Source organism: Pongo pygmaeus, chromosome 3, assembly GCF_028885625.2.
Source record: "Pongo pygmaeus isolate AG05252 chromosome 3, NHGRI_mPonPyg2-v2.0_pri, whole genome shotgun sequence".
NCBI classification, from domain to species: Eukaryota; Metazoa; Chordata; class Mammalia; order Primates; family Hominidae; genus Pongo; species Pongo pygmaeus.
This window is the reverse complement of record NC_072376.2, coordinates 181538493-182606438: the sequence shown is the minus strand read 5'-3', so window position 1 is coordinate 182606438 and position 1067946 is coordinate 181538493. Positions and strand designations below refer to the sequence as shown.

Sequence of the window (1067946 nt, the reverse complement as noted above, 5' to 3'; positions counted from 1 at the left end):
TGCCATCTCCAGTCGATTAGCAGTGTTTGACTCTGGAGAGTTGTTATGGAAAGATTATGCCAGTGAGGAAAAGGGCTATTTTTCAGTAAGGTCTGTTATAAGTGTTGGAACTGACATGTGGAAGCATCTGTAGATTCATAAATGTTAGCATTAAATGGGCTATCGGGATAATTCTGTCTTTTCTCCATTTAACATGCAAGGATATTGAGTTGAACATGAAATTAAGTCACTTGTGTAAAGGGTCAGGGTCAGAGCAGTTTCTAGGTCTTACACTGTTATTAGTTGCACATTCTTATCTCCCCCAGAGAATCAAAAAGAATAAATTTGATAGGAATTTGGGAGGCTGAGGCAGGTGAATCATGAGGTCAGGAGTTCAAGACCAGCTTGGCCAAGATGGTGAAACCCCATCTCTACTAAAAATACAAAAATTAGCTGGGTGTGGTGCTGGGCATCTACAATCCCAGCTACTCGGGAGGCCGAGGCAGAGAATTGCTTGAATCCAGGAGGTGGAGGTTGCAGTGAGCCAACATTGCGCCACTGCACTCCAGCCTGGGCAACAGAGTGAAACTCTCGTCTCAAAAAAAAAAAAAAAAAAAATTGGTAGAAAATAGTACACCTGGCATTAATGCATTAAGAATTCTACAGGCCAGGCACACTGGCTCACACCTGTAATCCCAGCACGTTGTGAGGCAGAGGTAGGAGGATCACTTGAAGCCAGGAGTGTAAGACCAGCCTGGGCAACTGAGTGAGACCTCATCTCTACAAAAAAACCAAATTAGCTGAACGCAGTGGTGTGCACCTGTAGTCCCAGCTACTTGGCAGGCTGAAGCAGGAGGATTGCTTGAGCCCAGGAGTTCAAGGCTACAGTGAGCCATGGTCATGCCACTGCTCTCCTGCCTGGGCAACAGAGCAAGATTCCATCACTTAAAGAATATATATATATATATATATACCAATATTTCCTATTTCTGGGAATAACACACCATTCTACTTACCATTTTAAAACTTCTCAGCAGAGAGGTTAAAGTTGGGATTTTTCCCCATAAATTAACACATATTCTAATGCTTATCACTTGATTGATGATGGATCTTTGATGAGTGTGTGTGTGTTTGTTATACACCTAAAAACATGCACAAGAGGTAAAAAGATGATGAATTGCAAGACCAAAGCTTTGAAGAAAGCCCCAACTCAGAGAAATAAGTAGAATGTTGGAGGGGAAAAAGCCAGTTTTGACCTGAAAGCATGTCCAATAGCTCACACTTTGATATAGTGGGCTCATGGGGCAAAAAGGATGAAAGGTAAAGTCAAGGACCATCCAAATTGGCGAATCCCATAGGAAACCCCAAAGAGTTACATCTTCACACTAAGGGAGAGCTAAAACTAAACCCAACCCCAAATTAGGGACTGTAAGAAGGGAAAGGGACAGAAAAGTCAGATAAGTTGTGGCCACATATCAGCCTTCAGATGGTTTTTTTTCTGCGTGTGTATGCCTTGAGCACAAAAGCCTGGGTGAACGAAGGACCTTTAGATTTCACATAATTTGAGGTAGTTCCCAACTACTAGTGTCCCCTGAACCTGGCAGAAGCCATTCCAGTACCTCTCTGAAGGAAGACACATTAATTAGGTGTTTTGCAAAGCACTGTAAATAAATTTTCAGGAGGAATGATGGACATGGAGTGAAAGATAAAATAGTGCACAAGAAATCAAGCTCTGCACACACTTTAGATACAGAATTATGAGATACATTATTAAACAACTACGCTTATTGTGCTTAAAAAATGATCAATGAACTTGAAAATATTTGTAGGGAAAGAAAAACTAAAAAGGGATACAAATTCAAAGATAAAATATAATTTATATACATGAAAAATACAATAACCAAAATTTTAAAACTCAGTGGACATTCTTAACAGCAAACTTCATGGCAGAAGAGAGAACTAGAAAAAACTACCCATAACATAGCACCGAGAGAGAAAAACATAGTACAGAAGAGAAGAGACAAAGATTCAGTGAGAAGGTCTAATGAATATTTGACTAGAGTTCCAGAGAGAGAGAATGAGGTAAAGTTATTTGAGGAAATAAAGGCTGAGAGCTTTTGAGAACAATTGAAGACATCAATCCACAGACTGAAGAAGCCCAGTGAATTTCAAGCAGAATAAAGTAAAAGAAATATGCAACTAGTCTCTCAAGTGCAACTGGGAAATCAAAGAAAAAAATCTTAAAATAAGCCAAGGATTAAAAGTTATACTGTCTTCAAGAAAATGTCCAAGACTGACAGCTGGCTTCTCAGCAGTAGTAATGAAGCAGTGGAATGATACCTCCAATGGATAGAAAATAATTGTTCCAGGCTTAATATTGACCCTTGAATGACATGGATTTGAGCTGCATGGTTCCACTTTTTTTTTTTCTTTTTGGAGTCAATCTCGCTGTGTTGCCCAGGCTGGTCTTGAACTCCTGTCCTCAAGTGATCCTCCCACCTCAGCCTCCTGAGTAGTTGGGATTACAGGCATGAGCCCAGCTTGTGGGTCCACTTTGTGGATTTTCTTTGGTCTCTGTCACCCCCGAGAAGTAAGACCAATCTCTCCCCTTCCTCCTCCTCCTAAGCCTACTCAACCTGATGACAGGGACAAAGACTTTTATAATGATCCACTTCCACCTCATGAATAGCAAATATATTTACTCTTCCTTCTGATTTTCTTTTTCTTTTTTTTAGAGACAGGGTCTCACTCCCTTGCTCAGGCTGGAGTGTAGTGCCACATAATATAGCTCACTTCAGCCCCAAATTCCTGAGCTCAAGCAAGCCTCCTCACCCTCCTGAGTATCCAGAACTATAAGCATGTGCCACCACACCAGCTGATTTTTTTATTAGGGATGGGGTCTTGCTGTGTTGTCCAGGCTAGTCTTGAACTCCTGGCCTCAAGCAGTGAGGGCCAAAAGTGTTGGGATTATAGGCATGAGCCACAGTGCCTGGCCTGATTTTATTAATAATATTTTCTTTTCTCGAGCTTACTTTAAGAATACAGTATATAGTAAGCATACAAAATATGTGTTAATTGACAAAGGCTTCCAGTCAACAGCAGGCTATTAGTAAAATTTGGGAGCAAGTCAAAAGTTATACAAGAATTTTCAAATGTGCAAGGAGTTGATGCCCAAATCCCCAAGTTGTTCAAGGGTCATCTGTATAGACTTAGCAAAACTATGTTTTAAGAATGAAGAAACGGGCTGGGCATGGTGGCTCACACCTGTAATCCCAGCACTTTGGGAGGCAGAGGCGGGTGGATCACCTGAGGTCGGGAGTTCAAGACCAGCCTGACCAGCATGCAGAAACCCCGTCTCTACTAAAAATACAAAACTAGCCGGGCATGGTGGCGCATGCCTGTAATCCCAGCTACTTGGGAGGCTGAGGCAGGAGAATCGTTTGAACCTGGGGGGCGGAGGTTGCAGTGAGCCCTGATCGTGCCATTGCACTCCAGCCTGGGCAACAAGAGCGAAACTCCATCTCAAAAAAAGAAATGAAGTCTGACTCACACTTCTGCCCATGATGAAGAAAAGAAAGTGGATTTACTTCTAACCTCGAACACCAGACAAAATGCATGAACCAATGGATTTCAAATAGCAACAGACAGCAAAGGACAGGCCATAAAAGAAGGGAAACCAACAAGGTAAGCTCTGTGATTCCCCAAGTTTACAGCACAGAAACAGCATGAGGTAGATCGAGGTGAGGGGACAGACCCAAATAAAGTCCAGGAGTTTCCCTAAATCAAGGAGGCAGAATTTACAGAGGTGAAAACAGCTAGAATTTGCAAGGCAGAGCGGAGAAAGGAGAGCACTGCACAGGCGAGAAAGAGCTCCAGAGATCTGCACAGGGTTTCTTCTTATGTCTTCAGCTGAATACTGATGAGTGCAGCACATGAGGAAATGACCTAAGACTGGTGGAAACCACTAGAACAGAGCAGTGGAATAATCCTTCAGTATGAAACGGGGTCAAGAATAGTTTGTATTTCCACCAGCCTGACTAGAAATACCTAACACCTGAGGCATAGGAGACAGGAAGGTATTGCATCTATCATTAGTGGAGCCAAATTATCCCTAGATAAAGGCTATTCTGGTCTTGCCTGACAGCTTAAAAGCTAGGCATGCAAACGTGCAGGAAAATTGACTCAGGGAGAAAAATCTGTCAGTGAAAACTGCAGAAAGCATACAGATAATATAGTTAGTAGTCAAGGACACAGCTAAAATATACACAGTGGCTCTTTCTATCTGGAGGTTCCAAATCCATAGATTCAACCAACTGCAGATCAAAAAATATTTGAAACAAAAATAGGACCTAGAACCAGAAATACCATATGACCCAGCAATCCCATTACTGAGTATATACTCAAAGGAATATAAATCATTCTACTATAAAGATACATGCATACGTATGTTTATTGCAGCACTATTTACAATAGCAAAGACATGGAATAACTCAAATGCCCATCAATGACAGACTGGATAAAGAAAATGTGGTACATATACACTGTAGAATACTATGCAGCCATAAAAAAAGAATGAGATCATGTCCTTTGCAGGGACGTGGATGGAGCTGGAAGCCATCATCCTCAGCAAACTAACACAGGAACCGAAAACCAAACACCACATGTTCTCACTCATTAGTGGAAGTTGAACAATGAGGACACATGAACACAGGGAGGGGAACATCACACACTGGGGCCTGTTGGGGGTTGGAGGGCAAGGGGAGGGAGAGCTTTAGGACAAATACGTAATGCATGTAGGGCTTAAAACCTACATGATGGGTTGATAGGAGCAGTAAACCACCATGGCACATGTATACCTATGTAACAAATATGCACGTTTTGCAAATGTATCCCGGAACTTAAAAAAAGAATGCAACAATTAAAAATACAAATTTTAAAGGCAATACAGTGTAACAACTATTTACATAGCATTTACATTGTATTAAGTATTATAAGTAGTCTAGAGATGATTTAAGATAAACAGGAGGATATGCATAGGTTATGTGCAAATACTATGACGTTTTCGTAAGGGACTTGAGCACCATGGAGTTTGGTATCCACAGGGTCCTGGAACCAATAACCTGCAGATATTGATGGGCGATTGTACATTTTCTAAAGGTAGAGGAAAGCATGAACATGAAGAAGAAAGGCATGTCAGATTTTATAACATATGTATATATACCAGGTAGAAGTTCTATAGATGAAAAATGCATGTATAACAAACAGCAAATTAGCTACTCGGAAGAAAATAGTGAACTAAGCCCAACTGACATTTATAAAACATTTCATGTAAAACAATATTTTCATGTGTACATGGTACATTTACTAAGATAAACCATAGTTTGGACATTAATAACCTATCAACATATTTTAAATGATTCAAATCACACAAAGTATGTTTTCTGATCTCAATGGAATTAAATCCATTTTTAAAAAAGATTTCTGGAAAAGCTTTACATATTTGGAAACTGAACACATTTCTAAATAACTCATGGATTAAATGAGAAATCACAGCCAAAGTTAGAAAATATTTTGAACTGATTGAAAATTTAAATGTGACATATCTAAATTTGTGGAATGTGTCTAAGAGCTTAGGAGTGAAATTTATAGCAGTAGACACATTGTAAAAGAAGCAATTCAATAACTTATTCCACCTTAAAAAACCAGAAGAAAACAAGTTAAATCTAAAATAGGCAGAAAAGAGGAAATGGTTTTTTAAAAAAAGCAGAGAAACCAATGAAATGTAAACAGAAAATGGGAGAAGCCAAAAGCTAATTCTTAAGAACATTAATGAAATTGATAAATATCTAGCTAAACTAAAAAGTGCTTAATACATAAATTTTAAATGTCAGAAATGAGAGAGGCCAAGTGACAGCTCTAAAAGACGTTAAATGGATAATAAGAATGTTGTGAACTATCTATGCCAATATATTTGACAATTTAGTAAAAATGGTCAAATTTCTTGAAAAGAAAGCTGCCTTTATTAGTCGGCTTGGGCTGCCATAACAAAATACCATAGACTGGGTGGCATAAACAACAGAAATCTATTTCCTTATAGTCCTGGAGGCCGAAAGTCCAAGATCATGGTTCTGGCTGATTTGGTTTCTGGGGAGGGCTCTCTCCCGCCTTGTAGACAGTCACCCTCTCGCTACATTCTCACGTAGCCTTTCCTCAGTGGTGCACTGGGAGGATGGGGGAATGCTCTGTGGTGTCTCTTCTTATAAGCACACAAAGGCACTAATCCTAGAGGATCGGGGTCCCACACTTAGGATCTTATTTAACTTTCATAGAGGCCCCATCTCCAAATACAGCTACACTGGGGGTTAGGGCTTCAACATGAATTTTGAAGAGTCACAAACATTCAGTCCATAACACTACCAGAGTTCATCCAAGAAGACACAGAAAATCTGTAGAGCCCCATATCTAATTATAAAATTCAATTTTAGTTTAAAACCTTCCCATAAAGAAAACTTTGGGCCCAGATGGCTTCAATGATTAATTCTACCAAACATTTCTTGAAGAAACAGTACCAATTCTACACACGCTGTTCCAAAATAGAGGCCTGCAGGGAACATTTTCCCACTTGTTCTAAGAGTGCAACATTGCCTGTTCCCAAAGCTAAAAAAAAAAAAAAAAGAAAAAAAAAAAGAGGGGTGGGGGAATTACGAGAAAAGAGTACTACAGCCTCATACACCTCGTGAACATTTAGGAAAAAAATTTTTTTTCAGCCAAGCACAGTCATATCTGTAATCCCAGCACTTTGGGAGGCCGAGGTGGGAGGATCACTTGAGCCCAGGAGTTTGAGACCAGCCTGGGCAACACAGGGAGACCATTATCTCCACAAAAAAATCGTATAACTAGCTGGGCATGGTGGCATGCACCTATAGTCCCAACTACTTGGGAGGCTGAGGCAGGAGGATTGCTTGAGCCCAGGAGATTGAGGCTGGTGTGATTGTGCCACTGCACTCCAGACTGGGTGATAGAGCAAGACCCTGACTGAAAAATATTTTATTTTTAGTATAGTAAATAAATAATCAGTAACAGAGTCATTTATTATCAAGTAGTGTGTGCTGTACATAATTGTATGTGATATGCTTGATGAAAGAATGTTTATCAAAATTTTAGCAAGTCAAACCCAAAAATACATAAAAAGAACAATGCATCATAACCAAGTGGCAGATAGGCAAGGGATGCAGGATGAATTTACATTTGAAAATCAATCAATGCAATTCATCATATTAACAGACTAAAAAAGAAAAACCATATTATTATCTTAATAAATGCAGTAAAAACATTTGAGAAGATTCAACCTCTATTTCTCATAAAATATCTGCCAACTGGGAATAGAAAGGAAATGCCTCAATCTGGTAAAGGTCATCTAAAACAGTAATAAACAAATAAACCTACAGCTGACATACTTGAAATGACTCAAGTTAAAGACTTGAGAATGTGGTGCAGGGGAAGCTCACATACACTGCTAGTGAAAATGTAAAATGAGGCCAGGCGCAGTGGCTCATGCGTGTAATCCCAGCACTTTGAGAGGCCAAGAAGGGCAGATTATCTGAGATCAGAAGTTTGAGACCAGCCTGGCCAATGTGGTGAAACTTTGCTGGGCGTGGTGGCATGCACCTGTAATCCCAGCTCCTAGGGAAGCTGAGGCAGGAGAATCTCTTGAACCCTGGAGGAGGTTGCAGTGAGCCGAGATCGCGCCATTGCACTCTAGCCTGGGCAACAAGAGCGAAACTCCATTTCAAAAAAAAAAAAAAGAAAGAAGAAAATGTAAAATGATATAGCCACTTTGGAAAAAACAGTTTGGCAGTTTCATAAAAAGTTAAATACACACCTTGCATACCTCCCAGCCATTACATTCCTAGGTATTTACTTGACAGGAATGAAAACATATGTCCACATGAAGACTTGCAGGGGCATGTTAATATCAAATTTATTCGTAGTAGCCGATAACTGGAAACAACCCAAGTGTTTCCAACTGGTGAACGGATAAGGAACTGTGGTATATCCATAAAACAGGATATTACTCAGCAATAAATAAGAATGAGCTATTGATACAATATGTTTAAGTCACAAGAATGCGCTGCATGAAAGAAGTGAGAAACAAGAGCTCATGCAGTAGAATTCCATTCATTTGAAACTAGAAGACTAATCTAGTGATGGATAGCCTGGAATTAAAAGGGGAGGGTGTTGAATAAGAAGCAGCAAAATGAAATTTGCTTAGTGATACAAGTGACTGTATTTGCAAAAAAAAAAAATTATTTTCGAGACATGGTCTCATTCTGTCACCCAGGCTGGAATGCAGTGGTGCAATCACTGCTTACTGCAGCCTCGATCTCCAGAACTCAAGCAATCCTCTCATCTCAGCCTCTAGAGTAGCTGAGACTACAGACCCGTGCCACTACACCAGGCTAAATTTTTTTTTTTTTTTTTTTAGAGACGGGGGCTTGCTGTGTTGCCCAGGCTGGTCTCAAACTCCTGGCCTCAAGTGATCCTCCCATCTCATTCTCCCAAAGTGCTGGGATTACAGCTGTGAGCCACCACACTCAGCCCACATATAATTTTTAAGTCAACAATAGAGTATTCATAAGCTCCAGTGACATCTTCCAGATTCCAAAGTAGGTATTTAATTTCTGTCATTTGAACCCACTGTAACCTCAGGAAAGTAAGAAGTGCCTTCTTGCCCCTGCATTAAGTTAGGGTGGAGGCATTGGGTTGGAGCTGGACTCAAAACAGTTCTTGAAGTTGGATGAAGTAGATGTATTGATCCAGGTCAATTATCTTCCCTTCATTCTCACCAGTGATGTGCAAAGTTTTATACATGGAGACAGTTGCATTGATTCACGTATATTGGAACACTTCTTTTTTTAAACTATCTGCATAGACGTCATAGAAGTATCCACTAGTCCTTTTAGGCTTGGCATAGTAGCGAATTATAGAGCCTCTGAAGAATAAGACGTTGGTCTTAAGGCAAGAAAGGATGACTCATCTGAATAACTCATGGTTTAAAAATTTCACTTGCAACATGCACTGAAATTTTTAATTCATACACAATAATTATACATATTTGTGGGGTCCATGTGACACAGATACATGCATACAACATGTAATGATCAAATCAGGATAACTGGGATATCCATCACCCCAAACATTAATCATTTCTTTGTGTTGGGTACATTCCTAATCTCTGCTAGCTATTTTAAAATATACAAAAGATAATTTTTAAGTATGGTCACCCAACTGTGCTATTGAACACTAAAACCTGTTCCTTCTATTTAAATGTATTTTTAATTTTTTTTAAGAGATGGGGTCTCATTATCTTGCCCAGGCTTGTCACAAACTCCTGGACTCAAACGATCTTCTCACCTTATCCTGCCAAGTAGCTGAGATTACAGGCTCGAGCTACTGCTCCTTACTCTAACTGTATTTTAATACTGATGCGGGAGGAGGGCAGGAAAGTGCTGGGTAGAGAAGAGCGGAGTCCCTGGTGAGGGCTTCACCCTCGGGCCTGTGCCCACGGACCTAATTGAGAACAGGCACTGCTGTTTTCACGCCCAGAGGTTCCATTTTCCAAGACCACTCTGGCCAGCCACTCTCCCATCCTGTGCCCATAAAAACCCGAGGCTTTGGCGAGCACAGACACAGAGGCTGGACGTCAAGAGGAGCAAAGGAACCAACCAGCAGACACCAGCAGATACTGGCAGACCAGCGATGGTGGAACGACGCAGCCATCGAGGGGAATTCGGCCAGGGGTGGTGGGAGAAGAGTCCGGCTGCTGGGCAGCGCGACTCCAGGGGAAGACTGCCTTCCACTCCATCCCGCTCTAGTTCCCCACTCATCTCGCTGAGAGCCACCTCCACCACTCAATAAAACCTTGCGGCCGGCGCGGTGGCTCACGCCTGTAATCCTAGCACTTTGGGAGGCCGAGGCGGGTGGACTGCCTGAGCTCAGGAGTTCGAGACCAGCCTGGGGAAAACAGTGAAACCCCGTCTCTACTAAAAACACAAAAAATTAGCCGGACGTGGCGGCGAGCGCCTGTAATCCCAGCTACTTGGGAGGCTGAGGCAGGAGAATGGCGTGAACCCGGGAGGCGGAGCTTGCAGTGAGCCGAGATCGCCCCACTGCACTCCAGCCTGGGCGACAGAGTGAGACTCCGTCTCAATCAATCAATCAATCAATCAATCAAACCTTGCACTCATCCTCCAAGTTCCAGTGTTCCTCGTACACTGGGCAAGAACTCAGGATAGAGAAAACCCTCTGCCCTTGCGATAAGGCAGAGGGTCGAATTGAGCCGGTTAACATAAGCCATCTGCAGACAGCGAAGCTGAAGGAGCACACTGTAACACATGCCCACTTGGGCTTCCGGAATCGTAAACACTCACCCCAGACGCTGCCATGGGGTCAGAGCCCAAAGGAGCTCCCTGCGACCTCTGCACCCGCCCCGTCTGTATTGCCCTTCCTAGGGGTTTGAGCAGCGGGGCACCAAAGAAGTGAGCCACAACCCTATCACACGCCCTGCAAGGGGAATAAGGGTGATCTCCCATTTCAATATCCGTTAACCAGCCTCTCTTCATTCCTCCTTCTGAGCTTCCGCTAATCATCATTATACCTCCTACCTCCATGAAATCAGCTTCTTTAGCTCCCACATGAGTGTGAGCATGTAATTCATTATCCTTCTGTGCCTGGCTTATTTTACTTAACTTATTGACCTCCAGTTCTGTATTGCTGCAAATGACACGATTTCATTCTTTTTTATGACTGAATAATATTTCATTGTATCTATCTACCACATTTTCTTTATTCACCCATTAGGTTGATTCCATATCTTGGCTATTGTAAATAGTGCTGCAACGTATATGGGTGTGCAAATATCTTTCCAATATACTGATATCCTTTCTTTTAAATATACAGCCAGCTGTGCAATTGCTGGAACATATAGTAGTTTTATTTTTAGTTTTTTGAGAAATCTCCATACTGTTTTCCATAATGGCTGTACTAATTTACATTTCCACCAACAGTGTAGGAGTTCTCCTTTCTCTACATCCTCACCAGCATCTGTTATACTTGCCTTTTTTATAATAGCCATTCTAACTGGGATAGCATATCTCATTGTGGTTTTGATTTGAATTTCCCTGATTATTAGTGATGTTGAGCACTTTCTCATGTATCTGTTGCCCATTTGTATGTCTTCTTTTGAAAGGCATCTATTCAGCTCATTTGCCCATTTGTAAATCAGATTATTTGTTTTTCTGCTATTGAGTTATTTCAGTTCCTTGGATATTCTGGACATTAATCCGTTGTCAAATGAATAGTTTGCAAATATTTCCTCCCATTCTATAGGTTGTTTCTTCACTCTGTTGATTGTTTTTATTTTGCTGTGCAGAAGATTTTTAGTTTCATATAGTGCCATTTGTCTATTTTTGCTTTTGTTGCTTGTGCTTTTGAAGTCTTCTCCATAAAATCTTTGCCCAGAACAACATCCTGGAGTGTTTCCTCTGTTTTTGTCCGGGAGTTTTACAGTTTTAAGTATTACATTTAGGTCTTTGATACATTTTGAGTTTATTTTTATATAGGGTTAGAGTTGGGAGTCTAGTTTTATTCTTCTGTATATGGATATCCAATTTTCCTAGCACGACTTATTAAAGACACTGATCTTTCCCCAATGAGTGTTCTTGGTGTTGTTGTCAAAAATCAATTGGCTGTAGATATGTGGATTAATTTCTGGGTTCTCTATTCTGTTCCATTGGTCTATGTGTCTGTTTTTATGCCAGTACCATGCTGTTTTGGTTGTTACAGCTTTGTAGTATATTTTGGAATACAGTAATGTGATGCCTCCAGCTTTGGTTTTTTGCTCAGAATTTCTTTGGCTTTTTGGAGCTTTTGTGGTTCCATACAAATTTTTAAAATTTTTCTCTATTTTTGTGAAGAATTCCTGTGGTATTTTGATAGGGATTGCATTGACTTTTGGTAGTATGATCATTTTCACAGTATTAATTGTTCCAATCCATGAACATGGAATGTCTTTTCACTTTTGTAATATCTTCAATTTCTTTCACCAGTGTTTTATAGATTGGCTTGTAGAGATCTTTCATTTCCTTGATTAAATTTCTTCCTAGGTAATTTTTGGTGGCTATTGAAAATGGGATTGCTTTCAAGATTTCTGTTTCTGCTAGTTTGTTGTTGTATAGAAAGGCTATAAATTTTCATATATTAATTTCATATCCTGCAACTTAATTTATTTATCAGTTAGTTCTAAGAGTTTTTTGGTTGAGCTTTTTTGGTTGAGCTTTTAGTGTTTTCCTATATGTAAGATCATGTCTGCAAACAAGAACTATTTGACTTCCTCCTGTCCAGTTTGGATGCCTGCCTTTTTTTTTTTTTTTTTTTTTTTGAGACAGGGTCTCACTTTTTCACCCAGGCTGGAGTGCAGTGGCATGATCACAGCTCACTGTAGCTCAACCTCCCAGGCTCAAGCAGTCCTCCCACCTCAGCTTCCCAAGTAGTTGGAACTACAGGCATGTGCCATCAAGCCAAGTTAATTTTTTTTTTTTATTATACTTTAAGTTTTAGGGTACATGTGCACAATGTGCAGGTTAGTTACATACATATACATGTGCCATGCTGGTGTGCTGCACCCATAAACTTGTCATTTAGCATTAGGTACATCTCCTAATGCTATCCCTCCCCTCTCCCCCACCCCACAACAGTCCCCAGAGTGTGATGTTCCCCTTCCTGTGTCCATGTATTCTCATTGTTCAATTCCCATCTATGAGTGAGAACGTGCAGTGTTTGGTTTTTTGTCCTTGCAATAGTTTACTGAGAATGCTGATTTCCAATTTCATCCATGTCCCTACAAAGGACATGAACTCATCATTTTTTATGGCTGCATAGTATTCCATGTTGTATATGTGCCACATTTTCTTAATCCAGTCTATCATTTTTGGACATTTCGGTTGGTTCCAAGTCTTTGCTATTGTGAAAAGTGCCAAAATTGACAAATGGGATCTAATTAAACTAAAGAGCTTCTGCACAGCAAAAGAAACTACCATCAGAGTGAACAGGCAATTTTTTTATTTTTAGTAGAGATGGGTTTCATCATGTTGCCCAGGCTGGTCTTGAACTCCTGAGCTCAAGCAATCCACCCTCCTCAGCCTCCAAAGTGCTGAGATTACAGGCATGAGCCACCATGACCAGCCTGGATGCCCCTTATTTCTTTTCTTGCCTGATTGCCCTGCTTGGACTTCCAGTATTATGCTCAATAAGAGTGAGGAGAGTGGGCATCCTTGTCTTATTTTATTTCTTAAAGGAACCCATTCAGTATAATTTAGCTGTGAGTTCATCAGATATGGCCTTTATTGTGTTGAGGTATACTCTTCTATGCCTAGTTTCTTGAGAGGTTTTATTATGAAGGGATTTTGAATTTTATCAAATATTTTTTTCTGTATCTATTGAAATGATCATATAGTTTTTGGTACTTCATTCTATTGATGTGATGTATCATGTTTATTTTGCATATGTTGAATTATCTTTGCATTCATTCCACTTGACCATGTGAATGATCTTTTTAATGTGCTGATGGATGTGGTTTGCTAGGATTTTTGCATTTCTGTTCAATGGGGATATTGGCCTACGGTTTTCCTTTTTGTTGTATCTTTGTCAGTTTCGATATCAGGGTATTGCTGGCCCCATCAGATGAATGAAGAATTCCCTCCTCTTTAATTTTCTGGAAGATCTTGAGAATCAGTTCTTCTTTAAATGTTTGATAGAACTCAGCAGTGAAGCCATTTTAGGACCTGGGATTTTGTTAGATGAGAGTTTTTTTATTACTGATTCAATCTCATTACTCATTATTGGTTTGTTTTGGTTTTCTATTTCTTCCTGGTTCCATCTTGATAGGATGTATGCATCCAGAAATTTATCCATATCTGCTAGGTTTTCCAATTTTTTGGCATATAGTGTTCATAGTACTGTTTAATGGTGCTTTTTATTTCTGAGGTATCAGTTGTAATTTCTCCCTTTTCATGTTTTATTTTATTTACTTGGTCTTTTTACTTTTTTCTTAATCTAGCTAATGGCTTGTCAGTTTTGCTTATCTTTTTAAAAAAAACCAACCTTTTGTTTTGTTAATCTTTTGTAATTTTTTTAGTCTCAAATTCTTTTATTTATGTTTTATCTTTATTCTTTCTCTTCCTCTACTAATTTTGGTTTGGTTTGTTCCTGCTTTTCTAGTTCCTTGAGACACATTGTTTTTTTTTTAATCTGAAATCTTTCTAATCTTTTCATGTAGGTGTTTATTGCTATAAACTTCCCTCTTAGCACTTCTTTTGCTGTATCCCATGTTTTGGTATGTTGTGCTTCTATTTTCATTTGTTTCAATAAATTTTTTTTAATTTCTTCATTGACTCATTGATCATTCAAAAATGTGGTGTTGGCCAGGTGCAGTGGTTCATGCTTGTAATCCCAGCGCTTTGGGAGACTCAGGTGGGTGGATTGCTTGAGCCTAGGAGTTTGAGACCAGCCAGGGCAACATGGCAAAAATCCATCTCTACAAAAACTGCAAGAAACTAGCTGGGTGTGGTGGTGTGCACCTGTAGTCCTAGCTACTTGGGAGGTTGAGGTGGGAGAATCACCTGAGCCCAGGAGATCAAGGCTGCAGTGAGTTGTGATCATGCCACTACACTCCAGCCTAGGTGACAGAGTGAAACCCTGTCTCAAATAAAAGCAGGGGGGGAAGGGGGGTAATTTCCAAGTATCTGTACAATTTGGAAAGTTCCTCTTTTTATTAATTTTTAGTCTTATTTCATTGTGGTCAGAAAAGATACTTCATATCATTTCAATTCTTTCAAATTTCTTGAAACTTGTTTTGTGGCTTAATATGTGGTTTATCCTGGAGAACATTCCATGTGCTGACAAGAACGATGTGTATTCTACAGCTATTGGATAAAAATGTTCTGTAAATATCTGTTAGGTTCATTTGATCTAAAGCGTAGTTTAAATGTAATGCTTCTTTGTTGATATTCTGTCTAGATTATTTGTCCAATGTTGACAATAGGTGTTGAATCCCCCACTATTATTGTATTGAAGGCCATTTCTCCCTTTAGATTTATTAATATTTGTTTTATATACCTGGGTGCTCCAGTGTTGGGTGCAGATACGTGTACAATTGTTATATACCCTTGCTAAATTTAACCCTTTATCGTTATATAATAACCTTCTTTGTCTCTTTTTGCACCTTCTGACTTAAAGTCTGTTTAATCTGATATAAGTATATAGCAATTCCTGCTCACTTTTGTTTTCTCTTTGCATGGAATAATTTTCTTTCATTCTTTCACTTCAGTCTATATGTGTCTTTATAGGTGAAATGAGTTTCCTGTAGGTGGCATATAGCTGGGTCATTTTTCTTTTTTAAATCCAGTTAGCCAATCTATATATTTTAAGTGAGGAATTTAATTTATTTACATTTAAGGTTATTACCAATATGTGAGGTCTTACTCATGTCATATTGTTAATTATTTTCTGGTCGTTTTGTATATCCTTTGTTCCTTTCTTACTGTTCATCATTGCAGTTTGATGGTTTTCTATAGTGATAAAGTTTGATTCTTTTCTCTTTCCCCTTTCTGTATTTGCTCTACCAGTGAATTTTGTACTTTGCATGTTTTCAAGAGGGCAGTTATTGTCTTTTCTCTTCTAGATGCTATACTCCCTTGAGCATTTTATGTAAGGCTGATCTAGTATTGATGAATTTTCTCAGTTTTTGCTTCTTTGGGAAAAACTTTATGTTGCCCTCATTTCTGAAGAATAGCTTTGCTGGGTATAGTATTCTTGGCTGACAATTTTTTTTCATTACTTTGAATATATCATCTCATTCTCTCTTGGCCTATAAAGTTTCTGCTGGGAAATCTGCTGTTAGTCTAATGGGGATTCCTTTGTATGTGACTTGATGCTTTTCTCTTGCTGTTCTTAGAATTCTCTTTCTGTCTCTGACTTTTGATAATTTGACTATAATGTGTCTTGGTGAGGACCTTTTTGAATTGAATCTATTTAGGAACTTTTGAGCTTCCTGAATTGGATGTTCATATCTCTCCCCAGATGGGAAGTTCTCATCTATTATTTTATTAAATAGGTTTTCTTTTTTTTTCATTTGCTCCTTCTTCTGAGGCATAAATAGGCTTTTCTATGCCTTTTCTATCTCTTCTTCTTCTGGACCTCTCATGTTATGAACATTTGTTCACTTAATGCTATCCCATAAGTCTTATAAGCTTTCTTCACTCTTTTTTATTCTCATTTCTTTTGTTTTCTTTAGCTGGGTATTTCAAATGACCTATTTGCAAGATCAGAGGCTCTTTCTTCTGCTTGATCAAATCTGCTGTTGAAGCTCTCTAAACATATTTTTTTATTTCATTCATTGAATTCTTCAGCTGCAGAATTTATGCTTAGGACTTTTTAATGATAGATATGTATCTCTTTGTTGGATTTCTCATTCATATCATGAATTCTTTTCCTGATTTCATTGAATTGCCTACCTGTATTTTCGTGTATCTCATTGAGTTTCCTTAATATCAGCATTTTGAATTCTTTTTCTGAGAATTCATGGATTTCCTTTTCAGTGGGGTCTGTTGCTACAGAATTATGCTCCTTTGGTGGTGTCATATTTCCTTTCTTTTTCATGTTTCTTGTGTCCCTGCATTTATTTTCATGCACATGATGGAATAATCACCTCTTCCAAACTTTCTAAAGAGGCTTTCTTACAGAAGGACTTGCAACCGTAATTGTGTCTTAGCATGCTGGTTGAAGGAAGGGTGTTGTAACTTTATTTCTAGAGTGCATTCCAGGTATGGTGATATGATCTCCATGCAACTTCTTTGGCTGTGTTCAGTATCAGCAATAGCTGTGGATGCCTTAGTGGCTTAGACTGTAGAAGTCTGAAGTAACACCAGTGGTGGCATCAGTTGTTAATGTCCTTTGCAGCAAGGGCCTTTGGGCTCCCCTTATATTCATTTTCCCCACAATAGGAAGACTTAGGTGAGGAGAGCCCTCCTGGCGTCAAGTCTGACACATCCTAAAAGCAGCTACAATGGTGCTGGGTTCCAGGTTTCAGGTGCAAATGTTTGGAGTGGCTCTGGGGCAGGGGCCTAGGCTCAGGGTCTTGCAAAGCTATTGTAGCAGCTGAGTTTGGGGGTATAGGTTTTTTCTGTGTGGTAAGGTTGAATATAGGTTGCACACTGAGCAAGTGTCTCTGACCCTAAGGCACTCCCTAGGAGCTTGGGTCCAGGGGGTCAGGTTGTAGCTGTGCTTCTGTTCTAGAGGGGCAGGGCACAGCCCTGACCTGACACCAGGGAAGAAGGGATACTCTAAAGGTTTGAGACCACGGTACAGGGTATGGCTGCAATTCAGAAGTCTAAACCAATAGGGCTCTTGAGCAACCTAGGTCCTTAAGGATGAGGCACCATGTAGCAGTGATCCTAGATCCTGGGATTGTGGGGCTCAGCAGTATCTCAGACACTTTGAGGCTGGGTGCAGCAGTAGCAAGTACCCTAGAATGGATGAGGACAGCTGTTGTTTAGGCCCTGGAGGGCAGGGAGCAGCAGTGATGACTCCACTCCCGAGGGAGAGGAATACCTTAGCAGCTCAGGCTCTAAAGCCCTAGTTCCTCTCCAAGGAAGCAGGCTGTTAGAGATTTTTGGCCTGTAGGACAAAGTGTCTCAGCTGAGACACTGCTCTGTTTCCCTGGGAGACAGGGTACTATATCAACTCAGCCCTGGACTACACAGCTACTCAACTTGGCCAAGGCACCAATTCCCAAGGGGGTGATGTGCCATTTAGCTTAGACCTGGGGGACATGACTGTTCTGGGTGGTCCCTACACCATTTTCCCAGGATGTAGACCTCCACCAAAGCACTGTTTCCTCAGAAAGCGGTGCAGAGTTTCAGCTCAGGCCTCTAGTGGTAGGACATAGCCAGAGCTGAGAGTGGTAGATGGAATCATTCTTCCAAAGCATCATTTCCCCAAGAGAGAGTGCACAGCTTCTGCTCTGGCCTGAAGGAGTAAAGGGAGGAGGAGTAAGTGAAGCAGTTCCACTGCTGCCCAACCCCAGAGGGAAGGGGGAAACAGTTGCTCACGGCTTGTCTTAGTGCAAAGCTATTGTGGCACCTGAGTTTTGGGGTGCAGGTTTTCTCTCTGTGTTAAAGTTGACTGTAGGTTGCACACTGAGGCACCCTCTAGAGCTTGGGTCAAGGAGGGTAAGGTTGGCTGTGATTCTACTCTAGGGCAGGCAGGGCACAGTCTTGGCCTGACTCCAGGGAAGAAGGGATGTTCCAAAGGTTTGAGACCTGCGCTCAAGGTATCGCCATGCAAGCCACAGGAGGTGGCACACAGTGTGAGGACTGCAGGGGACCACAGTGGTGAGAACAGTAGGTGTCAAAGGTGTTGATGGTGGCTTCCTTAACCTCCTTGCCATAGGGAGAAGTTCTTCCTGGTTCCCAGCTGATACCAGCTAGGGATGGGGTGCTGGAAGCCTGCTGTTTCCTTCTGTTCTCTGTGTGGCTATCCTGAGTTTCTGTGTTCATCAGGGTTTCTGTTAAATCCTTTGATGTACTCCGTCACACTCCCTTAGTTATTTTTGTTAAAATGTAGTTGCTCATTCATTATTTGGGCTGTCTGTGTAAGGAGATGAGAAAAGGGGACTTCTAGTTGGTAATATTGCTAATGTCATTATTATTTCAAAAGGTTAATTTTCTACTTTTCTCATTTTTACCTTCCTTCTGAAGTAAAATCAGAACCAAATTAATGGAGATATTTAAGTAAATAGGGATCAACAATTTAATTTTTGAAATAGAACAGGTACTAAAGGACCAATGTTGACAGATAAGGTTCATTATCAATACTTGGATATAGGGTCCATATATAATGCTCAATAAATCCCTTCTTTTAAAACTTAAATAAATGGCTTGAACCCTCATTCTAAGCGCTACTGGAAACCCAGCATGTACTTTCTGGAATTGCTAGGGGACATACCTTCTCCTGTTTACCTCTTGACTTAATTTCCTACTTGGATTTATCTTAATTCTCTCATCTCTTTCACTACAATCGCCTTCTTCCTTGTCTCTGTTATTTCTTCAATTTCTTTTTCCACCTTCCTTCTTGGTAAATATATTATTCTGTGTAAAACCATTGTGGATATTACAGATTATTAAAGTATCAACTAAGAGAATTAACATCTTGGAGAGGGTCCACAAATAAGCTCACAAACATGTTATCCATCTCAGTACTCTCCTGCTTGACATGAGTTAAGAATGATGGATGCTTTGATATTCACAGGTCACATCTCTAGAATGTGTAGTTCTGTAAGTCTAATTCATTTGAAGTTGGTTAGAACTATATTCTGGTTTACAGCCACAGATACCAGATACATTTATATTAGCAAGAAGGTCTAGTGATTTACCTTAATCAAATTTTAAAAATTTATGAAATACCTGGTAACTATGGAATGTGTACAACTTTTATAATTTATAAAGCATAATAATAAACACCCATATACCAGCTTAAGAAACAAAATGTTGTCATTATCACTAAACCCTTTTTTCACTTCCCTAATCACATTCTCTACATTCTCCTCAAAGATAACCACCCTCCTGAGTTTTATTATCCTTTGGACATGTTACTCATGTATTTATACACAAACACATATTGTATAGTTTGCTTGTCTTTGAATGTTGTCTAAACAATGTCACTGTATTATTCTCCTATAATTTGCTTTTTAAATTTTACCATTATATTCATGATTCATTCATGTTGATGAAAGTAGTTATAGTTTCCTTATTTTATCTGTTGAAAAGTACAGCCATGTGCCACATAAGGATGCTTCAGTCAACAATGGGCCACATACTGCCCAAGGTAATTTATAGATTCAATGCCATCCCCATCAAGCTACCAATGACTTTCTTCACAGAATTGGAAAAAACTACTTTAAAGTTCATATGGAACCAAAAAAGAGCCCGCATCGCCAAGTCAATCCGAAGCCAAAAGAATAAAGCTGGAGGCATCACGCTACCTGACTTCAAACTATACTACAAGGCTACAGTAACCAAAACAGCATGGTACTGGTACCAAAACAGAGATATAGATCAATGGAACAGAACAGAGCCCTCAGAAATAACGCCGCATATCTACAACTATCTGATCTTTGACAAACGTGAGAAAAACAAGTAATAGGGAAAGGATTCCCTATTTGATAAATGGTGCTGGGAAAACTGGCTAGCCATATGTAGAAAGCTGAAACTGGATCCCTTCCTTACACCTTATACAAAAATTAATTCAAGATGGATTAAAGACTTAAATGTTAGACCAAAAACCATAAAAACCCTAGAAGAAAACCTAGGCATTACCATTCAGGACATAGGCATGGGCAAGGACTTCATGTCTAAAACACCAAAAGCAATGGCAACAAAAGCCAAAATTGACAAATGGGATCTAGTTAAACTAAAGAGCTTCTCACAGCAAAAGAAACTACCATCAGAGTGAACAGGCAACCTACAAAATGGGAGAAAATTTTTGCAACCTACCCATCTGACAAAGGGCTAATATCCAGAATCTACAATGAACTCAAACAAATTTACAAGAAAAAAACAAACAACCCCATCAAAAAGTGGGCAAAGGATATGAACAGACACTTCTCAAAAGAAGACATTTATGCAGCCAAAAGACACATGAAAAAATGCTCATCATCACTGGCCATCAGAGAAATGCAAATCAAAACCACAATGAGATACCATTTCACACCAGTTAGAATGGCAATCATTAAAAAGTCAGGAAACAACAGGTGCTGGAGAGGATATGGAGAAATAGGAACACTTTTACACTGTTGGTGGGACTGTAAACTAGTTCAACCATTGTGGAAGTCAGTGTGGCGATTCCTCAGGGATCTAGAACTAGAAATACCATTTGACCCAGCCACCCCATTACTGGGTATATACCCAAAGGACTATAAATCATGCTGCTATAAAGACACATGCACACGTATGTTTATTGCAGCACTATTCACAATAGCAAAGACTTGGAACCAACCGAAATGTCCAACAATGATAGACTGGATTAAGAAAATGTGGCACATATACACCATGGAATACTATGCAGCCATAAAAAAGGATGAGTTCATGTCCTTTGTGGGAACATGGATGAAACTGGAAATCATCATTCTCAGTAAACTATTGCAAGGACAAAAAACCAAACACCGCATGTTCTCACTCATAGATGGGAATGGAACAATGAGAACACATGGACACAGGAAGGGGAACATCACATTCTGGGGACTGTTGTGGGGTGGGGGGAGGGGGGAGGGATAGCTTTAGGAGATATACCTAATGCTAAATGACGAGTTAATGAGTGCAGCACACCAGCATGGCACATGTATACGTATGTAACTAACCTGCACGTTGTGCACATGTACCCTAAAACTTAAAGTATAATAAAAAAAAAAAAATGGGCCACATGCACAACTGTGTATAATGCAGCTGAAAAAATGCCTATTGTCTAGTGATGTTGTAGCCATGATAACATTCTAGTGCAATTACTGTATTTTTAAATAAATTAAATATAGCCTAAGTGTACAGTAATGTCCTAGGCCTTCCCATTCACTCACCACTCACCCAGAGCAACTTCCAGTCCTGCAAGCTCCATTCATGGCAAGTGCTTTACACCCATACCATTTTTTATCTTTTGTACCATATTTTTACTGTACTTTTTCTATGTTTAGATACACAAATGCTTACCATTGTGTTACAGTTACCTACAGTATTGAATATAGTTACATGCTGTAGAGGTTTGTAGCCTAGGAGTAATGGCTACAAACTAGGTTTGTAGCCTAGGAATATTACACCTACTAATATTCCATAACCTAGGTGTGTAGTAGGCTATACCATCTAGGTTTGTGTAAGTACACTTTATGATATGTTCACACAATGACGAAATTGTCTAACTCATTTCTCAGAACATATCCCTGTTGTTAAGCTACACATGACTGTATTCAGATACACAAATACATCACAGTTTAGTTTCCCACTATCCTATCAATAGACTTCTGGAATATTTTTCAGTTGTTGTTTTTTTCCTTTTACAAACAATGATGCTCTTTTACATGGCTGCTGATGCATACATGTGTCAAGAATTCCTCCTCCTATGAATAGAACTATTATGTTATAAGAATGATTCAATTTTACAAAGAAATGCCAACTTGTATTTCAAAGTTATTGTCCCAATTCATGCATTTATGAGTAGTAGTATTTCCTTTTGTACCACATATCAATCCTTATTGTCAGTCTTTTAAAATTATTGTCAGTCTCATGGGTATAAAATTATATTCCATAGTGTTTCCATTTGAATTTTCCTAATTGCTAGTGAGGCTGAACATATTTTGATGTTTTCACTGGCCAGTTGGGTTTTCTCTTCCGGCAAGTGTCTGTTAAAGTATTTTACTTATTTTTTTTAATTTAGGGACTGGGCATGGTGGCTCATGTCTGTAATTCTAGCACTTTGGGAGGCCAAGGCAGGAGGATTGCTTGAGCCCAGGAGTTCAAGACAAGCCTGGGCAAGATGTTGAGACCTTGTCTCTCTCTTTTTTTTTTTTTTTTGAGATGGAGTCTTCCTCTATTACCCAGTCTGGAGTGCAGTGGCGTAGTCTCAGCTCACTGCAACCTCTTCCTCCGGGGTTCAAGCGATTCTCCTGCCTCAGACTCCTGAGTTGCTAGGATTACAGGTGTGCACCACCATGCCCGGCTAATTTTTGTATTTTTAGTAGACATAGGATTTCACTATATTGGTCAGGCTGGTCTCGAACTCCTGACCTCATGATCCGCCAACCTTATCCTCCCATAGTGTTGGGATTACATGCATGAGCCACTGTGCCCAGCCAAGACCTTGTCTCTTAAAAAAAAAAATGTTCTTTATCTTGTTGATTTTAATGAGTAAATATTTTTAGAATATTAATCTTTGACTGCTATGTGTACTGCGTATATATCCTATGAATTTTGGGGTTGATTTTTACTTCTTAAAAATATAGTAATTTTATGATTTGTACTTTTGGGGCCTGGTTTGAGATGAATTTTTAGGCAGAGGTTATGAAAGTCTTCTACATTATTAATTTCTAAAAGATTTAATTAAAGTCCTTAATTCTTATAAAATGGATTTTTGGTTATCATGTAACACTTTTTTTATGTATACAAATAAAATATTCCTTCAGCAATAACTGAGTGACCATCCTTTCCCCAGTAATCTATAATGGCACCCTAAATATGTGTAAAGCATCCTTAGACTTATGGATCTGTTTTAGGGCTATGTTAGTCCATTATCTCTCTCTTTTTTTTTTTTTTTTTGCAATGTATAAGTGCTAAATCATCTTTTTTTTTGAGGAGTCTTGCTCTGTTGCCCAGGCTGGAGTGCAGTGGCATGACCTCTGCTCATGGCAACCTCCGCCTCCCGGGTTCAAGTGATTCTCCTGCCTCTGCCTCCCAAGTAGCTGGGACTACAGTTGTGTGCCACTAGACCCGGCTAAATTTTTTTGTATTTTGTGGTAGAGATGAGGTTTCACCATGTTGGCCAGGCTGGTCTCAAACTCCTGACCTCAGTGATCCACTAGCCTCGGCCTCCCAAAGTGCTGGGATTACAGGTGTGAGCCAATGTGCCTAGCCTGCCAAACCATCTTAATTGCTATAGCTTTCAAATGCATCATGAACTTGTTTCCAGTCATGGAGGAATACCATGGAACAGATTTGTCTTCTTCTTTAGTCAAGGTCTCCAAAGAAATAGAACCAGGCCGGGCATGGAGGCTCAGGCCTGTAATCCAGCACTCTGGGAGGCCAAGACAGGTAGATCACTTGAGGTCAGGAGTTTGGGACCAGCCTGGCCAACATGGTGAAACCCCATCTCTACTCAAAATACAAAAATTAGCCAGGTGTGGTGGTGGGCACCTGTAGTCCCAGCGACTCAGGAGGCTGAGGCAGGAGAATCGCTTGAACCCTGGAGGCAGAGGTTGCAGTGAGCTGAGATCACACCACTGCACTCCAGCCTGGGTAACAGCGAAACTCCGTCAAAAAAAAAAAAAAAAGAAAGAAAAGAAACAGAACCAATAGGATCTGTATATCTATATACCTATCGTATTAATATCTATATAGGACATATATATATATTTATTTATTTTTTGAGACAGAATCTCACTCTGTCATTCAGGCTGGAGTGCAGTGGTGCAATCTTGGCTCACTGCAACCTCCACCTCCTGGGTTCAAGTGATTCTCCAGCCTCAGCCTCCCAAGTAGCTGGGATTACAGGTGCACGCAATCACGCCTGGCTAATTTTTGCATTTTCAGTAGAGATGGGTTTCACCATGTTGGCCAGGCTGGTCTCAAACCCCTGACCTCAGGTGATCCGCCTGCCTCGGCCTCCCAAAGTGCTAGGATTACAGGCGGGAGCCACCGCGCCCGGCCCAGGACCTATGTATCTATAGAGATTTATTATAAGGAATTGGCTCATGCAATTATGAAGGCAGAGAAATCCAAAATCCATAATACAGGCTGGCAGGCTTAAGACTCAGGAGAACTGGTGGTGTGATTCTAGTCTGAAGGCTGGCAACCTAGAGACCCAGGGAAGCCAATGATGCAGATAATGTCCAAAGCAGCTGGCTGGAAATTTTATCTTTTGCTCAGGGAGGCTAGTCTTTTCGTTATATTCAAGCATTTAACTGATTGGATGAGGCCCATCCAAGTTCACTGATTTAAATGTTAATCTCCTCCAAAAATATCCTTCAGGTAGATACATACAATTAACCGTTACACTTGCCTACCTTAAACAACCAAAAAAAAAAGAAAAAGAAAAAGAAAAAACCCACAAAATATAGTTTTGGACACAAGGCATCATAGAACAAGGATCTCTTAGTGAAGGGATCAAATTAGGTGAACCTTAGCATTGCTTAGTGATATGGTTTGGATTTGTGTTTGCACCCTAATTTCATGTCAAATTGTAATCCCCAATGTTAGAATTAAGATGGCTTGGTGGGAGGCGATTAGATCACGGAGGTGGATTTTCCCCTTTGATGCAGTTCTTGTGATAGAGTTCTCATGCCATCTGGCTATTTAAGTGTGTAACACTTCCCCCTCTCTCTCTTCCTCCATTCCCGCCATGTAAGAGGTGCCTGCTTCTCCTTCACCATCCACCATGACTGAAAGTTTCCTGAGGCCTCCCCACCCATACTTCCTGTACAGCCTGTGGAACAGTGAGCCCATTAAACCTTGTTTCTTTATAAATTACCCAGTCTCGGGTATTTTGTTGTAGCAGTACGCTAATGGACTAATATACTTAGTGTACTGCCTGGAAAAAAATTAGAAGGATGCACTGTAGGGAGGAGCAACTCAGACCATGCTCTTCTCACTAGGATAAGGAGGCAGAGTTGAGAATTTGAGGACACCAAGATGACAAAACCACATAGAATAAAATAGTAGGTAGGAGAAAGTACTGCAGATAAAAGAGCGAGCTGCACAGAGAGCACCTGATATCTGCAGGTTTTCCTCAACTGTTCATGTTAGTCTTGGTTAGCATATGTGTGTAAGGAAACTATGTGGGCAGAACTACCCCTGGGACAAAGAGAGCCAGGAAGAGTTATGTTCCCACCAGCTAGAGAGGAAAAACCTAATAATACACAAGGCATTGGGTAGAGCGCTCAGAAGTGTATTGCCTCAATAGCAGTGAAAAATTCTCCCTAGACTAAAGGCTGTTTTGATCCTTCATAACAGGACCAACTTGAAAGTAAGCCTCAAAAGGATCAAAATATTTACAAACAATTTTACTACATCCCATACAAAGCTCACGGATAGTTAAGGAATACAACAAACATTAGCAACCAACAAGGTAAACAAATTACAATATCTAATTGAAAAGCACCAAGCATGCAAAGAAGCAGAAAAATACAAACCATAATAGGGAGAAAAATCAATCGATGGAAAATGGCTCAGAAGTGATGCAAATAATATCACTAGGAGACACAGACATTACAGCAATTATTATAAATATACTCCATAAATTCAAGGAAAGAAGAAAATGTAAGTATGTTAAGAAATATTATGTAAAATATTAAAAAGATCTTAAACTGCTAGGAATAAAAAATATAGTATCTGATATGGAAAATATAGTGGATAGAATTAGTAGAAAATTAGCTATTGCAAAAGTTCAGTGAACTTGAGGGCACAGTAGTAAAAATGATCTAAATAAAACACAGAAGTTTTTTTTCTTTTTCTTTTCTTTTTTTGGGGAATCGGGGGACAGGGTCTCACTCTGTTACTCAGGCTGGAGTGCAGTGGCACAATCACTGCTCACTGTAGCCTCGACCCGCCAGACTCAAGCAATCCTCCTGCCTTAGCCTCCCAAGTAGCTGAGACTACAGGTGTGTGCCACCATGCCCAGTTAATTTTTTATTTTCTGTAAAGATAAGGTCTCACTATATTGCCAAAGCTGGTCTTGAACTCCTGGACTCAAGCGATCTTTCTGCTTTGTCCTCCTAAAGTGCTGGGATTACAGGCATGAGCCACCACTCCCAGCTAAAACACAGAGATTTTTTTAAAATGAGAAAAGTGAACAGAGCATCAGTGAGCTGTGGGACAACTTTAAGTGGTCTAATATATGTATGAATGGAGTTCTCAAAGAATGGGGGTAAAGGTAAAGTATGTGATAATAGCTCAATAGCTCATTTCTTTTTAGCACTGAATAATATTCTGTTGTATGAATGTACCATGATTTGTTTATCCATTCACTTGCTGAAAGACCTTCTAGTTTTTTCTAAGTTTAAGCAATTATGAATAAAACTTCTACAAATGTTCATATGTAGGTTTCTGCATGAATAAAATTTCTAATGCTATTTGTTTTGACATGTCATATGTCTTTTTGTTCCCCTATTTGTCCATTACTTCCTTCTTTTATGTTAAATGGAGATTTTGGGTTTTTTTGTTTTGTTTTGTTTTGGACAGTCTTGCTCTATTGCCAGGGTGGAGTGCAGTGGCACAGTCTTGGCTCACTGCAACCTCCACCTCCCAGGTTCAAGCGATTCTCCTGCCTCAGCCTCCCCAGTAGCTGGGACTACAGGTGCTCACCACCACGCTCAGGTAATTTTGGTATTTTTAGTAGAGATGGGATTTCACCATGTTGGCCAGGGTGGTTTCAATCTCTTGACTTTGTGATCCACCCACCTCCCAAAGTGCTGGCATTACAGGTGTGAGCCACTGCGCCTGGCCTAAAGAGAGATTTTCTAATATACTGCTTTAATTCCCTTGTCATTTCTTTTTATTATGTATTTTTGACTTATATTCGTAGTTGTAGTCCTAGGGATTGCAATTAACATTTTAATTTATAAAAATCTAGTTTGGATGATGAGTAGCAACATAATTGCAAAAGTATACAAAGTCTGTTCCAAAATAGCTCCATTTCTCCCCCTTCCTTTGTGTGTTATCAGACAATTACGTATTTATATGTGGTATGCCCATCAACACATATTTAGAATTGTTATTTTATACAGTTATCATTTTAGTAAGGTAGTTATATAAAAGTTACAACCAACAAATACATTTATACTGTCTTTTATATTTACCTATGTAATTTCCTCTGGAGTGATTCTTATGCCTCAGCCACCTGAGAAGCTGGGATTACAGGCATATGCCACCAAGTCTAGCTAATTTTTGTATTTTTAGTAGAGATGTGGTTTCACCATGTTGGCCAGGCTGGTCTCGAACTCTTGGTCTCAAGTGATCTGCCCACCTCAGCCTCTCAAAGTGCTGAAATTACAGGCGTGAGCCACCACACCTGGCCTGAAGGATGGTTTTGCCAGATATGGAATTCTTGGTTGGCAGTATTTTTCTTTCAGTATTTTAATGTCATACCACTGCATTCTGGCCTCCATAATTTCTTTTGTAAGAATCAACTGTTAATCTTATTGAGATTATTTATATGTGATGAATCACTTCTCTCCTGCTGCTTTAAAGATTCTTTCTTTGTCTTTAGTTCTCAAAAATTTACTTATGATGTGTCTCAATGTGGACCGATTTGATTTGATCCTACTTGGAGTTAGTTAGGATTCTTGGATGGATAGATTAATAATTTTCATCAAATGAGAAGTTTTTGGCCATTATGTTTTTAAAACTCTTTTGCCTCCTTTTCTTTCTCTTTTCCTTCTGAGACTCTTGTTATGTGTATGTTGTCCCATGGGTCTCTGAAGCTCTGTTCACTTTTTCCTTCCTTTTTTTTTCCAGTTAAATATACTGAATAAACAATTTACCAATTTCCAAATGTTCTGTTTCTTTATTCTTCCTGCTCAAATCTTCTGTTGAGACTCTCTAGTGAGTTTATCACTTTAGTTATTTTACTTTTCAATGGAAGAGTTTCTATTTAGCTCTTTTTAAAACAATTTGTCAGTTTATTTATAGTCTCTATTTAAAGAACCAGAACTTTCCTATTTTCCTTTAGCTTTTTATACATGGCTGCCTTCAGTTCACTGATTTAAAGTCTTTGTCTAGTAAGTCCAATGTCTTGGCTTCCTTGGGTTTTCATTGGTTGATTTTTTTTTCCCCATTGTAGGGACCATACTTTCTTTTATTGTTGTCTCATAATTTTTTGTCAAAAACAGGACTTTTAAAATAATATAATGTGGTGACTCTGGAACTCAGATTCTTCTCTCTCCCCGTGGTTCGGTGTTGTTACTGTTTGTTTAGTGACTTTTCTGAACTAACTCTGTAAAGTGTATATTCATTTTCATGTATGGCCACTGGTTTTGTTGCTTGATTAGCCTAGTGGTCAGCTAATAACTAACAGATTTTCTTAAACACCTAGAGCTAATCAGTCTCCCAGTCTTTGCCTAGGGATCTAGATGCATACTGAAGTATGCCTTCACCACTCGGCCAGGCTGTGTAAAACTCTGCCTTCACCTTTATTTCCTACTTGACGGAGCCTCAAGGTCACTGAGAGATAAGAGGTTAGGATCTTCTTCAATCTCTGCAGAACATGTTAAAGAAGAGGACTCACTTACCAACTACTTTTATGAGACCAGTAGTACCCTGATACCAAAGAAAAAAAATTAAAAAGAAAGAAAACTGACTGGGCACTGTGGCTTAAACCTGTAATCCCAGCACTTTGGGAGGCTGAGGTGGATGGATCATGAGGTCAGGAGTTCAAGACCAGCCTGGCCAACATGGTGAAACCCCATCTCTACTAAAAATACAAAAATTAGCTTAGTGTGGTGGCACACGCCTGTAGTCTTAACTACTTGGGAGACTGAGGCAGGAGAATCACTTGAACCCAGGAGGCAGAGGTTGCAGTAAGCCGAGATTGCGCCACTGCACTCCAGCCTGGGAGACAGAGCAAGACTCCGTCTCAAAAAATAAAATAAAATAAAATAAAATAAAATTGAAGAACAAAAGAAAACTACAGACATCATTGCAATAATTCTTAACCATATTTTAGCAAATCAAATCCAGCCACATATAAAAAGGATAATAAACCATCTTGGTAGAAAACAACAAGAAAGTCATATGATATTTTAATAGATTCAGGGCCAAGAGCTAATAAATACCGGCAGCCTCTAGAAGCTGGAAAAGGAAACAAATGGCCTCTAGAGCCTCCAGAAGAAACACAGACCTATTGGTCATTTTGGACCTTTGACCTACATAACTGTGAAATAATAAATGAGTGTTGTTTTGAGCCACTAATTTTCTGGTTATTTTGTTACATAGCAGTTAAAAAGATGAGTATAGATTTTGGTACCTGGAAGTAAATGCTGACACAACAAATGTCTAAAAATGTGGAAGTGGTTTGAAATTAGACAGTGGGTGGAGGCTGTAAAAATTCTAAAGAGCATGGTAGTAAAAGCCTAGACTGCCTTGAATAGAAGAAGACTGTTAATAGAAATATTCATGTTAAAAATGTTGCTGTTGGAAACTCAGAACATTATGAGGAAGATTATAGAGAAATCCTAAACTGCTTTAGAGAAAGCCTCCATCACCATCAACAAACTATTAATAGAAATCTGGACATTAAGAATGCTTCTGGTGAGGGTTTAGAAAAAAAGTGAGGAACACATTATTGAAACAGGAGGAAGGAAGATTCTTCTTATGTGTTAGCAGAATTTTTAGCAAAAGTATGTCCTACAGTTACGTTGGAGTACAGAACTCATAAGTAATAAACTTAAATATTTACCTGAGGCAATTTCCAAGCAAAATGTTGAAGGTGTTTTCTGATTTCTTCTTGCTGCTTATAGTAAAATGTGAGAGAGAAAAAATAGGATTAGAGAAGAAACTTTTTGTTTTTGTTTTCTTTTTTGAGAGAGTCTTGCTCTGTCACCCAGAGTGTGATCTCTGCTCACTGCAACCTCCACCTCCAGGATTCAAGCAATTCTCCTGCCTCAGCCTCCCAAAGTAGCTGGGACTACAGGCATGTGCTACGATGCCCAGAGCAAACTGGATGACAGTCTTGCTCTGTCACCCAGGCTGGAGTACAGTGGCACGATCTCGGCTCACGGCAAGCTCCGCCTCCCGGATTCACGTCATTCTCCTGCCTCAGCCTCCCGAGTTGCTGGGACTACAGGCACCCGCCACCACGCCCAGCTAATTTTTTGTATTTTTAGTAGAGGCGGGGTTTCACCGTGTTAGCCAGGATGGTCTCAACCTCCCGACCTCGTGATCCACCCGCCTTGGCCTCCCAAATTGCTGGGATTACAGGCGTGAGCCACTGCGCCCGGCCAGATGCCCAGCTATTTTTTAAAAAATGTATTTTTAGTAGAAACAGGGTTTTGCCATGGTGGCCAAGCTGGTCTCGCACTCCTGGCACCAGGTGATCCACCCATCTCAATGGATCAAAGTGCTGGGATTACGGGCGTGAGCCACTGCACCTGGCTAGAGAAGAATTGTGACACAAAAAGAGAACAGGACTTGGTTTAGAAAATTCTGGGGCCTATCCGGACTGCAAAAGATGCTAAAATTTTAAAATGTCTCCTAAAAGCATGGCATAAAAAAATAAATGCCAAAAATGTGAATTTACAACCCTTTGCTGGAACCTTGGAGTGGTCAAAATGGCAAAGTATTTATTCACAAGAGACTAACAGTGTGCCTCACAGTTCTTCTCAGTCAAACTGGAAGTCTTCTAGAAAGCCTAAGAGCATTGTCCCTCAGCCATCATAGTAGAAACAAAATATAGAAAAAGGATTAGCTGAGTGCAGTGGCTCACACCTGTAATCCCACCAATTTGGGATGCCGAGATGGAAGGATCACTCGAGCCCAGTAATTCAAGACCAGTCTGGCCAATATAGGGAGACTTCATCTCTACCAAAAAATAAAAATTAAAAATTAAAATAAAATAAAAAGCTGGGCATGGTGGTGCATGTCTGTGGTCTCAGCTGCCTGGGAAACTGAGGCAGGAGGATTGCTTGAGCCTGCAGATGAAAGCTGCGGTGAGCTATGGCCATGCCATTGCACACTAGCCTTGGTGACAGAGCAAGACACTGTTTCAAAAAAAAAAAAAAAGATTGTATCAAAAAGATCTGTGGGTTTAGTTCTTTGAATGGAGTAAATCAACTCAAGACCCATAGGTTCTTGAGAATGTCATACCATCAGAAACACTTACAGCTTGGACCAAAGGGGACAGAGTGTGTACAAAATGAAAGAAGAATATCAGATATCACAAATTCTACAGACAGAAAGCAGTCTGATAAAACTGCTCAGCTGGAAAATAATGACTCAGAGGGTGAAACCCAGAGTGCATCAGCAGGAGCTGAGAGCCTGCATGGCAGGGATGTGGATCCCAGTCCGTGAAGCCCAATCAAGGAAGTTCAGGTAAAATTTGCCCAGCTAGATTTCAAAATTACATTGCTATAGTTTGGATATTTGACACCTCTGAATCTGATGTTGAATTTTTTTTTTTTTTTTTTTTTTTTGAGATGGAGTCTCGCTCTGTCACCAGGCTGGAGTGCAGTGGCGTAATCTTGGCTCACTGCAAACTCCGCCTCCTGGGTTCAAGCGATTCTCCCACCTCAGCCTCCCAAGTAGCTGGGACTACAGGCGCACGCCACCACGCCCAGCTAATTTTTGTATTTTTAGTAGAGACGGGGTTTCACCATGTTGGCTAGGATGGTTTCGATCTCTTGACCTCGTGATCCGCCTGCCTCGGCCTCCCAAAGTGCTGGGATTACAGGTGTGAGCGACCACGCCCGGCCCTGATGTTGAAATTTTATCCCTAATGCTGAAGGTGGGATGTGGTGGAAGTGTTGGGGTTGTGGGGGCAGGTCCCTCATGAATGACTTGGTGCCACTCTTGTAGTGAGTGAGTGAGTTCCCATGAGAGCTGGTTGTTTAAAAGAGCCTGCATCTCCCTTCCCTGCTTGCTTCCTCTCTGGCCATGTGATTTCTGCACATGCAGCTTCCCCCTTTGCCTTTTGCCGTTAAGTGGGAGCTTCCTGAAGCCCTCATCAGATACAGATGCTGGTGCCATGATTCTTGTACCACCTGCAACACTATGAGCCAAACAAACCTGTTTTCTTTATTAATTTCCAACCTCAGGTATCCCTTTACAGTAATACAAACAGACTGATATATATTTAACTAGTGACTCAACTGGCATATCTTTAACTTTTTATCTTTCCATTTTTTTGTTTTGATTTTTTAAATTTTTAACTTTTGTGGGTACATAGTATGTGTATATTTTTCAGGGTACAAGAGATATTTTGATACAAGCAAGCAGTGTGTAATAATCACATCAGAATAAATAGGTATCCATCACCTCAAGCATTTATTCTTTCTTTGTGTTATAAAGAATCACTGTAGTCACCCTGCTGTGCTATCAAATGCTATATTTTATTCATTCTAACTATATTTTTCTACCTGTTAACCATCCACATTTCCCCCTCAACCACCCCCACCCCCACTCCCCTTCCCAGCCTCTGTTAGCCACCCTTCTACTCTCTATCTCCATGAATTCAGTTGTTTGAGTTGAATAAATTAATTAATTGAAATTGTTTAATTTTAGCTCCCACAAATAAGTGAGAACACATGAAGTTTGTCTGTCTGTGCCTGGCTTATGATGATCCCCAGTTTTATCCATGTTGTTGCAACTGACAGGATCTCGTTCTTTTTTATGTTGGAATAGTACTCCATCGTGTCTATGTGCCACATTTTCTTGATTCATTCATCTGTTGATGGACACTTAGATTGCTGACAAATCTTGGCTATTCTGAACAGTGTTCCAACAAACATGGGCATGCAGATATCCTTTTGACAGACTGATTTCCTTTCCTTTGGGTATACGCCAAGCAGAGAGATTGCTGGATCATATGGTAGCTCTATTTTTAGTTTTCTGAGGAAACTCCAAACTGTTTTCCATAGTGATTGTATTAATTTACTTTCCCACCAACAGCGTATAAGGGTTCCCTTTTTTCCATATCCTTGCCAGCATTTGGTATTGCCTGTCTATTGGATAAAAACCATTTTAACTGGGGTAAAATGATATCTCATTAGAATTTTGATTTTTGTTTTTCTGGTAATCAATGATGTTGAGCACCTTTTCATATACCTGTTTGCCATTCGTATGCCTTCTTTTTAGAAATGTCTATTTAGAGCTTTTGCCCATTTTAATTGGATTATTTCCCTATAGAGTTGTTTGGGTTCCTTATATATTCTGGTTATTAATCACTTGTTAGATGGAAAGTTTGCAGATATTTTCTCCCATTCTGTGGGTTTTCTCTTCACTTTGTTAATTGTTTCCTTTGCTGTGCAGAAGCTTTTTAACTTGATGTGATTCCATTTGTCCATTCTTTATTTGGTTACCTGTGCATATGAGGTATTACTCAAGACACTCCATTTGTTTGGAAGAAAGTAAGGAAGGAGAACATTAAGGAATCCAGAGAGTTCTTCTGGATCTTATTCAAGACCACCAAGCGGTACCACTATGAATCTGCAAGAACCACAGCATTACTGGGCTTGGAGCCCAAGTCCTTTGGAATATATGGAAAACCTTCCCAAGAAGAACGGGCACAAACAAGCCCAGATTGTGAAAACTACAATAAATACCTAACTCTTCAATGCCCAGACACCAACAAACATCCACAAGCATTGGGACCATCCAGGAAAACATGATCTCACCAAATAAACTAAATAAAGCACCAGGGGCCAATCCTGGAGAGACAGAGATATGTGACCTTTCAGACAGAGAATTGAAAATAGCTGTGTTGAGAAAACTCAAAAAAAAATCAAGATAACACAGAGAAGATATTCAGAATTCTATCAAAGAAATTTAACAAAGAGATTGATATAATTAAAAAGAATCAAGCAGAAATTCTGGAGTTGAGAAATGCAATTGACATACTGAAGAATGCACCAGTCTCTCAAAAGCAGAACTGATCAAGCAGAAGAAACAAGTAGTGAGCTTGAAGACAGGCTGTTTAAAAATACAATCAGAAGAGACAAAAGAAATAAGAATGAAAAAGAATGAAGCATGCCGACAAGATCTAGAAAATAGCCGCAAAAGGGCCAAATCTAAGAGTTATTGGCCTTAAAGAAGAGGTAGAAAAAAAGATAAGGGTAGAAAGTTTATTCAAAAAGGTAACACCAGAGAACTTCCCAAACCTAGACAAAGTATCAATATTCAAGTACAAGAAGGTTATAGAACACAAGCAGGTTTAACCCAAAGGTTAACTTGACTACCTCAAGGCATGTAATTTTCAAACTCCCAAAGAACAAGTATAAAGAAAAGATCCTAAAAGCAGCAAGAGAAAAGAAATAAATAACATATAATGGGGCTTCAATACATCTGGCAGCAGACTCTTCAGTGGAAACCTTACAGGCCAGGAGAGAGTGGCATGATATATTTAAAGTGCTGAAGGGAAAAGGCTTTTACCCTAGAAGAGTATGTCTGGCAAAAACATCCTTCAAGTATGAAGGAGAAATAAGCATTTTCCCAGACAAACAAAAGCTGAGAGATTTCATCAACATCAGACCTGTCCTACAAGAAATACTAATGGGAATTCTTCAACCTGAAAGAAAAGGACATTAATGAACAGTAAGAAATCATCGGAAGATACAAAACTCACTAGGAATAGTAAGTACGTAGAAAAGCACAGAATGTCATAACCCTGTAATTGTGGTGTGTAAACTACTCGAGTAGAAAGACTAAACAATGAGCAAATCAAAAATAATAACTACAACAACTTTTCAAGACATGGACAGTCAATAATACATACAGAGAAATGACAAAAAGTTAAAAATCAGGGGGACAAAGTTAAAGTGTAGGGTTTTGATTGGTTCTCTTTTTGCTTTCAGCCTCGAGAGCCTAGGCCGAGAACCCAGTCACGCAATGCCAGACTTCTAACCTACAGAACTATGAGATAATAAATGGATTTTGTTTTACAGTGTTAAATTTGTAGTAATTTGTTATGCAGCAAAAGAGAACTAATACACTGTAATCGTGTATTAATCTACTTCTCCTTGCAGTCATATCTGGTTATGTTTCATATATTTTGAAGTTTTATCATTAGATACAAAAACATTTAAGGATTGTCATGTCTTCTTGATAAATTGGCCCCTTTTTCATTACAAAATGGCCCTCTTTATCCTAATATTGTTTGTTCTGATATCTACTTTGTCTAATATTAATATAGCCACTCCAGCTTTCATTTGGCAAATGTTAGCTGGCATTAATTTTTACTCCTTTTACTTTAGTTTTTATATTAATATGTAAAATGGGTTTCTTTTGGGAAGGTCTTCTAGTGATGAATTCTTATGGCTTTCATATATCTAAAATATGTTTATTTTGCTTTTTTTAAAAAGATGTTTGTTATGTTTATAGAATTCTTGTTACTAGGGTTTTTTTCTAGGACTTAAAAAATGCTGCTTAGCTGTCTTCTGGTTGCCATTGTTTCAGACAAGAAGTTTGCCATCAGACTGCCTATAAATCAGGCATCTTTTTTCTCTGGCTGCCTTTAAGAATTTGTCTTTATCACTGATTTTTAAAATTTTTATTATTATTTGTCTTAGTGTCATTTTGTGCATGTTTCTCGTACTTGGGGTTTGGATCTGTGGGCTCATAGTTTTCATCAAATTTGGAAACTTTGTGGCCATTATTTGTTTATTGTGACAAAAAATACTAACATAAAATTTACCATTTTAATCATTTTTGAGTGTTCAGTTCAGTGGCATTAGATGTGCTCATATTGTTGTGTACCATCACCACCATCCATCTCCAGAACTTTTCTCATCTTCTCAACTGAAACTCCAAATCCCTTAAACAATAACTTCCCACCCACTCCCAACCCCTAGCAGGAACCATTCTACTTTTTGTTTCTATTAATTGGCTACTATGTCTTTTTTTATTTTTATTCCTATGTTTTCTTTTTTAATTTTTATTCCTATGTTTTGAGACGGAGTCTCACTCTGTCACCCAGGCTGGAGTGCAGTGGTGCAATGCCAGCTCACTGCAGCCTCCGTCTCCCTGGTTCAAGCTATTCTCCTGCCTCAGCCTCCCAAGTAGCTGGGATTACAGACGTGCCACCATACCTGGCTAGTTTTTGTATTTTTAGTAGAGAGGGGGTTTCACCATGTTGGCCAGGCTGTTCTCAAACTCCTGACCTCAAGTGATCCACCTGTCTCGGCCTCCCAAAGTGCTGAGATTACAGGCATGAGCCACGGCGCCCAGCCATGAAGTGGCTATTATTTCTTAAAATATTTTTCTTTCCCAATCCCTCTCCCCTCTTTCTGGAACTTCGATTATACATGCATTAGTCCAGTTGAAGCTGGAGCTGTCTCTCTGTGAGGCTCTTTCCTCTCTGATACTTTGTCCTGTGAGATCTGGCTTCTTTGATCTCTTTACACTCTCAGATTCATTTCAAGTCAACAAGGCTTCAGGGTGCCATCAGGGTTGCCTTTGCCTGTGATTCAGCCTGAAATGTTTTTCTGGCCATTAAGCTGAGGCAAATTGTAGGTCTCACTTTGTTCCTATCTTTTGGAGATTATCATCCTCTATTACCTCATGTCCGGTGTCTGAAAATCATTGTTTCATATGTTTTCTCCAATTATTAGTTGTTTTATGCAAGGGGGTATATCCAATCCCTGTTACCACTGCTTTAGAACCTGTACTTTCCTGACTTTTGAATTTGTATGCTTAGTTCATTAATCTTAAGTCTCCCTGTTTTCTATTAAATCCTACAAGGATATGCATTTCCAAGTACTCCTGTAGTTGCTTTCTTCAAGTTTTGTGTTATTTTTGTTATTGTTCAACTTTTATTGTTTTCCAACTTCCCTTTTGATTTCTTATTTGACCTATGTATTATATACAATTGTGTTTTTAAGTTTCCAAACTTTTTTTGGACTATTGTATTTTGTTATGCTATGGTCAAATAATATAGTCTATATCGAGGGGTTGGCAAAATTTTTCGATAAAGATCCCAATAGCATATAATTTTCTCTGTTGCTATTATTCAGCTCTGCCACTGCGGTGCAAAACCAGTCACAGATAATGCATAAACACACGAGCATGACTTGTTCCAATAAAACTTTATCTATAAAAACAGATGGCAAGCTGGGTTTCGCCTACACAGCATAGTTTGCTGATTTTTTTTTTATATGATACCAATTAGTTGAAATTTGTTGAGATATACTTTTTCCTAAAAGAATGTGCATTCTGCAGAAGTAGAATCAATGTTCTATATACTCATTAGTAATTTTTTTTTTTTAAGACAGGATTTTACTCTGTCACACAGGCTGGAGTCCAGTGGCAAAATCATGACTCACTGCAGTCTCAAACTCCTAGACTCAAGCAGTCCTCCCACCTCAGCCTCTCAGGTAGCTGGGTCTACAGGTGTGCATGACCATGTCCAGCTAACTTTTAAATTTTGGTAGAGACAGAATCTTGCTTTGCTGCCCAGCCTAGTCTCGAACTCCAGACCTCAAGCAATTCTCCCACCTCAGCCTCACAAAGTGCTGGGATTACAGGCGTGAGCCACTGTACCTGGCCTCCGTTAGTAAACTTTCAATTTAGTATTATTCAACTGTTATTTATGGAATTTTATTGACTTTCCATCAACTGCAGAGAAATATATGTCCAAAGAGCCCATTATGATAATAAATTTATGCATTTTTCCTTGTAGCTTTGTCCATTTTTGCTTTATATATTTTGAAGCAATCTTTCTTTCTTTTTTTTTTTTGAGATGGAGTCTCGCTGTTGTTGTCCAGGCTGGAGTGCAATGGCGCAATTTCGGCTCACTGCAACCTCTGCCTCCCGGGTTCGAGTGATTCTCCTACCTCAGGCTCCTGAGTAGCTGGGATTACAGGCGTCCCCCACCACGCCCAGCTAATTTTTGTATTTTTAGTAGAGATGGGGTTTCACCATGTTGGCCAGGCTGGTCTCGAACTCCTGACCTCAGGTGATCCACCTGCCTTGGCCTCCCAAAGTGCTGGGATTACAGGAGTGAGCCACCGTGCCTGGCCTTGAAGCAATTTTATTAGGCTATATATCATTTTTATAAATTGAAACTTTTATAATATAGTAATTTTATTTGTATAACTATAAGGCAAAAGGCATACCTAGACTTAAAGAACATGAGTTAACTGTAATGTAAAAAGCATTTCTAGAGTTAATTCTTCCATCGGTGTTGACTCATTGGTGTGTTGGAACTGCCTCATTCCAACCTGTGTGATCTGATTATTAAATATTCAGGACTTTCATGAATTTGTTGTAAAACCATTGATAACCTAACCTCAAACATGATGAGAATAATTACATTATAGTGTTTGGAAAATACTACAAATCAGGGCTTTAATTTTTTTTTTTTCTCAAAGCCAGTTTACCAGCATACCACTGAATCTAAGCTGTTCTTTAAACCTCCTATTGAATTTTTTTCTCCTTTAAGTAAAATTGTTATTTAAATATAAACATGAGTACAGAAAAGTGTCCAATTATAATTGTTCAACTCAATTACTTTTTTTTTTCAACTTTTATTTTAAGTTCCAGGGTATATGTGCAGGATGTGCAGGCTTATTACATAGGTAAATGTGTGTCATGGTGGTTTGCTGCACAGAACAACCCATCACCTAGGTATTAAGCCCAGCATCCATTAGCTATTCTTCCTGATGCTTTCCCTCCCCCACCCAACCCCCTCCCACAGGCCCCAGTGTGTGTTGTTCCCCCCATGTGACCACATGTTCTACTTTTCAAAGAGAGAATACACTCATGTAGCCAGCATATGGATAAAGAAAGAGAACATTATTAGCACTCCAGAAGTTCTATTCTAGCATTACTCCTCAAGGATAACCTCTGTCTTTTCTTCTAAAATGATAGTTTTGTTTTGAGCTATATATAAATGGAATTATATTATATGAATGCTTTTGTGTTTGGCTCTTTTGCCTGACGTGGTGTTTGTGATATTTGGCCATGTTGTTGCACTTAGTGCTGTTTGTTTACTTTGTTCATTCTCATTAATTTATTTCATTATTAAAATGTTCCACAATTTACTTATCTATTCTGCTGTTGACTGACAGTTGGGCTACTTACAATTTTTTGATATCTTGAACAGAACTGTAGCAAATGCTTTTTCTACATGTCTTTTGGTGGACAGATGTATGAATTTCTGTTGAGTATATATCTAGAAATGGAATTTTTGAGTCTTAGGATATTCATATGTTCAATTTTAGTAGACAGTGTTAAGCAGTTTTCCAAAGTGGTTGTACCAATCTCACACTCCTTGCAGTACTGTAGGAATGTTCCAGTTGCTCCACATCTCTGCCAACACTTGGCTGCAATTAGCTTTTTATTTCAATTATTATATTATTTACTTACAAAATTTCTACTTTTCTTTCTAAAATTTCCACTTCCATTTCAAATATATTTGGAAGTTGAAAGATGTCCATGAACTGAAGACAGAGAATTTGTGTGTGAGACTCAAGAAAAAATCATAATTATTAATAGTTTTGTAGGCAGTCTTGATTCTACTATTATTATTGATGATAAAATGTAATTATATACACATACATATTTTGGGTATAAAAATTGATTTGCTGAAGACTTTCTATCCTCAGAGATGACTACAATAGATTAGTGGTCCATTTCATCATCATATTTTTTATTTAATAAAAAAGTTACAGGCATACCTACACAAACATGATAGACATATATAGGTATATTGAATAATAAAAGAAAGAATTCTAATAGAGAATTGAACTTGAAATTATGTTTTTGAAAATATCACACAATTTGTTCAACAAATACTTGAGTGTTATTACCTAACACTGGGACCTGTTTTAGGCACAGGTGCAGTGGTAACATGATAAGCCAAGTGCTCCTCTTTGGAGCTTAACTTCTAGTGGGGACATCAGAGGATAAGCAAATAAACAAAAATATATAATATAATGATTTCAGGCTGGGCATGGTGGCTCACACCTGTAATCCCAGCACTTTGGGAGGCCGAGGCAGGTGGATCATGAGGTCAGGAGATCGAGACCATCCTGGCCGACATGGTGAAACCCTGTCTCTACTAAAATACAAAAAATTAGCTGGGCATGGTGGTGCACGCCTGTAGTCCCAGCTACTCAGGAGGCTGAGGCAGTGGAATTGCTTGAACACAGGAGGAAGAGGTTGCAGTGAGCCAAGACTGCACCACTGCACTCCAGCCTGGTGACAGAGCAAGATTCTGTCTCAAAAAAAAAAAAAAGAAAAAGAAAAAAATATATCTATATTAAATAATTTCAGATATCTATAATCTTATTAAGAAAAATGACCAAAAACAAATAACCCATAAGAATTAATAAAGCTTGCCAAAATAGAATGACCAGGTTAAAAAGATTATTCTAAACAGGGCAGAGAATTTGTTTTCCAATGTAAAGAACTGTAGGCACGTGAAAATGGAGGTTCGTTCAGAAAGGGGGGAATCAAACAGAGTTGGCCTGAGGCAGGCAGAATGGGCAGAGGACTAGCGGAAGACAAAAATAGGTGGGTAAAAGATTAAAGACAACAGGCCGGGCGCCGTGGCTCAAGCCTGTAATCCCAGCACTGTGGGAGGCTGAGGCGAGTGGATCACGAGGTCAGGAGTTCGAGACCTGGCCAACATGGTGAAACCCCGTCTCTACTAAAAATACAAAAATTAGCTGGGTGTGGTGGCGTGCTCCTGTAGTCACAGCTACTCGGAAGGCTAAGGTAGGAGAATTGCTTGAACCCAGGAGGCGGAGGTTGCAGTGAGCTGAGATTGTGCCACTGCACTCCAGCCTGGGCAACAGAGAGAGACTCTGTCTCAAAAAAAAAAAAAAAGATTGACAATAACAAAAAATTAATAGAGATGATACAGCTAAAAAGTAAGACTGCTTTCTAACAAGAGAATCAGTCCCGTTAAATAGCCCCTCCTTGGAGAGGAATATAAAGTATCTGCCATAGAACTAGGTTTTTTGTTCAGTGGAGTTGCACATAACTGTGTCAGATGAGAGCTTCCTGAGCTGTGTGTACTGCTGAGATACATGGCCAAGATATTTTGTAAGTACAAGGAGGAGCATTTTTTCTTTTTTAGCAAGGCAGGGAGATGGGGGTGGGAGGGGTTTTTATTTTCTTAAATCAAGGTCCTCAGAAGCAGATACTGAGACCAGGATTTGTAGGCCAGGGATTTATTAAGGTAGTGTCCCCAGGTGAGACTGGTGTGGAGAAAGGTGGGGGTAGGACAGGGAAGGGTGAAATCTAAGGCAAAGTTTTGCAAAGGGTAGGAGCCTCATCCTGCTCTCCCGGGGGAACTCCCCAAACCCAAGGTAAGGGAGCTAGGCTTTCATATTCCCATACCTGTCAGGCATTGGTTAAATGCCACCTCCAGAGCTTAAATTCTCAGGTACTAGGGCTCTGCGGGTGTAGGCAAAGTGGCCCCATTAGCTGAAGTACAGTTGATCAAAGAAAAGTCACGAGTGTTGACTATGGGAAGCAAAAGCATGCTGAAGCTGAGAGAGGACACAAACATGTTAAAAAGTAATCTGCAGGCAACATTGCTCACTGCAAATATTGTTAGAGAAATGTAATTAGTACATCACAGACAATTTAATGTTTTTGTTTTGTTTTCTTTTGTTTTGTTTTGAGACAGTCTTGCTCTGTAGCCCAGGCTGGAGTACAGTGGCATGGTCTCAGCTCACTGCAACCTCCGCTTCCTGGGTTCAAGCGATTCTCCTGCCTCAGCCTTCCGAGTAGCTAGGATTACAGGTGGCTGCCACCATGCCCGGCTAATTTTTGTATTTTTAGTAGAGACAGGGTTTCACCATGTTGGTCAGGCTGGTCTCGAACTCCTGACACCTCAGGTGATCCACCCACCTCAGCTTCCCAAAGTGCTAGGATTACAGGCGTGAGCCACCACGGCCGGTCCAATTAATTTTTTTAAAAGAGTCATCTTAAAAAATCATATCAAGTAAACAGTGCTATAAATAATATGTAGATATGTAAAAATTATTAAATTCATATAAAGATGGCTGAAGGTTGGTACCTGCTGGTTGGGGTGTTTGTTTTCATTTATATGCCATATTCAGGAGTTGAGTTTCCATTTGGTGGTGGCCACTTTAATCTTTGCCATTCTCCATTCTCTCCTCCCATCCCAAGACAGTGTTCATTCCTCCTTTCTCTGGGAACACCTCAGTGCTTTATATGTACCGCAAACTTTTGCACTTCCTATATTGCATCAAAATGATTGAGGTGATATTTCTTCCCTAAAGGCTTTCTGAGGTTCTTAGAGCCAGGACTGTGTCTCACTCATCTCTGCATCTCTAAGTGAGTGTCTGGTGCAGGGCCTCGTTTAGAGTAGGTATTCAATAAATGTTTATTGAATTGGATGAATAAAGAAATCCATTACAGCCTGTGGAAACTCTAGAAAATAAAATTTATCTTGAGTATAAAGTTTGTATCTTTTATTAATGAGACAGAAGCAATTAAAATGATAAACCCCCTCTAGCATTCCAATAAAAGTTATTGAGCCTCATCTGATAACTTCTACATTTGGCACAGAAATGTTCTCACCTGAAAATGGAAATGTAAAACTTTAGTTGAGAAAAGCTTTCTTGATTAAGAGCACTTGATTAAAAAGAGCTCATTAATGAAGAACAATACTATTTTTATAAGGACTAAGCTCTTTTTATCTTGCTTTGCTTTCGTTTCACGCTTCAACAAACAGCACCTTTTGGCAGTCACGGCTCCTTGTACTGCCAAATGCAGTTTCGTGACTCTGGTTATGCCCTTCCTTGACGTCACTCTGAAAGAGGTCATCAGCTAATTAGCTGCATAAACTGGCGGCCATTATTGTTTCCAAGCCCCAAGTTGTGCAGTCTGATGGAATCACAATGACGTATTTGAATTGATTCTTTTTTCTCGATGGCACAAAAATGCTTCTTTAGAACGTTGAAACTTAGGACACTTATAATGGAAGGTACCTGATTAAAGGTGACCTATCCATATTCAGGAGAGCAGAAAAAACTCGCTTAGACAGGATGAATACTTTTGGCTTTTTCTCCAGATTAGATCTGGAAAAAGTTTCTGTTTTTCAGATTTTGGCTTCTCACTCTCCAACTTCCATCTCCCAATAATATCATCTGCCATTCTTCAAAATGCTGTCTACTGTTTCTTCTCACAGAAGTAGCATCTGTCTTCTAGGCTTCTTTACTCACATCTCTTTAACTTTTTTCTCTGAATAGTCAGCACCTTTATTCTTACTTACCCTGGCCTGCTCCAACCCCAACCCAAGACCTCAACTCAAAAGGTCTTGCATGTCCTGTTTTCTGTTGGTAAGGACCGTGTTTCTGTTTTCCAAAGCAATATTTACTCAGTTTGAAATCTGTCATTATATCTATGTATATCTGTTGATGGTCAATCGTTCTCAAATTGTCTTAAAGTTACTGAAAGAAGCAACTGTGTGTAGATTTCAATCCTTGTCGCACACTATCAGGGAAAGGCCCACAGAAGAGGGAGGGTTGGTTTTGAAGGGCTCTGGAATGATAGCATAAGTATTTTAGGTCTTATTCCCTTCTCCATTCCTCTGCCTCAGAATGAATTTTCAATGCAGAGCTTTTTTAACATTGAAGATGTAAAATTTAGAAAGAGTCGACTATTTCATTATGTTAGCCAAAGGCTGTTGCAAAATACAACACAGTCTTTAAAATAAGTAATACAACACAGAATAAAGACTTGAATTGTGACCATAGAACTTTGTAATGGAATTCTCATGTTTATTTGAAAAATATGCTCACCTAATCAAAACATCACAAGGAATAACACACTAAATTGTGAGTTCCATAGTTGGGAAAGGGACTATACTTAGTTCCCTTTTGTTTTCCCAGGGCATCCAGCATGGAGCTTCAGAAACTTGTTAAAGCTTTATCAATATTCTTGAGTCAATTAATACAAATAAGAGGCTTAGGGCTGGGCACGGTGGCTCACACCTGTAATCCCAGCACTCTGAGAGGCTGAGGCAGGCGGATCATCTGAGGTCAGGAGTTCGAGACAAGCCTGGCCAACATGGTGAAACCCCGTCTTTACTAAAAATACAAAAATCAGCCAGGCACGGTGGCGCGCGCCTGTAATCCCAGAAAACAGGAGGCTGAGGCAGGAGAATCACTTGAACCCGGGAGGCGGAGGTTGCGGTGAGCCGAGATCACACCACTGCACTCCAGCCTGGGCAACAAGAGCGAAACTCCGTCTCACAAAACAAACAAACAACGAAATAAGAGGCTTATTTGGATCACAGACTTTTACGTAAAACAGTAATATCCCCTGAAAAAATCCCTTGACTGGTGAAATTTGCTCCAGAGAGAAGTGAATTCTAACTTGGAAACCTAGCTCAAGTTACTTCACAGGCTATACGTCTGTAAAATGGGACTGCCTCAAACTATTGTTGAAGTTAAGCAAGCTACATAAAATGTCTTGTGTAGTCTCTGGTCCACAACAAGCGCCCAATGTTTGTAAGTTTCCCTTTCTCTTCTTTCACATTTTATCTTGAACAGCCCCAGTGCACATGTGACATGGCTGCATATACATGAGCAAAATGTAAGAGAGGGAAAGATATACCCTAACTCAGGCACTCCAAACATAGCTACCTACTGCACTAAAAATCCTACAACCCCTCTTTGTTGAGATTTGTGCCAATTTTCTTACACTGTACCCTATTAAAGACCCTTGGGAAAATTATGATCTGGTCTTAACAATAGAAATAGATATATTTCTTACAAGCAACGAGTTTGTGTTTTAACTGTGTGTTGTGTAATTGATCACATTTCTACCTGTTGGCTAGTAGGAAGCTTATAATTAAATGTATTGCTTCATGTTTAGCAACTATATAGGACATCATTGTAAATGTCCTGGCATTAATTTTACTCCTGGCTCTATTTTATATGTCTGTGAATGTTTTCTCCTTTCAATACATTTTTATCTACATTTAATGTGATTTTGGTATATTGTATATTTCTGTATAAGCTGTCTGAAGTCTTATGAAACAGACTAGGAAATACATATACATGCATATATGTATGTGTGCATGTGTATTGTATTAGTTCATTTTTACACTGCTATAAAGATATTACCCAAGACTGGGTAATTTATAAACAAAGGAGTTTTAATTGACTCACAGTTTTGCATGGCTGGGGAGGCCTCAGGAAACTTACAATCATGGCAGAAGGGGAAGGAGCCATGTCTTACATGGCAGCAGGTGAGAGAGAGCATGTGCAGGGGGAACCATCAAACACTTATAAAGCCATCAGATCTCGTGAGAACTCACTCACTATCCTGATAACAGCATAGGGGAAACCACTCCCGTGATTTAATCACCTCCCAACCGGTCTCTCCCTTGACATGTGGGGATTATGGGGATTACAATTTGAGATGAGATTTAGTTGGGGAGGCAGAGCCAAACCATATTTTATATATTTTTATCTATATATATATGTTTGTGTATATATATACATATGCATATGTGTATATATATGTACATATATATACACATATATATATGTATAGAGAGAGAGAGAGAGAGAAACAGAGAGAGAGAGTCTTTCATGGCCTCAAACATTGGTTGGAAAAGCAGGTGGTGGGACCATGGGGAAGAGTTCTCATGAATGGTTTAGCACTATCCCCTTGATGCTCTTCTCATGATAGTGAATTCTCATGAGATCTGGTTGTTTAAAAGTGCATAGCACCTCCCCCTTCTCTCTCTTGGTCCTGCTCCTGCTACATAAGACGCCTGCTCTGGCTTTGCCTTCTGCCATGAGTAAAACCTCCCCAAGGCCTCTTCAGAAGCAGATGCTGCCATGCTTCCTATACAGCTTATGGAACCATTACCCAGTCTCAGGTATTTCTTTATAGCAGTACAAGAATGAACTAATACACCCCTCTAGTTTGGGTAAAACCTTGACCGATAGTCTACAATCTATTTAAGTTTCACTATGTATAACACACCCTATGTAAAATAAAGCAGAAAAAGAAGAAAGAAATTTCAACTTAATTAAAATATATAAACATATATTCATGCAATTAAAAAGAAAAGAAGTGTTATTCATTTTATATATTCTACAGAAAAACTATCAATCCAGCTGGAGAAATTTTGATCCATATAGAATCTTTGTGTTCTATTAAAATGTACATACATAAAAACAAACTTTAAAACTTTTCATTTCCTGGTTAAAATTTTAGTGATAACTCAAATATAGTTATAATTTATCAACAGAAACATAATTCTGAACTGCAGTTTGCTCTTGATAGAATGTTATGTTTTATTGGGATTTATGAACTCATTATTCTGTAGATGATTGTCCTGCCAGACCTCTATTGAGTTGGATAGGGATGGCACCATGTTCAAGAGGCTGAAGGAGACCTGGAGCCAGCAAACAAGACACAAGGTTTACTGAGGTTTATTCTTTTCTCTACAGGTTAAAGCTGGTATGCACCATTGAGATAACACAATGTGGTCCGACGCCTCCTATACTGATGAGATTAATAAGATTAATACAATGAAATTAGTTTCCCAAAGCCACATTGCTTGCATCAGCAACCATCATTACTCACAGATCTTGCCCTATTGTAATCTTGGTCAGAGATGATAACAGTTGAAGCAGGTTTGAGGACTATGAGGCACAATCCCTCTATAAAGAATCTTATCCTCTCACAGACCCGCTATCTCCATGTCTGACAACTTCACTCTATGGAGAATACTGTGTTTTGTTTTTGTTTTTGTTTTTTTGAGACAGGCTCACTCTCATTCAGGCTCAAGTGCAGCGGCTTGCTGCATCCTCCGCCTCCCAGGCCCAAGCAATCCGCTCGCCTCAGCCTCCCAAGTAGCTGGGACCACAGGTACTTGCCACTATGCCTGGCTACCTTTTTTGTATTTTTGATAGAGATGGTTTCCCCCATGTTGCCCGGACTGGTCTCACACTCCTGAGCTCAAGTGATACACCCGTCTCGGCCTCCCAAAGTGCTAGGATTACAGGTATGAGCCACTGCATTCAGCCTTTTTTTAAACTTTATTTCAACTTTCTCTTTTAAAGTCAAATACTGTGGTGTCTACATTGGAAATGTATGGCCCAGTGACCACAATAACATTAATAATGTCTTATTTTTTAGAATACTTCAAATATTTTATTTAGAATCATTGAATTTTGGAGTGGAATGGTGACTTAGATATCCAGTCTTATGGTTCTCAATATTGGCTGTTTAGTGTAATCACCTGGGGAGTTTAAAAACCACTGATGCTGATTAAACCCCACAGATTTCAATTTAATTGGTGTCAGGTGTGGTCAGGACACTAGCGGTTTAAATATCCCTAGATGATTCTAATATGCTGTCAGGTGTCTCTGATATCATCTAGCTACTACTTCACTCTCCTCCACATTCATTTTATAGATTAAGGGAGGCTTGGAGAGTGTTTGCCTTGCTCATAATCACCAGCTGGTTAATCATATTTAGTTTGAAACATCAGTTTAGCCCCCTTTTCCTGATAAGGACCAGGACCAGTGGGTGAACTTGAGATTTTCACTAGCAGGACTGCCACAGGCTAAATTGGGACAGTTGGCAGCACCTGTCCTTGGAGCTTCTAGAACTGCCACAAGACAAGCCTCATTACTGAATCAAAACATCTCTGTGAGGTTGGCATGAATTACCTCCAGTTTATAGGTGATGAAACTAGCGTTGAGATAGGTTTTCATAAGTCACATAGTTATATTGGGAAACTTTTGAACAAAATCCTGCTATAATTACCTCTAAAGTACACTTTAATTATCTTCTTTTATTTTTAGGAATCATATCCCTTGTCTTGGCACTTAAAACTTAATTGATTCCCAGCCTTACTCATAAACTAAATGAAAAGAAACATTCTTAAAATAAAAAGAGAAATGTATTATTGTACGAAGGTATAAACACTTTCACCCTTGCGGCCATTTCTGGTTAACAAGGTTTTTTTAAATGCCAATAATTTATTTATCATGGCATTCATATAAGAGGATTTTTCTTATAGTAAAATCTCATAAGAAACATCAAATCTAATGGGAAATATTAACTGGCATGAGTAAAATGCATGAGGTCGTGTGTAAAAGGATCATACACAAATAACTGCATTTGTTAGTCCTATGCTGAGAGCGGGAAGTAATTATGGTTTCACTGGGAAGGCTTGCTTGAGTAAGCATTGACCAGTCAGCCTGCTGACATTTGGAATCCTGTTGGCAAAACTCTCCCGTCACCACCAGATGTGAACTCCCTGGCATTGAAGGGGGATGGGTATTCAGAGGAACAATGACTCTGGTTGATGACAGGGAGGTGAGTGCACGAAAAAGGCCATCCCTTGACTGCCTAATTCACAGTGACTCATGCTGTGACCTCTGAGGAAACAGTCACATCTTTCACACTGTTGCTTCTAACTTCTTTTTATTGGAAGCCTAATGGTTATTGAAAATGTTCCACTGGGGACACATTCTTCAGCTGTCCCTCACCAGTTGCTGACCAAACCCAGAAGCTGGTGGGCGTGCTTCTCTTTCAGCCCCTGCAGATATCCTTGGCCATCCACCTGCGGCTGGACAGTCCCTGTGCCTGCTGTGTGGGGTCATTGTAATTCCTTAGAGTCTTGGAGATCTGACAAACTGCCCATAAAACCTGCTGCCCCACCCATTGCCCTTCTGCGGTAAAGGTTAAAGGAACAGGGGGTAAGAATTTTCTGTCGTTTTCACTGATGTTATTGATTTCCAGAATGTAACAAAAATATATCTGATAGATATATAAATATGTAGGTAGATAAATACTAGTTCTCACCTCTCCAATTTCTCTTTCTCCCTCTCAGCAAATAAAAAAAATTGAAAGAAAATACACCAAACTGGTAAATAGTGGTGGAGGTGATTTTTTTAATCTACTTTGTTACTGTACATTCTAATATATAAAATACATATTATTTATATTTTAAAACATAATATGTGAAATATATTTTACTTATATTTACAAAAATATGTGAAATATATTTTACTTATATTTACAAAAATAATTTGTAAAATGTTTTTCTGGTATTGGTGTAAACCATCCTATCTCTTTGGTCTGTGGCAGTCTAATTAGCTAAGGCACTGATTTACCTTAAAACCAGGAAGATGGGTTAAGATATTGCTTTTATGAAAAGGCAACATCCAGGATCCTGGTGGCGATGGAATGTTCTATATCTTGGCTGTATCCATGTCAATATCTTGGTTGTGACATTGTACTATAGTTTTGCAAAATGTTACCATTGGGAAAAACTGGGTAAAGGGTATATGGGATCTCCTGTTTTATTTCAGACAATTACATGTGAATAAACAGTTACATCAAAAGGTTTCCTTTTAAGCCCATGAAAGATATTGCTCAGCTATTTCTTAGGTGCATCATCATTACCCATCTTAGAGTCATTCTGCAGGTGAAGATTTAATATTCTCTCCTAATGATTTTGATAGGACAAATTTTGTTGCATTGTCTTTAATATTTTAGGCCACAGAAATATGTTTCAAAATAACTGAACACCTGAAAGAATAAAATGAAAATAAGCATTTTTGGGAGGCAATTCTCTGTGGGTCTCCAGTGTGTCTGCACATCTTGTGAGGCAGACATTGACCGATCTGGACTCTCTCTTCACGGAGGTTTGCTTAGTGAACAGCCTTAGGAGATAGAGTGTCTCTGTTTAGAGCAAAGGGCGGGTATGCTTGTTGTCCACTTAAAAATATGTAGGTTCCCTAAGCTCAGGGTTCCTCTCCTAGAACACAACCCAAGGTGTCATCTGGACCTCTTTGTGTCACCCCATGGGAATTGGGGATCAGGGAACCTGTGAAAAAATGCTGATACTAAGGCTACTTCTATTGCTGTAATAAATGGTCCCTTAGCATCCATGAAACTGTACCAGTCTAACTTGTTAACTTGCGAGTACGCTAAAATCTCAGACCCTTCACAGTTCTTGACAATTCTGGTGATGAGGATGGGAGGCTGACAGAGATGTGACTTCTGGAACAGGAAGACAAGGACCTTGTAAGTGAGATAATGAGACCCAAGGGAAGCCCATGGGAGTTGGCAGAGGCATGTTGACTACATTTTGTGGTCAACAGGGCAATCAGTGGTCTTCCACTTTATTGCCTGTTTATGAGGAGAAATTGGGAAGGTGGCTGCAGGCTGAACACCAGGAAGTAAATTCAAAGACAACTCCCCAACTACCTTGGTTGTTGCTAACTCCCCACCAGATGGAGGGCTTCCTTGCCAATCTGACAGCAGCCTCAGGTCCACCCCATTGTAACTGCTAGTACCAAGATTTGTTGTGGGTGGGCAGAAGGTTCTTCTGCCTTTTGAAATAAATGATATCAGCCACAAGGACATTGCCATTCAATGTGGAACCCTGTGAATGCCAAAAGCAATGCAAGTTCATTGGGTTGGAGCAATGAGCCATGCTCTGCGAAAGTAAATGCAAAGCTTTGTTTAATGGGCAGAGCCACTCTCTCCTTCATGACTCATTGCTTTCCTCCTCCTCTACTTCAGCTCAACAACTTTAATGAGAAAAACAATTAGAGATGAAGCTAAGGTCTCCCTGGTCCACATCAGGCATCAAAGGTCATACTCATCTGTCCAAGTGTGCTGGAGATTTGAGGGGAAAGGAGAGACTTCCAATTTTATGGCTCTATTAGATACCTATTAGATACAGGTCCCAAGTCACTGTCCTCTCTGGTCCTGTGGAAAGAGAGAATTCCCAACTTAACCAATGGAATTTGGGCAAGATTTGCAGTGGAGAAGGGAAGCTACAGTGGCCTTGTGCCAGAGCCCTTTGAGCCAATTTAATGTGTGCTGTTGTGGACTCCACTGCTGAATGCATAATTATTATTAATGTTTTACATCCTTGTATTGTAACTGTCCAGAGGGGGTTCTCCTGATTCAGAAGAGCCACATTTAGAGACAAGTTAGTGAAACACATACATTGCTCTGCAGACCCCTCCCTGCACCCTCCGGGGTGTTCCAACAGAAACAATATAGACTCCCAAGGGGGAGAATAATCTTGACTAAGAATTTAAAGGCAGTAAGGATTGTATACAACAGGCCTGTATGGCCAGGAAAAAAGGCTAACAAAAGGCAGAGGCTTGTAGTAGATTATTGCCCACTGCATTCAGTTGCTGATTCCATATCCCAGCTGTTCCAGACATTGTAACTGTAATTGAATCCATTACACAGACCAATGGCACTTGGCATGCTTGCCAATGGCTTCTTTGCCATACCACTGGCACCTAAGCATCCAAAACAGTTCCCATTCACATTGCAAAGCCTCCAGTATACATTTGCAGTACTCTTCCATGAGCACCTAAATTTCTCTGCCACTTGCTACTAGTTGGGGGAGGGGTCAGAATTTAGTGCAAGGTCGTCTACCCTCTAATGTCCATAGCTTTGGTTACGTAGATGAGGTCCTATTGGTTGGTAAGCCATAAGTGCCAGTCTCAGTGACCTTGAGAATGGTATTAGCATGCCCCTGCCAGCAGGTGAAGCTGATAAACCCTGACAAAATCCAGGAACTAGCTCACTGGGCAAATTTTCCTGGGACTATTTACAGCCACACTGGTAGTCAGGGAAAAACTGCTATCTCTTCAGTACCCCCACCCCCATCACCCAAAAGGATGCCCAGAACCTTAATGTACTCTTTGGGTATGGGAGACGGTGTGCACCTCACTGGGTATCCCATTGTTTCTTTTCTATCAGCATGATATGAGCAGGGTCCAAACAGACTGCATTAGAAGCTGTCCAGCAAGCTGAGACACACTCTCCAGCTTTGGGGCTCAGCAATCCTAATGAAACCTCAGCTCTATGTCTCTGCAACTGATGACTTTGCCAACTGGAGACTCTGGCAAAAGGAGTCAGCCTTCATATAGAGCCACCTCTTGGAATTTTGGACTTGTTGCTTCCATGACATTGTGACCAGGTCCACCCTCTTTGAAAAGCAGCTCTGAGCTCGCTAGTGGGCTCTTGTCAAAAAGGAGGGCCTGACTCTCAGAAACCTGTGAGTCTTCATCCTGTATTCTCATTTTGTGGTGGGTCAACTTTGACTCCATGACTAACACAGTGGAAAGGGCCCAACCACCTCATTTGTCAAATGGAAATAGTAGGTTCAAGAACACAGCTGGCCTGGCTCCCACAGTATCTTGGTTTTATGTGAAAAAGTGGCAGCTGTTCCTTTGGGGGAAATTCCATCCCCATGCTACCGCCTGCAGCAAAGCTGCTGGCTCAGTGTGGTCCTGCGCTCACAGTGTTCCCCTCAGTGCCTGGACTAGCTTCACTGGTGATTTGGCTAAGCTGGTACCTGACGGTGTCACTGGGCTATTGTGTCTGTTCAGCTTCAGCACCAGCTATGCAGAACCAAAAATAGAGGTGGTCATCCTACTGTGTGGGCAGAAAACAGGGGCATTCTCATCACTCTGGCCAGTACTCCTTTTGATGAAGCTAGTTATGATTTTACTGACTCTCTGGCGATTGTTGGTGGCTTAGATGCCACTTTGAAAACTATAGATTAAAGACACCTATCTTTGGACCTGTGAACTGTGAACTGAATTGTGAGAACAAATTGTGGCTGCTGCTGGAACCCCCTGGATCACTCACATAGACACCCACATTAAAGGCCCATTCTCTTGTGGGACCAACAGGGACCAAACTTGAGCCTGTACCACCCACCCTGCCACCGTTGCCACCTCGATCCATCATCGTTGTATAAGATGTGGCAACATCCACCGTTATAGACTTGGCACACAGTAAAGGACTCTTTGTTTCCAATGGAGAGGCTACTGCTGCATGCCAGACTGTGGAGCCTGTCATAAATGGACCCATTTGTCCTGTGGCAATGGAGGCCACATTTCACAGGGTGTAGCCTCTGTAAACTCCTGGCAGATTGAATAAATTGAACCTTTGGCCCCTTCTGGTACCTATTGGGGGTGCCTCACCATTATTGACACTTTTTTTATATATATAATTTTGTTGTTGTTGTTTTTTAGAGACAGGGTCTTGCTCTGTCGCCCAGCATGGAGTGCAGTGGTGTGATCATGGCTCACTGCAGCCTCAAATTCCTGGTCTTAAGCGATCTTCCTGCCTCAGTCTCACAAATAACTGGAACTACAGGCTCGCACCACCATGCCCAGCTAATTTTTTAATTTTTTTAGTAACAATGGGGTCTGGTTATGTTGCCCGGGCTGGTTTCCCACCTCAGCCTTCCAAAAAGCTGGGATTATAGGTGTGAGCCACAGTGCCCAGCCTGTTGACAACTCCTTTAGGTTACAATGTTGTTGTTGCAGTGTGTACAGCCAACTACTCACACCACAGTGGCCCTTCAAACTTCTCTGTGATAAGCTTTTGGCTTTCTGGATGATTTGCAGTCTGACAACAGTGCACCTTTGATTGCGAAAAACTATTCAACCAAGTGCTAATAGTAAAGGTATTTAGTAGACCTTCCATGCTCCCATCATCCACAGGCCTCTGGTCATTGCAACAGCTTCCTCAAAACTGAATTCAAAAAGATTTCTGACTCAACCTCCCTGACTTCCTTCAGATTCCCACATATGTCTAAAATAGTTTGGTCACTGAGTGAGGCTGTCCCCAGAAAGTGGTCATCTTCTCTCAGCTGCTTCCTAGGTAATATCTTGACAAAATGGAAGGAGACCTTTTTTGGAAATTTGGGATTCTTCTCTAGCACTTCCTGTGTATGGTGTGTCTTTCTTACTCCTAGGAGTAACCCCCAGCTGGCCAGGCTTGTACTATCTGAGTGGCCGTCTGTCTCAAATGGGACCCTGAGAAGTCTGGATTCTCCTGTTGGATTGACATGTCCTGGGTCACCAGGACAATGACCACTGGTTGAATACATTGTTCAGAGTCTCCCTATGCTGGCATACATGGGCCAAAATGGAAGATATAATGCATCTCTGTAAGTTTTATAAAAATGCCCTAAGTAAAACTTGACACATGGGATCTAATTAAACTAAAGAGCTTCTGCACTACAAAGGAAACTATCAACAGAGTGAGCAGACACCCTATAGAATGTGAGAAAATTTTTGCAAACTATCCATCCAACAGAGGTCTAATATCCAGCATCTATAAGAAACTTAAACAAATTTACAAGAAGAAAAAACCTCATTAAAAAGTGGACAAAGGCCATGAACAGACACTTTTCAAAAGAAGGCATATATGTGGCCCACAAACATATGAAAAAAAGCTCATCATCACTGATCATTAGAGAAATGCAAATCAAAACCACAGTGAGATGCCATCTCACACCAGTCAGAATGGCGATTATTAAAAAGTCAAAAAATAACAGATGCTGGAGAGGTTGTAGACGAAAAGGAATGCTTATACACTGTTGGTAGGAATATAAATTAGTTCAGCTATTGTGGAATACAGTGTGGTGATTCCTCAAAGACCTAAAGACAGAAATACCATTTGACCCAGCAATCCCTTTACTGGGTATATACCCAAAAGAATATAAATCATTCTACTGTAAAGATACATGCACACATATATTTATTACAATGCTATTCACAATAGCAAAGACATAGAATCAACCTAAATATCCATTGATGGCAGATTGGATAAAGAAAATATGGTACATATGTGCCATGGAATACTATGCAGCCATAAAAAGGAACAAGGTCATGTCCTTGCAGGGGCATGGATGGAGCTGGAGGCCATTGTCCTTAGCGAACTAATGCAGGAACAGAAAACCAAGTACCACATATTCTCATTTGTAAGTGGGAGCTAAATGATGAGAACAAATGGACACATAGAGGGGAATGACACACGCTGGGGCCTATTGGAGGGAGGAGGGTGGGAGGAGGGAGAGGATCAGGAAAAATAACTAATGAGCACTAGGCTTAATACTTGGCTGATAAGGCCAGGCACGGTGGCTCACACCTGTAATCCCAGCACTTTGGGAGGCCGAGGCGGACGGATCACTTGAGGCCAGGAGTTCAAGACCAACCTGGCCAACATGGTGAAACCCCGTCTCTACTAATATAGACTGGATTAAGAAAATGTGGCACATATACACCATGGAATACTATGCAGCCATAAAAAATGATGAGTTCATGTCCTTTGTAGGGACATGGGTGAAATTGGAAATCATCATTCTCAGTAAACTATTGCAAGAACAAAAAACCAAACACCGCATATTCTCACTCATAGGTGGGAATTGAACAATGAGAACACATGGACACAGGAAGGGGAGCATCACACTTTGGGGACTGTTGTGGGGTGGGGGGAGCGGGGAGGGATAGCATTGGGAGATATACCTAATGCTAGATGACGAGTTAGTGAGTGTGGCGCACCAGCATGGCACGTGTATACATATGTAACTAACCTGCACATTGCGTACATGTACCATAAAACCTAAAGTATAATAATAATAAATAAATAAATAAATAAATCTGAAAATTAAAAAAGACTTAAAAAAATAGGGAAAAATTAACTGAGTGCAGTGACATGCACCTGTAATCCCAGCTACTAGGGAGGCTGAGGCATTAGAATTGCTTCAGCCTGAGAGGCGGGGGTTGCAATGAGCCAAGTTTGGGCCATTGTACTCCAGCCTGGGCAACAGAGTGAGGCTCAGTTTCAAAAAAAAAAAAAAAGACAAACAACCCTAGGTGACAAAATAATCTGTACAACAAACCCCCATGACACAAGTTTACCCATATAACAATCCTACACATGTACCCCTGAACTTAAAATAAAAGTTAAAAAAGATGCCTTTATCCCTCTTGCACCTAATTTATCTAGACAAAGATGTGGGTGAAGTAGGAGATGAGTAACCACTGGAATGAACACACTGATTCTCTGGTGGTGAGAGCTAGGGAGAGAGTTCCTCTGACCCCAGAAAGTATGAGGGTGGGAAGATACCCTGAGATCTTCCCCAGGAAAGAAAACACTCCAATGCACTAAGTGCCTTGCCTTTAACTAACTGCTGGGCCTGCCATCCTCTGCCAGATAATTATCACCAGGACTTGATTTCCATTCGTGTTAATCTTACTAAGAAGTTTAACAGAAGCAGCAGGAGATAGTCCCAGTTCTTGCCACCCCATTCAACACACTTGCCAAGACCTCTAGATGTCTTTGCCCCTCCCTTTCTTGTAGGTATCACTTAATCATTGCCCAGAACAAACAAATGCCACCAGCTGGTGGCATGGACAAAAACGTCAGGTTAGACTCACTGCTATCAGGTAGTTCCTCCACAAACAAGGATTAGATTCAACTGTTCTTCGTGGAAAACTCTAATGCCAACCAGCCAGCCAGGAGAATATCTTTGCAGCGTCATGAACCATGGTCCCCAACGAATGTAGGTCCTCCTTGAGTGGCATCGGCAACTGCAAACATCTCTTCCCTAGGGCACCATGTGCATCTCAGAAACTGTAATTCTTATGTGGAAGCCAGATATTAACTTGCCTGTCTTCTGGAAACATAGTCACATACCCCTTAAGTATAGTCATAAAAGAGATTTGAGTATTTTGGGAAAACAAACCTCAGCCCTGTAAGGCATTCAGATAACTTCAATTCACTGACCAGGATTGTTAGGCATGATTGAATTGCCCAAGACTTCCTCCTTGTGCTAATACATCCTGCTGTATCTGGAATAATACCTCAAGCCAAATGGAAAAGTCAAAACACAAAGAGCAAGCTAGTTGGATTTCCAAGTTAGACCATGATGGTTTATAGGATTGGTTTCAACTTGAGGCTGGGACTCTGGGGGATATGATTGAGTTCCACAATGTAAATAGGCCACATTGTGTTGCTTCAAGTCTTGTTAATTAAATTCTGCATAAGACTATTTGAATGGGGCCGGGCATGGTGGCTCACGTCTGTAATCCCAGCACTTTAGGAGGCCAAGGTGAGTGGATCACCTGAGGTCAGAAGCTTGAGACCAGCCTCGCCAACATGGTGAAACCCTGTCTCTGCTAAAAATACAAAAATTAGCTGGGTGTGGTGGTGGGTGCTTGTAGTCCCAGCTACTGGGGAGGCTGAGGCAGGAGAATTGCTTGAACTGAGAGGCAGAGGTTGCAGTAAGCCGAGATCACACCTCTGCACTCCAGCCTGGGTGACAGAGCAAGACTCCATCTCAAAAAAAAAAAAAAAAAAGGAAGAAGAAAAAAGACTATTTGAATAGATTTGGTTTCAGCCTCTGTCAGTCAGTTTAATCAGCATGGCTGATGGAGTGGGGTATTCACGGGAAAATTTATCAGAAGGTGAGATGGTTGGGTTGAATGACACCCACCCATACAAAAGATATATCCACTTCTTAACCCCCAGAACCTGTGATGTGACTTTATTTAGGAAAAGGATCTTTGCAGATTAATTAAATTAAAGATGTCAAGATGAGATCATGTTGGATTATCTGGGTATCTGGGTAGGGTTATCTGGGTAGAATCATGTTGGATTATATGGCCCCTTATGAAAGACTCAGATTTCCTAAACTCAATCCAATGAAACGAGTCCATATAAGAGAACACAGAGGGGACACAGGAACTAAGAGGGGAAGGCTATGCAAAGACAAAGGCAGAGACCAGAGTGATGCAGCCACAAGCCAAGGAACACCAGGAGCCACCAGAAACCAGAAAGGGCAAGGAAGGCTACTCCTCTAGCATCTTGAGGGGAAACAGGGCCATGGCAACAGCCGCTTCGCCTCTAGAACTGCACAAGAAAAAGTGTGTGTTGTTTTAACCCGCCCAGTTTGGGATGATTTGTTATGGCAAATCTCTGGAAGCTAATGCAACAGTATTGAAGTGAGGGCTGGACATTGTTAGGAGAAATTTTCCCACAGGTTTGTCACACTCCTGTACTCTTGTAAGCAAGGGCTAACTGCTCTTTGTTCTGCATTATCTTTTCAAGGATGTTTGTTTATCAAACAGTCTTGGAAGGTAGACGTAATATTTTCCTTTGGAGCAAAAGGCAGGTGAGATTATGGCCCCTTATGAAAGATTCAGGTTGCCTAAACTCAAGATTTTGCCCTTGTAATGTAATTGACTGCATGTATAGGATTGTTCTGGTGTCATTGGCCCTCTTCCTATCACCCTGTGGGAAGTGGGTCTTACCAGTGCAAATATGCTGATACTTTGACTATTGCTATTACTGGGAGTAATAAATTGTCTTCTGTCTCTAAACCCCAGGGGCCTCATACCTTCTACCAGCATCCATGGAACTATGGCAGGTTAACTTGTGAAATTGAATGTAGGTTAAATCTCAGACTCTTCACAGTCATTGACAGATATTGTTCTTAAATCTCCTGCAGTGAAGCTATAAGTACCACTTTACCTCTCTCTCCATCTCCTGTAAATGCCTAATTTAAGGCTATCTCCTCTCTTACAATTCCCTAAAATTGTGTCAGCATTATCGGTCGAAAAGCAGATAGATAGTAAAAAGATTGATCTATTACAACACTTTACCTTTTCATCAATTAGGACAGGGAATAAAAGAGGGAAGTTTTTGCCTCTGAAAAGCTGCCGAGGCCAGAACTGGAGACATTGACGAACATGTGAACATGAACACATTTTATTATCTTTACAAAGTCATCTGGAGCCAAGAATGCTTTAGCTGGAATATATCACCCCACTCGTCACCTCAGATTAGATGAAGAACTGATTTGTTGACAACTTTTCTTCAGGCTAGAGACACATATTCCACTCTGATCTCCCACTCCCAGCCCCAGAGAGCTGAGATAAGGGATCGTCCTGGCGCTGTTGAACTTTATGAGATGACTAATTGGTGCCATTTGTGGTTAAATGTCATAAAGGCATCATATCTACAGCACTGTCATTATTCAAAACTAGGCAGGAGAAAGGAATAGGAAGAATGTTTTTGTTAACAAGCCTAAACCAGTCAGGGCAGGCTGTAGGCAAAGTCAGGAAACTGTTGAAGTTTGTCTCTGGCACCACCCACTCCTTTTCTTGTTTTAGTGCCTTTCCCCAGGATCTGCAAGACCCCTTCCAGCTGCCTTGGGCCGCACAGGCAGTGCCAAAGTGCTGTTCTTCCCAGAATCCTTACCATGCAATGGAAACGTATCTGCCCAGGAATTTCCAAATCGTCACTGTTGCAAACCAACAGTACTCTATTCATCTTTCCTTTCTTTTTAATTAAATCACTCATGGAGAGCCCCAGAAGACCAATTGGCAACATTATAGACTGAAAGCCATATGCTAAACTCTGGGAAACTGCATCTTTGTGGGTTGAATTGAGAAATAAATTTCTATGTATGTACACTTTGCCTTTTGAATTGAAGAAACAAAGATGGCTATAAAGAAGTGGGAAAATATTTCAATCTTGCTACAATCTTCTTCTAGCTTTAGGGTGGGGAGGGAGTACTAACCAGAAGGCCAGACAGCCACTCCGCACTGTAGTAGAATTCTCTTCTCAGCCACAAACCCTGCCACCCACCTGCAGGAGTCTCCTCTCAACACATTCATTCTGTGACTTCCATTCCCTGCAGGCAGCACGGCTGAGGGCGACGGAGGATGCATCGGGACCTCTGGAGAGGCTCAGAGGCAATGGGAGCAACACAGGCCTCTGTTCATGAATCATGAATCTCCTCTGTAAACCAAAAGGTGTTGGAGACAGGTCTCAATCAATTTCGAAAGTTTATTTTGCCAAGGTTAAGGACGCACATGTGACACAGCCCCAGGAGGGCCTGACAACGTGTACCCACGGCGGTCAGGGTACAGCTTGCTTTTACACATTCTAGGGAGACATAGGGTTGGTCTGGTAAGGCAGGACAACTTGAGGCGGTCATAAGGAGATAAGAGACAAAAGGTTGCATTCTTTTGAGTCCTTGATCAGCTTTCCACCGAATACACAATTTAGTCTGGCTCAGTGAATCCGCATTTTCACCTAAACAATAGGGCAGAGGAAGCACTCAGCTAAGCATTTGTCTCAGGTGAGACTCAGAGGGATGACTTTGAGTTCTGTCTGTCCTTTGTCCACAAGGAATTTCCTTGTGGCCAAATTGTGAAGGAGATATGTAGCTTTTTATCTTTGTAGCGGTCTTATTTAAAAATAACATGGGAGGCAGGTTTGCCTGACATAGTTCCCAGCTTGACTTTCCCCTTGGCTTAGTGATTTTGGGGTCCCAAGATTTATTTTCCTTTGACACCTCTAAAATGGAGAGGCAAACCAACCAGTCTCAACCAACATTGACAGTTAACAAAAGCAGTTGCCATTGTATTTGTTAAGACTCCTTCAGTCTTAAGAGACACAATCCCAAATCAAAATAGTTCCATTTAAAATGAATGTACTGACTCATATAATCAAGTCCAGGAAAGGAGTACGTATCAAAAGTTCAAGAAACTCCAGAGATGTCAGCAGGTGTCCCCTCTCTCTTTCTTAGCCTCTGCCTCTCTCTTTCTCTCTCTCTCGCCTCTGCTTTTCTCTGTCAGCTTCCTTCTCTCCCAATACACATGGGCGTCTTCACTATGATGGAGGCATCAGAGAGTTCCAGGCTTTCATCATCCCAGTCACAATTCTGGATTCTAGAGAAAGTGGTTCCTTCAAGTGCTTGTATATAAAATTCCAACTGAGGTCACATACCATTTGGGGACCACTTTCTGAACTAATAATGGACAGGCCTGTGTCACTTCCCCCCAACCCTGTGCAGAATGACGAACAAGGAATGAGGAGGGCTGAGCCTCTTTTGGGTAAGGGGAGAGTGGGAGTGTGGGGGCGAAGATCCCAGCCAGATCTAACAAAGAGCGCCAAAGGCTTATGCAGGCCCAACTCTGATAAGGCAGTGAAGCTAGGTGTGTTCACACCTAGAAAGATCATCGCTCGGGCAGTTTGCCACTTGATTACACAATTCGCCTGTGTTTGGTCTGCCATTCTCTGGAGTTTTGGACGATTTCAGATCACTGGTGTCTGGGGCAAGCACTTCATAAGCTAAGTCCACTGTCATATATCACTGGGTATTGTGGAATTGAGTCCCTTAAAAGCTTCAAGGAGGCCAGGCCCTTTAAGCACAGCTTACTATTAATTTTTATATCTTATGTCACACCTGTGGACAGCCATTAGAACAGGGGCAGCAGATAGGTGGCATTCATCCTGCCACTCCCTGCTCCCATGCCCCTAGCAGATATAACTCATTAATCAAAGCACTCTTTCCCCCTGAGCCAGAGAGGGCCTCAGAATCATTCTCAACAAAGTTCCCCAGGCAGCCACCACACCCACTGGGAGTTGGTATGTGAGGTGAGACCTATTTGTTATCTCACAGCTATGGTGTCACAAGCCGATTAATTGATGATCTTTTTTTTTCATTACGCTATGGCCAATCAGCAGAGGAAGGACCTATATGAAATTTCCCATTGGTAAAGTTGCCCAAAGACTTCAAAGATTGAAAAAGCAGCATGGCCCTTTAGGGGCTGTGGCAGGGGCCGAGCATTGTGGGAAAAGCCTCTCTGATTAAGACATTGTGTGAAACATGCACTAAGATGCAGGTAAAACAGTGTTATTCAAGGTCATCAGATCCAGTAGATAGCCAGATATTTTCCAACAGATTGTATACACATGCTTCCTCCGGATTTCCTTACTTAAAGATGAATAAACTGAAACAACAATACAGGGACCATGATAGTTCAGAAAAGAATAAAGAGCGTGGCCCTGAAGATGCAGAGCAAGTGCATATTTTGGAAGATGATTTACAGTAGAAAAACATGGAAGTCAACCTTTGAAAGCAACCTTTTTGTGATCTCAAACAATTACAAGAAAATACTAACATTGCAAAATTATACAGAAGATATGAAAAATAAAGATGCAGGTTGACGTATAAATGGAGTTGGATAAAAAGGATGAAACAAAAGTAAAACATAACCAAAATACTTTGAAGGCACTGTACAGCAGAACAGATAGTGTCGAAAAATACATTTGCATGTAAAAGACAAATTAAGAATCTTTGTAAATACACAAAGTCATGCAGACACAGGTGATTTGAACCAAACAATTAACAAGCTTCAGCTAATAGATCTATATGTATGAACCTGCAGTGAGTTTAGATAGCTTTATAAATGAGTTCTATCAAATATTTAAGGACTAGGTCATCTTTATTACATATACACTGTTTTAGAGAATAGAAAAAAAGAGAAAATTTTCCAATTCATTTTATGAGACTATAAATATTCTTGATCTCAAAACCAGACAAAAATAGCAAAATAAAAGAAAATTATAGGCCAATTTTACTAATAAACATAGACTTCATAATGCTAAATAAAATGTTAGTACATCAAATTCTGCAAAACAATATTGTAAAAGAGTAATATATCAAGACCAATTGATGTAAGGATGTTTTAACACTAGGCAATGTAATGTAATTCAATGCATTAACAGATTAAAGAAGATAAACCTTGGTGAAACAGAAAACTCACAGATAAAATTTGTCATTCATTCATTCATAATTTATGAAGAGAAACTTCTTAAACTAAGACTAGAATAGAATTTCCTTAAAATGATGAAGAGTATCAATCAAAAATCTCTCATGCATGATAGTTAATGTCAAAATCGTGACTTTTCCCTTTAAAAAATCAGATGCAGCCAGGAGTGGTGGCTCACACCTGTAATCCCAGCACTTTGGAAAGCCAAGGCGAGCAGATTGCTTCAGCCCAGGAGTTCAAGACCAGCCTGGGCAACCATCTCTACAAAAAATACAATACAGGCACTTGGTGGTGTGTGCCTGTAGTCCCAGCTACCCCTGAGGCTGAGGTGGGGAGATCACCTAAGCCCAGGAGGTTGAGGTTGCCATCAGCCATGACTGTACCACTGCACTCCAGTATGGGTGACAGAGCAAAACGCTGTCTCAAAAAAAAAAAAAAATCAGATTCAAAAATGCTAACTATCAGCACATCCATTTGACATTGCATTGGAGATCTTAGCTGCACCGTAAGACAAGGAAAAACAGAAGGGATAAGGACTAGAAAGGAAGAAGCAAAACTGTCATTATTCACATGTTACGTATAAAGTTTTGGTGCCGCAAAAGGAATAGCACTCGAATCTAAAATTTTCTTTTTAATTCTCAGCAAGGCAAGTTACTTCTATAGAAGGGTGCACCCTTACAGATGGAGCAATGGTGAGCGCACACTTGGACAAGGGAGGGGAAGAGGTTCTTATCCATGATGCACGTGGCCCCTGCTACTGTGTGGTTCCCCTATTGGCTAGGGTTAGACCGCACAGGCTAAACTAATTCTGACTGGCTAATTTAAAGAGAATGATGGGGTGAGTGCTTCGGCAGGAGTCAGGGCAGAGCAGGTAGCAGATAATCTGAATAAGTTAGGGTGGAGCAGGTGATTGGAATGAGTTAGGCTGTAGCAGGTGATTGGAATGAGTCAGGATGGAGTAGGTAATTGAAAAAGGATGCTTTATGAAGAAGTTTAAAAGTAGAAGGCAAAGAATTGAACATACTGACATATTCTTTGAAAAGAAATTTAGAACTCATATCTAACACACAGATAATATTAATTTCGACATAGAAAATGCAAAATAATCTGTGGGAAAATTATACAGATTTATTAAACACTTCATATGTTATATATTGGTGTATGCATGTTTGCCCCATACACACACATTTAGTGAAGAATATTCAATGCCGGCCCTGTGCCAGGTCCTGTGACACATGCTGGGTATAGAGTGGGGAATAGAAGAGATAAGACCCTGCCTTCACGGTTTACAATCTAGGAAAGGAGACAGGCAGTGAAACAAGAAGATAATAATACAGTGAGATAAGCGTTATCACAGGAACAGAGGGAGAACTTGAGATTGTGGCAGAAGCCTCTAATCCTGGGCAGAGAGAGGCAGGGGGTCAAATAAATCTTCCCCCAAAAATTAAAATATGAGCTGAGGTTTGAAAACTGAAAAGCAGCTAGGCAGAGAGCCTGAGGAGGAGTGTTCCAGCCGCGAGAGTGCCACTGGGAGGTTCGAGACAGAGGGCATGGCTCAGAAGGTCTGTAGAGGCCCGTGGGGAGGTGGGGAGGCAGGGAGACTGTGAGGCCCCAGTGGAGAGAGCAGAGGTGGGAGCAGTGGGGTGAAGGGCCTTCAAAGCCACAGCTAAGCGGGTTGAGGTGGCTCGTGCTTGTAATCCCAGCACTTTGGGAGGCCGGGGTGGGCGGATAACCTTAGGTCAGGAGTTCGAGACCAGGCTGGCCAACATGATAAAACCCCGTCTCTGCTAAAAATACAAAAATTAGCCAGGTGTGGTGGTGGGCTTCTGTAATCCCAGCTACTCGGGAGGCTAAGGCAGGAGAATCACTTGAACTCGGGAGGCGGAGGTTGCAGTGAGCTGAGATCGCTCCATTGCACTCCAGCCTGGGTGATAGAGTGATACTCTGTCTCAAAAAAAAAAAAAAGACATGGCAAATAGTCAAATAGTCTGAATTTTATCCTATGGATAAGGGGAAGCCATTCAAGGCATTTAAACAGTTTGCATTTTAGGAAAATTACTCTGGGCTGGGTGGGTGGCTCATGCCTGTAATCCTAGCACTTTGGGAGGTCAAAGCAGGAGGATCCCTTGAGTTCAGGAGTTTGAGACCAGTCTGGGCAACAGAGTGAGAACTTATCCCTACAAAAAAACTGAAAAAAAAAAAAAATTAGCTTGTCGTGGTGGCATGCACCTGTAGTCCCAGCTACTTGGGAGGCTGAGGTGGGAGGATCAGTTAAACCCAGCAGGTCAATGCTGCAATAAGCCATGATCACACCACTGCACTCCAGCCTGGGCGAGAGAGCAACACTCTGTCTCAAAAAACAAACAAGCCAAAAACTCCTCTGTCTGCGGTACGCCAAATGAATGTGGACAGCATATGCCGGACTGGAGCTCAGGAGACTGGCTGCTGGGAAAGTACACTAATCTAGGCACAAGGTGAGGTGACATATATGAGGGTAGAGCTCGTAGGAATTGATGGGTTTGAGAAGTATTCCCAAGATAGGCTCACAGCAGGTGGAGATGGGTATTCCAAAGATAGGGTCACAGCAGGTGGAGATGGCATGGGTGCAATGACATTCAAGCCTTAGGGTATGCCAAAGACTGGAAGAAAATGCACCAGAGTGTTAAAATTATCTCTCAGTTGTAAAATTATGAAGGATTTTTGTTTTCTTCTTTATATATTTTTTCTTCTTAACTTTTCCTATAAGGTATTTAGGACATTCATGATCAAGAAAAGGTTACAAATAACCATTTTCTTGTTCCTTTTATTTTTATTATTATTATTATTTTTGAGACAGAGTCTCGCTCTGTCGCCCAGGCTGGAGTGCAGTGGCGTGATCTCAGCTCACTGCAAACTCCGCCTCCCAGGTTCAAGCGATTCTCCTGCCTCAGCCTCCTGACTAGCTGGGACTACAGGCGCCCGCCACCATGCCCGGCTAGTTTTTTGTATTTTTAGTAGAGATGAGGTTTCACTCTGTTAGCCAGGACGGTCTTGATCTCCTGACCTCATGATCCGCCTTCCGCAGCCTCTTGTTCCTAATGTCTATTGCATAGGACTTAATGCTCTTCTAGGAAAATGATTGTAACCCATGCTAATAGAATAATGGGTCAGCCATGTGCTATTCTCCCATGTGAAATATTGTGCTTTTTGTTGTGGTTTCTGATGATAACTTGTAATCAAGGGACTGGATGTTTTAGAAACTAGCAAGTAATATGGAAAAGTAGGAAAAGCCCAGACTTTGTAGAAACAGGGAACTCTACTGCTTACCAGTTTAGCAGTCTTGGGAAAGTCACATAACCTCTCTGGAAGTACCACCTATCACACTTTCATTGTCAAGTGTAATAGTGTATGTGAAAGCACTTGTCAAACACCATACCAATGTTTGTAACTATGTAGCATTGACTACAGGATAAAGAGTGAACTCCTCTCCTGGCTCTTAGAGCTTTCAAACACTTACCTGAAATTAACCCTCCAATTCTATCTTGTTACACTTCATTCTTCTGTTGAATATTCCTTATAACTGTACTTTATTTTCTCAACCCCTTGTACATTTGATTGTTTGCAAAGACTGCGGCAGCAGTGCACATATTCTCAAGATGATGCTGTATAGTGTAGGTGATCATATGTCCTGGTTTGCCTGTTGCACTGGCATCTCATGCATTTTATATTTATCCTAGATAACTGTGCCCTTTTGTGTTCAGCATTAGGAACTTCAGATCTACTTGGTCGGATAAACGCTGGTGGATTTGATTTCAATTCCACAGCACTCAGACCTTGGACAAATGATCGATCTCTCTATGAACTTCAGTTTGCTCATCAGTAAAGTGGAGATAATAATATCTGCCCTGTGATTATTAGAAATCATATTCAATAAGTGACTGGCACATAGTAGGTATTCAAGAAATCGGTAGCATTATTCCAGAAGTGCTGTTGCAATTAGTCTGGTGATTTTGCATTTTCCCAAACCAACAAAATTGCATTATTGTCATCAGTATAATCAGCTTTTTGGTAAAGTAGGAATACAGGTTTATATTTAAAATAATGTTTGTACATATTTTTATGTAACATACAATTTTCTAGGCCCAGTCTGTTTAATTCTTTCAAGAATTCACTGAAATTTTTTTTCATTTTCTTTTTTTAAGTCAACGGAAGAACACATCCAAAGGAATTCACTGGATTTAACCCAACTAAAGGTAACCATTTATATTAGTCAGCGTTCTCCAGAGGGACAGAACTAATGGTATATATATATAGAAAGGGAAGTTTATTAAGTATTAACTCACATGATCACAAGGTCCCACAATAGGCCGTCTGCAGGCTGAGGAGAAAGGAGAGCCAGTCTGAGTCCCAAAACGGAAGAACTTGGTGTCCGATGTTCGAGGGCAGGAAGCATGCAGCACGGGAGAAAGATGTAGGCTGGGAGGCTAGGCCAGTCTAGCCTTTTCACATTTTTCTGCCTGTTCATATTCTAGCCGTGCCCACAGATGATTAGATTGTGCCCACCCAGATCAACGGTGAGTCTGCATTTCCCAGCCCACTGACTCAAATGTTAATCTCCTTTGGCAACACCCTCACAGACACACACCTAGGATCTATACTTTGCAGCCTTCAGTCCAATCAAGTTGACACTCAGTGTTAACCATCACAAATCCGCCCCTTGTCAACTTGAACCCATACACATCTCCTGAGATCATACATAATCTTCAAATAAAGACAATAATAAGATCATAATTACACCTAATGTAATACAACTATCCTTTGTACAATCGGAAATGCACCAATCTCCAACCCAAATACCATTACATAAAGTTAACAATACTTAAATGCTGACATGAAATCAATAAATTCATGTCACATGATAAAGGAGAGAGGAAATAAAATGAAGATATTTTCTTAGTACAAGTGTACACATGCACAAATATGTTTTTAACAAAAGAAGGAAGAAATACTCATGACAATTACAGTCCTCATATCTGCAGCTGGTCGTGTGGTCATAGCTGGTATTGATGACTACCTTCTTCTACTACCCATTCTGTATTCCCTTTGCCTTCAGCAAGCACCTCAGCAGGTCATGGTTTTTTTCCTGGTGGAGTGACCCAAACCTTCATTCCTGAAGGGTCTGGGTCATTTGTAGTCCTACCTGTGTTGGGCTGTTGTAGTTTCCCATTAATCTTAATCACAGGTCATGGTAATACTAAGAGATACCCTAATGGATCTCCTGAATTCCATGGATACTCTTCCTTACCTCCGTTGTGGAGTAGTAGGCTGATTTCATCTTGATAGTCAGGGTCAATCACCCCAGCTAACAGTGTAACTCCCTTCTTGGCCTGTTGACTTAAAGGTAGGAGGAGCCCAAAGTGTCCAGGTGGCAATCTTAACTTCCAGTTTAATGGAATCCTTCTTGTGTCTCCTGGTGGCAGCATTCCTCCCTCTGGAACTAAGACCTCTAGGCCAACAGAACATAATGTCGCAGGAACAGGCAGCAAAAATTTTGCTAGTGGATCACTAGGGGTGATGGTGAGTGGTGTGACTTCCACTTCTACCCCTTAATTCCTAGACCCATGAATCCTGGCTATGGGAGAAACAGTATCACATATTGGATACTAATTCAGAACATACACAGCCTTCTGGAGAACTTTGCCTCTGCCCTGCAAAGTATTGTCACCTAGTTGGTGTTGTAATTGTGACTTCAAAAGGCCCTTCCACCATTCTATCAACCCAGCTGCTTCAGGATGAAGGGGAACATGGTAAGACCAGTGAATTCCATGAGCGTGAGCCCACTGCTGCACTTCTTTAGTGATAAAGTTAGTGCCTTGGTCAGAGGCAATGCTGTGTGGAATACGCTGACGGTGGATAAGGCATTCTGTGAGTTTATGGATGGTAGTCTTGACAGAAGCATTGCAGGTAGGATAGGCACACCCATATCTGGAGTAAGTGTCTACTCCATTGAGGACAAACCTCTGCCCTTCCATAATGGAAGAGGTCCAATATAGTCAACCTGTCATCAGGTAGCTGGGTGATCACCCCGAGGAATGGTGCCATATCAAGGGCTCAGTGTTGGTCTCTGCTGCTGGCAAATTGGGCACTCAGCAGTGGCCATAGCCAGATCAGCCTTGGTGAGTGGAAGTCCATGTTGCTGAGCCCATGTGTCACCTCCATCCCTGTCACCATGGGCACTTTGTTCTTGGGCCCATTGGGCGATGACAGGGGTGGCTGGGGAAAGAGGCTGAGTGGTGTCTACAGGACGGGTCATCCTATCCACTTGATTATTCAACTCCTCCTCTGCTGAGGTCACCTGTTGGTGAGCACTCACATGGGATTCAAATATCTTCACAGTTTTCGACCACTCCGAGAGATCCATCCACATACTTCTTCCCCAAATTTCTTTGTCACTAATTTTCCAATCATGCTTCTTTCAAGTCCCTGACCATCCAGCCAAACCATTGGCTACAGCCGATGAATCTGTATACAACCACACATCTGGCCATTTCTCCTTCTATGCAAAGTGCACAACCAGGTGGACTGCTTGATGTTCTGCCCACTGGGAAGATTTCCCTTCACCTCTGTCCTTCAGGGGTGTCCTAGAAAGGGTCTGTAGTGCTGCAAGCTGTCCACTTTCAGGTAGTGCCAGCATATCGTGCAGAACCATCTGTGAAACAGACCCTAGTCTTCTCTTCCTCTCTCAACTGATCATAGGGAACTCCCCACGAAGCCATTAGTGCAGGCTCGGGGAGAGAAGGCAGGGTGGCAGGAATGGATACCATGGGCATTGGAGCCATCGCCTCATGTAACTTACTTGTCCCTTCAGGACCTGCTCGAGCCCGATCACATATACACCACTTCCATCTGATGATGGAATGCTGCTGTGCATGACCCACTTTATGGCTAGATGGGTCAGAAAGCACCCAGGTCATGATAGGCAGGTCAGGATGCATGGTGACTTGATGACCCATAGTTGAGTGTTCAGTTTCCACCAAAACCCAGTAATAAGCCAAGAGCTGTCTCTTAAAAGAAGAGTAGTTATCTGCAGAAGATGGCAGGGCCTTGCTCCAAAATCCTAGAGGCCTCTGCTGTGATTCAACCTATGGGGGCTGCCAAAGGCTCCAAACAGCATCCCTATCTACCACTGACACCTCAAGCACCATTGGATCTGCTGGGTCATATGACTCAAATGGCAGAGCAGCATGCATAGCAGCCTGGACCTGTTGCAGAGTCTTCTTCTGTCCTGGACCCCATTCAAAACTGGCAGCCTTTCGGGTCACTTGATAAATGGGCCAGAGTAACATGCCCAAATGAGGAATATGTTGCCTCCAAAATCCAAATAGGACCACTAGGCATTGTGCCTCTTTCTTGGTTGTAGTTGGAGCCAAAACACAGCAGCTTATCCTTCACCTTATAAGGACTATCTCAACAGGCCCCATACCACTGGACCTCTAGACATTTAACAGAGGTAGAAGGTCCCTGAAACTTAGTTGGATTTATTTCCCATCCTCTGGCACGCAAATGTCTCACTAATAAGTCCAGTGTGTTTGCTACTTCTTGCTCACTGGATCCAATCAGCATAATGTCATCAATATAATGGACCAGTGTGATATCTTGTGAAAGAGAAAAGTGATCAAGGTCTCTCTGAATAAGATTATGACACAAAGCCAGAGAGTTGCTATACCCCTGAGGTAGGACAGTAAAGGTATATTGCTGGTCTTGCCAGCTGAAGGCAAGTTGCTTCTGTTGGGGCTTTGGACAAGAATGGAGAAAAAGGCATTTGCCAAGTCAATGGCTGCATACCAGGTACCAAAAGATGTGTTAATTTGCTCAAGCAATGAAACCACATCTGGTGCAGCAATTGCAATTGGAGTTACAACTTGGTTAAACTTATAGTCATTCTCCAAGATCCATCTGTCTTCTGCACAGGCCAAATGGGAGACCCAAATGGGGATGTGGTGGGAATCACCACCTCTGTGTCTTTCTTTCTTTTTTTTTTTATTATTATACTTTAAGTTCTAGAGTACATGTGCACAATGTGCAGGTTTGTTACATATGTATACATGTGCCATGTTGGTGTGCTGCACCCACTAACTCGTCATTTACATTAGGTAAATCTCCTAATGCTATCCCTCCTCCCTCCCCCCACCCCACAACAGGCCCCGGTGTGTGATGTTCCCCTTCCCGTGTCCAAGTGTTCTCATTGTTCAATTCTCACCTGTGAGTGAGAACATGCGGTGTTTGGTTTTTTGTCCCTGCGATAGTTTGCTGAGAATGATGGTTTCCAGCTTCATCCATGTCCCTACAAAGGACATGAACTCTTCCTTTTTTATGGCTGTATAGTATTCCATGGTGTATATGTGCCACATTTTCTTAATCCAGTCTATCATTGATGGACATTTGGGTTGGTTCCAAGTCTTTGCTGTTGTGAATAGTGCCGCAATAAACATACGTGTGCATGTGTCTTTATAGCAGCATGATTTATAATCCTTTGGGTATATACCCAGTAATGGATGGCTGGGTCAAATGGTATTTCTAGTTCTAGATCCTTGAGGAATCACCACACTGTCTTCCACAATGGTTGAACTAGTTTACAGTCCCACCAACAGTGTAAAAGTGTTCCTATTTCTCCACATCCTCTCCAGCACCTGTTGTTTCCTGACTTTAATTTAATGATTGCCATTCTAACTGGTGTGAGATGGTATCTCATTGTGGTTTTGATTTGCATTTCTCTGATGGCCAGTGATGATGAGCATTTTTTCATGTGTCTGTTGGCTGCATAAATGTCTTCTTTTGAGAAGTGTCTGTTCATATCCTTCATCCACTTATTGATGTGGTTGTTTGTTTTTTTCTTGTAAATTTGTTTGAGTTCATTGTAGATTCTGGATATTAGCCCTTTGTCAGAGGAGTAGATTGCAAAAATTTTCTCCCATTTTGTAGGTTGCCTGTTCACTCTGATGGTAGTTTCTTTTGCTGTGCAGAAGCTCTTGAGTTTAATTAGATCCCATTTGTCAATTTTGGCTTTTGTTGCCATTGCTTTTGGTGTTTTCGACATGAAGTCCTTGCCCATGCCTATGTCCTGAATGGTAATGCCTAGGTTTTCTTCTAGGGTTTTGATGGTTTTAGATCCAACATTTAAGTCTTTAATCCATCTTGAATTAATTTTTGTATAAGGTGTAAGGAAGGGGTCCAGTTTCAGCTTTCTACATATGGCTAGCCAGTTTTCCCATCACCATTTATTAAATAGGGAATCCTTTCCCCATTTCTTGTTTTTGTCAGGTTTGTCAAAGATCAGATGGTTGTAGATGTGTGGTATTATTTATGAGGGCTCTGTTCTGTTCCATTGGTCTATATCTCTGTTTTGGTACCAGTACCATGCTGTTTTGGTTACTGTAGCCTTGTAGTACAGTTTGAAGTCAGGTAGCATGATGCCTCCAGCTTTGTTCTTTTGGCTTAGGATTGTCTGGGCAATGCGGGTTCTTATTTGGCTCCATATGAACTTTAAAGTAGTTTTTTCCAATTCTGTGAAGAAAGTCATTGGTAGCTTGATGGGGATGGCATTAAATCTATAAATTACCTTGGGCAGTATGGCCATTTTCACAATATTGATTCTTCCTATCCATGAGCATGGAATGTTCTTCCATTTGTTTGTATCCTCTTTTATTTCACTGAGCAGTGGTTTGTAGTTCTCCTTGAAGAGGTCCTTCACATCCCTTGTAAGTTGGATTCCTAGGTATTTTATTCTCTTTGAAGCAACTGTGAATGGGAGTTCACTCATGATTTGGCTGTTTGTCTGTTATTGGTGTATAAGAATGCTTGTGATTTTTGCACATTGATTTTGTATCCTGAGACTTTGCTGAAGTTGCTTATCAGCTTAAGGAGATTTTGGGCTGAGACGATGGGGTTTTGGCAATATAAAATCATGTCATCTGCAAACAGGGACAACTTGACTTCCTGTTTTCCTAATTGAATACACTTTATTTCTTTCTCCTGCCTGACTGCCCTGGCCAGAACTTCCAACACTATGTTGAATAGGAGTGGTGAGAGAGGGCATCCCTGTCTTGTGCCAGTTTTCAAAGGGAATGCTTCCAGTTTTTGCCCATTCAGTGTGATATTGGCTGTGGGTTTGTCATAAATAGCTCTAATTATTTTGAGATACGTCCCATCAATACCTAATTTATTGAGAGTTTTTAGCATGAAGTGCTGTTGAATTTTGTCAAAGGCCTTTTCTGCATCTATTGAGATAATCATGTGGTTTTTGTCTTTGGTTCTGTTTATATGCTGGATTACATTTATTGATTTGCATATGTTGAAGCAGCCTTGCATCCCAGGGATGAAGCCCACTTGATCATGGTGGATAAGCTTTTTGATGTGCTGCTGGATTCGGTCTGCCAGTATTTTATTGAGGATTTTTGTATCAATGTTCATCAGGGATATTGGCCTGAAATTTTCTTTTTTTTGTTTTGTCTCTGCCAGGTTTTGGTATCAGGATGATGTTGGCCTCATAAAATGAGTTAGGGAGGATTCCCTTTTTTTCTATTGTTTAGAATAGTTTCAGAAGGAATGGTACCAGCTCTTCTTTGTACCTCTGGTAGAATTCAGCTGTGAATCCATCTGGTCCTGGACTTCTTTTGGTTGGTAGGCTATTAATTATTGCCTCAATTTCAGAGCCTGTTATTGGTCTATTCAGGGATTCAACTTCTTCCTGGTTTAGTCTTGGGAGGGTGTATGTGTCCAGGAATTTAACCATTTCTTCCAGATTTTCTAGTTTGTTTGCATAGAGGTGTTTATAGTGTTCTCTGATGGTAGTTTGTATTTCTGTGGGATTGGTGGTGATATCCCCTTTATCATTTTTTGTTGCGTTTATTTGATTCTTCTCTATTTTCTTCCTTATTAGTCTTGCTAGCAGTCTATCAATTTTCTTGATCTTTTCAAAAAACAAGCTCCTGGATTCATTGATTTTTTGAAGGGTTTTTGTGTCTCTATCTCCTTCAGTTCTGCTCTGATCTTAGTTATTTCTTGCCTTCTGCTAGTTTTGAATGTGTTTGCTCTTGCTCCTCTAGTTCTTTCAATTGTGATGTTAGGGTGTCAATTTTGATCTTTCCTGCTTTCTCTTGTGGGCATTTAGTGCTATAAATTTCCCTCTACACACTGCTTTAAATGTGTCCCAGAGATTCTGGTATGTTGTGTCTTTGTTCTCATTAGTTTCGAAGAACATCTTTATTTCTGCCTTCATTTTATTATGTACCCAGTAGTCATTCAGGAGCAGGTTGTTCAGTTTCCATGTAGTTGAGTGGTTTTGAGTGGGTTTCTTAATCCTGAGTTCTAGTTTGATTGCACTGAGGTCTGAGAGACAGTTTGTTATAATTTCTGTTCTTTTACATTTGCTGAGGAGTGCCTTACTTCCAACTATGCGGTCAATTTTGGAATAAGTGCAATGTGGTGCTGAGAAGAATGTATATTCTGTTGGTTTGGGGTGGAGAGTTCTGTAGATGTCTATTAGGTCTGCCTGGTGCAGAGCTGAGTTCAATTCCTGGATATCCTTGTTAACTTTCTGTCTCATTGATCTGTCTAATGTTGACAGTGGGGTGTTAAATTCTCCCATTATTATTGTGTGGGAGTCTACATCTCTTTGTAGGTCTCTAAGGACTTGCTTTATGAATCTGGGTACTCCTGTATTGGGTGCATATATATTTAGGATAGTTAGCTCTTCTTGTTGCATTGATCCCTTTACCATTATGTAATGGCCTTCTTTGTCTCTGTTGATCTTTGTTGGTTTAAAGTCTGTTTTATCAGAGACTAGGATTGCAACCCCTGCCTTTTTTTGTTTTCCATTTGCTTCGTAGATCTTCCTCCATCCCCTTATTTTGGGCTTATGTGTGTCTTTGCATGTGAGATGTGTCTCCTGAATACAGCACACTGATGGGTCTTGACTCTTTATCCAGTTTGCCAGTCTGTGTCTTTTAATTGGAGAATTTAGCCCATTTATATTTAAGGTTAATATTGTTATGTGTGAATTTGATCCTGTCATTATGATGTTAGCTGGTTATTTTGTTCATTAGTTGATGCAGTTTCTTCCTAGCCTTGATGGTCTTTACAATTTGGCATGTTTTTGCGGTGGCTAGTACTGGTTGTTCCTTTCCATGTTCAGTGCTTCCTTCAGGAGCTGTTGTAGGGCAGGCCTGGCAGTGACAAAATCTCTCAGCATTTGCTTGTCTGTAAAGGATTTTATTTCTCCTTCACTGATGAAGCTTAGTTTGGCTGGATATGAAATTCTGGGTTGAAAATTCTTTTCTTTAAGAATGTTGAATATTGGCCCCCACTCTCTTCTGGCTTGTAGAGTTTCTGCTGAGAGATCAGCTGTTAGTCTGATGGGCTTCCCTTTGTGGGTAACCCAACTTTTCTCTCTGGGTGCCCTTAACATTTTTTCCTTCATTTCAATTTTGGTGAATCTGACAATTATGTGTCTTGGAGTTGCTCTTCTCGAGGAGTATCTTTGTGGCATTCTCTGTATTTCCTGAATTTAATGTTGGCCTGCCTTGCTAGGTTGCGGAAGTTCTCCTGGATAATATCCTGCAAAGTGTTTTCCAGCTTGGTTCCATTCTCCCCATCACTTTCAGGTACACCAATCAGATGTAGATCTGGTCTTTTCACATAGTCCCATATATCTTGGAGGCTTTGTTCGTTTCTTTTTACTCTTTTTTCTCTAAACTTCTCTTCTCACTTCATTTCATTTCATTCATTTGATCTTCAATCACTGATACCCTTTCTTCCAGTTGATTGAATTGGCTACTGAAGCTTGTGCATTCGTCACGTAGTTCTCATGCCATGGTTTTCAGCTCCATCAGGTCATTTAAGGACTTCTCTACACTGGTTATTCTAGTTAGTCATTCATCTAATCTTTTTTCAAGCTTTTTAGCTTCTTTGCGATGGGTTCAAACCTCCTCCTTTAGCTTGGAGAAGTTTGACCATCTGAAGCCTTCTTCTCTCAACTCTTCAAAGTCATTCTCCATCCAGCTTTGTTCCATTGCTGGCGAGGAGCTGTGTTCCTTTGGAGAGGGAGAGGTGCTCTGCTTTTTAGAATTTTTAGCTTTTCTGCTCTGTTTTTTCTCCTTCTTTGTGGTTTTATCTACCTTGGTCTTTGATGATGGTGATGTACAGATGGGGTTTTGGTGTGGATGTCCTTTCTGTTTGTTAGTTTTCCTTTTAACAGTCAGGACCCTCAGCTGCAGGTCTGTTGGAATTTGCTGGAAGTCTACTCCAAACACTGTTTGCCTGGGTATCAGTAGCAGAGGCTGCAGAACAGCGAATATTGCTGAACAGCAAATGCTGCTGCCTGATCGTTCCTCTGGAAGCTTCGTCTCAGAGGGGTACCTGGCCATGTGAGGTGTCAGTCTGCCCCTACTGGGGGGTGCTTCCCAGTTAGGCTACTCAGGGGTCAGGGACCCATTTGAGGAGGCAGTCTGTCCGTTCTCAGATCTCAAACTGTGCTGGGAGAACCACTACTCTCTTCAAAGCTGTCAGACAGGGACATTTAAGCCTGCAGAGGTTTCTGCTGCCTTTTGTTGGTCGCTATGCCCTGCCCCCAGAGGTGGAGTCTATGGAGGCAGGCAGGCCTCCTTGAACTGCGGTGGGCTCCACCCAGTTCGAGCTTCCAGGCCGCTTTGTTTACCTACTCAAGCCTCAGCAATGACCCCTGCATCTTTCAAGTCCTTAATGGTGGCACTAATCTCTGCAGTCCCTCCAGGGATGCGATATTGTTTTTGATTTACTATTTTTCTAGGTAGAGGAAGCTCTAATGGCTTCCATTTGGCCTTTCCCACCATAATAACCCTCATCCTTAGTATTAATTCCCATGCCTGTTCTTCAGATTTCTGTTTATATAAATTAGAAAACGCAAACAGTTCCTTTTGAGTGTAGCACACCTCCTCATGGGTTATACTCTCAACTTCACCTCTAGGGACCTGCCGGGACTTTAGTCTAGTTATAGGTCTGGAAGCAAACAGGGGTGTTGGGGATGGCTCCTGGGGAGAATCAAGTTTATCTTGCCTGGAAACTGCCTCAGGGGAGGCCATCACTGCTGCCTCAGGCAGTGCAGGGTTTATCTCCTCAGACAGAGGTGGAAAGGCTGATTGCAGCATGGGTCGGGGAGGGATGTTGCCCCTTCTGGGGTTGGGAAAGATGTTCCCTCTGGCAAAAAAGATTCATCAGAGTTTACAAACTCAGTGCCCCCAGCTTCATCAGGGTCCTCCCACATGTCCCTATTCCATGTTGCAGGGTCCCATTCTTTTCCAATCAATGCCCTCATTTTAACAGTAGACACCTGGCGAGGCTGTACATGCACCTTTTGTTGCAGGTCAGCCACTCACATGATAAGAGCTTGTGTCTGTTTTTCCATAATGTCAGCTGTTTTTCTACAGGCGATAAGACTCTCATTAGGACAGTCTTAGCAGATTTGAGGCTCAGTGTCTGCTTCTGAAGCCGGGAGACAGAATCCCTGAGTTCATCATTTTCTTTCATCACTTTGTACATTGAACTTAGAAGTAACCAATCAGCTTCATTATGCTCCCTGGTTCTCCACATATGGTCAAAGGTATTATGTATAGAGCCACTAAACTCTGCCTCTCACGAGTGATGAATCAGGAGTGTCAAATGCATTTATTTTGCATAACTCTCTAAACAGTTCACGACAAGGACTATCAGCGTTCTCCATACCATTAGAAGTAGAGTCCTTAGCATTTTTGGGTCTAATCATATTAAGAAGCAAACTCCAGAAACCCCAAAACCAATGAAATAACTCCATCCTTAATATTCTGTCCCTCTAGAGCCACTCCTGGTACCAAAATCTGTATTAGTCAGGGTTCTCTAGAGGGACGGAACTAATGGAATATATATGAAGGGGAGTTTATTAAGTATTACCTCACATGATCACAAGGTCCCACAATAGGCCATTTGCAGGCTGAGGAGCAAGGAGAGCCAGTGCGAGTCCCAAAACTGAAGAACTTGGTGTCTGATGTTCGAGGGCAGGAAGCATCCTGCATGGGAGAAATATGTAGGCTGGGAGGCTAGGCCAGTCTCTCTTTTCACATTTTTCTGCCTGTTCATATTCCAGTCGTGCTGGTAGCTGATTAGATTGTGCCCAGGCAGATTAGGGGTGGGTCTGCATTTCCCAGCCCACTGATTCAAATGTTAATCTCCTTTGGCAACACCTCACAGACACACCCAGGATCAATACTTTGTATCTTTCAATCCAGTCAAGTTGACACTCAGTATTAATCATTACACCATTCAATCAAGACAAGAAGATCCCCAAATCTTTAGCACCCACTGAATAAATTATCAAAGAGAAAACTCCATCCTTTTGCCCACTGCTCCTCTCAACCTATTTTGTAGTTCAAACTAGGTTTTCAGACAGACATGACAGACAAACAGACATAACACACAGCGAAGCTGAGGGGGAAGGAGAGGTGGAGGGTTAACAATCAGAGGAAAATCAATCCATCAACCCTCATCCCTTCCTGCTATGGGATGAAAAACACTTTCAATTACTGTGTCCCCTGGGAAGCACAGAATTCAAAAAAATGTAAGCATCACATAAATTAGAAGTCATATTAAAATTACCTTTCACCCTTTCAAACATCCAGACTGAACTGGACCTCAAAGCCTTCAGAAGCTACTTCCTCCCTCGGGATAAGCAAGTGGCAGCAGCAGCGGCTGTCAAGTGCTTCAAAGGGCTGGGCTGAGATAAGGGCCAGGGATGTCTCATACTACACCAGTCTGTCATCAAGGAAAAGCAAGGACCTGGAGGCACCAATTGACTCTTTGCAGCAAGGAAGGGCCAGGGCTGGTCTTCTGGAGCAACATGACATTTTTCAACTGGCCTTTGGGAGAAACAAAAATTTCTTTGCCCTTTTCTGAGACCAGGGAAGCAAAGTTTCACTGTCTATTTTCCCTGGGATTTCTTCAAGAAATAATGTGCTGCTGGCGTTGTGCAGCCTGCTTTATGGGGCCTCAATCTAGAAGCAGGGCCACAAATAGGATAGAACTACACAGCCACAGGGGATGGGAGAGAAAAACTGCAAAGAACCATGCAGTATAAACAGGATCTTTCTTGCATAAGCAAAAATGTTCCTGTAGATTCCCTTTCCCAGGGATGATTAAGTCTTATCTCATGGCGGAATAATTCCTTTCTCCGTATCTGTTTGGGCAGCCCTATGAAAATAAGTCAAATTAAACTATTGGCATGATGATATTAGTCTTACTCTCAGAGAATATTTATTCTGAGAGCTATCAGTTGTCTTGCTCATTACCTATTTGGGTAAATTTCAAGAAATTATTCCATTTATTATTTCTTTTTGTACTTTCTGATGTCTTCCTTTGATATTTAGGAAAATAATTTATTTACAAACAGTAATGGTTTGCAAATAGCTTTTTTTCTAAAAGAAAAACTTCCAGTACAGGCTGTAAATCAAGATGATCAGACGCACTGTTTTCCAGAGATGAATCTCCAGATTTTAAATGTTTGGGGGACTTTATATAGAGCTTTCAAACCCTGCAGAATATATCTTCACCTCACATCTATCTTTAGAGTTGGAAGGGTGAAGACAGTTGTCTATAAAAAATGAAATGAGATCCTTGAGAATTTGATGTCAGGGGGTCTCCAGGAGAACGTGAACGTGGGAACGTGAGCATTTGAGTCACATGTTCAGGCAATGAGTCCGAGGGCGTTTGGCTGCAATTCAAGTGAGCATGGCGCTGGCCTGGAGCCAGAATCATGAGCTGCAGAAACCATTTGCACTTTGGACTGCCGGGAAAGTGCCGGTGGATTTTGGAGCATGCACATACAGGTTACCTCTGCAGAGCTCACGGACTCTCTCCCTGAACTCCAGAATCACACGCTCTTTCTTTTACTATTCAGTGAATTTAGTCATAGTCCCATTTCTGTGCTTCAATTTTTAACAGAAGACTTGGAACAATACTTATATTCCTATACTTCACTTAAGGGAAACATTTGAAGGGATTTTATTAATCTATGAGCTGAAAAACCATATAAACTGTTTAATAGTTCCTTGACTAAGACTTGAAGTACTGAGGCGACAGTTTCCAGGCATTAGAAACTTGACAAGCAAGTCCTCTGGTTTTGATATGTCTTTTTGTTTTACCACATCATGAAGGGACAAAGGGGCAGGGTGTTTAAAAAACTGTTGTTATTTAATTTCTTTGTGCTTACCTGTTTATTGGAGATGATAACACAGAACCTTCCTAGGTTGGGGTGAGGATCACACATATGCCAACAACATCTGGCAGGTGGTGGGCAGTCAGTAAATATTAGGTTCCTTTCTTTACCCCAAAGTTGACCTGAAAGCTCTGAGATATGCTATTCCAGACCATTCATTAAACATCAAATAAAAACCAATGATTTCTTAGAACACCAGAAATGTCTAAGAGCACAAGGATAACCCTCCTCATGGGTTCAGGATCAAGAGGCAAACTGAGGAATATTTTAAAACTATAAAGTATATAAATAATACAAGAATAAAAAGACAATCCAATTATTCAGAATAAACAGAGACCTTCTATAACTACACCACAAAAAGACAAATAACTCAATTTAAAAATGGGCAAAGGATCTGAATAGACATTTCTCCACAAATGGTGGCTGACAAGCACATGAAAATATGTTCATCATCACTGCCCATCCGGGACATTGACATCAAAATCACAAAGAGATACCATTTCACATCCACTACGATGGCTGCAATTTAAACATAGATAGTAAGTGTTGGCAAGGGTGTGGATAAATTGGTACCCTCATATACTGCAGATGGGAATATGAAATGGTGCAGGCACTTAGGTAGACAGTGTAACATTTCCTCAAAAGGTTAAATACAGAGTTACCACACGACTCAGCAATCTCACTCCAGGTATACACCTAAGAGAAATGAAAACATGTCTGAATCTGCATAACAGCAATACTCATAATAGCTAAAAAAATAGAAACAAGCCAAGTGTCTATCAACTGATAAATGGATAAACAAAATATGATATAGCCATACAATGGAATATTATTCAGCAACAAAAATAATGAGGTACTGATACAACATAGGTGAACCTTAAAAATAGTATATTAAGTCAAAGAAACCGGTAACAAAAGGCCACATATTATGTAATTCCTTTTATATAGAATGTCTACAACGGATTAATCTCCAGAGGCAGAAAGTGGTTTAGTGGTTTACTAGGGGGTGGAGGTGGGGACCATCGTTGGGGTGTGCATTAGATTCCTAGGGCTGCTGAATAAAACTGGGTGGCTTAGGACAACCGGAACGTATTCTCACAGTTCTGGAGGCTGGAGGTCTGAAGTCAGCGTCAGCAGGACCATGCTCCCTCTGGAGGACTCAGGGAAGAACATTTTCTTGCCTTGTCTTGCTTCTGGGGTTTGCCCCCAAATCCTTGGCATTCCTTAGTTTGTGGCTGCTTCACTGCAATCTCTGTCTCCGTCTTCACATGGTCTTCTCCCCTGTGTGTCTCTGTCCCTGCATCCAAATTGCAGTCTTATAAGGATGCCAGTCATGTTGGATTCAGGACCCACCCTAATCCAGTATGACCTCATCTTAACTTGATTACTTCGGCAAAGACCTCACTTCCAAACTGGGTCACATTCACAGGTTCTGGAGGTGAGGGCTTGAACATAATCTTTTTGAGGGGACACAATCCAACCCACAGCCTGGGTGTGGAAAATGAGGAGTGACTGTTACTGCAGGAGAGTTTCTTTGGGGGATGATGAAAACGTCCTAAAATTAATTGTGAGGGTGGTTGCCCCACTCTATTAGCATGCTAAAGAAAACCCACTGACTTGTACATTTTAAATGGGTGAATTGTGTGGTATATGAGTTATAGCTCAATAAAACTGTCATCATAAAGCAAAACTCTAAACTATGATCCTGCCCTCCTGTAGTTTATGTTTTAGTTAAGGAAACCAGTTTGCTCACATCAAGCAAGTGAACAACAGAAGTCCCTACAGAATGAAACATAAGGTTGTGCCACATGATGATAGATATCGTAGATGCTTAGAAAGGAAGGAGATAAATGAGAGTAGCCTAATCCCAGAGCACTTCATAGATAAGGTGTGATTTAAATGAAACCTTGAAATATGAGTAGAATTTAAAATTAATTCTCCGGGCATTTAGAATGGCTTGAAATTCCCTCAATACCAGTGTTCTCTCTCTCTCTCTCTCTTTTTTTTTTTTTGAAATGGAGTCTCACTCTGCCACCCAGGCAGGAGTGCAGTGGCACGGTCTCAGCTCACTGCAACCTCCACCTCCCAAGTTCAAGCGATTCTCCTGTCTCAGCCTCCCGAGTAGCTGGGACTACAGGTGCCCACCACCACGCCCAGCTAATTTTTCTATTTTTAGTAGAGATGGGTTTTGCCATGTTGGCTAGGCTGGTCTTGAACTCCTGACCTCAGGTGATCCGCTGGCCTCGAACTCCTGATCTCAGGTGATCCACTGGCCTCGGCCTCCCAAAGTGCTGGGATTACAGGCGTGAGCCACCATGCCCGGCCTAGCATTCTCTTCTGTCTCCAGCCTTTGTTCGTCTGGTCCCTGTGCCCTGAACACTCCTCCTGGCCACTGGCTCCCTGGGGCCATGTCTGGCTTCTGTGCTGGGTCCCAAGCTGGGGATGCCAGCAGTGCAGCAATTGCCTGCATGGCGGGGTAGGAGGGACTGTCTTGTGTTTCTGTGCCTCCCAGGGGAGGTGTGGAGCCTGGGCTTTGCTAAAACAGAGATTCAACGCGAGTCCGCTGATCTTGGGGAGAGAATAGTTTGCTGATATTTTAGATACGCCCCTGAGAAGAATCAGAGAGACTGGAATTCTGTCTCTGCAACAGTCTTTAAGGAGAAATCGGAACCCATCCCTTGCAAGAAGCTAGGACTAAGCCCAAGGTGGGGAGAGGAAGAAACTGAAGAAGCCAGGAGCATGGTGATTCTTGGAGGGCCCTCTGGTTGTTGCCATATGGACTGAAGAGGATTTTTTCCACTGGGGACAGTAAAGAGTTGCTTTTGCATCATATTCTGGACTCTGTGTAGATAATAGTAAGATGATTTTCTTTCTGGCAATGGCCTGTTCCTGCAGACCCTGCCAGTTGCTGTGGACACAAACAAGAGGTTTCACCCGTTTACCTGTCTACTGTCTATGTTTCCCATTAGACCATAAGCAATCTGAGGGCCGGAGCTGAGTCTTGCTTGTTACAGTGTTTCTCTGACAAAGTGCAGCTCCTGGGGCTTGGTGGTCCTCAATACATCTTATTGTGCCTATATGTTAGTTTATTTCTAGCTCTTAGGCACCAATTTCTTGTTTTACTTAACACACCCACTTAATATTGTCATAATTTCTGAAGAAAAATAGTCACTTGTAGAACACTGTGAACAGAATAAATCTTGATAGAGAACTATTTTCATACCATTGTACAAAGGTCAAGTAAAAATTAAGATAATGGCCAGGTGTGGTGGCTCATGCCTGTAATCCCAGCACTTTGGGAGGCCGAGGCGGGTACATCACCTGAGGTCAGGAGTTGAAGACCAGCCTGGTCTTGTGAAACCCCATCTCTACTAAAAATACAAAAAACTAGCTGGGCATGGTGGTGGGTGCCTGTAATTCCAGCTACTCAGGAGGCTGAGGCAGGAGAATCCCTTGAACCCGGAAGGTGGAGGTTGCAGTGAGCCGAGATCGGGCCATTGCACTCCAGCCTGGGCAACAACAGTGAAACTCTGTCTCAAAAAAAAAAAAAAAAAAATTAAGATAATACATTAATAATTATTTTAAGTAATGCTGTTAACATTACCTGAAGGCCATTATCATTATGTTATGCAGCATATTTTCTTATATTATACCACTTATATAAATTTCTTTTTCTTCCAAGAAGAATGTTGAGTGTTTTACAACAAATAACATATAAAAATGAGGTCGGGCACGGTGGCTCATGCCTGTAATCCCAGCACTTTTGGGAGGCAGAGGCCGGTGGATCACCTGAGGTCAGGAGTTCAAGACCAGCCTGGCCAACATGGTGAAACCCTGTCTCTACTAAAAATACAAAAATTGGCCAGGCACGGTGGCAGGCGCCTGTAGTCCCAGCTACTCAGGAGGCTGAGACAGGAGAATTGCTTGAACCTGGGAGGCAGAGGTTGCAGTGGGCCAAGATCGTGCCATTGCACTCCAGCCTGGGTAACAAGAGGAAAATTCCATCTCAAAAAAAAAAATAAATAAATAAATAAAATAAAAATAGGCCATAGATTCTCAAACTTAACTGAGCATTAGGATACCCGGGATGTTTGTGTAGAATGCAAATTTCTGAATCTCACTTCTGGAGTTTCTGATTAACAAGTCTGTGAGGGGTCTGAAAATCAGCATTTTTAACAGACACCTACAATGATTCTGATACAGGTGGTTCCCAGGCCACACTTTGAGAAAAACTGCAATAGAATCCCCAAGCTGAAAAATCAGGATCTAAGAGAAGAAGTCATATAAACATGGTGGAATGAAAGGCTCAATACAGTGGCTCTCACTGAGTTTACAGTTATTTTGAGGTTCTTGGCCACTCTTACAAAGAGAGAGAGAGAGAGACAGAGAAAGGGAGAGCTGATAGTTTACATGGCTCTTATTATTGAAAAAGTAGAATATACTAGTTCCTTAGGGGAAAAGAAAGTATTTTCCTAATATCAGATACTAAAAAGTAATTTTTTTTTTTTTTTTGAGACGGAGTCTCACTTTGTCACCCAGGCTGGAGTGCAATGGTGCCATCTTGGGTCACTGCAACCTCCACCACCCAGGTTCAGGTGATTCTCCTGCTTCAGCCTCCCAAGTAGCGGGATTACAGGCACCCACCACCACACCTGGCTAATTTTTGTGTTTTTAGTAGAGACAGGGTTTTGCCGCATTGGCCAGGCTGCTCTTGAACTCCCGACCTCAGGTGATCCACACACGTTGGCCTCCCAAAATGCTGGGATTACAGGCGTGAACCACTGTGCCCGGCATTAAAAAGTATTTCTTGCAAGGGGACTTTATAGAGAGATTTACTCCAAGGGATACTTCCAAGGCTGGACACAGAAAAGGATGTTTGCTGAATGGGAGGTTACCAGTGGTTCCATTCTCAGGAATGCAGCAGTGGGAACAAGGATAAAGCCACATGCAGATTAAGTTTTGTTCAACAAATATTGATTTGCCATTTACTATGTGCCAGATGGTCTACTAAACATTTGTGAAACAGAGAGTAAGACAGGTCCTGCTCCCGAGAAGCTGATAAGCAAGTGACACAGGGGCTGGCAGGAGAAGCCAAAGGTTGTGCCCTGAGCACGCAGCTGCCCTAACAAGTGGGCAGAGTTCAGGTCTAGAAAGTGGGCTGTGCAGGAGAGTTGCCCAACATGTGATTGGAAAATGCTGAGATGTTTGGACGGAGGCAAGAAACTACACCTTTTACTAGGGTGAACTTTTCACATGGGTCTTAACTCTGCTCACGGAATCCAGGGCCTCACCTGACAGGAGCCACACCAGGCCAGAGACAGCATCTTAAGTGGTGATGTCAATCATCATGTCCAGCGGATGATGACCGGCTTTCCACATGAATTAGGTTCCAGATTAGAGTGTGAGGAAAAAAGCATGTTTAATCCAAATTCCTCTAACAAAACTCCTTGTATTGTCCATTAAGTGAAATATACATACACACAATACATGTAGACCTATACAGTATAATAATCAATAGAACATATGCAAAATATAACTTTTATAGTATTTTATGTTACATCATTTCAATTATTTCCCTCTCTGTACCCACTGTCCAAGCACAAATATCTGCTTCACATAAGCTAAATGCATGTATAATGAGATGCCACTGCAAGAGATGGTGCCCTCCATGGAATTCTTCTTTTGCAACAACTACAGATTTCATAGGAACTACAGTAACAGATTTCATAGGAACTGGTACTTATAGCCCTCTTCAATAAAAACTGAATGCTAAATACTGAACTGTAAGCCAGTTAAGATGATTTTAGCACTAAGCACTCAGTAAATAGGGTCTACACTAGTGTGTTCAGCAGGCTGACTTGAATAAGTAGAATTTACAGAGCCTAGAATTGCTGAATTCTAGATACTTCACCTCTATGACACTCCCAAAATATTGCCATTCAGTAGGGCTCTTTGTAAGACTAGGCTGGTGTATTAGTCTGTTCTCATGCTGCTAATAAAGACATACCCCAGACTGAGGAATTTATAAAGGAAAGAGGATTAATGGACTCACAGTTTCACATGGCTGGGGAGGCCTCACAATCATGGTGGAAGGCAAAGGAGGAGCAAAGTCACATCCTACATGGCAGCAGGCAAGAGAGCTTGTGTAGGGGAACTCACCTTTATAAAACCATCAGATCTCATGAGATTCATTCACTATCAAAAGAACAGCACAAGAAAGACCCACCCCTATGATTCAATTACCTTCCACTAGGTCCCTCCCATGACATGTAGGAATTATGGGAGCTACAATTCAAGATGAGATTTGGGTGGGGACACAGCCAAACCGTATCAGCTGGCAAAAAGCTTAACCATTTGCTCCCTGGTAAGGGCTGCGGTGCTGGTGTTCTCTATTGCTAATTCAAATCAGCTCTTTTTAGGAAGCCAAAAGAGGTGATTATAGATTCCGCAACGGAAGTTGTGGAGCCTAGCCTATGATTTTGACAGAGTAGAAAGGTATCCCACATTCACAAAGAGTGGCCACATAAATATACATTTTTCTCAGGAACAGCTTTGGACTCACCTTAGTATTTAAACAAATGTTACCCTGAGACCCTGGATTCCTCACCCTATAAAGCAAGGCAGAAATAGTTTTGGTCTGGAAAAAGTTTCAAAATAGATGCTACTGGCTGTCCACCATGGACATATAAAGGCTTCATGAGTGGCCTGTTCGGTGGTGAGCAACGTGGCTTCTCTGTTGTGGCCATTAGAATAAATTAGTCTTAAAATATATTAGGTTTCTGATCCTGGCCTGTCTCCAACTTGCTTTCATTGCACGGCTGGGTTCTTGCCTCATGTACACACACTCCCTGACACCTGAACCTCAGCAGCCCTTGTATTTAGGTCCTTCCTTTTCTGTGTTGACAGCTTATAGTGACCTCACTTTGTCAACAGTGGGGATAGGCTAGCTACTTTACACCTAATCACCTATGGATGGAATTCTAAAGCAGCATTGTCCCAGAGAGCCTAGAATTACAGGATGTAAAGCTTGAAAATACTTTAAACCATCACAGAATGATTCTATTACTTTCATGAATTCTTAATACAAATGATCTTACCCTGATAGTAAAGTGTAGCTGTTAATCATGATTTGGCTTATATAAGAAGTTTACTTTATTATTTAATTTGTGGAGATTATGGCTCAATTTGCTTTCATACTTGCATGTTTTTATCAAGCTTGAGATACACACACAGATTGGCTGCCTCTGAAGTCAACCTGCTGGGCCAGCCTAAGGGTTTGGATTTCTATGGTACCTGCTTGGAGGCTGACTTGGAGTCTTGACCGACAAGGTTTTTGGGCCAGTCTTAAGACAAGTCTTTCTTGGCATATAATCTAATACACATGAAACCAGTCCATCCCAGCAGGAGTAGGTCTTGTCAGAGGCATCGTGCGGTAATTCTAAAACTATCAGCATTTTTCCAACAGGTCATCACTTATCTCAAAGACTCTGTAAATAGAGTGTGACTCCAATCTTCCTACAAAATAATGAGCCCACAGTGTAAGGATTGATTTTTGATAAGCCTGGGGATACCAAATTGAGGTGGATTCACAATAGAGCAGACAGAGCTCCTGGAGCTCCTTGGAAGTGGAACAGGATTCTCAGGAGTGGGCATTGCCTGTAGACCCACTTGCATTTCACCTGAAAGGGGAAACACAGACATGAATGAAACACTTGAGTGTCCTTTCTTTGCCAGATCTGCCACTAGGTCCTTTATGTATCAGTTCATTGAAACTGATGCCATATGTAAGATTCCATACCTCTAAAAGATCAGGAAACTGAGGCTCAAGAGATTGATAACTTGCCCAAGATAATATACTGAATAGGTGGCAGAGCCAGAATTCAGATCTGGAACCATCTGACTCCACAGTATTATACTTGCCTCTCATCCTGGGACTATTATGAGAAAATTTATTATCACCTTGATCATTCTAACAAGAAATTGACATGAATAAATATATTCATTCCTCTGTGTGTGTAGATACACAGATGCTTATTGCTTACTTTAAATATTGGGGTTATTTTTTAGTTGCATCTTTTCCAAATTGTGGTAAAATATACACAAACATAAAATTTACCATTGTAATCCTTCTAAAGTGTACAGTTCAGTGGCATTAAGTACACCCACATTGTTGGCAACCATCAGTACCATCCATTCTCTAGAACTTTCTTCATCTTCTCAAATGAAACCTCTGTACCCATTAAATACTAAGCCTCCTCCCTCCTTCCCCTCTTCCAAATGTTTTGTGTAGGGTTTGATGCACATGAAGCATTAGGCATGTGAAGGAGTTTAGGCCCTGACTTCTCCCATTCATTCCTCTTTCCCTCCAGAGCTTTCAAAAATAGGAAGGTTAGATCGAAGTTTTGCTGGTCAAATGTGGAGCAGGGCATAAATGATTAATGGTGAGTTGAGTTTCCAGGAAACTGTGTTGGAGGATGAAGCTTAGAAATGAAGCCTTTTGGGGTTTTCTGCTCCCTTCTGAAAAATAGACTTTGAGGGCCCACTTAGTCCACTTACACAGCAGCCACAGAGAACTTCAAGCTGCCCTCATCCTCCCAATTGCTAGAAGGGAGAAAATAGAGGGAGGAGGAATACTTTACACAGAGGGGACAGGATGTGAAGGGAGGTCCAGGCTGACTAATGGTCACAGACCCACTAGAGCCACAGGCTGGGCCACCTGTGACCTGAGACATACAATCTATCTCCTAGTAAGACATGGCCCAGGGAACACCAGGCGCCCCCCTCCCCATCCCACCCTACAGCAGGTGTCCTCACTCTGTATTCCCCTCTCATGGCAGGGAACAGCAAATCCTGTCTGCTTTGGAAACATGAACAGGGGTGATAAATATTCTTGAGCATTTGAGCTATGCCAAGAGCATGACTGAAAACCAGAAATAAACAAGAGACCTTGAGCCAAGAGGAGGTCACAGTGACAATCTCATTATCCAAGCAAACTTCATGCTCACAGGATTTCAGGGCCTTGTCATTGTCTACCCAGAAGGAGATGGCATCACGTTCTCTCAGCACAAAAATATTTAAATTTTCTCTTTGGTCTAAATCTATATTCAGTTTGCTTTTAACTTTTCTTAATTTTTTTACAGTAAAATATAGTGCTTTATCGGAAAGTATTGCCTTATTTTGAACAAAATGACTCTAAATCCATTGTGCTACTTTTCTGTTTGCACTAATTGGCACAATCTTCAAGTAGATGCCAACAAAGCAAGCACTGAGGTTGCAGCTACTACTGAGTTACAGGAGCTAAGGGAATTTTTTTTTTTCACATTTTATTTGCATAGTGATATAATTATCTATGGTAGTTACAAATTTACATTGTTCCTATTACCAGTTTTATGCTGGAGCTTTTCCAGTAGTATAAAGCATTGCTGTCCTTCATTAATTACAATACCAAACTCTTATATGGTGCTTACCATATCCCACACACTATTCCCTATATATAACCCATTTAATTCCACAATCCTTTAAGGTACTCTTATTTGCTTCACTTAACAGATGAGGGAACTGAGCCAATAAAAATTTTTTATTTTAGTTTTTTAAGAGACAAGGTCTTGCTCTGTCACCCAAGCTGGGGTTCAGTGGTATGATCATAGCTCACTGCAGCCTTAAATTCCTGGGCTCAAGCAGCCTCCTACCTCAGCCTCCCAAGTAGCTGGGACTTACAGGTGCATGCCACCAAGCCCAGCTAATGAATTAATTTTTTGTAGAGATGAGGTCTTGCTACAGTGCCCGGGCTGGTCTTGAACTCCTGGGCTCAAGCAATCCTCCCACCTTAGCCTTTCGAGTACCTAGGACTACAGGTGCGCACCACCAAGTCTGGCTAATTCTTTTCATTTTTTGTAAAGACAGGGTCTTCACTATGTTGCCCAAGCTGGTCTCAAACTCCTGGCCTTAAGCAATCCTCCTGCCTCAGCCTCCCAAAGCTCTAGAGTTATAGGTATGCACCACCACACCAGGCCCCAAGCAAAAATTTTGAAAGCTATTTTTTTATATCAAGAGATAGGGATATGTTGTATAACACACACACACATGAGTTTTTCCTCACTAGCCAAAAGTGTGTGTGTGCATGTGTGTGAGTGTATTTTTTTTTTTAGTAGATTTTATTTTTTAGATCAGTGTTAGATTCACACCAAAACTGAGTGGAAGGTACAGAGATTTCCCATATACTCCATGCTCCCCCTCATGCAACTCACCCATTATTAATCTCTTTCAACAGAGTGGTACTTCTGTTACAAATTATCAACCTACACGGACACATCTTCTCATCCAAAGTCCATAGTTTACATTAGGTTTCACTCTTAGTGTTGCATATTTTATGAGTTTGGACAAATTTATAGTGACATGTCTCTGCCACTGTAATGATATACAGAGTAGTCTCACTGCCCTAAAAGTCCTCTGTGCTCTGCCTATTCACCTTTCCCTCCCCGCAACCCTTGGAAACCACTGATCTTTTTACTGTCCCCATGGATTTGCATTTTCCAGGTTGTCATAAAGTTGGAATCATACAGTATGTTGTCTTTTCAGATTGGCTCCCTTCACTTACTAATAGATATTTAAGACTTTTCTATGTCTTTTCCTGGCTTGATAGCTTATTTCTTTCTACTGCTGAATCATATTCCACTGGCTGGATATACCGTAGTTCATTTATCCATTCAATTACTAAAGGACATCTTGGTTTCTTCCAAGTTTTGGCAATTATGAATAAAGCTGTCATAAACATCTGTATGCAGGTTTTGTGTGGAAATAATACTTCAACTTCCTTGGGTAAATACTAAAGGGCACAATTGCTGGATCGTATGGGAAGAGTATGTTTAGTTTTGTAAGAAACCACCAAACTGTCTTCCAAAGTGGCCATACCATTTTGCATTCCCATAAACAATGAATGAGAGTTCCTACTGTGGCTGGTCTTACCTTCCAGTTCAGTGGAATCATTGTTGTGTCTCCTCGTGAAAGGGAGTCACGGTGTTGGCTGGGGCGATTGATCCTGACTCCCAAGGGAAAGTTGGTCTACTATTCCACAACCAAAGAAAGAGCATATGTGGAATACAGGAGGTCATGTGGGGGCATCTCTTAGTATTACTACATCCTGTGATTAAATTACAAAAACCCAGTCCAGCCAGGATTATTAATATCCCAAATCCTTCAGGAATAAAATTTTGGGTCACCACGACAAAGAAGAATCACAACCAGCTGAGGAGCTTGCTGAAGGCAAAGGGAATACAGAACATGTAGTAGAAGGTTCCTCCTTCCTCTACCCATAGTTAAAAATACTAGCTACCACCACGACTACAAGATCAGTTAGGACTGTAATTGTCATGATTATTTTCTCCTATGTTGCTATGAATATGTGTGTATATAATCTTTGTTTTCCTTCCTTTCTTATTGCCTTATCATGTAACCTTAGATGTACTGATTTTATATCACAGTATTTCAGTATTGTTAACTTTACATCATAGTATCTGAGTTACGAGATACGAAGGAGAAGAGTTAAGTATCACTAAAGGACCTTACCTCCTTTCCTAGGGAAGAGGTTTGTGCGCTTTTGATGGTTTGCAGGATAGTTGTGGTATGTTAGGCAGAATTAAGACCTTTTTGTTGTCTTTATTAATATGGATTGGGGAGGTATGCATGGGTACCAAGTTGACAGGGGTGGATTTGTGAAGATTAATTTTATGTGTCAATTTGAGTGGTTTAGAGGCACCTGGATGAAACATTGTTTCTGAGTGTGTTTGTCAGGGTGTTTCCAGATGAGATTACCATTTGACTATCCATGGATTTAGTTGATTGCCCTCCCCATTGTGGCTGTCATCCACAACAGCAATCAATCAATCCATTAAGGGCCTAAATAGAACAAAGGTGGAGGAGGGAGGAATTTACTCCCTGCCTCCTCTTTTTTACCTTCCTCAGTGCTGGATCTAGGACATCTCATATCATTTTCAGACTGGGATTTACATCAATAGTTCCCCTTGTTCTCAGGCCTTCAAACTCAAGAGTAAATTACACCACCAGCTTTCCTGAGTCTCCAGCCTGCAGACGACAGATGTGGGACTTCTCAGCCTCCATAATCATGTGAGCCAAGTCCATATAGTAAATCTTCTTTTATATCTATTGGTTCTGTTTCTCTGCAAAACCCTGACTAATGCAGATTCAGCATTTGGTGTTGTCAGAGTTGTGGATTTTGGCCATTCTAATAGGTATGTAGTGGTATCTTACTGTTGTTTTAAGTTGCACTTGCTGCATTGCCTAATGACATATAATGAGCATATCTCCATAAGCTTATTCGTCATCTGTAGATCTTCTCTGGAAGTGTCTATTATGTTCTGTGGTCTATTTTTTTAATTGGGTTGTTGTTTTCTTATTGTTGAGTTTTAAGAGTACTTTGTATATTTGTATAACAGTCCTTTATCAGATATAACTTTTGAAAATATTTATTTCAGTCTGTAGTTTGTCTTTTACTCTCTTGAAAGTGTCTTTCAGCCAGGCGCAATGGCTCACGCCTGTAATCCCAGCACTTTGGGAGGCTGAGGCAGGTGGATCACTTGAGGCCAAGAGTTCAACACCAGCCTGGCCAACATGGTGAAACCATCTCTATTAAAAATACAAAAATTAGCCAGGTGTGGTGATCCATGCCTGTAATCCCAGCTATTCGGGAGGCTGAGGCAGGAGGATCGCTTGAACCCAGGAGGTGGAAGCTGTAGTGAGCTGAGACTGTGCTACTGCACTCCAGAGTGGGTGACAGAGTAAGATTCTGTCTCAAAAAAAAAATAAAGTGTCTTTCGCAGGGCAGAAATTTTTTATTTTAGGAAAGTATAGCTAATCAATTCTTTTTTTCCTGGATTATGTCTTTGGTTTTATATCTAAAAGTCATCATCAAACCCAAGGTCATCTAAATTTTCTCCTATGTTATCTTGTAGGAGTTTTATAGTTTTGTGGGGTTTTTCTAATTTTTTTAATTAAACAAAATTTTGTAAGTATGCAGTAGGTGTATATATTGATGAGGTTCATAAGATATTTCGATATAGGCATACAATGCATAATAATCACATCAGGGAAAATGGGATATCTATCACCTCAAGAATTAATCCTTTCTTTGTGTTATAAACAATCCTATTAAACTCTTTTCCTTATTTTAAAATGTACAATAAATTATTGTTCACTGTAGTCACCCTATAGTGCTATCAAATACTAGATCTTATTCATTCTATCTAACTACATTTGTCTACCCATTAACTATCCCCACTTCCCCTCCATCCCCCGACTACCCCTCCCAACCTCTGGTAATCATTTTTCTACTCTTTATCTCCATGAGTTCTATTGCTTTAATATTTTTAGCTCCCACAAATAAGTGATAACATGCAAATTTTGTTTTTCTGTGCCTGGCTTAGTTCACTTAACATAATGACCTCCAGTTCCATCCATGTTGTTGCAAATGACAAGATCTCATTCTTATTTTTTTTTTTTTAAGATGGAATCTTGTTCTGTCACCCAGGTTGGAGTGCAGTGGCATGATTTCAGCTCACTGCAACCTCTGCCACCCGGGTTCAAGTGATTCTCCTGCCTCAGTCTCCCTAGTAGCTGGGATTACAGGTGTGTGCCACTATGCCCAGCTAATTTTTGTATTTTTAGTAGAGACAGGGTTTCAGCATCTTGGCCAGGCTGATCTTGAACTCCTGACCTCGTGATCCACCCATCTCAGCCTCCCAAAGTGCTGGGATTACAGGCATGAGCCACTGCGCCTGGCCGGATCTCATTCTTTTTTATGGCTGAATAGTACTCCATTGTGTGTATGTCCCACATTTTCTTTATCCATTTGTCTGTTGATGGACACTTGGTTGCTTCCAAATCTTGGCTATTGTAAATAGTGCTGCAATAAACGTGGAAGTGCAGATATCTCTTCAATATACTGATTTCCTTTCTTTGGGTATGTATCTAGCAGTGGGATTGCTGGATCATATGGTCGTTCTATTTCTAGTTTTTGAGGAATGTTCAAACTGTCTCCATAGTGGTTGTACTAATTTACATTCCCACCAACAGTGTATGAGGGTTCCCTTTTCTCCACATCCTCACCAGCATTTTTATTGCCTGTCCTTTCAATAAAAGCCATTTTAACTGTGGTGAGATGATATCTCATTGCCATTTTGATTTGCATTTCTCTGATTATCAATAATGTTGAGCACCTTTTCATATACCTGTTTGCCATTTGTATGTCTTCTTTTGAGAATGTCTGTTCAGATCCTTTGCCCATTTAAAAAATTGGGTTATTAGATTTTTTCCTATTGAGTGGTTTGAGCTCCTTATATGTGCTGGTTATTAATCACTTGTCAGATGGAAAGTTTGCAAATATTTTCTCCCATTTTGTGGGTTGTTTTTTCACCTTGTTGATTGTTTCCTTTGCTGTGCAGAAGCTTTCTAACTTGATGTGATCCCATTGGTCCATGTTTGCTTTGGTTACCTGTGCTTGTGGGGTATTACTGAAGAAATACGTGCCCTGATCAATGTCCTAGGGATTTTCTCTAATGTTTTCTTTAAGTAGTTTCATAGTTGGAGGTTTTAGATTTAAGTCTTCAGTCCATTCTGATTTGATTTTTGTATATGGCAAGAGACAGGGGTCTAATTTCATTCTTCTGCATATGGATATCCAGTTTTCCCACACCATTTATAGAAGAGACTGTCCTTTCTGCCAGTGTATGTTCTTGGCGCCTTTGTTGAAAATGAGTTCACTGTAGATGTATGAATTTGCTTCTGGGTTCCCTCTTCTGTTCCATTGGTCTGAATGTCTGCTTTTATGACAGTACCATGCTATTTTGGTTAGTACAACTCTGCAGTATAATTTGAAGTCAAGTAATGTGATTCCTCCAGTTTTGTTCTTTTTGCTGAGGATAGTTTTGGCTGTTCTGAGTCTGTTGTGGCTCCTTGTAAATTTTAGGATTCTTTTTTCGTATTTCTGTGAAGAATGTCATTGGTATTTTGATAAGGATTGCATTGAATCTCTAGATTGCTTAGGTAGTATGGACATTTTAACAATATTGATTCTTCCAATCCATGAACATCAAATACCTTTTCTTCTTTTGCATGTCCTCTTCAATTTATTTTATCAGTGTTTTATAGTTTTTATTGTAGATATCTTTCATTTCTTTGGTTAATTCCTAGGTATTTTATTTTATTTGTAACTATTTTAAATGGAATTACTTTCTTGATTACTTTTTCAGATTGTTTGCTGTTGCCATGCAGAAATACTACTGGTTTTTGTATGTTGATTTTGTATCCCGCAACTTTACTAAATTTATCAGTTCTAATCATTTTTTGGTGGAGTCTTTGGTTTTTTTCCAATATGGAATCATATCATCTGCAAATAAGGATCATTGACTTCTTCCTTTCCAGTTTGGATGCCTTTATTTCTTTTTCTTATCTGATTGCTCTAGTTAGAACTTCCAGTATTATGTTGAACAACAGTAGTGAAGGTGGGCATCCTTTTCACATTCCAGATCTTAGAGGAAAACCTTTCAGTTTTTCCCCATTCAGTATGATACTAGCTGTGGGTCTGTCATATATGGCTTTTATTGTGTGGAGGTATGTTCCTTCCATATGCAATTTTTTTGAAAATTTTCATTATGAAGAGATGTTAAATTTTATCAAATTCTTTTTCAGCATCAATTGAAACATCATGGTTTCTGTCCTTCATTCTTTTGATATCATGTATTACTTTAGTTGCTTCCTTGCATCTGTGGAATAAATCCCACTTGATCATGATGAATGATCTTTTTAATGTATTGTCAAATTTGGTTTCCTAGTATTTTGTTAAGGCTGTTTGCATCAATGTTCGTCAGGAATTTTGGCCTACAGTTTTTTTTTTTTTTTTTTGATGTGTCTGTGTCTGGTTTTGGTATCAGGGTAAAACTGGCCTCATAGAATGAGTTTGGAAGTATTCCCTCATCCTCTATTTTCTGGAATAGTTTAGTAGGATTGGTATTAGTTCTTTTTTAAATGTTTGGTAAAATTCAGCAGTGAAGCCATCTGGTCCAGGGCTTTTCTTTGCTGGGAGATTTTTTATTACAGCTTCAATCATGTTACTTGTTATTAATCTGTTCAGGTTTTGGATTTTTTATGGTTTAATTATGTGGTTTGTAAGTGTCTAGGAATTTATCCATTTTTTCTAGGTTTTCCAATTTATTGGCAAATAGTTGCTCACAGTAGCCTCTAATGATCTTCTGAATTTCTGTGGTATCAGTTGTAGTGTCTCCTTTTTCATCTCTGACTTAATTTTAGATTTCTTCTCTTTTTTCTTAGTCTGAAAAAAGGTTTGTTGGTGTTAATTTTGTTCATCTTTTTAAAAAGCCAACTTTTCATTTCATTGATTTTTTGTATTGTTTTCTTCATTTCAATTTCATGAATTTCTGTTCTTATCTTTATGATTTCTTCTACTAAGTTTGAGTTTGGTTTGCTTGTGCTTTTCTAGTTCTTCAAGATACACCATTAGGTTGTTTATTTAATTTTTTTCTACTTTTCTGATATAGGTGCTTATCGTTGTAAACTTTTCTATTAGTACTGCTTTTGCTGTATCCCATAGGTTTTGGCATGTTGTGTTTCCATTATCATTTATTTCAAAAAATTTTTAAATTTCTTTCTTAATTTCTTCATTGACTCACTGTCATTCAGGAGCATATTGTTTAATTTCCATGTATTTGTATAGTTTCCAGAATTCCTCTTGTTATTTATTTCTAGTCTTATTGCATTGTAGTCAGAAAAGATACTTGATATAATTTCAATTTTTAAATTTTTTTTTTTTTTTTTGAGACAGAGTCTCGCTCTGTCGCCCAGGCTGGAGTGTAGTGACACGATCTCAGCTCACTGCAACCTCCACCTCCCGGGTTCAAGCGATTCTCCTGCCACATCAGCCTCCTGAGTAGCTGGGATTATAGGTGCATGCCACCATGCCTGGCTAATTTTTGTATTTTGCATTAGTAGACATGGGGTTTCACCGTGTTGATCAGGCTGATCTCAAACTCCTAACCTTGTGATCCACCTGCCTTGGCCTCCCAAAGTGCTGGGATTACAGGCGTGAGCCACCGTACCTGGCCAATTTTTTTTTTAATTTTTAAAGACTTGTTTTGTGGTCTAACATCTGATATATCCTTGAGAATGATCCATGTGCTGAGGAGAAGAATGTGTATTCTGCAGCCATTGGATAAAGTGTTCTGTAGATATTGATTAGGTTCATTTGGTCTATATTGAAGATTAAGTCAGATGTTTCCTTGTTGATTTTCTGTCTGGATGATCTATTCAGTGCTGAAAGTGGGGTGTTGAAGTCTCTAGATATTATTGTATTGAGGTCTATTTGTCTTTTTAGCTCTAATAATATTTGTTTTTATATATCTGGATGCTCCAGTGTTGGGTATATACATATTTAAAATTGTTATATCCTTTTGCTGAATTGACCCCTTTATCAGTATGTAATGACTTTTGTCTCTTTTTATAGTTTTTGTCTTGAAAATCTATTTTGTCTCACATAAGCATAGCTGCTTCTGCTCTTTTTTGGTTTACATTTGCATGGAATATCTTTTTCCATCCCTTTATTTTCAGTCTTTGAGTGTGTTTCTTGTAGGCAACAGATTGTTGGGTCTTTTTTTTTTTAATCCATTCAGCCACTCATTTCTGTGTTTTATATTTAGATCTGTGATGTAATTTGAACTAATTTTTGTAAAGGGTATAAGGTCTGTGTCTAGGTTTTTTGTTTGTTTTTGTTTTCGTTGTTTGTTTTTTTTTTTAAGACGGAGTCTCGCTCTATCACCTAGGCTGGAGTGCAGTGGCATGATCTTGGCTCACTGCAACCTCCACCTCCCGGGTTCAAGTGATTCTCTTGCCTCTGCCTCCTGAGTAGCTGGGATTACAGGTGCATGACACCAGGCCCAGCTAATTTTTGTATTTTTAGTAGAGACAGGGTTTCACCATGTTGGTCAGGGTGGTCTTGAACTCCTGACCTTGTGATCCACCTGCCTCAGCCTCCCAAAGTGCTGGGTTACAAGTATGAGCCACCGCACCTGGCCAGGTTTTTTTTTTTTTTTTTTTTTTTGGCATGTGTATGTCTACTCATTCCAGCAGCATTTGTTGAAAAACCTGTCTTTTCTCCATTGTATTATCTTTGCTCCTTTGTGAAAGATCACTTGACTATATGTGTGTATATTTTAGGGCTTTTCTGTTCCATTCATCCATTTGTTTATTCTTTCACAAATACCACACTGTCTTGGTTACTGTAGCTTATAGTAGGTCTTAAACTTACATAATGTCAGTTCTCCAACTTTGCTCTCCTTCAATATTATGTTGGTTATTCTGGGACTTTTGCCTCTCCATATAAACTTTAGAATAAGTTTGTTGGATATTCACAAAACAACCTATTTGGATTTTGATTGGGATTATGTTGAATTTATAGATCAAGTTGTAAAGAACTGACATCTTGACAATATTGAGTTCTCCTATCCATGAACATGAAATGTCTCTCCATTTATTCAGTTGGTCTTGTTTTTTTCATCAGAGGTTTCTAGTTTTCCTCATATAGGTCTTGAACATATTTTGTTAGATTTATAACTAAGTATTTCATTTTTAGGGGTCCTAAAGTAAATGATATTGCATTGTTTTAGTTGAAATTCCACTTGTTTATTGCCAGTAAATAGGAAAATGATTGAATTTTTCATTAACTTTGCATTCTGCAACCTTGCTATAAACACTTAGTAGTTCCAGGGTTTTGTGGAGAGCTTTTTTTGGTCATTTTTTTTTTTCTACATAGACAATCATGTCATCTGTGAACAAAGACAATTCTATTTCTTTTTTTCCAATTTGTATACTTGTAGTTCCTTTTCTTGACTTATTGCATTAGGTGGGACTTCCATTATGATGCTGAAAAGCAGTAGTGAGAGAGGAGATGTCCTTGCCTTGTTGCTGATCTTAGTGGGAAAGCTTCTTGTTTCTCACCACTTAGTATGATGTTAGCTGTAGGTCTTTTGTAGATATTCTTTATCAAGTTGAGGAAGTTTCACTCTTTCCTACTTTATTGAGAGTTTTTATCATGAAATGGTCTTGGATTTTATCCAGTGTTTCTTCTGCATCTGTTGATATAATCATATGATTTTTCTTCTTTGCTTGTTGATGTGATGGATTGCATTAACTGATTTTCAAATGTTGAATCAGTCTTACATACCTGGGATAGCTCCGATTTGGGTGTGGTATATAATTCTTTTAATATAACATTGGATTTGATTTACTAATATTTTAGGATTTTTGCAACCACATTCTTGAGAAATATTGGTCTGTAGTTTTCTTCTAATACTTTTGTCTGGTTTTGGTACTAGAGTAATGCAGGCCTCATAAAATGAGTTAAGAAGTAATCCCTCTGCTTCTATCTTTTGAAAGAGATTGTAGAGAAGTGATATAATTTCCTCCTTAAATGTTTGGTAGAATTCACTCATAAACCCATCTGGCCCTGGTGCTTTCTATTTTGAAAAGTTATTAATTAATTAATTCAATTTCTTCAAGAGGTATAGGCCTATTAAGATTGTTTCTTCTTGTATGACTTTTGGCAGACTGGATCTTTGAAGGAATTATCCCCATTTCATCTAGGTTATCAAATCTGTGGACACAGAGTTATTCAAAGTATTGCTTGATTATTCTTTTAATTTCTCTAGAATCTGTATGTATATATAATTGAATACATTGTTGCTATTATTATGTTGAACAAACTGTTGTTAGATAATTAAGAACAAGAAAAATAAAAGTTTTCTTTCCCTTACTTACTCCTTCCTTCATAATCTTCCTTTACTTATGCAAATGGTAGTTTCAGACCTGTATCATTTTTCTTCTCTCTGAAGATCTTCTTTTAACATTTCTGGCCAAGGATGTATACTGGCAACAGTTTCCCTCAATTTCTGTCTGTCTGAGAAGGTTTTAATTTCTCCTCACCTTTTGAAGGATAATTTCACAGGGTACAGAATTCTAGGTTTCTGGTGTTTTTTTCTGTCCACACTAAGTATTTCATTCCACTTTCTACTTGTCTGCATGGTTTCTGAGAAGTCACATGTAATTCTTATCTTTGCTCCTTTATAGGCAAAGTTTTTTCTCCTGGCTTCTTTCAGGATATTTTTTCTTTACCTCTGATTTTCTAGTCTAAAAATGATATGCCTAGGTAGAGTTTTCTTTTGTTTTGTTTCGGAATTTATCTTGTTTTGTGTTCTCTGAGCTTTTTCAATCTATGGTTTGGTGACTGAAGACAATTTGGGGGAAATTCTCAGCCATTACTATTCAAATATTTCTTCTGTTCCTTTCTCTCAGTCTTTTCCTTCTGGTGTTTCCATTATGTGTATGTACCACTCTTTTTGGATATTCTGTTCTGTTTTTTTTTTTTTTTGTCTTTTTTTTTCTGTTTGCTCTTTAGTCTGGGAGGTTTCTACTGAGGTATCTTCAAGTTTACAGATTCTTTTTCAGCTGTGTGCAGTCTGCTAATAAGCCATCAAAGGCATTCTTCATTCTGATTACACTACTTTTGAGCTCTGGCATTTATTTTTGATTCTTTCTTGGGATTTCCATCCCTCTGCTTACATTGCCCATCTGTTCTTGCATGCTGTCTACTTTATCCATTACAGCCCTAAGCATGTTAATAATAGTTGTTTTAAATTCCCAGCCTAATAATTCCACCATCCCTGACATATTTTAGGCTGGTTCTCAGGCTTTCTCTGTCTCTTCAAACTACATTTTTGCCTTTCAATATGTCTTGTAATTTTTTCTTGATAGCTGGACATGAGGCACTGGGTAAAAGAACTGCTGTCAATTAGCCTTTAGTAATGTGGTCGTATGGTGTCGGGGTGGGGAAGTGTTCTATAATTTCACGATTAGGTATCTGTCCTTTAGGCAGCCTGTGCCTCTGGACTGTGAACTTCACAGATGTGTCTCAGTTCCCACCCTGCACAGGTGGACTGAATGGCTAGAGTGGGTTGGAATTGGGCATTTATTTTCCTTGGGTCAGTTAGGGTCTGATGAAACCCCAGCAGGTTAGGCTCTGGTTAAATAGTTTCTCCTGAGGGCAGGCATTGTTAAGAACGCAGTTTTCTGGTGTATTTCAAAATGGTTCCTTTTCTCCTCCCCATGCCAGAAGGAGGGGATTCTTCTCCAATATTCACTGCGAGGAACTGTTTGAGCTCCTGGAGAGGGACTCAGTCCCCTGGAATATTTATTAATATCCCTCAAACTTGTCCACACTGAGCCTCCAGCAATTCATCAGTTGCAATTCAGGTTTCCCTTCCCCAACACAGGTTCCTGAGAGGTTTCAGCTTGTGGGTTTCCGCTCAGTTGCTCCAATATGGGGGCAGAAGTTTGCCCTGTGACTTCACTTCTCTTATGTATCTAAGAATTGTTGATTTTTCAGTTTGTTCTGCATTTTATTTGTTGGTGGGAAAGAGTAGCAACTTCTTATAAGCTAGACTGGAACCATAAACCTATTTTTTAGTTTGGTTTTCTTTAGGTAGAATGAATGGAGGCAGGACAAAAGTGGGAATCCAAGTTTTGAAATGAGTTATTTTGAGACCTCAGAAGTCTGAATTTGAGCAGAGTGTATCGCATTCATTGGCCTTTTACATATATCCTATATCGTTATTCAGAGATTGGTTCGATTTCAACTTGGCCCTGGGGATATGAACCTAAATACGGTACATTTTGAGTGGGATCCCTGATGTGATCGGCCCTGAGTGATCCTATCACATCTCAAATAAAAGTTGACTGGAAGGACTCAGATTGTCTCTCTTTGATCCCATCCTTAGGTTCTTCCATTCTCTCCCGTGCGCTGTTTCGTCTGCGCCCCCTCCCTCCTGGAGTCCTGTGCGCGTGCTCGGGTTGGCCTGGCTCCTCTCCAGGCCAGCTGCACCGTTCATGCTTGGGAACGGCCCCGCACTGTGCTCCCCGCCGGGATCGACTTTTTCTTAGTGCTCACATTTTCTTCTTTCTTGTTTTACTCTCTTGTTTGCTTGAGGACATCTTCACATTACCTATTCATAAAAATATTTGAGAAAGAGGATTTCTGAGGGTTTTCAGGTCTGGAAATATGTTTGCCCGTCTTCCTACTTAAATGATATGTTAGCTGGCTCTAAGAATAATTTTCCTCACATATTCTACCACAGCTACCTAACGTGCACCTGTGTGTCTCCTTTTCCTCTCCCACCTCCATGTAACTGTAACTGCTTCTCAAATGGAGCCTAGGAGGCGGAAGGAAGGGAATGCAAGGTTTTAGGTGCTGTGGGGATTCAATACAGAGAGGTCCTGTACTGGACCTGGGCCGGAGCATCCTTCAGGCCAGAGAGAGCTTGGGGCCTGAGAGGTACCTTGAGGCAAGGGTCAGAGCTCTGAGGTTACTGAAGAGAGCTTGGTCCATGGGATCCATAGACAAGAGAAAAGACAAGAAGGAGAACAACCCAGCTGATCAGTGCAGCCCAATTTTTTTTTTCTTTTTTTTGAGACAGTCTCTCTCTGTTGCCCAGGCTGGAGTGCAGTGGTGTGCTCTCGCGCTCACTGATCCTCCGCCTCCAGGGTTCAAGTGATTCTCACATGCCAGCCTCCCAAGTAGCTGGGGTTACAGGCACCTGCCGTCACGCTCGGCTAATTTTTGTATTTTTAGTAGACACGGGGGTCTTACAATGTTGGCCAAGATGGTCTTGAATTCCTGACCTCAAGTGATCCGCCCACCTCAGTCTCTCAAATTGCTGGGATTACAGGTGTGAGCCAACGTGCCTGGCCTTAGGGCAGCCAAATTTACCCAAAAGAGAGAAAGAAAGGACACACCGCTAAATTCCAACTTCACCAGCCTGGGCAACATGGGGAAACCCCGTCTCCACAAAAAATACAAAAATTAGCCAGGCATGGTGGTGCGTACCTATAATCCCAGCTACTCCAGGGAGCTGAGGATAAGGGATTGCTTGAGCCCAAGAGGTCGAGGCTGCTGTGAGCTCTGATTGCACTCCAGCACTCCAGCCTGGGTGACAGAGTGAGACCCTGTCTCAAAAACAAAACAAAACAAAAATTGAATTTTAGATCAATAATGAATAATTCTTTTTATGTAAGTTTGTCCCGTGTAACATATTCTACCCAGCAACCCAGCCTACAGCTGACACAGCTGTACCTAGAGGACTTGCTGGTCTCTCTGGCCCTCAAGGAGTGGCGAATGAAATAAGACTTTGTATCTTTGGCCAAGCTTGGTGGCTCACACCTGTAATCCCAGCACTTTAGGAGGCTGAGACGAGTAGATTGCTTGAGCTCAGGAGTTTGAGACCAGCCTGGGCAACATGGCGAGACTCCGTCTCAATTATTTTTAAAATTTAAATTAAAAAAAAAAAGACTCTGTATCCTTACAACTAAGAGAAAATTAACCTTTGTAGCTAAGGAAACTGGGGAGCAGAGAAGACAAGATAAGCATTTTCCAGCTGAAGCCTTGTCTGTCTACAGGATCAGAGACCATGGAGCCTCCTGTACTCAAGAGATAGCTGCTGCTGAAGACCTGGCCCCAGGTGAATAACGTAGGCAAAGGAACAACAAAGCCAGAATGGGGAAGAGTGAGCAGAGCATCCAGAAATGGCGGTTGCCAACAAAATAGAACTGCTGAAAAAGGGCATGGCAACTTGAACAGAAAAAGTAGTTAGTGCAATTGAGGAGCTTCAATTAGAGCGTTAAACTGGAACTCAAGAACATGATTTTTTAAGTTTAAAAATATAGCAGATGTACTGAAAAAGTGTATGGTAACTACTGAGAAGTGAACAGAGGTCTGGAAGTACAAGGGAAAGAAATCTCCCAAAAAAGCACACATTTAAAGTCAGACATCAAAAAAGCAAATATGAAAGAACCAGAAGATGGATCTAGAAGTTGTAACTTGTAAATAAATAGGAATTTCAGAAGAGTTAAGCAATCAAAGGAGGAGAGACAATATTTAAACAAACAGGTGAAGAAAATTTTACAGAGCTAAAGAAAGAGTTTTATCCTCAGAATTCTTTGAGTTTCAAGGAACAGGGGATGAAAACTGGAACACACTAGAGATTCCATTACTGTGTTGTAATTCCAAGGGTAATGACAAAGTTCTACAGTCTTCTAGATAGAAAGAACAAATTGTTTACATAGAAAAAGATTAAGACTGGCTTTAGATTTCTAACTACAACTTCAATATCAGAAGGTAGTAGGATAATAACTGTGGCAACTGACAGTGTGGTTTAAAAATAAAAACCCAAACACATATTACTTAAGAAACCCACGTTAAGCCAGGCACTGTGGCTCACACCTGTAATCGTAGCATTTTGGGAGGCTGAGGCAGATGGATCACTGGAGATCAGGAGTTAGAGACCAGCTTGGCCAACATGGCAAAACCCTTTCTCTACTAAAAATGCAAAAATTAGCTGGGCGTGGTGGCACATGCCTGTAATCCCAGCTACTCAGGAGGTTGAGGCAGGAGAATCACTTGAACCCAGGAGGCAGAGGTTGCAGTGAGCCCAGATCATGTCATTGCACTCCAGCCTGGGTGATAGAGGGAGACTCTGCCTCAAACAAACAAACAAAAGAAACTCACTTTAAACAAAGTGAGAAAGAAAAGTTAAACTTCAGAGGATATGTAAAAAGATAGTGCCGGGCGCGGTGGCTCACGCCTGTAATCCTAGCATTTTGGGAGGCCAAGGCGGGTGGATCACTTGAGGTTAGGAGTTTGAAACCAGCTTGGCCAGCATGGTGAAACCCCTTCTCTACTAAAAATACAAAAAAATTATCTGGGCGTGGTGGCAGGCACCTGTAATCCCAGCTCCTTGGGAGGCTGAAGCAGGAGAATCGCTTGAAGGCAGACGTTGCAGTGAGCTGAGATCACACCACTGCACTCCAGCCTGGGCAACAGAGCGAGACTCCATCTCAAAAAAAAAAAGATCTACCAGATAAATATAAATCAAAAGAAGCCAAGTCTAGCGGTCCTATTATTGGACCAAACAGCATACATATTAATATGTAATGACAAAAGGCAAATTGATAACAGAGGTATAACAATCATAAATCATGTTCACCAATCATTGTAGTAGCTAAACATATAAAGCATAATCTTTATGTTAGGAGATTTTAACACAACTTTTTCAGACTCACATATATCTAACAGACAAAATAAATAGAAACAGAAGAATAGAATAAAACAAACAACAAATTTGACCTAAAACATGTATGGAACGTTACATTTCATAACTATATTTCTTTTGCGTTTTAATGGAACATTTACAAAAGTTGATCTTGTTTTTGTTTCCAAAGGGTATCTAAGTCAATATACAGGAGTAGAGATTTTATAGGCCACATTCCCTGATTATAATCCAAAAAAGAAAATAAAAGGAGTAAATAATGAAAAGGGGTAGCCCTCCAAAAACCCTCTAATTACTTGGAAACTAAGAAACAATATTCTAGGCCAGGTGCGGTGGCTCACACCTATTATCCCAGCACTTTGGGAGGCCGAGGTGGATGGATCACTTGAGGCCAGGAGTTTGAGACCAGCCTGGGCAACATAGTGAAACCGCATCTTTACTAATACAGAAAGAAAAAAAGAAAAAAAAAAAAAATAGCTGTGTGTGGTCGTATGTGCTTGCAGTCCCAGCTACTTGGGAGGCTGAGGCATAAGAATAGCTGGAACCCAGGAGGCAGAGGTTGCAGTGAGCTGAGATTGTGCCACTATACTCCAACCTGGGTGACAGAGCGAGACTCTGTCTCAAAAAAAAAAAAAAAAAAGAAAGAAACAATATTCTAAATAACTCTTATCAAAATGTAAACAAAACTGCAATTACAAACCATATACAAAGCAATGAGGAAAAGGTTCATACCAAAATATACACAACATAGTTCAAATTATTCCTATGGGAATTCATAGCCTTAAATATTTTATTATTAGGGAAAAAATTTAGGCCAGGCACAGTGGCTCACCCCTGTAATCCCAGCAGTTTGGGAGGCCAAGGCAGGCAGATCACTTGAGGTCAGGAGTTTGAGACCAGCTTGGCCAGTATGGTGAAATCCTGTCTCTTCAAAAAATACAAAAATTAGCCAGGCATGATGGTTGAACCAGGAGTCAGAGGTTGTAGTGAGTTGAGATTGTGCCACTGCACTCCAGTCTGGGCAACAGAGTGAGACTCTGTCTCAAAAAAAAAGGAAAAAAATTAAAAAAATATTTAAGGTCCATTTAAAAAATTTAGAACAAGAACACCAAAATAAACAAAACATAAAGTTGGAAGAGAGAATAAAGATGAAAATTAATGAACAGAAAACAAAGTATAAAGGGGAAATAAATCTAAAAGCTGATTCTTATGTAAGACTCCCCCAAAGAGAGAAAATTTCAGGGAAATCTCCAAAGGCTCAACTGCCGCACGCCAAGAAAGAGCTAGAATTTGAAAATGTGACATGAGAGAGGTCATATGGAAAAGTGGCAAGGGAAAAGTGCAAAGAGCGCTGCTGGCATGCCTTCTTCCCCCCTACACACTGCCCACCCCAACTCTGGAGGAGCCTTGTGGGGGTGATACGGTTTGGTTCTGTGTCCCAACCCAAATCTCATCTCTAATTTGTAATCCCCGTGTGTAGAGGGAGGGAGGTGACTGGATCAGGAGGGCAGTTTCCCCATGCTATTCTCATGATACTGAGTGAGTTCTCATGTGATCTGGTGGTTTTACAAGGGGCTCTTCCCCCTTCGCTTTCTCTCTTCTGCCACCTTGTGAAGAAGGTGTCTGCTTCCCCTTCCACCATGATTGTAAGTTTCCTGAGGCCTCCCCAGCCATGCAGAACTGTGAGTCAATTAAACTTCTTTCCTTTATAAATTACCCAGTCTCGGGCAGTATCTTTATAGCAGTGTGAAAACAGACTAATACGGGGGGCAGGTAGGTAACAGGAGCGATCAGACCCCTCCTAGCCAGCGGCATGGAAGGTAGTGAATCAGGCCTGAGCTAGGGAGAGAGGATGAACTTTGAATTGGATGAGATACTGAGGTTTTAGTTTAGGTTGGATGGAACTACATAATCTAAAAATGGTAGTGTTGTTAGAATCTGAAGTGACTGAAAAACTCACGGGATCTATCGGAAAAGTCACCAAGAGCAAGGAAAATGTTTCTGACAAAAAATGCTTGAGGCAAGAGTGGAAGAAAACAAAGCTGTTCCCTGACTACACCCTATTAAGCCCGGCTAAGTCAATAAGCCTGTTGTTACACTTGTGTTTCTGGCTATCATTTTCCTTCACTTGACTGGGAGAAATTAAGCATCAAAATTATGAATTAATGCTAGTAACACATACAGTCCTTTGAAGGAAATTAAGAACCATGAGTACATATTGATACATATAAATATACGAATAAATTAAAAGGTTGATAAGAGAGTATTTACTTAGTTTCAAAGTACTTCCTGAAAGAATACTAGAGAAAGAAAACATAAATTCATGGTGGAGAAGAAGAAAAGACAACATCTTAAATAAGCTATCAAATTGGACAACAAATCCAAGGCATGTGCCATCTGACACGAGGAATACAACGTTGCTTCTTGCTTCATTGAATTTTTTTCCAAAGGTGCATAATTTGAATCTAATAATGAGGAATATTTTCAAACCCAAATTCTACAATATATCTGGCCTATAAACTTAAAAAGAATTCAAGAATGAGAAATAATTTCCAAGTTGAAGAAAATTAAAGACACATGAGAAAGAAATGCAACGTGTGCTTCTGAATGGGATGGCTTTTTTCTCTTAAAGCAGGGGTCCCCAACCCCTGGGGGCCATCACTGGTACTGTGTCACACAGCAGGACTTGAGTGGCGGGCAAGCAAGCTAAACTTCTTCTGTATTTACAGATGCTCCCCATCACTCGCATTACCTCCTGAGCTCCACCTCCTGCCAGATCAGCAGTGACATGAGATTCTCATAGGAGCATGAACCCTATTGTGAACTGTGCATGCGAAGGATCTAGGTTGTGCACTAGGTTACGAGAATCTAATGCCTGATGATCTGTCACTATCTCCCATCACCCACAGATGGAACTGTCCAGTTGCAGGAAAACAGGTTCAGGGCTCCCACTGATTCTTATGGTGAGTTGCATAATTATTTCTCCTACTGATTCTTATGGTGAGTTGCATAATTATTTCATCATATATTACAATGTAATAATAATAGAAATAGAGTGCATGATAAATATAATGCACTTGAATCATCCTGAAACCACCCCCTCACCCCTGGTCTGTGGAAAAATTGTCTTCCATGAAACCAGTCCCTGGTGCCAAAAAGTTTGGGGACTACTGATCTAGAGGATATTATTGGGGATTATTATTATTATTAGCAAAATTTACTGATGGCAATATATGAATGTTAATGTCCCAATTTTGATGGTTGTATTGTGGTTATGTAGGAGAATGTCTGTGAGATGCCAGGGCATCACATTGGCAAATTATTCTGAGATGGCTTAGGAAAATAAAAGTTCTTTATATTGTACTAGCAACTTTTCTGTAAGTTTGAAAGTGTTTCAAAGTTGTTTAAAATTAAAAAGTTATAGAGAAAGTTTTGAAAAGACTATTTACCAACTGGGAAAAGTATTAGCAATGCAAATATCAGATAAGTGGTTAAAATTTTAACATACAAAAAGCCCTTATTAAACTGAGGAGATAAACACTAATCAATTCATGGGTGGGCACAGTGGCTCATGCCTGTAATTACAGCACTTTGGGAGGCCAAAGTGGGCAGAACACTTAAGCCCAGGAGTTCCAGACCAACCTGGGCAACATGGCAACCCCCATCTCTACCAAAAATACACACACACAAAATTGGCCAGGCAGCATGGTAGCACGGCCTGTGGTCCCAGCTACTTGGGAGGCTGAGGTTAGAGGATCGCTTGAGCCCAGGAGGCAGAGGGTGCAGTGAGCTGAGATCATGCCACTGAACTCCAGCCTGGGTGACAGAGCGAGACCCTGTCTCAAAAAAAAAAAAAAAAAAAAAAAAAGGCTAATCAATTCAACTAAGAAAAAACCCAACTGACAAATAAACTAATTAAAAGAGATTACTAATAGTCAGGAAAAAATGCAATTTAAAATACTGGCCAAGCATGGTGGCTCATGCCTGTAATCCCAGCACTTTGGGAGGCTGAGATGGGCGGATCGCTGGAGGCCAGGAGTTGAGACCAGCCTGGGCAACACGGTGAAACTCCGTCTCTACTAAGATTACAAAAATTAGCCAGGCAGTAGTGCACGCCTGTAATCCCAGCTACTTGGGAGGCCGAGGCAGGAGAATTGCTTGAACCCAGGAGGTTGCACTGAGCAGAGATCATGCCACTGGACTCCAGCCTGGGTGACAGAGCAAGACTCTGCCCCAATATAAATATTGGCCAGGCGCGGTGGCTCACATCTGTAATCCCAACACTTTGGGAGGCTGAGGCAGGCAGATCACCTGAGGTCAGGAGTTCGAGACCAGCCTGGCCAACATGGTGAAACCCCGTATCTACTAAAAATACAAAATTAGCTGGGCATGGTGGCGCATGCCTATAATCCCAGCTACTCAGGAGGCTGAGGCAGGAGAATCACTTGAACCTGGGAGGCAGAGGTTACAGCGAGCCAAGATCGCGCCATTGCACCCCAACCTGGGGAAAAAGAGCAAAACTCTGTCTCAAAAAAAAAAAAAAATTAATTAATTAATTAATTAATAAACACACACACACACACACACGCACATATATAACCACACATACATACATACATACATATATACACATATATATAATCCGTATATATATGCATATCAGATATCATGAGGCACCTACCAAAGTAATACAAATGTAAAAGCACAACAGCCAGCAAGGGTCATTTGGGAATGTGGAATGGATATTTTCATGCTTTCATGATAGATATCTGAATGTTCCATTTTTGTGGTATGAAATGTGGCAATATCTATTAGAAATACGCATTCCCCTTGACCAGCAAATTCCATCCTGAAGAATCTATTCTCTACATAAGGATATAGAAACAAGAATGTTTATTGCAGCTTTGTTTTTCATAGCAAAAACCAAAATAATGAATGACTACTAATAGCAAAATGATTGTGGGCTGGGGGTGTGGCTCATGCCTGTAATCCCAGCACTTTGGGAGGCTGTGGCAGGAGGATGCTTGATCCCAGGAGTTTAAGACCAGCCTGGGCAACGTAGCGAGACTCCATCTCTACCAAAAAAAAAAAAAAAAAAAAAAAGCTGGGCACGGTGGTGTGTACCTCCCATGGTGGAAAGACTGAGGTGGGAAGATTGCTTGAGCCTGAGAGATCAGGGCTGCAGTGAGCCATGAGTTGTGATAGTGCCACTGCACTCCAGCCTGGGAGACAGAATGAGAAAGAAAAAAAAGAAAAGAAAATTAAGAAAGAAAAAGAAAAGAAAAATGATTGGGATACAATCATCTCATGGAAAACTATGCAGCCATTAGAATAAGTTAGCTCTACGCCAGTTGACTGAATAGGATTCTTACAATATATAGTTTTAGAGAGGAAAAGCAAGATGCAGAGAAATGTATATGTATAAAACAGAATCCTTTTTTTTTTTCTTTTTTTTAGAGACTGTCTCAACCAGGCTGGAGTGCAGTGGTGTGATCATAGCTCAATGCAGCCTCAAACTCCTGGGCTCAAGCAATCCTCCCATCTCCGCCTCCTTAGTAGCTAGGACTACTGGTGCACACCACCATGTCTGACTAATTAAAAAAAATTTTTTTTTGTAGAGATAGAGTCTTGCTATGTTGCCCAGGCTGGTCTCAAACTCCTGGTCTCAAGCAATTCTCCTGCCTCAGCCTCCCAAAGCACTGGGAATTATAGAAGTGAGTCACTGTGCCTAGCTGAATCCTTTTTTTTTTCTTTATATGTACATATGCTTTATAAATGGTTACATGAGCATGTAGAAAGATAGGAAAGCAAGCCACATAGCCGTTACATTGGTTAGGAGGGAATGATGGATACAGGTAAGAAAAAGGAGATGAAGTCCAGGTGCAGTGGCTCACACCTGTAATCCCAGCACTTTGGGAGGCCGAGGCGGGCAGATCACAAGGTCAGGAGATCGAGACCATCCTGGCTAACATGGTGAAACCCCATCTCTACTAAAAATACAAACAAATTAGCTGGGCGTGGTGGCGGGCGCCTGTAGTCCCAGCTACTTGGGAGGCTGAGGCAGGAGAATGGTGTGAACCCAGGAGACAGAGCTTGCAGTGAGCCGAGATTGCGCCACTGCACTCCAGCCTGGGCAACAGAGCGAGACTCCATCTCAAAAAAAAGAAAAGAAAAAGGAGATGAAGAACTTTGATGGTATTGTTGCATTTTGACTAATTTCTATCACTCTACTCACAAGTCTTACGATATAGGTTAATTGATTACTGAGATGCTAGCAGTGTGGATAAACTAAGTGAGAAAGACTGCTACTGTGGAAACAGTGAGAAGAAATCATCTGCTGCCAAGCCTCAAGTAAGAAGGCTGGATCTGAGAAAACCAACAGTTGGAAGCAAGACAAGTGACTAACATGCTCAGAAAAAAAAATGTGAGAACGGAGGTCCAAGAAGAATTAAAGATAAAATCTACAGGGAAAGATTATTTACCAAAAGTGGGTGAAGAGGTGGTGAGTAGGAGAGGAGGATTCCAAACGTAAGAGTCAAGCATCAGGGGATGGCACAGGCCAAGAATGTGTAAAGACTTAGGATCAGGTTCTTACAATGAGAATCACGTCAATGAAAGCTGGGTCTGGAGCTCAGCGATATCAGAGAAGTAAAGGTGCTGGCAAAGCAGTATGGTTGGGATGGGCCCTCCAAAACTCTTCCTCCTATATGGCACTTCCAAACCCTCACCATTAAAGGTTTGGGCAGCTTCTGATGGCTGTAAAAAGAGAAGAAAGAGAAAACAAGAGAAAAGTTTCTAAGTACAGTCATGCATAGCTTAACAATAGTGATATGTTCTGAGAAATGTGTCACTGGCGATTTCATCTTTGTGCAAACATCATAGAGTACCCTTACACAAATGTAGAAGGTATAGCCTACTACACATCTAGGCTATATGGTTTAGCCTATTGCTCCTAGGCTACAAATCTGTACAGCATGTTACTGTGCTCAATACTGCAGGCAACTGTAACACAATGGTAAATATCTGTGTATCTAAACAGAAAAGACACAATAAAAATATGGTATAAAAGATTTTTTAAGTGGTACACCTGTCTAGGGACAATTACCGTGATTGGAGCTTGCAGGATTGGGAGCTGCTCTGAGTGAGTCAGTGAGTGAGTGGTGAGTGAGTGTGAAGGCCTAGGACATTACTGTACACCACTGTCGACTTTATAAACACTGTACACTTAGACTACACTAAGTTTATAAAAAAAGATTTTATTTCTCCAATAGTATAGTAATCTTAGCTTACTGTAACTTTTCTACTTTATAAACTCTTTAAAAATCTCTTTACTCCTTTGCAATAATACAGCTTAAAACACAAACACATCGTACAGCTATACAAAAATATTTTCTTTATTTATATCCTTACTCTACAAGCTTTTCTCTATTAAATTTTTTTATTTTATTTTAGATCAGGGAGTACCTGTGCATGTTTGTCACATGGGTATATGTGTACTGGTGCAGTTTAAACTTCTAGAGTACCTATTACCCAAATGGTGAGCATTGTACTCAATAGGTACTTTTTCAATCCCTGCTCCTCATCCACCTTCCCTCTTTTTAGAGTCCCCAGTGTCTATAATTTCCACCTTTATTTCCATATGTACTTACTGTTTAGCTCCCACTTATGAATGAGAGCATGTGGTATTAGGTTTTCTGTTTCTAAGTTCACTTGGGTTAATGGCCTCAAGCTCCATCCATGTTGCTGCAAAAGACATGATTTCATTCTTTAATTTTTTTTCATTTTAAACTTTTTTGTTAAAAATGAAGACATAGGCTGTGTGCAGTGGCTTACGCCTGTAATCCCAGAATTTTGGGAGGCCAAGGCGGGTGGATCATGAGGTCAAGAGATTGAGACTATCCTGGCCAACATGGTGAAACCCCGTCTCTACTAAAAATACAAAAATTAGCTGGGTGTGGTGGCCATGCCTGTAGTCCCAGCTACTCAGGAGGCTGAGGCAGGAGAATCACTTGAACCAGGGAGGTGGAGGTTGCAGTGAGTCGAGATTGCGCCATTGCGCTCCAGCCTGACGAGAGAGTGAGACTCCATCTCAAAACAAACAAACAAACAAACAAAAAACCAAGCATGGTGGCTCACGCCTGTAATCCCAGCACTTTGGGAGGCCGAGGCAGGTAGATCACGAGGTCAAGAGATCGAAACCATCCTGGCCAACATGGTGAAACCCCGTCTCTACTAAAAATACAAAAATTAGCTGAGTGTGGTGGCCCACGCCTGTAGTCCCAGCTACTCAGGAGGCTGAGGCAGGAGAATCGCTTGAACCAGGGAGGCGGAGGTTGCAGTGAGCCGAGATTGTGCCACTGCGCTCCAGCCTGGGCGACAGAGCAAGACTCCATCTCAAAAAAAAAAAAAAAAAAAAAAAAAAGACATAAGCACACACATTAGCCTAGGCCTACATGCTATCAGGATCATCAGTATCACTGTCTTTCACCTCCATATCTTGTCTTACTGGAAGGTTTTCAGGGATAATAGCACACATGTAGCTGTCATTTCCTAGGATAACAATGTCTTCTTCAGGAATGCCTCCTGAAGGACCTGCCTGAAGCTGTTTCACAGTTAGTTTTGTTTTTAATAAGTAGGAGTATACTCTAAAATAATGATTAAAAAGTATAGTAGAGGAAATACATAATCCAGGAACATAATCGTTTATTACCATTAGCAAATATTGTGTACCATATATAACTGTATATGCTATGCTGTTATACCACTGGCAGCACAATACGCTTGTTTCCACCAGCATCACCAGAATCACCATCACCAATCACCAGCATCACATAGTGCAATGTGTTAATCACATTGCATTATGACTTTATGATGGCTACAACTTCACTAGGCAACAGGAATTTTACAGCTCCATTATAATTCTGTGAGACCACCATCATATATGCAGTGTGTTGATGGAAAAGTCACTCTGTGGCATGACCGCACAAGATTTAAAAATATAGACTTCTAGTGTTATCAAGAGAAAACTGCTACTAAATGCCTCAATGCAAAATAATCATGGCAATACCAACACTAATACTAATAATACTAGGACTGGTTAAGCTTTACTGAGTTCTAAGTCCCATGTAAATACACTGAGCACTTCGAATGTATTACCTCTTTTGGCTGGGTGCAGTGCCTCACGCCTGTAATCCCAGCACTTTGGGAGGCAGAGGCGGGCAGATCACTTGAGGTCAGGAGTTTGAGACCAGCCTGGCCAACATGGTCAAACCCCATCTCTACTAAAGATACAAAAATTAGCCAGGGGTGGTGGTGCACACCTGTAATCCCCTCACGCCTGTAATCCCAGCACTTTGGGAGGCAGAGGCGGGCAGATCACTTGAGGTCAGGAGTTTGAGACCAGCCTGGCCAACATGGTCAAACCCCATCTCTACTAAAGATACAAAAATTAGCCAGGGGTGGTGGTGCACACCTGTAATCCCAGCTACTTAGGAGGTTGAGGCAGGAGAATTGTTTGAACCCAGGAGGCGGAGGTTGCAGTGAACTGAGATCACACCACTGCACTCCAGCCTGGGTGACAGAGCAAGACTCTGTCTCAAAATAAATAAATAAAAATTAAAAAAAATAAACAAATGTATTATCTGTTTTAAGCTTCACGACAACCTATGAGGTAGGTACCATTATCTCCATTTTACAGACAATGAAACTAAGGCTCATATCTTAGTTTCTTAAGATAGTTTCTAAGGCTTAAATATCTTTCTTTCTTTTTTGTTTTGAGATGGAGTTTCACACTTGTCGCCCAGGCTGGAGTGCAGTGGCGCGATCTCGGCTCACCGCAACATCCGCCTCCCAGGTTCAAGTAATTCTCCTGCCTCAGCCTCCCTAGTGGCTGGGTTTACCGGCATGTGCAACCACACCTGGCTAATTTTGTATTTTTAATAGAGACGGGGTTTCTCCATGTTGGTCAGGCTGGTCTCAAATTCCCGACCTTAGGTGATCCACGTGCCTCGGCCTCCCAAAGTGCTGGGATTACAGGCATGAGCCACCGCGCCCGGTGGTTAAATATCTTTCTTAAAGTCACATAAGTAGAAATTTTGAGCCAGGACTCAAACCCAAGTCTGTCTGACTCTACAGTCTTAACTACTATGTTTGTACAGTAACTGATGTTTATAATGATGGCTCAGTCATCTGTAAATGTTAATTTTTTCAATGTCCTCTATTTCAAAAGTCAGTGATACATACTATATATATATATATAATATATATATAATTTTATTTATTTACTTATTTATTTATGTTTTTTGAGACAGAGTCTTGCTCTGTTGCCCAGGCTGGAGTGTAGTGGTGCAATCTCAGTTCACTGCAACCTCTTCCTCCCGGATTCCAACGATTCTCTTGCCTCAGCCTCCTGAGTAGCTGGGATTACAGGCATGTATGACCAAGCCTGGCTAATTTTTTTTGTATTTTCAGTAGAGAGGGAATTTCATTATGTTGACAAGTCTGGTCTCAAACTCTTGACCTCAACTGATCTGCCTGCCTCAGCCTTCCAAAGTGCTGGGACTACAGGTATGAGCCACTGTGCCCGGCCAATACCTACTATATTTTAAACGTTTTCCTCCAAATAAAAGTTGGTTTTTTAGAGCAAACCATTCTTTAATAATTCTGGATAGCTGAAATTTTAACTATACTTTTTAGTAATTGGAGCTTTACAAATTGATTGAAATTGAGTTGCAAATAAAAGTTTTATGAAATGCTATAAAATATATTAGTTGTAAATTCTGAGTACTACATAAATTCTATCTATTGCATTTCCTTGTGAACTTCAATTTTTAAAAAGCCTCTTTAATGTTTTTGGCAGGATTATTTTTCTAAATAATGCTTCAATAAGGACTTTTTCTTGGCAATCCATGTGATTTCCTGGAAGTTACTGCTGAGTATATACTTACTATGTAAACATAAAACTTGATTCTCCTAGTAAAAGTATCAACCATTTCCAAATGCCAATAGGCTTTATAAGCAATTTGCAGCTTGTGAGTAAAGCCATCCCTCTTTTTTCCCCATATTTTCTTTAATGCTTTGTAGTATGGACCACAGACTATTTTCAAATTCTTCTTTGCTTTAAGATCCTCCCTCCCCCTGACCTTTTGACTAAACATTTATTCATTTTCCTATAGTGAAGGATCTGATTTTAAAACTCTGGCCAACTTACCTGATCACATTTCCTCTAATATGTCAACTTAGCCATAACAGCTTTGAACATCTAACCTTTCCTTAACCCCCGTCACATTCATACAACTACACATAACAATATATACAGTTCCTTTTCATTTATCAAAAGAAAGAATCCTTGGGGAATAAAGATTTGACAGCTCCTGTTACAAGATAATTGTAATACTTTAAAAAAGGAGAGAAAGAGAGATGAGACAGATGGTGTACACTGGAGACATGTGGAAGTTTGCTTGAAAAATAGCTTCAGAAATTCAATTGAGACTGAAAAGAAATTATGCAAATCATCATTTTTGCATAAAAGCATTATGGAAAACAAGGAAATTATCTTAATCTTTAGTCTTCCACAATCTTGTCAAAGAGAAAGAATGTCAACTGGACTGATATCATCTTGGGTTCCTATTTTTTTAAACACTCTACAGCCTTTTATTTGAATTACAGGGGAAAGAGATTATTCGAGGAAGATTATTTAAGACATTATTTTCTATATTGCTACACTTAGGTTTAATTCAGTAACATCAGTCATTACTAAATTTTTTGATGAGTTACTCAGTACTTTTATTATATGTATAATTTACATGGGGAAAGCTTTGTAATAAATGTATCAGATACTCTATCAGATTAACTTATATGGCATAAAAAGATGATGGAATTTAATTTTTAAAGTTATGTTGGCCGGGTGCAGTGGCTTATGCTTGTAATCCCAACACTCTGGGAGGCTGAGGCAGGTGGATCACTTGAGGTCAGGAGTTTGAGACCAGACTGGCCAACATGGTGAAACCTCGTCTCTACTAAAAATACAAAAATTAGACAGGCATGGTGGCATGAGCCTGTAATCCCAGTTACTAGGGAGGCTGAGGCAGGAGAATCACTTGAGCCTGGAAGGCAGAGACTGCTGTGAGCTGAGATCGTGCCATTGCACTCCAGCGTGGGCGACAGAGTGAGGCTCTGTCTCAAAAAAAAAAAAATAATAATAATAATAAATAAATAAATAAAAGAGTTAGCTATAAACAGAAGAAAATGTTATGATGGGATCATTTCTACTCATTATGGAATCACAGAATATAGGCTTGTATTTGATTACACATATGAATTAGGGTGGATAAACTAATAAAGGCGGCCAACATCCTTTGCCTAACACTATAATTTAAAAAGAAACCTGGGTCATAATTTTTGAGTTTCTAGTGAAACCATGCACGTTTTCTTTTTGTGTGTATTTTTAAGCTGGCCTATTTAGATGCATTAGAAAAGTTTACCATTATCTTTAAATTTGATCAGAAAGAAAGAAGTCTGAAAATTGATAAATAATCTTTAATATATAAAGATGGTTACCAAGGAAGATTATGGAATTTCATTTCCTGAAGATGGTTAGATAAAGTGATGGATATTTATCTAGTCTCTCCCTAATACTTTGGTTTAGGTAAAGTTTGCTTGTGAGCAAAAAGACCACTTCAAGGTTTGAACTTTTAAAATGATAATGGCATTTGATAAGAAAAATTAGTTTTAATAGAAAGGAACAACTCATTTTTTTTTCCTCATATAGGTTAAATTTATCTTTGAACTTTGGTCAGAAATATATTAGAGGCATCTAATTTTCAGGCATGTTTTTGTTGAAATTTAACAGTACTAAACAATAGGACCTTCTGAGGCTTAATACGGGTGACCTCTGTTCACATTTGGGGTCCTGGAGCGGGCTGGGGCCAGCGTGTGTGTTTCTCTGGGCAGGCTAATATTTTAGCTCCCTTTAAAAACTGATACCCTTTAAAAATCTGTCCAGTATTTATTAAGAGGAGAGGCTGAGCACTGTATGGAGGGTGGGTAGGGAAGAGGGGCACAGACTGGAATGAATGGAGGTGGCCACACTCAATCCCTCTCCTATTGTCCCTAGCAAACTAGCTCTGGCTCATAGATCCCATATCCTTCTCAACAAAAACAAAGCCCTAGAGTGCCCTTTTAAAATTAGCTTCCCTGGTCAGTGCCTGGGTTATTTCCTTTTAAATATGCCTCTGGACAAGCCTACGTTTGTGTTTCTCAGTTTGTGGTCCCAGAATCATGTACATAAGAATCACCTGATTCTTGAACCCACGCTGGACCTACTAACTCTCCAGGGATGAGGCGAGTGTGTCTGAATTTTAAACCAGTGTTGCAGGTGGTTCTGATTGCGTTAAACCTTGAGAATCTCTCCCTGAAGGCTGGGTTAGATTAGTCCGTATAGAGAACTCTAACTTTCCCCAGGTATTTCATTGTCAAACACAGCTTCTCTAGCTGGTGTGGTGGCTCACGCCTGTAATCTCAGCACTCTGGGAGGCCAAGGTGGATGGATCGCTTGAGCTCAGGAGTTCAAGACCAGCCTAGCAAACATGGCAAAACCCCATCTCTACCAAAAATACAAAAAATTAGCTGGGCATGGTGGTGTGTGCCTGTAGTCCCAGCTACTCGGGAGGCTGAGGTGGGAGGATCGCTTGAGCCGGGAGGTGGAGGTTGCAGTGATATTGTGCCACTGCACTGTAGCCTGGGTGACAGAGCAAGACCCTCTCTTAAACAAAACAAAACAAACCAACCCAAAAAACAGCTTTTCAAATGTTCAGACCTGTTTCAAGAAGGCTGGAGGAAGATGCAGTTCAGTTACCTCCTACTCATCAGTCTAACTTTCTTCCTAGCATCCTTCCTGATCGAACTGAAATCCTTGGGGAGTGCCTATAAATATTCCATCTGCTCAGATTTTTTTGCCAGACAGTGGAGTTTGCACCACCTTCCCACTACTGCAGACCAAAATAGCCTCTCTGGGCTTGCCTGACTCTAAGAGCCCGGTTTCCTGACAACTATGGTGCTTCATGACCACTTGGCTTTACACAAGGGGATTCCATTGCCCTTAGATGTCCTTTGTGCAGTTGGGATGGAAATAATTAACGCTGGAAGGAACCTTAGATAGAATCCAATCCACTTACTAATTATATGGAAACAGATGCAGACAGATACATAGTAAAAAAGGCAAGAAACAAACATTTTATTGGGTCCCTACTAAGTGCCAGGAAGGTGCTATACTAGGTTTTTCATTTTGTCCCTAGTTTTTTACATCAGGCTTTCAAAGTATATATTATATCCATTTGTATAGATAAGGAAGTTGAAATTCAAAAAAATTAAAGAAATTTGCAAAGTCATTCAGTTAGGTAGTGGATCTATAAAAACAATACTGTCATTTATTAAGCACTTACCATGTGTCAGGCATAGTTTTAAGCATTTCATTTTTATTAACGTATATAAAATCACCACAAAAACTCTGTGGTAGGTAGTATTGTTATGCCTATTTTACAGGGGGAACTCAGGCACTGAAGACTGGAAAGTTGCCCAAGGTCACCCAGTTAGTAGGTTGTAGAAACGTTGACTCCAAAGCTCTCTCCATAATCAGGTACACTAGAGAGAAATGGAAGCAGGTACTTATTGTCCAAGTAGGAGACAGGCAGGACTGAAATAAGGATTGGGAGGAAAAGAGAGATGTAAGAAGCACTTCTGATGCTCTCTGGATCATCCATCTGGATGGTAGGAGGGGGAGGGATCAGCGGGAGAAGGGGAAGCTGAAGATAATCTGCATTTTCTTGCTTGCCTGGGGAACTGAGGGGATGGTGACGTCATTAACTAAGACCTTGAATAAAGATAAAATGGCATTGCGTTTATGTTCTGTGTTACAGAGCTGGTGTTTAGCTGTTTCTGCAGCTTAACTGTGAAACATAAGAGGAAGAATCAAGAATCATGTGTCCTCACCTTCTACATCAAACTTACTGATTGACAGTTTATAAGAAAGACTCTCAATGGAACTTGGAACATTGCCTGCCTGATTTCCCATTTGTAGGGCAGTGAGGTACTAAATATCTATGTAGATTTAGGATAGCAAGAAATATAACTGTATACTTGATTATCTCCTTATTTGAGAATTAGTTACTAGACCCCACTATGTGTTGGCTGTGAAGGACGTAATGGTAAAGAAGACAGACCCAGTCACTGCCTTCAGGGAACTTATATTCAGGTAAAGAAGATAGGCAATAAATAAGGAATCAAAAAAATTAGACAGCAAAAAGTGCTGCAAAGAAGACAGAAAGAGTACTATGCTGGGATGCAATGGTGCAGGGTCCAAGTGACAGTGAGTCTTGTAAGACAAAGACTATGTTTGACTCTAAATTTCAGGCATGATGGGAAGAAATTGATGAGTTTGGAGCAATGTAGTAACTGATATGTTATGCATTTTTTGTTGCTCACTCTGAATGTTACTACATTCTGGGCGAGGTTATGGGGAAAAGAGTGGAAACAGAGAAGCTGGTTTAGGAGGGCCAGAGACAAAGGGTGATGGTGGCTTAAATAAACTTGCACTGGAGGCAAAGGAAAGTGGGTATAAATTGAAACATATTTTGGGAGAAGCTAGCAGAATTGATGGAGAGGAAAAGGGAAATCAAAGATGACCCCAGGTTTCTAGTTTGAACAACTGAATGAAGAGTGCTATCATTTACCAATATCATGGCAACTGGAGAAGAAACAAGGTTTGAAGGAAAATGATAATCAGACACATGTATATATATCCGTGTGAAAGCATAGTACCAAAGTTTACCAAAGAGTGCTCTGGACTGGATATTTAAGTACCTGATTTTTGTCACTACTTAGAGCAGTAACTTATCTACATCTTGTTTTTTCCCATCTACATGGAAATAATCATATCTGTCTTTACCGCTTCTGAGGGATGCTGAGAAGATAGATGAGATAATATATAAGAAAGTCCTTTGAAGTCTTGGGAGGATAAGAACTGTGTAAACGCAAGCTATCATTATTATGTCACAGGGTGTGTTTTCTGTTTTTCATGGTTCTACTCAGTCACAGGGATCTTAAGCACAACATGCTTACATTCCTTCCTTCATGTTCAGTTCCCAGACATGAAAAGATGAACATGCTTCTCTTCCCCAACTGCCCCTTTCCCTATAGTATTGACAGGACTTTGCAATTACTAGAATTATACCAAACTTATTTATTTATTCGAGACAGAGTCTTGCTTTGTCACCCAGGCTGGAGTGCAGTGGCGCAATCTCGGCTCATTGCAACCTCCACCTCCCAGGTTCAAGCAATTCTCCTGCCTCAGCCTCCCAAGTAGCTGCGATTACAGGTGCCTGCCACCATGCTTGGCTAATTTTTTTTTGTATTCTTCCTAGAGATAGGTTTTCACCATGTTGGCCAGGCTGGTCTTGAACTCCTGACCTCAGGTGATCCACCTGCCTTGGCCTCCCGAAGTGCTGGGATTACAGGTGTGAGCGACCATGCCTGGCCTGTCCCAAACTTTTTTAAGACCCTGAGAAGAAATGACTTTGCCCAGAATAACTGCCTGGATGATTCTTGGCAGATTATGATAATGATGCTATCTGACTTTAATAGAGATATACAGATTACAAAGAACCAGCATGTTGTCTCATCTAGTCATCCCACAACACTCTGAGAAAGAGATTTTTTTTTCACCATTTGACAGAAAATGGCTCAGGAGGTTAAAGTAACTTGCCTAAAACTTCACTTTACAGCTGGAGTAGCTGAAGCTAATAAAAGTGTTGCGTTCTAAAAACTATAGCATGCACCAGGGGCATTCAAAGAACTGCAGCCACATCCCAGATAATATTCATGAGAGGTATGCCAGATTCTTTGACCACTGCAGTCTTGGGACACATTGTCTTCAGTTCTTTGAAAATGGGTGTGGCCAAGCACCGTGGCTCACGCCTGTAATCGCAGCACTTTGGGAGGCTGAGGCGGGCAGATCACCTGAGGTCAGGAGTTCGAGACCAGCCTGACCAATATAGAGAAACCCCGTCTCTACTAAAAATACAAAATTAGCCGGGTGTGGTGGGTGCCAGCCTGGGCAATAAGAGTGAAACTCCGTCTCAAAAAAAAAAAAAAAAGAAAAGAAAATGGGTGTGACTATTGATTTTCTTTTGCCGGGAGTTTCAAGAGCTGCACCATTCTACCTATGACCTTGTGTACTGCTCTCTAAAAACACACACGAAACCAAAATAAGAACACAATAAAAATTGTCCCTTGCTTTCGAGTAATTACATGATTAACAGTTTCTTCTTTCCCTTGGGAACAGACACACTGCTTTGCTTTGCCTAGGATGGGGATATGACGGTCCTGTGCAAAAGACAGGGCCTTGGAATGGTGGAAAGAGAACTGGACTTGGAATCCAGAGAGCTGGGACTGAGTCTTGGTTCAACATTACCTACTGTGTGATCAGGGGAAAGTTAACCTATTTGAGCTTCAGTTTTAATAACCGCAAATAATCCCTATCTGTTTATTGACTGTAATCTTCTGGTCAGCCTCATCATCTATCTGCACAGTTCCACATGCAGAACTAAGTAGTAACTTTCAGTTTGTAAACTGGACTAGAAATTCTCCATTCCATTCATTCCTTCTGTCGTCTTTCTCAGCTCAAATGCCCATGTATTTGCTCACTTCTAATGGAAGGGGAAGTGGGCTATTATTTTTGGTGTTCATATATTATGACTCTCAGCATATGAATCTATTTAGAATAAGGCTGAGACAAGATGACATAGAGGGTTGCTGTAAGAATTGAACTTATGCATGAAAAATGTTCAGCACAGTGCCTGATTTACAGTGAGTGATCATTGTTAGCTGTTATAATTTTTTCAGGCTTATGTGATCCTTATGTCTTGAATGGTTTAGCTATGGTCCTAGCTGGAGACTAGAGGATAAACTGAGACTCCTCGTCAAATCATAAACCTAGTTGGTGGCTGGGCAGAGATTTCTTGCATCATCTGTTGCAACCCTTTCTTCTTATAACCACCTAGTTTCTGCCCACCTTTGAGGAAAGGTATTTGGGATAACTTTTTGTAAATTGATGGTAAATGCAAATATAGTAACGTCAACTTTAGATCAATGACAAAATTTTAACTTGCTTCTCCACTAAATCGAGACTGAAAAACCTCAAAACCTATGGACAAGATGTTTTTCAAAACTCCACTTCGGTTTACAGGTGTGTGCTTGGAGCAATCAAAACAAAAATTACTGCGATGAGGGCAGCCGCCCAGGCTCAGATAAAAGAGGCCCCTCTCAGCGTGCTTTGCGGTGCCAGCCCGCCCACCTGAGGTCAGACTCAATTCTCCCCACTTAGGGCAGGGATAACAGAGCCCCCGAGAATGGGTTGGAAGTCCGTACTACCGTTTTCCTAGCCTTGGGCTTTGGGGCCAGCGGTCCTCCAGGCTTGCTCCGGTTTGGGTCCCGGGGTGACTGATGGCTGGGTGCGGACAGGTGGCCGCGGCACTGTCCCCATCGATTCACCACGCCGCTCTCGGCCCTAAGGGGCAACACTTCGCTCCGACTCTACCAAGTAAGTGTCGGGGGTGGGCAACCAGACGCAAAGCGCAGCGGGATCGGTTCCCGCCAGGACTGCTTCCGCCGCCTCCGCGGACCCAGCCCCTCCCGTGCCGCGACTCGCCCAGCCTGGGGAGGAAGGGTCCGTCCAGGGCGCCCAGCCCCGCCGAGGGGAGGAGGAGGCGGCGGGACCCTGCCCCGGGGCTTCTTCCTGCTTTCCCCAGCCTCCACTCCCGCAGCCTCCCCGTCCGGTGGCTCCATTTTTCAGGCGCGTTCTCCTCAGGGAGAAGGCGTCCGTCCCCGAGCCTTCCCCTCGTAGTCCCCTGGGGGCCCCGCTCCCCATCCTCTAGGCTCTTGCAGCGCCCCCTCAGGCCGCCGCCCCAATCCCGTCCCCGGGCTCCGGCGGGGTACTGGGCGCAGGTCACCTCAGCGCGGGAGGCCGGCGCGGTGGCGGGTGGCTCCGAGAGGTGCTGCGCCCGCTCCCGGGGAAGGCGCTGTGGCGCGGGGCCGCCCCCTTGCGCCCCGGGCGCCGGCTGCGGCCCGGCCTCCTCCTCCTCTTCCTCCGCCCTCCTTGGCTGGGAAAGTGGGAGGCGGCGGCGGCGGCGGTGTGGTGTGTGTGCGCGCGTGAGGGGGGCAGCAGAGAGGAGTCTCCTGGTGCCGCCGCGGCGTCAGAGACATAGCGAGCGGCAAGCGCGGTGGGGCCGCATCTGCATCAGCCGCCGCCGCCGCTGCGGGGCCGCGAACAAAGAGGAGGAGCCGAGGCGCGAGGTAGGGCGCGCGGCCGGCGCGGGGTCGGCGGGGACCCAGCGTCGGCGGACCCCTAGCCGCGGAGAAGGCGGTGGTCTGGGCATTCCCCCATCCCCGCCCTGGGTCGGTCTCTCTCTCTCCTCGCCCTCGGGTCCCCGTGGGCCGGGAATCAGGACCTGCGGAAGCGGAGCAGCCCGCGGCCTCTGCCTTCTCCGGGCAGGAAGCTGCCAGGGCTGCGTGCCGCGGTCTCCCCGGGCGCAGCCCAGCACCCCCTGCTTCCCGGATGGCGCGGTCTCTCTGGGGACTGTCGCCTTATCTCGGCTGGGCTAGAAAGCTGCTTCCCCGTGGCACTCTGTGGGGCTGAGTTTCGCAACTTAAGCCTGCGCATTTATTTTTAAGTCCTTGAAAACTTCCCGCAGTCGTGTAGGGGGATTTGTGTCCCCGGCCTGACCTAAAGGGAGGCGGAGATGAGGGAGGCTGTAGGGTGAGATCCCCACGCCGGGACCCGCCGGGCCGCAGCCCCAGGCCGGGACCGGCTCCTGCCGGGGGCCGCCGACACCTGGCCCCGGGGTGTGTCTGCGGCGAGCGGCCGCCGCGCCTCCCTGCGGGCTTGGGAGTACCTGTGCTCGGCGCCGTGGGAGCGGCGGTGCAGCCCTGGGGCTCCCCCGCTCCGGCTTTGTCAAGAACAGCTGTTAATGCTCCCAGCCAAATCTTTTTACCCCCTTTCTCCTGGGCATTCACATTTACATTTATTTTGGCGGTGGGGGGAGAGCGGCGCAGTAAGTGGCTTGCTTTTTCCTGAATGGCCTCATTTTCATATGCCCACAGTTTCCAGTCCAACATTCCATTGTCGAATTCTTTTGGTGATAATTTTGCCAGCTTTTCTGAATGGGATTAGGACAGGCCGTTCAGAAATGTGTTTCTGAGTTTATCAACTACTGCCCTGAAGGGCGCTTTTCTGTTTTAGCTGCTTTCAAGCAAATCTGTGTCTTTTAGAATTGTCAACTTTCAGCTCTTTTTGGTTGGGCAAGATTAAACAGTTCTATTTTTAAGAACAGCGAAGAAACATATGTATTTAATATTGGGATCATTTACCACGAGCGATCACATGAGGCATGGTTTCTTAAACGCTAAAGTGGCTTAAAAAAGGGAATTTAGTTGGATATAAAAGTAAATTTCAGGTAGAGGAAACTTTCAATGGCCTCTGTCAGCTTCTCCTGTGAGTTGAAGCCTTTATTAAGGCAGCTGATATCACTTTCAGAGCTTAAGAAATTATGTTCCTTATTGCACTTCATAAATCCTTCTGCGGGAATTATGTAATACCCTGTGCCTTGTTTTTGCCCAGGAATCCCTAGATATCTTCAGGGGTTAATTTTGCGTTGTTTAGAAAGCCTGTTTTGTTTTCAGTTGTTGACTTTGGAGTTTAGGAACCCACATTCCAAAGCAAAGCTACACTATTCAGACAGGGAATAGTGTACTTTTGGGTACTTTTTGATTCTTGGCTCCTTGTGAACTTTTTCCCTAGATAACAACACTCATGTTCTCTTTTCCCCTTTTTCCCCATGACTCTAGAGCAAAGTCTGAAATGGATGTTACATGAGTCATTTTAAGGGATGCACACAACTATGAACATTTCTGAAGCTTTTTTCTCAGTAAAGTAGATAAAGATGGATGAATCAGCCTTGTTGGATCTTTTGGAGTGTCCGGTGTGTCTAGAGCGCCTTGATGCTTCTGCGAAGGTCTTGCCTTGCCAGCATACGTTTTGCAAGCGATGTTTGCTGGGGATCGTAGGTTCTCGAAATGAACTCAGATGTCCCGAGTGCAGGACTCTCGTTGGCTCGGGTGTCGAGGAGCTTCCCAGTAACATCTTGCTGGTCAGACTTCTGGATGGCATCAAACAGAGGCCTTGGAAACCTGGTCCTGGTGGGGGAAGTGGGACCAACTGCACAAATGCATTAAGGTCTCAGAGCAGCACTGTGGCTAATTGTAGCTCAAAAGATCTGCAGAGCTCCCAGGGTGGACAGCAGCCTCGGGTGCAAGCCTGGAGCCCCCCAGTGAGGGTAAGTAGCCTACAGAGGTAGTTTGGTGAATAAAGGTGGTGATGTCCACATTTTTTCTTTATTCTTTAGCTTGGTGTTTTCGAAGTCAACTTATTGCTTAGGAAACCACACATATTGGAACAGATAGATTATACCTCTGAATATTTTTTTCCCCCATCTTGGAATGAGATTGGATATAAATAATAAATTTTATTGTTTTGAAAATTATCTCTAGATAGTCTCTGTTATCTTTTAAGATAAATTTTGGGAAACAAGCAGCAATTAGTGAATGAAATCTAAACCAGCTTTTGTTCTGTGCCCATTTTAAAATGGATATTTGGTATTTTATCATTTTGATGGGGCTGAGAGTCATAATTACATGTATGTAGTACATATGTAGTATATATGTTGTAAATATGTATGTGGGTAAATCATAAATAGGAAATCAAGCCTTAATTTTTATGTTGCTTAGAATCATTCTATTGGTTTTATGAATACACAGCACAGAATTTACTCGTTGGTGGAATTCTTAACAAATCATGGCTACAGGTAGCAGAGTTTCGTTGCTGTAGCAACAAAATGTCACTTAGGACTACACTAAAACATCTAGCTTTATGTTGGGCTTTGTAGTGAATGAAATGAAGTATTTCCATCAAAATGATTTTTCTTGGGATTTGAGTTTGGGCTGAAATAATTTTAGATGAAGCTAATTATTTGGACAGCTACCACAACTGCCACACAAAATTTCTGTATTTATTAGAAATATATATAAATAATCTATATTTATTAGAAATATAGGTATTTCTAATAAATATAAGTTATGTTGCAGGTGATGGATTCCTGATAAAATGTGCTTTCTCATTTTTGCAAAAATAAAAAGTAGTCAATAGCATCAGTAATTAAAACAACTTCATTTTTGTAAGAAGAAGGAATTCTAAATTATTGGCCAAACTGGTAAAATCTGCTTTTAAAGAACAATTAATCTAGATGAGAATTTTTTTTCAAATGTCCTCAGTAAGCACTCAAAAGTGACATCTTTCATTTAATACAGGAACTGCCCATTGGGATGGCATTAGATCCCATAATTCACAGATGTGGATACCAGGCAGTTTTAACAGAATAGTTTTCCTACTTCTTTCTCAGGCTCATCTTTTGTAAATGATAGGAAGTATTTAAGTATATAGACCATTTTAATCACTAGAAAACCTGATCAGAAAACAGTTTCATCATTAAGGCTGTCAGGTTTCTTTTGACATATTTATTTATTTAAAGATATTGAGAATTTTGGGATAAGGAGGTTTTCTTTTCCTTATTTGGAGCCCACATGTTGTGAAACTGATCTGCTTACAGTGCTTTTCTTAGATTTCCTTTTTTTTTTATAGAGTTTACTTATTTGGACTCGAATATTTTAATCCCAGAACCAGTGGTCAAGTTGATAATTTCTGAGACACCTGATGTAGGTCTGTTTAGCTTAATAAAGGTGTAGATTTGCATCTTTGGAAAGGTTTTGTTTCCCTGTTAATTAGACTAGGGAAGGCATGGCTTCCTGGAATACTGTATCTTAGTTGTTGACACTGCCTTACCTGTTGCGAGGAATGCATTGAATGTTTGTTCACCGATAAAGAGGAATTTAAGGAGAGGCTCAAACACTCAATGTCTTTTGAATTTTAAGTTTTCTTGCTAACATGGAAATTGACTATGTAATTCTCATTTATCTGAACTGCTAAGCTCCCAAAATTGAACTTCTTAGGTAAATTATTTGGAGATTTTGATCATGTTAGTATTATTTTTCTGGTTTATATGCTTTTCCTAAGTTACTTCCTGTTTCTTCTTTAGCATGAGAAAAATTACTTGCCAAGAAACTCAACTAAACTTGAGCCTTATAACTGGGATAAAATAGTTGAGGTGGATGGAAGAGGAAATATGTCTGTTATTTTGCTGGGGGAGGATGGAGGACAAAAACAAACCTATTCAGTTGTCTGAGTTGATGCAATTGATGCAATACTTAGAAAAAGAACAGCCTTTTTTCTAGTTTAAAATAGTTTTTCGAGCCAGCTGCTGTGGCACTCGCCTCTAGCCCCTAGCTACTTGCATCTGTAGTCCTAGCTGCTCCAGAGGCTGGGGCGGGAGGATCACTTGAGCCCAGGAGTTCAAGTCTAGCCTAGACAACGTAGCAAGACCCCTCCCCCTGCTACCCCTCCCCCATCTCCTGCCCCCCCCCCCTTTTTTTTTAAAAAAGGGTTTCTCAATAAGTTACTAGTACCTTTTGCTTTCAAATATTCACAACAGTCAGGGCCATACATATAGTTCAAACACCTGAAAGATCAATACATTTCTAGAAAAGACTCCTTTTAAGAGTGAGAATTCTGTAACATGAAGCCACATGGATATTGTAAGGCACTTCTTTGGACACTTCCCTTAGGTGAGTGACTGTAATAAATCCCAAATGTGCATCCTCCTCCCTTAAGTGTTCTGACACAACCAAGTGGTGCAGTGAGCCTGTTTCCATATGTTGTGCAAAGCTGAAAGTGATAACGTGGAATGTTGCTTCAGTTTATTAGTTATGTTCTGTGTTTGGTTAGGCTGTGACCATGTGGCCTCCTCATGCATTTAGCCAAAGCATATTGAATGTTATCAACAGATTTGAACATTTCCAATGTGTGACACACATCTTGTTCCCAAAATCTTAGTGTTTCCTGCCTAATTTGAAGGAGAAAAGGAGAGTGTGGGATTGGAATCACCATGGGAATCCATCAGTTTTTTACCTCTAAGTAAAGAATTCCTGTTGGTTTTAGGCCAAAATCAAGCAGTGGCATGAGCCATAGGGAAAGGGACACTGCTCATACCTGTTAATGGCCTAAGAAATGTAGCTGCAGAAGTTAAAATGCATATATATAAATTAGATAAGGAAAGCATGGTTTTTAAGTAGTTCCTATAGAATTTAGACCTAATAGTTTCTGCTTTCTATGCGCAGTTCCAGTGATTTAAGGAATCATTAAGTAATAATATCTAAACAGACACATGCATAGATATTAACTTCTCTTTAATATTCTCTTAAGCTGGCCAGGTGTGGTAGCTCACGCCTATAATCCCAGCAGTTTGGGAGGCTGAGGAGGTGGGTGGATCACTTGAGGTCAGGAGTTCCAGACCATCGTGGCCAGCATGGTGAAACCCTGTATCTACTAAAAATACAAAATTAGCCAGGTGTGGTGGCACTTGCCTATAACCCCAGCTACTTGGGAGGCCGAGGCTGGAGAATCGCTTGAACCCGGGAGACAGAGGTTACAGTGAGCTGAGATCGCACCCTTGCACTCCAGTCTGGCCAAAAAGAGCGAAACTCCATCTCAAAAAAAGCAAATTCTTTTAAGTTTTCTTAATATCTCTTAACATTAAGTTCTCTTAATATCTGTGCATGTTTCTGTTTAGATATCATTACTTAATGATTTCATGATGCCTCTACTTCACAGCAAATTTATTCATCCAAAAAATAGATCACATGAGACCCCCTGATTTATACTAATTTATACTTAGTTTATTCGTTGCTTTATTTAATAAATACTTCTTAAGCACTCATTAGGCGCCAGGCACTACACTGGCTGCTGGATAGGTAATGGTAGACAAACCATTCTTAGCTTTTGAATGTGTAGTCCATCTTGTGGGAGAGACACATTAATAAAATAATAACAATGCAGGCATGTAATTAAATAAGTTCTAAGACACAAAGCTAGGGGAGAGGATAGAAGAAAGACCTGCATTTAGCGTGAGGGTGAATTGTGTGTGTGATCTTCAAAAGCTTCCTGAGGAAGAGGCATCTGAGCTGAGATCTTAAGGGTGAAATGATATTAATTAGGGAATGGGGGCTGGGCAGGGAAGGGGCAGAGGGGAAGAATATTTCAAAGGGGCTGACCTACACAGGAAGGGGTGTGCCTCCTAGGAAGAACTGACAGAAGGTAAGTGTGAACTAGGCAAGCCACAGGGACGGTGTAAGATGAGGCCTCAAATTCGATAATGTAGGAGGCATCAAGAACTGCCCCAAGGGCCACGTAGGGTGAAGGGTCAGATGGGTAGGATAGATGGGAAGTGCTCTGCATTTGGGATAAGAAAGAGGGACCATTGGGACTGAGACGATTAGCAGGGCTTCAGAACAGATACGGGATTGGAGCTTGTGTCAAAGAATGGAGAGATGGGGAAAGAAAGGTAGGGAATTCTAGATATGAGGGAACACAGATGAAATTTATTTTCCCCTGTAAATGCTGTGTCTGCTTTCATTTCTCCATAGCACAGTCATACCTCCTTTCTCCCTCTTTCCCTATTGCTGACTATTAGGGGCTGAATTATGTCCCCCAACATTGCTACGTTGAAGTTCTAACTCCTAGTACCTCACAATGTGGCCATATTTGGGGATAGGACCTTTAAAGAGGGGGTTAAGGTAAAATGAGGTCACATGCATGGGCCGTAATCCAGTAAGAACAGTGTTCTTATAAGAAGAGGAGATGAGGATGCAGACACACAGGGAAGACCATGTGAAGACACATGGAGAAGATGCCACTTACCAACCAAGGAGAGTTGCCTTCAAAGGAAGCCAACCCCACTGACACCTTGATCTTGGACTTCCAGCCTCCAGAACTGTGAGGAAATACATTTTTGTTGTTTAAGCCACCCAGTCTGTGCACTTGGATGTGGTAGCCCTAGCCGACTTGAACTCTGACTGTAGACATACTCCTAAAGGTCAGCCCCTTGAGTGGCCTCTCGGTCCACTGCCAATCCCTTCAGTCCTGGTTTCCCCAGAAACTGGCAGTGGTCCAGCCTTCTGTGTTCTGTCATGGAATATCTTTGAGAAGTTGTTCAGCCCCTCCCTACTCCCTCAACTACCCACATTGCCTGGCATAATTTCTTAAAATAGACAGGCATGTTATAAGGAAGTTGACGTTTATGTGACAATATACCAGATGCACAGAAAGTTCTGGAGGAAATAAAGGAAATATTGAGAGGGGAAAACTACTACTTTCTTATCTCTGACAAATTGGATTGATCTGTAGCTGGAGTCTGGAGAGAGTGCTTTCCAGGACTCAGTAGTACCTAAGGCATTACTCAAGGGATAGGTAATGATGGACAAACCAAATACAGATCCTTACTTGGTGCTTTCCAGGACTAAGTAGCACCCTAGTAAGGCATTCTAGGCTTTATTCCAAGGAATGGCATTGGCAGAAAGAATTGAAGGAAGTAGTGGGAGAAAGTTAGGACAACTGAGTTGCTCCAGGTTTGGTGTGGAAAGCAACTGCCTGCTGTGAACTGTGCCGTGGGACATCTTTGACATCCATCTATGAACAAGCACCTGTAGAGAGCTTCTTTCAGGTCCAGTTATGTTCAATAATCTATACTAGGTCAAAGATGATATTAATGCATGTTTCTGTTGAAAAAGTTTACATTTGGGGGAGGTAACACACAAGAAACAACAAATAAGGCAGCAGATAGTGAAGCATCAGGGGGTGGGATAAGATATAGAATAAGTCTCTATCTATGATGGGGTTCTTTTTTGTAGTTCGTGGTCCTTGGATTAAGTGCATGGTCAAAGAATACCAAGTGTGGACCAGAGTGGTTGGGACATGCTCCCCTGGCGTGTAAGGTTCACTACAAACACTGACTGACAAAGGAATTGTTGTCTTCGCACAGATGGGGATGAGGATGTGTATTAACTCATACCAGACCCAAGCAAGACATTTAATGTGGTGGTTTGGATGAGGGAAATGTTTCTGTGTGTTTCAGAATGATTGAATTAGAACGGAAAAGGTGGGTTTTGTTTGTTTGTTTGTTTGTTTGTTTTGGCTAAACCATGTTTGTTGCATGCTTGACCTCTTATTTTAGCCATCCTTGATCCTTACTCCAGGCTTCATGTCTGCCCTGTCCCTGACCTTTACTTCATTCCTGAGCTAGGCTTGATGGTGAGGCTTGGAGATGAGATCTTGAACGGGGTAGAAGGCAGGTATGGGAAAGGGGGTCTGTGGTGCATACTAATTGATAATTTTTTTAAAAAAGTAATGATTCTTTTTTATATCACATAAAGTATTATGCAACCATAATCATGTAAACCTCACAACAGCTTTCTGGGGTCAAGTGTTATCATTTTATTTATTTATTTTTTTGAGACAGAGTCTCACTCTGTCACCCAGGCTGGAGGGCGATGGTGAGATCTCGGCTCACTGCAACCTCAGCCTCCTGGGTTCAAACAATTCTCCCACCTCAGCCTCCCAAGTAGCTGGGATTACAGGCGCCTACCACCATGCCTGGCATTTTTGTACTTTTAGTAGAGGTGGGGTTTCACCATGTTGGCCAGGCTGGTCTCCAACTCCTGACCTCAAGTGATCCACCCACCTTAGCCTCCCAAAGTGCTGGGATTACAGGCATGAGCCGCGGCACCCAGCCAAAGTGTTATCATTTTTAAAATGAAAAAGAATGTAGATTTCAAAATGTATGTAAAAGCATTCTGGTTGTAAAAAAAATTCAACAGTATAGAAGAATATGTTATTGTGTGTATATACTTGCAGATTTTTTCATATACATTTGTATGTGTATGTGTATACTTTCTTGATTTTTTGCAGAACTAGAATTTCATACTCTGGAGATGCAATGATTTGCTAATTCATTTACTATATCTATGAAATCTTTTCATGTTTAAGCACATAGACCTACTCCAGTTTTTGAAAAAATTCTTTATTGATGTATAATATACATATAGAAAAGTGTACTAATTATGTGTACCATTCATTGAATTTTTCATAGTATTTTTCTCATAGTATTTTTACTCATAGAATTTTTCTTCATGGTATTTTTCTCATAGCATTTTTCTTTCTGTTTAAAAAATACTCAGTGTAAGAAAAATACTCATAGTATTTTTCTTTCTGTTTTAAAAATTAAAAATAATACATGCTCATGGTAAGAAATGTAATAGTAGAAGACCATGTAAAGGAGAAAATCAAGGCTTCCAGTATCTCTACTCCTCTGTTCCTAATCTCTAGGGGTAACCACTGTCATGAGGTTTTTTTGTGTTTTCTTTCAGACAAAAAATTGAATAGAAATGGAATCACATTGTATATGCAGTTCTGCAATTTGAGGTTTTTAATTTAATGATAAAACTTGGATAGCTTCCGTATCTACTCACATTGATCTATAAGAAGCTATTATGCATTCTTTTTTTTTTTTTTTTTTTGAGATGGTCTTACTCCTGCCCAGGTTGGAGTGCAGTTGGCGTGTTTACGGCTCACTATACATTATTATTCTTATTATTCTTATTTCATGGATGTAGGAGGGATGGCTGAAAGACTTTAACTTGTCCAATTTCCGATCCCAAATGCTTCCTTCCCTTACCTGCAGTTGACTTAAGTAACAAACATTTTCCCTGGGACCTCATGTTGCTTTTAGCAGGGGAATCTTTTCTCAGTTGCAGCTGGCAGAGGTTATTCTTTCCTCACTGTCCTTGCTTCCTATTTTGTTTTGACAAAAAGAGGACAAATAAAGCTCCTTTACAATGACAATGGACCAGGAAAGCAGACTCTCCTTAGCTTGATGTATGGGGAAGAGTGTGGTTTGGAGGTCAGAAGTTGTGGCCTCTGGTTCCAGCACTGCCATGGGCTGGTTGTGGGGTTTCTCTGGGCTTCATTTCTTCAGCTCAAAGATGTGGAGCCATAGGGACCTAAGCTCCATGCAGAGTGGTTGTGGGAATGGGGGTGGTGAGGGGGCTGAGTTTGGTCCATCTTTGACTTTTCAGAGCCCTTTGTAGTGTCTGGCACAGAGTATACACTCACAAGAGGTTTGTTGAATAAATAAGTGAATAAGTGAGTGAAGTGAGTACCAACCTCTCTAGGGATCCTTAGCTGTATATTTAATTTCATTTCTATTTGGGATGATGAGAACCAAAGTTACTGAAAAGATACAGAAAAGATTATAAAGTGAATGTAGTGTTTGGCTGTAGAGCTACATAAAATACAGACATGAACTCAGTTATGTTGGTTTCCTGTGTGTGAAAAATAGCCTGATGCAGATCTCTTTGGCAACCCCGATCCCCGACCTGTCCCAGTTTCCTTCATTTATTATCACTATTGCTCCAGTCCTTATTTATTTATTTACATTTCTCTTTTGGGTGACTGAAGGAGAGAAATTATTCTGTTATTGCTGGCTGGGCAGGGAAAAGGAAAATCCGAGGGAAAGGGAGGAAAGAGGTAAAATCTAGTTTTGCTTTAGCTGGAGGTCCATCTTGTTCTTGAGGTTCTTTGAAAAGTTCCACCTCTGCCCTGGCTCTCTGGCTTTAGCACTTCATCCCTGGCTTTTGCATCAGCTGCTATAGAACCTGTGTTGAGTGTTAACTTCTCTGCCTTGCAGCACCTTGCACTGCCCTGGCCTGCAGCTGTGGTCTGTTCTTTCCAAGTGGCTAAAAGAGGCGCAGTGGGGAGACGGCAGAACAGACCGGGGGACAGGAAAGCAGTCCTTCTCCATTGCCTTCCTAAAACTGCTTCTCTGGGTTGTCTTCTCAAAATGCTTTGTTTTGCCCCATAATTAGTCTCTGGTCTCAGAAAAGCAAAAGAATAAAATCAGAGGCTCAAAAAAGGCATGTGAGTAGGGGCAGTATGTCAGTTCAAGCCCCTGACTATTTTTCTGTTGCCTGTGGTCTTTTCTCAGCATTCCACGAGCCCCCAGCTCTCCTTTGCACACCTCCATTCCTTAACTCACTCTATTGGGAAGAATGCCTGCTTTTTTCCACTCTGGTCAGACGCTCACTCCATTCATTAATCTATCCTCTCTCTAGTATATTGCTTAATGTAGTTTAAGCAAACCCAAGACAATATGTAAAAAGACTTTAAAATTTTAAGGTCAAAAGGCAAATGACTTTGTAATTCATGTTGTGGCAGGATTCTTCTTAAGGGTCCACAATACTTTAGCAACCTAGCACAAATATTATAGTGAGATGTACTTGTGATAGAAATACTACACATAGCGACATAGTATGGATAGTGAGGAACTCAGATAGCAGGCAAGCCTCATTTACATAGCAACATAGTATAGTGAGGTGTACATATGATAGAAATATTATGCCTAGAGGCTGCCTTGCTGGTAAGGCTCCCTCATTTAGAAACTTCAACTCCCTCACTCTCCCAAAGCTTTTATTATAAAGAGTGCATGTATCTTCTGCTCTTTTACAAATTTTGATTTTTAGTTTCTTCTGAAGGTAGTAACCTTAAAAAGAAAAATTCAGAGCCCCAGGCACCCTTTTTCGTGGCTCTGCAATCCTTTTGTCGTGTATATGTCTGCCAATGCCTAGTCAAGAGGATGGTAGCAGTTGCTTCATGAATGGTGACATATGGGTGGCTGTAAACACAGCCATTTTAAAGATAGATGTGTGAGTGGGCTCTTTCGGGGTAGCTGGGAAGGGAATGGAGGTGCCATTTCAGATGGCTGACAGAGCAGTTAAATAGTAGATTATTTGCGTTGTGAAACATGAAAAAAGTGAGCAGTAGGAGGATATGCAAATGAATTTTTAAGTTACATAGTGCAGAAAGGCAAGGGCTGTCAATGTTGAGCATTTTTCTGTTAGCCTAAGGAAATAAATTCCTTAAGGATTAAGGAAATTATTATTATTATTTTTTTTTGCCAGAAAAAATCCTTTTGAAACACTGTAGTTTCACCACTTATCAATTCAGGAATGAATGAACAGGAGTGAATTTTCATTATTTTAATATGTAATGAGCGGTCCTAGGCAATGAACATTTATACAGAAAGAAAGCTAAAGTTAGCTATAGGATGCTTCATATCTAGTTTTAATTTATGTGAAGTACCCCAAAATAATACAGTAGCAATGTAAGTAAGAGCGTCAGTGTGGGATACAAATATCCCTAGCATTTGTATAAAGTTCCTGGAAACGTGAGCAGTAATGTTGAAAAGCTGAACATTAGATATGTTATAAGGAGATTCAATTCTTGTAGAGCTAAAAAATATTCTTACATTCCTAATTACATAACTGCTTAGTTTTTAAATATCCTTAAAAAACTTAAAAAGTTTTTAAAAACATTAAACACATAGAATAAACATTATATAATAAAACTAGATTTCAAACCTTAAGTTTTCATTTGCCCACCTTATCCAGAGTGACATTTAGTTTACTAATCTCTGTTATTTCAGTTTTTTTCAAAATCTTTGAACAGTTTTTTTCCCCATTATTGAACTTGTGTTTTATGCGCGGTGATGATTATTTTTCAGCATTTCATATGCTTTTTTTCTGCCACAGTTGAAGTCTATGAGGCTAAATATTTTTGCCATTTTTGGTAGATCTTATTATTTTCATTCCTGTCTTAACTGTACTATAGTAGCACTTTTATTTTTCTTTTTCTACTCATTTTTGTAAAACAAGTCTGAAATATTAAGAAGACACTGGAAGTGTTAACACTGTTGTGCAAAGCCTGTGATGTTGCTGAAGCTGAAGTGTTGGTTAAAGGCCCCAAAGTGTGACAGCTTGAAATGTTTACATAGCAGCTGTTCCAAGAAAGTTCAAATCTGGCAGCAGAAAAGTATTGGGTCTCCATATATGAAGCATGAAAATATATGATGTGTGGAAGCTGAGAATCACCTATATGGTGGAAAGAATGAGGAGACCTGCTTTCTAGTCCTGGCTATGTGATTTGAGGCCAGTGTTTTCTCTTCTGTAGGACATAGTTTTCTCGTTTATAAAATGAGGCTTTTCTGATATCTGAATTCTTTTGTAGCCCTGAAATTTAAAAAATAATTACCCTAGCAAAAGCCAACTTTGATATTGAACATTTAGGACAAACTCAGATTGGCACCTGGATATGATCTTGGTGCATTGAGGTGACATGTGGTTCTCACATTTGCCCATTGACACCAGTAATCTGCCTTTAATATTCCCTTAGAAGCCCACACTGTGCCTGCCACAGGAGCCTTCAGATGAACTGTTAGATTTAGAATTGAGGTAGAGCAGGAAAGCAAAGACAGTTTAGGGAGCCTGACTTTGGATTAAGCTCTAAATGGGGCTGGTTTGCTTGCTAGATCTCATCTGCTAGAATTATCCACCTCTGTTCTGCCAGATTATTATCTTCATCTAAAGTTGTTAACACTGCTTGAAATTCCAATAATTAGAGATTGTCTGCATATTAAAATGTCCTGCACTTTAGAACCATATTTAGAATTACCTAACCATATTTCTTTTCTCAGTTTTTACTGATGTGAGAACCCCTACTTTGATGGACAGGGCGTTTATTATGCCGAAAGAGCGGGGAGGCAGGTAACTGAGCTTCTTTGAGGTCAGGCAAGCCTGGATGGGGGAAGCTGTAGTGAGGAGTTTAGGCAGAGCGACCATGTAGTTTATCCTCTACCCTGGGAGATTTTTGAGAGTGAAAAGGATGTTGTTGATAATTTTGCAGAGTCAACAGGAGTATGTCAGGACTGTCTGGGGCGAACAGGGCCATAAGGTTACCCTAGCTGAGAGCAGTGTGAGTGAGCACAGGATATAGAAAACAGGATTCATTAAGCATAGGGGAGATGCCAGAGAATACAAAACTTTTCAAAAGTGTTCAGGGGAAATGCAGAGGAATTAATTTCTTCCTCCGAATGTTCCTTTTTGTGTGCTCTCTGATTCCTGCTGGACAGAAAGTGTCTGGTAATAGGAAAAGCAGGAGATTTATTATCAGGCAGAACTTCCTCTGTTCCTTGTTATCTGTGTGGCTCTTGGGCAAGTTACTTCCTTACCTAATTTCATTTGTAGAATGATGAAGAGCTGCTTTCCAAGTTTGTGAGGATTACATGAAATAAGGAATCTCAAATGCCCAAGACCTAGTACATGCTCAATAAACATTAGTATCTTCAGTTTTCCCTCTTTCTAGAAATTAGAACTTTTAATACCATGTCACAGTTATATTGTAAAATAAACTCTGGGGCAAGTGGATTGGCTCACATCTGTAATCCCAGTGCTTTGGGAGGCCAAGGTGGGAGGATCAGTTGTGGCCAGGAGTTTGAGACCAGCCTGAGCAACATAGTGGGATCCCCATCCCCCTTCTAAATTTTTTTTTTAATTAGCTGGGCATGGTGGCATGCACCTGTAGTCCCAGCTCCTCAGGAGGCTGAGGCTGGAGGATTGCTCGAGCCCAGGAGTTTGAGGCTGCAGTGAGCTGTGATCTTGTCACTGCACTCCAGCCTGGGTGACAGAATGAGACCTTGTCTCTAAAACAAAGAAAGAAGGAAAGAAACAAACAAAACAGACTATTGGTGTGTATGTAGTCTGGTAATTTAATTGATTAACACTTATATGTTAATACCGTAGAACATTTTGTTCTGTTTTAAACAGCTGGCTTAAACTTCAGATACCCAAGCTGTTCATAAATTAGTGACTACAGAAGATAGTTCTGGTTTTACAACTATAGTGTCACACTGTTTGAGTCAGTCAGCTTCTCTGGGCCTCATTTGTAAAAGGAAATGGCGAGCAACACTATCTATAGTATCTCTTCCTGTTCTCTTATCCTATGATAAGACATCCAGCCAGTGGAATTCATTATAGTATGTTAGATGTCTGTCACTGTTTTCATTGTCCCTCCCTCCCTCCCTCCTTCCATTTCTCCCTCCCTTCCTTCCTCCCTCCCTTCCACCCTTTCTTCCTCCCTTCCTCCCTTTCTCTCTCCCTCCCTGCCTCCCTCCCTTCCTTCCTTCTCTGCCTCCTTCCCTGTGATTGGGGAAAATAATAGCTCAAGTAATTAAAAAAAATTCAATTTAGTTACTTCTTTAGCATAATACTAAAGACTTAGACTCCTAAGACGTTCTGTAAGGGAAACTAGATGTGCTTTGTAGTGCAGTCCTAATTTTTAAAATTTAAGGAGACCAGGCATGGTGGCTCACGCCTATAGTCTCAGAACTTTGGATGGCTGAGGCGGGAGGGTTGCTTGAGCCCAGGAATTTGAGACCAGCCTGGGCAACATAGTGAAACCCCATCTCTACCAAAAACAAAAAATTAGCTGGGCATGGTGGCTTGTGCCTGCTCTCTCAGCAACTTCAGAAACTGAGGGGGGAGGAACGCTTGAATCCAGGAGGTCGAGGCTGCAGTGAGCCGTGATCACGCCACTGCACTCTAGCCTGGGCAACAGAACGAGACTCTTGACTCAAAAAGAAAAAAAAAATAATGTTAGGAAAGATTATTATGCCCATTATTAAAACATGGATGTTTTAATGCACTGTTGGATGGATGGATGGACGGGTGGGTCAGTGGATCTATCTGGACTCTGTGTGTGTGTGTGTGTGTGTGTGTGTGTGTGTGTGTGTGTGTACGTATCCATGCATATGCATATGTGTGTACTGTTTTATTCCTTTGTGGCTGATTTTTGCTTACCCTTCCCCAAGCTTGCCCACCCTTCCCCTCACTTCCATACCATTAAGATTATGTGGCTTAAGTAGTTATTACTGGTCAGTTTGTCCATGTTTTGGTTATTTTTTAATAGCTCATATCTAGAGCAGCTGATTTCCCTTTTAAAAAATTGTGACATATATAAACAGATATAAACAAATGCATTTATATACTTTTCTGATGCATTTTGCAAATGCTGCAACAGTGAAGAGCCTTGCTATGCTTCAAATTTCAATAAGTATATATTTTTTAATGGAGTTTCTATTTATAGTTAAAATATTCACATACTGATTTTGTAGGTAAAATATTCATGTGCTGTTTTGGGTAAGAAACGACACTGGGTGAACATTTTTTGAAAATGGTCATCTACTGTGTTTTTAGAAAGTCTCTTCAAAAGGACGTTTCAAAAGCTTGTTGATACAAACTTATTCCAGTGCCTTACCATCTTCCTAGCCAGAGGAGGTTCTTTTTTTCTGTTAAATATAAATTCCTGTCCTTGCAATGTGCTCTCATTCCTCTCATCCCATCCTTAATGGAAAAGAAGTGCTCCCCTGTACCTCTTCTTCCTGACCTTGCAGGCTGTGGGGCAGCCCTGACCTCCTCTCTTTTTATCTGGACTGAATAACCGAGTTTCATTTACATGTCCTCGTAGGACCCATTTCCTAACATTTTAATCATTTTAGTCACTCTCCTTTGGACGCTGTCCAACCCCTGCTTGCTGTGCTTGGGTTCAAGTCCAGAAGAGCTCTTAGTGTGGTGATAAAGTTCTGAATGGGGCTTCAAGTTGTGGAAGGGCTGTCATGGGACCCTCCTGCTCCTTGTTTTTACATCCTCATGTTGTGTACCTTTAAAAATAACTCACTACGTTGCTGGTTCATGCTTTGCCTAGATCTCAGATTTTCTCTTTTCCTTAGATAAATTCAGTTTCCGCCATCTCTCAAGTGGTTAGTTTTTACTACCCTCTGGATTAAACTTGTTTCTGTAATCTTTACGATAGTGTCAGCAATTGGCCACTATCAACAGGAATTGAAAAATGCCAATCCAAAATGCAATTGCTTTAATACATATTTGTGATCATATGGATACCTGATCTTAAACACGTATATACCTTGCTTATTACATTTATTTTGAATATTCTCTGCCCCCATTTGGTATTGTTCTCTAATTAATTGTGCTTTAGTGTTGTCTCCTGTACCAAGTTATAAGGAACTTGAGATCAGGAGCTCTTTTGAATTTTATACCTCTTTTCTGTTCACGACTGTGGAAAAAGTAGTAGGTGGTCAGTTCAGTAAGTACTTCTTGATGGAACTGATAGATGACTACTCACATTCCAGAATTCCAAGGTCCATTGGAACACATTCACGTCCTTGTAAGTTTGAGTGTCTAACCACACGTATATTTTGGTAAGCTTAATCACATTCATTTTCCCACTATTTAAGTCAGCAATGACAGTAGTACTCAAATGCTAGGTAAATCCTTATGAAACTTGACTGTAATTGGATATTGAATAACAATTCTCTTGAGAGCGGCCCTTGAAACATTTTGGTTGCACCCACCATGGTGGTCTAGAAATCATGTTTTCCTAGTTTATTAGAAAGAATGTTCTGCTGAGTTGAGTCAAAAGCCTTATAAAAGTTAAAATATGTGATATGTTATCTCCTATCCCCCAGGCACATCATTCTGACATAGAGGAAAATGAAATTGATCTAATAGGAATTGGCTGTCCAACTGTCATGTTGATCTTTACCAAACACCTTATAATTTCTCTGCTTGCAAATCTTTTAGAATGCAAAATGTTACATGTATAATGGCTTCTTTTGATGCAGATCATCTCTATACTAAGTAATTCCAGAGGTGGGTAATCCTGTGGATGGTAGGAAGCACAGGTAATGTGGTTAGCAATAGCACCTCTACATTTTGAATCCTATGAGAGGCAACATGCACATTCAAAATTAAATTAAAATTCTTGAGAATGGAGCGGAAAGAGGGAAGAAAAGGGCAGTTAGAAGAATAAATTAGTCCCAAGGGATCCTTTCCAAGTCTCAAATCATAAGCCAGCCAGCTGTGATATGAAACATGACAAAAGCCCATGGGCTCTCTAGCTCAGAAAGCTGCAAGGCTGGATTCTCTGTGATTGTTAATGTATCAACAATTTAACTATATACATGGAAATACCTTGAGTTATTACTTCTCTCAGGAGACTAAGCTATCTGATACCTACAAATAAGTAACACTAGGTCTACCTAACATTTCCTTATGGATTAAAAAGAATGGGAGATTTTGAGGAGCAACACGCTAGGAAGGCTTGGTAACTTTAGAAATGTGCCACGCTGTGGTTTCTAGGTATGCTATGAATGAAGAGCTTTGTGTGTAAGAAGTGGGAATTCTATGTGAATATTTATTATGTAAATTCTCATGTGTTACTATGTTTATTTAAGTTTCTTCTTTGCGATCCAAACTTTTCCTTGAGAGGCAAGTTTATTTTTCACATTAACCTGATATGTAAATTTCTCAGTCGTCCCCACCTCCCACCCCTAGGGCTTTTTTCTCCATCCGGTTTCATGGTATCAGGTCAGTATTTGGGCAGAGGGTGTTTATCATTAACAACTAGCTAGAGTCATATTTTTGTTTAATTTCCCCTTTGCTATAATCCACCCATCCTGCCTGTTACTGTGGGTTGTTGCCAGTTTAGGATTTATTTAACATGCCTTATGTTCAGTGATATATGTTGAAATTTAGAATGTATGAAAAAAGAGCCTGTGTTTTGCTTATGAATACATCAGTCCATCAGCACGTATTTATTCTCTGTCCCTGAACTGAAGGTCATCGTTTCTTGGCAGCATTACTAGACATACTGGGATATTAAGCCAAAAAATAGAATAGGTTGGTTAAAGATAGATTGAGGCAAAAATTGATTCACAGTTTGATACTTAAAACCAACTTTCCTGGTTAGTTGACTGTTATCTGGCAATCAGGCAGAGTTGCTAATTATTGGCACCCAGGTGCCAGATGGTAGGGAGTAATTAGATTACAACTATCTTATTTATCAGTAGCTTTAGAATGAGAATAGTAGCAATTTTCATAGCGCTTTTCAATGGTCATGAAAACATTTTAAGAGCTGATCCTATGGAATATTGTATATCTGACTCCAGAAAGTAAATTTTTGACACATTACCTTGGGGAAAAATATGTAACAAGATATTTTATAAACTTGAAAGAGAGAAGTAATATTTTAGCAACTCTGTGTCCTATTTGTTGCATCTGGGTTAGCCATGAATGAATTCATTCTGTTCTCAAAGAACTTGTTTTGCATTGATATCACTGTTTGAAAAAGTAAGCTGTGATACAGTTCATAAGCTGGAAGACTCAACATGCTATAAAATGTGAAAACGCAGGGCCTCTTAAGTGCAGCCTGAAACAAGAGTGAATTGCCTTTACCTAACACATCTCACGTGGTTCTTGAGTCTCTGCGGAACATAACAGAGTCCTCACTCTTGTAGGCACACCACCTATCCTTTATAGGCTTCAACTGAAAAATACACTTAGTTGGCACAAACACATGTATGATCAAAGGTGATCTGAATAAAATATAGTTTTGATTGATGAATATGCAAGGCTTTTCTTTAATGTTTGAAGGAAGAATGATATCACAGTTTTGTTAATAAAATAGAGGTTAAAGAATGGAATTGTTTCTAGCATACTGCGCAGCCCTAAATCATTCAAAAGTAATGAAGCAGTTTTCTGAAACAGATTGGGTTTCCTTAAGTAGGAAGCCACCTTTGTTCCATGTCACTGATGCATTCCTTATAGGTGAGGTCACTCTGCATTGCTGATATCTTCCTCCTTTCATAAAAGGGAGACGGGGACCGCTCCCAGTGCATTCCATTTCTCACAGTCCGTAAAATAAGGCTTAAATGTACCTGTCCATTAAAAGCTTTTGAAGGACGAAAGCCAGCCTCAGAGGCTTTGTGAACCATGAATTGACAATAAAAGACAGTATGCTTCTGTTTTTCAGATAGCCTGTTTAAAGGACAAAAGAACTATTCACTCTTACATGACTTTCATTTAGTTATAATAAAAGGGATGAGGATGGTCATCTTGTTTTGTGCACGATTTTAAGGCTGCTTGACTGAGATTATTTGAAACAATACTCTTCAGTTTTTCTAACAAAGTCACTGAGAGGAATGTGTGTTACAGCGTGTATACGTGACTTTACATGTATTTGTTTCGATATAACGAAATTTAAAAAGTAGTTTCCTACCTTCCACCCTCCCTGTAAAACCTAAAGGGTGAAAGCATTTTGAGGATATCAGGTTAAGCTCTATGTATTGACATAGTCTCCTAACTAACCTTCTGTGCACTTGTGTCTCCCAGAGTAGCTCCCTTGAACCTCAGTTAGTGTGACATGTCACTCTTGCTCAAAACTATGTTATATAATGGTCCATTAGACTTCAGTCGCATAACTGAGTCCTGCCCTTTTCCTCCACCTTATCTCCTCAGCTTAAGTATTCTGCTCCAGCCATACAGACTTTCTTGCTGTTTATCAAACCACCAAGGCCTAGGGCCTTTGCATTTGGTCTTTGCCCTGCCTGGAAGGAAGGTCAGCTTTTACCCAGATCTCAACATGGCTTGCTCCTTTCCCTCAGTTTGGTCTCTTTTCAAATGTCACTTCCTTATAAGGGTGTTCTGTGACCACCATATCCAAAAAAAGCCCCACCCCTCATTCTACTACCAGTCTTCTAGCCTTGCACTGCTTTGTTTTTCTTCATGGCACTTATGTCTATCTAAAATCACATTATACATTTATTTGTTTAATCCCTCCTACCCCCATCCCCGCTACCCCACAATGGGCAGTAGGCTCCATGAGAACCAGGACTTTGATTAAATTTATTCCTGTCTGTATCCCCAGCAGCTAGAACACTGCCTAGTACATAGTAGGTTCTCAATAAGAATTTGTTAACTTAAATAAATCAGTGAATGGTTATACTTGATGTATGTTGATGTTACTGAGCACACCTCATGTTGAAAAATATTGCAAATAGGAGAATGATTGTTAATCATTCAGATGTTTAAATTGAAGCAGTTTTAATAGATGAGTAAATTAAAGTGTCATATATGCTTATTTGGCAATTCACTTTGTATTGTTTTATGAAGATAAATGTGGAATGATTTTTAAAAAATCTTGTCACAAGCTTTTTTTTTTATAAACCCAAGAGATGAGCAGTATGATTCCAAACCATAGCAGCATCTCTGTTTTTAGCTCCCAGAAATGAATACAAATCCTTTATAACTGACAGCATTGGTGTACTTCAGTGTTCATACTTTTAAAGCTACCCAGAACACCAGAAAATGAGAGCATGGAAAGGAATGCTTTTTTATGCATTTCTGCAAATTTCTATGCTTAACATATTCTTAGGAAGAGAAGTGACATTGTTTTTTGTACCTAAAACTGTTTGAGGAGTGGGTGGAAACACCTATTAATCTTGGCTGTGTCGTGACTTGAGCATATTTCCTCATTTGATATAGTGTGGATTCAAATTAGCCTTCAGATAATCATTTTTTTTCCTTTGCAAAATAATACAACCATATTGTGGGCCGATTCTGTTGAGTGTCTGGAGCCTGATGATTAATGTCAGAGATGAATTTCCTTTTTCTAATATAATCATTGCTGTATGGGTTATATGTACAACTCATTGAAATCTCTCTGTATAGTCACTCATAAACATGACTGCAGTCATATGCCTCACAATTACTGTACTTTAAGCTGCACTTGCTTCCTCCTACGTATTTACTTAAAGAGTCACAGCTTGCCGGAAATGTGTCCTTCCTACTGTTGCTCTGTGTGTGTCCAACGGGGAGATTGGATCCTTGTATGTTTTTTTAACCAGCAGATAATTGTGTGCTTTAACATGCATTGGTACATAATCTGCTTTCCACATAGAATTAGAGAATACCCTTATATCTCCAGTGGAGTGTCTTAGTCCATTTCTGCTGCTGTAACTAGAGACTGGGAAATTTGTAAAAACAAATACACCCCAAATTTATTTCTCACAGTTCTAGAGACTGGGAAGTCCAAGATCAAGGTGCTGGTAGGTTCAGTTATCTGGTGAGGGCAACTCTCTGCCTCCAAGATGGTTCCTCTGGAGGGGAGGAACACTGTGTCCTCACATGGCCCTCTATGGGCAAGCTAGCCTAATGGTGAGTGAAGCCTCTTTTATAAGGGGCTTTATCACATTCACAAGGGAGGAGCCCTTATGGCCTAATTGCCTCTTTTTTTGAGACGGAGTCTCGCTCTGTTGCCCAGGCTGGAGTGCAGTGGCGCGATCTCGGCTCACTGCAAGCTCCACCTCCTGGGTTCACGCCATTCTCCTGCCTCAGCCTCCCGAGTAGCTGGGACTACAGGCGCCCACCACCACGTCTGGCTAACTTTTTTTGTATTTTTAGTAGAGACGGGGTTTCACCAAGTTAGCCAGAATGGTCTCGATATCCTGACCTTGTGATCCGCCCACCTCGGCCTCCCAAAGTGCTGGGATTACAGGCGTGAGCCACTGCGCCCGGCCCTAATTGCCTCTTAAAGGCCCTACTTCTTAATATCATCACATTGGCAACACCTGAGTTTTGGAGCAGACCCATTCAAACCATAGCACAGGAATCACCAAAAACAATGTTGAGTAGTCCTATGAGGTCACTGAAAGTAAGCAGTGCACTTCAATCTGGAGTAGCCTTTGTTGTCTGTGTCTGAACAGTCACAGACACCCACCAGGTGAACAGCTCCAAGTTCCAGATTGGGAAACTGGACTGCCCACGTGGATGTTTCTCCTTTTCCTATTACTTTTTTAAAATTTTTAAAAATTTTACTTTAAGTTCTGGGATACATGTACAGAATGTGCAGGTTTGTTACATAAGTATGCATGTGCCATGGTGGTTTACTGCACCTATCAACCCATCATCTAGATTTTAAGCCTGGCATGCATTAGGTATTTGTCCTAATGTTCTCCCTTTCCTTGCCTCCCACCCCACAACAGGCCCTGGTGTGTGATGTTCCCCTCCCTGTATCCATGTGTTTTCATTTTTCAGCTCCCACTTATGAGTGAGAACATGTGGTATTTGGTTTTCTGTTCTTGTGTTAGTTTGCTGAGAGTGATGGTTTCAGCTTCATCCATGTCCGTGCAAAGGACATGAACTCATTCTTTTTTATGGCTGCATAGTATTCCATGATGCATATGTGCCACATTTTCTTTATCCAGTCTATCATTGATGGGCATTTGGGGTGGTTCCAGGTCTTTGCTATTGTAGATAGTGCTGCAGTAAACATACGTGTGCATGTGTTTTTATAGTAGAATGATTTATAATCCTTTGGTTATATATCCACTAATAGGATTGCTGGGTCAAATAGTATTTCTGGCTCTAGATCCTTGAGGAAGTGCCACACTGTCTTCCATAATGGTTAAACTAATTTACACTCGCGCCAACAGTGTAAAAGCATTTCTATTTCTCTGCATCCTCGCCAGCATCTGTCTTTTCCAGACTTTTTAATGATCGCCATTCTAACTGGCGTGGCGTATCTCATTGTGGCTTTGATTTGCATTTCTCTAATGATCAGTGATGATGTGCTTTTTTTCATATTTTTGTTGGCTGCATAAATGTCTTCTTTTGAGCAGTATCTGTTCATATCCTTCATCCACTTTTTGATGGGGTTGTTTTTTTCTTGTAAATTTGTTTAAGTTCCTTGTAGATTCTGGATATTAGCCCTTTTCCTGTTTCTATTCCCATTGTTAGCTCCACAGTTTCTATCGTGTGCAGGGATGTCATGGTGCCGCCTCAGACTCAGATCGCAAAGCCTACAACCCCTTTATTGTCTTCAGAACAGTAATCCTATTCTCTCTGGCCCATATAGTTGTACTCCTATCCCCCACCCTATATGTGTTATTACCATTTATCAAGTGATGCTACTTCGTTCACCTCTCTAGATTCCAGACTCTCAGACACAGATCATGGTAGTCTGGAGTCTGCGTCTTCTCCAGGCTCTAGCTCACACCTTCGTACGTGCCTCGTGTTACCAGGCCTGTCTGCAGCTCTGTGGCTTCCTTCACTTATCACATGTTCATCACTCTCCCCTGGATCAGGTGCATAGCCCTAATGTTGCTGTGGATGCCGTCCACCATTCACTCTCTCAGTAAATATTTATTTGGGGGAAGATCCCTCAGCGAGTGTGTCTACCTCTCCTGTTTACCACTACAATCTCTGTCTAAACCTATCAAGCTCACTTTTGCTCTTTTCCCCACCTCTTCCCTTTTGGTTTGCCTCTTCTTGACCCTCTCCACTGTCCTTTTCTGGCCCCATCTCCAGTTTCGGTGTCTGAACCTTTGTCCTCAGTCATTATCCTTTTCCCAGTGAGCACATCATGTCTTACTCTGCTAAATAGCCCCTTGAAGTCCTCTTTTAATGTGTTAACTACTTTTGATTTATGGTAGAACAATCAGTGGAGAGTAAAGCACATGGTAAAAGGTAGCTTTAATAGTGTACATTTCTAATTTTCCTGCAAAATGGAACTTTGTTGCTTCCCCCTTCCTCTTTTAGATGAAGAGCCATGAGATTATTCAAGTTTTTCTTTCTACAGCAGTCTTGCAAGATTGTCATATTTACCAGGGAATTATTTTATAGATGAAAAAATTTGAATGGGATTTTAGTTTCAGAATGAAATAATTGCTGGTTAAATGACTTACATTAGTGGATCAGACCCAGTTAATGTAAGTTGTGTCTTTCTTAAAATAAAAGCTGAAAAATTAAATTTGCTCCTTGGTAATTTGATTTGTAGGAAGTGGGGAACAAAGGATTCCAAACAGATCTTTTAAAACCAGTTCTAATTAATTGCATGTGCAGATGCATCAGCTAAGATTGGGAGGCAATTAGTCTAATTATGTTTAAAATACAGTTGCATGCTTAAATAGACAGTCACACCCTCAGGCCTGCCTATCTTTTTCTACTTTCTCCTTTAGGCACGTAGTGAATTTTTTTGGCCATTAAGCATGACCTCTTCAGTGTCTGTGGAGCAGAACAAAGTGACAGAATACAGATGAGCAGGGTTGCATATACTCCTAGCTCAGTTTGATACTTCAGTGATAATATCTGTATAGCACACCAAGGTGGAAATATTAAAATATGCTGGGGAAAATTTGTGGGGAAAATTTGTGTTGTCTAGTTAACTCCTCCTTTTTTAGGTAATCTTATTTTTGGAAATCTGAGCTCTCTTTATGAAATACGTGTCTCATGCTTCAATTTGGAATAAACTATAGCTGAATCTTATTTCAAATATTCTGAAATAATTTGATTTCAAAGTAAAACTTGACGAAGTAACACCTTGCCTAATAATACACCATTTGCATGAATGACTTTGCCAACTTCAGACACATGGTTCAGAGGGGCCGGTGAAAGTATCATCTGGGCTTCTGTAGTAGTTTTATACCCATCACATCTTCAATTGCTCTGACTTAAAGTGGATATGACACCCCTGGCAGACTGTTTTCCTGTTTGACTTAAGCAATTGATATTTGAACAGGTGAATGAGCGTAGATGTTTATGACTGTCTTGCCTGCCTTTGATTAAAAACTAATGTGACCACTTTTCAGTACATTTGGTTTTGTTGGAAGAATCTATTGAAGGTGGTCTTGTACAGATACTCCCCTATTGCCCTTCCTTTGGTTTCCGGTAACATTAAAAATTACTTACAAATTACATTTCATTTTATAGAATATCCTGCAGTTACAAGGTTACAGTCTTTATTACTGACCTACCGCCGCGATACGGATTTTTCTTGCTGAACTTGCTGTATTTCTGGCCATATTATTTGTAGCAGAAACTGAGGTTTACTATCATTGCTATATTTATAGGTGGATTATCCAGTTTTCTCCAAGTAGGCAAGAATGGGATCTTGAGGACAGTTAGTTGATGATGTTAGACCAATTGGAGCTTTGTTTTCTGAACTGTTTTTGCTACCCCTGCTATAAGGACATAAGTTTATGTCATCTATGTGCTATCAAAATATAGTAGATTTTAGTGGACTATATAGATAAATTTAGATGGATAATTGAAACATGGACATTTAAATATGTAGACTATTGGTCAACATGGCTTTTGTTGTGACTTGAGTATACACAGTCATTAGGGCCTTCTGATGTTCACGTTTTATCCATAGATATAGGCTTAAATCTAAGTAGGTTTGCTCAGAAGAGGAAGTTCCATTTTATTTTCTTCTTTGAGGTTACTCAACATCCATCCAGTTCTGACTTCACAGTTAGTAGATGGTAGAGTTAAAGTTGTATTTAATAAGTTGATTGTTACTTTGTTCTTTGAAACAAGTTACTCTTCTTATTGTGGTAAATATAAACAACTTCTTTCAAAATCTAGACCAATTTAGGATTTTGGTTTATAATGTAGCATGATAGATACATTATTTTAGCAGATGTTTGATGCCAGTCCTACTATCATTAGGATGGAATATCTGCTTACAGAATACGAGTATATGTACTGTAGTATATTTACTTCTGTATGTCAGGTGATCTGTATAAATAAGCAACTTTTATTTTGCAAAACCTTTTCTAAAAACTGGATGACTTGTATTTTTGGTTTGTTAACTTTTACCTTTTTTCACAGTCTTATATACCACTTTTAAATTAATAAAATGTTAAATAATAGTATAATCTAAAGATTAATCAACAGGTTATAACAACAGCAAAAAACACTGATAAAGTTTAGAAAAGTGCAGCACTGTGGGGTTCTCATTGTGTTTTGGTAACACGTGCAATTTTAAAAAATTCTGTCATGTGTTACTTTGTAAAATGTCCTTTACATATCAGTTTAGGTTAACTCTTTCTACCTACATTTTGGTTAGTCAGGATGCTGGATTTTGTGTGTCTTTCTCTGCCAAGCAGTGCTGGTTATAGTTAGATGAATGTAAATTATTAACTTACGTTGTAGGAGAATTTAGATTGATTGACATTCTGCCATTGACGGTGTAGTGTGTTCTTGAGTCCACAAAAAAGAAGTATTGTGAAACTCTAGAATTGGGTAGAAAGAGATCATCTGTGCAGTGGCTTAAAAAAAAAAAAAAAAACTGGGAAGAGCTTTTACAAAAGCAGCAGGAAGTACTTACTGAATCAGCACTGGTCCATTGTGTGGAGGGGTTTGCAGATTTTTAATTAAGCTGCTGAATACTTACAGTCCTCAATTCACATGGAAAAATTTAAAAATGGTGGTGGGTGCATGCACATTTGTGTGTTTGTGCAGGGCAGCCAAATATGATTTGCTGGGTAGTGAAAATTAGAAATAACATGTATGAGAACAGCAAGACAGATTGAAATAGAATGTCTTAAAACATATTAGAACAGCAACCCAAAACTCACTCCATGTAATTTTGAGATCAGACAAAGGGATGGCCAGAGCATAATAGGAGCATGTAGAAGCCTGTTGCTAAATCAGAAATGAACAGGAATGCAGTTCAAAACCTCATTTACTACTCTTTAGTCTGTTGCCCTAGAGACAGACTTCACATATTGACTTTGGCAACTTCAGGGTAGCTTGCCATGTCTGCAGTTATTTAAGTAAAAGTATCTGAATTTGTAACTTAAAAATACAAGTTTACTGTAGTCAGTGCAACAAATTACATTTGTAGTCAGGAGGGAATTTCTAGACATTCTAAGTCATCTTTTGGAAAATCATGAAATAAATAGAAGAAATAAATAATTCTGATTCTAAAAAGTTCAAATAGGAAAACAGTAAATGAAAGCAAGACTTCTTGAACGCCCAGTGCAAGAATCTGTTGAGGACAGATTTAAATTTCAGGCATTACCTCACCTTGTGGCATGAATGAAATAACTGGAGAATATAGATAACAAAACTAATAGGGGAGTGCTTAAAATACTGTTTAAAGATTAAACTGAGGGAATTAGCCTAGCATAATCAAGATTCTATCCAGTTCTAATTTTATTATTTATTATTTATTTATCTATGTATTTATTGAGAAGGAATCTTGTTCTGTCGCCCAGGCTGGAGTGTAGTGGTGCAATCTTGGCTCACTGCAACCTCTGCCTGCTGGGTTCAAGCAATTCTTCTGCCTTAGCATCCTGAGTAGCTGGGATTACAGGCATGCGCTGTAATGCCTAGCTAATTTTTGTATTTTTAGTAGAAACAAGGTTTCTCCATGTTGGCCAGGCTGGTTTTGAACTCCTGACCTCAGGTGGTCCACCTGCTTCGACCTCCCAAAGTTCAGTTCTAACTTTAAATGATACCTTAGAGCAAGTGAGCTTTTCAGTTTTCTCTTATTCTTATATGCCTTGCCTTTTGGTATTTTTATTGTGTAGTTGTAATGAGAATAACATTTGAAAGGTTTTCTTTATTCTAGGCTAATGAGAGATTGTTTAAAAACTGTCTAATGAAATAAAAGTAGTATGGAATTGAGAGAAGGGGTTTGAAGACTGGACAGCTATCTTGGAAATGAGTTCTTTTTCATGCAGTGCTGTTTCTCAAAGTCTGGTCCAAGGACCACCTGCATTAGAAACACCTAGATGCCTGTTAAAAATGCACATACCTGGTGTCTTGGTCCATTTGTGCTGCTATAACAGGCTGGGTAATTTATAATGATAGAAATGTATTTGGCTCATGGTTCTGGAGGCTGGGAAGTCCAAGATTGAGGGGCCAGATCTGGCGAGGGCTTCCTTGCTGCATAATCACGTGGCAGAAGGCATCATATAGCAAGAGAGCAGGCAGGAGATGGATGGCAGTGGGGGCCAAATGCGCTTTTATAACAAACCCACTCCCTTCATAAAGGACAGTCCATTTTTGAGGGCAGAGCCCCCATGACCTAAACATCTCCCATTGGGCCCATCTCCCATCACTGTTGCATTGGAGATTAAGTTTCCAATACATGAATTTTGGGTGACACATTCAAATGATAGTATCTGGGCCCTACCTCAGATCCACAGAATTTGATTTCCTGGAGCTGGGACCCAGAAATTTTCATTTCAAACAAGTTTCCCAGGAGATTTTTATGCACACTAATGTTTGAAGAAAAATACATCCAAAAAGTAAGTGCAAATCTTAGCTATTAGGACATATGAATTTAATATTTCAAATCTCTTTTTCCACTGGGGATGATTTTAGAAGTGATATTTCATTTTAAAAACATTGCTTGATAGGAAAAATTACAAAGATGTTAGAACATGGGTCGCTGCACAAGTAGTATTTTTGTGGGGAGAAAAGTTTTCATGTGAAAGCAGTTTTATATTTGTGATTAAATTATACGTCAGATCAATGATTGGGATGGGTTTAGGCAGAGTATTTCTCCTTTGGGGAAGAATGAAAGAATCATTTAGCATTACAATTTTCACTCCTCTACAAAAAAAAATATTTTAAATTGAAATAGAAAAATATTTGATTAAGAATTTATAGATCCCTCCTTTCCCACCAAAGGATCCTATTTATAATATTCTTTGACATATAATCTTCATTGTTTATAATCTTCAGATTTTATTTAAAATCTGAATAAAACTCTCAAGTGACTTGAAATTTTATTTCACATTTTAAATCTAGTGTTTAATGCTGGGCTTTCTGCTGTTTAACTACAAGCAAGTCTGGTGACAGACTTAGGGCCTCCAGCCATAAGGGCCAGAGAAGAGGGAAATCTCAAGGTTGACTTTACCAAGCATCTGAGGGCCTCACAGGAGGAAACCAGTCCCCGTTTCCCAAGAAGTGCAGTGTCTCAGTAACTATGCTACGAGGTCAAGTTCTGCCCACAGGATGTTTCAGCAGGATTTCATTTCAACCTGTGCTTTTTATTTTTCATTTTAGAAAGATAGCTACATTGTCCTTTTGGTGTAGAGGCATTTCTGGAGCAGCTGAACTTGGGCCCTACTCCGGGGCACACTGGCTTTCTCACTGTCTCCTCGGGGGGAGTTGTGGAGTTCAGGAGTGCTGATGTTAGCCATGGCCTGCGCCAAAGCACATCCAGAAGCTTTCAAACCCTAAGGCCTTTACTTCCTAAGGCCTTTACTTCCATGGATGATGGATTAAAATGCAGACAGAGCTCCTACAAAATTAGACCAGATAATCCTATGCAGAATTGGGGGTGAAGTTCACTGCCTTTCTGCTGAAGAGTGAATTTGCTGAAGAAAATCTATTCAAGTCGCTTCTGAATAGTATGTAGCATGTATTTCCAGTATTGATTTCAATGTGTAAACTTGGATACTTTTCACATGGACTTGGGCAGTTTTATTTTATTTGTTTGTTTATTTATTTATTTATTTTGAGACGGAGTCTCGCTCTGTCAGCCCAGGCTGGAGTGCAGTGGCGCGATCTCGGCTCACTGCAATCTCTGCCTCCCGGGTTCACGCCAGTCTTCTGTCTCAGCCTCCCGAGTAGCTGGGACTACAGGCGCCTGCCACCACGCTTGGCTAATTTTTTGTATTTTTAGTAGAGACGGGGTTTCACTGTGTTAGCCAAGATGGTCTTGATCTCCTGACCTCGTGATCCGCCCACCTCGGCCTCCCAAAGTGCTGGGATTACAGATGTGAGCCACCACGCCTGGCCTGGGCAGTTGTAAAAAAGGAAAGCTTCACTTCACTTAAAAGGCTTCCTTGCAATGAGGGGGATGCTTGGGTGATGATTAGTTTGGTCTGGTGAATACATGGATCATCTTACTGAGGGGCTCATGTACAAGCGGTATAAGTATGGTAATGAATAAAACAGGCAAGTGCAGCGTGGTGACTGTGGTTAGTAATAATGTATTATGGACTTGCAAACTGCTAGGCGAGTAGATTTCAAATATTCTCACAAGAAATGACAGGTGTGTGAGGTGATGAATATGTTAATGAACTTGATATAATTTCACAATGTATACATATTAAAATGCTGTACACTACAAATAGATACAATTTATTTATTTGTTAAAGAAGAAAACTCAAAAAACTCCTTAATACACGTTAGTATCTTTAAATTGAAGTTTCTCAAACTGCTTTCTTAAATAATTAAGTGAAGGGGGCCAGATGCAGTGGCTCACGCTCTGTAATCCCAGAGCTTTGGGAGGCTGAGGTAGGTGGATTGCTTGAGCCCAGGAGTTTGAGACCAGCCTGGGCAACGTGGTGAAATCCCCTCTCTGCAAAAAATTAAAAAAATTAGGTGGGCATGGTGGCGCATGCCTGTGGTCCCAGCTAATTCAGGAGGCTGAGGTGGGAGAACTGTTTGAGCCCAGGAGGTTGAGGCTGCAGTGAGCCGAGATTGCACCACTGCACTCCAGCCTGCATGCCAGAGTGAGACCCTGTCTCAAAAAAAAAAAATTAAGTAAAACTGGATTTATTATAACACCCCTTGAGAAGTTTTAATTGACTTTTGAAAAGTTGGTTATTTTAAGAAATACCTTGGTAACTTTACTCTTAGATGTTCCAGTGTCCGGTTGGAGTGTTTGTGCTTTGTAATTCTCACTGTAGATGTGAATTGCTTTTGTTTTTTTTGAGGCAGTCTCACTCTGTTGCCCAGGCTGGAGTAAAGTGGCGTGATCTTGGCTCACTGCAGCCTCTGACTTCTGAGTTCAAGAGATTCTCCTGCCTCAGCCTCCCCAGTAGCTGGGATTATAAGTGCACACCACTATGCCCGGCTTATTTTTGTATTTTTTTCATTAGAGGTGGCGTTTCACCATGTTGTCCAAGCTGGTCTTGAACTCCTGACCTCAGGTGATCCACGCGCCTCGGCCTCCCAAAATGCTGGGATTGCTGGAGTCAGCCACTGCACCCGGGCGATCTTAATTACTTTTAAAGAAAATTTCTAATCTGTACATCTTGTGGTATGCCTTGCAACTGTTCTGAGTATCCATTAATGTACTTGTTTTCATTAAGATGGAAATGTGTGAAAATAAGGTGGACTAACCATTGCTAAAGGTAGAATGGTTAAATTTTTGAAACCTTACATGATGCCTTTTTTATTTCTTCAGAAGTTAACTTGGATGACAGTTAACTTTGAACAGTTATTTTAATAAAAACATACATACATATGGACTGAATAACAGTGACTAGTTCCAAGGTCAGCCCTCACAGATGTCGTTTTTTGTTTTCTGAACAGCACTTGTGATTCAGAACTCACTTCATTAACCTCTCATTATTTCTCTGTATGCTTGGCTTTCTGAATATCAGCTTTTTTTTCTCATGCATGTCACTTGAGCACTTGGCCTTCAGTGTATCTTTCATGTTTTAATAGAGATATGCAATGGTTACAAAAATATTCCCCTTGTACAAAATAGGTAGATTTATAACCAGTCTTGTTGGCACAATCTTGGCAGAAATGGCTATCCACATATTGTGAAAAGGCAAAATTTCCAAGTTGAAGAAGGAGGTAAATAAGAAGAAAGATTGGTGAAGAATGACTTAAATGAGCCAGATGTATCTAGTATATTCTAGTATATTAAAGAATTGACCCAGGACGGCGCTGTGCAGTTAAGCCATCGTTTTTGAGAGTGAATAGAGGACTGACATGGTATCTTGAGACTGAAAAAGGGCAAGGGGTGGGGGGGGCGGAAATTAGCTTTGAATTCATTTACCTGTCAGTTTTATGCCAGAAATACTTATATAGATTGTCTTCAAAGTCAACTAGAAAGAAGGAGGATGGGGAAGCTACAAATGCTTCTTTTGAAGTGATGGAAGGCAGAGCTAAATATGAGGAAGAAGACAGTAATAATAAGAGAATTCTTTATAGCAATATATTAGGGCAGCTGAAATGTTTTCAGAGTGGAAGCAAACATGCCCTAAGCTGACAAACCTAGAATACTTTGTATTTAGCAGTTAGACCATGTGGAAGAACAAACCTTGACAGTGTTGTTGGCTGGTATGTGCCAGATTCAAGGAGGCAATGACTCACTCTGTCAAAACAGCACAGAGCTGATTCTTGACCTTATTGCTGTCAACTTCAATTTTCGGAAAGTCACTTCAGCCTGATAGACAACAATTCATAATTCTCAGCCCTGCCTACCTCACAGGCATCTATCGGGACAAGATGTATAAGAATGTACTGGGTGTTTGGAACAGAGCATCCTGTAGATTCATGGTATTGGTAAATTAAGAGGGCAGCAGAGTGTCTGTGGCAGTTCAATATTCATTTTCCTGAAGGTGAAGATGACTTGTGAGGCCACTGTATTTGGCCAGTGCTAGCGTTCCCCACATCCTTCCATACCCACGACACCTGATAGGTAGTTCCTTTCTCCTCTGCTGTGTGGGGTATTAATAGTGCAGGTAGGTGTAGGTACACCCTAATTCTGACCAAGCTTGGAGATGTTAAAGGAAAAATTATTCTGATGCTGGTTGAGATGGTAAGTAAAGCTTTATTGAAGACTATTGCATTAGAGTATTATAGTAGGAGACAGAGATAGGGCTCTATTCTGAATACAGCAAAGACAGCTGGAAATTTATAGCCAATGGGCAGAGTGTGAGGGGAGAGGAAAATTCACTAAGAAGGGAAAATTATTAAGAGGAGACATCAAGTGTAGGGGGATTCTTGCTAACCTGACCTAATAGGACTCTTGCTAAAGGCAGGCCAAGGACTTATAGATCAAAGGTGGCAGATGAGGAGCTATATATCAAGGGTGATCAGATTTCAAGGGTGTGGGGGAGGGGGGACTCATAAATTGATTTAGCAGGATTCTTGCTAAAATTGATCCTACAGGTCTTGAATAAGCTTATTTCTTATTTCTTGTAAGACTATAGGGTATACTCTCTTCAGTCTTATTACTAATTCTTTATCAGTAATATGTATTCATCTTTACTGTCTTGTGTCTTTTTGCTGATTCTTCTGGTCTTAAGGCACTCTCCTTAATAAGTTTTGAAATCTGTCCAGAACTCACTGCAGCCAAATTTCCTGGATTTCTTTACTGTACCTGTGATTCAGCTGGAGATATAATTCCCAAATTCATATTTTTAGCATGCTGGTGGTCAATGCAGGCAGCTACCTTATGGGTATGTATAACCATTTCCCCTCTTGAAATCAGCCTCTCTTTTTTAAAAAATTAAAAATAGAGATGGGGTTGGGCTGTATTGCCCAAGCTGGTCTTGAACTCCTGGCCTCAAGCCATCCTTCCACTTCCACCTCCCGAAGTGTTGTGATTACAGGCATGAGCCACCATGCCCAGCCTGAAATCAGCTTTAATGTCCCCCAGGTAAATAAACACCTGGTGAAAATCACCTTTGGAAAATTAATGCTTTTGAGAATAATCTATGAGTCTAAGTATGACTTTCAAATCACCTTCACCGTGTGTCTGGGAACATTTCAGGTTGATTTCCCACATCACATCGCTCCTCTTCTGCTTATTGTATTCCCACTTACTAGACGTCAGGTGTTGGTTTATTAGGAGACATTACTGTGCATGTCACACAGCCAGTTGGCACCACATTTTTGGCTCCTTCTGTTGAATCTCTTTCTAGTTGGCTGGCAAATTAAATCTGTTCATTGAGAAGGGAGCGTGTGCATACTTGTGCTTGTTTATGTATGTATTACTGGCAGGGGATGAGACTGAAGCAAAAGTTGGGTCAGTTAAATACAATCGTCTCTCTTCTACTTTCTAGTTTTTGGAGATATTTTTCCATGCCGTTTTGTAACAGATGATATCCTGGGTTTTATTATTCAGTCTTTTGTGTCTATCAGTGAATTATTTGTTAGCCTTTGAGCCTACATATTTAGCATTTTATTATGGGAGTAATAATATAGAAGCAATGTATGTATTTACATATCCATATCTCAGAGTGTTAGAGACTGGTGACCAGAGCGATGATATCCATGAGTTACCTTACATGAGAATTTCTGGGGACAGTAGTGGGTTCTTACTGTGTGCCAGGCAATGTTTTAGGTACTTTATATATATTAACTTATTTAATTCTCATAGCAACACTATGAAGTAGTTGCTACTATTATCTCCATTTTCCAGGTGAGGAAGCAGACACAGAGAGGTTACATAACTTGTTTAAGGTCACACAACTAATAAGTAACAATATCACTTAGTCTAAATTATGGAATAGTAAGAAACAACCCTGAAATTTGAGATGCTTAATACAGCAAAGGCTTATTTCTCACTCAAGGTACGCGTTGTGTGGATTGGCAGAGGGACACCCCTCATTATAGTCATCAGAGTCACTCAGAGACCCAGCTGACAAAGGCTTCATCTCAGCACATGCTTCCAGGAAGGGAAATGGCAAGTCGAACTCTGGCTTAAAGCTTCCACCTGGAAGTGACATGTTTTACTTCCCACATTTCGTTGTCCAAAGCGAGTTACTAGGCCATGATTCCATTTCAAGGAGGTCGGAAAGGGCAGTCCTGCCATGTGTCTAGAGGGAGAGAAGAATCATAATGTTTATGGTAGAGCCAGGACTGGGATCTAGGTGGTTGGGCTACAGATGCTGTGCCAGTGGCTAGAACTGTCAGAAAACACATTGCAAGGATCCTAAGGCAAATGTTGTCCAGAACAGTTTTGTCACTTAGGGTGCAGAAGAAATGTCATTGAAAGAAATTAAGTAGGTCAGGCATGATGGCTCACACCTGTAATCCCAGCACTTTGGGAGGCTGAGGCGGGCGGATCACCTGAGGTTAGGAGTTTGAGACCAGCCTGGCCAACATGGTGAAACCCTGTCTCTTCTAAAAACAAAAAAATTAGCCGGTCGTGGTGGCACACACCTGTAATCCCAGCTACTCAGGAGGCTGAGGCTTGAACTGGGGAAGTGGAGGTTGCCGTGAGCCAAGATTGCACCGTTGCACTCCAGCTTGGGCAACAAGAGCAAAACTATGTCTCAAAAAAAAAAAAAAAAAAAAAAGAAAGAAAGAAAAGAAGGAAATTAAGTAAAATCCCTTTATAATATATGCTTATTGTTGATATAATGATTAATATGGCATATTATTATATGAGAAGCAATGTAGCATAACATGTAAGAATGTGTATTGAGTTATTAGGCTGCTTGGGTTGAAATGCCAGCTCTGTCATAGATTGTCTGTGTGACCCTGGGCAAGTTACTTAACCTTTCTGTGCTTCACTTGGCTCATATTTAAATGGAAATAATAATAGTAGCTATCTTACAGAGTTATCATATCATTGAAAGGGACTTAAAAAATTGTGTGCATGTCACTATAAAACACTAATATAGTAAATGTTGAATGAGTATTAACTACTTTTTATTATGAATTTTTTCATGCCAGAGAGTAAATAACATCACTAAAAACTTAACCATAAACAAAATACTTTGATGACCAGTTTAGTCTGTAAGGATATCACTGTGTTGTTTTGTAAGCTAGATGATCATAATACTTGAATACTGTTTAGTGTTTAAAATTTCCATTTGTATTCATTCTCGTTTTGCACAGTAGGATTATAGGAGGAATTCTGTTTTAAGAATATCAACATACAGGAATTTGTTGGTTTAGTTATTCAATATATTTGTACCTAGCAAACCCAATATATCAAAATCTAGATGTGGTAAACTTAAATTAGAAGTTGATTTAAAAAAAAGCCCTCTAAAACAGTGATTCTCAATGGGGGTAGAGAGTGATCTTGCCTCTTAAGGGACATTTGGTAATGTCTGGAGACATTTTGTCATGGGGTGCAGGGCAGGGGGTTGCTACTGGCATCTTGTGGGTAGAGGCCAGAAATGCTGTGTGTCCTACCATGCACAGGACAGCCACGCTCCCCAACAAACAACTCTCAGGGCCAAATGGCAGTAGTGCGAAGACTGAGAAACTCCAACTTAGAAGTCAATTTACCGTGAATTGTTTTTAATAGAAAAGATCCCTTAGAGTACAAAAAAATACAGGTAGATTCTTGTAGTAAATATCATTGTAATGATCTATTGGAAATGGGATGAGGGTGTTTCCAAACAATGCCAGGCAGTACTTTCTACCAAAGCTGTGCTGTGAGGTGTAGCAAAGTCTATTAAATGGCAAGTCCAGTGTTAGAAGTGTGTTAATTAATTCTCACCCATGAAAGCAGCTATTAGGATATCATTGTTTAGATGTAAATGTTCTTCACCCAAATGAACTTCACCAAAATGTTCTTAAGTTGCTATGGCAGTATATTTGAGGAGTTATGTTTTAATTTGCTTCAGGGGAGAACTGGAAGACCATAGTATTTGGTCTGAGATCATATTCTAAACCAGGGTTTCCCAACCTCACACTCTTGACATTTTAGACTGAATGATTCTCTTTGGGGGGTGGGGAGGGTGTTTCTTTTGTGCATTCTAGGATACTTAACAGCATCCCTGGTATCTACCCACTAGATGCCAGTGGTACATTCCTTCTGTATCCCCAATTAATTATTACCAGTTGGGACAATTTAAAAAAAAATTGACATTGTCACATGTTCCTGGCAGGTGGGGATGAGCAAAATTGCCCCCGGTGGAGATCCACTGTTCTAGAATAATTTGTATGAGGACACTGCTTTCTCAGGGGTGTTCCGGTGGACTAAACAGAGACTGAGAGTTAACAGAGTGACGTCGGAAAGGAAAAACAAGAACAAAAAATCAGAAGTGCTTTTCAGCTGTGAATCAGAATGGCAGTTGGAGGGTATCTCAGAATACAGGATGGGGAAGCAGATGGTAACTAACAGGGACAGAAAGTGGTTTATAGCTGCTTTGAGGCAGGGGCAGAAATAGAGAAATCGTGGGGGAAGGAAGACCCTCAGATATACCTGAAAGCTAGATTTTCAATTACATCTCTTAATGAAATGTCAGCTTGTAAGGGCAGAGCTGACAAGTATGAAAGAGTAATGGTTCTGTGAAATAATAGGGTAGAGGGAGGTGGTTTGCTGATTAAGTTGCTCATTATCTGGAGGCAATGAAGAAAATCAGTCAATGAATTATTGCAGTCAAATATAACTTCCATTTTTCCAGAAGCCAAACAACCAAAGCCATCTAAGACAACCAGATTTGTTTTTTATGACTTACAATGACAATTTGTGTTTATCAATGAGTTAAATGAAGTAAAGTGTAATGCAATGAGTTAATAGATATAAAACACTTTGAAAAGTACCTGTCCTGTGATAAGCCTTCAATAAACATTAGTTATCAGTAGCTGTTGAAATGATGACTATGAATAATCATACTCAATATAGTTTTAGGTTTAAATTATTTTATTCTAATTCTTTGACATTTGGTAATTATTTTATGATATATATGCTACTGTACATGTTGACTTCCAGATAACCAGAATGTTAAATTAAACAGAATATCCCATTTACCAACTGTTCTGAGTAAACCATGGTTTACTTTTTTTTTTTTTTTTTTTTTTTTGAGATGGAGTCTTGCTCTGTTGCCCAGGCTGGAGTGCAGTGGCATGACCTTGGCTCACTGCAACCTCTGCCTCCTGGGTTCAAGTGATTCCCCTCCCTCAGCCCCCTGAGTAGCTGGAATTAGAGGCGCCTGCCACCACGCCTGGCTAATTTTTGCATTTTTAGTAGAGATGGGGTTTTGCCACGTTGGCCAGGCTGGTCTTGAACTCCTAACCTTAGGTGATCTGCCTGCCTCGGCCTCCCAAAGTTCTGGGATTACAGGTGTGAGCCACCACGCTTGGCCCAGTTTACTATTAATATAATCTGCTGCATACGAAGGCTTGATATTTACAACCAGGCAGTTCACACTACTGATCAGTAGACCAGTAGATTATATGTTCAGAGTTTAGGGATTAAACTGAAGTCTGGCTTATTTATTTAATGGGCATGAACCTTATTTGTGGCTTTGAAGTGTATCACTGAAGAGGGGTAAGAACATATCTAGTAGCAGCCATTTTTCAGGATTAACGCACATTTTATCAAAATTTACCCAATCAACTCCCATTTTATTTAGCTATGATATATGTTCCATGCTGTTACAGACAAAAAGTATCTGATTATTAACTCAAGTAAACTTGAATTCATTTGCTGCAGCCAAACTACTGCTCGGGCATAGGATGTGACCAAAGTTTGTACTTTACTTTAACCTCTAGGGATTGGAGAGAAAGGACCAGTGGGATGAGAAGTCTTGGATTCTGGAGGCCATTTCAGCCTTTTATTCATTATTATGTGACTTTGGGCAAGTCTTGTGATCTTTTTGAAGTTCCGTTTCATATCCATTACAAATGGATAACAGTTCTCACTCCACACAGAGTTATGGTAACTGAACTAATTTCGAAGACACTGTGAAAAACACGAAGCTCACTGACTTGGTCTACCTGTTTCTAGTTTCTGCTTCCTCCATTTCATTCTTCACATTGCTATGGTGGTCTTTCCCAAATGTGGATTTGAACATCATTCTCTTTTAAAATTCCTTAACAATAGTCCAAAAATTTTGGCACTGTCTCCAAGAGCCTGTTGGGTCTGATATCCTTTCTTGCCTCACAGGTGGTTACTAGCACTCGTACTGGCCACCCTGGCCATCCAGTGTTTAAAATGCTCTAAGCCAGTTCCTGTATGCCTGGCTTTGCAAACTGTCCTGTCCTGCAGTACCTGTCTACCTAACCAGAAACCTGGCCTGGTGCTCTCTCCCTTCAGTGGAGGCAGTAAGGTCTTCTTTTTGCTAATACTATATCTGGGATATGTCTCCATTAGAGGAAAAAATTTTAAACTGTTGAAATATTTTTCCCCTTCTTCTCCTGCTAGAATAACAGGTTTTTAAAGACAGGACCTGATATTTATATATCCTTGAATGTCTAATGTCAAACAGTACCTGACATTAGTAGGTATTTGGTGACTATTAGGTGAATGAGTCAGTAATTGAAAACAGATGGTTCACGCAGAAGTAGAAAGAGGCGTTAGTTGTCCAGGTGATTTGGAAGGGAGCAGTAATGCATAGTGGGTGGTTATGTTGGATGGAGGAGTGAGTATTCTATAGCAGCTTTGAGCAAAAACTAATCTTAGTTATTTAGAATCTTGAGTGTAGGAGAAATTTATTTTCCTTTTTATTTATTTAAAAAAAATTTTTTTTTTTTGAGACGGAGTCTCGCTGTGTCACCCAGACAGGAATGCAGTGGCGCTATCTCGGCTCACTGCAACCTCTGCCTCCTGGGTTCAAGCGATTCTCCTGCCTCAGCCTCCTGAGTAGCTGGGATTACAGGCGTGTGCCATGATGTCTGGCTAATTTTTGTATTTTTAGTAGAGACAGGGTTTCACCATATTGGTCAGGCTGGTCTCAAACTCCTGACCTCGTGATCTGCCTGCCTCGGCCCCCAAAAGTGCTGGGATTACAGGCATGAGCCACCACACCCAACCTTATTTTCCTTTTTATTTATGAATAACAAATTTGGGATAACAAACATGACCAGAAAAAGTATAGTAAGAACAACAATAATGTAATAATGGGCCACATTTGTGGAATGCTTATGTGCCAGTACTATTCTAAGTGCTTTGTATGCTTTAACCCAGTTAATTCTCACAATAACCCCATGAGGTAAGTATTACGACCACCTTCTGTTTACAGATGAAGGAACTTGGGCTCTGGGAAGGTAAGTAGCCTTCGTATGCCCTAGCACTGGTGGCCTTTTCATTACATTTTAGCACCTCACAGGAGTGGACCAAGACACTGTTTTTCAACCTTTTGAGCCTATTGTTTATACTTGAGGGCTATAAACTTAAAAAATAATTGTCATTTTAATAGAATTTTTTAGAGGGGGACTCAGTAATTTTTTTTTTTTTTTGAGGCGGTGTCTCACTGTGTCATCTACGCTGGAGTGCAGTGGCACGATCTTGGCTCACTGCAACCTCTGCCTCCTGGGTTCAAATGATTCTCCTTCAGCTTCCTGAGTAGCTGGGACTACAGGTGTGTGCCACCACGCCCAGCTAATTTGTATATTTTTAGTAGAGGTGGGGTTTCACCATGTTGGCCAGGCTGGTCTTGAACTCCTGACCTCAGGTGATCTGCCCATCTTGGCCTCCCAAAGTGATGGGAATACAGGTGTGAGTCACTGCGCCCAGCGTGGAATCAGTAATATTTGAATAATTGATACTTAATATTTTTAGCTTTGAGATTTTTATTTTAGATCATTTCTAGATTTTATAGAAAAACAAATAAAAACTAAAGGAAATTTCCCATCTCTTTAGAATTAACCTTAATTCCTTTTAATTGAGTATTTATTATTCTGTATGAAGGAAAAAACATTTTGAAATGCTTTTCATAAATCTGTCTCTTGCTTATGTGTAGTGGATGGGGCATCCACGGCTCTATTTGAGGGTCAGTATTTTGAATCAGATACATTTGGGTTCTTTATAAACATGGGTAGGTTCATTTAGCTGTGCACCATTTAAAGTCATATTGAATTAAACATTGTTTTTTATTTTATTTTTATTTGTTTTTGTTTTTGAGACAGAGTCTCACTCCGTGGCCCAGGCTGGAGCAGCGTGATCTTGGCTCACTGCAGCCTCCACCCCCGGGTTCAAGCAGTCTCCTGCCTCGGCCTCCCGAGTAGCTGGGATTACAGGCGTGCACCACCACACCCAGCTAATTTTTGTATTTATAGTAGAGACGGGGTTTCACCATGTTGACCAGGCTAGTCTCGAACTCCTGACCTCAAGTGATCCACCTGTCTCCACCTCCTAAAGTGTTGGGATTACAGGCATGAGCCACCTCACCTGGCCAAGCATTGTTTTTTAAATGACCCACTCATGTAAATACAATTAGAGACAGCAGATCCTTTTCATATTTGTGTTGTTTCAAGTAGATTTTAATCGTAGTTGCAATTTGGCATTGATTTGACATTTGATATTTGAAATGCCTTTCATCCGTCGTATACTCTCAGGAGCATAAAGTGGGGTTGGTTTTGTTCCCAGTTGTGATGAGTAAGCTGTGGGGCTTACTCATGAGTAATACTCTGTGGAGATATGCTCTACATTAGTATTCACTTCTCACTTTCTTGCCTCAGCCCAGGTTATTTATAGGGATGTTAGGAAAACGTTCTGAAAACAGTGATGTTAAGCAAAGTTAGAGAACTTTTAACACTTAGTATGCATTGTGACCCTCTAAAAGGGAGGCATGGTATACGTCCTTTTTCAAATGTATATGGCCACCGAATAGGTTTTTTTTTGGGTGGTATACCAATTTATGTTTCCAGGTGTTCTAAGGAATACAATTTGGGAAACAAAAAAAAAGACATCGTGTGTTGTACAATAAAGTGTTATATTTAGATTGCTGTTTTGAAGAGTCAGAAAATTGTTCCTCTGATTGTTATTAAAGAAGGTGATCTACAAAAGTATTGGAGAATTGGGTTAAGTTTGACAAAAGAACTGTTTTTAATTAAATTCAAGTGTTAATTATTCTAGGTAAGTCTCAATAAAACAGGAATTATAAAGATGAGTTCAGTTTTCCACAAGCCACTGCACTCCAGCCTGGGCCGCAGAACAAGATCCTGTCTCAAAACAGAAAACGAAAAACAAAACAAAACTCTTAAGTATGATTATAGTACATATCAAACCCTGTAGACTAAAAGAGCTCTTTCCTGGTGAGACTGTCATGCCTTTTTTAAAAAAAAAAATCAGGTTAAGCTGTTTTCAGGTTTGCACTCTTGGAACCATCTGGAATTTTTTGTTTGTTTTTTGAAGAACAGAATTTTTTTTGTTTTTTTAAAGTAAAATTCTAACATTACAAAATTATAGGAGACACTTGTGGAAGTATTCATTAGAATTAGTCTAGAATTATCAAATTAGGGCAGGGAAATCTAAAAAACTTTTGGGTATGGGTATGGTATATGTCTGTGAGTCTGTATGAAAAATAAAATAGAAAGTGTATTGATGGATGATTACATGCTGCAGTAGGCAAACTAATGTGTCATTCCCTTTCCCTCCCCTCAAGATGTTTACATCCTAATCCCCAGAGCCATGTGTTATTACATGGCAAAGAGTTAAGGTTGCTAATCAGCTGACCTGGAGAGGAGATGATGATCCTGGGTTATTTGGATGAGTCCAGTGTAATCACAGGGGCTTTTAGAAGTGGAAGAGGGAGGCAGAAGACAAGGTCCGAGTGATGTGTGATGAGGAACTCAACCTCCTGTTGAAGACGGAGGAAGGAGCCCCAAGCCAAGTGATGCAGGCAGCCTCTGGAAGCTGGAAAAGGCAAGAAAACAGATTTTTACCCTAGAGCCTCCAGAAAAAAAACACAGCACTGCCAACACCTTGATTTTAGCTCAGAGAGACCCATTTTGGACTCTGACCTCCAGAACTGCAAGATAACAAATTTGTGTTATCTTAAGCCATGAAGTTTGTGCTAATTTGTTACAGCAGCCATGGGAAACACATGTCTACTGAAATGTGTTTAGATGGTCTACTTGTGTTTGAAGACTATCTGCCTGTGTAGGCAATATTTTCTAGTGCAGATTTTTAATTCTTGCAGAAGGTATACATTTAGAATATGTACTTAATACATATTCTATTCAATGATGGTCTGCTCGCTGTTCCTGGAAACAGCTGAAAAAGTAGAATAGGGAGATAACTACGTGAACAAAAATAGTAGTTAAAAATGTATTATGTTACTTTTATAGGAAATGAAATCCTTAATAAAATTCAGATCAGGCATTTGGGATTCTGAATCACTTCATGACTGTGATTTGTAGAGTTCCCTTCATTCGCTCTTGTGACATTATTTTGAAAAGTTTCTCTTCCTGAATTGAAAAATGCAATAAACTCTGTTCTTGTGTCCAGGGATGGTACATCTTCCTATGGGAAATTCCACTGTCTATCCCATAGCCCTTTGACATTCCTCTTAAAAGTAACTGGGTCTGGCTTCAATAGGCACTGTTCTATGGCTGGAGATATGTGGTCTTTCTACCTGTAAGTTGTTTCCAGGCCACTGGTAGAGAAGGGCACACAGAGAGAGTAATTGTAGATCAGTATGGTAGTATAGTAAAATAAATAATGCATAGATGTGATGGAACACCCAGGGATCCCAGCTACCCCTGCCAAATGTTGTTTCAGAATATCAAATGCTAATTCAGATTTTAAACGTTCTATTGCTGTGGGCTCCATTACAAGTTCTAAAGCATAAATTCCAACTCTATGCCTGATACCTGTTAAGACAACTACATATTTTTGTAGTCCATGGATAGTACATGAATCACTTTGTCATGTACCTATCAGTGAAAGATGAAATATTTGGTGATAAATACAGCTTATTCAAGAGGAACATTTTTCAAATGCATATAAGAGAGAATAGTTGTTTTTTATTTGCCATGTCAAATTTTTTAGTGTTTAATTCAGAGTTTTTTGGAAATAGGTTGTTATTTCCCATTCTTATCATTTTCTAATTGGAATTAATTAAACTCTTGGTTCTTTCTTGTGTGTGTGTGTTTTTTTTTTTCAAGGCAGGGTGTTGCTCTGTCGCCCGGGCTGGAGTGCAGTGGCATGATCACAGCTTACTGAAGCCTCAACCTCCTGGGCTCAAGCAATCCTCCTGCCTCAGCCTCCTGAGTATTTAGGACTAGAGATTTGTGCCCCCACGCCTGGCTAGTTTTTCACTTTTTATAGAGACAGGGTCTTGTTATGTTGACCAGCCTGGTCTCAAACTCTTGGCCCCAAGTGATCCTCCCACCTCAGCCTACCAAAGTGCTGGGATTACAGGCATAAGCCACTATGCCTGGCCTCTTATGTATTTTTAAAAGCAGTTAGGTGACTGAGGTAGTATAATTTAGATTTAGAATTAGGTGACTAATGCTAGGCTAACACATTCAATTCATCATCCCAATCACAGTTATTATAAGACTTTAGCTTCACTGACAGTTTTGGCATACTGTATAAAATAGATTTACAAAGATAGGTTTTATTATCTACAATAGTTTCCTATAAAATTGATGGTGCATTGTGGCCAATTTTTTAAAAAGCTACTGACCTAAAATCATTTGCTGCTGTTGTGTGCCTTTCTGTATCTCCCTTTCTAGCAGGATAAGGAATGGTTAAATGAGATTAGCATGGGCTTTGATGATCTCACTAATTACTTAGTTTATGTATTCTGATCTTTCTTGCTCTTTTTTTTTTTTTTTTTTAAATTAGGCTCCCTCAAATTTTTCTTCATTATAATATTCCATGTATTTTGCTTTTCACTGCTATGGAATGGTAGTGTTATGGTGACCAGGAAAACCTTGATCTGTAGACACGACAACTGTGATGAAAAGCAGAATGCTTTTGATTTATGAATTTGCAACTGAATTATAAATGTCAAGTGACTGTGAAAGACAAACCAAGTGGGAGTTTAAATTAATTTCAGAAACAAAATATACTCTTTTATCTATAGCGTGATTTGCATTGTCTGGGGGGTTCTTCATTCACTTACCAAAGGTACTTATCCACCTACCTCTTTCATTCATATTAAGTGCACTAAACAAAAGAGACAAACTATGAGTCACAACATTTGGTTGTTCTGATGTCACGACATTAAGTAGAATAATGGCATTAGTCAGAATATTGTTTCTCCTAGAAGTGGTTATCAGAAGTGTGTTGCTGTATATATAACAGCTTTATTCATTGTCTCTTCTGTTGTGTTTGAGGGGGCTGTCAGCAACATGGCAGCCACTGCTTGATCATCTTCCCTTATCTGCCAGAGGAACAGGTGTCCCTTCCTCTTTCTAAGGGTAACATGTCTCTGCTCATCTCTTCTGTTTTCTTGTCGTTGGTGGGTCATATCATCCTGCAACTTCAATCTCTCCACTGGATTCTGCTCTTTAAGCTCTGCAAGTTAATTATTTTTACTTTTAAGACACACACACTCCCCCAGCCTTCCCTCAACTCTGCTACTCCTTCAAGCTACCATCACTTTTATCACTTTCCTTTTATAACCAATCCTTGAAAAATAGTGTAGGCTCATCCATATTTCCTTAGACTGACTCACTTCCTTTAACACTGCAGTCACCTTTCTGTCTTGATGAGACTGCAGTCTTGACAGTCTCCAGACTCTCTTAGTCACAAAATCCATTGGCCTTTTACCCAGTTTACCCTCCTTTACATCTGCGCTTTTAACCCTCTTGCACACAGCATGATTCTTGAAATGACTTCCCTTCCTCATGTCCCTAGTGTTCTATCTAAGGTGTTTTGTGAGGTCTGCCTTTTCTCTGGTGGTGATCCTCTTTCCATCTCATGACTTTAGGGGTCACCATCTTGCTGATAACTCCCAAACAATTGCCTCCAGCCCTCACTTGTGATGGAGCTCTGGTTGCACAAATCCAGCTGACTTTCCTACCTGTGAGGTTGGCCAGCATTCAAACCTAATATGTCTGAAGCTGAAGCAGATCGTACTACCTTCCTTTTCAAATCCTTTCTCCTTTCATGATGCTTAGCTTTGGTCATGTCCCTGTCATCTCTCTGTTGCCCAGGGTTAAATCTCAGGGTAAGCTGGTCATTAACTGGCACTAACCTTGTCTTGGTAATACCTTTTGAATTCATCAATGCAGAGCTTTGCTCTCTTTACTCCCAGGCATGTGGTAATTGGTCTCTCTCTGTCTGAGCTGGTCTCCCTCTTTTTAGTCTCTCCTCTTTCCCAACTGCTGTTGGATTACTCTGCTTAAAGTATAAAACCCTTGGGCACCCTGTTAAAGAACGAGACTCCTGTTACAGAATGAGACTCCATGTCCCTTGGGCTGACTTTCTAGGCCCTCAGGGAATCTGGCCCCAATTTTCCATTCCAACCTCATGTTTGACTTCCCCTCTTCAATATTCTGCTCCAGCTAAGTGAAGCCACATTAGGCAAATCCTGATGGCTCAGTCTTCAAGATCCCCCTCATCTTATTACATCTGAGCACCTCCCCAAGCCAAGCTGTCATAATCTCCTGCATTACTGCAGTAGTCTTGTACCTGGTTACCCCTGCAGCTACTGTTACCCCCTGGAGCCAGTTTTCCATATAGTAGACAGAGACATTTTTTAAAGATAGAAATTAGAGGTCGGGGGCGGTGGCTCATGCCTGTAATCCCAGCACTTTGGGAGGCCGAGGCAGGCAGATCACCTGAGGTCAGGAGTTCGAGACCAGCCTGGCCAACATGGCAAAACCCCGTCTCTACTAAAAATACAAAAATTAGCCAGGCATGGTGGTGCGAGCCTGTAATCCCAGCTACTTGGGAGGCTAAGGCAGGAGAATCACTTGAACCCGGGAGGTGGAGGTTGCAGTGAGCCAAGATCGCACCACTGCACTCCAGCATGGACCACAGAGCAAGACTCCATCTCAAAAAAAAAAGGAAATTAGATTATGGCCTTATAGAAATAGGCAATATGCCATTTCCTCTGTTTATAGCTCTCTACTGGCTTCTTCATTACACTTGGAACAAAATCCTATTTATGACCACAAGGCCATACAGGATCTGTCTCAGTGGTTCTCAGTGGGATGTACTGCCTGTTTCCTGTCCCTCATAGGAGTGTTTAGAAATTAGTGGAGCTTCTAAATTGTTACAAGGATAGTACTGTTGGCATTTAGTGCCACAAGGACCATGATGCTAAATGCAACAAGACCACAGTATTCTGCCCCAAATGTCAATGGTGCCTTTAAGGAGAAACATTCATTCTTACCTGTACTTATCTTTCCAGCAACATCTCTTACCTCTTTGATTCACGTATTTTCTTCCAGCTACACTGGCCTTCTAGCTGTTCTTAAATATGCCCAATTGTTCTGCCCCAGGGTTTTTGCCTGTGCTTTTTTGGCTCCCTTCCTTAGGATCACCTCTTCCCCACTTGAATCCAGTCTCTGCTCACATATCACCTTCTTATTGATTACCTATCTCCACCCACTGTGCTCTTACCCTGGTTTATTTTTGTTTGTGCTTATCACAACCTGAAATTACCGTCTATAATTATTTGTTGATATGTTTGCCCATCACCTCATTAGAAAGTAAGCTCCTTTAGATCTTTGAACATGGAAAGAAGGAAATAATTTTTAAAAAAGAAAGTAAGCTCCAAGCTATCAGTGACTGCCTGTCTTATTCATGGTGTGTCGTGGTGTATCCCCTACATCTGGGACCATATGTTCAGTAAACATTCGTTGACTGAAGGAGTGAGCGGATGTCTCTTCCCTGCCTGCCTCATGCTCTGGTTTCCCTCTCTTTTCTTAACTATCCATAGTGTACTTTATTTGCATCTCTAATTCCTGCCCATCCTTTTAGGGCCATTTTAGCCACCACCCCTTTCACATTGCCTTCTCTGATCTTGCCAGTGCCTCAGAACTCTCATAGAACGTGATGTGTATTTCTTATTATGTGTGCTGCATTTTGTTGAGGGGTGTGGTGGCTTATATTTCTATCTTCCCTTCTGATCCATGCTTAGTGGCCATTGCATGTTATTATCCCTACATGTTGAGCGCAGCACCTTGCACTTGATGAGGGTCTGTTACCTGTCAATGGAATGAATAGATGTTCTTTTATGTCTTCCTGGCAGAAAGGCCCCAGGAAGGTCCAGGGTCAATGCCTTAAAGTGGGTCTGCGTGTTGGAGGACTGATGCCACTTGGGAAGGCAGAGGAAGTTGGAGGCAATGTCACATGTGTTTCCCACCTTGTGAAGAGCTGCAGCTGGGCAAACCACAAGGGGTGCCACATGGTGCATCATAAAAATCCATGCGAGGACAGGGGTGCTGTCCACACAGGCATTTATAGCCGCCCATTTGGCTTCATAGACAGCTGAGAACTTGCCATTTTAGAACTGAGTTTTCTTAGCTGAACTCATGTATTGGAAGTGTCGTTGGGAGCAGGAAGGAATAAACATGTTCCATTAAAGTTAAAGTGTCACAAAATAGAGAGTTGTTAACATAAGTTCTTTCTCAGTTTTAGTTGTAAAATGCATTTTAGAAGGTGAAAGATTAACAAGGGAAGCAATAAACTGACTGAAATTTGTCCTCAGATTACTATTCCACTTTTATTGAAGGAGACTGTTATTATTTTGTTACAGTATTTATCTAACGATGTTATTAATTTGGAATAAAATTCTATTATCTTAAATTCCTCTTAGGTAGTTGTCAAAAGATACAGAACAGTTAATGATTTATATATATATATAAATATATATATAATATATACATATAAAATACATATATAATATATACATATAAAATACATATATATGTATTTTTTAGACCGAGTCTCGGCTGTGTCACCCAGGCTGGAGTGTAGTGGTGCAATCTCAGTTCACTGCAACCTCCACCTCCCAGGTTCAAGCAGTTCTCCTGCATCAGCCTCCCAAGTAGCTGTAACTACAGGTGTCTGCCACCACGCCTGGCTAATTTTTTGTATTTTTAGTAGAGATGGGGTTTCACCATGTTGGCCAGGCTGATCTCCAACTCCTGATCTCAAGTGATCTACCTGCCTCGGCCTCCCAAAGTGCTGGGATTACAGGCATGAGCCACCATGACCAGCCTAATGATTTATAATTTAAGAGCATATTATAATTGTCACATTGCTGATTTTCTATTGCAGTATCTTTGCCTTGGGCAGAAGATAAGCCTACATTTAAGAAAGCCCAAAAAGATGGTTTGAATGTATATTATTATTACATAGCAGACACCTACACTTGATAATGTATAGATGTTCAAGGAAAAACTATTAGTAGTGTTTTTTTTGGGTGGATGAGGGGAGGAAGACTTACTTTGAGAAGTTTGTATTACATAGTCTATTATTACTTTAGTCTATCCAGTTAAGCAAAAAGGTTATACTTTAGCTTAGCAGTTCACTGTTTGTACTGTGTAACGATTTTGGATCTTTACATAGCCTGCTAATAAAAGGCTATCAGAGTTGTAGAATTCAGATATTACATAAGTGATGAATTTTAAAATTCAGGGCAAATTTTAGGGGGTAAAAGATGAAGTGTTTTGTCATCTAGGATTTAACAGTTAACTTTTTTTTATTATCAGACATAAAATATGTTGCCTTTATTTTATAGATTACAAGGTATGTTATAAGGAGCATAGTGTTTATATGTTAAAATGAAGTGCTATCATAAAGAACATTTTAGTCTAATGCATCTCTTTGATTGAACTTTCTTTTCCAATGTTAATGTTTTCAAACTTTTCTCAGAACTGAGTTGTTGGTATAACTGATTATGGTATATCTTATGTTATACACTATTTTTCTTTCATAGGGATCAGACTCAGCAAGTTGAGTAATTTTAAGAGTCTTATTTTTGTGGAAACTAGGTCTTAAAAGTACTTCCAACACCATGTCATCTGGAAGAGGACTCAGCTGGTTGATCGTCTATCACAGTTTGTTGGAGAGACCTATTTTTTTTACATTCAGATGCTTCTCAGAGTTCTGTTTATAAACATTGTCAGGAGCAGAGAGTGTTAGGGATCTTCCACTTGAAAGAAAAATGACAAAAAGAATAAAATCACTACTTGACTTGCCTGTGGTTTTGTGTTCAGCCTTTCTTCTTAATGCTATTGAGGATTACTCTTGCTCACTAGAGAGCACAGAATGATGTTGTGTCAGCAAATTGAAAACAGTATAAAATGCTATGTGTGCCTCTCATTTCTGATTAACTACTTGAGACCTTTTCACATTAAAGTTTAGTTGTGTTCAACTCTTTCGACACGAGAGTTCAAAGACCATGTACTTTTAGCTAAACCAGAATTGTTTGTCTGCTAAACTTCTGCCTTGAAGGCAAATTTAACCTGTGCCTGACCTTTAATCTCATTAATTTTAACAAAAATCATGACCTCTTCAATGACTTTGTTTTTGGAAATTATAAATACTAACCTCATAAAATGTATGAATTTTTAGATTTTTACTCCGGATTGCATTTCCATGTAATTTCACATTCCTGTGTACATTACACACCAGTGAATAGTAATGAATTGTTAGTATGTTCAAGCTTTGTGTTGCATGATGGTAACTATAGAGTTTGCGGGTCAGTTGTTTGACAGAGGAATCCAGTACAGTGAAAGCTAATCCCATTGGAGCTGGGTGCCCAGGTGCCCAGACTGCTGGAAGTGGGGCAGGATTGGGAATTGCTAAAATCTCTCCGAAGGCCAGGCAGGGGTTGCTCTCATGGAAGAAAGCAAGTGTTCCCCACCCCCAACACCTTCCCCACTCCCTAGTCCACACTTGCCAAAATATGCACTCTAAAAGTACTAGAAAAAGGAAAATTTATCCTGTAGAGGAGAGGATCAAACAGAAGTTATTGGGTTCTTTCATTTTTGACTGAGGAAAGCTAGCGTAAATATTTAATCATAGAACTTGCGAAGGAACATGTATTTAAAATGAAATTTATTCTTCTTCAGTCTTCATGTGAAGTGTCAGCTAGCTGTGGACACCACTTGACATTTTTTTTCCAGTTATGGTTAAAAGAAGTTCATAGAAAAGAAAGAAATACATGTGAATTTAAATTTCATTATTAAAGCAGTCAAAATTATGCACATTTTATAACAAAACTATTCCTTGCATTAGTTACTTTTTTCTAAGTTACCTATAGACAATGAAAAATGAGGCATGTTGGTAGACAGATGATTCACTTTGACTGATTTGAAATAATTTTGGTATTTCTTTGCAGCAAAACCCACGTTTCTCCTTTCTTTTTTCTTTTTTTCTCTTCTGTCTTTCCTGTAATTTAGAGTACCACACGCTAGTTTGTACTGATTGCCTGGAAGTTGATTGCTAATAACAAACTGTCTATCCAAGTACCGTTTTAGTCATTTGAGACAAAATAAAAATCTAGGAATAAAAAGCATGACATTTAAGTGAATAATGATTGCATACAGGGTGACATGTAAATAATTGATTTTCTAATAATTGAGAGAAAGTAGTAGAGGGATAAAAATGAAGAAGTATTCTCACCTACAAAATTTATAAACCCCTGGTTTGAACAGCAAGAACGCATGAACACACAGTTCTTGAGTTTGAGTTCTTTGAGTAATTAGAGCAGCTGTCTACTGGCCCTCTGCCTGCAAATAGGCCTGAAGGAAATACAAAACAGTAGACAAGGAAGAACAAACACAAGCTGCCCCTTATACACCATCCCTCAAATACTTGGTTAGAGATCTCAGAGGAGAGTACATTAGTTTTGGGAGTTTTTGGGTTTTTTTGTAAGCGAATAATCTCTGATAGCTTTGAAATAGTTTTTTAGGAGGAAAAACCTGAAAATAAAGTAATGACTCCTTTATTGGAAGTAAGATGTTGTCATGGGTGAATATATACCTAACTGGAGTTTGTTATGCCAAATATCAGAGCTCTTTTTAAATTTCTGTAATTTTTATTAAATATTTTCTTAAATACATCAAGTACTCCTAACATTGATTGAACAGAAATGATATGGCGTAAATTAACCCTCTCCTGATGATTTAGGATTGCCAGTATGTATACTCATTATTGCACCTTGTCTTAATACAGACTCTGGGGTTTTCTCTGTCTTCTGTAGAGGTCAGTTGTTCCTTCTTCCACTGTTCTTATGCTTGCGTCTATCAGCTCCTCGTTGTAATTTTTTTGTGAGTTGGGAAATCAGATAATTAAGCTTACTGTGAATTCTCTGTTATGTAAGAAAGGGTTATTAAGGAGTTTGAGTCTGGTAACTTTTTGGGAAGTTGTATTTGGAGGAAGGAATCATGATTCTTTGCGTATTTTAGAGAGCAAAGTCTGTTAAGAAGTCTGACTGCTAAATACTGTAAATTATTATATATTGAAGGTACCTTGAATGAATCATTGACTCCTAATTACTTAAAGCAAAATTTTACTTCTGGATTACTTTTACTTAACATTTTTTATTCTTAAATGCTTCTTTCCGTTAATGAATCAGTTAATTCATGTATTTATTGAGTATGACGCTACCTAGTTTGCATACCTGTATGTGTATTTCAGTACTAGCTTTCACCGTCTATAAAAAGGCAGTAATGCTGCTCTAATTCTTAAATTAGTCTTTGGCTTTATCTGCATTTTGGATTGAGATGGTGGTGTTCACTTTTGGTCCCTGCTCTGCAGCTACCCTTCCCTGTGAGTAACTGAATCTTATCCCCAGGCTCTCCTGGCTGCAGGAAAAGAGTAAAAGGAGTTTTTGCAACAGGCCAGTGTTTTGCTTTTGTTTTGGGGGCAAATATATATATACTATATATATACATATATATAAAAATATGTAATATATTTATATTCTATATTATATATAAACATATATTCTATATTATAGATAGAATATAAATATGTTTATATTATATTTACATATATTACACATATCATTAACATTGATATATGTATAATCAATATATAATATATTAATATATATCACACACATGCATACATACACATTTAAGATAAAAATGACTATATCAAACTCAATTCTGATGCAAACCCTGGCTACTGCTTATTCCCCATAGGGATAATAGCATTCACATTTAAATTAATTTCTTGCTGGAAGTTCAATCTAGAAGAGTATTATTTGTGTTGTGATGATTTGGAAAACCATAGGAATGTTCTCAGGGAAATTGAAGAGACCCAGTGGCTTCGATCAATGAAGCTGGAAAACGTTTTTTCCCTCATTAAACTTTTTTTTGTTTTTTTGGTAAAATGTGCATAAGACTTAACATTTTAAAGTATATGGTTCTGTGGCATTAAGTACATTCACATTGTTGGCGACCATCACTAACCAGAATCCATTTCTAGAGTTTTTTAGCTTCCCCAGCTAAAACTCTGTACCCATTAAACAGTAACTCCCTATTCCCTTCTCCCAGGCCAATGTTTTATTCCTCATATCTGATGCTCAGCTAGCCAGGACCTTGTAGTCCTTTGCCTTATTCCTTTGTCCAGAACCCCTGGTTTAGTAACTTGTCTTGTACGCTTTTCAGGTTTAGGCTTTTCTTTCTGTCTCTAGTACTTCCTATCCTTTCAGTTACCCGAGTTCCAGACTTGTGTCCTGGGCCCTTTTGCCAACTGACTTTCCTTGATTTTGTCTCCCATTACCTGCCTTGATTTCCTGTTTCTCTGACCTGGTGACACACATTTCTGATGGTGACAGCTTTGTTGGACCAGTTCTCTGTTGCCCAGTGGCAAGCTTTGGTGTTCTGCTTGCTGGCTTCTAGATTTCTTCCCAGGTACGTCTGCTCTTCCCACAATTGCCTTTACTTCTGGGTCAGGTCTAGTGCTAGTCCTGTCCAGCCAACCCAGCTCAGAGTGTTGAACCAAGCCTTGTCTGACTATATAAGAAACAGCATGATTTTAAATTTCAAACTCGCTTTTTAATTTTTTTTGAGACAGGGTCTCACTCTGTCACCCAGCTGGAGTGCAATAGCATGGTCTTGGCTCACTGCAGCCTCAACCTCCTGGGTTCAAGCGATCTTCTCACCTCAGCTCCCCAAGTAGCTGGGACTACAGGCATGTACTACCACACCTCGCTGTTTTTTTGTTGTTGTTGTAATTTTTGTAGAGATGGGGTTTCGCCATGTTGCTCAGGCTGGTCTCAAACTCCTGAGCTCAAGTGATCCGCCTGCCTCAGCCTCCCAAAGTGCTAGGATTAAAGGCATGAGCCACTGCGCCTAGCTCAAACTCACTTTTTAAAAATGGAAGACCATGGGAAGTGTACTGCACAAGGTACTAGATAGTATTTTGCTTTGTTAAAATTATAATGTTGAAAAATGAAATATCGAATTGTCAAAAATATAAATAGAAGGAAAAATACTAAAGACAATTAACTAGCTTTCTAAAAATTAGTTTTGAATTAGTGATTTTTGAGTGAGATGGGGTCTCACTTCAACCCCATCATCACCCAGGCTGGTCTCAAACCACTGGGCTCAATTGATTTTTCCACCTCAGCTTCCCATAGTTCTCAGATTATGGAAGTGAGCAACCATCCCTGGAGTAGAAAGCATTTCTTATTTCTAAACAGACATTTGTGTGCTCCGTGGTAGTAATTGCATAGATTTTATTTATCCTCACAACAACAATAAAAGGAGCAAGAACAGTTATGGAAAACTTTAGCCAGAAAATGTATCTCAAAATCTTCTAGAAAAAAATTAAAAATAGCTGAATATCTTTAATTTAGGTCTCATGAAGACAAATGATGAACATTTTTAAATGCTTAAACTTCATAATTTACAATTATAATTTCCAAAACATTATAATTTCCAATTTTTTCGGAGCTTTTTCAGAATATAGACTTTTATTTTTATTTCTTTATTTCCAAATGTGTTATAACAAACTAAGAATATGGACTTCTAAAGATTCGATAGTAATATTTTGCCTGCCTTAAACTACTGATACAAATATAGCTAACATATATCACAGATACTACATTACCTGACTGTTAGGCTGGGCATGGTGTCTCATGCCTATAATCCCACCACTTTGGGAGGCCAAGGTGGGCAGATCTCTTGAGCACAGGAGTTCAAGACCAGCCTGGGCAACATGGCAAAACTTTATCTCTACAAAAAATACAAAAATTAACCAGGCGTGGTGGTGTGTGCCTGTGGTCCCAGCCACTGGGGGGGTTGAGGCAGCAGGATTGTTTGAGCTCAGGAGGTTGAGGCCGCAGTAAGCCATGATTGCACCACTGCACCCCAGCCTGTGCGATGAAGTGAGATCCTTCACACTTCACACACACAGGGAGTTACAAACAAGCAAACAAACAAACAAAAAAAACAAAAAATACATTACTTGACTATTAGAAAACAAATTAGTATCCCACATGTTTACACATAATCTGTGAATTTGATGTTTCTGAGAGAAATATAATGAAACTTCAATAATAAACAAAACTGAGAGAAGTGAAGAGATAATCTGTATAGGTCTATATTTATTAAAGAGATTTAATCAGTAATTAATAGCCTTCCAAAACAGAAATCCCCAGGCCCAGATGTGGTGAATTCTACCAAACACTGAAGGAAGAAATTATACCAACTCTCTACAGTCTCTTTCAGAAGATAGATGCAGAGGGAATACTTTGTAACTTACGGTATGAGGCCAGCATTAACCTAATACCAAAACCAGATAAAGACATTACAAGAAAAGGAACTGCAATATCTGTCATGAGCATATATATATAAATCTTACCAAAATATTGTCAAATGAAATGCAACAATTTATAAAAGAATTATACACAATGACCAAATGGAGTTTATCCTAAGTATGCAAGGCTGGTTCAGTATTGAAAAATCAATTAATATAATCCATCACAGCAACAAGCTAAAGAAGAAAAACTGTATGGTCATACCAGTATATGCAGAATTTGACCAAATTCAACACCCATTCAGGATAAAAACTGGCAGTAAACTAGCAATAGAGGGGACTACCTCAACTTGATAAAAAAAAATCTACCCCAAATCCTACAGATAACAACATACTTAATGGAGAAAAGAGAAGCTTTCTCATTAAGGTCAGGAACAAGACAAGAATGTCCCCTCTCACCATTTTTTTTCAACATTATACAGGAAGTCCTAGCTAATGTTATAAGACAAAGAAAAGAAAAGGTATAAAGATTGGGAAGGAAGAAATAAAAATGTCTTTGTTTACAGATGACATGATAATATACGTGGAAAATCCAAAAGAATTGACAACAAAACTCCTGAAAGTTTTTTTAGTCCTTGTTAGTCAATTAGCAAGGTTGAAGGATACGAGGTTAATACAGAAAAGCCAATCACTTTTCTGTATGGCATCAACAAGTGAAACTAGAAATTAAAAACACACCGCCATTTACATTAGCACCTAAAAGAATGAATACTTATATATATATACACACATATATATGGACCTATATACTTATAGCTATAAATCTAATAAAACATGCAATATCTGTGCGAGGAAAACTACAAAACTCCAATGAAAGAAATAAAAAACAAATGAGAGATAATCCATGTTCATGGATAGGAAGGCTCAATATTGTCAAGATGTCAGTTTTTTTCCCAACTTGATCTATACATTCAACACAGTCCCAATCAAAATCCAAACAAGTTATTTTGTGGATGTTTTAGTCCATTTTTGCATCACTATAAAGGAATATCTGAGGCTGGGTAATTTATAAATAAAAAAGGTTTAATTGGCTCACAGTCCTGCAGGCTGTACTGGAAGCATGGTGCCAGCATCTGCCTGGTTTCTGGTGAGGCCTCAGGGAGCTTTCACTCATGGCAGACAACGAAGTGGGAGCAGGTACCTCACATGGCAAGAGCAGAAGCAAGAGAGTGAGGGAGGAGGTGCCACACACTTTTAAACAGCCAGATCTCGTGAGAGCTCACTCATTATTGCAAGGACAGTACCGAGCTACTCATGAGAGATGCGCCCCCATGACCCAAACACTTCCCTCCAGGCCCCACCTCCAACATTGAGGATTACATTTCAACATGAGATTTGGAGGGGACAGACATCCAAACTATATCAGTGTATATTGACAAACTGATTCTGAAGGTTTATATGAAGAGGCAAAAGCCCCATAATAGCCTACACGATATTGAAGGAGTAAAACAAACTAAGAGGACTCACACTATCCAACTTCAGGACTTACTGTAAAGCTACAGCAATCAAGCCCGTGTGGTGTTGGTGAAAGAAAGACAAACCAGATTAATGAACTAGATTAGAGAGCCCAGAAATAGACCCACATAAATATAGTCAAGTGACCTTTTGTCAAAGGAGCAAAAATAATAGAATGGAGAAAAGACAGTATTTTCAACAAATGCTGCTGGAGTAACTGGACATTCACATGCAAAAAATGAATCTAGAAACAGACTTTATACTCGTCACAAAAATTAATTCAAAATGGATCACAGACCTAAATGTAAAACACAAAACTATGAAACTCCAAGAAGAGAAAATCTGGATAAACTTAGATATGGTGGTGACTTTTTAGATGCATTCTAAAGGCACAGTATATGAAAGAAACATTCGATAAGCTGAAATTCATTAAAGTTAAAAACTCTGCTCTGCAAAAGACACTGTCAAGAGAATACGAGGCAAGTTACAGACTAGGAGAAAATATTTGTGAAAGATATATCTGATAAAAGACTGTAAGCTAAAATGTACAATGTACAAAGAACTCTTAAAACTCAATAGTAAGAAAATGAACCATTGGATTGAAAAATGGGCAAAAGACCAGAACAGACACTTCACCAAAGTAGATATACATATGGCATATGAAAAGATGCTTCACACACATGTCATTAGGGAATGCAAATTAAAGTGAGATACCACCATGTACCTATTAGAATGACATAAATCCAGAACACTGGCAACACTAAATGCTGGTGAGAATGTGGATCAACAGGAATTCTCATTCATTGCAGGTGGAAATGCAGAATGGTACAGTCACTTTGGAAGACAGTTTGGCAGTCTCTTACAAAACGAAATATACTCTTACTATATGATCTAGTGCATTGCTTGGTGTTTGCCTAAGTTAGTTGAAAACTTACGTCTTTACAAAAACCTGCACATGGATATTTATAACAGCTTTACTCATAACTGCCAAAACTTGGAAGCAACCAAGATGTCCTTTGAACTATATGACATTCTGGAAAAAGCAAAACTATGAGATAGTAAAAAGATCAGTGGTTGCCAGAAGTTAAGGTGCAGGGAGAATGAATAAGTTGAGCACGGAGGATTTTTTTGAACACTGAAATTATGCTGTATGATTCTGTAATGGTGGATACATGTGATTAAACATTTTTCCAAAACCATGGCATAGAACACCAAGAGGGAACCCTGATGTCAACTGTGGACTTAGGTTGATAATGCTTGTCAATGTAGGTTCACTGATTGTAAGAAATGTACCCCTTTGGTTAGGGATATTGAGTGTAGGAGAGGCTGTGTTTGTCTGTGTTTAGGAGTATATGGGAACTCTCTGTACTTTCTGCTCAGTTTTGCTGTGAACCTAAAACCGCTGCAGAAGAGTCTTTTTAAAAGGGAAAAAAATGGAAGGAAATTATGAAAAGGGAAAAAACATATAGATACTTGCTTAAATATTAAAAAGTCCTGAGATTATTGTGTCATTCTCTTGTATCAAGCCAGAAAGTTTTACTTTTTCTTTGTAGTTGATTAAATATTTCAGAGAATCTTTTAGAAATTAGAAAATAGTCCAGGTGCGGTGGCTCACGCCTATAATCCCAGCACTTAGGGAGGCTGAGGCAGGCAGATCACCTGAGGTCGGGAGATTAAGACCAGCCTGACCAACATGGAGAAACCCGGTCTCTACTAAAAATACAAAATTAGCTGGGCATGGTGGCACATGCTTGTAATCCCAGCTATTCGGGAGGCTGAGGCAGGAGAATCGCTTGAATCCGGGAGGCGGGGGTTGCGGTGAGCTGATATCGTGCCATTGCATTCCAGCCTGGGCAACAAGAGTGAAACTCTGTCTCAAAAAAAAAAAAAAAATTAGAAAACAAGATCTTATAGAAACCTTTATTTATTACTTCCAACATTATTAACAAAAAACTAAGTAGTGGAATGACAGGTGAAATTATTAGTTACATTTGGGAAAAAACATGTAACAGTGACTTTTGCAAGTTTTCTTATATTTTCATTACATTGAAAAGCCCCCCTCCAAGAGATGGTGTCAGGAGTGCAGTTATCCAGATGGTGACTTGGGATGGAGTCAGTGTGATGTGCCAGTTTGATTGGCATCTGACAAATTCTCTGACATATACTGAAATAAAACTTGAGAATATTTTCATCCATAAACCACACACATACATTCACACATCTGTATCTAGGCTTTAATTATTCATAGCACTTCCCCCCTTTTAATTATGAAAAATGCTCCAGAAGCACACAGGCCTTCATTTGAATTGTACTAAGTACAGTTTAGACTAGTCCCTTATTCATAGTAGACAAGTGCTATTGTGATAACCTGCTTATTCTGAGTTCTCCAGGGAGAGGTGGTAGCTTGGTGTTCTTTGATTTAGTTTCTTCTTTTTTTTTTTGACACGGAGTCTTGCTCTGTCGCCCAGGCTGGAGTACAGTGGCCCAATCTCAGCTCACTGCACGCTCCACCTCCTGGGTTTGCGCTATTCTCCTGCCTCAGCCTCCCAAGTAGCTGGGACTACAGGCGTCTGCCACCACACCCACCTAATTTTTTGTATTTTTAGTAGAGATGGGGTTTCACCGTGTTAGCCAGGATGGTCTCGATCTCCTGACCTCGTGATCTGCCCGCCTTGGCCTCCCAAAGTGCTGGGATTACAGGCATAAGCCACCGTGCTCAACACCGCGCTTGGCTAGTTTCTTCTTTGGAGAATGGGTCTTAATACTAAATCCTGCTCACCAAAGGACAGTAGAGATATTTTGTGGGATTTTGGGTTTAAGGATATAAGTGTTTTGTCTTTTGTCCTTATTTGCATTGTTCCATAAAAATAAATCCGTTTTGAGGAAGTGGGGTTTTTTGAGAGCATTAAAGCTGCATCACAAAAATTAAGTAATAATTATGCTAAATTATGCATGTATTAAAAGTAAAACCTTAGACAAACTAAATTGTGTAAAGAACAATTTGCAAATCGGGCAGTCCCTGAGCCAGAATAGGTTGAGAAAGACTCCGGCACTGTGCATGGTTGAAGTTTTGTGGACAGAGAAAGGGAAGTGATGTACAGAAAATGGAACTGAGGTACAGAAACAACTGTCTTCCTTACAGCTTGACGTTTTGAACATTATTTGAATATGATATGAATAGCCTGTAATTGGCTGAAACTCAGTGATTGACACAAGGGTAGGTTACAGTCTTTTTACACATCCAGTCAGGTCACAGTTCACTATGCACGGAGAAACTTTTAGGCAGAACCTAAAATATGTAAGGAGGCCACTTTAGGCTAAACTTAATTTAACATGTTATTATGAAAAGAAAATAATTTTGCATACATAATTTACGTAAATGTAATTCTATTTTAGTATTTATTTAATTTTAAAAGAGGGTTTTATTTAATTTTAAAAGAGGCTTACACCACTTTTGGAAGTGATAGATTAAAATCTGCATAATGTTTCACTGTAATTTATAGAATTAGCATTTACTCAAATTTTTGCATCATTCTACAAATAATCATAGGTTAAAGCATATCTGGAGTATGAGCCAAGTAGTCATATAAGATGTTTTGTCTTCATGTGAATTAGAAGGTAAAGTTCAGTTTTCAAATGCAAATAATTCTTCATGATAAGATGATGCAAATATGTAAGGAAAATAAATATTGAAAGGAGAGTAGGAGGGAAAGGCAAGAGGAGAGAAGGGTAAAATAGCAGAAAGACTCCAGATGGAGGTGAGGAGGAGATGCATTAGTGAGAGAGGAAGGCAGGAAAGGACCTATCAGAACAGAGGTTTGAGAACTAATAAAATGGCGTGTAGAGTCCAGGCATGGTGCCTCATGCCTGTGGTTCCACCATTTTGGGAGGCCAAGACAGGCATATTGCTTGAGCTCAGGAGTTTGAGACCAGCCTGGGCAACATGGCGAACCCCATCTCTACAAAAAAAACAAAAATACAAAAATTAACTGGGTGTGGTGAGGCGTGCCTGTAGTCCCAGCTACTTGGGTGACTAGGGAGAGAGGATCGCTTGAGCCTGAGAGGTCAAGGCTGCAGTGAGCCGTGATTGTGTCATTGCACTTCAGCCTGAGCAACAGAGTGAGACCCTGTCTCCAAAAATAAAACAAAGGGCATGAAGAAAAAGCAGTTAACATTTATTGCATGGCATGAATTGCACCAACACTTTCCAGTACATTACAGTGTTGTCTATCTTATTATCTTCATTTTACAGATAAGCAAACTTGAGTATATTTATGTCACAGTGTGAGTTAATGGTGGGACCAGGGTTTGAACTTACATTGTTTACTTTTCTAATAGTGCTTACTGACTGTCACCATGAGCTAATGTTGATACTGAAAATACTACAATTACAAGCAAGATATGGTCCCTGTCCTCACTCTGTTATTCCAATAGGGAAGGTGGACTGTTAAATATTTAATTACAGTGCACGAGGATAGGTGCTGTAGGATGAGGAATGTAGTAGGAGAGTTCCCGGGGGACGATACCTTAAACTGATTTGGCATCAGGGAAAGCATCCCGGATGAAGTGGATCCTTATCTGAGAACTGAAGAACAAGTTGGCTGAAAGGACACTGTCTTTTTCTATAACTTGCTGCCTCATTTTTTTTTCTTTTATTATTATTATTATTATTATTATTATTATTATTATTATTATACTTTAGGCTCTATGGTACATGTGCGCAACGTGCATTTAGACAGGTTCTTGTTCTGTCACCCAGGCTGGAGTGCAGTGGCATGATCTCAGCTCACTGCAACCTCCGCCTCCTGGGTTCAAGCAATTCTCCTGCCTCACCCTCCTGAGTAGCTGGGATCACAGGTGCGCGCCACCACGTCTGGCTGATTTTTGTATTTTTAGTAGAGATGGGGTTTTACCATGTTGGCCAGGCTGGTCTCGAACTTTTGACCTCAAGTGATCACCTGCCTCGGCCTCCCAAAGTGCTGGGATTACAGGCATGAGCCACCACGCCATGCCCTACTGCCTCATTTTTTATTTTGTTTGGTGTGTTTTTCATCTTTTGTCTCATTTTTTCTTTCTTTTTTTTTCTTTTTTTCAGTCCCTTGTTTTTTTAGTCACAGTAACTATCTTGAGAAAAGTTCTCAAATCTTTATTCATGCCCAGGGGTTTCTGCGTAGGCCCACGCCTACTTCTTGGCTTTCCCTTGAATTACAAAGGACTTGAAATGAGTGTTGGGTAGCTTTCCAGGAGCTGGACCTGAATGAAGGAGGCAGAGAGATAAGGCAAGCCTGATGCAGCTTCAGACTAGATGTTTGATGCCTGATTCAAAACTCAGTGTATGTCATCTCCTCTTCTCCTTGGGGCAGTAAGACAGAGTGAAATTGGTATAACTAAGATGACTAATTGCCTTTTAGATTATATGTTCTTAATTTAGTAATTAGGAATGAAAATAATTATTTATTATTATATCATACACACACACTCACTCACATTTTTAAGAAACATTTGTCTGTCCTACTAAAAAGAAGTATAATTTTATCACAGTAAGACTTAATTTTCATCTTTTCTCCCCTACCCATTGCTGCTTCCTTTGCCTATTACAAGACTTTCTTTAGGCATATGATTAAAAGTGAGAGGGAAAATGAGGGCACAATGTGTTCCAGTGGGCAACAAAAGGATGAATGAAATTCCTATAGAAGATAAAGTGGGTGGAAGGGCAGAGGTCATTTAAACTCTGGACAGAAACGGCTATTACTTGGGGTCAGGCAGTGGGGGTGGGGATGAAGGAGGGTTAGTGAAGGAATGTGGTTTCCTTTTAGGAAAAAAAAAATAAAACTTGAGGACTTAAATAAGCAATTCTGGGCTCAATCTTTACATTTCCAAGTGTGCTTTTATTTTAGTATGTTTCATGTTACCTAGTACATAGCATCCTACCCCCAGATGTGGAAGCCTGGCAAAGTAGAGTCTATGCTCATTCAATTTTGTTTTGGTTCCCATCCCCCTTCTCCCAGGACCCTGCTTCTCTCTTTGGTGCAGGATTCTCCCACCCCTACTGACACCCCCCATGGTGTCATTAAGCCTGTGATCTGAGTCCAGCTCTGCGGGGAAAAGTTTGCTTCTGTGAGGACCCTTCAGAAAGTGGCACCTGTATAAACAACTGTCTCTTGTCCTCTGCTGAGTCTTGGCTTTTGACATAGCAGACAAGGAGTTAAGAAAAAGGGAGCTTTCTAAACAAGTGTCTTACAAGGGGTAGATTGACTGGGACTGGCCCAGCCATCACATTCTAGAGTTGGGTTTATCTTCACAGCAAAGCTGGAAGCATCCAGAACCTGGACTGCCTCAAGAATGAGAAAGACCACTGCAGAGCTGACCACATGCTATGGACAGAATTCTAGTCTTTGCAATTCTTCTTAGGTATTGTTGATTCAGAGGCCAGAGTCTAATCCTAAAAGGTTTTGGTATATGACTTGTTTTAAAATGTAGGAATTTTGGTTTAGCAGATGGTATAATATCCAGAAATTAGATCTCATTTCTCTTTATTATTTTAAAATTACTTATTTATTTGAGACGGGGTCTCACTCAGTCACCTAGACTGGAGCACAGTGGCACGATCATGGCTCACTGTAACCTTAAACTCTTGGGCTCAAGTGACCTTCTTGCCTTAGCTTCCCGAGTAACTAGGAGTACAGGAGCATGCCACCATGCCTGACTAATTCTTTTATTTTCTGTAGAGGTGGAGTCTTTTGGCCAGGCTCAGTGGCTGATGCCTATAATCCTAGCCTGTTGGGAGGCTGAGGCAGCAGGATTGCTTGAGCTTAGGAGTTTGAGACCAGCCTGGGCAACCTAGCAAGACCTTATCTCTACTTTAGAGAAAAAAGTTAGCCAGGCATGGTAGCACCCACCTGTAGTCCAGCTATTTGGGAGGCTGAGGTGGGAGGATGGCTTGAGCCTGGGAGATCAAGGCTGCAGTGAGCTACGATCATGCTATTGCACTCCAGCCTGGGTGACAAGTGAAACCCTGTCTCAAAAAAAAAGAGAGATGGGGTCTTACTATGTTGTCCATGCCAGGCTTGAACTCTTGGCTTCAAGTGATCCCAGTTCTGCCTCCCAAAGTGCTAGAATTACAAGCATGAGCCACTGAACCTGGCTTCTTTCTTTTTGTAATAGATAATTCTCCATTCATTTTGTCATTGACCTTATTGGTTCTTTATTTCCCACTGGTAAAATGAATGCAACACTACATGTCATTTTCTTATGTCTCCGATGGCTTGGGTGTTTTCCTCTGTCACCCTATAAAGGTTAGACCTTTGATGCACCCAAGGTATCCTGTTAGCTTGGGGCAGGGATTCTCTGTATAATTTATCTTTGTAGCAGCAGTGATGAACACTGCACATAATAAGCACTTGTCCCAAATGTTTCTTGACTTCATTTATTTAAAGTGAATCCCTTGATGGACTTTTTTTGTTTTTATATAATTTTAAAACATTTTTTGTGGAGACGGTATCTCACCATGTTGCTTAGGCTGGTTTCAAACTCCTGGCTTCAAGCCATCCTCCCACCTTGGCTTCCCAAAGTGCTGGAATTATGGGTGTGAACCACCTCCTTCCCCCAGCCCCTTGAATGGATATTAGACTCTAGGGCAGTGTTGGCAAACTCCTAGGTGGGCGTGGGTCACTAAATGATTGCAAAGGGGGATGAATCCAGTGGGACTTCAAACATCCATTTTAGACTGAATCATGTGTGGCATGCTAAGGTATCATTTTCAAATATTGAGAAGTGCTGTCATTTATAGCAGTGAAGATTTCATAGGTTTTATCATATTTTCCTAATGTTCTCTTGAGAGTTGTGATATGCAAGAGATGCTCTTTAGCACCACTGTTCTAAAATCCTTGAAATTACTGATCTTGAAATTGACTTTTCTTTGTCACTAATGTTTGCATTTGCAGTGTTCCCCAGTTTTATCACTATGTATTCCATTTAAAACTATCAGTTAAAAATATGAATATATTGTTTTTGTAATGTTGGCAGTGAAGGAGAGAACCAGTTGTAAAAGGCCCAAAATGTAAATGTCCCTAATGAGCCAAAAATTGCTTTTTTCAGAGGCTATTTTTGCCAAGGATTTGAAATCTCCTTTGGATGCATGTTTGTTTTCTCAAGTCAGGATATGGGTTTTGTACATGTCTATATCCGTGGTTGAGAAATTCTTTAAATATTCCTGGGGTTCTCTTTTGCTTTCCTTGAGTCAGAAAAATTTCATTGTGTTGGTATGGTACGTTGGTAAATTTCAAGAAAGGGAAAGAGAAATTTATTAGTCCTGCTAACGTCATTGGGCTCCTTTCTGAGTGAAAAAATATGCTGAAGATTTTCTGACAGGTGTGTATTTGTCAACACTTTAATGAGAGCAAATGGGAAAAAAGAACCCAAGAAGGATATGCTCAGTGCTGCTCTGTGCTCCGGAGTTCAGGGCAGGCAATATATTGACATGCCTGGAAATTGGCCTGCATTTTTTGGTGATTTGATCTTATTTTTACAAAACCAGTTATTAATATAAAAGAGATAGCACTTGGGAGAGTTGCTGTGCTTATTACTGCCTTATCAGTGGGATTACAAAAATATAAATTAGTTTTTATGATAGAAATCTGACAAGTCATTTGTTTCTCCAAAGACATACACATGTGGTGTTAATTTTGACCTGATTCATAGGTCCTCTGATACCCTAACACACAAAAAGCATATGCAAAAAAGCTAGACTTATTGGCATTAACTTTCTTCCAGCTCTTGCCAACAAAGAAATACTATGTACAAAATCTGAATCTGGTTTCAAAACAAATGTCAGAATTTTAAAACACTGGATTTACTGGAACATAAATAGTTCATTTAATGAAGCTATTTCCCTTCACTCCCTTGTTACTCTGTCAGCACATCAGGTAACTCCACTCCATGTTGCTAGTAAATTTCCATTTTAATGTATGATTCCTCCTTTTCCTTAGTTTACTAATGACTGATTGACCCAGAAAAAGAAACTTCAGTCCTCTTATAAAACCTTTTTAAAAGTCAGCAAGCAACTTCTTAATATTAGAATTTTTTTTTCAAGTGTCAGAAACAAGATAAAATATGAGTTCAGACTCTTCAAAAGGAGAAGGTGGCTGGGCGCAGTGGCTCATGCCTATAATCCCAACACTTTGGGAGGCCGAGGCGGGTGGATCACGAGGTCAGGAGATCGGGACCATCCTGACCTACGTGGTGAAACCCTGTCTCTACTAAAATACAAAAAATTAGCCGGGCGTGGTGGTGCATGCCTGTAGTCCCAGCTACTCAGGGGGCGGAGGTAGGTGAATCACTTGAACCCAGGAGGCAGAGATTGCAGTGAGCCAAGATCACGCCACTGCACTCCAGCCTGGCGACAAAACGAGACTCCGTCTCAAAAAAAAAAAAAAAGAGAAGGTAATATATGTGATAACCAGGTAAGAGTGTAATTCCTGTAAACTAATTGTGTATTGAATACTTCATGCTGTTTCGAATATATGTGGAGTGTTAAACTTGGTTTAAGTTTTTTGTTTGAGTGTTGGGAGAAAGAGACATTCTTATAAAAATATGTTGTTTTGATTTCGAGGGAGATAAAACCTTTGACAGAGAATAGGATGATTGAATGAAATGATGTGCTGGAAATTTCATTGAATTAGTTTGATTAAAAGAAGATGCACACCTGAAACTTAAACTACAGTACTGGGAACCTTTGGGAAGCACCTGAGGAACAGTGCTGCAGTCTTTAGAAAGTAACTCTGTTTTCATCATATTCTCTGTGGGATTTGTTTGTTTTGGTTTACCTCATCTCATTTGATAATCCACCATGAAGTTTTACTTACCCTTGAGTTCTTTTTCCTCAAAGTTTAAATGAGGTTAAAGTAAGTTAGAGTTAGAGGGAGTGAAGAGAGATGACTGGTATTTTTTGAATGCCTTCGATGTGCCAAGATTATGCCAGGTGCTTTCTTCATAGTAGTCCTGTGGGATAAAAAGTTTTAATTCCCGTTTTGTAAAAAGTAACTGCTGAAGGTCACATAGCTAATTAGCACTGCAGCCAGACTTTAAAACCCTATCTGTTTAGTACCAGCGTCTGTGTTATTTTCTGTAATGTGCTTCTAAATACATAATTTTGTAGAATCACAGATCTCTAGTATCTTGTAGGCAGTATGGAAGAGAAGAAAAGAAAACTATGGAGATTATTCAGTCATTCATTTCACAGTTATTTTTGTGTACCAGATACTGTTCTAGGTATAAGTGTATCTTCAACCAAACAAGCAAAACAGCTTACATTCTTTTCTATCATGTAAATATTCCATACACTTATAGAAGGAAATTCTTGTTTCTGGTAGGGATTGCGGAGCAATAAGAACAGAATTCCAGGATTTTTTTTTTTTTTTTCTTGAGACAGGGTCTGGCTCTGTTGCCCAGGCTGGAGTGCAATGGTGCCATCTCAGCTCACTGCAACCTCCGCCTCCCAGGCTCAAACCATCCTCCCACTTCAGCCTTCCGAGTAGCTGGGATTACAGGTGCACACCACCGTGCCTGGCTAACTTGTATTTTTGGTAGAGGTGGGGTTTCGCCATGTTGCCCAGGCTGGTCTGGAACTCCTGGATTCAAGCGATCCACCAATCTCAGCCTCCCAAAGTGCTGGGATTACAGGCATGAGCCACCGTGCTTGGCCAGTTCTGGATATTTTTATTTGCTCTTTCAGCTACAAAGAGCAAGATGCTTTGAGTTACGAGTTGATACTCTGTGATACACTTTAGCAGCTATGTGAATGTGTGGCTTACTAAATAACAGCATGTTCTTAAGTGTTTTCTGTGAGACATTTGGTCAAATAATTTTGGAAAATGCTTGTTTAGCATTTTCTTAACAATAAACAGGTTTCTTTGCTGCAGAACTTCTCAGAGCCCTTCCACGCTTACCATAGCCCTTTTTTTCTCCAAGAGCCATCTCTCCCTATCCTAGATAGGATATACATCCCTATCCTAGATAGGATATACATTACTATCTAGATACAGAATGCTTTGTCTTCTTCCTTTAGATATATACACTTTAAATTGTTTTCCTGCTCAGAAAGCACACAACTGCCAGTTTTTCAAAGTTTCTTTTATTGAAGACCACCTCAGCATTTATAATGGTAAATTTATTAAGCTTTACTTTAGGTACAAAGTTTAAGTATCTCATGACAACAACATATCTAAGGGATTCAAAGGAGTTAGGTTTTCTTTTTGTCATAAGCTATTTCTCCACTTTTCTTGAAGTTGCTAGGTAAAATTATTGTGTTATTTCTGTAGAAATAGGGAGTTAGGCAGGCTTGGAATTAACTGATGCTTTGGTTTCCGAAGGTAGGTATTTACTACCCTTGTGTTTTTAGAGGTTCAGACAATTGTCACTGTGCTATTAACCCAAATACTAATTATCAGCTAGCTGTAAGCTGAAGGTTTTTATTCATTATACATTGTCCTTTAAAAGGAACCACATCCCCTCCTTCAGATGAGGTGGTAAATTGAAACAGTGCTGCCCAGCCTGGACTTCATTTCTCATCCACACAGAGGCTCACTGTTTGAGGCTTTAAAATGTGTGCTCTATTTGCCTTGATATGTGGGCACAAGAGAAAAATAGAGAGGGCTGAGAGTCAAGGTTGACCTCATACCAAGAACTAGCCTCCTACGGAGGGAGGTAAACATTAAACTGAAGCATCAGGATAAAGAAACAGTTTTTGTTAGGGCCAAAGCACTAACACTATTCTTTGTCTTCCCAGCACCAAGAACACAAAGTAGGCCCTTAATAAATATTTGCTGAATAAGTACTTCCATTGCAACTCTATATCTATATCCTGAGGTCAGAGATAGCTTTAAATTTTGGGGGAGTGAGTTTTTTTTTTTTTTTTTAAGCTGACGGCATTGTCTCTCATTTAATTCTCACAACATTATGAGATACTTTTTCATTTTACAGATGGATAAAGGGAAACTTGAGAACATTAGATACTGTGTCCAAAGACTCCTCTCTCATAGCTATCAGAGCTGGAGTGTGAACCCAAGTTCACTGACTCCAGTACAGGTCCTTGCAGTTTGAACCAAGTATCCTGTGCTACTAGGTTTTTCTACTTGCCTCTGTAGCGATGACAGATGGGTTTTCTGTGTTAAGACCTCATCCCCAGGATTTTTAATAGTAAATCTTTGACTTACATTGGAAAAAATAAAATCAACATATGATTTCAACTGGGAAATCAGAGCCTCAGGAGAAGTCAATAGTGTTTTCTCTGTGACTTCACAGGAAGTTACCATGGAAATGATTATGGTATTATGAATACAAAATTATAACTTTGACTGGGAAATAAGCTGCCTAAAGAGGCAAAATGCTAAGGAATAGCAAAGTTGTTGTTATGAAAGTGGCTTTTAGATTTTAGATGAACACACTTAGCAACATGAAGTCTAAATGCCTAGTCTGCTTTAGCATTCCTGAAACATCAGTGTTAAATTATTCTTTTAACTCTCCCTGGTTTTGTTACTACTTTCAGAACTTGTTGAAAGTAAAATAATTCCCATGTGTGCCTATGTGTTTTTAGTTTGGCAAATATTGTTTTTTACAGATCCTCCCTGCCCTAGCCCCGTTCTAATCCCTTCTTCCAAGTATTCCCAGTGGAGATAAATTGTTTCCTGGTTTTTGCATCAACAAATTCCCTGCAGAATAAGTATTCGTTAATTATTAAAGCCAGCTCTGGCAGTAGATGGAGAGGCCGTGGTGTTTTTCTAATAGAAACTTTAATTCCAAATTTCATTGTTCCTGCTGCTTTTCACTAAATTTAATCCTTTTATAAATGTTAATTTAAAAAATATTGATTGTATATTTTAAATTTTATCATAGAAAAGGTTTTTTTCAGATTGCCAGTAATCAGAAATGGTGACAATACTGTATTATTGTTTGCCATCTTAATTTCTTTATATTTGGAATCCTGTTGTGTTTTTAAAATTTATTTAACTGACATTGTGTCTGACTGGCTCGAGAGCACACTGAAGACTTCTGTTCTCTTACTGCTGTTATTTTACTTTGAAAGGGCCAAGTATTCTAGACAGGGACCTCATAGCTGTTCTGACCCATTAAGCTCTAGAAACTTACCAGTTTACTCATCTCAGTTGGGATGGACTAATTATTCTGGAATCTGATGTACCTGTCTCACCAGACTACTCTGGTATCTAAAGTATCTTCCTAATCTGTGATTGGGAAGAGAAGAGTGAATAGCCATGGAACTTTCTGTTAAATAAAAAGATTTTTAAATGGTAAAGGGAGCACGTAGTTGAACTGGTCACGTATGTGCCAGTGTATCACATAGTAATACATACGATACATATGAAAGATTATGTAAGGTATATGTAAGTTATGAAACTTGTTTTTTTCCTCACATTATGTTTTCTGTAACATAATGTTTTTTTCCTCACATTATGTTTCTGATTCATCCCTGTTGTGAGCTGTGGTTCATTCTTACTGAAGTAAATACTTCTTTTTTCTGAAGTAAATATTTATTTTCTAGTGTTTACTTTGACTCATGGGTTATTTAGAAATGCTTTAAAATTTTCTAACTGTGGAGATTTTATTTTTATATAATTGATTTTTAACTTAATTGCTTTGTGATTAAGGGGCATGGTCTATATAATACTTATTGTTGGAACTCCATTGAGACTGGTTTTGTGGCTTAACATATACACAGGTTTTGGAAATATGTATGTGAAAATAGTGTGTACTTTTATTTGGCATTACTACACATGTCCTCTGCATCAAACATATTTTAGAATCTCTGACTATATGATGGGTTCGTTAATTTCTTCTGTGTTTTTATTAAATCTTGCTCTATACATATTTGAGGCTATTTTAATAGATGTTTAAATATATGGAATTAGTATACTTTCCTGTTAAATTTACCATTATGTAGGTACTCTCTTTATTCCTTTTTTTGGATGGAGTCAATTTTAAAATGATACTGATGTAGTACCTAACTTTATTTAGGTTCATATTTGCCTGGAATATTTTCTCATGCTTTCGATCTTTTATGTCTTTATGTTTTAGGTGTGCCTCTTATAAAGAGCATACTGCTTCATTTTGTTATTGTTTTAAAATACATTATAATATCTAATTTTTAACTGGTAGATTAATTTACATGTGTCATGCTTGCTGAATGTTTGATGTTGTTACTGTCACCTTACCTTAATACTTTATTTATATTTGTCACACCTTTTTATCCATTTTGCTTTCTCTTTTGTTGTCTTTCTTTTTAAATTGTTTGAATTTTGTTTGTTTTCTTATTCCCAGTGGATTGGAAGCTGTGACAGAACCTCCTAGCTGCTCTCAAAAACATATTAGTCTCCTGTTTTTTTTTTTGCGCATACACTAAGCCACATTTTCCAGGACCATTTACTGTTATACATTACTGTGTGACTGAGATCTAACCAGTGGGATGTGAACAGAAGTGACTTTTACCATGTTGGGGCCAAGGCTTTTGGGAGTGCTTGGACCTCATCCATGCCCCTTTTTACTTCTGCTCTCTGGATGCACAAGATTATAAGACCCTAATGGTTGGTGAAGCCACAAGATGGTAAGGACCTGAGTCTTTGAATGTCTGTGTAGAGGAAAACCACCTGCCAACCAAACATTAGACTGTTATGAGAATGATGTGTTAAGCCACTGAAATCTGGGGGTTTGTAACAGCAGTTAATGTTTTTCTAAATGTAGAAATTGTACACTGTTTTTATTATTTTATGGGTACCTTTGAAATTGTCCGTGCATACCTAGCAGTCTAAACCTGATATTAAATGCCTCCCAAATACCATGAGGATCTTCAAATACAACTCCAGTTGCTTCTCTCCTACTTTACATGCTGCCCTTTTAAAACCCTAGACTTTATTGTTGTATTATTGATTGTTTAGGTTTGCCACTATTTTACCAATTTATTTGCTTCCTTTTCCTTCTTACAACTCAGACCTGCTTTCTAGAAGTATTGTCCTTCTTAAAGTATTCCTTTAGAAGCTACAGTGGGCAAAATCCTGTGCTAGTAATAAATCCTCTCAGTTTTTATCTGTCGACACAGGTCATTATTTTTCTCTTGTTCTTGTTTTAAGTCTAGACTGATGTATTTTCTCTTAGCACTGTAAAGATATTTCCACAAACCATTGGCCTCTATTTCTGTTGAAGTCTGTTTTCAGCTTAATTGTCCATTCTTTGTTAGATTCTCTTTTTTCTCTTGTAAAGTCTTCTCTTTGTCTTTGATGTTCTGCAATTTTATGATAATATGTCTAGGTGTAATTTCTTTTTATTTATTCTCTTTAGTAATCGTTTTACTTAATATACTTATGTATACATGTGTAAAGATTTATACAAATTAGATGCTCTAAAAAAGATCATTTGATTTATTTCCATAGAGAATGCATTATTTCTAATAATGTAAATATGTTTCAAAATATACAAATCAGGATGCAAGTATTAATACATATATACTATATTTAGCATAATATAAAAAGGAGCAAAAACAAGTATATGTATTTTGTGGACATTCACAAATGTGTATATTTTAAAGTATACATTTATATTGACTAGTCCTATGGAAAATTACAGCATATTAAGCATGAAGAATCTGCTGATTTAACACTCACTCTACTATTTGTAGACTGTTTGCAGTACAGAAGGAGAACACTAATATTAACATAACTGGGGATGTTAAAAGTATTCATTGTGCCAGTATCCTAAGAATTAGGCCTTCATTTGTGGTTTAAAGTGTTGAAAGCCACAGTAACCTGAAAACCAATTTGTGATTATGGAAAGCAAATGAAGATGGAGACAGAGGACCTTGTTTCAGATGTTTCGAAAAGCAATTTGCCTTTTTCTCCAACTCACAAATATTGCCAGAAAGCCTGGAAAATCTCATTAGATGCAATAATTTGGACCAATTGATTTTTCTTAAAGCACAATAGTATTATGAAGCCTTTACATTTCTACATTTAAAGGAGAACATTCTGATTTTGAGGGGTCACTTTGTATTTGGCAGTCTGAGCAAATGTATGAACCACAGTTTTCTTATACAGCAAAGAAAAGTTGAAACTTTGTGTATTTTATCTTGATCAGAGTCTTATTATAATCTGGAGTCCACTTTTAGTAATATTTTAAAGGGATATAATATAATATTATTCTAACCAAAAAGTGCTGAAGAAATTTCATCATTTATTAGTTGTAGTAGTATCAGGTCTTTGAATTTATGATTTTATAAAAAAAGTGTCAGTAAGTTTATACTTATAAAAGGGGTATTACATCATTCTGGACACAATTTGTTTTATAAGACATAATACAACAAATACAAACACAGTTATTCTAAGGTGGGCTTTTTGTTTTTTTTTTTTTTTTTGAGACAGAGTCTTGTTTTTGTCGCCCAGGCTGGAGTACAGTGGCACAATCTTGGCTCACTGTAACATCTGCCTCCTGGGTTCAAGCGATTCTCCTGCCCAGCCTCCTGAGTAGCTGGGATTACAGGGGCACCACCACGACTGGCTAATTTTTGTGTTTTTAGTAGAGACGGGGTTTTACAATGTTGGCCAGGCTGGTTTTTGAACTCCTGACCTCAGGTGATCCACCTGCCCCGGCCTCCCAAGGTGCTGGGATTACAGTCGTGAGCCTCCGCGCCCTGCTGGGTGGGCTTTTTTATAAGTAAAAATACAAGTTATAGAATTGGCCAGGCGTGGTGCCTCATGTCTATAATCCTAGCACTTTGGGGGGCCGAGGCATGTGGATCACCTGAGGTCAGGAGCTCAAGACCAGACTAGCCAACACAGTAAAACCCCATCTTTACTAAAAATACAAAAATTAGTCCGACGTGGTGGCAGTCATGTGTAATCCCAGCTACTCGGGAGGCTGAGGCAGGATAATTGCTTGAACCCAGGAGGTGGAAGTTGTAGTGAGCTGAGATAGTGCCACTGCACTCCAGCCTGGATGAAAGAGTGAGACAATGTCTCAAAAAATAATAATAATAAATAAAAGTAATAGAATTAAGGATGACCTTTTCTTTTACCTTTTTGAGTGCTTTTTTATTCATTATTTTTTAAATAGGCAAAACTAATTAACAGACTTAAAAACAGAGAGTAACATGTCTTATTGGATAAAACTAAAGCAATAATAGACCTACTTCATAGATTAAGTTATAGGGTTTAAGGTGATATAGTAAAGGAACAGCTTATTAAAATGAAACATAGGGCCAGGAGCTTTCTGTAATGGTAGAGCAAGTAATTTGGATTAACATTCCTGATGAAGGAGACTAGAAAAGCAAGGTAAAGTATAAAAAAGTCTGCTTGGAGGCATTGGAGAGGTTATAACATAGTAAAGAATTATGGGTCCAAAATCGTGAAGAAAGGAAGTCCAGCTTCTAATTTTCTCATGCCCTGAAATTAGATTAAGGTGATTCTAGAGTACTAGTCCCACAAGATCTGGCGGGAACAAGTTTAAATTCCCTGGAAGAATATATTAATAATATCCTAGTTCTCAAATTGCTTCTACTAACAGTTTTGCAAAAGCAGTATCACACCATAAAAAATATAGTACATCTTTACTTAACATTGTCTATAGGTTCTCAGAAACTGATTTTAAGTGAAATGGCACATATAACAGGTCCTTCAATCACATTGTTTTGTTCAATGTGTTTCATTGTAATGTTGATAAGAAAAAGTTGGCTTAATTTTATGGTGTTTTACTTAAAGCCACAGTTTCCAAGAACCTATTGATGATATTAAGTGAGGACTTACTGTAAACACACACTTGAAGTAGGAAGAAAATATCAGCAAAAACTAGGGAAACAATAGCAATAGAAAAAAATACATTAACGCTTCATAGACTGGCATTATAGAAATAGACTTTATAATTATTGTGTTGGCTGGGCGTGGTGGCTCACTCCTGTAATCTCAACACTTTGGGAGGCCAAAGGTGAGTGGGTCACCTGAGGTCAGGAGTTCTAGACCAGCCTGGCCAACATGGCAAAAACCTGTCTCTACTAAAAATATAAAAATTACCTGGTCATAATGGTGCACACCTGTAAACTGAACTGGGGAGGTGGAGGTTGCAGTGAGCTGAGATTGCACCGCTGCACTTCAGCCTGGGTGACAAAGTGAGACTCTGTCTAAAAAAAATTAAAAGAATAAAAATAAAATAAAATAATTGTGCTTACTGTTTTCAAGCAAAGACAAAAATTCAAGAGAACTTGTGAGTATAAAAGACAACAATGCAAGTTCTAGAACTGCACATTATTATAACCAAAATAAACAACTCACTGCATAGGTTTATAACAAATCAGATACAACTAAAGAAAAGATTGACAAACTGAAAAAGAGCTGAGAGAAAATATGGAGAAGAAATGGACTGGAAAATATAGAAGAAAGGTTAAGAGACCTAAAGGATATGGTACGAGATTTCTAAATACTTGTAAATGGAATCTCAGAAGTAGATGAGCACTAAAGTGGAGCACCGCAGTATTTGAATAGAAAATGGCTGTGAACTTTGTAACATTGATAAATAACTTCTATGTACAAACTCAAGAAATCCTATGAACTCCAAGAATGATAAATAAAAAAGAAACTCATACCTAGACATATCACTGTAATGCTAATAAAAGCAGAAACAAAGATAAAATCTTGAAAGCAACCAGGCCGGTGGGGGGGAGACAAATTTTCCTACGAGGTATAATTATAACCAGTAGTAGTAGCTGACTTCTTAGAAGAAACAGTAGCCAGCAGAAGGCAATGGAACAACATCTTTAATGTATAGAAAGTAAATAGTTGTTAACCTGGAGTTCTATACCCAACAACCATATTCTTCAAGTATGAGAGTGAAATAAAGACATTTTCAGCCAAACTGGAAAATTTTGATACCAACAAACAGACTTTAGCTAAAGGAAATGTTAAAGTATGTTATTTAGGTAGGATAAAGATTATCTCAGATGAAAGATCAAAAATGCAACTATAAATGTGACTGTGTGGAAAAATCTAAATACCTAATGACCATACAAAACAACATCAATGTCTTGTTGGGTTTTAAAATATACGTATGAGAGTTAAAACATATGATAAATAGTCTTTTGAAAAGGTGCTCAATGTCATTTGTTACAGATGAAGACAAAACCACTACACCCACAAAGTGTGGCAGAGATGTGAGGCAGCGGGAACATTCATATGCAGCTGGTAGGGAACATGCATTGATACAATCACTTTGGGAGACTGGTATAATTTACAACAGTTTATGAAATGCATACCCTATGATCTAGCATTTTCACTCCTTAGAATACACTTAACAGAAATGCAAACAACAGACACATTTAAGAACATTCATAATAGCATCATTCATAATAACTAACACCTGGAAAGAGCTCAAGTGTTCACCAAGATTAGGTGGTTAAAATGTTTTATATTTGTATAGTGGAATAGTATGCATCAATGAAAAGTAATAAACGGACACTTACATGTAATCATATGGATAAATTTCACAAATATAATATAGATCAAAAGAAGCCAGACACAGAAGAATACAGCCTGCATGGTCCATTTAAATAACATTTTTAAAAGGCAAAACAAAACCAGAGTGTCTAAGGATGCATACTTAGGCAAAAGTCATGATTGTGGTTGCATTTTGGGAAAGGGAGAGGGTAGTTACTAGTAAGGTCATAAGGCCCACTTCTAGGTTCTGGCAAGCTCTGCGTCTTGTCCTCATGGTTGTTCCATGAGTGTTTCCCTTTGTGACAAATATTTGAACTGCACATCTTGGTTTTGTGCAGTTTTATATGCTTTATTTTGCGGTACAAAAAGCCTAAAACAGACACTCATGCAATTTTAGTACGGTCTAGAAAAATTTTTAGATGACGACTACCTGAACTTCATACACTCTGAGTATGTGTCTCTGTCTCTATTTTCTAAAAAATTGTTGGGATGTTCTCTTGGTAGTTTTCCAGCATATTTCATGCTGACTATGAAGGTAGTAGGCTAGTCCCTTTTTACAAGTCTGGCACAAACATGGAAAAAAGACTCTATTCTTGAGATTGCCTTAGCACAGCTGAGAAAAGACTTTACCAAATATCTAAGGAGGGAAAAAGCAGGAAAAGAATACCAATAACAGTAACAAAGAAACATAAACCTGAAACAGTCCCTTTTGTTCAGATTTTGAAGTTAACAGCTAATTTATTCCCAAGGCTCGTAGACCCTATCTGTTTTCATCACTGAGTGTTAACTTCTAAATAGAAAACTCATATTCAGTTTCAGTTCCCAGGCTGAGGGACCTTTCCTTCAGGTGACTGGCAGGGCTGTGTGGTGAGACCTTACCTCCTTATTATACGTAGGGAGTGATGTGTTCCCTGACAGGACCTGCACTGTAATAATTACTCAGCCATTACAATAAACCGTAGCATCCTTAGTAACAGGGTAAATGTCTATTTATTTGTCCTAGAGGGAACAATTTTGGAATGATAGTTTTAACTTGCAGACTTAATATCTGTATATACTGAAGTAAAACATAACAGCCCTGGAATAGCTGCAGGCACTTATTTATGTTTAAAAGAATAAATATCCCCCAAATAACTCTCTGGGGTGGAGTCCTTGTGCATTGTCTGTTGGAGGCTAACACATCTGCAGCTTTTCTGCTGAAAGTTAAAATTTAAACCTAAACTTACCTGGGGGAAGGAGGAGAAAAGGAAAAGGAGCTAACATTCATTCATTCATTCACTATTTCCATAGGTTATTGGGGAACGGGTGGTGTTTGGTTACATAAGTGAGCTCTTTAGTGGTGATTTGTGAGATTTTGGGCACCCATCACTTGGGCAGTATTCACTGAGCTCTATTTGTAGCCTTTTATCCCTCACTCCCTTCCCACTCTTTCCCCCTGAGTCCCCAAAGTCCATTGTGTCATTCTTATGCCTTTGAATCCTCATAGCTTAGCTCCCACTTATAAGTGAGAACATACAATGTTTGGTTTTTCATTCCTGAGTTACTTCTCTTAGAATAATAGTCTCCAGTCTCATCCAGGTTGCTGCAAATGCCATTAATTTATTCCTTTTTATGGCTGAGTAGTATTCCATCACATATATATATCATATATATATATGATATATATAAAAGAAACATATATATACATGAAACAGTTTCTTTATCCATTTGTTGATGGCCATTTGGGTTGGTTCCACGTTTTTGCAATTGCAAATTGTGCTGCTGTAAACGTGTGTTCAAGTATCTTTTTCATATAATGACTTCTTTTCCTCTGGGTAGATACCCAGTAGTGGGATTGCTGGATCAAATGGTAATTCTACTTTTAGTTCTTTAAGGAATCTCCACACTGTTTTCCATAGTGATTGTACTAGTTTACATTCCCACCAGCAGTGTAGAAGTGTTCCCTGTTCACTGCAGCCACACCAACATCTACTATTTTTTGATTTTTTGATTGTGGCCATTCTTGCAGGAGTAAGGTGGTATCGCATTATGGTTTTCATTTGCATTTCCCTGATCATTAGTGATGTTCAGCATTTTTTTCATGTTTGTTGGCCATTTGCATATCTTCTTTTGAGAATTGTCTATTCATGTCCTGAGCCCACTTTTTGATGAGATTGTTTTCTTCTTGTTGATTTATTTGAGTTCATTGTAGATTCTGGATATTAGTCCTTTGTCAGATGTATAGATTGTGAAGATTTTCTCCCACTCTGTGGGTTGTCTGTTTACTCTGCTGACTGTTTCTTTTGCCGTGCAAAAGCTCTTTAGTTTAATTAAGTCCCAGCTATTTAACCTTGTTTTTATGGCATTTGCTTTTGGGTTCTTGGTCATGAAATCCTTGCCTAAGCCAATGTCTAGAAGGGTTTTTCCCATGTTATCTTCAAGAATTTTTATAGTTTCACATCTTAGATTTAAGTCCTTAATCCATCTTGAGTTGATTTGTGTATAAGGTGAGAGATGAGGATCCATTTTCATTCTCCTACCTGTGGCCAGCCAATTATCACAGCACCATTTGTTGAAAAAGGCTTTTTTTCCCCACTTTGTTTTTGTTTGCCTTGTCGAAGATCAGTTGGCTATAAGGATTTGGGTTTATTTCTGGGTCCTCTATTCTGTTCCATTGGTCTATGTGGCTATTTTTATACCAGTACCATGCTATTATGGTGACTATGGCTTTAGTGTAGTTTGAAGTCAGGTAATGTGATGCCTCCAGACTTGTTCTTTTTGCTTAGTCTTGCTTTGGCTTTATTGGCTCTTTTTTGGTTCCACATGAATTATAGAATTGTTTTTTCTAATCTGTGAAGAATAATGGTGGTATTTTGATGGGGATTGCATTGAATTTGTAGATTGCTTTTGGCTGTGTGGTCATTTTCACATTATTGATTCTACTCAGTCATGAGCATGGGATGTGTTTCCATTTGTTTGTGTCATCTATGATTTCTTTCAGCAGCGTTTTGTAGTTTCCCTGGTAGAGGTCTTTCACTTCCTTGGTTAGGTATATTCCTAAGGTTTTTTTTGTTTTTTTTGTTTTTTTTTTTTTGCAGCTGTTGTAAAAGGGGTTGTGTTCTTGGTTTGATTATCAGCTGGGTCACTGTTGGTGTATAGAAGAGCTACTGGTTTGTGTACATTAATTGTGTGTGTTGAAGAGGAGTGGTGACAGTGGGCATCCTTGTCTTGTTCCAGTTCTCAGAGGGAATTATTTCAACTTTTCCCCATTTAGTATTATGTTGGCTGTGGGTTTGTCATAGATGGCTTTTATTATATTGAGGTATGTCCCTTGTAAGGCAATTTTGCCCAGAGTTTTAATCATAAAGGGATGCTGGATTTTGTCGAATGCTTTTTCTGCATCTATTGAGGTGATGATGTGATTTTTGTTTTTAATTCTGTTTATGTGGTGTATCACATTTATTGACTTGTGTATGTTAAACCATACCTGCATCCCTTTTATGAAACCCACTTGATCATGGTGGATTATCTTCTTGATATGTTGTTGGATTTGGTTAGCTAGTCCTTTGTTAAGGATTTTAGCATCTATGTTCATCAGGGATATTGGTCTGTAGTTTTCTTTTTTGGTTATGTCCTTCCCTGGTTTTGGTATTAGGGTGATGCTGGCTTCATAGAATGATTTAGGGAGGGTTCCCTCTTTCTCTATCTTGTGGAATAGTGTCAATAGGATTGGGATCAATTCTTCTTTGAATGTCTGGTAGAATTCTGCTGTGAATCCATCTGGTCCTGGACTTTTTTTTTTTTTTTTTTTTTTGGTAATTTTAAAATGACCGTTTCAGTCTCTCTGCTTGTTATTTGTCTGTTCAGGGTATCTAATTCTTCCTGATTAAGCTAGGAGGGTTGTATCTCTCTAGGAATTTATCCATCTCCTCTAGGTTTTCTAGTTTATGCATGTAAAGGTGTTCATAGTAGCCTTGAATGATCTTTTGTATTTCTGTGTTGTCAGTTGTAATGTCTCTCATTTTGTTTCTTATTGAGCTTATTTGGATTTTCTCTCTTCTTTTCTTTGTTAGTCTTGCTAATGGTCTATCAATTTGATTTATCTTTTCAAAGAACCAGCTTTTTGTTTCATTTATCTTTTGTATTTTTTGTTTGTTTCAGTTTCATTTAGTTCTGCTCTGATCTTGGTTATTTCCTTTCTTCTGCTGGGTTCAAGTTTGGTTTGTTCTTGTTTCTCTGGTTCCTTGAGGTGTGACCTTAGAATGTCTGTGCTGTTTCAGACTTTTCGATGTGGGCGTTTAGGGCTATGAACTTTCCTCTTGGCACTGCCTTTTGCTGTGTCCCAGAGGTTTTGATAGTTTGTGTCACTATTGTCACTCAGTTAGAATAATTTTTAAATTTTCATCTTGATTTCATTTTTGACCCAATGATTCAGGAGCAGGTTATTTAATTTCCATATATTTGCATGGTTTTGAAAGTTCCTTTTGGAGTTTATTTCCAGTTTTATTCCACTGTGGTCTGAGAGAGTGCTTGATATAATTTCAATTGAAAAGGAGCTAACATTTATTGAGTGTAGTAGACTTGAGTAGCATTAAGTGCTTTACATACTTGATCTCCCTTCAGCCTTACAACACTTGAATGAAGAAATTAAACTTCGGGGATTCGAGCAACTTGCCCAAGAGCGCACAGCTAACCAGCAGTGGGTCAGAAATAGGAGCCCACGCCTGCCTGGTCCCAAAGCTTGTCTTTTCCTATGCACCCAACTTTCTCTAACAGCATAGGCCACCACTGGTTTTATTTTTAACCTGTGGTATTGCACTGATAGCTGTGGCAACAGAAACTTTATGATTTGAAAGATCTGTAGAGGAGTCCTGGGGAGAGGAAAGCAACAGTGTACCTGCTTTCTTTTCACATGTAGTTCTTTCCTGCCCTGACATGGATCTTGTTCTGGCTTTTCACCTCCAGAGCTGTGATGAGGAGTAAGAAAACTCATGCTAACTTAGCATGACTTCTGCCAGTCTTGGCCCTGTGTGGGACTGGTCAAAATAGAATACCAGATATTTTTTAAAAATTGTTTTAATGGGACTAAAATAACAGCAAAATGTCAGCACGAGGTGCTGCCTGCTTTATGACATAGTTGACTAATTGCAGATAGTTTTTTCTGAATTTAAGTGTTTTGGGAAATGGTATTGTGTTTGCTTATTGTGGTAAATATTCACTTTTGCATCAATGGAAATAGAATTGTGAGAACCACAATGTGCTTCATTTTAGACATTTAGAAAAGCTTCTACTTGAACTGACAAGAATCTCTTCAGAATAACTATTTAAGCCCAAACTATCTTTTTTCTACTAGAATGAGACAGTTAAATTGTATCCCTGGAAGTTTTCATTTTCTTTTTTTCTTCTTGTTGTTTTTTGCTTTTGCACTATATTTATCTTTTTGAAGAGGTTGAGGTAACTACATAATTCCATTGAAAAAGTCAGTTACAAGTGGTACATTGACAAACTATTTTCCTAGTGACGCAACCACCAAAATATTATAGAAGAAAAGAGCATGTGTTTAACACTCCTTGCTGAAAGCTTGAAGCACACGCACAAAATTGATAGAGGGAGTATGGAAGAAATTATTTTGCCAATTTTGGCCACTTCTGCCTAAAACTTTTCATTTAGAATTTATTGAACTGCCGTATACAGGTTGAAATTGTTACATAAGCCAGAAAGCTTTAAAGATTTTGAATGTGTCAGTGTTTTTACATGTGGGCCTTTTTCCTGTCAGATTTTCAGTGAATTACAACGATCACAAGTACATTTTCATTAGTTTTTATACTGTAAATAAGGGGAGGGTTTTCAGAAATAATTAGAGAAAAGCAGTGTATCATTTCTTAATGGTTATACTATTAGACTAACAAGCTGTATACAGGGCCTTTCAGTTTTGCAGTTAGGTTTTGCTTCAACCTTCCAGCAGTCCAGGGTGCACAGAGCTGCCTGGATTTGTGGACACTATTGTTTACAGTGAGAGTGATGAAAGAAATGTAAAGATTGTGTGGTTGTTAATATGAAGTAGGAATTTGCACTAGTACTATGTATCTTTGCTGCATTAGTATTTCACTTTAAGAATGAATGGGCCATGGGAAAGTTGTTTTTCACCAATCATGCCTTTTGGTCAAAGATTCTGTATGAGTTTCCTAGGGGTGCTGTAACAAATTACCAAAAACTTTGTAGATTAAAACAACGGAAATTTATTCTCTCTCAGTTCTGGAGGCTAGAAGTCTGAAATCAAGGTGTTGGCAGGGCCATGCACTCTCTGAAGGCTCTAGGAAGAATCCCTTCTTCTTTCTTCCTAGTTTTCGGTGGTTGCCAGCAATCCTTGGCATTCCTAGGCTTGTGCCTGCATCATTTTGTCTGCCTCTCACCACCCAGCCTTCTTCACTCTGATGTCTCTGTGTTTTCACATGGCCTTCATCAGGCATTGGATTTAGGATCCACACAAATCCAGCATGACCTCATTTTAACTTTGCAGATTCCATCTGCAAAGACCCTAGACCCTATTTCTAATAAGGCTGCATTCTGAGGTACCAGGTAGATACGAATTTGCAGGGGGACGGAAACGTGTTGTTCAACCCAACACAAACAATATCCTCCCTGTTTGTTCCAAAGCACACTTACTTCCTTTTACTGGTAACTTTTTACATCTGACATTAGCTTGCTGAACTAATTTATAGATTGCAGTTGCCTGGTCAGATAATTTGTCTTTAATCAGACTTTCATTACTTTGTTGTTATTGGAGATTATTCTAGTGAAAAAGGGAATAAGCTTAAAAAGTTGCTTGTCAATTACACACACACACACACACACACACACACACACAGAGAAATTCGTCGTAAAGAAAATATGCTATAGTCTGGGCATGATGGCTCACGCCTGTAATCCCAGCACTTTGGGAGACTGAGTCAGGATTGCTTTAGCCCAAGAGTTTGAGACTAGCTTGGGTAATATAGAGACCCCATCTCCACAAAAAGTTAAAAAATTAGCCAAGCATGGTGACGTGCATCTTAGTCTCAGCTACTCAGAAGGCTTGAGATGGGAGGATCACTTGAGCCTGGGAGGCTGCAATGAGCCAAGATTACACCACTGCACTCTAGCCTGGGTGACACGGTGAGACCCTGTTTCAATCAATCAGCACATACATACATATATACGTGTGTACACTATATAAGCAAGCTAATTTAAGTCTTTTAACCAGAAACTAGGAAAAGAGTTGCAGGTTGCTCTAATAATTTAAGAGTTAGCAAAAAGAATATTTTTGTGTAAAATAGAAGCCTTGAGGTTTTAAAGAGAATCTTTTCTTTTTTTCTTTTTTTCTTTTTTTTTTTTTGAGATGGAGTCTTGCTCTGTCCCCAGGCTGGAGTGCAGTGGTGCCATCTTTGCTCACTGCAAGCTCCACCTCCTGGCTTCACGCCATTCTCCTGCCTCAGCCTCCCAAGTAGCTGGGACCACAGTTGCCCGCCACCACGCCCGGCTAATTTTTTTTTTTTTTGTATTTTTAGTAGAGACGGGATTTCACCGTGTTAGCCAGGATGGTCTGGATCTCCTGACCTCGTGATCCGCCCGCCTCAGCCTCCCAAAGTCGTGGGATTACAGGCATGAACCACCACGCCCAGATCTTAATATGACTTGTAGTGGAGATGGTGCTATAAACTGAACTTAGAGGAGAGATTCCTTATTGATATGATGGGAATCTCTCCTTTAAGTTCAGTTTATTTTCTTGACTTTTAATAGTCAAAATGTTGGTATCTGTAGAAATTTTATTACTAACACAGGTATTTTCTAAAACAACATAAGTCAACTTAAAGGGTCCTTTTATAATAGTGTAATTCTCACTATTTTTTGAACTTGAAGGAAGAGGATGTTTTATAATGGAATCAGAAAGACAATAGGGGATTTGGTATAAATAAGTGTTTTATAGTTAGTCTCTGAGAAATAATACCAGTTTTATAAAGTGGGATACCTATACTGCCCAAATAAATTCAATTTTTTTTAACTTTTAAGTTCATGGGTACATGTGCAGTATGTGGGGGTTTGTTACATAGGTAAACATGTGTCATGGGGTTTGTTATACAGATTATTTCATTGCCCCAAAAATTTGTTAACAGTAAGTCCAGGCATTTTCCAGCTGCCACTCTCCTTAAAGCTACCATACTCTCTATTTAGAAAACAGGGCAATCATCACTCTTACTGGAGAAGTTATCATTCCTTTACTTGCACTAATTTTTCTATATAACCTGCAGATCTTTAAATCTTTCAGCTAGGTGATATTACTCTTTCCTTACTAGTCAAATAAAATGACTTAAGTCTCCATCACATGTATTTTGGGAGGTCTACTGTCCTGAGTGTTTCTGAGGATTCCTGGGGAGGAAGCAGGCACTGGAGAGTGTATGGGTGAAGGTATGTGTGAATAAGCTTATGACAGGCACTTTTCTGGTCTCTAGTCTTGGAATCCTGCCTCCCCATTTGATTCTTGATTACCCTGTGTAGTTCTCTCCACCCATGATTGCTGCCCCCTCTCGGATCTCATTGCCTCAAGCAGGGAAAATTTCCCTTTCCTTCATTCCTCAAAGCTTTATTTACCCAAAGCTGTTATTAGCACAGACTCTTCTGAAGGCTGGGGGGTAAAGGAGGTGGAATTAGAACATAGTTCAAGCTCGTATGGGTCTGAGAACCTCCTCAGGCTTGTGGCTGTGGCTGTAGTCAGCTCATCTCCCTCCACTCCCAACCCGAAACTACACCCACCTTCTCGGCACCCTAGGCCTTCACCTTTCTTTATCTCACTTTCCTATCCATGCCAGCTTTGTGGGTGTAGCAGTTAGTTATCCCTTTTCAACAACTAAAATACTTCCGTAAAAGAAAAGAATAATGCTCCCTGTGAGTAATGTTTTGTGGGTTTTTTTGTTTGTTTGTTTTGTTTTTTCTGGGCAGCTAAAGAGATCAGCTCAGACTGCAGCTCACTTGCAAAATTTTAGAATTCTTCCCTTTTCCCTGCTATGTCTAGTATTCATCAATTGTGTGAGGCTTGTAGTGGCAGGCTATCACTGCCTCCCACCGCTGTTTCTCTCTTGGCTGTTCTCCCTGCATTCAGGTGTGGGATCCCAGACTGCAGAGGCCGTATCTGCCTTGTTCATTCATTTTATCCTCAATGTTTAGCACAGTGCTTTGCATGTGGTAGGGACCTAATAAATATTTGTGGGATGATTGAACAAAATGAAAGAACAACCGTTTTTAGGTAACTATCTTAATATATAGGGAAGGAAATCTTGACACTCCTATTAAACCTTGTCCTTTTCCACTGGAAACTCCATTCTAGGAAGCAGATAACCCCTGATCACACTTGCAGGACGTCTGGAATGAGGACCACACTTGCAGGAAGTCTGGAATGAGGAGGACCACGAGGGTGGTCCTGTAACCTCACTATTTGAAAACTAAGGTGAGGGACCTAGAGTTGGAGTCAGGAAATAAAACCGTTTATCTCTCATACAATCCCTTGCAAGTGTAATCTTGCCCACTGCTGTCCGTTTTCTACTGCTTAGTTCAGTTTAGGTTTAGGTGATGCTAATCAAGATATGACTTAGATTGTACACCCTAGGGTGCAGACTTTGTCTTGGCATATTCTATTCTTAGCCGGTGTGCAAAAAATAAATAAATAAATAAATAAATACCCTAAAACAAAACTTTCTTACCTCAGATAATTAGGAAGTCAGGAATCTTTTCTCTACCAGCCTTCCTCATCCAGTGATAGGTATCTCCTTTTTAGTGGCTCATAGTTAATTAGTGGTCGCTGCGGATTGAATTTAAAGGTCTTTAGGTTTAGCTCTCTTCAGAATACTATTACATTGTTAAATTTGGCTCAAAAGGAAAGGAATAGCTATCCTCCTGTGAGACTCGGGGAAGTGAAGGAGCTTGCAATGAAGTGAAGCCACCTGGATGCAAGCCCACGTCTGACTGACTTCACAGCCCATGTTGGTTACATGTGCTTCATGGCCCTGCCATCTGGCTTTCTAGAATCTTCAAGTGTGGAAGCTGAGATCTATTTGGATGTGTGCATGTGTGATGTGCTCTGGTATTGCTGATAAAGCTAAAAACACCTTAAAATTTAGAGGTGAAAAAATACATTGGCCAAAGCAGTCAGTAGATAATTTGTTCTGAAAATGTAGACATCCTGCAAGAGATCTCCTGCCATACCAAATGGATTTCAGAAGTAGGGGATGTCGGTTCACAGTAAGCCTGCCGGTAGGAGTGCCCTGAGGTCTGGTACCTTCGGAGCAGTCCATGCATTCATGTGAGTGAATTTGCATTAGTCCTCAAAGATTGTTTGTGAACACCCTCCAGCCTCCTTACTGCTATATCCCAGGTAACAGATATAGGCAAAAGAATGACATAAGCTATTACTGCTTTAAAAAACAAACAAAACTTCCTGTTAGCCCTGCTAATGGAGACAGTCTGTCAGCTTTATCTTTGTAGTCTCATAAACTTCATGATTTTATAGAAATAAAAAGTCCCTTTCCTACATTTCTAGTATTTTAGCAAAGGCTTCCAACAAGCAGTCGTGTCCTAACACATTTGCTTCTTGTTGACTTTTTTTTCCAGTTTTTTTTTTTTAAAAGAGACAGCGTCTCACTCTGTTGCTCAGGCTGCAGTGCAGTGGCACAGTCATAGCTCACTGTAGCATGGAACTCCTAGGCTCAAGCAGTCCTCCCACCACAGTCCCTCAAGTAGCTGAGACTACAGTTGTGCACCACCACACCCAGCTAATTAAAAAAAAATTTTTTGGCTGGGCATGGTGGCTCACATCTGTAATCCCAGCACTTTGGGAGGCTGAGTCAGTTGGATCACCTGAGGTCAGGAGTTCGAGACCAGCCTGGCCAACATGGTGAAACCCTGTCTCTACTAAAAATACAAAGATTAGTCGGGCATGGTGGCAGGAGCCTGTAATCCCAGCTACTCGGGAGGCTGAGCCAGGAGAATCGCTTGAACCCGGGAGGCGGAGGTTGCAGTGAGCCAGGATCACGCCATTGCACTCCAGCCTGGGGACAAGAGCGAGACTTTGTCCGAGACGAAGTCTTGCTCTGTTGCCCAGGCTAGAGGGCAGTGATGCAATCTCGGGTCATTGCAACCTCTGCCTCCCGGGTTCAAGCGATCTTCCTGCCTCAGCCTCCCTAGTAATTGAGATTACAGGTGCCTTCCACCATGCCTGGCTAATTTTTATAGTAGAGATGGAGTTTCACCATGTTGGTGAGGCTGGTCTCGAACTCCTGACCTCAGGTGATCCTCCCACCTTGGACTCCCAAACTGCTGGGATTACAGGCATGAACCACCATGCCCGCACCACCCCTCCACTCCCTGCCCTGCTATGTTGCTCAGCCGGGTCTCAAACCCCTAGCCTCAAGCAGTCCTTCCACTTCAGTCTTCCTTTAGTAGTTTTGGGAAGTCTTCAACTTTAGTAGTTTTGACAAAACTAAAACTACTAAAAACCACCTTTCTCCTTTTTTTTTGGTTAGAAGAAAGCAGTTCTTTACCTACTAACATATCTATTTTGTGGTGTAATCTCTTCAAGGAAACAGAGTAAATTATTCTAATATCTGGATAGTCAATGTATCGTTCTTTACATTTGAACACTTTGCCTCCTGTAAGTTTTCTTGCAATAAAGCCTGCTGTGAAGAGAGGGAAGAAAGGAGAGGGGAATCATTAACAGTGAAACCAGCCATATTTCCTGTAAGCCTTTTATAAGTCATATTAGAGCAAGGTTGGATCTGAAATCCCCAAATTAATCTGTGAGAGAGACTAATAAAATGTCTCTTTTACTTTAGTCTGTAGAGGTTGGTTTATGTTACCTTAGTTTCTATACCCTCAAAACGGTCATCATAATATTTATAAGAAGTTTTAAATTTTCTAGGCAATTAAGAAATTAAGAATGCTTTGAAAAGAAAGAATATATTGGCATTCTTAATTAATTATATATGTGCTGAAACACATGGATTGTATTACACTCTGTCATCATACACAAGCAACTGCTCAGTGATTTTTGGGTCACCCTCCTTTGTGAGTGTATTTTACCTGATTTGCATGTAAAAGTCAGCTATTTTTAGCAAATCAGTTGCAGTAATGTGTTATCTTTTCATTTATAGAGTAAGACACAAATAACTTTAAAATTATTAATTTGATTGCATTGAATCAAGGATATGTGGTCTAAGTATGGCAACTGCATATTTGGATTTTCTGGAATAGTCCCCATTTCAAATATTCTATTTCATTCTTCCACTTAAGTCACAAAATCTCCATTTATTTCTGCAACAAAAATTGAGTGCCTACTATGTGCTGGGCATAGCTCCAGGCCCTGAAGATATAGCAGTAAATAAAACAAATATGGTTTCTCTCTTCATTTTGGTGGGAGAGACAAATAACAACTCCAAGAGGGGTCTAATAGAATATCATATGATAGATGGATATGTGATGGACTGTAAGGACTATGAAGAAAAATAAAGCAGGATAAGGGGATTTGCATAGTGGTGGGCACATAAATAACAGAACATTTTTGTCAGGCCAGTGTCCACTCTTCTCTGGCATCATAATCTTAGAAGAGTTCCAAAGGAGTAAAGGAGATAATGGATTTTAAAAATTGGGCAAGATAAGGAGTTAAATTGACATGAATGTATTAATTATCCACATAAAGTAGATGAAGGAGTGTTGGGAGGATTTTTACACACTCAGATATCATCATCATGATGCCTCAGATTTTGGGGACCTGAAAGATTTTATTAACCTTCAGCAGTGAGGACTTAAAAGGCTTTCCCAGGGCTGGCGCGGTGGCTCACGCCTGTAATCCTAGCACTTTGGGAGGCCAAGGCGGGTGGATCATAAGGTCAGGAGATCGAGACCATCCTGGCCAACATGGTGAAACCCCGTCTCTACAAAAAATACAAAAATTAGCCGGGTATGGTGGCATGAGCCTGTAGTCCCAGCTAGTCAGGAGGCTGAGGCAGGAGAATCGCTTGAACCTGGAAGGCGGAGCTTGCAGTGAGCTGAGATGGAACCATTGCACACTAGCCTGGGCAACAGAGCGAGACTCTGTCTCAAAAAAAAAAAAGGGCTTTCCCAAAGTGAGTGTTGGCTAAAAGAATTTTGGATATGAGACATCAGATCGGGAGGAATGAGAAGCTGAGGTACCAAATAAGGGAGGAAAAAAATAGGATAAATTACACAGAAAGGCTATTATTTTCAGCACGGCTTCCTGTATAGTATGTCTAAGAACATTCGAATTTTGTATGTGATTTTTCTGTGTCTGGGTTAGGCTGCATTTCAGATTTCACTTATTTTACTAAGAAGAGAATACAGCATCCTCTGGTCCCTAGAGCGAATTTGTGAATAAAGAGAAAAGAAAGGGTTGCTGGCAGGTGAAACCCTTCAAACCCTTCGTCCGGCTAGTGCTGAGAATGCTAATAGGTGCTCAAGATTTCTAAGGATATTTAACAATATTTTCTTATTTGTTTATGTTAGAGTTAAAAAGGCTAAAGAATAAGTGTCTAAAAGTGGTGGGTTTACATTTTTTTGTTGTTTATATTGAAGTTTATGAAGTTGAAGAATAAGAGTTTGTTTTAAGTACACAGTAATCTGATATAAATATAATTTTTTTAACGATTTCACAGTGTCTATGAAGTGCTTTTACTGAATATTATTTACTTAAGTAGGCAACAACCAAAGGCCAAACCAATTAAATAAAAACAAAAAACAAGCGGGTAGGGGAACCCCAAGAACCCAAATGCTGGATAGGCCAGACTCCCCTTGTTTACTCTGCGTTAGTCTGCATACTAAATGGCCATCTCTTTTCTTTCCCCACTTTTGCTTTGAAGACCAGCACAGATGTAGCTGGTGAGGGGCAATTCACTAGAGTAGTTAAAATTCCTCCGGTTGTGGCAGTGTGTTAAGCTGTAGTGTTATTATTGTAACTGGCTAATTATGTAATGTCAACAATTCAATGAGGTGGAGGCTCAGTATTTATACAAGCAGGACTTGGAACATGAGCCCTCAGACTCTCTGGTTTGGGTGCATTTTTCTGTACAGGTTTTCAGTTTAACTCTTCTTTTTCTTTTCTATACCTCTTTATTCTTCGTGGGTAATCCCTTTTCAAATTGGGACATACCGTATTAGAAATTGGAAAGGAAAGAATCAGTTAAAGCCTGGGTTGTATTTTGCTGCATTTGTTTCTTTAGCCTTTGCTGTCATGCAGATGGTCTGGCTTTGGCTGTTCAGCACTGGAACTACAAGTTTTTTCTTTTGTTTCTGCTTACGTCCCCATGCAGTGGATGTGGCCAAAGTTTATGCAGGTTTCTTTAGCATTACATGTAAGATGTTTGATATATTCACACCTTCCTCCAAGAAAGCTTGTTGCAGAATGGAAATCTAAGGGATTTACGTTCACACCAGCCACCATGATTACCAAGGCTTCTGGTATGACTTAGTGGGTGGAATATGTCTTAGGAAAAAAAATACATAATTCTGACAAGATGCTTTTTGAAAAGTCCAACCAGCTGTTTCAAGTAGAGCACTGCAAAATTTATTCAAAGTAAATTTTGTTTCACTTGGAAGCAAATGTAGTTCAAAGAATGAGCTAAAATAAACAGTGAAATTGAACTTACTCAAAGTTTGCACAGTGTTGTCTTTGTATGGGGCTCTCAGGAGCCTTCTTTTCTGTTTTCAAGCTGTGCACCATTCTACTGAAGTTATCTGTGTATAACCTGAAGAGAGTGGGAAGTTCTTCAGAGAGGTATGTTACAAGGCTATGTCTGTTGCTGGTATTGGTTAATGTGTCTGATATTGAACCTCAGACTGGCCGAAGGATGAGAATTTTGGATATTGGTTCATATGGTTGTATTAGTTTTCTCTTGCTGCTGTAACAGATTACAACAAATTCAATGCCTTAAAACTACACAGTAATTTTATTAACTTATACTTTTGTAGGTCAGAAGTCTGACACAGGTCTCCCTGGGCCAAAATCAAGGTGTAGGCAAGGCTATGTTACTTTTTGGTGTCTCTAAGGACAAAATGTTTCCTTATTTACACTTTTATCTAGAAGAAATATTCTTTGGCTTGTGGTCCTCTCCTTTTGTCTTCAAAGCCAGCAAAGTTGCATCTCTGACCATTCTTCCTTAGTCACATTACCCTCTGACTGTCAACCCATCTGGGAAAGTTCCCTGATTTAATGGCCCTTGTGATTACAGTAAGCCCACCTGGATAAGCCAGGATTATCTTTCCATCTGTAAAATCCCTTTTGCCATGTAAGGTAACAAATTCATGGGGTCCAGGGATTGGGCTGTGGTCTACTTTGGGGGCCATTATTATGCCTAGCACACATGGGTAGGGTCTACTATGCAATGTATTTTTCACTGGACTGCCAGCATTTGGCAGGAGTTTTACATTTGTATTAAACTATCAGTGAAAAATAAGTAACTTGATATTACCTAAAACTCTTCCATACTACAAAGTAATTTTCAAGAGTACAACCCATTTTGGGGGAGAGCAGTTTGTGTTGATCTAGATCTAATGGATTGTGCATCTAAGAATGGGAAAAGACTGAGACATTAGGGAATAGCAAAGAAACACAAATTTATTGCACACATAGTATAGGCCTGATTGGACTGGTTTTACATTCAGGAGAGAAAGGCCTAAATCCCATAAATTTTGGTGCCTCAGATCCCAGTTTATACCTCATCTAACCTGTTTTGGGACAGTGCATTTGCATTCTTATCACCTTCAGACTCCTCTTGCCCCCACAGTATGTCAGAACCAAAGTACCTGTGTTCCAGAGCCCTGTCACCCAGGTTTGGGCCCAAGTCTTGGCTTTGCTGCTAACCAGCTGTGTGACTTTTGGGCATTGAATGTACTTCCTCATCCTGATGTGAGGAAGTTGGGCTAAATAATTCTTAAGGTTTTTTAGCCCCAAATCCCTGTGATTCTGTGCCTCAAAACATAACAATGCTTGTTTTTTTAAATAAGCATAGTTGCTTATTAAAAAAAATTTTTTGTTGTTTATTTGTTTACTTTTTTGAGACAGAGTCTCACTCTGTCGCCCAGGCTGGAATGCGCTGGCGCAATCTCGGCTCACTGCAAACTCTGCCTCCTGGGTTCAAGCGATTCTTCTGCCTCAGCCTCCTGAGTAGTTGGGGTTACAGGTGCCCACCACCATGCCTGGCTAATTTTTGTATTTTTAGTAGAGACAGGGTTTCACCATGTTGGCCAGGCTGGTCTCAAACTCCTCACCCCAAACGATCCACTCACCTCAGCCTTCCAAAGTCATGAGCCACCGTGCCTGGCCAAAAAAAGTTCTTTTTTACTCTCAAGGATCTTGCCTGAGAGAACCAAGGCCTTTAACTATCATATATATGAGGTGCATATATATGTGTATGTATAACGTGAGCATATATATATATATATATAATAATACATACACATATGGAAGGTTTTCATTCAAATATACAGGGAACCGTATCTGTGACCTACATATAAGATCTTTCCTCTATCTTTTAACCTCTAAACTTTATGGAAACTTGTTTACATATATGTAAGCAACTTGAAAGCATTATAGATATTTAAAAACATTTGAATGGTTTATTTTAAAATAGTAGATCAGACAGTTAACACATAGTTGAAATGTGCCTAATTGTAAAACTGACATCTAACATAGTTCTTTTAGACTAATTCTTTCAGTGATATGGACATACAGAATTGATTACAAATGTCCTTTCATGTGTATTTAATATATTTTTATTGCATTTACAAATTTATTGTGTGCTCATTAAAATCAGCTTGGGAATAATTTTAGTGCTTACTTTTATAATAGCTCTTTGTTTCTGTTCTTGCAAGTATTGGCCTTTGCTTATTTGTCTTCTTATTTAATTAGAGAATGAAAAATGTCCCCTTTGGTACAAGTGGGTGATTATAAAGATTCTCTAGTGTACAAGCTGAGGAAGTCTTTAGAAAAATGATCTATGTTTTCTGAAAAATTTGAAATTGAAGGGCAGAAAGATAAGCAAAACCATAATGACAGGTATTCTTCTGTTTACCAGGCAGCTGTGTGTGCAGGATTGACATAGGATGCCATACCATCCCTTGTTTGCTTTGTAATAATTGAATTACATATAAGTGCTGTACTTAAAGATGGCTTATTATCCATCAAATATAAGTAACCAACAGTGCTTTGAAGAGTTATAGGCTGGGGGAGGTGGCTCACATCTGTAATCCCAGCACCAAAATCCCAGCCTCCTAAAGAATGCCAAGGTAGAAGGATCACTGGAGGCCAGGAGTTCAAGACCAGCCCAGGCAACATAGCAAAATCCTGTCTCTACAACAACAACAACAACAACAGAAATTAACCAGGCACGGTGACATGCACCTTTAATCCTAGCTACCATGCCCAGCACAAGTGGTTTTAATCAAGGAACTGTATAAATTGGCCAGGTACAGTGGCTCATGCCTGTATCCCAGCACTTTGGGAGGCTGAGGCAGGTGAATTGCCTGAGGCAGGGAGTTCGAGACCAGCCTAGCCAACATGTAAAACCCTGTCTCTACTAAAAATATGAAAAGTTAGCCAGGCATGGTGGTGCATTTCTGTAATCTCAGCTACTTGGGAGGCTGAGGCAGGAGAATCACTTGAACGTGGGAAACTGAGATTGCAGTGAGCCGAGATTAGGCCAGTGCACTCCAACCTGGGTGACAGAGTGAGACTCTGTCTCAAAAAAAACCAAACAAAACCCTCAACATTTATGTTCATCTTAGTAAATATTAATATTTGTTTTGTTCAGTTAAAATTAATATTTGTTCGGTTAAAATCGATCACTCATGATAATATTCTAAAATCATATTTCTGTTGTTGAACGCGTAAGGTAGCTAGCATGACTTACAGGTTTGTGTCACTGGCAAATTAAATATGCCCTAATGTACCGTCATTCAAATTATTGATGAAAATGCTAGATATTCCAAAGGATGGATAGTCCCAGAGCTTGGGGGGCACATGACAGATCCATCCAGGCTACTCCTCATTGACTTTTTTGTTCTTTTCGCCAATGTCTTAGGGATCTTGGCCTGCTAAGACACAATACCTGACTGGGGAGTATAAACAACAGAGATTTATTTCTCACAGTTCTGGAGGCTGGAAACTCCAAGCTCAAGGAGCTGGCAGAATCTGTTATTGGTGAAGGTTCTCATCCTGGCTTGCCACCTTCTTACTGTGTGCTCCATGGCCTTTCCTTGGTGTGTGCATGTGGACAGAGAGGAAGAGAAAGGAATCTCTCTTGTGTCTTTTCTTACAAAGGCAGCAATCCCATCATGGGGCCTCTACCCCATGACCTCATCCCCTGTGGTTCCACTCTCATACTAACCAAACCTGATCACCTCCCAAAGGTCCCACCTCCAAATACTCTCGCACTGGTTAGGGTTTCAGTTTATGAATTGGGGGATGGGGGGAGAGGGATGATACAAATAGTGCAAAATGCATTAAGTGCGTAGAACTTGCCCCAAGTATGGATGTAGGCCTGTGATTCTCTGTTGAACAAGACAGTTTTTTAAGAGCTTATGGTCTAGTGGTTTTGGGTGGGTCGGTGCCTAGTATAACTTCAGGCAGTGATAAATGTCATGAAGAAAATGAGCAGGGTAGAAAGTTCAGGGTGAGGAAGTTGTGGTGGGTGCTAGTTGGGTTGAGGCTATTGTGGGATAATCAGGGAAGCTTTCTGAGATGACATTAGAGCAGAGACCTGAATGATGATTAGGAATAAGCCTGTAAAGAATATTCTAAGCAGAAGGAAAAGTAAGAGAAGGATCCTGAGGCAGGGAAGAGCCTGGAGTGGTCAAGAAGCAACAAGGCCAGTGTAGCAGTAGGAGGTAGGGATGGGAGAAGAATTGGAGAGGGAGCCAGAGAGGTTAGCCGGGGCCAGATGATAGAAAGCCTTGGGAGCCACAGGAAGGAGTTTGTATTTCAACTGGGAGGGAAAGCCGTTGGGAGGTTAACAGGCAAGACTGTGGATAATAGGTGCTAGGGTGTTAATAGTGGCAATACAGATGGTGTTGACCTGGCTTGGGCTGGTAGCAGTAGAAATTGTCAGAAGTGGACTGATTGGGGGTTGTTCTGAAGTCAAAGCTGGCAGACTTGCTGATGCATTAACTGGATGTGCAATGTGAAAGAATGGGAACGGAGGCATCACGGTGAAGCCCAGTCTTTTGGCCCAAGCAACGAGGTGAACAGTGGGCTATTTACCGACATTGGGGAAAACTGGTAGAGGATCAGGTTTTGGTGGGGGTAGGTGGAAACCAAGAGGTCTGTTTTGGACACGTTGATTTGTAGACGCCTATTAGACATTAAACAGGAGATGTGAAGTAGGCCCTTGGTGTGCAGGGGAGAGGTTACAGCTGAGGTTAGATCTGGGAGACATTGTTGTGTAGATCCACAGTTCTTAGCGCTTTATATGAGAGTCACTAAGGAGCTTTTAAAAATCCATATGCTTCTGACCTAGCCCCAGAGATTTTTATTTAATTGGTTTGGGGTGGGGCTTTAGAAAACTTTAAAAGAAGAAGAAAAAATGACTCCCTAGTTGATCCTAATATGCAGCCAGGGTTGAGAATGGCTTGTGTAAATGGTTTTAAAAGAAGGAAATAGATGAGATCATCTTGGGAGTAAATTTAGTTAGAAAAGAGCAAAGGTAAGAAGATGGAGCAATTGAGAAAGAAAAACACCCAAAGGAGATTGGGAAGGAGATTGATACTGGATTCCCCTTTTGCTCAAAGTGTGGCTCCCTGGGCAGCATCAGTATCACCTGAGGCTGTTAGAAATGCAGTCTCTTTTGCCCCACCCAGAGGTACTGAATCAGACTATGTATGCATTTAACAGGAACTCCAGGTGATTCGTGCCCTTATTAAAGCTTGACAAGCACCAGTTTTGGCCTGGCACGATGGCTTATGCCAATAATCCCTGCACTTTGGGAGGCTGAGGTGGAAGGATTGCTTGAGTCTTAAGAATTTGAGAGCAGCCTAGGCAACATAGAGAGACCCTACCCCTACAAAACATACAAAAATTAGCTGGGTGTGCTGGTACGTGCCTGTAGTCACAGCTTTCGAGGGGCTGAAGAGAGAGGATCGCTTCAGCCCGGAGGTCGGGGTGCAGTGAGCCGTGATTGTGCCACTGCACTCTAGCCTGGGTGACAGAGTGAGACCCTGTCTCAAGAAAAACACTGGTTTTTATTGTGTTATCAGGATGGGGCTGCTTCAGGTATGAATTCAGTCACCATGTATATATATATGACTCAGGAAATTACAATTGAAGAACTAGCATTAGCCATATCCTCAAAGTCAGGTATTTAGCAGTGGTGGTGTGTGGGTAGGGTGATCTTATTTTTCTAAAAGACTTGGTGAGAAAGAAGGTAATAGCCATATTCTTTTAAACATTTAAAAATCTTGTCTCTGATTAATGAAGTTTTCATAACCAAGGTTCTAAGAATTCATACATAGCCAACTTGCTACCCCTCCTCTTTAAAAGTAGCTTATTAAAAAAAAAGGTAGCTTGTAAATGGTTAGATAGTGGTTTCCACATATTTCACAAGCTCAGTAAGCTAACCCCTCTTGAATTAAGGGAAGGTATTTAGGCTCTTATTGTTTTCTCCAGAGCTAACATGTGTAACCCTCCAGACCTCAGGATCTACAGCGCCTCAGGATCACCAGCTCCTCAGACACAAACATTTAAGGTGAAATCATACTAATTGAATCACAAGGTCTTGCAGAAGCAGGGAGCATGATTGTAGTGACAATTTATGTCTTGTTTTTCATTTCCTCAATCACTGGACTTACTGTGTTCTTTTGCGACTTTTTTTTTTTTTTAATCCCAGAAGAAACTTATCACAGCAAGCTTGTATTTATTATAAGACATACAGTCTGAATAACAAGGGGGCATGGTGGGAGTTATACTAATGTCTTATTAATATTTTGTTAAGGTGCCTGAGTCAATTATTTGGTGCAAGTGAATATCTTAATCAGGAATGGTCAGGAGCAAGTGGGAGTGGGACTAGGTGGATGAGCAGGGACAATAGTAAGGGTCCACCTATATTTGCTTCTTTTCTTTTAAAAGCTGATCTACTATGTGGTTGGTGAAGAAAAATACAGAAGGCTTCAATTGCATTTATAATGCTTTATTTCTCAAGTCAGTTTGTGGATACAATGGGTTATCTTTTTTATTATTACTCCTCTTTGTATATCTTAATTATTTAGTAAACAAGATACTCTATAGCAAGTGTATTAGAATTTTACACACTATTTTTCTTACACATTTTAGTTTTAGAGTAATACCTTTTCATGATAGAAAATACATAACCTCACAGAAGATTCTAAAATAGAGAGCAAGAGTGTCCCTCTCTCTTCTCTCCTACCCTAGTCCTGCTTTCCAGGGGTAAGTGCTATTACTGTTTTCTATTCTTTAGTTCTGCTGGTTACCATTACATCCCACCTTCTTCGCTTGCTTTGTTCTAGCTGCGCTGGCAGCCAATTGGTGGGTCTTTCTCTCCCAGCCCACCAACTCAAATGTCAGTCTCCTCTGGCAACACCCTCACCCCCGCCAGCCAACAATACCTTAGCAACCATCTAGGCATCCCTCAATCCAATCAAGTTGACACCTAATATGAACCATAATAGTTCACCCGTTGTCAACTTAGCCCCATACACGTCTCCTTAAATCATACTTAATCTCCAAATAAAAACAATAAGGTCATAATTACACCTAACATAATACAACTATATTTTGTACAACTGAAAATGCCCTAATCCTTAACCTAAATGCTATTACATAAAGTTAATGGCATTTAAATGCTGATATGAAGTCAATAAATCTTATGTTACATGATAAAGGAAAAAGAAAGGAAATAAAACGAAGATATTTTCTGAGTACAGGTGTATACTTGTACAGGCATATTCTTAAAATGAGGAGGAATTACTCATGACAGTACAGTCCTCCTTTCTGTAACTGGACACATGGTTTTAGGCGGTATTGATAACTGCCTTCTTCTACTACTCATTCTGTATTCCCTTTGCCTTCAGCAAGCAACTGAGCTGGTCGTGGTTTTTTACCTAGTGGGGTGACCCAAGCCTTCGATAATATGTTTTCAGCTCTTGCTTTCTTAGGCTCATACAGTATCAATTTCAGAGTGGTAAAATTTAGAGTACTTCTACCTCCCACCTTCCTTTAAGCCTAACTCTTGGTTTTAGTTCAGTGTATTGTTATTTTGATATTGTCAGAGTTTATAACATTCTATTCTGTAGCTGTAATTAATTCCCCAAGTCCCATAAAAATAGCATTTGCAGTATTATGATTATATAAACATGATTCACTGCAGTGTGGATGGAGAAGAAGCAGATGTAACCTTTTCACCAGACCCTGCCCCACCTCTAGATCCAGTGGATCTTTTTAAAATTTCATTTTCTTCATCTCTTCTAGATCATATTGAGCCATCCATGTTTCTTGTATCACATTTCATCTCTCTAGGAGTCTTCTGTGGTTTTTTGTGAGGGGAATATTGTAGGCTGGGAGATACTTCCTTGCATAATTGTTATAGTTTTCACTTGAAAGGCACAGGTAATAAAGTTTCTGAGATTTGGGGTGTTCAAAAATAATCAGTATTTTGTTCAGACACATTTTTAACAGTTTAGCTGGCTAAGTTCCTCTAAATCATGCTCCCTTAGAAATGTAAAGCCTTTTTTCTGCTGTCTACTTTTCTCCTATATTACTATCAATAAGTCAGATTCTACTTACATTCCAGTACCAGGTAAACTCCTCTGACCCAAATCTTTTAGAATTTTTCACTTATCTTTGGAGTTTTGAATTGTAATGAGATGTGCCTGAATACGGTCTCTTTCCCCCTCATTAATCTGCTTAGCACTTAATGAGACTGCTCTGAGATCTTGGGTGTGTTAAAAGAGAAACAAATTAAACTCAACATAATTTAATTGAGCAAAGAACAATTCAGTTCCCCCAACCATAGTAGGTTCAGAGCAACTCTGGTGCTGCTGTGTGGTCAGAGAGGATTCATGGACAGAAATCGTCTCTGATGCACGGAAAACAGAAGTGAGGTACAGAAACAACCTGATTGTTTACACCTTGGTGTTTGCCTCATTTGAACCCAGTTTGAACAGTTGGCCACCTGCGATTGGCCAGAACTCTGATTCCTACAAGAGTAGGTTACAGTTTGTTTACAAATCTGGTTAGGTTATACTTCACTATGTGTGGAGAAACCTTTAGGTCAAACTTAAATATAAGGAAGCAGCTTTAGCCTAAAATTAAGTTTAAAGACAAGTGTTTTTAGTTCAGGAAAATTTCCTTCAATTACTGTATTTCTTTTACAGTTCTCCTCCTTATTGTCACTTTCTTCTTTGTAACACTCACTTTAGATAAATGTTAGAGACCTTTTTAGAGCTGTTTTCCGTATCTCTGAACCCTTGTGTCATTTTTCAGCTCTTCTTTTCCAGATCAGACACATGCTCTGATGGTAAAAGTTGTATTTCAGACAGATCAGACAGATTAGATCATACAGGTGATCTGATGATAAAAGTTGTATTTCAGGAAGATGAATCTGGCAGATCTATATAGGATGGAATGAAGGAAGAAGTAGCAGAAAAGTAGTCATCTAATGAGCTGATTTTTTGCTGTGTGTTTCGCCCTCAGGATATGAAGATGAATGAGCTCCAGCCCTGCCCTCACGTAGCTCACAGCCTGGTGAACATGTAAAATTAGTTGCTTTACCTAAAAAAAATTTAGTTAAACAATTTTCAAAAAGCATATGTTTTAATATATTGGCAAGATGTTTAAAAATAGTAATTTAATCTGTTGCCATGACCAAAAGTATTCTGATTATTAATTTTCTCATCTTAAATTTTTCATTAGTAGGAATACAGCTAGCATGATCTGTTACCTTCTTATGCAGTATACACGAAATGCTTAACAAAAGTAGTCTCAGGTGCACGCATGGGCTCTTGCTTGATTTTCTTTGCTATATATTTAATCACCTAGAAACAGAAAAAAAGGTGTCATTTTAATATAAATGGTTCATTTTGGTTGAAAACACCTGTAATTCATATTCTACTATTTAATTATTTAGAACAAAATAACATTTGGATCTGGGCTTGCTGCGACTGGCTTAGTAAACCATTTCCCTTTAAGATGCTCTCATTTCTTATTTTTGGTGATCAGTATATTTGAATTGGAAGACTTTTTTTTTTTTTAAAGGAAGCCTCAATAAAACTGCCCATTAATCTATCTATTGATAAAATTGTTCATTGCAAATGGATATTACTTTTTCCAGTAGCATTTCTTGCACAGTCGAATAATGGAGAAATTAGAGCGTAAAGGCAATTAGGATCTTCTAGTAACACTCATTTTAGTACCACAGAATATTTACAAAGTATTTTTAAAGCCTCATCTCCAATGGACCTAGCTATTCAGGAGGCTTAAGACAGGAGGATTGCTTGAGCCCAGGAGGTTGAGGCTTCAGTGAGCCCTGATCGCACCACTGCATTCCAGCCTGGTTGACAGAGTAAGAACCTGTCTCAAAAGAAAAAGTGAAAAATAACAGTAAATTTTGATTAAATAAAAAATTTTTAAGTGGTCCAAAGATCTTCCTTCCTTCTCTCACCTTTAAACAAAACCAGTTTTCCGTGGATGTCTGAGTTTTTATTTTTTATTTTTTATTTATTTTTTGAAACAGAGTCTTGCTGTGTTGCCCAGGCTGGAGTGCAGTGGTGCAGTCTCAGCTCACTGCAACCTCCACCTCCCAGGTTCAAGTGATTGTCCTGCCTCAGCCTCCCAAGTAGCTGGGACTACAGGTATGCACCACCACACCTGGCTAACTTTTTTATTTTTAGTAGAGACAGGGTTTTGCCATGTTAGCCAGGCTGGTCTTGAACTCCTGACCTCATATGATCCGCCCACCTCAGCCTCCCAAAGTGCTGGGATTACAGGTGTGAGCTGCTGCACCCAGTCTCTTGTTATTTTTTTAATGAAAAGACTTAATTATGTTTTAAAGACTTTGAGCCTACCCTATAGGGTTCACAGGATTGGTTTTATATCCTTGTAATAAGTTTATTTCAAAGTAAGAAGATATTTTCCTGAAGTAATTATTTAATCCTTACTATGTAAACTTCAGATTTAATTGACTAGAAGAACGCTCCTTTGAAGAACAGTAACCGTAATACACACATATTATGTATTACTCTCGACAGCAAAAATAAGGAGATAAAAGGCAGCTTGGTTTGACCACAGCTGAGCTTGTTTCTGCTTTTCCTAATGACATTGTAGAAGGTCGTGACAGACTTTGGAGTATTGAAGCTCGCTTGATTTGATTTCTGTAGGCGAATTCATATTCTCGTTTAATTTTCTTTCCAAATGTCTCCTCCCTGCTCACTCTCTCATACCTCATCACTATCATTATTATTGAGATTCCACCCCTAAGAAACAAAGGACAAAATCATAAGAATAAACTTTTTCTCTCAAATGATTTAATTGCCAAAGAAATCATAGATTACTAGAGATCATCAGTCATAGTCTGTCCCTTTGCCTTTGGGCAGAACCATACATGAGACTGTTCATTTTTTCAAAGTCTCCAGTGAAAGATATCATAATCCATTGCAATATTTAACAACCCTCTCTGTCAGGAAATTCCTTTATCCACCTTAAATAATGCATGCATGAGTTTAAGCCTGTATTTTTTTCTTCAGCGAGTTCCAATCAGACTTACTCTTTTTGTGTAAGACCTTTTCATGGTATTTGAAGACTTATTCTAGAATAACACTGCTGTACTAATACATCTCAGTTTCTACAGCTTTTCTGTCAATATTTTCCAACACTTTTATCATCTTTATCTCCCTCTACTGAATATGCCAGACTTCTCTGTTCCTTTTGTTTATGGGATTCAGAATGTGTCCTGGACATCTAGGGAGAGACTGACTGGTGCTAATATAGGGTCAGATTCTAGCAGTGACAGTACATTATGTACAATCATTTCTGTTCTGTGACTTCCTTTTGGAAAAGTAGACATCTTTATGTGCATTAATCTCCATACCTCTGAATTTCAGATTTCTTGTTTTTCTCATTTTGCCATTCTCTTGAAAGCCAGTGTGGCTTGTTATTCATTGTGATACTTTTGCTTTTGTTTTTGTTTTTAGAGGTGAGGTCTCACTCTGTTGCCCAGGCTGGACTGCAGTGACACAATCGTAGCTCATTGCAACCTGGAGTTCCTGGGCTCAAGTGATCCTTCCACCTTAGCCTCCTGAGTAGCTGGGACTATAGGCCTGTCTCACCATGCCCAGCTAATTTATTTTTAATTTTATTTAGAGACAGGGACTCACTATTTTGTCTAGGCTGATCTTGAACTCCTAGCCTCAAGATATCCTACCACCTCGGCCTCCCAGTGTTACCTTAATATCCTTTGGTATTGAGGTAAAATTTGTATGTGTGAATTACAGTTCTTAAGTGTACAATCTAATAGGTTTTGATACCTTTCTACACCAGGATAACTAACACCTCAGTCAAGATACAGAATATATTAATAGTCTCAGAAATTTCCCTCACACCCTCTTTCACTCATTTGCCCATCTCCTATGGGCAACTACTGTGATTTTTACCACAATAGATTCGTTTCACCTATTTTTGAATATTTTATAAATGTAATCATACAGTATTTTTTTACTCATATGTGTCAGTAATTCATTTTTTGAAATAGTTAAATAGGATTCCATTTATTCCCATGTTGATGGACATCTGCATTGTTTTCAGTGTTTGGTATTATAAATAGTGCTGTGATGAGCATTTTTATACAAATCTGGGTGTGGAGTTATGTTTTCGTTTATCTTGGGTTAATACCTAAGAAGGGTAGATTGAAGAGTAAATGTACATATAACTTTATAAGAATTTTTCAAACAGTGTTAGACCCTCACTAGCAATCTATGTAAATTCTAGTTGCTTCACATTTTTTAGAAAATTTTCTGTTGTCAGTCTTTAAATTTTAATCATTCTAATGAACACATTATAATATATCATTGTGGTTTTATTTTGCAGTTGCCTGATGGTGTTGAGTGCCCTTCCATGGCTATACAAACGTCTTCTTTTCAAGATGTGTATTTACATCTTTTGCTTGTTTTTATTTTTTAATGTTATCAGTTACTTAATTAGGTTCTTAAGAAATTTAGAGCACCACTTTGTGAGGATAAATTTTATTTGTCAGGGCAAACACAGATTATAGGTAGCCCTGGAGCTGAGGAATGGCTTTGATTTTTGTTAAAATTTATGAGTCCACAGCTTTCTGATCAGCCTTGCACTGGTCATTTTTCTTTTTCCATATCGAAGATATCACCTTCTTGGTATCTGGGCTTCTGCAGCTGCCTCTTCTTGAAGTAAGCAACAGTAAGATGTTTTGAGATTTTTACATTGCTGATATCAATTTTGGTTGAGGTGGCAATAACAAATTTCTGGTGTGTTCTTCTAGAGGAACTCAATTGAGGACCAGAGGTCCAGTCACAAGTAACAAGCCAGTAGCCAGCTGCTTCAGGAAAACCATTCTCTTGCCTCTGTGACACTTAGGGAGAATGATCAGAATGGTCCCTGGGGTGATGCTGGCTCGCAGTTTCTCATGTGCTGACTGAAGGTTTTTGCTGTGGCTCAGCAGCTTTTGAGACACATCTTCAGTAGGATAATATCTAGGCATTTTGTGAAGTTTAACCACCTAGGTTACCACTATTCTTCTCACCACCAACTGGTTTTGTAACAGTTGCAAGAACTTTCTCCTTCTTTTTCTTTTCAACCTTGGATTTATTGGCTGAGTACTTCCTCTTGTACATGGCACTTCTGGAATATATAGCAGATGAGGAATATCTGCCAATTCCTCTAATAAGGATAGGATTTTGGCCACAGTGGGGCTTCCCCTTCTTGGGGCTTTTAGCCTTGAAGTTATCCCTTTTCACCTTACCACCAGCATCAGCCTTCTTGGCTTCGGGTTCCTTCTCTTTAGTATCCAGCTTCTCAATTTTTTCACCGCCATCTGGCAAGATGGGAAAGAACTTTTGCCTGTTTTTAAATCAAATTGTTGGTTAGTAGGAATCATTTTAATTCTGGATTTGAGTCCTTTGTCATATATATATAATATATATTTTATATATATATAATATATAATATATATTATATTATATATATTATATATATTTTATATATATTATATATTATATATATTTTATATATATTATATATTATATATTATATATATTTTATATATATTATATATTATATATTATATATATTTTATATATATTATATATATTTTATATATATTATATATTATATATTATATATATTTTATATATATTATATATTATATATTATATATATTTTATATATATTATATATTATATATTATATATATTTTATATATATTATATATTATATTATATATATTTTATATATATTATATATTATATATTATATATATTTTATATATTATATATATTTTATATATATAATATATTTTATATATATTTTATATATATAATATATTTTATATATAAAATATATATATTATATATATATGAATTTCCCAATCTGTGGTTTACATTTTTATTTTCTTCATGTGTCTTTTGTTTTTGAACCTAATTTTTCAATTTCGATATAGTCAAATTTGTCAGCTTATGGTTAATTTAGGCTTTTTTTCCCTCCCTACACATCACTAAGGTAATTTCTTGTTTCCCCTATAAAACTTATAGTTTTAGCTTTTACATTTGAGTCTGGGATTCATCTTAAATTAATTTTCGTATATGGTGTGAGGTAGGGGCTCAAGATTCATCCCCCTCTATTCCCCATGGGCTTCTAAGTGTTCCGAAATCATCTTTTGAAAAGACTTTATTTTCTTCAGTTGAATTGCCTTGACAGTTTTGTCTAGTTGTTCATATGTGTGTAGGTCTATTTCAATATTGCTTTAATTCTGAAACTATGGACTATCTTTTACATTTAACCTTATGTTTAAATTATATGGCATCCTCGCTCCAAGATATTAATCTAAACACTGGACAAAACTAAAAATAGGCAATGGAATTTCACTGAGGCCTTACCTGACTTCCCCGCTTTTTTTTCTCTGAGACAGAGTCTCGCTCTGTCACCTAGGCTGGAGTGCAGTGGCACAATATTGGACTACTGGCACGTGCCACCATACTTGGCTAGCTTTTTGTTTGTTTGTTTTTTAAGAGATGGGGTTTCACCAGATCACCCAGACTAGTTGTGAACCCCTGGCTTCAAGTGATCTGCCTGCCTTAGCCTCCCAAAGTGTTGGGTTTGCAGGCATGAGCCACTGCATGTGGCTGTTACCCAACCTCTTTAATACTAAAACATGTTCTCAACACACCCCTCTCCCTTTGTGTTTCTGAATCTCCCTACTTTCCTGGATTTCTGTAGGATTAGGTAAGATGCAAGCAGAATTCCTGGTACATGATCATTCCTCCCTATTTAGCCCTACACCCCAGGGTCAGGTTGGAGGCCTAGGGCAGGGCAGTGGCAAGAGAAGGGCAGATTCTTTGCCAGGAATCTGTTTTTCAAATAGGTAGAGACTTGACCTTTTCCCAGGAAATAGTCCCCATCCTGTGTTGAGTCTTCAAGATGGTAACTCAAGTTACTGCAGAGAATTTTCCCAATAAATATTCCTGTTCTCTGCAAAATACTATTGTAATTATTAAACGTGATGAGACAGAAAACTAATATTCAGGGCAATGAGTGACACAAACTTCTTGCATTTTACTTGAGTGACTGCATTCTCAATAGCTATCTTCACTTGGAGAAATTCATAAAATTTGTTTTCTTTAATGATTTATCTGTCTGTTGGGTACTAAGGCCATCCAAGAGAAATGCTATATCAACTGCATGACTATTTCCTCATAACCACCAAATGAGTTTATAAGGAAAATATTTATTTGCTATAGTTTGCTACATAATTTGTTTCATATTTTTCAAATGCCAGCCATTTGCTTAGTATAAGACACTCAACTGCCCATTTCCAGAATGGACTATGCTTTAGTTATAGTGTCTAAAACACAGTGAAGTTGATACCAATTTGCAGTGCCTGCTCATGTTTCCCCAGGTTTTTCTGTAGCACCTTAGCATGCCCCAGGTTTCCCAGCAGCCTAGGAAATGGTAATAAAAATGTCTCCTTCAGTATTTCTGTACCTCCCATGTCTCAGAATCAAGTGCCCACCACCTAGTGTGTACTTGGGAGGACAGTTTCAAAAAGATGGATTAGCAGTCTACCATTCATGAGGAGTTCCCAGAGATACATAAATACGTGTTTGTATATATTTTGCAATTTGTGTAAAGCTGTTGAGCCTGTCAGTAGAATCATCTTTTTAGTTGCTTTTCCTTTAGATGTGTTCTTTTTCCACTTAACCTGTCCACACCTTACCACTCAGTCCACTGGAGATAACTTTTTTTCTTTTATTTATTTATTCAGCAAGAAGTTTTTCCCAGACACTGAGGTAGGTACTCATGATACAAAGATGCACAACACATAGTCCCAGATCTCCAGGAGGTTACAGTCTAGCAGGAAGAAATAGGTTATAAACTGAGTAAGATAAGGGCCATGATAACAGTATTCATAAGGCACTCTAGGTGTACATAAAAAGAGCAGCACCTTCTCTAGACTTGGGTAGAGGAAGGTTGGGAGAAGCTTCCCCAAGGAGGCAATGCCTGGGCTGGGTCCTGATGGACAAGTAGTGGCTGTCACATCTGGGAAATAGAGACTGTCCTATTGACCCATACAAGAATCAGATCATTGATCTTGGCCTTATTTACACCTGATTCCAAACAACAAAAGCAGTCATCCTAGACAGACATAAAAATCCAAGTGGAAGAAATGCAGCATAATTATCAGGCACATGATACACATACAAGGTGGGGAGGTGGAGGGAGAAATGGACCGTTCTCGATGAATTTTGGTGGAGGAGAGATGGCATGTATGAAGTTGGAGGTGATGACAGCAGACTGGTTTGCTTGCTGAGGGTGGAAAATATGAGGTGGAATGGACAATCCAAATGGAGGGCCATAAAACTCATGATTTAGACCATTAATGTGATTTAAGAGGTAATTGGGAACTGTCTCCAGATTGTAAAGACATAGGTGATGTGGACAAAACCGTGTTTCAGGAATTATCCTTGTTACTGTGGTTATAGTTTGCTGGTTTTCATCCTACCTCTCTAGTTTCTTATGTCTCTCTTTTTTCTGCCTCCTAAATATAGGTATTTACTAAGCAATGCCCCTTAGCCCACTTTTCCTGCAACATTGCCTTTTAAACATGCTCCTGAGTGCCCCCTCAGGTTCTCCTGTACTTGTAGGAGAGGAAAATCCAGGAGGTGGGACAAATGTATTTCAGTTTGTTTTCTGTATTTTAGTTTCTAGAAAAAAACGTTTAATGAAGAGTCTAATAGCGTTTTTTCATTTTGAAGTTTGGAAAACTCTTGTTCATTTTTTTTTTTCCTGAGTGTTTGAATATACTCTTGACTTCAGCTAAATTCACTATGCAAATGATTAATGATGAGAGTACAGCCCAGGGAAATTGGTAAGAAAGCTGCTTTATCTACTTTCCTTTATCTCTAGTTTTTTTTTTTCTCTCCCTCTACCTTGCCCCCGAAACCATTAATGCCCCCCACAAAACAGCAAGGCTGCTGGAAACTATAATTGGCTGATTGCTGTTTGGTCAAGAGCTGAGTTAGACACTCCATTAGTGATGGTGGATTGGATTGCAGGAGCTGGGTAAGGAGAAGATGGAGGGTGCGGAGCCCACAGATGAGCGTGAGCAGGGCAGCAGACAGCACAGAGTGTGTGCTGAGGAGCCACCAAGTGCTAAAAAAGCCCAAAGACTGGCCTTGGTCAGCCCACATTCTTGAGCTGGTATGGAACTGGAACCAGGTCTGGAATAAGGAGGGAGGCTGGCTGGCTGCAGAGTCTACTTCTGGAGAAAGCTGAAGAAAATGAGCATGCAAGAAAAGGGGACACTGGGATAGTAGAATAAGGGCAAAAAGAAGACATGTGAATGAAGAAACACGTTTTGTCTTAATTTCTGTTTATTTGCAGCTGCCATCCTCAAAGTGCTGGTAGATTTGATTAAAGTTAGTATGATTAGAAAATTTTATGTAGTGAATTTGGGGTAGGTGGGAGGTAGAAGATTAAGAAAATGATTGTCAGATAAAAATTCCCCAGCACAGTGCTTTCCAGATATAAATGTTAAAGGAAAGAACAAATGAAAGATGGACTATTGTGAAATTATGGGATTCTCAGTCCCTTCTGATGTTACTTTGGAAAAATAAAACTTTTTATATTCATATTGGCCGTCATTGAAGTTGAAACATTTCAAGTGATGGCCAAATCATATTTGAGTGATTATCTGATGTAGATATCTTGAGAACAATACTTAGGAGTTATTAACTGTTAAAGAATCAATATTTTCATGAAATACTGTTATTATATCTTGACAGATATTTTACTTTGTAGGGAAAAGCCAACATGTTTTTTGTTGTACAAAAGACATTCTATTTTTTTTTTTACTTTTTTTTCTAAGACGGAGTCACTCTGTTGCCCAGGCTGGAGTGCAGTGGTGCCATCTTGGCTCACTGCAACCTCTGCCTTCTGCCTCAGCCTCCCAAGTAGTTGGGACTGTAGGCGCACCACCACCGTGCTAATTTTCGTACTTTTTATAGAGATGAGTTTTGCCATGTCATCCAGGCTGGTCTTGAACTCCCTAGACTCAAGTGATCCGCCTGCCTCAGCCTCCCAAAGTGCTGGGATTACAGGTGTGAGCTACCATGCCTGGCCCAAAAGACATTTTTTAAAAATTGTTTCTTCTACACATTTTTCTACTTCTTAACTCTGTGTGGTACTTCCTATTACTATGATTTCTTTGTGCCTCAGTTCTTTCTGGAAAGTTTCTGAAAGTCAAGTTAAAATCAGCCAGTGTTGATGCCAATTTAGATATAACTGAGTTATTAAATTTATACACATTTTATAGCTGTTCCCACTACAAGAGTGTCTTCTAGATTTTCTTTTTAGGAGGTCACTGAATCTGTTTTACTTTATGGAGCAGTAAGAAATGCATGAAGGAATTTGAATTTAGAGAGGCTGTCTTGCATGTACATCTGGGCATTGGCATTTAGAGTCTATAAAATAAATTGGCAGTGAATGTTTTATTTACCTGTTAGAATCTCAGCTAGATCATCAAGTAGCATTTTGCCAGATATATTGGAATACAGCTGATGGTATGGAAATGGAAGTCTAAAGCATTTAATCAAAAATATTTATATGCAGATCACATGAGGATTTTAATATCTTAAAAAACAACCTGCATGTATGATTTGGAAACAAAAATTATTTGAAATGTAAAGCTGGCCCACTATCATACTTATTTTTTTAAATGAACAATATAGTAGATGTTTATCAAAATGTATTTTAGATGCAGAATTACTGTAACAGTTTGCCTGTCTAAATTGCCAAGCTTTTTGATAAAGCTGGCAGTGTGAATGACAGCCGCAAACCCAAGGTTAGACTGCAGAGTCGGTTTCTCTTTGGCTTTCTCTCCTTTTAAGCCTCCCTTTCATGTGTAGCCAAGTGAAAGTCTCCAAGTGAAATGTAAGCTCTGTGGATCCTTGGGGGCCTTGGCCTGATGAGAGGATACAGAAGAAAAGCAGCAGTTTGGAAAGCCTGCAGAAGGCTTGGAGGGCAGAGGGCCCAGTGATGACATGACTCTCAGACCTTTCAAAGGAGATGAATGAGAGGGCAGTGCCTCCATGGGCTCTGGACATATTTTATCCACAGAGTAGTCCTAGGCTATCAAACCAGTTGTTTTGGCTTTATCTTTCAGATGTTGCAAAAGGAAAATGTGTTCTTTTATTGCTTTTCCAAGTCGTTTAACCGTTTATCCTTAATCATCTGCAGTCTGTGTGGGAATAAGTCTTTCAAAGATCACTGGACTTTGCTTGATTTAAAATCAGAGTAGAATTCATTTTATTTAATGTGGGAAGCCTTCTTTTTAGAAACTTGACCCAAACTGGCTTTCTAGCCTCATAGAATTTAATTGAAAAAGAATACCATAGAAAAACACAGCCAGATGCACAAATGTTTGTTCATGGGTTAAATTGTCATAAGCTTTACGATTCTTTGTGGTTACTGATCATTGAAACAATTTTAGCAGTCAAGATTTAGCAAGTTGGGATGAATTAATGAATTTTCAGTTGCATCACGGAAATGTAACCCTAGGCTAACCATAATGCATATCACTGTTATCATAGTAAGCTTTCTCCTTGCCACTGGTCTGTTAGAATCCTTGATGATTTTATGAACACGTAATAGATTTGTTTTGTGGAAAAGTTAATACGTCCATTAGGCCACTGGTGTGTGGAGGTGATCTGTAAAGAAATCAATTCCTTCAGTTCCCACATCAGCATATCACAAAAGAACCATATTGTGGGTCATTTGGAATTTTACAGATCTCTTCAAGGAGCAGTTCAGAATGGTTTCTAAGAGTGCTAAATCTGTATCTTGGTGCATGGGTTTGGCTGGCATAGATTTGGACAGAGTGGGCCAAACAGAGCTAATTGAGGTAGGGAAAAAAACAGGCCATAATGGTGAATAGAGTTATTTGTCACCGAGTTTGTAATGGGATTTTCAATTAATTCATGCAGGCTTCCAATGCCTTACATTAGCCCTGTCAAGATGAACTACAGCCACATCTAAAATGCCATCCCCTATTAAACGGTGCGTGTCAGTGAATTTGTAATTTCTTCTGTTCAGCCAGAAGATGAATGGATTCTACTCAGAAAACAAATGTGTGCTTCAGAAATGCACATTTCAAAATCCTGAACACTTCCTAGGAGGAACATTCTTTGCATTGTTATACAGTGAATATGTATTAAAAATGTAATTGCTATGTGAATTCATCTAAAAGGGAAAGCATCCAGCTGTGGAGAGACAAATACATTGTCAGGTGCCCCATTTCACTGGTAAAGAGGCTTTTTACACTGGGTAATGACGATGATGATGACAATGATGATGGTTCACACATGTAGCATGTACTGCCTGCTGGGTCATTTAAGGTGTGGCTTATATACATGAATTCGCTAAATCCTCACAACAGCCCAAATGAAGAAAGAGGCACAGAGAGTTAACCTGCCCCAAATCACAGAGCTAGTAAATGGGATTCACACCCTGCAATCTAGCTCTGGAGTTTGTGCTTCCAGCCAGTACCCTATACTGCCTGATCAGAGTCTCTTTAGCTATTGTACAAGAGTTTTAGTACAGTACTTGCCAGTTCTCTCTCTCTCTCTCTCTCTCTCTCTGTTGATTGCTGTGTTTTACTATTATTTCCTCAAACCTATTTTTGGAAATATTGTTAAGCTGTGATAACTAGCCTTGAAGAAATACATAATATAGTGGAGAATATAATGAGGCATCTGTGAGGGTAGAGAAAAATTAGAATTCTTCTTTCCCCAGAGTTGGACACTAATGTAATGTGATCAAAGTACACAGCATTGTGAATGACCAGAGTTCTTGGTGGGCATTTCCTTTCTGGGCACAGCAGAATTGCTTACAAGATTAGGTCAAGGCAGAGTAACAGGAGTGATGCCATTGGAGGCCAGATCTTAAGACAGAGTCTGAAAGTCAGAGGTTACAGGAGGGTTTCATTACTCTGGAAGGCTCAACCTCTGTCTTCCCAGGACATTGGACTCTCAGGGAAGTTCTAATTAAACAACTACAACATCACATGGACTAAGCCAAGGCAAGACGATTGCCAATAGTATTTTGAGAGCAATAATTAATATTCCTAAACAAATGTTTAGCAAAACAAATTTGGCTTATAGGTAGTCCAGACTGTAAGTCTCTAAGTAGAAACCAAACTAATTTTTGAAAATTGTGTTACGAAGTTCTGTTGCCATCAAGGGTATAAAACTTTGATCCACTTTTTACAGGTCGGGGGGCAGACAATGATATAAGTAATGCTAACTATATTGCTCTAGTTCATTGGAAATATTAAACTTAAAAAATATTCAACTAGTTGAGGCCTATGCTTTGCACATAGCTCTCTGCCTGCCTGCCCACTTCATGTCCATTTTTCACACTACTGCCAAACTGATCTGTCCAGCACATAGGACCTAAGTCTGTTTGTGCATTAAACATGTAAATGACTTACCATTGCTAGAAGAACACAGCAATAAAAACTCTTTCATATGTTATACAAGACCCTCAATAAACTGGCCTCCGCCTACCTCTCCTTTATGTTCCATAATTCTTATCCAGGAATACTGCATTCTTTATGCTCCCCAGTCCCGCTGCACATGTGACTTCCTACCTCCAGGTCTTTGCTGGTGCTGACTTCTCTGCCTGGAATGCCCTTACTTTTCTCTTTCATTCATTCACTGCAACCTTGACAACTAATTCCTGTGCATCCTTTAAGTCTTGGCTCATGTGTCACTTCTCCCAGGAAGTGTTTCATTTTCCTACTCACCAAACACCAGAGACCTATGTTCTTTGTCCCCATAAATGGTGTGCATATCTTTATCATTACATTTATTACACTGTATTGTAGTTATTATTAATATCCTTTAAGAAAAGAACTGTCTTATTCTTCTTTAAGTCATCAACACTTGCACATTGCCTGGTAAAAAGTAAAAGCTTGGGCCGGGTGCGATGGCTCATGCCTGTAATCCCAGCACTTTGGGAGGCCGAGGTGGGTGGATCATTTGAGGTCAGGAGTTTGAGACCAGCCTGGCCAACATGGTGAGACCCCATCTCTACTTAAAAATACAAAAATGAGCCAGGCGTGGTGGTGCTTGCCTGCAATCCCAGCTACTTGGGAGGCTGAGGCGTTAAAATCACTCAACCCCGGAGGCAGAGGTTGCAGTGAGCCGAGATTGCACCACGGCACTCCAGCCTGGGCAATAGAGCGAGACTCCATCTTAAAAAAAAAAGAAAAAAAAAGTAAAAGCTTGATAAATGTTTTCTGGAAGAGTGAATAAATAAATAAAGACTCCAAAAGCAGGAGCCCTGTAATCTTGTTCAGGGAATTATTATAGACATGTTGGATTTGCCACTTACCTCCTGAATCAATGATACGCAGCAGCGCTCAGAGAGGCCAAAGATCTTAAAGTGACAACTGATGCTCAAGATTGGGCACCCCCAATGCCGTTGAAAAGTATCTCATTAATCAGTTGATGATTAAATTGCATTGGGGGTTATGTACACAATTTTAAACTTCTCATTTAAAACAGTAATGCAATGCAGGAACATTAAATTCCTCATCTCTTAGCTTATCAGCCTAACAATGTGCTCTCTTCCAGGAAAGAGCAAAGTTGAATGATCTTAGACTGTAAAAGACCACGTGTCTATACACTTACAGATTATAAACTTGGGGAGGGCAGGGACTGTGACTGTCTCACTCACTGCTGTATCCAGACTCGTGCACAGAGTAGAACCTCATTAAATACTCGTTGAGCTCATGAAAGAGTAAGACCTACTGCCCACATTAAAAGCAATATCAGGAAGAGATTTGCCCAAAAGCCAAACTCTGATTTTTATCAACCAAGCTTAAAAGCAGTTAGTAAATTAATAAATTTGGTTTAAATTTTTCCCCTCAGTATTTATCATTTCTCCTCAGTGTTTATCATTTATCCTGATGAATAAAGTAGTTAATGTAGGAAGTTAAGCTTGTTTTTTATGAGTTCTTGAGAGGCAGACCTGGCAGTCATGCCTTCATATACTGATAACCTCGAAGAAACAAGGCAAAACACCCACTAAGTTAAGAAACAAGGCAAAACACCCACTAGGTTAAGAATAGAAACCTAAAGTATGTCTGGTGCATGGGTGTCATACTGTTCTTACGTCACTATGGACAATTGTTTTGTGTTTTCTATTTATTGGTAACACATATATATTGTTTTTGTGTGAGATTTTCTTCAAGGGGTACAGTGTGGATTTGACCTTGACTTTAAAATAATGACAACGCAGCTGTATTTTCAGAGACATTTTAGGACCATTATTTTATTAAAATTCATCCCTCTTTTTTTTTTTAAAGGGTATACCTCAGTTACCATGTGCCAAAGCATTATACAACTACGAAGGAAAAGAGCCTGGAGACCTTAAATTCAGCAAAGGTGACATCATCATTTTGCGAAGACAAGTGGATGAAAATTGGTACCATGGGGAAGTCAATGGAATCCATGGCTTTTTCCCCACCAACTTTGTGCAGATTATTAAACCATTACCTCAGCCCCCACCTCAGTGCAAAGCACTTTATGACTTTGAAGTGAAAGACAAGGAAGCAGACAAAGATTGCCTTCCATTTGCAAAGGTAAAGGTAGAATGCGCTTGTTTTCTGTTTGCCAGCTCTACCTCTGTACCCAGATACATAGAAATATAGCTTGTGTTGCCTTTTGCAAAAAAAATACAAGTTTTGTGTGAACTACTCACTATGCTTCTGAAAATGCCTAGAAGCAGTCTTTAAGTCACAAGGAAGGTAATTTTATGCACAGACTTCTTATATGAAAGATTATTTTGGTTGATGCTCTATGTGGCATCATTTTCATATTTAGAGTCTGAATTTATTTCTAAGCCACTTTAAAGGGTGTATGCACCACTCAGGGATTTTAAAGTACTGAATTATGAATAACAAAATGAAATGTCATTACTTTCATATTTTATATGTAAATTTCTTTGCCTAAAAGCATACAGGAATATATCTGCCGAATTGATAAAATGGTTTGGAGTTTTAAGCAGAATATTGTGATTTTTGTGGAGAAAAGCGGGAGGATGTACATTTGAGTAGGCATTTGGTTTATTTTCAGAAAATGAGGAGCATCTGAGAATCAATCTAAAACAGAAACTCAGGAGGCTAGGGTAGCTATCATTTGAGGTTGCAATTTGTAGATCTTAACAGAGTTAGCAGCTAGCTCCCTTGCATAGGAGTTCATAGCTTTGTAACAGTTGGAAAGGACACCAGGTGGGCTGGTAGCTACCGTTTAATTCATGAAAACATTTAATCCATGTACTAAAGATATGTCATAGCATTTTTATTCATGTACTCTTCAAAACATGAGTCTCTTTATTGAAAAGGAAAGTTAAATGACAAGCTTAATGGTACAGCTTAATGATCAGGTAGATTAATGATTTGCTGTTTCTTCAGGATGATGTTCTGACTGTGATCCGAAGAGTGGATGAAAACTGGGCTGAAGGAATGCTGGCAGACAAAATAGGAATATTTCCAATTTCATATGTTGAGGTAAATTAATCTGTAGAAACTTGAACTGTGTTAATATTCAGCTCACTAAATAAATCTTAATTATGCAATTTGAGTATTAAGAAGTCCTCACAACAAAAAGCACCAGGAATGCCCTGTTACAGATCACTGGACAGATCAGGAAGAATTCCTCCATCCTATCCAACAATTATTGAAGACAGTGAGATACTTGAAACTCTTTACTTTTTCTCCCTGCTAAAAGCATTCCTATGTCTTGTTAAATGTCACTGTATGCTTATTGTCAGTCACCTACACTATTTCCTGTTTATTCCATTTGCTGGCTTTGGTGGGAGTAGAAAGTTGATAAAGTTCTTAAGTAAGATGGAGAAAAGTGTATTTGTTTATTTTTTACTTACTTCTTTGGTTACTTGCTGCATCAGCAGAACCAGAATAGTGATTTGCAAAGTAGGGCTTCAATAAACATTTGTTAAATAAGTCAATGAATCTTCCTCCATCCCATCCCAGCAACTACTTAGCCCCCTTTCCCTTTTTAAATCAGCTTTGCTTGGAAAGCTTGTGGCCAAGCTTGACATAGTAAAGTCTTTTTAGAATGTGTGTAGTCATATAGTTGTATTACTTTAAAGAATAGTACAAGCTGAACATAAACAAAGGAGTTACAATTCATAGTAGACTTTCATTACATCATATATCATAAACTAAATGTCCTTTGGGAATAAGAATTTCTTGCTGAAAATAAAACGGAAGGCGTTTTCAAAGAGTGAAGCATGGCCCAGACAACCATTCAAGGTTAGTTGAGGCCATAGAAGGCTTCTGGTAAGAAGTGAGGTCTTAGTAGATGCCTGTGTGATGGATAAATAAGGGTTAACCAAGAGACATGGAAAAGGTGTGTTTTATGGCAGGACATCCAGACAGGGAGACCAGCATGTGCAAAAGCCAAAAAGTAAGAGAGAGCACAAGATTGTTTGGGGAATTGAAAGTAATCCGGTTGTTTAAAATATCAAAGCACGTATCTTAAGCATGAAAAACTGAAAAACCACTTTCACTTATTTTGCAGTCTTTTTATCTGAGGCATTTGTTTTGGCATGATTTTGAAAACTGAAATGACAAACTGTATCATTGTAGCCAGCACTCAATTTCCTCCATAGAGAGTGAGATTGCCAACGTTTTCATAAAAAATCAATTTGACTACCGTATATCCATGGGAAAGTAATTCAAACCATGTATGAGTCTTGAGTTTTATGCATACTCTTCAGATGTTCCTGTTTATTGAAATATTTTTTTCCTCCTTTGAAAGCAAACAACAGAAAAAAAACAAACAACCCTTAACTCACAGGCAGTCCTTCCTATATATTATGTATATATTCTAACTGTGGGTCATGGAAAACTACAAGCACTTCCAAGCATTTGAATAGTTACACTGAAGAGCATGGGTAAGCACATGATTAGTAATGAAAGCCTGTCTTTACTTGTTAGGTATTATCAATATTACATGCTGATACTTGGTTTGTGATGCATGAAAAGGGATTACTATATTTTTGTTATTGGACGAGTATAGAATTGTGCAGATAGGCATAAAAGATGGCAAATCCAGAGTCACTTCAAGTCACTTGACTCATCAGGATTATTTACTCTGACTTAAGTTGGAAAGATAAACTTCTGCCCAAGTAGAAAGTATTTTCATTCTGCTTCTTTTCTTTCAAATGAGCATTTTCCTCACTTGAACCAGAAGCTTGCCATTTGAGATGTGGTAAACAAGTTGTCTATCTTTAGGAGCCTATAAATGTTTCTTTGATGTCAAGCCATCAGATTGAACTTCCTGGTAGGGAGCAGAGCATCTAGGGATTAGTGACACCTGGTTTAGCCCTTAGGGGAATAAAGTGGAGGCAGACTTCAATCGCAACCTACTGAAATTCAACTATTTCAGTAATGTCGATTGTCTTACAGGGCATTCTTAGCTGTGGTAAAGCAAACTATGGGAATAAAAAACTGGGGCTTTTTCTTAAGTAATGGTCTTCCTCTAGCTCTGTAAACCTATTCATATTTGCCCCACTTCAGGGGCCAGACAATCCCAGTATAAAAACAGGCTGCATCACAAAAATTGGTAAGTAATTCTCTTATATCTTATAAATAGACATTTAAGTCTCCATCAGTGTTAGGTATTTTGCTTTTTTTGTACAGTCCTGCCAAAAACTGTTATCTCCTGGAAGTTTTGAGAAGATTGAATGAGATGATATATCTCCAAGGGTCTGATACCACTATGTCTTATGCATAGTGGTTTGGAGCTCAGATTAGACCATCACCCAGAGGGTACCAGAACATGGTAATAATCAAATAAAAGAACCTAACTACCATGTGTAATGAGAGAAGCTGAAACTCCCCCTCGACTCCTGCTGGCCGGCTTAGGTAATGGATATGCCCAAGGAACTCGCCTATGGCAGAAAGTCTGCACAGGATGGGCTTTGGGGTTAGATTGTGGACCTGGAGTAGAATCTCTGGGTCAGAGGTTCAGATGTGGAGCTGTGGAATTAGGGAAGGTAAACTGTAAGGAGCTGAGCACTGGAGGTGGGTAAAGAGAGGATTGAGGTGGTGAGAAATGCTACTGGAATAGTGTGCTGTCCCTTCCTGTCCTCAACTATCCTTTTCTTCCTCAACATCCTGTGACTATGGACTGTGATCTCCACATGCACTGGAGTAAGGTGATAAAATAGCGATGGTGGTATAGTGCCTCGCAAACAAATCTCCTTTTTTATTTTTTGAGACAGAGTTTCGCTCTTGTTGCGCAGGCTGGAGTGCAGTGGCACGATCTTGGCTCACTACAACCTCTGCCTTCCGGGTTCAAGCAATTCTCTTGCCTCAGCCTCCCAAGTAGCTGGGATTACAGGCATGCACCACCACGCCCAGCTAATTTTGTACTTTTAGTAGAGATGGGGTTTCACCATGTTGGTCAGGCTGGTCTCGAACTTCTGACCTTAGATGATCCGCCTGCCTCTGCCTCCCAAAGTGCTGGGATTACAGGTGTGAGCCACCGCACCCAGCCAGATCTCCTTTTAATAATGCAAAACACTTTGCTTATTAAAGTAGGACACAAAATTCTTCAAGGCTTGAATGGAGGAGAGTCTAGTTGGGAGAAGTGAGTAGGGGAAAGAATGGCTATATAAATGGCCCTGGATTCTTTGCCTTGGAGTCCTTGTTGAGCTCTTAAGATAAGGGTAAGTGTTCTCTTGCTTTGATCACATTCACCCTTCCCCTCTGGAGATTCTTTCAGACCTCTCTTTGGTTGAGCCTTAGAGGTTATGGGTTCTATTCAATTTAGACAGGCCCTTTCTTCACTTGTGTAAGCTGGAAAATAGTAAAGGTTAAAAGCAGTTCTTGAAGACACCATGCCAGGATATGTATAAAAGGGTGTATTTTTTAAGGACTGAATACAGTTTTAAAAAAACAGATTTTTAATCTGCTTCTTTCTTTGTTCAAAAACACTAGTTTTCTGTAAAATAGAGGGAAAGATTTTTAACCCTATTAATTTGGAGCTGACTCATTCATTCAAGTTTGGATGACATGATTCTTAAGCAAGCAAAAAATTTGAATGAAATAAGTGCTGAATATGGAATTTTGGATGCTTCCCAGACATAATTGTGTATTGTAGGCTTACGGTGAACTATAAATTTTTATGAAGTTTCTCATTTTATTTTGATTTCTAGTCGTTTGTTTGAAATATCACCCACTCAGTTTTTCGACACCAAAAAAGTTATTTAGCAACTTGCTCCTCTGCTATAGATGATAAAAGGTAATGTGCAGAAGGCCTGAAGTTGGAGTGGCCTCATAGACAACTATTCTTACTCGGTAGTTACTGCTAGAAACAAGGGCTGCATTTCTCATTTGTTTAGACCTCGTGTCAGCTGTCACTTCCTCTGACAGACTTTCTCTCACCTCATCTAAGGGGGTGCCTCCTCTTCACTTGCTGTACCCCAGATACATACTGGTGCCATAGTGGGAGAAAGCTTGGACTCTGGAGCCAGATGGCCAAGATTCAAGTCTTGACTCTACTACTAATCTAAGTGACTTTGGGCCTGGCTCTTCATTTGTAAAATAATAAGTTCCAGTGATACTTAAGAACAGTGCCTGGTACCAGCAAGAGCAGTGTCAGTGATGGCTGTGATTATTATCATCATTGTTATTATTATCCCTAGAAATTATTAACACTTTTTTCTCTCTGTGAGTATTTCCAGTTATTTGTTGATGTGGTTACTAGCTGACCCCTCACCCTTCATTTCCCCATTAGAATTCAAACTCCCAAGGGCCGGTTCCGCAGGGTCTTTGCACAGCGCCTGTAGTAGGCTTTCAATAAATATTGGTTGAATGAATGAGCAACCTATGAACTTTTATAATGAAAGGTTCTAAACCCAAAACAAACATGTTTGTAGATTTTGCCGACTTTCTACATTTTTCAGCTAATTCTCCCAAATCTTATCATTGGTTTATCTTGGTGTTACTTCAGGATGTTACATTCTTCAGACCAGCTGGTCTGTGTGACCTTAATGCGAGCTTTTTTCCTGTTTTTTTAAAAACTAGGCTATTTGGTTGTACCTAGTTTAGAATTTTCCCAAATTAATGGTAGCAATACTCCATGGATTAGATCTTGTAATCTCTACTGGTTACTTATTTCTTAAATACAGTTGTTCCTCAGTATCCACAGGGGGTTGGTTTCAGGATTCCTCATGGTTTCCAAATCTGCAGATGCTCAAGTCCCTCACATAAAATGGCATACTGCAGTCAGTCCTCCATTCCTCGGATGTGGGGCCCTAAGATGCATGTAGAGGGCCAGCTTTGTAGAGAAGACCCCCCTGGGGGTAGTGTAGGTCAAAGGATATAAAATTTTAGTTGTGTAGGAGGAGTAAGTTCAAGAGGTCTATAGGGTGACTATAGTTAATAACAGTATATTATTGTATTCTTGAAAAATGCTAAGAGTGGATTTTTAAGTGTTCTCACCACAAAAAATGATACCTATGTGAGGTAATACATGTGTTAATTAGCTCAATTTAGCCATTCCACAATGTATACATATTTTAAAACATCATCTTATACATGATAAAGATATACAATTTTATTTGTCAATTTAAAAAATAAAATGTTAAGAAAAAAAGACTCACTGATTCTTTCTGAGATGAATTTTCACCTATTTGCAATTTCTCCCTTGACTTACTTTGAGCTGAGGTAGGATAGACTTATTGTCAAAGATCCTCATTTTTAAAATAAGTTTGTTGACGTAAGTGACATACAATAAACTACACATATTTAAAGTGTACAATTTGGAGTAATTAGTTGTATTCAACTTCTAGAATCAACCATAGACAAATCATGGGAGACATTTCTCTGGCTATGGATAGAGTGTGTTATCAGCCTTAACAATGGGAAATCAAAGGGCTCAGGGAGCACAAGTGGCCTTAAAGGTAGGGGTGCTAGCTTCCTCTTCTAGGGAATGAGAGAATTGGAAGGTAATGTCTGTGTTCCAAAGAATAAGAAGTAGAAGTGTAGGTACATAGTTTGAAGTTGCCAAGGTGACCCCTGGAGGAGCTAAGAATAACAATGCTAACTTTATTTTTTAACTAAAAGCCTTTCCTCTTGAGAATAATGATAGCAGAAGGGCACAATAATAACCTTTGATCTAATAATCAAAGAGTTGATTGAACTGTATAAAAAGATAGTGTCATTTATACTTTTGGATATTTTTTCCTTTAGATGTATTATTTTCCTTTAAAATTAAAAAGTTAAATCAATGTTTATAAAAGAAATTTAGGGAGATTGTGGGGAAGTTGGGAAGAGGGAATTACTGTGTTGCTTAGCATCCAAATTTCCTTTTCAAACCTGAAGTAAATAAATTTTTGTAAGTGAAATTTAAAGACATTGTTGAGAAGTCAGTAAGGGAGAATTACTCTGTTGCTTAGCACCATACTTTCATCTGTAATTCTGACTGACTGAATACATTGGATCTGCCTTTGAGTAGCTTTTTTTTTTTTTTAAGCACTGTAGACTATGTCCCATGATGTAGGTTTTCATATCTTCTGAATGCTATCCACTTGATACAAGTAATTATTGCTTTTCCTTCTGCCAGAACAATAGAAGGAAAAGGAAAAATGAGCACTGGCTCCTGAAGTTCTAAAGGCAAAGGCAGGTCTCCTCTGAGCTCCAGAACAGCTGTTTAATATGGCTAAAGACTCAATCTAAAAAGGAGTTGTTTAGGTAAGGATTTAGGGTAGTTTATGCTCCATCTATTATTCAGAGGCTTCTTTCTAATTTAAGAGTTTCTTTTTGTTTTCCATCAGGAAAACATTGAGAGAGCTGAGATTGTAAAGATCGGTTAATGTTTATGGAGTTCTCACTTCACGAATGGACAGTTTCCAGTACTCTAGGTAGTTTCATAGAACATAAAAACGCAGATTTCCTGCATAGCCTTAATCAGAGGCCTAGGCTAATCACCAAATGGTATCTAAGGTCCACAATGACTCCCTAAAGAATCGCCAAGTTCTTTAACCTGGCCATATTTTGCTACATGTACCCAGGGCCTTAGCTAAGTTTACTGATCATTCCTGGAAAACATACCCTGGAATTGCTCTCTTTACAGCTCATCAGGGATATTTCTTTGTCTGTATAGAAAGCTCACCTTCAAGGTCCGAATAAATACTCTCATTCCTCATGAAGCCTTTCTTCCCTAATTTTCATATACAACAAAACAAATTCTATGAAATAGAACCAAAAAAAAAACCCCTCTCCTTGCTTTGAACTTCTACAGTACCCTGTTTGTACCATTCTTACTTGCCTGGAACATGCTAAGTGTATAATTAGGTTTGTTGATGATTTATTATTTTCCTGTGTTTCTTAGAGCCATATCTTATGTAAAGGATATTTTTAATGATTTTATTTCTACAATATAATCATGTTCCAGAACGTTTGGAAAGGAAATGAATAATTCTAAGTCTCATTGTGTGTAATTTTGGTGAATATCCTTCCATTCTTTTTCCTTATGCTTTAATGATATTACACACATGATTTTGCCTCTCTCCATATAATTGTAGTACTACTAAACATCAGTTTTTATGACTGTCTAATAAACACTCTAGTAGCTAACCTATAATTTAATTATTTTTACCATTTTGTAGACAAATGTCTTGCTCAGGGGGACACAGAGCCAGGAATTGAGGAAGGAATCGTGGCCTCCACTCTGCAGTTCATCGCTTCCCTAGACTTCTGCCCTGCCCTAGTCTCAGAGCACATTCAATAACTAGCATTTCTAATGGTTGGGCAGAATCACTATTATTATCCAACTTTGCTTAAAAAGTGTATAGGGCATTTTAATGTTTCATAACAAATTATGAAACATTTCATTTTCTCTCACCTAAAAGGTTAATTTTCAGAAATGAGTCACTACTGAACAATTTTAAATATCTGAGGTTGCCTTTTTTATGAGAAAAATCACAAACTAATTAAAACCATGACATTTTAATGTCTTTTCAACGTTTTATTATTTTATTATTGCTATATACACACTAAATTTTTCTAGTAACTAAAGCTTTAATAAGCAGAATAGATTCATTTTAATTAATCAAATGTTAAGTCATGTCTTATATCGTGTAAAAAAGACTGAATGAGTATTCTATACTGGTCCAGCATGTGTGTGCATGTGTGGCATATAAATAGCTTGAACAGGAACATCTTTATTACATCAATGGGGAACAGGCTTCTCTAGAATGAAATGGAATGTTTTAGGAAAGTATTTTTTCCTAAGTGTTATAAAACAACATTGCTTTTTAAAATAAAGTTTAGTGATAATGTACCTATTAGGCTTCACATATTTGTGGGGCGAAAATTCCTCTATATGTTGAGAAGAAGGAAGATCTCAAACAAACGTGCAAAGTCCTGATGGTCAATATCCTTGGTACGGTATTCTCTTTCTGTGCCAGATTCCTTCTTGGCGATCACCATTCCCCCAGCCTGCCCCCATGCACATCCACATGTGCTTTAAGTATCCAGGGTAGGGGAAATACTTGTTCACTGATTTATTAGCTGATTACACATCACTGTGGAATTTCTGTCTGTGTCATTTCACATTGACAAATTTTCACTTAGAATTAATGACAATTCCATGTTCATATCCTCCTGAGATACATGTATATTTCTTTTATAGTATCCCTACATCTGGTAATCAGGTTGTAGAAAATAAAGTTTGTCGTTGGAATGATACTTTTGGCTAACAGACATTTATTTATGGTGTGCATTCAGTGAACAAATATGTAATAGAAAGAAACATATATATAAAACTTCATGTATTGTCAGATTCAGTAAACACAGTGAAGTGAACTGAGACCAATTTAAAAATTATCCATTGGTCTCTGTACCCAGCACCATGAATAGACTGTACATCTGTTGCTCCAAAAGTAATAGGTATTTGTACCTCTTTATACTTAATTTTCAGGGTTGAACTTTTAAATTTGTATGCACATTCACTGTTCACAGTTGGGAAGGGTTTTTCTTCCTTTGTGGTTGCTGTCTTCTCTGCCCAGGCCTTTCATCCTCCAGGAACTTGGTCACATCTATTATGTCTTTACTGTTTTGCATGTCAGTTATTCCCTTTCTCCTGGCTATCCTTTAATATAGGAAAATGATCAGCTTTTTACCCTCCCAAAAAACCTATTCCTTGACTACACTCCCCTCAAATTATGACTCTACCTCTTTTCTTACTTCTGCTAAACTTCTCAAGAGAATCGCTTATCCCTGCTCTCTGCCTCTGCTTTCTTACTCCCTGCAGTTAGTGTTAGCCTTTGGTTTCTTACTCCCTGCAGTTAGTGTTAGCCTCTGGTCACTCCAGTCTCTGAAATTTTCCTCCTGTTTGCTACGAACTGACTTTTCTTAGCTCGTTTTTGTCATTTTGTCCTCTCAATAACATCTACCACTATTCTTTTTTAAAAATATATTTTTTAGCACTTTGGGAGGCTGAGGCAGGTGGATCACGAGGTCAGGAGTTCGAGACCAGCCTGACCAACATGGTGAAACCCTGTCTCTACTAAAAATACAAAAATTAGCTGGGCGTGGTGGTATGCGCCTGTAATCCCAGCTACTCAGGAGGCTGAAGCAGGGTAATCGCTTGAACCCAGGAGGTGGAGTTTGCAGCAAGCTGAGATAGCACCACTGCACTTTAGCCTGGGCTACAGAGCAAGACTTGGTCTCAAAAAAAAAAAAACCCATATATATATATATAAAATATATATATAATATTATATATAATATATATAATATACATATAATATTATATATGTAATATATAGAATATATAAAATATATAGAATATATATAGAATATATAGAATATATAATATTTTATATAGAATATATAATATTTTATATATTTTGTATCGTTTTTAGGCCGGGCGGTGGCTCACACCTGTAATCCCAGCACTTTGGGAGGCTGAGGCAGGTGGATCACGAGGTCAGGAGTTCGAGACCAGCCTGACCAACATTATTATATATATATGTATATATAATTATTATATATAATATGACCATTATTATATATATAATATATAATATGTAAATATATATATATTTTTTACAGATTCGGGGGTACATGTGCTGGTTTATTACGTTGGTATTACATGCACATTGGTGAGGTTTGGGCTTTTAATGTACCTATCACTCACATGGTGAACATTGTACCCAATAGGTAAATTTTCAACCATCACCTGCCTCTCATCTTCCCACTTTTGGCATCCTCAGTGTCTATTATTTCCATCTTTATGTTCACTTATAAGTGGGAAAATGCAGTATTTGATTTTCTGTTTCTGAGTGATTTCACTTAGGATAATGACCTCCAGCTCCATCCATGTTGCTACAAAAGACATTATTTCTTTCTTTTTTATGGCTGCATAATATCCTATGGTGCATATATATCACATTTTCTTTATCCAGTAGACCGTTGATGGACACTGAGGTTGATTTCATGACTTTGCTATTGTGAATAGTGCTGCAATAAACGTACAAGTACAGGTTTCTTTTTAATAAAATGATTTCTTTTCCTTTGGGTATATACCCAGTAATGGAATTGCTGGGTTGAGTACACTATTCTTAATCTCTCTGAAACTCTTTGCCTTTTTCATTTCTGGGGCATTGGTTGGGTGGTTGGCCTGGGAAACTTTGCAAGGTCTTCTTGTAGATTCTGAGATTCTGAGGGCCTTTTGCTTTTCCTCTTACCCCTACTATTTTCTTCTCTATTATTTCTTCCCTAAATCAGAGATCACCAACTAGTACGATCCCCATGACTTTTATGCTTGACTTAGAGTGGTTTTTAAAAATTAGTTGTTAAGATGTAAACTCAGGAGGTTTTACATAAGCTTTCCTTAAAAAAAAAAAATCAGTTGACCCTGCCAAGCAGTTGCCCATTGAAAGAAAGCAGACACTCTCCAGTTGACCATAGTTCACTATAGTGTGCCTGCCGTTGTCTGTTTATCTCTGTCTGGCCTTCTTCATTCATTGACCTCAACTGCCCAAGCTGTGCAGACACGTGAATTTGTGCCTCCTATCCTTAATCCATCGTGCTGTTTCTTAGGTCTTCTTTTATCATGAGTCAGAAAAGATGTGTCTCTGTTTCCCTATTTCCCTCATTTAGTACTGTGCCTGGCTTTTAATAGTCACTCAAAAAACATCTGGGTGAGTAAAAGGCTCCATTAGGTTTGATTCTGGTCACTGAATACCTGAGGACCCTATTCCCAGCACAGAAGTCTTTGCCTATTGAATATTTTGAATGGGATATTTTTGTTTGGGTTGAGAATAGGTATTTGTACTTTACCTAGGCATAAAATTTTACAGATCATTAAGTCTTGCTTCATGTTACAAATGAGAAATGGGAGGCATACCCAAGGTCAAATGACTTGCCCAAGGCAACAAAGCAAGTTAATGGCAAGCTGGGACTCTAAGTAGTAAGAACAACCCATGTTCATATAGTACTTTACATGTTACAGAGCACTTTAACCCATGCCCATTTCTACCTGGGGTGTGTAAAATTGATGTTACCTTCCCATTTTATACAGCTAGGGAAACCAAAACCATGGAATTTATATGGTCCACCTAAGGTTACTGAACCAGTGAGGACAAAGACCTAACTCCAACCTAAACCTTTCGGCGTGAAGTTCACGGCTTTTCCTGTGGTTTTCTCTGACAGTCCCTTTTTCAGCTACCTCAGCTAAAATTCTTTTTAGGCTTTTAATGACATGTACCCCCTTTTTATACCTTACATTTCAAAATCAGAAACCTGAACAAGAAAATTCTAGTTTGTTTTTAACAGCTAGGGCCAACAGAAGTGAAGATAATGAAAATAAGTGAAGAGCTATGTAACTGATGTTTCACCTTCCTAACCTAGTGCAGCCAGGTAGTTAACTTTGAAAATCCTTTTCCCTTGGCAGGATGTAGTGAGGCTTGTATTAGGAGTCCGTGTTCTTCCATGTCCTACTGCTTAAATGAGTAACCCTTGTAGTTGCTGGCAGTGCACTGCTTCAGGACCCAGGAGGCTTCAGAAATGTGGGCCATAGGGGGTCAGGGGAGTCATTTCAGTCTTCTTTTCTCTGTTCAGCAAATTCTTTGTGCTTAATGAGCCTCGGGAGCACAGCCACCCTGTGTTGCAGCTTCTTTCCCTACAGGAGCTATGGAGAGTCTAGAGCTGTGCCATCCAATGCACATGTCGCTGTTGAGCAACTTGCAGCGAGACTCATCCATACTGAGTGGGATGGAAGCACTCCGTTCGCACCGGGTTTCAAAGACATAGTACAAAAAAAGAATGTACCTATCTCAGTACTTTTTTACATGGATTACACGTTGAAGTGATCATAGTGTAGATACATTGGGCTAAATAAAATATATTATTAAAATGAGTTTTACCTATTTCTTTCTGTCTTTTAAAATGTGGCTACCAAAAAATCTAAATTCCAAGTGTGGCTCATATTATATTTCAGTTGCGTAGTGTTGGGCTAGAGGCAGCACTTCCTTCCCTTGATAGTTCTAAGAGACAAACATTTTTATTCATTCAACAAATATTTACAGAGACCTTAATGGAGCTGTTACCTGAGGGAGGCTCTCATATCAATTTTAAAAGACTCTTGAGTAATCCCTTCAGTCTCTTAGTTATTCCTCTTCTGTGGGTAAGTCTTGTATTACAAATGAAGACTGAGCTTGCTTTTATATTTAGGTCATCCAAAAACAAAAACCTTATTACCTAAATTGTAAGGAAGAATAGGAGACAAATGGGAATACCAGTTTCTCATTGCCATTATGGACCATTTTGCAAAGGACTATAATGTGAGGCAAAATATTTTCATGTCTGCTGAGAGGATGTAAATGGGCATGAATTTCCATTCCATAGCATTTCATTCATTCCCTGATTTTCTTCAAAGTGACTGACTTATCTGGGGAAGGAACATTGGACTTAGTGATGCAGTAGAATGTTGAAGTGCTACATTTAAAACATGGCATTTCAAACCAGTGAGGAAAAGATGGACTGTTATTTAAATGATGATAGGCCAACTGCTGAGTCATGTGGAAAAACAAACTGCTAAATGCTTTCCCAACCTTATTCTTTATGCAAAACCAGATGGGCATATGGTTCACAGACGGAGATGTAAAAAGAAAGAATGAAAAGAAGGAAACATTTTAAAAAGTAGGAAAAAATGTAGGTTTCTTCTTTAAAACAATTGTGGAATGAAAAGGTTTTTAAAGCATGATGTTAAATCAAGATGCAATCGTGGAAAAAAACTGATAAATAACAAATTAGAACATTATTTTTAATTTAATAGACATAAATATATACACACATATATACATATAAGTTAAAGAGCACTTTACATAATATAGAAAGAGTATTTATGGCCAGGCGCAATCGCTCACGCCTGTAATCCCAGCACTGTGGGAGGCCGAGGCAGGTGGATCATCTGAGGTCAGGAGTTCGAGACCAGCCTGACCAATATGGTGAAACCCCATCTCTACTAAAAAAATTGCAAATTTAGGCTAGGCGCAGTGGCTCACACCTGTAATCCCAGCACTTTGGGAGGCCGAGGCAGGTGGATCACGAGGTCAGGAGATTGAGATCATCCTGGCTAACATGGTGAAACCCTGTCTATACTAAAAAAAATACAAAAACAAAATTAGCCAGGTGTAGTGGCAGGCACCTGTAGTCCCAGCTATTCGGGAGGCTGAGGCCAGAGAATGGCGTGAACCTGGGAGGCGGAACTTTCAGTGAGCCGACATCACGCCACTGCACTCCAGCCTGGGCAACAGAGCGAGACTCCATCTCAAAAAAAAAAAAAATGCAAAAATCAGCTGGGCCGTGGTGGCACTTGCCTATAATCTCCGCTACTCAGGAGACTGAGGCAGGAGAATCACTTGAATCCGGGAGGCAGAGATTGCACTGAGCTGAGATTGTGCCACTGCACTCCAGCCTCGATGACAGAGGGAGACCCTGTCTCCAAAAAAAAAAAAAAAAGTATTTGTATCAGTCTAAAAGAAAAATACTAACAATCCAATAGAAATATGGATAGAGTATGGAAATAAGCAAATCCTAAAAAAAGAAAATAGATGCTTAATCTCATTAATAAATAGAAATACAAGTTAAAACAATATAATACACCTTGTTACTTCAGAAAACGATTTTTAAACTTACACTTTGATCTAGCAAATTCCACTTTTAGGAGTTTACCCTATGGATATGCTTGTACAAGCCTGCCAAGACTTAGTAAATGGCAACATCTCTATAAAACGGAATACCATGCTATCAGCCTGTCCCTATTGATATGCAAAGATGTTCATGAAATATTGTCTTAGTAAATGGCGACATCTCTATAAAACGGAATACCATGCTATCAGCCTGTCCCTACTGATATGCAAAGATGTTCATGAAATATTGTCTTAGTAAATGGCGACATCTCTATAAAACGGAATACCATGCTATCAGCCTGTCCCTACTGATATGCAAAGATGTTCATGAAATATTGTCTTAGTAAATGGCGACATCTCTATAAAACGGAATACCATGCTATCAGCCTGTCCCTATTGATATGCAAAGATGTTCATGAAATATTGTTTTACGAGAGAATAGAATGGATTGCTTGGTTTTATTTGTGTTAAAAATCAATAAAGTAGATACATATATAACAACATCTACATAGAAAATGAAGGATATGTTTTAAATTGTTAAATGGAAATCCATCTGGGAAGTGGGTTGGGAAGAGACAGATGTGGGGAACTGGCTGAGGCCTTTTACTTTTTACTTCATAATGTTCTATACCAGGGGTGTCCAATCTTTTGGCTTCCCTGGATCACATTGGAAGAAGAAGAATTGTCCTGGGCCACACATAAAATACACTGACACTATCGATAGCTGATGAGCTTAAAAAAAAAAAAAGAAAAGAAAAAACGAAACCTCAAAAAAATCTCATAATGTTTTAAGAAAGTTTACAATTTGTGTTGGGCTACATGTAGAGGACTGTGGGTTGGACAAGCTTGCTCTAGTGGGTTGTGAATTAAAATAATTGCTTCTCAGATCTACTGTTTGTATCCTGTAGTGCTCAGAAGCTACAGACTGATTCATCTGTAAAGCTTCCTATAAAATAGTAACTATTCAACTTAGTTCTCATTAAAAATTTTTTTCTCTTTAAAATATTGTAAGTCACGCCTTTTAAAAAAAGGCTATATTCTCTCTAGCAAAGAGGGCAACCATACACAAAAAAGTTTATTTTAATATTTCTTAAGCTGCCTTGTTGTTATTATTGATATTATTTTTGTCAGTATTTCATCTCATATTTGTTTATACTTCTGATAACTCTCAAAAACACATTCTTTCTACATTTTAGACTTTTCTCCAAAAAGGGGCATAAGAATTTTAAGAGTAATAAATAGAGTCCCTGCTTTTATCTCCAGTATACTGAATTTTACCTTATATCCAACCTAGATCTTATCAAAGCTCCTTACCAAATGCTTGGAAGAAGGTATTTTAGGATACAAATTTATTTTGCAGGTGATGAGTGTACTCGTAACATTAAAGGTCATGGTTAGATAAATGTCACAGAAAGCTCACACTACTGAGCTCAAACATTCATACATGAATTTTATCAAAATTCTACTAAAAGCTATCAGATTCTTGGTTTCCTATTGTTACCAAAGGTTGCTATACTTACAGCAAAAGCTGTTTTATGTTTCTGCCTGATTTACTTAATGCCTCTACCAAATAATCTTAACTTTATGATTTTCTCTGGAACTGATACAGGAAGCAAGGAGCAGTGTTTTTTGATACTAATATATGCTGCTTCAGAAGAAATCTCAAGTAATTTTAAAGTATGACAACATCTTGCTAACAAATATTACTGTCCATGCATAAAAATCAAATGCAGAAAAAATATGCTAGGCTATTTAGAGGAATAGAAATGAAATAGAAAAATGAAACTTGTCCATTTAAAGTGAGATTATGCATTATACATGTGGAGAGCTAAAAGAGACCTAAAAATCATTGGCTCCAACTTACTTTATAGATGAGGAAGCTGTGAACAATAGAGGTAAAATGGCTCCCTTAAGGCCCCAAAGTTAGGTAATGGCTGTGCTAGGACTAGAACTGTGGTCTTCTACTTGCCAGTTGGGTTGTTATACCACTCCAGGATGTGTCTACCTGCATACACATGATTCTGCATAAATTTTTCTAAGCATCCAACCCTATGGTCCAGCAGTTCTACTCCTGGACATGTACCCAATATCCAGATGGGAGCTTATGTCCACCAAAAGACACATACTAGATTATTCACAGCAGCATTGTTCTTAATAGCCATGGTCTATTGGAAGGAAGGAAAACAGGAAAGGAGGAAAGAAAACCCACATGTTAATCAGCAGTAGAATGGATAGATAAATTATTGTATATTTACACAATAGAATATTACACAGCAATTTAAAAGAAAGAGCTACTGACTCATGGAGCAATATGGATAAATCTCAAAAAGCATATTGTTGAGCAAAAGTAGCTAGACATAAGAAATTATGGAAAGCACTGTGTTATTTTTATGCCTGTTTGTAAGCTCCCTAAGGGCAGAGATCATTTCTCTGCATTTGTAGATCTTTAGCACCAAGCACATTATTCAGCACATAATTGGTGCTCAGAGTCCAGGCACAGTGGCTCACGCCTGTAATCCCAGCACTTTGAGAGGTTGAGACAGGAGGATCTCTTGAGCTCAGAAGTTCGACACCAGCTAGACATCATAATGAGACCTCATCGCTACTAAAATTAGCTGGGTGTGGTGTTGCATACTTATAGTCCCAACTACTCAGGAGGTTGAGGCAAGAGAATCGCTTGAGCCCAGGAGTTCGAGGCTGCACTGAGCAATGAACGTGCCACTGCACTTCAGCCAGGGCAACAGAGTGAGACCTTTTCCCCCAGCCCCCCCAAAAATAGATGCTCAATGTGGATTTATTTTAATGGAGAATATATTATATGAAGAAAGACACAAAGGAAGCACCCAGTATTGCCCTGTTGAGAAAACAGCAGGAAATATCGGGAACAATATTTTAATCCTCAGATGTTTATACCAGAGCACAGCATATGGAAACCTGAAATACTAACACAGTGTTGGATATATAACTGACACTTGGCCAGCCAGGTATGACCATGATGAGACTATAGTAATTTTTCAGAACCTTTCAAAACAGGCACCACTAATGGAGCCTATTGTTTGACCCCAGAATTAATCTAAACATGATATCAAATAGATGTGATAGTTTCCTCTATTCATATTTTTGGCCTCAATGAGAAGAAAGTCTTCTCAACTCCCTCCTCTCCTTCTTACTGGGACAGGAGTGCTGAGTTGATCAGTCAGTTTCCAGCACACTGATTAGGTTTGCGCTTTCGAAGATTTGTTTCTAGGTATCTAAATAAGCTTATGGTGGAAGAAGACATTCTCTGGCTCCTTTTTCTCCAGCATTGCCGGGTGCGCTGGCCCTTCATTTCATGAGGGTGTTGTGTTTGGGATGGAGGAGATGAAGCAGCTTTTCAATCTGCTTTGTTTCCAGGCTCCTTACACCCAGTCTGTGCAGGAAAGAGGACCCTACCCCTCCATGGTTCACTGCAGTTTATTAGAGCTCTACAGTGAGGTTCGGGCCACACCCACCATAATATAAAGCACTACTTTGCTTCATTTGGGCTTTTTATTCTCAAGGTGGGATAGCTAGACCAATAAAGGATTTGTACATTCTGGATCTCCTGGCCAATTGCCATGAAAATGCTTTTAATAGGGCCACCCTTTACTAGCACCTCATTTTCATCCCTAAACACATACCACAAGAAGTCTTTATGATCCTTCTCCCGCCATTGGTACTTCAGTCATTGGCAGGTGTTATTCTGGCATTACTGCCTATTATTTCTGAACAATTATCACGTGGAGAAACTTCTTAAAGTCTGAAGAAGAGATATGGTCATGTTTGATAAAGATTTATCTTACTAATTATAGATTAGACAAGCCACCTGAATTTGAGTCCCCAAGGAGCCTTAGGAACAAATTGTCGTCAATTTGCAATCATCTGTAGAAGCAATGACTGCTGAGCTCCAGTTAACACGGCTTTGTGAGGAAGCAGTTGTTCCAAAGCAAGTTCATTTCATAAAATATTGACCGAGAGGGTTTCCGTTCTTCTAGTAGAGTGATCTTATCAATAGGATGAGAAGACATAGCTTGAACAATTTAAGTGGGAAAAATAGTACATGATGTTATTTTATATAAAGACATTTGTGAAGTGCCCAATGTGTAATGCCTAGATGGAAAAATCACTGTTTTCCTTAATATTATATTTAAGTTACCTTTTAAAAGTTTATTATTTTGCATCTCAATTTTTTTTTTGAGAGGTTAAGCTATGTTTCCCATTACTGTAATATCTAGGTAAGTTATATGCAGCTTATTGTCATTGAAGCTTTCCGGAAATGTTTTATTTTACCCTAGGGAAAACAAAAGTCTTGTGTTCTTTCCTTTCTTGGTGATAATATCAGTGAAGTGCACAGATTTTGACCCCTGGTACTCTTACACTGGGGCTTTTCAGATAGATGAAGTTAACTTGCCAATAGGACTTGAATTTCATGTCTTACCCTGTTATGATTTAAAGTATGTGCACATAGGATGATAGCTGATACAATGACATGTCAAAAAACATATTAAGAATTTCTGCCAGCTTTTTGTGAGGTTCTCCCAGAATACAGAAAGAAAGGCAGGAGGTAAATATACATGGAAGTACATGAGTTCATTTTGAATGGTTTTATTTTTTGTCTTCTTGCTCATTTTTACCAAACCCAAAAGTTGCCCATTCATTTTTCAGTTGTGCTTTGAGCAAATACCCAACCATTATTGTGCAACAGGGTGTCACAAAAAGGGTGACAAATACACCATTTTGATTGCTCTTCTCGAAATTTCACAGTGAGCTGAAATAAATTTTCATTCGTTATTGGCAAGTTTTAAAATCAGACATTACGGAAATTCTTAATAAAATTGTCTTTTACTCTTTCAGTCTTGCAATGGAATTGTTTATTCTTGATTTAATATCTACCTGTGATATAGATACAATGAAGTCCCAATATTGAGAGAAAAGATATCTCACATGGGAAAAACAGACACTGCAAGGCAAACTTTAAAGTAATGACTTAAAATTTTGGATGAAATCATGTTGGAAATAAACCTCAGGGAATTGTTAGGAATTGTTTAACCTTCTTGTGTTGGTTTGTTGGTTGCTTTTGCAGTTTAACTCGGCTGCTAAGCAGCTGATAGAATGGGATAAGCCTCCTGTGCCAGGAGTTGATGCTGGAGAATGTTCCTCGGCAGCAGCCCAGAGCAGCACTGCCCCAAAGCACTCCGACACCAAGAAGAACACCAAAAAGCGGCACTCCTTCACTTCCCTCACTATGGCCAACAAGTCCTCCCAGGCATCCCAGAACCGCCATTCCATGGAGATCAGCCCCCCTGTCCTCATCAGCTCCAGCAACCCCACTGCTGCTGCACGGATCAGCGAGCTGTCTGGGCTCTCCTGCAGTGCCCCTTCTCAGGTAAATCCTCAAACAAGTGTTATATAAAAAGAGCTCACCCACAAAAGGATCAACTTACAAACATGTTTGCTCACTGGCTGACAAACATTACTTATTTTGAACTTCTGAAGATAGTAGCTTTTCTGGGAAGCAAAACCTGTCTTCATTTTGTAGGTGGAAAAATGGAGAAGGGAAAGCTAACTTGAGTCTATCAACCCAGAACTAACTACTCTGTCATTTTCAAAGGAAAGATCAGAACTTACAAGATGAGTTACATAATACTTACCAGTTTCACCAAGCAATCACTCAGCCTTACAGAACTTTCTCACAGTACTGCTTTGGGAGATCTTGCCAACTAAAACTTTATCTCCACCCAGATTTAAGATGCCATGGTCCAAACTCGTAACGTTTGTAGTTGCTTTTATCTATGTAACTTACCTTAATATGTAGGCTTCCCAGAATTATAGAGAAAAAAGAGAGAAAGAGCAAGGACAGAAAGAAGCATTTAATTTAAATTAGAAATTGACCTCATACTTTCTAAGCTCATTAGTTCATTACAACTTTGGACTGGTATGTAAAAAATAGCCATGCATTATTCTTAGGTTTATAAAAATACATGGGATGACTGGGGCATTCATTCATTCATTAATTCATTTGGCAAACATTTATTGAGTACTTTACTATTAGACCCTTCTAGGTACTGTGTATACCATGATATATAAAATATAGCAATTTGCTGTGTTAGGCTTTAATTCTGCACTACAAAAAGAACCTAATTATAACCCTGCCCAAGCCACGGGGCTGCTATCATTATCCACTTAGGTGATGGCTGTATTTTGCTCAACTTGAAGGTCAGAGAATCTAGTTCAAAGCAGCCTGTCACAAGCAGAAGGAATTTCTTTCAAGTCTCATGTTTCATCTTGAAAATTCATGCAGATTTTACATTCTGCTCCACCATATAGCTATGGTGGTTTTTTTTTTCTTTAAACATTAAAATGAAATTATGTCCCCTTAAAGAAAAAGAAAGAAATACCAGTCCTGGTCCTCAAAAAGTTTACATTCTATTAAGTGCCTATTTTGGACCACAGAATGAAAATGTAAAATACAGTTTTTGATATCCCTTGCCATTTTTTTCTCAGCCTCATGTTTGTTTGTTTGTTTTTAATAGAGATGGGGTCTCACTTTGTTGCCCAGGGTGGTAACAAACTCTTGGCCTCGAGTGAACGTCCTACCTGGGCCTCCCAAAGTGCTGGGATTACAAGTATGAGCCACAGCCTCAGCCTCATTTATTTGACCCTGCTCCTTTAGATTTATACTGCGTGTTTCAAGTTAAATGCATTCACTTTCTGAATGGGATTGTGGGATTGTTGTTTTGTGGCATTTTTAGGTGGTAGGGCCATGAAACTCTTACTGAGAAATAAAGACACGCACAATGCACAACTAGAACGTGAGTACAGTGAAGGCAAGGGTCTTTGTTTTGTACACTGATTATATTCTAAATGGCAGACATAAGACATACAGAAAGCACTCAACATGTATTTGTTGGATGAATGAGTCACTTGAAAAATGGGTAGAGAGGGGAACCATGTCATTTTACATGTAACTAATCATATCCGTGTGAGAAATAGACGTGGATCATAGATCAGAGTAGGAAGGGCAAAGTGAGGTTAATCCGGAAAGGTTCAGAACTAAAGATTTTTGAGTAAGGTTCTGAAGGAGGGAGCTAGTAAAGATGGCCACTCACTAAGAGAAAATTGAATCATTTTGATTCTGTGCTTTTTATCTTGGGACCTAGCAACATTTGCACAATGATGTTGTCTTGAAATAAAAGACAAGCTTCTGCCAAGAATAGTGACAGCTCAGAATGGGAATAGCTTTAAAAGAGTGGACAATAATCTTTTGGCATTAGAGAAAATGAAAAGAGAAAAGAAGATATACTGGGCATTTTCATCTTTTGCAGAGAGCTCAGCATTCAGGTGTGAGCATGCCTGACGTTACCACACCAGAGCTGGGAATGAAGACTATAAAAGTAGAGCTTTTTTGTTTTGGTTCAAGTAGCTTAGGAAACAAGGCTCTTTCTGTGTTCCATTAAAAGTTTCCCCTTCAACCATTCCACCCCTCCTTCCATATTCCAGTTCGTTCTGTTTTCAGTGGCAGAGTGTTGCCTCAGGGAGAAGTTATTTCTAGAAGAGGCTGGGAGGTGTTTGAAGTGCAGCCTGGTTTCTCCAGCCGAGGTTTACAGAAAACACTACTTATCTAGGGCACTGTGTACATTGGAGGGCACCCCAGGCCACAGTAGAGCATTGAGCATGTGTAGCATTTGTGACGTGCAAAAACTCTTCCAACCATGGAGATCAGTGTGTATGGGGAAATGGCTCATGTAAGACCATTTAAAACAGGACTCTCCTTTTCCCCTGCCCAGCAAAGGGCCTGGCTGTAGATTTAACTGAGGCCCATTGCTGAATCTGTCCCCTGCTATTGACCTGATTGCTGTCTTCCTTTTCCTTACACATGTTAACCTTTGCCTGCAATTTCCTTTCCTTTTCTTTTCTTTTTTTTTGAGATGGAGTCTCACTCTGTCACCAAGGCTAGAGTGCAGTGGCACTGTGTCTGCTCACTGCAACCTCCGTCTCCTGGGTTCAAGCAGTTCTCCTGCCTCAGCCTCCCGAGTAGCTGGGATTACAGGTGCCACCACCATGCCCGGCTAGTTTTTATATTTTTAGTAGAGATGGGGTTTCACCATATTGGCCAGGCTGGTCTCGAACTCCTGACCTCAGGTGATCCACCTACTTCGGCCTCCCCAAGTGCTGGGATTACAGGTGTGAGCCACCGTGCACGGCCTCTTTTTTTTTTCTTTTTTTGAGATGGAGTTTTGCTTTTGTCTCCCAGGCTGGAGTGCAATGGCACAATCTTGGCTCACTGCCACCTTCGCTTCCCAGGTTCAAGCAATTCTCCTGCCTCAGCCTCCCGAGTAGCTGGGATTACAGGCATGCGCCACCACACCCGTCTAATTTTTGTAATTTTTTAGTATAGTTAGGATTAAGTTTGGCTGGATTGATTAGAAAATTGAAAGTAAGGGGCTTAAAAATGTTAGTATTCATTTTTATCTCATCCCAATGAAATCTAGATATAGGCAGTTGGGTGCTGGTCCACAGAGTTATTGGGGACCTCAGCACCTTCCAGCTCATGTCTACACCATATGAGTGGGTCCTTATGCCCTTGTTTCTATATGGCAATTAGAGATGTCACTGTCACGTCCAAAATGCTGGCAGCTGGAAGGTGAAAGGGACAAGAAGGAAGCCAAAGGGCTTGCTTGCTATTGTATTTAGTGACTATTGAGTGATGGCTGAAATTTCAAATACATCAATTGGAAGATTACTTATAGTCAGTGCTTTCCAGGTGGGTCGCCAGATCAGATAGATGTTCATGAGTGTCTGTGACTGTGACATGAGTGTCTGTAAAAGCACATGGTGGTACAAGCAGCCAAGATGTTTTGTCTCCTCCTCTGACCACACTTAGGATATTTTTTGGCCTCCAGAGGAGTGATTCATAATATTCAGTGTTTCTATGGCATCTTTGTATTCAGTGGCCTCAGGGAAAGCAAGAAACCCCCACCTCCTTTTTGCTTACCCCAACTCTTCCCCTCTTTACTTAGCCTTTCTTGTAGAGGAGACAACTAATTTTTGCAGTTCCATGAGAAAAGGGTAAGCCCAGCAGAAACTCATGTTGTCCCTATTCAGGGCATTTATTCTAGACATGCTCACCCTTCACTGGTTTACTTCTACTTCTTGTCCTTCTGCGTTTAGTCATTCTTTGGTGACTTTGTCTCTTCCTTTCCTGCAGTGCTAGGAAAGCCCTGTATTGAAGGGGTACTTGCAGGATTCTCCATGTCAGTGCTTCCCTGAAGTGCCTGATGGCAGAGACCTTAGGTAGCCTCTGGTCCACTTGCTCACAGGGGTCTAGAGACATGAAGGGACTTATCCCAAAACCATGAGGTCATTAACAGCTAATTATTCTGTCTCCCACTCTGGGCTTTTAGAGAAACGTCAATCAATAATGATATCTTTCTCAGGTATGTATAGGGTCAGGCCCAGGAAGTTGTATTTTGGTAAGTTTTTTTCTGCCCCAAGGATTCCTTGATAATAATGTCTGTTACCAGTGGAGGGTGTCCATGTACTTGGCGTTTTGAACAAAGAATTGGACAAAACACACAAAGCAAGGAAAGAATGAAGCAACAAAAACAGATTTGTTAAAAATGAAAGTACACACCAGCATGGGAGTAGGCCGAGCAGCGGCTCAAGGGCCCTGGATACAGAGTCTTCTCAGGCCCAAATACTCCCTAGAGGTTTCCCATTGGCCACTTGATATTCACCGCATGTAAATGAAGTGCTGGCCCACAATCAGTAGTTGGGGAAAGCAACCAATCAGAGGCTAAAGTGAAATTAACAGAGTTGCACTTCTATACAAACGAAGACTTGGCCCACAATCAGTGGTTGAGGACAGCAACCAATCAGAGGCTGAAGTGAAGTTACAAAGTTACACTCCTATGCAAATGGCTGATTGGTTACAAAAAGCAACCAGTCAGAGGTACTTTCAATTTCCCATCTGCGGTTCAGAAAAGGTGGGGGTTTGCAAAGTAGCCTTTGGTCCATTTGTTACTTAAGCATGGAAAGTTAAGGTTTTCTTTTCAGTTTAGTTCTGGGAAGTCAGCGTGAAACAGCCTTAGGTTCCCTGCCTTCAGACCCTATTCTCCTGCCTCATGTCCACTTTGAAGTGAGCTTCACTGTATCTTAGAAGAAAGGTGACCTCTTATGTGTGGTGCCAATTTGCAAATGTCCTTGGACTGTGTATATAGAGTTATTGGATACAATAGCTAAAGGTCATTCGGCTTTATCCTAGAAGGGAAAACCAGTGTGCTTTCCTGTTAGAAATAGGTTGGAAATAGACTTTGGTTCACAGGAAAAATAGACAATGAGGGTTTGGAGTTCAAGAACAGCCTGCTTAACATAGTGAGACTCTGTCTAATAATAAGAAGTGCGACATAGTGAGACCCTGTCTAATAAAAAATAATGAGAAGGAGAAGAAGAAAAGAAAGAAACTGGGTTTGGGGAGAAACTCTTGTTAGTACCATCCCCTGGATCTACTTAGTTTCAAACTTTAGTTCAATCAATATATAGACTAATAGATACAGATGAATTTTAAAAGATTGCAGATTCCGTGTATAGCATAGATTTATTTGTGAAAATAAATTACATGCCGTGATGCTGATTATCCCTGGCTTTGGTCGGGCCTACCCCAGTGGGAAACTGAAAGTTTCCATTAGGTCCTCTGGGAACTAACCTCTGAGCTTTTCTTTGTCCTAACGATCTTTTTTTCAATGTATGGGAACTGAGAAAACTATGTTTGGGATTGTATTTTTATTATAAAACCTAGTATTTTGGGTGGGTTATTGTTTTCTTAGGGAGGCAGGTACCAGCCAACCACATTGCTTCTGTTCACACTGGAGGGGAAAAAACACTCCCATTTGTGCAGGAACCAATCCCCCTACTTCTGTAGCTTCTAATAATACCACTGCATTCTGCAGTTGGACCTGCTATGCAACCTGAGTGAAATTGATCAAGTAACTTAACACAGGCAATGAAATGACCTGAATAACTCAATTTCTTTCTAGTAAATTAATCTTGGGTTGTATCATGGATAAGACACCTTTGAAAACAACTAATTTGGCTTGACATTGTTCCTTTAAAGATTTTATAAGTAATTGCCCGCTCTAAGCATGTCTAGGCAGCTGCATTTTAATTATGCATCCCCACCGAAAGGTAGAAGTCATGAAAAATGATCCTGAAAATAGCAAAATACCTGAAGAATTTCACATAGATTTAACGTATTGATAGGTGAGTGTTCAGCCACTACCCACCTTAACAGGATCTTCAGGGAAATTGTTAGGAGGCTAGTTGAGCACCAGGCTGACCATTGGAAGGCCAGTTTGATTCATGGTGGCATACAAAATGAGGCAATGTGTTATTGTGAAAGCCAATGGCAGTTGAATTCTGTAGGTAAGACACTGTCGTGACCAGTATTTATCACATCACTCCCCAGCATGTAGTAAAATGCCTGGTTCAAATTAGGTCACTGGTAAATTTGGGTTGAACAACTAAAAGGGGTTCTACCTTCCCCAAATAACAGAAAGTACAGATTTTTTTTTTTAATATGACTTGCCTTTCTAAGGTTTAGCCAGTATATTCTGTTGTATTAAACATAGTCTTCTTTTTAATAACTTTTCTTTTCTTGGCAGGTTCATATAAGTACCACCGGGTTAATTGTGACCCCACCCCCAAGCAGCCCAGTGACAACTGGCCCCTCGTTTACTTTCCCATCAGATGTTCCCTACCAAGCTACCCTTGGAGTGAGTATAGTTTCTCCCATTTTTATTTCTCTTTTAGGTATTTAGTCATGTTGATCTGGCACACTCCACCTCCTAACACCTGCAGCGTATGTTCATACTTGTTAGGTGAGGTGGGTCTCTCTTTCATCTATTATCTCTGTTAATCTTAACAAAACATTAGAAAGTCCCTTGTCTGCATCCTGCAAAATTTTTAACAGTGAGGATCAGTGGCCTGAAGCTATTAGAAGAACTCAAAAATACATTTAATTTTCATTAAAGTTCAACCTGATTTTCTAAAGCTTAACCTTTATTTCTTTTGAGTTTCTAGATCCTGCTTATTTCTTATAGACACATTTATGGAAATACTAAGGAAACAGGTCCTGAAGGTGAATGGTTTACTTTGAGTCACATGACAGTTCGATACCAAATCTCTACATTAAAGATTCATTCTTTAATTTCTTGTCTTATATCCATGTGGTCTGTAGCTGTGGCTATCTAAAGGCACCTTCAGTCTTGGAAGGCTCCCTTAGATTATGTTGATTTCCCTTTTGAAAACGTAACATCCTACAGATAGAGTCTAAACGGCTAATTGCTTAAAAACATCCAAATGGGAAAATAATAGGGAGAATTAGGCTCAGGAGATACAGATACAAAGAAGAGGGCCATTCTGGAAAGAAAATTAAAAGGGAAGCAGCAAGCAAATGCAACCTTCGATAGTAGAGAAAGACTGTTGTTTAAGACCTTGTTTCCTAAAATTGTAAGCAAGGAACTAGCAGTTGTGAGACATCTCTCATCCAGGCCAAAGCTTTGGCTTATATTTTCTATTTGCTCCAGTGCTGAGTTGAATTACGATAGAAAAGATGATTAAATTATTAAATTTAATAAATCATTAAATTAAAAGATTGCCCTAGTACCTACACCATTGCATCACCCTGCCTGCCCACAGTCGTAAGTTGTGCTGTTTGCAGAGAATACCGTCGGTGTGTCCCGATGATGGGGGTGCAGGCCTGTGGTGAAACAGCCAGGGTTTGAAGCCCAGCTCCACCATTTATTTGTTATATGACCATGGAAAAGGTACTCTGCCTCTTTAAGCCTCAGTATCCCTAGCCATAAAATAAGTATCTACTTCACAGAGTTAGATCATAGAAAGGGATGACCATTATTGAGCTCCTTTTTGGGCTTGGTTGAGGGCTGTTGCAAGTTGGGCCTCGTTCACTTTGTTACAGTTTTCTTTGCTGTCTGTACCAGGAATAGGGAGGCTTCTAAGCAGCTGGTTTGTTTTTAGGTTGTGGGTTTTATACATGTTGTAAAGATTTTATTTCCCTCTGCTAGAGTGCTTAGGGCCAGATTTGTAGCCCCTCCAGCAAAGACTCCACAACATAATTAGTCAAAATGTTGGCTCCGGCTAGTTTTATCTTTCTCATTTTCCATTTGCCTTGTTTTTCCTATTTGTTATTTATTTTGTCTTGATACATCTATAAATAATTGAAAACTGATTTAGAAACAAGGTGGGATATAAATAAATGAGTTATTACCTAGCTTGACTTAGGCTTTTGAAAACTTCTTAGAGTTAAGCATGTTCTTATATTTAAATGGAAGTTAATAATGCTGTAGCTAGAGGTTAAAGGTGTTTTTTCTTTGTTTGTTTTTTTATTTTCATTTTTAATGTTTCCTGAACAATTACAACTTTCTTGATAGTACAGCTGCTTGGGGAAGGAGAAGATGCCTGGATTCATCTGGGGAGAAGATGAATTTCAGTTAACTTTTAGTGAAATTTGGTTTCCCTGAGATTCTGTTAGCCCCGGATATTTGACCAGGGCCAAGTTCCTTAACCATCATGACCTCTCATCTCCAGGGGGGACTCTCTCCTTTCCTTCCCACTCACGGTACACGTACACAATGAGTTGATATTTTCATTTCCAGATGACTGCCTTGCATGATAAAATTCTAACTTGATTTCTTAAGGGAAAGAAAAGGACTTAACTTTTCAGATAATAGAAAATTTAATTACAGGTTAAACATCTCAAATCTGAAATCCAAAATGCTCCAAAATCTGAAACATTTTGAGTGCAAACATGAAGCTCAAAGGAAGTGCTCATTGGAGCATTTCGGATTTCAGATTTTTGGATTTGGGATGCTTAACTGGTGAAGTAAATATTTTAAAATCTAAAAAAGTTCAAAATCTGAAACACTTCTGGTCACAAGCATTTGGATAAGGGATATTCAACCTGTAGTGAGAAAAGACGTAAGGCTGGCTTAATTTCAGCTCTTGTGGGCTGAAAATTATACAATGTAGTAAATGGCCAGTTGCTCTTACCTGGAGGCTCACTCTGAGGCAAATCAGTGGGACAGATCACAAGAGAACATGGATATACAAAAATTAATTTACATTCAGCCATTTTATTTTAGGATTATATAAGAAAACCTGCATGTTAAGCAAGAGGAAGGTTGATTAAACCGTATGTCTACTGTGCCAATTTCATTTAATGAAAAACTAATTATAAACAAACCTGTCTGTCATCCCAGGAGATGTCTAGATCTCAGAGTGCCTGGTAGGTTGGCAGAAATGTTTTAGATTTAATATTGCAGGTTTAAGTGGAAAATCTCAGTAGCATGCGCCCTCTGCATCTTATATTAATTGTGTCAAGCATTCTATTTAAAATTTGAAATGATTCCGAAGACGGTGAGTACTATTACAGCAATGGCACACAGCTTGGTAGAAAAGAAGGCAGGCTTTTCATGGTATAGATTTATAGGTAATAAATGCCACCAGTAGAATAAAAAATGAAAATTATTTCCAGTGCTTTTTTTCATGAATTGAGGTTTTTAAATCTTTTATGCAGAATGAAGTTATAAACATTGTCCCATACATTTCACATGTAACAGTTAAAATTTTAAATATCCAACATTATGAGCAATACTGGTATTACATGTATCTAATTCAGACATCAAACTATTAGTAGTAGTGATTTTTTAAAAATCTCTTTGTAGGGGAGGAGGTTGAAGATCTTAGTCTCGTGTCTTCTGCATAATGGCAGAAGGCCTTTAAAAACAAGTGATGAATAATCCCGGATCCTCTGGACCAGCCAAGAGGTGGTTAACTGCAAGGTATTATAAGGTAGTCAGGTCAATAAAGGTAAATACCACTCATGGCCAATTTATAAACAGATTGCATTCCAAATTTTAAAATTTTAGTCTGGGTGTGATGGCCCATGCCTATAATCCCAGCACTTTGGGAGCCTGAGGTAGGAGGATCACTTGAGGCCAGGAGTTCGAGACCAGCATGAGCAACATAGAAAGACCCTGTCTCTACAAAAAAAAAAAAAATTTTTTTTAATTAGCTGGGCATGATGGTGCATGCCTGTAGTCCCAGAGACTCGGGAGGCTGAGGCAGGAGGATCACTTGAGCCCAGGAGGTTGAGACTGCAGTAAACCATGATTGTGCCACTGCACTCCAGCCAGGACTAGATGCTATTCCTAAAAAAAAACAAAAATAAAAATAATAAAAATTTTATACACATACATGTTTGTATGTGTGTATTTAAACAAAGTTGAATGATGTCAGATTCTCAGAATAGCCAATATGTAGCCATGGTGGAGGCTAAGCAGAATTTACTGTTGTCGGTGGATTCAGGGAATTGGAAGTAGAGGATGAGGCTGCCAACCTTGGTAGTTTGAAAGTTAGAAGTAGAGCCTTTGGAATTGGCAGGAGATCTAAAAATCAGGGTGAAGAGTAGGATATGGTCAGAACTTTCATAGCAGCAACAGGAAAGGATTCTAGCATCTCGGGAACTGAGACCTCTTATTCCATATCATATTGTTCTAAGAAGGGGATAGAAGCACATAGTGTATTTTCATTCATGAAATGCTCATTGAGGATCTGTTATCTTCTAGCTGCAAAGCTAGGTGCCACCAATACAAAGACGGGTGAGACAATCCCTTACTTCACAATCTCATTAATCATAACAATAGCTTCTATTTATTGAGCTTCTGCTGTGTTCCAGGGCACTGGGAAAGACAATTTACATAAACTATTTCTAATTATTAAGTCCATCTCTCAGGTTGGTATAGTGAAACATAGAGACCTTACAGAATTTACACAGAGTCACTTAACTGGTATACATATCTCTCTTGTTTCTTGTAGATCAAATGTGGAACAATAAATTTATAATTTATGCATGTAGATGGTAATGCTGCTGAACTTGGTAACACTGTTGACCAATTTCAACAGGCATCTCCACGTAGTAGCTTGAACCATTCCCTCATCAACCAGTATTCATGCATCTCTGAGTTCAGTACACACAAGGACTGTTCAGACATGTTGATATGTAGGGTTGAAAGTGGGCTAAATGGAAATCAGACATTTAGAAAGAAATAGTGATAGATTAGATAATATTAATTATATTTGCCCAAGAGACCCAGAAAGGCTCAGTCTATCTTGCCAGTCACTTTTCTACCCTGGGAGGTGTATGAGGGAGATGCACACATAAGGGACAATTAGAAAGGAAATGAACCCTTTATTTTCAGTTGAACTTGTGTCCAAAGCTCCAATGCAAAGCACTTTACTGGTAAGCTGGCCTGTAGCCCTTGGCCCAAGCTTGAGACGTACTGGACCATTTCCCCTCTCTTTAGCCAGATCCTAAGATCTAATCACTACCTGGGCGGGTTGCATGAAAGGGCAAGCAGAGGGGAGAGTGCCAGAAGGGAGAGGTTTCACACCCATATACTTGAACTTTTCATTTCACAGTGTCACTAGCAATGTGGCCTGCCAGTGTTCTGAAATGCTGCCCACTCAGAGAGAAGACACTTCTTCCCTGGGTGCTCACTCTAGCAAAGGAAGGAAGTTGAGGACTGCACCAAGAGGTTGAGCCAGGGTTGGAATCTATGTTTTTTTGACCCCAAAGGCCATGCTCCTTCGGTGATGTAACACTTTCTCTTCTTTCAAGATCACTGGGTCAGGAGAAGAGATCCTGGACATGGCAAAATATGACCATTTCCCATTAGCACACCATTCTTAAGTCCTAGTTTTGGTGAGCAGAATATTGTTAACAAAATGTGAATTTTGTGTCATTTTCTAGAAGGTCCATAGCTGTTTTTTTTGCCTGTAGTGGAGAGTGTATACTTGGCATCTGGTGCCTGGGCTGGCCTGGAGTATGAAATAATAAGCAGGACTCCAGGTCACCTCCGGGTGAATGAAAGGCTATGTGTAGTTTTACTCTGGAAATTTCAGGTCTTGCAGGACAGCAAACTGCCTGAAGCACAATACACAGTGGATTACCTTTTGAACTTCCACATCACCAGATTATTTTGGTTTAGGTTGTTTATAAAGCAACCCACAAAATTTCCTGGTCTGTCACAGCTCTGGAGTCACCAGAACCCTATCATTTTACCAACCCCACAGGGGCAAGCAACATCTAGGAATCTGATTTTAATCAGTTTCTTGATCTTCATCTGTTTGCTCACATACACACAAATTTACACATGCAAATATGCATGCCCTGGGAAAAGATCTGCCCAATTTTATTAAACCATTTATGTTTCAACCACAGAAAGTGAGAGAGAACTCTTTTCTCTCAGGCAGAACCTTTGGAATCTTTCAGGATATCCCCTTTGATGCCATATCTTAATGTCTAACTCTCACTGTTTGCAAAAGTAATGTACATGAAACATTTAGCTTAGTGTATTTTGTGACAAGAAATGATTTTATATTTTATTACTAAATTTTATTTGTATTACAAAAGATGACATGTTTTTGTCAGGTGCATAGATGATTTTTGTCTTTTTCTTTTTAGGTCAAATTAGTACAGCCTCTGTTTTAATAAAGTTAAGCTATAATAGACTATTTTAATTTCTGTTTCGGCACATGCCATTAGTTTTCTGCCTTTCCACAGCCACACTGTTTTGAGATTGAGCTTAGAAAGATTTAAATGGAAATCAGTGAAGTGGTAATTTTACAGTTTCTCCGTATATTACTCTCTATACAGTGTAGACTGATTATCTCACCTGTCAAACTGCTGATGCATTATTATCCATGAACTGTCCAGGTCACATCTGCTGTGACCAGAATTATCTTTATCTCTGCTTTGTCACTGGGAAGAAGCCTAACAGGATAAATGCTTGCCCTTCTCCTGGTTAAAGGTTTTGGAGGCTCTAAGCCTCAGTACATGCAAATTCCAGAGCTATAACAAATCTTAATGCCGCTGTATTTTGAATTGAGAATGTGAGGCACATTTTCATGATGTTCCAACTTTTTGAACTAACCTCTGCCTTCTCCTGGTTTGCACTTTGTAAGTGGCTCTGCACCTCATTTGTTTCTGCACTAAATGTTCTGCAACCACTTTAGCTGCAGTGTGGGAAAAATCTTTATTGAAAGTCGCTTTAGCAAAAAATTAAACATAATGCGTTGAATAGTTACAGCATATGTCTAGAAATTTGAAATTTTTTCCACTCAGTTCGTTATGTTTCTGAAACTATGTATGTCTATATTAACAGCCAGATGTATTATAGTGAATGGTGATGAAATTCAAATTTTTATTCCAAAAAACAGAAATAAGATGACTGGTATAAATTCTGTTTAGAAATCATTGGATCTTTATTTTGTTAATATGCTGACATATAGAAGCCATTTACACTTTACTAGGTAAATTCTTTAGTCTTCTTATTTCTCCTTTGACTTAGTTTTTACATCTAGTGGTTCAAAGATTTGGAGAAGATGAGGTAGGGGTTCAGGCAGTCTTTGTGTGCCTATTTTCCCAAGAGTTTCGTATACAGACCCTAAAGAATTATCTGGGTTTATAGATCAGAAGGTAACAATTGCTCCATTGATTTTCAAAAGGCATGGAATCCTGTAGGCAGAACCCCATTAGGCTGTGCCCATAAAGGAACCAGCAGCTTTTCACTGGTGTACTTGTTAAAGATTACCAGCCTTGATAGTACCAAATTTCAAAAGCTGGCAAAGTTAAGAAAAGAATAAGCAAAAGTAGCAACAATGGTCCAGTGACTGTGGCTTACTATTGTTTGGGCTTTTTGTAGACCAGGCATCAAAGGAAATTTTCTTCTGAAGGAATGATTTGAGATATAGTACAGCTAAATTGTGTGTTGTGTTTAAGATTCAGATTACAGAAACAATCACAAATTAATTCCTAGCAAGCAGCACGACATAGCCACCCGCCTTGAAAGGCATTTGGATCCTTGTCCAAGTCCATACTTTAAAATGCTATTAATCTTAAGATTACATGCAATTGTTTCATTTTTTTTTTCTTTCCCTCCTCCCAAGGGTGATTACTTACCTGTTTGCTGAAAAGGTTGCTTTGGCTTTAAGATTTTAAAGGAGAACAAGAGATGAATTTGTAGAAGCAGGCTTTCATATCAGTTAGCCTGCTGATTCTGCCTTGTGTGGATTCCATTAAAGTCTTTTTCTATGGATTTATGATTCTTTTTCTCTCCTACCTTCCATAGGAAGATGTAAATCAGTATTTTGTTCCCTTTTTTCCCTTTCTCTTTATGTTTTTCCTATACCAGACTTTGAATCCTCCTCTTCCGCCACCCCCTCTCCTGGCTGCCACTGTCCTTGCCTCCACACCACCAGGCGCCGCTGCTGCTGCTGCTGCTGCTGGAATGGGACCGAGGCCCATGGCAGGATCCACTGACCAGATTGCACATTTACGGCCTCAGACTCGCCCCAGTGTGTAAGTGAGGGTGTCATCTATTACTGCTTATGTGTTCATTTAAAACTAAGTCCAAACCTCAGAGGTCAAGAAACACCTTTGTGACATGAGCTGATGACAGCGTTATGGCTCACCAAGCGGTCTGTGTCCTGCAAACTTCTACCTGGTCATGCATATAACTAGGGAACTGCTGAAAGAAAATGAGTCTGATACATGAGCTTGCCAGGTAGCTGTCCCACTAGTGAAGAAGGCCTTTCATAGTTTAGGGAAACACAGTTTGCTTCTTTAGAATATTATATGTGTATGAAACTGCCTCTTTTGTACAACTCCTGTTTGAACTTTTTATCTTTATTTTCATTTCTTGCATAAGAATACTAATAACAGAAAGGTATTCTTCACAAATCATATCTAGGTCTAGTTGGAGTGTGAAAGTAAAAAGCTTAAGTCCTCAGCAATGAGTATCCAGAAAAGTTTATCCTGTTGAGAGTTTATTTATGGCAGAATACAGCCAGGTGTTTGTGGATCCTGCATTGTGTAATTTTATATACCAACAGTTTAGAGCACTGGTAAGAACTATAGGTTAATGTTGCCTGCGTAGTTACCATGTGTTCGCGGGCACAGTCACCTTGCATCTTGGCGTTGTCTTGTACGTTTTGTGATCTGGACTTTGTTTTCCCTTGATTTTTTCAAATTCAGTCTTTTTCCCTAGAACTGAGCATACAAAAGCAGGTGTAGCTCAAGCCTCTAGGTTCAGCTTGTGTGTAGAAGCCAGCGTGTTGTGCTTCCCAATGGGATTTCATACCATATGTTCTCATTTGGGGCTATTTCTCAAGCCTAACAAGTGCCATTTGAAGAGCTCAGTTTTCCCAGTGGGTACATAATCTCTGGTAGCAAGTTAGGCACTCTTGGAAACTGCATTAATTCTTTCACACTATGCAAATACTGTTTGGCGGGATAGTCACTTCCACACTTGGAGGAACAGGTTCTTAATCAGGAAGGCCTCTGCCTACTTTTAAAATGTAGAGAGCAAAACCTCTTTCAATGGAGAATTGTCAATGCTAGTTATAGATCAAAGGATTATATTTTCAGTTTACATTTGTACGAAATGTTCAACACTTTGTACCAGGGAAGAATTTTGAGCATCTTGGGATTCGTCTGTTACTCAGCCTGAAATCAAATATTATTTTCTATTCTAGGTATGTTGCTATATATCCATACACTCCTCGGAAAGAGGATGAACTAGAGCTGAGAAAAGGGGAGATGTTTTTAGTGTTTGAGCGCTGCCAGGATGGCTGGTTCAAAGGGACATCCATGCATACCAGCAAGATAGGGGTTTTCCCTGGCAATTATGTGGCACCAGTCACAAGGTATGGTTTTGAATACATTGTTTACTACGTTCTAAACAGAGAAGCTTTGTTCTTTTCCATGGTTTTCAGCCTATCCAGATTCCTTTCACATTATAATTGCCTGTTACATAGCCAAGGTTTTAAAAATCCATGTCTACATCTGCTAAAATCCCTTCTAACTCTAAAATTTTTAGCTTACTTTTCACATGGATATATGTGAAATTATAGGTTTCTACCAGTAAATGTACTGGGTTTTAAGTTATTTGCTTTAATGGGAGAAGTTTCAACAACACCATTTTGAGCATTTTTCTACTAGAAAAGGCATAGTGTTGATACAAAGAAAAGCTATATTATTAATACTTATGTGTTATATAATGCATACTATATGCCAGGCAGGCAGATTTATAAATGCATTACACTGATTAACCTTACTTCTTAGTTGCTGTTACATTGAGGCACAGAGATATCATACAGCTTGTCTGAGATCACATAGTGAAGAAGTGCTCAAACTCAAACCCTGGTGGTCTAGATTTATATTTATTTCATTAACTTGGTAATTACCTCTGAATTCTGACAATGAATTATATAATATAGTCAGAAATAAAAATTTTAAGTATAGCATAAATCTTTCTCAACTGAGGGCAGTTTTGCTCCCCAGGGAACATTTGACAATATCCAGAAATATTTTTGATTGTCGCAGCTGGAGGTTAGGGGTGCTACTGGCTTTAGTGGATAGAGGCTAAGAGTGAAACATCCTATACATAGGACAGCCTCCCACAAAAAATAATCATAATCTGGCCTAAAATGTCACTGAGGTTAAGAAACCCTGTTATAGAGTGACAGGAGCTTTAGATATGCAAAAATTTATATATTTTATGTAAAGATAGTTTAGCTTTTGGTCACTGAGGAAAGAAGCCTTGGAAACAGTTAAATGACCTGTAATGAAATCAACACTGAGGGAGCCCTAGTTTTTGACCACTGGCTGTTTAATATACAGTCCAGGTTTAACTGCATTAAATCATTCCTCAAACCCCCTGATTTTAAACAAACAGCTTAATGAACTGACATGTTTGTCAGCTGTTGGCCTTGATTTATAGGTTGGCCAGCAGCCTAATCAAATGAAAATCACTATTGTTGCAGATGGTGACAGAATGTTAACTTTAATTTGACTTGCAAATTTTTAATCAATATAAACATTCTTTTCTGTGTATGTTAAAATCTACATTCAGAATCCATCCCATCCAGAAAATGGCAGATAGAACCTCCCTGGTGCAAAATAATGATAGTAATAGATAAGAGAAATGCAACAAAGAACAAAAAAATAAAGTTAATGAAGGAAAACATTTTTATAAAAAATTTTTTATCAAACATTTTTATCAAAAAACAATTATTAGAAGTCTTTCTGCTTGTATAGCTGGGTGCAGTGGCTCACGCCTGTAATCCCAGCACTTCAGGAGGCCAAGGTGGGCAGATCACTTGAGGTCAGGAGTTGATCACTTGAGGCCAGACCAACATGGTGAAACCCCATCTCTACCAAAAAAAAAAAAAATACAAAAATTAGCCAGGCGTGGTGGCATGTGCCTGTAGACCCAGCTACTTTGGAGGTTGAGGCAGGATAATCACTTGAACCTGGGAGGCGGAGGCTGCAGTGAGTCGAGATCATGCCACTGCACTCCAGCCTGGGCGGCAGAGCAAGACTCCATCTCAAGGAAAAAAAAAATCTGTTTGTTTAACTCTAGAGGAATATGTGCTTACAGTAAATTCTGTCATTCATGGTAAATAATAAGGATGTTCAAGTTAATGAAGTGTTTTCTTAGTAGAAAGTTACTATATACAGAATTGTTATCATTTAAATGAATTTGGAATATGGAAAAAAATACATTACACAAAACTATACTGAACTTAATTACATTCAGTGAGTAAATAGATGTTTAGAGTTTGCTGTAACACTGAACATGTGCAAATACAGGATGAATACAGAAGAGTTATTTCACACTGGCCCTGCCTTCAAGGAACTTACCAAGTCAGCAATATTTGATAAAGAATTTATTTAAAAAATAATACACCAGCTAGGCATGTTGGCTCAAACCCATAATCCCAGTACTTTGGGAGGCTGAGGCGGGCGGATCACCTGAGGTCAGGAGTTCGAGACCAGCCTGGCCAACATCTACTAAAAATACAAAAAAGTAGCCAGGCATGGTGGCGCGTGCTTGTACTCCCAGCTACTTGGGAGGCTTAGACAGGAGAATCACTTGAACCTGAGAGGCAGAGGGGTGAGCTGAGATCACACCACTCCACTCCAGCCTGGGGAACAGTGAGACTCTGTCTCAAAAAAATACTACTACTACTAATAATAATATACCACATTTTGTAATCAAGGGCCAAAGCATAAACAATTGTGGAGTTTAGAAACAGAATGAAAGAAGAAATCCACATGAAACAATAGAATCATAAGATCTTAAACCTGAATCTGAGGCAAGGCTTCTTGAACTGACAGTGTTCATGCTGGATCTTGAAACATAAATGAGATTACGATATGTCAAGAGAAGACGGAGAGGACTTCCCACTAGTGCATGTATGTGTGTGCATGCATGTACACGGGCACATGCGTGATGTGGAGCTGGAGGCAAGTAGGAAGCCAGGAAACAGGAGCAAAGATATGGAAATGGGGATATTGTCAGGGAACAATCCTAGCTTGTTCTATAGATGAAGAGGGAGAATCCAGGGCCTTGAAAGTCAGTGGAGATATTTGGTCTTGTTATGGAAAGCTGAACGCAATAACTGTATATTCTTGAGCAGAGTATGACGTGTGGTTTCTGGTGACTCAGAATATATTTCAAGACCTTTCTCTGTCTCAGAGCCATCATTACTTTGAATTTTCTATTCTTAAACTTTATAAAAATAATTCCATTCATTTTTTAAAATGTTCTATGTTTAAAGCTCTTGAGTCATTTTTCTTGCATTTAATTGTTCTTTCTGTCATTTTGCTGATGGACTGGGCTTTCCATCTATGTTGTGTCTTGGCAGGGCGGTGACAAATGCTTCCCAAGCTAAAGTCCCTATGTCTACGGCTGGCCAGACAAGTCGGGGGGTGACCATGGTCAGTCCTTCCACGGCAGGAGGGCCTGCCCAGAAGCTCCAGGGAAATGGTGTGGCTGGGAGTCCCAGTGTTGTCCCCACGGCTGTGGTATCAGCAGCTCACATCCAGACAAGTCCTCAGGCCAAGGTCTTGTTGCACATGACGGGGCAAATGACAGTCAACCAGGCCCGCAATGCTGTGAGGACAGGTAAGGAGGAACCCAGGCCAGAACATATCAGGATAAAAGGCTTACCTGCCTAATAGTAGATCTTTTATGACAGATGTTGAGAAATGTAGATGTAATCAAAATAATGAACAACATTAGGCACAGTCTACTCAGTGGCACCTTGTATCTATTTTTTTGGGCTAAGCCTGCCCTGCATATTACTTCAAGCCTGATGGATAGATCTGAAGTCTGAAAGAAACTAGGCTGATCCTAAGAATGTCAATAGTACTTGAAATTTTGACTTCTATAGTTGAAATCATATGATCTCAAATCTCACTACTACCATCCACGTGACATTGCGTGATACTCTACTAACGGGTATGCTGATCATTTCTGATTAACTGAAGCACAAGTCTACTTTGGACCCTATGGGATCTTAAACAGCTTTCTAAGTTCTGTAGCACTGAAAACCTTCTCAAGAGTCTTGGGTAACTAATGGGATGAGGGGTAAACTAAAGGCTTGTGAACTCTATCAGAAAAACATAAAGAAGGAAAATGACTAATAAGAAAAGGGAATGAATAATAGGAAAAGGACTAGAGGGAGACATGGCTTGACACCGTAGAATACCATCAAAAACTGGCTCAGTGTCTCTAACACTGTGGAGGGGCTATCTCCTAAGTAAAGGAACTTGGGTCAGAACTGAGCTTCCAGGCACTCAGTAGACTCAAGGGCTGACCTGGAAGGACAATAGATAGTGTCTAGGAATCCAGCTAAGATTAAGTGCTTTTAGGCCACCGTCCATCCCATCTTTATTATAATAAATACAATAGCAGCCTTTCATCATGGTCTGATGCAGTGAAATGACTCATGTTTTGGTGAGCAGCATCTATTAGATTGTTGAATTTTGCTGTGTTCCCTCTTTCCATCTACTAGTTGCAGCGCACAACCAGGAACGCCCCACGGCAGCAGTGACACCCATCCAGGTACAGAATGCCGCCGGCCTCAGCCCTGCATCTGTGGGCCTGCCCCATCACTCGCTGGCCTCCCCACAACCTGCGCCTCTGATGCCAGGCTCAGCCACGCACACTGCTGCCATCAGTATCAGTCGAGCCAGTGCCCCTCTGGCCTGTGCAGCAGCTGCTCCACTGACCTCCCCAAGCATCACCAGTGCTTCTCTGGAGGCTGAGCCCAGTGGCCGGATAGTGACCGTTCTCCCTGGACTCCCCACATCTCCTGACAGTGCTTCATTAGCTTGTGGGAACAGTTCAGCAACCAAACCAGACAAGGATAGCAAAGTAAGACCTTACTTACTGTTTCTCTGCTTTACTTACTTCCCTGTTTTTCTTCTTATGTTGTGTCTGTCATTTTTAGCTAATGAGAGGACTCATTGTTCAACAAACCCTCAGGTGCTCCCTACGTGTGAGTCACTATGCCAGGTGCTAGGAGTAGAGTGGGAAAGAAACGCAGACACCACCCCATCCTCTTATCTAGAGCTCATGTTTCTCTGTGTTTAAACGCCCACTACTTGCCAGACTTAGTGCTACATGTTAGAGGGACCACAGTGAATGAGACTTAGTCACTCCTCCTTGTGCAGCTTACAGTCTTGTGGAGGAATTTCCTTTTCCCTTTAGTTACTCATTCTTTCATCATTTTGCTGTCCTCAAGTCTTCCTGCTCCGTGAGTCTTGCTTGATAAGAGTTCTGTTAAAAATATATATATGTGAGGGGGGTGAAACTGTTGATCAAAAGTGTTATTTATGGATTTATTTTATCTACAACAGTGGTCCCCAACCTTCTGGGTACCATGGACCAGTTTCATTGAAGACAATTTTTCCATGGACCCAGGGGTGGTGGCGGGGAAGTGGTTTCAGAATGATTCAAGCTCATTACATTAACTGTGCGCTTTATTTCTATTATTATTACAGTGTACTATATAATGAAATCATTATACAACTCACCATAATGTAGAATTAGTGGGAGCCCTGAGTTTGTTTTCTTGCAACTAGGTGGTCCCACCTGGGCGTGATGGGAGACAGTGACAGATCATCCGGCATTAGATTCTCATAAGGAGTGTGCAACCTACATCCCTCGCATGTGTAGTTCACAGTAGGGTTCATGCTTCTGTGAGAATCTAATGCCCCTGCTGATCTGACAGGAGACGGAGCTCAGGCAGTAATGCAAGTGATGGGGAGCGGCTGTAAATACAGATGAAGCCTCACTCGCTTACCTGCAGCTCACCTCCTGCTGTGCAGCCTGGTTCCTAACAGGCCACAGGCTAGTACTGGTCCATGGCCCAGTACATCTGACCTTAAGTAGCATGGTTCCTTGAGAGGTAAGACTTGAAGTGTAAGGAAACATTATTTTCTAAATCCATAGTTTTGTTTTTTTTTTTTAATGTCTCATTTGGGGCTGAATTTTAAAGAAAATATAAATGGAAAGTTATATTGGAAAGAACAACCGATGGTTGGGTTTAGAGACAGGTGATTGGAGGCAAGAGAAATTGAGAGTGGTTAAATGTAAAAAGAAAAAGAAGAGATGGTAACAGATCTGGATAATTTTATTGTCATCATTACTTTTTCCTCAATATTTTACACATTTCCCCTGAAGCTCTATACCAGTTCTGGGAAGTTTGAGGGTGATCATAGACTTTTAGCCACCTGGTTAAGTGGTAATGTATGTCATTCTATTTAAATGGTTAAGGGAGCCTGTAAACAGCAGTTTATAAGGAAATAAACTTTATGGCCTACTAAAAAGTTAATATTTAATTGTTAGGTTAACATGAGAGTTTTTGAAAAAGATTGGTATCTGTTCAGTGTTTATAATTAACTACATTAAACTTGCACTCAAGCCAACATGTTCAACTTTGTTAATATATTTATAAATAATTATTTTTATGGTTTAGATTTTAAGGCTTGGGGACAATGTGTCTCAGAGCCCTTGCCACCGATAAGAACAGGGACTCTTCAGCAGGGCCCTTCCAGTGTTGAATTCACTTAATCTCTGAGGCTTGAAAGGTACTTGTGATAGACAGAATAGTGACTCCCCAAGGATGTCCACCTCCTGATCCCTGGAATCTTTAAAGATGTTTAATTACATGGCCAAAAGGACCTTGCAGGGTTTATTAAAGTAAGAGCCCTTTGACAAGGTGGTTGCCTGAATTGTCCAGGTGGGCCCAATGTAAACACAAGGATGTTCTTAAAAGGGAGGCAGGAAGCTCAGGGCCAGAGAAGGAGACGTGATGGTGAAGCAGAGGTAGGAATGATAGGGAAATGAGGCCACGGGCCAAGAAATACAGGAAGCCTCTAGAATCTGAAAAAGACAAGGGAACAGATTCTTCCCCAGTGGCCTCTAGAAGGAACCAGCCCTGCCAACACCTTGATTTGAGGACCCGATTTTTACCACAAAGTTTGAGTTAACCTGTTACGGCACCATCTAGTACAGGTCCTTACTGGTCATCCTGTGGAGCACCCATCCCAGACAAATGGCCATGGCTTCTGCCTGGGTGCGTGCCCCATTGATCAAGCAGTGCCCTAGCCCAAGACTGCCCTGTGCCATCTTCAGACAGCTGTAACTCAACTCAACCTTCCAACCGTTGTTCTTCATTTTGAGGGCCCACATAGAAAATGCAGATCTCCTTTCTACATGGTGCCCTGAGGTATTTGCAGGTTTGTCCCCTTGTGTCTTTTCTCTAATGCTATACCCTTGAAGTTTTCTTTTCCTATTCCTCATATCACAGATTTCAAATTTTCCCTTATTAAATCTCCTACTTCATTTAGTGTTCCAAGTCCACTAAAGAGACTTCTGGTTGATATAAATTTAGTAATTCCATGATTGTTGTCACTTAATCATGAATCTTCATGACTAGAGTGTCTTTAGTATACATTTCTCCATCACATCTACAAGGATGTCCTGGGAGAACTCGCCAGATGCCACATTGAGATTCACCTGCCTCTTACATCATCCTCCCATCCACAGAGTTCTCCCCATTGCCCCATCATTTCTGCTGTGACTTATTGTTAGTGTCTTCTGGAAGAGTTTTATTTCCCTTTCTAAATGTTCATAAATCTTTCGTTTAATACTGTTTAGAATTTCCCAGATGGTCTGCAAAGTGCTTTGGTGTCATGTGTTTGAAAATTGGGGCCGGGCGCGGTGGCTTACCCCTGTAATCCCAGCACTTTGGGAGGCCAAAGCTGGTGGATCACCTGAGGTCAGGAGTTTGAGACCAGCCTGGCCAACATAGTGAAACCCTGTCTCTACTAAAAATACAAAAATTAGCTGGGTGTGGTGGCACATGCCTGTAATCCCAGCTGCTGAGGAGGCTGAGGCTGGAGAATCACTTGAATCAGGGAGTCAGAGGTTGCAGTGAGCCAAGATCACACCACTGCACTCCAGCCTGGGCAACAGAGTGAGACTCTGTCTCAGGGAAAAAAAAAAAAAAGAAAAGAAAATTGGGACTTGCACATGCCCTTCCTTGCCTGTTCAGTTGACCCTCATCCCAGATTCACCAGATTATCAAAGGTTATTGGTTGCATTTCTTCTGCTATTTTTCTCTGTACACTGGAGTTAATTCAGCCTGTTAAGAGTAATCATTTGATCTCTAAATCCCAACTCTTCACTCATTTCCCTCTCGTCAAAGTTTTTTCTTCCCTTCCAGTCTGAAGATTATCCTTTCCTTTCTTCTTGCCATCCAAGAACCACCATCCTCCACAGCAGGTCCGTGTCTTTCTTGTTCTTCTTGTTTCAAACATAACTTTAAAAGAGCTCTTACAAAAATTTTTTTTGTCTTTAGCATTTTTGCAAGTTTAAGCTCATTCTGATCTTTAAGCCTTCTTGAATTGCTATGGGCCACGTTATGTTCTTTGTTATGGGCTCTTCTCTTGATCTTTTTGTACGTGCCCTTTAAAAATTTGAGCCATTAGGCTGCTCCCTGGGAGATCACATCAGTACCTTTAGATGCCTCTGTGTTTTCATCTGCAGGGATGATTTGCAATTGCATGGTTAGAATTTCATTTTTGAGAGCCTTCCTATTCCTCTTGAAGCATCTTCCCTTTTGAGTTTCAGATCATGCATATATTTTCTTTGAACATTTAAAAATCAGTTCTTTTAAACTATAAAGTTCAAACCTGACTATCACCAGCCTCTTTTTCCATGCTTTATTCCAAGTTCTCGATATTTCTGCTTCATCAGCAGAGCATCTCCACCTGTCTGGTTTCTGCCCTCCCTCTAGTTGATCAGAATTAGATCCAAAGTTGCAGTTTGCTCAACTTTCTGTGAGATTAAACTATCAGCAAGGAAAAAGTGTATTAGAGATCCTAGTTTTAGTTGAGACTTACAGCAGATATCTAGGTATTGATAACACCCTCATTATTTCTATCTTTCCTCGTCATTTTGTGAGCATTATCATCCATTTACTTAAACCTACCAGCAATCCATGGTACATCTCCCACACGATAGCATGTCTATTGCCCCCTCCTTTTCTCTGTACCCAGCTGCTCTGCAGTGGATTACTGCTGCTGTTCCACAGAGAAATATAATTTTGTAATGTACAGATGGGACTGTTGCAGCTTCTCTTCTAACCAGCTACTCCTTTGAACAGTATTTTATTTGGAAGTCCTGTTGCTCAAAGTCTCAGGGATCTCTAGACACTGCATTTTTGTCTTTGTGTTAAAATTTCTAGCTAACTTTGGTGTCTGCACTCCGTGGTTTGATAAACAGGCATCTGAAACTCTTGTTTCATCTCAGTTCTTTCCTGTTTGAAATCCTAGACCTTTTCTACCATTGTTATTCTTCCTTCTATGAGATCCCTAATATTTTCCACCGTCATCAGTATAACAACTTTATCTGGACATATTGCTAACTTCATATTCAGTTCAAAGCCTTCATTATTTGATCAACTAATCTCCAGGAAAATGTGTCTCCAAATCTTTGGGAGATACTTATGTATATGTATATATGTTTTATTGTGTTTTGTTGTTATAAAAAGATGAAGGCTGGGCACAGTGGCTCACACCTATAATCCCAAAAGTTTGGGAGACCAGGGTGGGCAAATCACTTGAGGCCAGAAGTACAAGATCACCCTCAGCAACTTAGCAAAACCCTATCTCTACAAAAAATATATATATATATATATTTTTTTTTTAATTAGCTGGGCATGGTGGTATGTGCCTGTAGTCCTAGCTACTTGGGAGGCTGAGGTGGGAGGATGGCTTGAGCCCAGGAGGTCAAGGCTACAGTGAGCTATGTTAATGCCACTGCACTCCAGCCTGGGTGACAGAACTAGATCACCCAGGCTGGAGTGCAGTGGTGTGATCTCGACTCACTGCAACCTCTACCTCCTGGGTTCAAGTAATCCTCCCACCTCAGCCTCCCAAGTAGTGGGACTACAGGCATGCACCACCATACCCAGCTAACTTTTGTATTTTTAGTAGAGACAGGGTTTCACCATATTGGTGGTCTTGAACTCCTGGCCTCAAGTGATCCCCCTGCCTCGGCCTCCCAAAGTGCTGGGATTATAGGCATGAGCCACTGCGCCTGGCCTGAAAAAATATATTTTTGATTAATACAATTGTGTAATTGTTCTTAAGTTCTCTAAGTTCTAACCCTTACTTTAGAAAAAGAGGAGGAACCACCTCTGATGCCGGTATCTACCCAAGTGCTTCCATTTTCTACGCATAACTTCAGAATCTCTAGAGGTGCTTTGTAAGTCTCACCTGACATTGACATTAATTCCATATGAGTCAGCAGAAGTGGGTGTTGGTCAACATGCACTCTGCCATATCCTAGATCCATTCCTAAAAGCCAGCATTCCTACAGGTGGGCCACATAAGGCCAACATTTAGTGTCTCAAATCCCCCGCCCCCAAATTCCCAATGACTCTCCCTTAAGGAGCCAACCACAGATTTTCTTTGGTGTTTTAGGACCTTTCCTATTGTTCTTTTATTCATTTAATTATTTGTTTATTTTAAGAGCTGGGGTCTTATCATGTTGTCCAAGCTAGCCTTGAACTCCTGGACTCAAGCAATCCTTCCACCTCAGCCTCCCAAGTAGCTGGGACTACAGGTTCACACCACTGCACCTGGCTTATTATTCTTGATTTTCTTAAGCAGAGGTCCTATCTGGTTTTTAAATATTCATTTTATTTTCTGAACATTTTTCTTGAAGTCTCTACTGATCATTTTCTTTCTTCCTTCCTTTATTTTATTATTATTTTTTTAAACGAGGTCTCACTGTGTCACCCAGGCTGGAGTGCAGTGCAGTGGCGCAATCATACCTCACTGCAGCCCGAACTCCCAGTCTGAAGTGATCCTCCCAGCTGGGACTAAAGGCACGAGCCATCATACCTAGGTTCTTTTTTTTTTGGTAGAGATGGGGTCTTGCTATGTTGCCCAGGCTGCTCTCAAACTCCTGGGCTCAAGCAATCCTCCTGCCTTGGCCTCCCAAAGTGCTGGGATTACAGGTGTAAGCCACTGTGCCCGGCCTCTAGTGATCATTTTCTTTGTTCAAATGATTTTTCTTCCTCCTCCCAGGTGTTTTTTTTTTTTTTGATATTGTTTTGTTTTGTTTTGCTACAGGGTATCCCTCTATCACCCAGGCTGGAGTGCAGTGGCATGGTCATAGCTCACTGCAACTTCAACCTCTAGGCTCAAGCAACCCTCCCTCCCACCTCAGGCTCTGGAGTAGATGGGACCACAGGCATGCACCACCACACCTGGCTAATTTTTTTATTTTTATTTTTGTAAAGACAGGGTTTCCCTATGTTGCCCAGGCTGGTCTTGAACTCCTGGGCTCAAGTGATCCTCCTGCCTCAGCCTCCCAAAGTGCTAGAATTACAGGTGTTAGCCACTGTGCCCAGCCTGAATGTAGTCTTTATTAATTCATTTAGTTTTCATTTCTGCTGTTGGTTTTTGAAAAAATAATGGTGCTCATAGATGCTAGTGTCTCAGTTTGCAAAATGATCTCTCTCAAGTGGAACATTGTTCTGCTAACATAGAAAAAATCATGGTTCCTTGGAACTAGGACAGCATCTTTTCTGTATTATCACCCCCCCAACCCTTACACCTTATACCCTGCCATGATTCCCGTTCCTCTGCCTTCTGTTCTGTGGGTAGTCAGCATCAGTTAATGATGATAAGACATCCCTTAGAAGTCATTAAAGCAAGCTGTATTTAATGTGTTTAATCATTTTAGATGAATTAAGTCATCTTACTTCTTAATCACTTTAGAGGCTGTTCCCTGAGTGCTGTTGAGTTATCTGATATTTTACTGAGTGCTCAGAACTGAGCTTTTAAGAAACGGCTTTAGCTGTGGCTTGCTGGGATTGTAATTTATCAATGGACTTGATGTTCTCTCTGGACCTTTGGGAGTCCGTGGACTAGTGTGTGCTTTCTTACATCATGGCAAGAATAGCTGGAAGTTGCAGCTGACTGCTACCTTAGAAGTGGAAGCTACTGGCTGTTATTCTTTTGCATGTCATCTCTTGGCCTTCCAGACCTCAGGCTGTCTACAATAAGTACAGAGCAGCACTGGCAGGTGTTTAGTCAGACCACTTCATTGACTATAGGCTTTATTGAAAGGCTCGTTGAAAGGCTTTATTGCCTCTGCATCTGGGGAATCCAACATATCCTTTATTTCCTTAGGCCTGGCACTAGCTATATTTTTCCTTCCTTCCACTGGTCTCATCCTCTTCCAGTATTTTCTCAGCCTCTAAACTTTAGTAGGTGTAGGGCCCTGCACTAGGCACTGGGTGAGATAGAGAGGTATATACAGCACTGCCACTGCACTTATGCAGGCAGTCCAAGTTTGTGAGGACATTCATTAGAATGCACATAGTAGCCCCACGGAAAATGTGGCATTGAATGAGTGAAGCGAAAGCGCGTAAGATCAGCTGAGGACAGGCTATAAAGAGAAATGCAAAAGGATCTTCCTCTACCAGGGAGAGTTGCAGGGTGGCGGGGATCAGCTGGCTCTGCTCATCTATAGCCCAGGTCAAGCAAGTACAGAAATGACCTTAGCACCCACTCCCACTCTCTCTTCCCATTTCTAGCCCATGGGTTCACATGTCCTTGAGCAGCATTAGGTAACTGGGGACTACGGTGCACTGTCCCTGGGGTGCTTCCTCATAGTCTGATAAATGATTGCTTTTGTCTCCTTTTTTCTGCCATACTGTCTCTAATGGAACAATGTTGTTAGGGATTTAGATTCATTTTCCCAAGGAGTTTTTACTGAGCCTAAGCTATTTTTCCCAAGAAAAATTCCTCAGCATGTCCCTTATAATTTCTGTTTCCCTGTTAATGGGCCTTAATAATTCCAATATGCCTACAGGATTTTCTAAAGAAATAGTTCTCTATGAAGTGTTTCATTTTCAAGCAGTGCTTCCATTCAGAGAACTTAATGATATAGTTGACGTCTTGGTAAAACAATTTAAAAGGATCATGTTAAGCTTGGTCATCAGAAAGAACATTCATGCTTAAGGTTTCAGAATGAAGGAGCACTCTCTTGACATCTGATTTTCCTAGCAGACCAAAGAGAGAAAGTATCAAGAGACAAAAATTCAAGAGATGGCTTCTGTGGAATTGAGATAGTTGAAAAAACAAACAAACAAACAAAAACACGCTTATTTGTATATTTGCTTGCAAAAAGAGAAATCAACTTGTTTATAAATATACTGAAGCTTTCCTTAAAATGGATGTCTAATCAAGGAGGTACTTGCAAGGGAGATGTGGTTGACTTCTGTTTTATTGGCTTGTTACATTTAATCAAGGTGGCGACATGTGAGAAGTGGTTTAGCTCTTAACTCTGATCACTGCCTGGAAATGATAAGGCTCACGTCCATGCCTGTGGAATAAAGTGCTGTCAGGTTTACATTTAATTCTGCATACAGTCAGCTCTCTTACAGTGATTAGAGATAGGATAGGCAGAAGTTCAGGAAATTAAATCCATAATCTGAAATTTCCATTTTATCCTAAAATATGTACTAATGCTTTTACCAAACCTGGGATGTGAGTTGGGTGAGTTTTATTGTCTTACATCTTTTTTATAGGTTTATCCTACTTCAACGGAATGTCCAAAACCCAACAAAAAAATATATAGCAGAAAGGGAGAAGGAGGAGAAGCAAAAGGTCAGGTTAGCACCACACAAAACTTGGTGGCCAGGTTATGAATAACCAGTTATCAACAGAAATAATGTAAAAAGATCAAACCGAACATTGAAACCATAAGGCCCCATATACCTACTATGTACCCACAAAAGTTAAAATTAAAAATTAAAAAGTAGTAATGAACTATAGGGCCCTTTAGATTACACCAGCAATAGTACTGTCATTCTCCAACTAAGGCTCATTATTTTTTTTTTCCAGAAAGAAAAAAAGGGTTTATTGAAGTTGCTTTCTGGCGCCTCCACTAAACGGAAGCCCCGCGTGTCTCCTCCAGCATCGCCCACCCTAGAAGTGGAGCTGGGCAGTGCAGAGCTTCCTCTCCACGGAGCGGTGGGGCCCGAACTGCCACCAGGAGGTGGCCACGGCAGGGCAGGCTCCTGCCCTGTGGACGGGGACGGACCGGTCACGACTGCAGTGGCAGGAGCAGCCCTGGCCCAGGATGCTTTTCATAGGAAGGCAAGTTCCCTGGACTCCGCTGTCCCCATCGCTCCACCTCCTCGCCAGGCCTGTTCCTCCCTGGGTCCTGTCTTGAATGAGTCTAGACCTGTTGTTTGTGAAAGGTGAGTTCAACTTCGTTCCAGGAAAAAACTAAAAAATGAACAACAGGCTTTAGGCTGGAACATTATTGTGATATTTAAGATGTTTTGCCACATCTTCCTAAATGTTTTGAAACTGAGCTTATGAAAATAAGCACTGAATTTCTTTTCCCACTTGACACGACATACTCTGTTTTCCTTTTTCCTTCCGTGTTTCTTAATGGGTTGGTCCGCAGCCTTCCTTTTCCTTTATTTTCTCTACTCGGCCACGCCTGAATTGTGTCCAGGTAAAAACTGTCAATCACTGGGAACTTGTCCGTGGATTTACTTCTGTCTTATTTCTATTCCGTTGCCACTAATTGCTGTCTTTTTTTTTTTAATTTTTTGCCTCTTTTATTAAAAGTTTACATCGTTTCCTGCTAGTTATGAAGCAACTAGAGCAGGTGTGTCCAATCTTTTGGCTTCCCTGGGCCACACTGAAGGAAGAATTGTCTTGGGCCACACATAAAATATATTCATATGGCCAGGCACGGTGGCTCACGCCTGTAATCCCAGCAACATGGTAAAACCCTGTCTCTACTAAAATACAAAGAAGTAGGCATGGTGGCGAGTCCCTGTATTCCCAGCTACTTGGGAGGCTGAGGCAGGAGAATCGCTTGAACCCAGGAGGCAGAGGTTACAGTGAGTGGAGATCATGCCACTGCACTCCAGCCTGGGTGACAGAGCAGGACTCCATCTCAAAAAAATAATAATAATAATAAATATATACACACACACACACACACATACTGTTAAAAAATATTTTACATTACATGTATATACACACTAACATTAATGATAGCTGATGAGCTAAAAAAAAAAATCGCAAAAAAAAAATTCACAATATTTTAAGAAAGTTTATGAATTTGTGTTGCACTGCGTGCCCACGGGTTGGACAAGCTTGAATTAGAGAATTCTGTCAGCTAAGAGAACTCTCTTCTTTTTTTGAGACAGGGTCTTGCTCTGTTGCACAGGCTTCAGTGCAGTGGTGCAATCACAGCTCACTGAAGCCTTAACATCCTGGGCTCAAGTGATCCTCCCACCTCAGCTTCCTGAGTGGCTGGGACCACAAGCCTATACCACCATTCCCAGCTAATTTTTTTGTAAAGACGGTGTCTCCCATGTTGCCCAGGCTAGTCTTGAACTCCTGGACTCAAGCCATTCTCCTGCCCCGGCCTCCCAAAGTGCTGGGATTACAGGCATGAGCCATGATGTCTAGCGAAGAACTCTCTTCTTCTTCCTGAGCCAGAAGGGTATGGCTAAGTTCTCAGTCTCAGTTCTGACTCTCCTCCTGACCAAGTGACTTGATTCAGTTACACTCAGAGTAATAAGCCCTGTTTTAGTGATGCCAGCCTTGAATAATTATTACAAAAGGGAGCAGTTCTGTTTGATACCCCACTGGGGTTCTAGGAATGTGTTAGGAAAGAAAATGTATTATTTACTGAGACAAATAGCTACTAGGATTATTTAAACTCAACAGTGAAGCACTATTCATTACATAGGAAAGCATCATGAAGTATACTCAAAATAGTGGACTCTTTTTATATCTCATATAAATATATAGTATTTGTCTTAAGTATCATGTGTTTTATTGTTTCCGTAAGCTTCATTTCGTCTGTGCCTGCATTTCATAAATAAAGCAGATTTCTGCTTTGTGGAGGTATTGCTTTTTTGGTAGCATTTTCTGTGTTGCCGACTTGAAATCTTACTGTAAAGTGTTATGTTTTTAAATGCCTTAAATTCACCTTACCTCTGTATTTCAGATGAAGCCATAGGTATATTTGTACCCACCAAAACCTGAGGCCTGCATTCATATTTTTGGCACACTTTTTTACTTAAAAATAAACTAGGAAAAATGGAAAAGAATAAATTTCAAACCTACTTACATTAAGTACAAAGCTCACAATTTATGATTTTTTTTTTTTTTTTGAGATGGGAGTCTCACTCTGTTGCCCAGGCTGGAGTGCACTGGTACAATATCGGCTCACTGCAACCTCCACTTCCCGGGTTCAAGTGATTCTTCTGCCTCTGCTTTCCGAGTAGCTGGGACTGCAGGTGCACACCACGCCTGGCTATTTTTTTTTTGTATTTTTAGTAGAGACGGGGTTTTGCCATGTTGGCCAGGCTGGTCTCGAACTCCTGAGCTCAGGCAATCCACCTGCCTCGGCCTCTCAAAGTGCTGGGATTAGAGGCGTGAGCCACGGAGCCCAGCCACAATTTATGATATTTATTTTTATAGTGCTGTACAATAATTTTCTATAGTTCTAATCCCCATAAAACCAGTTTTAAAATGAGCCATTACCCTAAAAAAGTGTTCTCTCCCTACAAATGAAATCATTTTATCTTTCCTCTCATCTGTTGTGCTCTTAGTAAAGCTTTGAAATTTTGTCCAGAATTCACTGAATCTCTTATTCTGAGAGTCAACCTTTTTCCTGCTGTATTGGTCTGCTTTCCAGGGATAGCACCTTCTGTCCCTGGAGTTGGTCCAGTTACTTGTTTGCTTTCTCTTGGTCACAAAGCCTCCCTCCTTCCCTCCAGGCATTGATCTGCAGTTTTTCCTTCAAGCCCTGAGGGCATCTCTCCTGTGTTCCCCCTCATTTGTGGTATTTGTGTGACTCTTTTGAGTGATGGTTCACTTTGCCCAGACTCTCCCTAGGCACTGGCATGGGCACTGCAGCCTCCCTCCCCCAGTGCATTCCTTTTCAGTTGCCAGATGTCCTTAGTCTCTGCGGCTTCTGCATTCCAGTCCCTTCCTCTTAGAGGAGCTCCTTTCTAACAGCAGGCTCCTGCTGTTCAGTTCATCTGAAAAGAAGGAATTGCTAGCGCAGACAGGTGATGGCATTTCAGGGAGCGGGGGATGCACATCAGATAGGGAACATGGAGAATGTAATGACAGGACAGATGGGCCCGGGCATGCTGGAATTCTTTGACAGGTTTTTTTGTATAACCATTTAAATTTTTACAAGTGGGAAAGGGGTCTTTGGAGAAGATTTCTACCCAAGTTTATATTTTTATAATCCATATGTTCAATGGAATATTAAATATAATAGCCAACCTGACCAACTTTCCACAGCCCTTGCTTTCATACAGTGATGGTGATAGTATTTATTTAGCTTGGATTCTTAGATCTGTCTCACAGTAAAAATAACAGGAAATATGTGCGGTAATATATAGGAAAATGTTATATTATTCACTGGGAATGAAATTTTTTGGTTAATTAAAAGCCACCAAGTATAGAATTTAGGGATTACTTGTGTTCATATTTTAAACATTTCAACACAATAAAAAGTGCTCAATGCTGAAAATGAAGGAGAGATTAACTTTTATATCAGTATGATTGAGAAAACATTTCAGGATCTAGGAATAATCCTTGATTTACAATACAAGCATCAACAACTCTTGCCCTGGCAAAATGCAGAAGGAGCCCAGGGTTCTTTTGGTAAAAATTCTACTGACTGGTAGAATTTCATAGAAGTATTCAATTTATATTATTGGGACACTATGAGATAGGATTCATCTACAGATTATAATGAGAACAAGCATAAAATTTCCTCTCAAACCATGACCCTATCTCATACATCTAAAGTAAAAGAATGTGCCAGGCATGGTGGCTCACACCTGTAATCCCAGCACTTTGGGAGACCAAGGTGGGTGGATCACGGGGTCAGGAGTTCAAGACCAGCCTGACCAAGATGGTGAAACCCCATCTCTACTAAAAATACAAAAAAAAAATAGCCAGGCGTGGTGGTGGGCACCTGTAATCCCAGCTACTCAGGAGGCTGAGGCAGAGAAATGCTTGAACCCAGGAGGCAAAGGTTGCAGTGAGCCGCAGTCGCACCACTGCACTCCATCCAGCCTGGGTGACAGAGTGAGACTCCATCTCAAAAAAAAAAAAAAAAAAAAAAAGAATGTGACTAGGGCAGCCAGTGCTGTCAATGGAAAGAAGCAACCACGTGGTATAAAGACTTAAGCAATCTCATAATAAGAAAGGATGAACCTTGAAGTGTGTTGACAGGTCTTGGTGTCAGCAGAGAGAAGTCTCTTAGGAACAAAAGGATTCTTCTGCGTTTGTTAGAGAGACTGAAGAAAACAAGCAAGAAATAGTGCTATATCCTAGAGGCAGAAAATGTATAATTGATGACAGCAGAAACAATAGAACAAATATTTTAGGCTGTATTTTAGAGGGATTGAGAAAAAATAATTAGGAAATTGCAAAGAGAAAGTGGAAAGAAAATATTTCAGAAGGGATGGCAAATAAAAGAAAGTATATGACAGGTTTATTTTTTCTTCCAAAGAAAAAAAATAAATATATATATAAAGAGTTCAGGGAGACACAGCAAGTCATCTTTATCTGTGTGTATTTTTAAATGTAGGAATTAAACTGAGAACCACATACCTACATGCTCATCTCCTAAATTGGGGGAAAAAAAAAAAAAAAACGTATGTATGATCTTTGATCAGGGATTAAGCTAGAACACTTGGAAACATACAAATTGGATAGAGATAGATTTACAGAAAGGCAGCTGGGCTTAACCAGCATGATTAATTTCTTTGAATCAGTGACAATGAACCCACTGGGTGAAGCAATGGACGTAATTTACTTGGACTTGGAGCAAGCTACAAAGGGAACTAGTATGGTTATGCCAGTGAAATATTTAATTGAATATTAGATTGCTGTGGCAACTGGCAGAAAGCAGTAAGTGGTTACTCACCCAGGTCAGAGTGATGAACTGAGTGCCTCCCAGAGCAACATGGGAGCCAATTTGGGCTATACCAGGGGCGATTAGAAATGAAAATGTATGAACTACAGAGAACACCAGAGAGGCTTGAAAAATAAAGGAAACAGGAAATGTATACTAATAAAAGATTGTAAATGCCCATTCAGATGGAAGTTAAAATACCATGGCACTGGAAGTCTGTGGAGCTTCTTTGTATTGCAAGACTCTGTTTCTTGAATTCTACCTTGCAGTTATCACCAAAAGTTGAATTAAGGTCACACGGCCACCAAGAGGCAGAGGCCATTCAGGGACCGGTCTGTGAGCCACTCTGGTCACCCCGTAATGCCTCCACAGCGCTTTGTTCAAAGGGAACAAGGGGTGCTTTCCAACCGAGGTGCCAGTCAGCTTTATACATTTTTCCTTTTTTGCCTTTTTTTAAAATAAAAAATTTTATTCGTTCATATATCTTATTTTTTAAATTGTGGTAAAGTATACATGAAAATGTACTATTTTTTCAAGTGTACAATTCGATGGCATTAAGTACATTCATGTTGTCATACAACCATTCACTGCTATCCGTTTCTAGAACTTTTTCTCATCCTAAACTGAATCTGTACTCATTAAGCACGAACTCTTCATTCCCCCTCCTCCAGGCCGTGCAACCGCCCTTCTACTTTCTCTCCCCATAAGTGACTTCTGGGCATCTCATAAGTGGAATCATGCAATAGTCATCCTTCTGTGTGCATGCAGCTTATTTCACTTAGCATAACGATTGCAAGGTTCATCCCTCTTGTAGCACGTGTCAGAATTTCATTCCTTTTTAAGGAGTTTTGTACATTTTAAAAAATAGTTTTTCTATACAACTAGGCTTTTTCTTTTTGCCGCTTGACTTGCTTATTAAGAATTAAACGTACTATGCTAAGTACTATGAGGCATATAAAGTGAATTTAGCATCATCTCACCCTTCAAGCAGCTTATGGTTTGGTAGAATAAACGAGACAGGGACACAGATGGTAATAATACAATGTAGACTGTGCTAAGTGCTGTAAGACATATACATGGAGGCCTCTGGGATTTAGTCAAGCATGAAATTGCCTCCAGCCGTGGCGCTGGAGATTTCACAGGGGAGCTGGAGCCAGGCTTTGAGAGAGTGATGGGGTATGGGTGGGAGAGATAGTGTCAAAGGAGACTCCCACTGGAAGGAACTGCATGAGCCAAGGTGTGGCGTGGGGGAAGTAAAGGCCCTGAATAGGGGACATGTTCAGGCTTAGGGGAGTGTTTGGGACTTTTGTGGTGATAATAGTAGCTACAGCTGTGTAAAAAGAGATTAGGGCCTGCTCACCAAGGGCTTCGCATACCAGGCTGAGGATTAACCTTGCTCACAGGCTTTGTAAAGCTGTTAATGATTTTTTGGCAGTGGGTAGCTGCAAATAGAGTTGCCACTTAAGAATATTAGTATGTGAGCTCTGCATAGACTGGGGACAGGAAGAGACTTGAAGCAAGAAAGGTAGATATTTGACCAGGTGGATGCAGGGCCCACCCCATGTCTTACGCCTGTAATCCCAGCATTTTGGGAGGCCAAGGCAGATGGATCACCAAGTAAGGAGTTAGAGACCAGCCTGGCCAATATATTGAAACCCTGTGTCTATTAAAAATACAAAAATTAGTCGGGCATGGTGGCACACGCCTACAATCCCAGCTACACAGGAGGCTGAGGCAGGAAAATAGCTTGAACCCAGGAGGCGAAGGTTGCGGTGAGCCGAGATTATGCCATTGCACTCCAGCCTGGGTGACAAGAGCGAAACTCTGTCTTAAAAAAAAAAAAAAAAAAAATAGATATTTGACCAGATGGAAGGTAATGAAGTCATCAACCAGGATAGTGACAGTGACAATGAAGAGGAGTGGATGGGGTGCAGATTTTGAAGGTAGATCACCAGGTCCCATGTAGGTCATAGGAGAGGTTCATAGGAGAGGTTCATAGGAGAGGTTCAGAACTTCCCCAAACCCCTGTTCATATAAAGAAAAGCATAATCTGAGTGAGGCAGAGGGTGGAGCAGCAGATGTAAAGGGCCTCTGCAGCTGTGCCTTACATCTGTTTGTTGGTCTGTAAATGTTCTACTTGGCAAAGCCTTTCAATGCCTGAAATAGTTGGCCAGTTATGCCCAGTATTTGGCCTTACAAATCTGTATTAGAAAACTGTGCAAACCACCTCACAAGGCTCAAGATCAGGACCTGAGCTGGAAGATTTCTAAGTAGAGTCTATTACTCCTGCATCTGATAGTCTTCATACGATCAAGACTGTGTCACAGTTTCCATTATGCACATAGTTTCTCATTCCACCCGCCCCCCCAGAGGTTTATAAAACTTAGCAATGAAAATTTGCTCCCACTGGGAACTTGGCAAGAAGAGTATGTTCTTAGCCCAGCAGTTCTAGTTCAAAATTTTTTTTTGACAAAATTGGTTTAGTGCATTTTATAAAATGCATATATTAATCTAATTCCCTTTGAGTTTTTCAATAACCATTTTTATTCCATTTTACCTTTAAGGCAGCTCACAGAGAACAAGTAGGGAATATATCTCATGAGAAATCTACTCTGAATATGTTTTGAGTCACTTGTACATTTTTTCCCAGAATTATAAAGCTTTGCCTTAAATGTTTAACTTGCCCCACGTGGCAACTACATCATTGCTTTTTCCATGGATTTTTAGCATGTTGACATTAGACTTGAGAAATGTCATCTGGATCTTTCTTTCAGATAAATTCGTGATGAAATTATTTGTCTTGCTTTTAAAGGTGTCAGAGGGCTGGGCGTAGTGGCTTATGTCTATAATCCCAGCACTTTCTGGGGCTGAGGCTGGAGGATTGCTTGAGCCGAGGAGTTCAAGACCAGCCTGGGCAATATAGTGAGATGCCATCTCTACAAAAAGTAAAAAGATTAACCAGGTTTGGTGGCACACACCTGTAGTCCCAGCTGGAAGGCTGAGGTAGGAAGATCAGTTAAGCCTGGGAGGTCAAGGCTACAGTGAGCTGTGATTGCATCACTGCACACCAGCCTGGGCAACAAAGCAAGACCGTCTCAAAATAAAATAAAGATATCAAAGAAGGGATTCCAAAACCCTAACTGTGTTGATCTAAAGTTTGTCAAATCTCATTTTCAGGAAATGCTTTAGGTTGTGGCCTGAGTTCATTACCTAGTTAGAGATGTCCAGCCCCTGACTGGCCCATTCTTCACCTCCTTAAAGTGCCAGGCCTCTGCCTACTCTTGTCTAAGCCATATGATCATAATAGGAGCTAATATTTTCAGGTTGAACTCTTTGTCAGACACCATACGAAGAGCATCATACTTGTTTAACTCATTACATTCCTATTCTACAGATGAGGAAACAGACTGAGAGCTGAGATAACTGGCCCAAAGTTAAGCTGCTCTAACTGACCTTAAAGACTGTGTCAATCCTTAGGCCAGTGTTTCTCCCACAGTGTCATGCTTCCTCCCGCATTCCATGCTTGATCGAACCCCAGCCTTGTGGTCTATGAATATTCGTGTTTGAATTAGCTGAACCTTTCTCAGATATGATAAGCCAGCTTCTGTGCTGTGTTTTTGCTTCAGATCTTGGATAGTAATTTGGTCCCTGTGCCAAAGGAGCTCAGGTTGTTCAAGCAGCCACTTACCTTTTGCAGAGATTTTTTAGTGTAATTGTCTGGGACTCTTGCTGTGGTCTTTCTTAAATGGATTTTGGTTTATATGGAATGGGAATTGGTGAAAGGAGCAGGCTGTAATGGGTTTCAGAAGTTTGGGGACAGTTGTATAGAATTTGTTCTGCCTATCATTTTGAAGCCATAACATTCTTCACTTTCAGTCAGGAGTGGGTCCCATGAGGCTATAAACTCATTTTCTGACTTTGAGAACCAAGTGAAAGTAGAAACCCAAAATCAACTTTATGACTGACTACTCATTACTTAGCATCAAACAGTGAAAGATATATTTATTAGTTATCTGTTGCCATGTAACCAGTTACCCCCAAAACTCAGTGGCTTAAAACAATAATAAGCATGTGTTATTTCACAGTTTCTGTGGGTCACGTAATTATGGAACAGCTTATCTGGGTGATTCTGGCTTAGAGTATTTCTTGAGATTGTAGTCAAGACATCAGCCTGAGCTGATGCTCAGGTGGGGCTGGAGGATCCACTTCTAAGGTGGCTTATTCACATCACTTTTTCTGGTTAGTTTAGACTTTTGGAAAGAGGCCTCAGTGCCTTACCATGTGTTTCCTCTCCATAGAGATGTTGAGTGTCCTCACAACATGGCAGCCAGTTTTCCTGAGTGACTGATCCAAGAGAAAGTAAAGTGGAAACCACAATGCCTTTTAAGATCTAGCCTCAGAAATCACCAACTGTCATTTCCGCAACATTTTATTGGCCACACAGGTCATCCCTATGCATCCTTGGAGGAGACTACACAAGAGTGTGAATACCAGGAAGCAAAGATCACTAGGGCCATCTTGGAGGTTGGCTACCATACACCACCATTCTTTTCCCCCTTTTGTTGAGAAGAGGAGTAATGCAAATAATGCTGGAAAAATAGAGAAAGATAAAAGGATATAGAATGTAAAACAAGTCACCTCTCTCTAGCTTCCTACAAGCTGTAATTCTGCATAGGAAAGCTAAGGAGCATGGAGGCAGGGGCATAGATAATATTAAACCAACTAGGCTTCTGCCATTTTTAAGCAATAATGACACCTTTCCCACTAACTCCAAATTCTGAACCAAGGAGAAACAGACCCAAATGTCAGAATAATGGAGATGAGAATGTCAACCTCATTACTGGTAATGTTGGATTGAATTTGTGGCCACAGCCCTCCCCTCCATGTCTGGACCTTGGAACTACCTTCCCAATGGATAATCTGGGTGTGTGGGGCAGATTACCTTCCTCAGAATTGCTGCCTCGCCCATGTCAAACCCCAGTGTAAGGGACACAGGGACACAGAGACAGACTTCCAGACTCACCTTCCTGACCTCTGTGTGCTTACAACATAGAGGTGGAGTAGAGCCTCCTCAGCCTGTGGGCAGGCAGTTCAGAGAGGACTGAACCCCACCCCGCTCAGCTACTTCTCCCAGCCTCACCAATCAAATAAATTCACTCCTGTTTCCTTGGGGAAGAGGGAGGGATAGAAATGATACCCCTCCCGGGAAATGCAATGAAACTCTCCTTTGTTGCCAAGATACAAACACTGGTAGGGAACAAGGATGGCTGTCCTTGTTAAGGTCACTCGGATGAACCAGTCTGGGCCATCAGTAGTGGGTTGACACACATATCCAAATCCGGTCTTTGTTAGTACCAAGTCTCTATAAACAGAAAATAGCAGCATTTTGAGTTGTTTTACGATCATGAACGAATTAATGTTATTTCCTATTTATGTTGAAGGTTCATGCAGACTAACAGTACACCATTTTTTAAAATCACTGCTTTGAATCGCCTTAACCAAAATCTCTTTCTTTTCTAGGCACAGGGTGGTGGTTTCCTATCCTCCTCAGAGTGAGGCAGAACTTGAACTTAAAGAAGGAGATATTGTGTTTGTTCATAAAAAACGAGAGGATGGCTGGTTCAAAGGCACGTTACAACGTAATGGGAAAACTGGCCTTTTCCCAGGAAGCTTTGTGGAAAACATATGAGGAGACTGACACTGAAGAGGCTTAAAATCATTTCACACAACAAAATAGCACAAAGCAGTTTAACAGAAAGAGCACATTTGTGGACTTCCGGATGGTCAGGAGATGGGCAAAGGATTGGTGTGTGACTCCGATGCCCCAGCACAGTTACCCCAGCAAGCAGAGTGAAGAAGATGTTTGTGTGGGTTTTGTTAGTCTGGATTCGGATGTATAAGGTGTGCCTTGTACTGTCTGATTTACTACACAGAGAAACCTTTTTTTTTTTTAAGATATATAACTAAAATGGACAATTGTTTACAAGGCTTAACTAATTTATTTGCTTTTTTAAACTTGAACTTTTCGTATAATAGATACGTTCTTTGGATTATGATTTTAAGAAATTATTAATTTATGAAATGATAGGTAAGGAGAAGCTGGATTATCTCCTGTTGAGAGCAAGAGATTCGTTTTGACATAGAGTGAATGCATTTTCCCCTCTCCTTCTCCCTGCTACCATTATATTTTGGGGTTATGTTTTGCTTCTTTAAGATAGAAATCCCAGTTCTCTAATTTGGTTTTCTTCTTTGGGAAACCAAACATACAAATGAATCCGTATCAATTAGGGCCTGGGGTAGAGAGACAGAAACTTGAGAGAAGAGAAGTTAGTGATTCCCTCTCTTTCTAGTTTGGTAGGAATCACCCTGAAGACCTAGTCCTCAATTTAATTGTGTGGGTTTTTAATTTTCCTAGAATGAAGTGACTGAAACAATGAGAAAGAATACACCACAACCCTTGAACAAAATGTATTTAGAAATATATTTAGTTTTGTAGCAGAAGCAGCTCAGTTGTTTGGTTGGAAAGTAGGGGAAATTGAAGTTGTACTCACTGTCTGAGAATGGCTATGAAGCGTCATTTCACGTTTTACCCCAACTGACCTGCATGCCCAGGACACAAGTAAAACATTTGTGAGATAGTGGTGGTAAGTGATGCACTCGTGTTAAGTCAAAGGCTATAAGAAACACTGTGAAAAGTTCATATTCATCCATTGTGATTCTTTCCCCACGTCTTGCATGTATTACTGGATTCCCACAGTAATATAGACCGTGCATGGTGTGTATATTTCATTGCGATTTCCTGTTAAGGTGAGTTTGTACTCAGAATTGACCAATTCAGGAGGTGTAAAAAGAAACAGTGTTCTCTTCTCTACCCCAAAGCCGCTACTGACCGAGGTCTCTTCAGTGCACTCGCTCCCTCTCTGGCTAAGGCACGCATTAGCCACTACACAAGTCATTAGTGAAAATGGTCTTTCATGTCCTCCCAGCAGACAGACATCAAGGATGAGTTAACCAGGAGACTACTCCTGTGACTGTGGAGCTCTGGAAGGCTTGGTGGGGGTGAATTTGCCCACACGTTACAATTGTGGCGGGATCCAGACGAGCCTGTCTTTTTATATCCATTCTTTGATGTCATTGGCCTCTCCCACCGATTTCATTACGGTGCCACGCAGTCGTGGATCTGGGTAGTCCGGAAAACAAAAGGAGGGAAGACAGCCTGGTAATGAATAAGATCCTTACCACAGTTTTCTCATGGGAAATACATAATTAAACCCTTTCATCTTTTTTTTTTCTTTTAAGAATTAAAACTGGGAAATAGAAACATGAACTGGAAAGTCTTGCAATGACAAGAGGTTTCATGGTCTTCAAAAGATACGTTATGTGGTTGAAGATGAACTCATTCCTAAATTAACCTTTTTTTTAAAAAAAAAAAACACTGTATATTATGTTCCTGTGTGTTGAATTTTTAAAAAAATACTTTACTTGGATATTCATGTAATATATAAAGGTTTGGTGAAATGAACTTTAGTTAGGAAAAAGCTGGCATCAGCTTTCATCTGTGTAAGTTGACACCAATGTGTCATAATATTCTTTATTTTGGGAAATTAGTGTATTTTATAAAAATTTTAAAAAGAAAAAAGACTACTACAGGTTAAGATAATTTTTTTACCTGTCTTTTCTCCATATTTTAAGCTATGTGATTGAAGTACCTCTGTTCATAGTTTCCTGGTATAAAGTTGGTTAAAATTTCATCTGTTAATAGATCATTAGGTAATATAATGTATGAGTTTTCTATTGGTTTTGTGAGACAGTAGAGGGAGATTTTGTAACAAGGGCTTGTTACACAGCGATATGGTAATGATAAAATTGCAATTTATCACTCCTTTTCATGTTAATAATTTGAGGACTGGATAAAATGTTTCAAGATTAAAATTTGATGTTCAACCTTTGTATGTCCCTTGTGTCAGTCCTTAAAATTTTGCTTTTTAAAAAAACAAAACAAAACAAAAAACCCAGGACACATATGACCTAATTTGTACCTCACAAAAATTCTTTGCATACATCTCAAGCGGAAGATGTCGACAGGAATCAATTTGGTGATAATGACACATTTTACCTCTGCAACTAACAAACCTTGTTTATTTCTCCAAGAAGCTTAAAAAGAGTTGGTGGAGTCACACAAGGCCGTGTATGGCACTTGTGTTCCCCTCTTCCTCTTCCGGTTACCAAAATAATCTGGTGAGTGCTAGAAGTTGTCTTAGCCATAGAAGGAATAGCAGACCTATAACCAACGATATGATAACCTGTAAGTCTCAGCATGGCTTGGGGACAAAATCTTCAGATTCACCATGGTTTTAATCTCCCATGAAATGAAAGGGCCATGTAAGTCATGTTAAAAACTATTTTCTTATTAACTTTTGGCTACCGTCAAATGACTTATCAGAATTGAAAATCAGGAATTCTAGGTTGTATTGTAGCTTTTCCAAAAACTACCTCTGTAGCCACCTAGGCAAGTTGATTATTACTTAGTTTCCTCCTTTTGGTGTCCCATCTACCCCACTGGGTGAGGATGAGGAGCAAAGGAGATAATCTCACTGTTTTTGGAAAGTGCTATTTTAATGTGTGGCATTAAGTTTATCTCTGGTTTCAAATATTTCATCTCACTCTCTTGGAGTATATGATATAATGCTTTTCAGGGTCTAATTGGTTTTAGAAGGAACAAATTAAGGTGATGTTTCCAACTTCTATGCATTTAACTTTCTGTTCCTATAATAGAACATATTTGCATACCTCCAGAAGAACATTCAATTCTCTGAATATTTCAATCCAGAGCTATAAACAACATTAGAATTCAGCTTTGGAAATTGTGTTTAATAGATGTTTGACTAAGTTTAATAGATGTTTGACTAACAACTCTTTGTATGTATTCATCAAATTTTTAAAAATGTGTTTTGAATCAATTAAACTATGTCATTATCAATGTCGCATCCTATTTAAATTACTTTTTTTCCAGGAAAAATAATTAGCAGCCTACCAAAATCAATAAGATATTTATAAGAGATTAGTCATGTCCAGGCAAAGGGGTGTAGCCCTCACTAACTCCCTGTGGTTGCAGGCTGTAATGGGGTATGCTGGGAGACTTTGCTCTGTCCATTAGTATCACCAGAAGCAGGAAGGAGCTACTAGAGTGAGTAGTCACCTGCCACTGTGAACAGTGACAGTTTTAAAATACCTTCTCTCAGGTTTACAGATGAACATCCCTTGGATTCTTTTTGTGTTTCCTACTAATAAATTTCTGATTTGGCTACTTTTCCATTTCAGAAAACACCACCTGCATCTCACTCAGTGCAAATTCTTACTGTACTATGGCGATCCAGGCTCTGTAACCATGCTGCAGGCACCTGCGAGTGGCATTCATCTTTGAGTCCCATTCAATACTATTGTAGAGTCAGACTACTCTAATAAGTCTCCAAAGATAATGGAATTATCCCAGCCAGTAACCAGTGAGCCAGCTGCCACTTCTATTGCCTACACCTTAGATAACGAAATTTGGTTCCAAGAGGTCTCTGACCTTGGGGTTGAATCTTTCAAGCTCTGAATCCTTGTGAAAGTACTAGAAGAAACCATGATAGACTTTGGCATGAGAGGGCATTCCTAAATATGATTCAAAATTTAGAAACTATAAAAAAAAGAAAACCTTGATAAATTGTACAAAAAATCAAAATAGTTACGTGACAAAATACCATAATCAAAGTCAAAAGAATAAACAATGAAATATATCATTTGTAAGTCCTGTAGCAGGCAAAGAGATAATTTCCTTTACATGTAAAAAAACTTCTACAAATAAGAAAAAAACCCCAAAGTAATACTAACCAAGGATTTGTGACAGAAATTGCCAATTGTCAGGGCCGGGTGCGGTGGCTCAAGCCTTGTAATCCCAGCACTTTGGGAGGCCGAGGCGGGTGGATCACAAGGTCAGGAGATCGAGACCATCCTGGCTAACACGGTGAAACCCTGTCTCTACTAAAAATACAAAAAATTAGCCAGGCGTGGTGGCAGGCGCCTGTAGTCCCAGCTGCTCGGGAGGCTGAGGCAGGAGAATGGCATGAACCTGGGAGGTGGAGCTTGCAGTGAGCCGAGATCGCGCCACTGCACTCCTGCCTGGGAGACAGAGCAAGACTCCGTCTCAAAAAAAAAAAAAAGAAAAAGAAAAAAAAATTGCCAATTGTCTCTGAATATTTTCATTTTCTTTTTTCTTATTAACTGATATCCGGGCTTTGTGCTTAGTTAAAAAGCTCATTTTTGTCAGGGTGTGGTGGCTCATGCCTGTAATCCCAGCACTTTGGGAGGCCAAGGCAAGCAGATCACCTGAGGTCGGGAGTTTTGAGACCAGCCTGGCCAACCAACATTGTGAAACCCCGTCTCTACCAAAATACAAAAATTAGCCACCTGTGGTGGTGCATGCCTGTAGTCCCAGCCTCTTGGGAGACTGAGGCTCAAGAATCATTTGAACCCGGAGGCAGAGGTAACAGTGAGTAGAGATCGCCCCACTGCACTCCAGCCTGGGCCACAGAGGCAGACTCAGTCTCGGAAAAACAAAACAAAAAAACTCATTTTCCAGTCTCCCTTAAGGTTAGGTGCAGCCATGTTACTAAGTTCTTGCTGAGACACAAGCGAAAATAGCACAGGGAACTTCTGGTAAGTCTTCTTAAAGGGGGAGGAGGCCGGGCACAGTGGCTGACGCCTGTAATCCCAGCATTTTGGGAGGCCGAGGCGGGTGGCTTGCCTGAGGTCAGGAGTTCAAGACCAGCCTGGCCAACATGATGAAACCTGTCTCTACTAAAAATACAAAAATTAGCCAAGCGTGGTGGCACATGCCTGTAATCCCAGCTACTCGGGAAGCTGAGGCAGGAGAATCACTTGAATCCGGGAGGCAGAGGTTGCAGTGAGCCAAGATCGTACCACTACACGCCAGCCTAGGCAAGAAGAGGAAGACTCTGTCTCAAAAAAAAAAAAAAAAAATTTTTTGTTTAGATTTGTTTTTATAGTTATTGTGAGAACATAGGTGACTGTTGGAAACAGAATGCTTGTTCCCAGGTACTACAAGGAAAAATCAGCATTCAGACAAAAAGTTCTCTCAGCAAGGCAATTTTACTTTCTGCAGAAAGAGTGCTCTTAGCAGATGGAACAATGGCAAGAGCACCCTTTCTAAATAAAAGCGATTTATTGTAGAACTGTAGAAAGTAAATATAGTTTCCTCTTCAAAGTTTCCCTTCTTGTTAAAGGATAATAATAAATCATAAATGTTAGAAATAATTTAAAGACTAACTTCCTTCAAGCCTCCTTGCTTTGTGCTAATAACTCTTTGTTAAGCCCTAGCCTATGTTGCTGTTAGACATGCTTACAAGGTACATAAGACGTTCTATGTCCTTGTACCTTAACCAAGATATTTGTGCTAGACATGCTCACAGGCACGTTCCAGCTTGCAGCTTATGCCCCTTCTCTATTTGGCATAAGCAACTTCCTCTTTTCCTTCGTTCTCCCTTGCCTTTACCTATTTGGACAGTTTTAAATTATTAGCCAGTCAGGTTTTAGTTTAGATTGTGCGGTCTGGCTCCAGCCAGTGGAGACAGGACACAGTAGCAGGGACAAGCTGCGTAAGGGATAAAAATTGCTTCCCTCCTTTGTTCAGGTGTGGTCTCGCCATTGTTCCATCTGCAAAGAGCACCCTTTCTGCAGAAAGTAAAATTGTCTCACTGAGAGAACTTTTTGTCTGAATGCTGATTTTTCCTCGCAGTACCAAGGAACAAGCATTCTGTTTCTAAATAAACGTTTTACATATAACAGTGACTTTTAAGATGCAAGAGATGTACTGTGTTGGAGAAAGAAGGAAGGAACATGATACCCTAGTAAACTTGAGCCTTCATGCCAGCCTGAACTACTCATCTCTAAATATGATTTATTTGAGAATAAACCTCTTGAGTCCAAGCTACTGTAGTCTTAGCCACCACCAACCTGACTGGTATCAATATAAACTGACAGTTCATTAAAAATATATATTTTTATGGAAATATTATTTCTATATTATTATTTATATATATACACTAAAAGATGTTCCACCTAATTCGTAATGTAAATGCAATTAACAACAATGAAATATTTTTTACCTATAAAATGGGAAATTTCTAAAAATTTGAAATAACTGTTGGCTAAATGAGGGGCATTCAGTATTTTGCTGATGACAATGTAATTTCAAAAAATGTATAGGGAAGGCAATATAGATAGAAAATACCAAAATTACAAATGTTGTTTACCCATTCTACTTTTAAGAATTTGTTCCAATATACTTATTCGTCAAGTGTAAAATGACAGTACCATATTCTTTGCAGTGTTGTTTATAATAGCAAAATATTAGAAACAACCTAAATGTTTACCAGTATGGAAATGGTTAAATGGATTATGGTAAATCTATACAGCAGTATACTGCATAACCATAAAAAAAGAATGAGGAAATTCTTTATGCATGGGTATGGAAACATCTCTGAGAGAGCTAAACAAAAAAGATAAGGTAGAGTGTGCTACCATTTAGTAAAAGTTAGGAGGGGAGAGAATATATGTACCTATTAGCTTCTATATGAATACAATATCTGGAAAGATACACTCAAAAGAAACTGGAATGATGGTTGCATTACCATTGAAGATGGGACCTTGTGCTAACTTAAAGTACATTAAAGTCTCATCAGAAAACAGACACATCAAAGTGAAGTGGCTACGTTGTCTGGGGTAAATACCTGGAGTTCGTCTTCTCGCCCCAGGAAAATTAGGACACAGGCACTCACGAGGAGTTTAGGAGTGGAGGTTTAATAGGCAAGAGAAAGAGAAAGGAAAGCAGCTCTCTCTCTAGTGAGAGAGAGGGGACTTCCAAGAGGAAAAAGACTGGCCAGCAGGGAACGTGCTGGATTTTATAGTCAGGTTTGAAGTGGCGGTGTCTGATTTACATAGGGCTCACAGATTGGTTTGCATAGTGTCCATGAAAGGCTGGCTGCCCCACCCTAATCTTATTATGCAAATGAACTTTCCCCTTGGCCAGGGCCACCTTGTCTCCTCTTTACTATACATGTGGCAGACAGAGAAGGGAAGATGGAGCTGCCATCTTGAACATGATTGGCACAACAACTGGCATCTATGCCTGCAACTAGATTTTACAGGCTACTCTTTGTTAAAAAATGATTTGGGGCTGCTTTTCATTAAAAATAAAAGCCTTACCCAAGGACTTACCTACCCTCACTATCTATCTAAGTAATTTCTTCTTAACTCCTGTATCAAAAATAAAGCCCTTGACCTATGGAAGCCATATATTTGAAGGGAGAGAGTGAAGAAGGGAGGAGACAAATATTAAGATTGCTTTAGGAAAATGAGATATTTGAAATTAACTTAGAAAACAAGGGATACCCATTTTGGTGAGAATTATTAATTATTTAATGACTGAGTTCAAAAGCAGACAGAAAAATGACATCATTTAGACAGTCATACCGAATTTCTTCTCCTTTAATAAGTATTCAGAACACACTACCTTTAAGAATTCAAGATAGCCCTGAGGTTGCCTTTCCACAAAGGATTAACTTGTACTTCTCTGCCATTTGGGAAATTGAGAACCAACTGATGTATTTTATGGTGCAATGGAACCCATGAAAAAGGCCTTACAATATAAATTGGGCATGTATCTAAATCAATAATAAGATGCTACTGGGGCCTCTGCATGTATTCCCAAGATGCAGAACCCCTGAGAGACTCCTTCCATGGTGTGAAGCTAAGGAAAAGTATCAACCAAAGATGAATCTGTGGTACACGTATCCAAGCTGGGATCTCATCTGAGGACAAGCCTGAAACAAGGCAGGACTTCCACAGGTGGCTGTCACTCCTGTGTCTCCTGGTACAGAAGCTGCCAGAGGGGTTGTCAGCAGTTCTAGTCAAGCACATTACTTACACGTCCATGGAAACAGACTCAGATCTTCAACACGTAGCTCGGCATCCAGGTATTGGAAGATGAGAGAGCAAGAGCAAGGGTTGTCTGCTTGGCAAATATCAGCTCATAGACCTTGCTCACTCCTGTTGGTTCATGTGGAACAAAGCAGCCTTCCAGCCTTAATGCCACACCCCCTCAATAGAGCTTTAGGCAGGAGGGTGAATAGAAACAACGAAAAACAAGACTTCTCTCAACAAAGCAGAAAGCAAGTAAGATGTGAAATTCAGAGGGTCCTTGCTGGCACTAAGACTATAAGCTTTCTATAGCTCTTTCTGCAGATTCTCAAGTTTAAGAGAATTCAATTATATTTGAAGGTAGATTCAATGATCAATGAAAATGCACCATTGAAGGAGACCAATCTGTTGCATTCAGGTGGCCGTGAAATCGCAAGGGCTAATTGATAGCTAGAATGGTCTGATGGCCAGGTGCCGTGGCTCACACCTGTAATCCCAGCACTTTGGGTGTCCGAGGTGGGCGGATCACGAGGTCAGGAGATCCAGACCATCCTGGCCAACATGATGAAACCTGTCTCTACTAAAAATACAAAAATTAGCCAGGCATGGTGGTGCAGGCCTGTAGTCCCAGCTACTCAGGAGGCTGAGGCAGGAGAATCGCTTGAACCCAGGAGGTGGAGGTTGCAGTGAGCCGAGATCGTGTCACTGCACTCCAGCCTGGGCAACACAGCAAGACTCTGTCTCAAAAAAAAAAAAAAAAATCTGATGACATTTTAAAAATTGAATTTGAATTGCTACATAAATAGGCATTCTGAATACATAAATGTGAGCATAAGAGAACAACTTTATCAATCCATCTTTTCTAGAGCAGCACTATCCAACAGAACTCCTTGGAACAGTGATGGGGATGTTTTAGATCTGTGCTGCCCGATATGGTAGCAACTAGCCACATGTGGCTACTGAACCCTGGAAATGTGACTGCAGTGACTGAGGAATTTTTTTTTTTACAATGAAACCGAAGAAGCCAGGAAGTGAATTTTTATTGGATTGAATTGTAATCAGTTTATTCTTTATTTGTATTTTTATTTTTTTGGGTTGGGGGATGGTAATGAGGACCCAGGCTGGAGTGCAGTGGCACAATCACAGCTCACCGCAGCCTTGACCTCCCAGGCTCAAGCGATCCTCCCACCTCAGCTTCCCAAGTGGCTGGGACCCCCAGGCATGCCCCAGTGCACCTGGCCCAGTTTAAATTTAAATAGCCGTGTAGCTAATGGCTACCATATTGGACAGTTCCATTTTAGAGAATAAAATACTGTGTGTGTGTGTGTGTGTGTGTGTGTGTGTGTGTGTGTGTGTATAGAGACAAGGTCTCGCTATGTTACCAAGGCTGGTCTTGAACTCCCGGCCTCAAGTAATCCTCCAGCCTTGGCCTCCTAAAGTGCTGGAATTACAGGCATGAGCCACCATGCCTTCCCAAAACTCTATTTTTAAGTGATCACCCACAAAAAGGGAAAAACAAAAACACAGCATTGCAGTCCTGTATCCAGCTTCTCATTTGGAGGCACCAGTTTAGAACTTGATTGTGTTAGAAACTCTACCAGATACATGAAAACATCTTAAGTTTGAGCAACAGAGATTATTTCCTTAATTTTATTGACTTTTTTTTTCTCTTTAAGACAGAGTCTCGCTCTGTCGCCAGGCTGGAGTGCAGTGGCACAATCTTGGCTCACTGCAACCTCTGCCTCCCAGGTTCAAGCAATTCTCCTGCCTCAGCTTCCCGAGTACCTGGGACTACAGGCGCACACCACCATACCCAGCTAATTTTTGTATTTTTTGTAGAGACGGGGTTTCACCATGTTGGCCAGGATGGTCTTGATCTGACCTCGTGATCTGCCCGCCTCAGCCTCCCAAAGTGCTGGGATTACGGGCGTGAGCCACCATGCCCATCCTACTTATTTTTGATATAGGGTTTCTCTGTGTTGCCTAGGCTAGTGTGCAGTGGCACCATCACGGCTCACTGCAGCCTCAAACTCCTGGGCTCAAGTGATCTTCCTGCTTCAGCCATCTGAGTAGCTAGAACTACAGGCATATGTCACTACGCCCTAGCTAATTTTTTGTAGAGACTGGGTCTCGCCATATTGCCAAGGCTAGTCTCAAACTCCTGGGCTCAAGCAATCCTCCTGCCTTGGCCTCCCAAAGTGCCGGGATTACAGGTGTGAGCATTGCGCTCAGCCAATTTATTTAATTTTGAAGTTTCTTTTGCCTCATATCCTTCAAAAAATAGATGAAGAGAGTGGATTCAATAAGAGAATTGGGGAATTCTACTGAAACCTTTTGGTTTGGCTGAATGGACTGCTGACTTCCATGAAAGGGTGATCTGCACTTTCCCAAACACCAGGCCTGTCTCTTCCATGCATATCTCGATTTTAACATTGACCGTGCTCTTTTTTCTTTTCTTTTTTTTGAGATGGAATCTTGCTCTGTCGCCCAGGCCGGAGTGCCACTGCATGATCTCGGCTCACTGCAACCTCCACCTCCCAGGTTCAAGCGATTCTCCTGCCTCAGCCTCCCAAGTAGCTGGGACTATTGACATCTGCCACCACGCCCGGCTAATTTTTGTATTTTTAGTAGAAACGGGGTTTCGCCATGTTGCCCAAGCTGGGGGGTCTTGAACTCCAGACCTCAGATGATCCGCCCACCTCGGCTTCCCAAGAGCTGAGATTACTGGCGTGAGCCACCGCGCCCGGTCTGCCCATGCCGGGTCATGAAGGGTCACCAGCGTGAGCACATGACTCCCAAAGTTGTTAGGACGATGATCCGATGATCCGCCTACTGTGAACTTAATGGACATTTTCTCAGCAGAGTGAGATTGGGGCTTATAAAGAAGAAAAATGGCACTCTGGCCCTCTAATTAAACATGAAATGACATCTCTGGAACAAAGGCCATGCTTCTTATTCCCCAACCCCTGTAACAAGGTCATTCAAGTGAAGGCCAGTGCCTTATCTTTCCAATCACATCTAGTTCATTTCTTTTGCCAGCGAAAATTGAAAGCTTAATGGAATTACCTTCTCCTTTTTTCTAAGCACTCAGCGGTGCTACAAGACATAAAGCAAAAACGTCCTTTTGGGTAAAACCAATTTCCTTATAAATTATATCGCAAAAGTACATTCAACAAACTCCCTAGAGGCAGAAACACAGTAAAGACTGATACTTTACCGCCAGCTCATTCTCTAATATAAGCTAATTCAGCCAGCCCCTGGAGTCATAATTTGTAACTCCTCTTTCTTTTTTTCCTTTCTTACCAAGGTTTAGTAAGAGTTCCTGTTAAAAACAGATTCTAACTGAGAACTGGGGGGTGTGGGTGAGGATCCCATGAGTAAAATCCCTTTTATGTTTTAGATAAACATTAAAAGATAACAGCACCACCAAATCTGTGGATCTTCTGTGCAAAGCAACTGCTGGCTTTAACTCCATATCAAATGAGACCACCTTGTTTGTTGAAACCATCTCTGTACAGTAAATAAAGATGGACACAGAGAATAATTTAAGAGACATGGTGCTGAAAAGTGGTTCATGTGTTATGTGGGCCCCCATGGTGCTCAAGCAGCCAAGCCCGTGAAAAATAGCAACCTGCAAGGACACAATTCCCAGGTGAGGAGTGAAGGATCCTTCCTTCATTCCTGCCTGGAAAGGAATTGCTGAGCTCCTGCGGGGCTGAGGAGGTGTGAGCTGCCTGCCTCCCTCTGTCACACAGGCCACCATGGCAATAAGGCAGCCTCCATATATAGCTGGCACTACCCATTCTACTGGGGTAGCAATTGTGGGATTCCTATGATGTGCTGATGATTGCAGAAATCAAAGTCGGGCTGGAATTTCTACCCTTTAAACCAAAATGCTTCTTTCCTGTGATTTATTTACCCACTGAGACAGATGTGTGGGATTGGCATATTATCAGTCATTCCCTATAATAAAACCGAAGTGAGTGAAGCTTTCAAGAAGAGGGTATCGCAAAGGAAAGGCTTCCTGTGAGAAAGCTGTAATAATCTCTCCCACCATCTCAATCTACCCAGTTAGGCCTAAAGAAAATGGCCTCAAAACATTTAAAATCAAAATCTTACCCTTAAACTCTTCCTTATGCCAGAGAATGCATTTTTGCATTTCTTCCAAAAAAAAAAAAAAAAAAAAAAGCCCTATGTTTCGGATTATTTCTTCTATTTCTCCCTTATCTCACCTTCTCCCTGTCTGTCTCCCTATGTCTACATCTCTGCCGGCCCTACCCTCCTCTCTTCTGCTCCCCAGCCCCCAACACTCTTCAGTGGTGGTGTTGGTAATGGAGCTGGGTGTCTGGAGGAATATTTCAAGTGTCCTCATCCAGAAATGGTATTCTCAACTACTCCCCATAAATTCCCATCTGAAAAGCCTTTTTTTAAAAAAAAAAAAAAAAAAAAGAAAGAGTCTCATTCTGTTGCCCAGGCAGCTCACTGCAGCCTTGACCTCTGGGGCTCAACAATCCTCCCACCTCAGCCTCCTGAGTAGCTGGGGTGACAGGCACATGCCATCATGCCCTGCTCATTTTTTTTAAAATTTTTTGTAGAGACTGGGTTTTGCCATGCTGCCCTGGGATGAAGCAGTCCTTCCACCTTGGCATCCCAAAGTGCTGGGATTACAGACTTGAGCCACTGCTCCCGGCCATTGTTTTTTTGTTTTTGTTTTTGTAGTTTGTTTTGGCCTTTTCTATCTCTTTAGTTTTAGTCGTAACCGAGTCATGATCAGGATTCTGGAATGATAAAAGAGGACATCACAGCTGAATCAGTGTGGGGAAAAGACAAATTATTCCATTTAGATTCAGACTTTTTTTTTTTTTTTTTTTTTTTTTTTTTTTGAGACAGAGTCTCACTCTGTCGCCTAGGCTGGAGTGCAATGGCGCGATCTCAGCTCACCGCAACCTCTGCCTCCCAGGTTCAAGCAATTCTTCTGCCTCAGACCTCCCAAGTAGCTGGGATTACAGGTGTGTACCACCACGCCCGGCTAATTTTTGTATTTTTAGTAGAGACAGGGTTTCACCATGTTGGCCAGGCTGGTTTCGAACTCCTGACCGCAAATGATCCACCTGCATCGACCTCCCAAAGTGCTGGGATTACAGGCGTGAGCCACTGCGCCTGGCTAGATTCAGATTCTTAAAGGGCTGAAATATACTTTTTATTTGCCTAAAATTAATACACCTGAGTTCTATCCTATTATATTTAAAAACCAATTACAGATTTATTGAGTGAGTTCTCACAATCCATTTTGTGTTTGGCTAATACAATAAAAGGTATTGTGAGCTGGGTGTGGTGGCTCATGCCTGTAATCCTAGCACTTTGGGAGCCAAGGCAGGTGGGCCACTTGAGGTCAGGAGTTCAAGACCAGCCTGGCCAACATGTCAAAACCCCATCTCTACTAGAAATACAAAAATTAGCCAAGCGTGGTGGCACACACCTGTAATCCCAGCTACTCAGGAGGCCGAGGCAGGAGAATTGCTTGAACCTGGGAGGCAGAGGTTGCAGTGAGCTGAGATCACGCCACTGCACTCCAGCCTGGGGGACAGAGTGAGACTCCATCTCAGAAAAAAAAAAAAAAAAAAAAAGAAATACTTTTTGTTTTGCGTATGTTTGAGGATGGCTTACAAGAACATACACAGCACAAATGGGAAAAATAAAAACAGGTAAAATGTGGGATAAGGAAAATGAGTAGGATATCAAAAAGATGGGATAAGAAGAAGAAAGAAATGAAAAACATTGTCTCTGCCCTCAAGGAGATTACAGTCTGATTCAGAAGAAAATACATACTCAAAATCATAAGAAATATTGGAAGACAATGTATCAACCCAATAAGGGTGGAGACTACAAATATAATACGAGCTCAGAAGAGAGGGAGGTCAAGGAGGGCATGAGTAGCCTTTTGATGGAAAAGTGATGAGACCTGGGCAATGAAGCAAGGAGAAATTTTTGATAGGTATCAGAAAGCAAAGGACATGCTGGGGACAGGACCACAAGCACAGTGGCTCAGCAGCAGACATCAGGCAGGCACCCATGTGAGGAGATGGAAAACCCATGACTAAGGCAGAAAATGTGTATATTTCGTAGTTGGCTGAGGGCCAGAGGCTGGCAAGTCATAAAAGCCAAGCAGAGGCCGGGTGTGGTGGCTCACGCCTGTAATCCCAGCACTTTGGGAGGCGGAGGCAGAGGCAGGTGGATCAAGAGGTCAGGAGTTCAAGACCAGCCTGGCCAACATGGTGAAACCCCGTCTCTACTAAAAATACAAAAATTAGCTGGGCATGGTGGCCGGCGCCTGTAGTCCCAGCCACTCGGGAGGCTGAGGGAGGAGAATTGCTTGAATGCGGGAGGCGCAGGTTGCAGTGAGCTGAGATCGCACCACTGCACTCCAGCCTGGGCGAACGGGCGAGACTCTGTCTCAAAAAAAAAAAAGAAAAGGATGCAGGCTGGACATGGTGGCTCACACCTGTAATCCCAGCACTTTGAGAGACAGAGACAGGAAGATGATTTGAGCCCAGGAATTCTAGAACAGCCTGGGCAACATAGGGAGACTCTCATCTCTACAAAAGAAAAAAAAAAAAAAAGAAAAAGCTGGGCATGCTGGCTTGTGCCTGCAGTCCCAGCTACTTGGGTAGATGAGGTGGGAGGACAATGAGCCCAACAGGTCTAGGTTGCAGTGAGCTAAGGTCATGCCACTGCACTCCAGCCTGGGCAACAGAGCAAAACTCTGTTAAAAAAAAAAAGTGGTGGCATGCTGGGGTTCTTGGGGAGGGATCCAGAAGTTGTATGGGAAGTGTATTTCCAGGTCAAGATAGTATGTTTTATTTTGGAAATGTTGAGTTTGAAATGATGACAGGAGTTTAAAATGTAAATGTCTTATAGGCAGCTGAAAATATGAATCTTAAGTTAAAGTAGGGTGACAGAAAAATACCAGTTGGGTGATCTTGAACTCCTTACCTTAAGGAAAAGGGGTATATGTAGGTGGACAAGCCAATGACCAATGGCTGTGGTTTGGAAACACTCCCAGAGAGTTAACTGCGTCATGAAGAGGACTGTCATAGAAGCTTTTTTTTTTTTTTCCTTTGGTAACAGGGTAGGAAGAGAGGATCAGAATAAGTCCTGAAGCTAACAGAGGAGTTTCCAAAATCAGAAGTCAACAGTCTCTACTATAGCAGAGAGAAGAACCGAGAAAGAACTTTCTATTTCCCAATCTCTTCTCACATCACCAACAATCCCACTGAATCCCTGAACGGGATGTTACATTTGACATTTTGAGAGATTCTGCTCAAAATGCTTTGGAACCAAACCAAGAAGTTCTTGGCAGCCATCCTGGCCCTTTCCCCTCTTCTGTTAAAAAAAAAAAAAAAAAAAAAAAAAAAAAAAAAAAAAAAGCTATTTTTCTTCAGGAAAAGAATGCAAAGATCTTGTAGACCCAACCAGAGTTAAAATAAAATTTCTGTGTTCTCACTATAATGTGTGCAATGATGTGTAAATCCTGCTGGCAGGATTTACATATAAAAAGGACTGACATATAAAAAGGATGTCTTTAAAATCATATAAAAATCTCATTGAACACTGCATGACATTTGATGGATAAATATGACAATGTTTTCCTTACATTGATTTTTCTTGTGCAAAATAAGAGCAGATCATTTCTGAGAATCGTCCCATATCACCTCACCTACTGTGCTGTTCATATAATTGTGTGTGGAGAACTTACACCCCTGGTATGAGTAGCAATTTCGGCAAGTGCTTGCTGCTGTGAATGCTTACAAGCATCTCCATTTGCTATTTGGATTCACATCTTGGCCGGTCATTCCCTCTCTGTGATTTTTTCCATCTCTAATTTTCTCTGCTTCTTATATTACATTTCTCACTCTGGGCACATGGCCACAGAGAGGAAAGAAACACACATTGTTGTTGATTCTGCAGTTCTTGTGATGTCTATTAACTCTGCTGGGGATTTCTCAAAATCATGAACATGGGGTGACTTTTAAAAATGTTTCCTTCCTGACAGGACAAAATGGAGAAGTACCCAGAACTGTTTGTGTTTCTGCTTTGCAGCACAAAAACATCCCGGGAGCCAGACAATTCTTTGCTGATCCTCAAAGATAGCAAGTCCAGACCACAGATTTGTGTGTCTCAAATTGCAAAGCATGTTCCTGTGTGTAAACGCTGGGAGGCTAAAGCTGCCCTCACAGTGCTGGCTTCACCGTGGGCTGGGAGACCTGGGACGGGCGCGTTATCTGATGTGACTCAAGGTCTGGCCCCTCAACCCCGTGACCCATGCTTGTACATTTCCCACCTGTTCCTTCCGTTCCGGGTTGATCAGTTATCACACACAACCATGAAAAAGAAAGGGACGGTCAGAGATGCCACAGGGTCGCCACCTATGCAGTGTCAGGCAGCGTGGAGGGTGGGGCTCTCCCATGCGGTCTTGCCGCCAGCTCGGATACCCGCGCCCAGCCCTGCTCCTCTGCTTGTGGGTGACTCAGGCATCTATGAGGAAGCCACAGAGGGAGGCCCACCTGCAGTGTCTCCCTCTCTCTCTTCTGTAATTATTCACAGATAATACAAAGTGAACGTTTTCTAAGCATTTCTCCAATTTCTTGCAGTAGTCTGTGAAACGGGCCAATTAGTCTGGTGTTTCAGATTGGTCGGCTTTGCACTGTTCAATCTTTTCCTGTGTCTGTTGACTTTTCCCCCGCTTTTGTGGATAATGGGGTTTTGCTATGTTGCCCAGGCTGGTCTTGAATTCCTGGGCTCAAGTGATCCTCCTGCCTCTGCCTACCTAAGTGCTGGGATTATAGGCGTGAGCCACCATCCTGGCTGATTTTTTGTCTGTTGTGATCTTGCTTATTCTTAAAGAAGGGAGTCTGTGCGTATCTGATCATAGGGAATTAAGATGTGTCCTTGGCCAGGTGTGGTGACTCATGCCTGTAATCCCAGCACTTTGGGAGGCCGAGGTGGGCGGATCACGAGGTCAAGAGATCAAGACCAGCCTGATCAACATGGAGAAAACCCCTCTCCACTAAAAATACAAAATTAGCTGGGCGTGGTGGCGCATGCCTATAATCCGAGCTACTTGGGAGGCTGAGGCAGGTGAGAATCGTTTGAACCCGGGCGGCCGAGGTTGTGGTGAGCTGAGATCATGCCATTGCACTCCAGCCTGGGCAACAAGAGCAAAACTCCAACTCAAAAAAAAAAAGGCGGGGCGCAGTGGCTCATGCCTGTAATCCCAGCACTTTGGGAGACCGAGGCAGGTGGATCATGAGGTCAGGAGTTCGAGATCAGCCTGGCCAACATGGTGAAACCCCATCTTTACTAAAAATACAAAATTTAGCTAGACGTGGTGGTGCATCCCTGTAGCTCCTCGGGAGGTGAGGCAGGAGAATTGCTTGAACCTGGGCGGCAGAGGTTGCGGTGAACCAAGATTGTGCCACTGCACTCCAGCCTGGGGGACAGAGAGAGACTTCGTCTCAAAAAAAAAAAAAAAAAAAAGTGTTCCTCTAGAATGGTGTGGATGCTGCTGCCAACCTTAGGGGGAAGGGAAGTATTTAGATTTTTTTTTTTTTTTTGAGACGGGTCTCACTCTGGCACCCAGGCTGGAGTGCAGTGGTGCAATCTTGGCTCACTGCAGTGTCTCCCTCCCTGGTTCAAGCAATTCTCCTGCCTCAGCCTCCTGAGTAGCTGGGACTACAGGCACCTGCCACCACACACGGCTCATTTTTGTATTTTTAGTAGAGACGGGGTTTCACCATATTGGTCAGGCTGGTCGGAACTCCTGGCCTCAGGTGATTCACCTGCTTCGGCCTCCCAAAGTGCTGGGATTACAGGGGTAAGCCACCGCGCCCAGCCATATTTAGATTTATTGTCGTTTTCTTTTTGTTTTTTGTTTTTGTTTTTGTTTTGAGATGGAGTCTCACTCTGTCGCCCAGACTGGAGTGCAGTGGCACGATCTCGGCTCACTGCAAGCTCCGCCTCCTGGGTTCACATCATTCTCCTGCCTCAGCCTCCCGAGTAGCTGGGACTACAGGTGCCCGCCCCCACGCCAGGCTAATTTTTTGTATTTTTAGTAGAGACGGTGTTTCACCATGTTAGCCAGGATGGTCTCGATCTCTTCTGACCTCATGATCCGCCCGCCTTGGCCTTCCGAAGTGCTGGGATTACAGGTGTGAGCGACACCTTACAGATAAAGATAAGTGCAGGTGGAAAGTTGTTAATACCAAAGGCAACCATATTCTTTGGACCTAACGTTTTCTTGTAGGAATAATTGGATTCATTTTACCCCCAAGGAGCAAGTGTTCAAGAACCTCCTCCCTATAAGGGCAGAAAATTTAGATGTCAGTCTTGCTGAAATGCCCCAGTGCTCTCCTTCTCATGCGTCCAAGAGTTTCCTCATAGCTTGGTTGGGTCCAGATGGGCTTGGTCCCATGTCTATGTATAATTAGGGTGGAGAGGAGTTGAGGCATAGAGCCTGGGGTCATCAAGTCATGTCCTGAGCCTGGAGCTGGACAAAGCCCAGAACTCACCTCGTGGCCAAGGGCATTCAGGAGAGGCAGTGTCTCCTACAGAAGCTGATCTCAGCATTTGTGCTGCCATCTCTTCCAGTCTAACTGCCCAGAGACATTTAGGTGAAGACCTTTCACGTTGCCTTTCTCTCAGTCAAGGAAGAGGTCAGCTAAATTGGTCCAGGAATTTTGAGTCAAACTCCTTCAATTCCTTGTCAGCTCATGGGTGTAGGGTGGCAGAGAGTCATGGTGGTACCAGTGGATAAGGAGTTGGGAGTGTTTGGGTCTTCTCAGTAAAAGGGGCTAGGATAGGGGTTGCATCTGCCTCTGGATTTTGTTGTTGTGTTGGTGGTGGTTTTTTATTTGTTTGTTTTATAGAGACAGGGTCCCACTATGTTGCCCAGGCTGGTCTCAAACTCCTGGGCTCAAGATATCCTCCTGCCTCGGCCTCCCAAAGTGCTGGGATTACAGGCATGAGCCACCATGCTGGCCTGCCTCTGAATTTTGTGTCTTCTTTCCCTGCTGTAGCATTTAGGCTAGAACCAAGCCCTTTTGCAGCAGTTCTGTCTGGAAACAGCGACTGCCTACAACCGGGCTTGGCTGCTGGGACCTCACTCCCTACTAGGCCCAAGCTCAGAGTGTTCTATCTCTTAGGAACCAACTCTTTCATCATAAGTACATTCACCCCAGGGGCATAACTCACCCCAGGAAATGGGACCCAACTCTGTACCACCGCAGAGAACACCATTCCTTCTGGCTTCTGAGGGAATGATACCGCCTGAACCTGCAGGATGCAGCAGTGCCACCAGGAGCCCGGCTTGGGATGATCTCCCACTCTGATTCTCACCACCCTGTGGACCAAGACCATCCCCCACACCCGCTCTCCAGGAATCTACTCTCCTGGGAACTGAGCAGATGTCTTCTTAAACCCTGAAAGCCCAAAGTGTCTTGTGAGTTTGCCCCTTTTCTCCAGACAATGTGGATCCTTGACCTACTCCTGCAAGGGAGGGTCACCTCTTCCATTCTTACCAAGAAGGAGATGACACAAAGTTCATTTCTGGTAGGGTGCTACTTTAAAAGGCACCCATCACACACATGCCTCAAGCCCATCTGAAATTATCCAGGGTGCTGGCCTTTCTCTACCTATGCAGCTGCCCTCCTGAAAGCCTGGGTTGAGAGGGACGTGACTCGTTCAGCAGCCCGTCTATGCTCAGGGTAAGCCCAAGCACGTCAGCAAGGTCTCCCTGGCATGGGATCTGGCATCCAGGAAGCTAAGAGGCATCAGTGGGATGGTTCTGGGATGGTTCCAACGGCCCATGGCCTCCTCTCAGCCTTACCCCACCTCACCCCAACCAGAGAGATCAGTAGGCTCCTTCTGAGGGTGCCTCCCTTCTCAAAGGCAGGATTCTTCCCTCCAGTGCAATGGATCATGACCTGGCTGGTCCTTCCCTCTGATCTTGGCCTCAATCTAAGTTTCAGTCATGTGAATGACATTATCCCTCACCTACCAGGAATTAAATAGGTTTTAAAATACACACAGACACACACACACTTTGGAACATTTATATCAAAATGTATATGTTTTTTAGGCCAGGTGTGGTGGCTCACGCCTGTAATCTCAGCACTTTGGGATGCCAAGGTGGGCAGATTGCTTGAGCCCAGGCGTTCAAGACCAGGTTGGGCAACATGGTGAAACCCTGTCTCTGCAAAAAATACAAAATTTAGCCTGGCGTGGTGGCACACACTTATAGTCCTAGCTACTTGGGAGGCTGAGGCAGGAGGATCACTTGAGCCCTGGAGGTTGAGGCTGCAGTGAACTGTGATTGCAGTACTGTACTCCAGCCTGGGCAACAGAGTGAGACCCCATCTCAAAACATATATGTAGATATGGTTTTTTAAACCAGGTTTCTTGAGGTCATTTCATTGGGAATTTAGAAGAAAAAGAGGCATTCTGGGTGTGCTGTATGGAGAATTCTTCTGGAGCGCTTCATGGAACCCAGCCGCTGAAGCAGAAGAAAAAACTGAGTTCCACCAAGGAGCCCTGGTCACTTCACGGTGTCTTAAATTCTCCACATCTCGGAGTCACTTAACACTTCCAGGACACCAAACAGTCTAACAACTTAGTTCTCATGAAAGAATGCTGCTGGGCTGAATTGAAAAGCAGGCAGAGTTAGAGAACGTGCCTTCTACAAAGTAGCCATCTCAGAGAGACTTGTTTGAGTGAATAGAAAAATGAAACCTTTAGTTAAAGCAACTGAGTATTGAACATACGCATGCTTTAGAACTAAAAAATAGGCCGGGCACAGTGGCTCATGCCTATAATCCCAGCACTTTGGGAGGCCAAGGCTGGCAGATCACTTGAGCTCAGGAGTTCGAGACCAGCCTGGTCACATGGTGAAGCCCCGTTTCCACTAAAAGTACAAAAATTAGCTGGGCGTGGTGGTGCATGCCTGTAATCCCAGCTACTCAGGAGGCTGAGGCAGAAGAATCGCTTGAACCCCGGAGCTAGAGGTTGCAGTGAGCTGAGATTGCGCCATTACACTCCAGCCTGTTATCCCAGAACTTTGGGAGTTATCCCAGAACTTTGGGGGACAGAGCGAGATTCCGTCTCAAAAAAAAAATTATGATTTTAAGACTTGTGATTTTTAAAAAACAATTTGGAATAATATTGCAATGCTTTTTTGTTTGTTTGTTTGTTTGTTTTTGAGACGGAGTTTCGCTCTTGTTGCATAGGCTGGAGTGCAATGACGCGATCTTGGCTCACTGCAAACTCTGCCTCCAGGTTCAAGCGATTCTCCTGCTTCAGCCTCCGAGTAACTGGGATTACAGGCATGTGCCACAACGCCTGTCTAATTTTGTATTTTTGGTAGAGACAGGGTTTCTCCATGTTGGTCAGGCTGGTCTCGAACTCCTGACCTCAGGTGATTTGCCCACCTCAGCCTCCCAGAGGGCTGGGATTACAGGCGTGAGCCACTGTGCCTGGCCTGCAACGCTTTTTTGATTTTAATTTTTTGTGGAGACAGGGTCTCACTACGTGGCTCAGGCTGGTCTTGAACTCCTGGGGCTCAAGTAGTCCTCCTGTTTTGACCTCCCAAAGTTCTAGGATACATGTGTGAGCCACCACATCTGGCCTGCAATGCTTTTTTGGCCAAGTATAAGTTAACTATATTAAATGAGACTAACAGTGATGTCTAATGATACTAAATAAGACCTGGATCATATAAACCACCTTTTATGTGATCATTAATATTTTTTATGATAGGCTGTAAGTGTACAGTGACAGAAATGAGGTTCAAAAGTCAAGCAGGTATGCCTGGGATAAGTTATAGCCTTTTGTTAGCTTTATGCCACTAACATTCATAAGGCACATACTATATTCAATGACAGCACTATGGTCTGAATGTTTGCATCCCTCCAAAATTCACATGTTGAAATCTTTTTTTTTTTCTTTTCTTGTTTTTTTTTTTTTTTTACAGGTAGCCTTCCGAGCTAGAGTAGGCTCAGAGACTCCCTCATCTGTTGAAATCGAATCTCCAATGTTTTGCCTTTAAGAGGTGGGGCTGTTGAGTCATGAGGGCAGAACCCTCGTGAATGGGAATAATCCCGTCATAAAAGAGGCCTGAGGGAGTTTGCTTGCCCCTTTTCTCCTTCCGCCATGTGAGAATGCAGCAAGAAGGTGCCCTGTATGAAGCAGAGGGCCCTCACCAGGCACCGAATCCGGTGACACCTTGATGTTGAACTTCCCGGCCTTCAGAACTGTGAGCAATAAAATTCCGCACTTTTTTTTTTTTTTTTTTTTTTTTTTTTGAGATGGAGTCTCGCTCTGTCATCCAGGCTGGAGCGCAGTGGTGCAGTCTCGGCTCACTGCAACCTCCACCTCCCAGGTTCAAACTATTCTGCTTCAGCCTCCAGATTAGCTGGGATTGCAAACTCCACCTCCCAGGTTCAAACTATTCTCCAGCTTCAGCCTCCAGAGTAGCTGGGATTACAGGCACCCACCACCACGCCCCGCTAATTTTTGTATTTTTAGTACAGATGGGGTTTCGCCATGTTGGCCAGGCTGGTCTTGAACTCCTGACCTCAACTGATCTGCCTGCCTCAGGCTCCCAAAGTGCTGGGATTATAGGGGTGAGCCACCGCACCCGGCCACATTCTGCTTTTATAAATTACCCAGTCTAAGGTATTTTGTTATAGCAGCCCAAATGGACTAAGGCAGTGTATTTAGACTGGAGGGCATGGGGTTTGGGTTTAGATATTGAAATTGCAGAGAGATGGGCTATGCCTCGCCTTTGTCTGCAGGGCTAAGACAGGTTCTGAGGAATGTCTGTAGTGTCAACTGGACGACGCAATATTCAAACATAACACGGAACATGGAATTCCTTAACTCTTGCTTTGCTTCTGTCTTCTCAAAAAAGAACATTTTTCAAATCAAAAAGAACAAATCAAACCTATGAGGAGATTGTATGAGAATATTGGAAGGAATTTGTGGAGGTGGTTGGGAAATCTTTTGGATGATCTCTAGGAATCATGAAAAATAACCGCGCCACAGACATGGGAAATACATAATTCTAATTTTCAAAAAGAAAAAGAAGGTGGATTCTATGACCTGTAGATCAGTAAGCTTCAGATTGATTCTTGGTGAGAGTCTTGAAGAGAATGCTAGAAGGTGGTTTCTGAGCTCTTAGAAACCAGGAGGCAGTGATTATAGTCAGCCCCATGTCACTAAAGGCAAATTGTGTTAGCCTGATTCCATCTCCTTTTCTGATAGGATTACTCCACTGGCAAACTTAGAGATACAAGATGGATATGGTCCCTCTACACTTCAGAAAGGAAACTGACATAGTTGCTTGGGTCCCCTGGGGATAAGGTACAGAGGCAGAGTATCACTCGCAGCTTTTAGGTCACAAAGAACAGAAACAAATTCTAGTGAGTTTAAACAGAAGAGGGATTTTATTCAAGGATATAGGGAAGTTTACCAGCTCTCCAGAAGGGCCAGACAATCAGGCTCAGATATCCTAAATCTGATATGTGACTTATGGATTTTGGATGCAGAGCCGCATCCACAATCACAGCCCTGGTCTTTGGAGGACACGACAGCTTGTCAACATCGGCATGAACACCAAGGTTTGCCCTGCTGACACGGCTAACACTAACCCTGGTGTCCTGAAAAGGGTATAAAGCTGTCCCCATCCTCTGCCAGAATGGAGTCCTTAAAGTCCCAACTTTTTTGCCTCTCCAGCTCCTGAGTCAAAGTTCAGCCCGATGCCTCTATTTGGTGGAGCCCAGATCATATGCCCACACCTTAGCTATGGAGGGAGCTGGGAAAGCCAGGTGCTGACATGTTTCACTTCTCATGGGAGGAGGTGGTCTCTGCCTTCTGACAGACTCGCGAAGTAGGGAATTCTCCCACGCAGAAAGGGGGGTCAGATGATGAGCTGCAGTAAAGAATGGCTAATGTTGTCCTCACAGGGGTTGAGGGATAGGGTAATTGTGTTGGTTTTTAACGGGTTGAAGGATCATAGCCAAAGTTTGCTAATTAATTGATTCTTTTTAATCCAGAGGACTGGTTTTATTGGAATACCACAGGACTCTGCATTTTCGTGCCACATGAGGGTTTTTTTGTTGTTGTTGTGTTTTTTTGTTTTTGTTTTTGTTTTATCAGTGGCTTGGCCAAAGACCAAAAATAAACTTGTTGTATTTGCAGGTGACACAGAGCATGAGTGGAATACTAATACATTCAAGGGCAAAATCAAAACCCCAGAAGATCTCTAAAAGTCTGAATGAATCAGCCCATATTACAAGATAAAGTCCATAATGGTAAACGGAAGGCTCTGGTCTTGGTTTATAAAATCCAACCACTCAAATATGTAGTTGCTGGTAAGAAAAAAAGCCGTAATTTAATGTGGTTGCCAAGAAAGCTCATTAAATCCTCGGCTGCATTAATAGATGTATGGTATTTCCAACAAAGCCTTCTGCCTCATTCTGCCCTGGAGAGACCACAGCTGAGCCCTGTGCCAAGCTATGTGCACCACACTTTTCAAAGGGCTCGACAAGTTGGAGGCTGTTCAGAGGGGAGCAGCGGGGTGGTAAACACTCTCAGCCCCTTGGTAGAGGAAGAATGATACCACTGCAGGAGCTCGGCCGTGAAGAAGGGCCATGGGGGGATCGATCAGACAGTGGTCACCAATTATCTACAGAGCTTTCACATGGAAGATGGGTGCAATTTATCCCACGGGGTGTCAAAGCATGAAATTAGGTACAATCGATGTAAATTATAGGGAATCTTCAATCTAAGAAAGGGTTTCCATTGGAGCAACCCAAAAATGGATGAGTCTATGTTGGGAGGGAGCAAGTTACCTCCCTGTCACTGAAGACGTTCAGATTCGAGACTGGATGGCCAGCATCCAGGGGTGCTGTCAAGGGGCCTCAAGCTATGTTTAGTCTAAACGAACTTTCAGCCTTAAGGGTCTATTTTTTTAAATGAAAACATAAGGCATTACAAAGGAGAGATAAGCCAGGTGTGGTGGTGTACGCCTATGGTCTCAGCTACTCGGGAGGTGAGGTGGGAGGATCTTTTGAGCCTAGAAGATAGAGGCTGCAGTGAGCCATGATTGCACCACTGCCTGGGTGGCAGAGTGAGACCCTGTCTCTAATGTTAAAAGAAAAACCACAGAGGCATTTAACTTTGAACAGAGTTTAATTGAGCAAAAAACGATTTGTGAGTAGGACAGCCCCTGGACCAGAATGGGTTCAGAGAAGCTCCAGCTTAGGCACATGGTGGAGGAAGATTTATCGACGGAAAAAGGAAAGGGATGTACAGGAAACAGAAGTGAGGCACAGAAAGAGCCAGGTTGGTTACCGCTCGACGATTGCCTGGTTTGTTCATGGTTTGAAGAACTGCCTGCCTTTGGCCAGAACTCGGTGACTGACACAAGAGTAGGCAGCCGTGTGTTTACACGCCCAGTCAGATGACAGTGCACATGTCATCTGCTTGTGCACAGCTTTAGGCAGCGTAAGGCTAAGCATGAGCACAGCTTTAGGCAGAACTATGCATGAGCACAGCTTTAGGCAGAACGTAAACTATAAGGAGGCAGCGTAAGGCTAAGCTTAATTTTACACTAAATAAAGTCTAAAAAATTTAAAAGCATTTTTAAAGGTAATATAAGTTAGCTCTGATGTGCATGTGAACATTTAAACTACATTTTTATTTTTATTTTTTAAAAAAGGAAGTTTTGTGGCCATGGGGATGCTGACAAAGATTGCTTGGGATGCGCACAAGGCAGCTGCGAAGCCTGGGAGGAGGGGTGCCGCCAGGCCGGGCTCTCCACTGGCCACGGTAAGAATCTTCCTGAGCCTGTTTGGTTTGGTCTCTGTGAGCGTCGGCCACAATCACGGGGAAATCAATTGCTAGGAAGTCAATTCCTCTCTGAAGGAAGAACTCCAAACAGAGCTGAGGCTGCCGTGTTTTCTGGCTGCCCACACAAGCCAACAAGCTATTCCCTGGGGGCAACCACTAATCTCTAACCAGACAACCGGTAATCTCTTATTTATTCTCCGTTGAATTCTTGGGCTACACTCAATTTATAATAGAACTTAAAGAACGTCCTCATTTTACCTAGAGGGTTTGTAATGCTTTTATTTCAATTCCTCATGAATCATTATAGTCATGGATACCTGTGAACCGCAGCTTCCTTGTAGAGAGGGGAGAGGGGAATAAGTGAAATTACTCAAGAGAAAACAAACAAGGACGTTTAGCTCCAGGGCATGTGTAGAGCCACAGTCTGAGTCTCTCACTCGCATACCAGGAGATAAATAATTCAGAGGCCTAACAAAGGGAGGCGGAGTAGTCAAACTGGTTGAACACCTGGTCGGCTGCACCCAGCTAAACAGGGCTGGTGTCTGTGAGGACACTGTGGATGACATTTAAAGAGAACACTCATAGCAAATGTTGCGTTAGAATTTTCTGCTTCCAAGATACCAGTCAGAGTAAGAGTGGGAGAGAAATGAGGGAAAGAACACATACCCTACTACTTATCATATTGCCTTAGAGTACACATTATGAAAGTAATTATGATTTTCTTTTTGAGATGGAGTCTCACTGTCTCCCAGGCTGGAGTGCAATGGCATGATCTCAGCTCACTGCAACCTCCATCTCCCGGGTTCAAGTGATTCTCCTGCCTCAGCCTCCTGAGTAGCTGGGACTACAGGCACCTGCCACCAAGCTTGCCTAATTTTTGTATTTTTAGTAGAGACGGGGTTTCATCATGTTGGCCAGGCTAGTCTCAAACTCCTGACCTCAGGTGATCTGCCTGCCTCAGCCTCCCAAAGTGTTGGGATTACAGGTGTGAGCCACCACACCTGGCCTAATTATGATTTCTAAGATGACAACAGGGCTATCAATGTTCATGTCTTTGTGTCCTCTATAAGAGATCAGTGTATCTCTTGCCTGAATACTTCCCCAGATTAGATTTCTGGAAGCTCAAAGTAGTGCTGATTGCTGTCTGGTCCTGGTCTTGCAATCACACCCCACCAAATGTAGGCAAATTGTCAGTGTACAAGGCTGCCTCTGTGGTGGGAACATTTTGGGAACATAAAAGGAAGGCAGGGATTTCTCTTTTTTTTTTTTGAGACAGAGTCTCACCTTGACATCCAGGCTGGAGTGCAGTGGCATGATCTCGGCTCACTGCAACCTCCACCTCCCGGGTTCAAGTGATTCTCCTGCCTCAGCCTCCTGAGTAGCTGGGACTACAGGCCTGCACCACCATGCCCGGCTAATTTTTGTATTTTTAATAGAGACGGGGGTTTCACCATGTTGGCCAGGATGGTCTTGATCTCTTGACGTTGTGATCTGCCCACCTCGGCCTCCCAAAGTGTTGGGATTACAGGCGTGAGCCACCGTGCCTGGCCTGAGGGCTGGGATTTCTAATGTGTAGTGGGTTTCAAGTTTACAGTGACATCTCAGAGGTGCAAAAATGAAACATTATTTCTCTATAACTGTACTCAATTTACTTATGAAGTAGTGGAAAACTCTTCATCTTGGCACTTTAGGATAACTGACACCCTTCTGGTTTCAAAGCTTCTTTAGGGTAATTCCTCAGTCAATCTAGGATTTTAATTCCATCAGGGCCGTGCTCCCTCATCTCCTCTGGATGAGCCCCAGGTCTGTCCCATGCTTCCTGTTCTCCGTCCCCCTTGGCCTTGGAGACATCTTGTTGCCTTGGTGGTGGGTGTCAGTCTTGGTCGCTGTTGCCTTCACCATTGACCCAGTTTGTCAACTGCTCTTAGGCAGCAAGAGGAGAGGTGGCTGCTCCCTGCCGGCCAGGCCCCGTCACTGCAGTGGTGTTGCTGCTCTGGCCAAGGCTTCATTCTCTGCCACCTTCCTCGCCCTCACCAGGCGCTACGGGCTCTTCCCCTGATTTCCCCACACAGGAAGGAAGTGGGGGAGACTCAGGTGGGGCGGTTCTTGGAGGCCCATTTTCAGTCCAGGTCTACCCTGCCCGGCTTTCCACTCTGCTTCTCTCCCCTCTCATGTTCTTGTGGTGCTGGAGGCAAGGGTTTTAGAGCAAACAAGGGCCAAGTCCCTTCTGCCCTTACCCCTGTACTCTCTGTCCCCTGCCAGTGAAATGTCGGCTAAGGAGGCTGAGCCACCTTACCCTTGGGAACAAGCACACCTCTATCTGTGTCTCTTACAACTCTTCTCTCCTCCCCCATATCTGCTCCCCAGCTCCCCGGGTGCTGAGTCAGGAAAGCTTTTATTTCCCCCCGCCCCCGCCAGTAAGATTTTGCAGTGCCAGGAAAGCTATTTTTTTAATGCTTATTAAAAAAAATTTTTTTTTCGAGACATTCTGTTGCACAGGCTAAAGTGCAGTGAGGTGATCTCAGCTCACTGCAACCTCCACCTCCCAGGTTCACGCCATTCTCCTGCCTCAGCCTCCTGAGTAGCTGGGACTACAGGTGCCCACCACCACCCCCGGCTAATTTTTTTTTTTTTTTTTTTTTGAGATGGAGTCTTGCTCTGTTGCCCAGGCTGGAGTGCAGTGGCCCGATCTCGGCTCACTGCAAGCTCTGCCTCCCAGGTACACGCCATTCTCCTGCCTCAGCCTCCTGAGTAGCTGGGACTACAGGTGCCCGCCACCATGCCCGGCTAATTTTTTTCGTATTTTTAGTAGAGACGGGGTTTCACCATGTTACCCCGGATGGTTTCGATCTCCTGACCTCATGATCCGCCCACCTCAGCCTCCCAAAGTGCTGGGATTACAGGCGTGAGCCACGGTGCCTGGCCCCGGCTAATTTTTTTGTGTTTTTAGTAGAGACGGGGTTTCACTGTGTTAGACAGGATGGTCTCGATCTCCTGACCTCGTGATCCGCCTACCTCGGCCTCCCAAAGTGCTGGGATTACAGGCATGAGCCACTGCGCCTGGCCAAACATTTTTTTGTTTAAGGAATACGGTCTTGCTATGCTCAGGCTGTCCTCGGTCTCCTGGGCTCAAGCAATCCTCCTGCCTCAGCCTCCTAAGTAGCTGGGAATACAGATGTGTGCCACCATGCCTGGGCAGGAAAGCAGTTTGTATTACTTTCTTTTGTGGTGGAGAAATGACCTTGGGCCATGAGCTGCATCCTTTAGAGCAGGGTGTCCAATCTTTTGGCTTTCCTGGGCCACATTGGAAGAAGAATCGTCTTGGGCCACATATAAAATATGCTAACACTAATGATAGCTGATGAGCCAAAAAAAAAAAAAAACCTCAAAAAGGTCTCATAATGTTTTAAGAAATTTTATGAATTTGTGTTGGGCTGCATTCAAAGCCATTCTGGCCGCAGATTGGACAAGCTTGCTTTACCATAACACCTATAAATGCTATGCTCTGTCCCCCAAGCTTTTACTATCATCTTGCTCATTTATGCCTAGTGTTCCATTATTGGAACGCTAAGCATGTGAGGTTTATTTATATACTGCTGCTCAAGGCATTGCCAAGGTCTGATTTTTCAAATTAAAAAAATTGCCACCTCAGCCATAAATGGGTTAAAACTAAGCCATTTTGAAATTCGGAACAAAACTGCCTCTCTCTCACATGACTAGCTCTTTCAAGCGACTGTGTCTTCAGATGTTGTGAATTATCCATCCGCTCAGCACCTCCTGGCAGCTTTGTTCTGGCTGTTTTCACTTTCTCCTTAAGTAATGAATGCCATTGAGCCAATGGGGGCAGAGTCAATAACTCTGAAGAAAAAGAACCTCAGTTTAAAATTTCAAAATATTATTTTTAATTTTTGGTAACTTATATGCCTTCACTCCAAATAAATGAAGATCAAAATATGTGAATAAAATTCAAGATGACAGGCTGGGTGTGATGGCTCATGTCTGTAATCCCAGCACTTTGGGAGGCTGAGGCAGGTGGATCATGAGGTCAGGAGTTCGAGACTAGCCTGGCCAACATAGTAAAACCCCATTTCTACTAAAAATACAAACATTAGCCAGGGTGGTGGCACACGCTTGTAGTCCCAGCTACTCGGGAGGCTGAGGTGAGAGAATCGCTTGAACTCGGGAGTCAGATGTTGCAGTGAGCCGAGACCATGCCATTGCACTCCAGCCTGGGTGACAAAAAAAAAAAAAATTCAAGATGACATCACTCTAGTTTGTCCCAATCCTGGTGTAGCTTGAGTAAGGAAAAGCAGATGCCCTCGTTACAGGTCAAAGTCTCTCACCAAGGTTGCTCATGTTTCTGTTTTTAAACCTTCCACAAAGAAAATCACATGTAGGTCACACTGTCCTCACTAATATCTGGTGGAGCCTCATACCATCTGGATTCCTGTTTTCACCTATAAGAACTGATAGTTTTGTTTGTTTGTTTTTGTTTTTGTTTTTGTTTTTGGGCCGGGGTCTTGCTCTGTTGCCTAGGCAGGAGAAGTGCAGTGGTGTGATCATAGCTTACTGTAGCCTTGACCTCTTGGGCTCAGGTGATCCTCCCACCTCAGCCTCTTGAGTAGCTGGGACTACAGGCATGCGCCACCATGCCCAGCTAATTTTTTGTATTTTCAGTAGAGACAGGGTTTTGCCACGTTGCCCAGCCTGGTCTTGAACCCCAGGGCTCAAGGGATCCACTCACCTCAGCCTCCTAAAGTGCTGGGATTACAGGCATGAGCCACCTCATCTGGCAGAACCAATTTTTTTTTTTTTTTTTTTGAGATGAAGTTTCGCTCTTGTCACCCAGGCTGGAGTGCAGTGGCACGATCTCAGTTCATTGCAACCTCCGCCTCCCAGGTTCAAGTGATTCTCCTGTCTCAGCCTCTCAAGTAACTAGGATTACAGGTGTGCACCACCAAGCCTGGCTAATTTTTGTATTTTTAGTAGAGACAGGGTTTTGCCATTTTGGCCAGGCTGGTCTCGAACTCCTGACCTCAGATGATCTACCCACCTTGGCCTCCCAAAGTGCTGGGATTACCGTGAGCCACTGTGCCTGGCCCAGTGGAAATGATTTTTAATGAGGCAGAGGGAGCAGCATTTGAGTCACAAACATTTAGTGTATACGGTTTTCACCAGTTTACCACATGCTGCAGGGGGCAGAGGTGGATCCAGGTTTTGGGAGGCCTGAAGCTTACAGAATCTGGGCGCCCTTTTTAAGTAGGAGAATACAAAGTTATGTAGATAAATACTTATCACATAATGAGCAAAGAATGTACAGCAAATCACATTATCAAAAGCTAACAAATCACACAAAATCATAAAACTCCAAAAAATACATAATATTTTATTAACCACTTGCTATACTTTTTTTTTTTTTTTTTTTTTTTGAGACAGAATCTCACTCTGTTGCCCAGGCTGGAGTGCAATGGCTCAATCTCGGCTCACTGCAACCTCTGCCTCCCAGGTTCAAGAGATACTCTAGCCTCAGCCTCCTGTAGCTGGGATTACAGGCACGTGCCACCATGCCCAGATAATTTTTGGATTTTTTTTTAGTAGAGACGGGGTTTTGCCATGTTGGCCAGTCTGGTCTCAAACTCTTGACCTCAGGTGATCTGCCCACCTTGGCCTCCCAGAGTGCTGAGATTACAGGCGTGAGCCACTGTGCCTGTCCCACTTGCTATACTTCTATCGTACTCCCCCACCTGTTGTATTTTTTGGCGGTGTATTCTTAGGTGACCTTTTGAGAGAAAATAATTTTATAATTTCATTTTCTCTAAAGAGAATAGAATCATTCAGTTTTTCCTCTAGCATGGTGGATTGGAATGTACTTATATATAGTTTGAAAGTTTTGTTTGGTAACGTCATTTAAAATTTTCTTTTTTTTTTGGCGGGGGGGAGACTAAGTCTCACTCTATCGCCCAGGCTGGAGTGCAGTGGTACGATCTCGGCTCACTGCAACCTCCGCCTCCTGTGTTCCAGTGATTCTCCTGCGTTAGCCTCCCAAGTAGCTGGGACAATATGTGTGCTACAACACCCGGCTACTTTTTGTATTTTTAGTAGAGATGGGCATTTCACCATGTTGGCCAAGCTGGTCTCGAACTCCTGACCTCAGGTGATCGCCCACCTCAGCCTCCGAAAGTGCTGGGATTTCAGGTGTGAACCACTGCGCCCAGCCTGTCATTTAAAATTCTATCTAAGGTTATTGTTAAATTTGGTATAACCTCTATCAAGTTCTCTTGATATACATACAAGCTATAAAATTGGAAAGAATATTCCCCCAGACTGGCTTCTGGCTCCAAACTGTGTTTTATGTTCATGAGACACATACTTGTGGTGCCAGAAGCCACAGCACACATTTATATCATGATGCAAATTTTGGCCTGCACCTTCATGTCCTGATGCCCAGCGAGTTGGCACGGGGGGAGGGCGTTTTCCTGGAAGCCATTCCTACATCAAGATGAGTAGCAATAACTTCAACTATGCACAGACACATCTGCAAATCAGATGACTGTGTTTTACCAAGTCCAACTAAATGTATCCCTAACTCAACTTGCCGTTAGCCAATTCCCCAAAATGCTCAAGCCACTTCTAGGACCCCTAACACAAGCGGCATTGGAGCAGAATGCAAATGGTCTTAATCCCCTAAAGTTACAATTTGTTACTTTTAGAAATTTTATATATAAACACACACACACACACACACACACGGCTAAGGGTCCTTGTAGGGCCTTGAAAGGAGCCTGTGCAAATGAGGGATTCTGAAGCTTCAACCCCATTAGCTTCACTGCGCAGCCATAGCTGATGGGATGGGAGGACGGATGCTGAGCAAAGTCAGAAATCAGCTTCTTGCTGAGAAGACCAGCACAAAAGACCACAATGCCACAGTTCGCAGTCCAGTGACTTGCTGACTGTGTCACTTTGAAGGAGAGATATGGGTGGGATAAATAAAGCCCTGAGTGGCAGCTCAGAGAGAGCCAGGGGGGATTTTCTGCAGGCCCCGGTACCCACAGTTTCATCGCCCTCTTGGTACAGCCTCATCATGATGAGTTTCAAGAGAGAATTAAACAACGCCTCTCCTCCCTTAACTGTTTGGATGCTAAAGTGTTGTGATTTTTGTTAGCACCCTGTTTTTGTTATTACTGTTTCTAATTCAGATGGCTGATCAAACTCAGTGTTTTCTGATGCATCTGTGAACAAAGATTACACTTAGATAATGTCTAAAATGCAATGCCAGCTGAGTGCAGTGACTCACGCCTGTAATCTCAGCACTTAGGGAGGCCAAGGCAGGAGGATTGCTTGAGCCAAGGAGTTCGAGACTAGCCTGAGCCGTATTGTGAGGCCCCATCTCCACAAAAAAATTTAAAAATTAGCCTGCAATCCCAGCTATTTGGGAGGCAGAGGTGGGAGGATCCTTTGAGCCCTGGGGTTCAAGACCAGGCCAGGCAACATGGCAAAACCCTGTCTCTACTAAAAATACAAGTTTATGGCATGATCATGCCACTGCACTCCAGCCTGGGTGACAGAGTGAGATCCTGTCTCAAAAAAATAATAAAATAATAAAATAAAATAAAATGCAGTGACACTTCTACCCTCATATGCTGGAGTTTGGTGGGGGAACACATTGATTTAGATGCCACAAAAGCAGCATTTAGCTGTGGAATTACAGTCGTTATGCATTTGGGCATATTTTACTCTGCCTGGAAAAGTTCATGTGTTTCACGGTTGCTACTAGGGAAGGACGCAGGCCCTGGCAGATCCTGGTTCAACAATGACTATCTTATGTAACGGAGTCATTCTCTTTATGACCACCTTAGGAACCGCTAAGGAACATAATAAGAAATACACAGAACTGACTGTGGAACTGCTCTTTCTCCCTGCAGTTCAGAGGGGAAAAGATAAAGCCACACAGCCCTGGGGCCTCTTGCTTAAGAACACATCTCAGTTTAACCACCAAGGCCGTTATGATAACAAAAGTCAGTATGGAGGCGTGAACATCAGGGGCTATTCAAGGACGCTTCTCTGATCACTGCCATGTCTATCTGCTGTGATCAGGACTATTTTATAAACACCCTTCCTACCCAATGCAATCAGAATTTTAGGGACGATGCTTCAGTAATTATCTTTTTTTCCCTCCTTCCTCCCTATTTTCTTTTTCCTCTGAATAGCTGCCAAAGTAACTAGAGTCATATAATTTTAGAGCTGGAAGCTCAGGGAGAGGCTTGGATCCTGATGACCCAAGCACGGGAGGGGCCTGAAAAAATGTCAACAGCTCTCCATTGTTGATCCCACACATTTACTTAATATGAGCTGGTGCTGGCAGAGGTTTATGTTGGAAAGGCTGCAACTTTCTGTGCCCCACATAAATGAGATAAAACCTGGGGAAAGGAGTGTTGGTTTAAATTAGAAAGGCTCTGGTTTTTATTTGATACTGAACAAATCATGTAGTTTACAAGTCCTGTGATACTCTAAGAGTTAACTAGCAGTTTTTTGTTTTTTGTTTTTTTTTTTTTTGAGATGGAGTTTCACTCTTGTTGCCCAGGCTAGAGTGCAATGGCGCGATCTCGGCTCACTGCAACCTCCGCCTCCCAGATTCAAGCAATTCTCCTGCCTCAGCCTCCCGACTAGCTGGGATTACAGGCCTGCACCACCATGCGCAGCTAATTTTTGTATTTTTAATAGAGACAGGGTTTCTCCATATTGGTCAGGCTGGTCTTGAACTCCCCACCTCAGGTGATCTGTCTGCCTCAGTCTCCCAAAGTGCTGGGATTACAGGCGTGAGCCACTGTCCCCGGCCTAATCAGCAGTTTCTAACATGCTACACAGAATTTGGGAAAGACAGCTGCCAAGATGGGGGCTTTGAAAATATGAGACATCTGTAAATAATAACCTTTGGGTATTTCACCTGTGGTTGCTTCTTTATATTACTTGTGTGTGTGTGTGTGTGTGTGTTTTGAGACAGAGTGTCTTGTCACCCAGGCTGGAGTGCAGTGGCACAATCTCGGCTCACTGCAACCTCCACCTCCTGGGTTCAAGCAATTCTCCTGCCTCAGCCTCCCTCAGGCACTTGCCACAATGCATGGCTAATTTTTGTATTTTTAGTAGAGACGGAGTTTCACCATGTTGGCCAGGCTGGTCTTGAACTCCTGACCTCAGGTGATCCACCCGCCTCGGCTTCCCAAAGTGCTGGGATTATAGGCGTGAGCCACCACGTCCGGCATATATTACTTTGTTCTAAAATTAATTTAGATCTGGCATCCTCTTTTTATCCCTCAAATGTTATTTTACCAAAACATATATTATTGGGACAAGAGGCAAATTGCATGGCCAAGTTGAATGATGTTATTCCCCACTCTGACAGCTTTTGTTTTTAACTCTAGATTTCATACATATGGCTTTGGAAACCTCATCCAATTCTAAGTAATGAACATATATGAGGATACTATGTATTTTTCAACCTGCAAGCCCAAGATTTCAAATGCTTTGGTTTATCGCAGAGAACACATCTCTCAAATCGTCTTCAATGAGCACTGCAGGAGGTACAATTCATTCCCCGCTAACCCAGGAAGACTGTCTGAATTTTTTCAGAAGGAAGATGGGTGGGGGAGAAGTGGGGATGGTTAACGGGTACAAAAAAAAAAATAGAATGAATAAGACCTAATATTTGATAGCACAACAGGGTGACTATAGTCAACAATAATTTAATTGTACTTTTAAAAATAATGAAAAGAGTATAACAGGATTGTTTATAACATAAAAAATAAATACTTAAGGGGACAGATACCTCGCTTTCCATGAGGTGATTATTACGCATTGCATGCCTGTATCGAAGTATCTCATGCACCCCATAAATATATACACCTACTATGTACCCACAAAAATTAAACAGTAAAAAGTTAATCTTTTTAATGTTTAATTTTTATTTATTTATTTATTTTTTGAGACAGGCGTGGTCTCAGCTCACTGCAACCTCTGCCTCCCGGGTTCAAGTAATCCTAGTGCCTCAGCCTCCGGAATAGCTGGGATTACAGGCCTGTGGCACCACGCCCAGCTAATTTTTGTATTTTTAGTAGAGACAGGGTTTTGCTATGTTGGCCAGGCTGAACTCTTGACCTCAGGTGATCTGCCCGCCTTGGCCTCCCAAAGTGCTGAGATTACAGGCATGAGGCACTGTGCCTGGACAGAAAGTTTTTAAAAAAAATTTGTTCAGAGGGAACCCATTTCCTCTTCTGCTACACAGATAGCCAGGCCTGACTTGCGCTGTTTGTATCCCCCCAAAAAAGAAGCAACAACATCACCGAGAAGATATTTCTGTTTGTCTTGATGATCAACGTAGATCTGTATAGTTGATTTTGTGCCAGCAACAGGCTCCAGTCACAACAACATGAGATTCCAGGCCTTTTTGCCTGCTATGCTGGACACAGACTGGGCCATAGAGAATAGGAGAACCCGTGTGTTCTTCTGAGTTGTCTGTGAAGAAAAATACACAGGGAGAGGGGTAGATGTGAGTTACTGGAAGAGTGGAGATGTGTTGGGAATTCTCCAGGGTTCCTTAATTAGAAAGACAATTCAGTGATGTTCTTTGGAGCCCAAGACCCCAGGAGGCACTGAGTCCAGTGGTCCCAGGAAGCTAAAAATGAGGGCAAGAGTCAGCATGGCTTTAAAAATCTCTGATCACTCATCCCCCAGAATGAAATCTGGGACTCAAAAGCTCTGATGGAAATGAAGCAGACTTTAGGAGGTCTGGTTTCGGGGGTGCTCCAGGAGCTGAATGTGAAATGTTATTTGTTCCAGAAAGTCCTGGCAACTTGGTGCAGCAAATTTGATCAGCACCATACGTACGACCTGTCTCAGGAACGGTGCCATGTGTGTGACTAGGACTGCAAAGCAGCTTGTGTTCGTGGGGAAAATGACAGGCACAGGAAGGAAAAGCTGAGAACACTGAAACGGTTCCTAATCGTGCAGTGGGGAAAGGAGGGCAACTGCCGTGCAGAGTGGCACGTTGGCTAGAAGAGGAGATTGATCAGCAGTGCTGGCAGGAACAGCATAGGCTTATCGTGTGATCTAACAGAAGAGGCAGCAATCTGGAGGCGCCCCAGATCAGAGAAGAGACATCAAGCCCCAGGAGAAATGGATTTCATTTCTCCCCACCCATCAGCTGTGTGGGAAGCCCGAAGGAGCCTTTCATGGAACTATGGGAAGGGCTCCTCTGATGCAGAGGGGATGAACTGGAAGCAAGATGCTGACTGTTTCCAAAGGCTTGACAGTCAGAGGCAGGCATGCTTCAGCCTATTGAGATACTTTACTCAAGAGGATTTCCACTTAGGTTCTGTCTTGAAAGAAATATTCACTCCCAAATTTCCTCCCATCAGAGTGCTTCTCCCTACAGAAGGCTAAGGCTCACAGGTTGTCCCCAGGGACACATTTCTTTCAAGTAGGATGACTGGTATGTTTAGGCTGAAAAGCTGGTTTACTGGAAGATTGCTATCACCCCCCGGCCTACCATGTCGTTGGTGTGGCCAGTGTTTATCAGACAGTGGTGTTTCCAGTGTAGGCCTGAATGAAAGAAGAAACTGAAAGAAGAAATAAAAGGAGAGATGCGCCGGGCACGGTGGCTCATCCCTGTAATCCCAGTGCTTTGGGAGGCCGAAGCGGCAGACCACTTGAGGTCAGGAGTTCAAGGCCAGCCTGGCCAACATGGTGAAACCCTGTCCCTACTAAAAATACAAAAATTAGCCAGGTGTGGTGGCGTGTGCCTGTGGTCCCAGCTACTTGGGAGGGTGAGACAGGAGAATTGCTTGAACCCGGGAGGCGGAGGTTGCAGTGAGCCAAGATTGTACCACTGCACTGCAGCCTGGGCAGAGTGAGACTCTGTCTCAAACAAGACAAAACAAACAAAAAAGAGGAGGCTGGGCGCGGTGGCTCATGCCTGTAATCCCAGCACTTTGGTAGGCTGAGGCTGGCAGATCACTTGAGGTTGAGAGTTCGAGACCAGCCTGACCAAAATGGAGAAACCCCATCTCTACTAAAAATACAAAATCAGCCAGGTGTGGTGGCGCATGCCTGTAATCCCTGCTACTCAGAAGGCTGAGGCAGGAGAATCGCTTGAACCCGGGAGGCGGAGGTTGCGGTGAGCCAAGATCACGCCATTTTACTCCAGCCTAGGCAACAAGAGCAAAACTCCATCTCAAAAAAAAAAAAAAAAAAAATGGAGAGAGAGATGTTTCTCAGCTTTGGGAAATGCTGACTTTTCCAGCACGCCTTTGCTCAGAAAAGCCCTATGATATAAAGTGTCATAGGAACCTTGTCCTTGGAACCAAGCCTAGCCTAGGCTCAGGGACATCATGTGGGAGTGACATAAAGGAGGCTCCTCTGTCACTGTGCTTGGGTTACAAGTAATTCTCGACATGGGAGCATGTTGATTTCTAACCATCGGTGGCGGAGCTGTGACTTCCCAAGCTGGTGGCTGACCTCGAGAGGACTATTATAGACATTGTGGGACCACGGCCTGAGAAAAGAATGGCTACCTCCCTCTGTATCCCATGACCTCTGACGGCCCGGTCACCACCATGGCCTTTTGTTCCTGGAGAGGGACAGGAACTTGGGAAAGGGGGGTCGCTCTATTGCTTCCGCAGGTCATCTTCCCAGACTTGCCTAAGCCTCAGAATCTCAGTCTTCTGCTCTGTTTTGCACATGTTTTTTTGAAAGGTTTTTAAAAATTACAATCTACTGTACAGAAGAAAATAATACACAGAAAATAATTTTTGAAAATAATACAACAGATATCTAAGTATCCACCACCCAGATTGGACACATATTAACATTTTGCCCCATCTATATCAGATATTATTTATTTATTTATTTTTGAGACAGAATCTCGCTCTGTCGCCAGGCTGGAGCGCCGTAGTGCGATCTCAGCTCACTGCAACCTCCGCCTCCCAGGTTCAAGCGATTCTCCTGCCTCAGCTTCCCGAGTAGCTGGGACTAGTGGTGTGCACCACCATGCCCAGCTAACTTTTGTATTTTTAGTAGAGACAGGGTTTCACCATGTTGGCCAGGATGGTCTCGATCTCTTGACCTCGTGATCCGCCCGCCTCAGCCTTCTACAGTGCTGGGATTACAGGCATGAGCCACCTCGCCCAGCCTATTTTTATTTTTTTTAAGACATGGTCTTTCTCTGTCACCCAGGCTGGAGTGCAGTGGCACGATCTTGGCTCACGGTGGCCTCAACCTTCCAGGTACAAGCAATCCTCCCATGTCAGCCTCCCGTGTAGCTGGGACTACAGGAGCACACTACCACACTTGGCTGATTAAAAAATTTTTTCTTTCTGCAGAGACAGGGTCTCACCATGTTGCCTAGGCTGGTCTCGAACTCCTGGGCTCAAGTGATCCCCCTGCCTCTGGCTCCCAAAGTAATGGGATTACAGGCATGAGCCAGCGTGCCCAGCCTATATCAGATTTTTTTAAAATTGCAGATAGAATTAAAAACTTGCATATCTATTTTTAGTAGAGGGAAAAACCTAAATAAGTTTAATTCTAGTAAGTTGCTGACTCTACACAACAACTTCCTTTCAGTCTTCAGATAATGGAAACTTTGTGGATTTATGCACAGCACTCAAGCCCCAGAGATCTGCCCCAAACAGAAAGATTGCCAACAAAATGTTTGTCTTAATATTTGAACAAATTTTTCTCAAACTTACATTGTATATTTTTCTCCACCACTTTGCTAAATGTCCACAAGGTTAACACCCGCCCAGCCAAATGAAAAGACCACTGGGATCAGGTGCGGTGGCTCACGCCTGTTATCTGTTCCAGCTACTTGGGGAGGCTGAGGTGGGAGGATCGCTGTAGCCTGGGAAATCGAGGCCACAGTGAGCTATGATCAAGCCACTGCACTGCAGCCTGGCCAACAGAGCAAGAGCCTGCTCTAAAAAATCAAAATAAAAAAAATAAAAGAGCATTGGGCCTCCAAAGGTAACAGGTGTGAAATACACCTTAGCCTACTTAGAATTTTGCCCCATGAAATAAGTAAGGATTATTAAATATTTCTGGAAACTCAAACAACTCTTTAAACAATGTTTACAATTTTTCAATGTTCACATCAGCCAAACCCACGGAAAGCTAAGCATTAATTCACCTACTGTTGGAGAGGCTAGACTATTTAAGGCATCTCTCCTGAATTCTAATCCTGAATTTCCAATGCAACTCATGTCCACTAGAATGTTCTGTGAATGTTTCAAGCTTGAAACGCCCGCAGCCAAACTTGTTTTCTTTCCATCCAATTATATCCTCTTTCCAATGTTCCTCTTTTTTCATTAAAGGCACCACTGTTCTTCCAGCCACCCTGATTCACAGCCTCAGAGCTGGCCTCAATTTCCTTTTCTCCTTCGTCTTCCACATCCAATTATTCACTAAATCCTGTTGAATCTTTTCTCAAAATATTTCTTGCAACTGTTTACTCCATTCTGCTCCCACTGCCACCTTTCTAGTGAGGTATTTTCCGCCTGTGTGGTTCGGCTCCTGCAGCAGATTCTGCATCTCCCCTTTCTCCTTTCAATGCATTATCAGTATCAGATTAATCTGCTGAAAGAAGCACTGTGTGCCATCCTGCTCAACATAATTCAGTGATTCCCAGATGGCTTACCAAATAACAGCTTTTAAAAAAATCCAGAACCTTCAGTGATCTTCACGTTCTTTATAGGCCCACCTTCCTAGACACATCCCACATTAGGAACCCATTGAAACCTCTGCCCCAGGTGCATGGCACTACTGGCTTGCTAATTCTCTGATTCCTGTTCAGGTATTTCTTTGGCCTAAGTATTCCTTCCCCTCCTTCACTACATGAACCCATCTTCATGGTGCTTAATATGAACCAGATCATCTGGTGGGCCTCTAATGCAACAGTGAACAAGACAGAAACAACCCCTGCCTCCATAGACTCCTTACAGCCTAGTGGAGAAAACAAAAGATGAATTGGCAGCTGGCATGCCAGGCTGGACAGGAAGAACTGTGACAAGGAAATACAAGGCTGAGGTGGGCGGATCACTTGAGGTCAGGAGTTCAAGACCAGCCTGGCCAACATGGTGAAACCCTGTCTCTACAAACAAACAAAAAAATTAGCTGGGTGTGGTGGTGGGCGCCTGTAGTCACAGCTACTCGGTAGGCTGAGGTGGGAGAATCTCTTGAACCCAGGAGGTGGAGATTGCAGTGAGCTGCGATTGTGCCACTGCACTGCAGCCTAGGTGACAGAATGAGACCCTGTCTCAAAAAAAAAAAAAAAAAAAAAAAAGGCCAGGACCCCAGAGCCAGGCATGGGGATTCAGAGCAGGCTTTTCAGAGGAAGGGACACCCAACCAAGTTATGATATGTTCTTCATGATGGCTAGTGAGGTGAAGGAGAGGGAGAAGGGTCAGAAAACAACTCTACAGCAGAGAGAATCATCCTGCTCAGCCCCTATCCATCCTCTAATGCCCACCTCGAATGCCTTCCTTTTTTTTTTTTTTTTTTTGAGATGGAGTCTCACTCTGTCACCCAGGCTGGAGTGCAGTGGCACCATCTTGGCTCACTGCAACTTCTGCCTCCTGGGTTCAAGTGATTCTCCTGCCTCAGCCTCCCGAGTAGCTGGGATTACAGGTGCCTACCACCACGCCCGGCTAATTTTTGTATTTTTTAGCACAGACAGGGTTTCACCATATTGGCCAGGCTTGTCTTGAACTCCTGACCTCAGGTGATCCGGCTGCCTCAGCCTCCCAAAGTGTTGGGATTACAGGCATGAGCCACTGCGCCCAGCCTCAAATGCCTTCTTGACCAGACCGGTGGTGTATTGTGAGAACACAGACTTAAAGTCATCCAGAAACAAATCCTAACCCTCCACTGCTACATGCTAGTTGTGTACATGGCCATGCAAAATTTGCTCATTCTTACTACGAGTCAATCTCTTAATCTGTAAAAATACTCTTTCTTTTGACAGGGTCTCCCTCGGTTGCTCGGGCTGGAGTGCAGTGGCATCACAGCTCACTGCAGCCTCGACTTCCTGGGCCCAAGCTATCCTTCCACCTCAGCCTCCTGAGTAGCTAGGACTACAGGCGTGCACCACTATAACCACCTAACTAAAAGACAATTTTTTTTGTAAGGGTGGGGTCTCACTATGTTGCCCAGGCTGGTCTCGAACCTCTGGACTCAAGCGATCTTCCTACCTCAGCCTCCCGAAGTGCTGGGATTACAGGCATCAACCACTGTGCCCAGCCGAAATACTCTTATATTACAGAGTTTATTCATTCAATAAATATTAAGCACAAGAACCACATACTCTTCTCAGTGATAAGGATACACTTGAGAATAGGATAGAAATCTTGGCTCTTACGATGCTTACCTTCTAGTAAGGAAAAGGTGACAGTAAATAAGATAAATAACGTACATTATGGAGTACATTGGAGGGCGATGGATTCTATGGGGAAAATACATCAGAGAAGGGAGATAGAGAGTAGGGGGGAATTGAAACTTTATTCATTTGTTTATTATTTAACTCATTCATTTATTCAAACAAATAGTATTGAAGGTTGGCTACATGCCACACCCTGTTCTAGGCCCTGGGCGTATAGCAGCGAACAATGGACAATAATCTTTGCCTTTATGGAGCTTACATTCTGATCAGAAAGAGAGATAAGAAGCAAAATAAAAATAGAAAAATATGGAGATGTAGCCGGGCACAGTGGCTTACACCTGTAACCCCAGCACTTTGGGAGGCCGAGGCAGGCGGATCACCTGAGGTCAGGAGTTCGAGACCAGCCTGGCCAACATGGTGAAACCCCATCTCTACTAACCATAAAAAAATTAGTCGGGCGTGGTGGCACATGCCTGTAATCCCAGCTACTTGGGAGGCTGAGGCAGGAGAATCACTTGAACCCAGCAGGCGGAGATTGCAGTGGGCTGAGATTGTGCCATAGTATTCCAGCCTGGGCAACAGAGCGAGACTCCATCTCAAAAAAAAAAAAAAAAAAAAAAGCCGGGTGCAGTAGCTCACATCTGTAATCCTGGCACTTTGGGAGGCCAAGGTGGGTGGATCACGAGGTCAGGAGTTCGAGACCAGCCTGGCCAACATGGTGAAACCCCGTCTCTATTAAAAATACAAAAATTAGCTGGGCGTGGTGGCATGCACCTGTAGTTCCAGCTGGTCAGGATGCTGAGGCAGGAGAATCGTTTGAACCTGGGAGGCGGAGGTTGCAGTAAGCCAAGAATGCATCATTGCATTCCATCCTGGGTGACAAGGGTGAAACTCCATCTCAAAAAAAAAAAAAAAGAAAAAAAAATATGGAGATGTTAGTGTAGAATAGAAAGATGGATAGGAAAAATAGTAGATGAGTTCCAATATCCGACAGGGAGGCCAGCTAACCCAACTGAGAAAGCAGTAGTTATGAAAAGGTGTGGCGGGATCTAGGCCAGCCGTGTGAACACATGGAGGAAGAGAATTCCAGGAACAGCAAGTGCAAAGATGCCACAGTGAGACTGCATGGTGTGGGCAGGAGGAGCGAGTGAGGGGAGAGCAGAAAGAGGCAGATAGGGGAGAGCAAGGCAGGTCAGGGCCCTGTGGGTTATTGTAAGGACTTTGGCTTTTACTCGGAGTGACAAGGAAACCTAGTTTGGAGCAGAGGAGTTACCCGATCAGATTTGTATTTTAACAAGAGCATGCTGGCGCTGGGTCAAGAATAGTCAAGAAGGGGGACCAGGGCAGACACTGGCAGGGCAGCTGGGAGACCACCGCAATCACCCAGACAAGGGGTAAGGGGAGTGTGGACAAGTGTGATGGCAACAGAAGACGGGCAGATGGCAGGGTTCTGGATGTATTTTAAAAGCAGGGCTAACAGGACTTGTGGTGATCAGATACGGGATGCAGAAGAACTAAATTGATTCCATTTTTGGCTTGAGCAACTGGGAGAATGAAATAGCTCTTTACTGAGGCAGGGAAGACTCTGGAAGGAAAAGGTTCGGGGGAACTATCAGGAGTCCAGCTTTTTATGCGTTGAGTTTGCTTTAGGGTGATCCCGCAAAGTTTCACTGCAAAGGAGATAGTTCAGTAAAGACTTGAAGGAAATGAGGAGCAGAACTTGGGAAGATTAAACGAGAGGGTGTTTGAGAGGGCACTTTGCACAGTGCAGTGCCGGCCAGCTTAGGCTCCGTTAATTCCATTCCCTCATCCATAACAAACTTCTTCCGCTCCAGGGGGCAGGGGCTGGGAAGCATCAGTTCATTATTGGAACATCCTCGCTCTAGTGGGTAGGCTGCACCTTGCGCATTGTAGTTGCCAAACTCTATTTGCTGAATGCACGAGAGAAAGGAATAAGCTATAATCAGTAAAGGAAACTGTTCCAACCGGCTTCCCTTTCTCCTTCCCTTCCAAAGAAGAGGTTTGAGCCAAGATGCTCTTGCGTCTGGGTGAGGGGAATTGGAGGTCTGAATCCTCTGTCTTATGGTGAACACAGTGTGGGGGTTCTCCGAGTGTACAGCCACCTGCAGCCCAATGAGCAGGGATAGTGGTAAAATATGAATTCCTGGACCCTTTCCCAGACCTTCTCATTCTGAGTTGTTAGGGGAGAAACGGAGATCTTTCTGTTACAGACACATGCAGTGCTTCCTTGGAAACTAAAGTTTAAGAACTACCGACACTAGGGAAGATGCCCCTTCATTGACATTGCTCCTCAGAGGCAGATCATTTCCAGCCATGATGTGGTGAATTACAGCCGCTCTGCAATTTTATGAATAATGTGTGCTCATCACCTAATCAAACCTCTCCAGTGGAGGTAGAACCTGGCTGGCTCAGATCCCCACTCACATTGTCAGGTGATTGCTTTAGCAAAAGGCCTTCTGCCAAATACTTCTCGGTTGAACTTTGCAGCTTGAGGAGAGAAGTATGCACGAACACATAAATGCCAAATCTCTTATTATTCTGAGTTTTCAAACGATGAATATGATTCCACCCCACATTCTTGAGAAAGGGCAGCACACCTATCTCACCCTCAGCTGTGATGAAGCAAGAAACTCAGTTTCTTCACATTGCTCGGTGAGTCTATACCACAAACAGGACTAAAAGTCACATGTTGACTTTGGGCACCATTTTATCATGAGCCTTTCATAGCCCATCTTCCAAGGCTATTAAAATGTCAGCTCCATGAGGGCAACATTAGTGCTGTTTATTGCTGTCTTCCCAGTGCCTAGAAGAGTGCGTGGCACACAGTAGTCATTCAGTAAACGGCGGAATGAATCCATTCCACTTCCTAAAGTGAAGAGCCAAATCGACACACATTCCCATCTGTGGAGTATCACAGTTTCCTGCAGTTTACTTCCACATACCTCACTCCACCAGCTAACTACCCCCTATATAAATCTGTGCAGTTTTCACTTAAGATATAACTTTCTGGTGACCGCATAAAAAATTGGCAGAAATTCTCGGAAAGGATGATAATGTAATTGGTCTTGTGGGGGATCCGTGGAGGGATACATTTCACATTATTCATGTTTCCAGATGGGCTTCAGTCCCCAGGGCAGTCATTCCAGAACCCTTTCTCAGCGTAAAGTTTACTCCGAAAAATATAAATAGTGATTTAGGGCTTGATTGCTCCCACAAAAGGCACCCCTGTTTTGCTGCAGGGTGGGAAGGGAGCAGAAGAAGAGGCAGCTGGGAAGCTGAGTGAGGGGCCAGGCGCCCGCAGGGGGGCCACTGGGTGTGAGCCAGCAGCTGGTCAGAGTATCTCTGGAGGATGAGGGTTTTGAGGGTGGGGGCTGGGCACTAGCTAGAGATGGGATTGTCCATGGTCAGGCAGTTCAGGAAGCTTTCAGCAGCAATAAAGCTTGGATGTGGGCATGCCAAGCTTGGAGGAGATATGGGCCCATTCCCCTCCTTCTGAAAAAACAGTCTTCAAACACCACGGCTAGTGTCCAAGGCTACTTAGCTCAGCTAGTTGGGGGTGCTGGGCTACTAAAATTTCACTGTAACATTTCTTGAACTCTTACTAGGCTCATATATTAACACCTTCAACAAATATTTGTGTGTCAGCCTCTATGCTGAGGGCTGGGGATACAGCTATGAACAAAGATGTGAACTAAGTACTGTTTCTTTACCAGTGAATTCTTCCGTTTCATGGGCCTCCGATTCTGGCCCTAGTCAGATATTTCTCAAATGCCTGATGTTGTTTCCAAAGGGGTGCATTCGGAGTAGCTAGATCAGAGCAAATGCTTCAGGAGTTCTCAATAATAGGTCAGTGGAACCTTGATATTCTAAGGACATAACGATCTAATTTAGACTGAAAATCATCTAGCCAAACATACACTAGGCATTTAATTCATGTAAGGCTCAATCAGAATGTCAGTATGAACCTGACAGGACAGAGTGTTCATTTGCAGAGAACAATATCCCGGCTTGCCTGGGTGGCTGCAAAGCCTTTAAACTGAAATTCTTGCTTCCGCTCTTGCTCTGCACAGCAGCCAAAGCATTTTATCAACCCTCCACCGGCTTCCTGTTGCAATTTGAATAAAATTCCATCTCCTTACCAGGATCTACGCAGCCCTGGAGTCTGGCCCCTGCTTGTATCTCTGACTTCTGTGGAAGCTGGTCCTGGCCTTGGAGTTGACCTGAAACTCTTTCCCGCCTTATCTTTTCTTGCCTGGCTCCTCACTATGCAGAGCTTTATTCAAATACCTTCCCAGGGAGGTCCTTCCTGGCCGGTCTTTCTGCAGCAGTTCTGGACCTTCCCCATGGCATCTCTTTATGTCCTTAGCATATTTCTTATTCTTCATAGCAGGAATATTATAGCAATTTACAGCAATAAATATTTGTTAAGTGAATTAATATGTATCACACTTACTAAACACCCAAAGGTTTTCTGGGGATGTCTATGACTATTACCAGATTGCCAATGGTTTGACAGCACTTTATTTTTATTTTTTTTTACAGCCCATCCATAGGAGATGACAGTACTTTATTTCATTTTATTTTTATTTTAAGAGACAGGGTCTCGCTATGTTACCCAGGCTAGTCTCGAACTCCTGGGCTCAAGCAATCTTCCCACCTCAGCTGCCCAAAGTGTCACCAGGCTGGAGTGCAGTGGCACGATCTCGGCTCACTGCAACCTCAGTGAGGTGTGAGCCACCACTTTTAAAACGGGCCCGACAGCACTTTTTAAAATCATATTTGAAAACCTGGTACTTGACACAGAGCCCTAGAACCTAGTATTAACAAAGTGCTTAATATTTTTGTTGTTGTTGTTAAATTGACTCTAACTAAATTAACACCAGACCAGTGACTGGAAAAATCACATGTGACCAAAGAATCCCATTGATGGTGCCAGACAATGACCCAGGAAGAGGAGTTCATAGCGGCTGCTTGTTTCCTTACTGGAAATGCAGGGTGATAGCCGAGCTCAGGGAACATGGTGCTAACCCAGTAAAAGAAACACTGCATAGGCTGGGGGCGGTGGCTCATACCTGTAATCCCAGCACTTTGGGAGCCCAAGGCGGGCGGATCACCTGAGGTCAGGAGTTCAAGACCAGCCTGGCCAATGTGGTGAAACCCCGTCTCTACTAAAATACAAAAATTAGCCAGGCATGATGGCGAGTGCCTGTAATCCCAGCTATTCAGGAGGCTGAGACGGGAGAATCGCTTGAACCTGGGAGGCAGAGGTTGCAGTGAGCCGAGATCGTGCCACTGCATTCCAGCCTGGTGACAGAGTGAGACTCTGTGTCAAAAAAAGAAAGAAAGAAACAGTGCATAACAGGGGCAGGGCTGTTTGCAATGTGATGAAAGGGTAATGGTGCTGCAGTCTTGGGCCCGATGTCATATTGAGACTGGATGTTGGTAGGATGGTGCCCTTCTGTAATATGTTTAGTAGCTGCACTTGCTGAATTGACAGCCTCTCTGTTTAAAACTGACAAGGAGAAAATTAAAGTTTCCCCTGCTTTTCATGTCATGCATGAATAACCAATTGCTTGGCAGCTAGTTAAAATTCATATTTCCCTTGTCAGGTTTTTAGCGACTGTGACGATCAGGTTAATGTAAGCTTTCCCTCCTTTTGCCCTCTTGGCTAACTAGCTAGTTATATTTGCATTTCTTTTTATATAAATCTTTTTTTTTCCTGTCCCTTTGACAGCACAGTATCAGAGATGGCATATTATCTTTAGATGTGCCATGCTGGAAAGCGTTTGCTCTTATATAAATATAGAGACAGAAAGAGACTGTCTTTCTTCGCATGTATCCAATCCTTTTATGTATCCAATCCTTTTAATGACTCCAAGTCAAAGGTTGTTTTTTCTCACCAACAAAAAGGATTTGTCAACTATCAGGAATCTGAGAGTTTTCTAATCCTGCTGGGGTGGGAAGTTCTAAACATTGTGACATAGACTTTTCTATTCGTATAGAGTCACTCACAGATCCTACACCATGCAATTGTATCATTGCCTCATGGAAAAGAAGATGCTCTTCAACTTTAACATGTTTTTGACACCTGTGAAACACCTGGTAATGCTAGCTTTCTACTCAGTTCTCTTCTCAGCTCTCTTCTCAGCTCTGCAGATTATAAATCTTTAATGCTGACAAAGGAGTTATCCTGCTACTGCCAGAAAGAAGCTACACCAATTTTGCGATGCTGTGAGGCAAGGCACAAATCTCAGAACTGTGGAAAACAGAGAATCTTTCCCTCTCTTCACTTGTGTCTTCTTGATCCACAACTTCCATAGAATTGCAGCTGAGAGTCACTGGCAGCTGTAGCCACATCTTCTCTCCAAATCACAGAGAAATAACTGAGCAGGGAATTAAGAGTTGTCTCTGGGTTGCACAAACAATGTCTCAGGAACATGCTGGCCACCACTCTGTATGAGGAATGAGAACTGGAGAGCAGGATATGAATTTTTCTCACCCTCAAAAAACCCAGGAGAGATACCCTCCTAAGGTTTATAGGAAATTTGTTTCTGACCCAAGGGTCAGAGAATAGCTTACTATGAATTTTAATTGGCTCCCAAGTAATTGCTAATTCATCTCTCACTTTGGCAGGAAAAAAAATTAAATGTTAAGGAAATGAATTTAGCAGGAAGACTTTTTTCCCTTCTTTTCTTTTCTTTTTTATATGAGCACGGTCCTACAGCTGCTGAAGCCTAACAGAGAAGATGGTAAATAAACATGCAGGGCTAGGGGCGTTCATTTGCAGAACTTTCTGCTTGAAGAGGAGCCTGGAAAACTGCAGGACTCATTTGGGATTATAAATCTTTTTTTTTTTTTTTTTTTTTTGAGACAGGGCCTTACTCTGTCACCCAGGCTGGAATGCAATGATGCTATCTCAGCTCACTGCAACCTCTGCCTCCCAGGTTCAAGTGATTCTCTCACCTCAGCCTCCCGAGTAGCTGGGATTACAGGCACATGCCACCATGCCCAGCTAGTTTTAGTATTTTTAGTAGAGATGGGGTTCTGCCATGTTGGCCAGGCTGGTCTCGAACTCCTGACCTCAGGTGATCCATCCGCCTTGGTCTCCCAAAGTGCTGAGATTACAGGCGTGAGCCACTGCGCCGGGCCTGGATTATAAATCTTTAATGCTGACAAAGCATTATCCTGCTACTGCCAGAAAGAAGCTACACAAATTTTGTGATGCTGTGAGGCAAGGCACAGTGGGTGGGAGATGCAGAAGAGACAGGACACAGGAGGGCCTGTCCCCACCATGCAAGTCACATGAAACCAAAACCAACCTAACTTGGGTTTGAGAAACTAAAGTCCCAGGTGTTGGACTCACCTCCTGTCCTTGTGGACTTCAGAGGATCCATCTTTGTCCCTACCCTTTCCTCTCATTTCCTCCCTCCCCAATTTTTTTCCCTGACATTTCTCTGCTCAAACTCACATTTTCTCTTATTTGATGTCTGCTACATACATAACATACAATATGTTTTAAAATGTATAGTTGAATCATCAAACATTGAAATTGAGCATTCTTTCTGGGAATTTATACTGCCTGGCAGATAACGTCCATCTGTTCACTCAGCATGCATTGCCGGTCACCTCTGCCCTTGTCTTTCTCTGTTGTCGAGGCTAAAGAGAAATTTTCAACTTCCCCAATTGCTGGTGGCTAGGTGGAACCCGAGGAGTCCGGTTCCTGCTTAAAAACCCAAGTGTGGCCGGGAGCGGTGGCTCACGACTGTAATCCCAGCACTTTGGGAGGCCGAGGCGGGAGGATCACCTGAGGTCAGGAGTTTGAGACCAGCCTGGCCAATATGGTGAAACCTTATCTCTACTAAAAACACAAAAATCAGCTGGGCGTGGTACGGGCGCCCGTAATCCCAGCTACTCGGGAGGCTGAGGCAGAAGAATCGCTTGAACCCGGGAGGCGGAGCTTGCAGTGAGCTAAGATGGCGCCACTGCACTCCAGCCTGGGTGACAGAACGAGACTCTGTCTCAAACAAACAAAAACAACAACAACAACAAAAAAAAACCCAAACCCATGTGTGATTTTTTTCAGGCCTGACCGACTGCTATTCCAGAGGCATTACCCATCAGGCCTCACGGGAAGGCTGCACAGCCAGTGCCACCTCAGAGAGTCTCTGGCAAGAGGTCAGGCTCCTCTGGCTGCTCCTGCCCTTTTGTGGATCTGCATTCCTAGTCCAGGTGCTCTGTTCGGAGGGCTCAGGGACCCTTAAGGGAAGACTTTTCTTCACTCTGACTCAGTACTTTTACACTCTCAGCTTTTTCCCCTGTCACTACCCAACTCCCCAGCCCCTGGTCCACAACCCTTCAGGGAGCCTTTGGTTTGGGGCCCCCTCAAGAATGAGACGATCCCCACATCTGTGCTGATCCTCCTGACCCTCAACTGTATGCGCTCATTGTTCTAAGGGGAAAATGAAGCAGGAGAGCTCAGCGCTCCCTCCAGTGTTAGCCTCTTGCTTGTACTACTGCAGTGCAGGACTAAAGTCTTCGCTATTACTTCCATTTGTGCTTGTTGTAGCTTCAAGTGGCTACTCTTAACACCTGACAGCTCAGCTCTCTTCCAGCTCTACTGAGCTCCTGACAGAGCCATGCGATGCAATTTGGGGCAATTTAATCTAAGAGGAATTCAGCCGCATGGTTATACAGGGGCACGGGTGGAGAATAAACGACATTCTGCCTTTGTTCTGCCTAAAATACAGGTGTGATGACTGGAGACGCAGAAGCCATTCCATTATATGAACATAACATGATAAGCCAAGACCCTAAAGATGCTGAGAAAAATGGTCAAAAGGCTTGGGGTTTTTTGTTTGTTTGTTTCTTGAGGCAATGGTCTCACTGTGTTGCCAAAGCTGGTCTCAAACTCCTGGCCTCAGACTTCAGCCTCTCAAAACTGCTAGGATTACAAGTGTGAGCCACTGCATGAGACTGGGCTGTTTTTTGTTTGGTTTGGTTTTTTTAGAGACAGGGTCTTGCTCTGTCACCCAGGCTAAAATGTAGGGATGTGAGCATAGCTCACTGTAGCCTCCACATCCTTGGCTCAAGTGATCCTCCCATCTCAGCCTCCCAAGTAGCTGGGAATATAGACATGCACTACCACACCCAGCTAATTAAAAAAATGAAGTTTAGTAGAGATGAAGGTCTCCCTATGTTGCCCAGGCTGGTCTCGAACTCCTGACCTCAAGTAATCCTCCTACCTTGGCCTCCCAAAGTGTTGGAATTACAGGCGTGAGCCACCATGCCCAGTACTGTCTGGGTTCTTCATAACATTGTTGAGCCATTGCAATAGCCTTGGGATATTGCTCTTTGTACTTTTTCTTATGCAAGAAAAACAGATTCACAAGTTATTTGACCTCTTGCCATCAAAAGGAAAAGTCTAATTCTTTTTCCCTTAATTATGGATCAGCTTGAGCTTGTTGCTTCTAACAAATGGAAGAGAGCAACATGCTAGAGCGATCACATGGAGGAAGCGCAAAGGGATAAATGCCCAAGGGGCCCCAGCTGTTCCAGCCCCTAGACATTTGAATCTACTCAGGCACCAAGTAAGCAGGTGAATAGCCTTCAGATGATTGCGGCCTACTCCCAGCTGAAGCCAAGTGGAGCACAGATGAGCTGCCCCTGCTGAGCCCTGCCCAAATTGCAGATTTGGAAGAAAAATGAATATTATTTTAAGCCACAAATTTGTGAGTGTCTTGTTACATAGTATAAGGAGCCAGAACAGCTCTATGGATGTAAATTATAGTCAGATATGTTGCTATTTATAACCAAAGCATTCCTAACTTATAAATGTTGCAACATTAATAAGCAGAAGAAAGTGTAATAATCTTATCAAGGTAATACAAGGTACTTGTTTAGTATAACCACCTTCATGGCAAGCCTCAATTTCATAACCTAACCAAGTCAAGTACAACTTGGACCTAATGGGTAGCCTTTTTTTTTTTTTTTTTGAGACAGGGTCTTGCTCTGTCACCCAGGGTACAGTGACACAATCGTGGCTCAGCACAGCCTCAAACTCCTGGGCTGAAATGATCCTCCTACCTCAGCATCCTGAGTAGCTGAGACTAAAGGCAGGCCCCACCATGCCCAGCTAACTTATAATTTTTTTTTTGTAGAGATGGGGCCTTGCTATGTTGCCCAGGCTGATCTTGAGCTCCTGGGCTCAAGCAGTCCTCCAGCTCAGCCTCCCCAAGTATTGGGATTATAGGCATGAACCACCACTCTTGGCCTCTGCATAGCATTTTATAGAAAACACAAAGTTGATATTATAAATTTTACATTAACAGATTTCTATAATTAAATATCTTGGCTAGATTGTTTTTCCTTTACTCTTTTTTTTTGAGACGGAGTTTCACTCTTGTTGCCCAGGCTGGAGTGCAATGGCACGATCTCGGCTCACTGCAACCTCTGCCTCCCAGGTTCAAGTGATTTTCCTGCCTCAGCCTCCTGAGTAGCTGGGATTACAGGCATGCACCACCACGCCTGGCTAATTTTGTATTGTTAGTAGAGATGGGGTTTCTCCATGTTGGTCAGGCTGGTCTCGAACTCCCAACCTCAGGTGATCCGCCCGCCTCGGCCTCCCAAAGTGCTAGGATTACAGGCATGAGCCACTGTGCCCGGCCTCCTCTACTCTTTTATTAGTAGAGTTAATATCCATTCATTGAGCACTTGCTATGTGCTAGGTGCTAAGGATACAATAGTGAACAAGATTAATCACCTAAGATCCTTGTCCTAATGAAGCTTAACTTCTGGGGTGGGGGAAACATGATAAAAATGCAGACAAGTATGTTAATATAACAATTTCAGATCATAATGTTGTGAAGAAATTAGTGTGGGATATGTGGGGGAGATGGGGAATAGATAGTTTTGCTTTAGTTAAAATGTCAGGGAAGGCATCTCTAAAGAAGAAACATCAGAGATGAGACCTGGGTGGTAAAGGGAGCCACCCATGGGAAGTTCTAGGGTAGAAGTGCTTCAGACTAAGGGAATAGCCAGTGCAAAGAGCCTGTAGCCATAATAAGCTTGGTAGAGTCCAGAACAGAAATTTTAAAAAAATGGGGACAGAGGGTGGGGTGGGGGAGATGGTACTAAGTGAGAGAAGGGGAGCAGGCAAGACCCATATCCCTTAGGTCCTTGTAGGCCATAGTAAAGAATCTGGATGTTATTTCTGTAAGTGCAATGTTAAAGGTAGTGACAGGATATATTTTGCACTTTTAAAAGATCACACTGTGGAGAATGGAGTGCAGAGGGGCAAGAGTTGAAGCAAGGAGACCCGTTAGAAGGCTGTAGCAGTAATCAAGAAGAGATGATTACGGCTTGATTACACATTGGCAATGGAGGTGGTGAGGAGCTCTGAGATCTGGGATAAATTGAGACAGAGCTTGAAAGAGAGCTGATAGAAATTGCCAATAGAATGCTGACAGATTTCCACATCGACTAGAAAGGGAAATTATTAATTTATGTGAATCTCAATGGTTTTGTCATCATTTGAGTGTAACATCCGGTTGTCCCCTGAGCCTATGTGTATGGTATTTGGAGGATAAATAGAAGGAGCACAAGGATGCAGACACTAAGAGTTTAAAGCTGAAGCCAGGCATGTCCTGTGCATTATTTCAAGCAGGTGTTGTTAATTAATGCCCCTCTCTGGCTGTATGGCAACAAGCTGTAGACCCCCCTTCTGGGGCCATCTCTCTAGCTCTCAGTTCCTTTTGTTCCAAATCAGAGCACTAGGATTCGGGTTACTTAGGATCTCACATGAATCATTCTTGGGGAACTAGGGGCAGGGTAATGAATGCTACTAATTAGCCTGCTAAGTATTCTCTGTAACTAGAGGATATTTGGTTGCAACTAGAAAGCTGAGGTAATTATCTCTTTATGATGTACGAATCTTATTTACATGAGCCACATGGGCATTTATGACTGATTAGCTCAGATAAATGGACATCCAGGCTAATGACAACATCACAAATTCATTCCCTGTAGAATCCTTCTGTTTTAGGGCTGTAAACTCTATTCCTCATAGTATGAGGTGGCCAGCAAGTCTGGAAACATAGATAATACTATTTTTATTATGTACGATTTATAAACCATTCATTATGTTTTTACCTGTGTTTCAAGAATTTAGTGGCCACCCTGGAGACACTTCTTGGTGTATCTTTACCACAACTCAACATACCAGCTCTCAAACCATTCTGCCTTTCTGAGATGCACGCCATCCACAGAAGTGGGCTTCCAGGGACTCTGCCCATGTGAGTGACTCAACTAGTTGGCCTCAGGTGATTGGACAAGAGCTGAACACTTGTTTCAAGCAGGGCCAATCAGATTCCTTCTCCCAGAAGTAGAAATGGAGAGACAGGCACACAGTCTCTGTGAATGAGAGAACAATCACCTCTAAACTTGTTGCTGTGGTTCAGCCATATTCAGCCTTGTGGATAAAGAAGCAGAGAAAGCAGGACTCTAGTGTCAGAGAATGAGCTAGATATGCAAAAAAAGTGGAGGAAAGATGAACCAAGAGTGCATCTTGGGAATGCGGATGCTTTTTCGTTCTCAACTTTGTCCTTCCTAAGGTCTGGCTGTACTCCTGCATGTGGTTCCTCAACACACTTTTGTATACGTATGCCAAATTCCCCGCTTTGTGCCTAAGTGGTGTCCTTTTGGTTTCTGTCACTTGCTGCCCAAGAGTCTTAACTAATATGACTTTAGAGCTTGTCCACAGTCTCCCCAGGGAATTCCATTGGTCATAAGGTCAGGAAGGAATACATAGATAAGTATGAATCCATTGTCACTGAAGTGGAAACAATTTAAAAGCATCCTCTTCTAGAATGATACCAACACTATCATCTGTAAACACAAAGGGCAGTTGCATCCCGTCCTGCAGATCAAGGAAAGCTCCTCTTTCTATTCCAGAATCGACTTTCTTCTATTAGAAAAGAGTTTCCCTGAGGTACTGACAGAAGAATCTGCTCTTTGAAAAACAATTTCAAATCCTTATATGCCAGCAGATCTGCGCTAAATGAAAAGTTGCCCTCAGATATCCGTGGCTGAAATGTCCTCAGAAATTGTTTGCACTGTCCTTTACCAAAACTAACTCTATCAAATATAACCAAATAGACTTGCTTTCCCGGTCTTGGTTCTATGTACAATGCCACCAAACTGCATTTTATTTGATGAAAAAGGTGATGTTTCCAGTTTCAAATGGTTAGCAAAAGGTGGTGGAATTAAGGCTTCTTATTTTGGTGTAATGTCCCTTCTTGTGTTTAGATGGTAACTTGATAAGGGTGAGCGAAGAGTATCCCCCCGCAAAATGGTAAAAGACTTTAAATATAACAGGAAACACAAGAAATAAGGAAAGTAGAAGTCTAGGCTGGGCACAGTGAGTCACACCTATAATCCCAGCACTTTGGGAGGCTGAGGCAGGAGGATCACTTGAAGCCAGAAGTTGGAGACCAGCCAGGGCAACATAATGAGACCCTATCTCTACAAAAATAAAAAATTAGCTGGGTGTGGTCACATGCAACTTTTGTCCTAGCTGGTTGGGACCCTGAGGCAGGAGGATCTCTTGAGCCCAGGAGTTCAAGGTTGCAGTGAGCTATGATCGCAACACTGCACTCCAGCCTGGGCAACAGAGCTAAACTCTGTCTCCAAAAATAAATAAATAAGCTGTATTTTTTAAACAAGAAAAAAAAATTAAAAAGGCTAACAACCCAAATAGCACAACCAGAGGTAGTGGGTGTGGGGCAGATCAGTAGGCAAATTCCTTGAGGGCAAGGGCCCTTTGCCCCAGAGCCAAGCACTTTGCCTGGAATAGAACAGGAAATAAATGTTTATAGAGTAAACCAATTGTATGAACACATGATTGAAAGCATTGATAAAATGAAAGCCAGAAAACTATATTACCCATAGCTAATAGGACACAAATTGGTTGCTGTCAAATTTAAAGTATTAAATCCTCCTGAATTTGTCCACCCAATTGAATCTGATATAGCCTCTGGATATAAAAAGTAAGATTCTAAAAGCTCATCAGGCTCCCACAGTTACTGCTTTTTTATTTATTTATTTATTTTTTTGAGATGGCGTTTCGCTCTGTTGCCCAGGCTGGAGTGCAATGGCGAGATCTCGGCTCACTGCAACCTCCACCTCCCGGGTTCAACCGATTCTCCTGCCTCAGCCTCCCAAGTAGCTGGGATTACAGGTGTGCTCAAGTAATCTGCCTGCCTCGGCCTCCCAAAGTTCTGGGATTACAGGTGTGAGCCACTGTGCCTGGCCGCTGCTGTTATACTATTTTGAATATAGGCCGGCCGTAGTGGCTCACACCTGTAATCCCAGCACTTTGGGAGGCCGAGGCAAGTGGATCACCTGAGGTCAGAAGTTTGAGACCAGCCTGGCCAACACGGCGAAACCCCGTCTCTACTAAAAATACAAAAATTAGCTGGGCGTGGTGGTGGGCACCTGTAATCTCAGCTACTCAGGAGGCCCAGGCAGGAGAATCTCTTGAACCCGGGAGGCGGAGGTTGCAGTGAGCTTTGATCGTGCCATTGCACTCCAGCCTGGGTGACAGAGCGAAACTCCATCTCAAGAAAATTTTTTTTTAAAGAATATAGATATAAGCCACAACCCGAGGACCCCATCCTCCCCACTGCATATGTGAATAGGGAGTTCACTGTGAACTCTTTCTACGTGACCACTCTTGAGATCTTAATGGCTGCTGTACTCGGGCTGCCGAACTCCATAAAGGACAAAACTAAAAGATTCACCTCCGACCTGGTGTTTGCAGCCTGAGGCCAGTCCTGTCACAGGTCACAGGGAACCACTGCCACCCCTTTTAATTACAGTCTCTGGAAGAAGAGGCCGAACCCCTTCTGATTTGCAGAAAGCCTGGTTTCTCTATCTTATTAACAATAACATATCCCAGCGCTCCAGTAATTACAGACCCATTCCCGAAGCAATCAAATTGCTTATTTGAAAGAAAGACTATTTCCTTTCCCTAATGAATGTGAACAGTCCCCCAGAGCCTGAAGGTATGGCTATGAATGCCCCACTGTAACAATGAAAAACGATTATAAATAAATGACACAGAGCTGCTCTGTTCTTAAAAATCACCGCATGATCAATTTGAGAGACATGCATGAAGATGGGACTCACGAGATTTTGTTTTAATTATTCTGCCCGAAGGAAAACGATACTTTGCTCTTTGCTGGCACCACTGTACAGAGAAGCTTAAAGAGACTTTGAAAACATGATCCTGTTCATCCTTCTCAAATCACAGGCAGACACAGTTGCCCTCATTTTTTGAAAGGGGAAACTGAGGTGTAGACAAATGAGTGTTTTCTGTGTTTAGCAGGCTATTTAAAGACTCATATATCATCATCATATCCAACATATTTTTATGTCTCTCCCCTACTCAGCTGTTCTGATCATTGTATTTGAAAACTCACCAAAAAGGGGAGAAATTAACAAAAGGCTACAGAGAAGGTGAGCTTTTACTTTTATAAGCTGCCAACTTCTTAAAATAATTTTAAAATGAGGCGTGTGTGTGTGTGTGTGCGTGCCTGTGTGTGCATGTGTGTGCATGTGTGCGTGTGTGCACACACGCACACATGCACATGTTTGAGTATGCCTTGGTATTGGGGTCAGGAAATAGTAAGGATAGAAAGATAGGAAGAGGTGAGGGCACTTCATTGCAGCCACTGAACCCAGGAGTACCTGTCCCTCCCTGAAGGCTGCAGCCTATTAGCCGGAGGGGCTGGGATATAGCCAGCGACTGGGGCTGGAGTAGCGAGGTTGATGAAAAATCATGCACTTTATAGTTCTGTCAGACCAGGGTACCCTTGGAATAAAATCTTTTAGAATTTGAAAAAATATCCACTTACTAGTGAATACAGGACCCCCATCTGAGACCTACTGCTGCCCAGGATGGCAGTTTATAATTAATATTTCATCAGGGGTCAAGCTGCAGACCACCAAGAAGGCCCTGTGAGACCATATTGAAAAATCAAGTTGTTACCCTTTGCCATTTTTTAAAAAATAAAAAAGTGAATCCATTTGAAATTCATAGACAGGACTCTGCAACTGCAAAATTTCCAATAAGATTAACTAAAAATTCCTCAGGATCCTGAATATTTATATTTCCAGAGATTCTTTACTGCAGTATCAGTACTTCTTAGATGGGTTTGTTGTTTGTGGATGGCAAGTGCCTTTGCACTGCTCCTTTGTACAATTCTTAGCCACATGACTTTCCTCAGGAGTTGACAGAATCCCCCACCCCCCCAAAAAAATTCAGGGGAGCCTTATTTCTGCTTACTTTTAAAGGAAGAGAACACACATTATTTGAAAGGGTTCCTGGAATTTGGCTATCTAGATGGTTTGACAGTGTTAAGTGAATCAACTCATCACATTGACCAAATCACTAGCTAATTCAGTAAAGCAATCAGCTTAACTAATTGTCCAACTGATGATCAAATCAATGAACTGGTCTTGTTTTGCATCTTTTATTTTTCGTTTGCTTTGTTTTTGACATTGGGTAGGCACAGCTCAAGTTGTGCAAGCCAGACATTCTCACCAATACTTATAGAAAAGAAGTGGACAATATACTTAAAAATGTGAGAATCCATATGGAAAACAGAACTTCATTAAAGAATTAGATGGAATTAAATGGGTTAAGCTCATCAGAAAAAAAAAAATAATAAAGGAAAAGGCTATTCTTACCAGGGAATGAAGTTTCTGCAGAAATTTATTATGTAGAGGGTCCCTTTGGGCCTTGGAACAATTAGCTGTCAGAAAATTAGAGGATAGCCTTTGGCTTCTGGGGATTCGAATGTAACAGGTGTCTGCTGTCCCTTAGGAAACTGTTCACTCCTTCTAGCTGCTCATTTTTTGGCTGCCTGCCCCTGCAGGGTAAACCCAAACCCCTGAGAGTTAAAGATTTTGAGTCATAGAGAACCTGAATAATTGGATTCTACCCAAACCCCTGAGAGTTAAAGATTTTGAGTCACAGAGAACCTGAATAATTGGATTCTCGGACGGCATTACTTTTGCAAGATTCCGCCACAGATGTACTTCCTGGGATGTTTTCTGTGATAGAAAAAAAAAAAAAATCCCTTCTCCTACTGAGAAAAGACAAGAACTAAGAGGCCGTATTTCCTAAGTGGGTAATGGAGAGGAGACAATATTTGTTTCTGTCCGTGTACTAACCTCATTCTTAGGACAGCATGAACACTGGGGGAGGTGACGAGGCCTCCATCTTTCAGATACCAGAGAAAAGTGAAACGTGGTCTCTGTGGTGATCTGGATGGAGTTATTAGGCATGGACAGAAAGCAGGCAGGGCACAGATGCCTTCGTGCAAAGGAAAGTGATTTTCTCATTTTACCTGCTGAGAAAGAGTAGAGGTATTTATGCCAGGATGGGTGTTATTAAACAGATGAAGGACAATCTGACAGAGTTAATTAAGGATCTTGAGTGTCAGGAGCCAGAGAAAGAGAGATCTCGCGTAGGAGGCAGGTATGGGAAAGGTAAGTCTGCCAGGGAGAGTGAGTGCTTTTCCCACAAAGGGGAGGCAGCACATTCTTGCTTCAGGGTGAAGGATACAACACATTCTGAAATGAGGTTTGGAATATTGTGTATTTTTAGCTGCTGCTGTGAAAATTCCTCCTAAGGAGAGAGCCATCTTTGGGGAAATTGCCTCTCCAAGTCTCCCTGGGTAGGGGCTGAGCCTCCAGGGTTTGGCTAGGCCAAGACTCAGCTCTCAGAGGCCAGGGTGAGGTGAGGCTGCCTGTAGAGGATGGGACCTGGGAAGAAGGGGAAGAAATAGACAGAAAAAGGCTTCCAGAGGGACCTGGGTGTGAAATGACTGGGTCTACGCAGGATGTGACTCCTCTCTGTGGCTCTTCAAATCGTCATAATAATCAAACTGACAACATGTTTGGTGGAAATAGATTTTTTTTTTAAACCAGTGAAGTTGGACCCCCGGAGTGGAACAGAGATACAATGTGTGGATGTAGGGTCTGGAGCAGAGGACCTCTAGAACTATGTCTGTGCTAGGGGCACAGGAACCATAGTGGGCCCCACCCAATGTCTGAGTTTCAGAGTAAAACAAAATGGGGCTTTGAGTGTGTGCTGTATTTTAATATGTGATTGGCAGAGATCAACACGCAGCAGAAGAGAGAACCACTTTGCAATATAAAAATCTATCTCCAGGCCGGGCATGGCGGCTCACGCCTGTAATCCCAGCACTTTGGGAGGCCAAGGCGGGAGGATCACCTGAGGTCAGGAGTTCGAGACCAGCCTAGCCAACATGGTGAAACCCCGTTTCTACTACTAAAAATACCAAAATTAGCTGGGCTTGGTGGCGGGCGCCTGTAATCCCAGCTACTTGGGAGGCTGAGGCAGGAGAATCACTTGAACCTGGGAGACAGAGGTTGCAGTGAGCCACTGCATTCCAGCCTGGGCAACAAGAGCAAAACTCCGTCTCAAAAAAAAAAAAAAAAAATCTATCTTGAGTGGTGATTCTTATTTAAGTGCACACATTGGCACTTTTTTATTTTGAGGGAACTATGGTAGTATCTATCAAAACTTAAACTAGGAACAACCTCCAACTCAAGAACTGCCTTATAGAAACACTCAAATATGTGTACACTTCAAGGAAACTGCCTTACAGAAATGCTCAAATATGTGTACAAATACGTAAGTGCAAGGAAGTTGTTTTGAAGCATAAATTGTAAGAGCAAAACCTTGGAAATAACCTGATTGTCCATAAATAGGGAAATAGTCAAACTGATTATTATACAATTATATAATCTTCAGTATACTAATTTTTTTAAAATTGGGGCAAAATTCACATAACATAAAATTAACCACAAACCATTTTTAAGTGTACAATTTAGTGGCATTTAATACATTCATAGTGTGCAACTGAGAGAGCCAAATGCCTAGGCAGATAAGAAGGGGTCCCCAGAGAATCTCCATCCCGCCCCACAAGTGTTTACATCAGATGCTTTTGAGCAGATGATGGACCCTGCCCAGGGCTTTGGGCATGCCCACAGTGGACTGGAGCTCAACATGCGCACTGGGGGAAGTGGGTGGAGCCATGGGGAATTGGCGCCCTACACAGGGGAGGAGGCTGCTCTCTCCAGTTCCTGTGTGGTGGCCGGGGATTCAGTCTGTGAGGTGGAAGCCCTGTTGCAGGACTCCATTTCACTTTGCTGAGTTGTATTTTTTTCTTTTTTTCCTTTTTGCCCAGTGAAGTCCTGCTCTACTCACCCTTCAATGTGTCTGCGTGCCTAAATTTTCCTGGTCATGTGACAAGAACCTGAGAGTTAGCTGAACGAAGGAGTAAGGTTCTACAATACAACCATCACCTCTGTTTAATTGCAGGACGTTGTTATCACTCCAAAAGGGAGCCTCATACACATTAAGCAGTCACTCCTCATCACCCTTGAGAAATGATTTCTTGAATTTTTGAGACAGGGTCTTGCTTTGTTGCCCAGGCTGGAGTGTAGTGGTGCAATGATGGCTTACTGCAGCCTCAACCGTTCAGGCTGAAACGATCCTCCTACCTCAGCCTCACAGAGTAGCTGGTATTACAGGTGTGCGTCACCATGCCCAGCTAATTTATAATTTTTTTGTACAGATAGGGTCTCACTATGTTATCCATGCTGGTCTTGAACCCCTGGCCTCAAGCCAGGAATTTCCCAAAGTGCTAGGACTACAGGTGTGAGCCACCACACCTGGCTGAGAAATGATTTTAAATGTCAGAATAGCATGAACAGTGTCATCCTATATATGTATGAAAACCCTCCAAATCATGTCATATCTTTCTGTCTACTGACAGAGGTGTTGTAGAATAGTGGTTCTAGGCAGAGCTCCAGAACCAGATCACCTGGCTTTCAAATCCTGGCCCTGACACAGACCAGCTGTGCATCACTGGGGGTGTGTTTAGCCTATATGTGCCTCTGTTTCCACAGGTGTAAATTGGGCATAATAATAGTGCCTATAGAGTAGTTGTGAAGAGGAAACCAGTAAGGACAAGCCTAATACAGTTACTGTTTAGTCTACTTACTTCTGTGTTTTAAGTTTTCTTTTTTAAGTCAACATCATGGGCAAATAAAACTATTGCCAGTGTAGGTAGCAGATATGTAGAACACACATTCCTAGACTACTCCCTTTCAGGACACCAGCTGAGGGCTACCCCCCATCAGTGCTTGCCTCTTGCTTAAAGCAAAGGCTGCAGGGAGGATGCACAGAGCACATGCCAGCACAGAGCACACTTTAAATCTCCCCAACAGTGTGGCAGAAATGTAGGCTTTAAAGAGCAACAAAATCCTGACAAGATTCAAGGGAAGTACCTGATCAGGGAAGTACAAGTACAAGATTCAGGGAAGTACCTGAAAATGTAAGTTGGGGAACTTACATTTGACTCAAGGGCAAGCAGGCATTTCAGACAGCAAGAGGGAGGGTCTCTGTGAAGCTGAGATACCCAAAGAAGAAGGAACAGAGGGAAGAAGGAAGGAAGGGAAAAGGAAGAAGGAAGAGGGGAAGGAAGGGAGAAAAGAAGGAAGAAGGGAGAGAAGGAGGAAGGAGAAAGGGAGGAAGGGAGGAAGGAAGAAAGAGAAGGAAGAAGGGAGAAAGGGAAGAAGGAAAGAAGGGAAGGAGGAAAGGGAGAAGAAAGGGAGGAACAAAGGAAGAGGGTAAGAAAAGAAAGGAGGAAGAAAGGAAAGAGGAGAGAGAGAGAATAAGGAAGGAAGAGGAAAAGAAAAAAGGGTTAAAAAATAAGTTAGGATGAAGGAAAGGAAGAAAAGAGAAGGTGAGGAAGTACAAGGAAACAAGTGAGCCCCAGCCCTGCTGTGATTTCAGTTCTCAGATCTAAAGGGTTCAAGTAAAAACAAAGCACAGGCATATCTTTTCTTTCTTTTTTTTTTTTTTCTGGATGGAGTCTCGCTCTGTCGCCCAGGCTGGAGTGCAGTGGTGCGATCTCAGCTCACTGCAACCTCTGCCTCCCGGGTTCAAGCGATTCTTCTGCCTCAGTCTCCGGAGTAGCTGGGACTACAGGTGTGCGCCACCACGCCTGGTTAATTTTTGTATTTTTAGTATTTTTAGTAGAGATGGGGTTTCACCATATTGGCCAGGCTGGTCTCGAACTCCTGACCTCGTGATCTGCCTGCCTCAGCTTCCTAAAGTGCTGGGATTACAGGCATGAGCCACCGCGCCTGGCCAGCACAGGCAAAGCCTTTCAACCAAAAAATCAAGGGAGGACTAAGAGAAGTATTTGTGATTTCAATTTTTTTCTACTCAGTCCTAATCTACATGGAGGTCAGAAACTGGACAATACAAAGCTGCCATGCATCAAGGAAGGAACAAGCACTGCCGCCGCCAAGCTCTCAGATTCCCAGGTGCTTTCCAGGATGCCCCTCCAGGGTGCGTGTGGTGGCCTCCAGGATGCCCCTCCAGGGCGCGTGCGGTGGCCCAGCCCCCAGAGGTGCCTGTGGAAACTGTTGCAAGGGTGATCCCCTGATAAACCTTTCACTTTGTTTCTGAATCGGAACACAGCCCCAAGCGGACTTGGGGCTGCTGGGCTGCCAGGGATTTTTAAATATTTAACAAGGTTTGGAGGCAGTGAACACAAAGCTCAGGTCCACCCAATTTCTTAGCAGAAGCTGGAAATGCAAGTATGGAATTGTCTTGCAGAAAAACGCAGTTTTGAACTTCTGTCTTTTCAAAGACAATATTTTAAAACTCAAATGCTACGAAACTACCAGATAATGAGGTAGTTAGATGGAATTTTGCTAGCATATATTTGCAAATATTTTAAGAATGCTTTGTATGCTTCTGTTGACTCAGTGAAGTGATTGAAAACGGTTAAGCCGCGTTTGGCGTCTTCAAAATGGCGATTTTGCTTCTGATAACTTTCCGGAAAAATTAAAGGTGTTGTGAAGGATAAATTATAGTTTGATTTGAGTCGTCTTGTTAAAACGTCATTCCTCTTTCTCAGCAACCTACTTCCCGTCTCATTAAGCCAGTTGACTGGATAGGTCGAGACAATTATGACGATGATTTACCATCTTCATGCTCAATTGTCACTGGGAGCCAAGGGATGGGGGAAGGGAAGTCACATTCCCACCTTACGTGTCTCTTGGAGGGACAATCAAGTCCTCAGCTGTAGCGTTAAACACAGCAATAGAAAGCAGAGACACAGTAAAGCATTTTCACTGCTCTTATGAGCTGAGATATAAAATGAGATTTATTTGCAACAATCTGATAGAGAAAATTGAGTCCTGAGAATTGATGTCCTAGAAAGGCTTTCAAGTCAGCCAGGAGGTACTACAGGACGTGAGTCACACAGCAAATTATCAAAGAGTTGGAGAAGAAAAAAAATTGAGCTTTGACATTTTCTGCAGCCACTGTTAAAGAAATTGACCAATGTGTGCAATATGAATTATGGTCACAATTACAATCTTCTCTGATCCAGTCTTTCCTAACAGTTGGATACCTTGGATCCTTAGATTGATGTCATCATTCAGCTTTGTGCTTTTTAAAAATATTCAGTTCTACTGCAGATGGGATGCTAAATAAACAAACCCCCTAAATGGCTTTCTCCTTTCACCCCAGAGGTTTAATCCTTATAAATAACTCCGAATAATTGTGATGTATCTTCTGGCATTTCACATATTCTGAAAATTACCATTGAAATTTGAATTTAATGATACAATAACCCCCAAATATATTTTAAACTGAGAGTATAAACTAGAAGTTTTGGTGTAATCTCATTTACTCAGGAATTCATTTAGTGGCCACTATTTGTCATGATTTTAATGTGGGTCTGACATTGGTAGGTCATGTTCAGAGTGAAGATATCTGCAATTTTTCAATTTGCGTAATCCAGTTAGTGCTTCCAGAATGTCTTCCATGTCTCTGCATGTTTGCAAATTACCAGAGGTCACAAGTAAAATTTTAAAACGTGAGAGTTGTTCATGAACATATTCGGGCTTTGTCAAAATCAGGATATCTCCCTTCCCTGTGTAGTTTACTTTTTTTTTTTTAATAAGTAATGGGTCTGAAGCTTCAGGACACAAGATGACCAAAACCAGTTTTTCTGCTGGGCCCTCTGAATTCTACCCAAGATAATGCTACACATTTATATAACGCCCACACCTGCTTACGCTGCAGTAATTCTTTCAAAAGTTCTAGCAATTTGGACTCCTCTTTTTATTCGATTTTGGGATTTAGTTGCTAATCTACAGTTACTTCTAGAAATAAGCAGATGACTGCTTCAAAAAGCAAAAACTCTGTGACACCTTTTATTACCCTCTAGACGAAAATGAGGACGGTAATAACTTTCAAAGGTAACTGATACACTCAATGGTAGCTCACCACCTCATTTCAGACAACCGGGGGGCTCAGTGCACAGCTGCTCTTTTATTCTCTTCCAAGAGAGTTTGTGTAAGAACTTTGCAAGCATTTCCTGTACAATTTGTCTTTCTGGGAAAATTGCATACGGCGTTGGTATAACTTGCTTAATAGTCACGATTTAATAATTTCATCATTTTTTCTCAAGAGAGGTAGAAAAAAATGACTAATTGTGTGGTGGGTGACAGAGAGACTTTCTTTGGACCATAAAAGGTAACTGCATCAAATCCTCAAACAATGTTACTGACTTAAAAATTCATGTCCCCTCCCCCTCCCCCTCGCCTCCCCCTCTCCCTCCCCCTCCCCCTCCCCCTTCTTCGGTCTCCCTCTCCTTCCTTTTTCGGTCTCCCTCTGTTGCCGAAGCTGGACTGTACTGCCGTGATCTCGGTTCACTGCAACCTCCCTGCCTCGGGCTCCTGTGATTCTCCTGCCTCGGCCGGCCGAGTGCCTGGGATTGCAGGCGCGCGCCGCCACTCCTGAATGGTTTTTGTATTTTTGGTGGAGACAGGGTTTCGCTGTGTTGACCGGGCTGGTCTCCAGCTCCTGGCCTGGAGTCATCTGCCTGCCTCTTCCTCCCGAGGTGCTGGGATTGCAGACGGAGTCTCGCTCACTCAGTGCTCAATGGTGCTCAGGCTGGAGTGCAGTGGCGTGATCTGGGCTCGCTACAACCTCCACCTACCAGCCTCCTGCCTTGGCCTCTTAAAGTGCTAAGATTACAGCCTCTGCCCCGCCGCCACCCCGTCTAGGAAGTGAGGAGCTTCTCTGCCTGGCCGCCCATCGTCTGGGATGTGAGGAGCGCCTCTGCCCAGCTGCCCCGTCTGGGAAATGAGGAGCGCCTCTGCCCGGCCGCCCCGTCTGGGAGGTGAGGAGTGCCTCTGTCCCGCCACCACCCCGTCTGGGAGGAAGTGAGGAGCGCCTCTGCCTGGCTGCCCCGTCTGGGAGATGAGGAGCACCTCTGCCCGGCCGCCCCGTCTGGGAGGTGAGGAGCGCCTCTGCCTGGCCGCCACCCCGTCTGGGAGGAAGTGAGGAGCGCCTCTGCCCGGCTGCCCCATCTGGGAAGTGAGGAGCGCCTCTGCCCGGCCGCCTCCTCTGGGAAGTGAGGAGCACCTCTGCCCGGCCGCCCCGTGTGGGAGGTGAGGAGCGCCTCTGCCCGGCCGCCCCCTCTGGGAGGTGAGGAGCGCCTCTGCCCGGCCGCCCCGTCTGGGAGGTGAGGAGCGCCTCTGCCCGGCCGCCCCCTCTGGGAGGTGAGGAGCGCCTCTGCCCGGCCGCCCCGTCTGGGAGGTGAGGAGCGCCTCTACCTGGCCGCCCTGTCTGGGAGGTGTACCCAACAGCTCCGAAGAGACAGCGACCATCAGGAGCGGGCCATGAGGACGATGGCGGTTTTGTTGAAAAGAAGGGGGGGAAGTGTGGGGAAAGGAAGGAGAGATCAGATTGTTGCTGTGTCTGTGTAGAAAGAGGTGGGCATAGGAGACTCCATTTTGTTCTGACTAGGAGAAATTCTTCTACCTTGGGTGGCTGTTGATCTATGGCCTTTCCCCTAGCCCCGTGCTCTCTGAAACATGTGCTGCGTCAACTCAGGGTTAAATGGATTAAGGGCGGTGCAAGATGTGCTTTGTTAAACAGATGCTTGAAGGCAGCATGCTCTTTAAGAGTCATCACCACTCCCTAATCTCAAGTACCCAGGGGCACAAACACTGCAGAAGGCCTCAGGGACCTCTGCCTAGGAAAACCAGAGACCTTTGTTCATGTGTTTATCTCCTGACCTTCTCTCCACTATTATCCTATGACCCTGCCATATCCCCCTCTCCGAGAAACACCCAAGAATCATCAATAAATACTTCATAAATTAAAAAAAAAAAAAAGAAAGAAAATCCTTTTAAATCCCTTGTAACCTGACATTAGCCACCTCAAGCAGTTAAGATTTTTGGCTTTTGAAATTTACAAAAAGTAACCTCACAGGTGAAATCGACAAGCCTTAATTAGGTTATGACTTAACCATGAGTGCATGTGTACAAGGTATTTTTATAGGGGTGATAGGCGGTTTTTGAAACTGTCATTTCAAAATTGTGACTAAGATAGTGAAAGAGATCCAACCCAACCAACTCCATTTTGTTTCCAGCCCCCAAGCTTTGCTTGCTTATCCCTGGGCGTAGACCAAACCAACTTTGGGAGGAGCCTGGTTTAGAGGTTATAGTCTAATATAAAGATGATGACAGCCCCTTCTTAAAAAAAAAAAAAAAAAAAATTCATGTCTGCACTGTATTTATAGTTACCTTATTTTTTGACCCATTGCTTATGCTTGAACAAGACTCTTTTTTTTTTTCTTTGAGACAGAGTCTTGCTCTGTCACCCAGGCTGTAATGCAGTGGCACAATCACGGCTCACTGCAGCCTCCATCTCCTGGTCTCAAGCAATCCTCCCACCTCAGCCTCCCTAGTTGCTGGGACCACAGGCTCATGCCACCATGCCCAGCTAAAAAACAACACTCCCCATGCCGCCTCACCAAAAAAAAAAAAAAAAAAAACACAAAGAAGGCTCTTAAGAAGTTCAATTTTCTAAGTAAAAATTTGTGAAACTATTTTTGTTGTTTCATTACCATTCATTTCTAAGACCAAAGGATACATACCGTTCTCTGCTTTCTTCTCCCTAAAGCCAAACTTTTTTTCTTTCTTTCTATGGTTATGTCATGTTAATTTTTTTTTTTTTTTTTTTTTTGAGACGGAGTCTCGCTCTGTCACCCAGGCTGGAGTGCAGTCACGCAGTCTCAGCTCACTGCAAGCTCCGCCTCCCGGGTTCAAGCAACTTTCCTGCCTCAGCCTCCCGAGTAACTGGGGCTTCAGGTGTGTGCCACTACACCCAGCTAATTTTTGTATTTTTAGTAGAGACAGGGTTTTACTATGTTAGCCAGGCTGGTCTTGAACTCCTGACCTCATGATCCGCCCCCCTCCACCTCCCAAAGTGCTGGGATTACAGGCGTAAGCCACCACGCCTGGCCATGTCACGTTAATTTTAATGAGGTGAAATATCTATCAAGCTTAAAATCATATGAGAAATTTGAAGGAAAATGATTATAGATTTTATTCAGAAAAGATACTCTGGGTCATCAGTTATTCCTTTTTTTCTGATTATTAAGGCTGATTTAAAAAAAAAAACTCTTTATTTTGAAATATGTATGGGCTCACAGAAAGCTGCAACACTTACACATAGAGTTCCATGTACTCATCGCCCATCTTCCCCCAGTGGTGACATCTTATATAACCATAGTAGCATATTAAAACCAGTAAACTGGCATGGAATAACACTAGTAACTAGAGTATAGACCTTACTCTGCATTCACCAGTTTTTACATGCACTCATGTGTGTGTGTATTTATAGTTCTATGCAATTTGACCCCAGTTATAGATGAGTACATAATTACTGTTGTAGCTAACACAACAATTAGGATACAGAATTGTTCCGTCAGCACAAAGGAACTCCCTCATTCTACCCCTTTGCATCCTCCCTCCCTCCCCTGTTCATAATCCCTGGCCACCACTAATCTGTTCTCCATCTCTACACTTTTGTCATTTCCAGGATGTTCTATAAATGGAGTCATACAGTATGTAACCTTTTGACATTGACTTTTTCACCCAGCATAATGTCCTTAAGACCCACCCAGTTTGTCTCATGTATCCATAGTTCATTCCTTTGCATGGCTGAATAGTATTCCACTGTATGGATATGCCACAGTTTGCTTAACCATTCGCCCTTTGAAAGACATTTGGATTGTTCACAGTTTTTTTGCTATTACAAATAAAGCTACTATCAGCATTCATATACAGACTTATTCTCTGTGTATATGAACATAAGTTTTCATTTCTCTGGGATAAATGCCCAAGAGGATATGATTGCTAGGTTATGTGGCAAATGCAGATTTAGTTTTATGAAAAACTGTCAAGAAATTTTCCAGAGTAGATGTACATTTTAAACTTCCACCGGCAGTATAGGAGGGGTCCAGTTTTCCCGCATCCTTGCCAGTAACAAACTTTTTTAGATGAGTAAGTGAACATGAAAACATTGCGAGACAACAAAGGCCACATATAGACTGGGCAAAGTATGTGAAAGGACATATTTGGCTTGTATATGAGCCTCAGCCTGCTTTTTCAGGAGAGATGACAGCAGCATTTGTTGTAATATAAATTTCCCCTGCTCTTATCAGCCTGTAGCCACGAATCAGTTAGCAATGGCTTCAAGTGATAGAAAACTCAATACAGCCATTTAAGCACATGGGGCTATTTTCCTCACAGAACAAGAAGTGCAGAAATCGGCGGCTGCAGAGGCTTAAAGATGATGGCTGCTGCTGCTGTTGCTTCAGGAATCATGTCTACATTCCTCTAGGAAGAAGACAGAAGGAGAAAAGGCAGTGTTTGTATCACAGAAAAAAAAAATGGTTTTTTTTTTGTTTGTTTGTTTGTTTGTTTTTCAGGAACACCACTAGTGTTCTGTTTTGGTCACGTTGCCTAGAACACTGCCTCAGATCTCCTCATGGCTGGAACAACATGGTAGGGAGAAGGGCCTTGGAATGCTGACTGAGTCAGGAATTCACTATTATCTGCCACAGGGGACCGTCCACATTAATGGTCAACCTTCGCCAGCTTAAGGCTTCCCCCGATGATGCATGGCCTCATCCAGTTGTAATGTCTTCCATCCTAAAGTATTTCTGGGTGTTTCTATGGGGTATCTCACTTGTGCTTATAAGCAAAGTCCAGTCCCACTGCTCAACACCATTGTTCTCTGCAGGTCCTTGTGAGGTACAATGTTGTCTGCAGGGCTCTCCCCTCCCCTAAGCTTCCGCCCTGGTCCTCTGGTTGTCACCATGGAGGAACTAGAAAGTTCACGCAGTTGGGGCTGCATTCCTGCCAAAGTGGGGAGAGAGCTCTCCCCACTGCTTTGGGCACTCTTTGTCATGCTCTGTGCCATGCGTTTCATGACTACCTTTCTGAACCCATTTCCTCACTTGAGCTTATGAACGTTCACTCTTCATTGGTTCATACGTTGTCCGTGGGGCTGGACAGGTGACCAGACACAAGGCCATCCTTTCCACTGATAATGTCTTTCTCATTCTTACATTCCCACAAAAGTACAACCTAACATGCCCTTTCTTCTTTTCTTTTCTTTTTTTTCCTTTCTTTCTTTTTCTTTCTCCTTCCTTCTCTCTTTCTTTCTTTGTTTCTCTTTCTTTGTTTCTTTCTTTCTTCTTCCTTTCTTTCTTTCTCTCTCTTTCCTTCCTTCCTTCCTTCTTTCTTTCTTTCTTCTTTCTTTCTTTCTTTCTTTCTTCTTTCTCTCTCTCTCTCTCTCTCCTTCCTTCCCTCCTTCCTTCCCTCCTTCCTTCCCTCTTTTCTTTTTCTTTTTCTTTCTTTTTTGAAATAGTCTTGCTCTGTCACCTAGGCTGGAGTGCAGTGATGCAATCTTGGCTCACCACAGCCTTGACCTCCTGGGCTCAAGCGATCCTCCCACCTCAGACTCTTGGGTAGTTAGGACTACAGGCGCCACCACACCCAGCTAATTTTTGTAGAGACAGGATCTCCCTATGTTGGCCTGGCTAGTCTTGAACTCCTGGGCTCAAGCAATCTGCCCGCCTCGGCCTCCCAAAGTGCTGGGATTATAGGCATGAGCCACCGTGCCTGGCCTAGTATGCTCTTTCTATGGCAAACCAGCTCATGCAAATAAACAGCTGTGTAGGGGACTTCGCCAGCCTCGCCTGTCCAGATGTGAATCTCAGAGTAAGCTGAGAAAAGACCAAGTGTACACACTGTCTTCCTATTGGATCACCTGTGTGAATTCAGTTGGTCTGACTGAATCACTAACTCCCTCCTCCCTCACTGCTCACTGTTTCTTTCCCTGGTGTTTGTTTATGTTACAATTAAAAATGACTGTTTTCCACTCAAGGATGTAGACCCAGTTAGAGCTTCTTTAGATTCCAGTGGGACAAAGGAAGCTCCCCCTGTTTTATACTTGGTCTTACCCAAAAGGACAAGAAGTGATCCCTCCTCTTTTCATTGCTGCCTTTTTGGCTTAGTGCATGCAACAGTAGTTGGGATGTGTGTTAGTTACCACAAAAATGCCAGTTGCTATAACAAAGAGCCTGATAGAGCAGAGATTTAAGCAAGAGAGAAGTTTATTCTCTCTCAGGTCTCAAAGCTGATATGGGACCTCTACCATGTCAAACATCCAGCCACCCATGTTGTTGTTACTCTGCCATACTCAACACACAGCTCCAATCCCTGTGTCCAGTATGGCTGCTCTGGCTCTCACCATCATGTCTATAACTAGCCAGCAAGAAGGTGGAAAGTAGAATAGAAGGAAATATTTCTTTCCTTTTATGGGCATGACCAGGAAGTTCCTCACACAATTTTTGCTTAAATCCTGTTAACCTGACTTTAGAAGCATGGCCCTACTTAGCTGTAAGGGAGGTGAGGCTGGGAAGTATGGTCTTTATTCTGGATATTCTGTTATCCCAACAGAATTATACACTTTCAGCATCTAGCAGAATCAGGTACAATGTCCTCTAGATTTGGGGCCAGACAGGAATGCTACAATTTTGGGTGGTGGTTCTCAACCAGGGCAATTTTTCTCCCCTCTACCCCACTCCACCCCCATCCCCTTCTAGGAGACGTTTGGCAATGTCTGGAGATATCATTGTCTGTCACAACTGGCAGGATGTGTGTTACTGGCATCTAGTGTGTAGATGCTGCAAATATTCTGTGGTGTACAAGACAACCCCCAACAACAACAAAAATTGTTCACCCTAAAATGTCAATATTGTTGAGCTTGAGAAATCCTGCCTTAGGAATCTAGCTTTACAAAGTCTTAGCCCACCACACGTTAATCTCTCTCAGCTTTCATTTTGTGCTTTTCCAGTACAATTTCTGAGATTCGGGCATATCAATGTGCTTCCAATAAATCAGAACTGTAAGACACTGTTAGCTTTGTTTGCCATAGGTCATTTTAACAAGAAAATGAAACTTCATTGACCCCATCCACAGTTCCACGACCACCATTACTAACCCAGCTTCAGTTCCGAAGAGAAAGGTTTCCTTCTTTGGGTTTTCTGAAGCTATTTAATAATATACAATAACCCACTAATCCAGAGTAAAGAAGAAAATCTGTTCAATTAAAGGCAAGTGTAATTGTGTATAATTAATCATAGTCTTCTTAAGGGAAATAAACATAATTTGTTTTTAGTAAGAAGGAATCTATAATTATTCAGTGACAGAGGAAAACCATTCATTAATATATCGTGTTTACTTTGAATGTAGTGAAATGCATTGTAGTTTTTGCTGTTAGTTTTAGGCATGAAAAACTGTGTGTTAAATCTTGTCATTTCTGGTTCTGATAATCTGCTTTGATGAGAGATTAAAAATGCAGTTTGTCATATCAGGACATTAATCTTAAATAATCAACCTGAGAGAACAGTACCAAACCCTCCGGAGAGGTTTCCAACATGAGATGGTGACACTTCTTAATAAGCTCAGGATTAGTGATGTAACTTGTCACTGGTTCAGCCGGAAAAAGTAGAAAAATGACACAGTTGCTACAGTGACCACTCAGGAGTTGTGTTCTATAAATCTGGAAAATCAACTTCTGGAAATTGTCCCCTGAGATGAAGATGTACTGTGTGTCAGCCATTCATCACAGAAATCTTCCATTATTTTAGGTTGTTACTTAGACATCATACATTTTTCTTGTGGACAGAAACAAGCACATTGTTCTTCATTTCCTATTCTTCTGGATCTGAGCACTTTCCTTTTGGGTTCATAGGACTTTGTAATTATCTCTCTTAAAACATCATTTCACAGGGAGTCACGTGCTACCTTTGCATTTGTATTCCATTTCTACCTATTATTTTATTTTTCATATCTTTGTTATTTGCCTTTCCCATGAGTGTCTTGAAGAAAATGTTTATTTCTTTTATTTTGTTTATCCCACGACATTTAGTACAATTCCTTATATGTACGATACATCTTTACTGATTGTTGTGTTTTCCCTTTGTTTAATATCATGGCTATAACTGTGCTCTTGGAGTCACAAGTAGACTTAAAAACCATTGTAAGACTGCATGCAATTACACTGTTATTATTATGATGGAATACAAAAGAATTTGGAACACAAAAAAGTAGAAAGGCCAGGCGCGGTGGCTCACGCCTATAATCCCAGCACTTTCGGAGGCCGAGGTGAGCGGATCATGAGGTCAAGAGCTCGAGACCATCCTGGCCAACATGGTGAAACCCCGTCTCTTCTAAAAATACAAAAATTAGCTGGGTGTGGTGGTACATGCCTGTAGTCCCAGCTACTCGGGAGGCTGAGACAGGAGAATTGTTTGAACCCGGGAGGCGGAGGTTGCAGTGAGCGGAGATTGTGCCACTGCACTCCAGCCTGGCGACAGAGCAAGACTGCATCTCAAAAAAAAAAAAAAAAAAAAGAGTAGAGAATAAAAGATCGGAATGTTGTGTGACTGTGATGTATTTTAGGTAGGGAACTAAATGCACATATGTATATTAAAACAATGTACAGAACTTCAACTTGTTAATAATCTCTCTCTGCTTTCATTTTGTGCTTTTCTAAGAAAATTTCTGTTGTATCAGCAGATACAACAAATGATCTACCTGGTAAGATCATTTAATGCAAAATGTGTCTGCAATATTAAGCTTATGTGGCAATGAGGGAAAACTTTTTAATATCCTTGCTCATTTGTGACATAGAAGAACACGCAGAGCCTTTGGCATCCAGGCAAAGACTCAAGCCCCTTGTCACACTTTACCACTTACTGTGTGTCTGTGAGCAAGTTACTGTAACCTCAACTAGCTTGATTTTCATTGTGTGTAAAATGGGGATTATGATACCTTCCTTTGAAAAATTAAATTAAATAAATTATCATATACATCACCTAGCACACTGGCTGGCAGTGTCAGAGTTCTTGGGATACAAGCAATAGAAACCTACCCTGCCAAACTTAAATGAGAAAAGCCCATTTATTAGAGTAATACTTGGGACCTCATAGAATCAAGGAAGAGGTAAACAACTCAGTTTCAGAAGTGTGGGACTCTGGGCATCTTCGCAGCAGGAAGTCCTGACAGCCTTCTGGATACAACATCTCCATGGATGACTGGGCTCATCTTCAACCACTCCTGGTTCTTCTTAAGATGTATATTTTAGGAGAAAGATGCTTATTTCTCTGGACTAGGTTACCTGATTTTACAAAGGCTGGAGGGTTGGGTTAAGTCACTGGCAGCCTCACTAGATCATCAGGAAAGTGGGAATGGAATTCTCTAGCCACTGGACTCCAACCTGGGTGACAGAGTGAGACTCTGTCTAAAAAAAAAAAAAAAAAACAACAAACGACAAGAACAACAAAAACACCCTTCTATGGCTTTCTATTTTCTTTAAGTTAAACACCAAAATCTGCATGTGTCCTATGAGGTTTAGCATAATCTGACCTATGTTTAATCTCTTTTCCTCATCGTGTAGTTTTCTATTCCCTTCTTTCTCAAGCTTCAGGCACATTACCTGAGGTTCAGTTTCTGGAATAGTTTCCATCTCGGTCATTATGTAGCCAGGTGCCTAGACCTCTCTTCTCCACATTTAACAGCCTCCTGCCCCACAGCTTTCTTCACTTGATTAACCCTTTCTCATTCACCAAGACTCAACTCAAGTGGAACTTCCTAGGGAGTTTCTCCTGATTGGCCAGGCTAGGCTAATTGCCCATTATTCATTTCTATGGCCCCTCCACCTGCACTTTCTTTTCTTAACATTTTTCATAACTATAATTACTTGTTCAGCACACATCTTGCCCACTATCGGCAGCATGAGGGGAGTAACTGCGGTTCACTGCCGTCTTCCTCAGCTCTACCACGGTGAAGGGAGTGCAACACCTCACCATGCATCCATGGGCTCAGGTCTTCAGAAATATGAATCCCCCAGATTAACAAAGATGTGCTAATTAAATATTAATTTAAAAACTTGAACAAAGCTGATCACATAGTTTTATTATTTATTTGTTTATTTATTTATTTATTTAAGATGGAGTCTCGCTCTGTCGCCCAGGCTGGAGTGCAGTGTCACCATCTTGGCTCACTGCAACCTCCGCCTCCTGGGTTCCAGTGATTCTCCTGCCTCAGCCTCCTAAGTAGTTGGGATTACAGGCGTGTGCCACCGTGCCCAGCTAATTTTTTTGTATTTTTAGTAGAGATGAGATTTTAGCATGTTGGCCAGGCTGGTCTCAAACGCCTAACCTCAGGTGATCTGCCAGTCTTGGCTTCTCAAAGTGCTGGGATTACAGGCGTGAGCCACTGTGCCCAGCCATCCCATAGTTTTAGAGTTAGTCTTCTCCTCATTGATGTGGACCTGTGTTGTGATTTTTTTAAGCATGAAATATCTATAATATGAAGTATACATTTTCTGCTTCTAAGGTTATTCTTAGATCATGTGATGAAATTAAATATATTGATATTTTGTGGTGCACCACAAAAAATTCCATGTCCTTAAAGATGGAAACAATAGACACTGGGGACTACTTTTAGGGGTTGGGAGGGAGAAGCGGGATGAAGGTTGAAAAACTATTGGCTACTATTCTCACTATCTGGTGGATGGGATTATTTGTATCACAAATCTCAGCATCATGCAATTTACCCGTGTAACAAATGTACACATGTGCCCCCCAAATCTAAAATAAAAGTTGGACTTAATAAAAAAAAAGAAGAAAGAAAATTACATTTCACAACTGTGTTGGTATAAAGGTGAATACATTAATATTATACATTAGACATTTTGTCCAACCTAAAAGAAAAAATAAAGGTATTGGTTAAACACAAAAATAGGGCTGATGCGGTGACTCACACCCGTAATCCCAGCCCTTTGGGAGGCCAAGGCATGTAGATCGCTTGAGTCCAGGAGTTCAAGATGTGTTTGGGCAATATAGTGAGATCCTATCTCTACAAAAAAATACAAAAAATTAGCCAGGCATGCTGGCATGTGCCTGTGGTCCCAGCTACTTGGGAGGCTGAGATAGGAGAATTGTGTGAGCCCAGGAGGTCAAGGCTACAGTGAACCAAGATTGAGCCACTGCACTCCAGCCTGGGTGACAGAGCGAGATCCTATCTCAAATAAATAATTAAATAAATAAGACAAAAATAAAAAATAAAACAAAGCGAGAGGAAAGAAAAACATTCCATGTCTTTCCTGTGTCATCTATGCTATTGCTGTGAGGCTGGTGTGTGTTAACATCTCTTCTTCATAGATACGATGAGGATGAGAAACCCCTATGGTGATTCATGACCAAAACACACTGCTTTGCATGTGTATCTATTTCTGTTGGATTCACCACTTCATCAATAGCTTCAAAACGTCTCCCAGAATTCCACATAGGTCCAGACTTGTGCTAAAAAGGAAAATGAGGATGTAATAGATGCTAACAGGGAAATACACTTTATTATGTTATTCTGAGGACTGGAACTTTAGAAATATATTTGAGGATAATCTTTTACAAATAAAGAAACTTGTCCAGGTTGAACCCTCAGACCTCAGATATATATTTTTAATACGCTGATTTGAAAGAAATGGAAACTAGAAGCCAGTATTTATTTATTTACTTTTATGATTATTATTTTTTTGAGATGGAGTCTTGCTCTGTCACCCAGGCTGGAGTGCGGTGGTGCGATCTCAGCTTACTGCAACCTCTGCCTCCTGGGTTCAAGTGATTCTCCTGCCTCAGCCTCCTGAGTAGCTGGGATTACAGGCACGCGCCCCATGCCCAGCTAATTTTTGTATTTTTTTGTAGAGACGAGGTTTCACCATGTTGGATAGCATGGTCTCAAACTCCTGACCTGAAGTGACCCACCCACCTCGGCCTCCCAAAGTGCTGGGATTATAGTCGTAAGCCACCATGCCAGACCCAGAATTGTGACTGACATATTTTGTGTGAGATACAAGAAGTAAGGAATATCAGAAGAAAAACAAAAACAGAAGAAGATGTTTTCTGACCTGAGAAACCAGAATAATAATATAAGGCAAGTCTCTCAATAGTGATGGCTAAACTATGGCTGTCTGATGCATAAGTCCAGAATTCCTATTTCCCATTGAAAGGAGGTGCTACTAATTATTAATAATTGTAAGGGGATGGCATCGTGCTAAGTATTTTATATAGGATCAACCTATCTTATGGCTGTCAATAACCTCATGCCAATATTATTTTCCCTATTTTTTGCATAAAGAAATCTTAACCCAGAGAGTTTAATAACTTGCCCAAGATTACACAGCTTGTGGTAGAGCCAGAATTCAAATTCAGTAGACTAAATCCAGAGTTATATATGATGCTCTATTGCCAGTTTTATATATGTTTATGAAATTTTGCCTGAAACAGTTAGAGTCTATGTTGTGAAAGAAAAGTATTCATGTTGTCATCTGTCACTTTTTTCTTTTTTTGGAGACAGGGAGTCTCTGTCTGTCACCCAGGCTAGAGTGCTGTAGCATGGTCACAGCTGACTGCAGCCTAGACCTCTTGGGCTCAAGCAATCCTCCCATCTTAGCCTCCCAAGGAGCTAGGACCACAGGCACGCACCACTACACACAGATAATTTTTCAATTTTAATTTTGTAGACACAGGGTCTTTCTGTGTTGCCCAGGCTGGTCTTGAACTCCTGGGCTCAAGTGATCTTCCCTTGGCCTCCCAAAGTGTTGGGATTACAGGCGTGAGCCATGGTGCCTGGCCTCTGTCACCTTCTATACCAATTCTTTTTAACTGATTGATTCCATCTCTATTTAGTAGAAGGGAAAAAGGATACATTCCATAGTTTTGGTTAAGGATCATCTGCTTTATACTCATTTATTTAAAATTATTGTGGTTTAATGGTTAGCCTAGTAAATTAGCCAAATAAATTAATATGTCATTTTTAAAAATAAGATGAATTTTGGCCCATTTTTTACCACTCATAGGTTATATAGGGACCCATAAATATGTACTCCTCAACTCAGTAACTTAAGCAAATTATGAGTATTACTTGCCAGAGGGGACCGATTCATATTCCTTATAGGATTGGTGTCTATTTCACTTCTTAAAAATTCATATCTCTCTCCTCATACATTATCACCTCCTTTTCCATTTCTCTTCATATTATTATATGTTGTGTGCTGGTTCTGGGACTCACTACTGGTTACTTGGAACAAAACATTTACAGATTTCATGGGGCATTGAGCTCAGCTATTAACATTTGAAAAAGAGAAAAAGGCAGTAGTCTGTTAAGGAGACTAAATGGTGTACATGTTGCATTTAAAACAGAGCTTATTTTGAGCAAAGATCCCCTAGGGGGATGCTGCTTGTGTGGTGTATCTGATCTGCTGTGGAGCACATGCCCAGCCAAGCCTCCTTTAATAAGGCCGCCCACTCTGAGCCCCTGTGGCAATGGTGCTTCGCTGCAGGTGCACCTTCCGCCTTTGAGCACCCCACTCACTCACACGGCAACCTGCCTCCCCTGCCAACTGCTCTCCACAGGCGCTAATCCATCCCCTCATTAATGACCAATCCAATTCTCCGACTTGAACAAAGGGAGTCAGAGTTTAGTCCCTTGAACTGAAAAGTCCTATGGGGCTCAGCCATTTTCAACTGTGTGATTAGTAAATAAAGTGGGTCTGCAGGAAGAAGGAGAAATTTAAAACAGAGGACAGCAGAGAAGTCGGGCTCTTATGGCCTCAGAGAACATTAAGGGGGCAGAGGGATGTGCTGCTGTGGTCCCTGGGGCTCCCAATGAGGCCCGTCTCTAGTTCCACGGGGTCCCAGCTTGCTTTTTGTTGATGTCATATTCCGCATCATAAACACATATTTGAATTGCTTTCAAGGGCTTCTCTTTCTTACAGCCAAAAAAAAATCTCAACTACAATTACAACTATCTAAAGTCAGTTTCCAGATTTGGATTTATGTGTATATGGTACATTTTCAGGGTTCCTGGGAAGATGAGGGAGAGTCAATATCATGTAGTGGTTGGGGAGAAGGCTCTGTAGTGAGACTGCTTGAGTAGAAATTCTAGAAGTTCTGCCACTTACTTGTTGTGCGATCTTGGACAATCTAACATCTCTGTGCTTTGGCTTCTTTGTTTGCAAACACAAGGGTAGCAATATTTTTCTACATCATAGTTTGTTGTGGGAATTAAACACAAGTAGACAGTGCGCTTGGCACATAGCATTTAAGTTACCCAGTGAGCATTTGCTGTTATCTTGGTAAGGGCTTACTTTTTTTTTTTTTTTTTTTGAGACAGAGTTTCACTGTTGCTGCCCGGGCTGGAGTGCAATGGTGCAATCTTGGCTCACCACAACCTCAGCATCTTGGGTTCAAACGATTCTCCTGCCTCAGTCTCCCGAGTAGTTGGGATTACAGGCATGTGCCACCATGCCCGGCTAATTTTGTATTTTTAGTAGAGATGGGGTTTCTCCATGTTGGTGAGGCTGGTCTCGAACTCCGGACCTCAAGTGATCCACCTGCTTTGGCCTCCCAAAGTGCTGGGATTACAGGCATGAGCCACCGTGCCTGGCCAGTAAGGTAACTTTTACACACCCACCCACCTACACACTCTCACAAACACATATATGTATACACATACATATAATAATGCATACATACCTATAATGTATACCTATAAGAAAATATACACATGTGTATATATGTATACATATATAGATGTCTACACACACACGTCCCCCTGCCTATTTGGCCTGAGCCTGAAGCTGTATGTTCCTATAGCACTTCATTCACATTTACAGCCTTTATCACACTGTATTGTAATCTGCTTATTTGTCTGTTTCTCTCAACACATGTGAGCTCCACAATTCAGGTAATTGCCTTCTTTGCCCTCTTATCCCCAGAGCTTTACATCTGATACTGGGGATGTTCCTGAGCTCACAGTAGATTCATATTGTTGGACAGGTAGATGCTAGATGATATTTCACTGTTAGATTGTCATCCCTTTAGCTTAACACTTGGCTCTCGGCTCAATTTACATGTCCCTAGGTGACATAACACTTTACGCTGTTACATTATTTACCACCTGGAGGGAATGCATTTCCAAGTCCTCCCTGAAAGTAAGCTTTGGCAAGAAGATAGGAGAGGACCTCGAGGGGTCTGGATGCTGCAGCCATGGGCAAGTGAAGAGGATGAGATTCACAGTCTTCCTATTTCTGCTCTGGAATAGGTCTCATAGTAACATCCTCTCCCCAACTTAACTCACACAATCAGCAGTGGCTGTGTGATATTAGCTAGCAGCACTTTGCAGTTTGCCTGTAGTAGAGAAGAAAGTGAACAGTCACATTGTATTAGTCTGCTGGGACTGCCATAACAAAATACCACAGACGGGGTGGTTTCGACACCAGAAATTAATTTTCTCACAGTTCTGGAGCCTGAAAGTCTGAGATCAAGGTGCAATCGTGTTGGTTTATGGTGAGGCTTCTCTTCTGGGCTTGCAGATAGCTGCCTTCTCACTGTGTCCTCACATGGCCTTGTATAGGGAGGCAACAGAGAGAGAGAGAGAGAGAGAGAGAGAGAGAGAGATTCCCAGCGCAAGCTCTCTGGTGTCCTATTGGATTAGGGCCCTACTCTTAGAACCTCATTTAATCTTAATTATCTCCCTAAGGGCACTATCTCCAAATACAGCCACATTGGAGGTTAGGACTTGAACATATGAATATGGCAGGAGAGTGGGGAGGGGGGAGGGGCACGATTCAGTCAATAACACACATTAATCCCAAATGGAGGCCTATTTTAATTAAGTTTTGTGTATGGTTCAAGTTTTCTACTCTGCATAACTATTTAATCAAAATCCAAACTGAGAGATGGGTCTCTGTAGCCTGTAGATGAGAAACAAAAAGCAGTGATCCTTAAAATGAGATCCCTACAGGCACACGGGTGCCATCTGGAAATGCAGAAGCCATTACCTGCAAGTCAGTTTCAAATGTTAAACCGTACAGTATCGATTCTGGCTTTCCCAGATGACTTGGAAGAATGAGAACGTCTTTCAGAGCCCAACTGCAGTGGAGGCTGCCAGGCCCGTGCCTCTGATATAGATCTAGGAGTCTCAGTAGCTTCAGGGCCTGGATGGGAAGGGCTCACTTATGTCTGGGAAATGCAGGAGGTGAGTTGAGAGCCACGTGAGACTGTGCAGCCAGAAGGGTAGAGCTGGGAAGGCCTTGAAACAAAGAGATGGAAATGGAATAGTAAGAGGCTGGGGTCAGAGGATTGAGGCCAGTCTTAGAACTAATTTCAGGAACGCTGAGTTCTCCTCTTCCATGTGGTTTGGCAGGCGTGCTGCATTTGGGGCCTGATTTTAAGTATCCAGAGCTGGCTTTATACCATTATAAAATTTTTGGCTGGAAAAAAAAAAGAGTTTCATAAAATTTCAGGCATTATGCTCTCCCATGGTACTTCCTGGTGAAATGTCCAACCTAAGTGATCTCATCTAGGCGTAATACTAACTCTACTTTGACTAACAATCTCTTTCATTATTAAGAGTGAATTTTTAATTCGGATTTTTATTCTTCATGTATAAATTATGTCATCACCTAGTTGGCTTTGTAACATAATGAATGGATAGTAGCTGTAGTTATCATTCTTTGCAATCTTTCTTTGTTATTATTCATTTACTTTATAGAACATTATGTCCTGAAAGAAGAAGCCTTCTCTGACCCCAGGCCTCCCTATTGGATCAATGTCCCTAGTTATGATCCCTCCTAGCAGCCTGTACTTCTCCTTTATAGTTCTTCCCACCATTGGAATTAAATAGTAATTGCATGATTAATTGTTTAATGTCTGTCTTCCTTGCCAGATTATTTTCCCAATGAAAACTGGCACCAGGTCTATCTTAATCATAGCTGTATCGACACTGGTTCTTGCTTATAGCAATAAATTCCTTTTAAGTGAGTTACTTCATTCACTCATTGATTCATTTGTTAACTCATTTATTTAGCATTCACAAGCCCTAGGAACTGTGCTACAAACAGGGAAACAAAAACCAATGTGATCATTTCTGGATTCAAATAGTTGGCAATTAAAAACAGAAAGTTTTTAACCATTTTATTTTATTTTTTATGTTTTTTTTTTTTTTAAAAAAGATGAGCTCTCACCATGTTGCCCAGGCTGGTCTCAAATGCCTGGGCTCAAGTGATCCTGCCGACTCCATCTCCCAAAATGCTGGGATTACAGGCGTGAGCCACTACACCTGGCACTTAACCATTTTAGGTGAAAGTTCCCCTTGAGAACCCAGTGAAGGAAGTGGACCCTCTTGCAATAAGCTACTCATCTAAAAAGCACATGATATTTTGTATTCAGCTTGGTAGGTTCACAGATCCTTGAGAATCTATTCACTGTCTTCCTAAAATTATGTGGATTCTGACGTCACAGTAACTCCATGAAATACAGATTTGAAGACATACAAGGTAAGAGGACTGGTAAAGAAGGACATCAGCATGTCCTCCTTTGGGTCAGGAGAAGCTTCCGTTGCAAGAGATGTTTGAGCCACATTTTGAATGATAAATCTAATGTTACCGGGGGAAGTAGTGGGTGCATTCGAGGTTGAGAAGACAGTGTTTGGAAAAGCATGGATGTGTAGAAGTGGGAATGGTATTTAGGGAGGAGAATCAGCAGGACTTTGTGACTGATTGGATGTGGGATGTTGTGAGAGGGAAGGAATGAACTCCATGCTTCTGCCTTAGGCAACTGAGTGCTAGGTTTAGGTCTTGGTGAGCAGCCCCAGAGGCATAAATGCCAACTCAACAAAATAACAAGCTCATGGGCCACATTTTTTGTTCCCTCTCAAAATGAAATAAGCTTTTGTAAGTGATAAAAGTACATTCCTTACAATTTAGATTACCCAGCAGATTGGATACAAGAATGCCAATGAGGAAATCAACATGCTTTTTAACCATAAAAGTTATATCTGTGCAGCCATACTAAGGCAGCTTTCTAATCTTTCTTCTTGAAAGAAGAGCATGGTCTGTATGGAGAAGCTACCCTGGCCACATGCAATTTGGGTCATGCAGATTATCATCACTGCCTGAAGAATCCTGGGAGACTGCTTGCTGGCAGGAAGGGTTACACTTCAATTATGGATCTGATAAGCTGGATGTGCTTAGTATGGTGCATTTGTAAAGAGGATTCTCAATGAATATTCAGTCATAATTCATAAATTTCTTATAAAAAAATTTTCCTGCGTATTTGGAATATTGGGCATTATAAATCTTGACGTATGAAAAAAATATTCATGAAAGGTGCAACCCCCTTATAATTAGTTGCAGATTCAAATTTCATATAACAGGGCAGTAGGCTTTAAGTTACATCTTTTTCAGTAACAGTTCCATTGGGATATAATTTACATACCATACAATTCACTTGCTTAAAGTGTACAATGCTTTCTATGAGTTTTTATTTACTTTAAAAAGTTTATGTTTTCTGACTTTTAGCAATTAAATGGTATTCCTTTTGTAATCAGAAAAATAATACAAAGTATGCATATTTAAAAATTTGTGTAACAGTCCTCATACATAAGGTATTTTCTCCTTTTGATTGTTGGAGCCAAGAGAAAATATATCCTATGTGGGTTTAAGTTAAAGTATAAAATATGGTTAAAATATTACCACAAAAGTGGCATGTTAGTGAGAAGGAAAGACTAAAGGTGGGTCGTTCTAATGGCTTCCTTCAATGTCCCGCTGGGTAGAGGAGACCCAGTTTAATTTACAGATCCTCACTTCACTATCAGGGGCTTACAGAGAAACTTCCCCTGCTGTAACCTTCTCAGCTAATGGGTGATGTGCTGTGATAGATGTATTCTCACCCAGGATAGTGGTGATATTGTATTAAAAGGGAAAAAAATAAATAATAACCTTGGGGTTTAAACTGAGGTATGTGTTGAAGAAAAAGCCCAGCTTATCCATTTACTGTATATATACAGTGAGAAAAGTTGGAAGGTTTCCAGAATTCTGAATGTCACCTCATATCATGTGTTAGTGATCTTCATGATACATAGCATAGATCTCAAAACCATTTCTTTTTTTTTTTTTTGCTAAAATGACAATGTGTAGAAAAGAATAATCCTTTTCCTAGAAAATGGAGAGAACCGTTCAAAAGATAAACCTCTCTGGTTTGACCTAAGGTGCAGAAATACAATTGGCATTTAGGCTGACCCTTGTATTGGTAATTTATGTAAAACAGTTTTTTCTTTCCAAGATTGCATAGTGTATATAGGAAAGTGAACAGACAAATTTGATCTGACCCATTTTTACATCACTGGGAAACTAATGTTTGTTTTTTTTTTAGAACAATTTTATTTTGAGACAGGGTCCTGCTGTGTCACGCAGGCTGGACTGCAGTGGTGCAATCATGGCTCACTGCAGCCTTGACCTCCTGGACTTACATGATCCTCCCAACTCAGCCTCCCGAATAGCTGGGACCACAGGTAGGCCACCATGTCCAGCTAATTTTCTTTGTATTTTCTGTAGAGATGGGGGTCAGTGGGGGGGTCTTGCTGTGTTTCCCAGGTTGGTTTTGAATTTCTGGGCTCAAGCAATCCTCCTGTCTCTGCCTCCCAAAGTGCTGGTATTACGGGCATGATCCACCACGCCTGGCCTGCTAATAGTTCTTAAATGCAGCTCTTATCTTGTTACTTCTGCAGTTAAAGGCCTGTTTAATGCTTGGCACCTGACTTTAAAGCTGACTATAATATAGCACAATCCCAAATTTCCTCAGGCTTATTTCCTCATTTTTTCAAACATATATTGTTTCAAAGACACAACTGTTTGCTTATATTGTTTAACTTCCTATTGTGTTTGCTTTTAATAAAGTCTAATAGATGCTATGAAAACAGCCTTACAATCTCTTTTTCTTTTCATGAAGCTCACTGTCTACTACAATGCTTAGTGTGCCATTTAGGAGGACCTATGAGGAGGGAGTTTTGCTCAGTCTTCTCTGCTGCATAACCAGGAGGCTGATTTCTTACAGAAATTACCATCTGTAATTATATTTCCTTTGTTGCTTTCGCTGGCAGGACACTCTAAGTTTATGAATCTCTTCTTTAATACTAAATAGATTCTTGTAGCATGACTTTATTCGTATTTTTTCCACCGACCTAATTTATTGTTCTGGCCTTGTGGGAGAAGGGGCAGTGGTCCTCTTTGCCTTTTAAATTCAAGTACTCATGTATTTTTGCAAACCATTTCAAATCTTTTTTTGGATCTAAATGGAATAGGAATAACAAATTTAAAATAATGCTCAACTTGCTTATTTATAGACTTTTTGCTCTTATTTTCCTTTTTTCAAACCTCATCCAGCCCTCAAATCCAGCTTTTCCATGCACCCCTTCATTCTTCACTGATCTCCATTTTCTCGGAGCTCCTGTGTTAATATAATTTTGCATTTTACTAAGTATGATTTTGGATACCTCCTAGTGTTTCATGTGTATTAGTCCTGTAGTTCTGGGTTGTAGTTTTTTTAGTGGTAGGGACCATGGCTCATACTTTTCTGAATCTAGTAAAATAATATTATATCAAGAAATGCTTTCTGTTTACACTATGATTGTAACAAACATTGAATTTTTTAGCTTATTAACTCTCAGAGCACCCAGTACATCTTATTTAGAATTGCAGGAACCCATTTTTGTTTCTCTACAGCAGCCGAAGCTTGTTTCATAGATCTTGCAAGACTATTCAATCATTCAGTTAAAATTCCTTGACCTCCTGCTGGATGATGTTCGACAGGGCGTTCATCTTCACCACACCCTTCGCGATGAATAGTAACATCTGGGCGGGTAGAGGTCCATTTCTACAGCAATCTGGGGGAGGAACAGGTAGGGTAGGTTTTGGTGTGGGTGCGATTCTTGGGGACTTCTTCAACAGGTAGGACATCAAGTCTGTAGCCAAAACAACACCTGGGCGAAGGGCAAATACCAGAGACCCGACCGGCTCACGCCCAGTAATGCTTTCTCTGGGTTCTAACTATATGATCAGGTCGTCTCGGTTTGCCAGGGGAAGCCCAGCGTCTTGACAACCCTGTCAGTGCCGAACAAACCGGGTCGATTGGTCACCGGGGCTCGAATCCCGACTGATATGACCCAGCGGGGACAGAGGATCCCCCTCAGTGCCGCAAGTACATTTCCCACCGAGCAGCGCGCCTGCGCCAGTTGCTCTCCTGCGTCAAGACTACAGGTCCCAGCATGCATCGAGGCCCCCTCCAGGCCATTCTTCCGCTGGCGGGGAGCTCTCGCCCGCGGGGAGCTCTCGCCGCGTACTTGTTAGGCGTGGCGCGGAAGAGTCCGTGCGTGATGACGTCGACGGGGCGACGCCGAGCTCTTCCCTCCTTTTTTCACGGCATTTTGCATTACTAGAGTCCAGCCGCAGGAGGTATCGAGCGGCGTATTTTTTTCTGCGGTTTGCCTTTTTTTTGGAACCGCGGTTGTTTAAAAGCCTGAGGGAACCTGGAGAGGGGCTCCCACTCCCTTCCCTCTTTCCTCCGAGTTTGTGACTCCGAGATGGACAAAGTGTGTGCTGTTTTTGGAGGCTCCCGAGGCATTGGCAGGGCTGTGGCCCAGTTAATGGCCCGGAAAGGCTACCGACTGGCGATCATTGCCAGAAACCTGGAAGGGGCCAAAGCCGCCGCCGGTGACCTCGGCGGTAGGTACCAAACTGGAGTTGTCCAGTTGTATGGCCGCGGTCCAGGCGCCTAAAGAAAATCTCCTTTGTAAAAAGAATGGGTCTGGCCTTTAGGGCTCTGGGGATACTCGATGCAGCCGCGTGCAGGCGCTCTCCCGTTCCAAGGGTGGAATGCGTCTCGTGCAGAAACCCGCGATCTCCCTATGCCTCGCAGAATGCCGGCCACGCAGCCTGCCGCCGAGGGCTGAACACTTGGGGTTTTCTTTGAGACCTCGTAGTCTTGTGAGGCCCCGCTATAAGCACCCTCCGCCCTGCGGCTAGTGCTAACCCTGAGGAGCTTCCCTGTTGTGGGAGAGAGCCACGTAACAGTTTACTTTTAATGTAGGGAAAAGGGCGAGTTCTCGGCCCCCGGAGACAGGGCTGGGCCGAAAGGAGTTCAGGCAGGAAAGGTGGGAGTGCAGGTATAAACGGCTCCCTTCAGTTTTGCCCAAGGGCCGTGCCTTGGCCCTGCGCGAATGCACAAAGCAGTGTTTCATAGAGAAACCCTTTTGAGTACCAGCCAGTTTTGACGTATACCTGGTTTGCTTTAATGTTATTAAATTGTTTTGGTGAGTTTTGCAAATGGGCAATTGAACTTCGTTCTGCCAAATTCTTTTATTGCATTTAAACTTCAGGGTTTTTTATTTCCGGCTTATTATTAATGGATTAGTCATTTTGTGAATTTAACTCTTCATTGAGTTTAGGGAGAAATAGGACGTTAGATCCGAAGATGCTATTTGTTTAACTACCAGAATGGACAAAATTATACTTCATTTACTATCAGGGAGGCATGGGGAGAATGGAGGCCTAGGGGTGAGTCTTGTGGCTCTTACTGTTTTTGTGTGTGTGGTTTTTTTTTTTGTTTTTTTTTTTTTGAGAGGGCTTCCCATTATGTTGCCCGGGCTGGACCCCAACTCCTGATTTACTGGGCTCTAGAGATGTTCTCGCCTCAGCCTCCCAAGGACCTGGGACTATAGACGCCAGGTGTGGCTGTTCGTTTTTAAGTTAACATTATTGATCGGTTTGGTATCACCTGTTCAGTGCTGGTTGGGAGACTATTGGGCTCTCTAAAAGAAAAAAGATCCTGTAAGTTATAGCTCGGGGAGAGTGTCAGTGAATGCTTCTTGAAGCTCATATTCCTTGCCATTCTAACAAAGGAGGGGAAGAATGGTGACCCTTACTGTGTCACCCCAAGCCATCAGTGTTTGCTGGACTGGATTGAAGCCATTAGTTGGGGCTTTCAAAGGTGGTTGTGGACACAACAAGTCTTCGGGTGAAAACCGAGAGTAAGAGAGACACAGGATGCTTTTGGGCCCTGCATTCCTTTGACTCGTGTTCAATGAGTGATTGGTTTTCATCTAGAAAGTATAATTCCCCAGGTCGCTTACTGTTTCCAAAGGCTTGATGGGGTAATGTTGCTGTAAGCATATTTATCAAGGTCTGACAGAAAATAAGGAATTGTTTTAGCTTTTAAAAACAATCCTACTTTTTAGAGTATTAAAATGGTAGATTACATAGGGAATGCTTTGTTTTCCTTTGAAGTGTAGTTTTTTTTGGCATTTTACCATTTTTTAAAAGTGGTAAGTAACAGTTGCTTTTAGTAAAAAGTGTTTTTTTCCCCCCCGTGGTTTGTAGTTTTAGCATTTTTACAGCTTCCTGTGTTGTCTCATCTCTCCTGATGGTCAGGTTTGAATAATAGTCGTTATAATATTATGTGCCATAGTGCATCCGTAGCACTTAAGAAGAAACCCAAGAGTTCCTGTTCAGGGCCAAAGAAACTAATTCAACAAAAACCTGACAGAATTAGACATAAATTTCAAAAAAGGAATATAAAACCCAGAAGACTGTCGAATTGGGTAGCGTGAATTCAGTGTTAAAGCTATAAATATTAGATGAATCTTACAGAGCCTTTATAACTTGAAAAAGCCCTCCCCTTTTTGTTGATTAAACAGAAAATTTTAAAATTAACTTTCTGTAGTAGTACTTTATTTCCTCTTTGTTCCCGCATCCCAGTTTCATTAGACCAACTCTATGAAAGCCAGGCCTCATGACATTACATTTTTAATCTTTAGGTTCTAGATTAGCACAGGCCTGCCATCTTAGGTAGATGCTTAACAAATGTGTATTGAGTAAATTTAAAATTTGAGTTATAAGTAATTCTTATTTAACTTTGTTGTGTAGGAGATCATTTGGCATTTAGCTGTGATGTTGCTAAAGAACATGATGTTCAAAATACATTTGAAGAGATGGAGAAACATTTAGGTCGAGTAAATTTCTTGGTAAATGCAGCTGGTATTAACAGGTTGGTCACAGATTTAAGTAAGTTTCTTATATATATATTTAAAACTTTTATTCCTGATATGTCTTTGATTGGTATAAGTTAATATGTTTATTTTACTTCTAACTGGGAGAAAAAACTATTTTAAAACTTGTCAATCCATAAATTATTTTCTTTCATATTGAGATACAACATATAATAAATGTCCAGTTTAGTCGATTTTAACATTGTAATCATCACCCATATTGAGCTGTAGAATGTTTCCAGTGCTCCAGAAGGCAGTGTCTTCTCAATACTTCCTTGTTGGTAACTATTTTCTGAGTTTTGTCACCATAGATAAGTTTTGCCAGTTTGTGAACTTAATACTAATAGAATCATGGAGTGGATATTGTTTTTTAAAAGATGAATTCAGGAGAGAATATTTAGAATAACATTAATTTTCTTGCTAAACAAGGCTTAGTATGGCAGTTGCTCAGGCCGTTCAGACTATTTTGGCTATATGGTACTACTTTTAGGGGTTAAGAATATTTGGCACTCAAGCTGAGAAGGGGTAGCAACCTGTCTTCCAAGTGGATCCTTTCTGGTTTATCGATTGTTATTTTAATGTTTCTCAAGCCAAGTTCAAAATGGGACTCTAGGTATTCTAGCTATTCTAGCTCAGATAGGAAGCACTTCGTGCACTCTTAGTAAAAATGTTATATTAGTCTTGACCTTTTTGGTTTTTATCTTGTTATTATATGCTATTATATGCTGTTTCTTTTTGTAGGGATAGTCTTTTAGTAAGAACAAAAACTGAAGATATGGTATCTCAGCTTCATACTAACCTCTTGGGTTCCATGCTGACCTGTAAAGCTGCCATGAGGACTATGATTCAACAACAGGGAGGGTCTATTGTTAATGTAGGTGAGTCTTCACCTTTGTGAATTTATGATTATCCCATAATACCATACCATAAAAATATTTAATCCATGAATTTGTAATTTATTGTGAAGCGTGAATGAAATTTATATTATCTATGGAAAAAAGGATTTAATTAATTGATTAATGAGTAAAATAAGAATCCCACATTCACATCCCTGTAGGAGTCAGGCAGGTGTTATATGAGTGACACCACTGAGTACTAGAAAAATGACAGTACCAGCCATGTGGTAAGTGATATCCGGCTGCATTTTCTGGAGCCCATGTGGCATGGTGGAGGCCACCACTTAGATTCAGTAGATTGTTGCTGTGCAAGAATGTGGTCCCAGTTTTGCCAGCAATTTTGATTTTTCAAGAGAAATTGGATCATCCTGATTTTTATGTGAAGTTTATTTTATTTTATTTTTATTTTAATTTTTTAAAATAGAGACGAGGTCACACTATGTGGCCTAGGCTGGTCTTTAACTCCTGGGCTCAAGTGATCCTCCCGAAGTGCTGGGATTATAGGCGTGAGCCACGTGCGCAGCCAGGAACCTGATTTTTAAACATGGACAAGGAATTAAAGTAGACAGTGGGGGCTAAGTAATATTGTCTACAGCAGTTGCATGGGTTACTGTTAAATCTTGTGTAGAGGTTTAAAGGAAGATAAAATTTCTCTGTTTTTAAGAATGGATGTAAGTAACCCCTAGTTTTCAGTTCATCTAACCCACAGGGCAGATAAACTGTGGAGTATATGCCTGTAGAACTTAAAATGCAAAATGACTTGAAATTTTATTTCAGTTTGGTAATTTGGAAATAATAGTATACCATCTGCTTTTTGTTTTCAAATGGTAATACCTTAAAAGGCCACAGAAGGGGGATGCTGCTCCGTAAAAGTAAGTGACCCTGTTCTTTTAAATGTAGGAAATGGTTTTTCAAGCCAGAATTTAGAGTTTTTCTGTTTTGAAAGTGAGAAAAGGAAAGAATACTATGCTAATAAACTAAGGGGACATGAGAGCATTTTGGACATTTACCCTTAAAAATTTAAGGGATCCGTTTTCTTATAAAAGAGATTAGTCAATGAGTCAACCTTTGCATTTTAACACAGCCAGATAAGGACTTTGGATACTTATAAGCAGGCAAACAGGCCTGTATCTGTCACCTGATAACCTGAGGTATATTTGTTTAACTCTAAAATCTTTTTTTTAGGTGTATTTAAAAAACCCATTAGTCCTCCTTATGCATGCAAAACTTTTAGAATTGAGCTAAAAGTAAGTAATAGATAGTAAATTGAGAATCTTACTACAGAAAGGACTACTTTAAACTGCCAGACACTTCATTGATATTTCAGAAATTATCACTTTTTGACCTGATGAACAGTAGTGCGTGGCACGAATCAAAGCTGCTAAAGCTTCTGTTTGGTATTTCTTTTTTTTCTTTTAAAAGCCACTCATATTTAGCAGTTGGGGGTTGTATACTAACTTTAGTGACACTATTGTTAATAAATTTTGATAACCCACTACCATCGGACGAGCCGTGTTTGGTATTTTTTTCGTGCGTGTATTTTTCTTTTTTTGTGTTTCTCTGTATTTTTCTTTCTGATAAACACCCCTCTGTCCATATACATTTCTTCAGTCTGATGTCTTTTCTCTCTGTGTACTTCACAGTTCTCTTCCTTTGTTATTAATTGGCCTACAATATATAATGTAGATAAATATTCTAATACTGAACTTGTTGATTCTAGTAGAGAAATGTTTGGAATGTTTTCTTTTTTTAAAATTACTTTAAAAAAATTTCGTGAGGTCCTTGATTAATTTTTATATCATAAGTACAGGTCAATGGTGCAGAAAATTACTTCCCCACTTCTGTTTTGCAAGAGTTGATTTGCATATAGTTGATATTTGAATTAAAAATTATTATTACATATTCATTAGATGTGGTCACTCAAGAATCTTCAGTAGGCAGTACAGTTGACAATACATCACTGAATGTAATGAAATTGCACTTCTACAAAAAGTGTATAATTGAAGCTTTGCCAATTTAGATTGACAGTACAAGCATGTCTCGCAGATGTTGTAGCTTTGGTTCTGCTCCACCAGAATAAAGCGAATATCTCAAGAATGTAATTCACACAAATTGAATTGCTGCAATCTCATGATAAAACAGATGGGTGAGGAGTTGCTTTTTATGTATGGATAAACAAAGTTGTTTCTTAAGATGGAATCTACTCCTTGTGAAGATGTGAATACTGTTGAAATGACAAAGGATTTAGAATATCCTATAAACTTAGTTGATAAAGCAATAGCAGGGATTGAGAGGAGTGGCTCCAATTTTTAAAGTTCTACTTGGATAAAATGCTATCAAACAGCATCACATGCTGCAGAGAAATCTTTCATGAAGAGTCAATCAATGTGGCAAATTTTGTCTTATCCAATTGTTTAGTTTCTCAGTGCATGTAAAAGTTATGGTCTATTAAGTATGCAGTAGCATTATATCTAAAAAACAATGTAAATACTTTATTGCTAAAAAGTACTTTATTGCTAAAAAATGCTAATGATCATCTGAGCTTCTGGCAAGTCATAATCTTTTTGCTGGCGGAAGGTCTTGCGTTGATGTTGATGGCTACTGACTGATAATAGTGGCTGTGGTAGTTTCTTAAGATAAGACAAAATTTGCACATTGACTCTTCATTTCATGAGCGATTTCTCTGCAGCATATGATGCTGTTTGATAGCATTTTATCCAAGTAGATCTTTAAAAATTGGAGCCACTCCTCTCAATCCCTGCTATTGCTTTATCAACTAAGTTTATAGGATATTCTAAATCCTTTGTCATTTCAACAGTATTCACATCTTCACAAGGAAGAGATTCCATCTTGAGAAACAACTTTGTTTATCCATACATAAGAAGCAACTCCTCACCCATTTGTTTTATCATGAGATTGCAGCAATTCAGTCACATCTTCAGGCTCCACTTGTAATTCTGCTCCACTGAAGTCTTGAACCCCGCAAAGTCATCCATGAGGGTTAAAATAACTTCTTTCAAACTCCTGTTAATGTTGATGTTTTGACCTCCTGCCATGAAACACAAATGTTCTGAATGGCATATAGAACGGTGAATGCTTTCCAGAAGGCTTTTAATTTACTTTGCCCAGATTCCTAAGAGGAATTACTATTTATGACTGCTATAGACTTATAAAATGTTTCTTAAATAAGACTGGAAAGTCAAAATTATCCCTTGATCCATGAGCTGAAGAAAGGATATTGTGTTAACAGGCATGAAAACAACATTAATCTTGTACATCTCCATCAGAGCTCTTTGGTGACCAGATGCATTGTCAGTGAGCAGTAATATTTTGTTTGTGGCACTCCAACAGCAGTAAACATCAAGAATCACTGACCACAGATCATTATAACAGATATAATAATAATGAAAAAGTTTAAGATGGTATGAAAATTACCAAAATGTGACAGAGAGACACAGAGTGAGCACTGCTCACAGTGAGCCATGGTGTTGGAAAAGTGCTAATAGAATTGCTTGATGCAGGGTTGCTACAAGCCTTCAATTTGTATAAAAAAAAAAATGCAATATGTGCAAAGCATAATAAAGCAGAACAATAAAATGAGTTATGCACGTAATTCAATTTTAGTGAGATTTATCTTCAAATGAACTAGTTTTTAGGGTGAAAATGAGAGCTTTCTGCCTTATGTCTGTGTTGTGGAATCATAAATTAGTCAGCTTTTGTCTTTTTCTGGCTTTAACCTCTACCTGCTGGAAGCCTTTATAAATACCACAGAATTTTCATCATATCTGACCTACTCAGAGATAAGAGTGCGTCCCCTTCATGTAATGGATCAATTTGCAAGCACCTGCATTGGCAATTTTATATCAGCTGCTTTCAGATACTATTTTCTGTATGTATCTGGAGCAGACTTGGACTCTTAAATCTTCCGTAAATGACTGATGACAATGGTTAGAATTTCTAATTTTAACAAAGGACAAGGTGAAGTGGGTTTTACCTTTTTGTTTACTATAAATTATCTGAATTTTCAAGTAACCCCATTAATTGAATTTAATATGCTTTTTTTTTTTCTTTTTTTTGTCCTAGGAAGCATTGTTGGCTTAAAAGGCAATTCTGGCCAGTCTGTTTACAGTGCCAGTAAAGGAGGATTAGTTGGATTTTCACGTGCTCTTGCTAAAGAGGTAGCAAGAAAGAAAATTAGAGTGAATGTAGTTGCACCAGGTTAGTGAAAACTTTATTAAAATAACGTGATTATGATTATTGTTTTATAGGGAAGCCATTATTTGGAACATTAGTAATTGACATCTCGGTAGAATAGTTTGTAAAATGATTGTGAAAAGAATCAAATAATGAACTGGGGGACTCAAAAATTTTTTGTACCTCATATTCTATATAAAGTCTATGTGTTAGCCTGTTTGCATTGCTCTAAAGGACTGAGGTAATTTATAAAGAAAAGAGGCTTATTTGGGTCTCAGCCCTGCAGGCTGTACAAGCATGACACCAGCATCTGCTCAGCTTCTGGTGAGGCCCAGGAAGCTTTCTTTCAGTCATGGCAGAAGGTAAAGAAGTAGCAGGCAAGTCATATGGGGATAGCAGGAGCAAGAGAGAGAGCAGGTGGCAGGCTCTAAACAACCAGCTCTGGCGTGAACTAACAGTGAGAACTCATTATTTACCATGTGGAGGGCACCAAGCTATTCATGAGGAATCCACCTCCATGACCCAAACACCTCCTGCCAGGCCCACCTCCAACATTGGGAATCACATTTCAACATGAGATTTGGAGGGGACAAACAACCAAACCGTAAGAGTCTTTATTTTTAAATTTTGCACTAATGGAATAACTTAAGGTGGAGAGGGTCTTAGAAATAATTTTTTCCAGTCATTTTTGTAGATTAGAAAACTGTACCTGGGATTCAGAGTGACTTGCCTAAGGTTACACAGCTAGTTTATGGAAGAACTGTTACTAAAAGCTTTGTCTTTTGATTTCCACCTAATGGAAGCTTAAAAATAATGTCCTACCAGGTATGGTAGCTCATGTGGGAGGCTGAGGCAGGAGTATTGTGAGGCCAGGAGTTCCAGATCAGCCTGAGCAACATAGCAAGATGCTGTCTGTACCGAAAAAAAAAAAAATTAGCTGGGCGTGGTGGTGCACACCTATAGTCCCAGCTACTTGGGAGGCTGAAGCAGGAGGATTGCTGGAGCCCAGGAGTTGGAGGCTGCAGTGAGCTATGATCATGCCATTGTACTCCAGCCTAGGTGACAGAGCGAGACCCTGCCGAGACCCTGTCTCTATAAAATTAAAAAAAAAAATTTCTTTTTAGATTTCCTTTATATCATTACACAAACTTTAGATAGTTTTGTCCTTTTACTACTATGGTCTGTCTAAACTATCTGGAACCTCCCATTTTCCTAATTTTTACTTTTCCATTATTTGCCTTTTGCCGGGGTACTAGTTGATAAAATTGCCTGGATTAATGAAGAGGGTAATAAAAAGGTGCTAAAACTCAAAAATACATGTTCACTAATTAGCTGGTGTGCTAGAAATTTTGATTAGGTATTTACTTGGTTTTTGAGTAACACAAGTGTTTTTATCTACCTCTGCCAGTTAGGCATGGAATCTTTGTCCTAGCCTACTGTAGGTACTTAAGAATTAATCACCTATATAAGAAAAGGCGGTTTATTTTGGTTTGCTGGTCGTTTGTAAGAAAGAGAGGGCTGAAGTAGACCTTTGCCACCTTTCCCTTTCTAGTCACTAATGGCTCCAGCTTGGACCTTACAGTTGGTGTTTTCTTTGGCACTGAAGTTGAGCCAGCAGGTATCAGGGATTTATCAAAATATCTGGTCTATAGTGTGTCTTTATTTCAATTCTTTTTTTTTTTTCTCACAGCGACTAGCTACAGTCAGACATTCTAAATCTATGAATATTTGATGAGTGACTGTGGTTCAGATACATCTATTTTCTGGGAGTAGGGAGAGAAAGAAAAAAAAAAAACAATCCAAAAGCAGCATTGTTGTTATCTTAGCACTGTTTTCTCTTTGTGTATGTCTTATGCAAGCTGATTGATTTTTAGCGTTAGCGTAGATGAACCATCTATGGAATAAATTATTTGTGGTTTGGAACTACATGTATTTGCTTCCTTCTCTTTTCAGGATTGGAATACTGTGGGTAATGAAGGGTTAATTTTAGTTCATGATAATTTAAAAGCTGAATGGTTTAGGGGAATGGAAGTGTTCTTAGCTAACAATAACTCATGCAGCAAACTTTCTGGCATGTCTCCTACGTGCAGGGGCTGAGCTAGCTCCCCAAATTACAGGAATGAATAAGATAAGTACACGAGGAGCTAAGTACAGTGAAAAAGACTGACATGTAAACAAATAATTGCAATGTCATATGATGAATATAAAATAGAGGTACATATATGGTGCTATAGAAATGTTGAAGAAGGAAAGAATGCTTAATTTTGTCTAGTTTAGAGTAAATGGTTGTCAAGGCAGTAGACTAAATAGTGGGAATCCAGTTTACATACTAAGGGGAAGTTTTAAGATTGTTATGGAAGTGTGGTTGTAGTCTTTCTTTCTTAAAGATTTTACTTTCCAGTGCAGTCTTTTTTTTTTTTTTTTTTTGAAAGTGGTGGTTTTATTTATCACTCCCCTTTCTTGTTGAGCATACAACCCTTATAGAGCATAATATGTATTTATATATTATGGATTTCCAGTGCAATTTATACTACAGATAAAAACCTGTAGCTGAAAATGTGGCCATTTAATAGAGTGGCCTTTATGTCTATTTAGCAGATTTGATGGTATGAATATGCATCATTGGTCAGAAGCAAAGTGCAACTTGAAATAGTAGAACTAAATCAGTTCTGCGGATTATTGACCAACTTTATTTTAGATAGTAATTTCAACCAGATTCTTCAACAGATCTTGTAACAGAGCTAACAAACATCAGAGTTAACAAATATGTGTCCTTTTATGTCATTTTTCTTGGTCACCTTCAAATGGAGTTTCCAATTAGCAGGAAAACAGTTTAAAAGCAAATTATAACAGGAAAAGCAAGGAACAAGGAAAATAATAAATTAGGCTGCCATTCTTTGCCTAATATTGTTGACTTTTTAAAGACCAATAGCTGCTAATCTTTGGTATTACTTTAAATATAAACTGTTCATGGGAAATCTTACTGATTGGAAAATATTGAATAATAGAAACAATATTTGATAAATGGAACCTATAATGGCTGTATTACTTTAAAAAATGTATGTGTTTTGAATAGATAATACATATTGTACAAAATTCAAAAGTACAAAAAGGCATAAAGAGTCTTTTCTCCTCTGGACATTCAGTTACTTAAAAGTAATTGCTGTTAACTACATAGTTTCTTTTGTATTTCATATATAAGCCAATAAAGCGTGCTGGGCATGAGTGTAAGAAAACACAAATTGTATTATGCAATTCACAGCTTTCTGTATCTTCCTTTATTCATAGAACAATATACCTTGGTGATGTTTCTATGTTATTCCATATAGAGCTGCTTCACTTTTTTAAATAACAGCTTTGTGGAAATACAATTCATCCACCATACAATTCACCCATTTAAAGTGTACAATTCAGTGGTTTTAGTATAGTCACAGAATTGTTCAATCTTCACCACAGTAAATTTTAGAACGTTTTCATCATCCTTAAAGAAATCCTAAACCCGTTAGCATTCATTCCCTATTTCTTTCCAATCTCCCCAGGTTTTGGTAACCACTAAACTACTTTCTGTATCTACAGATTTGTGTATTCTGGACATTTCATATAAATGGAATCATGTAATATTTGGTGTTTTGTGATTGTTGTGTCACTTTTAATGACTGAATGAAAACAGAAAATAATGTTTAAGGGTATACCTAATTTATTTAACCTGTTGCCTTTTGATGGACATTTAGTTTTGTTCTGGACTTCTTCTGTTACAACTAATGATGCAGTGACAATACTTGTATGTAGTTTATTTTGCACATTTGCAAGTATATGAGTGTAATCTTGGGACTGGAACTGCAAAGGCTTCAGAGGTATATACATTTTTAATTTTGACAAATAGTATTGTGTTTATTTCTATAGGATACCTTAAGTGTTTCAGTACTTTTATTTATTTATTTTTTAAGTTGAAGAGCTTTTATGTTTACTACTTGGAGAAAATCTTGTTGACAAAGGTTCGCATGAGTTTGTTAGGTATTCAGAGCAGATATTCTAAGTGTTCTTATGTGCTGTTTGGAATGAAGTTATTTCCCACTCTGCTTCCCTCTACAAATATAATATTAAGACATAGAAATTTGTTCTGGTTAAAATCTTGGTTTAGCTTTCTGGTAAGAGCCTTATTTCTTCTCCCTTAGAAAAGTGTCCGGGGTTGTTTTTGTTCTTTTTGAGTCCTAGCAACTTACATCAAAAAGTGGACATCTGAGCTGGTAGATACATCAAATAGTGCCCCATCTCACAATTGTTAGTACTAGTGATAGGCTAAAATCCTGATGCGTTTTTAAATATAAAGGCTCTGCTGTATGTAAAAATGTTGAAAACTAAAATAATGACCTAGGGATATGGAAATGAGGTGTTTCTATTTATACTATATAGCTAGTCAGAAATAGATAAAGGATATAATCTTTTTTTAAAAATTGTTTAAAAATTTTTTTGAGATGGGGTTTCACTCTGTTGCCTAGGTTGGAGTATATTGGTATAGTCTTGACTCACTGCAGCCTTGACCTTCTGGGCTCAAGCGATCCTCCTGCCTCAGTAGTAGCTGGGATTACAGGCATAAGCCATCACACCTGGCCTATATCTTTAGAGTTTATCAAATATAAATCCTCATTGGGGAGGAGCCATGCATTTACTTTTTTGAGCAAGAGTGTCCCTGTTCCTAGAGTTCCTATAAAAATTGTACTGGGTTTTTAATCACATATATGGAACTGAACTAGAAGTATCTTTGCTCTAAATTGGTTTAGTGCTTGTCATTTCAGTTATCTTTTCGTTGATTTAAGAAGTGATAACTTTGTAGCCAGTTGGAAACCTCTGACTGTCCAGGTGATGCAGTAGCATCATTTGTTGGACAGTGGCACCTACTGGTAGTCTGTAAATTTTATAGCCTAGTTTGAAAGGCATTGTAAATATATACCTAGCAAAAAGGGGAGTAGAGCACAATTTCCAGAATTTTATAAATGAAGTGAAAGAAGGATATGGGGGAGAGTCCTTTGGGGCCAAGGAGAGAGAGCGCAGACCGGAAAGTAATACAAGCAGAAAGAAGGGTGTGTGAGTTGTTTAGGGACTATTAATCTCTCTCTTCAGGTCTGTGATACATGATATGGAACCCAAGAGACCATTTGTATGTCATGCCCTGGGTTGTGAATATATTTATAAATGAAGATCACGTGGTTCATAACCTTTAATATAAAATGACATGGAAGTTCCATACAGCCCAGAGTAATTTATCATTAGAGACTAGCTTTACATTTTTAATTTAATTTCTGATAAATTTTGATTAATTTCTGATAAAGTGGGGACAGATACATGAGTTTTAAAAAGCTGCAGACAGATTATTAGGGCAGTAAAACTCTTCTGTATGCTACTATAATGGTGGACACGTGATATTATGCATTTGTCCAAACCTGTAGAACTGTACAGTCTAAAGAGTGAACCCTGAGCTTGTGAAGACAAAATGGTATTAAATAAATGAATAAATCAATATATAAAATAAAGAGTGAACCCTAATGTAAACTATGGACTTTACTTAATAATGTATCAATATTGGTTTATCAGTTGTAATAAATGTGCCACACTAAGGTAAGATGTTAGTAATAGGGGGAAATGGAAAGGGGGGGTGATGTGAAAAGGGGGTGCATGGGATCTATCTGAATGTTGTGTTCAATTTTTCTGTAAACCTAAAATTCCTCAAAAATGTAAAGTTTATAAATTTTTTAAAAAGCTACAGAAAGTGAAGAGAGGCTCTTTGGACATGTTCATGTCCTCCATAGAAAATAACATAATCAAAGAGGAAAAACCAGCGTTGGTGAATTCATCCCTTCCTTTCAACTTGGCCTCTCTCACCCACTTTACTTTTAGTGCAGAGTTCAGTGATGGCTGGCAGCTGTCCCCTGATATTTGTTACTCCACGTGTCCATTCATAGGTCTGGGGAGAGGTTGTGGCAAGCTTTCCCTAAAGAAATCACACCCTTATCTTCTAAGCTTGAGCAGTGGGGGGAGACTTTTCATTCGAGGTGGGTGGCTGAACATCATCATTCCTGTTCTGGACTTCTTGTAATCATGTTGGATTCAGAGGGCACCACTCTCTCTTATACAGATCTGACCTAACACAGACATAGACCGTAGCATAGATGAATCCAGGCTATAACATTTAACAAGACCTTATTAAAAGCTTCAGGGTGTTAGCCTTTATCTGTTCCATATCTAGCTTACTTGGTTGTTTTTGGGGGATCACATGTCTGTCCTCCAAATTGGAAACCTCTAACGCTCCAGGAGATGCGGTAGCATTATTTGTTGGACAGTGGCACCTACTGGTAGTTTGTAATGTTTATAGCCTAGTGTGAAAGGCATTGTAAATGTATACCTAGCAAAAAGGGGAGTAGAGCAAAATTTCCAGAGTTTTACAAATGAAATGAAAGGATGATATGGGGGAGAGTCCTTTGGGGCCAAGGAGAGAGGGCACAGACTAGAAAGTAATACAAGCAGAAAGAAGGATGTCAGCCCATGTCTGTGTGGTAAAGGTCATCTTTCCATCTCACTGGGATTGTCCCTGAAAGTGTCTCACGGCTTAGGTCTCCTTGCCTGTCTAAGGCTTGGAGACCTTCCAGTATCTCATGCCTTATTCTAGATCTGCTTTTTTCCCGAGGTGAAAAAACATGTTCAAATGGTCACTCACAACTTTTGTGGCCTTACTTTTTGTCTCCAAAAGGACAAACATATCAGAACTAACATCCACCCAGAAGAAGGGCCAATAAGTTCCTTTCAACACAGCATGGATGAAAACCCAGGTTAGCGTTAGTGCTTCTTGAATTGGAAGTATTCTAACCTGTATGTACCTATCAATGTAAGAACTGAGGGCCCTTTTAGGGGAACTTGCATTCCTAAATTTCAAGTCAAGTTGTCATGAAGAGTACTTAATGAGGCATACTTTTAATCTTTGAATCGTAGTGTTGTAGGGCTAAAAGAAACCTCAGGCCAGGCTGCATGGTGGCTCACGCCTGTAATCCCAGTACTTTGGGAGACCAAGGCAGGCTGATCACTTAAGGCCAGTAGTTTGAGACCAGCCCAACCAACCTGGTGAAACCCTGTCTCCACTAAAAATACAAAATTAGCCTGGCGTGACGCATGCGTGTAATCCTAACTACTCGGGAGGCTAAGGCAGAAGAATTGTTTGAACCTGGGAGGCGGAGGTTTCAGTGAGCCAAGATCACGCCATTGCACTCCAGCCTGGGTGACAGGAGCCAAACTGCGTCTCAAAAAAAAAAATTAGCCAGGCGTGGTGGTAGGCGTCTGTAGTCCGAGCTGCTGGGGAGGCTGAGGCAGGATAATTGCTTGAACCTGGGAGGCAGAGGTTGCAGTGAGCTGCGATTGTGCCATTGCACTCCAGCTTGGGTGACAGAGCCAGACTGTCTCAAAAGAAAAAAAGCAAAAAAGAAAAAACAGAAAAGAAACCTCAGAGATCTGTCGTTTTCCATCTATTTCATTCATTTTTTGATATAGAAACGGTCATTCAGTTGCAGATAGTACATGACTGTTGGGAACAGGCCCCCAAATCTGGCCATAAACTGGCCCCAAAACTGGCCATAAACAAAATCCCTGTAGCACTGTGACATGTTTGTGATGGCCATAACGCCCACGCTGAAGGTTGTGGGTTTACCGGAATGAGGGTGAGGAACACCTGGCCCACCCAGAGTGGAAAACCACTTAAAGGCGTTCCTGAACCACAAACAATAGCATGAGCGATCTGTGCCTTAAGGACATGCTCCTGCTGCTGATAACTAGCCAGACCCATCCCTTTATTTCGGCCCATCCCTTTGTTTCCCGTAAGGAATACTTTTAGTTAATCTATCATCTATAGAAACAATGCTTATCACCGGCTTGCTGTCAATAAATATGTGGGTAAATGTACGTTCGAGGCTCTCAGCTCGAACAGCTGAAGGCTGTGAGACCCCTGATTTCCCACTCCACACTATATTTCTGTGTGTGTGTCTTTAATTCCTCTAGTGTTGCTGTGTTAAGGTCTCCATGACCGAGCTGGTCTTGGCACATGACTTTTCTCGGGTGATAGCTTTAATAGTATTAGCAGAGCAGGGAACAGAATCTAGTTTAATGTGTCCTAATCCAGTGGTTTTTTTTAACCACAAAATACTGCCTTTGAGAAAAGGCCAGGCCAGCAGAGTCAGAAGTTGAACCTGGGATTTGCATAGTCACAAGGTCTTTCTCGAAAACCATTTCTTTCTACTGTAGTTTATTGTGTTTTTCTGTTTTTGTTTTTTAGGTTAAAATGCATTGATTTTTATGCTGAGAGTTTATGAGAGTTACTGGGAAGTATTCTATGCTACTTTTGCTAGAGTTCGAAAAGAACTTAAAGGATAATTGTGTCTATCTTTGAGAAGATAACATGAACTTTTACATGTTTTTGACAATTTTTATTCATTCTGCTTTTATTACAAGTGTGAGATGAGGTTTTCTTCCTAGGATACTCTCTGAGGCACTTTTGAAAATACTTTTGTTGGCTGGGCACAGTGGCTCACGCCTGTAATCCTAGCACTTTGGGAGGCTGAGGTGGGTGGATCACCTGCGGTCAGGAGTTCAGGACCATCCTGGCCAACCTGGTGAAACCCCGTCTCTACTAAAAATACAAAAATTAACTGGGCATGGTGGCGTGTGCCTGTAGTCCCAGCTACTGGGGAGCCTGAGGCAGGAGAATCACTTGAACCCAGGAGGCGGAGGTTGCGGTGAGCCGAGATCGCACCACTGCATTCCAGCCTGGTGACAGAGTGAGACTCTTGTCTCAAAAAAAAAAAAAGGATAATACGTGTGTCTAAAGACAGAAAACTTTGGACAGCAAGAACCCCCACGATATTGTTCTTAAGCTGGTTGGATTGCCTGTTGATTATTGTGGCTCTTCACTGTAAATTAAGTTTCATTTGTAGTTTGTTGGAAATTCTACAGAGGCTAGTATCAATATCTGTGTTAGCTGCTTCTCCTTTTATTCCTGCATTCCTTCTGGCCTTCTCATTCTTTTTAAAGATGAGAGGATATGAAGGAAATATTGCTGACTTTTAAAATAAATGTGGTAAGATTTTATGGCAGAGAAGCCTGTATTTCACAGTGTAATTTCACAGTGAAACATACATAATACAAAATTAGTTTTGTTATTCCAGGCCTTCATTACAGACTATCTGAAGATAGTACTGTGTGTATTTTTTCAACAACTTTTTATCTGGATACAAAAATAATATATGTATCTGTTGTAGACAGTTTGGAAAGAGCAGAAAAATATAAAGAAAATAAAAATCATTACCTGTAATTCTAGTATCTAATGATAATCACTGTTAATATTTTGGTATATAGTACTTTTTTCAGTCATTAGTATAAGTTCTTTGTTGTGTTTTTAATAATGGTATAACTTAATTCATTTGTAACCTACATTTTATACACAAATGTTATTTTTAGATTTAAATATCCTTCTATAGCATAATTTTTATTTTTTATTTTTATCTTATTCATTTATTTTCATAAATACAAATGAATGCAGGTGCAGATGCAGTTTTGTTATGTGCATAGATTTCATAGTGGGAAGTCAGGGCTTTTAGGGTATCTGTCACCTGAATAACACACATTGTACCCATTAGGTAATTTCTTTTTTTTTTTTTTCCTTTTATTATTCACCTCCATCCCACCCTCTCACCCTTCTGAACCTCCATTGTCATCACATCCATGTGTACACGTTCTTTAGCTCCCAGTTACAAGTGAGAACATATAGCATTATTTTTAATACCTGCATTATTCTGTTGTATGGCTGTATCATAACTTATTTAACCAGTTTCTTATTGAGAGACATTCAGCTTGTTTCAGTTTTTTCCTAATGAAACTGTCATTCATAAGCTTCATGATAGACAAATCTGTGAATATTTTTCACAAGACTTTTAAGAAAATGCATAGATATTTTTAACTGCAAACCTAAAGAAAGGAAAGTTAAGTAATTACATAGTATTGCATAATAAACCAATGGCCTAATGTTAATTCTTAATTCATTGTTTACTTCACATTTATTATGGTACTTTAAAAGGTAATATATTTAGGTTTATCTATAGTTTGAGCTATAAATGATTTAGTTTTAACAGGCAATTTGGAAGCTATATTTTTGAGATTGCACATTAAATGTTTACTTCACATGTCATTTTGAACTTTTAGTCCATCTATTTTTCATGACCTTAAAAATTTTTTTCTAACTATTCTTTTCATGAGGATTAATATTGCTTTCTTTTTAAAAACCCAAATGATTGAGTAATATACAGGATACTGATTATATGGGTTAAGCATTTTATTAATACGTATTTGTATGTCCTGTATTAATCTTATAAGATTTTCTTCATAAGTCTACAGTTCTCCCTGGTATGTATTTGTAGTTATTTAGGATTGGTTGGTTATATATTATGTAGTTAGTTCTTTATAGTGTAGAACTTAATACATTCTTTAGAACATTTTCTTGGCAGGCTTTACTGAATACTCCAGTACCATATTAAATTTTGAATTTTCTGTGTTTACTGGTACCAGAATTGGATATGACCGTAAGATTTTAAAATCCAGATGTGGGAAATACTGGCCTTTCTAATCATCAGCTACCAAATCAGTTCATGTGACCACTTTTGTGATGCCTTCCTTCCCTTGACACTACTTTCCACTTTTCTATCCCTACCTAAGTGAAAATTAATCTATTCTGTGATATCTTATATATACTTCTATCAGGATATTCACCAGACTTCCTTACATGATAATTGGGTGTGCAAGTGACCATTTCCTCCACAAATCATAGGTTCCCCAAAGAGTGGAATTTTGTTTTATTCATGTTTGTGTCTACCTACTTATATTTTGCTAGGTGGGCCAGATACTTGGGGGTCAGATATTTTAGTGTCCAATAAATATTCATTGAGTTAAATTGTATAAAAATGTAGGCTTGGTGTCTTGATTACTAACAAAACTATTTTGTTTTGTTTTGTTTTGCTTTTTTTGAGATGGAGTTTCACTCTTGTCGCCCAAGCTGGAGTGCAGTGACACAATTTCGGCTCACTCCAACCTCCACCTCCCAGGTTCAAGAGATTCTCTTGCCTCAGCCTCCTGAGTAGCTGGGATTACAGGTGCCCGCCACCACCCCCAGCTAATTTTTTGTATTTTTAGTAGAGACAGGGTTTCGCCATGTTGGGCAGGCTGGTCTCGAACTCCTGCCCTCAGGTGATCTGCCCACCTCGGCCTCCCAAAGTGCTGGGATTACAGTCATGAGCCACTGCACCTGGCCAACAAAACTATTTTATAAACAAGGTTTATTAATAATTTCAAATTATAGGGTGGGTATGGTGGCTCATGCCTGTAATCCCAGCACTTTGGGAGGCTGAGGTGGGCCGATCCCTTGAGTCCAGAAATTTGAGATCAGGCTGGCCCATCTCTACAAAAAGTACAAAAACTAGCCAGGTGTGGTGGTGCATGCCTATAGTCCCAGCTACTTGGGAGGCTGAGGCAGGAGGATCATCTGTGCCCAAGAGGTCCAGGCTCCAATGAGTCGTGTTTGCACCACTGCATTCTAGCTTGGGTGACAGAGCGAGACCCTGTCTCAAATTTTTTTTTTTTTTAATAGTTTCAAATTAAAATTTTCAGAAACAAATTTATTATTTTTTTTGAAATTCAGCAGATGTCTTAGTGTGTACCCTTTTCAACTAAACAGACATTTCTCTTTTAGGATTTGTACACACAGATATGACGAAAGACTTGAAAGAAGAACATTTAAAGAAAAATATTCCTCTTGGGAGGTTTGGAGAAACTATTGAGGTGGCACATGCGGTTGTGTTTCTTTTAGAATCACCATATATTACAGGGCATGTTCTGGTAGTGGATGGGGGATTACAACTCATTTTGTAATTTATAGATTATTCAGTTATAGGGATGATTAGCATCAAGGGCACACTTTGGCTACTGATTAGACAATTATACCTACATGGGTAACATTTGCTAATCAAACCTGCTGATGCTACAAATGTTAATTTCTGTCTTTATAAAAATATGAAAAGAACAATGTGTGACAAATTGTGGGGTTTTTTTTGCTCTAAGTTACAGCAGTGTTGTTTTGTTTAAAAAGCCTTCATGAGATACAATTCACATACCATATAATCACACATTTAAAATATACAATTCAGTGATTTGAACGTATTTAAATACATGTGCAACCATCCCCCCGGACAAATTGTGTTTTCTAAAGGATATGTATCACTTACCTTTGGTTACCTCATAGACTGTAGCAATCTTAGTGTATAGACATTTTGCAAGTCATATAAACAAGTATTGATTTATATATTTTGTCTCAAAAGTGGAAAAATTATATTGTCTAATTATGATGAATTATTTTCTTGTATCAAGCTGGATTTTCTAAAAGTTAACCTTGTGGGCTGTTGCCAAAATAAGAGTATTTAGAGGACACTGATTAGTTGTCAATACTTTAGCAAGCCCACTAAAGATAACTGTATTCCTTTTGCATGTGCTTGGGTGATCAGTTTTTATACAGGCTGCAAAACATGGTATTCATTAAAGACATGAATTTAGAATTGATTTCTTTGAGTGGTATTTCTCTTCATTGAGCAGCTGGACAAAATAATCTGCAAATTTAAATGTGGCGCATTTGACTCATTCTTGAGAAATTCTCATAAGTGATGAGGATTAGCCCTTAAGGTCTTAATACCTGGTACAGTAGTGAGCCGCACAGATTTCATGAACTTTGGACATGTTTTTTATTCATGAAAAACTTAGAATAGTGAACTATTAATATTTAAAAACAAGAAATACAACATTTAAAAAATTAAGAGTATTTTGCATTAGTGATTATGATTCTTATCCCAAAATTCTAGAAAGTAATAAATTCTGTATGAGTAACCATAAAAAATAAATAAATATGCAATAACATTAAATGTCTTTACAAGAAGCAGTTAAAGCACTGATCTTAAGTGAGAATATTTGCCTGGGAGTAGAGATAAAGACACAAACTGAATGTAAAATACCAGGTAATAAATATTTTGCACTAAACTCTTTTTATGGGGAATAGTATGGTATTTTCAGTGTCACTCCATTCATGTTGATTTGGAGCTGACTGTTATTTTGTGTAAGCAGAGATTTAATTTTATATTGAAAGTCAGTGCAAAATTATGAATAGGATATACTAATAAATACAAAGTAATAACAAAAGTCAAAGCAGTATTCTAAATAAAAATTCTGGGTTCCTTAAAAATTATTTTAAATTTATCTTTGAAATAGTTTTCTTAGATTAATCTCAGGATATGAGAAAGTCAATTAAGTGTGAGTAAAGTTAGTATCATTAAACAAATTGTCTATTAAATGCAAGACGTGGTAATATACAGAATTTATCAGGCATTACCAAGTCTAGGCACATATAGGAAATGCAGCAGCACTCAGAATGGTTTCAATTAGTAGTTGATGCTTGTAAGGTAGGAGAGCTTATTCAGACATAGTAGATAGTTTCTCTAATGCTGTCTCACCTGCTGGCCTTTGGCTGCCTGTACTTCCCCATTATGGCAGCCCATTCAGTCTTGAGTTTTCTTTTCTGGACACCTTATGCTCTGAAATCATGAGCGAGGCTGATTCAATTGGTGATTTGGGTAGAAAGCAGTATGTTTTGCTGACATTAAGATGTAGGTTATAGATAGGTTTAGCCTTTAAGTGTATGTTTTTATACTTTAAAATAAGAAATATAACCTTTTAAGCTATTCCACCTCCTCCCCCAGCCTATCTCAAACTGGTGGAATATATGGAGAGATCTTGAAAGAAGTAAAATAAACCTTCACTGCTCCACTCCAGGTGAATCCACCCACTCCCACTGACCTAGTAGAATTTGTAATTTAATGCTTACATTCTAGTTCTGAAATCAGTTGTGAACTGTTGCCTTATGTTCAGAGGTTTAAGAAGCTCAGTGAATTCATTTTTTAAAATCTGCTATTCTGAGAAGCATTGAATGAATTCTTAACAAGAAGACTCATCTGTAGCTGTTTGCTGACTCCTATGAGCCCAGAAGGGTTCTGTGCTTAGCATTAACAAAATAAGGTTTATAGGTAAAGCCAATGTATTAATTTTTTTTTTGCGTGGAGGGCTTTAAAATTTGTGCTCTTTTTCATATTTTATTAATATTCAATTTATGGTTTGTAACTGCTTTTTAGGGAGATAATTATATGTTATAAATTAGTTTTGGGGGTAATAATTGTGCAAAGAGGATAATTTATGTGCTTCTGTTATTCAGAATAAAGAGAGAAGACTACGCTGCATATTCAAGAGTTGTGCCTTAACATTGGTGAAACATTTTTCTAAGATTTTCAAAAGGAATATGTATAAATTGAGAAATCATAACCACTGTCCTAACTTGGTAAACATACTGTTCTTAAATAAAATATTTAATGATTTTAAACTTTCTGATGCTAATTTTATCTTTCTCTGCAACTATAAGAGTAGAGTTTAAAAATTTGTCTTTCAATTACATTGTAGAACTTTTGAGGGAAGAGACCATACTGTGTTCATTCATTTAGCTAATTAAGTAACTCAACAGATACTGAGTGGGTACTAAATATTTTGTATTTGTTTTGATACCCACACCTTGCCTACTCATCTCTGAGTATATTGGATATATGCAGTAAAATATTCTTGAGTCATTACATTGTGCCATAGTTGGGCAGATCATTGAGATAAATCTGTTCTGACTCTCAGTTCATATCTTGGAATATTTCTTGATCAGATTCCTTTGGCTTTTTATGCGACTTTGATGCTTGCTTTCACTTTATAACTGAATTTGCAAAGTGAATCAACTATTTTCTCTTAGGCAGTATGCTTTCAGTTTGAGTAATTGTTAATACCAGCAATTTAATTAGAAAGCTTTGGCCTAATAATCCAAATGGAGATGGTATCAGTATTACCTGGAGAATATTTTTAAAAATAAATTTGAAACATACATCAGGAGCCCCCCTCCCTGGAAATTTCAATAAGTGGTAGGCAGGGTGAGGGAAATGTGGAGATACATTTAAGACACTTATTTATTTATTTAATTAAATTACTTAATTTATTTTGAGATAGGGTTTTGCTGTGTTGCCTCTGCTGGAGTGGCAGTGGCATGATCACAGCTCACTGCCGTCTCCAACTCTTGGGCTCCAATGATTTTCCTGCCTTAGCCTCCCAAGTAGCTGAGACAACAGGTATTAACCATGCGTGACTAATTTTTTATATTTTTTTGTAGAGACAAGGTCTCACTGTGTTGCCCAGTCTGGTCTTGAACTCCTGGCCTCAAGTGGTCCTCCTGCCTTGGCCTCTGAAAGTGCTAGATTACAGGCATGAGCCACCATGCCCGGCCAGGAAAAATTCTTAAGGATTCAGATTGTTCATTCATTCACGAAATATTTATTTATTCATACTACATATGTAACACTGCTAGTCATAGGAGGTAGAATGGTGAGAAAAAAAACAACAAAAAAATGAACTAAGTTTCTGGAGCTCACAGAGTAATACAGTATGGTGGGGTCAAGCAGACTTAATCACACACATATAAAATTGCAACCAAAATATGCATTACAAAAATAAGAAGCTCTTGTTGCTATTAAATAATTAGGAGAATTTGACCTATTCTAGAAGGTCAGGAATGGCTTCTCTGAGGCAAGGATTGTTGAACTAAAGTTAGAGTACAGTTGGCCCTCAGTATCTTTGGGGATTGGTTCCAGGATCCTCTGAGAGTACCAAAATCTGTGGATGCTCAAGTCCCTTACATAAAATGGTGTAGTATTTGCATATAGCTTATGCATATCCTCCCATATACTTTACATCATCTCTAGATTACTTATAATATCTAATGCAATGAAAATAGCTGTTATATTGTTTTTTTTTTATGAAGTATTTATTGATTATTCTTGGGTGTTTCTCGGAGAGGGGGATATGGCAGGGTCATAGGATAATAGTAGAGAGAAGGTCAGGAGATAAACACATGAACAAAGGTCTCTGGTTTTCCTAGGCAGAGGTCCCTGAGGCCTTCTGCAGTGTTTGTGTCCCTGGGTACTTGAGATTAGGGAGTGGCGATGACTCTTAAAAGAGCATGCTGCCTTCAAGCATCTGTTTAACAAAGCACATCTTGCACCGCCCTTAATCCATTTAACCCTGAGTTGACACAGCACATGTTTCAGAGAGCACGGGGCTGGGGGAAAGGCCATAGATCAACAGCCACCCAAGGCAGAAGAATTTCTCCTAGTACAGAACAAAATGGAGTCTCCTATGCCCACCTCTTTCTACACAGACACAGCAACAATCTGATCTCTCCTTCCTTTCCCCACACTTCCCCCACTTCTTTTCAACAAAACCGCCATCGTCCTCATGGCCCGCTCCCGATGGTCGCTGTCTCTTCGGAGCTGTTGGGTACACCTCCCACACAGGGCGGCTGGGCAGAGGCGCTCCTCACTTCCCAGACGGGGCCGCCTGGCAGAGGCGCTCCTCACTTCCCAGACGTGGCGGCCGGGCAGAGGCAATCCTCACTTCCTCCCAGACGGGGTGGCAGCCAGGCAGAGGCGCTCCTCACCTCCCAGACAGGGCGGCCGGGCAGAGGCGCTCCTTACTTCCCAGACTGGGCGGCCGGGCAGAGGCGCTCCTCACCTCCCAGACGGGGTGGCCAGGCAGAGGCGCTCCTCACTTCCCAGGTGGGGCAGCCGGGCAGAGGCGCTCCTCACTTCCTCCCAGATGGGGTGGCGGCCAGGCAGAGGCGCTCCTCATCTCCCAGACGGGGCAGCCGAGCAGAGGTGCTCCTCACTTCCTCCCAGACAGGGTGGCGGCAGGGCAGAGGCACTCCTCACCTCCCAGACGGGGTGGCCAGGCAGAGGCGCTCCTCACTTCCCATATGGGGTGGCGGCCGGGCAGAGGCGCTCCTCACTTCCCAGATGGGGCAGCCGGGCAGAGGCGCTCATCACTTCCTCCCAGATGGGGTGGCGGCCAGGCAGAGGTGCTCCTCACCTCCCAGACGGGGTGGCAGCCGGGCAGAGGCACTCGTCACCTCCCAGACGGGGCGGCCGGGCAGAGGCGCTCCTCACTTCCCAGACGTTGGGCGACTGGGCAGAGGCGCTCCTCACTTCCCAGACGGGGCAGCCGGGCAGAGGTGCTCCTCACATCCCAGACGATGGGCGGCCGGGCAGAGACGTTCCTCACTTCCTATACGGGATGGCGGCCGGGCAGAGGCGCTCCTCACTTCCCAGGTGGGGCGGCCGGGCAGAGGGGCTCCTCACATCCCAGACGATGGGCGGCCAGGCAGAGATGCTCCTCACTTCCTAGACGGGGTGGCGGCGGGGCAGAGGCTGTAATCTTAGCACTTTAAGAGGCCAAGGCAGGAGGCTGGTAGGTGGAGGTTGTAGCGAGCCGAGATCACGCCACTGCACTCCAGCCTGAGCACCATTGAGCATTGAGTGAGCGAGACTCCGTCTGCAATCCCAGCACCTCGGGAGGCCGAGGCAGGCAGATGACTCGAGGCCAGGAGCTGGAGACCAGCCCGGTCAACACGGCGAAACCCCGTCTCCACCAAAAATACAAAAACCATTCAGGTGTGGCAGCGCGCGCCTGCAATCCCAGGCACTCGGCAGGCCAAGGCGGGAGAGTCACAGGAGCCCGAGGCAGGGAGGTTGCAGCGAGCCGAGATCACGGCAGCACAGTCCAGCTTTGGCAACAGAGGGAGACCGAAAAAAGGAGAGGGAGGGGGAGGGGGAGGGGGAGGGGGATTGTTTTTTATTTGCATTATTTTTAATTGTTCTTATTTTTATTGTTCTTTTTTCCCCCTGGATATTTTCTTTTTTTTCCTTTCCAACTTTTATTTTAGATTTAGGGGGTATATGTGTAGGTTTGTTATATGGGTAAATTACATGTCACAGGGGTTTGGTGTACAGATAATTTTGTCACCGAGGTCATCAGCATAATACCTGATAGGTAGTTTTTCAATCTTCTCCATCCTCCCACCCTCCACTTTCAAGTAGGCCCCAGTGTGTATTGTTCCCTTTTTTGTGTCCATGTATACTCAGTGTTTAGCTCCCACTTATTCTAAATGAATTAATGCAGGAACAGAAAACCAAATGCCACGTTTTCACATGTGGTATTAGGATACTTAGGATAATGGCCTCCAGCACCATTCATGTTGCTGCAAAGGTCATGATCTCATGATCTAATTTTTTTTTGTAGCTGTGTTGTATTCCATGGTGCATATGTACCACATTTTCTTTATCCAGTCCGCTATTGATGGGGATCTAGGTTGGTTCCATGTCTTTGCTGTTGTGAACAGTGCTGCAATGAGGGCATGAGTCTTCATGGTAGAATCATTTCTATTCCTTTGGGAATATATGCAGTAATGGGATTGCTGAGTCAAATGGTAGTTCCATTTTAAGTTCTTTGAGAAATCTCCAGACTGTTTTCCACAGTGGCTGAACTAATTTATATCCCACCAGCAGCGTATAAACGTTCTCTTTTCTCCACAACCACCAGCATCTGTTGTTTTTTAGCTTTTTTAATAATAGCCAATCTGAGTGGTGTGAGATGGTATCTTGTGGTGGTTTTGATTTGCATTTCCCTAATGTTTAGTGATATTGAGCATTTTTTCATATGCTTGTTGGCTGCACGTATGTCTTCTTTTGAGAAATGTCTGTTCATGTCCTTGCCCATTTTTTAATGTTGTCATTTTTTGCTTGTTGATTTGAGTTCCTGATAGATTCTGGATGTTAGACCTTTGTTGGATGCATACTTTGCAAATATATTCTCCCATTTTGTAGGTTGTCTGTTTACTCTGTTGATGGTTTCTTTTGCTATGCAGAAACTCTTTAATTATGTTCCACTTGTTAGTTTTTCTTGCATTTGCTTTTGGAATCTTCATCAAGTTTTTACCTGGGCCCATGTCCACAATGGTATTTCTTAGGTTTTCTTCTAGGGTTTTTGTAGCTTTAGTTTTTACATTTAAGTCTTTAATGCATCCTGAGTTGATTTTTGTGTATGGTGAAAGGTAGGGGTTCAGTTTCAATTTTCTGCATATGTCTAGCCAGTTATCCCAGCGCTATTTATTGAATAGGAAGTCCTTTCCCCATTGCTTGTTTTTGTCGACTTTGTTGAAGATTTGATAGTTTTAGGTGTGCAGCTTTATTTCTGGGTTCTCTAACCTGTTCCATTGGTCTGTGTGTCTGCTTTTGTGCCAGTACAATGCTGTTTTAGTTACTGTAGCCTTTTCATATATTTTGAAGTTGAGTAGTGTGATGCCTCCAGCTTTGTTCTTTTTGCTTAGGATTGCTGTTGCTATAACTCTGGCTCTTTTTTGGTTCCAAATGAATTTTAGAATGGTTTTTTGTAATTATGTTAAAAATGTCATTGGTAGTTTGATAGGAATAGCATTGAATCTGTAAATTGCTTTGGGCAGTGTGGCCATTTTAACAATATTGATTCTTCCTGTGCATGAGCATAGAATATTTTTTTTTCATTTGTTTGTATTGCTTCTGATTTTTTCAGCAGTGTGTTATGATTCTCATTGTAGAATTGCTTTACCTTTCTGGTTAGCTGTATTGCTAAGTATTTTATCTGTGTGGCTATTGTGAATGGAATTGCATTCTTTATTTGGCTTTCATCTTGGATGTTATTTATATAGAGAAATACTACTGATTTTTGTATGTTGATTTTGTATCCTGAAACTTTGCAGAAGATGTTTATCAGATCTAGGAGCCTTTGGGCATGGACGATAGGGTTTTCTAGTATAGCATTACATCATCTGTGAAGAGAGATCATTTTACTTCCCCTCTTCCTATTTGAATGAACTTTATTTCTTTCTCTTGCCTGATTGCTCTGGCTAGGACTTATAATATTATGTTGAATAGGAATGGTAAGAGTGGGCATCCTTGTCTTGTTGCAGTTCTCAGAGGGAATGCTTCCAGCTTTTGCCTGTTCAGTATGATATTGGTTATGGATTTGTTTAGATGGCTTTTATTATTTTGAGGTATGTACCTTCAATGCTTAGTTTGTTGAGGGTTTTTAAGATGAAGAGATGTTGAATTTTACCTAAAGCCTTTTCTCTTGTCTCTTGTGAAGATTCTATGGTTTTTGTTTTTAGTTCTGTTCATGTGATAATCACATTTATTGATTTGCCTATGTTGAATTAACCTTGCATCCCAGGAATAAAGCCTACTTGATCATGGTGGATTAGCTTTTTCATGTGCTGCTGGATTTGGTTTGCCAGTATTTTGTTGAGGATTTTTGCATCTATGTTCATCAGAGATACTGGCCCAAAGTTTTCTTTTTTTTCATTATGTCTGTGCCAGGTTTTGGTGTCAGAATGATGTTTGCCTCATAGAATGAGTTAGGAAGGAGTCCCTCCTTGACTTTTTGGAATAGTTTCCGTAGAATTGGTACCAGTTCTTTTTACATCTGGTAGAATTCAGCTGTGAATCTTTCTTGTCCAGGGCTTTTTCTAGCTGGTAGGATTTTTATTACTGATTTACTCACTGTTTGTTATTTGTCTGTGTAGGGTGTCAATTTCATCCTGGTTCAATCTTGGGAGATAATATGTTTAAGAATTTATCCGTTTCTTCTAGGTTTTCTAGTTTATGTGCATAGAGGTGTTTGTAATGGTCTCTGAGGATTAAAAAAAATTTCTGTGGGGTTGGTGGTAATGTCCCCTTTATCATTTCTGATTGTGTTTCTTTGGATCTTGTCCCTTTTTTAAAAAATTAGTATAGCTAGCAGTCTATCAATCTTATTTATTCTTTTAAAGAACCAACTTTTGGTTTTGTTAATCTTTTGTATGGTTTTTCTCATCTATTTCATTCAGTTCAGCTCTGATTTTGGTTCTGTTCTTCTGCTAGCTTTGGAGTTGGTTTGTTCTTGTTTTTCAGGTTCCCTAGGTGTGATGTTAGGTTGTTAATTTGAGATCTTTCTAACTTTTTGATGTATGTGGGCATTTAGTGCTGTAAACTTTGCTTTTGACACTACTTTAGCTGTGTCCCAGAGATTTTCATATGTTGCATCTTTGTTTTAATTAGTTTCAGATAATTTCTTGATTTCAGCCTTAATTTCATTGTTTACCCAAAAGTCATTCAGGAGTAGATTGTTTAATGTCCATTTAATTGTATGTTTTGAGAGATCTTGTCGGTATTGATTTCTGTTTTTACTGTGCTGTGGTATGAGAGTGAGGTTGGTATGATTTTGGTTTTTTGAATTTGTTGAGAATTGCTTTATGACCGAGTGTGTAGTCAGTTTTAGAGTATGTTCCTTGTGCCGATGAGAAGAATGTATATTCTGTTGTTTTTGAGTGGAGTGTTCTGTAGATGTCTGTTAGGTTCATTTGGTCAAGTATCAAGTTTAGATCCTGAATATCTTTGTTAGTATTCTGCCTCAGTGATCTGCCCAGTACTTTCAGTGGGATGTTGAAGTCTCCTACTATTAGTTTGTGGTTATCTACATCTCTTTGTAAGTCTCTATGAACTTGTTTTGTGAATCTGGGTGCTCCAATGTTGACTGCATATGTATTTTTAGGATAGTTAAGTCTTGTTGTTGAATTGAACCTTTTTATCATTATGTGATGCCCTTCGTTGTCCTTTTTGATCATTGTTGGTTTAAAGTTGGTTTTGTCTGAAATAAGAATAGCAACCCCTGCTCCTTTTTGTTTTCCATTTGCTTGATAGATTTCTTCCATCCCTTAACTTTGAGCATGTGAGTGTCCTTCTATGTGAGATGGTCTCTTGAAGACAGCATACAGTTGGGCCTTGCTTCTTTATCCAGTTTGCCATGCTGTGCTTTTTAAGAGGGGCATTTAACCTGTTTACATTCAAGATTAGTACTGTTATGTGTGGAATTTATCCTGTCATCATGTTTTTAGCTGATTGTTATGTAGACTTGATTGTATTAATATATTTGTTTTATAGTGTTAATAGTGTGTGTACTTGAGTGTGTTTTTGTGGTGATCAGTAATGGTCTTTCATTTTCATATTTAGTACTCTCTTATGGACCTCTTGTAAGGCAGACCTGGTGGTAACAAATGCCCTTAGCATTTGCTTGTCTGAAAAGGATGTAATTTTTCCTTCACTTATGAAGCTTAGTTTGACTGCATATGAAATTCTTGGTTGGAATTTCTTTTCTTTAAGGATGCTGAATATAAGCCCCAAATCTCTTCTGGCTTGTAGTGTTTCTGCTGAAAGTTCTGTTGTTAGCCGATGGAGTTTCCTTTGTACATGACCTACCCTTCTCTTTCAGGGATGCTAATGAGTCATAGATTTGGCATCTTTACATAATTCCATATTTCTTGGAGGTTTTGTTCATTTAAAAAAATTCTCTTTATTATCTGACTGAGTTAATTTGAAGAACTGTTCTTTGAGCTCTGAGATTCTTTCCCCAGCTTGATCTGTTCTGCTATTAATACTTCTGATTGTTATGAAATTCTTATAGGGAGGTTTTCAGCTCTGTCAGCTCAGTTTGGTTCTTTCTTTTCTTTATTTTTATTTTATTTTTTTGAGACTGAGTCTCATTCACTCTTTTGCCTAGGAGTGCAGTGATGCAATCTTGGCTCACTGCTACCTCTGCCTCCTGGGTTCAAGCAATTTTCCTGCCTCAACCTCCCAAGTAGCTGGGATTACAGGCATGCACCACCAAGCCTGGCTAATTTTTGCATTTTTAGTAGAGACTGGGTTTCACCATGCTGGCCAGTCTGGTCTTGAACTCCTGCCCTCAAGCAGTCCACCCACCTTGGCCTCCCAAAGTGCTGGGATTACAGGTGCGAGCCACCACGCCTGGCCTGGTTCTTTCTTAAAATGGCTATTTTCATATTTTTATTTTTTGAATTGTTCTACTGGATTCCTTAGATTCCTTGGAATGGGTTTCAGTTGTCTCCTGAATCTTGATAATCTTAATTGCCATCTAGATTCTGAATTCTGTGTCTGTCATTTCAGCCATTTTCTTCTGGTTAAGAATCAATGTTGGGGAGCTAGTGTGGTCATTTGTAAATAAGGAGACTCTCTGGCTTTTAGAGTTGCCAGAGTTATTGCACTGGCTGTTTCTCATCTGTGTGGGCGCTAATGTTCCTTTAACCGTGGTGTAACTTGACTATAGTCAGTTGCCTTCATTTCTGGATGTTTTCAGAGAGCCAAGTCTGTGCAGGGTCTTTATTTGTGGTTGAATTCTTTTTTCTTTCTTTCTTTTTTTGAAACAGAGTCTTGCTCTGTTGCTTAGGCTGGAGTGTGGTGGCATGATCTCAGTTCACCACAACCTCCATCTCCCAGGTTCAAGTGATTCTTCTGCCTCAGCCTCCCGAGTAGCTGGGATGACAGGTATGTGCCACCACACCTGGCTAATTTTTGCATTTTTAGTAGACACAGGGTTTCACCATGGTGGCCAGGCTGGTCTTGAACTCCTGACCTCGAGTGATCTGCCTGCCTCTGTCTCCCAAAGTGCTGGGATTACAGGCGTGAGCCACCACACCTGGTCTATTTGTGGCTGAATTCTTATCTGTGTTTTCATAGGCGGTATATTAGCAAAGCATTTTTGGTGTTGAAGTTTGGGCTGTGATGTGTTTAAGCATACTGGCCAGTAGGTAGGCTCTTGCTCAGCCCTGTGGCTCCTTTGTATTTCCTTCCATTTGCAGTCATGTACCTTCTCAGTGCTCCAAGTGAGCCTCCTCTCAAGTGGGAGAGGAGGGTGTGGGTTCCTCTCCCACTTGAGTGCTGGAGACCTCAGCTTGGTACTCCCAGGCTTGGCACTGCAGCCCTGGGGCAAGCCAGACTTTTTGTTCTCTCTCCGTCTTGGGGGTAGCAGAGGGGGGGGCCTTGGCAGTGTCAGTGGTAGAGGGCTTTTCATGTGTCTCTTTTGGTTGCACCCCAGGGATATACATAGCCATTGTCAATCAGAATAATCATCCCAGTGTGTTGTGGGCCCAAGCTGGGGGGGGGCCCTGCCTGGTGAAGAGCAGGGGAATTGGGGGCTCACAGGGAAGACAGACTAGCCTCTTCATAGGGCGGCTGCTGCATGCTGGAGGTGACACGAGTAAGGCACTCAGGGTCTTTCTTTCTTCCCCAGTCTGAAGGTAGTTAGCAAGGGCAGTACCACTGCAGTGGCAGTGGCAGAGGAGCTGTCAGTTTCCCGTGGGAGCTCCGCCCCTGGGAAATGCAGAGCCACTGCGAATGGGAATATTCAGCTGGGGGTGGGGCGGCTGCTCTGGGGGCCAAAGCCAGAGGCCCTACATAGTGAAGAGTAGGCAGTGGGGGCTCATAGGGAAGAGAGACTGGTTCCTCTCCCTGTGGTGGCTGTGACATGCTGGAGGTACCAGTGAAGCAACCAGGCTCTTTGTTCGTTCTTCAGCCCAAGGGCAGCTAGGGCCGTACCACTGAAGCCGCAATGGCAGAGGGTTGTCTCTGGGATTTCAGGCAAACACAGAGCTTCCACTGACTGATCAGGTGGGGGCTGGGTGGCTGTGCTGGGGGCCCAGTCCAGGAGGCCCTGTGTAGTAAGGAGTAGCACGTGGACAGGGACCTGTGTGGAAAACAGTCTGGTTGCTTTTCTATAAGGGAGCTGTGCTGTGCTGGGGGCTTGTGATAGTCCTTAAGCTCTTCTTTAGGTTCCGAGCCAGAGGGCAGTAGGGTCAGGGGCTGCAGTAGTGGCAAAAAATGGCGGGCCTGCCTGCTACCACTGGGAACTCCATCCTAGGGAAGTGCAGAGCTACTACCAGCTGAGAGCTCAGTGGGGGTGGGGTGACTGTGCTTGGGGTGTGGGGGCAGGGAGGGAGGCTTGTTGGGGGCAAGTCTGAAGGCCCTGCCCAAGGAGGAGTAACAGGAGGAGGGACCTGTGTGGAAAATAGTGTGGCCTCTTTTTCTGCAAGGCATGCTATGCTGTGCTGGAGGCTCAAGATAGTCCTTAACCTCTTTGCTCCCTCCTGATTCTGATAGCAGTTGGGGTGGGGGCTGTGCAGCAGCAAAAATGGCGGGCCTGTCTTTTACTCCTGGGAGCTCTGTTCCAGGGAATTGCAGCGCTGCTACCAGCCTGAGAGCTCAGGCAGGGGTGGGGTGGCTGCACTGGGATCCCAGGCCAGTGGGCTTTGCCTAGGGAGGTGTAGTTGGGGCAAGGCCTGTAGTTCGTCTGCTTCTCAGTACTGTGGATGCAACCTCTCTCCTGGGGGTATGTGTGAGAACCTGGCCTCCCTTGCTGGCAAAGCTACAGCTGCTGGTGCAGGAGTGCGCACTGTTCCAAGACCCTTGGCACTCCATTTGTGCCTGAGTGGCACACTCCACACGCTTTCTGTGTCAGCCTGGAGGCCGCAGGGGAAGGGGGTCAGGGGAGGTCTCCAGAGCCTGAAATTGCAAAGGTTCATGGCAGAAACATGGGTTCCTGGGGCTCTTATTCACCATTTTCCTGCAGTGGGGAGCCTCACTTGGCAGTGTGCCAATCCCAGGTGGGCAGCTGTCCTGTCTTGCTTTTTTCTGTTCTATGTTGACTACATTGCTTCCTTGATGAATCCCAACATGTCCTCTTGGACTGTTTAGTTAAAGAGCTAGTGTTTACTGGCCACTCTGTCTCCTTTCTGTGAGAGCAGCACACACTAGCTGCTTCTAGTCAGCCATCTTGCCACTTCCCTCCCCCAAATATTTTTGATCTGCAGTTAGTTGACTCCAAGGAAGTGATCACACAGACACAGAGGGCTGACTGTAAAGCCTTTCATTCAGAAGGAACAGCATGGGTAAAGATCTTTTGATGGCAAAGAACATTGTGAGTCAGGAATTGAACAGCCACGATGCCTGGAATGCAGAGGAAGAGAGCATGGGTATGAGATGAGGCTGTAGGTCTAGATGATGCAGATCTTTGGAGGCCATGTTAAGGGTTTTGAACTTTATCCGAAGAAATATTGAAAGATTTCAAATAGGAGGATACATGATGCATTAGGAAAGATGATTCTGGCTGTAGTTTGGAGAAAAGGTTGAAAGGGGCTTAAATAGTGCAGCAAGACCCATGTTTGTAGTAGTTCATGTGAGAGGTAATGGAAAATTGAGTCTAGGATAGTGAGAATAGAAATGGAGACAAGTGGTCTAATGAGATTTAGGAAATCAACAATACTTCGTGATGAACTGAATCTAGGAAATGTGTTTCTGATGTATAAATCTGGATGAGTGGTGGTCATTCACAAAAAAACACTGCATAAGAGCAGGTTTGTTGGTATTCGGCAGGGAGATCATGAGTTTAATTTTAAACATGCTGCTTTCAGGTGCTTTGGAGATAGAATAGGAGACATCAAATATGTATGGGTCAGAAACTCAGAGGGGAAATCTGGGCAAGAAATGTATCATCTGTGTAGAAACAGTTACTAAAGTTTTGAGCATTAAGGAATGGAAGGGATTGCTTAGGTAGAGAGTTTAGAGTGAGAGTTTAGATGATAATCGCAAATACTCAGTATTTACTATGTGTCAGGCACTGTTCTATGTGTGAGCATAGGATGGAACCTTGAGGAACACCAGCAGCATTTACTGACAGGTTGGAGATAGATGAGCCTGCAAAGGAGTCTAAGAAGGACTAGTTGGAGCAGTAAGTAGAAAATCAGGAGAAAGATGAGTGCTAGAAGCTGATGAAATAAACTTTTCTTGAAGGAAGGAGTTCTTGATATCAATACTGCTAGGCATATAAGATGGATCGCTAACATGAAAATCATTGGTAACTTCAATAAGAATTGTTTTTGTGGGGGAGATGCTGGAAAAGATGGCAGATAGGAGACAGGACTAATGTGCAGCTCCCGCTTAGATGGACAGAACAGGGTCTGGAGACTCACACTGTGAACTTTTACTCCAAGAACCCACCACAGGAACATATCAGGAAAACTGAAAGAATTCACAGACCCTTTGTAAGAAGTGGCTTGTCACTGCAAATGCTGTGAGACAGCAAAAAACTGTGAGTTCCCAAAGTGTGAGGGGGGGAATAGTTGGCTTCCGCACACACATAACCACTGGGGAAATGTGTCAGGCCTCTGAGCCCAAGCTAAGCCATCATATCCCCTGTGACCTGCATGTATACATCCAGATGGCCTGAAGCAAGTGAAGATCCACAAAAGAAGTGAAAATAGCCAGTTCCTGTCTTAACTGATGACATTCCACCATTGTGATTTGTTCCTGCCCCACCCTAACTGATAAATTGACTTTGTGACAATACACCCTCCCTGCCCTTGCGATAATATACTTTGCGATATTCCCCCACCCTTGTGAATGTACTTCATAGGATACACCCTCCACACCTTTAAGAAGATGCTTTGTAATATCTTCCCCGCCCTTAAAAATGTACTTTGTAATATCCTTCCCTGCCCTTAAGAAGGTAATTTGTAATATTCTTCCCGCCCTTGAGAATGTACTGCAAGATCCACCCCCTGCCTACAAAAAATTGCTCCTAACTCCACCGCCTATCCCAAACCTATAAGAACTAATGATAATCCCACCACCCTTTGCTGACTCCTTTTTCGGACTCAGCCCGCCTGCACCCAGGTGAAATAAACAGCCTTGTTGCTCACACAAAGCCTGTTTGGTGGACTCTTCACATGGACACGCATGACAAAATGGATTTAGGGAGCCAAGTGAAATATAAAAGTAGAAGAAGCAGCAGGAGGAGCCCCGTAGGTACTCCCAGTCCTTAGCTCGAGCCCACGGAAGCTATTCCTGGCCTTACCTCACAGAGGTCCTTGGGGAAGGGAAGGCAGCCAGCAGAATTGGGAAGGGGCTGCAGAGTGAAGGAAGCTCCTAGCTGAAATTTGTGATAATTTTGACTAAGCATGAACTTTCCTGAGTAGCATCTGGGGTGAGGGGCAAATGGGAAGTGCATATATGAGCACAGAAGCTGCAGCTGAACGTGTGGGCAGGTGGGGAGGCAAGGCCTGAGAGCCCTGCTTGCTTTCTCAGCAGGAAGGCTTGTAGCTTGCGGCAAGATCTCAGCCCAGCTTGCTGGTTGACTGGATATAACTCCAGTGCGGTTAGGGAGGCACGGCGGGAGTGAGACTGGTCTTGCTGACTGTGGGGGAGTTGGGTGAGGCCTGTCACTGTCAGCTTTCCCCCACTTCCCTGGCAACCTGTATGATGCAGCAGAGGCAGCCATAATCCCCCTGGGAACATAACTTAATTGGCCTGGGAGCCACCCTTTCCCCACTACATAGTGGCCACAGCAAGTCCCGCCCAAGGAGAATCTGAGCTCAGACCTGCCTAACCCTGCACCCACCTGATGGTTTTTCTCTCCCCATCTTGGTAGCCAAAATCAAAAGATGTAATTTCTAGGGAGCTCTGTGGCCCTGCCCGTTACCTGAGAAATCTGAGTACTCATCCTGGCCAAAGTAGGGCAAGATTATATCTCCCTTCTACTACTGCAGCTGGCAAGCTCTTGAAAGCATCACTTCCTCGCTAGAGGCCAATGAACTCAAGCCACTACAGCAACTCAGAACAACTCTGCTCTAGAGAAGGAGAAAACAACAGGTAGTTCTACCACCTGCCACACCCTAGCTAACTAGAGGTCCTGAGTCTGTCCTTGTGACAACTTCACTGCTAACATAACCAGCATTCAAGAAAACCAGTGCACTAAATTACAACCAAGGACTCCCACAGAGTCCACTTTACTCCCCTGCCACCTCCAATGGAGCAGGTGCTGGTATCCATGGCTGGGAGACCTGAAGATGGATCACATCACAGTACTCTTTGCAGACATTCCCCAGTACCAGCCTGGAGCCTGGTAGCCCTGAAGGGTGGCTAGACCCAGAAGGGCAGTAACAATCACTGCAGTCTGGCTCTCAGGAGGCCCCATTCCTAGAGGAAGGGGGAGAGAACCACATCAAGGGATCACCCCATGGAACAGAACCTGAACAGCAGCCATTGAGTCCCAGATCTTTCCACTGAAACAATCTACCCAAATCAGAGGAAATCAGAAAAGTAACTCTGGTAATATGACAAAACAAGATTCTTTAATAACATCCCCAGGAGATCACACTAGCTCTCCAGCAATGGATCCAAACCAAGAATAAATCTCTGAATTGCCAGAAAAAGAACTCAAAAGGTTGATTATTTAAGCTACTCAAGGAGATACCAGAGAAAGGTGAAAACCAACTTAAAGAAATAAAAAAAAAAATACAGGATATGGATGAAACAGAGAAATAGATATCATAAAGAAAAGACAATCATAATCTGGAAATGAAACAGACACTTAGTGAAATGCTAAATGCACTGAAAAGTTTCAGCAATAGAATTGCACAAATAGAAGAAAACATAAGAGCCCAAAGACAAGGCTTTTGAATTAACCCAATCCAACAAAAACAAAAGAGAATAAAAAAAGAACAAAGCCTCCAAGAAATTTGGGAATTATGTTAAATGACCAAATCTAAGAATAATTGGTGTTCCTGAGGAATAAGAAAGAGAAATCTAAAAGTTTGGAAAACTTATTTGAGGGAACAATCTAACTTCCCTAATCTTGCCAGAGATCTAGACATCTAAATACAAGAACCTCAAAGAACACCTGGAAAATTCTTCACAAAACATCATCACCTAGGCACATGGTCATCAGGTTATCAAAAGTCAAGATGAAGGAAAGAATCTTAACGGCTGTAAAGCAAAAGCATCAGGTAATCTATAAAGGAAAACCTATCGGATTTCCAGCAGTTTTCTCAGCAGAAACCCTGCAAGCCAGAAGCGATTGGGGTCCTCTCTTTAGCCTCCTTAAACAAAATAATTATCAGCCAATAATTTTGTATCTAGTGAAACTAAGCTTCATAAATGAAGGAGAGATAAAGTCTTTTTCAGACAAAGAAATGCTGAGAGAATTCGCCACTACCAAGCCAGCACTATAAGAAATGCTGAAAGGAGTCCCAAGTCTTGAAAGAAAATCTTGAAATACACCAAAATAGAACCTCCTTAAAGCATAAATCTCACAGGATCTATAAAACAATAACACAATGAAAAAAAGCCCAAGGTATTCAGGCAACAACTAGCATGATGAATAGAATAGTACTTTACATCTCAATACTAAAGTTGACTATAAATGGTGTAAATGGTCCACTTAAAAGATACAGAATGGCAGAATGGATAAAGATCATTCAAGACTACTATGAACACCTTTATGCACACAAACTAGAAAACCTAGAGGAGATAGATACATTCCTGGAAATATACAACCCTCGTAGATTAAACCAGGAAGAAATAGAAATTCTGAACAGACCAATAACAAGTAGCGAGATTAAAAGAGTAATTAAACAAGTAGCGAGATTAAAAGAGTAATTAAAAAATTGCCAACAATGAAAGGCTAGGACCAGATGGATTCATGACTGAATTCTATCAGACATTCAAAGAAGAATTGGGGCTGGGTGTGGTGGCTCACACCTGTAATCCCAGCACTTTGGGAGGCCAAGGCAGGTGGATCACCTGAGGTCAGGAGTTTGAGACCAACCTGGCCAACATGGTGAAACTCCATCTCTACTAAACATACAAAAATTAGCTGGATGTGGTGGCAGGTGCTTGTAATCCCAGCTACTTGGGAGGCTGAGGCAGGAGAATTGCTTGAATCCAGGAGGTGGAAGTTGCAGTGAGCCAAGATCACACCATTGGATTCCATCACGGGCGACAAGAAAAGAATTGGTACCAATCCTACTGAAACTATTCCAAAAGATAAAGAGAGAATCCTCCCTAAATCATTCTATGAAGCCAGTATTACCCGTATACCAAAACTAGTAAGGAACATAATAAAAACAACAAAAAAAACTACATATCAATATCCCCAATGAACATAGGTGCAAAACTCCACAACAAAATACTAGCTAACTGAATTCAACAACATATTAAGGATAATGCACCATGATCAAGTGTATTTCATGACGGGGTTGCAAGGTTGGTGTAACATACACAAGCCAATAGATGCAATACACCACATAAACAGAAGTAAAAACAAAAATAATGATCATCCCAATAGATGCAGAAAAAGCATTTGACAAAATCCAGCAGCTTTTTATGAGTAAAACCCTCAGCAAAATCGGTACAGAAGGAACATACCTTAAGGTAATAAAAGCCATCTATGACAAACCCACAACCAACATTATACTGAATGGGGAAGCATTTAAATATTTCCTCTAAGAACTGGAACAAGGATGCCCACTTTCGCTACTTCTATTCAACACAGTACTAGAAGTCCTAGCCAGAGCAATCAGACAAGAGAAAGAGAAAGGCATCCAAATTGGTAAAGAGGAAGTCAAACTCTCACTGTTTGCTGATGATATGCTCGTATACCTAGAAAACCCTAAAGACTCATTCAGAAAGCTTCTAGATCTGATAATGAACTCAGTAAAGTTTCAGGATACAAAATCAGTATATACACATAAATATCACTGCTATACACCAACAGTGACAAAGCTGAGAATCAAATCAAGAACTTAACCCCTTTTACAACAGCTGCAAAGAAAAGAAAATATTTAGGAATATACCTAACCAAGGAAGTGTAAGATCTCTACAAGGAAAACTACAAAACACTGCTGAAAGAAATCATAGATGACACAAACGAAGGGAAACACATCCCATGCTCATGGCTGTGTAGAATCAATATTGTGAAAATGACCATACTGCCAAAAGCAATCTATAAGTTCAGTGCAATTCCTGCCGTAATATCATCACCATTCTTCACAGAACTAGAAAAAGCAATCCTAAAATTCATGTAGAACCGAAAAAGAGCCTGCATAGTCAAAACAAGACTAAGCAAAAAGAACAAATCTGGAGGCACCACATTACCCGACTTCAAACTATACTACAGGCTATACTTACCAAATAGCATGGTACTGGTATAAATATAGACAGGTAGACCAATGGAACAGAATAGAGAACCCAGAAATAAAGCCAGATACTTATAGCCAACTGATCTTTGACAAAGCAAATGAAAACATAAAGTGGGGGAAAGCACACCCTATTCAACAAATGGTGTTGAGACAATTGGCAAGCCACATGTGGAAGAATGAAACTGGGTTCTCATCTCTCACCTTATACAAAAATCAATTCAAGATGAATCAAAGACTTAAATCTAAGACCCGAAACCATAAAAGTTCTAGAAGGTAATATCGGAAAAATTCATGTAGACCTTGACCTAAAGAGTTCATGGCCAAGGACCGAAAAGCAAATGCAACAAAATCAAAGATAAATAGATGGGATTTAATTAAGCTAAAAAGCTTCTGCACAGCAAAAGAAATAATCAGCAGCATAAACAACTCACAGAGTGGGAGAAAATATTCAGAAACTATCCATCTGACAAAGGGCTAATATTTAGAATCTATAGGAACTCAAATCAGCAAGAAAAAAAAAAAATAATCCTATCATAAAGTGGGCTGAGGACATGAGTAGACAATTATCACAAGAAGATATACAAATGGGCCAGGTGCAGTGACCCATGCCTCTAATCTCAGCACTTTGGGAGGCCAAAGCTGGTGGATCGCTTGAGGTCAGGAGTTCGAGACCAGCCTGGCCAACATGGTGAAACCCTGTCTCTACTAAAAATACAAAAAAAAAAAAAAAAAAAAAAATTAGCTGGATGTGGTGGTGTGTGCCTGTGATCCCAGCTACTCAGGAGGCTGAGGTTGGGAGGATTGCTTGAACCTGGGAGGCAGAGGTTGCAGTGAGCCAAGATTGCACCACTGCACTCCAGCCTGAGTGACAGAGTGAGACCCTGTCTCAAAAAAGATATAAAAAAAGATATACAAATGGCCAACAAACATATGAAAAAATGCTCAACATCACTAATTATCAGGGAAATGCAAATCAAAACCACAACGTGATACCACCTTATTCCTACAAGAATGGCCATAATTAAAAAATAAAAAAAAAAAGAAATAGATGTTGGTGTAGATATGGTGAAAAGGAAACAGCTTTACACGCTGGTGGGAATGTAAACTAGTACAACCACTGTGGAAAACAGTATGGAGATTCTTTAAAGAACTAAAAGTAGAACTACCATTTGATCCAGCAGTCCCACTCCAGGGTATCTACCCAGAGGAAAAGAAGTCATTTTATGAAAAAGACACATGCACACACATGTTTATAGCAGCACAGTTCACAATTGCAAAAATATGGAACCAGACTAAATGCCCATCAACCAACGAGTAGATGAAGAAAATGTGGTATATATATATATATATCAGGGGCTACTACTCAGCCATAAAAAGGAATGAAATAACAGCATTCGCAGCAACCTGGATAAAGTTGGAGATCGTTAGTCTAAGTGAAGTAACTCAGGAATGGAAAACCAAACATCATATGTTCTCACTTATGAGTGGGAGCAAAGGCATTAGGAATGACATAATGGACTCTGGGGCCTTGCAGGGAAGGGTAGGAGGGGGATGAGGGACAAAAGACTACACATTGGGTGCAGTGTGCACTGCTTAGGTGATGGATACATCAGAATCTCAGAAATCACACCTAAATAGCTTATCCATGTAACCAAATACCACCTGTTCCTTAAAAACTTGAAATAATAATAATTTGAAAAAAATAGTCTACTCAAAAAAATGTTCTTTTGTGGATTGATGAGGACATAAAGCAAAAATCAAGTAGGGAAGAAATTGAAATTGGTTCTTCACATGATACACAAAGATAAATTCTAGATGGAAAAAAGTACTTAAATATCAAAATAAAATGCTTAGTAGAACATATGGAAGTGAATATTTTTCTGATTCTGGGGTGTGGCGGGAGTTCTTAAACATAAAGAAAAGTTTGGTCAAATTGACTATATTAAAATTAAGTCCTTTTATTTATCAAAAAATCCCTTAAAGATAGCAAAGACTGATTACAAACTGGTAAAAAGTTTTATGCAGTATAGATAACTAATAAAGAGTCAGTATCAAGAATATATAATGCAACAATAAATCAATAAGGATAACCCGATAGGAAAATGGGCAAAAGATAAAAAACAGGCGTTTCACAGAAGAGGAAACACATAGCCAACATATGTTGAACCTGTGTTCACACTAGAGATATGCAAATCAAGACCACATGAAATTTCAATTGACATTTGAGTGGCAAAAATTAATAAGTCAGATAACATCAATTGATATAGGGCAGGGCTTCTCCAACGTCAGCAGGAATTACCTATGGATCTTTTTTTAAATGCATCATTTGATTTAGTAGATTTGGAGTGGGGCCTGAGATGCTGTATTTCTAACATTTCCAAGTGATGCTGATTCCACTGGTCTGTGGACTACAATTTCAGTTGCAAAGTTGAAGAGTATGTAGATCAGCAGGATCTCTTAAATATGAGAGGTCCGTTTTTGTTGTTGTTGCTGTTAGCCGGCAGCCAGTCTTTGCTTCTAGAGGCTGCCTGCATTCCTTCTCATGTTTCCATGGGCAACATGGAGGCTCAGTCCACTAGCAGTGGCAGGTTGAGTCCCACTCATGGTTTGAATCTGTCGAACTCCATCCTTCTGCTGCTGTTTTCTGACCAGCTAGAAAAAATTTCTTTGAAGGGTTCATGTGATTATATTGGGTCTAGCCAGATTATCCAGGATAATCTATATTTTGAAGTATGTAACCTTAGTTATATTTGCAAAATCCCATGAGCCATGTCATGTAAAATTCACAGGATCCAAGGATTAGGGAATAGGCATCTCTAGGGGGATCATTCTGTTTACCGTAATGAAAAATTATGATCTTTTGCTCAGTTCCCAGACTTGGACCAGTTCTCTGATCCAGACGTAATCAACTGAAGGGTCTCCTTGATGAAGAACCCTGCAATAATACAGCAAATGTACACAGAGCAGCTGTCCAGCCTTTCTCAAAGGAATCTATGCTCACTTGTCCAAGTAACAGTACACTGGAGAAAAGAATCTAACCAGATGTTTCAAAGATTCTTGGGAATACAGTCAAGCTAACATTGTTACCTGGGTACCCAAAACACCATAGTGGCTCCCATGTTAAGGGGAGCATATGGAGATGGGGTAATGAATGGAGTGCTGGCCCAAATCTGTTTTACGGTTGGGTCCACTGTGTCCCTAGGCATACTCTGTGGTCATTTTCCCACTTCCTGAATGCATAATCAGCATGGACATATTTAATAACAGGCAGAACCATCACACTGGTTCTTTGACTTATGGAGAGAGAATTATCATGGTAGGAAAAGACAAATAGAAACCACTGAACCTTCTCTTTCTGTGCAAGAGAGTAAATCGGAAATTATACTATATCCTGGTAGAATGGCAGAGATTAATGTCAGTCTCAGTGACTTAATGGTTGAAGTGTGGTGATTCCTATCATATTCCTACTTAATTGATGAGACTGTCCTTGCAAAGGACGGATGGAATGTGCTAGGTGATGGTGAACTATTACAGTACATTTAATCAAGCAATTTCCTGGCCACAGCTGCTGTACCCAGAAATGGTATCTTGACTAGATGAGATGAACATAGCCTACGGTACTTCATAAGCAACTATTGACATGGAGAATGCCTTCTTTCAGTTCCTGCCTGTCAGGAAAGAGAATCAGGAGTTCACATTCACTTGGAATTGACAAAAGTATACATTTATGGTCATGCCCTAGGACTGTATCAACTCTTCTGCCCTCCGTTACAGTATAGTCCAAAGGGACCTTGATTGCCTGGACGTTCAGTGAAACATGATCCACTCTACTGATGATACCATGTTAGTCAGTAACACACTTTGGCAATGCCCTACAATCCTTTTCTCCCTTGCATTTTTATCACACTTGTTTGGTAAAACCATAAATTTACATGATAAACTTTTGATTTTGTTCCTGTGGAAAATATACGGGCTATATTAGAAAGTCATAAAAAAGGGCAGATTGGTTTTATGCTAAATTCACGATTACCAACCTCAAATGGTGACTTTTATTTTCTCTAAGAAATTACTTGCTGGCTTTTGGTGTGGCAAAGGAAAGGCACTGGTGTTTGAGGAGAGTAGAGGAGGTTTGAATTTGTTATTATGGAAAGTGAGAGAGTGAGGTGGTTAGAAGAAGAGAGTATAAAGATCAGGTAGTGTTGAGGGCCATCTTTGGAGATGAGCTACCACAACAGGTGAGGCATGGAGTATCCTATAATCATGTTTCCTCCCATACTCATTTTTGGAGATTTTCTGGCATTAGTAATTGCTTTGTTTTATATTTGTGTAGTTTGAAATGTGTCTATTATTATTCTGCCTTCAAACTCAACAGAACTCTAGAATTTCTCTCAATACCATGGTCTATCAGTTTTTGTTTGTTTGAGATACACTTTTTAGTACCCCCTCTTGCCTACTCCCCATCCACCTGCTCCAGTATGGACTGAATGGTTTTTAGTGTGCTGCACAATTTTTAAAGTGGGACTTTCCTTCACCACCATCCTAGAAATTTCTTTTGGCTTATTTCTGTTTTCAGTGACCTATTTCCTAGGTAGCAGAGACTGCTGGTTGTTTTCCAAGGTCCATTATTCCTTTCCTTCATAATAATAGAACTCCCTATTTTTTTAAAATTATACTTTAAGTTCTAGGGTACATGTGCACAATGTGCAGCTTTGTTACATAGGTATACATGTGCCATGTTGGTTTGCTGGACCCATCAACTCATCATTTACATTAGGTATTTCTGCTAATGGTATCCTTTCCCCAGCCCCCAACCCCCTGACACGCCCTGATGCCTAATGTTCCCCGCCCTGTGTCCATGTGTTCTCATTGTTCAACTCCCACCTATGAGTGAGAACATGCGGTGTTTGGTTTGCTGTCCTTGTAATAGTTTGCTTAGAATGATGGTTTCCAGCTTTATCCATGTCCCTGCAAAGGACATGAACTCATCCTTTTTTATGGCTGCATAGTATTCCATGGTGTATATGTGCCACATTTTCTTAATCTACTCTATCATTGATGGACATTTGGGTTGGGTCCAAGTCTTTGCTACTGTGAACAGTGTTGCAATAAACATACGTGTGCATGTGTCTTTATAGTAGCATGATTTTTTTTTTTTTTTTTGAGACGGAGTTTTGTTCCATTGCCCAGGCTGGAGTGCAGTGGCGCGATCTGGGCTCGCTGCAAGCTCGGCCTCCCGGGTTGCCATTCTCCTGCCTCAGCCTCCTGAGTAGCTGGGACTATAGGTGCCTGCCACCACACCCGGCTAGTTTTTTGTATTTTTAGTAGGGACTGGGTTTCACCATGTTAGCCAGGATGGTCTTGATCTCCTGACCTTGTGATCCGCCCGCCTCGGCCTCCCAAAGTGCTGGGATTACAGGCATGAGCCACTGTGCCCGGCCCTGTAGTAGCATGATTTATAATCCTTTGGGTATATACCCAGTAATGGGATTGCTGGGTCAAATGGAATTACTGGTTCTAGATCCTTGAGTCGCCACATTGTCTTCCACATGGTTGAAGTAATTTACACTCCCACCAACAGTGTAAAGAGTTCTTATTTTTCCACATCCTCTCCAGCATCTCATTTCCTGACTTTTTTCTTTTCTTTTTTTTTTTTTTTGAGACGGAGTCTCGCTTTGTCGTCCAGGCTGAAATGCAGTGGCGCGATCTCGGCTCACTGCAAGCTCCGCCTCCCGGGTTCATGCCATTCTCCTACCTCAGCCTCCTGAGTAGCTGGGACTACAGGCATCTGCCACCACGCCTGGCTTTTTTTTTTTTTATTTTTTATTTTTTATTTTTATTTTTAGTAGAGACGGGGTTTCACCGGTTAGCCAGGATGGTCTCGATCTCCTGACCTCGTGGTCTGCCCTCCTCGGCCTCCCAAAGTGCTAGGATTACAGTCGTGAGCCACGTTTCCTGACTTTTTAATGATCGCCATTCTAACTGGCATGAGATGGTATTTCATTGTGGTTTTGATTTGCATTTCTCTGATGACCAGTGATGATGAACATTTTTTTCATATGTTTGTTGGCTGCATAAATGTCTTCTTTTGAGAAGTGTCTGTTCATATCCTTTGCCCACTTTCTGATGTGGTTGTTTGTTTTTTTCTTCTAAATTTGTTTAAGTTCTTTGTAGATTCTGGATATTAGCCCTTTGTCAGATGGGTAGATTGCAAAGATTTTCTCCCATTCTGTAGGTTGCCTGTTCACTCTGATGATAGTTTCTTTTGCTGTGCAGAAGCTCTTTAATTAGATCCCATTTGTCTATTTTGGCTTTTTTTGCCATTGCTTTTGGTGTTCCAGTCATGAATTCTTTGCCCATGTCTATGTCCTGAATGGTATTGCCTAGGTTTTCTTCTAGGGTTTTTATGGTGTTAGGTTTTACATTCAAGTCTTTAATCCATCTTGAATTAATTTTTGTATACGGTGTAAGGAAAGGATCCAGTTTCAGCTTTCTACATATGGCTAGCCAGTTTTCCCAGCACCATTTATTAAATAGGGAATCCTTTCCTCATTGCTTGTTTTTGTCAGGTTTGTCAAAGATCAGATGGTTGTAGATGTGTGGTGTTATTTCTGAGGCCTCTGTTCTGTTCCATTGGTCTATGTATCTGTTTTGATACCAGTACCATGCTGTTGTGGTTACTGTAGCCTTGTAGTATAGTTTGAAGTCAGGTAGTGTGATGCCTCCAGCTTTGTTCTTTTTGCTTAGGATTTTCTTGGCTATGCAGGCTCTTTTTTGGTTCCATATGAAGTTTAAAGTAGTTTTTTCTAATTCTGTGAAGAAAGTCAGTGGTAGCTTGATGGGGATAGCATTAAATCTATAAATTACCTTGGGCAGTATGGCCATTTTCACGATATTGATTCTTCATGAGCATGGAATGTTTTTCCGTCTGTTTGTGTCTTTTATTTTGTTGAGCAGTGGTTTGTAGTTCTTCTTGAAGAGGTCCTTCACGTTCATTGTAAGTTGTATTCCTAGGTATTTTATTCTCTTTGTAGTAATTGTGAATGGGAGTTCACTCATGATTTGGCTATCTGTTTGTCTATTATTGGTGTATAGGAATGCTTATGATTTTTGCATGTTGATTTTGTATCCCGAGACTTTGCTGAAGTTGCTGAAGTCAACTTAAGGAGATTTGGGGCTGAGATGATGGGGTTTCTAAATATACAGTCATGTCATCTGCAAATTTTTAGTTTGATACATGGATACCAAAACAAAAACAAAAAACATGTCCGAAACTGCCTTAAAGCTAAGTGTGGCTATGTGACTGAATGCTGACCAATGAAATATAAGCCTTAGAGTCTGGTTCATGGTAACTCAAAGTGCTGAACACAGTGGTCTACACATACTTGCAACAATAAATATTTGTTGACCTACTAAATCAATGTTTCCTCAACCTTGGAGACCCTTCTTTCCTGACAGAGTGTTTCTTGCTTATTGAAATCTTAGTTTTCAAGGCTACTCTCAAATACCATATCATCCAAGAAGTTTTCCTTGTCCTCTCCTCCATTAGAGTTATTTCTTATATTAATGTTTATACTTCAGTTTGGGGAGTTACAGCTGATACCCATTCTCTTGATAGTGACTTCTGTGTGGTTGTTATAGTGGCTGGGTTTCTTTGATACGAAGAGTATTGCATACTATTCTATGACATTTTTACCACTGCTTACCAAAAGAGAGAAGGTTCATTGGCTTGTGGGGAGAAAAATACCTTTTTAGGCTTTACTTGTTTCCATTGGATTGTGTGGTTCGATTGAAGGTCGTCTTTATTTTTTATTTTCCTTTCCTTGCTCTGTGTCTGGCATTATGACATAAGAAAATCAGTTGATTTTGACAAAACTTAGTGGCCTCAAGAAAGCTGAGGTTAAGGGGAAGAGAGTTTGAGAGAACATGCATACTCAGACCTTCGTTTTCTACAACAGCCTAAATTTTAACCAGACAGTTGTCTAATCATGCAACACAAGCAAGGGGAGTGTAGTTGAATGATATTAATTGTCAGAGTGTTGTTCTGTGATGGCTCAGATGACATTTCCACAGAAGTATACCTGCTTGCTTGATCATGCTGGTCAGAGCAAAATTTCCCAAGTGCTGGATCCCATTTATGCACTTAGCTTGATGGGTTACTATACTACTGATGATCTATATTCCTGTCAGGTGCATTTTAGTTATTCCATCCTGGGAGTACTGCCATTCATCGTGATTGGATTTGGATGTTCCCCAGCTGTTCTTGGGCATGACATTAAAAAAAAAAGGTTTTTGAACAACCAGCTAATCTTTATTGTGCATGGAGACACAGTAATTATACTCCCATAGGCGCTTTTTGTTTCTTTGGTCTTGGAGCATCCCTCTGCAACCTATTTTGTGGCTGATGGTACAGTAGCTATTAATAGTTTATACAGGAGGTCGGGCGTGGTGGCTCATGCCTCCCACCACTTTGGGAGGCTGAGGCGGGCAGATCACCAGAGGTAAGGAGTTCGAGACCAGCCTGGCCAACATGGTGAAACCCTGTCTCTACTAAAAATTCAAAAATAGCTGGGCATGGCGGTGGGCACCTGTAATCCCAGCTGTTTGGGAGGCTGAGGTAGGAGAATTGCTTGAACCCAGTAGGCGAAGGTTGCATTGAGCTGAGATCACACCACTGGACTCCAGGCTGGGCGACAAGAATGAGACTCCACCTCAAAAAAAAAAAAAAAAGTTTATACAGGAGTTTCTGAATTTGCTAATGTTCTTGGGAACTCAGGTGCTCTAATTGTCAATCCATTGTCTGTGGCATAAGACATCTGTGTTCTGTTATCTTCTCTGAATGAGTAAGTAACTCTGCTTTCAACAGTTACCCACCTTTTTAAAGAACGTCTGACTAATTTATGAAGTATCTGGATTTTAAAAATTATTAGCATTTTAATTTTTCCTAGCTGAGGTGCTATGATAACATCAGGATAAAACTGGCTTTTGGCAGTCAGTTGTGCTGAAATCAACCACAATTTAAGTCAGGGCTTGACCATCCAAATCTTTCTGAGTGCTTCCTCAGTCCTTTCCATTAGTTTCAGTGGAATGAACATGGATTTTGAAATACTGGAATTAAAATTCTGTTTTAGCACTTACAGTTTTATTTGGACAATTATTTAAACTATCTGAATGATAGGTTCCTAATGCTCAAAATGAGGAGTATACTTATTAAAGTAAGTGTTTGAAATACTTTGTATCTAGTAGACATTTAATACAGGTTGGTCCCCCTTCTCTTCTCTGTTTTTAAGAATTCCAAAACTGTTTTTGCCCCTTGGGTTCTGTGACATCTCACTCCTGATTTTCTTCCTCTTTCTGATTTTCTTTATTGATTTCCTTTATGTGCTCCTTTACTCTGCTGGTCTCTTAGCTGTTGATTTCTCAAAGTTCTCTCCTGGGCTGTCTTCTTACTCAACACATTTCCATTAGCAATCTAGATAGTTTTTATAAAAATGCTTATAATATCCAAGTATATCTTCACTTTAGCTTTTTTTATAGTTTGGATTCATATATTTAATGGTGTTTTTCTTGACTATCCTACAGATTCCTGAAATCCAACATGTACAAAATGGAACTCATCATCTTTCTCTACCAACCAGCAATTCTTCTATGTTCTTAATCTTAATATTCACTCTCAATTATTTAGTGGATCAAGCCAGAGACCTGAGTATTATCCTCAAGTCTTTCTTCTCTTCCATCCCATACATTTACTCATTAATCATGTCCTATTAAGCCTAATTTCCAAGCAACCTTGAGTTCTTCTAACCCCTTCCATCCTGATATCCATTGATGTGGTCCAGACTTGGAAAATTATATCAGCAGTAAATCAGAATGCCCACTTTATAACATCTTCACCTGTCTTGAGTTATAAAAACACTTTGCTGTGAAGGTAATATATGGTTGTGTATTTTCCATAAAATATTTCGCTTTCAAGAAGGGGAGAGAGTAGAAAAAAAAATCCTTAGTTTTTGACTTATCTTTTAATTTTAGGATTTTATTTGAAATACATAGTAAAATGGTTTTCCTTTGTATTTTCTTACATTGCTGTACTCTTTCAGAGATTACCTAATTTTTAATTGTTTACATCTTTTTTCTTTTTAAAAACATTTAACTCTTTAATATAGTGGTTTTTTTTTTTTTTTGCCTGCCTGCCTTCCTCCTCTCCTCTCCTCTCCTCTCCTCTGCCCTCTTCTTCTTCTCCCCTCCCCTCCCCTCTCCCTTCCTTTCTTTCTTTGACAGAGTTTCACTCTGTTGCCCAGGCTGGAGTGCAATGGCACAATCTTGGCTCACTGTAACCTCCGCCTCCCGGGTTCAAGCAATTCTCCTGCCTCAGCTTCATGAGTAGCTGGGATTACAGGTGCCTTTCGCCATGCTCAGCTAATTTTTGTATTTTTAGTAGAGACGGGGTTTCACCATTGGCCTGGCTGGTCTTGAACTCCCGACCTCAGGTGACCCACCTGCCTCGGCCTCCCAAAATGCTGGGATTACAGGCATGAGCCACCACACCCGGTCTCTTTTTCTTTTTCTTTTCTTTTCTTTTATTTTAAATATAGTGTTTTTAAAGCTATTTTAGTTCATGGATCTCATGGAGAAACTGGAAACTGTGGACTTTCCACCTAGAAAAGTACACATATTGAATTTTACATTTTTAGGGGTTTCATGGTAGACAGCCAGAAACCTGTCCGTGGATGTTTTAGATTCTTTTGGATAAAGCATCTCTAAACAGTCTAGAAATTCTTTTTTGTTCATAATATAATATTCTATAGATATTGAGACAACTCTTTACATACAAGACAGAATAAATTTAGATATATATATGTAGAAAAGACATAAGATTTACAGTTTCTAACTTACTTTTCAAACACTTGGCATAGGGATGAAAACTTGGCACTTAGCTCCTTGTTTAAATCTGAATCTGCAACTGAACAAGGTATTCACATGATTTATGTCTCAGAGTTAGTGCCAGTCATAGAAAAAAAATTTCAATAGGACAAAGAAAGCATCAGTGTCATCTCTTGCCTTTCACTTGGTCAATGCTGCTTTTATGCTGTTACCTAGTACCCATAACCACTGTCTTGTAATACACGATCACTTTCTAGCCTCTAAAAGTGGGCTGTCCCCATCAAATTCTCTTGTGGAATTGCTCAGCAAGCAGTTTGAGATTGGACAGAGCTCATTCAGATTTTGGTGGTCATGACTAACAATTTCGACCGGAAAGAGCTTGTGCTTGTAGAGTTGTGTTATTATCTAAGTTGAAATAGATGCCACTGCATACCTACCAGCATAATCTAGCAACAGGAAACATGCTCATTTTGGTAAGAGGTACTCTGTCTTCTAACATAAAGACTTTTAAATATCAGCAAACATATTTCTTTCTTGTGGCAATCTGTTTTTAAGAAAGTACATGGATTTAAGAAAGTAAATATTAATATGATCACTTACACTATATTCAAGAGTAGTTTCAGGTAGTACTCATTCTAATAAAGGTGTTTTTAAAAAGGAAATAGTAAATAGCATCTATACAGCATTTACTGTGTTCTTGGGTTGGAAGACTCAATATTGTTAATTGATCTGTATATCTTTTCAGTACAACTGATAGTATACAATAGTAGAAAAACTTATTTCTTCTATCTGAATGCCTCTGGTGAACTTCTCTGGATCCTTTAAGACTTCCTGAATGTTTTATACATTCTCTAGTTATAGCATATACTGCATATATTAAAATGATTTACTCATTTTTCCACTAGATTGTGAGCTCATGTAGTATTTGTTATATGGTTCCATGTTTCTTCTTCCTTGTTTTGGTACTTTGAAATAATAGTAGACACTGGAGAAATGTTTACTGCATTAAAAACAAAAACAAAAGTGGTTAACTTTGAGATAATGTGGCTATAATGTGTTCATGAAATAATAATTCCATGTAGAAATTACCCTCTTTTACCAGATAAATTGTACCAAAGACAGAGAGTTCTGCTTCTGGAATGGCAGCAAACAATAGGAAAATGGGAATAAATTCCATTTACGATAGCATTAAAAGCCATAACATTTAGGAATACATTTAACAGAAGTATAAAACCTGTATGTTGAAAATTAGGTAATATTGATGGAGAGAAGTTAAAGATCTAAATAAATAGACAAATTTACCATATTCTTGGGCTGGAAGACTCAATATTGTTAACATGTTAGTTTTCTCTAACTTGATCTGTGTATAAATTCAGTACTATTCAAATACAAATTTCAGAAGGTTTTTTTTTTTTTTGAATAGAAGTTGAGGCTGGACGTGGTGGCTCACGCCTGTAATCCCAGAACTTTGGGAGGCTGAGGCAGGTGGATTACAAGGTCAGGAGTTTGAGACCAGCCTGACCAACAAGGTGAAACCCCATCTCTACTAAAAATACAAAAATTAGCCAGGCATGGTGGCACGTGCCTGTAATTCCAGCTACTCAGGAGGCTGAGGCAGGAGAATTGCTTGAACCCTAGAGGTGGAGATTGCAGTGAGCCGAGGTCATGCTGCTGCATTCCAGCCTGGGCAACAGAGTGAGCTCTATCTCCAAAAAAAAAGAAAAGAAATTGATAAGCTGATTTAAACAATTGTGGGAATGTAAACCACCTAGATTAGCCAAAGCAATTTTATAAAAGGTGAACAAAATTGGAGAAATTATACTACCTGATTTTAAGACGAACTATGATGTGACAGTAATCAAGACAGTGTGGTATTGGTGAAAGGATAGATATATAGATCAGTGAAACTAAAGAGAGAACCCAGAAGTGGATCCACACAAGTATGGTCAATTGATTTTTGACAAAGGTGCCAAGGCAATTTCAATGAAGAAAAGGAAAGACTTTGAGCAAATGGGTTGGAACAACTGGATAGCCATGTGAAAAAAATGAGCCTTAATCCCTACTTCACACCATACAAAAAAATTAATTTGAATGGATAAGACATAAATCTGAAAACTAAAAGTATAGAACTTCTGGAAGAAAATATAGGACAAAAGTGACTTTGGGGTAGGCAGCAATTCCTTAGATAAGACACCAAAAACATAAACCATACAGAAAAAAAATGGTAAATTGGGTTTTATCAAAATCAAGAAATTTTGCTCTTTGGAAGATATCATTAAGAAAAGGAAATGAAAAAGAAAGTCACAGGCTAGGTGAAACTATATATATACATATATACATGAAAAAGGATTTTTAACCGGAATATATAACAGACTCCTAAAACGAATAATAAAACAACAAAATAAAACATGGCCAAATGATTTGAATAGACCTTTCACAAAATATATCTGAGTAATTGTAGGTATGTGAAAAGATGCTCAGTAGCTTTAGTCACCAAGGAAATGCAAAGTAGAACCACAATGAGATACCACCAGATACCCATTAGAATGGCTGAAATGAAAAAGGCTGACAATACCAATTGGGGATATGGAGCAACTAGAACTTTGTTGCCGGTGGGAATGTAAAATGTTACCAACTCTGCAAAACTGGCATTCTCTTAAAAAGTTGAACATACACTTAACATAAAATTCAGCCATTCTACTCCTAGATATTTTCCCAATATAAATAAAAATACGTGTTCACACAAAGATTTGTATATTATTGTTCATAGCAGTTTTATTCATAATAGCCAAAATTGTAAGCAATCCACAAATTCATTAATAAGAGAATGGATAAACAAAATATAATCTATCCATACCATAAAATATTACTTAGGAATACAAAACAACTATTATACACATAGATAAATTGCAAAATAATTATGCTGAGTGAAAGAAGCCAGATTCAAAAAAGAGTATGTATTCATCTGTTCTCATGCTACTATAAGGACATACCTGACAGTGGGTAATTTTTTTTTTTTCCTGAGATGGAGTCTTGTTCTGTCACCCAGGCTGGAGTACAGTGGTGTGATCTCGGCTCACTGCAACCTCCACCTCCTGGGTTCAAGCAGTTCTCCTGTCTCAGCCTCCCGAGTAGTTGGGATTACAGGTGCCCGCCACCACGCTGGCTAGTTTTTGTATTTTTAATAGAGACAGGGTTTCACCATGTTGGCCAGGCTGGTCTTGAACTATTGACCTCGTGGGTAATTTATAAAGGAAAGAGGTTTAATTACTCATAGTTCCACAGGGCTGGGGAGGCCTCAGGAAACTTACAGAGGGGAAGCATGGCAAACATGTCCTTCTTCACATGGTGGCAGCAAGAAGTGCTGAGTGTAGGCAGGGAAAACCCCTTATAAAACCATCAGATCTTGTGAGAACTCACTATCACGAGAACAGCATGGAGGTAACTACCCCCATGATTCAATTACCTCCCACTGGGTCCCTCCCACGACATGTGGGGATTATGGGAACTACAGTTGAAGGTAACATTTGGGTGGGAACACAGCTAAACCATATCAGAATACATATTGTGTGATTCCAGTCATATAAAATTCTAGAAGATGCAAACTAATCTATCATGGCAGAAAGCAGAACAATAGTTGACTGGGCCTGGGAGTGAAGGCAGGGTTGGACTACAGGGTGCATGAGAAAACTTTTATAGGTTGTGGAAGTAGTTTGTATCTTGATTCTGGTAGCAGCTTCGTGGGTGTATATGTTTTCACAATTCAGATACACTTTAAATGAATGAGTTACACCTCAGTTAAGCTGGTAAAAAGAAAGGGACGGTGGCGGTGATGGGAGAAGGTTTCTGAATTTTGGTTGAGGAAACAACCTGGGGCACACAGCATTTGGAGAACAAAATTTCCCCCTACCTACACTAAGAGGCACAATGTTTAGTCTTGTAGTGACTAGTCATATGTCATCTACTGTGATGTTTGTCAAAGTGATTTTTTACTCTTTTAATTAGAAGCCTCTTCAAGCATAAGTAAATCGTTTTTAATTTAGTCTAAATAAGAATGTTTAATAGCGGTTTCCTCCTCTGAAAGATTTGGAGTGATAAAGACTTCAAGTGAATGGTGGTGATGTAGTGTTCAGAATATATTCTGAAGAGACAATTTCCTCTTCCTGAGAGTGATGGAAATCTATGCCTCATCTTTAAATCATTTTAGCTGACTCACATATTTTTTAAGTATCTGTGGGCATATTTGAAATTAATACCTACTGCTTTTGCCAGGGGGAAGATAGGACTCTTGTTCATGTATATCTTTACTGGAATTTTGAGTGATGTCTTATACTACTCATCTACTATAAGGTGATTATGTCACTAATTCTTAGTGCCCTTTCATAGATGTGAAACATCTCAGTATAGGGTTTCACATATTTTGCAGAGAGGTTAATGGAAAGATAAGGCCTTTGGAGCCAGATAGTTCTGGTTTCAAGTTCTAGTTCTGTAACTAATTGTGGTTTTGGCAAATTATATCCTTTCTCTAAGCCCGTTTCCTCACCTGGAAAAGAGAATAACCCTTCCTACACTTATTGTAAGGATTAAATAAAACAGCGTTAAGGTACTGGTGTAAACCTGGCATATAGTAGGTACTTAGTAAATATTATTTCCATTCTTTTTTTTTTTTTTTTTTTTTTTTGAGACAGGGTCTGGCTGTGTCACCCAGGCTGGAGTGCAGTGGTGCAGTCTCAGCTCACTACAACCTCTGCCTCCTGGGCTCAAGCAATCTTCTCCCCTCAGCCTTCTGCATAGCTGGAACTATAGGCACACACCACCATGCCCAACTAATTTTTGTGGTTTTTTTTGTGGAGACAGGGTTCTGCCATGTTGCCCAGGCTGGTCTTGAACTTCTAGGCTCCTGCCTTGGCCTCCCAAAGTGCTAGGATTACAGGTGTGAGCCACTGCACCCAGCCTATTTCCCTTACTCTTGATAAGGAATGCTGTTGTATTGTATCTGGGGTCCTCCCAGTGCTGGAAGCATTATGTTTTGTATTCCAGTCTTTTCCACTTTGCTGATTTACATTCAGAGCCTTATTTTTCAAGTCCTATTTTCAAATTTATTCATTTTGATCTGAAACATCTGGGTTCTGAGCAGTATGATTTCTAGTTTGTTCACAAAATGTTAACTCTGATCTGTATTGCTGAACATATCTCAGAGTGAATACTTGTTCTAAAAGCAGTGCTGCTGTGCAGATTGTATTTTATATACACCAGACACTTTAATCCCCTTAGTTAAGGGGTCAGTTTGAAGTAAATATTTTGCCCATAGGTTATTAAGGAGCTGCCAAGCAACCATGAAATTTTCCTATGGTACTAGGGTCTGACTCATTTTAATCTTACCTTTCTCTGTGGTCGAGTTGTATTGAGCTCGGATTAATCCCTTGTGGCCATTGCTGCTCCACAGCTGGCAGCTTTTATGCTCTAGGCCCATAGTCCATGGTCTGTCCTGACCAGTCTCTTGACATATGCACTTGATGTCAGTTCTAAGGCTGGTTTTCCCAGCCTTTAATCTTTGATCCATAGTTGGGGCAGGTTGGGGCTAGGGATGGGGATATATTCCTACAGGATACTTTGGAGTGCTACCTTCCATAGTAATCCTGCTTTGCTTTCCAATTTTCCACTCACTCACTCTTGTGAGTGAGAAATGTGACCTAAGCTACAACCTGAAAGCAATGAAAGAGAAAACTATAGTAGCATAAAATATTTTCAGCTGTCTTTGAAAGAGTATCTACTATCCATAGCTCCAGCAATACTGTTACTTTTAATCACAGAAACCACAATTACTTTTGCACCAACCTAATAGTTTAGTGTTTGTTTAAATTTAGTTTTTCTATTTATCAGTTATACATTAACATTATTTGGAGAGTCATTTCCTATTTCTCAAAGAGTATCACTTTAATCTCTGATTCATTTGGTATTAGCCCCCTTATTTCTAGTTATCATATTTCTTGATTTTTCAGAATTAGGCCTCATCTATTGACTTCTCACTAAGGAAGAGGAGGATTTACCTCTCTTTGACCAGCACCCTGCATTGCTGTATGCAAGCATACTCCCCATCCTGCCATCCTCCAAATAGTTATATCATAATCATTAACTACATTATGACAATTACATAAATATAATTCACAGCTAAACTATGTAGGATTCGATAGTTACTTTTCCTTGCCTGCATAGTATTTTGTTTTTCCTGGAATTGATAATTCTATTTCTTGTTCATTTAATTAGTTATCTGTGTTCTCAACACTAATTCATTAATTCTAAACCATTCTCAGTTGTATAAATATCCTGTTCATATCATTCAGAAACATTGAGTAATTTATCATTTTCTTATCTTGAATAAATATTTCCTGGAGTCTTCTGATCTGTTCCAATCTTGACTGATTGTTTTCTGCTGCATAGCTGTTGTTTAGGGGCGGTATCATCTTGTGGATTTTCTTTGCCTGTCTAATACATTGGATCCTCTCTTCCATGGATCTCATGTCTTCCTTTTCTTGGTTTATGACTTCATTTGGTGGAGTACATCTTCAAGTAACTTTCTGAGAAAATGTGTTTGGGAGACAAAATATTTGAGACCTTCAGTATTTGCAGATGTTTTAATTTCCCATATACTAAATTGACTGAGTGTAGAATATGCTGTGGTTTAAGTACCCCCTCCAAAACTCATGTTGAAATTTAATTGCCATTGTGATAGTATTAGAGGTGGTACTTTTAAGAGTGATTAGGTTATGAGGGTTGAGTTTGCTTGCCTTTCTGCTTTCTGCTATGGGATGATGCAAAAAGAAGGCCCTCACCAAATGGCCAAGCAGATGCTAGTACCATGTCTCAGCCTTCAGAACCATGAAGCAAATAAATCTCTTTTCTTTATAAATTACCCCGTTTGTGGTATTCTTTATAATAGCAGGAAATGGACTAAGACAGAATACTAGATTGGAAACATTTTCCTCAGAATTTTGAAAGAACTGTTTCATTGTCTTAAGTCTTTCAGTGTTGTGCTTAAGAAGTTTTCAATAAAATGTATTTTATTTGTGTGTGTGTGTATTTGCCTCTGGAAGTGCTCAGGACATTTTCTTTGCTTTCGTTGTTATGACATTTTATTGTGGTAGTCTTTGATTTAGGTCTTTTTTCATCTGTTGGTGGATTCCATAAATCTCTCTTTCTCTCTTTTTGGTCCTACTTTCTGGGAGATTTCCCCAGTTTTATCTTCAAACTATATTTGAGTCTTTAATTTTAGCTACTTATTTTTTACTTTCTGAGAGTTCCTTTTCTAAATATTCTTTATCTATAGTATCCTGTGCTTGTTTCCTGGATGCAGTGTTTTCTGTTATTTCTTTGAGCTTGGACAAATTAATAATAGAAGTTTTCTTCTCTATGTGCTGTAACTTTCCAAGGTTCTGTATTATTTAGATCCCTGTCAGATTAGATGCTGTCTTAAAATGTTTGGCAATCTTTGGCTATCTTCTTATGCTTAACAGTGGAGTATTAACAAGCAGATTGGGCTGGGCATTGTGGCTCACGCCTATAATCCGAGCACTTTGGGAGGCTGAGGCAGGAGGATCACTTGAGCCCAGGAGTTTGAGACCAACCTGGGCGACACAGGGAGATCCTGTCTCTACAAAAAAAAAAATTAGCTTTGCAGGTGGTGCATGCTGTGGTCCCAGCTACTTGGGAGGCTTATGTAGGAGGATTGCTTGGTCCAGGGACGTTGAGAGGCTGCAGTGAGCTGTGATTGTGATTGTGCCACTGCACAGGCAACGGAATGAGACCCTGTCTCCAAAAAAAAAAAAAAATGCAGATCAGAGTGAACCTAGGTTTTATTAAGCCTCTAAATCTACTGGTTACCTCTGGATCCAGCTGCCAATTTGTAGGAAGTAGAAATACTGAGGACACAACCCTGCTTGCCCACTGTCTGGAAACAGAAACAGACTCGGTGCTTTTGAGGGGGCACGGTGGGAGTAAGACCAGCCTTTTGGGTTGTGTGGGAGCTGGGTGAGGCCTGTGACTGCTGGCTTTCCCTCACTTTGCTGACAACCTACATGACTCAGCAGAGGCAGCCATTATCCTCCCAGGTACACAGCTCCATTGACCTGGGAACCTCACCCACATCCTCCACAGCAGCTGCAGCAAGACCTGCCCAAGGAGAGTCTGAGCTCAGACATGCCTAGCCCTTCCCCCACCTGCTAGTCCTTCTCTACCCTCCCTAGTAGCTGAAGACAAAGGGCATATACTCTTGGGAGTTCTAGGGCCCTGCCCACTGCCAGTTCCTCTCCATACTACCACAGCTGATGCCCTCTGGAAAGTGCCACCTCCTGGCAGGAGGCCAACCAGCACTAAAATAGAACAAACCACCAAAGCTAAGAATCCTCACAGAATCCATTTCACCCCCCTGCCACCTCTACCGGAACAGGTGCTGGTATCCATGGCTGAGAGACCCATAGACAGTTCATATCACAGGACTCAGTGCAGACAACCCCCAGTACCAGCCTGGAGCCTGGTAGACTTGCTGGGTGGGTAGACCCAGAAGAGAGATAACAATCACTGCAGCTCGGCTCTCAGGAAGCCACATCCATAGGAAAAAGGGGAGAGTGCTACATCAAGGGAACACCCTGTGAGACAAAAGAATCTTAACAACAGCCTTCAGCCCTAAACCTTCCCTCTGACAGAGCCTACCCAAATGGGAAGGAACTAGAAAACCAACTCTGGTAATATGACAAAACAGGGCTCTTTAACACCCCCCCAAAATCACACTAGTTCACCAGCAGTGGATCCAAACCAAGAAGAAATTTCTGATTTACCCGAGAAAGCATTCAGGAGGTTAGTTATTAAGCTGATCTGGGAGGCACCAGAGAAAGGTGAAGCCCAATGCAAGGAAATCCAATAAATGATACAAGAAGTGAAGGGAGAAATGTTCAAGGAAATAGATAAGCATAAAGAAAAAAATCAAAACTTCAGGAAATATTGGACACACTTATGCAAAATGCTCTGGAAAGTCTCAGCAATAGAATTGAACAAGTAGAAGAAAGAAATTCAGAGTTCGAAGTCAAGGTCTACAAATTAACCCAATCCAACAAAGACAAAGAAAAAAGAATAAGAAAATATGAATAAAGCCTCCAAGAAGTCTGGGATTATGTTAAACGACCAAACCTAAGAATATTCGGTGTTCTTGAGGAGTAAGAGAAATCTAAAAATTTGGAAAACATATTTGGGGGAATAATCAAGGAAAACTTCCCCAGCCTTGCTAGAGACTTAGACATCCAAATACAAGAAGCACAAAGAACACCTGGGAAATTCATCACAAAAATATCGTCACCTAGGCACATTGTCATCAGGTTATCTAAAGTTAAGACGAAGGAAAGAATCTTAAGAGCTATGAGACAAAAGCACTAGGTAACCTTTAAAGGAAAACCTATTAGACTAATAGCAGATTTCCCAGCAGGAACCCTACAAGCTAGAAGGGATTGGGGCCCTGTCTTCAGCCTCCTCAAACAAAACAATTATCAGCCAAGAATTTTGTATCCAGTGAAACTAAGCATCATATATGTGGGAAAGATAGTCTTTTTCAGACAAACAAATGCTGAGAGAATTTGCTACTACCAAGCCACCACTACAAGAACTGCTAAAAGGAGCTCTAAATCTTGAAACAAATCCTGGAAACACATCAAAACAGAACCTCTTTAAAAGCATAAATCTCACAGGACCTATAAAACAAAAATACAATTTAAAAAGCAAAAACAAAAAACCACAGTACACAGGCAACAAATAGCATGATGAATGGAATGGTACATCGCATCTCAGTACTAACATTGAATATAAATAGCCTAAATGGTCCACTTAAAAGATACAGAACTGGCCGAGCACAGTGGCTCACGCCTGTAATCCCAGCATTTGGGAGGCCGAGGCAGGTGGATCACGAGGTCAAGAGATCGAGATCATTGTGGCCAACTTGGTGAAACCCCATCTCTACTAAAAATATAAAAATTAGCTGGGCATAGTGGCAGGTGCCTGTAATCCCAGCTATTTAGGAGGCTGAGGCAGGAGAATTGCTTGTACCTGGGAGGTGGATGTTGCAGTGAGCCAAGATCGCACCACTGCACTCCAGCCTGGCGACAAGAGCGAAACTCCATCTCAAAAAAAAGAAGAAAAAAAGATACAGAACCACAGAATGCATAAGAACTCATCAACCAACTACCTGCTGCCTTCAAGAGACTCACCTAACATAAGGACTCACACAAACTTAAAGTAAAGGGGTGGAAAAAGGCATTTCATGCAAATAGGCACCAAAAGCGAGCAGGGGTAGCTATTCTTATGTCAGACAAAACGAACTTTAAAGCAACAGCAGTTAAAAAAGACAAAGAGGGACATTATATAGTGATAAAAGGCCTTGTCCTACAGGAAAACATCACAGTCCTAAACATATATGCACCTAACACTGGAGCTCCCAGTTTTATAAAACAATTACTAACAGACCTAATAAATGAGATAGAAAGCAACACAATAATAGTGGGAGACTTCAGTACTTCACTGACATCACTAGACAGGTCATCAAGAAAGAAAGTCAACAAAGAACGGATTTAAACTATACCTTGGAACAAAGGGACTTAATAGATATATACAGAACATTTCATCCAACAATCGGAGACACTTTCCATTCAGCAGTGCATGGAATTTTCTCCAAGACAGACCATATGATAGGCCACAAAACGAGCCTTAATAAATTCAAGAAAATTGAAATTATATCAAGTGCTCTCTCAGACCACAGTGGAATAAAACTGTAAATCAACTCCAAAAGGGAAGCCTACAAAGCCGTGCAAATACATGAAAATTAACCTGCTTTTGGGTCAAAAATGAAATCAAGATAGAAATTTAAAAATTCTTTGAACTGAATGACAGTAATAACACAACCTATCAAAACCTCTGGGATACAGCAAAGGCGGTGCTAAAAGGAAAGTTCATAGCCCTAAATGCCTAACAGAGCACAACAGACATTCTAAGGCCACACCTCAAGGAACTAGAGAAACAAGAACAAACCAAACCCAAACCCAAACCCAGCAGAAGAAAGGAAATAAGCAAGATCAGAGCAGAACTAAATAAAATTGAAACAACAACAAAATACAAAAGATAAATGAAACAAAAAGCTGGTTCTTTGAAAAGATAAACAAAACTGATAGACCATTAGGAAGATTAACCAAGAAAAGGAGAGAGAAAATCCAAATAACCTCAATAAGAAACAAAATGGGAGATATTACAACTGACAACACGGAAATACAAAAGATTATTCAAGGCTACTATGAAAACCTTTACCCACATAAACTAGAAAACCTAGAAGAGATGGATAAAGTCCTAGAAAAATACAACCGTCCTAGCTTAAATCAGGAAGAATTAGATACCCTGAACAGACCAATAACAAGCAGCGAGATTAAAATGGTAATTTAAAAATTAACAAAGTCCAGGACCAGACAGATTCACAGCAGAATTCTACCAGACATTCAAAGAAGAATTGGTACCAATCCTTTTGACACTATTCCACAAGATACAGAAAGAGGGAACTCTCCCTAATTCATTCTATGAAGCCAGCATTACCCTAATACCAAAACCAGAAGAGAACATAACCAAAAAAGAAAACTGCAGACTAATATCCCCGATGAACATAGATACTAAAGTCCTTAACAAAATACTAGCTAACTGAATCCAACAACATATCAAAAAGACAATCTACCGTGATCAAGTGGGTCTCATACCAGGGATGCAGGGATGGTTTAACATACGCAAGTCAATAAATGTGATATGCCACATAAACAGAATTAAAAACAAACATCAAATGATTATCTCAATAGATGTGGAAAAAGCATTCGACAAAATCCAGCATCCCTTTATGATTAAAACTCTCAGCAAAATCAGCATACAAGGGACAATACCTCAATGTAGTGAAAGCCATCTGTGACAAACCCACAGCCAACATAATACTGAATAGGGAAAAGTTGAAGACATTCCCTCTGAGAACTGGAACAAGACAAGGATGCCCACTCTCATCACTTCTCTTCAACATAGTACAGGAAATCCTAGCCAGAGCAATCAGACAAGAGAAAGAAATGCAGGGTATCCAAATCAGTAAAGAAGTAGTCAAACTGTCACTGTTTGCTGACGATATGATTGTTTACCTCGAAAACCCTAAAGACTCCTCCAGAAAGCTCCCAGAACTGATAAAAGAATTCAGCTAAGTTTCTGGATACAAGATTAACATACACATATCAGTAGCTCTTCTACACACCAAAAGCAACCAAGCAGAGAGTCAAATCAAGAACTCAACCCCTTCTACAATAGCTGCAAAAAAATTTAAATACTCTGGAATATACCTAACCAAGGGGGCTAAAGACCTCTACAAGGAAAACTACAAAACACTGCTGAAAGAAATTATAGATGACACAAACAAATGGAAACACATCCCATGCTCATGGAAGGGTTGGATCAATATTGTGAAAATGACCATACTGCCGAAAGCAATCTACAAATTTAATGCAATCTCCATCAAAATACCACCATCATTCTTCACAGAATTAGAAAAAACAATTCTAAAATTCTTATGAAACCAAAAAATTGCCCACATAGCCAAAGCAAGGCTAAATGAAAAGAACAAATCTGGAGGTATCACACTACCTGATTTCAAACTATACCATAAGGCCATAGTCACCAAAACAGCATGGTACTGGTATAAAAACAGGCACATAGACCAATGGAACAGAATAGAGAACCCAGAAATAAACCCAAATACTTAACAGCCAACTGATCTTCGACAAAGCACACAAAAACAAAGTGGGGAAGGGATACCCTTTTCAACAAATGGTGCTGGGATAATTGGCTAGCCACATGTAGGAGAGTGAAACTGGATCCTCATCTCTCACCTTATACAAAAATCAACTCAAGATGGATTAAGGACTTAAATCTAAGACCTGAAACCATAAAAATTCTAGAAGATAACATTGGAAAAACCCTTCTAGACGTTGGCTTAGGTAAGGATTTCATGACCAAGAACCCAAAAGCAAATGCAATAAAAACAAAGATAAATAGCTGAGACTTAAACTAAAGAGCTTTTGCATGGCAAAAAGAAAAGTCAGCAGAGTAAACAGACAACCCACAGAGTGGGAGAAAATCTTCACAATGTATACATCTGACAAAGGACTAATATCCAGAATCTACAGTGAACTCAAATCATTAAGATAAAAACAAACAATCCCATCAAAAAGTGGGCTAAGGACATGAATAGATAGTTTTCAAAAGAAGATATACAAATGGCCAACAAACATATGAAAACCTGCTTAACATCACTAATTATCAGGGAAATGCAAATCAAAACCACAATGTGATACCACCTTACTCCTGCAAGAATGGCCATAATAAAAAAATCAAAAAACAGTAGGTGTTGGCATGACTGTGGTGATCAGGGAGCACTTCTACACTGCTGGTGGGAATGTAAACTAGTACAACCACTATGGAAAACAGTGTGGAGATTCCTTAAAGAACTAAAAGTAGAATTACCCTTTGATCTGGCAATCCCACTACTGAGTATCTACCCAGAGGAAAAGAAGTCATTATATGAAAAAGATACTTGCACACACATTTATAGCAGCATAATTCACAATTGCAAAATCATGGAACCAACCCAAATGTCTATCAATCAATGAGTGGATCAATCAGTGAGTGAAAGGAACAATATATGTATGGTGGAATACTGCTCAGCCATAAAAAGGAATGAATTAATAGCATTCGCAGCGACCTGGATGAGACTGTTATTCTAAATGAAGTAACTCAGCAATGGAAAACCAAATATCATATGTTCTCACTGATATGTGGGAGCTAAGCTATGAGGACGCAAGGACATAAGAATGACACAGTGGACTTAGGGGACTTGGGGAGAAGGATGGGAGGGGGGTGAGGAATAAGAGATTACAAATAGGGTGCAGTGTGTACTGCTCGGGTGATGGCTGCACCAAAATCTCACAAATCACCACTAAAGAACTTACTCATGTAACCAAACACCACCTGTACCCCAGTAACCTATGGGGAAAAAGAAAAGAAAAGAAACATTGAGGACAGAGGAACATACAGAATTGCACCATGAGTGATCAGCAAAAACCAGGGTGTAGAACACTCTACTGGCCCAAACAGTCTGCTTTCATCAATAGATACATTGTAAGAAAAAGAAAGTGATGGGAAGGAATTTTCAGACTAAAAGAAACTATAGAAACTTACTAAATTTTAAAATAGGTAAACCAAACTGTACATTCAAAGTGATTAAAATGGTAAATTTTATGTTGTATATCTTACCCCAATTAAAAAAAAAGTAACAGGGGCACGACTAAACTATATGTCTATGGGGCATGTAGAGGGACTTCTGAGGTGTCTGGCAAAGTTTTATTTCTTGAGGATGATAATTTCAAGATTGTTAGCCTTATAATAAATCGCTAAGGTATATATTTGTTTTATGTGGTTTTTCTGTATCTGTGTTTTAAAGTAATTTTTAAAAGCAGATTGGAAGCTCCATGTGCACAGTTGGGATTGTGGGTAGTGGTCTTCACTGTGGGATGGTGTATGTGGACAGACTTTTTAACTGGTGGAACCCCCAATGTCAGTTTCTTTGGCTCATCAGTTCTCAAATGCTTTGGTCGCAGGACCATTTTACATGCTTAAAAAATGACTAAGGACCACAGAGAACTTTTGTTTATGTGGGTTACATTTGTCAATATTTACTAATAGAAATTAAAACTGAATTTCAAAATATTTATTTATTCATCAAAAATAACAAGAGTAAACCCGTTACATGCTAACATAGAGAATCTATTTTTAATGAAAAATGACTCTGTTTTTTAAAGTAAAATATTGGAAAAGTGACATTACTTTACATTTTTGTGAATCATTTTAATGTCCAGCTTAATAAAAGACAGGTGGATCCACATCTGTTTCTGCTTTCAGTATCTTACAGTATCACACATGGTGCAGCATTTGAAAACTCCACTGTGAACTTTTGAGAGAATTAGAGTAAAACAGGCAAATGACATTGTAGTATTATTTTGCAAATATATTTGACCTCACTCACGCTCTGAGAGGAGGGAATCTTTGGAGTTCCTGGACCACACTTTGAGAACCATTGTTATAGCTGTTTTTCTCTTGAGCTGGTCGGATTCTCCAGAGAAGACTCTCCTGCCTGGAAAGCTGACTGTCAACATTCCTGACCATCAGTCTTATAACTAGCAGCATTCTGGAACCCAAAGAAAGAAGAAAGCTGTAAACTTCCATTTTATTCCTCAGTTGTTAGCATGGTACTCTGTAATAAACGATTCCTGCTATCTCTCAGCCAAGGAAGCTTATATTTTAAGGTTCTGTCTCCTATGCAAGGTATAGGAGAGGATGAGAGAAGTCTAATTGCTATTTTAAGCACTTCCCTCCTGTTGACTTGCAGAAGTACCAAAATCAACTAATTTTATTGTCTTTTAGGAATTCTGTCATGGAAGTTTGGTTGTTTTTCACTTTTTCCTATTTTTGGCCAAAATTCAGCTTTGTGGGTCTGCTGTAAGTTAGTGCCTAACTCCCATCTGCTTTCTAGCATTTGTCTCCTCTTCTTTCTTGTTCTTTTGGATTTATGCCTTTAAAAAATAAAGACAAAACTGTCTAAGGTTTTGTTGTTGTTTGGGGACATAGTAGGGCTCAAGGTACTATCTTTAACTGGAAATCTCAGCAGTGCCATTTAAATGGTTGTTTCTCTAGCACTTATTTGTATTTTGTGGTAGTATATTATTTTCATGGGATAAATGCATGTCCTTAGAGAGGCTTTGCCTTTCCCATCAGATAATCCTCATTCTCACATTGGGAAGGATTCTAGTGATATTATCCAGCATCCTTGGGAGCCTGAACAAATCAAGTGAGGCGCTGCCTCTGCTGAAGCAGTAACCACTAATTCAGCAGATCAAGAAAAACAAAGTTTCTAAGGCCCCCTGAAGATAGTCTCATTAGCAGAGAACAGACTGTCTTGGTCTGTTGTTCTCACCAAGTAACTGTAAAGAACCATGTGCAAATACCACTGTCTTTCCTGAAGGAAGATTATTTATTACTAACTTTGTAGAGATTCTTTGAGGTTCTTGAGAATACAGAATACAGTGGATAAATTCAGACCTTAGTATCAATTGAGCAGGGAGGGAATTAAGATACCTGATCCTCCTAAGACAGTGGTTCTTAAGCTTTGGTGTGTATTAGAGTCATCTAGAAGGCTTGTTAAAATGCAGAGTGCTGGGCTCCACTCTCAAGAGTTTCTGATTCAGTAGGTTTGGGATGGTGTTCAGGAATTTGCATTTCTACTAAGTTCCTGATAGACTGGGGGTCACACTTGGAGTACTGCTGTATACAGGAGCTAACCTTAAAACTTTCCAAAAGAAGGAATTTAGTGAAAGCATGGTTATTGTCTAACACAGTTATTTCTAGTGAAGTAGGCAAACTCTTTAATTAGATAAAGTTTTAACAGAGAGAAGAGAATATGAATAAAACAAAATGTCACATGCTACAGATGAAGTCCCGAAATGTCACATGCTCTGAACAGCACAAGTTTATGAATGATATTTCTGGTTTTATTTGCTTGACAGGCTGTATTTATGAGAGTCAGTAAGCAAACAATTGAAAACTAGACCACATAGGAATATAAATGAATACATATAAATTCCATTGCACTTTAGAGCCATGCTGGCATTAAACATCATCTCGTCCAATTCTTTATAAACACGAAAAGAATTATCTCTGACACCTTTTTTCCTATTAAATTCTTCCATGTTCTTTTCTTTTGAAGAAATACAGTTTATGAAAATGTATATATTGTCTAAATTCATTGTTAGACTATCGCTTATGGTTGAGGAACTTAAGATCTCATGAGAAAAATAAGGTTGCGAGACTAATATTGAGAGTAAACTCATAAAACATTTTTCTTTTCTTTTCTCTCTCTTTTTTTTAAATTTTCTTATTTTCTTTTTAGAGGCAGGGTCTCACTTTGTCTCCCAGGCTGGAGTGTAATGATGTGATCATGGCTCTCTGTAACTTCAAACTCCTGGGCTCAAGCAGTCCTTCTCCCATAGCCTTCTGAATAGCTGGGACTACAAGCAGCACCACCAGGCCCACGCCTGGCTAATTTATTTATTTTTTATTTTAATTAATTAATTAATTAATTTATTTTTAGAGATGGGGGTCTCACTACATTGCCTAAGCTGGTCTCAAACTCCTGGCTTCAAGCCATCCTCCCACTTCGGCCTCCCAAAGTGCTGGGATTACAGGTGTGTACCACTACACTCAGGTAAAAACTCAAAACTTTTTGAGTGAACTCATAAAAATAGAAGTATTTTAGTGTTTGCTAAAATAATTAAGATACTTTTTCAAAAGGGAAATGTCAACATTTTATAAATTTAAAAAGTACTAAAAAGCATTTATTAGCCTTTGATTGCTTGAAATCTTGTAGAGTCTCCCTGTTCAATACTTTCTATCAGATTCTTGTAAAATGGTATTGCATTATCAGAGGCTTTTTGTTTTTTGTTTTTGTTTTGTTTTGTTTTGAGACAGAGTTTCCCTCTTTCACCCAGGCTGGAGTGCAGTAGCTCAGTCTCGGCTCACTGCAGCCCCCACCTCTCGGGTTCAAGCGATCCTCCTACCTCGGCTTCCTGAGTAGCTGGGACTACAGGTGCGTGCCACTATGCCTGACTAATTTTTGTATTTTTAGTAGAGATGGGGTTTCACCATGTTGGCCAAGCTGGTCTTGAACTCCTGACCTCAGGTGATCCACCTGTCTCAGCCTCCCAAAGCGTTGGAATTACAGGCATGAGCCACCACGCCCAGCCTGTAGTGGTTGTTTAGTTCCCCATTCACATGTTCAACTTCTCTCTAATACTTGGGCTGGAAGTTGTTCACTCCCGGCATATTTTGATGATTATGATGTAAAAGGTTATGGAGGACCTTTTAGAGCTCTGCTTAACTTACCAATGGCTGAGTTAGCTTTCTCAAGCATGACTATAATGTATGTTGAGTATGGTGATTTGGCTTTGCTCCTGGGTGCTTTCAGTGGAAAGGACCCTGTATGAGTTCCTTGGTTATTGATAGCCTTTGTGCGGTGGCTTTCTCAAATGCCAGTTGTAGTAGTGATGTACTGGGTGTATGAGCCGGCTCACTACCTTCTACAGGGCTGGGATTGCAGAGGTCTCGGGAAGCTTGTCTCATTCTCCAGTGCTGTACCCTTTTGTCAGCAGGCTTTGTATTGGGTTGTGTAGTTTGACCTTCAGGCCTATAGGTGGCACTATTGTCAGTAGGGTGCAGATATCTCTGATATATTGATTTCCTTTCTTTTGGATAAATGTCCACTGATAGGATTGCTTAATCGTATGGTAGTTCTCTTCGCAGTTTTTTGAGGAATCTCCATACTGTACTCCATAGAGGGTGTGCTAGTCTACATTCCCACCAACAGTGTATGAGTTCCTGTTTCTCTACATTCTTGGCAGAACTTATTATTATTTTTTCTTTTTGTTAATAGCCATTCTAACTAGGATGAGATGATATTTCATTATGGTTTTGATTTTCATTTCCTTGACTAGTGATGTTGCGAATTTTTTCATATATTTGTTGGCCATTTCTATGTCTTCTTTTGTGAAATATCTGTTCAGATCACTTGCGTATTTTTTAATAAAAAATATTTTTGCTGTTGAAATGTTTGAATTCTTTGCATATTCTGGATATTAATCCCCTGTCAGGTGAAGAGTTTGCAGATATTTTCTTCCATTGTGTAGGTTGTCTGTTCACTGTGTTGATTATTTCCTTTGCCGTGCACAAGCTTTTGGTTTGATATAATAATATTTATTTTTATTTTAGTTTCCTGTGCTTTTGAGGTCTTACTCATAAAATCTTTTTCTAGACCAATGTCCTGAAGCATCTTCTCAATGTTTTCTTCTAGTTGTTTTGTAATTTTGAGTCCTACATTTAGGTCTTTGATCCATTATTTTTTCTTTTTCAATTAGGATTTGGATGTGGAATTTTAAAATTTCTTTTTTCTTTGTTTTCTTTTTCTTTTTTTTTTAAATTGTACTTTAAGTTCTGGGATTACATGTGCAGAACGTGCAAGTTTATTACATAGGTATACATGTGCCATGGTGGTTTGCTGCACCTATCAACACGTCATCTAGGTTTTAAGCCCCTCATGCATTAGGTATTTGTTCTAATGCTCCCCCTTCCCTTGCTCCCCACCCCCCAACAGGCCCCAGTGTGTGATGTTCCCCTCCCTGTGTCCATGAGTTCTTATTGTTCAACTCCCACTTGTGAGTGAGAACATGTGGTGTTTGGTTTTCTGTTCCTGTGTTAGTTTGCTGAGAATGATGGCTTCCAGCTTCATCCATGTCCCTGCAAAGGACATGAACTCATTCTTTTTTATGGCTGCATAGTATTCTATGGTATATATGTGCCACATTTTCTTTATCCAGTCTATCATTTATGGGCATTTTGGTTGGTTCCCAAGTCTTTGCTATTGTAAATACAGCTGCAGTAAACATACATGTGCATGTGTCTTTATAGTAGAATGATTTATAATCCTTTGAAGGATATGAACAGACACTTCTCAAAAGAAGACATTTATGTGGCCAACTAACATATATAAAAAAGCTCATCATCACTGGTCATTAGAGAAATGCAAATCAAAACCCCAATGAGATGCCATCTCATGCCATTTAGAATGGCATTATTAAAAAGTCAGGGAACAACAGATGCTGGGGCGACTGTGGAGAAATAGGAAGGCTTTTACACTGTTGGTGGGAGTGTAAATTACTTCAATCATTGTGCAAGACAGTGTGGCGATTCCTTAAGGATCTAGAACCAGAAATTCCATTTGACCCAGCAATCCCATTACTGGGTATGTATCTTTTTTTATTTTTCAGTTAGGATTTTGATGTTGAATTTAATCCATTTTAGTTGATGTTTGTGTAGAGGGATGTTGAATTTTACCAAATGCTTTTTCCGTATCTGTTGAGAGGATCATATGGTTTTTGTCCTTTATTTTGTCGATGTGATGTATCATGTTTACTGATTTGCATATATTGAACCATCTTTGTATCCTTGGGATATATCCTACTTGATCATGGTGTATGATCTTTTAAAAAAATTTTTTTCTTGTACTTTAAATTCTGGGATACATGTGCAGAATGTGCAGGTTTGTTACATAGGTATACATGTGCTGTGGTGGTTTGCTGCACCCGTCAATTGGTCATTTACATTAGGTGTTTCTCCTAAAGCTATCCCTTCCCCAGCCGCCCCACCCCTGACAGGCTGTGGTGTGTGATGTTCCTCTCCCTGTGTCTATGTGTTTTCAACTCCCACTTATGAGTGAGAACATGTGGTGTTTGGTTTTCTGTTATTGTGTTAGTTTGCTGAGAATGATGGTTTCCAGCTATCATTGATGGTCATTTGGGTTGGTTCCAAGTCTTTGCTATTGTGAACAGTGCTGCAATATACATACGTGTGCATTGTCTTTATAGTAGAATGATTTATAATCCTTTGGGTATATGCACAGTAATGGGATTGCTGGGTCAAATGGTATTTCTGGTTCTGGGTCCTTGAGGAATCGCCACACTGTCTTCCACAATGGTTGAACTAATTGACACTCCCACCAACAGTGTAAAAGTGTTCCTATTTCTCCACATCCTCTCCAGCATCTGTTGTTTCCTGACTTTTAATGATTGCTATTTTAACTGGCATGAGATGATATCTCATTGTGGTTTTGATTTGCATTTCTCTAATGACCAGTGATGATGAGCTTTTTTATATATGTTTGTTGGCTGCATAAATGTTTTCTTTTGAGAAGTGTCTGTTCATATCCTTCACCCACTTTTTGATGGTTTTTTTTTTCTTGTAAATTTGTTTAAGTTCTTTGTAGATTCTGGACATTAGCCCTTTGTCAGATGGGTAGATTGCAAAGATTTTCTCCCATTCTGTAGGTTGCCTGTTCACTCTGATGATAGTTTATTTTGCTGTGCAGAAGCGCTTTAGTTTAATTAGATCCCATTTGTCAATTTTGGCTTTTGTTGCCATTGCTTTTGGTATTTTAGTCATGAAGTCTTTGCCCATGCCTATGTCCTGAATGGTATTGCCTAGGTTTTCTTCTAGGGTTTTTATGGTTTTAGGTCTTACGTTTCAGTCTTTAATTCATCTTGAGTTAATTTTTGTATAAGGTGTAAGGAAGGGGTCCAGTTTCAGTTTTCTGCATATGGCTAGCCAGTTTTCCCAGCAGCATTTATTAAATAAGGAATTCTTTCCCCATTGTTTGTTTTAGTCAGGTTTGTCAAAGATCAGATGGTTGTAGATGTGTGGTGTTATTTCTGAGGCCTGTGTTTTGTTCCATTGGTCTGTATATCTGTTTTGGTACCAGTACCAGACTGTTTTTATTACTGTAGCATTATAGTATAGTTTGAAGTCAGATAGCGTGATGCCTCGAGCTTTATTCTTTTTGCTTAGGATTGTCTTGTCTATGCGGGCTCTTTTTTGGTTCCATATGAAATTTAAAGTAGTTTTTTCTAATTCTGTGGAGAAAGTCAGTGGTAGCTTGATGGGGATAGCATTGAATCTATAAATTAGTTTGGGCAGTATGGCCATTTTCATGATATTGATTTTTCCTATCCATGAGCATGGAATGTTTTTCTGTCTGTTTGTGTCCTCTCTTATTTCGTTGAGCAGTGGTTTGTAGTTCTCCTTGAAGAGGTCCTTCACATCCCTTGTAAGTTGGAATCCTACTTATTTTATTATCTTTGTAGCAATTGCAAATGGGAGTTCACTCACGTCTTGGCTGTTATTGGTGTATAGGAATGCTTGTGATTTTTGCTCATTGATTTTGTATCCTGAGACCTTGCTGACATTGCTTATCAGCTTAAGAAGAGTTTGGACTGAGATGATGGGGTTTTCTATATATACAATCATGTCATCTGCAAACAGAGACAATTTGACTTCCTCTCTTCCTATTTGAATACCCGTTACTTCTTTCTCTTACCTGATTGCCCTGTCCAGAACTTCCAATACTACGTTGAATTGGAGTGGTGAGAGGGGGCATTCTTGTCTTGTGCTGGTTTTCAAAGGGAATGCTTCCAGCTTTTTCCCGTTCAGTATGATATTGGCTGTGGGTTTGTCATAAATAGCTCTTATTATTTTGAGATACATTCCATCACTACCTAGTTTATTGAGAGTTTTTTGCATGAAGGGGTGTTGAATTTTGTCAAAGGCTTTTTCTGCATCTATAAAGATAATCATGTGGTTTTTGTCATTGATTCTGTTTATGTGATGGATTACGTTTATTGATTTGCATATGTTGAAGCAGCCTTGCATCCCATGGATGAAGCCGACTTGATCATGGTAGATAAGCTTTTTGATGTGCTGCTGGATTCAGTCTGCCAGTATTTTATTGAGGATTTTTGCATCGATGTTCATCAGGGATATTGGCCTGAAATTTTCTTTTTTTTGTTTTGTCTCTGCCAGGTTTTGGTATCAGGATGATGCTGGCCTCATAAAATGAGTTAGGGAGGATTCCCTTTTTTTCTATTGTTTGGAATAGTTTCAGAAGGAATGGTACCAGTTCTTCTTTGTACCTCTGGTAGAATTTGGCTGTGAATCTGTCTAGTCCTGGACTTTTTTTGATTGTTAGGCTATTAATTACTGCCTCAACTTTAGAACTTGTTATTGGTCTATTCTTCCGGTTTAGTCTTGGGAGGGTTTATGTGTCCAGGAATTTATCCATTTCTTCTAGATTTTCTAGTTTGTTTGCATAGAGGTTTTTATAGGATTCTCTGATGGTAGTTTGTGTTTCTGTGGGATTGGTGGTGATATCCCCTGTGTCATTTTTTATTGCGTTTATTTGATTCTTCTCTCTTTTCTTCTTTAGTAGCCTGGCTAGTGGTCTATTTTGTTGATCTTGTCAAAAAACCAGCTCCTGGATTCATTGATTTTTTGAAGGATTTTTTGTGTCTCTATTCCTTCAGTTCTGCTCTGATCTTAGTTATTTCTTGTCTTCTGCTAGCTTTTGAATTTATTTGTGCTTGCTTCTCTAGTTCTTTTAATAGGGATGTTAGAGTATTGATTTTAGATCTTTCCTGCTTTCTCATGTGGGCATTTTAGTGCTATAAATTTCCCTCTAAATACTGCTTTAGCTGTGTCCCAGAGATTCTGGTACATTGTGTCTTTGTTCTCATTAGTTTCAAAGAACTTATTTATTTCTGCCTTAATTTTGTTATTTACCCAGTAGTCATTCAGGAGCAGGTTGTTCAGTTTCTATGTAGTTATGTGGTTTTGAGTGAGTTTCTTAATCCTAAATTCTAATTAGATTGCACTGTGGTCTGACAGACTGTTTGTTATGATTTCCATTCTTTTGCATTTGCCTGGGAGTGTTTTACTTCCAATTGTGTGATAAATTTTAGAATAACTGTGATGTGGTGCTGAGAAGAATGTATATTCTGTTGATTTGGGGTGGAGAGTTCTGTAGATGTCTATTAGGTTTACTTGGTGCAGAGGTGAGTTCAAGTCCTGAATATCCTTGTTAATTTTCTGTCTCGTTGATCTGTCTGGTGTTGACAGTGGGGTGTTAAAGTCTCCCACTATTATTGTGTGGGAGTCTAAGTCTCTTTATAGGTCTCTAAGAACTTGCTTTATTAATCTGGATGTTCCTGTATTGGGTGCATATATATTTAGGATAGTTAGCTCTTCTTGTTGCATTGATCCTTTTACCATTATGTAATGCCCTTCTTTGTCTCTTTTGATCTTTGTTGGTTTAAAGTCTGTTTTATCAGAGACTAGGATTGCAACCGCTTTTTTTTTTGGTTTTTTTTTTTTTTGCTTTTTTATTTGCTTGGTAAATATTCTTCCATCTCTTTATTTTGAGCCCATGTGTGTCTTTGTACATGAGATGGGTCTCCTGAATATAGGACACCGATGGATCTTGATTCTTTATCCAGTTTGCCAGTCTATGTCTTTTAATTGGGGCATTTAGTCCATTTACATTTAAGGTGTGAATTTGATCCTGTCATTATGATGCTAGCTGGTTATTTTGCCTGTTAGTTGATGCAGTTTCTTCATAATGTTGATGGTCTTTATAGTTTGGTATGTTTTTGCAGTTGCTGGGACCGATTGTTCCTTTCCATGTTTAGTGCTTCCTTCAGGAGCTCTTGTAAGTCAGGCCTGGTGGTGACAAAATCTCTTAGCATTTGCTTGTGTGTGAGGGATTTTATTTCTCCTTCGCTTATGAAGCTTAGTTTGGTTGGATATGAAATTCTGGGTTGATAATTCTTCCTTTAAGAATGTTGAATATTGGTCCCCACTCTCTTCTGGCTTGTAGGGTTTCTGCAGAGAGATCTGCTCTTAGTCTGGTGGGCTTCCCCTTGTGGGTAACCTGACCTTTTGTGATCCTCCAAAGGAGGATCTTTCTCTCTGGCTGCCCGTAACATTTTTTCCTTCATTTCTTCAACCTTGGTGTATCTGATGATTATGTATCTTGGGGTTGCTCTTCTTGAGGAGTATCTTTGTTTTCTCTGTATTTCTTGAATTTGAATGTTGGCCTGTCTTGCTAGGTTGGGGAAGTTCTCCTGGATAATATCCTGAAGAGTGTTTTCCAACTTGGTTCCATTCTCCCTGTCACTTTCAGGTACACCAGTCAAACGTAGGTTTGGACTTTTCACATAGTTCCCTAATTCTTGGAGGCTTTGTTCGTTCCTTTTCATCCTTTTTTCTCTAATCTTGTCTTCATGCTTTATTTCATTAAGTTGATCTTCAGTCTCTGATATCCTTTCTTCCACTTGATCGATTCGGCTGTTGATACTTGTGTATACTTCACGAAGTTCTCGTGCTGTGTTTTTCAGCTCCATCAGGTCATTTATGTTCTTCTCTAAACTGGTTATTCTAGTTAGCAATTTGTCTAACCTTTTTTCAAGGTTCTTAGCTTCCTTGCTTTGGGTTAGAACGTGCTCCTTCAGCTCGGAGGAGTTTGTTATTATCCACCTTCTGAAGCCTACTTCTGTCAATTCGTCAAACTCATTCTCCATCCAGTTTTATTCCCTTGCTGGTGAGGAGTTGTGATCCTTTGGAGGAGAAGAGGCATTCTCATTTTTGCAATTTTCAGCCCTTTTGCATTGGTTTCTCCCAATCTTCGTGGATTTATCTACCTTTGGTCTTTGATGTTGGTGACCTTCAAATGGGGTTTTGGTGTGGACGTCCTTTTTGTTGATGTTGAATCTATTCCTTTCTGTTTGTTAGTTTTCCTTCTAACAGTCAGGGCCCTCTACTGCAGGTCTGCTGGAGTTTGCTGGAGGTCCACTCCAGGCCCTGTTTACCTGGGTGTCACCAGCGGAGGCTGCAGAACAGCAAAGATTGCTGCCTGTTCTTTCCTCTGGAAGCTTCATCCCAGAGGGGCACCCACCAGATGCCAGCTGGAGCTGTCCTGTATGAGGTGTCTGTCGACCCCTGCTGGGAGGTGTCTCCCAGTCAGGAGGCATGGGGGTCAGGGACCCACTTGAGGAGACAGTCTGTCCCTTAGCAGAGCTTGAGCACTGTGCTGCGAGATCTGCTGCTCTCTTCAGAGCTGGCAGGCAGGAATGTTTAAGTCTGCTGAAGCTGTGCTCACTGCCACCCCTTCCCCCAGGTGCTGTGTCTCAGGGAGATGGGAGTTTTACCTATGAGCCCCTGACTGGGACTGCTGCCTTTCTTTCAGAGATTCCCTGCCCAGAGAGGAGGAATCTAGAGAGGCAGTCTGGCTACAATGGCTTTGCCAAGCTGTGGTGGGCTCTGCCCATTTCAAATTTCCTGGCGGCTTTTTTTTATACTGTGAGGGGATAACTGCCTACTGAAGCCTCAGTAATGGCAGACACCCCTCCCCTACCAAGCTAGGGTGTCCCAGGTCGACTTCAGAATGCTGTGGTGGCAGTGAGAATTTCAAGCCAGTGGATCTTAGCTTGCTGGGCTTTGTAGGGGTCAGATCCACTGAGCTAGACCACTTGGCTCCCTAGCTTCAGCCCCCTTTCCAGGGAGTGAATGATTCTGTCTCGCTGGTGTTCCAGGAGCCACTGGGGTGCGAAAAGAAACTCCTGCAGCTAGCTCAGTGTCTGGCCAAACGGCTGCCCAGTTTTGTACTTGAAACCCGGGGCCTTGGTGGCACAGGCACCTGGTCTATGGTTGCGAAAACCATGGGAAAAGCGTAGTATCTGGGCTGGAATGCACCGTCCCTCATGGCACAGTCCCTCACGGCTTCCCTTGGCTAGGGGAGGGAGTTCCTCCACCCCTTGCACTTCCCACATGAGGTGACGCCCCACCCTGCTTCTGCTCGCCCTTGATGGGCTGCACCCACTATCTAACCAGTCCCAAAGAGATGAGCTGGGTGCCTCAGTTGGAAATGAAGAAATCACCTGCCTTCTGCATTGATTTTGCTGGGGGTTGCAGACCGGAGCTGTTCCTATTTGGCCATCTTCGGTGTATGATCTTTATGATGTGATGTTAGATTGAATTTACTAATATTATATTGAGGATTTTTGCATGTATGTTCATTAGGGATATTGGTCTGTAGTTTTGTTTTTTTGTTATGTCCTTATCTGGTTTTGGTGTCAAAATTATGCTGGCCCTGTAAAATAAGTTTGGAAGAATTCCCTTCTCTTCAATTTTTTGGAATAGTTTGAGAAGAATTGGTAGTTTTTCTTTTTCTTTTTTAATATTTGGTAGAATTTAGCTGAGAAGCCATCCAGTCCTGGTTTTTTCCTTGTTGGGAGCCTTTTTATTACTGATTTGTTATCATTACTTTTTATTGATCTGTTCAGGCTGTTTCTTTTTGGTTCAGTCTTGGTAGCTTGTGTGTCCACGAATTTAACCATTTCCTTTAGGTTTTTAAATTTATTGGCATATGGTTGTTCATGATAGATCCTAATGATCCTGTGTGTCTCTGTAGTATCAGTTGTGACAGCTCCTTTTTTGTTTTTGATTTTGTTTATTTGGGTCTTCTCTCTGTATTCTTAGTCTAGTGGCTAGTTGATTTTGTTTATCTTTTCAAAAAACCAACTTTTTGTTGATCTTTTGTATTTTTTAAAATCTCAAGTTTGTTTAATTCTACCCTAATCTTTATTATTTCTTTTCTTCTGCTAATTTTGGGTTTGGCTTGCTTTTTTTTTTTTTTTTGCTTTTCTAGTTTCTTTTAAAACTTGTTTTGGAGACTGGGTCTTGCCAGTGGCTTTTCACAGGCCAAATCGGAGTGTGCTGTGGTCTCAAATTCCTGGCCTCAAAGCAACCTGGCCTGAGCCTTCTGAGTGGCTGGGGCTATAGGTGTGCACCACTATGCCCAGTTTTTTCCTAGATTCTTAAGATGAATCAGTTATTAGAAATCTTTTTACTTTTTTGATATAGACGTTTATTGCTATAAACTTCTCTTAATCATGCTTTTGCTGTATCACATAGGGTTTGGTATGTTGTGTTTCTGTCTTCATTTGTTTCAAGGAATTTTAAAATTTACTTCTTAATTTCTTCCTTCATCCATTGGTCAGTCAGGGGCATGTTGTTTAATTTCCATGTATTTGTACAGTTTTGAATATTGTAGTTATTGATTTCCAGTTTTATTCCATTGTGGTCAGATAAGACACTTGATATGATTTCAGTGTTTAAAAATTTTTTGAGCTTGTGTTTTGTCCTAATATATGGTCAATCCTGTAGGATGTTCCATGTGCTGATAAAAAGAATGTGTATTCTATTGCTGTTGGGTGAAATGTTCTGTAGGTGTCTGTTAGGTCCATTTAGTCTGTAGTACAGTTTAAATCCAATGTTTCTTTGTTGATTTTCTGTCTGGATGATCTGTCCAGTGCTGAAAGTGGGGCGTTAAAAGTTCCCAACTGTTATTTTATTGAGGTCTATCTCTCGTTTTAGATCTAATAATATTTACTTTATATATCTGGGTGCTTCGGTGTTGGGTGCATATATATTTACCATTGTTATGTCTTCTTGCTGAATTGATACCTTTATTATTATATAATGTCCTTTGTCTCTATCACTTTTTACTTAGTCTGTATTATCTGATATAAGAATAGCTACTCCTGCTCACTTTTTGTTTCTGTTTGCATTGATTATTTTTTTCCACCCTTCACTTTCAGTCTTTGTGTGTCTTTTACAGGTGAGGTGAGTTTTTATTTGGCAGCATATAGTTGCATGGTTTTTTTATTCATTCATTCATTCATTCAATGTCTTTTAGTTGGGGAATTTAATTTGTATACATTCAAGGTTATTTGTTGGTAGGTGAGGACTTACTCCTGTCGTTTTATTGATGGTTTTCCGGTTGTATATTCCTTTCTCTTTGATCCTCCTTATTGTTTATTTTTGTGGCTTAGTGGTTTTCTGTAGTGATGAGGTTTGATTCCTTTCTCTTTCTCTTTTGTGTATCACTCTACAAGTGAATTTTGTAATTTCATTTGTTTTCATCATGGTGGTGGTTATTGTCTTTTCACTTCTAGATCTAAAACTCTCTTGAGTGTTTCTTGTAAGGCTAGTCTTCTCTTAGTTTTTGCATATCTGAAAAAGACTTTATTTTCTTTCATTTCTGAGGAATAGCTTTGCTTATATTTAATAAAGAATATTAAAGCAATATTCTTTGCTGGCAATATTTTTCTTTTAGTACATTGAATATATTATTTCTTTTTTTCCTGGCCTGTAAGGTTTCTGCTATCTGCTGTTGGCCTAATATTCCCTTATATGTGACTTGACATTTTTCTCTTGCTGTTGTTAGAATTCTTTCTTTGTATTTGACTTTTGACAATTTGACTATAATATGCCTCAGAGAGGACCTGTTTAGGTTGAATCTCTTTGGGGACTTTAAGCGTCTTAGAGCTAGATGTTCATCTCTTTCCCAAAACTTGGGAAGTTTTTTGCTATGATATCATTAAATCTGTTTTCTATACCTTTTTCCTTCTCTTCTCCATCTGGAGTTCCAAATGCAAATATTTGTTCACTTAACAGTGTCCCATACATTCTGTAGGCTTTATTCTTTTTTTTTTTTTTTTGGTCTGCATGAATTATTTCAAAAGGCCTACCTCCAAGTTCAGAAATTCTTTCCCCTGCTTTGTCTAATCTGTTGTTGAAGCTCTTGATTGCATTTTTAATTTTATTCATTGAATTCTTCAACTCTAAGATTTCTGTTGTGTTCTTTTTTTTATGTTCTTTGTTGAATTTCTCATTGAAATCATGAATTATTTTCCTGATTTCATTGAACTGTTTAGCTATATTCTCTTTACCTCACTGAGCTTCCTTAAGGTTATTATTTTCAATTCTTTTTATGGCATTTCACATATTTCCTTATGATTAGGGTGTGTTACTGGAGCATTATTGTGTTCTTTTGGAGGTATCATGGTTTCTTGTTTTTTCATGTTTGACATGTTCCTTGATGTTGATTTCTATGCATCTGGTAGAACAGTCATCTCTTCCAATTTGATGAAAGGTTTTGTAGGGAAAGACTTATTTGTATTGGGGGATCTTAGAGTGTCAGTTAGGTGGGGTGTGTTGGCTTTGGTTCTAGGTGGATGCAGTACTGTAGTGTCTGTGCAGATTCTTCAGCTGTAATCCACTCTGCTGATGTTTGTAAGTGCCCAGTGGCCTAGGCTGTGAGGATTTGTAGCAGTGGTGATGTAGCTTTGCCGGGGTGGGCTCACTGGACTGTTTCTCAAATTGGGGGCATGTGTGTGAACGGTGTCAACCAACTTGGGGTCTTGCTTGCTGGGATTGGGGCCACAGGGATGTTTCTCAGGCCCTGGGTACAGGCATGCTCATTTGGCCTGGGGGTGTGTCTGCCAGAGGTGGGCCAAGTGGGCTGTTTCTTGGGCTTGGGACAGTGGTGTGCCTCTCAGCCAGCCAGGGGGTGTGTCCATGGGGGTTGAGCCCATGGGGCTCTTTCTTAGGCCCTGGGCATGGTCATGTGACAGCTCACCTGGCCCAGGGGTGTGTCTACTGGAAGTTAATCCCCCAAGCTGTTTCTCAGGCCCTGCACATGGGCACAGGGCTGCTGGGAAGGTCTAGGGACATGTATGCTGGGATTGGGCCCACTGGACTGTTTCTCATACCCTAGCCTGGGCACAGGTCCACTGGGTAGGCCTGGAGGCATGTCCATGGAGGTAGGGGGCATTGGGCTGTTTCTCAGGCTTAGGAGATAGGCTGGTGCTGGTTCTGGCCTGAGGGCATGTCAGGTGCTTAGCAGCTCAGGGGCCCAGTTTGGCCAGCTCAAGGGTAGGTATGTATGCTTTGGGAGAATTTGCCAGACTGTTTCTCTGCCTGGAAGTTCAGGCAATGATGGTTGGTTTTCCTGCTGTGCAGGACCAGAGTCACAGCCAGTCCGGGGCCCAGGTCCTGAGCCTCCAGAATTGTGGCATTGCAGCCACTCACGTGGGCTTGGTGGAATGACAGAGCTGCTGGGCTGGAGAGATGCATTTGCTACTGGGCCCCACAGCAGGCACTTGAGGGGTGGAGAGTACATATCTCATGTTCCTAATCCAGAGGAATGCAGCTGTGCAAATCCACAGTGGCTTTCTAAAGTCGGTTCAGGGCTTGTGAGGACTGTGGAATTCTCCTGTAGTAAGGACTGTAGGTGTTTGCAGTGGTAATGGGGGCTGATGGGGCTCTGCTTACGTTTTCCCAGCAAAGGAAAGTTTCTCCTCTTGACTCCAGACCAGTCAGGGTTGGGGGGTGCAGGGGCATGGGGCAGCAGAGACAAGGTGTCTCCATGCTGCCTTCTGGACTTTCAGTGACCGCAGGTACCCCCACTGCACTCCAGTGCTCTTCCTTTGACACTTCAGTTGAATGTTAACTGTTTGTTCATTTGTTGATCTTTTCTTGGGGGGATGAATGCCAGGAACCTCTAGTTAGCCATCTTGCTGACATCACTCTTATGTAACTTCCCTTCCTTGTCAAATGCTGTTTTTCATATTTATCCCTGCCAATAGAAGTAAATCCATTTCTTTACCTTTAACTCGGAATAGTAAGTAATATTTCATTGTATGAATTAATTAGTTTTGTTCCTTCTTCTACTAATGACAAAGTAGGCTTTCCTCAAATTTTTTATCCTTTTATACGTATTTAAACTTCTGTAGGGCCTGGTTCTTAATTTTTTTTGTGCCATATGCCTTTTTGACCTTCTAGTAAATCTTCTGGATCCCTTCTCAAAATAATGTTCATGGAGGCATAAAATACATAAAACATTATTTTTAAGTAATTATCAAAGTATTAAAAACAAATTTATAATACAAATGCCAATAAATTACAACATCTATTGGTAACTCTAACAACTGCCATAATTTTGAAGTAATGCTGAATTTAGATGGATTTTAAGATATTTCAATATTTGTAATATAATTTTTACTAGGACAGCCCCAGGTATTTTATACTGTTGTGTTTTGTTGCCTACATTCATAATTGAAGGAAATTCTAAATTTCAGCTAGGGGGTAATGTTTTTTCCATCCAAGTTCACAAATTTTAACCATCTGTGGAATTTTGTTAGGTGTGTACACATTTTGTAATTGAAATTTTACTTTAGTTTCCAACTACACTAAAATAATAGCTGAAATTTATTGAGCTCTTACTATGTGCCAGGTACCATGTCAAAATTATCATCCCATATAATCTTCACAGCAGCACAAAGAGAGGGGTGCTATTTTAATCTCCATTTTCCAACTAAGGAAACTGAGGCTTGGGGAAGTAAAGTAACTTGCTTATGGGTCACACATGATCAGAAGAGCTAGGATTCAAATCCTGGTTGGCCAACTCCAACACTCAAGTTCCTCACCACCATAATATAGAAGTTGTGTTTCTATAATTTAAAGGGGTCAAACTAAATTTACGTGATGATACAGGAGGTTCTAGCTACTGAGCAAGCCAAGGGGATTGTCATGTTATGCATGTTCATAAAAGGGAAAATCAAGGACAAATTCAGCATTAAAATATATAATGAATCTTGTAAACTACATAGCAAGTCATGGGGTATAGAAGACAATGTGAAATACACAATTCTAGTCTAATTCAAATGTATCCTCAAAGCTCCATTATATTGCTTATGTAAAAGATAAAATATTTTTACCTTATGGAGGCTGTGAATTACATAAATGACCAGCTTTCTCTTTCCCGTAGTAGGAAAGCCTAGGCCCAAATATGTTGTCCGTCTGTTGTAACTATGTAGATATTAACGCTATATGTGTATATGAATATGGGGGTATGTGTGTAATCTCATTCCTTGTTCCATTTATACTTATTTTCTTCCTTTTCCCCCTCACTTTTAATTTATATCATCTTGCTGTATTTTATGTATCCTTGTACGTCATGGCACTGGTATGTATTTACATGCACACCTACAGTACACTGCTGTGGCAGGCAGAATTCTAAGATGGCCCCCAGTGTCCCCATCTTCTGGTGTACATGCACCTTCTTTCAGTTATCCAATCAAATGGCAATTTAGCTGCTGCTTTGAAGGGATTTGCAGATGTAATTAAGGTTCCCAAAGTCAGGTGACTTTAAGAAAGGGAGATTATCTGGATGGGCCTGACGTAATTTAAAAGGGACTGGGCCTTTGACAAAGAGAAAGTGTGAGAGGGATCTGAGGTGAAGGAGATTCTCACCGCTAACCTGAAGATGGTGCGAGCTGAGAACAGCTCCTGGCTGAGGGACTAAATGAGACGTCTCTTCTACAATTGCACAGAGCTATCACAACCACTTGAATTTTGAAGAGGATCTTGAGCTCCAGATGAGAATACAGTCCAGCTGATACAATGATTTTAGCTTAAGATCCTGAACAGAGAACCCAGCTACATCCTGCCCGAACTTGATTTACAGAACTGTGAGTAATAAATGAGTGATGCCGAAGCCTCAAACATCACTCAAAGTTTATGCTAATTGTTATGGCAGCAGCAATAGAAAACTAAAACTGAATATTTTGCTTCACAAAACTGCAACTATTATTTGTCAAATATTTATTGATGTTAAATCCACATTACACCAGCACAACAATCCAAAGTAGTATGATAGTACTTTTTTTATAAATACAATATAAAGGTGGCAAAATAATGCTAGTTAATCCCAAACCCAGCAAATCAGCAAAAAAAAGGTCACATTCAGAAAAATTTGGCAAGTAAGACATAAGTCATAATTCCACAATAGAGATAGGTCCATGAGAGACTGTGTATGATATCTTAAATTCCATATTTATTAGCAATGCATATAAGTGTGGTCAAAGAAACTTGAACCACACTGCATAGAAACATCTGCCACCCGGTGCTCAAGCCTATTAATCACTTACTTAAACCTTGGTTGGTTGGTGTTCTTACAAAGAAGTAGAAAGCTGTACATGTGAAACAGTAATATGAAATATATGGGGTGGTACACAGATACAAAATTATTTTAAAAAATACTACGTATGAATTGAGTAACTGAGCTAAGAGAGGCCACTTATTATAAATAATGAAAGATACATGTGTTTTGCATAAGGAATACAGTGTTTTCTTTTCATAGCAAAGTACCATTAAAGCCTCATGTTTTATACTACTAGGTCAAATTATTTTTTCTCCTTTTAAAAATTTATCGGTTCCGACTTAAAACCATCAAGTCTGGTCAGAATCAACCCAGTCTAGCTGATGCAAAATCATATGCATTCAAAAAGCAGTCTTTACCGAGATGCCTTTACAAACCTTGGAATCCAGCACCTTCTTAAGGCAAAGTTTCATGGCAGCAGGGAAGTGAACTAATAATTTTCATTTACCACATCTTGGTGCCTTTGAAAAAATACTTTATGGCACAAACCTGTTTTTGTCTCTCCTTATGTCTCCACTTCCTTCAAGTAGACTAGATCCTACAGGCAATTTCTCATTTATGCCACCATGCAGTCTCAATCCATTTTCAACTTGCTCTACATACCTAAAATCTTCCACTACTACACAAACTTCAGACACACTGCAATCTCCACAGCATGTGTGCTCCACACTTCCAGCTGGCCCTAGGTTCCTTGACTTGTGAATGGCAGTGTTTTTTTCACCCATGTTTGAAGAAAACCAAAGAAAAGCCTGGCCTTTGCTACCTCTCCTGCGCCTTCTACTTTTATCTAAATGAACACACTATAATTGTGCTGGTTGCGTTTTCCTTCATTCTCCTCCCTACTCCTTCCAAACCCCTGATTCCTCCAAATACTATATATGCCTCGGTCATTTGGGTGGTTTGGATGCTTTTTGTGGAATGAACTGTAATATATTTCTGCTTTATTCAGAGCACTTTATATTACTTATATTTAAATTAGCCTTTTAATATGGTTTGTAAATAAGTTTCCTTCCAAGGTAGCATGAAAACACTACACATAAAGAAAAAAAAAAGTTAAGAACTAAGGTATTAACCTTGTTAGAAAACTCTTTTGATATTAATAACATTTAAGGCAAGTAGTTCCTTCCTTATGATTTAATATAAAAACATTTGCAAAGACAAGGCATTTACTTGGATTTCTTTGTCATTTCTTCTTCTTTCATCCTTACATATTGCACTTGGTTCACTGTATCTGTCTGAATACACTGTGCTTCAGAATCATTGTAGTACTGTTTGTGGTACAACTCCCTCATTAAACATTTCACACTATCAGGCTACACAGCACCTATATCTTGTGTTTAAAGGCACTTATAGATAATACAAATTGTATTTACCTGTGAACAATTGATTTCCTTTAGTATTTTGGCATTTTGATCACTTTAATCACAGCAATTCCAAAGTTTTAAATTGGACAGTAAATGTGAATTTTCTGTGCAATGTGTATATTTGTATTAGCATTATCTACTTAAACTAAGTTTGGTATATCAAGTAAGAAAAATGTTATTTTGGTGTTTTTTTTATTTCTTATCGTCAAAGGTATGTTTCTGCCTTTTACATAACGTGACAAAGGAATATGTTGGTCAAGGCAATGGCCGTTTCAGTGTTTCAGCTTTAACAAGAATGCTGGATTACAGGTCCTCACTTTCTACCAAGGCAGTATTCAGTGTCAGGTGAGATGGGTTGGCTTCAGGTTGGAAAGCTGCTTTGATGTCTAGTCCCTGGTCCGAAAGTGCTGCATAGCGACTGGCTGAGGGCCGTACTTTTTTTGGCTTGGTGCTCTGTGACTGCTGATGCCACTGGGCTACAAAGAAAAAGAGTAAATTAAGATTTTTAATCAAGATATACTTGGAAAGCCTTTAGATATTTCAAATAAATACAGAATGTCTAGATAGACGCAAGGCACATACTCTGTGAAAACTGAACACATCCATGGTAGAAACATGGAAACTGTAGGAACACTTTTGCATTTTACTCACATGTTGCAGATTTACTGTCTATACAGGGTAATGGGAATAAAGCAGCTAGATTACAAAGGTCAATGTAGTTTATCTTTTTTTTTTTTTTTTTTTAAGTAAACACTGCAGCACAGGGAATCCTTTGGAACAGCTGATAAGCTTCCTAATTCTCATCCCCCCTCTCCTTTTAAAAAATATTTTCTCTAAAATAATTATAGCACTTAGAAATTCTGCTGGATGTGGCTGCTTTAACACTAATCAACTGAAAGGAATCGTACAGTAGGGACGCTTGAGGCCACACATTTCTTGATGATCCTCACATAGTTATTTCAAGAAGAGGCAAAATCTGAAATAAATTCTTAAGTTTTTTCTAGTGTTTTTTTATGTCAATGGATCACATAATGCTGATTGTACTAGACTGTAAATTCAATAGGAATAATTTTCTTTAAATTTGGGATGCATGTACACAAATATACAAACACAAGTCTACTGCTGGCTGCTTAAGATATATTAATGAGAAAAGCACTAAGCCACAAAAGTACGCATTCCAGGATCAATGGAACACACGTTTAGAGTGCATTAGGACACTGCGATAGAATATAGGAAGAAATGTTAAAAGGCAGTCATTTGCAGAACACAGTAACAAGAACATGTGAAAAACATGGTTATGCCTTTGCCTACTGTTAACTCCTAAGGATGCTTGAGTAAGGAAGCCACAACTAACTAGCCAATGTAAGAGAAATCAACATGCATATTTTGCTAATAATTCAAAGTTCCTGAATGATACTTGGGTATTTGTTCTCCTGGTGTGGTTCACTATTAATGTCGAGAAACTATAAATAGAAAGAGAGAGAGCAATATGAATTTTTTTGACAAATAAAACACAATAGTTGTTTATAAGATTATAAAGAGTAATGTGATTTGCTGTCCAGATGTCTAATTTTTCATAATTTAATGAGTAAATGCAATGAAATGAGATGAAGTGGCACTCACTGTAAACGTCCAGCCTGGCAGTACAGGACACAATCCCTGCTTCATTCTTGGCTGACACAGTATACCACCCAGCATCTTCTTTTGTGGCTCCCTGAATGAGCAGGCAGATGTAGCCATGGTTGTCCTGGTGCATGCTGGAGAAAAGGATAAAGTCATTAGGGTTCTAAATTTTTTAAAAGTGGCTTTGGACATGAAGCATCATTTTTAATTAGATCATTAGAAACAGAATTGTGCAAGTAGCTGATAATAGGGTCATACTTATTCTGTAGAGATTACTAGCCCCATTAAAGTTAATGGGAGAAAGAACAGACGTCAAGAGTTGAATACATCTGTGTACTTAATTCCTAGTTGAGGATCTGCCTTTACAAAAACCACTGAATAGTCTTTTATCACTAAAGCAAATGAATTCATCTTTTCTTTTAGATAGAATGATAAACACTTTTAAGAAATCACCATTAGATCAAATACCCATAGCTTCCTTCTAAAAGCTTAACCCTACATTGGGTAAAGCATGGTTTTTGTCTTTGATTGATTTCATCAAAAATCAAAACATCTATGTGGCTTTTACGCATAGATTTCCATGCTATATAAAATGTATCTTTTGATACATCATTAGGACTGTACAGTTATGGATCAGGTTCTCATTGTGCAGTCTTACCTCACTCGGTCAGTGCTGTGAGTGAGTGATTCATTTTCTTTCTTCCAAAATATCTGAGGTGGTGGCACTCCCAATACACGACATTCCAGCCGCACTGGGTACCCATCAGCAACTCCTGTGTTTTGGAGCTTCTCAATAAACACAGGGGGTTTGTGTGCTTCTTTAGCTAAGAAAACATGAGATGAATTCTCTATTAATGATATACAAAAGGAGCACTAGAAAGAATTCAGAAGGCTTTTGGAATATTGCTTGAATAGATCTTTTATGATACCATTTTTTACTCCAGGTGGTAAGTTGCTAGTCCCCTCTCCAAATTATTCTTTTACCAAGCAAAGGTCTGTATACTTCATTCCGCTCATTTATTTCCTCGATGAATTCAAGTCCGATAGGCTCACACTGTCCACTGGCCATCTGCTTCACAGAATGCCTGTCTGACAGGCTGCGGGAGACTCCGAAGTCATTGCTAGCATCTGTGATGGCTTCACTACTAATTATGTTACCGATCATTCCCAGCCTCAACCAACTACTGCCACCTAGTGGTGCTGACGACAAGTATTTCTACGAATTTGACCACTTAGATTCCCTCACTGCCATTTGCCATGTTTGCCATGAATATTCTGAATATTTGTAACTCTTAAGTGAGACATGCCATAGAATTTAAAGGGGGCAATTTAAAGGGGAGGCATCTTTATCTAAATTTGGCAGCTTTAAATAGTTACCTGTAAACTAGGAATGTAAATCCTATAAATTACAAATTCCACTTTGTATTCTTTGAAGGAGGTTATAAAAAAGCTTTATTATAACCTTGAAGGAAGGAACCCATTAAAAAAAAAAAGACAACTTTAGTACTTATTCTGAAAAATTCAGGACTGACTGTTAATAACACTCTGAATAATACCATCCAATGGGAAATTGTTTTCTTGGATCAGTTGTAGTGGTGGTGGAAACTACTTCAGAGAATGAATAAGGTTTACTTATTTTCTTTTGAACTACCAACAATGAATCTGAGAATGCATTCTTTTTCCACCACTACTCCCTCATCTGGAGTGACAGATATATCATAGCAAAGCAGCTAGGAAAGAGCTCAAAGAGGATGAAAATTCTACCTGAATTTTTCAAATGCTTAATACTCTCCAACACCATGAGTTAGTTAGAAGGTTGGATTTTTATTGAATTTTACATGGTTGCCCACACTAGGCTATTCTGGGAGAAGTGGGAACAGAAGTTCACTTTGTATTCTTTCTGGGGCTCCAGTTTTGCAAAGAGCATAAAATGTATAAAACAAGTCTTAATGTCGTAGCAACTCATCAGTAAGAATAACATCTACCACTTTGGAGCATTGCTATGCAGGCAAGGTACTAGTTATGCAGAGTTTCATACACATTTTTATGATTTCATCCTTAGGAAAACACTGTGAGGCATTATATTCCCATTTTATATATGGAGAAACTAAGTCGCAGAGATAGCTATTTGCAAAATGTCACCCAACTACTAAAATAGACAAGAGCCGGGACTGGAGTAGATCTGACCCCAAAGACTTTGCTTCCAGTTACTGTACATCACCATCTTCTGCAGGAGTGCTAACTGACACATACTGAGATATCTATATGATCAAAAGGCATATTTAACAGCAGAAAAATGAAGTTTTAGTTTGAGGTTAGAGGAATGAAATCAATTGTAGCATGTAAGAATAGAGAGTACTTTGTACAAAACTTGAAAGCATGGCTAACCTGTAGCACCACAGTCCACCTATTTACCACATTTTTATGTGAAAACTTCTTGGTGCCATTATCAGAATCATAATCCAAGAGTTTTGTCAAGACCTCCTGGGTTTTATTCTCATTGCTACTCTATTTCTTGAAAGAGCTCAGTGACTTAGTATGTTTAGAAGAGCACTAGGAGTCAACAGATTGTGTTAAATCCAATCATCAGCTTACTAAGTGGGACCGTGGAAAAGTCAGAGATTTGCTCTGATTATCTCATAAGGCTGATGTGAGGGCCAACTGATACATAACGTACATGAAGCATTTTGCATAAAGAGGTAGAAGAAATAAATGTTTTGTTATGTTCTTTCTTAAAAGAGATCAGGTAATCAGAATCTTTACTTACACCTAACTCTTAAGGATGGTATAAAAACCTTTCCATAAATGTGTTTTCCTTTTAGGCTTCTCAAAGCATAAGACTTCATGTAACAGCACTTTTACAGAATTTACCTACACAATAATCAGTGAAAAAGCAAATCTGACTGTAGTTTGACAATGACTATGACTTTGAGGGTAGATGACAATGTTGTTTTAAAAACCAGGTGTGTGTGTGTGTGTGTGTATATATAACGTTATATATAAGCAAATTCTTTGGTTCTTGGAGTCCATACTGCTGTTACTATTTCTCTATGTAACACTGGGGGCCACTGTACACACAGGAGGTCGAATGACCCAAAAGAGCTAATAAAATCTTTTTCTCTCTTTGCAGGTTAGTGGGAGAAATGAAAGATTTCTGTTTCTGTTTTGCTAGGCCTTATAACCATGTCCTCATTGGCTATTTTGATGATACAATCTATTTTTTCAATACTTTGATTTATTTTCCATATTGGTTAGTAATGTAGAGTTAGTTTACATTTGTAAGTCTGACGTTCATTCTGTCAGAGAGCAAGGATTCACAGATGAGCCTACCAGCAACCACAAGCTCCAGGCTGAATGAGTTCTGTCCTGCTCGGTTGGTGGCTATACATGTGTAGATGCCGGCATCACGTGACATGACTGGCTCTATGATCAGAGAGTGCACCCCGTTCTCACGCACCAGCATCTTGTGAGCACTGTCAGGGCGTACGGGCTTTCCATCTAGTTGCCAGCTTAGATCTGGGGTTGGTAACCCACTGACCTAAATCATAAAAGAAATACATGTAAATTTTTGTATTAAAACAGAGTGAAATCACTGGTAGCTAAGAAGTCTGAATAAATTCCTCCTTCAGTAGTACAAGGATGGCTTTTTTTTTTTTTTTTTTTTGACAGAGTTTCACTCTTGTTGCCCAGGCTGGAGTGCAATGGCACAATCTCAGCTCACTGCAACCTCCGCCTCCCGGGTTCAAGCGATTCAGCCTCCTGAGTAGCTGGGATTACAGGTGCCTGCCACTATGCCAGCCCTAATTTTTGGTATTTTCAGTAGAGATGGGGTTTCACCATGTTGGCCAGGCTGGTCTTGAACTCCTGACCTCAGGTGATCCGCCTGCCTCAGCCTCCCAAAGTGCTGGGATTACAAGAATGAGCCACCGCACCAGGCCAAGAGATGGCTTTTAGTATCAGCTCATGTTACTCTTTTGCTTAAAACTTTTCAGTGGCTTCCTGAGCACTCTAAACAATTCTTACAGAGCAACCGAGAGATGACCGAGATGGGATTTAAAAAATTGCTGTCATCGTCTTACCTTGCCCAGGGCTATAGAGATTAATGGGATGATGTCAGCACCAGGCTCTGGGCTTCTTTGAAAAAAGATGTCCAACAATAATAACAAATACTCAGCTGGCATTTATATATAGTACTGTAAAGCTTCTCATCAAGGAGTAGCCATAGTTATGGGGAATGCATTCGTCAGCACATAGGGCTGCTATTATTATTTTATAATCCTTGAAACTGAATAACAAGAACAATACGAAATTATCCGGAAAGCCATCTCAACAAATTACCATCACAATGGAAACATCATAAAATCTTGAGACCTTGACAGTTGTGTTGACCAGAGATCAGATAAAAGCACATTTAATTGCTAATAACCTGTTGTGCCGCAAAGGGTCAGGATGGTCGCCATCTGCCAGCTTTTTAGTTTTGCCCTTGATTTTGAATGGAAGAAATGCACTGTTAAGGAAGGCCTTTTTACCCCCTACCCCCAACTTCACCAGTAGGAAGTTATATACAAAAAGATGTCACTTAGACTGTAAAACAGTTCTTTTGAAGAACTAGCTTTGCCAGCATCAGCCAGAGGACTCACAAATTCCATTCCCGCTACGTGATACTCACTGATATTACCTGCAAGATGCCTCCCACCACACATGTAGCAAAGGGCTACAGCATTTAAAGTAAACGTAAAATGACTGGTTAAAAGGATGAAGAGGTTTTGGAAACAGACAGCAGTAGTTAGGCAGCTTGGCTTCTGAGACGCTCAGGCTCTGTGTTCTCCTATCTGTCCACTTGCTGTCCCCAGCTCTCCATGTACACCGCTTGACCTGTTTGGAGGTCATCAGAAGTGGTGTGGAGGAAGAGGGAGTGGACACCTTTGGTCGGGCTCCTTGTTGTTCCCACATCTAGAAACAAAGCGGCACTGCTTGTTCCTGCTTTACCAGGTTAGATCCTAGATAAGCCATCTACAGACTGAAGCCACAGTATGTTTAGTAGGAGAGATGCCCAAAGCACGTGTACTCTCAAACCACGTGATTCACAATGACCCTACCCAGTGGATAGTTATTCATGCTAGGGCAAAGAGAATGCCCCTTGTACCTTTTTTCTAACCCCAGTTCTCCTGGCTAAGTAAAGACAGCATGATCTCAGGAGCTGAAGGCCACCACCAGCAGCTCACAATGTAACTAGATCTGTACTCTCAGCACACATGGAAATAGTGATGCTTGTTGCTATGGGAGTGGAATTAGTTATTTTCCCGAAAATTTAGTACCAGTTAAGGATAATCAGTGTCTAGGAATGTTCCTCAGGGGCTAAAAGGGGAGGGGGCTTTTTGGAGGAAAAGCAAGCTGCTGCTTTAGTGTTTGGCTTATCTTCAGGATTTTTCCCCTTTCAAAGCTTAAATACACTGACTTTTTTTTTTCCTGATCTATCTGTACATGTGGCAAGATTTTTCACTTTTTTTTTTTTTAAGACAGTCTTGCTCCTTGCCCAGGCTGGAGTGCAGTGGGCACAATCTCAGCTCACTGCAACCTCCGCCTCCTGGGTTCAAGCAATTCTCTTGCCTCAGCCTCCTGGGTAGCTGGGATTACAGGTGCCTGCCACCATGCCTGGCTGATTTTTTTTTGTATTTTAGAAGGGACGGGGTTTCACCATGTTGGCCAGGCTGGTCTCGGATTCCTGACCCCAGGTGATCCACCTGCCTCAGCCTCCCAAAGTTTTAGGATTACAGGCGTAACCCACATGCCTGGCCGATTTTTCACATTTTCTTTATCCAGGTCAGATCATCATAGTGAAATCAATAAGCAGTTTACTTTTTGCTTGCAATATTCTTTTAATGGCAGGCGTTTTAAGGACAGTTATGTGCCAGTCCAGTGAAAGACAGTACTATTATTTCTCTCTTAAATATGATTAAAAATAGAGATAACCAGTATGGTAAATGTGTATATACCCATCATTTAGTCACTCTTATTTTTTATATTTTAAAATAAATCCCAGATTTTATATACCATTACCCCCATATAGCTCAGTATGCATTTCTAAAACCAAGACTTTTCCATAATCACAATTCCATTTTACATGTAAAATTAATAATTCTTTGGTATAATCTAATAATCTATTTAAAATAAAATTTCCCTGGTTAACTCAAAACATTATTTTACAAGTGGTCTGTATGAATTTTTTAAAGTATTTTTTAATTGATAAAAATTGTATATAATTATGCACATTATTTTGAAATATGTATGTGCTGTGTAATACCTAAATTGAGCTGATTAACGTATGTATGACTTCACATGCTTTTTTGTGGTAAGAACACTTAAAACCTACTCTTAGCAATTTTCAAGTATACAGTACATTGTTATTAACTATAGTCACCATGTTGTACAACGGATCTCTTGAACTTATTCCTCCTGTCTGAAATTTTATATGCTTTGACTAACATTTCCCCAACTTTCCCTCTCCCTGTCTAGCCCCTAGTAATCACCATTCTACTCTCTACTATGAGTGAGTTCAACTTTTTTAGATTGCACATATAAGTAAGATCCTGTAGTATTTATCTTTCTGTGCCTGGCCTATTTCACTTAACATTATGTCCTCCAGGTTCATCCATGTTGTCACAATGACAGGATTATAATTTTCCACTGTATGTGTATGTATGTGTTTGTGTGTATTTATATATATATGTGTGTATATATATGTGTATATATGTGTATATATGTGTGTATATATATGTGTATATATATGTGTGTATATATATATATCTCACATTTTCTTTATTCATTCATCTGTTGACACTTAGGCTGATCTCATATCCTGGCTATTATGAATAGTGCTGCAATGAACATGGGAATGCAGATATTGCTACTGATTTCATTTTTTTTTTTTTTTTTTTTTTGGGAGATGGGGAGTCTTGTTGTGTTGCCCAGGTTGGAATGCAGTGATGCAACCTCTGCCTCCCAGGTTCAAGTGATTCCCCTGCCTCAGCCCCCTGAGTAGCTGGGACTACAGATGCATGCCACCACAACTGGCTAATTTTTGTGTTTTTAGTAGAGATGGGGTTTCACCTTGTTGGTCAGGCTGGTCTCAAACTCCTGACCTCAAGTTATCCACCTGCCTCAGCCTCCCAAAGTGCTGGGATTACAGGCGTGCGCCACCATGCCCAGCCTCTGATTTCATTTTCCTCGGATATATAAGCACTAGTAGAATTAACTGGATCATATGGGTAGCTGTACTGTATAATTCTTAATTATAGACCAAAAATGAAGTAAATACACACTCATATATATATATATATATATATACACACAGACTGAAACACAATTTGTGTATTTATACTGTAAAAAATAATGATCCTGAGAAATAAAATATTTTTGTTATATTTATTCTTTTTATACATTTCTACAATCCCAGATTTACTTTCTGAAGAAACAATGCCCAAATCCTCTAAGCAGCCTATATTTGTGTTCTGATATCCCATACAGAACCAGCAGAGGGAGCCCAAATAACTTTTTAAAACCTTATCCATATTTAAGAGTTAAACTAAATTTAAGATCAGTAAATAGGGGGCAAAAAAGAAATCAAACAAAAAATTTTAGAGCAGTGTTTCTTAAATATTTTTTCCCTAAACTCCTTTGAGAAATGGATGAAAGTTATCTTACACACATAATTTTGTAGGTAATTTCAGAGTTCAAACACCTAATGAAGCCTGCCTACCCAAGGACCTTGGGTTAAAAAGCCTTGCTGTAGGCCGGGTGCGGTGGCTCATGCCTGTAATCCCAGCACTTTGGAAGGCCAAGGCGGGCGGATCACGAGGTCAGGAGTTTGAGACTAGCCTGGCCAACATGGTGAAACCCCGTCTGTACTAAAGATACAAAAAATTAGCTGGGCGTGGTGGTGCGTGCCTGTAATTCCAGCTACTCAGGAGGCTGAGGCAGGAGAATCACTTGAACCCAGGAGGTGGAGGCTGCAGTGAGCCGAGATCACACCACTGCACTCCAGCCTGGGCAACAGAGGGAGACTCCATCTCAAAAAAAAGACCCAAAAAACCAAAAAGCCCTGCTGCAAAATAGATGAAAGAAAGATGTCACTCTAACTTATCTTAGAATTAGAAAATGGGGGCGGGGCACCGTGGCTCACACCTGTAATCCCAGCACTTTGGGAGGCCGAGGTGGGCGGATCATGAGGTCAGGAGTTTGAGACCAGCCTGACCAACATGGTTAAACCCCGTCTCTACTAAAAATACAAAAATTAGCTGGGCCTGGTGGCACGTGCCTGTAATCCCAGCTACTCAGGAGGCTGAGGCAGGAGACCCAGGAGGCGGAGGTTGCAGCGAGCCGAGATTGCACCACTGCACTCCAGCCTAGGTGACAGAGTGAGACTCCGTCTGAAAAAAAAAAAAAAAAAAGAATTAGAAAATGGGAGGAATAAAAGTCAGAGTAGATATATGGATACAAAATTTGTATGAAAAAAGAATGAAGACATGGTAGATTTATCATATTTATTATTTCAACATTTAAAGGGATAAATAAAACCTCCTGATGACTTTCTAGAGTAATGTCATGTAGGGTTCTGAGTAAAGAACATATTTAATTTAGATTTAAAGTAAAGAATCATAGTAAACAATATATAAATATCTGACATATTTCACTTTTTCCCCCCCTTAAGCTAGAATCATTTCATTTTTGAGACAGGGTCTTGCTCTGTCACCCAGACTGGAATTCAGTGGCTCGATCATAGCTCACATAGCTTCAGCTCCTAGGCTCAAACAGTCCTTCCAACTCAGCCTCTCAAGTAGATGGGACTATAGGCTCATGCCACCACGCCTGGCTAAGTTTTGTATTTTTGGTAGAGATGGGTTTCTCCATATTACCCAGGCTGGTCTTGAACCCTGGGATCGAGCGATCTGCCCAGCTTTGGCCTTTAAAGTGCTGGGATTATAGGTGTGAGCCACTGTGCCCAGCTCTCATTTTATACTTTATGTAATTTCCCCAAAAGGAACTATAGAGAAATGGCAAGTGAGGGAGAAGTGAGGCAATAGGATATGCAAGCAATAACAAAATCTTACTTTGCAGTCCATTCTGCAGAGTTTTCCTTCTTGAACAGTCAGATCTCCAGGAGCCTGCAAGAAGTGAGGTCTGAAGAATCGCTCCTGAATTGGTTCATTTTCGTCTCCACTGTCCCTTGATCTAGAACGAGGCCTTGAAACAAGAAAGATGACAGATAGAAATATAGACAGTAGTTATTTCCAGACTTTTAGTCATCTGTTTTCTTAAAATACATGGGGTAATAATATGATTTCCTTATCTGATCCCTACAGCTAAGATTTACACATTAAAAAATCAGAAAAGCAGAATCTTGTTTAATTTGGAAGTTTACTATAAATTTAATTGTCTGCCAATTGCAGGCTACTATAAATCATAAAGGGGAAATGGAAAAAAATGGGGTATTATATATTAACATTTTTCCTAAATATTTTTAAAGCTTTATGAAAGGTAGCATTATTGCTCATTTATTCCCAAATCTTTTTCAACAGAAGTTACTAGAACTTTCCACTGTGATTTTTAAATTTGTAGGAAATTAAAAGTTCTGATGATCCTATAAAAATTCAATATATTTTTAATTAAAATTTCTTTTCATATTAAACAGGAAAACAAATTACATTTTTAGGCAAGTTTTCTTTTGCATTAGTTATCCATATGCCTAGGGGCATTATTTTTTGCTTTAAAAAATGAGATTGTACAAATCTCCCAGATTCTGTGCATCTCTGTCACTTTTAAAGGTTGCCAGAGAAATCTTTAAGAGGAATACAGTTGAAAGTAATTGCAGGGAAGACTTAAAAGATCTTGAATACAAATTCTGTCAGTAGTGACTAGAAGGTAAGTTTAAAAACACTTAACTAGGAAAAGCAAGAGTGGAACAAATGAAAGAAGCATACTAGGCTAATAATTATTAGCTTTTTAATACAGTTTACCCTTCTCCAAGTATAGATCTAATTAATGAGAAAAAAGCTTTCCAGGACCCACTGATATAAGGAAAGGCTTCAATGTGTTGCAGACAACAAGAAAAGCAAAGAGAATAATGCAAGACAATGGACTTAATACTGTATATGCTATGTTTATATGCAAAGATACAGGCTAGCATCCTGTGAATACTGTATATGCTATGGTTATACGCAAAGATACAGGCTAGCATCCTGTGAATACTGTATATGCTATGTTTATACGCAAAGATACAGGCTAGCATCCTGTGAATACTGTATATGCTATGTTTATACGCAAAGATACAGGCTAGCATCCTGTGAATACTGTATATGCTATGTTTATACGCAAAGATACAGGCTAGCATCCTGTGAATACTGTATATGCTATGTTTATACGCAAAGATACAGGCTAGCATCCTGTGAATACTGTATATGCTATGTTTATACGCAAAGATACAGGCTAGCATCCTGTGAATACTGTATATGCTATGTTTATACGCAAAGATACAGGCTAGCATCCTGTGAATACTGTATATGCTATGTTTATACGCAAAGATACAGGCTAGCATCCTGTGAATACTGTATATGCTATGTTTATACGCAAAGATACAGGCTAGCATCCTGTGAATACTGTATATGCTGTGTTTATACGCAAAGATACAGGCTAGCATCCTGTGAATACTGTATATGCTGTGTTTATACGCAAAGATACAGGCTAGCATCCTGTGAATACTGTATATGCTGTGTTTATACGCAAAGATACAGGCTAGCATCCTGTGAATACTGTATATGCTATGTTTATACGCAAAGATACAGGCTAGCATCCTGTGAATAGGTATTGCCATGATGAAGTTAGAATTAAATCTGCACATGCTCTGGTGCCAGAACTGTCTTCCAAATGTTGAACAAAAGTCTGTGTGGATCCAGTCACACAAGGAGGTATAGACACACCACTTGTTTGATGTTTAGTCAGTTTTCCTGCGTACTCTCTCTGAGCTAACTATGTATTCTCTTCACTAAAGGAGTTTGCACCTATGGCCTGTAATTTACAGTCAGGACTATTTGAGGATATTCTGTCTATAAAATATCTAAACAGGCCAAGCTGACAGGATGGTTGACTTACTGAATTTTTTTTAAGTGCGAATTTATTACTAAGAAGTAGTATCCTTTCTCTGTCTCTGCCTACCATTGTTCCATCAGTGTGTCCTTGCATAGACTCAGAACTACTAGGAATGGAAAGCATCTCTATTGCTAGCAGATATCTGAGTATTTAAAACGTGACAGATCTTACCTACAAGATTTGTAGTCTAATGGTCTTATGTTTTGAACTAAGTGGCTGAAAAATGAACATTAATACATGAGCTGATTTTAAGAAACCTAGTGGTAATAGCTTTTAATGGTCAACTCACACAGCTGTTGGTTAGAGAAGTTTGGTTTCCAACATTTGTGTACCATTTAGTAGTATTGTCATATGCCATTTAAAAGTGCTGAGTCTTGATTTATTTGTCTATAAAATATGTATATTTAACAAACTCATAGTATATCTGAATGGGCTTAGCACACATTAGCGAATGTTTGTTCCCATTCCCATTCTGCATTGCAAAGGAGCATAATAATCAAGGAGCCACACATTTCAGGTTTGTATTCATATTCTGTCTTCCAATTATGTTTACTTTTGTGGTTATATGATGATTCTAATAGTACTAAATTTATAGTAATAAATAAAATAATAGTAACACTTCTGGGAAGGAACATGTTAAATACCTTCTGACATGAGGATGGCCTGAGGGAGACCGGGGACTTCGACCTCTTTGGTTGACAGCCTGTACCATTAGCCGTCCAGTACAACTGATGCGGCCCTGTAGAAATATCAGGAAATAAATGATTTGCTATTTAAAACTATTAACCACTAAGCACTATCATGCCTACTGTCCTATTCTCTATAAGACATTATTTCATAACAAATTCAGTATGCCATTTGAGTAATGACTAACCCTTTTCAGAAAAACACTTTCCCTGTGAGTTAAGTGCCTCAGTAAAACTATTTTTACTTGAAGAACTTGAAGGTGATAAGGTCTTTTTTTGGAACTCTTAAATAAGCTTTACTGTTTTATCTAGGATGGTATTTAAAATGACAACTCTTGATTAATTGTAACCTGCAAAGGTCTCCGTAACACATGATGTTGAATTGTAAAATATGGCAGGAGGACATCAGTCTCTTGTGAAGATTCCATTTTCATGGTCATCTACCAGCTGTAGCCAATTCTGAAATCAAACCTAGATGATTTCAGTTTTCTCTTTTTAGTAATATACTAATTATAGTAATATGCTAATATATAGTATATAGTAATATACTAATTAAATGTTAGTGGCTGGCCAGGCGCAATGGCTCATGCCTGTAATCCCAGCACTTTGGGAGGCTGAGGCGGGTGGATCATGAGGTCAGGAGTTCGAGACCAGCCTGGCCAATATGGTGAAACCCCGTCTCTACTAAAAAAATACAAAAATTAGCTGGGCATGGTGGCACAAACCTATATAGTCTCAGCTACTACTTGGGAGGCTGAGGCAGAAGAATCGATTGAACCCGGGAGGCGGAGGTTGCAGTGAGCTGAGATGGTGGCACTGCACTCCAGCCTGGGCGACAGAGCAAGACTCTGTCTCAAAAAAAAAAAAAAAGTTAGTGGCATCCCTTCCCCAAACCATATATTAAAATGAGCGTGATAAAATGAGTGTTATGTAAGAAGTATGAGTGCGATGATAAGGAGAGCTTCATGACTAAATGAAGCCATGTTCTCATGAAATGAACATATTTGAGATTTAAAAACCAGAAGCAGTTAAATACCTAAAATATGTGGGTCATATGATAAGGGCCTATGTAATTAAAAAAACCTATATTTTTATCTCTTAAATTTGTCAATTGATATTTTGATGGGGTGGTAGGGTCGGGGAGATAGCCAGAAGTTGTTTAATGGATACAAAATTACAGCTACATAGGAGGAAAAAGTTTTAGTGTTTCACAGCACTATAGGATAACAATAATTTATTGTGTATTTTCATATACCCGGAAGAGTGGATTTTGAGTATTTCCAACACAAATGATAAATGAGATGACAGATATGCTAATTACCATGATTTGAACATTACACATTGTATACATGCTTTGAAATATCACACTGTACCTCATAAATAGGTATAAGCATTGTGTCAATTAAACATAATAAAAGCAAAAAAAGAGTTTGATAAATGCTGTCATATGTGAACAGACAAGTAATACTCAGGGCACCCAGATGACATGGATAAGCCCACACATTGTTACTTTGGTTTTTGTTTCAGCTCCTTCTCTTAATTTTTTTTTTTCACTGTTACCAGCAGAGTAGCAAAAAAGATGATTTTTCTCCTTCACTCTCTCAGAAGAATGAGAAGATGTGCTTCTAAATGTTGATGACTGCCAAAGGTAACAGCAAGAGAGGAAAAACAAGAAGCAGATGTACCATCAAAGATTAGACTTACTGAATTCTAGCTCAGAGTTGATGAGAAGCCCTCATGCACTTACTCTCAGAATAAAATTCTTCCATTGGCTCTCATTTTCATTGCAAGCTGCCTATAGAGACAGGTAACAGAAGCTGCAGTGTTCTGTGTGTTTTGAAGAACTGCTTTCCAACTGTGAGCAGACTGGAGTGGGGGTCAGGGTGAGGGCACCAGTGGAGGGAATGCAGAGAAAAATCCCATAGCAAGATTCAGTGAAGGGCAGGACTCTAACTGGGGGCGCTCTCTAGGTCTCCTAAAACCTGGACTTCTTTAGGGCTATAACCACCCAGAAAAGGCAAAGACACATAGGAATGTAATACAGACAGGAGAAGAATGAGGAATTACCAAAGAGAGGTCATCACAAAGAAACAAACATAACTAGTTTTATACCACTACATATATGACTCCCTCTGGCATTCACGGTGTTTGCTGTTGAGGTCACAGTTAAAACACTGTGTTTCCTGAAAATTTCCAAGGAGATATGAAGTCTAACATTATGAAGGAGAATTATTTCTAGCTCAGATTAACTGTATCTGAAGCACAGGCCACTTGATACAGATTCTTATGCTAAACTCTTGGCAAACATTTGGGATTCCCTAAACTAGCCTGAAATCTAAAAATTAATTTCATCCAACTTCTCCAGATCTGTACTTGCTGTAGAAAAACTAGTTCAACCCTTGTGGAAGTCAGTGTGGCGATTCCTCAGGGATCTAGAACTAGAAATTCCATTTGACCCAGCCATCCCATTACTGGGTATATACCCAAAGGACTATAAATCATGCTGCTATAAAGACACATGCACACGTATGTTTATTGCCGCATTATTCACAATAGCAAAGACTTGGAACCAACCCAAATGTCCAACAATGATAGACTGGATTAAGAAAATGTGGCACATATACACCATGGAATACTATGCAGCCATAAAAAATGATGAGTTCACGTCCTTTGTAGGGACATGGCTGAAACTGGAAATCATCATTCTTAGTAAACTATCGCAAGAACAAAAAACCAAACACCGCATATTCTCACTCATAGGTGGGAATTGAACAATGAGAACACATGGACACAGGAAGGGGAACATCACACTCTGGGGACTGTTGTGGGGTGGGGGGAGGGGGGAGGGATAGCATTGGGAGATATACCTAATGCTAGATGACGAGTTGGTGGGTGCAGCGCACCAGCATGGCACATGTATACATATGTAACTTACCTGCACATTGTGCACATGTACCATAAAACCTAAAGTATAATAATAATAATAATAAAAGAAAAAAAAAAAAAAAAAAAAAAAAAAGAAAATCTAGATATAACTTGCTTAGAAGACCCCCATCATGAACTATCCAACTGATGCATCATACAAGATAACAAATGAACACATAAAATTAATGATTCTTTTTGGAGGTTGAGGACAAGGAAAGTGTGTGTATTGTTTTACACAAATAGCTTCAATTGTCCTGATGTGGGATATGGCTTCCTTATTATGTGCTTTGCGGCTTCCATGATGAAATGCTTATAATTTGGATATACCCTTCCTTGTGTGAAGCCCAGAAGATCCACGGTAAGTTAAAATGAACTAATCATTTATGTGGTTAGAAAAAGATATAATGTAAGTTAAATTCAGACTTCACCTTGAATTTGGACAAGGAGGTATGGGTTGTTACAAACAGTCAAACAAACCCACCTCACTAACCTGGATTTGAGTGTTGACTTTTCCTAAAACTTTGAGCAAATCACTGAATTTGTTCAAGCCTTTGTTTCTTCTTCTGTACAAATAGGGATGCTACGTATATCTCTCATAAGGATGTTTTAAGGGTTAAATGATGTAACCTAAATGCTCTTATAAATATCAAATGGTATGTGACATCATAAATCATCATTGTTAAGTTCCTCTAGCTGGTGTGTTATCATGGGTCTGAGACATTGTGCATGGACATGCATCAAGATGGTTTCTAGGAGCCCCAGCAGCTTGGCGGACCCCAGCAAGAATTTCCATGTGAATATACTTTACGTGAGGTATATGCTTACCTCCTTTTAAAATTCCTTCATATTTAACCAATATCTCCCTTGCCACTTAGTGCTCTTAATCCTGGAATGAGCCTTAAATACCTTCGTATGGCATTCAGTAGCTCTGCAATCAGTCTAAGTTTGTAAACCAGTTCTGCTGTCCCTGACAGGTAAGTGACTTTAGGCAGGGAGCTTAATCTTTCTAAGTTTCCTTCTCTGTAAAACAAGGCCATATAGTTAATACCTAATGGGTTCTTATGAAGATTAAAGTCATTAATACTTGTAAAGCACCTGGCAGCACTGTGTTTTGCATGAAGCCAATGCTCAAAATGTTAAATTATTGTAGCAGTCACTATGGATATAATTATAATAACCAGTTTTGAGGCATCCTTTAGAATTGTTTATGTAATGGAATTTTATTTTTCTTGGTATTAGAATGTAATTTACTCCAAAGGAAAAACAAAATACCTTTGGCATAGGAGGCAGACTATGTGGGAAGCAGATCAACCTTTTTAACTTCTGCTGGTGCTTGAAAGGTGCTAAGCACAATCATACTGAAATGTACTTGTTAGTGTGATGGCTGCATTTGATGTGGAGGAGGAAATATGCCCTATTCAGCTCTAAACAGATCCTTGATATGCTTAGCCTGCCTCTTCCTCCCCTCTCAAAAAAAAAAAAAAAAAAAAAAGTAAACAGGTTGGCATACTACTCTGGAAAGGTCACACATTTCTACACTGTTTTCAGGGTTTTTGCTGCTACTGCTTAGACCTATATATACAAATATTGCCACAGAATATTTCCTTAACTTCCCAAATTTAAGAAAAAGGAATAGTTACCATTTGTAATCTCTCTATTCTGATACCAACCTTCACTTCTGAACATGAAAGGTGAAGGTGTGGTCTTCAGGAGGCAGAATTATTAGTTTGATTTATATAGTGTTATTGGCTAAATATATTACTAACCAATACATAACCAGGAGCATTTAGAGAGCATCCAAACTAAGAAGTTGTATAATTTTGTTGTTTTTGTTTGGGGAAAAAAAAAAACCCAGAGTTCAGTGAAGCTTTTTTGAAAAGATGCCTTCCATGTGCATAATAGAAAGTTCAGGTTTTTAAGTCTGAACATACTATTTTTGACAAAGGTCATACAGAATTAGCAATAAGTGATTTTAATAATAATATGCCTATTAACTCTGGTAATCATAGTAGGCTCTGATGCACATTAATGCTGCTGCATTTGCTTTTATTAATTTTCTCATTTCTATCTGCTTTACCATTAACATAAGAATAATGGAAGGGAATGTTTAAAGTGAAGCTTGAAATGAGCCAGGAAACCTTATAATGCTAAAACAAAACACAAGCAACAAACTAACATTTTATATTTAACTCAGTTGTGTGTTACTTTTCTATTCCAAACAAATCCACAGAGTTTAAAGCTTATATTACAAATAAGTTTGAATTCTTAAAGTGATTCTGTATTAAACATCCAGCTTGTAAAGATTATTTCATACCTTGTGCAAGGCCAATTATTTATGTAATATGGAAATAACATTTATATTTCATAGTTTATGAAATTTAACTTGTGGCACACAGGTCTTCATAAAAGCTTGCCACTTGTATACATAATGCAGTTTGAGGAAACATCAGACTGCAAAATAGCCATTCCAAAATCCAAGTGCAATACAAAGTAACTTAGCAACACAACAAAACAAAGTAAAACATTCGTGTTTAGATGTAGTTGTTCTTAAAGATAGGATTAGAGTCTAAAATAAACTGTATTTGTGATCCTCATTTTGGCATTCTCTTTGGTGTAAACTGCACAATCACTCATTATTTTGCTAAACTATGTGATTGCTTTGGTCTCTTATGAATTGCTTGAGCTACACACATCGAGTGTGATACACAGCCCAGTATATGTTTAGAGCTGTGTGTTCTATCCCAAGTAGAATTTGGATGCAGTCAACAATATCTAACGTTTTTCTTATTCCCAAAAGATCAACCCAGGTGGAAAAATATCATATTCTATAAAATATTCTGCTGAACTTTAAGATTTTCCTCCCTCCTTGGTTCTCACCCTTCTCTTGGCTGCTTTCTGTAATTATTTTCCACTGCTCAGGAGAGCTCTACCGTCTGTGTTTCATTACTGAACTAATTTTTCCACTCTAGTCTTCCTCTTTTCCTTGGTCATTTCATATCATCTGGGCTACAGTGTACTAGAAAACATACATGTATTCTCCCTTTCAAACCCAAATACTTTTTTTTTTCTAAACCCAAATAACTTTAAAATTTCAAAATTTAAGGTAACTAAAGGGCATTAAGGAAGTAAGGAGTCAACTTCAGTTTTCTGTCAACTATACTTTATGCTTTTGGGATTACTATATCTTGAAAGATTTAGCTATTTTGAATTTTTTTTCACCGCCTTTTATGATATGACTATTTAAACTCATGTCTTAATTCATAAATTATAAGAAAAAAGTTTTAATATACGGTAATAGATGTTGTAAAGTTGAGATTCTAACAGCGTTAAACATTTCCAGAATGGCATCCTTACAGCAACAAATGGTAACTTATGCCAAGAGTTAGGTAGAAAAATGGTCTGTCAACTGGTCATGGTTTAAATGCCACTTTGTTTTTCTAATGGATAGTAAAGTTCACTCCAATTTTTAAGTGATGACTCACAGAACTTATATCTGCCATATTTGGACATACCAGTTACTGAAGACCCCAAGACAGAAAAGAAGGGGTTTTACTCTTGGAATTAAAATCAACCAGGCAACATGCTCAGAAACTTGGAACAAATACTACTACTGCTAAGTGGCATAAATATCGAAATTCTCTCACAGCAATTTCAGTGGGATATACACATCTACACACACTGAGGCCTAGACTTCATGAGTTTCCCTTCCTTTTGCCTGTCTTGGATTATTCAGGTAAAGAAGACTCTTAGCCCTATCCCCTTAATTAAGATGTTGGGAGTGTCAACTGATCTTTGGAGTCGGTTGGAATACTATAATAGGTAGTGTTAGAAACTGGTCTGGTTACTGTGATGCCTTGGGTTCTTTCAATCTTTTTTTTTTTTGCTCCTTTTGATAGACCCAGAGTAGTTATTTTACCCTTGGCTGAAATCACAGGATGGATAGGATATTCTGTTATGAGGGCTGTTCTTGTCCATTTCTCATTGCTTTGTCTTCTCTCCAAAGGGTAGAGCAAAGAACCAGAGAGGGTTAACCATGGGGCTCAGCCTGGGATTTGCAAAGCAGAGAATTCTGGGGCCTGGAATGAGGGCAGTAACCACTCTCTTTTGGGGCTTCTCTTGGCCCTGAGGGTGCTGAGAGCAGAGAGCAGCTTCCCAGCTTCATGTGTGGCTGATGTCAGCTGTGCTATGGGTGTGGCCGTCCTCTAGCTCACAGCTCCTCCACCCAAGCCCACAGCTGTGGCAGTTGTGGCACAGCCACATCTGCTGCCTAAGTCCTTTCCCATGGAGGTGATAAAACGGAAAAGCCAGGAGGTCAGAAGACCACACAGCAACAACATACTGGGTAGAAATTCCATCCCAAATTGACTTGCTTACTTTCTGACAGTACTGTGGGAACGGAGTACCTAGACATGGAACTGATCCTTTACATCTGGTTCCACAGGCTTCTGTTGTAGGCCTGTTGCTTTAAGATGGGGTAGTTACTGTCTCTGAATTAAAATAATGACAATAACTAGCATTTATTGAAAGCATAGTATGTGCCAGGTAAACTGAATGCTTTTTACATGTACTATTTAAATCTGTATTATTATTATTATTATTATTATTATTATTCTCATTTTACGAAGGAGAAAACAGGCACAGAGAAGTTAAGTGACTTGCTAAGGTCACACAGGTAGTGAGGGGCAGAGCTAGAATTCCAGCTGAGATCTGCCTGATGCCAAAGTTCATGCTCTTAACCCCTGTACTGCATGGCCTGCCGGCCTCATCCTAGGTTTTTCGGTATCATCAGTGTTGCCCTACAATCTTGGTATTTGTAGTAACATTTCTTTTTTATTTCCTTCCTTTCCTTTTTTTCCTATGTTTACAAGGGTTTCCTTTTTTTTGGCATTATATATTGGGCTTTGGGTAAGATTACATTTATTTTCTAAAAATTTATTTTTGGCTAATGGCAGTGGCTCACGCCTGTAATTCCAGTGCTTTGGGAGGCTGAGATGGGAGGACTGCTTGAGCCCTAGAGTTCTAAGCTGCAGTGAGCCATGATTATGCCACTGTACTCCAGCCTGGGTAACTGAGGAAGACCTTGTCTCTAAATTAATAAATAAAAATTTCTTTTTTATTCTAATTGACAAATTATAATTGTATATATTTGTGGGGTACAATGTGATGTTATATGTATGTAATATGGAATGATCCAAGCGAGATTTTCAGCAGCTCACCTTCATCTAGTGACTTCATAATAATTTGTCAAGAGAGTTTAAATGATTGGAGACTACTGACCCCCAAGGCTGGCCTGCTGTCTTAAACTCTGCTCACTGCCATTGGCCATGAGCACTGAGTCAGTCCTTCCTCACTGAGAACTTTTCCACATGTAAAAATGCATTACTGTAATTTGAGGAAGACACTAAGCAGACTCACAACTGCAGTTTTACGTTTATGTTCTTTTGTTCTATAAAATGGCTTATTCCAATAACAATTTAAAACATGCTAAGAAAAATGCCTTGAAATTAATAGCAGGTTCCCAGTGTTGGCAAATACATAAGGACCACAGATAATTCCATCCCATAATATATCCCAGCCTTTCTAGGGCAAAAGAGGAATAAACGACCCAACACAAAGAAAAATTTTGGATTTTGTCAGTTCTCTACCATTTTCTTAAACAGGCAGAAAACTAAACTAAAAGCTAGAATTTGTTAATGTCAAGGAAATGCACTGAAAATATAATAAGGAAAAAAGAGGCTGAGGCAGGTGGATCACCTGAGGCGAAACCCTGTCTCTATTAAAAATACAAAAAATTAGCTGGGCGTGGTGGTGCTGAGGCAGAAGAATTGCTTGAACCCAGGATGTGGAGATTGCAGTGAGCTGAGATCACGCCACTGCACTCCAGCCTGGGCAACAGTGCAAGATTCCGTCTCAAAAAAGAAAAAAAAAAAAAAGGAAAAAAAGCAAGTTCCACTTTTGTTTCTTCATATATATCAAATATGAACACAAACATTAAAATGCAACTTCTTAATAGTGATTTAGACCTTTTCAGGGTGATGGTCATGTATTCATTGATTAAAACATTTAGAACTTTAAGAATGTGCATTAATATAGAAGCTTTTCATTAACAGTGAAGAGTTTGCTGCGCTCTATCACAACCTGATTAGCTGGATAACCTGTTTTCATTCTGATCTTAATATTATTGCAGAAAAATATATTTATATGACCATGGAATATTAGAATATAATAAACCTTGAACAATATTTATTTATTTATTTAGAAACAGAGTCTCAGGCCAAGCGCAGTGGCTCACACCTGTAATGCTAACACTTTGGGAGGCCGAGGCGGGCGGATCACGAGGTCAGGAGATCGAGGCCATCCGGGCTAACATGGCGAAACCCCATCTCTACTAAAAATAAAAAAAATTAGCCGGGCATGGTGGGTGCCTGTAGTCCCAGCTACTAGGGAGGCTGAGGCAGGAGAATGGTGTGAACGCAGGAGGCGGAGCTTGCAGTGAGCTGAGATCACGCCACTGCATTCCAGCCTGGGCAACAGAGCAAGACTCTGTCTAAAAAAAAAAAAAAAAAAAAAAAAACAAAGTCTCACTCTGTCAACCAGGCTGGAGTGCAGTGGCGCAGTCTTGGCTCACTGAAACCTTCGCATCCCAGGTTCAAGTGATTCTCATGCTTCAACCTCCTGAGTAGCTGGGATTACAGGTGCCTACCACCACACCTGGCTAATTTTTGTATTTTTAGTAGAGACAGGGTTTCGCCATGTTGGCCAGGCTGGTCTCAAACTCTGGGGCTGAAACAATCCACCTGCCTCAGCCTCCCAAAGTGCTGGGATTACAGATATGAGCCACTGCACCTGGGCCAGAAACTTTAATTAAAAGTTTGCAGTGTCATTAAAATTATTTATATAGTTTCTAATACTAAATATTTTCTTCAAAAGAAATAATATGGAATGATATAAATAGATCAGAGATTCTAAAAAGATGACTTCTAGAGAAAACTGCTCATTTTACCATGCCTTCTTTTTTCTTTCTAAAAGTGTATTATTTATACTACTTTTGCAGACTTTAATAAAACTACCTGTCATACACTGAGCTCTTAAGGTACAGAATAACTTTTTACTCATTTTTGTATCCCCTATATCCAGCATAGTGACTAAAATGTATAACATAATAAAAAAGAATTTGCAGGCTCGAACTGGCAACATGATACCCAGCAGCCTCCTATTAAATTCTAAGAAGGCAACTGATTTTTTGACCCTAAGTCTAAAGGCAAATACAAGAGAAAACATTTTGATGAAAACTGATAAACCTGAATGCTAACAAAATTATCATTTGTCTACACTTGCACATTAAATCCCACTGATGTGTTTCTTCTAAAATATTTTACTTTAAGTTTTTCTTATACAGCCTATGCATGCCACTCACTCTCTTTTTCTCCTTTATTTTCTTCATGTAATCCTACCTGAAGTTATATTATTTGTTAATTGCTTATTTTTTACCATAGGACTTTGTCCAGTCTACTACTGCAACCCCATCACCCACACAGAAAGTGTGTACATATTAGGCCCTTAATAATATTTGTGGAAGGAGTAGAATAACACCTGATGGAATAAATATTCATGAAACAAAGAATTTTTCTATCCTCTGAAACCAAGATGGATGTAGAATTTGGAAAAATAGTTTCATAAATCAAAGAACCTTCTTAACTTCACCTTTTAAACAGTTCCTTTGTCCAATCAAATGCCTGTAAGCACTAGACACAGAACTGAGCCCAGACCTATACCCTTCTTCACCTGAGGGTTTGCAGCCATAATTGTGTAATTCCCATCATCATCTAGGGTGGAGGCTGTGGTATGGAGGGAGCAGGTCCCATCGAGATCTCTTTGAATGGTGTAGTGATCACTCTTTGAAGAGATCTGCTTCCCATCTTTAAACCAATAGATCTGTGAATAGAAACAAAGATTAAAGATTAGAAGTTTGTGTATTCCTACTCTATTTGGAGAACTGAAAATAGTAACAGTGTGGTTTGCAGAGGTGATCTGAGTTTTCATGTTAAAATGTTAAACCAAATACCTGACTAAGGAATTGATTTTTCAGTGAAAAAAAGCAGGTAACAATTTAAATTCTATTTGAGTTTTTAAACCCTGTCTCTACAAAAAAATAAAAAAAATTATCTGGGTGTGGTGGTGCATGTCTGTAGTCCTAGCTATTTGGGAGGCTGAGTCAGGAGGATGGCTTGAGCCCAGGAGGTTGAGGCTGCAGTGAGCCATGATCACGCCACTGCACTCCAGCCTAAGTGACTGAGGCCCTGTCTCAAAAGAAAAAATGTAAAAAATAAAAGTAAATTTTGATTAAACACAATATTTTTAAGTAGTCCAAAGGGTCCTCCTTCCTTCTCTCACTTTTAAACAAAACCAGTTGTCCATGGATGTCTGAGTTCTAAGGTTTTGTTTTGTTTTGGAGACAGGGTCTCGCTCTGTTGCCCAGGCTGAAGTGCAGAGTGCGGTGGTGCAATCTTGGCTCACTGTAACCTCCGCCTCCCAGGTTCAAACAATTCTCGTGCCTCAGCCTTCAGAGTAGCTGGGATTACAAGTGTGAGCCACTATGCCTGGCTAAGTTCATTATTATTTTTGATTTAAGTTATGAACAACACAGTTGAAAGATAGGCCCATCATAATGAATCACAGTGCCAACAGCCCTAACATGGCTGAGATGCTGAATTAATAGTTACATCACCCCACCTGCAGACTTATTAGATAAGCAAATAAACCTTTCCTTTTTTAAGCCACCGCAAGTTCTTTGTTGTCATTTTTTGTTCCTTGCAGCCAAAAGTATTCCTAACTGATTCCTAACAAAATAAATATACTTTAGACCCTTTAGTTGTTAAAACAAACTTCTTCCTTAATATAAATCAGTATGTAAATTGGTAACATAAACTGACATTCAAATTCAACTGTCTGTCAAAGTATTTGAATCTGAAAAATCTTTTTGAAACCTCCATTCTAAGAAAGGAAAAGACCAGAAATATATAGCACTAAATAGATGGATGAATTATCAGGATATGACTGCTCTAACTTTTCAAACTCGTATTTTTCAGATAGCTCCAAATTTACAGAAACTATATTATGTATTAAACTCTAGAATCTAAAAAGTAATCATCAACTAGACTAATAACTTTCAGTTGTAAAACTTAAATTATGTAAAGTATCATACTTCATAATTATTTTACTTTTTAGTAGTTGACTTTTTTTTTTTAGACGAGTCTAGCTCTGTCGCCCAGGCTAGAGAGTGCAGTGGTGTGATCTTGGCTCACTGCAATTTCCGCCTCCTGGGTTGAAGTGAATCTCTTGCCTCAGCCTCCTGAGTAGCTGGGATTACAAGTGTGCGCCTCCATGCTCAGCTAATGTTTGTATTTTTAGTAGAGATGGAGTTTCACGATATTGGCCAGGCTGTTCTCAAACTCCTGACCTCAAGAGATCTGCCTGCCTCAGCCTCCCAAACTGCTGGGATTCCAGGTGTGAGCCACCGTGCCTGGCTATGGTTGACTATTTCTGATGGAAAAAAGAAGCTGTAATAAGTATACAATTTCTTCCTTTTGCATTCTTGCCACAATGCCAGTTCTTGAGTTATTTCTTTACTTTAATCATATTTTTCACCTCCATTATACTTGGCATACAACTTTCAAATAAGATCTAAGAAATATTTCCAAAATTTTACCAAGCCTACTAAATGGAGGGAGAAATTCGGAAGGGCACAAGAATGAGAACAGGGTAAATTAGAAATTATTTTCAGTCTTCCTATGGCTCAACTAGAACAAGCATGTCAAGGGAGGAATAAAATATTTTTAAAACATAAGCCTAAAAAACATGTATTTCTTTAAACATGAATATTCCATACTTTAACAATCCTAATGTAATTTATGTGGCATATGCCAAAGTAGACCTTTAATAAATGAGAGAGGGAAGAAAACAATGGGAAGGAGAATGAAGGTTGAGGGAGAGGAAGGAGGGATGAAAGAATAACATTTAACAATAAAAAGTTTAAACAATTAAGTCCCTTCTAGCTGTGAAACATTTAAATTTATATTAGGAAAAAAGTACAGTCATATTAAAAACAAAAGCCCATCTTTCATGTTAATGTAGTATTCTATAAGAATCAATAATCTTAGAACCTGATCAGTGATCTTAAGCCTTGTATAAGGTTTGAAAGTAATATGGAATCTTTTTGTGACTATCTTGGAAGTTCAAGATATAATTCTTATTGAATTTCATTCATAAGCTACAAATTTACTTTTAATACATGCGTTTGATAGCATGTTGTGAATACACAGCTGTTAACACAGATTATGCCAAGAATATTGTAAAACGTTTTCTATAACAATGGAGTTTATTTTAAAAATCCCATTTTATTAGGAAGTATATAGGGTTTGAAAATTCAAGGCTATTTTCTTTGATCTTTGACTTTGGCGTTGCAATTCAGTTTTAAGAAAAGTATATGATGGTAAAACTTGCCATAGTGGGAAAACAAAACAATGCCGTGGAGCTATAGGAAATTAACACCTAAAAGTGTCAGGTATTTTTTATCACTTTTCCCTCTTTCATTTTATGCCACTATTAAGCTTTTTATTGCATTGAGTACATTGCTCTATGCTTATTTTATAAATTTGTATTTTTTGGTACTATCTTGTTCTTTCATTATAGTTTCCATTCTTTTTAAAATTGTTTCAATCTTTGTGAAGTTATTTTAGAGGTTACTTAAGATTGTTCAATATTGTGCAATACTTGGCCTTCTGTTTTTCTGTTTCTTGTACTATTGACTCTTAATATGGTTTGGATGTCTGTCTCCTCCAAATCTCACGCTGAAATGGGATTCCCAGTGTTGGAGGTGGGGCCTGGCGGGAGGTGACTGGATCATGGGGGTGGATCCCTCATGAATAGTTTAGCACCATCCCCTTGGTGATAAGTTCTTGCTCAATTAGTTCACATGAGATCTGGTTGTTTAAAAGTCTGGGACCTCCACCACTTCTCTCTCTTGCTGTGTGATTCACCTTTTTCGCCTTTGCCTTCACCATGATTGTAAGCTTCCTGAGGCCTCGCCAGGAGCAGATTCTGGTACTATACTTCTGTATACTATGCAGAACTGTGAGCCAATAAAACCTATTTTCTTTTTTCTTTTTTTGAGACGGAGTCTCACTGTTGTCACCCCGAGCTGGAGTGCAATGGCACGATCTTGGTTACTGCAACCTCCACCTTCTGGGTTCCAGCAATTCTCCTGCCTCAGCCTCCCAAGTAGCTGAGATTACAGGCGCCCACCACCATGCCCAGCTAATTTTTGTATTTTTAGTAGAGATGGGGTTTCACCATGTTGGCCAGGCTGGTCTCGAACTCTTGACCTCAGGTGATCCACCCATCTCGGCCTTGCAAAATGCTGTGATTACAGGTGTGAGCCACCATGCTTGGCCAATAAAACCTATTTTCTTTATAAATTACCCAGTCTCAGGAATCCCTTTATGCAAAAATGGCCTAACACAACTCTCCTTGTGGTTATTTCTTCACATATTATTACCTTTATATAAGGCAACTTTTTGCTTGCTTCTAAGAATTTTAATCATCCAGCACTAAATTTCACATTTCTCAGCTTTTGGCTCCCTATCATGTGATAGTGTAGTTAGGGGTTTTAATTTTTTCCCTTTTTTTATTCTTTTCACTCAAGCTCAGGGAAAAGTGTACTCCTGTTTACTGCCTTGCTGGGCTATTAAACAGTTTATTCTAGTCCTTCCTTTAAAGATAGGGCAGCTCCTTATCCAGCATTTCCATGTTTGTATGGAGAGGGCTCCCATCCAGGTCATTCTAGTCCTGCATGGTATCAGAATTTGTCATTATCCGTTCTAAACAATATTCTTCACCCCACCTCCCTCTGTAAATATTAATATAAGCAGCCTTGGTTTTTTGATTAAAGATTGGAAGTTTTTACAACCAGTGGTGAGCATTACTTCTCTGTATGGTACAGAGCACTGGGTTCATATGCAGGCCTGGCCACTCACCAGCTCTCTGACCTTGGAAACTCACCTCACAGAACTCAGTTTAGTTATTTGTGATTTGGGAATAACAATGAGGAATAAATGATATAGGTGTGTGAAGAGCTCCCTGTTAGTTATTCTCTACTCTATTCTTCAAACCCAAACTCCACTCCCCCAGCCACTTTTTTTGGTTTCTAATGCCTCCTGAAGATGGCCCAGAACTTAAGAATATTTAAAACCCTTTATATCGTGGGTATTGAGAAAGATCATTTGTATCTCTTTCTCCTACCGGCATGCTATATTTTGGAAGCTAAACCTTTCCTCAGAGAATGACTCTTAAAAAGCCTCCATCTCCCAGCTCACCTTTGGCTTTGGATTTCCAGCCACTCTACATGTGAAAGTTACTGGCATTCCCTCAAAGATCTTGTAATGTTTCAGCTTCATCTCAAAGAATGGTGCCATTCCATTTTCCACAGGCACATCTCCATACTGAACTTCATCACCTGATTCATCCACAGGAGACCTTTCTAGCCTGTACTCTATTTCACTGATGAGTCTCTGTTCACAGCTGGAGACTTTGTATTCCTGAATCAAGGAAAGTTTAAGTTAGCAGACTCAATCCCTTCTGACAAAGTGTCAAGTCTATCCCTGCCCCCCAATAAGGCCCTAGAAGACAGTGATATTTTTATCATAGAGCTTAAAAACACAGTCTGAGCCCAATTCAATTGCATATGAAACAAAAAACATCTGGAAGTGAGTTTATGTGGTATTTCAGATTGTCTTCAAGTCCTATCATCCAAAAAGAGGGGGGTAAGAAAGATGAATTTTTTTTTTCCTTCTTTTCTCTCAGGCAAGGGGAAAGAAGGGGAAGGAAAGAAAAAGGCAAAAGCAAAGCTATGTATTCCTAAACTGTTGATAACAATGAAATATAATGGAACGCTGATTTCCTTCTGTAGGGTAAAAGCTGATGCAGGGTGGTGCATCTCTCCACATAGTACATGTGGCAAGCAGCTGCCATATTATATACAATTATAGTAAAAGAATAATAGAAAAAATGGTAATAGAAAAAATAGTAAAAGAATAATAGAAAAAAAAATGTTTGTTTTTTTTCCCCCACCTCTAACAATCCCTGCCTTGCAAGGGCCTCCTCCTCAGCTCTGCAGCTGTTAGGAACCCACCATCTTTAGAAGAAAAAATAGGACTGACAGTCTAGCCAAACTTTTGCTTTAAAAAAAAAAAAACAACCCATCAACATTCCTGTGGTGATTAAGGTGGATCCTACAATTTCCTTGCCTATAAAGTGCAATAAAGGCCAGGTACAGTGGCTCACGCCTGTAATTCCCAACACTTTGGAAGGCCGAGGTGGGAGGATTGCTTCTGGCCAGGAATTTGAGACCAGCTTGGGCAACAAAGTGAGACCCCATCTCTACAAAAAATTTAAAAAAACAATAGCTGGGCATGGTGGTACATGCCTGTTGTCCCAGCTACTTGGGAGGCTGAGGTGGGAGGATTGCTTGAGCCTGGGAAGTCGAGGCTGCAGTGGGCTGTGATTGTGCCACTGCACTCAAGCCTGGGCAAAAGAGTGAGACCCTATCTCCAAAACAAAAAAGTGCAATGAAGACAAGGGAGTCTATGTAAATATTCCCTATTTAATATTAAATGAAAGATAATTTTAACTATGTTTTCTCTTAAAGAAGTTACTCAGTGTTTAAAAAACAAGTTTGTTGATTTGAGGGAAGAAATACAACAGTATGAATAAAACTGCAAGAGTTATACCACAAGTTGTTTTGCTTCATCTAATTACTATCAAATTAATCCCTTGAAGAATTAGCACTTTTGTTCCCCATAGAAAGGTATAACAAATGAAAAATTTTTCTTGATTTAATGTTCAGAGTATCCACTAATGACAGAATTAAATTCAAGTTGGAGGTCAGGCACTGTGGCTCATGCCGTATTCCCAGCACTTTGGGAAGCCAAGGCAGGTGGATCACCTGAGGTCAGAAGTTCGAGACCAGCCTGACCAACATGGTGAAACCCCATCTCTGCTAAAAATACAAAATTAGCCAGGCATGTTGGTGTGCACCTGTAATCCCAGCTACTTGGGAGGCTGAGGCAGGAGAATCGCTTGAACCCAGGAGACAGAGGTTGCAGTGAGCTGAGATCACACCATTGCACTCCAGCCTGGGCAACAAGAGGGAAACTCCATCTCAAAATACATAAATAAATAAATAAATAAAATAAATAAATAAATTCAAGCTGGTAAATACGTGACAAAAAAACTCATGTTGCAGTAATTTTGTGTATCTGATATTACATGAAACAGACACTGGTCATAGCATTTATAATTAATATATGGCAGAAAAGATAGAAACACACGTAAAACAGCAAGAACAGAAGAAAACAGACACAGTGAAAGACTGGAAGGAGAAGAAAGGTGAAAAGCTTAACCTTTTGACCATCCAGAGGACTCCCTACAGAAGCATGAGGAGAACCAGTGTCCTGTAATGGTAGAAAAAAAGATGTGAAGACTAATAATAGAAATAATAAGAATGCAGCAAGATTTCCAGTTTTCCTTAAGTGAAACTTTTGTGCTAGCAATACGCATTTGGTAGTAACGGTACTATGAGTACTCACACAACCATTCTGCTTTTCACTTTCGGTACAGGACTCCATAAATCACATGAGATATTCAATACTTTATTTTAAATAGGCTTTGTGTGAGATGATTTTGCCCAACTGTAAGCTAATGTAAGTGTTGTGAGCACATTTAAGATAGACTAGGCTAACCTAAGATGTTCAGTAGGTTAGGTGTATTAAATGCACTTTTTTTTTTTTTTTTTTGAGATGGAGTCTCGCTCTGTCACCTGGCTGGAGTGCAGTGGCACGATCTTGGCTCACTGCAACCTCTGTCTTCCAGGTTCAAGCGATTCTCATGTCTCAGCTTCCCGCGTAGCTGGGACTACAGGCGCACGCCACCATACCCGGCTAATTTTTGTATTTTTAGTAGAGACGGGGTTTCACCATGTTGGTCAGGCTGGTCTTGAACTCCTGACCTCAGGTAATCCACCCGGTCTTGGCCTCCCAAAGTGCTGGGATCACAGGTGTAAGCCACTGCGCCCAGCCTTAAATGCACTTTCAACTTACAATATTTTCAACTTATAATGAGTTTATCAGGACATAACCCCATACTAAGTTGAAAAGCATCTGTATATATGTGAAAGAAAATAAAGAGATAATATTTTCTATTTTATTTTGACTAGATATTAAGACTAAACAGTTGATCTTTGAACAACACAGGTTTGAACTGCATGGGTCCACTTATATATGGATTTTCTTCCTCTTCTGCAACCCCTGAGATAAGCAAGACCAACCCCTTGTCTTCCTTCTTTTCAGACTACTGTAATTTAAGACAATGAGGATGAAGACCTTTATGATGACTCACTTCCATTTAATGAATTGTAAATGTATCTTCTGTTCCTTAAGATGTTCTTTGTAACATTTTCTTTTCTCTAGCTTACTTTAAGAGTACAGTCTATAATACATATAACATACAGAATACGTGTTAATCAACTCTTTGTTATCAGTAAGGCTTCTGGTCAACAGTAGGCTGTTTTTGAAGAGTCAAAAGTTGTATGTGTGTTTTTTGTTTTGTTTTTGTTTTTGTTTTGTTTTGTTTTGTTTTGGAGACGAAGTCTCACTCTGCTGCCAGGCTGAAGTGCAGTGGTACAACCTCAGCTCACTGCAACCTCCACCTCCCGGGTTCAAGCAATTCTCCTGCCTCAGCTTCCCGAGTAGCTGGGACTACAGGCGTGCATCACCACACCTGGCTAATTTTTGTATTTTTAGTAGAGACGGGGTTTCACCATGTTGGCCAGGATGGTCTCGATCTCCTGACCTCGTGATCCACCCACCTCAGCCTCCCAAAGTGCTACAATTACAGGCATGAGCCACCACGCCCGGCCATATGTGGGTTTTTAACTGTGCTTGGGGTTGGTCCCCCTAACTCCCGTGTTGTTCAAGGGCCAACTCTAATGGGAAATATTTACTAGTTATTTCAGACGGTGTCAGCGAAAATGTGTTTCTCCACACAAAATTATTTTGCATAAAACATAGGATAGGAAAATGGAAAGGTACTGGAAAGGAGAATAATCAAGAAGATAAAAAGAACAGGTATCACTGATGGAAGGAATTCTGTCAGTCACTTAACATAGTATGTGCTCAATAAAAATTAGCTGTGAGGCTGACTGATGATATTAATACTGCTTTTCTGTGACTTGCCCTCTACTTTCCACAGAACTCATCCCAAGAACAGTATCCATAAGGAAGATGGAAAAAGGGGACAGAATAAATGTTACCCTAAGAAGTCCAGCGCAACATGGTACCTGATTAGCTGTTTCCTCTTCTGGCTCCTGAATATTAAAGACAGTTGCACTGTCAGCACCTAGTAGTCGACGAGCCATTCTTTCTTCGTATGTTAACCTCTAAACAAAATAAGTCACAAAAATACAAAATTAGAAAAAAATCACAAATATGTATTGCCCTATGAAAAAGAGTAAAAAACAACACACTTTCATGATTTTCTGTAAGTATTCTCTCTCCAGCTTCAGATACCTGCATATTTCTTTTTCTTGCTTCAGTTGTTCTACCTTTTTACCTCCCTTTCTAGTACTAATGGCCTAATCCAGAGAGCCACCAATTGGTACAGCACAAATTTAAAGTGAGCAATAAGCAACAAGGCAGAAACCACACAGAGAAGATTTGTCATGTCCTTAATGAAAAACATAGAAAAAAAGATATTTAAACAGCAAAATACAATTTAAAAGAAATGTTATTTTTATAGTCATCCATCAGCTTCAGAACAGCCAAGTCAGCTCTAATACTGACTGAAAGAAAAAACAAAGATACTCAAAAGGAGAATAAACTGACTAAAAAAAAGAACAGGTATCGCTAATGGAAATAATTCTATCAGTCATTTAACAGTATGTGCTCAGTAAATGTTAGCTAAAGGAAGATTTGGATGAACTGGCAGTGATGGGGTTCTTACCTCTAAGAGCATTTCCCAGGCTGCTGTGTAATGTAGGAGATTGGCAGCAACTGTTATAATCCACAGAGACTGATGCACATGGCTGAATTAGCAACAGGATTATGCAAGACACTTGCCAAAGCTAACAGCCTCAATTGACTTGACGCAGAAGCAGACTGCTTGCCCATCAGGCAAAGAAAGTGGTAGTGTTCTTGCATCTCGCAGCTAGCACTTTGGAACTGGCCCAAACTGTTTTACCTACGCCATTCTTATACATAAGAAATGCGGGCATTTTTGTGTGACTATTGGGGTGATACCTGCTCTTGAATACTCATTCTAAAGTGCCTTAGACTTACAGGTCTGGAAGGAACTTTCAGATACCACCTGCCTCATCGGGGGCATTTTATAAGCAAGTGTTTGATTAGAAATAGAGAATTGGTAAGGCAGAATCTAAAAAATGTACAGAAATTATTTCAGATAAACTTCCAAACTTCTAAATATAAATGCAAATTCGTTTGGAAGCTCTCTAATCAGGAAAATATGTTGGGTAAATTTACAATTTCCAGTAATTGCTGGTCTTAATCCCAGCTGAAACCGGGAAGTGAAACAAGTCAAGTACCAAATGACAAATAGTCCTGCAGTTCAAATTATTTCACTTAATAAGGAAAGGTCAGAGGACAAGAAGAGGCAGAGGTAGGAGGCTGAGGGCTGCATGAAGCATCTGAGTCCACTATGTTATTAAATTAATTTTCTCACACCTATTAAAAAATCAGTGAATTCAATTTTCAAAGAGAGTCTTAAATACCTGATCTCTTAAAAAGCTTCCCTAATCTTTTCATGGAGAATTGTAATACATCAAAGCCAGGCCTGGAGTGATTTTCACTCTGTTCCTTATAAGCAGAAATATCAATTTCATATCTATTCCTTCACCAGAATGCACCTGCTACCACTAGAAGCCAAAAATACTTCACAGTTTTGTTTCTAAGTCACTATGCCATCTGGCTATAAAAGCCCTTGTCTACAGACACCAAAGATAAGAAAGAGAATAATATATAATATTAGGAAAAAGTTGGTTGAGAATCCCATTTTCTAAAAAGGGAAATCTTACTTGTCATTTTAAGCTCTCAAATGTGGATACCTGTGGAACTTATTGTGAATGTTATTCACTGCTAAACAGATGAATATAAATATACATACAATATATATAATGTGGGTTGACCAATAGCTTATGGAAGTCTTACCTTAACCAAGAGAATCTTAGTTCATAAGGAACATTGACATAGATAGCCAAAAAGAAAAAAAAAAAAAGCTGGAGTGATGCCTTACCTGGCTTGAAAAAGTTCCCATATGTATCTATTTTAATCTTTTAAAGGCTTTAGTTGACAGAGCCAGGGAAAACTTCCAGAGTATGTACATTTATACATGCAATCACTTATTTCAGGGAGAAAATATTTTCCTCTTGTGAAAATCTTCTATACTCAGTGAAATGAGTAACTAACACAAAACTTCATTCAAATTTTAATCTTTCTTAATCAGATTAAGATACCCTAATAACTAAAATCAGCATTCAGCACCCCTCCTCTGCTCTCCAGCTTTCAAGTGTGGTCTGTTCTCACAGTTTTACTTATCAATGTTTGATAATTAAAATTCTCAGAAAACATAATTATAGAGAGCTTTCTACTCTGAAAAAGGTGTCTGAAGGGGAGATTTTATACAAAAAGATCCTTGTCTTGTACTGAAGAGCCAGGCAAATTTTTCCGGTGATAATTCCTTAATAAAGCTACAGAAGGTTCCTCTCCTTTACCTGGTAAGTCTTATTTTCTAGATTTGCTTTTCCCATCCCCTTAAAATATTCTGGAAATAGTATTTTAAAAAGAAAAGAGTATTTTAAAAGAATAGCATCAACAAAAGATGAAAAAAAAAAAAAAAACCAAAACTGATGAGGAAAGACTTAAATTCAGTGGAGAAAACATCTTATCTATATATTTTACCAAATCTATTTAGGTACTCTACAGTTCTGCAGCTGTAAAATAATTATTTTTTCCTACAGTTGTCTTGCTCTAACAAACCAGAACAAGATTTTGGAACAGCCTTTACTCTTTCAGATGCTGAATTAATATCTAATAGTAGTCTGGGAGAAAAGAACAGAACAGAACTTCCCCAATGGTTTCTCTAGTAGATTTTTTTGTGTGTGTGTATAAGCAGTACATACCATGGAAAACAAATTCTCTTTTTGATACTTTAATTGCAGTTCGCTGTTTCTGGGTAGATACAAACCATTCCAAAGCACACCTTCTCCATCCCTCCCCAACCCTATCAGCCAGAATGGAATCCCTGTGTTCCTTTTTTTTTTTTTTTTTTTTTTGTTACCGTTGGCATTGCTCATTTGTTCCACTCCCAACCATATATCTGCCCTTCCTTCTTCCTTTCTTTCCCACTTACTCTCTTCACTCTTAGAAAGGTTTTATGCATAGGAGAAAGCAGTGAAGACTGAATAGAAGGAAGGCCTTTCGTTTTCTCTTTTGTCTCTGGATTCAAATCCTAATATCAAGAGAAATGTTGAGATTCAAGGGTAATAAAATAATGTGGCTGTGTGCAGTGGCTCACATCTGTAATTCCAGCAATTTGGGAGGCCGAGGTGGGCAGATCGCTTGAACTCTGTAGTTTGAAACCAGCCTAGGCAACATAGGGAGACTCTGTCTTTACAAAAATAAAAAATTAGCCAGGCATGGTAGCATGTGCCTGTGGTTCCAGCTATGCAGGAGGCTGAGGTCACAGGATTGTTTGAGCCTGGAAGGTCAAGGATGCCGTGAGCTGTGATCACATCATTGCACTCCAGCATGGGTGACAAAGTGTGACCCTGTCTCAAAAATAATAATAATAATAATGATGATGTTGTGGACAAATATCAAGAACCTAAGTCTTAGAGAAAGGAGGAAAGGTATGTGGGTAGCTAACATTCCAAGTCCAGGTCCCAAATCTATCAGTACCGGCTGGCCATTGTTCAGGAGGTCCTCCTTGAAGCGAAGTTTTCGTTCCAGGTCTTGAATAACAGCATCCTTTGTGCCTTGAATCTCCTCATCGGAGGCTATTCTAGCAGTTCTACTGGCCTTCTTTGGAAATCCTCTGCAGGACAAAAACACAAGGCAGTATAGTTAGTTGTCAGGCATATAAATCCAAGTCAAACGTTCAAGTCCAACAAAGACAGTGCAAGGTGTCAGCATGTCACTCCCACTCTTTTTTATGCTACATCTATTGCCACTATTATGGAAAGAACCATGAAAGCTGGTTCAGGTAACGCTAATTGGATGCAGGTTTCAGAGAAGGTTCACATACATTAGGGGAGTATGCCTTAGTGGGAAGGTAGATGCCAAGGGTGGGGAAGGCCTACATTTTAGTCTTAGCGAGGCGTCAGCATAAAGTGAAAGAATGATATGATTTGTAAGTAGACCTAGGTTTAAAATCTGACTCTATCTCGTATTAAGTTTGTGACCTTGGGCAAGTTTTAAAAAAATATATACCACATATAAATGTTGAGAGGTTGAAAGAGAACGTATTTCTATCATACATTTATTCAGTCTTCTAGTGCTTTGTAATCATTATTCAACAATAGTGCCTAGCCCATTTGAAATCGATATTAAGTTTGTTACCTTCCCTTCCATCCCCTTATATCCTGATTTGATTAGGGTAGGCCAATGTTATTTGAGGTCTATTTTATACAAGAGGGCCCTGGGAGGTCTGCAGGTCCTGCTGTGCCTGGTGTCCCGAAGCCTCCTGAACTTCTGGTGAGCCCAGGGCTCTTAGGACAGGTGATATCTCACTGCCTCTTTCCTTCCAAAGGCAGTAACAATGACCTGAGCTATGTGAGCCAAGGGTCATTGGTGCTGGATGCTTGAGGGGTACAGAATCACTTCTGTTGGTGCCTTAAGCAAGTTGCTTCCTATTTTTCTTCCTTTTCCCTCATAGGGCAGTGGACAAAAATTAATGAGAAATAGAATACTAAGCAATGGGGAAATGAATTGACCTATCACTACCCATATCAACAAAGCTGAACTTCAACAACAAAGTTCTGGTGAAAAAAAGCAAGTCACAGAAGACTATATATAATATACTTGTATTTATAAACAGGCAAAAGCAAAACAGTCCCCTGCTACAGCAGTGGTTCTCAAGGTGTGGTCCCCGGACCAGCAGCATTAGCATGACCTGAAGTTGTTAGAAATGCAGATTTTTGGCATCACTCCAGACCTACTGAATCACAAATTCAGAGTTGGGGACCAGCAATCTGTGTTTGAACAAATTCTCTAGGTGATACATGCAAAAGTTTTAGAAAGAAACTGAGGGGAGCATACATACATGGTAAAACCATGAAGAGAAGAGAATGATTAACTCAGAAATTTCAGGGTAGCAGTTACGTCTCAGGGAGAGTAGTGGATGCAATTGGGGAGGGTCACATGGGGGCTTCAAAGGTACTAGAGATGGATAAGAATTTCATTTTATTAAGGTAGACATATAAATTGTATATAGTTCCTTATTTATATTACATAGTTCATGATAAGATATTTCTAAGTTTAAAAAGTTTACTGCAGGCTGGGTGTGGTGGCGCACGCCTGTATTCCCAGCACTTTGGGAGACCAAGGTGGGTGAATCCCCTGAGGTCAGGAGTTTGAGACCAGCTTGGCCAACATGGTAAAACCCCGTCTCTACTAAAAATACAAAAATTAGCTGGGTGTGGTGGTGGGCGCCTGTAGTCCCAGCTACTTGGGAGGTTGGAGTATGAGAATTGCTTGAACACTGGAGGCAGAGGTTGCAGTGAGCCAAGGTTGCGCCATTGCACTCCAGCCTGGGCGACAGAGCAAGACTCCGTCTAAAAAAAAAAAAAAAAAAAAAAAAAAACACGCACACACACACACACACAAAATAAAACAAACAAAAACTTTACTGCCAAAGCGTCAAGGCACTATGTGCCTCATGTCACTTCACTGATACAGTAGAAAGCATAAGTAAGGCTAAGAATGTACCTAAACACCGGGTTCACCATTTCACCCACCAGTGCTGGGAACAAAACAGTCACTAAGTATGCAGCAGAAACTCTGAGGATCCTGTAAAGACTCTGCCACCGTCCCTCCTAAGTCATGATGCCATGCACTCCTGAGGCCTGTGCTCCTGGTCTTCCCAACAGCCGTTCTTTCCTCTTGGCCACTCCCCTTTGTTTCCTTGCTGAATTTTTCCTGATTTTGCTGCATGTTCACCCTTCAATGTGCTTATAGAAATGTGATCCCCCTCCCCAGACTCAGGGGGTAATTAATGTACGCCAATTTAAATGGTCTCAATCCCCTCGAGAGTGAATAGCTTGGACAAAGGCAGCCAATGAGACTGGGGGATTGGGGGGGAGTGAGAGGGTGGACGTGCTCTAGTTAAAATTCTCTCATCTCTGAAAAGAAACAGAAGGAAGAAATGCCCCTCTTCTTTCACTGCATATCACTGTGTCAGAAATGCAATGTCAAAAGCGGCATTGTTCACTCCATAACTGTAAGAGGAGAACCCATATGTGCCAATGATGATAGACTGAAAAGATGGAGAGTACCTGGGCCCTGATAATGTTTTGGGGGCACTGTCTTAACCTACCATGGAACTGCCCTACCCTAGACTTGTTTCATAAGTCAGTAAACCCTGTGCATCGAATCTCCTTGTAGTTGAGTCTTCTGATACCTACAGTGGAAAATATGCTGATTAAAACCTGCTATTCTAGGTTTGTCCCTTTTAGTCATTTGCCCTGAAGTTCAAATAAGGTAACACTAGACTTTACAAACTGATTTTGATATTTAGGGAGACCCTGAGACAGTAAGAACCATAGGAATTATTTATACCTTCAATTTCTAGTACTATGCAATCCTTTAACAAACACGTGCATAGTTTGCTAGTTTTCCTAAGCCTGGAACCTCTCTCCCCTCCTACTCCTTTATCTGGGGTTGTTATCATCAGTCTTTAGCTTAATGACTCCTTGGAAAGGATGTCCCTGACTAAGCCTGTCCCATTAGTTGTTTTCTTGACAGCATCTATCATGTTTGTTTTCTTGATAGCATCTATCACTCTACTATCGTTTTTTCATATTCTCTCTCCCTTAGCATGACTCCTTTGTTAATCACAGTGCTGTGAACAGACACTCCAATCATATTTCCGAAATGAGTGAATGGATGTACTGTCTATTTCTACTTCTGATTTCTCTCTCCCCTCCCCTCCTCAGCCAAGAAAACTTGTGCCAGAGCCATGTGAAATCAGACCATATGTAAAAAGTCAGGCTCAGGACACGTAAAAATTATACAATTTTGGAAGTAAAGTTCTCTGCATTTGACTTACAGCCTTATATCTGAGAACTAGAAGAGCTAGGTTTTGAAGTCACCTTAAAGATAAATGGAAGACAGCCAGCTCTCTGTTACATCAGCAAGGACTGGGAACACACACGTTCCATTACTGTAAGTCTGTGCGATGTAAACCATTGCACAACTATGAGCTGATGAGCAGCCTTTGATGACAGAAGGCACCACTGTGTTTCTGCAGGTAGACTACACTGAGAGCTGTGTTCTCAGCACAAATGGGAAAGAAAGGGGGGACAGGGGGACCATCAAGGTCAGAACAGGTCATCTCAACCGGAGGAGCAGAGAACTGGTTTTTAAAAGTCAGCCACAAGTTCCCTTGGACAAGAAAATACCTGTCTGTTCACTGTAGAATAAGTCCTGTTCCTTGGGAAGCATTTCTCAGTATATTTGACTCTTAAAGGGACTTAGAACAACTGCTCTGGAACATTCCATAGAGTTGTCACCCTGGTTTGTGTCCCTGCCACAAGGGTAATTCATCCTTTCAAAGGGTACAATTACAATTAGTCTTTGGCTCAAGTAAAAACTCTGATTAGTAAAATACATAGAATTCCATGATGTCATCACGCATTAACACTTACCTTAGAAACCAACTCTTTTTTTCTAGGCTTAACAGGGTTTTTTTTTTTTTTTTTTGACACTCAGTCTCACTCTGTTGCCTAGGCTGGAGTGCAGTGGCACCATCTTGGCTCACTGCAACCTCTGCCTCCCCGGTTCAAGCAGTTCTCCAGCCTCAGCCTCCTGAGTAGCTAGGATTACAGGCATGTGCCACCACGCCTGGCTAATTCTTGTATTGTTAGTAGAGACGGGGTTTCACCATGTTGGTCAGGCTGGTCTTGAACTCCTGACCTCGTGATCCACCTGCCTCGGCCTCCCAAAGTGCTGGGATTGCAGGCATGAGCCACCATACCCGGCCTCTATCTTTTAACAAGTCACTTCCCTCAACATATCAAGATTACCAGTATTAAGGGCAGTTACTTAATTCCTAATTTCCCACAATGTTAAAGACATTTTCCTCTTTAACTTACAGAATTTAAGGTACTCATATTTTCTTGGTTCTAAACAATTAGCACAGAAATAAAAATCAACTGAAATATGTTTTTTCTTTTTATAGACTGGGTTTTACTCTGTCGCCCACGCTGGAATGCAGTGGTGTGATCACAGCTCCCTGCAGCCTTTACATCCTAGGAGGCTCAAGCAATCCTCCTGCGTCATCCTCCAAGTAGCTGGGACCACAAGTGCATACCACTATGGCTGGCTAAACTTCCATTTCTTGTAGGGACAGGTTCTCCCTATGTTGCCCAGGCTGGTCTCAAACTTCCGGGCTCAAGGGATCCTCCTGCTTTGGCCTTTCAAAGAGCTGGAATTACAGGCGTGAGCCACTGTTCCCAGCCAAAAGATATTTTAAAATGTCTAATAGTGATTAGACAAATATTTATTGAGCATCTAGCAGGGCTCAGTGCTAGGCCAATACATTAATACAAACCCTGTTAAGCCTAGAAAAAAAGAGTTGGTTTCTAAGGTAAGTGTTAATGCGTGATGACATCATGGAATTCTATGTATTAAGATTTTATGCATAAAAATGAAAATATATTAAAAAAACCAAAAGCTTCATCATGATAGTCTCAACACTAATAGTTTTTGCTTCTTAGTACATTTAATTCAAATTAGTATATTGAAGAACTGTAACATTAATTGCTTGTATCTATCTTCCTTTACTGATCTTTCTTATCTGTTTTTCCACAAAGAAAAATGAGAGAAGGTCCCGAGCCAAGATGGCCGAATAGGAACAGCTCCCATCTACAGCTCCCAGCTTGAGCGACGCAGAAGACGGGTGATTTCTGCATTTCCAGCTGAGGTACTGGGTTCATCTCACTAGGGAGTGCCAGACAATGGGCGCAGGACAGTGGGTGCAGCGCACCGTGCGCGAGCCAAAGCAGGGCGAGGCATTGCCTCACTCGGGAAGCGCAAAGGGTCAGGGAGTTCCCTTTCCTAGTCAAAGAAAGGGGTGACAGACAGCACCTGGAAAATCGGGTCACTCTCACCCTAATACTGTGCTTTTCTGATGGGCTTAAAAAACGGTGTACCAGGAGATTATATCCCGCACCTGGCTCGGAGGGTCCTACACCCACGGAGTCTCACTGATTGTTAGCACAGCAGTCTGAGATCAAACTGCAAGGTGGCAGTGAGGCTGGGGGAGGGGCGCCCACCATTGCCCAGGCTTGCTTAGGTAAACAAAGCAGCCAGGAATCTCGAACTGGGTGGAGCCCGCCACAGCTCAAGGAGGCCGGCCTGCCTGCCTGCCTCTGTAGGCTCCACCTCTGGGGGCAGGGCACAGACAAAAAGACAGCAGTAACCTCTGCAGACTTAAATGTCCCTGTCTGACAGCTTTGAAGAGAGTAGTGGTTCTCCCAGCATGCAGCTGGAGATCTGCGAATGGGCAGACTGCCTCCTCAAGTGGGTCCCTGACCCCTGAACCCCGAGCAGCCTAACTGGGAGACACCCCCCAGTAGGGGCAGACTGACACCTCACATGGCTGGGTACTCCTCTGAGACAAAACTTCCAGAGGAACGATCAGACAGCAGCATTCGCGGTTCATGAAAATCTGCTGTTCTGCAGCCACCGCTGCTGATACCCAGGCAAACAGGGTCTGGAGTGGACCTCTAGCAAACTCCAACAGACCTGCAGCTGAAGGTCCTGTCTGTTAGAAGAAAAACTAACAAACAGAAAGGACATCCACACCAAAAACCCATCTGTACATCACCATCATCAAAGACCAAAAGTAGATAAAACCATAAAGATGGGGAAAAAACAGAGCAGAAAAACTGGAAACTCTAAAAAGCAGAGCACCTCTCCTCCTCCAAGGGAACGCAGTTCCTCACCAGCAACGGAACAAAGCTGGACGGAGGATGACTTTGACAAGTTGAGAGAAGAAGGCTTCAGACGATCAAACTACTCCGAGCTACAGGAGGAAATTCAAACCAAAGGCAAAGAAGTTAAAAACTTTGAAAAAAATTTAGACGAATGTATAACTAGAATAACCAATACAGATAAGTGCGTAAAGGAGCTGACGGAGCTGAAAGCCAAGGCTCGAGAACTACGTGAAGAATGTGGAAGCCTCAGGAGCCAATGCGATCAAATGGAAGAAAGGGTATCAGCCATGGAAGATGAAATGAATGAAATGAAGCGAGAAGGGAAGTTTAGAGAAAAAAGAATAAAAAGAAATGAACAAAGCCTCCAAGAAATATGGGACTATGTGAAAAGACCAAATCTACGTCTGATTGGTGTACCTGAAAGTGACGGGGAGAATGGAAACAAGTTGGAAAACACTCTGCAGGATATTATCCAGGAGAACTTCCCCAATCTAGCAAGACAGGCCAACATTCAGATTCAGGAAATACAGAGAACGCCACAAAGATACTCCTCGAGAAGAGCAACTCCAAGACACATAATTGTCAGATTCACCAAAGTTGAAATGAAGGAAAAAATGTTAAGGGCAGCCAGAGAGAAAGGTCGGGTTACCCACAAAGGGAAGCCCTTCAGACTAACAGCGGATCTCTCGGCAGATATTCTACAAGCCAGAAGAGAGTGGGGGCCAATATTCAACATTCTTAAAGAAAAGAATTTTCAACCCAGAATTTCATATCCAGCCAAACTAAGCTTCATAAGTGAAGGAGAAATAAAATACTTTACAGACAAGCAAATGCTGAGAGATTTTGTCACTACCAGGCCTGCCCTAAAAGAGCTCCTGAAGGAAGCACTAAACATGGAAAGGAACAACCGGTACCAGCCGCTGCAAAATCATGCCAAATTGTAAAGACCATCGAGGCTAGGAAGAAACTGCATCAACTAACGAGCAAAATAACCAGCTAACATCATAATGACAGGATCAAATTCACACATAACAATATTAACTTTAAATGGACTAAATGCTCCAATTAAAAGACACAGACTGGCAAGTTGGATAAAGAGTCAAGACCCATCAGTGTGCTGTATTCAGGAAACCCATCTCACATGCAGAAACACACACAAGCTCAAAATAAAAGGATGGAGGAAGATCTACCAAGCAAATGGAAAACAAAAAAAGGCAGGGGTTGTAATCCTAGTCTCTGATAAAACAGACTTTAAACCAACAAAGATCAAAAGAGACAGAGAAGGCCATTACATAATGGTAAAGGGATCAATGCAACAAGAGCTAACTATCCTAAATATACATGCACCCAATACAGGAGCACCCAGATTCATAAAGCAAGTCCTGAGTGACCTACAAAGAGACTTAGACTCCCACACAATAATAATGGGAGACTTTAACACCCCACTGTCAACATTAGACAGATCAACGAGACAGAAAGTTAACAAGGATACCCAGGAATTGAACTCAGCTCTGCACCAAGCGGACCTAACAGACATCTACAGAACTCTCCACCCGAAATCAACAGAATATACATTTTTTTCAGCACCACACCTATTCCAAAATTGACCACATAGTTGGAAGTAAAGCTCCCCTCAGCAAATGTAAAAGAACAGAAATTATAACAAATTGTCTCTCAGACCACAGTGCAATCAAACTAGAACTCAGGATTAAGAATCTCACTCAAAACCGCTCAACTACATGGAAACTGAACAACCTGCTCCTGAATGACTACTGGGTACATACGAAATGAAGGCAGAAATAAAGATGTTCTTTGAAACCAACAAGAACAAAGACACAACATACCAGAATCTCTGGGACACATTCAAAGCAGTGTGTAGAGGGAAATTTATAGCACTAAATGCCCACAAGAGAAAGCAGGAAAGATCCAAAATTGACACCTAACATCACAATTAAAAGAACTAGAAAAGCAAGAGCAAACACATTCAAAAGCTAGCAGAAGGCAAGAAATAACTAAAATCAGAGCAGAACTGAAGGAAATAGAGACACAAAAAACCCTTCAAAAAATTAATGAATCCAGGAGCTGGTTTTTTGAAAGGATCAACAAAATTGATAGACCACTAGCAAGACTAATAAAGAAGAAAAGAGAGAAGAATCAAATAGATGCAATAAAAAATGATAAAGGGGATATCACCACCGATCCCACAGAAATACAAACTACCATCAGAGAATACTACAAACACCTCTACGCAAATAAACTAGAAAATCTAGAAGAAATGGATAAATTCCTCGACACATACATCCTCCCAAGACTAAACCAGGAAGAAGTTGAATCTCTGAATAGACCAATAACAGACTCTGAAATTGTGGCAATAGTCAACAGCTTACCAACCAAAAAGCATCCAGGACCTGCTGGATTCACAGCCGAATTCTACCAGAGGTACAAGGAGGAACTGGTACCATTCCTTCTGAAACTATTCCAATCAATAGAAAAAGAGGGAATCCTCCCTAACTCATTTTATGAGGCCAGCATCATCCTGATACCAAAGCTGGGCAGAGACACAACCAAAAAAGAATTTTAGACCAATATCCTTGACGAACATTGATGCAAAAATCCTCAATAAAATACTGGCAAACAGAATCCAGCAGCACATCAAAAAGCTTATCCACCATGATCAAGTGGGCTTCATCCCTGGGATGCAAGGCTGGTTCAATATATGCAAATCAATAAATGTAATCCAGCATATAAACAGAACCAAAGACAAAAACCACATGATTATTTCAATAGATGCAGAAAAGGCCTTTGACAAAATTCAACAACCCTTCATGCTAAAAGCTCTCAATAAATTAGGTATTGATGGGATGTATCTCAAAATAATAAGAGCTATCTATGACAAACCCACAGCCAGTATCATACTGAATGGGCAAAAACTGGAAGCATTCCCTTTGAAAACTGGCATAAGACAGGGATGCCCTCTCTCACCACTCCTATTCAACACAGTGTTGGAAGTTCTGGCCAGGGCAATGAGACAGGAGAAGGAAATAAAGGGTATTCAATTAGGAAAAGAGGAAGTCAAATTGTCCCTGTTTGCAGATGACATGATTGTATATCTAGAAAACCCCATTGTCTCAGCCCAAAATCTCCTTAAGCTGATAAGCAACTTCAGCAAAGTCTCAGGATATAAAATCAATGTACAAAAATCACAAGCATTGTTATACACCAATAACAAACAGCCAAATCATGAGTGAACTCCCATTCACAATTGCTTCAAAGAGAATAAAATACTTAGGAATCCAATTTACAAGGGACGTGAAGGACCTCTTCAAGGAGAACTACAAACCACTGCTCAATGAAATAAAAGAGGATACAAACAAATGGAAGAACATTCCATGCTCATGGGTAGGAAGAATCAATATCGTGATAATGGCCATACTGCCCAAGGTAATTTATAGATTCAATGCCATCCCCATCAAGCTACCAATGACTTTCTTCACAGAATTGGAAAAAACTACTTTAAAGTTCATATGGAACCAAAAAAGAGCCCACATCGCCAAGTCAATCCTAAGCCAAAAGAACAAAGCTGGAGGCATCACGCTACCTGACTTCAAACTATACTACAAGGCTACAGTAACCAAAACAGCATGGTACTGGTACCAAAACAGAGATATAGATCAATGGAACAGAACAGAGCCCTCAGAAATAACGCCACATATCTACAACTATCTGATCTTTGACAAACCTGAGAAAAACAAGCAATGGGGAAAGGATTCCCTATTTAATAAATGGTGCTGGGAAAACTGGCTAGCCATATGTAGAAAGCTGAAACTGGATCCCTTCCTTACACCTTATACAAAAATTAATTCAAGATGGATTAAAGACTTAAACGTCAGACCTAAAACCATAAAAACCCTAGAAGAAAACCTAGGCATTACCATTTAGGACATAGGCATGGGCAAGGACTTCATGTCTAAAACACCAAAAGCAATGGCAACAAAAGCCAAAACTGACAAATGGGATCTAATTAAACTAAAGAGCTTCTGCACAGCAAAAGAAACTACCATCAGAGTGAACAGGCAACCTACAAAATGGGAGAAAATTTTTGCAACCTACTCATCTGACAAAGGGCTAATATCCAGAATCTACAACGAACTCAAAGAAATTTACAAGAAAAAAACAAACAACCCCGTCAAAAAGTGGGCAAAGGATATGAACAGACACTTCTCAAAAGAAGACATTTATGCAGCCAAAAAACACATGAAAAAATGCTCACCATCAGTGGCCATCAGAGAAATGCAAATCAAAACCACAATGAGATACCATCTCACACCAGTTAGAATGGCAATCATTAAAAAGTCAGGAAACAACAGGTGCTGGAGAGGATGTGGAGAAATAGGAACACTTTTACACTGTTGGTGGGACTGTAAACAAGTTCAACCATTGTGGAAGTCAGTGTGGCGATTCCTCAGGGATCTAGAACTAGAAATACCATTTGACCCAGCCATCCCATTACTGGGTATATACCCAAAGGACTATAAATCATGCTGCTATAAAGACACATGCACACGTATGTTTATTGCGGCACTATTCACAATAGCAAAGACTTGGAACCAACCCAAATGTCCAACAATGATAGACTGGATTAAGAAAATGTGGCACATATACACCATGGAATACTATGCAGCCATAAAAAATGATGAGTTCATGTCCTTTGTAGGGACATGGATGAAATTGGAAATCATCATTCTCAGTAAACTATCGCAAGGAGAAAAAACCACACACTGCATGTTCTCACTCATAGGTGGGAATTGAACAATGAGAACACATGGACACAGGAAGGGGGACATCACACCCTGGGGACTGTTGTGGGGTTGGGGGATGGGGGAGGGATAGCATTAGGAGATATAACTAATGCTAAATGACGAGTTAATGAGTGCAGCACACCAGCATGGCACATGTATACATATGTTGCTAACCTGCACATTGTACACATGTACCCTAAAACTTAAAGTATAATAATAATAAAAAATAAATAAATAAATAAAAGAAAAATGAGAGAAAATTAGAATTTGGACTAATTTATGTTTGTACATACATACATCGGTGGTGATGGGAACTGTAGGTTCTTTACCTAAATAGTTAGGTCCTGGAAGAGGACAATTTATAGCAATGGTGACACATGCATTATTTGGTGCCTTGTAGATAGCAGGTACAAATACTTGCCTCCATAGTTGTAATGATCATCACAATTTACTACACAGTTTATACCGCATTCATCCTTGAAGGCTATGAAAATTAGATCCTGAACCTAGAGTTTGCTGTTAGGCCACCTCTGCCTCCTACTAAAATGAATGTGTCCAGCCTATCAAAGATTCTCTTCAACAAGCATGAGCTCCATGACATATTACATTGCAAACCTGACTTTTTGCAAATGTACGTGGCTGGAGACATGCCAATCTTAGCAGTCAGTGCTTGAAATTGAAACTTGAGGGGGAATAAGAAAAGATTCCAGTGGGCAATTATTTACAATGATTAATATTTCAATATTTTTAACTTACAAAAATGGCAGTTTCATAGAGGCTATATGGTTTAAAAATACACAGTACTTCATGACTGTGTGTGTCATCCTTGCACAGAGGCCATGCTTATCTTCTCTGTATCATTCCAATTTTAGTATTCATACTGCCAAAGCAAGCACTCAACATTATTTAAGTGAGATGGCAAAGACCCCCCCACATCCTAAAGGATGGTCCTTGATCACAAAGGCTAATAACCAAGTTGGGGAATAAGTTAAGGAACGAACCATGTGGTACCAATTCTAGATGCAATGGGAATAAAAAAGAAACAGAAAACAGTGCTGGCTAGAATGACTGCAGAAGACTTCATGAAAGAGGCAAGTTATAAGCCCTTGAAAGATGACAAGGATGTAGATAAGTAGAGTGGAGAAGAAGAAGAAATTCAGAGTCAGCATGAATAAAGAAACAGACGTGAGAACCTGTTTTTTTTGTTTGTTTGTTTGTTTTGTTTTAACCACTTAAAAGCTGTGTGGTTTGGGCTAGTGACCTAATGACCATATGTCTCAGTTTCCTCCTTTGTAAAATCTGGGTATTAACAGCTTGTATCTCATGGGATCACTGGGTAAACTACATGAACTAATGTGTACTAAACACTTAGAACAGCACCTGGTGTAGTAAGAGTAGATCTGAAGTGACAAACAGAAAATATTCCGCATGGAAGTAAGTCACAGAGACGAGACTGGCTGAGATAAACAGAATGGAAGAGGGGAAGGAGTTTAAAAAGATGCCAAGAATTCTTGACCAGAATTTCCAAGAATGTGCAAATAACCCTTACTGATTGCCTTCTCAGTGTTCAACTCTGTTCTAGGTGCTAGAAATACAATGTTGAACTAGGTCACGATAGTTAGAAAAATTGTATTTTTATGGTGGATATGGCAGAAAGAGATAAAAGAATGGAAGGCAAGACATATCAGGAGGTGGTAAACGCAATGAAAGGACAGAAGTATGAGTAGATGACTGTATCAGACAGCGTGGTCCATCAGACTTCTGAGGAGGTGACTCTCCAGTGGTGGCCTAAACCATAGGAAGTGGCTGGCTATGTGAGTCCTACAGGGAGAGCTTGGCAGTGCAGAGGTCCTGTGACCAGAACCAGCCTGGCAGGGCCAACGGATGGTCACCGTGAACCCTGAGGAAAGAGGTACGAATACAGTTTTCTCACACTTATTCTAATATGGAACCTCTTCTCTTTTTCAAAGCATCTCACTGGACTAATGTAATTCAGAAACGCTTTACGAAATTGTGTTAAAAGTTGAGGACAGGGTTTAGGGGTAGCATGCAAGATGAGAGTTAGAAATAAAAGTGGAATATTTTGAAAGAGGAGGCGTGAGGAAAGAAAAGCAATTATAAATTTTGAGGCAAAAATTTGGCAACTGAGTTTGTTTTCCTATAAAACTAATGCTTTGTTAGAGTTTAATGTAAGACGGTTGTAGTTCTGCTCCCTGAAGTGGCATCTTCTTTTGATAAATGAAGAGTAGCAACTCATTAGGAAATAAAAAGAGTGGTGACCAAGAGATGATCTCCTTTTTTTGATGGTTTGCACAATTAAAAAAAAAATAAAATAGTATTCTAAGTTGGTAGTTACCAAAACCAGAACTCTTCACAAAAATCCATACTCAGAGGCAAACCTTAACCAATAAACAACTCGTAACAGGCCTCCTGCACTAAATACTTCATTGTATACACACTCAGCCCAATTGTACAAAAAACATTACTGATCTGTTTACTCTGGCTTTAACAGTAAGTCATTTGTCATTTAAAAATAATATTCATGTGGTTGGGATAAAAACATCTCAAACATATACACAAGCGTCTGGAAGGTAAAGTTTTCCAGATTCAATCACCACCAAATCCCAAGAGGTCTCTTTTTTTGGCTACTGAATAATCTTGAAAGCATCCTTCCCTTGATATGCTATTGCAGGTCAATTCTGTGAGCAGATTTCAGAAACTCAAATTTCCAGAGCACAATATTGATTTAAGAGATAAGGTACCAGAATCAACCAGAGAATTTAACTATTACAAGTCCTCTTATTCTACTCTTCTCACATTCAGTGAAATCTGATGGTAACTGAATTCCACAAAATTTCAGAGTGAGCAAACTCATTAACATGTTGGCATTTAAATATCACTTATATTTAAGAATGTAGTGTATTAATATATAAAAGAGCCCAAGATATACAAACTGAGCTTTTGTATATCAATTCTATTTTCCTTTTACTGAATTTTATGTAAAGCAAAGGCTGTTAAAGTACAAAAAATGGGTACCTTAAGCTCATATTTAAAGGAAAATAGATAACTTTATTCCAATATCAAATTCTCCTCACATTATATTTTGGGTTCTTTAAAAAAGAAAATGACAAAGGCACGTGGGTTACTTTTTTTTTTTTTTTTTTGAGACAGAGTTTTGCTCTGTCACCAGGCTGGAATGCAATGGCGCAATCTCAGCTCACTGCAACCTCCACCCACTGTGTTCAAGCGATTCCCCTGCCTCAGCCCTCCCAAGTAGCTGGGACTACAGGTGCGCACCACCATGCCTGGCTAATTTTTTGTATTTTAGTAGAGATGGGGTTTCACCATGTTGGCCAGGATGATCTCGATCTACTGACCTCATGATCCACTGGCCTCAGGTAACTTCTGTTCATTCATTCTGTACAACTTGGTACACAGCCGTACAGGTCTGATTTTGAGCTGCCCCAGAGGCAGAGACATTTCAACAGAATAACCCAGTCGCAGCAGATCCTGGAGGCCTTGCCTACTAATTTATTGGTAAATACTTGCCCAGGATTGGATACAACTTGATAAGATACTGGACCCTAATGAGCCCAGTAATAACACCTCCAACCCCTTCAGGTCAGAGAATGAAAAGCCCCCCGCTATCTGTTTCCTGAAAAATAGGAGAAAGATAGGTATGATGAGATGTCTGCAGAGTACATTGCAGCTTGTGTCTGTTGGATTCTTTTTCACTGGTTACTATCTAACCACGGTCTTGACTTGAAAACTGTTTAAAATGCTCTGTGTGGTGAATCTTAAAGTACAACTAAATTTGTTACAAAGTTTTCCTTGACTCGGGGGATTCTGATTTGCTGCTTCTACAACAGTTTTCTTTAATCAAGAAATGTTAGACATTAGAGTTATTTGAGATGAACCTAAGTCACGCTATTCTCTCCTTGCTCAGGCATTTCTTCCAGAACCCTGGGAAATCCTGTCACCTATTGAGTAACAATGATGACAGTGTCCCCACCTACCCGTTTCCTATCAGGGAGAAAGAGAGGGACAATGAGATAATGTCCATAAGGAGCTGTGGGCCTATATAATAAAAGCTCTCAAGAGTACATCTGTATAAAAGCTCTTACTGACATATGCTCTTCTTTGTGACAAACACAGAGCAACATTTCAAACCAAAGCCCCGCTTATATAAAACAGGCAGTTAAGAGCATACAACATTGTGACACTGTGGCTATGTGGCACTCCCTTATGAGCACAGATTCCAAGAATGTGAAGATGGCAAAAGAAACAGTGCCAGTCTGGTTTCAGGGATGGGTCTGATCTGATTCACCCTTCAGACTTAGTATGGCCGCTCAGAGACCAACAGAGCAGAACTGCCACACTACGCCTGTCAGCACTGACAAATCTTCTGGGTTTCTTCCATGTCTTAGGGCTGATTTACTATTTGGAGAAACATGGTTACAGCAATGGAGGGTGTAACACCAACTTACCAGCAATAGTGAGGGGAGTAGGATACATTAATTTTATAAAAGTGCAAACAGATTTCTCTCTAAGGCATGCTCTCCTTACTGCCTCCATCTAAAAGAGTTTGTCAACTTAATATTTGTATCTGTCGACTGCTTTGTGCAGGGCAATATTTTCTTTGCCAGTGATCCCAGTAAATTTGGGGAAGATGTAGCATAAAGGAAGAAAGGCATTTGAGGAACTGTATGTATAGAAGTTCCCCAGACTGCAGTCAACCTCTCTCCAGCTCACAGAACAGCATGCAGTTGGTTGACTGTGGTCTGGGGAACTTCTATACATACAGTTCCTCAAATGTCGTTCTTCCCCAAATTTACTGTCTTTTGCCTCAGCTTTGTGGTTTATCACTGACATCCATGACCTTTGTTCCCTGCTTTGACCTGCTACCCAAACATATGAGAAACAGAACCTTATCTCCACCGACTGTTTAGAAACTTAGTACTTACTAACCTTCCTGTCTACAGATGAAAATAAGAACAGTGTGAAACAAACAGAATAAAACAGCAAGTATACAAGTGATGATTAAGAAAACTAAGAGGGGCTGGGCACAGTGGCTCAGGCCTGTAATCCCACTACTTTGAGAGGCCAAGGCAGGCGGATCACCTGAGGTCAGAAGTTTGAGACCAGCCTGGCCATCATGGTGAAACCCCATCTCTACTAAAAATACAAAAACTAGATGGGCGTGGTGGCTCACACCTGTAATCCCAGCTATTTAGGTGGCTGAGGCAAGAATTGTTGGAACCCAGAGGCGGAGGTGGCAGTGAGCTGCAATTGCACCACTGCATTCCAGCCTGGACAACAGAACAAGACTGTCTCAGGAAAAAAAAAAAAAAAAAAAAGAAAAGAAAAGAAAAGAAAAGAAAACTAAGATATTGGAAATTTATATTTAAGATTTTGGTAAAACAAGGCAAGTGAAAAAACCTAATGAATTTCTACTTCATTGCGTTATATATAATCAATCTATTTGTTGGTACTTGATATATATATGGCAAAACCATCCAGCTAAAGAAATAACACTTATAAGTGAAACTGAATATATACATCTTACGATAACTTGGCAGTTCCTGCAAGTTCCAGGATGCCAAAGTCATGGCAGCCCTGATAGGGACACTCAATCTTTGGCAAATTATTTGGATTATTATGATAAACAAAATAGTAACATTTTTGTTTTTAATTCAGAATGCAAATGACAGATCCCATAGTATGCCAGAGGAAAAACATGTTTCAAAAGACACATTTATCAATCCAAAATAATGAATTCTTCAAGTGTGGGTGATTTAGCAACAGGAAAATTCCTTGAGGACAAAACGGTAACCACATAATAATGGCTTACTGAGCAGGCACAGAGCTAAAAATCTGTAGTCTGGTATTGCCACTTCGATGTCACAGCACTTAACTATCTTTGGGTACAGTTTTCCATGGCCACAAAATCGGCATGACTTCTCCATTAATTTTTAAGAAATGGCAGGAACGACTGGACTCTTGTGGTAACAATTATAAGCTATTTTGACTCCATAAAATGAGTCACTGTGATAGACGGTGACAAGAAGCAAGTGCTCCTGTTACTTGAGGTAAGCCCTTAAAACTGCTTATCTTCTTAAGAAGGTTTCAAAGTCACTGATCAGCACAAACTGCTGTTTCTACCAAAAATGATAAATGGCACAATCATCACCACCTTTGAAAAACTAATCTTTGATCAAATTCTATATGAGAAATATTAGAACAGATTATTTACACAGTACTCCTCTTCCTGGGAAGCAAGACTTGGTACCCTTTTAATGAGAGAGGATGAAAAAGTGTCATGCAACAAATTCTGGCTCTTTGGGTCTCTCTAATAGCTTCTCTGTACCAAGATAATACACTTCTTTTTCTAACAGCTAAATAAAAGCTCAAAGAGAAAAAGCAGGGAGAAAGACAAAGGTTCTCCTCAGACAAGTTGACTGACAACTTTTAACAGAAGTCCATTATCACATCATTACTATATTTAGCTCCTTTATTGGACTTGTTTCTTTACATATTCATTTGACTGTGTTTCGTCCAATAAGGATTTGAGAAGAAGCCAGATTTCAAATTCATGTAATCAACATTTACGAAATGCCCAACAAAAGCAGCATTGCTAACTGAAGCTGCCTGGTACACCTTTGTCGAGGCCCGACATAGCAATGCTTGCCTTTAAGGTGGCATTAGTGTATCCTAGCAATGGAACACTTTTATAGGTGAATGAAAATAACGTGAATTCTAAGATCTTCTCCTTTTTACTCTTTAGTAGTTTTCTTCTTTTTCTCTCTGAACAAGAGTATGCTTCTGGCAAACTCTGAAGTAGGATTTCAGCAGGAAGAGTTGAGATATGGGTGCTGGCTTAACCTTTGCGAGCACTTCCTCATTTTTGAAATCTTCAGTAAAATGAGTAAGTACTAGCATTTACTTATTTTACTCTTCAACCAAACATGCCAAACACCTGTACTGTATTTTTTTTTTGAGGATTTTACTGTACTTCTGTAGGTGTTATTTATCCTCAAAGATTTTCCATTTTAAAGACCTCACAGGGCTGCCACATCATCACTGTGATGTAAAGAGAGACATATTAGATCACCTGCAAACAGAAAGAGATAGAGGAGGCATGTAATGTATCTCGAGATCACAGGCCAGGGACAAAACTGGCATCATAATTTCTCCACTAGGTTGCATACATCAAAACATAAAGACATTTACATGCTTTTGCCCCCTTCCAGTCAATCACTAGATTTACACAAAGGCTTATTTCTTAAATCTGTTAATTAAGGTTTTTCAAAAACACTAAGTATATACTTAATAACCAAACTCCTTCACATCCATTGTAATGCTGGCATGAAATGTTATAATAAAACACATAGTTTGGTGGTGAGAGCATGGATTCGTGTCTCGGTTTAGTGGCTATGTGACCCTGGGCAATTTATTTAACTCCTAGACTCCTCAGTACTTTAACTGGGGCAATGCTACCTCTTAGGAATGTTGTATCAAGTGAAATAATACATGTGAGTTGCTTAGCACAGTGCTCAATAAATGATAGCTAAGCCCCCCACCCCCGTCATAATGATTAAGAGAGGGCACTGCATAGATTTTGAATAGTTCCTGATGAGAATCTCATATTAATTCAGACGAAAAAGTTCTGATTTTGATAATGTTAAGTGGCTACGCAAGAATCACTGAGTCAAATTGCCATTAAGAATTTTTACATCGCACGGAGAGAAATGTGTGAAATGTTACTGGGGCGCTCTGGGTTGCAGGCTGATGGGAGCGCGTGTACGGCGATGTGGGAGTCCCAGGGCGACCCGAGGCGGAGGGGCAGGGAAGTGGAGGACTGCGGCGGTTACTCACGCGGGGGTGACACCCTTGGGCAGCCCCAGGGCGTTGACAGCCGCCGGCGGCGGCTGCGAGGGCAGCAGAGCGCTGAGGAAGGCCGCGGGCGTCTGGCTGTGGCCGAAGCGGGTGGCAGGCGACGAGCAGTGGGACGCCTGCCCCGGGCTCGGGAGCGGCGGTGGTGGCGGCGGCAGTGGGAACACGTCGGGCACCGGGAAGGCAGCCGTGGGGCTGAAGACCGGGGGCGGCGGGGGCGGGGGCGACGGCGAGGAGGAGCCCCACGGGGCCTCGGGCTCGGCGCCGAAGGGCTGCGCGAAGGGCGGCACGGGGGCGCGGCCGAACTGCCTCGGCGTCGGGGACATGGGCGACGGGAGGCTGGACGAGCTGGGGCTGGAGGCCGGCGTGCCGTGGCCAGACGCGGGCCCGAGGTTCTGCGCGGCGATGAACTGCTTGGGGCGCGCGTAGTTGAAGGAGCCGGAGGACTGCATGGCGGGGGCGGAGCGGGAGGCCAGCGCGCTCATGGGCTCCGGGGACGCGGGCGGCGTGCAGGCCGCGAGCTCGGGGAAGGCGGGCGGCGGCGGGAAGGGGGGCGAGGGCGGCGCGCTGCGCGGGGCTGGCGGAGGCTGCCGAGCGCCGGCCTCCTGCTCCAGTCGGATTTGGTTCTGGAGTTGCTGGATCTTCAGAGGGTCCCTGGGGGGAGAGAGAGAAGCGACACCTTCAGAGAGGGAACGGCCAGGAACGTGCATTCCAGGAGTGAGCTCAGCTTGTGAGCATCGCTTGGCACTTAGGCCAGCTGCAGAGAACACCCAGGGAACGGGCACACGTTAGCAGCCGAAGTGTGGGGCCAGCAGTTCATTCTGGACCAAGCGCGAAGTCAGTGAAGTATGCACACCCATTTCACTGTCTCATTTTTAAGTTTCACATAAAGTGATTCCAACCAGTTTACAAATCCTGATGGAAATTTTGTCTGACTTCCAGGAGCCATATTTTGTTTTTAACGGATCAAGAAATAGTAAGAGAAAAACGTTTCGAGATCAATTCTCAGTCCTCTCATTCGTAGCCAATTTTTGGTAAAAGAATTCTATCAAAATGAGAAAGTTAAAAGCAAAAAACCACTTGGTTGAAGTTATATTTGGCAGATTTAGGTTAGTCCAATTTGCCTATTTCAGTGCTGTCAACTCTACATTGAATAAATACCACAGGTGGATTTTTTTAAAAATTTACTTTAATCTCTACATTTATCCCCTAAGAAAGTCTTTATGCAAAATTTTAGTAGTAAACTGAATTGCGAATTTCTTACACAAACCTTAATACACACTGATATTGTATATTATTTCAAACACATGTAAACAAGTGACATCTATAACAGGTAGGTGTTCAATAAACAATAGCAAAATATTTTATAATATTGTGTATTTAATTCCCCAAATATTTACCATTGAGAAGAGATAGTTCAAATTTTTATTTCTGAAATAAGAGTAAGCAGCTAGCAATGATCTAATATCTCACTCCTTTACTCAAAAACTTTGCTGTACATCCAGGATGTTTTCCTTTATTCACATGAGGTAAACATAGGGACCAATAGCTGTCAAAAGAAACTTCAACAGAAGGTGGCACTGTAACAAGCAGATAAAACAAGTATCTATGAATAGAAAATAAACCTTTTAAAACTAAAAATCAGACCCCAAAACTTTCTTATCCATAGGCAGAAATCAAGCCTTCAGAGACTCAGCAATACAAAGAATTGAAGCGGCCAATAAAAAGTGAAAAAATATCTAGGTCTTTTCCCAAGTATCATGAGCTGTGGGAACATCAGCAGGTTCTAAACTCTGTCCTGTGTCTTCTGTTCCCTTCTATAATTATCCAGGAAAGTGATTAGACTCAAGTCCATGAGAGGAAAAAGACACACTTTCTTGGGAACTGAAAGGTGTAATGAGGAGATGGTTCTATGTTCTTAATATGTACAGAGCATCAAATACTTGAACCGCAAAAAACTTTGTGGGGTCCTATTGAACTTGAGTGTTTTAAAAGTAGCCATGTCACTGCTGGGATTCACCACTGCCCTTAAGTTCCAGATGTCTGTGTGGTTTGGGTAGACTGTCCAGCACATGTGCTCTGGCATTCATGCATTTAGAACTGGCCCAGGAATAGAACTCATAAAAACCACCCACTAGCTCTAAAATCCATTATCCAGCACTCTCCATTCCGAGTCCCCAGATGCTTCATCTCCCTGCCTTTGCTGGCTGTCTTACATTTCCTCACCAGGGCAGCATGCATCCCAGTCCCAGGATGTTTATCATCAACACTCTTCCACACCCTTCAGCTGACCTCTGCATCTGGATTGGAAGCCATCTGTGTGGCTCTCCTCAAAGGCGCTGCTCCCCTACTCTGTCACCACCTGGGCTCACAATGGCCAAAGCCACAGCTGTGTTTTAAGTATTTTAGGCTTGGCCTGGCATCAGCAAATTGCTGTGTGTCGTGGCTCTGCCGAAGTAGCTACAGACATCATATCACGCTCTGTACCTTATGTGAGGATTCCCTGGCCCCAGAATTAGGGAGTGACTTTTGAGAGCCAGTCTTCAAAGAAACCAGAGCAGGAAAGCCCAGACCAGGACTATATTGGTTCTCAACTTCTCCATGGGTCAGCCTACTCATTCGGGCATTAAAAAGAACCATCATGTTTGCTAACCCAAGTGGGCTTAAAGCTGTGGAAGTGCTACCTTTAGTATGAAGTGACAGTTTAAGAAATTATTAATGTAGCATTTCACAGGAAACGAATGGGCATTCTAGTGATTTGGCTGCTAGTATATACTGCAGTGAAGAACTTTGCTAGCGTTTTGACTTCCTATTTTTCAGTGGTTCAGTGAGGCATCAAGAATATAATATGCAGGGACTGGAGGGGGTGGGGAAAGGGAGCACAAAAACACTTATTTTGAATTTTAAAGTGTCTGACTTTATTTCTGTGCAAATGATAATCTTTTAAATACTTGAGTTAAATGGATTTCATATTTGGACTGTGATGTGATGAAATGCACAATTTTACCATTTTCTTCTTCCTCATTAAGCTATTATTAGAAAAGCTGATTTTCACAGAGATAAAAAGGCCGAAAGAATGAAAGGTACCAGAAAGGCAAGGTTGCCTATAGCTTTTGGAAATTACTTAGAAGTTATTTGTCATAAGAAATTCATTACTTCTTTAGTTTCTCCATTTTTTTTCTGCTGTCTTTTCTCTGAAAAAATGAAACTGAACTTTTTGGAAATACTATGTATTTCCAAGTAGTGTGACAAATTAAGGGTTCTAGATAGCCCTAGTTGCAAATGTACTTTGAGTGTCATTTGTTTAAATCTTTGGTCTTGCACAAGTAATCCATCAAATTTCTCCCAGCTTCTTTTTTCCCCTCTCGCCACCATACCCCTAATTCAAAAAATCTAAGCAATTCCCCACTCTTGCCTATCCTTCAATTCTAAAAGTTTTGATACTGAAGGAAAGGAGACCGTCTAGACCTGTCACAGTCCACTTACACATGGGAAGACTAGTTTTAAGTAACACTGAAGGCCACAGAGCAAGTTACCTGCAAAGCCAGGTTAGAACCTGTGTCTGTCCCTGCTCTTTTCACTACATCAGGCATGTAACATAAAAGGACCCTGACCTTCAATGTGACTTAAAAAAAAAAAAAAAAAAAATCTGTGGCTATATTTTCCTTCCGAGGACTTTATTCACTTTTATACCTTACTGCAGCTGTAACATCCAGGGCCTTTAGGATCTGAATCATCAGTTAAGGTTTTAAATACATATTTAAGAACATATTTAAGAATATCTGACTTCAAACTTGATTTCATGCTAACTCAATAGATTCCCTTCATACATTATAGAAAATAACTCCCCTACTCCAGTGGTTTGCACAAAGCTTTCAGCAAGAATAATTTTACAGATGGTCGGATGGGGCAAGATTTAGATTTGACAGAGATAAGGAGAGGTGTATGACCTAATTTATTTTCTAATTCAGTCATCTCTCCTGCCACTAGATTAAAGCGAGTTCAGAAAAAGTTAACAGACTAAAAACACTGTCCCAAGCAGCAGAATGGTACATGACAAAAAGGGCTAGAGTCACAGTTAGATCGAACTGGCTTGGAACCCCAGCTCAGCCAGCTACTAGCTTGTGGGGTCATTGTGAGAATTAAATGAGCACAGTGCCTGGTTCAGAGTATGAGCTCAATAAATTATCTTTTGCAGCAGAAGAGAATCATATCAATCCTGGTTATTTTACAAACCAGACCTTTTAAAACAGGAACAATGTTTTACTTATTGCAGGGGATGTTTCTCTTCACCTATGTCCATTGCAAGTGGCTGGCAAGGGAACAGCAGTGGCAGGTGGGCAGATGGGGAACTGGAGATGGGGCTGTCGTGAGACCAGCTAAGATGGCTGGTTTTAGCACTGCTCCTCCTCCTTCTCATCACGAAGCCGTAGGGCACTTATCATGTAGCTAGCACTGGAGACACACACCAACTCTAGGAGGAAGGAATGGTTATCCCCATTTAAAAAATTCACCATCAGTTAGTGAGGTCAAGTAATGTGTCCAAGGGCAGAACCTGGATGTGAAGGGCTGGCTGGCTCAGAAAGCCTGGTGCTACATCATTCTCTATAGAGTGCTCAGTAAACAAAAAAGGTTTGTTAAAATGTTGGCTATTATTACTACATATCACTTTTTCTCTGGGAAACTGCAACCCAAGTTTAAAATAAATGATGTGAAAGCAAACTTCTGGAAAATAACTTTTATGTAAATTGGAAATTCCTGGTATGTCTCTCTGGAGCAGTATCTGGATTGCAAGTAATTTATCCCCTGCTCATAATAATAAAGATGGGGTATTTGTAATTGTCTAGAAAAGCTCTTGAGATCACAAAGCTGAAAAACATTTGTGATCTATGAATAAATATGCTGTTGGTTTATATGCTTTCTTTCATATTTGTGTGACAGAAGCCATGGTATGAAGAGTTGCAAGACTGTACCCTCTGAACCATAAGCTCCTCTGGTCCTGATATTTATAAGCACTTTAAAGGTAAGGAGGGTAACTTTCGGCATCCTCACAGCACCTGGCCAAACACTAAACATGGTGGACTCGTCACTGTCAATGACAACAATGATATAAATTTCTTACTGCAATTCTGTACCCCATTGGGTTCATCAGGCATATTGAGTAGGACATTCCTATACTAGGAGGGTCCCATATTGGACTGGGAAATCTTAAGAATTTTCAAATGAAGGTAGGTAAGTGAATTGGGGGTAAGCTGGTAGGTGTTTCCACAATATATTCCCATCTAGCTAAGATTAGCTCAGTGTCATATGCATGTGACTTCAATGTATCAATTCTGGGAATGTATAAAATAGAAAATAAAACTCCTACAAGGGCTTCCCACTCAGGCAGTACCGATTCAGTTCCATCTATAACTTTATTATAGTAATGCTTCAATTGTCTTTTAAAATTCTATTACTCATAGCTCAATTGATATCTTCATATCACAGAAGCTAGGTCCACTGAATGAAGGTCAATATCTAACAACTTGATTTGTTTAGCACTAACTTACGATTGCCCCTTAGGAAAAGGTATATAAATCCCAATCTTAAGAATAATCATTTATTTACACAGTAAGGATTAATAAAAGACAAATGAGAATGTATTGCACTGGGCTTATGGGAGGTTGTGAGTGCAAAAATAATTCAAATACATTCCCCTAAGGCTGGGGGAGAAGGCAGGGATAAAAATCTGCATTTTCTACAAAGTATCATAAATAAAAAAATGCTAGAATTAAATTAAAATTGATACTGCTTGGGATTACGTATAAGTTTAAAATGTATTGCCAAAAGACATAGGTTTTTTTACAAAGCCCTATTTTTTGACCTTTAATGCATTCTGAACCTTTTGTAAATTGTGCTGACTTTCCAAACAAAGCCAGAACTGAACGCAATTACGGAGGAGGGCTCAAGGGAGAAGTGACCTGAGTGAAATCAGCACATGACTTGAGTCTCTTTTAGAGACTTTTCCTTTGTACTTAGAATAAGAGCCATATTTGGCTCTGCCACAGAAAAACAGTAGCTTTGTATGTCTTAATGCATAAAGTTGATCTCTATTTGAAGTCATTCCATGTACCGATAGAGAGAGAGAGAGAAGGAGCAACTGATGACCAATTCCTAATCCTCCTGGGAACTTCTCTGGAATATCAAAGAATGGCTGAGTCTCTCATGTAACACAAAGAATAGGAATGAGAGGTAGGGGAGATGGTGCTCTTCAAGGGTCAGTAGCAATGTGAACTGTTTCTCAGAAGTTGACTCCTGCCGCTGGCTCCCAGATGTTGAGATGTCTCATCTGGGAGGTCTGTGGAGATTCAACTATCTGTGGGGTAAATGGTCACTTTGGCTCTGAGAGGGCTGCAGGATGTGGTCCAAAGCATTTATAGCCCCACCAGAAGAACAGGATTTGTAGCCTGACATAAATTGCATACGATAAGGGACAGGCTTTGCCAGTGCCTGCAGTTGTGATGTGCCTGAGGAATCTGACTAACACAGAACGCTGGGCGCTTCAGTCCCAGCCTCTTTTTGGGGGAGGAATCCAAAGTCAGCTTCTAAAAGAGTCGACTTTGCATCACAGTTAAATGCCCAAAATGATTTTTCATTTCTACTGATGCAAAGGCCAGTGAAAACAGCAGGAAGATATTAGTTGATTCTTACAAAAACTATGCTAATTTAGTGGACATTAAAAGGAATTAATACCGACTGTTCCTAACAGAAAATGTTTGGTTGTAATTCTTAACATAGACAAAGTATATTTTGAAGAAAAATCTGTTTTTCAACCTTTTTTTTTCAATGCTTGAAGCAAAATCAGTGATCTCATTTCTAATTGAAACACCAAAGAAAAGCTCCCTGTGAGACAGATGTTGAGAAACTTTAAGGTCTTAAGTATAAAATTTCTCTGAGATTTTGAAGAATTAGGGAAGAAAGGACAGACAGATATTTCACTTTCTGTCTTCCAATGAAATGACGAATTTGGCATATTTTAAGGTTTCATATGGTTAATGTTACCCCAACTTTTCATTTTCATTCATCATACAGTGGCTGGTGCCATCCCTTGTGTCAGTCCCATCATAGCTTATGCTTGCTGGGTTGAATACATCCAAAACAGTGGTATGCAGTCAGTATTTATAAGAGTCGATTACTACTAAGGGCAGAGTGTCATCTCTTTCCAAACAAATAACCATTATCTACTCCCCAAATGGCTTTACAAAAAAAAGCAGTCCTCCCACTTCACTGAGCCCTCCATTTTCAGTATCTTCCTCTTTACTCACAGGGAAGCCACTCAATAAATATCTGTTGAATTGAAGTTAAATCGCTAGATTTCTATACAATGTAAAACTCCCTGTTCCATCAAGCTCTATGGCATTCAGCAACACACAGTTGCATTTTCCTAAGGGAGTACTCTTAGAAATAAAGCCACTATCATGCAGATTATTTACAAGTAAAAACATGGAGTCAGCCCAGTAGAGAAATGTTCAAATAGTGTGGCTCCTGCTCTGCCACGTTCTGTTTATGATACTTCATTTATCCTTTCTGGGGTAGTTTTTCAACTTTAAGGTCCTAATAAACTTTTAGATTTTATGACCTGTCCTCTTTAGCCCTGTAAGATTTAAACATTATAAAGAACCTAATTTCAAAGAAACTGGTAAACTTGGACAACTAAACAAGTCCAAGTATGGTACTTATTTGTGTGTGTGCATATATTAACCTTATGCATATGCTGTTTTCACACCTATTTCAGCTGTTTTTGAAAAATGTATATATCAGTTTTTGGAAAACAGAAGAAGATTTTAAAGGCATTCGAGAGGCAAATAAAAACAATTCCACGTAAATCTTCTTAAAAAAGGAAGACTATTCTGTGAATAATCCGTTCTGTGAATATTCTGTCAACTAACTAGCTAACATTAATTGCATTTTTTTCTTAAGACAGATATACCTATAGATAAATTCTACCCAGATCAAGACAGAAATAGCTTTTAGGTTTTGTGCGTCTCAAAATAGTTTCTATGGGGCTAGAGTTGGATGTGGTTCTGCTATAATGCTTTCCCTTAAAGGAAACATGGAAACTGTTTCAGTGGTAAGTGGCCAATGTTCTGTTAATAACCCTTTCCCCTCTTTCTGCCACAACTCTTTTGGATGTTTTGGCTTTGACATTTCATTCAAATATGAAGATAGGATTGTGCTATGCTCAGCAGTCCCGTGGCTTTTCTCTGCCTTCATTCTTGATATCTCTGCAGCCTCTGACAGTGGGCTCACCCACGCCATCTTTCCTGAAGCACTCTTCTCTCTTGACATCACTAACACAACTCTCCTTGTTCTCCTACTTCTGGGACTGTGCCTTACTTCTTTCACTGGTTCTCCATCTCTCTAAATATGGGTACCTTACCAAGATCTAAACTTTACACTCCTCTTTGCACAAGGAGTCAGTCAGCTGCATCACTCTCACTCCCTGATCTCTCTAACCCAGCCCTCGGTCCTGAATTCCATTATCCACTTCCATGTAACATAAATGTGCTACTTCACTTCAAACTTATGTCTAGACAAAGCTCCTCTCACCCTGATCTAACTTGTCTCCCTAAAATAATATCGGATGTTTAAGATACCCATAATTTGGCCTCAAACAGTCCTAACAATCTTATCTCCAACTAATGCTGCTCTATCTCTACTTTTCATTCTTCTAAGTTTGTTACTCTTATTGTTCCCCAAACCCATTTTGAGTTTTCCTTCCTGTTGGCCTCTTCTCATGCACTGCCCTCTTTTGGAAGGCCACCCCCACCAATTTCTCTCCATCCACTGTCTTCATCCTTTTGTGCCCATTTCAATACCCATTTCTTCTTGAAGCCCTCCCTAGTAACATCTAGCAGTTCTTACTCCCTCCTCCATACTACTCCAGCCCACAAGGCTGGCATGGCACTGTCAGTTTGGCAGTGGCATTATCATCTCACACACCAGCCCAGATTGCCCAGAGCCAGATGTGTTCTATCTTCTTGATTATTACAGTGTTTTGCACATAGATGTCACTTACTACCTGTCAAAAGATTGCCAGGCATCCTTTTGTGTGGAATACAGGAAAGGGAAACGCATCTTCTAATAAAGGAGATATATATGTATCAGAGCTCTTATAGTAACAGTACTTATATATTTCTGGCTTGTTAGTATCCAAAATGTGAAACTCCCAAACCCGAAAGAGAGCGTTTGTGAACCTGGTAATGAAGCTCCTAATTTGGCAACTGTGAGGCACTCCATCATGTTCCAGGCAGTGGCAGCCTGTACCAGTGCCCATTTTCCATTTTATTTGGTTATCAGTCAAAAATGCAATAAGTTTATGTTTACCTTGAAGAGAAGTGCCTCGTGGATATTTTCAGTAGTTGGTGAGAACTTCAGTCATCTCTAGGCAGTTATTTTCTTTGATAGGACCCATTCTTCCCATCCCTGCACTGTTCTACAGCCACTTTTTCAAAACATAGACTGTATCCTGAGATAATAAAGTTGGTCCCTATACAGAGAGAGGAAACAGTTCCCTTGTGTGTCCATTGTGTAGTGTAGCAAGTCATAAAAGACCGGACAGAGTGTTTCTAACAAGGCCGCATTGAATGCCTGTGTTGGGGCTAGAATCTGAAGCACTGATGTCTGCCTGGAACATCACACTGATGTCTGTATTCATTTTTCAAGTGTTGTGAAGTACAGCCTTATGGCTGATACTAAGTTAAAGAATGTGCAGGTGGAGGTCATGCTTTATTTCTGGAAGGAGAATGAGGCCAATGGTTGAATGCATGGCAGTAAGCATTCATACAAGCAAGTAATGACTCACTAGTAGGTGGAGAATTGAATGAGTTTCTTCTTAAAGTCAATTTCCTGAAACTCCAAGTGTGGCAGACATCTGTTTTTATTCTCTACCATTCTTCTTTCATCTGGTAATAGCACTCCTCCCTCCCTTTACAGATACGCTTCTGCCCTATTCCTTGTGGGTCTGCCAGTCACAATCCTCTTGCCCTTGGTTGCAGGGTGAGCATGTGATCCAGGACTAGTCAACTGGTATATGGCTTTAGCAAATTATCCAAGGATAAGTATATAATCCAGGCCAGGCCAGGCCAATCAGGGCCTTTCCCTGGGACTTTTCATACTGAAGATGGAAGGGAAATGTGTCTAAAAGGATAGAATCACCTAGAGTTCCTGGCCATCATGGAAGGGTCTACAAAAAGGAAGCCAGTACATAAAAAGCAGCCAATTCCTTATGTAAAAGAAAAAGGGAGAGAGGCAGTTAAAATTGGAATACTATTTTAGCAGCTGGATCCAGATAACCCTCAGACCAGTTTTATCTCAGAATTTTTCTTTTTCTTTTTTTTTTTTTTCTCTTCACTTAAATTAGTTCAAATGGTCTCTTATCACTTTTTAGAAAGTGGCCTTGGAAACCAACAAGTCCAATATCCTTATTTTACGATATGTAGAAGGAGACACAGGGAGATCAAGAAATTGCTGTTATCAGCTGGTTGGTACCAAAGGCCCAACAAGAACATCTTGCTGGTAAGAACAATATAAAAATTAATCTAATAGCACTATCGGAAGTTGACGAATCAATAAATGGATGAATTCATATATTGTTCATAAACTTGTGAAAGAAACCACCAGAAGGGCTAAAAACAAATAGTTTAAAGTGTTTACCTCTGGAAAGTAAGACTAGAATGAGGTAGAAGGAGGACATCTTTTATTTTTGCATTTTATACTCTTCTATACTATTTGACTGTTTTTAACTATGTGCATATAAAAAATATAGTGGTTAAAAAGACTCTTAAAACATAAAACTCCCTAAGTTTCTAACTTAAAGCAGGTCTTAGACAGTAACAAAATATCCTGGAGGCCTGAGAAGGGTATCCATTCATCCATTTCCTGTGTTTAAAGCCACCAGGGGAGGCCTTTTCCAAATAATTTCATCAAGCATGACTATTGCTACTACTACTGCCAGCACCAACAGCATCACCACTATCTAGTGATGAGAGCTAACTGTTACAGAGCACTTACTATGAAACAAACACCATTTTAAGCACTTTTCCATCTAAACTCATTTAATTTTTATAAAAACCCTAGGAGAGAGGCCACTTTTATTATCTCCATTTTACAGATGAAGAAATTGAGACACAAAGATATATAGTAAGTTGTCCAAGATTATGCAGCTGGAAAGAAGTGGAGATGGGATTTAAACTGAGGAGCTCCGGCTCATGACCATGATGTTACCATGTCTCTAACCAAAGCACCACGACTTACCTTGTATTTACCATGTGCAATGTGACTTCCTCAGACACAGAGGACCTTTCTGATTTGGGCTCCACTCAAGACTATGGCTCTAAGTCTGCCCCTCCTATCCCCTATTTCTTTGTTATTGAGATACAGATATTGCAATGGCACCCAAAACAGCTATAGAGACAGCTGGGCTATGTCCTGAACACATTCCATACATATAATTTTAGGTAGTTATGTCTCATATGCTAGACTTAAAAACATCTACTGGAAAAACTATAAGAATGTACAAAGCAACCTGGAGGAGTTGACTTTGAAACTAAGAAATTAAATTTGCTTCCAGAATTTCTTAGTTCAGCGTAAGTACCATCAACTAGCATTCATTATATTGAGAAACTAATGAATGGTTGGTCTCTACTAACCAAACATCATGTATTTACAGCTAAATATTGTATATCCAAAATGTGAACAGGAAGATGAAACTAACTGATAAAGGTTCTTACTTCACATTTTCCAAGTATAGTATTAATTCAAATTTCTGAGAAAAATCAAGAGACATATATCACATAAGGGCAATAAATACTACCATAGAATTTCATGGTATGGAAGTTCTTACATACTTATGGTTCTGTCCTTCACTCTCCTTTTCGAACACAATGTTTGTGGTAGAAAAAAATAAATACAAAAGGAATCATTTCCAAAATAATTGGATTTGAATTCTTAAAAATAGCTTGGTATTTACTTATGTGTTTGTTCATGAATGACACAGGGTCTTGCTCTGTCACCCAGGCTGGAGTAAAGTGGTGTCATCTTGGCTCACTGCAGCCTCAAACTCTTGGGCTCAAGTGATCCTTCTGCCTCTGCCTCATGAGCAGCTGGAACTACTGGTGTGTGCCACCACACCCAGCGGGATTTTTTTTTTTTTCAGTAGCAACAGGGTCTCACTATGTTGCCCAGGCTCAAGCAGTCCTCCCACCTTGGCCTCCCCAAGTGCTGGGATTACAGGTGTGAGCCACCACACATGGCCTAAATAGCTTTGTTTTTAAATCACCGACAGCCCTTTTTAGCATCTCCTGCCACTGGGCTACTTAGTGCTTTCCCAGGTAGAAGTGACTGTGCCACCAATTATCTGTGTGGCCTTGACTAAATCATTCTCGGTCTTTCTTCATATCTTTGCAGTAGAGTTGGATTATTTTTAAATAGTCCCCTTTCAATATTTTTAAAATGTGCCCATGCTATAAAATTCATTCTTTAGTCTTTCAAGATTGTACATTTGGACATCTGAATATCACTAATATTACTCATCTGTTATGCTGTTCCATCTCTTGAGATACTGTATCACTAAATATGATACAATTTAGAAACATTGTATCACATGGTAAACAACACTATAAAGACGACTTTTCAAATTTCTATTAACATAGGCCTATAACTGAAGAACTAAACATTTCTGAATAAATAATAATGTAGCCAATAACATTTTCTACATATTTTGGTCTTGCAATCAATGTGAGGAATGCACAGTTGGATCTGGATACTCAGAGCAATTTATTTCCTCTTACAAGTCTACCATTGCTAGTTTAAATGCCAATGGCCAAGATATACACGCCAAAGGGTCCGTGGTGTGAATGCAGGGCTTGCCTGATCACCAGACTCCCTTCCCAACCTCTCATCTGAAGGAGAAAGTTCTTGAAAAAGCTCAAAAATGCATTTTGTCAAGCTCAAGAGATGCAGCTTAGCAGCATGAATTAAGAGACTTGTGACTGTGGAAAAGAATTGTAAATTTTAAATGGCTTTGGCCCTTCTTGGCTTTTGACCAGCTGACCTTGACATTCCTTAGAGGCCAAAGGATGAGATGCAGTGAAGACAGTGCTGCCCAGCCATTTCCCCTTAAGAGGCAGCACCAGTCCTTCCAGCAGTGGATGAAGTCTATCCAGTGTGTCTTGGGGAGAACTGTAATAAATGAGGCTCCCTCCCTGAGAAATGACTAAAACCACGAAAATAAATTCTTAGATGAAACAGCTCAATTACCTAATTTAATTACTCCTAAGGAAAAAATGAGAGAAATTTATCTTAGCTACATGAAGTTTCCAATGTGGTTATATATGACTGTGTATAGTCAACAGTTATTCATCTGGCGTTCTATCAAACAGAGTTTTCTATAATATGGTATCTGTGACTGTTTCCAATACAATAAAAATGCTGCAAAATCTTGAAATGCTTTTCAAAAGAAGAATACTTTATGGTATAGTATGTACAGCTGTAGTATTGAGCTTATTTTGCTGTACTTTATTAATCTTTTCCAAAACATGTAAATAATGAAGTTTGTTGCATACCACATCTGGATTTCATGATTATACTGTAAGACTTATACAGTAGATGGCCCTTCATTTAGGGAAGTAGTATATACACCAGAATGTGCCTTTTCTTTTTAAGATTTAAACAACAGAAAAAGCCACTGAAGTATGTATAGTATCTGTGTGCCAAGATACACAGGAAAGCATGGAACATGTGGATGGAAGGAACTGGGATCATCTCATCCAGCTGAGTAATGAAGTGCCACACAGGAGGCCACCAGCAGAGCCCAGAGTAGTAACTGGGTTTCTTCACTCTTAGCCTCTCAAGTGATGACACCAAGGTGAGAACTTCTTTCACTAAAAGGCTTAATCTTTTAAATAACTGAACCAGAAAGTCATTTCTAACAAGAATACAGATAAACATTACAAAGAACAAAGAAAAGATATGTTCAAAATCTGTCAGGTTCCAACAAGGGTTACTTTTTCCCTGAAGAGAGAAGATGAACCATTGCCTAGAAGTAATGTGTAGCTGACTGTCCCGTGGTTCTATGTCTGAGTAACACAGTCTCATCACTCGTGTGTATGTGTGCATATATGCATGTATATGACTATAGTGGTATCAGCAATCATGCATATTTTCAAGTTTAAATATGATGAAATTGTTAAAGGACTATAGTCCTAATTAAAACTAATACAGAGTATACTTAATCACACTTCTGTTCCTAACTTGTCCTTTTAGGCATGATCTTATCTCTTGATTGTAGCCACCCATAAAGAAAAGCATATCTCTAATCTCAGAAGCACAAGGAGCTCATACCAGGAAACCAAGATTAGTAAGTATTTTTGTGGTGAATACCTTTTGAATAAGACAGGATTAATGTAACAGTTAAAAGTATAGAAATATAAAAGTTACGAACTTACTAGTGATTTTTTTCTTTGGTGTGGACATTTGTTGATCTTTAAAATATATCATGGGAGTAAATAAAAGATCTATAGAATTTACAAAAATGTCAGAATGAACCAGAAGACATTAAAGTCATTCATGATATATGTTAATGACCTAATAGAGGAAACTTTTTTTTTCCTTTCAGGAACATGATGCTATCGTCTTCCAAAATTACTATGTAGGATCAGTGGAACACTGGACACTGACAGAGTGGGCCCTGCATCCTTCACTGCTTCCTCATGGAGGGATTTGTAGGACGGGGGCCCTCTTTGCCTGTCTCCTCCCTTTGTGGCGAATATGGGTGGGGGATGGATCTGGGCATGCTCAGATCAGCTTCTCCCTTGCTCTTCTCTTTGGATCTTGCTTGCAGTGGGAGAGCTTTTTCTTCCTGTTTTTTGGAGGGTGGGATCTGCACAGAGCTGTTCAATGCTGCCTGTGACTGGGTATTAGTATGCTTAGCTCAAGGTGAAGTATAAGCCAGCTCATGAGGCCCAGCAGTGCATCCCCTTTCTTCTCTGAGTTCTCCCCAGTACAAATCTGGTGCTTAGATCTCTTTCTGACTCCTCAGTTTATCTGTCAAATGGTTCCAAACTTGAGTAGGGAGAGAGGATCATCCCCCGTCAAATGTACATTATTCATACACTGTAATGGCGTAAAAGAACCCTAGACACATGAACTCCCTTGCTAATAAGCACACCTTCAAAGTGATAGTCATTATTTAGCATTTATTGGAAGAGGCTGGCCCCAGCTCTGATGAAGGGCAGAGAAGGTGTGGGTGGCCTCACATGTTCTCAATGTCACAAAATGATAGCATTAAACAGACCCACTCCCTCATGGAAGGCAATTTGACGACCTTCTATTGATATTGCAACATGTGTCTCTGGCAGCAGGATCTCAGTCCTTACGTCAGGGATATGGGAAGACTTCCTCCGCTTCATGTATATGCTTTCCCTAAGCAGATCTGGCAGATACAAATTTATCTGTATCTTTTCATTTCCAATGAAGTTTTAGTATCCACATCCCCTCCTGAAGACAGAAAACTTGTCTTTGTAACCCTTTTTATTTCAGCTGATCTAAATAATTAGTTCAGATTTACCCTGACAAATGGCTTTTAACATTTTCAGTTTCTTACCCTGTAACAAAATACTGCCATCAAGTTTTGATTATGAAAATGGCTGAAGGCAAGGGACCATATGAGAGAGTGCAATCAACAACATAGTTTTTTTGCCCAACAGAATTTGACATTTTTGGCTTAGAGAATTAAAGCACAACGACTGTTCCTGAAAGTCACTACAGTAGTCATAATAAAACTTTTTTCTTGGCTGGGCACAGTGTTGCATGCCTGTAATCTCAGCACTTTGGGAGGCTGAGGCGGGAGGATCACTTGAACCCAGATCTGGAGACCAGCCTAGGCAACACAGTGAAACCTCATCATGCTAAAAATAAAAAAAAAAAAATTAGCCAGGTGTGATGGTGTGAGTCTGTAGTCCCAGCTACTTGCTTGAGCCCAGGAGAACAAGGCTGCAGGGAGCCACGATCACGCCACTACACTCTAGACTGGGTGACAGAACAAGATCCTGTCTCAAAACAAAGCAAACAAAACAACTTTTTCTTTTTAAAATTGAACTACTTATTATAACTGCAGACATTTCTATACAATATTTCTTTTTAATCTCTTGAAATAAAATCCTATTTTTTAAAGAATACACATGATTAAATAAAAACAAAAAACCCCTCCAAACCCTATTGGATTTCCAACCTCAGCTCACAAGTGATACCTCATACAAAAGTTAACTAATATCAGTCTTCAACAGGCCAGGGATGGTGGCTCATGCCTATAATCCCAGCACTTTGGGAGGCTGAAGGGGGAGGATCATTTGAGCCCAGAAGGTTGAGACCAGCATTGGCAACAAAGTGAGATCCTGTCTCTATAGAAAACTAAAAAATTAGCCGGGCATGGTGATGCATGCCTGTATACCCAGCTACGCGGGAGGCTGAGATGGGAAGATCAATCGGGTCCAGGAGGTCATGATCTTGCGGCCACTACACTCCAGCCTGGGGGACAGAGCGAGACCCCATCTCTAAAAAAATAAAAATAAAATAAAAAACAAGAAAAACTTCAACATAAATGTGAATCTAAAACTATAAAATTTCAAGGAATCATAGGAGAAAATCTTTGTGACCATAAGTTAGGTAAAGATTTCTTAGATAAGACAACAAAAGTGTGATCCATAAGAGAAAAAAAATTGATGAATTGGGACTTCATCAAAATTAAAAACCTCTGCTCTTCAAAATGCAAAAGATATAAAGAGAACACTGAAAGTACATCTTCATCTCTTACTTTTTCTTCCCAATCTGATTTCCCTCTCCAGCATCAACCAAATACTGTTACCATTTCTCAAGTTCCCTCCTAAGCCAGCCCATACATAATAAGCATATAGACACTGTGTGGTGGTTCTAGTGCTTTTTTACCGAGTTTTTTTAAACACAAAACTTCTGTATTCAATAGATTTATTCGATTATTCAGTGTAGTCCTACACTCCCAACAGCATTCACTGGTCATCCACGTAGCCGAGGCAAAATTCTTTGGAAGTAATTAGTTTTGAAGTTTACTTAAGCAAATATGGAAACAAAACATTAAAATTTTTAATTTGTTTGCCTTGGCTAAAACAAACAAAAAATATTTCCTAAGTTATCAGCTCACTGTGTATTATTTAGGCCATACTTCATATTTTAGCTATGTCAGCTCTGGTATCCTGGGGGAAAGATGTTGTCATGTGGGGCCTCACACCAAAATATTATTTGAAGTACATAGAAACCAGCTTCTTCAATTTCTTCCATTTCTTTGGGTATTGTGTTTTTGAATAACGAAAGTCTCTCAAAGAAAAATGAGGATCTCTTTAGTCACGTTGAGGACTAGAGGAAGCATTTGCCTCAGGCTGAATTTTTTGTTTTTAGAGACTCTGTCATCCCAGACTGGAGTGCAGTGGCACGATCTCAGCTCACTGCAACCTCCGCCTCCTGGGTTCAAGTGATTCTTGTGCCTCAGCCTCCCAAATAACCGGGATTACAGACATGCGCCACCAGGCACAGATAATTTTTGTATTTCAGTAAAGACAGGGTTTCACCATGTTGGCCAGGCTGGCCTCAAACTCCTGACTTCAAGTGATCTGCCCACCTCGGCCTCCCAGAGTGCAGGATTACAGGCAGTAGCCACTGTGCCTGGCTCTCAGGCTGAATTAAAATCACCTTTCACACTCCACAGCACAACTTACTTCCCAGATGACTCACTCAACTATTGGAGTGAGCAAGAAGAGTACTCCCATCTCTCTTTTATTATCTTGTTTTATTTACTTTACAGCATTTATTACTGAAATGACTACATTGATGTATTTCTTTTTAGACTTTCTGCCTCTGCCCCGACTCCAGCCCTGGGAGTCAGAGGGGGCTTCTGTCCAGCTGTACATGGCTGTGGTTGAGGATCTGGTATCAACAGATCTTCTCCACCATATCAACTCCATTTCTACCACTGGGATTGGCCCTTATTACTGTTACCTGGTTTGTACACTGAGCAGCAGTTTTCAGACGTGAAAAGATAAGAGATGAGCATTTAGAGTAATTACCATCAATTCTGCAGCACTGGTTTGGGTGTAAAGGTTGTGTGTTTACCTGATTTCACATCCTCCAGACCTGCACTGTCCCACTATGGTAGCCATTAGCCACATGTAGCTATTAAGTGCTTGAACAGTGGTTAGTCAGAATTGAGACATGTTGTAAGTGTCAAGTACACAGCAGATTTAAATAATTTAGTTTAAAAATTGGAAAATGATCTTATGACAATTTTTATATTATTTACATGTTAAAATAATATTTTGAATATATTGGGTTAAATAACACATACTATTAAAATTAATTTCTTTTTCCTTTTTAATGTGACTACTAGAAAACAAACTGCATATGTGGTCTTCATTTGTGGTGGTTCACATTCTATTTCTACTGTACAGTGCTCCTAGAGGCCTAGTTCTAAAAGTTCCCTCACTTCTCACAAGGGTTACTGTCTGTTTGTCCTACTAGAGGTTCGCCAGATGCTCTACTGAACAGGAATTATACAGCAGAGCCTCAGAATCTAAGGACTTGGTCTCTGAGGGACCAATATTTGGGGTAGTGGTGATAGATTTGTCCACGATAGTGGCAAAAACTTGTCCTCCAATTTTTTTACAAGTTTCCTAACTTATTTGCTGACCTCCCATCAAGTAATATTAGAAATGATTCTAAGCTTGCATTTCTCAAACCTTTCCACTCTTCTAAGACATCCACACATGGTCAGCATGTCTGGGGCACCGTCGGTGCTACCCATCGACAGATGAGAGCCCTCCATCTCCCGCAGAGCCTTCTCCTTCAGGCAGTGAGAGAAGACTCCGCTTCCATAGAGAGGCTCATCCTGTTCAGATCAACTACAAGGCCACAGTTGTAAAGGAGTCAGTCCTGCCAGCAGCTGTGAGCATGGATAACTATCAGTCATGGGGAGGAAGCTGTCGCCTCCGAAGACTTAGGGTAAAAGGCAGAAGATAGCAGGCTGTGGGGTGGAGATGAATTTGACTTTTCTCTCACGTGAAATGCAGTGTAAGCCCCGAGTCATGTAACAGAGCAAAGCAAAAATGTTGTAACATGCTGACAGGAGGAAGGAATGACCAATTATAACACTGAGGTTTTATGTTTAAATGCTACAAATTTTCTCCAGTTTATAAATACGTTTAAATAAAAGTCTTAATGCAAAAGTACAAAAATGATAGTCTACCGTCTTAAGACGCACAGACTATTTTTATATTTAGAGTAAGGTGAGGGGGATAGGGGTGAATCTAGATTGAATAGTGCCAGACAATGGGCAGAACGTGAGTCTTAAACACACATTATCTTTCTTCTAAGAAACTAGTATTGCTTCCTTCTTAAAGCCCACTCTGGATTTTTTTTTTTTTTTTTTTTTTTGAGACTGGGTCTCATTCTGTTGCCCTGGTTGGAGTGCAGTGGCACAATCACGGCTCACTGCAGCCTCGACCTCCCAGGCCCAAGTGATCCTTCCACCTTAGCCTCCCAAGTAGCTGGAACCACAGGTATGTGCCACCATGCCCAGCTAATTTTTTTACTTTTGTAGAGATGGGGTCTCCCTGTGTTGCCCAAGCTGGTCTCCAATTCCTAAGCTCAAGCGATTCTCCTGAGTTGGCCTCCCAAAGTGCTGGGATGACAGGCGTGAGCATTCTGGAAAGTTAATACAATCTTCTGAACCAAGGTATTATTATTAGTTATCTATCTTTTGACCCAGAAACCAGTATCTCAGAGAAACATGCCAAATTAAAGAGATTACAATGGATACTTTCTTCACACTCGAAATAAAAGGTAGCATCTTAATAAAAGTATTTATGCTTGATCAAACTTTATAAAAACAAGATGCCTGGAAAAATATCTTCAAGCCCATTTATGAGTGTATAACTTAAAGAAAAAATGTCCCCTGATGTACTAACTTTGTGTGGCTAAATATAGTTAGCAGCCCTCATGCTTCATAGCCCATTTTCCCCTGGAATTCAGCTAATATAAATAAAACAAATGAAGGGAACCTGGCCCCCCTCCATGAACATTACATCATTCTTCCTTATTAGGAAAACTTCTTCAAATCTGAAATTTTGCTCTAAATAATCAGAGTTTCTATTTCTCAATGAATAACAAGGCAGGGGGCTGCCCTCATCAGAAGTGTTGCTGTGTGGGGAGCAATGTGTGTGACGTACAGGCTCATTTCAACAGTGATGTTTCCAACAGTAGTAATAGTAACACCAGGGAAAGCATTAAGGTGCATTTAGGAAAGCGCATGTAATTCTCTCCAAGTTTTTGCTTTCTATATATTTTTGGATATATGCCTGTGTTATGGTAAACAGAAAGATGAGAAAGCAGAAATTCTTAGGTTCTTTTGTAATACTGGTTCTGACCAAAGATTTTTGTATCTGATTGATCTTAATTAACAGGATGATGCAGTGGTTAAAAATCTAAGGCAGATCTGCCACTGCGCCCTGAAACACACTTGAGTTTCCTCTTAAGTGATGTCTAATTTGTTAGACAACTTTAGGTTCTCTATTTTTGCTGTCAGCCGTCAGCATATTAACACGCTAGCTGATCTAGGCTTTTTGGTATGAAAGTTAAGATTTATGAAGTTAATGTGTACACGTAAAATAAAAATCAATTAAAACAAACGTCTTCTTTAAACATTACCTTTCCACGGATTTAAACAGGGCTGTTTATCAGTTTGCTAATTCTACCTGTTGTTTCACCTTTCTTTCTTCTTGATGTAAGGACTATTCTCATGAAAAAGAAGTAAAAAAGAGTTGGAAAAAACACTTCTAAATGTGAAGTCTACAATGGTGTTCATGAAGCTAGCACCATATCCTAAAACAAATAATTTATAAATAAATCCTGAGATGCAATGGAGCATTAGCGTAAGCAAACAATGAAGCCTTCTTACAGAGTGCTGCCTCTGGCAGGCAGTACATACCAGCCCACTCACCGAGTTCTCATTTTCCACTTTGGCTAGCTAACAAAATCAGAGTAGTCAATCACACTGTTCATGAAAACACGGAGGGCGAGGAATGGCCATAAAGAAGGGTTGTCGAGAGAAGGAAGACTGGTCTAGAAAATACGAGGATGGTTCCAACAGTTATAAGTTTATACTTCTAAATCTCTTCATTTCTGAACTTTTCTAACATTTATGTTTTCAAAAGAAAGAAAAACAAATATGCCTTGTGCTTTGTGCTCAGTTAATTGGACTGTTGGATGGTCCTCACTGTTTCCCATAAAGGACCCCTGCACTGGCAAATTGGGAAAGCATTTCTATTCAAGGACTCCAAGAACTTCCCAGTTCCAAAGGACCCTTCCATCTTCTAGTTTTATTCATATACTTCTTAACTGGTTTAGGAATGAAAGGTAATGCTGTACTTCTTAGCCATGTAGGCTCTGGAGTTAGACTGCCTGTGTTTAAAGTTTAGACTCTATTATTTACTGGTGGAGTTTCTCTGATCACTTAGTTTTTCTGAACCTGCTTCTTCATCTTTAAAATGGGGGTCATATATTTCTCAAAGGAAGATATAAAAGCAGCTGACAAACATGAAAAAATCCTCAGCATCACTAATCATCAGAGAAATGCAAACCAAAACCATGATGAGATACCATCTCACACCAGTCAGAATGGCTATTATTACAACGTCAAAAAACAACAGCTGCTGGCCAGGATGTGGAGAAAGGGGAGTGCTTATACACTGTTGGTGGGAATGTAAATTAGGCCACTGTGGAAAGCAGTTTGGAAATTTCTCAAAGAATTAAAATAGAACTACCATTAGACTCAGCAATCCCAGTACTGGGTATATACCTAAAGGAAAATAAATCATTCTACCAAAGAGCCCCACATGGTACATGTACACTCACCCATCATAGCACTGTTCACAAAAGCAAAGACGTGGAACCAACCTAGATGCCATCAATGGTGGACTGGATAAAGAAAATGTGGTACATACACACCATGGAATACTATACAGCTATAACAAAGAGCAAAATCATGTCTTTTGTAGCAACATGGATGCAGCTGGAGGCCATTATCCTAAGCAAATTAACGCAGGAACAGAAAACCAAATACCTCCTGATAAGTGGGAGCTAAACACTGTGTACACACGAACATGAAGATGGGAACGACAGACACTGGGTACTCCAAAAGTGGGGAGAGAAGGAGGTGGGGAGGGGCTGAAAAACTTCTTCTTGGGTACTGTGTGCACCACCTGGGTGAGAGGATCGATGGGAACCCAAACCTTAGCATCATGAATATACCCTTGCAACAAACCTGCCCATGTAACCAGTGAATCTAAAATAAACAAAATGGGGGTCATCACAGCACTTACCTCCTAGACTGTGAAGATGAAATGTGGTAGTACATGTAAAATATTTTGAGCGATGTTCAAGCATGCCTTCGATAAATGTGAGCTATTAGTATTCAGGATGGTCATGTAAATAATTCATTGTCCAAATGTGGGCCCTTTAATCTGGGACAAAGTCTGAACTATATAGAACTCTAGACAACTGGCAGATTGACTGTCCTGGGGAAAAGGGAACACGTAGCCATCCCATTCATATTACATAATGTCAAGGTCACACACTGCACAGACAGACTGACTTACCAAAATTAACAAAATTTGTGTATCACTGGGTACTAGAGTGTGTAAGAGATCAGATGGAATAAGAAAGCCTTAATTAAAAAATCATGAATTATAATTTAAAGCATTTAAGATAGACCTACCACTTACATGTTAATCACTCATTTTGCTGAACTTAGAACATTCCTTTTCAGGCCAGGCGAGGTGGCTCACGCCTGTAATCCCAGCACTCTGGGAGGCTGAGGCAGGTGGATCACGAGGTCAAGAGATCGAGACCATCCTGGCCAACATGGTGAAACCTTGTCTCTACTAAAAATACAAAAATCAGCTGGGTGTGATGGCATGCGCCTGTAATCCCAGCTACTTGGGAGGCTGAGGCAGGAGAATCGCTTGAACCCGGGAAGCGGAGCTTGCAGTGAGCCAAGATCACGCCACTGCATTCCAGCCTGGCAACAGAGTGAGACTCCATCTCAAAAAAAAAAAAAGAGAAAAGAAAAAAAGAAAAAAAAAAAAGAACATTCCTTCTCAGCATTATCCCAAATATATTGTAAAGTTAATTTAAATTATTTTTACAGTGTTTTCATCCTTCTTCGTGGCCTCTTTCCCACAAATATCAGGAAAACGGGAACTGATGAGGAGAGTAACGTTAAATAAAAAGGGAAGTACAAGTAATTTTATTGTTGTGCTCAGCACAGACGGACCCAATTACAGTCCCACAAGTACCTGGGTTGCTTCCCTCCTGACCTGGAGAACAGTCCCCTGGTACGCTGTCATTGTGGAAACAGAGAAAACACATCTGTTAAAAATGAGCTTTAGTGGAAAAAATTCAGCTGGCATTCTCTTTTCCTCTCTGTCGTCCTTTTTTAATAGCACTCTTATGTAAGGTCGTTACTATATATAGTAGAGAACAGGGAGCTGTGATTTGACCTGTACAGAGGCAGTCAGATGTGGGCCATTTCCTACCTTTGTGGGCCTAAAGGCAGCTGAACCTGCTGGACAGCAGGAGCAGTGGCACCTGGAACCCTTGCTCTTTGAGACCTCCGCACGGCTGCACTGCTGTTCTCTTCTTGCATCTTCAGCCTCCCACCTACAAAATCAGCACAAGGCCTACTTCTGATCTAACTCACTGGGGATGCCTGTGGAACCTCAGAGAACATCTGGGAAACATTTTTTTTTGGCTTTGTCAATACGCATTTTTCCTCTGTATATCCATCCAAGATTTATGCAAGAGCTAGAATTCTAACATTCCAGTCTAAGAAACCTAGACCGTCCTACCATCCCTGACCAGCTTGTCCAAGCAAGATAACTGCTTGTTTATTGTCTTTTTCTCTCACTACCAGTCTTTCTCAAGAGCAGAGTTCACATCTATTCTGTTCAACAATGTATTATCTTAGATACAGCATACCATCCATGAATGAATGAACGAATGAATGACTCCATGAGTAAACAGAGGCACTAGTAGCGAACATTTACTGAACACTTACCAGGTGACTCTAGACAAATTTAATCTTTTGTACCTCTGTTTTCTCATCTATGTAATGGGGTAATAATAGAACCCACAGAATAGGGCTGTTGCAGAGATTAAAAGAGAAGAGTGCTTAGTTGTTACTGGAATCCTCTCTTCCTCTTTAGTCAGTGGCACCATCCCTGATCCTGTTTCACAAGTCAGAACCGCAGGAGTCAGGCCTGCCTGTCCCCATCTGCCTCATCTCAACCATCACAAGTCCTGCCTTTCCCTCTCCTACACTTCTCCCACACACTGTTCTCTTCCATGCAGCCAGTTTCAAAACCCACATGGAATCCTCTGACTCTTGACTTCCCTGTCCCCAGTGGCTTTCGCTTGCTCTTGGGATCAACTCCAAATTCCTTCACCTGGCCCACCAGGCCTGGTTGCCCCCTGTAGCCTCTTCTTTTCTCCCTCCCACCCCCATTCTCAGAGTCTCAGCCCTTCCCTTCAATGTGCGATTCCTCCTGACTGCACACCTGTCTCTGTCTCCCATTTAGCCTTCAGATGTCAGGTCAAACATCACTTCCTGAGGCTCTTTCCTCAGGCCTCCAAACCACACGAGGTCTTTCAGTTTCCTGCCCTCAGAGGTTGTGGCACATTTTTTCGCAGCATCTGCCACACCAGCACTCCTTACATGTCTTTTATCTGGTCTCTAATAATTCCACGCACCCAGGCCCTTGAGGGTCTTTTCTAGCTTTGGTAAAATGCGAGCTGGGAGGCAGGATGCTGATAGAGGAGTGAGTAAAGGCTGCTCTAGAGAGCATCTGAGAGCTTCTGTGGACTTCCTCTAGAGGGACCATTGATCATCTGTAAAATAACCTGTATTTGACTTTTAAGGCCAAAATTTCTAAGGAAAAAAAATGTCTGTACACACATGGGAAAAGCTAGTAATTATGCTGGCTAAAAGAAAAAGTTACTCTGTGAGATGCTCATATATGAAGTCCTCTCAGATGTTGCTATCTCACTTCTCATTTTCCTATCAATAATTAGCTATGTGTGACTTTTCTCCCTTTACATTGCAATGTGGTTTCTTCTGTTTTTCCCAAATGGCTAAAATTATGAAAACTAATTTATTAGTCCTAAAAAGTAAACTTGACATTTTTTGTAAAGTTTGACAGTAAATAAAGAGTTAATATTACCAAAAACAACCGAGGCAGGGAAAAGGGCAATTCCAGTGCAAAGTCTACTACCCACTGATATCTGTCACACATAAAATATTCTAAACACAACATGTAGGTTTCTTGATATCCATACCCAGAAAGCATTAGAGGGAATTAAGAGAAATTGTACCCGATTAACTCATCGAAAAGCCCACAAAGCAGAATAAATCTAATTACCAGGGCTTAAGGCAAATAATACCTCTTGCAAAATAACCAAAAATTCAAGCTTAAAGAGCAACTACACTCTTGTAGGCACTACTAACTTTGGGGATGGTTCTTTCTTTTTAAGACAGGGTCTCACTCTGTTGCCCAGGCTGGAGTGTGCAGTGGTATAGTCACAGCTCACTGCAGCCTGGACTTCCTGGGCTCAAACAATCCTCCTGCCTCAGCCTCCCAAGTAGCTGGCACTACAGGTGTGAGTTACTGCACCCGGCTAATTTTTATAGAGATAGTCTAGCTATGTTGCTCAGGCTTTTGTTTTTTGTTTTTTTTTTTTCTTTTCTTTTCATTCTTTCTTTCCCAGGCCTCTCAGTGAATTTAACAAATACTGATTGAGCTTTTACTACGTGTTGGGTGCCAGAAATCTAGTAGTGATCAAAACAGGCACAGCACTTGCCTTCATGAAGCCACATGAAGCCAACAAGTACAGTGTGGCCTAAAACAGAAGAATGTTTAACTGCATGAAAGCAGGGTGCTTTGTATTGCTGGGTTTGGTGTATATTTCTTTGCTATCTAGTTTAATATATTGAGCTTTACATCTGTGCCAGCCTTGCATGTCCATATACCTTTGGCAGGCATTTCTAGTCAGGTGGCATGGGGCAAGGGGTGTGCTATATTTTAAGTCCCTCATTTCTCCAGCCTGTCCGGGTAGTGTCTACATCTCCAACTCACTCAGGAAGGCAGGAGACTTCCAGATTCACTCCACTGGTATCAAGAGTTAGGTTCTGGTGAGAGAGCTGGCAGAAGCTTCAGAGGACCTTGCGTCTTAGCTTCCTCTTTTTTTCTGTCCTTAACAGCAAGTTATTGCCTCCATTTTTCAGAAAATCTCAGCACATTTCCAGGAGACCTGAAATGTGGTGGACTGCTTCAACATTAGATTATTTTGGTAGACAGGGATAGTATTTAGTGTAATGTCACCTATATGCTTATCAAATAGGGGTAAGAGAGTCATAATTATTTTAATGTCTAATATTAATGGTTCTTTAATAAATTACTTATTAAAGTTCCAAGGTATAAGTCTTTTAATACAAACAGGTTTCAGCCAGGCGCGGTGGCTTATGCCTGTAATCCCAGCACTTTGGGAGGCCAAGGAGGGTGGATCACTTGAGGTCAGGAGTTCGAGACCAGCCTGGCCAGCATGGTGAAACCTCGTCTCTACTAAAAATACAAACATTAGCTGGGCGAGGTGGTGCTCGCCTGTAATCCCAGCTACTAGGGAGGCTGAAGCATGAGAATTGCTTGAACCCGGGAGGCGGAGGTTGCAGTGAGCTGAGATTGCACCATTGCGCTCCAGCCTGGGTGAAACAGCCAGACTCCGTCTCAAAAACAAAACAAAACAAAACAAAAAACAGGTTTGGAATGAATGCAAAAAATCTACAAGAGACTGGCCAGTTGTACTATTAAGTTATCAAACAGTTTTATCCTGCCTCTCTCTTCCATTTTATATATTTAAGTCACTTTTAATTTATGGGGGTATGGAGGAGAGACATACTCTGGAGATGGAGAAAATAAAGGTAAGCCAGACTGTGGGTCCACAGGCTCTGTGGCAGGGAATAAATGTTGGTGAAATTGGCAGGTTAGAGACACATGGGAGGAAGGGAAGAGGATGTAACTGAGACAAAGACAAGGGAGACTGTAGGAAGCTATGTGTGTGCTGCTAGCCTGGGAGACGGCACCCACTGACCTCCTCTGGCCTCTCAGTCACATTTGGGCCAGATTAATTCATTCAGCAAACTTCTTGCCTGCCCAGGTACTGAGCTAGGGTTCACGGACACATGCTAAGCAGCAGTAAAAAGTGCTTATTTTGTATAATATTCAGCTACTACTGAGCTAAAACTAGGAGAGCGTATTAGAAATGACAGACTTAGGCCGGGCGCAGTGGCTCATGCCTATAATTCCAGCATTTTGGGAGGCTGAGGTGGGCGGATCACCTGAGGTCAGGAGTTCAAGACAGCCTTACCAACATGGAGAAACCCCGTCTCTACTAAAAATACAAAAATTAGCCAGGTGTGGTGGTGCACGCCTGTAATCCTAGCTACTTGGGAGGCTGAGGCAGGAGAATAGCTTGAACCTGGGAGGTGGAGGTGGTGAGCCAAGATCGCACCATTGCACTCCAGCCTGGGCAACAAAAGTGAAACTCCATCTCAAAAAAAAAAGAAATGACAGACTTAGAAATTATATAAGTGAGAAAAGGAGACTGACTTTCCCTGCAGTGTACCGCATTTTTCCAGGCTTTTCAAACAGGTTTGCAATATGAACAATCGTTATCTTTTAGAGGACTTTTATGAGGGATTTTAGTAGTGCAGGCCTGGACATACCATATTAAAAACAAACCATTTTAGAGTCAGGGAAATGTTTCCCTCTTATCTTTTAAATTCTTGGTGGGGAGTAGGGGCTGAAGGGGGAGCATTCACTCCTTCCAGGAGCCAGGTTGCAGAAGAAAGCCCTCTTACACAGGAGCAGGAGGGCTGAGGCCTTGCGAGCTAACCCCACACTTGGTTCTGGCAGATCACTTACATTTCAGGACCTAGGCAAATGAAGTTTCCTGGCTATATGCTAAGACAAAACTTTTCTTGCTTAAAATCAGATCTTTCATTTTTTAGTATTGAGTACAAGGGAGGATTAAAGGAGTTTATTGCTTTAAAAATTAAAGAAATACACTGAAAAACTGGATAGGAGTTTATTCATTGTATTTTATGACACCAAAGATGAGCAAATGCATTCGTAAGTATACATAATAAATATAGCCTGGCATCTCTTTTAATGGAGGTAGATTGGGGGTGAGAAGAGGGAATGGGGAAGAGAAGCTGGGGGCCGGCTCTGAATTCTTTGTGAGCCCTCTGATGCAGCCAGCCACACATGGTATGAATCTCAATAGTGCCAGTTAGTTTTTCTCTCCAAGGGTCAGTATTTTTTGCTTTAAAAATGGGGATAATAATACCTGTAATGAGATTTCTTGTAAAGTTTAAGTGAGGTTATAATTGTAAAAGTCTAATGTCAAACCTGGCTACCAAGAATTCAAATTTCCTTTCACTTTCCATCAATAATGATAAAACGTGAATATTAAGCATGGTTTGGATTGAAAACCTTCTCAGGTCTCAAAGTCTAGTCGAGAATTCAATTCAGACTTTAAAAAGCAGACATTCAGTTCTCTCCAGATTTGTGAATGAATGCATTGTTACTACAGAAGTTTAAGTGCCAAAATATACACTGTCTCTTCCTTTCTCTTTTTTCTTCTGCAGCTAAGTCGGCCAGAGCATTCTAGAGATCACCTTAAAAACGCATCCCTCTTCTCCTACTGGAGTTTATACAATGACAAAAATCTGACCTGGCTTCTTCAAAAAGCAAACAACAAAACATCCAAACACTTAACATAACCCTGAGTCTTTAACAGAAAGCTGGTGCTTGCACCAGGGGCGTGCAGACGTCTGGAACGCGTTACAATCAACTCCCTAAGGGGCAGCTTATCTGTTCCTCTGATGCTATGGGTTTGCCAAGGAAAGTTAAAGACAAAAGTCAGCTATTGCAACCAGTTGGAATGTGAACATGTGTGAGAACTTGAAATACACTAAGACTAATTTATGTTCCGATGGGAGTGGCTCTCATGGTAAGGATTGAATCAGTATATCCTGCTTTAATGAAAAAAATTCTCCCAGCCTGCAGGAAGAGCTGCAAAATAACCCCCTCTCATCTTTACTGACTGTAATTAGTGCTCTCGTGTTGCATTTTAGGGAAAGTTCTTTTGTGTCTGCAGTGGACTTCGAAGTTAATCATACTACAAAACTGTAGAGAATGAACATCTTGAAATTATCTCTGAAATAAGAGCTCCAAGTAGCCTTTGAGATCGGTAAAGTTTAGAAATAAAGTATACTTACAAAGCTGCATCTTATTACGTTGCAAAAGACTGATTTAGGATCATTTATTCGGTGTGAAATACATTTTGCCAATGTAAGCCTTTCAACTGTTTAAGGCATAGAATACTAGTACATTCTACATTTAATGTTTGAATTCTACCAGTTTTAGAGCTCAGAACTCAAATTAGCATAGTTCTAAGTTTGACAATAACCCTCTTTTTGCTTTTAATAGTGTCTCCCTTCATGTACTGAGTGTGCCTACATTTTCCTCGAATTGTTTTCTCATCAGTGGTGGTGTGAGAAGCCTTCTTTTAGGAGAAAAAACACAGAACACCACCAAGTAGATCTGTGTCTAAGATGTCCCGTGCATTCGGCACACTCTCTGGGCTGACAGGCACTGAACAATGGCTCTTGCTCAATAGGCCTGGTTTCCAGTCACTGACAACAACGATTAGTACCTTCAATCTCTAAATTACACAAATTTACAGCTTTGATTTTTAGTCTTAGAAGCCATCAAGGACAGGCCCCAAGACAAAACAAAGTGGCTGGCTCCCATCTGCTGAGTAAGCAGAAGGGACAGTGGAGTTCCTCTCAGTTTGCTTCACTTTCACTTTGCCCAGGGGTGGGGTGGGGTGGGACGGGGTGGGGTGGGGTGGGACGGGGTGGGGTGGGGTGGGACGGGGTGGGGTGGGGTGGGACAGGGTGGGGTTGGGGTGGGACAGGGGTAGGGTTGCCGGAGGAGGCTAACTCAGTCCTCAGTCACCACCTGAGGGCCACTCTCCAGGAACTTAGCACCCCCTGGGCTCAGTTTTCTTAGAGGTTAAATGAGTAGATTAGGCTAAATTCTGGCTCTAAAATTGAGTTAACTATTACAGGGAAGTGAAAAATAATTCTGAATAATACTGATTGGGAAATAGAGTGTCAGAATTAGTTCTACAGCTAATTAGCTCTCTCTTAATATGCCTGGGACTTAGTTTCTTCCTTTTTTTTCCTTTTTTACAAAAGGAATATTCATTGTGAGAAATTAAAGTATCAGAAAGTATAAATATAAAAGAGTATAACTGGATTGTTTGTAATACAAAGGATAAGTGCTTGAGGTGATGGATACCCCATTTACCCTGATGTGATTATTACGCATTGCATGTCCATATCCAAATAGCTCATAAATATACACACCTACTATGTACCTTCAAAAATTAAAGATAAAATATTAATTAAAAAATAAAGTGAAAGTAATATGATAATAAAGTAAATGTAAAGAATTTCCCACATAACTACCAATCCTTATACAATTCCACTCCACAAGGCAAAACACCGATAATATCTTGGTGCCATCTTTCCAAAACCTTTACTATACAAATATAAATACTTACAACACCCATATGTTTACATGTTTGGGTTTTTGTTCACAAAAGTTGGATCAAGCATATGCACATTCTCCCTCAGTGATCTTGTATCTTTCAACGACGTATCATGGGTATCCTTCCATGTTGGTACATGAAGGTTTATTTCATGCTTTCGAATGGCCTCATAGTATTCCATAGTATAAACCATTCTTTATTAATGATAGACATGCTCTCTTCAAGTACTCATTAGTGCAAATAGTGTAGCAATAAAGCTTCCTGTACAACTAACTTGTATTGTATACTTGTTTTGAGTTTTCTGTGGCAAACATGTCTAGAAATGAGATTATTGGGTCAAAGTATATGTGAATTTGACATTTTAATGGGTATAAATTGCCCTCAAAAAAGTTCTTAGGACTTTATCTGAAAACAGAGGGAAGAATAGATGATCCTTTTCTTTTTTCAACTGAGCTTCCAATTCAATTAAGAAGCCTTAAAACCTGGAATGGCAGATAGGAGCAGCTTGGAATTCCAGTCCCCTTTCAACCAGTCCACTAATTTCAGGTCTTTTTTTTTTTTTTTTTTTTTTAAGCAAGTATCAAAATTCTGTTTTGCTTTGGTCTTAATATTGTCAAATTAACATTTTTTCACGGTAGTATTGCTAACCATAAGTGAATTGCTTATTTCTAGTAGTGGGTAAGAAATGGATGTCCTGGTACCCGCTGGATGCCATGGACATGTACCCAGTGATGGTGATGCTGACACCACCAGTGTAGGCACCATACAGACACTTTGAGAGCCTCAGCTTTTCAGAAAGCCCTTTAATTCTTTGGAATAAGGCTGCAGTTAGAGGACTCTTATCTTCCTCTGGGTAGACTGTGATTTACATGTATTTGAATGGTAATCAGTCACCTTTCTGTTACATCTCACTACCATGACGTGCAGGCTCTTTAACAGGTCACCTGTAAAGAGGAAACTGCAAAATTCCACATGGGCTTCCTGGAGTTCCTCTTACAGACCATACCTACTCTCCTCGCATAACGGGTGTTTAAAATTCATTTAAGGCAACTGCAAATAATTCCATGCCGTTCTCATCTTATAAAAGGAACTCTTTGTGGATCAGATGTTATTAGTGTTGAAATTGATTCCTTATATATTATTTAAGGTCTTAGGTCTACAATAATCACCAAGTATCTATAGCTGCTTAAATTACCCATATCAAACGGGCATATTTAACTTTCAGTTGTCCACATTATAAAAGGAAACATGAGAAAACTTGAGACTTCCCCTTGACTGTATGTAGTGGATCTATATAGTACTTCCAATCTATTTTCTGTTCTAGATCTTTTATGTAAGAATGAAAATAGTAAAGCGTGCAGTGGGCGTAGGGTTGAGCAAATGGACAAGTTGATATTTGTACATGCATGGTTGAATGCATATTAGAGAAGAGGACTTGGTAATGAAATGACATTCAGTTAAGGGACAGAAGAGTAGCAAAAAGAGGTATCCTAGAACAGCTACTTGCCATCTCAGATTATTGCAAGAGGAAGCCTCACTGATTGAGACCACATTAATTTGAAATCTGTGATACCTCTGAGATTTTCACTAACAACTAAAAAGGGGGCTTGTCAAATAAATCAGTAGTATAACAATTGGCAAAAGTGCTGCTTAAGACAAACGACTTTCAAGCCCTTGGGAAGCATTCATTACACTACTATTTAAAACCGTGGCTTTACTTCCCACCGGTACTTTCTTAGTCTTGACTAGCTGAGTTCTTTGTATGAATAAATCTTCCTTTTTACAAAACGTTTTATGATTTAGGAGTCTCTTAAACTCTAACAACCTGTCTCGTGAGTACAGTTGTCCCTCAGTATTTGAGGGGGACTGGTTCCAGGAACCCTTTGGATACCAGAATCCACAGATGCTCAAGTCCCTGATAAAAAAAATGTCCTAGCATTTGCACATAACCTACATACATCCTCCCGTATATTTTAAGTCATCTCTAGATTACTTATAATACCTAATGGAAAGGCTACATAAATAGCTGTCATGCTATATTGCTTTTTTCCTTGTATTATTTCTATTGTTTTATTACTGTTTTTGTTTTGTTTTTCCAAATATTTTTGATCTGTAGTTGGTTAAATCCATGAATGTGGAACCCAGGGATCCAGAGGGCCAACTATTATCTAAGACAGATGATGCTATTGGAAAAGAAAGGTGTTAGTAAGGGTCCTAAAATTCCTTAAAGGATCTAGAACAATTTCTCCAATGATATAGACAGGTAGGAAATATTTTGATCAGTTTATGACTGTATCCTTTGATAGCACATTTTCATGTTTTCCATGGCACTTTGGGTGTGGAAAGCAAGGCCTTCCACAGCTGGTAAAGCCTCCCTCACCTCCTGCGCTCTGGTGCCTCTCCGGCCACACCAGTCACTTGCCATCCTCCAGACACACAGCCCTCCCCCTCCAGCTTCTCTACCCAGCTTCAGCCTTCTACCAAACTCTCCATTCTCAGCTCTTGGTTCTCTCCTGAAGCTTCTCCTTACTGCCCCAGGCAGAGCTGGTCAGTCCCTCCTCAGAGGACACTGAATCTGTTTCACCCACAGAACTAATCAATTCATTCTGCATCTGGGCCCCTCCCTTCCAAGCCTAACCCATGATGGCCTGGTCAATGTCCTACTTACTCAGGGGAATGCTGAGCACAGGACAAACTCAGTACATGTTTGCTGAATAAATGATACTGGATGTGTCTGCTAGCTTTTTAAAGCATTTGGAAAGACTTTCAAGTATGTCTTAATAACTTTTTAATATTTAGAGTTCATCCTTTATTAGGAAGTTGGCAGAGAAGATACACTGTGGGATGCCATAGTCCAATTTCCTGTTGCACAACTTTTTTTTCCAACCTCATATATTCTAATAAATCTCAGATAAAATTAGAATACCACAGAAATCACAGGGTCTTGCGCTGATGGCACAGTTTTTGAGGAGCGACTGGGACTTGGAGAGAGAAAAGTTCAGTGTTAGAAAAACTCTGAGCTGCTCAACCATTCTGAAATCCACAAATTCTTGAAATTCTCAAGGCTTGTGGGGTTCCCCACTTCTCTCTTCTGTGTGCGTATATGTGTATTAACAAGGATAAACAATGATCTCACAAAACTGTTGAGAATTAATACAGAATGTAGATAAAACACTTTGTAAATAACCAGCATCACTGAATATGTATTGACTAAATGGATAAAGCAGTTCACTTGGACTTGGGTAGAAAAAGGCCAGTGAAGTGTAGTCTTTATTTCTAGGCACACTCAATCATGGTTTTTAATTTTTTACAGGTTATTTAGTTTTCTAGAAAAATTGCACCCAAATAAAAACAAACAAAAAAACTGTCAAAGCTCTTTGATTTGCACAACCAGATACGTGACTTTCCTCCTAAGTAGGGATTCACAGTAGATAGACAGCCTAACAGCATCCTTGTTAACGCACGAGGAAAGGACACCCACATCTTCCTTCTCTAGTTTGCTAAAATTCAAGGTTACCGACTCCTTTTCACTTTCACTAAAGTTCTTAGTAGATGTGCTATAAAGCTGTAATTACTCCTGAGGCACCCATGAATAAGAGAGGTGCCCAGGCTTTGGCGAGGTGTGGTAACTTTGGCAGGGAAGTTCAATTTCCGTAACATTGTTTCCAGCCCAGGAAATGTCTCAGGTGGCTTGGTATGGGTGAGCTGCTGCCAGTTTTTCGGGCATGGGCTTGCCACCCTTGGCTGACATCATTTGATTGGATTCTTTACTCTGCTTGCCCCACAGAAGCCTTTGCATTCAATTAGTCTCCATTTTCTCAAATACCCCATGCGATCACCACCACGTCTGTGTCTCCAAAAAGCCTAATATGGAAAGCCTGTAATTCATGTGTGGACTCTCCTTGCCTATGAAAATAGCAACAGCAATTACTACTGTGCAAATCAAAACTACAATTGGAAAACTTTCTGATTGTAGCATCATTATTACCTGGAATAATGGGCTACAACTATGACTGCGGCATTAAATCAATAGAATGCTGATACTACGTATGTGCTACACTGAATTCGTTTATCCTGATGTCCAAGAACTATCTGAAATCATTAAATGTCAAAGGTAAATTTAAAATACTCCTTTTAAACTAGATAAACTTTCCTAACTTGAGCTAAACAAAGAAGATAAGCTGCTGACCAGGTGGAGCCTGTGGTTTTGCAAGCCAAACTTTCTTCTGTTCCCCTGGTCTAGAGGTTGTACCAATTCATTAATCATCCCATGTTTCCCAAATTAGAGTATATCCAATGGGTATTGTCTCCTGAAATATAAACTAGCATAAATTTTCCAAAAGGTTTGCAGGGAAGTCTTTCATGTTCTGTGGCCCACCAATGGCAAACGTTCCTGCATTTAGAATTCCTTTCTGGCAAAACCTCAGTAATTATGCTTAACAGCTGGTTAGGTCAGGTGGCACTACGTATTTCCCTGGCCTTCGTATACTATGACATATACACAACTACACATTTGTGGGACCACCGTCTATCATCATTTTTTGGGTAACGAGCACTTGGGATTTTTGAGAAGCTTTTATTTCTAATATAGTTTTACTGATTATTTACAGGCTTATAATTTGAACTAGAATGTGGCACTTACTGATGTCTGAGATTCATCTTTTTATTTCTCCAAAACCGGGGAATCATATTCCATAAAGTCATCAACTTAAATGTTTTTACCAAATACTCCATGAGAGCACGGAGAGAAGACGGAGCAGACAGAGAGAACTGGATAGGAATGCCTTTTAAGTACCTCCTTACACGGCAGGGACAGCAAGGCTGAGAAGTAGCACTCCTCTCCTCTAGTCTTTTTGCTTTAAGAGAAGACTCAAGGCAATGTAGGTTGTCTGGGGAAAGGCAGCTGGCTGTGGATGGCCTGAATGAGAGCTACCAGCCCATCAGAAGATAGACTTGGAGTGACAGCCATTTTCTCTGCCAGTTCAGAAAATAAAATAAAGTATCACAAAGCAAGAGGCCTGCAAGTCCCAGACACATTTCTGCACTGGACTCCGTCATTAACTCATGATATCTACACCAGGATGCAGATTTCTGGATGGTCAAGGAAAACACCAGGTGTCTGTTAAGCTTGCCAGAAGATGATCCATATGTTCAGTCAGATCCTGTGGTTTCATAAGAGTTTCACCTTTAATCAGACTGCTGTGAGCTGGAATGTCATGTTTTCCCGATTTGTAATTTCAATTGAATGCCCATCACCAATAACATTGAAATTGTTTTTCTTTTTTTTTTTTTTTAACTTTAAAGAATGTAGCAGAAGGGATGCTGTATCTGAAACCAAACCTAAAAGCACCGTGAATGAAGGAGGAGCAGATTACCTTAAGGTCAGAAGAAAATCCAAAAGCCACATATAAAGAGGGGAATCAGACCCACAATTCATAGCAGAGCAACTGCACAACCAAACTTTGTTTCAAGATATTCAGTCTTCATCACATTCCTTGCTAACTCTTCAAACGACAGTATTAACAGTGGAGCTGGATTACTCTGTAAATGCTACATACTTGCTTTATTTTTCACATAATAAACCAATAATTGTTGGACTACATAGGATAGGAAATCTTTCACTATCAGAGTAATTCTGAAATACATGCTGAGAGATTTCAGTAGACTGCTATGGTGACAGGAAACAATGGGAGCCAAATGACATTGGGCAAACATTCAGGAGTCCAAGGTGATTATTCTTTCATTTTCAGATTTGCATTTAACTTAATAAGTAGACAAAATCAAAATAAACACATAGGAAAACTGAGCTCCAAGCAGAGTCGTAGAGGCTACATGGAGCTTACCCAGGAGCTCAGACATTATAGAGCCACAAAAGGAGCAGACAGAGAGTGGTCAGATGGCGCCTAGAACACAGTGACTGTCACTCCGTGGCTGAGGTGTCTAGTCAACCCCACTGCTGCATTTTCTCCTCAACTGCCAGCCCAGGGCAGCTGGCTAAGTTGTAGAAACTGCCACTGTGCGGTGCCCTCAGTAACCAAACCGCACTTTTCCACTGGAATTGCTTTCCCAAATAAACTGGTCTTCAGGATTTTTAAGCATTTACCCTTAAAAACTTTCCTCCTGAACATGTAGTCAGTGTTCTCAATTTGACTTTGCCAGATTTGCCATCTGTGCTTAAGCTTTTGGAAAATTCTGCAGTTGCCCTTGATGCACATTTTCAAGTGGTAACATCACTCCGCATCTCAAAGGATGCTTGCTGTGCTGAAAAGAAAAACACAGTTGGCCTCAGGAGATCCAGGTCCAACAACTCACCTTGGGAAAGTCCCAACTTTTATACACATTAATTCTTAAAAATTTGGATAGTGGGCCGGGTGCAGAGGCTCACACCTGTAATCTCAGCACTTTGGGAGGCTGAGGCAGGAGGATCATGAGGTCAGGAGTTCGAGACTGGCCTGACCAACATGGTGAAACTCCATCTCTACTAAAAATACAAAAATTAGCCAGGCGTGGTGGCGTGCACCTGTAATCCCAGCTACTCAGGAGGCTGAGGCAGAAGAATTGCTTGAACCTGGGAGACAGAGGTTGCAGTGAGCCAAGATTACGCCAATGCACTCCAGCCTGGGAAACAGCGAAACTTGGTCTCAAAAAATAAATAAATAAAATAAATCAATAAATAAATCAATAAATCTGTACAGTGGAGGTGAGGTTATCTACCCTACCCAACTCTCCTACTAAACAGCAGCAAATGTCCTGGTAATTTTTAATGAATGGAACTTGACCCTCCCATATAGCACTGCCTTTCACATATCTCAACCTTGATATGCTTTGATGAATCTAAATTTAGGCTTTAAAAAATCTCTCAATATAAAATCATTCCAAATAACTTTTTTAGGTGAGCTGTCAGACTATGCTGTTCATTTGTACCCTGAGTCAAAGAAGTTGATCTGGGTAAAGGTCTGGCAGCTTCACACCTCTGGTCGTTTCACTAAGCATCCACCACGCTGCTGAGTAGCTCTGGAAAAGCGGGAGATGAACTGATATTACAAGGGTATACTTTTCTAGGTTTGCAAACGGACAACTCTTGGTGGTTGTGTATAAAGAAGGGCCAAGGCATCATGAACTTGGACAGCTGCCTTCTTAGCCCTAGCTGATTTTTTCTGCCCTTCAAAGACATTTGCAAGTTCTTGTATATCACTCTCTCTTGCAAATTAAAGCTTCTCCCTGGAGAGGCGAGCTCCTTATCTCTTGTTCCTGGGTATCTTACAGTCACTTGCCAGGACAGATTTATAGTTGCTGGTGTGGACAGTATGTACTCAAACGTTCTCTGTTACATAACAAAATGGTGCAATGTGAGAGAAGTATGGAATACATTTGGATTCATTTTGTCTCTTAATAGAGCCAAAAATAGATTTTAAAAAAAAATCTACATCTTCCCCACAAATACATCCATTTATAGTTATGAAGACAAATAGAAAATGAGGCTTTACCAAGAAAAACCACAAGTTTTTCTAACTCTAGTTTTGAATCAATCTATTTGTGGTTTCACTGGAATACACTTTATTTACTTCAATATTCTGTCCCTGGGCAGATTTTGCAGACTATAGCAGAGCCTAGTCAAATGACAGGATCTTTAGTCAACCTGGAAACACGGAGAGCCCAATTTTCTTAGTTTATGCTCTCTTTGGGGGCAAAGTCATCCTCGCCCAAGGCTTTAATTACCATCTGTGGTGATAATTCCCAAATCATGGTCTCCCACTCAGATCTCCTCCCAGAATGGCAGCCTAGGTATATAATTGTGTCCTGGACATCTCCACTTGGAATGTTCAAAACTAAACTCTCGTCCTTACCTCTGTAAACGGCGGCTCCATCTACCCAGGGTCTGGCAGAGCCCTAGGAGTAACCTCTGATGCAACCCCCTCCCTCACCCCTCTCATCCCCCCTCCCTCACCCCTCCCATTCCTCCTCCCTCACCCCTCCCAGCCCACCAACACCACGTGTAGTCAATTCTGTCTCCTGACTAGCCTTGGAATCCACCTGCTTCATCAGTTCCTTTGCCACTCTCTCAGCTGAGATCACCAATATCTAGTTCTTGTGTTATTCTAACCGCAAGTGGTTTTCCCGTTTCCCACTGACTACCTACAGAGCGCCAACAGTGTGCCAGGCAAGGAGGAGTCATGAAACAGACATAGAAGGCTTCTTCACTGCCCCCAACAGGGGCACCATCTGGTGGGAATGAGGCTTGACTTAGGTAGTCCCAAGAGAATACTACAAAAGCGTATACAATTAAGAATTTTTAGCCAGTTGTGGTGGCTCACGCCTGTAATGCCAGCACTTTGGGAGGCTGAGGAGGGTGGATCACTTGAGCTCAAGAGTTCAAGACCAGCCTGAGCAACATGGCAAGACCTCATCTCTATTAAAAATACAAAAAATTAGCTGGGCATGGTGGCGTATGCCTGTAGTCCCAGCTATTTGGGAGGCTGAGGTGGGAGGATCACTTGAGCCCAGGAAGTCAGGGCTGCATCGAGCCATGATCATGCCACTGCACTCCAGCCTGGGTGAAGGTAGTGAGTCCATGTCTCAAACAAAAAAAATTATTTCTTAGTCTAAAACTTAATCCGTTATGGGAATGAGATTAACTCAATGAAGTAATTAACAGTAATTGCTATACAAGTGCTGTTTTGGGAACTATGAACATCACAGCATTTCAGAAAAGGGAGAGAACAATGTGACAGTTAGGATGGAAAAGTTTAAATGAAATTTCTGGACAAGTGTGTAGGTTTCCTATAGCAGTCACTCAATAGGAATTAACCATACACGTAGTAAGTGCAGGACTCTGCTCCAAGTAAATGACACAGCGGAAAAAAAAAAAAAAAAAAAAAAAAAGGAGTTAGAAGATAATCTCTCTCCTCAAGAAGTGAACTAGAGAATTCTGATCTCCAATATACTGTGGAAGGACGTTAAGAGTCAGAATTTGACCATGGGCAGATCCTGAATGCACCAGCTAAATTCAGGCTCCCTTTCTGCCAGGTGACTGTTTCACATCTCTCTCCTCAAACTGCACCCCCGGCCCCACACTCCCTCCCTGACCCTCGCTCCCCACTGATGACCACACTCCCCATTCCACTAAGAAAACAGAAGCAACACAGAACTTCCACGAGCTTCCATTGCTCCTTCCACCCAGCCCTAATCTGTGCCCCCAGATTCCGCCTGTTTTCCGGGGCTATAGGAGAATCAGCTGTGCACTCTTGGCTAAGGTCAAGCCCTCTGCTTGTGCACAAAACCCCAGCCGCTCTAGGACATCCCTCCAACAACTGTCCTCATCTTTTCTGACCTTGGGATAGAAAAGGTCAAGCCCTTCACCAGTCATTCTTGGATACCTCCCCAGTCACTTGCTGCAGTATAAGCAGTGACTGATGAGGGTGACATGTACTCAACATTTGGTGTTACAACATAAATGGGTTGCTGCGAGAAACAATAGCGTGTGTACTCTTGGACTGATTTTGTTATCTCACAGCTGTCCTTTGGCCCGTATTCTCCACTTGCCTGAACTGCAACCCCAGCCTGGCATTCCTCATGCTCCCTAGATCTATTTTACCACATAGCACATAACTCTATCTGAGGTACTAGCTATTTAGTTTGTTTTGCTTACTGTTCGTCTCTTTCCACTGGCACACAAGCTCCACGAGGGCAAGGATTTTGGCATATTTGTCCATTTCATTCACTGCTTTACTCCCAGAGTCTAACACAGAGCCTGGGCCACAGGACTTGCTCCAAAAATATTTGTTGAATTAATGAGGTCCCAGACTTGCCATTTCTGACCTGTGTGATCTTGATAAATTACTTACCCTCTTAAAATCTCACTTTCATCATTTTTAAGATGGGAGTGCTGATAGTACTCACTACATGGGATTGTGGTGAGGATTAAATGACATAAAATGTGTTCAACATTTTAGCACATTTTCTGGTTTGAAGTACTCAACAAACGGTATCTATTCTATGATTAATTCGAATCTTATATCCATTAGCATCCAGGTTTACCTTGAGTCTATTCAGCTACCGATAGGTGCTGGTTTGGACATTCAGTAGACTGGCATGAAAAAGAAAAATAAGATGTCTACATATGTGCTTTCCTTCTATTACTGAAGACTATTTAAAATCTAACCTTCACTTAAAAAATACTGAACATACAACTAAGTAACATTAATGTCTAGGTCTAGGTTACTAAGTTCTCAGAAAAAATGATGTTTCGTAAGGAAATGATGTCGGTCAGCCTGCAGCTCATGTTGATAAGCCATTTAAAATTGGTCCCGTAGGTGATGACATCTAGACCTCACTTCTTCCGCTACCTGTGTCCTCTTCCCCCTCTTCTCTTTCCTCTCTGTTGTCACAAAGCCAGCTACTGCCAGGATCCCCCCTCCCCATCGCTCTGCAGTCCAGGGTGGGGTCTCTGTTAGCATAAGGAAACGTGAAAGGAAATGTATCTCTGTGTACCTTTATTTTCCCTCCAGGGCTTAAATGGAAAAAGAGAGAAGGTGGAGTCCCTTTTGCCATTGTAACTGGAATTAAAAACCTTCAAAAACTCAAGTTGGAGCTCTGAGTGCACTTTCCCACAAAAACCATGTTATATATAGTGGTTTGGTTCTATGGTACTATTAATAAGACAGAATACTTCAGCTATGATTTCTGGGCTGGCCTGGGAAACCACTAAATGTGACATAGTTTCAGTGAAAAAAGTGTGTTCAGGGTTCCCAGCAATGAGTTTTACAAACCCACAATCAGAACACAACCCATCTGAAAGCTGAGGGCCGCCTACTTTGCAGGTTTGACAGCCTTGCGAAGGCATCCGAATGTCATAGATGTCAACACCAAGCTTAAGAGTCTCCTGCGTGGCGCTCCAGCAGTACTTCATTTCTGTTTGACTGATCCCCGTTCTCTAATGTGGCGGGCCTACCTCACACCATTTTGTGAGAACTGAAGCACCTGGTTAGCAATAACTATTCAACAAAGGTTAGCTCTCTTCTCTCCCCTTCATTGGTGAAATTTCAGTGTCTGTATTTTTTACTTGGTTTCGTGCATTTTCTTATGAATCTATTTTTAACACTTCTATATGAAAAAAATACAAAGCTTTTGCCAGTAGAAACCAGAAAACGGTTATTGCTCATTTCTTCTGGCTGACACACCTTGTCTGCAAATGGCAGCTTCTCCCGCAGCAGGAAATCTTTTCCATCAAATAAGCCATTACGCCTTCCAACAGTCTCTGCCAAAGTGAAAATCACCATCTTCGCTTACCATAGCGGCGGAGCTTTGGCAGTTGGGCTAACGCGCATCGAGCAGGGAGACTCGGCACTGACATTAGCTAACCATCCCACATTTCCATCTTGTTTCCTCGTAGTCATTATCCAAAATACACAAGGAAGAGAGGCTCACCTAACTGGAGTGGCTTATGTTACCAATTACGGTCAACCCTAAAGCACATAACCAGTAAGGCAGCTAACACTGACTGAGCAGGAAGAAATCTGTGCCCTAAGTAATCCATGGAGTTAGGCAGAGAACTGTACCTGCCACCAGTTTCAAAATGCTCTTTCTCCTTCCCTGACACCTCAGGCTCTCCTTATTTCATTTTATCTCCATGTCTTTTCTACAAGAATGGGCCACTGTTTTCTATTCATTAAAACTCTTCGAGCCAGGCACAGTGGCTCACACCTGTAATCCAAGCTACTCAGGAGGCTGAGGCACAAGAATCGCTTGAACCTGGGAGGCAGAGGCTGCAGTGAGCCCAGATCACGCCACTGCACTCCAGCCTGGGTGACAGAGCGAAACTGTCTCAGAAAAACAACAAAACAAACATGTTCTTTGGATGAAACATTTCTCATCTACCATCTCTAATTCTTTATCCTCTCTTAAAATTTGATAACAGAGCTTCCCTGTTTTTTTAAAAAAATCCCTTAAATTAGTGCAATCTCAAAGAGATCTAGGGCTAAACACCTGGGAGACCAAACTAAGAAGAAATGAGTGTCTCAATTTCCTCTCTGTATGGCCCTGGAACAAATCCTCACCTTCTCTGCATCTTTCTCTCAAATCTGGTCGAGTACCATTTCTTGTATGGTGTCTCAAAAGAACATTGCTAGAATAAGCCAATACGTATATAGTACCAGGAGCACTTTCAAAGAACACTTTAGTGCTCTTTTAATGTATTATTTTAAAAAAGTATATGGTTAGTGTCTATTTTCCCCATTTACTTGAAGATTATTTGCAAGATACTGAATGGGAGGCAATTTTTGAAGTGTAGTGAATTGTGATTACTCAGTGTTTATCTGGATCTCTTGAAGTAAGTGCTGAAAAAGTGCCATACGTTTTGATACAAAATTGTTGAAGTGGAAAATATACACAAAAGAAAATGTCGAATACACCTTTTTATAGTTCCCAATGATTGTGAAAGAAATCTGGAAAGGGGGGAAACCAACAATTGTTTGGAGAATTAAGAACCGTTGGAACACGCTAATAATTTCCCCTTGAAATAATGACTTTAGCACCTTGAGCAGTATGAACTCCATCAACATTGCCAGGGAATGCTTTATATGTTTCAGGAATAATTAGTTGCTTCAAATATAACAGAGTCAAATGTTTACTGTAACCTAGGGAAAGTAATATTTTGGAAAAATGCAAAAATGCAACTACCCTCAAAGGTAGTCCAAATAATATAGTTCATGAGCAAAAAGGTTTAAAGGCTTAAGACAATAGAGTAAAATTCTGAAGATCAAGTACAATGCAAGGTGGTGACGTTTAATTTTTTTTAATTTTTTTATTTTTAGACGGAGTCTCGCTCTGACACCCAGGCTGGAGTGCAGTGGTGTAATCTTGGCTCACTGCAACCTCCACCTGCTGGGTTCAAGTGATTCTCCTGCCTCAGCCTCCTGAGTAGCTGGGGTTATAGGCACACACCACCACGCCCGGCTAATTTTTGTATTTTTAGTAGAGACGGGGTTTAACCATGTTGGTCAGGCTGGTCTCAAACTCCTGACCTCGTGATCTGCCCACCTCGGCCTCCCAAAGTGCTGGGATTACAGGTGTAAGCCGCTATGCCCGGCCTATTGTTACCTTTAAAAATATTAAAAGTCAACTAAAAACTATCTAGACCTCATAAGGGTCTACTAAAGCGACACTAAGGCTACTATGAGTAGGACACCTGTTTATTGTTTACTAAGTCAATGGTCCTCACCTGGGACAGACTGGGCCGTTAGTTATTCCATTATTTAAAGCAGGTGAGCTACCGCACCATCCCAGCTATCAGAATTTTATGATTCATGAATTCCAACAATCACAATAAAAATAAAGCTGCATTATTTCCAACCATCCCCCATGCTCCTCACACAGGGCACCAAGTTTTCACATAGCCAGAGATGGTTTGGATGTTGGCATATTTTGCTACTTGCTGTACATGCCCAGTTTCTTAATGGATGCGGTCACTGGGAAACCAACCCCACTCCTTTTTCTAACGACAAAGTACAAGAATCAGTAAAAAAAAATAAGTAAAGCTTAGGGATTAGGGGAAAAACTGTTTATTATCTAGCTCTTGTCTATCTCATATGTTTATGGTTCAAGGATGTGCTATTAACTGCCTCTCTCAAGTTATAAATCTTACACTCACACAAAGGCATAGGGGTACATTAGCTTCAAACTATCTCCTATATCCATGGATCTAAACAGACATGGGGAAAATCAAATTAACTCAAACCTCTTATCTAAATCAAAGTCTGCCAAGTCCTAAGGGGGAAAAAAAAATTGTTTTGGGGGAATGAAAAAAAAAATAGCAAGAAAGATGCTGTCTTTCTAGAAGCAACCCAAACCCAAATCCCTGGACAATTCTCTGGCTATCTCTTCCTTAGGTAGTGGGAGTTAAGGAGACAGTCCTGACAGGAGCCTGCATAACACAAATCAAGAAATTATCCTCACAGCCAAGGCTGGTGACACCATTCCTTAACCTGGCGGAGGGGAGCTTTTCAAGGCTTATGAACCAGGATCATATTATTCCGTGTCTCTGAAACTTGGGTCGGTCCCTCTGTCCTTTTCTCGTGCTAGTTTCTCTGTAATTACGCATCAAAATGTAGATCCAGTCATCTTGGGCTCCTAGAGACTCCCAGGTTGATGAATGCACACCCGTCCTGGAATTTCGCCTGAAGACCAGTAACGGGACTCGGTGGGACTCGGTGTGCCCGGGCCTGTTCGGGGCGTGCAGCACAAGACCCAGCTCCGCAGGGTGGGAAGATGCCCGAGTCCAGGGAGACCCAACCAAGATGCCCCCTCTCCTGCCCAGCGCGCCCCCTTCCGTCCCCAGCAAGAGAGCAAAGGTCCCAAGCCTCAATCCGGGCTCAAGCGACCAAACAAACTCCTTTCTGGAGTCTGGACCACTCACCAGTCGAGACAGAGCTGCCCCCAAAAGTTAAAATGAGACAAACGGGCGGGAAGCCCCCAGCCCCGGGGCGGGACCGGCCCAGAGCCCTGCGCTCCAGCTTTGGGAGCGCACCCAGGCCCCGGGAGGGCCAGCCTGGCTGCTCACGGGACCCTCCCTTGTTGGCCTGGCCGTGGCCGGGAACCCACGCGTGGCCGGTGCGCGCTGCCAGTGCTGCAGCAGAGGTTCGGGTTCGGCCCGCGCCCGGCGTGAACAAAGCGGCGGCCAAGGCCTGGGACTGCGGGGACTGAGCCGCCGGCTCCACGCCGCCCCCAGGCCCAGAAGAAACACCGACTGCGGGCCGGGCACAGCACCCGGCCGGGGAAAGGACCCCCCCGAGTTACGCGCAAACTTTCTTTGAATGGCGCCCAGGTGGGGTGAACCATCCCAAAGAAAGGAGGACTGGCTTTGGAAGGGGAGGGCTCGGCTCAGGTCGGGGGCGACCCCTCCGTCCCCACCCGCTCCCCGCCAGCTGCCAGGGAATGATGTCATCGCCCCTCCCGGCCCTCACCCCTGTCTCTGCCAGCCCCGCTTTCTCTGCCCTCCCACCCCAGGTCTGACCCCTCAGGGAGCGTGGCCAAGACTAAGAGAGGGGCGGGGGGCCGGGGGGGCGCGAGGTGTTCAGAGTAGAGTTAGGAGAGCGGGAGGGATCGTCCGTGGCAGCAGAGCATCTTCTCCTGTCCCGGCCCTGCCAAGATGATGCAAACATTCCTATCTGGAGCTCCGCTTTCAGGGATCTGTGCTCCCGCGGGCCGGGGGAGGGAGAGGGCTCGGGAAGGGACCGGCCGGGTGGAAAGTGCGCTGACGAGTCTCTTGTCCTCCCCGCCCCCACCCTGTCCCGAGCCCTCCACTCCCGACTCGCGGCCCACCCTGCACGCTGCATTCCCTTTAATTCACACATTTCTTCCACCAGCCTCAGGGCCGACTCCCCGCGCCTACCTCGGCTCTCCGGGCCGCCTCCCGCTGCTGCCCGATTCCGCGTCCGGAGCGAGCGGGAGCTGCAGCGGGCTCCGCGGGCCGGGCGCGGGGCAGGTATCGGGCTTTATACCTCGCCGGCCGGGTGACTCAGGAGGCTCCGAGCCTTCACCCGCCGCCCTTCAAAATAAGAGTCCGGCGGCGCGGCGGGCGGGAGAGAGGAGGCGTGGCTCGCAGCTCAGGGACGCGGCCCCCAGGTTAGGGAGGCTTCCCCGCACCCACTCGTAACCTTGTCCCGCCCTTTGCATCTTTCTGGTCGCAGGCCCCTTCCTGGGGCAGCCAAGTTACAAATAGGGCTTTCCTGGAACGATCGAGAAGTGCTAATAACGGGAAAGAATTTAACTTTTTTAGGCCCATAGATATGTTGTCGGCATGTTAGGATGATTCTCCTCCGGTGTTTGTGTTTTTTCCTTTACAGACTAAAGAGTGTCCAATAAACGTGACTCCAGGGCAGCGTTTTAGGGAAAAGCAATAAAAACTCACGGTAGAATGGAAGCTGCTCTGAAGGAATGGAACTGCGAGACTGGGGCTGGGACTGGGGCTGTGGGGAGGGCAAGTCCCAGCTCTGAGGACGGATTTGCACGTACAGTGCAAAAACGATTGTGTGACATTCAATCGAAAAGCACAAATCATCATGCAGTATATTTCTTTTCTAAGGAAGAGGAAGGATAATTTTTAGATTTCCATTAATTAGTTTACTGTGTTCTGTGTAATAAATAGCTAAATTCAGGAGCCCTTAGGGTGAGAAGAGTAAAGCCCTTTGATCTAGCAACATCTGAGGAACCCAGTCCCTATCCTATCCTGAGTTATGATCCTCTTAGCTCATAAACTACTGGAGGCCCTGAGTCACTTATTTTCATGCTCATCTACACAGGAACTTCTGTAGAAGTGTTTTCAAAGAGGAACTGGACTCATTCGTTCCAGAATTAATATTCTATGCAAAATTTGTGACAGATTGTGGGCTTAGCCCTAAATCCAGATCACCAACTTTTCTTTCACCAGATCAGCTAAGGACACCCCTGGCTCTGTGTATAATCCTCCAGTAGCTGGGTTGGCACACCATGTCACAACAATTTCCGTCTTCTTTATCCTTCCAGAGTGTGCTCCTTGGCCACTGGGACCAAATCTTTCACACACAATAAGCTGTTAACAAAATGAATGCATGAATGAATGAACGAATGGTAATATTTACCATTTACTGAACTTACTGTTGTGCCAGGCTGTTTCAGTAACGTGGTCACTCGGTAACTGCCAATAAATGCCAACTAGTTTTGAATAGCCAGTAGACCACTTGTTTAAAGGGTTTAGTACTGTAACTGTATCCTGCCGTCATTACTGATATCTAACACTAGCATTGCTAGGTTCGCTGTCTTCAGCCAGGTCGTCTATTCCTCTCTCGGAAATATCTTTATTGACTTTTAAATGAATAATGATGTCTGTAAAATATTAAAAACCAAATATTGTTCTTTAAACAATAAACCAAAATTGAATGTCCCTGTGATTTTCCTCCCAGAGATAAATTGTTAGCTGCCTGAAGTATAGTCCTCCAGGCTTTTGTATGTGTATTTAAACACACACTTAAAATAGCTTAGATCATTGTTGACATACAATTTTGTAACTTTTTTTTTTGAGACAGGGTCTCACTCTGTTGCCCAGGCTGAAGTGCAGTGGTGCAATCATGGCTCACTGCAGTTTTGACCTCCCAGGCTCAAGTGATCCTCCCACCTCAGCCTCCTGAGTAACTAGGGCTACAGGCACGTGCCATCATACCCAGCTAATTTAAAACATTTTTTTTTTGTTCAAGACAAGGTCTCACTATGTTGTCCAGGCTGGTCTCAAACTCCTGATCTCAAGTGATCCTCCCACCTCGGACTCCCAGGCGTGACCACCGCACTCAGCCTATAAATTTTTTTTTTTTTTTTTTTGAGACAAAGTCTCACTCTGTCACCCAAACTGGAGTGCAGTGGCGTGATCTCGGCTCACTGCAACCTCCACCTCCCGGGTTCAAGCGATTCTCCTGCCTCAGCCTCCCAAGTAGCTGGGATAACAGGCGCCTGCCACCACACCCAGCTAATTTTTGTATTTTTTGTAGAGACGGGGTTTCACCATGTTGGCCAAGCTGGTCTTGAACTCCTGACCTCAAGTGATCTGCCTGCCTTGGTCTCCCAAAGTGCTGGGACTATAGGCATGACCCACCGCACCTGGCCTGTAACCTATTTTTTTTTTTTAACCTAACAATATACTGACCATAGTCATGTTTCTGGGGATAATACAAAGCATTATCATCTCTTGCATTTTTGAGAGAGTGATAGTCCAACAATTCATTGTCCTGGGACACAAGCTTTAAAGAGTGAAAATCACTTTGCCTATTCTAATATTTCTAACAGTACTTCCCTGTTTAGCTTCACCTTTCTTTGAATTCTCAGCTTGTTTACACCCATGTCAAATGGCCCTCAGGGCTGCAGCAATGACACCACCTGGCCTGCAGCAGGGTTTTCTTGCAGGCTGTGATATGACACTGACTAAAGAGTGCCACCAGACGAGAGTTAGGACGTGTGATCTGTGCCATTAACTGTGGGACTCTGAAGCTTCCTTATTTCCACAATAATGGGATTAATCTGATGGATTTTTAAGTTACGCTTCTTAAATTTTGTGATTTTATGATTTAGGAGTCCTTTCACAACATAAAGCGCAGAAAGAATAAAGCAGAAGTCTGATATTACCACCTGTAGTGTTTACTGGCCACGGAAGGGACTGTGGGGTAGATGAGACTTGGAGAGTTGATTGGCTGTGAGAAAACAAACGCACTTCCTTTACTCTGAAGAGGCAGCAAAAGAAGGATGATCCATTAGATCTGTCATCTCTGTGTCTGCCTTATTCCAACTACAGGTGTCCGGAAAGATGCATGCGCGTGGACCAGTTTTCACTTTTCAGTGCCAAAATCCAGGAAGATTTAAGGCACTGATGCAAAACACTGACTATTCTAATGTTTGCAACTTTGAAGGTTTTACACATGAACTGTGGGAGGTGTGGATACATCTTGGCCATCACTTTGAACAAGCCCCAGAATTGCTAAAACTAGTATCAGTAGAAGCACTGATGAGAATTTCTGTCAAGTTTGAAAAACAATATTCCAATCTCCTCTGAACACTGAAGATTCTGATCAAGTCTTCTCCTTATATTACTTTTATTTCATTCTTCCTTGACTAAAACTTAGCGTTCTGTGGATTTGAGATAAGATGAACGGGGCAGAGAATAAATACACAATGAACTTTTATTTCATCAGGAGCAACACTTAAGGAACTCCCTCCAGCTTCGCTGGCTGTATCTGCCAGAGTCTCTGCTTTAGGGCGTGCACCTCTGGCTTTACCTTCACAGGCTTTGGCTCAGAGGCCTAAGGCTTCAAACATGCAAATTTACTTTGAGATGAAACATTGTGCTCAATTCGCCAAGTATTTGGGGAGAAAAGTGGAAAGGGTGAAAGTAACCTTCAAATCATTCCTTTTCATATATTCCTCACAATGAAAATAGTGAAACATAGGTGGTTAAAAACTAAAACACTAAAACGAAAGACACTAAAAACCAACAGTATTCACTAAAGAAAGAAGATATTGGCAGTGAAACCAAATCGCAGATCTATCTATTTATCAATTGACTGACTGATCTATCTAACTACTGACAGGTATTACACACCATCTAGCTCAAAATGCTCAGCACAGGTAACATTATAATATTTTATAAAGTAGATATGATTAGCAAACCAAGTAAATGTCTTTTTACTAACACAAATCAACATTGTTCAATCATGCTTTTCTAACTTAAGAATTAAAGCCCAAAATCTATATTTTCATTTATTTTATTTCCATGTAGCAGCAAAGGAATATTAATATATCTTCAGGCATTTTGCTTAACATTTTAATGAAAATTACCAAAACTTGAGATTTTCCTAGAAGATTCCTGGCTTCTGGATTGGCACATTTTCTACAAGGAGGCTTCTGCTATGTATTTCCTCAGAGTGATCAATGTTGTCTATAACAGATGTTCTGATAATCAGGTCAGCATCAGGATCTTGTTCCATTCACTTCTGGTGTTTTGATGTTTGTTGTTGTTGTTTTGAGATGGAGTCCTGCAGTGTTACCCGGGCTGGAGTGCAATGGCGTGATCTCGGCTCACTGCAACCTCTGCCTCCCTGGTTCACGCGATTCTCCTGCCTCAGCCTCCCGAGTACCTGGGATTACAGGTGTGCACCATCACACCCAGTTAATTTTCTGTATTTTAAGTAGAGACAGGGTTTCACTATGTTGGCCAGACTGATTTCGAACTCCTGATCTTGTGATCCACCTCTTCGGCCTCCCAAAGTGCTGGGATTACAGGAATGAGCCACCGCGCCTGGCTTTTGATGTTATTTTTAAAAACTTGATTTAGCTCTTACTACATTTTTTAGAGTCACGGGATCTTGCCTGAATGGCCTGTTTCTTCTATTGTAGTTGCTACCTTTGCAAGGACTCCCAACTACATTTATCAAACAAGAACAAGACTAAGGAAATAACAGATTAATTATAGATTTTACCTGATATTGATTCATAGTAATGTTATGTTTGGGAAAATGTTTCTGAGAGTAGAATGCTTAAGATCAGCTGTTAGTCCATTCATTTTTAAGAATAAGCAACTTTTAACAATCTTGGACTATTTTGAATTTGGACTCTGTAATTAAGTGTAACATTTTATACAAAACACATTTGTCTCCATATCAACAACTAGTAATTATTTTAACAAAAGTGAGAAACTTTTAAAAACCAAAATGTGGGTCTTCTAAAGAGGCTCAGCCTCATGCATCATCTGATCATGAAGACAGACTTAGGGGAGGAGGGAAAGGGCACCCCTCCGAGGACAACTCATACTTTGAACATGAAAACAAATTCATCTATCCTATTGGTAAAGATAACTTTATGGCTCTTTGGTTTATTCACAACTTTTTATTAAGAGCAGGGAGAATGGATCAGGAAAAAAGAAATGGGACTGTTTGTACTTATATAGACATAACTAGAACCCAGTGGACATCAAATGCTATGTCACAGGGAGAATGACAACCAGGTCTGCAGTTGGAATGTAAAGAAAGGCCACGCTATGATAAACAAAAAACAGGCTGGGCTTGTGAGAGTGAGGTAAGCCTTGAACATCCGAGACAACTCCAGAGGACTCGAAATCAGAGTCGGGAGGCGGCTGAAGAGATCATCTAGTGAAGGCATGTCCTGAAAAGAGCATGGCCTTTGGAGCTGGACAGAGTGGGGTCAGTTCCACTGTTTCCATGACCTTGAAATCACAAAGGTTTTGTTTTCTCATTTGTAAAGTGGAGGTTACGGTATTTACTACCCTGGACTGCTGTTGAAAAGACACAGTGCGATGCTGCCAGTGCAGTGCCTAACATACTGTTTGGTATGTAGCAGGTGGGGAGCTGGTTTTTGTTTGTTTTTGCCTTTTAGTTTTGTTTTTGCAAAACACAGTATTTAGTTTCAGATAATTAAAAAACAGAGTAAAAAAATAATAATCGGAACTTTAGTCTGGGCTGGCATTATGCCAATCATGTCACATGCATTCTCCTGTTTATCTGACTATGGAAACCATGAGGAAGTATCACTATAACTATCATCCTAGGGACACTGAGCACAGAGAGGTTAGGTAACTTACCCAAGGGCATGGAGCTGGTAAGGGGAGGAACGGAGATGCAAATCCTTAACTCCAGAGTCCAAGCTCCAAGGAATATGTATATTTGGAGTAAAAAATACATATTTATGGAAAGTCCATTCACCATCCATTCACCATCCCTAAGATCTCCATTTTACCAATGGAGCAATTTATAATTGCCAAGTTTTATTGTGCATAGTCAGGTCTGATTGATCTGAAATAGTTAAGGCAGTTTCTAAACATGTCCTGCTTGATCCACAGTAGAATCTGACTCACTATTGAGCCCCCTTTTCCAAATCAAATGAGTTATGCTGGCTCTGAAGGAATCATCCACAGATTCCATGTAGATTACTAAAGAGGCATAGTGGGAATTTGCCTGTTTATGTGATTCTCCTGAATAAGTGGTGAAATACCATAATCAGTGGACTAAATATTTGAACTTATCATACATAAGAAAAACCTTAAGTTGTATCTTATATATATAGTGATGGATAATAGACAAAGATGGCATATTTAGGCAAGGATTACAGATTTTACATTAATCCCAGTGGCAATTCATGAAGTCATGGGTAAGATCATGCATAAAGTCCTCTGCTTGTTCTTTTAATACTATTAATATTACCTCTGGTGACACCATAACAGGGAATCTTGTGTCGCATTTCATGTAGATTTCCAGGATGCTTAGAAAACACCCAGATCAGCCATGATTCCATTGTTGCCCCCAGAAATACAGGAAGTAAAACTCTCTCAGCAATGGAGCTGCTTAGGGTGTCGCAGCGCCGTTTTCAGAAGAATGAAGTCAATTCAAAGGAAACCATGGACTCCGACAGGCTATACATAGGGGACTATCACAAGAAGGAGGGAATCGGGTCTATTTCCCTAACTTTGATAAGCCTGTCATCTCTGAAACTTCCTTCTACCCAGCCCTTCACATCTTAAACTTGAATATCCATTCTTCTGGATCAATACACGAATCCTCTGCGTCAAATAAACGGGATTATGTTATTTGAAGTACTTTATTTTTCTCATTAGGAAAATACATAATGATTTGCTTCAGTGCTGAAGTTAAAGGTTTTCTAGCAAAGATATCCAACTACTAAGAGAATCATTGAGATTATTTTGCAGTATATATCTTTAACAAAATAAAATGTACAAACCTAGACTCCAATATGGAAATGGAATGAGAAGAGAGAGAGAAGAGAGAGAATAAGGAGAAGTCAAATATTCCAATTAAACTTTCTTTAAATAGAAAAATGTAATAAATGTATTTAAAATTAGAAAATTCTCTGAATGTAGACCATAAGCTCCATAGGAGAAAATATTTGGTAACATTGGCAATTAAAGAAATGAATTTGGCCAGGCACCGTGGCTCACGCCTATAATCCCAGCACTTTGGGAGGCCAAGGTGGGAGGATCACTTGAGCCCAGGAGTTGGAGACCAGCCTGGGCAACATGGCAAAACTCCATCTCTACAAAAAATAGAAGCCAGGTGTGGTGGTGTGTGTCTGTAGTCCCAGCTACTTGGGAGGCTGAGGTGGGAGAATTGCTTGAGCCTAGGAGGTGGAGGTTGCAGTGAGCCAAGATCACGCCACTGCACTCCAGCCTGGGTGTCAGAGTGACTTGTCTCAAAAAAAAAAAAAAAAAAAAGATTTTATCTGATATATAGTTTATATAATTGACAGTTAAAACAACTGACAATAATATTGATATTGCCTGTTACGGGCCCCTTAAGTGAGTTATACTAGGTCACTGCTGATACAATGAAGTACTAGAGTTCAAGAAAAAAAAAAATTAAGATTTTTTTTACCCAAGATTTCCAGTCGTAAATGTAAAAAATAATTCCATTGCTCCAAAGAAGTAAGATCATTATTCTTGTATTAGTATATGATATTTGTCTGTTTTTAGTAACTTTAGAAAAAGTTCAATGATTTTGAGAAAATTTGGTCAATTTATAAGATTTATCAAAAGATGTTTCAAATTAAACTTTGGTTCAATCTGCTATGTTTAAAGGAACTGGTGGCCCATGAATATTTTCAAATGGCTATTTCTTTTACAATATATAATGGATTTTAATAAGATATGGCTCATGAAAGGAGTTCAGAGAGAAGACTCCACTGAGAGAAACAGGAGTTTAGAATATCATTTAAAAAGTATTCACTTAAGAGGACTAGTAAAAAAAATAAAAAAATGTATTTCTGGACAAAGTTGACAAAGTAAGATTTTGAAAGTAAAGTTTTCAATGCAAGTGAAAAGAAAATACGGCAACCATAAATAAAGACTAAATTCAGTCCTGCCTCTTTAAAAGCCAGGCCTTCTGCAAATCATTACCTCAATTTTAGCAAAAGTCTCATTAGGGATTAATTTATTGGCAATGGGTATATGCATGTTTGAGCCCATTGTTGCATTTTGTTCATTCGCTTATAGGTGGCAACATTATTATTCCATCTTCATTTGTGGGTGGTACAAGTACGAGCTTGACATAACTTTGGTGTCATTGTTCCCTTGTTTGCCCACTGCATGTCAATTAAGAAAACTTTGTGTAGCAATGAATAAACTGGTCTGACAAAAATTCTCCTCACAAACTGACTCCATTTTGAAGAACACAGACACAGTCTTTTAGCATCACGGAGGAATTAATTTTTGATTCAGTCACCTGCTTCGTTGTCATATTATGAACAAAGGGCCCTACATAAGCAGCCCTGGCAGAGCACAGTGGACAGAAATACTGGCTTTTCTAGGCCAAGTAGTGTTACATAAGGAGAAAGGGATTTCTTTTTTTTGAAACGGTTCCTGCTCTGTTGCCCAAGATGGAGTGCAGTGGTATGATCTCAGCTTACTGCAGTCTCCATTTTCTGGGATCAAGCCATCCTCCCACCTCAGCCTCCCGAGTAGCTGGGACTGCAAGTGTGCACCACCCCCTGGCTAATTCTTTTGTATTTTTTGTAGAGACAGGGTCTCACCATGTTGCCCAGTCTGGTCTCAAACTCTTGAGCTCAAGTGATCCATCCACCCGCCTTGGCCTCTTAAAGTGCTGGGACTCCAGGCGTGAACTACCTTGCCGAGAAAGGGATTTCTGATTCTTGAGCTGCTCATTGTTCAGAGACAATATCAGGAAAAATAGAAGAAACGGGCCTAGCAGTGTTCTCTGTTACAGTGACGGTAAAAATCGATGGGGCCAGCTATGGTTCCATGAAGTCTCTTTGTCCATAATCTTAGGCAGGGCCAATTTATTCATTAGGTTCAGTGGGCAGGGCTGACACTTTGGGCAACCCAAGAAAAAATTTTAATTTTAATAAACCCGGAAGGAAAAAGTGAACATAAATAAATATAACAATGATGACCATAAAATAATGAATCCAGCCTGGGTTATATTCATCGTTATATCAATACAACTATAAAATATAATTCTGTTTTTTTTTTTAATGGAGAAACGGACCCACAAAGGCAAAAGTGCCTAAGGCCCGTGAAAGTCATAATGCAGCCCTATCCTTGGGTATCTGACATTCATCTGAAACTTTGACACTTTTCTTTCATTAGATATAAAGACAAGCTCTACCACCTATTCTCTATTCACCATTGTATTCTATGTGAACCTAAATCAGCAGGTGTCACAAGGTTTTAGAAGAAGAAAACAACCTCCAGTATTCTCAAGCTCTTCATAATCAAAGCGCGGAGACAAAAATCAGCTGTTGACAACAGGTGCTTTGCAGTTGTTCATTCATCTGGACATTTCTTTTATGAGTTAATTACTCATAGCTCCATGGTGAACAATCTGCACATCTGGGAAAATAAAACTGCCCACTGAAAGTGAATTACTAGAGCGTAGGTGAAACACAATAGTTAATTCATTTGGATACCCTTAAAAGGCTTAACAAAAATCCCTGAAGCACTTGGAAGTTGGACTCCGTGTCTGAAGAATGAGTTAGCATCAGGTTGAAGGCTGCAACATAGGAATATGTGATTCCAACTTCTCATTCAGCTCCGGACACTTCCCTGGGTCACCCACTCTCTCCTTTACACAGCCACCTCTCCCAGAGCTTCCCATTGATCAGTATCATTTGACCTCATCAGCAAAATGCCCTGCTTTTCATTTAAGTGCCTACAGATTTCCTTTTCAATTTCAACTTCTTTGTGGTGAAAAGAGAGTACTTTGCTACCTGCCTCCCCTCCCTACCCTGCTCCCTCCCCAAAAAGAAAAAAATCTAAAACCAAACAAAAGCTCTAGTATGTAAAACAATTCCTAAGCTAGGTTCATTATTATCACACAGCTATTTAGACTTTAAATATAACAAAGACCTCATCAGGTCCTGAGTCCTCTTGGAAATGAGGTCTTGAGACAAAATTCTTGTACTCTCTTAGTTTCCCCATGTGTTCTGCGGAGGGACTGGACGGCTGGGCTCTAAAACTCTCTTCAGCTGGAAGGTTCCGGGATCAGGCCTCAGGCCAGCCCACCATGGCCTGGCATAGAACTTTCAGCAACTCTTCAAATGGGTGTTGGGGTATTACACAGAGCAGTGGGCTTCAACAATAGTCTATTGAGAGATGAGAAAAAAAATACTAAAACTTCTTTTTTTTTTTCTGAGGCAGCATTTTGCTCTGTTGCCCAGGCTGGAGTGCGATGGTGCCAGGTCAGCTCACTGCAACCTCCACCTCTCGAGTTCAAGTGATTCTCCTGCCTCAGCCTCCTGAGGAGCTGGGAATACAGGCACGCGCCACCACGCCCGGCTAGTTTTTGTATTTTTTTTTTTAGTAGAGACGAGGTTTCACCATTTTGGCCTGGCTGGTCTCGAACTCCTGACCTCAGGTGATCCACTAGCCTCGGCCTCCCAAAGTGCTACGATTACAGCCGTGAGCCACTGCACCTGGCCTAAAACGTCTCTTTATATGTATATTCATCTCATTCTTCAAATTTTTCTCTCTTTGTGTATATCTATATGTATAATAATACATAAAACATGTATATATTTGTACATACATATATATACCCATATCTGCATACACACACATACATATACATGATATTTTACCTAAGGGGATGAATGAGGAAAAAAAAAAAACCTTAGTATCCCATGGTTATAAGGTAAGATGAAATAAGTAGAGAACAAATATGTAATCAACTCATCAGATAATGTTTTGCAGAGGACTTAGGACTTCCATTTCTAACGTCATGCTTAGCACTATTTGGTTCATAAACATATACTTTCAAACATGCAAATTTTAACTTCGGGTGAAATAATTGAGTCTATTTTCCACCACTTTGGGGAGGAAGATGGATTAGGTAAAGATAATTCCTTCAAATCATTCCTTTATATGGAGATTCAACTAAATACCCTCACTGTGAGTTACAGAGTAGATTATTCTGGGCATACATTTATGTCTGCGACATTTGGAGCTTGGATGTTGTGGACAAGCAGAGCATGTGACTTGCTAAATCTTCTTCCCTACTGATGTGACAGGAATCATAACCCAAAGAAATACAGAGACATTGATTACTCAATGACTCTTATTGCGATCCTCACTTAATAAATAATAGTATCATTAGATTCCTTCACTGGTATGAGACACAACATTGCAAAATTTATATATGTCTGTCCTCCAAATTTTCACTGATGCAGGTAATTTTTGGAGTTATCTGTGTAATTATCATTCTCATATTCAAACAGAAAAATTATCACCCGGATACCTGGCTTCTGGAAGCCCATGATTTTATTTACTCAATTAAAGTAGAAGTTCTTCCTCATACCTTTGGTCCTAGTCAAGAGAACTGTCATCTATTTGGGATACTTTAAGTGTATTTTCAAAAACTTTCACTGAACACCTACTGAAGTAAAGCAAGTTTATGCTTAAGAGCTCATGCTTTGGGTGTAAATCCCAAGGCTGACACTTTGTCTAAATCTCAACATACGCACTTGTGATACATATGTATCCATATGGATAACTGGCACTATTTCTCCATGTTCTTTTCTAGTCCTCAAAGCATAGCTATACAAATAGCTTGCAGTTTCACAAGGTAACTATTATTATATCATTTATCATAAACATTTTTGCCTTCATAGGCTTAATTGTTACTAGTTTTAATTGCCGCATAATATTCCATTGCTAGGTGTAAGGCTTTGGGGAAGTTATTTAACCTCTCTGTGCCTCAGTTTTCTCCTCTGGTAAAATGAGAATAATAGCACTGCACACCTCATTAATTGCTGCAAGGATTCAATGAGACTTTGGAAAGCATTTGGCACAGTGCACATGGCATTGCTGCCAATAAGTTTAGTTATTACTGAGAAACATGACTTCTGCCACTAAGGAGTTAATATTCTAAATAAGTAAGTAGATGAAGCAGAATCACCTTGCCTAAGACAAGACTATAAATTGTCTAGAGCTCCTTCAAACTCTTAAGTCTTTCGAAGTAAGACTGATGGAAGTACTGTTTAAGTTCTCCACAGGAGAGGGGCAAGAAGGCAAAGGCTGTAAGTAGTGCTCTAGAGAACAGCCATTAAGGATTTAATTACTATTTTCAACAAAGGAATTGGCTCTGGCATTAACTCCTTGTGAGACCATGCACAATTCACTTCGAGTCCTGAGTCTCCATTTTCAAATCTCCACTACAGAGGGTTGGATGAGATTACATTTAACATTCTATGATTACTCAATAGTTATTATAAGCCATCACAGGAAATTCTACAAAGATATATTTACTTCTTTGCTCTCCTCTGCTTTTTGACACCTGGGTGTGTAAATAATTTCTGCATTGTTCTAAGTCGCAATTAATTTTCCCTGGAAATGGAATAATTCAAACAAGCTGATTTATGCAAAATGCTTTCTAATCACTTGCGGTTCTTTATAATTACTCCCAGCAGTAGTGGGGTCACCAAAACAAAAGCATCGAAAGATTAAATGAACTGCTCTTTGTGAGAACAGTTTATTATGTGATCTCAATGTCAGGATTGGCTCCCAATTGCCATTCAGGGCTTTAGAAGGAGATCCTTGTGCAGGTGCTCTGAATCTTCTCCTTAAATTGGGGTGCTGCTGATGATGGTGTTTAATCCTGGGCTGACTCTGCCAGTCTCTGGTTACCTCACATTATTCACAGCTATACTGGAGGAATCACACACACACACACAAATGGTCTTGGAGCCTCTGCAGTTACATTTTTGTGTGTGATTGTTTTTCTCTCAAAAGAATTACACTTGCTGTTTTTAAATAATTGACATTTTGCTATTTTTGCTAGCTTTGCTATTTTTAAATAATTGACAAATCAAGTCAGTAAGTAAAGCAGTTCTATAAATGGCAAAGTCTATTACAACATCACTAACTAACTACACAAAACTTTGCGACTTATATTTGCTGGATAGGTAAACTCTGAAGCCTCAGTTCTTTCTGACTCTGGAATCCTGCCTCTTGCCTGTAAGCTTGTTCATCATGATCTTTTTTTGAAAGGCATTTATTATTAAAACATACAAAATAAAGATGATAAAAAATCTACCTCTATGTATAACACACTAGCACTATTTCGCCATATTCTTTACTAGTCCTCAAAACATAGCTATACAGATAGTGTGTAATTTTACAAGGTAACTTTTCGTCATTATTATATCATTTATCATAAACAGTTTTTGCCTTCATAGGCTTAATCATTACTAGTTTTAATTGCTGCATAATATTCCATTGAGATAAAAGAATATTCTGTGTATTTGACTTCTAAATTTTTTGTTTTGAAATTATAAAAAATATGCTATACTAAACATCTTCAGGCTTATACATTTCTTTTCCCATTTTGAGTTACTTCCTCAGGGCAAATACTGAGAAGTATGATTTTGAAGTCAAATACTCTTTTTACCACTATTTATTTATTTATTTGAGACAGGGTCTCACTCTGTTGTCCAGGCTGCAGTACATGGTACAATCATGGCTCACACAGTCTTGACCTCCTGGGCCCAAGCCATCCTCTCAAGTAGATAAGACTACAGGTGTGCACCGCCACGTCTGGGTTTTTCAAAATATTTTTTTGTAGAGATGGAGTCTCATTATATTGCCCAGCCTGGTCTCCAACTCCTGGGCTCAAGTGATCCTCCCGCCTCAGCCTCCCAAAGTGCTGGGATTACAGGCGTGAGCCGGCACACCCAGCCTTTTTTCCCTGTTCTTGATATCTATTGCTAAATTGCTTAAAAAAAAAAAAAAGTCAACTAGTGAAACATTGGTAGGATGGAGCTTGGTCACTGAAATCACTATTTGTGGGCATAACACTGTGTCTCATTTTAATTTTTTCTTTGTTTGTGATAATAAACATTTTGTCATAAGCCTGACATTTTCTCGAAGCATGATCAAGGTAGCTTATTCAATAGAGTTTATATTTCAGTTTAAGTGGGGGGCAGGTTATTTTTGAAGCCAGAATGCACTACATTGTAAGATCATCTACATGCCATGGTCAATCTTTGTGTGTTCCCTATTTTGCACTCCAGTTTAGCTCTCTACCTAAACTCTTCTGGGCAGGTTCTGGGAGTTTCTGATTCAAGTGTGGGCTGTCCAATTTTGTATTTTGCATGAGAACAGAAGGATAGATTTGTTCAATTGCCAATCCTAGAGTTGCCAACAATTTAGAGTTATTGAGGGCTTTCAAAAGTCTTACCCAGGATGAATGTCTTCTATTTATTCCTAGTTGTGGACATAAGTAAATTGATTTCTTGATTAATAGAAATAATTTCTCAATGTTGGTTTTGTAGGACAAAAAAAGGTTGTTTCAAATTATGTTTAGGAGTATCTGAAATTCTCCTTCCAAATCTCTGTTCTCTTCCACCCCTACTGCAAAAAAAGTATCAAAATAAGAGCAGCGTTAATCCATAGGATCACTGACATATTATTGACCACTCTGGAGAGTTGGGGAGATGGTATTGAGAAGATTAAAACAGGTACTGACAGTTTCTTTGTGTAATTTGCCTCTTTTGACATCTTTTTCAGTAACTATCAACATATTTAAGTTAGACACTGTATCTGATGGACATTTAACTTATTTGTTAAGAGGTAAGATTTTTCTCAAAGGATACAATTACAATTCAGTGTTCAGGACATGTCTGAAAATGGGTTTCCAGATATTTCTGTTGGTTCTTAGAAACTTCCATCATCTTGGGCTAAAAGTTTCATGCATTACACATAAAGGGAATGTGATGGTGCTTCTAATACACAACTTGCATTTTTCTATCTTTAACAAAAGCATGCTTATTAATTGCTGTTGCCACTAAAAGAGTTTCTAAACGTCTCTTCAGACACATGTCTATAAAAAGCCAACAGAAAGGGATAGATACGATCTGTTTTTCTCACTCCAGCTGAAAGACCAGAGATACTTCTTTCCCTGTTTATTTTGTGGAACAAGTAAAACAAAAATCCTTTGCCCTTTTTTCTTTGCCTATTTTTACTCTCCGCAATTGCCTTGAGTCCCTGACACACTTCTATTCTGAAATACTTGAGCACTCACTTCCTTATTTGGTCGCTGGAACTGCTCTTTGTCTTGTTCAAACATTCTGCTAAGCTTGCAGCCTCCCTTCACTCCCGCCCCTTACCCACCGCTCCCCCTTTTCTACACACACACACACACACACACACACACACACACACACACACGGGGCTGGCTCCAACAGGTCACTCTGACTCAGCCTTCTCTGTAGCTCACTAGCCAATCCCCCATCAGTTATGCCCATTTAAGGAGTACCTTTTGGAAATCATAAAGGACCAGAGAGTTTTCAGCTGTTTAAAAAGACTGCTATGTTGCATCACTGGAAGTCACCGCAAAGCATGTATTTCACACAATTGCCCTCATCCTATGGCAGGATATGCATTAAAAAACAACCACCACCAAAAAAACCCAAAAACAAAACTCCAGGCTGCTTAATTAGTGGTTACTTTATTCCTCAGTGTTTTGGCAGTTAGATTTGGCTGATAGAGGCAGAGTTCACTATCTGGTTAGTTTTCAATGTTCTCTAATCTATGATTCATGCCAAGTGCTCCAATCTAATACTTAAATATATATATATACACACACACACACACACACATACATATAACATAGGCCTAAGTAGATGTGCCAATAACACAAAGTAAAGCTCTGGGTTCCTAAGCGAAGAACACACATTTTCAATAAATGTTCCCTTTGCTCTCTTGAGTTGAAAACAAGCAGGCATTTGGAGTGCTGAAGGCTATTTTCTGGTTTCTCTGCTCAGATGTGAGTGAGGAAAGCACAGCTCTCTGCATTCCCTATTTAAGAAAGAGCTGTAATGGTCCCATCCAATAACACAGAGCAGTGTTTCCTTACATATAAACAACTGAGAAATTCCTTGGACAAGCACATAGCCTTTTGGTTCCTGGAACAAAGAGGATGGTGGTATTCATTATGTCAAATAAACACATCATCCACACTCCAAAGGGAAACCTGAAACAATAAGCTGAACAAAGCAGTTTTCAAGGTTTTAATCCTCTTGCAATTAGCCCTTGTCTAACTCAACTGAAAAATTAAGAGTGGGCTATTTTCCCAGAAGAAAGTACCCTTAAGTGATTAAATATCCACAGTTTGTTCCCAACACTTGTTCTGAAAAAGAATTGGAGCTCGTTTTCAGAGGCAAGTAATCTAAACATACAGGATATCCTATCGCTTAGTATTATTTCTCATTTAGCCACCGAAAATGGTCTGTACCTTCCCTCGTCCACTGTGTTAATTCCTGCAGCCCTGTTACTGGGCAGGCATTGGGCTATCCGCTCCAACCAACCTTTACAGTTACCACTTTGATCAGAATAAGCAGCAGATCAAATCCTATAGGAAGCACGTTCTCTCCCTGCCTTGTTACCATTCAGTTGATTTTGCTTATTTGTGTTCACCATGGTGACCAATGTGGAAATAGTGTTTAGCTTATGAAATTCCCAAAGTGTATTTCCCTCTTTTACATAGGACAGTTTTAGACTGGCTTGGATGGCATTCTTGTTGGAGGAAGACTCAAATCCTTCTTGGATATAGGCAAGGTGTAAATGACAAATATACTTTCAACTATTTCCACCAGTTAGAATCTCAACGAGCCTGGATGTGCCTTACAAAGTGACTTGTGGGTTCAAACTTGTTTAGGTTTTAGAGCACATGGAAGTTGTGAATGTTTGCACACTATTACACTTCATTCTATTACAGGAGCACGAAGCAATTCTGCTAAAAGAAAATGATGCTAGTGTATGCCTGCAATATTGAAACAGCCACAAGCATTATGTCCATGAGAAATGAAATCTGTCAAAGCCCTTCCAAGTTAATTTTAAAACGTTGACATTTGCTCATTCATCTTATTCTTGAAAAGAAAAATGGCAGAGGTCACTAAAAGATTAAAATATTCGCTGGGCGCGATGGCTCATGCCTACAATCCCAGCGCTTTGGGAGGCCGAGGCAGGTGGATCATTTGAGGTCAGGAGTTCGAGACCAGCCTGGCCAACATGGTGAAACCCCATCTCTACTAAAAATACAAAAATTAGCAAGGCATGGTGGTACACAACTGTAATCCCAGCTAGCGGGGGCTGAGGCAGGAGAATTGCTTGAACCCGAGAGGCGGAGGTTGCAGTGAGCCGAGGTCGCGTCACTGCACTACAGCCTGGGTGACAGAGTGAGACTGTGTCTCAAAACAAACAAACAAACAAACAAAAAAGATTAAAATAGCCATTATTTTTAGGAGAAAAATTTTAAATTGAGAAAATTATAGACATTCGGGAAAGAGGGTCACTGTTCACTTTCAGCCCAGTGTCTTGGGAAGCATCACTGGAGAACTGTTGGAATCAAGAAGCTAGTCCAAGACTGGGCTTAGAGACCCGCACTCTCCTGCCATTTTTGCTGCAACGCAGTTATGTCGCTTTTGAGGAAGTAATTTCGTCCTATGAATCTTACTTTCCACATCTATAAAGTACAGACCTCATTTTAAATCAGAATTCTCAACATGGTTCGGTTTCATCCTAACAGAAATTATACAGTTGCTTAAGGCAGTCCATATAATCTATTAGTTAATGCATTTCCACCCTCATTGTCCCTGCACTGCTGGTAGACATATTTGATACATAAATTAAGGGATTCAGAATTTCAATTCTTAGTGCAAAAAAATCAGGAATTGGTAGACTGAAATGATTTCAAATAATTTCCCCAAATCTAAACTCCCAAACTTTCAGGAGAGTTGGTTCTTATATTTTTGGTGTGTAGCCTTCACACTGATAATGTCCAAATTCAGCCAAAATTTTAGGCTTAGACTCAACCTTTCTCTTTGTTTTCTTGGGATCAGTTTCAAACTTTCTGAGACTGGTTTGGAACGTCTCAAAAATGCTGGAAAAATATATTATTGAGAGCGTCTTAATACATTTTTTTGTTGTTGCTTCATCCCACACACGCTCTATTGAATTCAGAGTTTACTTTAACTTGATTCTATTTCCCATCACTGAAATTCCTCCCACTCTCATCTTCCCCTGGGCTCGGGATATCCTGAGGGATGCTGTGAGGTTCCATAATGAAAAGGGGCTCAGAGATGTGGGGAGAAGGTTTCTTATGCACACATTATTTGGTTATAATAGCCTTTCAAAAGCTTCATGAATGATTTGTTTTTTGAGGGAGGTCCAAAGATTATATAGATCAAGTTAACCATTTAAAATATATCCAATTATGCAAGACATAATCATACAGCAGCTCACATCTGTAATCCCAGCTACTGGTGAGGCTGAGGCAGGAGGGTCACTTGAGGCCAGGAGTTTAAGACCAGTCTGGGCAACACAGTGAGACCCCCAACTCTAAAACATTTTTTAAAAATTAGCTGGGTGTGGTGGCATGTGCCTGCAATCCTAGCTACTGAGGAGGCTGAGGTGGGGGGATTGCTTGAGTCCAGGAGTTTGAGGCTGCAGTGAGCCATGATCACACCACTGCACTCCAGCCTGGGTGACAGAGCAAGACCTTATCTCTAAAATCAACCAACCAATCAACCAATCAATCAGATAATGCTATTTTTGTTGTTGTTGTTGTTATTGTTCTGTAACTGCCTTGCTCCAAAGCAGGGGAAGAGACACATTAAAAGCCCTTCTTTTATAGCCCTTGTTTACCTAGGAAAGTGTTGGGCATGATGTAGAGTGAAAAGCACTAACTTGGAAGTAAAGAAGATATGTTAAATTCCATGATTCCACTAAAATCAGTAATACTTTCATCATATAATCTCCTTACCTTCTACAGGCTTGAATTTTTACTGGGAGTTCTAATAATTTGAGGAAAAAATACATCACATCGGTCTTTAAACATGTGGTAGAAAATAGATTCAAATTCATTCCCCCCCCCCCAAAAACCTACGTTTTTCAAAAGAAAGAAAAATTCCAGACTTAAAGAACCACAGGGACACTGAGCTCTTCTGCAGCAGCATTCCAACCATCAATTTGCCTCTGGGGAGGTCCCTCAGCTCCAGGCCCAGCATTCTTTCAAACAGCCTGGAATCCCACTGATGAATCTACATGGGGGCTGGGGACCAGTACAAATTTTAGGCTTCACTCTAATTTCCACACCCACATTTATACTCCAGGTTTTGATGGGGAAAAAAGGAAAATAGTTGCCAGCAACTTCCCCACCTTTAAGTGCAAAAAGAGACACACATACATTCTTCATTATAAAACTTCACATGAATGAGTACAATTGAAGGCTGCTTTCCCAACTTTGACTCTGAATCTCAATACTCATCAAGGAGGCCTGATTGTGAATGTAACATGCTCAGAATGTCTTCACTCTTAGGAAGAGCTGCAGAAATATCTCCTGAGATGGAAAATCTTTGCAAACTAGCAAGCAGGAGAGAGTGTGTAACTTAAATCATCACAGCAATGTGCTGGAAACGCATTCTTGCCTGACATCTGGCCATGACTCAGATTGCCATCCTGGAGGCTTCTTTGCTAAACTTTCTGCCGAACTCCCTGTTCCACAGATGCTGTGCTCCTTGTCTCTCCATGCAGATCAGCCCTATTTGACGGATTCTGTAATTACCCATAAGAGGCCCAAGGGAGATGTTTCTGTGTATACAGTGCCCCAACAAACCAACTTAAGCTAACCACCTTCACGAAGCGATAAACAGAAAGCAGAGATTCTTAGATACCCCTTACTAATCGTCTGTACTGCCGTATTTCTAAGGAGGCCAAGCTTGGACAAGGGGGTTGGGAACAATCCTAATTGGCTCCAGGACACAATTTGTGGTTAGTTTCCCTAACATAAAAGTCTAGTCTCTGTCTCGCCAATCTAAGAGAATAAGGAGAGTTTTATAAAGCCATTTATTAATATGTTTCTCATCAGTCATCATAACCACTCTCACCTCATGTTCTCTTCTTTTATGGAAATACGTTCTTTCCTTGATGTCCTGCTTTATACTTTTGGCCTTTTCTATATTGTCAAACAAAAGTCCCAAAGCAGCTCCATAGCAACCACCTTTCTTATCTCACTCAACAGACCTTCAGGAAACAGGTGAGGGTAGGACTGTCACCTTCACCCAATATTTTGATTTGGTTTTTATACTTCCATTTGACACCCCTAATATCCAGCGCTGAACAGAAGCCACCATAATATCCAAAATTTCCTGTTTCTCTCAATTCAATAAACTGTGTGTGTGTGTGTGAGAAAGAGAGAGAGAGAAAGAGATACAGGGTCTTGCTCTGTCACTCAGGCTGTTACGCAGTGCTATGATTGCGATTATGGCTCACTGCAACCTCTACTTCCTGAGCTCAAGTGATCCTCCTGTCTCAGTCTCCTGAGTAGCTGGGACTACAGGCACATGCCACTATGCCCGGCTAATTTTTTAAACAATTTTTGTAGACGAGGTCTCACTCTATTTTCCAGGTTGGTCTCATACTCCTGGACTCAAGAGATCCTCCCAGCTTGGCTTCCCAAAGTGCTGGGATTACAGGCGTGTGCCATCATGCCTGGCCATCAGTAAACATTTTTTGAATACCTACTGATTAAAAATACACTTCCTTATCTACTCATGACAAAAGAGAATCAAGATATTAATCTTTCCTTCCAAGCAGACACACACACAATTCCACTCCAAAACAGCCAGGTGCTAGTAGAGAACAAAAGGAAAGGGAACACAGGTATGATGACAGTACTGGAAAAACACCAAGACGCTCTGAGAGTGCATCCTGAAGAATACGTTTGGGATGTCACTTTACATGTTGGCTGAACCACAAATCCAGGCAATTCTATCTCTTTTGGTTGTCCACAATCTTATTAGTTTTTTGGGTGCAAAGTTGATTCCTTAGAAGATTCACTGTAATAAATGCTGCTGTTCTCTCGCATTCTCCTTAAGTCACCAAATCTCATGTCTTTCAACATCTGTTCTATCTAGGAGATCTCCGTCATCTGACCTGTGAACACTCAATGTTTTTGTCCTGAACCTCTGACTTTGGAGGGGAAGTGTTTCCATTCCCTTGAAATACTATCCAAGCCCCAACTTGTGGTCATGGTCCCACTCCTTCCAGACTCCTCCAGGGTCCACACCTAACTATCAAACTTTGGCTATCTTGAATTTTCTTTTTTCTTTTTTTTTTTGAGACAGAGTTTTGCTCTTGTTGCCTAGGCTGGAGTGCAATGGCACGATCTCGGCTCATTGCAACCACCACCACCTTCTCCTGCCTCAGCCTCCTGAGTAGCTAGGATTACAGGTGCCTGCCACCATGCCTGGCTAATTTTTTGTAGTTTTAGTAGAGACGGGGTCTCGCCATGTTGGCCAGGCTGGTCTCGAACTCCTGACCTCAGGTGATCCACCAGCCTTGGCCTCCCAAAGTGCTGGGATTACAGGCATGAGCCACCGTGCTCAGCCTATCTTGAATTTTCAATCCTCAAATCTCCTCTTGTCAATGGGTTCCTTACAAATTTCTCTTATGCTAAAAACATCTTTCAATGACCTGGTTTGGTGATCAAGAATCATTCTTTCTCTTTTCATTCATCACCAAATGTTTTAAAAACATGGTCTATATATGCTCTTTTCCCATTCTTGCTCTTTTCCTGTTCTTCTCTCTTTTCCTGTCCTCCTCTCAACCTCTTACGATCTTGCTTCTTCCTCTCAAATTGTACCAAAATGCCTGAAAAAGTCCTCAGCAGCCACCGAGACACCAAATCTAACTCCTCTTCCTAGTGCTCCCCCTTAAGATCTTCAGAATGTTAATCTTTAGAATGAGCCCTGTCTTCCTCAGAGGCTGACCTCCACTCCTTGCCCCCACACTGTTCTTTCCACCCTCCTTCTATTAATACTTCCCTGACGACTCCTTCTTAGCTGTGTTCACCGACTCCATTTTGCCCCATGTCTGATTCTTTTTTTCTTTTTTTTTGAGACAGAGTCTCTCTCTGTCACCCAGGCTGGAGTGCAGTGGCACAATCTCGGCTCACTGCAACTTCTACCTCCTGCGTTCAAGCAGTTCTCATGCCTCAGTCTCCCAAGAAGCTAGGATTACAGGCACCCACTACCACGTCTGGATAATTTTTGTATTTTTAGTAGAGATGGGGCTTCACCATGTTGACCAGGCTGGTCTAGAACTTCTGACCTCAAGTGATCCACCCACCTTGGCCTCCCAAAGTGTTGGGATTACAGGTGTGAGCCACAGTGCCCAGCCCCACGTCTGGTTCTTCAATATAGACATTTTCCAGAGTCTGTCTTTAGCCCTCCTCTCTTCTCAGTCTAAGACTTTCCCTGGAGCATTTCTTCTTTCTTATGGCCTTATGTTTCTCTCTAGGTGGATAACTAAAACATGTCTTTAGTCTTAACCTCTCTTCTGAGTTCCAGAAATATCTTTCCAACCATTGCCCTCCAGCCTGGGCAACAGGGTGAGACCCTGTCTCTCCAAAAAAAAAAAAAAAAAAAAAAAAAAAAAAAAAAAAAAAAAAGAAAAAGAAGGATTTATAAGGGAAAATTTAAATGAAAGTGAGAACACAGAGTGGGAAGCAGAGCACTTAAAGCTGTTTTACCCTGAGGGAATTTCTCAGAAGCTAGAGAATGAGCTTCAGTTTTCATGGCCTCATGAAAACAGAGACAGAAGACAAAACCCAAGGCTGGCCTGAGGTGAAGAGCGTAATCATAGACCATTCTCCGTAAAGTGAATGAGAAACAGCAGCAAAAGAAACTCACCCACACATGCTTCCAATATTGGATGTATTAGACATAGGGTATATAAAAATGACACTGTGTTTAAATAAATAAGAGGACATTTTTTCATCTCCTGGTTCAAAAGATGGTAGTCCACTCCACTGCAAATGCTTAAAATCCCTGGCCTGCTTATATACTTGATATGGTTTGGCTGTGTCCCCACCCAAATCTCATCTTGAACTGTACTCCCATAATTCCCACATGTTGTGGGAGGGATCTGGGGGGAGATAATTGAATCATGGGGGTGGTTTCCTCCATACTGTTCTTGTAGTAGTGAGTAAGTCTCATGAGATCTGATGGTTTGATGAGGGGAAACTCGTTTCGACTGGCTCTCATTCTCTCTCATCGTGCAGCCATGTGAGATGTGCCTTTCACCTTCTGCCATGATTGTGAGGCCTCCCCAGACATGTGGAAGTGTAAGTCCAATAAATCTCTTTCTCTTGTAAATTGCCCAGTCCTGGGTATGTCTTTACCAGCAATGTGAAAACAGACTAATATGATGCTTTACGTTAAGCTTCTCTGGATGTGCTTCCTCTTACATATCTACTCAATTTTCAACACAAATATGTTTTTTTGTTTTGTTTTTTTGAGATGGAGTCTCGCTCTGTTGCCCAGGCTGGAATGCAGTGGTGCAATCTCAGCTCACTGCAACCTCTGCCTCCTGAGTTCAAGCAATTCTCCTGCCTCAGCCTCTTGAGTAGCTGGGACTACAGGTACATGTCACCATGCCTAGCTAATTTTTTGTATTTTTAGTAGAGACAGGGTTTCACTATGTTAGCCAGGATGGTCTCGATCTCCTGACCTTGTGATCTGCCCACCTCAGCCTCCTAAATTGCTGGGATTACAGGCGTGAGCCACTGCGCCTGGCCCCCCTTATATTCTTATATATATTAATATATTTCCCTTTATATTCTCATATATATTATTATATTTTCCTCTTATATTTTCATGGGCTTACTGGGATACGTAGTACTTATATTACAGATACGAGATATGTTTTGTTTTTCCCGCTGAACTGCTAGCACTTGACACTCTAAATCTTCTCTTAAAACAAAATCTCTGGGCCAGGCACAGTGGCTCACACCTGTAATCCCAGCACATTGGGAGGCCGATGCTGATGGATCACCTGAGGTCAGGAGTTCGAGACCAGCTTGACCAACATGGTGAAACCCTGTCTCTACTAAAAATACAAAAATTAGCTGGGTGTGGTGGCGCATGCCTGTAATCCCAGTTACTCTGGAGGCTGAGGCAGGAGAACCACTTGAACCTGCCAGGCAGAAGTTGCAGTGAGCTGAGATTGCACCATTGTACTCCAGCCTGGGCAACAAGAGCGAAACTCTGTCTCAAAGGTAAAAACGAGGCCAGGCTCGGTGGCTCACGCCTGTAATCACAGAACTTTGGGAGGCCAAGGTGGGCGGATCACCTGAGGTCAGGAGTTCGAGACCAGCCTGACCAACATGGAGAAACCATGTCTCTATTAAAAATACAAAATTAGCCAGGCATGGTGGCACTTGCCTGTAATCTCAGCTACTCAGGAGGCTGAGACAGTAGAATCGCATGAACCCGCGAGGCAGAGGTTGCAGTGAGCCCAGATCGCGCCATTGCACTCTAGTCTGGGCAACAAGAGTGAAACTCTGTCTCAAAAACATAAAAAAGAAAGAAAGAAAAACATATCTGAATGAGTCTCAATATGTTGCACAGTACTTTCTATACAATCAGGAATCAGGAAGTGCTTGCTGAATTAGGTTAAACTGAATATCATTCACCTTTTGTGTGTGTGTGTGTGTGTGTGTGTGTGTGTGTGTACTCATAGCTTTTTATTGGCCCCCAAATTTCTCCCTAAAGCCTTTAGTCTTATGAATCTCCTCACCACTGCCTGCAAATTCCATGCCCATTTGTACCTTCTAACTTTTACTTACGTTGCTTTCTTTACCCTCCTCTAATCTTTTCCCCTTCCTCCTGCTTACCAAGAAGTTATCTTACTTATTTTGTTTCTGGATCTCATCACCCTGGGTATTGAAGTGTTGTGGTTAGGCACCGTGGAGTCCGCATCTCGGCTGCCAGCACCCAGCACAGCTCCAGGCGCATGTTTAGCACTCCATATGCATTTGTTGAAAGAATAAGTGAAACTGCATATATGTATGTGTGTAAATGTGTGTGCATATACATGTTTATACACATATATGTATACACATATACACACACGTATCTACACATCTTGTCAGCCCAAATAGGTTGTAAACTCCAGGAAAATAAGAACAAATATTTTGCTTTTAAAAAATACTCTTCAAATGTAACTACTGCTTGATAAAAAGGATCTATGCCAAATGACCACTTCTCCCAGCTGAAGGCAGACCATCTATATTACATTTTTACTCGGTTAAGAGCAAACAATAATAAGCGAATAGCAGCCTGATTCTGTATGTTACAAATGATAGGTGATTGAATCTCAAATGTATTAGTCCATTCTCACACTGCTATAAAGAACTACCCGAAACTGGGTAATTTATGAAGAGAGGTTTAATTGACTCCAGTTCTACAGGCTGTACAGGAAGCATGGCTGCATGGCTGGGAGGCCTCGGGAAACTTACAGTCATGGTGGAAGGGTGAAGGGGAAGCAAGCATGTCTTACCTTGGTGGAGCTGGAGAGAGACAGAGAGCAAAGGGGGAAGTGCCACACACTTAAACGACGAGATCTTGGCCGGGCTCAGTGGCTCACGCCAGTAATCCCAACACTTTGGGAGGCGGAGGTGGGCAGATCATCTGAAGTCAGGAGTTCGAGACCAGCCTGAACAATGTGGTGAAACCCTGTCTCTACTAAAAATACAAAATTAGCCAGGCGTGGTGGCACACGCCTGTAATCCCAGCTACCTGAGAGGCTGATGAGGCAGGAAAATCACTTGAACCCAGGAGGCGGAGGTTGCAGTGAGCTGAGATTGCACCATTGCATTCCAGCCTGGGTGACAGAGCAAAACTCCATCTCAAAAAATAAATAAATAAATAACAAAATAAACAACTAGATCTTGTGAGAACTCACTCACTAACACGAGAACAGCAAGGGGAACGTCCGCCCCCATGATTCAATTACCTCCCACCAGGATTACAATTTGATATGGGATTTGGGTAGGGACACAGGGCCAAACCACATCATCAAAGGACTACACAATGAACATTAATTGATACCGACTAAGTTGTCCTAGCTACTGGGTCAGGTACATGGGATACAAATCTAATAAATAAGATAAAATCCCTGCCTTTAAGAATCTCACATTCTAGAAAAGCAGGGAAATCTGTGACCTCTAATTGCAAGGTGCTAAGTGCTGTAACTTACCAGGAGGTAAAACAGGTAAGGCCAAAGCAATTACCTCTGTAACAGGGGAGTCGGGGGCTTCTTAGTTCACAAAGGAGGTCTCTGCAAGGATAAGCTTGTAGGAGTTTAGGGGTGGGTGGGAGAAAGGGCATTCCAACTGGTGGAAACACATGCACAGAGGCATGAAGTTATGCAAGAGCCCTGCATGCTTAGAACAGTGAAAATCAGTTTGAACATAACCCCAGAGGAAATTCAGGCAAGTTTAAGCATCGGATTGGACCGAGAAAAGGAAAGGCTGCTTTGGGCCTAAAATGAGAGAAAAAAATTCCTTAAATAGTTTTACTTTCTCTCTTCTCTTATGTCCTTCTAACCAGTATTAGGGTTCACGTCCGTCCCTCCCTTAAAGCAAAGTTTACCTCAAATCTCACATTCTTTAAGAGAATAGTTACTAAGAAACCCTATTAGAAATTCAGCCTAGAGACTTAGGAAATGCTTGTTGACCTATTCAATACTAACCCTCTAAATACACAGCAGGGGGAATTTAGCCTCCCACCTCAAATTTTTGAGTAATGTTCTCACTTTGGGAACTCTTTTTTTTTTTTTTCTTTAGAGTTTCGCCCTGCCACCCAGGCTGAGGTGTAATGGCACAATGTCAGCTCACTGCAACCTCTGTCTCCCGGGTTCAAATGATTCTCCTGTCTCGCCCTCCTGAGTAGCTGGGATTACAGGCGCCTGCCACCAAGCCCAGCTAGTTTTTGTATTTTTAGTAGAGACAGGGTTTCACCATGTTGGCCAGGCTGGTCTTGAACTCCTGACCTCATGATCCGCCCGCCTTGGCCTCCCAAACTGTTGGGATTACAGGTGTGAGCCAGCACGCCTGGCCTCACTTTGGGAACTCTTGAAATAAAATAAGCACCTCCCAGTTCTTTTCCTTCACAGAGAAAATATACATCTACCCATTTTTACTCTGAATACGTAACTCTTGCAGTTACGTAAAACTTACGTAAAAGAACAATTTCTTTTAGGACACTGACAAAGATTTGATGTTGTGGATCAAACTATAATATTTACTTAATAAAAGCCAATAGAAATACTAATTTCCATGCTTACTTAATAGTAGGTCAGGTGTGGGTACATGCCTCTGAAAACAGGTCTTTGCAACTATTTAAATGTCACTACCTAGGGCTGCTGCCTGGATGGGCTGATGGGGGCTATTTGTTTACCTTTGCATCCGAATTTGTCATCACCATGAGCCAGAAACGTCACATACTGGCAGAGGCAGAGACTCGTAGGATGAGAAGGGACTTTAAGTACAACTGTTGAAGTTTTTTAAACTACCACGTATTGAACAATAATAGGCTTGAAAATCTGAAGATTCTCCTGAGAAACGTCTATTTGTAGTTCCTTGACTGGCCTCTGGCTCTCACCACATAGGTGAAAAAGCAGCTGGTTTCTGGCCTATATGAACTTGTGGGCAAATATATGGAGCCATATCCCAGGGGCCTCACTAATGAGTTGTGAAGTGCTGCATGTTAGTTTCAGGGTTAATATATTTCTAGTTCGCTCTACACAGAAGTAACATACCTCTCTTTCTTTTATAAGAAAAATTAAATCTGTGAGGATACATTTTCAACCTGGGGCTGTTTTGGGCAGTACTCTCAAGGGCAGTACTTATGTCATTAACACACATTGTTCCCACACCAGTGAGTAACAATGTAAAAAGCCAGGCCTGTTTACAACTGTAACAGCTCTACACTGTAAATGGAAAAGAAAAGGATGACAGCATACCACCAGCAGAGACATGCCTGAACAGCATTCCTAGGAATCCTTTAGCCACAGGAAAAACAACTCCAAACAAGCAACCCTCCGTCCAGCACAGGGTGTAAATTAGCTTCCGCTGACAACACACTTCGTACACCATTTTGCACTGAAGTCCTGTTCCATGCCAAAGACAACAGAGTGCTCTCTAACAACACGGGGCCCTGGCACTGTCCTCTAAACCCTCATGGTTACTTCACATGAGAGAGCCAAAACGAAAATTTTTAAATTCCTTGGACAATTTTCCTTTTTTTTTTTTTCTTTTTTTTGAGACAGGGTCTCACTCCATCTCCCATGCTGGAGTGCAGTGCACCATCGTAGCTCACTGCAGCATCGAAATCCCAGGCTCAGTCCATCTTCCCATGTCAGCCTCCCAAGTAGCTGAGACTGCAGGCATGTGCCATAAAGCCCAGCTAATCTTTTTGATTATTTGTAGAGACAGGGTCTTTCTATGTTACCCAGGCTGGTCTCAAGTTCCTGGGCTCAAGCAATCCTCTCACCTCAGCCTCCCAACAATTTTCTTTTTTAAATTTTTTTCAACTTTTATTTTAGATTCAGGGAGTATATATGCAAGTACATATCCCCCTTGCTGTTCTCATGATAGTGAGTGACTTCTCACAAGATCTCGTTGTTTAAGAGTGTGTGGCACTTCCCCGTTTGCTCTCTCTCTCCAACTCCACCAAGGTAAGACGTGCTTGCTTCCCCCTTCACCCTTCCACCATGCCTGTAAGTTTCCCGAGGCCTCCCAGCCATGCAGCCATGCTTCCTGTACAGCCTGTAGAACTGGAGTCAATTAAACCTCTCTTCTTCATAAATTTACCCAGTCTCAGGTAGTTCTTTATAGCAGTGTGAGATTTGAGATTCAATCACCAATCATTTTTAACATACAGAATCAGGCTGCTATTCACCTATTATTGTTTGCTCTTAACTGAGTAAAAATGTAATATAGGCTGGGCACAGTGGCTTACGCCTGTAATCCCAGCACTTTGGGAGGCCGAAGTGGGTGAATCACCTGAGGTCGGGGGTTTGAGACCAGCCTCAGCAATATGGAGAAACCCCGTCCCTACTAAAAATATAAAATTAGCCAGGTATGGTGGCACATGCCTGTAATCTCAGCTACTCAGGAGGCTGAGGCAGGAGAATTGCTTGAACCCAGGAGGTGGAGATTGCGGTGAGCTGACATGGTGCCATTGCACTCCAGCCTGGGCAACAAGAGTGAAACTCCGTCTTAAAAAAAAAAAAAATGTAATGTAGATGGTCTGCCTTCAGCTGGGAGAAGTGGTCATTTAGCATAGTTCCTTTTTATCAAACAGTAGTTACATTTGAAAAATATTTTTTCAACCCATGTCCTCCCTGCACCAACTCTAGTCGTCTGCAGTATCTATTTTTCCCATGTTTATGTCCATGTGTGCTCAATGTTTAGCTTCCACTTGAAAGTGAGAACATGCCACATTTGATTTTCCATTCTTGTGTTAATTCACTTAGGATTATGACCTCCAGTTCCATCCATGTTGCTGTAAAGGACATGATTTCTTTTTTATGGCTGCATAGTATTCCATGGTGTATAGGTACCACATTTTCTTTATCCAGTCCTGGGACAATTTTCAGTGGGTGTAAAGTTTGTACCTCTGAGTGAGCCAAAAAGCAGTTTCCTAGGTCAGGTAGATTTGTTTGAGCAATCCTATTGTTACGTAATATCTCTTGGTTTGTGGTGCTTGGTCACTAAACTCTGGCTATGTGAGAAGAATCTAGAATTTAGGCCATGATACTAACTACACAGATAAGAGGCAGCAGTTTTTCTCAATAGAGCATTCCCGAGAAGTAACTTCCCAATTTTGTCGACTCTCACACACTTCTTAAATGGTGAGTGCACAAACAAAATAAAGTTATTGTGGCCGAGGCTGCCAGCTACTAACCTAATTCCATGTTCTCTTCTTCATGGAACATAGCTAGACTACTTAGCCTATCTTGCAATTAGAATTCCTACAAATCAATAAGAAAAAGGCAGAGCCAGGCATTATCTAGTTGTTACCTATGCCACTCTCACCCTCTGGCTGAAGGAGAGATTCTTCATTTGTTCACATGGACCATGTCCTAGAGCTGGTGTTATTTATGGGGTGATGAGGTGAGCAGCAGGCGGGTTCCCTGACACCCAGCGGTGCCTCTGCAAGCACCACGGGGTGTTAATCACGAAAGAAGAGACATCTTAACCCCTTTAATTACTTTCCTTGGGTGTGGATTCTTAGTGATATCCTACTTTATCTGGGGGAATTGGGGGCAGGTCGTTCTCTTTGTCTTGTAAGCAATTATCTAAGATAATTCCTATCTGCATGTCTTTTAAAAAAATATTTACTGGCTGGGCGCGGTGGCTCACGCGTGTGATCCCAGCACTTTGGGAGGCCGAGGCGGGCGATCACGAGGTCAGGAGATCAAGCCCATCCTGGCTAACATGGTGAAATCCTGTCTTTACTAAAAATACAAAAAATTAGCTGGGTGTGGTGGCGGGCACCTATAATCCCAGCTACTCAGGAGGCTGAGGCAGGAAAATCGCTTGAACCCGGGAGGCAGAGGTTGAGGTGAGCCGAGATTGTGCCACTGCACTCCAGCCTGGGCAACAGAGTGAGACTCCGTCTCAAACAAACAAACAAACAAATTTTACACTTTAACAAAGAGTTATAGAGCAAACACCCAGATTGTAACCACTGCTCAGGTAAAAAAATAGAACAGAAGATTCCTGTGTGTGCCTCCCCCTCATACCCCTGGGTTTTCCCAGAGTAACCTCAATCCTGACTTGCAGAGTTATCATTTCCTTGATTTTCTTTCTAACTTTACTATTCAGTTATGCATCTCTGAGCAAGGTACTTGGTTTCTCCCTCCTTTTTCAGCTTTATGTCAGTGGAATCTGACTGTATTCTTTTTGTCTGTATGCTTTTGTTCTATATTATGGGCGTAAGATTTATCATGTCGTTTTGTCTAGCTATAGTTCATTTATTTTAATTGCTGAATAATATTTAATTGAATTACTCTACCACAATTTCCTTATTTGTTCTACTCTTGATGGACTTCTGGAATATTTCCAGTTTGGGGTTATTATGAGCAGGGCTGCTATGTACATTTGGGTTACGTGTCTCTGGGTGCACGTATGTAAGCATCTCTTTGAGAAATGTACTCAAGAGTGAAGTTGCTAGGTTATAGAGTTTGGATAACTTTGAGTTTATCAAATTATGCCAAACTCTTTTCCAACGTGGTTTTTACCAATTTATACTCCCACTGGCAGTATATGAAATATCCTGTTACTTCACATCCTTGCCAGAACTTGGTATTATCAGGCTTAAATTTTTGCTAATTAAATGGGTGTGTAATGGTATCTCTGTTGTTTTAATTCATATTTTTCTTATTACTTAATGAGATTGAACATCTTTTCATGTTTATTAGCAATTTGAATTCTCTCTTTGGTGAAGTGGCTGTTCTACTTTTCACTTATTTATTTTTTATTGCCTGGTAGCTTTTAAAAATTGATTTGTATGAGTTCTTTATTTATTCCATTTGTAACCCATATATTCTGGTCCAGTGTTGTCTACACAAGTTGCAAATATTTTTTACCCTATGACTTATCTTTTAATACTCCTTAGGGTGCCTTTTAATGATCAGAATTTTTTTATTTGAACTATTTATCAAACTTTTCCTTTATTATCTTTTTATGCCTTGTTTAATCCACCTGGAATCAACTTTTGTATACAGCACAAGGAAGAAATTCCTTATAAAACAGAAGCATAAAAGTTAGCAAGTATTATTTATAAAAAGAGGAACTTTTAAAGCAAATGTTCTATATTTTTCTCCTTTACTACAGACATGAAGCCTGCCTCTGATAAGAGGCAAACAGATCTTCATGTACCTTTTTTAGGGACAACAAAGTATCTACCTTCAAATTCCCTTAAGAAGTAAGAATATGTAAGTGTGATGATAGGCCCTCATGTAAAAATCATTTCCTAGGGTACCCTATATAAGTGCATGAATACACACAGTACACAAATGCTCGTAAGTGCATGAACCATTTTTGAAAAGATACATAGGAAACAGTTATAGTTGTTACCTGTGGGAATGTATTATTTACGTTTTCTGCCTTAGGGAAAAGAACATAATGTTTAAGATAATTTCCATAGTGGCTTAACAGGAAAGTAGCATCAGATATACCAAAATTTATTTACATATGCTCTTTCAGGAACCCATCTATCCAACAGAAGTGCTGATTTTCAATTATTTTACACGTGCTTTTTGCACACACACAAAAATCTTGGTTACTTAACAAGCACAGGAATTATTGCAATCCACAACTATACTGAATTGCCAGGTACTCAATCTTTTCTAAGCTATGGGACTTGAATTCCAAACACTATTCCCAAATTCATTATCTGAATAAAAGGTAGCACAATTGATAAGGGATTTGCCCATAAGTTCAAGGTGAGTAGGAACAGTATGACTTAAAGAATTTACGTTAGAAATGTTTTGATGTTGAGAGACTTTGGTTACCTTTCCAATCAACTGACTACCCTGGACAAAGCAAAGAACAAGGGTTTTCTCTTCTACGTCTGTTAAAACAAACTAAATATGGCCTGAGAAGGATTCTGTACTTCTATATTTGAGTCCTTGTGGATGAACTGCAACCTAACTTAATAGGTAAACAAGACTGACAGCCTAAAAGTTTGCGTCTGTAACAGTGGTTGAGTCTTGGCCAATCCCAGCAGCCATACTTCAACCACTCACACACTGCCGAGTGTTCAAACTGTGTTCAAATAAGGCAAACACTGACCTGTAACCAATCCAGCTGTTTCTGTACTTCACTTCTGATTCCTGTACGTCACGTTATTATTATTATTTTTTTGTCTATAAATTTGTTCTGACCACAAAGCACCCCTGGAGTCTCTCTGAATCTGCTGTGATTCTGTAGGCTGCCCGATTCATGATTCGTTCATTGCTCAATTAAACTCTCTTAAATTAAATTAAATTTGGCTGAAGTTTTTCTTTTAACACTTCTTTCTACATTTCCTACCGAACAATTTAGCTGTACAAAGAATTAACTATGAATTCTCTCATGCTTTAACAAATGAGACAGTTCAAGTTTGCATGGGCAGCAATGAGTTAAGTATTATAGCAAATGAGTCAGAAAATACGTATATTTTGAAAAAATTTAAAACATTTCAGCAGATACTTAATGTTTGTTTTAGTAGGATAAAAATCAGTTTACGGTACAGTTCCACTTTTTAAAAATTTATATTTATGCATTAAAATTAACAGTGATTATTTCTACACAGGTAGGTTATAGTAAAGTTTTAATTTCCTCTGTGTTTTTCACTTACTTTCCAATGTTACTGCAAATCTGTATCTTTATCTATCTAAAGAGAAATAGATATTATAGTAGAAGCAGTAAGAAAATTTTACCAAATGCCTTAGTTTTAGTCATAAGAAGCTTTTTTTTTCTAATGTTAAAACTTTATAAGAAATGATAAATTTTACTCTATTTCCACAATTCAGAAAACGACACTTGCAAATTTTTAAGTTCGAAACCAACTTTTCAAAACAAACAAACAAAAAACCCTTTATTTTTCAACTTTTATTCCTTTACATATAATTTAAATTTCTTCTAGTGGCATTCTTACTTAAAGGAATTTACCAAATAGTAGCCTTACCTTTGATATGGCAAGGCCTTTTAGATAAGAAAAAGGCTCCCCGACTGGGGAGGCACAGATAAGTGAGGTGTACTATCAAACATCTACTAATCATAAAAAGCATTCTGGAATGTACTCCACATTTCCTTACATTGCAAACCCTGAGCCTTGGCTCTATTAGTGTCGGGACAAAGCGGGTGACTGGGCAGACTTTTCATAAAAATAAGGTGGGGCTTGTTTGTGTGCAATTTTGAATGTGACACCCTTAACAAAAGTGTCTAGTTCTGATTTGATGACACTGAACTCAAGAAAAATAGCCAGATTAGGATCAAAAGGGAAGTTGCAAAATTTCCTGATTTACTGAATATGACATTAATATACAGGGGGAAATATGCTTTGTAACGAGCAAGCGAGCAGCTGTATGGTGATGGGGGTGGGGTTGAGGTGGTAGAAGAGGGAGCTAATATGGCAATCAGTATAACAACAAACAAAAATCTGAGCTAAATCAGCTGTGTGTTCAGCGTCTCATTTGGTCTCTGATATTTTTTAAATTAACTTTTTTTCTTGCAAGGTAACAGGGACGGAATAGTTTGACCTTGCCAAGCAAACTGGCAATTCTGTGTTACTGTCACTTCTTCCAAGCCATCTCTTCAGAGTAAAGTTGAGAATATAAATTTGAAACATAAGCCCAGTTCTCACAAATCTAGTATCTTTTTCGTAAGGCACCCGCTCTTTTCCAAGGCAAAAATGCCTAAAATTTCCTTGGGTATGAAATTATCCCAAAGTGATGTAATTGAGGGTGATCTGATAAACTCCTCTATTAGGAATTAACTCCCTGTGTGGGATGATGATGAACAGACAGATGAGTAGTTCTGTTTATACTGTTGGATTGTCACGGTGGTCTAAATATACTCAACTTTTGGATGAGTCACAAAATATTGCTACATAGTATTTGGTAAAGAAGATTAGAAGTCAAAAACAGGATGGGGTGATATAGACAGAGGGATTTCAAAGCAAGCCTATGAACATTCGAAAGTACCAGAAAATCATTTCATTATTCCTTTTTTCTTTGCTCATCCAACTGTGTCTCCCTCAAGCCAAGTAATTTTTCAGGAGATAAAAATGTTCAAATATTCAAAGATTGGCACAGGTCAAAATCATAAGTGAACTGACATTACTACTGTATTTAGTTATAGTTTTGAAAGGAAAGTAGAGACAACTCAATTTGGTGAGTTTCTTGGGAAATAAAACAACTAAAATTTCTTCCTTGAAGCACTATTCATTGCTTTTGTAGAACAGGCCAGGTATTCATAATAAAGTCCAGGGTAACTGTATTCACTGGAGACAGTTCAGGCAGAACAAAATGTACTTTGCTCCTTCTAGCTCAGCTTCACACGACCTTGTATTAGGAGACAAGGAAAGTAAAATGTGTTTTCTATAACAAATTTACTATTACTATGAAAAGGTAAGTGGGTATCCATCCCCTCAATTTGATCAAACTGCATTTTTATGAGAAATTCTATGATCTCATTTCCTGCATATGAATATTTTTAAACTTCTCTTCAAGCACCTAATGGCATTGACGTTCTGTAACATTTACAGAAGATATGCCATTTGAATACTTATCAGCCACCAGTGGTTTTCATCTCATAGATGGAACCTCTTACTCATTCCACAAATATTTATTAAGTGTAGGCTATGGTTCAGATCCTGGGCCGAGAGTACAGGGCCCAGTGGAGAGCCAGATGGACTCCCTTCCAGCCTGGTGTACCTTAATAACTGCCAATCGTGCAAATAATGCATGATGAGACAGCAAGATCAGTTAGCTATCACAGGACAAGCGAAACAGCCAAACTGAATGTCAGACACCTGCCAGCAGTGACTGGTGTTCTCCTTTGCACTGGGCTCTGAGAAAGCATCAACAGAAATGTAAAACGTCTTCTCTCCTCCTTACGTTTTGGGGGATACAACAATTATTCTCAAGAAACAATTAGGCCAGCCTGGGCAAGATGGCAGACCCTGTCTCCATAAATACTAAAAAAATTAGTTAGAGCTGGGAAGGACAGTGGGGGCGAGGTGGGAGGTGAGGATGGTTGATGGGTACAAAAAATAGAAGAATGAACAAGACCCAGTATTTGACTGCACAAAAGGATGACTACAGTCAATAGGAACTTAATTGTACATTTAAAAAGAACTAAAAGCATGTAATTGGATTGTTTGTAACACAAAGGAGAAATGATTGAGGGGATGGGTACCCCATTCTCCATGATGTGATTATTTCACATCGCGTGCCTGTATCAAAACATCTCACATACCCTATAAATATATACACCTACTATGTACCCACAAACATTAACATAAAAAAAAAAAGTACAAAAAATAGCCAGATGTGGTGGTGCTTGCCTGTGGTCACAGCTACGGGGGAGTTTGAGGGGGGAGAATTCTGTTGAGCACAGAAATGTGAGGTGGCAGTGAGCTATAATCACACACCACTGCACCCCAGCCTGGGTGACAAAGCAAGGCCCTGTCTCAAAAAAAAAAAAAAAAAAAAAAAGACAATTAGGGAAAAATATAAAGCAGTTCAGGATTAGCTCCCAATTAACTGTATTCACTGCAGAGACCTGTGGGGAATAGAACATTCTATATTCATTCCTTAGAGCTCACCCACATAGGAACTTTTCTCAGGAAGATTTTCACATGTTAATCATTGAACTTTTTCAGGAAGATTCTCACATGTTAATCATTGTGGTGGACAACTGGAAAACCTCAGATGCTATAGCCTTCACATTTTGTTGACAGCAACCAATATCATACATACATTTAAAATCGCAACATATATACACTTAATTATCTTAAATCACAAATTTTACGAAACAACACCTATTATGCATTCTTGATTTTTCTATTCTTTTTTCTACTCTTCGATTTCATTTTCAAATTGCCACTCAAGAACCTTTAAATTGATTTCACAACAGTGGGTTACCAAAAACACTGACAGGAACTGTACTTTTCAAATGGTGGTAAAGCTATATATAGTGCAGGCATTGTGAGATCTTGCTAAAGACTGAATGCTTCTGTGTCCCTATAATTCTTATGTTGAAATCCTAATTGCTGGCATGATGGTTTTAGGAGGTGGGACCTTTGGGAGGTGATTAGGTCACAAGGGTGGAACTCTCATGGATGAGATCAGAGCTCTTAGCCCCAGAGCTCCCAGTCCCTTCCACCACATGAGCACACAGTGACAGGCCAGCCTTCTATGAAGCAGGAAGCCAACCCTCATCAAACACTGAATCTGCTGGTGCTTAGATCTAGGACTTCCCAGCCTCCAGAACTAGCAGAAATACATTTCTATTACTTATAAGCCACCCAGTCTATAATGGTTGGTTTCAGCAGCCCAAACAGAGTAAGACCATAAGAAAGCACACTACTATGACGACTACTACTAATGATCGCTAATATTCATTGAGCATTTACTATTTACTAAGCACAGGGTTAAAGATATTACACAGCAATTCTTTCAGCCTCACTTTTGGCTGATTCCCCACAGGCTGTGAGCAGTAAGACAGATGCTGAACACTCTACCCACTGAAAGAAAGGGCTAAGCCACCATACCGAGAGGCTAAAAGACGGACGTGTAGGTTATGTCCACAGATCCAGAAATCAGTTCCACTAGCCTGGCCACTGACTACCCCTCTAGATAGTGAAAGAGGGGTTGAGGCAGCCAGAGGGGGTGTGTGTGTGTGTGTGTGTGTGTGTGTGTGTGTGTGTGTGTGTGTGTGCGTGTGAGCATGTGTGTGCGCGTGTGCACGTGTCCGTCTGTGCGCGTGTGCGCGCGTGTATGTCTATGTGCGTGCACGCGCATGCATGCGCGCATGTGTGTTGTGTCTCCCACCCTGGGGGAGGAGAGGATTGCTTTCCCCTCACCTTCAGTGAAGTGGGAGGGGCCTCAAGAGGACCCCTTAGAGGGCCTGAATAAGTCCCTTGGAATTTCAGGCAGGTGGGAGAGGGTGACACTCTCACTGCCCGAGGACAGGCCATAGGCATGCAGGAGTTTCGCCTCAGGCCAGGTGGGCCTGGGAAGGAGCCTACCGGGTCACTATCACAGGAACTCCATCCACAGGACCATCCTGTAGGGGGAGGGAACCTAACTCAGAGGGCAGCTGGAGGAGCGGGCCTGGAGAACCCCCGGAAAAGCCCCGAGGCTGAGGACGGGAGGAGCCGTGCCCCTGCACCTAGAGGAGAAACAGCCCCTAGAAAGCTGGGGAGAGCCAGAGAGGAGGCCAACCCTGTGCCTCCCCAGCGGATGCCCCAGGCAGAACGTGGCCTTCCTGGAATAATGTGAGGGTGGGGAGAGGCTTCACCTAGGCCTAGACCCAAGTTTAGATGATCGAACCAGACAAAATTTTAATTACTATACTGAGAATGATCTGTTTCTGATGGGAAGACTTCTATCTGAAAGCTACTAGAAAGCTATGAGATCTCTTGGGATTTCACCCAGTGCAGAGAAAGAACCGCAGGATAGGAGATAACGACTGCGGGAGGGAAAGATTAGCTGTGCTCTTCCTGTGCGTTATCTTTATGATGTTCGACATGTCCAATGTTGATTGAGCACTTTACCCATTTCATCCTTCCAGCAACCCCACTTTGCCACCCACTTTTTACAGATGGGGAAACCGATGCTCAAAGAAGGGTTAAGTCATCTCACGCTAGTGAGTGGCAGAGCCAGGATTCAAACTCAGGTGGTCTCACTTAAATACTCTCTAACCTTCTTTCCGAGGCAATCTGATTTGGGGTGAGGTGGGAGGGAGCAGGAAGGCAGAGTTAAGTAATTTAACTAGTATTCAGTCAAAGCACTGGTCTCCATTCTATATTTTTATTGTGATATGTATGTGTATGTGTATATATATATGTGATATATCACATATATACACACATATATAATATATGTATATATACGCACACACACATATATATGATATGTAGGTATATTTACTTGTAAATTACATACATGTATTATGTACATTTAAAAATACGCCCCACTCCTGTAATCCCAGCACTTTGGGAGGCCGAGGTGGGTGGATCATTTGAGGTCAGGAGTTTGAGACCAGCTTGGCCAACATGGTGAGACCCCGTCTCTACTAAAAATACAAAAATTAGCCAGGCATGGTGGCCTGCGCCAGTAATCCCAGCTACTCGGAAGGCTGAGGTAGAAGAATCGCTTGAACCCGGGGGGCAGAGGTTGCCCTGAGCCGAGATCGCACCACTGCACTGTAGCCTGGGTGACAGAGTGAGACTCATCTCAAAAAAAAAAAAAGAAAAAAAAAGAATAAGATTAAATAGAATTTATCTGCTGGGTTCACACACCCAGCATCCTCCCACACAGATGTGTTTTGGAGTGGAATTCCTTGATTGCGTAGACTACTTTGAACTTTGTTCCTAGAGTTCCCGGGCTATACAGGCTCACCTCTCTCTTCTGTTTGGGTTATTTTGTGGGAAAGTCTGATGAGTGGGAGGCTTGAGTTGAGGAACGAAGGAAAGCTTCTTGGAGTGGAGAGGACTCAGGTGCACCTTAAGGATGCCAAGATTTTGGGTAGGCAAGAGGAAGTAGAAGAGTCATAGACTCAGAGTGGGGGACGGGGAGGCTGCGGAGTAAAGACAAACTTCTTTTACTTGGCAATATTCCCTAGGTTAGTTCTGTTTTCCTCAACTCATTAGGTATCGTGTAAAATTACTCTCCTATTTTTTTCTAAAGCAACCCTGTTCTGAGGCTATTCTTATTCTAAAAAGGGGCTGAGTAACTTTTGGGAGTCAGCCTCTGCTCCGTGATGCAACGTGAGGTGTGACAAGGAAGCTGGGGACTCCAGAAGCCCCCACAGGAATCTTGATCCAGTGATGTGTACCTCATCAGAAACCAATTATACAGAGATACGAATCTCTGCTGAGGGCAGCGCCTTTTATTTTCTGAAATCCTACACAAAACTGTAGCTATGTACATATGTGCATTCTTCAGAGGAAAGTGTCTACCATTTTCATCAAATTTTTGAAGAGTTCATTGGTCCCAAAAGATAGGAATGACTGTTCAGTACTAAGTATTCATTTGAATAGTTCCTCCTTTAAAACAGAACTTATCTTGGGAGAGGGAAAGCAGTTTTTTTTTTTTTAAAGAAGATTTTATGTTATAAAAGAAGTACTTATTTGGAGACATAAAGTGACACAAAACAGTAAGGAAATAGCTAAAGTAACCTTCCCCCAACCTCCTGATCCTGTTCTCTAAAAGGCAGCTTTGTTCATAGTTTGTTGTCTAGGAGCTTAAAACAATCTTCAGAATTATTTCAATCAGATAATCAACACCAAGCTTAAAATCTATCAGGATCTGATATGGTTTGGCTGTGTCCCCACCCAAAATCGCATCTTGAATTGTAATCCCCATAATCCTTACGTGTCCAAGAAGAGACCAGGTGGAGGTAATTGAATCATGGGGCCCGTTTCCCCCATGCTGTTCTTGTGATAGTGAGTTCTCACCAGATCTGATGGTTTTATAAGTGTGTGGTAGTTCCTCCTGCGTTTTTTTTCTCCCTCCTGCTGCCTTGTGAAGAAGGTACTTGCTTCCCCTTTGCCTTCCACCATGATTGTAAGTTTGCTGAGGCCTCCCCAGCCATGCAGAACTGAGTCAATTAAACCTCTTTCCTTTATAAATTACCCAGTCCTGGGCAGTTCTTTATAGCAGTGTGAAAACGGACTAATACAGGGTCCCAGAGGGGAAACTGGAGATTGACTTATGGTGGTGGTGGAATAAAAGAGGGATCATTTTGGAGAAAGGACTGCTCTGCAGAGGGACACATGATTAGGGCATTCCATGGGGCTTTGGCCAGGCAGAGGTCACTGTGCAGAGGAGAGAAAGGTACAAGTGGATTTAGGTCAGGGCTGCAAACACACTTCCTCCCGGGCCCTAGTGGGGAGTAGGTGTAGACTGCTTTGGGGATCATTCCTGTGGTCTTGGATGCCAGTTGTTGGTGTCAAATGATAGGTCTGATGTCTATTATAACATAGGGATATGGAATAAGAATATACAAGGTCTATATGAAGACGATGGCAAAACTTTACTGAAGGGGTTAGAATTAATGGAGAGAGAGTCATTTTCATGGGTGGTAAGAGTCAGTGATCTAAAGATGTCAAATCTCCACAAAATCAAATTTTAATTTTAAATCAGTATCTCAAAATCACAATGGAATACTTTTCTGAAATTAGCATATATATGCAAAAGTTTATCTGATAATAAACAATAATAAAAGAGAGGAATACTCAGAGTGTGTGTGTGTGTGTGTGTGTGTGTGTATGCATGCTAATATCTCTGCTAGCAGATGCTGACAGATTTTAAAGGTACAATAATTAAAACAGCATGACACTGGCTAAAGTGAAGACATAGAGGACAGCAGCATAGAACAGAAAATCAGAAAGAGCCATAAGCATGAATAATTTCGAGAATGGTAAAGGTGCCATTTCAAATCAGTGAGAAAGCATAGATTGGTCAATGAACTGCAGGGAAAAATAAATTTCAATCTGTACCCCATGCTAGATGACAATATAAATTCTTACATTAAAAAAAAAATATGCCGGGCATGGTGGCTCAGGCCTGTAATCCCAGCACTTTGGGAGACTGAGGTGGGCAGATCATGAGGTCAGGAGTTTGAAACCAGCCTGGAAAATATGGCGAAATCCCGTCTTTACTAAAGGTACAAAAATTAGCCGGGCATGGTGGCACGTGCCTGTAGTCCCAGGTACTGGGGAAGCTGAGGCAGGAGAATGGCTTGAACCCAGAAGCTGGCGGTTGCAGTGAGCTGAGATTGTGCCACTGCATTCCAGCCTGGGTGACAGAGCAAGACTCTGTCTCAAAAAAAAAAAAAAAAAAAAAAAAACAAAACCACAAAATCTCAGTTTAGAGCAGTAGTAGGATATGGAGACATTCACATTGCCAGGCCTCCTGCTGCCCTACAGAAAACTGGAGAGAGGCAGGTCAGAGAGTCAGGTCCAGAATTTTGCAAAATTCTGGTCTTACACTTAGGCAAAAGTCTTGTTTTTACACAACTTAAAAGGAAGATACCGTTTAAATTTGCATATTTCAAAAATTATGCCTTCTCACGCACAGTGTTTTGTTTTTTTGTCAGTGTTAAGTTAAAAATAAAGAGAAAAATCCCCTACCAGATTAGATTATACTTTTTCCTTAAAGAGAAAGGAAATTGTATTGTCTGACTGCAGGGTAAGTATACTCTGCTAGTGAGTTAAATTATGATATATGAATACTTTAAACCTGAAATGAAAACACAGAAGTGTTTGTGTTCAAGTTATCAGCATTACTTCCTACTAAATGTCTTTTTTTTTTTGAGACAGAGTCTCACTCTGTCGCCAGGCTGGAGTGCAGTGGCTCGATCTTGGCTCACTGCAACCTCTGCCTCCTGGTTCAAGCGATTCTCCTGCCTCAGCCTCCCAAGTAGCTGGGACTACAGGCACACGCCACCACGCCCAGCTAATTTTTGTATTTTTAGTAAAGATGGGGTTTCACCATGTTGGCCAGGATGGTCTCAATCTCTTGACCTTGTGATCCGCCTGCCTCGGCCTCCCAAAGTGCTGGGATTATAGGCATGAGCCACTGTGCCTGGCCCTAAATGTCTTTTCTATACTGCATTAGAACCTAGGAAAATTATACACTTGCAAAAATTACAGAAGTAATAAATGTATTTTAAAACAAATCAAATACACTGGTTAACATTTTCTTCATATTTTTCCTCCTGCCCCAACTCTTCCCATTGCACAGTAGCATGCATTGATCTGAGCTCTCCTCTTAAAGATGGTGTAATGTTCTAGTTAGAGCCAAGATTTACAGAAATGCTCACCAACACTAAAAAACATGTTAAAAATACATTTTTAACAAAAGAATCAAGATACGAAAGAGTATGTACGTCATGATTCTTCTTATATAAAGTTCCAAACCAGGAAAACTAAATTACATTGTTTCAGAAATGCATACATAGATCATACAATTATAAAGAAAAGAAATTTTATCACGAAAGTCAGGATTCTGGTTTACCTCTCAAGGTGAGGAGAGTTGCAAAAAAGGAAGAAGTATATGAAGTTGGGGTGGCAAGGTTCTATTCTTTTGATCTGGGTGGTAGTATATGTATTAATCATGCTTTACTCATTCATTTATTGTCATTAATTTTAAAATAGATTTTTAAATTCATTTATTTTTAAATTCATTTATTGTCATTAATTTTAAAATTTTAGTTTTAAGAACAGTTTTAGGTTCACAGCAATATGAGCTAAAGGTACAGAGATTTCCCATGTATTCCCCGTCCCTACCCATGCCCAGCATCCCCCATTACCAACATCTCTCACCAGAGTGGTACGCTGGTTACAACTGATGACCCTCATGACACATGATTATCACCCAAGGTCCACAGTTTACACCAGGGTTCACTCTTGGTGTTGTACATTGTATGGATATTGACGAATAGATCGTGGCAGGGATCCCCCATCACAGTACCACACAGAATGATTTCACTGCCCTAAAAATCCCCTGTGCTCTCCCTGTTCATCCTCTGCTCCCCTCAACTCCTGGCAACCACTGATCCTTTTACTGACTCTATAGTTTTGCCTTTTCCAGAATGTCATATGGTTAGAATTATACAGCATGCAGCTTTTCCAGATTGGCTTCACATTAAAAAAATATATAATTTCTACTTGAAAATTAATGCTGCCTCTAAACACAAAGAAAGTAGAATAATAACCAGTCATTATGTATTTTCCTTTTCTAGACATTTTTCTAAGGAAGATCCAGTTCAAAGTACTTGTAAGGAACTTTGGAAAATTCCTGGGTTGTGATTTAGTCCTTAGGTTGCTACTCAAATGCAAATTAGGAATGAGATCATTTCACCTTCTATCTGTGGGAGTGAGCAATATTTCTTGTTAAAAATCACTGAGATTTTTGGAATCGCATGCTACACAGCAAAACCCAGTGGAACTTGACTACCTAACAAAGACGCCAGATTAGTTACAGTTTAACAACTTAACACTAATGACCATGTTTAGAGCGAAGTTATACAGACTTTTTTCCTGCTGTTGCAAACCTGAAATCTCATTTACAACCATTTCAAATTAATATTTAACCAAATTTATATAAACATACATAAGTGTGTAATGTTGGCCCTTTGATGCCTGCTCTCTCGAGCCGGTGCTGACAAACAATGAAATTCTGAAAAGCTTATTACTTCGAGAGCTAGGAGCAAGAGCTTAGGGAAAGGAGGGATAAAAGAACGTGGTTGACTATCAGCAAACATCTGAATTCTTGAGCAATGAAGAGAAAAAAATGTGAAAAGTGCCTTTTTATGCACAAGTGTTCTCAGCAATTAGGTTTAGACCAGCATTGTCCAAGAGAACTTTCTGTGATGACATAAATGTCCTATATCTCTACTGTTCAGTATGACAGCCACTGGCCACATCTGGGTATTCAGCAATTGAAGTGTGGCTAGAGTTATAGAGAAACTGAATTTTTACTTAAATTTAAATAGCCACATGTGGTTAGTGGCTACTGTGCTGACAGCACACGTATAGACAGTCTTACCAATGTAGTACCATCACCCTTCTAGAAAAAATGCTCAATTGTAAGAAAACTTCAATACTACTTCCAGATAAACTGCACTTATTATAAATCAGGATTGTAAGTAGTTTCCCCTGATGTCTTGTGCTCAGAGGAGGCACACACATAATATGACTGAAAAGAGAAAACTTGAACAATGAAAAATACTCTAATAATTTAATCTTAGGATTCCTGATTACCTGGCTGATGGGCAGGTTCTTAATAAATTTTTGTGGAAAAAATAGGTAAATAAGTTCACGAATGAATTAGCAGACATATTTCACTCCCTGACTTGGGAAAAGAAAACCTTCCTGGCAAAGTGTAAACATTTCTTTGAAATTTAGAGCCATTATCTCCCATGTTTTAAAAATGAGCTTCATGAATATACATAACAGCTGGACAGATGGATAGAAGGTAAGTTAGCTAGCTAGCTAGATGGATAGATAATAAGTTTGATATATAGACCTTGATAAAAGATTGTCAAGTGTTAACCTCCCATTGGGATGCTTCCATCTTGCTTTGGGACCCTATGAAGGTTGCAAGCCACAGCTTTTCATGTTCTTATAACCCCCAAGTTGTTCTCAAATTTTGTATGACAATTTTAATGAATAACAGCATTATAATTTTCTATCCAGTTTTTTTCTTTGTTGCTGACAATATATGTGTGTGCATATAATATTCTGAAATATTCTGAAATTAAAATTCAATTGTACTTCATAGTATATTTACTGCTTTTTAAATGTTCCAATATTCGTAAACATATATGTATTTTTTGAGACAGGGTCTTGCTCTATTGCCCAAGCTAGAATGCAGTGGCTCAATCATGGCTCACTGCAGCCTCGACCTCCTGGACTCAAACTATCCTCCCACCTCAGCCTCCTGACCGCAGGTGTGAACCACCATGCCTGGATAATTTTTTTAAAAAGTTATTTTGTAGAGACAGGGTTTTTCTGTGTTGTCCAGGCTGGTCTCGAACTCCTGGGTTCAAGCGATCTTCTGGCCTAGGCCTCTCAAAGTGCTAGGATTACAGGCATGAGCTACCATACCTGACAGGTAAACATATTTCTATGCCAATACGTATACTTCTATGAAAATAGTATACTTCTTTTTTTTCTTTGAGACGGAGTCTCACTCTGTTGTCAGGCTGGAATGCAGTGGTGCGATCTCGGCTCACTGCAACTTCTACCTCCCAGGTTCAAGCGATTCTCCTGCCTCAGCCTCCCAAATACCTGGGACTACAGGCACGCACCACCACGCCCAGCTAATTTTTGTATTTTTAGTAGAGACAAGGTTTCACCATGTTGGCCAGGCTGGTCTCGATCTCTTGACCACATGATCCGCCCTCCTCGGCCTCCCAAAGTGTTGGGATTACAGGCATGAGCCACTGTGCCCAGCCGACAGTAGTATATTTCTACCATACTATTTGAATCATTTTTATTGGCCACACTATTCCATTGCCCAAAATATTAATGTGAATCACCAGCCTATCTCTCTCCGTCTATGCATTTTTCTGTGGCTTTCTGATGCTAATTCAGCAACTTTCTTCAAGTTGGTTTTAAAATGCTATATATATATCTCTACAATTTATTAGAACTGACTCTGTCCCTTCTCCCTTTATTTTAAAGCCAGTAGGGTAAATGCTAGGCCTCCCTGTTATGTCACTGTCTTCCTTTGAGATGACTGGACTTTAAATTTGAGGCTGAAATTGTTAACTGGGTCTCCTCTCAACCAGTAACAGGGTAAGTATGCCAAACCCAGACAGCAGCTGTCAGATCTTCCCAAACCCAAGGTGGGGTTTGCAAATGAGGAAGGACAATTAAGCTTATATAAGAACTTTCAGAAGACTGCAGAATTGCCCAGGAGTTACTGCTTCCCAGAATATGGGGAAACTCTGGATCAAAGGGTAAATGTTCAAATGTTTCACTATAGTTCCGAGTGCATTGTTTTGGTTTAACTCTGAAAGTCTTTGAGTTCATTAGCATGAAAAATGAATTTCCACTGATTTATTCAGTAATCCAAACTTGTATTTGTAGAGAAGATAAGGGTTGGATGATGCACAGTGTGTTCTAGCCGAGTGAACTTGGAACCAGTAGAGGAGGCAGGAACAAGGACTGTGATTCACTTTCGTATGTCGAACAAACAGCGAAGCTCCTTAAACTCCGCATTCACACACATAGCTAGCATCTGAGAGCGCACAGTGCTCCCCTTGTTAAAATGGAATCCCACTGGCTAGCTAATTGATTCACAAGTCTGCTAACTAATTCCATACTAACAGCTTAAATTAAAAGTTAATGAAACACAGCCAGGGCCCCATTATATTTCCCTGTAACAACCCTTTCATTACAAAAAAAAAAAAAAAAAAAAAGCAAGAGGGAGAAAAAAGCTGGGGCTTCATTAAAAGGAAAATGTCTGGGACACCACCCTGGGCTGGAATGCACCCACAACCAGAAGCATTCCTCAGACCAGCCTCTTTGCCAAGTCTCACGGAAGCCACTGCTCCGACAGGAAAGAAATCCCCACAGGTATCCCGTGACCAGACTGACCAGAGCTCATAAGGCGGCATTGTTTGTGGCTCTGCAGGGTCTGCTCAAGATGGGAAAATCTGTTCTCATGGACTGCTGTGCACTTAACAACTTCACACTCTTCCTGCTATGAAACTCACACTTGACTTACATTCCCAAGTAAGAGGAGGTAGAGAATCTCTGTATCCTCTTTTCTGCCTACCCCAAACTTGGGTTGACAGCAGCAGTTTGTCTCTTCCAAGTCAATGAAGGTGTGAGCAATGTTCAAGACTCAATGCCCTGCTCTTTCTCCCGCCCACTTCCCTTGTCTCAACACGTTTGTGGTCTCTTCTGTGCTCATGGTTCCCAACTGTCCATCTCTAGCCCCAACTCAAGCCGCCCTCTGCCTGCAGGCTGTCTCCACTTGGGCACCAGTACCTCCAATACAACATGTGCAAAATCATTCCTCAGCTTTTTCCCACGAAATAATTCTCCCACGTGGCTTCCTCACCCCTGCAGTGGCACTGTGTGCTGGAACTGGAGTTACCTTTCTTTTGTCTTTTTTTTCTTTCTTCCTTTTTTTTTTTTTTTTTTTTTTTTAGAACAGGGTCTTGCTCTGTTTCCCAGGCTGGAGTGCAGTGGCACAATCACAGCTTACTGCAGCCTTGAATTCCTGGGCTCAAGCAATCCTCCTGCCTCATCCTCCCAAGTGGCTGGGACCACTTTTACATTTTTTCTCTTCATTGCTTAAGAATTCAGATATCTGTTGGTAGCCAACTACTTTCTTTTATTCCTCCTTTCCCTAAGCTCTTGCTCCTAGCTCTCAGACCAAAATTTTTAAAAATATTTTGTAGAGATGGGGTCTCATTATTGTTGGCCAGGCTGGTCTCGAACTCCTGGCCTCAAGTTATTCTCCTGCCTTGGCCTCTCAAAGTGCTAGGATTATAGATGTGAACCACAGCGCCTGGTCTCAGGAGTTATCTTTTACATTCCTCACTTACTGATCACTCATTTGGGATCAGGGGACAATTATGAAAGCCTAGTTGGGAGTTTGGCTATTGTCCTGAAGGTAGTAGACACTACAGGTCCCTCACTATACAGCTACATCATCAAAGTGTTTTTGGAAAATTATTCCTGTCCTCAACCTGACTCCATCTTACCATATCTTATTAACCAATCCCCACCTCTACCTCCAGCATTTATTTGTTTGACAAATACTTATATAATACATATTCTTTGTCAGGAACAACTCTAGGAGTTTTACAAATATTAACTTTCTAAATTTTCATGACAGCCCTATGAGGAAGCTACTGTTACTCTCCGTATCTTATGGATGAAGGTGAAGAGGCACAGCCAGCATGATCATTTTGCCCTGGCTAGCCTAGTTACCTGCTTTCTTTTAACTATTCGTTTTCTCTGATTGTATAATCTTTGTTCATGCTCCTCCTGGTCTCATCACCTCTCCCCCAGATGCTCTCCTGTCTCTCCCGTCTTTAGAAATATGCGCTGGCCCTCAGGACTCATCTAGATCCACCCCTCCTCCTGAAGACCAAACTGTCCCAGTGCACATGGGTCTCTCTGTATTATGCTTATTCTACTGCTTTGCAATATTATTGCTTAGCTCTCTTATACTATGAGCTCCTGGAGATCAGAGGCTGTCAGGAGTTTAAAAATCTTCCTTTAGTACTGAGTAATAAGAACATAACTGGTACTCAGCAATAAATATTTAACTAAATCAAAATAATAAATATTGCCATTATCCACGAAAAAGGAGGAAGTCACTTAAAGGTATCTTTTGCTTTCTGCAGCTACCATGAATATATGGTTTTATCTGTTCAATAGAAACAGTACTATACACACACACACACACACACACACATATATATAATTTGTGAGTAGAAATGCTGTTTTCTTTAGACTAGGGGTTGGCAAACTATGGTCCATGGTCCAAATCTGGCCCACTGCTTGCTTTTGTAAAAAAAGTTTTTTGTTGTTGTTTTTTATTTTAAGGCAGAGTCTTACTCTGTCGCCCAGGCTGGAGTGCAGTGGTGCGATCTCGGCTCACTGCAACCTCCACCTCCCAGGTTCAAGTGATTCTCATGCCTCAGCCTCCCAAAGCACTAGGATTACAGGCGTACATCACCATGCCAAGCTAATTTTTGTATTTTTTTTTTTTTTAGTAAAGACAGGATTTCACCATGTTGGCTACGCTGGTCTCGAACTCCTGACCTCAAGTGATCCACCTGCCTTGGCCTCCCAAGTGCTGGGATTACAGGCATGAGCCACCGTGACCAGCCTGTAAATAAAGTTTTATTGGCACAAAGCCATGCCCATTCTTGTATGCATTGTCTATTGCTGCTTCACACTACAAGGACTATGTAAAATACCTATTATAGAGTCCGTATGGTCTTCTAAGCCTAAAATATTTATTTGGATTTTTGTTTTTAGAAAAATTCACTCATCTCTGGTTTAGACAAAAAATAAACAAAACATCTAAACAGGAAACACTTCTGTTCATTGTTTTTATTTTTAGCTTAAACTTACTTTTCTCTACTAATTTTCTAGACACTATCTGCCTATTTTAAAAATTAAGCATCTACCTATGGTTTGGGATCAAAATTAGAGTAAACATATAATTTGCTCTACATCAACAGCACAGTTGCAAGCACACTCAAAAAGAGTTGGCTAATAGAGGGTGCACTGAAAAGTTTCTTTTCGTGAAGTTCTGTTGTGCCTCAGTGTTCCACAGCAGTCAGCATCTTTGACTGTGTCACACGGTTGTACTATGATATTCATTTTCAGGCATTGGTAGCAGTCTGGTCAAGTTTGCTTGTGGTTACCCAGATTTTCCATGCCAGTGGAGGCAAGAAGAGACATGGCTAGTAACATCAGATAATCCCTAAGCAAACCAGGCATGAACCTGGTTGGGGAAGGCAGGTAGAAACAGCATTTAGCTCTGATGGGTGCCAGGGTAGTTTTTTTTTTTTCTTTTATCAAAACAATGATAGGAAGAGAGGGGCTTCTCACTATGCCCAAGCAATAAGGCAAAATCAGTCAGTGGGTACGTTACTTTTTCATCACATCTTTTCAATATAATGATGGCATAACTTTTAGCTTGTACTTGAACTTGTTTGGTCCAGTCTTGTTCCTGGCTTCTGTGAGCTGTGTTCCGAACTGTCTGTCTTGTCCCTCATTTCTGTATTCCTCTCCTGGTATCCTACCTTGTAACCAGCCCTACTAAAATGGTATGATCTTAATAATCCTTAAGAGTTCTGACCTACAGCCCAGCGCCTGCATCACTGTGGTCTGCTGACAGTTATCCTCAATGCTGACAGCCTGTTCACCTCCCTCAAATCTCCAAACAGCATTTGCTCCGAGGCTTCCTGTCATCATGTCACTGCAACATGCTGTGCTGCGACAGGCTTCCCGGCCTCTGCCCCTGGCCATACACCATGTCATAGTTATCCCCTCCACCACACCAGCCATGCTGAGCAACCGTGCTGTATGTGCCAGTGCACAAGGTGATTCTCCAGCTGCTGGCTCCTGGTTTGCCCTTTTCCATTGCAATTAACTAGGCTCTGCCCACTTCTGCCTTGAAACTGGCCAACATGCAGGGAAGGAAGATTCTCCCAAAACCTCAGTAAATCTTCTCAAATATCATCCCGTTCAACAGTCACAAACCTGGTGTATACATAACCAAAGTCCAGTAATTTTCCTAATTTTGATTCCATGCTGGTGTTATTAAAGGCCCTGAGGATAAACTTACTACTCAAAAGTCAAATCCAACAGCTTTGTCATCACAAAAATTGAAAGAAAGAAAGCCAACAAGTATCTGTGGCTCTTTTTTCCAGAGAAGTATTCTGTTGGCATTTAAAAAAATGTTCATTTTGAATGGTTTCAAATGTCGACTCCTATCTATGGCTCTTTTAAAAACTACACATGGCCGAGTGCGGTGGCTCATGCCTGTAATTCCAGCACTTTGGGAGGCTGAAATGGGCAGATCACCTAAGGTCAAGAGTTCAAGACCAGCCTGGCCAACATAGCGAAACCCCGTCTCTACTAAAATTACAAAAATTAGCCAGGTGTGGTGGCAGGCGCCTGCAGTCCCAGCTACTCAGGAGGCTGAGGCAGGAGAATCGCTTGAACCTGGGAGGCAGAGGCTGCAGTGAGCCGAGATTGTGCCACTGCACTCCAGCCTGGGTGACAGAGTGAGACTCTGTCTCCAAAAACAAACAACAACAACAAAAAAACCAAAACTACACATGTGGGCACGTGCACATTAAATATATAATATTTGACATTACACTGCAACAGTGTCTGCCATGGCCACCCCTTTCATAACAACTGGCTACAGAAAAGGAAAAGGATGAGGCAGGATAAGAGAGAATACTGGATAATCTTGTGTGAAGAGAAACCGTTAGAGCAATTACATAGGACACCTATATTATGAGCAATGCAAATCTTAATAAGAAACAGCAAAATATCTAGCCTCTCATTTTTCATAAAGCTAGGTGAGACTAAGAAAGCTGGATTAAAATCTTCAGAGAGCAATGCTGCATCAGTCAGGGACTGCATCTTATTGCCAAGGGGCAGCTGTGTGTGCCATGGGAAAAAAGGTTGGTAGGAAATAGATCTGCTCTGTGCATGCCCTGCCTAAGGGAAAAGAGGGGAAAATAGGATTTTGGCACAGAGTGCTAACAAAACCATATTAAGAATGTAATGTAGTGAGACCAGGTGCGGTGGCCCACGCCTATAATCCCAGCACTTTGGGAGGCCAAGGTGGGCGAATCACTTGAGGTCAGGAGTTCGAGACCAGCCTGGCTAACATGGTGAAACCCCGTCTCTACCAAAAATACCAAAATTAGCCGGGCATGGTGGTGCACACCTGTAATCCCAGCTACTCGGGAGGCTGAGGCAGGAGAATCGCTTGAGCCCTGGTGGTGGAGGTTGCAGTGAGCTGAGATCATGCCACTGCAGTGCAACAGAGCGAGACCTTCTCTCAAAAAGAAAAAAAAAAAAAAATGTATAGTAGATTAGAAATGAAGAAAAAGAGGCACAGCATAAGTAAGCCCAAAGTAAAGAACAGTAGAAGGAATTTGAAGGGAAAGTGACAAAGATATTAAATGAGCAACAAATCTACTCAGAGTCAAATGATTAAATTTAGAATGTTACAGGGAATTATTTGGAGTCAAGTAATTAATTAAAAATGTTGTAGCAACTTTTATATAATTGTAGTCTCCCCTAAGTGGGTAGAAAATAGAAAAATATGACAGAGTATAAAGAGTTTTACTGTGTGGTGCATTAAAAGCCAAATAAGTCACAAAATCTAAAAATGTATGTTCATGACTATCTTAGAATTTATAAATTAGATGCAAGGGTGTGCATATGTGTGTGTGTGTATATATATATGATGTTATATATATATATGATGTTGTATATATATGATGTTATATATATATATGATGTTTTATATATATATGATGTTCACATGAGGTTTATATGTTTAAGCTTTAAAACTACACAATATTTCGTTATTAAAATAAAACATAGGAATGTTTTCTCCCTAGCATCCTTATGTTGGAGAGTTTCAAATGAACAGTTCCAGAAGAACAAAGGAGTAATTTCATGTTTCTAATACATTACAGAATGTAGAAAGAGTAAGAAACAACATTGCAAAAGGAATCTTTAATTTCCATATAGTAAGAGAAGAAGCACTGATGCTTTTTAAAGTAAAAATGTAATTAGTAATGTTGAGTAAGGAGTACACTAATAAATGTATGCCTCCTTAAGGATTAACCAACACAGAATCAATAACCACTGGGCAACTTAGGAAGTGAAGATATATTCTGATGTCTAGTTAACTGTCTTAGATCAATGAAATTATCATATAATCCCCATTTTTCATGCAGAATCATATCACAATTTCATAAGCATCATAACATTAATGACTGAAAAATTCAATGTCAGTGTATTCTTAGCAAGTGTTTAGAGCAGGACCTCTTTGGCTGAGTACAGTGGCTCATGCCTATAATCCCACAGCATTGGGAGGCCACAGCAAGAGGACTGCTTGAGGCCAGGAGTTTGAGACCAGCCTGGGTGACACAGTGAGACCCTGCCTGTACAAAAAATTAAATAAACAAATAAAAAGAGCAAGTCTGCTTGGGTTCAAATGCTGGCTCCTCCCTTTGCTAGTTGTGTGACCTTGGACAAGGTGCTCAGTCTCTCTGGATTCAGTTTTCTTTGTAAAATATAGATAGTAATGACAGTTTCCTTAAGTGAGTGAGGAATAAACGAGCTTATATTTTTGAGGTATTTAGCACGGTGCTTGGTACATAATCAGTGCCATGTAAAGGTTTGTTATGTAAATATTTATTAAGTATCTGCTATGTGTTAGACACTCGAGATCTGATCATGACCAAGGCCAGCTCTACCCTAAAGGGATTCACCAAGGAAATCATAGTTACATGCCATAGTACGACACACAGCAAAGATGCAAGCTTAAGCCTTTACTTTATTAAAATTTATATTCTAAGTCCCACACATAAGTTAAATACATTGAATATAGTGATTATACAAGGTGTTTCATCTATCTGTCTTAAACCACAAGTATTATTAACAATTTGGATCAATTCCTTAGAGATTCAGATGTTCTTCTGGAGATGATTGGGTGATGCATTTCTGCTCAAAAGTGTCCATCCTCCCACTGTCTCCCAGTAAGCTGGAAACAAAAAGATCCTACTAAAAACATTCTGCTTTTTCTTTTTAAAAAGTTGAGGCTGGAATATTTGAAGACTTCTCTAGAAAAAAAAATTCAGGAAAGAAAAGAGGAAGCAAAAGCTGTCCTGCCTTTGGTTCTCCTACCCCTTTTTTCCTTTTCCTTGTTCATCCTTCACTGTGCTCTCCCACAAACACAAAGTTCACAAAGTTCATCCAAGACGAAGAAAAGTGGATCCAAAACATAATCTGAGGTTGAGGTGAGTCTGGTGCCCCCTCTGGGTTCTTCAGGACTGATTATAAAATAGCCTGAGATTACTTACACTGTTGGCAGAGGCAGCTGGCTCCCTGAATTACAGTGCAGGACTGGTGATGAGACCAAAGAAGTGAGTGCTCATTAGGCAGCGTTGAATGAAGGGGGTGGGGAGGGTCCCACGCATGTAAAGTGCCATCGTCTGTACCAACCTAAGGCCTGAACATGGGTTGAGGCATTGTTCTCCAAGGAAGTAAGTTACTGCTAAACTGGGCTGGGAGGAGGAAGTATTTTCTGGATATATCAAGAAGAGGGAAAAACAAAACAAAACAAAACAAACCAGTATGCTCTCAGATGAACGGCCTCTCTAGTCTAGCCTTGGTGTTCTTATCTGTTAGTTGGGTATTGTGGCCTTGGGTTGCCACAGTCCCTGCTGCTACTGATATTCTGAGTCTATGTGTAAAACCCATGGGAACACGCTGGGCTTGTTTCCTTCTTATCTCCTTATTTTTGCTTTCCATTTTCTCTTATCATGCAGGTGTCTGATAATCACTTCCTAAACCCTGTCTCCCCCATCACATTTATCTTGGGGCAGTGATTCTATTTCAGTCTAAGGCAGCAGGAAGTCCTGTGTCAAGACTGGACAATGGAGCAATGATGGGATAAAGCAGTATTTACAGCATTCTTCCAAGCCACACTGCAGCAGTGCTTACTGCTTCTCCTCCGTATCCCTCTTTCCCAGTTTTCACTGAGACTCAATGAGTAGGCTTAGTCTCATATTAGCCCTACTCAGGAAGGTTGAAAAGTCTTGTGGCCTGTCTCTCCTACTGTTTTCCTAATAAACTTCAGTCAGGACCTCACCATGTAAGATTGTGGGGAGTGTGTGTGTGTGTATGTGTGTGTGTGTGTATGTGTATGCCTCTGTGTGTGTGTATTCCCATCCTTGATTTTCAATGACCCTCAGCCAAAGTCATACAATATTTAAAATGGAAGAAAAGGTTGTTATTTGGTCATTAAGTAAACTGTAGCTACCGTAGCTAGAGTTTAGTGCAGAGAGACTAAATCTAACAAGCCAGATTGGGATCCCAAATTATCAAGTGTACTGGGAATATTCAAAACATAAAAAAACTAAATATGATTTCAGTAAATCAAATACAATAAAGGTAATTACATCATGATGAAATGGAGCTTATCTCAAGACTGTAGAGGTGGTTTAACATTTGAAAATCAACAGATATAATTTTGGAAAACTGTATGATCATCTCAATAGAGGCAGAAAAGCATTTAACAAAATCCAACATCCTGATAAAAAATTATAAGTGAACTAGGAATAGAAGGAAACTGCCTTAATCTAATAAAGGGCATCTCTGAAGAACCATAGCTAACACCATACTTAATAGTAAAAGGGTGCATGCTTTCTCCCTAATATAAGGAACAAGGCAAGGATCTGCTCTCACCACTTGATTCAACATTTTACTGAAGGCTTTGGCCATTGCAATATGGCAAGAAAAATAAATAGCAGGCATCTAGTTTGGAAAGGAGGAAGTAAAGCTGTCTTTATTTGCAAACAACACTATTATGTAGAAATCTAATGGAATCTATAAAAATGCTACTAGAGTAAGTTTGGTAAGGTTGAAGATTATAGAATCAATAATATAGAAATCAATTGTATTTCTACATACTAGGAATAAATAATCAGAAATGAAATTTAAGAACTCACAAGAGCATAAGAACATAAAATAGGAATAAATCTAACAAAAGATGTACAAGACCTGTTACACTGAAAGCTCACAGCTGAGAGAAATTCAAGAAGACCTAAGTAAATGGAGAGATATACTTTGTTCATGAGACAGGAGATGCAGTGTTTTTGAGATGTCAACTTTCCTCAAATTGATCTATAAATTCAACAAAACCTTGATTCAAATCCCAGCAAGCTTTTTGGTAAAAATTGACAAGCTGATTCAAAAATCTACAGAGAAATGCAAAGGACCAAGAGTAGCCAAAACAACTTTCTATTTAGATTGAACAAAGGTGAGAGGCTAACATCTGATTTTAAGATGTACTGTAAAGCTACAGTACTCAAAACAGTACAGTGCTGGCATAAAGACAAACAGACTAATTGAACAGAATAGAGTCCAGAAATAGACTCACACATATATGGACAACCAATTTTGACAAAGTTACAAAGGCAATCTAGTCAAGGAAAAGACAGTCTTTTCAACAAATGGTGCTGGAACAATCAAATGTATATGCAAACAAATAAAAAAGAACTTCAATTCATACCTCATATCATATAAAAAATTAACTTAAAATAGATCATAGGTCTAAACATATAACATAAACTATAATATGTGTGCCTGGAAGAAAACATAGCAGAAAATCTTTGTGAGCTTGGATTAGGCAAGAATTTCTTTGATAAGACATCAAAGCATGATACATAGAAGTTGATAAATTTGACTTCATCAAAATTAAAAACTGCTCCATCACTATGAAGGAAATTAAAAAAAAATCCACAGACTAGGAGAAAATATTTGCAAAGCACATGTCTAATAAAGAACTTGTACCTAGAATATATAAATACTATAATAAGAAACTCGATAATAAGAAAACAAGCAATCCAATTAAACAATGGGCAACAGATTTAAGCCAACACTTCAACAAGGTAGATATACAGATGGCAAATAAACACATGAAAAGATGCTCAAATCATCAGTCATTAGGGAAGTGCAAATTAAAACCATGATGAAATTCTACTACACAACTGTTAAAGTGGCTAAAATTAAGAAAAACTGATGATACCATGTGCAGACTAGGATGTGGAGAAACTGGAACTCTCATACAATGATGGTGGGAAGGTAAAATGATATAATCATTTTGGAAAAAAGTCCATCCACTTATAATAGTCACAAACAGTTTTGTAATAGTAAAAAATTGAAAACAATGTAAATATCAACTGAATGGTGATACATATGCTATATAAGCATAGATATCATATTTATGTACATAAAATACTCTTTAGCAATAAAAAGGAATGAGCTATTATACATATAACATGACATGGATGAATTTTAAAGTAATTCTGCTGAGTGGAAGAAATCAAACAAAAAGAGTATATACGGAAAGATTCCATTTATATAAAACCTTCGAAAATGAAGACAAATATACAGTGACAGAAAACAGATCAGCGGTTACCAGGAGGGAGCAGGTGGCAGGAGGAAGGGATTATAATGGGGTAGGAAGAAATTTTTGAGGATGATGGATGTATTTGCTATCTTTTTTTTTTTTTTTTTTTTTTGAGATGGAGTCTTGCTCTGTTTCCCAGGCTGGAGTGCAGTGGCATGATCTCAGCTCACTGCAACCTCCACCTCCTAGGTTCACGCAATTCTCATGCCTTAGTGCCCCAAGAGGCTGGGACTACAGGTGTGCACCACCACACTGGGCTAATTTTTGTATTTTTGGTAGAGACAGGGTTTCACCATGTTGGCCAGGCTGGTCTCAAACTCCTGACCTCCAGTGATCTGCCCGCCTTGGCCTTCCAAAGTGCTGGGATTACAGGCATGAGCCACCGCACCCAGCCAGTATTTGCTATCTTAATTGTGATAATGCTTCCAAGGGCATGTACATATGTCAAAACTTATTATATTGCATACATTAAATATGTGCTCTTTCTTATATATAGCAATTATACCTCAAAAATGTTAAAAATTATCTGCAATGAAAAATATCCACAAGGATGTGAGTACTATAAGTTAATATAATGCTGACTTTGAAGGTGGCAGGGGCTGTGACTGGCTTGGGTCACATGGCTTCTGAGGCAAGTACAAGTAGAAAGTTCTATTTCTTTCATTCATTATATATACAAATTATATAGTGAATTGTTTTACGCAGTTTTCTGAATCTGTTTTATTTTACACAGGATATATATATTTCTCTAACCGCAAAAAAAAAAAAAAAAAAAAAAAAGAGAAAACAGTGGCTTGAGAGGAGGGGACACATAAAATGTGACTCAGCTTATGATAGGCACATTTCCAACTCTTATTCCCAGGGCTATACAATACAGAGGAAAAGGAAACTGAAATAATACATGGTTGAATTGAAAATGAAGTTAAATAGACTTGTTAAATGGCTGGAGCATTTAATGAACATTTCCTCAGTGTTGGAGGGGAAGCTAACTAAATGCTATCTGAAGTTGGGTGTGTACCCATGACCTTTTGGATTTGAGGGAGAGAACAGGCGGCGAGGTGGGTGGGGAGGCCGGGTGGGGCTCAGCAGATGCCATTGTCGCCAAGGAACAGACATTAATAAGAAAAGGCAAGTGACAAAAAATCAGCAGGTCTTGGCATATCCTAGATGAAATTCACCGCGGGGCAGTACACGATCATGGCTGAGTGCAGAGGCTCTGGAGCTGGGGTTATATTTTTATTCTACCACTTAGACCAGTAACTTGCCTGTCGTCTGCCTCACTTTTCTCATCTGTGAAGTGGTGACAGGGAAGGAAAATGCTGAGAGAGCTGTGAGATGACACCTGAACAGCACTTAGAAATCAGGCCTGACACTCAGTGGGTTATTTTTATCCCTGGATTTCTAAACTTATAAACTTTAAATCTCAGTGATTAAATAAAGGAGCATGGTTTTAAAAAGACCTGCTTGTAGTCCAAACTATTTCTAGGGCTTGCCATGAAGAAAACCTGGTGGAAGCTCCTGCTGGAAATCTGTTCAGAGTGTGTTTTCATTTTGGACTTCTTCAGACACCAGGATTTTGATAGATAAGGGCAGGCTCGGGTGTTCAGATCACACATGGCTTTACAGTTATTCACTTTAAGACAACAATTTAATTTCATTGTTATTGTTATATTCTAAACAGTATAATTCCAAACAGGTACCTGGAGTCCAAACAATGCCAATTTTACTTGTTACTATCATGTTCTAAAATCCTCTCCTACTCTAAACTCTTGAGAGAATGTCATAGGCAGAAAGAGACCAGCCAGCATGGAGCCATCAGAGATGCCTCATTTTGAAACAATGACTGTTAAGGAATAATGTAAACCCATTAAACGTCCAACCAGTGACCCACTCCATGCCCAAGAGAGCAAGCATGAGCGGCCGTCTTTCTGAAGAGGCTCACCATCCTTCCCTCTTTCCCTCTTTCTCTTTTCATTCCTCGCTCACTCCTTCCTTCCCTCCTTTCTTTTTTCTTCCTTTCTTTTTTTGGCATGGGACTTACTGATCTTTGCGGTAATACTTTTACTCATTCATTCAGTATATTTATTGAGCACCCACTAGTGCTGAGCCCTGGAAATACAGAGATGAATGGGATGCATGTTTTTTGCTTTCAAGAAGCTGGCCTCCACTACGGCGTCAGGCACATTTATGCAATGAGGGCACATACACGTAATACAGAATACAATTGGAACTATGCACCTCTATCATTCACAGAATATAGAAACCCTCTATTTATAAGCTTTCAACTTAAAAGCTTCTATGGACAAGACCAAAGCTCAGCTCCAAAACTCACTGGCATGGCACTGGTTGCTGCGGTCCTTTAAGTTTTGGGCATCATCACTCTGGGGCTGTTTGTGCTCTTTTTGAGGAGGTTTAGTAATTATCAGCTCCATTTTGCAAAGTGAGAGACTTGCAAATACATGTAAGGGGAGGTGTACAATGATGATGAAAGTAAGAGCAGAGATAACATGAACATTGAAAGGGTGAGAAAACAAGTGCCGTTTGTATGGAACAACTTTGGCACTGACTTGGCTTTGGTGCATGGTGTTAGGAGCCTAGATCCTGAAGGCCAACAGCCTGTGTTCAAGTCCTAGCTGTCACCTGCTCACTCTAGTCGTTTTAAGAAAGTCATTGCAACTCTGGTCTCTGTTTCCTTATCTGTAAAATGGGAATAAAAATAGTCCTATTTTGCAAGGCTGTTGTGAGTGTTGAACGCTAGGCACATACTAAGTATTATTAACCCTACTCAGTAGAAGAGGTTCTGTGTGTTAACCAACCATAAATGGATAGAGTATACCTGTGCTCATGTTTTTGCTATCAGAAAAATGGTTTAATTATTAATAGAAAACAAGTTTCTATTTACAAAAATATATACTACCCCCCATATTTCCTAAATACTCCTTCAGGGGTTCTCTCTTGATTAGCAAGTTGAGTGACAACAACGTGCCACTGCTGCCCTCCCTAGTGTCCAGGGAAGGGGGACTTATACCTGGATTGTGGACAAATGAAACTTTCAAACATCCAGGGTCCCCAAAGCTACAACCAAGGGGTGCTGGCAGAGGGAAGGAGGGTGGCCCTGAGGGAATCAGGTGGTAAAGAGCTGGGTGTGTTTGGGGGGTGATGGCTGAGACCAAGTGTAGACAAGCCCTCTACGGTGTGGGCACCCAGAGTTAGAAACAATTCCACTTCCAGCAAGGGGACCACACCACACTGATGCCCTGCTTAAGTGGAGGTCAATGCCCAGCCTGGCAATCTTTGGGGAATGAGGTGACATTTTTGTGGGTGTGAATGTACGGGTGCCTGCCTTCTACGCCTCCGGGAAGGGACATTATTGAGCAACAATTGGATAAGCAGGACCACACCACAGCAAGGCTTGTTGAGGCCCGTTCCTGAATGTCTCTTCCAGGCTCTCAACAACTGCGCATTTTTGAAGTTGAGGCAAAGACGTTACACATGTGTTGATGTTCTAATTCTGCCTTTAAAGTATAATATTTAATATGTCATGCTTTGAATATTAGGCTTGCATAACTCTGCAGTAGGGGGTATTCACACACTTTTGTTTTTATTATATTTTACATACTTAAATCCAAGGATTCATACAAATTCATGCCAAAGGGATATGATAATCATGTATTTCAAAAGCAATAAAATGTGTATTTTGAGATAAGAACATTGAGACCTTTGGAGGAATATGTATTTGCATTATGGGTTTCAGAAACTAAGGTTTTTCTTTTTGTTTTTGTTTTTTTTGAGATGGAGTCTTGCTCTGTTGCCCAGGCTGGAATGCAGTGGTGTGATCTTGGCCACTGCAACTTCTGCCTCCTGGCTTCAAGTGATTCACCTGCCTCAGCCTCCCAAGTGCTGGGATTACAGGTGTGAGCCATGGCACCCAGCCCAGAAACTAAGTTTTGATTCTTAGGGATGTGTTAATTGGCCCGTGAAGCTCTGGCTGTCTCTGAAGTGTATAGGAAACAGGCATCAGTTGAATGTTGATGGTCACAGAAAGTCATGGAAAACCCCTTGTTTCAGGGCTGACTTTGGAGAGGGTAGAACAATCCCATCTTCAATGGAAAAAGACAGAAGTACAGAAAATATTTGAGTGCTCTATGAAAACCAGAGACACTTCCTTCTCCCAGGAAGGTTAGAAGCCAAGGTTAGGTTCTCTCTTTTTAATGGGTTTGTCCTGAAGATTGCTAGCACTTGTGTATCAGGCCCATCTCTGTAAGGACCTGCTAAATGAGCAGGCAGTACTAGAGAGCTACCCACGGGCAGCTCAGTGGTTATTGACTGTATGAACCTCCAATAGCCCAGCTATTCTCAGGGTGGAGGGGTACACACAAAAGCACAGGGCACGACCTTGCCTGAAGGGAGACAGGCTTTTCTATTCTCGCCAGCAATCCAACATTTAAAGTGCTAGCAAATTCTTTTAACTAAGCTTAAGTAATCCAAGTCTGAATATTACCAGAAAGGGCATAACCTTTGACAACTGTTTCCAGAGTAGATGTTGCTAGTGATAGAAAGAAATCATTATAATTGGTTTGCCTTTCCTGACCTATTAATGTTGCCCTCTCCCTCAACTCAGCCTTGACCTTCCAAGATCCCTCTCTTCCTTTCCCCCAGCCTCTGTCTCCTACAGAGATAGCACCGTTTCCCTTCAAGTAAAGAGTAGATTTGGATGTCTGCCTGTGCTTGGTATGGATGTTGCTGAAGGCTCTGCACATAGAAGGAAATTTGTGCACGGCCTCATTTGGGAGAGTGAAATATTTTAATAGCAGTGTTTATATTCTCAATCTGTAGATAACTAAAAACCAGCAAGATTTTACATTGGGCTTTGAAATGAAAAATATCACCCACTCAATGGAAATACAAATTTCATCCCTCCTGCCCTCTGGCCCTTTCAACATTATGAGTGTTCCTCTAGATTTTCCTGCTCTCCTTGAGATTTCTGAGTCACCACAGAGGGAGACCCAATGTGATGTCTGGCCAAGTTTTGCAGGTTTAGCATTCTCAAGAAAAGCAGACTTAAAAGGTTTCCTTTCAGAGTTCTCTAAGCTCTTCAGACAGTCTGGAGAAGAAACTGTCCTGGGACCCATGATAGAGCAGAGAAGAATTGTAGCAGGCAGGGGGAGTTCAAAAGGGTAACGCCAGCCCACGGTTGAGTTCTAGGCAACAGCTTTGAGACCAGCCTGGCCCCGTCTCTCACAGACCAAGGCAGAGACACAGAGTTCCCAGACTCTGTGCTCGATCTCAACCTTTCAAGCTTTGCACTTTGAGAGATTCAAGCCTGAAATTCCCAATCCTTTCTCCTCTCTCTAAAGACGAGACCTTATACAGATGAGGCAAATTTTTCCATGTCACCATGAGGACAGTTCTAACGGATAGCTCCAGGGCAGGCATGTGCACAGATACACTCTTCCAGGATTGTGTGCGTGGAAATCTGATTTATAGAAGCCAGGAGAACAGCTTATTTTTAATATTTGACTGGGATACAATGAATGTTCTTCACTGGAAAAGTCACCAATACACACTCAAATAAAACACATATCAGCTGGGTGGTGGCTCACGTCTGTAATCCCAGTACTTAGGGAGGCCGATGCAGGCTGATCACGAGGTCAGACCAAGACCATCCCGGCCAACATGGTGAAACCCCGTCTCTACTAAAACACAAAAAAGTAGCTGGGCATGGTGGTGCGTGCCTGTAGCCCCAGCTACTCAGGAGGCTGCGGTATGGGAATTGCTTGAACCCGGGAGGCGGAGATTGCAGTGAGCTGAGATGGCACCACTGCACTCCAGCCTGGTGACAGAGCAAGACTCCATCTCAAAAAAACAAAAGAAAAAACATACCATTCAAATTAGCTGCCATGGCCAGATTTATTTATTTTTTATGTTATTCTATGCTTTCCAAAAATAAACTGGGTCTATGTGACACAGGCTGAATAAAAACAATTTTAGTAAATAGATCATATGCATATAGTCATGCACGTAGTATATAAATGTAAGAAACTTTTCTGAAACTAATTGCCCTAGACCTATTAAATAGAACATATCTTTGTTTCCTCCCTCTATCCTTCATCTTGACCTTTATTCCACCATCTGATCATCCATGTCTTAAAACAAAGTGTTCCAGGTTCAGGGTAATTAATGTGAACATTCAAAGAAGAGCACTCACAGGTAGAGCAGATGTTTTAGCTTTTCCTTTTTTGACATGGCTTTTATATGCTACAGTTTGGACAAACTAAAGTTTGCCCAATGATATTGTGGCTCCCAGGGTAGGACTTAATTGTGGTTAGGCGCATCCAATTAATTACAATCTCATGTGTTATAAAAGAGTAGTATCAAAGATCAACAGAAATATAGATAAGAGAACTGGGGATTCCAATGGAATGGGGATGGGAGAGGAAGTCGGGTAAACTTCATGGAAGAGGTAACATTTGAACTACGTCTTGAAGGATGAACAGAAGGTTTTCCAAAAGGTCAAATGGGGGAGATGAGGGAAGATTCTAGGAGCTTACAGGGAGAATGGAAGTCTGAACCATGGTGGGTATGGGTAACAAGTGGGCAATGGTGGAGACAAGGCTGGAAAGACGGGCTGGTGTAGGGGTGAAAGCCAGGCTTGGACTGAGGTCTTCCACTGAGGGTAAGAGGAATGATATAAGATCAGAGGCTGGGCTCAGCGGCTCATGCCTGTAATCCCAGCACTTTGGGAGGCCGAGGAAGGCGGATCATCTGAGGTCGGGAGTTTGAGACCAGCCTAACCAACATAGAGAAACCCCATCTCTACTAAAAATACAAAATTAGCCAGGTGTGGTGGTACATCCCTGTAATCCCAGCTACTTGGGAGGCTGAGTCAGGAGAATCGCTTGAACCCGGTAGGCAGAGGTTGTGGTGAGCTGAGATTGCACCACTGCACGCCAGCCTGGGCAACAAAAGGGAAACTCTGTCTCGGAAAAAAAAAAAAAAAAAAAAAAATCAGAGGCAGGGAGTAAATAAACCTCAGTATGTAAGGAAAACCATGAATACTGACATTTTTATTAAAAATAATTTACTGGTATTAGCCTAAGTTAACAATGTTATCTCTGGATACTGCAATTTGGGCAGCTATTGTTCAGCTTTGTACATTACTATGCATATATATTAACTGTATAGTGAAAAGGGGGAAATTATTCAATGTGTTTGTCCAGAACAGGGGAGAACTGGCTGGAGAGCAGGTCATGTGTAAGGGCCTGGTGGCCGTACCCAACCACAAGCACGGTCTGTGGCACGAGATGACGATGGAGGCTGAAATAACTAACGCAAAGGCAAACTTAAGAGAAAAGCAGCACAGGGTCTAGATGAAGGGCAGAGGTAGTGGTGGAGGGTTGGGTTGTTATAGTCCCAGTACTTCCTGGGCTCTTATTTGGCCGGTTGTGAAATGTTGCATCCAGTTCTAGGGACAATAATTTAAAGAGTTGAGTCTGTCTGGAAGAGGACTGTCAGGAGGAGGAAGATTTCTGAAAGCCAAGTCATAAAAGGAAGATTTACAGTATCTTGAGATGTTTATACTAAAGAAGAGATAACTTACAGGGTCATTGCAGCCATCTTCAAATACTTGATGAGCTGCCACACCAATGAGATAAGACCCATCTTCTACATTTCTCAAAATTAGAACTAACACCAATAGCTGGCAGTTACAGAGAGGTCAGTTTTGGCTAGACGTAGAAAAACAACTTTAAATGACCACGTTATTGCTAGAATAACTGAGATCATATCCAACAGCTTCATAGTTGATAAGTGACTCACTCTAAGGCGCAGTGACTTCTCCCCAAGGTCGTTCAGCTGGTCAGTGGAAGAACAAGCGCTGAACCAATTCCCATGCCTCCCAATCCTATACTCTTTCCCCCTCATTATGCTGTCTTGCAGCCACTACAGATGCCCATCATGGCTTGGCCTTCGCAGGAAGCGGGCTCTCCATCTCTGCATGTGTCCATTCACAGGCTGGATGACTGCCTGCCTTGGGTGCTCCCAGGGTATGTCTGTGATGGGCAGAATGTTGGAATGGACAGTCCCTAAGACTGCTTTCAAGTCCACGACACTACCATTTGAGTTTTGCGAAGTGACCTGAAAATGTGGGTTCTTTCAGGTAGAGCTCCAGTATTCACTAAAGAGAAGTCTAGGAACTTATTATTTTTTAAGTGAAAGCAAGTTTATTAAGAAAGTAAAGGAGTAAAAGAATGGCTACTCCATAGGCAGAGCTGCCGAGAAGTCTAGGAACTTAGGAGCAATGGTGGGCATACAAAAAAGGTGGAAAAAACTTCTTAGTACCCTTTTCCAGTTTCTTAAGAACCTATTGTGGTTACTATTGGTATTATTGCGTTGATATTATCACTCCCACACCTCACATTTGGCAGGAGTCAGGGGTGTGTTGGGTGGGGAAGCAAATCTTCCTGCTTTGGTCCTTACTCTGCCAACCAGAAACTGTGAAATCCCTACAGAAAGGGACTAAGTCCATAGGGGTGTGCCCAGAGCCGTGGCAGAAAGCCACCTGGACATGGTCACAGGACAGATTATGATAACATTCAAAGCATTTTCATTCATTTTGGCCTATGCCAAGAAAGACACACCCTCTTCTCTTCCTCCCAACCCCTACCCACCACACTTAACAAAATCCACACCCCCATGAGTAATTCAGCCATTTATTTGGCCCACAATCAGAGGTAAAGGGCTGAATTGCTGACCTCACTAGTACATATCCAGATCCTGAATCTACACTTAAAGGAATGTATGGCACAGGATTTCCCTCATTACCACTGAGCAGCAGATGAAAAACTCATTAATTAAAAGCTACTTTCTGGCTCCTGGTATGTCTGTTCTTTGGGAAAGAGATTACAATCTGTGGCAAACTGTAAGTTAGCTTATAAAACCGGAACCCAGTTCTGCAGTGTGAGCTGGCTCTGAACTTCTTGTCCATGAATGTGTAGCTAAATTAAGACCACATTGTGAAGTGGGTGACAGTGGGATGTAATATCACCTTGACTCTGAGGTCATCCCATGCTCCCAAGTACCCATTCTGACTTGCATTACCTTGAGTCCTCTTTGGATGGAATTTCCCGTACATTCCTACCCTTGTGTTCCCTTTCCCTAGAAAATGCAGCAGTTCCTAACCTCTCATGTCCTCTGGGCCACGCTCTGTGTCTCTCAAGATGGCTACTCATGATTTAGCAATTTTCTCCTTTTCTTCTTCTTCTCTGTTTTTCCTTCTCCCTCCTTCAGCATCATCGCTTCCATTTACTAAACCTTCTCTATTTTCAAATATTGCGCTGTATGTTTTGCATACATGATCTCATTTGTTCATCATTCTTTTTATGTTCATTTTTCAGATGATGGCAATAACTTGCCCAGGTTAAAGCTAAGGACTAGAGATTAGATTCAGACTAACTTTTTCTGATTCCTAAGCCTGATAACCATCACACTGTAACAGAAGACCTAGAGGGGAGGCTACCTACTACAAAGAAATCACGTTCTTTCCAGTTTATATTGGAAATGGTATATTGGGCAGTGTATAAACCCTCAATTCAAATGAGAAAAAGTTATCCGATGCAAAAGTGAGGCTTTAAGTGAAGCTCACTCAGCATGCTCTGACCAGGAGGAAGCAATGGAAAGAGATGACGAAGGTGTTGTTTATTGACACTTGGCGCCAAGAGAAGTGCGGGAACCCAAGGAGCAGGTTAGAGAGAATAGAAAACTTGCTTAGAGATGCTATGGTCATCTCTAAGCAAGTCTTGGAGATGAATCTCAAAGAGATGAATCTTTGAATCTGAGAAGAATCTGAGAAGCTGGAAGTCTTTTTGCCTAAAGCATGGAGACTGGTTAGAAAGGGTTTGGAATAAACATACTGAGAGGGATTTTTTCTGAGCCAGAAAAAAACAAATCTCCAGAAGTTGGGCACAGTGGCACACATCTGTAGTCAGAGATACTCTGGAGGCTGAGGTGAGAGAATCTCTTGAGCCCGGGAATTTGAGGCCGTAGTGTGCTATGATTGCACCTGTGAATAGCTGTTGTGCACCAGCCTGGACAACATAGCAAGATCCTGTTTATAAAAATTTTTTTTTCAAATGTTTCTAAGGGCCAACGCAGAGGGAGTTTTCCAGCCTAGAGGTGATTTATTTATAAAATATATTTTATATCATATATATATATAGAAATATATTACTTATGATAGAAATGGTCCGTATTAAATTATGCTATCTTAGGTCAAGTAACAAAGGTCCATTATTCACTCCCCTATTCATTCATATGTTTACTCATTTTATTCATCTCTAAATATTTACTGAGCACTCACCATTTACAAAGTCCCGTATCTATAAGAAGACATATAGTAAGTATACTCTCTACAGGAATTTCTTTCTTTAAAGTGGTTTCTTTTTCCTCCCATATTCATATCCATGGCACTCTTTGATATCCACAAGGACGCTGGTTAATATTACTGCAGTAAATATTTATAGGTGAATAAAATGAATAAACATATGAATAAATAAATAGAGGCGTGAATAATGGACCCTTGTTACTTGACCTAGAAGAACATAATTTAATACAGGACCATGTGGGAGAGGGCTTCTGAGGCTCTGAGGCTCGCTTGGGGAGGAAACAGACAAAGGTCTGTGGGAGGCCTGGTCACTTCTGACCTGATGGAATGCGAGTTGCATTCATTTCTTTTCAGTTCTGGATTTTTGTACCTGATGCTGATCTAGAACAAAAACCATGGCCAGGGTACAATGGCTCCATGCACTGGTGTTCATGCTGTCTCTATCCTAGAGCAGCCCTGAGGTTCTTAACTCATTCAGAGTAGAAGTCAGCTTGTCCCACCTCCTGCTGCTGTGGTATCAGGGCAGTATCCCCAGGGAAACACCTTCTGCTCATCTCCTAGTGTCTTTTCTGTAAGTGTGTGGCTTAAAAAACACCTAGTCATCTACTTCATTTAAATGCCTTGGACATTGTGTGGCCTAAAAGTGCCATGTGTCTTCAAATCTTACTCGACCTCTTACTCCATGTGAGGCTTGGGGCTGTGGAACAGCTGTGAACCTCTGTTTCCTCACAGGTGGAAAGGAGATAATGCTACCTGCTTAGCAGGGTTCTTGTGAGAATTAAATGACAATGAAATGGAAGATTCCAATTAGAGTACCTGGCACATAGTAGGTACTCTATGGTTTCTGAAGATTGGGTCTAAATTTCATGGAAAGACACTGAAATAATTTCATATATTAAAACAGTGTTGTAACTGATTTTGAGCTCTGAGATTAAAAATATATCAAATTCTGTAGAGAATGGCATTTTTAAAGTTATACTTTAAGTTCTGGGATACATGTGCAGAATGTGCAGGTTTGTTACATAGGTATACACGTGCCATGGTGGTTTGCTTTACCCATCAACCTGTCATCTACATTAGATATTTCTCCTAATGCTATCCCTCCCTTTGCCCCCTACCCCAACAGGCCCCAGTGTGTGATGTTCCCCTCCCTGTGTCCATGTGTTCTCATTGTTTAACTCCCACTTATGAGTGAGAACATGTGGTGTTTGGTTTTCTGTTCCTGGGTGAGTTTGCTGAGAATGGTTTCCAGCTTCATCCATGTCCCTGCAAAGGACATGAATTCATCCTTTCTTATGGCTGCATAGTATTCCATAGTATATATGTGCCACATTTTCTTTATCCAGTCTATCATTGATGGGCATTTGGGTTGGTTCCAAGTTTTTGCTATTGTGAACAGTGCTGCAATAAACATACGTGTGCATGTGTCTTTATGGTAAAATGATTTATAATCCTTTGAGTATATACCCAGTAATGGGATTGCTGGGTCAAATGGTAATTCTGGTTCTAGATCCTTGCGGAATCGCCACACTGTCTTCCACAATGGTTGAACTAATTTACACTCCCACCAATAGTGTAAAAGCATTCCTATTTCTCCACATCCTCTCCAGCATCTGTTGTTTCCTGACTTTTTAATGATCACCAGAGAATGGCTTTTTTTTTTTTTTTGAGATGGAGTCTCGCTCTGTCTCCCAGGCTGGAGTGCGGTGGCGTGATCTCGGCTCAATGCAAGTTCCGCCTCCCGGGTTCATGCCATTCTCCTGCTTCAGCCTCCCGAGTAGCTGGGACTACAGGCACCCGCCACCGTGCCCGGCTAATTTTTTGTATTTTCAGTAGAGACGGGGTTTCATCGTGTTAGCCAGGATGGTCTCGATCTCCTGACCTCGTGATCCTCCTGCCTCAGCCTCCCAAAGTGCTGGGATTACAGGTGTGAGCCATTGCTCCCGGCCTTTTTTTTTTTTTTTTTTTTTGGGGGGGGGGATAGGGTCTCACTCCAGTTGCCCAGGCTGAAGTGCACAGGCACAATCTTGGCTCACTGCAACCTCAACCTCCCAGGCTCAGGCAATCCTCCTACCTCAGCCTCCCCAGTAGCTGGGATGACAGGCACATGCTACCATACCTGGCTCATTTTTGTATTTTTAGTAGAGATGGGGTTCCATTATGATGGCCAGGCTGGTCTCGAACTCCTGGACTCAAGCCATTTGCCCGCATTGGCTCCCAAAGTGCTGGGATTACAAGTGTAAGCTACTGCGCCCAGCCGAGAATGGCATTTTTATGTGTTTTAAGTTCAGTAATGTGTAAATGCTCAATAAATGCTTGCAATTATCACATGAAGCAACTTAAAATAATCAGAATTTGTATGTATGAGTCCCAAGTTACTTCACAATGTTTATGACTATTACAAAATGAATTTTTAGTGGATCCCTAAAAATAGACTTGTCATCCTTTCTTTTCTTCCCTTATAAATGAAAACCATAGGGAAATAAAACTGAGTTTGGAGAAGAATAAGAGAGTATTACAAAGTGATAAAACCTAAACATGGTTCATTAGGAAAGAATGACTGAAATTCTAATCCCGTGCAGGTCCTGTGCAAGTCCAGGATTATGAGGGAAGCAAAAAGAATGCCACTGACACTAGAATAGAATATTTCCTGCCGGGCACGGTGGCTCACGCCCGTAATCCCAGCACTTTGGGAGGCGGAGGCAGTGGATCACTTGAGCCCAGGAGTTTGAGATCAGCCCGGGAAACATGGTGAAACCCCATCTCTACCAAAACAAAAAACAACAAAAACAAAAACAAAAAAACAAACAACAACAACAAAAATAGCTGGGCGTGGTGGTGTGTGCTTGTAGTCCCAGCTACTCAGGAGGCTGAGGCAGGAGAATTGCTTGAGCCCGGGAGGCGGAGGTTGTCGTGAGCTGAGACTGCACCACTGCACTCCAGCCTGGGTGATGGAGAGAGACCCGTCTCAGAAAAAAAATTCCCAAAGCCACTTTCTAGCTACCTTACAAAGAAAGGTGCCATATATAATATATTTCATGTAAATCCTGTGGATATGACTTTAACTGGAGGGAAAGAATCTCCAAGTTTTACATGCTAATAAGCCAGAGACTCCAGAGTAGCCCTACAGCGGACCACAGGAACACAGGGGACTCATTGGTGAAACTTCCAGTTGGAGAAATGCTGAGCCAAAGACAGAGGCCTTGGAAAACACTGTGGGAAAAATATACTCCATGGAAATGTGTGTCTTAAAACTTTTCCGTATGAAAAACTAAAAATATTTCTTCCTCCACAGCAGTGTTTTAATATATAAGTAGTTCAAGAACTACTGAGAAGGAAAGAACAACAGAGATTTTTGTCTTTGGTTCAAACTTAACATTGACAAAGTTTAACTTACAACTCAGTCCTTGGGTTGCAAGAATGACTGAGAACAAAAAATGCATTGGACATTTCTAATGAGGCACATTTCTTTTCCTTGAGATGGTAATTCCTATTTCCCTGTAGCTTTCCATCTGCTGAGGTTGAGCCATCCATACTTCTTGAGAAGGGCAGAACTCGATGGATAACAAAAAACCATTGTTCCATTTTGACATCAAAATAGATTTTGAAAGTTACAAGAAAAACAATAGGCGTAAGTGTCTAGGTTTCAATTTCAAGGACCAGGTACCTGAAGGAGAAATCAGAAAAGTCTGTTCTTGGTTTCCCATAGCTGGACATTCAATATCCAGAATCAATCTCTGGACATTGAAGCCAAAGAATTTTCCAGCATGCTCCTGGGTGAGACAGATGTTAGACATGGGGTTTCTCTCCACAGAGGGAAGTAGTAAAAATCCTGGACTGGGGGAATATTTTTTAGGAGAAATTTGGAGGGATGAGACTATGGTGAAATTGCTACTTGGGTTCCTTCTGAGGCACCCAGTACCCCCTACTCCCCTGTAACTCATGAGAAAGAGAAGAGATGAAAGAGGTCATAGAAACCTCATAGATTTGAGGGGGAAATGAAAATCAGAAAACTCCCATGCTGCAATTTCGTACTTGGAATTAGGTCACCGAGCCCGGAGCCAAAAGGACGTAGTCACAGTAAGGTACCAAGGGGCTGGCTGTGTTTAGGCCCCCCGCACCCACTGCCAGAGCCGGGAACGAGGGAGAATCACAAGTTCCCAAACGCTCCTGTGGCTGTGAGACGAGAAGGCCAAAGAACCTGACAACCCTGCAGCCAAGATGAGGAGGGAAGAGTCTGTGCAGAGACTGAGGCTGGAAGGCAGAGGAGATCTGCAATGAGGACAGAGGCTGACATGTCAAACACAGGGGAAAGTGCCATGTGGAAACGCCAGGGAGGGAGAGAGGCCTCATGCCTTTCAGTTGTGACAGTACATAACTTTTTTTTTTTTTTTTTTTTTGAGACAGTCTCTGTCACCCAGGCTGGAGTGCAGTGGTGCCACCTCAGCTCACTGCAACCTCTGCCCCCTGGATTCCAGCAATTCTCATGCTTCAGCCTCCCCAGTAGCCGGGATTACAGGCGTGTGCCACCACACCTGGCTAATTTTTGTATTTTTAGTAAAGATGGGGTTTCAACATGTTGGCCAGGGTGGTCTCGAACTCCTGGGTTCAAGCGATCCACTGCCTCCACCTCCCAAAGTGCTGGGATTATGGGCATGAGCCACCACGCCCAGCAGGAAATATTCTATTCTAGTGTCAGTGGCATTCTTTTCGCTTCCCTCATAATCCTGCACCTGCACAGGATTAGAATTTTAGTCACTCTTTCCTAATGAACCATGTTTAGGTTTTATCACTTTATAATGCTCTCTTATTCTTCTCCAAACTCAAAGTCTTATTTCCCTGTGGTTTTCTTCTTCTCACAGGTTCCTCCTTCCCCAAAGGAACAAAGAAAGGATGGATGGGTGTGGTCCTTTGAGGCTGGGTATGGTAAATGCTACACAGATTGAGTTAACCTGGAAGAACTGTGGTTTGAAACAGAAAGTGACTCAGTTTCCTTGAATAGGTGAGTGAGGTCTAGGTACCTTCCTGCCAAGCAGAGCAAGGTGAATTCATATTTTATAAATAAAGGTGCTTTTCTGCACATGAATGGTATTGTGCATTTTAAAATCCTACTATACACGAATACTTAGGGGATGATTGAACTGGAAAAGTGGAGAAAGGATAAGATTGGTGGGGTCAGTATAATGAAGTATGTATTGTTTATATATATATATATATTTTTTTTTTGAGATGGAGTCTCACTCTTGTCACCCAGGCTGGAGTGCAATGGCACGATCTCGGCTCACTGCAACCACTGCCTCCTGGGTTCAAGTGATCCTCCTGCCTCAGCCTCCTGAGTAGCTGGGATTACAGGTGCCTGCTACCATGCCCGGCTAATTTTTTTTTGTATTTTTAGTAGAGGCAGGGTTTCACCATGTTGGCCAGGCTGGTCTTGAACTCCCGACCTCAGGTGATCCATCCGCCTTGGCCTCCCAAAGTGCTGGGATTACAGGCATGAGCCACCATGCCCAGCCTTGTTTTTATACTTTTAATCTAAGAAATCCATTTGCACAGGCCCAGCCCATGGATCTGTGAGTCTAGCATGTAGTAATTCTTGGTGAGAGAAACTAGGGATTTCAACTATGCACAAGTGGGGGATGTGGGAGGGGAAAAAAAAACCCATTTTAAAACATTTAAAATTTACTGTTCGTGGTTACAAGTTTCCTTAGGAGACATAATATTTTTTTTTCTCTAGTCTAAAAAAATAATTTGGACTAACCTCAAAAAAGCTGGGTTTAATGTTTCTCAGACTGTTTCCAAGCAGACTAAAATACCAACAAACTCATATCCACAGGGAGAGGTTTATGGTTCACCAAGTTTGCATGATTCATGCTGAAGAACCTACACGCCTGAGATGCATGGATGTGCCTTCTAAATGCAACGTGTGGAACACACACACCCAAGCAGTGGACTCTTTAGAAGGGCTGCCTGACGTGGACGGCCACTGTAGACAAAGTGGAGTCACTGAAAGGAAGACAGGAGAAAGAGGACAGGCAGCATTTCACATTCATTTTGGATCTGTGTGGGAAAAGCATTCTGGTAGCAGCTTTGGAAATTTGAGTTGGATCAATATCTGAGCCAACAGTTTCAGATGCTTATTCAAATCCTCTTCAAAGCAACAGCTCTTGAGCTTGAAAAGATGACTTGTAAACATTAAAAAAAAAATAGCGGGAAGGAGCCATCAGGATAGCTGGGTCAACCATGCTCAAACTGTCAGAGCTGGAGAACTAATTTAATATAAATGAAAGAGCATTTTAAATGGTCCCTATGATTAAATATGTTATTATTATTTTTTGAGATGGAGTCTCACTCTGTCGCCCAGGCTGGAGTGTAGTCGTGTGATCTCAGCTTGCTGCAACATCTGGCTCCCAGGTTCAGGCGACTCTCCTGCCTCAGCCTCCCAAATAGCTGGGATCACAGGCATGTGTCACCACACCCAGCTAATTTTTGTATTTCTAGCAGAGACGGGTTTCGCCATGTTGGTCAGGCTGGTCTCGAACTCCTGACCTCGGATGATCCTCCCACCTCGGCCTCCCAAAGTGCTGGGATTATAGGCATGAGCCACCCCACCTGGCCTAAATATGTTAATTTTTATGAAAAGGCTTTGTAAATTCTAAAGTGGTATGACGACATCTGTTACTATTGTCGTCGTCATTTTCACTTAGTCATCATGCCGCCAACAGCTACAGCAGCCCAGAGGTGATGTGTCACATACCTCACCGTTGTGGCCCTTGGCCATGAGGTCTAATTACAGATGGACATGGAACTGTCCTGAGATTTAGTTCTTTCTGTCAGAAAATAATCATAATGCTCATTTGAATCACAGAAATGGCTATAAGTAAACTAATAAATGGGAGTTGTTCTCATAATAGAAGATTTAAATTATTTCTTAACGTTTCCATTGTCATCTCAAATCATTACATGGGCATTGGATACAAATGATGCTAGCACCCTCCCTAGTCAGTAATGACACCATCATATTTAGGACATCAGCAACCTGAGTAATGACTCTTTCGCAATTTACCCTTTCAGGTACTCACCCAAGGATGTTTTTTTTGACTTGGCAACGTAATACACTGGGATTTAGAAGTTATCTAAAATTTTTCACCTTGTAGATAAGAAATCTGAGGAAATCAACATTTCCAGCTGGGTACTGTATCAGTTTTCTGTTTGTCCTCACAGCTAATTCTTGAAAGATCTGTTTGTATTTCATGGTGTCTACTTTCCTACCTTTCATTCTTTCAACACACTTCACTCAGGTTCTGTCTCCGCCCCTTCCTGGAATGTCAACCAGGACCTCGTCTTGTCCAATTCAAAAGATTATTCTCAGTCCTCATTTGTTTTGGACACTCTGTAGCATTGATAAAATGGATCACTCATTTCTTTTCTTCCTGAAACATCGTCCTCATCTGGAAACTCTTCTGGGCTTTCCATATTACTGGGTACCCCTTTTCACCTTCGGCCTCTGATGCTAGAGTGCTTCAAGGCCGGTTCTTAGAACTTCTCTCTATTTACATTCACTGCCTTAAGAGACAGCAAATAGTTTCATGGCCTTAAACACAATTTCTCCTGTGGTGACTCTCAAGTTTATAGCTTGAGTCCAACATCTTTGTGATTTGTATTTCGAGCTGCCTACTTGACATTCCCATATGGAAATCTATAAACACACCTCAAACTTAACCTGGCCACAGATCTCTCGGTTCTCTTCCACCTCCCAAATTGCTCTCCCTTACTCTTCACCACATCCATAAATACCACCTTTCATGCAGTTCTTAGACCAAAACTTAATAGTTATCCTCGATCCTTTTCTTTCGCTTACATCCTGAGTGCTAGCCATCAGAAAATCCCATCATTCATGTCTTGAATCCTCATCACTTCTTTATTTTTCAATAGCTGTCTTTTATTATATTATTAAAATATCACAAATAGGTCTCAGGAATTATCTGACATCTTGTTTCTGTAGCTGTACAACTCTTAGATCTTACTCATCAGCCTGCTGAACTGTCCCTTTTTCAGAGACATAGATACCATCCAAAAATGTTCTGATATCCTGGTTTTTAGCTGTTGTGGTTTGCTGAGTCAAAGCAGCTGAATTTGAAACAAGTTCAATGTCATTTCCTTTAAGGATAAACTCATCTTTCTGGGCTTGGGATATTGAACAGGCAACACCTGGGCTCACCGGAACCCTGCAGATATATTTTTCGCTCAAGAAAGTTCTGACTTCTACAATACAGCTATTCTCCCGCATAATGACATTGATGGGGAAGTGAGCACACAGAGACCTCATCTTGTCACAGAAGCCCAGTGTAATGCCCTTGATCATCTTCTGTGCATGACTATAGATAGCACACATGGCAGCCAATTCCTGTCTTCTCAGCATTTGTCAATCCGGAGCCTCTGCTTTTTCTTTCCAAGGAGCCCGAGTTCTATACTGACGTGACTGAAGTCCCTCTGCAGGGCTCCTCTGGGGCCTTTCACAAGAACTGTGTCCCTTCAGAGTGATGTCGACATTTTCTGGAATGTGGACAGTCTGATCACTGAGAATAGCCTTCATTCTTGCAGCAGATGCAGCTCCCATCATTGCCTCCACTAACTACTTCCACCCCACAAGCCACCATGGTTTCTGGTCTGAACTATAGTAACCCTTCAAGGGGTCTTGCTGGCTTTCTTGCTACCTCCAGACTATTCTTCATGCAGCTGCAAAGTGTGCTATTTAAAAAATTAAATTAGATCATATAACTTCCTTGCTTGGAATTTTCTTGTGGCTTCTCATCATACATTGAATAGACACCAAAGTCCTTACCCTGGCTTGCAAGTTTCCTGTTTATTTCTCCAATCTCATCTTCTACTGTATCCCCCTTCCCCATCATGTCCTACGCACTCTGACAGCCTCTCTCATCTCTTACTCTTAAGCTCCCACATGCCAAGCTTCTGTTCACTCAGGGCTTAAAAACATGATCCTTCCCTGTTAGAAATGTTCTTCCCCCAGATCTCTGCATGGTTTGCTCTTTTTATATAATTCAAGTCCCTGCCCATATTTTACTCCCTGACCGCCATCTAAATTAGATCTCTCAACTTTGCAGCCATTGTCTATCCCTCTACCCTGCACTTTTTGTTTTGTTTTGTTTTGTTTGTTTGTTTTTTTGAGACGGAGTCTCGCTCTGTCTCCCAGGCTGGAGTTTAGTGGCGCGATCTCAGCTCACTGCAAGCTCCGCCTCCCGGGTTCGCACCATTCTCCTGCCTCAGCCTCCCGAGTAGCTGGGACTACAGGCGCCCGCCACCACGCCCGGCTAATTTTTTTGTATTTTTAGTAGAGATGGGGTTTCACCGTGTTAGCCAGGATGGTCTCGATCTTCTGACCTCGTGATCTGCCCGACTCGGCCTCCCAAAGTGCTGGGATTACAGACGTGAGCCTCCGTGCCCGGCCGCCCTTTTCTTTTTAGTACTTAACAATATCCCATATTATATTGTTTTATACTTTTTTTTTCCTATTAACTGTCTCCCAGACTAAAATGTAAACTTCATGAGGGCAGAGCCTTTGTCTTGTTCACTGTTCCATCCCCATGTGTGGAATAATGCTTAGCACAGTTGAGCACTAAGCAATGCACACTAGGCATTCTTTGAACATCTATATAGTGTGTATTGAATGAATGTTCAAGGACTTGGAGCCAAACGCTGAACAGAAAGATGAGAATAGCACATTTTACTTTGAGATACTCCATATCTTGGTTGAATCCTGTTTTTATCTAAAATCACACAATTGTTTTTCTTCAGACTGTTCCCATATACAAATCATTACCATGTAATGAGCTTAAGAAGCACCAGAATGGAAAATAATAGTCAGCATAATGTAACAGTATTTGAAAAGTAATATTTGGAAATCCACAATTAGGATCTTATCTCAGTTTTGTTCTGGAAGATGTCAATAGCAATTTTATTGTATAGCACTGAGGAACTTGCATGCACATCAGCTCATTTGAATAAACATCAATCATTACCCTAGGCATGAAATAAACCATGTGTCAAAAGGAAGTTAACTAAAAGGTATACTCATATATAATCATCTAAACTAAGTAAGGATGACTAAAACTTTGAACACACACAATGGAAGAGCACTGATATTTTGCCAAAAAAAGTTAGCAGGAGATGAGGCTTCTGAAGTATAGATTAGCGGTCATTTCTTATAGGTTTGCTTACATGTTTTCTCTAAATAACAAAGAAGGAAAGTTTGCATCCTTCTTCAAATTCTACAAGGACAATTACTGGAGGCTCTAAATACTCAAGGGAGATAATATTCTTATTTAAAAAGCTCTGAATTTTTTATCCTTAGATTTCTGACTTTTAAAGTATTTGCATTATTGTATACTATTGCATACCTATTATATAGTATGTACTTGTTGCATAACCTATTACCTCAAAATTTATTGGCTTAGAACAACAATGAGCATTAACTGTCTCTTACAGCTTCTCTGAGGCAAGAATTTGGCAGTGGTCTAGCTGGGGGGGTCTGGCTCTGTGTCTCTCATGAGTTTGCAGTCAAGATGTTGACCAAGGCTGCAGTCAGCTAAAGGCCTGACTATGGCTGAAGGATCCATTGCCAAGGTGGTTCGGTCACACGGCTGGCAAGTTGGTGCTGGAGGTCATTGGGAGGCCCCAGTTCCTATCCACATGGACCTCTACACAGGATGAGTGAGCATCCTCCCAAAATGGAAGTTGACAGAGAGGACGCAAGTAGGAAGCCACTATGCATTTTTTTAACCCAGCCTCGGAAGTGACACACTGTCACCCCCACTATACCCTGTGAGTTACACAGACCAACTCTGAGTCCATATGGGAGGAGACTACAGAAAAAGCATGAAAACCAGGAGACAAGGTTCATGGGGCCATCTTGAATGCTGGCTAGGGCGGTGTTGGTATGGGTTCATTCTTCTCAAATCCCTCCCAACTCAGAAGCAAGGGAAGAGGAGGAGAGGGTGGGGGGAGAGAGAGAGACAAAGGGGTGGGTTTGGGGGGTCAGGAAGCAGGGGAAGGAGGGAGGGAAGAAGAAGGTTAGTGACAGAAATGTTGAGGTATCTGAACTTGCGGCCAAAATGGGTTCTCAAATGTTAAAAGAACTACAAGCCTATATACCTCCCTACTTTCTCCTTGTACTTAAATGGCATGTAAGGTGGGGATTAGTTTATTGATATGAAGAGGGGAGAGTCTTCTCTAGCATTAGCTGCTTGTGAGTAGTCAGGTGGTTGCTAGATTTCCTCCAAGGATAAGCAATGAGAGTTTTCATAATTTCAACTGAGATTTGTCAAAATCGTTTCTCTTGCTTGTTCGCTTTGCCATTGTCTCATAAATGTACTGTTAATATAGTTTAGCTTTTTTTCACCCCATGTAAAAGCTTTGGTCACAAGTCTAGGCTGCCTCCTCTTTCTTCTCCTCCTCTTGTTTCTCTTCTCTCTTACTCTTTTCACTCTCTAAATTTCTCCTCAAAGTTATTTTGTAATTATTTATACTATAAGTTTTAAAAGATTTTAGGTACTGGAAATAATAATCAATATACATTGGGAATTTAAGTAAGTTTTGTGGTCACTAAAAAGTAGCTTCAAGTTATGGAGGTCACCAGTAGATATAAATGGCAAAAAAAAAAAAATTACTACCATATTTTCAAAGTACATAGATGCCAATGCTATCATATGTATGGAATAGTTATCAGGATCATTTGAAAGTGTGTAAATATTCTCTGTGGAAACAGAATAAAAAACGCAAAAAGGAACCACAATGCCACCTAATCTCAGAACACAGAACTGTACAACAGACTTTTAAAAAGGTACAAATCCAGAATCATCTTAGTACCCGCACTCTTGCATAAACACCTTGGCCAAGATAACCATCTCTGTTCTATGGGAAAGCAACATCTGCCTTTTATCAACAAAGTTATGGGAACTGATTAGATGACTGCAAGGAATGAAAATAACTCTAGCATGGTATTTAAGAAATAGACTTTTTGTTTTGTTTTGTTTTTTAGGTAGGGTCTCCCTCAGGCTGGACTGCAGTGGCGTGATCTCTGCTCACTGCAACCTCAGCCTCCTGGGCTCAAGTGATCCTCCCACCTCAGCCTCCTGAGTAGCTGGGACTACAGGCGCATGCCGCCAAGACCAGCTAATTTTTGGATTTTTTTGTAGAGACAGAGTTGCGCCATGTTGCTCAGGCTGGTCTTGAATTCCTGTGCTCAAGCAATCCACCCGCCTCGGCCTCCCGAAGTGCTGGGATTACAGCCGTGAGCACACAGCCTACAAGAAGTTGACTTTTAAGATTGAGCCTGATCTTGTGAATTCCTACATTTGGCAAGGGGGACTGAGTGTTCGATAGAGCCCGGATCTCTCATAACATCCCAGCTCTGACTCACTCCCAAGCAGCCTTTCATGTTCTGTGTAATCCTCAGAACAGTGTTTAGGACAATCTTATTTCATCTCCCTTGGTTTTGTGAAAATGACCAGCCTTCCCATGCTACTGATTAACATGGAATTCCTTATGTCCTGTCCCTCCACCCACTCTTTTTCTAGTATTCTAACCACTAAAATCACAACCAAAGATGGAGACTATTTATAAATAACTGTAGGAATGATCCAGTGTTTATTTAGTCTACATTTGCTAGCAGGTTACTGTCCTACCGAATGAACATGATACATGTGCATGCTAACCTCCTGGAGATGAGGTTAAACTGTGGAGTCCATGCCCTGGTGTGAACTGTGTTAAGAAATGTTAATGCTTCCAAGTTGATATTAAGAACAGCTTGATATTTATTCAGTAATGACTCTATTAAGGAAAGTGAGATTTAGCGACATTAAGTTTCTTGCTCCAGGTCACACAGCCATTAACTGGAGATGTCAGGCATGGATCTCAGGGCTATCTGACTGCAAAGCTGCTATGACAGGCTATTGCTCTCCCAGTGTGGTAATCTACACTGGATAGATTTTAGTGTGTCCCAATACCTAAAATTAATTGCTTTTATAATTCATCAAACCTTATGTTAGCATATATTACACTGCCTGAGAGGCTTCAAAAATATAATATGTGGACTGGGCACGGTGGCTCACACCTGTAATCCCAGCACTTTGGGAGGCTGAGGCGGGCGGATCACCTGAGGTTGGGAGTTTGAGACCAGCCTGACCAACATGGAGAAACCCTGTCTCTACTGAAAATACAAAATTAGCCAGGCGTGGTGGCACATGCCTATAATCCCAGCTACTCGGGAGGCTGAGGCAGGAGAATCGCTTGAACCTGGGAGGTGGAGGTTGCGGTGAGCCAAGATTGTGCCATTACACTCCAGTCTGGGCAATAATAGCAAAACTCTATCTCAAAAAAAAAAAAAAAATATATATATATATACACACACACACACATATATATATATAAAATATGTGATCTCATGAATGTAACATTTATTTGCTGAGTTTCTGTTACATTCAGTTACCATCCAGACAGAGAGACAAATCATCTATCCAAATCATAGTAAAGTAAACCGGAAGTACAATAATAAATGGGCACTAAAATGGAGAACGCTTCCAGTCAGAAGTTTAGGAAAGTCTTTCTGGAGAAGATATTTGAGAAGGGCTTTAAGGCATAACAAGGGGATGGGGACAGGAGGCCACAGAAATAGTGTTTCTGTCAAACCCAGCTGAGTAGAATAACTTTTTTCTTCCAAACTCACTGAATTTTTCTTGCAGTTGGAAGAAAAATCTTTGACTTCAACTTGCTAATTAAGACTGTAGTCAGTGACTTTTTTTCAAAAGTGCTTCATGTACAAAGAAAAAGCATACTAAATAGTGGTCAATTTTGTTAAAAAATATATATATAATTTCTGCAACATGGTGAAGATATCCTAAACCACAAGTCAAACCTTTGTATAATCCCCTGGCCTTCAGTGTAGACAGAACCTGTGACTTGTTTTTAACCAACAGAATATAAAGGTGACAGGAAAATGTGGTACATACACACCATGAGATACTATGCAGCCATAAAAAAGAACAAAATTTTATCCTTTGCAGCAACATGGATATGGCTGGAGGCCATTATCCTAAGCAAATTAATACAGGCACAGAAAACCAAGTACCACATGTTCTCACGTATAAGTGGCAACTGGCCAGGCGCAGTGGTTCACGCCTGTAATCCCAGCACTTTGGGAGGGTGAGGTGGGTGAATCACTTGAGGTCAGGAGTTTGAGACCAGCCTGGCCAACGTGGTGAAACCCTGTCTCTACAAAAATACAAAAATTAGCCAGGTGTGGTGGCAGGCGCCTGTAATCCCAGCTACTCAGGAGGCTGAGGCAGGGAGAATTGCTTGAACCTGGAAGGTGGAGGTTGCAGTGAGCAGAGATAATGCCACTGCACTCCAGCCTGGGTGACAGAGTGAGACTCCAACTCGAAAAAAAAAAAAAAAGTGGAAACTAAGCACTGGGTACACATGGACATAAAGGTGACAACAACAGACACTGGGGTCTATGAGAGAGGAGAGGGGAGGGAGGGAGGGGGCAAGGGCTGAAGTAAGCATAGTACCTATTGGGGTACTATGCTTACTACCTGGGTGACAGAATCATTTGTAACCCAAACCTCAGCATCACAAAATACCCCCACGTGACAAATCTGCACATGTACCTCCTGAACCTAAAATAAAGGTTGAAATTATAATTATTACTATTATTGAGACGGAGTTTCAGTCTTGTTGCTCAGGCTGGAGTCCAATGGCGTGATCTTGGCTCACTGCAACCTCTGCCTCTCGGGTTCAAGTGATTCTCCTGTCTTAGCCTCCTGAGTATCTGGGATTACAGGTGCCCATGACGCCCAGCTAATTTTTGTATTTTTAGTAGAGACGGGGTTTCGCCATGTTGGCCAGGCTAGCCTCGAACTTCTGGACTTAGGTGATCCAACTGCCTTGGCCTCCCAAAGCGTTGGGATTACAGGTGTGAGGCACCGCTCTCAACCAATTTTTTTTTTTTTTTTTTTTTTTTAAAGGTGATAGGAAGTCACTCACTCAATTAGTTACATTATGTATGTTAGGCCATTCTTGTGTTTCTATAAAGGACTACCTGAGACTGGGTAATTTATAAAGAAAACAGGTTTATTCATCTCATGTTTCTGCAGGATGTACAAGCATGGCACCAGCATCTGCTCAGCTTCTGAGGAGACCTCAGGAAGCTTTTACTCATGGTGGAAGGTGAAGCAGGAGCAGGCAGGTCACATGGTGAGAGCAGGAGCAAGAGAGAGAGAGTGGCAGGGAAGTGCCACACACTTTTAATGAGAACTCACTCACTATTGCCAGGACAGCACTAAGCCATGAGGGATCTGCCCTCCTGCCCCAAGCACCTCTCACCAGGCCCCACCTCCAACACTGGGGATTACATTTCAACATGAGATTTGGCAAGGACATATATCCAAACTCTGTCACAGGGTAAAGGTGATGGAAGGTCACTCCCATGATTATGTTATATGACATATATGACACCATCTTAGCAGACTAGAGAGAGACTCCTGCTGGCCTTGAAAGCCTTGAAGAAGCAGCAAATTGCCACACTGCGAACTGCCTCTGGAGAGGGCCACATAGCAGATAACTGGAGTGGCCTCTAGGAACTGAGGGCAGCCTCCATTAAATGGCCAATAAGAAACCAAGGCCCAGTCATAAAACCACAAAGAAATGCACTCTGCTGATAACCCAAAGGAGCTAGGAAGCCCATTCCTTCCCAGTTGAGCCTCCAGATGAGAATACAGCCTAAGTGACACCTTGATTGCAGCCTTGTGAGACTCAAAGCAGGGGACCCAGCTAATCTGTGCTTGGATTCCTGATCCACAGGAACTTACGAAGATTATTAAATATGGGGTGTTTTAAGCCACTAAATTCATGGTAATTTGTTATACAGAATAGGAAACGAATACACCATAGAAGTCAACCAAGCTTTTATTCTCCCAAAGGATTTGATATATTCACTCCTATATTACTTAGAACTGTCATCTAATAATCTAGTTATGCTTGTCTGATTTGTCTGTACCAGTGGTTAGAAACACCTGGTGGGCTTGTTTAAATACATATAGATTGCCAGGTCCCACCCCAGAGTTTCTGGTTCAACTGATTTGGGGTGAGACTGAAAATCTGCATTTTCCACAAATTCCTAGCTGATGCTGATGTTGCTGGTTTGGAGGACCACATTTTTAGACCCATTGATCTCTACTGATTTGTTTTGTAAATATTTTTGTGTCAATTTATATCTCTAGGGCAAAAGGATAAAATATATATTTTTCAAATATTTGATTATTTAGAATACTGAAACCTTTGTGTCAATATGCTAACATTTTCTCCTGTTCCTCCATCCATTATCCGTATTTCTCTCTTCTGAAGAAATAATTACAAATAAATTCAGAAATTTGATCACAACGGGGAATGTGAAGTGGGAATTGATAAGAAAAAGGATCCGACTTTTCCCAATATTTGAGTTTGACTTGGGAGTAAAGACTCTGGAATACTACTATAAAACGGGCAAAATATTTATAGCAAAAATAATTATTCTAGGAGTTACAATTGCTCAAAATGTTGGAATTCTTGAAGATATTTACAGTATCTCAGCCACAAGATGTTAATAATCTATGTCTAAAATTCTCCTTAACGCAAAGCTAAAGTTTAGGTTGGGAAAGTTGCTTGGCTTCCCTGAGACTAGGAATTTTCTTTATAAAATGAAGTGAACTGACAAGGCGACTGGCAGGTCCCCCAACTCCATATCCCACGGCTTTATGAAGTCTTGGGTCTCTTTCTCTACAAACAATGAAATTTCCCTGCCTTCTCTACATATGGTGACCATATAGCTTGAATATCCTTGGACATCTGTAGTTTCAAATATACTGTGTCATTGTCATAGTATGTGTCTGAAGTTTTAACTCTGGAAATAGTTATATTGACATTTTTCATTGTTAGGACTAATACCTTCAATTGGAACTAGGCTACATACCCTGTTTGCCTTTACTGTTCTCTCTTGATTTCTATGCTTTTGCTGAGAGCTGGGCATGCTTTTCCCACAGGAGTGAAAACTGACTCTTAGCCTGCAGGTTGGACTTCCTTGCCTACTGCTTCAGCTTCAGGGTAGTGTCCTAGACATGCTGTCTTCTCCCACATGCCTCTGTGGTAGCAAGTGATCTACCCATTTATGCAGCTGATTAGAGTGTGGCACCAACACAGTATGAGAAACCTCAGAGCACAAAAGATAAATAGTAGTAATTACAGCCATCTGCTTTTAGGTACCCATTGTGTACCCTTTTCTATCTATACACTAAAAAATATGTAGTAAATAGAATCCAACTTAATAAGAAACAGGCATCATTTCAGATCTTAGCTCCAATGTCTCTATCAGATGGACTATTTTAGCTCTGGTACTTTATCGCTGTCTTTCAGGCATAAATTTCTCTGGACACATCTCCAACCTATGCATGGTTATCTGATCATGCAGTTTTCTCACTTGGAAAAATGTCAAGTACCTTTTCTTAGATCATACTCCTATGTCATTTTCATTAATGTCTTCTCAGTCATTCAACTATTGTCTCAGCCCCTTTTGATGACTTCCCTCTTCTAAGCAGGATCTTTACCACTTTAAATATTTCCAAGTTATTATCATTTATATCTCTTGGTCCCTTGATGTATCAATTTGTTTCTTATGTTTCTAGTTCTGTGAGTGAATGTCTAGGCATTTAAAAATAATAACTTTCACAAGAACAATGGTTCATAATTTTTTCTGCCCAGGGAAGAAAATCGGTACAATACTCATAAGTTAACCAGAATGGAGAATGGGCTTGTTATTCACTCAAACATTTGTTCAAATGTACTATGCACTAAGGACTGTGCTAGCTCCAGAGACACAGGGATGAATACAACAGTCCTTATGCTTAAGGACTCATAGTCTGTGTCACACGGGTTTTCTGTCTCAGGTGTTACTACCAGCACTAAGGTTTCAAGTCTCCCTCCTCTTTTTTTTTTTTTTTTTTTCTTGAGACGGGGTCTTGCTCTGTCGCCCAGGCTGGAGTGCAGTGGCACAATCTCGGCTCAGTGCCAGCTCCGCCTCCCGGGTTCACGCCATTCTCCTGCCTCAGCCTCCCGAGCAGCTGTCAAGTCCCTCCTCTTGATGAGGAAAAGAGCTGAATTAGGGTAAGCTGATTATCCAAGCAGGCTTTATAGAATTCACATATCTATATTTTATGTTTAAGTTGGGGAGGGAAACAAGGAAATGATGTTGAACTAGAGATTCTGAATCAAGGTGGTGAAAGAAGAGAAAAGATGGTAAGAACAGGGACATTGCATAGGCCAGAATAAAGTGGAGCTCAAACCTGATTTTATTTTGGACCCTTGATTTCCCGACCTTTGTGTAGTCTGATGTAGCAAAACTTAATGAATAAATTTGAGGGATCAGACACAACATTCTTGAGTACATATAGCAGATGCATTTAAAGCACATTCAGAAAATAATTTTTATCTTAAAGCTGGAAAAGTTTTATCCAGCCCTCCTCTTTTCTCTTGCATATAGTCCTCAAGCACCCAAAGCTCACCAATTAGTTTGGATCATTGAGATCACATGCAAAATAGCACAGGCAGTTTTTACACCAAAATGGTCACTTAGAATTCTTTAAGCAGAATATACTTAATTTTAGGAGTTTACTGTGTCTACACTGGAATGGGAAAGTAATGAAAATAATAAATAGAAGAGAACTCTTAACACATACTTCCTAACACACTAGAATGTATTGTAAAATGAAAATACCAGTAAACTCTAACGGGATTGCAACCATACATAAACAAAATCCAAAATAAATTTAAGTTACCTATATTACCTTGATGCACAATATGCTCTTCTAAAGTGTTACATCCCTAACCATTCCAGTTGAAGAAGGAAAAAAAATAGTGTTACATCCCCTTTTTAAGAGAATGAATCATATTTGCCCCCCGCCGCCATCTCACAGCCTCTAACTAATGATGTCACCACAGTCTGTACTTAAACTAATATAGATTGGGGTACCCAATGAAGTATTAACAACATATGAAGGTGATTCAAAGGGCTGTTGTAAGAGGAATGCTGAGCTAGGAGGCTTGGGTCCTAGGCTCCAGCTTTGATGATCATGATAATGATGACGAAGATGAATAGTTGCTATTAATTTTTAGGTACTTACTGAGTGCCATGCATTAGGCTATGTGCCTTACATGAATTTTCTCTAATGTAATCCTCTTAACAGTCCTATGGTGCTATTATTACTTTTGTTTTATCGATAAAGCTAAAGCTTAAAGAGGCTAAGTGACTTATTCAAGGTCACAGCTGAACTAAAGAGGTAGAGTCAGGATTCCAGCTGATGCCTGACCCCAAAGCCTATACAGATGCTCCTTGACTTAGAGTGGGGTTATGGCCCAATAAACTCATCGTAAGTTGAAAATATCATAAGTTGAGAATGCATTTAATACACCTAACCTACCGAACATCATAGCTCAGCCTACCTTTAATGTGCTCAGAACACTTATATTAGCCTACAGTTGGACAAACTCATCCAACACAAAGTATACTTTATAATAAAGTATTGAATATCTCATGTAATTTATTAAATCCTGTACTGAACATGAAAAACAGAATGGTTATACTTGAAATACAGTTTCTACTAAATACATATCAATTTCACTCCATCATAAAGTTGAAACATCATAAGTTGAATCATTGTAAGTTGGGAACTGTCTGAATTGTCCTCTCTGCCACCACTAGACCGCGTCTTCTGAATCACTTAACGCCTCTTGCCCTCCTAAAATAACAGACGGGTTGGACCAGGTGACCTCTGAGGTTCCCTTTGGCTTTAAATTTTAGAAACCCTTTGATGCACTGTTGGAAGACCATGAGACTGGAGCTCTGTTTTTCCAGACACCTTGTCTTGGCTCTGTTTTGTTCTGCTCTATAGCCTGGAGACACAGAGAGTAAGTCTGTGACCTCGAGGCTGTGGAGGGTGTGCAGGCACCCTGTAGATTGACCATGGTACAGAGAAGAAAGAACTGGCCCAACAGAGATACTTTAGTCTCACTGATCTATGTTCCTAAGCAAGCTGACTCAATACAAACAGAAGCAGAGAACAAAGGGGGCCCCCAGGGAGTCATCTGTTAGCAGCACTCTCTTCCTGGACACGCAGGTTTCTCACACTTTACACACCACGCTCACCCCAGAGGTTAGGCTTTCTCCTCGGTTATTTGGAGAGGGAAATATCCTATGACTGAAGTGACTGCCCCAGAGTGTTGTCCTCTGGGCTGAGAGCTGTCATGAGGACAGGACTTTACTGGCTTCTGGCATCTCTTTGCTTTCCCCCCACCCCTTTTCCAGGGAAGGCAAAGGCAGAGAACTCTGTGGAGCTTTCAGACTTAGATTTTTTTCTGGGATTCCCCTCTATCTATAGCAAAGATTTCTCAGACAGTGGAAGCAAATTCCCATCTGTTAAAATTTGGAAATTTCCAAATTCCCCTTATTTATCTTGTGCTTGTTTTGGAAAATCTGGGAGATGTCCACAGATAGATACATGGCGGTCTCCTGAAGGATGTTTTTAAAAGATTGCAAAACTGAATCACAGTGAAAGTCAAACTGCAAGCAAGCTCTTACTTTTAGGCTCCATGCCAAACCTGACCAAACAAAACAAGCAGAAAATAAACAAGGACATCAAGTTAAAAGACCCAGTCAGCAACCTCATTCAAACTGTTTATCTATAACAGAGACCAGGGTGAGCATCGCCAACCAAAGTTCTAAGTTTAACTTTAAGCTACTTACAGACCTAAAATCATGGTATGGCTCACTTAGTAGGAATTGAACAAACCCATCAAATCTTACATCATAAGTTGGAATTTTGAAAAAAGGAGTGCCTTTTCATAGAACTGCCTAGTGATAGGACAGGAAACATCATCATTAATGTCTTTTATCAAAATCTGTAGTGTCCCCATTAACAAAAAAATCTCGAAAGTAATTGAACCATAATAAGTTTCTGTCTCAGACACTGTGCTACTTGCTGGGGATTAAACCATGATTGATATCTTCATAGATATCATGTTCCTTCAGAATATGATAGCCTCGTGGTGTAATCAAGCATCCAAATGGATGTCACTCAGTGTGACAATGAATTCAATCCACCCATTAAACAAAGAAATCCTTCTTGAGTGTAGATTATGTGCCAAGCACTGGGGCAGGGGCTGCGGCAAGGTAAAGAACAAGATATAACACAATCTCTGGTGTCAGAGAACCCTGAAAGAGTAATTGCGTGGGAGTTATCACGCAGTAGAAATCTCTACTGCCGGGGAGGACACAGAAGGAAATCTATTCTAGTCTATAGCTCCTGGAAGGCAGAGAATGGCGTTTAAACTAAAAGATGGTAGGAGGTGGTCAGGCAAATGGAGATTACAGAAGAGAATAGCAGGAGGAAGGCCAGGAGTCCAGATGACCTGAATCATTGAAAATCAAAAGGAGGGAGTGAGATGGTCAAGGCATTCTTTGTAGTCTGAAGGAAATCCAACTACATTCAATAAATTACTAGAATTCTTTCCTCATTTAGTGCTAAACAGAAAATATATAACTGTCAATCAGAGCTTATGATTAGCATATGTAGGGTTAACATAGTGAATATGATTGCCACTAACTGCAAATACACCCATCATTTCGGTTGACCTGTGCAACGAACTAGATCTTTTGAAATACTGAAAACTACTAAAAAATTCTGATTATTGATTTTCTTTCACCATAGTTGGGAAACACTGTTCTACTAAATTAGTATCTGGAGCAAAAGGACTCCCGAGTCTGGTATGTTCACGGAGCAGAAACTGTTCAGGTCCTCAAACCACCAGGCATTTGACCTTCTAGCCAAATGAAGTACTTCTATGAAAATGAAAGAACATCTTAAAACTATCATAACACTTTAAACAAACCTGGCTTTAAAACACACAGTCTTCTCCTCTCAGTGACTTATTTCAAATGTACTTATTCCTTCCCTGGGATAAATTTGGCCTCTGTATCAACCCAGAGGTCAGAGAGCTAAGAACACCTCCCCTTTGAGGGATAAGCAAAAGCAGGAGCTGAGAGAGTAGACACAGCCTAGGTCAGATAAAAAAGATGGATTTGTTCAAGATGCACTGAGTATGGAACTCAAGAAGGATGGAGAGACGGACAACACTTGCCAGTGATGCAGAGAAGCCACGACCTCTACATTAAAATCCATAAAGCCCTCTGAGTAGAAAAATCCAGTTGAGCACATCCATACGGCTTCCTCAGAAACACTTGGAATAGCAAAGCTCCCTAGACGCTGGGCAGCAAGGGTACAGGTGGTAGATCTGCCAGCTTTTGCCTGCACTGGAAAGTCAGAAACCAGTGGGCTTTCTCTAGTGAAGCTGGGACATGTCGAAATGCAGTCACTTCCCCTTTTGTCCTGGTCACAGGGCACTGGACTTTTGTGTGCTCTGACAATCGAAAAATAAAGTCAGCTGTCAATGAAGACCGGTTCCCTCGCTCTCCCACCCCTCCAAAATGTTTCTGTTTATTCTCCAAGATTTGTCCAATAGGAGCTTTCCAGGACCACTGAGCCTCATCAGAAGAGGCACTCATGTTGTAGGTCTTTGCAGGATGAATTGCTCTTTTTATTTTCCTCTTTCTCTCTCTCTCTCTCCAACCATTCTTTTTTGTTTGCTTTTTGTTTTTGAGATAGGATTGTACTCTGTTGTCTAGGCTGGAGTGCAGTGACATGATCATAGCTCACTGCAGCCTTGAATTCCTGGACTCAAGTGAGCCTCCACCTCAGTGTCCCGAGTAGCTGGGACTACAGGCATGAGCCACCATGCCGGCTATTTTTACTTTTTTTTTAAAGAGCCATGGTCTTGACATCTTGCTATGCTGCTCAGGCTGGTCTCAAACTCCTTGGCCTCAGGCGATCCTCCTGCCTCTGCCTCCCAAAGTGCTGGGATTATAGGCGTGAGCCACCACGCCCAGCCTTGACAACTATTCTTATCAAAAAGATCACACACACACACACACACACACACACACACAAAACAAATATAAGGAAGGAATCTTTTTTAGAACTTGGACTTCCTCACTAGCTCAGGAGCCAGTGACTTCATATTATAGCGATGAAGACAAATAAGAATAGTTTCTGAATTGTCACTATTCTCTGTAATTTCTTCCAGTTTTGGTGTCCTTGAAACATGACAGCAGTACCAACTGGGTAAGAGTGATCTGCCATCCAGAGTTTGATTTAGTTTTATGGAAATGAGCCATATATAGGGATAGATCATGAAGCCAATGGGAAAAATTTAAAACTTGAGATGAAGTTAATCAAGCCCATATTACACTTAACAGTCTTCTCTATTAAATAAAGTTCTCTTCCTTCAAGATACTATTTTGAACAAATAAGATTTCTGCAATTCTGCAAGACTGAAGTTAATTAAACAGCATAGCAAAATGGAAAACAAATGTCACAGAACATTTTCAAAGGATTTTAATGACATTCAGCCTATTTTCTTAGACTCGTTTGCAGTCGCTATCGTACCCTGCACTTAAGTAAGTTTCTGAGTTGTTGGAACGGGAGGATTTATATACATTTCATATAACTGGCAGTAGAAAATCTATTCAAAGAGAAGTACAGTTGTGGGAATCTTGCAGAGTTTTTTTGCTCCACAACCTGACTGGCTCTTTTGGCTTAAACTCTTGAACTCTTTTAAATTAATGTTTTCCATCTTTCAAAAGAACTTTCCATACCACCACCTCTGATTCTAATTTTTAATGGTTCTTTCTGGTAGTCTCAGGCTTAATTATTCTGAAAGCACCTGCAAGACTGACTAAGAAACTTAGTATCTGTCAATTCCAGCTCAGAAAAAAACCACAGTATGAGGAAATTCTGGGAGATGAAACTCCTTGTTAATTCAAGTATAGGCATCCGCAGTTAGATTTTTAATGTAGTTTTTCATACATTGGGGGAATATTACATTAGAAATTCAAAACTGCAAAGGTCTCTTTAAAGTATCAACATTTCAGATGACACTGAAGAGAAGAAGTAAGTTTACTTTCTCAAAAAGTGCATTCAGAAGGAAAATGTAGAGTGACCAAATAGGGATTATAGAGAATCTTGTGACTACTTGTCTTCTTTTGTAACTCATCCTTTAAAGCATCTTTTAAGATGTTTCCCAGTGCTTGAAACCATGTGATTACTGACATATGTCCCAAGAAGCATTACAAAATTTACAAGATTTTTTTTTTTTATACAGGAAGCTCAACTACCTATTAAAAATGGCATGTGTCATTTTTTTTTCCAGTTTCAACTGACATGGGAATTAAGAGGAAGCAATGAATTATCATGCTGCCTGTTGTTTATATAAGCATCCCATGCAACTTTCAAACCAGGGGCTGTTCTAAGCTGAAACAATGGTATCTTTCAAATCAGAGAAGAGATGACATAAATACATGCTACAAGTGTGAAACAAAAGGGCAAGAATTCTAATTAGAGCAGCAATAATGTATATCTGAAACAAAAATTCACACAGTAGGTAGGTACCCTTATCTTGGGCAATGGCTTGTTTCTGGTGCTGCTTTTACGACACGTGCGACGGAGAGGCCTGCAACTTCTATATTATCATCAACATGGGCCTTTTTCCTGTCTGGACTTTTAAAAAGTTGATGCGAGTATTTGTACATATTAATGGGGCATATGTGATATTTTGTCACATGCATAGAATGTGTAAGGATCAAGTCTGGGTATTTAGAGTATTCACCAGCTCAAGTATTTATCATTTCTGTGTTGGGAACATTTCAAATCCTGTCTACTAGCTATTCTGAAATAAACAACACCTTACTGTTAACTATGGTCACTATTCTGGTAACTATTCTGGTAACTATTCTGCTAACGAACATTAGAACTTATTTTTTCTAACTGATGTTTTCACCTATTGACCAAGCTCTCTTTATCTTCCTCCAAAAACCCTTCCCAGCCTCTAAGAAAAGGGACCTTATATATTGTTGGTGGGAATGTAAATTAGTATAGCCACTATGGAAAACAGTATGGAGATTTCTCAAAAAACTAAAACCCGAACTACCCTACCATGCAGCAATCCTACCACTGGGTACTGATCCAAAGGAAAATGAATCAGTATATCAAAGAGACACTTGTGCTTCCATGTTTACTGCAGCACTATAGCCAACATATGGAATTAACCTAAATGCTCATCAATGGACCAATGGATAAAGAAATGTGGTATATATACACAATGGAATACAATTTGGCAATAAAAAAATAATGAAAGGCTGTCATCTGCAGCAACATGAATGGAATGGGAGATCATTGTGTAAAGTGAAATAATCCAAACAAAGAAAAGCAAATATTGCATGTTCCACTCATACATGGGAACTAAAAATGTTGATTCCATGAAGGTAGAAAGCAGAATGACAGATACCTGCCTGGACTCTATGCTTGAAAGTCTTCTCCTTTTATTTCTAAGAAAGCTTTATAATTAACTATTTTTTTCAAGAAGTATTATACAGCACTTATTAATGTTGCCATCTGTAATTTTTGATATGCTAGGTATTAATATAAAAAAAGAGTAAGATAATGAAAACTGGAGGAATTGATTTGCTGTAGTTGGGCTGGGTGTGAATAAGAGTTTAAGAAGGATTAACATGGGGAGACACTGAAGGGAGAAAGATCAGTTTAGATGTTGTGGAGCACTTAGAAGTGAGATGTCCAGGCCTACAACAGGGTGGTAGCAGTAAGAAAAGAAAAGTAGAGAGAACACTGGTCGGGCATGGTGGCTCACGCCTGTAATCCCAGCACTTTGGGAGGCCGAGGTGGGTGAATCACCTGAGGTCAGGAGTTCGAGACCAGCCTGGCCAACATGGTGAAACCCCATCTCTACTAAAAATACAAAACTTAGCCGGGCGTGGTGGTACACGCCTATAATCCCAGCTATTTGGGAGGTGGAGGCAGGAGAATTGCTTGAACCCAGGAGGCAGAGGTTGCAGTAAGTCAAGATCTCACCACTGTGCTCCAGCCTGGGTGACAGAGTGAGACTACATCTCAAAAAAATAAAAATAAAAAATGAAAAGCAGATAGAACACATATTAAAACAACAAAATAAAAATTATCGAACATTGTGGACTCTTCTTAACACTTGCTACATACAACTCTCGTGTGTGTTCTGTGTCCTCCATAGAGGCTCCTTCAGCCATCTCAGTCCTCTTTCATTCTTGTCCTCCACCCCCACCCAATCCATGATCAAGCCATTGTTCTAAGTGTATGTCTTCTTCTGAGAATGAAATCTTAGTTATAGAAAATGACTCTTGAAGCATAATTGATTCCAAACCCTGACTTATAACAGGTTTTAAGTTCTCCTTTTTCACGTCAGTTTCTGGCCACAAATCAATGAAAAATGCAAAGTGAAATGGCCTTTAAAGCTGAAGGCTAGGACAAAGGTAATGTGGTTTTAAAATGAAAAAGAATGGTCAGATTCCTTCCATGCTTGGAATTCATGGACAATCCTCCTCCCAGGGGACTTCATAGTTTAGAAAATGTGTTGGGAAACAGATGAGCCTCACAGCTGCTGCTGTCTCTGGTCAACATGCTATGCATGTTTTGCTCAGCCCGAAACCACTGCCACAGCATCTCAGCAATCACCCTGTCCTCAGTGTTTGAAGCGAAACTACTAAACTACTAAGCTACGCCCTTTGGAAGGGTTAGAGGTATGGGCCGAATTATTTCACTAACAGACGATCCCCATAGACACAAGGAACAAAGATAGGTTCTTTGTAAGGCTAAGCATATATTGGGAGATTGACAAAACTGCCATACCTTCACGGAAACAACCAGAATGTCACTGAGGAATGCAGAAAAGATGAGGAAAGAAAGCAAATAGTGTGCTTCTGTTTGACTGCAAAGCCCCTTTATAGTAAAGAAAACTGTTTTAAAAAAAAAAACAAAAAAACAAATTGGCATCTGCCATTTGTGTCACCCAGTAAGTGAGCATGTTGTACATAGAGAAAACCCTTTCCAAACTCCTCATTACTGACATAGCCAACAATTTTCTTCTAATGTGCCTTAATCTTGGAATGTGTTTTCTTTAGTTTCTCACTCTACAGATGTCTTCTCCGTCTGAAACTCAAAAATATTGTTACTTGCATATCATTTGACTTATTAAAAAAAAAAAAAGAGGCCCCAAATGTGCTACAGCAAGAATCTTTGAGTTATCTTAAGGGATGTGAGCATTTTGTTCATTAGCCTCTATTCCATTCTTTTGAAGACTTGATAAACGTGCCCAGTGTTTTAGCCCTATTTGTTTTGTAGGTCAGATTAAATCTGGGTGTTTAAAAGAGGAGAGAACAAACCCTGGTATTCTTTTTTGCATGCATAGAATGTAATACATTATAGCAGTTGTGGTCAGCGATTTGCATATTCCAATTGTGCCCCAAAAGGTACCTAAATCTGCCTTTTGAAAAGAAGAACACACACATATAAATCTTCTTTACACCGCTGTAGACAATCACGTTAAGTTTCTTGTTTCCTATCTTTGAATGTTTTAAACTTCACGTTAATAACCACTCTCCTCCCCCTCCCACTGTTTCTCCTAAGGGTCTGTTTTTCTTTCCTTGTCTCTTCATCACAGTTGTCAGAACATTTTTGACACTGAGGTCACTAGCAATTGGAAGCACAAACTTGAGGGTCAATTTTGTGAATGTTTTAAAACATGTTGTGGGAGATGCTGTTCTGCTTGTTAGCTCCCTCACAGCCATCTCCACCCAGGCGGAATCCTGATTTTCAGATGGTGGATGGAGATCCTTTGCATCTAGGGCCTTCTGCAAGTCCAGGAATGAGTTATACCTGGTCTCCATGACGATTCCATTCGTCTTTGCCAGATCATCATTTCCCAGCCTTTCTTGCAACTAAAAATTGACCCGAGACACCGTTGTGTTCAATGGCACTTAAGAAGTCTCCCAGAAAGGACTTCGGAATAAAATAAGCAGAGCCTCACAAAATGTATTGCTTCTGCCCCATCCTTCCTGCTCTGGACATGGTGACAGGACTTGGTATTTGAGCAGCTACAGCTATCTTCCAATCATGAAGGAAAGGCTAAAATCTTCAAATATATTCTGACGTTTCTGAGCTACTGACCCAGGCCTAAGCTACCAATACATACATACTGTGTGTATGTGTGTGCATGTGCACACATGCATGTGTGATGCTTTCTAAGTATGTATACATACCAAAATAAAAGTGTAGTAATTATGAATTATTAGTGCAAACACTTTGTTTTCACAAAATGAGGCCATTTTTCAGAAAGGAAAAACAAAAGCAAAATTGTGGCAATGAATAGACTCAAATTAAAGATGTGGTCACAGGCAGACTTTCCACTGCTGCCCGAGCTCTGTCACTCATTGAGCCACTGAATGAGCTCCAGTGGCAGAGCTCATTCCACTGATACCACATCACTGGAGAGTTTCTGGGTCTTTCTATGCTGTTTCCTTTTGGCAAAGCTTGGGTTAACCTGTGGAATGTTAGTCGAGTGCCCAGCTATTAATAGGAGTAATTCTGCTTTTCACAGAGTGGCAATAAAAGTAATTTGCAAATGTGGGAGGTAGAGGAACAGGGAAAGAGAAAGTCAGAGTCAAAACGGATACAACTAATCCTCACTTGTGCAGAAGACATACTTTCAGCAACCATCAAAGATGAAGACCCAAAGCTGAAACTTACTGCCCCCAGCCAGGAAGAAAAGAGAAAGAACAAGAAAAAAGAAAAAAAGGCCCTGAGGGAGTTCTCACCAACATGATTGTTGACTGTGTATACTAGAAGCACCCAGAAACAACAGTATCTAATGGAAGGAGAGAAAAAGCTTTAAAAATTAGAGAAAAGGAGTTTCAAAGTATGAGTGGGTTTTTGCCATCCCTCTCTTTCTGGCACTCTGCCTCAGGTTGCAACATAATCGTCATGAAACAGTTAGATGAAGAAAAGAGACAGGCTCAGAGCGCATAAGAATGTATTGTTACATGGCAGTAGGTGGTTAACATGAGTAGGAGTGACGTTTTCTTTTCTTAAAGCTGTTGTCTCAGGAAAGTGAAGGACGTATTCTAAATACTCTCTTTCCTTCTCGTTGGCAGGCTGGGTGGAAATGCTGTTTGGGGGATATGCTGAATGGAACTGATGAAGTGAGGGCCGGGACCTCGAGGAAAGGCCAGTGGGGTGAGAGCAGTGAGGGCAGGGGACAGGCAGTCTAGTCTGTGGTGTGGATGCCTGTCTGCCAATGGGGAGAGCACATAACTTTCGAACTCAGTGGCCGTGCTGATTGTGTAGGAGTAAGACATTGTTTAGGGGGCAAACAGAATCAAATATTATATTGCAAGAGCTCTTCAACGAATAACAGGCTCAATCTTTGATATTCATGAGAATGACTCTGAGCCTCCAAGAAAAATTTCAGTTATTATATAGAAAAGTAGACATTTCAGAACACTGCCATCCTTAGTACACTACTACTACTAGCACCACCCCCTCCCTCCTCTTTCTCTCTCCTCTGTCTCTCTCGCTCTTTTTGAGAGATGGGGTCTTGCTCTGTTGCCCATGCTAGAGTGCAGTGGTGCCATCATAGTTCACTGCAACCTTGAACTCCTGGGCTCAAGTGATCTTCCTGTCTCAGCCTCTCAAGTAGCTGGGACTACAGGCGTGCGCCACCATGCCTGGCTCCTCCTCCTCCTTCTCTCCTTTTTAGTTCTAGTGCTTAAAGGAATAGTGTTAATTTTCTAATGCTATTAGTTAGTTTCCTGGAAAGGTCATTTTTAAATAGAATATTGTACTCCTTGAGGGTAATTTTTAAAAACGTTTACAGCAGCTTATCCATAGTAATGGCTAATGAAGATTGAAGACAGAGCAAGACAGATGAAATAATAGGTGAAAATGGCTCACTTGAGCTGAAAGAAGCTCAAAGCAGAAATATGTTCAAACTAGAAAAAGGAAAATTGGCAACTACATGCAATTTCAAGCTGCACCATTCCTCCACCACATCCCCTGCTCTCAAATCTTTTAAAACAAAAACAATACAGGAGACACATAGATTATGGCCAAGACATTCTATGTGGATGATTGACCAGAGCTGTCAAGCCACTGATTAGCTTTGTGTCAGCAGGATGTAGTTGGCTTCTCCACCTACTGAACACAGATAACTTTTTACACTTACAAAAAAAAAATTTCAAGCCCAGGACTTATACTGTTATTTTATATTTAGCCTTAAAATAGTAAATTTTTTTGGGAAACAAATGAGTTGCCATAGTTAACACTGATGTTACTAATTAAGATGCAAATTCAAATCCTAGATAGGCATTTGAAAAATGATTCCAGAGCTCATGATTTTCTAAGTATCAAATCGATATCTCAGATACTCAGGATTTGAGATTTTAACAATAATATTACTACTTAAAACATTTCTGTGGCCAGGCGCGGTGGCTCACGCCTGTGATCCCAGCACTTTGGGAGGCCGAGGCGGGCAGATCACGAGGTCAGGGGATCGAGACCATCCTGGCTAACATGGTGAAACCCCGTGTCTACTAAAAATACAAAAAAATTAGCCACGTGCAGTGGCGGGCGCCTGTAGTCCCAGCTACTCAGGAGTCTGAGGCAGGAGAATGGCGTGAATCTGGGAGGCAGAGCTTGCAGTGAGCCAAGATAGCACCACTGCAGTCCGGCCTGGGCGAAAGAGCGAGACTCTGTCTCAAAAAAACAAAACAAAACAAAACCAACAACAACAACAAAAAACACTTCTGTAATCCCAGCCCTTCAGGAGGCTAAGGTGGGAGGATCGCTTGAAGTCAGAAGTCCAAAACCAGCCTGGGCAACAAAGCAAAACCCTGTCTCTACCCACCCACCCCCGCCCCTCAAAAAAAAGGGAACGAAAGAAAAGAAATAAAACATTTCACATTTTCTTAATTGCTAACACCTAAAGCACACTAATATTTTACAATTATGATCAAGTTGTACTCATCACATTGGTCATATTTTTCAACCCATCTCAAATACTTTTAAAAAATGGGATTAGTCAAATGGCTAATGAAAGCCAGCTAAGATTTAGAACTTGTCTACTTAAAAGGCAGAGAAAACATGCAGGAGTCATCCCTAAGCAGTAAAGTTGTAGAATTTCAGGGTTAGGAATGAAAATATTTTTTATTTAAAGGTGAAATTAAGAAGTTGGTTAATGGGTACAAAAATACAAAGTTCTAGGATTTGATAGAACAGTAAGGAAATTATAGTTAACAATAAATTATTCAAAATAGCTAAAAGAAGAGAATTTTAATGTTCCCAACATAAAGATAAATGTTTGAGGCGACAGATACCTCAATTACCCTGACTTAATAATTACACATTATATATATGTAATAAATATCACATGTACCCCCCAAAATGACAACTATATCAATTAAAAAAAGATACCAAGAACTTATGCTTACATGAGTCCTAACCATTTCTTTTAACCATAAGTTTCTAGCTTATGTGTATTATCACACGATATCAAGTTTCTTTTTGTAAGCATGAGGAACATCCCTATAAGTCTTCTGACCTATCCTACTACTGAATGTGGAGCTCCTAGTTACATGATCATATTCTGGTTAAGACTTTCTTTGTGAAATAGTTTAAATGGAGCAAATAATGAGTTGTGAGGAATAGACTATCAGATTGTATAAAAATCTGTATCTTAAGTATTTTAATGTTCTGATGAATCATATTTTAAATCAGTGCAACACTTTTGTCTTTGGGTAGTCTCAGCTTGAATAAGAACCGAATTACATTAAGATTAGAAAAGAAAGAAATTCACTTTGAGGTAATTTTTACCTTTGGAACCATCCTTAAGCCCCTATGTTTTTCTGAGTTTCCTGGTTATGTTCCTAGCCTTATAGAAATTTGTGTTTATTTTCACTTTTTAAACATTTCCAATCAATCCTGAATTTTCTGAGCTTCTAGTGATATTCTCTTGCCTAAGAGGAAACAAGAGTGGAAGAGCAAGTGGCTTTCTAGAAAAGGCTACTGGGCTCCTTCATTGTAAATTCAGGTTATTCTAGGCCTATCCCAGATAATACATATCACATTTCTTCTAAATACAATGATTCGAGCCTTCTCTAGATCATCTCTAGATTTGTTTTTTAAGTTATTTACTACTCAGCACTGACTCTAAGTCAATCAATCACCTGCCAGTAGGAGAGGAAAAGGGGAAATGAGAACTTCAAGAGAACTGACAAGAAATATGCCACAAGTTCTTCGGAAACTCTTTGTACACATGATATTGTGGAATAGGGATTTGTCCGACGCTACAAACTCGGATGAAAGTGGTAGCACTTTACTTTGTGCAGCACTTTGTCACAGAATGAGATGCAGCGAATTCAGAAGTATCTCCCTAATGATATCTCCATTGGTTGTTAAAACAAAATTCCTGGAGGGGTCCAGCATTTCAAAGCAGAAAGCATGACAAGTTAAGTATTAATTTTCAGCCTTTCGCCATCCATGTGTAACATGTCTCACAAAATCCTCTGTCTAGTGGTCTGTTAAGTGTTTTCTGCATGATTTCATATCTAAACTTGCACAAAAGAACCACTTGTTTATCAGTCTTTTGTAGCTCACAATCTGTAGCCTGGTATTAGCTACTTCCCTCTCATTTTTGATATTCAGCTGACTAGAGTTCATATATACAATTTCCAGGAACTTTAGGGTGGTTTGAATTGAAACAAAAACTTCTAATTGGTCAGTGATTTTTCTATCTTTTTTTCCTTGCCATTTCTTGAAGGTGGAGGAAGAAAACTCAGCATAGCACAGGAATAATTCACTTACGGTTTTTTGCAAGTTTTGCAAATTGCTTATTTCTGAAACTTTCTATATGTGCGTCAAATAACAAAGGATTCATTGTGAACATTCTCTTAATAATAAGAAAAACAAAGACAGATAATATCAACTGGACTATCTGCCCTTTGGCATGCCCTGTGCTAGCACATTATTTCACATGAGCACACTCCTGTGAAGTAGGTACTGTCACGATTCCCTCTTAATGAAGAGGGAACTGAAACGGGGCACTGAGTAGCTTATCTAAGGTCATCTAGCTTGGGAATAGAGGAGATTCTGTCTGTCCTATACTGCTTTCTTTAGCTGGAAAGAATCATCTTCAAAAACAGGCTGTGAAGTCTCATAAATTGACATCTACTTAAAGATGGCAGATTGAATGGATGTGTTTATTTTTGTTCCTTGCTTCATCATGAAAAAACTGAGAGCAACGGATTGTGAAACTGTAAGTTCACCGGAATCAGTAAAAGGATGAGTTGTCACTGACTTAGCAGGAGAGGAAAACCCACGCGCCTACAGAGAGTGTATCAAACATGAAGGATGCTAATGTGAGCAGCAGAAACCTTGATCACTAGATTCCTCTGAAGGTGGGGAAGAGGAATAGAGCTTAGTACAAGAAGACTGGCTGAAAGTTTGTAGGAAGGCAGCTGAATCCCTTCCCCCATTTCTTGTAGGTAGTCAACCATTCCTCCTCTACTACTCTAGAATACAGAAAGCTCACTTTATGGAGATGGACAGCCAAAAGGGTTTCAAACTCGGAAACATCTGGCACAGCAGAATGAACAGGTAAGAGAAGAGGATGAAAAATGGGGGTAAGGAATTAGATGAATGTATATGTCTACTAAATGATGAAAGCCAACCCCCTTCTCTTACTCAGCCTCCAAATGCTGTCTGCCAAGCATGTTACCTGCCCCCACAACCACCCCCACCATCCCAAGGAAGGTGGCTGAATGTCTTTCTTTCTAGAGAAACTGATTAACCCAAGACCTGAAGATATTGGCACTTGGGAGCCTTGCCCAATCCTAGGGTAAAGCCTTCCCATTGACACATTCCAGCTAAGCATATAGTTTCCAATCAACTTGCTGGTGCCAAAGACCATGCTTTCCATGTTTATGGAAAGCCTCGAACATGAAATTTAGTCCAAATGCACACATAGAAAAAAAAAGAATTTTAAGAAATAGAGACAATGCAGAGAACAGGGGGAAAAAAACAAAACAAAATGACAATAACAATAGGATTCCCTCCTCCAAAATCCAATGATTAATATGAGGCAAAGGACACGATTGCATCCATGAGACAGAACACAATGCCATCAAAGAATATAGAGAATGAGAAAGAACTCTTGGAAATTAAAAATACAATAGCAGAAATAACAGATTCAGCAGGATGTCTGGAAGACAAAGGTGAAGAGGTCTAAAGAAAGTACAATAAAAATAGGCAAGAAAAGAAAAAAGTGAGAACATCAATTAGGACTTTTATTATCGTAATAATACAAGTTTCACAAAGAGAGAACAGGGAAAATGGAGGAGAAATTAAAAAATAAGAAAATTTTCAGAATGTATACACATGAGTGTTTTCAGATTGAAAGGGTCCACTATTTTCTATAATTTCTGAAAAATATTACACATCATCACAACATTTCAAAGCACTAGGGGTGAAGAGAGAGTTTTAGAATGAAAGTCAGTCATATACAGGATCAGAAACCAGATTGGCACTGAATTTTGCTACAATAACTCTAGGAACTAGAATCTGAAGCAATTCCTTCAACGTTCTTAGGAAAAACCCATACTCTTAAACCTAGCCAAACAGTCAGTTTAGTGTGAGGCTAGAATAAAGACACTTTTCAGACAAGCAGGGTCTAGAAGCTTAATGTGGTCTGTACCCTTTCTTTGGAAGCTACTGGAGAATGTGCTTCCGGTAAATGAGACAATAAAATAAAAAGCGAAATATATGGCATTTAGGAACCAAGGGAACCAGGAGAAGAAAAGGGTAAAAGTGCACGAGAATGATGTTGAAGGGAAGTCCTAGAAGAACAACTGTGCATTGAACCCAGGGAGCAGCAGTCAAGGGTGGAATGAATGATGGGGAATTCCAGGAGGGAGTTTTCCTGCTTTAAGAGGCACTACTTTTGGAGCAGGAAAATGTCATGAGAAAAACAATGCTTAAGAAAATGCCCAGGCCAGGCACAGTGGCTTACACCTGTAATCCTAGCGCCTTGGGATGCCGAGGCAGGAAGATTGCTTGAGCCCAGGAGTTCAAGACCAGCCTGGGCAACATAGCAAGACAGTCTCTACAAAAAAAAAAAATTAGCCAGGTATGGTGGTGCATGCCTATAGTCCCAGCTACTCAGGAGGCTGAGGTGGGAGGATCCCTTGAGCCCAGGAGTTTGAGGTTGAGATCCAAAGTAAAAGCACAGTAGTTGCCCATGATGTAGCACCTGGCAAAACCCTAGAACCAAATTCAGCTGGTGTCCTCCTTTGTTCTGACTAAAAAGACCAAGAAATTGGACAAAATTTAAAACATGTACTTCTTTTTATCCATTTCACTTCCCATTTTAGTTGGAACACTATTTATTTAGGTCGCTTACTAAATTAGTTGGACCTAATTTATTTAGGTCGCATACTACTATCACCAAGAGTTAAAACAGAACTTCATCTTAGAAAGGCAAGACACAGATGTCCTAGCCAGAGCAATCAGGCAAGAGAAAGAAATAAAAGGCATCCACGAAGGCATAAGAATGATACAATGGACTTTGGGGACTTGGGGGGAAGAGTGGGAGGAGGGCGAGGGATAAAAGACTATAAATATGGTGTAGTGTATACTGCTCGGGTGATGGGTGTACCAAGATCTCACGAATTACCACTAAAGAGCTTACTCATGTACTCAGATACCACCTGTACTCCAATAACTTATGGGAAAAAAATTAAAAAGAAATAAAAGGCATACAATAGGAAAAAAGGAATTCAGACTATCTCTTTTCACTGATGATATGATTTGATATCTAGAAAATTCCTAAAGATTCCACCAAAAGGCTACTAGAATTGATAAACAATTTTAGGAAGGTTTCAGGATACAAAATCAATGTACAAAAATCAGTATCATTTCTATACACCAGTAATGTCCACACTGAAAGTCAAATCAAGAACACAATCCAATTTACAATATTCACAAAGAAAATAAAAAACCTAGGAATACAGCTAACCAAGGTGGTGAAGTTCTCTACAAGAACTATAAAACACTACTGAAAGAAATCAGAGACAACACAAATAAATGAAAAAACATCCATGCTAATGGATTGGAAAGATCAATATTGTTAAAATACCCATACCACCCAAAGCAATTTACAGATTCAATGCTATTCCTGTCAAACTACCAATGTCATTCTTCACAGAATTAGAAAAAAGTATTCTAAAATTCATATGGAACCAAAAAAGAACCCAAATAGCCAAAGCAATCCTAAACAAAAAGAACAAAGTTGGAGGTATCACATTACTCGACTTCAAGCTATACTATTAGGCTACAGTAACCAAAACAGCATGGTACTGGTACAAAAACAAACACATAAACCAATGGAACACAATAGAAAGCTCAGAAATAAAGCCACAAACAACCATCTGATCTTTGACAAGGCTGACAAAAACAAGCAATGGGGAAAAGGACTCCCTATTCAATGAATGGTACTGGGATAGCTGGCTAGCCCTATGCAAAAGAATAAAACTAGACCCTTACCTTTCACCATATACAAAAATTAGCTCAAGATAGATTAAAGATTTAAATATAAGACCTCAAACTATAACAATCCTAGAAGAAAAGCTAAGAAATAACCTTCTTGACCTCAGCTTTGGCAAATAATTTTTGGTGAAGTCTCCGAAAGCAATTGCAACAAAACCAAAAATTGACAAGTGGGATCTAATTAAACTAAAGAACTTCTGTACAGCAAAAGAAACTATCAACAGTGTAAACAGACAACCTACAGAATGGGAGAAAATATTAGCAAACTATGTACCAAACAAAGGTCTCATGTCCAGAATCTATAAGGAACTTAAATCAACAAATAAAAAACAATCCCATTTAAAAAATGAGCAAAGGACATGAACAGACACTTCTCCAAAGAAAACATACAAGCAGCCAACAAACATATGAAAAAATGCTCATCACTAATCATCAGAGAAATGCAAATCAAAACCATGATGAGATACCATCTCACATCAGCTACTATTAAAAAGTCAAAAAACAACAGATGCTGGCCAGGCTATGGAAAAAAGGGAATGCTTATATACTGTTGGTGGGAATGTAAATTAGTTCAGTCCCTGTGAAAAGCAGTTTGGAGATTTCTCAAAGAACTTAAAATAGAGCTACCATTCAACCCAGCAATCCCACTACTGGGTATACACCCAAAGGAAAATAGATCATTATACCAAGAAGACACACGCACTCGTATGTTCACTGTAGCACTGTTCATAGTAGCAAAGACATAGAGTCAACCTAGGTGCCCATCAGTGGTCAACTAGATAAAGACAATGTGGTACATATACATCGTGTAATACTATGCAGCCATATAAAAGAATGAAATCATGTACTTTGCAGCAATGTGGATGGAGGTGGAGGCCATAATCCTAAGCAAATTAATGCAGGCATGGAAAACCAAACACTGCATGTTCTCACAAGTGAGAGCTAAACATTGAGCACACATGGACATAAACGTGGAAATGACAGACACTGCTGACTACCAGAGGGGGAAGAAAGGGAGGAGGCTATGGGTTGAAAAACTACCTATTGGATACTACATTCACTACATGGGTATAATATACCCATGTAACAAACCTGCACATGTATCCCCTATATCTAAAATAAAAGTTGATTTTTTTTTTTTTTAAAAGGGACAGCATCTCATCTGCCTGAAGGATGAACTCTATCTGACCTCTCAAAGTGTCTGCTGAACCCTGGGCTGAGTGTGGTGGCTCATGCCTATAATCTCAACACTTTGGAAGGCTAAGGCTAGAGGATCGCTTGAAGCCAGGAGTTTGAAACCAGCCTGGGCAACAAAGCAAGACCCTGTCTCTACAAAAAAGAAAAAAATTAGCCAGGCATGGGCAACGGAGTGAGACCTTGTCTCAGAGAAGAAAAAAATTAAAAATGTCTACTGAACACAAGGTGTGCCACACCTTAAAGAAGAGAGCATGAATGATCCTGGGTACCTGGAGTAATAAAAATAAAGTCAACACTTCATAAAAAAGAAAAGCAAGATGCATTATTGTAATGCAAAATAAGAAAAATGCAAGTTTCTCTCTAGTTGATACCTAGATGAAAATGGGGACCTCAGCGTAAATCAACTTTTCAAGTTACAGGACCTTCAGGATTCATCTAATTCCTTTTAGAAACTTCTGACAGTTTTTAGTAAAAATAAAAAATTCCTAACATTTCTCTCCAGTAAGGCAGCTGTTCAGTATCAGGAAGTCTTAATTATGACAATAACCACATATATTTCCGCTTTTCAAAGATAGAATAATTACAACAAACATGAAGTGAAACTCCTGCTATTGCTCTAGAATGCTTCATCATGAGTAATCCTATCTGTGTAAAATTGTTTTGTGATAGAATAAAAATACACATGAATATTTCACATTTGAGTTAGAGGATGCCCTTTGAAGAAAGCAGTGGCTATGAGGGAAGGGAAGGCACATAAAAACAGTCACCTGGAGCAAGAATTTGCCCCTGTAACTAGCACTGTTTGGAAGACTAAGCTACTCTTTTTAGAGTTTTAGTTTTTTCTAAAACTCTATTTTAGAAATTAAAGAGAACAGGCTGGGCGTGGTGGCTCACGCCTGTAATCCCAGCACTTTGGGAGGCCGAGGCGGGCAGATCATGAGGTCAGGAGATCGAGACCATCCTGGCCAACATGGTGAAACCCCGTCTGTACTAAAAATACAAAAAATTAGCCAGGTGTGGTGGCAGGTGCCTGTAGTTCCAGCTACTTGGGAGGCTGAGGCAGGAGAATGGCGTGAACCCGGGAGGCGGAGCTTGCAGTGAGCAGAGATCACGCCACTGCACTCCAGCCTGGGTGACACAGCAAGACTCTATCTCGAAAAAAAAAAAAAAAGAAATTAAAGAGAACAAAATATATTGTTCTTTTTCACTGCATTGTACTCAAGCCACATTTTATGGCTTTTAGGGTTTTTTTTGTTTCAAACATTGAGCATAATGATACATCCCTGAAACCAGATGGTATATGAACTATTTTAACAAAGAAACAAAGAAAAGAAAATATTTGTGGTCTTTCCAGAAATCTTTTACAACTTACTCATTTAATGGCAACTACTAGGAAAGCAGAAGTTTGAAATTGTAGCTGAGGCATATAATTACCCATTTTTGACCTATTTATAAACTTCTCTGAGCAAAAAGAATAGTCGATGGCTACACCTACTCTTTTCCATTGCTGACATATAAAGTGAAGTGAAAATATTTGGCTAGGCATTCAACTGTTAGTCATTCAATTGTTTCACTAGCTTCATATCCAGAGGCTCACAGCTGCAGTCCCTCAAATGCTACCTATTGTGGATACATAGATCATTACATTTAAATAACAAAACAGACCTAAAGAACATTGTGAAATGGAGCAGAGCATAGAGCAGACATTCCCAGGGCTTCAGAGTTGAGATAGTGTACAGTAGTGAGGTCTAGGAAAACAGTGGGAATGTAGATACAGAAATTAAGTAAATGCACATATTTATGAAGGCCTTTCCTCTCAGCACCATAAAAAATCCTTGCAGTGAGTGTGCATCCTCATGACAGCCTGGGGCAAGAGGAGCCAGTATCATCCTACCAGGAAACCTTCACATACAGAGGTGGGAAGGAATGAACCTGGTATGCTTCTATAGCAAAATCTGAGGTTCTGATCGTAATTATGGTTTCTCTTTGAATAATGAAGCAAAGATGTGTGTTCAAATTGACGTGTGATTTATCCGGCCAACTTATTTTAGAAAAATCTACATTTGACAGAATCAATTTAATATGTTCATCATTCTTAAAATCAAATGACATACTATCTAATTCCTTGTCACATATGGAAAAGGTTTTTTAAAAACCACATTGACTCCACTGTTATTCACAAGGTTTGTGTAATCATCACTTTAGTCAGGTAAGGAAACAGTCACTCTCAGATTTGTTGAGAAAATGAACTCTCTGGTTTTACACTTGTAACAGAAACCAATTAAAATAAACCTCCCTGTAACTAATGTTCTCACTATTAGGTGATGTATTAGTATGAATGAAAAACTCACACATTTGCAGAAAAAATAAATCAATGGTAAAAAAATTGGCAACCTAACGTATTTCAGCCTGTAGTAGACAAAAATAAATTCTCTAGTAGTAAAAGTTGTAAACATAAAATGAAATTAAGCAAATATGAATTAGAGAGTCATTAGCTGAGAACAATCATTTTAAAATACACAAATGAGGAACTGGGCTTGTTCAATAAAAACCCAATTCAACACGAGGTCAAGAGATCAAGACCAACCTGGTCAACGTGGTGAAACCCCATCTCTACTAGAAATACAAAAAAATTAGCTGGGCACGGTGGCACGTGCCTGTAATCCCAGCTTTCGGGAGGCTGAGGCAGGAAAACTGCTTGCACCTGGGAGGCAGATGTTGCAGTGAGCTGACATCGCGCCACTGCACTCCAGCCTGGCAACAGAGTGAGACTCCACCAGAAAAAAAAAAAAAAGCCCAACTCAAAGTCGTACTTAGAGGTTAGTAACCACAAAATGGATCAAGGTGCTACCATGTAACTAAAATAAACAGGAGGCTAAAAAATAAGTAGTAATTGTATTGGAAATGGCTCTATTTGCTTCCAACTACAAGTAATCTTAGTCACTCTTCATGAAATAGCAGCAAGTGATCCTCAGGATGATGCTTTTGCTCCCCAGCATCAGATGGTGTAGAGTAGTGCGCTCTAGCACAACACAGTGGGAATGCCGACACAATTTCTGTATCTGCCCTAGCATCCAGAGGTTCGTAGTGCAAAACTCTGCACTATAGCTTTCTTCCTCCTCATCTTCCTTCTCCAATTCGCCCTTGAATTCCCTTTTCTAGATCTCTTCTATTGCCTATGGGATTCCTTGGCTGTTTCTAACCAAACTCTCTGCTTCCTCAAACCTTTTCCTTGGAAATGCTTGGTCTTAACTGAAATCTGGCTTTCCCTGATGATGTCTTCAGCCTCCTCAGTATCCTTCTGAGCAAGGAGGGTTCTGCAGAGTCCTTGTTTCCCAAGGCAACTCTCAGAAGAGTTTTGCCATCACTATGAAATATCTGCTCCTCTTTTGAAGTCGGTGCACTCCACCTACAGTCATTCTGTCTTCCCTGCTTGTCACCAACAACCTTGGTCATTTCCTCACTTTTCTCAATGACTTTACTATTTAGCATTTGGTTTTCTGCCATCACTGTTGGCCACCATCCATGTTAATGTTCCTTCTAACATCCTGGCCTCATGGTTCCCTGACCACTTCCTCTGCTCCTGCAACCTTAACTTCCACTTAAACTATCCACTCAAACAGATGCATCTTACATTCTTTTATCACTTGGAAAGAGTTTAAGATTTTTAAAATTTCAGAATCCTCTCTTTGATCACAACCACTGCTCCCTCTCCATATTTTCTCATCTGACACTCCCCATTTTCATTCTTGGTATAACTTCCATTTTCTTGATTCCTTTCTCTTTTCCCCTCAAGCCTTCATCTTGTTGAATCTGTCTCCTTTTCTGAACTTACACATGGCTTGGCTGATAATCTCAGTAATGTTTCTCAAGGATCATCTAATTAAATACCACAACATCCCACTGTGCCAGTACTGCCAAAGACATATGTCCTGTTTCTACTTTCACAGTGCTCATTATTGCTGAAATAAAGTCATGAAACCATGCTCACTGAATTGAATGTGGGTTTACACTCTTGAAATTCAAATGGGTTCTCTTGATTGCCAGGAAATATACACATTCCTTTTTTGGTATTCTTTCTCTCTCTTAGTTCTCCACCCTTTTCATGCTTTGTAATATTACCCACAGTTACCACAACTGTCCTCTTTCAGCAGATGCCTTCATTGCATACTTTCCCGACATTATTGTTATTTGAATTGGAATCTTAGTCTTGCCTTCATTGCATCTTTTCTCCTTCACCATTGTCTCTGAGGGTAAAGTTTTCATTCCACTTTCTGTTTAAGGCCTTGAATGGATTATACTGTAAATGTTGGTCTTTAAAGTATTTGGTTTACTTTTAACTTTAAAATTGGCCAGGTGTGGTGGCTCACGTCTTGTAATCTCAACACTTTGAGAGGCCAAGGCAGGCAGATTGCTTGAGACCTGGCTGGGCAACAATGGCAAAACCCCATCTATACAAAAAATAAAAAAAATAGCTGGGTGTGGTGTTGTGCACTTGTAGTCCCAGCTACTTGGGAGGCTGAGGCAGGAGGATCACCTGAGCTCAGGGAGGTCAAGGTTGCAATGAGCTGTGACAGACCACTGCACTCCAGCCTGGGTGGCAGAGTGAGACCCTGCCTTGAAAATACATACATACATATATACATAAATAGCTTATTCATATCATATTCATTTAAACACCTGAGATGTACAATTAAAGGGATAAGAGTTTTGTTTGGTGGGGGCAGGTGTTGTTGGAAAACAGTGTTTGTGGAGGAGTAAAGTTATTTTGGAATATAGGACATTTTCTGGGGAAGGATTCCTAGGAAGAGTTCTAAAAATCCAGATGGAATCCTGAAGGTCATTGGTTTCTAGAAGGAGCTCCCACAGGGGAGGTGAGAGCATTCAGTGCCAGAGCATTCCACTTCTGAATGTGCTCAAAATTAAGCTTACTTAGCAAGCAACTATTATTTAACAAGAAGCATCCATGATGAACAGTCAAATGAACTGAAGTTTAATAGAGGAAGGAGGATGGAAGAGAAAGGATCAAAAGTACCTATTTATTTTAAAATAATACTTTGTAATTATAAAAGCATTATTGTCAAAAAGTTGGAAAATCAGAAATAGTTAATGAGAAGATATAATCTGCCCAAATTTCCAGCACTCAAAGAACCACTGGTTACATTTTGGTGTATTTTCTTCTAATATATAATATACATTTTAGTTGGTTAAAGTGTATTATTTTTTATTTTTTCATAAAATTGACATTAAGTTACATATATCATTTTGTCTATTTTCCCTTAACACTATATTGTTCATATTTTCCATCAAATTCATAGCTTTATCTATGAGCATATTGTTCATATGTGGTTCCATCTTATCTCTGTGCTTAGCCACTCCCCCTTTTAAAATAAAAGGTCTCTACCCAGTAGGGATGACTATTTTCACCTTACTTTGTAATTACTAGAAGAGCTCTCCTACACACTTAGGTAAAATGAAGATATGTTGAAGAAATATTGTTATCATCATGTATTCCTTCATGTAAAACACCTAATATTTGAAATGGACATATGGTATTTCTTATGGATGATTGAGTACCACTTCAAACACAGATAGGGTATCTGCAAGTATTTCCAATTATATTTCAGACATCAAATAAGACTCCTAATCATAAAAATAGAACTCAGCTTTCTTCTGGAAATGTATTTAAACATTACATTCACCAAGAGACTGGCACAGCAAAGCACAATTAGCCTAATATCTAAGAATGTGGCACTGTGTCAGAGTCAGTATTTACATTAAAAAATCATGAGGATGAATGCACCTAAATGTTATTCCTTAGTTAAAAACGTTTTATACTTCAGGAAGCTCCTTGATTGGACTTCTCATTTTCAGGGAAGGGTTGTTTGCAAAGTGATCCAAGACCAACACTGCTAATGCAAATACCTTCACATGAATGAGTTTATAGGATATGCCTTTCTCTTAAGACAAGATTTATGGAACAATCGGATATCTAAGACTGGGAGTGAGAGAAAAGAGGAAGAGAAATGCAAATGCAAAGTCATCATCACATTGTATTTATGAAGAGTTCATACCCGCATAGCCACGTACTGCAGAATTAGGACCCATGACTACTCCTACATTCCTTGTCATCCCCCAATGTGTTTGGTGACTCAGAGTGTGTATACAATTCTATAACAACAAACTGAAAAAAAAAGGTTTTCTGCTCTATCTTCCCTAATATTTTGAAGACCCCTCTGGTCCATACTTTATACTTTTGCCATTACTAAATTGCTTTGTTTTTTGACTAGCCTTTGAGGATAATGAAAATCACTTAACCAGAAACAGAAGCTGGTGCATATTAAATCTTCAGAATCAAAAACTGAACGATGTATCTTTCGAACATTAAAGTGGGAAGAGAAGGCATTTGGATTGCACTGAATCTAATTTCGGGATTGGCCATTCTTCTACAAAATTTGTATGATGCTGAAAGATATGCAGAATTTTGTGTATATGTGTGTGCATCTGCACGTTCTTGCCAAAATCGTCATAGAGATAACCAGGTTATAGATTATTCAAAGATACTGCTCTTGTCTCTTTCATCTTTGTGTTTTCAGCACCCCACATCACCCAACATTTTGCAGATGTTCAACTAACAGTGAGGAGATGAACGGTGTTCTACTATTCAGAACAGCACAGACATGGAATCAACCTAATGCCCATCAATGGTAGACTGGATAAAGAAAATGTGGTACATATACACAATGGAATACTATGCAGACATATAAAGGAACAAGATCATGTCTTTCCCAGCAACATGGATAAAGCTGGAGGCCATGATCCTAAGCAAACTAACACAGGAACAGAAAAATAAATACCACATATTCTTACTCAGAAGTGACAGCTTGACAGCTTAACAACAAGAACACATGGAAACTAGGAGGGGAACAACAGACACCGAGGCCTGCTTGAGGGTGGAGAGCAGAAGGAGGGAGAGGATCAGAAAAATTATCTATTGGGTACTATGCTTATTACCCAGGTGACAAAATTATCTGTACACCAAACCCCTGTGACAGGCAAATATATAACTAATGTACACATGTATCCCTGAACCTAAAATACAAGTAAGAAAAACTTTTTTAAATAATACTTTTGGCTGGGCATGGTGGCTCACACCTGTAATCCTAGCACTTGAGGAGGCCGAGGTGGGCAGATGACCTGAGGTGAGGAGTTCAAGACCAGCCTGGCCAACATGGTGAAACCTCGTCTCTACTAAAAGTACAACAAAATTAGCCGGGCGAGGTGGCGGGTGCCTGTAATTCCAGCTACTTGGGAGGCTGAGGCAGGAGAATCACTTAAACCCAGGAGGCAGAGGTTGCAGTGAGCCGAGATTGTGCCATTGCACTCCAGCCTGGGTGACAAAGTGAGAATTTTTCTCAAAAAAAAAAAAAAAAGAATACTTTTGATAATTACTTAGATCATTGAAACTTAGACTGGTGGCTGGGAGCAGTGGCTCACGCCTGTAATCCCAGCACTTTGGGAGGACGAGACGGGTGGATCACGAGGTCGGGAGTTCAAGACCAGCCCGACCAACATGGTGAAACCCCGTCTCTACTAAAAATACAAAAATTCGCCAGGTGTTGTGGTACACGCCCATAATTCCACCTACTCAGGAGGCTGGGGCAGGAGAATTACTTGAACCCAGGAGGCAGAGATTGCAGACAACTGAGGTCATGCCACTGCACTCCAGCCTGGGCAACAGAGCGAGACTCCATCTCAAAAAAAAAAAAAAAAATTTAGGTTGACAACAATAGAGAAAGGAATTATCAATCATTTCTACAATAAATATATACAATCACTTAAAAATAAGACTTTTTAATTACTCACATGGAACATCTCTAAAATCTACTGCTAAATAGAAAAGGCAAGGTGCAGAACAGTATATGTGGTGGGTAGGCACTTGTCTAAAAATAAAAGACAAAATACACATTTTATATATATATATATATTTGCTTGATAGGCATGTAAATCTCTGGCAGGATACACAAGACAGTGACAACTGGTTACTGAGTCTGAGAGGCAGACTTTTCAGTGCCTATATTTCTTTATACTTTTAACTGTGCGATTGTATTACCTAGAAAAAACAAATTTAAGTTGAAAAGAAATGAAAGTAATGGCTAGCTAACTGAACATAAATGAAATTCCATGGAAATTACAGATGATTTAAGTCTACAGGTTGCAGACATGTAAAAAATTAGAAATATTGGTTAAGAAAAAAAAGTGTGCTAGATTTTAAAATACATTTATGTACATTCAATGATTACATTTCCTTGACCCTTTGTTAGTTATTTTGCCCCAACTTGTTTTTGCTTACCTTCCCTTTGCCTTTTTTGTTTTTATTTTGCTTTGCTTTTCAATCAACTAGGTAAGGCTTATACTAGAATAGAACCTAAGAAACCATTTGTATTCTAATGTCAAACAGTAATATAGTGAGATCTTGAACCCTAACTAGTAGAGGTTGAAGGACGGGATAATGTTCAACTTTGTAAGTTCCATTGCCAAAACCACACGTTGGAGTTGAAGCTGCAGTCCAACATAAACAGGACAGGAAGGGAGTAGCACAGAAGCTCTTGGCCCTTCATCACAAGTCTGGTGTTAACATGATGGGGTGTTAACATGTCAAGTACACATACCTTGAAATAGCAGTGTGATTGCACTGTGGCCAACTGACATTGCAAGTATGTACTAGAGAGTGAAAATGTCCTCCTAGTCCTTCCGAATGTCTCATTTTTCATAATGTTTTAAATTAAGATGCTAATCAAATGAGAACACAGAAGAAATGAGGAAGGAGTTGAAAGTGTTCCCAAATTAAGTAACTTGGACAAATTTTTCTAATATAATTCTATCCCATGAGATTCTTATTTAATTCTTCATACTTATTTAGTTTACCAGATAAATGATGTCAGTCGGAAAAGTACTGTAATGTGGGAAAACTCTGGAGTTGATGGGATTTGAAAATAGAAGTCCTATGGTATATCTAGGTGAAAGGCAGATCAGCCGGGCATGGTGGCTCACACCTGATATCCCAGCACTTTGGGAGGCCGAGGTGGATGCATCACCTGAGGTCAGGAGTTCGAGACCAGCCTGGCCAATATGATGAAACCCCGTCTCTACTAAAAATACAAAAATTAGCCAGTCGTGGTGGCACATGCCTGTAATCCCAGCTACTCAGGAGGCTGAGGCAGGAGAATGACTTGCACCCAGGATGCGGAGGTTGCAGTTAGCCAAAATCGTGTCATTGCTCCATTGCTCTCCAGCCTAGGTGACAAAGCGAAATTTCATCTCAAAAAAAACAAACAAAAAAAAGTTAGGCAGATCAAATGGGCGTTGCTCTAAAGGTGGGAGATCTTTCTTTTCCTCTTTTTCGTTCTGTTTTTGCTTCATTCGTTCAAAAAATATCATTGAGCATCTACTATTTGTCAGGCCCTGTTCTAGGGTCCTAGTGAAAGAGCAATGAAATAAGACAGTCAGGGTTCCCATTCTCAGAAAGCTACATTACAATATTGGAGGCAGAGAGCAATTAAAAAAAAAAACAAAAAGCAAGTAACTGTCGGAAATAATTATGTGGTATGCGATAATTAACGAGGATGAGTTATTGGAACATGGCTGGGTGGCTGCTTTAGACTGGGTGGTCAGGGAAGTGGTGACATTAAGCTGAGATTTGAAAGACAAGTAAGAGCCAGCCATTAGAGGCGGAACATTCTGGGGAGTGGAACATTCCAGGCAAGGGAACAACTTGTACTTCAATTTGTGTCTAGGAGTGTGGAGGAAACCCATCAGGAATTTCCAAATATAGAAAACCTCACTAATAAAGAGAATGATAAAGGCTGCTATTTCCTTCTCTTCTATCTCTCAAACACATCATCTCATGAAATGATATTTTCCTGATTTTCTGCAGTGCTTATTATTGCTTATTAAAATGTACTTCACTTTGTTAGCCTAGAACTGGACTGAGGTGACGCTAACAATCCCTAACAGCTCAATATGAATGACTTTATAGGCTATGTCTTTCTCTGGAGACAGGATTTGCAGAACAATAGGGTATCTAAGGGTGGGAGTGAGAGAAAGAAAGAAGAGAAAAGCAAAGGTTGTAAAATGCAGTAATTTTGAAAAGGTTGATTCAGCCTGAAATCGTTTTACTCTTTTAAGATAGAAAATCATAATACTGTTTCTTCTTTAGAGACGGGGGTAAGAGCAAGTAGTAAGAATAGGAGCAAGGGGAGCTGTTGATTTAGCATGTAAACACTTAACAATCATTTCATTATTATTTTCCCAGGCAAAAGGACACAGACTTTCACGGCAATGCACATATTTTTGGCACTAGAGTAACAAATAAGCATCATTTTATCTGCTGATCTGTCTCAAGGTAAGAACTTGCCCATCGCATCACCCTTCAGTAACCTCCCTTTGGAGTTCTCATCTTGCTCATCTACAGGCTTAGAGTCCTACCTTTCTCCCACAAGACAAAGGAAGAAGATAAAAAAGGAAGTAATAAAGGGGATTTGAAAATAGCATATTGTTATTTATATATTGTTTGATCTGCTGTAGGAGGTGAGCTCAGTGGAAAAACATGACCATACCTTTCTATATGCTTGGCAAATCGCCTACCACATTTTGCTATTCACAGGTTTCCCTTCAGAGCTTATTCCTATGGGGATTCCACGCATGTATATGGTTTTGACTTTTTTATTTTTATTTTTTGAGATGGAGTCTCGCTCTGTCACCCAGGGTGGAGTACAGTGGCGCTATCTCGGCTCACTGCAGGCTCCGCCCTCTGGGTTCACGCCATTCTCCTGCCTCAGCCTCCCGAGTAGCTGGGACTACAGGCACCCGCCACCACGTGTGGCTAATTTTTTGTATCTTTAGAAGAGACATGGTTTCACTGTGTTAGCCAGGATGGTCTCGATCTCCTGACCTTGTGATCCACCCGCCTTGGCCTCCCAAAGTGCTGGGATTACAGGGGTGAGCCACTGCGCCCTGACTGAAGGACCGTTTTTTTGGTAGGAATAAAGAGAAGCAGAGATTTTTCACAGTGAGCCCTACCTTTATTTTGATCTTCAGATATCATTTGTAATGAGAGGGCAGCAAGGAGCCCTACCTTTATTTTGATCTTCAGATATCATTTGTAATGAGAGGGCAGCAAGGAGCCCTACCTTTATTTTGATCTTCAGGTATCATTTGTAATGAGAGGGCAGCAAGGAAGCAAGGAAAAGAATAGTGTATAAGTTAGGTTTATGCTCATTCCCTCCTTTTTTCTCCTGTTAAGATTATGACCTAAGCATTGTGTTGCTTCTTTCGTGCTGGGATTGAAGATTATGAGTGTCAGCCACTGAGTTGCAGAAATAATGCCATTAATTTTTTCTTGTGCAGCATTTAAGCACACTTCGCAGTCCCACAGCGGGTGGTAAGGCGTTGCACAAATCCTGTGTGTGGGACATCTGGGACTCACCAAATGGCCTACATTTAATTATCTTCCGCTTACACTTGAGGGAGAGTGTTAGAAACAAAGGGAGATGTAGGAGCTGAAGTGGATGCGTCCATGATACTAAGCCAGGAACCCCCACTTTATGAGAGGTACCACAGACTGAGCCAGGAACCCCTACTGTATGAGAGGTACCACAGACTGGACCAGGAACCCCCCCTTTATGAGCGGTACCATGGACTCGGCTGGAGGTCTGGGATGGCTGTGAGTCTATAGGTGACGACTTCTGTTGGACAGTACAGGGTGGGGGCTGGGCCTAGTTAGAGAAAAGAGCTCATGATCCTTCCAGGTTTTTGTTTCATTCTTGAATTTTTTTTCTTTTCCCGCAAGCAGTATTGGAGCTATTCAAGAGAGAAAAAAAGTGCAGAGTTTTCTTTTTTTTTTGAAAATGATCTTTTTTCCCCCCAGACATCTGACACATCAGATACCATTTTCAGATTAGTTCATTGTGAGAGTAAATATTTTAGTTGCTATTACTTGCGCCCTCCAAATTGTTTCCTATTAGTTTGTTTACAAATGATGAAGATGCACAAACTGCCATAACACAGCCAAATATAAGCCTTTCCTTTTGTGAAAGAAAATCAAATCATAAACTGATGAAAAGAAGATTTGAGCAAACCATAGTTTTTCACTGCTGACCATACAAGGCAAATAAAATCTCATATTTTCCCACAATGTATGAAAAGAAAAAAATGAATGTGTAAGAATTTCACTTGGCAGTTACCTATAGTCATTCATTATCAGATGCTGTTCTAAATTATCTGTAGATGTCATTCAACAGCATTTCTCTATCAATAATACAACCTTGAGAACACTGAACAAACCTTTTTTAGAAAAGGTTGTGATAATACAGAATATCACACCTCTGAGAGGGATGGAAGAAGGGAAGCAGAGAGTACTTTGAAAACTGAACAAACACTGAAAGAAAACTTTGAAAACACTGAAAAAACCTTTTTTAGAAAAGGCTCTGATAATACACCATACCACAGCATTCAGAGGGGTGGGTTGGAAGAAGGGAAGCAGAGAGTATAAACTTTAATAGCCTCTGTGTTGTTTGAATTGTCACATCCAGCATCCACTGATTTTGTAATAAAACAAAATCCAATAACATATTCTAAATCATAAGAAAATTTAAAAATATATATTTAAAAAGTATCATCACATATTATTTTCTACCTAGTTAAATGGCAGATAAATATGCAACACAAAAAAAACAAAAATCAAGGGATGCCCTAAGAATATGTTTAAACACACAAAGATTTGGAGAAAAAAAAAAAACATGGGAAAACCTAGTACAAGTAAATGTTGTTTCTAAGCTGTTGGGTTTTGTGGTTAGGTGTTCTGCTTTTCCCTTAAATTTCCTCATGAAGGGAGAGTAACCCACTTATTTGGGACTCAAACATTTAAGTCCATTTTTTCTGCATCTTATTTTATATTTTATCTTATATTTATATTATTTATATATTTATATTTATATGTATTTATATTTATATTTTATCTCACTCACAAGCAAATCCTGATGTTCTTTAAACTTGTGCTTAAGCTGTCATCCTCTTAATGAACACGAAGTTATTTTGTCTGCATTCTGTAGATATTACGCCCTTGCCATATACATTAACCTGGCTGCAAAGCAGAGCTAAAAGCTGCAGAGCTGTTGAAACTCCTGAGATAAGACGGGCTGTAGATGCCTCTTAACAGCTCCTCGTATTTGCTCTCCTGTGATTTACATCCAATTTATGATACTCATTAGAGTAGACAGACTTTACTTAATCAAGACCACACTCAACTCCTAGTCATTCAACACATTTGCCCTTTCTCTCCCTGGAGACCAGGTCCCTTGTTTCATTAAAAGCACTGCAAATACATATTCAAAATGCAAAGATGAAAGAAGTCAGCAGTGGCAATTAATTTTATGGGTTGCTGCTACAAGAGCATAAATCTCTTTTAAGGCCACCATTTTTTTAGCTCATTATACCTGTTTGGCCTCTGAATGGAGATGGGGCATAGGTATTAAATGTTCACCAGCACCTTTCACACTATTGTGTACAAGCTTAGTGAGTAGCCCTGCTGTCTTAAAAGAGAGCCAGAACACAATGCAAAATTAAGTAGAGGGTAGCAATATACAGATTTTTGAAACTGTAACACAAGATTGTCCAGAAGTCTGGTTTTATAAAATTGTTTGCCCATTTGTTAACTTAAGGTATTCTTTTGACTGCTTTTGTTATTTGATTAGTCTAATGTTGTTCATGAAATCACTCAGTAAACAATAAAGTGATGTACAAAGGTAAGGTGTTATTCTAATTCAAATATCTTTTAAATTCTAACATTTCTAACAAATGAACTGATCACAGAGAGAAAAGAGTAGGCTGTTCAATGCTAGGGAAATAAAGAATAACCCCTAAAGAAGCCCTTCCTACCCCAAATCAAAAACATCAGATATGGGTAAATAGAAAGGGCTTTCCTAGGTTCTGGCAAATACATTCTCATGGGAATGTGACCTCATAGAATACATACACATTCACTATGACTCTTACATTTCCACCGACCTCTGGCAGGGCAGTAATTCAGGGTCTGTTGTGCTATGATAGAACCCTTTGAGCTAATTTATTTCTGCCTCTCTCTGACATTGTAATGGCTCCATTCATAACAACTCTCTGCTGTGCGGTGCCAATGGAAACAGCTCATGCAAGGTTTATCATCCTAAGAAAATAATGGACATCAACTGTGAAGATGGTATTCATAGAAATATGCAGCTCCATGGAATTCCAAGCCAAGTGGCCTGTGTTGTGAAGGGCGCTCTTCTTGCCCACAAGCCTGCTTCCCTCTGGTTTCATTGCCCTGCCAGGATCTGCACCCTGAATTTCCAGCCTCAGTTTTTAGTCTTTCCCTGCTTGTCTATATCAGATCTCCTTACTGATACTTAATATTTAAAGTAACAAATGTAAAGTACTTATACTCACTTTTTGAAATGCTTTTAATAAAGGGCTCAAAGGAGATCCCCCTTTTCCATGGCCTCCAGGGAGTGGCTACATCCTTAGCTGTATGTTGGAAGCCCACACCGGGCACAGATATTTTCACAGCCATAACCAGTTATAGCTTTCAGCAAAGGGCAGATTTCACCAAGCTTTTCATTTCCCTTCTTTATTTTTAGGTGTCTTTTATATTGTTGAAGGACACCACTTGGCAGCAAGGTCCCATGAGTCAAAGACAACTTGCCACATAGTTGAATCCAGGCAAAAGTATTTTTCTCACCAGAGAGGAAATGTAACAGGGGTATGGAAATTATTATAAAACCATGCAGAAATACTCACAGTTTTGGTTTGGCAAGCAGAGGTGGTGGCTCCTTAGTGGGTGAAAGCAGGACAGCTGGTGTTGGAAGAGATTTATTACTGTTAGCTTTGCCGTTAATCAGTCCATTTACTCCACGGCTGGGATGGACTCCGTTCGTTTCCCTCTCAGCAGCATTGAATTGCATTTGAAGGGCTGCCCTGCTCAGGCCTAACTCAGGGTTGTTCACCTGCTGGATCTCAGATGGTTTCTTTGAAGCCAGCTCCAAGGAACTTGTCTCCAAGATTGGAGGGGGAGGTGGAAAGTGTTGGAAGTGGTCATTGTTGGATTCTCCCATTGACTCGTAACTACAGTTTTCAGTGTTGGCTAAGGAAGGGGAAAGAGAGGAAAAACATAAGATGCTACTAGTTCAACAAGTGATTTCACACTGTCAGAGTCTTCTGAGAATCCCCGTGTTGTGTGAAGTTGTTAAAGAAGAGGTGATTGTGCTGCTCTCATCTGATGCAGAAGCACTGCCAGCTGGAGGGCCTGGTTCTTTCAAGCTTGTTTTGAATGAGTGCTACCGTTTCATTTCCTGACTGAGCTCACAGGGAACCCAGCTACCGAATCATAAAAATTTCAAACAAGAGCTAAAGATAGAACTTGGCAAAAAAAGTGACAACACAAACAGTATCAACCAACAATGCTTTGTCCTCTCACGTTTTGGTCCATGGGTCCGACTGAATATCCTAGCTGTCACTACTCAAATTGGCTCAAGCTGTAAAGGTTTTATGTGGATATTCATCTAAAGCTAGGGAAGGTAAAGCTTGGAGTCCAAGTAAAATTTCATAATCTCATAAAAATATTATTTTCTATATTAGATGATTGCTCCAACTATAACTCAGTACGAAAGAGATTTTTATTTGTTGGCCTCAATAGGCTGAAAGCATCTTGAGATCACGTCTTTTTTAGATTCTGCACCTTGCCCAGAGCCCAGCAGAGCTCCTGGCACGCACTCAAAAATGCTTATTGAGGTAAACAAAAAGCTCAAAAATAAAATATTTGTTGATTATGTTTGACCTATAGCAGATTTACTGCAGAAACAAATGGAAAATATTACACACAAATTTCTGCCACTCAGACTTATAGAGCCCAGGGTTTTGGCCATATTGTTTAAGCACTGCACTCCTGCTATGGCCATTTGATGGGACAGTGTTGAAGCCAACTGGAAATCAAAATGCTGGGGTCCTCCTTACTCTGTAACTCCGATCCTGACACTTAGGTTTCTTTCAGCACTTACAGTAGTCGTTCATAGAAACCATTTCCCGTTTAAGATGACCCTCCCATTTCTTTTCTTAATTAAGATGAAAAAGCATTTACAATTGCCACTCTAAGGTCCCTAAATAAGTTTTGGTTGTGTCTCTGCTGCCACCTAGCACCAAGTTCTTGCTCTTCCGAAGGAATCCAAGTACAGTTCAGTTGTTCTCTCCAAGTCCGTATCATTCAACAAATGACCCATTTATTGATTCCCTACTATGTACATTATGTGCCAGGCTTGGTCAAAAACATATTTTAAAAATATCTTTAAGATGAATGGCAGAGATGAGGCAATTAAAGTAAGCTAACGCTCATTAGTAACTAGAAAACAGACAAATAAAAAGAAAAGAAAAGAAAAGAAAAAGAAAAAAAGCTGTTTCACATTGCCTTCCCTAGTGGTAAGTTTTTGAGTTTAGAAAATATCCATATATTTTTGAAAATTGGCTTCAATAATACAATACATTGCTTTCCTTTTCATATTAGTTATATACTATCATTGATATAGACTATCAGTGAAATTTGAGTTTGAAGGCCTTTACAGCTTCTCTGAGTTTATCTTGTATTACATTTTATACAAGAAGGCTTATCTTGTATTACCTTTTCAGAAGTTTCAACAGTGGATCGGACAATGGCTTATTTGTACAAGTATCTCCAGATCTCATGTGTTGGCACTGCTGAGAAAGTGACTGCACCTCCAATGTAGAGGTGGCTTTCCAATGTGAATATGATTCTAGGTTAGCAGGAGGATGTTAGGAAACCAGCTCCATCATTTCAAAGACCAAGACTGCATGATTTTAAAGAAGGCCCCATGTGTGTTCAGTTGCTACACGATCATTATCTTTTTGTTTGTCATCTCCACCTCACTCCTTCTCCTCCCCTCCCCTAAAGCCTTTGTTTCGCGATGAAACTTAGATTGTTAGGGTGACTCCTGGAGTGGCCAGATTCCTGAAGGCTGAGCTGAGCTCTCTTCCTGGGACAGTCCCTTCCTCCCTTCCTTCCTTGAGGGAGTCTGACTCTGTCACCCAGGCTGGAGTGCAGTGGGACGATCTCGGCTCACTGCCACATCCACCTCTGGATTCAAGTGATTCTCCTGCCTCAGCCTCCAGAGTAGCTGGGATTACAGGCACGCACCACCACACTCAGCTAATTTTTGTATTTTTGGTAGAGACAGGGTTTCACCTTGTTAGCCAGGCTGGTCTCGAACTCTTCACCTCAAGTGATCCGCCTGCCTCAGCCTCCCAAAGTGCTGGGATTACAGGTGTGAGTCACCGCACCTGGCCAGGACAGTGCCTTTCTGACTGGGTCCATGGGTCCGACTGAATATCCTAGCTGTCACTACTCAAATTGGCTCAAGCTGTAAAGGTTTTATGTGGATATTCATCTAAAGCTAGGGAATGTAAAGCTTGGAGTCCAAGTAAAATTTCATGATCTCATAAAAATATTATTTTCTATATTAGATGATTGCTCCAACTATAACTCAGTACGAAAGAGATTTTTATTTGTTGCCCTCAATAGGCTGAAAGCATCTTGAGATCACGTCTTTTTTAGACGTGTGGCCAACCACACTGGTGCTGGGGAACAGAACCCAGTCATTTGTTTTACTCCTCACATACCTGAGGTGACAACCAGCTGGGCAGTGCTGGTTGCTGATCCGTAATCATTTCTTGCTGAACATGTAAAGATCCCTGCATCTTCAGGGAAAGTCTCAGCGATAACCAGGGTGCAAATCTCCTCTGGAAGTGAAGAGAACAGAATCATTCGTCAGAGTTTAACCATGAAGTCATTTTTAAGAAGTGAGACCCTCCACCTTTCCACAGCAAACAAATTACGTAACGATTATTACAGATTCACTTTACAAAACTGTTTGCAATAGAATCTCTTTACATTTAATTTAGCAATTCTGCCTAGCGGAAAAAGCTTTGGAGGTAGACCCATTCTTTGTGATGTTGGACAAGAGCAGTCTCGGTGTCCTCATCTATAAAATGGGGATAATACATACCTAATGGGTTATCTGTGAAGGTAAAACGAGATGTCTGCAAGTGTGTAACTCTGTACTTTGCATGTAGGAGTTAAGCTGATTGCATGGTAGAGTTCTTTCTGTACATATAGCTACCTCTTATATCTGCTCAGCTGCAAACCAAGCAGTGGGGAAAATAAAGCTCTTCTGAAATGCTGACCACGGGGGAAAAAGAACATGACCTGTATATGTTTGACCTGTAGATAACTATTCTGGAAGGTACTGTTAAGTGGCATGGCAGTGTTGTAGGGCATGAAAAGCGCAGACTCGAAACAGCTGCCAGGGCTTGAATGAGGGTCCTGCCACATCTTGCCTTTGTGACTTTGGTCAGTCTCCCTGAACTTCAATGTTCTTCTCCGTAAAATGGAGACAATAATAGAAGCTACCTCACAGAGTTTGTATTAGTCATGCGTGACACACAAAATTAACCACCACAGGGTTATTGTGAGGGGGATGATGATGATGATAACAACCATAACAACAAGAGCTGACAGCTATATAACCCTTACCATACACTAGGTATTGTTACCAGCACTTAACATAGATTAAATTTAATCATCATGTCAATCTTATGAGTTATGTAAGTTTATTATTAGCCCATTTTATAGGTAGAAAATGGAAGCACAATAAGGTTAATTCACTTGCCCAAGGTCACACAGCTAATAAATACTAACATAGGGATTCAAACCAAGCTGGGGTCCAGACTCCAAACCCTAACCACCACCTACTTTTGTGATATGACATACTGTGCTTAGGACATTGCCTGGCACATAGCAAATGCTTCATAGCCAGTGTTAGCTGTTAACATTAAAAGGAAGCTATATCTAGAGTATTAATTAGTTTTACTAGTTGAATAATTGCTTATATTGTACCAGTAAAATAAAGATAATTATGTGGGCAAACGTTAAGAAAAGTGATATATTTCAGATTCCCACAAAGTGATTCTATTGGTTATTCACAAATTTTTGGGGTAGCATAAGACTGTGTATTGTAGATTTCTTAGTAATAATGGCTGCAATTATTCCTTCCTTTGTAGACATGCCTCTTTGTAATGTGCCTCTGCAACACCTTCCATAAAGTGGCAGAGTCTATTTCCCCATCTATTGAAACTGGGCTGGCCCTGTGAGTTGCTTTAGCCTAGAATGTGGTGAAAGTGATATTGTTGGCCAATTCTGAGCCAAATCCTTGAGAGGCCTGGCCTGTTTCTGCTCCATCTCTTGGAACCCTGATGAACCCTTAGGTGAACAAGGCCGTGCTAACCTGTAGGAGGAAGAGACCATATGGAGCAGACATAAGCCCTTCCAAAAGAGACCATCCTAGACTAACTGACTCGTTCCTAGCAGCTGACCATGGCCTCACTGAGAGAGCCCAGCTGTGGTCAGCCCAGCCTGGCACAGACCACAAAAACCGCCCAGCTGAGGCCAAGCCAAATAGTTCACCCACAGAATTATGGTTGCTGCTTTAAGCAACTAAATTTTGGGGTGCTCTACTGTATTGCAGTAGCTAACTCCTAGAATTTGATAAGATAAACCCCCTTCACTAACATCCTTCTAAGAGCAAATGTTTCAGACCATCAATAATTAAAATCAGCAAATCTGTTTCAAAACATTTTATGTTTTAAACCCTGAAACAAGAAAAGTACTAAATGTAGGTAAAAGTGATATGTTTAAAAAAAAATTTTTGTCTATTGAAGAGAGCTTTAAATATTTTTTTACCTATAAATCAAATAAGTGCAAAAATAAATAAATTAATAAAGTATAAAATACAGTGTAAATGTTTCTCTTTATAATCGAATTCCCTTTATATACTTAATACCCCTTAATAATCTCACTCTTCAAAGGCAAATGCAGAGTTTGTTGTATTTGATTCTAGAAAAAATTTCATGTATCTCTCATTTCAAAATTTGTCCAAGTATTATCAAACTATATAGTTTTTGATGTCGTGTTATTGGGTCAAATATGTATTTTTTTTTTTTGTATTACCAAGTAATACGGCCTATAGGCATCATTGAGTTTTACTCCATTTCTCACTCCATTCTTAGGTTTTATCAACCCCCCTGCCCCACCCACCAAGGACTTTCCTTTTCCCCATTTCTGATGATGCTGATGGTAATCTGGTTAACAGACTGCTTGAGATTTTGTTAAAAGCTAAAATGCAAGGATTCTTCTGTGTCAAAATGTTATGTTCCTTAGGAACGATCTGAGGACTATGGTGATTATAAGCTTTTGAGAAGTTAGCATTGTACTGTAGCTCAAGGTCAACTCATTTCTGAGATGTATTAATATGGGTTTAAAATTGCAAGAGTCGTAAAAACACACACCTTATTCTTTCAGCATATTATTCAATTTGATGTTTAAATGGAGTGTGAAAAACTTAGTTTATTCTTTATGTTCTATTATTAATTTTGTGTTCTACATTGAATCTAAATTATTTAGTTGAGGTAAAAGTAAAGGGCAATGACAGTAGGAGAAATACTGCAAAAGTCCACTTAAGAGGTATCTAAACTAGTCATACTCTTAGAAGCAGAAGGTTGAATGCTGGTTGCCAAGCATTGGGGGCAAGGAGGAATGGCAGTTGCTGTTCAGTGGACATAGTTTCAGTCAGTCATGCAAGATGAAAATGTTCTAGACATCTGCTGCACAACATTAAGCATATAGTTAACAATACTGTAGTGTATACTTAAATATTTAAGAAGGTAGATTTCATGTTATATGTTTCTTTAACCATAATAAAAAAAGTAAAGGGCAATGAAATCTATATTAAGTATTCATCCATTTATGGTAATGTAAGGCCAGGCGCAGTGGCTCATGCCTGTAATCCCAGAACTTTGGGATGCCAAGGCAGGCGGATCACTTGAGGTCAGGAGTTCGAGACCAACCTGGGCAACATGGTGAAACCCCATTTCTACTAAAAACACACACACAAAATTTAGCCAGGCATGGTGGCAGGTGCCTGTAATCCCAGCTACTTGAGAGGCTGAGGCAGGAGAATTGCTTGAACCCGGGAGGCGGAGGTTGCAGTGAGCCAAGATTTGGCCACTGCACCCCCAGCCTGGGCAACAAGAGTGAAACTCTGTCTCAAAAGAAAAAAGAAAACCAAAAATGCTAATTTAAGTAAAACACTGTGATAGGTATCATAAATGCAAAGACATTAAAATCAGGAGGAAGTTGCTCAAACATTCTACATCTTTCTTGAAGAACAATAAGAACAAATGGTTCCTAATTGCAGCAAGAGGGCAGAAGCTAGGTTAAATGAATGGAAAGACTTGTTAAGGAAAGGTTATAAGATGTCGAGAAAATTTTTTGAGATAAAGTCTGGAATCTCCATCCATGAACAGCTCCTAGAAGCTTTTACAGTCATCCATCTACTTGTTAAGCATTTTTAAGAGTACACTGTCTTAATATTTTATAGCTGCAGATATAGAGATAATTAATGGTTCCTGCCTTTGAGTTGTCTGTAATCTTATTAAGGTGTTGAGACACATCTTTTACATGAATTAGACTTGAATTAGAAAATCATCAGGTCTATTCCAACTCCAAAAGCTTACACCCTTAATGCCCACATGACAATGGTATAGTTTTTTAAGCCCTCCTTCTCTCTTTCCTTCAAAATTGTGCTGTCTTAAAAAGGCAGTTAAGTCAGCTGCAAGCAAAAATGTTTGCCAGAAACTATTTGGCAAAAATTTTTTGAAATATAAGATGGAAGTAGGAAATATAATATAGAATTAAAATTTTTAGGCAATTAAAAATTAAATGTTTATTTCAGACTTCTGAAGAAATTAAAATTCTAGTTCATTATGCAGTATTTTAAAAAATTGACCAAATATTTGATCTACTGTAATGATCCTTTAATCATAAAGACAGGATCTTTTTGGTCTTTTTCTCCCACTTGTCTTGATAGCTTTGCAACCCCTCCTATTGAGTCTGTAAAAACAGAACCAAATGTAGTTTCCTGAATTGTCTTCTTTTTCTTTATTCTTAAGATTTATCTCTACCATTTAAAAATTTTTATTTTTTTGAATAGGTAATACAAATACAACACACACTTTTTTTTTTTTGTGAGACAGAGTCTCGTTCTGTCGCCCAGGCTGGAGGTGCAGTGGCGCAATCTCGGCTCACTGCAAGCTCCGCCTCCCGGGTTCACGCCATTCTCCTGCCTCAGCCTGCCTAGTAGCTGGGACTACAGGCACCCGCCACTGCGGCTGGCTAATTTTTTTGTATTTTTAGTAGAGACGGGGTTTCACTGTGTTAGCCAGGATGGTCTCGATCTCCTGACCTCGTGATCCACCTGCCTCGGCCTCACAAAGTGCTGGGATTACAGGCATGAGCCACCGCACCCAGCCAACATACAAATTTTTTAAGGTACAAACAGGTATATGGTTCTCTATCTTTTAAATAATTAAAAATTTTCATGAAGCTTCAATTTTAAAACAGAGATAATGTATTTCAGCTTGTATCTATACACTAAAACTTGTTACAAAGAAACAGAAATATCCAGTTATATAAAGTGATAGATTATTTCAGGTTATATATATATTTTTCATATCTATATATGAAAAACATATAGATACAAATCTCAAAAATTATTAAAAAATTTAAAATAATATATTAAAAATATATACAAATAACCTGAAATAATCTATCCTTTATCTAAGTGGATATTTCTGTTGTCTCTCTGTAACAAGTTTAGCATATATGCATAGGCATCAATATATGAAAAACACCAAAAAGTACAGCAATCTCAAGCAAGCTCAATGGCCTATATTTCAAGTACAAGAGACTTAGTGTTGTTTTTTTTTTTTTTTTTTTGAGAGGAGTTTCGCTCTTGTTAAACAGGCAGGAGTGCAATGGTGCAATCTCGGCTCACTGCAACCTCCGCCTCCCAGGTTCAAGCAATTCTCCTGCCTTAGCCTCCTGAGTAGCTGGGATTACAGGCATGCACCACCACACCCAGCTAATATTGTGTTTTTAGTAGAGACGGGGTTTCTCCATGTTGGTCAGGCTGGTCTCAAACTCCCAACCTCAGGTGATCCCCCTGCCTCAGACTCCTAAAGTGCTAGGATTACAGGCATGAGCCACCGCGCCCGGCCTGAGACTTTGAGTTCTTAATAATGTTGCTGTTTTGTTTCAAATAAAACCATTTTTTTTCCTTTTTCCTGAAATGATGGTATCACTCAAGACTTCCTATGCTACAAATAGTGGAAAATACTGGGTAATTTTCACAAATACCTGGAATACTTTTTTGAGCACTGTAATGTGGATGCTGGATCATAATGCAGCAGATAGTATTATATATGGCAATATTGGCCCTCATCTGACTCATGATGATGGCAGCTGACTTTGATAGCTCATTTCATGTCTCGCCACTGAGTAACACAAGTTATGTTTTTAAATTTTATGATCAAAATAGACCTTTAAAGGACAACATGTTTTGCCCAGTATGATTGTGGACTTATATGGATAACACACTACAGAATTTTCTAGCTTTCCCAGTGTTGACCCAGCTGGAAAACAAAGCCAATTGGGTTCAATATTACCGGAATATTTACTTTCGGTTTCTGTAGTGTTGATAAGAGCAAGATGAAAAATTAATTTATTGAAATCCTGAACTCAGGTTATATGCTGTGCTTTATAATTTCAATACTGTATCTCTATAAAGAATAAGCACATTAAGACCACATCCCATAAAATAGGCAGCTGTGGTGTCATAGGCAGGAAAGGTGTAAACTCAGGCAGGCTCACCTCTGCTCACCGTAGTATCTCCATCAGGCAAATGTCCCCTCACAAGATGCATTGTGGGAACTGGGAAAACACCGTAACTCAATGGTGTAACGCTATGAGGTATGATCCAGCAATCCCACTTCTGGCTATATTGCCAAAGAATGAAAATCTGCATGTTGAAGAAATATCTACATTCCCGTATTTGTTGCAGCATTATTTACAACAGCCAAGGTATGAAAACAATGGAAGTATTTATCAGTGGATGAATGGATTAAAAAAATGTGGCATATATGTACAATGCAATACCTTTCAGCCTTAAAAAATCAGGAAATTCTGTCATTTGAGACAACATAGATGAACCTAGAGGACATTATGCTAAGTGAAATAAGCCAGGCACAGAGAGACAAATACTGCATGATCTTACTTATGTGTGGAATCTAAAAAAAATGTAAAGTAGAAAGATGGTTAATCAGAGAGGGGTGTGTGGTGGACATGAGAAGGGGAGACATTGGTCAAAGGCTACAAAATTTCAGTTAGGCAGGAGGAATAGGTTCATGGTGACTATAGTTCATAATAATGTATGTATATCTTTTTTCTTTTTCTTTTCTTTTTTTTTTTTTTTGAGACAGAGTCTTGCTTTGTTGCCCAGGCTGTAGTGCACTGGCGCGATCTCAGCTCACTGCAATCTCCACCTCCCGGCTTCAAGCAATTCTCCTGCCCCAGCCTCCCAAGTAGCTGGGATTACAGGCATGTACCACCACACTGAGGTAATTTTTTATATCTTTAGTAGAGATGGGGTTTCACCATGTTGGCTGGGCTGGTCTTGAACTCCTGATCTTGTGATCCGCCCGCCACAGCCTCCCAAAGTGCTGGGATTACAGGTGTGAGCCACCATGCCCAGCCAACAGTAATATACTGTATATCTTAAGATAGCTCACAGAGAGTATTTTAAAGAGAAATGATAAGTATTTGAGGTAATGGATATGTTAATCAGCTTGATCATTCTACAAGTATACATATGTCAAAAGCTTGCATTTTATCCCATAAATACTTACAATTATTTTCCCATAATATATACTAATGTATCTTATATGTATTTATGTATTATGATATTTACCAATTCAAAATAAGACAAAAATAAATATAAAAACATGTCAAAACTATGAAGCATAATGTATATTTAAACTATTTTGATATTTTTAAATCAGTGATTTTTGTTTAAAACGATGAAGAAAAACTAAAGGATAGAAAAATGAATTGGCAACTCTGAAATAGGCAGGACTCTGGATTACTCTAATTTTATTTCTATCCTACATGTGGCCTTTGGTATACACTCAAGGATGTAGATATAACTATTATTAACATTTGTATTAGATATGCCTTAATTCCTCAATAAGATTGAGTTATTCTGGTTGGGATGGGGAGACACGGCTATTTATAAGATTGGGTGGAGATTATTGTTAACTTTTTGAATCTTGAGTCTTTCATGGTGGCATTTTCCAAACTTGTTTGATGGGAAGAATCACCTGGAGCACTCACTGGTTAAATATGTTGATTACACAGGGCCCTCCCTCCCCTGGAGATTCTGATTTAGTGGATCTGGGTTGGGGCCAAGGTTTTTTTTTTTTTTTTTTTTTTTTTAATGCTCCTTCCAGATTATTTTTATCTTGAGAAAAGTACAGACAACTGTGTCCTAAAAAAATAGGTTTCAAATATTTTTGATTGAAATCCACAGAAGAGATACATTTTATATCTAACCCACTCACATGTATAGGATAGGTACATATACATACATACATACACACACACGTATATATATAATGGAAATAAAAGTTTCACAAAAGAATATTTAAAGTTATTACACAAGGTGCATGCTACTATTTTTGTTCTACTTTTATAACATGGTGGTTGCCATCCAACTTCATGGGCCATGAGCAGCAGTTTAAAAATACTGCCCCACAGCACAGTTCCTGGCTCAATAAATATCAACGAATCCTGGGTGATTGACATATTAAGAAAAGGGTTTCCAGATAAAGTTTGAGAGATACTGATACATGTAGAGCATACAGTAATTATTTGATTAAAAAGTTCACGTAATAGAAAGACAACAATAAGATAACAGAGAGAGCATGAAGTAATCCTGTGCTTTTCGACTGTACTATACACAGTTCTTGGCTTTCCATTTGAAGAGGAAGATAGAAAGTGTGGAAATAATTCAAGCTGGAGCTTCACGTAAGATTAATCATTTGGAAAGTGAGATGTCTCTGGAAAGTTACAAGGGATTGGGAAATTTTAAATGGAATGCATATGGTTACAGAATGAGTTAAAAGTGTGGTTAGCCTTAGAAGGGGAAATACAAGATCAGTACTGTAAGAGATTGATTAGGTCAAATCCCTCATTTCTTCAGGCTCAATATCAATGAATCCTGGGTGTTCAAAGTGATTCTCTCAGGGTCCTGGCTAATTAATGCTAGAGCCAAAATGCTGAAGGTTGGCATCCCGTCTCCCAAACACATGTTCTTTTTTTCTTTCTTTTGGAGATGGAGTTTCACTTGTCGCCCAGGCTGGAGTGCAATGGTGCTATCTTGGCTCACTGCAACCTCCGCATTCCAGGTTCAAGTGATTCTCCTGCCTCAGCCTCCCAAGTAGCTGGAATTACAGGTGCACACCACCATGCCCAGCTAATTTTTTTGTATTTTTAGTAGAGACAGGGTTTCGCCATGTTGGTCAGGCTGGTCTCGAACTCCTGACCTCCGGTGATCCACCCGCCTCAGCCTCCCAAAATGCTGGGATTACAGGCATGAGCCACCACACCCGGCTGATGTTCTTTTTTTCTAGAGCACAAAACCTCTCTAGTTGTTCTGCATTTTTCCTAGTTCAGGACACAAGAAATCTTATGTAAAGTAAGGTAATGAAAGATTTAAGTCAGGAAATGGAGTTTCCCGATGCTGAAAAAACTAATTATTCTCATTATCCAAATGATTCACGAGAATTATTCATCTGCACAAGGGGAGGGCAATATGTCCTCTGAGGTATAAGACACATTGGAACAGGATATAAGCTTATAATGTGGACATGCTTAAGAGCCCCTTCTTACGAGGTTTGGAGCAGTGGGCTTCAGGCAGTGCTAAGTCACTTTCCTTCTCCCGTCGCAGATGCTGCTGTGAGTGGTGAAGGCTTCTCAGCTTTCAGTAATACCTGGGCACTTCCTGCCTGGACAACCAGGGCTTACGTCCCTGGACTATCTTCCCAGGGCTTAGCGCTCTCTGGAAAGCACTTCTCTCAACCTTGAATCATCTACACCTGGAAAGACAGAGGTTCTGGGAACACTGAGAAAAATGTCCTTGCCAGTTCAATGCCTGAGGATGCTTCAACTATAAACAGAGACATAATTCTGCGCCTTGAAACCTACATTTAAAAACGGGATACAATTTTATTCCGTAGGGATAATATAAAGTGGTTTTAGATCAATGATCTTGATGACTTGTAAAGAATTCCTTCTGATGCTTCTACGACTTTGTGGTTCTTTTAGTCACGCCATTTTTCAGAAAACCTGAGGATGAATATACAGTTGCCCCTTCTAAATCAGAGGGCTCTCTTAATAAGAATGAAATTTTATCATCCTCCCGTCCTGCCATGACTTTGAGGATAAAATAAAAAATTTTAATGTGGTCTCTGAAGCCCTGAATAATTAGGTCCCTGCTTCTCATCAGGCTCCTTCTGTGCCTGGCACATCATTGCCTTCTGAGCACTGGGTACATGGGCTCTGGGGCAGCCCTTGTGAAGCCACGCTCTGATAAGTTTCTAAGCCCTGGCTCCTCCTGGAGTACTTAGCACTCTCCTACTCAGTCTTATGTTTCCCCACAAACATTACTTTCTCAGAGAGTCCCTTTTTTTATTAAACTTAATCAGTTTTACCACCTTAAAGCAATTTTAGGATGGTAAACTTTTCTGGAGACATCACAACTGTAATTAAATAATCTCTATCACAAATAATATCATCACAACTGTAATTAAATAATATCTATCTATCTATTGATTCATAAAGGTAGTGTCTTGCTCTGTTGCCCAGGCCTCTAGTGGGAGATTTTAGCAGATAGTAGAAGACAATCACAAAATCAAATAAAGCTGATGCAATTTTGTTTTATTTTATTTTTAAAATCTTTTTTCAGAAACAGGGGTTTCACTGTTGCCCAGGCTGGAGTGAAGTGGCATGATCATAGCTCACTGCAGCCTTAACTCCTGGGCTCAAGCAATCCACCTGCCTCAGCCTCCTGAGTAGCTGAGACTATGTGCCACCTCACCCTGCTAAATAATTTATTGTGTAATTAGCTTGTTAGTTTCTGGTTCCCTGAAATATAACCTCTGAGTGCAGAAACAATTTTTGTTCATGGCCATATTCTTAGCATCTCACACACGGTAGGCTCCCTATAATTATTTTTAAATAAATGCATGCATGAAATTTAGATGAAGGAAAAAAAACACTTGCTTTATAAAAAGACTATTTTCTAAAGGAATTCTCAGTAAGACCAATTTTCCTACGAGCTCCCTTTGTGTGTTTCAAAGTTGATTGAGCAGAATTCATTGTGTATGATTTTATAGGACTACTTCCATGCAGAAATAAGGTATATGCCTGTATATAGTTCACATGGAACATTCAGAAAAATTACAGAATTAAAGAACAAAAATAGAAAAATAAAAAATAAACATTAGGATGTTCTTTTAGTGATTCTCATGCGTTGAAATGTCACAGCGATTTTTGCTAGATAATTTTTTTTAACTAGATAAAATTTTAATACAATGTCCCACAGGTTCCTCGGCTTTTCTTCTCAAAGAAAATTTCATCCAACAGTGACAAGAGGCTCACATTTTGTTGAGAGAAAGAAGCATCATAGCTTGTATGGTTCTGACATTATAAAAATGAAGAAAGCCAGGAGGAAATGAGATGAGCCAGGTTGTAATACTGAATTTTCATCTGGTGGCATCTTACTTGAACAAAGATGTATAAGACATCTGTAAAATAAATTTTGGTAAGGAATGGAAATCAGAAAATGACTGCTTATGTCACATAAAGGGAGTTAGAGACTTACTTATCTGTACTAAAGAAACTGTCTCCAGTATAAATGGAAAAATTTGAAGTTATTAATAACCTTAATTATGATGCATTTTAATATAATTTTCCCATGTTTGGATTTCCTAAGGTTTTGATTTGAGGGCATTTAATAAATTACTAAATCAGAAACTGTTTTTACCAGTGATAAATGCTGTTCTTTACAGTTACCTAAAAATTACAAAATCACAGCAATATCTCCCAGAAGGCAACCTTGAATTGCATTCAAATTCCTGGACCTACTTAATTGGTTAAATACAAATAAAAACCATTTTGTTTGTGGAAACTCATAAAATGATGAGGCAGCAAGGATAAGATTACTGGGTCCCCTGGGTAATAAGGGGACATTTTCATAAATGGCTTCCTTTGCAACTGTTTTTTTTTTGTCCTAAGTCCCTAAAAAAGAAATCCAGCTTTTACCTTTCACACCACATGGTTTGGCTAACACAGTTGGTAAAAAAGAACTCCGAGCTAAAATCAACAAGATGAAATCCAGTGTGGGTAAATGTAATGCTTGTATCAATATTTGCACAGGAGGCTGGGTGCAGTAGTTCATGCCTGTAATCCTAGCACTTTGGGACGCTGAGGCTGGTGGATCACCTGAGGTCAGCAGCTCAAGACCAGCCTGGCCAACATGGAAAACCACATCTCTACTAAAAATACAAAGATTAGCCAGGTGTGGTGGCGGACGCCTGTAATTCCAGCTACTTGGGAGGCTAAGGCAGGAGAATCACTTGAACCTGGAAGGCAGAGCTTGCAGTGAGCCAAGATCGTGCCACTGCACTGCAGCCTGGGCAACAGAGCAAGACTCTGTCTCAGAAAAAAAAAAAAAAAATTGCAAAGGATTTTTTTAAATTGTCAGTTGTATTTAATATCATATATAAAGGATATTTAAAATGTACCATTTAACAAATAACAGTGAAATGAACCCCTGTGTATCTATCCTCAAGTCTGTGAAATAAAACTTTCCAGTGCTTCAGAAATACCTCATAGGCTCTCCCCAATTTTCCTTCTCCTTTGAGAGAATAATTCCTTCGATTTTCTTTATGCGTTTACCATATATGTATGTATCCTTAAAAAATGTATTCTTTAGTTTAAAAAAATTGAGTAGTGAGCACAAATCTTGGTTGACTAAAGAAAAGGTAACCTTGTCACTGTTAGGAAAAAGATCCCAAGAACAATCTTGGGCCATCAACTAGATTCAACATCCTTTAAAGTTTCCAAAAGCCCCACGGGGCACTCAGTGGGTAAGGTCTTGAGTGAATCTGGGAAATATAAGGCTCACTCAGTGGGGCAGTCTGGTGGGGCCTCATGTGGGCATCCAGCAGGAATACAGTTGTTGCTGGAGACGGTATCTCCATATTTTGTTTCTTTTTTTAAATTAAAAAACATTATGGTTACATAGAAAGTATATATATTTACTGGGTACATGACATGTTTTAATAAGGGTATGCAGTATGAAATAATCATATCATGGAGAATGGGGTATCTGTCCCCTCAAATATTTATCCTTTTAGTTATTCAATCCAATTACACTCTTAGTTATTTTAAAATGTACAATTAATTTCTTATTGACTATAGTCACCCTGTTGTGCTATCAAATACTAGGTCTTATTCTTTCTTTCTAACTATATTTTTGTACCCATTAACCATCTGCATCTCCCCCCACAGCCCCTCAATACCCTTCCCAGCCTCTGGTAACCATCCTTCTATTGTTTTGATTTTTAGATCACACAAATAAGTGAGAACATGTGATGTTTGTCTTTCTGTGTCTGCCTTATTTCACTTAACATAATGAGCTCCAGTTCCATCCGTGTTGTTGCAAATGACAGGATCTCATTCCTTCTTATGGCTGAATAGCACTCCAATGAGTATATGTACCACATTTCCTTTAGTCATGCATCTGTTGATGGATACTTAGGTTGCTTCCAAATCTTAACTATTGTGAATAGTGCTGCAACAAACATGGGAGTGCAGATATCTATTTGATATACTGACTTCCTTTCTTTTGGGTATATATCCAGCAATGAGATTGCTGGTATTTTCTGCTTTTTACCGATTTATGCCTAGTGTTCCATTATTGGAACGCTAAGCATTTGGGAGTTATTTATATCCTACTGCTCAAGGTCATCGTCAAAGTCTGATTGCAAAAATTCAAAAAATTGCAACCTCAGGCATAGATGGGTTAATTAAACTCAACATGGCTGACCTCTGGATGTCAGGATTGAGTCAAAGCAGAACGTTTCTGTGGGGGTAAAATGAGTATTCCCAGCTGATCCAGGTGACAGTCCATGGAGGGGAGAGCAGGACAGCCCAAGTAGAGATGAGATTTTTGGGTCAGGCTTACCGCCCTGCCATTCTGTCATCCAAATAAAAGACGGGCTGGACCAGAGGCAATGAACCTAATGATGAAAGCCTCACTGCATTTGTCCCTCGAGACACGAGGCTTCAATCTGAACTTACCCTTCATTCCTGATGCACAGCTGTCACCCTCCTGGGGGTGCCCTTTGCCTCTTGCTTCGATGTGATCTTCTGCTTCCTGTACCCCACCTCTACATCTTGCCCTTTCTGGATTAATTCTCTTGCTGTGGTGGAGCACACTGTCAGGTTCCAGAGGAAAATTTGGGGGACCTTACAAGTCTGAAAATATCTTTGCTAGACTTCCATGTGAAGTTTTGCCTATGGGCAGAATTCCAAGTTGTAGGTAACTTTTTTCACAGTTTTGAAGTTCTTGCTTCATTGTCTCCTTGTGTCTAGTGTGACTGCTGAGAAGGCCTACGCTATTTGCATCTTGCTAGTTTGTATATATAACCTGATGTGTTCTCCCAGGACACTTATAAAATGATCTCCTTGTCCTGGAAATTCTGAATTTCATGATGACGTGCCTGGGTCTGGGTTTATTCCATACGTTGTGCAATCAGTGGATTTTTCCATCTGGAAACTGATAACTTTCAGTTTGGGGAACTTTAAAAAAATTATTTCATTGATATTCCTGTCTCTCGACTCTTCTTTCTTCTCTCCTTCTGTAATCCCAGTTATTCAGCTATGCATCTCTAATTTTGTTGCCTTTTCTCTCTTACATCCCTTCTTTGTCATTTTGCTGTACATTGTGGGACATTTGCTCGTTTCATTTCTGCTATGAACTTTTCATTTCAAGAACTCTGTTTTTCAAGTGTCCTCCCCTCTCTTTTTTTTTTCTAGCTTTTCATTTTTATTTCTTGGGTGGAATGATTTCCTTATATCCTTTAAGAGAGATTTTGTTTGTTTGGTTTTGTTTTACATTTTCCTCTCTTTGCAAATCCATTTTCTCAAAGTTCCCTTTTAGGAAGGTCACTTGTTTTTTTCTATATCATTCATGCTAGAGGTTTTCTCCAGATGCCTTTTCTCTCTGCTTGTCTGACAGGGATGGGAGTTTATTAAGCTCTGAGTACAAGAGAGGAACTTATCCACTTTGGCCTTCCCTATAGCACAATCTAAGTGGCATCTTTATAAGAGAAACTCCCAAATCATTATCTTTGGATTTATTTTTTCTCTCGGGATGTTCAAATTGCCCGGAAAAGAGTCCTTCAGTCTCTGCTGAGAGAGGTAAAGTTCACAGGCCAGCAGGCTGGAATGTGAGTCCTGGAAGAGGACTGGAAATAGGCACATTTGGCATTAAGAATTCCAAAACCCACTCAATTTTCTTTTTGGTGCGTACTCAAATGTGTCTTGAGTCTTCCCCCTCTCCCTCTAGAGCAAGCTTGTCCAACCTGTGGCCTCTGAGCCACATGTGGCCCAGGACAGCTTTGAATGTGGCCCAACATAAATTCATAAACTTTCCTAAAATATTATGAGATTTTTTTTTAAGCTCATAAGCTATGATTAGTGTTAGTATATTTTATATGTGACCCAAGGTAATTCTTCTTCCAATGTGGCCCAGGGAAGTCAAAAGATTGGACACTCCTCCTCTAGAGAGTAAACCAAACTTTCTTGGTTCATGGGACTCTAAGTTTCTCAATACTTTTTAAATGGTGCTCCTAAGCCAAAAGACATAACTAATAGTTATGTTTGTTATGTAGTTATTTCCAAAGAACTTAATAAGTATTTATGCTTAAACAATTTAGTGTTTAAAAATACATATAAATTGAAAGAAAAATACTATATTTTATTCTTAAATAGCCACTATCTCTTACTAATGGCTGTGTGCATCTGCTGGGCACTGTACCACCTCTCTTGGAATCAGATTGGATGAGCCAGCCTCATTTCATGTTTCACATGGATTTTCATGAGGTACTTACTTTTTATCACACACTCATCAAAAACTCAGTTTCACAAAGAGATTATGTCATAGAAAAGAATGGAGGGTGATCTAATGTTGAAATTCTGAACTAGTTCAAGCCAGTCATTGTGTCATATCTGTCAAATGTCAAGTTTGAATGTGTTTGCATAAAAAAATTTCAAATATATTACAGCATCCCTGTCAGCGTGGTGTAGCACCCCAGGGTATCCTGTCACACTCTCGGTGAACTATAAGTTTCGTATGGCCTACTTTTGTTCAACCCACCATCCTAACCTAGAACATGCATTAAGTTTTTACTGCATACAATCTACTGGGATCTCAAGAAACATCCCTATCATTGCCCTCCTACAACAGCACCTTAGTACATTTAACTAAGTGTAACTTACTTTACATTCTGAATCAGAGAATCAAAGCCTAGACTCTACTGTACAAGATCTAGCATGGGTCACACTGGTTAGCAGAAGTTAAAATTGAAAGCAGGAGGCAATATACTTTTATATGTAAAATTCCACAGCCAGTAAGATGCGTTTTTGTGTTTTTAATTTTGCACGCTATTAGACAGTGCTATAGAAGTAACTCAACCCAGTTTGTGGCTGTTTCCAGACAGCTGAGTAAGAGACTGAGTATTAACAGCTGTCAAATGAGTCTTCTGTGTCCCCCACCCCCAGACTAGTCTTTGAAGGAGTCTATCAGTACAAAATCAGAATTTCAAAGAAGGCCAGAGAAGGTACTATGACAAACGGATGTTGGTCTTAAGTAAGCTGACTAGCTATTAATTCACAAAACAGTCTGAAAAGATTTGTGATGCAAGCTGACTTCTGTCTAGACAGAGAGGGGAGTGTAAAACACATCAGACAGATACGACGCAGCAGTGACAAGAAAAACCTGTTTCAGTTGCACAGATGCATTTGGAGACAACCTGCTATTTCCTTCTTTATCTAAATATCTAATTCCTAATGGGGCTACATCTAGGTACTAGGGAATTTCAATTTTATTTCTGGAGCTTTAAAACATCTTGCCCATGAATAAGGAAGAGAGTAAAGAGAAGAGAAGAAAAGAAATAAAAAGAATGAGGGAGTGAGATGGAGAAAGAGGAAGAGAAGGAGGGAATGAAGGAGGTGAGGGGAGAGAAAGAGACACAGAGGAGGGGGAGAGAGCGAGCAAGAGTGACTCTGTCAGAGGAAAGGAAGAGGGTAGGAAGACAGAGTAATAAAAACAGAATGCTTAAATGTTTTCCTGAATTTCAAAGGCTATTTATGTTTTAGCATTTGGAAAATATCACTGACCTAGTCCTATAAAATTTATCTCTTGCCTCAGATGTATTGTAGTCATGTCTGTTTTTCTTCCTTCCACTTAACAACGGCTAAGAAAACAGTTTTCAGGGAAGCCGGTTCCTACATACTTCTATAGAGTTGAATAGCTCAGAGGTCCATTAGATATAAGTCAATCAGGTCATTTAAAGAAGGCAAACAGTCATATTTATTTTTTGTTTTTTCCTCTGACATAGCAACTACAAGGTCAATGTAAGGAAAACACCTGGCAACTAGTAAAAGAATCATACCTAGTTTTGACAGGCATGACAAAACATTGTTTAAGCACAAATATGCTGTAACATTTGCTTGTTCTGAAGTTCTTACTCATAACAACTCATATAATTAGTCACTTGAGTAGTCATTCATGTGTTTAAGGGTTTTTTTTGTTTAAAAAACATGATCATGGATTTTATTTAATGCTGCATGCCAACTGCTGATTTCCTGAAGCACAGCATTTTAACGCTGTAAAAGGGAAAGAAGAAAGTCTCGTAGTGTCATGGTAAAAACAATTGTGGAGAAATCATCGTAAGTCAGGAAAACTCATTGTGTTAGTTTTTAATAGCTCCTGACTATATAATATTTTTTGGTGTATTGACAGATTTGCTAGAAATATTTCTCTGCCAGGAGAAATTTTTCAGAAAATGCTATTATTGTAGTTGGAATGAAGGAGTCTGTTTTCTTAAATGCTTTCAGATCTAACTATGTAAATAAGAAAATTCAATGAACACAAAGAGGAAACATTTTTCTGCATTGCTAGGACAAGGGATTTAAAAGGAAGGCCTTCCATATCTTGCTCTTTTCTGCATGATTTTGCTATGTTAAAGCAAATGGCATTTAAGTACGTTCTAGAGGTCAGGTGATTCCATGAAGCTGTTTAGGACTAATTTTATTAAATAATTCATGATCAAAACTATATTTTAGAAGCAAAGCAACAAACCGCAACTGAAACAGAAGGAGTGTATGTAGGATAAGTGATGAAGACGCAGGGTGCGGGGGAGATGTTTCCTTCCTCCCTCCTCATCCAAATTTATTCTTCCTTAAGCCAGCATATTCTGAGTGTTTCCCATTTTCAAATATACACATACTGAAAACTAAGCTGCGCAGTTTCTAACCAATGTTTTGACTTTGCAGATGACGGTTTGTGATTTTCCAACCTATATTTGATAAATCATCATCACCTATGTGCATGATGACAACGTATAACAACACAATGAAACGAGAGTTGCAGGAGTTCACTCCAAATCCAAAACGCAATGTCAAAAGCTGCCTTAACTCATGCCAGCAGTAACATTTTTACAATTTTTGGCTCAAAATTTTAGTCTTATTTATACACAAAGCATTAAAAGACATAAATTGCTTTATAGGTTTGTTTCACATAATAAGCTATTTCTTGTAGATAAAAGATATTTGGTTCCTACTGTTATATCTACCTATCTATCTAAAGTTGTTTAAAATAGCAAATGCACAAGATGTGCCCTAACTCCCTACAGGATTCCCATATTAGCTCATGCAGCAGATTTAATCTCAGAAAATCCATGTATTAGAAAAGTAGCATAATGCAATTTTATTCAAAGACATTTCACAGACAAAATATGCAGTTGTATATTTCCACAGTCTGGAAAGTGACTATACAGTATTTGATGTGATGATTGACACATTAAGTGGGGGGACTTGCTCTGCTTGTAATTCATGACAGGAGGGCAGCAGATCAATTCCAGTTGTTCCCTAAGGATGCTACTCAGCCTCCCTTAAACGTTGGATCCTAATAGGGTCAAACTCTGCTTTTAAAGATCCAGTACACAGATGTGAGAAGTTCAGGGACTGACTGCAGTAATCTGACCTGCAGTGGCCCACAGAGGACTTTCCAGTTCCCCCAAGAAGAGTCAGAGCAAGGTCATGGCTCCTAAGACACACGTGGCAAGATCTGCTTGACACTGAAGCAGAGGAACAAACAGGAGAAACAGGAAAATGACTTGTTTTTCTACCCTTTGTTCAGAAATAAGTGAAACTGTGACTCTGCTGATGGGAAAAATACAAAAGAAAATAGTCTTGAGGAGGACATACGATGAAGTACCCAGACAAAAATTTGTTTCCTTTACAAACACTGTTTCAGTCCACGAGGAACCATAAATATGCAATATGTCTGAGGCAGGGAACAGCTGGGCCCGAGGCTCCTAGATCACATAGCACAGTGATCTGGTCAAACGACCTGATAATTAAGAGTGATCTGGGGGCAAGATGACTTTCTTCATGCTTGCAGAATAGTAAAAGTTTATGGCTCAGGGCACACAAATGAGAAACGCCTGGGGGTCCATTTTGCTTACCTCTTTGAGCTGCTCTCTTTTGAGACACATTTCTAAGCTGGGGTTGCTAGTGGGTTCTGATCAGTACAAATAGGCAGTAGATTATCCTTCTCTACTGGAATTTTAGGAGGATGTTTTTTCATCATCAGCTTAGTTTGCTTTCTGAGCCTAAAAGACTGTATTTTAAAAAGCCTGAAGTCACTGAGCTTGACCTTCTTGTCTGAATGGAACTTAATGTTTTACTAATAAAGACGTTGATGTAAAATGCAGTGTACAGACTCCATGATAAAGAAGATATTGTTTTTAAGGGGGTTTCACATTTCCAGGGAACCACAAAAACATTGTTCTGCTTATGGCTTTAAGACAGAAACAAAGAACTATTGAGACCCAAAAGATACATTATCTGCTCCCCCACCACCAAAAAAAAAAAAATCCTAAAAATATTCTTACCAGGTTCAGCTGTAGATCTAGGTTCTGTTTGCCACATGAAAAAAATAAATTAGAACAAAGTATTAGAATGGGATTCCATTAATTTAAAAAAACCTACTTGTTCCTTTCCATTACCTTGTCTAGGGCATGTCTGAAGAAATGTTACAGTCAAACTCCACCATACAAAAGATATAAAGTGATAGATCAGTTTATATTTCTATAAATATAAAAACTCAAATTCTGGTATTGACTTACACTAAGAAATTTTTCCAACTGCAGTTCATAGATGGGCTCTAGGAGCCTTGTAAACCTCCTAAAATTATTCATGCAAATTTGAGTACAAATGTATATATGCATTTTTTAAGAAGAAAGAATATATGACTTTCATTAGAGTTTCAAGGGGGTCATAGTTTCCATTTACTGGATTTCAACACACTGTAGATTATCTGATCCTGCTACTCTTTGAAAACAGAGATCAATTCATCTTAATGACTTAGCCCTTCTTGGTTTTCTTGAAGCTGGAGAGAATAAAATGGTCAGATTTGGGGACATGGGCACTTCTCCTTACTTTTCTGTAGAATTCGGAAATCTGGAGAGTCTTGGATTTCACTCCCTTGCCGAAACCACTGGACCTGCAGAGGGGGTGCCCCACGGACCCGGCACTCTAGAACCACCACCTGGCCTTCCGCCACGGCTGTGTTTTGCAGCTCCTGAAATTCAAGGAAAACGTACTCCATCAGACTTTGGTGCATTTTAAAGCAATTTCACAACACAGAATAAGAATTCCAAACCTTAGACAAAACAGATACAAACACAAAATGCAAAACTTGCATCATCAAATAATTAGCACTGACTCAGGTAAGGATAAACACCTTTGAACCCACTGATTATCAGCTTTTCACCCTCTCCAAGTCATAAAATGAGTAAAGTGTACCGTAAGTCCTGTAGAGCTTTCTGGCCTGTCTGCAAATTTGCACTGACCACCCTGCATTTATGGAATTTGATGGTAACCAATGTTAACTTTCCTTATCTACATTTAAGAGGAAGCAGGTGGAACGTGAATTTCTTGAAATGACCACACTCTAAATAAAAGTAGATTCTTATGAAAACCAGACAAGAAGAGAAAAAAGACATGCATTTGTTTTCACATGCCTCAGCCTTTTCATGCACCACCTCTGCCTGACTAGTTTCCTATGTCGAGTTTATTAAGCTAAGGGGTTTCTATATTTTCTCATTTTGAGATTCTGAGTAAAGTAATGAAACATGCTGTATGTCTTCCTTATTGACCTTCATTTCCTCCTTCTTTGCTCCTGCCTTTGTTGTCCCTCACCGCACTCCAACTCCAGACCAATAAATCTTTACAATCCAATAGATTAGAAATTAATTTGGCTTTATAGATACAAAGAAGTAAAGCTTTTATACTTGTTCTTAAATATCAGGACATTAATATTTCCATCACATGTATCTTCTCTCTACCTTCCTTCTCCAGAATTAACTAGCAATAGGGCCTTTTAAACTTTCTTACTATTTAAATTTCTGACTATAGAATATTGGATCTAGGCCAGGTGTGGTGGCTCACATCTGTAATTCTAGCTCTTTGGGAGGCCAAGGTGGGTGGATTGCCTAAGGTCAGCAGTTCGAGACCAGCCTGACCAACACGGCAAAATCCCGTCTCTACTAAAAATACAAAAATTAGCCAGGCGTGGTAGCAGGCACCTGTAATCCCAGCTACTGAGGAGGCTGAAACAGGAGAATCACTTGAACCCAGGAGGCAGAGGTTGCAGTGAGCCAAGATCACACCATTGCACTTCAGCCTGGGTGACATAGCAAGACTCCATCTCAAAAAAAAAAAAAAAAAAGAGTATTGGATCAAATGTAAGGTGTAGGACTGTCAAAATAACTCAAACATAATTTACCCATATATAGACCAAAAGCAAACAAATTCACATTAGGAAGTGTGAATTGTTTGTTTGTATGCATGTGTGTTTAAATTATCTGTTGGGACAACAAATGATGTCCTGGAACAAACCAATTCTGTAAACAATGTCCTGCAGTAAGTGTGCTAAAACCTAAAACCCTGCGGGAATCCTAAAAGACTATGATGTTGGTAGAAGAACTATAAAAGTCTAATGTGAAGTCTGAGAAGACATTTGATAAACATTCTGGTAGTTAACTAGAATATCTTTAAGTGAAAAAGTTTAGATGATCAACTATTTCTGATTGCATTCCTTCTTCTTATTTTTAAATGGAGAAAATCTCCGGTTTTAAATCATATTTTTCTTCCTTTGTGACTGGGTCCACAGAATAGTTTATTAGATTAAAACAGCGTGTCACTTATGGGGTCCAGCTTCTATGGATTAACCTATTAAATGTCTCTAGGCTTGTCCAGGAAGCTGTTCAGGATAGACTACAAATGGCACCAAAATATTCTTCATGCTTCAGTTTGAGGCACCAAAAGAGACTTTGATTTATTCCTAAGATTATGCTTTTTTTTTTTCAGTGTCAGAAAGTCAGAGATGTAGGAAATGGGTAGATGCCAAGTAACTTAAGCAGTCAAAGCTCCACAGTTATTCCAGGATTGCCATTTGGATCCTCCTGGAGCTAACATTTTTATCTTGGCAAAAGCCATGGCTAAACATAGCAAGCCATTAGGAGAACCTTTGGGAACATAACAAGGAGCCCCAAAGGAGACTGAAAGTCAACCTTTACAGGATGCACCTGGCAACCTGGATCATCTACTTTTTGTAGGATCTGGGGGCCCTGGGGGTTTCAGGATCCATATAAGGACCCCTCTTGCCATACCATCAAGTCCACCTGACATTGTGATTCCTTGGAGGGGTCTATTTGGGAAGAAATGTCACATGTATGTCCACACTACCCAAAGTCCTGTGGTCCACCAATCTGCCAGGTGGCCTGCAGGCAGGAACACTGGCTCTGCCTCTGACCAGCTGTGAGACCTAGGAATCTCTTCCAGAGTAGCATGAGAAAACAGATGGAAGCAACCCTTGGATTGTGAAAGCCAGCCCACTTGCCATTCATTGTCATCATCATGCCTAAGAGAAAGCCCAATGAAGGTGCTATGAGTGACAAAGTCAAGGCTAGTTTGAGTTACAGAGGAGATCAGCAGGATTATTCTCTAAACCTACCCCTCCAAAACCAGAGGCCAGGCCTAAGAAGGACCCTGCAAATCGGAGACAGAAGCTGCCTAAAGTGAGAAAGGGAAAAGCAGATGCATCAAGGAAGAGAATAGCCCTGCAGAAGAGAGATGTTCCATGGTCCAGACACAGAAAATGAAAGGCTGGAGAAGTGGCTCTGAGCTTCCAGTGAATTGACAGTTTGAGAGTTCTTAAAAATCAACCTATATAAAAAACAGAGTTTTGGTTTACTTCTCTTTAAAGCTGTGCTGTTAGCACCAAGAATGCTTCACGGTTTTCTTTTGGGGAAGGGAGAAAGACCACTAATAGAAAGTCTATGTTGTGGGAGCTGCATTGCAAGAGAGAAAACAGGATTTTGTACTTAGTATTTGAGAGTTCCTCTTGGTGCCCAGGAGGAATTCCATAATATCTACACATGCCAGACCCATGCGGGAAAGCCCGGTAGTGAAAGAAAGCAAAACTTTGCATCCTCTTTTCCTTCCCTTGTGCCACCAGCATGAACTTTATTTGTTTAAACCAAGAGGCGTGTTGGGCCCTGGCACCCCCAAATCAACCGTGTCTTGGATACCAATACATTGGACAACACACCCTTTCTGGTGATGACCTTGGGAAGCTGCTTGTGCAAAACTCTTAAACTACATCCTAAATGTGGAGTGTCCACCCCTCTGTAAACATTTTCTGTTCTAAACATCAAAGGAAGGCTTCATTGGTTATCAGATTGACATGGTTTTAGGCAGGGTTTTACATGACTTCTTTTTTAGTAGTCTAGCTAGGAGAGTAGTTTCCAAGTTGTTACCACCGGTTATCATTTGTTGCCTGTGCCCAACTGGAAATACTATAACTGCTTATGAAAAGATATTTTATAAAGCTTGGATTCAACCGGCTGAAGGGAAAAAAAAATCACTCCTTATATGGAGATTACAAAAATGCTTTTCTTTACTGCCTCACAGAAGTTTTATAGATTTGCTTTCACATTTGTCTTTAGTTTACTAGGAATTGTTTGTCGTGAAAAGTATGAGGCAGGAGTCCAGCTGGATACTTTTTCACCTCTGCTGAAGAATACATTCTTTCTTCAGCGATTTGCAAGTTTCTGTAGGTATGCCGTATCTTTGTGGGCTCTACTCCAATTACACATCAATTTCTCCAGCTGTGTACCAGTACCATACTGTCCTAATTACTATACCTTTAAAATGTCTTGCTATCTTATAGGACAAATCCCACTCCTTCCTAACACTACCTTATTTTCCTTCCTCAGGTGTATCCTGGCTATTCTTAGCCATTTTTTCCCCCACACAACTTTTTGAATCAGGTTGCTAAATTCCATATCAAACAAACAATTAAAAACCAGGAACCTGTGCTTGCTTTGGCAGCTCATATATACTAAAATTGGGATGATACAGAGAAGATTAGCATGGCCTCTGCACAAGGATGACATGCAAATTCGTGAAGCGTTCCATATTTTTAAATGTGGCTCATATACACTATGGAATACTATGCAGGCATAAAAAAGAATGAGTTCATGTCCTTTGCAGGGACATGGATGAAGCTGGAAACCATCATTCTCAGCAAACTAACACAGGAACAGAAAACCAAACACTGAATGTTCTTACTCATAAGTGGGAGCTGAACAATGAGAACACACGGACACAGGGAGGGGAACATCACACACCCGGGGCCTGTCGGGAGGTGGGGGACAAGGGGAGGGAGAGCATTAGGACAAACACCTAATGCATGCAGGGCTTAAAACCTAGATGACGGGTTGATGGGTGCAGCAAACCACCATGGCACATGTATATCTACATAACAAACCAGCACATTGTGCACGTGTATCCCAGAATTTAAAGTAAAAGAACCAAACCAAACCAAAACAAAAAAACCAAGGAAGCTGTTGGAATTTTAGCCAGATTTACATTAAATACAGATTAATCAGGGAGTCATGACTTTACACAGTCTGTCAGTCTGCAAGCATGGCATATGTCTCCATTTATTTGGGCCTTTTAAAATGTCTTTTAATAAAGTTTTATAATTTTCTCTATAAAAAAAGGAAGAAAAAAGGAAAAAGAAAGAGAAGAAATGCTATATGGAAGCATTTCTGACTTGAGAGGCTGACCAATGAAATGGATGTCATTCAGCATGGCAATGCAAATTCCGGACTCAGGACAAATGGAAAATAAGTCAGTTTTTCTGAATCTCTATAAAACTTGCTAGATCTCCCAAGCAATTTCCTACACAGCAGTGTTTTTTTTTTTAATTTTTTTTTTTCTATCTGTCTTGGCTTTCCCATTAGATTTTAGGCTCTATCAGGTTCCTGCTCACATCTCTCAGAACCCATCACAAGATTATAGTCACACGGCAGTCGTTCAACAAATATCTATTTAGTCCCAAAGGTAACCATGGTAATCAGCCTACTAATCTGTTCCTTTTAATTTTTAAAGATTGCTACACGAAGCCACATGTAAATGAAATTTAAGGACCAAAGCAAACACAGAGAATGAGACTTCCAGATGTCAGACCTTTGTAAAAACAGGAGGAAAGTAGGCAGTAGTGGTTCCATCAGGTCGGCAGAGATATGAAGTTGGACTGTGAACCTGCAAAAGCAGAGACACATGGATCAAATTCTAAATATATAAATTGCCTAAAAGATGGGCTGAAGAAACCTTTCATTATGGGGATCGCCCACTTGAAGGAAATGAGTGAATGAAACTATCGCCATACATCATTTTACTCATCTACGCTTACAGTACAGACATTGTTCCACTTCCTCATTTCACATCTGTTACTCTTCTCTGTTCAAAAGGACATTCAAGGTAAAAGTTCCCCGGGTCCTTGGGGATCCATGAGCTTTTAAATGCTATTACCAAATGGATTTCTGTGTGTGGGACTTCCATATGGGTCTTTTTAAAAGTTCTCGTAGACATTATATTTTATTTTTAAATACAGTTTGGATTCCATGCATAAAAGCCATTGGCTATTGGCAGTGGAGGGTAAATTATCAAACATCTAACTATCTTATTTAACTTGTACTCTTTTTTGATATAGGGATTATGGGAAAGGAAAGAAAAGAATTTTTTTTTATTGACGTGCAAAAAACAAAGGTGCTAAAATATCTATTGAATGACATTCATCTCTGGAGAAATATAAGGATTTCAGAGTAGTGAATGGAAAATATTTCTTTGTGTACTATCACTTATTTTTAAATGATCTGGATTTATTCACTTATGTAAGTGGCTGTTAGCTTCTTAACCCAAGATGATGGTGATCTGGTATCGTGTGTCTAAATATGCCACGGGACATCATGAAAAATTTTGGCAGAGCTGTAGAGATGCTGGGATGGTAATGGAGCTTATTCATTAACCCTGGAAGACTTTACTGGCCTGTGATTCAAGAGGTCTGGGTTTTGCTTTTCACTGTCTTTTTATGGCCCAAGAATATGTGAACACTCTTATAGTATTAATATTTACTCTATGCCAGGGACTGTTCCAAGTGTCATATGAAGATTAACTCACTGGATCTTCAGGACAAACTTATGAGATACATAGTGTTATCATCTTCATTTTACAGATGAAGAAACTAGGCTTGAGGGTTGCATTATTTGCTTAAGGTCCCTCTGTTAGGAAGTGATAGAACTGGGATTCAAATCCAGGCAGTCTGGTTCCAGAGCATTACTTGATGTCACATTGCCTGCAATAATAAAGCGATGGAGTTTCTCTGGGTGCTTCATTCTCCCAACTATAAACATGGGGTAAATTACCTTCCATTCCATGTCTTTGTAGAATTTAATCCATTTAAAAATGCACTCTTTACATTATTATGGTATTTACATATCTAGATGTGTGTGTATCTCTCTATTTCCTAGGCTTCTGTCTTACGTCGAAATACATTCTGTCACATTCACCCCATTTGGGAATGGGGTGGGTGACATTTTTTTCCTGTCATGAAATGCCTAGCACTGTACTAAGCACTCAATAAATATTTATCAATATTTAAACATCAAATACCAAAAAATGTCCACTGATTTAATCAAATATTTCTATAAATTCCACTCTGGTTAAGGGGTTTAAAGGAAATATATACTATATATGCCATCTCTGAGTAACTGATACTGGTTGTTTCAAGTTTATGGACCCAAATGTCTTCTCTTTACTGTTTGTATTTTCCACATATCGATAGCACATATTGGCCTCTATAGTGGCTGAAACACCCCTGAGCATTCAATAGGTAATAAAGGCTGAGGGAGGACATGGTGATACTTAGAAGACATACTCATTACTTAGGAATGAGTTTACGTTTCAAGACTTGGGGGGAAAACCTTTCTGTGAGTGTTGTCTTTGAACATATTCATTAAATCATGATTTAGAGACATCCAGATGTAATGGTTTTTTACTGTTTTTTTAAAAAAAGTTCATATTGTTTGTGTTTGCAAAGTAAACTCATTACAATTACTTGCCAGTAGTTTATATTCTTGTTCTTTCATGCCTATAGCAGTCTTACAATAAAATAAAAGCAAGATCAAAAAGCATGGTGAAGTCAAGGAATTTGAGTTGTTTTTTCTTATTTGTTTAGCTTTTAGGAGTGGGAAAGCTTTTTGTTGGTATGCAGACTTGTCTTTTAATTTGTAATGAGCTAATAAATTTGGCTATATGAAAGAGCATACACATGTGAGGGAATAATCAAATAGTTAACAGCTAAAACAGACACCATTTTATCAGATTATTAGCTGTTAGAGAGAGAAGTTCCCAATGGAAATGCAAATGTTGACTAATTGGCGGTGTGGTTTTGGTTAAAGGTTATTTTTAGTGAACTGAAAGGAGAAACATTACCTACAATTTTCTTTGCTCTGAATTTTGTGTCCACTTAGAAATTATTTCAAGGAGGTATACTAGTTAGAATCAAAGTCATATTCTTAAAATCCACAAGTTTGCTGATGAGTTCGACCCCTTATGGGCTCTGGCTCAAAGCATACTTACCTGTTGCACAGGGACAGATAATGGTTGAATCACAGCTGTGGTCACCCCTGTCTTTGGAGATGATGATCCTATTGTCAAAGAAACCGAAGTTGTTTTCTTTTGAGCTCTGGAAAATAGGAAGGTGAGTGTTTAGTCAGAATTTTTTTTTTTTTTTTTTTTTTTAGCAGAAATAATTCCTTGAAACGTTTCAACAGAAAAGCTGGGTTTCTTTCTGTATACTCAATCCGCTTCAACTGTAAATGCTTCCACAATGGGAATGCATAACCTACAGCTAGAATAGCTGTGGTCAGTTATATACATGTACCTTATAGAATGTACCTTATAGACATTTAGCAAAATCAAAACATGAGTAAAAGAAAAGTAGCTAGATGTAACTGAGACACTGTTGAAGACGCTAACGTATTAAAATTGAAAATCCTAAGAGAAAATATTTGGAAAAAATCCAATCTTTATTGATAAGCAGAGATTTGAAATGTTTAGGGTTAGGGTCCTATATTTAACTCAAAGTTTTGGTTGTCTATTTCAAGTCTAGCAGCTGTTCTTTGTTCTGGTTTCTAATTTTGTTGTCGGTATCTTGGAATTTTTGTGTTATCTTAGTGCATATAAGTTAGTGAGATATTCAGAGAAGATTAAGAAGAGTTGATTTCTAGGCCCAGCTTTGTCAAGTAGCTGGCTGTGAAATCTGAAGCAAGCCATGTAACTTCACTAAACTTGAGCTCCTTATCAAAAATCAGGAGTGGTAAAATAACCTTATAAGATCCTTTAAGCATCACTGATTATTTGATGCTGAATGGATATAATTTTTATGTACATACTAGCAGATAAAAGAAATTTATTAGAACAGACTCAATATTTATGGACTTTTCTATAATAGGAATTTCTGGTAGATTTTATTTTTGCCAAATAATTAAGATATTAACATTTTAATAATTGGTATGTCTTTGTAGGAATAACTAAGTTTTGTGAATTTCGGGTACAAGATCTAAATAAAAATAGATTGTATCCAAAGGAAAACCTACTTCTGGCCTAATTAGATATTTTCCAACTTGCATAAATAAATTGGTCCTCACATTTTAGTAATGATTTAATTGATTTTCTCTTAATGTGACTTCTCTTTCCACACATTTATAATAAATTAGATGGCTGTCTTTGAAACTAACATTGCGTATGGTAAAATTCTGGCATATCAATGACGAAATGCAGACTTCAAAGTTCAAATTTACAAGTTAAAAACTGTGTTCGGGCTGGACATGTTGGCTCATGCCTATAATCCCTCCCAACACTTTGGGAAGCTGAGGCAGGAGGATGGCTTGAGTCCAAGAGTTCCAGATGAGTCTGGACAACATAGTGAGACCCCGTCTCTACCAAAAAATAAAAAAAGATTAGCCAGGTGTGGTGGTGTAGGCCTATAATCCCAGCTACTTGGGAGGCTAAAGTAGGAGGACCACTTGAGCCTGGGAGGTCAAGGCTTCAGTGAGCCATGTCGCACCACTGTACTTAACCTGGGTGACAAAGTGAGACCCTGTCTCAAAAAAAAAAAAAAAAAAAATTGCATTCCAACCTCAGTATTTGATCTCTGATTAATATCAGTTGACTTTTTTCTTCAAAGCACAGCAAGCATGGTTTCATACCCCAACCATTCTGTTGCCATTCTTTGTTTCCAGATAATCGATGGAATTGTAGGCACTTACTGTGGCATAGCTCCAGCTTTTGATTTGAAAGCTAAACTTTCACTGTCAGAATCTGTTGAACTGGCACCTGGGAAAGTATTAAAGATAATGGTAAAGTTAAGATATCAGTGTTATCTATAATAATTGCAAAGAATTTTATTTCTCTTAAATGAAATAACATACAAAGTCTTTTTGACCGAAACACACAATAAAATAGAGTGATTCAGGCTCAGACCATTTTTCAGTTGTACTGTTTCTTCAGAAACTCATTTTTAAAAAGTACTACTATAAATAGCTTTCTTCAAAGCAATATACTTTTAATGGCAGATTTATTATTAGTTTCATTTTTATCACTGTGGTCATCACAACCGTACTTTTAAATGGCTATAAACTATGAAATAAAGACGGGTGTGTGTTTGTGTGAAGAATACCCATGCTTTTAAACTGTAACCTTCTCCAGAGATTGCAGGGTAAGGACTGATAATGTCTTTATTACTCATTAATCAGAAGATGCTTTCTGGCTCCTGGGTAAAACTGAGTATGACAGTGGTTCTCTTCTTGAGTAAGAGGGCCTTTGATTTTGGATCATGCCTTCCCAAATTCACTTGCATTATTACTGTTCTTAAATAAAGAGTCAACTTACCAGATTTTTAGCCAAAAGGTAAACTGCAATCAGATTTTGATGTTTACATATTTCATGTCAAGAGATTTTAGGTGACAGACTTAAAAAATTACAATGGTTCAAAGTATATTCTTAATGTTTCCAAGACACATTTAACTTGGGTCATTTATATTCTTTTATATAATAATACATGCTTATAGGAAAATAACCATATAGCACAGAATTGTGCAGCCTAATAGTAAAGATCAGTGGGTACCTTCCTAAATGCCATTCCCAAATACCACATTAAGTCTGATGTGTATTGTTTCAGGTAAGTCTTTTTTTTTTTGAGATGGAATCTTGCTCTGTCACCCAGGCTGGAGTGCAGTGGTGCAATCTTGGCTAACTGCAACCTCTGCCTCCTGGGTTCGAGCGAGTCTCCTGCCTTCTGAGTGGCTGGGATTACAGGCATGTGCCACCTCGCCCTGCTAATTTTTGTATTTTTTTTTTTAGTAGAGATGGGGTTTCACCATGTTGGCCAGGCTGGTCTGGAACTCCTGATTTCAACTGATCCGCCCACCTCGGCCTCCCAAAGTGCCGGGATTACAGGCGTGAGCCACCGCACATGGCCTGGATAAGTTTAATACAGCATATCAACATATTTACATTTATGTACATATTTATACAAATGGATTCACATGGCATGTTCACTTGGCATTTGGCTACTTTTTTGCCTATCAGTAGATTTAGAATACATACGTTCACTGCATTCTCTTGGATAGCTGCCTGGTATTCCTTCCAGTGACTCTACTGTGATATGTTTTCCAATCTTTTATTGACATTGAAAACAGTCATGTTTAGGTAACTCTGCTGGAATGTTTGCTGTCCCTTCCTATTTATTTCTGTGTCTACCATCCAGTGTAGGCTTTCTTTGCCTGGGGCCTGGACTACCACAATCCATTCTTATCTTCCCATCTCCTCCTTCTCAAATTCATCGTTGCCCTCCCTGTGTCAGCTAGATTTTCCTAGAGCACGCCTTCCCTGTTAAAAATGAGATGATTAGAGTCTCTACTCAGTAAAATAAAAAACCCCAAATTTGTCATTTCATGGCCCTCATGATTTCCACCTTCATTTTCCACCTCTACCTGCCAGAACTTCTTGGACTTCCAAGTCATGTAACCCTAAGTCAGAGAGCTGAGTTCACCTGCACACCTATGGTGTGCACTCCACTAGTAAGGGGGATACGCAGTGAAGAAGACACACACACACACCCTACCACACACCACACACACCCTACTACACACCACACACACACACCCCACAACCATACTCACCCCACCACACACACACACACCTCCCACCACACACCACACACACACCCCCCACAACCATACTCACCCCGCCACACACACACACACCTCCCACCACACACCACACACACCCCCCCCACAACCATACTCACCCCACCACACACACACACACACACCCCACCACACACCACACACACAACACATCCATACTCACCCCACCACACACACACACACCCTACCACACACCACACACACACCCTACCACACACCACACACACCCTACCACACACCACACACACACCCCCCCACAACCATACTCACCCCACCACACACACACACACCCCACCACACACCACACACACACAACACATCCATACTCACCCCACCACACACACACACACCCCACCACACACCACACACTCACCCCCCACAACCATACTCACCCCACCACACACACACACACCCCCCACCACACACCACACACACACCCCCCACAACCATACTCACCCCACCACACACACACACCCCCCACCACACACCACACACACACAACACATCCATACTCACCCCACCACACACACACACACCCTACCACACACCACACACACACCCTACCACACACCACACACCCCCCACAACCATACTCACCCCACCACACACACACACACCCCACCACACACCACACACACACAACACAACACATCCATACTCACCCCACCACACACACACACACCCCACCACACACCACACACACCCCCCCCACACCCTACACACCCCCCACACACATCCATACTCACCCCACCACATACACACACACCCCACCCACCCCACCACATACCACACACACACCCTACCACACACCACACCTCCTCACATCCATACTCACTCCACCACACACACACATACGCACACACCCCAGACACACCACACACACACCCCACACACACCACACACCCCACCACACACCACACACACCACACACCTCCCACACACATTCATACTCACCCCACCACACACACACACCCCACCACACACCACACACACACAACACATCCATACTCACCCCACCACACACACACACACACTCCACCACACACCACACACACACACCACATCCATACTCACCCCACCATATACACACACACCCCACACACACACCACACAGACAACACACCACATCCATACTCACCCCACCACACACAGATACCCCACACACACCACACACCCCCCACACACATCCATACTCACCCCACCACACATACACACCCCAACACACACCACACACACCTCTCCCACACACATCCATACTCACCCCACCACACATACGCACCCCAACACACACCACACACACACCTCCCACACCCTACACACCCCCCACACACATCTATACTCGTCCCACCACACACACACACCCCACCACATACCACACACACACTCCACCACACACCACACCCCCCTCACACACACCACACCCCTCACACACCACACCCCCCTCACATCCATACTCACCCCACCACACACACACACCCCACCACACACCACCCACACACATCCATACTCACCCCAACACACACACACCCCACCACACACCACACACCTCCTACACACATCCATACTCACCCCACCACACACACACACACCCCACCACACACCACACACCCCCTACACACATCCATACTCACCCCACCACACACACACCCCTACCACACACACACACCCCCAACACACACCCCCAACACACATCCATACTCACCCCACCACACACCACACACATCCATACTCACCCCACCACACACACATGCACACACCCCACACACACACACCCCACACACACATCCCACACACCATATCCATATATACCCCACCACACACAAACACACACACACCCCACCACACACCACACACCCCGCCACACCCACTGCACATACACACACCACACACACCTCGCCACACCACCACACACACGCCACACCACCACATACACATGCCACACCCACACGACACACACCACACACACACCACACATGCACACCATACCCCCCACACACCATACCCACAGCTACCACGTACACCACACACACACACACACACACACACACCCCTCTGCTCTTGTGAGGACACAGAAGAGAAATAAGTACATGATACAGTGGTGAGTGAAGCAGGAAAATCATCAAGCAGGGGAGGGCACGGGCCGTGATGGGACTTCCCGGGGGGCTGCAATTTTAAGGATGGTGGCAAGGAAGGCTCCCCTAGGACACAGAGAAGGTGGGGACCCTCTCTCCCTGCTTGTTTTCCATGCCTGTACCTTAGTCATAGTTTTCACTCCCTAGGAAATTCCTATCCATCTTTTCTTGATACTCTATCTTCCGCGGTCAGCCCAGGCACTATTGTGTGTTCTTTCTCTGAACTCCCAGCGTTCTTGTTTACAGCACTCATGTCACCTAGAATATCACGCCTGCTAGAAAATGGTGAGTTCCCTGAGGATGGACACTGGGTTAGGAAGGGAACTACCAATTTTTGCATATGTCCTATGTGCCTGGCGTCTGCTGGGCACTTTACCTCATTTAATCATCATCATAATGAACCTCACTAAGAAGCGAATTACGTCCAATTTATAGACAAGGACACCAAGGAACTAAGAGGTGAAGTAATTGAAGGTCACATAACTGGAAAGCAGTGGTGACAGGCAAAGCACTCTTGTTGTTGAGCCTCGTGGTCTGTGACCTTCCTCCCCCCACTCCACGTGACCTTCATGAGGTGCACGCGTGTAGGTTCCTCAGAGGGCCTAGCTTCATGCCTTGCTCACACACACCTTCCAGGCTTCTGCTGGAATGAAGAAAGAGAACTGGGAAGTGGTAAAGCTTGTCTGGGGACGAGGCGCAGATCATGCAAGAAGAGAAGAGCAGCAGGCTGGGGGCAGTAACGGGAGGCAAATCTGGAAACACAGGCAGGACTGGGACGCTGGGGCTGACTTGTTTGAACCTGGTCGTGTAGGCACCAAGAGTGGGGGCTGGGAAAAGTCAGTGTGCAGGATTAACTGGCGGAGTAGGGACACAAACGGGGCAAACAACAAACCATCAAAAACAAGTTATGGGCCAGGAGAAAGTTTTCTCTGTGATGAGGAGGTGCGGGGAGCTGAGAAACTCTGAGGAAAAGCCAGTGAAGGCGATCAGAAGGTCGGGGGTAACCCGGGAGACCATTTTATTGGAATCATAAAAGCATTTAGGAGAAGGGGAGGGGCGGCAAAAATCATATGGAAGTTATCACGGACACTCTCAAGGTAGCCAAAAATTGGGGAGAGAAAACAGTTACTTTTCACCTGATTCAAAATGTTTCAATCATTAAAAAACTAAAAATTCCTTCTGATGACCTCTCTTTAGAAAGCCATTCTTGCTACTTTTTTTCCAGCTGATTTTCAAAGGAAAAAGGAGCCAAAAAGGCTGGCGCCCCCTGAATAAACACACATTTGCTAGCTTTTGCACACCTGTCCAACCCTTGTGAAATCTGAAAGTCACCTTATGTCTCAGGTGTCAGAGCAGCTCTTGCAGACGAGGCAGATCAAATCTCCCTCTCTGTGCCAGCCAGCTCCCTGCCTTCCCCTCAGGGCGATTCTCCCGCCCTCTCCCACTCTGTTCCCACTTCAGTCATCTGCTTTGCATCTGCTGGTCAGGAAAAAAAAAAAAAAAACAACAAAAACAAAACAAAACAAAACACTAGAGTCTCAGGTTAACGTCTTTCTCCGTATTTATTAACCGTCACTTTCAGTTTTGGATGTAAGCTCCAGTCTGAAAGAGTTACATGTTCTAGCCCTTGTAGTTACTGTCATCTGTTCACCTAACAGTTACCTACCTAAACCTTAACTTTTCCTATTCTGCCTCCCACGCAGAGTGAAGGAATCACACGCCGACAATCGTGCTCCAGGCTTTGGCCAGTGGAAGTGTCACAAAAATGAGTCTCCTGCCTTGACTTTAAAAGGTGCTCCCTTTTCATTTTAAAAACCTACCGGCCGGGCGTGGTGGCTCACACCTGTAATCCCAGCACTTTGGGAGGCCGAGGTGGGCAGATCACAAGGTCAGGAGATCGAGACCATCCTGGCTAACACGGTGAAACCCTGTCTCTACTGAAAATACAAAAATAGCTGGGCATGGTGGCGGGCACCTGTAGTCCCAGCTACTCAGGAGTCTGAGGCAGGAGAATGACGTGAACCTGGGAGGCAGAGCTTGCAGTGAGCCGAGATCGCACTACTGCACTCCAGCCTGGGTGACAGAGCGAGACTGTGTCTCAAAAAAAAAACAAACAAAACCTACCCAGTGTAATACTTTCTTGTGGGAAAAGACCCAGGAAATACATGGAAGCAAAAATGAGAGGAAAAAATCATTTGGAATACCACCACCCAGATATTATTGGAATACATTCTTTCAAAGTTTATCTCTGTGTACACAGACAATGCTATGTACACCATTCCATTATTGCTTTTTCTCCCACTTAATACTTGTAAAATGCCTTTACATGTCAGTAAATAGGCACTTCATTATTGTCTATAGGTTGCTTCAAATTCATTTGTGTGGATTTACCATAATTTTATAATTCCAATGTTATTGGATATATTTATTATTTCCATTTTTTTGCATCTCCCCAGAGATATGTATAAAATTATAATATATCAAAATGTCCATTTCCCCATACTCATGAAAATGCTATGTTGTAATTATTTTTATTTTTGTCTATCTGATATCTTCCTTGAAAAATTATATTTCTGAGTAGAAATAAACTAGATGTGAATCACATAGCTTCAACTTCAAGAAATAGGATGTCTTCACAGAGGTGGATATCAACCATTAAAAAATACATATTGGCTGGGCACGGTGGCTCACACCTGTAATCCCAGCACTTTGGGAGGCCGAGGTGGGCGGATCACAAGGTCAGGAGATTGAGACCATCCTGGCTAACACGGTGAAACCCCATCTCTACTAAAACTACAAAAAAAAAAAAAAATTAGCCGGGCATGGTAGTCCCAGCTACTCAGGAGGCTGAGGCAGGAGAATGGTGTGAACCCAGGAGGCGGAGCTTGCAGTGAGCCGAGATCGCGCCACCACACTCCATCCTGGGCAACACAGCGACAGAGCGAGACTCCTCAAAAAAAAAAATTTTTTTATACATATAATTAATATATATAAGTAAAATATATAAACATAAAAATAAAATAAACATAATATATATTGTATTTATATATTATATAGATATGTTTTAAATCTCTGACTTTACTGAACTGAGTCATGGAGTTTATCCTTTTATACATATTTTGCCTTTCAAGATTCAAGGCGTCGTGGCTCACGCCTGTAATCCCAGCACTTTGGGAGGCCGAGGCCGGCGGATCACGAGGTCAGGAGATCGAGACCATCTTGGCTAACACAATGAAACCCCGTCTCTACTAAAAATACAAAAAATTAGCCAGGCGCGGTGGTGGACGCTTATAGTCCCCTACTTGGGAGGCTGAGGCAGGAGAATGGCGTGAACCCGGGAGGTGGAGCTTGCAGTGAGCCTAGAGAGCTCCACTGCAGTCTGGGCTGGGCAAAAGAGCGAGACTCCGTTTCAAAAAAAAAAAAAAAGAAGAGATTTGAGGAATAAATACATCCTTTCTCTCATTTCTATTATTTATTTCTTTTCCTCTCTTTTAAATCAGTTGCTATAATTACCAATACAGCAAGAATCATTTACAGATCAGAGTAACTGAAGCAGTGTCAGTGACACATAACTTTATAAATGATGAACGACTACAAAGGAATTAAAATGGTTTTAAAGAACGTTTAATGACATGGGTAGATGTCTGTGACAGAATAGGTTAAATTAAAAAAAAAACAGAGTTCAAAAGAGTAGATACAGCAAAATTTAAGTACTCACATGTAGGAAAAAAATTGGAAAGATAAAAATATTAAGAGTGACTGTCATAAGGCAGTGGGATTATGCTTTTTTATTTTTATTTTTTGAGACAGGGTCTCACTCTGTCACCCAGGCTGGAGTGCAGTGGTGCCATCCCAGCTACTTCTGCCTTGACCTGCTGGGCTCAAGTGACCCTCCCACCTCAGCCTTCCAAGTAGCTGGGACTACAGGTGTGCACCACCATGTCTGGCTATTTTTTTTATTTTTTGTAGAGATGGGAGTCTCACTATGTTGCTCCGGCTGGTCTTGAACTCCTGAACTAAGTGATTTTTCTGCCTCAGCCTCCCAAAGTGCTGGGATTATAGGCATGAGCCACCATGCCTGGCCTAGACATGATTTTTATATCTTCTTTTTATCCGTACATTTTATCTTTTTAAAAATAAAATATGGTATTTAAAAATAATAATGGCCTACACTGTGTGCTAGGCACCACCCCAGGGGATTAACCCACTCAACCCTTACAACAATCTAATTTTCTCCAGATGAAGAAACCAAAGCATAGAGCCATCATAAAATACCATGAAAGGTTATTTTAAAATAGATAACACGAAGAACGGCCAAAGCTAAACTGGTTTAGCTTTTCTCCAACAGTTTTCAAAACCCAGTGAATGGAATCTCTGCCTAGAGAGGCATGGCAGTGGTCCTGGCACCAAGGGCTTTACCCTACGTGATTACCAGGAACAATTCCACATATCACACTACAGCACGATTCACAATGTCACTTCAAAGGGGCACACATTTTATCTGATTATTCGTAGCACTGAGAACCTGTGTCAAACAAGACCTGCCAATCTGCGTCACGCTGGTTCCCTTCCCTACCTTTTTAATGCTGCCCTGCTGTCCTCTCCTCCTGACCCCAATCCTCTTTATCCACAAGGTCCAGTTTAATCCAGCTTCCCTCATCCCACATTTTAGGGCCACCATCTTGCCCTCTTTGGAGCTCATAAAGCTATTCATTTTACAGTCTGTGTAATTCATTTTACAATCACAGGAGGAGGCAGTGGTGGAAACTTGAGATGTCTGTATTTATTTTACATGTTTACATGGATCTTTCCTATTTATATAGGAAATTCTTGAGAAGCTCTCTCTGCCAGCTAGTTCTTGAGGGTACCCTCTCACCATCTAGTACAGATTCCATTTCCTTTCCCCATCTTACTCTCCACCCTCCTGCATGATCTATTTTTCTCTCTTGCACTATCTTCTTCAGCCTATAAACATATTCTAGTAACTCCTGCCTGAAAACACACACACTGTAAAAGCCATCTTTTTGACCCCATGCTCCATTCCAGATACCAGCTCCTATCTCTGTTGGCAGTTAAGCAAAACTTCTCCAACAAGTATGTTATTTGCTGCTTCTCTTTCCATATTTCACAAACTTTTCTCAACCAGCACCATTTGATCTTTAACCCTGTTCAGATTCCTCAAGCTCCTCTTGCTAAAATCGCTGACAACATCCACTGTTGCTGACCCCAGTGGTTTCCTCCTGGCCCACATCTGATTGGAGCTCTCAGCAGTAGCAGACACAGCTCGCAGCTCTGTCTTCTGGAAACTCTTTCTCTTGCCTTCCCTTACACCATTCTGCCTGGTTTCTCTCACACCCTGGGGGCTTTTCTTTCTTATCTTGTTTGCTGGCAACTCCTCTTTCAACAGGCAGGAGTATCCCAGGCTCAGACTCAGATCCCTTCCTCATTCCCATCCCCTCTTCCTCCCTAGCTGATCTGTCTGGAGGTGTGTCCAGTCCCACAGCTTTAGTTACCATCTATATCCTGATGCTCCCCAAATACAGCATTCTCACCTTGTGCTCTAGACATCTATGTTTATATCTGCAACTACCGACCTGACACATCCACGTGGCTACGTAGAGATTTCAAACACAGCATGTTCAGGCTGGACCCGGTGGCTCATGCCTGTAATTCCAGCAGTTTGGGAGGCTGAAGTGGGCGGGTCACTTGAGGTCAGGAGTTTGAGACCAGCCTGGCCACCATAGCAAAACCCGATCTTTACTAAAAATACAAAAATTAGCCAGGCATGGTGGCTCGTCACTGTAGTCCCAGCTACTCGGGACGCTGAGGCAAGAGAAACACTTGAACGCAGGAGGTGGAGGTTGCAGTGAGCCGAGATTGCGGCACTACACTCCAGCCTGAGCAATAGAGTGAGACTCCATCTCCAGATACACACACACAGACACACACACACACACACACAGCATGTTCAAAAGACAGCACTTAATTCCTTCTGTCCCCAATCCTATTCCTTTTCCGTCTTCCTCATTTCAGAGATTGGCACCATTGTCCTCACAAACAGTACAGCTGAATCCACAGAGTCATCCCTGATTCCTTTCCTCCCCTCACCTCCACATGGAACCACTGCAGGGCTTTGGACCTGCCTCTGAACCCAACTCAAATCTGACTCACTCCCTCATCTCCGCCGTATCCTCCTGAGGCAACTGCATCTCTCCTCTGTCCTGCTGCAATAGGCTTCTACCAACCAAAGTGTCAGTTAGAAAATATGAATCAGTTTAAACCCTCCATGATTTTCAATTTTACTTAGCCAAACTAACAGTGACTATAGGCCCTGTGTCCTGCGTAACCCGGCTGTGGCCCAAGCCTCTGAGCTAACTCTTCCATCTGACGTTCCAGTTACCCTGGACTTCTTCCTGCAACTTAGGCACATCTGGCTGTCCTCACCAGGGCCTCTGCATTTGTTCCCTTGGTCTGGAGCCCTCTTTCCCCAGCCTTCCCTATTGGCTCCTTCTCAGGCTCCTATTGGAGACCAAATGTCATCTCTTTGGAGCGGCCTTCCTGATCACCGCATCCCATCAGCCACCTTTATTTCTTTCACAGCACTTGCTGCTGCTGGAATGCCTTATGAGTTTACTGGGTTACTTTGCCCCCCTTCTGGAGTGTTCGTGCAGTGAGGGCAGAGGCCTGCTTGTTCGCTGCTGTGTGTCTCGAGGGTGAACCACGGCCTCCCTTACAGTAGTCACTCGCTGTATTCTTGAGAATGACCGAAAAGTGCTCAATCATATGCCCTGAAAAATGCTGTGCTCAGATCCGAAATCCTGTTGCCTGATGAAGGCGAGAAACTGTAGCTGCCCCAGTGATGATGAGTTTATTTGGATTTTATGCTGTAGGGTAGAGGGCAGATTCAGGAGTCACACTGCCTAGGTTTGAAACCTTGACTCCCAGGCGTGTGTGTGTGCTGTGTGTATATGCGTGATCTTGGTCATTACTTAGCCTTTTAAAACTTCAGTCTCTTCAACTATAAAATAGGGTGATTTTTAGTTTTCACATGTGAGTGAGAACATGCAGCGTTTAACTTGCTGTTAAAAAAGTTAATCTTGGCCGGGCGAGGTGGCTCACGCCTGTAATCCCAGCACTTTGGGAGGCCAAGGCAGGTGGATGATGAGGTCAGGAGATCAAGACCATCCTGGCTAACATGGCGAAACCCCATCTCTACCAAAAATACAAAAAATTAGATGGGCGTGGTGGCGGGCACCTGTAGTCCCAGCTACTCGGGAGGCTGAGGCAGGAGAATGGAGTGAACCCAGGAGGCAGAGCTTGCGGTGAGCCAAGATCGCGCCACTGCACTCCAGCCTGGGCGACAGAGCGAGACTCTGTCTCAAAAAAAAAAAAAAAAAGTTAATCTCATAGAAGCAAAAAAGCAGAACAAGAGCTAATAGGGGCTGGAAAGGGGAAGGAGAAGGGGGGGATGGGAAGAGACTGTTAAAGGATATAAAATTACAGCTAAAAGTGTAAGAGGAATACGTTCTAATGTTCCATACCACTATAGGATGACTATAGTTAACAATAATACCTTATATGTTCTTAAATAGCTAGAAGGAGGATATTGAGTGTTCTCAACACAAAGAAATGATAAATGTTTGAGATGATGGATGTGCTAATTACGCTGATCTGATCACTATATGTAATATGTATCAAAGCATAACCACATACCCCATGAATGTATACAATTATTATTTGTCAATTTTAAAAAATAAAAAAATTTTAAATGGTGTGATTTTTGTAAGGATGAAATGAGGTGATCTCTGTAAAAATGAAGAACAATGCTTGGCTCCTAGGTGACACTAAATGAATGCTAGCCACTGTTCTTAAGCTGTAATTTCTTTTGTATCATTCTAAAACCTGATGCATGGGACAGTGGAATTTAGAAAGTTTCTAATTTGTAGGTTGTTAAACTTTTAGAGATGGCTTTGCTGAGATTTTAATTTCAAAAAGAAACCTTTCTACCCTCTGATAGATAGGCTGCCAACGACAGCTGATGTAATAATAACATGCTTCAGGAAGCAATTCAATAGGAATATGGGTGAGTCTAATTTAGTGCTAGAATAAGTAAAATATAAAAATTTCTTACTTTGAGTCATAAGTTGAGGCTAAGAATTTATCTGAGGTTCTCTCCCACTTTACATAACTGTTCTTAGGGATAAAAACACTAAAATCTTTTGTTTTTCGAAAAATTATTCATACTTCACAAGGCCAAGGAGCCAGTTTTCTAAAGCACTTTATGTTAGGCTTAGCAGACTGAATCTTCACACCTCTTCATTCTTGCTGTGTCCAGCTTCCTTACCCTCCCTTCAATTTATCTAAAGTCACGTACAATCTATCTATAGTCAGAGGTACCCAACAGCGTCAGATGTCTCAGTAAGTTCAGCAGTGTCACATGGAAAGCTGTGCACTAGAAGAAATCCACTATCTCTGTTGAAGTCCCGAACATGAAAGATACACGGCATATAAAACTAGAGGGATACTTTTGTCATATTCAGTACCTCAGGCAGATGATTTGAAAGGACTGGCAAAAGAGGACTGTCAGTTCAGAGGCTTTTATACAGAAGAACCACATTTAAAGTTAAAGATCAGTATGGTGAGAGTTTGAGTCTATCCCAGTTGGATTCTGCAGCTGGTTTCAAGAGGCAGTGAAATATCTCATTTTATAGTACATATATGATTTTATATATATCATATATATCTTATATACCATGCATTTAACACTTTTATAAGTTCTTAAAATGCTTTCAATTTCTCTTATACCACTTATTATAATATTACTTTATCATTTTACATTCTGTTTTTTTTTTTTTTTCTTTTTTTTGAGACTGAGCCTCGCTCTGTCGCCCAGGATAGAGTGCAGTGGCATGATCTCAGACTCCTGGGTAGCTGGGACTATAGGTGCCTGCCACCAGGCCCGGCTAATTTTTGTATTTTTAGTGGAGATGGGGTTTTACCATGTTGGCCAGGCTGATCTTGAACTCCTCCTTGGCCTCCCAAAGTGCTGGGATTACAGATGTGAGCCATTGTGCTCGGCTTTTTTTTTTTTTTTAAATGTGTTTATCTGCTGTTAGATTGAGAACTCCTTGATATCAGGGATTGTCTCTTAACCACATTTATACCTGCACTGTGTGGCACTTAGCAGGGTCTTAATAAATGTTGGTTAAATTAAGTTGACAGGCTTTTACTTAAATCTAATGTGATTTCATTTAATATTTGTAATATGAAAGCAGCACAACCCAAAATTTATCATATTTCTAGCAATCTTGCAAGCAAATACAGAATTTCATTTAAAAGTCCTCTATCTGAACTTGGAGACACATCTGATCATCAATAGCAAACAGGATTTTTATGGAAGTTTAAATTTCCTTCACTGTATTCTAAGATGCCTTAAGAAGTGTGCTACATAACCCACCCCTGAATAATACTGCTAACTCATTAGTGAAATTTTAAGAATCTTTTTGTCATTCATTTTTCATTCATGCAGCATTTTAAAATACCTATCAGTATGATAGAGTGGTTAATATGGGCCCTGGAGCAAGACTGTCTTGGTTCAAATTCTTGTGTGACTTTGAACAAGTTTCTTCTACCTCTCTGGGCCTCAGTTATAAAAAAGGAACACTAATAATACCTTGTAGGCTATGGCAAAGTGTAAATGATTGTGTGTGTGTGTGTGTGCATTTTGTAAGTGTCATGTAAGTATTAGTTGTTACTACATATAGAATGTTTGTTTTTATTAATAGGACAAGGTCCCTTGAGGCACTCCAAGATGTTTGCTACCAAAGGTAATGTGGAGGATCCTTTCACTGAAAGTAAAGGTACATACTTTTAGTCATCAGTAATGGTTACTTTTCACTTTTAAATTTTTCTCTTTTTTTAAGAGATGGGGTCTTGCTCTGTCTTCCAGGCTGGAGGGCAGTGGTGTCATCATAGCTCAATGTAACCTCGACCTCATGGGCTCAAGCAATCCTCCCTCCTCACCTCCTCAGCCTCCTGAGTAGCTGGGAGTACAGGTACATGCCACCAGGCCAGGCTAACTTTAAAAAAGTGTTTTTGTTTTGTTTTGTTTTGTTTTTTGAGACAGGGTCTCAGTATGTTGCCCAGTCTGGTCTCAAACTCTTGGCCTTGAGCGATCCTCCTGCCTCGGGCTCCCAAAGTGCTGGGATTACAGGCATGAGCTACCTCACCCGGCCCTACTTTTAAAGCTAATTATTGTGGGTCACTTCTTGAAGGAGTTATAAATGGTGGCTCACATCTTGCCTTCTTCACCTCTACATACTGAAGATATTGGTGCTATTAAATAGTTAAAAAAAGTACAGACCTCAAGGATTTTAATATTCTTTCTACATTTTAACCATTATTTTGAAAGCAACCAATTAACAGAGCACTCATCAATTTATGGATTTAGGAATAGTATAAACACTACAGTGCTTAAAACACTTCCAACTATTCTAAATCAAAACCAATGTATTGATCAAAACACAATAAAAATGTAAAATATAATACTTTGATATCAAGTTTTTCAACTCCCTGGAGATTGAATCCTGTCAAAAATGAACAGAACAACAGAAATAGACCACTCTCTGCTTATCCCTCTTTAATACAACATTGATTCTTGAATATTCTCACCTAGTGATTACAAGTTTATAGTACATTTAGAAGGAATAATGGGGTCTTAACAAAAGAGGCAAAATTCTAGAATTTAGTAAAAATGAGAACATTAAAAAGTATTCAATCACTTAAAATTCTCATGAATGATTTCCTGAGTCATTTATCGTTTAACTTTGCTTGATATGGTATTTCAATTATATTTCTATGCTTCATTTGCTAGAGGAAGACAAAAATAATTTGGATACCTTACATTTTAAATAATTCAAGTTAATGGAGCGGAAACATTCTACATTAAAAGGAACATATGTTGACATCAGAGATAGTTGATGGGTGCCTAAATGTTGGAACAGTTCAATTTATAAAGGTTTTCAGGGAAATGAAGTTTGAATTAGAACACCATTGTGCCGTTTGCATTGGAAAGGCACATTTGCACGCCCAAGATACTAGAGTGATTAGACCATTGACACCCCTTTATCCCCCATTACCAGGCACCCCTCCTTACCTTCAATGAACACCTCAGCAGATGTTGTGTCTGAGCCGCTGGGATTCGTAGCCAGACAGGTGTAGCGACCTGTGTCGTCCTCAAAGGCCTCTGCTATGATCAGGGTATGAAGGTCCCCTCCCTCACAGTGGATTTGAATATCAGGAGTGTTGTGCAGTTCTTTCCCTTCACAGAACCATCTGCAGGCCAAATGGAGGTCAAAGGATAGGAGGGAAAGAAAGGAAATGGTGATGTTTAAAACAACAAAGCAGAAGTGAAGGCTGGTTGCTATGCAAAACGATGTTTGTTTGATTAAAAAAAAATCAATGTCAGTGTTACTAATGGAAACTCTACGATTTAGACTGTGAAATTAATGACTAGACAACTCCCATAGGTTTTCTTTGTAAAGCATCTTGTATATTTTATCAACCCAAGTGACGCTGTCAAACTCAGAAAGACCATTTCAGTTATAAAAGGAACAGAAACTCAGTGTCTTATAAAATGCTTTATAACAAATACCTCCTCCATTTATTACAATTTTATCTATTAGTCTTATCTAAAGAAAAATAGAAAAGTAATATAAACATTATGCTCAAAATATTTAATATATGAAAAGAAACTTATCATCATGTTAAAAAATCACAGGCAGCAATATTTTTGTTGACCTTAAGACTTCTGATCAGCTGAGCAGTAACAGATTTAATGCCTTCCACATTTCTGATATTTACAAAACTTTCTAGCAGATCGCCTTGGCCTCCAAGATGTGGAGAGATATAGCAGTTGTGCTGTAATTCATTCTTGCCGGTCAGCACTTTTCCTTTCCCAAACAATCAGGTCCTTCGTGTGGGAAATTTCAGGCTGCCAGACTGTTTGAACACAGGTTCTCTTACTCTCTCTCCTCTCTTCCCCCAGCACCTCAAATTCTCAGTAACATTTGGTGGCCTTTACATTTTACCGAGAAACAAACATACAAACAAAACAAAACAAAGCCCAAAGTTGCCTTAAAAAAAACCCCAAATGGGATTTATTTTTAAAGAAATGTGTCGAAATCTGCCACTTATAACTAAAAGGATTGAATTCTCCAGGAAAATATTGTCCATTTAGCTCTTAATGAGCACTTAGAGATTTTCTCTAAGTCTAGTTTCCTATAAAATTACTTGGAGTTCACATCCTTTTGTGAAATATGACACGGAAGGCATTTTTTTCTGTATTTAGAGTAGAATAATATAGGTTTTTGTCTAATTTAATTTGAAAATAAAGTTAATAAAGCAAATGAGTTTGCTAATACTCTGAGTATCAACACCAGAAACCATGCTCAACAGTAAATATGTGATTCCCACCAAAGAAGAGATAAGACCTGGGAAATTAAAGAACATACAATAATCAGCCAACTGAGCATTCTATGCAATGCAAACCATATTATTTTGGGGGCAACTGAGCAGGACAGTATTTCTTGATTCTGGGGCACTGTATGGTTTTCTTTGTTGTCATAAAGTCTTGAAGAACTTTTCAGCCCAGAGTCATCCTCCAGTCTCTTTTTTTTTTCTGTTATCTTTCCAAAGCCATAGTCCAGATCCTCACCCATCAGTATTAACTGTGGCTTTAGTGTTTTAATTGGTCTCTCCATCACCAGCAGACTATAAATTCTTTCTATATTCTGTCATCAGATTAATGCTCTTGAGGTTTTTCCCAACATACATCATTCTCTAAACTTCAGATCTGTCACTGTGGGTTTTCATATAACTTGGCCCTATCATTTTCTTATACTAATCCTCTGTTTCTGTCGAATATTTGCATGGACTTACTGCTCCTTACATAGCCCTCAAATATTACCTGCCTACTTTTCTGTGCCCACATTTTCTTCTCCTTGGAATTATCTCCTTACCCTCTTCATTAATCCCATCTAGGAACTACTCTTCCTTAAGACCAAGCTAAAGGCGTCTTCAACAGACTAAATAAACTGAATATACACTTACAGAGCTTCTTCTATGTGTGAGGAACGGCATTACCTACTACAGGTAATAGAAAAAATAATGCCTGCTAAACTCTGAAACTAGTTGAGTTTGTCTGTCTGTACTGTGAATTAGAGTGTTTCTATCTAAAAAAGATATAAACCACCTATTGGGGGAAAATGAAGCATAAGAAAATGCAACAGAGGTTCAATAGAGAGAAGGATTCATTTCTTTTGGTTAGATGTACTCCATAGGGAAACCTTTGCCAACTACCTAAGTGACTAGTATGTTGTCCTCTAACTCAGTGAACTTACAGCCTGCAAGCCTACTGCCTGTTTTTATATGGCCCTTGAGCGAAGAATGGTTTTTATACTCTTAAAGGTTTGAAAAAAATCAAAAGAAGAAGAGTATCTTGTGACATAAAGTTCACATTTCAGAGTCCTTAAATAAGGTGTTTTTTTTTGGTGGCGGGCGGGGAACAGAACCATGCTCATTCATTTACATATTTTCTATGTCTGCTTTTGCATTATAGTCACAGAGTCAAGTAGTAGTTGCAACATACTATATGGCCCTCAAAGCCCCAATTATTTAGTATCTGGATCTTTATAGAAAATGGTTCCCCACTCCTGCTTTTTGCTCCTCAAAGTGTGGTCCTGGGGCCAGCAGCATCAGCATCACCCGGGAGCTTGTTAGAAGTGCAGTATCTTTACCCTCACCCCAAATCTACTGAATCAGTTCAGATCCCCTAGGTGATCATGTGCACTTTAAGAAGTGTTGGTCTGATAAGTTCTGGACCAGAATGATCCATCTCACAGAGTCTTGGCTCTCCATCCAGGTTACTCACTTGTTTAACATAGCTACCATTTTTTGTTTGTTTGTTTTTGAGATGGAGTCTCGCTCTGTCACCCAGGCTGGAGTGCAGTGGCGCGATCTCAGCTCACTGCAAGCTCCGCCTCCCGGGTTCATCCCATTCTCCTGCCTCAACCTCCTGAGCAACCATTTTTTAAAAATGTATGTTGTATCTCTGGTCCCTTGCATGCCAAAGCAGCAGAGACACTGAAAATTAAAAGGCATGCTTAATACAGTCATATGCCAAACATTGTGCTAGAACCTAGAGAGTAAGTTAATATAAGACCAGGCCTCTACCCTGGAAAAACTTACATTCCAATAGGATAGAAAGGCCCATCAAGAGCTAATTTCAGTATAACATGGAAAGTCAAGTACCATGGTTGTGATAAAGACAAGGTACCAAATCCATCAATACATTTAAAGGTCCAATGTGGGCCTGTGATCTCAGAAACATGATTGTATCCTAGTATATTTCAAGTAAGCTAAGCCATTAATTACTTGCACCCTTCATCAAAGAATTTTCTACATCATTTTGTGAAATATTTTTTAACACAATCATTAAAAATACACTCTTCAACAAAAAACCCTTGACATTTCGTCTCCTCATACAGATGAGGAACCTGAACTGTAAGGCTAAATGACTTTCCTAAAGTCACAGTTGAGCCTCTTTGCTCTGCCATTGCTAGTTCCATTGAGCAAATGATTCCAATCATAGATCAAACACACACTGATCTAAATATTGGCCAGAAACTATGCTGCCCTTTTTGTTTTTAGGGAGAGCCTGCCATCCAAATATTTGCAGGTTTTTTTTTTTTTCCTCCTCCTCTTGGGTCACACCCTAACTTACCACATTTTAACAACATAGAACTGGCGACTTGACAGGCACTTACGTCAACAACTCACTTTCCCTGGCTGTCAGTTGCTTTCCCTGAAAGCAATATGCATGGCTCATGCTAATTATTTTACTTATACCTTACTGGGCAAATTTATTCTTTTCTCTGCATTATTTCGCCTATGTGTTACAATCTGAGATGCTGTTTCAATTTTATTCACTGAGGTGGAGAACAAAAAGCATGCATATTTAAAAAGCAAAAACAGGTCAGCCTAGTGGTTTACAAGCACCAATCATTTTGCCATATGCAGTTGCTGAAGAGTTTTATTACATAACGAACCATTTCAGATGACTAAATAGATGAGTTAGACTGAGGCAGAAAATGCATTCATTGTCTTAACTTTTCTGCCAGTATTAAGGTATATTTCAAGCACTTTATAGCACTTACTGATTATTTTATTTAGCCTTAAACTTATCATTATCACTCAGTTTATAATCAGTCTTAATTTATTTTTTTAAAGTACAAATTCCATGGAAGAAACAGGACAGAAAAGCATTCTGCAACATATTCATGGGTTGTTAGCAGGTACTCAATGAGAAAAAATTTCATGGTCAAATAAGTTTAGTAAATGGCTGGATTGAGACAATGTTAAACAATTTATTTGCTGCAGGCCTTCCCAGGGCCTTAAATAAGGAAATGTGAACTGCAAACATCAAAGAGTGAGATGTAATACATATGTAGCATTTTATAAATCTATCAGAGCACAGATTTCTTCACTATTTGCTGTTTCATCGGATGCATGTTCTAAAGTAATGTGGGGCTGATAATAAATATTTTAAAGCATCAACTATGTTCAATACTCTACGGATTAATTTTAAAAGTTAAAAATTGCATTTTTTTAAATAATCAAGAAGTAGTTGATTTCTAGTTGGGGAAATTGGCATACATGCATTTGATATCAAATAATGGCGTGAGGAAACAATACAGACGATATCAGAAAGGGACAAATGATCAATTATCAAATGAATGAGGTTAATTATTTTTGAGTACAGAGAGAAACATACAAAAAGAACATAATTTTGCATGCATTCAATTTTGCATCTAGGACATTGCTGACCCTGCAGGGACTGCCCCTCCCAGGGTTAGCCAGTTCCTAGAGGTGTTAAAGACCCTCCTGGGAGCGTGCCCTCCATAGGCAAACTAACCAGTCCAGAGTCCACACACTCAGCACTCCCTCTATTAGGCTCTCATACTCAGGGCCACAGCTTCCCTCCCCACATCAACCCAGGGCCAGATACCAGACAACCAGAAACAGCCCCTATGCTTGAGAACCCACTGAAATTACTCAAAACAGGCAGTTCTAACCCTGCGTACCTTGCCTCACTTATCCCTTTCCTGTGGGTTCCTAGGCAAAGGCTCCTGTCCACATTTCCCCCTTGCTCCTTGGCCTTCTGACTGACCCTGGCACGTCCCCTGCAGTCCCCTGTGGTGCAGCACACCCCCTCCTCTTGGGAACTATGAATACCAAACTATTTAGTATCTTTCCAATGACAGTTATCTCCTAATCTGTGGACCTCACCATATCCGAATAGCAGTCAAACCTACATTTTCAAACAGGACACAATGCCATTGAGCTTATCAAAGAAGAATATGCTTACAGATGAAGAAAGGACTGAACAAATAGTTTAATATCAGCCACAGTTTGTGCTTTAAAAGATATATGGAGAGAGGCTTATAGACTTTCACCAACTCAAACTGAAGTGCATTTAAAAAGCATAAAATTAAACTGAAAATAATCTAGTTACTGCATATATGAGAAAAGGAAATCTGCCTCATTCACTCTTTATGTAGCTGATTAAAGACACATCACCTTCTTGTCTAAACTAAGAGAATCTCAGAGTTTTGAAGTTTTGGCCCACACATTGGACGAGATGGGTGTGCTCCAGTCATGTTTGTTTAGTTGAGTTTCTCAAAGGTCATAATTCCACCAGCTTCCTGGCAAAGAACTCAAAACATTTACTATTCTCTAAAGAGGTAAATGGGAGGAGATCTGTTGGTTAAATTTTGACCTCTTGAAATTTTTCTCACATTAAATTCTTGTTGCTGGTGTCATTTAGGGAAAGAGATACTAGGGTGACAAGCTAAACTGTGAAACATACAAAATAGGATGAATTATAGGTTTGGTAAATGCATGGCACAGGCAAGGACACTATCCCCATTCTTCCTGTGGCAGACGTCACTCACTCATCAGAATGTTCTTTGCTAGTGAGATGGAATGTCTGAGAATCCTCAGCACAGCTGTTTAAGGCTACAAAGCAACTAAAGTTGAGGGCTGAAATGAAACACATTTGCCATCCTCAATTTGATCTCTTTCTAGGGGATACATTCTCACTTTCCTCCAGATCCTGAAAGCCCTGTTTAATTGCTATGGGCTAAGAGTGGAGAGGGGTTTGATTGAGAGAGGAGTGTGGGTGGAATGTGGCTAAGAGAGAATCCACTCAAGTAAAATTTGACTTGAGAACCCCCTCGGACATTTATTCATTCCATTTTGAATACCTGGAAGCCTTTTATCTAGTGAATAGTATCTGGGTAGCATATCAAAAAATTAAAATCTTATTATCTACATTCCCATTCTGAACTTCTGATAAATTTCAACTTCAATCACATTTTTTATTTTCTGCCATAAAATCATTAAAAATATGTAATTATGATCTCATAATTAGGATGGAAAGATCATACAATATTTGGGAACAATGACAATTCTTAAGGACTTATAGAAATTCAAATTAAGGGAAAGAGAATATTTATTGAATGCATATTATATGCAAATATGACCCTATTTTATTTTCACAAGTACCTTGTGAAGTAGTTGTCATTATATTTTTAGATACAGGCAACTCTCCTTTATCTATAGCAATTAAAAATAAGAACACAAACAATAAAAACCACGTAGTCTCCAAAATTTCATTTTCCTTAATGCTTTTGGCTTTCATCTTTCATCAAAACATGTATCTATGGATAGATACATGTTTTAACAAAGCCTACTGATTCTTCCTCTTTAATTTCTAGTACAGCTGTTAAATAGCGATGTAATTGCCACATAAACAAGGAGCTGAGGGAAGCTGGAGAACCAAACCTTGCAAAATTAGTGGGCATGGTACATGCCCCTTCAAAAGAATTAAGTTGCTAATATAAGAATAAACCAGTTGGGACTGGCTGTCAGATTTCAAGACCACAAACAGCGTATGAAAATAACCTTGTACTAATTGGAAATAAAATGTAAAAGGATTAGAAGATGTAGTCATACTCATTCATTCATTCATTCATTCATTCATCAATCAATTATTCATTCATTCATCAAGGGGCTTTTTTCACTTCAACTGCAATGCAGGAATCGACTGGAAGCATAGATGTCAGCTAAGCCAGGTTTCTTAGTGCATGAGACTAGTAGCAGGGGCTAACAGAGAAGAAAATCCAATTGTAGACATAAGGAAATACACTGACTATATTTTACTTAATGAGCTTAGATTTTTCCATCACACAGAAACCTGTACTGTGCCAGGCATGGTGGCTCACGCCTGTAATCCCAGCACTTTGGGAGGCCGAGGCGGGCAGATCATGAGGTCAGGAGTTCAAGCAAGACCAGCCTGGCCAGCATGGTGAAACCCTGTCTCTACCAAAAATACAAAAATTAGCCGGGCATGGTGGTGCATGCCTGTAGTCCCAGCTACTCAGGAGGCTGAGGCAGGAGAATGGCGTGAACCTGGGAGGTGGAGGTTGCAGTGAGTCAAGATTATGCCAATGCACTCCAGCCTGGGTGACAGAGCGAGACTCTGTCTCAAAAAAAAAGGAAAAAAAAAAAAAGAAGAAGAAAGAAACTTGTACTGCTTCAAAAATCTTTCAAAGTTGGGTATAGCTTCATACTTATAGATTAAGTTTCTTTGGATATAATACTCAGGTTGAAATCAATTTGTTGGAGAGGAGATAACATTCACCAGTCTTGAATTTTCCTTGTTCATAAAGGATTATAGCACATAAAAGGAAAAAGGATTGTAACATTATAGTTCTGTAAGATGGCATATTTCTTTATACTGTTCTGTGCTGGGATTTTGAAATTGTTTTTTATAAATATGTATACATACACACACACATATGTGTGTGTGTGTGTGTGTGTGTATTGTTGTTGTTGCATAATGATTCCTCCCTCCCCATAAGGATTTTCCAAACATTCCAGCTTAAAAATGAGATGGTGCCAAAAATTCAAGGATCACATTATCGCACTAGCAGGATGTGGCTGGATTGAAATTCAAGAAGGTGTTTTACATGAAAATGTTCAATATGTAATTGTTCACTTTCTACATTTCAAGGTGAGGTTAAATGTGACTGCTGACTTGGTCTGAGTCCAGTTGTTAAAGGAGAGTGGCTGCATCTGTCCACAGTCCTAGGGCCTTTTTGGTTAGGGATCAAAGGGTCAGGAGGATAATTAAAATCAAGGGGCTGCAGCTGCTTCAGACCAAATGGCTGTCCTTGAAAACCACCAGTCATTTCCATTCTTGGTTGGTATAAGAACATTTAAAAATTCGCCTCCCTGACGTGGTCTAGTAATATCTTTCTCTTATGACCCTGGCAACTGGCAGTGGGGCTCGGAACTGTATACTGGAGCTGCAGTACACATCTGGGAATGCTCAGAACACTCCGATTCTCCAAGATAGGGTCATGAGTGTTGATTTTTATGATAATAAATTCATGATTAATGAAAGGAACCAACAAATCACTGCAAAGTCTAAGATACACTTTCTAGTATAGAATACAAATAGCTTATGTTAAAAAATCACATATGGCATTGCTTGGCTTACAAGTTGACTAGCAGTATCTATTTTAATACTAACACTTAGCAGGAAATATAGATTTTATGAGTGACAGTTTCTTTTGGCTATCTTTATTTTATTGAACCACAACTACTTATCATAAAAATTCTCTGTGCACTGTATTTTAAACATGTGGCTTTTAAAATGAAACAAATCTGACTTATAACACTTATAAAGTTTCATCAGTGAATCTTGGCTAATGTTCTCCAACTTTGCTAAGCAAAATGGTAAATGTTAAAAGCCAGTTAATGGAAACAATCAGGTGCTTATTAAATAAAAGCCTTTAAAAACTGTTGAGTTTTTATTTTCTCCTTTAAATCAATTCCTTTATGCTCAAGGGGAAACAAGGTTATGTTGAAAGATGTCTCTCCATTTTTTTCCTCACAACTTCACTGATTTGTACTTCCTGACAAAATTTATCTTCAAAGGGATGTCACGGATGATTTCAGGATGGCAAATTTAGCCCCCAGCTGCCTCCTTCTCCCAAAGCACATGCAACCACATGGCTTCATGAAGTCCATACTTGAAGAAAACTGAAGCAACCAGTTTCTGTAATGGTATAATAATGAAAATAAAGGGTAGGAAAAAACCCCAGAGAGATAAGTGCTTCAGCAATGGTTATATTTTCCAGGTATTCCTTTTCCTCAAAGGAATGGCAGTGGTCTGCCACAAACTGGAGAACCACCAAAACAAAATTTGCAAGTGATGCCCAAGATAAGTTTTGTTGCTGCCTAAGCTCCAAGTCAGGCCATCTGTAAGTATTGCATTTCATACATCCACAATGAAACACTAATTAATTTTTATGGAGTATTTTTTGTCTGGTCACCAAAGATTTCTTAATTTTTTACATGTGTTCACATTAACCACATGACACACTATGTTTATTCTGTCATGTGGATTTATAGGCAGACCGAAGTGAAATTAATCGTTGTCTAAATTTACTATGGCTATAATTTCATGACTGCTTAGCTCGAAGGCCAATAGCTAAATTTGTGTGGACGACAGATGTACTTTAACCTTATGGCCCCAAAGAGACCAATAAATAGATTGGCTTTTTGAAATTCAAAGCCCAGGAAATAATAAAATAGAATTTGAACCAAAACCAGATTCATGTCTAGCAATTCTTTCCTCAAATAACCACTTTATCTCCTAAGGAAAAAGGATAAAATAGAAGGATGGACCAGCCCAGATAAAACTAAACTATGAAAATGATTTTATCTTGCCTTTTTTTTTTCTTTTTGACCATGAGAGGTAGCTTAGTGTCTGACACTAGGAATATACAGATATTTATTTACCATCTTTTAAAAACAAATCCAGGCTGGGCATGGTGGCTCCTGCCTATAATCCGAGCACTTCAGGAGGTCAACGTGGAAGGATCACTTCAGCCCAAGAGTTAGAGACCAGTCTGGGCAAGATGACAAGACCCTGTCTCTACAAAAAAAATTTTGAAAACTAACTGGGCATGGTGGCACGTGCCTGTAGTCCCAGGTACTCGGGAGGCTGAGGTGGGAGGATCACTTGAGCCCAGGAATTCGAGGCAGCAGTGAGCTATGATTGTGCCACTGCACTCCAGCCTGAGTGACAAAGCAAGATCTCATCACAAAAAAACAAAACCAAAAAAAACAAATAAAAACCCACCACCACCAACAAAAAGCCAAAACCTATAAAAATAGATAAGTGAAATCTACTAAATATCTGTGCTGCCAGAAGCTATTAAAATCTTAGATTGCTTCTAATATTTGCCTCACTGGTGATGCAGCGGAAAGGACCTAGGACTTGGAGTCAGCAGTTCTGATGAAGCAGCCTCATTGTCTGGGGTAAATCCACGGGGTTCGTCGTTGTTTTGCACCAAAAAGATTAAGGACATGGACACACACACAGAGTGGGTTTAGAAGCAAAGGTTTAATAGGCAAAAGAAAGATAAAGGAGAACAGCTCTCTCTCTCTTGAGACAGAGGGGCTCCCGAATGGGAGTGCACTGGATTTTATAGGCAGGTTTGAGGTGGCGGTGTCTGATTTACGTAGGGCCCACAGATTGGTTGGACCAAGTGTGACGTTTTGGGAAGGCTGGCCACCCCACCCTAATCTTATTATGCAAATGGGCTGTCCACTTGGCTAGCCCATGTTGTCTGCTCCTTACTGTACATGTGGCTGGCAAAGAAAAGGGAAGATGGAGCTGCCATTTTGAACATGCCTAGTCCCAGGTGCCTGTTCCTATTGGCACAACTGCTGGCATTCACCCATGCAAGCTTCCCGCTTGCTTGTCTGTGTCTGCAGCTCGATTTTACAGGCTGCTCATTAGTATAATTTTGGGGCTGCTTTTCAATAAAAGGAAAACCTTACCGAGGACTCCTATACCCTCACTATCTGCCTAAATAATTTCTTCTTAACTCCTATATCACTGAGTTCCAGTTTTGCCCGGTCCATAGATCAACTAAGTTGACTGTGGTCCAGTCATTCTCTCATTTGGGGCTATAGTTTCCTTATTTGTGAAATGCAAGGAATGGGCTAAGACTAGAGTTTCCTCAAATGTGTACCAAGAAACTAGTTCTGTAGCAAGTTGACAGATAACATTGAAAAGGTTTCTGTGGCCAAATAGGTTTACCAAGCACTGGGTTAAACAAAGTTAAACATCTGTCAGAAAGTTAAACAGAACTTTTTAGAGCTCTGTGCCAATATACACTGAATTTCTGAGAGAGAAATATGGCAGGCATCATTCTCAATCTTACTAGATCATGGAACATGTGTTCTGTGAATCATGTTGAAGGATCAGTGTTCTGGGAACACATTTTGAAAACACTGGGTTGGATTATCACTAAAACCTCATCTGGCTCTATGGTGGTGACATTTAATACCTAGCATACATTTTACAACTAGCTTTTCCAGAGCTTATGGCAGACATCAGTAATACAGCAAGCCCTATATCCCATTGATCCCCAACTCGGTTTCAGAGTCCTTCTCCAGTGATGCTAGGGGCAGCCACTACCAACCAATTAGTGTTGGCCCCTGAGTTGAAACATATTTGCTATGCCTGTTTTAACAGTCTATGTTTACGTATAATTTTCTTACACAGGAATTAATGTGAAATGTTGATTTCTAATCTCTCACGTATCCTTGACTGTTAATTCCAAGAATTTTCTATTTTTTTAAATAAGCTGCCATTTGGCCACGGCACATGAAAATACTGGATTTTCCCCCACAATCTGGATATATGCAGGGTAAACATATATTGCCCAAGCCAGGACATTTTTGAGAATGAAAGAAATAGGTAACCATTGATAATTATAGGAATAAATAATAACTGTTTTGGGTAAACTAGGATGGGCAGTTGTCCTACTTATAGCTCATTGCAAGAGCAACTAAAAAATGTCATGTTGGCACTAGTGAATATTATGGCTTTTTGCAAATGTGACTCATTCCCATGCGTAGACAGAAGTACATTTCACAATATGTGAAGGAAAAAAGTTTCCCACCCCGTCTGCCACTCATTCACAAATTCTCAAGTTACACTTGTTAGCTAAAAAAATAGATTCATCCTCACCAATTATCTATGCAAGTACAAAAATAAGTCAGCATGACCTGACAAGCCACACTTCAAAGTCACCTATATTGTGAAAATTTGTATTGAATGCTTTCAAGGCTTCAAAGCGTTGGGGGTGGGGGGTAGGGGAGGAGAATGGATTATAGAGAGCTTGAGAATGAGAAATTGCATACATAAATCAGCTAGAGGTGCACATTCAGCTATTCTGTTGCTACAATTATGGCAGGTAATTATTAGCTATTGTTGTAACATGGATTACATTCCAAATGGGATAAAATGGGAGATGCTTTATCAGACAATGCTGTCAGTCTTCTGTGCATTTGGAATCTGTCCACTGAAATACAATGATCACCTCAGAATTATGAAACTCCAAAGGACTAAAGCCAAACTAGGCAAAGGGGCCGCAGCTCCTGTTGGTGTCTTCGACTCTATGGAATTGCAGAAACCCACGTAAAACAGTTCATGTATGGACTCCTAGAAAGCCCAGCAGTTAGTTCTTTGCATTTAACAAACAATTACATCCAATACAACTTTTTTCCTTAACAATGGAAGAACTTTCCCGAAAGTCAAAGGACAGGAGATGTCCCTCAAAATTTCCCCGAGTTCATTAGGGAAACCCCCAGTTTCTTGCCTTAATCTATGTAATCACGACTAAGAATATGGGAGGAGAAAACTGAACGGAAGAAGAGATTGAGAATGAGAGGAAAATGCCTTACTTTTGGAAAAAGCTAAAACTTTAGCATTCAAAAGGCTTCGCTTCTTTATTTTTCATCTGTTCTCCAAATGATGCTTCAGTTGGTTGAGGCTCCCTCCACAGAGCCAAGTTCAATTGCTTAGGACAAGGAGGACAACCAGATTTGGTGGTGATTCTGTCAGAGGCTGAGGAAGAGCCTCCCTTTGCTGAGTTCTGGCTCTAGTCTAATCTAATGGTGTTCAAATGTGGCTAGTGTGGTCTCTGCGGAACCACAAAACAGGCATCTCAAACAGGGCATGAGTGCACACGAAGTTAAACTGTAAACTGCCCCGTCAGTCAATAATTGTATGTACAGAAATGGGTTCACTTTCTTTTTCAAAGGTTTTCCCAGCTAACTCCTTTCAAAGCCACCCTCCTTCCCGAATGCTTTTCCCTTGTTCTTATTCTGTGTTCCTTCTAGAAGTTCATGTTTAGAGGTCAGCTTTCCAAGGAGAGCTATGATAAATGAAGTATCCACTGAGGAGAGAACTCTTTTAATTTGATAATGAAACATTAGAGGTAGAAGGAATTATATTCTTAGCAGGTAGCACTTATGGGCCTTGCACCAACTATTCTGGCTAAAATTGTGAATGTCTTCATTTTTTAAAAAAGTGAATTTACACTATTACACACATATACACACACACACAAGCAGCCATATACATATATGCCTGGATTTAACATCAGACACACTCCTTGAATCAAGTTCCTGAAAGATTTGCAAACATTCTGCAAATGCTGCCTCCTTTTCTTGTTCTAGTTACACAGGTAATTCTATAAGTAACACCTGTCCTCCTCCCAACCATTTTGATCAAATACATACTTTTGACTGTGTAGACAAGTGAGCTGTTGTCCAAGAAGGCTGCCTCCACTGCTTCCCCTGAGAGCCTGGGTGTGCGGAGCTGCAGCAGAGCGGGGAGGGGCCTCAGGTGTGTGAGCAAGAACAGGAAGTCAGGACTAATTACACCTTGTTTTATTTGGCCATTTGAATAACGAATAAAATGCCATGTTTCATTTCAGTTGTTTTTTCAGAGCAAATTGCCTAAGGCTGACATTTCATTCTATTAATAATAGACTAGATTTTTTTTAAAAAAGTAGGAAAACTAATGTTATGACTTGATACAAATTTAGATCTTTTTCTTTGAAAAATACAGATTTCATTATGTCATGATGAAAATGTTCTTCTTTCCGACTACAATTAGAGCCTCACTACCTGGCTACAGTCCATCATTTTGTGCTTATATCCTGTATGCCCCAAAGCAACTGTGATCTCACAATGTACAACTTTTAAAAATTGGCTTCAGAGGCACTTAGAGACTTGGCAAAAGACAAAAAATACACATAACACCCCTTCCCTCCTCCCCCCAAAAAAACAACTCTAAAGCTATTACATGGTGTGGTGGGGAAAAGGTGGAATTAGAAAAAAAGGCTTTAGCATTTGATATTTACTAGTTGCAGGAAATTATAATAGTTCCTTTGTTTGCATAAGCAAATAAAAACGTGTATTTTTGTATTTAAAAATATCACTGATGAGCCATGTGTAGTCCCAGCTACTTAGAAGGCTGAGGTTGAAGGATTGCTTGAGCCCAGGAGTTTGAAGCCAGCCTGGGCAACATAGTGAGACTCTGTGTCTTAAAAAAAAATAACTGATCTCACACCTGTAATCTCAGCACTTTGGGAGGTCGAGGTGGGCGGATCACTAGGTCAGGAGATCGAGACCATCCTGGCTAACATGGTGAAACCCCGTCTCTACTAAAAATACGAAAAATTAGCTGGGCATGGTGGCGGGTGCCTGTAGTCCCAGCTACTCAGGAGGCTGAGGCAGGAGAATGGCATGAACCCGGGAGGCAGAGGTCGCAGTGAGCTGCACTCCAGCCTGGGAGTCTCCAGATGAGACTCTGTCTCAAAAAAGAAACAAACAAACAAACAATAATGGCTATACGTGTTTGCTGTGAAGGAAAAGAACAGCATACCAAAGGTTGTCTTGTGGATCAATGTTCTAATTATCAGAGCCCAATATGTGTATAGCAGAAGAGCTAGATAATGTGATCTCTGCCTCAGCCACATCTCTCCTTGGGGTTCCCAAGAACTGTTTGCGATAAGGAGGACAGGTCAATACCTTTCAAGTCTGTGTACATTGTGAGAAAGTGTTTCCTCACTACCTTACCATTCTGGCAATTTATAGATGTTGGGAAAATTAAAAATTAATCTGTACTAGAAAAAGGTGGAGAGGTCCATCCTATATGTAAATACTATTTACACACCTGCCTTTTTGCAATTCCTTTGGGCAAGAATGATCATAGTCTCCCTATAGCCTTTAGTGTTCTATTGATCCGCTGTTTTTCCAGGTTGTTTGAAATTGGACTTAAAAATAGTTGTCTGGGTACTATGTTAGGTCTATGTTGAAGGAACTAAAAAAAATTCCCTGAGGTTTCTTATGGCTAAAATTATTCCATATGTTCAAAGATGAAACAGATCAAAATGGCTTAGTGAGTTCCCTGTCACTAGATGCTCTGAAGAGGAAGAAATAATTGACAGAGGTGTTGTAAAGAAAATTCAAGAACTAGATGGATGATTCCTTGAGGGACTACGATGACTGGTGCTACCATTTTTCTTATCTTTTAGCAAGCATGACAACTGATGGCTGAAAGTGGGACAAATCATCTAATGCCTGGTGTGCTGAATACTAAAGAATGGCACAGTCCTCTTAATTATGATGCATTTATTAGATTAGCCTAATTTAATTAAGATAATGCTGGAGATTTCCAGGGGCTTTCTAATTAGGATTGTTTACTGGGGACACATTAGCTGTAAAATGGAGCTTATATTCAGCACACACACAAAAATACTATGATGTTTCCCTGTTTGCATCACAAAATATATTTTAAATAATGCTTTCATTCTTTGTACAAAAATCTGAATCAACATCTGACATTTCCTCTCCTAGGAAAGCTTTCTAAACTTAATCATATTCATTCGTAACTTCCTTTGTACTAAAGTTTCCAATGTTTCTTCCCAAGGTTCATGTTTTAGCCTTATTTCATTGACGTAGAACCTCTAACTTTAAAATGTTTGTGTTAACCTGCGTGTTGTGCACATGTACCCTAGAACTTAAAGTATAATTAAAAACATTTAAAAAATAAAAAAATAAAAATTTGTTAGGAAATCACATGCTAAATTCAGATCCAATGTGGTGTAATTTAATTTTTCAAAGGCCCATTTGAGAGCTTTGAAGAAATTTTTTAAACGTTGTTATTTAACCAAAGAATCAGTTTCATGAAATTTATTTTCACATGTACGTATTTTGGTAGTTTCCTGAATATCCCACCCTTTCCCCCATTTTTATATCCTTTCTGATTTTTCAGCATTCTTCTTGGGGAAGAATCTCATGCTTATCACCTATAGAGTAAAGAAAATCCTGATTTCTGCTTGGGATTGGCGCACACATAAGACTATCTGTTGGGAAAGAAAAGTGCTTTTCAGTGCTCAAGGAACTCTCTGCCATGGTCACGTGGTATGTGAGGCTTCACAAGCGACATCTGCCCCTCAACATTTTAACCCTCAGAGCCTACCCTCCTGAGAGGGTGTGGAGTGTTGAATCTGCCCTTTGCCCCATCAGCTATGCTCAGTGTTGAGAAGCCAAAACAAAAACAAAGCAAACAAACAAATACAAAAAAACTAAAGGAAAACCAGTCCCTTAGTTGATTGTACAAAATCACTATTTTTACCTATTCACTTTTGTTCAAAAACAATTCTTTTCAATAAGAGATAAAATTTGCATTTTTGTTCAAGTAAACATAACATGCAGATATTCATGGTTATAACTTCTCATTTTTCTTCTTTATTCTCATGTCACTGAGGAGGAGGAACAGAAATTCTTCCCTCCTCCCCTACCTCTTCTTCTTGTAAAGCATCATTATGTCATTATGATTTCTAAGTGGCTAAGAACTAAAGTACTTAATAGCTCTAAAATTCTGCTGGGATTAGAGGTTTTCTGGCCAGTGACTAAAGAGCTAACCGTTGCGGGGGGGGAAAAAAAGAGTTCCATCTTCAGAGATTGTTTTAATTGGTCCAAGGTTGGGCTGGGCTTTTTTGTTTGTTTAATTGATACATGGTGACTGTTCACACTTGTAGGGTGTAAGTGGTATTTTGATGCATGTTTGTGACAGGTAGTGATCCAGTTAGAGTGATCAGAATGTCCCTCACCTCAAACATTTATCATTTTTTTGTGTTGGGAACATTCCAGATCTTAAGGAAAAAAAAGAGTTAACCTTGGATGTTACAAAGAAAATGTTAAATCTGTTGCCAAGCCATTTACTGCAATGTTAAAAGCTAAAAGAACCAGTTTGCCCAACACTCTTGAGCCTAATAATGCAATTGTAACTAGTATACTGAGGAGGTGGAACAGCCTTCTAACACTGCTTTAGAAGTGATTTATTGATCCCTGCGCAATAATTCTTTAGCGATTCATATAACCAGAATTTATAGATTTATTCCTAACCTCAGGAAAAATTGACTTCATTCTTGAACCTTTTGCCTTCTTGCATCAATCTTGGAATTACAATTAGCTAAGTTTAATTATGATCCTGAAAAGGCACTTTCCGAACCTCTTGTGAGCAAAATCTGATTTTCTAAACTTTGGATTATATCACTTAGTCTTTAGAAAGCCATTTGTAAATACATTTATGTATTTAGCAAATAATATCAGATTGTACATATTTTACATAAAGGAGGAAAGAAAGCGATATTCAGAAAGCACTATTATACTTGGTAATACTGTTATACAAATATGATATGCATAGGTCATGCAGGGTTCTTGGTGGAGATGGTGGCAGGGGATGGGTACAGTTTTCCAGTTGGGAGCTATGTGAACATCTAAAAGGAAAATGAAGATATTTAAAATACAAGCCAAAACTCATAATATTGAAAATTGCTATAACCAATGTGGGAATATAATTTGGTGTAAGCTGTTAAAAAGAGAATTTGACAAAATTTAGGATACGTATACAATTGACCCAGCAGTTTCATTTCTAAGAAGTTGTGCTTAATTTACTCACAAAAGGACACAAAGACACAGGAAAGACAAGAATGTTCATTTCAACACTTTTTACAAAGGAAAACACTAAACTTGGCCTAAATGTTCATCAAAAAGGAAACGGCCATTATGGTATCCTGCATAATGAAATACTATGCAACCTTTAAAAAGAATGTTAGATGCAGCTGTCAACAACACATTGTAGACTAACTGTAGACTTCTATACCATTGTGGTTTCACTGGACAATATATTTTTGGAGGGTTGTAACTTATCTTGAGAGGAGGGGCAGAGGCTGAGGGAAGAAGTTAGAGAATAACTTTTCATTGTGGAGCATTCTGCATTTATTTTCACTGCAAGCAGATGTAAATCTTTCTCTTTTCTTTTTTTCTTTTCTTTTCTTTCAGATAGAGTCTCACTCTTGTAGCCTAGGCTGGAGTGCAATGGTGTGATCTCAGCTCACTGCAACCTCCACCTCCCAGGTTCAAGCGATTCTCCCACCTCAGCCTCCTGAGCCGCTGGGATTACAGGCGCCCACCACCATGCCCGGTTAATTTTTGTACTTTTAGTAGAGATGGGGTTTCACCATGTTGGCCAGGCTAGTCTCAAACTCCTGACCTCAGGTGCCTGCCTCAGCCTCCCAAAGTGCTGGGATTACAGGCGTGAGCCACCATGCCTGGACACTTTATATATTTTAAACTTATTAAAATGTACAAAAGAGAAACCTAAAGAAAAACAAAATGATATTAGAATACCCCATTTATGCTGCATTTTAAAAGATACAAAGAAATACATACGTTTTAGGACAATTATGTTGTATGAAAAGAGACTTGCATTATTATTTCCTCATTCCTTAACTATGGAGGTCTTTTATACCCATATTTTATTTGCTACCTTCCTCATAAGGTTGTTATGCAAACAAGGTAATGCATATCTAACCTCTGCTGTGGGGCTTGATGCATGTTACCCAATAAAGTTAGCTGGCTGTTATGATTTCTTTCCAAAGCTAAGGAAAAAGACCATTGTGGAGGCACAGAAAGCAAATTAAGAAAATAAGTCTCTGACTTGGGATGCATGCAACTAATGTCTTCCACGTTTCCTATTTGAGAGCACTTCCATGACACCTGGGTTATATATTAATGTGTTCATAATATTGGCCTTTGTTTCTGAAACTTCCCACTATTATGAGGGCCACTGGGGGCTTTCTAAAACATGGTCTTAATAAGAATCAAATTGAATCTGATTAAAGAAAACAAATGTTAGCAATGGTTTTATAAACTTAAGTATATAGTCTGAAAACTAGATCTATTGATGCAAAGAGATGCTAAAAAAACTCACACCAGCCAGCGATTATCTCATCTTGCTGCAGATAGGAGGTGAAAAATACCACACTGTATTATAAATGAGCGCATGCAGAATGTGACACGTCAGGCTGGTATTCTGTTGTGTTTCCTTAACAACCAAGCAATAGCTTATAGGAAAGTTCTTGGCTCTGCTGAGTCAAAGTCCCAAGAACAGGATGCTTTTTATCCATGAAGTGACTCTTGAAGAAGTAAAAGAAGTCTAAGTTCCATTCCTTAAGCAGTCTTTGGGTTGGATCTTGAAAACCTTGCTGGGAGGAGAGAGAAGCTAATTATGAAACAAAATGGAAACTTGCATATATAGGAGAAGATGACAAGGTGTCTACTTACAGCTTTTACTCCAGTGGTGATGGGAGCAGGCTGAGAGAGATAATAAGCACTTAAACGATACCACATGAATAAAATAATTTCAGACAGGGAAATGTTATGAAGAAAACAAAATACAGTAAGAGTGATTGGAGCATATTAGGTAGGGTAGTTGTAGAATACAGTGAGGTAATTTAATGATGCAACCATAGTGCCTTCCACCAAGTTTGTGTAAGAATAAAGATATCAGCACATAAGAAGAACATTCATGAAGAGACCTTAAAAGCAGATGCTTGGTGCAAAAGTACTCATGCCAAGAGATTCTCTAATAATGAGCAATGCATCACCTATCTCAAAAGAGGTTCCCTAAACCCTTGGATTTATTAGGACTAACTGGCCGGACTCTTACTCTCCAGACAAAGTACTTACACTTTCTTTGCTGACAGCATTCTCTCTTATTAATTTATACCCATATGGACCGAAAAAGCTTTCACTTACGACATAATATAGAATTTGAGTCTATCTCTACAGTAACATGACCCATTTTTTTTTCCATTCATTATGCCATAGATTTCTACTTTTTCTCTCTCAAGTTGTAAAACAACTATTTCTAATGATGGATTAAAAACCTGAAGCTGCTATTCCATTATGAACCTCTCTCTAGTAGCTACTGCAAACTGCTCAGCCTCTTTGTCTGAAACCTCCAGGAGGGCTCTGGTGAGTAAGAAAATCAGAAGAAAATTGCTTCTGGGATTGCTGGGTAAGAACCGCCTCTGGTGCTCTCTGGAGCATACTAGCTCTTTATAAGAAGCAGACAAACCAGAAGTCAGGAGGGAGTTCACATCAAATCACCTTCAGAAGCTGTAAACAGCCCCAGAGAACTACCTTAGTGGATGGAAAGAAGGATGCGGAAAAAAGAGAAATGATGCAGCCTTGCTTTACATTTGCAAATTGGATAAATAAGGAAAATATTTAATTCTTTAAAAAAATGTTAAATAAATGGGAGCTTTTCAACTTGAGGGGTGCACTGTAATAGAGTGATTACATGAAGGGAGCTCTGAAAAACTGCCAGGACTTTCTTTGCAACTACTTTTAAATATGCATGCCACTTCTTTTTTCTTTGAGACAGAGTCGCACTCTGTCACCCAGGCTGTAGCACAATGGCACAATCTCCGCTCACTGCAACATCTGCCTCAAGGGTTCAAGCTATTCTCCTGTCTCAGCCTCCAGAGTAGCTGAGATTACAGGTGTGCACTACCATGCCTGGCTAATTTTTGTATTTTTAGTAGAGACGGGGTTTCACCATGTTGGCCAGGCTGGTCTCGAACTCCTGACCTCAGATGCTCTGCCTGCCTTGGCCTCCCAAAGTGCTGGGATTACAGGCATGAGCTACCACGCCCAGCCGCATGCCACCTCTTTTTTAAGAGATTGTTTTACACATACGCTTATTATTGGGATCTACTGTTATGATTTGTCTTCCTAGCAGCCTTAGAAACATCTTTTTCTTTAAATATTTTAATAATTAATCCTGATCTCTAAGAAAAAACACATTCCATTCTAGTAAGTGAGCTAGAGAATTTTCTATATTGTGCAGTGTTGTCTTTACAGTCAGCCTAACCTTTCTGAAGAACTTACTAGATCCTAACTAGACCCTTCAAAAATCTTAAATGCCAGAGAAAATATTCTACTGTCTAATCCTTACATTTTTAAGGATTTCTAGGTTTAAAAGGCTGCTGAAATGTCTGATCCCTTTCATAGTTGATGGTTAATGTAGCATCTTTGAAACTGGTTGAAGAAGGAAAGAGAACTATTTTTTATTTTGAGTGGTGGAATTTTTAATTCTGTTTTTTCTTTTCCAAACTATTTTTGCTATGCACATTGAGAGGTAGGCCATGTTTTTATAATATTTATGCATAAGTATTGGTTGTATGTGTTATAAATACCTTAAATTTGTTGGTAGTTTTGAGGATTGAGATATCATATTTATACCATTATTTAGAAAGGCCATGAGTATTTTAAAACTATATTGTTACCAGAAAAGTATAAATAAAGGTACATGTCATGAAGTGCTATATTCTTGAGTGATGAGACTTAGACATCTATCCTTATCTTCTAAGATTTTATAGTATAAGACATCATGGCTAAGATATTCTTTATTCTGTAGCAAAGAGAAATAGGATGTTTCTGTAATCATTGCTCGGAGCCATAGAAATTATGCCACTGATATCATGGGGAAACCAGAGGCCCCAAGCTGTGTGGTGGCTGTGGGCCAGATCTTGATTCATTCTTGGATGCCTCCTGTACACCATTTCACAAGTGATACCTGGAGACCACTTTAAGTATATTTCATTTTAGGGTTAGGATTGGTTCTGGAGAGAGGAATGTCACACGGGTGGGTGGTAAAGTTGTAAGTAGAGACTGATGGACTGTTATCTCCAGAATCACAGAGCTGTGTACTCTCCACATACTCGTTAAGGCTTGGCAACGAAGCCCTGAGCTTGGCCCAGTCTGGGACTGGAGTCCTGCTGTGGAAGCAGATTGCTGGTGGCCCCTAAGTCATCTGCACTAGTACCAGAGGGAATTTACCATCAATATTCTACTTGGTAGGTTCTCACTTAGAATACCACCTCCCAGCTCTCCTCAAAGGAGGGGTATTTGGGCACAAGATATGGGAGGCAGCAGGCATAGCGCCTGGCATAGGACCCAGCCCTTCTTTTTCATGGGAAAGCTGAGCTTCCTGCAGCCAGGAAGAGGCTGTGATGGCCTGGAGGTGACGCTGCATTCTGCCGTCCCTTGAACAGCAGCCAGGAGACCACTTTGTCACCTGGTGATGAAGTTGGCTTCTTGCCCCAGTTTCTTCTTAGAATAGCAAATAACATACAAAGCTCAGCATCCCTGTGAGGTTGTCTCCCGGTTTTTAATAATTCCTTGTATTTATTCAGTGCCTTTTTCCTTTCCCAAGAGCTAACTCTAAGAGTTTTCCATATGTTACTTCAATAATCCTCATTACAGCCCCGTGCCCGAGCTGGTTAGAGAACGGTGCTAATGGGGCCAAGGTCAGCACTCAGATTCCACGAGCCTCCTGTGAGCAGCCCCGTTTGCACTAGAAAATCTGTTTCACGGTCTCACTCTGCACAGCTCCTTTAATAAGCTTCCAAGAGGTCACAGAGATAAATAAATAAATAATAATAATGGCAGCTAACATCGAATAAGTGTTCATTCTGGGCCAGGTATTTTCTAAGTGAATGTAGTATATAATGAATTCAGCCCTCTCAGAAACCCCATGAGAGAAGTACTAACCCATTTTAAAGAAAGAGGAAACTGAGGCCCAGGGAGGTTCAATAACTCTCTCAAAGTCACACAGGAAATGGTGGAGCAGGGATTTCAACTTCATCAGTCTACTTAAAGGGATTCAAAGAGTTTAACCACTACTTGATATTGCCGCCCGATAAGTGACACCGTGGACGGCACGACGCTGTTCGCAAACACCCCATCTTACCTGTATTGTAAGCACTACTTACTAATACGGGTGGCAAGGTGGGGAGTTGAGAAGAGGGACAGAAGTGACATTTAAAGGGCACTACTACTGATACATATAAGGTACTGTGCTACACACACCATAGGTGTTGTCTCATCTAATCTTTACAACAACATTTAGAGCTGAGTACTATTGCCTTCATTTTACGGACTGGGATACTAAGGGTCAAAAAGGCTACATAATTTGAATACTGATATTTAGTGGAAGATCCTGAATTAGAAAAGATATCTTTCTCCCTATTTCCTTTTTTTTGAGACTGAGTTGCACACTGTCACCCAGGCTGGAGTGCACTGGTGCGATCTCGGCTCACTGCAACCTCCACCTCCCGGGTTCAAGCAATTCTCATGCCTCAGCTTCCCAAGTAGCTGGGATTACAGGCGCCCACCACCATGCCCGGCTAATTTTTGTGTTTTTAGTAGAGACAGGGTTTCCATATTGGCCAGGCTGGTCTTGAACTCCTGACCTCCAGTGATCCGCCTGCCTGGGCCTCCCAAAGTGCTAGGATTATAGGCATGAGCCACTGCACCCGGCTGATATCTCCCTATTTCTGATACATATGCTATTTTCATGAAACTTCAGATAACACTTCCATTTTAGTTAAAGGAAATACTACAGGCACGAAAAAGGAACACAGGTACAGAGGAGATGAAGAGAGTTATCACGAATAATGGTGTCCCAGATGAGAACCACACTTTTGGGCTTCCATTGCTGTGTCCTGTCTCCTACAGCTACCACATGGCTTTTTGGTCCTATTTACATACTCCACGCAAACAGAAAGTCAGTCAACCCTTAGGGCCACAGGGGCAACGCTGGATGATGGGACGGAACAGGTGGTTACTTGACAGTAAAACAGAGATGCTACAACCTACCTTGTTTATTGGGTGCATTCAGTGATATGGTCTGCTTAACCCCTTGGAACAAGGTCAGTGCTTAATAAATGTTTGAAAGATATCAACATCCTGCCACGTGCAGTGGCTCACGCCTGTAATCCCAGCACTTTGGGAGGCCGAGGTGGGAGGATCAGTTGAGGTCAGGAGTTCGAGACCAGCCTGGCCAACATGTTGAAACCCCGTCTCTACTAAAAATACAAAAATTAGCCAGTCTTGGTGGAGGCACCTGTAATCCTAGCTACATGGGAGGCTGAGGCAAGAGAATCACTTGAACCCGGGAGGCGGAGGTTGCAGAGGGCCAAGATTGCACCACTGCACTCCAGCCTGGATGACAAGAGTGAGATTCCATTAAAAAAAAAAAAAAAAAAAGATATCAACATCAAAGAGTTCCTCTTCATCATTGGAAGCAAATGGGACTAATTACCAAACCATTTTTCTCTTTGGAGGCACCAAGTGGTTTTGAAAGAAGAATGGAATCCAAGAAACATGAGTTCCGGAGTCGGGCACACCAGGGTTAGTACCCTGGCTCTGTCATTTCCTCCATGAATGAATTTTCACAAAGTACTTAGCCTCTCTGAGCTTCAGCTTCCTAACCAGGAAGTAGGGATATTAACAGACCTTATGTCCTGGGATTATTAAAGGAGAAAAAACATGTTAAGAGACTTCGGATCAGGGCTCAATAAAGGCCAACTGTTATTATTAAACTGATGATCTTTAGGAGAAACTAAAATGTAGAACTGTGCTTATATTTCCCAGTTTTTGCTAGGTCACCTGCGATCATAAATGGGAGTTCACTGGAGCTGTCACTCGAATGCTTCAGACACTCTTAACCAGCTTGCTTTCCTAAAAGTGTTCATTAGCGGAGGGGAATTTTGCTTTTTCAGCAGATAAAGTTTCAAAGTACATTGGCAGGATGTGTTGGGCGCCTTGATTAATGGCTGGGTAGATGCTCATATTGGTAGTAATTACTAACACATGTGTATTGGAAATCATACACGGCATAGAGCACACTTCGTGTTATGATAAACAGCAAGATCTTAAACAGGGACATTTTGGCTAGCTGGCTGTGATAACTGTTAACATTGCAAAGCCAGTTCCTAGACTTCAAGTTCCCTGTAACTGAAATATCAAAACCAAAAGAAAGAAAAACTCCAAATTGCTTCCTGTGTATTATCCTCAAGCCAGACAGTGCAATCCGGATATGAATTCCACCCGAAAACTTCCACTGTGGTTAGCAAACCAGACTGCTTTTCCCTTTCAGTTTAACTTGATCTAATTAAGGATAGGGTGTAGAATTTTGCCATAATGCTCTCAGATCCTTTAACAAGTCATCCAACATTTGTATCATTACATAACTCGCCAAGTTATAACCCAACAGGCAACTGTTTCTTTCAGCACAGTGTAAGCTTTCCTATATAGAGAACATTCTAAGGCTCTACAGCTGGTCTCTAACAAGGCTCCAAACACCCCTTTCCCTCCAGCTCCAAATACTTTGCTGTCTTCTCAAAGAGCTTTCACATCTGCTAACAATAAGGCAAGGTATACACCTGACAATCACTCAGGAGACTTATGTTTGGGAATTTCTCTTCAGATTGTCACAAGATAGTAGAGACCAATGTACAGGAAAAGCAGTTTCTTCCCACTGTGTTGGGATTTGCTGCCAGCATATGTTATTGTGTGCTGCCCCACTATCACAAGCTGAATTTGCTTCTGAAAAAGTGCAGGAAGAGTCAAGCCTATTGAGTAGAAGATGCCTGCCAGGTGTGGTGGCTCATGTCTGTAATCCCAGCACTTTGGGAGACCGAGGCAGATGGATCGCCTGAGGTCAGGAGTTCGAGACCAGCCTGGCCAGCATAGCGGAACCTTATCTCTATTAAAAATACAAAAATTAGCTGGGCGTGGTGGCGGGTGCCTATAATCCCGGCTACTCAGAAGCCTGAGGCAGGAGAATCGCTTGAACCTGGGAGGCAGAGGTTGCAGTGAGCCGAGATCGCGCCACTTCACTCCAGCCTGGGCGAAACAGTGAAACTCCGTCTCAAAAATATAAAATAAGATAAATACATAAATAAAAATAAAAAAGATTCCTGCACTTGGAAAAGGGAATAGAGAAGAGAGAGTAAGTGGAACGTGTCTACCAAGACTGGGAGTTCGGTTGTGTTGTGTCCCATGTTAATTTTCAACCACTCTGTTAGTCTGCTTTCAGTCTAAAAACTTTTTTCATCAGGAATCTACTTGTTCCTTGATAAAACACACATAAGAGAATCCAGCCAGGGACCACTTGCAGATTTTGTGATCCTGAAAGACCCGAGGGATGTGTAGGTAGCAGGGCTGTGTTTGTAATCCAAGGAACACACAATCCCTAAGTGCCCTGAGAGTAGAGAGCAGGCACCAGGTGAAACCATCCAGGCTGTGCTCCTTATGGGTGAAAGGAGACGAAGACACAACTCATGGAAAGAAATCAGTGCAGTGCCTGTGTACTGTGCACACCCAATCAACACTCATTGCGCTGCCCATTCCCTAGTCATCTATCTGCCTCCTGGAGTATCTGGTTTTTCAGGAATGATAGATTGTAAACTTAGTTTAGTAGGACTGTAAGAACCACTATGCCTCTCTGGGGAAACTGGCTGTGAAGCTTTCCCTCAGAGCAGTTTGTAAATGTTGCCCAGCTGGGGTGCACGGGATTAGAAAGTTCCCCAAAGTCTTCAGATTGTCTCTCATGAGTCAGGTTTCAGATCCATTTTACAGCTGCATCTGGAAAGGCCTTAGGGAGATAGGCTTTCTCATCTGGAGCAGCCGAGGCTGACAAAATCAGGGGCAAGAGCATATCTAAGACCCGAGTGGGATCAAAGCAGAGTGCTCAAAAGAGGGGAGTTCAACGGGTCAGCAAAACTGAAGAGGACAAAAACAGGACTGAACCAGGGTTGGTGGCAGGCTCTGAGCACCACAGTCCTGGGTCTTAGGGTCATCAGGGAGCCCTCTGAGCTACTGTCTGGATCAGGAGGTTTCTGTGGCTGGTTTTTATGTGCCAGCTTTATCCTGGGCAAAGGTAGATCTGTAGTATTAAGGGTCTGGCCTAGACAGCATAGTTAAGGAGAGGTTTTCTTCAAGTATGGCCTGCAGAGGCTTACTCAAAACCCTCTGTGGTGCTTATTAAAACGCAGATTCCAGGGCTCCACTCGGACTTAAGCAATCAGTATGTCTTAGAGCCAGGGCCCTAGAATCTCTCTCTCTTTTTTTTTTTTTTTTTTTTTTGAGATGGAGTCTCACTCTGTCACCCAGGCTGGAGTGCCATGGTGCAATCTCGGCTCACTACAAGCTCTGCCTCCTGGGTTCATGCCCTTCTCCTGCCTCAGCCTCTCGAGTAGCTGGGACTACAGGTGCGTGCCGCCACGCCTGGCTAATTTTTTGTATTTTTAGTAGAGACGGGGTTTCACCGTATTAGCCAGGATGGTCTCGATCTCCTGACCTCGTGATCCGCCCGCCTTGACCTCCCAAAGTGCTGGGATTACAGACGTGAGCCACCGCGCCCCGCCTGGAATCTCTATTTTTCAAAAGCACCATACCCAACTCACACATGGGATTTTTAGGAATTCTAAGATTTTAAAACCTGCTGAAATACAGGAAAGTTCAAGGAATTTAAAGACAGGAAACGTAAGTACTAATCTTGGCTGTGTGACCTTAACCTCACTGAACCTTAATTTCTTCATCTGTAAACTGGGGTAATGTATTTCATTATAAGTGTAGCTTACGCTAATGGAGATAAGTGGTTTGTAATTGCGAATATTCATAATTATCACATTTCTGAGCCAAAGGAGAATCTTGGAGACTCCCACCGTCATACCCAAGTTAGGTCTGAATATGGTCAGTTATCTCTGAATCTACCCATGTAAAGACCCTTAGCTACACGCCTCTTGGAAGGCTCTCTGGTGATGTCTTATTTTATTCAGAACTTATCACCCTGTGTGAGTGCCTTGTGTGTACTGGGAGATGAACTACTGGCTTTATCCAATCCTGGAGCCATGAGGGAGAAGTGCTTTGAGGGGCCAGAAGTCTCAGGGGTGAATTCCAGGGACTTTTAATGTGCTAAGCTACTTGGGACAGTAGCTGGGGTGAAGAATTAAGAGGTGGAAGAATAGGATTAGAGTCCCAGATGAGCTGATGAATTGGAGTAGTAGTCAGGAACAAAGGGAAAAAAGCTCAATCGGAAAAGTTCTGGATGCTACATGGAGGAAACGATCATTATCACAAACACAGGCTAAGCAGTGTCCAGCCAAATGAGGATAATACGCTGAACTTGAGCCAGAGAGGCCCGGCTATCGCTTGAAACACGAGCGTGAAAGTTGGCTGCACCAACTGAAGCACAGTTTGAAGGAATTGTGAGGTCATCGTCACTTTCTCATACCTTCATGAGACTTCTTTGTCCACTTCTGGACTTCACAGTTTGAGAGGCATGGAGCACTTGGATATAGTTCAACAGATAGAAATAAAGATGATGAAATTGTTGGAGAACAAGAACTGTGAGAAAAAGCAAAAAGATCTGGTATTATATAACCTAAAAGACAGGCAAGCTAAGGGGAGACTTAACTCTTCCTGGCCATGAATTAAAGTTGAGTGGCAGGCCGGGCGCGGTGGCTCATGCCTGTAATCTCAGCACTTTGGGAGGCCGAGGCGGGCAGATCACGAGGTCAGGAGATCGAGACCATCCTGGCTAACACGGTGAAACCCCGTCTCTACTAAAAAATACAAAAAATTAGCCGGGCGTGGTGGTGGGTGCCTGTAGTCCCAGCTACTCGGGAGGCTGAGGCAGGAGAATGGTGTGAACCTGGGAGGTGGAGCTTGCAGTGAGCCAAGATCACGCCACCACACTCCAGCCTGGGCAACAGAGCAAGACTCCGTCTCAAAAAAAAAAAAAAAAAATGTTGAATGGCCAGTAGTTCTTTGTAGCCTAGTGAGGAGTGAACAGGTTTAAGTAAAAGAAAACATTTCTTATGATTCACGGTCTGAGTCCAATCAGACTGTTGTGGCAAGGGCGAAACTCCTTTCCAAACTTTGACCAAGGGGCCACACCAGACTGGAGGATGCGGATACAATAACATGCCCAGTTTACACTATTTTGACAACAATACTGACTGCATTTGGAATCAGCTCCAGCTCTAGCCTACAGTTATAACTGTGGGCAGTAAATTAACTTGTCTGAGCCTCAGTTTCCTCATCTATAAAATAAAGGCAACTGACCAATGACTTCTGTGGTTTTCACAGTTTTGAAAATTCACATTCTGTGATATTCAGAAGTAATATAGAGGCTGTATTTAACATGCTAAAATTTATTTCCAGTGCAGGGAAACATAATAAACATGCTAGGGAAATTGGCATTTGATCTAGGCTTGATGGGCTAATGTCATGGGCTGGGAAAACTGGGGAGAGGTACAAGATCCTTATGGGGAAGTATCTGCTTCTGAGAGAAAGGTGGGGAAGAGAATGTAGGATGTTCCAAAGAGGAATGTGTGGAGTGGGAGAGGAACATGAGAGGGGTCAGCAAGCCACCCAGGAATAAGGACAGGAAAAGGAGAGGAGACGGTGGAGTGTGAATCGGAGTAAGCTGATTGCTATGGTCTGGATGTTTATGGCCTGCCCCCCCTCCCAAATTCATATGGTATTTAGGAAGTGGGGCCTTCTGGGAGGTGATTAGGTTATGAGGGTAGAGCCTCATGAATGGGATTAGTGCCTCTATAAAATAGGCCCAAGGGAGCTCGTTAGTTCTTCCAGTACATGAGATCACAGCAAGAAGGCACCATCTATGAACCAGAAAGTGGGCCCTCACCAAACACTGAATCTACCGGCACCTTCACCTTGGACTTTTCAGCCTTCAGAACTGTGACCAATAAACTTCTGTTGTTTATAATGTATCCAGTTTATGGTACTTCATTATAGCTGCCAGAATGGACTAAACTATGGATTAAGATGAAGCTTTAGCTAAGGGACTAAGCAAAGGACCTGATCTAGACTCAGAACAGCTGAGGAGACCCCCTGGAAGGCCTGCCAGGAGATCAACTGCAACCTGAAACCAAGAGGACTGGGGCTGTACTCAAGCAGGACAGGGCCCCAGTTCTTCAGAGCCCTGAAGGCCTGAAAGCACAGCTTTGCACTGAGACAGCCTTGGTTTCCGTTGCCTCTGTCACTTAGTAGCCATGTGATCTTGGGCAAAATGCTTATCTTTGTGAGAATATAGTTTCCAGATAATAAAATAGGGGTAATATATCTACTTCATAATATTTTTGTGAGGATTAAAGGTGGTTATGTGCCTGACACATAGTAAGTGAGGATAAACTGCTGTGATTCTGATTTTGGCTTGGGAATGGAATTAAGGCAGAATAAAAAGAAACATCTGTGACCTTGTGGTTTACAGAAAAGCCTGAAATTGGACTCCTATTAATAATGATGCAAACTGTTACATAGCATGCTCATCTATGTTTCCCCATTTGATCCTCATAATTTTTTTTTTTTTTTTTTTTTTAGATGGATTCTCCCTCTGTTGCTCAGGCTGGAGTGCAGAGGCATAATCTTGGATCACTGCAACCTCTGCCTCCCAGGTTCAAGCGATTCTCCTGTCTCAGCCAACCGGGTAGCTGGGATTACAGGTACTCACCACCATGCCCAACTAATTTTTGTATTTTTAGTACAGATGGGGTTTCGCCAGGCTGGTCTCAAACTCCTGACCTCAAGTGATCCACCTGCCTTAGCCTCCCAAAGTGCTAGGATTACAGGCGTGAGCCACTGCACCTGGCTACTCCCCAGAAATATTTAACTTTGAAGTGGCTATTGTTAGCCCATTTCACAGATGAGAAATCGAGACCCAGAGTAGTAAATGCCTTGTCCAAGCTCTGTAAGTTGTAGAGTTGTGATAATTACTTGTCTTCTGATCTCAGTCACTACTTTTTTTTTTTTTTTTAATAAAAAGTAACATCTATTTCATGGGAGTGACATAGGAAGAACATGGAGAGAGATTAGTTTTTAAAATTATAACCAGGTTAGCTGAGCAATGTGAGACTAAACTTGCAACTTGTTGTGCTTGCTGGTAGTTGTCTACTGGTAGTCCCTTGTCCTAGAAAAGTTACTAGACACTAACTAGTACACCAGCCTGCTGAGAACTGTGCTGAGAGAGAAGGGAAGACTGGAGTGGGGCTCCCAGGCACCGTCTTCAGGGCGAAGCCCCTTTCACTCCCATTCTGCCACCAACCCCTCCGATACAAGCAAAGTAAGGCTAGATTAGCATAGCTTTCTGCTTGTCACACCTGCTGAATGAACAGGATTCTGCCGTTTCTATCTTTAAACAGAAACATTACCACTGATTTGTAGTCATCGCACTCTCCAGCAGTCCTTAATAAACTTTAAGATCATTACTGAGTCACTTAGCTCTTCTTTTCCCCTTCACAGAGTTACCAGTTTTCTGATCTCTCTTACAGACTTCCTTTCTAACCAGCAAAGCATGCTTGTGACTCTCCTCTCCTACTTCAGATATTGATCTCAGGGCTGAACATTCACATCCAGTGAGGCAAGACTCACTACTTCTGAGCCCAAGAGATGGATCACCCTGCTGAGCACTGGCTCTGTAGCTCCTCGTTTCTTTCTCACTCCCAAATGCACTTGGACACTCTCTGGGGCCCTTTTCTGCACTGGGACTGTAAGAAAAGGGCTGATATTTTCTTTTCAAAATAGTTTAGATAGAGTCCTTCTGGAAGCAAGGAATATGACTAAGTGATTTCTTAAAGTCCCTTCCAGCCGGTGATTCATCAGACACAGAATTTTAAGCTGGAATGGCCTGTAATTTTCTGGGCCAAATGTCTCATTTTTGCAAATGAGGAGAGTGAGTTCTATAGAGGTTGAGAATTGTGAGGGCTGCTTGCTACAGTGGACAGATCATGAGATTTGAAGTTAGAAGTTCTGGGTTTTTTTGTTTATTTTCTGGGACAGAGTCTCATTCTGTCACTTAGGCTGGAGGGCAGTGGCACAATAGTAGTTCACTGCAGCCTCAAATTTCTGAGCTCAAGCGATCTTCTCACCTCTGCCTTCTAGGCAGCTAGGACTACAGGTACATACCACCACACTGGGCTAATTTTATTTTTTGCAGGGATGGGGTCTCACTATGTTGCCCAGGCTGGTGTCGAACTCCTGGCCTGAAGTGATCTTCCTGCCTTGGCCTCTCAAAGTGTTGGGATTACAGGCTCATGCCTATGAGCCACCGTGTCTGGCAGAAGTTCTGAGTTTGAGGTCAAAGTCTATCACTCACATGCTTTGTGATCTTGAGCAAGTCATTAACCTCTAGAGCTCCAGTTTCCATACTTGTAGAATGGAAATAACGCCACCTGCCCTACCTGCTTCCAAATGTGGTTCTGATGATCACATGTCATATTTAGGAAGGAAATGATCAAATGTAATACAGTGCTTTATCAATGTTACTATTAAATAGCTGGTTCAAAGGTCACATAGTGGCAAAACCAGGATCCTCAATTCCAATGCAGTTTGATTTCCATCATACAATGTTGCCTTCTTGACATTTTTCCAATTCTATAAGATTTTCTCATCAGGTACCACACTAATTTGGTCTCCACATGTTTTCCTTTAAATCCCTGGACACACACACAGACTCAAACTGCGGGAATCCAGGCTGGCTCAGATGGATCACAGACCAGCAACTATGAAGGGTTGGTGGGAAGATCTCAGGCAGCCTTCCATTACATCACAGTCATGGCCCCCAGACCCTGGGTTGATGGCTGCCAAGGGACTGGGCATGCTCACAAACATGCTTTCCATGGCACTTCTCTAGCTAGTGTCATAACACCAAATTGCAAATTTGGCTATTTGATAGCTTGTAATGGACTATTAGACTATGGCATATGCCTTGAGGATTGAAATAGGGTGAACCTGAGCCACAGAGTGAAGTGATAATAGATACTTTAAGTTCATGCTGGACAGAGATTTGGGAACCTGTTCAGTGGTAATAGGCGGTTTACTGTGCCAGTTTGTGGTAGCCCACATAGGAGAGGCAGGAGATGGCTGCTTAGCCTCACAAATGAAGTGTTGCACCCAAGTGTTATGTGTTACCATGGACCACTAATGAGAAGGAGCCCCTGGTCTCTGAGCCCTATCATCACCATTCTGGCATCGGAAAAGATCGATCATGCTTTATTTGGCCCCATTATTAATCATAGGGTATACTGAACCCTTAGGAGGTTGAGCAAAACCATCTCTCCCAGTCAACAAGAGACATGGATGCACTGCCAGTGCTGATATGCTGTGGCCCTCGGGTACCCTGGGACAGCCTGGCCCTTGTCTCTTTCATAACTGATGGCTTCCCAAGCTTGACATGAGAAAGAAACCTTCTTTCATTGGTTTCATTATTGGAGAGAGTTGGGTCTCCTCTCTGGCAATGGTATTTGGCCCTTGAAGAGCACAACAGATAAATCCTACGTTTTCCTGTTTTCTTTAAACATAAAAAGCTTTTCAAACTTTCAGAAATAATGGGGAGGTCAAGCATATAATAAATAGGGAGTACAGCTCTTCGCTCAGAGCAATAAAAAAGAAAAAAAGGGAAAAAACACTGTGAGCTATTTCAGCCAACAATTTCCATGTTTAAAAAAAAGTTCAAGTTGGAGCCATGTGGTCTCAATAAAGTAGTAAAATATATTTTCTTTACCCTACACTTCATATGCCCATAACCTTCCTTTTAAATCATCTCTAACCAGCCCCAAATCACTCTGACCACAAATCATTTGGTGGCTTTGGTCTCCAGGCGATGGAATGTGCTGGAGTAGACGGGGAGTCGCTACCAAGTGCGCGCTGAGGGAGCCTCCACTCCCCTCACTCAGGCACACAGACCCCAGCAAAGCCTTGAAAAGGTTCTGTGCTGAGATAGCACATGACATCATAGCCCAATCATTCAGGAAAAAAACTGCAAGGCTGCAGAATAGCACAACATGCCACAAACCACAGTGGGCAGATAAAGTCGAAGAACAGCTTTTCTTACGAAAACATTCACAAATACCACAGGCAGCTGGCAGAGGCACGTTTAATTACATTTACAGAAAAACCACTGTATCCATTAGCCCCACCATCTTTGGGGCTGACCAACAAATGGGAAGGTCACTGAAGCCAGTCTTGGAAATTGAAAAGCCAGGAGAGCTCGAAGTTTATGTCATTACATTTTATAATATGTGTTACGATTAGAAATGACCCAACTGTAAAATCATTTGATAGGCTTTGAAAGGACGTCCAAGTGAACAAGACCTCAATCATAACCTATCTTTAAATGTATAGCTAAAGATTAAATGCAGCCCAAGGTGTGAGAAATCAATTATTGAATTCATGATTAATTTAAGAGACACTGAGCTTGTTCTGGGCATAAACAAAGCTCATGCAACTGCCATCTGCCATCACATCACAGGACCCAGTCTTGTCTCTTGCAAGTGCCATTGGAGCTTTTGTTTATTTATTATTATTATTTTTTAAGAAACTGTTCAAAGAGCTAAGTATACAGACTTTGAAGGGATGGTAAATCTATTGGATGTGCCTTTAGGCACCTCAGAGAAACAAAGTTCAACATGCATTGGCAAAGTATGATTAAAGCTTGATGGAAAAAAATTGTCCAAATAAAAATGCTATTTTAGAGAGTAAACATCATCTTACAATAATTGCTTAAGTGGGAGTTTTAAAGAAAACTCCGCAGAACCTTCCATGAGACAAGAGGGATGTGCCTAAAAAGTCTCTTGTAGTTTCTAATTTTAGCCCTAGAGAGCAATCATTGCTATTTCTAGTCTGTGATTTCACTTAAATGAAGGGAGATTTTCAATAGCAAAAAGAAAAGAAAAAAGACTCAGCAAAACCATACAACAAATAAACAACAAATGTAAACACTGTAGTGATCAAAGTAGGTCTCTTTCCTAAAGGAACAATGAAAAATTATATAGTAGCTATAGACACTCATGTCTACTAGTTATGATCTTTTCAGAAACATGTTATTTTATAGCCTCCTAAGGTATCTGGCAACAATCTTTTCCATCAGACACCCAAGGATAACTTTCCATTTCAGTTGGGGGTGGGTAAGCTCAAATGCATGCTCATAACATCTTCATGTAACCTCTATAACAACCGTGGGGGGAAATGTAAGAGTCTTGGGTTACTGAAAATAACCTGTTTGCCATTATATGGGCAATTATAAGCTGGAACTTGCTTTTTTAAAATTGCTGGGTTCAGCAGAGATTTCCCATGGATTTATCGGCAACAGAAATAAACAAGCATTCCATTGAGCTCCACTTGGAAGTGTGAGAAGGGCTGATAGAAAGTCTTTTTCATCATGTGGACAGGAATTCAACTTAACCTACTAGGATGTTAAATTACATTCCAATATCCTGATGATTTTCTTAATCATCAGAAAGCTGAAATCATGCTGGTCCTTCGAGGACAGCCCCCTTCTCAAGGGGTCTTCCCCGCTGCCCCTCTCCTAACATTCCATCACCCCTTTCCTTGTCAGTAGCCTACCTGCCAGTGAAGTGAAAGGTGACTTCAGCATCCTGGGGGTGTTCAGGTGCCAGGGTCTCTATGCTTGTAATGCAAATAGATTAGGGGAACTCTCTCTGTAAAAGTCATGTTGGTTACTTCTGGATTAAATAATTTCAGGAACTCACCAAAATTGAATATTTATAAAAGTGTCAGCAATGCTTTCCATAAAAACTCATGGAGAATGTCAGTTTTTCAGTCTTTCCATGGTAGAGGAGTCATCAGGAATGCATTCTTCCTTATTGTATTCTGCCTGCCACTTGTTCGCTAAGAACCACAGCCAACTGAATGCTAACAACAGGGACCCCGTCCAAAGGGAGAGAAGGAGAACCGGGAAAGTAGCATTGGATTTGGTTAGACAAAGAACTGCAATCAAGTGAAACCCAAGAAAACAAACAAACAAGCAAACAATTTTGAGGCAACTGAAAAGCAACAGGTGTGAAAACGCCCAGATTTCTCATGGGAAAAATCACCAAAACCTTGTGAGAAAGTGTTTCCAGCTAGACCTCATTCAGCAACTGAGCAGCTCTTAGGCTGTCAGAAATTGATTGCTTTGTGAAAGTTTCCTTCTATTTCAACCGAGGATGGAGCCGATTACAAAGTAATTAGAAAAAACACAAACTCAGTGGGCTCAAACCGCTGCAGGCAAGTTAAACACATGAAAGAGAAGCTTCTCTAAAAGTATCTTTTTTTTAATAAAAAAAGGGGTGAGGTGGGTAAGAGAGATTATTCAACCTCACGCCTTTCTCCCCTCCCCCACCCTAACTCTAACAACAGAAAAGTCCCGCGGAGCAGGACCCGCCCCCGCCAACCCCCAAAGAGGAGTCCGAAGAACGGATTAGGAAAACCGTGGCGGAACACGGTATTCTGAGTCCACTACAACTAAACACCCCAAACAGTACTCTTCGCACGAGTACTTGCATGCCACTGCCTGGAAACGCTACAAAGCTTTATTTCCTGTATGTCTACATAGATTTAATGCTGCCACTTACCAGTTGGGCGCAAAACGCCGTCTGTCCCCACTCCCAAACAAGCTCCTCTTGGGGGTCTTTCAGATCTCGCTTATTCCCAGCTTGCAACTTGTGGGCTCTGAATGCGATCTAGTTTGCAGAATGCAACGGAGAAAATTAACTGGCAGCAGCCGCGCTGCCAAAAGGCCGGCCCCTTGCCTGCTGCGCTCGAGAGGTCCTGGGCCCCGCCGGCTCCCGGGAAGCCTCCTGGCGGCGCAGCGGCCACGACTCAGGCTCGGTGAGAGGCCGCCAGTCTGCAGCGCGCGAGTGCGCCGCGTCTCGCCGAGGGGCGCGTGTGCGCGGAGTGTGTCGGAGAGCCGGGCTGCTGGGGAGGGGGAGAGGGTGTGTCCTGGGGAGGAATGCTGCTAATGTCCAGAAATAACTCCCCTCATTCCATGCCCTTATCGCACTTAGGACGGCTTTTGCGTTGCCCGGGGCGGCGGGAATTGTAAGAAGTTAACAGTCAAGTTCCACCGGCGATTTCTAAAGCCACTCCCCATTCAGCTGTGGTTTGAGGCATTCCCTAAAGACCTCTGTTCATTTAGGAAACGTTGCAGCTCTCAAGGGGGAAATCCAAGAGGCAGCTAGTAGTGAATTTGTATTACTGATAAAACAAATCAACGTCCAGCTTGAGGTTCCTTCTGTACCCTTCCACTCAAAGTATCTTTCAGTTGTACTTTCCATCTGCGTTACCTCTCGTGAGTTAAATTGCTCCTCTGATGCCGCCTTACTGCAAAGCCATAAATTAATTACCCCATTACAAATAAGCCCCTAGGAAAAGGAATGCCAAGAATAAATCTGGTCTTTGTTCTTTTTTATGTTGAACAAGTCTGCCATTAATCAAGTCTTTCCACCAATGTCTAGGGAACAGACCCAAGGTTGCGACTCATTGAGGGATGAACATGTGTACGTCTGGTTGTCCTGCAGTCTTTCTCTGCGGTATTATGTCATATGACTCAGTTACCACACAGACGGATATTAGGAAGAAACAATAGGAGAAACAAAACCAACCATTTAATAAAGATCTATCTTTTTGCCAACTCTAAAGCCCCTGGCAGACAGTGCTTATTTTTTACACATTTTTAAAGATTATTTCACTACTTCCATCTTCCAGTCCCAGAACAGCTTGTCATTGGCCAGTCTGAGAAACAGACCACAAACCGTTTGAAAATCTAGGGAAGAAACTCATGAAGGACCCATAAAGCTATTAATTTTAATGGAGCCTATGAAATATCAAAGATGTGACAGATTTTTGAATTAGAAACCATATCAAAAAATGCGTTCCGGAAATAGAATCATCTTGAGAGGTCAATAATAGAGATAGTGCAAACAATATTTTTTGAAGTGAAAATAAAATGTTAAAAGCGTTCAGTGTATATATCTTTAGTTCATATTTATTATCCCGAGGAAGTGGTGAGTCATGAAATATTGAATTTTTGCTTCCTTATTAAATTTTCCCCTCTTTGGGAATTAATGTAAAGTTAATAAGGACGAGGTTGCTTTTCAGACTGAAAATATTCTGGGGTTGGCAGGTTCAGTCCCTTCTTGTATGTCATTAGATCTTTTTATTTTTTTTTTTCCTCTACGCTTCAGTTGTAAAGTTTTATTAGGGTCATTGAATAACAAGAGCCGAATACTTCTGTTTATCTGAAAGGCATCACAGTGAAGCAGGGTGGCCCTGTTGGGTGAGTCTTACTAAGACACATTTCAGATCCTTACCACCTTTCTCATCTCAAGCAAGGGTTCTTAGAAAGATCTTTCCTCTGTGAGTTGGGAAGGACATTGTATTAATTAAAATGCCCGGGCGAAAGTGGAAGGAAAAATTTGGAGGGTTTCAGTATATGATCACCATGAGCGCAGAAATCTGAAGCAGCCCCTCCAACTACTTTCGCTAAACCTGTGAATGTTTTAGAAGTCTGAAATTTAGTCTAAACACCCAACATATATAAATGTCTTAGACAGAGAGGACACTCCTTTTACTGGTCCTGCTTGCTTGTGGGGATGAAACTGAAGGGTAGATGAAATTTCTGCTGTTCTTCCACACAAGGAGGCTGCCTTTTGGGTGGCAGCTATTAGTGGTGTCAAATGTTACTGAAAACTCTGCCTTTTGTTTCTGTGATGTGCCTGCCCATTTGATTGTGCTCCAAATGAGAACTATCCCAATGTTACATGGTTTGTGGCGTTTTGGGGTCAGGAGAGGTGGTGGTGACAGTGATTTTTGATGGTGACCTACCCCACCCAGGAAGGGATGGGAGGGTGGGGGAGCTTGTTGAAAATGCAGATTCCCCTGAGCCCTGCTCAGAACTACTGAATTACAATCTTTGGGAGCTGACATCAGCTTTTCTTTTCTTTTGATAATTTAATGCTTTGAATAAGTAATGCATTTACATAATTTATATAAAAGTACATGCACCACAGTCTCCTTTCTACCACTCTTCCCCATATGCCCAGTCCATACATCTCCCTCCAGGTAACCACTGATAATAGTTTTATCTGTAGACTTCCAGGTTTCTTTCAGCCTAAATACATTCTTACACTTTTTATTTCTTAAAAATACTATAGGCAGGGCCGGGCGCGGTGGCTCACATCTATAATCCCAGCACTTTGGGAGGCTGAGGTGGGCGGATCACCTGAGGTCAGGAGTTGGAGACCAGCCTGGCCAACATGGTGAAACCCCATCTCTACTAAAACAAAAATTAGTTGGGCATGGCAACGGGCACCTGTAATCCCAGCTACTTGGGAGGCTGAGGCAGGAGAATTGCTTGAACCCAAGAGGCAGAGGTTGCAGTGAGCTGAGATCGCGTCATTGCACTCCAGCCTGGGCGACAAGAGTGAAACTCCATCTCAAAAAAAAAAAAAAAAAAATACTATAGGCAGAACAATAACTGGGCTTCATCTTACTTCTTCACTTAAATACATATACACTTTATAGTCCTTTCCACGTTGTATGTTCACTAATTCATTTGTTTGGAAACAAACACCTGTTGAAGACCTACTTCATGCCACGGACTATTGTGTATGTTGGTAACACAGCAGGGGACAAGCTGACAAAAGTTTCTGTCCCTTGGCATTTATATCTTGGGCAGGGGGCACATTAGGCAGAAAATAAACATACTAAACAAGTGAATTCTGTGTTGAGTTAGGACATAATAAGAGCAGTTGAACACACTGAGCAAGATAATGGGGGTTGGGGATGTCAGTGGGGAATTTTAATTTAAAACGGAGCGGCCAGGGGCTGCTTTCTTGAGACAGTGATGTGTGAGCAAAGACTTGATCATGGTAAGGGAGTCAGTGAGCTTTGGGATTATTTGGAGAGTATGGTGATCCAGGCAGAAGAATCTAGTGCAAAGGCCTTAAGGAGGGACCATGCCTAGCACGTTTGAGGAACAGCAAAGGGGACAATATGGCTGAAACAGAGAAAGTGAGATGTAGAATGTCATATGACATCAGAGAGACAGGACAGTCAGATGGTGTAGGACTGTGTAAACCAGTGTAACTATTTTAGGACTTACCCTCAGAGCAACAGACAGCCATTGGAGGGTCTTGAGAAGAGGACAGACACGATGAGACTTACATGCGTATCAGTGCAGAGTAAACATGCCTATGTTTAATGTGGCATAGCATTCTCTTGGATAAATGCACCATAATTTATTCAATCAGAATCCCACTGATAGACATTTGACTTGTTTCCAATCTTTTGCTATTAAACAATGTTACAAACGTCCACACGTGACATTTTACACTTGTGCAAGTATATCTATAGTATTAATTCCCACAAGTGGGATTACTGGATTTTACATTTCGAATTTTGATAAATACAGCCAAGCTGCCTTTCAAAGGGCTGAAGCAATTTACACTTCCACTAGCAATGTTAAATGGTGCTTGTTTCCCCACGGCCTTGCCAGCAAAATGTGCAATCAAACTTCTGGATGTTTGCCAATCTGATAGGTGAAAAGTGATGTCTCAAGATAGTTTCGACTTGCATTCCTCTGATTTTGAGTGAGGTTGAGCAAGTTTTTTATATATTTAAGAGCCAATTCTATTTCCTTTGTTGTGGCCTTATTGTTTATATAGTGTTCCCATATTTTATTGGGTTTTTGGTCTTGTTCTTCAGTTCTTGAAACTCCACGTATGTTAAGGAGATTATCCCTTTGCGTTAGGAGTTTCAGATTGTTTTCTCATTTTGCCATTTGTCTTTTGACTTGGCTCATGATATCTCATGACATTAAAAAATGTTTCTAATTTTTATTTAATTGAATTTATCAATTTTTAAATGAGTCCTAGATAGGCCTATCTTATCCTGTATACTCTTTGATTTTATTTTTGATATTTAGATATTTGGTCTATCTATCTATCTATCTATCTATCATCTATCTATATGTTGGAGACAGAGTCTCACTCTGTCACCCAGGCTGGAGTGCAATTGTACAATCTTGGCTCACTGCAACCACTTCCTCCTAGGTCCAAGCGATTCTCCTGCATCAGCCTCCCGAGTATCTGGGACTACAGGTGCACGCCACCATGCCGGGCTAATTTTTGTATTTTTAGTAGAAATGGGTTTTCGCCATGTTGGCCAGGCTGGTCTCGAACTCCTGACCTTAGGTGATCTGCCTGCCTCAGCCTTCAAAGTGCTAGGATTAGAGGCATGAGCCACCGTGCCTGGCCTGTTCATTTATATTTTATCCTGGTTTAGTGTATAAGGTATTAAGGTATGGATCTTGCTTTATTATTAATGATCCAGTTGCCCTACTACCACTTTCAAAAAGAATAATTTTTGAAATGTTAGTTGTTGCTAAAAAACGCATAAAATATACCATCTCAATCATTTTTAAGTATACAGTTCTGTAGTGTTGAGTATGTTCATGTTGTTGTACAAAAGATCTCCAGAACATTTTATCTTGCAAAATGGAAACGCTATACCCATTGAACGACTTTCTATTTCTCCTTCCTCCAAGCCCCTGGCAACCACTATTCTTTTCCATGTTTATATGAATTTGACTACTTTAATCACCTCAAATCATACAGTATTTGTCTTTTTGTGACTGACTTGTTTCACTTGGCATAATATCCTCAAGAGCTCATCCATATTGTGGCATGTGGCAGGATTTTCTTCTTTTTAAGGCTGAATAATATTCTATTGTATGTCTATACCACATTTACTTTTTTTTTTTTTTTCTTGGAGGCAGGGTCTCACTCTGTTGCCCAGGCTGGAATGCAGTGGCATAATCTTGGCTCACTGCAGCTTCGATCTCCAGGGCTCTGGTGATCCTCCCACCTCAGCCTCCCAAGTAGCAGGGACTACAGGTGTGTGCCACCATACCCGGCTAATTTTTGTAGTTTTAATAGAGGCAAGAGTTTTGCCAAGTTTCCCAGGATGGTCTCTATCTCCTGGGCTGAAGCAATCCACCCGCCTCTGCCTCCGACAGTGCTGGGATTATAGGCATGAGCCACAGTGTCCGGCCACCACTTTTTCTGTTTTGTTTTGTTTTTGAGACGGAGTCTCGCTCTGTTGCCCAGGCTGGAGTGCAGTGGCGCGATCTCGGCTAACTGCAAGCTCCACCTCCCGGGTTCACGCCATTGTCCAGCCTCAGCCTCCTGAGTAGCTGGGTCTACAGGTGCCCACCACCACGCCTGGCTAATTTCTTTTGTATGTTTAGTAGAGACGAGGTTTCACCGTGTTAGTCAGGATGGTCTCGATCTCCTGACCTCGTGATCCGCCCGCCTCGGCCTCCCAAAGTGCTGGGATTACAGGCCACTTTTTCTTTATCTGTTAGCCCAACAGTAGACGTTTGGGTTGCCCACACCTCTTTGCTATTGTGAATAATGCTGCTATGAACATGGATGAGCAAATATCTTTTTGAGATCCTGCTTTCACTTCTTTTGGCTATGTACCCAGAAGTGAGACTGATTTCGATAGTGGCTGCACCATTTTACATTTCCACCAACAGAGCACATGAGTTCCAATTTCTCCACACCTTTGCCAACACTTGTTACTTTTTGTGTTCTTCATAGCAGCCATCTTAATGGGTGTTAGGTGATATCTCATTGGGGTTTTGATTTTCTGTTCTCTAGTGATTAATGATGTTTAGCATCTTTCCATATGCTTGTTGGCCATGTAAATTTCATCTTTGGAGGAATGTCTATTCGAGTCCTTTGCCCATTTAAAAATCAGGTTATTTTTGTTGTTGAGTTGTAGGAGATATATATCTCCTGAATAACCCCTTATTGAATATATATATATATCTCCTAGATATTAATCCCTTATTGGATATGTGATTTGCAATTATTTTCTTCTGTAACATAGGCTGACCTTTCACCCTGTTGATTTTGTCCTTTGATACACAGAAGTTTTTAAGTTTGATATAGCCCCATTTGCCTATTTTTGCTTCTGTTGCCTGTGCTTTGCTTCACCACCACTTCATGATAATAATCTTTTACCCTGTTTTGAGATGCTATTATCATCATCTATTAAATTTCTGTGTATAGTTGAGTCTATTTCTGGACATTAGATTTCCTTGGTTGATTTTTTTTGTTTGGGTGCTACCACCACACCAATTAATTATCAATGCTTTTAATTTTTAATATTTTCTTAATATCTAATATCTAATCGCTTTTATTATATATTTAATATCGTTTCTCATTGCTCTTCTCAGTTTCCAAGTTTTCCTTATTGTTTTTCCATATAAACTTCAGAGTAAACAATAATAGAAACTCTTATTCCTATTTGTATCATCAGAATTAAATTTAAATAATTAACATAGAGAAAGTTGACTTCTTCATGTTATCAAGTATTTCTAGCTGAGAAAAAGGTAGATCTTTCTATCTGTTCAAATCTTATTTTGTGTCCTTTAGGAATATTTTACAGTTTTTTTCATATGTGTCTTGGACATGTATTAAGTTTATTCATAGCTATTTTATCTTTGTTATTACTATTGTAAATGGCGTCTTTTCTCTCATTACATCTTCTAGCTGGATATAAGAAACTAATTACAGTGTATTCCTTGTGTGCCATTCTATCTTACTCATATTGTTTATAAATATTTCCCAATTCTCTTGTATTTCTAACTATATAATGTGGTCTAAAAATAAAGATTAACCATCTCCTCTCCAATTTTTATATTTTAGTTTCTTCCTCTGTTCAAATTTCATTATCTATTAGGTCTAGTATGATGTTAAATAACAGTAGTAAGAGTGGGCATTCTTGTCTTATTTTTTATTTTAGTGGAAATGGCTTCAGTGATTACCCATGCCCAGTGATTCAGGGCGTGATGTGGGCTTTGGGCTAAGAATGATCTATTTTATTATGCTAAGAGAATATTAATTTGTTCTTAGAAGCTTTTTTGCGGGTGGTGGATCAAGTGTGAGTATTGACTTTTGTCCAAATGCTCTTTTTGGTATCTTTGGAAATAATCATATTTTTTTCTCCGTAGAGCTATTAATTTAATGGAATATAATAAATTTCTTGGCCATGAATTATTCTTGCATTCCTACAGCAAGCTCCATTTGGTCATGGTAATTATTTCTTTAATGTGCTAGTAAATGCTGTTTGCCAGTATTCATTTAGAATTTTCTGTATTCATATTGATAACTGAGATTTTGATAACAGTTTTTTGTTTCATTGCATTGTGACCAAAAATATTATTTGTAATGTTTCTGTCTTTTGGAATTTGTGGACTTTGTGGGCCTGACCTATGGTTAATTTTCATATGTGTTTCCTGACCACTTGAAAAAATGATGTTAGATAATATGGAGATATTTTCAGGATACAGAGTTGAATAACATGTATCTTATTATGTTATGTCTTTTCTGAACTTAAGATATGTTGACTTATTTATCATGGACTGAGTTTTCATTTCTGTCTATTTCTTCTTTCCTCTTCTGTAATTCCTGCTTTACACAGTGGCTACTGTGTTGTTTGATGAATATGTATTCATAATTGCTGTAGCCTCATTTTGAGTTTCACTATTTAGCATTACAAAGTGCCCCTTTTCTTACTATATTAATTTCTGGCCTGAATTACACTTCACCTGAGAGTAAGGACGTAACCTTGCTTTTTCAGTTCCGTTTGCCTGGTATGCCTTTCCTTATGCATTCACACTTAGGCTTTCTGAACCACTGTGATCTATGTGCATCTCTCTTATACAGGGCTTCCTTCTGTTAGGCAGTTCGCCGCCTCCATCTTCACCTACCGAGTCCCTGCATCTGCGATTGCTAAACCATGGAGATAGCTTTCTATCATTGCTCTTCAGAGCAAGTCCTGCATCTTCAGGGGAATAATTTTTCCCTGGTGCTTTGTGAGGTGCCAACACATAGTTTGCTTATGTGAGCATTAAAGTGGTATTTCGTGAACCACGTGTTTGTATTTGTAACTTAGGCTTATAATTAAAGTATTATTTCAGAAATCCCTATTATTTCTGTAATAGAGTAGCTTAAACAACTACTTCCAGATTCAGGTTTAGAATAGTTATTTAGGTGGTGATACAAATAGTACCTTGGGCAGCCTGACACGTGATCTCTTTGGATCCTTCAGGTAGTACTGTGAGTTTGGCAGAGTAGGTATCCCCACTAAACAGATGGCACAGACTGAGGTAAGGTTTCCAAAAATGTGTATTTCCTCATGGTTTCTTATACAAGTAGATAGACAATTTAGCTTTCAGATATACAATAGAAAGGCTTTGATGTAGATATTTTCTAAGGCTCAAAGGACAGAGTGTCAATTAAATAATAAGTACATTGATAGTGGGCTTAACTCTCCTATGAAAATGTTAATGCTATTGAAGCACTGAGGGTTTACTTAGGGAGGCTGTGGAATCTGTGTCTCTGGGGAAACTTCAAAAATAAAAGGGATCCTCATTTCTTTGGAACAGCTTGAGTGTGGTCTTGCCCCAAGGCATGGGTGACTGGATAACGTCCAGTGTCCCCTTCCTCTGGAATGCTTCAAAGAACATCTCAGAGGGTCTGGGTCATTCGCTTTCTAACTTAGGCACCGGAAGTATGATCTGTCAGAAGATTGTTATCAATGATATTCAGATTTAAAAGCATAAAGTGGTTATGTAATAAGATGCGACCTAATGGAGAAACTTAAGAAAGGACCCGATTACAGCATAATAATGCTACTTCTTTTTTGGGCTTAGGGACAGGGAGATCGCAATCAACTTCAAATTCCCTCATGTTAAAGAAATGTACGCGTTTCCACATTTCTTTTCTTCTGGGCTGAAAGAAAAAAGGGGGAAATACATGGAAATCTTTCACATTGAGACACTTTAGGAGAACGTTTTCTTCTAACCAGAAATCCCCAGGTTGTCCTGAAACTCAACATCTGAATCATGCCGACTGGTGAGAGACATTGTTTGAGCAAGACTGGAATTCTGAACATTCTTCAAGGCTTCATAAAAATCCCAAAATGATGGACCAGTGCTTATGTTGTGGTCGTGCAAAGAAAAGCACCCTCGTGATTCAGGATTGAGTTTGTTCTTTTTATATTTATAGTATCTACACTGAAGGAATGTAGAATTTGGCATGGGGAGGATGGGGAAAGTGAGGAATGGAGACCAGATTTTGTCTGCATGTGAGGGGCTGTGTGTATGTGTGTTTTGACCCAGAGCCTGTGGAATAAGGGAGAGGGAGTATTTGATAGTTTTGTTCATTTGTTTTTAAAGCAGAATCTTCTTCAGGTCTCTGGTGCGAGGAGTGACTGGAAGAATTTTTTACTTTCCTTGTTAGCAGCACCATCTGTTTACAATGAAAGCTTGGCTTCCACTTTTTGGCGCAAATACAAACCCTAGGGTGCCCATATAAGTCAAACAGATGAAGCATGTGTTCGCAGACCTGAAGAATCAGGTCTTTTGCATGCAAAGGACTTTTGCAGTAGATTTACACAGCATCGTATCCCTACTTAAATTCAGGAGGAAGCTTCTGAGAAGCAAAGGTGGGTCATAGGCCACTGGAATTCACAGCTTGCTTATCTGCCGCCTAACAAAGTGATGGACCCCTTGGGTCACACCTGCCAAGAGAGAGGTTGGCAAATGGCAAAAGGGCCATTTAGTAAAATTCCTTTCATCACTTACGGGATTTATATACATTTGAGAGAGGGACTTACATACCAAAACAAGGAAATATGGAAATACGGTCATATGGTCTTTACAAATTCCAGATAGAAAGGCATATTTCCATAAACAGCAAAGCTTAAAGTAAGCAAATGAGAAAAATTTCTAGGATTAACTATCAAGACTGGGGTGGTGGAAGGAGTAAGGAGCTGAAAATAGGAGCAGGGCACCTTTTTTCTCACCCTGGTTTGTGTCATGTAGTGGCCCCAGCAGGAGTTCCATAGATCCTCATTTGCGGGCTAGGGATTTTTACCCTCTCTCCAGAAATAAACTCTAGATAAGGATTTGTAAGACAATGGCAACAGTGAATAAACTGTACATCTGGAAAAGTTTTAGTAGTGATGAGAGAAGTTTTGCATAATATAATTTGCATGCCATAGATCAATCAAGTATTGATTCATTGTTTATTGAGACTTCCCTCTGCTAGGTTGTCTGGTGGAAGCCTAGGCTGAACTTTCAGAGGTTTATCAATGGCTAGGGAAGAGAAAAATAACACAAAGCAAACTTATAGTCATTTGAAACAATTGGAAAATAATTAAATATGCATCTGCTAGTCTGGAATTGCAGTTTTCAAGTTGTGTACATCAGATCAAATGGGTCTTGTCAACATGTGGATTGCCAGGCCCCACCACTTGGATTCAGAGGGCCAGCACAGGCTCTCTGTATTTTAAACAAGTGTTCTCAGCTATTTGATGAACATGAACTTCAAAGCCTACTTTGAGAATCACTAGCTTAGAATATTATATTACTTTATTTTAAAAGAAGTGGGGGAAAGTAACATTTGTTGCTTTTACTACTCATACTTTCTGCATATACTGTGTTGTTTAATTTTGAGGTAGAGACCCATGGTTTAGCCAGAAATTTGGTGAGGTTCTGCATCTGAAGTCCAGGATCTTCCATTAACAAGCATGCTGCTGTCTTTTCCCAAAAGGAGAGAAAGTCAGGGTGTGTGAGGCTGGCCACACAGACTAGGGTGCCATGTGTTTGTCCCCTGGCTTGTTCCTTAAGCCAGCCTCTACATGGTGCCCAAAGTTATCTATCAAATGCAAATCTGACTGTGGCATGATATTATACTTTGTTACCCTGTGATGTATTTTTTTCACTGAGCACTATAATTTGGGCATCTTTTTGGTTGAGTTCCCTGGTTTTTTGCCCAATGAAGGATTTTTTTTTTTTTTTGAGACAGAGTCTCACTCTGTCACCCAGGCTGCAGTGCAGTGGTGTGATCTCGGCTCACTGCAACCTCTGCCTCCTGAGTTCAAGTGATTCTCCTGCCTCAGCCTCCTGAGTAGCTGCGTTTACAGGTGCATACCACCACGCCTGGGTAATTTTTGTATTTTTAGTAGGGATGGGGTTTCACCATGTTGGTCAGGCTGGTCTCAAACTCCTGACCTCGTGATCCATCTGCCTCGGCCTCCCAAAGTGCTGGGATTACAGGCATGAGCCACTGCGCCCAGCCCGATAATTTTTTATTGAAATACCATTAAAGCAAACACAAAATTAAGCATCATTAATCAAGCCCATTAATAACATTTTTAGCATGGGGCTAGGGTGGTTTGTGGCTTGGAGTCAGCTGATTTTGCTCTGTTCCATGTCAGCAGGTTGTGCATTTGCCCACTAGTCTTAAACATTTATATCGTGAGTCAGGAAAATGCGTGGACCAATTTGCACAAACTCATCACTACTATTGGAAGAGCTTAAAGTGCAGACTTTACTGACCATTGGCTAGGAGAACTATACTTTTCATTGGGGATAACCATTCTAGTGACAATTCAATCTGATGTTTTAGAAAACTTTCAGGAGACTAGGTTTGGGGTGGATCCAGACTCATGAATTTAGTTCTTTTAAGGAATTCACTAGCAATAAGAAGATACAGAAGTGTCAGTCCAACTCTCAAACATTGTGTATGTAAGGTAACCCTGGAGCTCGTCATAAGTACAGACTCCCCCATCACTGTCTTCCTCCAGCTGTTAAGGATCCATAGATCTGAGTTGGTTCTACTGAAAGATTTCCCACCACAGTATAAGAAACAGTTGATCTCCAAACTTCTCTAACTACAGTTATCAGCCCAACCTGAGTCACAATTCTTTCCAGACCAGGCACCCGAAGAGCCTCCTAACTGGCTATCCCCACAACAGCAGTGACATCATCTTCATGTGCAGGTTGGATTAGCTCAGTTCCCTATTTAAAACAGCTAAGTGGCTGCCTATTTCAGTTAGATTAAAAGCAAAAGTCATTTAAATGCCAACCAAATGACCTGGCTGCTGCTTCCTTCTCCAGCTCCTGCCAGCTCCCTTCCACATTCCAGCCCACTGGGTTTCATTCAGCTCCTAATCCATATCAGCCCCTTCACACTTACGTGGCCTTTGCACCAGTTCCTATCCATCCTCCAAGTCGCCAAGTTATCTCGCTTCAGAAACTCTTCCTTCAGCCTTAGACTCTGCTTTCCTACTGCTTATCAAAGATATGTGTGTCTTTGTACGAAGTGGATCTTCTGCTGAAAGGTGACCTCCGTGAGCATGTTCCTATCCACAGCTCAGTGCCTGATACAGACCTGGCCCATTGTGGACACTCAGAAAAGATGGAGCCATCAGGCCTCGTCATGGCTCAGCATCCACATCCTTTAAAACTGCACATTACATGTTAAACATCTAGATGTGATGGATGTGGAGTGTGATAGAAATTATCACTGCCTTCTAGAAGCCTGAAAGTGTTAGAGAGAGGATCCTTGTGGAAGAAAAAATGTACTGTGCTGGGATTTATAAGGACCTAATTGATGACGCCAGTGAGGAGCTGAGCGGGAGGGAAGCTTGTGAATAAGTAAATACATATTTGATAGCAGTCAGTATTTTCCTTGGAGGGAAGGACTCATTCTTGTGGCTGGGCAGCGGTGACAGGTGACATTTTTGATCCCTGATGTCATCTAAGAGCTTCAGACTGTGATGGAGTAAGTACAGCCTCCATGCTATGCACAGCCACCCTACTTGAAAGTGATTTCCGCATTTCCTCCTGATACTTTATTATAACTGGCCTCTCAAAGCGCCTTCTTTTTGTACAATGAAAGGGGTTAAATAGAGACTAAGAAGGGTGTGTAACAAAATTTTTTTAGATGCTTCGATGTATTATTCTGGTGGCTTACCTGTATGGGTATGGCCCTTAGAACCCTAGAAAGTCAGCAACTGGAGATGATCGTGCCCAAAACTTCTCTACCCAGATCCTCCCTGAAGTTGAGATTAATTGGCACAGAGAAGATTTGCATGAGGGAGTTTCTGCTATCCCCAGGAATGTAGCATGGGGTCTGAATATGTAATAAAACCATAGAAAGCTATAGGTCTTTATAAATTCCAAATTATGTGATTATTACATATAACTACATTGTTATTTCATTCACTTATCTCAGTTATCATCTGAGGCCGATATTATGAGTTCCTTTCTACAAAAAAGGAAACTGAGGCTTAGAGTATAAGCGACTTGGTTGAGATCATCCAGCCAATAAACTAATCAGAGGTGGTAGGACTGGAAGCTACCTCTCACTTCGTAGCAGCCTCTTATTCCACTTCCCTGTTCTCATCGGTGTTACTTTATTTTCTTTCCTAAGAAAAATATAGAAATTTACTTTGCAAAGCAAGAGCAGGGACTTCAAAATCCTATTTAAACATCTCTCTTTCTCTCTCCAAAACTCAACTGCTTACAGTATTTATTTCTCAAGGTGAAAGAAAATCAGCTTCTGGGGTAGCTGGTGGAGGGAGCTTCATAACTACACTTCCTGATGTTTCATTTTCTTTCCTCTTACAGTTTTCAAAAATAACCATCATAATATTTGTCATTTATTGAGAAAATTTGTTACTGAGATGCCAGACTTTACGTATAGCATTTAAGTCTCATAGTAAGTCTTGTATGGTTGGTTTTCTAAGTCTCCTCGTTTTATAGTGTTGGACACTGAAGTTCGAAGGAGTTGGGCAATTTACTGAAATGCACACGAAAAAGTGAGGGCCCAGGATTCAGAACCAGGGAGTCTGACTCCGCCTACAGTCTTTGCTCTTCATCCCCTCATTATACTCTCTTTAATTCTAATGATTGCATAAGGTTGCAGATAATCTTCCTACCGCTTGACAGGCCCCTAGTCTTATTCTGGTGACCCAGGAGCTGCAAAGGCTATAAATCTGCAAGCATGGAAACCCATCTCCATACCTCATCCCCCACAATGGACTGCTTGCTTATAAGAAATCAGTTTATCAGTACCAGGCAGGTTCTAGGATTATGGAAGGAAAAGAAGACATTTTTTTTTCTTGGTATCTATATCATTTAGTTTAGGCTTAGCTGCACATACCATCTACCCTACTCCATTCCACAACTAAAAACAAAACACCCAAATGAGAGACTTACAAATTAAACCAGGCAGACATTTATTTCTCTATCATATAGAAGAAATGGAGAGTTGGGCTATTTGGGCCTGTTATGGCAGCCTCATTGTTGTCAAATTCTTTCTCTTTTGCTTTTTAGTATGTTGCCTCCTTTCTAAGATGGATGCTTGAGTGCCAGCCATGATGTCCCGATTCCAGCCAGCAAGAAAGAAGAAGCAGGAAGCAAGTGCGTGTGTCAATTAACTGTCTTTTAAGCTGCTCACAGCACTTATGCTTGCATCTCCATGGTGGCCTGGAACCATAAAATGGACATACCTAGCAATAAGAGAGTTGTGCCTGGCCAAGACTTAGGGGCTCTATTACTTGAGGCATGAGGGCAAAGCTGGTCTTGGGGTAAGCAACAGCAATCCTGCCAGTCTCCGTTCTAGAATCTCTTATGATATCACGGTAGTCATTCCCCAAACTTTAGGGTCTTAGGAATTGCTTGGGAAGCTTGTTAAAAATTCAGATTCCTGGAGCCACTGTTAGAGATGCTGATTTAGCAGACTTGGGATGGGGCTTGGGAATCCTCATTTTTCTCAAGTACCTTACCTGCTCATTTCATTGATTTTGATGCAAATGGTTAGGGATTTGCCTCCCACTTGAAAAATACCATATGGGATTCCAGTCAGAAACCAGGAGTAGAGAGGCCGAGGTATGAGAAAACCTGGTGAACTCAGGTAAGAAAATAAGTTCCATCTGTTTCTCCCCTAGTGAAATTATATACATGATCTGGCCTGCTTCTGTAGTATCCACAGTGGAGTTCCCTGACTGAAAGAAGTGCAACTAAATTCTCCTTTGTCACTAAAGAGGATGAAGTCAACAAAATAGTCTTTTAATTTGATGAACTACTCTACTCTGAATTACTTTTTTTATATTTTTAGAATATAGGATCCCTTCTTTAAAATTTTTCTGATGTAAATCTACTTATCGTTAAGACCCAAAATGAGAAAAGGTTTAAGCATCTCCAAAGATGCATGCAGCCATTCAAATTCCTTCTCTGTGTGATTCAAAATAAAACAAGTTAGAGTTAAAGAGAAGATAGCTTGGGGAGTACTCAAAATGAAGGCAGGATAGCTCTGATGACAGATTTTTTTTAGTCACAAAATTAAAGTTGACTCCTTGAATACAACCCAGTTTAAACTCAAGGCCAAAAGAAGTATGTAAAACATAGGCAAAAAATACTGTCACAATCATCAAAACCCAAGGATGGCTTAAAAAAGGAAAAAGAAAAAAATGAGAACACTATCATTCCTTCCTTAACAATCACATCATAAATAAGCTTTCCCAGCTAGCAACAAACTCCTTTCATCTATAACTTGAGGGCAAAGACCTCATAAATTGATTGGGGTATTCTTCCTCTGTGTGACTACAAGGCAGGGGTTACTTAAAACTGAAGGCTCCTACTGATATGTTTTTCAGAAGGAGTCACTGGTGGGATTCGGAATGGTTACCCTTCATTGCTTTGGTGAGTGATACCTCAAAGATAATGCAGGAGAAATTACAAGCACCCCCCTTGGCTGGGGAGTCTGCAACGTTGCCTTTCAGATGTCACATCAGCCCCCTCTGAGATGGGTGCTGAGGATCTCTTGGTGGAACTGGCAAGGTGTGGGGACACATGCTTTTGATTATCTAAAGAGAATGAGTATAAAAACAAAACCTAATCCAAGAAGGAATGTAAATCCTGTTTCTTTGTGCCCCGTTGAAATGTAATGTCAGTACTTAAGAATTCCTTTTGCCACTAAATGGACTCGGGCCAGATACTGACACTCAGAGCCCAAGTTCTGTTATTTTCCTTGTGAAATTGTAAGGAGAAATGTCTTCATGATTACCAAAGTATGTGTGGATAGACGGTAACGAAGATAAATTGTTTTTCCCTTGCCTGATACCCGAGCCCTTTGTGGTATATGCCACAATGTAGCTGTTACAAAAATCATATTTATTTATATGCTGTTTGGGACAGAAAGTGTGTGAAACTGAAGCATGAATGTGATTTCTATTCTTAGTACCTTTCATATGAATTTTTTAATGTAAGGCTTTATAAAGTTTTTTTTTTTTAACTTAGCATCTTTCCCAGGAATGAGGGCAAAAGTACTCAAAAAATGCATTGCAAGAAATATGAGCTAAACCCTGTATACAGCAGTTTATTCCCTTAGCCTATTTCTTTAATCATGTAACCCTAATCAATGAACCTCCTAATATCCATGCACTGGGGCTTATTGGCTCTAGCTATCCCTCATATTCAAGGAATCTTCTGCCATTGTGTTTAAAATACCCACAGCCTATTGGCAATCTTGCTGCTGTTGCTTTTTATTCATGGTCTTAGTCTTGGGATATTCCAATAACTTATTGAAATGGCACCATCCCACACTGATGTGGTTTACCGTGCAGGACTGGGGAGAAACTCATGCTTTTGGAAAGAAGAGAAGTCTTTGTTATTAGGATTGATTTCATTTCATTGTACTTTTGGCTGCCTTTTCAGCATTAGGTTCTTTTCCTGTGATTTTTTTAAAAATAGTTAATAGAGAAAAATATACCCAAGTTAGTGGATGGTCTAGGGACCCAACTACATCTGGAAGTTTACATGAGCAATGAGAGTCCACTATGCAAAAGCAAAGGCAAAATGATACCATCTAATAAACACTTGTAAAAGTATGCATGATACTTACAAAGTATTTTTTTTTAACCAGAGTCCCATTTGTTTATTGCTGCTTTATGGTTTTTCAAATTGGAGAAAGCTATTTCAAACATGTATGATACACATAAGAGCAATTTCCAGATACAAAGAAATATTTGGCAAAAACATTGACCAGGCCAGCCAGTGTGGCTGCTCTCTCCCTCTCTTGAGCTGGGAGCTGTTGTTTTGGGCACAAGGGTCTCCCTAGCGCAGCATGGTCACTGACATAGGCCTTCCTTTAATTTATTACTATTATTATTTTTAAAATATGAGTAACAGAGTCCACAGTGTCTTTTTAAAAAATAATACAACCCAGGACTTTTTAGAAAAAATGATTAAGACCAGTAGAGTGCTCATATGATAGAGAAAAAAGACAGGAGGCAGGAATCCAGCCAAGAGGAAAATACACTTTTCATTTTCTTCCTGAGACTGGAGATTCTCTGCTAAAGTGAAGGCGCCATCCACAGAGTTACATCTGATGGACATTACTTATGACATGACTTAAACAGAGAAAGAACAGTCGAAACCAGATTCTCCAGCCTTTAAATGAATTCCCAGCTACAAACCAGAAGAATAACACTATTAGGTCTGGAGGGCAGCAGGATGTGGAGCTCTATGACTCAGATTTCTTTTCACGATGTTGGCATGACTTTGTAGGATCTATGTATTATTTATGTGGCACCACTACCATGTTTTTAAATAATCTTTGGACATACGCCGTGAATTAGTTTAATCAAATTCTCCCATTTTTATCCATAACAAGTTCTAGTCTTTGTAGCCAGCATGACTTGGGGCACACTCTGTCTCCTAGAAGTCTTGGGGTAATCCCAGAGGTTCATTATTTCTAATTACTCCATATCTAAATGTGTAGTCCTGAGCTCATTGCACAAACCAGCCAAAGGAGGTAGGATTCTTCTCTCCACTACTTTCCTCTCAAAATAAATATGTATGTTTCACAACCAAGCCCTTATAGCCAAAACCAAAATCTGCATCCATTTCTGGCATTGTTTTCTGGAATACAGGATGCAACACAATTAATTGCAGAGAGTGTTGACACATATCCAAAAGATGAGGAGAAAATGATGTGGACAGGTAAAGATTGAGGCTGAGGATGGTCTGTAGGTGAGGGGAATTCTGAAAAGAATTACGGTGCATGCTCTTTGATGTGGTATAGCTGTCAGAAATACATACACCTCAGTCAAGATGTTTATCTTAGTGGTATTTTGGTGTCTCTATTCATCTTGAGCATGAAACTAGGGTGAACAATTCATTTGGGTTTGTCCTGGGCTTTCTTGGTTTCAGCACTGAATGTCCTGCATCCAAGTAAACCCCTCAGTCCGAGGCAAATCAGGATGGTTGGTCACCCTACAAGGCACCTAGACATAGGCATTTGAGATATCTAAATGTGTGTGATGCATTTCAAAGAGTGACATTAGAAACTCAGTTTTTCTGTCATGCCACCTCCCAGAATATTTTCATTGTTCTCCATTAGTTACTGAAGGAAGTTGATGGGGGGAAAAGGTATTCAGGAAGCAGAAACTTCAGCCCTGTGCTGGCAAGATGGATTATTGATGATGAAAGCCTGGTAGTTCCGAATCCAGTGAGGGCATAGTCCAGAAAGCTCTTTGAATTCCAGGGTTTCAGAGACATGGTTCTCCAATATAAGCATTAATTTTCCTCCACACTCCCTTCTAAGGAGCATTCTGCACTGCCCTTTTTGCCTCCAGGGCCCTGGGAGAAGATTTTCAGGAAGTTTAGCTCTAAGCGCAGCATGAGCTCCTCAACTGTATCCCTAAGGAGTTTCTAGTAAAACAGGAAAAAAAATTTATAGATATTTTTGGTGACACATCTCTGTTTCTTTTGGATGGGTCACTGTGTTGAGACAGACTTTGAGGCAGTTGCAAGGCAGTCTGGTTTAATTCACCTTACGTTTGGGGGCAAATGTCCCAGATTTTCGACCTAAAGAACAATGCACAGCTGTACCTTAGATAAAATTATTGCCCCAGAATGCAGCCAAGGAAAACTTTCACCATTGTTCAGCTGCTGGACAGATTGGAGCAAGGGAGTTGGGGCTCAACTTGACACAAGCCTTCGTGGTTCTTGTAGTAATCATCCACGAATCAGAAAACTGTGGAGATGTGTCTGGGATCAGAATTATCACTATGGGAGAAATCCTGGGTTGGGGGTGGAACCACATGGGGACGTGATATATCAGTTCCCTATTTCAAGGGGGTTGAAGAGATGATTTTGGAAATTATAAGATGAGCATTTTTTTTTTTTTTTGTAAACCTAGATTTCAAGGACACTGAATTTCTTAAAAGTAGGCATTTTAGGAAGCTAAGAAGAGGTCTCTGGTGGACATTTTTATTTTTATTTTTGAGACAGGGTCTTACTCTGTCACCCAGGCTGGAGTGCAGTGGCACGATCCTGGCTTACTGCAGCCTCAACCTCTCGGGCTCAAGCGGTCCTCCCACCTCAGCTTCCCAAGTAGCTGGGACTATAGGCATGTACCCCCACACCTGGCTAATATTTGTACTTTTTGTTGAGATGGGGTTTTGCCATGTTGCCCAGGCTGGTCTTGAACTCCTGAGCTCAAGCAATCCACCCACCTCAGCCTCCCGAAATATTGGGATTACAGGCATGAGCCATGGCGCCTGTCCTGTTGGACATCTTTACACTGATGAATCTGACTCATTAATGGAAACTGCCTCCTCTGAGCTCTTTTGGTAGGACAGAGAATCAAGTAGGCTTTAAGACTGCTGGTGAGGAACATGTACTAGCAGAAAGAAGAAAAATCCATGAGGAGTATCAGCCCAGATCCCAGGTAGTTATGCATTAAAATGGTACCAGAAAGGCAAAACTTCAAAACAGACAAATGCCAGAACTGAAATGTAGCCTGCAGAATTTGTCATTACTACTTGGTCATAGAATAAGTCTTCAAGGACCTCAGTTTTGCTTATAGATTAATCTGATAGTCTTCAGATATATATGTCAAATTGAAGAGTTGATACGATCTGTAGGTTGAGGCGTTTTTGTTTGTTTTGCTGTTTTCTCGTACTTTAACAAGAAGAAGAGAGGAAGGTGCTACCTTTGTGTTTGTGCTTTAGGAGCTCTGGCAGCTGGCCCCCAGCAGGATGTGATGGAACACAGCTCACAGGATCAGAGACAATCGATTCAGTTCAGCAGAGAGTGATTTATAGCAAGGAGTTTCTAAACAAGCTTAGACTTCACCACAAACTGGTGGGATGGCCTGAATTTTCATTGTTGGTGGAGCTCATTAGAGGGAAGAAAGAGAAAGGAGCAGTTGTGGCAGCTGTCAGGAAACCTGAGCAAATGGCGGAGGATGGTGCAGGCTCTTGGAGTAGACCCAACAGCCAGAAAACGACTCCATTTGCTGATATCAGGCCCAAACCAGCAAGGGCCTGGTCCCCAGTGACCAAGGGTCCAGTCAGAGTCTCCTGGTAAGTAATCATGGACAGCTTCCAGGATCTGCTTCCAGGATTCATCACACTGGTCAACTGTTCCAGCCAGGAGTAGACTCTAGATATTAGCAGGTGGGAGACAGATTTGATAATATGCTTGTGACTGCACAAGATTTGGGAAGGTGGAGCCACATGCAGCTTTTATTAGTTGTGGCAAAGAGGCCACCCTGTACCCATGGAGAAAAGAACTCCATGAATGTATGATCTTCCTCTCTCTACAGATAGGGAATCTGACAGAACAGAAATGACCGGGCTGCTGGCTGCCACTCCTGAAGCCAATTCTGAAGACGCATGGAGGTGAGAGGGAGGATGTTGAAGCCGGAGTCACTATAAAAACTAAGAGAAACCCTTGGAGAGCCAGAAGGTGGTTGGATCATGATGTTTGCATAAAAGTGCTGGCCCCGAATGGAAGCTGGCCTCTAGAGGAGGGCCTGGGTTGGGAGCACGAGTTTATTTCTGCCCCTTTGGTCTTGTGCATTGCCAGATTGCCACTGAATGGCTGCTAAAGAGCAGCTGGTGATGCAGAAACTTCTGCTCCGTGAGAGACTCATAAGGAAATGCTCAAGCTGTCTGGCCAGCTGCATGCATTGCCTTCCCCAGCACCCCTCCACACATCACCTTGGACGAAGTCCCCAGGGGCAGGGCCACCCATTTGGGGAATGGGGCAATGCCCTACATGAAGTGATTGAGCCCAGAGAGTAGCACCTGAGCGTCTCAGCCTTGAAATGGCCCTCTAGGAAGGGGACAGATGGAGGCCCTGGCTTCTAGCCCTCACCCCAGAGATACTTAATCAACCAAGGAGATGAATGCCCTCAGGAGAACAGGAGCTCTGAGGGAAAAACACTGAGACTGCCAAAGAGAATAAAGAGAAAGACTCCTGGTGGAAAACTATCCGAGACACAACATAGTTGATGGGCCAGGAAGATTAAAATAAGCATACCAAATATTATAAAAGAGTTGAGGGAAGATAGTGAGACATGAAACAGCAAAAAGAAGTTATGAAGAACCAATTGGAGATACTAAGTAGAAAAATACATGCGTTGGAACAAATATCATAAATGGATTGAATGACAGACATAGTCTATGGGACATAGACAAAAAATGAATTAGCAAGTAGGAAGATTGGGATACAGAGCTAGCTCTAAAGGAATCTGGAGGGGATATAAGGAGAGGGTATTTGTAAAAGAAAACTAAGCATTGTGGAGGACAATAACTGCATTGATATAGAAGGAATCCCAAAAGAAAAGAAGATAATACTTGGGATGACATTCTTGAAGGAACAGTAACAGAGAATTTCCCAGAATTAAGGAAGCATGTAGAAACCTCAGATTCAGAAGGTTCTGAGCTGTATGAGATGCGTCTTGGGTCCCACACCGCATCCACACAGGAGCCCACCTTTTACTCCAGCTAGCGCAACTCCCTGCAAGGACATCTTGACAGCCCACATCCACTAAGCTGCCCTCAGCACCTCTTGTGTTCTGCCCCTAGGCCTCTCTGATACCCCCACATGAAGGCATCCAGAACCCCATTCAGCAAACAAGCATGCACAATGTGGGGTCAGGGACTGAGGGATCAATGCACCTTTCTTTCATCTGTTGGTTGGACAGTTCTGAAGGACAATGTACAGATGTCCTGGAGGGATCACAACAGGAACAGGCCTAGTCATCCACCTGGAGAACTTTTTTTTTTTTTTTTTGTAACAGCTTTCACTCCTGCTTTCTTATCTCCCCGTCCTCCATTCCTGTCTCCTGGGATCACTGCTTGACAAGTGGAACTGCTAAACCAACATCAGCAACTGTCTAAGGCCAGACTTCTTGTTATAGGAAAAAATAAACCCCTATTGACGTAAGCCACTGCAAATTGGGCTGCCTATTATTCACAGGTAAACATAATTCTGGCTAATATGTATCTTGACCCAAGCCACAGCGTCTGAATGAAGGAAGTTTGAGTCCTGCTGCTGAAATTCAGGACAAGTTCAGATCACCCAATTTTATGGAGAGGTAATGCTATTAAGGCCTTGGAGAGAATTCTACTCAGCTCAGCAGGATACAGGAAGGAAGTGAGGGGTGTGTGTGTTGAAACATGAACTGGAAGAAACTCCGGGTGCCTCAGGAGCATGTCCCCTTCTTTGTGGAAAACTGCAATGATTCCAGTGAGACAAAACTTGGTAAGGCAAAAAAAAAAAAAAATAGTTATAGCTTTCGGCCGTCCTCATCTTCTATTATCCTATGCCTGTTTCACTGATCAGAGTAGTAGTAGAAAAAAAATGAAAGATACTAAAAAATGCCAGAGTGATTCATAGAAGTTAGGGCATAGAAAAATCCAAACAAATGAAAAACCAAAACAGCAGCAACAACAACAACAACAACAAAAACTACAACAGCAGCAACAGCAACAACAGCAATAATAACAAACAGCTCTGGATATCAGAGACGGATTAAGAGAAAAGACAGTTTGTGGGGAGGAAGAAGAGAAATATCTAATGAGGCTTTCTAAAGAGGTTTTGATACCTGTTACATGATGTAGTAATTCCTCTTCTAGCTGCTTCAAGAAACTTCAGTGAACACTTACATTATGTATTGCAAGAATTTGGGATATGGATTCATGTATCTTTGGGAAGTAATGTCATACTGATGTAGGTCATGAAGTCTCAGTCTCATGAAAACCAACACTATAATATGTACTGAAAATTATATCATTTAAAAGGAGACTAAAACCGTCTTGAGATGCAAATGGGGGGCTCATTGGATAAGCTCATTGGCAGGGCTTGCTATGAGCAGGCTTCAGATTCATGCCTCTGAGAAATGGCAGACCACTTTAGTTATAAAGCATGGAGTTACCCACAGGAATGGGCTCCTATTTATCTGCTCAAGCATCTCTCTTTCTGCACCACATACTCATAGGTTACCAGTGCTGCTCCCAATGGGACCCTGCTCTACAGCCACAGCGATTGTTTAACTAAACAGGTGGACCAACCAAGGTCTCTTCTCTGGAATTGTAAAAATGGGACCTACTGAATAAGAGCCAGCTCTTTAAGTGGTGGGGCCTATAAAATGCAAACTGGTGAGCAGATGGTAGCCATATTTCCAGCCTCTTGGACTGCAGGAACATAGTAAGATTGGCTGCAAAGACAGGGAGGCAGAGGGCAGAATCCTAACAGTGTAGAGTGCCTTTTACCATTCGTTTCTGAGGCCTGGTTTCTGAACCCTGTCTTTCAGTTCTCTTACCCTAATAATACTCTTATTTTTGCTTATGCTAGCTCAAGTGGATTTTCTTTTCCTTGCAGCCAATTTTTTTTTTTCCAGAAAACACTCACAAATAATTAGCATTATAGAGGAACAGAATAACAGCATGATAGCCTCAACTACTTGGCTATCAAATTACCTTAGCTCTGTGGTCTCCAACAAATTACTTCAACTTTCTCTTTACTCAATTGTTGAATGGAGATCAGGTTTGTTGAAATAATCAAAAGTGCCAATAACACAGGTAAAGCACTCAGAACAGTGTCTGGCTCTCAATAAATATTATCTGTTATAAGTATTATGGATATATAACTATCAAAGCCTGGAATACAATGGTCCGCTGTAGTTGATTATTCAATTCTTACAGAAAAAAAGCTCACACCGAGTGCCAAAATTACATGAGTCGACAAAATTACATGAGTCAGAACAGTAATCAACCAGTTACACCTCCGGTCACTGTATGTTTTGTATTTCCCAGTTCCCTCTGCCATTGTTTATTTTTTAATAAACTACATTAAGTGTGGTGGGAATGAAAGGGGAGACAGGCAGATGCTCCAAAGAATATGAGGCAGGGAATCTGCTTTCATTATCATCCTAAATTTATTTCCACAGATATGACTTGTCATCTGCACTGCCTCTTCTTCCTTTCACTCCCTCCTTTGTACTGTTCGTATCGTACCTTTTCTCAACTTCCTTTCAAGCACCTACATATAATGTTCCCCTCTCAACTCCCATCCCCATCTCCCAGCCCCATGCCTTTTGTATCTTAGGTTCTTAGCACAGGTTAGTGAAACACATACAAAATATGATTTTACATTTCTCCCTCATCTTAAAGAAAAATGGCTGGCCTATCTTGCATCTTGTTACACCTTAAATTTTGGAACTGAATGTTATGAGCAAGAGAAAATCTCAGCTTGTGCCTCAAAATGGCTCCTCTGATCTCATGAAGGCCTTGGGGCCATGTGCGTTTTGCTGGCCCTCAGTGTATGCAACTCAGTGTATGCACCCCAGGCTCTGAAGAGGATGGCAGTAGGGATTCAAAGGGGACACTGGACTGCTGGGGTGTTTAGCCACCAAGCTCTTGTCTTTTTCGAGAACATGTAGTTTATATGAGGAAACTGACTCTGAGAAAGCTTGATCTTTTTTTTTTTTTTTTTGAGATGGAGTCTCGCTCTGTCACCCAGGCTGGAGTGCAGTGGGCTCACTGCAAGCTCCGCCTCCCAGGTTCAAGCCATTCTCCTGCCTCAGCCTCCCGAGTAGCTGGGATTACAGGCGACTGTTACCATGCCCAGCTAATTTTTTGTATTTTTAGTAGAGATGGGGTTTCACCGTGTTAGCCATGATGGTCTTGATCTCCTGACCTTGTGCTCCACCTGCCTCTGCCTCCCAAAGTGCTGGGATTACAGGCGTGAGCCACTGCGCCCAGCCAGGAAGCTTGATCTTAAGTGAAGGGCACTGCTTCAACTCCAGCTGATGCAGGGCAAGTAGGGCATAGCTGAGCTGTCGTCCTGGGTAGTGATGTGTCTGGAATTGGTGGGTTCTTGGTCTCACTGACTTCAAGAATGAAGCCATGGACCCTCGCAGTGAGTGTTACAGTTCTTAAAGGGCCACCCGGCGTTTACAGGAAAAGGCTTCTGAAATCAGCCAACGCCTTTCAAACTCTTATACCAACCTCTGGAGTTGGGCAACATGGCTTCTCCCCTTTCTAGGTCCCGTGGCAGCCATCTTGCTGTTACTCGCCTTTGGACCCTGTATTTTTAACCTTCTTGTCAAATTTGTTTCCTCTAGAATCGAGGCCATCAAGCTACAGATGGTCTTACAAATGGAACCCCAAATAAGTTCAACTAACAACTTCTACTGAGGACCCCTGGGCCAACCCGCTGGCACTTCCACTGGCCTAGAGAGTTCCCCTCTGGAGGACACTGCAACTGCAGGGCCCTTTCTTTGCCCCTGTCCAGCAGGAAGTAGCTAGAGCGGTCATCAGCCAAATTCCCAACAGCAGTTGGGGTGTCCTGTTTAGAGGGGGGATTGAGAGGTGACAGCGTGCTGGCAGCCCTCACAGCCCTTGCTTGCTCTCGGTGCCTCCTCGGCCTTGGCGCCCACTCTGGCCACACTTGAGGAGCCCTTCGGCCTGCTGCTGCACTGTGGGAGCCCCTTTCTGGGCTGGCCAAGGCCGGAGCCGGCTGCCTCAGCTTGCGGGGAGGTGTGGAGGGAGAGGTGTGGGTGGCAACTGGGGCTGTGCGGGATGCCAGCATGCTGTCACCTCTCAGTGAGGGTCTGAAAGCAGCAGCCACCACTGGCACTAAAATAAATTACAGGCACAAAGAGGAAAGTAAAACAACAATAACAACAAAATGTCCAAAAATCACACATAAGGATGCTCAACTTCCCTGATAATCAAAGAGACACAAATTAAAACAACCGTAAGTTTCTGTTTTTGCCTTCCATACTAGTAAAGATTAAAACAACTTCTAATTCACTTTATAGGCAAGGACACAGAGAAAGAGTACTACTTATAGGAATATAAGTTAATACAAGCTCTACAGAAGGTACTTTAGCAATGATTGTAGAAATTTGAAATATAGATGCCCTTTAATGAAAAAAGAGATTTCTAGAAATTTGCCCTAAAAAAAATTAGGCAAACTCTTAAAAAAAAAAAGTGTATAAAAACCTATATTGACATTGGCATAGCCCAAGTCTGCAAACCAAAATACAAACTGAATTCTTCTGGTGGCAAGAATTCTTTCAATATATAATATCTTTTACAATACTTAAAAAATTTTTGTGAGAAGAAAACCATTTTATGTCTATTTATTTTTGGGGGGTACTGGTAGAGGTGATAGCATGGGTGGTAGCAGCTACAGAGACTGGGTAGAACAAACGTGCCAGCTGCTGGTCCCCAGATGCACCAAGCCCAGTGTGTCCAGACAGCTCTGCAGAGCCCATGTTCAGTCCAGGCTCCCCTGCCCAGTCTGTGAGTCATTCCCTGGATCCTGCTGACCAACATTGATCACAGTCCTCACATGTCCTTGCTTCAACATGGGCCTGTCTTCTAATGTCTTATGTGCTGGTCCCAAACAGCCGGCTGTATGGCAGTCATTGGTGGGGGCATTTTTTTCATGCTTAATTCTTTGAGATTTTTGGATCACTCATTGGAGACTAGATACTCAGTAGCTGGACATGAGCGTAACAGCAGTTTTTGGAGGCTTTTGACTTTATTTAGAATCACCTAGAAAACTTTTCACAAATACAAAAGTTCTATCCCTAGAGAGTCTATCTAGTTGGTCCAGGGTGAGGTCTAGGCATGGGTAGTTCTTTTTTAATCCCCCAAATGAATTTAATGGGCAGTCAGGCTTGAGAACCACTGCTCCAGGGGCTGAAAACATAGGATCCAAGTCAGAGCACCAGCAGATTGATTAGTTGGTTAGAATGACTTCAAGTGACCACCAGAAACATCACATTTAGAGCTCAGTTAATTACCTCCTTGATCACACTCTGAACTGGAGGGGCAGTTTATATTTGACATTCCAAAGAAGGCATCAGAGTACAAAGACTTCAACAAACAAAAAACAAAAAAGCAAACTCACTTTGTGGTGTTTTTCCTTTCTCCAGTTAACCAGAGTGATAGCTGGAAGATCAAATATCCTTTGACCAATGTAATAGTATATCTTAACTTGCAGAAACAATAGAGCTTTACAGAAAACTGTATCAGTTGAGAACTTTGTTTCTTACCCTCTATTTAACACACTGAATAGGACTGAGTCTGCCAGGCATTCTCTCAGAAGCTCATTAGGCCTGTGTCGGAATTTTGGATGAGTCACCACCAATGGCATTGTTAGGTAGCAAGCATTTCCCCAGTGGGATCCTTTCCAGTCACTGACAGCAGGAATTCTCAGAGACATGCACTTTATGTAACTTTCTTGCTATTAAATCCCATGCACTATTAATATTCATATTGCAACATAACAAACTTAAGCTTTATAGACATATGCTCTTTGTGTCTTCCAAATTCTCTGTATGCTTTAATCAAGCGTTGTTAGTCTCGTAATGTAACTATGCTCTATTTGTTATGTCTAGAGATGTTCAAATTCAGGCACTGTTATATCATTTTTGCAGATTGTTTGGCTGATTGTTAAACTGGCCTTGTTACATGTTCCATGTATAAGATTTTACGAGATTTTTCTGGGTGTTGTGTGTTTCATAGATAAATTGAGACATTTCCTTTGGTTGGCTACATTTCTTGCTTAAAGCAGAACTGAGAAACATAAAGATAATGGATAGATGGTTTACTCTTGGTCCCTACAGCTGTCCTTGATCCAGAGGAAAATTTGGCTTGTGATGAATTTCAAGTGTCTTTTTGTCCTTCTTGGTTTGTATAACACAACTGATGTTACTGTCTAACCCCTCAGCTTCCACAGAATTTGTCAGGCTTGTTTATTTTCTTTTGCTTCTTGTTTCTCACTGCAGCTCTCATGAATTACTTTCCTAAGGGAGAGTTTTCAGAGTTATTTTCAATTACTACATGAGAAGAGGCCTAATAATGTAGAGTAGTTTTTTCCAGATTATGTTTCACGATTAATACCATGAGATATTTCTGGATATAAAAGGGATTTATACTCAAGTATGTTTGGGAAATGCTGCAGACTATCTTTCTACTTGGAGACTTATGAAGCACATTCATGTATATCCATTCACTGAGATGTCTGCAATTTTTTAAAAAGAACTATTTTATTTTTGTTTCAACCAAAATTTTCCAAACCACTTTTACTATGGAAACTTTTTGCTCCCGTGAACCTTTTGGGAAATGTGGAAAGAATACACAAGTTCAACTTTTACCAGCTGCATAACATTGGGCACGACACTTAATTTTTTTGAACCTTACTTGCCTCATTTTTAACGAAGAGAATGACACCTATCGCTACCACCTTGCAAAAATGCATTGTACCCTGAAGGCTACTATGAAAATAACAAGAAACATCCCAAACAAAACATAATGAACACATTCAAGCAGCGGTGCCTAACATAGAATAAGCTGTACTTTTCTGAATTTTGAAAAATAGGTCTTTCCTGAAGTTATTAAGTGGTAATAAGATGTCGTTGATAAAATTATACATTCATAATTAACTGGACCCATTTTCATCTGTATAACATTTGATTACTCTTCTGCAAGTCTACTAAGGAGCATATCAACAGCCTTAAAGTACTTTATGATATAAAGTTTACAATATAAAGATTTTTAGATGAACAAAAAAACTGCTGTATGTTTTCTCAGAAAAATAAATCCTGAGACACTTTTAATTGTAACTTAGATCAAGAATATTTAACTGGTCTATTAAAATGTTAATAAACACTGGAAGTTCTTTTGGCATTTGGTTGCTCAGGCTCTTTAAAAAATTCTCCATTGTCAGTCCATAAATTAGAGATAAATATGTATTTGATAGAAACAATTTCTATTTAGAGTGGTTAATCCATGACTGGGGTATCACTGCATAGTTTTAATACATTCAGGGCCAGGTATGATGGCTCACATTATAATCCCAGCACTTTGGGAGTCCAAGGTGGGAGATCGCTTGAGCTCGGGAGTTCAAGACCAGACTGGGCAACAAAGCAAGACCTTTTCTCTGCAATTTTTTTTTTTTTTAAATTAGCTGGGCATGGTGGTGCATGCCTGTAGTCCCACCTACTCAGGAGGCTGAGGTGAGAGGATTGCTTGAGCCTGGGAGGTCGAGGCTGCAGTGAGCCATGATCATGCCACTGCACTCCAGCCTGAGTGACAGAGTGAGACCTTGTCTCTTTCTCTCTCTATATGTTCAAGTTGGTATGTTTCTTCCCAAAGCCACCCTCTAGGAACCATGTTTTTCTGCAGTTCTGTGGATACGAATAGTCCCTTGCTTTTAAAGTAATTTATATTTTAATTTTCCATAACATCTGAAATGGCTAAAACGGAGTCTGGAAATGAGTACAACAAGGCTAAACTCAGGATACGCTGAGCAACAGAGCTAGAGTTGAGCCCTCTGAACGTGGGCAAATCCCATTGTGCCTTCATACCTGGCAATATTTCTGCATGGGTTCCCTTCCCTCTTGGCTTCATCTAATTAATGGAACTTCGCTCAAAGTTCACATATGGAGTCTTTTGTATTCCCTGCTTCTCTGGGTTCCCGAGACCTGAACACATTTCTCTTTTGGCAGTTGTCACACTGGGTGGTACTTGTTGATTTACCTGTTAACCATACTCTCTGTACTCGAAGTCCTGGAATTCAGAGTCTATGTCTTAATCAGTGTTTGTTTCTAGTGTTTAACCCTTAGTAGACATTCAACAAGTGGTGGAATGGCTGGGTGAATAAGTGGTCTCCAAAGTGCCTGCCTGGCAAGTACATAACTCTGTTTTGACAGATATCTGTCCATTTCAAAATCTCACCCTGAAGGGTTTTCGACGCTTAGTTGCCATGCTTTGGACCTTGTGACCCTGCACTCTTCCCTGACTGGCCAGACCAACTGTCTGACTCAAACATTAATATCTGCAGACTCACAAGAGTCACAAGAGTGCTCTGTGCTGGATGGTGGTTGCCTGGCCCTATTATCCCCTCCTGTCTTGGTTAGATTGAGTGGTTAGAAAGTAGAGAGGCTCTGGAAGTTGGCTCTTAGAAGGCAGAAGTTATGCCATGGAACACCAAGTAGAGGGAAGGTAGATAAGAGGTAGGAGGAAATACTGAAGAGATAGAAAAGTAGAGATGAGGAGTCATGAGCTCATTAATAAACTCGTGCTTTTGGATCTCGAAGAGCTACCCTTGGCCCCTGGAGCCCCTGAAATATTCTTTTCCAGCAAGGAATGAATTCCCATTTCTCCAAATCAAGCTGTGCAATTGCTGAGACTTTGCTTTCTTTGATATCTCCTGTGTCCTTGCATTCAACTTCTGTTATTTAAGCTAACCTGGGCATGTTAGATTATCAGACAACTTATTTTTATTCTTTTTTTAATACAGATCAGGAAGCAGAGGGTTGGATATATTTAAAGAGAGAAGTGGGAGTTTGATTTGGCTTTGTGCATGTGAATTTTCTCTAGAGTAAACCCAAAGTTCTAAGGCAGGTTTGTCAATGTGGTCCTGAATCAGGACTGTGTGCTGCTGGTGGTGATAGTGGTAGTGGTGGAGGGTGGTTCTCTCTAACAGGCTATTCATGGCATTCTACTCATTGAAATTTATGAATCATTGCTTTCTGATGACATACAAATTGAGCTAATGCCTTGAGGTCTTCTGGACCAAAGGTGACCAAAATGACCATAATGAATCTTATTCACCTGGCGGCCATTTGTGCACAAGCTGTTCTGCTCTAAAACAAGGCATTCAGTCTCCTGGGATGGGAGAGATGCCTCTTTCCCTCTATGTGCAATCTAATGTGCCTATAGATAGATTTTTTACTGGATTAACAGATTTCTTAAAAAGCTAGGAATTTTGAACCTATGTTACAACTAGCTAAGATTTTTTTTTTAAAAGAAGAGCCTAAGGCAAATCCAAACTTGCAGAAGAAAAAATACTGAGACACAAGGAAATAGCAGTAAATCATTGATTTCTTAATATCCTTGCATCATTTAGAATATTATGCTAAAGACAGCTCACTGGCAAGCCTGGACGTTCCCCTCTCTCCCCAGGCAAAGTTGACATTGCACCATAGATATCACAGCTGTCTTTAGGAGTTACCTTTTTCTTTTTAAGGAAGACACTCTTGCAAGTATTCTAGAGTACTCCCATCATTCTTTCCTGAGATGACAAGAAGTCTTTTAGGCTCTTGGTCCTGTTGGTAACTGCTAGCAGGCTAGACTTTCTTTGCATCCTCTCTTTAATCATGATGCTGCCCCCATAATATAAAACTATTCTGATTTTTGAACAAAATATACTAAAATGGTTCTGATTACTCAATCATCATTATATTTAATTATGTTAAGACATTATTTAAGAAATCCTGAGAAATTCTCGGTTCATGTTTTTCCTAAAGTTCTGGTCACAGATTGCGATTAAAATAGACGAATAAAAAACAAGACCTCAACTAAAAGCCAAAAATGGTATATGTGATTTGCAGGCAGGGGTTCTCAAATATTTTCATTTATTTATTGTTCTAAAAAGATGAGTTTAAAGAGGGAAGGTAATTTAAGCTTGAGAAGTCATAGAAATTGATTTGAGCAGCAGCTATAATTTTTTTATTATGAAAGGAAAACATTTTGCTTAAAAGGGGGAGAGGAACAGAGTAAAAATACACAAATTTTTGTAAGTAGAAGTCCTCTGTCCTTTTAGTCTAATCCCCAAAAATAGCTACTGGGAATGGTACAACATGTAACTGTTGAAAAATCTGTATAAATATATAAACTAAATTGTGGCCAAACACAGTTTATATACTATATATGTATATATGCGTGTATACACATGTGTGTATATATATGTGTGGGTATATAATACACACACATATTTGAAAGTCTAAAACAGTGCATGTGTATATATATGTGTGTATACATGCATATGTATACGTGTGTGTATATCATATACATGCATATGTATATGTATGTGTACACACATATATATACACACACATGCACTGTTTTAAACTACTTTTTCAAATTGAAATACAACTTGGATATATTTCATGGTGACATACATACAAAGATTTAACTTATTCTTTTTATTTTATTTGAAAAATTTATACAGACACAGGGTCTGGCTACCCAGGCAGGAGTGCAATGGCTATTCACTGATGCAGTCACAGTGTTACAACCTTGAACTCATAGAAAGTTTCAGTATAATAAGGAATTACAGACCCTTGATGTTGACATATAGGAAGAATATTTTTTGGTCATCTTTAAAATTATTTATTAAAGAAATAAAATTCAGATTAAAAGTCAGTGAAATATGAAACCAAGTGGTGGGATCTGTGGAATTATTTTGATATACAGAAGTGAACTGTGATTTTGCTGTTGCTGTATGCTGGTGTTGGAGGACCCTCCCTGCTTTGGATTTACCAACAGTGTGAATCAAGAAAGTTAGCCAAACTTCAGGCTCAGGTCCAGACAGGGGGCGAGGGTACAGCTTGCAAAACAAAGGTGGAACCTAGAGAGTTACACCAGATGACAGAAAGCTTCGGAGTTCTCTAACAAAAATGGCTGTCAATAATATAGCTGGTATTAAAGAGGTGAACATGATTGAAGATGGGACAGTTTTTCATTTCAACGATCCCAAAGTCTAACCTCTGTCTACCCCCTCTCTGTTAACATCTTTGCAATTACCTCTCTCTGCTCCTCTCTCTAGTCCTTCTCTCTCTGCTAACACCTTTGCAGTTACCAGTCATGCAGAAGCCAAACCAATCACAGAAATGTTTCCTGGAATATTAAGTCAGCTTGGTGCTGACAGCTTAACAAGCCTCAGGAAGTTAGCCAAACAGTTCCCGTGGCAAGTCTTGAATAGCAAATCACCAAACCCAGAAGACAATGATGAGGAGGAGGATGTTTCAGATCTTGTAGAATATTTTGATGAGGCATCAAAGAATGAAGCTAACTAAATCTTTTTCTGGTGTTTGGAGGCTGGCATGGACTACATTTAACAAATAAGCCAGTGGTTCCAAAGTTTTACAGATACAGGGAGTATCGCCTATTGCTATTCAATAACATAAATATTATGTATATTTTTAAAAAAGAAGTGCATTGTTAAAAAATTCATCACTCTGAAAAGCAGTAATTTATTAAAAGGATATACATTTTTTCTTATAGGAATAGTAAATAGGCTCTTGGATTATTTGATAATCATGTTTATAAAGAAGAGCAAATCATATAAATACATGAAAATGATGAAGTTCTTATTGATTTGACAGAAATACTGGCATGGACAATAATGTAAAGCTCATAACACACCACTGTGACAAGGACATCGACTACGAAGAAGTGCCATCAATTGAAATGGTCTTTAACATTGATATGGTTACATAGTAACCAACTTGAAATTCCCTGAAATATTACAGATCATATATGAAATAAATGTTTTAGAGTTTTTTTTCAAATTTATCAGCTATCCTAAAAATTTATAAGACATTTCCAATAAGTTGTGAAACTCAAAGAAACTTTTTTAAATATCAAAAATAAAAATTTTTTTTTGACCAACCATGCTGGAGGAAAAATGACTTATATTTCTATTCTCTCTACATAAATGTGTTATAACATTGTTGCGTGAAATGATACTCAGAAAGAATTTATCAAAAGTATAGGGAAAAGTTAGTAGAGAGCTATGCCAGGCAGTACATCAATAAATATTATGTTATTATTCTAGATTTTGCAATGTTTGTGGTATTTGTCATGTTTTAAAAATTTGTAATTTATTAGAATCATTCTCATTCTAAATAAAAATTCAAGAGCATGCTTAATATTGTATTGTTTTTCTTAAAGAAGTCTCCAAAACTGTATGAGTTTCAGGCACAAATGTGGTTCCATCCCTGAATTTATGAGAGTGCCTTTTTCCCCACACTCTTGCTAATTCTAGGTAGTATTAAAATTTTGTATACTTGCCAATCTGATAAATAATATATGGTATATTTTTTACGGTTTTCATTTATATTTAATTATAAATTAAGCTGAGCATTTTATTATTTTATATAGAAATCCCTTTCATTATGTTTGCCAGAGTTGTCTTTAAAAAAATTCATCTGTGACAATTCTGACTGTAACACAATTATCTCTCTGTCCGTCAATCATGCTTCAAATCCTTTTCTCAATTATTTGTTGATTCTTTGACTTTGCTTATGGTGTAATTTTTTTTCCCATTAAAAAATATTCAATTTTTATTAGATTTACCAATTGATGACAACATTTTGAAAAGGGTAAAAGTGCTATATTGAATATATTGGGGCTTAAGTATGGATTGACTCAATTAAATACCTTTAAGGTTAAATGAGATAAGCACAGTTTAAGAAACATAAAAACCTAGATATTTTGGCTTACTTTCTCCAAGTCAGAGAGATGGTAAATTGTAATTTTTTTTAGAAACCAAGGATTCTAGATATTTCTTCCCATTTCCTTTTTTTTTTTTTTTTTTTTTTTTTTTTTTAACAAGGCCAAGTTAGTCTATACTTGGAATTGGTGAGGAAATCTATAGGACCCAATCTATAAGACTTACATGTTCATTGTCAAGAAGTGACCCTGAAGTACAAACCTAAGCTACCTATGCTGCTGCCTCCATGGGAAGGGCCTCTGTTTATTCTCTCTGGGATGAAACATCCAAAAGTCATTTCTCCAGGCTCTTAGTTCATTATACATTTTGATGAGTGAACCATGCCAACCTCATACAGAAGACAAGAGTTCCCTACATAGAAACACATTTGTTTCTTTCAATAGCCTCCCCAGGACAACAGACCTGCTCACCTGCCTGGCAAGCTACTTCTGTCCTTTAAGGCCCACTTTAAATGCTGCTTCAATAAGATGTTTCTGGATTCCCAAAGAATAAATAATCACACCCTCACTGAAGTTTCCATAGCAATAGATTTACAGTATCTTTATAGCACTTAAGATATTTATAATATAATGTATAGTCTGCATATTTCTCCTCTATTAGACCATGGGCTTCTTGCAGGTAGGAGTCTGTCTCATTCATCTTGAAATCCACAGAACCCAGCAAAGGGTTTGGCAATAATTGGTACTCAAGACATTTTCATTTTTGTAGAATGTACAAAAAGTCTATAAACATAATTTAAATGGCATATAAATAGTATACTTAAACTACCAAAAAATCTAATCAGTATTAATAGTACATTTATAACAACACAAGCATGGTATGGGTTGCTTTGGTGATAACTGAAAGTTGGTATTGTGTTTTTTATTTTTTTTCTTTTACAACGTTTATTTCAGGTTCACAGGGTACCTTACATGTGCAGGTTGGTTACAAGGGTAAATTGCATGTTCCTGGGGTTTAGTGTACAAATAATTTTGTCACTCAAGTAGTGAGCACAGTACCTGATAGGCAGTTTTTCTGCCCTCACCCTGGTATTCTGTTGAGTAGACAAAAATAATACACTGTAGGCCAGATTTTTATTTTTAGGTTTCTTAGATCCTGCGCTCTCACAACTGAATTCATAACCACATTCACTTTAAAGAGCCAAGGATATTGTCACAGCAATTTGTAGACACTGTCTTGCTTCACTATAAATGGGTTAACACATTTACTCCTACAACCACACTTTAAGTGAAAACTGCTAACATCTACAGAGAGGGATGGTTTTGGCACTAAAATGCCAATACACTTACTTTAATAAATGCTCCTCTGTATAATTATACATAATAAGTGTTTTGGACAAAGACTTCAAAGTCTTTTAAGCATTTATCGTAAGCGATGTGAACTAGTACAAGAAAGAAGACTCCTGGGCCCCACCATACCACAGGCTTAGGCATCATCCCATGTTTATTACATAGTACAGATCTCAATAAATCACTATGCTTTGGAAAAGTGTCTGATTTATTCTTTCACACTTGCCAAAATATAGCTGCATTGGGAAACTTAAAATAGCCCAGTATTTAATTGGTTCTAGGCATGCACATAAACAGGTATTGTTAAAGAAACCAAGTTATTGATTCAATAAAAGACAGGGGATAACCACAGTCCCCACCACAATTTATCCTCATGGAGGTCAAGGACAGCAAACATTTATTTGGGGTCTTTAATGACATCTAGTCAATTTCTCTAATCCATGGTCTTTTGGATTAGTCATTTATCATTCCTTTGTGAAAACAAATCCCAAAATGACTGGTTCAAATGCATTTGACCTTTAGCTGCAAAACAGATAATTCATTTACATGAAATAGATTACTCTGTAAGAAGATTCTGTTAATTGAGACTCTTTTTTGAAAGTCATAAGCCTAGCAAAGTTTCCATAGCAACTCTGACAATTCCGCATAGAGTTAATTATGTTAACCCTGTTCTTGATCTACTATCGTCTTTAATATACTATGGGTGTAAAATAGCTACTGAATTTGTTACAGTTTCAAACACTACAAGGATATCACTGACACAACCTGTAAGGCATTACTGGCAGACTTTAGGAGCCTAATAACTGTCAGTTATTGAATGTCTAGTTGACACCATCTGTGTATAATATCTTTGAGATGACTTACTGAATGCTCATTTGTAATATATCCCAATTGGGCACCAGAGAGGTTAGATCATTTGACCCAATATTACATGAACCAGAATTCAAGTCCTCTTTGGTCTGACTACAAATGATGCTCTTTCACTATACTGGTTTCATTAAGCTCTATACAAGGTTCTGAAAAGACATTCATTCTCTGTGTTACAAACATTTGATTTAAGTATTAGTAGGATACTACCTCCCCTCACATGTCTGTTTTTTTTAAGGCTACTTCATGAACATCATCCTGCTTCCTCTGTCTAGGAACTAAACTGTCAGGAATGATGGTATCACCTTGCGACTAAGGTAAAGCTTATTCTAAGCTTTCACATGTCTTTCTTGTATCCATGTCTATTTATTCAGTCTTTGACTAATAACTGATCATCAAATTCCACCTTAGTCAAAGTCTGTTTCACTCCTACTTACACGATCCTTAACCATCTCCTTACCTTCCCTCTCTATTTCATTTTTATTTTTTTCCTCTTTTAAAAAGTTTGTCCAGTTCTTTAAAAATAAACAAACCACTCCTTTATATATAACCTCTACTTCTTATTTGTTATTTCAAGAATTTTCCTAATGGTGACTGACAAATACAACAGTTAATAATGCTACACCGAAAACCAAGAGGCCATTAACATCCAAGGCTGTGAAACTACCCAGGTGGTCCTTTTTCTATAAGCCTCCAATAAACTCACCTAACTAAACATCTTTCCATAGCAGAGCACTTTGGAAAAACGACACAAAATCACTTTATGTCTTTAACATTTTTTAATCATTAGAATTGCAATGGTATTTTTTTCCATTTTTTCATTTTAAACACAGATGTACGTAGAGCACCCAACATAACCAAGTTGTTGGGACACGGGATTTTTGGTGGGCTGCTTCTGAACACCTGACTGTCAAGTACACTGTAATTCACTACTTTTTAAAATTGGGGACTTCCTGTATTTGTTGGAGTAGAGATGTATATTAGCATTTTGATTATCTGTGGATGACCAATTTGACTGGAATCCTCTTGCTTTTTGGCATCTTCCTCCAGTTTCTGGGCTAGATGATAACTTGCCAAGACAGGTGGCTGGGAAAGGCTGAGGTTGCACGTGGAAGAGAGCATGTGCTTTTGGTCTGAATTTCAAAGCTGAACTTTTGATTGGACCCGTCTTCCTTTTTTTTTTTTTTTTTTTTTTGCCTGGTGACTTGTAATCTCTTTACTAAACAAGGTACTTTTCTTGGCTAACAAGATATATGCTGAGTAGAAAAGGTAGAGCTGAGAGGTCTCTCCTCCTCCCCTTAATTAGAACAGATCCAGCAGAGAGAAGCTGGAGCCCATGACGTCTGAAAGAATCCAAGAACCTTTAGCTGTGTTGGAAAAAAGCTTAGTAGGAGAGATGAGAGTTTAGAAGAATGGAGAGGGAAAATCTGATGAAAGTAAGAGATGAAATTAACCATAAACATTTAAAAGTATATCATCATGATTTTTAACAATCCGGCAGAGCCTATAAAATAAAATTTATAGAGAAGATTATTGGGGAACCAGTAATTTCACTGTGTGTTATACTTTATGAAGTCTCTTGCAGTAATTTTTGCATAGTTGACTTTTTTTTTTTAAAGGAAGAGGCAAATGACATTGCATTTTATTCAACTATAAATCTCAGGAGCAAAGCCTTAATTCATGTGACTATTTGGGATGGTTCTAGACACGTAGGTCTCTTCAAAATTTTAAAGCTTAGATCTGTCAGGACAATGACCTAGATTCCTCTTCAAGTTTGGTCCTGTAGGGCTTGTTGCCCCACACAGTATAATAGCAGTAGTCTTCCTACCTTGGCTTCTAGACAGACCAGCAGGCTAAGTTAGAAAAGATACACATTGTAGATGAAGATGAGCTTTTTTTTTTTTTTTTAATACTTCAAATGACTACCTCTATAGGAGAGATATGATATGTAAGGCATAGCCATAATAGAAGAAGAGTTAGGTTCAAGTCAAATAAGATCTAACTTGATCTTTTGCTGCAACTTGGTGATCTCCATGCAATGGAGTTCCTGAATTTTAGGAACAGATCATTTTATTCTATTTTGTATTCGTCTTCTAACAATTGTTTTTTGAGGCACATTTTAGCATGACTCAACTAGTTTTTGAGGTCTCGAAGTAAAAACACTCTGAGGTACTTAGGTTCTAAGTAAAGTTTCTCATCTTTTTATGACAATACTGTTGTTTTTCTCCTGTTAACTGAGTTCTCATAGACATGTTCTATGGTATAGTTGGGACTCTTCCTCATGACCCCTTCAAGCTCATAAAAATCCATAATCGGCTGGGCGTGGTGGCTCACGCCTGGAATCCCAGCACTTCAGGAGGCTGAGGCAGGCAGATCATGAGGTCTGCAGTTCGACACAAGCCTGACCAACATGGTGAAACCCCATATCTACTAAAACCCTGTATCTACTAAATCTTACAGATGCGTCGTGGTGCACACCTGTAATCCCAGCTACTCAGGAGGCTGAGGCAGGAGAATCGCTTGAACCTGGGAGGTGGAGGTTGCAGTGAGCTGAGATCATGCCACTGCACTGCAGCCTGTGTGACAGAGCGAGACTCCATCTCAAAAAAAAAAAAAAATCCATAATGGTACTAAGAGTAGCCGAAGAGTAGCATTTCCATGGTTTATTTCACTCTTCCATATTTTGGAAGTTATTTCTCAAATACACAAGTGATTTTTTAGGATAATATTTTTATTGCTCCAAAGCCTTGTCTTTTATTTCCTTTTCATTCTCCACAGATAACATTGAACATTTCCTGGGGGCCAAATTAATAATAATAAATTCAGCCGTTAACATAAAAGGAAATGCAATTAAATTATTCTTTTAGGAAAGAAGATATAATGACATCTCAGGCCAGGAATTTTACACTAAAAATCATACCATATTTTGGAATTTCTCAAAGTACCGTTTAAAAAGATACATCAATATTATATAGAAATAGAATTAGTCATACATAAACTTTGAGTTGATGTTATTGAGTGAGTTTCTGAGATTATACGCAGGGTTGGAGGTGAGATTTTCATGAAAGGTCGTTTTTACTGGTGATGAGAAAGAATCTGTGGTAGTAAAATTGTGACTACTTTTTACTAAGTGTGGGTTATACTATGCACTTATGTCTTTAAATACCCACATCAGTTTCATAGGGACGTATTATGATCTCCTCTTCGTAAACTGGGAAATACAGGAAATACAGACTCAGGAAATACAGACTCAGGAAATACAGACTCAGGGAGGATAAGGACCACTTAGAGCTAAATGGTATCTGGCCCACTGGGATTTGAACCCATCGCCTGACTATAGAGTCCTATGTTGTGCACCTCAGCATGCAGACTCACAGTATTACCAACATCTCTCTAACGCCACTGAGTGGGAGGAACCGTTGCAGTAAATCTTTTGGAGAGAAGCTAAGAGAGTCTTAGAGAATGATATGATAGAAAATACATACTTTCGGCCAGGTGTGGTGGCTCATGCCTGTAATCCCAGCACTTTGGGAGGCTGAGGCAGGTGGATCATCTGACGTCAGGAGTTCAATACCAGCTTGGCCAACATGGTGAAACTCTCTACTAAAAGTGCAAAATTAGCTGGGTGTGGTGGCACAGGCCTGTAATCCCAGATACTCAGGAGGCTGAGGCAGGAGAATTGCTTGAACCTGGGGGGAGGAGGTTGCAGTGAGCCAAGATGGCGCCATTGCACTCCAGCCTGGGCAGCAAGAGTGAAACTCCATCTCAAAAAAAAAAAAAAAAAAAATACACACTTTCTAGGTCCCCTTCTGAGTAAAGATGGCACGCTCTTCTTCGCCTATTTTATCCCATTCTTCACTCCATGGTGTTCCACCCTGTGCTGAAGTGCAGGTTTGCTTAGTTATAGAGTAGGTCAGTTATTACCAAGATCCTACTGTGTGCCACAGACATCTACTAGAAGCCCAGCCAGTCCCTTGCTCATTTTCTTCCTGGTTCTCCAGGATAATCATGAAGAATTGTTTCTTACTCCAACTGGAAAAACAAAATTCAAAACCATGTGCCCTGCTACTTAAAAGTCACTAAATATTTCATTATTTAATAGATGATACAAGTAGAAGTGAATTCTTGTTGTGCCATTATTATACAGAAAGCTAACATTTTCCTTGTGAATTTCTGATGATATTTTAACAGGGTGGTTCTAACCGGTCCCAGAATTTTTCTGAGGAATAATGCTATTTGTTGGAAAAAATACTTAGATATGCACTGGGGATAAGCAGATATTGAGACTTTTGTGTAGTCGTTAAGACTGTTTTTTGAGACAGAGTTTTGCTCTTGTCACCCAGGCTGGAGTGCAATGGCACAATCTTGGCTAACTGCAACCTCCATTTCCCGGGTTGAAGTGATTCTCCTGCCTCAGCCTCCTGAGTAGCTGGGATTACAGGAGACTGTCACCACACCAAGCTAATTTTTCTTTGTATGTTTAGTAGAGACGGGGTTTCATCATGTTGGCCAGGCTGGTCTCAAACTCCTGACCTCAGGTGATCCCCCTGCCTTGGCCTCCCAAAGTATTGCGATTACAGGCGTGAGCCACTGAGCCCGGCCTGAGTGGTTAAGACTTCTAGTCAACCTGAGGAAAGAACTTTTAAGTGTGCCAGTCCTGGAGGCTTCAGTAAATTCTTCCACCATGTGATATTTGGTGCAAATGGATGTCCTTGTAGAAACTGGTGAAGAGCTAGGTTTTACACTTAGGTGGACACGGGGCCAAACGAGGCAGCACGCAGGTATACAGAACAGGAGCAGAGAGGATCATGAGAGGAAAAGCAGTTGGGAATCCTTAGAGACCTTCAAGAGTTTAGATCTTTCCAGTCTGGCACTGGGCAGAAAAGTCCATTAGGCTTGATTCTTTCAGTTGTGAGTGAGGCTCAACTAATATCTGGATCTCAAGATAATTTATCAACAATGCCTCTCATGCTTAGCAACTCCCCAAACTTTTCTTTCCTATCTTTAATATGGAGTGTCAGCTCTGAATAGAAATTTCAACTTGTTCTCCCGCTTCTTGAGCTTTCAAATATGAAGAAATTGACTCAGCAGTAGATCTATAGTTTTTGGTGGTGGGGGTTGGTGGGAGTGGGTACAGTGGACCGGGTTATCCCAGGGAAGATTTCACGGTTATAGAACACTTTAAAGTATAGGCACTGATAGTCGCAGGAGGAAACAGACAAAAAAATCGCCTTAAAAAAAGATGACTCAGAATTCTGACTCAGAGGGATTGGGGCCAATTTCTGATCTCATCTTGGAGCTTCCTGAAGCACCTGGACTTTCCCTGAAGGTCTCCTACCTAAATTGGAGCTTAGACCACACCTGTCTAGCCCTGAGGGAATAAGCTGACAAGCACTCGGCCTGCAGTGGATGCAGCTGTTCTCATTAGAGCAGACGTGGATCGGAGTGATAACTTTCTAGAAGCATAATTTACCATACATTACAATCAAGAATGACAAATTACAGTATGGTAAAGCACTTTAGAAACGACATAAACTTTCCCTGTTGAGGGAGCCAGCTCTGACGAACCAGTACAGTTGTGCTTGACAATAGCCTGTTTGACTTTAGGAACTGTTGTCCTATTATCTAGTGTTTTACAGATACCCCTGGCCTTAAGTCCATTTTGACCCAAACATGAAAACTCACTGTCAAGGAACAGATGAAAGTTCCACAAATTGATTCAGTAATTCCATCTAGAGTTGCAAATTGAGTATTTCATAGGGGAGAATACTTGAAAGAAGAAATTGGCTGGAGAAAAATAATTTTACTTGAAGCTGTTTCTGATAGAGGTTGAACAAGGCTATTTTTTTAAACAAACCAGTTTGCTCTTTCTACATTTAGAACATTTTAATTTAGTGAAGTAATCTGAGAAGAATGATAACCAGAGTATGATTAAAAAGTATCTGAAACTCAGCCAGGCGCGGTGGCTCACACCTGTAATCCCAGCACTTTGGGAGGCTGAGGCGGACAGATCACTTGAGGTCCGGAGTTTGAGACCAGCCTGACCAACATGGAGAAACCTCGTCTCTACTAAAAATATAAAAGTTAGCCGGGCATGGTGGCGGGCACCTGTAATCCCAGCTACTTGGGAGGCTGAGGCATGAGAATCACTTGAGCCCAGGAGGCGGAGGATGAAGTGAGGTGAGCACGCCACTGCACTCCAGCCTGGGTGACAGAGTGAGACTCTGTCTCAAAAAAAAAAAAAAAAAATCTGAAACTATTTCCATTTCTCTCTAAAAATCTACAGACAACCACCTGAGGGTGACTAGCTGAATAAATCTTCTTTAAGGTGCTCCTCTCTTTCCCAACCCTACATTTCTTCAACATTTGAAAATTCTCAGAATAATGGGCCAGTTTCATAGCTCAGGGTGTTTGGCTCCAGGAATTTTTTACAAATCCAAACTCCCAGGCCTCCCAGTAATCGTGGTAGGAAACTGGGAATGAGGTGGAAGGAGAAGAAAAGCGGAGCAGTGGCTCTCAATCTCACAAACTGCTGAGAGGAACGGACACTCCGCAGACATTTCCAGGCCCCATCAAGACCGACCCAGATCCAAGAGCGCCAGTTAGCACAAGATTTGACTTCAGCATGACTCAACTGAGTTTCTGCCTCAAGGGGTTTAGCCCTGGAGAAAGGCACTAGGAGACTCCCTTCTTGTGACACGCCTTGCAGTCTCATCTCCTGTCCACTTCCCCTCCTGCTTGCAGCCTTACCTTCCCACTTGAATCTCCCCTGCACCCCCCTGAAGAGCGCTCCACCGCATTTTAGTGAATCATCTGAGTGCTGTTAGGCCAAGTGGTGACTCAGGTTTTTGGCTATTGAGAATGGCAGGAGAGTTCTCTTAACTCAGTTTTGTGGATTTCTGTGTGGTGGAAAATGGGAGGAGGTGGTGAAATCCTTAGTCTGAGTAGCACTGGTTAGGGAACTGGTACAGCAGGGGAGAGGTAGAACAGGGAAAAAAGTGGCTGGCCAGGGATAAGCTTAGCCATGCACAAGGCAAGCTGAGGTTTGAGAAAAAATGGAAAAGTTGGGAGATGTTGGCACAGCTGTCCTTCATAACCGCCTTCACATCCGCTCTCCCTAGCACTGAAGCCTCCCTGCGCTTTGGAGTCCCTGGCAGAGACTGGCTTGGGCAGTTTTTCCAGTGAAATCTGGTGAGCTGTCTGCTGCTTTAGCCAAGCAGTGCTGCTACTGAATGACATAAACAGTTCCCTTTCTTCAAGGGTGAAAGTATATTGGTGTGTTCTAGCAAACCAAGCAAAACGTGAAAAATATTTCAATTTTTAGGTGGCATTTGGTCAAGGGATTGCCTATGTGGTCTTCAAAGAATGTCTCCATTGGGGATAGACTATCATGATACCAGAATTTTCCAAATCCCTAGACTCTTGAAGACCTTTCTAGCTGCCATCATTTGAAAGCTTAGCAGATTGTTGTTTATATCTACACACCCGCATTCTTCAACATCAGCACTGCTGGCATTTTGGGCTGGAGAATTCTTTGTCGTTGGGGGGTGTCCAGGGCACTGTGGGATGTTTAGCAGCTTCTCTGGCTTCTACTCTCTAGTACACCCCTCTCCCAGTGGTGACAACCAAAATGTCTCTAGGCATTGATAAATGTCTTCCGAGCAGAAGCACAGCTCTGCAAAGAGACTGTCTAGGACACTAGACTTTTCCTTTTTACTCACCCTCTTATCACATGGTACCCCTAGCTATGTCTCCTTGCCCTGAGGGAACATTTGATTTTTTTCTTAAGGAAATTCAGGAGAAAATATTTTTTAATTCCACAAAAGAATTAATGGAGTATTGAGAGACTGAACTGATGATGATTTGGTATATAAGGGTTTGAAAGACCTCTAATGTTTAAATTAGGCTTGTTCCATGGATGTCCAGAGTGCCCTAGAAAGCATGACCCATTTGAACCCAGGAAGCAATCAGCTCTGCCACCAGGAGCACTGGGCAGCCATATGATCAGAAACTGGGTTTACAGTTCAAACCCAGTACTGGGTTCTAATCCATACTTGCACAATGATTCAACTTACATTTTAGCTTGGCAGTTCTAGAAATCTCTGGCTATCTCAGTTTTACCAGTTCTAAAGTAAAGAGAGGGACTTGCTCCTCCTCTCCCTCCCACAATGCCCAAATTAATGATCAACGACAGCAAAACGAATTGGGTCCGGCATCCAGACAGTGGTGAATTCTGGACTTTGCTGGGCAAAGGAATCTCAAGTTGAGGCTCAACTGTGAGGTGTAACAAGGTGTGTAAAAAAAAAAAAGTTCTCTGTATTCTTAAGAAGGGAGTTTCCACATAAATTTGGGACATATCCAATTCCTAATGGTTTACCGTGAGTTTGGGAATACTGGAATCAAGGGGTGAAGGGTCTCAGCTTTTCTTTTTTGTGGGGCCGGAAATAGTAGCTTGATAGGCACTGCTTAGATAGAAAGCCTTTTTTTTTTTTTAAGGTCTCTTGAGGACCTGGAGAAGTGATGTCGTATACTAAAGATATCTTAAAGTGCTCAAACACTCTGGCTGAATAAAAAGTTCTCAAGACATTTCTTTCCAACTCGAACAAAATTACCAAAATATGAGCCGATTGGTAACATTTAAACAGCAACCTTAATGCAGATAGACCTATAGTAGTAAACAATACGACTGTATTTGGTTTCAGGGAAAGAAGTTTATCTAGCTAATGCTATTTTCCTGACATTCTACCGATGCAAAGGACCCTGGATCCCATACTTTAATATGTCATTGTGTGGAAATCTCAGCTCTGGCCTCTTAAGAGTGCTAAGAAGATTCCCCAAGCTAACTGTGACATTGTTTGGGAAACTTGGCTCCTAAGAGCAGGCGTGGGCCGCTTGGTTCCACCCTGGGCTGGGGAGCTTTTCATCTGGTAGTGTGTCCACAGGCTCCCTCAGCTGGTGTCTCCGAAAACGACAGGCTGCTCCTCATACTGTCCTGAGCGCTCAGAATTAAACTGCTGGGGCCAGGGGCATACTCAGTGCCTGCACTGGGGACTGGATCCCAGGCCCCCTCTGTTTTCTCTTCTATCTAAGAGTGCCTTCGTGCATAGACATGACGCCATTGATGAGCTGTGGGATGGCTGCAATCCTACTTCATAAAAAGGTGTGGGTCAGTAGAGAGAGGTGGGAGGAGAGGCATAAGGCTGGTTGCAAATCTCTTTTCTGTGACCTGCCAGTATCATTGAAGCTACATTGTTAGTTACATCTCATCTATGAAATGGGTTAATCTATGAAATGGGTTACACCTCATCTATGAAATGAGTTACACCTCATCTATGAAATGAGTTAATCATTTCCTCTCCTACATGGACACACACACACACGCTCACACTCACATATTCTCATGGTCACACACACACTACTCATAAGGATGTTGTGAGAATCAAACAAGATAATGGTTATAAAACCACTTGATAAACTACAATATGTCATAAAATTTTGAAACTATTGTTTTTGTTGTACATCATGAGCAGTATGTCCTGTGTTCCTACATTTTTAGAGACCATTCAATACATTTGGAATCTATTACCAAATAGAAATAGTTTCCAAAACAAACATATCTATCTTCTTGTCAATTAGAATTAGTCAAATTTTTATCATAAATAACTATTATTATATAAACCAGTTATATGGGAACTGGTGCAAAATAGCTAAGAAAGGGGGGAACTCTACTAGACATTCCAAATAAATGTGTAGTTTCTTTGTGTGTGTGTGCATAGGTACTTTGTTGAGGGAATATTTTGCTCACCATTGTGTTCTTAGTTCTGGCCTAGAATAAATGTTTGTTAAATGAATGAAAGAAAATACACGTTATATAATGACTTTCCATCAAACAGTCCCCCTCAAGTTTATCCATGTTCTCAGCCATCGCAGGATTTTCCATCACACATGGTCCACATTTGAATGTTCATATTCAGAAACACAGCTCGGTGAAACTAAAGTTTACTCATTTTTGGATGGCAGAAACAAACCACAGATTGAAATAGAAGACATTGTAAGCAATGTGTCTGACATACTTGGTGATTAAGATAGAAAACAATTCCTTAGATGCCTTAAAAGTGACATTTATTTTATATATCCAACTTTTCATGAAGGCAATCACACAAATTAAGATTGTTAACACATACTCTAATGAAGGATTAAGTAGAAATTTAAATGAAAAGATGACAAAATCCAAAATAACAATTTTTGGTTGAGATCCAAGAAAGATGATTTATGAACACATTTCTTTGTTTAATGCCAGACCCAATAAAAGTACCATCTTGGTTATCTGGCATCTGTTCCATGACTATTGGCATTCTTAACGCACACTATAACAATATAGTAGTTCAGCAGAGGGATGCTTACACTTTGTTGAAATCTGAATGTATTAATTTTAATTGCTTTAAATTAAAACTGAAGACAAGAGGTAAAAAAAAAAAAACTTGATGGTCTTAGAGTACTATATAAGCTGGGGCTAGATTTTACCTGATGTCTATACATAATGATTTCCAATTATGCAAAACCACATTGGAGTGGGACAAAATAAAAGTGGGATAGGGATAGAATGTGATATTTATTTGGTTCCTTCTTTGTGTTAGACACTTTATGTGCCATTTCATTAGCTTCATATGCACCCACGCGCAGAATTTCATGCTCCTTATTTCAGAGATGAGAAATTTTAAGCTCAGAAAATTTAATTGCATGTACTAGAATGGGTGGAGAAAAAATGGAAACTATGCCTTTCTTGGTGCTGGGAATACCGCCACCTCAGTTTGGATTGGAAGGTTGGAGGAAAGAAAAGAGATCGAAGGAGAGTAGACATGAGAACTAGGCTTGGTAAGCAGACGAGGTCCCATTGGCCACCCAGCAGAGCAGAAGTATAGAGTAAAAGCACATTGGTAGGAAAAGAATAATATTATCACAGATATCCCAAGGGCTGAGATGTGTAATATTTAGTCCATTAGTCCATTAATCCATTAATCTTAAATGGAAAATAAATGTTCTTTTCAAATGAAGTAAATCTTGACTCTCCCTCTTTATCCAACTCCATCAGACTGATTGGTGCACTGGAAATATTTCCAGAGGAACCCAGACTAGGAAATAAGTCTGGTGCATCAAGATGACGGTCTGTGTAATCTAGAACCTTTCTATTCCAAGTGTGATATGCAGACCAGCAGTATCAGTACTCCCTGGGAGCTCTTTGTGATTGTGGAATCTCAGTCTCCAGCCCAGACCTGCTGAATCAAAATGTGCTTTGGAAAACTCCTCAGGTGATTTGTATGCACATCAATGTTTGAGAAGCACTGATCTAGAATAAAATTTTTTAGTTTCAGCATCATCTATTCACTTTCACATCCTTTTTAGATAATTATAAAGGATATTTCACTTTATTCATCCATACCATACACATAGCAAAATATCGTAGGAACAATATCTTAGATTTCACTGTTTCTCATCCTCCTAACTTTTCCTAATAAAACAAAAAGAAATGTCTCTGTATTTATTTTAGTTTTGTACATATTCTACTTGGTCTTTTCTCTTGTTCTTAAAGACTATATGCTAAGTACATTAGGGCTGAAATATATAGAAGAGAGTTAAAGTCCTATCAGGGAGAGAAAATGAGAAAGTACACTGCTAATAATGAGTATGCTGTTTACTCTTTTATTATCAACTCTAATAATTTCTTTGTCCCAGTACTTCCTGGCTTTCAGTGAATGATAAAGTACTGGAACCAAGGAATTTGTTCAATTAAGAGTGCAAAGGCTTTCATTTATCAGGCACTGGGTTAGGTTGGAGGCAACTATGCATGTAACATTATATTTTCCCACAACAAAATACTAGCAAACCAAATTCATAGCATATTAAAAGGATCATACACCAGGATCAAGTGAGATTTCTCCCTGTGATGCAAGAAAAATTCAACATATGCGAATCAATAAATGTGACATACCACATTAACAGGATGAGGGATAAATATTATCTGATCATCGCCATAGATGCTGAAAGAACATTTGACAAAATTAACTCCTTTCATAAGAATTCTCGACGAATTAGGTATCAAAGAAATGTACCTCAATATACTAAAGGCATATATGACAAGCCCATAGCTAACATCATAAACAGTGAAGAAATGAAAGCTTTTTCTCTAAGATCAGAAATTCAACATAGTACAGGAGGTCCTAGGCAGAGCAATTAGGCAAGAAAAAGGAATAAAAGGGATTCAAATAACAAAAGGGAGAAGTAAAATAGTCTCTGTTCACAGATGATATGATCTTTTATATAGAAAGCCCTAACGACTCCACAAAAAATCTAATAAACAAATTGAGTAAAGTAGCAGGATACAAAATCAACATACAAAAGTCAGTTGTGTTTCTGTACACTAACAATGAACTATATGAAAAAGAAATTAAGAAAACAATCCCATTTACAATAGCATAAAATCAATAAAATACCTAAGAAGACATTTAATCAAGGAGGTGAAAAATCTGGACACACCAAGAACTATAAAACAGTAATGAGAGCAGTAAGATACTTGCATAAAAACAGACATATAGACCAATGAAACATAGTAGGGAACCCAGAAATAAACCCATACATATATGGACAGTTGGTCTTCAACAAGGGTGCCCAAATTTTATAATGGGGAAAGGACAGTTTCTTCAATAAATGGCACTAGAAAAACTGGATATTTATATGCAGAAGAAGGAAAGTAGACCCTTACCTCACTCCACATACAAAGTCAACTAAAAGTGAATTCAAGATTTAAATGTAAGACATGAAACTGTAAAACTACTAGAAGAAAACATAAAAAAAAACTTGACATTGGTTAGGCAATGATTTTTTGATATGACCTGAAAAACATAGGCAACAAAAGTAAAAATAGTTAAATGGGATTGCATCAAACTAAAACCTTCTGCAAAGCAAAGGAAATAGTCAACAGAGTAAAGAGACAACCTAAGAAATGGGAGAAAATATTAGCAAACCATAAATCTGGTAAGGAGTTAATAACCATAATATATAAGAAACTTAATTCAGTTGAGTTTACTGAGTAACTCAGTAACAATACCCCCAAATAACCCTATTTAAAAATGGGCAAAGGACTTGAACAGAAATTTCTTCAAAGAAAACAAATGGCCAACAAATACATGAAAAAGCACTTGATATCACTAATCAGAGAAATGCAAATCAAAACAGTAATGAAATACGACCTCACACCTGTTAGAATGGCTACTATCAAAAAGACAAAAGATTAAGCATTGGCAAGGGTGTGGAGAAAAGCAAACCCTTGTACACTGTTGGTGGGAATGGAAACTGGTGCAGCCATTATGGAAAACAGTATGAAGATTGTTCAAAAAAAAAAAAAAATAGAACTAGCATAAAATCCAGCACAATCCTGCTTCCAGGTATATACACAAAGGAAATGAAATCAGTATCCTGAAGAGACATCTGTACCCCCACGTTCATGGTAGCGTTATCTACAACAGCCAAGATTTGGAAACAACCTAAGGATCTGGGTATATTTTTTTTAATATTGTAACTTTTATTTTAGGTGCAGGGGTACATGTTCAGGTTTGTAATATAGGTAAACTTGTGACTCAGTGGTTTGGTATACAGATTATTGTGTCACATGGGTACAAATCATAGTATCTGACAGTTTTTTTTTTTCCTGAACCTCTCCCACCTCCAACCTTTTTCCCTCCAGTAGGCCCCAGTTTCCATTGTTTTCCTCCTTCTGTCCACATGTTCTCATTATTTGGCTGCCAGTTATAAGTGAGAACATGCAGTATTTGGCTTTCTGTTCCTGTGTTAGTTAGCTAAGGATAATGGCCTCTAGCACCATCCATGTCCCTGCAAAGGACTTGATCTCATTTTTTTTGGCTGCATAGTATTCCATGGTATATATGTGCCACATTTTCTTTATCCAGTCTACCACGGATGGGCATTTAAGTTGATTCCATGTTTTTGCTGTTGTGAATAGTGCTGCAGTAAACATATGCATACATATGTCTTTATAGTAGAATGATTTATATTCCTTTGGCTATATACCCAGTAATGGGATTGTTGGGTCAAATGATAGTTCTGTAGTTAGTTCTTTGAGGAATTTCCATACTGCTTTCCACAATGGTTGAACTAATTTATACTCCCACCAGCAGTGTATAAGCATTTCCTTTTCTCCACAACCTCGCCAGCACCTGTTATTTTTTGTCTGTTATAGTAGCCATTCTGACTGGTGTGAGATGGTATCTCACTGTAGTTTTGATTTACATTACTCTAATGGTTAGTGATATTGAGCATTTTTTTCATATGCTTGGTGGCCACATGTATGTCTTCTTTTTAAAATTGTCTGTTCATGTCCTTTGCCCATCTGTTGATGGATGCATGGATAAAGAAAATGTGATACACACACACACACACACACGCCACAGTGAAATATTATTCAGCCTTTAAAAAGAAGGAAATCCTGCAATTTGTGACAACATTGATGAGGCTGGAGGACATCATCTTAAGTGAAATAAGCCAGGCACAGAAAGACAAACATGGCACGATCTGACACATGTGGAATCCAAAAAAGTCAAACTCATAAAACAGAAGGTAGAATGGTGGTTGCCAGGGTTTGGATGGTGGAGGAAATGAGGAGCTATTGGTCAAAGGGTACAAAGTTTCAGGATGAATAAATTTTGGAGGTTTAATGGACAATATGGTGATTATAATTAATAACACTGTGTTCTATATTTAAAGTTTACTGAGAGTAGACCTGAAGTATTCTCACCACATATACAAGCTGTGACTATGTGAGCTGAGAATATGTTAATTAGCTTGATTGCAGTAATCATTTTACAACATATGTGTATATCAAAACATCACATTGTATACTTTATATATAATTTTTATCTGTCAAAATAAAATAAAATTCCAGAAAAAAATTATGTCTTAAATATCAGATAAGAACTTATTTTAAAATAATTTTTATGTAATAAAAAACAATGCCCCGTTAAGCTACCGAAAAGTCATCTTCGCTATAGGGGCATAAACATGATTCTCACATTTTTTAATTTGTTAATTTTCCTTTAAATATTTATTTTAGGAACATTGACCTAGACCTTTTCCATCTTTAACTACATGATATTATATGCTTGTTTACCTAACTAGATATATGTTGATTTATACATATTTGTGCACTGTATTGCATAGCTAAAAAAATTGCTGCAATGTTTGAGTATTCCTATGTTTTTCCAAATCAATTTATCAAACATTTAGAGATTAAAATTTAGCAATTGGATGCATTTGTTAATAATGACAACTGACAGTCATTGATTACTTATTGCATGCTTCAATATGACATTCCATTTAATATCCCCAGTGTCCCTCTGGAGGAGACATCATTCTTACCCGAATTACATGAAGGTACAAAATGAGGTTTAGGGAGATTAACCAACTTTCAAATAGCTGCACTTTACATGGCACTATTAGCCATTGTGGTGAACTACCTTGACCTCCCCACTGTGGGAGATTTACTAGGACTTTCTAGGGATTGAAAGCAAGGACTGCCTTAGACAAAATTACAGAGCTGAAGCTTATTTTCAGACGTTCTCCTTTATCCCTTCCTTTGGTCTCCAAATGCTCTTCTTTTCCTGTGAAAACCCTTTCCCTACTTGAAAATAGAAATCTACTAGGAGTTGGTTAAAACTAGAAATTGAGACATACAGAGCACACCAACTGGAATCTTACAGAATAGTGTTTACCAAATGTCAATGGGTGAGCCTCAAACAGTGTTCTCTTTTTAAATGAGTTTGGGAAGTAATAGGCTTAAAAACACAAATAACTTTCTTTACTATAGGTTTTTTTTTAAGCACTAGGACTATCTATCTATCCATTGGTCTATCATATTACCTATCTAACATATTTATTTACCTATGATATCTATCAATCCTCTATCATCTATCTATTCTCTCTATCAATCTATTATCTAACTCCTTTGTGTTTTTTTCTTCACATGTAAAACATTTTCCACAGTCTTACTATTTAGAACACTGTATTAGTCTGTTCTCATGCTGCTAATAAAGATACCCAAGACTGAGTAATTTATAGAGGAAAGAGGTTTAGTTGACTCACATTCAGCACGGCTGGGGAAACCTCAGGACACTTACAGTTATGGCAGAAGGGGAAGCAAACATGTCCTTCTTCACATGGCCGCAGCAAGGAGCAGTACAGAGCAAAAGGGGGGAAAGCCCCTTATAAAACCATCAGATCTTGTAAGAACTCACTATCACAAGGACAGCATGAGGGTAACCACCCCCATAATTAAATTACCTCCCACTGGGTCCCTCCTATGACACGTGAGGATTATGGAAACTACAATTCAAGATGAGCTTTAGGTGGGGACACAGCTGAACCATATGAAACACCAATTTTGGAAATGCTTTTGTAAGGGCTATTTGATTCACAATTATATGTTTTTTAAATCCTAACTTAATGGAAGGTGTATGTCCAGGGAAATTGCTGACCCTAGAAGATAATGTAGAACAAACCAATGTTATTTATTATCAGATTTCAAATTAACAAGTTGTTTGTGAATATTCTATGCTACTTTGCCTCAGTATATGCTGCATCCAAAGGAAGCACACATTAAATTGAAAGAACATTGAAAAGTAGTACGGGTCTTTGTAACATTTTCTCCAGGAAGTGATGAGAGATTCACAGCGTCCCTCCCCATTCATGTGTCCTCTCTTATCGAAGTTCCACTTTCCAGGCAGCTGTTCAGCTGTTTGCTTTTTCTCTTCTGCTACCCATTGCTACATGCTGGGTTTGTCCTTTCATTCCCCTTCTTCTTTCTTTGGCCATGGTCCTCCAAGAGTCCCTGGAACTGATGGTCTCTTTTGCGTAATGGTCAATTTAGCCTTTCTTTCAGTTTCCAAACTGCCTCTCTACTCTTGACTCCTGCCCCAGCATAACAAACAATCTCTTAGAGAAGAAACTTTGCAAATACTTTTGATATATTTTAAATCCTTCCTATATAAGAAAAACCTGAATTAAATGGGTGCTAAAAAATGTTACAATCCTGTGAATGTCATGCATTTTTTTTTCAGATCTTTAAAAATTGATATACTGTATTTAATAGAAATAAGAATACTCATATTTTATCTACTGTTAAAGCAAACTAAATATGGCTTGAGAAGGACTCTATACTTCCATATTTGAGTCCTTGTGGGCAAACCATAACCTAACTTAGTCGGTAGAAAAGATTGAAAAACCTAACTTAGGTGTATGTGTCTGTAACAATAGCTGAGTCTTGGCCAATTCCTGTAGTCATACTTCAACCACTCATACACTGCTGAGCATTCAAACTGTGTTCAAATAAGGCAAACATCAACCTGTTACCAATCCAGCTGTTTCTGTACCTCACTTCTATTTTCTGTACATCATTTTCCTTTTTCTGTTCATAAATCTTCCACCTTATGGCTGTGCTGGAGTCTTCGAGCCTGCCAGATTCATGAATTGTTCATTGCTCAATTAAGCTCTTTTAAATTTAATTCGGTCGAAGTTTTTCTTTTAACACTACTAATCATTTTATGTATCACAGAAAAAGAAAATGCTGCCAATTTCTCCACATCTTCTCCAGCACCTGTTTTTTCCTGACTTTTTAATGATCGCCATTCTAACTGGTGTGAGATGGTATCTCATTGTGGTTTTGCTTTTACTCTGTTGGTGGGACTGTAAACTAGTTCAACCGTTGTGGAAGTCAGTGTGGCAATTCCTCAGGGATCTAGAACTAGAAATACCATTTGACCCAGCAATCCCATTACTGGGTATATACCCAAAGGATTATAAATCATGCTGCTATAAAGACACATGCACACGTATGTTTATTGCATCACTATTCACAATAGCAAAGACTTGGAACCAACCCAAATGTCTAACAGTGATAGACTGGATTAAGAAAATGTGGCACATATACACCATGGAATACTATGCAGCCATAAAAAATGATGAGTTCATGTCCTTTGTAGGGACATGGATGAAGCTGGAAACCGTCATTCTCAGCAAACTATTGCAAGGACAAAAAATGAAACACCGCATGTTCTCACTCATAGGTGGGAATTGAACAATGAGAACACATGGACACAGGGAGGGGAACATCACACACCAGGGCCTGTTGTGGGGTGGGGGGAGGCGGGAGGGATAGCATTTGGAGATATACCTAATGTTAAATGATGAGTTACTGGGTGCAGCACACCAACATGGCACATGTATATATATGTAACCAACCTGCATGTTGTGCACATGTACCCTAAAACTTAAAGTATAATAATAAAAAAAGAAAAAAAGAAAATGCAGCCAATTATATTAAATAATTGTAAGCACCACAGATTATGAAGTCTTCCAATTTTAGAGATATTGAAATATTAAAAAGTGCATCTTAGGAACAATTAAATGCAATGATACTTTAAAAAATATATTCTATAAATAACTCACATATGTTTTAGACAATTATATTTACATGAAAATTCCATAGATGATTTTATCCTTTCTAGACCAGTCTTCCTCCAATTGTGGACTATGGATTACCTGTAATAGAAATATCTGGAGCTCCTCATTAAAAATATAGATTTCTGCCCCTACTCCCCTGAAGGTTAATTGAAACGGAATCTTGTGGCAGGGTCTGGGCAGCAAGATGTTTTAAGCTTTTGGATGATTATAACATGCAGCCACAGGAGAGAACTTTTCAACAGTAGTCCCCAGGCCAATAACAGTGGCATAACTTGGAAGCTTCTTAGAATGCAGAATCTCAAGCCCCAGCTCAGATGTACTAAAGTAGAATTTGCATTTTCACAAGATTTCCAGGTGATTCATAGGTGCATTAAACTGAGAGAAGCATTGTAGACCAGGAGTTCTGAAAGTTGTGGTTTCTAGACCAGCAACAGCAGCTCCAAGAGACTTGTTAGAAATGCCAATTCTTCATCCCCAAGTCAGACCTCACCAATAAAAAATCTGGGGTTAGAGTGGTGGTATGGTTTGGCTCTGTGTCCCCACCCAAATCTCATCTCAAATTGTAATCCCCACATGTCAAGGGAGGGAGATGATTGGATCATGGGGGCGGTTTCCCCCATGCTGTTCTCGTGATACTGAGTTCTCATGAGATCTGATGGTTTTACAAGTGTTTGACAGATCCTCCTATATACACTCTCTTGCCTGCTGCCATGTAAGATGTGCCTGCTTCCCCTTCCACCATGATTGTAAGTTTCCTGAGTCCTCCCAGCCATGCAGAACTGTGAGTCAATTAAACCTCTTTCCTTTATAAATTACCAAGTCTCAGGCATTTCTGTATAGCAGTGTGAAAACGGACTAATCCAAGTGGGGTGGAGCTCAAGTTATCTACGGTTTAATAAGCCCTCCAGGTGATTCTGATGCATACTAAAGTGAGAGAACTATTGCTGTAGCTAATCAGATTAATGCAAGGCAAAGGGATTCAGCTGGGGCAGACACCTGTTTTGCAGTCATGGTGATTAAGAGGCATTAACTAGCATCTCAAGGGCTAACTAAGCTTTTAATCCCAGATATTAAAATAATAGCAGATAGAACAATTGGGAAAAGACAGGACAGAATATGCTGGTGAATGTTGATCTCTCATTTTTAAGTGAGTCAGAGAGTGATAAATACATTCTAAGCCTCAGGAATCTCTTCTAGCTTTAATCTCTTACTCTAGCTTTTGTTTTGTTTTTCTGACTCTTTAGAGCCTCTGTGACAAAGCCATCATATTATGAGTTCTCTATAGTATCTAATAAGTTCTATTTTGAAGTGCTGCCAACTTCCAACTCATTCAGGGCAAAAGAGTTGGTACTTGATATTTCTTTTCTCCACTCTTATAAATGGGAGAGACAATAAAATGAAGGCTTTGGGGAATGATTCATTCATTCAAGTTGTTATTGAGCATCTACCACAAGTCAGACGATATTGGATACTAAAAATTCAAAGATAGAATGGCAGTTATTTCCCCCAAGGAACATACAGTCTATTAGGGAGACAGACATAGCAAGTAAATAATTTCACTGCAATATGCTGCCTTGCATAATGGAGGCATAAAAATGATCATTTATTATAACTGGCCTGACAGTGGTTTGAAGATGAGAATAACAAGAAAAGAAGACAAGTAAGAAGCTACTGGAACAGTTTAACCAAGAGGCCAAATAGTGGCAAAAGTTAGAAGAGACATCTGTGTGAGCATTTTCTTTCTTTCTTTCTTAATTTTTTGTTTCTTTGGGGGTTTTTTGTGGTAAGCATCTTGTAAAGCACAATAATTTATAATCAGCGATTGATCCCATTGTATCCACTGAAAGTAAGAAGTGACTCAGGATATCCAAAATAAGTTTCTAAACATTCTCTGACTTTGGGAGGTTTTCAGAAAGTCATGTTTTTAACTATGCAATAAGTGTCTGATGCTTCTCAACATGCCCTTTTTATTATCTCCAGCGTTCCATGACTATACAGTTTATGCCAGTATTATGCTTAATTAAGCACCATGACAATACCGATAAGAGTCTGAAAGCAAGACGTGGCACAGATCAGCCAAAAATGCAGCTATCCTGGCAAGCTGAGGATAAACCTTGCAAAAAAAAGAGCTGCTTCCCAGAAGTTGTCTTCTCTTTAACTAAGATTCAAACGTAAAAGGTTGTATTCCAAGGATAAATGAACATAGTGATCAAGATTATGTTAGTAGTCTCAAGCATTTAGAAACACAATACCAGGGTTACTGTTGCACACCAACAATGGTATGCAGCTTCATATAATTGGGAAGGGTACCTTTATGCTTTTGTACTACAAAATGAACAGACCATAGGAAAGAGAGCCTCCTAGAAGCATGATTTTCTCCAGGGATCTTTTTCTAACCCTCTCAGCCTGAGGTGGTTCCTTCCCAACTTCCCATGTTCTTTTAGAACTCTTCACACCTTTCAGTCATAGCAATTGTCTCTCTAAATTGTAGTTACTGATTTATTGTCCCTTTCCCCACCAATAAAAGCCAGAAGGGTATTTGGGATATGTTTCCTCACATGACCATCAATCTTCTTAGCCATTCATTCACTCATTCATTCGAACTATATGTCAGGTGTTTTGGACACTGGGCGTATAGAATTGGGAAAGACAGACAAACTCAGTTGATAAGGAACTAAAGACCTAGTGAAGGAGAGAGATAGTTCAACACATAAGCAGGTAAATAAACAAATGACTGCAGAGAGTGGTAAATGCTACACAATTAACAAAAAAAGGCAATGGGGTAGAAAGAAATGGGGTAGGGGAGGGATCTTTTGGTGGGAGTGTTCAGAGCAGGGCTTCCTGAGATGGTGACTTTTGAGCTGAGACCTGTCATCATGAGAAGATCTAGGAAAAAGAGCACTCCAGGCAGAAGGAACTGGAAATGCACAGGCCCTGAGACTTCCTGTGCTTGGAAATCCTGAGAAATGGAAAGAAAGCTTACTCAGAACACAGCTGTAGGTGTGAGATGGGGAGAAGAGTGGTAGATGAGGGTGGAGAGGTGGACAGATTCTAGAACATGCTGGCTGGGCTTTACTTGTAGATTATATTAAGGACAGCAGATTTTGTTCTAAATTAATAAATAAAAAAAAAAATCTGCTCCAGACATCAGCCTGCCGACAACCACCGGTGCTGGTGGGTTGTCGGCTGGCTGATGTCTGGATCAGATTTACAATTTAAAAAGAGCACTCTGACCATTATATGGAGCACAAAAGAATGAATACTATTTAGGAGGTAGCTTCTGATGTCCGTGGAAGGATGGCTTGGACCAGGGTTGAGCAGTGCGGGTGGCAAGAAGCATGTTCAGATTTGGAGGTTTTGCCAATAGGACCTGCTGATGAAGTAAGCTGTGAAGGAACAGAGTATGACTCTCAGGCTTTGGCTTTAAGCAAGTGGCTAGATGGTGGTGCCGTTTTCTGAGACTGTATGAGGAACAGATTGGGAAGGGGGATATCAAATCAAGTGTTCGGTTTGGACACGTTGAGTTTGAGAGGCCTATTAAACGTCTACACCTACTGAAAGGGTTTACTAACCCAGAGCAAATCAAAAGGTGGAGGTTCCCCTTAATATTTTTCTACCACTGTGAAAAAGCAGTTAGAATCTTGGCCCTTGGAGGGAGAATGACCTGTTTGTACCCCAGTTTTCCTACATAACCATTTTGGATAACTGTTCTTTTTGAGCCTTAGTTTCCATATCTGGCAAATATATCTATATCATGGGATTATTGTGAAGATTAAATCAGATCGTGGACGAGATATGTTTATAGAGTACCTGGACCACACTGAGTGCTGAACAATGATACCACAAACTGACGGCTATAATGGTGGTGATGACGGACTGCTTAAGGTGACAAGTGCAGAGGGAGGTTTCACTGCCAAGAAGAGAAAGCTGTGTCCACTGCACTGAGTACTGTATCAAGAGGGACAGGAAGTCGATTTTTTACTAAGCAAGGCCTTTCTCCTCAGGCTTTAAGCTTCTAGTGCTTCAGGTATTATAAGGGCCAAGCCTATTGACCAGCTACCATACTACAATAGATTCATCTGCCTCGGCCTCCCAAAGTGCTGGGATTACAGGTGTGAACCACCACGCCCGGCCTGGCACTGATAATTCTTATAAACCAAAGTGCTGTAACTCAGTCATCTACAGTAGTCTCGAGGCAATAGAATTATTCAGAACATTAACTTCTCTTCAGGCTTAAAATCTACAGAGAAAGCTTTAAGATTCTTTGGTTTAGTAGTCTACTCAATAAGCAGTTGTGGAAGGCTGATGTTCATAGCATGAAATTTACCTTCAAGAATCTTGCATTCTGCCGATAAAACCAGATTTCTAAAGAATGCTAAAAATTGTCAACAGACAACAAGGAGAATACAGAGAACTGAGTGGCATGACTTCTATAGTTTTAAAAATTCTGGATCTGTGAAAAGTAACACATTTTGGGAGTCAACTGGAATTTAAATGAAGTCAGGGATTGCAATTAAAAATTTTTCCTTAGATATACTTAAAAACTTCTAATTGAATGGTTGATAAGTTATGTAAATATTAAGCTAACTTAAGAATTGTGAATGGAAGAAAACTTTTCCAGTTTCATGTATGTAATGAGTTAACTATCAAAGCAGATAAATTTGATTGATAACTTGGACATAGTGCTTACGTTTAGGGGAAAAAAGTTATCTTAGTTTTAAAATGGATCCAGCTAGAATCTTCTACTTACAGTTCACAGAATCACACACAGAGTAAATAGATGAAGGAACTGGTAAGTTTTAGAGCATATGGTGCAGAATAAATGAAGTAGAAGGAAAAGACGGAAGAAACTCTGGAAAGTTTCTGGGAGAAAGGAGAACTGAATGGTAAAGAAGGCAAAGGTGGTTAGGAGGAAATGCAAAGAAAATTCATGGACTGCAAGGTTTTAAAAGCTCTCTATGTTTTTTCTTTAGATGAGAACCCTGCCATTATTTTCAAAGAAGAGAGCCAAAGAAATAAGCTCCAGAGAATAAAAATCAAGATTACAAAACCAAGTCAGGCATAGTGCCTAAATAAATGCTTCACAAGGCATAGATTTATATTCACCTCTTTGTTATTCCCTAAAATGTGATTTGAGAATAAATGTGGATAGGAGAAAACTTTTCCAGTTTTAGGGATGTTGGAGGATAAGAACTGATCAATATTCAGGAATTAACCAAGAGTGTCAATCCAGGACAAAAATGAATGTGAACAGCTGTGTTTCCCAATTTGACTTCAGGACACTGGATCTTTAGTATTTCCATAATATGACTATAAAAAATACGTCCCTCTAGCCTTATTGCTTTCCTTAATGGATAATGCTTTTGGCTTGGATCTTTGTGTGGAAAAAAGGATCTTTTGTCTCATAAAATGTTACAGATGCTGCTATGGTAACGCATTTTAATTTTATTCCTATCTCAGAAGATAAACATGGAAAAGTGCAATTGGCAATTTAATCTCATATTTAGCATTAGCTTTAAGTCCATAGAGCATTTTGGTTTTTGTTTTAAAGGGACATTGGCACTTTTGTTAACCTGCTGTACTCAATTAAGCAAAATCCTGAAGGCGCATCTAAAAGGTATTACTTTGCCAACTTAAAAATACCATGTGGCCAAGTTTTAAAACCCGTAAGCGAAAGAAAGCATGCTGCTTCTAGGACAAAATTCTTAGGTGGCCAGAATGGGTTTGTATTTGTGGGAATTTTCTTCTGGGCTAAAAACAAAAACCAAACATTTCAGCATTTACAAAGACAGTATCTATTTGGTTTGAAATAAAATCCGCCCGTTAAATAGACAGACAATTATTGAATGTTTGTTCTAGTAGTAAGCCCTGCAACATATTGCAGTAAAACTTTTGACAGTAAAGTAAGTTGTTTACTTTGTACTCGGTAGATAACCAAGGTTATTGCATCCGGAGGCTGTAATTTGAAGCCCGGTTCTCTGTTGAATTATAACGATGTACATATTTACACGGTAGATAAAGGCTTCCATACTTTCCAGCATCATAAAGCAAGGCAAAAAGCACAAGCAGAAGGGAAGAGACAGGAAACACGGTCAATATTGCATGGCAGGAATTAAAATCCTGTGACATTTCCTCTAAAATTGCAAAGAGACACAAGCCCCTGATTGTATTTTTCAAAAGCCATCAGTCCCACTTCACAATTTTTATTATTTTCTAGGCAGCAGAAGAGTTAATCAAGGGTGTGGTCAATTTATACAAAGTTTCAGTTACAAACCTGCAGGGGTCAAGTCTGATTTAGATTCACCATATGCCGCACTAACCAGTTCCAGAGCACATTTGGCCTGCATCTCAAACAAGAATCCTGATTCATTCATTACATGATTAGAGAACGTGCAGCCTGCTTAATTTTAGTTATCTTAGAGATCTTTTTAGAATAATAAAAATCATCACTGTTACTGATTCATACACTGACATTTAGAAATTTCCATAATGAGTGTACTAACACTACAGCCCTTTTGAAATACCACAACATATGCAAGTTGCTAGTAATTAAACTGAAGTGCCTACCTAAGTTGTTCTTGAAGCAAACTTCAGCCCTTTGTAATATTTTCCCTTCATAAAAGTCCCCGAGTATTTACAGTCTGTAGATGAGATCATTCTCTTGAAATGGTAGAGATTAAATGAGAAGGCGAATGAGAGTCAAAGAGAGGTTGTTCACACTAACACTACTCGTACTGAAAAGATTCCATGGCACTATCTCAGTTCTCATTGGTCACTCGGCGGGCTGGAACAATATTTGCTCCAGTTGCTATGTAGAGGGGAGTGGCTGCCAGTTCACTTCACTAATGAGCCTGAACCTGGCCTCTGCAGATAAGAGTAGTTATTGTTTGAGTTAATGTGCTTGCTGATAAGATGCTCACCAAGGCAGGTAAAGGAGATATTTTTCTTTTGTGAACATCTGTAGAGCTGCTACAGATATTTCTCTGTCACTCTCTGAATTTTAACAGCTGTTGCAAAAAGTAAACCAGACCAGGAGATAATTTCTTTCTTTCTTTTTTTTTTTAATTAGTCTTTCCTTCTTCAGGAAGGCACATCTATCTGAAAGATCACACTTCAATGTTTTCCTAAAAAGGACACTATCCTTAAAATATAGAATAACTCACACACCCCAACTCCGGAAACCAATTAAAATATATTTAAAGCATTCCATGGTACTATTTTATAGATATATAATACATATGTAGAATGCATATATTATATATAATATGCATATATAAATATTTACATATAAAATATACATATATACCTACATATACACATATATATTTGTGGAAGTTATTTTAGGAAAAATTTCCCAAATTTCAAATGAAGTAGTTTGGATTTGCAGGTACCTTATACATACACAAACCCCATCACTAAACTGTGTGTGAGAATACATAATGCACACATATGTATGAAAGTTTGAATAATACAGGACTAATGTAAAGCACATGTCAATTTAGGCAGGGTTTAAAAAATTTAAAGACAGATGTTTTTCTTTTTGCATTTAGAGAAATACCCTATTTTTTTTCAATTTATACTAACCGTATGCATTTTTGTGGGATTATGTGAAGACTTCAAATCCTGAATTGAACTTCATATAATGAACAGAGGTACATGAAAACAAGAATATTCAATATGCCTTTAATGACCAATTTTTAGTGTACCCAATACCATGAGAAAAATGGAGTAAATTGCTTAACAAGTAGGATGCTTTTCAGTGTTCTGCTATAGAATTTCTAAAAATTATCAATTATGATGGAAATTATCTATGTACCTCTAACTTTCTCTTTATCACTAGGTCGATAAAGCCTAGTGATTTTTTTGCTATATATTTATTGGTTACTAATAGAGATAAAAACTAGTAAACTAATATATTCATAAAACTTCTCGTAAAACCAAAAGGGCCCATGTTGCTTTAAACTCTGGTCTAGAATAATAAGAAATTTCAACTTTTATTTAGAGTATTTTTAAAAATTAAAATGAAAAATATTTTTAGATAATTGAAAAGAACCTCAATAGACAATCCAACGGAAAAGTTTGATTTTTTTAAATCACTTCTTTTTAAAAAAAGTTTATAGATTTAGGGGATACAAATGTAGTTTTATTATGTGGACATATTATGTAGTGGTACAGTCTTGGCTTTTAGTATACCCATCACCCAAATAGCGTACATTGTACCCGATAGGTAATTTTTCATCCCCTCTCCCATCCTCCCACCTTTTGGAGTCTCCATTGTCTATTATTCCATTCTCTATGTCCATGTGTACAGATTGTTTAGCTTCCACTTATAAGTGAGAACATGTAGTATTTGACTTTGTGTTTCTGAGTCATTTCACTTAGGATAATGGCCTCCAGTTTCATTCTTTTTTATGGCTGAGTAGTATTCCATGGCATACATGTGTGTATAATATATGTGTGTATATATATATATATATATATCTGCATACACACACACACACACACACACACACCACATTTTCCTTATCCAATCAACCATTGATGGACATTGGACACTTAGGTTGATTCCATGATTTTGCTTTCCATTTGCTTTGTGGTTTTAATTTATATTTCTCTGATGATTAGTAATGTTGAGCATTTTTTCACATGTTTTTTGGCCACTTATATGTCTTCTGTTGAAAAACGTCTGTTCATTCCTTTGTCTACTTCTTGATGGAGTTGTTTATTTCTTGTTGAGTTGTTTGAGTTTCTTGTAGATTCCAATTATTAGTCCTTTGTCAGATGTCTAGTCTGCTAATATTTTCTCCCATTCTGTAGGTTGTCTGTTTACTCTGTTGACTGCTTCTTTTGCTGTGCAGAAGCTTTTTAGTTAAACTAAATCTTATTTGTCTATTTTTGTTTTTATAAAAATAATTTTTGAACTCAAACATGTGAGAACCACATGATGCTACTAAAATTTGGCTGCTTACAAAATGGAGCTACAGAGACAACTCACCATTCAAGTAAGGTAATAAATGCTCATAGCTAGAAAAAGTGCTGCAGAATGTGGTTCCAGTTGTTTTTCTGTGTTGCCTCCACAATTAAGACAACATGTTTCCTGAGGAAGTTTTGAAAGAACAATCTGGTGTATCTCTGGCTTCACTGCATTTGCTGATCTCTGTTGTGCCTGACCAATCCACACTATCCAGAAACACTTCATCATGTGTTCACGAAAGACACACAGATAAATGAGCCCAATGTTTATATTAATATGCAGATTTCTTCTGCTTAGCACTTTATTTTAATAGCTGGTTAAAACTAAGAGTATAGGAAAATAATGAGATGGTAATCCTCCCACCACTGCAGAAAGAAACATGCTAACAACAATATGTTTATTAAACAGAACATGTTTATATCTTCATGGACTCTTCGTGGACTCAAGAATCAGTACAATTTCCATGATATAAATATGTGGAGACAGCTGAGCATGGTGGCTTATCCCTGTAATCCCAGCATTTTGAGAGGCTGGGGTAGGAAGAACTCATAGGACTAGGAGTTTGAGACCAGCCTGGGCAGCATAGGGAGACCCCGTCTCGACAAAAATATAAAAAATTAGCTGGGCTTGGTGGCACGTGCCTGAAGCTCCAGCTACTTAGGAGGCTGAGGTAGGAGGATTGATTGAGCCTGGGAGATCAAGGTTGTAGTGAGCTGTGATTGACCATTGCATTCCAGCCTGGGTGATACTGTGAGACTCTGTCTCAAAATTAAAAAAAAATAAATAAATTAGTGGAATTGATTACTATAGATAAATGTCTCCCTGTGAAAAACTGAAAGAATTGTATTCTTTAAAACAAGGTCTAAATCTAGAAAAGAAGGTAAGCTGAGTTTGGTGTTTCTAAAAATAGATTACTTTCTAATAACTGATACCTTAGCACTCCTGAGGAATATTTTCTGTGGGATGATGGCCAAAGAGATTGGCTAAGTGCTAAGAGACTATATTCTTTATCTTATGTTATCTCTGACCTGTTTTGCACTATTATAACCAATAGTATCCAGAATTCAGTCACAGGACAGGTCAAAAGTTCTAGGGGTATTTTAAGGAAGAAAAAAAAAATCCGCACCACTATATAACACAAAACACACTAATTCTGCAACAGCCACTAGCATTATTTGGCTAGATTTAGAAGATAAAATTCTCTCAAGGCCATAAAATTTCATGGAGCATTAAAAAAATATGACAAGGAATCAGCTTTTCGATTATGACAGCTTTACCTTTCAATTCAATACAGATTCTTTTTTATGAGCTCTTCTTTTTCATGAAGTGGGGTGATGGTGACAATGTAAAGTATATTATTCACTAATAAACTACTAATACCATGAAGCAGAATTGAGCTTCCAGGAGTGGTCTTCTCGGAGTGTAAATCTGCACCTGCACCTGTGTTTTCCTGCTGGAGGACCTCCTGGCTTTCCCTTGACCTCTAGATGACATTAGAACTGGCCACCTGACCTCTCCAGTCTCCTCATGTGCCTCTCTCTGGAGCTCCTCTTGCTTAAGTCAAGCTGGATAGGTTTCAGCTGAATGAATGCACTGTGTTCTTTCTTACCTCCAGGTTTGATTTTCTTGGTCTGGAACACCTTCCTTCCCGACTTATCTCTGAGCCTCCTGCAGAGGTGTTGCATGTCCCCCCAGCTCTGTGCTGCACTCATCACATGTGTAATTACTTGTGTCAAGAGCACGGAATGGTCTCTAAATATCCCCTTGTATCCCCAGAGGCTACTGAAACATCTAGCCTATAAGAAACAGTCAATGAATATTTGTTTAATGAATGTAAGTTTGAACAGGAATAGTTGCTTTTGTTGGTGGTATTGGTCAGAAAAAAAAAAAGTGAAAGACTAAAGCTGCTTTTCCTTTTATTGTTTGAGATAGGGTCTCATTTTCCTCCCAGGATCACTGCTGCCTTGACCTCCTGGGTTCAATCCATCTGCTGCCTCAGCTTCCTGAGTAGCTGGGACTACAGGCATGTGCCACCATGCCCAGCGATTTTTTTTTTTTTTTTTTTTTGGTAGAGATGGGGTTCACCATGTTGCTCAGGCTGGTCTCCTAGGCTCAAGCAACCTGCCTGCCTTGGCCTCCCAAAGTGCTGGGATTACAGGCATGAGCCACTGCACCCAGCCAAGTTTTCTTAAGGGTAATATAATATTGAATTTAAGAAAGTATGTGGTCCCCTTATGGGAGCAAATATGAGGGTGGATCTGCTTTTGATCAATGTAGAGACCTATGACTTAATCTATAGTGATTTTCTCTAAAAACATAAATATATAAACTTAAAATGAATAATTACATTAATGTTCTTGAGATCCCAGAGAAATTAATTTTATGCATATATAATAGTTCGTGTAATTTATATAGGCTGTTATTTTATTTCCATAGGTTTAGCCCCCAACTGTTTAAATCCTCCATGGATTTCTGTCATTAGTCTCAGTCAAGAATTTTAATAGGCATTATATAATCCCTCCTGGACCATATATAGAAAACATCTTGTTTAGTCTATCCACAATTTTAGATTATTTCATCTTTTCTAGTAAGACCCTGAAGAGCAATGCATTTCATTTGTATTTCTATCTGTACCTAACAGTGTTATGTCATAGACACTGAACAGATCCTTGCTAAGTAGACAAATAAATGAATGTAATATGCAGTTGTATGTTTATAGAAAAAATTGTGAAGAGATGAAATGCTAACGTCATGGTAGGTTGAAGGAGAACTCGAGACACTGGTTATGTTGGAGTCTACATGACCTTATCTAACCTCATCTCACCTCTAAGAAGCACTGGCTTTATTAACATTTGAACAAGAGACCTAGAAATGTTAATTCAGGTATCTCAGTAACTGTTGAGTGAATTCCCTGTGAGTCACATTTGGATACTGTGAACTATGATAATGTCATAGTAAAGGACAGCTAGGCTCAGAATAAAACTCTCATCTTCTCATCCTAATGAAGCCCAGAGAGATTTTCTTCCATGTGGACAGACAATGGAGACTGGGAAGGGTGAAGGCTGGGAGAAGGGTGATGAAGGCAGGCTACTTAATGGGTACAAGGTATATTATCTGAGTGATGGATACCCTAAAAGCTCTGACTTCAACACAACACAATCTATGCATGTAACAAAATTACACTTGTACCCCATAAATTTATACGAATAATTTTTTATTAGAAATGGTTTTCTTCCACAGAACTAGAGTTGCTTCACAATTCTTGGTCATTAGTAGAACACAGACTGACAATCAGTGCCTTGAGAAAGAGATTTATGTAATGGACAACTACCTGTTCTTGGAAAATCTTAGCTTGTAACTCACATCACATCAAGCAAAAGTTTTTCATAATGCATTATATATATAAATAGGGAACACTACCACTTTTTCATATGACTTTAACTGATAATGAATAGTTTGACCTTGCTAAAATGTCACACTTCAAAATCTACATTTATTTAAAAGACAAATTAAAATTACTAACAAAAGAAAAGACTGAAGAGGAAAACTGGCAAATAGTTTTATATGTAATATTTTTGGGGTTTCTTGATGTGCTCAGTTTTACTGAGATTTGACTTTAATCATGGAGATGGAGTGATGTAATAGAAAGATATCTGACTGACAGCATGATGTTTCTGGTTATGGTCTCTGTGTCTTTAAATGATAGAGAACCTCAAGGCTCTGCCTAAGTCTCATTTCCTAGCAGAAAAGACATGCCTTTAACTGCCTTATGTAAGCCAGTTCTGATCCCTTTCCCCCGAGCTCCAGATTCTTATGTACAACTGCTCTGAGATCACTAGTCAGATGCCTAATAGGTATCATCTCCAACTTAACATGTCTAAACAGAAGCTTGACACCAACTGTCTTCTCAAACACCTGCCTGTGAAACCTGCCCACCCACCAGTTGTTCCCATTTCAGTTAACAGATCCACTATCCACTCACTTGCTCAGGCCCCAAATCATTATTTATTCTTCTGTCTGCCACTCCCCACAAACAATCTGCCAGGAAGTTCTTCCAGCTCTCTCTCTAAAAATATACCGCAAATCCAACTTCTTTTCACTGTCTCCACTTCTATTTTCCGTTTGGATTCACTCATCTCTTGCCTTTCACATACCCTTCTATACAGTCCATTCTCTACACAAAGGATGGAGCTGCAGGCATCTTCTGAAAACAAAACTTAGATCACTCTTTTCTCTTAGAATCATCTAATGGCTTCCCATTGCAGTTAGAATGAGGGCCAACCTCCTTTCCATGGCCTAGAATCCCCACACGGCTCCATTCTTTTCAGGGTCACCTCCCGGACCCTCCATGCTCAGCCACACTGGCTTCCTTCCCTCTCTTCAAACATGCCGGTCTCATTCCCATTTCAGTGCCTTTCTCTGCTGGTTTTCTTTTCCAGCAACACTTTCCTCTCAGCTGAACTATTACTTTCTCAGGGAGATATCCCCTGACCACACCATCTAAAGTAATCCTGTAGTCCTGGTTACTTTCCAGCCTGCATCTTTATCTTTCTTAAGCACTTAACACCATTTAAAATTACATTACTTACTTATTTGTGTATGTGTTTGCTATCTTTTTCCTCTTGCCAGCACATAAACTTGAAGGCAGAAACCTAATCTGTCTTGTTCATAGCGATATCTCCAGTGCCTAGAACACAGACTTACTCCTGAACTTCTTTAATGATGGATGAATCAATGAATAAATGAATGAATCTCAGGCAGTACTTACCTCCTCTGTGCCTTTGTTTGCTACTTTAAACACTGGTAGTTTTCGAAATAATATATGTAAATCACCTAGTACAGTGCCAGAAATATAAAAGGCACAGAACAGATATTCAGTGACTGTAGAAAGGATGTTCTTCCTATAACTCATGGCACATACTGGTAGGTAATTTGATAGAGTGAAAAGAGACTTAGAATTAGAAGTACTGTGTCTGCATTCCTTTTTATTTTTTTATCCTTGTGACCTTTGAGCCAGTCTTTCCACTTCTCTGAGTTTTAAGTTCATCACCTGCAGATAATAATCCAGCTGTTATGAGAATAAATATTTAGGCAATGTCTGTAAAAGTGCCTTGTAAAGTGTAAAGAGCTGAGCAAATACATGTAACTTAAATATTATTATTATATGGAAATATCTGTTGATTAATGGAGGGAAAAGTCATGGTACCTCTTATTTTTCCCACTGACATTCCTTCTAAAATAATTAAGTTTATGTATGTTGAAGTCTCAAAACTGGCCTCATTTCAGATGAACTACTTCTCCTGAATATCAATGGATGGGAACCACTCTACTTCAAGTAAAGGTAAGCTTTGGAAATCTCCTTTAAAGGGTTAGAAAAATAATAAGAGAAGTTTGAATAATCTGTGAGTTATATGCATGAATGAAGATTAAGAAAAATAAGTTAAGAAAAAAGCTTATGAATATGTTTTGAATATATTTTTTCTAACTTGAAAAGGATTTTTGAAAGTTAGTCATCTGGGGCTGGGTGCAGAGGCGCAGACCTGTAATCCCAGAGCTTTGGGAGGCCAAGGCAGGTGGATCACTTTAGGCCAGGAGTTCAAGATCAGCCAAGTCAATATAGCAAGGCCCCTATTTCTAAAAAAAAATTTAAAAATTAGCTGAGCACGATGGTCCATTCTCTGTAGTAGCCTGTAGTCCCAGCTACTTGGGAGGCTGAGGCAAGAAGATCGTTTAACCCTAGAACATGGCGGCTACAGTGAGCTGTGATTGTGGCACTGCACTCCAGCCTGGGCGATGGAGCAAGGCCCTGTTTCAAAAAGAGAGAGAGAAAAAAAGAAAATTGGTCATTTGCTTATTAGCCCTTATTAGGTAGTGTATCTTTCTATAGCTTCTTTCAGAAAGGAAGGGGTCTTGGTGGTGATTTGGGCTTCACTGACTTATCCTTGACTGCATCCAGGGAGGCCTCAGAGCACAGAACCCAACAGAACTCGGTTGATAAAGGGCTGCTTATGTCTCACTGTCATCATCTTGGCTCCAGGGCATAATAACAGGCACTGAAATGCCTCCCTCTTGACTGCAGATGTGTTTTCCTACTTTTCCACTGACAGTGCTTCCTCTATTATTGCAGGCAACTCTGCTTTTCAAAGCAAATAAATCATAACCAACAGCTTAGTTATGCTAAAGTATTTGTGTGTATGTATGCACTTAAAAAATAGAATAAAATATTTGCCCATATCCAGAGTGGGCATTCAACTGGTAGGTCAGCTTTCTATGAATATGGATATAAGGGTTAAAGCTTCCCAAAGACAGGGTTAGACCTGCCTTCCACAAAACTAATAGGTTTGGTGCTTATGACAGTACCTGGCACTTACCAGGAGCTCAAATGTTGGTTGAATACACATCTGAATGGGTTAATGAGCTTCTTCTCTGATCCCCTGACAGCTTGATACAGAAACCAGTACTATGGGGACAGAGACTGCTTGGGAAAGTGCTATGAATCACTTAAATCATTTTAGGATCATTTAATTCATTTGGATTACTAACAGTAATTTCTTTCTTGATACTCATACTCTTCATCTTCCAATTTAAATGAAACTTTTAAGAGAAAGTTTCAAAAGAAATCTGTCTGGTTCAAATTATGTATGAACCTGATACTAGGAACTGCTGAGTAGTTTCAGATTACACTGTCAACATTGTGCACAGTTCTAGTGCTTTCCAGCGTCTGCCTTGTTTCCAGCTGCAGTGTTACTGGACAAGAAGAACTTCATTCTTAAAGGATTCAGTAAGGTGATGGGTGTCACTGTGAAAAGCAAGCAACTGGCCTTGCAGAATGAGACAGCTTTCTTGTTTGAGAGGTCATGTACTTCACTTAGAGTACCTGAACCGTTTTATTTCACAACAAGCTAGAAATCTAATTATGGGTCTTCAGAAAGAACATTCTACACCCATTTCAGCTTATGTCTGTCATAAAGTTGCTGCATTGATCATTACACCCCTTTATACTCTACCTGACACCATATATTGAGGGTACCTTGAATTACTTCTAGGAAATATACATTGAAATTTGTAAAAGATGCTATTTAAATTTCATATGAACTCAAATATTATTTTTAAAAGCGCCAGGTAAAATTCACTGGTTTATATACTGCTTGCTTGCATGCTCCCTTTCTCTCTCTCTCTCTCTCTTTTTTTTCTCTCTCTCTTTCTTTCTTTTTGAGACAGGGTTTCACTCTGTTGCCCAGGCTAGAGTGCAGTGGTGTGATCACGGCTCACTGCAAGCTCGACTTCCCCGGGTAGCCGGTACTACAGGCAGGTGCCTGTAGTAGCTAGGCACACTACCACATCTGGCTAATTTTTGTATTTTTTGTAGAGATGGGGTTTCGCCATGTTGCCCAGGCCTGTCTCGACCTCCTGGGCTCAAGCAATCCACCCACCTCGGTCTCTCAAAGTGCTGAGATTACAGGTGTGAGCCACCACGCTCAGCCTATATATTGCTTTCTTTATAAGACTCAAAAGTTCTCTGCAAATGGCTCTGATATTATCACTATAATAATGTTCTTTTACTTGAAATGCGCATATTTAAACATGTTATCTTAAAATTTTTCAGCTATGTTTGAATTTTGATATAATTCCATTTCTAGTGATTAAAATTCAGTGTCAAGGTGGGGGCATAGTTTACTCAGTTCATGAGCAAATAGTTTTTCTATCATTTATCAGAAGGGTTGGGTCAATATCTCATGCTCTGTACCTTTAATGAGCCTTCTTTTCAGCAAAACTGACCTGAACTTTTCTATGCTGTGGTGTTGGCTGGCTAACTTGTTAAACTAATTAGAGTTTTCAGAGGCTAAACAGTCAACATGAAGTGACTGAAGAATCTTAAGGCAGATACATCAGGGGGAAATACAGTGTAAAAATCTTGTTATGGCTAAAAATCCAGAGTTCCTTTTACACTTTACTATGTTTTTCCAGAGAAAATATTTCTGCTTCTGTTAAGTCATTTGTAATTCAGGGTGAGTTAAAAGTGGGAGATTTCTTGCATCATGTTGGAACTAAAAGAAACTATATTAGGGTAAATCAAATCATATGGATAATCTATTCATTCCAACCTAGTCCTGTAATAACCTCTCAGTCTGTGATTTCAATTGCTATGTGGAAAGTTACATTATAATTTGAACCTTGTCATTTTATAAACACAGAAAAAAGACACACCTAGGTCATGTTTTACAATAAATGGCAGATCATTATTGCTTCCTTTGGTATTTCCTTTGTAATGTTGATTATGATGAACTCCTGGCACCATGACAATAAATGGCATTCCAAAGAAATTCCATTTTCACTTATGTAACAGGATGTTAGAATTGGGCTCCTCTGGTCTCTGCTTCAATGGAAGCACAAGCGTGGTGGTGGACAATGGGTACCCACGTGTATCTGAGACAGATCCATATATATGGATTTTCAAAGAAAGGAATTAAAAAACCAGTTCCAAGACTCTTGGGCCCTTCAGCGCATCAAGGATATAAAAAGTGGTCAGAGTTCGGAGAGGGAAGAAGGGCTGGTGAAGAGACTAACTTGGAGAGAGTTGCTGCCAGGCACGTTTCTGTTTGTGAAAGAGCTGAGGGAGGGGTGTTATCTCCAAACCATAAGCCTGATGACGGAGGAAGGGCCACCTCTACAGCTTTGAAATGCCTTCCTTGCATGTGGGATACCCAGAGGGCTGGCGCCTGACTCATGCCTGAGAAAGGTAAAGTGTACTGTGGACTGGGGTCTATCCTGTCCTGGAAAATTTCATGGGAAAGGAGATTTGAGTGCCTTTGTGTGGAGGAGCCAGGGAAGCGCTGATCTGCCAGCACTGGTTTTCACTTGCAGTTTGGGGGCCAGAGCTGGGGGATGAGTAAACATGGGACGTGAAGGATGGAGCTGCTGTTGGTACAACACAGTAGCCCGTAGGAGTGAGAGGTGACCTCATCAGAAAAAGGCTGAAGATGAGGAACTGATTTGCAGGAGCTGAGGAAGGAGTCCCAAATGGCCATTGGGAATGAGGAGACGAAGGGCTCTGCATAGGCTCTGTAGAGCCTACAAAGCACTCAATGAGAAAAAGAGCTGGTTTTAGCCATCACCGGGACCAGAGAGAGCAAAGCTACCCAGCCCAGTAAGGATTGTCCTATCTCCCCACCTTCCCTCCCTTTCCCACATCCCTGCTGGCAGTAAGTGCACAGACAGGGGTGAGCAGGGAGAGATTAACAGCAGGAGGGAATCCCCCTGCTCACAGCTGACTCAAGCCTGAAGTAGGTCCTAACTGGGGTAGGGGAGACAATCTCATACCACAACAAGCTCAGAGGTTTGAGAATTACATGGGATTAGGCCTTCTTATTACTGAAGGAGACCGTGCTTGAGATTTAATGGGCGTGTAGGGCACCTTACGTAACAGTGGATAGTGTCTATGGTGTTTCCACGTTGGGGCACAGGAAGATTACTGCAGTCCAATGGAATAAATTTAAAGGGGTAGGGGACAAGAAGAATTGATTATGATTTGTTTACTTCTTGAGTTGTCCTAGTCCAACATATTGATTATGCCTGGAATGAACTAATGAATATGATTTAATGGCTGTAGTTTCAAAGTCAATGCTTACAGAGAGAAATATAAGAAATAGTACAATAGGGATCCATTGCTTGGAAATGGTCTAAGATTTGATGGAATATTCTCAGATGCATGGAACTCTATAGGGCAAATGTATATTGAACAAACAAGGGGAGGCCGGGAGTGGTGGCTCACGCCTGTAATCCCAGCACTTTGGGAGGCCAAGACGGCAGATTACCTGAGATCAGGAGTTTGAGACCAGCCTGGCCAACATGGTGAAACCACGTCTCTACTAAAAATACAAAAATTACCCAGACGTGGTGGCGCACACCTGTAATCCCAGCTACTTGGGAGGCTGAGGCAGGAGAATTGCTTGAAGCCGGGAGGTGGAGGTTGCAGTGAGCCAAGATCCTGTTACTGCACTCCAGACTAGGCCACAGAGCGAGACTCTGTCCCAAAAAAACAAAACAAAACAAAAACAAGTAGAAATGTGAGTTGAGAGCCCATTGAATACTGACATTTCCTGGGGGAGGCTGATTACAGGAATACTTGCTCTGCTTCCTGCCTTCTAATCTGTGCAGGGAGCTGTCTAGGAAATAAAGTAGGGTTAGAAACCACAGGCAGAAGTAGCCACTTCTTCTAGGCTTCATGCCTTAGTCACGAGAGAGTATGGAGTACCCTGCACCTAAGAGGCAAAAAGACACTGGGGCAGCCCCAAGGTGACACTTTTCCTCCCGTCTTTTTCTCTAGCACAAATTTCTGTACTTTCTTATTTTCTCAGTCTTTTTTGTTGGGCCAGTTTGAATTAAGATGTTAAGACTGATAGTAACAATGATGTTCCTCTCAAGCATGACTTAAATGACTTAAAAAATAACACAGGGTAAGAGTCTCAGACTTGTGAGGGGATGGATAGTTTGGGCTTCTAAAAGGCAGACTACCAAGAGGTTGATTTGCACATTGAAAGCATCCTGCTGGGCTCTGCTTCTGCTGGTACAGGAGTTTCACTTCCGGAAAGCCCATTTTTAAAAAATGAAAAATATATGTGAATGGAAGAGGGGAAACACTTCACCTTTTTCTTCTCTTCTTCTTCAACTTCTGGTCCCTATTTTAAAAGGTATTAATATGGCTGGGCGCGATGGCTCACGCCTGTAATCCCAGCACTTTGGAAGGCAGAGGCGGGCGGATCACGAGGTCAGGAGATGGAGACCATCCTGGCTAACACGGTGAAACCTCATCTCTACTAAAAATACAAAAAATTAGCCAGGCGAGGTGGCGGGCGCCTGTAGTCCCAGCTACCTGGGAGGCTGAGGCAGGAGAATGGCGTGAACCCGGGGGGCAGAGCCTGCAGTGAACCGAGATCGCGCCACTATGCTCCAGCCTGGGCAACAGAGTGAGACTCCGTCTCAAAAAAAAAAAAAAAAAAGGTATTAATATGAATTCCATTTACGAACACTGACTATACTATGTGTTAGAAACTGTGCTAAGAGGTCTTAAACCTTTTCTCTCTAATCCACGATCCTGGGACTTCGGGGTTGTTCTATACACATTTTACAAATAAGGAAATGAAGATTTAAGAAGGTTAGATAGGGTGTCTTAGGTTATAGAGTTAATTTGCATCTGAGCCTGGAATCAATCCCTCTTTTTGACTGGATTCCTAGGTCTTAACAACTATGCTATCCAGAGGTAAGCTTTTGAATAATTTATCAATAAGGTGTCAGGATGGGCCATGATGCTGAATACATAGATAAATAATGAGGGATTAAGTCAACTGCTTTGGAATGAACTGCATTTTGTTTCTAAATGTGTTATGCTTGGCAAGTCTATTCTGAAATGGAACAGCTGGTCTACTTACTCTTGCGGCACTCTGCCTCACCTGCTGGTTTAATTGTGTAACAGAAAGTAGAGAAAGAGATGATTGATCTGCTAATATCAGATCTTTCATTCTAATACTCATGTTCAGCTATCTAAAAGAAAAAATAGAACGTAGTCTCCAGGCTGCTCTGGAGAGAACCCAGGGAGCAGCAAGTTTTCTCAGCAAGCGGGTCCACAGAGGGCTCGCTGCAGTGCTCAGGTCTGAATAAAGTGGTTCCACCTGGAGCAAATTATCCCTCTCCCCACCAGGCAGATTCAGTCATCTTCCTCCTTTTTAGTTAGGGAAAGGCTGGAACTTGGTATGGATTTTTCTCAGGCCTCAACCCTCAGAACCAGTTTTAGTCTTCTTTGGTTTCTGTGGTTCTATTCTCTATGCTCCGTTCCTAACCAGCATTAACAGATACCTGCTTAGCTCTCATTGCTGGCACTGAGGACTTACTCACAAGTTCGATTCACTGGGGAAAACACCCCAGGGAACATCCTTAATAATCGCATAAATCTTTAATAATAGTAGATCTACACGTTTCTTTCTTTCATAATTCATTAGAAGACTGGACTCCAATAAAATTAAATATTTTGTTTGTTTTTTCTCCTTGCATATAAATCTCATTGTATACAAATAAAAATACAAAAATAGAAACAAAAAATCACTCAAAATTATGCCCTATGAAGGCAAACATTGTTTCCATTTTATTTTGTTCCAGTGTTTTTAATTTGTATCTTGGTATAAATATGAATAGTATAAATATAAATAGTATAAACATGATAGTATAAATGTAAATAGTATAAATATGATAGGTTTTTCTTTTAAATATCAGTGAAGTTGTTGAGATAACCTGAAAGCTGATTATTTATTTTGGAGTGCTCTAGAATTAAATTCTGGTAGCTTCTGAAATCAAGATTATTAAAGGAAAGATATATAAAAGCAAAATATAAAAAAGTTTCTTTATATATGGAGCATTAAAGACTTTCAAATTGCTCCATAACAAAAATCTTTTAAAAAAATTAAGAGCATACTTAGCCTCAAATATTTTAATGTTTATCATGTCAGCATTACAGCTTGTTAAATAATAATAGTTGTTTTTGTTTTTAAAAATTCTAAAAAAATACAGATAACATACATTGCTATGAGACTATGAATATCTGTGGTGACCACGGATTGGCTGACATAGAGGTGTTCAACTCTTTTGCTGTAGTTTTATGGTTCTACAAATTTCTCCCCATTAAAGATGGGATAGTGTCTTTGCTACAGCATTGGTAGATTTCCCCACTAATTGTTGGTGATCTGAAGAGTAAGAGAGAAACTCAATAAGGGTACTGGAGAAAGTAAAAAGTGAGTTAGCTTTCCTTGCCAATAAGGAGTTTCAGGAAATATGTTCTTAATGGAGAGAATAAAACTCACAAAAATAAAGCAAGGAACAAGGAATGATCTAATAATAATGGTTTTTCAGGTGGCAAATATTTCATAAACAATGGTGACCAGATGTTTCCCACCCCCGTAAAACAGAGCTACGGGGCTTCATGTACAAGCCGAAGGATGTCCTGCATTGAACCACAACTTAGTGATGGTGCCCTGTGTGCCAGGCACTGTGCTGGCCTCTCTGGGGGCTGGACAGACATGGTCTCTGCTGCCATGGACCTTGGACTCAGGGAAAGATGTGGTAAATGAACAGTTTTTAAAATCGCCGTTGTCACAAATATCAGAAGTTTCCTTCCAGAATGTGGAATTCCCTGATTCAGCAAATAAAAGTAACATGATGCCCTACCCTACCCAGAAGCTCTCTCCATTGAATGGTAGCAGGAGGGAGAGGAGAAAGAACATTCCAGTAAGAGGAAAAATGCATATTCCAAGGCACTCAGGTAGGGAAGCAGCTTGGTGCTTATCAGAATCTATGTTAGATATAAGGAAAAACAGTCCAAAAAAACAAAGCCAGGCCAACAACAACAACAACAAAAAATGGGTACACATATCTGCATATCTAATGATACATTTTTGAAGTACAGATTAAGAATAATTATACACAAACATACAGTCTAATTCACCCCAGCCTTCTTTTTCTGACATCAATACCACAGGTTATTTTGTAGGCAGACATAGTTATCTTTCTTTAGTGCCAACCCAAGCACAGGAATATTCTCTCCAGTAACTTAATTTTTCTGAATCCACTGATTGCAAATATGTCACTTACTAGTTTAAACATTTTACATTAAAAAAATTTTCAGTTGTAGCACTTGCATTAATGACTCTCATAAATGAATTACCTTATCTTGGACTTAGACTCTGTTTGCTTTAACTTTACCCATCTCTACTTTTTGCAGACTTTTACCAGAGCCATTACAACATTATAAAGCTTTCTTTTTCCAGACTTGCCCTCCTCACAGTTGTTTTGAGTCCCTTCATGGCTGTGGTTCCTTCTCTCACATATGGGGACAGTAAAGAATAGGTTTTCAATTAGATTGGTTTCAAATCCAAACTCCTCACTTACTGGCTAAGTAAGCTTGGGTGACTTACCTAATATCTCTGAGACTCAGTTTTCACATCTTTAAAATGGGCCAATGACACTAGAGATTTATCTTATAGGGTTGTTGGGTTATAGGTTTGTAGGATTATAGGTAGTTGGATGTTGCCCAGCATGTGAGGTATTAGCACAATGCTTAACACATATTGTCTGGGCACGGTGGCACCCGCCTGTACTCCCAGCACTTTGCGAGGCCGAGGCAGGTGGATTATCTGAGGTCAGGAGTTCGAGATCAGCCTGTCCATTATGGTGAAACCCTGTCTCTATTAAAAATAAAAAAATTACCCAGTCATGGTGGCACGTGCCTGTAGTCTCAGCTACTCAGGAGGCTGAGGCAGGACAATCGCTTGAGCCCGGGAGGCGGAGGTTGCAGTGAGCTGAGATCATGCCACTGCACTCCAGCCTGGCCAACAGAGTGAGACTCTGTCTCAAAAACAAAACAAAACAAAAACAAAAAGACAAACAAACAAACAAACCAACCCAAGTATTAAATACATAGAAATATATAACAATTTGAAAATTTCACTTCAGATTTCCACAGCTTTCTTCCTGTATAGGGGGTTATGACTTTGTACTGGGTAGGATAATGTTTGCCATTGTGTTTCCAAACAGGAAAAGTTAGCTAATGAACTGGGTTGATGTTGCTGGCGGGTTAGTGTTTAGAGCCTGTGTTGCCAGTAAGTGGTATAAGAAAGCTCATGGATTCCAGGGATTCATTTTCCTGCAGCACTGGACTTCCTTAAAAATATCACCTGGTACTTCCCCACATTTAAATCTACCTGCTTGTTTCTCACCAACTCAAAAAACCAAATGAATCCAACTTCCCAGGTTCCTGCCCTCCCCTCACCCCATGGTGACTTTGGGTCCCTTCATGGGTGTGATTCCTTCCTCTCTCACATTGCGGGCAGTAAAGGATAGGCTCTTATTGAGATTGATGTCAAATACGAACTCCTCACTTACTGGCTGAGTCAACGTGGGTGACTTAAACGAACATCTCTGAGACTCAGTTTTCACATCTTTAAAGTGGGCCAATGACACTAGAGATTTACCTTATAGGGTAAATCTCAAAGATTTTACCTAATGTATTTAATGTATACATCTCAAAGGTTTACCCTTGTAGAGTAGTACCTCAAAACCAAAAACTCATGGGAGCTTCCTCTATCTTCCTTCCCAATTTGACTTGGTATTTCATGACTTGGAAAAACTTGGTGTCATCTGAAAACTGGAAACGTCATTGTGAATTTTCTCTTCCAAATCACACTACAATATCAGAGTCAGATGTTTCCAGCACTGATCATAAGCCAACACAAGTGTTTAATTCTACTTCATTTAGTGGAGATTTGTCCTTGGTTTGCTACCTCCAAGCCGGTTCACTAGCCATGGACAAGCTGCTCTAAATACATGATTCACATTGCCTGTTTTGTTTTGTTTTTTTATTTAAAAAAACAAGTTAAAAAATGTTAAAAGAAAATGAAACGGATCATTTTTATTCTAAACTATTGTCAAGGGCCTTTGAAAGTCTTAATATATATACCCCCAGGTTTGTTTTTATCCACATTGATATCTCCTTTACAAAGAGTAGGTAACAAATTAGTCCTCATGGTTACTATATTTTGAAATTTTGTTTTATTTCCTTTAATATCTAATGCACCAAGCACTCAGGAATTCTGCCACTTACACAATAAAAAACTGTGACTCCCAAGTTTGTGGTTATGACGTGTACTCCTGGAATCCTTACGTATAAAATCCTGATAAATAGTCATTGCCAGTTCCTAAGCAAGTTATAAAATGTGGCTAGCAGCTTTCTAATTTTGCCCTAGAGTTTCCTCAGATTGCTTAAATAATAGGCAAAAGACCTGAGCAAACAGTTCACAAAAGAGAAAATAAAAACATTTGAAAATATAATTCATATTCAAAAATGCACACAAAAATAGATTTATTTTTTATTCATCAAATTAAGAGAAATTGAAAAAAACAGACTACCCAATTCAGGCAAGAATACAATGATTTTGGCTTTCTATGATTTGTAATAAGTCAGGGGTATAAAAATTATAAGGTAACAAGGGTATACACTATAGTGCATAGATAACTCTAAACTTTGTCATTGGATTTATAAAATGTGAAAATTCTTGAAGCAACTGCAAACTTTGTAGAAGCTACGTAAGTGTTGGCAAATTCTCCATTAATTCAAATTATGCAAATTAGCACTAGTAACAAGAGAGTTAGAAACTGTTTTTCCAAAAATAATGACAAGTAGGTAAAACATTACAGCTCAATGAAAGAACATGGATTGGGGGGCAGAGTATCAAACTGAAAAACAAAACTAAATTAGTAATTGAGGGATTCATAACATAAGCCTCTAAAGAGACAAAACTAAATACTGACCCCCTATAAGTGAGACTAATTTGCTTGCATAGCAAAAATTTGATCTTGAGTGCCTGGCTTGATTAGCAAAGTTCCCAAAGAGGGCACCCCCATAGTGAGTGAGGAATGTAACTACAGAAGTTCAGGTGGGCATGGGGCACGGGCAGACTCTCCCAGTGGCTCTTTAGAAGCTCATAAATATCTCTAGCTTGAAGTCCAGATTAGTTATAGAGGCTTACTGTGTTTTGTCATTTTGCCAAAAATGCCAGTTTTGCTTCGGTTCCACATTTGGCTTTCCCTGTGAGTCTTGCAGGGTTTTATTCTATTTTATCCCAGAGGAACAGAGAACTAGAATAACTCAAATACTTGTAAGCCTGGGGGAGCTCCATGACTTGAATATGGTAATTCTCTGCTTTGGATGGTATGATTGAAGGACTTACCATTTTTCTTTGTTTTCATTTTCTGTTTTGGCAAAAAAAAATGTGGTTTTACACTGACTCAGACAAAGTAAAGTCATCCCTTTTAACTTAGGATTAGCCCTGAGGAACTCTTCTCTCCTTTTTATTAAGTGTGCTTTAGTTCCAATCCCTCCACAATCCCAGGCCCACAGTTATCCTAAGTATTTGCTGATACAGGGGAAAAGGCACTGAGCATTGAGAGAGATGAAGCTGGCATTAATTTCCTAATGTGTTGTATTCACTATGGCTAATGGAGAAATTACTCAGGTTTATTTTCTATTTATAAAATGATTACTCAAGGATGTTGGGAGGAATAAATGGGACAACATGTATGAAAGTGTAAATAATATAATTCTACATAAATGAATTATTGTCAGAACCATCATAAACTTGTTCATTTTGGGGATAGAATTTCATTGCCTTTGCTGAATGCTACTATAAAAAATAAGGTATTAAAAAATCTCTTGGTTTTCTGAGGCACATGTATACATATGTAACTTACCTGCATATTGCGCACATGTACCATAAAACCTAAAGTATAATAATAATAATAATAATAATAATAAAAGAAAAAATACATAAATAAATAAATAAATAAAAAAAAAAAAAAAAAAGATTTGTTTCTTCAATTCTAAGTCTCATTTTTTTTGTGGTTCTTGTTCCTTGAACTATTGCTCACGAATGTCTAATGGCTGGTTAACTTTTCTAAAATTAAATAGCCCTTTGATGGATATCTTTGTTTCTCGTCTCTCACCAGAATATTAAAATAAATTGTAGGCTCTAGCTTCCCTCTAAATAGGATACTTTAAAAAAGATAATTGGGTGGAGTATTAATAAGAGGGAGGGAATGTACTGGGTTAAAAATGTCAAGATCCTCCAGTACTAGGTGTTTGAAAAATCCATAGAAATAAAGGATGGAAAAAATAAATTAATTGAGTAGTTGATTTTAATGCTATCTTGTTTACTTGACATTATATCAAATGAGTGAGCATTTAAATATATAAACTGTTAAGACTGTGTTTTGAGGCTGTACAAACACATATACAAAGACATCTGACTTTAAAAAATTGTTTTGAACACCCACTGAGATGAACATCTGTTTTCCATTCACTGCCCTTATGCTTTTGGTTTAGACGCTGCAATACTAAATTTTTTTTTTGAGAAGTGTGACATCGCAATCAATTGACAATTTTAATTATTTCAATGATATCTTTGCAAAAAAAGAAAATTCATCACTCAGAAAGCAGACCACATGGAAATTTAAATATTTATAGAGAGTAAGTGACTTAAATTGTCAGATGGTGGCTTAAATCATCAGATGGTGTTTTTTTCTGAGATAATTATATTTTCCTCAAGATTTAATAGCAACTTTCTTTTTTAATTTTTTTCTTTTTTCTTTCTTCCTTTTTTTTTTTTTTTTGAGACAGGGTCTTGCTCTGTCACCCAGGCTGGATTGCAGTGGCACAGTCATGGCTCACTATAACCTCACTACAACAACCTCCTGGGCCCAAGCAATCCTCCTGCCTTGGCCTCCCAAAGTATTGTGATTACAAGTATGAGCCACTGTACCCAGCCTGCAACTATCATATTATTTACCACGCTCCTCAAACTTGTGTTTAAGTAGTTAATTTCAAGAATAGAATCATTTAAGGTAATAATTTTAAAGCAACCTTTCAAAGGAAACATGTAAGATAGTTTTAAAAATAAGACTTGTATATCCTTATTATCCTTTATATAAGAGCATCCTTATATCATCTTATATTATCTTATATATAAGAGCATCCTTATATCATCGGATGCTCTTCCACAGAGCTTTGAACTTCAACTTTCCTTACTTTGTCTCTCCTACAATGGTTCTCACCTAGGACTTGCATTAGATTTCCCTAATAATGCCCAGGCCCCACCCCAGACCATTTCAACCAGACTCTCTTATCTCTCTCTCATATCAGTATTTTACTAGCCTCTTCTGAGATTCAGCCTTGGGGAATCTCTTTAGATTTAACTAGTCATTGGGAAGAACTTTGTCTTCAAAATCATCTCAAATCACTGCTTCTTTTCTTTGTATACACCAGAAAACAAAGAAGTGTAAAGATAATTTAGAAGTAATATGATCTGCCGAGAGTATTAAAGTGTTTCCCTGTTTTTTTTTTTTTTTGTTTCCTGAGTTAGAAGGAAATGATCTCTTTTCCTTTTTTCATCTGAAAAAAAGCAAGGAACAGCCTCTTCCATCTTTAAGTCAGAGCAATAAAAATTTAACAGTAAATATTACCTCATTGGTGACTGAACTCTGCCTTCAATCTTTTAGAATTTCTTTTTAATGGCTTTAGATAAAATCCTTTTGTCTCATTAATTTTTTTATGTTGAACACTTTGGGTCTGACGTGTAGTTTGTGTTCAAGAAGCACATGCTGGATAATTAATTGTGCTGAGCCTGAAGGAGACTTTTTTTTTTTTTTTGCACTTTGTTGCCCAGGGTGGAACGCAGTGGCATAATCTTGGCTTACTGCCACCTCCGCCTCCCAGGTTTTTTTTTTTTTTTTTGAGATGGAGTCTTGCTCTGTCGCCCAGGCTGGAGTGCAGTGGCACAATCACGGCTCACTGCAAGCTCCGCCTCCCGTGTTCCAGTGATTTTCCTGCCTCAGCCTCCCGGGTAGCTGGGACTACAGGTGCACGCCACCACGCCCAGCTAATTTTTGTATTTTTAGTAGAGATGGGGTTTCACCATGTTGGCCAGGATGGTCTCGATCTCGATCTCGTGATCTGCCCGCCTTGGCCTCCCAAAGTGCTGGGATTACAGGCATGAGCCACTGTGCCTGGCCACGCCTCCCAGGTTTAAGCAATTCTTGTGCCTCAACCTCCTGAGTAGTTCAGACTACAGGCACCTGCCACCACACCCGGCTATTTTTTTTTTTTTTTTTTTTTTTGTATTTTAGTAGAGATAAGGTTTCACCAGGTTGGCCAGGGTGGTCTCAAAACTCCTGAGCTCAGGCAATCTGCCTGCCTTGGCCTCCCAAAGTGCTAGGATTACAGACATGAGCCACCATGCCTGTCCTGGAAGGAGATCTTCACAGTTACCCTAGAGGGCTCCACGTTCATTGTGGTGTTATTGGCGGTGTTATGCTGGCCACACACACACACACACACAACACACACACTCCCACACACTCCCCACTTGGTTTTCCTAATAACCCGAGGCAAGTTTGCCAGAAATTGGCTTTTCTACTTTACAAACAAGGAAACTTAGTTTCTGAAAGGTTAAATCACTGGCCGGGTGCTTGCCACATACCCAGTTAGTAGGCGTGTGGGGCGACAGTCCAGGGCTTGAGATTTGTATTCTTTTTCTTTGTCCACAGCTCCTTATAACCCCTTGTCAGGTAAAGGCAGATGGATCAAATCTGCAGCTGACACAAGGGGTAACAGAATCAGAACTCTAAAATGTTTGAACAGGTTGGAATGCTGGCCACAAAAACCCAAAAGGTAAAATTTAATAGGGAAAAATATAAGGTGTTAAGTTCAGATTACTTTAAAAAAATTATGAAATACAGCTTTGGGGAACAGGGAGAGAAGACAGTTGTTCACGTGAATAAAAAAATCTGTGGCTCTGAGATAAGCATGTGATAGATTGAAATACATAATGTAAACCTAGGCTGCTTTCTAGTATCCATAGAAGTATAATCAGGTTCAGGAAATGAGAGAGGTCCCAACTTCTTCTCTGTGCTGGAAATGAATCATTTGGAATTTGTGCTTAGTTTTAACCCTCACATTTTAAGTCGGACAGTGACAAACTGATGTTTGATTATAGTACATGTATCAGCGGATATCCTCAAAAACTGGGTTATACTGGACCACCTTTTTTCATTTCGGCACCTATGGAAAGTTTAAAGACCTGCAGGATGTCTATGAATTTTCAGGGCTTAAATTCTCTTGGTAACTCCTGGCTGTAAGATCCTTCTTCAAGTTCAAATCCCAGCATCTTGCCTGGGCTATACCTGTTCTTTGCTTTGTGGACCCCAAGAGCTCAGCTTCTTGTTCTGATTTCCACAGAATTTCACTCACAAAAAGATTTTCTGTGCTAAGAGATTTTACTGGTAATTTGGGGGAGGCAAGGAAAGCTTAAGGAGCAGGAATGATAAACATTTTAATTTGAAAAGCAGGCATCCCTGTTCTTAAACTTTCTTTTGGTGGGTGGGGGGTGGGGGGTGGAGGGCGTTGGAATTTTTTACTGGCTTCCGATATGTTCTGAGCACTCTGATCTTGCTGACTGCTCTCACTCTCATTTTTGTTCTTTATTCTCTTCCTCTCAGATTCCTGCAGGAACTCCATATGTTTCTCAGATGAATACATACAGTAATTCGTCTTTCTCTGTTGCTTACTCTCAAACTCAGTTCCAGGCCAAGCTGTGCATATACAAAAGCTATCAAGCTGCTTGGTTAAATGAAAGCACTATCCCTAAATTTCTTTCCGAACAGAATCCATTCTTCTAGAATGGAATTGTGCATTTAAATAGCATTTTATTCCTCTGCTAAGCCAGGAAAATAAAGGGTTTGAAAATGGGAGCTTCCTAGCACTTATTTTAAGTAATTTAAAATCATGAACTCACTTAAAATTGCTGCGTAAGGGATCATTCCACCTTTCCCGTCATAATTGTACATGATAGAACTGTTCCTCTTTCTGACTGTAGGAAGTGCATGTTATATATTGATAAACTGACATTATGTAATTACAAAACTCAGTTGTTTCGTCATTGTAAACAAATACTGGTATTCATAATGATATTGTGTTTGAAATAGGAAAGAGCAGTGCAACATTCCAACACACCTGGAATGAATCTAGGACAGATGTGGGAAAAGGAGGATAGACAGAAGGCTCAGATTAAAAGAGTGAATAGGTAAAAAATCAAACAAGGTATGTAATTTGCTATAGATTAGTTGCAGGAAGCAATAGAGAAAAAGAAACTGAGTTCTTTTTTTTTTTTTTGAGACAGAGTTTCTCTCTTGTTGCCCAGGCTGGAGTGCAGTGGTGCAATCTCGGCTTGCTGCAACCTCTGCCTCCCGGGTTCAAGTGATTCTCCTGCCTCAGCCTCCCAAGTAGCTGGGATTACAGGCACCCGCCACCTCGCCTGGCTAATTTTTTAATACTTTTAGTAGAGACGAGGTTTCACCATGTTGGCCAAGCTGGTCTTGAACTTCTGACCTCAGGTAATCTGCCCGCCTTGCCCTCCCAAAGTGCTGGGATTACAGGCGTGAGCCACCATGCCCGGCCAATCTTGAGTTCTATTAAAAGAGAGCAAAGGAAATAGTCATTTACACTAAGGATCCAGGCTTTAGAGAGATACTAGGTAAGGAATTTGAGTTTTGGAAACCAGAGAGGATGAAAATAGAAAGCTCATGAGGAAATGATTTCAGTCTGAGCTCCGGGATTATGTCTGCCACCACTTTGATTTCCTCTCACAGGCTGAGAGAGTTAATCTATTTTTCCAAGGATTGAAGTTGCTGGATCTGAGAAATCAGACTTGCGTCTGTCCTGACAATGCTAGCCTCTACCCAAGTAAGTGACGGTCATATATAGGCACGTGTATGGTGTTTGTGTCCGAAGAGACCCACAAAATCTGAAGTAGCTTTTACCGTTGTGTCCCTGGGGATGACTTGGACAACCCTCAAGAAACAAGGTTAGCTGGGAGAAACATTGTCCTAGTGTAAAAATGAGTCCCTTTCTGTTAGGGTGGGATAGCTCATGAGATTACTTGCAAAATCAGTGAACTTTTTTAGTGAACAGCCTTGGAATTTTCTGAATAAACTAGGAAATAATAAGAAGTGTAAAATTTTCTACAAATGCTGATAATAGAAATAAGTGTAAAACGAAATTATCCTTTTTGATTTCACAATTCACTTAAGTATTTTAGTAATTCAAGATGATTTTTAAAAGTCATATAATCTTATCTGTATTTTAAATTAGGATAAAAAATTCTAAGTAAATGGTTGGCTTAATTTATTTATAATAACAAGCCCACTCTCCCGTCTTTACATGCCTAGCAGATCCTGGGAAGTTTTCCATTAATGGATACACCTATAAATAGGTAATTAACACACACATTAACCTCAAGAATTATCAGTACCATGAGCTATGCTGCAATATGATACTACTCAAGGCAAGACTGGATTTACTTATTGTGATATCCACAGGGCCTATGCCAGGCATATAATAGGTACTTAAAAATTTTTGTTGAAATGGACAAATAAGTCATGTTCTTATCTTGCTAACACTGCAGGATATGCAGAAATGTGCACTTAGAACTAAATTTCAAATCATCTAATAATCAGTACATATCAGTGAGAGAAATTATAAACAGAACATGTAGTTTCTAATTTTAAAAGTTGGAACACATTCACACAGATAAATATATGATTTATCAATGACATTTGGAATAGCAGGTTATGTGGTATTTGCCTTGTAGAAGTAAGTCAAGAAATTTGTTTTCAGTATTCAGGCAGTAAAAATGGAGAGAGAATATATATAAAACAATTATTGGCAAATATTCTCTATATATGCATATACATGAACACATCTTCGTGTATACAGAAATATACCAAATTCATTCATTAGTCAACAAATTTTTAATGAGTGAGCAAAACTAGAAGGATCTCTTTCTTTGGGTTTTTTTTCCCCAAAGATACTAATGTCTCTGCTGAGAACTAAAATTTTGTGAGACTTTAGCAATGAAATGCAGTCTGCAGATTTAGTATTTGTTAAGACTTTTCGAAAGGCTGGAGGGAGCCAATGGTGTCTATAAGGTGGGGTATCTTTTCCCAGCTTGGCTGCTTGTGGGAAGGTACCCTTCAAATGATGACTCAGACTCTTGGGACAGAGTACAATATACAATATTTAATATAATTAAATATTTAGCTCATTTTCAAACATTTTAAAAAATTTAGCTCATTTCATCTACTTCATTTAATTTTTTTTTTTTTTTTTTGCCCTCCTGCCATTTGCATTCAATCATCTATGTCATTACGGAGGTAGAAATGTCTCTCTCTTACAACTGTGGCGGAGGCAGAATAGAGAAAAACTTACAAAGATTGTGTTTTATACATTAAACTAGATGCCCATTTAGTAGCACATCTTGCCTAGTGAGCCCAGTTAAACTTAACTGTAGTCCCTGGAGTTGAGACGAGATTATGTGGAGAGGGAAGATGCCAAAAAAAAAAAGATAAATATAATTTGTATACTATCAACTAGGTGTCAGGTGTTATCCTAATTACTTTCTATTAACTCATTTATTCCTTTCAACAATAGTATCATCTCCATTTTACAAATGAAGAAGATGAGGCTCAGACAAGGCAAGTGACGTTCTCAGTGTCAAACAGCTTGCAAATGATGGAGCTAGGAAGTGGTCCTAGCAGACATGCTCAGAGGCTGTGCTCTTAATTACTGTGCTATACTTTCTCATAAAGTAGACGAGACAGTATCAGCTCATGAGGATTTAAGGTCCATCTCAGTAGAAGAGTGGCACAAAATCTTAGTATATCAAAAGACAGCAGGTAATTAGGTCATATGGAAATGGAAGAGGCAGAGGTCTGAGGAGCCAGGCGAATCCAGTGGGCTGGTGGAGACTGTCTGGAAATGGCCCTTGCTCTGGGTCCAGCCACATCAGAGGGCAATGATGCAACGAGGCCATCAGATAGGCCCAAACCTTTTTGAGGATGTGAAAGATTCCCACCCAAGGTTGGTATCTGCCTAAGCTCTCTCTCTCTCTCTCTCTCTCTTTCTCTCCATGTATGTATGTATGTATATATATATATATACACACACACATATATATATATATATACACACACACACACACATATATATATATATATATATATATATATATATATGGAAAGGTTAGCTGGGAGAAACATGTAAACCATATATATGTATATATGGAGAGCTTTACATAAATATGTAGGGAGCCTTACATATAGCTTTACATAAATAGTCATGGTATAATTTTTCTGTTTATGGAAACTGCTGGATTGTGGTTGTGGTTGATATAAAGTGCCAAGTTAGGTAAAAGACTAGTTTCCTAGGTGGCAGCACTCAACAAAGTACTTCAGAACTCTTTGCCACTAAAAACCTGCCATAATAATTGTTAATAGGGTGCAGCAGTTTTTTTTTTAAATTTATTTTTTAAAATTTTCTTTTTTCTCTCTGTTACCCAGGCTAGAGTGCAGTGGTATGATCATAGCTCACTGCAGCCTCGAACTCCTAGGGTCAAGTGATCCTCCCATCTCAGCCTCCTGAGTAGCTGGGACCACAGGAACAACCCACCATGTCTAGCCATGAGTGGCGGTTTTAGTTACCATAAAACCACAGATCCCAGAGACAGACTGCTCAGGCTAGAATCTTGGACATGTCATTCACTACCTGGGTGACTGACACATTACTTATCCTTGCTGTGCCTCAGTTTTCTCACTTGCAAAATGTGGATAACAGCAGTATAACAAAGGTGTGTGTATGTGTGTGTTTGTGATGATAAGACCAGTTTGGGAAATATACACATACGATAACGCAAATGTTAGGGTAGATCCACCACCACTTTCCCCTCACCTCTGCAACTCAAATGTCAGCTTCAAAAGGCAGACATTTTTGTCTATTTTGTTTACTCCTCTATTCTGGGCATCCTGAACAGTGTCTTCACTGAGTAGGTGCTCAATAAATATCTACTGACTGGAAGGGACACTTTTCAACATTTTTATTTTTTTGCAACAAATAATTGGGCAATCAAATGGCTTATATGTCTTTAAAGACTGTATCTATTATAAAATGAATAAGAGAGGCTGGGCATGGTGGCTTATGCTTGTAATTCCAGCACTTTGGGAGGCTGAGGTGGGCAGATCGCTGGAGGTTAGGAGTTTGAGACTAGCCTGGCCAATGTGGTAAAACCCTATCTCTACTAAAAATACAAAAAAAATTAGCCAGGTGTGGTGGCGGGCGCCTGTAATCCCAGCTACTCAGGAGGCTGAGGCAGGAGAATTGCTTGAACCTGGGCCTCCTGCCACTGCACTCCAGCTTGGGCAACAGAGTAAGACTCTGTCTCAACAGATAAATAAATAAATAAATAAATAAATAAATAAATAAACAAATAAATAAAATGAGTGAGAGAGTAAAATAAATACAACCCAATTCCCAGTTATTTTTAGTTTACAATAAAATATGTCACAACTAACAAGACAGTCTAAGAGAGGACATTTTTATAGGATGGGGGCTGAATTTTGTTGTTGGATGTGCTGTCATCTGAACACTTCTCATGTGAGAGAAAAGCAAAAATAAAGAAACCAAGTAAAAACCCAAATAACACAAATGGATAAAGAATGAGTACAGTTACCTTCCTGAATATTTATCCCCATCTTGAGCCCTGAAGAATTCACTGACGCTTAAGTAACAGTGAGTCAACATATCTGTGTAAATATTACAATGTGTTTGTGCCACATTTTCCATTGTTTTCTTTTAAGTATAAATTTCATAGAACTAAAGTGTACTTATTAGCAGGGAGACTGCAATCATCTTTGCCCACAGGGAATTTGGAGACTAATTACCGTCTCCATAGGTCAACAATTTAGAGTACATCTATAACCCTTCTGCAAAAATGCAATGAGAGATGAAGGCTGGGGTGAGGTGAGAAGGAATGCCAAATACAAACTCCAACTCCTTACAGCTAATTTAATAATTTTGCGGTGAAAAATGGCTTTTTATCATCTCAGGAGCAAGTGCTTTTTTTTTTTTTCTTCCCACCTGCTAAAAACTCTTTTCATTAAAAAGAGGGCTTGGAGAGCCTTTGCTTTGATGTAGGAGAATGTGTAATACCTGCAATATTTCTTGGCTAGAGAAAAATTGTTTTCATCTTCCAATGCTAATGACTCATTAAAAAGCAAAATAAGAAGATAAAAATAAAGAAGAATGTAAAAACAAACATACATGCATACTTTTTGCTCTTTTTTTTAAAAAAAATGCGCAAACTGAAACTCATTTAAAATAATTTTTTTCCAGGCTCTTGTCTAACTGAAATAGAATTATCACCATTCGACATGGCCCTTCAATCCTAAAACCCGTTTCAGAGTAAAAACATAATTAACGTGATCCCTAAGGATAGAAAGAGGGTGAGGTGGTTTCTGTAGTTTTGTGTTTCGGAAACAGAAAGAAGCCTAGAGAAAGACACAATGACTGTAACAGGCACAAATCAAATGAATCACCCACCAGCATGCTGGGAAAGCCTTTCTGATCTTTTAAGCTTGGCTGTAATTTATTTTTGGAGCCTCTGCCTGTGAATGTGAAAAGTTGAGATGGAACCTGATAGTAGTCGCCTATGACCGTCAGTCACTATGGAAAGCCTTCATGGAAACCAGCTAGAGCATCTGCTAATGAGAAAATCGTTAGGGCTCATGTCGCGGCGAGACTGGGATGACTTGGTCATAATACGGTGCCATAATTAACATTGTTTTTCAGCTTCAGGTGACTTTAAGGTCTTGGACTACACTATAGTTGGTTTACATCATTAAAAAGTATGACATGGACATAAAGATGGCAACAGTAGACACTGGGGATTACTAGAAGGGGGAGGGAGGGAGAAGGGCAGGGGGTGAGAAACTAAACTCTTGGGTACTATGTTCAATACCTGGGTGACCGGATCAATCAGTCATACCCCAAGCCTCAGCACCATGCAATATACCCATGTAACAAACCTGCACGTGTACCCCCTGAATCTAAAAGTTGAAATTATTTTAAAAAATAAAATCAAGTATAATAAATCTGAATTATATGCAGCTGTGTTTTAGTTTGGAAGAATCAACAGGGTACCAAAGGGGTTGAAAAAGATAATTTTGAGTTTTGATGATGGGACTGCGTGTTGCATTGTTCATAAATTAACTATGAAAAGAAATTGTGAGAGGCCTTTGCACAACCTTTAGGTTTTCCAAAGAATCTTTATTTATTTTTATTTTTTGAGACAGAATCAGTGGCGCCATCTCGGCTCACTGCAACCTCCACCTCCCTGGTTCAAGCTATTCTCCTGCCTCAGCCTCCTGAGTGGCTGGGATTACAGGGGTGCGCCACCATGGGTGGCTAATTTTTGTATTTTTAGTAGAAATGGGGTTTCTCCATGTTAGCCAGGCTGGTCTCGAACTCCTGATCTTGTTATTCCCCTGCCTCGGCCTCCCAAAGTGCTGGGATTACAGGCGTGAGCTACCGCGCCCGGGCAGAAATCGTAATTTTTAAAGCTGAAACCCCTTGACGTGGGGTCTGAAAACTTAGCTCTGAACTCAAATTGTATCATTTCCTAGCTGACAAATTATGGAAAAGTTACTTAATTTCTCTAAGCCTCAGTTTTTCTTATTTGTAAAATGGGATAGCACAGCTGTAGTAAGGATGAAACAAAATAAGGTGTGCCATTAAAATTCATCCCTCAGGTAGCAGGTACTCACAATGTTCTTAAAAATTTCAAATTATAATTCTATGAGCTAGTTTTATTACACACCATACATTTATCTAAATCTGTGAAATGCCTGTTTTTCACACCCATAAGATCAGCCTTTTTAGGGGCTGGGGGAGGGCTAAATTCTGAACCACATGAACATGAAGTCGTAGCATCCAAAACTTGGAACATATGTGTTTCGGAAACAGAGAAAGAATCCTAGAGAAAGACGCAATGACTGTAACAGACACAAATCGTGCATAATCACCCACTCGCACAATGGGAAAGCCTTTCTGATCTTTTAAGCTTGCCTGTAATTTATTTTTGGAGCCTCTGCCTGTGAATGTGAAAAGTTGAGATGGAACCTGGGACTTTAGAGTTGGGAGATGTTTTTTCCCCTAAAGTCTGGAATTATTCCAAAAGCATTCCCAATGTAATTTAAAATTCAATGAGAAACCAAGATTTATTTTATGTTCAGCTTTGTACGATTGTGACTCTTCTGGAATGAACTGTCACAGAATGAGTGCAGGTATAATAACTGAATCATAAGGTCATTTGAAAAACAAGGTCTATGGCTAAAATGGACTGAATTTTATTTATTATTTTATTTAAAATTTATTTAAAATAAAATTTAATTTTATTTATTTTATTTTATTTAAATTTAAAACAAATTGTTCTGAACTTGGAATGTCATGACTGTAGGACTTATATTAAGCAGTTTCTCATTCGATTAAATCTTTCAATTCTCTTTGTATACTTACATTTTCATTTTAAGGGCAAGGGCTTTAAAACATCTTATTAGATTCCAGATAGAAAAAAGGAAGTGGATTGTTTACTTACTCAGAATAATTCACTGGATCTATACTTCAAATCATGAAGCACATTTCATAATTCTATACATTTTCAATTATCATTCCCATTTTGATTCTACTTATTTTTAAAATCCTACTTAATACCCTACTTGCTTAAGCAAATACTTCAGTATATACTTATGATGCCTATGTATAAGCACAATTCAAATAAAAACACAGCTTGTTTTGGTATTGCCACTCTAGTGTATTAAAACAGTGAAAAGACCCAAGAATATAAAATATCTCACAGAAAGTTTCCTTACTGGTTATTCTCACCTGAAGGGGGATAGAATTCAATTTATTACTGTAGTAACAGGTTAAACATGAATGTCGCCATAGGCACAAATTATGTTGAACTGGTTTTAAAGAAAATAAACTTTCCCTTCTCCTGAACCTTTCATCCATTTCGAAGCTTTCAACTACTTAGATAAAAATTTCCCTCTCATTTTTGTCTGCCTTTGTAGTCTGACTTTGAGCCAGGACTTGAAGCAGACACTATGGCTCATGCAGAAAAAAAACTTCTTCCCACAAGACTGCCAGCAAAATTTTGCAGACTCAAGATGTTCAGAGAGTTTGGACAATCATCACAGTTTTTGGACACCTATCTGAGGTAAACATAAAGCCAAACCTTGACAGTCTCATTAGTAGTGTAAGTATGATTCAATATGAGGAAGTTCTGCTCTTGGCTGGTTGATATAAGATAATTATAAGATTTCTTAATTGAAATTTAATTGGAGATACAAAGTGATACACAGCACTTTGTAAAGCATCCTGGCTAAACAATTTGCTCCAGTATACCAGATGAGCAGAAAACAAATCAATACATTCTTAGAACTGCTAAGTGAAAATTATGTAGAATAATTGCTTCAATCATTGAAAATACGATTTTTTAGCGGCATGTTTGTGTAACCAAAAGTATGTTATTAGTTATTGAGTGAGTAAAGCATTTGTCATCAGTTTGCACTTGAAAGGGTTACAGGTAAGAGCTGTTTTTTGTGCCCAATTATTTCCTCAGTCCTATGTTCTCACCCTAAATAACTTAATGAAATTGGAAAGGCATATCCTTTTAGAAATGTATCTGTAGTAAAGATAATTTGAAAGCACTAAACCCTAGAAAACCTTTTCCGCCAGGCGCGGTGGCTCACGCCTGTAATCCCAGCATTTTGGGAGGCCGAGGAGGCGGATCACAAGGTCAGGAGATCGAGACCATCCTGGCTAACATGGTGAAACTCCATCTCTACTAAAAATACAAAAAAATTAGCCAGGTGTGGTGGCAGGCGCCTGTAGTCCCAGCAACTCGGGAGGCAGAGGCCGGAGAATGGCTTGAACCCGGGAGGTGGAGCCTGCAGTGAGCCGAAATCGCGCCACTGCACTCCAGCCTGGGAGACAGAGCGAGACTCCGTCTCAAAAAAAAAAAAAAAAAAAAAAAGAGAACCTTTTCAATGCTGATATAGTCAGGCTTTGTGTCTCCACCTAAATCTCATCTTGAATTGTAATCCCATAATCCCCACGTGTCAAGGGAGAGACCAGGTGGAGGTAACTGAATCATTGGGGTGGTTTCCCACATGCTGGTCTCGTGATGGTGAGTGAGTTCTCACGAGATCTGATGGTTTTATAAGGGGCTCTTCCTCCCTTTGCTTGGCATTTCTTCCTGCCTTGTGCTGCATTGTGTGGAACGTGTCTTGCTTTCCCTTTGCCTTCGGCCATAATTGTAAGTTTCCTGAGACCTCTCCAGCCATGAACTGTGAGTCAGTTAAACCTCTTTCCTTTATAAATTACTAATCTCAGGCAGTTCTTTATAGCAGTGTGAACACGGTCAAATACAAATGCTAGAATGTTTTAAAAGGTAATGGCAGGAAGGTAATAATGCAGGAGGGCAATGCTCTGTGGCTTAATGCCTTAGGTGCCTGGAGACCTTTATCCTAAGTAGAGGGAAAACGTTGTTACAGGGTTTGTTGCAAACTGAGAAGAAAGCCTTCTGTAGCATGTCATTTCCTTTCGTTTTGTTTTGCTGGAAGGGCAACAGGAATCTGTTTGGGTTAAAGGACAGGCAGAAGTGGAACATCAGAAGTCAGGGGTCTTTTGGGAGAGCCCTGAGTAGCAGGAGTCATAGATCTGGAATAATTAGATTATTAAAATGAACACTTGAAGAAAGGGGAACAGAAAGCTGTTAACCTTAAGAAAAGATTCCAGACAATTCTGTTTGACTCTCTTTTTTATCAAAACAAATAAAGGAGTATTAGTTAAAATGTATTCAGTGAAGTCTCTAACAGGCACCAAGGTACTGAGAGTTCTTTAAGTCTTGTAAATTACACACCACGTTGCTTATGTGATTATTAATGTGATGATGTAATAGTTGTATTTTTATGTACAAAGAATACGGGCCTGGATTGTGTGCTAAATTCCTGCTTTTGCTCAGTTACCTCCTGTAAGACTAATTTTTGGAAACCTGCCATTGATATGTCTACCTTATTTCATTTTAAGAATAATGGTTAAGAATTCTGAACTTTTATAGATTTTTGATACAGATAGCATAAAGGGGGACTATTGGTCAGATATTTGTAGAGGTGGCTATAGTTCCCTTTATTTGCCTAAACTTGCTGAGTTTCTTAAGAGGGGTGCAATGAGTATTCAAATGGAACAATTCTCACCGTGGTGGCTTCAGTATTGCAAGGTGTTAAACACCCCATCCTACTAAATGCCATAATCACTTTTCAGCCATTGTGATACCCACCATGTGATAACTCTGCACATTTCCAGCCTCTTCTTGGAAAGTGGTATATGCATACACCCCTGAAGTCTTCCCCTAGCCCCAGCCACCACCACATAAGAACCACTGGCCTAGGATATGTGGGTTCAGTTATCTGAATCTCAATTACAGAAAATCAACAGCACTTCTGGTAGTAGAAGGTGAACCCAGTTAAGAATTAAGAAGTGTAGACTGTAGTTTGAATACTGAATCTTTTGGAAAATCATTGAATTATTTGAACCTCAGTTTACTCATCTATTAAGTGGTAATCCACCCTTTCTCCCATTTAAGCCACTTAATTCTCGTGAAAATCAAGAGATCTTAGGCACCTTAAAATACTTTAAAAAATATAAAAACCTACATAAGGAAATAATATAGTCATTCCTCAGTATCTATGGGGGAGTGGTTCCAGGACCTCCCTTGGATACCAAAATTCAAAGATGCTCAAGTTCCTGATATAAAATGATGTAGTATTTGCATAAAACCTATGCACATCCTCCAGTATACCTTAAATCACTTCTAGATTACTCATAATACCTAATATGATGACTGCTATGTAAATAGTTGTTATACTGTATTATTAAGGAATAATGACAAGAAAAAAGGTCTGTAAATGTTCAGTACAGACACCATTATTTTTCAAATATTTTCAATCTGAGGTTGGTTGAATCCACAGATGCAGATATGGAGGTTGTATTAGGAATAATCCTCAGTAGTCATTATCTTTGGGTAATGTGATAAAAGACAGCCAATTAGTATGAGATAACCTATTATGTACACTGTTCTAGTAGCTATAGAGGATTCAAAGGAGAATAAGACAGAATTGGTGCCCCTGTGGCTCTCATGACAAAGATACAATGTATGTGGTCGAAAAGATGTCAGTATGGAGGTAATAAATGATTAGAAGCAGACATGTGCTATTAGCAATACGTACTGGAGAAGTTCAGAAGAGAAAATGTGTTCAATGGAAGATACAAAAGCCAAAAATGATGAAGGAACCACTTCCCCTATTAGACCATTTGAAATGAATAGTTCTTTTTCATCATAATACATATTAGAAAAGTATCAATCTTCTCCATATGCATATTTTATAGGTCATAGATCTTGAGAATATAAATGATTAACACTTTCTTTTGTGGGAAATATTATCAGATAACAATTGATTTCCCTAATAAGACAGACAAGAAATGATTGAAGGGCAAGAAGGTATTAGTCTCACAGTGCCACTGCTAATATGTCCTCTGACTGACTCTCAGATGAACACGTTCGCTGATGGTGTTTTTGTCTTCCCTGTCTGGTCTCTGGCTCTGGTCTTGCTCCTGGTGGCTTTGGTCTCACCTCTGTGTCCTGACTTCAGCCCATCTTTTCCTTGAACTTGGTATTCCTGGTTCAGGAATTGACCTCAGCTTGGAATTCTGGAAACTCATCCCTAAGGGGTGGACTCCTTGACTCCATGTTTTCTCCAGAAATCTAGATAAAGTGCAACCTTGTAAGAGGTCTTCTACCTTTGCCTTGCTTAAGATGTTAAAAGCCCCTTGGTAATGAAGAGATGCCTATATGAGAACAGCCTGATGAACCATAATATATTATACAAGATTATTTGGCCATTCTAATATTTATTAACCTGAAATTCCTGAAGAAGAAATGACATTGTCAGTTATCAAAAACTTGCAGTTCAACTCTTCCTTCTTGTCTTCGTCAACATGGCAAATCCTTCTCCTTTTTGGAGAAAATGTCCTCCTTTAGCTGTGACATTGATCTCTCCAGATCCTTCTTTCTGTATGAACACTCCTTCTCCTGTGGCATTGGCTTCTTTTCCCTCAGTTTCCCCTAGTGCAGGCTCTCCACATGGATCTGTCATGAGTCCTTTTCTTTCTTGTCTGCTTACCCCATGGCCCAGCTATCTCTCCAGTCAACATCTCTCCCAAGCTCCAGCCCCCATTTCAGACCACAGGCCAGACCCTTTATATGAATGCTCTTCCTATACCTCAGACTCAAGTCTGTAATGTAAACATCGTATGGACTTCTCCCTAACATCCAACAGAAATCTATTCCTCCTTTCGTCTTTCTCATCTGAATGGCATAATCGTGTATCTAGTCATCTAGTCATTCAGGCTTGTAGGAATCACCTTTATTGTTTCTTTCTCCTTTATTCTTAATTTCAATAACTCACCAAATCATGAAAAATATCTTCAAAACATTCCTTGATTCAGGCCGCTCATTTCTATTACTGTAGGTTCTTACCCTCTCAGTTTCTTGTCAGTGACTGTTATAATAACATTCTAATTGAGGTAACAGCGTCTAGTCTCTTTCCCTACTAATTAATTCTGTCCATGGTTAGAATTAATTAGAAGGAAAAGATATTTTTAAAAGGGTTTAGTTATAAAAGTAATAAAAGATGATCTTAAAAATTAAAACAACAGCAAGGTAGAAAGTAAAAAGCGAGTCTTCCCCCTCAACTCCCAAAGGTTTGATGTATATTTTTCCAGATGTCTTTCTAAAACATATACACACAAATATGCATTGCATTATTGTCCTCGAGGGTTTTAGTGCTTCTGGTGAAATGTCAGGTGTTAGTCTGATTCTTCATTTTGAGTAACCTATTTTAATTCTTTAGAAGCTTTTAGAATTGTCTCTTCATCTTGAGATTGTATCAAGAGCTTTATTATTTTTTAAACATCTATCCTGCCCAATGCTTGATTGCTGTGTCTTTCAATCAATCAGAAGGTTCCTGTATTTCTTCAGCAAAAGCTAATTTTCTTCTAATATTTCTTTCAATGGTTTCCCTTTCTTTCATTATCTCTGATTTCTTCTTATGGAATTCTACTGAATGCACCTTGGCCTCCATGAATCTCCCTCAAGTCTCTATCCTTTTCCCCTATTTATGTTGTCTTTTCCTGTGTGATCTACATTGTAAGAAATGTAATTTTTTCTTCTACAAAATATTTAGCTTTATCCTCTGATTTTTCAGACAATCCTCTGAAATTTTTTACTTATGTAATTCTATTCTAATTTTATTATATCCTACTTTTTCCCAAAACAATATAATGTTATTTTTATTGATGGTGTATTTTCCTATTGTTAATTGGGATTTAAAAATCTTCTCTCCTAAAGTTTTTTCTTGAGATACCTCAGCTTCTTCTTGGATTGGTCCTATTCATTCATTTTGGTGGAGATAGAGAAGCTAAGTTCTTGTTTTCCTATAATACTTTGCTATTCTGATAGTTAGATTATGTTTACGAATGAAGACTTAGGATGACTGGTATAAGTAATGTGCTGTGTTTCCTCTGAAGTAGTGAAGATCTTATTTCCCTGTAGAGAATAAGAGTAGGGCTTTTGGAGAGCGAGATCATATCCCTTGCAGGGATGTGCATGGAGCTGGAGGCTGTAGCAAACTTGCACAGGAGCAGAAAACCAAATACTGCATGTTCTCACTTATAAGTGGAAGCTAAATGATAAAAACACATGGACACATAGCAGGGAACAACAGATACTGGGGCCTACCAGAGGGTGAAGGATGGGAGGAGGCAGAGGATCAGGAAAAATAACAAATGGGTACTAGGCTTAATACCTGGGTGCTGAAATAATCTGTACAACAAAGCCCCAAGACACAAGTTTACCTGTGCAACAAATCTGCACTTGTACCCGTGAACTTAAAATAAAAATTAAAAAAAAAAAACGACAGAAGTAAAAATCTTTAAAAAAAGAAAAAAAAAAAGGAGGGCTTTTATAAGATTCCCCTTCCCCTGTAAAACTCCAGCCCCTCAATTTCCAAAGCAGGAAAGGATTTACTTCAGGGACAGAGTGGTTCTCTGTTTAACATGCCTTCGTGGCTGTTTTTGTTGACCTGGTGGCCATTACCTTATGAAGACAGTGTTTTTACTTACATTGTATCTTCGTTGTGGTAGCATCAATGTGAGGGAGGATTTTTCTATCAGCATTCATGATTTTTCACTGAGGATTCCTTAAGCATGCATGGCCTGACTTTTTTGGTTCACCATATAAGCTTCACTTACTGAGTTTCTTGGGCCGATTTTCTTCCATCCATCATGGGGACAGAAGATACGTGAACGGTATCACTCAGTGTCCAGTGTGAGTCATTCACACCTGCCGATTTTTTCAGCTTTGCTCTGGTCTGGAGTGCCGGACACTGAGTGATAATGGAATTGGTATTACATCACTCCTCTGCTTTAGGATGAATTCCATCTTTACCTGGGATATCCTGTCCAAAAATTTGAAGGCAGCCTTTCATCTCTGTAATTTGTTCAGGCAAAATAATCATAAGGTTCTGGGTCTAACCATCCATTTCAGATTGATCCTCATCAGCTTAAAATTTATAGCTAGTCTACTTAAGCAATTTTTTGTTACTCCAAAGCAGTCTTATTACCAAACATTCTGACAAATAGTAGAAAAAGGGGAAAAAATCACCACATGGTCCCACAATTATATATATTCACACATACATAATCAAGAAATCTTAATACTATAAGCAATCTCTAACAATACCATAACATTATTATTTTCCAGTCCTTTTTATTCATGCCTTGAATTAAGGGTATTTGACAAAAGGGGGAATATTTTAAAAATATGCTCTGTAATTTGCGCAAACACTTCTTCCAGAGACTGGATTCCCTGTTGGGAATATCTAGGTATCAGATAGTGCCAAGACTTCAGAGGAGGGGGACATCCCCTGTTTATTAGAGGGAAAAGAATCTGGAGCTTCTACTGCAATCCAGGATAAAAGAGAAATCTGAGAAGAAAGGGCAGTTTGGAGAGAGAGGTGAGTAGTGGTCATTGATGGTTATTGGAGAATATGAATGTCTTAAAATGATATTTAGCTTTCCAGATGACCTGCCTTCTTGGCTCCCTTACAGATTGTGGGCATTCCTGTGATGTAAGTTCCTCATCTGTCTCCTTTCAGACCATCTTCTGTCAAGTTTATTCAGCTCATAAATGTGAATAAAAAATTGCTAAATGTGAACTCAAAGAGACAGTGCAGTTTTACATCTGAGTCCACTCGATGCATCACAGAAGCAGCATGTGCAGCAACAGGAGTCCAATAGGTGAGAAAAGATATGGAAGACACGCTTTGAACTTTCACAAACCATAAAATTGGCGAGGGGAGGAGCCAATTATATGAATATCGTGAGAGGCAGGAACTTCAGTTGCAGGTGTCTATCTCTCTGCAGTTCTAGGTTTATTGAAGGGATAGGTAGAGTCTTTGTACCCTTCAATACCCAACAGAGCTTTACCCTCAAGGAGTGTTCTATAAATGTCCATCACATGCATAGCATAGTCCAAATGCAAGTAATGGACATCAATAACAAGATGAGAGAATAAGGGCAGAGGCCTTATCTGCAAATACATATTTTGTTTAATGAGAAGGTTGAGATTATTGGCTAAAATATCAGACTTCCAGATTTGAGAGCTTAACTATCTTCCTTTATTACCAATTGCAGTAGATAAATTAGAGTTAGCTATTGTTACTCCATTTCTATCAAAGTATATTCAGTCACTATTCTGGAGAGTAAATCCTCAAAAACTTCTAATTCTTTACAGTATGTAATTGTTCTAACACAGAACCTGAGGGCCACAGTAATAATGAAATATAAAATATTGTTAAATGTGCACCATTTAGAATGGTGGGAAACCTAGTAGAGAAACATAAAATTAGTTTGACGTTTACACATATTGTACAGGGGCTGGGTTTCATTAAAATGAAAATAAACATGCAAGCCAATATTTTAGGTGAAGAAGGTATGTGCTTTGCTTTAGCTGCAACAATTACTTAAGTATTTATTTTCATTTATTTAGCCTGGTTTTTATTTTTAAAAACAAAAATACCAATACTTAGTCATTTTGTCTGTAATTATTTGATTTAAAATTTTAACAGCTTTATTTGATTTTTGTAATTGTCTTCTGTCTGCTGAGAACTCCCACTACAGAAGCCATGGTTGAATTGGATCTTAGTTTTCGGTAATAAAATGTCTCAAAAAACTTTTTTATATTAAATGATTGTCCTTAGGTTTTAATAAAACAGATGTAAGTTAAACATAGTGATTTACCAGATTCATTTTTTTGGGGGGAAAACTAGCTGAAGCCTTTCCATCGTCATGTGGTAACACAGTTCAGTGAGAGCCTGGGGAGGTTGTCCCCTTCTTAATTGTGTACCACTCTCCTCCTTCGCCTGGCTCCCTGCGATTGCGCTCGCGCTCATACTATGCTGCAGGTTACATGACTGAGGGAGGGAGTCAGATTTTGAAGAGCAAAACACATTTTTTTTTTCTTTTTTCTTGAGACAGAGTTTGGCTCTGTTGCTCAGGCTGGAGTGCAGTGGCACAATCTCGGCTCACTGCAACCTCCACCCTCCTGGTTTCAAGCAATTCTCTTGCCTTAGTCTCCAGAGTGGCTGGGATTACAGGCATGTGCCACCATGCCCAGCTAAATTTTTTGTATTTTTAGTAGAGATGAGGTTTCACTAGGTTGGCCAACTCCTGGCCTCCAGTGATCCACCAGCCCCAGCCTCCCAAAGTGCTGGGATTACAGGTGTGAGCCACCGTGCATGGCCCAAAGCATAATTCTTAATGGCACACCTAGTTCTTATGTTAGGTGCTTCCTCCTTTCCATTGATCTGGATTCCTTTCTACCTTCCTTTTGGCATGACTCCTAATTCAAACTGTAACCCTGTTGTATCACACTTCTCATCCAAACTCCATGATATTTGGTATTCTTTATTCTCATTAGAGTTTACTCATTCCAGGATAACAGACATGAAAAAAAAATGCCTAAGAGTTCCCCTGTGGTAGCTAGTCTTCAAATAGACTAGTAAGTGAGAGAAAATAATAAATTGTTTCGAGCCATTAAGTTTTGGAGTGGTTTGTTATGTACCATTAAATAAGTCAAGCACCACTTCAAATGTATGAATCACTCATCGTTACAAATTCCACCAAAAAGCCAACTTTTGGTGTTAATAATCCCAGACACATTACTGTCGGGTTATGTCTTTGGGTAGTTTGCCTACCTCTCTGAGTCTCAGTTTTCTCACATCTAAAACACGTAATAACAGAACCTACCCTACAGAGCTTGCGAGAGAACTGGATGAGAGAAAGTATATAAATTCCTTTGTAAAAAATGCCAGACATATGTAGCACTCCATTTAGTGTTAGTCATTTAATTTCTCATTGACAGAGAATGAATGAATGAGAAAATTCCACTTACAACATCAAATGTCTTTTTGGACTTTCACATCAATGTGATTCTTTTACTAAGTTATAGAATTGGAGTTGAAGTTTACTTAAGTCTAAAAGCAAACAGCGAGAAATAATAGGGAATATAGAGCTGGAAAAGTAATTTTGAAGCTGTGTAACTTGCCTGTGAGTAATCCTTAGCAATTTCAGAGGAAAGCATTTCAGGAATTGCTTGTGTCACCATATCTGGATAATAATTATGGGTCATCATCATTTTAGGTTTGGGCAATCAGGAGGAGGATGTAGCAGTTGTGGTCCCAGCTAGAAAGAGAGGGTACACTAAAACTCAATGCAAGGAGGGTTTCATGAAAAGATTATATCTGAAGGTGTCATCAGGGTATGAGGAAACCACAGGGATAAGGGATCACCTGGGGACTACAAAGCAGAATTGCTACCACTCTTAACCCTAAATGAACAGAGGGTGGATGCACTTTCCTGAACACAGGGAAGCATTGTGTTGAGTGGAGACCTTCACCTGACTTAGAGGGCCAAGGCAAGCCCATAGGAGGAAGATGGGACACTAAGTACCTTGAGTTCCTCTCTTTCTTCCTTCTGATCTGCCAGGGCCCTCCAGGACTTAGCCCAACCAGAAACCTGAAGGAGTCTGTTCTAGTCTACACAGATCAGCCACTCGGGGCAAGACAGTGGGGTGGAGAAGAGTGGGAAGAGGAGGATCTGTCAGGGTCTATGAAAGATGATGAGTCAGAGGATAATGGAGCAAAAGTAGTAAGGGCAGACTTATGATCCTCATATTTAAATGCTTGTATTTTAATAATCTTAACACAATTCTGTGGCAGCTTAAACCCAAGGAATATTTAAGTTTCTTTTCTGATCTATGAAGAAAGGCTTTGTGAAGATGTACAGAATCCCAAAGAGGTTACTGTCTTTATTTCCTTCTGTATCCTACTCAAAGTTTTAAGGAAGTAATGCCATGAGCATGACTTTTTTTTTTTTTGAGATGGAGTTTTGCTCCTGTTGCCCAGGCTGGAGTGCAATGGTGCGATCTCAGCTCACCACAATCTCTGCCTCCCGGGTTAAAGTGATTCTCCTGCCTCAGCCTCCCGAGTAGCTGGGATTACAGGCATGTGCCACCATGCCTGGCTAATTTTGTATTTTTAGTAGAGACAGGGTTTCTCCATGTTGGTCAGGCTGGTCTTGAACTCCCAACCTCAGTTGATCTGCCGTCCTCAGCCTCCCAACGTGCTGGGAGCATGACTCTTCAACAATGACTCGTGTCACCTCGGAATGATTGCTGTCGCGTACATGTTTGTTATTGTGAGTACACATAATTTTTCACAGACAGCTGAGACAAATGCCACAAGCAGTTGGCAAAGGAGGAGACTGTTGCATATTAATTTCATTCCCTGGGAGGTCTGATCTGGAACCATTTGGGATATGGATGTTTAATGGTCTCTAGCACTGAACTATCACCAGCTCTGCCTTTTCTCATTGCTTCTTGGAACCGTTTCTCATGCCGTCTGCTTCTAATCCTTCTCCTTGTCTCTTTCAGATTCCCTTTCTGGAGGCTTCATTTGCTTCTCTTAATTTTTTTTTTATCCCTGGCTTCAAGCTTGTTTCCTGCTCTGATCAACTAATATCCACTTACTCTATTTGGCTGACAAAATTATCCATACAGGTGAGGCTGTGAGAAAACACTCTAGGTGCTAAGTGCCTTGGGTAATTTCTAACACTTGCCCCCCATCATCCGTTGGCTTTAAGCACAGATGATTAGTGCAGGTGTAGCATTGTGTTTGCATGATGAAAGGAAAACTAAATTGTGTTTCTATAGACCTGCCTGAGGATACGACGACCTCCTGGAAGAAAGTGAGGCAAGAGGACAACAGATAGCACTAAATACGGGGAGTGAAAAAGGACTGATTTGCAATGTGGATGTGAGAGAGAGAAGATGAACCCAACTCCTCTTTCATTTTGGATCATAATTTGCTTCAATTCCATGGATGTGAGAAGGTTTAACATTTCAACCAGAACAAACTGTAATGAAAGACAGGTTTTGGCTAGGTTTGATATTTTTCTGATTTGTCAAAATCTGCAAGATCAAAATCTGAAAGCCAGAAAACTATCCAAAGGCAAAGAGAAAAAACACATATGTGACAGTTCAGAACTTGAAGATGGCCCCATGAAGGGTCAAGAAACTGCTGAGACCAAATAGTACATTCCGAATTGCAGGTAGCTAAGAGCTGGCCTCATGTTCCAAAAAAATCCATGGTTCTTGAGGTGTGTGTTGGAAGCTGAACTCTATGCTGGAAAGCAGGGGCTGCTCCTAGGCCATGTTAGAAGACACAACTTCCAATTCCAAAGAGCTAAAGCCATTTTACATAGTACACTGGATGAACAAATGTTAAGATTTTAAGATTTGCAGGTGAAAAGGACTAGATCAGTATAAAATTTTAAAATTGGCAACATAAATGTTAAGGTATACATTATATATTATACAGTATATAATTATTATAGGTTACACAGTGGTAGTAAAGTTACTTTGATTTGTAATAGGATAGAAACACCTTGTTAATGGATTCATCATTTTACCTGCATTGGCCTATTAGGATTTAGAAAAGAAAATACAATCCAAACACAATAGGTCTCATACTAGAGTGATTCTTTTCCTTCTTCTTCTGTGGAATATCTTGTTTAAACTATTACTAAGAGTGATAGTATCTTTAATTTGAGGTATACCATTGGCATTTTCCATTAACAAATAGTAAAACAAATGGGGCACTTACAACATATGTGCCAATCCCCTCCAATTAAAAATTTCTCCCAAATACTAGCATCTAGGTTGGAAATGAATTGGTCAAGATATTTGTAGAGCTGAGTGTGTACAATGGGGCAGCACAGATGTTCAGTCAGTGAAACTGACCCCAAACTGAGGCACGCCGTTCCTTGTCTGCACACCTAACACCTAGATACACTATACCATGTGGCCCCCTGATGAATTTTACTGTGGGCTGAGGAATCTCTCTCATTTTGATGTGCTCATTGACTTTTTAGGCTGTGACAACAATCTCTCATTCCAAAGTTAATTTGATTTCTTCAATCTTCATGCTTCCCTCTTAGCTCCCTGTTCAAAGTTAAAATTATTTATTTCATAAAAAATGATCTTGCAGATTGTATTTTGCAATGGCCTTTTGTAGAAAAGGTATATCAGAAGTCACTTGAACTAAAGTGTGGTTGGGGCCCTTTCTTCCTCGATTTTAGGCAGCAATGTGTGTCCTCAGGCTTGGCCCATGGAATAATTCCATGTTTCAGGATTCTGGCCAACATATGCCAACACATTCTTAATTAGAATGCTGGCAGCTAAACATGAGGATTAAATGGTACTATAATGGATTACAAATCATATCTGTTATATTCTGCTTGGGATCAGTGTTCTGTTTATAAAAGAAAGAGAAACCCAGCAAAATGGCTTTGCTAGAGGAGGCACTGTAGCTCAGGCCCTCACAAGTTGCATCAAGGAAGGTTGTTGCTATGAGTAAAGACGCCAGCTCTTCCTCATGTGACGCCACAAAGTGGGCTGGGAATGTGTACAGCACGGTTTTCTCATGAGGACCACTAAAGAATCAATCATGGCTCTTTTCTTTTTTAAGATTTCTTAACATTGTCTGGGGACAATGGAAGGAAGCCATTCACGAGGTTTGCTTTTAGAGAACTGCTCAATATCTGTGGTGGTGGTTCTGATGGTCAGGAGCACTCACCCAAACTCCATTGAGACAGATCTTGAGAAGGGCTGTGGCAGTAGAGTATAGCAGTTAAAATGTACAGATTCGTTAATGCTCAAGGGGAGGGATACTTCATTTTCTGTGATGATGTGATTATTACACACTGCATACTTGTATCAAAAAATCTCATGTACCCCATATACACGTATGCCTACTATGTACCCATAAAAATTAGAAACAAAAAAGTACAGACCCAGGAGCCAGTTTGTCTCAGTGTGAATTCCATCCCTACCAGTAACTGGACAATTGGGAAGTTTTGCTAAACTATTCATATCTTAGTATGTTATTTTTTAAATGGAGACAACAAATTTGTAGTTCACTGAATCTAACATGAAATCACCACTAGATACCATTATTTTATGAACCACTAATAAAGAAACAGTATATAGTACTGGCCAAGTAAATAATTAAGCTGACAACCAATTCTGACCAAATTTGTATGTGTACAAGCAGTACAACCACAAAATGAGTCATCTGACAGCTGTTGTTGAAGTATGTCCTTTTCTGTAAGGAGTTCTGATTACAAAGATGTTAAAGTGTTATAAAATAGATGTCTTAGAATCCCAGAAATCTGGCAGTATCTAGCTTATTGGAATAAGTGAATTTATACATGTAGTGCCCTTAGAAGAGTGGCATACACTAAGTACTCAAGAAATGTTGGCTATTAATATTATTATATCTATTAGTATTACTAGGAGAATGACAATAACTTTCGTGAGGGTTCAGTGTTAATAGCTCTGTAAGAAAATAAAGAGGAATTATTTTAATTGGTGACTTTAGAATGATGACCATAGGGTTGACAAGCATGAAAATGGCAATTTTAGCATAAACTTCCTACAATTTAGTACTATGTGTAATTCTACACAGTGACTGCACAGACATATATGATGGTGGTTGAATGTTACCGTGCTTCTGGTGTTAACTTTCAAGACCTCCTCATTAGGGGATAACAAGGCCCCTGGACTGGAGTGACTAGGCCTAGCTAAGCCCTGACCTTGAACAAATCCTCTTATTTGTCAATACCTTCTCATTACTATCCTTCTAGAAAGCATGCTGGGTCCATGCTGGTCCATTAACATAATCAAATTCATATATTGATATGGAGAATTCTTGGTCTTTGTAGTGGTTCAAAGTCCAAAACTGAAACATTTTCTGTCTCATCTCCCTAGATGTCAACAACTGTATATCTATTGCATTCTCTATGCACTAACACAATTAGAATATTCTCTGTCAAAGCAATTGGTCTGTAATGTCTCTATAATGGTGAAAATTATTTTGAAGATCTTTCTGACTTTAAAAGAACCATTAATCTTCAGATGAGAGTTTTCATTGCCTGCCTCCCTCCTTCCTCCCTCCCCCCTCCCTCCTCCCTTCCCCCTTCCTTCCCCTCCCCTCCCGTCCCCTCCCCTCCCCTCCCCTCCTCTTTCTCCTCGTTCTCAAAGATTCTCCTCCATTACTTGGAAATTCATTTCCCTAGACTTGTTTTCAATTTCATTAGAAATACCATTTTCAACAACCAAGGCTAAAAGCTGTCATCTTAGGAAAAAGTTCTTATTCCCTAGGGTATTTTTATTTACATTTTTTGGACCACAACATGTGGATCTTATAAACAGTGACTGGAAGCTTGTTTCTGTGGCCTAATTTACCATACACTGTTATATGGAACTAGACTTCACCATTGGAACTCATAACCGAGAGAACAAAGCTAGTTTTCACTTGCAATTAGTATTATTTTTGGCCAGGAAAAACTTTTGATTGGATTTCTCTGTCAGAGTTCAGGAGACCAGCAGTTTAGTCCTATTTCAGCAGATATCCAATAGGATGCTATTTCTTGGCTCAAATCAATTAAAATTAAATAGGAAAGAACCATTTCTATTGTTATACGTCATTCAAACACCAACTGGTAGAACTATTTTGCATCTTGGTCAGCACAGTAAGCTGTATCAAGTTTCATACTTAAAATTGTATTTGCTACAGTTGTTTTTATAAAGTAACTCCAAAACGTCAAAAGAATGCAATGTCTAAATGGAGTCCTTGAATTGCTGTAATTATGCTTAAGCAGATTCAGTGATCCATGAGGAGGTACGGCCCCAAGGCAAATGAAGAAACATGTTGAAAAGTACTTAAAATAGACTCTGCAGAAAAGATTTGAGACATTGAGTGGTTTTGACTGTGAAGGTATCTGAGACTTCAGGGTCAAATTCTTTCAAAACAACTATCTGATACTAGTTTGCATACTAATAAATTAAACTTCCAAAAAGCACATCCTTTTCCTTTTGAGAGCTTTGCAGCATGGTATAATACTTAGTAGTAAGAAAATGCAGAATAAAAGGTCAATTTATCTAGCTGAGGAAAAGCCTGCATTTGTTACTTAAATTATTTTAGATTTTTCTTCCTGCTGAAATTATTGAAATACAAAAACAAAGAGTGGCTAAAGTATTGGGGAACCACTTTCAATTAACGCTAGCAAATAGTTAACACATGCTCACAAAGCAAACTGAGGGAAATTGCTAAACAAGTTTAAAAGCAACAAGAAAACAATAGTCAAAGAGATTTTATTTTTGGAAGGTGTTCTAAGTTGACAGTAATCCACAATACAGCTGACCTTCACAGCTTCTACATTTAGAAAGAGAGGATGGGGAGATAATTAGTTGTATGAAGGAGGAGTGGAGATGGAAACAAATCACTTATCTTTGGCTTTGATCCCATACCCTGCAGCAGTGAAGGAACAGAAGGCCAAGTGAGGTAAAAATTTATAAAAAATAGTATGTTATACAGAGACCAAGGGAATGTATCCCACTACTCCCTGGCGGCCTTGGTGATGATTCGGACTCTGAGATACTACAAATCTAGGACTCAACAAATAGTCAAAAGCAACTTTCAAGATGTGTTGTATTTCTGATAAATCATTTGTTTATTTTATGCTGTTGAAGTGTTCCATCTCCATAGGCTCTACACCATTGTGAATACTTAGTGGTATAAAAGAAAATGGCAGTATGAAGATTTTAAAGAGAGGAAACAGAGTCAAAGGTTTTGAAAAGGTAGAGTGTGGGGAGTTTTTACTAAGTCAATGACAATAAACTATAAAAGTAAACACTAAAATAATAAGTAACTTTTAAAATAATACATTAATATTTATTAAGATACTACAATGTGCTAACAGTTTTAAGCTCTTTCTCTGTGTTAATTGACTTAACATTCATAATTACCCTAGAGGTAGGTACTTCTATTATTTCCATTTTACCAACAAAGAAACTGAAGCACAGAAAGTTGAAATAACTTGCCACAGTGACCTAACTAATGCATGATGGAGCCAAGAGTCACATTCTGGCTCTAGAACCTCTACTGTCAACCACTAAGCTCTTCTGATGCTTGTTTCATGAATCCCTTTTAATTCTAAAGGGATTATCTGAAGAAGCTTCATATATACAGGTGTGTTTTTTTTTTTTTTTTTTTTTTTTTTTGCCATCTGTAGCAGGTAAACTGGGAAGATGATACCATAAAAGATCTATGGCACAAGACTGACTACATGTACTATTCTACTGAAACACCACAAATTCAAAGAAAAAGACATTAAAAACTCTCTACCTTTATTCTTCACCTACATTTATTTCAGTGTTTATTGTTTTGAAACTTGACCATTAAGATATAAACTGATGCTACTGTCTAATTTAGCTACTGCTACTCATGATTAGATACCAATGACTGTCGTAACCAATTCAAACTTCTAACTGTATAGTGATATTCCACTTTTGCCTTGAATATCAGCCTGCCTTCTTGGTTCACTAAGATATCAGTGTGAGCAACATTTTCACAGCTTTATGCATTTATACAGCTGGAATGGGCTTTTCATAACATCATGGTGTTATGGGTTGACCAGAAGAGGTAATAAGGCAGCTGCTGCCACTCTATAATATTCAAGTCATTAAACAAGAATTCCATGCAACAGGGGCAATATTTCCTGGGCTTGCTGGATACTGAATTATTCCATTTCACTAAGGTCTGCAGAAATAGACTCAGTATTCTCATTAATGATGGCCTTTCAGGTAAGCTACTGCAGGGGCATAGCTAGTTTTCAGAGTGAAAATTACAAGTGGGTAGGTATTGGATGAAAACAGCGGTTAAGAAAGAATGGAAAAGATAGGAAAGAGGATAAAACCTCTCAATGCGTCGCGTGCCTTTCATGAGTTAACTCCCAGAAATTGTGTGGAGGAGTCAGAGATAAGGCTATCTTTTCACTTAAGTGAAAATAAAGGTGCCATTCTCCCTCTCTCTCTTTTTTTTTTTGAGACGGAATCTTCGCTCTGTCACCCAGGCTGGAATGCAGTGGCGCCTTCTTGGCTCACTGCAAGCTCCGCCTCCCAGATTCACGCCATTCTCTTGCCTCAGCCTTCCGAGTAGCTGGGACTACAGGCACCCGCCACCACGCCCTGCTAATTTTTTGTATTTTCATTAGAGACTGGGTTTCACCATGTTAGTCAGGATGGTCTCCATCTCCTGTCCTCATGATCCGCCTGCCTCGGCCTCCCAAAGTGCTGGGATTACAGGCATGAGCCACCGTGCCCGGCGAAAGGTGCCATTCTCTTATTGAATTTCTTTTGCTTTCTAGTTCAACAGCAATTGGGTGTTCTGGGGAATATTTATTGTCCTCCGCAAAATATAAAGGCTTTTGTTTGTTCAATTCAATGCAAATACACAGAAAAAAAAGATTTAAAATGAATTAAGAAATAAAAGAATAAGAAAATAGGCAACTATAAAATTAGGTTTTGCTTTCTTATGGATTCTGCCCTAGTGTGCTTGTTCCTATTGTCTAGGTATGTAGATGGGAGGAGAGGCAATTGGGTTGGTGAGATAGTGACAGGCAGCACTTGTTCATTTTCAAATTCCCTCTCACTAGTCCTAATCAGGTCCATAGTGTGTGTGTGTGTTTGTGCCTAACGCACTTTTTTCCTTAAAAGCAAGAAGCTCATATACAGATTTTTTAATTGTCTGCAGCAAATAAAGTAGATAGACTATACCATAAAATATCCATGGCACAAGATTGAATACATATAATATTCTACTGAAACACCATAAATTCAAAACAAAAAAAAATTTTAAAAAGCTCTAAAATATAACTAAAACAACCCTGAAAATTATATGGACAAATGGCTAAAAGCCAACCTATCCGATTCACAGTGCTTAACACCAAGATATTTTCTGGATGGTTTTTATGGAGTAAATCAAAGTATTCATTAGAAACATTGCTGCTGAACTTATTGATACATCATAAGGATAGTAGATTAACATAAAAGTCAGCATTTTTCACTATTAAGTATTAAAATGATGTAGTTTATATCTGTGTCTCTGCTACCCACCTTAAGATATAAAACACTGCCAACACAGTTGACTCCCCACAAATCACGTGCTTTATCTCAAAGGTTATTGCTGTCTGGAATTGACTGTTCCTCATTCCCACACATTTCTCTGTACTCCTACTACATCCGTAAGCCTGAAATAGTACTATTTTGCAAGTGTAACTTCATATGCAGACATCTGTCCATGTAATTTATGTGTAAGTTTTTACAACTTGCTTTTCTTTGGTTGATTTTATTCTTATGAGTTTCATATATCCTGATACATGCAGCTCTAGTTCATTTGTTGTGTGACTATATCACAATTTATCCATTTTCTCTTTGATGAATGTTTAGGTTCTTTCTAGTTTCTTGAGCACATATTTATTGAGCACCTGTTACATGGCAGACACTGTTCTAGGCTCTGAGGACACAAGAGTGAGTAAAACAGATAAAGTCCTTACACCCAAGGATTTTATATTCTAGTGAAGGAAGAAAGACAACTACAAAAATCAAACAAATAAAATGTACAGTGTATTATATGAGATCTATGGAGAAAAGCAAGAGAGTGGAATAGAGAGTAGGGTAGGCAGGACCTTTCTTTTACATAGAGTAGTTATAGGAGGCCATATTGTAAAGGTGATAGAGATATGGAGGGGATCAAGGATTTAATCCTGCAGATATCTGGGGGAAGAGATTTACAAACAGAGGGAGCAGAAAGTACACAGGCCCCAGAAAAGAACAAGCCTGGTGGTGTGATGGAGTTGCAGCCAAGAACCCCACTGTGGCTGGGGGAGCAGCAAGAAGTGAAATCAGAGAGATGAGGCCTGATTAGGATGTATAAGAACTATGGATTTTACTCGGACTAAGTGAGAAGCCCCTGGATGGCATTTGGGCAGTGCTGTGATCGTGATTTCATGAAAAAGAATTACTCTGAGTGCTGTGTAGACTGTGATGAACAATAACGAAAGCAAGGAGATGGGTTGGAAGGTAATGCAAATAACAAAGAGACAGATGATGGTGGCTTGACATACAGCCTCATTTATGGAGGTGGGGTGAAGTGGTCAGATTTGGAGACATTAAAGGTGGTGCCAACTGGATTTGCTGGATGAATTGGATTTGGGGTGTGAGAAAAAGAGGGGTCAAGAATGACTTCAAGGTTTTTTTCTTGAACAGCTGGAAGGAGGGTTGTCTTTTGTTGACATGGAGAAGATTTGGAAAGAGAAGGTTTTTGGAGGAGAGGAGAAACAGAAGTTTAGTTTTGGACAAATTTGTTAAGACTATCAGACATCCAAATAGTGATGTCAAGTAGGCAGTTGTGTATTCTATAAAGGTTTAGTGTATGCACATCTTAAGTTAATTGTGTATCATAAAACAGTTCTCCAAACTGGTTTTACCTATTTACATTTCATGATGCAGTAACAACATATGTATTGTCAGAATTTTTTCATTTTGATAATCTGATGGTATCATCTGGTATCTCATTGTTGACTATATTGTGTAACAACAACAATACTCCTGGGCTAAGCCATCTGGATCTTCACTTTACAAGCATGGAATATTCATAAACTATTGGCTAGTGGTGGTGTTGCTACATTTTCCAGAACCAAATCAGCCAAAAGATGGGAGATACCACATACTGATACCTTTAGTAAGAAAAGTAAATTGATGGCTTATTTTTCTTCCTGTTGTTTTTGAGGAGATGGAAATTTCTACTGACAGAGTTTCATAGATTTGATATAGCTAATCCTCTTGTTTTGGCTTTTGATGATGATCAAAGTCTTGCTGATGTAAACTAATTGGAGGCATTGGATATGCTGTGTTTCGATTATAAAAAGAAATAATTGTATTACTTTTAATTATATATAGTAAATAAAACTTTACAAGGCTAACAATGATGACCTAGTAGTTATCTTATGATTAGATATGAGTAATTGTATTTAGACTATTAGAGCACATTACTGGATTCCACTTTTACTACAGTAAGTGGGTGTTTAAAATATTTTTTTGGCATATGTACACATTTACCTTATATTAATAATATAAAGATGTGTTTGGACTACTTGTAGATAAAACAGGAATGCTTTGTTTTATTTGTAGTTGTTTTCTGAATAATAACTTTATTTGTAGTAATTTGATGGAGAATAACATAGTTTCTCCCCATGTCCCAGTCCCTGTGTCTTCATCCTGCTGCCTGCTGCCATGTTTTCCTGTGGTGTATTCCCTGTGCGTCAGCCTGGACTTTTCCAGTGGCCAATTGCCAAGCTCCTTGGCACCACACTTCACTCACCTCCTAGTACAGCTGCCAACTACCCAACACTGAATGTTTTTACACTAACTATACCCACCTTAAAAAATATTTTCTGTTGATTGACCATTATTAACTTAATACAAAAAAAGGGAAGGATACCCATGAAGGGCTTTGTTTTCTTTTTCCATATAGAAAGATACTGGAAAATTGCCAGGCTACCATTTTCTTTGAAGATATTAGGAATATGAATTCCAAGCGTAGATTTTTAAAGGTGGCAATTCCACTATCTCCATTTCTGGAGGCTGTCAGTAAGCTATGCATAACTTCTAACTCCACAGTGCCAGTGGCTAAGTCTTCTCATTAACAATTGCAGCACAGGATCAAGAATCATAAGAGCTGAGTTATACTCCAGTCTCCATGACTAATGAATGATTTTTGTATTACTAGGCACATCATTTCACAGTTTTCGATCCCAGTCTCCTTACATTGAAATGGTTTAAAACATACAGTTGATAAAATATTTTTAAAGGTATAAATACCTTTAAAATAAATAATACCTTTAAAAATAAATAAATACCTTTAAAAATATAAGGCCTCCTTTTTATAATACCAGAGGTAATTTTGAACTAAAATTCTTCACAAATTTTTTATTAACTCACAAAGTCAAGAGTGGAGAGAACAGGGAAGGTGAGTGATGTCAGGGAATGGGTCTTTATGCTGTTTGGAAGGAGTATATGAGAATGTGGAACATTTGAGCATAAGCAGAGAAAAAATGAATTCTGACTTGATTTCATGTAATGTAATTCAAATTGTTAATATAATTTGCATATCATGTGAATACTACCTCAATTGTATATAACTTCCTTTTTTATGCATAGGGTTTTCTTCTATCAGCTCTTCTCTCTCTTGTTGAGATTTTGTTGGATATGCAAGAATAAAGGAGGAAAACATATTTTCAGTCGTGTTTGTAGTCATGACTGGTGTTCACACATTGTGAGAGGGTGAGGTGACTGTATATGAAGTACAAATGCCTTGCCTTGAAGTGACTGGCCTGGTTTTACCCTGTCGTTTCTGTTACTTCTTCCCTGAGCGGGCGCTACTTTATCCACATTTGTAAGGTTCATCATGCCAGCTTTCCAAAGCAAACAATCTCTGTTGTTTAATCTAAGCTCCAGCCAGCTGCTTAGTAGCCCAGGCATGTTAACCTAGCAATTGATTTCCCTAATCTGGACCCAGCTTAGTCACTAAGATTCTGCTGTGTTCTTTTGTCTTTCTGGAGCTATGGTCCTAACTTTCACTTGCTTAAACTCTTGCAAGGTAAAGGTTTCTCCCTGTGTTCCAGCTCCTGTATCTTGATCCTACTGTCTGCTGCCATGTTTTCCTGTGGTACATTCCCTATAAGTCAGCCTGGACCTTTCCATTGGCCAACCGCCAAGCTTCTTGGCACCATACCTCACTCACCTCCCAGTACAGCTGCCAACTACCCAACACTGAGGAGTGTCGCTGCTCTCACCAACCAGTGTCTCTTGGGCTTCTGCTTATGGCTTGCTTTAGATTCTCCTGACATCCCCTTGCCTCTCCACACGTCTGTCAACTGCTTCTATGACCTCAGGAGATGGCCTGCCAATCAATAGGTCTGCCTAAGCTCCAGGTCCTAGGTCCTCTGGACTGACACAGTCTGAGTCAGATTGTAAAATGCCCCATTGCAGGAAATCTGTAATAAAGATTTTCTTCCAGATAGAAAATTTCCTTCAAAGATTTTCTCTTATGACTGTCATATGTCTCATGTGGTCAAAAGAGCTCAATGTTCTTAGGCGTCTGGTGCACTTACAAATACGTGACAAGGAGGATCAAGATCTTTGGAACAGAAATTAAGAAAATCCAATGCACATCTATGCTCTCCCTCTCAAACAAAAACAACCTCCAAACCCAAAAAACTCTACAGGATACAAACATGACCAGTTAACTTTCAACAATGGAACATTTTATGAGACTTAATTATTCTAGAAGGGCATAATTTGTCAAGTTTGGACTTTCATAGACTGCAGAATAAGAGAAAACTAGTTAATAATACTGCAGATACTAACTAAATTAAATTTTAGTTCCGCTACCCCCAAAGAGGCAGAAGTGTGAATTTGATGACCCCTAGAATCACCAAATGGTTAAGTGAATTTTAATACAGTAATTATGGTCTGCTCACCTGAATTAATCCTTCAATGCTAAATGGACTGCTTTCTGTCATTTTTTAAAGGTTGTAGTGTACTTTTAGGGTTATTTTGGAAGTAAATGTAGGTGGAACCATATGTAGTTTGAAAACCTGTGGAACTGTTTTGAGTGACATGAGAATGAATGTCTAATGAAAATTATTTATTTGCAAGATTGGTAGGTTAAAAAATCTAAATAGAATCTGAAACATTCATTTCTGTCAAAGGTAAAATGTAAGAAACAAATTCTTCATGTATATAAATCTGTATAAATGATCTACATAAATAACATATAAATGCAGAATTTAGAACGACATATTTCATTAAATGAACACAGTAAAAAGTTTTTTACTGCCCCCTGCTGTCAGTTTCTTAAAGAATTATAGTAAAATTACTGTAAAGCTGACTCAAGGTGAATTAGTTGAACAAATTGGTCGGGGTAAAAAAATCGCCCACCTCTAATCACACCACTTTTCAGCCAGTAATGCTAATTTTTACTTCATGTGTGTGCACAATGAGGTCAGATTAAGAAACCAACACTAGCAAAGCTTTTGTTAGTGAGCAAAGGATCAGAGATACAGGGAAGTTTGTGATCTGTGAAATGCTATTAATAAGAAAGTACCAGTGTTTCAATTCAATCTTTAGCCAGTGGTGTCTACTTTACCATTTTTTTCCAAATCAAATAATTTTGAGTTAACTTTTTTTTTTTTTTTTTTTTTTTTTTTTTTTGAGACAGAGTCTTGCTCTGTCACCCAGGCTGGAGTGGAGTACAGCGGTGTGATCTCGGCTCACTGCAACCCGTGTCTCCCAGGTTCAAGTGATTCTCGTGCCTCAGCCTCTTAAGTAGCTGGAATTACAGGCATTCGCCTCCATGCCTAGCTAATGTTTTGTATTTTTAGTAGAGAGGGGGTTTCACCATGTCAGCCAGGCTTGTCTGGAACTCCTGGCCTCGGGTGATCTACCCACCTCAATCTCCCAAAGTGCTGGAATGACAGGCATGAGCCACTGTGCCCGGCCCTCGAGTTAACTTTTTAAATATTTATGTAATTTAGGTAAAGCATTCTGCATGAATAAAAGCAAAACTTCCAAGATAAATGAATATTCATTCTTTTTGTAGTATAATCCTGACTTGTTATTTTCATTTTGCCATATAAAATTAAGAAATGAGAAATAATAAAGATAATAGGTAACACTACTGCAGCAGTTACTAGCTGCAAGGTACTGCTTTAATTTTCCCCACGTGTTATTTAATCATAAAACAGAATGATGTAGGTATCATTATACTTCCCATTTCACAGACGAAGAAACTGAGTCACAGAGGGGTAGAGTAACTTGACTAAGGTCCCACAGCTGGGCAATGGAATCATGACTGGAAACCCTGCAGGGGGACTCCAGGATCTCTTTCCCCTTAACATTTTTGCACAGGGGAAGGTATAAACTCTACAATGAAGTCAGAAGAATGTATAGAAATTCTAATGAACGTGGTGGTATGAGTGCTTATTAACTCTAAGTGCATACTCCCTTCGCTGTTATTTCTTGCCGTCTCCATGCTCTAGTGGCCCGAGCCTGTGTAGGAATAACAGGCAGACCTGCGGAGCTCCTGACTTGGTTTATCTTTCTTTCTTAGGAAAGTTCTGCCTTCCTTCTTTGCATCACATTGAAGGGACGTGTGTGTGTTTATGTTACTGAATATGTGCCTATTTAGTCCGTGCCTGAGACTAGTCCATTTGGGGGATAATTTTTGTTTGGTTTTTGTTTCTTGTATATGAGAATCTTTTTTTTTTTCTTTCCAACTTTTACATTCGGGGATACATGTGCAGGTTTGTTACATGGGTAAATTACATGTTGCAGGGCTTTGGCATACAGATTATTTTGTCACCCAGGTAATGAGATTAGTACCTGATAGGTAGTTTTTTGATCCTCAGGCTCCTCGTACTTTCCCCCCTCAAGCAGGCCTCGGTGTTTATTGTTCCCTTTTATGCGTTATTGGGGGCTAATCTGAAGGTTGGCCTCTACACACTTGTGCCTTTCACTTCTAGATAGCTGCTAGTTTTAGCCATGTTTTCAACCATCTTTAGCGACTCATATTCAAATATACATACACTTTTCACAGTACTTCGAGTAAATCAGTTTCACATCTTAAGTGTGCCTATTTGTTATTAGTTCCACCATCTTAGAGAACAAACTGTTTCCACTGTTCTTTGCCTGCTCAGGTCCTTTGCCTCCCCTCCTTAGCACAGAGGGTGCATGACTACAGATATATCCGGCCAGAGACAACTCGTAGTGGCGATTCTGGGCTGCTTCTCTCCTTGCAAGTACTCTACCTCAGTCTCCAGAGGGCTAATGACATAGGAAATCTTTCTTCCTCCCATATTAAAGCAACACCAAAGTCAACAAAATCATTTGCTATGCATAATACAAAAATTCATACCTGACTCGGGGAGTGGGGTTTCCAGTGACTCTACACTCCAGATAAACTCGGCTCCCTTCTGCTACTTCTTGGCTTCTCAGCTTTTGGATGAATCGAGGTGCAGCTGGGAAGTGGAGGGCGCTGTGGGGCTGTGGGTGAGACTTGCGGTTGTGTGGCACTGCCAAATCCTGGTTGTCCTGGTAGCAATGCCTGGCCCCAGGGGACTTGACCTCTCTTTCCATCTCCCGTTGGTCTTCTGTAGGGCTCTGGCTGGCTGAGGCACTCAGCAAGGCTGACGGCTGATTTTTAGGAGACAGGTACCCACTGTCTGGTGACGAGGACTCCCCGTTTGGGCTTCTGTTTCTTGGCTTTGCGGCTTTAAATATGGATGTCAGCTCCTCAATTAAATTAGCCGCCTTGTCACACAGCTGGCTCTGGGGGCCACCCTTTCTTTGATGTGGCGTTTTGGGCTTTAGGTTTGTGCTGGGAGTTTTTGCACCACGCTTTTCAGCCTTTCGGAGGCTCCGGATGTAGCTGGGCCTGGTGAGCAGGGGTGACATGGCAGGTTTCCTCTTTGAAACAGGTGAAGAGATACTCTTAGTTTGTTTCTCTGCCAGAGGCTGGACAAGTGTTGACCTGTTATCCTGAGGTCTCCTTGAGGTGTGTTCACCCAATTTGATCTCCTTATGGGAAGGGTGTTCGCAGAGGCTTGCAGGAGAAGTATTGAAAATCTGCGAGATCTCCTTTTCCGAGTCAAAATCTTCTGTTTCGGAGTCGGCTATGGCTCTCCGGGCCAGGTCAAGACTCTTGTTTATCTCTTCCTGGCTGAGGAAAGCAGAAAGGCCCGGGAAGAAGTCAGTATTCTTGCTTTCTTCCTGCATGTCTGAGAGGGAGTCATAGAAGGACTCATGGGAGGAGGTCCCTGACATATTTGAGCGGTCTTCATGTACTCTGTGTCTGCTTTCAGTAGGAAGGCCAGAGGCACCGGAAACTGTTTTCTGAAACTATGTTCTGAAAGACAGCATAGGATGTCTTTAGTAGCAATGATTTTTTCCCCATTTTATTATAAAACTTCTAAGTCATAAATTGGGAGAAACATTAAAGTGAATGAATATAAGTTTTCTTTATTCTACAAGTTGGAAGAAATATCAAATATACTTGTGTTCATCATTTTATGATTTTAATACATGCCCTGTGAGTGCTATCAAATATCTCACTAGGCAGTATTAAATCATTCAAAAAGATGATGTGTGCAGTAGGCACTACTAGTAGGACAGGGCTCACAGCCAGCCCCCTGCCCACCTTACTGAAACTCTAATTTGATTAATGTAATGAGATCAATAGAATATTGATATTTTTAGTAAATCTGACTCTGATCATCTAACCCTAAACCACAAAATGCATTTTAAGGATTCCAATTTTCATTTATTTATAGTTTTCAGTGAAATCTTTGAAACTTTATTGTCTTCAGTTATGTTCATTCATATTCATTCACTCAACAGTCCAACAGATGGTAATAATCACTTATTATTAAATTTCAGGTGCTAGAAGTACAGCTGTGCTGTATGCCAGGGATGGGCAGACTTTTCTGGAAAGGGCCAGATGGTAGATACTCTTGACTTTGTGAGCTGTTCAGCCTCTGTTATAATTACTCAACTCTGCATGAGCATGAAACCAGCCATAGATGATATGGAAATGAATGAGCATGACTGTGTGCCAATAAAACTTTATGGACACTCATATTTGAATTTTATATCATTTTAATGTGTTAAAACTATTATTATTTTGATATTTAATTTTTAAACAATAGTTTTAAAATGAGAAAAACATTCTTAGTTTGCGGGGCATACAAAAAAAAGGGGTTGGGATGGATTTGGCTCAGGGGCTGAAATTTGCTGACCCTTCATCCAGACTTACAGCACAGTTATCATGTTCAAGGAGTTAAAAGTCATGGGAGGTAGTAAAGTAGAGGAGATGGAGAAGATATTAAACAAATAATATGTTAACAATATAAAATGTTGATAAGGCTTTAAAGGAAAGTGAGAAAAACCTGGGGGCTATGGGAGCCTAATCTAATCTTAAAGGGCATGAGAGCCTAATCTAATCTTAAAGGGCATGAGAGAACTAGAGCCCTGGCATAGAACACTTACATGGGAATATCAGCAGAATTAAATAAAAGGTGTTCCATTATCTGTAAGCTATTACAGCTTTAAATTCCACTGACATTTCGAACTAAATATTGTGAGGCAATGACTCCTTGTTACTCTAAGTGTGCCATTCTTTTGCTGTATATTTTTCATAGAATACTGAGAGGGAAGGTCTAGAAAACATCAGCAGTGATGTCTGCCACAAGACTGAGTCTAGGAGTGAATAATGGAAGCTTCCTGGATGCGGTGAACCTCAACTTTCTACCTTGGGTCGGTCAGGAGTAAACTTGGTGGGACATTCCCCAGAAATGGTGTGTCTTCAGAGGACTGAATTGAGTTGCTTGTGTAGAAGTATCTTCCCATCTAAGAAAATCTCTAATTTCAAAAAACATTATGCAAGAGTGGAGGGCGTTGTAGAAATCCAGCTCAAGAGCCTACTGCTTCATTGGATGCAGTGAGTCATAGACCTGCTGTTTAACAGAGGATAGTTAATCAGAGGTCCTGAAACTCAATATTAACGTACCCCATCTTCTTAAGTGGAATACTGTACTTTTGTCTTAGATGTCTTCTTAGAAAGACAGTTACTTTTTTGTGCCTGAATTGTTAGATTCTCCACATGCTAGCCCTGCTCTATCTACTGAACCATATTTTGCACTCTTCTTCAAGTAAATCCTTAATCCTTCAGAGGGTGTCATCATTCTCCCTGACTTTACCAACCCAAATATCACTCTAATTCCTTTGTCCTGTCTGTGCTTCAGGATAGAAACATCCTGACTGGTCTCCAGTTATTCAGATATGGCTCATATATGAGGAGCAATTATGTTCAGTATATTTTTAATACTTGAATGTATTTTCTTCATGAGAAACAGGCAGTTAAAGTATGATTTTGAAAAGGCAAAGGTACAGTAATATATAAAAATCAAATAACATGTATTCAAGCTTTTATTTAACAATTGAAAAAATCAGTAATATATTACAATTATTTCAAAGGAGACGCTGAAGGTGAGACACATGTAGGCCATCAGGCATGCTGATATGAAGTTGGTATAGATTTGAAACTGGTTAATATCTATAGAGCAATAAAATACAATGTTTGGAATCATAAGAGTGGAAAGCTATAGCATTTCTACTAGAAAAAAATCATTTGTATATCTATGCACCAGTATAATTTGCATTGTTTTTAGATTTTTCCAACTTACAGAGTTGTAAAATTATAAAGACAATAAAAGGCATGGACCCCTGTGGAATTAGATGACCCTGGAAGGTCCACCAGAGCCAATCCAGCAATGGTACTGGGTGTCTATTGCAAGGACACCCAGTACCAATTTGTGTATTTCAAAACGTTTTATAGTTTGTCCTACCAAGGCAGCCTGGTTTCTCTCAGTAATGAGCTCTGAAGTACAATTGGCCCCTCAGTCAGCACACATGGTAGATAACTTTAGGGGAAGCCAGGATCAGGATCAACTCTTACAAGGTGTGAGGAGATGAGCCATTAGGTAACATGGATCTAGAAGAGACATGAAGGTGGAGAGGGGGAGACTCGGGGACTGAAAGCATGTTTGTGTACCAAAGGCACAACAGACTATATTTTCATTTATTGCATTTCTTGTAAAATTTATTTTTCTTTGAAAGACAGCTACTGTGTTTTTTATTTATTTATTATTTATTTATTTATTGTGGCCCAAAAGAAATTCAGTTTTTGTGTTGAAATCAGTGCTAAAGGAGATTGAAAAACATTTTGTGTCAACCAAACCTGGGGTAGGCTAAGCTGAAAATCCAAGGAGATAATTTCAACAAAACCTTTGATTCTTGGCATGATTAAATTGTGAAGCCTAAGCTGGGATAGATGTACTACATGGACCAGAATTACCCATTCAAAATGTATTTATGGACTATCTACCACATGCCCAGTAGTGTGCTAGGGACGGGGATATAACCTTGAAAAAGAGAAGGTTTTTGCCCTCATGGAACTTAATACAAATTACAGATAAATAATAAGCTTATATAATTGAGTATGTCTTTTTTAAATTGTATTTTATTTTTTAAATTGACAAATAATAATTGTACATAATTATGGGGTACCTAGTGATGTTTCAATACATATAATGTATAGTGATCAGATCAGGGCAACTAGCATATTCATCTCTAACATTTATGATTTCTTTGTGTTGGGAACATTCAACATCTTCCTTCTAGCCATTTGAAACTATAGAGTATGTTATTGTTAGCTGTAGTCATCCTGCAGTGGTATAGAAAAACAAAGTGCTGTGATAGCACCTAGAAGCAACAGCACGGTCAGGATCAGGAAACCTTTGCGAAAGAGAGAAAGCTGAAAGAATGATGTGTGAGGGATGAGGAAGATTGGGGAAGTGAAGAGGATACTGGCAAATATGTATTCTAAGACTTGGATCCCAGAGAGTGCATGGCAGACTCAGGTAACTCCACTAAGCATTTCAGTTAAACAGAAATCTATGTGGAGATGGGAAAATAACCAGAGATAAGGCTAGAAAGCAGGAGTGAGGTCAGAGAGGGCCTGGAGCCACGCAAAGAGCTTGCATTTTATGTTATGGGTAGTCAGTAGGCAAGGAAGCATGTTAAGTCCCTGAGAAGCATCACCAGCTTACATTTCTGAGAGATAACTGATTGCAGCCTGAATAGGGGACAGAGGCAGGGGAAGAGGAAGACAAGACTGACAGTAGGGCTGTCCGTGAGAAGGCTTGTGCAGTAATCCAGGGGGTGTGCACATTTATCATGGTTTCACGTTTGGTTGCCATCATCTGGACGTCTTCATTTTGGAGAATTCCTCATGTTCTGAGGATCAGTGAGAAACTGAGCTCACTTGTAACGGGATATGAAATCTCCAAGCATTTTCTTTCCCAGCCCCTTGGAGACCGGGCACAAGTCTTGGCACTTGGCCTAGACAGTGATTAGATGTGTCCATCTTGGACTCTGAAGTGAGAGCTGGTGATTCAGGGAAGCAGTGGGTCCAGGGTCCATAGGATAGATGATAGAAAGGAAAAAACTTGGTAATTGATTAAAGACAGAGGGGATGCAGAGGCAGGATTTCAGGTTTCTCACCTCAACAACCAGATGACTGGTACCACTAACTTACATGCTACAAGTGGAGGAACAAGTGTTTTTTTTTGTTTTTGTTTTTGTTTTTTTAAGCTTGATTTTGATTTGAGCCTTTTGCAGTTGAGGCACCTTTGGTAACTCTGGTGTTGATGTCTAGGAGATGCTGATCTAGAGCCCAGGAGAAGGGAGAACAGAGCTGGATTGGGGATTATTAGCCTATGGGTGGCACTTTAAGACATGGGAATGCATAATGTCATCGAGGAAAAAAGAAGGAGAAGATAGAATCCTTCAAATAGTCACAGAGAAGCAAGAAGAGCTAGGTATCATGGAAGCTGGGAAAGAAAATATCTCAGGAAGCAGTACGTGTCCTTTTGATTTTAGCAACTTGGGAATATTTAGCACCATTGCAACAGCACTTTTGGTATATGCAACAGAAATATAAGCCAGATTGCTATATGGAAGGAAAGGAAAGAAGGAAAGAAAGGAAATATTACAGGTGTGGTGGTTTGTTTTGAAAAAGATCCTAGAAAGAAGAGAGACAGAAGGTAGTAGCTGAACAAAAGTATAGACTCTGGTGAGGTCTGTTCATTTTTAGTATAGAGCACTGTAACATGTTTTATACAAACCAAATTAGGCAGTAAGAAGGGAGAAGCTGAAAATAAATGTAAGAAAGTGGGGATGATTTATAGGTCAGCTCTCAAAAGATGTAAGAAGAAATGAGTTATTATGGGACAAACGGAGTATGAGGTGTTCAGCTTCCAGCAGGAAGGGGGCAGTTCTTTCATTGTTAAAGGAGAGAAGTAACAAAGGGTGTATGTGTGTTGGGGCAAGGGGGGTGGTAAGAGAGAGAGGGAAAGAGAGAGAAACATGAGATTCTCTGCAAAATTTGTAATAGAAAGAAAGCAGAGTTCCCAAACTGAGACTTCTGTGCATTGGACGTTTATGAGGACAGAAGATGATTTGAAATAGCTGTTGTAGAAAAAGGGAGAAGGAAGTTTCCTAAGAAGGATTTATGGGCAGAGGTGAGGGCCTGGTTGAAGTTAGATGTGATGTATTTATAGTGTCATTAATCTGTGTGATTGTGCAATTCTCTCCACCAGAGCTCAGCCATCCAGGTGAAGGTACAGAGACAGATGATCCTGGTTTGACATGCAGGTAAAATGGGAGGGAAGTGGGCAAGGCCATTGAAAATATCGTCAAGGAAAAGGTGATCTTTGACATTTATGCTGGGTTGGAATTCATGGATAGGAGTTTGAGTGTAGAGATTGTCTTTGTTTTTTTGAACCAATGTCAGAGTTGAGTAGTTGCAACAGAGACTATATGGCACGTGAAGTCTAAAATATTTACCTGCACTTTTACAGGAAAAAATTGCCAACCCCTTCTATAGAACATTAGCTGCCTAATGAATTCATATAACACATATAAAGGCTATTAATGATCACGATGATTGATAATGATAATGGCTAATAATGGACTGCTTACCCTGCGGGGGGGCATTGTGCCCAGAGTCATCGTGTAGATTATTTCATTTAAAATCCTCACAGCAGCCTCTGGTTTAGAAAGAAGGAAATGGAGGCAGAAAATCTGAGTGGAAGAACTAAGGTTTAAGGACAGGGAATAACTCCAGAGCTCATGTTCTATGCACTTTATCATCTTACCATTGTAGTTTTCATAATTGAGAATCCTAAGCAATGTATCAGACTAACAAAACTGTAGATCAGAAATCAGAGTTCTGCTATTAATTCAATTGCATTTTAGTTCCAAATGAACATAATATGATATGTCTTAAAACTTCACAAGGAGCATTATATGAGAAAGCTTAAAGCAAACTTCTGAATGACGAAAACATTTTCAGTTCTTAATGTAGGGAGTGTTTTCTGGAGCAGATTATCTCACCTGCTTATTAACTCATATTTTGGTTTTAAAGAGGTGCCATCTGACAGGATCCAGTAGTCAGGATTAGGTGTAGCTTTAAAACTGCTTGCACATTGAAAAAGAAAATAATAGTTCTATGGCATATCTGGTTCAGGCTTAATTTGCAACCCAGTTATTGCCACGGGAACATGCACGTGGTCTAGGGAAAATGCTCATTTAATGAGGATGAACAAGGGCGGTTTCCAAGCGGGCCAAGTTCACTGGAAAATTGTGCTTCAGAGATTTCCATGTCAGTCAGCACTCCAAAATGAAAAGGTCAAAATCAAAAGGAATGAAACACAACCACAAACATCTCCATCATTTGCCTGAGATTTCAGGTTTTCTGTCAAACAGTGCTCTTGGTAATTCTATGCCGGTGTGATAGACACAGAAGATGAAATAGACTAAAAATACCCACTAATACTGCTGTTAATGAGTGAAGAGGAAATGAGGTAAACACCAACGCCATTAAAATGGTTCTACTTTAGTAAGTAGCATTGAAAGATTTTGAAATTTTGAGGAATAAAGGATTCTTTGGCGTCTTTAAATTGTCCCGTCCCCTGCCTCCTCACTTTTCTCAGAAGGAATCTGAATTTCCTAGAAATTCTTCTGTCTTCTTCTTTTTCTCATCCTTGTTTTATCCATCATCTCCAGCATTAGCAGTTTAGCTTAATTGTCATTTTCCCTAAAACGCTCATTAGCCACAGCCATTTTTTTTTTTTTTTTGAGTTAGAGTCTCGCTTTGTCACCCAGTCTGGAGTGCAGTGGCATGATCTCGGTTCACTGCAACATCCACCTGCCGGGTTCAAGAGATTCTCCTTCCTCAGTCTCCCGAGTAGCTGGGGCTACAGGTGCCTGCTACCATGCCCAGCTGATTTTTGTATTTTTAGTAGAAACGGGGTTTCACCATATTGGCCAGGCTGGTCTTGAACTCCTGACCTTGTGGTCTGCCCACCTTGGCCTCCCAAAATGCTGGGATTACAGGTGTGAGCCACCGTGCCCGGCCAACCACAACCGTTCTTTAATTTGCTTGAAGTTGCGTAGCATTACGTTCTTCACCATGGAAGAAATGACTCTTCCTCGGCCTCGCCCATCTTATAGTCATGCTTCCTTTCTTCTACTTCCCTTTCCCGGAATAGTAAGTTGAACATGAAATCGATGGAACAACTGCTTAGTTGTGCAAGAGAAGCTTCAAGGAGGACAAAGATGAGCCAGGCATAGTTATTCTCCTTAAATGATCTTACAATCCAGTAGGAGGGATTAGACAAGAGTAAAAAATAACTCAGTTACAAGGAGGAGCATGATAATTGCTATTAAAATAGTTTCAACAAATTGCAGTAAGGGATAAAAATGGTAAGAAAGATCATAGTTACAAATTGTGTCACGTCACTTTTTTGGTTTTTATTTTTTTCCTATGATGCTCCCTGGCTGATGAGAAAAGTTCCAAAGCACGATGTGCAGGTTAAACATGCCCGAGGACAGCCTGAGCTGATGGAAATGCTCTAGCCTCACCCTCCGTCATTACCAACACACATGCACTCAGGCCTCCCTGGCCCACTCACCATTCCTCAAACACTTCAGATTCTTTCTGGTTTTCACACCTTTGCACTTGCTGCTCCTTTTGCTTAAAATGTGCTTCCTTTCTCTCTCTTTTTTTTTTTTTTGAGATGGAGTCTTGCTGTGTTGCCCAGGCTGGAGTGCAGTGGCTCCATCTTGGCTCACTGCAAACTCCACCTCCCAAGGTCACACCATTCTCTTGCCTCAGCCTTCTGAGTAGCTGGGACTACAGGCGCCCACCACCATGCCCGGCTAATTTTTGTATTTTTAGTAGAGACGGGGTTTCCCCTTGTTAGCAGGATGGTCTCAATCTCCTGACCTTGTGATCCGCCCGCCTCGGCCTCCCAAAGTGATGGGATTACAGGCATGAGCCACTGCATCCGGCCCTCTTTCTGTTTTTCAAACTCCAGTTCATCCTTGAAAACTTTCTTAAATTTTACCACCTTTTGGTGCTTTCTAACAGTTCCCCAATCAATATAATTTGCTGCTTCTTCCAAGCATGTTACTTTGCATTGCGTTTCTCATAGCAGTCATCATATTAAATTACGAGTATTTATTTAGAGAATGCTTTCCTCGTTCAACTGTGAGCCCCATGGAAGCAGGAGCTGTGACTGGCGTCTTCGTATGGCAAATGCTTAGCACACTGTCTAGGTTACGGCAGATGATGGAGAAAAGCTAAGAAATACCGGATGTTTGAAATGTGGTTTGAGCCCTGGATAGGATTTGACGCACATATGAACAAAGGCACGAGGCAGGAAATGTTCTGATGACTCATTTGCTTTCAGCCTCCCAGAACCTGCTGCGGCGTTTCTCTGGGACACGCTCTCTTCAGCTAAACGTTATTCTGCTTTTTTGAGTGAGGGTCTCATTTTGTCTCCCGGCCTGGACTACAATGGCGTGATCATAGCTCACTGTAGCCTTGGATTCCTGGGCTCAAGGGATCCTCCTGCCTCATCCTCCTGAGTAGCTGGAACTACGGGTGAGCATCATCAGGGCTGGCTAAATTTTAAAATATATTTTTGTAGAAACGAGGTCTCCCTTTTTTGCCTATGCCAGTCTCAAACTCCTGGACTCAAGGGGTCCTCCTGCCTTGGCCTCCCAAAGTTCTGGGATTACAGATGTGAGCTACTGAGTTCAGCTAAACGTTGTTCTGCTGTTAAACTAGGTTTTTCATCAGTTTTATCAACTGTTTACTTGTGTCCCAGGCTCTGTTTTCTGGTAAGAACTTGATAGAGTAATCAGTGCTAAATGTTAGTGTATACATATAACACATAACTGTTTGTGTCTACATATAAAATACACTTTACCTGCTCATTTCGCTAATGCAAAATCAGTCATAGGTCAGACATTGTGTTAAAAAAAAGTATCTCTAAAGACGTGGATGTTAATGTTTCTCATTACCCTCAAAGAAAGTTTCTCATGAAAAAATTTGGAACTAGAAAAGCATTTATTCTATTTTCTGGCAATTCTATTAGACAAAGAATTCTGTAAACTTTGATGACTCTTTCACATGGATACCAGCAAGCTCAGGGTTAAATTTCCAGTCATAGAAATTCAGATGTTTTTAGCTAAAAAAAATTTTTTTTTTGCTTACTTTTCTCATTGTTTTATCCAGTCAGCATTTATTTATTGAGTGCCTACTATGTGCTAGGCACCTCTTTCATAGGCCAGGGACATAGCTGGAAAGAAGATAGATTCTCTGTCCTAGGGAGTTAAGATTCTAAGAAGAGAAAGGACAAAGGTAGTAAATTGAGAAAACATTTCAAGTTCAAAGCTTTTTATACTTGGTTTGATCTTCTGTATTTTCTTAATTGATTTTGGGCAATTGTACTATGCTTTTATTGCATACAGCCTCAAACTAGCTTTGAAAGTTGTTAGGGTGCAGACATATAAGATATAATGAAATGCACATTCGCATGTTAATGTTCACATCTACAGACCACTGCTGTTTTAGGGGGCACACCCTTGGTGGGGAGGGTGGTGAAAGTCACAAGAGGAGAACATGCTCAGGTCAATGGTCCTTTAGGTTCCTTCAGAGTGTACCATGGGGGCAGCTGCTGTGTCACCTCATGGCGCTCTGAAGGGAAATTCTCCCAGGTGAATTTCGACATGTGCATATTGCCAAACTCTTCATCTTAAGCAAACATTTGGTGAAGCAAAGGTTTGGGAGGGTTGGCAAATATTGTGAGTCATTACAGAATCCTATCCACCTTGAATTGTCATGAGGCAGCTTATATCCTTATAAGCATCTTGGCTTATCCTAAGCAAATATTGCTTTCAAATGTAAATGTCCATGGTGACCTATTTTGTTAACTCCCTGGGCATATCTCATTCTTCTTCTTTTCTTTTCTTTTCAATTTTGCCCAGGCTGTAGTAGTGTGATGGTGTGATCATAGCTCACTGCAACCTTGACCTAGTGGGCTCAAAGGATCCTTTTGCTTTAGCTTCCCAAGTAGCTGGGACTACAGGTGCATGTCACCAAGTCCTGCTAGTTCTTTTTTATTTTCTGTAGAGACAGGGTCTCTCTTCATTGCCCAGGCTTGTCTTGAACTCTTGGCCTCAAGCAATCCTCCGGCCTCAGGCTCCTGAGTTGCTGGGATTACAGGCACAAGCCACCAGGCCTGGCTATTTCATTCTTTCTTAAGAAATTTTATGTCACTTAATTTATAGATTACTTTTAATTGTAATTTTATGGTTTGCAACTTCTCCCTAAGTTAGTGTCATCTGAATTCTGTTAGATTCATGTTATACTATAAAATATAGAACATATAAATAAGTTTTCATTGGTATGTATATTACACATTTGACATAAGTAATTTTATGAATCTTATCTTGGCATGACTATCCTAATATTTGGCAAAACATTTATTTTTTAGATCCCGAATATGTACTACAGGCATAAATGTATATGGTTCACATTCATATATGAATATACAAATGATAGAAAAAACAGACAAATTTAAAAATTATGACTACCATTTGCCTTTAAAGTTGCTGACTTTTGGATATAGATTACCCGAAAGCCAGCTCTATGATATTTGAGAGAATCCTCTATGTTGTCAGTTAAGAAATATTTATAGGGGGCTGGGCATGGTGGCTCACGTCTGTACTCCCAGCACTTTTGGAGGCTGAGGCAGGAAGATCGCTTGAGCCCAGGAGTTCAATACCAGCCTGGGCAACACAGTGAGACTTCATCTCTACAAAAATACAGAAAAAAACCCAAAAACTTAGCTGAGTGTGGTGGTGTGTGCCTGCAGCCCCAGCTACTCCAGAGGCTGAGGTGGGAGGATTGTTTGAGTCCAAGAGTTCTAGGCTGCAGTGAGCTATGATCAGGTCACTGCATTCCAGCTTGGGCAACAGAGTGAGACCCTGACTCAAAAAACAAACAAACAAACAAGACTTATAGGACCACCCCCTGGCATGATCCCCTTGAATCGAGGCACTATTGACTGTTGAAATGAAAACAGATTTCTTTGACGTGGAGGAACTTGGGGAAGACGAGGAATATACATGAGAAAGAGCAGAGTCTAGTAGGAAGAATTCAATGACAATGCAAGTTGTTCCTACATAACAGCTTGGAAGTTACCTGCTTTCAAAAGTGAACAGTTTGATCCTCAGAGCAATCCATGTAGTAGATGTTATTTTTCTATTTTATTGTTTGTGTTACCCACAACTGCAGCAGAAAAAGTTTCAATTATTTGGCCCAACCTGAGCCATCAGAAAGTGGCAGACTCAGGGTGGAAGCCTGCATTTAACTGCAAAGTTTTCTTCTCTCATTGGAGATATTATAGGAAATTACTTTAAAAATTTAGATAAGGGGAAAACTTTTGAAGTCTGTTCATGAAATACTTTTAGAGTCGATGAAGAACTGCTACAATTTTGAAAGAAAAAGTTTGATGTTAGAAAAACACTGACAGGCAGTAAGGATCACTTAATACCATGTACCACATTCAGCAGATTCTTTAGCGAGTCCAGGTGGAATAGCTAAATTCCCACAGTCATTTAAAAATGTATATATAGATAGGAATAAATATATGAAAATGGTTGGAATAACATACACCAATCAACACTGACTACCTCTGTGGGGGGATTTAGGCAGGGGTAAGAGTTGAAAGGTGGGACATTCAGGGGGATCTTTTGTTGCTTATTTTGTAATTTTTGAAAAAAAGTTATAAATGATTTTTAACTTTAGGTTTAGCAGTTTTATTTATTTTCATATTTAAGCAATTACTAAAAAAGTAACGCAAACTATTGATACAAATATTAGATATTGAAATATCTTTTAATAAAACCTAAACTATAAAAACCAAAGTTAGAAAAGATTTAACACTTAATTTTTGTGCTTCAGAATCACAGGCAACCCCCCTAGACTAAATCAATCAACTCCCTCCCTTCCTCCCTCCCTCTCTCCCTCCCTTCTGCCTCCCTTCCCCCTTCCGTCTTCCATGTCTCCCTCCCTTCCTCCCTCCTATCCTCCCTCCCATCCTCCCTCCCATCTTCCCTCCCTTCTCCCTTCCTTTTTCTCTGTCTCCCTTTCTTTCTTCCTTCCTTTTTTTTTTTTTTTTTTTTTTTGCTACAAAGGGTCCTTTAGGGCAAAAGTCAAACATGAAAATTTTATGAAATTTTATGTTTGATGCAGAAAATGCACTACAATTTTATAATTTATTTCTTAATAAATATACATGGATTATTTTCCTTTCTAATTATTAAATTGTCAATGCAGGAAGATATATTTATCCTACAGTTTTAAATATCTCTTTAAACAGCTTATTTAATCTCAATTTCAAGGACATAATCTAATAGCTCATTTAATGCAGAAACAGCCAAATAAGATACTTTACAGGGTTTTTGAAGTTATCCCATGTCCTCTTCAACTTATCAACTTTATTCACCATACTGAGTCCATTGCAAATATTTAGATTTTACTTCTGAATTATCCATTTGCACTACCATTATCCAATTCAGGGCTTTATTCTTCTCACTTAAATTCAAAACCTATTTACCAAATTTGCTTCTATATTCTCTAATATGATTTAACAGTTAGAAATTTTAGTCGAAGATACTTTATTCAGTCTTTGTTTTCTTTGCTGTAATTTCACCAGGACACAGTCATTAACTCTAGATGGCCTGAATTTCTAACTGGAGCTCAGTAATTGCAATACCCTTTGACAGCCTCCACACACATGTTGTTTAAGAAGTGGAGCTCTTGTCTGGGCCTTGCAGATTCCACTTGGTATCTCTTAAAGAACTTGTCAGATTTATTTTTAAACCTGAATAATGATTGCCCTCTACATTTTTAAAAAATGAGGTAAGGAGGTCAAAGTGATTGTACTTGTCCAGTGCAATCCAGATCCTCGTTCTATTGTGAAATATGCTATAAGGCCATTTTTAATATTCAGCTCTAGCAATAACACAGAGAAACCCAGAGGAAGAGCTGACACAGAACCCCTGGGATACAGACCCTAATCCATACCAGATTCTAGGATGCCAGAGGACTAATTTATATTCTAGGAATGTGTAATCATGTATTTACAGGGCAGTTAGTGGCCAGATAAACCTCATCGGTCTTTTCTGCTGTTAGCAATAACTTGTCAAAAAGACTTTGATTTTAAAAATCTGAAAAAAAAAATCTGAATAATTGAGGTGAGTATTCAAGTTCTTTCTGTGAGAAAAAACATTGGAAGGCATCTTTATCATGCAACGAGGATTTAATTTCTGCATATATGTGATTGAATAGATTTGGAATAGTTTTATATTGCCAAGAAATGGCTTTATATGTCACCACATTATTCATACTAGAAGGCAATTAGTATTTTTAGCAAATGTTAATAAGTAGTATGAGCCTGAAATCATTTTATGTCAACCTCCTATATTGGATTCAAGACAATTTCATGTGCAACTTAAAACAACATGATAAAAATTATTCTATGATGTTTAAATTTGACTGGACTCGAGACCGCACTGTGGTTTCCCTTAGTAAGCGTTATCTTATTAAAAATATGTATGTAAATTTTATGCATGAAAATAATTTAAAATACCTGCTGTTACTATCCCAACTCATTTAATTATGTCCAGTGAGTTACTTTTAGAATCTTTTGACAGTGTAATTAACAATTTATAATGTTACTGAAATCTAAAGTCTATCACTTTAAGCCATCATCATTTATCTAGCTTAAATATGGGTGAGGGTCTAGAAAGCTGCATTTTCCTTTTCTGTGAAACATAACACATACACGATCTTGACAAAAGCTGGCTCCATAAATACATTTAATCCTTTTGGAATTGATAGCACCATCTTAGCATGCTTAAGCTTATAACAGAAAGTGTAATTCTCTGACAGCAAAGGCAGAGATGAAGTGGGCAGGCAAATCTTACGTATTATCTGTTTTTGGCAAAACCATAACATTCTCATTACTTTTCCTCTCCAAGCAAAAGAATAATTAAGGTATCTTGTAAATAGTATCGTATCTTCAGAAAAACTTTTGTATTTTTAATTTTTTTTTTAAGTCCTTAAAATGTTGCCCTACTAGTTAGTATATTAAGATACACCTTACAGACCTTTTCAATGCTTGGTCAGTTTGAAGACTCCGGAGAGGTGATGAATTTCAGATGAGCATTTCTTCTTTTCTGGGAGAATGGAGGTTGTGGCCTTGCCTATTCATTAGAGACTGCCTGGTCTGTGGTCACTTTGAGGCAACTGTGGCCTCAGACTCTCATCTGTCCTCTTACTCCACTCAGCTATATTTGGTAACTGAGCTCATGTTTCAGCAGACTGCCATGATCCGGAATTCCAGCAGCGGGCTGGGAAGCACCCCCAGGACCGAGGGCTGGGTTCTTAGAAATAAAGCCACTTAACATAGAAGGAACTATATTTATGGATCTGATAAACATAGGATTTAAACACATCCTTCTATACTTTGGACTTGTAGCTGGAAATCACCACCTGGCCCTTTAACATGTTCTTAATCAATTTAAAGTATAGTATGTGACTCCAAGTAGAAAAAGTGATAATCCAAATGGAAGCTCTTCTTACTATGATCTTCTGTTATGTGCATTTAAATTTTGGTCATGTGCTAGATTATCCTAAAATAGTAAATTCAGTAACTGAAAATTTAGCCACCTGTCAAATTGAGTGGAAAGTCCCATTGTCCTCTTATTTCATATTGCTAATTAAAAATTGATATATGACTATGGTATGTATTAAAGGTCTTGTCTATAATAGTATTAAATAAGTATGAACACACAGGGACTGGATCTTATCCACATTGCAACACTGAGTTCTTAGCTCAATGCCTAGGACATCATGAGCATCTAGTAAATATTTGTCGTAGAAATAAATAAATGTTGAATGAATAATATTCAGGAAAAGTATTAACCCTCTTCCAGCTGCAAAAAATGTTTCACAATAATTTAATATTATGATCTTTCAAATGACAAATAAAGATAGCAAGAGTTTAATATTTCGATCTTTCAAATAACAAACATAGAAAACAAGAAGGGAAAGCTTTTCTGTTTAAAGGTCAGGTAGCAGAGTCAAATACGAGGGGGGCAAAAAGAGCAACACAAAAGCTCCCAGTTAACTTGGAAATGGAGTGCTGAGTCTTCCTTTGTCTGGATAAGACCATCACATTTGATTCAGTTTAATATCTAAAGATTTTTTTTTTTCCTGATGGTAGAAAATTTGTGAAAGTCTGCTATTGTATTTTCTTTATAGGCAAAACTGGTCCTTTAGAAATGGTCCTTTCTGTAACTGGATACTTCTTGTGGGTCATTTCATCTGTTATATTAATTCAGAAGTGATTTTAAAATTTATACTTACAAGAAAATACAACTCTGGTTGATTGTCTTACTTTGTGCCATTATAACAAATTGCCACACTGGGTAATTTACAAAGAACAGAAATTGATTTCTTATAGTTCTGGAGGCTGGGAAATCTAAGATCAAGGTGCCAGCAGGTTTGTTGTCTGGTGAAGTTCCTGTCTCTGCTTCCACAGTGATGCCTTGAGCACTGTGTCCTCACATGGCAGAAGGTGGAAGGGCAAGAGGGGGTCAAACTTCCTCCATCAAGCCCTAAGGGCATCAAATCCCTTTCATGAGGAGTCCTCCTGAATCACCTTCTAAAGGTTACACCTCCTGACACTGTTGCATAGGGGATTAGGAATCAACAAAAATTTTGAAGGGGACAAAAACCTTCAAACCATAGCATTGATTAAACACATATTTATATCTGCTTTTTCCTAAAACCACAAGATAATAGTAAAAACTGAAAAGGGCAGAAATTGGGAGGGAAGACAATAGAAGATATCAGAAATGAACAAAATTATTGGAAAGAGATAAATATAAGTATGCATGTAACTAAATTACAAAACTTAAATGCCTGCAGGAGGAGATGCAGAAAAGAAGCAAGTGATTCACCCCATGGAGTCTCAGAAAGGCTTGGGAATTGGAAGCAGTGAACCTATCTTTAGAAATAATTTTAATTGGCAGCTCTGATGTTTGTCTCTGCCTTCTGGTGAACTGTGAATCTCATGGTGAATTCCAGAGGCAATCATGTTGTACTACTGGCCAGACGAGGCCTCTCCCACATTTCTTTGGATTGCTTGGTTCCTAAATCCTGGTATAACACCAGCAAAGTGATGAAGCCATAAGAAGAAAAAAGAAAAAAAAAACAGCTTGTGGTCCTGAGAGAGGCTTCAAAGACAGATATGACTTTACTCAAAAGGACAGAGAAATGTGACCTTTTTGTGTGTGTATTGCAAATAGTGCAGCAAACCAAGCTTGTTTTAAAAATCTTATAAGAAGTTCTTTTCCTTAGAAAATTGGCATAAAAAAAATTTAGAAAGTTTGACCAACACTCTTAAGTTAGTATAGCAAGGTCCAATTGATATTAAGGATGAGATTAGTGTGTGGACAGTAATATCATTTCTCATGCACTTTCATATTTCCCACCAGAGCCCATTTCTATGTGCACCAAGGTTGGGAAAGGGGGTCTGTGGCTCCTTCATGGGGCTCCAGTTCAGCTTTCAAATGATTACTTCTTCTTATAGAAATTCCTGCTCTTTCGAAGCACTTATATTTGCATCAACCATCCTCCATCCCACTTTTTAAAATTAAGACTTTGGATCTAGTTGGGCTCTTGGTTCTCTTCTTCACTCCACATCCTGCTATTATTCTGGGTGACTCAGCACCCATTTGTCTATTGTATACGCTGGCATATTGGTTTTGGACCTGCTTTTCTCTATGAGTCTTCATCTCCGTTCCTCTTACAGATCACACAAACGGACCTCCTCCACCTCCAAAATCAGATATAACTTATCTACTGCTTCATAACAAATTACTGTAAAAATTAATGTCTTAAAACAATACATATTTGTTATTTTACACAGTTTCTATGTGTCAAGAATCCATTAGTCTTAGCTGGGTAATTCCAGATCAGGGTATCATGAGACTGTACTGAAGATGTTGCCCCAGCTTCTTTCAGGTGGAAGCATGGCTGGGGCTGGAAAATCTGCTTCCAAGGCAGCTCACTCACGTGCCTGGAAAGTTAGTCCTGTTATTGGCTGGAGCCCTGTTGACTTCTCTGTGTCACTGCCTGAGTTTCCTAGCTTCATGGCAGCTGGATTCTGCCATGATGTCTTTTTTTTTTTTTTTTTTAAAGTGGAGTTTTGCTCTTGTTGCCCAGGCTGGAGTGCAGTGGCATGATCTCGGCTCACTACAACCTCCACCTCCTGGGTTCAAGCCATTCTCCTGCCTCAGCCTCCCAAGTAGCTGGAATTACAGGTGCCCACCAACACACCCAGCTAATTTTTTGTATTTTTAGTAGAGATGGGGTTTCACCATGTTGGCCAGGCTGTTCTCAAACTCTTGACCTCAGGTGATCCACCCACGTCAGCCTCCCGTAGTTTTGGGATTACAGGTGTGAGCCACTGCGCCTGGCCCCATTATATCTTTTATGATCCAGCCTTGGAGGTCATATTTCGTCTTTTCCGCAGTATCCTTTAGTTATACAAATTGGCAGTATCCACTGTGGGAGGAGACTGCACAGAGGCGTAAGAACCAGTTGGCAAGACAATGCATTGGTGGTCATCTTGGCAGTTGGCTACCACACCTCTATCCCCTTTAACCCATCAGTCCTACAGCCACAATGGGGCATGCTCTGTTTTCAAAACTGCACATTCAAACATGTTATTTGACTGTAAGCTTTCTTCCTCTAGCTCTCTCATACACTGATTTTTCTTCTTCACCAGAATTTCCAGGCTGTAGATCACTCTGTTTTGAGATTATCTATCAGTCTTCCTCCCAGGTTCAGGTCAATTGAGGATACTGGTTTACAAACTTTGTTTTAGGAGATACAAACTCTTGGGCAGCCAATAGAAAAAGTAAAGGTATTCAAAGTTTCCTTGATGAAAGGGGTGTGCAAAGGAATGCTGCAGACTTGCTCATCCATCCCCCTTTGACGTTTTCTTTCTCTTATGATCCAGGAAGTTTGAAAATCCTAAGTTTCAAGAAACAAGTCTACTTACTCCCTTTTCACTTTTATTCTCTCTTTATTCCCAGCATCAACCACCAGGAAACAAGGATCACGGAGCATGTGAGAAAATGGTAATTGAGAAGTCTGATCAAGGAACACACTAAAATTGGAGGCATGAAACACTTGCAGAATTGTCCCAATGGTCCATTTGGGGATCCTGGGAACAAGTGTCTTTTAAGCCACGACCAGTCTTTCTACTTCTTCCTCATACTTTGTATCTGGCTTGCGTACATGTCACAGAATCAGGTATGGCCTCAAAGACTTGTCTGATTAAACTGGTATATCTATCTGTACATAGCAGGGAACTCCAGATTTGTCCCTCATGAGCTCGATTTTATGAACTGTGATTAAATATGCATAAATGTAGCCTGAGCCTGTGGGTGGTCTTTTGGTCACATGTTTCTGCTACTTGGGATGTTTGCTAACTTGTGCATATGCACAAAAATGAAGAGAGAAACATAATCTTACGATGATAGGTAATAGAAATAGAATTGAGATAGCCTGAAAACAAAATCTATGTCTGTATGTGAGTATTGGGGTAGGGTTAGGTATTATGATCCTTAGAAATAATCTCATTTTCTATCTGCCTTACAAGGGTCCAAATGTAGAGAAAAGTATTATTTAGGGTGAAAACGCCAGTAAAATTAATTTCAAAAGCAGATTTTATTGAATTTAAGCAAATAAAATAAGTCTGGGAATTTACAAAGACAGAATGACATCATTATATCATTATATTATCCTTTTATCATTATGTCATTATTCAGTAATATAAAATTGAATGAAGAGAGATGAGTGCACGTTGGTGTTTTGAATAGTAAAATAAAATTTGAAAAAAATAGTAATAAATAAAAGCCAACAATGTATTAAAAGAATAATACACTTTGGACAATTGGGTTTTAGCCAAGTCATAAAAGTTGGCTTAACATCCAAATTTCTAGTATTTAATTCCTCAAAAGAAACTCAAAAGAAAAAGCCATATGGTGAGCTCCATATATTGTTAGTGAGTCTTCAGACAAAATTCAATGTCTAGTCCCAATGAAAAAAAAAAACTTTTGTGAGAAGTGAAGAGAATGGTTCTACTTTAACATTATATTTTAAGGTATAGGTGCATGTGTGACTGTGTATACATACACACATTTATCCATACACACATATGATGCAATATATAGTAATAAGATAAAACACCAAGGAATACTAACAACTAATATGCAGGTTTTAATGTATACTAAAGAAGAGAAAGGAATGAAGTAACGAAATAAATGGAATGCTATATCCCGTTCTTATATAGGAAGAATAGATTCTGTAATGTAATCAGTTCTTTATCAAAATAATCTACAACTGTCATATAATCTCAATTAAAATAGCATTTTCGCCAGGTACAGCAGTTCACACTTGTAATCCCAACACTTTGGGAGGCTGAGGAAGGAGAATTGCTTGAGGCCAGGAGTTCAAGACCAGCCTGGGCAATATAGTGAGACCTTGTCTCTAGAAAAATTAAAAAATTTAGCCAGGCGTGGTGGTGTGTTCCTGTAGTCTCAGCCACTTGGGAGGCTGAGGCAGGAGGATCGCTTGAGCCCAGGAGTTCTAGGCTGCAGTGAGCCATGATTGTGCCACTGCACACTCCATTCTGGGTGACAGAGCAAGGTCTTCTTTCTAAAAAATAAAGTAGCATTTTTTGCTGGACTTAAAAAAACTGACACAAAAGTTTACCTAGAGAAATTAGCATGGCAAAATATCCAGGAAGATTGTGGGAAAAGGAACGCTAAGGGCAGAGGAGTAGCCCTTCATTGCTACTGGAGTACTAACAGATTTCTTATGGCGATACAAGCAATGGAGGAATGGATGAATAAAATGACATATTTTATTCTTGTATGGAAAGTACATTATTTTGAATTGGCAGCATATATTAAATAACTACGTACATTTTGATTTATTTCTTGGCCTTGTTCAATTCCACTGACTTCCCCCTCATTATTAAAAAACTGGGTTCCTATTTCACTTCATTCAGCAAATTGAAGTTCTTTTGGCTCACATGAATTGGAAAAAAAATCATAGTGGAATGGATAAATATGTATGTAGTCATAGAAATATATTCAAGATAGATTTAGGATAAAAAGACTATACATGAGAGTGTGTTAGAGCATCATCATATTTGTATGTATACTTATATCTATTTTTATAATTTCTCTCTCTTTCCTGACATATGAATAAAACATTTTAAAGTTTTCCTCGAAGATGATAGGTTAATTTTGGTGAGAAAATGCATTCTGACTAGGATGCAAATAGGGTTGTATGTTGACTCCAACATACATGCTGTATTGTTATTTTAAAAATGGCATCAGAGAAAAAAAATGGCGTCAGAGATTATCTTGACTGTTACTGTTTCTTACTCTTTATACTTTTCCCTATCAATAATTATGATTTTTAAATGTGTTTTCTAAGGTACTAAAACAAGAGGTGATACAGAAATAAGCTATCCCAAATATAGCATTAAGTGAAACAAACACATCGTATACTAGTTATTATATCTGGAAGGTAAGATTAAAGGAAACTTTCATTTTTTTCTTTTTGTATTTGAAATTTGTACGTATTTGCATTATATTTATCATCAAATTGCTGTGCTCAGTGGTACCTGTCTGTAGTCCCAGCTACTCGGGAGAATGAGGCAGGAGGATCCCTTGAGCCCAGGACTTTGAGGCCAGCCTGGGTAACATAATAAGACTCCATTTCTCAAAAAGGAAAAAAAAAAATTCCAGTCATGAGCCTAAAGTCCATTTAATGTTAAAAAACCTTTCTTAATTGTTTAATCCACTAGAGAGTAAAATTTTTTTAAGTCTTTGGGTATAAAATAGAGAATAATCAATTAAAGAAATTTTGAATGCAGTATGTTTCTATTTGGAGAATAAAAAAAAAAACTTTACTGACTTTAAAAATCTTAAACCAGATTTTCTCTACTGTGGATCAGCTCTTGTGTGCTGATTTGCAAATCAGAGCCATATACAAGCGAACCATATTCTGCATATAATGTATGAACATTCATCTTCATCTGGCTACCTTTAAAATGTCATAACCTTTGATCCACTCTCTCTCTGATCTGTTCCAAGGACAGAATCCTAACTACAGTAAACACTTTATATAAAAACACATTTAATTCTATAGTATTTATAGAAGCAAAAAATTGAAGCAATCTAAATGTGCATGTTATGGAATGCTTAAACTCATGGAATTTTAAAGTAGCCATAAAATGTGATTTTTCTGATGTGTTTCTAGTAAAGGAAAATGCTGATTATATTATGCTAAGGGAAACAGGAAGAAAATCAATAGTCTTTGAAGTCCGAATATAACTTAAAAAAAGTTAAGACTCTTTGCATGGCTGAAAGTTTTAATGCTTTAAACTGAGTTGCTTTGACATTTTACAACATATGAAGACATCAATAAACTGTATAGGGTGATTTTTTTTTCCTCCACTAGAAAGAAAAGGCAAATCTACCAAGATAATTAGTTATTTAGAAAGGCTTTTACATTTATTTGATCTAAATCAAAATGAACAATATTTTGTTTCTCTTAAAGTTTGCATTTTATATGCCTCATGGAGATACTTAGCGATATTCAACAACCTTGCAAATGGAGTGGTCTCTGCCAGACAGCTACTAACAGCTGTAGAAAAATTTCAGAAGCTGCTTACCCAAGAAGTCTAATATAGAAGGACATGGCTGTCACTGCCTGGGGGAGCAAATAGGAAAGAATATGACAAAGGAGGAAATCAGCTGTTGGACTGAAGAATTTAAACTTTGATAAAATGCCAACCGTCGAAGACAGTTGCTGTCTCACACAAAATCCCAAGAACTGTCCATACTCTACTTCTGTCAGCCTAGCAATTTGCTCAGCTATTGCTATTTTGGGAAGGAATTTCCACCAAGCTGGTGTATCTTCAGCCCCTGAGGTTTCCTCTGATTGACTGATTAACAGGTGTTGAAAAAGCCTGTTGCAGAAATATCACAGACCCAGTGTGCTCGTTTGACTTCTGTAACTGTGACTGTAGTTTCATTGAATATATTGTTTCTTAAGAAGGCTTTCTGCAGGGTAAAATCAAAACAGATTATTTATAACATTTTTAGGTAATTACTTTTCCATAGAGACAACATATGCATTTGTTAATATGCTTTATTATTTATGAATTATAAATTGAATATGGTACTAATGATTGTGCAGATGAAAGCTAAATTAATATGACACAGAATGAACTTGTCAAAGAAATGTTGGCATTATAAGCCTAAAAATGCAGTCAGCCCTCCATGGACTCTGCATTTGGTAATTCAACCAACAGTGCATCTAAAATATTTTTAAAAAGCCAACAGTACAACAATGAAACATAATACAAATAAAAACAATATAGTATAACACCTATTTATAAAGCATTTACATTGTATTAGGTATTATAAGGAATCTAGAGATGATTTAAAGTATATGGGAAGGTGTGTCTAGATTATATAAAACACTACACCATTTTTTTTATAAGGAACTTGAGCATCTGTAGATTTTGGTATCTGCAGGGAGTCCTGAAACCAATCCCTCTTGGATACTGACGAACAACTGTAATCATATTTTTCTAAGAGATAAAAGGAAATTGAATGGAATTAAGGCTAGGTTATCCAAGTGTACCTGATTCCTGACAAGCCCAGTCTGAATGATGAGCAGGACTTTGAATTATTTTGACAGAGGTGTACCCTTTAGGGTGCCCACTCAATCATCAGTGAAGCAGGCACCCCAGAGCCAGAAGTTTCCATGGAAGTCTTCACCTACCTTGCCTACCTCCAGTGAGTTGTGATAGGACCTCTCCTGAACCCACAAAACAGATCCAATCAAGTTCCACTTTCCATTCATGGACATTCCCCTCTTCATTGCCTCACACAATGTCATAGCCGGAAGAGTTGACCTTGTCTGACCTCCCAAGAGAAGATGTCTTATCCAAGATCACAAAGCTGCCAAATGTCAGCTGGGCTGAGAAGTGGCTGGTCCTACTCTTTGACTGTCTGGGCCAGCCCAGCCTGGGGAGGTGCTGTCAGTGCGAGGCCCATAGTCCCTGAAAGCTTCACAGAAATGGGTGAAGATGGGGAGAGAGCTTCTCACGTCCTAGTTAAAGTCTGGAATAATCATTAACTTTGCTTAGTGTTGTCCAATAAACAAGCTTAGCAGATGAGTGAGAAGGCAAGGAAAGAGAATCAGGCTTGGGATCCAGAAGCTGAGATGACCTTAGGGACACTATTCTGCCTCAGGCCACTCTGAGGAATTGGGACCTTCTAACTGGGCTGGGTAGGCAGCTATTACGCACTGTTGTTTATGTCTGGTATGAAAAGGTGACTGGGGGAAGTGGGGAGATTTTAAATCAGGCAATGATTATAGGTGTGGACGGCGAGTAATAAGGAGATAAATGGAGTTCAGTAGCATAAAGGGTGAAGCCTCGTCCTTTGAGCTTTTCTGAGAAACCCAAGTGGTATGCAGCTAGAGAGGTGGGGGCTATGGATGACAGTGGGTCAGAAAGTTGGTAGGGGGACACTGATCAAGTAGAAAGCCACGGGGGATGGATGAGGACTTCAGTTATTCCTCTGAAGAAAAAAAGAAGTAGCTTTATGACAGTAGATTAATTCAGATCAAGGGAGTGAGCCCAGGCAGAGGTTATGAGTAAAAAGGGGTGGAGTTTTACCATGTGAGTCAAGAGCCAAGAACCTGCTGAATCATGCAGAGGTGAGGATGTTGGTGATAGGGCAGACCCCTTCCAGGGCAGAAGAGCTGGAATGCAATCAGTTCCCCACAGAAAGGACTAAGGTCTACTGTCCCAGCAACCCAAGTTCACACCTAAAAGCAAGGGTGTAGGATCAAGTCTCCAAAACCCGAGAGATCAGCTGCAGTGCATACCCTGCTCCCTGGCCTGCTCTAGTCCCTGTCCCCATCAGGGTCACTTCAGATGGCAGTGCCTGGCTTACCAGCCATCTGTCTGAAGAATTAACTCTGAGGCATTCACTAAACACACTTAGGCCATCAAACCTCATACCATATACCAACATAAATTCAGGTGCTAAATGGAAAAAACAAAACCAAAAATAATCATAATAAAATACATGCCTTTTTTTTTTTTTTTTCTCTCTATGGTAGTGAAGTTTTCTACCCATAAGGGCAAGTGAAGAAAATATAAAGGCACAGTGTGGTAAATCTGATGACTTCTAAAAGCTCCTAACTGTAAAATTAAAACAAAATCTTCATTTAAAAAGAAGAAAAGGCAAGTTAAAAAAATGAAAGGAAACCTTGGCAAGATGTGGCCTTGCAATTCAATAAGAAAAAACACATGGATAGGAAAATGAGCAGTATATTTAAAATTTATAAGACAATAGATATATGAAATAATATACAGTCAGCCTTCTGTGGCTTCTACATCCATGGATTCAACTAACCATGGATCAAAAATATTCAGAAAAAATAATCTGTATTGCACATGTACACTTTTTTCTTGTCATTCTCTAGACAATACAGTATAACTGTTTACATAGTATTTACACTGTGTTAAGTATTATAAGTAATCTAGAGGTGATTTAAAATTTATACGCAAATATGCCATTTCATAAGCATATTTGCGTATAAATGGAGACTTGAGTCTCCATGGATTTTAGTATCCAAGAGGGTCCTGGAACTAGTTCCCCATGGATAACTAGGGACAGCTACATATTACATTGTCTTGGCTTAATTTTGTCTCAAAAACTGTCAAAAAAGCCACTAGAACAATGATCAGTATTAGAGAAAAAACAAACCAAAAAAGAAAAAAATCCAGTGTTAGATTGTCAAACACGTAAGGAATACAATTTGTTATACTATTTTTATATTGTTTCATTTCTTGATTTTTTTCTTTAACATATATCCAAAACAAAAGGAACATGTATACATGAATTGTTCAAATTTTTAATAAAAGTAAAAGAAATTATAAATAAGATAAAATCTCTATGTATTTGCCATGACATGCCTTCTTATCACATTCAAAGTAAAAGTCACAGTCTCTTTTGTTCTCTGGGATCAGGCATGATCTGTCTCCTCACCTTATCTTTGTGACATTCTCCCACTCTTGCCTAGTCCTTCAGCTTCAGCCACACTGGCCTCTCTAATGCTCCTTGAACCCACGTGGCTCACTCTGTCTCAGGGACTTCCCTGTCCCTCAGCCAAGCCTGGTCTCTCCAAGAAAAAAGAATGGCCTAACTTCCTTCCAATCTTTAGTCAAGTCACCTTCTTAGTGGGATTTTCCCTGTCTATCCTATCTAAAATTTCATCTTCTTTTCCCATCAGGATTTGATATCTCCTCTTCTCTGTGTATTTTTTCTCTTATAGCTTATTTTTATCTAACACAAGGACTTTTTACTTCTCTTGTTATTGTTTATATTCTTTACTAGAATGTAAACTCTGAAGGAAGGAGTTTTTAATATTTTGTATCAGTGTATAAAAAGTGTCTGGACGCAGTAGGTCTCCACACATACATGTTTAGTGAATCCCTAGAAAGGAATGTCCAGAAATTATGATATTTGAATGCATATGGATTGATATTACTGTTGCCACTCAACACAAGGCTTTAAGACTTTTTAAGACAGAGTAAGACCCTGTTATCTGTCTCACTACTCAAGGAAGGACAAGCTACCTAGTGCTACATTCATGGTTCTCAGTATTTCCTGAAGAGAATAATAATAATGATACCTGCATCCTATTGCTTTGTATCTGACCTCTTTACAACATTGAATTCACTTAATCCTTTAACAACTCTGTGGATTGTTTTTAACTCCCATTTTAGAGATGAAAGACAGAGGTTAACTTACCCAGTACGCTGAAGCTAATACATGATGGAACTGTTATTAGAGAGATCCTCTGAATCAAAACACTTGTCACCATTAAGGTATAGTGTTTGGGAGCTCTAAAAAAAGACGAAATACCAATAGGCAGATTAATCTGAAAGCAATGAGGAAATGCTAATGGATTTTAAGACAGGGAGTAACATGATCAGGTTTACATGTTAGAGAAATTACCCTGGCAGGATAGTGGAAAACAGAATGGAGAGAACAGGCTGGAGTCAGGAAATGAACAGGCTTTTGCAGTAAACCAGATGACAACACATGAAGTTCATTCTAGTGAGTGGAAGGAATGACATAAAAGAGAATATGGAATTCAGATGTATCAGCTGTGGTGAGCCAAGATCATGCCATTGCACTCCAGCCTGGGAGACAGGTCAAGACCCTGATTCAAGGAAAAAAAAAAAAAGAAAAAAAGAAAGGAGAGGCTGGTATAAAATCTCAAATATCACCAATAGGTCAATAAATCATGGACTACATAGCACTGTTTGAATTTGGCAATTAATAGGTCATCATGAATGATGTTTGGCAGAGGAGCTTCAGCGCAGATTCTGGTCTAAAGATAGACTAGACCAATAATCTTGAGGACTTTGAAGTAGAAGTGGAGATGATGACTGTATACCCTTATGAAGTGCCATGATCAAAAGGAGGAGATGAGGCCCTGGTGTAGTGGTTCACACCTGTAATCCCAGCACTTTGGGAGGCTGAGGCGGGCAGATCACCTGAGGTCAGGAGTTCGAAACCAGCCTGGCCAACATGGCGAAACCCCATCTCTACTAAAAATACAAAAATTAGCCAGGCATGGTGGCGTGCACTTGTAATCTCAGCTAACCAGGAGGCTGAGGCAGGAGAATCGCTGGAACCCGGGAGGCAGAGGCTGCAGTGAGCCAAGATCATGCCACTGTACTCCAGCCTAGGCGACAGCAAGACTCTGTCAAAAAAAAAAAAAAAAAAAAAAAAGGAAATGAAATAGGGCAGGGCTCATTCTTTTAATTGTTTTGGAGGGGAAATTGACTTTATCATTTTAATGGAATGAATAGTAAGTGCCAGTTGCATTAGGTTCCTATTGTTGCTATAGCAAGTTACCACAAACTTGGTGGCTTAAAACACATGTTTGTTACAATTCTGAGGTCAGAAGTCTAAAAATCAAGGTATTGGTAGGGCTACATTATTTCTAGGGGCTCTAACGGGGAGTCCGTTGCCTTACCTTTTCCAGCTTCTACAGGGCACATGTATTTCTTAGCTTGTGGTCCCTTTCTCCATGTATAAGCCAGCAGCACAGCATCTTCTCTCTCCTCTGATCTCCCATTTCTCTCTTATAAGGACCCTTGAGATTACATCGGGCCTACTCTGGAAAATCTAGGATAATCCCCCATCTCAAGATCTTTAAATTAATCACATGCAAAGTTCCTTTTGCCATGTAAGGTAACTTGCACACGTTCTGGCGATTAGGGCATGCACAGCTTTGGGAGCCATTTATTTGTCATTGCACTCTGCCCCAAACATTCTCATCAATTCCATATGCAAAATGAACCATTCCAAGGTCCCCCCAAAGTCCCAATCTATTATAGTATCAACTTAAGTCCAAAAATCCCATCTAAATCTCATCTGCTGAAAAGACCTAAATGATTAAATCAGGTATGGTTGAGACTTTGGGTATGAACCATCCTGAGGCAAAATTTCTCTCCATATGTGAAGCTTTAAGACTAGAAAACAAGTTATTTGCTCCCAAAATACAATGGTGGGACAGGAATAGGGTACCAGTTACAGATATTCTTGTTCACAAAGGGAGAAAATGGAAGGAGAAAAAGCCAAGAAATTTCAAAAATCTGCAAGGCTAACTCCATAGGTTTTAAGGCATGTGAATAACCATTTGTGTCTCTAGGCTCTGCCCTCAGAGTCATCCTTCATGAAAGATAGCTCAAGTTTGTGGCTGAATAGTTTTATCAGACTGTTTGTTGCTTATGGAATTTTGGGAGTCCTATAACCGTCTTTCATTTTATTCTCTCTCTGTACCTGTCAGTTCAAGCTGGCAGTGTTTCTGCTGATATTCTCAGAAATCTTTTGGATTTCCTGTGTATGTCACAGAGATCTTTTTGAGGCACTAGCAAAAGGTTGTCCAACCGTACTCATGACTTTTTCTCCAGAGTATGTTTTCCCAACAGTGAATCTCTTACTTTTACCATCCTTTGCAATCTTGAAATCCTGATAATTTCCCACATTGTCCTTGTCGTGGTTCCTTTTTGGTAATAGTCCTTCCCTCTTATAAGGACCCTTCTGATTATATCAGGTCCCCAGATAATCCAGGGTAATTTCCCCATCTCAAGATTCTTAGGAATATCTGCAAAGTTCTTTTTGCAGCAGAAGATGACATATTTATAGGGCAAGGATTAGGACATAGATGTCTTTGGGGGACCATTACTCAGTCTACCACAGCTGTAAATACAGAGAGGTTAACAATATAGGAATGGAGTGAGATTCCTGAGGAAGCTGGAGGTAACCAACTCAAAAGGGAGTGATTGTATCGTATATGGAGCATGTCATGGGCTTCTTGGACTAGATGGAGGTGTCAGACAGTTGAGAGGAGTCTCTTTAAAACAGACATATTCTTAGTGGACTTGAAGAGAACAGCAAGATGCTGTAGGGTTTTAAGGGCCACTGTAAAAAAGATCAGGGACCTATAGTCATAAACAGTAAATCTGAGGTGAAAAATATTAGACAATTTCCCTCAATGTCCTGTAAGGGCAAAAAATGGTTTACTAGATTGAGGTGATCAAGTTGACTTAATCATGAGTCATTTCAGGTTCTTTCTCAATGTCATCCTCATTGAGAAAGAGAATCATAACTATTTTCAACCAAACAAAAAATTAAAGAAAAATCCTGACAGAAGTGAGCAATGTTTTCACCTCCTTTTCGAAGCCACTTTATATTCCAGAGTCTGAGAAAAAACTTTGTTCTTCTGGGCTTTTTCTATGGTGAACAAGTCACTTCCACCCTTTCCTTTTCTTGAAGATAGAACTTCTGGCTTCGAATTCTCTCCATTTATTACCCAATGCTGTTACTGGGGCACCCTCACCACCACCTTGAATCTCAATATATTCTGCACACTCATAACATCATGGAATTAAGTGTCTGGAGCACTAAAGACCACGATGCGCTGGGGTTGAAACTCGAATTTCAAACATTAATGAGCTTGATGACAAAACTAAAGAGCATTCTTCTCAATTTAAATTCTTTGTGATAGATGATTGGTCTTTCACATATTCACACTGGACAGTTATACTATTGGAAATTTTTCATAAAATCAACTTCTTAGGACAGAAACTCAAAGCCCCTAATCCCTTTTTACTCCATTTTTGCATGTCCAGTACCTTGCCAGAAAAGAAAAACGCCACACCTCACCATAGACTTTCACAGTGCTTAGCGTGCTGCATCTACTCTCAGCCTCAATTCCTTGTTTAGAGTCCCAGATTTCTCTGCTTTCTTTCCCTTTATATTTACATGCATGTCCCAGATAGCATATCATCGCTTCTGCTATTACCTCCCTAAGATTCTCAGAGTAAACCAATGCAGACCTATATTCTACCTCCAGAAAACTGCGGAAATCGAAAAGGCCTCGCGGTGGAGAAAAGAAACCGAAACTAACTCGCTAGACATAAACTCAGGCGCTGGCTGCTGTGTGGCTCAGAGCGCCCAGTCCGACGCCAGGCTCTGAACCCCTTCCACAAGGCTCTGCGCTCGGTCCCCTCTGCTCCACCTCCTCCCCGCGGGGCGTGCAGCTCAGACGCTCTTTGGATCTAGCAGGCTCGGTGGCTGGGGTGAGGATTGCGGGTGACGTCGGGTGTCGCTAGGGACCCTGGAGCGGAGCTGTCCCGCGGGGGTTCTAGGTTTCCTTCAACATCCAGATGGACCGGGCGGGGAGGTGGCCCGGTGGCTTCGTGCGCGCCGGGCGCGGGGAGCTGGGGCGCCCACTGGGCTCGGGAGGCAGCTTCGCGGAGAGGTAGGGAAGAGGCACTACCGCCATGAGAGACGAGAGTGCTCAGGCATTTAACGGGTCCTCTGCACCCGAGGGGGCCTGGGGATCTGGGGTACTGAGGAGAAAGTAAGGGTCACCACATCTGAGCACAGCCAATCTAACCTGGACATTGACAGGCAGCAAGCCGCTTCCCTTTTTTCCGTCTTGGATTTAAGCTCTTTTTTTTTTTTTTTTTTTGAGTCAGAGTCTCGCTCTGTCGCCCAGGCTGGAGTGCAGTGGCGTTATCTCTGCTCACTGCAACCTCCACCTTCCGGGTTCACGCTATTCTCCTGCCTCAACCTCCTGAGTAGCTGGGACTACAGGCGCCCGCCACCACGCCCGGCTAATTATTTATTTATTTATTTATTTATTTATTTTAGTAGAGACGGGGTTTCACCGTGTTAGCCAGGATGGTCTCGATCTCCTGACCTCGTCACCCGCCCGCCTCGGCCTCCCAAAGTGCTGGGATTACAGGCGTGAGCCACCGCGCCCGGCCGGATTTAAGCTCTTAATAGCGGAAATCAGGTTTTATTATTTCCCTGGAAAGGTACTTCGTTCTCTTTTCCCGCTTCTCTTTTGTTTACAAAGTTACATTGATAAATTTATAATAAACTCCTCAAGGTTTTCCATAATCAAAGAAGCTGACATCGTCCGTGATGGGGTCTTAAGGATTATGAAAGCTCCTAATGACTGCTAGAAAAAGCGGTCAGAACCAGACAGAAGCAAGTCCTTTAAAGACACAGTAAGAAGCCCAAACCGTAACATCAACGACATACAGACCTTCATGATTTCGAGTGTTCTCCTGAAAGCAGTAACATACCATTCAATCTAAGATTTGCAGTTTGAAGTTTAGTGGCACTCAGGTGCTGAGAGTTGAGGGTACTAAAATAAATGAGGGTGAGTTATGCTTCCAAGGCTCTTCCCCTTCTATCCCAAAGATATTGGGGATAGTTTAGTGTGAATCCTTCCTGATACTCTACAAAGAAACAAGTTTCTGTCTATAGCTCCTATCTCTCCATCCATCCATCCATCCATCCATCCATCCATCCATCCATCCATCCATCCATCATCCATCCATCCAACCAGCCATCCATCGATCCATCCATCATCTGTCTATCTCTAGATCCATACACTTTGAAAGATATTTTGGCTGTCATACTGGTATGCTTTTCTCGGTTCATGATTTATTGGTACCTGTCAGTCTTACTTAGTAATTGCTGTATGATACCCCATGGTATGCTGGATCATAATTGATCAGTTTTATTTGAAGCAGAAGAGAAAGACATAAAACAAAAATTAAATGCCCTTCTCTACTACTTTCCCCTTCATACTTAGTCTCACAGTTTTAGTTCTCCTGAGGCGTTACCACTCCAAAGATATACATTTCTTTCTTGGTTGCTTATAAATTATATGCTTACAAATCAATTTTTTGTTTTATCTACTTTAGACAGACTCCAACGACTCCCTGTGAAAGAAATACTTCCAATATGAGTTATATATTTTTAAAAATTCTTCTCATGATTAGCTTTATGGCTTTTAATAAAATACCCATGTAAATTATCATCCATGGCTATGTTGATGTGGGTGGAAATCTCTGTGGTTTTCCCTGCTGCAGGCTCATTTTTCTGCTTTGTAAGTATGGAGACCTGCTGGTTGATTTACTGATATAACCCTTTTTTATAACCTGCTGCTTGTTTTACTGATGTAACCATTTTTAAGGCAGCTCATAGTTTATTTGGAAATACAATTCTCTAAGAAATGTATCCAGCTTCTGATGCTCTAGTTAGTTCCCTATGCCGTTAATTACACCCAGAGAGTTTCTATTTTCATCCTAATTCCCTCTCAAATTAGCATAATCTGTCTTAAGTTCATTTGAAATGATAGTCTGGCCTGGGAAGGTAACACCTCCACCTAATATTTGCAGCAAGGCTAAGTCCTGTTTAACTGAGAATTCTTTATGAGTCTTTGTTGAGCAAGAATTTTTTTTTTTTTTTTTTTTTGGTCTTATCATTTTTTATTTGCAGTACAGAAGCTGTCACCTGTGTGACCCAAATTTCTTGGCTCCGTTCCTTCCTTTCCTCCTTTCCGCTCCCCTCCCCTCCCCTTCCCTTCCTTTTTAAAATAGGGATGTGGTCTCATTTTGTTGCCCAGGTTGGTCTCGAACTCTTGGCCTTGAGTCCTCCTCCCACATCGGCTTCCCAAAGGGCTGGGATTATAGGTGTGAGGCGCTATGTCCAGCCAATTCTCTTCCTTCTAGCTCTGCTTTCATACCACCCAGTTCTTTCTTAAGACATTTCTCTTTCCCACTCTTTGGTCATAGCTCCTCAAAAACAGCAACTAAAACACTGTAGACATTGACCATCAATCTTTTCCAATCACTTTTCTGTGAGCATCAGGCTTGTTGGCATGTGGTTGGCTTCCTAGTTTTGAAGGGGATGATTTTTACCAGATATTTTGCTTTACATCACCTGGGTTTCCAACTTTCAAGCCCAAGAAGCCTAGTTTCTCACTGGCTATTATCTGTCCATTAGGGTGGAGATACATACCATGTTTGATTGGTTTTATAATCCGCATCTTCTCTTTTTACATCTAAGATGAGGACGAAAATTACAAACCTGTGGTATGTTATGGTTTAATTGTTAGTATTAAGAAAATTAGTGGTACATAAAATGATGGTGCATCTTGCAATTCATGGATTTTTAGATTAAGAGAACGATAGCACTATACCATTATTACCATTATGTAATGATAGGAAGGATTTCCCTTTTTTTTTTTTTTTTTAGACAGAGTCTTGCTCTGTCGCCCAGGCTAGAGTGCAGTGGCGTGATCTCGGCTCACTGCAAGCTCCGCCTCCCGGGTTCATGCCATTCTCCTGCCTCAGCCTCCTGAGTAGCTGGGACTACAGGCGCCTGCCACCACGCCCGGCTAATTTTTTGTATTTTTAGTAGAGACAGGGTTTCACCATGTTAGCCAGGATGGTCTCGATTTCCTGACCTTGTGATCTGCCCGCCTCGGCCTCCCAAAGTGCTGGGATTACAGATGTGAGCCACCGCGCCCAGCCAGGATTTCACTTTTGTACCAATTTCTGTAGCAGTAAGGGAATGCTAACTTCTGTAGCAATTACAACTTCTAAATTTCGGTGGCATTACACAATAGAAATGTATATATATTGTCCTTCTAAGAGTTCAAAGCAGATTTTCCTGGCCAGTGGGCCCAACAGTGATTCAGGGACCCAGTTTCTTCCATATGGTGGTTCCACTGTTCCCTGGAGTCTTAATATTCTTTGCACCTAACTTTTTAAAAGAGAAGAATAGAGAAGGTATACCTACTTCTCAAAAGTCTAGCTATCACTTCCACTCACATTCCATTGGTACGAACTAATTTCATGGCTATCTCCAGATGCAAAAGAATGGGGAAAATGTAGTCGTTGGCCAGATAGCTACTTCTCAGGGATAATTCTTAAATGTGGAAGGAGGAGCATGAATTTTAGTGGATAGTTGATATCTCTGATCCAATACATATGATTTTTTTTTTCAATTTTTTAAACTTCCATCAGAATCCAAAAGAAAGTCTTCACATTACAATTGGTGTATAAATGTATTGTTTTTTAATCTATAGGATTCCCTCTTTCTCTCTCTCTTTCTTCATCTCTGACTCTTTGTCTCCCCTCGCTATTCTATGTTAGTTCTTAAAATTAGAGGCATAATCAGTTCTTTTTAATTTTTTATACTTTTGTTAAGAATTCACATAGATGGCAGCATATTCCATTCAGAGACAGAGAATGTCTTGCTATCTCTATTTTTATGATGTTAGTATCCATTGATGTTCAATATCTAGATCCATTAATTTATTAGATGTTTCAAAATGAGGAAAATATAAATTCCTCATTTCTTCTTTTATTTTTTTGAACTGGATTACTTCTGTAAAGACAAATTTCTCGTACTATTTACTTAATCAGGGTTACACTTTGTATTGACAATAGCGGATAAGTGTTTTTTTCATTGCAAAACATGTTCTTTTTAAAAACTTTTATTTCTTAAATCTTTATTTTTTGATTTATCTTCTCTCTTAGTTTGCTAAAGCTGCAGTAACAAAATATTATAGAATGGTGGCTTAAACAACAGAAATTTATTTCTCACTATTCTGGAGGCTGTGAAGTACAAGATCAAGATTCTGGCTGATTCCTTTTCTGGTGAGGGCTCTCTTCCTGGCTTGTACATGACTACCTTGTTGCTGTGTTCTGAGAGAGAGATTGAGCAAGCAGGAGCAAAGGGGGAGGGGCGCGGTGGAGGGGAGAAGGGAGAAGGGAGAAGGGAGAGAGTATGAGCTCTCTGATGTTTCTTCTTAAGAAGGCACCAGTCCTATCAGATAAGGACCCTATCCTTATGGCCTCTTCTAATCCTAATTACCTCCTGAAGCCCCCATCTCCAATTACCATCACACTGGGGTTTAGGGCTTTAAAATATGAATTTTGGGGGGACATAAACATTTAGTATATAACATTATCTTCGAATGCTATTTCTGGGCTCCCTATTTTTTTTTTTTTTATAAATGATAATAATAGCATTCCTACTCTTTTCCTAACATTTTTCCCTCTTTGTACTTCTCAAATTGGTTAGCTATTTTAATATATTATCAATGTTCAAAGCATTTACATTTTGGTTCTCTGAATAAATTAAGTTCATTGTTATTTGTCTATATATTGAGTCTAAAAATTGAAAAACAAACACAACATAACTGTATACATAGTATTCATTATGGAGTCAAGTTTTGTGATCAGATCCAAATAGGAAATGCATTCTATATAATTAAAACTTGATTACAGTAGACTTTTCAAAGCATTAAAGAAGATGAAAGACATTGGTCATATGTCAGAGCATTCAATGTTGGCCATAATGTTAAAAAAGCTGACTTTAATCAGTTTTTACTATGTCCAGGTGCTTTTTAAGCAGTTTATGTATGAACACATTTTATCTTGACAACCCTAGGATAATAATATTATTCCAAATTCGCAGACAGGAAACAGAAACAGAGATGGTAAGCAATTTGCCTCAGGCCACACAACTAGTTAGTTGTGCAGTTAGGAATTCAACCCAGGCACCCTGGTTTCAGAGCTCATGTTCTTATTCACTTTAATGCCTCTTTCATTTTGATTCTTTTGTGGCTAAAATGTCTTTCTTTTTTTGCCAGACTTTAGATTTTCTCTTTATCTTTGGAGTACTGAAATTTTATCAGGATATATCTAGCTGTGGCTTTCTCTTTTTTTCATCAAACTTGTTTTGTTTTTGGAGAACCTTTTCAATCTAGGGATTCGTATTTTTCTTCAGCCCTGAGGCAGTCTTCTTAAATTACATTTTCTCACAGTATGTTTTCAATTATTTTCGCCATTCATTCTGGTATCCCAGTTATGTCCTCCAGGATTACCTTTTAATGGATTATATAAGCTTTGATCAATCTTTCATGTGTCTTAATATTTCTTTTATTTCTATCTCATTGTCTTTCTGGACTCTGTCTTTTAACTTGGGATTCTGTTTTATTGTTCAGCAAACTAATTTATTTTATATCTGCAATCTTGCTTTGAATTTTCAAGAGTGCTTTCTTGTTCCTGTATTTTTTTCTTTTCAATAGCAGCATGCAAGCTCTTATTTCATAGATTCAGTATCTTTGATTCTGTATGAAAATTCTAGTTGGAATTTTTTAAAGTTCTCTTCTGACTTCTAAATTATCTCTTTTTCTCAGTATGTCTTTTAGAATATTTTGATGTTTTTTAGTTTGTTTATTTATTTGTCTTCATTTTTGGTGTTTATTTTCTGTCTGATCAGTATTTTATATCTGACGATCCTTACTTTTATATTCATATTATAAATTTTAAAAATTACAGTGCTTAATAAAAAAGCTGTTTTAGGCTTTCCTAACCTGTCTCTCTCTTAAATGGGAGGGGCTCTTTGAATGACCACTCCATTCACTCCTTCAGGGCTCATCTGAAATGTCACTTTCTTGGAGATACTGTCTGTAGCAATCCTGTCCAATTCGTTATAACTCTTTTATTTTTTAAATAGTACTTAACTTTTAAGTATTTAAAATTTTATTAATGTTTTTCCACTAGATGATAAGCTCCTAGAGTGCAGCAAAGCCTACTTTTGTCCTTTTCACTGTACTCCCAACCCCAAGGGCAGCGTCTGTCACACAGCAGGTGTTTGCTCATTCAATAGTTGTTGAATAAATGCATTCTGCTTTCTGTCCCTTCAGTTTCACAGAGACTGTACTTACTTTGGCTATAAATACTTTTCTACTTACCAATCCTGTGGCAATGTTGAGTTCTAACCATATTTTGCTTCTGTTCTTTATGGTTACTATGAAGTGAAGAAGTGAGCTCTCCCAGAATCACCTCCCAAGACAAGGATTTGAGTGCCAATAGTTCATTTTGGGAGTGATCAGGAGTGGCCAGAAACTTATTTTGGGAGTGACCCAGAGTCACTAATAAGCAGCATTCAGTGATTTCTTCTACCTGTGATATATACTCATTTCCTCAGTTATCTTTAGTAATCAAATGACTTGATAGTTCTATTTCTAGCCCAGAAACCTGGCCACCTTTCAGCGTGCTTTGTCCAAGCCCCATCATCCATCCTCTTGTCCTTGCTAGGATCTGAGGAGTCATCCGTGACACTCCCAACTCTCCCTTCCCATGTGGAATCTATTGCCAAACTATGTCACATTTATCTTCAAAATGGCCCACCAATAAATCCACATCTCTCCAGCTCTAAATAGCACCACATTAGCTCAAACCACCGTCATCTTTCTACAGGACTATTTCAGTAGCTTTCTTTATGCACCTCCCCATCCAATCTGCTCTCTCTACTAAAGATAGAGTAATGTTTACCAAGTGCAAGTGTAATCAAATTACAACCAGTTTAAAACCCATCAATGGCTGAGTTTAGCTCTGAGGATGAAGACAAAACACCTTAAAATTCCTTAAAAGACTGCCTAGCTTCCTTTTTCTCTAACCTTATCTGACACAGTCTTACCCTCTGCTGCAGCCGCACTAACTTCTTTTCTGAATCTCGTACTTTCCATACTGTCCTCTGTCACAGGGCCTTTGCACATGCTGTTCCCTTTGCCAAGAATACTTTTTATTGCTTTTTTGGGGGGCAAATTAACTATAAGGGAGTACTCAATTCCTTCAGATCTCAGTTCATGCATTAATTCCTTAGGGAAGCCACCCTCATCTCTGTGCCTTTTGTCACATTTGTGATTTGAAATTTTTTGTATCATTATTTGATCAATCTTTGCTTATTTACTAGACTGCTTGCTCTGTGGAAATTATAACCATATTTTTTGGGTCCATTTCTTTGTTTTAGGAATAACTGCAATTCTATTTTTTTCTTTTATTACAGAGGTGCCATTCACATCAAATGTAGCCATTTTAGAGGTGTCAAAATAAATCAGCCATATTTAATAAATTCCAGCTCTACTCTTCTACCCTGTAGCCCAAGAAGCAGCAACGATGGGTAATTCTCAATCTTTGATATTTGTAGCCTATAAAACAACAATCTTGTAAGATATTCAGATTCAATAATGTTACAAAGTAATTGGATATCTATATTTCATTTCCTTAATAATTACTAAATTATATAGCTGTGTAAAATATTGATGGCTCAAAAAGTCTCTTTTTTTTTTAGGGTCAAAGGATCATGCAGTATTTTTCAGGGAAATGACACAGTTAATTTTGAATGAAATGCCAAAAGCTGGGTAAGTACTGTGAAGTAAAAAAGAAGGAGCTATACTATTGTATGCTCTGTGTTTCCACATCCCTCTTAACCCGTATACATATACATGATCACTCAACCTATTTATCTTGGAGCAGCTTGGAGATGATGGGAACGCACTCTTCTTCCTATAGTTGTCATAGCTGTCACTGAACAGACTGTTTCCTAAAACAATCAGATTCATGGAGCTGGGGGTTATATATGTCCTTATCCAGAATAACAGCCTTTAGAATCATATTCTCAAGTTCAAATCCTGGCTCTGCCATTTAGCATTGGATAATTTCCTTTGCCTCTCTGAGCCTAATTTTATTTTAATAAAATAGTAATTGTGCTATCTCCTTCTTATAAAGGACAGTTGCTTAAATGAGATATTTGAAAAGGCATCATGGACTGGCATGAGGTACTCAACAAATAGTGGCTTATGCAATAATAGTAACAACAACAGCAACAACATTTCTGTGAAACATCTGTGATTTTTATTCTCTTTGATTTTATTTTAGGTATTCCAGCATATTAAATGATTTTGTGGAATCTAATTTTTTTGTGATTGATGGAGATTCCTTGCTTGTCACATGCCTGGGTGTAAAATCATTCAAGTGGGGACAGAATCTCCACTTTTTCTATCTGGTTGAATGCTATCTTGTGGATCTTATGAGTAATGGAGGACAATTCGCCATAGTTTTCTTCAAGGTAATATATGATGATTGATGTCATTTTAGTCCTTTGAAGACTGTAACTGAAATCTCTTAACCTAAAGAGTCTTTGACCTAAAATGAAGCATGCCATCATAGAAAATATAAAAAGACAGGTTAACAAAAGAAAAAATTACCCATAATTTCACTACTCAGAGATAACCATTCTTTATTTTTTATTTTATTAAATTTTTTTCCCTCGACTCTATGTTCCCACATTCACAGTATAGATCAGGCATAGAGCCTGGGCTGAGGGGTATATTGGGTAGGTTTACTCTACCTCCTTTTCTATATAGTCAGTGTAAGAATTCAGCCTGTGGTAAGCACCAGCAAGCCCATTCTTTAAGTTTCAGTATTTTATTATAAAATTTCAAATATAGATAAGTTGAAAGGTTGTAGAGCAAATATCTATATCCCACCATCTAAATCCTACAATTACATTTTATTTTACTTACTTCTTCATATATCTGTAAGCTTATCCATGCCTTTATTCACCTGTCAATCCTTTTATTTTGGGGGTATATTTCAAAATAGTTGTAGACATTACATTTAACTCTGAAACACTTCATCATACATGCCATTAACTAGAGTTCGGTACTTATTTGCAGGTTTTTTTGATGGTAAAATTTACATGAAATAAAATGCACAGATCTTAAATGTTACAAAAAGTTTTGCTCCAACCTAATACCATTTAACGAGCTTTGGCATGTACATAGTATTTACCAGTCCATTGAGTTTTGACAAATGCATGCACATGTAACCCAAACTCTTGTTCCACAGTACATCTTCTCATGCCTGTACCCAGTCCATCCTCACCCTATCCCCTAGAAGCAACCACTGTTTAAATCCTTTCTATTGCCTTCTTTAGTTTTGCCTGTTGTAGAACTTTCTTTTTTTTTTTAGATGGAGTTTCGCTCTTTTTGCACAGGCTGGAGTGCAATGCCGTGATCTCGGCTCACTGCAACCTCCACCTCCTGGGTTCAAGTGATTCTACTCTCTCAGCCTCCCAAGTAGCTGGGATTACAGGTGCATGCCACCATGCTCAGCTAATTTTTGTATTTTTAGTAGAGACAGTGTTTCATCATATTGGTCAGGCTGGTCTCGAACACCTGACCTCAGGCGATCCACCCGCCTCGGTCTCCCAAAGTTCTAGAACTTTTAATAAATAGAATTTTACAGTATGATCTCTTTGTATAAACCTTTCATTCAACATAATATTTTTGAGAGGCATCCATTTTGTTGTGTGCAGTGGTATTTTGTTCCTTTTATCACTTTTGAGTAAGGTTTTATTGTAGAAATGTGCCATGGTTTGTTTACCCATTTTCTTGTTGAGTGGACACTTTTCTGTTGAGCGGTCTCTTTCAATATCTTGCCTAGATGAATAAAGCTACTATGTGCATTCACATGCAAGTCTTTGTGTGGACGTAAGTTTTCATTTTCCTTGTGCATATATCTGTGATTGAAATATATGTTTTATAAAACTGCCAAAGCTTTTCCTAAGGTAGTTGTGCCCCTTTACACTCACTCCAGCAATGAATAAGAGTTCTGGTGCCCTGTGTAGTTGCAAACATTTGTATTTGGTCAGTCCAGCCATTCTGGTGGATGTGTAGTGTTATGTCCCTGTGTTTTAATTGGTATTTATCAAATGGCTAATGATGTTGCCTACTTTTTCAAGTGCTTATTGTTCATTTGTATACTATGACTTGTGAAGCATCTGCTCGTATCTTTTGACTATTTTAAATTGGGTTCTTTATCTTTTTAATATTGAATTGTAGTAGTTCTTGATATATTCTGTATACAACCTCTTGTCATATATATTATTGCAAATATATTTTCCCAGTCTGTGGCTTGTCACTTCATTTTGAGACGGAGTCTCGCTCTGTCACCTAGGCTGGAATGCAGTGGTGCAATCTTGGCTCACTGCAACCTCTGCCTCCCGGGTTCATGCCATTCTCCTGCCTCAGCCTCCTAAGTACTTGGAACTACAGGCATGCGCCACCATGCCCGGCTAATTTTTTGTATTTTTAGTAGACACGGGGTTTCATCATGTTAGCAGGATGGTCTCAATCTCCGGACCTCGTGATCTACCCGCCTCGGCCTCCCAAAGTGCTGGGATTACAGGCATGAGCCACCGTGCCCAGCTGCCACTTCATTTTCTTAGTGCTATCTTTGGATGACCAGATATTTTAATTTTGATGAAATCTAATTTGTTATTCTTTAATGGTTATTGTGCCTGTATCCTGATAAGAATCATTGCCTATCTCTTAGTCACAAAGATATTTTCCTATATTTATTAATAATTCTAGAAGTATGTAGTTTCAGCTTTTGCATTTTGGTCTATGATATTTTTTGAATTAATTTTTGTGTGTTTGTGGTGTGAACTGGAGATTGAGGTTGATTTGTTCCAGCATCCATTGTTGAGAACATTTTTCTTCTACCAGTAGATTGCTTTGGTTTCTTCATCAAAAATCAAATGATTATATATGTGTAGGTCCATTTCTGGGCTTTTCTACTATGTTCCATCAAAGGATTTAACAAATTACCAGTACCACAATGTCCTGATTTGTGTAATTTTATAGTAAATCTTGAAGCCCACTTTGTTCTTCTTTGCTTAACTTTGGCTATTCTAGGTTCTCTGCATTTCCACATGAATTTTAGAATCAGCTTGCCGAGTTCTATTTAAAAGAACAATGGGATTTTAATGATATCAAATTTTCCTGTGAAACCATTTGGATCTGGACTTTTCCTTGGAAGAAAATTTTTGATAAAAAAGTTAATTTCTTTAATAAACATAGGGCCATTTAGACTTTCTGTTTTATCTTTTGTCAGTTTTGTTGATTGTATATGTCAAGGGATTTGCCCATCTTATCTAAATTGTCTAATATTTTGGCATAAAGTTGCCTATAATATTCTCTTATTTTCCTCTTATTGCCTAAGGACTTGTAGTGATGTTAGTGTTAGTTAGCTCCCTCTTTCATTTTTTTTTTTTTTTGGAACAGAAACTAAATTTTCTTTTTTTAAAATTCGAGACAGGGTCTCACTCTAGCTCCCAGGCTGCAACACAGCAGTAGCATGGTTTTGGCACACTGTAACCTCTGTGTCCTGGGATCAAATGATCCTCACACCTCAGCCTCCTGAGTAGCTGGGACTACAGGTGTGTGGCAGCATGGTTGGCTAATTTTTGTATTTTTTATAAAGATGGGGTCTTGCTGTGTTGTACAGGCTAGTCTCCAACTCCCAAGGTCAAGCAATCCACCTACATTGGCCACCCAGAGTGCTGGGATTACAGGCATGAGCCACTGTTCCTGGCCACTAAATATTTATTTTTTCATTCATTTTCAAATTATGCAGTTTTACACTGAATAACACAGAAGGAAACTAAAATTACCAACAGTTTATATGTAAGCTTGATTCCTGTCTTAAGGAAAAGAAGAACACTACAAAAGCAACACATATTCTAACAAAACGTGTTCTAACATGTTTTGTTAGAACAAAAACAAAAACCCTCTAAAAAGCTTTCACATTACACTCCCATTTTGTGAATTGGCAGCTGTCTGTGTCCCTTAAATCTTGATTATCTGCTGCTTTCTGTGTAGCAGGCTACAAAGCACACAGATTGTAACTATAGCTTACCAAAAGGGGATACATGGACCATATACCCATCACCTGGATACTCTAAACCAGTTTTTAAACATACACTGCAGAAATCCTGACTAATATAGCAAAATAAGACTTTACTTTGGCTAGCTGCTAGTGACAACCAGTGATGCAATAACAGGAGGGGACTGGTCAGAAACGTGACACCAACTCTTTTTTTTTTTTTTGTAGTTCCTCAAATTTATTTGACCATGGAGGTAATGTTTTACGAGCTTCTGTCTAGAGAGCCTAATTCTCAATAGAACATATTTAGGGAAATATTGGCTTATAGTATTAAAAACATAATTCAACAAGTAATTATTGAGCATGAATTATATTCTAGCCCTATGGCAATCATTCCATGCTTATAGAAAAGTAGGCTAAAGTCCTCATTTCAAGTAGTTTGCAGGCTCTTGGGAAATAAACAACAGGAAGTATATAGCAAGTCACAGCGGTTTACACAGAATATAAATGAGCATTTGCCTAAGACAAAATAATTATTTAATATTTCAATATAGAGTCTGACACATTTATTCATTTCAAGTGTCTGTTTTGCTGACCAGTCACAATTTCATTTTTAAGGATGTAAAATATTTAGCAGACGAGAAGAATCCTTTCTTTCAGTCTAAAGTGTTCCCCAGTGAAATTTGAAAGAAACAAATGTTATCTCAGTGATTCATACCTTTAATTTTACTGTTTCCTCCTCCCACAGAAGTGAATAAAACAACTGCCTGACTAAAGAGGAGGTATCTTATGGTTTAAATGATTAAGCTCCACTACCAAAATAGGGGGAAAAAAACAATCTCTAGAAACAAGTTTCAAACTAAAAATAGTTGTTTTGGACTTTTTTATTTCTCAGTTTTTTTCAGCCATATCATAAATGTTTAGATTGACAAATATGATCCAAGTAAAATAATCACATAATGATCCCCTTAAATCAAGTGTCATTTTGTGCAGTTAATTTTTGATTATTCTTTGGCACCTGCTAAGCTTCTTTCAAATGAAAAACTATACTCTTGCTGGCACGTTACTGGTGTAATGTCCCGAAATATGTTAATATTATTCATGATTTTGTTCTTAAGTACATTTTAACTGAATTATCTTTTTTTTTTTATGAAGTATTTATTGATCATTCTTGGGTGTTTCTCGGAGAGGGGGATATGGCAGGGTCATAGGATAATAGTGGAGAGAAGGTCAGCAGATAAACACATGAACAAAGGTCTCTGGTTTTCCTAGGCAGAGGTCCCTGCGGCCTTCTGCAGTGTTTGTGTCCCTGGGTACTTGAGATTAGGGAGTGGTGATGACTCTTAAAGAGCATGCTGCCTTCAAGCATCTGTTTAACAAAGCACATCTTGCACCGCCCTTAATCCATTTAACCCTGAGTTGACACAGCACATGTTTCAGAGAGCACGGGGCTGGGGGCAAGGCCATAGATCAACAGCATCCCAAGGCAGAAGAATTTCTCCTAGTACAGAACAAAATGGAGTCTCCTATGCCTACTTCTTTCTACACAGACTGAGGTTTTGTTGAAAAGAAAAGGGGGAAATGTGGGGAAAAGAAAGAGAGATCAGATTGTTACTGTGTCTGTGTATGACACCAACTCTTAATAGCAACTGCTCTACTTGAAATTCACATCTGGTGAAATGAGGACAGATTTTTATTCCTCTATTTTCTAATGATAAGTATCATAACATAATTTTACAAATTAAAATGTAATTTGTCATTGTTGTATCTGATTCTATAACCTGATATACTGCTAAGGGAAAAGAAGGAGTTAACTTTTTAAAAAATGTATGAAAGCCGTAATATCATCTACTGTATGTGACAAAGCGTCACAGATTCTCTATTGTGATAATTTCCATTTTCTTCTGCCCTCATTTATCCTTTACATTGCTAAGTTGTGTCTTCTCTCTTCTTGATTAATCTAGTTAGTGATTTATCAATTTTGTTGATGTTTTCAAAGACCTAGCTTTTTTCACTTTGTTAATTTTCTGTATTGTCTTTTTTTTTATTTCACTGATTTCTACTCTTATCTTTATTTGTTTCTCTTGGATTTTCCTTACTCTTTTTTCCACTAACTTCATAAATTGAAATTTTAAGCTAAGATCTTTTTTCTTTTCTATTTATGAACAGTAAAATTTTTCTTGTAAGCTCTGTTTTAGCTACATATCACAAATTTGCATCTAATGGTTTTTTCTTTACCATTTAATTAGAAATAATTTCTGACATCTCTTGTGATTCTTTTTTCTTTGACCGGTGGATTATTTAGAAATTTGTTGTTTTAAAAGCTGGGGGTATTTCACTACTAGATTTCAAGGTATTCCACACAGCTCTAGTAACCCAAACAGCATGATACTGGTGTAAAAATAGACAGTTGGACCAATGGAACAGAATAGAGAACCCAAAAATAAATTCACATATTTACAGCCAAATGATTTTTGACAAAAACATATCAAGAACATTCACTGGGGAGAGGACAGTGTCTTCAGTAAATGGTGCTCAGGAAATTGGATATTCATATGTAGAAAAATGAAACTGAACCCTCACTTTCACTATATTAAAAAATCAATTCAAAATGGATTAAGGACTTAAATGTAGGACCCAAAACTATGAAACTATTAGAAAAAAACATAGGGGAAATGCTTCACGACATTGGTTAGTGTGAAGAGCTTATGGAGAAGACTTCAGAAGCACAGGTAGCAAAAGCAAAAGTAGACAAATGGGATTATATCAAACTAAAAAGTTTCTGCACAGGAAAGGAAATAATCAACAGAGTAAAGAGACACCTTCAGAATGGGAAAAAATATTTGTCAGTATTTATCCTACAAGGAATTAATATCCAGGATATGCAGGGAACTCAAACATCTCAATAGCAAAAGAAAAAAAAACAGATAATCCAATTAAAATGTGGGCAAGTGAGCTGAATAGGCATCTCTCAATAGAAGACATACAAATAGCCAACACATGTATGAAAGCATAGTCAACATTATTAATCATCAGATAAATGCAAATCCAAACCATAATAAGATAGCATCTCTCCCCATTAGAATAGCTATTGTCAAAAAGACAAAAAAAAAAATGCTAGTAAGGATATAGAGAAAGGGGAACTCATATGCTGCTGGTACGAATGTGAGTTAATTCAGTAATTGTGGAAAACAGTATGGAGGTTCCTCAAAAAACACAAAAAGGAATTACTATATGAACCAGCAACTCCACTACTAGGTATATATTCAAAGGATAGGAAATCAGTATGTTAAAGAGATATCTGCTGTCCTGTGTTTATTGCAACACTATTTACATAGCCAACATATGGAAACAAACTAAGTGTTCATCAACAGATGAATGGATAAAGAAAATGTGGTGTATACATACACTATATAATGCTATTTGGCTATAAAAAACAAAATTCTGTCATTTGTGGCAACATGGTGATCTTGGAGGACATTATTGCACCATAGGGTGGATATAATTAACAGTAATTTATTGCATTTTTTCAAATAGTTAGAAGAGCAGATTTGGCATGTTTCCAACACATGCACACACACAAATAATTCTGTCTGATGTGATCAATATGCTAATTACTGTGATTTGATCATTATACATTGTATATATATATATCAAAATATCACCCTTTACTCCATAGATATGTGCAATTAGTCCAGGTGAGGTGATTCACAAGTGTAATAACAACCAACACTTTGAGAGGCTGAGTGGGGAGGATCATTTGAGGCCAAGAGTACAAGACCAGTGTGAATAACAAAGTGAGATCCTGTTTCTACCAAAAAAAAGTACAATTATAAAGTCACTTAAGGATGATTTTAAAAATTAAAAAACTATTGTTTTAATGTATAAATTCTTGTTTTTTCTAGATGTGTTATTGATTTCTAATTTAATTCCATTGTGGTTGAAGAAAATATTTCTGTATAATTTCAATTATTTAAACATCTATTGGGACTTGTTTTGACGTCCAATACATGGCCTATTTTGGTGAATGTACCATGTGTTCTTGGAAATAATATATATTCTACAGTTCTTGAATATAATGTTCTAGAAATGTCATTAAGTCAGAGTAGTTGATAGCTAAAATTAATTTTTATTTGCAACAATAGATACTTATTTTAAGGACACCTAGGAACATGAGGTAGGAGGAGACTTCCCTCAACAATCTTTCTTTGCTCTCTGAATTTGTATGCTTAAATTCTAGGAAGCACTTTAGGATCAAAACTGATAAGAAATTATATTTACTTTCCGGTAGAATGGCAAATTCAATAGAGGCACTGTCTTTATTTGGATTGATCTATATAAACATCCTCAACCGTGTATTATATTATGGTTTTTAAAAAGTACAGATTGAATGGCTTCCAATTTTAACAAATCTCAACCCAAATACAAAAGTATATTATGAGCCCATTCCCTCATCGTACTCCTAGAAGCAATTGTTGTTTTACTCCTAAGAATTCTAGTCTGTATTTGTTCAATCTTTATACATAGGATTTTTTGGAGGTGGGGATTAGTTTTAGCACCATTAAAAGTGAAAGCAGTGTTTTGATTGATACCTATAGAAAAGTCAGGGTTCTTTGTAAATTATGACAGTCTAGCAGGCTAGAGTGTCAGTATCATTTAAAAACGGATTTTTTTTTTCTTATTAAGTTCAGGGGTACATGTGCAGGTTTGTTATATAGGTAAGCTTGTCTTATGGGAGTTTGTTGTACAGATTATTTCTTCACCCAGGTATTAAGCCTAGTACCCATTAGTTATTTTTCCTGATACTCTCCCTCCTCTCACCCTCCACCCTCCACCCTCCAATAGGCCGCAGTGTCTGTTGTTTTCCTCTATGTGTCCATGTGTTCTCATGATTTAGCTCCCACTTACAAGTGAGAACATGCAGTATTTGGATTTCTGTTTTTGCATTTGGGACATGATCTCATTCTTGTTTATGAATGCATAGTATTCCATGATGTATATGTACCACATTTTCTTTGTCCAGTCTGTCATCGATGACTTAGTTTGATTTCATGTCTGCTATTGTGAATAGTGCTGCAGTGAACATATGCGTGCATGTGTCTTTATGATGGAATGATTTATATTTCTTTGGGTATATACCCAGTAATGGGATTGCTGGGTCGAATGGTAGATCTTTCAGGAATTGCCACAGTTTTCCACAATTGCTGAATTAATTTACACTCCCACCAACAGTGTTAAGCATTCCTTTTTCTCTGCAACCTTATCAGCATCTGTTATTTTTTGATGTTGAGTTATTTTAACTGTCATTTTTTATTATTTTTAATAATAGCCATCTGACTGGCATGAGATGGTATCTCATTGTGGTTTTGATTTGCGTTTCTCTAATGATCAGGGATGCTGAGCTTTTTTTATATGCTTATTGGCTGCATGTATGTCTTCTTTTGTTTTTGTTTTTGTTTTGAGACACAGTCTCTCTGTTGCCCAGGCTGGAGTGCAGTGGCATGATCTTGGCTCACTGCAACCTCCGCCTCCCCCAGGTTCAAGCGATTCCCCTGCTTCAGCCTGCCAAGTAGCTGGGATTACAGGCACCCGCCACTGCGCCCAGCTAATTTTTGTATTTTTAGTAGAAACAGGGTTTCACCATGTTGACCAGACTGGTCTCGTCCTCCTGACCTCAGATGATCCACCCACCTCGGCCTCCTAAAGTGCTGGGATTATAGGCGTGAGCCACCACACCCGACCGTATGTCTTCTTTTGAAAAGTGTCTGTTTATGTCCTTTGCCCACTTTTTAGTGGGGTTGTTTTTTTCTTGTAAATTTGAAAAATAGAAATTTTGATTTGCTAAGTAGAGACTTACGTTATTTAGGGAGGAAACACGTCACCTGGAACATTACATTTTTATCTACTAATAGTGATTCACATCAGCTTCTCAATTCAGATGAAATACATCTATCCACTTGCTACTTTAATCCCTATTTGAAAATAGATAGTAAAAGAATTAGAGGTGAAGTAGTAGTGTATGCCTGCTCAAATAAAGGACCTGAATCTATATAATCCACATTTTGACCTGTGGCATACACTTGTGAAATGAGTCAAGTTTAAGGCCCTTGAGCAAAACAATTAGATCGCATGGGTTAAGTCCTATATGGCTTTGTGCTGTAAGCAACAAAATTAACAATCACTAAAGGAAGATTTCAAAATGATGTATTTTTTTCTTTTTCTCACCACAGGATGCTGAATATGCGTATTTTGATTTTCCTGAACTTCTTTCATTGAGAATCGCTTTAATTCTCCACCTTCAACACAATACTAACATTGATGTGCAAACGGAGTTTTCTGGATGCTTATCACAAGATTGGAAGTTATTCTTGGAACAGCATTACCCATATTTTCTGATAGTTTCAGAGGAAGGCCTGAGTGATTTACAAACGTATCTTTTTAACTTCTTAATTATACATTCCTGGGGAATGAAAGTCAACGTTGTGCTTTCATCAGGGCACGAATCTGATACTTTCAGACTTTATGCACATACTATGGAAAGCACAGACAGAAACCAAACTTTTTCGAAGGAGGTAATTGACATTAATAACTCTCATTTTTTGTCCTGATTTCTTGTTTTAATTCTCAAAATCACTGACTCAATGTACTTTCTGTATTTTTAATGGAACTTACTATAGGCAGTCTCTGAAGAGGTAATACATTTAATAATGGTAACAATAATAATGATGGACATTTATTAAGCACTTACGCCAATTCCTTTTCCTAAATTTCTCTTAATTCTCAGGGTACTCCTATAAGGTCTGTGGCATTATTATATCTGTCTATTCATATCTAATTATGGTATTATCACCTCTTCTGTAAAAGAATATTTGGAGTATTGAAGTAATTTGCTCATGTTAAGTACCTAATTGTGGTATAATGAGAAATATATTTGCACTTTATCCCCAGTTGCTGTCACAAAGCTCCTAAAACCCTTGGAATTTCTTGAGTAATAATAATGTCTTTTGTTATTTGTAAGGAGCTGCTTTTGATCACATCTGAATTTTTCCTAATGAGGTAACCTAGAGTGGGGCCCCTGGATAGCCTCAGGGTTGGGCTGGCCACCAAAAGGACCAAGCCATCAGAGGCTGGAAGCTTCAGTCCCAACCACCAACCTCTGGGAAAGGGAGTAAGAGGGGCTAGATATTAAGCTCTATAAAAACTCTTGAACAGTGAAGTTTGTTCAGCCCCCAGGTTGGGAAGTCCTGGGAGGGTGGTGCACCCAGGGTGTTACTGGGGCCACCTGCCCCTCTCCTCATACCTTGCCCTGTGCATCTGTTCCATCTGGCTGTTCCACAGTTGAATCCTTCATAATAAGCTGGTAATAGCAAGCAAACCACTTTTCCTGAGTTCTGTGAACTATACTAGCAAATTACCAAACGTGAGGAGGGAACCCCGGATTTGTAGCTGGTCTGTCAGCATGTGAAGCCCGGCATTGTGATTCGTGTCTGAAGTGGGAGGCAATCTTGTTGGACTGAGTCCTTACCCTGTGCGGCCTGCATTAACTCAGGGTAGTTAGTGTCGGAATGGAATTAAATTGTATGGCACCCAGTTGGTGTCTGGAGAGAATTAGGCAATTATTGGTGTGGAAAACCCATACTTTTTTTTTTGTTAGCGTTATAAGTAAAGAAGTGGTTTTCCTTTACGAATAAAAGGTTGACAGTGGATTTCCCCAAAGGAGTATGTCTGTAGCTTCTATATTTAGCCATAGGGTGTCCTGCTGCCCAGGTCCTGGAAAGCAAGAAATGCATTTAACTGGAAATCCATGTGTTTAGAGGTTCGTGTGTTGCATATAGGCAGTGAAATGATGGCTAACATGGAGGAAGGACCCTTAATGAGAAAGAAATGAAGAAGACTGACAAAGAAGCAAGTAATGAGATAATTTCATTCCTTAACATAAACTCATGAAGTCTGAAGAATTTTCAAAGCATTATGATAGGCTCATTATTTTGGTATAGTTGACATTAGGTTTATGCAGTATTTATGTTATGAAACTTGGGAATCAAAAAATATATTAATAATCTTATGAGTGAATCTAGTTTTGTTCCAGTTTTCACATTTTGAAATTAATTCTGATGATGCAGGCCATTCGATAGTTTATCAAAAATAATCTTTCAATATAATTCATATTTTTACTTTTTATAGCAGATCTCTGTCCTTTGAAATTGGAACTCTGCCTTTGTTTTTTGTTTTGGTTGGAAAATTGCCTTCTAAATGTACAATATGGCAATAAAACTAAAATTTATCATGTTTTGAGAAACATCCTTCATGTAATTAAGACATACAGATGTTTGTCATGCTTTTAGATTAGTTATTTGCTTTACTTTTATTCTGTCATTAAAATATTTCCCCAGGTTTTTTTTTTTTGAACTTTAGACTTCTCCTTCCTTCCCTCCTTCCCTCCCTCCCTCCCTCCCTTCCTTCCTTCCCTCCCTTTGGTGTCTTGATATATTGCCTAGGCTGGAGTGCAGTGGCGTGATCTTGGCTCACTGCAACCTCTGCCTCCTTGGTTCAAGCAATTCTCTTGCCTGCCTTGGCCTCCCAAGTTGCTGGGATTACAGGTGCCTGCCACCATGCCAGGCTAATTTTTGTATTCTTAGTAGAGATGGGGTTTCACCATGTTGCCCAGGCTGGTCTTGAACTCCTGACCTCAGGTGATCTGCCCACCTTGGCCTCCTAAAGTGCTGGGATTGCAGGAGTGAGCCACTGTGCCCGGCCGCTAGACTTTATTTTCATATTGAGAAGAGGTACTGTTACCAGTAAGTCTCTATTTTGCCTGAAAAATACCAGACTCTGACTTAAAAATGCAATACTAGGGTCTTGATTGGTCTCTCCTTAAGAATAATCTTATTTATTTATTTATTTTTAATAGAAATGGGGTCTCGCTATGTTGCCCAGGGTGGTTTCAAACTCCTGGGCTCAAGTGATATTCCTGCCTCAGCCTCCCAAAGTGCTGAGATTACAGGCATGAGCCATCATGCCTGGCCTTCTTTTCTTTTTAAATTGATGATTTTATTTTCTGTAAAATTATTTTCTAATTCATTATCTATAAGTATTTCCCTAAAAGAAGTTATTTTTCTCACCCCCTTTGGACTGTTTAAATTAGTCTCAATAAATATTATAGATTTATTATATATTGATAATTGTTCAGGATTGGGGGTTCATACTACCTTCTCTAGTTTTCTATATTTTTGAAAGCTCTGTAATACCAAGACAGTTCATTATATTCTGAAATAAAAATTAATTTGTCAAAGAGGAAATATGCATGTTTATCAGAGCTTAAGAAAAATTGTCCTAAAGACATCTGAGGGTGATTTTACTTAGTATACCTTATAACACATGTAGAATTCAAATGTCTCACTAAAAAAATTAATTTAACTTTATTTTAACTTCTGGGATACATGTGCAGAATGTGCAGGTTTGTTACATAGGTAAATGTGTGCCATGGTGGTTTGCTGCACCTATCAACCCATCACCTAGGTATTAAACCCTGCATGCATTAGTTATTTATCTTGATGCTCTCCCTCCCCCATTCCCCCAACAGGCCCTAGTGTGTGTTGTTCCCTTCCCTGTGTCCATGTGTTCTCATTGTTCAGCTCCCACTTATAAGTGAGAACATGTGGTATTTGGTTGTCTGGTCCTGCGTTAGTTTGCTGAGGATAATGGTATCGAGCTCCATCCATGTGCCTGCGAAGAACATGATGTTGTTCCTTTTTACAGCTGCATAGTATTCCATGGGACAATATGTACCACATTTTCTTTATCCAATCTATGATTGATGGGCATTTGGGTTGATTTCATGTCTTTGCTATTGTGAGTAGTGCTGCAGTGAACATACTTATGCATGTATCTTTATAATAGAATGATTTATATTCCTTTGGGTATATACCCAGTAATAGGATTGCTGGGTCAAATGGTATTTCTGGTTCTAAGTCTTTGAGGAATTGCCACACTGTCTTCCATAATGGTTGAACTAATTTCATCCCCACCAACAGTGTAAAAGAATTCCTATTTCTCTACAACCTCGCCAGCATATGTTGTTTCTTGACTTTTTAGTAATCGCCATTCTGACCAGCATGAGATAATATCTCATTGTGGTTTTGATTTGCATCAGGTGTCTCATATTTTACAGCTGGGAAATACTTTATTTAAGATATTTTATATGGTTTTCTTCCTTTTACAGAATGAAACAGTGATTCAGAGTGCATATAAAAGCCTCATACAACACTTGGAAGAAAGAAGGGTTTTAGCATTAGCACCTCATTTTGAACATTTGAAATGGAATGATATAATGGAAGAGGTATTAAAATTTTTATTTCTTTAAATAAAAGTTTGATAGAATTTGATAAATGAGAATGAACTTGTGATTAGTTCAGTCCTTAGAACAGACTAAAGGGTGCCGTATACCTCCTTGGTACATGTATACTATCTGAATATTAGAATGTCATGCTCTCAATGTACCTTGAATTCATCGGATGGCATATGTAATTTTATGTTCATTTCTGGAAGCCATATTTTAAAACAGACTCTGGAAAACTAGAAAATTGTAGTACTTAATACAACAGTAATGTTTATTTTCCAGTATTCAAATTGAGGAGGGCTCTAAGATATCATTTGCCATATAAACAGTCAAAATGTGGAATTAATTATACCTTAAATCTAATTTTCTGATTATCTTCTCAAACTATGCTTTATACTACCGTTTATCATGATGGATTACTAAGCACCTCTTTCTCTTTTTTTTTTTTCTGATTCTCAAGCGGTAAAAGGTGGTTGCATAAGAAAGTTTGGAAAAAAACAGAAAAGTAGTAAGAATATCCATAATTCCACTTCTTGATATTAGCATTTTAACATATATTTTTATGTAGCTGAGGACATAGTGTGTGTGTGTGTGTGTGTGTATATATATATATGTGAGTGTGTGAAGGTGTGTGTATATATATATAGTTTATATATATGTTTTTGGTGTTTTTTTTTTTTTTTTTTTTTCAGACAAGGCCTCACTCTGTTGCCCATTCTGGAGTGCAGTGGCACAATCATGGATCACTGCAGTCTTGACCTCCCAGGCTCAAGTGATCCTCCCACCTCAGCCTCCTGAGTAGCTGGACCCACAGGCATATGCCACCATGCCTGCCTAATTTTTAACTTTAATTTTATATAGAGATGGTGTCTCACTTTGTTACCCAGGCTGGTCTTGAACTCCTGGGCTCAAGTGATCCTCCTACCTTGGCCTCCCAAAGTCTTGGGATTATAGCTGTGAGCCACCATGCCCAGACTGTATATGTATTTTTAGTGTACATTTCATTAAGATTATTGCATATTTTCTTGTCATTAAGAATTTTTCATAAATGTAATATCTAATGAGTGCACTATATTTTCTTAATGCTAGACACTTAAATTAATTCAAAATTTTGGCTGATATAAATAATGTTATAATGAACATTTTGATGTATACTTTTTTTGTATGCGTATTGGATTATTATTCCTCTATGCTAAATTCCCAGAAATTCAAAACTGGATCATAAGGCATCAACATATTTAATGATCCTGATGGACGCTGTCAAAGAGCTTTGCAGAAATTCTATACCTACCTGTACTTTTATCTTTAATCTGTAAGAGAGGTGACTCACCACACAATTTTCAATGTTGTGTGATATTATTTAAAAATTTTTGATATTATTGATATTTATAACAAGCTAATTTTTGTTTTAACATATACTTCTCTGATTTTTAGTAAAATGGAATGATTTTATTTTTATTAATCTATTTCCTCCTTTGTGAAACAGTTGTTCATGTTTTACTAAATCTTAATTTCTTATTGAGTTATTTAATTTCTTTACATATTTAGGTTTTCATATTTCTCTGGCATATTGATTGTAATTATTTTTCAATTTTCTATCATTAAAATGATCATACATTTTTAAACTAAACATTTGAAGTTCTGTTTAGTCAAATCTATACAATCGTTTTCTTTATGTTTCTTACAAGTAAGAGCACTTCTGAGTAAAAGAATATTTCTAAATAATTTGACATTTGAAGAAATTTCTTTTTTGATAGGCATATCAGACTCTATTTCTGCTTCAGCACCTATGGTCAGAAGGATCGGACATCCAGCGTGTTCTCTGTGTCACTTCATGTTCACTATCCTTGAGAATGTACCATCGTGTCTCAGTAAGTAAAAAGAACACAGCCACGAGGCAGAAAGCTGTCATTCATCGGGTGTAACTGGTGTAACTTCACTGGTGGCATCAGGTTCTCCACTGTTGACATACTCTTGGTTTCTGACTGCCATTTTCTTCATTAGGAATTTAGCCCCTTCCCCCACCAATTTACGTGTATTAAATACCAAAAAGGGGAGAAAAATTAGAATCTGTATACATAAGAAAATATTATGTTATATAATTTAGTGTTTTTCTTAAAATACAATGTACAGTAAATTTTATCTGGTGTTTCACTTAGTAGTTATTTAGCCCAGTTCTTCTGAAAAACAGAGAAAGTGAGGAGGAAGAAGAAAAGAAACAAATTGGAGGAGGGGCCCCACTATACGCTGTGTTTCAGGGACTTTGTGTTACCTGACACCATGTAATCTTACAACTTTTCAGTATAGCAATTATCACTCTCTCCTGTGGATTCAGGACTTTGAGACCAAGACTTCCCTAACCTACCTAAAATCACATGGTAAAAGGCAGCCTGGATTTTGACTAGGATGGTTGGCTCCACAGCTTGTAATGATTCTGCTGTGTTAAGTTTTGTATTTAAAAGAACAGTTCTGTTATTGTTTATTAGTATCACTGAGACTATAGAGATCCTGAATTTTTATAATTGTTTTCAGCTTATAGGGCCCTTTAGGAATATTTTGAGGAACATGGATTTTCCGCTCTACTATATGCATCCCTGCTTGCATAAGTACACACACACACACACACACACACACACACACACACACACACGCACACAAAGTTTGTATGCAGTCTAGATATCGGTGTGTTTCAGGCTGAAAACTCTGTTCTTAAAACAAACAGCAGTAAAAGAAATAGAAAAAAAAGAAAAAGAAAAAATGTGACTGTACAGGGCTCAAGAAGTTAGTATTCTATAGGAGAAAATTGTCCATTTCTTAAATCTGTCAGCATGTTTTCATAAAATATTTACTTTGTGCATGGTAATATATATGCCAAAAATAAATATATTTGGAGAGAGAGAGAAGAAATAGACATGATATCTACCCCCATTGATCACACATATCTTGGAGGGCAATTTTAATGTCCCTTTGAAATAACTAGAGGAATTTCAGACCTCTAGTCTGAACCACCAACTCACCATTTTCACTTGGATTTGTAATAGACATCTCAAATTTAGGATTTCTGGAACCAAACTCCCCAAACCTGCTTCTGCCTCACTCTTCTCCATCCCAACAAATGACAACAACATTCTTCTAGTTGCTAAAAAAAAAAAAAAAAAAAAAAAAGAAGCTGTTAACTCTTCAGGAGCACCATGGAGAATGGAGAGAGCAGTGAGCATTTTGTGCTTCTTCCTTCTTGATTCTTTCCTTAGTTTGAATTTCCCATCTTTGATTTTCTCTTGACTGATAACACATTTATTAATTCCCTTAGCTAAGGATATTGATTGTCTAATGTGTGCTAATAGCTGCTTTCAACCTACAGAGCTGGGATGTTATGAAGACTAGCTAATAATAGGTAACATTTAGGGCTTACTATGTATTGGTGATATTCTAGATATTTCACGTGTCTAATCTCATTTAGTTTTTCCAGAAAGCCTATGAGAAAGTGTACTGTTACTATCCCAATTTTTCACATATAGGAGAAATGACTCATACAGTGTCTTGACTGGAGTTAGACAGTTTTCAGAGCCCAGATCTTGAATTACTGTGCAATAGTCTTTTTAATGTAGGAGACAGAGCACTCCAATATTTTAATTTAGTATGTAGTGCAGTAGATCTTAGCTATGTAGATTTCTCTAAAATTGTGAATTTGAATACTTTAATTTTTGAAGATAAACAGTAAAAAATGAACTTAGAAACTTTACATTATTTCAGCATGATTGTCAGAATTTTAAGAGCATACTTAAAAAATGATAATTTCCTTAATATATTCACTTTTATGCTATGCTGAAGATGTGCTGTGAGTGGGAGTGTGAATAGCACACATCATAGGGTTCTGGGTATAAAAGCTGATTTCTTACAAAAGTTCATATTGATTAATTTAATTTGCTTCTTTCTTACATGATTTAGAGATGGCTAGGGATCACTGTCTCGTTTGAATCTCTTTTACTCTATTTGCCTAATTGTTTTTGGAAAAATGTTTTCATAAGACCATGCACGATGTTTTTGGTGGTTCTAATTTTAAAAAATGAACATATTGAACCCAAATCAATCTCCTTGTAATTTCAGTTATCCCTAATTTTGCTCTGTGAAGATACCCAGATTAAGGTTTTCTTAACCTTCCACATGACAACCTTTTATAAATTTGAAAATAGTTCTGAAGTCTCTGCCACAGGAGGTGAAACTTGACCATTTCCTTCCTCGATTTCTCATTCAATATGTTTTACGGATAGATTGCCATCCGGGATTTCTCACCCTGAACCTGCCATGGGTTTGTGGATATTACTCTTCACTCTCTGAAATGACAGAGCATTTTACATGGGGTTCTGTCAATGCTCAGACCTCTGGGTCAGGGACTTCCTTTGCTGCCAACTCATTTAAAGTCCAGCTTCACTGAAAATCATAAGAAATGCATTATGTGAACTACTAAGCCTGGAGCTTTCCCTCCCTCTTACCTACTTCTGTATCAGTGCAGCCAAGTTTGTGTATGCAGAAGGGGACTTTCTCACAAATGTGATGTAAAACTTTGAAGATATGATCTTCGTGGAGTGCCTATTTCAATGCCATTTCACAGCGTGACATTGTGGCTGTTTGCATCTTCTTTATTGTATGCAGGTGCACAGTAATTGCCTATCCCTGAAGGAGGTGGAAGATTTCTGCAGACTGCGTTGCCTCTGTGTGGCTTTTCAACTCCACTTACCCCTTTCTCAGAGAGCTTGTTCTCGAGTCATGACATGCTCTTGGATTAGGAACAGTGATTCTTTCTTAAAAATGGTAAACATATTTTGTTTATTTTTTGTTTGAACATGAGAGATGAAAACCATGATCACCTTTAAAACTAGAGTTATATTGGAATAATGCCAGATCTAATTAGCTGATAAATCAAGTTCCTATTTTCAACAACTTTTATTTTTGGTAGTGTAATGAGGAAAACCACAGTATAACTGTTTTATAGAAGCATGAGAGCCTTCCTCTTTTTCCTTCTTATCTCTGATGAGATCTTGTTTTTGTATAATCAATCATAGAAAATTGATTGGCATTGTATTCTCTTTGTAGGAAAAGTGTTTATGAATTTATTTTTTCTGTTTATAATAAAAGTGTATTAAAGGAAAGTTAAAAATTGAAGAAAAAATAATAATATGTACTACTAACCCACTGCTCAAATTAATACTGTTAACTGTTAATATTTTGGTTTAATTTCTTTCATGTTTTATTTTAGGACCTAGTTTTTGTTATGGTTGCAATCATACGATATATGCTACATATTATTTTATTGTAAAAGCATTTTCGCTTTTGGTTAGCATAATTTTTAAAATTTTTAATTTTTGTGAGTACATAGTAGTTGTACATATTTATGGAGTGCATGAGATGTTTTGATACAGGCATGCCATGCCTAATAATCACATCATGGAGAACAGGGTACCCTTTCACTCAAGCTGGTTAGCATAATTTTTATGGCCACTAAATATGTTTCAGTGATTGTATTGTAGTTTACTTAATCATACCTCTATAAAGGGACATTAGAATCATTTGAAGCTTTTGTATCATAAATGCTACTGGCCTTGAGGGATAATTTGTAATGAATTACTTTGAATAGATTTTCTGAAATGGGAAAAGAGATGATAAGCCAAAAAGGTATGGAAAATTTGAGGGTCTTGATAGATTCTGTCAAATTGTTATCATAGACATTTTAAAACCAATCTGTCAGGCAGCCAGTCCACACATGTTTATTCAGTGCATATTCACTGTGATCAGCACCAAGGAAGGAGTGGAGAAAAATACAAACTCATATCTCTTCTTCTTCCATGGAACTTCAATTTGCATTATTGAATAAGCAGTAAAATGATTACAAAGGTGCTGATGGATATGAAGGAGGGACTAATGAAGCTTTGGAAATGAATGATTAAAGAGACAAAGCCCAGTCTGGAAAGGTTGACCTCTCGGAAGAGTGAAGACAAGTGAAATGACTCATGGTCTGAAGGATGAGTAATAGTTAGTGGGGGAAGGGAAGAGCAAAAGGTTTTCAAGAGAGGACATAGCACTTGGGAATGCCCCAAGGAGCTGAGATATGTTTAGTGTGACCAGAGAGGAGAAAAGCTGATGAAGCTGAGGAGGGGGATAGGAGAAAAATCAATATAGTACTTGTTGGCTCCGTTAAGGACTTAGGAAATCCTATGAGTAATGAGAAGTGATTGAAGGGTTTCAAGCTGAAATTGACATTTTTGTTTAAGGGTTCTTTGGCTGAAGTGCATAGAGTGCATTGTAGACATCCAAATATAGAGGTGAGGAAACCACCCCAGTGATCATATGGTGATGATGCTAACATGGCTAAAATGTTGGTGGCAATAGGAACAAACAGAAGTCAAAGATGCAAGAGTTCTTTAGGCTTTGAAACTGACAGGGTTAAGGAATAGGATATGAGGCAGAAGGGAGAAGGAGGAGTCAATGATGACTTTCAGGTTTCTGGCTAGGCCAACTGTATGGATGCTGCCACTGAAAGAAGAACATTCTGAAGAGGAAAATAATGAGTTTGGGAAATAGTGAGTTTGAGGTGGTGGCAATGAGACTTCCAAAGGAAATATGTAAAAGGCAGTTTAAGTATTCTTTAGACTGGGAATAAAATTTTGGGACACATTAGTCCATGAGTGGTTCTGAATACCATACCAGTTACGTGTTTTTCTAGGGAAACTGAGAGGACATCTTGATTCAGAGTCCAGAGATATTTCAGAATTTAGTGGTCAGGTAGAAGTTTAAGAATTAGAAAAAGACACTGAAAAAGAGTGGTGAAGACAGATGGTAGAAAATCTGGGAGAATATGATATCTTAGAGTTCATATGAATCATATTTCAAAAAGAAGGGAATGGTTTATTAGTGTCAAGTTCTGCAGATAATATGAGGATGTTGACAGAAAATTCAGTGACTTTAATTTAATGGCATGAAAGTCAAGGCCAATTATTATCATTATCATTATTATTATTGTTTTGAGACAAGGTCTTGCTCTGTTGCCCAGGCTGGAGTGCTGTGGCATGACCATAGCTCACTGCAGCCTCGACCTCCCAGGCTCAAGTGATCCTCCCACCTCAGCCTCCCTAATAGATGGGACTATATGCCACCATGCCTGGCTAATTTTATTTTTTGTAGAGGCAAGGTCTGGTCATGTTGCCAAGGCTGGTCTCGAATGCCTAGGCTCAAACAATCCTCCTGCCTCAGCCTCACAAAGTGTTGGGATTATAGGCATGAGCCATGGTACCTAGCCAAGGCTAATTATTATTAAGAGATGTTTTGGTAGAGTGATGGAGTACAAAATCTATAGAATATTCAACAGTAATGAGTGGATGGGTATAAAATAAAGGTAGTGGAGGCAACTCTTACCTTGGAGTTGGTCTTAGTTCATCTGTAATCTTTTTTTTTTTTTTTTTTTTTTTTGAGGGAGACCAGAGTTTTATTATTACTCAATTCAGTCTCCCCTGAGCATTTGGAGGTCAGAGTTTTTAAGGACAACTTGGTGGGCAGGGGGAAGCCAGTGAGCCAAGAGTGCTGATTGGTCAGGTCAGAGATGAAATCATAGGGCGTTGAAGCTGTCTTCTTGCACTGAGTCAGTTCCTGGATGCGGACCACAAGATCAGATGAACCAGTTTATAGATCTGGCTGATGTCAGCTGATCCATCACGTGCAAGGTCTGCAAAATATCTCAAGTACTGGCTTAGGTTTTACAATAGTGATTTTATCCCCAGGAGCAATACTGGGGAGGGTCAGAATCTTGTAGTCTCCAGCTGCATGACTCCTAAGCCATAATTTCTAACCTTTTGACTAATTTGTTAGTCCTCCATGAGCCGTCCAGTCCCCAGGAATGAAGGGGGTTTGTTTTGAGAAAGGGCTGTTATCATCTTTGTTTCAAACTATAAACTGTAAACTAAGTTCCTTCCAAAGTTCGTTCAGCCTACACCCAGGAACAAACAAGAACTGCTTGGAGGTTAGAAACAAGGTAGAGTTAGTTAAGTCAGATCTCTTTCACCGTCTCAGTCATAATTTTGCAGTGGTGGTTTCAATCCCTCCTTCTGGGTTTTATAACTTCTTAATCTTAAGGTCTTGACTAAAGAAGATGGAAAAAGGGCAAAGACTGCTCTAACTTCTTCCTGCTCACCAGGGGTGTAGTGGGGGTAGGTGTTGACCCCAAAGTGAGAGGAATGGAACCACTTTGCAACTGTTTAAATGTACTCATGCAGACCTGGCTGGGATCCCAGGACCTACATGACGAAGGTGTTAGTATTGTCATCTATAGTTTTAGTGCCACATTAAGGGAACAGCATACTATAAGGTAAATAATGAGTACTAGGATAAGCAGTGCAATTCCCAGTTTTAAAAGTAGAGATATGAAAGCATTAGTTTGGGGACTTGTAGACCACCATCTGTAATATTTGTGGTTGTAATGACTTTATCATTCCACCCAGAAATGTCCCTTGTGACCTACCTTACAGGGGGTTAACCAGGAGTATGAAATTATTCCATGCCTCCCTGCTAATAATGTTTTATTTTTAATTTTCAGAACAAGTGGTGTGAACATTTCATTTTAAGCAACTTAAACGTTTTTGGATGCTGGAATCTGAATTTAAATCATGTTTCTGACTTGTATGATGAGCAATTGTTGAAGAATATTGCCTTCTACTATGAATTTGAAAGTACTCAAGGTAGTACCTTAATATGCATTAACATTATATCATGAACAAATTATATAAAACCCTTATAAATTTTCCAGTACATACCACAGCAACATTTTTGTTTCTTGAAAACCTTTGTTTGTGTGTGCGCATACTTTTTACGTATTTTATTTTTTCTTCACTTAATAACATTTGAAAATGAGTTTAATGCTATGATATGATATGCTATGATATGATAGCATATTAATACTTACATTTTTTATTTAAATGGTAGATGCATATTTTATAACACTTACTGTAATTAATATAATCCTTTCACTATTTTTGAACATTTAAGGATATATTGCATTTTTCCTAAAAATAAATAAAACTTCATTTTGGTACATACATAATTTTTGCCTTCCTTTGAATATTTTTATAGAGTAAATTATCTAGAGTGGCTTACATAGTCAGAGAATAATAAAACATTTCAAAACATATTTTTCCTGAACAAACATTATTGAAGTTTTTTGTACCTCTGGCATTTAATTCCCTTAAATGACAAACATTTGAATAAACTGACTGCATAAAATGTAGCAAATTTTACTAGTTTTAACAAAATTCTCACCCTCTCCATATTCTGTAAACTCTTTAAAAACTTGTTTTTAAATTAGTTTTTAAAGTTGCAAGCTTATACGTAGCATATTGTGCTTCATTGTTTTGGGGAATAATGATATATTTATCATTCACAATATTTAGTAAGGACTATGATTAAAATGGTGATGTTCCTTTGTTAATTTTTTGGGCAGGGAGGGCATCTCGGTACATTGCCCAGCTGGTCTTGAACTCTTGGGCTCAAGCAATCCTCCTGCCTCAGCCTCCTGAGTAGCTGGAACCACAGGCCCATGTCACAGTACCTGGCTCTGCATTATATTTAAAGAGAAAATGACTTTAAAAAACTACTGTCATAGTGTCATGACTAATTTTCATGCAAGTGTACTGTGTAACTCACTGTAAGTTTCCATATTTGATCTTCTTTCCAGAGCCCTATGAATTTATTCAAGAAAGATGCTCTGTGTGTGTCTGCATGTGTATGACTTTTAAGATTTTAATATTTTTTATTGTTATGCAGAACCACATTTGACTTTGGGAGATTCCATTAGGAGGGATTATGAACACCTGTGGAATGTTGTGTCACACATGGTTAAAGAATTTAATGTTGGAAAGTCTTTTCCTCTGAGAACAACAAGAAGACATTTTCTTAGACAAGAGAAATCGGTCATTCAAGGTATTAAATGGGTAAATTAAAGTGGAACAAAAGCATGTCTGTCCTGAACAACTTTTAGAAACCCTAATAATTCAATTCTTCCAAATGTAAATAATTTTCCTTCACTGTGCTTTCTCGTTTACCTCTTAATTGAGGTTTAAAATACATACAATAATGTGGTTAAAGTAAACCAGTGTGCAAAGTAAAGCCTGGTGAAATTTTACACAGACATATACATCTGTGTGATAACCACCCAGATCAAGAGAGAGGCCATTTCCAGCACCTCAAGAGAAAGCTCCTCGGGCCATTTCCCAATCCATCCTCCCCCTCCTCTCATCTCTTTAACGGACTTCAATACGATTTCTTAGTTTTGTCTGCTTTGAACTTCACTGGGGTGGAATCATATAGTATATATTCTTTCTACTTTTTTCCTCTCGGTATAATGTCTGAGACATTCCTGCCTGTTGTATTTACCATTATGCTTAAAAGTTATTGCTGTGAACTGTCTCTTTGTATGAATATATTACACTCTGTCCATTTGGAGCATTTCCGGTTCGCTATTGAATTGTTGAAGAAGCAGTAAAATGATTACAAAGGTGCTGATGGATATGAAGGAGGAACTAATGAATGCTGTGGAAACTAATGATTAAGAGACACAACCCAGTCTGGAAAGGTTGACCTCTCTGAAGAAGGGAAGAGAAGTGCAATAAGTCATGGTCTGAAGGATGAGTAATAGTTAGCTGGGGGAAGGGAAGAGCAAAAGGTTTTCCAGAGAGGACATGGCACTTGAGAATTCCCCAAGGAGCTGAGATACGTTTAGTGTGACCAGAGAGGAGAAAAGCTGATGAAACTGAGGAGGGGGTACTTGCTGGCTCTGTTAAGGACTTAGGAAATTGTAAGAGTAATGAGAAGTGATTGAAGGGTAAAACTGTTATGAATATTCTTACATAGAACTTTAGGTAGGTATATGCATTTATTCACTTCAAGTATATACATAGAAATGCAGCTTTATGAACTACTGTCCACATATTTTCTAAGGTGATAGTTCCAAGTTAAACTCCCACCTTCCCTGTGGGCATTTTGGAATTTTAGAATTGCTTCCCAGCGTTGTCAATCTTTTGTTTGTGTGTGTGTGTGTGTGTGTGTGTGTGAGACAGAGTCTCACTCTATTGCCCAGGCTGGAGTGCAGAGACATCATCGTAGCTCAGTGTAATCTTGAACTCCTGGCCTCAAGCAAACCTTCCACCTCAGCCTCCCAAACTGCTGGGATTACAGGTGTATGCCATCATGCCCAGCCTATTGTTAGCCTTTTTTATTTTGGCCATTCTGATGGGTGCATGGCGGTAGCTCATTGTGGTTTGAATTTGCATTTTCTTGGACTTTTCATCTGTTATTGGCCATTTGAATATCCTCTTGTGAAGTGCCTGCTGATTTTTGCCTGTTTATAAAGTATAGGTTGTAAGTATTTCACAAGTCTATGATTGATCTTGAATTTACTTTTGTATGGTATGAGAGAGGGGTTATTTCTTCACCCTCTGTTCTCTTTCATAAGTTTATCCTTGAGCCTTGTTTATCCTTGAACCAATATTAAAGTTTATTATGGTAGTTCTGTAAGAAACTTTGGTTTTGGTAGTGTATGTGCTCCAACTTTGTTCTTTTGAAGATTGTTTAGTTTATTCTGAGTCCTTTGCATTTTCATTTAAATTTTATAATTGGCTCGTTGATTTTTAATAATAGTCTGCTGACAGGTTGATTTTTGTTGTTTTGAGTCAAAGACCCATTTGGGAAGTGTATCAGTTAGGTTTCTACCAGATACACAGAACTAGTAGGATACACATGTTAAGAGATTTCTTGCAGGGAATTACCTTACCTGATTATAGGGACTGGCTTGGCAAGTCCAAAATTTATAGGGCAGGTCTTAAGGAAGGGGAGGGTGGAACTTTGGGGCATGAGCTGCAGTTGCAGCCCACAGGTGGAATTTGTTCTACCTCAGGGAAACCTCAATTCTGCACTCAGGGACTTTGAGATGATTGGATCAGGCTCTTCTAGATTATCTAGGATAGTCTTCTTTACTTAAAGTAAAATTGATTATAGTCTTTAAGCCCATCTACAAATACCTTTACAACAACATCCAGATTCATGTTTGATTGGATAACTAGGGAACTATAGTCTAATGAAGTTGACATCTAAAACCGACCATTTCTGTCTACCTCTTGTCATCTGAGCACCCATATACATATCCTTAAACCATACTTAATCTCCCAATAAAGGCACTAACAAAATCACACTTGTGCTTAACATGATACAACTATCCTGCATACAACCAACAGCATGTTAACTCTTCCTTCAAAAGACAATGCTAAGTTCTTGGGCAATTTTCACTCTTCTGCGTTGATATCCTGTAACCTAAATACTGTGATACAAAGCACACTATTATGACTACATTGTATGTAAACTGATAAAAGAAGAAAACAAAAATATCTGCTTAATATATATTTATTTTCAAGACAAAATAAGGAAGAAATACCCCTAACTATTACAGTCCTCATTTCTGCAACTGGTCACATGGTCATAGCTGGTATTTATGACTGCCTCCTCCTCCCATTACCTATTCCCTAAACCCTTTGCACCCAGCAAGCACCTAAGCGGTCATGGTTCTTTGCCTGAGGTCCTCCTTTTCCAGGGTTGCTGTCACAAAGCACCACAAGCTGGTGGCTTATAGCAACAGAAGTTTATTCTCTTACAGGTCTGGAGGTTAATGTCTGAAATCAAATTGTCTACAAAATTGGTTTCTTCTGGAGGGTCTGAATTAAAAACCAGACTGTTAATGGAAAAACTAAACTTTGTAAAATATTTTAAAGAGGTTTATTCTTAGCTAATATGGGTGACTGTGGCCTGGGGAAAACACAATCCCAAGAAGTCTTGAGTAAGTGGCCCTGAGGTGGTTGGGTTACAGTTTGGTTTTATATATTTCAGGGAGGCAGGAGTTACAGGTAAAGATATAAATTAATAACATAGGAGGTATACACTGGTCCCAAAAAGCAGGATATCTTGAAGCAGGGGCTTACAGATTATAGGTAGATTTGGAGATGACTTCATTTGCAATTGGTTAAAGGAATAAAGCTTTGTCTGAAAACTTGGGGCCAGTTGCGGTGTCTCAGGCCTGTAATCCCAGCACTTTGGGAGGCCAAGGCAGGCGGATCACAAGGTCAGGAGATCGAGACCATCCTGGCTAACACAGTAAAACCCCATCTTTACTAAAAATACAAAAAATTATCTGGGCATGGTGGCACGTGCCTGTAATCCCAGCTACTCGGGAGGCTGAGGCAGGAGAATTGCTTGAACCCAGGAGGTGGAGGTTGCAGTGAGCTGAGATTGCGCCCCTGCACTCCAGCCTGGGTGACAAAGTGAGACTCCGTTTCAAAAAACCAAACCAAAAAAAACCAAAAAAAAACCCATGGAGTCAGCAGAAAGGTTTAACTGAAGACCAGGAGTCTGCTAATCATCATGTGATGTTCTGCCAGAGTCAGGTTATCAGAGCAAGTCACGGTATACTGAGTCACAGTGACCTTTAGGGTGCGTGACATCACCTTTGACTGGCATGGCCTTAGATCTTGTTCATGATCTTATTGCCACAAAGATTCTGTTCTGTCAGTCTTGCAATCTCTATTTTAACATTAATGCTAGTCAGTTTTTGTGTCTAAACTGCAAGAGGGAGGGGAGTATAGTGAGGCCAGTCTGACTTCCCTTTGCATCATGGCTCAGAACTCAGTCTTAAAGGTTTCTCTGGGGTAACCTTGGCCATTAGGGGGTCCATTCAGTTAGTTGCGGGGGTTGGGCTTTGGATTTTATTTTGAGTTTACAATTCCATGCCTCTCAGCTTCTGGAGGCTGCTGGCAATCCTTGGTGTTCCTTGGCTTGTAGATGCATCACTTTCATCTCTGCCTCTACCTTTACATAGTGTTCTCCTTCTCTCTGTGTGTTTCCTCTGGGTCTGTGTCCAAGTTTCTCTGTTCTTGTAAGAATAGCAGTTATTACATTAGGCCTCACCCTAATCCAGAAAAACCTTATCTTAACTTGATTTCATCTGCAAAGACCCTATTTCAAAATAAGGTCACATTCACAGATAGTGGGAATTAGGACTCGAACATGTCTCTTTGAAGAACACAGTCCAGTCCAATCCTTTGTTCCTTAAGGGTGTGGACCCATAGAGTACTGTTTGCATTGGGTTGTTGTAGTTTTCCATTGATGTTAATCACGTGGTGTGGTAGTTTGAAGGGATGGATGTACTACGGGATCCTTAAGGGATCTCCTGTATTCTGGACATACTTTTTCTTACCCTTCCATTGAGTAGTAGCAGCCCAATGTCCCCTTGAGAATCAGGATAAATCACAGCAGCCAGCACAATAACCCTTTCCTTTGCCTGTTGGCTCAGAGGTACAAGGAGTTCAAAATGGCAAGATGGCTGTCCTAACTTCTAGTTCAACGGAATCATTGTTGTGTCTCCTGGTGGAAACATTCCTCTCTTTGGAACAAAGATCTCTAAACAAACAGAACATAGGGTTGCCAGAACAGAAAGCAGAAATTTTGCTAGCATACCACTTAGGGGTTCTAGTTTGTGGAGTCATTCATTTTCTATGCCTGGAATCCTGAATTGTGAATTATGCCTATAATTCACAAAAAACACTATATATTGGACACTAATTCAGAGCAGTTACAGCCTTCTGGAGAACATTGCCCCAGCCTTCAAAGTATTTCCACCTAGCTGACAATGTAACTGTGTCTCTAAAAGGCTGTTAGACTATTCTACTGAGGCAACTGCTTCAGGATGATGGAGAATATGGTAAGACCATTGCATTCCATGAACGTAGACCCACCGCCACACCTCATTTGCTATAAAGTGAGTTCCTTGTGATCAGAAACCATATTGTGTGAAATGCCAAGATTGTGGATAAGGGTTCTGTAAGTCCAAGGATAGTATTTTTGGCAGAAGCATTGCATCCAGGGAAGGTAACTATATCCAGAGTAACTGTCTATTCCAGTAAGAAGAGGGAATGACTCCTTTCATGAGGGAAGCAATCTAATATAATCAGCCTGCAATTGTGTCAGCCTGGACATGTTGCAGGGCCTTCTCTTATTCTTGGCTCCAATAAAAACTAGCAGCTTTTCAGGTCACTTGATAAATAAGCCAGAATAGCTCACCTAAGTGAGAAATGTTGCCTTCCAAATTCACAAAGGCTCCCCCAGGCATTACACTTTATTTCTTGTTGTAGGAGGGACCAGATGCAACAACTACCCTTCTCCTAAGGAAGGATATCTTGATATGCCCCACACGACTGGACTCCTACAAGTTTTGCAGAGGTGGAACATCCTTGAATTTTTGTTCCATTCATTTTCCACCATCAACAAATGTTGCTGAGATGGAAATTCTCTGAATTTTTGCTGAATTTATTTCCCATCTTTGACATACGAATGTCTTATTGGTATGTCAAGCAGTGTCTACTTCTTATTCACTAGATCCGAGCAGCGTAATATCAACTATGTGATGGACCAGTGAGATACTTTGTGGAAGAAAAAAATTTCTTCCGGAAAATTCCCTGGGGCTAAATTATGACATAGGGCTAGGGTAGGACAGTGAAGGTATGTTTTTCTGGCCTTTCCAGCTGAAAGTAAATGGCTCCTGGTGGTCTTTATTAACAGGAATGGAGAAAAAAAGCATTTGCCAGCTTGATAGCTGCGTACCAGGTACCAGGAGTTGTATTATTTTGCTCAAACAATGAAACCACCTCTGGAAGAGCAGCTGCAGTTGGAGTCATCATAGGGTTAAATTTACAGGAATCTACTGGCAATTTCCAGAATTCATCTGTCTTTCTGCATAGGCCCAGTAGTCAAGTTGAATGTCGATGTGAGGAAAATCAGCACTCCTGTATTTTTCAAGTCCTTAATAGTGGCATTAATCTCTGTAATCCTTCCAGGAATGCAGTATTACTTTTGGCTTACAATTTTTCTAAATATAGACAGTTCTAGTGGCTTCCATAAGCCCTTGTTCCACAGGTCAGGGAACCAACCCAGAGATTTATTGAGTTGCTGAGTATGTCTGTCCCAGTTATGCATTCTGAGACTGGTGAAATAACCACACAGAAGATTCAGGGACCCACTGTGAGATGAACTTGAGAAAAAACTTCATCAGTCATCTGACGCTCCACAAGCCCTTACTGACTGAGGGGTAGGGGGTTGGGAGCACAGGACATTTTGGGTCTCCTGGAATTAGTGCCAGTTCAGAATCAGTATCCAGTAATCCCCTGAAGTCAGATGATTTCCCCTTCTCCAGTGGACAGTCACCCTGATAAATAGCAGTAGGTCCCTTTGAGGAAGACTGAAGAAAGATGAACAGTATGAGTTTTGGCAGTGGAGCAGGGTCCTTCTTCAAAGTGGGTCTGTAACAGGGCTTAAGTTTAGGAACTGATTAAGGAGCCATGACTGGTGATTTAAGTTAGGCATCTGTTCACTTACCTTAGAACTCTTCCTTTTATACAGATCAATTTAGAATTTAGTGGAATGCCCATCTTTTGTTTTTTTCTAGGAACCCTATGACCAGCTAGCCAATGTGGTAGGTTTCTGTGAATCAGACTATTCAGATTACTGCTTTGACTTTGCCGTCCATTATGGTAACCATAACTACCTTTCGTTTAGTGATTAAGTGCTGCCACTTGGCCCCTGCCACCCCAGGATTGAATTATCCCTGTTGCATTTAGGGATCCAAGTTTGCTGGTAGCAGTTCCCACTGCAATTTCTGACTTACACAGTAGAGTAACTATGGAGCTATTCCAGAATTCTGGGGTTCCCCTTACAATTTTATTTCTCATAGTTGTGGTGGAAGGTGTGTCCTCTGCACCCTCATGGGGTGAGTGAGCAGATCTTACATGATAAGTCACTCTAACCTTCCAATCTCTCTAAGCCTTTGGATACCTTAGGTCAATTACATGTCCAATTGGAGTTTCAGAAGCAGAGGATAGAGACATCAGAGGAAGAAATAACCATAGATAATGACTGAAAATAATTTTTTTCTGATTTAATGAAAGATACAAATACCTGGAGTTAGGATGCAGAAATGAGTCTCATATACGATATACACATATACACACTCACGCATCTATGCACCTACAACACACACAAAAACACACACCGCTAGATACATTATAGTGCAACCGCAGCATACCAAAAACAAAGTTCTCCTAAGAATGAGAAAGAAAACAGTTACCTACAAAGACATAAAAGTTAAATTGCTAGCAGACTTCTCCACAATAACAATAAAAGCAAGAATAATGAAATAATATCTTTTAAGTAATGAAATAATATCTTTTAAGTATTAAATACTTAATGAAATAATATCTTTTAAGTAATGAGACAAAATAATGGTGGTTGGGGGATAGTGTAACTAGCGTAAGTACAACTCATGAATGAGGAAATAATATAGATATTTTCAGATGCACAAGAACTGAGTTAACTAGCATCATATCCTCATTAAAAATATTTGTATATGATACAATTCAGGAAGAAGGAAATAGTCCCAAAGGAAAGTGAGAGATGCAAGAGGAATGCAGATGGGAATTGTGGATACGCTGGCAGAAGGATATTGTCCAGAATTTAGGAATGAGGGAGGAGAAAGATTGTATTTTTTCATCTACAGTTTTGAACAAAGCTAAATTTAAAAATCCTCTGGTCTATTATATTCAGCATGTAAGCCATATATAGGAACTGTGAAAATAAAAATTAAAGAAGGCTCCAAAGAGTATTTGGTGATAAATAGAATACTTTTGTTATTAATTTTTTCCTATTTTTGTGATTTAATTTTCATGGAGGCTTTTATGTAGGTGAACTCTGAGTGGTGCTTCTTTTTTCAAGTGCTGTTATTACTGTACCGTGACACATTATTCATACTGTGACATAATAAAAAAGAATAAGTACTTGGAAATGGAAAATCTGCGTTTGTCTATCTAGTGATCTGCTACCATCTACATACATATGTAAAGGGTTATATACTAATTTTTAATATACTGGCTTGTTACAACATGTTTGCTTTGAGGAATATCTCATTTGGAAGCTCTAACTTGGTAAACATTAATAAAATTTATGTAAAATATTATGCATTTGAAATTTTAAAAATAATGTTCAAAATTCATATAGGATAGTTACACCTTTCCTCTCATCTTAAATTTATATTTGTTTTCAGAAATCTCCTTGGAAAAGATGCCTAGTGTGGGTTTTATTCCAATGACATCTGCTGTAATTGATGAGTTTGTTGGAGATATGATGAAGGATTTGCCTATTCTAAAGAGGTATAGAGTTAATGAAGTACCTGATTTAGTGCCATTAACTCGAAAATACTAGTGAAGTGAATGACTCATCAAAATGTCTGTGTAATATATCGTATCAGGATATGGTAAATTCTATATCATGTGACTATAATACATTTAAGTGATTGTAACATCTAGTATGTCAATATTATTTGAACATTACTACATAAAAATCTATATTATTTTGAACATATAATAAAATTACTCCAGCTATAAATTTTACTACATTGTTGTTGATGTGGATGTGACTGTTACAGGAATGGCAGAAATTCAGGGTTTTTATGTCTCTGAGGTTTTATGACCCATATTATATCACACAAATAGAAAAAGAGGTTGTACGATTTCTATGTTATCATAGCCTGAAGTTTGTGCTAAAATTTGAAAAGCTTAAAATTTAAAAAAATTATTTATTTCTTTTTACAGTGATGATCTGGTTGTTCCTTCACTGTTTAAACAAAAGACATCTGATGAACTTTTGCACTGGCATGCTCAAAGACTCCTTAGTGACGACTATGACAGGATCAAATGTCATGTTGATGGTGAGCTCTGTAACCACGATAAAATAGAGCTTATATGAATTGCCTTTGCTGCTCTTTTTTACTAACAGTGAAAAGACATTACATTGTAAACACATTATATTTTGAATGAGATCTATCTATATATTATACATAATATATGTTATATTTTGAATGAGATCTCTATATACAATACACACTATACATATATGTGTGTATATATATACACACACACACACAATATATATATATATTAATTGAAGAGGCACAGTAGGAGGCATGCTGTCTGAAAAAAATCCCATTATATTATCTGGTGTGCATATGTACGTATGCATGCAGATGTATCTGTTAATTCAAATAGAGATTTATTAATCTTTTAAGGATGTACATATGCATGGTATTGTCATGAAAATATCAGATGCTGTTTAAGTGGGAAAGATAGTTGATGGTTTTAGGAATCTGTCTATACCTTGAAGTAAATATGCTGATACAGCCATAGTCTTCCTAAAATTTTAGCTCTTTTCCTGCTAAACGATTGTCTAGTTGATTGCATGCTGCCAAGCACCAGCATAATTGTGCCCATGAAAACTCAGTAATGAGGAGGGGTTGAATCTGTAAAAAGTAAAGCCCATGAAACAATTAAAAATGGGTCCTAAGGAAAGGAATTCATAGATCTTTTTTTCCTGGTTCAAATTCTTTTAGTGTCTTTCTCCAATCCCATGTTTATTTCCACCCTTTTCAGAACTAGTAAAACTTTTCAGAAGAATCTAGAAATAAGTCAAGTAAGTATGCCAATTGCATATAGGAATAAGCTATTTATGTAAGTGTCTACCAAGATTCTGCATGGTGTGTTTCCAGAGTGGTTTGATTTGTGATCACATACACAGACATGGAAAAAGCAACAACATCCAAACCAACAAAACACTAGCTTATTTATATCTTTTATGTTTGTAAAGAGTGTTCCTAGGTCTCAAGTGAGTCTAACCTTGCTTCCTGGGAATTTTCTGTGTCATTTGAATTTTTGCATGGTGTAAGATAATTGGTATCAGCATCTGTCAGCTGTAAGCTCCTAAATATTTGACTGTGACCGAAGTAGAGGTTTTTCTTTTAAGGAGTGCAAACAGAATGTTTTAGGTCCGGGGTCAACAAACTTTTTCTGAAAGGTCTAAGTAATAAATATTTTAGGCTTTGTAAACCAAGAGACCAAAATTGAGAGCATGATGTAGGTACTAATATAATCATTTAGAGTGTAACCAATTTAAAAAAATGTACTTATCAGATTTGATCATGTGGACCTAGTTTGTAGACCCCTGTTGTAGGTGAATGTGCTATTAGGCTGCCCCCAACCTTCCTCTTCTCCTCTTCTCCTGCCAAATGACAGGGGCAATGTCCAGGTGCTTGGACCTGGACATTAGCAGAGCTTCATCCTCTCTCTTCTTCAAATAATATAGGGAATTATTTTGTCAGCATATGGTAGTCTGACCTCATTGGCAAATACTGAATTATTATTCTGGAGTTAAAAAAATAATGTGTGGGTAGCACACGTATATAGCAATATTTTAAAATACACATTTACATTTTAGGTCTTTCTATTTCAGAACAATCTAGAGATCCTCATGTTCTTGATTTCCTGGAAAAGATTCAGGATTATCAGCAATTTTATGGGAAATCGTTAGAATCAATCTCTACAAAAGTCATTGTGACTCAAACTACTCGGCCAATGGAGGCTTCCAGTGGTGCCAGTGGTGAAATATTACAGGTAGATCTCATAGATTTTACCTAATTTTTTTCTTTGATGTTGTTTTGTTTTCTTTAGACTCATATTTGTCTCTGGAGGTGTCTTCCATGCTCTTCTTTCTCATGTTTGCTAACTGTCTTAGTCCATTCTCACATTGCTAGAAAGATATACCTGAGATTGGGTAATTTATAAAGAAAAAAGGTTTAATTGGCTCACAGTTCTGCAGGCTGTACAGGAACCATGATGGCATCAGCTTCTGGGCCTCAGGGAACTTCTTTTTGTTTTTTGAGATGGAGTTTCACTCTTGTTGCCCAGGTTGGAGTGCAGTGATGCGATCTTGGCTCACTGCAACCTCCGCCTCCCGGGTTCAAGCAATTCTTCTTCCTCAGCCTCCCAAGTAGCTGGGATTACAAGCACCCACCACCATGCCCAGCTAATTCTTGGTATTTTTAGTAGACACAGGGTTTCATCCTGTTGGCAAGCCTGGTCTCGAACTCCTGATCTCAGGTGATCCACCCACCTTGGCCTCCCAAAGTGCTGGGATTACAGGTGTGAGCCACCACACTCAGTCTTCAGGGAACTTATAATCATGACAGAAGACAAAGGGGGAGCCAGCACTTCACATGACTGGAGTAGGAGGAAGTGTTGGGGAGGTGCTACATACTTTTAAACAACCAGATCTTGCACAAGTCACTCATTCACTATCATGGGAACAGCACCAAGTGGGATGGTGTTAACCATTTATCAGAAACCCCCTCCTCATGATGCAGTCACCTCCCATCAGGCCCCGCTTCCAAAGCTGGAGATTACAATTCAACATAAGATTTGGTGGGGCCACAGACCCAAATCATATCACTTACAAATGAGTTATTTTACTTGCTTGCCATCAGAAACTCTAAGAAGATTACATAAAATCTAGTATTCTATCTTTTTTAGAATAAGAAAAGATATATTTATCTGATAACAAGCTTAAAGCATCAAAGGATTACAAGCTTGGATTTAGAAAAATCAAATTTAAGTTAAAAGAAATGTTTGTGGGCTGGGTGCAGTGGCTCACACCTGTAATCCCAGCACTTTGGGAGGCCGAGGTGGGCGGATCACCTGAGGTCAGGAGTTTGACACCAGCCTGGCTGGCCAACGTGGTGAAACCCCATCTCCTCTAAAAATACAAAAAAATAGCCAGACATGGTGGCGGGTGCCTGTAATCCCAGCTACTCAGGAGGCTGAGGCAGGAGAATTGCTTGAACCCAGGAGGTGGAGGTTTCAGTGAGCCAAGATCATGTCACTGCACTCCAGCCTGGGTGATAGAGCAAGACTCTGTCTCAAAAAAAAAAAAAAAAAGAAATTTTTGTGTATTAGTTTATTACAGTGAAAATCTTTTTACATAGAAGTGGTAAAAATAGGCCTAACATTTCCATCAGCTTCATTATTTTTCCTGAATTTTGAAAACTGTCTATGTTTTTAAGTTATTTATGCCATTAATCTGTCCTGGACTTTTGTTTTTATTAAAGGTAAGACCAGGCCTTCTTGAAAGGGTGGGAATCCTCCATACCTATTTTCTTTCTCTTCCTGCCTTTACACTAGACCATATTTGTTTACAAACTTAGAATCCCTGTAATTCAAAAAAAATTTAAAAAGATAATGTGGAAAAGTATCAGGTCACACAAATGATAGTGTTTATAACTGAACAAATGGTAGATTTTATGGTTCTGCTTGGGAAGGTACTACTTTGCGGTCATTCTTCATCAGAGGGGATTTCATTAGGCTTCAGTACTTCTCTCTTGGCCTCATGGTTGGGAATTAAGGAAAGACATTTATTTGCTGTGGTAAATCGCCTTCCTGAGGTCAACTATGCTAAATACGTGAAACAGCACAAACGAAACTATTGATGACCAATGGCACTTATCATGGCTGCCTTACCCTTACTGGAGTAGGAAAGGGAATGTTTTTGGAGAATGAAACATAAAAGCCCCAGAAGGAAAAGATCCAAAACATGAAAACATTTCTCTTTCCCACTAATTTCAGAAAATTCTTAATCGGAGATCTAGAGTCTTCCTTTTCCTTGCCAGACTGTCAATTCATTAACCAGGTTGAAGTTGCAAAGGCTACAGTCAGTGAGAGGATATCTCCTCAAAGCTGTTCTAGATAATAGTTATCACTAATTATGCTGTAGGCTTCTTAGCACTGCTGTTGGGTCTCTCTCCTAGAGCTATTTAAGGGTCCATTCAGCCACACAACACATGCTTTCAACTGCAGAGGCTCCACCTCAGCCCACAGACCTAACCTCCTCTGGGCTGAGGGTGGCCAGGTGGGGCTGGCTCAGGCAAAGGTCCAGGCTTGGCTTCAAGCATAAGGATCAAAGTGAATACAGCGTCCTGAAGCAACCACCTTCTGCAGCCGTTGTGCAAGGGCCTCACCCAGCTGAGCCCTTTGCTTTGCCAAGCCCTGTGCCCGAGGCTGGCCCCTGGGGCCCAGGCTGTGTACCTCTGCTCCTTTGGCAGCGCTAACTGCGGGGCCAGGAACTGATGGGAGCTCGCTCAGTTCTGTTATGTTGGTAGCATGAGGCCTAGGAGCAGCCTCCACACTGAAATAGAAGCAAAATGGGAATTAAATGTTTGATCTAGTTAGGGGAGAGGTGGGAAAAATTACCACCCCACTAAGTGTGTGTGACTCCTCCATTTTCCAGTGGGATTTCTGTTTTTTTCCCCACATTGACTAATGTCTGCTTAGACTGTTGGTGTTTTTCAACATGAATCTCCAAAGAGTGAGTGGGATCTGAGAGGCCCAAAATGCTTTGTGGGGTGGAGAATGAATAAATTAATTAAGTTCCAAATCCCCAAGAAGCTGCCGTACAATCAAGCTCAGTGGCTACTCTTTCTCTTCTTTGTTTTCTTCCATTTACTTTTACTTTTTTATTAATAATTTACACCATTTAGAAATCTAGAAAATATTCTGCAGTAAGAGGCAATTTACATTTATACTGAAGTTTAAGTAGGTTTGCATCACACAGACTTTAAGAAAAGACATTAAGAATTCTTGCCTGTGCAGAGTAGAATGATGGCCAGAGTCCTCAGTTAAGTGCACAAAAAATAATCTCACTAGTGAAATGTCATAATGGAATTTTTCCACTTGTTTCATATGTTCCTTTTATTATTGAACAGAATACCAAACCCCACCAAATTACCAAAAAGAATAAGAAAAAGTCATTTCTCAAAGAAGATCAGAACAAAGCTCAGCAAAAGGATGATCTGCTGTTTTCTATTGAAGAGGAGATGAAGAAGAATTTACATTCTGGAATAAGGAAATTGGAAGATTATTTGACCTCATGTGCAAGTAATTCAGTGAAATTTGGAGTTGAAATGTTAGGATTAATTGCCTGCTTTAAAGCATGGAAAGAACATTGCCGAGGTGAAGGTATGGGACTCCATACTCTATGGATAAAGAGTAGTGATGAAAATATTAATGATGTTAACATATTTACTGAATGCATGGTTGTGCTTAAACTTTGTATAATCCATTGTCTGATTTTATTCACAACATGACCCTTTAAGATAGTTATTATTAAATTTTGCAGACAAGAAAGTGGAATTGCAGAGATTAGACAGAGGGTTCCAACAGGGAAAAGATGGCACATTCATAAAGAAATGAGGAGAGTATAAAGAAAAAACTCTTTCCAAAAGTGTGGAGAGAATTAAGGGGTTCAGCAAAGCAAGGTGAGGCTCAGCAACAGGGCCTATCAGAGAAGGAAAGCTGTCAGCACCAGGCAGATGTGAAGTTGCTGTTGGGAGGTGATTCTCCATTGGTTTTTCCATGTTTCTGCCCACCTAGCCAGCAGAGGCATTGACAGGTTCACTTCCAGACTATCTTTTTAAGTATGTTTGTATAGTGAACAGGCTTGGAAGGAAGAAATTGTGTTTCTCTCTAGGGCAAAGGCCAAGTTTGTTTACTGTCCAGTTAATAAAGATCACATTTCCCTCCAGGGCAAAGAAGCAGGTTTTGCCTGAGACCCACTATAAAATATTTTGGTTTTCTAAGTGCAGATTTCCTTAGCTGTGACATCAACCTACTTTGTGTGTGGTTTCTACCTGGGCTGTATATCTCCCCCATGGAGCACAAGGGGAACTGACATATACATGATGGTTATATTGTTAACTGGGCCATGAAAATAAAGCCTTTTGTTTCTAACCCAGGAGTCTCATGTCTTTTGCCAGCAACCATGAGACTATGAAAGACTAAATTTCTAGCTTGTAAATAGAATAAAATCTCAGCCCTTTCCTAGTTCTTGACAAGAGCAGGTGAGTGAACGGTTACCAGAATTCCTTGAGAGCCATAGCTGTGGGGGAATAGATGCCCAATAGCACCTGCAGTCCTAGGTAATGGTACACAACCATTTCCACACTGTGGGCTGGCAGAGAGGGCACTGGATTGGAATGGGCCCTGCCTGCCTAGCATTCTAAGTGCTCCCTCAAATTTCTGTGGCTCCCTGTGCTCTCCTGTATCAATGTCTCCAACTGGCAGTAGAGAATGATTTTGGCAAAATATGTAGCAGAAATGATGTGTGCATACTATTTTCAGGTATTACGTCTTCATATGGCTTGTAATGTGTGCTTTTATTACTTAGTTTCCTGAATATTGACTTGTGGAAGAGCCAACTAAGGGAAAGAATCAGAAAAAACTGAGTAGAGATATGTGATTTTTTTTTTCTTTTTTTTGGGATGGAGTCTCACTGTCACCCAGGCTGGAGTGCAGTGGAGCGATCTCAGCTCACTGCAACCTCCACCTCCCGGATTCAAGCTTCAGGTGATTCTCCTGTCTTAGCCTCCCGAGTAGCTGGGATTACAGGCGCCTGCCACCATGCCTGGACTGGCTAATTTTTGTATTTTTAGTAGAGATGGGGTTTTGCCATGTTGGCCAGGCTGGTCTTGAACTCCTGACCTCAGGTGATCTGTCCGCCAGGGCGTCCCAAAGTGCTAGGATTACAGGTGTGAGCCACTGTGCCCAGCCTGAGATATGTGATTTTGATGCTAGACAAAGCTGACAATTCGTTGTTGTGGTTGATCACCCTGTCTTGAGTATGTCTTACTCAGATCCTTTTCATGTGTGGCCACGTGACTCTGTAGTCACGCTCATGTCTCTATTCTACTTCCCAGCAAAGCCAGTACCTCAGTGGGCTGTCAGAGACCATGCTCATTTTCATCTCTAAGCTTTAGCATATGTGTTTTTACTTATCCCTGATGCCATATCAGATAGGAATTGCCATTAGCTATTAACAGAGATAGGAATTAACAATGGCTTAAAAAAGATAGTTTATTTCTCTTTCATGCAAAAGAAGTCCAGAGATAGGCAGTTCAGTGTCACTGGGAACTTAGGCTCCGCTATCATCATATTATACCGTTCTTAGTGCATGAGTTGTATTCTTAAAGTTATGTCATGAATGCAGTTGGTGGCTGATGCTACAGCCATGATAACTGCATTCCAAAACAAAGTAGGAAGAAGAAAAAAGGGCAAATGTGTACATTCATGCTGTATTTCTTCTATGGAAGGAGGCTTAATCCCAGAAATTCCACCAATTTTTGCTTACTTTTCAATGGCCAAACTTAGTAACAAAACCGCACCAAACCACAGAGAGATTAGAAAATGTGAACTTTGAATTGGACCTATTGCAGTATCCATTAGTATGGGGATTTATAAGAAAGCATTGGGTGAGAATGGATGTTGAGGAGGTAATATCAGTTTCTGCTACAGATGTTCTTCTGCTTGTCTCCATTGGCCTAAATTCTGTGTGTCCTTCAAGGCTACCCTCTTGTGGAGTCCTCCCAACTTCTCCTGCTCACATAACACTGCTTCTATCACTCCATTTGGACCCTGAATTGTAAATCACTTAGATATTTTACTGATCTGTTTCAACACCAATCCCTTGTTCTCCAATTAGATTGAAGGTTCCTCGATGTAAGAACTCTGTCTTAAATTTCATTTGTACTTCCTTAAAGTGTACAATGGTGGTCTGCATAAGCAGTTGCTCAGTAATATTTGTCAAGAAAGAGGATATTTCTTAACAAAGAGGAAAGAGGATAAAGACTTTATATGACTTTATATGGAATGGTTAGTAGTGGGATAGAGATAAAGAGGCTGTAAGTGAACAGGAGGTAATAGAAGGGCTTAGGAGAGTCTGGATAGAATGGTTGGGATGCAGTGAGGTTGTATCTTAGCCCTCAATAATTGAAGGGTTCCGCTGATGGTTTCATAAATACAAGTACTGTATGTGGTCAAGAGTAGGCCTTGATAAATGTTGCTCATGTTTTGGTCAGGCATCTAAAATCATAGGACTTTTTCCTGTGAACAAGAGTAGAAGACACACAAATAATATGTGGGTTATTGTGTTATTTTTCTCTGGAAATGTGTACAGAGCTCAGTTTAAATGGTTCATGTTTCTGCTATAAATCACAAAGTTTGTTTCTTTTCTTTTTTGCCTATACTTACCCAGCTATGTCTAAGTTACTTAAGATGATAATTAAATGTGTGTAGATGGAGTTTTAATTTAATTTAATCATGAATTTTAGTTTTTAATGCTCTAAAATCTCCTTTAAAGTCAAGTAAAATAGTGAGGTTTAATCAAATGAGGTTAATTGATTAACTCAATGATTGTCATGAGTGATCAAGCAGTTATTTTTGATGTTCTTTATAACAATTTTATTGTTTCTTTAACAAGGCAAAATTTCAAAAGATTTAAGTATAGCTGTTCAAATGATGAAAAGGATTCATTCACTCCTGGAGAGTTACCCAGAAATTTTGGAAGCAGAACATCATCAATATATAGCTAAATGCCTTAAATATTTAGGCTTTAATGATCTGGCAAACTCTTTGGATCCAACTCTGGTAAGAGAACTAGAATTTCTTATACTTTAAATTTTTACTCAATTTTAATATGGAAGAATAACTAATAGGTCTAATGAAGTATCTCACATATAGAGTTATCAATTGACTATGTTTACTCTGATTCTAGTTTATAAAATAATAGATTTGAGATTACTTATTAATAACCTAGCTGCCAAACTTTGAAGTAAATTAAAATTAGAAAATTTGTACAGATGCTTCCTGAAAACAGAAATTAAATACTAGATGATATCCAGATGCCACTTTAAACCCTCTTGGTAACAGGAATGAATCCTATACTTAATTCTAGCACAATCTAAAAACTGTAATGTAGTGAGATTGAAGAATGATCTTTAATAAGGTTTCAGGTTCCAATTCCAGGATGAACTTTTTTTAACGTTAATGTCTGCTATTTTACTTTTCCCAAGAATAACATTTTAGGCAGGAAAACTCTTCTTACTTAAATATTACACTATTTAAAAGCATAGTAGGCCAGGCATGGTAGCTCACGCCTGTAATCTCAGCACTTTGGAAGGTCAAGGTGAGCAGATCACTTGAGCCCAGTAGTTCAAGACCAGCCTGGGTAACATGGCAACACTCTGTCTCTACAACACACACACACACACATACACACACACACACACACACACACAATATTAGCCACAGTTGATAGCATGTGCCTGTAGTCCCAGCTACTCAGCCAGGGGATGGGATACGGAGTGCTGGGGCTGAGGTAGGAAGATCACTTGCACTCAGCACTTCAAGGCTGCAGTGAGCTATGATGGCGTCACTGCACTCCAGCCTGGGTGACAGAGCGAGATCGTGTCTCAAAAAAAAAAAAAAAAAAAAAGCGTAGTAAAAATGCCTTGTGCATAGAATGTGCTCAGCGGATATTTAATAAATGTTTATTCAATTTTGAAGTTTAAGTTGATTTCAAATAATATATTAAAATAACAGATAGGAGATGACAAAAATAAGAAGAAATATTCGATTGACATTGGACCAGCTCGGTTTCAACTGCAATACATGGGCCATTACTTGATACGAGATGAAAGAAAAGGTCGGGATCCCAGGGTCCAGGATTTTATTCCCAACGCATGGCAGGTAATGACAACAAACATTGTACTTTTCTAATCAGTGTGACTTCAGAACTTTTCATTACTGTGTCTCTACATGTTAAATTTTGCATAAACTTCTTAATCTTGTTTAATGTCTTTCCTCTACTGTGCCTGGAGAATGTAACTAGAGTATGAGAAATCATTCACTTCTTCCCCTTCTTGGCCTTTTTATTTTCACCATCAATGGAAGTTATACTGATACCTGTTTGTATGTGAAGGCATGCTAATGTGGCATTACTAGTTCTTACAGCTCAGTTTTGGAAACCTCTTTCTGTACTTACTCAATGACAATTGGAAAAAGTGTTTTCTAATGGAAAAATATGTTTTACTCAGTCTCACTTTCTATTTTGCAGAAATGAAACCCTCTCTCTAGGCCAAAATGTAGAACAAAATCTCTTTTCTGAGGGAATGGCATGAGTAATCCAGGCATTTTCCTGAATCCTTCGAGTGTTCACCAGACCTAATCTTCAGGGGTTCAGGGAGTTCCCCCAAAGGTAGCATAATACAGGCACAGGAGACAGAAGGTACAAAGGATACTATCTGTGTTTTGGTTAACATGCTGTTCACTTTCTTGACACGAATGGTGCTTTGTACCTTGCAGCGGGAACTCCTGGATGTGGTAGATAAGAATGAGTCAGCAGTGATTGTTGCCCCAACGTCCTCAGGCAAGACCTATGCTTCCTACTACTGCATGGAGAAAGTGCTGAGGGAGAGCGATGTCGGGGTGGTCGTGTATGTTGCACCCGCAAAGGTAGTGCTTGAATGACTTTCATTTTTGCTTTTGTTCCTGAACATCCCCTTTAAAAAGAATACACACAGTCACATGCTAGATCTAATTCACTTTGTTATTTTATTTTTGAGACAGAGTCTTGCTCTGTCACCCAGGCTGGAGTGCAGTGGCGCAATCTCGGCTCACTGCAACCTCCACTTCCCATGTTCAAGTGATTCTCCCACCTCAGACTCCTGAGTAGCTGGGATTATAGGCGCGTGCTGCCATGCTGGGCTAATTTTTGAATTTTTAGTAGAGACAGGGTTTCACCATGTTGGCCAGGCTGGTCTCGATCACCTCAGGTGATCCACCCACCTTGGTCTCCTGAAGTGTTGGGATTACAGGCGTGAGCCACCATGCCCAGCCAAGAAACTATTTTTGATATTTTCATTTCATCTCATATATTAATATTTTCATTTATAGTTACTGCAATTATACTTATTTTTAGAAAATATTTCACTATCATGAATATAAAAATGATGACTATGTAGTATTTTTAAGGATTAATTTTTAAAAAATTTATATTTTAAGTTATTTCCCTTTCTTTCTTTCTCTCTCCCCTTTCCTTTTTTATTTTCCCTCCCTCCCTTGGAGTGGTATGCTATGATTATAATTATGAAGATTTATGTTTTGCTTTTAATTAATATTGTTTCAATTAAAAAACACAGCCAGGTATATATGACTTACATTTCCAGCAATATGGCCGTATAGGTCAACACAAAAATCTCTTTGTGTAAAATACCTGAAATGCTGGATAAGAGAAACCAAACATCTTTTTATATAATTATAGTTAAGCTCAAAACAATAGAAGGGGAATCCTAGGGGCTGAAAATTTTAAGAGAAGGCCACAGGGGCTCTTTGCCTCTTTTAGGCAGCAAGTTGCAGGGGCTTAAATAAGAAAGGATCCTGAGAAACATAGGCAGAGAGAGCACTAGGAGGATCCCAGGCAGAGCAATGGTGGTTTACCTGGAATCATGAACCAGACATTCAATAGAAAGTCATTCATTTGCCCATTGTCACCATATACACGATATGTAATATCTGTCTATCTATCTATCTATCTATCTATCTATCTATCTATCATCTATCTCTCGTGTGTGTGTGTCTGTGTGTGGTATCAAATAATTTCATTACCATCTGTATTTTTCCCTACTTCTTTATTTCATTTTCATTGAAGTGTGTGTGTGTGTGTATATGTGTGTGTGTGTATGTGTGTGTGTGTGTGTGTGTGTGTAAAATCAAGGAGGATCCAAGAGAATACTCAGTGGTATCAAATAATTTCATTACCTTCTGTATTTTTCCCTACTTCTTTATTTCATTTTCATTGAAGTGTGTGTGTGTGTGTGTGTGTGTGTGTGTGTGTGTGTGTAGGGATTCTATTGTCCTCAAGGTTTTATATGTCTGTTCTCTACTAAGTGACTAATGGTTTTTTTTTTCTTGTCAATCAGTCCCTTGTTGGTCAAGTGGCTGCAACAGTTGCGAATCGTTTTACTAAAACGTTGCCTGCTGGCAGAACTCTATGTGGTGCTTTTACAAGAGATTATCGTCACAATGCACTAAACTGTCAGGTATGACATGTTAATTAATGAGTTTATTATCAAATTATAGAGCAGTACTTATATAACTGTTTTGCTGGGAATCTGCAAAACACAAGCCCTCATAGAAATCATTTCATCGAATTCACAAAGAAAATGAAATTGCTCTAAGGAAAATTTAAGGTTGTTCTACTCTAAAAAGTAAGAACTAGGCTCACCATCTCTAAGGATACTCACATTGTGAACTGAAATTTCAAATAGAAAGTTATGATATTTCATTATAACTTAGAAAGGGAGTCAAGTAGATTTGACAAACCCAATGCATTACTAAATGACTATCCAACCTTGTCTTTCCATTCAAAGTTGCTAGGTCTTGTGAACAATATTTATACTTACATTATGATGTGAAATTTCAAATAGAAGATTGTGATATTTCATTATTACTTAGAAAGGGATTCAAGTAGATTTAACAAACCCAATGCATTACTAAATGACTACCCAACATTTTCTTTCCATTCAAAATTGCTAGTTCTTGTGAACGATATTTATGGATCCTCATAATAAAACCTTGTCTCAAAAAGATTGTGTGTTGATAGTGGACCCGTCGATAGGTAAATCATAGGTTAAGATAGATTGTCTCCCTTACTGAATTCACAAAGTAGACATTTAAGACTAAACAAAATGTAAAACAGTCATTACAGAGTAGAAGCTTTTTTTATTTTCATTAATCCAAATGTTCATAAATGTAAAGATTTAAATGAAAAACGTCAAAGATGCAATGTTATCTTAATGAAACTGCTATCAGCAGCAGCATATTTTCTAGGTTCCTATTACTATGCCTGATATAAAATTAATGCTTCATAAAGTTAGCTACACTAATCATTCGTATTTGTAGGTACTTATTACAGTGCCGGAATGTTTTGAAATCCTGTTGCTTGCTCCTCATCGCCAAAAATGGGTGGAAAGGATCAGATATGTTATATTTGATGAGGTAGGTTTGGTGTTAGTTCTCTGGTTGATGTTCTAGTCTGCATACACACTATAATTTGTAATTTAAAGAATATGGGGCTTTTTCAATGATGGCAGTTAAGTTGTGCGTCAGCCAGGGTACCAATGGAAAACAGATTGCATATTCACATTAGTATAATTTTTAGAAAAGTGTTTTTACTAAGGGGCTGTTTACAAAGGTTTGTACAAGGGAAACCACAAGGTAAGTGCAGTAATCCAGAATAGTACAAGCCTTTCAACCCTGTAAGGCTGAAGGGAGGAGGAAGCATTATGAACCTTAACAGAAGAGAGATTCTATAGATATGTCTCTTTGAGAAGAACAGTGACCTTGGTGAAGAAATGCAGCTGGCCAAGGTTGACCTCTTAGGGAAAGAGAGCAAGAGAATAAAGACCTTGACCTCACTGTCTTCTCTCCTTCCCATTTCTTGCCTAGGCTTCCCACTGGCCAAACCCAATACAAGCTAGAGAGCTAAGGAGGCTGGGTGAGCCAATTCCCAAGGTTAGACTCATTGGCCAGAGAGCAAGGTGGTGAATGGTGTAGATCTGGAAGGACATAACTATGTTATTATCAAAATGAATGGAAAGAACTGTAAATAGAATTCAAGCTTTGTATTTTGTTGCTTCAAGGATTTTTCAACTTAAAGGAAAACTAGGTGACAAACCTATGTAGTGAATCTACTCCTTTTTTGTGTGAAGTTGAGAGTTGGCAGACATGCTGTCGTTCTGCTTTCTTTGTCCTGAAAGTAGTCTATTTCCTTTTATGCATCAGGCTGTATTGTGTGTTGCTGACTTTGAACATTCCCGTTTTAAGGGAAAACAAAACAAAACCCTTGATCTTCGTGATCTAGAACCTTGCATTGTGGTCTCGTTTCAAAATGCCTAAGCACAATAATGTTAAAACGTGGGTAATGAGGCCGGGCGCGGTGGCTCATGCCTGTAAACCCAGTACTTTGGGGGGCTGAGGCGGGTGGATCACCTGAGGTCGGGAGTTCGAGACCAGCCTGACCAACATGGTGAAACCTTGTCTCTACTAAAAATACAAAAATTATCCAGGCATGGTGGCGTGCTCCTGTAATCTCAGCTATTCGGGAGACTGAGGCAGGAAAATCACTTGAACCAGGGAGGCGGAGGTTGCAGTGAGCCAAGATCACACCACTGCACTTCAGCCTGGGCAACAATAGCGAAACTCCATCTCAAAACAAAAAACAAAATGTGGGTAACTTTGGTTTTCTGATTTATACATGCACAAAACTTGATTGTAAGAAGGCTTTAAAAATTGTTTATTCTAGAAAGTTCGGAGAAATTGCCTGCTGATACAAAATATAAGATTAGCATTTGGTAAAGTGGGTGATTATCTGACTAGATCAAAGTCAGAAGGGATATGAAAATATTCTTCTTTATGTATTTATTACTAGGCTTGGTTAGTAAGTCTTTCCAGCTGAGACCCAATTGTCACGATGTGTTCTGTTTAATTAAGACCAAAATTTGGACCTTCTCTCTAAGTCTTAATTTGCATTATTTAACCAAAGAGAATTGATTCGTTCATTCAACAGATATTAATTGAGTACCTACTCTGTGCTAGACACTGTGCTTTCTCCCTGATATGCCAGTACTGACCTTGTGGTTTAGTGAAGGGGAGAGCAATTAAATAAGTAAATGTACCAATGAAAATATAAGTAAACATTGTGATACAAACTCTGAAGAAAAAAAAATCAGTCAGTTTTCACTAAGATAATAGCAAAATGGGAAGTAAGAACAACAACAACAACTTTGGAGCAGGTACTCAGGGAAGGTGTTTCTGAGACAATGACCTTCAGCTGGGCTTTGCAGGGATCGGCAGGAGTGGTCAGCTAAGAGGTGGATGAGGATTTTAAGTAGCAGGGTCGTATATATGAAGGCTCTCAGGTGGAACACATGTGTTCAAGGTATGAAAAGAAGGCCAGTATGTTGGGAGCAGAGTGCATGGCGGGGAAAGTGGCCTGAGATGGGGTTGGAAAGGTGGGAAAAAGCAAGATCATGCAGGAAGTTACACTTCCAGTTAAGCAGCTTATAGTTTGCTGTAAATGCACTGGGAGGACAGTGTAGGGATTTAATTAGGTATGTAGCCTAATTTGATTTTTGTTTAATAATACCATTAGGGCTATGATGTGAAGAAAGTATAGAGAAAGAGTGGAAGCTAAGAGAAAAATCAGAAGGCTGTTGTAGAAAGCCAGGTGATGGTGGCTTCAATGACTACAAAAAATGGAGAGAAAAACATAGCTTCAAAATAGATTTTTGGAATTGGAATCTGTAGGAATTAATAATGGTTTAGATATGGAGATTGGAGAGAGTTAAGTGTCATGATGTCTATTGTCTGAATTTATCACCATTCACTTTATTTAGGTTAGGTCATTTATAGGAAACTGGAAAAATATGCATGATGATTTTATGCTTCTATTTTTTATTTACCATTTTGACATCAACTTTTCAACTGATTTTTTTTTCTTTACTAGGTCCATTATCTTGGCAGAGAAGTCGGAGCAAAATTTTGGGAGCTCCTCCTTGTCATTATTCGATGTCCCTTTTTGGTTCTTTCAGCTACCATAAATAACCCAAATCTTCTCACCAAGTAGGTATAGGTAAAAAGAATGGTTGTTATATATTCAGTGGTTGAATTATATATTGTCTATATAGTCTGAAGTCTTTAAGGTTTTTTCTATAATAACTTTCAAATAAATTTATTACCCAATCTTTGAAACGTCACGGGTCTCTCTTTGTTGCCCAGGCTGGCCTTAAACTCCTGGGCTGAAGGAATCCTCCCACCTCAGCCTCCTGAGTAGCTGGGACCACAGGTGCACATTACCATGTCTGGCTTTCTAAAATTTTTTTGAAGATATATTTCCTGGAAGTTAGAGAAGGAAAACATCTTCTCCAAAGAAAATCAAGGTCTCCCATAGCCAGATCTGCAATTGTGTAGGAAAATTTCTAAAAATTTTCAAATAAATGTCATCTGAAGTAAGAGAGAGAATTGTATCCCCCTTTCTTTGTCCTTATCCAATAATTAAAGCTAAAATGGAAATAACTGGGACACAGTCATTGACCTTGCAGATGACAATCATAGGAACAACAAAGCATTATATGAACATCAAGTATTGTTTTGTTACCAGACTTGATTTTTCCTAGTAACAGCAACAATGATAGTAACAGCAACACTGGTAACAAACACATAGTGCTTTCTATGTGGCAGGTATATTAACTCATCCAAGCCATGCAACACCCTTATGAGAAAGATACTTTCATTATCTTCCGTGTTATGATGGAGAAATGGAGGCATAGAGAAACTGAGGAATTTGCCCGAAGTCCACAGCTCTGAAGTAAACTCAGGTGGTTTAAATTGAGAGGGCATGCACTAAATTTTTAAACTTGTGAAATTTTTTTTGTTTAAAATATCCAAGTTCTTGATAAATACTTCTATATTTTATTTAAATTATATGCATGTTTATTCTGTAAGGTGGCTGCAGTCAGTAAAACAGTACTGGAAACAGGCAGACAAGATTATGGAAGAGAAATTTATTTCTGAAAAACAGGCTGACAAATGTCTCAACTTTCTCCAAGACAATTCATATAAAAATCAATCATATGAAGTTAGACTTGGTAAGCTTATTTTTTTTTTATGTTTTACTATATAGTTTTATATTTTACTATAAAGCTTTTTATAGGGATTTTTGTATTTTACTACAAAGTTATCCATATTCTAATAATTATATGTCCATTAATTTGGATATTCTTGCTCTTCATATCTAGTGCTCTGTGGAGAGAGACACAATGATTTAGAGAAGCATATATGTTCAGTAAAACATGATGATGTTTATTTTGATCATTTTCATCCCTGTGCTGCGCTAACGACAGATATTGTAAGTATAAAAGCGTATTTGTCCTGTTAGTGGAATTTTTAGATGTGATATACATATCACAACTGGAAAGGGACTCAATTAATTTTCATAGAATTGCAGCATGTATAGATAATCTTTTTCTTTTTTTACTGATTCTTTTATTCATTTGTTTTTTTAATTTAATACATTTTTTATTTTTAATTTTGTGGGCATCTAAAGTAGCTGTATATATGGGGCACATGAGATATTTTGATGCAGACATGCAATGCATAATAACCACATCGGACTAAATGAGGTATGTATCCATTACCTCAAGCATTTATCCTTTAATGGACACATAATGGTAATTATTATAATATTTTGTATTATACAAAATACATAATGGTATTTTGTATACATAATACATAATGGTAATTATTATAATTACCATTATGTATCCATTACCTCAAGCATAATAACTACATCAGACTAAATGAGGTATGTATCCATTACCTTAAGCAGAATCCAATTCTAATCTTTTAGTTATTTTAAAATATAAAATAAATTACTGTTAGCTATAATCACTCTGTTGTGCTATCACATACTAGATCTTATTTATTCTATCTATTTTTTTTGTGCTCATTAACCATTCCATCTTCCACCCAATCCACTCCACTGTCTTTGCTAGCCTCTGGTAACCATCATTCTACTCTGTCTCCATGCATTCCATTGTTTTAATTTTTAGCTCCCACGGATAAGTTAGAACATGTGAAGTTTTTCTCTCTGTGCCTGGCTTATTTCAGTTAACATAGTGACATCCAATTCCATCTATGTTGTTGCAAATGATAGGATCTTATTTTTTTTTTTATGGCTGAATGGTATTCCACTGTATTTAAGTACCACATTTTCTTTATTCATTAATTTGTTGATGGGCACTTAGGTTGCTTCCAAATCCTGGCTATTGTGAATGGCGCTGCAATAAACATGAGAGTCCAGATACCTCTTTGATATACTGATTTCCTTTTTTTTAAGTATATACATAGCAGTGGTATTGCTGGATCATAAGGTAGCTCTAGTTTTTGACTTTTTGTTGTTTCTATTTATATCTTATTGTATTGTCTGTCTTGAAAAGTTGCTGTGGTTGTAATTTGTGATAGGTTCATTGTTTTGTCTTTCTACTGAAGATATACTCATATCACAATTACAATGTTATAATATTCTGTGTTTTTCTGTGTACTTACTAGTAAGTTTTTTGCCTTCAGATGATTTCTTAATGCTCATTAACATCCTTTTCTTTCACACTGAAGAACTCCCTTTAGCACTTCTTGTAGGACAGGTGTTGCTGAAATCTCTTAGCTTTTGTCTGAGGAAGTCTTTATTTCTCCTTCATGTCTGAAGGATATTTTCACTGGATATACTGTCCCATGATAAAAGATTTTTTCCTTCAGCTCTTTATGTCATGCCACTCTCTTCTGGCCTGTGAGGTTTCCACTGAGAAGTCTGCTGCCAGACATATAGGAGCACCATTGTGTTATTTGTTTCTTTTCTCTTGCTGCTTTTAGGATCCTTTCTTTATTCTTGACCTTTGGGAGTTTGATTATTAAATGTCTTGAGATAGTCTTCTTTGGGTTAAATCTGCTTGGTGTTCTATATCCTTCTTGTACATGAGTATTGGTATATTTCTCTAGGTTTGGGAAGTTTTCTGTTATTATCCCTTTGAATAAACTTTCTCCTCACTCTAGGGGTTTTAAGCCCCTTTAAGGCCAATAAATCTTAGATTTGCCCTTTTGAGGCTATTTTCTATATCTTATAGGAATGTTTTATCATTTTTAATTCTCTTTTCTTTTTTCTCTTCTGACTATATATTTTCTTTTCTTTTTTTTTAAATTTTAAATTTTTAAATTTTTTAAATTTTAAATACCAGTCTCTGCCTGGCTTTGGTATTAGGATGATGCTGGCCTCATAAAATGAGTTAGGGAGGATTCCCTCTTTTTCTATTGATTGGAATAGTTTCAGAAGGAATGGTACCAGTTCCTCCTTGTACCTCTGGTAGAATTTGGCTGTGAACCCATCTGGTCCTGGACTTTTTTTGCTTGGTAAGCTATTGATTATTGCCACAATTTCAGCTCCTGTTATTGGTCTATTCAGAGATTCAACTTCTTCCTGGTTTAGTCTTGGGAGGGTGTATGTGTCGAGGAATTTATCCATTTCTTCTAGATTTTCTAGTTTATTTGCGTAGAGGTGTTTGTAGTATTCTCTGATGGTAGTTTGTATTTCTGTGGGATCGGTGGTGATATCCCCTTTATCATTTTTTATTGCATCTATTTGATTCTTCTCTCTTTTTTTCTTTATTAATCTTGCTAGCGGTCTATCAATTTTGTTGATCTTTTCAAAAAACCAGCTCCTGGATTCATTAATTTTTTGAAGGGTTTTTTGTGTCTCTATTTCCTTCAGTTCTGCTCTGATTTTAGTTATTTCTTGCCTTCGGCTAGCTTTTGAATGTGTTTGCTCTTGCTTTTCTAGTTCTTTTAATTGTGATGTTAGGGTGTCAATTTTGGATCTTTCCTGCTTTCTCTTATGGGCATTTAGTGCTATAAATTTCCCTCTACACACTGCTTTGAATGCATCCCAGAGATTCTGGTATGTTGTGTCTTGGTTCTCGTTGGTTTCAAAGAACATCTTTATTTCTGCCTTCATTTCGTTATGTACCCAGTAGTCATTCAGGAGCAGGTTGTTCAGTTTCCATGTAGTTGAGTGGTTTTGAGTGAGATTCTTAATCCTGAGTTCTAGCTTGATTGCACTGTGATCTGAGAGATAGTTTGTTATAATTTCTGTTCTTTTACATTTACTGAGGAGTGCTTTACTTCCAAGTATGTGGTCAATTTTGGAATAGGTGTGGTGTGGTGCTGAAAAAAATGTATATTCTGTTGATTTGGGGTGGAGAGTTCTGTAGATGTCTATTAGGTCTGCTTGGTGCAGAGCTGAGTTCAATTCCTGGGTATCCTTGTTGACTTTCTGTCTCGTTGATCTGTCTAATGTTGACAGTGGGGTGTTAAAGTCTCCCATTATTAATGTGTGGGAGTCTAAGTCTCTTTGTAGGTCACTCAGGACTTGCTTTATGAATCTGGGTGCTCCTGTATTGGGTGCATATATATTTAGGATAGTTAGCTCTTCTTGTTGAATTAATCCCTTTACCATTATGTAATAGCCTTCTTTGTCTCTTTTGATCTTTGTTGGTTTAAAGTCTGTTTTATCAGAGACTAGGATTACAACCCCTGCCTTTTTTTTGTTTTCCATTTGCTTGGTAGATCTTCCTCCGTCCTTTTATTTTGAGCCTATGTGTGTCTCTGCACGTGAGATGGGTTTCCTGAATACAGCACACTGATGGGTCTTGAGTCTTTATCCAATTTGCCAGTCTGTGTCTTTTAATTGGAGCATTTAGTCCATTTACATTTAAAGTTAATATTGTTATGTGTGAATTTGATCCTGTCATTATGATGTTAGCTGGTTATTTTGCTCGTTAGTTGATGCAGTCTCTTCCTAGTCTCGATGGTCTTTACATTTTGGCATGATTTTGCAGTGGCTGGTACCGGTTGTGCCTTTCCATGTTTAGCACTTCCTTCATGAGCTCTTTTAGGGCAGGCCTGGTGGTGACAAAATCTCTCAGCCTTTGCTTGTCTGTAAAGTATTTTATTTCTCCTTCACTTATGAAGCTTAGTTTGGCAGGATATGAAATTCTGGGTTGAAAATTCTTTTCTTTAAGAATGTTGAATATTGGCCCCCACTCTCTTCTGGCTTGTAGGGTTTCTGCCAAGAGATCTGCTGTTAGTCTGATGGGCTTCCCTTTGAGGGTAACCTGACCTTTCTCTCTGGCTGCCCTTGACATTTTTTCCTTCATTTCAACTTTGGTGAATCTGACAATTATGTGTCTTGGAGTTGCTCTTCTCGAGGAGTATCTTTGTGGTGTTCTCTGTATTTCCTGAATCTGAATGTTGGCCTGCCTTGCTAGATTGGGGAAGTTCTCCTGGATAATATCCTGCAGAGTGTTTTCCAACTTGGTTCCATTCTCCCCGTCACTTTCAGGTATACCAATCAGACGTAGATTTGGTCTTTTCACATAGTCCCACATTTCTTGGAGGCTTTGCTCATTTCTTTTTATTCTTTTCTCTCTAAACTTCCCTTCTCGCTTCATTTTATTCATTTCATCTTCCATGGCTGATACCCTTTCTTCCATTTGATCGCATCGGCTCCTGAGGCTTCTGCATTCTTCACGTAGTTCTCGAGCCTTGGTTTTCGGCTCCATCAGCTCCTTTAAGCACTTCTCTGTATTGGTTATTCTAGTTATACATTCTTCTAAATTTTTTTCAAAGTTTTCAACTTCTTTGCCTTTGGTTTGAATATCCTCCCGTAGCTCAGAGTAATTTGATCGTCTGAAGCCTTCTTCTCTCAGCTCGTCAAAGTCATTCTCCATCCAGCTTTGTTCCGTTGCTGGTGAGGAACTGCATTCCTTTGGAGGAGGAGAGGCACTCTGCTTTTTAGAGTTTCCAGTTTTTCTGCTCTGTTTTTTCCCCATCTTTGTGGTTTTATCTACTTTTGGTCTTTGATGATGGTGATGTACAGATGGGTTTTTGGTGTGGATGTCCTTTCTGTTAGTTTTCCTTCTAACAGACAGGACCCTCAGCTACAGGTCTGTTGGAGTACCCGGCCGGCCGTGTGAGGTGTCAGTCTGCCCCTGCTGGGGGGTGCCTCCCAATTAGGCTGCTCGGGGGTCAGGGGTCAGGGACCCAGTTGAGGAGGCAGTCTGCCCGTTCTCAGATCTCCAGCTGCGTGCTGGGAGAACCACTGCTCTCCTCAAAGCTGTCAGACAGGGACATTTAAGTCTGCAGAGGTTACTGCTGTCTTTTTGTTTGTCTGTGCCCTATCCCCAGAGGTGGAGCCTACAGAGGCAGGCAGGCCTCCTTGAGCTGTGGTCGGCTCCACCCAGTTCAAGCTTCCAGGCTGCTTTGTTTACCTAAGCGAGCCTGAGCAATGGCGGGCGCCCCTCCCCCAGCCTCGCTGCCAACTTGCAGTTTGATCTCAGACGCTGTGCTAGCAATCAGCGAGACTCTGTGGGCATAGGACCCTCTGAGCCAGTTGCGGGCTATAATCTCCTGGTGCACCATTTCCTAAGCCCGTGGGAAAAGCACAGTATTCGGGTGGGAGTGGCCCGATTTTCCAGGTGCCGTCTGTCACCCCTGGAAAGGGAACTCCCTGACCCCTTGTGCTTCCCGAGTGAGGCAATGCCTTGCCCCTGCTTCGGCTGGCGTATGGTGTGCTCACCCACTGACCTGCGCCCACTGTCTGGCACTCCCTAGTGAAATGAACATGGTACCTCAGATGGAAATGCAGAAATCAACCGTCTTCTGCGTCGCTCACGCTGGGAGCTGTAGACCGGAGCTGTTCCTATTCGGCCATCTTGGCTCCTCCCCCCTGACTATATATTTTCAAATAGCTTTTCTTCAGGCTCACTAATGCTCACTTCTGCTTGATTAATTCTGCTATCAAGAGACTCTGGTGGATTCTTCAGTATGTCAGCTTTTGCTTGATTCTTTTTAATTATTTCAATATCTTTGTTAAATTTATCTAATGGGATCCTGCTATCATTCTATTGATATTATATATCACATTGATTTGTGTATGTAGAACCATCCCTACATTGCTTTGATAAATCCCATGTGGCCATAATGAAATATCTTTTAAATGTGTTGTTTAAGTCAGTTAGCTAGCATTTTGTTGAGGAGTTTTGCATTAATATTCATTAGGGATATTGGCCAGTAGTTTTCTTTTTTTAATGTGTCTTTGCCTTGTTTTGATATCAGGGTAATACTGGCTTTTTGAGTTTCCTCAAAACAGCTATTTTGAATTATCGGTCTGAAAAGTCACATATCTTTGTCTTTCCATGGTTGGTTCCTGGTACCTTATTTAGTTCATTTGGTGAGGTCATATTTTCCTGGATGGTCTTGATGCTTTTGGATATTCATTGATGCTTAGACATTAAATAGTTAGGTATTTATTGTAGTCTTCACAGTCTGGGCTTATTTGTACTTGTCCTTGAGAAGCCTTCCCAGGTATTTGGAGGGGCTTGGATGTTGTGATCTAAGATTTTGGTCACTGCAGCCATTATCTGCACTGGGGGGGCACCCCAAGCTCAGTGAGGCTGTGGCTTTTGCAGTCTCATAGAGGAACCACCTTGGTGATTTGGATAAGATCCTGAATAATTCTCTGGATTCTCAGAGACTTTAGTTTTCTTCCCTTACTGTCTCCCAAACAAATGGAATCTTTTTCTCTGTGTTGAGCTGCCTGGAGCTGGGAAGAGAAAGCAACATAGCATCCCTATGGCCTCCACCGCAGAGACTGCACTGGGTTAGAACGGAATCAAGCACAGCACTAGGTGTTGCCCTAGGCTTACAATAATCATTGTCTGGCTACTGCCAATTTTCATTCAAGGCCTGAGGGCTCTACAATCAGTAGGTGATGAAGCCAGCCAGGCTGGTGTCCTTTTCTTCAAGGTGGCGGGTTCCCCGGACCTCAGGTGGGTCCAGAGATGTTTGGGACCCAGGGCTTGGAGTCAGGATCTATCCACTCTTCCCTTCTTTTTCCACAAGTAGAGGAGTCTCTCTCTGTGGCCACCAGCGGCCCTGGCCCATGGTGAGTTTTTCCTGGCTACTGCTAATCTTCACTCAAGGCCCAAGGCCTCTTCAGTCAGCTTATGGTGAATGCTGAGAGGCCTGAGTTTCTCCCTTCAGGCCAACAGGCTTTTCTCTGGCCCAGGGTAGGTTCAGAGATGCCATCCAAGAGCCAGAGCCTGCACTTGGGGACCCCAAGAGGCTGCTCAGTGCTCTACTCCACTGTGCCTGCGCTGGCATCTGAGCTGCAAGACAAAGTCCCATTTACTCTTCCCTCTCTTTTCTTCAAGCAGAAGTAGTCTCTCCCCATAGCCACCACAGCTAGGAAGGTGCTGGGTCATATCTGAAGCCAGCATGCCTCAGAGTATCACCCCAGGCCCACGGCATGTACTACCTAGCTACCACTGCTGCTTATTCAGGGCCCAAGCGCCCTTTATTCAGCGGGTGATGAATCCTGCCACGTCTGGGTTCATCTTTTTTCAAGGCAGCAGGTTTCAGCATGTGTCTAGAAAGGTCTGGGAGCTAGGGCCTGGAATGGGGGCCTCATGACTTTGCTCAGTGCTCTATCCTACTGTGGCTAAGCTGGTGTCCAAGTTTGAAGACAAAGTCGTCTTTACTCTTCCCTCTCCTCTCAGCAAGCAGAAGGGAGGAGTTTTGCTCAGAGCTGCGAGCTGCATTGCCTAGGGTTGGGGGAGGGATGATGCAATCACTCCCTAGCTCTCCTCAGCTGGTGTCTCACTAGATTGCATACACCCCAAGTCCACAGGCTCTGAGCCCAGTACAGCACCATGACTTGCCCAGGAATTGTAGTCCTTGTGGCCTAGGCTGCCTTTCAAGTTTATTTAGGACCCTCGGGCACTTTAACCCCGGTGATGAGCTTGCCAGTTTCAGAATTACCCATCCTGGAAGTCAGGTTTCGACTGCTGGGATGGGCAATTCTCCTCTGGGTCAGGCTAGTCTAAATGCTCCCTCCACTGGTGCCAGCTGAGTTCTGCCTGGTGTTGCTTTTCGCTGTGACAAGGTAGCACTGGGTTCTAATGCAAAGTCCCAGTCACCATGCTTTCCCTCTTCCAAGTGCACAGACTCTCTCTGCATGCCATGTGGCTACTGCTGGAGGATGTGGGATGGGTGGCATTGGCAGGTCGACACTGTCTTTCCTGCCCTCTTCAGTGATACAGAGTTAAAACCAGATACTGTGATCACTCACCTGATTTTTGGTTCTTACAAAGGTGTTTTTTGTGTGCATAGTTGTTCAATTTGGAGTTCCTGTGGGGGCTGATGCTCACAGGAGGCTTCTTACTAGGCCATCTTTACAGATAATCTTAACCTCAGGTACACGGACATCAAGGATGGACTTCATAGAAAAGTGAAAAACCCCTAAAAATTGTGTGTGTATACATTCTTCTAGCTTTCATTAGATCCTCAAAGTCGTTTGGGACACCCAAAGTTTGACAACTGGAGAGGAAGTAATGGAGAGTTCTCATTCGGGTTCTTTGGTTAGTTTATTCCTTTTTTTTATTTACAGACATTATCCTTTCCTATCTATGGCTTCTTAGTATCTATTTCTGTCTTCCACTTCTCTGTGACTAACAGTACCGCCACAACTGTATCGGCACTCCTCGTTTATGTCAGAATTTCCCATTACCAAATGGTCTGAACAGGGAAGAGACATTTCCTACTAACATAAAAATCAGAACATGACTTTTTTCATGGTGGATTGAGAAGGTGAAGTTTTCGGAGATCTCACTTGAGGCACTGGATTATGAGTGTGGGAAGACATTAATTTCTCCTGCTATTCTCTCCTCTTTTTCCATCCTATCTCTGTTATTAAATTATATAGGATCAAGTTGCCTTGTGAAGATATAATGACATTAGCCAATAGTTGGTCCTTTTTTTATTACTTTATATCCAAAATTATGCTGTTCCATTTATCTTCCTAAAACATAATTCTGATCCTGTCCTTATTCTACTCAAAAGTCTTCAATGTTTCTCCATTGGAAATAAATTTCAGACTTTGTAGCTTGGCATTCAAGTCTTCTATAACTTAGACTTTCCTCAGCTTTTCACTCAAACCCTGGATGTAGCTTATCTAAAGGGTTCATGCTGTGTGCTATACCTGGAATGAATGCTTCATTCCAGATGCCGAACTCTAAGTTTCCAGATTCTATTCATCTTCCATGTCTTTGCTAATGTGAGATTTTTTTTTTCCCCAGAGGTCTTTCTATGATCTCTTCACATGGAATTAATCTTCTTTTCTGATAAAATGTAACTTATTATTTGTACTTTTTAAATGACACCAATTATGTTTAGCCTGTTATAATTTTTTGCTTTCATGTCTTATTTTTCTTATTAAATTATAAAATTGTTAATGAAAAATTTTGCACTTTTTCACCCCTGGATTACCTTATAGCTAGCTCATAGTGCCACATACACAAAAGTTGCTCAGTAAATATTTGTGGAATGATGATTGCCAACATGTGTTGAGAATTTACGTGGCAGGCACTTGTTAATATTTATATGTATTTCTCTTTTAACCTTCACAACATCTTTATAATAAATGTACTATAATTATTCCCAACTTACAGATGAGGAAAAAGAGGGTTAGCGAGGTTGTTTAACTAGTCCAAGGACTCAGTTAGTAATTGTCAGACTATGGTACAAACTCAGAAGTTCTGACCCCAAAGCCTAATGTTCCTAATCATAGTGTTATACTAAATAATTTGTGGATCGAATGCATGAGTAAGGAATTAAATGGAAATTACTTCGTAGATTCTGAGCTATGGTGATTAAGGGCATGTAAAACTCACTTAAAGTGATTCTGTCTTCCAGAAATTTTCAGACATAATTTTATTATGTAGTTTTTTCTTGGCTTTGCAATGACTCATTCCAAATGGCATTCCTGTCCCTATCCCTCCCTATTCCTCTGACTCTGTGCTTAGGGAATAGATATATGATAAGCATACATCACTCTTTAAGCCTTCCAATTATATTTTGATATCTTCAGCATTGAATTTTCAGCAAGTTTTTAGTTGCATAGTATTTTATAATTTTTTAATGGTTTACTCTGCTTAGAGTGATTTAAGGTAAGTTACCTTTAAGCATTTGTGAGTACAGTGGCCTGGAGTTCTTGGTAAGATCATCATTTTGGCCATGTGCCTTTGTCTATTTTCAGTAGCCATTAATGGAGTAATTGGAAAGAGACAGAACCGTTACAGTGTGTTCTGACCCTGTATGACTTCTGCAGAGCTGTGCTGTTGTATGAATCTTCTCAGCTCTTTACTCTGTGATACTTTACTTTTGTATGCCTGGGGACAACTAGAGAGACATGCTTTTTAAAATGCTTAGACAACTGGTTAAATTTGTGAGGTGTGCGTTTATATAAGACCTTTCTTCGTGCTATAGCAATAACAATAGCAAGATGGTCTATCCAAATGAGTATAGTATTCATGAGATTACACTGAAATTGTTCAATCATGAGGGGAAGCAGAATACATTGAAGCAACAGGAGAAGAATGTAAAAGAACCTTCTAACCTTGGATTTATTCTCTGTAACACTCATGGAAATAGCTTTGGGAAGGAAGGCATGGGAACAGGATGAGTGAGCTGGCTTTAATCCAGCTGTGGTGAGAGATCACTGCAATCCGTATATGGCTTGTTCCTGGGCTAAGGGAAGAGCTGCACAGCCTTCCTACGAATTATGCTGCCATAAAAGAACAGCTGCTCAGCGCCAGAAGAGGCTGTCGGCACCAGGCAGTCCTCGAAAGAACTACTGTCTGTCTCTTTCTGTGTAGTTCTGATAAATGCTTACCATATAACTTTTTCACTTATTTTTTATTCATTTTATTTAATTTTTATTTTTTTCAAAAGGAGCATTGTGGTATGATATGCTTTTGTTTATGAATGAAGAAGTACAAACCAATATAACCATATAATGATCTTTTATATATTGTCTTTCTATATAATTTTATGTATTATCTAGGCCAGCTTAAGAGAGATCAACTAATTACATGTTGTGCAGAGGAGAACAATTGAATTGAATATATCCTTTTAGTGATATAATTGACAAACTGATGAAAAAGAATACCTGAAAGTTAATAATCAGTCACTATGATGGATGGGATACTAAAAAATAGCCAGGCATTTTAACAGCATATTGTATACATTATATCATTTAATCCTCACAACAAATCTGTGGTGTAAGGATAATTATTCCCATTTTAGAGACGGGAAACCAAGGCATTCACAAAGGAAGGGAGATGCTTTGAAAATGAATCACTATTATTCTAGAGACCAAAATAGAAGCATAGCATTAGTATGTACTTGATAGTTCTTGGAAAACTAATTACTTAAGTCAGGAATGGCTTCATTTATAGACAGAATATGTGGTCACCTGCAAGATGCAGTTTATGAGATACTGAAATCCTCACCTTCTGAGATAATGAATGCAGTTACTAGTGTGTTCAAATGAAGTCCTTGCCAACTAGCTAGCTTCATAAATTCAATCTGAGAATTGCTAGATGATGATTCTTTATATTATGTTGCATAACATAGAATAAAAAGAAAACCTTGCTATATTAACCTTTTGACTCTCACCACAATCTTGAAGACAAGCAATGAAGACATTGTCATTCTCATATTATAGACAAGAAAAACAGAACCCCAGGGAGCAGTGATTAGAGCTGTGATTAGAACCCAGCTGTGCGTCACAGTCCACCAAACAGCCTTTCTTTGCTTTCTGAACTCTATCTTTGGAGTGGCTCCTTTAGCCCAGTATTTCCAATCTTCTAGGAACCAGTAATAGGTATTTTTTAAAGGAAGGGTTCCTTCCTCAAATATATTTGGGAGAAGTGTGATATCCTGTCCCTTTCTTAGAGATTCACAGTACACATGAACATAACAGAAACCTTGACATAAAGATACTTGGTTAACTTGATTAATAGGGCCTTCCCCATAGTTACTCATCTTTAATTTTTTTCTTGGTGTTATGATTTAGATGTTACTTTATCCCTTTTGTACATAGTGGATTAGAAGAAGTGGTGATTGAAGCCAAAGGAGTATAGAACACAAAGGCTATGAGGACAGGATTTGTTCTTGTACCCTACATGGTGCTTTGCACACAACTAACATCAACAGTATTTGTGAGAGAAAAAGTAGTACATGAGTTCTAAAGGCTTCAGACAGAAGCTGATCAGTAACCAGGGTAACCATCAGGTAGAAATTTCTTTGAGTATCTGAAGGTTGTCTGAGGGTCTTTGCCCTTAGAAACTTGATCCGGCTCTTATATTGGATCTCTAGGGGCAAAGCTTTGTCCCTTTTTACATGGCTTGGTAACCATAAAATCATCTTCATCACTAAACACATTTTAATGTCTGTTTCAAAGGGATATTTCAAAAAGAAAAGTATATTTTTTTGTCTAAACTGAGGCTATTCTGTAAGAGCTCATATTTTCCAGCCACCCAGTACCCTCACTGGCATTCTAGGGAAGTTTCATAGAGCAGTGTTAGTTTATTATCTAGTGCAAATAGTCTCAGGAAATAGTACTGAAACTTATTAGTGGATTTTGAAGTTTTCCATTTCAGCAGGTTAGGGATGCTACTTTGTTAAGACTTTATTAACAGATCCTTGCAGAGGTGAAATATTACAGCTTATTGTCTTTTAATGTCCCTGGATTCACAGGTAAAGACTTGAGGGTTTAGCCGTGAAAGATAAAATAAAAGAAATATAAACATTGTAATTTTATTTGTTCATCCATCCATTAATTTGTTTATTCACAGATTGAAAAGTATGGATTCCCACCTGATCTTACCCTCACCCCTCAAGAAAGCATCCAGCTTTATGATACCATGGCTCAAGTCTGGGAAACTTGGCCCAGGGCTCAGGTAAATATAGAAATATATATTCACCAAAATGAACTTTAGTTAATGCTATTCCAGAATATAGCAAAATTACTCTTCAGGTAAGCAGACTCATTCTCTCTACTTGGTTGATGCTGCTATTTTGAAATAATCAGTTATTTTTTCTTATTTTCAGCCATTCTTTGTGACTTTATTATTGTATGTAGCATGGAATATTCTGTAATTCTCGAAAATATGTCTTACTTTAGCTTTTGGGATACCATACTACTTTAATTGCGTTTTTGGACTTATATTCCTCTGTTCTCTTCTCTGTTGGTTTTCATCTTTTCATCAGCTGTGCCCTGTATTCTTTCTTTTGAAGAGTTCACCCATCATCATAGGTTTATGTGTTAGAAATTATTGGGAGGTAAAAAGATGTTCAACAGCCCCTGCCCTCAAGGAGTTTGCAATTTTGTTAAGGAGACAAGTAAACTTAAATACATCATTGTATTTTTCCTACTATAGATTGCATAGCTTAGCTTAATTTTGTGATAATTTTCCCCCCGAGGAATTGTGTCCGGAGGAATTCATTCTTTTTAAGAATAAAATAGTCATTAAGAAGTTGGATGCTAGAAAATATGAAGAAAACTTAAAGGCAGAATTGACAAATTGGATTAAAAATGGCCAAGTGAAGAAGGTAATTTTCACACTTTCTTGGACAAAGTTTCACTTAATTGTTAATTGTTTGGAGTTGCATAATAATTTAGCCAATAACTGTTTTGTAATCTTTTTATTCCAATTTTTGTTTTAGTAATTCCATTTAAACATATTATCCAGTGAGTATGAGATAGAAAAAAGGAGGAGGGAACTGCTTTCATTTCTTAGCTCAGTGATCTTTAAAACATGCGCCGTAGGCTTTTGGTTTCTTCAGGTAACAGCTACAAACAGCTAAAAACGAAGAACCTTTAACTTTAACAGGAGAACCAATGTTGCCGAGGCTTTCACAGAAGAGGGACTGGCTCCAGAGGAATGATAGTGGAGATCAGAAATTAGTACAGGGGCTAATCTAAGAAAGTTTTGTGCAAATAAAAATAAATTATTTAAAAATAACCAATTTCTGAAACTCATGTACATGATGATAAGTGAGAAAATGTAAATATACCTGAAAGAGGCTCAGGCAAATTTACAGATGACAGACTCATAGGTGGCTGTGCTGAGAAGCAAAGACATCCTTGAGCATAACATTGATGCATCTTTGGTTCTAGTTTGCTGACTGTCATGTTTATTTGCCTTTTTCACTCTGGTGGTGAAAGAAATAAAGATAAAAATGGTATTGGTTGGCCGGGAGTGGTGGCTCACACCTATAATCCCAGCACTTTGGGAAGCTGAGGTGAGTGGATCACTTGAGGCCAGAAGCTTGAGACCAGCCTGGCCAACATGGTGGAATCCTGTCTCTAAAAAAAATACAAAAATTAGCCAGGTGTGGTGGCGCACGCCTGTAATCCTAGCTACTCTGGAGATTGAAGTGGGAGAATCACTTGAGCCTGGGAGGCAGAGGTTGCAGTGAGCCGAGATCATGCCACTGTACTCCAGTCTGGGCAACAGAGGGAGACTCATCCTCAAAAAAAAAAAAAAAAAATGATACTGATGTTAGGAAATATTACAAATAATTTAACCTGTTTGGCACAGAATGCTGTGTTCCATTAAATGTTAATCAGGGGAAAACTGAATACCAAGGATGTCCCTATTTGCCACCACTCAAATGATAATTAAACTGGAAAATAACTTGGTCAAGAAAATTATTCATGATAGCCGTTAACTATTTCATCAAAGATTTTCCATTGTATATTATGTAAAGGAATTTAATGTTAATTTTCCTGATATAAAATAACATTTATTTTTTCTGATTAAAAAAGAAGTAGATGCTGTTTATAAACAAATTATCAAATATGGAATAGTAGGATAAAAGTTACTACCCACAATTTCAACAATATCTGAGGTGAACAACTTATTACACTTCTATTGATCATTGTATTTTGTGACTCACTCATCTCTTGAATTTTCAGTTTAGCATTATAAACATGTCTGTATACTATTACAAATTATTGGTAGACATAGTTAAAACTTTTTCTTTTTAATTTTAAGAGGTTCTTTTCCATTATAGGTTTTATGTACTCCTTAACATATTTGGCAGCTATTTTGTTATCTAATAATTGGAGAAACCCTGTGTTACTCTTCCTGCAACAGTTGAAACAGCAACATTTTATGAACATCCTTATCCTACTGACTTATTTGTAGTGCCTACAAAATATCATATATTATATTTTATATCTTTTATTGTCTATTCTTTAATATAGAGATGCCTGTGACTCTGTTGACTTTTACCACTACTTGATAATATTGAAGGACTATTTTAAAACCCCACCCAAAACTATATATGAAAAATTATTCTAATTTTAGACAACAAAATAATTCCTTTCTTTCTTCTGTTTCCACAAATTCTTTTTTTGTTTTTAAATAATTTTAACTTACTGTTCTAGGTCAAAACAGTACTGAAAAACCTTAGTCCGGATTCATTGTCTAGTTCAAAAGATATGGTAAAAATGTTTCCTCTTCTTGTTGAAAAGTTAAGACAAATGGATAAGTTGCCTGCAATATTTTTTTTGTAAGTAACTGAAACTTTATCTTTGTTTATATGTTAGAATTTTTTGTTTGGTTTTGTTTTCAATTAGTCTCATTTATATATAGTGGTTAGAAGTAACCCTACTTTTACTATTATGTTGCATTTTAGAAAAATAATATAGATTTTATTTTTAAAGAAATGGGTCAGTCTTCTAGGTCAATCCTTATAAAATTTTTCATCTTATTACTCTCTTACTTCCTTGACTCTTGATTTTTAAAAATGTTTTCAGCTTTCCTAAATGTTTTCTTGTAAGCAACTATTATTAACTTTAGAAATGTTCCTTTAGGAACTAAATTGCATTTTTCATGTACAGATGTAAAACACATAAAGCATTCATAATTTATTGAATGTTTGGTTTTTAATTTATAGCTAAGAAAACTAAGCCCAGAGGCTTTCCTTGATATTGTGTGGTATAATAAAAAGACCTTGAGTGGTATTTAGCATCTCTCTTTGATTAAGAGAACCGAAGTGGGACACATTAAGTGGGTAACACTGTGTACCCTGGACCCACTCTAATAATCAAAACCAAAAAACTTATTTAGCCCAGAGAATTTTAAATTATTTTAACTATGAAAGTTTTGTATAGAATAAATTCCCAGCACCTTGATCCAATGGTAATGTGAAATTGTTTACAAAGACAAATACACAAACACATAGGTGCGTAGATATGTTAAATGGTAGCACTAAGCCACATGTGTTTTGTTACGCATCCAAAGTCTGTGCTGGTGGTCAGTAACTAAAAGACGATGATAAGAGAAACTAAAGAGTAGTATGACTGAAGTCACAAATGTGGGGAATTACAAGAAAATTTCTTCTTTTGTGCTTGGACCAGAGTAAACAAATGAGGTATTCTGCCAACATGTTATAACATCTGTCTAGATTACTTTCCAGTGTGGCTCTGAATTTTAGTTAGAAACAAATGTATATTCACCTATATATCACTGAGGAATGGCTGAAAGTATGACTTTGGGACGGGAATCTGAATAGAAACAGGATTCATTATTTATACACTTATATGCATTTAATTTTTTAAATAAATTATTTTAAAAAATAGATATTTTAAATGTTTGGGAACGAGATCTTTGCCAGCTTTAATGGAGTTTCCAGTTGCCTTGAAAGTATGCTACAGAAATCCTAGGTTGGGTCCACTGGTTTGTAGCTCTGGAACATTGAGAACTCTATGACAGTTGGTTTAGGCTCAAGCTGGGTCAACTTCCCTTCCTTAATCTGGACTCTAGAAAAAACACATGCTGCTGACAAGATGCATGATTAGCCACTGGTGCCCATGTAGAGGCGTAGTTAAGAGCGCATACTTTGGGTCAAATCTTAGCTTGAACTGCAGCTCTGCCCTCCTTTGGCTATGTGACTTCTGAAAATCTATTTGGCCTCTTGCAGTTTCATTTGAAAAATGGAGATAATAACTAATTCATTGGGTTGTGATATGGATTAAATGAAATAATTTATATAAAACACTTAACTAATCAGTAGAAAACATGACTGATTGAGGCCCATTCACTAGATTTTTTTTTTTTTTACACTAGACTCTTGTCATAGATTATCAGAGGGATTGAAAAAGGAAAATTAATTCTAGATGACCTAGGTTTGTTTGTGTTAAAGCAGTAAGAAGAATCATTTAATGCTGTCATTTAGGGTACTGTTTGCAACCAGTAATATATGGGTGTTGCATATTAACTTGTATTACTGTGAACAGGGAGGCAAATTTAGAAGTGCAGTTAGACATATAGCCTCAGCTTCAGTGAGCTGCAAGTGCGCCACTGCACTCCAGTCTGGGCGACAGAGCAAGAGCCTGTCTCAAAAAAAAAAAAAAAAAAAAAAAGCCTCTGAAGTTGAAGCTGAGTTGCCCGGGTTCTAATCTTAACCTGACTAGTTACTAGGCTATGTGACCTTGAAGACAGTTTTAAATTTCCTTTGGCATTTACTTCTTTATCTGCAAAACAGAGATAATATTACCTTCCTCATAATGTCATGGTAGAGATTAAATTAGTTAATATATTGAAGCCACATAGAACAGTGCCTGGAACTTGGTCATTGTTTGCTATTATTATTTTTGCTTTTTTACATACCAAATCTTCTTACCGTGCATAGTAGACTGTGACTTTCCTAGTCTTTGTTTCTTCAGTGTACCAATTTAATGCTGGTCAGCTAAATAGAATTTCTTTTCGAAGTCTGTTTTCTAAACATGCTAGTAAATCCATGGCCTCACAAGTAATATTCGAAAAAATTCTATGGTGAACTCAGCCTAGAATGAGTGTAATATTACTGGACATTACATACATTGAGCCAAAACATTTTTTTCTAGCAAACTCTATGTCAAGATGATAGTGGTAGATGGACATATGATATTGTCAAACTCCCTAAAATATTTGAAGAGATTTATTCTGAGCCAAATATGAGTGACCATGGCCTGTGACACATCCCTCAGGAGATCCTGAGAACATGTGCCCAAGGGCTACAGCTTGGTTTTATACATTATAGGGAGATATGAGACATCAATCAAATACATTTAACATATACATTGGTTTGGTCCAGAAAGGCAGGACAACTCAAAGTTGGGGAGGGAGGCTTCCAGGTTACAGGTAGATTTAAAACTTTTCTGATTGGGAATTGGTTGAAATAGTTATCAACAGAAAGGGATGTCTGGGTTATGATAAGAGGTTGTGGAGACCAAAGTTTTACCATGCACATGAAGCCTCCAGGTAGCTGGCTTCAGAGAGAATAGACTGTAAATGTTTCTTATCAGACTTAAGGTCTGCGTTGGTGTTAATGCTGGAGAGTATAGAGAGGTATGTTGAACCCCTACTTCCCACTGGGGCTTAAACCAGTCTTTCAGTTTAAATTTTAGAGTGCCCTGGCCTGGGACGAAGTCTATTCAGATGATTGAGGGGCCTTATAATTTTATTTTTGGTTTACAATATGGATAGAAACATAGTCTTTTCAAAGCACTATTTTCATTTGTTTTTAGGTTTCAGAATGGGGATGTGGGAAAAAGAGCTGGAAGTGTGTGCACTTTTCTGGAGAAGACAGAGACAAAAAGCCATCCCCACACTGAATGTCATAGTTATGTCTTTGCAATAGATGAAGTACTTGAAAAAGTGAGGAAGACACAGAAAAGGATGTAAGTATTAATGTTTACTTAAACAAATTGGCCCCTGAAGACTTAAAATATTTACAAGACACTGTCAGAAATGTTTAGAGACCTGAGCCACAAAGAGGTTCTTGTTATTGCTTCACAGTTTTTGCAAATAGAGTAAATTTGGGTGGGAGGATGGGAGGAAGGGAATCCCTCTTATACATGTAGATAGATTTCATTTAGGAATCAGGAGAGGTGGGACTACAGCCTGTAAGCCTAAGAATCAACTGGGCCTCCTAGGAGGCCCTCAGCCTACTTAACCATAACCTGCATTCATGCCCCAGGCCACAACCTGGAGGTTTCCTGGTCTGTAGAACACTTATTCACTATTGGTGGGAGTGTAAGTTAGTTCAACCATTGTGGAAGATAGTGTGGTGATTCCTCAAAGACCAAAAGACAGAAATACCATTCAACCCAGCAATCCCATTGCTGGGTGTCTACCCAAAGGAATATAAATCATTCTCTTGTAAAGATACATGCATGCATATGTTCATTGAAGCACCATTCACAATAGCAAAGACATGGAATCAACCTAGATGCCCATGAATGATAGACTGGATAAGGCAAATGTGGTACATGTACACCATGGAATACTATGCAGCCATAAAAAAGAATGAGATTATGTCCTTTACAGGGACATTGATAGAGCTGGAGGCCATTATTCTTAGCAAACTAATGCAGGAACAGAAAACCAAATACTACATGTTCTCACTTATAAGTAGGAAGTAAATTATGAGAATACATGGACACGTAGAGGGGAACAACACACATTGGGGCCTATCCGAGGGTGGAGGGTGGGAGGAGGAGGGAGAGAGAGGATCAGGAGAAATACCTAATAGGCACTAGGCTTAATACCTGGGTTATGAAATAATCTGTACAACAAACTCTCGTGACCTAAGTTTACCTATATAACAAATCTGCACATGTACCATTGAACTTAAAATAAAACTTAAAAACAAAAGAATGGCGTATAGAATGAATTGCCATACCAATTGTATGCTTGGAGTAGGACTTCACTGCTGTGATTTTCTTTTCCTTTCTCCCCAAGGTCTGATCAGTTCTGTGGTCAAAATATTTCTTCTCTCCTTGCCATCCTCTCCATCCTCACTTACTTGCTCTGCCTTGGTTCAGGTCTTTGCCATTTGTTATTTGGGATTCTTTGGAGTCTTTCTCGTGTGTAATTTCTTGTTCCAGGTTCACCTGTTCCAATGTTATTGATGTACAGGTGCTGGTCTGATTGTTCTGTTATGGGATTCTGTTACGGGTGTTGCTTTTCTGGCCGGAAACCTCTGTGGCCAATGGCACCTTTGCTGCACACAGCCAGGCATGCTAGCTGCAGAGGGGTGGGCAGCTCCAGGCACTGGCACAGGCACCAGCTTCCTGTGAGGCTGGGGCTGGACCAGGTGTACTGCAAGCAGCTTCCACGGCTGGCACTGGGGAATGTGGTGGTGCCCAGAGATGCCAGGAACTGCAGAGCCCCAAAGAAGTTATCACAGCCATGGCTTGGGGAGCTCCTAGGTCTGGGCTCCCCGAAGGGCTGCAGCTCTTCTCCCCTTCTCTCTTCTCTCCTGCTTGTCACCCATAATGTGGCAAGCAAGGGGTGTGTTTCAGCCCTGTTTGTGTTACAGCTCTTTTAGCCCTGCCATTCAGTGGGTCCCAAGTTCTTGTTCTGCATCCAGGAAGAATGAGGTACACAGACAAGTGGAGGGTGAGCAAGGTGAAGAAGAGCTTTATTGAGAAATGGAACAGCTCAGAGGAGACCTGCAGTGGGTAGCTTCTCTCTGCAGGTGGGGTGTCCCAGTGAGTGTTGAGCACTTAGCAGAGAGGAGAACCTGGAGTGAGTCGCTCCTCTCTGCAGGCAGGTAATCCTGTCAAGTGCTCAGCTCTCAGTGGAGAGGAGACCCTGGAGTGGGTTGCTCTTCTTTGCAGTTGGTTGCCCTGTTGAGTCCTCAGCTTTTAGCAGAGATGAGGCCCTGGAGTGGGTAGCTCCCCTCCACAGCTGGTAATCCTGACGTCTGCTCAGCTCTCAGCAGAGAGGAGACCCTGGAGTGGGTAGCTCCTCTCTGCAGCTGGTCGTCTGTTGAGTCCTCAAGTCTGGCTGAGTCTGAGGTTTATATGGGATTCAGAGGGGAAGAAGTGTGTGCTGATTGGTCCATGGGTGGCCATGGGCAGGCCTGGAAAAAGCACCATAAGTTCCCACTCCGGTCCACAGGACTGGCAGCCCAGCCTTCAGGTTTCAGGCCTTTCCCAGCTTGAAGGTGGGACTTCACCAGGGACCCACTCCTTTCTGCTCAGAGCCTGTCTGCCTCCTGCTGCTGTTCATGGCACCCAGGCTGTTTGTGCCAAAGGGCCGCCTGCAGGCCGGCGCTGAGCTGCTCTTAGCCCCCACCTTGGCCTCCCTCCCATGCTCACTGGCACTCAATGTCTGGAAATGGCCGAGTCAACAGGGAGCTGGCATGTCAGCGCTGTCCTGAGCGTGCACGCACCTGGTTAGGTTGTGACAGCACCTGGGCTTGGCCTCAACTTTGCTCTGAGATTGGAGTGGGTGCCAGGAGCAGGGAGAGGCCAGGCAGCAGGAGCAGATACTTCTGAGCCTGTGGAGTAGGGGCTGGGAGCAGAGAGAGGCCAGGTAGCGGGAGCAGGTGCTTCCAAACCTGCAGAGGGAAGGGGGCCTTCCTGGGCCCCCGAGAGTGTGGCGATGCCTGGGTCCACAGTTGCAGCTTGGGTGGCTGCAGCTATATGTGGGAGGATGGGGCTCCTGCCCACTCCTGGCACCCAAGTGCACAGGGAGGCCCAGGTCTGCAGCCATGGCTTGGGTGGCTGCAGCTATGCCCATAAGGGCAGGGCTCCTGCCTGCTCCCAGCCCCCAAGAGCACAGAGATGCCTGGGTCTGCAGCTGCAGCTTGGGTGTCTACAGCTGTGCCTGGGGAATGCGTCTCCCACCCTGTCAACTCAGAAGTGGGCAGGACTTCCCCTTGTTCCCAGCTCCTGCTGGCTCCATGGAGCACACAGCCCTGGCCTTGCCTCCCCGACTGCAGCTGGTGTCATGGCAGCAGCCTCTCCAGATTAGCCACTGCTGCCATCAGTTCTAATGTGCACATTTAGTTAGATTGTCCTACATACAAAGTTCTTCCTTCTGAATTGCTTGGTAGAGTTGTTAATGGGTAGGCACTCACATGAATTGCTCTCCACCATCTGAATCTATGTACTACACACTGAATCTACCTGGAGGGCCTTCCTTTCTGTTGGCTCATAAATCCGCTCATTTCTCCCACATCTTTTGTTTTAAGTCTTCTCTCTGAAGTTTATAATGATTCCCTCAGATAGATCTATTACCCTTTGTCTTTTGTTCTCATTCCACTTTGAATCATTAAAGCATTTGGATTAATTATAACACTGCATTGCAGTTGTTTCCATATCTTTATTTTCTTTAGATTGGGAGTTCCCTTACCAGAACTGTGCATATTCTTCTTTGAGTCCCTCAGTAATAGCATATTGCCTGGCACATAGTAATAATGCTTCATAAATACTTTTGAAACACTAACTAAACCTTCCCTCAACATTTGTCTTAATCCATAACAAATTACCACAGACTAAGTGGCTTCTAAACAGAAATTTATTTCTCACCGTTCTGGAGGTTAGGAAGTCCGAGATCAGGGTATTGACAGAGCTGCTTCCTGGTTCATAGAGAGCTGTCTTCTCTGTGTCCTTACCTGGTGGGAGGGGCGAGGGATGTCTCTGGAGCCTCTTTTACAAGGTTGCCAATCCCATTCATGAAAACTCTGTCTTCATGACTTAATCACCTCCCAAAGACCCCACCTTCTGATATCACACATGGAGTTTAGGATTTCAACACATGAATTTGTTTTGAGGGGGACACAAACATTCAGTCTGTAACAATATTGAAACAACTTCCGTAGCCCTTCTAATTCAGACGTTTCCTAAAGACTAGGGCAAGCTCTCTATTGTTTCCACCGCTGCTTTGATCTTCTTTCTGCTTGTTGTGTATATTTTTTGGACATAGGGGAAGGGAAAAATACCTGGGAGAGAGATGTCGGAGCTCCAGGTCTTCTCGGTGACTGATTCTCTTCAGTCAGTCTTTTTTTCAGGACTAGGAACTACATTTCAAGTTGGATGTGTAATGAACGATATGGGCCATGAAAATAAAGAATATTTAATGGTAGAATCAATTTTTCTCTTAGGCCTAGTCAGGAAGGGTCTCTGCTATCAGCATGGATATTTAAAGTACCCTTTTCTTTCTGGAACCCTCTTCTTAAGACCAGAGTTAGTGGGATCAGGGGATGTGCCAACTCGTTCTAGACTGTGCCACACACCCCGCCCCCTTTGCTTTTCCACTGTGCTCTGGCCAGTGCTCAAAAGAGATTCAGGGGCAGAAATTTTCCTGAGAAGAACTGGATATCTGTTACAGTGTGAAGGAGGAGAAATTATGCAGAGAAAATGAAGAAAATATAGAGGATTTTGCTGATGAGGGGACCTGACTTCTAGATGAAGTGGTGGAAGTGCACGTGAGGAAGGGGAGACCAAGTCAGGATTGATGGAGCTACTGTCAACGTCGGATGACCAAGGGAAATCTGTGGGGCCTTAGGCTTCTTGCAGTAACTGAATATGAGTTTTCATTACTTAAAAGTTTTTTTTTTTTTTAAATAGTAGCAATAAAAAAAACCCGAAGAAGGCTGAAAAACTGAGAAGAAAACAAATGTATATAGCTGAATATATTAATTTCCTGGAGAATCTGAAGATTCTGGAAATCTCTGAGGACCGCACGTATGCTGATTTCAAAGCCCTACACGCTGAGATTACCAGGAATAAAGGCTCAGTACGTCAGAGAATTATTAATATAATACTCTACAGTTGTGACGTTTTATCATAGTGATCGTTTAATATCTTTGAACACTGAAATGACTTGTGTAATATCTTTGAAATATGATTATCTCTGTGTATTATTTTGTTTGTTTTGCAATGATTATCCCAATTTAATGTGCTAAAGTTCTATAAGTGACTCTTCCTTGCTCAGTGTGAATGTCAGCCTCTTATTTTATTTCACTCTATTATCTTGGATTAGTTTGTAGCCTGATTCTAGAATTCAATTCAATATGATATATTTTAATTCTGGTCATGTTTGGGTTTATGACACAATATATTTTAAAAAATATCAACTGAAAGTTTCAATTTCAGAGACCTATATAACGTTCAAAACATTTCATTAAACAGATATTGAAATATCCAAGGATGATATGGCATTTAAACCTTTTTTATTATGCAAGTAATTTATGTCCATTGCAGAAGTACTTGAAAATAGAAAATAAAAATAATGTCACAGCTCAGAGAGACTCACTGTTCTATCAGATCTTTTATTCTATTGCTTGTAGTCACAAGCATGTCCACACTCACATAGACATTTCATGTATTTATTTGTTAATAAAATAAGGCCATATTATACACAAATTGGTCTGTAATCTCCTTTCCTCCCTTACTTATTTCTTGCCAACAACAATAGAGCTACGTTATAATTTTAATAGCTTCATAGTATATATTTATGTGGATGATTATGATTTATGTAACCAGTTGTCTTACTCTAGGCTGCATAGGCTATTTTTATTATTTTTTCTTGTTCTTGTAATACGTTTTTACCTTTGACATCTTTGCCAACTGCTGGATTTCCTCCTGAGGATAAATTCTTAGAAGTGAGGCTATGAGGGTATGGACATTTTTAAGGGGTTGGATATGACTTGTGAGTGGTTCAGTGAGAAGCAAGAATTCTCTGATCATCTAGAGTAGAGATCTTGCTCTGCCTTCTTGGAGAAGTCTCTCTCTCTTTGCTTGAAAAGGACTCCTAAGGTTCCAGTAGAGAAGTAGTCTGTCTGTCTCAGGCAGCAGAAGGTCGTTTACTCATCTGTCCAGGGCATTTGATCTGCTGCTTCAATAGCATCTTCCCCTTTAGTTTATGAATGCCTCTTCTCTGAGATAGTCTGTTCACAAAAATGGGCAGATTGTTTCTGTAGTCATAAAACATGTAGGTTCAGGGTCAAAGGGCAGCCTCACTGTGTGCAAGATGTAAGTGATTTGCTCATGAAAATGTCCTTTGATTCTGATTGAGCTTGAAATTAAATAAAATACATGATCAATTGTTTTACATTTCTTTCTTGTTTTAGACTTTGGATAGGGTATTAAAACGAGTGCGATTAACAAGACACGGCAAAGAACTGGAGGCTTTAGCACAAAGGGGGATTGGATATCATCACAGCGGCATGTATTTTAAAGAAAAAGAGTTCGTTGAGATACTCTTTGTAAAAGGGCTTATTAGGGTAGGTAAATTTCTTTGCATTTAAAAAATAAAGTTGTGCATATATGATGCTGAATGCCACTAAAAGGTAAAAAATTATACCAGTTGTTTTTCTCATCTAACCAGTGTCTTTTTATTACCACTCGCTGGACTGGACTGCTCCATCTATCCCATTTATTAGAGGAGTTTAAAAATTATTTCTACATTGAAAAATAATATTTATAATGGAGTAGTATAGCTGTGGTAATCTAGGCATAACCTTTACTCTTTTTTTTTTTTTAATTTTTATGAGATGGAGTCTCGCTCTGTTTTCCAGGCTGGAGTGCAGTGGCATGATCTTGGCTCACTGCAACCTCCACCTCCCAGAGTCAATCAGTTTTCCTACTTTAGCCCTCCCGTGTAGCTGGGATTACAAGCGTGCACCGCCATGCCCAGCTAATTTTTTTTGTATTTTATTAGAGACAGGGTTTCACCCTGCTGGCCAGCCTGTTCTCGAACTCCTGACCTCATGATCCACCCGCCTGGGCCTCCCAAAGTGCTGGGATTACAGACATGAGCCACTGTGCCTGGTCATAACCCTTTACTCTTTAACACTTAGTATCTAGGACATAGTTCTTACAATTTTGTCCTAGACAGCTCATAAGGATATTTATACATTTAGTATAAATGACTATACTTTTAGTCAGACTATTTTCTAATGTCATACCTCAGCTAAGAGAAAGACATTTCTTTTTTAAGAATTGGAAAAAGCTTGCACTAGACTAACATGTTTTAGACAGAGCTGATAGATGTGATACCTCCAAATGAACTTGGAAGAGGGTAAGGACATCTTAGATGGCTCATAGTTAAATGCTTTATGTTAACTTTTTGTTAGTATGTTTCAGAAGCTTGCAATATTCTATTTCTAGGTGGGGATAGTGTGTGAAGAGTTGTGTAGAAGGGTAGTCGTTACGCTATTCAGGGTATTTATTTTGTAATCTTTTTTTTTGAGACGGAGTCTTGCTCTATCACCCAGGCTGGAGTGCAGTGGCACAATCTCAGCTCACTGCAACCTCCACCTCCTGGGTTCAAGGCATTCTCCTGCCTCATTCTCTTCAATAGCTGGGATTACAGGCATGTACCACCATGCCCAGCTGATTTTTGTATTTTTAGTGGAGACAGGGTTTCACCATGTTGGCCAGGCTGGTCTCAAACTCCTGACCTCAGGTGATCAGCCCACCTCAGCCTCCCAAAATGCTGGTATTACAGGTGTGAGCCACCATGCCCAGCCATTTTCGTAATCTTAAGAAGAGTGAGGAGTATTAGATATCATAAATAAAAGTTGTTTCTTGCTGTTTATAAAAATAAAATATTGTGAACAACTCTGCTCGGTTTTCATATGTGTATCATTTATTTGTCATTTTAAAGGACAAATAACCAGAAAAGTTTTCATAAAGGTTATTAATTATGGGCAAAGGTCACTCCAATTTTATTCATCACAGTCAGTGTTTTAGATCTTGTCACATAGTAGTGGCTCAATAAAAGTTAATGAGTGAGTAAATGAATGAATATGTAAATGAATGAATAGCCTTATTATTGTAAAAGTGTTATTCTGAAACTGTGGGAGCTTGCTACGCAGAACACTTTTTTTTTTTTTTTTTTTTTTTGAGACAGAGTTTCACTCTTGTTGCCCAGGCTGGAGTGCAATGGCGTAATCTCGGCTCACTGCAGTGTCTGCCTCCAGGGTTCAAGCAATTCTGCCTCTGCCTCCTGAGTAGCTGGGATTACAGGCATGCGCCACCATGCCAGGCTGATTTTGTATTTTTAATAGAGACAGGGTTTCTCCATGTTGGTCAGGCTGGTCTCGAACTCCTCATCTCAGGTGATCGGCCTGCCTTGGCCTCCCAAAGTGCTGAGATTACAGGCATGAGCCACTACACTTGGCCAGAACACATTTTTTTTCTAAATGGTACTCATTATGGCTAAATTCTAAAGTTTAGTGATTTGAGCCTTTTGTTTTTATTGATGAACTTTTACAGATGAACAAATAATGGGTTGAATTTGGATGGGTTTATAAATATCAATTAGAAAGTCTTTTTGCTTACTCTTTATCGTTAAATAATTGAAATAATTATGGCACAGGTTAATATTAGTGTATTTGACAGGAAGAGAGAGCAGCTATATGCACTTAGCATTAAATAGGTGATTGGGCACATAACTGATATTAAGAAAGTAAATAAGAAGCAAAATGTAACTTTATTATCCTTCCATTAATTAGATCATTTAGCTGTTTGGATAAAACCTCCATAAACAAACATGAGAATAAGAGAAGGTGGTTGTCCAGAGTATGTAAGGCAAAACATTATTACCCTATCTTAAGGAAAATTTGAATGCTTGTTGTTCATTCATTCATGCATTTATTGGACACATATTTATTGTGCATCTGCTGTGTGTCCAATACTCTTCCAGGTGTTGAGGATACAGCAGTGGCCGAGAGAGATCAATGCCCATGTCCTCATGATACTGAAGGTCTTGGGGGGACAAGTAAACATGGTTATTTTAGAAACGATGGTGCAGGAAGTCTTTTTGGACATTTATATAGAGATCAGAAAAAGCCTGCAAATGGAGATTTGAGGAAAATGATTTTAGGGTGAGCAAATGGCAACAGTTAGGATGCTGAAGTAGCAGTGTTCTTTGAATAGTCAGGCAGTTGCAAGAACAGTAGGGCTAGTATGTTAGTTTTAATGACATGTGGTTTGTTAAAGCTCTAAGAGTTGTTCAGTGACTGGAGTGGAAAATAGATCTTGTGTCTTTATAGATATGCTATATTGTGTATTAACTCTTGGTTTTTTTTTTTCCTAGGTAGTGACAGCTACTGAAACATTCGCCTTAGGGATCCACATGCCATGCAAATCTGTTGTTTTTGCCCAAGACTCAGTCTATCTGGATGCTTTAAATTACAGACAGGTAACTCTCTGACTCTTTAACTCCCACTGCTGAGAGCTGAGTGTGAAATAATGAACCATGTGGCACTCACATCTGGTAACAGGCTATGGTTTGTGTCCTTCCTTTTACTTTCTATGTGGCATAGCATTTTTGAGTTGAGTGGCCTCATATCTTGTTGCTTCATGTTGTGTGATTTATCTGTTTTCACTATTTTTTCACAGTTAGGGTTTATTGGCTTAATAATCTTAAAGTATTTCAGTTTTTAGTGTAGCTTTTATATTTCTTGAGAAATGTACAGCTGTTTTGATTCTTGATCCTTTATAGTGCTCCTTTATTTTATTTTTCTGGGAGTATGTAAAATGGTCTGAAATTCCTTGCGTTAGCTGTTTCCTTTAATTTGCCTTTCTCTGTGTGTGGCACTTGGTATTATCAATTCCTGGGTCTTTTGGGAATCCTGTCATTTAAATTAGGTAGGTTTTGACTTCCTTACTTGAAGTTTAGTATTGAGTATTTAGGAGTCATTGACCACCTGTTTTCCAAATTCCAAGACTTTAATACCATTCACCTTCTTGGGAGTTTATGCTTTTTTTTTAAAAAAGGTTTTCATTATCATTTTAGTGGAATTTCTGGAGTGAGAAATGTTACTCGGAGGTCTCTAGATAACTTTTTAAAAATCAAGGATAAAAATATGTCTGTATTATAAGGCGAGGGAGGAAAGAGAAATGAAAGAAAAACAAGGTTGAGAGTGAGAAAAATAAAAATAAAAGAGAAGGGCTATAGAACAGAGATTTAGACACAAAGACAAAGATGTTATACCTGAGAGTCTTCTCATTTCCTTATGTGACATCCTATATGTGATATATATTGCAAGTCAAAGGGAAGAAAAATCACCTCCTCTGTACACACTGCTAAAAAAAAAACTGACAATAATCTTTGCCTAGTCTCGAAATATAAAAGATAAATTATAAAATATAAATTTTTTCAGTTTGCTTATTCTTGAAGTTTTCCTCTTTTCTTATTCAAATGTGGATCATGTGAACTCACCTAGGCTGGAATATGAAGACTGTGATTTTACAGAGAAAAGTAGTTTATCTCCATTCCATGACCTTTTAGGATGTTGCTGTTTCAACTTTAAAAGCCATATTTTCCTTTTCTCAAGTATAGCTATAGACCATATCACCTTTTACCGTGTTCTGTTATGAAAAACAGGAAGTCCCTGAGCTGGAATTTTTCAGTCTTTCTCTTTTTCGTGTAGAGAGCAAAGTTTCTCTTAAGGGACTTGTGTTTCCTTCAGAATTATAGTCTCCTTTTTTCTCTTCCTTGCCAAAATCACTAGTTTGGAAGAAATCCAACATCATTTATTTACTATGGACCATAATGAGAGTGGAACTACTTTGTTATCCTGCCCTGATGACTTAGCATTATCTCCTAGGACAGAATAAAATATACCTTCTCTGTGAATGGATTTTATTTGTTTCTCGAGGGTCAGGTGGCAGACTTTTCTGGGAATTGCCCTTTGCACTTATACCCCTCAACAACCGCCTAATCATCCCAAATGTCAGGTTGCCTCTGTTTAGAGAAATGCACTTAAAACAGAATTGTATTTCCATATTATTTCTATGTTATTTACAATTTGTCTAGAAGGATGTGTCATACAATGAGAACCAGAAACTGTTAGTTCTACTGCTTGCACTTTCCTACCAAAAGTATTTCATGCATTTCAGTTTTGTCATGATCTTATAGCTACAGCCTTAGTTTAGCTGTCATTATTTTGACTTCATGTCAGTATTTTGACACATCTTCCAACTAGAAGTAAGCATTTACTATGTTTTATACTTAAAAGTTTTAAAAAAGAAAATCTATCTGTGGATTTATGTTTCTCACTCAACAACTAAGTTATTATTTAGAAATATAAATAGAAAATTCAGTCTCCAAAGCTGGTTTCCCAGGAACTGACTTCAGTGACTTTGTCCAGCTGTATCAAAATCTTGTTCTTTCTCTAGATCTATTTGAATATGTGGCATGAAGCTGTGCACCTTCCTTCCTTCTAGTGCTTTCTTTGATAGAGGAATCTAGTCTCATGGGAGTGTGATTTTTCCTAGCACAGCAGGTAATACAGACCCCTGAACTGTGTATTTTATATTAGCTCTTTAAAGCAAATAATATGCTTTACTATATTAATTGAAAAAAATGATATGGATTTTCTGCTAACATGCCATTTTCTCCTTTTGGTCTTTCCATTTTCTTTTAAAATATACTCATTTATATATTCCCTCAAATGGCATTTATTATGAGTCAAATACATGTCATGACCTGCTCCTAGGTGTCTTCCTCATGTCACTCAATCTTCATAGGATTTTATTGCCTGTAAGATAAAGAGAATACTTGTTAGCTTTGCCTTCCTGGCTTTTCTTCAACAATCAAGGAGAGCAGATTACACAAGGCTGTGAATAGCAGGAAGCTGTGATTATTAGAATCATTGGGAGCAGCCACTGAGAAAGCTGCCTACCACAGTCTGCTGCCTAGGTCCCAATGAGTCACTTCTTTCCCATAAGCAAAAACACATTCACTGCCTCCCAGGGCCTCCAAAAGTCTCCTTATTGGCATACGCCTGGGATTGCTCTAGTTATCAGAATGCCCTTATTGCTATCACAGTCTCTTGGTATCCTTTCCTGAGCCTCTTCACCACCATGTCAGCATTACCTTGATTCTGCCTACATTCAAACCACCCTGTTGCCCTGCCCCTCCCCTGCTGGGAGTGCTCACCACCACACTGGTGGCCTGGCTCAAGTCTTGCCTCAGGTACCTATGTGCTAGATCTTCACAGTGCTTCTGAAGGAGTATGTATAATGATTAATATGGGGGAATCTCGTCCTAGATTCCCTAGGCTTAACTCTTTACCTTATTCTTTACTAGCTGTGCAACTACGGACAAGTTAGTTAATTTCTCGGGTGTCAGTTTCTCAATCTGTACGATGGTGACAATAATTATATTTCAGAAGGTTATTATGAGGACTAACTGAAAAATGTACACCACTCAGAACTGTGCACAGGACATAGTAAGTGCTCAATGAATGTCAGCTGTTATTAGTAGGGCCCTTTGCATCCTGATCACCGCGTAATTTTTAAAAATATATATATTTATTTCTTGTTCTTTCCTAGTGAGAACCTTCTGGCACAAACTGTTTTAGTAATTGACCTCTCATTTCTGCTATGCCTTGTTCATCAGGACCTTTGCTCTCCTTCTTCCTCTTAGAGACTTTTCCTTCTTTCCCCTGATTGAAATCCTAGCCCCTTTACAAGGGTCTGATTGAACTGTCCTTATGTGTTTTCTTTGAAGTCTTCTTTGATTACTCCAGCTTTGGGGAGATGTGATTGCGCTTGTTCTTTCACTGTTCTTGTTATGTACTCTTGTAAATTCCATTAAGGAATTCGTATCTCAAATAGCAGTTAGCATGGGGATGACAAGAGATGCTGAAGGTATTTGTGGAACTGATGATTTCTTCTGTACAATGTGCATCCATCTATGCCAGGCTGTCATTTTCAGTTGTGGTATAATGGAAACCATGATAATGGAAAATCTGTGGACATGAGGTGATTATTGCCAAACAGATGTGAGACTTCAGGTGAGATATCCGAACTGCTGGATCTTCCTTCACTATCTCCAGAATGGCCGTGATAATCACTACCCTACAGCCTATGTGAGGATTAAGTGAAATAGGAAAGAGACACATTAAAGGTCCTTAATAAACATTTCCTTCTTCATTTGCTGTGCCCACTTTTTCATTCCGGAGTCATCTTTAATGCTTTTCTCTCCTTTGCTTTTGATGCTTAATCTATTACACAGATCATCCAATTACTCTTCTGCAGTGGTGTCATCAGATTTCTGTATCGCAATTTCTGTAGCCAGCATCCTTCTTCCTTCCTTCTTTACCCAGGGCTATTATAAGAGTGTTAACAAAAGGATATGAGATCTGCAGAGGCAAAACAGAGTTTTATTTTCTATAAAAAACAACCTGCAGATTGGAGAAACTCAGCCTTTGCTGTAAGTGAAAGTGGGCTCTTCAAAGAACAAAGGGAGGGTCTGGCCTAAATAGGGAAAGTTCTCAGCCTTGTTTTCAATCAGATCCTTTGTTTGCAAATGAAGGATTCAAACTTCTTCCTTTCTGATTGGTTGAAATAGTTGAGCTCTGACTGAGTGGTTTCCAAGCTCCAAACCAGAAGTTTCCATCAGATGTTTCTTTCAAACAGCTAGGAGTGGAGATTTCCAGCCACAGTTTATCTTGGCACCACCAACAGCAGCTGGTTTGGCTTGATCGTAGGAAGCATCCTTTGACATCTTTACATCTTTCTGAGAACACAGCGTGCATGACCACTTCCTCACCCTGCCGTGGCTGCCTAGTTCTGTTTTACCTTTGAGCACCTCAGCCACAGGAGTCCATTCTGTCTGTTGGCCAGGGCCATACTTTAACAGTCCTCCTGGTTATGATTTGCCCGTATTCTATTCCGTGCTGTAGATGATGGATAGCGTAGTTTTTCTTCATGTCATTTTCTGGCAAGGGAATATTTGATGGCTAATTCTACTCTAGGATCAAATATAGAAGTGTTGGCAATATTCAAGCCCTTTATCAATAAAATCCCTTTTGCTCTCTATCTAAAATATGTATATTCTTATGATCATGAACATTTATCCTAATCAATCTAATCTTCTTACTGTTTCTAACCATCTTTCTAATCTCTGTCTTCTTGCTTTTTTCTTCTCTGCTGTCATTTTTTTGCATGGGTTGTCTACCATGTAATCTTCAGGAATCTCATTTTTAGGATTCCCAGAGGCAGGCTCACATGGTCCTTGGGGACGTGACTTTGATTAAAAAAAATCAGGGGTTAGTTGAATCTGCTAGTTCTCAGTTGCTGGATTGTGGCTAAGTTACTTAGGTTCTCTGCGCTCAGTTTTCTTACTTTTGTTCTTTTTTTTTTTTCAACATCACGTTAGAAGTCCTTCTTTATCTTTAAATGGGGCTGACAATACTCTCTACCTCACTGGATTATTATGAAGATCGCCTAAAACTAATTTATATAAAGGGCCTAGCACATATTAAGCATTGAATAAATGGCTGTTATTTCTTCTGCAAATAGTTGGTCCTTGACATACCTCTTCCACGAAGCCTTTCAAAATGTTGTCTCTTTTAATAAATTTACTTGATTTGTATCTCAAGGAGCTTAGGCACACTTTTTAAATTTCATTACTTTTAACTCTATTTGTTAAAAGAGTTAGAGAAAGTGTCTTAAATAGGGAACAGTTGCTGTTGGTGGTGCCAAGTGTGGTTGGAATTCCCCGCTTCCAGCCATTTGAAAGAAACATCCAGCAGACTCTTCTAGTTTGGAGCTTGAAACCACCCAGTCAGGGCTCAACTATTTCAACCAAGCAGAACTGAAGAAGTTTGAATCCTTCATTTGCAAACAAAGGATCTGATTGAAACAAGGCTGAGAACTTTCCCTATTCAAGCCACTCTCTAGTTCTATTCCTCTCTCTCTCTCTCTCTCCCCCTCTCCCTTTCCCTCTCCCTCCCTCCCTCTATCCCTCCCTCTCTCTCTCCTTCTCTTTGTGTGTGTGTGGTGAGAAAGAGTGGGGGGTATATGGACTCTAAGCTCCTTGAGAGCAGGTTCCATTTGTAAGTTTCTTTTACGTATCATCTTACCATCCCTAGTACAGTTGTCTGCATGATAGGGAATACCTGTTAATGACTCTGCCTCTGAATATGAGGAAAAATGCAAACTGCTTTTTCTATTCTCTCACTCTATAATAATCACTACAATCAACACAGAAGACTTCTGTGACCAAATGTGTGGGAATTTCTGCTCACCACCGAGTGAGCAGTCAATTCTGCAGCTCAATTCAAGTCCACATTACCTACCTGAAGATAGTATCAGATTCCACACATTGAGGGCTCAGTCCCCAAGACTGCCTCCTCTTCAGACACCAGTCACAAGTCCGGTCCTTTGGAACTTGTGGACCAACTGGCTTCCAGTTGGGGTTCCCATGACCTCCTCTTTGGGTTTAGTTAATTTGCTAGAGTGGCTCATGGAACTCAGAAACACTTATATTTATCAGCTTATTATGAAGGGCGTTATAAAGGATACAGAAGAAGAGCTGTGAGAGCAAGGTATGGGTCAAGGGGCATGGAGCTTCCATGCCCTCTCAGGGCACACCACCCTCCAGGAACCTCCATGTATTCAGCTGTCTGGAAGCTCTTCGAGACAGTCCCTTTAGGTTTTTATGGAAACTTCACTACACAGGCCTGAAGAATTAAACCATCAGCCACTGGTGATCAACTTAACCTTCAGCCCTTCTCCCTTCCCCAGAAATTGCGAGGAGGGGCTGAAAGTCCCAATCCTCTAATCGTGCCTTGGTCTTTCTGGCGACCAGTCCCCATCCTGAAGCTGCCTAGAGACTGCCAGCTATCAGCCAACTCATTCACATAGAGATATTGGAGAGTCCAAGGATTTTAGGAGTCATATGCCAGCAACTGGGGCCAAAGACCAAATATATATAACAATGCCTCATTATCTCTTTTGCCCAGCCACACTATATTTTTTAAGTGCCATGTTAACATAGATTAGTTTCGGAACTAAATGCACAATTTAACACAATCCCGGATAACAAGTGTAAAGTCATACGTCTTTGGACTTCATAGGATATTATTTGGGGAGGTTTTACATGTGATTCTTTGCTGCTTTCAGATGTCTGGTCGTGCTGGAAGAAGAGGTCAAGACCTGCTTGGAAATGTGTATTTCTTTGATATTCCATTGCCCAAAATAAAAAGACTCCTTGCATCCAGTGTTCCTGAGCTGAGAGGACAGTTCCCTCTCAGCATAACCCTGATCCTGCGACTCATGCTGCTGGCTTCCAAGGGAGATGACCCAGAGGATGCCAAGGCAAAGGTACCATGCTGGACACTGCCTGAGGTTCAGTCTTCATCACTGGCCTGGCTCTAGTCGGGTTTGCTGCTCCTTTAGAAGTCTGTCTTGAGAAAGAAAATAAACTTTCTTTTTGTTTGTTTGTTTTGGAGACAGGGTCTCACTGTGTCACCTAGGCTGGAGTGCAGTGGTGCAATCATGGTTTACTGCAGCCTTGATCACCTGGGCTCAAGTGATCTTCCCATCTCAGCATCCCGAGTAGCTGGGACTACAGGTGTACACCACCATGCCCAGCTAATTTTTATTTTATTTTTTTTTGTAGAGATGAGGGTTCACTGTTGCCCAGGCTGGTCTCAGACTCCTGGGCTCGAGCAATCCACTCACTGTATTAGGGTTCTCTAGAGCAACAGAACTAATAGGATAGATATATGTAGAAAGAAGAGTTTATTAAGTATTAACTCACCTGATCACAAGGACCCATAATAGGCCATCTGCAAGCTGAGGAGCAAGGAAGCCAGTCTGAGTCCCAAAACGAAAGAATTTGGAGTCTGATGTTCAAGAGCAGGAAGTATCCAGCACAGGATAAAGATGTAGGCTGGGAGGCTAAGTCAGTCTAGCCTTTTCATGTATTTCTGCCTGCTTTATATTCTGGCCATGCTGGCAGCTGATTAGATGGTGCCCACCCACATTAAGGGTGGGTCTGCCTTTCCCAGCCCACTGACTCAAATGTTAATCTCCTTTGGCAACACCCTCAAAGACACACCTAGGATCAATACTTTGATTCCTTCAGTCCAATCAAGTTGACACTCAGTGTTAACCATCACACCTGCCTTGGCCTCCCAAAATGTTGAGATTACAGGTGTGAGCCAGTGCACTTGGCCAAGAAACTTTTTATCTGAGGAATGTGAGTGCCCTTTAATTATCAGGCCCAGAGAAGCACTGGAATGTGACAGGGTGTGACAGCAGTCATGTCTCACTCCCCTCGGGAGCTAAATAATTACCTCTTGAAGCCACTTCCTGTGTGGGCTCTAGGCTAACTGACATGAAGTAGCCATAAAACACCATACATTGGACACCATACCTCATTCCTTATAGTTCAACAATGTATAGCCAATCACAAATCAATGTTATTTCTGTAAAACTGTGAGAAGTCCTTCAAAAAACTTTGTATCAGCCCACTTCTTATCCCCTTTTGCCTTTAAAAATCTGCTTGTAACAAAGGCTGAGCAGAATACTCTTTGGGACAACTTGGAAGTGTGTCTGTCCCAGACAGCTGTCGTCAACCTTGGCCCAAATGAGCTCTCTATATTAATTTTGCCTCAATATTTTTTAGGTCAACAGTAGCAGTAACTCTTCAGTTTCATCACTCTTTTAATGCTTTGTATTTTCTTGATGATTATATGTTTCTTCAGGAGAGAAAAAAATAATTAATTTTGTTTTATCACAAAAGACCATAAGGCATTAAGAATTACCAGGGTTATTTTTGATGTGTGAAAAGTAATATAGTATAGTCGTTGAGTATTGGCTATAGACTCATAAAGGTCTGGAATAGGTCCCTGGTTCAATTATTTACTGACTATTTGACTTTAATAAGCCAATTACATTTTCCTAAACCTCAGAACTGTCAGCTATAAAATGGAAATAACAACCACTATAGATTATAGTTAAATTAAATGAACTAGTTAATGCAAGTCAAGGACTTCTTAGCATCATATTCGATTAGTAGTGAACACATAAATGCTAGCTATTATCATTTGTAGTCTCAGGTCTTATGATTTTAGTTTTAGGCTTTTTATTGTTTTGCTTTAGTGTTCATTAAAGAGAAGAATGGGAAAAGCACTTGCTAACTTTTTCATTCTTTTTATATGTTGTTTTTTACTTTTTCCTTTATAAAGGAGATCAAGTATGAGTGATAACTGATAATATAACTTGATTTTGACTGTCTATATATTTTTTGTGGAAGAATAGATCTGCTTCTACCTTAAATTCTGTTATGTTGTCAGCATTTGCCACTTAATTAATTGGATCAATATGAAATTTTTACATTAAAGAATTATTAGAAGAATTATAATTGAAATGAAAGATTGAATATGTTCTCAAATGTATCACTCTTAATTCCAGATAAAAATGAGGAAAACAGTATTTCTGTATTAAAAATAAAAATTATATTTTAAATATAAAATAACCTGTTTATAAAAGTTTATTTGGAACCATAGAAAAGCTGAAAGAAGGAAAAATCACCCATACCTAGTTCCACTACTCACTTGATCTTAGCCAAAAGGCCAAGAAGCGATAGTTCCACTACTCAAAGGAAACTGCTTTATTATTTTGGTATATTTCTTCCAGTCTTTTCTACCTGAATGTGGGTAAGTGTTTGCTTTTTAAAGAATGGATGCAGTTATGTTGAACTAGATGTCAGAATTTGGTAAATTTGCCTGAGGTTTTCAATCAGAACAATTTTGGGGGGTGTAACCCCATGTTGAGTAGTATATAATTCACGTTAAAATTTAAATTTAATAAAATGTCATTGTAAGGTTACTAAGTTTTCCATATTCTTATATATTCATTATCATGGCCAGTTACATCAGATTCCACTTACCAAGACAAAGAGTCTTCCCAGAACCCTGTAATGAGTCAGGTGTGTGCCTTTTGATAGTCACAGGGAACAGCGACACCCAGTTCTATGTAAAAGTGGCCCCATTCTTGAGCTCTTAACTTTGATTACTCTCCCAGGAAGAGAGAGTAGTACACTTTCAAGGTTTTTATTGTTGTTTTTTATATAATAACGTTTATGAGGGTGACATATTTTCTGGGCTCCTGCATATTTGAGATTTTTTCTTTTGTAGTAAGGACAATTTAACCAGGCATAAATTTATTGGATTTGAGCCATTAGTCTTCAGAATTGTTGATGCTTCATTTTCTTTGGCATCTACTGTTGTAGAGTATAATCTGTGGCCCTACTGATTGCTGTTTTCTTGTAGGTCACTTGACTTTTTCTGCCCATGTATATGGATCCTTTTCTTTATTCTTATATGTTACTTTTTTAGGAAAAGTTTCTAGTTACAGTTTTTTTTTTTAAATTGATAGTGTTTATCATATTCAGAACCTTTTCAATTTATCACATTCAAGTTGTTTTTTAAGTAAGAAGTATATTTATTAAATTAGATTTTTAATTTGATCTCTATTTTAATTGCTTTGGTTTCTTTATTAGAAAAAGTTTCACTGGCTGAGTATGGTGGCATGTACCTGTAGTCCCAGCTATTTGGGAGGCTGAGGCGGGAGGATCACTTGAGTCCAGGAGTTTGAGGTTGCAGTGAGCTATGACCTACTGCACTCCAGCCTGTGATGGGAGGGAATGCTGCAAAGGTCTCTGAAATGTCTGTGAGAACTTTTCCAATTGTCTTGACTAACAGCATTTGCCTTCCTTTTAGTTATACAAATATATGCAGGCTGCTTGAATTCCTGCCCAGAAAATAGGCTTTTCTTTTCTGCCACATGGCTAGGCTGCAAATTTTTCAGATTTATACTCTGCTTCCCTTTCAAATACAAGTTCTAGTTTCAGGTCATTTCTTTGCTAACACGTATGCGCATAGGTTGATAGAAGCAGCCAGGCTACATCTTGAACACTTTACTACTTAGAAATTTATTTCTGCCACATGCCCTAAATCATCTCTTTCAAGTTCAAAGTTCTACAGATCCCTAGAGCAGGAGCACAATGCAGCTAACCTCTTTGCTAACACTTAACAAAATTGACCTTTGCTCCAGTTCCCAATAAATTCTTCATCTCCATCTGAGACCTCATTAGCCTGGACTTCATTGTCCATCTTACTATTAGCATTTTCATCACAACAGTTTAACAAGTCTTTAGGATGTTCCAAACTTTCCCTCATCTTCCTGTCTTCTTCTGAGCCCTCCACAAAATTCCAACCTCTGTCCGCTATGCAGTTCCAAAATCGCTTCCACATTTTCAGATATCTTTATAGCAGTGGCCCACTCCCCACTATCAACTTTCTATATTAGTTCATTGTCACACTGCTATACAGAGACACTTGAGACTGGGTAATTTATAAAGAAAAGACATTTTATTGGCTCATGGTTCTGCAGGCTGTACAGGAAGCATAAGTAGCTTCTGCTTCTGGGTAGGCCTCAGGAAACTTTCAATCATGTCACAAAGTGAAGGGGAAGTAGGCCATGTGTTACATGCATGGCTGGAGCAGGAGGAAGAGAGGTAGAAGGGAGGTGCTACACACCTTTAAACAAACAATCAGATCTCATGATAACTCACTATCATGAGAACAGCACCAAAGGGGAAATTCATCTCCATGATCCAATCACCACCCATCAGGCCCTACCTCCAACATTGGGGATTACAATTTGACATGAAATTTGGGTGATGACACAGATCCAAATATTTCCATTCAATTGACTGCAATCTACCTAATTCCATTAGGTTTAATGGGATAACTCAAGATTCAGAACAATGTAATTACTCTATTTACCTTTAGAATGGCCTAAGAGAGCTAATCTTGTAAGCCAGATTGGCTTTCATACTTTATTTTTTCAGGCCACTATTGGTCACCACTGTTTCAGAGATTTAGCAGATTATTTGCCAATCTGGGTTATGTATAACAGTTCTGCTTTATATGATGTATTTAATTCAAGGAAGCATGTACCATGTGAAGACACAATCAAAGAGAGAATATGAGATCAAATGAAATTTACTTTCACATAAGATCTGGTAACATTATCTATATAGTATGTATGTGTACTATTTATTACATATCAGTATTTACAAATACTGTTTAAAACTAGATAAATTAAAGTACTCTTCTTTTATAGGTGTTGTCAGTGCTAAAGCATTCATTGCTGTCTTTTAAGAGACGAAGAGCCATGGAGACTTTGAAACTTTACTTTTTATTTTCCTTGCAGCTCCTGATCAAAGAGGTATCATCATGCTTTGGCTTTTTGTTCTCTGTAACTTGTACCATGTAAATTTCTTTCTATGCTAAACCAACTGAAGTTTCTATAAGCTGCATTCAATGATAATGTTACTTATCATTTATTAATAAATGAAGTCAGGTAATATTTGTCAATCACTCACACTGGTATTTTATGGTATTTGAGTACATGGTAAGTTAAATCAACTTTTTTTTTTTCTCATTTTTAGGACTATTTAAATAAAAAATGTAATCCAAAGAAATTTGCAGGACTTGCATCATATTTGCATGGTCATGAACCTTCAAATCTTGTTTTTGTAAATTTTCTCAAGAGAGGCCTTTTCCATAATCTCTGTAAGCCAGCCTGGAAAGGTAAGCTTGGGTTTTATACCTGTAGTCCAAAAATGGCAACATATTTATTGAATAGCCAAAACCTCAGATATGTTTTTCTCTTCTTCCTCCTTCTCATTTATTAAAGCAAATAAATACTAAGTATATGTTCAGATTTACAGATGCCAAAAAATTAGACACTAAAAGTCAACTGATATTTATTCTAATAAAGAGTATTTGAGGGCTACTTATGTATTACTTAACTGATAAAGAATCTTTGCGGAAGAGAAAACGGAGAAGCATAGAAAGAGAATAAGTTTCTGATGGTCATATGATTTTAGTATGCTTCAGAGCCCAGTTAATTAAACCTAGCCACCTTTTAATGCCCATGGTATGGTGCTCATGTGTTATGGGGAGTGGAGAGTAGGTCAAGATGACCAGAACCTAGAGCTAGTGTTTAGAAGTGTTGGTAGGTAAGTTTGGGAGCTTTGTTTTGACAGGATTTGAAACGCCCTAAATAGCAGGCCAAGGAACCTGGATTTTTCAATTAGCCATTGAGATACCCTCAAAGATTTTTGAGTAAAGGAGGGATATGCTTATATTCATGCTTTGGAAAGATTGATCACTCTCAAGATGGCCTGAAGAAAGGAGAGTGCAAGTCAGGAAACCAGTTAGTAAACATTCTGGGGTGGGAACTAGGGCGGGTATAGCAAGGATGGAAAAACAAGGCACAGAATATGAAAGCTCCTGTCTTACCCAAAATAATAAATGTGCACACAGTGTGGCAAATATGGTCAATTTCTGAGGTATGTATTTACTAGAAAATTTTGCCTTCAACAAAAGGAAATGTACTATAAAAACAAATTTAGGCACAAAATACATGGAATCAACATTATTCTTATTTACAATAATGCTCTTTATTTCATAGGCTCACGGCAATTTTCCCAAGATGTGATGGAAAGGCTCGTGTTAGTATTGGCAAATTTGTTTGGAAGAAAATATATTCCAGCAAAATTCCAAAATGCTAATTTAAGTTTTTCTCAGTCAAAGGTAAAGTTTGTTATACTTACAATGATGTAATAATGATAGTTATTAAATGTATGCTACTGGAAAGCATTCAGTACCTACAGGTTTAAATTAATATAAGCTACTCCATTTGTTTTAATAGCGTTGTCTTTTCATAATTAGAGTTCTATTTAATTTTTAGTTCAAACATCTTCCCTTGCTAATCTAACAAACAATTCTTATCCCTGAAGTTTTTTCACTTTATTGGAGCAAATTATGTAATTCAGTAGCAACAGAGATTACACACACAAATAGTCATTTAAATAGAATGACAGCCCTACTGCTGAACCTATGGCTCCCTTGGGATTGTTTACAGCTAGGGATGGGAGTGCAGGAAAGGAATTACATTATGGGCTCTAATGTCCTCTTCAGACAATATTGAGGTAGTCACCTAAGAAAGAATCCCCTAACTTAAGGGTTGAGAGACTGAAAGAAAAATTATTTTCTAAGTGTTTTTGTAGCACTGTTTGTTTCTAATTTCTTATTTTTTTAAAGACACAACAACAACAAAATAATAACAAGCAAACAAAACCCAAGAAAATGTGCATTAGAACCTGGGAATGTAGAAGAAGCTTGTTTCTATCCAGTAACCCTAATGAATAGAGAACAAAAAGGGAATTAGCATTAATCTAGGCTTTCTGACCTCACAATGCCTCTGGATATACCTCCAGACTTGAGCACCCAATTTGAGTTACTGACATATATCCACATTGCAAACCACTGGAACTGTTAATCCTTTTCTTAAATGCATACACATTTTAAAGTATTTAAAAAGGAAACTTCATATTTTCTACTACTGTAAATAGAAAGCCAGAATCTTTGGTTTCAAAACTAAGGAAGCCATAAGAATAGATGCAGTTAACATGATTCTCAGCTGAAGCTGCTCTTTCTTTGCTACAAAAAGAGATTATAAACTTTTAGAGAAACAATGGTGGTCTATTGCCTCTGGACTTTCTAGGGTTATCAGAAAGAATAGGAGAGGACTGGAAAGAAGATATTTTTATATATTTATTTATTTATTTATTTATTTATTTATTTATTTATTTGAGACGGAGTCTTGCTCACTCACCCAGGCTAGAGTGCAGTGGCGCAATCTCAGCTCACTGCAACTTCCACCTCCCGGGTTCAAGCCATTCTCCTGCCTCAGCCTCCCAAGTAGCTGGGATTACAGGCGTTCGCCACCACGCTTGGCTAATTTTTTTGTATTTTTAGTACAGTTGAGGTTTCATCAGGTTGGCCAGGTTGGTTTTAAACTCCTGACCTCAAGTGATCTGCCCGCCTTGGCTTCCCAAAGAGGTGGGATTACAGGCATGAGCCACCATGCCCAGCCCACTTTTTATTTTTTAAAACTGATTTATAATTATTTAATGTTCTGTGTGTCACACTAAATCATCTCAGGTACCTCTTATATTATGTACCATAATTTGGGATAACTGCTCTATATTAGTCAATTAGCAAAGATTTATTGAGCAATAAATATGTGTAAACTATAGCAAAAATCATGATTGGGAAACATAGTTGCTACCTTCCAAGAGCTTGCTCTCCTGATGGGGCTGTATAGCATACACATTCGAGAAGGTGGCACACAACACAAGGTGTACGTGGTAAGCAGCACGTGCTGCCCTAGAACGGTGTCCAGCAGTGACACAATGGCAGGACATGGAAGGCATAGCAGTAAAGAGACCATATCACTTTGACCAGAGTGTAGAGCTGCACCTGTCAATTTGTTCTTTTGCCTTGGTCCATCCACAGATAGAGCTGAGTCTGAAGCAGGCTTGTGGAAATTGTCATGCTATCCACTGTAAGAAGTTGGTAGGGGCATTCTTTATTATGTCCACACAGTTGCCTTTTGTAAGAATCCCCCTGGAAAATTCTTATCTGATATTAGTGCTGAGAATAAATAGCTGTTGATCTCATAGACATTCTGAAATGTGTCATTCACACTTGCTCCTAGGAATCTTAGAATATAATTTGTGCCCCATTTTAGTCTGTCTTTCTTGTTTTCCTTTCCTTTTTACCAAATTTTGATTTATATGATCATATCATATTATCTTTACCCTTATAAAATACCTCAATTATTGGAAAAATACAGGGTATGAATAAATTAAGGAAAATATCAAATAAATAATAAAACCCATAATTGTGACAGAAGAAAACTAAGAATATTTCTAATGTCATAGCTATTTCTAACCCACACTAAAGAAACTTCTAGTCCTAATTCTGAAAGAATTTGTTTTTAAACATGAAATTTGGAAGCTGAGTTAGCTTGCAATACCAGCTACTTCTCTATCTACTACCTGTCAGGTTTGGAACAAGTTTACCTCTGTGAGGGTTAGCTCCCTCATGTACAAAATGCAGATGAAAATGTTTACTGCATAGGGTTGTTCTCAGGATTAACTGAGCTAACATATAACAAGTGCTTGGGGCAGCACAGCACGGTGTTGGCACATAATCTGAACTCAATAAAGAATTGACACTACTACTGCTACACTAACTTGTTACTTGCTCTCCAAATATGTCCCTCAAGTCTCTGAAATATACCTAAGTTTAAGATCAGTGTAGGACATGTTTCTATTAAATTGGTGGTTTTGGCTAAGTGGAGTCAAAATAACTTTTTTAAGGAAAGATGTTTACATTTATAAATGTTGGTTGAAATCAAAAGGAAATTTTACCTTAATCTCACAGGTGAATAAAGTAATCAAGGGCTTTGATGAATGAGCATAAATCTACAGAACTATGCTGCAATCTTCTCACCAAGCAGTTTAATTTTTTAAATAAAAGTAAAGAGATCTTTCTGAAATGTATTTTGCCCATAGGTGATCCTTGCCGAACTCCCGGAGGATTTTAAAGCTGCTTTATATGAGTATAACCTGGCAGTAATGAAGGATTTTGCCTCCTTCCTGCTGATTGCTTCCAAGTCGGTGAACATGACAGGAGAGTATCAACTCCCTTTGTCAAGAATCAGTAAGCAGATTTTAGTTCCATTCTGGAACAATTTAAAGAGTAAACAATCTTGGTTAAGAAAGCCTCTGGATATTGGATGCTTCAAAGCTGGTAAAGGAGCTTATTACAGGGCAGCTGTACTAACCCAAGTGTTTTATCCCCAGAAAACAATTTAGCCCATTGTAGGGTGTGGTAATGGCTCTGTTTTCCCATTAAAAAAAACTTTATAATTACCAAATATTAATTGGGCAGTGGAGGAAAAAAATAAAAGTCATTCATGAACCATTTTGATGGAAGGTTGCCTATCTGTTCAGGTTGGAAAACTGGATCAGAAGAAGTGACAGATGAAAAAGAAAATGGCATAATTTCTGGCATTTTTTTTCCCCTGAGGGGCAGTTGCATAGTGGTTACAAATGTGAACACTGGAAGCAGAGTGCCAAGGTCTAAATCCTGGCTCTGCTACTTATTAACCGTGAAGTCTCATGCCAGTTACTTAATCTTTCTGTGTCTCATTTTTTTAATCTGTCAAATGAAATGACTAAAAATATTACCTAGCTTACAGAATTTTAGAGGATTAGGTGTATTAATGTTTATAAGGTTCTTAAAACGGTGCATGGCACATAGTCAACATCGTGTAAGTCTATTCTACCCAACGTGGTAGCCACCAGCTAGCTATGTGTCACTATTTAAATTAAGTTGATTAAACATAAAACACCTGAAAAGTGAATGCTTTAGTCACTTGGACTTTCCAGTGCTGGTGGCTTCTACTTTGCACACAGGGGAGGTAGAATATTTCTATCATTATGGAAAGTTCTAGCGGACATTACAAATATCATTGTTTGCTTCAATTATTTGCTGTTGATTGAGGAGTAACTGGTATTGCAAAGTAACTAAGCTTCCAAATTTCAATTTTATAGCAGGAAACTTTTAGGGGAGAATAAATGGAAAGAAGAAGCTAGACTAAGAGTAAAGAGTGGAGCCATAAAATGATTCCCATATTCCCCTGTCTCCTAATATAGTCTCAGTTGGAGTAAAAGACAGGGAGGTAAGCATTGTAGTTACTCAAGATTTGTTGATGTAGGACACAGCATGCGCAAATGCAAATGCAGACAACAATGGTGGAAGCAAGGAAAGTAGTGCAGAGAAAAGATGATGGGAGTGTGTGATTGTGTCATGATGGGAAAAACGAGCCAGACCTGAGTGCATGACTTGGTGCCTTCCAAGTCCAGCGAGATGGTACTCGCTGGATGGAACCTCTGTTTTATCTCTTATGCCAGCTCCAAATCCACTGGTAGGAGCTGCCTGAACGTCATGTCTAGGAGGTTTCTGAGGTTATATCTGAGTTCATAGGCAAAAATAACAGGTAATAAAAAAGAGTAACGATGATAAGTTAATAGTCAACATGGATTGAATGATTACTCTGTGCCAAGCTGTGTTAATGACTTTATGCACCATATGTCAATCAGTTTTCTTTCTGATGAGATGAATGTCACCTACTGTGGCTTTACCTACGGTGAGTTTAAAAGGGTTAACATTTGGGCTGATTTTTAAAACCTAACGTGACCTAGTCCAACATGGTCAGAATTCACAGGTAAAGAATGTGAAGACTCCCAACTCGTGTCTCACTTGATGAGTTGCAAGGAAGGAAGAGTAGCCATTTCACCATTTGTTTGTCTTTCGGGGAACACAGATAATGATTTGCTTCGACCAGAGACTATCAACCAGGTAAGTGAAGGATACATCTTATGTACAAAATGTGTTTAGCAGACAGAGTGGGGTTACATTGCTGTGAAGCCTTGATAGGACCTCAAACCCAAAACACTGAAAAATGTCCACTGATGAGCATCATTGTCTAAGAGAATGAAGCCCTGGAGGCCAGTGTGATTTTATGCTCTATGGAGTTGGCCTGAGAAACCCTGCTTCTTTGTCTACAATTTCAGACACCACTGTTTTTTTTCTCATTTTTTTTAAATGAGGTTTGCCACAGGTTTGCTGTGGGAAGAGGAAAAGAAAGCGGCTCACGTTTTTCCAAAATTGATCATAGACCTCATAGTGCTTTTTCTACTCCAGACCACATGGGTCTTTGGGGACAGTGGTCTGCAAAGGGGGCCACAAAGCATTAGAACCTCTGGGAGGTTCTGGATAAAATATTAGGGTGCTAGAAGATTTTAGATTTAATTTGAAATATGAGAAATAAATTCCACATTGAATATATTGAATAATAAAGATTGACACTGTGCACTGGCTTAATTTATCCCTGGGTCAGAGAGTCATACATCATGTCAAATATGGTCTTCAAGTATTTTTGCAAATGTAACGTTTAAAGGAATTTTTAAAAATCATGAATCTTCTTGCACAGTTTGGGTTGATATCTAAAAATTTTGTTAACCAAATTTTTAATAGCTGCTAAGGTAATTTCAGGTTCATTATAAATATTGACATTTTAAAAGAACTGTTGAATTATTTAAAAGTTTATCCAAAAGAATATAGATATCAAAGCTATTCGATACCCAGAGTAAACAAATAGAAAAGAACACAGATGATCAAACAACTTCTTCAAAGTTACAAATTCTACATTATGTATTTTTCTCATTGAACTTATATATCTTCCGTTCCCTTCCCTCCCCTCCCCTTCCCTCACTTCCCCTCCCTTTCCCCCCTTTTTATTTGTGACAGGGTCTCACTCTGTTGCCCAGGCTGGAGTGCAGTGGCACTATCTCGGCTCACTGCATCCTCAACTTCCTGGGCTCAGGTGATCCTCCCACCTCAGTCTCCCATATATCTGGAACTACATGCATGTGCCATCATGCCCATCAAATTTTTTGTATTTTTAGTAGAGATGGGTTTCAGCATATTGCCCAGTCTGATCTTGAACTCCTGGGCCCAAGCAATCCACCCACCTCAGCTTCCCAGAGTGCTAGGATTACAGGCGTGAGCCACCATGCCTGGCCTGAACTTGTATTTTTATTCCAACTTGCTCCACAGTTTAATTTTACCCATGCACTGGCAGAATTTGCAGATTCCTTCTGATTCTGTGCAGATTAATTTGTCTAATGTGCCCAGAACCACGGAGACTTAGTTTTTGTTTGTTTGTTTTGCTTCTCTTTCATTTTCTCCTCTTCTACCTCCTCCTCCGCCAGTTTTTTCTTCTCTCTGGAGCCCAGAGGTTTGTGCTGTTTCATTTTATTCTCCCTGTGAGCACAGGGAGACACTAGCTACATGACACTCCTTTCAAGGTCATTCTGTGCACCAATTAAGATAATGATGAAAATTCTACCTTAAAATCAGCTTCTATTTATTTTTCCTTAGTGAATGTTGCTAACAGTATTGTAGTCGGATGGTTGAACTTGCCTTCAGTATGCTGCGAGAGTTCCTATTTCCCTCAGCGGGGCTGCCCATTCCTGAGGCATGCTTAGTGTTACACTGGCCAGTGTCTGTAACACGCCCTTTCCCTCACTGTAATGGGCCCTATTTCTCTCAACCCCCATGGGAGTCGCCCTCTGCCTGCCTCCTTCACTTCAACTTCTTCAGAATGTACTTTAAGAAACAGATTCATACAAAAGAAATCTCAAACTGCATGGTTACTCTTTACATATCAATAATGAATTAATAGAAAATGTCTTTCTTCAGGTCATTCTGCGCACAATCGGTGTTAGTGGCACTCAGGCTCCTCTGCTGTGGCCGTGGAAATTAGATAACCGAGGAAGGAGAATGCCACTAAATGCATATGTGCTCAATTTCTATAAACACAACTGCTTGACAAGATTAGACCAAAAAAATGGGTAGGTTTATGGGTACGTTTCTGTAAAATATATACATACATATATATCTATGTTTTATTATTGTATATTCATATTATATATGTAACAGCATATAATTTACATTATACAGTTATATAAACATAAATTTATATTATGTATTTTTAAATAGAAATTTTAATACCTAATCTTTTTAAGAGTTTAAAATACAGATGAATCATAAAAAACATACTAGATCACTTCGTAGAAGACTGATTTCTGGTGATTAGAAATTCCAGTATTATTTGGGATTTTGGGGCTACTACCAAAATTTTAGTACTTGAACTAGTTCTGGTGAATGTATTTCTGAAGACAGAAAACTTGGATATATTACAAAGCTCAAAAAGATATTTTAATTATACTAACATTTCTCTTAGTATAATTTAGTAATAAACTATACTAAATTATTAGTATAATTTACCAATAAGCTATACTAAATTATTAGTATAATTTACCATTAAGCTAATTATTCATTAAGAAAGAATGTTGATTTCTAGGAGTATATCAAATATTATTTTTTATGAACTACATTAATATTTTTAATGAAATAAATATTTTTATGAAATAAATTAATATTTATTTTTTTCCCACAAATGTGACATGGAGGGAAAAGATCTGAAACTTCCATTATGAGAAAGTTAACTTAGCAGGTGTCTGTTAGAAAGTGACACTTGTTCTAGTTCTTTGACATGGAAAACATTTTACAAAGCAGTAAAGAAGGGTGAATACTTAGAATTCACGTGGAAAGTGAAGAATTTAGCCATGGAAACAAGTAGGGAGAAATGGGGAAAGTCATGCTTTTAAACAGTGATTCAGGAATTCTATATGTATTTTACATAAATTTTTAAATAATTCTGATCCAAATAAGTCTGAAATATTTTAATGCTGTTCTTTCTAAAGTTTTCAAATTGATATATTGTAACTGTACATATTTATAGGGTACAGTTTGATATTTTGAAACATACATGTTGCATAATGATCAAATCAGGTTAGCCAGGGTACCCATCACCTTATGCACTTATCATTTTTTTGTGGTGAGAATGTTCAAAACCTCTCTTCTGGCTACTTTGTAATCTACAATACAATGCTGTTAACTGTACGTACCTCACTGTGCAATAAAACACTAGAACTTATTCCTCCTATCTACTTACCGTAATTTTGTACATGTTGATCAACCTCTGCCCACCTTCTCCTCTCTCTTCCCCTCCCCAATCTTTGTAACCATTGTTCTACCCTCTACTTCTATTATATTAATTTTTCTTCTTTTTAAACTTTACATGTGAGTGATATCATGCAATATTTTTCTTTCTGTCTCTGGCTTATTTCACTTAACATAATGTCCTCCAGATTGATTCATGTTGCCACAAATGACAGGATTTCATTCCTTTTTATGGCTGAATAGTATCTAATTGTGTATATGTACCACATTTTCTTTATCTATTCATCCACTGTTGGACACTTAAGTTGATTCCATATCATAGCTATCGTAAATGGTGTGGCAATAAAGATGGGAGTGCAGATATCTTTGACATACTGATTTAATTTCTTTGGATATATATCTAGTAGTGGGATTGCTTGATCATATCATAATTCTAGTTTTAATGTTTTGAAGAATTTACACGCTGTTTTCCATAATGGGTATACTCATTTATAATCTTACCCACAGCATGTAAGGGTTCCCTTTCCTTCACGTTCACACCAACACTTGCTTTCTTTTGTCTTTTTATTATTAATAGCCATGCTAACTAGAGTGAAGGTGGTATTTGATTGTGGTTTTGATTGGCATTTTATGATGATTAGTGATAGTGAACATTTTTTCATATACCTGTTGACCTTTTGTATACTTTCTATTGAGAAATGTCTATTAAAGTTTTTTGCCCATTTTTAAATTGAGTTTTTTTGCTGTTAAGTTTCTTATGTATTCTGGATATGAATCTTTTGTCTGATGTATACTGTGCAGATATTTTTCTCCAATCTTATAGGTTATCTCTTCACTCTGTTAATTGTTTTCTTTACTGTGGAAAACTTTTTAGTTTGATGTAATCTCTTTTGTCTATTTTTGCTTTTATTGCTTGTGTTTTTGAGATCTTATTTAAAAAATCCTTGCCCAGTCCAAGATCATTAAGTTTTTCTGCTCTTTTTTTTTTTAATGGCTGTATTAGTTTGTTTTCACACTGCCGATAAAGACATACCCAAGACTGGGCAATTTAAAAAGAAAGGGGTTTATTTGACCTACAGTTCCATGACCTCACAATCATGATGGAAGGTGAAAGGCATGTCTCACATAACAGCAGACAAGAGAAGAGAGCTTGTGCAGGGAAACTCCCATTTTTAAAACCATCAGATCTTGTGAGACTCATTCACTATCAGGAGAACAGCTCAGGAAAGACCTGCCCCCATAATTCAGTCACCTCCCACCGGGTTCCTCCCATGACACATGGGAATTGTGGGAGTTACAATTCAAGATAAGATTTGGGTGGGGACACAGGCAAACTATATCATTCTGCCCCGGCCCCTCCCAAATCTCATGTCCTCACATTTCAAAACCAATCATGCCTTCCCAGCAGTCCCCCAGAGTCTTAACTCATTTCAGCATTAACTCAAAAGTCTACAGTCCAATGTCTTATCTGATACAAGGCAAGTCCATTCCATCTATGAGCCTGTAAAATCAAAAGCAAGTTAGTTACTTCCTAGATACAATGGGGGTATGAGGATTGGGTAAATACAGCCATTCCAAATGGGAGAAATTGGCCAAAACAAAGGGGCTACAGGCCCCATGCAATTTGAAATCCAGCAGGGCAGTCAAATCTTAAAGCTCCAAAATGATCTCCTTTGACTCCATGTCTTGCATCTGAGCCATGCTGATGCAAGAGGTGGGTTTCCATAGTCTTGGGCAGCTCCACCTCTTTGGCTTTGCAGGGTACAGCCTCCCTCCTGGCTGCTTTCACAGGCTGGCATTGAGTGTCTGTGGCTTTTCCAGGTGCACAGTGCAAGCTTTCAGTGGATCTACCATTCTGGGGTACAGAGGATAGTGGCCCTCTTCTCACAGCTCCACTAGGCAGTGCCCCACTTAGGATTCTGCGTGGGGGCTCTGACCCCACATTTTCCTTCTGCACTGCCCGAGAACAGGTTCTCCATGGGGGCCCTGCCCTTGCAGCAAACTTCTGCCTGGACATCCAGGCATTTCAATACATCTTCTGAAATCTAGGTGGAGGTTCCCAAATCTCAATTCTTGACTTCTGTGCACCTGCAGGCTCAACACCATGTGGAAGCTACCAAGGCTTGGGGCTTGCACCCTTTGGAGCCATGGCTCGAGCTCTACATTAGCCTCTTTCAGCCATGGCTGGAGCAGCTGGGATGCAGGTCACAAAGTCCCTAGGCTGCACACAGCACAGGGACCCTGGGCCTGGCCCATGAAACCACTTTTTCCTCCTGGGTTTCCAGGCCTGTGATGGGAGGGTCTGCCATGAAGACCTCTGCCATGTCCTGGAGACATTTACCCCATTGTCTTGGGGGTGAACATTAGGCTCCTTGTTACTTATGCAAATTTCTGCAGCTGGCTTACATTTCTCCTCAGAAAATGGGATTTTCTTTTCTATTGCATTGCCAAGCTGCAAATTTTCCAAACTCTTATGCTCTGCTTCCCTTATAAAACTAAATGCCTTTAACAGTACCCAAGTCACCTCTTGAATGCTTTGCTGCTTAGAAATTTCTTTCTCCAGATACCCTAAATCATCTCTCTCAAGTTCTAAGTTCCATAAATCTCTAGGGCAGGGGCAAAATGCTGCCAGTCTTTTTGCTAAAACATACAAGAGCTACCTTTGCTCTAGTTCCCAACAAGTTCCTCATTTCCATCTGAGACCACCTTAGACTGGACTTTATGGTCCATATTGCTATCAGCATTTTGGGCAAAGCCACTCAACAAGTCTGTAGGAAGTTCCAAACTTTCCCACGTTTTCCTATCTTCTTCTGAGCTTTCCAAACTCTTTCAACCTCTGCCTGTTACCCAGTTCCAAAGTCACTTCCACATTTTCAGTTACCTTTTCAGCAGCGCCCCACTCTACTGGTACCAATTTACTGTGTTAGTTCATTTTCACACTGCTGATAAAGACATACCCAAGACTGGACAACTTACAAAAGAAAAAGTTTTATTGGACTTAGAGTTCCATATGGCTGGGGAGACCTTACAATCATGGCGGAATGTGAAAGGCACATCTCACATGGTAGCAGATGAGAAAAGAGAGCTTGTGCAGGGACATTCCTGTTTTTAAAACCATCAGGTCTCATGAGACTCATTCACTATCACAATAACAGTGCAGAAAAGACCCGCCCTCATAAGTCAATAACCTCCCACTGGGTTCCTCCCACGACATGTGGTAATTGTGGGAGTTATGATTCACGATGAGATTTGTGTGGAGACACAGCCAAACCATATTAATTGTTTTATAGTTTCAGGTTTTACATTTAAGTCTTTAACCATTTTGAGTAGATTTTTGTATATGGTGAGAAGTAGGAGTCTAGTCTCTTTCTTGTGCATGTGTATATCTAGTTTTCCCAGCATCATATATTGACATATTAGCATATTATATATGCTATTATATTTAACATGTTATTAACATATTAACATATAACATATTAGCGTAACCTATTAAACATATATATAATAGCATATAATATATTCACATATAATATAATGGCATAACATATTAAACACATATTCCCTTTTCTCTCATGTGCGTTCTTGGCACACATGAGGGAAAAGCTAATTTATAAAAAAAATCAGTTGGCTATAAATGTGTGGATTTATTTCTGGGTTTTCTACTGTTTCATTGGTCAAAGTATGTGGTTTTTATGATGGAATCATACTGTTTTGGTTATGATAGCTTTGTAGTATATAGTGTGTTGAAGTCAGTGTGATGCCTCTAGCTGCGTTCTTTTTGCTGAGGATTGCTTTGCATATTTCGGACTTTTTGTGGTTTCCTACAAATTTTAGGATTTTTTTCCTATTTTTGTAAAAAATGTCATTGGTATTTTAATGGAGATTGTATTAAATTTATAGATCATTTTGGGTAGTGTGGCCATTTTAACAATACTAATTTTTTCATTCCATGAACATGGAATATCTTTTCATTTCTTAGTGTCCTCTTTAATTTCTTTCATCAATGTTTTACAGTTTTCAGTGTAGAGATCTTTTACCTTCTTGTTTATTTATTATCTAATTTTTTGTAGCTATTGTAAATGAATTTCTTTTAAAACAAATTTTTATTTTCAGACAGTTTGCTATTATTGCATAGAAACACTACTGATTTTTGTGTATTAATTTTGTATCCTGCAAATTTGTATTATTTGTTGATCAGTTCTAACAGTTTTTCATTAAGTCTTTAGGGTTTCCTGTATATAAGATCTTGTCTGAAAACAGGGAAAATCTGACTTTTTCCTTTCCAATTTGGATTTCTTTAATTATTTGTTCTCTTGTCTGGTTGCCCTGGCTAGGACTACCAGTACTATGTTGAATAAAAATGGTGAAAGTCGGCATCCTTGTCTTATTCCTGATCATATGATGTTAGCTATGGATTTGTCATATATGGCTTTTATTGTGTTGAGGTACATATCTTCTATACCTAATTTGTTAAGAGTTTTTATTATGAAGGGATGTTTTGAATTTTGTCAAATGCCTTTTCTGTATCTATTGAAAGATCATATGGTTTTTGTTTTCCTGTTAATGTGATTTATCTCATTTATTGATTTGCATATATTGCACTATCCTTGCATTCCCTGGATAAATCCCCCTTGATCTTATTGAATGACATTTTTAATGTGCTTTTGAATTTGGTTTGCTAGTATCTTGTTGAGAATTTTTGGATTTGTGTTTATCAGGGATATTGGCCTATAATTTTTGTTGTTGTTGCTGTATCCTTGTCTGGTTTTGGAGTCAGAATAATGTTGGTCTCGTAAAAAAAATTTGGAAGTAGTCCCTCCTCTTAAATTCCCTTAATAGTTTGAAGAGGATTGGTATTAGTCTTCTTTAAATGTTTGGTAGAATTCAGCAGTGAAGCCATTAAGTCATGGGTTTTTTTTTTTTTCTGATGAAAAACTTATGATTACTGGTTCAATTTCTTGTCTCATTACTGCTCTGTTTAGATTTTCTATTTCTTCTTTATTTAATTTTGGGAAGTTGTATATGTCCAGGAACTTAGCCATTTCTTCCATGTTATCAAATGTGTTAGTGTATAGTTGTTCATAATAGTATCTTATTATTTTTTGTACTTCTGTGGAACTGTTGTAATGTCTTCTTTTTAATATCTAATTTTATTTATTTTAGTCTTCCCTCTTTTTTTCTTAGTCTAGCTAAAGGTTTATCAATTTTGTTTATCTTTTTAAAGCCATCTTCATTTCTTTGACCTTTCAAATTGCATTTTTTGCCTCTATTTTGTTTACCTCTGCTTTAAGCTTTATTCTTTCCTTCTACCAGTTTTGGGTTTAGTTTGTTCTTGTATATTAAGTTTCTTGAGGTGCATCATTTGGTTGTTTAGTAAAAATCTTTCTTCTTTTTTGATTTAGGCCTTTATTGCTATAAATTCCATTTTAAAACTTCTTTTTCTGTGTTCCTTAAGTTTTGTTATGATGTGTTTCCATTCTCATTTGTCTTAAGAAATATTTAAATTTCCCTTTTAATTTGTTTATTGATCTGTTGGGGTTTTTTTAAGAGTAATTGTTTAATTTCCATGTATTTGTAAATTTTCTGGAGCATTTCTTGTTGCTGATTTCTAGTTTTATACCATTTTGCTCAGAAAAGTTACTTGATATGATCTCTGTATTCTTAAATTTGTTTAGACTTGTTTTGTGATCAAACATATGATCTATCCAAGAGAATGTTCCATGTACAGTTGAGAAAAATGTGCATTCTGAAGCTGTTGGATAGAATATTCTGTAAAAAATATCAGCCAGGCACAGTGGCCCACACCTGTAATCCCAGCACTTTGAGAGGTTGAGGTGGGATGATCACTTGAGGTCAGGAGTTCAAGACCAGCCTGGGCATCATAGCAAGACCCTGTCTCTAACAAAAGGCTGTTAGGTCAATTTGGTCTATAGTGCAGTTTAATTCTGATGATTCCTTGTTATTTTTTTTGCCTGGATGACCCATTCATTGTTGAAAGTGGGATAGTGAAGTCCCTAATATTATTATACTGCAGTTTATCTCTCCTTTTAGATCTAATAATATTTGCTTTATATATTTGGATGTGTTGGTATATAGAATTACAATGCTATATCCTCTTGTTGAATTGATTCCTTTATCATTATATAATGACTTTGTGCTTTTTATAGTTTTTGTCTTAAAGTTCATTTTATCTGATATAAGTATTGCTACTCCTGCTCACTTTTGATTTCTGTTTGCATGGGATATCTTTGTCCCTTCCTTCACTTTCAGTCTATGCTTGTCTTTAATGGTGAGGTGATTTTGTAGTAGTCAGCATGCAATCGTACATTGAGTTAATTTTTTTAAGAGATGGAGTCTCTCTCTATCACCGGAGCTGGAGTACAGTGGCACAATAATAGCTCACTGCAGCCTCAAACTCCAGGGTTCATTCAGTCCTCCCAGCTCAGCCTCCTGAGTAGCTAGGACTACAGGTGCACACCACCACACCTGGCTAATTTTTTATTTTTCTTTTTTGTACAGACAGGGTTTTACTATGTTACCTTTAAAATAAAATCCATTCACTCTGTATCTTTTAACTGGAGACTTTATTTATTTTCAAGGTAATTATAAGTAGGTAAGAACTTACATCTGCCATTTTGTTCATTGTTTTCTGGTTGTTTTGTAGATTCTTTGTTCCTTTATTCCTCTCTTGTTGTTTATGTCTGTGGTTTCGTGGTTTTCCGTGGTGCTAAGCTTTATTTCCTTCTTTTTTCTCATTTGTGTGCCTGCTCTAAGTTCTTTCTTTGTGGTTATTATGTGCTAACATAAAGAGTCTTGTAGTTATAATAGACTATTTTATGCTGATAACAACCTAACTTTGGTCACATAAAAATATTTTAGACTTTCTTGCTTCCCCACAATAATTTCTGTTTTTGTTGATTTAATTTACATCTTTATCGATTGTGTATTCTTTAGTCATTAATTGTAGGTGTTGTTGTTTTTTAACCATTTTGGCTTAAATCTTTCGGACTAGAGAACTGAAGGATTTCTGTAGCACCCAGACAGCATGGGGTTATTCTGAACTTGATTATGAATTTACTTCTATCAATGAGTTTTAATCCTTCAAATATTTTTGTGATAGTAATGATCATTCTTTCATTTTTAGTTGTAGCATTCACTTAAGAATTTCTTGTAAGCCTAGACTAGTAGTGATAAATTTCCTTAGCTTTTGCTTGTCTGGGAAGATCTTTATTTCTCCTTCATTTCTGAAGGATAGCTTTCCTGGATATAGTATCCTTGACTGACTTTTCTTTTTCTTTCAGCACTGAATATATCATTCCATTCTTTCCTTGCCTGTGAGGTTTCTGCTGGGAAATCTGCTGATAGTCTCATGAGGATTCCCTTATGTATGACTTGATGCTTTTCTCTTCAGCATTTAGAATTCTTTGTCTTTGACTTTTGACAGTTTGGTTATAATGTGCCTCAGAGAGTATCTTTGTGGGTTGAAACTAATTGGGGACTTTTGAGCTTTTTAGAAGCATATATCTCCCAAGACATGGGAAGTTTTCAGCTATTATTTTGTTAATAAGAATAACAAAATATCTCTCTACTTATCCCTCTGGTGCCCCTATAAGGTGAATATTTGTTCATTTAATGGTGTCCTGTAAGTCCTATACGGTTTCTTAATTCCTTTTTATTCTTTTTCCCTCTTTGACTGGTTATTTCAAAAGACCAGTCTTCAAATTCAGAAATTATTTCTTTAGCTTGATCTAGTCTGTTGCTAAAGCTCTCATTCTTTTTAAAATTTAATGCATTGAATTCTTTAGCTCCAAGATTTTTTTGGTTCTTTTGTATGATATCTACAGGAGGATAGGCTACAGATGGTGGTGGTATAGTTTTGGTGGGGGCAGGGACACTGAGCTTGTTATTTGGGGCAGGCATATTTTGGTTCAGTGTGCCAGCAGGCTGTATGGTGGACTCTCCAGAGAAGTGAGGCTGTCACCAGGCTGGCTCTTGAGCTGGGTATCTGTGGGTGCAGTGAGTCAGCCAGCTGTGCAGTAGTGTCTCTGGGGGAGGTAAGACCACTGTTGGACTGCTGTTGTTTTGAGTGCAGGCATATGTGGGCTGGCCAGCTGTGTGGCAGTGTCTATGGGGAGGTCGGGCTGCTGCTGAAATGGATATTGGGCCAAGTGCATATGTAGTGGGACTGCTGGCTATGTGGCAGTGTCCCTGGGAAGGTGAGGCCTCTGCTGAACTGGCTGTCAGGCCAGGCACATGTAAATGCATGCCGGGCTGACTGGCATGCCACAGTCTTTTCAGGAGGTGGGGCCACCTCTGCCCTGGCTGCCAGGCTTGGCATGGGTTGGTGCAGGCATGGTGGTTCTTCTGGCTTTGCAGCACGAGTATGCACTGGTGCAGTGGCCTGGCCACCTGTTCAGTGGTTTTCTTGCTGTGCATGTCTGCCTTTTCCCCAGTGGGTGGTGGGCTGCCACATAGCTTTGGATGTGAAATGATAGTGGGGCTTCAGGGATGGGGAGAGAGATTGGCTACTGGCCTTCAAAATGTCATCATGCCATAGCTGCTTAGGTCGTGAAGGAGGAGATACACAATGTGGGCTCTTACTCTGGGGCAACGTAACTACTTAAACTTCTGGCAACTCTCCAAAATAGATTCTGGGCCTGTGAGGACTGGGAGACTCTCTTGTAGCAAGAACTGCTGGCATCTGTGATGGCTATGGAAACCGCTGGAAGTCTTTTGCATACCATTTTCCTGTAAGAAGAAGCCACCCTGACTCCCAGTCATTTCTGGTAGGAGAGACAGTGTGGCAGAGGCAGGGTGCCTCACTCCTGCCTCTGGTGCTATCTTGGGCTTCTGTGCTCCGCAAGGATTTTGATGCTCCCCTGGTGCTCTCCAGCATACTTAGTCACTCCAGTTGAAATAGAGTTGTTTATTTGTTGTTTTGGTCCCTTTTTGTGGGGGAGATAAGCATCAGGCAACTCTCATTTTCCATCTTGCTCAATGTTCTGCTATTCTTGACAAATCTTGAGCTACATCTGTCTTTCTTAGGTCTAGTTCTTAGTTATGAAGAACTAAGAAAGTAGAAATAGAACTAAGAAAAGTAGAAGTAAGTAGAAATAACATTAGTCTATCAACTTGTTTTGTTTTCACTTTAATCTCTAGTCCTCATTGACCCTTCTAAGTTTACTTTTATATTTCACCCTCCCCCTTTGACGATGGTCAAATTATCTCTTTAATAATTTTTTTTGTGGTTTTTACCTATGCCTCTCAATTTCATTATGATTAATACAATAGAATGCTTAACTGCGAGTGTATTTGGCAGATAAATTAACTGCCATGGACAGACCACTATTAAAGTTTGAGTTAATTCTTTTATGTTTATGTTTTTATACTTTTTAATTAAGAAACGTTATTCTCTTTAGGATGCGTATGGGACAGCTTTTGAAGTGTTTGAAAGATTTTGCATTCAACATTCAGGCTATCAGGTATGTTTCATGCTGAGTTTAATTTTCTCAATTATTTAATGATAGTTTAGCAAACATATAGCTCTTCCTTTGTGTAAGTTTGTGATTCTCATGAAGGAGCACTCTGAAGATGCTATTGAGCCTCCCAGGTTCTCTGCAACTCAGCTATCCAAAGGCTCTGTAGACCCATTCCTCAGGACAATGTCACACTGTTTTTTTTGTATTAAGATTCATCTCAAATCCATTTGTAATTGAATTTCATTCGGATCAGAGCCTGGAAGGCTCTTCCTCATGAATTCATACATCTCCAGGCCTCACTATACTCTCACTATACTCAATTTCTACAAATGCTGAGCAGTCACACTGAGTCAAATAAATGACTTCAGTAGGTCTCTGGTTTATATCCACTTCAAAGCAGTTAAGTCTTTCTCATATCCAGTGCCTTTCCCAGACTCTGGCATCTCCCGTTGATTTCCTGTGTTCATCTGCCCAGTGCTCAACAGAGACCCAAGCAAGTATGAACTCCATGTGGGCACTCCTTCCTCTATGCTCCATTGGCCAGCCAGTTTTTGTCTAGATCCATTTTCCTTACCTCCAGACCTTACTTCTTTATCAAGTGTATGTGGTTTTTCACATAAATTCAGTTTTGGAAGGAGAATATTTATTTAGAGTTCCTTGTTAGTGAGGACACATTTGTGGTTTTCCTTGGTCTGAGCCGAGTCTGACCCTTTGGAAAGCTTTCTACAAAGAGTGAAAGTCTTAGGATGACCCTACTTCACCCACTTGGAGTATCTCCACATAAAGGATTCCTCAAGTGGCTTATAGCTACCAAAGCTACAACCTCTTTGAGTAGCCTGAGAAACTTTGGAGATTTTAAACATATCCCAAGAGTTTAAACAGGAAAAATAATTCCTTCATTCATTTATCAATTATAAAAGTATCAAGGTCTTACTGTGTTAGAGGCACTCTTCCAGGCACTTCAATGTCATGGGAGAAACTTTCTTGTAGACAGTCATATGTGGTAAGTGCTGTAATTGAGTTACACACCAAATACTAAGATAACATAAATAACTTTATGATTAATGCTACTATAATCGGAAAAAGCATTACAGAAGACATAATTTCCAATCAGGTCTTAAAGGAGAAGTGAAAATTCATTAAGTAGATTAATTATACTTAATATAATTCTAGTTAATTAGGATAATTAAGTAGAATAATTAGGGTAGTCAAATTTTAAGCAGGGAGAATAGTGTATCCAAATGTACAGAAATATTAAAGGTCCTGATGTATTCAGGGATAGACTCCAAGCTAATGATGGTGGAGTACAGAATGTGGAGGTTGTGACAGGGATTGGGGAAAATGCTGAGAAGTGAGTGTGGAGTCTTTGAAAGGAATTTTGTTGCATATGTGAAGGAAGGGTCTTATTTGTTATGCAATGAAGTTTGGATTTAAAATGGTAGACAAAGATGAGACAGGCGTGTTTCTAAGGATGAGCATGACATAGATCTATGTTTTAGAGATATTATTCTGGCAGAGTATATAGATTAACTCAAGAGGTAGAGAAACTGAAAGCAGGGAGCTAAAGCTGGAGGCTATACCCATATTCCAGGTGAGAGAAAATGAAGGGTTGAATTAGGCAGTGGTGGTAGAAATGAATGATAAGGATTGGAGAAATATTTAAGAGGAGGAATTCATGCAATGGGGAAAGAGATATTATGACAAATTGGGTTTCTAATTTGGTTAATGATAATGTTAATGAAAGTAGGGAATACATGATGATGACTTCAGAACTGACAATAAGAAAGTATGAGTTGGAATTTAAAATGTCACACGTGTTGTCTATAAGACATCCAGGGGGAAATGTTGAGCAGTCAAAAGAATAATAGGTCTGAAACTCTGGGGGAATTTCAGACCTAGAGATAAAGATGTGATCATTCCTAATATTCAGCCACTGAGGACTAGTAAAAAACTGAAACTCTGCTCTAGAGTGAATAAGGTGGAGCATGAAAACAAAAAGGGTGGCAAAATGTCAAATCCCAATTGATTGCAATGCTCGAATAGCATGTCAGGTAGCTGAGAGACTCACTTGTCTACGTCTCCTCTCATTCACCCCAGCTTCTATCCTAAGATATATGGATAGGGACAGAATTTTTTTCCACTGAATTGGGTGACTGTGGGTTTTTAAAAATAATTGTCCCTATATTAGGAAGTCCATATGGCTTTCATGAGATGTGTAGAGAGAAGAAAAGAAGTTGAATAACACTTCTAGGTTCTAAGAATATGGAATTCTGTGGTCTTACAAACTCACAGAGCAAGTTTAGGTGTAATATAAAGAGGAACTGTGGCTGGACACAGTGGCCCACGCCTGTAATCCCAGCACTTTGAGAGGCCGAGGCGGGTGGATCACGAGGTCAGGAGTTCAAGACCAGCCTGGCCAAGATGGTGAAATCCTGTCACTACTAAAAATATAAAAATTAGCTGGGTGCCTGTAATCCCAGCTACTCGGGAGGCTGAGGCAGAGAATTGCTTGAACCCAGGAGGCAGAGGTTGCAGTGAGCCGAGATCAGATCACGCCACTGCACTCCAACCTGGGCAACAGAGCGAGACTGTCTCAAAAAAAAAGAAAAAAGAAAAAAAGAAGAACTGTGTGAAGGTATATATCTTTATCTTTCTCAAGATACATGTTGTATGTTGTAAAGATTTTACAAGATAATTGTGCATTTTATTAATATTCTGCATACTTTTTCTCCATATTTATGTCTGATAGGTTTTGGGGGAAATTACTTCTGCTAACCTTTTAATAATATTTGTTGTTATAAAAATGTGGGCTCATTTTTTTTATTATTATTATCATTTATACAGTGACTCCTTGAGTGAACTATGTGAAAATAAGCATGACAATGTAGTCCTGGCATTTAAACAATTGAGTCAAACCTTTTATGAGAAACTTGAAGAAATGCAAACTCAGATGAGTCAAAATCATTTAGAATAACACCATGGAAAACTTTCAAGTCTGATTATGTGGTATTTATCCCTTTGCAAGGAGAGATATAATTGAGCTAACAACGAAATGGAAAAAATGTTTGTCTTGGAGCCAAACAGAATTAAACTCAAATATTAGCTCTGCTATTTTTTAACTGAATGACTTTAAGTTATGTAATATATCTGATCTTTAACTTCATTTTTGGCAAAATCGGAGTAAAAATGATTACCTCTAGTTGTTTTGAGGATTAAATGAGATAATGTAAGAAAAGTGATTGGGATTGGGTGGTGACTTAATTAATGATAGTGTTTTTTTTAGTAGTTAAAGTTAATGTATAGCAAAATTAGTTTCACATTGTCAAGTTTTCAATACATCCCCAAGTTCATTGAATTTTAAATTAATGATCAATAAGTCACAAAGGACCCAAATCAATTCTGAACAACAATTTAGTTATATAAGAAGACTTCTGAGATTACAAGAAACTCACTGCTGTGGACTGGATGTTTGTGCCCTCCCCTCCAAAATTTTTATACCGAAATTCTAACCCTCAATGTGATGGTATTAGGAGATGATATGTCATAAGGGTGCAGCTGCTTGGATGTAATTAGTGCCTTTAACAGAGAGACAAGAGAGCTTGCTCTCCAATCTCTCCTCACTACCACTGGATGATACAATGGGAAGATGGCCATCTGCAGACCAAGAAGCAAGCCCTCAACAGAACTGAATCTACTTACACCGTGATCTTGAACTTTCCAGCCTCCCGGATTGTGAGAAATACATGTTTGTTGTTTAGCCATCTAGTCTGTGGTATTCTGTTGAAGCAGCCTGAATTGACTAAGACAGTCACTTGGAGTAGTTATAAACCACTTTCCTTTTGAAAGCAGAACATGCTGATTCAACTGTTTTGTCCAATAGCAATGATAGATTTTGTTTAAGTCCCCTACACTTTCTTATTTCTTCTTTCTAAATGATCAAGAGTACACTTTCTGGCAGTGATTAAGGAGTGTGTATGTAACAGAAAAAATATATATACCCTGTGAACCCGAATGTGGAATTCAGATTGTTTCTGCCCTCAATATCATACTTAAAAAACAAGCATACAAACAAACATAAGGGAACAAACAGCAACCATAACAAAAACAAACCTTTAAAGGTGCGTTTTTGCTGTGATAAATGAATACGGTACTCTGAAGGAGAAAAAAGTCTCTTAAATGAGCTTAAACTGCAGGTGATTTAAAAATTAGAGAGTAGAATTCTTAAAGCTATTGAAAGTTTCAACCAGAAAACCTCAAGTGAATTTTGTATGTAAATGAAATCTTGAATGTAAGTTCTTTGATTCTTCAAGCAAACAATTAGCTGAAAACTTGGTATTGTTGTAGTTTATGTAGTAAGTGACTTGGCACCCATCAGAAAATAAAGGGCATTAAATTGTTCCTTGTGTTAAATCTGTTAGTCCATCCATTTGTAGACATCTACGCATTAGGTATTTTGCTTTCATTGCTATATATCTTTACTGCAGCCCTAGGTCACATACTACAAAATCTGTTTTAGACCCAGACCTTGAACACAGAGCATTTCTTTCTCAGGGTGAAAGACATAACCTTTTGTATCATCCAGAATGTACCAAGACACCGTTTATCATATGGCATTACTTACAGATATATTACATAGGCTTAGAAAAACACTTTGTCTAGAAATGGAAAAGCCTCTTTTCCTTAGAATTTAACCCAAAATTGGCAGTCATGTGCCAAAATCTTACTTGTCACTATTAGGGCTAATCCTAAATTTTTTTATTTAAAATAAGCATATAGTAACAAACCTAGTAGATATTAATCCAGCTTTATAGATAATAACTTTAAATATCAAAGGCTTGAACACAGCAAAAGACAGAGACTGTCAGAGTGGATCAAAACACAATAACCAACTATATGTTGTCTACAAGAAACCTCTTTTAAATATAAAGACATATGCAAATTAAAAGTAAATGGATGTGACTTCTAGTTTCTGGTTTCTCATGTAAGAATCTTGGAATCAACCACTCCATCCTAATTAGTGAAAATAGAAACAAACTGAAAAATTGATAATTCTACATCCCTGAGAGAAGTGATGTCACAGGCCCCTCAAATTCGAGCAAAAGACAGGTGGATACAGAGAATCACAACATACTAAGGCAGAAACCTCCACAGGAAATAGTGCTGGAGTAGGAAAACCTGAACTTTAATGAACGAATTGCTCAGTGTGGGCACATCTGAGAGCTAAAAACTCCAGGGGGATACATTCACCTGGGAGCCATGCTTCTGTGAGTTTTATATCTGGGAATTGAACATTGGAGAAGAATCCCTTCATGCTTCTGGAAGGAGGAAAATAAAATAAACTGTTTTAAAATGTGCCAGAGCACTCTGTTCTTTTTAATAAGGTCTGCCCTCAGGAGAAACTAGTTACTCAGAGCCTAGCCTGCTGGAGTTTTATCAGAGACTAACTCACCTGTTAGAAGGGAAATACCCAACTTCAGCCCACTCTAGCCATCCTACCCCACCTAAAGCAGGGCGTAGAATAAAGCTGAGGAGCACTTGTAAAGTTCATAGTCTTGAGGCACAAGCTCACTAAATGTCAGAAATAATTATAGTCATAAGTCTCCTCTTAATGGAAATATGTTCTGAGAAATACATTGTTAGGTGATTTTTGTCATTGTGTGAACATTGTAGAGTGTACTTACATGAACTTAGATAGTGTAGCCTATTATACTCCTAAACCATGTGGTATAAACTATTGTTCTTAGGCTACAAGACTGTATAGCATTTTACTGTACTCAACACTGTAGGTACTTGTAACACAATGGTAAATATTTGTATAGCTAAACATACCTAAACATAGAAAAGGTACAGTAAACATATGGCATTATAATCTTATGGGACCACTGCCATATATGCAGTCTGTCATTGACCAAAATGTCATTATGCAATGCATGACTGTATAGGACTATAGACCACTCCCCCAACAACTTACCACCACATTACTAAAGACCTGTTGCTTACAGCAGTTCTTTTTACCCAGTACATTATATCTGGCTATCAAGAAAAAATTACTAGGCAAAAAATTACTAAAAGGCAAAAAAACCAGTTTGAAGAGATGGAGCAAGCATCAGAATCAGACTTGGCAGAAGTGTTGGAATTATCAGAATGGAAATTTAAAATAGTTAATTTAAAATAATTAATTTGCTATGGGCTTCCATGGATAAAGTAGGCAGCAAGCAAGAACAGAAGGGCAGGCATTATCCAATTTATTGAGGGACAGAACAAAAAGGTAGAGGAAAGGCAAATTTGCTTTCTTTGCTTGAACAGATGCATCTGTCTTCTGCTGCCGTTAGACATCAGCACTCCTGATTCTGGGGCTTTTGGACTCAGAGTGGGACATACACCATTGGTAACCCACAGGCTCCATTGCCAATCCTCAGTTCTTTGGGCTGGGACTGAATTATACTTCCTGCTTTCCTGTTTCTCCAGCTTGCAGGTGGCAGATCACGGAACTTCTTGACTTTTATAACTACATGAGCGAATTCCTAAAATAAATCTCCTCATATCTCTCTGTATATGTTCTATTGTTGCTGTTTCTCTGGAGACCCCTAACTGAAACAATACCCTCTTAAATAAAATTCTGGAATTTCTATAAATTGTTTTCTTGCAAAAAGGCAACATAAAATATAAAAAGAAATAAAATGGATTCATGAGATTTTTGCTTAGGCTAAGAATTCAGTTAGATAATTTTAGTCAACTTAGGTTTGACCTAATATATTACTAAAAATGTTCCCCTTTTTGATAAAAATTCTGAAATTCAGAGTCTAAATGATGATTATACATATTGTTTTTATTCTTCTTTTGCTTTGCAAATGTAATTAGTATTTGAAGACAATATCTTTATATGAAACATCCAGTGAAATTAAATCGATGATTTACCTTTTCAAAATAAAAATCTTCAAGGGGATTGGGTTAAGATGGCAGACTAGAAGCACCACTCTCATGGAAAGGAAACAAAGTAGCTAGTGAAAACTCACCCTGAAGGCTGATCATTAAAGAAACCACACTGGAATCCATCAAGGTAGCAGGGAGACAGAGCAGAGAGTCGTGACACCAGGCACCAGCCTGTCTGGGCTCATCATAGAGCCAGAAGAACCTCTCTGACATGGGAAAGGGTAAGTGAGTAAGAGACCCCTGGGTGACTCATGCTCTTCACAGGCACCTGTGCAAAACTGGAAATGAGATAATCTCCCTGCCTGCCTCCTCCCGTCCACATTTCCCCTACCCTGCTTCTAGGCTGAGGCATAGAACCACCTGGAAATTTAGTAGGGGCAACTCTTGAGACAAAGGGGACATCTACAAGCCTTGGGCCCCATAGCAGACCAGAATCTGACATGGTAGCTCCAATGGAGGCCGTAGTTGTAGTGCCTGGGAGTAGTAAGACTGCTCCACCCTACCTGCCAAATGGGGGTCAGTGCTGGTGCTAGCTTCTGGCCCAGTGGTCCTGCTTTGATTTGAACTCAGTTGGCAGCTGCAGCCTCCCATTGTCCCAGGAAATGCCCAGATGGCAGGATGGGCTACCTCACCTACCCTTTTCACTCATAGCCAGAAGGGCTATGCTTGCTAGAGCTTCTGACCCAGTGGTCACACTTGTGTGAACTCAGCCCTAGGGCACAGCCTCTTGTTCTAGGAAGCACCCAGCTGTCAGGATTGGTGAACCCACCTATCCCCGTCACTGATAACCAGGGGAACCATGCCAGCTCCAGCTTCTGGACCAGAGTCCTACACTGCCTGAATTAAGTGAGGGGCCTAGCCTCCTGTTACTCTGGAAACAATCGAAAGGCAGGGTGGGCAGCTCTACCTACCCCAGCTTCTCATAGCCAGATGGCCCACATCTGCTAGAGCTTCCCACCCAATGGTACCACTTCTGCCTGAACTCTCTGGGCAGGTGCAACCCTGTGTTCTCTCAGGAAGCATTTGGACAGCAGATTAAGGCTGACACGCAAGGATTCAGCCTGTCTGCCAACAGGAGTCCCTCCCTGAGGGAGTGTTGTGGACCAGAACACACAACAAAAGAAACATGGGCATGGAGGCAGTAATCAGAAGGGGCTCCTGCAAGACCCAGGAGCAGACTAGAATTAAAAACAGTAGACTGAACCCACATTATGTCATAATCAAACCCCCAAGGGCATCAAAGAAGATGAAAGCAAAAAAGCCCATCTAAAGGATAGCAATGTCAAAGACTTTAGGAATATCAGTCCACACAGATGAGAAAGAACCATCTCAAGAACTCTGACAACCCAAAAATCCAGAGTATCTTCTTGTCTTCAAACAACTACACTAGTTTCCCAGCAATGGTTCTTAACTATGCTGAAATGGCTGAAATGTCAGAAATAGAATTCAGACCATGGATAAGGAATGAAGGTCATCAGCATTCAAGAGAAAGTCAAAACCCAATCTTAGCACTCTAAGGAATATAAGAAAACAATATAGGAGATAAAGACAAAAGGGTCATATTAAGAAAGAACCAAACTGAATTGATAGAGCTGAAAAACTCACTTCAAGAATTTCAGAATACAATTGCAAGTATTAACAGCAGAATCAACCAAGCTGAGGAAAGAACCTCAGAGATTGCAGAACAGTTACCTGAACTATCTCAGTCAGACAAAAATAAAGAAAAAACAACAAAGAATGAACAAAGCCTCCAAGAAATATGGGATTATGTGAAGAGACCAAATCTATGGCTCATTCTTGTCCCTGAAAGAGAGGGAGTGAAAACAACAACTTGGAAAGCATATCTAAGGGTATCATCCATGCACATTTCCTCAACTTTTTTAGAGTGACCAACATTCAAATCCAGTAAATACAGAGAACCCCTTTATGATACTATACGAGATGACAATCACCAAGACACATTGCCATCAGATTCTCTAAGTTCAAAATGAAAGAAAAAAATTGTTAAAGGCAGTTCTAGAGAAGGGGAAGGTCAGTTACAAAGGGAACCCCATTAAACTAACAGCAGACCTTTCAGCAGAAACTCTACAAGCCAGAAGATATTGGGGGCCTATATTCAGCAATCTTAAAGAAAATACATTCCACTGAAGAATTTCATGTCTAGCTACACTAACTTTCATAAGTGAAGGAGAAATAAGATCCTTTTCAGACAAGCAAATACTATGGAAGTTGGTTACCATGAGGCCTGCCTTCCAAGAGGTCTTTTAGGGAATGCTTTAAATATGGAAAGGAAAGACTGTTACGGTCACCACAAAACACACTTAAGTACATAGACCATTGACACTGTAAAGCAACTACACAATCAAGTCTGCATAATAACCAGCTAACAACACAATAGAAATGAAGGTCATCAACATTCAAGAGAAAGTCAAAACCTAGTCCTGGCACTCTAAGGAATATAAGAAAACAATACATGAGATAAAGACAAAAGGGCCATTTAAGAAAGAACCAAACTGAATTGAAAGAGCTGAAAAACTCACTTCAAGAATTTCAGAATACAATTGCAAGTATTAATAGCAGAATCGACCAAGCTGAGGAAAGAATCTCAGAGACTGCAGAACAGTTATCTGAAATATCTCAGTCAGACATGTGCAGTTTAAAATCTGCACATGTCAATAATAACCTTGAATGTAAATGGGCTAATGCCCCAATTAAAAGGCACAGAGTGGCAAGTTGGATAAAGAAGCAAGACCCAACTGTATGCTGTTTATAAGAAACCCATCTCACAGGCAGTGACACCAGTAGGTTCAAAGTGAAGAGATGGGGAAAAACCTACCATATAAATGGAAAACAGAAAAATAGCAGGGATTGGTATTCTAATTTTAGACAAAACAGCCTTTAAATGAACAGTAAAAAAGGACAAGGCCAGGTATGGTGGCTCATGCCTGTAATCCTAGCACTTTGGGAAGCCAAGGTGTGTGGATACTCGAGGCCAGGATATCAAGACCAACCTGGACAACATGGTAGAACCCTGTCTCTACTAAAAATACAAAAATTAGCCAGGCGTGGTGATAGGCACCTGTAATCCCAGCTATTTGGGAGGCTGAGGCATGCAAATCACTTGAACCCAGGAGGCAGAGATTGTAGTAAGTGATGGAGTGAGACCCTGTGCCAGGAAAAAAAAAGAATATTTGTATTAGTCCATTTTCACACTGCTATAAAAAACTGCGTGAGACTGGGTAATTTATAAAGAAAAGTGCTTTTTTGTTGTTTTTTTGTTGTTGTTGTTGGTGGTGGTGGTTGTTGTTGTTGTTGTTGTTTTGAGATGGGAGTTTCACTCTTGTCGCCCAGGCTGGAGGGCAATGGTATGATCTTGACTCACTGCAACCTCTGCCTCTGGGGTTCAAGCAATTCTCCTGCCTCAGCCTCCCAAGTAGCTGGGATTACAGGCATCCACCACCATGCCCAGCTAATTTTTGCATTTTTAGTGGAGACGGGGTTTCACCATGTTGGCCAGGCTGGTCTTGAACTCCTGACCTCAGGTGATTCACCTACCTTGGCCTCCCAAAATGCTGGGATTACAGGTGTGAGCCACCGTGCCTGGCCAGAAAAGAGGTTTCATTGACTCAGTTCTGCATGGCTGGTGAGGCCTCAGGAAACTTACCATCATGGAAGAAGGCAAAGAGGAATCAAGGCACATCTTACATTGTGGCAGGAGAGAAAGAGAGAGTGAAGGGGAACTGTCACACACTTTTAAACCATCAGATCTCATGAGAACGCACTATTTCATGGGAACTCATGAGAACAGCATATGGGGAACCTGCCCCCATGATCCAATCACCACCCACCAGGCTCTCTCTTGACATGTGGGGATTACAACTCGAGATGAGATTTGAGTAGGGACACAGAGCCAAACCATGTCAATATTACATAATGGTAAAGGGGTTAATTCAACAAGAAGACCTAATTATCCTAAATATAGATGCACCCAAGAAAGGAGCACCTAGATTTATAAAGCAAATTCTTACAGACCTGTGAAGAGACTTAGATAACCACACAGGAATGATGGGAGAGTTCAATACCCCACTGACAGTATTAGACAGATCACTGAGGCAGAAAACTAGCAAAGACATTCGGTATCAAAACTTGACATTTGACCAAATGGGCCTAACAGATATCTACAGAACCCTCCACCCCAAAACGACAGAATATGCGTTCTTTTCATCTGCACATGGCACATACTCTAAAATTTGCTGCACAATTGGCCATAAAATAGTCCTCAGTAAATTTAAAAGAAAAAAAAAGTCATACCAACCACACTCTCAGACCATAGTGCAATAAAATATACATCAATACTAAGAAAATCACATAAAAGCATAGAATTTAAAGAACCTGTCCCTGAATGACTTTTTGGGTAAACAATGAAATTAAGGCGGAAATCAAGAAATTCTTTGAAACCAAAGATTACAAAGATACAACATACCAGAATCTCTGGGACACAGCTAAAGCAGTGTTACGAGGGAAGTTTATAGCACTGAATGCTCACATCAAAAAGTTAAAAAGATCTCTAATTAACAACCTAACATCACACCCAGAGGAACTAGAGAAATGAGCAAACCAGCCCCAAAGCTAGCAGAAGACAAGAAATAACCACAATCAGTGCTGAACTGAAGGAAATTGAGATGTAGAAAACCACACAGAAGATCAATGAATCTAATAATTGATTCTTTGAGAGAATAAGTAACATTGATAAATCACTAGCTAGACCAATAAAGAAAAAAATGACAAAAGGGGCATTACCACTAATCATGCAGAAATATTAAAAAAAAACTCAACAGAGGTGACCATAAACACCTCTATGCACACAAAGTAGAAAACCTAGAAGAAAAGGATAAAATCCTGGGAACATACAACCTCCCAGGAATGGACTAGGAAGAAATAACTTGGTCCAGGACAGGAATAGACCAATAATGAGTTCCAAAATTGAATCACTAATAAAAAGCCTACCAACCACAAAGAGCCCAGGACCAGACGGATTCGCAGTCAAATTCTATCAGATATATAAAAAATAGCTTGTACCATTTCTACTGAAACTGTTTCAAAAAATTGAGGAAAGACTTCTCCCTAACTCATTTTATGAGGCCAGGATCATCCTGATACCAAAAAAAGAAAACTTGAGACCAATATTCTTGGTGAACATAGATGCAGAAATCCTTAACAAAATACTAGCAAAACAAATTCAGCAGCACATCAAAAAGCTATTCCCCCATGATCAAGTAGGCTTCATCCCTGGGATGCAAGGTTGGTTCAAAATGTGCAAATCAGCAAATGTGATTTACCACATACACAGAATTAAAATAAAAAAACAAATAATTATCTCAATAGATGAAGAAAATGCCTTCAATAAAATTCAATATCCTTTCATGTTAAAACCCTCGATTATGCATTGAAGGAACAGACTTCAAAATAATAAGACTCATCTATGACAAACCCATAGCCAACATACAGAATGGGCAAAAGCTAGAAGCATTCTCCTTGAAAAGCAGAACAAGATAAAAATGCTCTCTCCCATGACTCCTATTTGACATAGTACTGGAAATCCTAGCCAGAGGAATCAGGCAAGAGAAAAAAAAAGACATCCAAACAGGAAGAGAGGAAGTCAAACTACCTCTGTTTGAAGACAATATGATTCTATACCCAGAAAACCCCACAGTCTCTGCCCAAAAGCTCCTTGTTCTGATAAACAACTTCAGCAAAGTTTCAAGATACAAAATCAATGTAGTAAAATCAGCAACATTTCTATATACCAATAACATCCAAGCTAGAGCCAAATCCAGATTGCAATCCCATTTATGATTACCACAGGCCGGGTGCGGTGGCTCACGCCTGTAATCCCAACACTTTGGCAGGTCAGGGTGGGCAGATCATGAGGTCAAGAGATTGAGACCATCCTGGCCAACGTGGTGAAACCCCATCTCTACGAAAAATACAAAAAATTAGTGGGGCTTGGTGGCAGGCACCTGTAATCCCAGCTACTTGGGAGGCTGAGGCAGGAGAATCGCTTGAACCTGGGAGGCAGAGGTTGTGCCATTGCACTCCAGCCTGGGCAAAAGGAGTGAAACTCTGTCTCAAAAAAAAAAAATGACCACAATAAGAATAAAATTTCTAGGAATACAACTACCCAGGAAGGTGAAAGACCTCTACAATGAGAATTACGAAACACTGCTAAAAGAAATCAGAGATGACACAAACAAATGGAAAAACAGTAATTGCTCATGGAAGGAAGAATCAATATTGTTAAAATGGCCATACTGCCCAAAGCAATTTATAGATTCAATGCTATTTCATCAAACCAATGACATTCTTAACAGAATTAGAAAAAATATTGTAAAATTAATATGGAACCAAAAAAAGAACCCGAATAGCCAAGGCAATCTTAAGCAAAGAGAACAAAGCTGGAAGTGTCACACTGACTGACTTCAAAACTATACTACAAAACTACAGTAACTAATCAGTGTGGTACTGATACAAAAACAGACACATAGAACAATGGAACTGAATAGAGAGCCCAGAAAAACTGCTACAAACCTACAACCATCTGATGGTCAATGAAGTTGGCAAAAACAAGCAATGGTGAAAATACTCCACCTTCAATAAATGGTACTAAGATAACTGAGTAGCCATATGCAAAAGATTGAACCTGGACCCCTACATTATACCACCTACAAAAATCAACTGAAGAAGGATTAAAGACTTAAGTGTAAAACATAAAACTATAAAAACCCTGGAAGATAACAAAGAAAATACCATTCTGGACATAGGATCAGGTAAGGATTTCATGACAAATACACCAAAAGCTGTTGCAACAAAAATAAAAATCAACAAATGGGACCTAGTCAAACTAAAGAGCTTCTGCACAGCAAAAGAAACCATCAGCAGAGTAAACAGACAACCTAACAGAATGGGAAAAAATATTTTCAACTATGCATCTGACAAAGGTCTAATATTCAGCATCTGTAAAGAACTTAAATTTACAAGCAAAAAAACAACATCCTGTTAAAAAGTGGGCAAAAGACACAGACACTTCTCTTTTTTTTTTATTATTATACTTCAAGTTCTAGGGTACATGTGCACAATGTGCAGGTTTGTTACATATGAATACATGTGCCATGTTGGTGTGCTGCACCCATTAACTCGTCATTTACAACAGGTATTTCTCTTAATGCCGTCCCTCCCCACTCCCTGCATCCCATGACAGGCCCTGGTGTGTGATGTTCCCCACCCTGTGTGCGAGTGTTCTCATTGTTCAGTTCCCACCTATGAGTGAGAACATGCGGTGTTTGGTTTTCTGTCCGTGCGATAGTTTGCTCAGAATGATAGTTTCCAGCTTCATCCATGTCCCTACAAAGGACATGAACTCATCCTTTTTTATGGCTGCATAGTATTCTGTGGTGTATATGTGCCACATTTTCTTAATCCAGTCTATCATTGATGGACATTTGGGTTGATTCCAAGTCTTTGCTATTGTGAATAGTGCCACAGTAAACATACATGTGCATGTGTCTTTATAGTAACATGATTTATAATCTTTTGGGTATATACACAGTAATGGGATGGCTAGGTCAAATGGTATTTCTAGTTCTAGATCTTTGAGGAATCGCCACACTGTCTTCCACAATGGTTGAACTCGTTTACACTCCTACCAACAGTGTAAAAGTGTTCCTATTTCTCCACATCCTCTCCAGCACCTGTTGTTTCCTGACTTTTCAATGATCGCCATTCTAACTTGTGTGAGATGGTATCTCTCATTGTGATTTTGAGTTGCATTTCTCTGGTGACCAGCGATGATGAGCATTTTTTCATTGTCTGTTGGCTGCATAAATGTCCTTTTGAGAAGTGTCTGTTCATATTCTTTGCCCACTTTTTGATGGGGTTGTTTGATTTTTTCTTATAAATTTGTTTAAGTTCTTTGTAGATTCTGGATATTAGCCCTTTGCCAGATGGATAGATTGTAAAAATTTTCTCCCATTCTGTAGGTTGCCTGTTCACTCTGATGGTAGTTTCTCTTGCTGTGCAGAAGCTCTTTAGTTTAATTAAATCTCATTTGTCTATTTTGGCTTTTGTTGCCATTGCTTTTGGTGTTTTAGTTATGAAGTCCTTGCCCATGCCTATGTCCTGAATGGTATTGCCTAGGTTTTCTTCTAGGGTTTTTATGGTTTTAGGTCTAACATTAAAGTCTTTAATCCATCTTGAATTAATTTTTGTATAAGGTGTAAGGAAGGGATCCAGTTTCAGCTTTATACATATGGCTAGCCAGTTTTCCCAGCACCATTTATTAAATAGGGAATCGTTTCCCCATTTCTTGTTTTTGTCAGGTTTGTCAAAGATCAGATGGTTGTAGATGTGCGGTATTATTTCTGAGGGCTCTGTTCTGTTCCATTGGTCTATATCTCTGTTTTGGTACCAGTACCATGCTGTTTTGGTTACTGTAGCCTTGAAGTATAGTTTGAAGTCAGGTAGCATGATGCCTCCAGCTTTGTTCTTTTTGCTTAGGTTGTCTTGGTAATGCAGGCTCTTTTTTGGTTCCATATGAACTTTAAAGTAGTTTTTTCCAATTCTGTAAAGAAAGTCATTGGTAGCTTGATGGGGATGGTGGTGAATCTATAAATTACCTTGGGCAGTATGGCCATTTTCACGATATTGATTCTTCCTATCCATGAGCATGGGATGTTCTTCCATTTGTTTGTGTCCTCTTTTATTTCATTGAGCAGTGATTTGCAGTTCTCCTTGAAGAGGTCCTTCACATCCCTTGTAAGTTGGATTCCTAGGTATTTTATTCTCTTTGAAGCATTGTGAGTGGGAGTTCACTCATGATTTGGCTCTCTGTCTGTTGTTGGTGTATAGGAATGCTTGTGATTTTTGCACATTGATTTTGTTTCCTAAGACTTTGCTGAAGTTGCTTATCAGCTTAAGGAGATTTTGGGCTCAGATGATGAGGTTTTCTAAATTTACAATCATGTCATCTGCAAACAGGGACAATTTGACTTCCACTTTTCTTAATTGAATACCCTTTATTTCTTTCTCCTGCCTGATTGCCCTAGCTGGAACTTCCAGCAGCATGTTGAATATGAGTGGTGAGAGAGGGCACCCCTGTCTTGTGCCAGTTTTCAAAGGGAATGCTTCCAGTTTTTGCCCATTCAGTATGATATTGGCTGTGGGTTTGTCATAAATAGCTCTTATTATTTTGAGATACATCCCATCAAAACCTAGTTTATTGAGAGTTTTTAGCATGAAGTGTTGTTGAATTTTGTCAAAGGCCTTTTCTGCATCTATTGAGATAATCATGTGGTTTTTGTCTTTGGTTCTGTTTATATGATGGATTATGTTTATTGATTTGCATGTGTTGAACCAGCCTTGCATCCCAGGGATGAAGCCAACTTGATCATGGTGGACAAGCTTTTGGATGTGCTGCTGGATTCAGTCTGCCAGTATTTTATGGAGGATTTTTACATCGATGTTCATCGGGGATATTGGTCCAAAATTCTTTTTTTGTTGTGTCTCTGCCAGGCTTTGGTATCAGGATGATGCTGACCTCATAAAATGAGTTAGGGAGGATTCCCTCTTTTTCTATTGATGGAATAGTTTCAGAAGGAATGGTACCAGCTCTTCTTTGTACCTCTGGTAGAATTCAGCTGTGACTCTGTCTGGTCCTGGACTTTTTTTGATTGGTGGGCTATTAATTGTTGCTTCAATTTCAGAGCCTGTTATTGGTCTATTCAGGGATTCAACTTCTTCCTGGTTTAGTCTTGGGAGGGTGTATGTGTCCAGGAATTTATCCATTTCTTCTAGATTTTCTAGTTTATTTGCATAGAGGTGTTTATAGTATTCTTTGATAGTAGTTTGTATTTCTGTGGGATCGGTGGTGATATTCCCTTTATCATTTTTTATTGCATCTATTTGATTCTTTTCCCTTTTCTTCATTAGTCTTGCTAGCGGTCTATCAATTTTGTTGATCTTTTCAAAAAACCAGGCCAGGAAGCTCGAACTGGGTGGAGCCCATGCAGCTCGATGAGGCCTGTCTGCCTCTGTACACTCCACCTCTGGGGGCAGGGCATAGCTGAACAAAAGACAGCAGAAACTTCTACAGGCTTAAATATCCCTGTCTGACAGCTGTGAAGGGAGTAGTTGTTCTCCCAGCATGATGTTTGACATCTGAGAATGGACAGACTGCCTCCTCAAGTGGGTCCCTGACCCCCGAGTAGCCTAACTGGGAGACACCTCCCAGTAGGGCATGACTGACACCTAATACAGCTGAGTATCCCTCTGAGACGAAGCTTCCAGAGGAAGGATCAGGCAGCAACATTTGCTGTTCTGCAATATTTGCTGTTCTGCAGCCTCCGCTGGTGATACCCAGGCAAACAGTGTCTGGAGTGGTCCTCCAGCAAACTCCACCAGACCTGAAGCTGAAGGTCCTGACTGTTAGAAGGAAAAGTGACAAACAGAAAGGAATAGCATCAATACCAACAAAAAGGACATCCACACCAAAGCCCCATCTGTAGGTCACCATCATCAAAAACCAAAGGTAGATAAAACCACAAAGATGGGGAGAAACCAGAGCAGAAAAGCTGAAAATTCTAAAAATCAGAGCACCTCTTCTCCTCCAAAGGAACGCAGCTCCTCGCCAGCAATGGAACAAAGCTGGAAGGAGAATGACTTTGACGAGTTGACAGAAGTAGGCTTCAGAAGATTGGTAATAACAAACTTCTCCGAGCTAAAGGAGGATGTTCGAACCCATCGCAAAGAAGCTAAAAACCTTGAAAATCGATTAGACGAATGGTTAACTAGAATAAACAGCATAGAGAAGACCTTAAATGACCTGATGGAGCTGAAAACCATGGCATGAGAACTACGTGACGCATGCACAAGCTTCAGTAGCCGATTCGATCAAGTGGAAGAAAGGGTATCAGTGATTGAAGAGCAAATGAATGAAATGAAGCGAGAAGAGAAGTTTAGAGAAAAAAGAGTAAAAAGAAATGAACAAAGCCTCCAAGAAATATGGGACTATGTGAAAAGACCAAATCTATATCTGATTGGTGTACCTGAAAGTGATGGGGAGAATGGAACAAGTTGGAAAACACTCTTCAGGATATTATCCAGGAGAACTTCCCCAACCTAGCAAGGCAGGCCAACATTCAAATTCAGGAAATACAGAGAATGCCACAAAGATACTCCTCGAGAAGAGCAACCCCAAGACACCTAATTGTCAGATTCACCAAAGTTGAAATGAAGGAAAAAATGTTAAGGGCAGCCAGAGAGAAAGGTCGGGTTACCCACAAAGGGAAGCCCATCAAACTGACAGCGGATCTCTCGGCAGAAACTCACTCTACAAGCCAGAAGAGAGTGGGGACCAATATTCAACATTCTTAAAGAAAAGAATTTTCAACCCAGAATTTCATATCCAGCTAAACTAAGCTTCATAAGTGAAGGAGAAGTAAAATCCTTTACAGACAAGCAAATGCTGAAAGATTTTTTCACCACCAGGCCTGCCTTACAAGAGCTCCTGAAGGAAACACTAAACATGGGAAGGAACAACCAGTACCAGCCATGCAAGAACATGCCAAATTGTAAAGACCATCGACGTTAGGAAGAAACTGCATCAACTAATGAGCAAAATAACCAGCTAACATCATAATGACAGATCAAATTCACGCATAACAATATTCACCTTAAATGTAAATGAGCTAAATGCCCCAATTAAAAGACACAGACTGGCAAATTGGATAAAGAGTCAAGACCCATCAGTGTGCCATATTCAGGAGACCCATCTCATGTGCAGAGACACACATAGGCTCAAAATAAAGGGATGGAGGAAGATCTACCAAGCAAATGGAAAACAAAAAAAGGCAGGGGTTGCAATCCTAGTCTCTGACAAAACAGACTTTAAACCAACAAAGATGAAAAGAGACAAAGAAGACCATTACATAACGGTAAAGGGATCAGTTCAACAAGAAAAGCTAACTATCCTAAATTTATATGCACCCAATACAGGAGCACCCAGATTCATAAAGCAAGCCCTTAGAAACCTGCAAAGAGACTTAGACTCCCACACAATAATAATGGCAGACTTTAACACCCCACTCTCAACATTAGACAGATGAACAAGACAGAAAGTTAACAAGGATATCCAGGAATTGAACTCAGCTCTGCACCAAGCAGACCTAATAGACATCTACAGAACTCTCCACCCCAAATCAACAGAATATACACTCTTCTCAGCACCACACCGCACTTATTCCAAAATTGACCACATAGTTGGAAGTAAAGCACTCCTCAGCAAATGTAAAAGAATAGAAATCACAACAAACTGTCTCTCAGACCACAGTGCAATCAAACTAGTACTCAGGATTAAGAAACTCACTCAAAACCGCACAACTACATGGAAACTGAACAACCTGCTTCTGAATGACTACTGGGTAAATAACGAAATAAAGGCAGAAATAAAGGTGTTCTTTGAAACCAATGAGAACAAAGACACAACATACCTGAATCTCTGGGACACATTTAAAGCAGTGTGTAGAGGGAAATTTATAGCACTAAATGCCCACAAGAGAAAGCAGGAAAGATCTAAAATGGACACAGACACTTCTCAAAAGAAGACATACACGCAGCCAACAAACATGTGAAGGAATGCTTAACATTACTTATGTTGGGAGAAATGAAAATTAAAACTACAATGAGATACTATCTTGCATCAGTCAGAATGGCTATTATTAAGAAGTCAAAAAATAACAGATGTTGGCAAAGTCATGTAGAAAAGGGAACAATTATACACTGCTGGTGGAAATGTAAATTAGTTCAACTATTTCAGAAAGCAGTTTGGCAATTTCTCAAAAAACTTAGAATTACCATTTGACCCAGCAATCCCATTATTGGGTATATACCCAAAGAAATATAATTCACTCTACCATTAAAACACATGCATACATATATTTATCACAGCACTATTCATGTAGCAAAGATGTGGAATTAACCTAAATGTCCATCAGTGGTGGACTGGTAAAGATAAAATGGTGCATATATACCATGGAATACAATGCAACCACAAAAAAGAATGAGATTATGTCATTTTCAGCAACATGGATGGAGCTGGAGACCATTATCCTAAGTGAACTAACACAGGAACCAAAAACCAAATACCACATGTTCTCACTTGTTAAGTGGGAGTTAGACATTGAGTACCTATGGATACAAAAAAGGGAACAACAGACACCACGGCCTACTTGAGGGTAGAGGGTGGGAGGTGGGTGAGAATTGAAAAACTACCTTTTGGGTACTATGCTTATTACCTGGGTGATGAAATAATCCATACCCCCACAATGCACAATTTACCTACAAAACAAACATGCATATGTACCCCTGAACTTAAAAGTTAAACAATAAAAAAATACAACCAAAGAAAATGTAAATGTAAAAATTTGGTTGGGAGCAGCAAATGCAAAATTCTAATATAGTACTCTACTTGAAAATGTCATGGAGAACTTCAATAAAGAGACATTAAAGAATATAATCTTACAGTCTTTAAATTTCAAAGTTATGACCTTCAGACCATATATGATGTAAGACTGAGAGATGGGGTTATCAGAATACTTCCTTACAAGGGTGAAATAGCTAAAAATGAAGCTGAATGGAAAGTCTCAGGAAGTATATGATACTTAATGGAAGAGAGGTTTATTTCTGTCATTTTGTCTGGGGAATTTTTCTTCAAAATATGTTTGGATTTTATGGGCTAAATAAAATGTTTTAAATGAAAAAAAATCTGAATAAATAAAGACTTGAATAGACATTTCACCAAAAAGATATATGGATAACAAGTATATGAAAAGATGTTCAACATCATGTGTTATCAGGAAAATGGAAGTTAATAGAACAATGAGACACCACTACACACCTATTAGAATGGCCAAAATCTAACACATTATCAAATGCTAGCAAGGATGTGGAATGACTGAAATGCTCATTACTTGCTTGTGGAAATACAGAATGGTACAGACACTTTGGAAAACAGTTTGGCAGTTTCTTGCAAAACTAAATATACTCTTATATAATCCAGAAATTGTACTCCTTGTTATTTACTCAAATGAGTTGAAAACTTATGCCTACACAAAAATATGCACGTGGGTATTTATGTGGCTTTATTCATAATTTTCAAAATTTGGAAAATGACCAAGATATTCTTCAGTAGGTAAATGGATAAATAAACCGTGATACATCCAGACAATAGAATATTATTCAACTCTAAAATGAAATGAGCCATGAAGTCCTGAAAACACATGAAAGGCCTTTAAATGCACATTATTACTAAGTGAAAAAGGTCAATTTCAAAAGACTAGATATTGTATGATTCCACTTATATGAGATTTGGGAAAAGTCAAAACTATGAAGACAGTCAAAGGATTTTTGATCACCAGAGGTTGAGAGGAGAGAGGGATGAATGGGTGGAGGATTTTTTTTTGCAGCGGTAAAACTACTATGTGTGATGCTGTAATGGTGGATACATGTCATTACAAATTTGCCAAAACTCATAGAACGTACACTATCACAGGTGAACACAAATGTAAGCTATGAAACTTGGGTGATTATGATTTTCACTGTAGGTTCATCAATTGTAACAAATGTACTACTTTCATATAAGGGTTTTGATAGTCTCAGAGGCTATGCATATTTTAGGATGGGGTATACAAGAAATCTCTATTTCTTCTTCCAGTTTTTCTGTGAACCTAAAACTGCTCTGAAAATAAAGTATATTAAAAAATCACAGTGATAGCAGTTTTAGAAAAATACAGACCCAGAGACTCTAGAAATTTTTACCATCTCTTATCTTTACCATATGCTTAATGTAAGAGTGGTTTATTTCTGTCATTGGAATAAGAAAGAATCTTAATATATTACCAAATTGGCTTTCACTCTTTACTTGTTTTATACCCTTTACCACATTTCCAAGTCTTTGGCTGGAAGATAATTTTTTTTTTTTTTTTTTCAGATGAATGAGCCGCCAATCTTTGACCCCTTCTTTTTGAAAGAATAATAGAGGAGATGGGATGCAACCTGGTATCCGTTTCAAAAGAGGATCTGTTTCTAACTTCTTTATTTAGACCTCTTCTTGGGTAGGAATTATTGACAGTAATTGTGTCCAATCATAATTACATTTGAGGTAGGTCTAATAGCAGACACTGTTCTGTTTTGTGTTTTTGTTTTTGACTTTAAAGAGCAAGCTGGCACTATGGTTTCATAGGGAACCCCGGCAGCATTTCATGCTCTATTTATTATAATAATGTAAAATTTCTCTTTCAATGAGTTCCTTTTCTGGAATTTTTTTGACATGAAAATACCAACAGAGAGAATATTTCTTTAGCAAATAAAGCAGTAGATGAAAAGCTGTCTGCTGTGGGTCAGAGAAGTAGAGTTGGCACAAAGAAGAAAAATACATCATGAAGAGACAATACTGACAACAGTTGAGTTTCTAGTTCATTGAACACCTGCTCTGAGTCAGGTGCTGATCTAGACATGGACATAAATAAGCAAAAGAAAAAAGTCATTGCTTTTAAGGAGTTTGCCTTCTAATGAAGTAGGAAGATAATAAAGAAACATATAACATATGATATAATTTTATGTAGTAATAGAGTCTGTGACTAAATAGGGAGTGATGTAGAATGTGGGAGAAGAAATTAGCTATGCAATTGTTTGGGAGAAAGAAATTTCCAGGCAGAAGTGACAGTTGGTCAGTGCTCCTGAGAAAAGAATGAACTTTGGTCAAGCTATACAGAGAAGGCCAGCATAGCTAGGTGGCACAAAAGAGCACAGTGCAAGATGAGCGTGGAGGGGTTTGAAAGGTGATGGAATGTTGGATCTTGTAGGCTGTGAAACCTAAATATTAAAGAAAGCCATTGGAACAGTTTGGCCAGGATATGAATATGATCTAACTTGCATTTATAAAAGATGTTTCCAGTGACACGAGCATAGAGAGAAGGAGGTGGGATGAGAAGCATGTTACTATGATAGTCATGGAACTTGGAATCGGTTGGATACAATTAGAAGGGATCAGTATTTGACCATCAGTATTTAGGTTAACTCTGAGTGAAGTTCCAGATAACTGGAAAATTCAAGAAAGAACTTGCTGATGAACCATATAATGGTTAGGAGGTTAAGAGAGGAAACAAGGATGACCTGGAGAATTTTGCCTTGTGATAGGGCGAGTACTATTTAGAAAGACAGAGAAGAGGAGGTATGAGGATGTGGAGGATTCAAGAGTTCTGTTTTGGAACAAACTAGTCTGAGCAGCATATGAGACATTCCAGGAATAGCTTGAACTCAGGCAGTGACCAGGGCTTGAGATAAATAGACGGGAGTAGTTAGCACAGAAATAATACATAAAGCCATAGGAGTTGGTGAAATCACCATGAGTGAGTATAAATGGAAGAGAGATGAAATTTTGTTCAGTCCAACATTTTAAAGTCAGAAATCAATTGAGGAGCTGGAAAAAAAGATTGAGAAGTAGCCAGTGAGGTCGGAAAAAAACAAGGAGAAGGTGGTGTTCTTTAAGTCAAGCGTAGAATGTGTTTTAAGAAGAGGGAATAATCAACTATGTAGACGTTGAGTAGGATGAGAAGGGATGTAGCAGTGTGGAGGTTGTTGGTTACCGTGAGAGAGCAGTTTCACAAGGGAGTGATCAGGATAAAAATGTTGATGGAGTAGTTTGAGGAAAGACTGGGAGGTGAAGAAGTGAAGAAGGCAAGAACAGACAAGTTTTTCGTTTTCA

General features: G+C 39.9%; 4 protein-coding genes, 2 long non-coding RNA genes, 3 other non-coding genes and 1 pseudogene across 36 annotated transcripts; 6 read left to right on the top strand and 4 right to left on the bottom strand.

Annotated features, from left to right (window-relative positions):
- The first annotated feature begins 124366 nt into the window (after positions 1-124366).
- On the top strand, positions 124367-301352 carry SH3RF1 (SH3 domain containing ring finger 1). Of its 2 annotated transcripts, XM_054485177.2 has the most exons (12): positions 124367-124696; positions 126248-126735; positions 239083-239358; positions 240190-240285; positions 259051-259353; positions 265628-265738; positions 273239-273405; positions 274581-274751; positions 277758-278017; positions 278910-279271; positions 288331-288689; positions 298925-301352. In XM_054485177.2, the coding sequence occupies exons 2-12, from the start codon at positions 126343-126345 to the stop codon at positions 299091-299093; spliced, it is 2667 nt and encodes an 888-aa protein (XP_054341152.1). In that variant the 5' UTR covers positions 124367-124696; positions 126248-126342; the 3' UTR covers positions 299094-301352. The 2 variants fall into 2 exon arrangements, with proteins under 2 accessions (XP_054341152.1, XP_063520348.1); XM_063664278.1 differs by lacking the exon at positions 265628-265738 and having other exon boundaries at positions 124512-124696.
- LOC129035295 (large ribosomal subunit protein eL6-like) lies at positions 228181-234244 on the bottom strand (annotated as a pseudogene).
- Positions 301353-321578: 20226 nt separating the features above from the next.
- Positions 321579-368974, top strand: LOC129035077 (uncharacterized). 4 transcript variants are annotated; one of them, XR_008502101.1, is made up of 5 exons: positions 321579-321689; positions 323636-323808; positions 325158-325267; positions 334708-334866; positions 336122-336566. It is a non-coding gene; the product is annotated as an uncharacterized LOC129035077 (long non-coding RNA). The 4 variants fall into 4 exon arrangements; XR_008502099.2 differs by lacking the exons at positions 334708-334866; positions 336122-336566 and adding an exon at positions 365536-368974; XR_008502098.1 differs by lacking the exon at positions 336122-336566 and having other exon boundaries at positions 334708-335061.
- A 17448-nt stretch (positions 368975-386422) lies between these two features.
- Positions 386423-504585, top strand: CBR4 (carbonyl reductase 4). 9 transcript variants are annotated; one of them, XM_054485159.2, is made up of 7 exons: positions 386524-386847; positions 389047-389167; positions 389910-390046; positions 390907-390936; positions 394148-394282; positions 394744-394862; positions 504440-504585. In XM_054485159.2, the coding sequence occupies exons 1-6, from the start codon at positions 386706-386708 to the stop codon at positions 394833-394835; spliced, it is 657 nt and encodes a 218-aa protein (XP_054341134.1). In that variant the 5' UTR covers positions 386524-386705; the 3' UTR covers positions 394836-394862; positions 504440-504585. The 9 variants fall into 9 exon arrangements, 8 of the variants coding, with proteins under 8 accessions (XP_054341131.1, XP_063520351.1, XP_054341132.1 ...); XM_063664279.1 differs by lacking the exon at positions 504440-504585 and adding an exon at positions 408594-408758; XM_054485158.2 differs by lacking the exon at positions 504440-504585 and adding an exon at positions 406035-406060.
- On the bottom strand, positions 470040-912180 carry PALLD (palladin, cytoskeletal associated protein). 7 transcript variants are annotated; one of them, XM_063664276.1, is made up of 21 exons: positions 912038-912180; positions 896808-897797; positions 740772-740950; positions 725544-725610; positions 723853-723958; positions 721399-721473; positions 716299-716440; positions 715752-715775; positions 696174-696293; positions 693288-693630; positions 508159-508294; positions 504528-504626; positions 502594-502644; positions 500509-500730; positions 495920-496069; positions 485168-485262; positions 482489-482621; positions 476709-476916; positions 474037-474202; positions 473379-473512; positions 470040-472231 (listed from the first exon to the last, which is right to left on the bottom strand). In XM_063664276.1, the coding sequence occupies exons 2-21, from the start codon at positions 897713-897715 to the stop codon at positions 472059-472061; spliced, it is 3531 nt and encodes a 1176-aa protein (XP_063520346.1). In that variant the 5' UTR covers positions 897716-897797; positions 912038-912180; the 3' UTR covers positions 470040-472058. The 7 variants fall into 7 exon arrangements, with proteins under 7 accessions (XP_063520346.1, XP_063520344.1, XP_063520347.1 ...); XM_063664274.1 differs by lacking the exon at positions 912038-912180 and adding an exon at positions 527090-527761 and having other exon boundaries at positions 896808-897730; XM_063664277.1 differs by lacking the exon at positions 502594-502644.
- LOC129035878 (U6 spliceosomal RNA) lies at positions 520004-520110 on the bottom strand. Its single transcript, XR_008502372.1, has one exon. It is a non-coding gene; the product is annotated as a U6 spliceosomal RNA (small nuclear RNA).
- On the top strand, positions 531996-545549 carry LOC134739482 (uncharacterized). Its single transcript, XR_010126169.1, has 5 exons — positions 531996-532130; positions 537537-537664; positions 540812-541013; positions 541412-541505; positions 541764-545549. It is a non-coding gene; the product is annotated as an uncharacterized LOC134739482 (long non-coding RNA).
- On the top strand, positions 720240-720348 carry LOC129035873 (U6 spliceosomal RNA). The gene has a single exon (XR_008502368.1). It is a non-coding gene; the product is annotated as a U6 spliceosomal RNA (small nuclear RNA).
- DDX60L (DExD/H-box 60 like) lies at positions 850218-1049547 on the top strand. 10 transcript variants are annotated; one of them, XM_063664269.1, is made up of 46 exons: positions 850218-850506; positions 871320-871465; positions 878225-878384; positions 878479-878667; positions 882362-882487; positions 882641-883038; positions 916037-916256; positions 918453-918545; positions 928286-928452; positions 935300-935413; positions 935585-935654; positions 936172-936361; positions 946194-946535; positions 950186-950302; positions 952060-952173; positions 954956-955114; positions 958887-959028; positions 960110-960265; positions 968478-968583; positions 969025-969140; positions 970715-970875; positions 974016-974268; positions 977564-977730; positions 978685-978831; positions 979447-979596; positions 981063-981182; positions 982045-982140; positions 984650-984765; positions 985648-985790; positions 985941-986050; positions 998448-998552; positions 999076-999204; positions 1001048-1001172; positions 1004174-1004326; positions 1009010-1009178; positions 1010515-1010671; positions 1013491-1013591; positions 1020311-1020511; positions 1025327-1025431; positions 1025655-1025796; positions 1026683-1026804; positions 1029636-1029783; positions 1031345-1031487; positions 1033393-1033544; positions 1044138-1044200; positions 1047042-1049547. In XM_063664269.1, the coding sequence occupies exons 10-46, from the start codon at positions 935410-935412 to the stop codon at positions 1047169-1047171; spliced, it is 5124 nt and encodes a 1707-aa protein (XP_063520339.1). In that variant the 5' UTR covers positions 850218-850506; positions 871320-871465; positions 878225-878384; positions 878479-878667; positions 882362-882487; positions 882641-883038; positions 916037-916256; positions 918453-918545; positions 928286-928452; positions 935300-935409; the 3' UTR covers positions 1047172-1049547. The 10 variants fall into 10 exon arrangements, with proteins under 10 accessions (XP_063520339.1, XP_063520340.1, XP_063520342.1 ...); XM_063664270.1 differs by lacking the exons at positions 882362-882487; positions 928286-928452 and adding an exon at positions 919581-920128; XM_063664272.1 differs by lacking the exons at positions 882362-882487; positions 918453-918545; positions 928286-928452.
- Positions 936569-936699, bottom strand: LOC129035969 (small nucleolar RNA SNORA51). Its single transcript, XR_008502444.1, has one exon. It is a non-coding gene; the product is annotated as a small nucleolar RNA SNORA51 (small nucleolar RNA).
- Positions 1049548-1067946: the final 18399 nt, after the last annotated feature.

Coding starts and splice junctions, on each gene's coding strand:
- PALLD (XM_063664274.1), bottom strand. CDS start 897,715: ATGTCAGGGACCTCCTCCCATGAGTCCTTCTATGACTCCCTCTCAGAC. Junction 693,631..696,173: donor CCAGCTGGTTGTCACCTCAG/GTATGTGAGGAG, acceptor CCCCTTCCTTAG/CCAACACTGAAAACTGTAGT. Junction 476,917..482,488: donor TCTGCAGAATGGACTGCAAA/GTAAGATTTTGT, acceptor TTTATGATTTAG/GTCAGTGGGTTACCAACCCC.
- CBR4 (XM_054485156.2), top strand. CDS start 386,706: ATGGACAAAGTGTGTGCTGTTTTTGGAGGCTCCCGAGGCATTGGCAGG. Junction 390,047..390,906: donor AGGGTCTATTGTTAATGTAG/GTGAGTCTTCAC, acceptor ATACCTTAAAAG/GCCACAGAAGGGGGATGCTG. Junction 390,937..394,147: donor GGGGATGCTGCTCCGTAAAA/GTAAGTGACCCT, acceptor TTTTTGTCCTAG/GAAGCATTGTTGGCTTAAAA.
- DDX60L (XM_063664272.1), top strand. Junction 960,266..968,477: donor AGAGAAATCGGTCATTCAAG/GTATTAAATGGG, acceptor ATTTGTTTTCAG/AAATCTCCTTGGAAAAGATG. Junction 969,141..970,714: donor GATCAAATGTCATGTTGATG/GTGAGCTCTGTA, acceptor TTTCTATTTCAG/AACAATCTAGAGATCCTCAT.
- SH3RF1 (XM_054485177.2), top strand. CDS start 126,343: ATGGATGAATCAGCCTTGTTGGATCTTTTGGAGTGTCCGGTGTGTCTA. Junction 240,286..259,050: donor TTCCAATTTCATATGTTGAG/GTAAATTAATCT, acceptor TTGCTTTTGCAG/TTTAACTCGGCTGCTAAGCA. Junction 274,752..277,757: donor TATGTGGCACCAGTCACAAG/GTATGGTTTTGA, acceptor GTGTCTTGGCAG/GGCGGTGACAAATGCTTCCC.